The 1,153,433-nt window shown below is 38.9% G+C and overlaps 3 protein-coding genes, 3 long non-coding RNA genes and 2 pseudogenes across 18 annotated transcripts; 2 read left to right on the top strand and 6 right to left on the bottom strand.

Moving 5' to 3' along the window:
• Nucleotides 1-129,244: 129,244 nt before the first annotated feature.
• LOC123816469 lies at nt 129,245-182,553 on the bottom strand. 2 transcript variants are annotated; one of them, XR_006785282.1, is made up of 5 exons: nt 182,453-182,553; nt 133,520-133,586; nt 131,093-131,216; nt 129,543-129,655; nt 129,245-129,336 (listed from the first exon to the last, which is right to left on the bottom strand). It is a non-coding gene; the product is annotated as an uncharacterized LOC123816469 (long non-coding RNA). The 2 variants fall into 2 exon arrangements; XR_006785283.1 differs by lacking the exons at nt 129,543-129,655; nt 131,093-131,216 and having other exon boundaries at nt 129,248-129,336.
• A 104,646-nt stretch (nt 182,554-287,199) lies between these two features.
• LOC123816470 lies at nt 287,200-370,057 on the bottom strand. The gene is made up of 3 exons (XR_006785284.1): nt 370,001-370,057; nt 300,684-300,815; nt 287,200-287,336 (listed from the first exon to the last, which is right to left on the bottom strand). It is a non-coding gene; the product is annotated as an uncharacterized LOC123816470 (long non-coding RNA).
• Nucleotides 370,058-441,704: 71,647 nt separating this feature from the next.
• LOC123816468 lies at nt 441,705-547,865 on the bottom strand. 3 transcript variants are annotated; one of them, XR_006785280.1, is made up of 4 exons: nt 547,696-547,865; nt 483,596-483,745; nt 453,491-453,589; nt 441,705-441,819 (listed from the first exon to the last, which is right to left on the bottom strand). It is a non-coding gene; the product is annotated as an uncharacterized LOC123816468 (long non-coding RNA). The 3 variants fall into 3 exon arrangements; XR_006785281.1 differs by lacking the exon at nt 483,596-483,745; XR_006785279.1 differs by lacking the exons at nt 441,705-441,819; nt 453,491-453,589; nt 483,596-483,745 and adding exons at nt 541,920-543,055; nt 545,335-545,504.
• Nucleotides 547,866-562,688: 14,823 nt separating this feature from the next.
• Nucleotides 562,689-937,025, top strand: NFIA (nuclear factor I A). 6 transcript variants are annotated; one of them, XM_045835430.1, is made up of 12 exons: nt 562,689-562,759; nt 573,335-573,866; nt 764,409-764,474; nt 815,444-815,518; nt 831,558-831,675; nt 837,586-837,713; nt 860,546-860,674; nt 863,368-863,421; nt 880,762-880,940; nt 883,660-883,825; nt 899,973-900,064; nt 929,712-937,025. In XM_045835430.1, exons 1-12 carry the CDS (start codon nt 562,757-562,759, stop codon nt 929,727-929,729), a joined length of 1,560 nt encoding a protein of 519 aa, XP_045691386.1. In that variant the 5' UTR covers nt 562,689-562,756; the 3' UTR covers nt 929,730-937,025. The 6 variants fall into 6 exon arrangements, with proteins under 6 accessions (XP_045691386.1, XP_045691385.1, XP_045691384.1 ...); XM_045835429.1 differs by lacking the exon at nt 562,689-562,759 and adding an exon at nt 567,584-567,991 and having other exon boundaries at nt 880,762-880,925; XM_045835428.1 differs by lacking the exon at nt 562,689-562,759 and adding an exon at nt 567,584-567,991.
• Nucleotides 566,450-569,189, bottom strand: LOC123816467 (translation initiation factor IF-2-like). Of its 4 annotated transcripts, none has more exons than XR_006785278.1 (2): nt 567,026-567,380; nt 566,450-566,759 (listed from the first exon to the last, which is right to left on the bottom strand). XR_006785278.1 is itself a non-coding variant. In XM_045835434.1 (2 exons), the coding sequence occupies exon 1, from the start codon at nt 569,040-569,042 to the stop codon at nt 568,545-568,547; it is 498 nt and encodes a 165-aa protein (XP_045691390.1). In that variant the 5' UTR covers nt 569,043-569,189; the 3' UTR covers nt 566,450-566,759; nt 568,529-568,544. The 4 variants fall into 4 exon arrangements, 1 of the variants encoding a protein (XP_045691390.1); XR_006785276.1 differs by having other exon boundaries at nt 567,124-567,380; XR_006785277.1 differs by having other exon boundaries at nt 567,156-567,380.
• Nucleotides 937,026-1,003,569: 66,544 nt separating the features above from the next.
• LOC123816430 lies at nt 1,003,570-1,004,322 on the top strand (annotated as a pseudogene).
• A 3,504-nt stretch (nt 1,004,323-1,007,826) lies between these two features.
• LOC123816429 lies at nt 1,007,827-1,008,393 on the bottom strand (annotated as a pseudogene).
• A 96,538-nt stretch (nt 1,008,394-1,104,931) lies between these two features.
• Nucleotides 1,104,932-1,143,925, bottom strand: TM2D1 (TM2 domain containing 1). Of its 2 annotated transcripts, XM_045835266.1 has the most exons (7): nt 1,143,755-1,143,925; nt 1,141,827-1,141,900; nt 1,131,379-1,131,487; nt 1,126,492-1,126,583; nt 1,118,158-1,118,231; nt 1,106,964-1,107,092; nt 1,104,932-1,105,260 (listed from the first exon to the last, which is right to left on the bottom strand). In XM_045835266.1, the coding sequence occupies exons 1-6, from the start codon at nt 1,143,907-1,143,909 to the stop codon at nt 1,106,982-1,106,984; spliced, it is 615 nt and encodes a 204-aa protein (XP_045691222.1). In that variant the 5' UTR covers nt 1,143,910-1,143,925; the 3' UTR covers nt 1,104,932-1,105,260; nt 1,106,964-1,106,981. The 2 variants fall into 2 exon arrangements, with proteins under 2 accessions (XP_045691222.1, XP_045691224.1); XM_045835268.1 differs by lacking the exon at nt 1,141,827-1,141,900 and having other exon boundaries at nt 1,143,720-1,143,925.
• Nucleotides 1,143,926-1,153,433: the final 9,508 nt, after the last annotated feature.

Genomic DNA, 1,153,433 nt, shown 5'->3' with positions numbered 1-1,153,433 from the left:
GTATTTTTAAAACCTGAATCCGACCCTGTCTTCCCCTGTTTAAAACCCTTTAGTGGTTCCCTAATGTAATTGAAATGAAGTACAGACCTTCACACAGCCTACCAGGTACTCAATGAGCTGGACACTGACTACCTCTCCAGTCCATCTCAAGCATCCATATCCTATTCTCTCCAGTGCAGCCACATTTGTCTCTTTCCCCACACTCTTGCTGTTCCCTCTCCCTCTCCTACTTTTTCTCTCAATCTTTAATTTACTGTTCTCCTTTATATCTAATCTCAAATGCTACTTCCTTAGGGAGGCTTTAGCTGGTCTACCAAATTTATTAGGCATTGTATATTCTCATGGAAATAATATCTTTCCTTTTTAGTGCTTATCAGTCTATTACTTCACAAGTAATAACTTGATAAGTGCTTTATTTCTACCACTGTACTTATAAGTTTCATGAGGGCAGGGGCTATATTTCTTGTGCCTAGTTCCATATTGCCAGTACCTAGAATATAGTACCTAGAACACAGCACAGTGTTGAATAAACTAGTGAATGAGTGAATGAATTCCTCCATCCCTTGTTCTCTACTCTGTGATAATCATATGGTTCAAGCCTGATACAAGGGCCTGAATCTTTTTCCAGTTGATTTGTGTACAATGATTTAAATAACATGAGAAAGGCTGGCATGCCATACTGCGCAACTGTGGATAATGCAGAGAGGTTTTTCCTTCACAGAGCAGGAAAACTAAGCTAACCAGTTCCTTAAGGCCTTAGATCCCCTCCACAAAAGACAGGAAATTTTAGATGCACTGAAGACAGCTCCAAGAAGTAGCAAGAGCCTAGGTATTAGAGCTGTACCATATTAACTGAATAATCCTGGAAAAGATGCTTAACCTGTCATGTCCAGTTTCCTCCTTTGTCATATGAATGATGAATCTGAAAACAATGTACATACTAGATAAGGGATGGTCATGAACAGAAACAGAATAGTAGGTCAAGAAGAAGTAGCCCAGGGAATTTCACATTGTGTTCTGCAGAATCTTAAGGCAAACAGGTATCTATATGGCTACTGGCAGTAAAATGAGGGTGATAGAAAAGAACCAAGTAGGATGGTTCTGGGATCTCTGCTCATTTCAATAAAAGCAGGTCCATTTTAAACTGTTTTATGTATTAAGGTTTTGAAGAAAGTTTCATTTGAAAATATGGTTTACTTATTTTTAAAAAAAGCTGAAAGCCACTTATTTCATCTCACACTCTCATTTTACAGATAAGGAAACCAAGGCCAGAGAAATCTCACATAGCTAGTCAATCCATTTACAAGACTTATTTTCCTACCATATCCTCCTTATTACATGCTTGGGCTTTGTAATTAAATTTCTCAAAGCTTATAGATCATTTTGCAAAGCTCCCTCTGCTACTCTCACTCAGATTCATAAATCACTAGACCTGACTTCTAGTCTTGAGTATATAACCAACTAGCTACATAACTTTATGCAAGATGCAACTCTTCTGAGCCAAGTTCCCCATCTAAAAAAAAGAAGATAATAATACCTGGGCTGCCTTGTGGAGAGTTGTTGTGAGGAGTAGATAATAACAAAATGTAAAATTGCTTAGAGTACTATAAAATATCATTTTTCTATCCTTTAGGCCTAGAAAAATATGGTCTATAGTCAACATGTAAGTCTGTAGAAGGGAGGAAGAAAGAGAAAAGCTAAAAGGGAAGAAAGAAAGGAACAAAGACAGGCAGATAGGTTTACTTCTGTTCTAGTCTCACCAATGGTAAATTTCTAACCTAAAAAAATGGAAACCCTCATAAAAAGCAATTGTCACATTCCTCTGTGATGAAGAGAGACCCACAATCCCTAACCTTGAGCTGGGGTCCAAATTCCACACAACTGGTTCCAGCTCTGAAACGGTTTGCTTCAGTCTGGCTGAATGAATGGAACGCCCAAGCCCTGGATTAAGAAACTCTGAGTGTGGTTCAATAAAACCTAAAATGTGTTTTTCCCCCAGATCTTTTCCTTTTATCTTTCAAGAGCCATGTAATTTAATGGAAATTGAAGAAGTGTGGGACAGATTCCGCTCCTTCCACACATCTCCCCATCCATTGTACCCATTAACTTCAAAGGAATTTAGCCTGGAAGGGAGCAAATGTGGGTTTAGAGAGGGATAAGATGTTGTGGTTCTTTGAGGGCAAGGGGATGGGATAGATCCAGGTTTGTTAGCCACCAAAACTACAGTCTATGGGACACTTCCCTTCACTGAATGTGTTGTGTACAGATTGGCCCATGCATCCCACCCCCTGCCCCCATAGAGAAGAGTCAGGAACTCTTCCTGCATGTGTCTATCTTATTGTCCGGATATGAAATCAACATATCAAAAGCCAAATGCATCTCTTCTCCTTCCCCCAAACCAATATATTGCTAACAATGTTATCATCTTTGTTCTTGTCATTCAAACCATAAATTTGAAACTCATCCTTGACTCCTCTCCCTTGCTGCACCTCCATTTTCAATCAATTAAATTATTTTCTTTCTTTTTTATTGTGATCTCATTCTCTGTTTTATGTTCATTTTCTACTTAGTGCTATTGCTAGAACTTTATCTCATGCTCTATTATCTCACTTATGTACTCTGACAGTAGCATAATGGACAATATTTGCTTAGACCAAGGTTTGTCAACCTCAGAACTTATCAACACATTAGGCCAAATATTTGCTTGTTGTGTGGCAATGGCAGACAAGGGTAGATGTTGTCATCCTGTGCATTGTAGGTTAATACTACCCTTAGCTTCTATCCATTAGATATTAGGAGCACCTCTCTGTGGTGATGACCAAAAATGTTTCCATACCTTGCCAAATGTACCCAGGGGGGCAAAATGTACTCTGATTGAAAACCACTATTTTAAACCAAGAATGTCAGGTACTCACTATGCATGTCACCACTTCTCCTGCCTGTGATCAATGTGTTATGCTGTTTTAATCTAGCCTTTCTACTCATCAGGATGAGAGAATGTATCTTTTTATTGCTGTTATCTCTGTGCCTAAAAAGCCCTGACTGGCATTTAAGAGACCTCTGGACCATATTTTTGAAAGAAAGGATAAATTAATCCATCACTCTTTCCTTTACTCCACCATTTTGAGTCATAAATTCCATAGGCCAAAGGCTCTCAGTGTCTCCTGAAATTGTCCAGGTGCATTGCACAAGGGTGCCCTATCTCAGCACAGCGTAACTCACATCACAAACAGCATTGAATTGTATATTGATCATAAAGATAAACTTCTAACTGATGGAAGAAGTGTTTTGGAGAAGATACAATTTTTAAAAAATTGGTACAGCCCTGGCTGGCATAGCTCAGTGGATTGAGCGTGAGCTTCAAACCAGGCATTGCAGTTTTGATTCCCAGTCAGGGCACATGCCTAGGTTGCAGGCCATGGCCCCCAGCAACCACACATAGATGTCTGTCTGTCTGTCTCTCTCTCTCTCTCTTCCCTCTCTAAAAACTGGTACAAACATGTTTTACAGGCTAGTGGATACCCTGCAAACTCCTCATTATGAATTCAAGAGTCAGTTACTTAATCCTCCCTTACCAAACCAATATGAAGCTAAATTCTTCAGAATATCTGAGATCTAGGCTCCACCAACTGTTCTATGCTTCTTATTGTCATTTTCATGAGATATCAGTTTCACTCAGGGAACCCCGAAGCATACCTTGTTTTTTCACCTCTACAAGTTTGATGACCCATTTATCACCATGTGAAATGCTCTGACCACTAAGTACATATATTTTATTTATTGGTTTGCCTTTAAGGACATAGAAAACCAACATGTTTTAGGAGTCTTATGGAATACATACTTTATATGTCATTTATTTCACCATGTGCATAAAATTGTCCCTAATCTACAGTGAGCAAAGCAAATTTCAGAGATTTGCCTAAATGGGGCAGAATATACTTTGAGTGTCTTGACAACATGTGGCTCTTGATAGTTATTTCTCTTTTCCTACTCTTTCTATCTTTCTATTCAGTCCTCCAAGGAAAAAAATCTCTTGAATGCAAGTTCTTTGCAGAAATAAAACATGGGTGATTGACAGGAGCTCTTGGGCATGGACATGTTATTTTTTGACTCATCCAACCACAACCTGCTCTCAGCCTGGAATGAGTTCCACACTACCTGACAACTAGAGAACTTACATAGTTGAAGTATTAGAACTTTAATGCCACAAACTAAAGAACAACCCAAGTGTGCAGGGCAGGGGGCATGAAATGACCCTTCTTTTACACCAACACATAAAGCTACTAGCAGTGAGAACCTAACTTTCAAAGACCAGGATAGCAATTTTCACACATTCATGAACATAGATCACTTTAGTAGTAGGAAGGAAAGAAAAAAAGAGAGATGGAAGGAAAAAATAAAATCATGAATGTGTAAAGAAGAGATTATACAGGCTAATGTTGGGAGTGGGGAATTCAAATGTATAGAATGCAGGATTCAAATGGCCTGTGTTATTCCAGGTATCATTGTTAATTTTTTGCATAGTAAATAATAGCAACCCTTTTAAGATCAGGCAGACAGTTAATACCACCTTAACAGAACTACATTAGTAGAAATAAAAACATTACTAGAAGAAAAAGCTAGTAAGAAGCAGAGATCATTAGAATAACTTGCTAAATTTTCAGATGAGGAAACTGAAGCCTCAGAAACAGAAAATAAACCCCAAGATCTATATGACAAAGGAATGTCAGAGACTAGAACCTGTGTTCCTAGGACTCAGATTTCTCTGCCACTTGGTGACTGCCATTCCATAAGTCACCACTAAAAGTTCATCCTGGAAATTACCACCACCAACTGGGAACGTGAAAGCTTAGCTACTCTCCTCTCTAGAACATTTACACTACATATGAGTCAGTACAGAAAATAGTTTACACTTCATTTATTCATGTGCTAATTTTGAATTAAGCTGCACCACATAAATTTTCTTGAAAAATGATGCAATTAAGCCTGGATTATTTGAGGAAGGACAACAACATGTGGCTGTAATTACAACGGCAAAACATCTTGGTAACATGCTGACTTATTAGTGTCGTAATTAGTGTTGGTGCAATGCATACTGAATAGTCCATAAAACAAATAATGCAATGTAAAATCCTGAAGAGTCATAATTTTCAAGTGAATAATCTTTGGATATTTTGCCTGTGGCATCAACCATTTGGACCAACTTGATTCAGCCACTACATGTAGAAGCTCTGCTTCCCTCTTGAGTAGATTATTTGAAAGATCTTCAACTTATTGCAAAATAAAGAATTAATGTAAAAACTCTGGAAAATTGGGGAAAAATGAACTCTGCTAGAGACCAATTTTGTAAATGCTAAAAAGCAAGTGAGCATTTGCTGCATGATCTTGGATCGTGAAGTCCAAGATCATGCTGCTGGGGCCAGCAGCAGCCATTAAGAACCACAGAACATAAAATGATCAGTCCTGTAATCCTAAACCCTAGAAATGAAAGGAATTTTGAGAGATTTTTACTGATATCCTAACTTCAGACAGTAAGGCTTTACAATTCTATTTTATAAATGAAATAACTTGTTCCCAGAAAATCTCAATAAGTGGAATTACAAAAAATAAGATCCTAAAGTGGAAAGGTAACTTAGTTCCTATTCAAATTCCATCATTATTCAGTACATTAATTTCCCTTAAAACGCCTTCTCAGATGTTGGGTTTATTCCTTTTATAGCCTTACCCAGATATAGTTTCAACCAAAATATTAGACAAGAGAAATCCAAGGATAGAGCACTAGAATACTTCCTCTGGATTGTTTTTGGCTAGTTAATAACACATTTGAAATGACATGTAACTCATACCTATTCAACAGCAACTAACACTTGTCTCTTGGGCAGGTGCTGAGAAAGGTGGGGAAGGCAGGCAGGGTAGAGCTGTGGTGGAACTCCTCAGTGTAGGACTTCTTTTTGAGTGGATTCCACAAGAGTCAGCATTGTATGGTCAGTGAAGTGTGTAAGTGGAGGCTTAGTCTTCTCTCACGTTGATACTCATGGAGATTAAGAATCTGTGCAAATTCTTAAAGTCATGAGGATAGCCCCATCATGATTTCAGATGAGAACTTTTGTCTCAGTACATGGCCTAGGCATACAGAATGCAAGATTTGGAAGTTTGCCAGAAAGGGTTTGGCAGTGAGTAAGGATTCATTGTGGCTGTGGTTAGAGGTAGGACTTCACCCTTAAGTATGATGGGCACCAGGAAAAGATACGTCCTAGAAAAGGCCAATAATTGGCCCAAGGTCATACAGAAAGAATTGAGTTAAATGGATATTTGAATGCACACACTTAGCTATAGAGGCTCTAGAGTGCAGGGTTTACACTACAGCTACCTCTTAAAAGGAGTAAGGTGAAGTCTGGTTCTAACCTATTGGTGTGTATGAGGCTTCTATGGCATGGTCTGTTTTGGTTCAGGGTAATTCAGATTCCAGGTGGGACTTACCCATGTTTAAAATCATAAGTCATAGTTGAGAAGAGATGGGGACAAGATGGGGATGGGAAATAGATTAAATTGACCCATGACTAATAGATTCAAAACCAGATAATCTCTGTGTCTCTTCCATGCTATATGAATCTCATGAAGATCCTGTTACTATCTTGGTGTATTTTTTAAATATACTTCTAGTCTAGTGGGCTACTAGTACTGAAAATAAACTCAAGAGTCATAGGTTTAAAATCCTACCTTTACCATTGATTCTTGGTGATTCCTTGGACATTTTATTCTTCTCAGAGCCTTGGTTTACTCATCTGGAGAGTGGCAATAAGAAAATTTATATGATTACATTCGATGTTAAATGAGAAACATTTGTAAAGCATGAGCATGAAGATTTGAATGATGCCTATGTCACTTTTTAGTTTTATGACCTGAGGCTAGAGATTTAGCCTCTCTGCTCCTCAGGTTATACTTCTATAGAATGAGAATCATAATGCAACCTACTTCTTAGGTTGTTATGAAGAGTAAACATGTTAATCCATGTAACTTGCTTATAATGCTTTATAATATATGCCAGATGCACTACATATACTATGGTATCACATTATTGCAATTATTATTGTTATTCTTAACAGAGTACTTATTTGATTCCCTTTCTCTTTCCCTCACTTTTCTCCAGTAAACAAAGTCAAGTTAATGTCTGGAATTTGACATTACATTGAATTCTTGTAAAACTTCTATATAGAGCAGGTTGCTTTTCTCAAAACCATTTTGTCTGCTCTGCATCACTTACTTTATTGTTAGATTACATAGTTTAAAAAGTAAATGAAGTTATTTGGAAGCAGTTTGTGTGTTTGGAATCCAAATTCCAACTCTGCCACTAAGTTGCTTTATGATCTTGAGCAGGGCACTTACGTGCTCTGACCCACCTTGGGAAAAATAGTGTCTACATTTTACATGGCTCCATAATCACAATGGAATAGTCTTTTAAATCAGTGCTAACCAACTCTGAATCTTGATGCTGCCACATACTAGCTCTGTGATAGTGCTCTGCTACCCATTCCCTCTAATTCTCAATGTCCTATCTTCAAATCACTGAGAGTATTATCTGCTTCAAGAGGAACATGTGAGAGTTATGTGAGCTCAGGTAGTAGGATGTATTTGGCTCATAGGACAGACCCCAAACTCAAGTATACATACAAGTAAGCATACACTCATACATCAACGTAACCCTTTATACTTTGAACATTAAGTTACCTTTATCTCATTTTAAAACTTTGGGTATTTGCATTGTTGGGGGCAGAGTAACAATGTGACTATTCTAGATCCATCATTTCAGTATGTTTTGGGGCACTCAGCCTACTAGCAATGATCTTACTCAGCAAACTTTCTTCTAGCCAGTTTCTGGGTTGAATTGATACAAGATAACATGAGATCCAAACAGATAATCCTCTGGGAAGACTTCTCTAATATACCATCAAAATTAAGCATCTCTTCACTTTCTTACTGTATGTACATTTCACCCCTTTCCTGCATTTTAAAAACAATTTGTCTGTTTATAGCCCTGCTTCACCTTCAGAGCTGTGAATTCCTAGAGGGTAGCAAGGACTTGATCTTTTTATTTTTGTTTCCCAGATATCAATAACAAAGTCCAGTGCCTAATACAGAGTGGATACTTAGTAAATACTCAATGAATAAATTAATAATAAAATCCTTCCCTCCTTGATCTGGCACACGTTCACCACAAGGATGTAGCCATTATGATTTAGTTAGAGAATTATTGGAAGACACATTTTATAACTCTTGCCATAATTAATGTGACAAGAAATAATAATTGACTTAGTAATGTAATCAAATCAGAATGTATTTGATTTGATCTGTCAAGTTGTTATTCATATCTCTAATCCTTCTAGTCAGAGCTTTCAACACCTAATTATTTCTGAAAGCAATGAATGCGGGCAGATTTGATGTCAGGCTTGGCTGGAAGAAATGAATAGTCAGACCCCTGATCTTTTGGTAAAACTGGAGAAGGTGGATAGATGTCTTTTGCCCAAACAAATGCAAAATGTTCATACCTTTTATATGCATATGCTCGACCCACTTGTGTGATGTTTACTAAACTATAAAGCCTGATGATCCCAGGTCTTCAAAGTAATAGCCTTTTAAGACATGAAAGTCATTCTTTACTGTATTTCACAGAGCATGCCATGAAGATGGAGAGACTTGTCTCAGAATAATTACTTCTCTGGATAGCTTCTAACAGTGAAAAGGAACCCCCTATGAGAGCTGCACCTTACTGAGCATCAACAACATATGCTGAAACAGTCATATACATTAACTTTCTTCACAAAAAAAACCCTGCCTAATCAAAGCCATTTTAAAGGGACTAAGATTCAAAATATTAGGAAATTGAGCCAAGATAATACATTCAGTTTTCAAAACTAGGCATCTAACTTATATGTCAGAGCTGAGAGTCTATATTCCACCACCAAGCTGATAGTGGATTTACACTTATTCAAACAACTTGAACTTACCTACCTTAGTCCATTATATAACTGCTCTTTTCGATTAAAGAATTTTTGAAACTATGAGCTTGTATTTATAGAGATCTCCCTCCAAAAAAGAAAAATAAGAATAATGTATTGTCATTATATTAACATAAACATTGATTCAACTTACTCATTCAACAAACATTGAGAGTTCAACCATTTGGAAGGTACAGAAGATAAACAGATTGAAACAGTCTTTCCCTGTAATAGTTCAGAGAATAAGAATTGTAAAAGAGTATAGTTTTGCTCCAGTGAAAATATGTGAGGGCAGCATATGAGAAAAATATGTCAGGAAAACCTTCTTGGAGAAGGTGATAGTTGAATGGTTGAACTCAGTCTTAAAAAAAAGAGCTGGACTTTTCCAGAAAGACACACAAATTGGTGTCACAGCAGAAGGGATAGTGCATGAAAAGGGCTAGAGATGCAAGTTCACAGAACAGCCGGACCACAGGGTAACACCAGGAAGAAGGTGACAGCAGAGAACACAGATTAGAATGGCAAGATGATGAAGAAAATCAAAACTCTCCAATTTCTCTCCTATCCTTCATTACATTTTCTGAGTAATTGAAACTGGTTGTGATATTCTTTTCATTAAATATGGTTTGAGTTTCTAGGCATCCTTGAAAACTAGTGTTAAATTTCTACCACTCCATGATAAATTCTAATACAATGTCCTCAATTTAGTTACCTGCCTTTAGGATTACTGAAAATGGGTACATTTTATTGTATGTAAATTATATCTCAATAAAGTTGACTAAAAAAAAGGCACAGGAGTCCGTCTGGAGTGGTTCCTTTTGGTCGAATCTGGGACAATTAAATAAAAGTAAATAACTGAATGAAAAAGGAATCCATGAGTCCATAGTAATGCTAAGATAGATAAATAAATAATACAATATAGGAAACAAAGATTTTGAGAGGATTCAATGAAATAATACATATAAATTCTCTAGTACAGTTCTCATCCACATTGTAACTATATAATACACGTTAGTTAAACAAGGAATAAATAGATAAATTGAGGGTTTCATTAATAGTTCCTCAAAGCAAACTAAAATAAAACAAAATCAATTCAATACTCCTCCCTCCCAAACTTTATTTTTCTTATTTTTCACCTAGAGGTGAGCTAGAATAACATATACCTCTCCTTTCTTAATCCTGTAGTTGATGTTTTAAATTGCAGGTGGAGGAGGGCACATCATCAGGCTTGCTTATGGTAATAACCTTTAGAGTCTTCACCAAATAATTTTGGCTTTCCTTCAAAGCCTGTGGTACGATTTCACTCCCTGACTCCTCCTCCCCACCTTAAGTTAGAGATGCCTTTGACAGAACAATAGGACAGAAGTGATATCTCTCACCTGGGGCAGAAGCTTTAAGATCCAGTGTTGCTGCTTCACCACATCTCTCTTTTCCTGCTGTGGTGACTGTGGAAGCACATGTGGAAATGGATCCTTGATTGACTATGATGAACAAAGGTCTGTTGTCAACCTATAGCAGGGTACAGAGTGGGGGGCCCTGAAAACCCCCACAAACTTAATTGGGGAAGGGGATGATATGTAATAAAGATACTTTGCATTAGAATGGCAAGTTGATTGCCGTGTCTTTTCTGAAGGGAAGTAGCTGCTGCCCTGGACAAAAGGAGTGTGTGACTCTAAAAGCATATAGTGGCTGGTGACATAGTCAGGGAAGGTGAATGCTCACCTCAGATGTCCATCCATGTGTCACAGGGAACTCTTACCTCAACTAAAGATGACAGCTGAAAGAAAGTAAAAGATACAGAGCAATTGGCAAATGTAGCACATCACAGGAGGAGCCAGATGTGAGGTCACATAAGAAGTTCCAGGCTCAGCATTTTAAATGAGGATGGGCTGAGAGAGAAGCAGGCAGCCATGATGAAGGAGCCATGAAGTAGGGGGATTCTGCCATGTGGCCTGGTGTAGTGAAGAAGCAGACATGCTGTATATAGTGGAGGAAGCAGTCATACAGGAGGAAAGGGTGTAAGGAGAGACCTGATGGAGCTGTGCAGGTCCCTGCCTAATCAGGCATAGATTCATGAGGTGCTTGGAGCCAAACTGAACTGTGACCAGGAATGTAGACTTCTTCTCTGAAGGACATACAGAGAAGCCACTCTCTTGGGTCTCTTGGGATGTGTTCCTCCCTGGACTGTACCATGATCCAGTGTGACATAGCATATGTGTCCTTGAATTACTACATGGAGGCTGAGGACAACATACCCCAGGTCCTGAAAAAGAGAGCTGTGACGAGAAGATGGCAACTCTGAAACCCACAAGAGAGCCTTCCAGAGGGGAAGGAGGACTCTTTTTGTGCAGGCAGCTTAAGAACAGATAAGGATATGGGGAAGTTCTAGGCATGTTTTTGGCTTATAGCCTGGTGGGGAGCAAGGGAAATCCTGGATCTTGTGGGAGAACAGGGCTCCAAGCAGGAGTTCTCCCAGAATGCCCCCCCCCATCAGGTTGGAATCCTGGAAATAAAAACCTGTTTCCTTCAACACTAATTGTTGGGTTGCATATCAAGGTGACATGTGGACAAGCCCCAGTTTGCTCAGCTACAAACCTACATTGGACATGTAGCTTGAGTGTGAAATAGACATTTATTTTTAACCCAGTGAGACTTGAGCATTATTCCTTATTATAGCATAAGTTAGTCTATCCTAATTGACACATCTGTCACCTTGCACAGGGTCCAACACAGAATGGGTAATCACTCAAAGTCTAATGAATTGAACTAATCTCCTTGAAGAGACCTAACCTCACAAGGAAGACCTGGCTGGATTTGCCTATCTCTGAGTTAAAGAATATTTGTCTTTCTTCCTACTGCCTCTTGTGATTTATTAGACAAATGCTTCTAATTTTTTATGTCCATTTTTCTGCCTTCCTTGGGGAAAGAGAGAAATATTTCATTCCTAATTTTCTACATTCTGTTGAAAACAGTCATTTGACTAATGGCACCACAGCAGAGACTAAGAAGAAAAGCCCTCTCACTGAAAGACAGTTTTGGTCTCCTCTTCCAAGAAAAATCATGGAAGAATCAGAATTGAAAACTAGAACCTAAAATGTGATCTTAACAACAAAGGAAAGTGACATTTTTCTACCATTAAAGGGCAGAAGTAACTCACATTTGTGCAAAGTTAATTGGCCCACAGATTTCTGCAAAAATTTTATCTGTTATAAACATCATACACAATGCCCAAAAGGAATAGATATCGCCATGCTTAGCCCACTGGCATGAAAATGAGTGAATAGGAGGTTGTAATAAGCTCTATCCTCGTACTTCTACTGGCTTCACTCCTAGGCTAGTCCACTCCACAAACGTCCCAGGCAGAGGAGAAGGGATTTCTGTGCTTGTCACCTCCTTGATTTCTTGCTCACCAACTGCCAGATTTTCAGAAACTTTAAAGTTATTTGGCAGAGCTTTGGCCTCCACTGCCCTCCAACTTCTCCACTTGCCAATCTTGAGTCCAAATGAAGAGTTTATTTTCTGCATAAGGCTGCCAGAGACTGACAACATCCATCTCATCTGGACATGGCCTTTTTTCTTCAGAGTGAAAACACCAAGACAATCATTCCAGTTTCAATAGCTTCTCTTTTCTTGATAGCTGACTCCTCCAACTCCGTGTGTTCCTCTGTCCCTCTTCACAAGCAGTGCCAAAACTGCTTTGGAGTGCCAAAACTGCTTTGGAGTAATATTCTTTTTTTTTTTAAGAGAATTTTTTAAAGATTTTATTTATTTATTTTTAGAGAGGGAAGGGAGGGAGAAATAGAGAGAGAGAGAGAGAGAGAGAGAGAAAGAAAGAGAGAGAGAAACATCAATGTGTGGTTGCTGGGGGACGTGACCTGCAACCCAGGCATGTGCCCTGACTGGGAATCGAACCTGTGATGCTTTGGTTTGCAGCCCCTGCTCAATCCACTGAGCTACACCAGCCAGGGCTGGAATAATATTCTTAATTCAATTTTTAGTTTTACTACTCATTAGTCAAGTAATATTGAAAAAATATTAACCTATTTAAGACTCAGTTTCCTTGTCAGCAAAATAAGACTCTTATATAGATTAAATGAGATGATGTGTACCAAGTACTTAGCATAGAGTAAGCTCTCAAAAAGACTACTCATTCAGTTTCACATCAATAGCTTAGTCTTCTTATTAATATTGTCTAAGCTCCTAACATGTCTGTAGTTTCAAAGGCATGTGCACCTGCAACTGGCAATTTAGATATTAATATGATCCATGGTGCAGATTCTTAATCACAAGTAACTTATGGATGAATTCCCTCTCCCTCAACCTGGTACATCCATTTTGGAAAGTGTGTCTGTCATACAAAAGACGACCAAATACCTAGAGGTTTCTATTTTAAAATCATAGCCTGGAGAATTAGGGGAAAAAGGAATGTGTGTCAGGAATATATCACACCTGATTGCCTCAAGCATGCAGGTGTGCCAGAAATGTCTATAAAAGTGGTCTCGTCTTTTACAAGGAAGAGAAATAAGTCACAGCATTCCCCAGGAAGATTCAGAGTCATCATTAGTGCTTTGAATAATTTATCAGCAGCTCCCTAAACCAGATAATGACACTTTTGTTGTCTGCTCTAAAGAGCAGAAACTGTTCAATAACAACAAAATTAGTTTCCCCCAAACAAAATCATTTTTTTCACCCTTGAACTTGACTCTTCTGAACATTGCAGCTATATCAATGCACCAGTTGAGCCAAAGAATACAGCATAGACTTTTATTCTGAAAAAATAAAATAAAACAGTAAAGAATACAGAACAAATTATTTAATAAACTTAAAAGGATCATTTCCTTTCTCTTGTTTTCTTAAAATCATCCAACACCATTCCGTCTCAGATGTGTTTTCCAAGTATAAAATCGTGTTTCTGTGTATGATAAAAGACTTAGATCCATGTAGCTTAAGGATGAGTCTAAGAATGAATGTGGTTTCTAATCTTTGGAAGCTCCAGCGCCAACATTAGCTCTGTTATGGCCAAATGTGAAAAAGCACTAGTGTTCAGGCATTCAGCCTGGTTTCTTGGTAGACCAGTTAACATAGTGAGTGTTAGATCTATGCCAACACAAAATTCAAAGCCATACCTGGAAGCAAACCAGAGTTGGGTTTGTTCCTTTGAAGTTATTTTTCATGTGTTTGAAACAGAAACTTTTCAGAACACTGGAATGGTTCCTTTAAGTCACTTGACCTCTTAAGCACCAGACTCTTTTTTCCCTCCTCAAGAAAAAGAACAGGTGGGAAGGAGTAGAAAGACATTGGAAAAGTTAGAGGAGGCCTTAAAAGTAACTGTCCCAGAGCAGCCTCTGCTGAGGAAAACAGCCTCACCAGGCAGGAAATCTGTCTAGCCCGCTACCTCTCCCTTCTCGAGGCCTTTAGTCACAGATGTTACCGATTTTGTTCGATAGCAATCCCCAACTCCCCAAACAGATTCCAAGTGAGAAAATAGGAAAAGTAATTGGTTGCTATTAGATACGCATTCTGAAGTAGAAAGAAATGTGGGCAGTGAGGAATTTCTGGCCTGGATTAGAGGTTCCATGGTAATTAAACAGTAATGACAAAGAAGATTCTCACTTATTTGGACCCCAAAGATAGGTTAGAAACGCAAATGGGTAATGTACCTCTTTCAAATTATCTCAGGAAAACATGCCATTCTTTCTATAAAGGGGTCCTTCTTCCCCAGAAGAGAATGTCATTACTGAATGGCACTGGTATTCATTCAATTGTGAAAACATTTGTTGAGTAGGCATTATGTGTTTGGCCCCACGCTAGACATGGGATGCATTCACTTGAATAACATCCTTTGCCTGAACTCGCTGCACTCAAAATATTCCAATTTTCAATAATATTTTTAGAAGGTGTATGATATTTTTCAAAGACAAACAGATAATCGGACAAAAATGTTTTTCTGGGTAGACTTTGTTACCTTTAAGCATTTCCTGGGATCCTTCTGAATTCTTTGGATTAAGCTGTAAGATGTTCATTACACCCTGCTGAAATTGTCCTTGAGGCTTAAACAACAGAGAGCTTTGTGTTTTTTCTTTTAAATAACTTTATTAAGACATAGTCCATATAGTATAAAATTCACCTTTTTATAGGGTACGATTCACTGAATTTTAATGTATTCACAGGTATATCCCTAAAAGAAACTTGTAACTAGTAGCACCATCCCCCCCCACCCCAACACACAGCCCCAGGCAAGCATTGATCAACTTCTTGTTCTTATTCTGGACATTGTATGTAAATTGAAGTTTATAATATGTGGTGTTTGTGGCTGGCTTAAGTTTTAAAATGTTAGTGGTCATCAGACAAGAATCCAAGAGTTCTGAACTGAAATCCTGTTTCTTATTTGAAAAATAAAGACAATAATTACCTGCTGACACAGTTGTGTGAAGTAAATGAAATAATAATGTGTGAAAGCAAGTAGCACAGTGCCTGGCACACAAAAGTTGCCAAATAAAATGTGGTTTGACTTCTAGGAACAGTTCTAAGATAGCCATTCCAACTCTTTATTCCAGAAGTAGTTTCTATATCCTTCTGTGCACAGGGCCCTAGGATCCTTCACACAGCTGTATTTATCAATCAAAATGCCTTAAAAACTGCCTGTCTAAAAATGCCTAAAACATGCAGGGGAAAAAAAATAAAACCAATTCGTCACTTAAAATTTATGTAAATTAACATCCCTAGAGGTAACCATTATTAGCAGTGCAATGTATGTCCGTCTAACTTGTCCTATGCTAAGAACAAATTTATATACTTTATACACATGCACATGCACAAGAGCACACAGTGTTCATGCCTTTGAGGGCTATATAATGTAGATAAGGTAGAACATTGGAAAACAGGAAACAATTATAAATATAAAACATAAAGCTAAATGCTGCATTGTGTGTGCAAGCAAAAGGAGTCACATATCATACACCACATGTCATTCCCAGAGTAAATGACAGGAGAGCTTTTACTTTGAAAATGGTGGTAGTAAATATTCAAAACACAAAATTCAAATAGGATACAAAAAATATGTCACAGAGACTTCTCCTTCCGAAAGGGTTTAATAGACTGAAGTTGGGAGTCCCTGGATGGTTTCATTCATGCCACCCTTGTGTCACAGTGATGTTGTCCACAGCCAGAAGCAACACCACAGTTCTGTTTAGTAAGTAGTTGGTTACAAACTGCTTCCTAAGTATTCACATCCTAACTACCTGGTAGCTCTTTAAAAAATAATATATATACACATTGAAAAGAAAACATTTCATTGCATTTTTATATAACCACTACAATAGTTATTAGACTGTGGGATGAAACTGGACACCACCACTCTCACTTCCTGTTTCACACTAATTTTCATGTGGTGTTTGGTTTTATTTTGTTTTTCAGTGATTTTATTTTTAAGAGCAGTTATAGGATCACAGCAATATTAAGTGAAAAGTACAGAAAATTTCCATATAACTTCTCCTCCCACATACTTGGTGCTTGTTTATAAAAAAAATTTCTAGCTTTGCAAAGATATGACATCATCAAAAGGGATATATAGTTATTGAATGTTGAAACTCTGAACTACCCGGAGCTAGCAGTTCACATGTTCTCCGGAAGATGTTGTGTATCATTGAGTTGGTCTTGAAAATTTAGAAAGTGCCTTCATAAATTAGCTGTAAAATCCTGGGCTGCCTCAGCACAGAGTTTGAGAAATGCAGGCTTAGTGTATTTAGTCCTAGGAATAGCATTCTATACAAAGAAGTCAAAGGGGAAAGTTCATGGAAATTAGAATGAGATGTAATTATAGGCTTTGTGATTCTGGCCATGGGAATGAACTCTCTGGGCCAGTTTCTCAGTCTAAGATATGGAGAAATCATACCTGCTTCCTAAGGTGATGATATTGGCTAAAAGAAAATATTTACAAAAGGCCCATAGCATAATGCCCTGCTCCAAGGCTTGCTGTTTCTGTAATTGGGTGCCCTGTGATAGCTGAAGGGAAGAGATGGTTGATGATCCACAGAGAGACCAAACTCTACAGGATCAGAGAAGAATAAATGTGTTAGGTTTAGATGCTACAACAACCACAATAACATTAAAAAAAACTATATATGTAGTTCCTTGCTAATTATATTGGAGGCAATAAAGCATAGTCTGACCATTTATATAAGTTAGAATCGTAGTTATTTAACCAATGTGTGCCTCATTTAATAAGCACAACTGGCTTTTGTCCAGTAGTTAGCATATTACCTGGCACATAGTAAGTACTCAATAAATGTTAGCTGTCATTAGTATGTACTATCTGCTCACTTGGCCCTTACATAATCTCATTTTATCATCAGAACTACATTTTATGGCTTGTACTGTTGTGTTTTCTTTAAAAGTAAGGTTTACATTTTTAAAGCTGCTAAGAGTCATGGATTAAGCCCCAAACCTGAGATGTTTTGATTATATTATTCTGAATGGAACTAGCACCTTTGATTTTTAATTTTTATTTTTAGTGTAATATTTCTTTAAAAGGGCAGAGGCCCAAATTTTAATTACATCCCAAAGGACAACTGAGTACATTGCTGATTTCAGGCCTTGAAGACAACACAATGGCCCTGCTTATTGAGGCCAGTGAACAAGGAAGGACATGGTGGCACCACCACTCACTTTCACCTTCCAGAACAGCTTACACACTCAGTTCATGTGGTGCTACTCAGGTCACTATGGCTGCTGATGGAGTTGATGCAGGGGACATATCCAGGACCATGGCTTTAGTCCCACTGTGTCCTTACCTTAGGCTACTTGTAAGACTTTTGATGATACAACTTTATGGGAGGTAAACCATCAATAGGTTCAAATGTTACAGGAAGAGTTTTTTCGTGATTGGATTTACTTTACCAGCTGTTAAAATTATCTGAGAATATTTTTAAAAACCTAATACTCTGCTCCTTTCCCCTGCATCAACTTCAGCTTCCTGAGATAACTAATGTTCACAAGTCAGTGTGTGTTCATCAACATTTTTTCCATGTGCATATAAATATATCTCCTTAGTTAAAGGGTTTTATTTTAAAATAAGACCATATTATTTATGTTACTCTCTAAGTTATGTTTTTCCCTACAAAAACTATCATGGATATTTCTCTATATCAATTTATGTAAATCAAAATCAATATCATTTTTCTTAACACTTATCTTTAGTTGATGTTATATATTTATTTGCTCCATGATGTTGGCAAATGTGGAGTTTGTTTACTGCTGAATCCCCCGTATCTAGAGCCATGCCTGATATATATTTGGCATTCAGTTAATATTTGCTGAATGAATGAATACATTAATGAATAAGTATGTGCCTTTCCCTCTGCCTTGAGAGCCCTTTTGCCACTATAGGGTCTGACCACTCACTCAGCCTTCATGTGAAAAAATCAAAATAGTCCCCTTGTAAATCCTTCCTACCACTCTCCCAAAAATACATTATTGCTCCATCTTTGAGCTCCATAGCTTTAATTCTGTGGATTTTTTTTTTAGCAGAACAGGTGAAAGAATATATTCCAAAGGGACATCTGAGAGCATGGAACATGAAAAAAGTCAATAAACTAGTAGCTACATTTACTTATTTTTACTTTATAAGTTTATGAGGTGGCTACTATTGTTATTTTAACTATATAGATATAGAAACTGAAAGTTAGAGAAGCTAAGTAACTTAACTGAGATTTGGTAAATGGCAGAAGCAGAATTTAAGATTAGTTCTGGGTAATTCTAAAGCCCACATTCCTAGCCAATAAAATTTTAGTCTCTCTGTTATTTTCAAATTAAATAAAAATACATTGTTGTGGCTGAGACTGCTATGTGCTCATCCAAACCTGTTTCTTGTCCTCCTGCACACAGAGGATGAAAACACATCCCAGCCTCTCAGGCCATCAGATGTGGCCATGTGACCAAGATCTAACCAATGAAATGTCACCTGCAATGATGGTGACCACTTGCAGGCCTAGCGATAAAAACCTTCTACATAACCCTCTATACAATCTCTCTTTCTTGTGTCTTTAGCCCAGATGTAAGGATTTAGTAGAAGATTTAAATACTTAGGTATCCAAGATGATGGAGCAACAAAATCGAGGTCACTGCATCAACTGAAATGGAAGATCACTCAGAGAATATCTACATTAAACAATTAAAGTTATCAATAAGTGAACCTATTCAGTTAATTCATCAACATTATGGAATTGTTATCATTAGTTGCCTTCTCTAACTATAGTTTCCTGGAAGACTCTACATGTATTGCTTTTGTTCTCTTCCCCAGTATCATCTTTCTCAATTACCCTAAATATACCCTTAGCTAGAATAAATATGTTGCTCTTTCTCAGACATCTTAATTTGTTTCCTAATAGTTATAATCTCCCCCCTCCATGGCTAAATTCTCCTTTTTCTCTGAAATTCAATATTTTTGTCACCTCTTCTATGAAGTCTTACTTAACATCTCTGGGGTCAGTACCCTTTCTCTCACAGCAGCTTCCTTGCCCTTGTCTTCCCCATTCACCTGAACTGCTTCTCAGGCTCTCATTCTCTCTCAGCACTGCTCTTCTTATGTCTCTTAGTGGAGCCTCAGAGCCAATATCATGTTAACTCTAAACAAAACTCATGGAGGATGACTGCATACCCAAATCCAAAATACTGACCTCTCAGTCAAGGCTCATTGTTGCATCAATAACAACATTAATGATTGCTAGTATTTCTGAGTGCGTGTTAAGTGCCACTCATGGTTCTGAGTGCTTTACATGTATTTAGTCATTATTAATATTCACAATTCTATGAAATAAGAATTATCTTCCTTATTTTATACTTGAGGGAAAATGAGATATAGGGTGATGAAATGACTAGCCTGAGGGGATGAAGATAGGAAAAAAACTGTTCTTTCTCCTCAACGTGACTGGAAACCTTCATATTCTGCCTGGAATTCACTGGAGTTTATCCATCCCTTGACAATTTGTCCATGTGCTTCAGAGGATGAGCATTCCTTCTTGGTTTTCTGAGTATAAATGCTGGTTCCAAACCCCCTCTCAATTTCCACTTGGTACCATAATTAGGTTAAGTACTCCCCCTAAACCCAAAGTTAGATGTACCCAGAATTGATCTCAAGTTCTATGAGAACAGGGGCCCCATTTATTTGCTCCACTGCTGTATTCTGCCTGGCAGAACATTCAATAAATAGCTGCTGAACAAATGAATTAATGATAGTGAGAATTCCACTGGCACCAGAGAACATCACAGGTTTGGGATTACCCAATATAGAATGACAATGAAAACTCTCTCTTTTTCCAGTTCATTACTCTCTGGAGAAAAGGAGGCTAGAAAAAAATTAGATGAAAGCAATCAAGGAAAAAGTAAATATATTTGCAAGCTGTGATGAATGGCATGGACTCCAGGTAACTTTGGAAGAATAAATGACACTGCTGTCTCTTAGAGTATAAAAGCAGAGTGTATAGTATGTACAAGGCAAGAGTTGAATTTCTAGATAAAGAAACAGTTTTAAGTTCTGATGATGAATAATTCAGTGTGGTCAGGTCCCAGCAAGGACACATGCCTGAAGTTAAATAAAATGTTATCAGATAAGAAACATTTCTATGAAGAATGTGGCCTCTTTATATTCTCCTGAGCAGTCCTAAAAGAATGAATGAATGAATGAATGATGGAAGTGAAAGAATTAAGATTCTTGGCAGGTCCTTTAATAAGGTATGAGTTCAATATGGCCTTTAATTCAGTAAAACATAAAGGATATGTTATGTAACTTGTAACTGTCCTCCAGAAATTGTCTTATCCTAGGGCATTTTATATATTCCTAGAAATATGGGGCTTCTGCTTCTTGCCCCCAAACCCAAGTGGCATTGGTGAAGAAAGCCTGACATGTAAGTGAGAAAGTGCACACCGAAGGGACTTAATGCCTAGGATCCAAAGATCTTTACTCCTAGACTCCCTCAATTTAATTTTCTGTCCAGATCCATATCTCTGTCCCATCTTAGTCATCTTCTTAACTTCTTTTTTAACAGTCTTCCAGCTTGGTGCTTAGTTAACATATTTCATATAGATGAGTGTGGTTCCTATTAAATTGGTGTCGATAACAGAGGCAGTCCTAAATTAGGGGTGAGCAGAAACCCTGGCTCAGGAAAATGTCAATAAAATAATGCTGGGATTCTGGAAGCAGAATACAGCCCAGAGGTAATCTCTGGAGCCATCTGTGCCATGTGACAAAGGAGCAAGGGTCAAGTGATGGTGCCAGGGCTTCTATAGGGTTCCGGCATTCAGGAATGAAATGGAGTCAGGAGTGGAAGGTAAGATTCAGAAATTCAAAGCAGACAGCAAGTTGGGTTGTCAGAACCTTGTGCTTACAATGGTACTACACTTTTTATTCCTCTGGACATTGGGCTCTGGGCTTCTTGCTACAACAGATTTCTTGTAGTCATTGTCTACAGGTGGAGGCAGAGCTCCTAATGCAAGACTAATCCTGGCTGTCATTGCTTTTAGAGCTGAAGTGCAACTCAACTTGAAAAGGACAAAACCATTATTTCTGGTGCTTGGATGGAGTAAGGTAGGTGTTTACTGTTTGGATATTGCCCAATGAATAGTTTCAACTTAGGAGCTCCACCCTCAGGGAAAGCTAACAAATTAGGTTTCATGAGAATAAAGTTATGAGGAATGATTGACATTTTGGAAATAAATTTTAAAACATGCAGGTATTATGATGCTTAAAATGTTTGCCTTAGCTTGGATTTCCCCAAAAGCAGAGCTTGCAGGAAATGTTCTCAGAGCAGAAGAATATGGGACTAGGCAGAGAGAGAGAGCAAAATACAAGCCAGTCTCTAGGTGCAGTACCAAGGTTACACTGTGGCAAATGGGGATCAATTCTGTTAGAACTTCCCAAGAGACACACACATCCTACCCTAAATTGTTTATCTAAAAACTGTGGATGCACCTCTCATGACATCATCCTGTACCAAACGTTTGGTCAGTTGTTGCCGTGGAGGTTCTCATTCCTTCACACTGCTAAGCTTCACGTGTGAACAGGCCAAAACAACAACAACAACAACAACAACAACAACAACAACAACAACAAACCAGCTACCAGCTTCCTGGTGTTGGGGAAAAACAGAAAAGGTGTGCAGTATGTTTAAGGTGACATAGTACTGGTTCAAAATGAGTGTAAGTGAAGTAAGTGAAGTCTCTGGAGAATGGCCTACTGCAGCCACAGATGGAAGAAAGATCTGGCCAAGGGAATGCAAGTCGAAGCCCCAGAAGAGTTGAATATAGTCTTCTTCCCATTAACACAAGTGTCCTTATTACTTATCCTAAGGACTTAGGTAAAATATAAAACAGATGACAAAGATGCTTGCTATTAACACTAGGAAACAATTGTAATAGACTTAAGAAATAAAGAGGAGAGGATTTTTTAAGTGCATTATGGCAAATCTCTATTATTGCCTATATGATTGAAATATGGAATATTAAATATTTCATATACTAATGAAATACGATGTTTCTAAAGGGTTGATGAGAAAATGGAAAGATGTTGTCAGTATAACATGAAATTTGGAACAAAATGATGCTAAATTATATGCATAGAATAATCACATCATATAAAAACTCATATATAGAAAAATAACCCCCAAATATCAAAATACAGAAGTAGCTATATTAAGGTCTTAGGACTATAGGTAACAGTTTTTTCTACTTTCCTACAGGAGCTGCAAGAAGAGACCAAATGAATGAATGAACAAATGAATGAACAATTAAATGAATGAATGATAAAAGTAAAAGAATTAAGATTGTCTACCTTAGCAAGTGCACTAATAAGGTAACATTTTTTTCTACTTTTCTACAGGAGCCATGAGAAGAAACCAAAATGTTTCCATCTAGCAGGTTATACATGTTAAGCCCCTCTTCGCACTTGATTCCTATAGATTATTGAACCCTGTAGTACTCCCCTGTCAACACATGCCATGAGTACCTATTCTTCCATTCTTATGGTGTGCTTTTTTCCCTAAGTCCTCTCCTTATAAAACTGTTTCTTGCTTCTCTTTGGCCTTTTGGAAAACTCTAAACTTCATTATCACTTCTGGCTCCCTCCTATTATCCACCAAGTAGCCTTTTGTGATCTGATCTCTGCCTCCGTACTTCCTGTCTGAGTTAGGTGCCTGTCTTGTCTAGTCTCATTAGATCTTATAATCATTCTCCTACCTTACCAGTTATGATGCTCTTTTTTTACTGCTTATATATCTGTCTTCCATAGTACTTCTAATGACCCCCTTTACATGCATTATTCCTTAATCATCATAACTCCTTTATCAAATAGGCATTATTAACTTTGTTTTGTAAAGATGATTCAGAAACTTGAAATTTAATGACCCATCTAATGTTGCATAACTAATACTTTGAGGATTAAGAGCTCAACCAGGTCAGAACCAAAGACAGTTTTGACTTCAAATCAATTTTTAAAAAGATTTTATTTATTTTTAGAGAGAGGGTAAAGGAGGGAGAAAGAGAGGGAGATAAACAATAATTGCGGTTGCCTCTTGCACACTCCCTACTGGGGACCTGGCCCACAACCCAGTTGTGTGCCCTGACTGGGAACTGAACCAGCGACCCTTTGGTTTGCAGGCTGGCACTCAATCCACTGAGCCACACCAACCAGGGCTCAAATCAATTTTTTACATCATTGTCTCTTGAAAGAGATAATAACTTAAACAACATAAAACAAAAGAATTCTGTCTATCCAGTGTTTGTTTGCTTACATTTTGCTAAACCAGAAAATATTTTCTAACTTTTTACTGACATGAACAAATATGATCACAAACACACAATAGTTCTTGTATTCAGTTCTAAATTAACAAAATTTCATTTACAATTAAATATCCCCCCAAAACTTAAATAGCCAATATTAATGAGAGAAAATAGCTAGTAAATTATGCACTTGATTAAACCATCAACAATTATGTTTACATTTTTGAGATATCAGATGCTCATATGATACTGTTACATAAAAGAGCAAGATACAAAATGTGTCTGTATGCAGTATATTTTAGACACATGCACACACATACAAGTCTAGAGGTAAATATAGAAAAGATTAGCAGATATTTTATGGATGCTAAGATTATTTAGTACTTTATTTTTATTTTTCTATATCTCAAGCATTAAACAATAAGATGTATTGATTTTATAATTATAAAATTAATGTGGGTTGGTTTTAAATTTATATGTGCAACTTGTTATGTGTAAATTTGTGTGTTATATTTCAGCCATTGAGCTAGGTTGAGTAAAACTTTAAACATGAGACAAAATGGTTATAAGCTATAGTTAAAATTTTGATTTAATTTTCTGGATCAGAATTTGAATTGACAAATTATTCTGGAACATTTCCTAATCCAGTTTATAGATTGCAATGAGAGGAAAGCAAGAATGAAATACCTTTAAATCCCTTTTTCAATTTATCCTGTCCAAAAGAAGGTTTGTTGTCAAGAAATACAAACTTTTCTAATAGACACAAATTAGGTGATGGATGATGAAAGGCACATTTGCAATTTCAGCTGAGAACTTCAGCGGAGAAACTTTGAGCCAGAACAGGAAAAGGGTTTGGAAGTGCTTATGGTCTCACCAGTGGTTTTCAACAATTCTAATGAGTGATGATGAGTGCACCTAGGATATTCCAGGGAGGAAATAGGTAATTAGCATTTTTTCTTAAAAATATATACATGATATATGATATGGAAAGGTGGTTTCTGAATTTCCCATCATAAAAGTCAGCTATTATGGAGTCATAACTCAATTACAAAAATATAGACTTGACTGGAATTTGGAACAGGACATCCTGTCTTGGTCCAGAGAGTACTTTTACTTTTGAAAAATAAGTAAATTCTATTTATGGTTTTGAAATCCATTTTTATTTTTGCATTAATTCCAGTTAAATAAGTGTTCAGCAAACAAACAAACAGCAACAAAGATCAAAGTGTCAAACAGAGGTCAATTTAACTAGCAGATTTAAAAAAATAATCAACAAGATCTAAAGCTAAAGTTGATAACCTACAGCTTATAAAGCAATGACAACACACCACTTCATGCAGCCTGCTAGCTGCTTTTCTACCCATTTTCAAGATAAAACATGAATCTTGTATTCAGTTTGCATCAGAATCCAAGAGTGAAAGCATTTCAGCATCTCACTGGTAGAAAATTCAGGATCTGATCAAAGGGGATTAATTCCTTTAATCCAAGGGTCACTGGTTCAATTCCCAGTCAGGGCACATGCCTGGGTTGCATGCCAGTCCCCAGTAGGGGGTACACAAGAAGCAAGCACACAGTGATGTTTCTCTCCCTCTCTTTGTCCTTCCCTTCCCCTCTCTCTAAAATAAATAAATAAATAAATAAATAAATAAATAAATAAATAAATAAAATTTCTAAAAAGGTAATAAAGTTTGGAATACTGTTCTGGAACAAAGTTTTCAGGGATCAAGGAAGCCAGAGCTTTATTAGTAAATCTCAACACCTATGGATACAAAGCTGTCCAGGCTGCATTATTCACTAACATGCCAGTTGAAACTTAAGTGGTTTAACCTTCAAAACAATTTCAGCAACACAATTTTGCAGGTATGTTGACAGTGAAAAGAAGTATGGAAATGAAACCCAGGAACCCAAGACCATATTTCACTGATTATCCATTATCTGTGTGACATTAAGCAAGTCTCCTAACCTCTCTGGATCCCATCTGAAATCATTTACGAAATGGAAACATCTAACTGTTGTGAGAACAAAATGTAAATGATTAGTTCTATGGTTTTAAATATTTTGGAAAATGTGTGTAAGTAAAAGAACTAAGTGGTGGATCTGAATCATGTTAGAACCAAAAATTAAAATGACGGTAAGAAAACATGAGCAAATGGCAGCAATGTTGGCTTCAGGACGACAGGACTACAGGTGGGATTTCTGAATACATCTTTATTCTTTTTCCCTTTTCCTTTTATGTATTTCTCTGAAAGTACAGAAATTCCACAACAACAGATAAAATAGTCTGGGTAGGCAATACCGTTGAAATTATTTATTCCCCCAGGGTTTTTTTTTTTCTGGTTACAAAATATTGAGCAGTTCTACTTCCAAATTTCTCCAGTGGTCCATCTTTGGCATTCGATCAAACACTACAATGTGTTTCAGAAGGGTGTGAAGAAAGGAAAGCAGACCTCTAGAACTTAAGGGCTTTGGCAGTCTGAACTATGAGGTGAGTTTGGAGAAGATGATTTAAAGTAAATGAGAAATAAAAGCCTGTGGTTTCTGGCAAGTGGCACCTGAAATACCACTATATGATTCTCCTACCTCTGTGCCCCATCCACAGCCATTATAAGGGGGTGGATGTGTACTTGCTTTGGACTCTGTGTTTGGTGGGTTTGCAAAATATCCCATCCATTTGCAAATGAGCATGAGCTTCTCTCAGACCCCTAAATGATACGACATTTTAGAGTGCAGGGTTAAAGCCCAGAGCCACAGTGATAGAGGATGTTCTGGTCTCTTAGTAGATATTTATAATGAGATGTTGAGTTATCATGGGTGTTATCTGTGCTTTGCACTTACTGACTTGAAATTCTCAAAAGACTCCTCCCCTCCTAAAGGGGCCCTCTCTTCTCAATTGTGAAAGCCCCCATCTCATCAAGATATGAAGAGCAAAACCAATAAAATGGCATTGGTCCGATAAAGATAGCATGAAGTATATAAAACAAAGTGGAGTCACTCACATCAACCAAAATGGCAGTCAGTCAGCCATGACTGCATTCAAGAGGGAACCCACCTAAATCAGGGCAGACACATCTGGCAAGGAGACACACTTAATATATCTGCACATGTGATCAGAATAGCCATATCTACAGAGCAGGACCACCAACAGATAGGCTCTTGGGCAAATTCCAACTTGGCATTAGGGGTGCCAAAACAGTTATCAAAAGACTCAGAAGGGTGGAGTACACCATTTTCAGGTATAAGTGAGGCAGGTTCCAGGACACTGCTAAGACAGCTGAGCCCCATACACCAGAATGCTGCTCCATGCCACATTGATCTCCCTTGTCATTGGCTGCTAGAGGCTATGCCCTGCTGCCCACCTGGCTCCAGAGATCCTTCCTTGTAAGACCCTGACAACTCCCTTACCCACTACGCTGTCTCCCAGATGTGCAGACTGAGACTCTGGGACTCAGGTTCATTATCTCCCATCAGTTGCTCTATGTGTGTGTTATAATTCTCTTAGATTGTTACAGTGATTAGGATATTAATGTATGTTGATGTCCTACTTTGAGTGAACCTGCGTTCAGTAAAAGCTGAGTGAACAGCATAGTTATTGTGTGTGACTCTCATCTATTCCTCGGTGCTGGGCTGCTCAGCAGAGAGCTAGCCAAGCAGTTATCCAGCTGACTTATAGAAGAGACTGTATCATACATATGCTCATGACACAAGGTCCCCACAGGCACATGAGGTTTCCTGAGAACTGGGTGAAGGGACCAGCTCAAGTCCCAGGCATTTGCTGGAGGGCAGCCTCTCCCTTTGGCAGTCCTAAGAATCAGTCTTGTCAAAGGAAAAACCAGCCCAGCAACTGCCTCCATTTCCATTGTTCTCCAGTGTTGGATGGGTTTGTGGGGGAGTTACCGCTGAGCAGATGGCAGTGCTGTCTGAGGACTGTATTTCAAGGGCAGTAAAACAGCAAAGAAATTTGTTCTTCACACTATGCACTTCTTCGTACCTGGCAACATTTGCATATTTATAAAGGTGTTGTCTGTGGATATGTTCCATTTAAACTGTGTCTGTGTGAGAACTGTGGTTCAGTTAATGTCCGGTTCCAAACATACCACATAGGAGTTTACCAGACTTTTCACAGGAGACAGGAAAATGGGCCTTTTTACAGAATTTTTACAAATAGCCATAATCTTCCTTGAAATAAAATATTGCATGAAATTCAAGATGTATGCCAAGTCAACGGATAAATGCAAAAAACCAGGGATGGAATTCTAGGCTGAAGGAAGAAATTACAAAAGGTCCAGAGAAAGAGTGTCCATCCTTGAAAGACCGAGTTTCTCAGAATTGTTTCAAATTTGCTTAACACCCCGCCAGCTGAGGCCCACCACCCACATCTTTCTAAAGGCCTCCTTTATTCTAATGACCTGTATGTTAAATCTACATCCCAAGTCCTAACCTTCTTTCATATTTCCCATTTCCTCCTGCCCAGACATTTCTGATAAGAAAGTACACAAAAACTCATCAAATTCAATATATGCAAAACTATCATCCTATTTGCCTGCCTTTTTTATGTAGTTTATGTTATCTTCAGTCTCCTAACCCAAATGTCTACATCTTAGAGCTATTCTCTCTCTTTTAAAATATTTTATTTATTTATTTAGGAGTGGAAGGGAGAAAGAGAGAGAGAAACATCAATGTGTGGTTAACTCTAATGTGCCCCTTGTTGGGGACCTGGCCCTCAACCCAGGCATGCGCCCTGACTGGGAGTCGATCCAGCGACCCTTTGGTTCACAGGCCAGCATTCAATCCACCAAGCCACACCAACTCGGGGAGGAAGGCAGCTGTGGGGGGGAAATAGCACTGTTCTTGATAGCTTCCCACAGTCAATCAATTATGAAGTCTTTATAATGATACCACTGAAACTTCTCTCACATATTTTTCCCTTCTGGCTACCCACTATTACTTCCCTGATCTAGGCTTTTATCATTGCATTTAAGTTAGTACAAAAATCTTTGAGTGTTCTCTCAGTTTATGCCCACTCTGCCACCAATATTACCATTCTAAGATGTAGATTTGGCCACATTGTTTCCTACATAAAAGTTGTCCAAGACTCCCATAATGAATAGCAAGAGTCCCTGGATCAGATATCTCAAACAACACCACAGAATAAGGTAGAAACTCAATGTAATACATACCAATCTGCTCAGTTAACTTATTCCTTTTCAATTTTTGGCCAACCTTTCTTCTCCTACTATCTGGATGCAAGTACCCCCTCCCCACATGCAGGCCTTTTCCATGTTCTCAGACACCCATTTCCATTCCTCTGTCTTCATGCATTCTGATTAATTTTCTTGGAAATTACAATCTTCCTCATAGACAGAATTAATTGCTTTCTCATCTATATTGCCATTGAAATTTATATGTTCCTCTCTTATAGCATTCTTCATGCTGCATCTTTATTATGTCTTTCTCTCAAGTTTTAATGCTTCAAGGACAAAGATTGACACTTACTTATCTTTATACTCCAGGACATGTGCTGGGGCTGACAGAGAGGAAGTGATCTAGGACTATTCTCTGAATTAAATTAAGAAAATGTCTTTGCTGCTTGTGATGAATCAGAAAGTCACTTGACTAAGACTCCAAAATCATGAAACCCCAACTAGTTGCTACAAGCATTGAAGACACCCAAAGGAGGTATAACAGGTCCACAACACCCCAGGGAAATTCAAAGTGTATATTAGCATAAGACTTTGGCCTACAAAACCAACCCTTATAACTTAGACTGAATATGTGAGGTTTGAAAACATTTGGGGATTTTTCCTAAAATTTAACCCATTTCTTATGCCTTAAACCGTAGGATCTAATAGGAATGACATGTAAAATATCTACTCTAAAGCAAGAGACTGTTTTTTCTAATGGGCACTTCATTATTACCATTTCCCAACATAAACTTATGCACGTGCACACACACGCACACACAACACGCATGCACACACAACGCGCACACACACACTTCCACTCCTTGTAGAAGGGCACGATTTAATTTTCGGAGTTTGAATCATGTCTCTTTTTCCTTAAAGAGGCTGAGATTCAACCTTGAATATAACTCTGACTTTTATTTTTCCAAATATTTAAGGCCTCTCTTAGTGGGAGTTCCTAAGGAAGTACCAAGTTCAAAGAAATACAGTTTTCTGTGGAATGCCATTTCCTCTTTTGGGGGGATTCTCATAAGCTAAGGAACAGGAAGCAGGAGAGTGGAAAAGTACAGATGTTTTTTGAATAGCAGTGGAGATGGTCAGAGCTAAATACTAGCAAGATAAAGTGTAAAAACAATATGAAAAATACATTGGAGCAAGAGCCTTGAGGTAGGGAGATTAGAGTGCAGCATAGTGCAAGATTCTAGGTAAGAGGTTCCTGAGGTCTGGACTGAAAATAGTGGCAATTTGGAAAGAAGGGACAAGGTAGACAGTGGTGGCAGTATTAACATTAGAAGTATATAAAATGGTAGCAATTAGCAGTCATACTTGGGTTTCACTGAGATTTAAAAAAGGCAACATGCCAGTGTTTTACATTCATTAAATCATTGAAAAACTGAATAACCAAATCTATAAATTATTCTCCCTATTTTATAGACTCAAAAACTAAGGCCTAGAGAGTTAAATACCTTACACAAGTCACACACTTTAAATGGCAAAACTGGGTCTTGCATTTCAGTCTGATCAGTTGTAGAGATCCAGTTCTCATGTTTTGAAGGTAAAATAAATAATACTTACTGATTGTCTAAAGGAGTCTGGTATGTGAGAGAAAAAGAAGAGCCAAAATATATACTTCAAATATTTCACAATATTGTCACTTATACCTCAATGAAGTTGAAAAATATATAATAATGATAATACTTATGATTCTAAAACAAACAAACAAAAAGCCAAAAGTAAACCTTAAGCTTTGTGCCTGCATAATTTAGAGTTTAGTAATCCCTTTAGTGGAAGTGGGGACACTGGAATAGGGAGGAATTGATTTCCTGGTAGATTTCTGATTTCTGTGCTGTGCAGGGTGAGTCTGAGATGCCCCTGGGACATCCAGAGGGAGGTATTCAATAGGCTTTTATAAATGGAAAACTAAAGCCACAGTGTCATTTTCTGAAATGGCCTGAAGACTAAATTTGGATTACAAAAGTGGGCATGTGGATCTAACCTTCAAAGGCAGATGTAAGGGTTGAATCTCAGTGCTTAAGTACCATTTAAAATTCCTGAACACCCCAGATAATGTATTCCAGCTTCTTCTATAGTCTTGCTTTTAAGCAAAGAGTCAGTATTTCCCCTACAGCCCTGGGCCTCCAAATCAGTCTCTTTCCTTGTAAAGTAATTATTTAGAGAGAACATCCTAACCAAAAATTCCCATTTTCCTCAGGGGAGCATGCAAATTGTATACTAAGGCATAAACCCTCCTATTCTGATTTTTAAAAATACATCTGGCTAGTACCCCAGATTTTTGTTGTTGTTTTTTTGAAGTTCTTCATTTATGGCAAAGCGATATCAATTGATATCTTCACTTTCTCTGTCTCATATATACCACTTCTTTCCTTTTTTCTTTCATGTTTTTTTTTTCTTTTAAAGATACAGTTAAATGAGTATGTTTGGCAGGCAAAGTTTCTAGAGGTACACTGTGGTAACCCATTATGTTACCAAATCTACTATATTGTTGTAGAAAAAAATATACTGGTTTGAATACTTGTATGTGATATAAAGACTAGAAAAGAAAAAAGTTAATAAATATTTTAGAAGAGATTCATTGTTAAGTGTAAACTAACCGCAGAAACTCAGAGTACTTCTCAAGAAAACCTAGAATATATGGGAAGAAGAAAAATAAGTGGGGGAGAGGTGTATGAAAGTTTTAAGTTTTAAGAGACCTATAGATCCAGCATTGTGTGACTTTCATTTCCATTTAATTCGACAAATATTTGTTAAGCATCTTTTTACTGTATACAAGATACTCTTCTCTGTATCACACAGGATACAAAGAACAAACCATTGCACCTTTATCCTAAAAAAGTTTTTCTTCTAATAAACAATAGACGAGGCTAAGTAAACATAAGGTACATGTTCCATTATTTTCTCATTCTTTTCCCATGGCAGACATTACTAATCATTTATGGTACTAAGCTGGACAAGATGTCATACTCCATTTCAATATTGTGATCCAAGCAAAACCAGCAATCAATCTAATTTGGCACAGAAAATAAAGTCTGTTTGTCACCAGGGTTAGATAGATGCATGCAAATTAACATTGTAGGCAGATTTTATTAAATGCTATAGAAAGGATCAATACTCTCTGTTAGGAAGAGAGACGATAGGGGAGGTTAATTTGGAATGGGGACTCTTAAGAAAGGCTCCATAGAGAAGGGAGCATTCAGGTGGGCACTGAAGAATGAGTACAACATTCATCCATTCATTTATTTGAAAATGACTTACAGGTCCTCTTGTGCACCAGCACTACACTGAGTGTAGAACTCATTGCTACAGTTGATTCAAGTCCCAGTTCCACTGTTCAGTTTCACTACAAAAATTTATACAATCAATGAAACTCTATGGGCCTAAGTTTTCTCATCTGTTCAGTAAGGAGACAAAAGGAGATAATTATTAGCAGACTTTAGGATTCTTTACATTCTTCAATCCTAGAGAGATTATTATGGCCAAAATCATGACCAGGTCAACAGCCACCACACTTGTTTAGTATTCCTTAATCCAATTATATTATAATTTAGCAGAATATCTCAAGTCTCTCTCTGCATGTAGCTTAGCAGAGATAAGGAAATGATTGAGGTCAAGATGGATCACAAATCATATCCCCATTTACTAAGCATACAGGGCTGAGAATGAAGGGGCTTTTCACATATGAATGTTTAGGTAACTACTTTTATTAGTCATAGTAGGCAGAAGGAGGCAATCTTAACTCTCAGTGCCTTAACAACAGGAAGGTGGGGCTTTGAACCACAGTTACACTGGGACCCAGGATTCTTCTACATTATGTCCCCTGGCATCCTCAGAGTCCTCTGGTGCATCCATCCAACAAGGAAGTTGCCACAAGAGAGGCACAGCTATTTTTAACTGCCTCATATCAGATGTGGCACTCTTATTTTATTGGTGAGAATTTGTCTTATGATCACACTAAGAGGCAACAGGGATGGAAGTATAATACAGTTGAATGCCAGAGGAAAAATGAATAGAGTTTGGTAATTATATGGCATTTTCTCCATCATACTCTTTCAAATGATAGGTGGTAGATGACCATTTTTCTCATTATTCAAAATATCGATTCTCCCTTCTGTCAGCTTAGAGTGGAAAGAGATAGTTTCAACACTGCAGATACAGAACTTCTTCATTTACACAGAACAATTCCCTAAACAGTCATCGCTAAGCAAAGCCTTCCCAACATGTTTCTCTTCAGTGATGAACAATGCAAGTTCTATGATCAAGATTATTTGGGACAGACAGAATAATAGTACACCAAAGATGTCCATGTGCTTATACCTGGAACTTGTAAATATGTTATCTTACATGAAAAAAGGGACATTGCAGATCAACTAATTATATTGAGATGAGGAATATACTGGATTATGCAAGTGGGTCCAATATAATCACAAGGGTCCTTATAAGTCAAAGAGGATTATAGAAGAATCAATCAGAGAAGAGTATATGACAGAAACAGAGGTCGAGATTGTGTAATACGAAAAACACTCTACTGGTTATTAAAGGCTTTAATGATGAACAATGGCCTCACATGCCAAAGAATGCATGCAACCTCTAGAAGTTGAAAAAGGCAAGAAGCATGCTAACATCGTCCTGCTGATGTGTTAATTTTAGCATGGTAGAACTCAGAGGTCACTCTGTAACCTCAAGAACTGTAAGATAATAAATTTACATTGTTTTAAGTCACTCAATGAGTGATAATTTGTAAAAGCAACATTAGGAAACCAATACAGTAGTACAGGGGCAAAGTTGGTGATAGCTAATGCACACCAAGTGCACATTGTGTTCCAAGCATTTTTCCAGGCCTTAACATTGTTAACTAGTTCAATTCTCAGAATAAAACTATGAGATACATAGGTTTCTTAGTTGCATGGGGCAATGAGAAACTGGGAAACAGAGAGGCTAAGGAAATTTCCCAGTGTCATACAACTTGTAAGTATTAAAGACAAGATATATTTCCATCACTAGGATCATATCATTAAAGGACAATTAGATATGATAGATTGACTAAAACACACACACCACAACAACACAATATTGGACAGCTCCTTCTTTTAAGAACCTAAGAGTTAAGATTGCTAGTATTATCTTCAGCAGACCTATAAAGGGGAAAAGCCAAACCACATTGGATTTGGAGGTCATTTTTCTACCCCTTGCCTCTGATCTTGGCCATGTGACCTGCTTTGGCCAACAGGACATTAGCAAACATGATGAAAGCAAAGCTTGAAAAGTGCTCACACACTGGAATTTATCCTGCTTTGCTGTTTTTGGAACCTAGCCACCATAGAAAGAAGTAAGGGATAGCTTACTTGATGTTAAAACTTGGAGTCCAGTTGCCTCTGTTACCCCAGCTGAACTCCAGTTATGTGAGTGAGGCCATGTGGGATCAGTGCTCCAACTACAAACATATGAGTGAGTCTGGACAGGACCTGCAGAAGTGCCACCCAGCCGAGCCCAGACCAAATGGCCAACTACACAGGATCGTGAGCTAATAAATAAGTGTTTTAAGACATTAAGTTTCAGAGTAGTTTGTTATGAAGCAAAAACTAACTCAAAATTGGGCCATCAGAAAGTTATAGCACTTTGGGTAATGTGTTTAATGCCTTTGGCCTTCTCAACTAACTCCTGAATGTCTTCTAAGGGATTATGTATTGGGGTTGATGATTGAACAAATTCATTACTCTCCAAATGTTTTTATAGATTTCATGAAAATAAAAGTAGCAATATCAACCACTGTGATCTGAAGCAAAAGGGACTGCAATACTTTTAAGCACAAAGATAACTGGCATGATGAGAATATTATTTCATAAAATGTTTAAATATGTATTTAACATTAACTATATCTACAGCTGTATTAGACAGCTTACCATTTCTGTCTGTAAATGTCTTAGTGTTGTTTAGCCATAGTTTCCAGTTTTCACTTTAATACCTTTAAAACAAATGGAAACTAGGTTTCTTTTTTATCCTAAGACAAAAATTATCTGTTTGAACTAAAACTCAGGACATCATAAAGCAGTTTCTTTTAAACTATGGAGAAAGGTTTCTAGAAGTATTATCTATGGAAAAATTACAGGGTCCAACAGAAGAGTCTCATAATTGTTGCTGCTGCCTCAATCCAGTTTATTATAGTGCATTTTTGGCCCAAAGCCCATCACCGATCTCCAGATTTCTAAATGTTCAAGATGAAAACTCATGATTCTAGAAACCACACCACTGCTGTTCTTTAACATACTTCATTCCATTCTTTCATAACAGTTTATATGTTCCTAGAGTCACCAGAAAATTTTGTATCTTGCCTTTGATTTCACTAAGGAAAATTATGCTTTCCTATTTCCCACAACCTTCTCTCATGCAACTGTACAGAAACCAAATTATTTTTCTAGAGGTTACCAATAACAATTCTCATTTTAAGCAACACTAAAAAAAGGGTTCCAGCTCATTCAGTGATTTATGACTAACTCTTTCTGAGCAATTCCTATTTATACGTTCATTTGTCCTGTCTCTGTGTGATATATTTTTGGCAACGTCACTGGACACAATATAGAGTGTCCCAATTGTCCCCCTGAATCATAATAAAACATTTAGCAGAAGTGAAATGATATTGCCTTTTAATTTTCTTGTAGAAATCTATGGTTTGTGTAACATGACTCAGTCCAGTTCTGATTAATGGGGATGCATTTTGCTCTGTGCAACTGCCAAGTCCACAGGTATTAAAAGCTCTCACAATCCAAATACTGGAATTAAATGCAAAGCCCTATGAGCTCAGAATTTACTGCTGTAAGGAAGAGATTACAAAGGAATTGAAAATAAATCCAGTGAAATTTAAAGAGGTTCCTGAACTACTGTTTCCTCCTGCGATGCATTCCTTCTGACCCTGGGTGGATAAATTGCTTGGATAAGAAATGACCCCAAACTAACCTTTGTACTAGCAGTGTTATACACATCAACTGTCCTGTAACTGTGTGAGTGAGTATCACGTATGAATATGCGGTCTGATGTATTATATACAAAATAGGGTTATCCTGGTGGGACCCTGAATGAAGTCATGCCTGAAGTCAGGCACCCTCAGGCAGGAAACCTGAACACAAACACCACTCTTCTCAGAGCATGGCTGTGACCATATCAGGATCATGTTCAGATTTTGGTTGCTCTCTGACACTTACAGAAATATAACCAGTGGCCTTAGCTGGACATTAATTATAGTAAAATCCTCAAAACCCACACTCAGACAAGTCATCTCTTGTTTATACTCTGATATCCTATTCTTCCCTTCTCCCCACTTTGGTTCATCATGTTCTCCCATTCTGGAAACAGGATCTTTTATGTTTTGAGGCTTTCTTTTGCTACTTCCTCATTGACATCACCTTTCCTCAGCTGGAACTGGTATCTTTATCCTTTTGAATGCGCTAGCATTTTCTGTATTTTGGTAGTTTGGTATTTGTCTATCTGGGTTGCCATAAGAAAATAGAATAAACTGGATGCCTTAAACAGCAGAAATTTATTTTCTCACAGTTGTGGAAGCTAGAAGTCAAAGACCAAGATTCTTGCTGATTCAGTTTTTAATGAGAACTCTCTCCCTGGTTTGCAGAAAGCCACCCTCTCACTGTGTCCTCATACAGTCCTTTCCTCTGTGGGTACATGTGGAGAGAGAGCAAGCTCCTTAGTGTCTCTTCTGATAAAGATGCTAATCCTATCAGATCAGTGTCCCGTCCTCATGAACTAATTTAACAGTAATTATTACCTTAGAGCAGGGATGTCAAACTCATTTTCGCTGGGGGCCACATCAGCCTCGTGGTTGCCTTCAAAGGGCCGAATGTAATTTCAACTCCTTAACAGTTAAGGAGTAGTTACTTTGATACAGTCCTAAAATTATTTCAGCAGGGTGAATCATGAGGTGGTTCTAAGTTTAACTCTATCTGTCAAAAAGTACCCTATGGTGATTCCATTGTTCATTCTTAAAAAAAAATTTGTTTTGTTTTTGAACTAGAATAGCTTCTCTACCTAAGGTGGGTGGTGGAGGAGAGCTATAGGCCTGGAGATTAGAAATTAGAGTGGGTGGCCCACACCAAGGTGTATCACTGATTTATGTCTGCCTATTTCATATGCAGGCAACTTGGCCCATAGTAGGTGCTCAGGCAACACTTGTTAAATGACTAGATGAAGTGATTACTGGCTTATTCCCTGCCAAAGAGTTTTTTTTGTCGTTGTTGTTACTTTCTTAGACATCATCATAAATAAACCATATGATTTGATGTTTGTAATCAGACTTGAAAATCACTGAACCACCTCCTACTCATTCTCTTTCTATCTGAGTATCGTATATATAACTGGATAAAATCCATCCTCTATAATACACAGTAACCTGCAGGCTCCCAGAAGACTTCTTCAGACAAGACACCTGCTGCTTTACAGCCCATGTTCTGCAATAGCCCAGATTGCTGGGACTAGCTGCACTGGTTTCTAATCACCACGTTTGTTGTAGCAATTCCTCCTTCAGCATATAAGCACCTCCAAATGGAGTGTTGATCATATTGCATAATGCTTTCCAGAAAAGGATCAGTGCATCAGAAACTTGAAAAGGACAGATTGTCTCGATCTCCATCTTAACCTCAGAGCTAATTGGCAAGCAGATTTCCACTAATTTTACCCATCTCCCAACAACTATTTATAGAGGTAGTTTGCTATGCTAAGGCCTGGATTAGCATTGTTCTCAACATCTAATTAAAAGTTTCAAATGTACAAGAAAGTTGAAAAACATCTACTATGAACACACATATTGCTGCCCCTTAAATTCTCCAGTTAACATTTTGCTATGCTTGCTATATCACACATGACCTGTCATGAACTGAGTATTTGTGTCCCTTCCCCCTCCAAATTCATATCTCAAAGCGCTAATCTCCAATGTGATGATACTTAGAGATAGGGCCTGGGGAGGTAATTAGGGTTAGGTTAGGTCATGAGGGTGGGCTCTTGATGATGGGGTCAGTGGCCTTATAAAAATAGGAAGAGAGAGAGAGAGAGAGAGAGAGAACCCTAACCTCTACTCCATGCCCCAAGAACAGGCAGCAATAAGGTAGCTTTCTGCAAGCCATGAAGGAAGTTCTCATCAGAAACCAAATTTGGTGGCACCTTGATTACAGACTTCTAGTCTCCATAACTGTGAGGAAAATAAATGTTCATTGTTTAATCCACCCAGTCTCTGATGTTGTTATAGCATCCAGAGCTGACTAAGACAGGTTGCTGCTGTAACAAATGCCTGAAAACATGGAAGCGACTTTTGATCTGGGCAATGGGTAGAGGCTAGAGCAGTTTTGAGGTGCATGTCAGAAATATGGATGTTAAAAGAGTGATTGTTATGATACCCAAGAAAGAAGGAAGATGAAAGTTTTCATGTTCTTTGAGAATATACAAATAATCATGAACTGAAAGTTAGTAGAAAAGGTTGGGTATTATAGGCCATTCTGGTAAGGTTTCAGATGAAATGAGACTGGAGATTGCACTAAAGGTGATCATTGTTATGAAGTTACAAAGAACTTGGCTGAATTGTGTTCCTGTTCTAGTGTTTTGAGGAAAGTAGAACTTGGCAGTGAGGCAAGAAAGTGAATTTTCCCTTAGAGTCTCCAGAGAGGAACACAGCACTGGTGACATCTTGGTGGTAGCCCAGTGAGGCCTGCACCAGACTTCTGAACCACAGAACTGTGAGGTGTGTATGGTTTTAAGCCACTAAGTTTAGCCACTAGGCTAACATCAGGGGGTTTGCAGGCCAGCATTCCTTCTTGCATGCTCTATGGGAGACCCCATTTCCTTGTCCCTTCTGAAGACGGCCCACCCTCCTTCCTCTAAATTCAAAGCCAGCAATCTCATTACTTTGACCCCTGCTTCAGTCATTCCATCTCTTTCTCTGACTCTGATTTCCCCCTGGCCCCCTTATAAGGCCCTTATGATTATATCGGATCCAGAGAATAATTCAGGATATTTGAGTTCCTGATGTGACTACATTTGCAAAGTTCCTTTTGCCATGTAAGGTGACACCACCACAGGTCCTGACCAACAGTTAGTTGAAAGAGAGTAATTAATTGTTGGATTCAATGATACCATATGGTTAGTAGAACATTTAAGGGAAAAAAGAATTAAGTATCCTTCCTTGCTCATTTTAAGTAATATACCCATTCCTTTCTTTATACAATAGCCATTTTGGGGTTGTTAGTGATAGAAATGCCATAGAAAGTGGCTTAAACAAGACTTAGGGGATGGATAGATGGATGGATGGGTTGTCTCATAGAAGAGATTGCCTCAGGCACAGTTGTCCATGTACTCAAGCAGCATCAGGAATGTGTCCCTTTCTAAGCCCTTGACTCTGCTTTCCTTTATATTTTCTTGTTTTGGGGCAGGTGGACCAGCAAGATGGCCATGAGTAGTCCCAGGTGAGTATTCTAATAATGAAGGACCTTATGGAAAATAAAAGTTTATCTTTCAAGGAAGAGAGCCTTATTGCCCACTAGTTTTAGCAAAATTCCCAGACCTGGCTGGCTCTGACCGTCCTAACCCTGGCCATGTGCTCATGCCCAGAGCCAGCATATGCTGTCAGTTCTAATTATGTTACAAGGACTAAGAGTGGAGGGGAGTGTTTTCTCCAAGAGTAAATAAGGGCATTGTGTCCTGAGAAAGAGGAGGTAAGTGCTGGGCAGGCAAAAATCACAGTTGTCCCTCCTAACTCACTTTGCACTGACTGGCCATCAGCCCTCCAGAGCCCCTTTAGGGTGGGAGAACCTAGATATATGCTGTCAGCTTCAGCACCACTGTGGGCAAAGGCTCCTGGCAGTGACAAAGTGCTGATAGCCAAATTGTAAGTAGAGTTAAAAGAGAAAAGAGGCAGATTTCATTCCCAGGCATGAGGACCACTCTGCTGTTCTGCAACTATGCCTAGTCTTCTTTTACTTTTTGTAGAAAGAAGAGTAATTTTTATGTTTGCTTTGGGTTCAGGGGACCATTAGAAGGTTCTAGAAGTTCTGGTTCATCAACAGGTGTCCAAAGACTGAGAAAGAGAAGTGAAGGGTTGCAGACCTAGGGGTCCTTTCATAGAGTGATTCCTTAGGTATCAAAATACATGAAGTTGAAGCACAGGTCTGTTAAGGCAGATGGTGAGGGTGAAAATCCAGATCCATCTTTTTCTCACTCTATAGACCTTATTCTATCTCTGTAAGTCCATTTTCCTCATCTGCAAAATCGAAATTACTTCAGAATGTAAGTTGTGGGTTATGCTGATAATTAAATGTTAGCTGGTGTATTAGGAGTTGTGGAACAAGCATTTGATAGATGGTCTAGTTCCTCCTGCAGCCTTGAGATGTAGAACAGATTGTCTAATGTCACAGATAAAGATGAACCAGACGGGACTACAATTTACTCCTCTCAGAAGCCACCTGGTACTAGAGTGACGATAAAACTAGTATCATTAAGCACTAACTATTAGTAAGGTACTCCACTGTATGTGAGCTTTATCAGTGTTTTACAAAACCTTCACGATAACTCAAAGACAATTCTTGTTAAAAAGTATGAGAAATCAGTGACATTTAACTATTTTCCCCAAAGCACAGTTTTTCAATTGAAGAACCAAGCCTGTCTTTCTTGAAACCACTATATACTTCTCCTGACCCTCCTCACTCAGGTGAGTATGGAGGATGCAGATCAGGACAGAGAGAGAAACACACAAGCCACATTCAAAGAAAATCTACAGTTAGAATTCCAAGCAAACAGGAGATGGGAAATATATGAATGAATGTTTGAACTCAGATAACTGAGTGCATAGCCAAAATCCATAGAATGGAGAACACTTATTATGTGTGTTCTATATTTTGGGTAGTGCTATGCAGCTCAGCTTGCTTTATTAATATAATCATTTCAGCTACAGTATTATTGTCTTGATTTTATACCTGAGAAATTCAGGAAACTGGGGAAGTTTAGCAATTTTCCTAGGATCAGCTTGCTAGTGAGTGATAGATCCAGGACACACATATAGGCCTACAAATGCAGGGTCAGCATTCCTACCAAAAAGTCACACAAAGAAAGAGTAAAACAAGTGCCCAGTCTGCAGCTGCATGGAGCCTGTGTATACATCTCAGTAGGACTCACATTCCTGCAATTTTCCTCCTGTGTTGCCTATTAGAGTCCTGCTCTATTAGAATCCTGTATTTAATTCCTACAATTTGCATTGTTTATCACTAACTGTGTTTTTTTCCTAGAAATGCTTGCTTAGTAGCTGCATTGTCACAAAAACAAGGCCTAAAGAATGAGTTGAAGTTCCCCCCAACATGCTACTATAGCTTAGTTCAGGGAGGCGGGCTGATGCAGAACCGTTTGAACACATCCCACAGGCAGGAGCCTCCATTCAAGGAGCTCCCTTGTTCCCTTTGTTTAATCAGCTCCACCATAAGCCAGGGGGTGGTAGCTGGGAAGCCCACTGGACCAGTCTTTCAAAAACGTTCTGTTGCTTATAGAAGAGGAAGGAGGTAAAACAAAATCCAGTGCACTCTGTTTTCTATATGTATATGCCATTGTCTGTAATACAGGAATGACGACGGCCCAGTCAGTGTCCTCAAGAGGCTCACTGTCTAGTGGGAGAGACAGGCCAACTGAGAGATACAACACAGGAAGGGCAAAGTGCATGGGGCATAGAAGCAGGGTCAGCTTCAAGGGTATGTGGTTTGAGGAGCCACACAGGGGCCAGCACTTAGTAGAGTCCTTGTTTGGTAGATTGATCTGTTGTTGCTGTCTTGAAATTCTTAATAATTTTCAAACCAAGGGCCTTATATTTTTATTTTGTATGAGGCCCTACAAATTATGAAGCCTTTTCTGCACATGAGATATGCTTTTTGCTGGTGGTCATAGAAATAGCTCAAGAGAGGGTGATGCCCCTTGAAGGATGAAAAAAATGAAGAAGGTGGGAGAGGTCATTATTTTTACTTCTACTTTTACATAAAGATGTGAAAGAGCATAATGAGGCAAGAAGTCTCAGTATTTCTGAGTAAATGAATGAGAAGCCCAATTACAGCCCCCATTTAAAGATACTGAAGCTTATCATGATGAAATAAATTATCAAAGTCACAGATCTGATCAATGGTAGAGGTAAAATTTAAACTGAGATCTGTCTCAATGTAAACTTCATACTCCTAACTTCTCAGCCCTACCCTCTGTTTCCCTTATTTGAACAAACCTTGTTTTCTCACAGCTTTGCATCTACTCACAAAGACCAAGAATTTTTACCAAAACCCAAACCAAATTTACTTCAAGGCTCGTAACTACTTCTCCATGAATTTTTTAATCCTTTTTCCTTTCAACCAAATAAGTAAACTTCCTCTAAATAGAAATTGTATTTGGTTTGTTTGCCTTGTGGCACTGATAACTCCTTTGATATGATTGAAATATTTCATTTTGATTTTCATCTCTTATGCTTAAAGCCTCTCTGCAAGGGCAGTTTCTGTCTCTCCCATGGGTCAGGGAGGAATGCTGAGGATATCACTGACCAGAGGGTCTCACTCCGAGGTACAGGTCATCTTTACTCCCATGGACTCCATAGGTTGGGAACCTGAAAGAGGATGGAACTTGGAGTCCCTTTAACTTGGAACACTAAGAAGTAGAAACTTGACAAAAATTAAGTGGCTTGAGGAAGCAGAGAAGAGTGCCTGCAGTTTTTAGAGCTGAGAGAGCGCAGATCCTTGAGATGTAGTGTTCCCTGTTCTTGGAGTAGAGCAGAATGAAGTGGGGAAGCAGCCAAATTTTCTTCTGTCCCCCAAAAGTTGGGGAGCAGGTGCAGCTGAAGGGTATCAAGGTCAGGGACTATACTTGGCACAGAAAGTAGCCACAAACTGCCAACCAGAGGCCAAGTAGCAATGCAGATTCTCAGCGAGGGTGACCACATAAGTTATTTTCCAAGTTAGGGCAATTTTGAGAGTAAAAGGAGGCAGTAACTGGGCAGGATGCCAGGACAGTAGGTGTAACTGGAACAGGGACATAAAGCCTGCCTACTCCAGTGGATTCCAGTGTGGGGGAATGCAACACACAAGAGCCTGACAGGGTCATATACATGTCACATGTGGACACTTGGTAGCCACAGGGGCCAGATGCGCCTCCCAGTGCCAAGATTCTCTGTCAGCATCCTCAGAATTTAGTTATCACCCTGGAGGACACAGAGAGAGAGAAAGAAATGCTAAACAGATCGAATTTAAACCCAACATGACTGAATTTACATGAAATAGACCAACACTGCATTTTCTGCCAAAAGACAGAATGGAGTTTTGAAATAACAATTAAGTGAAACTATAGAAAAATATAGCACACTACAAGTTTTGCACATGTGAGCCTGGCTTGAAAATACTGCACCTGCTACACAAATATTATAGGTTGGATCTCAAAGAAAGTAAGTTTGACATACATGCAGATAATCCACAATGATTAAAATTTGTTTCCTATATGAAAACATCTTTTAAGAATTAGCATTTTTTTAAATCTTATCTTAGGGTGAAAATGGAGCCAAAACACAGGAGACAGTTTCCATGGGAGAATAGATGGCTTGGGGAATGCAGCTGACCCTGAAGATACATAACTGTACCACAGAATTTTGCATATTTCAAGAGGCGGTTTGAGGAAGACAGCACAACTAACAGTCACAACCCCACCAACCTTTATTTAGTGTTCTCTGGCATCCTAGTTTCATCTTACACCTTTCTGTGTATGCTGCTGACTCTACTATTTACCTTTGTCATAGCACTCACAGTAGTAACAGCTAACATTTAACTAGCACTTATCATGAGTCAGGCACTAGGCTAAGTACTTTACATGCATGATTTCACTGAATTCTTCCAATAGTATTTTGAGATGGATCCCATTATTTTGATCTCACACAGGGGAAAATTGAGACAAAATATAGCACAGACTGGCTGGCTATTTACTGATTTAATTTTTCTTCCTGCCTAAGAACAAATTTGGACTCCTTTTTCCTGTCTCCCTTAGAATTCTTGCCAGTAGAATGTAAGTAAATATGATGTTCTCCACTCCAGGCCTGGACCATGCAAACCTGTGGGTTGATCTTCCACCTCTTGTCCTCCCCATATGTTAGCTGAATGTCAATGTCCTGGGCAGTCATCACTCACCAGGGGCCCCTGAGTGACAGTGCAGATCGGAGCTTCCCAACCCACACGATCATTTGAATTTTAGAAGAGTAAGAAGTTAACTTCTATTTATGTTAAACCACTGAGATTTTGTCTTTAACAATATCTAGGATTACCTCGACTAACATTCATAAGGAGGTGAAGCCATTTTGTCAAGTGCCATGTAACTAGCGAGTGGTGAAGTAAATACGTTAAATCAGGTATTTAGTGCTGGAGGCTGCACATATAGATAAAATGTTATTTTGTTATCTTGTTTCTTATTAAGCTGTGAGTTCTTTAATAGGAGGAATTTTTTTTACATATTTCTGAATTATTAAAATTAGGACTTAGAAGAAATTCAAATAAAAGAGTTGAATGAAATTCAATTGAATTGCATCAGATGTCATTTAAACTCTTTCTGGCATCATCACTTTATATCTCCATCCTACCAGGATTTTTACTTAAAACTAGCATTTTCAAATCATTATTTTTTGCATTCCCTAAATTTCTAGAAGTTATTTGTATCTGTATATAAGTCCACTCACTATTTTATAAAGTCATCTTGACACATTCTATGTAAGGCACTCCTTTGACATTTTCACATCACATTCATGTGAATCATTCACATTCAGCAATGATTGATTGAGTTCAGGTAGTGGGTTTAGCAGTTTCCTATGTCAGTAGTCCCACAACAAAATTGTAGAACATGCACTATCTTCATCTTACAGATGAGAAAACAATGAGCAAATCAAGGCTTAAAGATACTCAGAGACTAACCTAATGTTAGTTATTGAAAGATGTGGGACCAGCACCCAGATTACCATTCTAGTCCAATGGTGCTTGTTTGTTTTTACCATACTACTTCTAACATCATGCCTTAGGCAATTTTTCAGGGTCTCACACATATGAGGAACTTGGAAAGATTTGTTGATTGAAGAATGAACATATACTGAACAATGAGATTCAGTAGAAACAACTAACAGAATTCTATAAATGGTGATGCTACGAAGACTAAATTACATAACAGTTGTAATAAAGGCAAGCTTGGGGTTTAATAAATTAACTGAAGGAAATATAAGCAACTCTTAACATGGGTGGCTTCACTGAACTGGGAGTGCCTCCTTTAAAAAGCCTGACAAAGACAGATCATCAAGAGACAGGTTTCAGGGTCCCAGACCTAAGATTAAAATTATATTGTTCAAAAATGAAGATGAAACTAAAAGTCTTAAAGACCAATAACACTCAAGAGAATCCATCATCAGTAGGCCAGCACAGCAAGAACTGTTAAAGACTGCTGTTCAGGATGAGAGAACAGTAGCTGGAAATTCATGTCTATACAAAGAAACATTGGAAATGGTGAACATGTGGTAAATGTAAAAATATTCTTATTTTATGTTTTAAAATATTAGTGACAGTCTAAAGCAAAAATTATAATAATGTACTATGGGGTCTATAATAACAATAGAAATGAAGTGTATGATGAGAATAGTACAAGTGATGGAAACGAATCAAGTACAAGATGAAATTCTTGTATTATATGTAAAGTGATACATTGGAAACCCTAGAAAAGCAACTAAAATTAAAGAGGTGTAGCTTAAAAGCCAATAATAAATATAAAATGAAATACTAAAATATACTTAATTACTCTGAAAGAACATAGGAAAAGCAGAAAAAAGGAACAAAATGAGATGGAACTACTAGAAATAATCATGTTTTATATATAAATAAACCAAATGCTCTAATTGAAAAATAATGAGACTATATGATAAGTCCCTAATAAAACCCTAGTAAATATTGTCATCAGGAAATGTACTAAAAACAAAAATCAACAGATTAATGTAAAGAGATAGAAAATGATATATCATGCAAACACTAATTTAAAGAAAACTGAATTGGCTATATAAAAATAGACTAAGACAACTTTGGGACAGGAGTATTATTAGGGATGGAGATGTTCTATTACAAGAAAAGTGTCCATTCGTCAAAAGGACAGAGCAGTCTTAAATAGGCATGCACCTAATAACAGAGCTTCAAAATACATGAAACAAAATGCAACAAAAAACAGAAATAAATTAATCAACAATTACATTTGAAGACATCATAACTAATTTTTCAGTACTTTGTAAAGCATGTAGGCCTCTCAAAAAATAAACAAAATAAATAAACAAACCCCTCCACCACTTTCTCATTTATTTCTTAATTTTTATCAGAGGACATCCCTAAGAAATTTGGAAAATATTTTAACTCCATAATAAACCACAAAATATCAAAAAAATATCAAAATTTGTAACATGTAGCTAAAGGATTAATTAAAGCAAAACTTTACCTTTAATTCTTACATTAGAAAAGAATAAAATTCTAAAGTTACTAATCTAAAGATGTACTTAAAGAACTAGAATTTTTTAAAAACCCTAAAATTAGTAGTAGGGTGGAAATAATAAATATATGGATAAAATTTAATGATATAAACACAGATGAAACAACTCAGCAAACCTGAAGTTCAGTTCCTTGAAAATGTCCATACATTTGATCCTGGTTATAGTGATCAAATTAGAGGCAGCTCAAGTTGGGGTGGGGGGAGAGGGAGAATGAGCACAAAAGAGCTAGCAAATTATCAATATCACAAGTGAAAGATAGGCTATCACTTCATTAATCCAATCCCTAAAGATAAAAAAGTGGGAAAATATTCTAAGCAATTTTATGCCAACAAACCTGACAACTTGGAAATCATCTACAAATTTCTGGAAAAATAAAGCCTATATAATAAGACATCAAAAATAAAAATATTAGTTAAATTCACTTACAAAATTTTTCTCACAAGGAAATCACTAGGTTCAGATATTTCACTAATAAATGTTATCAAACTTCTCAGGAATAAATAATACCAATCTTTTCATTAAAATGTTTTTAAAAATATATTTCATTAAAAAAAAAAGAAATGGAATACTTGCCCTCTTATTTTATGTGGCTATCATAAACCTGATATTAAAATCAGACAAATACATACAAGGAATAAAACTACAAGCCAATATTCCTCAGTAATACAGGCACAAAAACCTACAAGAAAGTATTAGCAAATTGAACTTAGCAAAACAGAAAAGTTTTAGTACATCATGAGAAAGAATATTCATCCCAGGAATGCAATGTTAGTTTAACACTAAACAAACAAACAAACAAAACAATTACTTTAAATCACAACACTGAGATTGCATTAAAAAATGGTTTATGATTATCTCAATGGATACAGGTCTAGCATTTAACCAAATTCAACTGCAGGTCATTATGAAAAAAATTAAACTGAGACTACATAGAAACATCCTAAACCTGATAGAGGGAGTCTATCTATAGAAAAGGAATAAATATGATCACAATCGATTAAGACTGAATCCTTTCTCCAGAGGGAGAGAACAAGACAAGGGTGTTGGTTCTCACCATTTCTAGTCAGCAATGCACTGGGGAATGAAAGAACTAAAACTGTCTTTATTTGCAGACAATATAATTATTTACAAATAAAACCCTCAGGAACTTGCAAAGCAACTATACTAGCAAATAAATACAGCAAATCTCAGGATACAGATAATTTATTGTCTTTATACTAGCACAAAGTATTTGACAGATAAAATTATAAATAATAAGTAAAGTTATAAGTATAAAGTATATTTAAGGAATGTTCACAATGGTTTTACTTACATTAATTGAAAACTACCCAAATAGTCACTGAAAGAAGAGAGAATAAATATACTGTGGTATATACTTTTATACAGGGTTATACAAAAGTAAGTTCACAGGTGTTTATAGAAAAATAATAGAATAATTAGTAAGTAATAATACAAGAATAAACTCTGTGTTTTACACACCCAATTGTAAACCTACTTTTGCCCCACTCCTGTATACATTATAAAACTATTTAGCAATAAAACAGATTACTAATACATGTTACAATATTGATGAATTTCAAAAATATTATAAGCCAGATACATACAAGATCACTCCATTTACCTAATATTCTAGTACCATCAAAGCTAATCTATACTGAAATAAACCAAAACATTGGTTGCCATTTGTTTTGGGGGGTGGGCAGCTGGGGTAGATTTGGAGTGAGTACAGGGAACTATCTAAGATGATGGTGGTGTTGTGTACCTTGAAAAGTATGTGGGGTGAACAGGTAATCGCACTCAACAAAGCCAAATGAACTGTACATCTGATATCTATGCATGTGATTGTATAAAAATTATACTTCAATCAAAGTAAAAGAAAAAAGTTGGGGGGAAGGACAAAAAAAGAAAAGGAAGGAGAGGGGGAAGAGTTAGAACAAAGAGGAAGGAAGCAAAAATAATGGTCCCAGGGACCTGGAACGATCTGAGTCCACTGCTTGGGATTATGTTGTCAACAACTGAGAAAAGAGGAGAGCCGAGCTCTGAAGTGTCAAGGTCCCAGCCAGAATTTTTTAATTTTTCAAGTGGCCACACTAAATCTAAATGCAAAAGAAAAACACATTTTGGAGACAAAAGAGATAGAAAAGATAAGTTCTGAATTCTGACTGCTGCTTTATTGGTTTTAAATAACAGTCGTAGTTATACAAGTTCATTCCCAGGGATTCATCTGCGTAGTTTTCTTATTCAGTCCCTTTAACTTGGAATATAAAAGTTGTTCCAAATCACTCACTGTCTCTCTGCCAAACTTTCATGTGAAGAATTGGGTGGCAGGTGTTTCATTCTGTAGTCATTCTTAGACTGGTTTGTTTCCATGTGTGAATGGAGTCAGTCGTAAACTGACCCCTGCCCCAATCTATCCTTGCAGCCTTGTCTGGAATCTATTCTTCTGGAGTACAGTGGAATGTTAACCCATTTAGAATTGCAGTGACCATTCATTTCTCTCTGTGCTGCTTTGCTGTGCCAAGCACAGCACAGCTACATTCTTGGCAAAGACTTTTTTGCTGTAATAGTATGAAAAAGGATCCTACCCTGCCCAGAAGTATGTGCACTGGACAAATATGAGAAAAGTCCTAAACTAACTGAGGGAGGGGTGTCTACCAGCAACAATTGGTAAATAAAAGGAAACTTTCACTGCAATTACACTGAGGTAGTTCCACTCTGTGGGGACAAGATCAGAAATAAATGTCATCTTTAGATCAGGGAATGCCAAAAACTCAATATAAAATAGGTCATTTCAGCCCTGGCTGGATACCTCATTTGGCTACGGTATTATCCTAATATACCAAGGTTGTAGGTTCAATCCCCAGTCAGGGCACATATAGAAAACAATGAATGAATGCATACATAAATAGAACAGTAAGTGGAATGTTTCTCTCTTCCTCTCTAAAAATCAATAAATAAAAATTTTAAAATAGGTCAATTCAAACTCAGTCATATAATCCTCATAACCACCCTACCAAATAGTCATTATTTTTTATTTCAGATGGTGAAATTTAGGTTCAAAGATAGATACTAAATAACTTGGATAAGGTTAAAAATAGTAAGTTCCATGGTGGAACTTGGATTTCTATGTATCTAGTTCCATACTTCAATCTGGTTCTACTATCTCAGCTTGTTCTATTATAATACCCGAAAAATCTAGCCCAGGGCATACACTGATGAGCCCTCAATGAATATAACTTGAATGAAAAACCTGTGTAAGAGTTATTCCCTCTAAGAGATGGCTAAGAAGTTATACAAGAAAACCCATGACTAATACATATGTCTAAAGCATCTGCATTTTCTCAGAACCAGAAAAAAACAAAGAAAGTTGAAACTTAATTAACTAAATATATTATGGAGTATATTGCTCTTTAGCAATATAAATAATAAGATGATTCATGTATTTCCAAGAACCAGTATTTGAAGAAACTAGTATTTATTTATATTAATAAATCACTTAAAAAGTTTCTGACATAATATAGCCCCACAATTTTACTTCTGGGTATCTAGGCAAAGTAACTGAAAATACTAATTTCTAAAGATATATGCACCTCTATGTTTATTGCAGTATTAACAATAACTAAGATACAGAAACAACCTCAGTGTCCATTATTAGATAAATGTATAAAGGAGAAGTGGTACATATATATAATGGAATATTAATCAACCATAAAAAAGAATAAAATCTTGTCATTTGTGACAACATGAATAAACTCAAAGGGTATTATGCTAAGTGAAATAAGTCAGAGAAAACAATTATTATATGATTTCCCTTAAGTGTAGAATGTAAAAAAAAAACAAAGTAAATGAACAAATAAAACTGAAGAAACTCACAGATACAGAGAACTGATGGTTGCCAAATTGGGGGGAGGTGAGAGAAGGTGAAATAGGTTAAGAAGTACAGATTGGCAGTCACAAAAGCAGTCACGGGGCTGATAAATACAGTATAGAAAATATAATTGATATTGTAATAGCTGTGTATTATGCCAGGTGGGTACTAGACTTATCATGGTGGTTACTTAACAAAGTATATAAATATCTAATCACTATATTGTCTACTAAAAACTAACATAATATTGTATATTAACTATAATTGAAAAATGAATTCAAAAATACAGTTTCTGGCATGGCTAGGAATTTCAGTGACTGGACCCTAATGCACACCAGATCAGACTTAAGGCTTGCTATTTCACTAATTGCTGAGGATGTGTTTTATAATTTTTCTAAAGTCATTTGACCTTCACACTGCACCAGGACAACCAATCACCATCTGCTCTAATGGGGTAAGACGGTAAAACTGATTGACAATCAGTTACATCCCAACTGAATAAGACAGTATCATTCATTCAGAGACAGATACTGATCTTTTTTTTTTTAGTTTGTTTTGGTCTGTTTTACATTGGACCAGTGGTCTTCAGGTTTCTGTGAAGTCCCTGACATTACATGGAAACTTTTGTGGATAATGCATCTCTTTTGGGAGAGATTTCATAATATCATAACTTTATTAGTTAAGAACCCGTGAAACCAAAATTATTAAACACCATTCTGGACCTTAAGGGATGCCATCAGAGCCTCCACTTTCCAGTGTGGAAGCTCCAGGTGTGGAGCCTCCTCTGACATATTTATCCATGTGGAAGTACCCACCATCGTTTCAATATACCTCCTGTTATGACAGAAAGGTTGGACTAATGGTAGGCTGGTGTTCTGCAGAGTCTAGGGTTATTTTCATGAAAGTAAGAACTTGACAGTATATTTTCTTTAGCAAGGCTTTTGGATATGGCTTAGGAGCCACCAATCTTTCTTCACTATGCAGTCATTTTTCTAGGAACTGGCTTTTGTTTATGGTACACAAAGATGCCTGCAATCACCCACAATGTTCTTGAGAAATCTGAACATTATATAAATTAATGGTGATGATTTAAAACTATATGACATGCTGGTAAAGGCAAACCTATGGAGACAGTAAAAGGATCAGTGGTTGCTGGGAGTTAGGGGAAAGAGGGATGAATAGGTGGAGTACAGAGGCCTTTCAGGGTAGTAAGTACTCTAGAATGCTATGGTAGTAGATACGTATGATTTTACCTGTGTCCAAACCTATAGAATGTACAACACTAAGAGTGAGCCCTAATGTAAACTGTGGACTTTGAGTGATAATGCGTCAGTGCAGGTTCATCAAGTGTAACAAATGCACCACTCCAGTGCATGATATTGATGGTGGGAGGGGCTTGACCTGTGTTGGGGCAAGAGGGTGTATGGGAACTTTCTGCACTTTATGACCAATTTTTCTATGAACCTAACACTGCTTTTAAGAACAAAGTCTAATTTTTTAAATTAATGGTATAATGGGAAAACACATTATAATAAACTGAAATCATTCTCTGTGTCACCCAGTATAAAGCTCTAGTAATTTTTAAGTGAATTTATTGGTGTGACATTAATTAATAAAACCATATAGGTTTTAAGTGTACAACTCAATAAAACATCATCTGCACACTGCATTGTGTTCTCAGCAGCCCAAGCAAAGTCTATTCCAATTCCCTCGCCCTTTGCCAACCTCCACCTACCCTGCATCCTCCTTCCCTCTGGCTACCACCACACTATAGTCTCTGTGGTGAAATTTCACCTATATGTAGAATTTGCCATATACATATATATTGCTTAATCCCTTCACCTTTTTCTCACTATAGCCACTATAGTGAAGGCCTTCCCATCTTCTTAAACAAAAAGCAAGGTGGCACAATGTGTCCTAAAGAGCAAGCCTTGCTTTACCTTCTCTGTCCAAATGAATGGAAGGAAAATGTAGGAACAGAAACAGAGTCAAACATATGAAATTTTTAATTACATAGTACCCATAAAAGGGATACAATCTGACTAATGAGACTTAAAAACTCCCTTTGGAGGAATAAGCAATAAAGCAGACAAGTTGAAGATCAGAGAAGTAAAGAGATATAAGTGTTCCTTCCCTACTATAGCTCTGCTTTTTACTATCAGTCAACATCCTTTTGCCCAACATTAGAATTTTCAGACAAGTTACTCAGAGTAATTGAATTCCCATATGGATTCTCCTTGAGAGGGGAGACTAGCCAAATGAAGTAGTTTAATTGTCTTACCAATTGTTGGGAACCGCCCTGACTGGTGTCAGGAGCTGAAACCCCCACCTAGGCTAAGGCTAAGGGAACGCCCTTGGAACTGTGAGCCAGCAAGGAGACAAAAGATTATCTCCCTGGCAGGAATGCTGCTTCTGCTGCTTTATTCATGACTGAACCCCCAAAAGCTTGGTCGGTTAGCCAAAGACAGGTAAGATTCCCCACGGGGGGAACGACCTAAGACAGGCACGATCACTTTGGGAGGCCCCCCAAAAGAAGGACTTGGGGGGCTGCAGCAAAAGGGGGTGATGGACCCTCGCTCCTCGGCTTTGACATAGCCTGAGTTCTCAGCATCTGGGAAAAAAAACCTCCTTGTCTCCCAGTTGCCTTAGTTCCCTTGCTCCACCTAAGCCTGAAACAATGACAGGGTGGTGCAGCTCGGTACTGAGAAGTGCGGATTCCCTGAGGTGATCAGGCCTAAGAAAGAACATGTAGATTACTGTGAAACCTTCTTTGTTTAGAATGCTCTCAGTTGAATGAGAAGGGTCTTAGGAGGAAGTTATTTTGTTCCTCAGTCTTACAGCTCTTTGACCCCCAACTCAATAGACCGGCAGAGTTCTTTGTTTTCTATTGTTCCTTACTTCCCCCTAATGAGTACTGTACTTTGCCTGAATTATTATGCAGAATGAGCCCAATAAAAGCAGGTATGGATGGTAAATCAGCGCGCTCCCCACTGGGGGGGGTGGCCATTTCGTCCCTACTTCCCCACAGAAACTAGTTTGTCTCTGTGCATGTGTTTTCTCTCGCGTGTTTTCGTCGAACCATCCACAGCGTTCCGTGGTCACTGCTGGCCGGTGACCCACGCGCAACAACCAATGTAATTTTTTCATTCACCGGCATTCTAGTTTATTTATCTGTCTCCTGGTAGGTGCTTATTCTTGCATATCCAAAATCCATCATGGTGCCTAAACATGACAGACACTCAACAAATGTTTCTACATTTAAAATAAATGGTTATCCTGAAATGAATATTCACTTAAATGTTTTCTTTAGAGCAGTGATTTTCAAAATGTAGTATCTAGACCAGTAGCATCAGTACTTGCTGAGAACTTACATAAAATGCAAATTATTGGGCCCCACTCCCAGAGTTTCTGGTTCAACAGGTCTGGGGGTGGGATCCAGTAATCTGAACTTTCATAAGACCTCCAGGTCGTTCAGATGCACACTAAAGTTAGAGAAACATTTGTTTTGTTTTGTTTTTTAAGAATTTAGTCTAATAAACTAATGAATTGAGGTTCCTGAACCAATCAGATGAGACCATGGAGACCCCACAAAATTGTCCCTTCTGAATTGCTCCTTGATGGCATATATAGTTCTATTAGGAAGCAGCCAGGAGCTGCCAGTTTGCTGACTTCCAGAAGGTTTACTAAGAGGTGTTTTCCCTAGTGAGTTCAACATAAACAAGGATCTGACCCATATAAACTCAGAAATCTGATGTTTGTCAGATAGGTAAATCAGAATGGAAATTTTAAAATGTGCAATGAGAAGTATCATTACCATGTGGACCAAAATGATAATCATTGCATTTCCTCTCTATAGCCAGACCAACCAGGAAAAGTCATGAAGCCTCTTCAAAAGCAGACAATTAAACCTAGAAGAGTTGACTGAATACTAGTGTGTAATATAAACAAGCTTAAACAACAATAAAAATGCTAATATTTATTGAGTATTTTCTAAATGTCAGTTAGTATGGTAAGTAATTTACATATGTGCTTGCATTTAATCCTCATACCAGCCCCATAAATTGAGTATAACATTATCCCCATTTTGCATATTAGAAAACTGAAGGTTGGAGAAGTTAAACGGTTTGGCCCAGGTTTCCCTGCTAGTGAATGCCAGACCTCAGTATGTGTTACAACAGAGCAGTGCTTTTAATTACTGCACTAAGCTGCCTGCTGTGAGCTGTGAGACTAACCCAGCTCTCCCCAACTCAGGGCTGACCTTGCCAGTGGGGTCATAATACTCAAATTCTATTTGCTAAGAATTTTTTATTAGAGAACAAAGAAAAATAGACTCTGCCACTGGCCACCTATACAACTTTTCCCCCCCTCTGTTTCTGATACTTGACCAATAAACATGGGGGCCATTTTTTTCAACTATGTGAATATATTTAATCAGGTTAGAGTTGAGGCCTTCAGCTAGAAAATTGTTATATCTCTTTCAGAAGACTGTATATCTATGCTCTAATTTATTTTGATTTCACTTTTTTCTCTCAGAGAATAATTTATTGTCACATTTCTGATTTCTCAGAGGAACCCCCTCTCAGTATCCCTCAATTATCAGTAATAGTCAAAATATTGGGTCGGCCAAAATGTTCATTTAGTTTTTTCCATACTATATAGTTCCAGTGGTGCTTAGTTGTCTTTAACTTCACTCAAAACAATTTTGTTAGACTGTATTTTGACAGCTGTCATATCAGCAGGCATTTAAAAAAATTATCAAAATTGGCGAATTTTTGTGCAACCATTTTAATATTAAAGATAGAAGAAAATACTCAACATTATTAGCATATTATGCTTTATTATTTAAAGAAAGGTAAAAATGCAACTGAAACACAAAAAAAGATTTGTACAGTCTGTGGAGAAGGTGCTGTGACTGATCGAACATGTCAAAAGTGATTTGTGAAGTTTCTTGGTACTTGTGATATTTTGGCCAAATAATTCTTTTTTAGGGCTGTCTTATGCATTGGAAGATGTTTAGCAGCACCCCTGGCCTCTACTTACTAGAAGCCAATAGTGGGAGATAGCTGACATACTCAAAATATCCAAAGCAATACAGTTAATGGTGAAAATAAAGAATGTCTTTTATGTTACAGAAAAAAATATAATGGACTTTTTAGCCAACCCAATAAATTGGGGCAAATTTCTATAGAGACCATGGGTTATACATAACACATTTTTATCAATCTCTCATCTCGAACCCCTTCAAATCCTAAAAGGAGAGAGAGAGAGTTGAAACCAAGGACCTTCCATGTTTTAGTCATAGTTTCATTCTACTATTTTATCTAACCCCCACAGGAACCCTTTTAAAGTAGGTATTGTCATCTCCACTTTACAAATGAGAAAATTGAAGTTCAGAGAAGATAGATTCCTTGAGTGATTTGAATTCTCTGCTCCACACTTTGTGGCCTTACTGCGAAGTTTTGAAGGTTTTTCTGGACATTGTTAGGAGGTCAGCTGAGGAGCCAAGGGACAAATAGGCTTTCCTCTCCTCTGTAATATTCTTATAATTTCTTCCATTGTAATTATGTCTTTCTGCCTACCTAACACTTTGACAGGCTTTGCATCCCGTGGCTTTTAAAAGCAAAGGAAGGTAGGTAGCTAAGTAGGACAGCCATCGACATCCTTGATTTGCAGGTCAGGAAACCAAAGCTCTCAGAGACAGTAATTATCTTATCTAGGGATTACCTATCTGTGAAAGGCAGAGATAGGAGTTATACTCAAATCTTCTAAATCCTGAGTTAATGCTTTGACCACTACACCACGTTTCAAGATGCAGTGCTGTTCTGGATTCCAACATAGCAGGGAGATGATTCACGAAAAACCCAATGTAAATTTTAAGAAGTAATCATAGCATCAAATCACACCCCCTCTCCAAAATCTCTGAGAGATTAGTGCTTATTTTCTGAATCTCACTGAAAAGAAAACCTGTTTTCTGGTTGCCTCCATGAAATACATGTTTTTAAGGTAAGAGTCATCATAAGAAATAAATAAATCTATTTCTAGGATTTTCCCACAAGCAGAGCCAGCAGGAAGGGAACCTGGTACCAACACCTAGCCCTGGCATTAACACCAACCTGACCTACTTCTGCTTGCCTTTTCCCTGTAAAAAGTCCATGCTCAGAATTACAATCACAGAGGCCTCCAATATCAATTGTAGATACCTCTGGGTTAAGAGGTTATTTGGTCCCAAGGTAGCAGGGAGCATGCTGATTTCTTTTTGACTCTTGGCATTTATTCAGGCTCCTAGGGGCTAGTCAGTGACCAGCACATCCAGTAAAAACAGAAATCTTACCTAATAAAACACCAAGAGACTTTCCAGGCCTCAGGAAAAATAACACCCCTGCCCTTTCTAATTCGAAAACCACATTCCAATTGCAAAATGGAATCATTTTTGTTTTCAAAGTGATGCTAATTTATTAGCCATGGTGCAAATGTTGACTGTGGTAATGGGACTTCAAACAGAATGTCAGCAGTCCAGAAAGCTTCAGGGGAAAAGGGAAATCAATCAAGAGGTAAACAGAATCCCAGACCAAACTGACTACACTAAGCAATTCATCCACTCATTCAGGTTTCTCATCATTCATTAATTCTTTTATTAGTGACTTACTAGATTCCAGCAACTTCTAGGTGCTAAGAGTATACATATGTTTCATTTATGATCTACTTTTCATGAAAATCACAGTTGGGTCAGCGACACAAAGTGTAAACAGAACACTGAAGACAAGTTTGTTACCTATTAAGAGGGTGGTGGGAGATGACAGAAAAGCAGTGATGGAAGATATCAGAGAAGGCAGAAAAGAGCATGTGAAACTCGAAATTTCATCATCTTAAAGTATGATTAACATAAACTTTATTAAAATAAAACCTCAGATCTTCCAAGAAATAGAAGTGTATCTAGTAGATGAAATCTCTATGTGGAATGAGAAAACTTCACAATGGTCTCAACTTTTATTCTGGGTATTTTCCCCTCTCTGGAAATCTCCCCTGCTGTCTCCTTGGCAACTTGTTTCAGTAAACATCTTTATTACTCAGAGTTCTTGCTTGCAAAAAAAAAATAGACTGTGGCAATCTTAAAAGCAAAAAAGAAATTTACTGGAAAGTTATTAGGGCCCCATTCCATTGATAGAAGTTTGAAAGAACAGATCTGGAAAACCAAGAGGAACCAGAAGACAGATCAGGCAACAGAAACAGAACAATGGTTGACTAGGAACAACGTGGTCTTCCTCTGTGCCTCAGAGAGGGAAAGTCACTTGCTAAACAGAGTACCCCCCAAGTCTTCAGAGCTAAAAGTGATGTCTAAGCACTTTTTCTTTTGGTCCCTAATATGGACATAACATTTACCCTTTTTTTCCCTATTTGTATTTTTTAACTTGATCTTAAATCTTTAAAAAAATTATAATGAAACACACACAACAAAAAATTTACCATCTGAACCATTTTAAAATGTACAGTTAAGTGGCAGTAATTACATTCACATTTGTTGTACCACTATCACCACTAACAGTCTCCAGAACTCTTCATCTTGCACAACTAAAACCCTGTACCCATTAAACAGTAACTTCCCCATTAAATAAGAGCTTCCCACCCTGGCTGGTGTGGCTCGGTGGATTGAGTGCCAGCCTGAGAAGCATGGGGTCACTGGTTTGATTCCCAATTAGGGAACATGCCTAGGTTGCAAGCCAAGTCCCTAGTGGGGGGTGTGTGAAAGGCAGCCACACACTGATGTTTCTCTCCCTCTCTTTCTCCCTTCCTTCCCCTCTAAAAATAAATAAAATCTAAAAAAAAAAGAACTGTTCTGACAGCCACACTATTTGCATTTTTACCTTCTTTTTGTGGAAAGCCCCAAGCTGTGTGGTCCTGAAGGAAACGGTTTCCTCCCACTACAGATCTTCCTCTCCTTGCCCCAGATTAGCCAGGAGGTGCCAGGTGAGTCAAATTCAGCCAACTCAGTGCTCTCTCCCAAGAGTTTGTACCTTTAGTAAGATAAGCAAAGATGGGGAGCTGGTGGGAGACATAGCTGAGGAAGCTGCAGGGACACGTGGTCTGCCCCATATCACACGACTTATTAAGAAGTAGTACTAGGGTGTCAATTCAGGTGATCTGAAGTCACAAACTACAAAGCTATTGAAATAGAAAGCTACATTACAGCCATGTATTGAACAGAAAATTTGTCAGTTTTTTTACATGTTAGATCATAGGAATACAAAAAAACACATAAACAAGGCTCGTACCCTTAAGGAGTACTGTTAAGTGAGGACATAAACTAGAAATTACAGTGCAATTTGATGGGTAGTTCTATAACTTTTAATAGGAATATATGGAAAGAAAGCCCTAACTTGTCCTGAAACATGGGAAAGGATTCTCAGGGAACTTAGTACTTGAGCCAGGTCTTAAAGGTTGATGATAAGTATGCATTGCAGGCAGACTCTGGAGAGCCAAAAATATGCAAAGACACTGAGACATAAGAGGCCACAAAGTTTCACAAACTATCAAAAGGCTCAGAAATTGCTAGACCATAAAGTGAGGAATGCCATGTGGCCAAAAATGACTCAGGACAAGTGGGAAGAAAGAAGAGGCTCTTATGCCATGCAAAGAAACACTTTATTTTTAATCTTCCATGACTCTGCTTATGAATAAGAAGTCCTTGGATCCCCAGAAATAGCCTCCTGGAACTGTATTAAAATACTGCTGATGGATATTTTTCTTAAGTAGAAAATCATGAATTTATATCCTCTTCTCCTTGTGTAGAACATGGGGCATGGGATAAAGAAAATGGAGAGCCCTTGAGGTATTCCTGTTTTCAGTGTTTGCATATCCTACCCAAAGTGTACACTTTCCATTGGTAATTTACAATGTCATCTTCATATTAGCAAAACTGTCATTGCTTGTACTTAACTGAGGTAGAGGAGGAGCAGAGTGTCAAGAGGATGGAGAACAGGGGAGTGTGAAATACAAGGAGACTGATTTCTTTTTTCCCTAGAATAACAGCGAGCTGATTGCCAAAACAATGAGCTCATCCTGAATGTTAACTCAGTGAGTGCCAGGCAAATAAGTCACCTATTATTAGACTTTTCCATGAAGTAAGTGCTTTTGTCCCTTCTTTCTTGAGTAACACCTGCTGTCACAATGCATATCAACTTTGGGAACATTGGTCCCATTAGGATGGAAGAAATAGGGAATGTGTGAGAGAAATGCTTGCACAGAGAGGGATTAACTGGAAAAGGAGCTTTGTCAGAGCACATTTTTTTAAAACTCTATGCTTGTTGGTGGTAGTAACATCTGTCTTCCCTTTCCAGTTTTAGTTTGTTTTAAGGCAGGAAACATCAAATGTAAATTTTCTTCTTTCTCTCCCTTGGCATCTCAAACTAAAGCATATAAAAAGTTCTTCAAAATGGTATATGTTACTAATCTGAATTAAACTGTATCAATTTAACAAATCACTTAGCACAGAAATAGTGAGCACCCTGCTAAGTGCAGATATTGTGGGAGCTCTCTGTCAAGGAGCTTAAAATCTAGTGTGGGACAGACCTTTAATGATTACTGGAGGTACAAAGAAATGTGCTCCACAGAAAAAGAAAAAAGATAACATAATCTGGTGTTTAGGATTTCTGCACCCCGCCCCCCACCCCATTTGAGTCAGATAAGCCTGGACTAGAACTCTAGCTCTGAACAATTCCATAACCTTGGGCAAATTACATCAGAAAACTGAGACCCAGTGGGCCTTATCTAGGAAATGGAAATAGAAACACTGACTGTAGGTTTTGTGTTTTGTTGTTATTTGTTTTGTAGACTAAGAGACACACTGTATGTGATTTAACACATAATATGATACTTCCCAGTTGGTGGAAATAGCTATAAAAGATAGCAGATTCAACTGTAGTTGGGTCATTAGCTCTGAATAGTAGTGTAGAAAAATCTTGACCAAGGAGTCAGTATTTGACCTGAACCTTGAAGGATAAAGACAATTGTCATAGAAGAATGGAGTGAGAAGGGAGGAGACCAATAAAGCCTGGGAAAATGCATGGAATAGAAGAAGTGCATGCCAAAGATGCGGGAAACAGAAAATAGTTTAGTGTGGACAAAACCAAAAAAATACTCCTGGGGAAGAGGAAGTTCATGGAGGAAGATGGCTGGGACATCCAGACTCAACCGAGATCACAAATAACCTTCATGCTTTGATAAGGAACATAACTGAATGAGTGAATAAATTAATTTACTGATTCTATTGTCAACAATACAACATCAAAATCTTTGTTCACACCTTTTAGGAAGATCACTCTGGTGGCATTAAAGGGGATGACTAAATCAGAAAAACTGGAAGGTATGAAGATCCTCACTGTACTCCAGGTAACACGTGCAGGCAGACTGAACTAAAGCAATAGCAACAGGAATGGCAAGGTAAGAAGGGAAAAGGGACAAATGGGGTACAGAATCAACTAGCATCAGGAGACTCCCCCAAATGTGTGCCTGGGCATTCAAGTAAGTTATAAGTTTTGCCAATAAAAGTCTTCTTTGTCCGTCATATATTTCATTATCTTTCAAGTGGAGATCTGGCCTATGTCCAACTAACTTCTCCAAAATTAGACTGTTACAATCTAAGATTGTGAGGAGATATATTACTTACATTATTTACTATTGTGTACAAACCACCCCCAATATTTAGTTGCCTAAAATTATAACCATCTTATTATATATAACAACTCTGTGGGTTGACTGAATCTGTTCAATTAATCAATCCTATTTCATGTGATTGTTTGGATGCGGCTGTAGTTATCTAGGCCCTGCCTGGGCTGGAACATCCAAACCACTCAATCACAGGTCTGGTATTGGTGCTGACTGTCAGCTGGGAGCTCTCTTCCCCACCTCATGGCTCTCCATATTGTTTTGATTTCCAAGAGAAAGAAAGTGGAAGATGCTCATTCTCTTAAAACCTGGGTTTGGAAGTCCTTGGATGTCACTTCTGATGCTTTCTCTTTGTCAAAGCCAGTCTCAAGGACATTCCAGTTTGAAGGAGAAGGTAAAGAAGCCCCACCTCTTGGTGTGAGGATAGTATGGACATATAAAGAGGTGACTAGGTACATCAGATATGTTTTCAAATGGTTCAAATTGAGAAAACTGACTTGAAAATCTTTTATCTTTCCAATGATTAAGTATCTAAAATCAATATTACATGGTAATTGATTGCTAGTCTACCTACATTCTTGGGCAATCATCTCTAATCCTATAATTTCCACTATTTCCTATGATCTCATGGTTGCTAACATGGTATCCACCCTGAGCTCTAGAATCCTGTATATATGGGCTTTTTCAATTAGATCTTCCAGACAGAGCAAACTCTTCAGTATGCCTAAATTGAAATTATTGCCTCTCCCACTCTGAACAACCCATCCATCAAAGAGGACTACTGTGTTTTTTCCCAGGGTTTTGTACTTCAATGCATGGCATTCTTGTTCACCCTTTGGCTTTTGTTAGTATTTCTTAAACTTGAACATACAAAACATCACTGAGGGATGCAGTAAAAATGCAGAATTTTGCTCAGTAGGTCTGAGGCGAGGCCTGAGAATCTACATTTTTAACAAGCTTCCTGATGATGTTAGTGAGGCTTCATGAGGGTCAAGTGTCTAAGTCACAAAACTTGAATATATTTGGCATATTGTTTTATCTCCTTTTTGCACCAATCTTGTCAATTATTCTAGATAATTATTAACAAATACTTCCTAAATCTCACTGCCCTCCTTCCCACTCCTTTTTCTATCTGGTTTGGACAATTGCAATGAGCTCCTCAGCCATCTATTTGGTCTCATCTCATACTAATATGCCCTATAAGGTGTGGCCAAAGTTATCTTTTTGACATGAAAATATAAGTGTGCTACTTCTCCTTGCTTAACATTTTTCAATGCCTCCTCCAGTGTAAAGAATAAACTTATTTGAATATTACGCCCCCTCCTTTTGTGCCCTGCTTCATGTTCTGCCATTCTTGCCTCTCTTCTCTCCACTTTTAACTTTCACTCCCCACTCCCCAACATGGATGCTCTGAGTCTGTGCTCCAGAATATGGAGTGCTCTTTCTTAATAGCTTGGTCTCTGTACCCTGTTTCCCTACCTACAATGAAACTTATCCTTTAAATATCAATTAAAATGTTACCTACTTCATGATGCCTCTCTAACCCCCAAGGCCTCCTTAGAGGAGTCCTTAGAAGAACTCCTTCTTCTAAGTGCTTACTATAGTTTGTATGCACCATCATCAAACCAACCTTTCTTTGTATTATAATTATTTGTTTCTGTGTTTTTTCTTTTCCCACTAAACTATAAGTTGAGAGCAAAGACCATAGCTTTCCAACTTTGTATTCCAGTGCCCAGCTCAGAAAATTATGACTAAACATATTAAGAGACAAGTAAATTAAATACATGAATAAATGAACTTGACATGAATATTTGACAGTGTTAGTGAAGTTTTATCTTAGCCCCAAATAAGAAATAATTTCATTGCAATTAATCCTCTTGTGCAGGCACCTTGAGCCATAGTGAGGCTGCCTGCCACCTGAGAGAAAAATAAGCACAGATAACATAAAAGGAAGTTCTATTTTGAGTGTGTATTTTAACCACATAATATTTCAAACCCCTTCCAATTATGAGATTCTATGATGTAAGATGTCTTTGAAAAGGGTATTTGTTTTTGAAAGATTACCAGACCATATAATAAATACTTTCCATCTAAACTATATGGGAGGACTAAAGGGAACTCCTAATTTGTGGCACACAGAGAGATAGCAGTTCTATCTTCCACATTTTCAACTATGTGTTATTTAAGCTTCACTGAAATGAACTGTGATCATCAGCATCTCCTTGACACATCTTCCATTACAGCCAAAAGTTTTCCAGCTCAGCAGAAAGCCCACAGTACTATAGCTTCAGGAGGCAGGGTACTAATGTAGATAGCCTGATTTAAAATGTTTCTCAATGCTATTTCTAACTTCTCTAAAGTCTTTGTACTTCAAATCTATAAAGGAATTGTTACCAGATGAAAAATTAGAATTTATTGAATCATAGTCTCATAGAAAGAAGCTACTCCTAGGACACAGATTTTTCATTTGGAGATATTGCATTAAATTCATAATAATCACTTTTTGGTAGTTTTAGAAAAACTGCTGATTTTCTTCCAATTTTGTATTTAAATAACTGTTTCATAAGTCATAAGGTTCAAGAATATCATGGCTAACTGAACTCTATAAATTCACTTATTCAATAATACACAAAAAATTATTAAGTACTTAAAAGTATTGCATATTGTTTCATGTTATGTGGATATATAAACAAAACACAACTCCTGTCTCAAGAAGAGATCTAAGTCATTTTTTAAAATGGCAATACAGGAACAACAACAAAAAGGTCTCCTTAAGTTAATTTACTAAGTGACTAAGTCAATGGAAGGCTATTTTACAAAAAAAAACAAACACATTGTTTTATTTTTACGCTCAATTTTGCTTCTACCATTATTTAGTTAATTGGATGTGCTTTCCCTTCAGTGTGTGCATGTGCACTTTTTTAACCTCTATATAGGGGTGGATATATGCCCTCTCCACATTTTTGTCTTTGCCCTGCCCTGTGCTCCTACCTCTGGGCCAGCCACAGAGACTCTGACAAATACAAAATGTAGTTCCACAGACATTTTTTTCTCCAGGGCCAATGCTAAGGCACGAACATGGGCAGAACAAAGATAGGGCAAAGACAAACCAAACATATTGAGAGCCAAACTGCAGTGGAGTTGGTGAGCTGATCTTTGGTGAACTGACTTTGGAAAATTGAATTTGAGAACGTTAATATTATAGTCACCCTCAAAGATCTCACCATCTAGTTAAAGAACAAAGGAGTAAACCTACAATTACAGTCAAAGCAAAGCCTCAACCTGTGGCTCCTGGACTGACAACATAAGCATTACTCAGAAGCTTGTAAAATATAGATTCTCAAGGCTCACCCAGATCTCCTGATTCAGAATCTCTGAGAGTGAGGCGAGCAGTCTCCAGTTTAACAAGCCCTGTATGGGATTCTGATGATGGCCCGTGTTTGAGAACCCTCAAAATGTGAGAAGTGTTCAGGAAGAGGGAGATGTCTGAGCACTGTATGGAGCTCAGACAGGCCAATTTCTCGCCTCATGGAGAACCCAAGTCAGCTTTCAAGAAAAGTTAGCACCTGAAAATTTTTTTTTCACTTCATTCAGCTTCTTTTATTTCCTTAAATTCTTCTAGGGCTGCTACCTATAGCATTGTATGATTTGAATTTCTTCACACTTCCCTCTGTTCAACTCTTTTGTAATAACTGTTAAAAATAATGAAAAACACATGAAACAGGGATTGACAAGAAAAAAATGAAGATGATGTAAACAATACAGAAATAATCAATTTTAAGAAACAATGTTGTACAGTGGACAAGAAATGGAATTTGGAGTGAATTAACCTTGAGTTAGTGTTATCATATTTAGGAAATGAAACTATAACATCATCAGTTATATTTAAATATCAGAAAAAAATGAATACTTGAGCACAAAATTGCCCCATTAAATATTTAGAATTTAATTATACTAAAAATTTAATCATTTTTACCTACAACTCAGTTTAAATTCAGTCCTGTATTTTCCTGGTAACCCTATCCTGAATTGAAGTACTGAAGTACCATCGCTCATTTTTTATCTTAAATTGAGATTAATAACAATTACAGCAAATACTTAATGACAATAAATATTCACTAGACATTATTCAAAGCATATGGGAGCATTATTGCATTAAACCCTCACAATATCCTTGTAAAGTAAGTATTATTATTCTCCTTAAATATACAGGAAACTGAGGTTTAGCAGTTGGGCCATCGAAGCTAGCAGAAGGTAGAGCCAGAACTTGAATCCATATCTAGCCTGAATCCAGAACCAGTGCTTTCAATGACTATGTTTTATCACTTATTCTACACTGCAATTTGCTTAATCCTTATGAAAACTAGCTTAATTTCTTTCAGTTATCATGAAGTGTAACTGAAATTATGTGTATTGCACCTAATTCAGTTTGTAGCAATTGGTAGACTCACAGAAATACTTAGTAGTAATTTTTACACTGAAAATCAAGAAAACTGATTCCAAAATATACTGGTTTCAGAACAATATTTCTACTGCAACCACAAGTAATGAGTTTTGGGAAAGAGGAAATCTGATTTGTCTGGGATGGTGTGGGAGGAACTCCATCCAGCAGAATTCCTCCCATCTGTCGTGGATGAGAAACAAATCATCCTGGACAAAATCTTCCTGTTCTGGAGAGAAAGGGGGTGGTGATCCCCTCTAGTGGGGAATGCCCCACACCCTTCTCCCAAATGGCTTTTACTGGGAATGGTATGTGTAGGTATATACTGCATACATGCATAGCTCATCAATCAATGTCAAGGGTTATAGTCATACAAAAACAGGTATTATCTATAGATAACCATTGAAGGAACACAGAGATTTGTCATAGGTCAGGGTCTGTTAGTCATGCTGACACCACAGGGTCTTTAAGATGTGTTTCATGAGATAAGGAGTTTACTCCTTATACCTTTGAACTTAAACATCTGGCTTAAATCAAAGCGAGTGAGCTTCAAAAGATATAATGTATTATTTCAGGCCTGATTCCCATGGGAACCTTCAGTGTTGAGTCGGGTCACTTCTGCCACCTGCATTACCTGGTTTTCCAGGGAGACATACTAGCCCTTTTCAGAGCCTGCTCTTGTGGAGCTGTAGTTTCTGAAACCACACAGAGTGGTCCCTGACATCTCCCCCTTTTTTGTTTGTTATGGTGGCCTCACTAAAAGCACTAGTGCCACTGTAATCAACAAGGTTATGCTAGGCAGATCAGGCTTCAAAGGACAAATTGTACATTCTTTCTCAGGCCAGATTTGCCCCCAGGAGCTATTTGTTCCAGTACAAGGCTGCAGCTGACTCAGGCTGAGTCAGGAGGGAGAAGAAAAACAGCCAAGAGATTAGGAGACTTTTTATAGATAGAATAAGGACTCAGGCTATGACAAAGCCAAGGGATAAGGGTCTTTCTGTCCCTTTTCTATAGACCCCTAAGTCCTTCCATGATGGCCCATCATGACTGTGCCTGTCTTAGGTTATTCTTCCCTTGAGAAATCTTACCCATCATTGGCTAATCATTCATCTACCTGGGCCAAGCAGGGTGAAGTGACAGAGGCAGGGGCTGCACTTTTGCTGAGAGGATATGTTCTGTCTCCTTAGTGGCTCATGGCACCAAGGCCTTTTCACTCAGTCCTAGCTTTGGGACTCTTTTGTCTGATAATGAGGCTACAGTCCCTGAAATCAGGCAGAATGGCTCCCAACAGAGTGGTGGAAACTTACATTTTTGCCTGAGGTCATTAGAGACATTAATGACATTAAAGTTAAACACTGTACATTAAAGTTAAATAATGTACATTCTCAGGGAGTTGACTTTATGGTCTCTGTGCATGCTGAGAGAAGGAGAGTGTCCCTCCACAGAATGTCACAGTTAGTGTAGGAAAAATGCTGCCATAGAATTTTACCTTGAATCCTAAACTACTCTGAGACCCCAAGGGTCACAGCTATTCTATATGAATAAGGTGAGAGCTAGAGTTACCATATGGATAAGGAGTGGAATGACCAAAAAGCCTATAGCAAGAATGAGAAGAGATAGTGGGTATGGCTGTCAAAAGCATTACCATTGGTGAGTTCTATTTCCATGGCTGCTTTGAAAGTCAAAATAAGGCATGTATGTAATGCTTTGCATGGTGCTGGAGAAGTAATACATGCTTAATACTTGATTTATTATTATTTTATTACTGAAATAAATAAGCAATGCTTTCTGCAAAAGGAATTTCTATTTAAAACAGGAATCATGAACTTTTCCAAGTCACAGTTGTCTCAAGTAAGACTCAGTTTATCTGTATATGCTTTAGTATTTGCCATCCTAAGACAAAAATGACAGCAAAAACTCTTGCTCCCACATTTCCATTAGTTACCATTGAGAACTTTAGAGGATCTAGATTTTATGTTACTTGCAAACTACCAATTATCCTGCCACAATTTCACAGATATTGTTGAAGACATGAGACAAACAACAATTTATTATTCACAGCAATATCAGAAGCCAGAGTCTCAGCAATTTTTTAATTGTTCTCCAAGCCCCAATTCTCATGTGACAGGAAGCTGGCTGAATGTTACCTGCACATGTAAAATAATACAGTGGATTGTGTTTCAGAAGGAACCTTGAACTTAGAGAACTCAAGTCTTTTAAAATGAATATGAAATGTGCCTCCTCCTTCTCCAGGGAGTGGGGAAACATTATGTCTCTTATGCTGGCCATTAAGTTTGCCTGCATTTACTTTAGGAGGAGACACTAATTCTATCTTCTGGGGCAATAGCCAAATATGCCCTTTGCTCAGGAAGGAAATGTTACCTCTGTCTTCCAAGAATTTTCACTATCACAACATCTTTGAAAGATAGTATAAAACAAAAGACATCAAAATAAACCAGGAAACCATGTTAATGCTTCATGTTTTGCCATGGTTGTTGAGAGTACTAGCATGAATTTAGGTGGCTCTAATTATGACATAATTTAGTGTTTGCAGGCACTCAGTATATAAATAATGCTATAAAAGATGCTTTATAAATTATAGCCCTAAAAAATCATAGCCCTGTATTTTTTGACTTCCTAAAACAAATGATAGCCAGATTCTATTATAAGCTCTCAAGAACATCCTGTGTTTTTCTCTCATAGTTTTTATCATGATTGTAATTAATTAAGCATATTTATCTACCTTTGTATTGAATTTCTGTCTGTCTTCCTAGACTATGAGTTCTCTTTCACTGATGGGCCAGTGTGTGCCTTTTTTACACTACCTTTGAGTTACTAGCATGGCACCTAGTATGTAGAAGGTATACCGGAAACACATGCAACAAATATTTTTGAATATTGACTGAATTGTACTTTACTTATAAATAAAATATGAAAATTCTGCCACAAAGTTTGATTCTATTACATGCTTTATCTTTACCAAGACTTCCAAGGATATATATAATTTGAGTTTCCTAGAAGGCTGGATGAGGTAATGACCTAAGCGATCATCTGGGATTTCCACTTTATTTATAGATGAGGAAACTAAGGTCCAAATGTAACCAGAAAAGACACCAGCGTTCAGGCTGCCTGTCACTACCAAATCCAATAAGCAATGACAGCGATTGAATCTTTTATGGGTGCTTTATTCAGATGGCCAGCGATCCGAGAAGATGGTGGGTTCATACCCTAACAAACTATCTCACCTCCTCTTTCCTGGCCAGATCTTTTATAAGAGGGGTGGGGGAGGACAAGCAAGGTGCCATGAGGACTTTGAAATTCAGGGAGGATTAGGGGAGGGAAGCTGCAGCATTGTTGTCCTGGGCAGTTAGCTGTTCCCAAGGAAGGGGGGGCGGGGGCTGGTTACACAAAAGGCCCGGATGCCTCCAATATGTCCCCAGGTGGTAATCTCTAGCCAATGCCCCAGGAGGTCGGCTGCTTTTCTCAGGAGCCAGGATGAGACTTATCTGTAGTTTCTGAAACAAAAGCTTAACATACATATTACTTACTAGACTTATAGCTTTTTACCTTAAGCTAAAATTACCAAGTCTTGAGTCCCCTATCATAGAGATAGCAAATTAATTGTCCAAAGTCATGATGGCAAGTAATGATGGACCAAGGCTAGATGTCAGGTTTCCTTTACTCTTGGCTTTACACTTTTGTAATGTGGCTCAGAGGATATTCCCCATAAACCTGGCTTGGGGGATGAGGAAAGCAGAGCATAATCATTGAGAATTACTTTGCATTACTGTACCAACTTGGCTAGCTTAATAGTTATGTTAAAAAGCTGTGGTGTAGCCTGGGGCTTGCAGTGCCTGTGCCAGAATGGAGGCACACCTGCCCTGACTTGGACATGGAAGCCAAATAAATGTAAACTGTACTGGTGGACTGGCAAAATGTAGCCAATTGTGGGAAGAATTGGAAATGGGGTCAAGCCAGAAGCTCTGGGTCAGGATTTAAATGAGGTGCAGCAGCCATGAGGTTCTCTCTGTCTCTGCTACGTGGCTTAGGAAGGTGAAGAGGAGTTGACCATGCAGTTTGAAAAGAACAGTGAGGAAGGAGAAGTAAGCTAGCAGTGATGTAGTTTATAGGGAGGAAGAAGGCCAAATGGCCTGGACTAATAGGAAAGGAGATGCGGCTGCTGTGATTGTAGCTGCTCTAGCTGACTCTGGAGCTGCAAAGGGCTTCATTGCAAGATCCTGACCTGATGCACCTGGATTTTTCCTGAACTTTTAAGACCTGTGGCTTTCCTGTGTTTCACTATGATCCAGAGTGAACATGGCACATGCCTTTTTCTGGACTATTACATAGAGGCTGATAACAATGTATTCCAGATCCTGCCCAGACAAGGACATGAGGAACTTTTGGGGATGTTTTTGGCTTGTAGCCTGGCAGGGAGCATGGGAAATTCTGGGTCTCATGGGAAAGGAGGGCTCTGAGCTGAGGTGCTCTAAGTTCTCCCAAGGCTGGAATGTTATAAATAAAAACCTCTTTCGACAGCATTAATTATTGGTTCATACACCAAGGTGCCACGTGAATGGGCCTTGGTCTGCTCAGTAATACTTTCACCTATGATATTTCTTCACTGGTGCCTTCAACCCCTTCTAGCAATGTTTTAAAATGCTTCTGTATTTATCCACTATGAAGAAATGTGGTAATGTGTTGTTAAGAAAGAAATGGAAAGCTGGGAATGTCTGGCAGTGCTATGCTAATTCCACAGACCTTCAGATTGATTAGAGGTCGTGGAGTCCCGAACACAAAATAATCTGCAATAAGTTTTTGGAGTTTTGAACTTCGCCTGGTATTTTCTGGAGTGACTAGAAAACTTCTGTAGGAGATAAAGTTACATCAACAAATCAGAAGGTCTGTGAATCTGCCAAAGCCCAATTCCCATGCCCCAGAGACATTTCTACTTTTTCTTTTATCTCATTTAAATCAGCGAATATAAAACTTTTCCTCCTTTAATTCATTATCAGATTGTAACAAGTTAGTAGTGAAGGCATCACGGTTTTGGGCTGAACATGTGTTAAAAGAGAATTTCATCTCTTCCAAGATTTTAAAAATCTGTAGTAACCATCCTAAAATAAGTGAAGCAAGCATGTCCACGGTAAAGATCCTGGGGAGCCATTTGTGTTTTTTGTGTTTGATTTCCTGCTTACCCTGTGGGCTCCACAACATCCCTGTGATCAATTATTTTTCCAGAAGCCAGCTCTGACAAAGATGTTGCTTTAGAAGAAAGATGCTCTATAAATGTAATAAATAAGTAAGTGGATGGACTGGGCAGAACATCATAGGCTCTAGATTAAATAGAAGCAAAAATTTGGTTTTCAAATTTGAAAGAAATGTGGGACTGGTCTCAGTCTTCCACCTTGGGAAAAGCTACTGAGATTTATTTTTGTGAACACATCACAATTCTCATTCTCATGCAGCTGAAGCTATTGCAGTACCGGAGGTGAGACTGCTTTATGGCTTAACAAGAGCAAATACAGGTCTAAGTTGTCTCACACTCATTTCTGGGAAGTGAATCTAGGTTTCTAGTGAATTCCAAGAAAAGATTTTCAGAGTTGTAATACTACAGAGCAAAAATTTCTACATTGACTGAACAGAAAACTTAAAAAGAAGCCAGTCATCAATTTTCTTTGGGACACTGGACAAACTATACTCTTGCAATATATTTCAGATTCTGGTATTCTGTTGTATAATTTCTCACATGGATATCACTTTCAAACAAAACTTAAGTGTTTATTCTTACAGATCCACAATTTAACTCATCCCCTTTCATAGAATTGAGATTTTAGTATGTAACATTGTTATACTGTAGTAGAATATTTTCCCTTATCGACAGAAAAGATAACTGATTATCTCACTCTTTGTCATAATTTTTAGAGTATTTAGAAGTTATTACAAAATTGGGGTTGGTTTGTGGACTGCATCAATGTCAAAGTTCTGATTTTACATGTTATCTTCAGATATCAAAGATATTACCATTGTGGAAACTGGGCATGGAGTGCATGGTACTTCTCTATGCTATCTCTGAAACTCCCCATGAATCTATAATTATTTAAAAATAAACAGCTAAAATTTAAAAAGTCTTGGAAATAGAGTGTATAAAAGTAGAAAACAGACATTAGAGTTATAGACCTGACTCTTGTCCACTGGAGAAACTCTCTATACATATGCTTGTTGAACTATAAAATGTATATAGCATTTAGCAGTAGTTAACAATTAAATCAGATTTACTGTTATGGCTTGTTTATGAGATAATAAGGCATAATTTTAAAGATCATGTCTTCTAAAACCTACATTCAAATCCTAGTTCATGCAATTTCTATATGTATCTTTGGCCCAGGAATCTAATCCAATATTTCCATTTGGAGATTGAAATGATGGTAACAACAGCACTTATTTTATGAGGTAGCTGTGATTATTGCATGAGTTAACACATGTAGGCATTTAGAACACAGCCTGGAACTTCACAGTGCTGCATGAGTGCTGGCCGTGCTGTGAAGAAATCACTGGGCACATTCTTCAGTAATGATAGTTCAGTAAATGTTACTTCTCTTTCCTTTTCTGATTATAAAACATGTATAGGCATGTTTTATAAAAAGTAATACATAAAAGTAATCAAATTAAAAGTAATGCATAAGCCCTGGCTGGCGTAGCTCAGTGGATTGAGCACAGGCTGCAAACCAAAGCATCGCAAATTCGATTCCCAGTCAGGGCACATGCCTGGGTTGCAGACCACTTCCCCAGTGGGGGCCACGTGAGAGGCAACCACACATTGATGTTTCTCTCTCTCTCTTTCTCCCTCCCTTCCCCTCTCTAAAAATAAATAAATAAAATCTTTTAAAAAAACTCACCCCCTTAAAGTATACAATTCATCAGTTAAAAAAAAGTAATACACAAAAGAGTTGTGTATAATTAAATAATGTAATGATTGAACAATATTCTATTACATTAAAAAATATGAATAAATTTCACAGACATAATACTGAGTGAAAAATGTCATCCACCAAGATGCACTTAATATATGATTGCTGTCATGTAAAATAAATACAAAATGAAGAAATAGAAATAGCAAATGAAATAGAAAATAAAAATTATTTTAAGAAAAGAAATTTAAACTTTATTTTGATAACACATTTCAGATTCCTTCATATCACAGCCTATCAATAAGCAAATTAATGCACTGGTTTTATACTATATGTCAAGTTCCAAATTCCTAATCTTAGGTAAGACAGCAAGTTACAAAATACAAGTGCTCATAATTTAATTGTAGATAGTATTTTGAACAAAACTAGTAAGTTTTCAGCACATAAGTGAAATAAGGCTTTAATCAAAAGAAATTCCACAGGATGTCTTTTGTTCAATAGGTATTAATTCAGTGAAGTCTGTGATTCAAAATTCAAGAGACAGTGTTATGTCTGAAGCAAAAATGAAAAGGCAATTACTTCTTAAGTGGTATATTACTATCTGTACTACATTTTTGGACATTATCTAATTTTTAGAAAAAAGTTATTCATATTTGATACTGGATCAGCCCTGATATATATACACATATTTTTAAGTAAATTTTGAATAAATAACAATGTTATTCATATATTAGGCAAACAACAGCTTAGACTGTGTTTGCTAAAAAATGTGAACCTCATATTTAACTTATATTTCTATCTTCAGGCAATTTTCCAAAACTTCAATTAGAGGTGGAGAAACCCAGTTGAAGATGGCAGTATCACTAAGCTGAGGACACAGAGACAGGAGTGCTGGTGGCAGGGACAGCAGGTATATGTGAGGAATAATACGTGATACAAAAAGTCTACAGAGAAAAAAAAAGCTCAAGAAATTTACATGGACATCCCCTGGAGTCATTAGCTTAATTCTGAGTTTTGCATGTATAAGCAAAACACCATGAGACAGGGTAAAGAACAATTTACAGAAAAAGAATAACTACCTGAAAGCTGTGAATTGAACAAATATCAGAGCTCACAGAGTTGGGAGACATTTCAATGCTGATCAGTCTGTGTGAAGAGAGTTTACTGACCATCTGGGGCCTTCAGTAGAGACCCTGGAAGTTTACTAGTAAGCAGTATGGTTAAGCTAGCTTTAGAGTAAGAGCATCTCAAAACCTGTACTAAGAAAGTTTGTATAGCAAGTTTCAAAAAGATTAAGATAATCTGCAAGTGAATTTCATGTCTTTTGGAAGAAAGTGAGACATCCCTTTTAAAAATCCAAACACTCAATAATGTAAAAATCACAATGTTAAGTATCTAACCAAAAATTACTAGATATGCCAAGTAGAAAAATGGAATTCATATCCAAAAGAAAAATTAATTTAAATAAATAGACAAGAAATGCTAGAGGTGAGGGCATTAGTGAAATAAGGCTTTAAAACAGCTCTTATAAACATGTATAATGATTTCAAGGACAGCATTAGTATAATTAGGGATAAATAAAAACTATTTTTAAAAAGATCAAATAGAGATGCTAAGGTAAAAGTTACTATCTAAAATTAAAAATCACTGGATGATCTTGACAGAAAATCATATATTGGAGAAGGAAATATTAGTAAATTTGATTGCAGAGCAATGGAAACTATCCAAAACACAGCACACACTCACATACACACATACATGCACACATAGCTAAAAGAAGATAAAAAAGGCTGCTGTGACCTATGGGACAATATCAAGTTATCTAACATAAACATAATTGTTGTTTGAGATAAAGACAGAAAATATTTAAAGATATAATAGCCAACATATTTCCAAATTTGATCATATACAAACCCACAAATTCAAGAGGTTAAATTCTAGGAAGGATAAGTACAAAGAAAAATTGTAACAAGGCATATAATAATCAAATTGCTCAATACCAATAACAAGAATGGAATTTAATGAATAAACTGAACTAACAAGCAAAACAGACTCATAGATGGAGAACAGGTGACAGCTAGTGGGAGGGGGGAGGTTGGGGGCAGAAGGATTGAGCAAAAAAGAAAAAGGCTCATGGACAACAGCGTGGTGATTGTGGGGAGATGGGGTGTAAGGGGACTAAATGGTAATGAAAAAATATAATAAGGAACAAGTATAAAGGACACATGGACAAAAACTAGGGGTGGGTGGAAATGGGAGGGAGGTGAGGAGGGCTGGGTGGGTGGGCTGGGATGGGAGTAAAAGACAAAAAATTGTACTTGAACAATAATTAAAATAAAAATTTTTTAAAGATTGTATTTATTTATTTTTAGAGAGGGAAGGAAGGGAGAAAGAGAGAGAGAGAGCAACAACAATGTGCAGTTGCTGGGGGCTGTGGCCTGCAACCCAGGCATGTGCCCTGACTGGGAATTGAACCTGTGACACTTTGATTTGCAGCCCACACTCAATCCATTGAGTAAAATAAAATTTTTAAAAAAGTAAATAAAATAAGCTTGAGGAAGGAAAACTATTACATACATAGGAACAAAGAGAAGACTCAATATTGAATTTGCATCAGAAATAAGGCAAGTCACCAGTCAATGGAACAATATTTTTAAAGCACTATAAAAATGTTTTTGGCACTATTAACTTAGAATTCTATACCCAGCAAAAATTATCCTCTAAAAATAAAGGCAAAATAAATACAATTTCAATCAAAAGCTGAAAGGATTAATTACAAGTGTACCTGCACACAGAAAAAAATACTAAAAGAGACCCTCCAAGCAGAAGAAAAATAATACAAATAAAAATTTGAATCTTTACACAGAAATGAAGGTTATAAGAATAAATATGAGATAAATCTCAAAGATATTTGTTTTGTCACTTTTATAGTATTTAAAATATAATTGTTTAAGGAAAAGTAATAATAATATATTTGGGAGTTTGAAACATGTTTACATAAAAATTCTAACAATAGTCACATAAAGGACATAAGAAAACCTTAAGTATTATAAAGTGTTGATATAATGGAATAATATGTTAAACATAGACTGAGATAAAGTTTCATATACACATTGCAAACTTTAGAGCAAGCATTAAAATACATCAGATATGTAGAGCTAATTAAAACTCTCATACACACAAAACTAATCAGTGCTATTCAAAAGCAGAATGGCTAACTTCATGATAGTTACAACCACTATAGTTGTTACTATAAAGGGACATAAGGAGAGGTTTATGATAATATTCTTGTAATGTTCTATTTCTTCTCTGCATGTTTAATTACATGGGTGTGTTCACTTTGTGATAACTGAAAGAGTTGCACACATAAGTATATTTCTATATTTACATATATATATATTCAATATGACATATGTTTGTAAAGTATAAAAAGTATACAAAATTTCTTTTTCTTGCCTGATTGATCTGGCTTGGACTTCCAGGACTATGTTGAATAAGAGTGGTGAGAGTGGACATTCTTTTCTTTTCCTGATCCTAGAGGAACAATTTTGTGTTTCACCACTGAGTATGATATTAGCTGAGGGTTTGTCATATATGGCTTTTATTAAGTTGAGGTACTTTCCTTCTATACCCATTTTATTGAGTAGTTTAATTATAAATGAATGTTTTGTCTTATCAAGTGCTTATTGTGGATCTATTGATAAGATCATATGATTTTTATATTTTATTTAGTTAATGTGGTATGCTACAATGATCAATTTGCACATGTTGAAACATTCTCATGCCCCTGGAATGAACCCCACTTGATTGTGATGTATTAGTTTTTGATGTATTGTATTTGATTTGCTACAATTTTGTTTTAGGATTTTTAATCTGTATTTCTCAGAGAGTTTGGTCTATAGCTTTCTTTTTTTGTGTGTTATCTTTGCCAAGTATTAGTATTAGGGTTATGCTGGCCTCATAAAATGTGTTAGAAAGTATTGCCTCTTAAAATTTTTTGGAAGAGTTTCAGAAGGATAAGTATAAAATCTTTGAATGGTAGAATTCACTAGTGAAGCCATTTGGTCCTACACTTTTACTTTTCTCTTAAATTGTTGACACTTTACAGATGTCCCTCTCCTTTCCCCACTCTGGCCCTCTCCCCAGCTCTTGAGACCTCTGGCCTTTACTACAGTGTTGTCTGTGTTCATGGGCTATGCATATAAGCATAAATGTTCTTTGGCTAATCTCTTCCAGTTCCTTTCCCCCTCCCCCATTCCTCTGATATCTGTCAGTCTGTTCCATGTATCCATCCCTTCGATTTTATTTTGTTCTAGACTTTTACTTTTGGGACAGTTTTTGATGGTTGTTTCAATTTCCTAACTGTTGATCAATCTATTTAGATTTTGTAGTTCTTCATGATTCAGCCTAGGGAGGTTATATATTTCTAGGAATGTATTCACTTCTTCTAGGTTATTGAATTTGGTGGCATATAATCTTTCATAGTATTCTACTATGATCCTCTGTATTTCTGTGATGTCTGTGGTAACTGCTCTTTCACTTCTGATTTTGTTTGAGCCTTTTCTATTTTTCCTTAGTGAGGCTAATTTCAGAAAAAGAAATGAAAAAAATTATTTTGCAATTGCAACAAAAGGAATAAAATATCTAGGAATGAACTTAACAAAAGATGTGAAGGACCTATATACTAAAAACTACAAAGCATTATGAAAACACATTGGAAAAGATGCAATGAATTGGAAAGATGTTATGTTTTCATTGATTGGAAGCATCAACATAGTTAAAATGCCCATATTACCCAAAGCAATATGAATTTAATACAATTCCCATCAAACCCCCATGCCATTTTTAAAGTGATAGAACAAAACATTATGAGATTCATGTGAAACAACAAAAGACCTCGAATAGCCAAAGCAATCCTGAGAAAAAAGAACAAAGATGTAGGTAGCACACTAGCTGACTTAAAATTATAATACCAAGTGATGATAATCAAAACAGCATAGTACTGGCAGAAAAATGAACACAGAGATCAAGAGAACATAATTGAGAGCCCCAAAATTAATTCTCCATAGGCAAGGGAAGTAAAGGCAAAAATAAATGAATGGGACTAAACTAAAAAGTGTCTGTACAGCAAATAAACTACCAACAAAACAAAAAGGAAACCAATCAAATGAGAGATATTTGCGAACAACAGCTTTGACAAGGGGTTAAGATTCAAAATGTATAAAGAATTCATAGAACTAAACTCCAAATAAACAAACAATCCAATAAAAAATGGGCAGAGGCCCTGAACAGACAATTCTCCCAGGAAGACATTCAAACTGCCAACAGAGATATGAAAAGATGTTCAACTTCACTAGCTGTTAGGAAAAGGCAAATCAAAACTACAATGAGATGATCCATCTTATACCTATTAGAATGGCTATTGTCAACAAGAAAAGTAACAAATGTTGGAGAGTTTGTAGAGAACAAGGAATCCTAATTCACTGCTGGTGGGAATGTAAACTGGTACTGCCACCATGAAAACAGTATGGAGGTTCCTCAAAAATTAAGAGTAGAGTTACTGTATGATCTGCAACCCCTCTTCTGTGTATTTACCTAAAGAACTTGAAACAATTATTCACAAAGATATATGTACTCCTATGTTCATTACAGTATTATTCACAGTGGCCAAGACATGAAAACAACTGAAGTATTCTTTGCTAGATGACTGGATAAAGAAGATGTGGTGCATAGACACATTGGAATACTACTCAGCGATAAGAAAGGAAATACTGCCATTTGTGACAACATGGTTGGATCTTGAGAATATCATACTGAGATAAGTCAGAAAACACTAAGAATCATGTGATTTTTCTCATATGTGCATATAAAACTAAAAGTAATAATTGAACAAAAAATCATAGACATAGACATCAGTTTGGTAGTTACCAGAGGGAAAGGGGGTGAGGGAGTAGTAAAAGGTAAAGGGGGACAAATATATGGTGACAGAAGATGGTCCAACTTTGCATGATGGGCACACAATGCAACATACCGATCATGTGTCACAGAAATGTACACTTGAAACCTGTTTAGTCTTATTAACCAATGTCACTCCAAAACATTTAATATATAAATGCATACACATATACCTATATGTACAAATATACATATACACACTTGTATATATATATGTACATACACACATATATATACATGCATACACACACACACATAAAGACAGAAGATCCAAATAAGATATCATTTTAAATTCACATTACAGTCTTTATTTCTGAATGGTGCCCCTTGCAGTTGGACTTGAAGAGGTTGCATAAACTTACATGATTGCTATGGAAAGTACCTATCTATTAGAATTGCATTTCAAAAACATTTAGTGACCCTTTATACTCCAGAAGACATTAAGAACAAAGAAATTTAGACCAAATTTCATCAAACTTATTTTCAAGGAACCTCAGCCAATCCAGCTTTCCTTTTAAACAATGCTTCAGAAGAATATTCATGAAGTTGTTTTCTATTAAATGTATAGATTTTCAGAAATAAAATTTGAATTTATAACATATACATTATTTTTATGAAGATTCAACTCAACCACATAGATTGCTAAAACTGTCCAGACATTAATTAGGTCATGAAAAAGACCTCACATATGAAACAATGTGTACCTGTCACTACCCTGTTCAAATATCACCCCATCTCAGAAGACTTGCTAGATTCCAAAGAGGCAGATATGATTGCTGTTTCTTGAACCATCCTCAGCATCGTACACACATCTGTTAGAGTCTGTGTCCTAGTAAACAGAAATGACTTGTTTATTTTTCTCCCCTGCCAAACTGTTTCACCCATCTTTGCATGCTCGGCACCTAGTAGAGAACACATGGCAAGTGTTCAAAAATACTTGAAGTGAGGTGAGAGGATTGGGGGAAGGGATAAAAAGGAGGAGAGGAAAGAAAGGATTTTCTTAACACTAGCAAATTAGGTAAAAGATATTCGTGGCTAGATGAAACATTTGTTTGTCCAGCAAGTTTCAATTTGCATCCATTGTCTCAAGGTAATTAGAATTTTTCTAGGTTATTTCACAGTGATGACTGTAAATACTTTGAAAGTATTAATCCAGTGTTACACTGGTGCTTCATGTCCTGCTATGCCATATGAATCATTTCCCTTATGATCTGAGGACACAAAATATTTTACAAATATTATCTTGCCAAATCAGTATGTGTAAAAATTTTCCTCAGGGCTTCCAGTGATGTAAGAATATGCACACCAACAGGGTAAACACACTCCCCAGCCCCCAGGCAATGTTCTTCACTCTCTTCTCTCACAGAGCACAGTACTCATCCCTCCAGTGCAGCACTCAGCACAGCACAGCCAGGTCTGCTGTGTGTCCCCTGCCCAACTGTGCTGGAAGCTTCTTGAGGACAGAGAGTTTGTCTGCATCTTTTTATCCCCAACACAGGGACTGGTCCATGGTAGATGTTCTGTATTTATCTCCAGAATAATTAAGCAAATAAAAGAATATCTTGTGATATTTGTATTTGAATACTTTTAAAATGTCCACTCAGCCTAGCTGTCTGACATCCAACCTTACAGGCACCTCCAAAACCAGCAAAAGAGTTAAGAGGTATCTCCTGCCCATGTAGGGGCAACATAATAAACAGAAAAAGGCCTTAAATTGCTCTCAGTGCCCCAGGAGCACTCAAATCACTCTGGGAGGAAGGAGCCCCTCTGATCTGTCATAATATCTAGCCATAATTATATTTTTCATATGAAACCTGGTCAGCTCAGAGATGATTGGAAACCATTAAACTGAGAGGTAAAAAAAGAAAAGAAAAAAAACAGAAAGATAGATGTGGAAAGGAAAATTTCTATTTAAGCACAAACATATGTCAGGCACTGGTAGATGCTCAGGATTTAATGTTGGAATAAGGTGTGCTCCATTGCCTGGCTTGCATATTATTTGGGACTGTGGAATTCTAAAGTATTTCCTGCTACAATCTCAAAACATTCTCAGAGTGGGCAGGAAAGCACTTTAAAATTGACCATTGAGACTACAGCAACTTGATGTTCATATTGTTAATTTAGCTTTAAAATATCATAAAGTATACTCTTGATTTACCAATAGAGTAAGAAAGTCAATAAGACAAAAACATCATAATCATAGTTTTACTCCTCAATTGCTCTTCAGAAGAAAAACAAGAACTCAGCAGCATTATAAGAGACAAAACTGGCAGCATTATAAGAGACAAAACTGTTTCACCCTGCATATTTCCATCACAAAACAGAGAACAAAAAGCCTTGGCAGCCAGCAAAACAAGTTCTACAATGCAATTTTGACAATGGGATCAGATATGATCAAGGCTGAGTTGTATCTGTCCAATTTGACAAGGAGAAATATAAAATATTCTCATGAACTCATGACATAAGGGTACCAAGAAAGGCGGGTAATGCATGGGTCATATGTGGGGAAGGGTTCAGAAAGCTCTAAAACAATCCTAAAATAAATGTAAACTTACTGGTAAGGACACTTAAGTAACATAATTACAATCTATAGACCAATTTTGAAATTCTATATATTAGAACTTATTTGTATGTACTTACAAAGGAAATTTTAGTCACACAAGTTCTCCAAAATGTTTTCAATTTTCTAGAATGTTATTGGAAATAAATATAAAATGAAACTGAAAATCTTGCCCCTTCAAAAAAACCCTCACATTAAAACCTCATTTAATTATTGGTTGGTATATTGACTGATGCAGAAAATATGAGTGCACGATCATGTTCAGTCTTTGCTGTAGAAGGCACCGTCTGGGATACCATAAGTCTGTGTCCTCAGATATTTTCAGTTAGTATGGGCTAAGATGTACATAAAGTGAGTAAAATAAAAGGTGGAATAATTTTGCATGTCCTGAGGGGTCCAGGGAGAATGCCATGAGATTCCAAGGTGTAGAAACACTGCCAACTGGAATAGGCAAAAATGCAGCAGAATTATTGGGGGGAAATAAATATTTTGTCTAGTAATTATCTATAAAACAGGAATAATGATGCCTACTTTGCAGATGTGTTATATGGATAAGAGTGTATCTGTAAAAGGTCTCAAATATCATCAAACATATAACTGATGCTCAGAAAAATTATATAACTATTGATAACTGTTTATCAATAATAAGCTTAGAGTGCTCCGATCTTTACCATTCTTCCTGCACTCCTCATTTGGCATCCATAAGTGAAGAAATTGAGTTGAAATTCCAAATACTTCAGGGACCAAGTTGGTCATGTAATGTGTGTAACAATCTGGAATAAAGTAATAAAAAGCAGTGGAAATTGGGGCAATTGGAGAGCACCTTTCCCTCCTAAAAGTGCCTAATTTCAAGTTTCAAAAGTTTAAAATGCTGTGCTTCAAAGCCTTGGAAAAATCCCTCTCAAAAATCCCAGCTGGTAGTTTTGCGGAAATTGACAAATTAATTCCAAAATTCAGATGGGAGTGTAAAGGGTCTAAATAGCCAAAACAATCTTGAAAGAGAAGAACAAACCTGGAGGATTCACACTTCTTGACTTAAAAAGTACTAGAAAACCCTAGAGATTCCAACAAAAAGACTACTGGAACTGAAATGAATTTAGTAAAGTAGCAGGATACAAAATAAATACCTAGAAATTAGTTGTATTTTTATACACCAATAAAGAACTATCAGAAAGGGTAACTAAGAAAATCATCCAATTTACAATTGCTTAAAAAAATACCTAGGAATAAATCTAACCAATGATGTAAAAGACCTGTACTTGGAAAATTATAAGACATTGAAAAAAACTGAAGATATAAATAGGTAGAAGCATATACTGTGTCCATGGTTAGGAATAATTAACATCATTAAAATATGCATACTACCCAAAGCAATCTATAGATTCAACATAATTCCTATCAAGATACTACTGGAGTAGAACTAGAAAAAGTATTCCAAAAGTTTCAGTCAAACTACAAAAGACCCCCAAGAGTAAGAGCAATTTTGAGAGAGAAGAACAAAATTGGAGGAATCATACTACCAGATATCAAACTATACTACATGCCCATAGTAATCAAAACAGCATGGCACTGGCATAAAAACAGACATATAGATCAATGGAACAGAATAGGGAGCCCAGAAATAAACCCACAACTTTATGGCCAATTAATATTTGACAAAGATGGCAAGAATATACAGTGGGCTAAAGATAGTCTACTCAGTAAATGACATTGGGAAATTTGGACAGATATGTGCAAAAAAAAAATCAATGAAACTAGACTGCCTTCTTACACCATATACCAGAATAAACTCAAGTGAATTAAACACTTAAATGTAAAACTAGAAATGATACAAAATCCTAAAAGAAAACATAGGCAGTAAAATCTGACATTTCCTGTAGCAGTATTTTCTTCTAACATATCCTTCAGCAAGTGAAACAAAAGAAAAAAATAAACAAATGGGACTACATAAAACTAAAAAGTTTTTGCACAGCAAAAGAAACCATCAACAAAATGAAAAGACAACCCATTGAATGGAAGAATGCTTTCATCAATGATACATCAGATAAGGGGGTTAATATCCAAAATTTATAAAAAACTTATACAACTCAACATAAAAATACAAGCAAACTAATCAAAAAATGGTCAAAGCACCTATATAAACATTTCTCCAAAGAGGTCATACAGATAGATATCCTGTAGACTTATGAAAATATGCTCAATGTCACTAATACAGAAATACAAATTAAAACTTCACACCTGTCAAAATAGCCACTATCAATAAGTCAACAAAAAACAAGTGTTGTCACCCTGGCTGGCGTGGCTCAGTTGTTTGGAGTGTTGTATTGTAGCTGAAAGGTTGCAGGTTCAATCCCAAGCCCTGGCATTTATGATCCCCAGTCCAGGTGCATATGGGAGACAAACAATCTTTCATCAATATTTCTCTCTCTTCCCTTCCTCCCTTTCTAAAAGCAATGGAAAAATGTCCTCATATGATGATAAAAATAAATAAATAACAAGTGTTGGCAAGGATGTGGAGAAAAGGGAACACTCATGTGCTCTTGGTGGAAATGCAGACTGCTGCAGCCACTGTAGAAAGCAATATGGGATTAGTTCAAACAATAAAAAATGGAAATACCTTATGACCCAGCAATTCCACTTCTGGGAAATTATCCAAAGAAACCCAAAACACTAATTTGAAAGAGCATATGCACCCCTATGTTCATTGCAGCATTATTTACAGCAGCAGAGATTTGGAAGCAGCCCGGGTGTCCATCAGTAGGTAAGTGGATAAAAAAACTGTGGTATGTTTACACAATTTTTTCTTCAACCATCAAAAAAGAAGGAAATCTTACCCTTTGCAACAGCATGGATGGACTTGGAGAGCATTATGCTAATTAAAATAAGCCAGTCAGAGAAAGACAAGTACCATGTGCTCTCATTTATATGTGGAATCTAATGAATAAAATGAACTAACAAACAAAAAGGACAGAGAGAGGCTGACAGCTGTTAGGTGGGGGTGGTTGGAGGGCTTGGTGGAAGGGTGTATGAAGAACTGAGAAAAAAAGATAAAAAAACTCATGGGTACAAACAACAGCATGGCAATTTCTCTGAGTGGGCTGATGAGGGTGTTGGGAGGAGGTAGAGCAAAGTATGGAGGGGATAAACGGTGATGGATGGACACCTGACTTGGGGTGGTGAACACAATGTACAGATGATGTATTATGGAATTGTGCACCTGAAACCTCTATAATTTTGTTAGTCTCATCCCAATAAATTCAATAAAAAGGAAAAAAGTTACTAGAAAGTTACAACAAAGACACAATCAAGACACAGTGGTACCAGCATAAAGATATCATATAAAAAATGGAATAGAGTAAACCCTCATACTCATGGTCAGTTGATTTTTGACAAAAGTGCCAAGACAATTTAATGTAGAAAGAACAGCTTTTTAGAGAAATGGTATTCAACCAGATATTCATATGCTAAAGAATGAATTTCTCCCCTTACCTCACAGAAATTAACTCTAAATGGATCCTAGAATGAAATATAAGAGCTAAAAATATCTTTAAAATGTTAAGAGAGAACAGAGGAGTACATTTTCGTGAGCTGTATATAGGTAAATATTTCTCAGATATAGCATTAAATGCTCAAGAAATAAAATATAAAACTTATAAATTGGATTTTATCAAAATTAAAAACTTTTGCACTTCAAAAGACACTACTAGGAAAGTGAGAAAGACAAGTCACAGATTAGGAGAAAATATTTGCAAATCATGTATCTGGTAAGAGACTCGTATCCAGAATTAAAAAATAAACCAATTTAAAAATGCACAAAATTTTTTAATGGGCATTATACCTAAAAAAGTGTATGGGCCAATAATCCCATGAAAAGATGCCCAACATCACTAGGCATTAGGGAAGTACAAATTAAAACCATAATGGGATATTACTTCACTAGAATGGCTGTAATCAGAAAGAGACAAAAACAAGTGTTAATGTAAATGTGGAGAAACTGGGAATTGGAATGATAAGCGATGCAGCCACTTTGGAAAATTGTTTGGCAGTTTCTTTAAGTGTTAAACATAGATTTACCATATGACCCAGTATTTCCACTCTTTGGCATCTATACGACAGAAATGAAAACATATGTCTACCCAAACTTGTACATGAATAGCAGTTCATAGCAGCATTATTCATAATAGAAAAAAGGGGGAAACAACCCAAATGCCCATCAACTGGGCAATGCATATACAAAATGTAGTATGCCCATTTCATGGAATACTATTTAGTAATAAAAAGGGACAATGTACTAACATTCTACAACATAAATGAACCACAAAAACATTATGCAAAGTGAAAGAAGTTAGACATAAAAGTGACATATTGAATGATTACATTTCTAGGAAATATCTGGAAAAGGTGAACCTGTAGAGACAGGAAGAGGATTCATGTTGGCCTAGGGTGGAAACAGGGCGTGATTGCAAAGGGACATTACATTTTTTTGTTGTGGGGGAGATAGAAATTTTCTAAAGTTAGAGTGTGTTGATGGTTGCACATAAATTATACCTCAGTAAAGCTGTTTAAAAAAAAATACTATACTGGCCAAAGGCTTTAGGTTCCACTTTGCCTTCATGTACCATTTTGGAACTCCTAGATTATAAAAGCCTGAATCAAAAATATGTTGAGCCCTAGACTCTTCCTATGGATTAATAATATCAGCTCCTGTTGCTAAGGCAGTTCTGTTGGTCAGAAACAGAGTCCAAGGCAAACTGCACCAGCACCACAGCTGAACAAGCAAGTACCAGGTTTGGTCCATAAGCGGGGAGAAAAATTAACAAAGTGTTAGGAAGCTGTTGATACAGGAGATCACTGTGAGGTATATTTTAGGAAGAACTAGAAATCAGAATTCCAGAAAACCAAGATCAAGAATGAGAGCCTTAACATGAAGGATTTTTGACAAAGACAAACTATGGTGAAGGCCTTCCTTGTTGCACTGGTGCTTTCTATGTGGGTACCTGCAGGAGTGAAAGCGCTTGTCATGGGCATCATAAAGACACTTATACTCGGCAGAAGGAGGCCAGAGAGCTAGCTGTTGATAAACTACCTGGTTTATAGTACTTTGTTAGCAGCCCATGCTGGTAAGATGAGGAGCCCTCAAAGAACCGGGGTTGAGTTTGAGAGCTGATACTCCCCTGAGTGTTAGTCAGAGTCTCACAACATAGGGCAGAGGTGAAGATGAAGGCAGAATTCAGAGTTAGTTGTTCTACACTCTGCATAGGCACTTTAGAGACATTACAAAGCTTATCTTTACCACCTACCATCTATTCTCTTATCAATACAATGTCCGTCCCAGCAGTCCCCCGAATGTGTATCTCCCCCCTTTCATATCACCTCTTATAGCATTAATTTCACCAACATCTTCATTTATTCTGAAAATTATTTTACAACTGAGGTTCCTAATGGATTGTTAAGAGCTTGGGTTTGGATCCTATCAAACCTGGACTTGTACCCCAAATACTGACCAGATATTTCTTTTAAAAATGATTCATCCTCCCAGAACCTTACCTGTAAAATAAAGTTAATTGCATGACCCTCATAGAGAAGCATAAGAAAATAAATTAGCAATCAGGTTGAGAGCTTATTGTATGCCCTGACTCAATAAAATGTAGCTTTTAATGTTGTTATGATAGGTGACTTATCCAGGGTTACTAATAACAGAGAGGGAGATAGAACCCTCTGTGTCACACTGTAGACTTCCATACTACATTCTTTAACTGATATAGCTCTTGCATTCTGGGCTAAGAGATGGAATTGTTTAACAAAGAGAGGATGACCATAAGCATAAGTGAGGACTGCACTCCAATCTTGTCACCATTTGCTAGCTCTAGCACCCTGTCCAAGTCTGAATCTTTAGTTTTTTCCATCTGTCAAACGATTGATTGTGATAGTGTGTGCCAGAGTTCTTTAAACACACTAGATGCTCTTGAAATGTTAGTTGCTTATTTTTTACTTCTTTATTGGATAATGTCAATAAGGGAAAACCTAAGTGAAATTACCCTATTTATCTTCAGAACTCTATTTTTCCCATCCTGGTATACAGTGCTCTCGTGCTCTCTGACTGCTATGCTCCAACCTACACCTACTTAAGAAAGCAGTCAATGGTTGAAAGCAATTTAGAGTAGAACTGACACTTACTTGGTTCCTGGTCCATTGAGCTCATTCTCACTCTTTTCTAGAGAGCTAGAATGGGACTTTGAAGCCAACTCCACCTGGTGTTCCAGCTGCCATTACCAAACATGACAGCCAAGATATAAGCTGAAATCTATTTGGCCACCTCAGAGTTGCTATTTTATCCATTTCAAGTGTAGTATTCTTTTATGAAATTTCATAAGCCACGTGTAAAGGTAGTGGGGGTTACCAGCAATGGTAGTCAGGGGCGGGTGAACGTGACTAAGAGGATTCCTGGCATAGTGAACTTACTCTGGCAGGCAATTTCAAAAGATTCACTAATGGACAGGCAAAGGGATTTTTGGAATTTTAAGTACAACTGAAACTTCCACAAAAGCAAACCCACAGTATCTCAGAACATCAGAGTGAAGTGGATTGGCAGAACTAATATTGCCAGATCCAAAAGAGTAATTATTCCCCTTGAGGTTCAGACCACTCAATCCTGCCCTCCAAGGGTCAACATTGTTAAAATTCTGTTAAAACTGAAGTTGTTATTGCTCAACTGCTTCACCTGCTTCAACTACAAGAACTGAAAGAATCTTTAGATGACTTTTCACTTAACTATAGTAAAAATGAAATAAATATGTCAAGAAGAGACTCTCATATTTGTAATGAATCTTAAAAGCCACTAAGATGAAACCTAACAATCCCCTTAACCTTGCACTAACTGCATACCTCTTTTCTACAATTGAGGGAGTTTTCAATTTCTCCTTGAAGACTTTTTTTAACAGGGAGCTCAATTCTGTAATAAGAGTGAAGTACAACCCAAGGATATCTTATGTATAGCTATTATTTGGCTCATCAAGCATCTGCAGGATGACGAAAGTACTGCAGGATGATGAAAACTCTGCAGGATGACAGAAGGTTTGACTTTTGACAAGCTACTAGGCCTTCTGAGCTTTAGCTTGTCGTTGTTGTGTTGTTGTTTCTTGTTTTTACATTTTCAATTTGAGATGTTAATAGTATTCATCTTCTGGGCATGTGAGCATTAGATAAGATCATATGTATGTATGTATGTATGTATGGCATATAGTAATTTCTCAATAAATGTTAGTAATTGTCATTGTAATTATTAAAGTTCACTTTCCATATACATGGCTGAGACCTGGAGAGAATAAAATGAAGGTTTGTAATATACTTTGCAAATTTTCCAAATAAAAATGATAGTAATTTGATTCATAAATATTATTACAATGGTCTCCACTGACATGTCATAAACATTGGATACAAATGGTCAGCTCCTCTGTTCTCTGGTGTGTGTATGTGTGTGTTTTGATTGCTATAAAAGAACAATGACCACCACTTACTGAGCCCCTACTTTGGTGCTAGGACTTTTCATACATTACCTCATTCAATGCTTACAGTAACTTCATAAAATACCCTAATTCAGATAAGGAGGCTAAGATTTAGGAAGTTAGGTAGCTTACATAAGGTCATCCAGCCAGATCTCTGGCTCTCATGCTCCCTGTACTTGCCCAAATGTCTTTTGTGTTTAGTCCTAAAATGTGCACTTGATGTAAGAAACAAACATGAAGCTCCAGGAAGCTGGAAATCAAATTGTACTACAGTCTCAATGCCTGCAACCTGTATTGACCCTGAGTAAGAATGCAAAGTTTATGAAAAATTTGGAGTCTCAGATAGAAGCTGTCAGTCTCAATTAAGACATCAACCTGTCAGATGAGGAAGGTACTGCCATGGAGCCTATTGTTCGTTTTGTCAGGTGAAGGTGGCACTAATTACTGCATAATCCAAATATGTCTGTTCCTTACACTCCCCAAACTAAGGCCACTGAGTTATTATGGCACAGTGGTTTGCACTATTTTGGATTCCTCCAAGTGGCAGGTGGCCTGACAAACATGCAACTCAGCATGTTTTGTTGGGTCCCCACAGCTGTGCTGCCAATCAGTTCGGGATGGCTGCAAGTTAATGCTAATTAGCTTCTGTTGATCTGCATATTCCAACAGCCTCCCAGGATTCCCATTTTGATATGCAAGATTGCCAGTTGGGTATGTGATTGAATTAAAAAGAAAAAAAAACTTTATTTTTCATGTAGGGATATGTGGGTCTGAATCCCCAGAAGAGGTTATTTATTACCCTTCCAGTTCATGGTTGGCAGCTCTGGCCCTAACCATGTGAGCACAGGGGTCTGGGCTGCAGGCTGGAGGGTGCTGCCACCCTGCTCATGAAACAATAATGATGCCTTAACCTCCTAGCACTATTAGGAGTGAACATTCTTTCCATCTGGTCTGTGAACTGGCAGTGGCAATTTAGATGGGTAAGGAATCTATAGTTGTCTTTTCTGTTTATTTCAAATCTGTTTAGTTCAAGTCATCTAAACACACAGGTACCAGTAATGAAGAATTATTTTGTGTAGCATACGAAGAGCACTAATTCCAAATGGTCACTTCCAATCTCATTTGGTGTCATTGGATAAATTGCTTTACATATCTAGACCTCTGATTCCTCAAATGCAACTTTAGAAGGCTATGCTAGAGTTCAGTAAAGGAGAGAAGGTATATGACAAAGATAGCAAAATGTTTGACTACATTAGTCAATGTTTGATTACATGTTCACCCATTGTAATGTACTTTTAAAATCAATTAAAAAATAAGCATCTATCCAGTGCATACTCTCTGTCAACACAATGCATGTGGCTGGAAATTCAAATGTGAATAAAATTATTCATCTCCCTCTATGAGTACAAAGCAAACAGTCGATTACACTGGGGTAAATAAAGCCCCTACCAATAATGGTATTCTACAGTTCCATTTTCCTTTCCTTTCCACTATGACTACCAGGGAACACCAAAGTTTCTGGTTCCACCACTTCAAAGCTTTGTCTTCCTGAGTATGTTGCTGAACTTCTCTGGGCCCATGTTTCTCCTTTTGTAAAAACAATGCATTATCACATAATGTCATTGAGTCACTTCAATGAAATAACTCTTATTAAAGTTACTGACAGGTTAATGAATAAATAGCATTTTTTTCTATTTTCTCCTTCAGTGGATATTATTAGAATCACATTAATTCAAATTCTTGGGTTCAGGACAGAGGTAGGAAGAAGTGGAAGGATTTCAGCCATGCTAAGAAAGGAACTCGGCAGGAAATGGCACTATGGGGGCTGATGTATTTAGACTTTGCACCTGTATTTCATCAGGGCAATGAAAATATGATCTCACTGGGTAAACATTACAAAAACAATTTTCAAAAGTTTAACTTGGCCACAGCCTTAGAAAGTTCTGCTTCCCTGAAGTGATTAAACAATATTTTCTGGAAAACATTTGCTAAATATAATTGTAAGGGAAATTTTTTTCTCATTTTTATATTGTTGGACTTAAGAGATCCAATTGAATTATTGCAGAAATTGTTACTAAAGCCATTGCTATGCTATATTCTATATTTATCACATATTATATATTTTTATATTTGTATATCTATATAAACATATATTTCTCCATTTATATACAATCATATAACACATGGGAGAATGTGTCTATACATAGTGTATTCATATAAATGTATATATGTATATACAAATTTATGTTCATTATGATTTGAGATTTGAGTGCATGCATACACATACACATACAAGGTCTGTCCAGAAAAAGTCCAACTATTGTTACTATAACAAGAACAGTTTACGTGACATCGATGTAACCTGGCAGCCAAGGAGAGTGGACTGGAATGTCCATGGGTGAACAATGACAACTTCACTGTACTAGTCAGGGGAAGCGATAGATGCCTTTGAGTGAGCATGTGTACTGTGTGGCTGTCACACTCAAAATGACTGAGCAAGTAGAGCAATGAATCTGCATCAAATTTTGCATTAAGTTTGAACATTCCTCCACAGAAACTATTTGGATAATTCAGAAGGCTGCAGCTATGGGCAACTGGTGATTTTCAGCTTCATCTGGACAACACACTTGCTTATGCATCACATCTCATACAGAGTCTTTTGGTGAAACATCAAATCACCCAGGTAACTCAGCCCCACTATAGCCCAGATTTGGCACCTTGTGACTTCTTTCTTTTCTCAAAACCAAAATCACCTTTGAAAGGAAAGAGATTTCAGACCATTGATGAGATTCAAGAAACTATGATGGGGCAGCCGATGATGACTAGAACCGTGTGAGGTCCCAAGGTGCCTACTTTGAAGGGGACTGAGGCATAACTGTCCTATGTTCAATGTAGTATCTTGTAGATACAATGTATCTTGTATCTTCAATAAAGGTCTCTATTTTTCATATTGCATGGCTGGATACGCTCCAGATAGACTTCATACATGCATTTTATAGTGTGGCATCTGTAATTATCATTCATTGAGGAATTATAGTGGCTAAGAACACAAATTCTGAATCCAGACTTCCAGACTTTAAATCCTAGTTCTAACACTCATTGCTGGGTGCATATGGGCAAGTAACTTAATCTCTGCATTTCAGAGATTTTAAGTAACATCTTATTGGATGGAGAAAATAATGGTATCTACTGTAGAATAACTGTGAAGATTAAATAGATTAACATATATGAGAGTACTTAAAAATAAACTTGGCAAATAGCTTTTAATATTATTATAATTGCTATTGTTATTAAAACTTTGTTATTGTTATTATGACCATTATTGTTATTGTATTATTTTCATTCATTCATTGGTTCTGGATGAATCTACAATTTTTTTTTGTTTGAAACCTCAATAAGTGGACATTTTTAAAAACTAATTCATTTTTAAAAACTATCAGTTTTTCTAGTTTACAAGTGGTTTATAAGTTTTTAAAGTTTAAACCTAATTTTTGAAGCATATCATTTCTTTGTTGTGGGAAGAAGCATCTGGATATATGTACCTAGCTATGCAAATGGAACATAGCCACTCTCTACCCCACTTCACCACCATCCCTCTTGTTGGGGAAAACAGTGAAATAACCTGAATGCATATGCTTGAGACTAAATGGATAAATGTGGATAAATGTACTATTTGGCAATGCCAATTAAATGTATGTTTCAGCAAAGCTATTTTTTTTGCATACTTTCTTTCTCTCAAGGAGGCAACAATTTATTAAGTAGAAGTTTAGGCTGCAACTTATTGCTTGTTTGACCAGAAGCATATGCTTTTATTTGATCAAAGGAGTTTAGTCATAGAGACTCCTTGATTGTAGAAAAAGAAAAGCAGGCCCAGAATTTTACCTCAGCTGGAAGAGAAACTGAATGGAAGAAAGAGCTGTGTGGGCTTGGCACAAGTCAAACTGAGCTATATTTGAATCTCAGCTCCATCTCTTCCCAGTGTTGTGTCCTTAGGCAAGTGGTGGATTTGGAGGTAAGTAGTTTTGAGTCTTGTAAACAGTGTTGATGTTGGACTGTTACCCTCTTGTGTCATTGTCTTGTGGCCACAGAACCAGACAATACCTCTGCCAGTAAAATGTAGGGTTTTTCATAAAAAATGTGGGCATTTCCATAATCATCTTAGGAAAAATATAATGCTTAGACTGAAATGAGGACAGGAGAGAAAGAATTACACACTTTGTGGCTCTCATTTCGTTTCTTCAAGAAATCCAGTAAACGATTAAACTAATCTTTCCTAGACTCCCATTCTGGGTCAGGTACAGATTAGTGTGCTTGGGACAGGATGTTTAAAACATAGCCTTAAAATGCTTATAATTCAGTGTGTGTGTGTGGGGGGGGGGGTCATTGACACGTGAATAAACAAAAGCCATCAGTACCACGGATGCTATGATTGAGTGAAAAAATCTGTATGCACAGAAAATGAGGAAATGGTTATTTCTTTCCAGAAATAAGGAAAGACATCTAAAATGAGACGAAGCTTGAGCTATCCTTAAAGAAAGGAGATGAATATGACAAATGGAAAGAAAGGGAATGATATTTCAGACAAAAAGAACATTCAAAGTCATTGAGGTAAAAAGAGTATAGAAAATTCAGGGAACTGCCAATAGTTCAGTGTGCTCGGACTTTAGGACATGAAGAGGGGCATGGCAAGACCTAGGTCTGAACAGGTAATTAGACAGATTATGATGACCTATGTACGCCATGCTGCCTAAGGGCAATTTGAAGCCATTGAAAGGTTTGAAGCAATAGAGAAGCATTTATATTTTCATTTTAGATAGTGCATTCCTACAAGTACATGAAGCATAAATGTGAAGGACAAAGGAATGAAAACAGTAAATTATTTAAGAAAATTAAGGAAATTACAGTAATGGGGACAAGGAATAATGGTTGGAGCTAAGGAAATGATAGTCAAAATAAAAACAAAGGAACATTAAATCTTTAGAGATAACCATGTCCAAGACTTGTAAATTGGTCTATTGAAGAAAAGGGTCAGTGATGATCCCAGGTTTCTTGTTGGAGGTGATTACATAAATATTGGAATATAGGTAGAACAGCAAGTTGGGAGGACAAGATTGCATTCTGAAAATGGTAAAACTGAGATGCATGGGAACATTCAAATCGATACATAAATTTGAATATATGGATTTGGAGATGGGGGAAAATGAGATAAGGTAGAAATTTGGAAATAATTAGCTTATAGATGATAATTATAATTATCAGGCCAGATGAGATAACCCATAGAAAACCTTTTACGCAAGATGAGAATATGGTCAAAGGAGGAACATAGGGAATAACAACATTTATGAGGAAAGATTGTCTGTCTGTCTATCTAAGAGACTTTGACTTTTAATATACCAAATGATGCCCTAGATTTGCTGAAAGACACTAAATTAGCCCTAAGATATGTTATGGTCTTCCAGAAATTGTTTACTTTCTCTGCCAAAATGAAGCCATCTAAATCAAGGAGAATAGCAATTTTAAGCCCATAGAAGCCCTGGCTGGCATAGCTCAGTGGATTGAGTGCAGGCTGGGAACCAAAGTGTCCCAGGTTCGATTCCCAGCCAGGGTACATGCCTGGGTTGCAGGCCATAACCCCCAGCAACCGCACATTGATGTTTCTCTCTCTCTCTCTATCTCCCTCCCTTCCCTCTCTAAAAATAAATAAATAAAATCTTTAAAAAAACAAACAAAAAAAAAACACATGACTTCTTTAAAAAAAACCCATAGAAAAAAGTAATTAACATAAGAATTAAACATTTGATGACCAATATTTGGAATGGCACTTATCTTTTCTCTAACACAGTAAGAAACAATGGGACATTTCACTCAAAGTAATTAAGTATCCAAAATACAGGGCTCTATTATAGAAGAAAACAGTCATCCATGTCCAACATTGCTAAAATAAAGCAAGACATTAAAAGGCCCTATTCATACAGTAGTAATGAGCAATATGATCATCTTTTGATTATAGTTGGTTGGAGGGTTTTTTTAAGCTCTTGAATTAAAGTTCTCCAAATGATGTGGGCCCTTTGGTTTTTCTCTCAGAGTTTAATAAATATAAGAAAAGACCCAGGGCTCATTTCAAGAATAAATATGGTAGGGAAGTTGGAGTGAAGAAAAACTTTAGGGCATTACTTAAAAATCAAAGTTAAGTTTTAATGAATTTTGTGGAGGTGATACAGCCCTGAAGTTTATTTTTCTCTGAATGGAGGAAATGATCTCATAGTGATAACACAAGTGGTATTCATATGATTCACAAAGTAGTTTCTTCTTCAAAAGACTAACTATGAATGGGTTTCATATCTCCTTAGATTCAGAAAACACAATTCATTTCAGTAATTTACATATTCTGTGGGAAGGGAATTTACAAATATTTGGAAAAAGATTAGTTTAGGATAAATTAAATACAATGAGTTATTTTTTTAAGTCATGACAAGTATAAATATTTTTTTAAAGATTTTACTTATTTATTTTTAGAGAGGGAAAAAGAGAGAGAGAGAGAGAGAGAGAGAAACATCAATGTGCAGTTGCTGGGGGCCATGGCCTGCAACCCAGGCATGTTGCCCTGACTGGGAATCGAACCTGCAATGCTTTGGTTCGCAGCCTGCGCTCAATCCACTGAGCTACACCAGCCAGGAAAGTATAAATATTTTCACCTTCAGGAATTTGAGCTCTGGTCACTATTCTATTGTCAGATGAACTTCACTTTGGCCTTCTACCTCTAACTCCAAAAAACAAATATTTACTAAACCCAGCTAAGTCATACCATTCAAGCTACCTGGCAGACCTTCTTTCCTTTCTTTCTTCTTGGTAAACTACTTATCCTTCAAGATCTGCCACAATTTTACCTCCTGTTAAGTCATTTCCAATTCACTCTATTGTTCCTTCTCCTGTACTTCAACAACATTTCTTCATATCCCTATGTGAGTCTTTATTAATTTTTACTACAGTTACTGGCTACAACTCTAGCTGGACTATGCTTAGCTTAATGCCTGAAACAAAGCACACATTCAGTAAATATTTTTGTTATGATGACATGACTATTCTTCAATTGTCATCATCACCCATATCTATATGTACTGGTGTGTGTGAGTACCAATCTGTCTTTCTATACTTCTATGTAGAGTTTTCATAGTGAGCTCACAGATATGGTCTTTCCTGAATCTGAAGATAACCAGACAAGACTGTAAAGACAGCTATTTTTACTACCATTCTTTAGATAAGGAAGGTGAAATGATTGGGACTCTGAAGTCTTTGTCCAGTATTACATGGGAAATAAATGGAAGACAGAAAATCAATTTTCTTTTGATTTCAATTCTATTGCAATATATTTAATTAACTGGAATTCTTAAACTCATGTGCTTATAAATGTATTCCTTGTAGAAATACTTTTATTTAAATAGACCTTGGGTGCACAAAATTGGATTGATCACATCCCTAGGTTTATCACACTCATCACTACTTAACTCACATCCCTGATTTTTTATGTGTATGTGTGTTCACTTTTGATAATATAACTAACACCTGTGAATCCACCACTCATTCATACAACTAATGATAATGATAAACATTATCATTAACTATCTGCATCTATGTGCCCCTTTTCTATCTCACCACCCAACCCTAGGGTATGTTCAATTTAAATTTTATGTTTATCATTCCTTTGTTTCTTAATAATTAGTATAGTGGTATTGTTTTTTCTTATTTTTGAACATTATATCAACATTATCATGTTGTATATAGCCTTTAGGAAACTGATTTTCTTAATTAAGCATTATATTACTAATATTTATCCACTATTTTATATAGTTGTAGCTCCTTAATTTTCACAGCTAAATAATATTCCAATTTATGATATACCATCATTTTAAAATTATACTATGCACAGAAAATTAGGTCATTTTCATGTTTTTGTTTTTGCTAGTATGAATAATGCTGCCATGAATATTTCAGCATTCATTTGAGTATATACTTGGGAGAAGAATTGCTGAGTTATAAATTATGTAAATATTTAACTTCACAAGACAAATGTCAAGCTGCTTTTACAAAGGGATGATAAAACTTATAAACCCACCAACAAAGTTTGGGATGAGGAAGCCTGATGGTCCTCATTCTCTTCCATAATTGTAACTGTCAGGCTTCTTTATTTTGTCAGTAAAGTAGATGTCAAATGGTATCTCATTACAGTGTTGATTTTCATTTCCCCAGTTGCTAGTCTGTATCTTGTCTTTTTTATTTTCCTAGGAGATGCTGTTTGTGAATAAATGTTAACTGTTAATAGTTTACAACTTCATCCTTGTCAAAAGACCTGTACTTGGGCAATAGATCTGCCCCACCCAAACCCTAGGGGTCAGTCTCTAGCCCGTAACTGACTGATGCTGTACAGGTACAACATGCTGGCCCACTTCTCTCAAAACAAGACTTGCCCTGTGGTACAACTCATGCTTCAGAGCTTCCCATGGGATTAGGTTAAAGCTGGACTGCAGCTGAAACCATATCCTTCCTTGCTCAGCTCCTTCTCAACTTTATACCACCTTCCTTGTCTCCCTAAAGTTTCCTTCTGAAAGCATGTGCTCAATAAATTACTCATGCAATATTCTCTATCTTAGGGCTTACTTCTTAAGACACTTTCTTTGAGATATATTTTCTGATGAACACTTCTAATTTTAGTATAGTCAAATTTTAGTCTTTTATGGATTTCTTTTTAAAACAAAAATAAATCCTTTCTTTTTCCCAGGGTCAGAAAGATACTATAACAGTATCCTATAAAAATGTCTCTAAATTATGCTTTTGGCATTTATGTTTTCAATTTATGTTTTCAATGGAGTTAATTTTGGTATATAGTATAAATCAGGGACACAATGATTTACTTTATATGTAGATAACCACTTTATCCAAGTTAATTTATTTAATTCCTTCTTTTCCCTATCATGTATCCTTTTAGAAAACCTGTTTTTAGTCAACATTTATTGAACACATTTTAAAATGTTTATATATATATTATATATATATATATAAAGGGTCTTATTTAATGTTGTGGAATTAAATGAAATGATATTTCTATCTCTCCCCCAACCCCTTAAAAGGATTTACCATATAGTGTGGAAGCAAAATATGCCTACAGTGGAAATATATACAAAGAAAATTAACATTTACCAGAAGGAGTCAGTAAACCCTCTTAGAGGAAGTGAAACTAAAAGAACAAATATTTTCTAGTTGAGAAAGGTGGATAATTTATGGTGTTTCCAAATTAAGGAAACACCTTTTGCAAAGGCACAGACTGTAAACCAGCATCGACTATTTTAAAATGCCTGTAGTTCTATATGGCACAAAAAATGACAGCAGGCAAGAACTGAGAAGTAGATAGGGGTCTATTTATGAAGGCCTTTTTTAAATAGATTAGCTTAATTACTACCCTGTGTTTTCCAGCACACTCCTATTCCCTTTGAATGTGGCTTCCACTCTTGCCACTGGTTGGAGGGAACAATTTGACCCACCCTTGGCCATGATACTCTAGTCCTTTGGGCACAGGAATTAGGCTAGGTGTTGGCATGTGATGCAAACAAGTTCAATCATAGTCCTCCCATGAGATTAGTACAGTATATAGATGTTGATAGAAAGAATTACTTTCTTTCTGTTAAAGTTGCTAATCTGGAGCTGAGAACAATCATGTTCCCAATTACACAAAAAACACCCAATTGTAGTAGTAGACAATAAAGCCTAGATTCAGTGGAGAGAGAGAAAGAGAGAGAGAGAGAGAGAGAGAGAGAGAGAGAATGTGAAAATGACATAAAAAAGTTAGGGTGAATTGCTTGAGACTGTCTACTACAGATCTTTCTCCAATTCCATTAGTTACCCAGATCTCTTCCAATGAATATAAGATAATCAATTATCCTTTTCAATTAAACATACTGATATTGGGTTTGATATTTTTCAACAGAGAGAGAATTGACTGAACAGGCAATAACTTATTCCTCATTGACAACAGAGTCATCAAAGGGCTTTTTTCAGGGGAGTATCATGGTTGGATTTGCCTGATGGAAGGTCTCCTGTGGTCACAAGGTGGAGAGTTGATTCCAGAGGGTCAAGAAAATCAAGTAAAAGCAAACATAAAAATAAATGAAAAAGAAAACTGATAAAGGATATGTTCCATATCTGCTAGATTACCCTTCCTTTCCACTCTCAAAATAGGAAGACTCAAATACCTGCCTGCATCAAATGACTTAGTAACAGTTTAGGGTTCTTGAAGAAATATTGTTGATATGTAATTCTACATATTAACACTTATTCTTGAGAAACAACAGAAAAATACCTTTAAAATGTGTATTCTTGTTAACTATAAGTTATTAGAGGCTATTCTAAAAATTCAGAGCCCTGGCAGGTGTGGCTCAGTGGATTGAGCATGGGCCTGTGAACTGAAGGGTTGCTGGTTCAATTCCCAGTCTAGGGCACATGCCTGGATTTGGGCCAGGTCCCCAGTAGGTGGCATGTAAGAGGCAACCACATGTTGATGTTTCTCTCCCCCTCTTTCTCCTTCCCTTCCCCTCTCTCTAAAAATAAATAAATAAAATCTTTTTAAAAATTCAGAAAAATTAAAGTGTTAAAAAATTAAAATCGCTTATAATTCCAACATTTAAAGAAAAATAGTTAAAAAGGTACTGCCTGATCCTTCAGTCTCATAAAAAGCAGATGTTTTGTTTTGCAAAATGTAATTTAATTTGCCTCATTTAAACCAAACATTATACCATAAATAATTTTTCATATAAAATGTATTTTGAAGATTCAATTGCTATTTTTCATAGTGTGGATATATTATATTGCTTAGCCATTAGTCTGTCTTTTGGAGACTTTGGCTGCTTCCAATTTTCATAATTTTAAAGAATGCTGCCCTAGTATCCAAAATATAGATCTTTTTCTGCATTTGAGATTTTTGGGTTGGATAAATTCCTAATGGAATTACTGGGACAGAGGTTATATACATTTTTAAGATGCTTTCCACAAGAGAACATTTCAAATTAGACTATATGTTTTATTTTAGCAGAATATGACAAGTCTGAAATGACAGATGATCCCAATTCCCAGAATTTCCCAGCACTTAAGGTGCAGGGCAGTCAGATTCAGCTGTTCTTCTGCATTACGGCACACCATGATGGATTGATTCCTCCCTCTACAGTGTTTTTCACTGATGCAAGCAAGCTCTTCAAAGCTTTGTTTTTTCCATATAAACAAAATATTCTAAGAAACACAGAGCTTTAGATTTGGAGTCTCCCCTAGAGGGTGAAGTGGGATGTGGTGTTATTTCCCTTCCTGAAAATGAGAAATGGATTCTACAGATTGAACATCTTTTATTTTAATTACTAACTATACCAAGAATATAACACTTATGATCTCACTTAATTCATTTAATCTCCCTCAAAGCATTTGAGGATTTGAGTAGTACATCAGAGAGCATGCAGGTTTAGTAACCATCCTCACTTGTAACTTGAAAGGTAAATCCAGGTTTCATGAATTAATTGCTTGTTGTGTTACTTGAATTACATTCTGCAAATTATTAATTTCTGAGTTAAAAATATAAAACCATGGTGATATGAATGAGTAAATATATTACTGGGTGGATAATTTAAGTAAATGAGAAATGAAGGTAAAGCAATCAACATAATGCATATATCTGTCTTAGTCCTGGACATCTCTGAGGTCAGAACCTGAGGCATGCTTATAGTTTTATTCTGGGAGCAATCTTCAGAAGCAGAAGTGAAGGTTCAGAGAAGAGAACATGGAAGAAGGGAAAACTAGTACAAGGGTGTTATGGAGTTGGTCACTAATGCAGATGACTGGTATTTGACCCTCCATCCTTGGAGTTTTATGAAATGTAACTTAGAACTTTTTGCTGAAGGAAAAAATGGAGAAGTATTTATTCATCAGCACTTATTCCCCCCACTGAAGGGCAGCCCTAGGGCACATGTCTCCAGATTGTATATGTTTGTCAGGGACTTCCTATGACTATTTGAGAAACCTTCAGCGGAAGCAAGGTGCACCTGGTTGCAACTGCACAAAGCTAGTTAGGACTGGTCACTACCGCAGCAGCTGGGCAAAACACGGAGCCCACAAGGATTTTCAGTAACATACAAAATATGTCCTTATTTGTTTCCTATTACTGTTATGACACATTATCACAAAACTAGTGGCTGAAAACAACACAAATGGGTTATCTTACAATGGTGGAGCTCAGAAGGACAAAAATGGCTCTTACTTGGCCACAGTGATGGTGTCAGCAGGGCTGCTGTTTGGTGACTCCAGGGTGAAGTTCTCTTGATTTTGCCAACTTCTAGAAGCTGTTCCCATTCCTTGGCCCCTGGCTGTCTTCCAGCAATGGCGTTACTCTGACTCCTCCTTAGGCCATCACACTTGCTTCTCTCACTCTGATAATCTCACTTCTCACTTGTAAGGATGCTTGTGATTACATTGGGCCCATGTGATGATCCATGGTAATTTTCCCATCTCAAGATCATTAATGGCATTTGCCAAGTCTCTTTTGCCATGTCAGATAGCATCTCCACAGGTTTTATGGATCAAGACATGGATATCTTTGGGGAGTCATTCTTCTCCCTGCCACTGTGTCCAGTGTATAAACTTGATGAATGTGTGCTAGGTTTTCTCCTCTTACTGATGACTCAGTTTCCATCCCCGCCGACTCCACCTGACACAAATTTTGATCAAGTCAAATAGTTAGCAAATGGATACATGAAGCCACAAATTCATATCATCTGGTTGAAACTTACATTCTTTCTTTGGGAGTCTCAGCAATCAACCTGGTGTAGAATGTGGGTATGGTATTACTTCTACCACAGGGACTGGTGTGATTCAGGGTTGAGTGAGAATGAGCCAATGAGAATGTGGGGAAATTTCACCAAAAAGGCTGCAATAGAGACCCCAACAGTTGTAGATTTTATTTCCAATGTGGTTACATTAAATTTCTTTAGATTCACAGGGAATGGAAATTTACTGTTTTTAAGTTGTCAAAAACAAACAACTTTGATTAAAAGATAAATTTGTGGAATCCAAAACAGATCATCATTCATCTGGAACCTTTAATAAATACTAAGTGAGAAGTATTATTTAGCATGACTTTTTAGTAAGACAAAATGTTCCTCGGGTTTTTTTTGTAAAAATCTACACTTAAGTAGAAGTCTAAGTGAAATTACAACACAATTGCTCCAAATGGAATATTAATTAAAAATGTATGTTTAAAAAATAAGTAAATATCCACGTGTCTACCATCCAACTTGAGAAAAAAAACACATTTCCACAAAGGGGTACATTATACAACACCTTTAGAATTCCTTTGCTTCTCTCCAATCCCATTCCCTATCTTACTCCCTAAGTTGTGTATATTTTTTCTTGATCATATTTTCAAATTTTCTATATATTCCTGAACAATATATTGTTCACATTTTATGTAAATGGGATTAGGTCATTGAGTTCTGTTATTCAGTAATGCTGACATATGTAGCTTTAGCTGATTCAGGTTTTTACTGCTGTGCATTAATTTGTTACATTAATAAATTACAATTTATTTTTCTACCCCCTTGCCAATAGAATTGTTCTTTAATTGGTGGTATTTGTTGTTGCTACTTTGTTTTTTTTTTCCTTCCTTGGCTATTACAAACTCTTGAACATGTTTGTTCTTGACTCCCCATGCATTTGTAAAAAGAATTTCTCTAAAGTATGAATTTAGGAGAGGGCTGGCTTATTAGGAAGATAGGTATATCTTCAAATTCAAAGAGAACCTGAAATTGTTTTCCAAATAGGTGATAAAGTATAAAGTCACAAACTGTAATATGGCTTTTATTCTATGTTTTTACCAAAACTTGATATTAGCAGACTTAAAATTTTTTCCATTCTAAGAAACACAAAGTGATATATTTTGTAAAATATTTAATAGATAAATGTATAAAATTGTATTGTATAAAAATGTATAAAATTTGTGGAAGTTCTTTTGTGTCTTATCTATAAAATCCTCCCCTACCCCAAGGTAACATAGATATTCTCCTATATTATCATCAAAAAATTGATGGTCCTCTTTCAAATTTGAGTCTTTAATCTGAGATGGATTTTTTATGGAGAGAAATAGAAATCTAACTTAATTTTTTTTCTATTATGGATACTGTTGTATACAGTAGTGTTATCTTCACCCAATGACTTGCACTGCATGCTTTGCTGTGTATAGTTTCCCTATACTTATGAGTAGCCTCTGCAGTTTCTATTCTCATCTCATTGGTTTATTTGTCTGTTCCAAAACTGAAACTACTCTGTTATTAGTAGTAGTATTTTATATAAGGATCGTGCTATTCACTAGGTCATATCCCCCACTTTCTGCTTTTTTCCCACAAGAGTATCTTGTCTTTTTTTAGTTTTTCCTTCTTCATAAAAATTTTAGAATCAATTTGTCATGTTTCACAAAAGCCTTGGTAACATTTTTACAAGAGTAGATAAATTTGAGAAAACTTGACAGTTTTAAACTTTCTATTCAAAAACATGGTATGTATATCTCAGTTGTTTTAGGTCTTCTTTAATTCTCTTCAATTAATTTTTATAATTTTTTAAGTCTTGAAAATATTTTTAGATTTTTTTTGTGTGTGTACAAATATTTTGTTGTTACTATATAATTTTTAATGTTAATGTTAATATTCTAACATTGATAATGCACAGAAAGACAACAAATTTTCTAAGATGATACTGTTTTGATCAATGGTGCAAAATTTTCTAATCATGTCTAGCAGTTTATTAGTACATTCTTTGCATTTTATATGGAAACAATTAGTGTGTGTGTGAATAATGATGGCAATGCTGTTCCTTCCTTTTCTATATTTATGCCTTTTATGGCTCTTTCTTGTCCTGAACTTTGGTAATGGTGAACCTTTCCTTTTTTATCTTACATATATTTTAATATTTCTCTATTAAGTGTCTCTTAGTAGATATCAAAGGGAAAATGAAAATACATCTAACATTGTTTTGAAAAAAATCCCTGTTTTTCAAAATACAGGTATTTTCTTCTCATGATTACATTTAATCTTCACAAAAATCCTTGATGTAGGTATTATTACACACTCTTTTGGATGAGGAAACTGAAATTTACAAAGGATAATCAATAGGTTCAGGACTTCTCATCTGAACTGCACCACCTGACAAAGAGTCATTGTTAGTGAAATTACATTAGAGATATTAATCTCAGTAAACAGAACTCCTTGCCTTGCAGTAATAAGTAGAGGATTTGTGGATGACAGAGGAGCAAGAGCTCCTCTGTCAAGGTGAGACAATGCACAGTATTTACAGGAGCTTACCATACCCTCTGACTCTGAAGGCTGGAGAGCATACCCTTTGAACTCAGGCAGCCCTGACCAGCGTCCCAGAGATGTGGATGGAACTTGTTGCAAATTGCTTTTCTTTCTCTTTTTACTTCTTTTTGACATGGCTTTACATTTAAAGAAAATTTACAAGAATACAAAGAATTCCTCTATACTTTCTTGCAAAGTCTTTCAATGTTAATACATTTTCCCATTTGTTTTATCACTCACATACATACATGCACACACACACACATTCTTTCTGAACCATTGGAAAGTAAGTTACAGACAAGATGACCATTAATAACTCAGTGTGTGTTTTCTAAAAACAATGGCATTTTGTTATTTAAACATAGTACAATTACAAAATCAGGAAATTAAAGTCGATTTAATTCTATTATCTAACCTTCGGATTGCATTCATATTTTCCACTTGCCCCATATTGCCCTTTATTTCAAAAAATCCTGGATCACATGTTACATTCAGTCTCTGTTTTTCATGACATTGACATTATTGAAAAGAACAAGTCAGATATATTTTAGAATGTCCCTAATTTTTTAATTTTCTTGTGATTAGCTTCAGCTTATGCATTTTTAAATTTAATCTTTATTGTATTTTTCATTTACCATTTAGTCCCCTTACTCCACTCCTTCCACAGCAATCACCACACTTGTCCATGTCCATGAGTCCTTTTTTCTTTTTGCTCAGTCCCTCCACCCCTTTACCTCCTCCTCCCCACTAGCTATCATCCTGTTCTCCATCTATGAGCCTGTCCCCATTTTCCTTGTTATTTTGGGTGATACTCCAGAGCTGATGTTGTGTCCTTCTCAGTGCATGAGGTCAGAAGAAACATAATATTATTTGTCTAATTTACTTGTAATTAATATTTATCATATAGCACAAAAAGTTTGGGTCCAGGAAAATATCTTATTCCCATCAATGTTTCACTCGCTAGTTTTATCATGAATTTATTATGATTTTTCCTTTAATCAGTGAATACTGTGATATTTGCCAAATAGTGATTTTTTTCTAATCTCATCATTCTTTCATCATTTTTAGATGGAAGAGGAATAATCCAAGAAAGTGCTTTTGCTTTTTTCCACTTATTTGTTTGCTTATTAATTTATATCATTCTGTATAGAGTCCATCTTGCAGTTTGTTTAACTTTCATGATACTTGCTTCTTTCTCTGTAAAGTGGTAATGATGATATTTGTCATCCAGATTTGCTGTATAGATAAACTAATGTATGTAAAGTTTTCACAATCATAAGCATCAAATAAATAGGAGTTATTTGTATTTGTAAAAGCAACAATAATAATAAACTGAATCTCTCTTTTCATATAGTAAAAAAACTTAGGTGCCATCTTTTTTCAATACTTTATGATCTTAGTCAAGCCATGGAACTTCTCCTGGTCTCACTTTTCTTAGCTGTAAAAAATGGAGTTCGGTTAAATTGTCTCTAAATTCAATTACAGTTCTCATCTATGAGAAACTAAGATTCTATACTTATAAAACACTTGTGTATAAATCCATTTTCTTCCAACAAACTGTTAGATATTATGTAATAGCTTTGTAATATAAACATCTTTCATAATTCTTAAGATTCTTCCAGAATTTCAAAGAATATATACTTTGTCTCTGAATAAACATTTTTTGTATTTCATTTAATTATACTTTACATTTTAGTAATATTAGTTGGTCACAGCTATTTTCCAACTCTGCTGATGATTTCTGACAAAACGTGAAGCAGCTAAAGACAGATGGCTTGCAGCTCCAACTGTTGGGGTTTATTTTCCTCTGCCAGCAATGTCTGTGATCCTTTAATGAACTGTGGCCTCAGACCACATGATGGCTCTGATTTGCATATTAAAAAAGGAAGGATTCAAACATTAAAAATTTATTTCTAAAAATATGTCTTATCATGAAGTATGATCAGGAGATACCTTAGCATTTTCTTATAGATAGCCTTGCACAAAGCTAAATTCACATTGTGGAAATGAATTTATTAATGAAAACCTAGTAAATGTATTACTCTGTATTACTTATTATTAAACATTTCTTACAGGAGAGATTGTGTGGAATAGTGGAAAGGGCCTTGGACCTGAAATGTGAATATCAGGGCTTAAATCTTATTTCTTACCAGTCCTGTAAACTGGGTCATGTTCTTTAAGTACCCTGATTTTGAATTTGTTCCTATATCAAACTGGAATAACATGACACATCTCACTGAGATATTTTGAGAAGTAAATACATCAGTTTCAGTGAAAGCACCTATCATATGAAGGATGCTTAATAAATATTCAATGAATATGAAAGAAAACTCCCTAGGATAAATAAGGTCCAGGATGGCCCAAACTACCCTCTTTGGCATTTTCTACTAACCCTTGAATATTTTGCAACATCTTTGACTTCCTGTTATCCCCAACACATTAGAAGAGTCAAATATTTTTAGATTTCTTTTAAAATCATCTCCACAACCCATTATCTTGAATATAAGCACATGGGCAAGAAATATCAATTCTCAATTTTCACAGTGCTTTATAGTTTACAAAGGTCTATCTTTCATACATTGTTATCAGAACAATGGTATAAAAATGACATTACAAAATAATCGATTAGCCAAGGTTATATGACTATGTTGGTTTTAACCCTAAGACCTTTGATTTTGAATCCAACATTTATTTCACTGCATGCATTGGACATGCTGTATGAATGTATGTACAATCACTGGAAAGTACGAGCAGTAAGGACAATCCACTTGCTCCACTCGTAAAGGAAGGAAGGCAAAGAGCACATAAATACAGGCACCCTTCCATTTAGAGCTGCTAAAGGAAAGAATAATCATCTCCTGAGGTTCCCCTTGTTTCTCTCTGCTGGAGAAATGGGAACTGTTTAAATACCAGTCAGTAAACAAAGAGGAGGGAGCAGCAAAGTGTTGGTAATCACCACCTGATAACTGGATGTTCTGAATTGAGATGGTTTTTATGCACATTTATTTTTATATGTTAATCATCAATACTCTAAATTAAGGGTTCTCAATCTGAGCCTATTTTGTCCCCCAGGGAACATTTCACAATGTCTGTAGTCACTTTTCTCAGGCCTGGGTGGGACTTGGTGGAAGGGACACCAAAAAATATCCTACAATGTGCAAGACAAAGCCCCCCAAACAAAGAATTATCTGGTCCAAATGTTGATAGTGCTGAGGTTGAGAAACCCTGCTCAAAATGTATTTTCAGTTACTAAGTATTGCAAACTATATTTCCAACTGGCAAATGTTTCCTGTTTGGTTGTAAAGAACTCTCACCATGGCCTAAGAGGCTCAGGCTTTGCTTAAAATTTTCAAGAAGGTGGCTCTTTCTATGGAGCACCCCTTGTCTTTCCCCACCACCTTCCCCAAGCTGTGTTTTCCTTGCCTCTATTTTTCTCCTAAGATCCAAGGGTCCTCCTTTAATCTCTAACTTGCTTCCTGAGCCCATTTCTTCTATGGCTTACTTCTTCTATCTCTGTGACTTTATAAACAAACTTTTTCTTCCCCCCACCACCCTGGTATTTTATTTTACTTTATTTATTTTTATTGTTGTTCAATTACAGTTGTCCCCATTTTTTACTCTCCCACCTTAACTCTCCCACCTTTACTCTCTCCCCTGCCCTACCCACCTTACCTCCCACCTTAATAATTTTTTTCTTAAGACAACATCAGCAAAAAAAAAATATATATATATAATATATATATATATATCAGGGAAAATATATATGCCAATAATACCTCAGACAAGGGATTGATCTCTAAAATATATTAATAACTCACACAACTCCACACCAGGAAGACCATCCAATTAAAAAATGGGCAAAGGACCTGAGCAGACACTTCTCCAAGGAGCACATACAGAGGACCCAGACATATATGAAAGGTTGCTCAGCATCACTAGCCATCAGGGAGACACAAATTAAAATCACGATGAGATACCACTTCACACCGGTCAGAATGGCCATCATAAATAAATCAACAAACAAGTGTTGGAGAGGTTGTGGAGAAAAGGGGACCCTAGCACACTGTTGGTTGGAATGCAGACTGGTATAGCCACAGTGGAAAACAATATGGAATTTCCTCAAAAAACTAAAAAATAAAACTGCCTTTTGAGCCAGCAATTCCACTGCAGGTATTATACCCTAAGAACCCTGAAACACCAATTCAAAAGATCCTAGGCACCCCAATGTTCATAGCAGTGCAATTTACAATAGCCAAATGCTGGAAACAGCCTAAGTGCCCATCAGTAAATAAATAGATCAAAAAACAGTGGTACATTTATACAATGGAATACTATGCAACAGAAAGAAAGAAGAAACTCCTACCCTTCATGATAGCCTAGATGGAACTGGAGAGCATTTTATGCTAAGTGAAGTAATCCAAGTAGTGAAAGACAAATACCATGTGATCTCATCTGTAAGTGGAACCTTATCAACAAAACAAAGAAGGGAGCAAAATAGAACCAGAGGCAAGGAAATAAAGAAAAACTGACAGTGACCAGAGAGGGGGTAGGAGGGTGATAGTGGAGGAAAGAATAAGAAGAATCATCAAGGAACAAGTACAAAGGACCCATGGACACAGAAAAAGGGTGGTGGGAGGGGGCAGAAAAGAGTAATGGGGGGATAATGGGGACAACTGTAATTGAGTAACAACAAAAAAAAAGAAAAAAAATTGTAAGAGTTCTTGTGAGTTCAATTCAGTTGACCTAAAACTTTAATATTTACCTACTTTGAGTACCTATTGTACTCAAAGCACTTTGCTAGACACTATGAAAAATATGTAAATAATTTGAGAACAATAATTATGTATTCTCAATACCTGCATAATAGGTGTTTAATAAATATTTTTATATAAAGTAGAAATGTTTCTTAGTAACTTTTCAAAAGCTTCCCCAATTTCCTCAAGTCCTACATCCAACTTCAACTCCTCGCTTTTGATTGAGGTTTTGTCTTGTGTTTGATATAGAAATTTGAGGTCATCTGTATAAATCATCTTAGGATCTGCTTCCCTCATCTGTATTTGTACATGTAATTCCTTCCTCTTTCAAGTCTCAAAGAATGAGGAGTTCCTCACACTGTCAAAGGCCAACTCTTCTGTTTTATTTGTTTTCTTAGCTTGCTTCCACAATTCTGTCATCTTCAAGATTGACTTGATCAATAAAGTAATATGTAATTTATGTAAAGGACATGACTCAGTGGCCAATGAATATAGCTCTTATACCTCCTTCCAGTTCAATTCTCTCCCATCCTGAAATATAATATCTTTTTAAGCTATATTCACCTTTTAAGCTATATTCTCTATCCTCAGTAAACTCACATTAACTATCATTTGAGGAAGAAATGAGTAGCTTTGAGATTTCAAACCTGAATGCCTAGGAATATGGTAATGGCATTCATTAAAAAGGGGAACCAAGAAAGGCATCTATGTTCACCATCTTAGCATCAGTACTGAAAAGGGACCCAAAAAACAAGATTGATATGGGAGCTTAAGCACAAAGTTTGGCCTTGCACTTATTATTATTAAGAATAAACAGGAAAGCTATCCAGGTATAGAAATAGGTGAAGGGCAGGGTGAGTGCAGTCTAGGGATATTTTTTTCCTGCTGAGGCGGATCTAAGGCTCAATTTTTATTTGAATCAAGGCTTAATTAAGTTAAATTTTAATGTTTTCTTTTTTCCATAGATTACCTCTAGAAAGAAATAAAAATTCACAATTTGGATAAGAAATTCAAATTTTAAGCAATTGTAGGATGTGGATATGACCATGGTCATTGGAGTCACATAAATGTTACGGGTCTAAACCTAGATCCATATGTCTGAGACCTTGAGAAAATAAGTAACTTCACAAAGTGCTGACTTTCTTGATGACAAAATGAGGATAATATTAATAATACCTAACATATCAGTTGGGAATTTTTAGTAAAATAGTGCATGTAGGAGATAATATGATATATGGCACATAATAAAATGTTTAAATTATATTGATATCATTATTTTTTCTATTAGAATTTTAATTGTATTTCCATTTATAAAGTCTTGAAGACCAGGAATCCAAATATGAAAATTTCTCCAAAAATAAATAATTCTCTTATGTTTAACTTCTTATTCAGGACAAAGAGACAATTTTTTATAAACTATAACTTCCTGGCTTCAATTTCCTTGAATGTTCTGTACTTGCATCTATATATAGGATGACAGTAATTTATATCCAGATTCATGAACCTAAGGCTCTCAAGTTATTCAGTTATTAAAAAAATTAATTGAACTTAATGAAAACAATTGAGTCATTAACTAATTAATTAATTTGTTATTCAACACATATTAGATACTTTCTATATGCCAGGCACTGTGATAGGTATTGGGAATACAGACTAGAAAATACTGTCTTCACATAGCTTGTAGCCCAGTGAGGACCTTTAAAAAATCATTTTACTAATTTTTAATTTGACAAGTACCATGGATTAAAAAGTACAGTGAGTTATGAAATCATGTTGTAAGTATTGTGAGGACTCCAATCTCTTTGGAAAGTCAAAAAATGTTTATGTAAGACATTGATCTTTACGTATTTGAGCTATGATCTGAAGAGCCAACTGAATGATGGAGGAAGATGAAAAGTTTTCTAAGCAGAAGCAAAACAACATATGTTAAGACTCTGCACAAGGAGGGTGCTGGGTAACTTAGAGAAAGAGAAAGAAGGGCAAATCAATTTTTACAACAGTAGATGTGGCAGCAATAGTGGGGCACCATTTAGATGTCCATTCAAAAGAATTTTCTCTAGGAAGCATGACTGACTGGCAGCCTCCAACCAACACACTTTGGACCCAACAAAGTGTTCACATTTAGTCAAGACTTTTGCCAGGCTTCTCCCAACCAATGACTAAGCACAACAATGGTGCTAGAACCAGGTCATTACCACTTGACATGAGACACTTCTAACAGGCAACCTTTGCTTAGAGACTTCTCATCAGCCTGACCAACATTTTGTCAGAATTTCACTGCAGTGAGGCTCTTCCTATTTCTCCTCCCCCTCCTCCCCTTTCTCTCCTCATAGCTTTTAGGTATCTGCATAGTGATGTGAAGACTCATTCTGCCACCTTCTGTTCCCTTCTCCCCTTTATCACTCACACACTTTAGATCAATCCCTAATGCAACATTTTTATCATACAATGTACTAGTCTTGGACTCATTAAGACTTAAAATTGGTGGCTCTGACATGATCCAGCCTATAGTGGGTACTTTCAGAAGCATGTTCTTTTGGTACCCCATGAGCAAGCCTTCTGTTTCTACTAGGGCCCAGTAACACATAAAGAAACATATCTCAAAAGGAGTAGTTTTTCTATTGCAGATGGCATGGCCTTGCTCCAGAGTCTCAGGATCATATGTTGTGATTTTCCCAATAGGGCTTACCATAAATGCTCTAGGACACCTTTTCCCACCACTGACACTATTCTATAGAGTCTGCACAAGCAGTCTATACTTTAGTCTGCACCTCAAGAATGACCTCAAGGCCATCAGGAATGCATCACTAAAAAGCGCAGTGGTGGCTGTCTCTTTGGGTCAGTTCTGATGGTAGGGAAGTGATCTCAGAGCTGGACTCCTTATATCCATGGTAGTGATGAAGCCCCTGTCATTTTAGGTGGCAGTGCTTAAACACTGGAAGCCAGATCCACTGTGACCCAGGCATTCTCTTCCATTAGATGTCTTCCTAGGTCCCACTAGGAAAATCATCAGCAATTACAGTACAGTATTCTGCCAGGAGCTATCTGTCACCCAGTCCACTCAGGATCGGGTTCTGTTTGCCAGTAGATCAATGAGTGAGCCTGTCCTCAAATTTCTATGCTCTCAAGCTGCTCTCAAAACAGCTTGTTTTTTTTTTCAGTTTGGTTCATTCAAGAAGCAGACACCAAAATAGATTTGATGAACAAGGGATTCATTGGAGAAAATGTAAAGTTGCATTGCAGCCCAATTTAGGAGTGGAATTGAAAGATAGCAGAAAGGGAAAATTTTTACTCTGGGCTATGAGCAGTAAATCTGTTTTTCTACCCTATATGGAAGGAAAAGTGAAAATACACACATCTTCCTGAGCAATAGTTAATTATCTGACCAGATCCTAGGAACCTCAATGGCAAAGCTGAGATAATTAGAGATAGGAGGTCTGAGATAGAGACATGTCGATAGACATATATGAGAGACCACAAAGTATGAAGTATTGTGTTAGACATTAAAGCACACACTCCAGAAAGCATCCACCATGGAAGAGGCATTAAACAAATATACAAAATGACTCAGCCAGTACCATAAGCCAACCTTCATAGTTAGCCACCCCAGAACTTGTTTGATAGACACATCAATGAATTAGCCTCAGAGACAGAAATAGAGGCCATGCATGAACTGAATAGCATTACCAAGGTTGGCCTAGCTTCTGTTGATTCTGAATGTCCAACCCAATAAGCCATTTCATAGTAAATGCACTAAGCTGGGTCCCTTCCATCCTAGATGGACCAGCAGCCCGTCTTCACAGGAATAGATATCTATTCTATGGGTTGACTTTTCTGTTTACAGAGCTTTTGCCAGCACTGCAATCCAGGGACTTATGGAATGTCTGATTCACAAGCATGCAATGCCAGGCAGCACAGCATCTGACAAGAGACCACTTCATGGTGAAAAGGGTTCAAGACTGAGCCCATGACCATGGGATTTAGTGGTTGTATAGGGGCAAAATCAACTATAAAACTTTTAAGTGAATTTGTTTATATTAATTACCCCAACATTTACATAGCTTTGAAAGGAGTCATAGGCCTAATGGTATCAGCAGGCTGTAAATTCGGGTAAGTTAATGTCTTGAGTTTGAAATCCAGAGGGAAGAACATCAAGCTAGAAACTCTGTCAAGATTTCTGTATTTCAGTTTTGAAGCAGAATTCCTTCTTCAATTTTCCTCTCTCCATTTTCATTTTACCATAGGCAAGAAGGAATTTCTCACTTTGCTGAGAAACCTCCTCAGCTAAATATCTGAGTTCATCACTTATAAGTTATCCTTTCTACCCAATAGAGTAAAATTAGTCAAGTTCTCTGCCATTTTATAACAAGAATCACCTTTCATCCAGTTTCCAAAATCATGTTCTTCATTTCTATCTGAGATCTTACTAGAAGCAACTTTAACACTCATATTTCTATGAATGGTACAATAATCTCTTCAAGCTGCTTCACATTTTAAAGTATTTGTTAAAGCAGCACTCCACATCCTGGTACCAAAATTTCTAGGGCTTCTGTCACAAAGTACAAAAATATAGAAGGCTTAAAATAACAGAAGTTTTTTGCCTTAAGTTCTGAAGGCCAGAAGTCTGAAACCAAGGCATCAGAAAGGGCCATGTTCCCTCTGATGCCTTTAGCAAAGAATTCTTATTTAACTCTTCTAGCCTCTGGTGTTTGCTATCAATTTGTGGCTCTCCTTGGCTTACAGTTGCTTCACTCCAGTCATGCCTCTCTATTGTCACACATCAACTACCTGTGTGAGTGTGTCTTTGTGTCCAACTATCCCCTTTTTGTGAGGACATCAGCCATATTGGATTAGGGCCCAACCTTATGACCTCATTTTAACTTGATCATCTCTGTGAAGACCCTGTTTCCAAATAAGATTACATTGTGAGGTACTGGGGGTTAGGATTTCAACATATTTGGTGTGGGAGGTGGGGATTCAACCCACAGGACTACGTAAAATACCTTAGTTATTCATGCTACAAGTACTGGCTAGGGGAGCCCTTTGCAAGGCCACTCAGCATTCCAAAGCCCACAAGTTGAAAATTACTAAAGTTAATCCAACCTCACTCATTTCTGAAATGAAGAAATGAAGTAAAAAATAAAATTCCTATATTTTGACTTAAAATCTAGCCCAAATGTATTGTATGACCCTAATCCACTTCCCACCAATAGCATTTAAATAGAAGAGAGTACAAATAGGTCTATTTTTCAAATCATTAAAATACTTGGATGACCATGGTACCATTTCCCTAAACATTAAAATCTTTAAATGATTAAAATACTCTTAATCACCTAAATGAAAAACAAACAAAATAAAATAGTGTTTTAGAGTTATATAAATCACCTAACTCTAAATTATTATTCAGTAATAAAAGGCCTCCAAATTTTATTGGCTTCCAAAGACAAAGATATATTCCTTTCTAACATTACCTGTCTATCATGGGTCATCTCTGGCTCTGTTCACTTAATCTTTATGAAAGTACCCAGACTGAAAGCACCCAGCAGGCTCTATTTGGGGGCATGCAGAAAGGTAGGGGTGGTTCAGGCATATAGCATTTTCCTGAGATTGGGGCTGGACCAGGAAAAAGAGGATCCCCTCTGCCCCTCATCTACCAGCCTTACACATACCAAATAATAAGCAACAATGACATACAAATGAGAATGGTGAAAAGGCCTGGATAAAAACTCCACTCTGTTGCATAGGTCACAAGGAAAAATGAAAAATGAGGATAAAATGTGTGCATTGAGAAAGCCCTCTAGCACCACAACTCCCATCCTAAGCACCAGGCATTTTTAGAGGAAAGCCTGGGGCTCTTGGAAGGTAACCAGAGCAACAACAAAACTCAAGCCCCACTCAACTTTTAACTAGATTTTCTCAGACCTCATAGTATTGGACTGACAAATGTGTGATGGTTTCCAGGAATAAATAGTGTTTACTCAAGTCTCTGTTATTCTACATGAGATGTCTGGCATTCAATTAAAAAAAATTGCAAAGACACAAAGAAAACCAGCCATTATCAGGAGAAAAATCAATTTAACGGTGTCAAAGTTGAAAGGGCCCAAGTGTTAGACTTTAAAATGACTTTGGTTAATTTGTGAACAATTTCAGGAAAAGGTGGAAAACATGCACATTATTGGGAAATTTCAGGAGAGAAATGGAAATCATAAGAAGCAAATGACAATAGAAGAAATAAAATGTGACTATACTGGAGACGAAGAATTTTTTTGTCAGGCTCATGATTAAATTAGTCACAGCCAAGGAAAGAATCAGTGAATGTAAGGATAGATCAACTCAAAACTACCACAAAGAAAAAAAAGGAAAAACAAACAAATAAAACACAGAAACAAACAAACAAAAAGAACAGAGTATCCAAGGGCTCTGTGACAATATCAAACAGTCTAACATACATCTAATTGGAACCTTAGAAGAAAAGAGACAAAAATAATGATTCAGAAAAAAATATTTGAAGAAATAAAGGCCAATAATTTCACCAAATAAACATATAAATAACAAATGACATTAAGTCACAGATCCAAGAATCTCAGAGAACCTCAAGCAGGATAAATACTAAATACCCCATTGTGCCTATCCTCTCAAGGACTACGATGTAGCCAGAGTAAATGTCCATACTTTTACTGATGAGGAAAGACTGCATGTTTTATACATCCACATAAGTTGCATGGTGGCAGAACTCTGAAGGTTACCAAGGGCTTCTTTTCTCCATCTGCTGCATTATTGAATTTGCCACCTCTCCTACATACTTGCTGTGTGCTCATGGTCTTACTACTTAAATCTCATTTCTTTTTCTTTAAAAAATAGTCTAGTAATACAGGATTGTTTTCAGAAAATATATTTAGAGAACCTAGCACCAAACTTAACTTAATTCTGTACTTCACGATTCCTATGATTTTGTGCTAAGGGGACCATCTGTGAATGTACTCCCTCAGAGTTATGGACAGGAGGTGAGCATGGGTTTCTGCTATTCTTAGATCCACTTATTTATCTGAGGTTCTGTAGTTTCTGTTCTTTATCATGGTTGAAGGCTAAAGGAAAGGGGAGAATAGGACAGGTCATCAGTGGTGACTAACTTTTGTATTCTACATTCTTCAAATGCTCTCTTCTTCTCTAGCTTGGAGAATCATGTTTATCTAGTGTACTTGTTTCCTGAGGGTGAGCATGGGGAAAAAGGCTTGCATATAATTTTTCCTGGCCTCATCTTTTTCCAAATCTTTCTTTGTCACAACTAAACTGTTCACACCTATCTATTTATTTAACAATCTAAATAGATTGTAAGCAATCTATTTATTTATTTATTTTGCTTCTCATTTTCTCTACTGACAGCTCACTTTTGCAGCAATACTTTTTTTCTTGAATCTGAGCCTGAATGGAAAAATATTACAGGGCTATATAGATGCACACAAGTAAAGGATGAAGCAAAAGCATATCAGTTATTTTATCACACACTATCACTGTCACTCCTAATGACAATATTGATTATCATTATTATTTTTTTTTGTCCTCACTTGAGGACACACTTATTGATTTTAGAGAGGGGAGAAAGGAAGGAGAGAGGGAAAGGGAGCAAAACATCATAGTGGGAGAGAAACAAACATCCATCAGTTGCCTTTCATACATGCCCCAAACTGGGACTGAACATGCACCCTAGGCATGTGCCTGACCTGGAACTAAACCTGCAACCTTTCACCCTATGGGGCAATGATCCAACCAACTGAGCTACTCTGTCCAGGGCTGATTATCACTTTATTGAATCACAATTATTTAAATAAACATAACTTTCTGTTGTTTCTAAAAGCAATTCATCCCTATTCTATACTAAATGCCAAGTAAAGTATGTTGTGGACACTCTGGCAATCACTTGGTAACCTCCTAAATTACTTATATAACCCATGTGTTTTCAGTTCCTGGCTCCCGCCCCTTAGCTTGGGGACTTTCTTAGTTTTGGTGTCCTTGCCTGGATCCTGAGAGTTCTTACTTCAAAGCCATTCACTCTTTCCATACTGACTGTCTCAACTAAGATACTTCATCCTTGTTCTGCCCCCAGAGATACAAACTCAGCTCAGATCTTTCCCAATAAATAAGCAGCCTCTTTTCAAGGTTGGGTGATAAAAACTATCACAAAGGGTCAAAGCTTCAACTTTCTCCAGCCTAAGCTTCTGTCTCTCTGTCTCTTTTTCTCTTTCTCTCATTAAAAAAAAATCTGCTCTAAAGTATGCAAACATTTATTGTGAAGCATATTTCCTCTTTCTGCATAAAAGAATATAAACACGTTGGCTAACATATGGGCCCATGTGTTCCTTCACTAAGGTGTGATGAGACTCAGAACAGCATATGTGCCAGGTGATAGAGAGCTTGCCACAGTGCAGGTGGGAGTGTTGCTGTCTTGTGAAACAGGTGCATAAAAGCCCATGTGAATAGAAGGCCCTGTGAAGTGAAATTACAGTTACTCAGACCCAAAGCGCTAACACAGGACTATTAAGTTCAGATTCAACTGCTTATTTAGCACCTTCCACTTGAGTTTATTGGACTTTAAGACTTATTAAGTCACAGAAATCACTTTACTGATATTGAAATTATACCCACATTGAGGACTCAAATAAATTAGGTAAATTTTCTATAGTGTTCATTCTTAAATTCTAGCATGATAGGAATTATCTGGAAAGCCATTAAAACACATTGCTGGGTATGGCCTCCCCACCTCCAGAGTTTCTGAGTCAGCAGTTCTGGGGAGCAGCTGTATAATTTTTCCTTCTAACATGTTCCCAGGTGATGCTGCTGGTCCAGGAACCACTCTTCAAATCCCACTTTTCTAGCATGCAGTGCACAGCGCTGAGGTCTACAACCCTGAGAGACTGAAGCTTGAAACATCAGTACTGTTAGTCAAAACCAGCAAAGGCAAATCAGTCATTATACTCAAGAGGCAGGAATGGGGTAAAAATTGGATACTGTGGCAAGGAAGTCAGAATAGTTCTCAGAGGGAGGAGCCAAGGCAAACAGTTTGAGGCGATTGCCACAGGCACATCCATACTTCCCTGAACTGAGTTTAAATGGACAGGATTAGAGTGGTCAAGATAAGATACTAGTTTTTGACTTTCAAATGTTTCATTCTTATTGTTCCTTTGTCATATAATAACTTCAGTTTACACCAAAAATCAATAATTCCAAACACAAATGGTCAGTCTGTGTGTGTTTTTAAATAAGGACAGGTGAGACTCCTTTCAACTCATATATTGAAGTTTTTTTAGTGTGTGCACCCCATTGACTATGGGAGGAAGAATGAGTTTAGGACTATAAGTAACTGCCCTTGACTTTGAAGATTTTACATCTAGTGAGATGTGTCTATCCCAAGTCAGAATGTGACGAGGGACAGGCACAGAGGGAGGAGGAGTTTATCAATTCTAATTTGAGAGAAGCAGTGTTCAATAAGGAAAACCTTCTCATGGAAAATGTGACATTTAAGCAAACCTGAAAGATGAGCAGGAAGTTACTGGCAGAGACATTTGAAAAATGACCATTGTCTAATATGTGAAAGAAAAAAAAATTCCAGTTCCAGCAAAGGGACAGTATTCTGAGACTCATTTCCATCTGTATCAGATGAAAACTATTTTTTAATTTTAAAAGATTTACAAAATGAAGATAAATATATAGGAGAAAAGGCACTTGAAGAAAACACATTTTACAAAGGCAAAGTCTCTGAGTAGAAAGCATTTTGTTTATTCTAATCTCTTTCCTGCTTCCATCCCTCAAGAGAGTATTTCATTTAGAGCTGTCGAATTTCCTGAATTCCACTGTGTGTCTGCACAAACTTCTTAGAGCCAGAGTATAAAACAAAAAAAGTTTCGTACCTTAGAGGCATCCTTTTTCATTCCACATACAGTATATTGGTTGGGAAAATTAGCTGTTAGTATTAACAATAGCAAAATATAATAATTATAATATATATTGCTTTATAATTTCCACTAATAGGCATATTACTCTGCTAAGGCTGCCACAAAATACCACAGACTGGGTAACATAAACAACAGAAATTTATTTCTCACGGTTCTAGAGGCTGGAAATCCAAGATCAAGGTGCCAGCAGAGTTGGTTCCTGGTGAGAGCTCTCTTCCTGGATAGCAGGCTGTTTCTCATTGTGTTCTCACACACGGCTTCTCTTCTGTGCATATAGAAAAAGAGAGAGGTCTTTGGTTCCTCTTGCTTTTGTTATAAAGACACCAATCCTATCAGATTAGGGCCCCATACTATTACCTCATTAACCTTAATTACCTCCTAAAAGCTCTATCTCCAAATACAGTCAAAATGGAGGTTTGGACTTTAACATATGAATTTTAGGGCAACACTATTCAGTTTATGACAGGACTGTGAGCTCCTGAAGAATACCTTATTTAGCTTATTTTATCTCCTTCCCCCTATATTTTCTACCCTGTTTTCTACTACATGTAGATTACTTGACTTGAATGCAATTCACATTTACTGTCTCAGTGAATCATCCCAACAACATGATGAAATGGGCAGGGGAACTAATATTATCACCCCAAATTTACACATGAATAGCCTTGGCTCTCAAAAAGTATATACTATGCCAGGTACTATTCTAAGCTCTGTGTGACTTAACTAATGTTATTCTAATTTTAGTAATGAGGAATTGAAGCCCAGAGGGGTTAAAAAGTTGCCTAAAATGATCTCTATTAAGTGGCAGAATCAGTATCCAAACTCCAGTAGCCTGGCTGCAGAGCCAATATTCTCAATCTTTCCATTACACTTCCTCCCCTGAGGGTCACTGAAGTCATATGACTTACCCAAGATTTCTTAGTTTGCACTTGTGTTAGTTCCCTAGGGTTGCCAGAACAGGTTACCAGGCACTTGGTAGCTTAAAACGACAGAAATTTGTTCTCTCACAGTTCTAGTGGCCAGAAGTCCAACATCCAGATGATGGCAGGACCACACTCCTTCCCAAGGCTCCAGAAGAGAATCTGTCCATTGTCTCTTCAGTTTCTGGTGGCTCCAGGCATTCTTTGGCTTATGGATGCATTACTGTAATTTCTGGCTTCATCTTTACATGGCCCTCTCCTGTCTCTGTTCTACTTAGTGTGTTTCTTATAAGGACATTTGTCATGGTACTTAGGGCCCACCTGAATAACCCAGGATGATCTCATCTCAATATCTTTAATTATACCTGCAAAGACATTTTTTTCCAAATACATTTACATTCACAGGTTCTCAGGGTTAGGATGAGGACATGTCTTTGGGGGGACTACCACCCAGACCACTACAGCTCCAACAGCAAGCAATGATCCAATACATGGAGTACCAGCAACGCATTCTCTGCCCAGCACTTCTTGCCTAGGAACTTTTCCTCTTGTCTCCTCCCCAGTCTCATCCAAATGGGTACTATGGTTCTTGCTGTGTGAAATGTGCCCAACCTTGAGCCATACTTAGTTGACACATGGTACACACCAACTCAAATTGATCCAAGATGTACCTTCCCAAGGAAGGTTTGGCTTCTGGCCAAGTGAGAAAAGTGGCAGAAACAGATTTTTCAAAGTTTGGTTTCTCTTAGCAGTCATAATTTCCAGCAGGAGAGAGTCGAGGCTGGGGCAAACAAGTCTCACCTGGGACACAACATTTAGAAATCAACACTTGCAGGACCTGAAAGTGAGGGGCCGATTAAATTTTAGGCTTGAGGTGCCTCACTTGCCTCACCCTAACAAATCTTGACCCTGTCTCTGAGAATGAGCAGCAGAGGACTGGAGGAGAACAGCGTGGAGAGAGGGAGAGAGTAAAGAGGATCAGGGAAAGAGAACATAACAGACCTTCAAAGAAAAGCTGTCATGAAGGAGAGAGAGTCCTGGTAGCATTCAAGCCACTGCTTCTAGTTTCCTTGAGCCTTAGTAGCATGATTTCTGTAATGTGTTTCTATGCTTCTATTTCTATGCAGTGGTTCTAGTTTTGGGTTTTTGTTTTTTTCTAACTTAAACTTAGTTGGGTTGGGTTTCTATCACTTGTAACCTAAACTGTTTCAAAAAATGTAGGTCTTTTAACTCTTGACTCTTATTCTCTTGTTATTTCTCAAGATGAGGAGACTGAGGCACAGAAAGAATTGTGATTTCTGTGAAGCCATAGTACCTATTAAAAGTGGAAACCCAGGTCTCCATGTTCCAATGTATATTTGATAAATCAGGTCCTCTCACAGATGTGAAACTGGTTCTTTCTTTCATTGCTTTGTTATAGAATATTTATCTCTTGTCCTTTCAGCATGTAGGCAGGTAGATGCTTTAATTAATGATTTAAGAAAATCTGTATGAACATCAACAATTACACTGTGTTTTCAGGAGCTAATTAATTATATTTGGTTATTTTACCACATACAAAGTAGTTCAGAATGTTGTGCTTTTATTATTCTGCTGTGGATTTCCATCATATTTGTTTTTCCCTTATCTGTAGTTTTGCATATACGCACTGCTTCTAATGTGCCATTTTCAGTATTTTAGAAAATAAAATGGGAAATAAGTTAGCATGGACTAATTATCATTTAATATTTTTTAGCTGATCAAAAGATATCAATTTCCTCTTCAAACTCTTAATCTCACTCTGACCTTGAGGAAGCTGTCCTTGTTTCAGACACAGAAAATAAAATGTCCTAAATAAGGCCACCACAACATAATGCCTCCTTCTACAGAATAGAAGCTTTAGAAGAAGAAGAAAAGGAATCATAGAAAATATTGAGTGAGGCCAATTTAATTTCGTCCCATTTGCTGGTTTGCCTATGGGTTCACCTTTTGTCTACACGCACCATCACTTTTGAAATAACAACAGTAATTATCATTTGCTGAATACCTTCTCAGTCCCAGGGATTTTACATAATCTATCTCACTTAATCCTTGCCAGCCTCTTAGTTAAAGATTAACTGCCCCATTTTATAAGTGAGGAAATTTGGATTTAGAAAGAATAAGTAAGTAGGTTACCCAATAACCTGGACCTAGAGAATGGTAACATCAAGTAAGACCCTGCAATTGCACTCTTTCCATGGCTCTAGGCAGGGCCAGAGTGGGTCTGCTGTTGGCAAGCATTTGGCCTCTACTCCAAGGGAGAGGATAAAGGGAGGCTTGGAATCTGTAGTGCTCTTGGGCAGCTCACAATGATTTGTTATCTACCCGCATTTGTTTCAGAGTAGCAAAGAAATGTGTTCTATTTAAAAGCAGCTGAGAATTCTCTCTCAGGTCAAAGCCAGACCTAGCACCAGGTTGGCCTCAGCCTGACATATAAGTTAATAAATTTTTCCCTGTCTTTTTTCCTTCTGTAGTTGTTAGTGCATTTTTCTTCATTTGCCAAATGTTTAATGTATTTTCATTTTCAAACCATTTCCATAAGGCTAGTGGCTAATGGTTCTTTCCATATTTCCCCTGGGCTGGTCTATGTCTCCAAATTATTCATCATATGAGATAGTGGAAAGAATCTGTAATGGAGGCTTAGAAGACTGGGTTCTCACTTGGGCCATTCCCAGACTTATGTGACTATGGGCAAGTTTCTTTCTCCCTCTGAGCTTCAGCATCTGTGTTTGTAAAGTGAAGGATTGAGTTTCAGAGACTCCCCAGTCCTTGCCTGCTGATCTCATAGCAATCTCCATAACCTTCTCTGTTGTGAGAACTAGTATGTGAGATGCCACTTTCTTCATAATTCTCTTCCCAAAAGGAAATATCGTCCACAAACCATCTTTCTCAGATAAAAGGAGAGTTTAATTTATTCATACTCAGTTATTAACATTATCCATCCATGTTATTGTTTAACATTCATTTATTTGACTGAAAATTCAATTAATAAACTAACAATGTGGTAGAAACTAGAGAGGCAAAGATGAACAAGACACAGACCCTACCCTTAGGTACACAAGCAGGCAAATAATGGTGACTCAGAGAAGGGGGCCCCTCTCACCATAGCCAGTTCCAGCATTAAGAAAATTCTCCCAGAAGGCAGAATAGCTAAACCGTCAATATATCTTAAAGTTGGTTAATGGGTGATTATGAGCCAAGATTCTGTAGTCAGACAAGTCTAAGATCAATCCAGGCTTAAATAATCAGCAACTATGTGACCTTAAACAAATGATTCTACCTCTTTATGCTTTCCTTACCTTCATCTATAAAATGAGCATCACAACACTAAATTCATAGGATTGTGAGGAAGAGCAAATGATATTTGTTTATTAGAAACATCAGTGCATTCCATGTGCCAGGAACTATGTTATATTTCAAGAACAACAGTGAGAGAACAGTGAGTTAAAAAACTATTAAAATTATGTATATTCAAAAAGTCCCAGCCACCACCCTAAGCACTCTGCATGTTTTAATTAATTTAATGCTCATAACAACCCTATAAAATAGACATTATTATTATCTATTATTATTCCTATTTTAGAATGAGGAAGTAGGCTCAGAGAGAATAGGTGATCAGTGACAGAGCAAGAAAGTCTGACCTAGGCAGTCTGACTCCAGAGTTTCTTCCTTTATCCACTGCATTACAAAAATAACCATAGCTCTTTCCTACCTCTACAGGGTCCTGTGAGTTACCTAAGCACATGAGCCTTTGTGAAGTTGTCAGTACAGTGGGGAAACACAATCAAACAAACAGGAAACATGAAGGATAAAGTTACCCTGGGCTCTAGGGCTCGCTTAGGACCCAGGCCTGTCAAATTAGAGTACTGTATTTCCATATCTTGTAGAGATTGGTTCAGTTGTATACACTAGCCTCAGACATTCTACTGGGATGAATGAGAAAGAACTCTTCCTTCGGAGTTGCTGAAGGGTTGCATGTAAGCCTGCAGCTGTTGGTGGCAGGGCTAGCATGAGACTGAAACCAACAGAGAAGGGGGCAGAGCCATTAGACCCTAAGGTACAGTCCATGACAACAACTGGCTCTGTATCATTTGCCACTAAAAGCTGTTTTATCTCAGCTAGTTTGGCCTGGCTTTCTATCACTTGAAACCAATAATCCTGACTAACAGACTCAGGAAATTCTATGTAATGTGTATTACTCATAATGTCACTACACACCTGGTAAACTTTATGTATAGTTATTTTCAAAGTGCAAGTAGGAATTAATCAAGTAGAGAAGAAAAAAACACTCTCAGCTGAGTGACTGATACATGCAAAAGCACAGAGGTACAAGAGATTATTGTCTTTTAAAGGAGACTGACTATCCCTATTAACCCAACGATAACATCTAGACTTCACCTTATTAATATCCTCAAGAGAACTCATCTTCAATGAGGACTTTAGTATCAGGCCTAGAAGTTTTCTCTTCATTTCTTCCCATGCTCTGGAAAATTTTAAGTAACAACAGAAATATTCTAATTTCTACTTCTGAGTGAAATGACTAAAAATGAAAGATTGCTGATGTTGGAGCACTGGGTCTTTAAGATCAACAAAAGCACCATCTTTATCTGCAATCTCACCAAGTATCTCACTAGGCTGGTCTTGCACATTCTACAGCTTGGCCCTTTCTGATCAGTCTGTCTTTCAGCAGGTGATCATTACAGCTATTATCTCTAATTCATGATAAAGAACTGAAGTCTCAGGAAGGTAAGTAGCTGACTTGACATTGCAGTTAGGCAGTGATGGTTCTGGAACTTGAACCAAGTGTGTTTGACTCCCAATCCCATGCTGCTTGCATTATGCAGCCTTTGCTTAACACTTTTGTCCCAAATGAAACATGAGACTTGGTGATAATAGTTTGTATTACCGATTACCATTATGTGATTTCACAGAGATCACTTGCATTCATCTCCAAACTCCCACAAAGGCTTAAGAGACTGTCCTGACTCTGCATGTAACACAAATAACTCAGAATTACTGCCAGCCACCCACTGGGAGAGACCACAATGGGAGAAAACATACAATAGTCAGAGAAACTTCTCTTGTCAACACTGGCTGTTGACTGTGGCAGGGACCTCTTGCCTAGAATGACTGGGAATCTGGCCATTTTCTCCTTTTATTCCTGTTAGTTTCTGATTCATATGTTTTTGAATCTGTTATTAGATAAATGCAAATTCAGAATTGTGATGTTTTACTGGTATATTTGCCTAACCCGTCTAAATAATTATGAAAAACCTCTGTTTAGCTCTACCAACACTCTTTGCCTTGCAATCTGCATTGTCTGATAATAGTAAAGGTACACTAGCATCTTATGATAAATATTTATATGGTACATCTTCCATACTTTAAGCTCCAAACTTTCTCAGTCCTTATATTTAAGATGCATCTTTTATAAACAGTCTTTAGTTGAACATACAGCTTGATATGCTTTGATATTTTATTAGAGTATTTATTCTGAATACATTTAATGTACTTATAGGTATAGTTTGGTTAAAATCTACTATATTCTTATTTTTTTCTCTTTGTCCTTTGTATTTTTTGTTCTTCTCCTTCTATTTATGGTATACTCTTTTATTATATCATTTCTCTCTTTATGAATGTGTTAAGCATGTATTATTTTTTTCTTATGATAATCTTACAGATCACAGTATGTATTCTCACTTATCAGAGTCTTCATAAATTAGTAGTTTTACCACTTAATAGGCAATTCAAGAACTTTAGAGCACTTTAACTAAATTCATCCCTATTCTACCTCTTCTTCTCCTATTGTTATGGTCTTTGAGTTTATATATATGTAAATGCAATAAGCAATTATTACTGTTTTATAAGCCCACTTTAATTTGCATTCACAACACACATTTTCTATTACTTTCTATTCCACTTTGAATTTCCATACTTCCATCTGGAATCATTTACTTTTTATCTAAAAAACTTACTTTCATATTTCCTTTTAATAGATCCAGTGGTAATAAATAATCTTTATTTGAAATGTCTTAATTTCCTCTTTATTTTAGAAATATATTTTCATTGTGATTATAATTCCACACTGGTGGTTATTTTCTCTTACTACTATAAAGATATCACCTCATTATCTTCTAGCTTCTACCAGTTAATCCTCACCAAATTGATCAGTATACTCAAAACAATTCTAATCAAAATTCCAGCAAACTTTTTTCTTTTGTAGAAATCAGTAAGTTTTTTCTAATATTTATATGAAAATATTTATAGGAAAAGCAAAGGATCTGGAATTGCCAAAACAATTTTGAAAACTGTCATGGACCCCAGCTTGTGGGGTCCATGGCATTGTAGCTGAGACAAAAGAAATTCACACAGACTATAATCCTGTGGAAGAAAAGGGATAGGCAGCTTCTCTCTCAAGAGGAGAAAAAGCCTCTGTCCTTGCCTTAATTGACTTTTATTGCTTTTCTGGACATTACTAAAAGGTCCTCATTTACTATGCACAGGTTTGCTTTATGTGGTTACCTGTTACAGAAAACAAAGGAGAGGATGCCACTAATCACATCACAGAAGAAGGATATTTGCAAATGAAAAGGGAAAAGTGGTTGAACAGGTACACTCATCTTTGGAAGGTTTAGCATAGATTTCAGGAAGTTACTTTCAAGATATGCAGTAAATATTTGCTGCCTCAATTCAGGGTGAGGGAGTTTTAGCAAAAGCAAGTCTCATAGTAGTCTAAGTACAGTGCAGGTCTGATTCCCCATGGGAGAAACTGTCCGTGGGCATGAGTCCTGTGCATCTCTGAGTGAAAGCTGGGCCTATGCCATGCAGAATGGTCTCCTATAGAAAACAAACAAAATTGGGGGACTTAACCAGATTTCAAGCCTTACTGAAATTTTCCATTTTTAAAGCAGTTTGATTTTGGCTAAAAGATTGACATGGATTAAGAAAATAGAATTGTGAGTACAGATGTGGTTCTACACAGATGTGGTTGATGGCTTTCTAACAAAGCTGTCAAGGCAATTCAATGATAAAAGGAAAGTCATTTCAGCAAATGGTACTGGATCAACCAGACACCCATAGAGAAGCAAACCTGAACTCTTACTCACTCCGTACACAGATTATATTCAAAACAAATCATAGAAACAAGTATAAAATTTAAAGCTATAGTGCTTACATAATAAAGTATAGGAAATTAATCTTTGTAAACTTGGAAAAGGTAAAGTTTTCTTAGAACATAAACAGCATGAGTCATTTAAAAAAGACAAAAGAAATTAGGCTGTATCAAAATTTTAAAGTTTTGCTTTTCAAAATATCTCATTAAGAAAACAAAAAGGCAAATCACAAAATGTGATATAGTATTTGCAACACATCTATCAAAAGACTCCTAGCAATAATATTTAACAAATGATTACAAATTAATAATAAGACAACACAGTAAGGAAATGCACAGAGATTTAGAGAACACTTTATGGATGAACATATATTAATTGTCAATAGTCATTTAAATAATGTAACAATTGTCAATAGGCTCAAAATAATTTAAGATATTCTAATTAAAACCATATACTGCACTACCAACCCATTCAGAAGACTAAAATTTAAAAAAACTAACCTTATCAAGTGCTCGTGATAATGTTGAGTAGTTAGGACTCTCTTTCACTGCTGCTGGGCATAGAGAATGGTACAACCACTTTAGAGAACAGCTTTACAATTTATTACCAGTGTGTGTATATGAGGATCAAGGAATCTAACCATTCTACTGCTAAGCATTTACTGAAGAGATTCAAAAGCATATGCCTGTGCGAAGACTTTTACACAAATGTTCATAGTGACTTTATTGTAATGGGCAAAAGCTGAAACTAGCCCCAGTGCAGCACAGGTAAATTGATAAACACACTGTGGCATAATCATGCAATAAACCATTAGTCAGCAATAAAAAGAATAAATCTCAACCCCAAGTAAAAAAACCCAGGCAAAAAGAAGTTCCTGGTCTATTGTGCCATCCATTTAAAAATTATAGACCATCAAAACCGATTTATAGTGACAGAAAGCCGGCAGGTTGTTCCCTGGGGATGTGGTACAGAGAGGACTGGATTACTAAGGGGCACGGGAAATTTTGGGAGTGACAGAGATATTTTGAAACCTAATTGTGGTTATAATTTCACTGGTATATATGACCTATGTCAAAAATGATTTAATTGTACACTTTAAATATATACAATGTAGTGCACTTTAATTATATCTCAATAAATGTGTTTAAAATCAGCCACCAGTCTTATTGTTCCTTTGAAGGTAATAATGTATTTCTTTTCATCTGACTGCTGTCAAGATTTTCTCTTTGTCTTTGGATTATTAGCATTTTGCTATGAAGTATGCATGAAATGTTTACTGAAATTCTTTGTATTTGTACTCCTTAAGCTACATAAATTTCTTTGATTTCTGTGGCTTGGTGTTTATCAGGTGTAAACCAACACTTCTTTAACTCTATCTTCTTTTCCTCTTGGATTAGGTCTGTAATTACACATATGTGAGACCTTTTCTCCATGTTCCATATTATCTTATGCTCTTGTCTATATCCCTCACATTTTTTCTATGTTTTTTTATTGTTTCTACTAACTTTTCTTTGAATCATTTACACTCTCTCCTCCTGTGTCCAATCTGCTATTAAATCTATTAAATTTTTAATTTTAATAGTTACATTTTGTACTGTAGACTTGCTATTTAATTACTTTTATAGACTTGATTCTCTGATTAAGTTTTTAATCCTGGAAACATAGAGGGATTTTTTATCCCAAGATTCCTGTCTTAAATATAGATCAAGATGAGACTGCTATAAAAAATACAATAAACCATGTGATTTAAATAAAAATTTATTTCTTACAGTTCTGGGAGCTGGGAAGTTCAAAAGCAAGGTTATAACGTTCAGTTCTTAGTAAAGGCTTTATTCCTGTCTTGAAGATAACCATCTTCTCCCTTTATCCTCAGCTGGTAGTAAAAGGAAGCTCTGGTGTCTCTTCCTCTTCTTGTAAGGGCACTCATCCCACCATGAAGATGGAAAGACCTTATCTAAACCTAATTACTTCCCAAGCAAGGGCTCCAACTCCTAGCACCATCACAATGGGTGAACTTCAACATATGAATGTTCGGGGGATGAAAACATTCAATCAAATGCCCTTTGCATATAATTTCACTATAGTCAGTAGTCATAGGGGTTTGTTGTTGTTGTTTGTTGTTGCTATGAATTTAATTCATTCCAAAAGAAATGCATACCTAAGCTTGCTTCTGAGTGCTGATTCTATAATGTGGTTCTTTGAAAATGTTGTTACAGATTTTTTCTTTGAACAAGAATGACAAATGGTTTTGCATATGAAAATGATCACTATTTTACATGCCCTTAAAACTTTTGGGTCACCTTTATTTTACTACATTTAAGCAGATCCATGGCAGTTTTTAATCCAGGCTGTTGGTAAAGTATAGTTTGGGGAAAAAATGTAGTTTAAGAATCACATGTATATTCTTAGTCTTGATTCTGCTATTTACTAGCTTTGTGGCTCTAAGCAAGTCAAATAAACTCTATGAGCCTCTGTGTTCATGTCTCTCAAATGGACACAATAGCATTTCTTAAGTTTTACCTTCCTGCCTTACAAGAATATTTTAGGATACATGAAACAAAGGATGTAAAAGTGCTTTGTAAAATCTAAAGTATATGAAATAACTATTCAGTAAATATTTTGAATAAACACTAAGTAACATATTTGGCTATAACAAGTTATGTGACCTTAGGAAAAAATAGGGAATGAAGATACCTGCCTTCAAAGCCAGTGATCTCAGTCATTACATCATACTTCTCACTGAGGCAACTCCATGAGACAGGATGTGATACTTTTCCAGATGGACACTACAAAGAATATGCAACAACTGAATATATAATAAATTGAAAATAAAATATAAAATATTATGTTTAATATTATATTTAATATATTATATATAAAATATATAATAAATTGAAAATAACTTAAACAAACAGCTAAAATACATTCATTTATTAAGTTTATTTTATTCAATAATACCCAGCTCTTTTCCTCCACCTTTATTGTTACTGACCTTTCCTCTTTCTCTCTTATATATCCTAGTCTTGCCCATCCAATCTGAAAATACGAACTTGGTAGTCTCTTGCTTCCAACTCAGATTCCCTTTCTTGAGTACAATTCATATTGCTGTGAACAGAATCAGATTTTTTCCCTGAAAACAGAAATTTTATGAGAGAACAGGAAAATAAGAAGAAGGAAAAGAGGTAGAAAATCAATCTGGCAGAACTTCACTCTACTATTGGCAAATTTTCTCAAGAGTGAATGCAGGCCAAACACCCCAGTGCCAATCCAGCCATTCCATTTGTAGATCAGGCTGGAGGAAGGAGGTGAGGGTGGACAGCAGAGAGGGTGTTTGCAGATATAAGAGAAAAAGATTTGCCCAGAAGTGACTGGTCACAGAAATTAAATACCAGGTATGCAATGATATACCTATTTCTGTGATTCAAAAATATATCTACAACTGGTGATTTAAAATTTATGGATTGATATTAGAGGAAAATTGTGCTCATTCCTGCTTCTCACAGCTGCCAACAGAACAGACTGACTTTTATCCTGTGTTCACTCATTTACCTTGATCCCTGAGGCATGAGAGATTGTGATGTGTATATACTTAAGTGAAATCTGTACACATTACTTATTTTTTTGAAGTTACCACTTTTGCACTTTGAATAGGATCATATTTTGTGGCCTGGCCCTGTTCTGTATAATTTACAGACATTTAAAATAAATAACTAACTATAGATACCTCACTTGTTTAAATGATCTAAGTTGAACATTGAAGTCAATGATCATAATTTAGGTATTGACTTTTGAGAACTGATATAAAAAGCTCTTCAAAAGCTTGACTGGGCCCTCTGGACTTTCCTGTAGTCCAGCTGGTCATCAGTCTGTTCCACAGCTTTACTAGTGTATATGTTGTGTTTAGCACCCTGCTATGAAATGATGGGTATATTTTACACTACATAGGACATATAGCTTTTATTTGTTCTAAATAAGTATCTGATTGTGTCTAGCCCAGTGGATTTTTCAGACAAAATGCCTCAAGGCATGAAGTCCCTTCCTTAAAAAGACTCAAAATATATACACATTTATATTATAAAGTTTACATGATCTAACATCTTATACATGAATAGGAAATCTCTTTGCAATGACTGAGTGCTCAGATTTCCCAAGATAGGTAAACAGGTATCTGTTGTGATGAGAGACTCATGTTCTGAGGAAGCTCTGGTCAGGTTAACAGCTTGCCTTACTGAAAGCACCTGTCTCTGCTATTGTAAAACAGAAGGGAAATGACCTATGCATTATTATGGAGTCAGAAGCAGAGATGGAAGGTTCCAGGGCTTTGTAGGATTCTTAGATGATCTTACATTCTTCTGGATATAATATGCTTGGGGGTGTAAGGGAAGGACACATTGGAGGTGGCATTTAGGAAAACCCATTTTGCCAAACACATATGTGTACATTCTAAAGGAAATGGAAGCCATATGTTTCCGATTCATGTACATGTAATTCATCAAAATATGATTTAGTAAAAGATATTTAATGTCCAAGAAACATGCCAACCTTTCTTATAAATACTTTTTTTCCAAAGGACCAGCTGCATTGAGGCATCTGTATAAGAAGTTATCCTTTTAAAATGGAACTGGTTTCAACATCTCAAGCACATTTTAAACTTCCCAAGGACAGCCTGGAATGATAGAAATAGCACAGACTTTGGAGTTGAAGAGACTTGAATTTAAAATCAGGTTGACTTTTTGTTAACCTTCAAATAATATATTTCTATGCATTTTTTTGTTTAGAGTCTCATTTGTGCTGGGCAGGAGATGCAGTATTAACATAAGGACACAACACTTGACAAGTGGAATAAATAATATCCCTCCCATCATTATGTAGTTACTTAACTTATCTGAACCTATATATTTTATTTTGAGAAATGGAGATAATAATGTTCGTCCTAAATGGTCTTCAGGAAAATCATTCAGAACAGACTCATAGATAGAGAAAACAGAACAATAATTGACAGTTGGGAGGGAGTTAGAAGAAGGTGAAAGGATTGAGTAGTACACAATGACAGTTACAGAATAGTTTCAGGGATGCAGAGTACAGCATAGGGAATACAGTCAATAATATTGTAATAACTGTGCATGGTGCCAGGTGGGTACTTGAAATATCAGGGAGAACACTTCGTAAAGTATGCCATTGTCTAACCACTATGCTGTACACCTGAAACTAATACAAAATAATATTGAATATAAAATGTAACTGAAAATAGATTTTAAAAAGTGAAAAAAAGAAAGAAAATCATTCAGCATGAAACATAATATCTGATGTGCTAAACATACTCAGCAAGTTTTCTTCCATTTCAGTCTTTTCCTTTTGAAGCCACTTTCCCCCTTGAATCTGTCTGCACACACATCCCCACACAAGGTTCCTGCCTTCAAATACCCATGAAGACTAAAAGCATCAGAATGCTTCCCATATATTTGGCTCATTATCTACTAGGTAGAAGTGGCTCCTTTCTCAGCAATGCAAAGCAGTATGCTTTAAATTGGGACTAAATGACAATTTATGCTGAGGATAGTGGGGGGGGGGGCAGAAACTTTGGAGTCAGGGCAAATCAAACTTGAATTTGGATTTGCCATTCTCAACTTTTTTTTCCATCATAGACAAGTGTCTGAGCTTCAGTTTCTACATCTGTAAATAGGATTAAAATGACCTAATGAGCTGTATTGTTGTGACAAATTAAATGGAATAATATATGGAAGGTACCTAGGTCAATAATGGCAGATCTTACTACTGACATAATAAGTAAATCAAAATGCTTCATTTCAAGGGTTTAATGTTCAAAACCACAATATTGTAATTTTCTTGATAGATCATAGCCTGTTAAACACTTGGACAGTAAGCAACCCAATAAATGCATCAACTCCACCCAGGAAATATATATACATATACCCATAGAGACTTTTGAAGACACTCAAGCTTAAATCTCTATAACAAGAATGCAAATACATGGTGACTTGCTATTCACCCCTTAATATTTCCATTGCAGTCATGAATAATTAATCACAGAAAATTTTTTCACTAAGCATATGCTGCCTAAAAATCTTTCCCTCAGCATTTCATGCAGCCACTGCAAATCATGTGGAGCAGACAAGTATGGTACCCCATCTACATCCCTGATGTAATTCATCAAACAGTTAACATGATCCACTCTTCTGAAACCTCAAGTGTATTCAACAAGCATTTATTTAGCACTTACTGGGTATCTGGCAATTGAGTCAAAAGTAAGCAATGACCCAGTCCATCAGGAGTACTACAAGGAAGAATAAATAATTGCTAGAGATATGAATTACTATAGAAAAGAGGAGCATTGAGTAATTAAAGAAAAGGTGGATTTATTTTTTTATGTGTTCACTCTATCCAGAGTGCCTAGAACAGAACAAGCAAATTGTAAAGATCAAAAACTTTCTTTTAGGCAAATGGATGAGATGAATTTGCTAAGCACCCATTGTCTTGATTTAAAATTTGTTCATTTAGAGAACAATGTACACTAAATATGAAAGTTGGGGAGATCAAAAGGAGAGCAGCAATTCAGATGGATTTTGAAAGCTAAGTCCCTCACTGCCAGAGAGAAGGAAGACATTGAAAGCAGAAGAGATGATCTGAACAAATACATACAAGTATGAACGCTCAAGGCCTAAATATGCTTTATATTTTTACAGATTTGGAATAGACACCTAGCTCAGTCCACCTCCCATGCTTGGACAGACAGAAAAATAACGATGCTGGTGGCCAAGTGGAATACAGAGCTAGGTCAAAGGAAGGTGGCAAGGGATGCCAAAGGGAGAAGCTGCTGCTCTTGGTGATGCTGCTGCACTTTACTAATGCTGTTTTTCCCAGCAGTCACTGCTGCCTGTTTGATCATTAGCACTGGAATGTCTTGTTTGTTTCCACCAGACGGAAGTAATATACAATTATGCAAATTACCTTAACTCCAAGTATGGAATCACAGGCCAGTCAATAATGTTGATGCATTATGAAAGGGCAGCTCCTCCTGGAAGAAATAACACGAGGAGCCGATCATAAGCAAACATTTTGAAGCCTGCAGAGGACTGGTCCCTGCAGCGCAATCTATTATCATATTTCCACATAATTAGTTTGTTTTCCACTTGAAATCAGAAAATGATTCGACATTGCCTTCCCTGCCTCAGGATGGAAGAGCATCCAGTGGAATTCTCCTGCGAAGGTTCATATGGTGAATAATTAGTGAGAATCAATCTGTGGAAATTAAAGTTTGGAATATTGTAGAACTCATGAATAGTACATGGGACAACTGGGTGGAGGAAGAGGAGAGGGCACTTCCGTGGTAGGCAAGCATACATGACTGCTGGCAATCTGTTTTTTAATCAGTGTTGCACAAGCCAGAGGGTTGACCATGACTATAGGCTGTGCAGAAATACTGTCCAATTTTACAGGATAAAGAAATATTTTTAAAGACACCTATATCTATGTTCATTTTCAGTCATTTTTATTTGGGTGGAATGCCCTGGGATCAGAGGGTTTTTCTTCGGTTGATGCTGGCGGCACTAACTACCTCAATCCTTGCAACTGCCCTGTATCTTCAAATTTTCTTATTCCCATTTTACTGACAGGGAAACTGGGACTTATAAGGCACAGGGGTTGGCTACAGTCACCAGCTGCTAAGTGGAGGCACTGAGATCAAAAGGTGTGCCTTTCTCTACCAAAATCCAATAGCTTAAGGGTAAACAGTGAGTGGGCTGAAATCAAACTGAGGTAGATTCAACTTTTTAGTCAAGCTAAGTATCAGTTTCCTCAAATCAGGGGTATATAATGAATGTATATAATTTATTAAACTGTCTGCAGGTTACATCAATAGTACACGTAATTCCTTCATACAGTATCTGGCACATAAAAGACACAGTGAATTATACTCATACAAAAATAGTAAAATAATTTCTCAAAGATTACTTTGATACTGGAAAATATAGGCATCTCATCACACCTTGGAAAAAATCCCCTCAAATGGATTCAAGGTCAAGTTATAATTCCCTGCCTCCTATAGCACTGTGAAGGCAGGCTTTACAAGTTTCTACTAACCTGAAAATAAATTTCAATGGAAAATTTGCAAGTGATCAGGGTTAATGTCTCCAATTTATTAAGTGACAAAAAATGGGACAGCAGGAGCACACAGCAGGGGAGCATTTTTTAAGAAGTGGAAAGCAAAGATTTTTTTTTGTAGATTATAGAGTGGTTTTATTTTCCATGGCTATAGCACACTATTTAGCAAAAGTATTTAGCAATAGTTGCTTATGATTACCCAAACAATATGGTCACCAGAGTTGAATCTACAGTAAAAGTAAAAGAAATGGAACATTTTTTCAAAGGAAAAAATTAGTACAGTATATTTTCTTTTTTCTCCAATTATAAATTTAAAGCTAATTATAGAAAAAAACTGCACAAAAGTAGAAAGAAAAAGCTCACTGTAAACTTAAAGATCTTCCTTGTTAACATATTTGACATTTTGGTTGTTTTCTTCCAATATTTTTTCTGGGCACACTTTTTCATAATTGTTGTCACAGTCTACCTGCAATTTAAATTTTTATTTTTTCTTAAAATGGTAAAATAACTGTTTTTACAAAGGTTCTAAAAGCCTGAGAATTTTTTAAGACATAACCAATATACAGACTATTAATTGCTTTCCAAACAAGGAACTGTTTTTGAATTCAAAGATCACCTTTTGTTGCTTTATCCAAGAGAGTGGTTTCCAATCCAAGTGCACATTTGCCTCTCAGTCATCTGTTGGATTTGGAAGAGGTTTCCAGATTGAGTTGAGAAATGGTCATTACAGTTAAGCTGCAGCCTCAATCTTAAAAATGAATGAATGGATCCAGTCCAGTCCTTTGGCTGGGACCCAGTCTTTAAAATCCAGCAGAACAATAAGTATGTGTCTTCGCAGCCAGCTGGTATCAGACTTGGGCAGGAAGAGTGTCAAAATATTAGTGACTTTTTTTACATTTGTCAAAGCTGAGGCCAATACAAGAAATGCAGACAGCTTGCAAACGTGGGTTGGGTTGTACACCAAAGGGATTTTGTGTGTGTGTTTTTTTTCAATCTTGCCCACCGGATGTCAACATTTCCTTGCTTTCTGACTACATCTCCAGTAAAGACAGAGTGAAATATCTTTTACTTTGAATATGAAAACCACCATAGATTTATCATCAATGCATCAGCCACTAATTTATTATTCCAGGGCACTGTACTCAGCTGGAATAAAAGGACCATCAGCATTTCCATGGCAATGCTTCCCTTTCTTTCCTTGGTTTTTAACTCATCTGCTTACTCAGTTGTTCCTGAACCTGGCAGGCAAGGTCTCGGTGGGAGAATAAATATATTTATACAAAATGTTTAAGAAAGGCTGCCCACATTGAGTTAGAAAAATAAGCATATGCTAGTACTGTCTGGCACTCTTTTTGCAATTCCTGTATCTCTCCAAAAGAAAAAAAAAATCTACAACCGAACATTTTTATTTTATTTTTAAAAGAAACATTGCTGGCAGCCAACGTGCAATATGGGCTTGATGGATTTTTTTATTTCTCTTTCTTTCTCCATCTTTTTCTTTAAAACACATACATGCACACATACAACTATATAAGAGACTAAGCTCATTGCTTTCCGAATGAAGTAAAATCAATTATTCACATGCATATGTAGCTGAGGTTTCTCTTTCTCCATCTCCCTTCTTTATTCCTGAGATAAAAGTAGGCTGTTTTGCTCATATGACCAGCTCATGTTTCGTGCAGCTAGTGAGAAACAGAGTGAGTTAGACACATCAAGATCTGTATCATGGCCTTCTATCACATGTGAACTGTGTGAACTTAGGCACATAAACCTCACCAAGACTCAGTTTCCCCATTTATAATGTGGAGACACTAAATATATATTTAGGGATTTTGCTGCTTCAGATAAGACTGATCTTTCTTTAAATGAAGGATGAGGAGGAGAAGGAGCAGGAGGGGAGTAACAAGAGGAAAATGAAGAAGGGGAAGAAGATGATGACAGTGGTAGCAGAGCCCCTGGAGCCACTAATGATGATAATGCAAAATTAAATAAATAACATTTGTACAATATTTACAGCTGTGAGGCACTTGTATTTTCTCTAGGTCATTTAAGCTTTACCACATTCTAGTGAACTAGTTGTTATTATTATAATTATTCCCATTTCACTAATGTGAAAACTGAAGGTCTGAAAGGTTAAGCATCTTGCCCCAAGATACAGTATTTTAAATGACCAGACAGAAGGAAAATAATAATGGTGATGTTTGACAACATTGAACTTTATACCTAAATCTTGAGCTCCTGGAAAATATAATTGGTTGAGAAGTCCTTTTATGTTTCTAAAAAGGGCTTACTGCAAAGAACCACCCTTCCCTGTTTGACTTACCATGACTCATGGATGACCACCTTACTGATTTATGAGAAGACCAGATGTAAACCTTCCAAATTCCCATTTTTTATCTCATACAGAATTAGCCTATTTCTTTCTACTGACCAATCTGGACAAAATGCCCATAACTTGCCTTGACCAAACTTTGCTCATGGATCTCTATACTTTGGCCCACAAATGAGCATGGAACTGGGAACAATCTCTCATTAGTGGCCCCTCCTCAGAATCTGCTGACTTTGGTGGTTCTTACTCCTCCCTGTAAACAAAAATTTCTTTTCTGACTGAAGTGCTTGCAGATCTATTGTCAAAGGTTTCTCTATATTGCTATAGTCTCACTTTTATTGTTACAATATTCTTTTCAAATAAAGCCTCTTTTTGGGTTGGCCAAAAAGTCTGGTTAGTATTTTTCCATAAAATAAATTGCACAATTTTCATTTCCACTAACAACTTTATTGATTTGGATATTTTTAGTATGTCAGCTATCTTTGGTGTGGTATAACATGGATTGTTCTCAATTAATGTCTCAATTTGTCACTATCAGCTTCAACTGGCCTACCCAACTGGGGAGCAACGTTCAGCAAAAAATCTCCAATGCGAAACTTCACAAACCACTTTGGACACATTTGATGAATCACACCACCTTCTCCACACACTGCATAAATCTTTTTTGTGTGTGTTTCAATGTTTCTTTAAATAATAGAGCACAATATACTGAAAGTGTTGTTATTTTCTTCCATCTTCAATATTATATAAAATGGCTATACAAAAATTCACCAATTTTGAAAAGTTGTTAAAAAATGCAGGCTAATATGATAGTTGTCACAATACAATGTGCAGTGTTACTGGAGCCATTTTATGGGGGAAAAACAAACAAGCTTTTTGGCCAACCCAATATTACATAAGTCCAGATTTTTTATTTGACATGTTAGTAATAACATTAACAATTGTTAACATATGTGTAGTACTTAGAACTGATCATTTTTACAAGAATCATAACTTATATTTATTTGGAGCTATGTTTTTTAATTCTTCCCCATAATTACTGCTTCAAAATGACTCTTCATCATTAATAGAACAATTATTTCCCCATTTGAATACTAAAACCCATCAGGATGAAAACTTCACAGAACCTAGGAAGTAGAAGTAAAGTGGGTAATTCTGGATGAGAACATAAGCCTTCTGTTACCTGGTTCACTCTTCTTTCATTTTCTGCTTGAAAACAAGCCAGGCTTGGCTTATACCAATTTGAAAAAGGCCAGTCCTTTGTGGGCTGATGATAAAGGTAATGAAGCTTAAGCTGTAGGGCTCTTAATTTACACAAATCACCTCCAAAACCTAATTTCGATTCATAATTGTTTTTTTTTCTCTTTTTTTAGAAAGCACCCACCAACTGTATAATCTTTAAGCACCATAAAGCCCCTGAGAATAATATGTTATATCTTGATAAGCATATTCACATACCTCTACTCTCACAAAATCACCCTTCCCAGCAGTACAATGTCAGAATTTCCACAAAGACAGTTTTTTATTAAGGCCCTGGGTTTCCCAAAGTGTGTTCTGCATATAATGCTGATTTTATGAGGTATTAATAGATGATCCACACAAAAAAATTTATTCAAACAGAAAAAATCATTAAGTTAAAAAGTTAATATTTTAAATCTACATGATTCCTCTGAGCCTTTAATATTTAACCAAATAGTGATATTCAAGAATTTTTTTAATAGAACAACTCCTTCCATTAACATTTCTAAGAACGCCTTTAAGAAATGCTGCATTAAGGAACTGCATCTCCAAGAAACCTCTGTTTAAAAGAAAAGATACAATGCTGGGTCACTAAAATAAGCTAATAAAGGTTTTATACTTTAGGATAAATCAATTAAATAGATGGATTTTTAGGGTTTTTAAAATTATTTTATTGTTGTTCAAGTACAGTTGACTACATTTACCCCAGCCATTCCCATCTCCCTCCCCTGCTTCCACCCCACCCCCTTGGTTTTGTCTATGTGTCCCTTATAGTTATTCCTGAAAACCCTTCCCCCCTTCACCCCCATTATTCCCTCCCATCTCCCCTCTGGTTACTGTCAGATTGTTCTTAATTTCAATGTCTCTGGTTATATTTTGCTTGATTATTTATTTTGTTGATTCGGTTCTACTTAAAGGTGAGAAAATATAGTATTTGTCCCTCACCACCTGGCTTATTTCACTTAGCTCTCTAGTTCCATCCGTACTGTCACAAAGGGTAGGAGCTCCTTCTTTCTTTCTGCTGCATAATATTCCATTGTGTAAATATACCAGATTTTTAGGTTCTTAGTGAGACCCTAATGCCATAAAACACCAGAAAAAGGTCAATTCTTATAAGTAGTTAGTGAGGACTTTGAATCTTGGTGATGTCTTTGTGGGCAGGCTAAGTGGTACCCCAAGGTATGTGGAAGCACTTTGTCTATAACAAGAAGCAAGCCAAGAAGACACAGGGCACTTGAGTGACCGAAGTCCTTCAAAAAGAGGAAATAGAGGGATTCAGCAGACAATGACTTCTCCCACAGAAGAGCAACAACCAGTATGTGTACATTTTTTAGATAAAAAACTGTTATTTTTAAGATTATCATTTGCTTTCTTATCATTAGGCAGCTGTGGTTTGGGGAAATAGCACTGGATTTTCAGCCCAACAGATATAATTTGAATACCAGCCTTTCTACATCTAACTTGTATTAAATTAAAGAGACACTTTACCTCCCCACACCTGAGTTTCCCCACTTTGAATGAGGAGACAATAAAATCTGCCTCAGAGAGGGCTGTAATTCATTTATATTCTGCCTGTGAACAAATAAGTTCATAAATTGACATAGAGTAGGACACTCCAAAATACATGTGTTGGATCTGAACTACAGCTCTGGGAGGTAGGTATTTTTTAACCTCCAGTTTATAGATGAGGAAACAGAGTCTCAGAGAGGTTAAATTCCTTGTTCAATATCATTCAGCTAGAGAGCAGATAAATAGGAGCTGAGATTCTAAACTATTGATTTTGAATCTTGGCTCTTTCTACATGCCATGTGTTTTCTGTTCATTAGTTTGCCTTGGGTCACTCCTGAAAAGGAGTTGTGAAATAGCTGGAGGATGGCTGCAGATATAATCTGGATCTCATAGAAAGGATCAAAACTGGTCATCGGACAGACTAGAAACCTAAAGCATAAAGCCAAATTACTAAGCCTTTTAATTGGTAGAGCTGCTATAGAAAACAGTATGGAGATCCCTAAAAAAAAAAAAAAAAAGAATAGAGCTATGAGCATATGAACTAGCAATCTCTCTTCAATCTCTCTACCCAAAAAACTGAAAACATTTATTCATAAAGATATATGTACTGCTAAGTTCATCACACTATTATGAACTGTAGCCAAGACATGGAAACAGTCTGTGTCCTTCAGTGGTTGAATGGATAAAGAAGGTGTGGTTCATATATACAGTGAAATACTACCCTGTCATTGGAAAGGACGAACTATTGCCATATGCGGCCATGTTGATGGATCTTGAGAGTATCATGTTAAGTGAAATAACTCAGATGGAAAAGGACAAGAACCACATGATTTCACTCATGGCAGATATAAAGCAAAAGTAACAAACAAACTCACAGACACAGACAACACAAGGGTGATTCCCAGAGAGGGAGGAGTTGAGGGAGAATGAAGAGTGTAAAGGGGGTCAACAATATGGTGATGGAAAGAGACTAGACTCTGCATGGTGAGCACACAATGCAATAATACAGATGATGAGTCATAGAATTGCACACTTGAAACTTGTATAAGATTATTAATCAAAGTTAACCTAATAAATTTAATTTTAAAAAAGAAAGGCATCCCATGTCCTTGTTTGACCTACTTTCCTAGATATATTCCTTGCTACTTCATCACCTTATACTTTGAGCTCCAATTATATTAAGTTTTATTTCCCAAAATATACCTGCTGTTTCACAGTTCCTTGGATTTGTTCATGCTGCATAAACCACCCTTCTCCTCCCCACTATTTTTAACTAAGATAATTATTACTCTTCATCATTCACTTTAGCTGATGCCTCTTACAAGCTTTCTCTGGCCTTCCTGGGCCAGGTTTAAGGCATTACCTATTTGCTTACACAGCAACCTTCTCAACCTCAATCAGCCCTGATAACACTGAAGTATAATTTTGGTTTATGTGCCTCTTCACATTTTATTGCAAGAAAGAGAAGACTATTCAAATTCCCTTAAGGCCTTACTGAAATCCAAAAAGAAAAATAAACAATCGGGTCTCAGGACATCAGGAGTAGTCCTTCCTGGAGATTACAGCAGGAGGAATTCATGGACATCTGTGTTTGACCATTTATATAACTCAGGTGCTAACTCCCTCAGTATTTGTGTCTTTAATTCAAACTTTTAATAAGGTCAAACTGACTCCACAAGATCAGGTGACTACACATAGACCAGCAGCTGCATCCAGAAGTGTTGGGAACCGCCCTGACTGGTATCAGAGGCTGAAACCCCCACCTAGCTAAGGCTAAGGGAACGCCCTTGGAACCGTAAGCCGGCAAGGAGATAAAAGCTTATCTTCCTGGCAGGAATGCTGCTTCTGCTGCTGAACCCCAAAAAGCTTGGTCGGTTAGCCAAAGACGGGTAAGATTCCCCACGGGGGAACGACCTAAGCCAGGCACGATCACTTTGGGAGGCCCCCCAAAAGAAGGACTTGGGGGGCTGCAGCAAAAGGAGGTGATGGACCCTCGCTCCTTGGCTCTGACATAGCCTGAGTTCTCAGTGTCTGGGAGAAAATCTCCTTATCTCTTGGTTACCTAGTTCCCTTGCTCCACCTAAGCCTAAAACAATGACAGGGTGGTACAGCTCGGTACTGAGAAGTGAGGATTTCCCGGGGTGATCAGGCCTAAGAAAGAATATGTAAATTACTGTGAAACCTTCTTTGTTTAGAATGCTCTCAGTTGAATGAGAAGGGTCTTAGGAGGAAGTTAGTTTGTTCCTCAGTCTTACAGCTCTTTGACCCCTAACTCAATAGACCGGCAGAGTTCTTTGTTTTCTATGGTTCCTTACTTCCCCTAATGAGTACTGTACTTTACCTGAATTATTATGCAGAATGAGCCTAATAAAAGCAGGTATGGATGGTAAATCAGCGCGCTCCCCACTGGGGGGGTGGCCATTTCGTCCCTACTTCCCCACGGAAACTAGTCTGTCTCTGTGCATGTGTGTTTTTTCTCGCGTGTTTATCGTCGAGCCATCCACAGCGTTCCGTGGTCACTGCTGGCCGGTGACCCACACGCAACACAGAAGAGGAGACAAACTGTTATTAACACCTGACCCATTCCTTCATCAGGGATGTGGGACACTTCCAAGGTGTGTGCAGGGACCTTGATTGTGTAAGCTGGAAATGGAGAGCTCCTCAAGAATAGGGACAGTATTTTAACCAACTTTATATTCCCACTGGCTAGCATAGTGAGAGAACATTGTGGATGCCCTATAAATATAAATAATGAGAGAGATGACTTTTACTATTTAGAAATCCTGCAGCCTCATTGAGTCTGACCCCCATCACTCCAAATAGATGAGATCTTGAGTTACGAGAGATTAATTTCATTTGGCCATTGGGCAGGAGTGCTCACTAGGCAATTTTTAAATGCAAATCCAATTGTGGATTGCTCACAAGGTAATTTTGCTTTATTTTCTTCTTTTTTTGAAGGAATTGACTAGGATGCAATTCCAAAGGATAATGACCACAACCAGTTATATTAAAATGTCAGATATAAAGTAGAAGTAATTATCTGTCCTTCAAGAAAGTTTTGATGTATGGAGCCAAAAGCCCATTATATAGTCCATTCATCAACATTTATTCAATATCCACTATATACATAATATTGTACTTTTCAAAGGGAGGTGAAAACCAGCTTCTGCTCTGAGGAAGTACATAGAAACTTGGCTAGAATAGATTGTTTGTGAAAATGGAACAGATTATGGTTAATGAACTCACACTGTACTCATAAAGTATACCTTATTAAGTATTTGAAAGAATGGGAAGATCTAGCCTGAAGGAAAAAAAAAAGATTAAGTTTCTAGGCTCAAGGAATAGCAAGTGCAAAATCTCTGAGAAATGAATAAGCTTAGTGTTCAAGAGCAAAAAGAAGACTCATGAGGCTAGCATGAATGACAGAAGAAAAGAGTGACATAGATGGATTCCAGCAATAGCCAGAACAGGTGAAGTTAGCAGGGCACAGTAAGAAGTTTGCATTGTTTTTTTAAATCATAAAGGAACATCACGACTAAAGCAGGAAGTTTCTTATACTATTTAGATAAAGAGACAATAAATTAGTAAGGATTCAACAGGAAGATGAAACACAGGTTTGGGTACTCATTTGTGAGGAATCTAAGCAAAGTTTGGCTTGAGTAGTAAACTAGAAAAGAAGTGGCAAGGCTTTGCAAACCACATAGTCTGTCTCAATTATTCAACTTTGCCCTTGCAGCAAGAAGGCCATAAACAATATGTAAATGAATGAACATATCTGTGTTCCAATAAAATTTTATTTAAAAAAAAGGTCAAGAGGATTTTGCCTGTAGGCCATAGTTTGCCAACCCCTGATCTAAAGTATGGTGCAAGGTAGGAGAAAGGTTTCTAGTAGCAGCCTTTGAGTACAGATGATGGTGAAAGCCTGAATTTATCTGGACCACTCTTTCATTGCTCTTAGTACTGTCTTTTATAAGATTGACAGCAGAAAACAATAAGGTGAGATTAGACCGCCAATTTCAAACTGAAGGTGAAGGCTGCATTTTCTCTCCAGAGAATGCTCTCATTGCATATTACAGGCTGTGTATTTCCACTGTGTTCAAGAAAAGTGTGGGATTGAGAGGTGATGTACTACTTAGATGTACTGCTCCTTAGTTGTGTGGCTTGGGCAAGTTACTTAGGTTCTTAAGTCCAAATTCTTCTATCAAGTGTGTATATCTTACTGGCTTATTTTGATGATCAAATGACATCATAAATGGAACACACAGCACATTCTCTAACAGAAAATACTCTATAGTCATAATTAGATGGAGATACAATTGTACTTCTAAGCACACATAGTCACAGGTAGGGCTGTTGGCATATGAATAATAAACAGCAGTATGGGAATAAATATAGACATGGATAAATGGTGAAATAGGGGGCTCCTGTTCACTGGATGTGTTCAAGTAAAGGTAGGATACTCATTATTTACAAAAGGAACAAGTTGAACCAGGAAATGCTCTGAATTTCTGATTTTTTAAGTTGAATGTATTGGTTAATAAAATCATATGGGTTTTGGCTATACAATACATCATTTGTGTATTGTATTGTATGTTCACCATCTCAAGCCAAGTGTCCTTCCATCACCATTTATCCCGCATTTACCCTCTTCTATGTTCCCCCACCCCCCTGTTCCTTTAATAATCACCACACTATTGTCTGTGTCTATGATTTTTTTTGTTTTTGTCTTTTGTTTTTGGTTAATCCCTTCATCTTTTTTTACCCAGCCCCCTAACTCCTCTCCTCTCTGACAGCTCTCAGTCTGTTCTCTGTATCTCTGAGTCTGTTTCTATTTTGTTTGTTAGTTTATTTTGCTCATTAGCTTCCACATATATGTGAAATCATATGGTACTTGTCTTTCTCTGACTGGCTTACTTCACTCAGCATAATGCTCTCCAGGTCCATCCATGCTGCAGCAAAGAGTAAGTTTCTGATTTTATATTTGCAAGCTAAGGACAGAGCCAGGATGTTTAGGCACTGTTTAACATTTTTTATTAAAGTTTCCCATCACAGCTAGGTTGAATATTTTGCAATTTAAGAAGGCAACATGCTTCAGTGGAAGAAGCTTGGACTTTGGGCAGGCATGACTTTGAAATTTCAGCTCTGCTATTTTGCTATCTGTTGGACATTAGGCCTATTGCTTGACCTGCTTTGCTTCTCATTTATTCAAAGAGGATCATAATCCCTAAAATAATTAAATTAGGGTGTATATATATAGCAACTGGCACATAATAGAAAATGTTACTTTCTTCCTAGCATTTTATTTTTATTCTTTTACCCCAAATGAGGTTCTCCTCTTAAGTTTTTCCCTTAATCTTTCAATTTTCTTTATCAGGAGGAAAATTAAGTTTCTATCAAGTGCTCACTGACATTACACCAGCATCTGAACTATCTGATCTGACATACAAAAAATAACTTTAATATGTAGACATGCTAATCACAAGGGAAATGTCAAATCTGCATACATTTCAAGCAACCCAACAATATTTACCTTCGAGCTAAGTCCCTATTTTTCTTTCTTTTTTTTAAAGATTTTATTTTTCTGACAATTTCCTCATTGAAGAAATGACTCATTCAGTATACCAAGTCCTATTCCATAGAACTTTACCTCAGACTGTTTTAAAAGCATTAAAAAGATGAATGTCACTGCCTTGCATTTAGTAACAAACCTAATTTGATTTGACAAATGATGTTGTTTTGAAGGGATCACTAACCATTAGCACTGCTGAGAACAAAGAGTGCCTTGGAGGTGGCTAAAAATTAAATGTTTAAAGTTTATTTTGCAAACTTGCTTTCTACCTGTCAGGAGAGGGTAAAGGATATGGCTAGAGAGCTGCTGATGAGGTCATATCCAGGACTGATGTTTGCCTGTAACAGTCTGTAGCCACAACCCAAGGAAAGTTTTGTGGGGCACAGCCCACTGATCTGCTGCCCCATTCATCCAGACAGAGCTTTAGGTAAGCACACTTCCACTAGGAGTTCTGAGCTGCCCACTCTCCATCTCTTGCATCCCGTTCTCCACAGCTGTCAAAGAAAGTAAGAGTTCAAATCAAGCTTCAACCAAAATGCCAACTCTTAAATTGTCAAACTCTCAAGGGGCAGAAAACAGATAAATGGATCTTCTTAAAGGCAAAACTGACATCCTCAAGGAACATGGGCATTGCACAGTGTCAACACCTCTTTCCTGTCTCCTGTGCCCATGGAAAAGCCTTTGTCTGTATAACTGTTCACTCTCCATTTTAACTAAAGACTTTTTTGTTGTTGGTTCTGTTTTTAATCAAGGTATCCTTAAGGGAGGCTATGTCCTCATTTATTATCCAAACAGTGACTGCAGCTTAGTATCAGTTCCCTGGGAAATGTTTGTCTTTTTGGTGGCGCCTCATTTTCTCCCTGTGCTCTGACCCATGTGAGAGCAATGTTCACCCTTTGTTTGTTTGTTTGTTTGTGTGTTTGGATTTTCTCAAGCACCAGCACATAAATAAAAAGGTTCACCCCTGCTTATCCTTTTTCCCGGCTAGAGCCTGAATGGAGGCAGCACTCCTCATACCAGGCAGCAGTACTGAGACCAGAATACATATCCCCACGCTCTTGCATTGCATCTGCATAGCTGCAGAAGAGAAGACATTACAGGTGTTAATGTACTCACAATATTGTGTTTCCTACATTCAGTTTATGATAGCAAATTGGTCATGAATAGTTTTGTGAGCCGTGGTGAGAACATTTGGTACTACCCTGAGCGAGACAGGAAACCACTGCGGAGTTCTGAGATGGTCCTCAGTTTACAACTTTCGGACAACAATATGCCCTCAGAGGGTCATTGCACAATAATATATGTAAAGCACATAGCATGAGGCCTGTTATATAACTGGTGCATAATAAATGTTAGCTACTGCCTTTATGAACATTAAATTCGTAGCCTTTCACTGTGGCCTTTTCATCATATTTTACTTCATTACTCTTTCTTTTGGTGGAAGGGAGGGCACACAATAAATCGAAAGGATGCCCTTGCTCTTATATGACTGATATACACTTATGAATAGTTTAACAAATATCCCACTGCTTCAGACTACATATGCTTTTAGCCACTGAACCAAAGCCAGAGTTCTTATTTTTAATATCTTCATGGCAGAACATCTTGTGACTGAAAGAAAGTTAAACCTGGATATGATTTGCCTTTGCTCATTAATTCAATCAAAATGTATATAAAATACCTCTATAAAGTACTGTGGCTTTGAACCCAAAAGTCCTGATTTAAATGTCAGCTCTGCCATTTATTTAATGTGTCACTGAGGGCTAGTCACTTTATTCCTCCAAGACTATTTTCTCATCTTCAAAATGGGAATACTTTAGAAGGAACTTTCTTGTAGGAAATAAGAAGATAAAAGAATATAGTATGTTCTTGGTGGGAGAGGTCCTACAATAACAACAATAATACAAAATGTGTCCATTAGGTAGGTATTTATCATCTTCCTCAATGAACTAATTGATAATTAGGCATAGTTCGGTTCAGAGTTCTACTACCCTAAAAATTTTAATTTCAACCATGAGTAAAAGCACTGTGCTAATCCCTAGGAAGGATATAAACCTGAACACTGTCTGGCTTAGTTAGGGCCCTTTAGGAGTCCTTAGTTAGGGCTCTTTATTGCCACCATCCTGCAAAGCATGCTGGTAAACCCATGAACGGGAAACCCCAGGTTACAGTCCAGGTTCATGGAATAGCTACCACACTATCCCCCTCCACAAGCCAAGATTTTGCTTACTTTCACCATGGCTAACCCTTATAATAATTCTGTAAAGTAAGCATTATTATCTCTACTTTCAGATGAGGAAATGAACTAAGGCAAAGTCAGTTACCCAATGTTTTCCAGTTGGTAAATACTAGGGCTGAGATCTCATTTTATTAAGTTTTAGCAAATATTTTTACAGTACTTACTCTGAGACAGATACTTTTGTAGGTGCTGAAGTTATATAACAATGGGCAAAGCATTCCAGACCTCTTGGAGCTTACATTTCAGATCTGAACCTTGATCTGACCAGCTTCAAAATCTTAATCTTTTCCCCAAATCCAATGCTTTATTGCATTGGTGCTATGTGGGAAGATGAGTCTGACCCCAATTCAATAAGTTATGATGTTCCCATTATGCCACTTTCATTCCCTTTATGATTTAATCAGAACACTTGCTGAAATTAAAATATAGCTTAGTCATGCATATGATCTTTTCCTCCAAACATTTTTTCCACAGGGCTGTCAGTTTTGCAAACTGGCTTGATTTAAACAGATATTTTATCCAGAAATAAATTGAATTAACAATTTAAAATACAGAACAGAAAGGACTGCCAGCGTGCTAATAGCTCCATTTCCCTGATTAAGAGGGCTTTCTCCAAGACAGCATAAAGAACAGAACCCTCTTTGCCCTAAAACTCATTTGGACAATGGTCCTGAACAAAGATAGATTCTAGAAGAACCCTGTCTCATCTAAAGAATAGGCATACACCCCAGGTCCTGCTGCTCTAGCAATCTTTAAAAGTATTACTTTACACAGGTACTTTGGTCATGAGTTTGTGTGGTTTACTATGTTTACAGAATAAAAATTCCAAAGCATAAGTCTGCAAGTCAAAGTCACAATCTTTTTTCTAACTTCTTTAGTTTTATGCATCCCCCTGCCACTTCCCTAAGTCCTAAGGAGCTGCAGATGGGAGTTTTAGGCCCCACTCTGCTACTTAGCAGAGGTGTCTCCTTAGCCAAGTCACTCTGCCTCTCAGTTTGTTTAATCTTTATGCTTCAAAGGATATGCTGAAATTAATCCACTCCTCCTTTCAAATGTGAGGAGAGGCTCCAATGAGGCAATCTATTTTGTAAACTTTAAAGCATAATGTACAACCCACCTTGCAGTATCTCCGCTTCCCCCCATAATGATAGTCTCTTCTTCCCATACTTAACTACTCACATTTCTCTTAGAAGTCACAATTGCCTTCCCATAGCACACATGCTCCCTCTTACTTGTCTTTCTAAATAAGAGCTTGCCTTTCTCCAGAAGCCCAATCTTCTAAAAGAAGTCAGTTGTTCTAACTGTACTAGCCCTCAAGAATCTCCACTGACCTGGCATGATTACTTGGCCCTTGGTTTGTGTTCCCCTAATGCTGTCATTCTTTAATGTCTCAGCAATTAATTTGTAAATCACATGAGCAGGAGATTGAATTTTACACTAATTAATATTAGTGCATAACACTACAATCAGATTCAACTAACATTTATTAAATTCCTATGATATGCCTGCTCTGTATCAAGGACAATTGTAGGTGCTTTCCTGCTTGCTTTCTCACTCCTCACAAAATCAATATTACAATTATTCACATTTGATACATATGGAAATGGAGATTCACAGGAGTTAACCTTTCATTGTTCTGCATCTCATGGGTACTAAGTGGCAGAGCTGAAAACTGATTCCAGGGCAGATTTCAAAGCCTAGGTTCTTTCCACCAAATTTTGCCATCTCCTTTATTAACTGCCGGCTGGTGCACGTCCCAATCGTGATGATGGTAGGTAACTGGGGCATCAAATGGGGTCTTTAGTAGCTCAGAGCACTAACCATCTGGACTTGATTATAATTGACCGTACGGATTCATATCTGACTATTTACCCAATACATGTATTTTTCTGGCTTTTATTTTTTTACATAGGTGAAAGACATAAAAAGCAAGGGAAATGATATAGATAAAATGTATAATTCAAAACTTAAATGCCCTTCATATTATTATTATAATTTTAGTTATTTTTACTTCCCTGTGCCCTAGTTTCCACCTATGAAAAATGAGAACATTACCAACTTCACAGGGTAGAGTGAGGATCAGCTGAGACACATAAACCAAAATCTGCCCTAGTAGTTGTTATAATGATAGTGGAAAATATGTGGGAATCATATCCAGTAATTTAGTGTTTGTGCCAATGTCAGGTGAATATTCTCTTTGTAAAACTGAATAGAGAGTAATCTAGGCAGTATAAGAGGACAGAGAAACTTGTATGGTTATAAAAATGGCTAAAACTACTTATGAAAAGGCAAACTCTTCATAGGAATCTTTAATAAAATCTGCACTCGGTATGCTCTCTGTTACTAGAGGATATCTACCACAGGAACCATTAAGAAATAAATTTCTGTCCTGGATGGTATAGCTCAGTGGATTGAGTGCCAGCCTGTGAACCAAAAGATCACTGGTCCGATTCCTAGTCAGGGCACATGCCTGGGTTGCAAGCCAGGTCCCCAGTGGAACAAGAGAGGCAACTACACATTGATGTTTCTTTCCCTCTCTTTCTCCTTCCCTTTCCCTCTCTCTAAAAATAAATAAATAAAATATTTTTAAAAAAAGAAATAAATTTCTGTTGTTTAAAGTTTAAACCACATAGTCTGTTCTATTCTGTTACAGCAGCTCAAGCTAACTGAGACACCCGGCTTCTCTTGTCCCATTCTGCCGAAAGCATACACAGGATGTCTACTTAGTAGTATTAAATATGTAAGAAAATTTCACAACAACCCATTCAAAAATTGTCCCTTTAGCCTCCTAGATAATATGTAAATCCATGTTGAGCTTTAACATGCTGTCTGCAATAGCCAACACATGTCCTCTGTAAAGGTGTGAATGAGAATTTCTTTCACCTTCCTTTCTAGAAGTTTAGGTAAAACCACTTAATTGGCTGAAGGAAGGTTATTGAGTAAAGATGAATAATCAGAACGTATAGGAAAATTAACATGGTGCCCATGTGTGGAATTAAACAAAGGAGGGAGAAAGCACCAGGGAAAACACCGAGGTCTCTAATAGAAAATGTGACATGAGAGTCAAAACAGCAATAGGAGCAAAGTGTCAGTAGAACCTCAACATCTGTAAATTTAGCATCTACATTTTTTACCTACCTAAAGGAGACCTGCAAGGTTCTTGGTACAAAGAAATTTCTCATTTTGTTGGGGCAAGAGCATGAATGATCTGCTCTGTAGGACAGATGTGTAGAAATGAGTCCCTCAATCTACTAACTGAGCCTAGCTAAATGCCCAGTAACCATTACTCAGCACAATGTGCCATTTATTCATGTGACTATTGACCTACTTCCTCACACGTGGTTGGCCAGATATGAATTCAAAGATTGGAAGCACTTTGGAATCTACTACCCAGGGTAGCTTGAAGCAAGTGATTTTTGACAAATATTAAAAGGAAGTCAGTATATTAGAGACCCATTTCCATATTTGTTAATTTATCATTTTCATCTATTAACTTTCAGTCTTTCATGTCTGTGTATTTCAGATATGGCTCTTGTAAACAATATTTATCTTGACTTTGTTTAGTAGAATTATCCCCTTAATCTCTCTCTCTCAAATGGAGAGTTGAGTTCATTTACATTTACCATAGTAATGATTTATCTGAATTTATTACTACAGGATTATCATGCACTTTCTATGTGACTGGGCTTTTCTGTATTTTTCTTTCTTATCTACTTTTAATTGATTATTTTCTGATTTAATATTTTTCTCTCTACTCTTTATCATATATTATTTTAGCACCCATCCTATAAATTAAACATGAATACTTCATTTACCAAAGTACTAATTTTATCAATACCTATGCTCCTTATCAATACCACCCAATTTATTTATGGTATTGTTTCCATGTATTTTTTTGCCTTGTTTTGTTTAACCCCACTAAAACATTTTTGTTTTAGGTAGTCAATATTTATTCATTTGATCATTTTTCATTGTTTATCATTCTACCTTACATCTCAAAACTTTAATCTGAAGTAATTTCTGCCTCCTTGAAATTCATAATATGGAATCTCCTTTAGTAAGAACCTGTTGATAAACTAAAATTCTGTTTAAAAATAACATTAGCTTCATTATTGAAAGACAGCTTCATTGGTCCTACATCTCTGTGTTGACAAATATTTTCCCTCAACATATGGAAGATATCATTCCACTATCTTCTAGTTTCCATTATAGCTGTTCAGAAGTTACCAGACAGACTAATTGGTATTGTTTTATAGGTAATCTGTCAATTTTTCCTCTGGCTTTTTTAAAGCTATTGGGTCAGTCTTTAATTCTTTGAAATTTTACTATGACGTGAACTTTACTCCAGGTTCACCATTATATATCTAGGTATAGATTAATTTTTATTTATTCTGCTTGAAATTAATTTGCCTTCCTCAATTTGAGAGTTTTGTCTTCTTTAAGTTCTAGAATATCCCCAGCCATACTTTCTTTAAATATTTCCCTTTTCTCATTCTCTTTCGCAGCTTCTCTGACTAAATGTTTGTTAGATCTTCTTACTTGATCCATGTCTTTTGCACTCCTACTCATATTTTCTTCATCTCTTTGTTTCTCTGTATTGATTCAGATATATAGCCTAGTATGCTGATTCTCTCCCAGTTATGTCTAAACTGCTATAAAATTTCCTGAGTCTTTTTTATTAAATTTATTTGGTGACATTGGTTAATAAAATCATTCAGGCTACTTCAAATGGTACATTTTTTATTTCTATAACTTACTAGGTTTTTTCTATTTGTATTGTCATTTTTATAGTCTACTTATAAATAGTATTTTTGCTCTCTCTTTTATTTGTTTAAGCTTACTGATCATGATTATTTTAGAATAACTGGTTATTGTTCATTAAATATTTACTCTCCTCTCACCCAAACCTGTGGGAGAAGTATTCCTCTTTGCACCATTGATATTAGACTTGACTATGACTTGGTTTGCCCAATGGAATATGAACAGATGTTAACATGCAACTGGTTTAAGCAGGGCTTTAAATGTGCTTGCTTTACCTGGGCTGGTTCCTTGCATTCCTGCAAGTCACTGTAAGAAAAGCACATCTCAGCTAACTGCTGTTTCTTTTGCCTGAGTCCCAGAATTAAAAGCGTGTGACAGACTTGAAGCCAAACTTCCACTTGAGGTCAAGTTCAGCCAGGCCCACAGCAGGATACTGTGTATAGGTATATTCACACCTATAAATACTTAGAAAGAAATGAATGCTTATTTTTGTAAGCCATTGAATTTTGAAGTAATTTGTTAAATAGACTTATGTGAAATGTATTTATACATCTAGTTTATATTCTGCCTAATAATTCCAATACCTAAAATTTTTAGGTTGACTCTGATTCTATTAGCTATAGTCTTGTTCTTTGGTGTGAATTTTCTTCTAGGTTGTATAATTTTTAACTGTTAAGTTATTGAAACTTTAGATATTTGTTGAGGACTAGTTTGAGGATTTCTACAAAGTAGATACACTTGTTTCTGCCAGGCATTTTGGGTATTATAAATCTAAAATTTTGGTACTGTAAATCTAGAACTATTTTAACTAAGTTCTCAAATTGAGATTTTTTAACAACACAGAAAATGTCCATGTGGCAAAAAAATTTTAACAATAGCTATTTTGTAGTTAAAATTCTTAGTTTTTATCTCCAATAAACACAAAAGCCTAATGCAGGTACTTTTCTTACTATCTGCTCAAAGTTAGGAAGTCCAGACTAAACTAATGGATGCACTGAGAGGTAACTTCAGTTACAAGAAGGGGAGGCAGGATATCCTGTATTAGTGTCCCTAGATGAGGGGTTTGACTTCTTGTTCCTGGTGCCTTTCAAAGACATGCCAAATTAAAGTGATCAGTGTTCACCAAATACCTTCAGAGCAAAAGCAGTATGCAGTACTATGCTTACCTTTCTGTGTTTCTATTTTCAACAAAATAAAAAGCTTCTGCACAGCTAAGAAAAACATTAGCAAAATGAAAGGGGAACCAAACATATAGGAAATATATTTGTCAATGATACCTTGGATAAGAGTTTGACCTCCAAAATATATAAAGAACTCACATGATTCCACTCCAGGAATACAAACAACACAATTAAAATACGGGCAAAGGACTTGAACAGACCCTTCTCCAGGGAGGACATACAGAGTGCCCAGAGACATATGGAAGGATGCTCAGCATCACTAGTCATCAGAGAGATGCAAATTAAAACCACAATGAGATACCACTTCACACCAGTGAGAATGGCTATCATAATCAAACCAACAAATGAGTGCTGCTGAAGCTTCAGAGGAAACAGAACCCTAGTACAGTGTTGGTGGGAATGCAGACTGGTGCAGCCACTGTGGAGAACAGTATGGAATTTCCTCAGAGCACTAAAACTGGAAATGCCTTTTGACCTTGAAATTCCACTGCTGGGATTATAGCCTAAGAATCCTGAAACACCTATTTTCATGTTGGTTTTGATATCCTTTCTTGATATCTAATTAGTTCACTTTAAAAGATTCACATAAAATCTAGAACTTCAATTTTTTTTCAGCAAGAGGGTCAATTAGTTTATCTAATCAAACATAAAACCAGCAATAGACATTTTCATCTGCATTGTCTTTCATATATTTATTAAAATATCCTAACTGCTGATGGCCTTTCCTCAGCTCTTTGTGTTATTCATTTAATCATTCGTGCAACTACCATTTATTAAGTGCCCACCAGATACCAAATACTTTTCTAGGTTCTAGGAATACATAAGTAAACAATGTAGAATAAATACTTATCATCATCATTATGGGCTGATGGAGTTTTTTAAATTTAATTCTTTACTGTAATTATACAGTCAAGTAAGAAAAGGAAAATAAACATGAGTGACCAGTTAACCAATGTTAACTGACATTCTCCAAAATACTATTCAATTCTACTTCTTTTATTGAACTTAATGCAGTCTGTATGGTATTTATATTATTTATATATTTCTTATATACTCACAAAATATTTCATATGAATGAAAGTACTGTGTTAACTCAAATGAGCTAAGAAAAGTGTTAAGTATCATTAATATTTCTATTGTTGGTAGCTTATAAACTCAGTGGATGCAAGGAGTGTATCAAGACTGTCATGTAAAATCACATACTGCACTTAGAAATTTCACATTAAAATGTCAGAGTACTTTGCTCTTGAAAACACCATTGGCAAGAAGAGGTAAAGCAGGAAATCTGATGATCCGTCATCTATTAGAACTAGAAAGCAACTGAGCAGAGACTGAATAAGTGACCTCAGTTACAGAGATAAACTAATAGACAGATAAAATGCCAATCCCAGAGAAGTGAAATTACTTGCTCAAGATCTCGTATTTAATAATACTTCAGAGACCAATATTTATTTGGTATTTATAAGCATGATAGAGATTTTAATATTGATTTATTTTTCACTTTTTCAACATTTTGTCTGTCAATGCTTTTGAATTTTCCATGTACATGATCCTATCATCTGCAAATAATACAGTTTAATTTACTCATTTCCAGTCTCTGTGATTTTAATGTATTTTTCTTTATCTTTTATACTGCCTGGTACTTGAATACAAATTCCTTGACTTAAAAATATTAAGTTCATGATTAGTACTATTTATTTTCAATGTTGTTATTAATAACTAATACTACTGTAATAACACTTTTATATAACTACTATGTTTCAGGTACCATTTTTTTAACCTTACCACAACCCTATCACTCTCTTAAGATAAGGAAAGGGAAGAAGTACAGAGAATGTAAGTAAATTACCTAAGTTTATATAGTTAGTAAGAACAGAATTGAATACTGGCATTTTGGATTCTGAATATATATTCCTGATCTTGGTGTCCATTTGATTTCTTCACTTAATTCTAAAATTTCTAGGGTTTAAAGAAATCTAACTTACCAGAACAAATAATTATATCAGAGCACACAATATTTCATATTATCTTATGTAACTTAGGATTGCCTTTTCCACTTGCTTGAAGTTCTGTAAATACCAGCGATTGTTGCCTCATCAGTGACTTGATAATTCAAAAATGTTCTCATGTATCCCAAAGTTTATATTTAAGTTTACATTCCCACCTGCTTTCTAAGCCATTTGATGAGACATTGTAGTTTTTAATTCTTTTTTTAAAGATTTTATTTATTTATTTTTAGAGAGGGAAGGAAGGAAGATAGAGAGAGAGAGAGAAATATCAATGTGCGGTTGCTGGGGTCATGGTCTGCAACCCAGGCATGTACCCTGACTGGGAATCGAACCTGCAACACTTTGGTTTGCAGCTCACGCTCAATCCACTGAGCTATGCCAGCCAGGGCATAGTTTTTAATTCTTAATACACTTGGAGACCATTAAATATGAGAATTCAGAATTGTTTCACAAACTGAATATCTGTCATGTACATTAAAATGACACATTTCCAAAATAATCTTTCCATTACAAAAAGGACCCCACTATATTTAAATAGTGTGTTTGCACATCTATTTCTGAGACAATGATTTGCTAGAACATGGGTTATATCTTTCATTTTTACATCCTCACTCTACATCATGGTGCCTCTCATACAGCAGATACTCAATAACTTTGTTGAATTAATAAAAAGCAGCAACCCAAGGGGCAGGAATAATTATGCTTATTTGGTAGATAACAAAAAGAAGTTTACAAGAACTGATGTGACTTCAAAGTTACAAAATTTGTCAGTAGCAGAACCAGAATTTAATTTAAAAGCACAACTTTCCATTAAACCACACAATGCTGCATATTTTTACAGCTAGACTATGATGAAAAATCATGTGACTTCTTGTGCTGTTTGTATAAGAAGACTTCCTGTGTTGTTTGTATAAGAAGACCAAAAATCATGTGACTTTCTGTGCTGTTTATATAAGAAGATCAATGGAATAGGATGAACATACTAAACTTAATACCAAATTTATAAACTAATCTCTAAAAACAATTTATTTTATAAAAATGGTAACATATGTCAGAAAATCATCCCAAGCTTTTTCTTATTAGAAAAGTCCTTATTTTTCTCTCTTGAAAAAGTTCTTATTTTTCTCTCAAATAGGACATCTTTTGCCAAGTCTGTATTCCAGAAAGTGTTAATAAAAGGCTATGCAATTTTTTTTCAAATTCCTACTTGCTTGAGAGAATCATGGAAAACTGGAAATACACACAAATATCCAAGGCTGAATATGGTAGTTTCAAAAGTAGTAAATAAGAAAATTGCAAGAAATCAAGTTATGGAAGTATAACTTTATCCCTAGGAAGAGAGGTGGTCATGAACAGACTTCTGTTATCATATGGGAAAAGTAAGGTGATCACTTGGAGCTATTATGGATTCACTTGGAAAATATTCTGTCAAACAAACTAAACACAATACCCTAGAGAAAGTTAATGTGACATTTAATATGATCTCTGACAAGTAATAAAATGTCATAAAATCCCTCATGAACAAAGTAAATGCTGTATAACAAAATTTCTCATGAGAACCTTAAGGACAAAATGAGGCAGTTAAGATTAGCTACAATATTAAATAAGAGTTGGTAGAACAACTTCAATTATTGATTTTAACTCTTTGTTGCCATAACCAGTAGGTCAATAATCCCTGTTTCCTGGGAAGGAAGAGTGACAGTGACAAGAGGGAAGAATTCAGAAAATAGTAAAAATGTGGAATGAAACTACCTTCATCAAGGATGACATCTGAACAGAGTCATGCCACCTCAGTGCAGTTCTAGATTAAATGTCAAGAGTCAGAGAAACATTATTTTGATGACTAATAAACTGGAGAATGTTGATTTCCATATAGACATGAGTCCTTCCAGGAATCCCACCCAGAAACAAACAGCAAGAGGCAAAAGGCAGGTTACATTGTTTTTCTCCCTTCATCATGAGAAAACTGCTACAGGATGAAACAGAAAACTCAGCTCTCCATAATAAAGAAAACACTGTGTTCAACAAGGTTACCAGCAATATCCATAATGCTAGTTTTTATCTCTGTCTTTGTCTTTCTTGGCCTCTCAACAACACTCCATTTGCACTGCTAGTCCTTGTTGGCACCCAGAAGAGTGGACCCTCTAACCACTTGGTCAGCCTCCTTCACTCCTTTCTCCTTGTCTTACTTAATATTAAAGTAGCCTGGGAACAAGTCCTTAGTTTTCTTCTTTATACACTGACTGCTCTGGAGAACTCTCTAAGTCTCATGGTTTTAAATGTCATCTACATTTCAATGTCTCAAATTCTCCCTAGCCAAGACCTTTCTCCTGAAGTCCAGACTCATACATCCAATGACTTACTCAACATCTCCACCTGGGTGTCTAGTAGACATCTCAAAACTAATATGTCTAAAACTAAATTCTGTTTTCCTCTGAAACTTGCTCCATCCATAGTCTCTCCTTTATATGAGGTCTGTCGAGAAGGTTTCCAGCCATGTAATATGAAAAATAGAGATATTATTGAAGAAGATACAAGATATAGGAAACATTGTACATAGGACAATGACACTTCTTTTCCCCTTTAAAGTAGGCACCTTGGGACCTCACAGAGTTCTCCCAGTTTCCATCAGCTGCTCTGTTGTATTTTCCTGAACCTCATCAATCATCTGAAATCTCTTCCCTTTCAAAGGTGATTTTAGTTTGGGGAAAAGGCAGAAGTTGCAGGGCTCCATATCTGGGGTGTAGGGAGGCTGAGTCACCTGGGTGATTTGATGTTTTGCTAAATACTGTGTGAGATATGATGCCTGAGCAGGCACGTTATCGTGATGAAGCTGCCAATCACCAGTTGCCCATAGCTGTGGCCTTCTGAATCATGGAAATAGTTTCTGTGGAAAAATGATCAAGATTGACACAAAATTTGAAGCAGATTCATTGCTTTACTTGCTCAGTCATTTTGAATATGACAGCCACACAGTACACATGCTCACTTAACAGCATCTACCACTCCCCACTGACTGCTACAGTGAAGTTGTCTTTGTTCACATATGTGCATTCCAGTCCACTCTCCTTGGCTGCCTGGTTACATCAATATCACACAAAGTGTTCTCATTATATTAACAATGGCTGGACTTTTTCTGGACAGGCCTCCTATTGTTTCTTTAGGTAATTCCTAAAAACTTACCTTCTATTTCTCTAACCTAACTTATTACTTCCCCCTGTTTCTTCTCCCCACACTAGCTAATTCTCTGTTATATGTCCCTTAGGCATTGACTTTTTATTCTTTGAGATAGAACTTCCTGGTCTGTTTTCTTGGATAGCCACTTAAACATTACAAATTGATATTACACCATCCCTAAATCATACTGATTATCTGAAATTCTGCCTTGTCAGATTTGTTCCACATCCAGCCACAGCTGAGTGATAATAAGAATTTGAAAACCTAAGAGAAATATTCTGGTGGTTTCTCCTGTCTTCTTCATGTGGTCCAATCCTGTTCAACATATTCCCTCAATGACTTGAATAATTACACAGTAACATGCTTGTCAAATTTGCAGGTGACAAACAGCTGGGGGAAATAGCTAATATTTTAGATGATAGACTCAAGAGCCCAAAATAACTCAAGCAATTTAATGAGTAGGCCAAAATAAATAACATGAATAACATGGCAATTCATAGTAATAATTAGGCCAGTATCTGATACAGAGGAGGCACTCAGTAAAGGTCTTCGAGATTAATAAATGAATAAGTTAATAAGTGTAGATTCTTATGCTCTGTCCTAAGAATCAACTCCATACATTCAGAGTCCAGGATGATCCTGAATAAGAGTAGTTTGTGGGAAAACATATTTACACGTTTATCAGATGACAATAACCATATGAGTGAGTTCTCAGAGAACTCACTCATGAGTCCATTGCTGGTGAGAGTTGGATTCACACTTTTCAATGGATGTTGACAAATTTGAGAAATACCTTAGAAAAGTAATTATGAAAAATGTTATATATTAATTTATTCATTCATTAAATAATCTTAAGGGCCTACTCCATGAAAAGATTTGGCTAGTCACTAAGGATATAGGATGTGTACATATAGACTGGTTGAAAAAACTGAATATTAATGATTATTTTGCTATTACTACTAATATTATAAGAGTGTTATGACTATTTATAATACTAATATATTGAATAATATGACATGATTACATAATTATTATTACATTAATGAATATAATATACTATAACAATATAATCTTATATCATGTTATTAATATAAGTATTTCATTTGACTCCATGTTATTAATAATAGTAACATTACACACACAATACATTCATTTTTATATGATAATCTTTCACATATCAGAATTCCAATGGAAGCTAGAATATCATTTCCAGGAGAACAAGGATTCGTTAACTCTATATATAACTTCCAGTTAAATAAAAAATCTAAAATACTTTAAAAATAATCTATGTGTACTTCTCTAGTAATATTTTATTTGTTTAAATAATATTTACTCAAATTATATATCTATAGCATGAACTATAACTGGCATAAATGATTTGGTAACTGGCACACTGACTGCAAACATACAACTCTCTGAGCGGTATGAAGTACATGAGAGTAGTAGAGGATTGCCTGGCAGCCATGAGCACACTATAGACACCAATCAGCGTGCTTTACAGAAGGGATAAACAGCAACATTGGTCCGGCAAGTTGGTTAATTTTGTCACTGATTAAGTAGAAGCTGGATAAGATAATACTCACTGAACACTAATCTAACTTTCACATAGCTTCCAGAAATTTCTCTTTAGAAAATTCACCTAAACATTATAGTTTCCTCCTTAGAATTCTTTGATGGTCCCAATATAAAGCCAAGCTCCATGAACAAAATATTTGAAAGATGAAATTTATTTATTCAAGAATATTTCCTTTAGGTAATTTATTGCTGAATTCTGGATAGTTTGTGTGAGACAAAAATTACTTACAGAAAAAATCATGGCCTAGGTGACATTTTTTTCCTGCTCCAAAGAGGATTTACATTTGCCTCTAGCTGAAGACTCTGGCAATTAAACTTTGCCTTAGGCCATTAACAATCATTGAGTCTCTGGAAAGCCAGACTAATTTACACTTACTGTCCTGTCCTGACTTTGGGTTGAGGCCTTTGGGTTCCCAACTTGAAGGATAAGTGACTACTGGGGCTCCCCATCCACAATAGGCCTTGGATCTCACTCCTCAATCTTTCAACTAGCAGATATTTCTTGTAGACAAGGAGTACTACCTATTAGACCAACACCTTCAGTTTTCTTCTCCCAAATCAGACCCTGTGATTCTTCACTGCATTGATAATGTTCTCATTTCCTCAAGCAGATGTTCATATTTTACCCAGTAAAGTGTTGATTTGCATCACTTATTCCTGTATTATTGAATTTATCCCACCCTTGACTCTACAAAGAATGGAGAATGAGGCCCTAGAGCTAAGGCCAGAAGAACAAAGTATTGTACTACATCTGTTTCTATCACTTACTAGATATGTTACCTTGGACAACTCTCTCAAAGACTGAGTTTCTAATACACAAAGATGAATTTTATACCTCTCCATTAATGGTCTTCTGTGCAATTCACTGAAGTATTGATAGAAAAACATTGTACACTTTAAAGTACTATAATTATATTAATACTTACTTATAGACAAATGTGTATAAATGTATGTGTGCCTCTGTGCTTTTGTCAACTGTTACCAAAGAATGGGAATGGAAATTAGTTATGAGACACTGTCCAGATTAGTGTATCCTTAGTCAGGGTCAATTTTTTCATTTTATTAAGATTAATTTATTTGATCAACACTTACTGTATGCTTGCTCTGTTCTGGCCCTGGTTCTAAGCCCCACTGGTATGGCAATGACATCCAACATGACCTAGATTCAAGAAACTTGTAAAGGGCTTTATAAATGTCTCTTACCTTTCATGAACCCATCTATGATCATGCTCTCCTTGTTTTCCTGGCATGCAGTCTCCTGCCATTCTTAGATACTTATTATAATTTAATTTTAGGATATTTATTATAATTTTACTTCTACTTTTATTTTTATAATTTTAAGTGCCTATTTCTACTACTGACTGAAATACAATCAGAGTCACTACCATGCCCGCATATAATCTATAAATTATTGTTAAAGACATAAAAGGAATGTATGAATAATTAATTACATAGAGGATAGGGGATCTGATAGAGCATGATAGCAGATACAACTAGGTAGATGGGGCTCAGTTTAGAGGGGCCATGAATGCCCTGCTAACACATTGAGGTTCTATACTTCAAAAAGTGAGGAACCATGGGAAACCAAGATTATAGCATAAACAAAAGCAAGAATATATACATGCTCAGCCCTAAATAGAGCACCAGCAAGTAATTCTATTGGGCTAGAGCATATCATGGTGCTGCCTCAGGTCACTAACTCAGAGAAGGGCAAATTGAAGCACCTAGTTTCTTTTTATAACAAATTTGGCTCCCTGACCTGGGGAACTGCTTCATATCCTCCTGACTTTATAAGATATTCTTTAAGGAAAGCTCAATAACAGTGATTGGGATCAAATCTCTGGAATGATGTCCATCTCCTAAACCCAAACTGGGGACAGGAGCACTGCAGCAGTGAAATATATTGATTGCAATTCTCTTTTTTGTTGTTGAATTTATTGGGGTGACATTGGTTAACAAATTATATAGGTTTCAGGTGAACAATTCTATATACATCATGTGTATATTATATTGTGTTTACCATACCAGTTCATCTCCTTCCAACACCATTTATCCCCCCCTTTACCCTCTTCAACCTTCCCCACCCCCTTTCCTCTGGTAATTACCATATTATTGTACTTTGTTAACTGTGAGGGTTTTTTTTTCACTTAATCCCTTCACCTTTTTACCTAGCCCCCCAAACCCCTCTCCTCTGACAGTCTGTTCCCTATGAGTCTGATTGCAACTCTCTTCAGATTGTTGAGAACATTTCAGGATCATCAGAGCTAATATGGATGTTGATTGTTGCAATCTTAAATGGCGTCATGAGGAGAGAGTCCATAGGAAGAGCCAGAGCATGTGATTAGAAATCAGCGACTCCTCTACTTGGCTGAATCTCCCACTGCAGGATCTCAAAGGGTGGCAGGATATTTACTTATTCATCCAGTAAATGTTTACTGAACACTTTCAAGGTGCCAAAGTACTGCCTAAACTAGACTCCAGAGATAGAAGTTTGGGGAAGTGGCCAATGCTGCCTAGAAGTTCACCATCTAGATGGATAGAATGTCAAGAACTAGGAATTTAAATAAAATACAGTAAGTGTTCTCTGTTACTAACAGAATGAAAGGTAAGTTCAGAGAAGTGGTCTCTAAATGTGGCAGCAGATAGAGCAAAGGTTTCTAGAAGGAGCAAGGTCTCAACTTAAACATTAATGCATAAGTCCAACTCAGCATAGCTGGAGGAAAATGTTTTGGTCACAACTTTTAGATGCAAGAACCAAAGCTGATGCTGCAGAATATAGTTTATTATTATTTCTATTATTACCATTATTAATAAAAATAGTAATAAAAGTTAACATTTTTGAGCATAGGCCATGTGCCAGGCATTGTTTCAATCACATTGTATGTATGGTTAATCCTTCCAAGAACTCTTTGGAAGTAGGCACTATTATTATCACCATTTGACAGATAAAAAAACTAACATAAAGAAAATTTGTTTGTATCAGATTACACAACTAGTAACTGAAATAGAGAGGGTTTGGACTTAGCTTCTCTGACCTTGAAGCTCCTATTGTTGTTGTCTTTGTCAGACAACACAGGTAATGCCTGTTTTTTCTCTCTCTGCGTCTTGAGCTCCTGAGCCAAATGTTTATTGGCAGAGCCTAAACAATATGCCTATGTCTTAGCTACAAAGATGTTTGTAATGTAGTGGGTAATAATTTATCCCCTATGCAGTAATGCAGACTGTCCCACAACGTGTCTTAAAAAGGAGGATTCCCTATACTTACAAAAGGGTCCTGATGATAGAAAAACAAAAAGAGTGATAAATATCAATGACAAGGATGAAAAGCATCACAAGGACAGAAAGAGATTTGCAAAGTTATAGAGTGGAGTATAAGGGTTCCAGAAACTGCAGGTAAATGTTATAACCAGGACACAAAATAAGTCTGGGGAAGATACAAATACAACAGATTCAGATCATGAAGGGCCTCATCCACCACTGTGAAAGCATTGGATTTTATCTTTAGGGCAAAGAAAGATGTTTTAAGCAGAGGGGCAATGCAATCATATTTGCAATTAGAAAGATTCCACTATGCAAAAACACAGGCAAGAAGAACACTATCATCACCCAGAGTGTCCCCATATAATTCATTGTATCCAAATGAGGACTGGGAAACAGGCATTTGTGGTCACCACACTTCAAGTATACAGAGGGCAAGAGGAAACATTGAATAAAGAAAAATAAATTATTTGCTGAATAGTTTCATCAACCTAGACCTTTCAAATATATTACCTCATTTGTTATTCATAAAGGAATAGTTTAGCCATCCCCATTTATTTTTATGGAAAATAGGTTCATTGAGATTAAATCAGTTATCCAGGATCTCAGTGGTAAGAATTCCGATTTCAGTCCAGTGCTAAAAGTATGGCCTCTACCCAATTTTCTTGACCTCTTCCCTATCCCACATTCAAAGGATTGTTTCCTGTTGCTATGAACTAGAATGGTGATTGAAACCATGGCTTTTGAGGCAGGCAAGTCTAGGTTTAAAGACTGGCTATACCACTAACTAGTCAAGTGAGCTGAAACAATTCCTCTTACTTCTTTGTCTTAGTTTTTTTTTCTGTAAAACAGAAATCTTAACAGTATCTGCATCAAGATTTGTAGTGTGAATTAAATGAAACTATGCTTGGTACACAAGCTTTCATATTACTAATACTTGAAATATTATATGGAGCAAAAATAGAGAATCAGTGAATAAAAGAGGAAGCTGTTTTCTTAATTGAGGCTAAGACTATTTTACTTTGGTTTGTTACTGAGAATTAGAGCAAGGCCAAGCCATCTGGTGGAAGGATCTTTGGGGTCAGTCAGATGTGGGAGGGTCAGCTGGGGAAAGCCAATGAGGGTAAATGGGATGGAGACTCATACTCTGTCCACAGAATATCAAGCTAATAGATCATGTCTAGAGAGTTAAACTAATTTCTAAAAATTGTCAAAGAAATACTTAAAAATGAAATTCAAAAAGAAGAAAGAGGCTCTGGTGGTAAGAGGATAAAAGGAATGAGTACAAAAACTGGATTTTTTTTTTAGCCCAGGGAAAAATGGATTGATATGACAATCTACTCACCTTTTAAAATGTTCTCTATGGGAAATGAAGATCTATATTTCCAAGAGCTGACTTGTACTTTCCAAGGGTATAGTTTGTTCATAAATTAGATTTTTCCCTGTTCTTTCTATTTTCCTATTTGCTACAAGTCTATACCTATGTGTTCATTGATCGCTTTCTGAGAAATTTGTCTGTGCCAGGTAGGAAGATTGGTACTCTGGAGCATAAAAAGAGGAATCAGAAACAGAGCTTACCCTCATGTAACATAACATTCCAGTGACAGGAAATGATACAATGTAAAAAGTGCTAGGGCCACAAAAGCACAACAAGTAAAGCATTAAGAAATCTGAAAAGGAAAGATAATTCTCACTTAAGGAGAACCAGGGAAGACTTGTTGATGGCATTGCCCTTTCAGCTGGACTAGAGAGATGGGTAGGTAATCAAATATGAGCCAACACCTCAGCCAAAGGCCTTGGAAAAGTGAAACATGTCATTCATGTGGACAATAGTTGCTCTTGGAATGGCTACTCAGGTAAAGGCTTTTGGCTTTCTACAGTCAACACAAAAGAAGCAACTGCTTTTCCTGACCTACACCTTGGACTGGCTATCACTGGTATGTTGTAAGCAGGTTTCTCACTGACAGTTTGTTGTCCTTTCCTTCTCTGTGAAACCCATAAAGAGACATGAAAAAGACAAGGCCACTGGGAAACCACACACTATCAATGGCTGCTTTAAGATATTGTTAACTTATTCCAAATACCACTTCCAGCTCTTCAATGCCTGGTGACATTGACATAGCCCTTCTAGCAAATGGTTCATGAGGTTTCTCTAACACAGAGATTTTCAACTGATGTGATGCAAGGATTTTTAAAACATGCAATACCTATTTAGTGAGAGGCACTGACCTGTTTTCCCTTAGACTGTCAAATTAAAAAATAACAATAGCCAATGCAACAATAGCTGTCTGCTGCGAATGAATCAAAATTGTATCTATTTTTGCCAGATCAGCAAAAAAATATGATATATTTTTTGGTGTGCCATGGAATTTTAGCAATTAATTTTTCTGTGCTATGAGATGAAAAAGATTGAAAATCACTGCTCTCACCTTGTTTTCTGGGCCTGACCAGCTGAGGTTTACACATCAAAGTACTTTTCATTAAAACTCTTTCCATTCTGAAACTGGCTTATTAGTAAGCTGTCTTTATTGATGGTAAGAAAAATACTAGTGTCTGTTCAGGTCTTTTGCCCATTTTTTTAATTGGATTGTTTGTCTTCTTGGAGTGGAGTCATGTGAGTTCTTTATATATTTTGGAGATCAAACCCTTGTCTGAGGTATCATTGGCAAATATATTTTCCCATAAAGTTGGTTCCCCTTTCATTTTGCTTATGTTTTCTTTACCCATGCAGAAGCTTTTTATTTTGATGAAGCCACATTTGTTCATTCTTTCCTTTATGTCCCTTGCTCTAGGGAACATAGTAGTGAAAATGTTGCTACGTGAAATATCTGAGATTTTCCTGCTCATATTCTCCTCTAGGACTTTTATGGTGTCACGACTTATATTTAAGTCTTTTATCCATCTTGAGGTTATTTTTGTGTGTGCTGTAAGTTGGTGGTCGCATTCATTTTTTTTTATGTGTAGCTGTCCAGATCTCCCAACACCATTTGTTGAACAGGCTGTTTTTGCTCTATTTTATGCTTCTTCCCCCTTTGTTGAATATTAATCAACCATAGAGACTTGGGTTTATTTCTAGGCTCTTACACTTCTCCATGAAGGACATACAGAGGGCCCAGAGACATATGAAAGGATGCTCAGTATCACCAGCCACCAGAGATGAAAATTAAAACCACAATGAGATACCACTTCACACCAGTCAGAATGGCCAACATAAACAAATCAACAAACAACAAGTGTTGGAGAAGTTATAGAGAGAAGGGAATCCTAGTGCACTGTTGGTGGGATTGCAGACTGGTGCAGCCACTGTGGAAAACAGTATAGAATTTCCTCAGAAAATTAAAAATGTAACTGCCTTTTGACCCAGCAATTCCACTGCTGGGATTATACCCTAAGAACCCCGAAACACCAATTCAAAAGAACCTATACACCCCAGTGGTCATAGCAGCATAATTTACAATAACCAAGTTGCTAGAAGCAACCTATATGCCCATCAGTAAATGAGTGGATCAAAAAACAGTGGTACATTTACACAGTAGAATACTACAGAATAGAATAGTGGCAGAAAGCAAAAAGGAGCTCCTACCCTCCTGACAGCATGGATGGAACTGGAGAGCATTATGCTAAGTGAAGAAAGCCAAGTAGTGAAAGACAAATACCATATGATCTCACCTATAAGTGGAACCTAATCAACAAAACAAACAAGCAAGCAAAATAGAGCCAGAGGCACTGAAATAAAGAACAAACTGACAGTAACCAGAGGGGAGGGGGGAGGAGAGTAACAGGGGGAAGGGTTGTAAAAGAACATGTATAAAGGACCCATAGACAAAGCCAAAGTGGGGGAGGATTGAGGCTGGGAGGTGGGGGTGGGTGGGGCAGGGGAAACTGGTGATGGGAAGATGGAGACAACTGTACTTGAACAACAATTTTTAAAAAAAAGAAAAATACTAGCTCTTTCAACTACTTTATAGTTTTCAAATGTATAATCATTTTCAATTTGCACAGAAATCCTAAAGGTTAAGAAGATAGGAACAATTATTCTTCTCATTTAATGGGATGAAGAAATCCAAATCCAAAGAGCCGAGTAACTTGCCAGGAATCACACAGCTAATATGGGCACAAATAAGGCATGACTTTCAGTTTTCCAATTCCCAGTCCTAAACTCCTTCCCACAATATCACCAAGCCTGTCTGGGAGACAGATGGGACTATGATCTGCACTATTAAGCACGTGCATTGTTCACTGTATTAATGAAAAACATCAAATAAGAAAGTCTGAGGTTTAGAAAAAAAATTGAAAACACGTGATATTCTTAGTGTTTCTCCTCTCTTTTCCCCAAGCAAGGCAGACTATAGAATTAGGGAATTTGGAGGAAACTCTCCTGGCCAGGCATTATCAATTATCCATTATTTTATGAGGTCAGGAGAGACCTTTCACCATTCAGCCAGTGTAACCTGCTGACCAGGTTATTTCAAATGACCAGAAATAAGCGCATGCGTGTGCGCACATGCATGTGCGCACACACACACACACATACACACTACACCACACCAGATTTGTATGTTTTTGCTTGTTTGTTTAAGAATAAACAGATAAATAAGTTTCAATTCCTTTAAATCCTGGCCTCTGGGTACATGGAACATTGCTTAAGTCTTGGAGGGCTATTCTAGTGACCAGCCTCCACTGCTTCTGCATCAGCAGTAAATGTCCAGTGCCCTTCTCTGATGTCTGCCATTACCATGACTCACCCATCTTCTGCTACTACTGACAAATCCCTGGCTAGTCTCCTTCCTTGTTTACTCATTTGGTTATTCATGTGGTCTGTCACCTCAGATTTCCAGTAACTCCCATCCTCTATGTGCATTATGGCTTCTGCCCTCATTGCTAATTGCTGTCTTTCCCTCTATATATCCTACTCATATTCACTGAGGTCAGATCTAATTGTTTCATTTGATGATTAACATCCCTGTTGGACAGATCTATTATGCCAGGCCCTTGACTGCCCTTGAGCTAGGTATCCACCTTGACTCAGTCAACAGAAACCAATCTCCTAGACTCACATGGGCAAATGTCCTGTGAAGTAAAGTAGTGCCTCATAAACTCCTCCTCAATAAAATTTAAAAGAAGGTGGAGAATATCTGACTTACCAAAAGCCCGTGTACATGGAGCCTAGAGGAAAATAGTCCAGGAAAATAAAATAGCGAGGCAATCTTAACACCTTGAAGAATATAATACCCAACTTCAAGCTGTTTTGGCCTGATCCACTGTGAAATTGTCAAAGGAGTCATAAAGAAACATAACATAACAGAGAAATGAGGAGGCTCAATCACTTTCATAACAAGGCAAAGCTGATGGTTTGGGTCAGAGCAGAGAAAATGGTGCATTACATACTCTTTGTATTAGTGGCATGGGATGGAGAAAAGGACTTGGCTTTGGAAACATATAGTCATATTCCTGCCTGGGTAGGTTCCTGTTTGGGTAGCCTTGGATAAGCTTTAACCTATTTCTCTTGGCATTGAGAAAAGAATACTTAATTTGTGAATATTAAAATGAGAGAATATATGTAAAGTGTTTAGCATAGAGTAAACTCTTGGGAAATGGTACTAAATAGTCTACTTCCACCACTCAAGAATGAACAAAAGACCTCATTATGAATACCTTCCTACCTCATATTTAGCAAGAGCCTGATAAGGATAGAACTTCTTTTGCTACTTTTATTTATTTATTTGTACATGTAAATGGTTTAACACTTTGAATAATTTGCATGGTGGGTTTTTAGAGTGGGTACATGTGTAAGCACAGTAGAGTCTCTGGAGTCCCTTGGGGACAATAAAAATGTATACTGAATAATCAAATTCTGAGAGCACCATTTGTCCACTTTAAAAAATAAAGTATATTGCATTCTCAATCTAAAATTAATATTTTCACATTATGAAAATATGTTGAAAATGGAAGTGTGAAAAGCAAATGAGGAGGATTACTCAGAGTTCCTCTCCCAAAAGAAAACATCTGTTATTAGTGAGATATATTTCATTATAGTCTCTCTATCCTCTGAGCACACCTTTGTTTATTTGTTTTACATGGTGGTTATCGTCTTGAATATATAGCACCTTAGGGTTATTATTTGCTTTTAAAATTATACTATACTTTTCATGTCATATAAACTCTTCACATTGAATTGTAATTAATATCTGTATAATAACCCAAAGTGTATATGTGTTGATTTACTCAACCTTTCTCTGTAGCCCATGGCAACTGGTCTTGTAGTTGTTCTGTTTTATTTGGGCTATTATAACTAATGCTGTGATAAAAAATAATGTTGATTATTTCATGAGGGTAGAACAAATATATGTCCTTCAGGGTTGAGAGTGTGCATTCGACCATAACTGTGATAGCACAAGCTACCTTGATTTTTGGTGTTTGCTGATTCTATAGTTCATAAGTCTCTTGACAGGGTCTCTGGAGTTGTTCGCAGCTCTAGTGATTCTTCTGCTTCCCTGAACCTTCTAGCCATTGCTCCTCCTACCCAATGAGATCACACAGAAAGAAAAAGAAATCTGCCCCTACTTCCATATGACAGCCCATGGGGTATTTAAGGAGAGTTCTTATATCCTGAGATTTCTTTTTAACCATAAGAGAAAATACCTCAAACTGTGATTATTTTTCAGGAAAATACAAGTTTATAACAAGTGATTCTAAACTTTAATAGTAAAGTTTTAAGTTTGAGCATTAGTATTCCTAGGAGGAAAAATGTCTTATGTCCAAGGCTTTTCACTGAAGCTTATATCATAGTTCTGCAGTAAAATAAAGAACACTCGACTCCCTGGTGGAATAGACAACTGAAACCAGAACCTCTAAACAATAATAATGGTAACAGTGATACCATAAAGGTAATACTAGCTAACATTTGACTGCTTACTACATCATTGTTCTAAAGGCTTATAGATATTCTCTCAGTAATCTTCAAATAATACGATAGAGTTTGTGCACAAGCTGCTCTTACACAAAATGAAATCCACTTGTTTCAGAAATGAAGAGAAAAGAAAAACAGAATCATAGTCATTAAGACCAAATAGGTTACTCCATTCATTTTCTACTGCTGCTCTAACAAATAACCACAAACTTAGACTTGAAACATGATAAAATGTTTGTAATAGCTCTGTAGGTCAGGCTCCAGTACTGTTGTTAGACAGCTAGAATCAAGATGTTACTGCGGCTGCATTCCATTTTGGGGGAGAATCTATTTCTTTGCCCTTTTTAGCTTCTGGAGGCCATATGCATTCCTTAGCTCATGACCCCCTTTCTCTACCTTCAAAGTCAGCAACAGCAGGTTTAGTCCCTCTCACCTTATCTCTGACACTTCTTTCATTATAATATGACTTTCTCTCTCCCTGCCTCCCTTCCTCTTCTGACAGACTGAAAATATTCCCTACTTTTAATAACTCATGTGATTACCACAGTTTGCTGTGTATAATGCTCACCCACATTTTTGGCCCAAACTTTCAAGAAAAATATCTTTTGTTTCAATTTTTTAATTCATTTTTTTATTTGTATTTAGAAACAAAACAGATTATCATATCCCAGGGTACTATTTTGCATATGGATATTATTATTGCTTCCTAGAGTTACACTTTTAATGCATAAGCATAAATAAAAAAATAAAAATATGTATATAGAAATGGAATTAGTACTACCCATGTATAATGTGTATCCTTATTTTTTCCTAAAAGTTTTGGGCAAAAAGTGTGCATTATACACAGCAAAATATGGTAGTACAAGTGCACTAGCTAACTCAGGAAAATCTTCCTATCTTAAGGTCTGTGATGCTAATCACATCTGCAAAGTCCCTTTTGCCATGTAAGTTTCCTAGAATTAGGGGATGATTACCTTCAGGGTGTCGTTATTCTGCATATGACAACCTATCTGTATGATTTCATGTATTTTTCCCAGGGAACAAATTACCCTAAAACTAAGTGGCTTAAAATTTATGACTCTTACAGGGTCATAAATCTGCCTGAAGCCTAAGCTATGTCCCCTTTTACAAGGTCTCTCAAGAGGCTGAAATCAAGGTGTCCAATTAGGCTGCAGTCACATCTAAAGATTCAATTGAGGATAGGTCTGCTTTCAAGCTCACAATGTGTTTTTTTGGCAGGATTCAGTTCCTCGTAGGCTGTTGACTGAGGGACCCAGTTCCAAATGGCTGTTAGCCAGAGGCCATCCTTAGTTCCTTTCCATGCAGGTATCTTCATATGGCAGGTATCTTCTTTGGACTGAGTAAGTAGATAGTGAGGAAAAGTGCCAGTAAGATAGAAGTCATGACCTTTTATGACCTCATCTCAGAAGTGACATCCCACTACTTTTGTCATATCCTATTGGTACAAAGCAGTTCATGATGTGTGTAGGCCCAGCCCACATACAAGGAGAGGAGATATTGTCTCTCAGTCTATCATGAGGAAGGAATCATTGGGAGTCATTTTAGAAGTAGCCTATCACAGTATTTATATAAGTTAGCTATTGCTGAATAACAAATTACCACACAACTCAGTGATTAAAAATTATTCATCTTGTTTACATGTTTGTGGGTCAATTAGGACACAGCTGAACAGCCTCTGATTTAAGCTACAGGTTTCCCTGGCTTGGCTTCCTGCTGTCAGGTGTAAGTTTGCTCACTGGGGCCCAGGCTGAGGAGGCTGTAAAATCCTAGGGAAATTCTTCTCCCAGCAAAGCAAAAGTTTAAGAAGGGAAGACAACCCTGTAATAACTTTTAAACTTATCACACTGTATCTCCCCCCAACGTGTTGCATTGGCCAAAGCAAGCCATATGACTAAACCATAAGTGAAAGAACAGGGAAGAATACATTCCTCTAGATCTTCCTGTAGTAGGGGCAACTGCAGTCATGAGGTAAGAGTAAAAAATACAGGAAGAGGTGAAGAATTGGTGCCAATGATCCTGCCTCCTACAGCATTATTCTCATGTGTTACAGATAAAGAGAATTGTGACACAAAGAAGCTAGCTGACTTACTCAAGGTCACAGCACTCAAATTCAGATTTGTCTGACTTTAGAACTCATCCTCCATTGTTTTATACCACAAGTCTTCAATATACATTCTCTTTGAATCATTGCCTTCCAAATATAAGAGTTCACAAATTGGTATCTAAAAATTCCTTTTGCAAACAGTCGTCAGAAATTCCATTTTGCTCTTCTGCCTCCTATTTCACTTTATTAGCCTAAATTTGTAACAATGGCCTGAGCATGGAGAAAAAATCGGCTCTGAAAATGAGAAAATGGATTTTCTTGCCGTGTCTTTGCGTTACAAATGGGCCCAGTCCAGGGCAATCAAGGCTGCACCTGGAAGAGTGCACAGGCCCATGAATAATCCCTATTCCTCACACACCCTCCTCCCTGCAGTGCTGACTCAGCAATGGCTCTCCTTTCTGTGTAGCCTCAGCAGCACATAGGTCAGGTGAAGCCTAAGAATGCATCAACACTCTGGACATTTGGTTGAATCATGAAGACAGACAAGGGACTTAAAAATCTAAATAGGCTTTAACCAGACTGGGATACTTCCCTTCTTAGAACTTTTATTACCTTCAATATTAAATCCAGATTCCCTTATGTGGCACATAAGAACTTCCATGATTTGACCATTTCCTCTCTGATCACACCCTCAACATCCCATTCCCTGCCCTTCAACTTGACCCCTTTCATCACTTTCCTTAACTTTTATGCCAGATACACCTATTTGTGTTTTTCTGAATGTGAACACATTTATTTGTAATCCTTTGTACTGTTGATCCTTTTCCCTAGAAAGCTTTCTCCCATTCATCACTTATTTAAATAAGTGAATCCCTTTTTTAAGAAGTAGCTCAGGGGTCCCTTTTTGCAAAAAGCCCTTCCCAACCTCACCCTCACCCAGCTCATTTGGGGTTAGGGGCTTTTTGCTGAAAGAACATTTTGTGCTTTCTCTATAGCCTTATCAATATTAGAATCACCTCTTTCCTTGTCAACCCCATAAACAGGGAGCACTTTGAAATGAACAATCTTTTGGTTCTAAATTCACATTGTTCAGGTACAGAGCCCAGCAGTTATTAAATGTTTGCTGAAGAAAAGGTTGGGAAGGGGTGGACAAGGAAAAATCAGAAAGAAAGGAAAGGAGGGAGGAGGGAACAAAAGAGGATGAAAAGTAGAGAAAGAGGGAAGAAGGGAAGAAGAAAGGGAAAAAGGGAACGAAAGAGAAAAACCAAAAACATGCCTGATAATGAATTTTGTGAATGGCACATGGCTACGTGACTGTAAGAAGCCCTACTCATTTTCACCTGGAATATGCTGATGTATGTCACTTGCTAATCTAAGGACAAGCCTGTCTTAAATCCTACACTCGCACAGTTCAGACCCACTAACATTCTTTGTAAATTCAAGCAAGTAAACTTTTTAAAGAGTAGAGCCCCTTAACCAGTTCCTCAGTGTGCTCCAGTGAGATCAATAACCAATCCAGATGACAAGTTAATGTTAAATACAGTTTGAAGAAGAGCAAGAAAAAGCATGGTAGGAGAGAATTAGCGGAGAGTCTCTGTAGAATTGTGGTCTCACGGAATGTTTATGGACCCTGCTGTGATTCTGTGGGTAAGAGGCAAGAAGACTAAGAAGATGGACTGGGGATTGGTTTGAAGATGATCAGTAATCTGGCAGGTGGGAGTGCCCTCCAGAGATGAAGTCCTCATTTCTGCTGTAAAAATTGAACTCCCAAATCAACATGAACAAGTTACTAGGTAACAGTTCCAAATGCCAATTGCTGCTATTTTTGTTTCAAAACCACGACTGACTGTGATTGCTTGATGGTTTTGAAGCTGTTTTTACAGTCTAATAATTGCACTGTCCAAATTGCACCTGAGACACCTGAGGCATCATACCTGATAAGGCTCTTAATTAAGGCCTTAGTATAATTACTTGTAAAGCATATCTTTGGAAAAAACAGTTTGAATAGAAGATAGATTAAATGTGTTCTAGGATTATCCTTTGTATTGCTATGATAAATGCTTCTTTCTATGTACCTCCCTCCCAAAGAGTCAATGACTTTATCATGTTAAGGTTTCAAAAAATTGCCAACACTCTGGAAGATTTGCTCTTCTAAAAATAATCCTTACTTTACTTTTTTCCTGTGAAATTACCACAACATATAGCTGAAAAGGAGAGATACAGCTGTTATGACCTAGGGTTGCCGAGCTCTTGACCTTTGCCTTGACTTTAAAGCAGTATTTGGATTTGAGTGGAAACAACAATAAACTGAGAGCAAATTATCAGCTGAAACTCTCTGAGCCTCAATATTTTTTTATTTGTAAGAGGGGAAATCACTTATTTTCACTGGACTATAGTGGGAATCTAGCGAAATTTGATAGATAAAGAGCAAAGCAAAAGCTACGTTATTCTGTATGGTTGGAAAATTATGGATTAAAATTACAATTAAATTAGAATTGTGGGCTAGAGTTAGTTGAATGGAGCCAGACATTGAGTAGACACAGTATATTAGTTTGCTCTGGCTGCTGTAACAAAATACCATAGATTGGTGTTTTAGATTGAGTAGCTTAAATAACAGAAATTCCTTTTCTCCACTGTTCTGAAAACTGGAAGTCCCAGATCAAGGTCCAACAAGGCTTAGAATTTAGTTCCTGATGAAAGTTCTCTTCCTGGCTTGGAAATGACCTCTTTAACCTCACATGGCCTTTCTCTGAGCATAGCCAGAGGAGCTCTCTGGTGCCATTCTTTCTCTGCTCATAAGGACACCAGTTTTATTGGATGAGGGCCTCATCCTTGTGACCGTATTTAAACTTGATCATCTCTTCACAAGCCCAGCTCCAAAACAGTCACATTGAGGGATAAGAATCCAACATATGAATATATGGGGTCGGGGTAGGGACACATACAATTTATTCCATAATATACAGGTTACCAAAGGACTCTTCTTTAAAAGTATTTCTTTTTTTACCATTTACAGAAATCACACATGGCTTTGGATTCCATTTATCATGTGTTAGACTAGTTCAAAATGTCACCTTTTTCTTGTATTTTTTAAAATTTAATAATATATTTTATTTAATTCAATATGCCCCAAATATTATCATTCCAACCTATATTCAATTAAATTATTATTGGGATTTTTACACTATTTTTTTATTGTTCAAATACAATTGTCTCCATATCCCCCCACCATTTTCCCTTGGCTCACCTACTCCTACCTCCCATTCTCAATCCTATCCCCTTTGGCTTTGTCCAGGTGTCCTTTATACATGCTCCTTGATGACTCTTCCCCTTTTCTTTCCCCCAAATGTCACCCTTTTAAAGAATTCTCCTCTACTGCCCAGCAGAACTAATTTGATGCAGACCACGGCTCATGCAGTCCTCAGCATTATGGATGAGATGCGAGACAAGTTCACGCAGAATACTGAATCCTGTGAAGGAAAAGGGGCAGCACGGCCACTCTCTCAAGAGGAGAGCACCCTGACACTTGCCTTGACAAGCTTTTATTGCTTTTCTGGGCACATTACATGATGGTTCTCATTTACTATGCACAGGTTCACTTTAGATGGTTACCTTTTACAGAAAATGAAGGAGAGGATGCCACTAATCACATCACAGAAGAAGGGTATTTACAAATGAAAAGGGATAGGTGGTTGAACAGGTTACACTCACCCTTGGAAGGTTTAGCATATATTTTAGGAAATTACTTTAAAGATACGCAGTAAACATTTGCTGCCTCAATTCAGGATGAGGGAGTTTTAGCAAAAGCAAGTCTCATAGCAGTCTAGGTACAATGCAGGCCTGATTCCCCACAGGAGAACCTATCCATGAGTGTGGGTCCTGTGCATTGGACTTCACTTTCCACTGGCCTTTCTGAGTGGGAGATGGGCCCATGCAATGCAGAACAGTCTCCTGTACTAACTTCTACCTTCTCCTTGCATCTGCTAGAACTCTCCTCTCCAATAGCACTTAACTCATTATTACTTGGTTGTTTCTCTTAGGAGTGGAGGTTCTTCTGGTTCAGAAGACAACTTCTTTTCAATTTTCTAGAACCAGATTATGGAGGAGTCTCAATATGGTGTAGTAAAAACAAGAATATATAATTTAGTATTTCTGTCATTAACACCTTTGTCTACACTCTGACAAATCACCCTTTTCAATTTCTTTACAATATCCTGAGTACATTTTATCATTTCTAGTCATTTTTTATGACTGAGAAGTCTAGTTGAAAACTTTAATTTCAAAATTGATTTAAAACTCATTACTTCCCCTTTTTCCAGGTGACCCTGGCTTATCAGAGTAAGGGTCAGAAATGATACCTGGCAGGTTGGACTGAGGTTCGTGGAGAGCAATCGCATAGATTCATACAGGGTACGCAATGCTCAATGCTAGGGAGCAAGATTCCTATGGTACACCATGTGACCCACTCTCTCCATGGTTGTTCCATATACAACCTGCACAGCCACAGAAGGAAGCCCTAAATACATCGCCTTCTGCTCCCTCTTCTGGGTCTATTTATTCCAGAGTTTGATAAGGACTCAAAGAAGAACAGAGGAAGTAGGGGGTCATCACATAAAATTAGTCCCATTATCAGTAAGGGGAAGCTCTTTGATCTTGCCCTGATTTTGTCTGGCTTATCTTCTCCTGGTGATTTCCACAAATAATAATAATTATAATGAATGATAACTATAATTATAATAATATAATTTATAATGTTTTGAGAATTATTTGTTATATAGTTTGTGAATTATAAAACACATTATTTTATACTTCAATATTTCTGAAATAGCAACATGATTTGTAACTGATGATATATCATAGTTTAATTATAAGCATTTTTTCTCTCTTAGTGGTATGTAGATAATTGTGAGTCTAACACAATTGATGTCCTCTGAGAATTGATGAAATACAAAATGTAGAAGACAGTTCTAAGAACTTTGCATGTACCAACTCAACTAATACAATATTATTGTGAGATTATTCCATTTTACTGCTGAGGAAATTGCAGCAAGAAGATTAAGATACCCAGAGTCACACTACCTAGTAAATAGACAATAGAGTGAACTTTATGGAAATGGGGTATATTTTGGGCTTTCCTGGAGTGATGTTTGTCTTCCTCCTCACCCCTTACATCCCCAAACAGCCCCTCAGAGAGGGACAGCCAACTCCTACAACCACGCCAATAGTATGTTTCTAGGCATTCTTTTAGGTGGATGTCTCCATGCTTGGTAATCTCCTGAACAGCCCTGTTGCTCCTACCCCTTCTCTACCTTTGGGATCCTTCACATGGAGCACTGTGTGCTGCTAAGGTTGTCTTTTCATTGTCCTGAGGACTGAAAAGCCACTTTTATATTCCCAGTCAGATAATCTTATAGACTTTCCTTTGCTTCTTGGTTCATTTGCTCCAGCAAGCACCCTACATTCAGGAAACCCCATAATGGTATTCTCTGTACTAATTAAACTTTCTACTTTCCAGGCTCACACATCAAACTCTTCCAAAAACTTTCTTACCAAGTTCCCAAGACAACATCCAAATAAGGCTAAAGATTCTTTAGCTTAAGTCCATTCATCCAAGAGCAAAATGTCAGTCTCCATATCTTGTAACTATTCCAGTCTCAACAAGGAACTCCTTAGAGCTACTTTCTACTCCCACCTTCACTCCTAGCTTTCAGATGAAAGGGCACTTCTGAAGAAATATCATACATTTCATGTAATTGAAAACACTATGCTTCCCTTAATAGAGTTGGGGAAAGAAGGGATCTAATTGTTGCAGAGCCAATTCTGGCAGAATTTAGTAAGTTTGGGTAAGGCATGGCAGACTCCACCCACAATTCTTGATAGTTACATTTATTTTTATTTTTTAAAGATTTTTTTTTTATTTTTAGAGAGAGGGGAAGTAAGGGAGATGGAGAGGGAGAAAAACATCAATATGTGGCTGCCTCTCATGTGCCCCCAACTGGGGACCTGGCCCACAACCCAGGCGTGTGCTGTGGCTGGGTATCAAACCAGCAACCCTTTGGTTTGAAGACTGGCACTCAGTCCACTGAGCCACTCCAGCCTGGACTTGATAGTTATTTTTAAGTTGTGGGAACTTAGATTTTTGTCCTCAGCTCAGACCCTATTCAACAATTCTCACAATAGATATAATCAGTCAACATTCTCTTATATTTGGTTTCCCCTGAGTCTAAAATACCTTGGAGCAGCCAGACCTTCCTTTTAAAGACCTGCAGTGCAGAGCATAGTTGACTGGCGGCCTCCTGTGGCCACACCTTTGGTTTTCATGTGGTATTCATGTCAAGGCCACCCTTCCTCCAAGCTGCTTCCAGACAATGACTGGGAATGGCAGGAAAATCCCAAATAGGATCTTTTTTTTAACAGGAAACCTTTTTTTGGCCACTCAACATCAGCATAGTCAAACCATTCGCAGAACTCTGTTATAGTCTGAGAATCCCTCTTTCTCTCTTTTCATATACATCAGACATGAATCATGATCTTTAAGTTCTTCCTGCCTACTTCTGCTCCTTTCCCCTTTATCTTTCACAAGCATTCCCTGCCCCATCTGATGCAGAGGCTCGTGGGGTCCGCCACATTGTGGATGAGATACAAGACATTCACACGGACTACCAAGTCCAGTGGAGGAAGAGGGACAGCATGGCTTTTTCTCTCAAAAGGGGCAAAAAGCTGTGGCCTTCACCATGACAGGCCTTTATTTGGTTTCTCCACACATTGCATGATGGTCCTCATTTACTATGCATAGGTTGGCTTTAGGTGGTTACCTTTTACAGAAAACAAAGGAACCAGTGCCGCTAATCACATCACAGAAGAAGGATATTTGCAAATGAAAAGGGAAAAGTAGTTGAACCAGTTACACTCCATATTGGGGAGTTTTAGTATGGATTTTAGGAAGTTACAGTAAGCACTTGGTGTCTCAATTCAGGGTGAGGGAGTTTTAGCAAAAGCAAGTCTCAAAGCAGCCTAGGTACATTACATTGCAGGCCTGATTCTCCACGGGAGAACCTATTCATGGATGTGGGTCCTGTGCATCTCTGAGTGGGAGTTGGGGGACCCATGCCACACAGAATGGTCTCCTACACTATCCAAAAAAAAACATCTCTTGAACATCTAATGGTCTAATTTTCAGAGAACCTACACTGACTGTCTAGCAGAGTAGAAAGTATACAATCATCTGAAGATTGCCCAGACTTCTTTCTATAGAATTCAATTACCTACTAAGTAAATAAGATCTATATCTTATTTGGCATTGACAGTTATCTTTTGACATTGATAGTCATTATCTTCTTCCTGAATCTTTTCTCATAATTCCTGAGACTACATAGACCTATTGAAAATTATGAGTAAGCCCTGTCTGGTGTCGCTCAGTAGGTTGGGTGTCATACCTCAAAGCAAAAGGTTGATGGTTCAATTTCTGGTCAGAGCACATGGCTGGGTTGGGAGTTTGGTCCCTGATCAAAGCACATGTGAGAGACAACTGATCTATGTTTCTCTCTTGCGTTGATGTTTCTCCTCCTCTCTTTCTTCCTCACTCCCCTTCTCTCTAAAATAAATAAAATCTTTTTTAAAAGTAAAATTATAAGTAGGATTTCAGGGACTCCACAGACCTTCTGAAGATTACCATTAAGGTCCTCTTCTTTAAAGATAAGGTTAAAATCCTTAATGTTGCTTCTGAACCTCCCCAGTAAGCAGCCTACATCTAGACATTCAGCACTGCTTGTGATTTCTTGGCAATGCTGAGCTCTTTGTCACCTCTACACCTCTGAACCTGATGCTTTCAAGCCCAAAATCCCACCTTGTCTCCCCCTCTGTCCCAATTTATCCCAGCCAAGAGTCAGCCTAACAACTATACCACTTTGAAAACTTTTGCAAATCCCAAGCAAAGCATCCTTCTTTGTGTTCACTGCCCTCTTACTCTGAACACAGTTCTGTTATAAATTCATAACTGTTTCTATGAAACAATTCCAAAACTATGAGGTCTTTGAAGATAGGAATTCTGCATTACTTTTCAGAGGTTCCCAGTACCTAGGACAGTGTCTGCTACATGGTAAACACTCAATAAGATTTTTGTTGTTGCCACTGTGGCTGTTTTTAATAAATAAATACCCCACATTGGGTTCTAGATCTAACCAATTGTGTGACCTTGAGGGATTCTCACAACAACTTTGAGTCTTGTGTTTTTTTCCTTTCGCAAGAAATAGATAATAATAACAACTACTTCCCTGAAAGTACCATCACTAAGATCACTAATGCAAATGCAATAAATGCATTTCTTTTCTTTACTGGCCCTTTCAAGTTCAGGACTATTGATAATGTCCTCCTCCTTAAAATTCTCTGTTTTCTTCTCTTTTCCTATTGTATTCATCTTACTTGATTCCATCACAGTTACTGAGTCACCTGAGCCAAACACCTGAATGGGATCTCAGACAGCCTTCCCCCTTACTCACCACTTCCAATCAGTTTAACTACAAAGTCTTGCACATTTTGCCTTCTAAATACTTTTTTCCCCTTCTATCTTCTCTTTATTTAAGTCAGTGTTACTTAGTTCTTTCCCTAAGAAACAAAACAGTAAAAAAGATGTCGGAATGGAGAGAAATTGAGAAGCTTAAGATACATTATGAAGACAGAGATAATGGTGTTCATTGAAAAATTATATATGTAAAAATGAGGAAGAAAAGAAATTATCAATTAAAAAAAGACTTGAAGGAAAATTTTCTCAGAAGGCAATGAGATTTTTTTCTTTTTAACTTTATCAAGTAAATAAATAAATACACCACATATTCTCTGGTTTCTCTTCAGTTTGAATAACTCTTTCACTTTTACTAAATATTTTCTTTATTTACCTATCGACTCTAGCCTAGCTTAGGCCACAATCACCTCTTGAGTTTTTATAATATCACACCAGCCAATAATTTTTCTCTATACTTTGAACCCTAATTCCTTCCAATCCATTTTCTATACCAGTTTCATAAATTGGATCATGTCATTCTACAACTGAAAATGCTTCATGGCTTCCTTATGCCTAATAATGGCTAACATTTACTGATTGCTTGCTAGCTGCCTAATGAAATATTATGAGGTAGATGTTATTATTTCCATTATGAAAATAAGAAATTTGAAGCACATAAAGGGTAACAACTTAGTAAGTTACAGATATCTAAACTGATTTCAACGTTCTCAATAGAAGAACATGTCCCTACATAATACTGTTCTTATTTAACTTGACTGTTTTGTTTGAAATTTCTTTTTTAACAGTGCTGAACTGCTCTCCTGCACATTTGATGCTGGATCTTGACTTAGAGTCTTTGTTTATATTGTTCCTGTGGCTGAAATTCACTGTCAAGGCAAGCCCTCTTCCCTTTTCCTAGCTAGCTCCTCTGATCCCCAAGAGGATTAATTCTTCTTGCTCAGTGCTCTGACATTCCCATTAAATATACTTGTCATTGTGTTTACTATGATAGATTGGCAGGTAGATGATGATAATGGGTAGATAAATGATAGATAAATAGACAATAGAGATAGAGAACTATATAGCCATATGCATAAATTTATGTACCCCTCTCTCTCCCAACATAAAGTAGTAATAATGATGATAATAACAGTACTAATAATATTATACTGTCAATAATAATGTATCAGTCAAAGGAAAAGATGATATAACTTAGAAGTGCACATGAGTTAAGTCCCAGTGAGGTTAACTTTAAGTCATGAGACAAAGGAAATATGAGCAAGCCAAGCAAATAAAAATCTCTCTCCTCATTTCTTTTAGAATGCTGTAAGGCCTGGGATCTGTGTATAGCCTGACTGGAAATATTTCATGAGGCTGAGTGGACCCAACTGCTAAGGTATCTGGAATTTGTATTTGTCCCAGTTGTGAAGCAATGAATAATAAGTAACAGATCATCTTACCTTGCTTCCTATCTTCCAGAACATGAAATATGCATTGAATCAAAAAACAATATACAGTACTGTGTTTACAACAGCTAGAGTCCATGGGTCAGGTATCAAGAAGTGAAAGTAAGCTTGACCTCTCTGACATCCGGGGACCAACTTACGCAATTGTGCTTTCTGCCCCCACGACTTTATTTTGGGGGATGGGGAACACACCTACCAAACTCAGAGATGGTTTCACTAAACTGGAAGCACTGTGACTGTGACATGGCTACTTCGGGCACATCCTTTCAGTGGACCAGTAGGCAAAGAAAGAAGTCACTACATGATGAGAGCAGCAGGAAATACTGTATGTAGAACTCTAGAGATTCATTGAAGGGCCTTTTACTATATCTATGCCAAGTAAGGATTATCAATGGATGGTGACAACAGCCACAACCCAACCAGAGTTAGGTCACTAAGGGCTAATTCTCATCAGGGATAAAGGTCTGTGTTACCCCACCAGACAATGAAATGAACTAGCCAAAGTACTGGCCAAAGGTGAGAAAAATCTAGACTGATAGAAAATAGAGTATATTTCTCAAGACCAATCCCTAGGAAACACCTACCACAAGCCAGAATTTTTCACATCTTTTATCTCATTTAGTGCTCCAAATTGACTAGTGATGTAGGATCATTACTAGACACCTATTCTATATAACAAAACTGAAACCAAGAAAGACAGAATGGAATCTCAGAATGGGCATTTACTCACCTTGAGTTAGAAAGCAAAGTAAATTATTTAACATATCTGAACCTTTTAAATAATACGAATTAAGAGTGAATTCCCTAATTTTCTTAAAGGATTGTTGCTGAGGTGAAAAGTCAACTGTTCTCTAGGTGCTTTTTTTCCATATATTGATGAAGAAATTCAGGTTCAAAATATAACTTTTAATAGGACTGTATAGCACTTTGTCAATGTCCTACAAATTGTATAGTACATACAGTTGATTCAGTCTTTGAACCAATTTCCTGCACAATACATATGATACTTTTCTGTCAATCTTGAGAAAAGGTGGAGAAGAGATTTCAGAATGAAAAGACTTCATTCTAGCCTACTCTGTTTCCACAACACAGTTCCAATGGCAACAAATAGAAGTAAATTAAAAAAACAGGTTTTAATAGCTTGGGTATTTTGGCACCTTTTGAAGGAGCCCAGAGCAAAAGAGAGCATCAGTGTGCCAATGTGAACACAAAGTTTTCCATATCAATAAGAAGCCCCTGGCACTTGATAATCCCCTAAGGTCTTTTATTTCTATTTGTCAGGTTAATTATATATGCTAATAAAAGACAAAGGTGTGTGTGAAGATCATGCTGAAATGCCTTCTTTCAAAGCAAAAAACATTTGGGTTGTTAAGAGTCAGGTCAAAGCAGGAACTATTAAAAACAGTAAACAATGCAACATCGACAACAACAAAAACTGCCCACTTAGTAAGCACAGGGCTCAGGTTAGGAACATAACATAGAATTTTCCATAAGAGGTGTAGAGGCAACATTTATGTACATGCCAGACTCTTGCATTTCTAAGCAACTTTTCCTTCCCTTAAGACTATTATGGATGGTTGAACATGGATTGCAAGGACATAACCTTAAGCATACACTGTGTAATACAATATTTACAAGGTTGGATCTTAAGACATTTTATCAAATGTTGATATTGAGAGAGGACTAGAATTCAAGAAATCCTATGTAACTTATGTAGGTTTCACTGGCCCATGTTGGTGCACAGCAGGGACTCTAAAATGTAATTGTAATTTGAACAAAAACGCAGACATTAGATTTCCTAAAAGAATTGAGGTCCTATTCAGCTAAAGCATAGGGTATGGAAAGTATGAAAATTTTGATCTTGGTAAAATTGCAAGAGTGTTGAATGCTTGTGGGCATTTGTAAATGCTCAGTAGGCTATAAGGAATAAATTAAGATTCTTAACAAATGGAATAGAATGATGTCAAGTGTACTTTAGAAAAATTAATCCTGCCACAGTGTGTAGGGAGGATTGGAGTAAAAATGCAAGTATATGGGAAATATGCAAGTAAGAGACTATAATAGTATAGTACAGACTATACTATAGCCTAATCAATAGTATAGTGTAGACTCATTTTTCCCTCTTCTCAGTTCTCAGATTACATAATGAAAACTTGGGGTTGTCAGATAAGAGAGCTCCAAATCTCATCAGAAGAGTCATTAAGTATTAGGAACGATCAAGTTCACAGTGGTGGATGCAAGTTTTCCAAAATTCTGATTTTTATTTGAAAGCTCAAATTTTATCATTGGAAATAAATACTGTTAGTTGTTTTCCTTAAAGTGACAGGTTTAGTTTGTTTATGAATACATCAGTTAAAAACCCAAATCTGAACATAGCTTTCTGTAAGTTATCGTTCCAAGTAAAAAGTATGTTTCATGAAAAAAGACAGCTAGTTCAGCTTTCAACTCAAACAACAGTGCAACTAATTTTTTCTCAAGGCAGTGTTAATACTTCAGTATGCAGCAAAATACCTTGATGGCCTAACAACTTTGGCACACAGATATTAATAGGCCTATAAAAAGTATTACCATTCAATAAAATTAATAGTTTTATGGTTTGTTCAAATGCATTCTTAAATTAAACTGGCATTTTTAGCTGGGAGTGCAAGATACTAAAGAATACAATGATGACCTTCCAGTTTGGTGCCAGCGCTTTGATTCATACATAGGTACCAGCAGCTTCACCTACCATTGCTCTTGTAACATCACTGCAAATGTCAATGCAATGAACAAAAAAAGGCAAATAATGTCTTAGGATTATATACAGAGTAGTTTTGACCTCAGAGACCCCCTAAAAGGGCCTTGAGACCCTCAGGATTCCATGGACCATACTTTGAGAACCACTCATCTATGGAACCAGTAGCCTGATTCTAATTCCCTTCTTTTAGAAACTGCCTCTTTCAGCTCCTCTGATAGAAATCCTGTGGAAGCTACCTGTTTCTCAGTAATCCTGCCCATAACCACATCTGACTGTCATAGAAGTGAACCAATGAATATCTTCCCCAAAAGTGGCAGCCTCAAAACTTTGTACTGTAATCAGTTTATTGAAGCAGCTTCTTTCCAGGGTCTGAAACTGTAAGATATAAAACTTTGGAAGTGTAAGTGACTTCCTGTCAGACACCAAGAGTCAGAGACAGCCAGTCTGCAGCAAGACTGAAGCAGAAATGAGAGGTGAAGAGACAACTTGTTAATGTTCAAATAAATGGATCCAGTTTCTCCTTGACCTCAATGATGTTGCTATCCTTGATCACTTGACACCCTTGTGTGTCTACAATAAAAGCCCCTCTGAGGTGAGATCATTGACATAGGTTTTCTATTACTTACAACCAAAAGCATCTGGAGAAAAAATTCTACATAAGGGACTCCTCATCTTGAAACCTCCCTGACTCCTTCCTCTAAGCCAAGTTGATAGGCAACCTTTGAGCCAATAGTAACCTAGCTGTCATCATGGTACAGCATCCGTCTCATGCAGGCTCATCACACTGTAATGCTTTCTTACTTGGAAGTTTCCCCTAATACATTGCAAGCTCCTGGAAAGCAGGGAAAGTATAGAACTTATTTTTTTCTTAGCAAATGGATGAGCAAGGGAGGAGAGGGAGGAAAAAGAACGAAGAAATGAAGGGGAAAATCCCTTGACATAGACATAAACTTTTATTATAGTCCTTTGTGGCTAAGTCATTTCATTTTTTCACTTCCATCCACCCACATGAAAATACGTGGGCCCCTAGGCTGAGGCCAAATTAGGTGAGACACTTGTAATATCTTCACTGAATGCAGGCTTCCTAAATTAAGAAACCCCATCTTTCCTGACTCAGTTAGAAACACTGATGCTAAAAAAATCCATGTCTTTGATGGTTCCTCTAGGAAACACAATGAACTTTAGAAACCTTTGTATTTTGTAAATTGAAGGCATCCAAAGAGACCTTACCCACCTTCTCCCATTTAACTATTTAAGTCCCCCAAACTATTAAGCAGAACTCAACCAAATATAAATTCTATAACCCTTTGACAAATCTTTTAGTCTCCATTTCCCAATCTGTAAAACAGGAAAAGTATCATTCTATGGGGTTAAATGGAGCATTTTGTTAAACAATGTGCTAACAGTATCTACCATGGGGTAAATGAAATCTATTATTTTACAAGCTTTTTCTTCTCTCTTAGAAATGATATGTACTTCAGAGTTGTTCTCAGGAAGTTTGAGTTGAAATAGCATTTGTGGATGAGCTAGCCCAGACTAAGAGAAATTAGAAGCCTATTCTGAGTTCACACGGCACATGACCACATCTGCCTGGAGCTCAGCACAGCTTCTTAACTCCAAACACAGCTCTTCCCACACCTGTGCTCTCTCTCACTTAATGGACAAGTATTTTATTCCATCTTTAGGTATTTAAGCAAATATATTTTGTAAATAATTGAAAATAACTGAAAAACAATGGAGAGCATTAAAAGACACTATAACATGATGAAAAATAATGACGAGTAGATTGAAAAGAGGAAGAGGTGAACTGCTATCACTGCTCTGACAGTTGCTAGCTTGGTGAGTTGGGTGAGTCAGTTATACAAAAAGTACAGGGACTTCATCACATATAAAATGAAAGTATTTTTTCTTGCCTTTTAGGGAAAGAGAAGAAACTAATTTTCTGAGCACCCACCCATGTATTTTAGAAACATTATTTTCTTAATTCTTATAACAACTCTGCTCACCTGTTCAGTAGGCATTTAACTGGTTTTTATCTGACAAAGAATCTGGGATCTAAAAATTTAACTGAATTTGCCCAAGATCAAAGAAAGAATACCTGTGATTCCCACCACCACAGACTGGTCTGCATGCCTTAAATGATGTTTGTAAGATAACATAGAAGTAGAGATGAGGACAAACATGTCACACTCTCAAAAATCTGGCACCATTGGTGACAGCAGTGGACTGATCCCTGAAAGTCAAGTCAGGAAACCTGAGTATTAAGCTTTTACTTCACCACTTACTAACTGTGTAACCTTGACCATTTTCCTTCTCCTAACCTCAGTTTTCTCACCAGTAAAATGGGGCACATAGAATTACCAACATAGATGCCCGACTTACAGAGCACTTATGAGGCCCCAGCAAGATCGCAATTGTGAAAATGTTTTGTGCTCCAGAGAGCCCCATACAAATGTGTGCTATTATTATTACCGCTATTACCCTTATTATTACACCATGTTCTTTGGGTAAGACATTTACATTAACCTGACATAGCACATAATTGGAGTACGCAAGTTAAATAAATGAAGTCAGCTGTCTGACTCCTTTAAGGTAAATGATGTTATTATAACATAATTGTATAACCCCATATAGCTTAGAGCAGCAAAAGGATGTGTATTTCACATGCCCTCCTATAATTACATCCCCATTATAATTTTGCAGTTAGTTGTGATGAGCTCTGGTCATGAAAACATGCCAATTTTGTATGGGATTGAAGTCTGCCTAATTTTAGCAAATTGAGAGTCACACAAAAGAAAAGAGATAAATACTATGTTGTTATTTTTCATTAGAGAATTGCTATATTAAGAGGCTGTGATCCAGCTGTGTTTGTTTAAATAAAAGTGTGATTTGAATACCTCCTACAGCTAATGTCCCTGCCAATGAATAAAAGATAAAAATGTGGCTCTCCTCTCGTTGGATGGGAGTCTCTGCATTCTAGCTGACTTAGAGATTTATTGTTCCACATGAGGAATTTGAAAGCATGGAGGGCAGACCACACACAGGGGCCTTTTGTGTATTGTTTCAAGCCATACCACTAATAGATTTCTTCCACTGAAGCTCCCAGCAATTCAGCTTTGCTCAAATGCTCCACTTAACTGTGAAAAAAATAATAATAAAATAGTAATTATGCCTAAATGGCAAATGCAGCCCAGCTCCTTGCCACAAGTAAAAAAGTAAACAGGAATAAATACCATTCAGAGAAGGAATGCTGCATTTGAGTGTTGTTGTGATAATGGATTTAAGCCTCCTTTATTTCTTCCAAACAGATCCTTTCACTTATAGCCCAGTGCCTCTCTCTCCTCAGTCTCTCCCAGAACTTGGAGGAATCTCCTGAAATTTACTGCCCTGAAAACTGGTGAACCCAAAATGAAAGACAAGAGTTGATATCCAAGCTGTAGCTACAATGTAGTTGCAATTCTAAAGCATCTACAATGATGTTCTAGAAGTCTGGCATACCAGGACAACAGCATTAAAGTCACCTCCCTCAGGTAGGTCACGGTCTAATGATGGGTATAAGATACATACACTTTCCCCATTCTCCAAACCATTAGGTGTGACTTTTTAAACTGCCACTGCTTGCTCTTGCCCACCTTGCCCTCTATCATAGCCAAACCAAACTTCACACACATACAATGCACCATTCTGCCTTTTACCTGCAGGCCTTTTTGGGTGCTACCTACCCTCTTCCTACCCTCTGTTACTTTTTGGTGATCTCATCTTCATGATTTAGTTCAAACCTCAGCTCCCAAAAGTTTTCCCTGCACCACCCTCATGGATGCTCCAAGTGTGGGAGGACCACCAGTGCTCACCTCTGACACTGGGGCCCAGCTGAGGAGGCTGAACTGGAAAGACATGCATCGTATTTTCCCCACCTCCATTCTGGGCTTTGGGGAGCATATCTCTTCCCTCGTTTCCCCCTTTCCTCTTCCATCAGTCCTCACCATCCACCCGAGTCATTATCATCATGAGCAACTGTTACTGATAGCAGCACATTTTTCAGATGTGTGGAGCTGGAATGAAAGTACAGAAGGATGGTTGTATTGAAATATTCTGTTTACTTATTAGTATCTCTACCAGGTTTTTGAGGAATAAGTTCAACTTTTTGCCTGTGTATCCTCAGGACCTGCAACAGTGACTGGAACTGTATAGATGCATAGAGAATGATGGATGGAAGAATGAAAAAATAAACATAATTTAGGAGAGAAGGTGACCAGTGATCTACAAAGAATGAGAATAAATTGCAACAAAGATGAAAATGAGGGACAGTTTGTTTACAGCTGGAAAAAGTTGGGGGAATCTTATGGAGAAAATGACCATTGAGCTAAGACTTAAAAGATCCTTGATTAGGAACTTGGCATTCCAGGCAGTGAGAACAGTAAAAGGGACTGTTTAATAAACACACCAGAACCTACACTATCCAAAGGCTGTAGTTACTTTAGGAATAAAAACTTTGAAAAGCCACATCCCGTTCTAATAGTAGCCAATCTCTAAATACTTCAGGAATAGTCTTCATGATCTACGTATAAAGGCACTGAAGAAAGCCTATCTCAGATGGGTTTGGGTATTTTTAAACTCAAATTTAAACTATCTAGCTTACTTTCCCACCTCAATATTCCTTCAAAGGTTGAGAATATATGATTTAAATGCCCAGCATGGGTTCAATATATTGAATGAAGTCAGTGAACCAACAAACTCGGAATTGTCACCACTGGGTACAATAAAAGTGTCACATCACTTCGTCATAGTCACCCGTTCATAGTGAAGAAGAATTGGCTGATGGAAGAAAAAAGCACCACTTATTGACTATTTAACCCTGTGTGTATTATATAACCTAGGTAGGCTTCAATTTTCTCTTTTACAAAATGACGTTAACATGTATGAATGACTAATGGACATAGACAGTGGAGAGAGGTTTGACTGTGGGTGAGAGGGTGGACTGGGTGAAGGGGGAAATCAGGACAATTATAATAGAATAAACAATATAAAATAAATAAGTTAATTAAATAAATAAAATTTTAAAAATGACATTAACAGTTGCTTCATAAAACTAGTCAGGATATAGTTCAGATCAAACAAGGCAATATTAAGTTCAATCATATGAAACTGCTATTTTGTAGATAAAATATCAGCAATTTTATGTGATAAAACCTACTAGAGCAGTGATTAGAATATAATAAATGCTCAATTTATGTTGAGAATAGATCTTTATTGTGTGCCTATGATAAATACTAGTTTAAAATTTAGCTATATCATTTAATAGCAGTTAGTGAGTAAGTCACTTATTGTTCTAGTCACTTACTGTTCTTTCCTGATCTATAAAACTCAATTGATAATATTTGCTTTGTAGGTATGCTGTGAAAATAAAAGAAATTCAAAATACCTGATGCAATGAGACCACTCAGCTAGTGGAAGCCTGTATGATGGCAAAAGACCAAGATCTGTGAAAAGGCTATAGTATTCCAGAAGAGAATGATAATAAGAAACATCATTCAGGAGCAGGTTATAGCCACAGGTATTCTTGCCTCATGTTGGAGTATTTTTTATTAAAATCCTATGACCATGCATGTAATTCTAAAGAACTGGTGTATTGGAGCTGACTTTGTTAAGACCAAATAGAAGACTGAGACTACATTTGCCAGAAGGCACTGACTCTTGAAGGCTCTGGAATGTCAGGGAGTCTGGCTTATATTGTCTGAGTCAATTTAAATAACCAGATGCCTGAAGTCTAAAAAATTTATTCAAACAGTAACCTTCATGATCAAATTAAAAGTACATGGTTTTTTCCTAAGGATATGGCATGGAGATCAAAACTAGATGTAAAATACTCAGCAGGATCTGATTAACAGTGAATGGTTCTGACCTAGAAGAATATAAAGAATGTATTCATTCACACTATCAGAAATTATTATTATTACTATCAGGAACAATAATAAACTAAGTTATTACAAGACACAAAAATGCTGAGCAGAAACATGGGTTTTACCAAGTGTGTGAGGCTAATAGCCATCTAATAAAGTCATTATTTTGGTTAAATTTTGGAATATCTGAGAAGTAGTATGTAGGGGTTGTAAAAGGATACTGTTCTCAGGGTGAACACAGGGTATACACAGGGGAGTGCTTTATCAATGTTTGGAATGTATGTTTGAGAACCTCAGTCTCATGCACAAAGTTTAGAGAACACATCTTAATGTAGTGCTGAAAGTAATCACCAAATCTTAAAAGGTTTTTTCACTTAGAATTTGGATCAGGTATGATGTAAGCTATTCTCAAGGAAATTTATTTAAAAAATGTTTTTCTAAAAACAATAAAGAAAAATAAAGACATTCTGAATGACACTGTGAGGCATTCAAATGGGGCAAGAAAAGAGTTCTCTCTCAAAGTCAGGATGTGAAAGTCAGCCAACCAAGTGTATTTGGCACCAAGCAACAATAGAACATGTGGAGCTAAGAGCACTGGCTTTGGGATCATCTGTATCTGTGCCTGGGTACCAGTCCTGCCATTCTATTACCATGGATAAATCATCTAATCTCATTCTGCTTTAGCTTCCTCATCTGCTAAGGAAGCTACTAATCTCAGCCTTACGGGAAGTAAGCAGCACAGAAAAGTAGCGTAGTATTAGGGGGCTAACATGCACATTCAGGTTTGTTCAGCCCCTTATGGAAGATTTTGAGCTACAAAAGGACTCTTCATATTGAGGCTACATATCAGGGCTCTTCATGAGATCTTGGGTGCCAAGATTCCTTTCCAATGAAGCTCTATGTCAGGGCAGGGGAAGAGAAATGGTGAAACACAGGGAATTCAGACTTTGAGGTTCATGAGCTGGCTGGGCCCTACAGAGACTAAACTCTATCTCAGAGTGACAGGGGTTTGGAATGCCCTGGGTCCTTGGCCTTGCTCTAGGGAGGCTATGGCACTGGGCAGACTAATCAGATCCAGGCTGTTGTGTGATTACTGCAGTACTGTGGGAAAATGATAGGGTTTGTCCTATCGGAAGTCTGAAACCAATTCAGTGTGAGATTTTGGTCATTTGAGAAAGAGCTTGAATGAGAACCAGGAGAAGTTGAATATGAACATATCTTTCCAATATCCTTGACAGATGCCAAAAGGAAAGTTAAGAAACAAATAGGATACAATAATGTTCCCTAAAACATTCCCAGAACACATATTTGAGATGTTTATAAGAGTTCCACAGAAAAAAAGATTGCTCTATGGTCAGATAAGTCTGGAAAATGCTACACACTGTATTTATATCCATAGTGGATAATAACAATTCACATCAATAAATCAGAGGCTCTGAGAGAGACTGTAGTGACATACAAATATATTTGATTTTGTTTAATTCCTTTATTTGGGTATTGTTTTATCTTGCTTTTGGTTTTTGTTTGTTTGTTTTAACACAACACCTCTCAACACACCACTGTTCCCTGGAGTTCAACTTGGGAGAGCTAAAAAAAAATGGTAGTATCAACATACTGTTCCTATGAGTGTCTTCCAGGGACTGACCAATCCTTCCCCACATGAAAATAATTCTCATAAGGCACCCTCCCCATTTTCTTTTCTAGGGAACTAGCTCAGCATTCAGGCATAACTTTTTGAAAGTCTTTTTAAAAATTTTTCTGACAGTCCAAGATAGAAAGCTTCACCTGCACCCCTCCAGCCCCAGGGTTTAGTACATGTGACAGCATATTGAAATCATCTTTGAGAGAACTTGTTCCTATTAAGCTGTGAGTTCCTTGAGGTCATACTTGCTACTAAGATACCTGTACTCCAGCAACTATTCAAATGCCCCAGACACCAAGTTAGGGTCTTTCTCATAACTCATGATCTTTGATAAGCTAAGCTTCAACATTTGGACAAACTGTGCCCAGTTTGAAAGTTAGAGCAATTCCAAGCCTCTCTCTACAAAGGCAGTTTCTTATCCATGATTTGGTTTTCTGCAGAGAATTGGAGAATCTTAAAGGAAAGGGGACCTGGAAACTTAGCCTCTTGCCTGCCAAATAAAAAGCTCTTATTTGTGTTATAACAGCCAACAAGCACTTATATCCTAGAAAGTTATTATCTCTACAGCACACTCAAGAATGTATCCAGTCCATTTAAATCCCAAAACCACTATCCTGGTTCCAGTGTTTGGTCTATCTCATCAGTCAGTAACCTTAAGAAGGTTTCACATTGGTTTCTCATCTCCTATTTACCTTACACAAGGTTAGTCATTTTCTTTATTAACAGCATGTACCACTTGTACAGAATACCATGCAATGTATTTTCACCTATAAAATATTATTTAATATTATGTAGATCACGATTTTTCCTGCCTGAAAAATACTTTATAGAATCTCATGAACTTACCCAGTCATTCAAAATCATCTAAAACTTGGACCATATTTTATAATTATTACAAAACTGAGATTGATAGTTACTCATTCATATTATTAAATGTGTTTTTGTTTAAGGGCTAAATAATAAATTTTATTTTAATTTAGTTTTTTAGATCTCAATCTAGTGTGCCTTAATTTTTTACAAAACTGCAAAACAAATTCAAATATATTGCACAGGTTTTATATCTATTAAACTCAGGTATCCAAAAGCATCAGTTCCTTCTAATTCACACAAATATACTCTGTTTTTAATTACCCTTAAAGGTCTCTTCCTTGATTATGTTTTTAATAATCAACTTTACTCAGTATATATATAATAAAATACATTTATTTAAAATTTACAGCTTACTGAGTTTTGACAAATGTATACATCCAGATAACCATCATAGCAACAAACAAATAGAATATTTTCATTCTTCAAAAAGGCTCCTGTATGCTTCTTTGAGGTGAATCCAAATCTTTGACATAGGCAAGCACTGATCTGCTTTCTGCTATTACAGATTAATTTAAATTTTCTTGTTTTGTATAAATGGAATTATACAATATATGCTGTTTCATGTCTGGCTTCTTTCACTCAAAAGAATGTTTTTGAGGTTTTCCATGTCATGCATTTAAAAGTATTTTATCCTTTTTAAAAGCTGAGTTATGTTCCTTGTGTGGATATATCAAAAAAATTTTTATCTAATCCCCAACTAATGGACATTTATATTGCTTCCAGCTTAATTATCAGTAAGGTTGCTATGAAATTTCCCTTATACAGCTTTGTGTAGACATGTATTTTCATTTTGCATTTCTTTTGAATAAGTAGCTATGAATGGAACTGCTGGATTATATGGTTAGTGGACATAAAAATTTATAAGAAACTACCAACCTTTTTCCAAAATGGTTGTGCCATTTTATATTCTCACCAGCAACATATCATATATTCAGTTGTTCTGAATTCCTACCAGCACTGAGATATTGCAGTCTTTTTAATTTTAGCCATTCTAGTGGAGGTATAGCAGTATCTCATTTCAGTTTTAAATTGCATTTTCTTGATTACTAATGATACTGGAATCTTTTCAAGTGTTTATTGGCAATTCATATATCTTCTTTTAATTGTATGTTTAAATGTTTTGTCTATTCCTTGTTGGGTTGTCTGTCTTCCTACGATTAAGCTGTAGAAGTGTATTATATATTCTGTATATCAGTCTTTTACCAGAAACATACATATGTATTTATATATATTTTCCCCAATTTGTTGCTTGCTTTTTTATTTTTCTTAACATTTTCTTTAAAGAACAATTTTTTCTCAGATGAAGCCTAACTTATCATTTTTTTATTATTTTAAATTTTGGGGATCCTATTTAAGAAATCTTTTCTACCATAAATTTATAAAGATTTTCTACCATGTTTACTTCTAGTTTTTAATGTTCTAATTATTACATTTATGTCTGTGATCTAGTTTAATTTTTGTGTGTGATATGAGTTAGGAGTCAAGCTTTTTTTTCAATATGGATTTTGAGTTCCCTTGGCATAATTAGCAAAAGAAACTATCATAAACAAATCCACAAACAACAAGTGTTGGAGAGGATGTGGAGAAAAGGGAACCCTAGTGCCCTGTTGGTAGAAATGCAGACTGGTGCAGCCATTGTGGAAAACAGTATGGAATTTCCTCAGAAAACTAAAAATGGATCTGCCTTTTGACCCAGCAATTCCACTGCTGGGCTTATGCCCTAAGAACCCTGAAACACCAATTCAGAAGAATCTATGTACCCCAGTGGTCATAGCAGCACAGTTTACAATAGCCAAGTGCTGGAAGCAACCTAAGTGCCCATCAATAAATGAATGGATCAAAAAACTATGGTATATTTACATGATGGAATACTACACAGCAGAAAGAAGGAGCTCCTACCCTTTGTGACAGCTTGGGTGGATCTGGAGAGCATTATGAGTGAAATAAGCCAGGCAGTACAAGACAAATACCATATGATCTCACCTATAACTGGAACATAATCAACAAAACAAACAAGTGAGCAAAATATAACCAGAGACATTGAGATTAAGAATGGACTGACAGTGACCAGAAGGGAGGTGGGAGGGGATAGTGGGGGGGAAAGGGGAAGTGGTTTTCAGTAACATGTATGAAGGACACATGGACAAAACCAAAGAGGGATAGGATCAAGGGTGAGAAGTGGAGATGGCTGGGATAAGGGGGAATGGTGGGGGGGGGGGGGTGAAGGAGACAACTGTACTTGAACAACAATAAAAAACTGTGAAAAAAAGGAAGAAACTATCACTTCCTCCATACACTGCTTTAGAATTTTTGTTAAAAATTAATTAACATGTGGGATAAGTCTATTTCTCAACTCTCTGTTCTGTTTTGTTAATATATCTGTTCTCCTTACACCAATATCAGACTGTCTAGATTACTGTAGCTTTATAGTAAGTCTTCAAATAAAGAGTGTATGAAAATAAATTCACATGTAATGTGACTACTTTTCTTTAGCTAACTTTAAAATATTCTTATTTTTCTTTGTTTTCGGCAGTTTGAATATGATATGCCAAGGCATTTTCTTTAAGGCTGGGAGATTGTTTTCTTTTGGTTAACCTGCTTGGTTTAGGGTGGGTGTTAGTCTGCCATAAAACTTATTTTTTTGATGTGTACTTCATCATCAGATTTTTATTATCTTCTCACATTGAGACTCACAGAGGGTCTGCCTCTTGCATATTACTTGTTACTCCCTGATTTTCAGTCCAGAAGTATAGGGAGTGATTCTTCCACTTGTGTTCTGTTTAAGACTCATAGTTAGATAGGCATTGTGTTCCTGGATATGCCCTTCTTGATAATTCTGAGCCCAGCACACATTCCTGCTCCTCCACCTGTTGATAAAAATCTTGCTGATGGAAAGATAGCACTAACACTTTCTAACTCTGTGACCTTAAGCAAATACATTATTTCTCTGAACTTCAGTTTTTTACTTATATGAAGTGGAGGTAATAAAACTAAAAAATTAAAAAATTTTATAAACAAGACATATGGATGGCCAACAGGTATGTGAAAAGGTACTCAATATCACTAGTCATTGGGGAAATAAAAATAAAAACCCCAATAAGATATTACCTCAGAACTGTTAAAATGGCTGTTATCAAAATGACAAGAAATTACAAGCTTTGGCAAGAATGTGGAGAAAAGGAAATGCTTGTGTACTGTCAGTAGAAATGTAAATTGGTGCAGCCATGAAAACATTATAGAGGTTCCTTTAAAAATTAAAAATACAACTACCATATGATCCAGCAATTCCACTTCTGCATATTTAACAAAACCCCTAACTCAAAAAGATAATAGGCACCCTTATGTTCATTGCAAAATTATTCACAATAGCTAAAACATGGAAGCAACTTAAGTATACATTGTTGAATGAGTGAATAAATAAATGCAATAAAATTCGTAATTATGTATGGTGTTGGATGTTTATGAGACTTATCCTGGTGATCATTTTGCAATATATACAGATATTAAGTCATTATGTTGCACACCTGTAACTAATATGATATTATATGTTGATTGTAATTCAATAAAAAATAGGAAAAAACTTTAAAAATCCACTTACAGAGATTATACACCACAAAAACCCTATGTTTTAATGTTGTAGGTGATTGCAGTTCATTTTTTGATTAACTTATTAATTAATATAGTTAAAAGTTGATCAATTATAGCATTTATTAACACCTGAATGTTATACTTTCTACTTCAAACTCAACTTCTGGTAAAATCCCATTTCTTTAGTTGCTCTCCAAGGGAAAGATGAAAAATAGATGTCTACCAATCAGATATAAGAATGTCTTAGAACACAAAGAGTTAGAATCAGCAATATGGCAGGTAATGGGTAAAGGAAATGGGTCGAGGGGAGTCCTCTGAACAAAAAGTAACTCTTTGATCTGTAAATAGCATTCAGTGAAGTGGAGTAACCGTAAGATAGAGTGAGATGACATGTTAGACTAAGAACACCCTCAGATGTCAGACAATGCTGGTTTTAAAACCCAGATCTGCTATTTATAAAATGTAGCAATTTGGGCAGATTAATTAATCTTTCTAAACCTCAGGGTCTTTATGGCCAACATGGTAAAAATAGTGCCTCCCTTACAAATGTTTTATAAGGGTTAATAACACTAAATAAGATAATATATGTGAAACATCCTGAGAGATAAGAGGAGTTTAAAACATCAAGAGGAGTTGAAAAAAGAAAAGAATGTTATCTAGCAGGAAGTAGTAACAGGAGCCAAAAGCAACACAAGCCAAAACCCATAAATCTAAGAAAGAGATGCCAAACCAGAAGCTCAGATGCCAAGATTAGGAAGCAGCGGTGGAAGTCAGGTAGCACCACACAAGTCTGCTGGAACAGAGGTAGTCAAACTTGGGTTAATGGGCAGGAAAGAGTGTGAGTTATAAAAGGGTCCCAAGGTCTTATGAACTCTAATGTTTAAAGATCCCATAGAGATGAGATGTTTGCAAGCAATACTAGAAAGAATAAAGAGTTGGGGGGAAACGGTTGGTCAAAAAGCCAAAATAACATCGTATTTCAGAAAAGAAGGGTCAATTATTTTCCTACTTCAAATCTTGTCCATCTTTCTGCTCAAGAGAGAAGAAATATTCAGGGTTGGAGGTAGAGAAAGGATGATCCAAATATGAATGAGAATATTTGGTAAAGGAGAAAAACAGAGCTGTGCTGACACAGGATGACCAGGGGTATCTTGTTCAGTGGTTCCTACAGTTCAATACGAAATGCCTAAGAGGGTGTAGCTAATCAAGTGGAGCCTGAACCTGGTATACAAGACAGTACCCTATATCCTGTAATATCATGGGAAGAACTCAGCTACAGAAATCTCCAGGTAGGTTGTTATATTGAAAGTCAAAGTTCCTGATTAACAAAACTTTCAGAATGTGATAGTATTTTTTTGTTTGTTTTTTGTTGGGTTTTGTTTGATTTTGTATGAAGGACAAAATCCAATTTATTTAATGAGGCTTAAAAAAACATATTTGTTCACTCGTCAAGCAGGCTAGGTGTTAAGTGAGGGCTCACACATGGTATGGAACTGGAATTTTAAAAAAGAGGAATTAAATATAAAGAGAATCAAATGACATCAACAAAACCAGCTATAAATAGAAGGCCAAAACAGATAGGCAAGTTAAGTAAGAGTGATGGCCTCAATGACTGTTCATTGCTGAAGGCCATCTCCAGATACACCATTCAAGAAGATTATGGCAACGGAAGTGCAAGGAGAATGAGGGTCCTAATATGCTCTGGGAGACTGGATGCAGGAAACTACAGGGGAGCAGTTTCAGGAACCCTGCTGAAGAGGATGGAAGAAAAGAGAGAGAGAAAAGGAAGTGAAGAAAAGAAAGAAGGGGAAAAGAAAAGGGTAAGATAAAGAAGGAAAGCATGGAGTAAGAAAATGAAAGATTTGGGGAGAAAGAAAGGAAATAGAAAGGAAAAGAAAAGAGGAAGGTGGAGGAAGTGAGGGATAGAATGAAATAAATGAGACAGAGGAGATCTATATGTTAAAGAAGGAAGACATACTAAAATTATTGGGAGAGGGAAGGTACAAGAAAGGGCGTTTGAAATGTATGCAAAATGTAACTCAGTTACCTGAGATGAGCCATAAGACATGAGGGGAAATCACATCAGGTTGTAACCGCCACAGTCCCAAATAGTTACATTTACTGCATTTATAAACAGATATCTTTTGGCAAGTGAATCAAAAAGGCCTCCACAAGACATGCAATTCTGGGCTTCAGTCCATTCACTCTATGAATTAATTGACTTTATTTGCACTCTACTGTTTTCAGTTGGAGAATTCACTGTGAACATGTTGTACATCTCTCAGAAATCAAATAGCAAATGCACTGCAGCCAGATTCTGAAACAGAGCCAGAAATTGTTCATTATTCAGACAGGGGTTTCTCTGTAATTAGAAAAGAGAACCAAGAGATAAATAAATAAACAGCTAAACTTTTTGAAATGGCTTTCACGTTTCTCCTTTCACTTGGGAGACTCTCCTGGAAACCAAAATATTGTATCACTAAAGGAAATAAGTGGTATATGACACCTGTTTTCAAAGCGACATTTGTTCCTAAAACCTCATTTCTTACCAGCAATATATTCACAAATACAGTTGTTTTTTTAATCTGAAAGCACAAAAAGTATTACACTTTAATCTTTTATTGAATTTTAAGTGTCTTTGAGCTGACAAACCCAAGGAGTGTAACTTCTGATTAATTTCTTAAGTTATATTATATTTTAAGAGGTTAAAGTACATAGTGTTCTAGCCAGGATTCATGGGAGATGAGCAAAGATAATTACTCTGGATCTCCTAAAAAAACAAATATGTAGGTAGGTAGGTAGACAGACAGATAGATAAATAACAGATAAAACAAAGTTCATGGATTTGCATGAGATGCTAGATGGAAGATTAGGCTGAAAATATCCATAGTTAAAGACAAATTATCGTCTACCTGGTACTCCTGCTGGAGCTGTGACAAGCTGACCTGGGAATGTCCCTCTGTCTATTCTATTTTCTCAAATTTAAGGTCCCCTCAATATTTCTTCTTCTCCTTTCCAATGTTTATCCTCAGCTAGGCAGCACAGTTTTCAGAAAATAGCAAAGCTTACAATATACCTTAAAAGGAAGGATCTCTAAGCAAGAGAGATGCAAACAGGTACTGGTTAAGCCTAAATCGCAACTTCATAGGCTTTCCCCACTAGCAGCCCACAAAAAAGATTATTTGAAAAATCACAAGCAGGGGCTCAGATGTAATCCTTCTTTTAGGTATGGATTGGTGACTAGAGAAAAATAGTCCCAAGGAAATACTAGCTCATAAAGGGAAATAATGAGACAATGAGTAATGAGTGGGAGTAAAATAAATGTATAGGCTAAATAAAGGAACATAGAATCAAAAGTGATTTAATATAGTTAGCCAGAAGATACAGTGAAAGAATCATCACAAAAGGTATTAAAAATTTTCAAATTAAAAAGAGTAAATAAAAAGTTAAGAGATACAGGAGATGTAAAGGTGTCAATAAATAGTGCTAGTACCAGCATAAAAGAAATACAGGAGGAAAAGACATAGTTGGAGAATGATGAGCAATAAGTTGTCTAAATTAAAAGTTATGCAGTACTACAGATAAAAGGGATCATAGAGTTCAATGAAGAATAGATTTTTTAAAGTTAAATGATATTGATTATGCTATTATATTTTTCCTAATATTTCCCCTTTTGTCCCCTCCACCCAAACCCTCCCCACTCCTTCAGGTAATCCCCAAACCATTGTTCATGTCTATGGGTCATTCATATACATTCTTTGGCTACTCCATTTCCTATACTGTATTTTACATCCCTATGGCTATTCTGTAACTACCAGTTTGTACTTCTTAATGCTCTCACCTCTTCACTCATTCACCCACACCCCTTTCTATCTGGCAACCATCAAAATGCACTGTATCCATGATTCTGTATTTGACCTTCTTTTTTGCATAGTTTGTTTTTTAGATTCAATTGTTGATAAGTGTGTATTTATTGCCATTTTATTGTTCATAGTTTTCATCTTCTTTTTCTTAAATACGTCCCTTTAACATTTCATATAATAGTTTGGTGATGATAAACTCCTTTAGTGTTTTCTTGTCTGAGAAGTTCTTTATCTGCCCTTCAATTCTAAATGATAGCTTTGCTGGGTAGAGCAATCTTGGTAGTAAGCCTTCACTTTCATGACTTCAAATATTTTTTGCCAATCGCTTCTAGCCTGCAAAGTTTCTTTTAAGAAATCAGCTGACAGTCATATGGGGACTCCCCTGTAGGTAACTAACTGCTTTTATCTTGCTGTTTTTAATATTCTTTCTTTATCTTTAATCTTTGGCATTTTAATTGTGATATGTCTTGTAGTGGGCCTCTTTGCATTCACCTTGTTTGGCACTCTCTATGCTTCCTGGACTTGCATGTCTATTTCCTTCACCAAATTAGAAAAATTTTCTTTCATTATTTTTTTCAAGTAAATTTCTAATTTCTTGCTTGTGACACCCCTATGATGTGAATGTTGGACCTCTTGAAGTTGTCCCAGAGGCTGCTTATGCTATCATCATTTGGGGGAATTCTTTTTACTTCCTGTTCTGATGGCTTGGTTTTTGCTTCCTTTTGTTCCACAGCATTGATTTGATTCTCGGCTTTATACACTTTACTGTTGTTTACCTACAAATTGTTCTTTATTTCAACTACTAAATGCTTCATTTCTGAATGAATCTTTTTTATTCTGCTGAGGTCCTCACTAAGTTTATTGAGCATCCTTATAACAAGTATTTTGAACTCTGCATCTGATAGATTGCTTATCTCCCTTTTGTTTAGTTCTTTTTCTGGACCTTTGATCTGTTCTTTCATTTGGGCCATGTTTGTTAGTCTCCTCATTTTGGCAGCCTCCCTGTGTTTGTTTCTATGTATTACATAGAGCTGCTTTGACTCCCTGTCTTAGTAGCATGGCCTAATATAGTAGGTGACCTGCAGGGTCCAGTGTCAAGCCTCCCCTATCACCCAAGCTGGGTACTCAAGGTGCACCCTTCATGTGGGTTTAGTACACCCTTCTCTTGTAATTGACCCTTGATTGTTGTTGGCAGATCAATAGGAGGGATTTGCCCAGGCCAGTCAGCTGCAAGGATGGGCTGTGACCCCTCACCATAAACTTCTTTTCTCCATGGAGGATTCACTGTGTGGGGGCAGGTTAGTGGTACTCCAATGTGATCTGTAGCTGTCCACATGGTGTACAGGCTCTGGGTTTTCCCAGGTGGTGCAGGCCAAGGTCAGCCCCCCACCTGTGTTCTGCCCAGGGCCACTCTCCATGAGCTCTAAAGCAATCTGAGATGGCTGCTACTTATGCTTGGCATGGAGATTCCCAAGTGAAGCCAAGCTGTGAATCTTGGCTGGCTGCTGCTAGTGGAGCCTGGAGTCACTTAGCAAGAGGTATGGTGGTTGGAGGATCACTGAGGTCTTCTATTTCTTGTTTGATAGAATTTAGTAAGTTGTGAAGCATGAGCCAGGACAGGTATTCATATACAAGAGTCACAGTTAACAGTTTGAGTGGGCTCATACATTTTGTGGGATGGAGTCTCTGAGGATCTCCAGGCTGAGGCCAGCAGTGTTAGCCACATTGATGGAGTCTCAGATATGGCACCCACATTCTGGCTCTGTGGCTCTATGAGTGGAGAACTCAGAAAAAGGACAACGGCATCTGCCTACCTTTCTGTCTAGGAGAAAGCTGTCCTCCAGCTCCTACCTTGATTCCAGGCACTTCTGTTCCTCCCTGTATGCCACTAATGCCTTTTAAAATGATACCCTGGTGCTGGAGCTCAGGAGTGAGTCTGAGTAAGTCCATGTGTAGATTCTTTAAAGGGGACTGTTTGGGACTCCAGAAGTTTCTCCCACCCACTGGTGTTTGCAGGCAGAAGTTATGGGGACTTATCTTCCTGATACTGAAACCCTGGAATGGGGGGCCTGGTGTGGAGCTGGAACTCTTCACTCCTGAGTAATCCCTCCCAAATTTTTATCTACAACACATGGATGTAGGACCAGACCATTCCACACCTCCACCCTTCCTACCAGTCTGGATGGACATGGTTTATTTAATTCCATAGTTGTTGGACTCCCATTCAACTCCATTTCTCATGGTTCTGAGTAATGGCTGTCATATATTTCAGTTGTAATTTTGATGTGGTTGCATGAAGAAGCAAGCTGTGTTTACCAATGCTTCCATCCTGATCAGAAGCCCAGAATAGATTTTTAAATGCCTACATATATTTTTATAATATCTAAAATACCCAATTCTCATAGAGAAAAAAAATTGTAATTCACAAAGTTAAAACAATTCACCTAAAATAGGAGAGAAATGAAATTGATATCAAAAATTCCAATACTTACATTGAATATAAGAAAATGTATAAAAATTTTTATTTCAAAGAGAAAGAACTTGAAAAAATGTTATATCCAGTGAATTATCATTTATATATGAGAAGAGACATTACGCCACTTCTAAACCAGCATAAGAAAATATAGTCTCAGTAAAGGAAATCATAATAAAGAAAAAGAGGAAGGAGAGGAAGAAGGAAGAAAGAGGTGGGGAAAGACGGAAGATGGAAGAGATGAAGGAGGGAGGGAGAGAGATACATGGTTCAGGAAATATAAATAACATAATAAAATAAGTCTTAGCATTACCTATAATAATTAATATAGCTTAAGCTAACTAATACAGGATTAGAGTTTCTCAGAATAGTTTTGTTTATCCAGTAATATGTTGAATATAAGAGATGGTTTTAAATTAAAAAGAAAGAAATTACATGTAAACAGATGGAGACTGATCCCAAGCAAATATTGAAGAACAGAATGCTTGAATATCAAATTTAATATGAGACAAAATGGAACTTAAAAAAAATTGAGTTATAAAAACCTATTTTATAGAATGGAACTATATATCAATCATAAACATGTATGCCCCTAATAACATAGCCTTGGACTATAAAAAGCAATAACTTGCATGATGACAAAAGCAGATAAGCAAAGATATTTTGAACAAACATTTTAGTTATAAATGTTAATGTCTTTAGCACAAAAACTGAGAAATAAAATACACAAAAATATAAATGTTACATTAAGACAAATAATAAATACTTAAAAAATCAGAATCAAAATTATGCTAATTATGTTCTCAAATAGCTATACTATCATAAATAAATTACTAAATGATAACTTTAAAAACCCATATATCAAATAATTAAAATAATACCACCAAATAAATTATAGGTAAAAATTAAGCCAGAAGAAAACTATTAAAATTGGAGCAGAAAGACAATAAAAGCATGACATTACAAAGTTTGAGAGATACAATTATAACAGTATTTAAAGTACATTTATTAAAAATGTAAATAAGGAAGACAAAAACAATGAACTAAGTATTTGATAATAAGCTATGAAAAATACATACAGCTCAAGAGCAAAGCAAAAACAAAAACAAACATTTGACTAAAAAAGTGGGCGTACGGTTTGAATAGACTCCAAAGAGCACATATAAATGGCTAATAGGTACATGAAAAGATACTCAGCATCAGTGATTGTCAGAGAAATGCAACTCAAAACCTTAAAAAAGAAATTCTGTCATATATTACAACAAGGATGTGTTGGGAACCGCCCTGACTGGTATCAGAAGCTGAAACCCCCGCCTAGGCTAAGGCTAAGGGAACGCCCTTGGAACTGTAAGCCAGCAAGGAGACAAAAGTTTATCTTCCTGGCAGGAATGCTGCTTCTGCTGCTTTATTCATAACTGAACCCCAAAAAGCGTGGTCGGTTAGCCAAAGACGGGTAAGATTCCCCAAGGGGGAACTACCTAAGACAGGCACGATCACTTTGGGAGGCCCCCCAAAAGAAGGACTTGGGGGGCTGCAGCAAAAGGGGGTGATGGACCCTCGCTCCTCGGCTTTGACATAGCCTGAGTTCTCAGCATCTGGGAAAAAAACCTCCTTGTCTCCCAGTTGCCTTAGTTCCCTTGCTCCACCTAAGCCTGAAACAATGACAGGGTGGTGCAGCTCTGTACTGAGAAGTGCGGATTCCCTGGGGTGATCAGGCCTAAGAAAGAACATGTAAATTACTGTGAAACCTTCTTTGTTTAGAATGCTCTCAGTTGAATGAGAAGGGTCTTAGGAGGAAGTTATTTGTTCCTCAGTCTTACAGCTCTTTGACTCCCAACTCAATAGACCGGCAGAGTTCTTTGTTTTCTATGGTTCCTTACTTCCCCCTAATGAGTACTGTACTTTACCTGAATTATTATGCAGAATGAGCCTAATAAAAGCAGGTATGGACGGTAAATCAGCGAGCTCCCCACTAGGGGGGGTGGCCATTTTGTCCCTACTTCCCCACAGAAACTAGTCTGTCTCTGTGCATGTGTGTTTTTTCTCGCGTGTTTATCGTCGAGCCATCCACAGCGTTCCGTGGTCACTGCTGGCTGGTGACCCACGCGCAACAAGGATGAAGCTTATAGATATGATGCTAAGTGAAAAGAGCCAGTCACAGGACAAGTACTACATGATAAGATATCTGAAGTAGTCAAACTCATTGAGGCAATAAACTGAATGATGCAGTTCTAGAGGTCTTCTGGATAACAAATGCATATAGTTAATAATACTGTACTGTACACTTAAAAATATGGTAAGAGGATAGATGCCATATGATCTGTTTTTACCACATCGTTTTATTTTTTATTTTTTTATTTTAATTGTTGTTCAAGTATAGTTTTCTACCTTTTATTTCCAACCCAGCCCACCCCCCAGCCTTCCCCACCTCCCTCCCATTTCCACCCCCCCTTTCTTGTCCATGTGTCCTTTATACTTGTTCCTCTCTGCAGTGTTTGCAGGAAACACAATTTTTTAAAAAGAAGCTAAAAAAAGAATATCAACATAAACACAAAGAAACAAAAAAATAATAAAGAGCAGAAACAAGTGAAAAAATAAACAAAACATATAAATTGCAAACCATAATATTTTATAAAAGATTAATAATACAGATGAGTTTCTAGCAAGTACAAACTAACAGACATAGAAGAAGAAAATGTGCATATACATACATGTGTGAATACAAACACATACACAGAAGGAAAAAAGAGAAATAAATACAAATGTAACAGAGAATTTTATAAAGGAACAATACTTCTAAGAATCTACATAAATTGATATGTTTCTAGAAGAATATAAAATGCCAAGACCAGCACATAAAATATTACAAAATTTTGATGGATCAATATTCATTTTTTCAAAAAATGAAATGGTAACCAAAAACCTCACCCACATTAAAAGCTATTGCAGGGATAGATTTTCAGATAAATTATACCATATTTTCAAGAAATAAACATTTTTAAAAGTAGAAAAAGAGATAAAATAACCCTATCCATTTTTATGAGGGTAATATATACTTGATACCAAAGTCAGATGACAAGATAAGAAAATAAAAATATGTCAATTTCAAATTTAAAAATAGATGCAATGTCCTTATAAAAATCTGCATGGAAATGTTTTTGGCAACTTTATTCATAATTTCTCAAACACAGAAGCCACCAATATGTCCTCCAGAAAGTGAATAATAAACAAACTGCCAATCCACACAATGGAATACTAGCCAGTGAAAGAGAAGAATAAGCTATTAATCCATGCAACAACACCAGTGAATCTTACATGCATATTGTTTCATGAAAGGCAGATCAGTAGACACCAGGGATTTGTGAAGGGGAAGGGTTGAGTAGGTAAAACACAAGGATTTTTTAGTAAAACTCTTCTGTGTGGTACTATAGTAGTGCACTCACACTACCATGTATTTATCGAACCCAATGACCTTAACAACAATGAAAGTAAACTAAATGATATTTACGATTTATAAATAAATTTGTTTAAAACAAATAATATGTATATTTTCAAGGACTTACAAGCATTTACACTATGTCAGGCACTAATTTTATACTGCATATGTATCAATATATTTACTTTTCAAATAACCATACAGAGATTAAGAAACTGAAGCACAGAGAGCAAGAATAGCTTGCCTTGTCACACTGGCAGGGTGAGGAGTTGAATGCAGGTTCTAATCCCTGAATTATTTTTTTTTTTGATGAGACAGAGAGAGAAACATTGGTTTATTGTTCCATTTACTTATGCATCCATTGGTTGATCCTTGTATGTGCTCTGATCAGGGATTGATGCAACCTTGATATATTGGGGCAATGCTCTAACCAACTGAGCTACCCAGCCAGAGCCTGAATTCTTTTTTTCTTTATTTTATTTTAATCATTGTTCAAATACAGTTTTCTCCTTTTTACTCCCAATCCCGCCCCCCTCTCACCCCTCCCCACTTGCCTCCCATTACCACACTCCCCTTAGTTTTTGACCATGTGACCTTTAAGTTTATTCCCATGAACCCTTCCCAATGTCCCCTGAAATTCCCTCTTCTCTCCCCTGTGGGCACTGTCAGCCTGTCCTCTATTTCAGCGCCTTTGGTTATATTTTGCTTGTTTCTTTGTTTTGTTGTTTAGGTTCCTGTTAAAGGTGAGATCATATGGTATTTGTCTTTCACTGCCTGGCTTGGTTCGCTTAGCATAATGTTTTCCAGTTCCATCCAAGCTGTTGCAAAGGGTAGGAGCTCTTTCTTTCTTTCTGCTGCATAGAATTCCATTGTGTAAATGTACCATAGTTTTTTGATCCATTCATTTACTGATGGGCATCTTGGTTGCTTCCAGCATCTAGCTATTGTAAATTGTGCTGCTATGAACATTGGGGTGCATAGGTTCTTTTGGATTGGTGTTTTAGTATTCTTAGTATTCTTTAGTATTCTATTTAGTATAGAGTCCCAGCAGTGGAACCACAGGGTCAAAAGGCAGATCCATTTTTAGTTTTCTGAGGAAGTTCCATACTGCTTTCCATAGTGGTTGTACCAGTCTGCAGTCCCACCAGCAGTGCACTAGGGACCCCTATTCTCCACAACCTCTCCAACACTTGTTGTTTGTTGCTTTGTTTATGATTGCCATTCTGTCTGGTGTGAAGTGGTATCTCATTGTGGTTTTAATTTGCATCTCTCTGATAGCTAGCGATACTGAACATCGTTTCATGTGTCTTTGGATTTTCTGTATGTCCTCCTTGGAGAAGTGTCTGTTCAAGTCCTTTGCCCACTTTTTAATTGGATTCCTTGTCTTCTTAGAGTGCAGTCTTGTAAGTTCTTTATATATTTTGGAGATTAAACCCTTGTCTGAGGTATCATTGGCAAATATGTTTTCCCATACAGTTGGTTCTCTTTTAATTTTGATACAGTTTTCTTTAGCTGTGCAGAAGCTTTTAATTTTGATGAGGTCCCATTTGTTTATTCTTTCCTTTATGTCCCTTGCTCTAGGGGACAAGTCAGTAAAAAAGTTTCTGCGTGAAATATCTGAGATTTTCCTACCTACATTCTCCTCTAGGACTTTAATGGTGTCACATTTTATATTTAAGTCTTTTATCCACCTTGAATTTATTTTTGTATATGGTGTAAGTTAGTGTTCAAGTTTCATTTTTTTGCACGTGGCTGTCCAGTTCTCCCAACACCATTTGTTGAAGAGGCTATTTTTACTCCATTTTATGTTGCTGCCTCCTTTGTCAAATATTAATTGACCATAGAGACTTGGGTTTATTTCTGGGCTCTCTGTTCTGTTCCATTGGTCTATGTGCCTGTTTTTATGCCAGTACCAGGCTGTTTTGATTACAGTGGCCTTGTAGTATAGTTTAGTGTCAGGTATTGTGATCCCTCCTACTTTACTCTTCTTTCCCAAAATTGCAGCAGCTATTTGGGGTCGTTTATAATTCCATATAAATTTTTGAAGTGTTTGTTCTATGTCTGTGAAATATGCCATTGGTACTTTAACAGGAATTGCATTGAATGTGTAAATTGCTTTGGGTAGTATGGACATTTTGATGATATTAATTCTTCCAATCCATGAACACGGTATATGTTTCCATTTGTTTGTGTTTTCCCTGATTTCTTTCCTGAGTGTTATGTAGTTTTCTGAATACAGGTCTTTTACCCCTTTGGTTAGGTTTATTCCTAGATATTTTATTTATCTTTTTGCTATTTCCAATGGGATTTTTTCCTTGATCTCTGCTTCTGCTGTTTCATTGTTGGTGTACAGAAATGCCTTTGATTTCTGGATATTGACTTTGTATCCCGCTGTTTTTCCAAATTCATTTATTAGGTCAAGCAGTTTTTTGGTGGAGTCTATAGGATTTTCTATGTATACTATCATGTCATCTGCAAACAGTGACAGTTTTGTTTCCTCCTTTCCAATTTAGATGCCTTTTATTTCTTTTTCTTGTCTAATTGCTGTGGCTAAAACTTCCAGTACTATATTGAATAGAAGTGGTGAAAGTGGACAGCCTTGTCTTGTTCCTAGTCTTAGTGGAAAAGATTTTAATTTTTTCCCATTGAATATGAAGTTGGCTGTAGGTCTCTCATATATGGCCTTTATTATGTTGAGGAATGCTCCCTCTATTCCCACTTTGCTGAGTGTTTTTATCATGAATGGGTGCTATACCTTATCAAATGCTTTTTCTGCATCAATTGATATGATCATGTGGTTTTTGTCTTTTGTTTATGTGATGTATTACATTTACTGATTTGCGAATATTGAACCATCCTTGCATCCCTGGAATGAATCCCATTTGGTCATGGTGTATGATCTTTTTAATGTATTGTTGGATGCAGTTTGCCAGTATTTTGTTGAGGATTTTAGCGTCAATGTTCATCAGTGATATTGGCCTGAAGTTTTCTTTCTTTGTTGTGTCTTCATCTGGTTTTGGAATTAGGATGATGTTGGCCTCATAAAAAGAGTTTGGAGACTCCCATCATTTTGGATTTTTTGGAATAGTCTGTGAAGGATAGGGGTTAGCTCTTCCTTAAATGCTTAGTAGAATTCTCCTGTGAAACCATATGGTCCAGGGCTTTTGTGTGTTGGGAGTTTTTTTATTACTGCTTCAATTTCTTTTGTTGTTATTGGTTTGTTCAGGCTTTCTGCTTCTTTTTCATTGAGTTTTGGAAGATTATATTTTTCTAGAAATTTGTCCATTTCACCTAGGTTTTCAAATTTCTTGGCATACAGTTCTTCGAAGTAATTTCTTACAATCCTTTGTATTTCTGTGGTATCTGTTGTAATCTCTCCTCTTTCATTTCTGATTGTGTTTATTTGAGTCTTCTCTCTTTTTTTATTGATGAGTCTGCTTAAAGGCTTGTCGATTTTGTTTATCTTTTCCAAGAACCAGCTCTTGGATTCATTGATCCTTAGAATTGTGCTTTTAGTCTCTATGCCATTTAATTCTGCTCTGATCTTGGTTATTTCCTTCCTTCTGCTTGCTCTGGGCTTTCTTTGTTGTTGTTCTTCAAGTTCTTGTAGACGTAGGGTTAGGTTGTTTGTTTGGAATGTTTCTAACTTTTTTAGGTGGGCCAGTATCACTATGAACTTCCCTCTCAGGACTGCCTTGGCTGTGTCCCATAAGATATGGGTTGTTGTGAGTTCATTTTCATTTGTTTCCAGAAACCTTTTGATTTCTTCCCTAATATCATTCTTGACCCATTCATTATTTAATAGCATGCTATTTAATCTCCATGATTTTGAGTGTTTTGGGTTTTTTTACTTGGAGTTGGTTTCTAGCTTCAATCCCTTGTGGTCTGAGAAGATGCTTGGTATGATTTCAATTTTCTTGAAATTCTTGAGGCTTGTTTTGTGTCCTATCATGTGGTCTATCTTTGAAAATGTTCCGTGTACATTTGAAAAGAATGTATATTTAGCTTCTTTTGGATGGAGGGCTCGGTATATATCAGTAAAGTCCATTTCATCAAAGGTATTGTTCAATGCCACAATATCTTTGTTGATATTTTGTTTGGAAGATCTGTCCATTTTTGATAGTGAGGTATTAAAATCTCCCACAATAATTGTGTTGCTGTCCATATCTTTCTTGAAGTCCTCTAAGATTTTCTTTATGTATTTGGGTGTTCCTATGTTGGGTGCATATATATTTACAATATTTATGTCCTCTTGGTGGATTCTTCCCTTGAGTATTATGAAGTGACCTTCTGGGTCTCTCTTTATGGACCTTTTTTGGAAGTCTATTTTGTCTGATATGAGTATTGCTACCCTGACTTTTTTTTTCCTGTCCATTAGCTTGGAAGATTTGTTTCCAGCCCTTCACTTTCAGCCCGTGTAGGTCTTTTATCCTGAGGTGGGTCTCTTGTAGACAGCAGATATGTGGGTCATTTTTTCTTATCCAATCAGCTATTCTATGTCTTTTGATTGGAGCATTTAATCCATTTAGGTTTAAGGTTATTATTGATAGGTACTTATTCATTGTCTTTTATGTACGTGTGTTCCTCTCTCTCTCTCTCTTTTCCTTCCCTTCCTTAAAGCAGTCCCTTTAGAATCTCTTGCAGAGCTGGTTTGGTGGAAGTGTATTCTTTTAGACTTCTTTTGTCTGGGAAGCTTCTTATTTGGCCTTCTATCTTGATTGAGAGACTTGCTGGATATAGTAGCCTTGGTTGCAGACCTCTGGTTCTCATTACCTGGAGTATTTCTTGCCATTCTCTTCTGGCTTGAAGTGTTTCTATTGAGAAGTCAGCTGTTAGCCTTATTGGGGCTCCCTAGTATGTTACTTCCTGTTTCTCCTTTGCTGCCTTTAAGATTCTCTCTTTGTCTTGAAATTTTGTCATTTTAATTATGATGTGTCTTGTGGTGGGCCTCTTTGGGTTCCTCTTGATTGGGACTTTCTGTGTTTCGTGGATTTGTGTGACTTTTCCTCTCATCAAATTAGGGAAGTTCTCCTTCATTACTTTTTCAACTAGGTTTTCAATCCCTTGCTCTTCTTCTTCTCATTCTGGTATCCCTATTATATGGATATTATTATGTTCCATATTGTCTTGCATTTCTCTTAATCCCTCTTCATTCTTTCTGAGCCTCTTTTCGTTTTCTTGCTCATTCTGGATGTTGTTTTCTACTTTGTCCTCTAGCTCGCTAATCCTATCTTCTGCTTCATTGATCCTGCTTTTCATTCCTTCCATTGTGTTCTTCAGTTCAGAAATTGTATTCTTCATTTCCTCTTGACCTTTGTTGAGAGTTTCTATTTCCTTTTTCATGTTTATATAGTTTGCATTGAGATTGATGTAGTTTCTGTCTAATTTCTGATAGCTCATTGTGAGTTCATTGAACTTCCTGATAATCATTGTTTCGAACTCACTATCTGATAGTTGAGTTGCCTCTATTTCATTTAGCATTTTTCCTAAGGCTTCCTCGTTTCCCTTCAATTGGGGGCTGTTTCTTTGTTTTCTCATTGTTCGTGGGTTTCTTCTTGTTTCTTCTTGTTTCTTAAATTGATCTGTTCTGGTTCCCTGTAATTATGGTGTGAACTTCTGTGGTAGAATACTTGTGAGATTCAGTGGTGCAATCTCCTTCGTGTATCCTGGTGTTCACAGCTTCCCCCTACTCTTTTTTTTGTGATCAGTTGGAGGAGTAAGGTGAAATGGTTTAAGACAGCAAGACATTGTACTATCATATTTACATTAGCAGTCAGTAGAGAAGAGATGGGTTATCCTTTGGCTCCTTATAGTGTTAACCATGATCCTCCACCCCACTATCCATGTTTTAGAAAGGATGGAAAGAGAGTAAGACTCTTATTGGGGACGAGAGGATTGTTAGTTAGATCCAGAAAGCTGTGAGGCTGTGGGAGGTCAGATTCTAAGGTAGGGTTGGATTAAAGATTAGTATATAGGAGTAGTGTGTAAAAGAATAGAGACAACCCCCACAATAGTATAGTTCAGGAAATTGCAAAGTGGGCTGAGATCAGGTAGGGGGTATTGAGTAGTATTTACAATTGTATGGACTAGGTCTTATTAACAGTAATAGTAAAGTGACAGTCTTGTGGCAGAATCGATGAGATCTAGATAACAAGAATAAAGAGTATAGAACCTTGAGAGGTGTATTAATGGAACACAGATGAAGGATAGTAAATTATCAACACACTGTGACTGAGATACCAGGGGGAACCTATCAAATGACAGTATAACCAGCCAAGCAAAGAAGATTATACAGAAAGAAAAAAGAATACCAAAATATTATTAAAATAAAAAATGTCGGAAAAGTGAGAAAAAGATAATACAAATTTACAGTAACTTGCAAGATTAAAACCAAAAAAAGGAAGAAAAGCAGAAGATGGAGTGCAGGAGAGATAAATTTGGAGTGGAAAGAATAATATTAGGATGAATGGAAGAGAAACATAAGGGATTGTGAGATATAAAAATAATAAGAATTGAAAAATAAAATGTCACTTAAAACACAAGATAAAATCAATCGACCAACAACAGCCACAAAAAAAAACAAACCAAACTAAACAAAACAAAACAAAATTTTAAAAAAACCTCTTGTTGGTTTTTAACTGGCCAGACCAGTTTTTCTGATCCTGCTGGCTTCAACTGGCTGAGGGACCTTTGAAATGCTTCTCTCTCTTTCCAACCAGATCTCCGCAAGTCTCTCAGGTACCCTGGGCACTCCCGAGCACACTGGCTCTCCAGAGCTCACTGCTACGTTCTTCTGGACTCCGGAGTCCCTGCAGGGTTCCAGCTCTATGATCTTAGGAGGCACCCTCCACCTTTTAGGATTCACTGCGCCCTCCCTGGGAGTTGTAAAAGGACACACCCCTCCACCAAACTTTTGAGATTCGGGCTCTAGGATTGCCCTAAGAGCCCTAAGCACTGCGGCCCTTCCGGGTTCACAGCGCGCAAGTCAGGATTCCTCATGGGGCACTAGCGGAGCCCTTCCCGGCTCTCGGTTTTCCATTGATCCGCACTCCCATGGGGCCAGGGGTGCAGGCACACCAGGGGTGTTAGCACACCTCCCGGCTGCCACAGTCGGGCTGGCTGGAAATCCCTGAGTCACATACTGTAGGAGCGCACTAAGTGCCGCGTCCCCTCCCCCTCACCTCTCCCAGGTCTCTGGGTGGGTGTTCATAGTCCCTGGGCAATTTTTTCCCAGTCCAACTGGCCAATCTGTTCCTTCAAGCAACACGTTCTCCCCTGGAGTTGCTCAACCCCCGCATTCGGAGGAGGGAGCAGCAACTCCCCTCTCCTGGGAGCCCTGAGGCAGACCCGGGAGCACCGGGCCTGGGGACTGCACACCCCTGGACCCCGCGCTGATCCCTGGGTGCCTTTTGTCCTGAAGCAGTCTCCTTACTGTCTGGTTTTTCAATGATAGCAATAATTTTTGATGTCCTGCTTTCAAAATTGATTCGGTAACCTAGTCCACTTGCTCTGTTTCTCCACCGATCCACGGGTTTCCCTCCTCTTCACAGAAGCCAAGAAACACACTGCCTAGAGTAAAGCCACCATCTTCCCGGTCTTCTGAATTCTTAAAACAGTGTGCCTTACTACCTCTTTTGTGGCAGATGGTTTAGTGAGCATATATCAAACATATTGTACTGTTTGTGTGGCAATTGTGAGAGGGAGAAAAAAGAACTAGGAAGAGAAAATGAAAGGAGAAATTACCAAAACATAACAAAATAACAAAAAAAGGGCACTTGTACAAAGACTGATAATGAAAGTGAACCAGACTGAGGAGGATGATTAACTTAAATCTGTGCATCTGATGTTTAAAAAATATGCTGACATTAGCCAGAAAAGTCTGATTACTCTTCAATCTTAGATAACCAAACATTTTAGATGCATGTTTTCAACTAAATGAGCAACTTTGTAGACCAGAAATGCCTTGCCCAACAGATTCACAAATACCTGCCTAGAACATCTGAAGGACAACTTCCAGACACCCCTTAACCCTAAAGGCCTACTCACAACTTGCTTAGACTATAGTGCCAAACCACATATTCCTGATTTATGCTTGAATTTACTGACCAAAATTTCCTCCAATTGGAGAATTTCTTCTGAATGAAGATCAGTGTACTGTCCAGCATATAGCTTCTACCCACCTCCATCTAGAATACCTATTTCCCCAACTCCTTTCCTCCTACTCTGTTTTGCCCCTCGGCTCTGACACAACAGTCCTACATGACATGCATGTGGCCTTATAGATAGCAATCAGTATCTTCTCATCCTCTTGTCCATATCTGTATTCAACCACCAGACATCCAGTCCTCATTATGTGCCACACACTGGCCAGGCACCAAGGACACAGGGATGAGTTGGACACTAATCCTAATGACAAGAAGTTCACAGTTCAAGAAGGAAGACCAATATACAAATAAATGAATAAAGTATAATGAAACCTACCTTATTGGATTATCACTGGATTTAAATAAAATAATGTATATAAATAACATGTTTATAAAAAGTACTGTGGTCATTTAATAGCTATATCAACTTCCACAGAGCTTCCCCCCAATAGACATCAATTTAATTATGCCATTTATTTATTTGGTAATTAGGCACTGTGAAAGGTGCTTAGTCAGAGTCAGCTAATTGAACACCCAAAAGCTGTACTCCTCTTTCCAAAGTATTGAAACAGTTTTCACTGGGAAGTAGTTGCATAACTAGGGATTATATTTTCCAACAGTTCCTGTTCTAGATGAAGCCAGGTGTATTTATTAGAATAACCTTAGCCACTGTAGCAAACAGATTTCAACATTTCAGTGACTTAACACAATAAAACTTTATTCTGGCTCCCTGCAATAAAATGAACGTAGTCATGGTGAGTGAAGTGAGGAGCATTCTATAAGGTCACCCAGAAATCTAGGTTCCTTTGCTTTGTGGTTCTGTCATGCCCTGCAGCCTTATCATCACTGGAAGGAAAACGAGATTGAAAAATGCTCTTTTAACCACCATAGCCCAGATGTGACATACATTACTTCCATTTATCTTTCATTAAAGAGAAACTAGTAATACAGCTCCAGCCTAATGCAAGAAGATACTCAGTAGTACCTGTCTGGACAGCTATCTTCCAGTGACAAGTCCACACAATTAAAGAAAAAGAATAAATTTTAATGGTTTCATGGGACTAGTTCTAACTAATGAAATGTAAGAAGTACAGAGCATCACTCATGAGCCAAGGTGGTGAGGCAGTCAGTGTATTTCTTCCCCCTTATTTCTCTTCTCCCAGGTGGAAGGCCCTCAAGGATGACTGAGCGAAAAGTTTTGTTTGCCAAATCAGCACGTGGAAGAAAGACTTCCACTAACTAGAAATGCCAGTTTGGACTGTAATGTGATCAAGAAATAAGTTTCTTCTAAGTTCACCCATTAACATCCTGGTATTTGTTTTTATTGCAACAGCTAGAATTGCCCTGATTAATGAAATACTATGATTCACTATTTAAAACTCTATAAATGATAGCTCAATAAATGGTTCAGCATCTTGCATGGCACAGAGCTAGAGTCAATAAATACTGTATACTTGCCTATTTGTAATTTCTTTAATGTCTTTTTGGAAATAGGTGATCATCTTTCTGGTTAAATGACTCCCACACATTTGCATTCATCTCAAAGGCCCTCAGTATGTGGCTGTGGCCCTGCTGCTGCTCATATTAATGTGCAAAAGAACAAATATATCAGGTTCACATTTAGTGTCAGGAAAAAAAAACCTGGGAAAACTTTCTCTACAGCATATTTTCTCACTTCCCTATTCATTTTTCGGAGCTCTCTTCCAGCTCTTTTCTGTGATATGAAAAGATATCTTGCTTTTGAATTTCAACAATTTAATCTACACAGCCATTTCTTTAAACAAATATGAATATTTACCATTATAAAATGTATGAATTATTAAAACTTTTGAGAACAAATCTAATGTGATCCAAAACCTTTATAAAGGTTTTAAAAAAGGCCAGATATCATCTGTGTTAGTCAGCTAGGGTTGCCACTACAAAATAGTACAGACTGCGTGACTTAAAAAATATAAATGTATTTTCTCACAGTTCTTGAGGCTGGAAATTGAAGATCAAGGTGCTGGTTGGCTTGGTTTCTCCTGAGGCTCTCTCTTAGGCTTGTAGATGGCTGCCTTCTCACTGTGCCCTTTTCTCTATGCATGCTCCTGGTGTCTCTTCCTCTTCTCATAAGGACCCCAGCACCTATTGGATTAGCATCCTACCCAGATAATCTCTTTTAATCTTAATTACCTCCCTAAACCCCATCTCTAAATATAGTTATTTTGGGTATTGGAGCTACAAAATATGAATTGTGTAGGGGGAGAGGAGGCACAATTCAGTCCACAACATCATTTTTAGAGGTACAATATCTTTATTCCCAAGGAACTCATTGCTAAGTGTGCACAAGAATTCTAAGTGTGCACACAACTTAAAATAAAATCTATAGCTCTACCACAAAAATCAAAAGTAATTGTTGAAGAGTGATATCATCAAAATGGCAAAATAGGAGTTTTATGCCATCTTCCCCCCCCAAAAAAATACTAATTTTTAAATCATTTTTTAGATGTTGTTTGAATATAGGTGTTTCCATTTTCCCTCCACCACTTTCCCCTACCCCACCTACCCCCTCCTCCCACCCTCAATCCTACCCCCCTTTGGCTTTGTCCATGGGTCCTTTATACATGTTCCTTGATGACCCTTTGACAGTCACCCCAGATAAGAGTGCCTTTGTAGAAGTCTGGTAGTCCAGCAGAGAAATCCCAGCACACCAATGGGGGGAAAAATCAATATTGAACATACTGAAGAGGGCAAAAGGGACAATTTCACTGGATCTTTGTCACTCCTCCCCCAAGATGGCACAGTTCAGTGCCAGTGGGAACTTTCTAAGCCCCCCATGAAAGATGGTGATTGAGTTTGAGTGAGCAACTGGCTTCTTTAATTGTACAGGACTCTGCCAAAGCCCACTTCTTCCACATTCAGAATACTGAGGTGTACTGAACAACTCAGGGTGGGAAGAAGGTCTGGGAGAATAATAGCTGCCACTTAGAGGGTATCAAAGGAACATAAATCCTATGAAATGCATCACAGATTCCATCAGGAAGCCTGTCCATAGCCAATGGGGACACATTGCCTGTGGATCTCCCCAATTGGCTCATGGTACCCCCATTGCTCAGTGTATCCCACATCCAATGATATGACTATCTTAAAACAGTGAAACTGTGAACAGTAAAATGATCGGTGGTTAGGGAGGAAGAATGGACACATAGACAAAGCCCAGAGGATTCTTAGAGCAGTGGAACTACTCTTTATGGTGCTACCGTGATGGATACATGTCATTCTAAATTGTCCAAACCCGCAGAATGTACAACACCAAGAGTGAGCCCTAGTGTAAACTATGGACTTTGGGTGATAATGATATATCAATGTAGATTCACCAGTTCTAACAAATGTACCACTTTGGTGGGGGATGTTGACAATGGAAGAGGCTACGCATACGTGGGGACAGAGGACACATGGGAAATCTTTGTACCTTCTCGCAATTAGGCTGAGAACCTACAGCTGTTCTATAAAATAAAGTCTATTTTCTAAAAAACTTAGAAGCATAGCTGTAATATCATTTGTATAGCTAGTTACAAGATTATTTTAATAAACAAGGTTTTTCTAATTAGTAACTGTGATTTTCTTTCACCTGCATTTCTTTTACCTGTTTATATAAGTAAGGAATATTGTTATCTCTCCTCCAAACTAGTACAATCCACAGGTTACCCCAAGTTACCAGAGAAAGAAGGCATTTACTGGCACATTGGAACAAACATGATGTTCACTTTTATACACATTAGCTTATTTAATCACCTTATGAAGAAAGGATTATTATTCTTATTTAGCAAATGAGAAAACTAAGACTCAGAAACATTATATTATTCAAAATCACTGAACAAAAAGAAGGAAAGAGAATATTATTGCAGAAAGTTCATAGACTTCAGAATGAAGGGGATAAAAATCTTGTCAATTACTAGCTATAAACTTGGGTCAGCAACTTAATAGCCATAGGACCTGACTGAAATAATGTCTATAAAAGCCTGCTTCATTGGGACTGTGATTTGACCCCACATCTGCCCAACTCCACAGTCCATGCTCTGTGCCTTCCAAGTCTCCCTGCATCAGAAGGCTGCCTGGTGCATATTGGGGGCATGTGTTTTTGCAGAGTGCAGAGCTGGAAAAGAATTATTATATACAGCAACCTTAAAAATTGAGTATGTAAGTATTAATGTATTTTTATTTAATATGACTTCCTGAAAAACCTGTCTACTAAAGATTCCAGTGAAATTATTAGCCTACAGACATTTATGGATACATGACATGCAGCTCTAATAAAAATGAATTAACCCTCTCTTTCATATTTTACACTGCATCAGGCACTGAAAACTAAGTCTGATATAATAGATCTCTTTTGTGGTTTTAATCATAACAATTGTACTAAATGACTTCTTTTGTGCATGTGATAACACTATAATGGAAAACTAAATCGATAGCATATTTCTCAATCTAATTATATGCCTTGCATTTCTAAACCAGTTTTAATGAAATACAATAAGTTGTAGTGTGGAAATTAGGAGAAGCTTAAAAAAAGGCAGTTGCAAATAATACTGTCAGTGATAGGAATAAATGTATGAACTATGTCAGTCTATGAGAACAAAGCCTTCCCAGTGGTCTTGTACAATAAAACAACAACAAAAAACCCCAGGGAGGATGATCCAAACAAATAATCATGTTCAAAAACAGTCATTTTCACAGAATACACCTAAACTATAGCAGTTCAAAAATAGATAAGGAGCATCAGAGACTACAAAGTTACCTACACATACACCTCACATGTGTGTCATAGTTTGGCCACCAATTTACAAACACATTAACACCTTCATATGATTTTTAAATAGTTTCTTTCCTTATTAGAAGAGGAAGTCATACTCATTATAGAAACAAAAAATTATGTTACCCCAAAATCCCATACCCAGAGATAACCATGGTTAATATTTCACTACAGTGCCTTTGTGTTTTTTGTTTATTTGTTTGTTTGTTTGTTTTAATACTAATGCTAAATACAGTGTGGGGCAAAAGTAGGTTTACAGTTGTATGTATGCAAAACAGAACTTATTCTTGTATTATTATTTATTTTATTATTTTCCATTCAAACAACTTTAAACTTAGTTTTGCCCACCCTGTATTTAAAATGAGGCACTAATCTGTTAAAAGCAAAGTCAGGTAGTTCAAAGTAATAAACAAACAGGCCCTAATGTAAGAATATATTGCTTTTATAAGTCCTGTATTATGTTTCTAGGGCTGCCATAACCAAGAACCACAAACTGGGTGGTTTAAACAAGAGATGTTTGTTTTCTCACTGTTCTGGAGGCTATGAATTTGAAATCAAGGTATCAGCAGGGTTGGTTTCTTCTGAAGACTGTCCGTAGCTGGTGGTTGGACATCTTCTCCCTACGTCTTCACATGTTCTTCCCTCTATGTGTGCTTTTTGTCCATATTTCCTCTTTATTTTTTAAGGAGACCAGTCATATTGAATTAGGACCCACCCTCAGGACCCCATTTTAACTAGTTACTTTTTTAAAGACTCTATCGCCAAACACAGTCAATTCTGAGGTATCAGGGATTAGGACTTCAATATACAAATCTGGAAGGACACAATTCAGCCCACAACAGACGTTAACTGTAGCAACACAAACACATCATATGCCCAATAGGAAGATAACATGTTCTAGACCCTACAGCAGGTACTAGAGACATAAAGATTAGCAAACTGGGTCCCTCCCTAGAAGAAACTTAAATCAGTGGGTGAAGGAAGGATTATTTAGCAGGCATTACTGGGAAATCTATGAAGGCTCTGTGGAAAATATAATAAAGGTTCACCTTATACTGTGTACCAAAATAAATGACATGCTTGGTAAAATGATGTTGGGGGGGCAGGGGGAAGAAGAAATAGGAGGTAGAAGAAGGAAGAAGAGGATGAAGAAAGCAAGGAAAAGGGAAAGAAGAGAAAAGGGAAGAGGAGATTGGAGAAGAAAAAATTAGAAAATGAAAATGAGTTTTATCTATCTTACCTATTGATGGGGTAAGTAGTTTGTTTTTAATACAGTCATTTATTCTTGATAAGCATTAGCTTATCATTTACCACAAGCTAGGTGTGCAGCTAGGCACAGAAATGGACCAGGTTTTTTTAATGTTTAGGTACACTTAAAGGAGCCTCTTGGATTGCTTATAATGTAAATACAAGTTCACATTTTTTTTACTGGCCTATTCAACATTGGTCACATCTCCCTATATGAAAGTCATGAGCTGTAGGCAGTCAATATGATCCTGCATAAGTTGTTTTCAAGACATTTTTGTAAATCAAATCTTACTAGAAATGCACAAAGAAGAGGTGGCTGTTTCGAGGAGCCCTGGAGGGAACCCTGTGGTAAAAAGAAGCATCCTGTGTAAAGGCAGGAACTCGACCTTAGATCCAGTGCTGTGTCAATCCCGTCATACCTGTGTCCTGGCTTGCAGGTTATGCCTGAGTGCTCAACTGTGTTCTCAATGTCTCTCTTTCTGCCTTGGATTACAAACCCCTGGAGGTTGGCCCACCACATCTGTTCCCTTTATTGTGTTTCTGTCACAATGTAACATTTACAAAGAGATCTTAGTAAATGCTTTTAGATGTGCAGAAATAGATCTCAGCAGTCAGTGTCCACGGGGCTACAATGAGGAGCTGCCCCATACATCCTACTTCTAAACAGTAAGGCCCTAATATGCATGCCACTGCACTGCCAGCTGTAGGGAGCAGGTTCCCAGGATCCCTTGGTCCTATCTGTGATCCCAGCAAACAGAGAAGAAAAATTATTTGAGGAGATGACCAAAGAGTAAGAGAATTGGAGACCCCTTGGGATACTGCAAGAGGCTCAGTCTAAGCTGTATTTTGTTGCTCACTCAGTGCTCTGAGGAACACAGGCTTTTCTGTAAGCTTCCAGGTAGGACAGTGACAGTTGTGGTCCTCCCCAATAGGAATCCTCTCATACTGGTAGCACATTGCACAGCAGCTTGCTCTCAGAATCTAATTATCGACTCAGAAGATATGAATAAATCTCTGCCTCTTATCTTGGGTTCAGAGAAATACTTGAGCCCACAGTTGCCTTTCTAATAAATACTTTTATAGTGTCATAGCTAATAAATAAGTGGTATGATTTCTGGCTGACAGTTGGTCAATTTAATCAAAATGTAGGGAACAGAAAATTGTTTAAACTCAATATTCACAAAGACAAACATGTGCCCAGAATTACACCAATATTGGTGAATTTACCTAAGGAATATATATATATTTATTCATGGTATAATTAAGTGATTTTAATGTTTTACCAATTTCCAATTTAGTAATACTTTCCATTTTTATTTCTATCTTACTAAAATTATTTTCATGAATATCAACTGCTTTCCATGCATATTTTACAATAGAGTTTTCATTCATTGGTTTCTTTTTTGTCCATATCAAATTGAATGATAATAGTTTCTGCCATTGTAAGTTTTCTTTGAGGGCCATTATTTCTACATATTCTAATTTCCTTTACTCAGTTCTTCATTTATACATTTTGTTAAAATGATTTTACTCACTCACTAATATTATCAAATTTTATCATACCTCATTATGACCATTGATAATTTTGTTGGATTATGTCTTAAAAAACATTATTTCCCTAGTTAATTTCTGCATTTTTCAACTTTACCAATTTTTTTATCTGAAACACATTTAAACATGTATAGTTTTAGCTGTTGCCAATTTTTTAACTTTGATTAATTCCACCAGTAATATCCTGTTAGTTAGATATAAAATAATGTATTTATTATTTGTAAAGGTAAATAGAAAACAGAAGGAGTCAATATATCTGTGAAGTTAAATGTAGTGTGGTGAAAAATCCTTACTTCATTCAAATACAAATAGCCCTGGAAAGGCCAGCCACCATTTATATTTGGAATATGGAAAAAATGATTCACATCGCATGCTTTCCTGAAAGATGAAAATGGAGGTTTTCACTTTCCCAGCTGCCTGGCAGCTGAGATATGAGCACATAACCTGGTCTCCATCTGTCCCTTTTTCCTCCCTAAAGTTTTGACTCAACAACTGGAGAAACAAAGCCCCCAAAATGGAAGAACTGTCTCCTGGAGGCACAGCTGTGGCAGCAGGGACACACAGAGCCCTGGAATGATCACAAGAGCCTCGAATTCCATGCTAAGGGGGGTGAACTTTACCCTGCAGGGATTGGGAGCCATGGAGGGCTCTATTTGGGGAGCCATATGCTCAGATCTGAAATGTAGAAAGATGTCTCTGGCAGCAGCATGGGGAACAGATTGAATACAACAAGTCTGGAGACAGACCTCAGCAGGGAAGCCTGCACCACAGTTCTGCATTTTCCCAAGAAAGACACTGGGTGCCAACACTGCTACCCTGGTCTTTTACAATGCAACCAGAAATTCCCTACTCCCACTCTTTCAATCTGACAGGCTTGTACACACATTTATTTCAATATGGAACAAACCTTAAAAACTATAATAATAACACTAAATATTTATTGGGAATATGGTTTACACCACTCACTGCCATTAATCTCATCAGGAGGTTCCAAAAGGTTGACTAACTTGTTCAAGTTTGCCCAGGTAGTGGGCAGTGAGCCTTTATTTAAATAAATAAAACTAAATTAGAATTCTCACTTGTCCATTAGCACATTCGCTGCATTCATTTTTTTCTACCACCTGAATCTCTAGTTTTAGTTTTATTTAGAGCCTTAGTTTTATTTCAGAGCCTTTGTATATTCTTAACCTACATCATACTGTTCCCCCAGCAAACATTTGAATGTGTCATGTATTTTCATACATAATCTCTTATCTAATCCTCATGGCTACTCAAGGAGGCAGCTATTATTATTTTAATGCAGAGAAAAGTGAACTTTGGTAAATTTAAGTAATTTCCCCAGAGCTGGTCTATCTAACTATAAAGTCACTATAATTTTCTGTAAACTCCTGGCTCATAGATGGTTCCTGACACATTGGCCCCTTCTTGTCTATCTGTTCTGGCTGTTTCTGTCATGCCCATGCACCTGGGTTACAGGTACACAGGTAATGGGTCTGATGACACCTTTATCCAACACCAGCTAGTGCACATTTCTACTGAGAATCCAGCTTGACTGTAGGGCTGGAGAATTCAATTATTTATTGTACCTTCCTACCCAGATTCTTTTCCAGCCCGCAGGCCCTGCTACCTAAATGACTATGTTGTATATTACATGATTCTGCTCTTTCACCACAGTGGATTGTCCCTAAAAGCAGATAATCAGACATCCTTTCTTGAAAATGTTAAAATGATGCTAATGCTAAGATGAGTTAAGTTAATGTTCCGAACTGTAGCTCAAAGGTAAAGAGTCAGGATCAGAAGCCTCATAATGACTCAAGGGCAAGCCAAGGACAGAGGATAAAAAAACAAAGCAGATGCCTAGAGATTCAGGTGGTAGAAAAAAAATGAATGCAGTGAATGTGCTAATGGACAAGTGAGAATTCTAAGAGGGTGGGGAGGCCATGTAGCTTATGAGAGAGGAAGTAGGAAGTCATTAGTGCTGCCTTATTTCCTAACAACTTCTTTGTTTCTATCCAAGTGTGTCCCTATAGAACATCTTTTCTCTCAGTAATGTGGGTGACACTCTGTTTCTTACCACCCAAAGGGCCAAACAAAAAAACAAACAGCCACTCAATCTTGAGGGTTTCCTATAAAAAACCTTTGGGTTTCAAATCCAAGAGCAAGATGGGAAAAAGTCAAACTATAAGATGTAAAGCCTTGAGGCCTTAAACTAAGCCCCTCACCTCAGCTACCAACCCACACAGTCATCCTCCCCATTCTTCTTGTGCCTCTTCTTTGCATCCTCCCACCAACTCTCAAGAGCCTCATTCAGTCTCTTTAGAGCACAGGATGGCTGGGCTGTGGGCAATCTTCCTTTTATCTAGAACTCCTGTTATTTATGTGATTTGACCTCTCTAGCCCTTCAAGCTCTATAGCTCAGGAATGGATTTTTGCTGTTGTTCATTCACTGCTGTTACAAATACAACCCAGATCTGACCCCCTCTCATTTCTGGGCCTTTTAAACCTGCTTTTGGTGCAAGACACCGCAAGGAAACATATCTTGACTTATTTTTCTTTACTGATGACATTTCAAGTCAATTTTGTCCAGTGACCACATATACCATCATTACTAATGCGATTTAAAAGGTGAAGGTCTGGATTCTGGCAGCTTCACCAAACTTCTACATTTATTTTCAAACAACATTCTCACAGACCCCTGTAGTCGTGAAAAGCTGCACTTGACAAAGGTAAAAATGTGAGTGCATTTGGACTTGACTCCTCTGATAATGGCTCCCATGCACTCTTTGAAGGAAGAGGCCCCATGTGGCTGTGATGTAAGCAACTCACTATGTTCCAAATCTCTGTGTGTCTGCCTTAGTGGGAGTTAACTGGAAAGTGAAAGAGAAGGTGATGTGGAAATAATGACTCAGCAAAATTGCCTTAGTTTTTGTCTTGCTGGTTGCCCCTTACCACTCATTCTGAATGCACAAACACACATGTGTGCACACACATACACACACAGTTGTCTGGAATACAACTGATCAGAGGCCAAGTAGGTCAACAGCATGATATCTTTTTCACTCACTGGTCTCTTCTGCCTGAAGTTCCTGTCATTTCCAGTTCTGGGTGGTGAGGGGGAAAGGGGGGTTCTATAGTATTTCTAAAGGTACTGAACTTCTCCCTGGAAAAGACAATGTAGATATCCTAGTGCCTTTTTGGGAATGACTATAAGAACCTTCCCTTATTAATAAGAGGAGCAAGTACTTGGATTTGTGGAGTGAGTGAGGAAAGGCAGAGTGGAAGATATAAAAAGAGTTCATTAATAATAAAGTTTGTATTTTATAATTTTTAAATAAAAACATATATTTCTCTCATAATTTGAAGAAAAGTAAGTAAATATTATTAAAATTTTTCAACTTATCATCCCATAACTATATCATTTTTTTAGGCTGCTCAAATATACCAGTTTTGGTAGGTTTGTATACCCTCATATAAGGTTTTATGTCTTAGGCTGGTTCCCCATAAAATGGTCCCCATAAAATGGTCCCCATAAAATGTCTGAGTCAAAAGTTTTCACAGCATACTTGATTGGGCAGTACAGGTCCAGGGACGCAGGAGATGGAGGAAGAGGAGTGGGGCTGGGAACAATGAAAGCATTACCTGGTTGGTCACAACTCAGTCACAGATGTCTTCTGAGAGATCCTATGAAATTACTGCTTCTCTATACAAGCTAAATATGGAGAAGAAGGGAGAAATATCCCAGTGGTAAAGTTAATCCCATAGGGCTTCAGCTCTCTCATAAGTCCAACTTGTGTTACCCAGCCCCTTGGCAACCTGAGGGAAGCCAGGTCCCTGGAAATAGCTGAGGTGTGAGTCACTGCAAGAGTGAAATGGGGAGCCAGCGGCTCTCCTTGCTTGCACATGTGCAGCCTGCAGCTCTGCTGCCCAATCATGGTGAGCTAGCATGTAGGTATCACACTGAATCTTGGGGCACTGTGGTGTTTCCTGCCTTGGTAGCAGCAAGGGATGTCCAGAACAGGAGCCATGTCAATAAGGGACTAGAAACAGGTGAAGTAACCATGACAACTTGACCCTGCCACAAAGGTGGTTACAGAACTCAAGATCAAAAACTCCCCTCTTCCCATGGGAATACAATTATTGTCACACGATTGTCCTAGAAGGCCATTAGTACCACCAAGCAGAAAACCAGGGCCAAGAACTTGTGAAGCAGTGCACACAATGGGTCTGGCAGAACATCTAATAAACACCAATTAACATCTAAAACTTAAATAGCAGCTCTACCAATTATTGGTGTTGTGATCAGGCAAGTTTCTTAAATCAATTAGTTAACATAGTTTAAGCTGTTACAGTAAGAGAAAAGTCCCTAAATCTCAGTTGCTCCATCATAATAAATATTACTTTTTGCTTACATCTCAGTCAAGTGTCAGTTAGAGCCCTCCTCAACTAATAGTGATAGCATCTGGGATAGAGGCCTCCAAGATCACCACAAAAGGGCAAAATATGGCTAGGGAATGCGCAGAATGTTTTTAAAGGTCAGACTTAGAATTAGCTTATGTCGTCACTTCTGCCCACATTCCACCAGACAGAACTCAGTTCATGACTTAATCTAGCTGCAAAGGAGGCTGGGGAATGATGGGGAGTGTAGTCTGTATGTGTGCTCAGGAAATGCCATGGTGAGTACATGGCATTATTCCTACCATATTTAACCTTCCTGGACCTTAATGTGACCTATACTTTGAAGATAATGATTCTCTCTTCCTTTCTCTCTCTCTCTCAATGTTTAATGTGAGAATTAAATGAGGAGATGTTAATACAATTATCAAGTTCAAATAATAGATGTCAAGAAAATGGTGTGATAATAGTGACAAAAGAGATGGCAATGGTAATAATTGTTGTAGTCAACATAGTAGATGCAATTACTACTGAAATACTACTATTAGGATTTAGTGACCACATTTTCTTCAATATGTCAGAATCTTAGATCTAAAGCAGTCTATTTTCTGTCTTTAGTCTCTTCTAGTGAGCAATTATCTCATCTTCTGAGGTCAGAGTTCCTCTAGCTCAATATCTCCCTAGGACAAACATCCATTACCCAAAGTGTTTGGCTATTATAGCAGGTTCTTGTTTCTTTCCTTCTGTGTTCTGTTATTTTTCACACGTCCCAACCTCCCACCCTCTCAGTTGGGAAGATTCTGTAACTATCACTTGGCCCAGCCCTGGATAGCTTTGCTTATGTGGCCACAAATTGGAGCCAACCAGCATCAGGAAAATTAATCAGAGCATCAGGAGTTGGTCCTTTCTCCACAATGGAGCCAGTTTTTCTAATTACCAACTCATTTATGTAGTCACTATATACTTACTGGGTACCTTTTATGTGTCAAGAGCCATGCTGAGCACTGGGAATATGGAGAGAAATAAGACATGGTCCAGGCATTTAAGGGGGAGGGACACAAAAGACAGCATAAAAAGACAGTAATAATCAAAGAGATTAAATTTCCTTGAGGAGAACAGATTTGAAGCTTTTAGGAAGGGATTGGTTATTGTCAAGTAGGTGTCACAGTAATGGATTACGAAAGCCTGTTTACATCTTACCCCATAGAGAAGAGGGCTGATAGGACATGATACCTTGGATCTCTAACCATTTGGGATGCACAGTTAGGCTCTAACCCTAAGGGTGTTTGAGAACAAAGGTCTTCAGTTGGTCAGGTAGGCAGTCCACAGATGATCAGGGAATCCATAGCCCAGGACTCACAGAGGAAGCAGGTTCAACATACTCACCCAAGCTTTACCCAGACTTTGGTTGGGAGGTAACATGCTTTACCCAGACCCCATTTATAGCAAGAAATGGTCCTTTAATGTCCTAATACATAGAACTAAGGGTTGAATCCTTAGTTCTTAAGCCTAGGAGTGAGGTTGTTAGACCACCTTATCTCTTACAGCTGGGTCAAGTTGAAACCGCAAACCAGTATTTTTAGAGCTCTCCTGAGTTCATAACATCTAGATACCCATGCTCTGTCCTGAGTTTCTTAGAGTTCCTGATTCTAATGACAGCACATTGTCATGGAAAATATTGGCACCTATTTCAGTTAGGAATTATTTTCCTTTAATGAAAGTAGTTCAGAGATTGAAGTCTAGGGCTGGTAAGGCAGTTCTGTGTTTTTATCAATATCAGACTCCCTTTATCGGCTTCTCTGCCTGAGTAGAGTAGTACAGATAATTTAGGATGATGAGAATGGAAACTGACTGTCTGTGATTAATGATCATTGCTTTGTTTTAATTTACTCCTCTTCCCTGGCTGGTGTAGCTCAGTGGATTGAGTACAGGCCTGCAAACCAAAGGGTCACAAGTTCAACTCCCAGTCAGGGCATATGCCTGGATTGTGGGCCAGGACCCCAGTAGGGGGTGCATTAGAGGCAACCACACATTGACGTGTCTCTTCCTCTCTTCCTCCCTCCCTTCCCTTCTCTCTAAAAACAAATAAAATATTTTTAAAAAATTTACTCCTGAATTTTCGGCAATTAGAGAATAATGTTTGCCACTTCCTTAAAAATGCATCTTTCCCCCATGAAAGTAAAATTAAAATCAGTAGTTCATTCCTTCATATATATAAGTTGGTTTAAAAAATACTATTAATGCTTAATAAAATGTTGAATTTTTCAAAGGCATGGAAAAGAGAATCATTTTGGAATGCAGTACTAGTGTCTTAGCATGTTCAGGCTGCTATAACAACATACTTAAGTGGCTTATAAACAACAGAAATCTATTTCTCACAATTCTGGAGGCTGGGAGGTCCAATATCAAAGTACCACCATGGTCATATTTAGTGAAAAATTTCCTGGTTCAGAACAAGCCCCTTTTCTCTGTTTCCTAACATGGTGGAAAGAGCTAGAGTCTCTCTGGAGTCCCTTTTATAAAAGCACAAATCCCATTTATGAGGGCTGTACCCTCATGATATAATCACCTCCCAAAAGTCCCACCTTCTAATACCAGCACGTTGGGAGTTAGGATTTAACATGAGGCTATGGGGGGAACATCAATATTCAGTCTATAGCAAGTAGGAAAATTAGGTGTCTTAGAGAAGACAGGATTTTATGAGTGCAAAGTGGGAACAAGCTTGTTTTAATTTCATTCTCAGGGATATATCACAAGGGTACAAAGGAGTTTGGATTGCTGTGATACCACTTGATTCTTACTCATGGAATCATTTGTCTTCTAGTATCTTGAAGATGAGCAAATATTTCAGGCTTCAACATTTCTAATGACACAATCTGTATCCTAACTACCTGCTTTTCTATTTACATCTATTAATTCCACATGCCAAAACAAATGAACAAACAAAAAACTGAGTACTGTATTGAGGTAATGCTAGCCACCATGACAAACTCAAAATGTATAAAAGCTCAAATACAACAAAACTTTCTTATTCAAGTATAGTCCACAACAGTTAACCTGATTGGAGATGACCTTATTCCTGAGGATGATTCAAGTGGCCCAGATTCCTTCCATCATGTGACTCCACCATCTTCAATACATGGTTTCTGAAACTACTGTGCTTGTCTCCCATAAGCCAATGGTAGGAGAAAAGAACATGGAAGGTACCTCATGGGAAGTTTCAAAAGCCAAGGCTGGGAAGGGACATATATTACTCCCACTTCTTCCATTGGCTAGACTTCATCAAATGGCCATGCTTAGGAATAACTTAGACAAGGAAGTATAGCCTGGCTCATGCCCATGAAGAAGAGGAAGAGGTTTGGTGAAAGCTACTGTTCTGCCATAAGTGCCTGCTCTCTTCCAGGCATTGGGCTATGTACTGGGAAGACAGCAATTAACACAGACATGGCCTCCCCTCAAGAAGCCAAATGTATAGAAAACAATGAAGAGCTGCAACAAATAGTCACAAGTACATGAGCACATATTGAAACAACTCCACTACAAATACTATGATAACATAGAGTACAAGAGGGAAATTTAATAAATAGTATGATCTATGTTACAGGGGACTATGATGTACAAGAAGTAGGAACGAACACAGTTGAGAGAGGAGAGAGACAGAAAGATGGCGTGTGTATATGCACATGCACAAGCACAAAGACACATGCGATCTTTACAGGAAGCATTCCAGGGTGCAGTTATAACATTATGTAACAGCCTTTGGTGTGATAATGCCATTGGTTCCATCTACTCATTCAGAAAGTTGAGTGTTCACTCTATGCCAGGTATTCTGCCAGTTTCCATAGAAGATTCCAAAATGGAGAATGCAAAATCCTGCCACTACCTTGAAGAAGAACACATTTTGATCCATCAGGAACAAGATCTTACAAATAACCTCATATATGTGGTATGCTTTCATTTGTGAACAAGGACCTTTATGACACTGAGTGATTATCCCCCTTCCATTTTTTAAGCAAACTATTGAGTGCACTTCTGGGATATCAGTGGCATTCTCTTAACTCAAAGACCCAGCTTTATCCCACCTGAAAACAGGCTAAAAATTTAAATATCTATCATCTTCACAGTCCCATTTTAGGAAAATCCTTCCAAGCATATTATTGTGCATGACATTTCTGCGATCAGAGCATGAGCTCACAACATCCAAATAATATGGCAGTACACTGACCAGTTTTTTTCTGTTTATGCTCACAGGGATTGTAGCAGTCGTATTTTATAGTAAGAATTCAGTGTCAAACTTATCCAATCAGATTCCCTCTCTTAGTATGACAAAACCAAATTTATTTCTCTTAAGATAAAATGCAGACTTAAAAAAAAAGTTTGTACACAGCAATGCTTCCTAAGTTGTACTAGCTGGATAAGAATTTACAAAAACATACAAGCTGAATTGCTCTGCATGTAAAGTAATAGGAATATTGGAGCTGTGATCTAAGGAAACATGTCTGCAAGCAGGACCTGAACATAAACACAGCAAGTGAGGCTGTCCCCATGGAAAGGGAGCTGGGCAGTTGAGACACGTAGTAACCCAATTTTTAATTTAGGTTGGTTCCTGTTTGGTAGCATAATCCCTATGGCTACCCCTAAATTTTTAGTGAAAGTCTGTTACATATAGCTGTCTTCTGTCAGTGATGCTTTGGACAATGAAGAAGTCTGTCAGCAAAGGGAACAGGGTGGGGAAGGCAGGAGGGCAGCCACAAGAGGCCTAGTTGAGCTGGTTGATCAAGAAGCCAAGCAAGAGGCTACAAGAGATGATAAGGAATGATGTCATGGATCCCTTAAATCTTCAGGAGGGCACTGGGCTGCCCACCGTAGACAGGAGAATGGCTCCAAGCCATTTTATCTGGTCATTAAATTAAAAAGTGGCCTGCAGATGGCCAAAGCACATGGGGCCAGTGGAGTCAACTGCACAGGCCTCTACTCAGGCCCTGCTGACCTCACACATGCACATTTTCAGATGCTTGTGAAGAGAGATACTGATGGTTTGGTTTAGTAATAACACACGTTCTTCAAGCAACAAATAAGCAGAAAGAAATACATTGCTTCTACTTTCCTTTTCATATTTTGTTTCTAAATGTATATGTTGTTGGTTGATTATACGTTGATGTTTTCCATTTTTTCTGCAAGAAAATAAAAAAAATTGCATCATGAAAAGCAGCCATAAATGCTTTCTGCAATTACCAAGAAACCTATCAATTTTACAAACAACCCAGAGGATAACATAAGGGTTTTCTTTTTTGTTGTGTTTTTGGTTGTTTTTCTAATCTTTGGTTTCTTTCTTTTTGCTGTCTGAAACTAGCACACTTTAGAGTAATATTTTAGTTTATTATTATGAAAGGGACAGCAACTGGTTTTTAATGGTTACAGAATGGTGACTTGCAGCCCTGTCCCAGCTGCTGTCACGGTCGTGCCGAGAGCAGACTTGCAGCATCTTGTCTCAGGCACACATCAGTGCTCCCGCCTGCTGCCTCCCTCCCTCCCAGTGGACAGGCCGCCACCTGCTGCTGGCACAGTGCCCACTGGCCCTTTGGGGAACAAATGTTCTCTGGCTGCTGGGTGACAGGACAGGACAGACGCTGGATTTCAAGGGAACCAGGGAGAGGAGCCCTCAGGCTGGCTGCCCCTACTCCTCCACCCATCTGCCTTCTCAGCCTAGCAGAGATCTCACTAACCAGGGCCTCGGAGAAGGGGCTCTGTGGTCAGACTAAGGTCAAGATTGTTCTGTCTCCTTTTTCCTACCAGTCTCCCTTAAGGCTATAGTGGCCTTTTATTATTCAGGCCACAGGCATTTATTAAGCCTGTGTTCCATGCCAGGCAATTTGCTAAGTGCTAAGAATATAGACTTGAATATCTCAATCTCTGACCTTGAGAAGGTCACAGTTTAGTAGTATAAACAGGACACACCAACCAATAAATTATGATACAGCCTTGAGACAAGAGAGGTAAAAACGGAAGGCACACAGAAGAAGCATTAAAGTATCACATGGGCATGAAACATACAGGCTTTGGAGACCATTAGGCCAGGGAAATCCCAGATTTGCCTCTGGCTGCCTGATTGACTTTGGACAGTTTATTTAAGTTCTTTAACCCAGTGACTCATCCATGAAGGGTTATATAAGATAATGCAGTAAAGTACTTTAATATGGCAGGTAGTAAACATTCAATATATATGGGCCTTTTCTACCCAGTGTAATTTGTATTCTAATGCCTCTCCCAGAGAAGTAGGGTCCCAGTCCCTGTACCTAGGCAGAAGTTCTGGAAGCAGAGAAAAGATGGGGAGATGACCCCGTTGGTGGACTTCAAAGCTTAGAGCCAAAAGAAATCCCAAACAACATTGTCCGAGGACAAAGCTGGAATAGAAAACCAAGTAAAAAACAATCCACCTGGACAATCAGGCCGGAGGGGACAATGTGCAAGGAACTAAACCCAGGACAGTATAACAGGAATCAGAGATTATCAGGCAAAACCCCCTGAAAAAAGACAATGTGATGCAGCAGTGAAAATCTGGAGCACTGGAGTTTTGAAAATGCTGGGAAAATTTCAGAGAAGATGGCATTAATCTGGGTCTTTTAAGATGAGTAAGAGTTTTCCAGGAAGATACCCAGAGAGGGCTGTCCTTCCAGGGAAAACAGCATTAGCAAAGGCACAGTGATGCCCATAGTGGAGAGTGTCAAGGATGTCAAGAATAGCTGAAAAGTGGAGTGTATAGAAAGAGGTGAGGATGGAAACAGGAAAAGAGTCAAGACATGGAGGACCTTGAGTGCCAGACTAGGAAACCCAGTCTTATCCTGCAATCCCACAATGGGTGCAAATCAAGAGTTATCCACTAAACTCTTACAAAGTGCCAGCAGTCAGGCCACACTACCAGTCACTTCTAGTTAATTGGTCTCAGGTAAGGCCCGGCCATGGGTAGTTTTTAAGTCTCCCCAGGTGATTCTAATGTGCATCCAGGGTTGCAAACTGCTGCTGCCAGCAATCAGAAATCAGTGGATATTCTCCTTGTGTGCCCAGAGTGCTGTGAAGCTAAGAAAAGAGATTCATTTTATTTCAACAAACATTATTAACACCAACTCAGTGCCAGGCCCTGTGCTAAGCTTTGTAAATATGGAGATGAGTAAGTCAGGGTCTACTGCTCTCTGTTTAGCTCTTTAGAGTTTATGAATCATGTTCACCTTCACTGTCTTATCCTGCCTGGGAATTGAGAGGGAATGTGGTTGCAGTCCTTCAGGGGAAGTGGTGCACATAATCAACTCGGTCATTGTGGTGCCTACCCTGAGGTCTGGCACTGGGCCGCAGTGGAGAAAATGAATTGAGCAATCTTTTATAGAGCAAAATCAATAGCATCAGAACAGCCAGCCACACCAGCAGCTGGGGCTGGAGGGAGGAGGAGAGAAAAAGGGGGAGGGAAAGGGGGCTTGTGGGAGAAAACAAGGACACTGTGGTAGAGAGAAGACACAGAGATGTCATGGAGGGAGGAAGCAAAGGAGGTCCATGAGGAAAGAGTTAGGGGAGTGAGGTCGTGGTTCCTAAGAGAATCTGAACAAAACCACTGTATCCTTCTTAAGCTCCCTCCACTACTAAAAGCAGTGAGTGTAGAGGTAGGTAATGTGAGAAAGCATGAGGGAGAAACTAACGCTTACCAAGTTCCTGGTGCTGTGCTAGGTGTTTGCCTGCATTAATATAGTAATCCTCACCAATCACTAGTTTTACAAGTGAGAAAATAGAAATCCTAAAGGTCACAAGGCTACCAAGCTCATGTGTGATGGAGTTATTTATCCTCTAACAGCTTTAAAAGAGAAATACATAGGAGAGTCATTTTATAAAAGGAAAGATACTTCAAAAATAATTATTTTTTCACCCTCAGGCCACATGTAACTCATGTAAAAGGCTCAGAGTAGGAAAGAACATCACAGATAATCTGGTGTAGATGTGAGTGAATCCAAACCAAGAGCCTCACTGGCCCACATAGGTCCAGATAAGACCTTCAATCTATCCTTGACCAACATGATTCAGTTGGTCAAATGTCATTCCACAAAGCAAAAAGTCACTGGTTCAGTACTTGGTCAGGGCACATGCCTGGGTTGCAGACCAGGTTCCCAGTTGGGGTGCATGCAAACAAGAGGCAACTAATCAATGTTTCTCTCACACATTGATGTTTCTCTCCCTCTCTTTCTCCCTCCCTTCTCCTCTCTCTAAAAATAAGTAAATAAAATGTTTTTTTTAAAGACCTTCAATCTATGTGGAAACACAAGCATTCAGTTTACACGAAGCAATGAACAAGAAAGAGAATGTCCACTGTGTAAATGCAAAGAAAATACTTTAGAATCCTCAAACACAATATCCTAATAAGGGAGACCCATGAGAGGGATTGCAGATTTCCCCACTGGGGCTTGAAAGGCGTGCAGGGTAGGGAATGAGCTCACTGTAACTTACCAGAGCAAGGAATGCACCCTGTGGGAAAGCCCTTCTGGAAGGCAGCAGACTCTTGTTCTGACTCACCCTGGGCTATTAAATGGAATGATAGGTCTTTTGAGATTGCTTAGATATATACCCAACTCAGACTAGCTTAGGTGAAGAGGGAATTTATTGGAAGGACTCTGCATTATCTCACATAGATGGAAGTGTCAAACCACACTGCAAGAATGTGAGGTTGTACTGGGCCTTGGAGCAATTAGAATCCTGGATATGAACTGTAAGGAGTTCTCCACTTTCTCTTCTGCCCCTTCCTGGATTTGCCCCACTGATTTTCTTGTCTATCACTACAGACTGCCTTCTGTTGCCAGGTGGAAAACGTGGCCACTGACTGCTTCTGAGCCTCATATCCCACCTCCAGAGAAGTTAATTTCCTTAGTTGCAGCTTGAAAAACCCCAGAGAAGGCTTCTGTAAGGGATTCTATTTGGTTCAGCTTAGGTTGGTGCCTATACCCCACTTTATGAGAGCAAGGTTATGTTCAACATTGTGGCAACCCTACTCTATCCACATGAAGGGGAGGTGGAAGGAATACTGCCAGAAGGAGGGAGAGGAATTAGGATTCTATACTTCATCTCATCAATAGAAATAAAACCCTTCAACAATGGCAGAGGGAGGTCAAGATGGTGGGAAGATTCTCAACACATCATTCATGTGCAAAAACAATGTGCAATCCAGAAAGAGAAATAAGACTCAGGCCTAAGTCCCCAAAGTGCTCACTAATGTGACAGACCATCATGTCCCACTTGTGGTCAGCAGGGTCATGTGATTGCCCTATGACCAATCACAGAAAGTGGTATGAGTCATTTTGAGACCTGTTTCATGAAAATGGCCCTCCTGCAGTCCTCCATGAGCTCTTCCCTTCCCAGCTGGATGGAAGGCAGATGAGCCCAAGTAGCCTGGCGGCTGAGTGCTAAGGACTGTAGAAGCACAGGTGAAAGAAGGCTGGCTCCCCAAAGCACTGCTTAGAAGTGATCCACTAATCATAAGCACACACAGGGGCTCTTAGATTCATAAGAAAAAAAACTTTATAGCGTTAAGTATTAAAATGTGGAGGTTTATTTATTACAGCTATTAGGCCTGCCTTCATTAATAAAGTTAGTAAACATTGTGTTAACTGGAATTAACTACTCTGAGTTCCAGCTCTGTGGCAAACCTGTAGGGTGACTTAGGGAATATCACTTTACTTCTCCAAGTCCCCCCATTAATTATACCCACATTGCAAGATGTTTTCATTAATGAATAGAGATAATGCATGTGAACAAATGTGAGTGCTACATTACTCTACAGTTTTGGATGGCATATTACAAACTCATCTCTGCGTTGCTATTTCTCGAGTATGCCAAGATTTAATTTTAGTGGCTTATAAAGCTTTCAAGTTTCTCATTGAAAGTCTCCTACTTAATAAAGGAGGCAATATGGGTTATAGGAATATATTTTTTCATAGAACTCAGTAAACTTATTTTCACTTTGAATTGTTTTAAATAAGTGGCACTTAAACATTTTTTATTTCCTGAATTAGTCAGCTTTAGAACATAAATGGCTTGTTCACCACTGATATCATGAAGCTTCATTTATATCTTGAAGAAATCAAGGCTGAATTGAAGGTTGAAAAAATACAAAAATCTTTGTCCTTAGTAACTGGCAGCTCTGAACCTTGAACCTGAATCATGTGCCTTCACATTAGCATGCCCTGCCATCTTCTTTGTGATTCCCCTCTATGATGCATAACTAGTTCATAACTGTCATGGCCACTGTGTAGCCTCACATGACATTATGAATAAATGCCCAATCTCAATTAACCCTTACCTTCAACCTCACTAGAATGCTTTAATAAAGATGCATGCACCCCATTATGCTAACAATTTCAAATTGTGCTCTTATGAGCTCCTTAGGAGCCATTTGTGTTTGATTTTGGGAGGAGTCTCCACTGCTGTTTTAGCCAAAATAGCATGGACTTTATCCGTTTTTCCTATGGGGCTTCTGGATAAGATTTGCATTGAATGAGTTTCCTAGTTTTTTTTTTCCCAAATAAAAGCAAAAGCCACTAAACCGAAAAACTGAACATTGGGGTTACAATATGATGACAAGACCTTAACTTTCTAATGTCAAGTCTGTTACCTCTTATGCCTTTAGATGAATCTTTTTCTCTTTTAGGATTCAGTTTCCTTGTCTGTAAAATGGAAAGTTTAACAACATGTAAGCTCCACCCCTTTCTGATTTCACTTTAGAAGGTCCATGGGGAGAGACAGCTCAGGGTGTGTATTCAACATTGGAGGTGTACGCAGTGAAGGTGGGAGGAAGCAACTGTGAGAGCAGAAGCGAAAGCCAGGACAGAGAGATTTTAATTTCATTAAAAAATTAAAAGCTGTGCCCCATTGTGGCACAACTACGTGCCAATCACTGTGCAAAGCAAAGAGAATATCACATTGAACCAAACAGATATGGTACTCCTGATGACAGATGTTACAATGATAAATGTCAACACAGAGGGAGCACGGGGGCTGTGTAAGAGGAAAGAAAGGCAGCAGGACGACAAAAGCTTCTCTGTTTGTTGGGGGTATTTCTTCACAAATTCAATCATTATCTTCTTCATAGAGTCTTAACTCCCTCTCTCATGCTTTCAGCCATTCTTCCAAATTGGTGGTAGAGGCTAGAAAGAACCTAGTCCTTTCTTTAATCATTATTCACTTTCACGTTCATTTTTAATTTATATAAGCACACCCTTACTGAGAATCTCTTACATCTAATAAATCATATCAGGCACTGAGAACCCAGAGGTGAATTCAGTGTGATACCAGGCCTCAGATGCTCATGGTCTAGTGGGGAGATGTGTACAGCACTGTGATACAGTATGCTAACAGCTGTGATGGAGGGCCCCACAGGCAGGTGAGAGTGGAGCATTCACAGGTGGTTTTTCTCCACTCCTTAGGTGATTCCAGATTCCTCCTCCTCCCCCACCTCTCTGCACCTCACCTATGCCTCCCGTATATGCCCCCGTATGCTGAATCAACAAGATCAGGCACAGACATCTGCAGTGAAAAAATAATGAGGGTACCAGAAGGTCATTGAAAATAGAAGGCAGTTATGTTGCTTCATGATTTAAAGTACTAAATGGTACATTTATTTCCATTAACTGCAATGGGATGGTGTTCTTGTGAATGATAACAAAGGGATTTTCATGACATCACTTTGGCCTATCTGGTTACAGAAACTACTAGGTTTCCTGAGTATTGAATGTTTCTGAAACATTGAGAAATAAAGGACATTCTGTACTTTATCTTCCTAGTTCCCTCTACTTGATTTTTTTTTTTAGTTATAGACAAAGTCTGTTATTTTTCCATTGTTCAGTTAGGAGACATTTACTGAACTCCAGTGCATGGAAGACACTGTGCTTTTTACAGACATATAAATAAAAAAGAAATGGTCCCTGATCTCAAACCTAAGAGTCTCATGGGGAAAATAATCAAAAAGATTAAATTCAATATGATTGGTGCCATATGAGAAGTGAGAGCAGCACACACAGGGAGCACAGGAGGGGGACATACCACCAGCTAGGAGATTCTCTAAAAGCTTCCGTGAAGAGAAAACCAACTTGAGTCAGAGGTAAAGAATCCTGGTTGCTCAAGTAGACAGGGGTGCTGAGAGGGTGTCCAGGCAGAAGAGAGCTGTGTTCTACAACTTCTGCCCCAGTGAACTGCCCAAAATGGCTGTGTTCATACAGCTCAGCATGCCACATGAACTTTGTAGTCAGAGACATTTTATCCTCATTTTTGTTCTGCCTTCTCACCTGCTTTGAAGCATGATTATGAAACTGAAATGAGAAAAATAAAGTAGATGATGTGTTTCACACGGTATCTGACACCAGCAAGTTTCATAAATGGTGTTGGGCAAAGGGAGGATGTATGTGGGGTATGGTGAATATGCAGATCAGAAAGAAGCCCCCTGAGTAGGCCTTTGCAGCATTGAAGGATTACTTAATGTAATAAACTATCTCCAATGTGCGGCCAAAGGTCCACTCCCAACCTCTTGTCACCAGCTCTGTGCCCTGGAAGCCTGGCCTGCTTCAACTCTATCTAAGGGCTGCCTCTTTGACTTCCAGATGAGTCAAGAACTAAAGAGCATTGGAGGAGATCAGAGGGAAGGAAGAGTAAGGTCAACTTCCCTCCTACAAAGTTTTCTCAACTGCTGCATTTTTGGCAGAAGGTCACAACTCCTGCCAAGTGGTCTTCTCCTTGACATTTTCTATATCTCTATATTTTGTTAACTGCTTCCTCCTGTTGCCCATTAATCACAAGGGTAAAAACAGACAGCTTTTCATAGCCCCAAGACACTGCATTATTCTAGCAGTTTCCATACAACCTACCCAAACCTTTATAAATGGATTCTTTATACAATTATTCTCTAATCACCCAGTATGAGTATGCCATTTATTTCTTTCTGAGACCTTGACAGATACATATTCTGTAAGTCCTGCAAAGGATCTCCAAATATCAAATATGTGGACCCGGGACTTCATTAAAGGTGGGGAGGAAATGCTTTTGTTAGGTACAGAGTAAGAAACTAAACATAAATGAACATGTATGAGGAACCCATGGAAGGAGCCAAGGAGGGGTGGGATTGAGGGTGGGAGGTGGGCGTGGGTAGGGTGGGGGGAAGTGGTGGTGGGAAAATGGAGACAACTGTATTCAAACATAGAAAAAAAGAAGAGAGAAAGAAAGAAAGAAAGAAAGAAAGAAAGAAAGAAAGAAAGAAAGAAAGAAAGAAAGAAAGAAAGAAAGAAAGAAAGAAAGAGAAAGAAAGAAAGAAAGAAAAGGGAGGGAGGGAAGGAGGCAGGGAGAGAGAGAGAGAGAGAGAGAGAAAGAAAGAAAGAAAGAAAGAAAGAAAGAAAGAAAGAAAGGAAGGAAGGAAGGAAGGAAGGAAGGAAGGAAGGAAGGAAGGAAGGAAGGAAGGAAGGAAGGAAGGAAGGAAGGGAGAAACTAAACCAGTTAAAGATTAAGTGAGAGGTGGGAGGCTCTCCTTTCTCTCTTCCTTCACAACCTGAGCAAATTGAGAACAGTGACCAACTTTTATTGTCTTTTAACCTGTGCCCCCCAAATCTAGCTCAAAAGCTGGGATACAGAGTATGTGCTCAACATATACAGAGTCCAATAGGAGTAAGGCCTGTTTGAGCGTGGTTGGTAGGGTAATAATATGGGTGTAATAATTTATAGTTTTAATTTGAACATTTCACCTAAAATGTTATATGGTGTGCTTGAGTGTGGTACTGTTATGTTACTGAATTGCATGCTTATGATTTTGTAATAAAAAAGGGGTATTATTTGTGCTGGATCCTCTATGTGTTAACTAGGTTTCCACAGAATTACCAGTGGATAGAAAGCTGAGGGAGATAAAAAAAATTCAATGATATATCCATATTTCTTCTCTCTCCATGCTCACACACACACACTTGTTATAATTATGCCTTTTGAAAATCATTTCCAGAAAGCTTCATTTGAGCATTCCAATATTGGTTAAAATAACATTGACCATGGGAGTGGGGGGGCAGGATAGGGGAGAGCAATGGGGGAAAAGGCGGGACAACTGTAACTGAACAACAATAAAAATAATGTATTTCATTTCTTAAAAAATGAAATAACACACCTCTAAAGGTCCATCAGAAAAAAACCCATCTTCACTTTGTGAGATCAGGACTCAAAACTGCTATACCATAGGTAGGTAGGTAAAAAACTCTATAATTGAATCCAAGACCTTAAAGCCAGATGGAAGCTTGGAGGTCATGTGGCTCAGCACTGCATGATGCTGACCACTCTGTTTGAACACCCTCATCAAGGACATGGAGACCCCCACCCCCTCAGGGATGCATACCCTTCTATGGCTTTTTAGCCCTTACTGATAGGAAGGGCTTCTTTGAACAATTCAAAATCTGCCTTTCTATAACTTCACCTCTCTCTGAGAAAAAGCAAACATCTTTCTGACAGATATTTCAGGCTGTTCCAGGGTCCCAAGATAACAATTTCCTATAAATCCCTGACTTTAAATACTGGTGGCCTCTGAGGTGTGATCAGCAGAGAACCAGAAGGAGCACATGTCTGAAACTTCTCTGTGCCCCAATCCCATCTTCTTCCACCAAAAATGTTTTCAGTTGGAGTCACAACTGTGGGTGAAAACTTGTACTCAAGGGGCCCCCTTTAAAATGGAAATGATCATTGTACATTTCTCTAAGAGAAGGGCTGTGTTTTTCCACATGTTTTATATTGTGTCCGAACACTGGAATGCAGGACTGGGAGACTAGAGGTGTGTCAGGTGAGGCCAAATCTCATAGGAAGAGGAGGCACCCTAGGGAGCCATGGAATGAAAAATATCCCTGCATAGAGAACACCATTTTCAAAAGCACAGACGAGGGGAGAGTCCAGCCCACTCAGGTGCCACTGTAGTTGGTGAGGTTGCAGAGTGCCTGTGGAGAAAGGTTAAGCTATGGACTGGAGAGGGTGCAGGACCCAACTCTGCTCCCTTCTAGCTATGACCTTGGGTGAGTCACTTCCCCTCTGTGTGAAATGAGGAAGTGGGAGGGCTACTTCATCCCTAAAGGCCTTCCTTTCCATAAATCAATAATTCTAAAAATGCCTCCCATTTCTATAGCTCTTCACAGTTCATAAAGTACATTACCTCATTTCATTCTGCAGCACTGAAGGCAAAACTTGGCAGAATTCAGGGTTGACCTTACCCTTTTCTCATGACTTTTCAACTGGAATGCAAAACTCAGAGCATGCCCAACTTCTCACCTCTGAATCATTCTCTCAAGTAACTTATCACCCCCTTGTTCATAACTCAGCACACACATACACACACACAAATGCACATACACCCACAGTTTCTCAAGAGCAAAATAAATCTTCTTAAAAGATTTCCCATACTTAAATTTCAAAAAATAGTCTGCACCCCAACCCCAACCCCAATTAAAACCCTGAAGAGTAAAAATCACTTCCAGTGCCTGGAGAATTAGGCAAATCACACTCCTGCCCTAGAATCCCTTAATTATTGGGAGATTCAGGTAAAATTCCTGAACACAGGGTCTGAATCCAGGGTATCAGTAAAGGTATTTCTAATGGGGATTTATTAGTGAATGGGAAGCCTTTTGATTCCTCACACTAGAATTTAAATTTGTTCAATTGATCCAGAAGTATCTTAATAATTGACACTACATAGTAATGGAAATTCTGGAAAGTTACTTTTAGTCTAGATTCTAACAGTACCTGGATGGGTAACCTAGAGCAAGTTAACTAACATATCTGAGATCTGTTTCCTCATATAAGACTGGGGTTGACTTAAATGATCAATAAGATATGATTTGGTTTATTTTTTTGTTCACTCAGTACATATTGATTGAGCATTTACCCTGTGTGAGACATTATGGAATAAAAAATGTTAATTAAAATTAAATGTGTGTGAGAGAAATAAAGACAGAGAAACAGAGACAAAGAAAGAGAAATATTTCATGCCTCAAGAGCTCATATTTTGGTTGGGGTGACAGATGTACAAACAAATAAATGTAATGATAACCATCTACACAGGAAAAGCATAGGAGAAGAAACTCTAGTGAAAGAGTCAAGGAATCTTCAGAGAGAGAGAGAGAGAGAGAGAGAGAGAGAGAGAGAGAGAGAGAGAGTGTGTAATGTTTAAGCTAGATCTGAAGGTGAATAAGGGAGAGAGAGGCTTCCTACCAACAAAGAACAGAGCAAATGAAGACAGGTTTAGGGGAACAGCTTCAAACAAGGAGTGATGAGAAGAGAGAGTGGTTACTGGAAGTGCAGGCAGAGCCAGACTGTGTAGAGCCAAGTTAACCTATGTAAGACAAAAAAGAGTCACTTAAAGTTGTAGACAAGGGAGCAGCAACAGATCAGCTCTACATGCAGTAAATGTCATAGGGCGTAAACTGGAGGAGTACGAGACTGAAGACAGGAGCTCATAGAGAAAATAAAGATCACTATATTTTCCACAGGCATTAGAATCAGAACTGAGTCAGCCTCCATGGAGATGAAGAGGAATGTGTGAATTTAATAGCCTTTCCAGGAATGTTACATGTGATTTATTTATTCAACAAACATTTGCATAGCATTTACTATGTGCTAAGCACTATTCTAAGCACTTAGAAAATTAACTCATTTAATCATCACACCAAACCTATGAAGTTAGAACTTTTATCATCCTTATATTATGGTTATACTACATATGACACAGAGAGGTTAAGTTACTTACCTACCCTATCACAGCTACCCTTGAGTCTATGTTCTTAACCACTAATACTAATACCACCAATGTCATGCCACCAAGCTTGACTCTGGTTTGGTTGACTACTGAATAGATAGATGGTCATGCCATTTACTTCCTAACAGAAGAAAGAGCAGTTCTGGGGAAAAGAACAAAGTTTGTTTGGAAGCCCATTAATCAAGCCACCTGTGACATCATGGTGGGAAAAGCCCAGCAAGGAGCTGAGAAAGTAAGTTTAGAGCAGAGAAGAGATCTCTAGGCTGGATACCTAGATTTGGAAGTCATCTGTGTACAGATGGCAACGGTCACCAAGTGGGTGATCTGGACTGTCACTGGTGTGGCTCATGTGAAATGGCAGGGCATGTTCTTCAAGTTGCACATCTGGTTCTGATTGCATGTCAAGGACTGTTCCTCATTTCCTATGAAATGCTTGTTATTCTGCTAGTTGTGAACTAGCTATTGTCTAAGGACATGGTTATTTTCAACCAATGGCCATTTTTTAAGTATTCCAAAAGACACAAAAATAATACACAATTGAGTTGCTGACAGGAAATAGGACTTTGAGAGAGAAACTATGAAAAATTAAGGGAGATAAAACTTCTAGAAAATTTGATAACTAAGTCCTCCTTAACAATTGTGTTATTTAATATTTAAAACTTACATGTAATAACTGGTACAAAACATCAGAAATGTAATTTGGTCATGTTATTTCTGTATTTATATTTCTTCTTTTTTTAAGATTTTAATTTTATTTGTTGAGAGAGGTGAAGAGAGGAAGAGAGAGAGAGAGAGAAACTTCAATGTGTGATTTCCTCTCACATGCCCCCTGCTGGGGACCTGGCCCGCAACCCAGGCATGTGCCCTGAATAAGAAGTGAACCAGTGACCCTTTGGTTCACAGGCCAGAGCTCAATCCACTGAGTCACACCAGCCAGGGCATTTTATTAAAAATTTAGTAAAAATGAATAATTAAAGAAAGACCAGAGTTCAAAAAAATTACAACTAAAATCAAACCATCTTTACAATTTTGTAGTCATATGAAGCCTTTTCTTTATCCTGTTAATGATACCTGTAGCCAAGCTCAAGCCATGAGTTATCACAAATTCTGAATTGATAACAATGAAAAACAATGAGGCATGGATTCATTTTTCCCCTTAGAAATCTACATAAAGCAAATAACCCTTCCCTCTTATTTGTAAAGGAAAGAAGAAAATGGAAGTGACATCTTTGTGAACCCTAGCTAGTCATCCGCTCTCAGCCCAGGGTAGTTACGCAATTGCTTATCCTTTGAATAACTCTATTGTAACTATGTATGGTATGTATTTTTAATGAAGGACTTTAAAATACCATTGTTGCAGTAAAGATTAGTGTCTGCAAAAATTTTTTTGCAACTACACAATAAAGGTTGAACTCTAGTTTACTGAATAATATCTATATTCATTTAAAATTGGGATATTTTGTTTTCAGAGCTCAAGAAATTCTGACATGATTTTATGGAAAGCAAAGACAACCCTCACTGATTGCAGGCAAGTCTCTTGATTCATATGCACTTCAGTTTTGAGTTTTTAGTAATGTACCAGTCATTGGGTTTTATACACTTTCTATCCATTGTCTCATTAAGATCTCACAACTGCCATGCAAAAGCAAAATTATTGTTCTTGATTTAAGAATGATGAAATCGTAGTTCAGAGAGGGGAATTCACTTATCCAAATTCATTCAGTGAATAAATGGCAAAACTGAGAACTCCACCACTATTCCAAGTCCACATTCAATTGGGTGGGAATCAAAGTCTCTCCAACTTCAGAGTCCTACCATTTCTCGATGCTAGTACTATTTCACTACTTCCTTGGAAAGCCTGCCATTATTTTTCAATGACCCAGTCTTATCCATCTTTCCACACATTGTGTCAGGATCCACCTCCCACCCAGCCAATATCGATTCCACTCTTAGTTTTTCCCTGGCGTAACCACCCATTCTTGTTGTCATCTGGGGCCAGGAGCTTCCCATGGACAAGCCCCACCTTTCCCACATAACTATATGCCCTCTCAATCTAAATTTACCAACTCCTTGCAATGGGAGTAAGACTTGTTTAGCAAATTATTGCCAAGTTAATTGAAAATTGCTTGTTTTCCTGAGTACTGAACACATTGAAATATAAGCAAGAATGTCAGATAAAGATCAAAATGTCAACTTTAGTGTCTGTACCAATATTTTGAAGGATGCATGCTAGCATGAGAGCCAGAATGGCTTTCCTAGCACTGAAAACAAAAACCTGGAACCTTCGGCTCAGTTACAGCATGGTTAGCCTGGGGAGGTGTGTTCAGGTGGCACCCACAGTGTGACTAAGCAGGAGAGAAATTAATTGCAGGAGAGTGGCCCTGCTTCTTCCCAAGAGGAAAAGAAAACAGAGCATCCATGGTTATTCTTACCTAATTTTTTCATAAAGTCTTGACACGTCTCTTGGGATGGAGCAACTCCATAAGAGAGATTAAGAACTTGCATAAGACAAGGTATAGGAAAAAGACATTCACTTCCAACAGTGTTGAAAAATACCAAATTTTCATCCATTCTACATTTACTGAGTATAAAAAAGTGAGGAACAATGGCACCTTCTACAAGACCCCTGAGAGTACCTGAAAAACATTAAAGACTCAATCATAGTCATAACAATAATAATAACAAAAATTACAGTTTGCACTTACTATATACTATATATTATGCTATGCTTCAAATGCCTAGAACCGCCATATGTTTGACACTATTATTATTCCCATTATACCAATGAGGATTATCAAAATTGAATAAAATTTCCAAGGTCACATATCAATTAAATGGCAAAGTCATGACTAAAATCCAATTTTTCTAACTCTACAGGCTCATAATAATAATAGCATGTAAGTAGCCATTCCTACTTTTGCCTACAAGACAATTTCAAGACATATGACCTTTACTTATAATTCTCAAATACATATGTGTATATACATATATATAAGAATTATACATATATACCATCAACTCTCTTAAAATATGACTTCCAGAAGCTGTTAGCCTTTTATTCTTAACATCTACCAAAGTGATTATCAATGTCAACATATATGCATGCTGAATAGAGGCAGCTATTACATAATGTTATGTGTGAAGTACTTAAAGTCTAAATACTCAGGCTTGAAAGCCAGCTCAGACATTTACTGACCATGACAGGCTATTTTGAACAAATTACTTAACATCCCAGATCTATTTTTTAAATGGAGTAATAAAACATTACATCGTGTTGTTATAAAAACTAAATTAGATGGTCTGCATAGTGTGTAGCACAAGCCTGGCACATAGTAAATATAAAAAATTGTTACTAAGAGGAAGGCAACAGGTGAGAGGGAATGGAGAAGAGGAAGGCTATCACAAATTCTATCTTGGCAGTGTTTTTGTAGGAGAATTGAGGAAAGAAAAGAAGACGGGAAGGAAGAAAAGCTACAGCAAAAAAGTATAAATGTAAATTGTTTATTCAAGTATTGAGCAGTATTATAACAGCAGGAACCATATGTTATTGTTTGTATCTCTGATGACTAGTAGAGTGTGTACTTAGAATAGTAACTCCATAAATGCATATGATACAGGACCAATTTTGCTGCAAGGTCATCCTAGACCCATGGTTATTTACCAAACAACTTCTTTGCTCCTCAGACTCTCCCTTACTCTCCATCTGACTTAAACTGCATTCCTTTTTCTACTAATGAATACAATCCCCTTCCCTCACCACTGCCTAATGTAAATAATTTCCTTCATGTGGGGCTGCCAATCACAGCTATGGACAGAACACTAACACTTTTCTGGACCTCAGTTTCCTCATCTGTAAAATAGGGGGCTTGCAATAGCTGCTCCTTAAGGATTCTGGTAAGAATATAATAATCAATGCATTTAAACCATGTTTGGCAGATTGATGGTTCTTTCTTACATACATACCCACTCTTTATCATAACCTTCTGAGGTAGGGAGTAAGGCTTGTATAAAGAAACAAGCACTTATTTTATAGTAATTTTGTTTCATTTCTTCTTACTTTATCAAAATCTGTTCTGTTATTATTGAGCTTAGGTTAATGCACAATATTTTTCTCAGTTTTCAAACAATATAGATGTTTAAATATATGTATTGTATTAATACTCAACTTTGTATAATGTTTTATAATGAGACCATTTTCATTTTCCTTTTTTTCATTTGGCCCTCTTGGTGACAACATGATGAAGCAGAGCTGCCACAATGATCATTATTTGGCAGAAGAAGAAATACAACAGAAAGATAGCAGGTCCTGCCTTAGGCACCTGGTTAATTACAAATCTGGGGCCAAACCCAGCTTCCCTAGTGCTGAAGCTCAGATCCTGTCTATTCTCTCAGACTGACATTATTGGGAAAGGAGGCAATGAACATGGGACCATTGTCAGGGCCCTTCTCTGGCACCATAAAATTATTTAACTAACAAGTGTACACTGAATACAGCCTTACAAAATCTTCAGCCTCCTGCAACAGTGTAGAGGAGCTGCCATTAGTCCTGTGTTACAATGACAGAACTTCCTCCTGCTAGAGAAAGAGTTCCACAGGTGTATCAGAGATAAAAGTCTCCTCTATCCACTACTGAGCTAAACAGAATATAAGCTCCTCAGTACTAGGCTCCTCAGCTGCACTGCTTTGGTCGGCAGGGGAGGGTAAGAAGGAAGCCCTGACATGCCAGCGTGGCATCTCTTTTACCTCTTTCATGGATTGTGCCTCTACCTAAGATTTCCATTCAAGAACATTTCTGCCACTATTAATAAATAGATTAATAGTCCAAAAATCACAAATCTTGTCTATACCCTCACTAGATATTCAAATCTTCTTTATGGCATCTGCAAGAACTTATCCAAAGAACTTGACATCCCCACTAATAGGAAAATAGCTACTTCAAGAAGCAGTTCATGTCATCTTCAACTTTTAAGAGTTCCTTCCTTGTGTTAAGCAGTAATCATGAAGTTTACTGCCCTTTGGTCTTAAGTTAGGGTAATAATCAAAATATTAACAACCTACAGAGCTGCTACAGTGTATGCCATCTGCATTTCATCCCGGTCCAAGTCAACACTAAGGCCGTACAGGACAGGTGTAATTACTTATGTGCCAGAGGTCCTTTTAGTAAGGTGCATGGGGCTAGAGGGAGGTAGGGCAGGGGAGAGAAAGCCACCAATTCAAGGCACTTCAGGATTGGCTGGGATCCATGACATTCCAATTCCATGAGTATTCCTTGTTCTTAGTTGATTTTCAGATTTCAGTCTACATACCAACAAAATGTGGAAAGATTCGTTTTGATCCTTATAAATATTGATATTACCAATAGTGAGGGACCTGGAATTTCTGTCTTTAAATAAAATGTCAATATACTTCATTATTATGAAGAAAATAAATTGCACCTTGGAAGCAGAACTCCACTAGATTTAAGAAAAAAATAGTAATACCCATAAGCTTATTTATTGACTAGTTCATGTAGTAAACATACAGAAATTAGTTTGGCATAATCATTAAAAGCAGGAATCTATTTGCTCTTTGAGTTTAATGTCTAATTCTGGCATTCCTACAAGCTGAGTTCTGGTTTACACTAAATTGCAAATATCATCCCTTAGCTAAAAATGGATGGTAACAACACTATTTAGTACAAAAATTTTCTCTATTCCAAGCTAAATGGTCACAGTTTCTTCAACTGCATCAATTTCATGCACCATGCTGGTGACTTCTCTGTGTATACTGCAAATTTTAAACACCCTTAAAATAAGTTGCTCAAAGTTGACTTCCACAGTGCCTGTGTGTTTGCTCCTTAATCAAGGTAAATTTGGCTCACATGAAGATTTCTTTGTCTTTGCAGAAATATTGCCCTGTCAGTTTACAGGGGTGGGCAAAAGTAGATTTATAGTAGTTTGTGTGGAAAATGATACAAATACCATATGATCTTACCTTTAAAAGGAACCTAAACAACAAAACAAATAAACAAGCAAAATATAACCAAAGACACTGAAATAGAGAACAGGCTGACAGTAACCAGAGGGGAGAGGGGAGGGAATTTCAGGGGAAAAGTGGAAGGGTTTACAGGAACGAGTACAAAGGACACATGGACAAAAACTAGGGGCGGTGGAAATGGGAGGGAGGTGGAGAGTGCTGGGGGGATTGGCTGGGATGGGAGTAAAAGACAGAAAACTGTACTTGAACAACAATTAAATAAAAAATAAATAAAGATCTACATGGCTCCTCCCCCAAAAAAAGAAAATGATACAATAATTAATAAAAATAATACAAGAATAAACTCTGTGTTTCTCATACTCACCATTGTAAACCTACTTTTGCCACCTCCCTATATTAAACCCAAGGCTAATTAAAGCTGAACTACTGCATCTCAAATTTTGGTGTGCATAAGGTTCACCTGGGTGTTACAATTCCAGATTTCTGGGCCCCAATGTAGAGATCCCAATTCAGTAGATCTATGGTGGAGCTAAAGAATCTGAACTTCAATAATCCCTGCACCCCAGTTACTCTAGTGTTAGTCATTTCTGGACTGTACTTTGGATTTTTGGATTTTGGCCTGCACTTCGAGAACACTGCTTTAATTCTTTCTCATGGATGCTTTGAGTAAAGTACATTCCCTAATGGTGTTTCTTGAGCATTTGGATTTAAGAGTCAAGATTCATAATTTTGCTTCAATCCCTCTTGAATTCACCAAAGCAAATTTGTAGTGTTTAAAAAAAAAAGCATAGGTGTTGCAGGTAAGAAAACTTGAATTCAAAACCTGGCTCTGCAAATGATGTCTTGGGTAAGTCAGTTAAATGCCTGAGTTTCAAGCTCCTCATCTGTAAAACAGGAGAACACATTCCTCTCTGGTTTATTGTGTATGTTAAGATAATCTATGTACTATTGAAGTACAGTGGAGCTCACAGGTATTCTATACGTATTAAGTTCCCTCAATCCATTCCTCCATTACCCCAACATATAGACATCTTTGGGGAAACTGATATTATCACCCAATTAATTAATACATACTTCTTTCTGTGTCCATGTCATTGGAAAATGTTGTTGACTTTTTAACTGTCTTCCCCTCAGCCAGGGGCACCCATTCAGATGTGTAGATGGGAACCCCCTGGGAGCATCTTAAAAGAGCTATATCCTTCAAATGGAAATCTCTAGAGGCCAAGCCTAGGGACACACAGGTTTACAAATCCCCCAGGATGATTTTGATATGCACCTTGACTATAGAATTACTGATCTAAATAATTGGTAATAATATGTTTTACTATGCATTGAACCCCATAAAAAAGGGCAGAGCCTTTGAGCCATAAGTATTTACTCCTAGAAATGGGCTCTGAGGAAATAAACATAGGTGGACACAAAGATTTCTTTACTAGGATTTTTAATACAGATTTCTTTTTAAGTAGAAAGAGAGGGAAAGAGAAGAGGAGAGAGAAGAATTGAAGGAGGCGGTGAAGAAGGAGGAGAAGAAAGAAAGAACAAAATATTGGCCACCCCCCAAAAATAAATGGTACTTCTTACTCCACAGTACAGTGTGGCCCTAAATTAGCTGCTACATTTTATAATGGTTGCACAAGAGTATGAGAGGTATGATCTAATTCTTTGTTGTTGAAAATGTAACTATGAGGGGGGATGTAGAACAAAATGTTACCAGTATTAACTTGGTGTTAGTATTATAGTTATTTTAATTTCTTTTATATTCCACATTCTAAAATTTTTCTACAAGACATCATGTTTATATCAAATTTTTTAAATGTGCTATTTTCATGAACTATGAATATATCACTAGAAACTCTCTCCAGCTTAACCTGAATATTCTTGGCTACCATTACTTGGTTCTGAGGTCAGGTCACATTCAAGTACTATGCTGGGATGTCTCACAGATATTATTTCAAATGATCAAAACAATCTAATATAGTATGTACTATTATTACTCCCATTTTACAGATGAAGAAAATGAGACTTAACTCGATTATATTACTGCTCAGGATCAAAAATCAAATGATGGGAGAAGTTGGATTCATAACTTACACTGTAGAATAACATCATTGAAAAGAGACTCATATCCCGAGAAACAGAGGGAGACAATGGTTGGGAGAAGTTTGCAGAGTACATGACATCTCTCTGTATTATTTCTTACAACTGCATGTGAACCCACAGATATCTCAAAATAAGAAGCTTAATTTTTTTAAGGGATTCACATATAACCTTATGTGACTCCAACACCTATACTTTTTAAGCCACATCAGTACTAAATTGACCTAAAATCATCTGGCCTTTCCTTCTCCACCTTGCCCAGTTAGATAACCTGAGAGACTCCATTAGAATTTTACAAAAGTCCAATTCGTTGTCCTCTATGGTGTGACTCTGTTTAAACTCTTCAAGGAGCCATTTGCCAGATCAGCTAGAAGCAGCAGAGGGGTATCCTGTAGATTTTGGTGCCAAGAAGGAGCACAGTAAGGAAGGTAAGAGTCAATGGGCATTTTGCCTGACTAAGGACTCTGGGATTGGACCCTCAATAGATATGCAAATTGAATTCTGTGTAATTTGTGCTTTTCAATAACCTCAGCATGTGTTGGATGTGTACAAAAAGAACCGTAAAATAAAATTGCAGACAAAGGGAGGAGTCAAAACACAGAAAGGGGAAGAATTGGTTTATTCCACAAGCCAAACAATGGGTCATAATAAATTCGCCAGCCATTAGCTCTTTGGTTGCATGGAACAAAGAGATTGAAATGAAATGGGGAAAAAGAAAATCACAGTTAACTGTTAGGTGGCTGGCCTCCTTCCATTTGGCCGACCAGACAGATCACAGGATGAGCCAGGGAGCTGCCCCGGGGCATCTGCTACCTCCATGGGGCAACCCCCACTGGTTTGCAACCCAGCCGTGGCTCTTCCATATGTTCAGGTGCCATTGGAGCAATTTTTCCTCAGGAAAAACATGTAATAAGATCTGATTGTGTTTTAATCAGCCATGAGTTAATCCATAGTTACATACTCCCAAAAGAATTATAAGATACACAGGGTATGATAGGAGAAGTGCAGAGATATAAAGTAAAAAACAGAGAGAGGCATGCAGAAAGAAACTCAAAGAGAAGCAGAGAGAAAGAGAGAAGAATTGATCAAGATGATAGTAACCAGGACTACTATTGCCAGTGTTGTTTCTCCCACCAGCAGAGCCATCATCATTTTGGGGTATTAACTGTGGCTTCAAACCTCAGGGCAGCCTTCCCCAGCAGAACAGAGCTCTGGCAGCTCTCCACACACTTCCTAGGAGCCCAATGAAACTGTCGTCTTCTCTCAGTATGTCTCAATCACTAAACTTCCACATTAGTTTTTAGTTATCTTGTAATTTGTCCATCCTCCTAGTAGACACCAAGGTCCTTGAGGGTAGAGTCTAGAATTCAGCTATGTATCCTAAATACCAAACATTAGGCTTGACCCATTTTAGGTACTCAACTAATATTTATAAAATCAGTGAATGACTTCTGGATGGATGAATGGATGGATGGACGGACGGATGGATGAATGGATGATTGGTTGCAAAGCACCCTAATTCTTACATTAGCCCAATGAGTTGGCTGTTACTATTCCCATTTTACAAATAAAGAAAGGAATGCCTAGAGAAACCCAAGTCTATCTGATTCTTGACACTGTAGAATAACATCACTCAAAGGAGACTCATCCTGAGAAACAAAGGGAGACAATGGTTGGGAGAGGTCTAAAGAGGAAGTGGATGGGAAAAGAAGAAGAGACTAAGAGAAAGAAACTTGGGGAAGAAGTTGGGGTAGAGCTAAAAGGAGTTCTTCTTGTCACCCTCGTAATAGAGGACAAGGTTTTGGCTTTATTTGAAAAGCAAATAATAAAGTCTGGAGTGAGCATAAGCCAGAAATGGATAACATCATATTAGCATAGAATCAGGAGTTTAAGAGAGACTCCTAAATCCTATTTGGCTCTGATAGCAGGTAGACTGGGGCTGGGGATTTGCAAATTGGCCAAGGTCATTCCTGGTAGTCTTAATACAAAGCGAAAGTCAACAGAGATTTGATAAACAAACAGTAGTGCTCAGAGATTCTGGTGTTTACATTAAAAAGAAGAAAATTGTGAGGTAGTCTTGCTTGAGTGAGGCTAGAACAATCTTGCTCTTAAAGACATAAGCCCCATGGACCCTACTTGCCATAATTTTCAGAGTAATATGATTTTTGACAAATTCATTAAGCAATAAGACATGACAGATTGTAAATTGCTTCACTGTTAATTTATGTCCACTATATTGTTAGGCATCCAGCCAACATTTGGTCCTATCAGAGAGCAAAGATATAAATTGCTGTGCTGTGGCCACAGTCTGGAATGCTTTGTGAGGATCTGAAAATGCTTAAATCCTAGAATCTTCAACATATAGAATGAGAACTCAATCTCTCTTTCAGGCATTAACTTCCACTGAGTGCACACTTTGGAATAGCCATCTCTCCTGAGAAGAGTTTATCAGTGTCAGGATTACACATAGCTTGCTTTCTAGAAAGTGGTAAACCCTGCACTATAGGTAAGAAGCCATTACTTACATAGTACAGAAAAGTAGTAATCAGTTCTAGAATAGTAGGAATGAGGGGAGGGGATCAGGGAAGGCTATAAGAGAAGATAAATTTTGAATTGGGTCCTAACACAGGATTTCCCCAAAGAAAGTTTACTGCCTGAAAACCAGAGGCATGAAAGTATGGTATGTTCAAGGAACTTAAGCAGTTTGGCAAAACTGTAACTCATTGTGCACAGAAGAAAATTATAAGTGGATTATAAAATAATTTTTATAATACCTATGCTAAGTATCTAGGAGTTTACTCAACAGTTCCCTTCTATGCATCTTCATTGCCACTGCCTAACTCAAACTCTTCTTTTTCCATTTGGGGACTGAAGACTGCCATCAAGAATAACTCTCTAGATTAACCATTAGTTATTAAGCAGGATGTAAACCCTGAGACTGGTTATTTTTGGCTCCTGGGCCCAATTCCAATGTGTATGTGGAGTCTTCCTCACACCAACAAGCAATTCCCAGACACCAGAATGGTGTTCCAGAATTCAACTCAATTCTCCTGAATTCTGACAGTATCTACTTGGAGAGAGAATCAGATTCCACATGTAAAGAGCTCAGTTGCACAAGACAGCCCTCCATTTCAGATGGCTATTGCAAGGCTAGGTTTTTCCCTGTATTTCTGATAGGCTATTAATCAGAGGTTCCTACAACCCCATTTTAAGGTTTTATTAATTTGCTAGAGCAGCTCACAGAAGTCAGGGGAACATTTTACTTACTAGATTACCAGTTTATTATAAAAGGATATAATGCAGGACAGCCAGATGGAAGAGATGTACAGAACCAGTATGAAGAAACAGAGCTTCCATGCCCTCTTGGAGCCTGCCACTCCCTTCCACATCTCCATGTGTTCACAATGTGGAAGCTCTTCAAACCCTCTCCTCTGGGGTTTTTATGGAGGCTTCATTTCATAGTCATGATTTATTGAACTATTGGCCATCAGCTATTGATTCAGCCCCTCTTCTCTCCCAAAAGGTCTGAAGGGGGGACTGAAAATTTTAATTCACCAATTACCTGGTTGATTCTTCTGAGAACAAGCCCCCACCTGTAAGCGTGGTCCAAAAGTCACCTCATTAACTTAAAAAGAGATATTTTTATTTATCTCATCATAGGAAATTTCAAGGGTTTTGGGAGCTTCAAGCCAGAGACTATAGACAGAGACCACAGATATATGAGAAATGTACTTGGATCATCTAAATGATCAAATATATATTTCTTATAAATCATAATAACTCCCTGGTACACTATGCTGATATCTAGGTAACAATCAATAATAAAAGGAGCAATGGCTGGTATGTGCTGATCACCACTGTCAGAGTGACTCCTGTGGAGGAGTCACTCTGCTCAGGCTAGAGCACTGGATTAGAACATAGCCCCTCAGTGGTGCCTTTTAGTGGGGCAATTTTTCAGGACTACTTCCTGTTAATCTAAGAAAAAAATTCAGGTTCCTTCTTTTTTGTCTAATCATCTAGGGAAAGATTAGAGGAAAACTTGAGTTTTAGACAACAAATAACTCCATGGCACCAAACCTATTCCTTATTTATTCTGCCATGCTCCTTCCACATACCCCTAGCCTGAAATCAACAAATAAATTCAGCTCCATGGACTTGATTCTCTTTAAGTCTCCACTGGTACATTTACACAATAGAATTCTATGCAGCAGAAAGAAAGAAGGCTCTCCTACCCTTTGCAACAGCATGGCTGGAACTGGAAAGCATTATGCTAAGCAAAATAAGCCAGGCAGTGAAAGACAAATACCATATGATCTCACCTTTAACAGGAACCTAGTCAACAGAGCAAACAGACAAGCAAAACATAACCAAAGGCACTGAAATAGAGAGTAGGCTGACAATGACCAAAGAAGAGAGGGGAGGGAATTTCAGGGGAAAAGGGGAAGGGTTTTCAGAAACAAGTATGGGGGACACATGGATGGAAAAAAGGTGAGGGGAATGGGAGGGAGGTGGAAAGGGCTGGGGGGTGGGCTGGGATGGGAGTAAAAGGCAGAGAACTGTACTTGAACAATTAAAATTTAAAAAATAATTAAAAAGATATAAAAAAGAAAAAGAAAGAGGAAGGAATTGCAGGAACCGCTTCTTAACTTGTGGCAGCAGAATTGAGGGACTTGTACTCTGAAAAGAACCAGTTAACCTGGGTTTTACTGCTCCTTCTCACTTGCCAGCACTATGGCCTTGAGCAAAGACACATCACCTCTAGGCTGCTAGAGGAATTAAAATGAGATCATGTATTTGCAAACATCTGGCACAGAGTAGGACCTCAAAAGAGGCTTACTGAATCTAAATCTATAGTCAGCCAGTGTGGATCATGAGAAATAATCAATGTTCATATGGGAAATGTCCAATATGTTGGAAAAGGGCTGAAGACCCAAGGAATAAGCTCAATTAAATCATCATCATGATCTCTTGACATTGAGGGGTATTTTAAATACTTTATCCAGTTATTTTCAGCCCCCAGAGACCTTTTATTAGCTCGCACTCTATACTGATATTGTTCATGAAGTTGGCATGCTTTATTAGTCTTCTTCAACCTATATACAGTGAGACAGATCCCAGGAGTGGAGGAAAGTTTTGTTTCATGTGAATCCAGCTATGTGTGAAATGCATTGAGTCCTTGGGGATTCCTGACATGATTTAGATGTTCTTGCTTGCCCACTGCAGTAGGCTTTATACAGAAAAGGCTTCCTGTCATCTCAGTAATGGGAAGCAGACAAGGTGCAGTAGACAGAATGCTGGTCTTGGTCTCAGAAGGCCTGAGTTCGAAGGCTCAGCTCTGTCAACTGGGAGACTTCCAGCAAATTAACTTCTCTGAACCTTAATGTGTTCATCTAAAATAAACATAATATCACCTACTATTTGGGATTATTCCTTGACTCAAATGATACAACTTGTGTGAAAGTACTTAATGATTCATAAAGTGCCAACAATTGTGAGTGTTACAACTTTCATCAGTATTATTTATGGTGATGGAGTGTATAGGTTTTGCTCCCAGCTAAATCTTTTAGTCCTCATGTCCCCATTTCTACTTGGCTACTATGTCTATCATGCAGGGTCACTGCAGGAGACATAATTCATTTCCAGATTTTCAAATGGGGAGACTATTGAAACTACTTAGAAAGGTGTGGGCAGAATTAAGAGAATAAATAAGGGATGGTGAGGTGCTAAGAGGACAGTAACAGCTAAAAGCAGTTACCTTCACAATGGCTAAAGGGACAAAGAGAGTAAAAGGGTTCTACCAGGACTCAGTGAGGACCAGAGCCCTAAATGAGGATGAGCTACCCAAAGGGATACAGCTCTCGTCAGATGTATGATGTTAAAACAGGGAGACTGATTTCCCACTCCTTGTGCCCACTCAACTTCCAGAAGGCAACCAGAAAGAGATTCCAAATAATGCAATTCACATGGTCAAATTCTCAAAGACCAAAGTCTTCATGGTCATCTCTTATGTCCTATATTCTGCTCTTCACAGTGTTTTATACATGATACAAAGGCAGTAGCAAGGCTGGTGGTTGGGAGCAGGATTCTTAGCCATGTATGTCTGTATTCAAATCCTGGGTGTCACTTCTAGCTGTGTAAGTTGGGTAAATTCTTTTAATTTCTCAGAACCTCCGTTGTCTCATCTGTTAAAGGGGCCCTATAAAAGTACTAATTTCATGGGATAATTTGAGTGTGAAATTCAGTAATATCTGTAAACCACTTTCCAAGGTACATAGTTAGCACTCCCTAAATATTATTGATGCTGCTGTTCTACTTTCCATACACCCATTTTCTACTGCTCCTCTTTCTCCCAAATTTCCACCCCAGAAATACTTCTTCAGGGAAACATCACCTTTTTACACACAAACCTATTTAATAACCCTACCATTTTTTTTCTAACTGAAACCTGGATCTCCCTGGTAGACTTTTCATAATTATTTCTTCTTTATTTGACTTGTTGGCAGCATTTAAACTGTTGACTATTGCTTTCTTCTAGAACAGCCGTCATCTCTTGATTTCCTGGCTTTCACTTTGCTTTAATAGACCATGTTCAAAACTGAATTTATTTTTCCCACAAAACATGCTCAGTTCCTCTTACATATACCATTCAATTGCTTATACCTGGATGCCTCACCTCTTTCTCACTCTGTACATTCAAAACCCACAGGGCTACATACATTAAACTTCTAAATTCTCTCTACAATCCATCCACTCTTGTCCATTCCTAAGAACACCATATTTGTGTGAGCCATCACCATCTCTTAGCAAATGTATTGCAATAACTTCCTAAGTGGTCTCATTGTCTCTTGTCTTTTATTCTTCACACTATAATCTGAAAAGTTATCCTAAAGAAAACACTTTCTCATGTCACCACCCTTATTAAAAACCCCTCAGTAATTCTCTATCACCCTCATTAAAAAGCCCACCCTCGTTATTGCTAGCAAGACCCTCTATGACCTAACCCTGGCCAATGACTAGATACTCATTTAGTGCGACTCCCTTATCTCACCTGACCCCAGTTATATCAAGGAACTTGCACATCCTCCAGCATTCCAACTTTCTCTCTCCTCTGTGTATTGTACATGCTGACCAGGACCCTTCATCCCCAAATTATATTTGGCTAAGTCTCAATTGCCCTTTGCAGCTCAAATTAGATGCCATTTTCTCTAGTAACCTTTCCTGGCCCTGAAATTCTAATTTAGTTGTTCTGCCCAGGTGTACCCCAATGACTTAAAGTGCTGATTCTATGCAGGCAGGGATCACACTGGTTTTCTACCTTTTGAAAAGAAAAAGTTAATATTAAAGTCCACATCTAGTTCAATGCCCTGCTTTGGGAGAAAACTACCTTTAATTTAATTATCTTTCTGAGTGAAAATATGCTGTATGAATATTCCTCAAGACTGGAAACTAAATAAATGATTTTACTTAGCAGTTATTGCCCCCTTCCTCCAGGCACTTGCCGTAGTTAGCGTTTTGCATGCCTTATCACACAGAATCTGCACAATAAGCCTATGTGGTGGGTACAGACATGCTTCCCTTTTCACCATGAAGGAACTCAGGCCAGAAAGTTGATAGATTTCCAAGTAACAGGGTAAGCCCAGATTCAGTTCAGGCTTTCTGATTCTAGAAACTGAGTCTTTAACTTCCATTAGCATTTAGCCTCTCATAACACTTCCAAGATCATGATATTTGATGGTTTGAGAGTGGGATTTTGCTTCTTAAATGTTAACACTCAGTCCTCCTTCCCTTCATTATTCCCAACTGAGGAAGCTTGCAAACAAAATAAGTTGTAGAAAAGAAACAAGTTAAGTTATTGCCCAAGTCAGGGTTTCTCCAATAGCTGAAGTGAATCACATGGCTGATACTGGTAGGCGTAAGAAGGGCTTTTCACTTTTGACTGCACCTAAGGTACTGCAAAACAGAACCAACTGACATATCCACAAGGGCCTAAGAGCAAAAATAGCCAACCTGCCAGTTTCAAGCAGGCAAGGGTGTGATGACTGAACAACAGCAGAAAATGCAAGGCAGCAAGTAGAGACCAAGCCTTTGGATACATTAGATCAAAAAATCTTCTCCCATATCTATAGAGAGGGATGGTCTGGGATACTACTTTCTCTGCAGGCAAGAGCACAAACATGGGAGAGGAGGCAAGGCATCCCCCTCCACACATGCACACACAGTAAGGATAAAACCATACAGTCAAATAGCTTCTGCAGTTTCCTAAGCATTTTAACATTTATTATTCCATTTGAACTTCACAACAGCCCCTTGAGGATAAAACCAATGTGCAATCAGACAGCTAATAAATTAGACATTTATCCTCTCTAATTCTACCCACATCCTTCTGAAGTCCCAAGAACAATTTTCATCTCACCATTGAATGTAGGGAGTGAACAGATCAGACATGGAGGAATACCATTATTAGAGTGTGGTTAGACCATTTAGACACATGCTTATTCTAGCATTTCTTCTAAGTCTCAGTTCAAATTTTAGATGATTAAAAAAGAAGAAAAGAAACATTACACAGCACATTTATTGGTCCTAACCAAACTATAACTTCTTTTTAAAAAACACCAATTTTAAAGTATGACCAATGGTTTTAATCATTCAAATGAACTCAAGAATAAACAATTACCCATGTAAAAATATTTTTTCATAATTTCTAAAACTGTCTTTTTCAAGCCACCGCTTCATACCACCAATGAGCAACAGCCCTCGCTTGTTCAGTGCATAACCTGCTTGGTCCCTATGGAAACCTTCTTCTGCCAGTTTATACCATGCTACCTAAATATCCACACACTTACTGAGCCAATGAACCACAGTATTATCCATTTGTCCTTTTTTTTAGTTTTTTTAAATTGAGATATAGTTGACATATAACATTTTATAAATGTAAGGTATACAATGTAATGACTTGATACATTTATGTATAGCAATGTGATCATCATGACAGCATTAGCTAACATCTCTGTCACATCACATAATTAACATTTTTTGTGGTGAGAACAGTAAAGATCTAGTCTCTTAGCAATTTTGAAGTTTATAATACAGTATTGTTGACAACAATCACTACACTGCATGTTAGGTCTCCAGAACTCATTTTTCTACTTTTGTAAGTTTGCAACCTAAAACAACAACCCCTGAATTTCCCCACTCCAGCCCCTGGTAACCACCATTCTACTACCTATTTTTGTAAGTTTGGCTTTTTCAGATCCTCCATATAAGTGATACCATATAGTATCTGTCTTTCTCTGTCTGACATATCACTTAGCATAATGTCTTCAAGGTCCATCATGTTGTTATTACTTTTAAACAAATATTGAGCACATACTATGTGCAATCCCAAAGCTATGTTCTAGTGATAACAATGATGCACAAGACATATTTTCTGCCAACAATACCTCGCAGCTTAGTGGGGTAAAGACACAAGTAAACATACATTTACAATGCAATGTGATAACTGTTTGCATAAAAAATATATTAAGCACTTTTCATAATAGCACTTGCTTCACATGGTTGTTGTAAGGATTGAATGAATTAATGTATAAGAAGCACTTAGAATGGTACCAAGTACAAGTGCTCCTTATGCAATAATTCATTCAAACTTCACATCAACAATACAACATAAGTGCTATTATTAAGCCCATTTTATAGATGAGAAAACTAAGGCACAGAATAGATAAGCAATTTTACATAGTGGTACTTGGATTTGAAACTGTACTCAGATTCCAGAGCCAACAGGATTTAATCACTACCCGACACTACCTGTCCAGGAGCAAATACAAGGAGCTGTGGGAACAAAGGATGAGGGAATCTAGTCCAGCCTGGTGTCAAAGAATGGCACACAAGTCCTGTCTGAGTTATATAATTCAGTCTCTGTTCATGCTAATACTGAACTGAATACTCAGCTCTAACCTCCAGTGGCTCTCTCAAAAGTGAAACTATGTATCAAACCAAACGACACAGTCAATTTTATATCAGCCTGTCATATTATTAGTCAGTTAGGCTTTGGGAAACTGACAAAGAAACAGATGTTAGGAATATTATATGTGGTATAAATATCATAATGATATTCAGTTGTCAAAATCATCTCCTGCCTTAGTTAAAAACAAGAGCATTTTATGTGGGAAATTTTTTACAAAGCCAAGTTTTAGCCAAGGGGAAGAGGAGAGAGTAAACATGAGAAGGCCAAGGAAAGGTACATGGAAGCAGGGGAAAAATGTTTAGTCTGTGTCTAATAGTCTGTACAGAACATGTGCAATCTGGGGAGATTCTGGGGAGAATTGCCAAGGCCAGGCACACTCTCTCTGGAGGTCTGAATGCTGGGTATTCAGAAAGCACCACTCTCTGTACTAGGTTGACCTCTGGCTTCCCTGGTAGAATGGCATAGGAAAGCAGCAGAAAGACCACTATCTGGTAAGTACTTACTCCAAGTTCTTTACATTTATCATTTAATCCTCAGAATATTTCAAGAGAAATATTTTTATGTCCTCCTTGCAACTGAGCAAATGAGTCTCAAAGACATGCCCAAAATTGTGCTTGTAAGTTGCATAGTCAGAATTTGAATCTACATCTGACTATCACTGAAGCCCTTTCAAAAATTATAAATTCAGATAAAATAAAATTCTAAGTCATTAAGAAAGTAGAGTTATAAAATCTGTTATTACATCATAACTTTTAGAAGACTAGGGGTAAAGGGAAGTCCTCCACAGTCAAGCCCTAACCTATCACTCTCATGTTCCCACCATACACACTCCTCTGGTCAAACTGTCCTGTCTGCTGCAGAATGTAAATCTGCTGAGTGTCTATGTGTACTGGGGTTGGGGAGTGAAGGAATGTACTCTCAAATCTTAGTCTAAAATCCCTCTCATTGCTATATGTTAGTCTTCTTTAGCTCTGTTCTACTCCCTAAATTAGAAATGCAAATACAGTCATATCTCTTTCAGTATTATAATTAATTGCTATGGGGCCAGCTGCCAGTATTAGAAGGAAAACAGTATCTCTACATTGACATACCTTTACTTATTGAGACTTACAGATATTAAAACATAGGAAAGCTATAATAATTTAGACTGGTACACGTATAAATAGAACAATGTCAAATTTTGAAATGTACCCAAATATATAGAGGAATTTGATAGTATATGATAAGTGGCATTTCAGTTTTGAGAAAACTTGATCAGTGAATACATAGAATTAGTGTGATTTGGGGAAAAAATTGGATCTCTACTTCATAGCTCACACACAAATGAATTCTGGAGGTATCAAAATCGAAATTTTTGTATAATTTAAAAGAAAACCATAAAAATACTGAAAGAAAATCTATTATTTATTTCACAGAATAACACAAAATCCTGAAACTTTAAGCAAGTCAGTAAGTTTGACCACATAAAAATAAAATATTTATGAATGGCTAAAAAACAGAAGACAAATGAAATACTTGGGGAAATGTATTTTCAACACATATCACAACAGAAGGATCATTTAGTATATAAAGGGTATTCAGAGAACATTAAGAGAAAATACCAGTGGTACTATTCATAGTTAAATTGAATGTACATAGTTTACAGAAGAATACAAATGGGCTTTTAAAATAAGATATCATATTCAATTTCACTCATAATGAGAAAATATACTGAGGTGACACATTTCTCTTAAAAACTGGCAAAGACTCATAGTTTGAAAACACACTTAGATGGTAAGGGAAACACTCTTGGATATTGTTGGCGGGACTGTACATTGCTACAACTGCTACAGAAGGACAAATTGGAAGTACCTCTCAGAATTACATAGGTCTATGCCCTTCAGCATGGGTAAATTGGCCATTAAGTAAATAGCTGTGTGACCTTGGGAAAACTTACCTAAACTTGCTGAGAGACTGATTGCTAGTCAGTGAAAAACAGACAATAATAACTCTATTCCTGGGATTATTTTAAGGGCTATTTCAATGTGGCAAGGAAAAGCCTCAGCTCTGTGTGTGAGCTCTTGACAGTGACACAAAACACCTCATAAACTTACATTATATTATCCTTGTCACGACCAAGGAGGAAGGTCAGCTGGAGCAGGGCAGTTGGAGGGCCCAGGGAGAAACTAAGCACCAGGTCAGGGCAAACCAGGAATTCAGGTACAGTGTCCAAAAGCTAAGCAGAAGAAATTAGGTATAATGGAGACTCAGGCTTGAAATAACAATATTTCATCCAGTTCAAACTACAAACAGGCATGTATTGAGTTTGTTTGCAATAGGGAGGTGGTAGAACATAGTTATCAAGAGGATGAATTTTATAAAAAGACAAGAGTGGGTTTTAATCCTGACTCTGGAACATACTGACTGTGTAACTTCTGAGGAAAAGATGAAAGTAATAAGCCCAATGATATCATATTCACTGTGGTATCAGAAAAGGTGTCCTGAGAGCCAGAACACCATGGAGGGAAGTATTCAATCCCTAGAGACAGACCTGGCTTGAATCCTTGCTTAGATATTTATTATGTGACCTTATGGAAGTTTCTTAAAATATCTGAGCCTGAGCTTTCTCAGCTATTAATTAGAGGTAATAATAATTTCTAATTGATATCAGGTAAGTAAAACACTATCACAATAACTGACACCTAGCATGTACTTTAAAAATGGTTGCCCTTTACCAGATACTGTGCTATGTGTTGGGCATACGATGTGAACCAGAATACAGCCCATGCTATCCAACGTGACTTACAGCTATTTAAAGAAAAGTACTGTTTGTCACCTCTTTCCACTCCCATCTTCTCTCCTCCACTTTCTTAGCTAGTACCCCCCGTGACAAGATTTCCCCACACAATCCTCTCCTCCATGGCCTTTGCTAGATGAGCTCTGTTTTAGCAACATTCCTTCAAAATATGGCACCCAGAATGAAAACTGTTTGGCCAGAATGTGATCAACTTGGAATATTATGGTATGAGAGTTTGGCTTTGGCCTTAACCTATTCTTCAGCGGATTCAGCCAACATCTCTGTTAATTTCTATATCCCTGTAATAGTCAGAGGAAACTACTATGGAGCTGCTGAACTCATTAGCAGAGTGCATAACCTGAGCAAGTATTTAGTTGTTTTAAGCAAGCTTAAAACTAAAGAGGCAAAGAACCTGTCTGAACATCCAAAGGAGAATCAAGGAGCGGGAAGAGGCCATGAAACCTCCTTATTCTTTAAGCACTTGGGATTGCCCAGACTTAGTACCATTGAGAAGACAGATGTTCAGTATGGAGGGCAAGAAATTAACATGACTAACAGTAGAAATACTTACCCAGGAAGAAATAAGCTTTGAGTATGTTTTAAAGACAGACTCCCTAGTAAAACTGAAAATATTTGTATTATTAATGTCAAATGTCCCCTTTTACAGCTCATAAATCCTCCAAGAGTGACAGAGTGGAGTGAGAGCAGATTTATACCCTCCTCTTAGGGCAGTCTTCTACCAAGGCCTCTGGATAACCCAAAGGGTTATCAAATCAGCAGCTTTAAGACAGTCAACAGGTAGTTACTCCAACCTCAGAATTTAAACAACCTTTTTCAAATTAAAAAAAAAAGAAGTACTAAAATTCGGATCACATTCTCTGAATGTTCCTAAGGACAACTTTCTGCTCTTTGATTTATGTGCCTAGGCCTGAGTGTCAGTACCCTCAGAAATCACAGCTGGATTAAAGAGTTGAGCTTAGCATGAAAGTCACATTTTGTTTTATAAAAGCATCAAGGTTTGAATGGCTTGGCACCTCTTTAATCAAACCAGGGCTGCTCAGTCCGGGGCTTTGTGAGTGAGCTAATTAGTAATGTGCCAGAGACTTACCTGGTTAATCAAATGATTAATCACTTGGTAGACTTCATTCTCCTTGTTTCCTGGCTGTCTTTGGCTTTCTTATTTGGTTTTTTTGTATTTTGGTGGGGAGGGGAAGGAATTAGCATTTTAATAGCTGGCAGTCACCATTCAGGGTAAAAAAAAATGGCATTGTCCCATTTTAACCATTTTTTGTACAAATGAAAGTGAAACAGAGGAGATTCTTTTCTAGGACAATGAAAAGAATAGTCCTCAACTATGGTTTCACCAAGAAATGTTAAGCCATTTCTGAGGAAATACAGTATTTAAGTGGAAGAGGGTTTCAGTGCTATGGAAAGTTTGAGCGTTCCTTTACATATATAACCCTGGTTGGAGAAAAGGGTTTTGAACCTTTTTAGAAAGTTCACACGACTGCAAATCAGCAGACTGGATTTCCATTTTTCTTCCTATTATTTATTTTTTAATGTTTAAAGTAACTTTTAAAGGGACCAGAAAGGTGGCCATTTTGGCAAACTATAACATGGAGAACAAAAAAATGCCTATTGCATAGTTTTATTGAGCAATTGATTAAGTTAGCTTCCAGTGGACCATCAAGACATCCAAGTTTTGGAACAAGGTATTTAAAATATATGCATCTTCTTGACCAAAATGTGCCAGCTCTGATCTTTTCCAGATTAGTGATATTCTTAAACTTTATATACCTAAACTGTTAAGTAGCTCAATGATCTTTTTTCATAGATAATAATATAATGGTCTGAATTCAATTCAATATCTTAAAATATTTGTCAATTATAAAAACATGTAAATAGCTAAGAACTATAATAAATTCATCAGTTACTGATAACTCCCTCATTATGTGTCTATCATCACCCATGACAAACTGTCCTCCCACTCTGTTCGTATCCATCAGCCCATACTTCAGAGCCCTGTAAATCTTCACCATGCACCACAGGACAGCATTTCTGATAACCCCAATGGAATTTTAAATAGATGCTAACATAGTAACAATTAAAATTTGTTTACAATATGCCATACACCTGAAATTAATACAAAATAATATTGAATGTAAACTGTAATTGAAAAAAATTTAAGAAAAAAATTGTTTACAATAATTCCTTTTGTTTGGACTCCCACGTACATTTTCTCCCATCAGTATACATATAAAATTCCTATGTGTACTGCAAAGAGGGTGATAAGAGAAGTATTTTTCTTTATTCAAGGCTAGTGTGGGTGAATCCTGAAGGCAGGTATGAATGATGTAAAAGGTCAATATGCCTCCATTCTCTAAGACTAGTGATCCTCAGTCCATCTAGAAATAGCAACAACATCTAGGTAAAATATTTCAAACTGCATAGTTTGTTGTCTCTTCAAAGATCCTGATCTTTTGCCATAATAAACCACTATTTCTAACAGGAGTCAATCATTTCAGAGGTGGTGTGTGAGTAGCATGTATGTGTGTATATGCATGTGTGTATGTGAGTCAAGGGAGAGCATAAGATTGATGAACCTTACTAGGTACACTAAAATGCAAGAAGAAATTTTAAGCAAAGGAGTATTATTACTCTAGGGCAAAACAGAGAAAACTTGGGAGAGGTGAATATTTAATTAGGTGGATCAAATTTCATTCATTGTTTCTTCATTAACTACTGTCCAAGAAGGGTCAGATCCCCTAGAAGCCTATAATATAGGCAGAAATTCGTTCTTGAGACAAAAGCTATGATTAACAAGAAGACTTATAAATGAAGAATTTCTTAAACAAATGCCTCTAAGTTAAAGGTCTCTTGGATAACTTAAAGACAGTCCTCAAAAGAGAATTCAAGATAAAGACTAAGTGTTTGCTTTATTCTCCAGGCAGTTATGCACTCAAGTAGAAGTCCTAGGGGAGGAAATGCTGTCACTTCCTGGATCAGGCATATCCTATGGCCAGGAGCAGACCTAGAAATATTGTGAATTAGGTCAAGTTATTAGTTTCCCCTCCAATTTTACCCATATCCAATCAGTTATCTACTAGCCTCCAGAATGGTCTTTCTAAACACAGTCTGATCTCAGTATTCATAATAAATTTAAGCTGCCTTGGACTGGCTATGAGGTTGTCCAGGATCTTCCCTACTGCCCTCCTCCATTATTCCTTCAGCTCCTCTATCTGCTTCTGGATAACATTTACCCTAATAAGAGAAATTTTTGTGGCAAGTTGGACCCCCCATTAAACCAAGACTAACCACCTTCAAGACTTCCCCTATAAGTAATTTCTGAAATTCTACAGGCAGATATCACTCCTGGACAAGTCCACACCTGCACACTGGGCATCGTGGTGTTCACTGCTCCCCTATGCCACTCAGTCAAGCTGTACACCAAGGTGCATAGCTGTTTTACCTCTGCTCTGTTCTGTAATGTGTCACCTTCAATGCCTCAAAGATTTCAGTGTGCCAAAGCTTCAATGTGATTTTATGGTCAAATGAAAGAGAATATTTCCTTTGCATAAATCTCCAAGAATGGGAGTAGGGGTACCAAATTGTGTATCTTTTACCCCAAAGTTTGCAGACATTTAAACAAAGTAATTATTTCTCTTTTTATATATGACAACAATGGGTTTCCTAATATCCGGGCCTCAAAAGACCGTAAGACAAAGTGGTAAACAAACCCAAAAGACAAGCACTGTACCATGTCAGAGCTACAGAGCCATGTCCTGGCTTCTGATGGTAAAGACTGTAACTGTACCAAGATCTTAACGAGGGATTCCTTCTCACCAGAGGATCTTTTTTTTCTTAGTACTATGCTAGCCCCTCCTAAAACCTGAGGTCATTCTACTGATATACCAGACATGCTTGAACTGCTCCAACGTATCTGTCTGGATCCCACAAGTGAAAACATCATGATTTCTTTCACAGGAGGATCCTCAATATCCCCTAAAATAGAGCTCCATCATTTCTGAACCTGCAGTTTTCCAGACATGCCCAGATCCATGAGCAGACATGGCCCATGCTCAAGCTGAGACACGAGTACACCTTAATTTATGGGTTGGGTGGAAGAAAAAGTATCTTGGGAAAAGACAGTATTTGGCCACATATTGGAGGAAATGTAGAATTTATGCAAACACTACAGCAAATGATTCATAAAGAGAAAGCATGACAGAGAAAACAGAACCATTATAGAAGCAACATATTAAAATAACCCACTTAAATCAAATTTTGTTAAGATGTACAGAGAAGGACATACTAACATTCTTTAAAAATATAGTGACTCAAAGTAACTACTCAATAAATATTGTTGAATGAGTAAATGAATGGGTGAGTTGTTTTATTTTCTTTAAGCAAATTAAATTTGACTCTGAGCTCCTACTTGCTAAGGTCAGGGAGGATTCAATTTCAGTCATTTTTGATGAGGACTTCCTTTCATTCCTCAGGTTTTAAAAACAACTTTGGGGGCTTATATAGTGTTCACAAAATGAAGGATTACTCCATGGTGTTCACTATCCTTATAGTTGTCCATTCTACACATGATGCTGCTGGGCAAAGAGTCCTCCACCATCTGGCAGGTGATGGTGCTTCAGGTAGGCTCAGAAATATTCTCTCAGCAGTCATCTCAACACAGCTCTGCCTCAAAACCAGCACCACTCCAAAAGCCTCTCATAGCCATCTCCCCATATTTGGTGCTTTGTACACATAGGAAATAGATCTCTGTCACTCATGGAAACACCCAAAATTCTACTAATTCTGCCTCAGAAGGAAAAAAAGGAAATTCATCCTTTGACTCTGTACCAACCCTTTCTATTTCCTTGTACCACCACACTGGCCTCTCTCCATGAATTTATGAGCCAAAAGGAATCAGGGTGCTTTTCTGCAGGTGTTTTCCAATTTCTGTTCTTAACCCTGACACATAAAAACTATTGACAATCCCTTAGACAAGGAACTCAAACTCACAACAGAGAGATTTGGCGCTTTTTTTTTGTATGTTAAGGAAAGGGAAACTACCTCTTGATCTTTCCATTGTCACTAGTGGTCAGAACAAAACCCAAAATAATGTTGCAGTGGAATATGTTGCTCCCAACATTACACTAGTTCCTATGAGACTCTGGGTAATAGGCCCTAGTAAGAACTCTGAATCTGGAGTTGGAAGACTCCACCACCCTGTGCCCACTTCAGCTCATCATAGCTCCATTTTATTTCAGGTAAAGGTAGGTCCATTGACCTCTAAGACTATCATGGAGATCACATGAAAAAGGAATTTTATAAATGCTGAGGGCTAGACAGAGTGCATGGTAGTGTGGACCATGGCCAAAAGTCAGCAGAAACCTAGATTAGCAGCCCCTGCTCTCCTGTAACTGAAAAAAAGTCTTCAGAGTTGCAGTGACCCCTTGGGCCTCTGAACAGGTACTCACCTCCTCACAGGCTAGTTCTGCTGTTTCATAATCCTGGAAGGAGAACGGGCCCTAGTGGCAACCAACAGTAATACCAGGCAGAATGTGATCCCTGAGCCATTGCAGGGCAGGAAAGCAGGTCTATCACCTGCGCAATATTTGCTGTGGGGCCCAAGGTCTGAAAGGCAGCTTTGTTCAGCTACCAGGTGAGCTGCAAGGGGAAGGTGCGTCTCCAGCCACTGCCACTAAGATCTGCACAAAGCAATCATTCAAAGGCATGCTCCTGGCTGGGCTTTCTGATGCTGCTTCTGACTTATTGGGTTGCCTATACAGAGATTATTTCCCTGCCAGGGCACCCCACTGCTGACCTCACTACTGCACAATGCCACTCGGAGGGCACGGGTAGAATATTACATTCCAGAGAGAAAAGGCAATGCTTAGGCTGAAAAGACCCGGGTGCAGTGTAGGACACTCCTCTTTCACCACAGAGCTCCCTGTGTCCCTACAGACAATAGGCCTCTGTGCAGCCCCATCTCCTAATGCAGGGACAGCTTACATGTTTTCATCTTTGGAAACTTCAAACTGCTCAGTCCCCAGGAACGGCTGTAAAAGGAAGCATCTGTCTAGGAGGGAAGGAGAGAAGAAGAGGTGAGATTTATTCCTTCAAAATAATCTCCTGGCCAGGTTTATTTATTCCATGGTCAATGCCAGGTTTTGCTAGCTTATTCTTTCTTTCGTTTAAACAGTCAGTACTTCAATATCTATAGGTCATCAACTATGTGCTTGGCATCTTGGTAAGGTCTCTTACTAGAGATGCAGAGCCCTAAAGGGGAAAACTAAATAAGATTGCCCTGCCCTTAAGCAGATGGTGTCCAAGTGCCTGAATAAGCATTTTGTGAATTGGTTTTGTGTTGGACATCCTTTTTCCCACTCTATGCAGCACCTAGCTTTTATCTTCATTTTGTACAGACTCCTGAATCTCTTCTGATGTATCATGATGTGAGAATAAAGTCAAAATGTTGGGTTTCCCAGGCAATATCTTACTGATGGGAATGTAAAATAGTATAACCTCTGTAAAGGATAATTTGTCAATATACAACAAAACTGTTTATGTATTTACCTTCAACCCAAAAATATCTCCAAGAGAAATTTACCTTGAATATATACCTCTAATAACATGAAAATACATATAAACAAGGTTACTCAGTGTAGCATCATTTTTATTTGCAAGACATTGGAAACTACCTAAATGTCCAAGCATGGAGGAGATTGGTTGAATAAACCATAGTATTTCACAATGGAGTACTATGTTATACAAAAGAATGATGATCCTTATACAATAACATGGAGTGATTTCCAGGAGATATTTTTAAGTGACAAAAGCACAATGCAAGATAACATATATAGTATGCCACCTTTTATAAAAAATAAAAAGGGAAATAAGGAAAGATACAAATCTGCTTATCTTCACCAATAAGAGAGGACAAACTGGAAAAAAAATGGGTACTTACGGGTGAGGAAACAGGGAGGTAAGGGAGTGACACTCCTCTGGGTATAGTTTTTTATACAGTTTTGACATTTGGATTCTATAATATGCCTCAAAGGATGTTATTGGGTCAATTGACAGAGTTGGAATAGGAACAGTAGATTATATCAAAAAAATTTGTCAGTGTTTACTCAAGTTGACAAGCACCTTGTTGTTATGTAAGAGAATATTAATGTTCCTAGCAAATAGACACTACAATATTTAGTGAAAAGGCTCTAGGAGATGAAACTTGCATCAAATGGTTCTGAAAAATTGTGTGTGTGTGTGTGTGTGTATGCGTGTAGGGTAAAAAGAGAGGGACAATAAGGCAAAGGGAACAGAATGTTAACAATAGGAGAATCTGAGTAAAAGGCATATAGTTATCCTTTGTACTAATCTTATTCTTGTAATTTTTTGTTATGATTTAAATTATGTCCAACTTAAAAATATATTTAAATGTTGAGTAGGATTTCCATTGATTACATTTTAGAAGAGAAATGTGAACCTGATTGCCTCAGGCCATCCTGCCACTTCAGTTATTATCAGAACCACTGAATGCAACAGTCTCTTGGTCTACTATGAGGTCTTCTTAAAGTTATTCTCAGAATTTGACAGGTAAAGTTTCATCCTGGGTGCACTTTTCACTGCACCAGGCAGAGCCCAAGGTAAAGGAGGTTAAAGATTGCCTTGATTGGGCTAAGAAGACTTAGATTAAGAATAGTTACAACATCATGCACCAGGATTAGGCCAAGAACTTTATGCATGTCATCTCATTTAATCCTCCCAATACATGGAGGCAGGAGCAGTAATGTTCTTGAGGAAGAAGCAAAGGAATAGGGGCCTTAACCTATGAAAAGTAACAGTGTCATTACTGGAATTCAGATGATCTAGTCTCAACTCCTGTGCCCTTTAACCTTTATGATGCAACACCTACCCCAAAGGTAGAGAGACCAGGCTGACCCAGCAAATGTTAACATTCTACAGGCCTTGGTTCAGAGGCTACATCCTCTGTAAAAGGTTCCTTAAAACTTAGGGAGGCACTGATGCTGATTTTCCCAGTTTCGCATCTCACTTGGTACACACCACTGAAAGACATTACTGGCCCACAACAAAGTAAGCAAAAATAAAGACAAAGTAGTAAGTTTTTCACAAAAATGAATTACTTCAATTTAAATAATTGGTCTTTATAACAAAATTGTGCATCTTGGTGTTGGAGTGTCATTTTTTAATGAAATAGGGATGTCAGAAAATGGTTTTTATAGTGCCTTGACTTGGCAAAAAAAAAAACAAAAAAAAAAACCCTAAAAAAGCAGATTAACAAATCTGCATCAGCTGCCAAAATGTATTTTGAAATTATAGAGACTTATGAAATTCAAAATTCAATCAGCTAATAGACTAGTCACCCTTTGAGGCATCTTCCACCCATAAGGATGAATGGCTCTACATCCCATAGACTCAGAATGTTGAGTGTCACCTACCGGGTCCAGAAGAGACATGCATGGTTTCATACCATGGTTCAGCTACTCACAAGTCAAGAGACTTTGAGCAAGTTGCTTAACATCTTTGAACCTCAGTTGTTTTTAATTTATAAAATAAGGATAAAAATAGTATCCTTAAATACAGTTTCATGGGCTTTGGGGCCCAAAGCCACACACAGGCTTGTGTGGCATATAATAAAAATGGCCACAAATCTTTGCACTTCTTCCATCAAGAGGTAGAATCTGCTTCCCCATCTTTTATATCTAGATTGGCCTTTCATTGCTTCAGCAAAAAGGATGTAGCCTGGGCTACAAGTGTCTATTCACATTTGATCTTGGTCTTGAAATACTCCCTGTCTGCCACATGAACAAACCCTGAATGGCCTGAAAGTCGATAAGGCCCCATCATTCTCACTGCTCTAGTCGACAGCCAGCCAATAGCTAGAAAGGCTTTTGAAAGAGGCCATTCAGAACTAACCAGTTCTTAATTTGACCACTGATATAAGAGTAAGCCCAGCCAATATCAGCCAAGCCTGACCCAGATCATCAAGAACAGTCAAGTGAACCTTAGACTCATGAGGAATACTAAACAGTAGTTATTTGAAACCACTACATTTCAGGGTGGTTTGTTATTCAGCAAAAGCTAACTGATACAGTTTCTTTTCCAGTATTAATATTTTCAAAGTGACCTCGAGCAATAATCTTATCTGAAAAATAGATTGAACAATTTCTATTTCTTTAGTTTATTTCAAGAACTACATACTATAATTCAAATATTTGTCACATAGTGCTGGTGCATATTAAATACTTAATTAGGGACAATTACAAATATTCAGTTTAGAAGTGATGTAACAGTAATAAAAGTAGCAATATATTTCCTCCCCAACTCACCCTCTACATGGGATTCTAGTCCTGAGAAACTGCAAACAGAGGTTATTTGTTTGAAGTATCTATTCATCCTGTGACCAATAAGATGTCTTATGCAGTTTTCTAGTGTTTAATTGATTTTGTATTCCTGACTCATAGTCTTAACTTTTTAGTTATACAAGGTAGGTGCTAGAGTATCGCAAAATACAGAATTTTTACCCATTTTTTCAGAGAGTTGACAGCATAACTTTCCCCAGAATCAAAGAACCTTATATGGTAAGGAGGTTGGGAATGGGGACTGCTAACTTATTTTGCAGAGTTCCTGGGCACCAGGCATTCTCTCAAAGGCTTTACATAAGCTATTCACAACAATCTTGGGTCAAGCATTTTTGCTCCAAATACTGATTAGGAAATTGAGTCCAAGGTTGTTGAGTGACTCTTCCATGACCATATAGTCAATAAGGGATACAGCCAGTGTTGTATCAAGTCAGATGCACCAAGACCTGTTGATCTTTCCCTGGAGACATGCTTTCTTCTTTGAGATCACCTGAGAAATCTCTTACAGTCTACTGCCTTTCTAGTCAGTCAGGTTTATGGCATACCTGTCATCTCCCACCTGAACAAATACAGTAGCCTTTTGTCTCACTGCCTCTAGACTCACCCTCTAACTATGGTTCCACTCCCCACCACAGTGACCTCTATGACATATAAATCTGATTATACAAAATTCCTGCTCCTCAAAATTATTCCGTCTCTCTATCAGCTGCAAGATAAAATCTAAAGTCTTCTATGTGGCATGAACAGCTATCTACCTCATCAGCCATGAGTTCCAACTCTCTTCCTTCCAGTCCATACTAAGCTACTTCTAGTTCCCACTGCCACCATGCTTTTCCTCATTGCCACTCTTTTGTGCATTTGTCACTCTCTGCTGTACTCTCCCCAAGGGCTTGAACTGCTTACAGACTCTGACTTGATCATCAAGTCTTCCTTCAAATACCAAATCCTTTGTGAAATCTTTACAGGAGCTTTTAAACCAGGGGTGTCCAGCCTGCAGCACATGGGCTTCATGCATCCCAGGACAGCTATGAATGTGGTCCAACACAAAATCATAAATTTACTTAAAATATTATGAGATTGTTTTGTGATTACATGTCACAATGTATTTAATGTGTGGCCCAAGACAACTCTTCTTCCATTGTGGCCAAGAGATGCCAAAATGTTGGACACCCCTGCTAGATCATCTTCTCCCACCATCCCTCCATTCACCAGGTTAAAACAATACTCATATTATAATTGTTACCCTATCTCCCCCAGTAGCATTGCAAACCAGCCATCTCTCCAAATTAGTAGATTTTGTATTTGTACCATGCTCATAAAAAGGATTATTATAGTGGTCTCTGCCTTCTGGTTTAGTGGGCAAGAGTCTAAGAGAGAAACCAAATTAGATATCATTAATCAGTTATCAGACTTTGAACCAGGTAGCACCTCAGGGCTGTAGGGTAACAGGTGTCTTATTGATAAGCACCTCATTTTTAGATACAATAAAGGACTGTTCAAAGCAAGAAGCTGTATCCTGAACTAAAGAATCATTGAGCTAAGAAAAAAAAAAGGAGACAGATAACAAGGAAAACCTTAATGAAATAAATAGAAAAACCTGCAGAAGGGCTTAGAAAATGATTTACTTCAATTTTCAGAAGTGCCAAGGACAGAATGTATATTCCTTGTGAGTAAGAAAAGGAAATTTTGTGAGAAACAAGATGTTCTTAAGCAGGTGCTAGAAAAATTAAATCTCATAGAGGATGCACCAATACCAGAATTATGATCCACTCAGTGAAAAAGGAAAAGGCATTTGGCTGGACCAAGAGCAGAAAGGGATTGGAAAGAGACAACATGATACCAGGTAGGTAGAGAGGTCCTCCAAGTGCAGGCTGTGCTGGCTGTGAGCAAATTCATACTCTAGACCTCCGACAGGATTGAAAAGAGCACCTAGATGCTGGTGACTGGGCCATTCTTAAGCCATTTTGCAAAGAAATAGCAGCATCATTTTTTGTCTGGATGACAAAATCATTAGGACAATTTAACTATCTGCCCTTCAAGCATAAAGATGATAAGGTTCTCAAGAACATTAAAAACTCAAAAACAACACCTATGAGCCTTTGGTGAAAAGGTACCTGGTAATAAAAGTTAGCCAACCAACGATGTTTCTAATAAAAGGGCTCTTCAATGATAAAACCATGAAGAGAGAGAGAGGAAAATAAACAAAATGAAATGAAAAAAAAAGAAGAGAAGAGGAGAGGAGAGGAGAGGAGAGGAGAGGAGAGAAGAGGAGAGGAGAGGAGAGGAGAGGAGAGGGGAGGGGGAGGGAGGGGAGGGAGGGGGAGGGGAGGGGGAGGGGGAGGGGGAGGGGGAGGGGAGGGGGAGGGGAGGGGGAGGGGAGGAAGCACTAAATAGCACTAAATGAATTTCAATGTTGAATTAAGATTAAACAATAGTGGGAATGTAGTTACAGATTAAAACATTAATATCATAAATTCCAACAATGTATAATAATTTCACTAAGAAAAAAATGAAAAGTGTGAGGAAGGGAGGTAGAAACATAGATGACCTAATAGTCCCATATTTCAAAAAAAGTGACTAATAGATACTATTTAACTTAAAGCATGTAATTTAAAGGCAATTTTTCCTCATCCCCTGAATCAATTTCAAAACATCTTTCTTAATTTTGAGGTATCTTTTAAGAATAAATATATCTTCTTGTCAAGAAATGAGCTGAAGTTTAGCAATTTCTTCTGTATTTTCTTCCATTAGATCCAAGAAAAAATAAACATACTTTGTATTAAAAATTGTATTCATACAATGATCCCACTTTTATAAAATTATATCTACTTAGCTTTATCTCATAGTTGAAAAAAGAAGTGTACAAAATAATGCTGTCTAAAACTTACATATTAATATAGGGGTAGAGGGATTTGGAGTAAGAGTTTACTTTCTTTTATGAACTTTTCAATACTGTTTGATCTTTATTCTTAAAGTAAACAATATCTGTAAAAATAATAGATTATTCTTCAAAACAAGAAACAAAGACATAAAATTGATTTTGGCTCTCATGCCCACTCTGCTGGTTGGTTGTAGTTTTCTGAAGCACCACGTTAAGAAGAATTTTGAACTGCACTGGGGCTCAGCAGAAAACAGTACTTTGAATGATCAGTAAATCTGCATGGTGCCCCCAAAGGAGTAATGCTATGCAAGCTATACAGTCAAAATCGCAATAGTCTAATAAAAATGATAGCGCTGTTTTGTGTATAACAATTAGAGAAGTCAAATAAGGACAGGCGCTTACATTGTTCACTCAACAACAGTTGACTAAGTAAAGACACAGGCTAGATAGTTTATATGCATCTAGAAAGCACAATTTGTAGAGAAACATAAAAAGAGGCAAGTGATAACTGTATTATATTAGTCTTTTTAGTTCATGTATATTTGAAATTTCCAATAATATAAAATATTTAAAAAACAGAAAGTTGGAAAATTCATGTAGAAGCCTCCATCATTCTAAGAATAAGTAGTATTAATCCATAGATACATTAAACTACATGAAAAAGCCCATTCATCTCATTGAAAGATGTTTTTCAATGATATTCTAATTTTATGTTTGATAAAAATTTATCAGCATTCATCATATATATATAGATTATTTTGATCAAATGGGAACTAAAAATACAGTGATGACTTAATCCAAAAGAAAAAATATTAAAACAAGATCAGGGTAGTAACAAGATTTTTTAAAAATTATATTTCAGAGGGAAAAAAACAAACAGGAAAAAGTACATTGAAATGATTTCATAATAAATGGTGATATAACACTGCTGTCTTCTAGGAAGGGAAACACACTGCCAAAGAAAGAAATACTGTCACTCAGGTGAAAGGGAAACCAGGAGAAGGTGGGTGGGCCCTTGGAAGACTAGCAGAAGAAAGTTTGGAAAAGGAAATGCTGAGTTCTGTGGTAAAAACTGGGGTGAAAGCCGTGCTATTGGGAGGTCGATGGGTGTTTCAGTGGAGCAGTAAGCAAAATTTTTAGTCTCCAGGAATCTTGGGTTGACTTGCAAGGAGCTATGATTAGGTCAGACATTTTGTATGCACAGCCTGCAGAGTGAGGGACTCCACAACAGGGGTAAATGTAGCATAGAGGGGATCTCTAAACTCCACAGCCAGACAATCAAATGTACAAAGCAGATGCCAGGGAGATTTCTGGTGGGGAAAGCTGGGGCCAGAGAGGAGAGTTGGTTATTTGGACAATACTAGCTGCAAGTCCACTTCTGTGAATTTGCCTGGACAGAATTTCCTGGGATCCAGGATGAAAGGAGGCTTCAGGGCTGCCTAGCAACACTATGTTTATGCTACCATCCTGAGGTCATTGAGGGAATAAGAGAAAAAAGTCCTCTTTCTGGAGAGAGGGTGCCAGAAAGCTAGAGCAGCACCCGTGATGGGGAGCCCCAGCTTGGGAGAAGAACTGCTGTGGCTGAGTCTGCCCTTGTGACACTCACATTCCGCAGGCTTGTGTGCTGACCTGGGAACTGGGCCTGGTGGGTCCCAGATTTCCCCAGCTTCCCCCGATAATCACAGCTTTCCTCAGCTCCTCCATTGTTTTCACAGCTGTTCAGCTGCTTCTGCTCAGTCGGGGGACAGACAGGCTGACTCCAAATCATGGAGCAGGGAATAATACTCAGGCCAAAGAGAGGGTGCACAAAGCAGGATTTTTATTGGTGGGGTGGAGCTGAGGGGGTGTCAGGGAGATGAGAGAGAAACAAAACTCTTAGCCCCTTTATTGGCTGAGCAAATATGTTTATTTCCAACAGAAAAGACAGTACTCAGAATTAAAATTGTTCTATAGCTACAAAATTTGTGAAAGATTGGGGTTTTCCAATATGAGATCATATTTGCCCATAAAAATAACATTAGAAATGGTAGCCATTTGCCCAGGCCAAACCACAAAAACCTGTTCAATTCTCAATGTTTTCAGTTATATTCACCATCCTGAAAAATGAGTAGCTAGATGAGAGAAGGAGGAAACTTAACAGTCCAAAAGAAAAGCACAGCTAACATTTACAAATTGCTCATTATGGACTCAGAATTTTATATATATATATATATATATATATATATATATATAAAATAACATCCATACATTTATATATAATAAATGTATATATAAATAATAAATATGTGTGTGTAATAATAAATTTATATATAAATTATATATATATATATAAACAACATCCACATTGTAAATCTGGGAAGCTAATAATCTCATTTTACATGAGGAAACTGAGGCTTGAAGCAGTTAGTAATTTGCCCAAAGCTATAAAATTATTAAGAGATAAGGCCATTATTGTAAAAGAACAGTCTGATCTACAAATCAATATTCTCAATCACTATAGTGCACTGTTCCCTTTAATATCTCTGCATTAGTTTCCCATGACTGCAATAACAAATCACCACACAATTTAATGGCTTAAAACAACACAAATTATAGTCTGGAGGTCAGAAGACTGAAAGAAGTTTCACTGAGCTAAAATTAAGTTGTAACAGGTCTCTGCTCCTTCTGGAAGCTCTAGGGGAGAATCCACTTTCTTGACTTTTCCATATTCTAAAAGCTGCTGAAATTCCTTGGCTTATGGCACCTCCTTCCATCTTCAAAGCCAGCAGGAGAGCATTTCTCTCTCCCCTGGCTTCTATCCTTACATCTTTTTCTCTCATAAGGATCCTTTGACTACATTTGAGCCCCACCAAGATAATCCAGGATAATCTACCCATTTCAAGCTCCTTAACTTGACCACATCTGCAAAGTCCCTTTTGCCATGTAAGGTAACACATTCACAGATTCCAGGAATTAAGACGTAAACATCTTTGGGATTCATTACTTAGACTACCACAACCCCTAATAATATATGCACATTTTAACCAATGCATGCATCCACCATGCTGTGTTCCGTGAATCTACATTCTCCTCCCAACTACACAAGTGTTTTTGAGGACAGGGACTTTTTCTACTCATCTTTAAATTCTGAGTTCTTCAAAAAATAAAAACAAAGTGGGCTTTCATAAATGTTTATTGTATTGAAAAATAAATGATGAATCAAGACAATGAATGGATTTAAATGTGACAATAATCTGAGTCAACATATTTGAGTGACATATATATCATTTATAACAGAAATAAAAAGAAGAGAATTGAACATATGCTGGGCTTTAGTAACCAAAATAAAGCGTACTAAATGCTCTATCCTCGTGCTGTTTTAGGCCTCCTTCTTTTGCTCATTCTGTTATTCTGCCTGGGAAGGGGAATCCTTCCTACCTTTCTTTGCCTGATTATTTTCTACTCATCCTTTCAAACTTAGGCCAGGGGTCCCTTCTCCTAATAATCTTTCTCTGACACACACATATACACACACTGATGTGCTGGAGGTGTCTGCAACTAGCTCACTAGAGCTGAGTATGCACATTGCTTCTCAACTTCTCATTTTGTAACATCTTGTTGCTAACCATGGTAGAAGTATTTACACCACAGAAATCAGAGCTTTTCTTTCCAGAGAGTAATTATTCAATATTTATACCACTGCACAGATACACCCTCTACAGGCTTAGTCCTCACTTGCTGATTGTGTACCTACAGCACTCCCTCTTACTTCTCCCACACTATCTTCCCATCTTTCATAAGCTCTTGTCTATATGCTGATTGCTTTTTCAAGTGCCACTACCACCACCACACAATAGAGGAGAGGTGAAATTGGGGAATGGTTTGTTGATACCTTAAAGTTACCAAATAACCATTTGACAATATCATGATCCTTCCAATAATTCAGCCTGGTTCAACAATTTCTGCACTGATCCTCCAATTCATTTCAGGAAAATGTTGAATCCCATGCAGGAGTTATTATCTTCTATCTATCCCTGCGTCTTCCACTCAGCAGCTGCAGAAGGCCACTGAGAAAGGAGTGTGACCCATTCATCCCTGACTACTCATTTATCCTCATGTTTTTGTGTTTTGTCCTCCTCCACGTCTCATGGGCTGGCTAACATGGGAGTTGGGGTAGGTGGAGGAGCAATCTGTTCCCCAGGAGAATGTGAGGAACATACTTACACATTCCAGTGGCCTTTCTTGTTTCTCTTTCATTGTCTTTCTACTTGAGGTTTGAGATACATGTGTATTAATTGTTTCAGCCATCAGTGACCTGGTCCTATGCAGGGGCCCTCAAGATATGCAGGGACATCTTCAGTCTGATTCCAGCCTGTTGCGCGTGGGTCACCGGCCAGCAGTGACCACGGAACGCTGTGGATGGCTCGACAATACTCGAGAAAAAACAACACATGCACAGAGACAGACTAGTTTCTGTGGGGAAGTAGGGACGGAATGGCCACCCCCCCTAGTGGGGGAGCGCGCTGATTTACCGTCCATACCTGCTTTTATTGGGCTCATTTTGCATAATAATTCAGGTAAAGTACAGTACTCATTAGGGGAAGTAAGGAACTATAGAAAACAAAGAACTCTGCCGGTCTATTGAGTTGGGGGTCAAAGAGCTGTAAGACTGAGGAACAAACTAACTTCCTCCTAAGACCCTTCTCATTCAACTGAGGGCATCCTAAATAAAGCAGGTTTCACAGTAATTTACATGTTCTTTCTTAGGCCTGATCACCCTGGGGAATCCGCACTTCTTAGTACCGAGCTGCACCACCCTGTCATTGTTTCAGGCTTAGGTGGAGCAAGGGAACTAGGTAACCAAGAGATAAGGAGATTTTCTCCCGGACGATGAGAACTCAGACTTTGTCAAAGCTGAGGAGCGAGGGTCCATCACCCCCTTTTGCTGCAGCCCCCCAAGTCCTTCTTTTGGGGGGCTTCCCAAAGTGATCGTGCCTGGCTTAGGTCGTTCCCCCTGTGGGGAATCTTACCCGTCTTTGGCTAACCGACCAAGCTTTGGGGGGTTCAGTCATGAATAAAGCAGCAGAAGCAGCATTCCTGCCAGGGAGATAAGCTTTTATCTCCTTGCTGGCTTACAGTTCCAAGGGCGTTCCCTTAGCCTTAGCTAGGCGGGGGTTTCAGCTTCTGATACCAGTCAGGGCGGTTCCCAACACCAGCCTATATCATTGATATCTGTAGTAGTCTGATAAAGTTGCAAACCACCAATCTCCTGATCTTCATTATCCCAAACTCAAGGCCTGAAGAAGCATGCATGATTTTCCACTGTTCCTTGAGAAACCACAATAATAGGTGGGATGATCTTTGCCCCTTTCCAACATTCTGCATCACTTTGGACTCCAAACTCCAGAATCCTGAAGGTACTTTAAATCTAGCAAACTTCTACTTGGAGAATGAGCTATCAGTTTTCCCTTCTTGAAAAACTCCAAGAATTCAATTACAGTGGGAAATGGATGCTAACTTCCTTTAAACTCTTTCCCCAAAGTAACTTCTCCATTCACACACATGCCAGTTTTATTTGATTAAACAAGTTGGTGGTGAGTGTTGTCAACAATTTGTTTTAAAATTCCATGCTGTGTGAAAATTTCTATGCTTCCTCCACATTATTTTACTTCCCTGCGTTAAATTTCTATGTGTACCAAGCATTATGATAAGAATTTTAGAGAAAATATGTTGCTACAGTAAGTAGTCATATTACAGATGAGAACACTGAGTTTCACAAAGGTTAAATAATTTTCTCAGTATCACACAGCTAATAAGCTCCAAATTAAATTCAAACACAAGTTAATTTAACTCAAAAACCTGAGTTCTTTAACACTATTCTCACCCCCATCTCAAATCCACCCCCAGCTGTGGACTCATCTCTGCCTCTCTATAAGTATCTCTAATTTGGGTTATATTATTAAGTATCTTTTTAAAATATATGTTGCTTCCTGGAAGGCAAGCTTATTAGCCCTTTTTATTATAAGAGAGTTTTTATTGCTCATCACTGCCAAGAAGCAGATAAGGGGTCACCAAAATGGCAAACAAGTAGAAGTTTAAAATTTTATGGCATTTTACCAAGTTCCTGCAGGGCTTACCCTGGACTAGTTAAAGTAAGAAAACTGACTGTCTCATGGAGATCCTCACAGCCCTGCCTCCAGGAATGGTCTCTGCTGCCAAGTTGCCAGTAATTAAATGACTCACACAGACCTCACAGAAGTTTCTGGGTCCCCATGGAACAAAGAGGGATATCTTTGTAAAATCTGCTGCTTAAATCAGCAAGGGGCACTGGAGTTTGCTGGATTTGCAACTGGGATCCCTTTTCCCTGGCTTCCAACTTCCCTTCCTCTGTGATGTAACTGGCCCTTACTAAAGTTCACATCATTATTCAAGTCCTTTGCCCACCTCTAACAATCTGGACTGAGCTATGGGACATTTCCAGAATCTTCCTCCCCACTCCAACATCAGACCTAAATACACATTTATGCATTTTTTTTTTTGACTGAGTCTCCTCTTGACCCTGAGAGGCGTTTGGAGGCAGAGTTCAACCTCCTCAGTGACTGGAAGTGCAGACAACCCTACATCACCATCCCAGGTGAAGAGCAATCCCCCCAAAATAAAACAAGCAAGAGTGTGTGACCTCTTTCTCCTCTCCCATGGGTAGGAAAGTCCAACCACAAAGGTTCTGAGTGAAATTCCCCAAAAAGAAATTTAAAAAAGCAAAATCATCATTTTAATCAATTTTCTGTTTTGACCGAATCATCTGCTCCTAACCACCAGTATCAAAACTATTTAATTCATTCAGGATGGTGAGCTCAGTGCCATAGACCTGTATATGTGTGTGTTTGTGTGTGTATTTCTACATAAGTAGTAAAAACTACAAATCAGGATGAACAACTGTTGCATTAAGTACCTACAATCAGGAGTGGCCAACATTTTGGCATCTCTGGGTCTCTGGGCCACACTGGAAGAAGAAGAGTTGTCTTGGGCCACACATTAAATATATTGTGACATATAATCACAAAAAAAAATCTCATAATGTTTTACATAAATTTACAACTTTGTATTGGGTCACTTTCACAGCCATCTTGGGATGTATGCAGCCCATGGGCCACAGGCTGGACACCCCTGAATGAATGCAACATTTTGTCAGCTACTAGATTATGACTCAATGCATATGGTTATTAATCATTATAGGATATGGGGGATGTGGCTGCATTTTAATGTTTGAAATGATGCTGGATAAGGCCTCCAAAAAGAAGGCCGTGCCTAGAGTGCTAAAGCTTCCTTGCCTAAGTTCCATGGCCCACAATGTGTCTTTGACCAAAACTAGTTTATTTCTTCTTCAGAAGAAAAGAAAGGGAAGGACTGGATTAAGTCTTCACCTATACTATGGTTCCATCCCTTACTGATACAGGGGTCCCATCCCTTACTAATATTGCTGCTCTCCCTTCTACATTCTGGCTGGTCTTTCTGCCTCTATCTTCCATAGTCTCCATCTGGGTCCCCCACATGTGCTGCAGGAATTTCAGGGGGAGGAGATTACACATATCACTTATTTCAAAAGAGTAACCTCACCTCAGGCGTCTCCAAAAAGTAGAATGCCCATCTCAAGGAGCCAACTGATGGGCAAATACTGAGAGCTCACTGTACACAAATAATGATAACACATTCATAATACTCCAAGCACTGTTCTAAACCTTTTCCAATTATATCATGAACTCCATTATTATACCCATTTTTCAAATGAGAAATCTGCAGCAGAGAGTTTTGTGCCCCATCTGAGGTCCCACAGGCAGAAAATGGCAGAAGTCTCAGTCACCATACTGCACCACTGTGTCACCCAGACAGGAGGAACCCAAGACCAACAACACCTGGAACAGCTACATGGAATCCAACCCTCATGTGAGGATGGCAGATGAAACAGGCATCCCAACACCATTTTTTTAGAAAGAAATGCCTTTCTTTCTTATTTGTATCATGGATTTGGAGTCTCTGAGCAGCTCAGCCTGTTCCTTAACACCCTTTGTCTTTGAGCCTCTCAACGAGCATGTGGAGTCACTTTGGGCACTTAACTACACATAACCTGGTTGTGTTTGGTTAATCAATTTCTACTTTTGATAAGTCTTATCTCCCCAACTAGATTTGAAAAAAATGTCCTTGCAGGTACAGAATGGATTTTACTGTGGTCTTAGAGAACACACTTGTGGATTCCCATTTCCTAGGTGTACATTCCTGCTCCCCACATTTCAACTGTGGCACCATGGACAAAATACCTCATTTCTCTGTTTCAATCTCCTCAATTGAAAATGGGGGTGATAAGGTATCTAAGCACAGGGCTGCCAGGGATATTAAACGGGTCAATAATTCACAGAAAAAGCTTAATCCATTGGTTGATACAGAAGACCCATTCATTGACTCTTACCCAAAATTAAACATATCAAGATAAAAGTACCCAAAACTGTACCTAGTACTTTATATACATTATCTCATTAAATCCTCCAAACAGACTTCAATGGAGGCAGATGTATTAAAATATTACAGAAAAGTGATCTTAGCTTTAGAGAAAATTAGTACATTACCTAAGCATATGGCTTACAAAACATGGAACCAGAACTGGAGCCTGAGGTTCTTTCCAAAAGAACATAACTTTCAGCCAGAGCTCCAGCACAATCCCGAAAGACCTGGCACTCATGCATCTGATATTTGTTGATTGAATAAATGATTCTGAATTCATAGAGAGTTTAAATAGGCTTGGTGGCATTGCTAAATTTGATTTTTAGGATTAAAGAGTTACACTACAAAATACAAGGCTATGATCAAGGGTTTCATGCTAATCAACTGTTATTTATAATAAGAATAAACAAAGATAAACAGCTTGCTATGTATAAGAACTGAGCAAAGTGAATGTCTGGAGTTATTTCCCACCATCCTTATTTGAGTCAGGGTTGGGGAGGGTGAGAAATACATGTGCAAATGATATCACATTATTTCCAGAACTGTAATCTATGGAACAGATTGCATTGACAATATTTGTTTGAAATAAGTCTATAGTAAGTTATACCCCAGGGACTAGTCACTGCAACTAACCCATCAAAAATAACCAGGGCAAGGAATTGGAGCCTCCTGATATAATCTGTATATTTATAAGAGGCTTTGCTTCAAAAAGGTAGCTCCAACCCCGGATCTCAAGACCTTTATTTGAACTCTTGGCTACGGCGTAATTGACAGAGAGAATTAAAGGGGATATGAAGACCTGAGACTGAACTTTCTCAATAGTCTCAGCTCGGCTCACATTGCTCATGATATTAGAGGCTGTGGTGATGATATTAAATGATGCCGCACTGACAGAGATTAACAGAGTATGCAATTAGATTTAAATGCTGTAATTGGAACATGCTGTTAAGTGCCTACCATCAGTCCTGGGTCTCCCCTTATGGTAAGTGAGTCTCTCCTTGGGTTGTTCTGTAAATTTAACACTCTCCTCACCAGCCACAAATCCTCTACCACTTACACAGAGTGAGCAAAGAGGCCTGACACTATTATGAAGTCGTCACGGATTGTGCTGCACACTTCCATGTTACTTTAAAGTGATAGTTTCAAGGTGCTTTCAAACCTCATTTGATCTTACAAGCTTTGTAACAGCCTATAAGGAAAGGACAGATATTGGCAGGGATGCAGTTAGTGATTGATACATGTGAAAATACCCATTCAGGGTCTGTGTGGCCAGTCTGTGGATGAATTATGAATCTAAATAAACTAGGTCATTTGACTTCAAGCTCCATGTGCTTTCCATCATGCAATGTTGCCTCCATAGGTTAGGTTGTGATTTAATACTAATTTTGCCTACTGAATTTGTCTTTTAGGATGTAAAGCTCCTTGGGCCCACACAGGACAACCTGCCATATTTTGATATCTGTTATCTTCATGCCATAGGCCTCCACCAATAAGATGACTGCATTTAATGAATGACAATACCACAGGGTGAGGTCAAGCCATCACCATTGTGCTTGTTGAATATCTACTATGTGTCAAAACATCAACAAGAGCCATATAAGAAATAAAAAAGAGGATCTTAAGATCTCATTGACTATTTCTGACTATGTGATTCAGTTTGCTCCCCCATACAAAGTATGAAGATAAAAATAATAGTTAACATTCTCCAAGATAATTATTATGGGCTAAGCTTTTCATAGATACTCTTTATGTACTAACCTTTTGATTTTAAAAGTTGGTTTTCAGATTTTCCATGTGGTGACAGGATTGCAGTACGGTGCTGTCAAGGTCATTGAGAAGTGAAGAGGGTTCCTTGTATGGGCCTCTGGATGAGCCCTCCAGACTTCACCCCGAAAGAGAACCTGAAAATTTGGGATTCACTTATTCATAGATTATGTAGGTATTGGGTTTCTTAAAATATATCTACATTCAAAATTCAAAAAATAGAAAAATGCATTAAAGGAAAAATCTTTGTTTTATTCAAATTCTCCAGCTACCCAGTATACCTTTCTCCAACAGAACAAGCAAAACAAAGCAACAGAAAAAGTTGTCATAATCAGTAAGTCTTTGTATGTCCTTTCAGGGGTATTTTTAATGAATACAGAAGTGAATCTGAGTATTTATTCTTTTTTCATTTTCCTTCTGTACCATACACATTGTTATATACCTTAATTTTTTACTTAAAATGCAACTTGAAGATCTTTCCATATTATTTCTAAAAAGCTTCAACAGTATAATTCCATTTCACCAGTCCTCAGTTGATGAATATTCAGGTTATTCCCAGTCATTTGCTATGAAGAATAATATTGCACGTAGCATTTTCACACAGGCAAATATATCTATAATATAGTTTCCTGGAAATAGAATTGAGGGTCAAAGGCTAGATTCATTTATAAATTTGTTTGATATTGTTTAACTTATACCAATTTGCCTCCCATTAGTAGCACATAAGAGCATTTCCACACAATCTTGGTAACATGATGTATCATCAAACGTTTAAATTTCCGCTAATTTGATAGGTAAAGTGGTGTATAGGTATAATTTTAATTTTCATTCCTGTATTATGCAAAAAGCCAAGTGACTTTCTTTTTAATAAGAGCCTTTTATTTTGGATTTTCCTTTCCTGTGACCTGTTTATGCATATCCTTTGCCCAGTTTTCCACTGGGTCAGTGATGTTTTCTATATTGATGGTTAAGAGCTATTTTATGTATCAGATATTGGCTATTTTGCTGTGATAAGTTGCAGATATTTTTCCCAGGGTCATTTGTTGTTTGATTCTGCTTATAGCATTTTTTTTGCTTACATATTTTTTAAATGCATAAAGTGAGACATGCTGTTTTTTTTCTCTTCTGGCTATTGCACATTATATAATAATTCAACAGATTTTTCCCATTCCAGGTAATAAAATAATTCTTACATGTTTTTTCCTACTATTTTTATGGTTTCATATTATCACCAGCACCTGACCCTGCACCTGGTCCATAGCTGGTTTTTAATAAATGTTTGTTGAAATGATTAGTTAATGGATTAAATGACTGCTAAGTACTTCCTAGTAAGGCTATATTTTTATACTATATCATTGTATTCCTACCTCATCTGAATCACAAAGTGAGTTTCAACCCCTTTTTCCCTTTTCTGAATATATTACTTTGATGGTAGACCGCTTATCACTAAGCATCTCCTATTTGATCTACTATTTGGAAGGAATCTTTTTCCCTTTTCTTCTAGGCAAGCAGTCTACCCATTCCCACTCCCACCTCACCCAGATACAAACACCAGACACACCGATGCACATATACTGAGAGCTCCCTCTGTAAAGAGCAGACTTTATATGTGGTTTCTGTATAATGTAAACACTTTCTCTAACTGTAAGTGACATGTATATTAGACAAGGAGAAACTCTAGAGTTCTGTGCAAGGCTCAGAATTCAGATCCATTGCCTTTAGATCCATTGCCTTCAGAACCATTCCTCATCCTTCCCCTGCTCTATACTACAAAGTAGGCTCACCTCCACAGCCTGTGACTCCCTAGAGAAGTACCGACCAGACTCAAAAGCAAGAGAAAGGGGGGAAGCCAGAGCATTCTGTACCCCCTTCTCCATTCTCAAGAGCTAGAGTATTTCTATAGCTACAGACCACATGTGATAGGCCTTTGGTGGCAAGTTTTTCCTGCTGCCTCTGCCCCTGCACTCTAGAAACACTCACCTCCTTTGGTGCTTCTAAACAAGAAGGACTAGGGACTGTCTGCTGCTGCACATCTTTGGGTTGCTTTACGATCCCTTGTTGACTTCTTTTGTATCACCTGTGTAACCAATTCCCTACATTACATTCCTCCAAATGGCCTTTATTTTCCCATTTGGACTGATACAAGGAAAGATGACAACAGAAATCGAGAACAACTAATCTCTATATTGCCAGTTCACATTTTGTTTATGTGGATGCCTATATTCTCATCTTAGAATGCAGATACCAAATGTTATGCATTCTCTACACTACCACACTAACTCCCAAAACACATCTACATATTAAAACTTCCATAAATATTTGTTGAATGAAGGAATAAATGAATGAATGAATGAATTAAATTGAACCTTGGGAGCTATAAAATCTTAAGTGTTTAAAGCTTCTACATATATCATAAAGTTGTTATACATTAATTGGAATCAGTCGATAACCACCTTCCTCAATAACATACAAATCTGGAAGTAATGTAATTAACTCAAGATTACATAAGTAATCAAAGTGTGCTTATTTTTCCATCAATCAAGACATAATTACTTAGCTGTGAGAAAGCTCAAAAGGTGTTTGTATAGCCTTTAATGGGGTTTGCATAGCATGTGACAACTCAGGAAGCAGCATGGCATTCTCAAAAGCACTAGACAATCAGGCAGGAAAGAAAGGCCTATTACTTCTCAGATACTGTTGTAATTTTCCTTACAGAATTTCTTGTGCAGATGACCAGATCTTTTGGTATGCAATTTCACACACATCTACACACACACACACACACACACACACACAGAGCACCAACAGCAACAATTATAACAAACAAGAACAAGCAGATAAGATAGATATATAAATAGATGGATAGATAGATAGATGATAGATAGATACATAAGTAGTTTCAGATAAGAGAGGGAAGAGAGAGATTAAGTAGTGCTATAGCTTAGTTTGGGTTCCTTTGCAAAAGTAGAGCTGACAGAAGAACTTAGGTGCAAGTAATTTGCTTACTTAAGAGGTTGTTCTGTTTTCCCAAAACCCACAAGTTGAAGTCATAATCACCAGCACTCCAGAATGTGACTGTATTTGGAGGTGGGCCTTTAAGGAGGTGATTTGGGTTTGATGAGGTTATTAGTGTAAGATCTACTCCAATATTGCTGGCCTCCTAATAAGAAAAGGCTATAACAAATTAAAAAAAAAAGACCAGAACACAGACATGTACAGAGGAAAAGCCATGTGAAGACAGAGGGAAAAGACAGCTTTCTACAAGACAAGGAGAGAGACCTCAGAAGAAATTAACCCCAATGACTTCTAGCCTCCAGAACTATGAGAAAATAAAATTTTGCTATTTAAGCCACTCAGTCTGCGATATTTCTTTGGGCAAATCTAGGAAACTAACACAGAGGTAATTCCAGGGTTCAGGAGTTAATTCAGGAATAGGTGAGAGAACATTGAAAGAACAATGTATGTTCTCTATTCCAGCACCCATTCTTTGTATTGCCTGGTTTTAGATCTCTTTGTCATCATATAAACATTCATTCTACAAACATTTATTGAAACATCAATTAAGTATCAGGCACTCCGCCTGACTTTACAGGTACAGCAGAATAAAAGGCAATCCCTATGTTCATGGTTGGAATTTAGCTACAAGATCTAGCTAATGATTCTGGAAGCTCTGCCCTCAAGGCATGGCAAGGTAGCAACATGCCTCTTACATAAGACCACAAAGGATTCACTGGCCCAGAAACTCTCTCACCCTACCAACAGCCTGATTGTGTGGTTCCCTTCCAGAATTCCCTGGCATCCCATGTATTTAGATTTTTGTCAGCATTACCTTTTAAGAGCTTCATAAATATTATTTTAAAAATCTAAATAATTTATTACCATGAATAATATTGATGCTTCCCACACTGATAAATTTTAACAGCATCAAGGGACAGCAGGGAGTCTCTTCCATTTTCACTGTTCAGTAACTTTTAGACCAATCTCCAACCAGAAATAATTACTCCAAAGTGAGCAGGAGAGAATGTAACATAGCATCAGGCATTTCTGGTATTGCTGATAGAAATTAAAAATGTTCTGTAGCCCTTAGAAAAGACCACTGGCATAGAATTGTTAATGCCAGAAAGGAAGGATTCTATACATCCTGGCTTAATCTAGCCCTGTGTTTAACACATTTTTTTAATGTGGTAATGTAGCATGAGCCTGGATATACAGTCACACAGATCTAGGTCCAAATACCTACTCAGCTACTAACTCCCTGTGTGACCTCAACCAAGTCACTTCACCTTCCTGAGCCAAGGTTCTCCATCTACAAAATAGAACCCCTAGATCACAGAGTTGCCACTATGTTTGTGATGAGTTCTTTTCTTCCTGGGCCATGTGAGCTAAATCTGTCATCACATCCCTCCAGCACTCCCTAACTCTCTTCCCTGCTTTTATTTTTCTCCTCAGCACTTAACATCATCTGAAAACTCCAGATAGATCTCCATCTTTATCTCTCTTCTTATTTACATGTTGCTACCATTTTAGAATACAAAATCCAAAGAATTCTCAGATTATTTCATTGATTGCTGTATCCTTAGCACAGAGTGGGAATGCAAAAAGTAGTTGTTGAATTAATCAGTTAATGAATGAACAGATGAATAGATAAAACATTAAAAGGTAGTCATTAAATGTTAGCTGAATGAAGCAAAGGACCACAAGTCTAGGTTAAATAGCTGGCAGAACAATACCAGTACCAAATAGTGACACCACTACTGTGGGTTTTCCTCATGAGGAAAACTAAGATTTGGCTGAGACTTGACCACAAAGTGCTTTTTTAACAACAACATCAATTATCCTGGGTAAGTATCTTCTCCTTGGCATCTTAAATTTCTGACAAGTACCCAGCTGGTTGAGAGACAGCCCTACTTAATAACAACCCCTGACCTTTAAAGAGCTTTTTCCTTTAATCAAAGCACTTTCAGATACACATTCTACTATGGCTCCATATCTGTGCAGCAAAAGGTTCTTCCCACAACTTCTATCTTGTGTGTGAATAAGGACACAAAGATTACAACAGCATGTCTCAAAGAGAAATCAGGCCAGCAAATGAGAGAAAATGTGCAATAGTGGGTTGGGAGTAAAGCCAAAAAAAATAATGTTTGTTACTGTTAATATGACCTCACTTTTAACCCTTAGACTTAAATGGTCTGGGATACAACACAGGTCACAGAAAGGTGGTGCAGTGAGGTAAGAAGGGGCCACTTCCCAGACACATACATTGGCTAACTGAAGACTGGCCATCAATAGGGTCACAGAAGTTATGGGTAAATGGTCCTCACACCCCAATATGAGTTGGACAAGTGTTTCTCCAGTGAACAGATGAATAGGTAAATGAATGAAATATTTATTTGTCTTGATCCATAAATATTTATTAAGTACCTCCATTGTACCAGGTTCTGTGGTAGGCACCAGAGGTACAAAGGTGAATGAGACATGTAGAGTGCTGGGGCTGCACCCATGACTATCAAACATTTTTTAGACTTGGAATCTCCTTCTAAAGAACAAAAGCCCAATATACAAAACAGTTCAACAGTGAGCTACTCCAAATTGAACAGGGTCTTGTTTGGATGGGTAGGAAAGCGGAGGGTGAAAGGGGCCATTTTGTCTGTGGGGTGTCTGAAGAAGCCCTATGGATTCCCAGAGCATGTTTGAAAACATTGACCATTCAGGTGCCCCTATGACAGAGATGTTAATATTCCGTGGGTTATAATCAAGCCCATTATAAGAAAGAAGGGTTCTGAGGGATCAAAGACAAAGAGAGAAAGGTTCAGAACTCAAAGTGTCCTTTGCAGCAGGTACTACTATAGGGTTCCCTGATAATCAGAGTTTGTGAAGGCCAAGGCTTTGAGGTAGGAGGCTGTCATGGACATTAGTCATTTATATTGGCTACTCAGCATGGATCTTGTTGAAGGAAAAATTGCTTCTTTTTATGGAGGCAGAAATGCTAGATGCTTGCACAGGTATGAACCTGGATCTAGAGACATAAGTAGATGTCTCCTCTCCTCTCCTCTCCTCTCCTCTCCTCTCCCCTCCTCTCCTCTCCTCTCCTCTCCTCTCCTGTCCTCTCCTCTTCTCTCCTCTCCTCTCCTCTCTTCCCCTCTTCCATCATTTCTCATTCCTTGCCTTCCTTTCCCATCCCCTTTCCAAACCTCCTTTACACTCTTCTCATTTTTTGCCTATCCTTAGTGACATTTTAAAGCCTGAGGTTCAAGTCAGATCTTGACACAGTCACACAGTGTTGGGGCTCACTTCCCTTATCAGACCAGCTCCACTGAAAGCTTTCCCTCAAGCCTTCTATGCAGATTCCAACACTTTTGTTGATACAGGCTACCAAATAGAAAGGAGGTCAAATGGGAGACTGGGAGACAGGCACACTTCTCCTTCACAAGTTCACCTCAAGTCAAGCCAGAAAATTGCCTAAAACTGTGGCTGCAAAATGAAGAAGTCTAAAAAGTTTCCAATCATATCACCTTGAAATAGTTCTGAATTCTTTCTCTTTCAATACACAGCTTTAACAAAATAAAAAGACTTCCTATTCTTGAGCTTATGTATTTATAGTTTAGAAAATGTCAGCCAAAGACAGTGGTTTCTTCCTGCTTAGAACTTTGGGTGATCTAAGGGTCATATGCTTTGAGAAGTCATTTTTCCTTTAAGGAACTCCTTAAAGAGGAATCCAGGTGGACTTCCAATAGCCAAGTTGTTGACAAACTACCAGAGTTTCTGATATTTCCTGGACACCACTCCATATTGCTTTAACAGGATTTCATTGCATTCAACTTGATATTCCCTCCAAAACCATTAATCCAGTCTCAGCTACTTCTGTTGGTCAAAATTGACTTGGAAACTATACTTAGAGAGGTCCAGAGAGAGAGAAAATATTCTCCTGTGTTAATTTAAAAAATGGTGACCAGGAAATAAAGTCCTAGTTAGGGAATTAGGAGTTAGGAAATGGGGGTTCTCATGCTGAACTTGCCAACTTTCAGGTTTGTGAACTTGGTGTTCCTCATCTATGAAACAGGGGAAATATACTTCCTGGGATTTTTGTAGAGATTAAATAAGAACATATGTGATTTTTAAATATAAATAAGAATACATATTATTAATATATTGCTGAATGAAATTTAGCATCTATTGTTGTTTCTTTTCATTGTTGTTATTGTTGTTGTTGTTGTTGTTGCTGTTGTTCTGATTCTACAGAATCAGAAGCAAGTATGGCCAGAGATGCTGGTGAAGACATGTGGATGGGAAATAAGAGAAGCTGTGATGTTGGGGAAGACAGAGAACTTTGAAGTCAGAGGGTTCTGTTTCCCACCGGTCCTGTGATTGTAGCCAGTCAGTTTTAGCTTTTGGGTAAAATTGCAAGAATTGAATAATATGATGAATATAAAAGTCCTAAGTATGGTGCTTACTTCATAGTATGAAGTCAATCAGTATTAATTTCCTTCCATTTACTCCTCTTATTAAAGAAGGGGAACCTTTTTCACTTACAGAGGTGTAAACCAAAGGTCAGCAAATACAGCCAGGAGACCTAGTGAGCCCACCTGTTTTTAGAGATAGTTTTATTGAAATACAGTCATGCCCATTATATACTACTGTCTATGACTTTTAGTTGCTACAGAGACCATGTGGCCCACAGAACCTAAACTATTTACTATCTGTAACTTTACCAGAAAAGTTTGTTGACTTCCAATCTAAGCTATCCAAGTTCAAACTCCATATTTAGATCTTTGGTTAAAAAGTTCCATTGTTCTATATAAACTAGTCATTGTATATTCAGTCCCTCAGTCCTGTTTTTTATTATTCTTTCACCTGCAAGAGGTTGACTAATTCAAGGAAGGCCAGAGATCCAGATCATCTTGGGATTGCCCAGTTTTCTCCACAGTCAATTGTACCAAAAGATCTTCTTAACCTTTTTATAGTCACATCAATATGGCAACCATTTGATGAGATAGCTGCTGTGCAGAAGCACTTACAACTTTGTACAGAAAGTAATGGAGCAGTACTACAACCACTATGACAAGAACAATAACAATTAATAGTCCTGTTAAGATGATTGGAAGGATTATCTCCCTTGGCCTAGGAGAAAGAGGAAAAAATAAACAAATGGAACTACATCAAATTAAAAGGCTTCTGTATGGCTAAAGCAACCATCATCAAAATGAAAAGGGAACCAACTGTATGGGAGAACATATTTGGCAATGATACCTCAGACAAGGGTTTGATCTCCAAAACATATAAGGAACTCATATGACTCAACACCAGGAAGTCAAACAATCCAACTGAAAAATGGACAAAGGGAGTTCTGGCCAAAATGGAGGTGTAGATAGAAACGATTCACATCTTCACACAACCAAAACAAGGATAACAACCTATTTAAAAACAATAAACAACCAGAAGTGCCAGAAAATCAAATTGCATGGAACTCCAACAACCATGGAGTTAAAAAACATTCACCCAAATCAGTAGAAGGGGCAGAGATGGGAGATGGAAAGCTGAGCAGAGAGGATGTATAGCAAGGTGGCAGACCATGTGGGCAAGGCAGGGCTGGCTGAATGGGAAACTAAAGACTCAAAGCTAGCTGGGGTTTCCATGGTGGAAGAAACTCCCAGTCTCACAGGAGAGTTTGTTGGAAAGTGGGGCTAGGGCCAAGCAAGTGAGCACATTGTTCTCTCTCTGACCCCCACCCCCCCGCCAACAGACAGTGTCACTATGCAGCACAGAGGTTTGCCCTACCCAGGTGAATACCTAAGACTCCGCCCCTTATGACACAACAGGTGCACAGAGACAGAGATACAGCCAAATGAAAAAGCAGATCAAAACTCCAGAAAAGGAGCTAAGTGATGAGGAGATAGACAACCTATCTGGTGCAGAGTTCAAAATACTGGTAATCAGGATGCTCACAGAACTGATTGAGCTCAGATGCAAAATGAAGGCTACCCAAAGTGAAATAAAGCAAAATATACAGAGAACCAACAGTGAAGGTAAGGAAACTAGGAGTCAAATAAACGATTTGGAATTAAAGGGGAAAATAACCATCCAACCAGAAAAGAATGAAGAAACAAGAATTCAAAAAAATGAGGAGAGGCTAAGGAACCTATGGGACAACTTTAAGCACTCTTAACATCCACATTATAGGGAAAGCAGAAAAAGAACAAAAGCAAAGAATTGAAAACTTATTTGAACAAATAATGAAGGAAAACTTCCCCAATCTTGTGAAGGAAATAGACTTCTAGGGAGTCCAGGAAGCCCAGAGAGCCCCAAAGAAATTGGACCCAAGAAGGAACACACCAAGGCACATCATCATTAAGTTACACAAAATTAAAGATAAAGAAAATCTTAAAAGCAGCAAGAGGAAAAAAGAGAGTTACCTACAAAGGAGTGTCCATAAGACTATCAACTGATTTCTCAAAAGAAACCTTGTAGATAAGAAGGGGATGAAAAGAAGTGTTCAAAGTCATGAGAGACAAGGACCTACATCCCAGATTGCTCTATCCAGCAAAGTTTTCATTTAGAATGGAAGGGCAGATAAAGTGCTTCCCAGATAAGGTCAAGTTAAAGGAGTTCATCATTACCAAGCCCTTATTATATGAAATGTAAAAGGTACCTATCTAAGAAATAGAAAATCAAAAACTATGAACAGTAAAATGATAACAAACTCATAACTATCAACAACTGAACCTAAAAAGCAAAAAAATAAGCAGACAACTAGGACAGGAACAGAACCAGAGAAATGGAGATCACATGGAGGGTTATCAGTTGGGATGGGGAGGGGAAGAGTGAAGAGGAAAAGGTACAGAGAATAAGAGGCATAATTGGTAGGCATAAAATAGATGGGGTGGATTAAAAAGGGTATAGGAAACAGAGAACCCAAAGAATTTATATGTGCAACCCATGGACATGAACTAGGGCGGGGGGAGGAATGCTGGAGGGCACGGGGTGCAGGACAGTGGAGCAATAAAGGGAAAAAAATTTGGAAAGCTGTAGCAGCATAATCAATAAAATATACTTTTAAAAAATGGGCACTTCACCATAAAAAAAGTGACTTAACCCTTTAAGGCCAGTTCATATGACTTGAAGAACAGACACTTCTCCAAACAGGACATACAGATTGCCCATAGTCATTTGAAAGGATGCTCAATATCACTAGTCATCAGAAAGATGCAAATTAAAACCACAATCAGCACATCACAGTAGTCAGAATGGCTATCACTAATAAATCAACAAACAGTAAGTGCTGACAGGGATGTAGAGAAAAGGGAACCCTAATGCCCTATCGGTGGAAATGCAGACTGGTGCAGTCACTGGAAAACAGCATGAAATTTCTTCAAAAAACTAAAAATCGGACTGTATTTTGACCCAACAATTCCACTGCTGGGAAATACTGAATCCCAAAATCCCAATTCTTTTGAATTGAACACAATTCAAAAGAATTTACATACCACTATGTTCAGATCAGTTCTATTTATAATAGCCAAGTGCTGAAAACAGCCTAAGTGCCCATCAGTAAATAAGTGGATCAAATAACTGTGGTACACTTACACAGTGGAATACTACATTGCAGAAAGAAAGAACTCCTACCTTTTGGGACAGCATGGATGGAACTGGTGAATACTATGCTAAGTGAAATAAGCCAATTGGTGAAAGAAAAATACCATATGATCTCACCTATGAGAGGAATCTAATGAACAAAATAAACTAATAAGCAAAATAGAACCAGAGTCAAGGAAACAAGGAACAGACTGAAAGTGACCAGAAGGGAGTGAGGAGAGGGATAAGGGTGGGAAGAAGGGGAAGAGGCTCATCAAGGAACATCCCAGAATGACCCATGGACATGGACCATAGAAACCCCATAGGGTGGGGAATGACTATGGGAGTGAGGGGTGGGCTGGGTGGAGGAGGGCTAAGGGGGAAAATGGGACAAATGTAATAGAATAATAATAAAATATTTAATAAAAATATAAATAAATCACATTAAAAAAAGATGATTGAAACCAGGAATTCCAATTGCCCAATCCAAGCAAAAGGAACAAATCCCATAAGCCATAAGAACTGGCCTTAAAGGGTTAAGTCTCTTTTTCTTTATGGTGAAGTATAGCCTGATCTATTAATGTATTGCCTGTTTCGTTGATCTAAGTAAACAGGGACTATTAGCAATGACACAAACACCACAAGTAGCCAACTAGAGCAATGCAATTGTCCAATACTACTCATGCCAACAAGTTGCAACTGATGTTATTTATCTAGGGCAAGAGGAGTACCATTAATAACTCCTTCTACAATTAGTGATATGTTTCTTGCAGTCTTTTCTATTCCATTGGAAACATGGCTTGTAGTGTTCACATAAATAATGAATAAGCAATTCCTAAGGGAGAGGTTGATCAAAGTTGGCAAGGTTCAATATAGAAAGAGCAGTGTGCATATCTAGTAGGAATTGGTGAGGGTGGTCATTTATATTTGTAGTTAATTTACCTTATATACTTAAGATTAAAGCAGAATATTGAGCTCTTTTTCATTCTGTGAAGTACTCTCATTGATCTGAACTGGGAGACTTTTCCTTGACTTGGTTTTTCTTTTCCAAAATAGGATAATCTTTTTCCCATTGTACCTTCTATTTATAAATTCTATCAGTATCCTTGTCATAAGTGCTGTTAGGAAGTGGGCCACCCAACTGTTTCATCTGCAAGTCCATACTTTATTTGGAGTCTTGTTTCATTTTTGTTCTAGGGCCCTTTCAAAATGTTCTACCAGGAATTATAGTCCATGTAAAAGATGTTTTCCATTCTAATTTGTTTCCTTATTAGGTCTCCAATCAAAGAGGTGTTATTATGTCTGTGCCTTCTTTAACTCACAAATGTTGTCAGAAGTTATTTACTGATCTATCCCAAAATCTCTATCATATCATCTTTTCTCTGATTGCACAATTACATTTTGATTCAATCAATATTATTGGAAATGTTTAACATTTGGTTTTTAGGAGCCTTTCAGGGGTTTTTGACCTTCAGATTTATTGTGGAAAGAGAAGTCATACAGGCCCCTTTCTGGGTCAGTCCAATTTCTCTTGCCATCCAGCATGTAGTATCTAAAGTTCCAACTGACATGTGTAAAAGTTGATATGTCAGGTAACTATAGGTTGTATAAACTCAACACAATTTTCAATTCTTAGATGAATAGTTGCTGGTCATGTCAGGGTTTAGGCAAATGCTTAATTATAGTTTTTAATTCTAGTAAGGTTCAAGGTTTCAATTCTACTATAGCCTGCATATCTGGCTTATGTGCAAAATGGATGTTTACAGGTGAGTGACATATTGAGGTCTTCAAGGGAGTCTTTGTGAAAATGTAGGGCATCTTGTCAAATTAAAGAGGTAAGAAGCATCAACACAGGTGCAGGAGGCAGATCAGAAGAACAGAGAGAAAGAGAGCTATATATACGGGGTAACTATAGGACAAGGAATGAGATCATTTACTAGAGAAGAAAAGCATAGTATGCTGTTACTTAGGTTTGTCAAATTACTCATTAACTTTGGCCAAAAAGTCTCTTAATAAAGTAGTTTTTAAATCAGAATTTTTTTAAGGCCTCTGTACCTCAAACAAACAAACACCACACATTGGGTCTGGGAAATTTTAATTCCCTTTATTTTCCAAAGTATCTCTCAAATAAATGATTTTGTTCAACTTGAAATAGTCCCCAGAATAACCACTGAAAGCCCAAATTATCTTGGTGAAGTTATGCCATTTAGAAATATATGAAAAAAATTAGGATAGCGATGAGAGTACAGATAAGACGAGTTTTTTTCCAAGACTTGGAAAAGAGGTAGTATACTTAACCCCATAAGAGCTGGCAACAGTAGAAAGTAATGCTTGTGCACTTTGTGTCTCAGGACCATAATCTGACAGTTTGCTACCTCCAAATACAGGCAGCACTACCCCACTCAAAAGTCAAGGATAAGTGTCGTAGGTGCAATTCCCAGTCAGGGTACATGCCTGGGTTGCAGGCCATGACCCCCAGCAACCGCACATTGATGTTTCTCTCTTTCTCTCTTTCTCCCTCCCTTCTCTCTCTAAAAAATAAATAAATAAAATTTTTTTAAAAAGTCAAGGGCACAAAAAAGAAAGAAAGAAAAACTAAGTTTTTAGGACAAAATATCTAGATAGAAGGAGAACTTTACCCAATTGTATTGGTGACCCACAGCAAAGTTTGTGTGACTATTGGTCTGGTGAGAACTGCAGACTCACCCATCTATGAAGGTGACTCAAACAGCAGGGTTACAGGGCCTATGTAAAGACACAAAAGAGAAAAAGCAAAAGGATGGAAAGGAATGGCTTGATTTCATCAAGGATGCCGAGCAAATGGGAACTAATAATAAAACCTGGTTACTAAGTTGAGAATAGATGCCAAGAAATTCAACATGAGAGTGTGGAGTCCAGACCCAGTGATCACTTACCTTGTAGGCATTGACTCTATAAGCTGTAAGCAGTGAGACACAAGGGCCTCTGTGGCTGCCACACCTTGTTATAGGCTGGGATCCATGGTTACAGGCATTCCCAACCCTATCTCAGTGGAACCTCCAGAAAAACTGTGGAAATAAATAACACCATCCAAATGAGAACAAACAGAGGCTGCTTATTCTGTGCTTGCTATACCAAGGAGTTAGTCACCATCAATTACATTTGGTAGAGACTCACAGGCAGATTGGGTGGTGGGAAATCTTTTTAGCAATAACAAAGAGAAAGCTTCAGATGTGTTTTAACTAGAGATTGTTGGCATGAGGAAGTGAGAGTCAGGTTAGCAAAGCAACTTATGTGGTTGGTTTGGGGAGCATATTTGGCTTTCTCTGGTTGGTCCTGAGTTGGAAGTGGGTGCACAGGACAGGGAATTTGGCAGCCACTGACCAAGTCCTGGCAGAGGTGTAGTTTGGCTTCTCAGGTTGATTGCTGCAGAAGTTGTAGGTCAGAGTTCTATGGTCATATATGGTCTGGCCACTGTCTGTTTATATATTCAGCTTCTCGATCTTTTAAATGTTCTAGTTCATTTTTCTTTAATTGTCCCTGCTCTTTGTGTTTATAATTGCAAAATTTTGGCACAATCTAAATATCTAACACTAGGAGATTATTGGTGACTGTTTGATTTATATAATATAATCCCCTACTGTTGGCCATTTAGGATCCCTGGCATCAGTTCCAAGTGGAGAGGGGGATGAGATTCCAGATTCTGAGGGCTCTTGAATAGGCTGGCTACATGTCATGTAAATTCTAGCCCCAACCACAGCAGGTCTTCAGCAGTACAGAGCAGTTGAAAAGCAAGGAAAATACGAATTAGCTGTTCGAAGACAGAGAATAAGAAATGATAGCAATAGCTAGTATATTTAAGTAATTGAATCTTCATGACATCTTTAAGGATGCAGCTTCATCTCCATTTTACAGATGAGGAAACTGAAACAGAGAGGTTAATTTAACCTACATGTACAACTAGTAAGTGGTAAAGCAGGATTCAAGCCCAGGCTGGTCATACACTTAAGATCCATGTTTTTAGATAAATTAACCAGGGAAAACTATTTCTGAGGGCAGCAGGAGCTGGATCCCTAACAGTTAAGACAATTGGATGTGGAATCATTCAAACTGAGTTCAAATCCCAGCTGTAGCACATACTGTCCCTATGACTTTAACAAATTCATTAACTCATCTGAAGACTCTGAGTTTCTCACCTGAAAAATGGTGAGCATATACCCAGAGCCAGATGAAATCCATCAAAACTTCCAAGGAGGTATATATGACATATTAAAAATATCACTGAAAATAAAATGAAGTAGGAGAAGTATTTTCCAAAACTTCTTTCACAGGGAGTAGAATATGTGGCTAGAAGGAATATTTTAATTAATTGCTGGGAGTGGTGGAGGGACAATTTAATAATAAATGTTACTAAACCACCATCTAAGGAGAGGTGTGTTTGGTTAACAGGAAGACTTTTGTTGGACAGACTACCTTATGAAATTGTGGGCCAGAGCTTAACTGTTCTGTGAAGTAGAAAAATGTCTGGCACAGCCAGTAGGAATCCCCTTGTCCACTTCCCCCAGGCTACCCTCAGCCTCTCTGTAAGTTCTAAAGATTTAAAGATGATCAGTTTGAAAGGACACAAATTATTCAGCTGCCATGATACCTGTGATTTTTTTTGTTCTGGCCTACCTAAGGCTTAACTCACATAAATGCTGTAAAGTTTAAGTGATATTAAGTGAAACCATGCAATTGCCAATATTTAATTGTTTTGACCCACAAAAAGTGGTAATTTGGTGTGGTTTAACCTAATATAATGTATTGAGAATACTTTGTAGCCCAGGATCTAACTCAAGGTAATTCCTCGGTAAATGATAGCTAGTCTTATTGTCAATTACCAAGAAGATGCCTGTTAACTCATGCAGGCTTCAGGCAGATAGCATTGAAGGCCCAATCTAATGGATCAGGGAATTCTCAAATTCTGGTGAAAACAAACACCATCGTTTGGAACTTAAGTCGATTTAAAGGAGAGTGTCTGCCCATGAGCTATCTGACACAGGAGAGGGGTTTCTACCAGAGTGAGGCTAGATTGTTGGGCTTTCCCAACCAGTACACTGAGGTTCAGGGCTGTGTCTGCATTTCCTCAGAAAGGGGAACACACACAGGGACACTGAGGCAGAATTCCAGGCCTTGAACAAGGCTACCTTGAAAAGGGAAGGGAGAAATGGGAAAGGAATGCTTTGATTTTCCCTTCTAGTCTCACTCTTAAAATGTTTTCCATTGTAAAATAGTTCAGGGGTCAGTTTCAAGGAAAGGAGCTATGAAGTCAGAGAACCTTGCCTCTATCTTGTAGGTATGCAATGCACTTTCATTCAGTAATCTTTATATGACAAAGTTTGTTCATGTCTAATAGATGCACATTAGAAAGTCTTACAATAGAGAGCATGTTTAATTGTATTGAATCCTGTATTTCTCAAATATTGGACAATATAACTTTCTTGATACAATGCTTAACAGTCTGTTGGGCCCAACTTTTCAGAATATGCTTTAGAAAATTCTTCCTTGGATTATAATATTTTATATAGATATTCTGTGTGCTTAGCTTAATTTTGTATCTTCTGTACTTAGCACAATGACTGGCATAGAGTTGAATTTAAAAAGGTCTTTTGAACTGAATCTACAAAATTAAGACTATCAACTATATCATTTTTCACACTCTTTTAAGCTTTTAACATCTATGTCTCTGTCATGCAATTATGTGCCTAATATTATACTAAGAATGACCATCACCAGCATCAAGGAGACACTGATTAATAAGGATACTCCAGTTTCTCTTTAGTGCAAATGAATTTTTTGCCTTTTAACAAAGGATTACAAGAGATTTCTGAGTAAAATAGGGAAGGTCAAGGAGAGCTCCCTGGAGGAGGTGAGCTCTGAGGACATCAGAGTAAGGAAGACAGAGAGGAAGGGATAAAGTGATAAGCTTGGATAAAGAAGAAAAAGAAGAATTAGAAGAAGACTTCCGACCAAGATGGAGGCGTAGGTAGACACACTGTGCCTCCTCGCACAACCAAAAGAAGGACAACAACAATTTAAAAACAAAAAAACAACCAGAACTGATAGAAAATCGAACTGTATGGAAGTCCGACAACCAAGGAGTTAAAGAAGACATATTCATCCAGACCTGTAGGGGGGCGGAGAAGGGCAGCTGGTGGGGAGAGGGTTCACAGCAAAGCAGTGGCTGGTGGACCCAGTGAGGTGGCAGATTGTGGAATGGGGCATGGCACGCAAGGTGGCTAGCAGACCTGAAAGCCCCATATTTGCATGCAAATAAGCCAGGCGAAACTGGATAGCAGGACAGACCATGCAACCTAGGGTCCCAGTGCAGGGAAATAAAGCCTTAAACCACTGATTGAAAACACCTGTGGGGAGTGAGGCAGCAGGAGAAACTCCCAGTCTCACAGGAGAATTTGTTGGAGAGACTCACAGGGTCCTAGAACATACCCAAGCCCATCCACCAGGAATCAGCACTAGAAGGGCCCGCTTTGCTTGTGGGAAGCAGGGAAAGTGACTGAAATCTGGCAGAGAGTGGAGCAAGTGCTATTGTTCCTTCTTAGACCCCTGCCCCATATACAGTGTCAAAACCCAGTGATGTGGGTTACCCCGCCCCACTACATAACAGGCACATCGAGACAAAAAAAAAATGGCCCAAATGAAAGAACAGATCAAAGCTGCAGAAAAAATACAACTAAGCAATGAAGAGGTAGCCAACCTATCAGATACACAGTTCAAAATACTGGTAATCAGGATGCTCACAGAATTGGTTGAATTTGGTAACAAATAAGATGAAAAAAATGAAGGCTATGCTAAGTGAAATAAAGGAAGATGTACAGGGAACCAACAGTGATGGGAAGGAAACTGGGACTCAAATCAACAGTGTGGACCAGAAAAAAAAAAAGAAACATCCAATCAGAAAAGAATAAAGAAACAAGAACTCAAAAAAAAATTAAGAGAGGCTTAGGAACCTCCAGGACATTTTTAAATGTTCCAAAATCTGAATTATAGGAGTACCAGAAGGAGAAGAGGAAGAGCAACAAGCGGAAAAGTTATTTGAACAAATAATAAAGGAGAATTTCCCCCAAGCTGGCAAAAAAAAATAGACTTCCAGGAAGTCCAAGAAGCTCAGAAAGTCCCAAAGAAGTTGGACCCAAGGAGAAACACACCAAGGCACATCATCATTACATTACCCAAGATTAAAGATAAGGAGAGAATCTTAAAAGCAGCAAGACAAAAGGAGACAGTTACCTACAAAGGAGTGCCCATAAGACTGTCAGCTGATTTCTCAAAAGAGACCTTATAGGCAAGAAGGGGCTGGAAAGAAGTATTCCAAGTCATGAAAGGCAAGGACCTACATCCAAGATTGTTCTAGCCAACAAAGCTTTCATTTATAATGGAAGGGCAGATGAAGTGCTTCCCAGATAAGGTCAAGTTAAAGGAGTTCATCATCACCAAGCCCTTATTATATGACATGTTAAAGGGATTTATCTAAGAAAAAGAAGATAAAAAAAACATGTAAACTAAAATGACAGCAAACACAATTATTAACAACCACACCTAAAACAAAAACAAAAACAGACTAAGCAAACAACTAGAACACGAATGGAACCACAGAAATGGAGATCACATGGAGGGTTATCAACAGGGAAGTGGGAGGGGGAGAGAGGGGGGAAAGGTACAGAGAATAAGTAGCATAGATGATAGGTAGAAAATAGACAGGGGAAAGGTAAGAATAGTATGGGAAATGTAGAAGTCGAATAACTTATATGTATAACACACGGACATGAACTAAAGCAGGGGAATGTGGGTGGGAGAGGGTGTGCAGGGTGGAGGGGAGTGAAGGGAGGAAAATAGGACAATTGTAATAGCATAATCAATAAAATATATTTTAAAAAATAAAAATAAAAAAATAAAGTTTCAATGTTAGCCCCCAAAAAAGAACACCGATTTATTAGTTAATATTGTTATATATTTTTAATAGCCTTAATTTTTTTGAGGTTCCTCCTATCAAATGCTGAGGTTTGTGTACTCTCTTCTTGACTTATTCTACCCATATATTCAATAGTATGTCAGAATCATACTATGTGACCTCCGAGTCTAGGCCATAAATGGTCATGTAGCATCACCTGTTTGGCTTTGAATGCTTGTTCTTTCAATGTCTCTCCTAAAAATACTTTGTCTTAAAACCTAGCCACTGTAGTTTCAGAAGACTTAGCTACATGGAGAGACCAAATGCTGGTGCTGGAAGCAATAGTCTCAGGTGAGCCCAGCTTTGGAGTCATCCCAGCCCAGGTGCCAGTGATGTGTAGGAAGGAGCCATCTCAGTAGTTGAACCACCAGCCCCAATGTTAGTCCCAACATTTGAGCTATTTGAGTCACCCCAGCTATTCAAGTCTTATTGGCCAAGGCTTCAGCCATTGTGGGTAAGAGAGACACCATTCCCACGGTACCTTGTATGAATTCTTGATGCACAGAACCCATGCCACAATTCATAGTGGTTGTTTGATATCACTAAATTTGGAAGTAGTTTGCATGCAATAATACATAAGTGGAACAATTACAATGGCTACAAGTGTAAAACTCCAACTGAATCAGAGTAAATGAAAAGCATAATCTACTCACTCATGAATCTGGAAAGAGGAGGGCCAAATTTGGCCTCAATGACAATAGTTCAGGAACTGATGTTGTTATCAAAACTCTCTCTACTCATGGCCCCTACTTCTCTCCCCATACTGGCAGGAAAGAAAACTTGTACCCCTCAAGATCAGTATTTATTTAAACTTCCAGAGAAAGACATTGGCCCAGTTGAATACTGTGTACGTTCCTGAATTAATAACTATGGTTAAAAGACTAGGAGGCTATGAGTGGCCTATGTCAGGAGCCAATTCCTCTGGCTAAGGGCATGATCTATGATACTCAGTCTTTACCAGAACACATCATTAGAGCAAGGAAATTTACCCCAAAAGGATTGGCTATTCTGGAGAGACAAAGCAATATGCAGCAACTACAGTGGTTTAAAATATTATTTCTGGGTACTTCCTAAGCACAGTAGTTCAATTTACCCACAGGTGGGATAAAGTGAGGGATGAGAAGATCTCTCCAACTGAAAATTCTTAAATTGTCAAAAGACTCAGAGAAGGATGCTTTGCTCACACTTGACAGATATTTTTCAATGTACGTGTAGTATGTTTTCACACTGTACTGGCCATCTCATTGAACCCTCACAACAACCCTAGGAGGCAGGTAATATCAATCCCCTGTTATGAGGAAAGAAAACAGAACTCCCACAATTAAGACTTGCTTGCCACCCAGCTGGCATAGCTCAGTGGATTGAGCATGGGCTGTGAACCAAAGTGTCGCAGGTTCGATTCCTAGTCAGGGTACATGCCTGGGTTGCAGGCCATGACCTCCAGCAACCACACATTGATGTTTCTCCCTCTCTCTCTTTCTCCCTCCCTTCCCTCTCTAAAAATGAATAAATAAAATCTTAAAAAAAAAAAAGACTTACTTGCCCAACCCAGGTTATACACTTCCAGGGGTCAGAAATAACATACAGAGCCTGGTCTTCAGTTTCCAAATTCAGAACCTTGTATCCAATTCACATGAAGAGCATTGGAACACTTGAACAAGGAGTTACTCACCCAGACTAACAAAAACAAAAACCCTTAAGTTTGTACACATAAAATCTAAACAAAAGTATCTCGAAGTGCTAGTTGTTCGGCCATCAATAAGGCAATAGCCAGTTAGGTCTTGAGACAGGCAGAGACATTAACCACAACCTGAGGGACTTGTTTTCTCCATTGTCTAAGTGCCCTTGGACCTCAGACAAACCTCATTATTTCTTGGAAACATGTATTCCTCTGAGAGCCAGGGAAGGCGTGTGGTCCAGTAAATGCAATTAGCAGTCTCACTGAGCGTTTCCTCGTCTGTTGTCTCCCAGAGAACAGCCATCAAAAAGCTCACATTTTCAAAAAAAACACTCTTCCAAATGACCCGAGTCGCCAGAAGATTTTAAGTGGGTCTGAGATGTCTATCTAAGGAGCCTTTGGGAAATACAAAAATATTTATTGAGCACTTCCTATGAACAAGACTCTACTCTAGGCACAGAGGCATACAGGAATAAGAGAAAGGGTGGAGGGGAGAAAAGGAGAGAGAGAGAGAATATAGGAGAGATTTCAGCAAGTTATATAGCCTCATCTACAATGTAGGATTAATAATAATGTGGTGATGATGCACAGAGTTTTTTTTAGCTCCAGCCCAGCCACTCTGGTAGCTCTTTTATAGCCAAATGCCTACTCAAAATTTGTTCTCAGGTGTTTCACAGGGGCCCAAGAATCAACATGATCAAAACTAAACTTATGTCTATCTCTCCCAGTTCTGCACCTCCTCTGGTACTTCTAACATTGTAAAAAGTTCCCAGCAACTCCATTCCAACATTCCTATCAAATTGAGGATCTTAAACATTAATATGGAAAGCATGTCAAACACACCACCTTCTCAGTTCTGTGAACTCCAAATCAAAGACAGCTTTATACCCTTTTAGCCACCAATGACAGAAAGGTTTGCACAAGTCTGTATTTTAATGCTCCTTGTACTCAATTGTTTGCCCTCCCAGCAGATAGGGACACCTGGTCTCTAGGACTGTGTCTGAGACCCTTACTTCAATGGTCAGGTCATACACCAAGGAATAACCTGATTTTCAGTGGTAACACCCTATAAGAACAGCTATAGCAGAGAACAAGACCATGCAGGCCACAGATCAGAATTTCTTTTTTTTTCTTTGCAGGATGATAGCAATCAGGAGTTGGAATCCTTTAATCAATCACAGAAGTGACTCTGAGTTGAGAAGTGCCTCATTGCAATAAGTGGAATTGGGATTCAGAAATGTTTCACCTCCGAAAGAAGTACAACAAATCTTGTTGTATCAGTAGGTAATGCCTTTTGAATATCTTTCAATAGACTGTGAATTCATTGAGGCCCAAAACAATGTCTACACTGTGTCAGTTTTCCTCACAGATCTTAATACTGTCAGTGCCCAGAATATGTGCCTTGAATTACTTTAGCCACTAAGCTTCCTGTGGACAGTCATAAATTTTCCATTTCTTTCACTTCCACTATATAATCAAGAGATAATTATTGAATTGAGAATCTTGGGTTTCAGTCCATGATTTTCAGTAATTAGATTTCAATTTGTATCTATTATTAAATAGTTAATTGGAGTTGGTTTTGGTGGACAGTTCACCAAGGCTGTAGTGAATGAGTATAAGTCTGGCTTGCTTTTTGGCAACTATGGGGGTGGGCAAAAGTAGGTTTAAAGTTGTTTGTATGAAAAATAATACAAAAATACTAGACTCTGTTTCATGTACTCACTTTTGCAAACCTACTTTTTTGCCCACCCCTGTGAGCAAGGAATTTAAATCTTAAACAGTGATATGGCATTGCAGTCCAGCTGGGTTACAAGAATGCAATTCTTACTCTCCCAGTGAACATGCCAGCATTGGTATGTGAGCAGAAAGGGGAGCTGTGGGTCAAGCTGCATGGAAACCTTCCTTTCCTTTTGGTGCTGCAATGGTATAATAAGCAGCATATGCATGGGAGGGTCAAAGCCACAACAAGAGGTTTGGTGGCTTCAGAGGCAGCATTTGGGGTTACATTGGGATAGGGGTGTCTCTTGCATGGTACTGGAATCAATTTGTTCTTACTCTCTCTTGTTTCCAGGGCTTGAGCACCTGTTTTATATTTGACTTTTCATAGCTATCCCACAGGCTCATATACCACACAGGAGAAGTACAGGCATGGTAGGTCTGTGGGTTGACTTTTATTTTTTAAGTAAAATCCAAATGAATGGGTAATAGATGTTGGAGGAAAATCATAAAAGGCATGACTGCCTAAAATTCTTACTCTTTCCACAGATAGCACAATCCCACTCCAGAAAAGGTTCCAGGGACTGGAAAGTGTTATGGTATAAAGGCAAAACCAAATTAACAGGGATCTTTTGTCTATATCTTCTGTTCAGACTACTGGGGTGGCTTAAGGTGCTTCACTTGTCCCTAAATTATCTATGAGACATTAGTAAATGAATACTATTGGTGGCTTCTTCCACTTACAGCCCCCTTCACTCCTTAACTACTTCGTATTTTCTATAGCTCACATTTCACACTGTTATGATCTACAGTGTTCTATTCCATAGCTTAATCCTTTATTTTCCATCTTCCCTCTCTCCCAGTTTTACTTACACTGTATTTTCACAGTCTAGGACCCAGGCTACTCTGAACATAGAGTGGTTGGCTTCTCCCCACTGATTACCCTGGATAAGCAGTCCCCACTCTCCAGCCCTGGACTTCTTTGCCTCCCTGTGGAAAGGACCCCTATCAACCTCATCCTTTGGTACAGGCAATACCTGGACACACCCTTGAACTCTTGAGGCTACTAATAACACAGCATCAAAATGCTTCTGGGCAGGAAAAATCAATTGGAAAATAAAATAAAATAAAAAGAAATATCTGAAAAAGACCATAAAAATGACAAAGACACATCAATAGTTAAAAATCTACCTAATAGTTTTCTAAAATTACCAATACCTCCAAGAAAACATACATGGCATATTCATGCCCACTGTACTAACCAAATATTTATGTTGACCAACCTAACCTGGAGCCTCTCTCACCCTCTGGGAAGCACAAAACATTTTCTTCTCTGAACAAAGAAACAAAAGGTAAAATGAGAGCTTGAGTGAGCAATTATCTCTAGAAACTAAGTAAGTACACCAATCCCCAGAAGTACTGTAAATTTTTTGGCTTAATTAGATTTGTATCTAACCTGTTCTGCAAATCAGTCAAGGAAGGTAATGAAAGACTGAATAGAAGAGGGGAAAAAGGAGATGTTAGAGCAAGGTCTGTTGGGAACATCACTCACCTCTGGCATTACCATAGATCCTCCTTCCAATACAAGAAAACATGTACACCTGACCTGAGTTCAATTCCATTCCCAAACACTGGCTGAAAATATTCTTTATATTAGACACTCCATTTGAGAAGAAGCCAAAATATAGTCCTTGACTTCAGTGAGATGACAGTTGATAAGATGGAAACAGAGCTAATAAATTTAGTATAATGTGACAAGCACCAGATGCTAGAGGACCACTGCATGGGCACCTAGCCCAACTTAAATGCTCAAAGGTTTCCTGAGGGACACATCTCAACTGAGCCTTGAAGGCCAAGTAAGAAATATTGAGATGGGTCTGAAGCTACCCAAAAGATTTTCATTAGTCCCTCATTATTTTATAATAACCCAATCCAGTGCACATATTCTGGGGCACAGAGACATGACACTACTCTAATGAGTTTACAATCTGGTCATAGCAAGAAGACTTCTACATATACACAGAAGAGTTCTAGGCACCTCTCCAAGATTGTAAATACAGGCTAGATATTGTGGTTCCAACTGCTTAATTTCTAGTTCAGTATTGAGAAAAAAGAAGAAGCAAGAGTTGAAAAGGTCAAAGAAAATTATCTTTATTGTTTTCATCACAGTGTCTGTGAACATCACAGAATAAGAAACATTGCTAAAAAACTAATGAACCTAATCCTCCTAGAGAAAACTGAGACAATAGATGATAAATTTCTTTGTCCAAGTTCACATGATCAGGAAGTGGTAGAGCAAGATTGAGAGGTCCTTGAAAGTGCTTTCAGGTATTTCTGGTGTTCTGGATATAGCTAGTAGTCAGTAAGTATTTGTTGCATTAGTTAACATTCTTCTCTGTAGGATCGTTTTAGGGTAATCCCAAAGCCCTAATTTCTAGAGAGGCAACTGCAGATGAACATGTCACAAAAGATAAACAAAAGAAAATAGACTTTGTCCTTTGAATTAACCACATATGGGATCAGATTTCAGATGTCAAACAAAACAGTTCACAATTCATATCCAAAGACAAGATGTAGTCAATAAGTCTATTCTTGGATACTGTGAACTTCATCTCGGCATATCTTTTTCAAACACCTCCTGTGTGCAAAGCATTTGATTCATCTCTGAGACTCAAAGATTGATAAACTAATCCCTAACCTCAGGATTTCACTTCTTATGAAAGAAGACAGTACATCCACCTATGATGCTTCACAAATGTCATAGAAACAAGCACGAAATGTTAAGAGACCAAGTGAGATAGGTACTTTGATTCTAACTTAGGTGGATCTGTGAAGGTGTTACATAAATGAGAACATTTCATCTTGGCCTTGAATTATGACCAAGTACTTAGCAGGAGTCAGAGACATCCTAGGCAAAGGGAACAAAATGAGAAGTCAGACAGAAGCAAGATTATATTGTTCACATCTGAGAAAGAGTAAGAGGTCTCATGCAGCAAATGAAGAGGAATGCCTTCCATAATGAATGGTAGTTCAGAGACTGAGCTGGGCTGGGAGGGGTCTTTACCCCAAGGTACAAAAACCCTAGTCAAAAGATGAAGCTAAATAAAGTAGAGCTGAGGTCACATCACATGGCAGACACTTTGGGGGCCCACCTGTATCCCTTCAACATGCACTATTTCTGTATGGGTTAGACCCACTTCCACCTGTTATCACCTATGACTCTAGCTGCTGTAGCCCACTGTGCTGCATGCTAGGCAAGCCAGAGCACTAGAAAATTAATGTCTCCTCTCCCCCTCCTCCAGGTAATGATTAATAGTGGACAAATATTCCTCTTCACTTATCTCAGGTAGGAAAACCAGTTGCCCACATTATTGTTTGACAATGATTTTCTATTAGCTTCTTCTCTACCCTGTCTTACATACCCACCTCCTTACTTAGGTTTTTTAGGATCACCCTCAAAATTTACCATTGACACCTGACTTAGTCTCAGGCTCTGCTTCTGTGGGAAAGCCAAACTAAGACATTATCAGGAAATTATCACTAATGACAAACTAAGCCATTATCAGGAAAATAAAGCCAAAGACCAGCTGTGATGATTAGGACAATGCTATAAAGAGGAAACATGGATAAGCTAGCAGGTAGGAAATTGAGAAAAGTTGCAAGATGTGGGCTAGGAAGACAGTAGATAGGGGTGCAGCAGGACAAGAGGTTCAGAACTAAGGCTTTGGAAATTAGATGTGCCAGTGACTTGATTCAAGGGTGAGCCTAATGGATTAATGGGTACTTAAACTATTTGGTCATCTTGATTTTTGGACCTCTTTGAGAAACTGATGAAAGCTTAGAACTTTCTATCCAGGAAAAAAAGTGTTACAAACAATTCTGCTGGGAACTTCAAGGTATTCCCCAACCCCAGATTAAGAACCTCTGATTAAAGACTATAGGTGAAGCTGGACTGTGAGGGCTTTGATTACCTGCAGAGTGACAGCATTTACAGACTATGGGAGGCCAGCAAAGGTTTTTACTGTCAGAGTTCCCAAGTGGTTACAGTTTTCCATCCTAAATGGACCCCAAGAAATCTGGATGTTTTTAACAGATAGAAAGAGAGATTTGGAGTGGGGAGTACACAGATAATTGAGCTCCCTGTTGGCCAGAAACATTTTCTACCAGATGCATGGTAGGGCTTGATAGGCTGCTGACTTCAGAATCCAGATGCACCTCCATGGATACCACAGAAAGTCACTTCCACAGCCCAGTGTTTGGGCTGCAAAAACTCCTGGAACAGGACAGATACTGAAGGGAGCTGGAAACAAACTCAAGGCAAGCACGCTGTCTGTATGATAACAAGTAAGAAGTGTGGGATGAAAAGGTCCCTGTTGCAGAATGGGCAGAGGGAGGAAGGGAGAGAGAGAGAGGGAGTAGGGAAAGAGAAGCTAAGAATAATAGAATCCATCTGGGGGAATAAACAGAGCTGGGAGGACAAAGCAGAGAAAATATGAAGAAGGACCTATCAGAAATATAATTGTAGGAAGTAAAGGCTTATTTGAGTACGAATGAGAAAGATATAGAGCTAAAAAAAGTGGGGGGGGGGCAGTAACTAGACTTGACAGATCTGGAACACTAACAAGGAGAAAGAAAAGTTAAATTATTTTTTCTCTTTTCCATGAATGAATTTAAGCAATGGTATCATTATTGGAGTATCTGCTATATGGGAAAACTATAATTAACATCACTACATACAATAATCCTACAAGTAAGGCATTATCCCCATGTCACAGATGAGTAAACTGAGACATAGAAGAAACTTGCACAGGGCTGCCAAGTGAGCACTGGTGAAGAGCCAGAGTTTGAACCCTGGCCTGTCAGACTTGGAGTCACAGACACTAGTTCCTGCTGCCTTCAACCCAGAACTCATTTGTGAAACAAACACCACTGAGGCAAAAACAAATTTCATGACACAGGGACCAAATCAAAAGTGAAGACTTAGCCATGTCAGGATTTTTATGGACTGAGCTGATGGAGTGGGAGACAGTTGCTGTGGCTGGTTACATGATCATCCACATGATGACTTCTGAACCGTCTCTCATGATCCAAGCCACCTTGACTAGTACAGTCCCACTGCTTAGTCAGGTCAGGACCTGAGAGAAAATGGGAGCCTTGGTATGCTAGAGGCAGAGGGGCCTCAGACTAGCTCATTCAGATAGACACCTTCAAGTTCCTGGAGTGGCCCATGGTGTAGTATGGCAGAAAGAGCACAATGCTGAGGCAGGCGAGGAAGGTGCGAATCCTGCTCAGCCACTTATTATCTCAACAACAGGCTGAACCTCTTGCAGCTTCAGTTTCTTCATTGGTAATAACTAAACCACCTGTTTTCCAGGGTTAATGTGATGATTATACAAAATAAAGGATGCACTGTGACTAGCACAGTGTCTGGCAATAGTAATCTCCCAAACACTAGAAGTCTTGCGTTCTAACATTCTTTCTTTACTTTTTCTATTTGAATCACTTCACCCAATACCAAGGTCAGTTAGCACCTTGGGTATAGCTCTTTCCCTCATCTTACCTCAATACACATATGTTTGGTATCTACTATAATTGTAACATAATTTTGCTTGGAATTGTGCAATTTGCAAAACTCTCAAACTTCTGTCACAACATCTATCTTACCCATAGGCCTAGGAAGTGATCAAATAGGAATAATTACCCCTTTGTTACCTATGTTGGCAAAGGGGTCAGGGAATGGGTATGATGTGCTCTAGTCACACAGCAACTAACACAGCAAGTAAGGGCCAGGCTGGCTTAAAGCAACAGAGAGCCAAGTAATATGTAAGTGCTCTCTTAGTCTCCTCTAGCTGCTATAACAAAGTACCAACCAGAAGAATTATTTTGTACTATTCTGGGGGTTGGAAGTCCAAGATTATGGTGCTGGCCAATTTGGTTTCTGGTGAGGGCTCTCTTCCTGGTTCATAGACAAACACCTTTTTACTGTGTCCTCACATGGCAGAGAGGTTGGAGGTGGGGCTCTCTGGTGTTTCTTTTTATAAGGACGCTGTCCTACTGGATCAGGGCCCCAGCCTTACTACTTCATTTAACCCTACTCTATCTCCAAATACAGACATGCTGGGGAGCTGGGCTTCAATATCTAAATTTTGATGGGACACAAAGATTAAGTTCATAACAGGTGCCTTGGACAACTCACTTGCCTTCTTTATCTTAAAAAAAAAGTATGTCCTTGGATATGGCTATGTCCAAGATCCCTTCCTGCTTGGATATTCAAGAATTTTATTCTAACTCCCAGTGGGGATTATCCAGCAAAAACTTTTACTGGTGCACACACAGTGTGTCTTCATGCTTTGATTTTAAGCTATCTCACAGACTAGTGTTGCTTTTCCACCTTCAGTGAGTTTCCCTGGCAGAACTCTCACTCATTCGGTCACCAAACATTTGATGAGCATTTACAATACTAGATGTCATTGTCAAATACTATGTGTCATTTACAATACTAGATGGCTGAGGGTGTAAGTGTAAAAAGAAAAAAGTCCTTACCTTTCAGTGTAGAGACAGAAGAAAATAGTTTCAAGGAATCAGTTACAATGCTGTTAGCTGCAAATAATGGACACACAAGCCCCAATTCAAAACATGATCTCATATGTATGAAGGTTTTACTATCCTAAACAACAAGAAGTTCAAGGTAGGTGTTATGGTCTAAATGTTTGTGTCCCCCCCCAAATTCTTATGTTGAAATCCTAACCCCCAAAGGTAATGGTATTAGTAAGTAGGATGTTATGGGGGTAGTTAGTTCATGAGGGTGCAGCCCTCATAAATAGGATTAGTGCTCCTATAAAAGGTGTCCCAGACTCTAGTTCCTCCCACCACATGAGGACACAGACAGAAGGCACACCCTATGAATCAGGAAAGGGGCCCTCTCCAAGTGTACCCATGCTGGTGCCCTATTGGACTTCCTGCCTCCAGAACTGTATGCAAAAAATTGCTATCTTGCCCTAGTTGGTGTGGCTCAGTTGGCTTGAGCATCATCCCATGTACCAAAAGGTTGGGGGTTCAATTCCCATTCAGGGCACATACCTAGGTTGTGGGATCACTCCCTGGCCAGGGTATGCATGGGATGCAACCAATCAATATTTCTCTCTCACATTGACATTTCTCTCCTCTTCCCTCTCTCTTTCTCTCATCAATAAACATAATAAATAAATAAATAAATAAATAAATAAATAAATGCTGCCTACAAGTCACTCAGTCTGTGGTATCTTATTATAGCAGTCCAAACAGACTAAGAGAGCAGAACCTCTTCAAGAATGGTTTATGCAGTGGGTTAGCACTGTTATAAAATGCAGCGTCTTCCCATTCCCAGTACACTGGCATGGCCACATGCTATCTCTTTTCATAGCCACAATATGGTTGCTATGGCTCTAAGAACCCACATATAGAGCAACAGCATGCAGCAAAAGAAACAGGAGCATAACCTTCATATATGTCTCATTGTCAGTGAAGATTAGGGTTGCCATGAGTAGGCAATCATTGTTTACATCTAGATTTGGGGTGGGATACTTCTCCTGATTCACATGGGAAAGAAGTAGATGGCTTTACAAATCAAATTCTTGCAAAAAGGAGGAGCTGTTGTGTGGGTGGCCAACAGAGTCTACAGCACACAATGCACCACTTGGCAGAAGAGAGGTGAGCCTAAGATACTGACAGAGCAAATAAGACAGGCTCCTAAGGCAGCCTGCATGAGCATGTGCTAAAAACATAAAGTCAAAGTATTTAAAAGCTAGAGTTTCACATGGGGTTTGAGGCAGAATGTGACTGCTTTGGGGTGAAACAGTGATATTTACAGACTCTTGTGAGCCTCTGGCATCAGCTGACTCCAGCAGAATCTTGCTAGACCCTTGCAGCAGTGTCCAAACCAAGACTTAGACATGGGGAGACAAGCTACCCTAACGCAGCTTGGGACCCAAAAGGGACAACCAAAGGTCAACTCTCTAATGATGAAACCAGAATGAGGATTTGATGTGCTGTGATTCAAGGGGTGTAGGTTTTGTAGTCAGACTGCCTTGAGTTAAATTCAAGTTCTATCTATTAGGAAAATTATGTAAACTCTTCAGATCTCAGTTTCCTTAACTACAAGACGGGGATGCCTACTTGGCTGGTAAGAATTAGGAATAACATATGTAAAGAATTAAGTGTCTGGCAGCCATGCAGTAAATGGTATTATCATCACTAGAAGAAGATGTAAGTATGAATAGATCAGAGGTGAGCAGGACAAGAGGGATGAACAAACCCTATGACACAGAAATTTTAAATGAGATAGTTTTCAAAGTACAACTGGCAAAACCCTTTTCTCACACATTGTCTCATTGGACCTTCACAATCAATTTGGGCTGGCCAATTTTACAGATTAAAAAACTGAGGTTCAGCAAGGTTTAGACTATGACTATGACATGGTTTGTTCATCTTTGATAATACAACAGAAGAAAGCTAGGAATTCATTTTCTGGGGGAACTCAGACTTCAAGAGAGACTTCTCTGCAAGTCAAAAAGTCAGAAACAGTAGCTCTAAGATAACCCATTATGGAGTCACTATCTAGAAGTCTCCTTAAAGGTCTCCTGTGGAGAACAGTGTTTCTTGAACTTTATGAAGCATCAGAATCCCCTGGAGGGCTTGTTAACCCACCGTTTGCTGGGCAGGACCCCCAGAGTATTCAATTCAGTATGTCTAGGGTGGTGCCTGATAATTTGAATTTCTAACAAGTTTCCCATGATGCTACTGCTAATGCTTCAGGACCATACCTTGAGAACCACTGGCCCAAAGAATGGGCCCAGTGGGCCCAGAATTCAGATCGAGGCTTTCAAATTTACGTGTGCAGAAGAATCACATAGGAAGCCCGCTGTAAATGCCTTCTACCATGATGCTGGTTCAGATGCATAGGTGACTCTGATATAGGACTCACCTCTCCTCTTGGAGAAAAGTTGATAGATCAATTCTCTCAAGGTCTTTTTGACATGTACCCCTAATTATGTATATTTATTTACTTATAAGTTATTTACATATACTACTGTACTAATAATACATTACTCTATTTACTATTTAAAATCACAATGTTTTTAATTTTGTATAAATATACATAAATGTTCATACCCCAATGGATTGTCTTACATTCCCACTTTAGGGACCACCAAACTCACCAAGTGCTGTTAAAAGATTGCTCCACAAATTAGCAGCATCAGCATCATGGGATCTTGTTAGAGGTATATGTTCATGGCTCCACCCCAAACCTAGTGAATAATAATCTCTGGGGCTGGGGCAATCAGTGTTTTAACAAGCTCCCCATGTGATTCTATTGACAAATTTTGATGGCTAAATAGATGATGCTGAGTGGTCTTGGCTCTAAGGTGAAGACTGATGGGACAGAAGCACAATCACAAGATACAGCTCAGCTGGGGTAAGTTCTTGAACTCTGAGGTACAGGATTCCCCACTGGAGTTTACTTTTTTTAACGAACAATTTTGAGGCAGTAATAATCATATTATCCAGAAATCTTGAATTTTTATGATGCTATTTTCTTATCATGACATTGTCAAAGAAAATTATTGATTCCTATGAAGTTCAAGAAAATCTACCTGGTCAGGAGAGTTCAACCTTCCCAGTTTGCCTAGGGCCACAGGTATTCCCAAGATGCAGGATTTTCTGTACTTAAACCAGGCAAATCCTGGGAAGATAAAGACAAGTCAGTCACTTCTCTTGGACTCCATTATGACAGTGGTTGATATCTTTAAAAATCAACTTATTTTCTCTGTGCCTGCCAACTACACAACCCCTGCATAAGGTGGGTGTGGACAGGGCAAAAGAGCCTGAGACTTGAAGACCTGGTCTAACAGTCATACAGCAGTGTGACATGCAGCCAAGTCAGTTAATCTGTGCAGAATGGGGTTGCCTCCCACACCTCACAGGACAATTGTCAAGGTCAGGGAGGTGGTGTTACAAAGACACTTTATGAATGACAAAGTAGTCTAGGAATATAAGAGATGGCCATTTGACATCATGGAAAGAGTGCAGGCTTTTGTACAGGCAGATCCTAGTTCAACCCTAGCGCTGCATCAGCACATTATTTTATCTCTCTGAGACAATTCTCATCTGTAAAATGGGGATTCAAATTACCTTTCTCATAGAATATTGAGAAGATTAAACGAGATGGTGGTTGCTAAGTGCCTGGCATATTTGGAACTACAAAGTATTAGTTCCCTTCCCCATGATTATAAGACATTCAAAGACTTAATGATAGTTTTTTGCAGTTAATGCAATGAATAGCATCATTATGCTTGCTTCCTGAAGTGAAAAGCCACAAAACACTCCTCCCTGCTCCCAGAACCCCTTTGATGTGGCAGGGGGTGGGAAAGGATGTTACTTCCACTTGGTATAACCAAGCCAGAAAAGGTTGTCCAGTTCCTACCCACAGAAGAATGCAGTGAGCTCCTGCTTAGAGAGGCCTGAAGCTGAAATTCACGGTGACCTTTGCATCAGGGCATGCCAAATTTGTAGCTTCTGCACCTATTTAATCATTCCCTCAGTAAATCATACCTAATATGAATAGACTATTTTCAAATCATTTCAAAAATTACAAAGGATGTATATAATTTTTTTTTTTAATGTATGAGCACAACCTGTCCTTCCAGGGGGAAAAATGAGTGCCTTGAATTTAATGTCTCTTTCAGGCAGGGAATTTGTAACATTTCCTTTGAAGGATTTCATCCATTCATCAAGCATTTAACTGAGCCAGATATTCCATGTTTTGAGCATCTACTTTGTGCCAGGCTTGGCACACAATAGATCCGAACAGTTTCTGCTTGGCTAGAAGGTCACAAATACAAATAAACACAGAGTTACAACCCACAGTGGAAAAAAAGTATTAGTATAGGTAGGTCTGAAGGATGGTGGTGACAAAAAGGAGGTTTAGAAACCACACCAAGGGCAGTATTAGGAACAGACCACACTCTGTAAATTAAGCACGCACCAGGATTGACGGGAATTATCCCCTATTATCCATTGTCTTCACCTTGGCACATATTCTCTTCCAGGGATCCTGAGAGTAAATTGTGGCCAGTTGGATCTGGGCATCAGTTGTGTGTATCATGTCCAGGCTCCATCTTTAAAGGGAAAGGCATGTTTGCCTCTTCCTCTTTCTGCCTTCATCCTGGATGGAATCCAGGCATGGTGATGAGCAATCTTGGACCATGTGGCTGAGAGTATCACCTAGGAATGTCAGAGCAACAAGAGAGAAGAGGCCTGGGTTCTTCCTTCATGAATTCATAAAGCAGAGCTACCCTAGCTACAGGACATTTATATGGCAGAGAATTGAAGGTCTACCTTACATATGTATCTATTATGTTGGGTTTCTGTTATAGGCAGTCATACCAATGTGCTTTTACACTTGCCTATAGTGTAAGTTATTTGTCTGGGTGAATTCTGTTTATTTCAATTGACAAATATTCAAACACAAGATATATGCAAACACTAGCTGTTATAGAATGATGAATTATAATCAGAAGCCCAGTGAGCACTTCTGTGAGTCCTCCAATACCTGGCATGTCACTCAGAGGCTACGGCCTGAATCTGCTGGGTCTTTATCTAGGAAGGCCAGTGCTGGACTATTCTTGGCTCCCAGCTCCTGTTTTTCTTTTCTTCTCCCAGCAGCAGTTGCTTGAGTCTCAAGTACAAACCCTAGAGCTACCTGAGGTAGGATTGTATGAGTAGCTCCAGAGCTACCTCCTATATCTCAGTTTCAATTCTCTCTTGCCAGAGATCAGGATATTTTATTTTAGTTCTGCTGCTTTTTTTCTTCCTCAGATAGAGTTCCTGAATTCCTTTGCCAAGTCTAAAGTCTAGACCATGAGCCCCAGGAGCAGGGACTCTGTTAGTTTATACTTCTATCCCCAGGTAGCACAGGACCTAGCACAGCACAATGTTAATATTCAACACTTGCTGAATATTAAAAGGACAAAAGAGTGAATGAGTTTCACCTTTCTACCACTTCCCTCTCAGGAGGCTTTCCTATTTTTCTAAGCATCTTCCAGAGACTAGAGGACTGTCAAGGAATATTATTGACTGCCCTGCACCCTTCTGGGTACCCTTCTGCAACTCAACTAGACTCCCAGGCTGGCACATCTAAGTTACATATGTTTGAGTATCTCACTTTCTTGTACTGAGAAAGTATTGTATATTTTTCCTTCTAGGCAAGAAAGTGCCTTACTGATTTTTGCAGGCTTGGATTCAAAAGCCAAAGGTTAGGAATGAGGCAGATGGCCAAGGCCATGGAAAACAGAGGAAAGAAGAACCAAAGTCTCTCTCCTGAGTAAGGCTGGGCCTTGGATAAAAGTGTAGTCAAAATATCAAGTTCAGTATAATGGCCAGAGATCAAATGTGAGCTCTGAACTATCAAGTTTGCTCCAAGAGAATAGATAGGATAGAGTTAAAGCACCCAGGAGGCAGAGACTGGAAAGGTGAAGGGCAAGAAAGCTTTTCTGGGTTTTCTCTAGGAAGCATATAGATGGGAAGAGAGCTATGAAGGCCTCTGAGGTAAATCAGACATGCCTGGTGGCCTGCTCAGACTACCACTTGCAATCATATTCTTCATATTCTTTGGTGATTCTAACTGTCTGTCATAAAGAACATTCCCTCATCATTTCATTCCAGGTCCTTCAAAACACATATTCCAAGATGGAATTAGAAGTGCAAGTGATTTATCAAGGACAATTCCTATGTAAGTTAAAGGGAGAAGAAGCAGTAGACAATGCTGCAATGTAGATCTGATATCTGTGAAAGGAGAAGGGGAGACAGGATTGAGTATACAGAGCCTCAGACTGGTTCAACTCTGTGAAAGTCTCCACTAGGCCAATGGGAGCTTCATTACAAAGACTGCTCATAGAGGGTTCCTGGGTTGGGCAAAAATGGCATCTAGCTTCATCACTGACACACAGTGCCTTTATTTACAGTTCCCAAACAGCCTTAGAGAAAATCCAGACTGGGAGTTGCCTTAGAGATGGGCAATATTCTTCAAAAGAACCTTCTGCAATGATGGAAATCTTTCATATTTTCCCTATCCAATATGGTATCTACTAAACACATGGAGCTGCCAACCACATGAAATGTGACTAAAGATCTGACTGTTTTATTTAATTACTTTAAATTTAAACTTAAGAAATCATATGTGGCTACCATATTAGACAACGCAGATCTACATCCCAAGGTTTTAAAGGCAAAATGAAACATATCCAAGCACATACAAGAAGTTAAAGGCAGACCTAAAACTTGAGCCAATCTTTCTTTCTAAGTACAGCCTTCTCTAAATTAACCACTTCTGAATCATGATATAGAACATAGTACTTTTATTTAGAAAACTGGGTCTTCATTTGCAAGTTGTTTCAGATATTTAAGAGGTCACAGACTCTGATCTTCCTTTGAGTACTTAGCAGGTAATTTCACACCAAAAATGTTTCTTTCTTTATGACCAATCTCTTCCTCCATTCTTGTTCTTGTCTTTGTACTTTGGCATGACTCCTCTGACCTTTACTGCATAAGAAGTTTTCTGCTCTCCTTCACTTCCAACTCAAGTGCTCCTCTATTATTGCTTAGACCCTACCATCTGCCCCCAACACTGTACCCAAACATGCTGCCCTTGGGCATTAAAAATTCCCCTGCATGGTCATGATTGCTACCTTCGTGTTAATCCAGCTAAAGCTCCTGCTGAGCCCAGGGTCTTGGATTCCCTCCTGGGCCTTTCCCTCTTCCCTGACTTAATCCCACTCCATCACCTGCAACCCAGATGGAGAGACCACAAGTCCCCAGGAATGCATTCCCTGCAGAGGACACATGATTGCTTCAAGGCTTACCATTCATTCTAAGACCTGGAATCTGGCTGCCTCAAAGAGTACACACTTCCTCTAGGCCCAAGATGAGAGAGCACTATTCCTATATCATCTGAAACATAGAGGCCTTCACTGTATCTAGACATCTCAAAACAAAAAATGACTTTCAGAGTTCCCCCCAATCTTCCCATCCTCCTCATGATGAATCCTCCTTTTGAATAAATTATCATCAGTTGTAAAACCCAAACAGACATTCTTCTCACGTGCTCTTTCTCCTCTTTTGCCTTAGATTGCTTCAGCTCCAAACACTTATTACATCTAGACCTCTCAATTCTTTCTTTTCTGCAATAGTATCTTCTGACTTTTTAACTTATTACTCTTTCTCTAAAAATGATTCACAGGATTGGTAAGTAAGGCAATCAGGCAATACAAAACAGAAAAGATGTGTTGGTCTCAGAAGTTTAGGACTTCCTTTGAAAATGAAACGTACTGGGACTCCCTTTAACATAGAGCTTGGCAGATGCTATGCCGGGCTGACTCACTGTGGGTTTACTATCTACATTAACCCAGGTAATGTCAAAAGTGACCAGATTTAATAATATAACTTCCATATTTTTATGCCTGTAGTACACCTGGGACTATGATAGAAACAGTTCTGTTTCAAAAATCTCCACAATACATAAAAAAATCATCAAAGGCAGCTTTTTATTTGGTTGGTAACTCTGTCTTTTAGACACTGGGTGTAATACTATAGGACCAATTTCATAAGGCAGAGAACATTATATAGAGAATGACATTATAAGTTAAATCATTCAAACCAGGACCATTTTGTAAGTGAAAAGGCACATGATTAATAATTATGCTGAGATAAGGAAGTAAACAAGGATCATCACTGCAAACCCATGTGTAGTCACTTTTCTTTGTTAAAGCCCTTGTCCATCTTATCCTCCACTGGTCAGGGAGATGTGGAGAAGTAGAGATACTAACACAGCCCATCACCACCAATTGTTGAGTGCTGAGTGCTGTGGGACACTGCTAAGGAAATGGAATTCAAGGAGGTGAAAGAGTAAATTAAGAGCCAAGAACCTTGAGAAAATCTGGGTATGAATGTTAAGTCTGAAGGGGCCACCAAACCTAGCAACATGAGCTGGAGCTAAAGAACGTCATTTAGAAAAGTCTAGTCACATTAAAGGGCATGCAAGTCTGAATCATGGCTTCAGTCAACATTGGCCTGAAGCCAATAAGTCATGGCTTCAGTCACCATTGGCCTGTGAGGATGGTGTGGGCATAGGTGTGGGTGATTTAAAAAGCCACCAGAAATCTCCTGGCTACCTAGGTGCCACTGCTCATGATTCCAGAGGTATTTGGTTCTAGAAGGAGGCAGCCTGCATTATAAATACAACAGACATCTAAGGAAACATCCTTAACCTTTACTCTACACAGATGGTACAGAGGTAAGACATCATTTATTTTGGAATGTAGAAGGTAAATAGCCATAGAAAATGTGAGACCATTTTTTATTTTTCTAGTTTTGCTGATAAGTCTCTTGAGATTCTGTTGGTGTTAATATTTGTGGCCCTATTGTGAGGGCAGCTGACTGGGAGCATTCTAAGTTATATAACTAAATATATAAATACCAATGCATCTTCAGCACACCAAATTTCTGTCTCAGCCTGCCTGTACATATGTGGAAAATAAAATTCTGTTTTATTTAAATTATTTTATTGTTGTTAATTGCAGTTGTCCATATTTTCTCCAAAATATATAAAGAATGCACACAACTCCACTCCAGGAAGACAAAAAAAAACAATTATAAAATGGGCAAAAGACTTGAACAGACACTTCTCCAAGGAGGACATACAGAGGACCCAGAGACATATGAAAAGATGCTCAGTATCACTAGCCATCAGAGAGAGGAAAATAAAATTCTTTTTGAAACATTGAAGTGTTGACTTTACATAGTTGCTCAGAGGAGAATAGAACATATATGATGACAAGCTCATTTCTCACAGGTGTTCTTTCTGTAGTCCAATGCATTTTATTAGAGATTGAAGAAGGAAAACCACTATAGAATATAGAGCCATATTCTTACATAACATTTAGGCTATGAAAAGTAAGAAACCTGAGACTCAGAGACATTGCTAATGCTACAGAGATAGACAACATTAGAGTGGAAATTACAGTTGACTTTTACTTATTTACATATAGTTCAGTATAGATTTATTGGCAACTTGGTGCAGCATAGTGGTCAGTTAGACGCTATCTTGGTTCCACTTTTTCCAACTCTAGGAACTCAACTGAGGCCCTCTATAATGAGTATCTTTTTTTATATTTGCCCAAGGATATGTTTTTTAACTGATTTTATAGAGAGAGGAAGGGAGAGAGAGAGAAAGAAAGAGAAACATCTATGTGCGAGAGAAACATCAATTGGCTGCCTCCCATACACGCCCCAACCAGTGATTAAACTCTCAGTTCTTTGGTGTATGGGATGATGCTCCAACCAACTGAGCCACCTGGCCAGGGCTACAATGAGTATCTTAACATCTATTTCATAACATAGTTATCAAGAAAAGATGAGATTATGTTGATAAATTATCAGGTACCTTGCCTAGGATACAGTAGCTTCCTTGTCTATTGCTGTGGCTGAGACATTTTCCATCTCATTTATTGTTAGAGTCAATTAAAATTATGTGGATCCACTCCATCCATGGCCCATTTATAGGAGAATATACAGACTCTTTTGACATAAAAATCACCTGATCAAGAGAACAAGAATACAAATCACAAATTGGGAGAAAATATTTTCAAAAGATACCTCTGATAAAGTACTAATCCAAAATATATAAAGAACTCTTAAAACCTAACAATGATAGAACAAGTAACCTGACTGCAAAATATAACCAGAGACATTGAAATTAAGAACACACTGACAGTAGCCAAAGGGGAGGTGGGAGGGGATAATGGGGGGGAAAGGGGGAAGGATTTTCAGGAACTATAAAGAACACATGGACAAAACCAATGGGGGTAGGATCAAGGGTGGGAAGTGGGGGTGGCTGGGGTTGAGGGGAGTCATTGGGGGGAGGAAATAGAGACAACTGTACTTGAACAACAATACAAAAAAAGTTTAGAAAAATAAAATGTGTTTTGCCATTAAAAAAGAAAATGCACCAAAGACCTTAATGGATACCTCAGCATAGAAGATACACAGATGGCAAACAAGTATATGAAAAGATTCTCCACATATTTCATCAATAAAATGAAAATTAAAACAACAATGAAATACCACTGCTGAAGAGGATGCAGAGACATGAGAATTCTCATTCATTACTGGTAGAAATGCAAAATGGCACAAACTCTTTGGAAGACGATTTGGTTATTTCTAATTTCTAACTAAATATATTCTTACCATACTCACATTCCTTAGCATTTATTCAAAGAGTTGAAACTTATGTCTATACAAAAGAAACCCTGCACATAAATATTTACAGCATTTTTATTCATAAATGCCCAAACCTGTATTTTGTAAGATATCCTTCAATTGGTGAATGAATAAATAAGTTGTGGTACATCCAGACAAAGGAATATTAGTCAGTGTTAAAAAGAAATATACTAACAAGCTAAGAAAAGCCACAGAAAAACTTTAAGTGCATATTGTTAAGTAAAAGAAATAAATCTAAAAAGGCCACACATTACGTGAATTCAGCTATATGGCATACTGGAAAAGACAATAGTATGGAGACAGTAAAAGATCAGTGGTTGCCAAAGGGTTAGGGGAATGAACAGAGATAAATAAGTAAAGCACAGAGGATTTTTAGGGCAGTGAAAACACTCTGGGTGATACCATAATGATGAATACATGTCATTATACATTTGCCAAACCCATAGAATGTACAACTCCAAATATGAACCATAGTGTAAATTATGGACTTTGGGTGATTATGATGTGCTGATGTAGCTTCAACAATTGTAACAAATGTACCTCTCTGGTTGGGGATGTTGATCATGAGGGACACTATGCATGGTAGGGAGCCGAAGGTATATGAGAAATCTCTGTTCCTTTATCTTGATTTTACTGTAAGCCTAAAACTGCAAAAAAAAAAAAAAATGGATGGGGCAGGGGAGGGCAATGGGGAAAAAAGGCGGGACAACTGTAACTGAACAACAGTAAAAATAAATAAATAAAAAATAAAGTCTTAGTGAAAAAAAAAACCCATACCCGAATCATTGAATCATTTGTCAGATTCAGCAGGATTGGAGTGAAGCCCAGGAATCTGTATTTTAATTTGCATTCCTGTCTCACTTTCACTCTCACCCTCTCACTCCTCAGACCCAAATGTAACTGGACTACTGACCACACTTGGAAAAATTCTAGTAGAAAAAAAAATAGTTTGATGCACTATTTCAATAGTTTCTAAATTTTTCTGTACTTTAGATTAAAATATGAAGAAAATGCAAGCTACAAATTTACAAGTCCCTCACCACACTAATTCAGTAAGATGGGTCTGACATCTGTATTTCAGTAAGTTCACTGGTGATTCTGATACTTAACCACATTTGGGAATCACTGCTTTACTTATGCCGTGGGACTGTGGTCTCATTCACTCTAATTTCAATGGCTAACTTGCATCAAATTTTCCAAAGCCATCCAACATTAGATGTTCTTTCCTACAAGAACAAAAGGATTTTGCTATCATCCCAATTAGCAACTTTTGTGCATAAGGCATTGCTCACAGGTATTCATAATGACTTTGTTTTCCACAGCCAGTGGGATTTGAAGCTGGCCTTCATGTTTGTTTGTTTGTTCTTGTTTGTTTTTAAGTAAACACAATTAGGTAATAGCAAAGGTAATAGCAAAATTCTTAAATTCAAATATGTTAACTTCATTATAGAGAAAAAGGTGAAAAGGGATACAGTGAGGCCCACAGATTACCACCTGGTTTTTAGAGATGATGAGAAATAGTAGAATTGACAATCTTTAAATAACAATAATGGCTATTTTGTCCATTTCATGTCTGCACCATTAATGTTGCCCACCTTCTCAGATACTAAGTTGAAGTAGATCCATGAAGGCCAAGACTTTAATGTCTGTTACCCATAAATGTCTGTGATAAGCCTTCCCACATTCACTGCCTGCTGGTCTTCTTCGGTCTCTGCCGTTCTCCCAATCTTGAAATCATATTCCAGTTTCCAAGTACACATGGAGTACTTTCACTTTTTACACCCAACTTCCCGCTCAAATTTAACCTACATGTGATGAACTACCAACATTTTCAGCTTTGAGAGAGAGACTTCTTCCTGCAGCACTAAGCCCACCAACCAGATCAACTCCAGTCCTTTAGGATGAGAGGTTTTCAAACACTTTAATGACATTCCAATAAAATGCATAGACCACAAAAGCTTCTGCTGAGCAGATAACCAGCAGTGAACTCTAGGAACACACTGAAACTCTTCATCACTGCACACATTCTAAGCTAGACCCCTAAATTCCCATTGTTGGAAACAATAAAATTCATCTTTCTACATTTGGATATTAAATTATCAGGAACTTTCATATTCATATTGAACAAGAATCACAAAATATTGATGTTAACTCTGCTTTTAAAGAATGCCTGGAGAAATAGAAGGGGAAATCAATTTTCTGAAGAAAAATTTTAAACCTGTGAAATTTGTGTCTCTCTAACACACTCCTGGTCAATCTGTTGGGTTAGCTATTGAAGAAAGATGATCATTTCCAAGGACAGTTTGATTTTATTTATACCAGTGGCCTTCGTAGTATGTGTTTCATGGTTTTCTATGATTATTTATTCACCTCAATGAACTCCATCTACAAGAAGCTATATTACCAAAGGGTCCTATCACTGGCAAATGATTTGCTTGACTTATGCTTTTTTGTTAGAATATTTTTAGAAATTCCAAAAAGAAGTAATTATAATTATTTTTAATGTTAATTAGTAATTGAACATTTACTGTGTACCTAATATAATAGATGAGGTTTTAAACCAATGTATTTCTCATTCCCTTATAAGTCACTTTGCCCTGGAAATCAAATTCTCTGACAGCCTTCTGCTATTAAGGCAAAGCAGGAAAGATCAACTCTGGAAAGACTAAACAAACTACAAAAACATGGATCTTTTGTCAACCCAAGCAGATGCTCTTGAAACCTTAGCAAGTCCATAGTTTTAAAAAGATTTGTGAGAAGAAAAAAATGAATTATAATAATGCCCTTTACACATAATAAAATCCAGTTTTACTTAGACCATAGAAAATACTGTTTGTTCATTTTTATGATAGTAACACCCCTTATTGATTGCTCTTTTTATGACAGGTACTGTTTTGCATCTATTAACTCCTTTCAACCTTACAATAGTCTTCATTTTGCTTGTTCACCAGGATGCCCCAATATCCTAGAACATAGCCTGGTCAAAATAGTGGGCATCTAATAAGTGTGCTAGGTGAATGAATGACCTTATGAGATATATACTATTGTATAGTTTTTGCAGATAAAGAAATAGAGGCATAGAGGAGCTAACTATCTTTTCCAAGATTTTATAGTCAATAGTGAGAACCAGGATTCACAATAATGAAACATTCCCATAAACATCAAATGAGTTGCTCAAAGTTATTAGAAGCAAAACCACTCTAGGAATCAGAGGAAATAACCAAATTATTAAACATTAACTCTGCCAAGCATTCAGATAGATATTTTACCTTTATCAGTGCAATTAATCCCACAGTAACAATTCAACTTTTAACATTGTGATTCCAACTTTACAAAGTTGGGAACAAACCCAGGAAAATTGAATGACAAAAAAGGGAAATTGTAGAAACAAGATTAAAATTCAGATCTGCCTATTTACAAAACCCTTACAAAGTCTTTGTTCTTGCTTTAACTCCTGTCCACCACCAAATAATGTTATTTAAAGCAGCTTCTTCCTCACTATCTTAGAAAATCTCTCCCTCTTTCTTCCCTATACTCATTTATTTTCTCTCACTCAGGCATGGATACCTTGGAATGAAATTCAACAATTTCTCCTTTGTTTCTACTCAAGATGAAAAGAAAAGAATCTATTACCTGCTCTACCAGCACCTTGCTATGAAAAAAGAAAAATGGAAAACCCTCTCAGTGTTACAAGGTTATGGATGTACTCATTTTTATTTGTATTTTTTCAATTGCCATTTATTCCCCTTATACCCTCTCCCCCCAACAATCACCACACTGTTCTTCATGTTCATGAGTCCTTTTTTCCTTTTTGCTCTATCTCTCCACCCCTACCCTTAGAGAAGTCAGACTGCTCTCTATGAGTCTGTCTCTATTTTCCTTGTTAGTTCAGTTTTTCATTAGATTTCATATATGAGTGAAATCATATTGTATTCATCTTTTTCTGACTGGCTTATTTCACTTAGCATTATATTCTCCATGTCCATCCATACTGTTGCAAAGGGTAAAATTTTCTTCTTTTTTTATGGCCAAATGGTATTTCATTATGTAAATGTCCTGTAGTTGTTTTATCCACTCATCTACTGATGGACACTTGAGCTGCTTCCATATATCTTGGCAATTGTAAATAATGCTGCAATAAACATAGGGGTGCTTGTGTTCTTTCAAATTAGTGTTTCCAGCTTCTTCAGATAAATTCCCAGAAGTGGAATCATTGGGTCATAGGGCAGTTACATTTTTAATTTTTTGAGGTATCTCCATACTGCTTTCCACAGTGGCTTGGATGCACTCATTTCATGTGTCTTCTTCAAAAATATCAAGGAAGTTGAAATCTAATTTAATTTATTACATAATTTTACTAAATTACTTAACCACATCAAAACATCAATGGCCTCACACTCTGAGAAGCAGACATTGTAAAATTGTTTTCAAATATATAATGCAGTCCCTCATGTGCTTGAAACAGGGACACCCATCTATGAATACAAAGCTTACTTTACACTTCTGAAAGTAAAACAACAGAGCCATTATTTGAGAGGCTGGATCAAATACCAGAACTATTAAAGAGAATTTAGTAGTATGTCAATTTATGCATTTTTTCTTCCTTTAAAAAAAAGATAATCTTAATGGAATAAAAAGGAGAGAGATTTTAAAGATCAAGATGATGGGTAAATTTTCTACTAATTGCATTGTTTCCTACTGTCAGAAAAGAAAACCCAAATCAGTTTTCCAATTCCCCTCTCCATCTCTTTCTAAATAATTTAAGAATGAAAAAAGATATGATAAGCATATTGGTTTTCACTAAGAGTGAAGAAAGTTATAACTATACCATCACCAATACCATAAGTACTAGTGAAAAATGTTCTTGTGTGAATCTGTCCTCTGAAATGTCAAATGCATTTTCCCATAACAACAATTTTGTGAACAAAAGTTGAATTCCCAGGAGGGTCCTCAAAAACCAAGTCAAGCTGTGATGGTGATGAAGAATAGTGCTTTAATATTAAAACAAGATTTTAGGAATAATCTCTGAAACATCAGAAATATATCTCATCTATTTCTCTCCTGTCAACAAAGATTTTGCAAGACATATAGTAGTGGTAGTTCAACCTTCATATGAAGAAAAGAGCATCTGAGACACCAGCGTGGCTTCATAGTTATCATAGGCACTAGGGCTAGATTTCCTAGGCTTGACTCCTATCTCCAAACACTGCCTAGATCTGAACATTGGAAAAGGTACTTCCTTTATTCTGTACCTCAGTTTCCACATCTCTACAATGTGAATTTAAGTGGTATTGTTGTTGTTGTGATTTTAAAAAGTTATTATTTCACTGATATGTCCCCTATAGCAAGGAACATAAAGGAAAGAATAAACAAATGGATCTCATCAAAATAAAAAGCTTCTGCATGGCTAAAGAAAACAGCATTAAAATGAAAAGAGAACCAACTGTATGGGAAAACATACTTGCCAATGATACCTCGGACAAAAGTTTGATCTCCAAAATATACAAAGAATTCATTCGAGTGCACTCCAGGAAGACGAACAACTCAATTAAAAAATGGGCAACAGACCTGAACAGACACTTCTCCATGGAAGACATACAAAGGACCCAGAGACATATGAAAAGATGCTCAGCATTACCGGCCATCACAGAGATGCAAATTAAAACCACAGTGAAAACACCACTGCACACCCATGAGAATGGCCATCATAAACAAATCAACAAACAACAAGTGTTGGAGAAGATGTGGAGAAAAGGGAACCCTAGTGCCCTGTTGGTAGGAATGCAGACTGGTGCAGCCACTGTGGAAAATGGTATGGAATTTCCTCAGAAAATTAAAAATGAAACTGCCTTTTCACCCAGCAATTCCACTGCTGAGATTATACCCTAAGAACCATGAAATACCAGTCTAAAAGGACTTATGCACCCCAATGTTCACAGCAGCACAATTTACAATAGTTAGATGCTGGAAGCAACCTAGATGCCCATCAGTAAATGAATGGATCAAAAAACTATGGTACATTTACACAATGGAATTCTATGCAGCAGAAAGAAAGAAGGAGCTCCTACCCTTTGCAACAGCATGGATGGAGCTGGAAAGCATTATGCTAAGTGAAACAAGCCAGGCAGTGAAAGACAAATACCATATGATCTCACCTTTAACAGGAACCTAAACAACAAAACAAACAAGCAAGCAAAATATAACCAGAGACATTGAAATTAAGAACAAACTGACAGTAACTGGAGGGGAGGTGGAAGGGGATAATGGGGGAGGGAAAGGGGGGAGAGTTTTCAGGAACAACTATAAAGGACACATGGACAAAACCAAAGGGAACTGTAATCAGGGGAGGGAGGTGGGGATGGCTGGGGTGAGGGGGGTAGTGGTGTGGAGGGGAGGTAGACAACTTTACTTGAACAACAATAAAATAAAATAAATAAAAATTAAAAAGTTATTACTTCAAAAAACATAGGAAATTTTTATGTACATAGTAAATACCAAATAATGTCTACTATTATTGGTAATGTGCTACACATTTTAGCTCATTTAATCTTTGATATTACCCTTGAAGATAAATACATATATCTTTCATTTTATACATACAGAAACTGAAGCCTATGGAGATTGGGTAGTTTGTTCAAGGAAACACAAATTATAAAAGATGATTTTAAAAAGCTAGAGCCAGATTTCTAATCTAGCTCTGATTCCTAAATTCCAGTCCTGGAATAAATGACCATGATGCATTATGAAAATACAGGGTTCCTGAGAACATATTTCTTTCCTCAACTTTCAATCCCCTTCCCTAATTTCTCAGCCACTGCCTCCACAGTAAGAAGACAAATGGACAACATTTCAAATTTTGTCTCCTTTTCCATACCAAGCTACTAAAGGATGTTTGATCTCTGTAAATTGGATATTCAAAGGTCAGTGAATGCCTATGCTTTGAATTTCCATTGTAGCTTTCTGGCAATTCCATGAGTGTGAACTCATTGAAAAAGCCACAAGCCTATGGATATGTTGATCTCAGCTTTAGAAATCTTTGTGAATATAATTAGAGAAAGTGAAGATGACTGACCATTTACAGACAGAATCATGAAAACCTGAAATAATAGGGAGACTATGAAGCCAAAGCACAGTGCAGGTGTGGGGGGTGGGATATGGAGGAGGGCAGGGGAAGCTAGGACCCACAAAGCAAGCTGGCCCTGGCTGGTGGGGCTCAGTGGATTAAGCACCCAACTGCGAGTCAAAGGGTCACTGGTCCATTTTCAGTCAGGGCACATGCCTGGGCTGCTGTCCAAGTCCCCAGGAGGGGGCAGTCAAGAGGCAACTACGCACTGATATTTCTCTCCCTTTCTCCCTTCCTTCCTCTCTCCAAAAATAAATAAATAAAATTTTTTTAAAAAAGCAAGCTGGACATAGCCATTTTCCAAAAACCAATTGTAAAAGAAATAAGAAAGCATACTCTTCACAGGGATGAATTCTGAAGAAAATAAAGCAAACACAGGTAGAGATGAGGAAGAAAAATTACACCAAGGTCTGGAAGACAGGTCTGATGGCAGTAAGTTTCCTCAGGGAGATGGGAAAGGAGGGATTTGCTTTCACATTCTGCTGATTTCTATCAACCTTCCAAAACACCCCAAAACACTTTTTGATTATCTTAAAAATGTATTTTTGATTATTAGGAAGATTTCTTTAAGGAATTATAGAATTCCAAAACCAGAAAAATGATTAGCCTTTATGAAGTACTTACAATGTGTCAGGTATTGTGCTCTCATCATAAATCTTCCCAGCAACCCTGTAATTACCATCCTCACATTAAAGATGAGGCTCAGAGAAGTCACAGACATCCAGGGTCACAGAGCCAGCACATAGCACACTGGCTCCCCAACTTGCCCAATCCCACAGGCAGAGCCCTTGTTCACTAGCAGTTCGCTGACTTCCTTTGAAGTCATTTAATACAACCTTCATTAACCTGTGGAGTTGCCTGGACAGCATCCCCATTGAGTGGTTTTCCAGTCTCCATTTGAATACATGCTACCAAAGGAATCTTGCTACTTCTATTTTTTATTGTGGCAAAATACACATAATATGAAATTGACTGTTTTAACCATTTTCAAATGTTCAATTAGTGCATTCACAAGGTTGCATAATCATTATCACAGATCTAGTTGCATAAAATTTTCATCCCCCCAAAATGAAATCCCATATCCATTAAGCAGTAACTCCTCACTCCCCCTTCTCCTCAGCTGCTTATCAGCTTTCTGTCTCTATGATCTGCCTATTGTGGACAATTAATATGAGTGAAATCACACAATGTAAGACCTTTGTGTCTGGCTTCTTCAGTATAGTGTTTTCTAGGTTCATCCATGCATTAGAATATATCAGTTCTTCATTCCTTTTTTATGGCTGAATAATATTCCAATATATGGTTATAATACATCTTATTTATCTATTAGTAAGTTGATGGCCATTTGCATTATTATTATGTTTGGCTACTGTGATTAGTACTGTTATGAGTATTTTTAGCACATTTTTGAACACCTGTTTTCAATTATTTGGGGTATATACCTGGGAGTAGAATTTCTAGTTCACATGGTAATTCTGTTTAACTTATTGAGGAGCCATCAAACTGTTTTCCATAGTGGCTGCACCATTTTACATTTCCACCAACAATGAATGAAGGTGCCAATTCCTTCGCATCCTTGTCGACACATGCTGTTTTCCATTGTTTTTCATTATAGCTATCATAGTGGGTGCAAAGTGGTAATTCATATTCCTTTGAGCGACATTTCTGTAATAACTAATGATGTTGAGAATCTTTTCATGTGCTTATTGACCATTTATATATCTTCTTGAATAAATATCTATTCAAGCCTTCTGCCTTCTTTTTTACTGGGTCATTTAAATTTTTGTTGAGTTGTAAGAATTCTTTATGTATCATGAATACTAAATCCTTATTGGGTACATTATTTGCAAATATATTTCCCACTTGGTCTTTTCACTCTTTTGACAATGTCCTTTGATACAATAATTTTTTTTAATTTAGATTAAGTCCAATGAATCTTTTGTTGCTGTTGTTGCTTGTGCTTTTGGAGTTGTCTAAGAAATCATTGCCAGTAAAGATTATGCTATGTTTTTTTAATACTTTTAAAGTTTATATTTGGGTCTTTGATCCATTTTGAGTTAATTTTTAGATATCGTGTGAGGTAAGGGTACAGTTTCATTTTGTCACATGTGGGTATCGTTGTTTGCCATTTGTTGAGGATGATTCTTTACCCATTAAATGGTCATGAAACCCTTGTCAAAAATCAATTGACCATATGTGTACGGGTTTACGTCTGGACTCTCAATTCTACTTCATTGTTCTATATGTCATTCTTATACATTTACCACACTATTTTGATTACTATAACTCACAATTTTTTAAGGAAGCCTATACCACCTTTAGATACCATCAACTCCCTTATTAGAAAATTCTTCCTTAGTTTGTGCAGAAATATACCTCATATTACTGCTAACCTCTGATCCTAATTCTACCCTCTAGAGCCTCATTATTATCAATAGCAACATTATCACTAACTTTATTAAGCTGTCATTATTTTTCATATTTATTCTAAGTGTTCTACAGCTTTATCATTTTATATCTTCAAACACAAGAGCTACAACTACTATCCCCAGAATATAGATAAGAAAACTGGGGCATAGAGAGGTTATGTGACTAACCTATTCATAGTTAAATGGTAAGTGGCAAATATACAGGGTCCAGCAGAAGTGAGGCTTGCTTGAGTATGGTTGGTAGGGTAATAATATGAGTATAATAATTGATAGATTTAATTTGAACATTTCACCTAAAATATCATATAGTATGCTTCAGTATGATATTGTTATGTTACAAAGTTACATGCTTATGATTTGATAATAAAAGATTTTGTAATAAAAATGGGGCACTATTTGTGCTGGACCCTGTGGGATGCAAACTGAGACAGTGCAACTTTCCAGCTCACACTCTTAATCTACAGAACAGTCCAGCAAGGATTCATTGAGTGCCTCTTGATCAACTACTGTGAAAAAAGCTTAAAGTACAAAACTAAATAGGCTGCTATTCCTGCCTTCATGGAGTTCACAAATTTGTAGAGAAAATGCAGGTCAATATAAAACCTATGGAGAGTGTTATAATGGAAGAATTCCAAGGATAACTGTTATCCTTGGGAAAGTAGAAGAAGACACTCTGCTAGTTCACAAAAACCTGGATCCTTGCTTCTCACCACTCTGTCCCTGCCCATCCCTCATTCAATCTAATTTATGTCCATGGTATTGCTACTAATATAAATATATTCATCTCTCAGAAGAGATTCATACTGTCTAGACCACCAACACTCTCCTGAGTTTCACATGACCTTACAGTGGCCTAGAACATTGAGATGGATCATTCTCCAATATAGAATTTTGATATCACACAAAGGTACCCATATTACCATTCCCAAAATGATTTCCTCACCCATTTCTGACAGTGCCTAAAATGTCTTCCATTATTAATTCTTTCCATTGGTAAAGGTGTCTACTCTTCCGAAGATCAAACATTTATATCTCTAATGAAGTAAGCAGTGGACAACTACATGAGGACCTATCCTATTCTAGGCATTTTATATGGATGATCCCCAGAACAACACAATGGGATAAGCCTCTGTTAGCCTCATTTTACATTAAAAAAAAACTGAAACTCAAGAGTTTAGAGAATAAGGTGGCAGAATTCACATTTAAGTCCAGGTCCACCTAATTTGAATGCAAGGAAACTATCTTGCAGTCAAGATAGTTTCCTTGAAAAGGGAAATTTTGTTTATGTTCATCCCCATTTCTGAGACTATGAGCTCATAAATCCACATTTGACTCAACCTATCATGAAATTGCCCTAACTGTTAGTGTTTGCTATTAACACTAACAGGATTTCCTAAATAAAAAAGGATCCTTTGTTGGTGGTAGGAGGTGATTTCCCCATCCCAGGACTTTCTCTGCTGCCAAAGAGCCTTTGGTTTGTTTTGAATGGAGATTTTCAGTTCCTAGTTAGCTAATTCATTCCCACATACAATATGCCAAAGATGATAATCCGCCACTAAAACCAATTTGAATATTTAAATCATTCCTTTAAAGCAGGAAGGACAAAATTGATTTTTAAAAATCCCTGTTTATTTTGCCACTTTTTCTAAGGCAAGGGCATTACAGGCAATGGCGAATAAAAGGGAAATTAAACTATAAAGAAATATTTGACAGTGTTTCCTTAATCATGGACTATATCTGCTGATCCAGCCAAAAGTGAGGGGGCAGAGGTGATCTTTGCTATGCCACAGTGAATAATGCAATCATATTTTTGATACCAAACTACATTTAACTGCCATATAAATCCTGCCTGCCTCCATATCACACCTCATTATCTCACAGGAAATGTACAACTTCTGGAAAGTCAAATGTGGTCCTGTGCTTCTGAAGCTGGTATGGAGACACAAAGTTGAGAGTCAGATGTTTGCTGCACTAGCAGTCCAGCTTCCTGAGTGCACATAATGAGTGTTGCCCAGGTATCCTTGACACCAACTTGCTGTGGGACATTAAACGAAACACTCCACCTCTCTGGGATTCAGTTTTTTATCTTTAAAATGGGCGTGGAGCATATCATCATTTCTGTTTTGCAAATGAGGAATTCAGGGACAGAGAAGTTAGGAAATTACTCAAGGTCAACATCAAATGTCTAGTTAAAGGCAATCTGGACATGAAACCCAAGTCTTTCTGTTTTGACTCACAAACATGCTCTTCTTTAAGTAAAAAAGCTTTAACACTGTGACTCTGTGGTACTTTAGCTTGAATTACTATGTTTAAAAACTCTTAACAACTTTCCACAGTTTGAAGCATCTTGTTGTCAATATGCTGAACTGCCCAAATTCCCAAAGGAAGGGAAATGTATAAAATAAGCACAATTGTAAATGTTTAATCTTGATTCCAGGCAGTGTAATAGGAGTAGCAGAAATGATCTTTACAGAAAAGGGGAGAGAATGTTTTCTCACTCTCATTGGAAGGCAAGAAGAGGATGTTACTCTGCCTGGCTTAGGAAGAAGAAAGAAGCACATTGGGTCATTTTTGCCCTGTTTCTAGCCTCATAAATTGAAAAGCCAACCTCAGGTTCAATGCATCATTCTTGAGGCAGTGAACAAAATTCCTCTTTGTTCTCCAGTGAAACTTATCTCTGAAGAGCTGCACTACTTCCTATCAGATACAGCACTGCAGATGTGCCACAGGAGACCCGCCCAGCTGTGATGCCTTCGTTCAAAGTGCAAGAATGGACACTTCGTGCTGGTGGGCTGAAGTGACACTCCTCTGATCCCCACTGGGATTCCCAAGTGGGCAAAACTTTCTTCTTAAGGGAGCAGCCATAAGCACTGGGTGTGCAATTTTGTTTTGTTCCTTTGTAAATTTGTTTAGCTATTTGTTGAGGTAAAGGAAAAAGTAAGAGGGCAGAGACTAGCAGAGTATTTTTCAAACTGTTTCCCATGGAGTCCCTCCAAGGGTTAGAGACTCCAACAGCTGGAGGTAGAGATAGGGTGGGTGGGAACAGCGGGTACCACTCCAGGCCCTTCAATCTGCCTCCTTTCCCCTCTGCCAACATCACCAAAAATATCAAAGCAGTTCTACTTCTAACAATTTGATTTAGTGGGCCAGATATCATTTTATTTCAACAAGGACTTTTATAGCTAAAAAAGTATTTCAAAACCCAATTCTCTATAGAAAGGTCCTATAAGATAAGGATCCATCTTAAATTATATTCTCAGTTCTGCTAAAATATAACCCTGGGGCTTTGAGTAGTTCATTTCAACTTTGGTTTCAGTCTCTTCATCTATAGAATAAGGAGGTTTTAACAACATGCAACATCTAAGAGTGAGTACTCTTCCATGTTTTCTATATTTGTAAGACTGGCTCTGCCTGAAAGTGTCCTTTATGTCTATTCACATTCATAAATACTTATTAACACATATTTGGGGTCAGGCATTGTCTAGGGAGGCAAAAATGAAAAACAGAATCCCTGTCATAAAGGCATTCAAAGTCTGAGCTGTAAATAGGGAACTACAGTAAACCCTTGAGCAGCACGGGTTTGAATTGTACAGTTCCATTTACACATGGGTTTTCAATAAATATACACTTAGCCCTCTATATCCTTGGCTTTACATCCACAGATTCAACCAACCACAGATTGAAAACAGCATTTTTCATTTGAGGTTCGGACTCTGTGGATATGGAGAAACGACTCTATACATTGTTCTATGACATCTTTTATAAGTGACTTGAGCATCTGCAGATTTTGGTATCCCTAGGAGAGTTCTGGAACCAATCCCCTGCAAATATCAAGGGACTAGAATACAGTTGGGGGAGTGTCCAAAATTACACACTGGTTTTTGACAGCACTGGGGTCAATGCCCCGAACCCCAGTGTTGTTCAAAAGTCAACTGTAACTGAATCATTACAATAAAAGATGAGACATGCTATGTTCACAAAAGGTGTAGTAATTTCCCACTGTGAATTTCAGAAAGGTTTTCAGTGGGAATTGCCTAACTGACTCAAATCAAAGTTGCCTGAGGGAGACCTTAAATAAACAATTTATTCTATATAGGCACAACTTAAGAAGGAGTACAGAACATCATCAAACATTTTCAAAGAACAGCCAGAAGAGGAGGGATCCAAAGTGACAAAAAACTTAGTGGCCAGGATAGTACTCACATCAGCCATTATGTGGTTAATTCTTCAGGGGTTTGAAGAAGAGAAAGAACTCTAACAAAGAAAAGTGTAGGTAGTTCCAAACAGTTCACTTTTACTCTTGCCATTCCTAAACTTATTTAGAGTTCATGCACTGATCCTTTGCACTACATGAAATATAACTCTTGCATGTCAGGTGTTGATAGGATGGCCCAGAGGTTCAAGGAAAATGATATAGTTAAAGGACCTCTTGAAAAAAGATACATATAGGCTTCAGACCAGCCATGCCACCAACTGGCTATGTGGTTTAGTAAAATTTAACTTTTATGATCCTGTCTTTCCTCATTTGTAAAGTGGAATATTAAAACCTGAATTATGGAGTTATTTTGTCACCCTGGTATGTAGTTTCCTCATATATAAAATCCAAGTATTATACTAGATGCTCTCTGAGGCCCTTTCAAGCACTACCAGTCTCTAAAATTGGTCCTAGACTCAGAGGAGGTTCTTCAGTGCAGACTGAATTTTCACCACAAGAAAGACAGTGATAAAAGCATCAAATCTCCTAGTATACTTCAGGTCAAAGAAGGAATTGTTTATAACAAAATAGGCACACCTCTCTCAGAGAGAGTCATAAAAGAAGGTAACTCTCTCCATAAGATGGTTTAATTTTCAATTAACATAGGTTAAGAAGCTCTTTATGACATTTCTATTTGTAGGCTCAGAATTAAATGGGTGCCAACAGACTGCACTCAGTACACAGAAAACCACTGTTGGTATTATTAAATTGATGGTCTATTTGAACAGTATTCTTATAAGGGACATTAATTTTTCTCCAGTGGGAAACATGACCTAAACTAAACTGATGTATAGGTCATCAAAAAGGGGGGGAAACTATGTAGTTAGAAAAAATAAGAGCATCAAAGGAAGAGAATCAAATTTTTTAAAACTTGTGTACATGTAGTAACTACTGAAACATAAGAAGTAAATGAGTTTATGCTGGATTGTTCTATTGTCAACTTAGTTAAACTGGGAACTTGATTTTCCAGAACTCTGTTCTGTATGTGGATCTGAGTTAGCCAAAAGGAGAACTTGTGTGAGATTTGAGCCGCGAAATTGGATCAGTGTCCATGACTCTCTGAAGGTCTTATTATGGTCAGTGACAGACAGACACAGAGGTACTCAGTGGTTTCGAGCTTGTCTTCACTCTTCTCCTCTACATGCCTAGCTCCTCTTCCATACCATTGGCTCTGCTGAACAACAGCAGCCCAAAGCTCACCACCAGACACTGGACCCACACAGGCAATACTTACGCAGAGGAGGCAACAACTTTCCATTGACTTCATTCACCATGAGATGTTCCCTCAAGGTCCCACTCCAGTGGCTGGACATCCACATGGTTAATCAAGTATGAAGCTCTAACTTGTCCATCTGCACAAATGTTTCTAAAAGATTGCTTAGTAACATATTTCTCTGATACTTCAACCCTTCTTTTGAAACTTCACTGCAAGAAGTCCTTCCACAATTGTGTCATGTCTAATTCCTTTAATCAGTCCCTTCTACAAACACAGGAATTCTGCTTCCCTGGCTAAATCCTGACGGACACAGAAAATTCCACTTAGATGTCAGAAATTGCCATAGCTTACAACCTAAAATATGGGCCTTTGACACTGGGCAGCAAGATGAGGTCAGAAGGGTAATTAGGACATTGTAGAGGCTAAAAGAGCAGTGAGTACATTGCTATTGGAGGCTAGGTAAGGAGCAATCCATTTAATGTAGTGGCTAAACAACTGGCAAAGCTATCACTTGTGGTAATTTGGAAGTTAAAAAATATACCTAAGAAACTTGTGAATCTGCCTAAAAACATTTCCAAGCAGGATGTTGAAAGCATCTTTCATCTACATACAATAAGTTGCAGAAGAGAGATATGAGCTAAGAAGAGAAATGGCCAAATTTCAAGCAGAATTATCTTTTAATTACATATGCACATCAGACTTCTATGAGCAAACACCTCTGCTTGTGTATATTCATGCAACTTAGAATCTGCTAAGTTAAAAAATAAAGTTGTTTCACATTCCCTGGTCTCTACAGCCAGGAAATCATCTCAAATTAATAATTAGCCTCAGAGTAAAGATTAAACATGTGTCTATAAAAAGCTTTATTAAAACAGGAAAATTTAAATTGGTGGCTAATAGATGCTCTCAGTAGGCAAAAAGGGGTTAAAAATCTTAACCAAATATTCTCTGGGCAGAAAGTATGCTTATAACTTAGTTGCAAATGCAGGTCAGCTTTTATCAAAAAAAAAATAGCTCAAAGAGTTTTATCAAAACAGATGAAAGTCAGGAGTAAAAGAGAAGAGTGGGTTAGAGAATCACACCAAGAGAACAGAACTGAACCCCATTCAATGAACATGCCCTCCCCACCATAGCATAGGGAGCTGTAACATACCCCCTGCTGGATTCCAGAGTTTCTGTTCTCCTGTTCTCCTGTTATTGAATGCATCTTTTGGAATCATTCATCCCCTATGTCACCACTGAATGCTGGGTGAGACACAGCTAGCTTGACTTTTTAATTAATAGTTTCTAGAACCAAAAGCAAATACCCATAAGAAGATGAATTAAAGAGACTTTAATCTTCATCCAGACCTAATATAGATAGTGAGATAATGACTGCAAGCCTTTGTCATAATGAGATGAGGCTTTGCGGGGCGGAGGAGGTCTCATTCCATTATTAAAGGTTAAATACATTTTGTATAAGGGTAAAATGTAAATAAGTGTGACCAGAGGATATATCATGGGGGTGGCTGAAGGGTATAATATTGGCTGCAAATTTTTTGAAGATCCTACCACCAAGACTACCTATTTTTCCACCTTTTTCATATGGAATTGCCATGTGACTTTCTTTGACAACAGAAAATAAGAGAAGTGACAGGTACCACCTATATTCTTACTCTCTTGGAAAATTGCCACTCCATGAACAAGCTCAGACTAGGCTCCTTGAAGCTGAAACATAACATAGTGAGTAATACCATGTGGAAGTAGAGATCAGTCAACCTAACTGTTGTATCCATCCCAACTGAGTCCAAATTGAGTCCCAAATATATAAGTGAGGCCATCTAGGCCAACCACTCCCTAGAAAATCAACCAACTAACTTTAAATGCATAAGTGAGCCCAGTCACCACATGGATGATCCCAGTACAAATTGCTAACCCATAGAATCATGAATAAATAAATGGCTAAATAATTAGCCATTTATGTAGATGGCATGTTGTGTAGCAATGAAAGCCGAGGTAGTTTCAGGGACACTAAACCTTACAGATGAAATGTTAAGGCAGCACTCAGACTCTCGAGGTTGACCAAGCGCTTCCTTAAATTTTTCCCTATGAATCTCTCCCCCCTAACCCTAGGCCCTGGCTCTCCTATATGACTAGATTAAAAGCCATTAATGACCCAGGTGCCAGTGGCGAAGGAACACTACTCATTTGCAGCATGAGGTGGAAAAATACTTACCTAAATTATCATCTACAGTACCTGGAATCAACTGCCCATAGAAGAGAATTCTTTAAGTGACCTACTAGTTGCTGCCATAGATAATTTTAGTAAAAATAGGGAGTTGGTAGGTTTGTTCCTAAGAGTGAAAAAGAACTAGGGAAGAAAATGATGAGCTTAGGGCTTTAAATTAGCAGTTCAAAGTATGATTAAATAACCAGAAAGTTTATATGACTACACTAAAAATAAAAGAAAAAGGAAAAGACATTACCTTCCATAGGTCAAGGTTTCAGAAAACCAAACCAAAAATGTGATCCTAAGGGTGATTGAATTATAACACAAAATGTATTACAAACTCATAGGGTCTTATAATAAAGTTAAGGTATTGAATGGGAAGAGATAAGACCCTTGAAATAGGAATGATGCATATCAGCAAATTCCAATGAAGCTGAGGAAATTGAACTCCAATTCTTTTCAGCATCCTTTGCCAGTAGAAGCAATACTTTCTTCCTAATATTTTTTAGAAAAAAAGAGATGGTGAAGGGACTAAAAAGCATTAAAGAACATCAGTAGAAATAGGATTGCTTTGTGCAGGAAACAAAACACAAGCAGGAACATGAGTTTGACTCTAATTATGTGAAGAAATAGCTATTGTAAGAGACTTGGGTTTGTGTCATCTAACTTAAGGGAGGAAAATCAAGAATCAGTCAGTAGACATTGTGTGCATACTAATTTTCCATGCTAGAATTTCTTCCTAGCATTTCTTGAGAAAATTATGCTTTTCCAAACCCTAAATGCCAAAAACTTTGTCAAGGAATCAGGAAAGTGAGAAAGAGTATTATAATTTTCCTGAAAAAAATCAGCATAATAATTAAAAAATAATTTTAACAATCAGCATAGAGATATTATGGCTCAAAAGAATCTACAGGTGTCAAGATGAAGGCAAGAGCAAGAACATGTTAACATTTCTAAGAAACAGGACAAGAGTATGTAAGAGAAGAGTACTCACTACCCAACAGTAAGTCTTGCTTATAGCTGAGGACATGTTATAAGTGTTTGTTTGTGGACTTGTCTACTGCTAATGGTGAGTGTGTCTTGAAAATAAAATAATTATTAATAATTGTATATGCATAGTATATGAACTTTATATAAATCTTGTGGTTTGTATATCAAGAAATAACAGTTTTGGAAGCAAAATAATTTCCTAAAATGAGAATTTGACTCATGGTCTTGTGTAGTGTTTCTGACCTTGCTAGGAGACCTGCATGTTATGTTATTTGAATTATCAGATGTTTGAATTACTGGAATTTTTCTTAGTGTTTTCCTGTGTTTGAATTAGACTTTGTTTTTTGTAAATATTACTATATTTTTATTTATTAAATAAGATTTTTAGTTATATACAATAATGTGTAAAGATTATGATACTGTTGAAATAATCTCAGAATCGCTGTAGAATTTGAGAACTCCTAGAATTTCTGATTGCTTGCTCCAAGTCCCCAAAATTGACACCTGTTGGGAATTTAGAAACACTAATGCAAATAGATTTGGGGTCATTTTAAGGAATAACTTTTTAACATTTTTTTCTGCAAAAAGAAGAAAAGGACCAGTGGTAACTGGCAAATTCTTCACCACTTAGAGGTATTCAAGTAAAGTGTGATGATCAAGGAATTCAATCACGCAATAAGTAGCTGAACAAAATGTCTCCCTAGTCTTGGCATTGTGTGTCTTTCAACTCACTTTCAGTGTAGTTGGTAGCTGTATAACCCCATAAATATTAGTTAGGACTCATATCAGTTACAAGTAAACCAACCCCAATTCAAACTATCTTATGTAGGAAAGAGATTTATTGTTCTATATAGAAAAAAAACAGCTAGGGACAAAATACTCAAGCATATATAGGTATGACTCAATAGGTGCCATAGATATCTGTATTCCCTATTTATTGACTTCCTTTGGAATTGTCTTAAATCTCAGTCATAAACTCCCGGTGCAAAGGCAAAAATAGCACAAAAATTCATCCTCACAGGATATTTGTACGCTGTTGGTAGGAATGTGAACTGGTATAGCCACTATGGAAAATAGCATAAGGGTTCCTCAAAAAATTAAAAATAGAACTATCAGATGACCCAGCAATCCCACTTCTGAGCACACACCCAAAGGAACAAAATCATTATCTTGAAAAGATAACTTTACTCCCATGTTCATTGCAGCATTAGTCATAATAGCCAAGATATAAAAACAACCTAAGTGTCTGTCAGGGGATGAGTAGATCAAGAATATATATATATTTATATTTATAATTATAAGTCTCAGAGCTGATGCTCATTGACCTCCACGTCATAGCTTTTGGCTATGGTAAAAAAAAAATGCAGTGCTTTGGTTAGCTCAACCTGGTTCATGTACCTGTCCCTGTGAGGAGGATCAGTCCCACTGGAACTACATGGACTGAGCTTGGGAGAAATAATTCCCCAAAGGCAAATCTAAATAAGGGTGAGCCTTAAAGGAAAATCATTTATCTACAAAATCAGACAAGTCACAAATGTTTAGAGTCTCAGCTCACCTGTAAGATAGTAGTAACACATTATCTACATTGTGTAAATAAACCAGATTCTCCTTTAAGTTTTCTCATATCTTTAAAATCTATGGCTCTAACTCCAACAATGCACACTGATTAAATGGAACATGTAATTCTATTTCCTGTTCTACCACCAATTATCTATTTGACCTTGGAAAAGTTAGCTATCTTTTCTGGGCTTTTATTTCTTTATCTGTAAAATGAGAAGGTTGGAATAAATTATCTCACGTGTATTCTAGATATAAGATCCCTATGAATCTGTAATTATCTCATGAATTCCAAATTTTATTAGTATTCATGTATTGAAGACACTAAGTATAACATAAGACTCCACCTTTTTGGGAAAAGGAAAAGAAGTGTATTGAAAAAATATGAAAAGACGGACTTCCAGCCAAGATGGAGGCATTGCAGGTACAATTTGCCTCCTTGCACAACCAAAAGAAGGACAACAAATTTAAAAACAAAAAATAACCAGAGCTGCCATAAAATCAACCTGTATGGAAGTCTAACAACCAGGGAGTTAAAGAAGAAACATTCACCCAGACTGGTAGGAGGGGCAGAGATGGGCAGAGAGGACTTGTGGCAAGGTGACAGCTGGAGGACCGCATCAGGGAGGCAGCAGCCAGCAGAGCAGCAGTCCCATATTTGCATGTGGATAAACTGGGAGGAACAACGAGGGAGCGGGACAGACTGCACAACCCAGGCCTCCAGCACAGGGAAATAATGTCTCAAAACTTTGGACTGAAAAAACCTGTGGGGGTTGAGGCAGCAGGAGAAACTCCCAGCCTCCAGGAGATTTTGTTAGAGAGTTCCACAGAATCCTAGAAGGTACACAAACCCACCCACTCAGAAATTGGCACCAGAAGGGCCCAATTTGCTTGTAGAAAGCAGGGAAAGTGACTGAAAGCCAACCAAGAGCTGAGCAAGCAGCATTGTCCCCTCTCCGACAACTCTCCCACATATAGTGACACAATGCAGCAACTTGGGTTGCCCTGCCCTGGTGAAAACCTAAGGCTCTGCCCCTTACTACATAACAGGCAGGCCAAAATAAAAAATATGGCCCAAATGAAAGAACAGATCAAAGCTCCAGAAAAAATACAACCAAGTGATGAAGAGATAACCAGCCTATCAGATGCAGAGTTCAAAACACTGGTAATCAGGATGCTTACAGAATTGGTTGGGTATGGTCACAAAATGTAAGAAAAATGAAGGATATGAAAAGTAAAATGTACAGGGAACCAACAGTAATGGGGAGGAAACCGAGACTCAAAACAACTGTTTGGAGCAGAAGGAAAAAACATTCAACCAGATCAGAATGAAGAAACAAGAATTCAAAAATACGAGGAGAGGTTTAGAAACCTCCGGGACAACTTTGAATATTCCAACATCCAAATCATAGGGATGCCAAAAGGAGAAGAAAAAGAGCAAGAAGTTGAAGACTTATTTGAAAACATAATGAAGGAGAACTTCCCTGGTCTGGCAAAGAAAATAGACTTCCAGGAAGTCCAGGATGTTCGGAAAGTCCCAAAGAAGTTGGACCAAGGAAGCAACACCAAGGCACATTGTAATTACATTACTCAAGATGAAAGATAAAAAGAGAATCTTAAAAGCAGCAAGACAAAAGAAGAGAGTTGCCTACAAAGGAGTTCCCATCAGACTGTCATCTGATTTTCCAAAAGAAACCTTATAGGCAAGAAGAGGCTGGAAAAAAGTATTTGAAGTCATGAGAGGCAAGGACCTACATCCAAGATTACTCTATCCAGCAAAGCTATCATTTTGAATGGAAGGACAGATAAAGTGTGTCCCAGATAAGGTGAAGTTAAAGGAGTTCATCATTGCCAAGCCCTTATTATATGAAATGTAAATGTGACTTATTTAAGAAAGAGAAGAAGATTAAAACTATGAACAGTAAAGTGACAACAAACTCACAATTATCAACAACTGAACCTAAAGAAAAACAAAAACAAAAACAAAACAAACTAAGCAAACAACTAGAACAGGAACAGTATCACAGAAATGGAGATCACGTGGAGATCAAATGGTTATCAGTGGAGGGGGGCAGGAGAATGGGGGTAAAGTTACAGAGAATAAGAAGCATAAATGGAAGGTACAAAATAGACAGGGGGGATTAAGAATAGTATGGGAAATGGAGAAGTCAAAGCATTTATATAATGGCCCATGGACACGAACTAAGGTGAGAAATGCTAGTGGGAGGGGGCATCCAGGGTGGAGGGGAATAAAGTGGAGAAAAAATGGGACAACTCTAATAGCATAATCAAGAAAATATATTTAAAAAATAAATAAAAGTTGTTTTTAATTCCAAATTAAAAAGAAAATACATAGAGTCTAAAAAAAATTAGTAACAAAACTTTGGAACACTAGAAACCATAACCTTTTTGGGAATCTAAACAGTAGGTGGTCTCTTTAGACACTACCTACACAATAAATCAGCTCCATTTTTCATCCCTCCATCATTCCACTCTATTCAAAATCCAAGGCATAAGACTGGGATTGGATTAAAATGAGCTGTCTTATCTTCTGGCTGGGGTGGCAGAGCACCTTGTTGACATTTCCATCAGGACAACACACCATGGGAGATGCATAATGATTCTCTTAAGGTAAAAAAGGTAATGAGCAGCCAAAAACTACTGAGTTTCTTTATACAGGCCAATGATAGCACCAGAAGTTGGGTGCGCTTTGCTTTAACTTATATTTCCAATATAGCTCTGTGTAAATTTATTTTAAAGTTTCCTTGAAATTATAAGTCATAGTCTCAGAATTTAAAAGACAGAGAGAGAGAAAATACATATATTGTGGGGAAGAAAGGAAGGAAGGAAGGAAAGAAGGAAGGAAGGAAGGAAGGAAGGAAGGAAGGAAGGAAGGAAGGAAGGAAGGAAGGGAGGGAGGAAGGGAGGAAGGGAGGAAGGGAGGAAGGGAGGAAGGGAGGAAGGGAGGAAGGAAGGAAGGGAATCACCAAAAGATCTAGAGATTAAAAATGACTATTTTAAAATGAGATTTACCTCTCAGGAACATTGTTAAGCAAAGACCAATAACTCAGTTTTGTTTTCATTAGACTCTATTATTTTTCAGTCATGGGCAAATGTTCATAAAATAAGATATTACTTGAATATATGAATGCAAATTCAAGAACTCCAGCGAGACAGGTAAATAATTTATAAATGTACAAAATAAACCAAGCCCTTGTTTGGCCACTATTAGGCTATGTGACCCACTATGTGACCAAAAGTCACATAATTACACAGTAATTTTTTAATTTTTAACTTAAAGCTTCAATATCAGTAGTGAAAATATGTACCAGTTATACAACCTTGGAGCTGTTGTAAGGTTTTTTTAAAGTGGAGTGAAATTACCATGAATTAGCAACTTGTTGGCATCTTTAAGGAAAATTTAAATATTTAATGTTGAAATGGACATGTTACAAAGGTCTGCATATGCGTTAGCAACACATATTATATGTACATGTGCCTTATATTTATAGTTCTTTATTTACATAAATATGAGTTGTAAACATTTGAAAAGATTATGTTTTTTTTATTTCAGGTAAAAGTTTTATATTTCTAAAGGCACTTAGCCCGCATGATTTATCTGAAGTGTTTCACTAATAAATCAAAATGAGTTTGAAATAAAGTAGAGAGAAAAAACATCGTTAAAAAAAACTATTACTCTGGTACTCTTTGAACCAAAGCTCTGAAAGTTTTAGGTTTTAAGCTAGCAAACAAGCCCTATAGAGAAAGGCTTCACAGGACTAATGCAGGAGTTGGCACACAACAGGGTGCCAACAAGTGAATGATAAAGATATGAATGAATGATTATCAAAATGGTTCACATGAGCTCTGGGGTAGAGTTAGGATTCTTTCTGCAAGTAAGGGAACAACATCAAGAGATGTTTAGAACATGTTAGAGGAGACCTAGAAACAAGAGATACATTACCAAACTGTAGTCTGTTCCAAGCCCCCACAGCACAGTGATTTTTGACTTAAGATATTTGTCTTTACAATGAATATTGCACCTGATATTCTAACATCTAACATCTCATCATGGCATGGAAGTAGAATAAGGAAGGTAAAATAGAAAGCCCTACCAATAGAGGATCCTTCTCAGACAGACTATACTCTTAACTTTTCTCTAAAGGTGATACAAATGGGGGGAAAAATAAAGATGAATAAGATTTTGAATTCCTTCAAATCTTCAGTGCTCAACAATGTAAAATCTGTTCATCTGTCTTAAAGAAAGCACAATCAATAATAGCAAGTATTTCCTAAAAACCTGCTGTGGATAGGCACTGCTTGCAATGGGACATAAAGATAGATACAACATCATTCCTGCTCTCACTGATAGGTATATATGTTAAAATTAGAGGAAATTACAGAGGAAGCAGTCACTGAAAGCTGGGGTGATAAAGAGAGGCTCTGCATACAAAGTAAGTAATTAGCTAGATGATAAAAGTTGAGATAGCATATAAAAGAAGACAGAACAGGTAACTGTGCAATCAGCAAGAACCACGGACTTTTAGGTACAAGCATGCATGAACACCAGGCAATGAGTAGACCAGTGTGACTGGAGAAACAAGAACAGGGAAATAACTAAAAAATAAAATTCTGTACTTTTCTTTTAATTCAATTTTGCCCAGTTTTGGATACTCATTAAAATAATCTGAGAAGCTTTAAATGAAACAGGCAGTGTATGGGCCCCATCCCGGGAGATTCTGCTTTGATTGGTCTGGGTGAGGCCCAGGCATTTTTTGTTTGTTTGTTTTATTCTTTTTCCTTTTTTAAGCTCTCTAGGTAATTCTAATGTACAGTCAGGGTTAAAAACCACTGTTTAGGTCATCAGGATCCACCAGTATTCTGCAAATGGCATCACTTAAAAGAAGGCTTTCAATACCTCTAAACATTTTCCACCCAAGGCATTGGTTGTAATACAGATAATATTTTGTAAACTTTAAACCACTGTTATTAAATTCCTCAAAATGTAGTCTTTTACTGGCAAGCTGAACAATAAAGCATGATGTCACATGGAAGGAGAGGGCAGGATACCACCTCAAACAGTGGTTCTCTTTGAAAAAAAAAACTGGGGGTGTCCAGATCCCATACCCAGATGTTCTGACTCAGTGGTCTGAGTGGAAGCTCACACATCTGCATTTTCTAAGTTCTCCTGGTCACTCTAATGTTCAGATCTACTCCCAGAACAACAAGGACACTGAATTTCCAAATCCCCTGCCCCCAGACCAGAACAATTAAGTAAGAATTTCATGGGTGGACAAGACTGAGTACTTTGTAAAGTTCCTCTGGTGACTTCAAAGTGCAGCCAAGCTTGTTTATCAAACAAAATAGGGATTCCAACATTTTTTATGTCATGGCACACATAGAATTGGTTATTTATAAGGTACAATGTAATAAACTGGAGAATTACAGTAGTATTTTGATATATGGAAAGATGGGGCTTGGTTTTAGAAAACATCTTTACATTAATACACAATTGTAATGTAAAATTTAAAAAGGTTACAAGTGATTATAAATTTACAATTTATATAAAGCTTTCAAAATTATTTTCACAAATTATAAAGCAAGACTGTGTTTATGGCTAAATCTTCATTATCAAAATTTTTATGCTTGAAATAATGACATGCATAAGAGTTTTAAACTAATAATCTCTTCAAATTCTTATAATCACTGTGAAGAAGAAATGTTCTTTTACAAGTAGGTGCTCTATCAAAATCTGAATGGAATTATTTTTTGCAAAAGTAGAAAATACAATCCTAAAATTCATGTGGATCCACAAAGGACCCCAAATAGCTGAGTAATCTTGAAAAATTAGGACAAACCTGGAAGCTTCACATGTTCTGATTTTAAAACATATTACAAAGGTACAGTAAATAAAATAGTATGTTACTGGCATAAGAACAGATATGGACACCATTGAAACAGAACACAGAATCCAGAAATGAATACATGCATATATAGTAAAATGATATTTGACAAAGGTGCCCAAACAAGGAAAGGATAGCCTCTTCAACAAATGGTGCTGGGATAACTGGACATCCACACACACACACACACACAAAATGAAACCTTTATCTTACACTATATATAAAAATTAACTCAAATGGATTAAAACCCCAATGTAGGACCTGAACATATAAAACTCCTAAAAAGAAAACATAGGGGAAATCTTCATAACATTGGTCTTGATGATGATTTCTTAGATATGACATCAGAAGCACAGATAACAAGAGCAAAAATAGAAAAATTGGACTACTTCTTGCCTAACAAAGGAAATAATTAATAGAGTAAAAAGGCAGCCTATAGAATGGGAGAAAATATTTACAACCCATATATCTTATAAGAAGTTAATATCCAAAATAAATCAAAATATGCCCTGGCTGAGTGGCTTAACTGGTTGAAGCACTGCCCCATGCAACAAAAGGTTGTGTGTTTGATCCTTAGTCAGGGTACATACAGGAGGCAACCAATTGATATTTTTTTCTCACATCAATGTTTATCTCCCTCTTTCTCCCCATAACCCCCTCCTCTCTCCCTCACATCAATAAACATATACTCAAGTGAGAAATATATATATGTCCAAATATATTCTATGACTAAATATATATTCCAAATATATTTTACAACTAAATAACAAAAAAATCAAGTAACCCAATGTAAAAATGGGCAAAGGACTTGATTAGACAAAGACATACAAATAGCCAACAAGTGTATGAAAAAATACTCAACATCACTAATCATCAGGGAAATGCAAGCCAAAACTCCAATGGGATACCACTTTATACTTGATAGAATGACTATTATATTTTTTTTAAAAAAGAAAGAAAGAATAAGTGCTAATGAGAATGCAAAGAAATTGGAACCCTTGTACCATTTTGGGAGGATTGTAAAGTGATGCAGCTGCTACTTTACAGAGGACAGAGTTTTCTCAAAAAACTAAAAATAGTACTCAGCAATCCCTTCTGAGTGTTTCTCCAAAAGAATTGAAATGAGGATCTTGAAGAGATATTTGTACTTCCATGCTCATAGCAGCAACATTTATAATAGTTAAGAGGTGGAAATATCTAAATATCCAGCAATAGATGAATGGATAAAGAAATGTAATATATATATACACACACACACACAATGAAATATTACTCAGCCTTAATAAAGAAGGAAATACTCTCGTGTGCTGCAACATGAATGAACCTCAAGGACATTATGCTTAGTAAAATAAGCCAGTCAAAGAAGGAAAAATACTGCATGATTACATTCCATAAGATATCTAAAGTAGTCTAACTCTTAGAAGCAGAAAGTAGAATGATAATTGCCAGAGTCTAGTGGGAGGGAGACATGGGGAGTACAGAGTTTCAGTCACGCAAAATAAAAATGTTCTAGAGATCTTCTTTACAGCAAAGTGCAATATAATTGACAATACTGTACTGTACACTTAAAAGACTATTAAGATCTTAATAGTCTTTTTAGATTTCATAGTATGAATATAGATTTCATAGTATGGTTTTTACCACAATAAGAAATAAAATAAAATAAAATAGATATGAACAACTACACTCCATAATCAGTTAATAATCTAAACATAACAATCTAGATGGTCCAGTCCAGTGGTTTTGAAACTTGAACATTGGAATCATTCTTCACTTAAAATTTTCCAGTGTACTCAATAAGGAAATTATAACTGTAGAACTGTTTTTCTTGAATTAGGTTGGAGGGGAGGGGTCAAGATTTTGGATAGCACACACTGTCATTGAGACCTCTCTCTCTTTCAACCCAATCCCCGGAACTCCTGATCTAATCTAAGCTCACCTCATTTATAAATAAAGAACCTGAGGTCCTGGAAGGAAAAGGGACTCACCCAAGAGTATGCAATGGGTTAGTGGCATGACACTGGCTACAATCCACATGTCCTGATTCCCAGTTTGGTGTTCTCTCCATTACCATTAAGGTTTTTTGTGACTAACCTGGGAAATACCCAGCTAACCATAAGAGGCAACAGAGATGAAGAATCAAGCAGTGGGCTGTGGAAGAAAGGGGCATTTTTAAGACTAATCACTAGGCAATGCAGATTGCCAACTTCAACAGTTTTTTAATGCCCAGTTGTTTCCATTATAGATATAATATTAATTCATTAAAGGAACTTTGAAATTGCAGAGAAGCAGAAAAAGAAGAAAAATGTGTAGACTCACCAATTATATACACAACTATTATGATTTGAATGTGTTTTCTTTCAGTCTTTTAATGAATACATTGTTGAGTTCTCACTGAAGTGTGCTCATTATGTATGCTTAATTTTGTGTACTGCTTTATTCATAATATTACAACATAAGCATATTCCATTTATAACAACATTTTCTTTCATGACTAAATACTATGCTTTGAAGTAGTTGTGCCATGCAGAACATTTTTTCTAATTTTTTCACTATTTCAATACTAAAATAAACATATGCTCATATATCTGTGTATATAATATTTTATTTATGTTTATGGTAGTATACCAAGATGAAATGATAGCATTAAAAATTTGAAGATTTTTAAGTTGTTTATACAGATTTTCATATCCTTTATAATATATAGTTTCTTATTTATGCTCAATTTAATAAACATTATTTTAGAATTCTGTAAACAGAAGTATAGATAAATAATAATAATTAACATTCACCATTACTCCCTTAACCCAAAGTCAGACAGCTACTAAATATTCTAGAATATTTCTTCCCCCCTTTTTGAAAATACACATACATGCACACATTATTACCAAACTGAGACAATTGTATATGGGTTTGATTTTTGGTAAAAGAGTTTGTAATCATACTGCCTTGTCAATAAATAATGCTTGGAAGAGTTCTGGCCAATATGGAGGTGTAGGTAGAAACACTTCACTTCCTCTCACAACCAAAAGAAGGATAACAGCCAATCTAGAAACAATAAACAACCAGAAGTGCCAGAACATCAAACTGCATGGAACTCCAAAAACCAAGGAGTTAAAGAAACATTCATCCAGTCCCATAGGTGGGACAGAACCAGACAGAGTGTTTGGAGAGGTCAGGGGCAAGGCAGAGGACCACACAGGCTAGGTTGAGCTGGCTGAGAGGACTCTCAGCAAGGCAGCAGACTGCCTGGGCAGTGGACCACCTAGCTAAATGGGAAACTAAAGATTCAAAAGCTAGCTGTAAACTACTCTGGGGGGTGCTGCAATGGGAGAAACTCCCAGTCTCACAGTAGACGTTGGAAAGTGGGGCTAGAGCAGAGCAAGCAAGTGGCACTGTTCTCTCTTTGACCTGTCACCCACAGACAGTGCCACAATGCAGCAAAGAGGGTTACCCTGCCCTGGCAAATACCTAAGGCCCTGCCCTCTTACAATATAATAGGTATACTGAGACAAAGAAATATGGCCCAAGTGAAAGAACAGATCAAAACTCCAGAAAAAAGAACTAAGTGATGAGGAGACAGACAACCTATATGATGTAGAGTTCAAAACACTGGTAATCAGGGTACTCACAGAACTGACTGAGCTCAGTCACAAAGTGAAGGAACAAATAAGGCTACCCAAAGTGAAATAAAGAAATATGCAGGGAACCAACAGTGAAGGGAAGGAAACCAGGACTCAAATCAATGATTTTGAACAAAATGAAGAAATAAATATCCAACTGGAGCAAAATGAAGAAACAAGAATTCAAAAAATGAGGATAGGCTTAGGAAACTCTGGAACAACTTGAAATGTTCCAACATCTGAATTGTTGGGGTGCCAGAAGGAAAAGAACAAGAGCAAGAAGTTGAAGACTTATTTGAACAAATAATGAAGGAAAACTTCCCTAATCTGGTGAAGGAAATAGACTTCCAGGAAGCCCAGAGAGTCCCAAAGAAGTTGGACCCAAGGAGGAAACACACCAAGGCATATCATCATTAAGTTACACAAGATTAAAGACAAAGAGAGAATCTTAAAAGCAGCATGAGGAAAGGAGAGAGTTATCTGCAAAGGAGTGCCCATAAGACTATCAGCTGATTTCTCAAAGGAAACCTTACAGGCAAGAAGGGGCTGGAAAAAGTATTTGAAGTCATGAGAGGCAAGGACCTACATCCAAGATTACTCTATCCAGCAAAGCTATCATTTTGAATGGAAGGGCAGATAAAGTGCACCCCGGATAATGTCAAGTTAAAGGAGTTCATCATTACCAAGCCCTTATTATATGAAATGTTAATGGGACTTATCTAAGAAACAGAAGATCAAAAACTATGAACAGTAAAGTGACAATAAACTCACAACTATCAACAACTGAACCTAAAAAAAACAAAAACAAAAACTAAGCAAACAACTAGAACAGGAACAGAATCATAGAAATGGAGATCACATGAAGGGTTTTCAGTGAAGGGGAGGGGAAGAATGGGGGAAAACATATAGGCAATAAGAAGTGTAATTGAGCCCTGGCTGGCGTAGCTCAGTGGATTGAACGCAGGCTGCAAACCAAAGCATCGCAGGTTTGATTCCCAGTCAGGGCACATGTCTGGGTTGCAGGCCATGGCCCCCGGCAACCACACATTGGTGTTTGTTTTTCTCTCTCTCTCTCTCTTTCTCCCTCCCTTCCCTCTCTAAAAATAAATAAATAAAATCTTAAAAAAAAGAAGTGTAATTGGTAGGCATAAAATAGATGGGGGAGGTTAAGAATGACATAGGAAACAGAAAAGTCAAAGAACTTATATGTACAACACATGGATGTGAACTAAAGAGAGGGAATGCTGGAGGGTTGGGGATGCAGGACAGAGGGAGGATAAAGGGGAAAAATGGGAAAACTGTAATAGCATAATTAATAAAATATACTTAAAATAAATAATACTTGAAGACCAACATATTTTGGTTATTAATCACAACACTATCCCAGTCACACAGCCAGGCACATTCCCATTTGTCCATTCCCAGCACAGCCATACTTACATCTTCATACCCAAGTAACAGAGAGGATCACCCCTAATATACAACTGTCCAGAAGTAATCTTTGTTGTAGATCTCATAGGAAGCCTTTGAAAAACTGACTCAACAGTGGATGTAGGCTTTTGAAACCACATTTTCCTAATTTGACACATCTCTAGAGTTCAATTCGAGTGATGCTTTAATGTGCCAGCCACCAGGAACAGCTGTGGGTCCTGAAACTTGGGGCCCTGGCCTTCATCAGAAGATGTTTCTAAGCACAGTGGTAAGACAGAGACTTTAGCATCAGACCATTCCAGGTTCAACTCATGGCTCTACCTCCTTCTGGCTGTGTGACTTGGATTAACTTACTTCTCCAAGCCTCAGTCTTCTCATCTGCAACACTGGGTGGCAACAGTTGCTACCCCTTATTTCTGAAATGAGGATCAGATGAGACAACACATATGAAGTACTTAGCAACATGTCATAGCAGGCTTCCAGTCAATTTTAGCTTTAATTATTATACTATTTTGGGGAGTTCTGGCAACAGCTTGTCTCTCTTCCCTCACAGCTTTCTATTCTTGCTCACAAATGCAACTTTCTCTTTCCTCATTAGTCATTACAGAAAATACTCTTTTAACTGAAAACTCCCGAAGTAGTCATTCTGACAATGACTATGGCAGTTTACAGAGTTATCATTTATTTCATCACAGATGTTATTTATAGCTCAAATTGGTTGAAATTGTCATTAACAATTTTTTATAAATAATAAATGACTTTATTCCAGCAGTTGTTATTCCCAGGACCTATACACTATAGTATCTCCTTCAATCTTCACAAGCCTGTGGAGTATTGTTATTACTATTTTTGAAGTAAGCACACTGACATATAGACGGTTTAAGGAATTTGCTCAAGATCACATTTCTAGAAGTTGAAGAGACAGAATTTGAATTCAAGCCTGTTGAACTGCAAGCCCTAAACCCTGTCCACTAGACCAGGGATCATTAAACTTTTTTCTGTAAAGGGCCAGACTGTAAATATTTTAGGTTTTCCAGACCATATGGTCTCCATCATAACTATTCGACTCTGCCATTGTAGTATTAAAGCAACCATAACCAACATATAAACAAAAGAGCAGACCTCTGTCCAATAACTATATTATAGACACTGAAATTAGAATTTTCCATCACAAGATAGAAACGAGTCTCTTCAATTTGTCCCATCAAGACACAGAGAAAAGATCACAACTTAGAATCTGGGTGATCCATGGATTCCCAAGTGATTTATGTCATGGTCTCTACCAGTGAAATGGAGAAATGGAAATGGCTCAAAAATCAAGATGACTTCTAAATATGTTATGTTTTTATATGTTTTTAAAATGTTATAGCAAATAGAAGAATGCAACTGAAGAGACAAGAAAAAAATTAGAGTTGGGGGAGAGATGGGCAGGTGGATATCTAAAAACTGTCTTTTATCTCCAAATTTACTCTTTTGAAGAGATTAGGAAAACTTAGATTTGCTTTCCAAAACTCTTCTTTGAAGGAGAGGGTTTAATTAATCATTCCACACCATTAATGTTTTGGATTTGTTTTTTTTAATGACCAGGTGATCTATAGGAGAGTTCTTTGAGATGAAAATATACAAACTAAATAAAACAATTTTTCACTTCACTGCTTCTATTTGCTTCCTTCTCTCCTCATCCATATTCTCTTTTCCATAAGTACAATGCTCCAGGAGATGCCAGCACATGCTCCTACCAAGAGACTTTGGGAAGGTTTAAACAGAGATCTGACTGCATGGGTTTAGAGTCACACTCCAAATCTCTCATTCATTACTTGAACTCTTGTATTTGTCAGCAAAGTGCCTGTCACTAGATAGCTGAAGAAGAAGCCAAGAAAGTCAACATTGTTCTCACTCTCTTGGCTTCCTTTCCCTGCCCCCTGTAGTTTCTCAATGAGAAGCAGTGCTCCTGGATGTATTGGGTTGATTCTGCTCAAATACCACATGAAACTTTCTCCTGGTAATTTGGAAAATGAATAGAGCAATGGACTGTGCCCAGGTCTGCCACAAACCTGACATTTGACTACCTTAAGCCATTTGACTTCTCTGAGTACAATGGATTGGGTGGCACACCATCCAGATGCCCATCAGCTACCAGGAACATTAGAAACAAACAGCTCTCGGCTGAAAACCCATCTGGATTCTGTCTTTGGCTAAAAGACCCACCTAGCCCACAGTTTCTTCTTTTTCTGTGAGATGGCCTGCATTCAATGACTGGTGGGTCACTCACTGCAAGAATACAAAGGCTGGCCCCCTCAACCAATTTGGAGCAGCTCTGTGGGGCCATCCCAGCTTCTGAGTTCCCTATAGGACTTACTCAGCCTTTGAGACTGCATGGATTTTTAACTTTTCCCCCTACCCAAACCTCTTTCCTTAGCTTTACCATTTATCTAATAAGAAGAATACCCTAGATGCCTCCATTTCTGTCTGTAAACATGAGTAATACACAGTGATCTAACTATCAGGTGTACAGTACAATCAGCAGAGGCAACAAGGGCAGGGTTTTGTATGCATCTGAATCCAATTGAATTACAGAATTCAAGACATAGCTCTTCAAACACTATGATCAAGTGGTATAATGGCAAACAGAGATACTGAATATTAGGATCTCTGGGTTGAAGCCGTTTTTGCTACTAACTTGCTGGGTGACTCCAGGTAATGCTCTTTGCTAAGCCTCTCCTTATTTTAAAAGAATTTATATGATCTTTGCTTTGAAAAGAAAAAAATGTTCAATTTTGGAAAAATCAGTCTCTCACTCACCAGAAACCTAAAGCATCCATTAGGTGCTTACTTGTTCATGATTGCATGGCACTCTCTGCAGACCTTGCCCTCAGAAACCTGTGCTCTTTGGCTGGCTGACACATACAGGGAGCCACAACCAAGGCAGCCTTCATGGACCCATCTACAGCAGCACAGTAGACCCTTAGTGCTATTCATCCACAAAAGAGAAATTTGCTGGAAGCTGACTCTACAATTTATAAGGGTCTCTGTTATTCAGGGAATACATAAAGAGGAATAGAAACAAGCATATTGAGCACCTGAGTCCTGGCCAGGTAGCTCAGTTGGTTGGAGCATTGCCCCATGCACCAAGGGATTGTGGGTTCGAATCCTGGCCAGGGCAAATACCTAGGTTTTGAATTTGATCCCAAGTCAAGGTACATCCAGGAGGCCAATGATTGATATTTCTCCCTCACATAGATGTTTCTCTCTCTCTCCCTCTCCCCTCTTCTTCCCTTCCTCTCTAAAATCAATTTAAAAAACATGTCCTTGGATGAGGATTTAACAAAATTATCAATCTGAGACAGACAGAACATCGACATCAAATAAAGATGTAGCTTATTACAGTTTCCGAACTTAAACGGTGACACCAGTCATTTGGATCCTTTGGGATTTAATAGCTGGCTAACTAGCCTCAGCACTGTCTGTTTGCATGAGATTGGCTCTCTTGGGCCAGCCAAGCAAGAGCTCCCATTGATTATTCCTAAAATGTCATTACACTTCTGAAAGTCATTACATTTTAAGATGGTTTAAATATATCCATCTCATCATTTTTAACCATGCCCACAAAAAAGCATCCTAAAGATATTTGATTATTTAATTAAGACTAAATGAGTCCAATGTATATTCTGCTGCCTCAGAGGTTATTATGCTTAATAAAACATTTTATAAACCCCATGAAAACTGTAATTAAATTTACAAGCAGCTCTCCATACAACTTTAACAAAAAACATGTCTGAATGTTGTATGTGTGTGTGGATTTGTGTTTTGCGTCTGTGTGTGTGTGTGTGTGTGTGTGTGTTAAGGTCCTGTTCCATAAGGATTATAGCTCCCCTGCTGTTTGGAAAAGATAATTCCACTTGTAACACTAATAACTTGAGCAGGGGAGAAGCTGGCCTGGTGAATGGAGTGCACTTCACTGCACATCTTGGCTCAGCTAGAAATCGGAAACAGATGGTCCTTGCGGCTGGTTTCCCACTCGAGCCCGCTCACTGCCAGCCTGTGGTCTTCAGTGGGCTGCTGCTGGCAGTCTGTGACTTGAACATAGTAGGACAGTGGCAAAAGAAATCAAATCTTTTCCAATGAGCAGCAAGTTATAATGAAATTTGACAGATCTGACATTCTATACCCAACATCTAGTTAGAATATATTAACCTTTTAGTTTTCTTAAGCGCCTTGCATCAAAGTTGTGAATATACTTATTAGATGGTTGTGTTGTACACGGGTTTTCCTTTTTTTTTTCTTTTTAACAGGGGGCAGAGGGTTTAGTCCAATCTTGGGTGGCAGCTGGTTAACAGAAAATGCATAAAAAGTGAAAGTCAAAGAATTTCTAAATGGAAATGAGACAGAAGAACTGCCACTAAGAAGAAACTAATTCTTTGCAGGACATGGTGGGTGAGTTTCTGCTAAAAAGAAAATCAATATTTTTCTCCGGGGGGGGAATATATATACATACATACATACATACACACATACATACATACATATCATAGGTCAAACATCTAGGCACATCATTAAAATGAATGGGGCTCTCTGGACCCCCTGGCATTTTCTTCAATTCTGCCCTTTCAGTCTTTCAGCATTTGCTTCTACCATACGGTGAGAAAAACATGCGAAAAAGGAGACTTGGGACACTGGTTTTTTAAAGTCACCACACTCATGCCTCGTACTGATGTGTACCTGTGCAGAAGAGAAGTCCTTGCTACTTTCATCAAAAAGGGATAAATCTCCCACCAAAGACCTCAGTGTTTCCCTGGGCTTTGGAAGACCTAGGCTGTCTATCCTTTTGTGTACATTATTCCTCTTACCCCAAAGCTTACGTGTGAGTACACACTCCTTTTCAGGGTTAGATAGTGATACCCTGAAGACCATTTTAGGATTTCTCACCTGATTAAGGTTAGAGAAAAGACCTAGGTATTAATAGCAGATAATCCCTCTTTAATATAGGCTTTTTAAAAAAGTCTTAGACACCCATTGCCCTAAACTGGACTTCCACAGTTTCATCAGCAGTATTCACTTCTGATTTCATGATTTCCAAAAGCTGGAAATTCAAGGCCATCCATATTCATTAAGCCCAGCATACACCTCTACAAAATAAATTTTTAAAAATCTGAGAACTAGCTAATTGGGATAGAAAAAGCATGGACTTTTTCATCAGGTTAACTTAGGGTTGAATTATTGTTCTTTTTGCTTAGTATGTATCATTACACAAGACTCATCCCTTTTTTGACTCTGACTTGCAAATTAAAAATAATAATATCTACTTCCTAGGCCACTATAAAGGTTAAATGACATATCATACCCAGAAGCACTTTAAAAAGTTCCTCAAACATGGCAAGTGCCAAGTTCTATTATTTTCCTCCTTTCGTGGTTTAGGAGGCAACACCAGCAAGGTGAAGCTCTGAAGTCACAATTCCCAGGCTTAAATCCTTTTTCCATCTCTAACTCCAGAACCCTAAGCCTGTTTTCTTGTTTGTAAAATGGAGTTAATAGATCACACCTTATAAGAACCTATCTGATAAAAACTTTTTTAAAAAATCTTAGTACAATGCCTGGCTAAGAGGAAGGATTTAATACATTAGTTGCTCTTTCCCTAGACTTTTAGATTTCCAATGGCCCAAGAAACAGACTTAAAAAAGAAGGAAAATTATTTTGTTGCCTACATTGCAGAAGTTGCTGTTATATGTGTAAATGAATGAATGAATGACATATGTACATTAAAGACAAATAATACTGTAGTTAATCTATGTGAGGTACTAATGGGTGATTCAGATAAGGAAGGTAACAGGTATTCAAGGGCTCCATAGATCACTGTGGACTAGGGTCTTGACTGGGGACGTTAACTTGGGAAAGCAGATGATATGCCAGGAAAGCAATAGTTTGAGCCAAGGTAAATGAAAAGGCTGTGTAAACATGAGGAAAATGCAATCAAATTCCAAATTGCCTAATGTTCTATGCCTTTTTAGTAATTTTCTTTCACCATTTAGGAAGCCCCTACTATTTGCCCAGCACTGAGCTTGACCTTGTAGCTACAGAAAAAAACAAGATATGTTCCTTGCTGTCAAGAATCTCAAGGTCTGGGGGAAAGGTCAACTAAGAGGCAGGTGATTTCAGGAGAGGGTGCTAAGAGCTGCAGTGGAGCAAGGCACAGATTATTATGGAAGAACAGAGGGAAGAGACCTAACCCAGCTTCACAGAACAGGAGCAGAAGGAAGAAGAAAGGGATTCTTTCAACATTGCTATCAATAATAATAATAATAATAATAATAATAATAAAACATCAATAACAAAACAATAACTTTGGTTTAGCACTTAATTACACATATCAGGGAATACTGACTTTATGTACATTTTTGCTTCTAACTATTTACTTAGTTAACATATATGTGTGTATATATATATAGATGTATATGTGTATGTTCGTGTGTGTATACATACACATCCTACATAAAAAATCTGGGCAATCTCTGGGCATATCATTAAAATAGATGGGGCTGTCTAGACCCCCTGGCACTGGCATTTTCTTCAATTCTGCCTTTTTCAGCTTTGGAATATATATATATATATATATATATATATATATATATATATATATATTTTTTTTTATCTTCATTTTCCTGATTAAGACACGGAGAATCAGAGAGTTTAAGTAGCCTGGATACACAGTTAGTAACCAACCAAGCCTAGAGATGGGCACTTGGACTTCAGACACAATGCTCTCAACCACTCTACTCTTGGGCCTCTGAGAATCAGTAATATTTCATTTCATGTTATCCTTTAGCAACAAGTAACAAAAGCAGAACCTTTCCTTGGTATTGTACACCTGCTGGCAGCAGAATCTTCAAGGTTTTTATCCAAGTGTCCTGCTGCACAGACACAGATGGGAATCCCATTCAACAAAAAGAGGTAGCAGATTTGGGAAGCACTGGCCACACAGCCCAAATGACACTGAAAAGTGGCTTTCTCTTTGCTGGAGTCTTCCTATCATGAGAAAACAATTTCCTTTCTAATGCTTGCCATTCACCTGGGCCATATTCTTCATACTGCATTCTGCAGTTTAACCCATCACTGACTTCATAGCTAGGGGAATTCCCACTCCTTATAAAATATGTTCAAAGAAAGTAAGAAAATCTAAATCCTAATAGGCTTATTTCTTGATGAGAGTGCTGTTTTTGCCTCAGATTCATTCACGTGCAATGGAAAGAAGTATTCAAATGACAAGAGTTAAATTCAAAACATGTAGCTGCTTTCTGTTATTTTTTTTCTGACTGAAAGCAAACCATTTAGATGTTTGTTTCCAAAAAGGCATCTGTCAGCAATCAAAGGGGGAAAATGCATAAAGCAAATGCAATTGTTTGGAGTAGCATTTCCTGGATCATGTTAAATGCTTGAATTGCTCCCCTTTATGCTCACCAAATAATTTTATTTTCCACAATAATTGTGATATTTAACATGTTTTATTTAATCTTGTTTTAAGGCTATTAACAACTGGCCACACTGTGAAAAGACTGATTGATATATGGGAAAGGAGAGCTTCCACCAGCCTTTTAGAGAACAATGATGAAGTTAAATGCACCTAATTGTTCTGGATTTAAAACACTATTATTCAATAATATTTATCATTTCTTTGTTTAAAACTACTGTCCCATCTCCTGTAATATCTTCTCAGGTATTCCATTCACAAAGTGAAATCTGGACTCTAGTTTACCTTGTGCCCCATTCATTCATAAATAATGGGCGTTCATGGGGTGATCCAATTCTGAGAAATGCAGTGGCTCAGAAAAGAGACACCTCCAACTTCAGAGGTTGCCGCGGGACCAACTCAGAAATTGTAAGGTTTTGGGCCCACAAGTCCAAAATGTCTATGTGCCTTTATGCCCTGGGAAAATGCTAAAAAAAAAAAACTCTATAAAGCAAGGAAACTTGGGGTTTGTCTGCTTGTCAGAGCCAACTAAGAAAAGATAACATGAAATAGGAAGTTGATTCAAAGACAGAAAACTGTTCTATTTCTTCTTGTTTTTTCCTTTTTTTTTTTTGGTTTGTGCTATTTTACATTTTATATAGAATTTCCAACTTTTTCCCCTTTCATTCTCTGAATAGTAAACTAAAGAAAGACGAGGTCACTTTAAAAACGCTGCAGTTACACCAAGCAACAGACGATTTGACTGGCAAGCTCAGGACAAGATCCTGGCAGAAGGGCCATTTGCTTTTAGACACTGAAGACAACTTAACATTTCCTGTGCTAATGCAGACTCTGTTTCTGAAAAGAGATGCCAGAGTAATAAAGAATACAAAGATGCTTCTAAGAGTAATGACAATATCCATATTTGATGATAATTCTGAATACAGTCTCCTACCCCCACATTATTAGAAGAAATCCTATTACAATGAGGGATAAGAAAGAAATAAATGCCCTATTTATTGTCTTTGTGGTTTATAGTGTAGAAGCAGTCTGTGCATCTTACTTTAAATTATAAAACATTTCAGGTGCAAATGGATAACTTTTGCTTTACTGAAATTATTTTTGTCCAAACAGCTATTTACCTGATGCTAAATGGTTAAAATAACACCTACTGAGGAAGAGGTCAGACATAGGAAAGCTGAAGCCACCAAATTTAACCTTCTTTAAACTTAAAATGTGTCCTAAATAAGTTTATCTAAATATTATTCAGTCAAAAGTGTGACTAGAAAAAAATCCACTGGATAGTTAAGTCATTAATGCACAACTTGATAAATAGCCACAGTTCTATATAGCCCTGAAAAGGGCAAGAGATAAATTCTCCCACACTCTGCAGTGCCTGTATGGAAGGCCTGTGGTCTAGAGAAGGTGATAGCACTGCTAGGTTCCTGGGGATCAAGGAACGGTTTATATTCAGAAAAAAATTAAAATGTGTTTGGTACACTGCTCTTATAAAGGTGTTTCTGCAGTTTCTAATTTCACACAGTTTAAACAAATAAAATATAATAAATACCAGGCATTCTCTCTACTTTTTGCTCCCCTTGGTCCTGAAGTAAAATGACTTAAAATTCAGTAGTTACCTGGACTTCTTCTCACTTAAAATTCCTTTTTATAGCCATTCTTATTGGTAGGTCCATGTTACAGTTTATTTTTTCTGGTAAAGAGAGTATGTGTGGTGAAAACCCCTGTGATATAGATGGCGTGGTTACAGTAAGGAAATCAGATATGATTTTCCCTGAATAAGTACTCATGTCAAATTTAGCCTGAATTATGTTAAAGTGAACTGATCCAGACTGACCATTTGATGTACGAAGAGTGGAAAAAGACAGAATTAATTTTTACAAAACAGAGGGACACCAAAATTAGAGAAAGTGCCTAGCTTAGCCCAGGTTATAACTTATAAAATATCAGTAATGTATTTCCTCACATTAAAACACACATCTAAATACAACGCCAGCCGAAACCAAAAATCAGGGGACTTGAACGTTGTCTTCTCATATTTATGTTCCTTCACAACCAAATTAACTAATGAATTAAATTGTTTAAAATAAGCTAAGGAAGGAGAAATATTTTTTCCTTAGGGTTTTGTGTGTGTGTGTGTTTTCTCCTTGGAAAACCTGTTCCCAGATTTAGTTTTAGACTTTTCACTTTGCTTTCAACGAGATGTGTAAGACAGAGAAACTAAACTGAACATTTTTTTTTAAATGCACAGCTCACGTTCTTGAGAAAAGTGGCTGTGAAAAACAGACACCGAATCAGACTTAAAGTCGAAGAAGGGGGGGATAGGGAAAAAAAAAAGCCCAAAACATCGCATGATAGTCTCTAAGCAGTTCCATCTGTCAAGCAGAAATTTTAGGCTAATAGCCTGTGGCGATCTCCCTCCGCAGTCCACTACCTGCCTTTGTCCTATTAAATCTCTTTATTCTCCTTAAAAAAAAGGGGGGGGGGGGATTGGTTGTTGGAAGGAAAGGAAAAACCTTGCAGACCAAAATCATCTGAGTGATGAAGCCCTAATTTTAACCGCCTCTTTGATGTGTAGCAGTAGGTTTTTGTTATTGAAAAAGGAGAGAGAAGACAGTGCTAGGAGCAGAAGACTTTTCATCTCCACTTCACCTTGCCACTGGGTCTGTGAGAGATTGGTTCATTGTCAAGGAGATTTTTTTTTTTACCCATGATTCCATATGGTATGGACCGGACTACATGTTGCCCCACATGCCACTGCAAATGTTTTCTCAATTAGGTGTCTTATCTCCCGTGAGTTAGCATCAGATGAAGCTTGCTGACAGCGTAATGGCAGGGAAAGCTTCCGACGGCTCCATCAAATGGCAGCTCTGCTACGACATCTCGGCCAGAACTTGGTGGATGGTGAGTTGGCAGCCGGGACTGCTTTTTTTTTCTTTTCTACTTTCCCTCCCTCTTTGACAAAATGTCCCAGACCTCACATTCATCAAATTCACATTTGATTTTTTTCACACTCTTCAGTGAGGCAGCCTCACACTGCTTCCTCTTGCCATCCTCTCTCTGCCACTCTGCGACTTGAGTTCCCAGGAATACTTGCCCTGGATTTCCATGGGACAGTGCTTGGGAGTTATTGTTTACTTGGGTTTTGGTTTGGGTTTTTCTTTAAGAGTCTCAGAAGTTTTAAGGTGGAGGTGGGTATTTTAGCCAAACCCATCTTGGGGTAAAAAATAAAATAAAATAAAATATTTGTCCTGGCCATCAGGTTTTGGTCCCTCTTTGTAGCTTCACATTCCCTTTACTTTTGTTTTCAGGGACTATACAGTGCGTGGTTTTTCTTTCACTGAGGTATTTTCTGAGGATGCATGTTGGGTGCTGGGTAGAAGCAAGCCCTGGGTGAATTCCGGTCCTGCCCCATTAATTGGATTGACTGAAGTCACCTGTGAGAGAACTCAGTGCCCACTCCCTGTTTTCCATCTGGGGACCCATAGCTCTCATCTAACTTATCCCTGTTTATTTATGTCAGAGCAGGTCTTAAGTCTCTTAGGAACTCTAGCTCTGAGTGGAAAAGACCCACACATTCTATCTTTTAGCTACTCTGGGTACAAATAAAGTTTTAATCAAGTTCCACCATGCAGCCACAGAATGAGTTAACTCACATGTCATGGTCATCCAGGCCAGACAACCTTTGACATCTTGGATCTATAAGAGGTAGAGTGAGTTGGGAGGATGCACAATAGCTTATTGTCATGGGAGATGCAAGTCCTGTGAGGAGGAGAGTCCTCAAATCATTACCGCCCTCGTTAGGGTGGTGTCCGTTAAGGATTAATTCGTTAGCAGTGCATTTCTTGTTTTCCGTAATTATTATTCTTGCTGCAAGCGTGAATTCATCCAGGGATAGAAAAAAAGTTAGCTGCCAGGACAATGAATGTATTATCCGTTCCTAACTGGACCGTGAACTTCAGCTCATTTCACATAGATATCAGTTTAAGAAAAAAAAAAAGAATGAGAGAGAGAGAGTAGTGTTGAAGGGGAGACTGGCGAATGGAATTACAAGACAGGACTTGGTCAGTTTCATTGTATCATCTACGGAAAGAGTTCTTTCCCTTCCTGGACCAATGGTGGTATCATTTTGGCAAGTTTTAGGAACTCTGAGGACTGAAAGACTATTAAAAGTGAGCTACTGCAAGATTCTTTCGGCTGCTTCTTGGGGTACAGATTGTCCATCCTAAGGACTCTTGAGTTAAGGTGGTCGTGGGTATGTTGTATATGTGTGTTTTAACTTGTAATTTCTTAACTAGGCATAGAAACTTTACTGGTGATTTCAGGACAATGTTACTTTCAGCTTTTGCTTAATTAGACTAGCAGTAGATTATCCACTTAGATCCTGAACTTTTATTCAGGGCACTTATTTTCCCATTAGAGTTTCTGCCAGCAAGAACAAGGTTTGCTTGTATGCTGTGATGTTGCCTATCGCTTGGTCTTATGCAGCTTGTTAAACACTAGAAATGGATATACTGATTGGTTTAGCTATTATTTTCTAAGCTAAATTGTAAGCTTTAAAAAAACTGCATGCTGATGTCATATTCTGGGCGACATTTTACTTATATTTCAAGAGCTCATAGATTTTATAGACTGTTACTTTTTTATGGCAAATCGTGTCATTTTTTTTCTTACAAAGATCACAAAATGCTCCTCATTTTTTAACTTGGAAAACTGTCGTTCCTTTTTGGTAAAGTTCACTTGGAAGTTGCTTTTCATTTAAAAGTATTTTACAGATGTTTTACCACTGGCAATATAAAATATAAAAGTGGTGGAAACATTTAGCAATGCAGTTGACTAAAAATAAACAATGCTATAAGCTCACATGCTGCTGTTTAGACTGCATACTACAGGAAGTTTCTCTCAACTTCAGTGCTTCAAGATCTTTGCTTTGAAAAGGGGTGAGAAATCAGAGCGCTCTTTAAAGAAGTTGTAGAAGTTCCCATGGAGAATAAGTTGATTTTTTATTTCCCACAAAGGTGACCACATAGCACAGCATTCTAGATCTGCCAGTTACAAATAATTCTAATGCAAACTTCTCATTATTGATAGGGAATTGAGAGCTTTGATGAAGGAGGAGAGGATTAATGAAAATAAGACAAAATTCACATTTCTCTTAGCTCTTCTCTTTCCTAGAAGAGTATTCACTCCCTCTCCCCCCATAACCCCACCTTGCTACCCCTAACAATTTTCTCCAACTAAGAAAAAAATTTAAACTTGCCCCCCAACGGATGTGGTTCTTTAGCCAAAGGATAGTACAAGTTCTGAGTTTCACACTAAAGGCAAATAAAGCTTTAAAATTACCTCATGCGTCATCTGGCTGCACAGACTCCGGGCTGCATAGTGGGAACCTCCGGCTTGGTCCTCCCAGCATACAAAGGCAACTCAGTGAATGCCCCCTCCGCCCGCCCGGAGGCTCGGCCTCAGCTGCCAGCACCGAGATATGCAATTTTGCTTTTTAATGAATCGTAAACAATTTGTATGGCAAATGAGTTTGTTTGTTTTAGTTTGGGAGGCATATGTTGGACCAGGTTGCAGACAGTTATTACCTACTCCAAAATTTTAGGTAAGAATGAATAGAGCCCCAGATCACTCTTATTTTTCTAAAATATAAAGACCCACTAGAATGAAAGAAACTGGTTAATAAAAGACTGAGAATAACAACCTCTCTTCTCTTTCCTCTCACTTCTCTGTTCCCCTTTCCATCCCCACCCCCTCTCATAATGCTCTGGGCTTACAGTAGGAGTTCAACTGCACTTTTGGATAACTAACTGGAGATCAGTTGACTAAATTAATCGGGTTTCTTTTTTAAGTATAAATTTTAGCTTTGTATTTAAAGGGCTACTTTTGTTTAAGAAGCAATTGGCTTAAAATCTGGAATACTAAGAAGGGCTTTCTATGTGTTCTATGGCTTTTTTTTTTGGTTGAAGCTAATGTCATTTTGAGGGATGTAGGTTATAAAATATGCTAAATATACTTTTGATATCAAAATGGAATGAGAAAGGGATCTTAATATCTAAAAATCAAATGAAAAGTTCTATTCCAACCCTTGGAGTTGTAAACAACTTAGAAGTTAACAAGCAACCAGGGTACAAGTGTGTACATTTTAACAGTAATTACCTTTGGCGCTGCCACTTATAAGAAATCTTTTGATATCTGAGCCACTTCTCTATAATGCTTTAATCATGCAAATCAAGAAATAGATATCACATATCAAGTTCATTGAGCTATGTTGTGACATCTCTATTTGAAATCTTCCGACATAAAACTAAAAAGAAAACCCGCATGAAGTTTTCCTCCATGCCAAATGCAATGGAATGACCCTGGATGCGTGTTTATGCCTCCAAATACAGTTCTGCTCAGTGGAACTACCTTCATTCCACCCACATGGCATTAAAATGAAAGCAGAATAAGCATTCTCCTCTTCTTAATCATTTGCTGATAACAAGGTGTCACAGGGCTATTTTTATGTGAATTACAAAATACACTTGTCTTGCTTCTGTGATCCAATTTAAAAACTTATAGTGACTATAAAATGAAGGCTATTAAACTATCCTGCTACCCCCATTAACCCATGCTAGGTTCCCAAGCACTTATTTTGAAAGCATTTTCTTTAGAAATTGCCATATAGTTTTTTAATCAATAAGTATCCATGACTTAATCCAAATTTTTACAACTCAAACTTTGTATAACAAGAAAATATTTGGGCAGGAAATATATGCTATGCCTGATAACATAAATGCCTTTTAAATATGGATAAATAGATATAGATAGATATAGATATGGATATAAACGTATATATGTTAAATTAGCAAAGTAATTCTGTGAAATACTGTCTTACTGTTTCAACAATTCAAAAAACAAAAACTCCCAACTCTATCTACTTCCCAAATGATTGACAGCCCTAACTGCTGCAGGCACAAAACTAAGAACTCATATTTCATGCAAACAATTTTGTTGTTATTTGCTTGGATTTATATCTTAAACTGTATTTATCATTTTAATTTTAAAATGTTAATTTTCAATTGAACAATTTTGTTAGTGATTGTCTTCTGTATTCATCTGAGGACATTCTAATAAAGGTTTTTCTAAGATTTGTGCTGGTTCTTTCATCATGGTGATTAAAATTGCTTGGAAATTGTTACATAGGCTATAAATGAAAAGAATCAAAATGAGGGGATTCTGTAAATAATTAATCATATCATATTCTCAGTACCCAGTACACTTTCAAAAGAAAGTGTCCATGATAAACATATTTATACATATTCTATTTCAAGCATTTGTACAGTTTACATGTGCTTACTTTAAATACACAGTTGTCTTATTTTATCTACCATTATAAAAATGTGTGACTATATTAGTTTACAAGAATTCTCATTCATTTGAAAAGTTTCTGTATACTCCAAACATTATTTTCTCACAGTATTAGCAATTTTGAACTGTAAGCAAAATCTGAATGAAGTAGTTCTCATTTTAAATTTTCTCCTACATACATTAAGAAATTATCTTTATCATTTTCTTCTAGGTTAGCTTTACACATCTTTTAAAGTACCATTTACTATGCTTCGGGAGAGGCATGTAGATTAAACTATGTTCTTATTTTTTCCTTTAAATCAAATTATGATACAAATGTACTTCATTCAAAAATGTGATTGGTTACTTAAACTAGCCTATGTACTCCTACTATCTTTTTAGAAATCTTGATTTCCTGTTATTATGCTCATATTTCTCCTGTGAACTTTAGACGGTAAAATAAATGCTTTGTCCTTATTTTCTAGTAGATTTTCCTTCACCTGTCCTGAATATTGTCAGGAATGTTTCTAATTTAAAACCAAAAGAATCAGGGGCTGATTAGAAGACAGGAAATTGGAGGATTAAACTGTCTGGTTGAACTTCCTTTACTTATCAGCACTCAGTAACTTACACTGGATTACAAAATCAAGAGGACAATTTCTACAATACATTGTTTCTTCTGGATATTTACATATACATAGTGCATGTGAGAGAGGGTGTGTGCATTCTGTGTATATGTGTGCACACAAGTGTGTCTTTCTGTGTCTATCTGTGCACTCGTCGGTATGAAAAGAAACAGCAGCTGGTAGCTATAAGTAGATGTTTTTAAGTGGGATAGTTTTAAGCCAAAAGGGTTTATACTATGGACATAAAAGTTCACTCAAAGACTATAATCCCAGGATATTTTCAAAACTTTCATATTAAACAGTTCTGTGGAAACATGCAAATAAGGAAATACTATAGGGAAAAAGCAAAATGTGCTATTTAGGAAATGCAAAATAGATGGCAGAAGCCCTTATTCAGTCCATCTCCTGCAGTTCTGCTCAGAATTCCAAACACCCACATTACTGAGTAGAGGAGGGTCCCACAAGGAGGGAGGGAGTTAATCGAAGAGGCTCCCAAAGTCATTTTTAGATCCCCCTCGAGCCAACTGAGAAAGGAATCTTTCTTACTGTGACAGCAGGTCGGAATAGTCCAGGTGAGCATAAATTGGGAAATGAGTGCTTGGCAGGGAATGAAAGAGCAAATCAGGACAAGAGGGTAAGGATTCACCGTATGCCTTTAGATCATTTGAAACTGAAAATAACTAATAAATACAAACCACTGTCTTAGGTTTTTACCATGTCATATATATTTGTAGAGCAGCATTCTAGAAACCGCGCTGAGAATTATTTTTCCTGACCTTACTCACCTCGCCTGTCTTGCCCTCAATAAGTATTTGTTAATTTGGCTTAAGAGAGCTCTAGAAAAATATGCAACCTTTTTTTCCTGCCTTTTATTGAAATGGTGGGTTCTAGAGAGAAAAATAGAAGATGAAGAAAAGTAAAGTATATAATCTGGGAAAATTATTTTGGTTGGTTAGACTGTTAGATCTTGGAGTTAACATCTAGGAGTTTGTTCTGGCAGTCCTTCATTTACTCAAAAAATAGGTATTGAGTCCCCACTAAGGGCTGGGCTGGTGGGGGGTGGGAGGGGGCATTCGGCAACTGCATCTGCCAGTAGCCATCATTCAAGCTTTAAAAGCACTAGAGATCAACCTCTTTATACCTAACTGAATATTTTCATCCTAACAGTTAACACCGACTGGGCACAAACTATCTCTTAGAATCTGTCCTAGGTGCTCTACATTTATTTTTTTAAATTTAATTCTCCTCATAAACCTATGAAGTAACCATGACTGCCCCACTTTACATACAAGGGAACCAAGCTTTAGAAAATGTTGCACACTGCCCGAAGATACGCACATACCTAGAATGGGCTGCCCAGACTGCAGTATCCACTGGCTTAATCGTGGACAAAACTTGTCATAAATGAATTGGTTTTTTTAGCACTGGGATGTAATGGTATCCAGAATTTTAAAGGATTGAAGCTATCCATTTGTCTGATGGTATGGAGGGGCAGGCACAAGTTGATTTGCTAAGAAAATAGAGGGAGAAAATTGTTATGTGTCAAAAGCAAGACAAGACAGTAGTGTTGTTTTGCTCAGTCCCTGTCCTAGACGAGTTGTGCATAAAAAGGTCCCTATCATGCAAGAGAAACATCTAGTCTCATCATTGACCAGAGCAACTCATGAGAGACATGAGCAAGTCTGATGCAAAGAATGCACCTTGTCATACTAAAGTACACCATTTCATCTGAATATGGATGGTTCGGGAAACCCAGTGTGTTTAAGCTCTTGCTGAATATTAGGAACATCTTTTCTCTAAGTAATTTAATCTCTATTTAGGAAATACTTCACTTGCTGTTTTAAACAGAACATACCATTTTAAAAAGCCATCCTTCCAAAAAAGACTCCTGCTGTTTGGCACTCTCTCTCTCCCTCCCTCCCTCTCTCTCTCATAAGCAGAAATGCCAATATACAACAATATTGCTGTTTACTATTTTCCATTGCCACAGGAATGGCTAATTAAAGGTTTATTCCAACATAGTTTTCTAAAAGAGAACACAAGATGCAGGATATATAGTGCCTAATGGCAACGATCTTAATACACTCACTACAAGTAAACATCTATTTTCCAGACAACTGCTGACTATAAACAATATGTCTCAGCCAGAGTTCTTTAATGGTGCCACATGTTGGACAGATTTTTTATTCCTCATAATCCAAGTTCCTTTTGTGGTCTTTGATGCACACATGCTATTGCCCTGCTGACTGTCTGAAATGGATGATAATTGGGAAGAATGACCAGGTCAGAGATGGGGGATGCATAACCCTTGGGAAAACAGCCCTCCACAAAGTTGCCATGTAGGAGGGGGAAGCTCACAGGGAAGAGGCACTTGTAAGCTGAATTGAACATTCAGTAAATGCTGCTGACTTTCCTCATATCAGTAGATACCACATTATATGCTCCATCTCCCCACATGAGCTAGGTGTAGACAAAATTGATGCCCATATAGAAGAGTATGAGAACACTCTGTTTCCAAGATGGCCCCATCTGCCTACCCCCCACCGCCAAATGTTCTTTATCCATGCCCTCTCTCACAGCTGCAAGACTTTCAGTCCTGCTGATGAAATGCCCTAAGCAGCTGGTTTTGATAAGCTCCCTTCAAATTTTGACAAGATAAACATTGTGGGCTAAATAATTGATTTCATCCATTCATTTAAGATTCAATTAAAACTATCATATCTTGTTTTGTTGTATTTTGTATTAGGAAAAATAGCAACCTCATTTTTGTTAAGCATGTGAGAAACAACCTGGTAACAGGTGCTGTGGTTTTAACTCTCTTCTAGTAAATAGCACATAATCCTTAACCACTGGTGATACAGGGGTGGGCGAAAGTAGGTTTACAGTTGTAATACAAATAAATAAGAATTAATAAATAATAATACAAGAATAAACTCCATGTTTTGTGTGCTTACAACTGTAAACCTACTTTTGCGAAACCCTGTATACTGCCCAACACTGGAGTCCAAGGGTTTACACTATTGTTGGTAGAATTGCATAAGAAAGAAAAAATGCAAAGAGCTGGGGGGTAAAATCACTGCAGAAAGGGCTGATATAATTTGTCAACTGAAAAATCAAGAAAATAACAAAACCTGCCCTGGACAGGTAGCTCAGTTGGTTAGAACATAGTCCTGATACTCCAAGGTTGCAGGTTTCATCCTATCAGGACACACACAAGAATCAACCAATAAATGCACAAATAAGTGGAACAACAAATTGATGTTTCCCTCTCTTTCTGTCTCTTTCTGTCCCTCTCTGTTCCTCTCTCTCTCTAAAAAATCAATACACTTTAAAAAATAATAACAAAATATAACATAGAGGGGCCACATACACCAATATCTTTAGACCAGGCAGGTGAGCTAAGTTAAACACAATGAGGGCTTAATAAATCTCATGGGGAATGATGGGGTCTGTGCCAAACTGGAGAGTGATACCAATTTACCACTAAACAACAGTGAAAAAAGTGTACTAACCAAGCAAAACATCTACACTACCCAGGACCTAAAGCTGTTGTGTATACCCCATGGATCAGAAGATAGGATGGGACTCCAGTATCAAAGCATTTTGTTCCACAAAAAGCAAGGAACTTAGACAATTACCTCTGGGAAAGGGATCACAGTAATGCAAACCATATAAATGGCACTGCAGGTTCATCCATTCACATCTGATCCATTCCCATCTGATCCACAATTTCTCCTGCCAGGCTTTTGTGGGTGGAGAAGAGAGAGAGGATCATGTAAGAATCTAAAATAGGGGCCCTCAAGCAGGAGCAGTGGTTGGCACAAAGGAGAGCTGGGAGATATGCGAAGATATGAAGAGGATGCAGAGAAGGGAGCCTTGTGATTGCTGAGACCTGCCTTGCTGAACCTCCCCTGCCTACCCTAGTTCCCTGTATTCTAGCCCCAGATTTCTCAAACAGGCCTTGGCATTCCTAGGGGCACTAACACAGGGGCTGGTGCTCATGCTAACTGTACCCTCCTGCCAGGCCTAGTTACAAAAAAAGTTTTCTCTATGAAGCATTCCCAGGTTCCCTGAGGCACAATGAGTCACTTCCCTGACCACCTTCTCCTGGCTCTACAACACTTGGCTTATAGTATTATGACACTGATTAAATTATGTTGGGGTATTTCTGTTTACTATCCAGCTCCATTATGTTGCTTGTTCCTTAAGAGTAAAGTCTAGCCCTGGCTGGTGTGGCTCAGTGGATTGAGTGCCGACTTGTAAACTGAAGGATTACTGATTTGATTCTCAGTCAGGGCACGTGCCTGGGTTATAGGCCAGGTCCCCAGTGAGGGGTGCACGAGAGACAACCACACTCCGATGTTTCTCTCCCTCTTTTCTCACTCCCTTGCACTCTCTCTAAAAATAAATATTTAAAATAAAAAGAAAGAGTAAAGTCTAGGTCTTATGCTTCTTTATATCTCCAGCATCTAGCTTGCGGCAAGTACCGCCATAAAGTAGATTTGTGCAGCTCAGCAGAAGGAGAAGTTGGGTGAGAGCAATGAGGACAGGGGAAGCATGAGCTTCCAGACTATAGGAGATCACCCAGCAAACTGCTGCCCTGTTGTGTATTTGTGGGGATTTTTGACTACTTTTAGTTGGTTGGTTGCTGCCAGCACTATCACTTTCAGACTCAAAAAAAAAAAAGGCTGTGGTAATTTAATAAGGGCAAAGTTTTACTCTATTTTACAGAGTAGAAGCCTATAGCCCCAGAGGCTAAATTTCCCCCAAAGTCAAAATCAATACAAAGTCTGGGTGTAGGCCTACCTGGGACCTTTAGCGATCTTTCTACTAAACACACGTGGTAGTTAATCATAGTGTATAGCATTGTTTAAGTAAAAGCAAGGAAATATTTTTCTCTCTTCTGAGAATTAGAGAAAATGTCCTTTGTTTTTTTTTTCATTTTTGATACTTTTCATTTTTCTACAATAAATATGTATTATTTATTTATAAAATGGATTATTTAACAAAATCATACTCTCCAAAGATATCAGTTTTGTTCTCATTGATCTCATAAAAATAGCAGTAGCACCAGCTACAAAGATGTATGGATGTCAAGAGAGCTTGGGCTTTGAGGATGTACGTTTTCAAACTGGAGTAATGCCCATTTCTTTCATTAAATTCCACACTTAACTGCTGTTTTTGACACTGCCCTTCCTACAATGAGTTATGTAGTTCTTCCCATCCTCTCCCACCCTCTGTGCAGCATAGCTATCAGAAGCACAGATTTCAGATTCAGGCAGATCTTAGTGAATTGTGGCTCTGCCCTGAATGAGCTGTGTGGCATGGACAGTGCCTAGAAATATTCTAAATTGGTTTCCTGAAACTTGGAAGTATAATCATCACAGTGCTATTGTACAGATTAATGAAACAGTGCATACTGCACAAGCCAGAACCCTGGGAGGCATCCTAATACCTTCCTCTTGCTCACTCCACGTATCTAATCCCAAATAAATCCTATTGAAATTACCTCCTAAATAACTCCTAAATCCATCCACTTTTCCCAACTCCACTACCCTCCCCGAGTCCAAACTATTACCTTGTCCACCCCTGTTACCACAGTGGTCCCCTAACTGGTCGCATTGCATCCATTTTTGTCCATTTTATTTGTCTGTAATTTATTCTTCACACTTAGGGTAAACGGTCTTGTCAAACACAAGTAATCTGTCATTTCAGTGGCTCACCCTTTCTCTTACAGAAAAAAAGAAAAATTCCTGATAAAGCCTGTGTGGTTTTGCGTCTCCAAGCCTGTTTAGGGGCCATTCTTCTCTCTCAACATACTCCAAACAGTTAATTTTCCTTTAATACCTCAAGATCTGCAGAATCTCAGAGCCTACACACATTCTTCTCCTTTCTGTAAAATGCATTCTTTTGTAGTTAACATTTCCACATCTACTACTCTCAATACAAACATAGTTTTGTCAGAAAAACTTCTCTGTCCCCAAACTGTCAGAAAACTCTACAGATGGACTCTCAGATAACTCCAGACTTTCCTTCAGAGCACTTAGCAATGTTTATAGTTATAAATGTGTGTAATTATTTTATTACTTTTTTTCCAAAAGACCATAAGCTCCACCAAAGATAATGTTATTCTCACATGTGTTTTCTTGCACTCAGAACAATGCCTGGCACATAGTAGGTGGTAAGTCATTAGTCATTAACTGAAAAAGCTAATGGATGGTATAGTGCCTACTATAATGAACACTAAGATGTTAATTATTACTATAGTAATTAATATTTTCCCAGTACAGAAATGTGTTTGAAAGTAAAGTCTCCCTTTCATATCCTTTAAAGAAAACACATTTCTTCATAATAAAAGAATTAAATAAGTAGAGACATAAATTAAGAGCTGAGAGCCTGAAACTAGGTTTGAGTCCTGGCTCTGTTGTGTACTCAGAGTGTGCCTTAGCCATTTCACATCTTCCATTGTTGAGGGTTAAATGAATAAATGCCATCAATGTGATTAGTGCAGTGCTTAGCATATGGTAAGTATTTAGTAAATGGTTTATTATTGCTATCATTATTATAGATAATCCCAAATCTACCTTTAATAATCTGCATGGCCTTTTAAAGCCCCTTAACCTCTCTGGTTGTCAGTTTCATCATCTTTAAAACTATAGCACCATCCTCACATGGTTCACAAGGCTGTTGTGAGAATCGAATCAATCAGCAGGTAGAAAAGTTTCCTCTAAAAATATGAGTGTGATAGAAATGTAAGACAACACTATTGCCAACCCTAAGAAACACAAACCTCAAACAAACACGTTCAACCAAAATCATGGCTTTTCCTCATCTTCTTTTCATAAGAAACCATATGGTAGAATGAGTGTGGTTCAACGCATAGTCAACAATGACCTCAAACAGCTGATAACTAAAAATATGTGCATGAGTGTGTAAAAGAAGAGGGTAGGAGAAATTAAAAGAGAAAGTATAGTTTAAGAACACATGTTCTAGAATGAGAATGCCTGTATTGAATCCCTTCTCTGCAACTTTCCAACAGTGCCATCGCAGACAAACTGGTTAATCTGATCATCTGTAAAGTGATACAGAGGAATGTCCCTGTCTCTTGGATTGTTGTAAGGATTAAATTATGTAATCTGTATAAGTCTCTGAGAGTAATGCTTGACATATGTTATATACAAATAAAGGTCAGCCATAATTAAAATTGTAATTATTTTTGTGGTTTTTATTATCATTGTCATCATCAGTATGTTAGCTTTTACTTTTAGAACATCAAAATTCAGGGGTCTAGGAAGATAGCAAGGCATTTAAACAATATCTAACGGACTCATTCTTCCAAGATGGTATATTAGGTATATTAGGATTATGAGGCAAAGAAATTGCTCCCTTAATGTGTTAAATTAACCTTCTCTGTCAACTCAGTTTGGGCAACACAAGGGCTGTATGGTTAAGACACATTCTCAGAAACAGAATTTATGAAAGAACATCCAGCTAACAATAGCCTAATCCTATGCTGTGGAAATCACATTTTGTGATAAAACCTCATCTAAGCCAGTGTGCTCCCTTGTCAAGTTACAAATTCCATATCCCAAGATAATAGTGAGAAAGGCCTGTAAGAATTCCTGTGTCACTTAAATTCATGCTCAATTACAAGCGTGCTCTCTATACTTGAAATTGTCACATGTTCAATTCAGTTTAACAACCTTTACTCAACAGCTTTCCTAGACTATCAGTGACCTCTTATCCTCATGGCATATGAAACATGGCTTGTATACAATAAACTCATGAGTTTATTTATTACTGCAGACCACATTTTAAAAATACACACACACAATAGCAATAGCAGTATCTCCTTATTCAAGAAAACTACATTAAGAAACTACAAAAGTATTTTCAGTAATAACATAAAAATAATAGTAATAGTTAACATGTGGAGTATATCATGTGGTAGGGCCTCCTCTTTACCTGCCATATATCATTTTGTTCCCACACTAGCCCTACAAAATATTCCCATTTTACAGATAACCTAAGTTTGGTTCAAGAGATAGTAAGTGATTGAACTGGGATTTGAACCTTGGTCCAAAACACATGTTCTCAATGACTTGGCTGTAATGCATTGTTATATTAGTGTTTGCTGTTTAAATTTTGTATTAGCTATTAATTATATTATTAGTATTTTTCCACATGGAGAATAGCCACAAAGCTATCATTGGGATGCAGGACTCAAGGTTGTAGCACTAACATCCTTCTGGAAAGCATAATAATTAAGCCTCTTTAGGCACCTTCTCAGTGCTGAGTCAATGGAAAAAAATGGAGACCTCTACTTTAAAAATGGCTTATAACTAGGCACCCCTAATGCAACTCTTCCCAACATTCTGATACTTAAGATACCAAAGAAGAAAAAGTACTTCTTAAAAATTCGGACAACTGGTACTAAATGGCCCACTGACAATTCTGGTGGGAAGTTTCACTAACCGCACATGTATGATATTAAACAGAAATGTACAATCAGTGGCCCATGATTGTCTTGCTCCAGAAGTAAAATAAAAGGCCCACAATCACATGGCAATAGGTAGGAAGATCTTTTGTCACTTCCACACTGTCTTTCTACTAATTCAAAAACAAATTCTGTAACACATGAAGATAGCCACTCCTCTTTTGCCACTAATATTTCTATACTCATTCAGATGATGCAATTACTACAAAACAACTGAGTAGGAGCAGCTGGTGATGACACAAAGCATCCTCTGAAGTGTGGTTCCATTAGTAAAACTCAAAAGGCAAAGGAAAAATGGAGAAAGCTGTGTTGTCCTTGCATGCTGGGAACGTAGTTTTGTGTATTTCATGTGCTTTAAAAATTAGGGAGTCATGCCTTGGGATAAAAATATTCTTATCCCAGACAAGCAAAAGAGCTGAAAGGTGCTAATATACTGGAAACCAGAGCAGGACATCAATCTGACAGATCTGAGAAGAGGATGTCACCAGAACCCAAAGAGAGAACAAGTGGGGTCAGGAATAATCCACATACCTTATGTGTAAGAGAAACACAGATCCAGATGAGTCACTTTCCATTTGAAAATGGATAGATAAAAAGAACTTTAAAAAATAGAAAGTGTTAGCCCTGGCTGGAGTAGCTCAGTGGATTGAGCACGGGCTGCGAACCAAAGTGTGGCAGGTTCGATTCCCAGTCAGGGTACATGCCTGGGTTGCAGGCCATGACCTCCAGCAACCGCACATTGATGTTTCTCTCTCTCTCTCTCTCTCTCTCTCTCCCCCTCCATCCCTCCCTCCTTTCCCTCTCTAAATAAAATCTTTAAAAAAAAAATAGAAAGTGTTAAATGCTACTGAACAACAGTAAAAGAAGACTCAGAGGAAGAATACATCTGAAAATCATGAAGTATGGACAGAGTAAGAAAAAATAGAAAATTTTCATTTCTCTAAAACAAATAGAAAACCACTGGAAAATTTTTATATATATGAGATGAAATGAAAACCAGAGGACAAAAACTTAAGTGAGATTGATGTGAGAAAGTAGTAATTCAAGAAAATTAGGAGTACTTAAGATTGCTAGAGACCAGAATTAACCCTGTGAAAATTGGTCTAGTGATTTTAAAGTCATACTTGCTTTTTTTCCTATTGTCTTTTTTATTGAATTTATTGGGGTGACATTGATTAATAAAATTATACAGGTTTCAGATGTACAATTCTATAATATATCATCCATGTATGGTATTGCGTGTTCACCACCCCAAGTCAAGTCTCCTTCCATCAGACACAGACAAATTACACCAAATGTAAAATTAATATGACAGAGAATGAAAACACCTACCTCCAAAACTGAAGATCCAACTCCAGAATTGCAAAGGTGTTTCTAAGGAAAACAGAACAATTGGACAGGAAGCAATAATCAAAGACATAACAGTTTGCTATACTTCAGGCAAAGTTCAATGAGAGATCCACACCTTGGTCAGTCTGCTCTTCAAGAAGGGAGAAAATAAGATTATCTACCAAATTAAGCCAGAAAAGAGTAAGAATTCACATAAAAGAGATTCCAAAATTTTATTTAATTGTTGACTCTGATAAATAAAAATATTTAAACCAAAGTCTGGGTTTGAAAATTTAAAGCTAAGTTGAAGAGAGGATATACACTTTCCCAATTATTAAGAAAACAAAGAACATACAACATTCCATATATGCAAACTCTCAAATAAAAGCAATAACAACAAATAAAGAAATAAATTACATGGAACAGAATGACAGGTGTTAGTGAAACCAACCATATGACAATAAACATAAGTGATTAAATCCTATATGAGGAAACAGAGATTCTGATAATGCAGTAAAAAATAAATCCAAATATCTGCTGCCTCCAAGAGACATACCTAAAAGTGTTCATGTTACAAATTTAAAAAAAAGGGAAAGTAGTTATCAAGTAAAATGAAATTAAAAACAGGAAAGACAATATTAATTTCTGACAAAGTAAACTTCAAGGCAAAAACAATTATATAGAAGAAATATATCAGGTATATTATTTATTTTATAAACTAGAGAATAGCATAATGAATCTATAGTAATAATTAATCCCATTATGCCTCGATTAACATATTATCAAATTATCTAAAGCAAAAATGATTAGAAAGACAAGAAGAAACTGAGATCATGATTTATATACAGAATTCTAACACTGATTTATCTACTGTTTCTAGCTCAAGCCAGAAACTATGATATAAAGAACTTAAATAAATATAATTAATAATATTAAGATTACTAGACAATGTTGACCTCTACAAGCAAAGAATGTCATCTTTAAAAACATTCACAAAACTGATATAAAAACTTTATTATGTCATGTGGGTACATGGACATACATACACCCCAATAAATTCCAAAAGTGGAAATTGTATGGATTTTCTTTCTAGCCACATACAATAAAGCTATAAAATAATAACAAGGAATAGTCAATATTATACTTTATGACAAAACAAGAAGCATTCCCATTAAAATCAGTAACAATGTAAGGATGCCAAAAGTTACCATTATTTTTTTTAATATATGTAATTGATTATGCTATTACAGTTGTCCCATTTCCCCCTTCACTCCCCTCCACCCTGTATACCCTCTCCCACCCACATCCCCCCTTTAGTTCATGTGCATGTGTCATACTTATAAGTTCTTTAGCTTCTACATTTCTCATACTATTCTTACCCTCTCCCTGTCTATTTTCTACCTACAATCTATGCTATTTATTCTCTGCACCTTTTCCCCCCTGTCCTCCTCCCACTCCCCTGTTGCTAATCCTCCATGTGATCTCCATTTCTGTGGTTCTGTTCCTGTTCTAGTTGTTTGCTTAGTTTCTTTTGGTTTTGCTTTAGGTGAGGTTGTTAATAATTGTGTTTGCTGTCCTTTTACTATACATTTTTTTAATCTCCTTTTCTTAAATAAGTCCCTTTAACATTTCATAAAATAAGGGCTTGATGATGATGATGAACTCCTTTAACTTGACCTTATCTGAGAAGCACTTTGTCTGCCCTTCCATTCTAAATGAAAGCTTTGCTGGATAGAGCAATCTTGGATGTAGGTCCTTGCCTTTCATGATTAGGAATACTTCTTTTCAGCCCCTTCTTGCCTGTAAGGTCTCTTTTGAGAAATCAGCTGACATTCTGATGGGAACGCCTTTGTAGGTGACTGTCCCCTTATCTCTTGTTGCTTGTTGGATTCTCTCCTTCATTTTTACCTTAGCTAATGTAATTATGATGTGCCTTGGTGTGTTTCTTCTTGGGTCCAACTTCTTTGGGACTCTCTGAGCTTCCTGGACTTCCTGGAAGTCTATTTCCTTTGCCAGAATGGGGAAGGTCTCCTTTATTATTTGTTCAAATACATTTTCAATCTGTTGCTCTACCTCTTCTGGTAACCCTATAATTCAGATTGCGGAACATTTAAAGATGTCCTGGAGGTTCCTAAGCTTCTCCTCGTTTTTTTGAATTCTTATTTCTCCATTCTTTCCTGTTTGGTTGTTTCTTTCTTCCTTCTGGTCCACTCTATTGTTTTGAGTCCCGGTTTCCTTCCCATCATTATTGGTTCCCTATGCATTTTCCTTCATTTCTTTTATGGTAACCTGCATTTGTTCATTTAATTTGTGCCCAAAATCACCCAATTCTGTGAGCTTCCTGATCACCAGTGTTTTGAACTGTGCATCTAATAGGTTAGCTATCTCTTGGTCGCTCAAAAGGATGAGCTCTGGGGCACTGATTTGTTCTTCTGTTTGAACCATCTCTCTCTCTCTCTCTCTCTCTCTCTCTCTCTCTCTCTCCCTTTGGCCTGGTTGCTCCTGTTACAGTGAGGAGCAGAGCCTTAGGTGTTCACCAGTGCTGGGCACCACAGTAGCTAGATTGTGACGTTGTATGTGAGAGCAGGGTCGAGGGGGAACAATGGCGGTAGTTTCATTCTCTGTGGAACCTCAGTCCCTTCCCTGGGATCCTGGGTTGTGTGCTCTGCCCTGCTCCACAATCTCCGCCTCACTGGGTCTGCCAGCTGCCGCTTGCATACTCAGGGTCCACCCACTGTGGTCTTGTGCACCCCAGATGCCTTATGCACTCCCGGTTGCCTTCTGTGCCCAACTCTCCCTGTTCTCTGCGTGACCTGTGCTGCAACCCACACCGGCTGCTCATCTCTGCCCCTCCTACCGGTCTGGATGAACGGGTCTATTTCAACTTCTTGGCTGTGCGACTTCCATTCAGATAGATTTTCTATCAGTTCTGGGTGTTATTCTGCCTCTAAATTGTTGTTGTTCCAATCTTGGTTGTACGTGGAGATATGGTGCGTCCACCTATGCCTCCATCTTGGACGGAAGTCCCATTATTATTTAAAATAGTCCTGGAACTTCTAACCAAATGAAAAGATATGAAACAGAAATACAAGGACATTTATTGAAAAAAGAACACAAAACTGTTGTTATTTTCAGGTGACTTGAATAAATACTTAAAAAATCCCAAAGTACCAAATGAAAAATTGTTGTAATTAATTAATTAGATTACCAAAATGGTGACTGCAAGCTAATTTTATAAAACATGGCAGATAAAAGACATAATAGGAAAATGACTCCATTCTCAGTAGTAACAAAAACAAAATCACAAACACCTAGAAATAACTCCAACAAGTAATATGTACAACCTAAATGAACTATAAATCATATCGAGATTTTAATAAATATTTTCAATATTTTCTCAGTGTGGGGTTATAACATGATATGTCCTAAACATTGCAAATATAATATTTTAATATATAGTTTCAAACACATCATGTCAAAATACTAAGTATTGCAGTAGTTCATTTGTTTGTTTTTTTCTTTTGCTGCTTTATTGGAGCTAATTGGAATTGAAATATTAAAGAATAAACTACTTAACTTCAAAATAAACATAAAAGATGAAGAGTAGTATCCACACTGGCTGGTGTGGCTCAGTTGGTTGGAGTGTCATCAGTACACCAAAATGCTGTGGGTTCAATTGCTGGTCAGGGCACATATCTACACTGCAGGTTCTATCCCTGGTCTGAGTGCATATGGAAGGCAACCAACTGATGTTTCTCTCTCACATCAAATGTCTTTCTCTCACTCATTTTTCTCCTTTCCTCTGTACCTAAAAAAAGCAATGAAAAAGTGTCCTCAGGTGAGGATTAAAAAAAAAGTAGTAACCTCTTCATTAAGGTATTGAAGAATAAGGTATTATTATACCAAGTTTTAAGGATAACATTATCGCCAAATAAAATAAATCAGGTTTCTAATGTGGATGATGCTTTGCTCCCTGAGGGTAGGGACTCCAATAGGTATAAGAAAAGACCAGAGCTTGCAAGAGAGCTCAGGGTCACAGAAGAGGCCAACTCAATCAACCTTCCAGGGCCAATTGTTTTTTTAATATTTTGGTTATATCATATTCATAATAACCTGTGACATAAATTTAATTTTCTTCATTTTATGCATGACTTTATTGAGACACAAAGTGATTTAGCAACTTACCAAATGAATATGGATAACAAATAAGAGTTATAGATGGATTTCACTCAAAATGGAGAAGCTGTATGTCAGCTAAAGGTCACTGCCACAAATCTAATTCCAACAGGAATCCCTATCCTGTGAGTGTGGTAAAAGGAGAAACTTGGAGGTAAACAGTTTGCAAATGGAGAGACACAGCCTCCAGAGGAAACAAACTGTTCTCCACTGAGGCAAAGAGAAGTCCCACTTTTATTAATGAAGTTCCCACCCAGGTCCCTGATTTGTGGTCCATTTCTGTGCAAATGAGAAATCCAAATCTGCACAGTTTGATTGGCCCAAATGGCACTGTTTGGTCAGAATTGCACATTTGGATTGGTCATTATGGAGCTGTTTTGATTGGTTGGTAAAGATACAGTGAGGATATAGTTGTGCTGTCCTGATTGAGCAGGGCAGGTCTCAGCCCATTTGTCAAAAGGCGATTCCAAAAAATCCTTTATAACTCTTAACTCTTCCAGCAACAGAGAGCAGGAGGCTTGGCAAGTCTTTCTGTCACTTTCCCTGAAATGCAGCGGGTATGAGAAGCCTGTCAGCAATGGCTGCTAGACTCTGGTTAGGAATTTGGGCCTAAGGAGTCCTTTTTAGAAGATATATTCTTTCTTGGGATTCAGACTAGTAACCCTACAGCAGTTGCTCATGTTAGGCCTAACATAAGCTCAGTACTGGGATGTTAGACTTCACACTCTTCCTTCGCAGGAGCCACACATATCACAGTAAATGGACCCTCGGTCGGCTAATGTAGAATCAAAGTTGGGGTTAGGGGTGAGGTTTGCACATTAGAGCCAGGTTAGGATTAGGCTGAAGTTAAGGTTACAATTAGCATTGAAGTTGGAGCTGATTTAAGTTAGGATTTGGAATAGGGCTGAAGTTTGGGTCCAACATAATTTCAGACTTTGTTTTAAGGGTAAATATAAAATGGGGACAGAGTTGAAAGAAAGCTCAGAGTCCAAAAACACTTCCTGAAACAAGTGACAATTATTGCAGAATTTTGAAGGTTAATCAAGTTGCAAGATTTGTCTTAGGGGTAGAAGCCACTACTTAGAGGAAAAACAACATACACAATTCCAGAGGAGGGAAACAAATTGGTGTACTGGAAGAGCCATTTATTCAATGTGGTCAGCAAGAGGCACACAGTGGGCATGACAGGCCTGAGAGAAGGGCATTGGCAGGCATGTGAAGATCATTCTCTAAATGCTGAGGAATTATTTTAAAATCTTAAAGTGACATCATGAGATTCACATTTTAAACAATTGCTCTGGCAAACTGTGTAGAGGATGGATATGAAGGAAATGAGGCTTTGAGCACAGAGGCCAGTTAGAATGTCAAATACTCTCTCTGACTGACCTCATGTCTGACTATATTTCTCACCTACACAACCATACCAACCTGCATGTTGTTCTACCATCAGGCAGGTATACACTCGCCTCAGGACCTTTGCATTTGCTTTTCCATCTGCCTGGAATGTTTTGCCTCCAGATATCCACTGAGTGTGTTCCCTTCTCTGAGATCTCTGCTCAAATGTCATCTGATGAATATCTTCCCTGTCTACTGTAGTTTGAGTAGCTACTATACATACACAAACATACTTTCTTCCCTCCTTAGCAATTTTATTTTTCCATTGTGTTTTTTGCCATTTATTTAGTCTATCCTTACTAAAACAGAAGCTTTAGGAAGTCAGAAACATGGTCTCCTTCTCTTCGATATCTCCTATACCTAGAAAAATGCCTGGCACATAATATATACTTTAAAAACATTTGTAAAATAAATGAATTTTGTAAATACTTGTTGAATGAGTATGGCATGCCAATTACCTTATAGTAGAAGACACAGAAAGGGAACACCTAATTATGATTCAACATAGTAAATTGTATTATAGAGGTTTATATAGGATGCTGAAGACATTTGCAATGGAGTACTACTCAGCCCTAAAAAATGAAATATTGTCATTTGTGTCAATATCGATGGACCTGGAGGGTATTAGTGAAATAAGTCAGACAGAGAAAGACAAATACCATATGCTGTCACTTATATGTGGAATCTAAAACACAAAGTAAGCAAACAAACAAAACAGAAATAAACTCATACATACAGAGAGCATTTTGATGGTTGTCAGAAGTTGGGGAGAATGGGTGAAATGTGAAAGATATTAAAAAATACAAATTTCCAGTTATAAAAACAGTCACTGGAATGTAGAGTACAGCATAGAGAATATAGTAAATAATATTGTAATATTGCACTATAATAATAGTCAATATGTATGGTGTGATGGGTACCACACTTATCAAGGTGATCACTTTGTAAGCTATATAAATGTGTAATCACTATGTTGTACACCTGAAACTAATATAATATTGTATATCAACTATAACTTAAAATTTTTTATTATAAAAATGAAACTAAAAACCCGGTCTGAGGACTATCAAAGAAAAAAAATTTGAAGAGAGACATGTTAGCTGAGTCTTGAAGCCCAAATAGAAATCCACTAGAAATAAGTGGGAACATCTCAGAGAAGTAAACAGAATCTGTAGAAGCACAAGACGTAAGGGCAGTGGAAAATGGTGCATCCAATGTGATCCATCCAATGCAATAAGAGAAAGAGTTCAAGGATTTGGCAAGAGATGAGCTGATAGGATAGGTAGGAGATAGAGAATGTTAAAGAAATGCTCTTAATTTTAATTGGTATTTAATTAGTAGGTGTTTCATTGTAAGCTTCCATACTTCATCCACTACTCAAAGTCCTTAAACCAACCAGTCAACTGCAAGGTCTCTAAGGAGGTGCTGTGAAAATAAAAACAAAAGGTTGAAAATGTTTTTAGTGGATATTCTTCCCCACCCACTCCCCATCAAGAAATGTATTTAATTGGAAAGTTCAACCCATAAAATGTTGACTTTTCTAAAAGGAAGAATGCATTCTAAGTTGGAAAGTGTTAAATCTGGAGACATTTCATATTATTTACAGACCTTTACAGGCCTGAGCAAAATTGTTCCCTTTTGTTGGTTCTCTGGGCATTTGTCAATATCTAAAACTATATATATCAATCAATCAGTATTTTGGGAGAAGAGTTGGTCTACTTAGTTTTACTTGACATTGAGTTGGCCAAAAAGTTTGTTTGGGTTTTTTTTCCATAAAATGAATGGCTCTAGTGGTGCTTAGTTGACTTTAAATTCATTGGAAACAATTTTGTTAGATTGTCTTGTGACAGCTTTCACATCATCATGCATTTTTTAAAAGAACATCAAAATTGGTGAATTTTTGTGTAGCCATTGTAATATTGAAGATGGAAGAAAATAAGCAACATTTCTGGCATATTATACTTTATTATTTCAAGAAAGCTAAAAATGCAACTGAAATGCAAAACAAGATTTGTGAAGTGTGTGGAGTAGATGCTGTGACTGATGGAACATGCTGGAGATTTCTCACTGGATGATGCTCCATGGTCACGTAGACCAGGTGAAGTTGATAGCAATCAAATTGAGACATTAATTGAAAACAATCAATGTTATACCACATGGAACATAGCCGATATACTCAAAGTATCCAAATCAATAAAGATATTGGTGAAAATGAAAAATGTCTCTTATTTTATGGAAAAAACTAAATGAACTTTTTGGCCAACCCAATAGTTAGCTAAGAGTTAACCCAAAGACACTTTTGGTTTCCACTCTGGAGCCTAAGACTTCTTGTAAAATAGACTACCATACTTTTCTGTCCCAACAAGGCATTATGATGAATCTTTGTTTAATGCCTGAGGAATTTCAGAGCTCCCCTTGTTCTAAGCATAGGTTTATGACTGAGAAACAAGAGGAATTTTCCATTTAGTATGTGCCCGACACTGACTTGACATTGTTAAACGTATTGATCCATACTCTTTCAAGTTAGGTATCATTATCCTCATTTTCCAGACAAAAGAACTTAGGCTTCAGAGAGTTAATAAATTACCCCATGCCTTAAAACTACCCCAAGGTGATCTCAAAACCCATGGTCTTTCCTTTGAACCTGAGCTTCAGACAAACCCCTTAAGAGTGATTCTAACACAGGGAATTATCAACACACTTGGGAGAGGGGGACTTCCCTCAACACAGGCCCCAGGCGCCAGATCCAGGAGGTGTGGAGAGCAAGCAAATATGCTTTAAAATGTCTTTCTACTTAATTTTAATATACCAAGTAACATTTTTGAGAAAAATTCAGATTTTAATTTCTGCCCTAATGATTGCCTATTATCCTGTTATAATAATTAGAAAGCAAGATAAAAATGCACATTTCCACTTAATACTAAAGTAGAATACCTAAACTATTAGAATAATCAGGTGTTTTATTTATTTGTTTTTGAATGAATTTTCTAGTTAAACCTGGTCTTGTGGAGTCTTCAATGAGCTCACTTGAAATAGGATTCTCAAATATAAATTTAAGCTTACAAGAATCTTTGTACAAACTTATTACAAGATGTGCAATTTTTCATTTGCTCAGACTGCTGATCAAAACCTTCCATACACCCACTATATTATACCTTATATGCTATGACACCAAGAGATGGACCAAGTGATCATTTAGTTATTCTTTCTTTCATTGGTGTATTGAGTGCCTATGATGAGCTTTGGTATTTGTGAGGACTAGACTCTCTCTACCATTCCCATCAATCTGCTTTTTGAATGCTTTCTCTTCCTTTTGTCTACCACTGTCTACGGGGACTTGAGAGTTTTGTCACCTCTCTCCTGTGGACCACAGTTTTGAGGAGCTGAAGGTGCCCAAAACTTATTCTCCTAAAAATGAAGACAATTACTTTCTTTGACATACTTGCCTGCTAGCTCTTTCCTTCTGAGTCTAAGGCAGTGAAAACTAAGTAATCCACCATTGTCCTTGTTCACATTATTTTCACAATCATCACACATAGGTAGGATAGGCAGTCACCTACACACTATAATTTGAGGTACAGACTCTAAATACTTTCTGTGAGAAGTTATCACATGGCTGAAATGCTACCTATGAGCACAGCATTTCCCTCACCTCATGAGTGGATGAGTTTATCAGATCGTCCACCTTCTTTCTTGGGTCCCACTGGAATAACAGGGTTAACTGAGCAAATATGAGTGTCTGGGTTGTTTCACTCACCTGCACTCACCCACCAGGGAAGGAGAGAGAAGACTGTAAGAAAAGGCAAGAAGCTATTAGAAAACAGGCATAAGACTCCAAAGACAAATATAACGCACATCATTTTTTATTCTTTTATTAATTTAAATTATTTTATTGTTGTTCAATTACAGTTGTCTGTATTTTCTCCACACCCCCTTCAAACCCACCTTTCTCCCTTGCCCTCCCCCTTGGTTTTGCCCATGTGTCCTTTATAGTAGTCCCTGAAAATCCTTCTCCTCACTGTCCCTTCCCCCCTCCCCTCTGGCTGTTGTTAGATTGTTCTTAATTTCAGTGACTCTGGTTATATTTTGTTTGCTTTTTTCTTTTGTTGACTATGTTCCAGTTAAAGGTGAAATCATATGGTACTTGTCCCTCACAGCCTGGCTTGTTTCACTTAGCAGAATGTTCTCCAATTCTATCCATGCTGTCCTTTGCCACTTAACTTTTCAAAGAGCCACCTGCCCACTGATGCCATTGTCTTACCTCTAAAACACATTAAATATTACAGAATATTGGTTCTTGTCTCTCAGTTCATGGTACTTGTGCCTAGGTAACCAGCCAGTACCTTGCAAACCTGGTGTGTACTAATTCTGGTCATTTTTATTTCACCTAATCTGCACTTGAAATATTTTTCCCATGGCTTTCCCTCTAACTTTGGAAGGCAGCATTCATTGGCTATGCCATAATAAGAGTTGCTTTGTCCTTTCGCAGATAGAATCAACATAAGTCACCCAATGTGAGCATTTCATGTCTCCATCAACCATTTTCAAAGAGCACAGAGAGATGGCACAGTCATGCCCTATGCCCCTGAAATCACTTCAAAAATAAATCCAGTCATTTTGAAAGCACCTTTGTTTGAGTGCAAATACACCATGGGAGACCTCTAAGTGACTAGAAATAGTGCTGGTCTTTTTTATATTGAACAGATTTTATGAAAATATATTCAGCAGCACACTAATTCCTAATTAGAAAAAAAAATTCTGTGGTTCAAAGTTTACAAGTCATGCTGGATCAGCCAGAGTTAAACTTATTTATTGACTCCTGAATTTCACAAGGCCTTTAATATGCTATTGTGCTTTGTGACTCCCCAAAAATAATTTTATATTAAGCCACATTTCTCACTCTTGGTGTGTGACTTGGTGTGTGTCAAGTTACTTCATTTTTGATGAGCCTCCAAAATTAGGAGATTGGAACAGACCACTTCAGAAGTACCTTCCATTTTTCACCCCTTAAAACTCTGACACCTTTTCACTGAAACAAAGGTTTCTCCCGGGAATATTACCTATCACTCTCCACGATTATCTAATGAAAATCCCTGCCAACTCTCCTGTGGTACAGTGGTGCATCAGGACACCGTGGAGGGTACCTACCAGGGAAGAGCCACAGAGGAACTTTATAATCACTCCCAATACAAATGGACAAGAGAGAGTGAGAGAGAGAGAGAGAGAGAGAGAGAGAGAGAGAGAGAGAGAGAGAGAGAGAGACTGCTTAGGACTACTATTAATTGTGATAACAATAATTAGTGTATCTCTTTTTGTTCCTTTCCACCCGTACCACTTTGGCATTGATCTTTACCTGAAATTACAAACATTTTCTATGACAACTTGCTTCCACCCAGCACATCTGGTATCCGGCCAGAAACTGTAAATTGATGCTCCCCACTCTGGTGTCTGACTTGGGAAAGAAGGTGGGGGGATGGAGGAACGGAGGAACTGTGGCTGCAGAGACAGACGCTGCTGAGACATTTAAAATGCACGCTCCCCTAATAGGAAACAGAGCAGACTGTGTTAGAGAGAAGGGGAATGAGAGACGCAGCTCTCTGTGCTTGGGATGGGGGGAGGGAGGCAGGGGGTGGGGAGTGTCCAGCTACCAATGGCTCAGGACCCAGCAGAGAGAGAGGCCTGGAAGAATGGAACAGGAGTGGGGTTGCCTGATAAGATAAGGATAGAAAAGCACACGATAAAGGAAGTCTGGCCCACAGCAGCTCATCTAGGAGGCAGACAAAAATCACCTGACACAACAGCAAAGAGCGACAGAAACCAGGCAACCAGAGAGCTCAGTATGAGAGGTGGGGCTGTGAGGTGCAGGGTGGCATGAAGGGGTCAGATAGGAGCACCATTACTTGCCAACTTCTAATCAAGGTGTACATCTTTTACTTAAGGAGAAACCACTGACGCGTTCAGCCCAGCAAGCTAGTGGCTGGTTGGCTAAGATGTATTTAACCTTACAGGTGGACAAATTCTCCAGAAAGAGTTTGGCATAGGAAAAATTGCTGTTTATAACAAGGTGTTGGTATAGAAAAATAAATCAGAAGGCATTCCAGCCTCCAATCTCATTACTATAGATTCTTAAGCAATTAACTGAAAGTTTTCCATACTCACTGAGTCATTGAACAAGAATTTATAGAAAACCTATTATGTTCCAAGTTGAGGTGGAAAGGTCACATACTAAGGGTACAATGGAAAACAAGTCACAGCCTGTGGTCTTAAGAAAGGTGTAGTAATTTCCTCATGTGTAAACTGGACAGAATTTCTGCCTTGCCTCCCTCATGGGTTTGCCTTAAGGTTCTTAGTGGCAACAGTAGATCTGGAAACAATGCCATGAATTGTTGAGAACTATACACACAGGAAGAGATTAATATCATTTTCCATATAATTTTATTTTATTGAAATATAATTGACATATAACAATTTATTAGTTTTAGATATACAATATAATGACTTGATATATATGTTTATTGCAAAATGATTATCACAATTAGTTAACATCCATCACCACACATAGTTACAAATTTTTTTAATCCATGTAATTTACAGTTCTAATATTTGAGGTCTGAAGTAACTAAAATTCAGTTCTGCATCTCTGCTCTAGATTCCTAAGTAGTCATATTGAATACCACTTACCATGAAAGGAACTAGTCTGCATCTTCAAAAAATCATTTGGCATCTGATTCTGATGCCCTGTATTAGTGCCCTCATTGTAACTAGGGAGGCACTAGCCTAAGGGCGATGTCTTTCATGTCAACCTGGGACAAAAGGTATTGCTCTTTCTGGCATGGAAATCATGTTAAAAGCCACAGGCAATAGTGGAAAGCAACCAGCTCTCTAAACCCAGAGATTTTATATTCAACATCCCTAGATCCACTCAAATTCAAAAGGTGTTCAGAACTGAGATTGGGAACTCTCAGCTCTGTGTGCCAGATGGTGGGACCTACCAACAGGCTCAGGAAATGCCACCCCCTTGGGGCTGTGCACCTGCCATGCACTTCCCCATCCCTGGGAGTTTGCCAAGGGGCCATCAGCACCCTCACCAAGCATGCTCTGACTATGGTGGTGAGCACTGGGAATGTGTGAAAGTAGCACAAAAGATTAGGCCTGTCCCAAGCTTACAGTCATTTACACACTTCCAGTCACTGCCCGATGACCTTGATGATAGGTGTTTTTAATTGTGGTAAAATATACATTATTTAAAATTTATTGTCTTAACCTTTTTTGAGTGTACAATTCAGTGGCATTAAGAACATTCACACTCTTGTGCAACCATCACCACTATCCATCTCCAAAATTTTTTCATCTAAAACTCTGTTCACCAATAACTCCCCATTTCTTCCCCCTGTCAATCCCTGGAAACCATCATTTTAGTTTCTGTTTTGTGAATTCTGCTATTCTGGGCACCTGATGTAAGTGGAATCATATAATAATTTTCCCATTGTTTCTTGCTTGCCTATCAGTATAATATTATCAAGGTCCATCCATGTTATAGGCTATGACAGAATTTCCTCTCTATTTGAGGCTAAATAATATTCCAGCGTATGTATATACTACATCTATTTACCTGTTTCTCCTTTTATCCATCACTGGACAATTGAGTTGCTTTCACTTTTTGGGCCATTGTGAATAATGCTACTGCTGCTGTTTTGTTTTTATAAATGTGATTTTGGCAAAATGAGCATTTCAGGTGCGTAGACCTGAAAAGCAAAGTGATTTGTATAATTTCTAAAAACTTCTTTTTCCCAAAAAGCCACTGTGTCAAATACAGAAAGGATATCACTTACATGAGACAATTTATAGCAAATTGAATCCCTACTTCAGAGGACATGAACTTGGCAGGAAGTTAATGATTCCTAAGGAAACCCCCACGCAGGGGCCTTGGGTTAAAACTTAGCAGCCAAGAACTTAAACAGAAACTTTGTCCTTGAGTGACCCTGCTGTGACACACACCTATCTGTGCTGGATTTGGAGTCTGGGCTGCTTTGGGAAGCTATGCAAGTCGATGTCCCCACCACAGCCCAGGAGTTCAAATGATGGTGGGTGCTGCTTGTCAGTTTCAACTCTAAGCTCCCCAAGTTTCACTCTTGGTAATAAAACCATACAGGTGAGAAACTTATTTCTCTGGGTTGTGACTTTCATTTGTTAGTGTTCCAAACCCTATCCAAAAGAGATATATAAAAGAAAATTTGAGGTCATTATTTTTAGCGTTGACAGTTATATATGCCAGTTTCAGGGATGAAGAAAAGTCTGTGAAAGGAAAGCAAATCCTTTTACAATGCTGTCCTTGGACCTTTTGCACCTTTAAGTGCTACAATTCACTTGTACTGTCACTGATTTTTTTTTAAAGAGACAGAGTGAGAACACACACACACACACACACACACACACACAGAGTGCCAGTGCCTTGAGTTCAATCAACTAGAATTCGGGAACATCGAGTGTCTCCATTTGTAAAGTGGTAATAATAATCCTCACCACCTGCTTCCAAGGGCTGGTGTATGAGTTTGTGTTCATTTCTGAGAGGGGCTTGAGATCCTTGAGTGAAAGGTGTGATGCACAGTATTATAATTCCCACCACAGGGTAACATATGGAGGGGGAAAGAAAGTGTATAGATACGTATGTTTCTGTTTAAACTCTGTGTGCAATTCTGACTTTTATCTTATTTTGCCTTTAAGCTAAACTGCATGGGTCACATTTAGAGCATATGTTGTTATCATTCGCCTTTTTTTGCTCAAGAAAATTGAGTGAATAACGGGTATTGTTTCCCCATTTGCCTTGGTTAGAGTGGTTTCACGTTTAGAAATCTCTGACTCAACACAGAGAAGCGCAGACCCTCTTTTACTATGGTGAGGGTGAGGGGCTTCCATTCAGGTTTCCCCCTGTTCTGTCCTCCATGGATATAGTAGGTACAATTTTGAATATTTAGAAACTGGCAAAGTATTACTTTAGAAGTGAAAAGTTCTTTTTACCCTCCTTGATAAAAAGAGCAGACAATGAAAATGATTGCACTATTGGTTACCCATATGCCTCTCACTCACAGCCTTTTAATTGGACTAATGCGCTTTTCACTTATTTTTTCCCATAATGAGCTTTCACATTTGTGATCTTATATTTTGAACCCTTTTTGAGGACCCATGACTGTGCTTAGGGAAGAACCTACACCTTTGCAGAAGGCCTCTTTCTCCATTTGATTTTACTTAGAAACCAGGTGGTATGAATCTAAACACCTTGGATGTAAGATGTGAAATGGGTTTAAGTAACACTGTATTAGTCATGAGGCAGAAATGGAGTAATGTTGACATGACTTGAAAGTAGCATTGTTGAGTAAATGAATACGTGAGAAGCACTTGCTAAACTAAATGAGTTTTGCAGTTGTATGCACATTTGTGTAATCCTGTTTATTGATGCCTGAAACAATTTGCAAAATAGAAACAAATCCATGAAGAAGAAATATGTTTGGAATTATTTGTTTATATGACAATTTAAAAAAAACACAGGAATCCAACTGCCACATTTCATGCACTAAGTATACCATATGTGGAAGCTTCCCCTCAGAAAAGTCAGCAGCAACCTTTACCGTCTGATGCAGAACAATGAGGAAGAGCTCCATGTCTTTTACTTGCTAACAACCATTTTTTAACATGAAAGTTAGTTTTGTAAAAAAATTTTAGTCAGACAGAATATCAGGATACCTATATGATTGTCTTTAGAGGCTGATGAAATAATACCTATTTTTTTCTTAATGCAATAAAAAGTAATGTCTTTTACAGAAAAAAATATATTTTCACAGTTTTCTCAAAAAAAAAAAACACACCTAGGTATCTTTAAGGAAATACATATAAGCTTTTATAAAGAGCCAGGCACTATTCTTATGTACTTTGCAAATATGAAGTCATTTAGACTTCATTCTAATTTCTTGATTACTATGATTATTCCCAGTTGACCTATGAGGAGGTTGAGGCACAGAGAAGTTTAGTAGCTTGTTCAAAGTCACACAGCCAGTAAGTAGGGAGTCACGGTTCAAAGGCAGGCTGTCTGGCTCCAAGTGTCCATGCTTTAACTACCTCATTGCTGCCTCTCCACACAGGAAAGCCTCCATGTGTTAGGATTTTTTTTTCAGATGATTCAGGTTTCTGGCTGAATTTTCCATCTAGACACCAGCATTTTATTTTTGGAATTCAAATGCTAGGCGCAGTCTGCCTGTGTGCCTGCTGGCTGTCCCTAGACCCAAGGGACTCTCCCTCAATAGCCATGTCTCTGGGCTCTACTTTTGGGCTCTACTTGTTGCTGTCTGACTCGCTTAAGATCTACAAGTAGCCTTAGCCCAGCCAGCTGCAATCCCAGACTAGATCACTTCTCCAGATTTGAGGTTAATCAACTGCAAATTCCATTAGCTTCATACAGAGTGAAAATAAAGAACAGACGGCTTCACATGGGAGCTGAAGTCAGGTGCGGCTCCTCCAGGCTGGCCTGCAGGTATCAGTTGTTTGCCCTGCCTCAAAGGAACAGTGCCTTCAACAGGGAGACAGATCAAAGAAGGGCTGTTCCAGACAGCCTCTGCCGCTGGAAAAGCTCTTGGAGTGTACCCCACATACACTCACAGACTTGTTCTGTTTTCTTTTCTAGAAAGATACAGAATTTGAAACTCTGGTTCATTATATTCTGGCAGCTGTGAGAACGTTTCCTAGGTGCACTTTGGTATGCCGCCGTGGTGGGGATGCAATGCTGACAACTGATTTCTCTGCCCACTGGACAAGACGGCCAAGAGTTAGGTTAAAAAGGCTGTTGGGACTTTGAGGTGGTCCTTATTTGAGACCGTAGGCTTCTTTTCATCAGTCCTGATGTAGAATGGCTTTAAGACACAAAATAAAAGCCATTTTCCAAAGATCGCTGATGTTTTTCAAAGCCAGACAAAAGTGAACTTGCTAGGACATATTCAAATACAAGCTGTTAGTTTCTCATTAATCTAAGTTGACCAAACAAAAGCTTCGCTGGTGGAATGAAAGAAGTATTATATAGCAGTATTGAGTAAGTTAGCAATTTCCTTAAAAATGCCCAGTTCTATTGGTCTTCTTGTGGAAAGCTTCCCAGTGATCAGGTGAGAGTACAATTTCCGTTTGACTTTTTAAACACCATATGGTCACTGTCTACATGCTTTTCACTTTCACTGAATCCCTGCCCCATGCTATTGGCTGGATTACTGTTTTGCTTCTATAGCTTTCCTTTTTGATTGCTTCCTTCTTTCTACCTCCAGATTAAGGAATATATTGTTGCCATTAAAATAGAAGAAAAACGCAATAACCCCATTGCTGGGAATTTATAAGCCAACGAACTCCGATCACAAGTGGCCCCTTTCTAATCATAGTTCGTAGTGGAATGAAAGATGCAATTGTCTGGAAGGGAAGAATATGGGATCCATGCTGGCTTGGGGGTCAAAGGTCATCACATGCAAAGGTCCCTTTCTCTCTGGCACGGCTCCCTTTGTATAGCATAGTTTGGCAGCTATCTTCTTGCACTTCGGCTACCTGCCAATGCAGCTGGTACTGTGTCTGGTGCAGACAACAAAGCGTCACTCAGCAACCAGCAGCTCTGCATGGGGCCGCTTTTCTCAGATGACAAAGAAAGATGGGCTATACATTCTACCATCGCTGCCCATTAAAAGGACTCTTAAATTGCATTACTACAAGTTATTGTTAATTATGTAGTAGTCACTGGAGCTGTAGGAGCTTTCCGGGGAGGATGGCTGGGCTATATGCTGGGGGAGAGGAAGCAGGGGAGGGGTGATGGTTGGGAGAGGGGTAGCATGGGACCAAAACTGGTGGTAAGGAAAAACGACTCATCTGCCACAGAATACCGAAGTGGCATGAATAGGGTCACTCCTTGGTTCTGTTGAGCATCTCTAGAGGTTAGTAATGTAGCTGATAAAGAAGCAATCAATCGCCTGAAAGAATCTCTGCTACAGGCAGTTTGGAAATTGTCCTGCCTCCCACTCCATTCAAAAAGCTGCATCGGAGGTTTCCAGCGTTTTCATTTAAGAATAATTTTAAGCAATTTATCACTTGGCTGTAATGCACTCGCCCTGGGCTGAAATCAATAAGTTCTGCAATGTGGAGATAAGGCCTGTTTGAAGGTTGGGGAAAGAGGACCAGAGGTTGCCTATTGTCAAATAGCCAGAAAATTAAAATTGAAGTGATACGTTTACCCCATAGGGCCATCTGGGGTAGAAATGTGGCTCTATTGGTGTTACCAACATTTTTTAAGGGTGGATTGTTTGAGGTATGCTTTTAGTGAGGGTCCAGCTCCAACGCTTTTTTAGAAAACAAATGAATATATCCATGGGCACCCAAACTAGGAAAAGCCTCTCTACTATTTCTGTTGAATTCCTTTGTACTATTTTGAGTCGGCATTTGTTTACTCTTGTTGTCCTTCTAAAGATTCCTAAGTCAGGGTCTGGGGTTTTGAGATCTGGTCATTTGCTTGTTTCTCCCCCCAAAATAAAACACAGTTTCCAAAGAGATTGAGCATGGGGCTTTATCAGTCTTCTTTGGCTAATTTTGAGGGTCGTGGCCATTAAAATGAGACGACGCTGCTCTGGAAACGTCTGGCAAGTTTTCCGTGATGTGTACCAAACTCCAGGCAGGGAGAGGATCCCAGTTCGATGTAATTTCATTGCAGCAACACAGCGGCGACTTCCCACTCCTCCCCATCCCCCATGCTTCTCCACCCCTCCCGACTCCCCAGCCCAGCCCCCTCCTGCCAATCCTCTCCAGATTAAAAGAAAATCCAAGGGAAACAGGACACAATGGGGGCAGATGAAAGTCCCCAGTCTTTAGTTTCTATCTTTCCTTCTTGTGTCTAATTTTCCGCTTCTTGGTTGTTCTGATCTCAGCTATTTGCAATAGTTATATATAATTTAACATTATACAAAAGTATTGTCATATCAAACATAGTGAAATGGATTCCAAAAACACCATCTGGTATTTGGGAATGCACTGTGAGTTGGGAACGTGAGAAGAGATATTCTTTGCCACTTTGCTTGGGACCCAGCCATTAGCAGTGTAATTGCCAAGAAAAGGTGACAGGCTCCAGGCTTAAAACAAGTGGGTTCCTCCCCCACCCCTCGCCTATTAACTCTTGTGAGTCCTAAACCATGTTCAAAAGGACTCTGAGGACAGAAGAATTTAAAACAAAAAAAAAAAGGAAAAGAAAAAAGACAGCAGAATCTGATTTTACAAATAGAGAAAAATACCCACTGTGGTGGTGTTATTGTTTTAGGAAGAAAGGAGCATAAGAGGAAACAAAATGAGTTGGAGACAGGAGGGTGGAGATTGGGGATTGCGTTAATTGTGCTTTAAAGTTATAGGGTTTTTCAGTGGATTTGCATGATGAGAGTTTTAGTCCAAAGCTTGATTCAAAATCCTCATTAGTTTCCTCTAATCCACCTAAAATTATGAAGCCCTAGATTGTGAAGGTCATCTGTGATGATTCAAAGCTATTTAATGCCACGGAGGTTTGTACCCACTTTTCTCTAGGAAAAAGAATTAACAACTTTGAATCGTCTCTGCACCTACAATTTTGGGTACTGCCATATGAGAGGAAAAAATATAGCCCAAATGCTTTTATAGACCTGTACTTCATTTAACCAGTTTTAACTGAGAACAGTCTAAAAAAATAAATATATTGTATGTAACAAGAAAAGGGAGTTATCTTACTGGACAGAAATTAAAGAGAGGACTTCTTAGCAGGAGATAAAAATAAGGAAACAGCAGGAAAAAAAACCACTTAAACCTCTCATAGCTATGTTCAATCTGGCACTCACAACCTGGGTCTATATCTGTTTCCAAGTACAAAAATAGTTTACAAGGGTCACAGTCATTTTTTTTTTTCCACACAGTGTGTCAGAAGTTGGGATGTGCAACCCAGAACTGCCATTCCATTACACAGAATAAAATGATATCTGGTGGGTGGATCGAACGCCTGCCAAAGAAGACACAGTGAAAGCTAACCCTCTCAGTCTAGCTCCTGTTTTTAAATATTTATATCTCTGGCAGACTTTTTTGGGGTAGAGGAAACTGAAAGCTCTTTTGCTATCTGTCATTTCACCCAGGCAGAGGAGAGAGTCTCACAACTTGATTTTCCTCGAGTTTGGCACCCGGAACAGGCGATGGCATTTCTTCAGGGTGGCGAATTTCTCTTTGTGGAAAAACCGGCCAGGACCAAGGATTTTCACAAGAGCCAACAACCGTCACTTTCCATACCCGTCTGGGGCAGGGCCAAGTTCCCATCAGCACTGCCGTTTACTGCTTGGTCCTGCCTCGAGATGGACCAGTGCTGACTTTGGTCAGGGCCTATTAGCAAATATGTGAAAGAAGCTGTCATGGGCCTGGGACGGTGGGAAGTGAACAGTGCAAGAAACAGGGCAGTGTGACTCCCCAGCTGGCCTCCATTAAAAATTCTCTTTGTGATCATCAGTTTTCCTCTTACCACCTCTACACCCTGATTTCTCTCTCCCAGGAATCAGTCACCAAAGTCAATTAACTACTGCTTCCTTCTCTGTCTTACCAGCACCTCTGCCCTCTTTTAGTTCAGAGCCTGGAGTACTCCGTGAATCTTCTAACATTATGGGGCAGTCTTGTCTGCATAGCAATGGGTAAGAGAATGATCTTTAGAATCAGGTAGATCTGCACCTTAACTGTGGCTCTGCCACCTATTAGGCATGCAACCATGGATGAGTTATGTGGCCTCTACCACAAAATAGTAATGTAGCTCATTTCAGACAGGAATGTTGTGTACAGAGTACGGGGGAGTAAAGGATCTAGGACATTATCAGTCACCTAGCGAATACTGTATACACTAAGATGATTGTTAATACATGCCTTTATTGTACAAGTCTTGTGTTAAGTGCTAGTGCTGTAGAACCTACCCCAGGGAGTTCTCCATCATAATACACTGGCTCATCAATGACAAAATAGCTTCAACATTCTCCATCTATTTACATACCTCTTAATTTCCAGCTTTTACAAGATTTTCCTACAGCATCCTTTGGCAATAACAACCTCAATTGCAAAAATAGTGACCATCTACTCAAACTTTTGCCATGCTCCAGTCCTTGAAATAATGTATTTACATATATTACCTCATTTTATTCTTTGGGTATATGCTAATAATCAAAAGAAGAACTAAGGAACTGGAAAAATGAAATAACCTGCATGGGAATGCGTAACTGTTTGTATCTAAGAACCAATGAAAAGAAGGAATAATTGCCTTTTGTTTTCTTGGTGGGAGGGGTGAATTTGATTCAAGATGCTAGGATTCTGTTCCAATTTTGACAGTAATTTGCTTATAAGTTGTTTTAGACAGAGGCAAAATGAGCCGTAGGGACCATACAAATTATTCTTTCTCCAAATATTTTCAGTATCTACTATATGCTTTGAGTGTTCTGATAAACACAAAATGGTTCAACACAAATTCTTCCCTCAAGGGGAGCAAAATCCAGAGGGATAAAGGGGGTCTGTTTCCAAGGAACTGTGATATGCCATAAAAGAGTGGTAAGTTCCATTAAATAGTTTCACTAGATGACATATCTGAACTCTATTACTTCCAGCTCAGACTAGGCCAGGAGAGGATATCAAGAAGGACTTGAGCACAAGTGACAATGAAAGTGCAAAAATGATGAGAAAAGCTGTTTCAGGTGGAAACATGTAAGCAGGAGCCCAGAGGTAGGAATGATCAGATGTCCACCAAAAAGAGTTCAAGGAAATAGACCCAGGAAAAGTTTTTGAGGACATGAACTTGGATAGTCAGTTAGGACTGAGAGAAGATGGGTATCAGAAAAAGTGGTACCTTGCCAAATTTTATGCACAAATTTGTTGCTTAATAAATATTCATTGATGAGGACAACATATGCTATTACTTAATAAATATTCCTGATGAGGAAGACATGTGTTGAGTTGATGAGGGGGAAAACACAATCTCTCAGGGCTGAGATTTTTTATTGGCTCCCAAGAAACCATTCATTCAAGCATCCAAACATTCATTAAGCCAACACTCTGAACCAACCTAGGAACTGAAAATACAGAGATGAGCAAGATATGTTCTCTTTCTTGGAGGTATTTATAATCTAGGGCAAAGGCAAGCATGTAAAGTAACAATTCTAAACGGTGTCATGGGCCAGTACAATATTATGAAACAAGATCCCTGAGGGCCTAGAGGGTGAAGTGCTTAATGCTGCCTGAAGCAGTGAGGGAAAGCTTCCCAAAAAACATAAGGTTAGGGTTCAGGGAGTGAAATTCATACTCTCCTACCCTGACCAGTGGGGTTCAGTTGGTTGGAACATCATCCTGTAACTGAAAGGCTGCAGGTTCAATTCCCAGTCAGGGCACATACCTAGGTTTCGAGTTCAGTCCCCCATCCCCATGCCTACAATTCTCCAGTCCATGTGTACAGTCACCAGACTGCACTCCAGGGGAGGCAACCAACTGATGTTTATCTCTCTCATTCATGTTTCTCTCTGCCTCTTCTTCTCTCCCTTCCTCTCTCTCTAAAAAAGCAATAAAAAATTGTCCTCAGGTGATGATTAAAAAAAAGAAAGAGAGAAAGATATTCATACTCTTCCTTCAAGTGAAAGTACTTTGTGACTCTGAAAAGTACTGTGCAAATGTTACCTACCTGTCATTTTCTTATTTGTTTTCACAACCACAACTTTGAGGTTCAGTCAGCCCAAGAGGAAACTAGGACTTTATTTTTTTAAAGTTGGAGGAACATCTTAAATATCATATGGTCCACTGGCCTTCAGAATAAATGAGTAGATACATATGTGATATATATGTGTGTATGTAATTTTAAATGTATATATTGCAATTATATTAACAAAATGTTAGTTCATAATTAGAAGTTGATAATGTTTACCTCTTCAAGTTTCACCATAAAGAAGCAATGAGTTCATCTAGACTAACCCTAACATTTGATAATGGAGTGATGGAGTGATTTGCAATATCAGCCTCAGTATTGTCTTTATTTCAATATTTTGTTTTGACTACATGGCCTCACAAAAATTCTGATTGCATGGATAAGTAGTGAAAGTGGTAACATCTGTGGGCTCTGTGTTTGTTTGTTTTTTTATTAACAGCTTGACTTAAAATCTTAAAATAGTCCTCATTTAATCTAGGCCAGAAGCTTGAAGACAGTATAGCGAGACATTTCAGTTGCAGAGTTGAATCAGTAACAACACTCACAATAATTCTCTATATTCTTTGACATAAATATGAAAATCAGACACAAGGAGCCCAAAAACTCACACAACATGGAAGTTGTCTGTGGTATGATTCACAGAGATCAGCAAGTTCACAAGTTGCTGACTTAGAATGACACAGTTTGATAAAAGGATTGGCCACAGCAATATTTACTTGGAATTTATTTGGGGTACTTGTGACTCACTCATAAAATTTTAGGTTAAAAGTCTGTATTTCAGAAACACCACTACAGAGCTACAATCTTCCTAATTGATAACATATTTACAAAATATTAGGATGTGTGTGCAGATACATATTATTATTTTTTAAATAAAACATAATTATATTTCAATATACAACTTCTTTACAACCAAAAGATAAAACATCACAGTAAAATAACAAAAACATGATAATTCATTTGCAATGAGTGAGTAATGGTTAACATTTTAGGCATAAACGAGCTCTTAAGAAACAAGTTATAAATTATTTTTAACATCAAAGGGACTCTGTGAATGGTAAAATTATTGGCCATTTACATTTTATTTAATTTGTCATTTTCTGTATTAATATTCTAATAAAAATTATTTTTAAAATAAAATATAACATATTCATAGAGATTGTTGAAATTTTCTTTTTAGCTAATACAAAAATTAGTAACCTAGCAGTTCAATAATTATGTTGGTGGCCTCCAATATAAATATTATGTTACATGTAATTCAATATAAAACATATATACATAAATGTCTTGTATATGCAGACTTAAATGTACTCATGGATTTTTATTTCAATTTTCAAAATAGTCATAAATTACATTTGCATCTAATGCTGCCACAACAAAACAATAAAAATACAGTTTGAAAACACCCTTCAATGCCTAGACTTTCCCAAGAGTTCATATGTGAGGTAATTTTAGGCGGTACATAAGCATTTTTATGTTAATAATGGTGTATTTATTGAAATGTGTATTAAGTATTCTTTTTTCTATTTTCTATCATGATATATATTTTACTTTACTCTTAAATGATGTATAAATTAAGGAAAGTCTGTTAATTTAAAGAAAAATGTTAAGTAACTAATAACACAAGTGAATATAGGAAAAAAATGTAAGGATGATGGAGAAATGACTGAAGTTTGGCAAACCCTAACCTACTACAAGCCACTTGTCAATCCTAGTGGAGAAATGGAAGACCAAAAATGTGTTCTTTGGTGGCAGATGAGGGCTCGCCCCCATTCATCCTCATTCCAATCCAGAACTATATCTTTGTCAAGCTGCAAGAGCTAGATCAGCATGCTCAGCCCCCAACTCTGACGGCTTTGTCATATAACATATGTAACGAACCAAAAAGACTTCGAACCTTAACTGACAGTTAAAAGATAAACCAAGGGCAAATGTCTGTAAGTGCAAATCTTTAGGACTTCCCTTAGCACATCTGTATATTTTTGATTGCTAAATATGGGAACGTGACTCACACAGGCTTAAAATATGAATATAATATAGATATATGTAATATATATAAATAAAATATAAAAGAGGAAAGGCTCTTACAATTAATGAGTCCAAAGACCTTATTGTCTTGAGTCATGGCTTGATCTAGCAACTCCCAGTTTCTCCTTTCTGCCTGCCTTGGGGTGTTTCTCAGTTACTCCCACATTCATATATTTGTTTAAAGTCCCAGAATTCCCAACAAAAAATCCATGAAAATGTCTCTTTGGACCCATATAAGTCCTAAGGCCCAGCCTTAAACCAAAACTGGCCAGAGGATAGAAAACACACTTGAATTAATCCAGGCATGTGCTGCCCATGTAGAGTAGAACCTAGAACCACTGAGATCTCTAACAGGCAGTTAGAAGCTGTTGGGACTGGAGACAGGTGAGAATAAAGGCTGACAAGGCAGCCACAAATATCCATTGTGGTGAAGGAGGAGTTATAATGTGATTATAGTGGAAAGTCTGTAGAATTAATCTGCGAAAAATTCTGGACATTTCCAAAGGATAGGTTGTGTTTTTTGGAGGTATTTATGAAGTGTTCACAGGCGCGGGGAAAAAAATGGTGTACCTCCAGTTCCCTCAGGCATGCTTTTGTGGCCAATGTTCACAAGGATGTCTGTGTGAATTTCTTCTTGTTTAATAAAACTTTGGGAGTATATTACTCAGTCCATTCTAGACTGGGCCATTGCCCAACTTAAGAATTGATTAAGCCCTAGCTGGTGTGTCTCAGTAGGTTGGGCATTGTCCTCTAAACTGAAGGGTCACTGGCTCAATTCCCAGTCAGGGCACATGCCTAGGTTGTGGGCTCATTCCCCAGTCGGGGTGCATAAGAGAGGCGACCGATCAACATTTCTCTCACATCAATATTTTTTTCCTCTCCTTCTTCCCATTCTCTAAAAGTAAATAAAATCTTTTTTAAAAAAGAATTGATTAGCTAGTGTTTTTTTTTTTAAATGAGAAGGTAGTGGTACAAGGAAAATACCATAGTGTTATTTGGAAGCCAATATATATATATGGGGGGACATAAAAAAAAAAACAGAATTATCTTCTAGAGGGTGGCTGCTTTGTAGTACAGACTTACCCTGCTAGGTGATTATTCCAAGAACCTATCTGTATTGATGTACCCACTGGCATTGTTGTGAGAGGCTGCATTCTGCCTCAATAAATTTTTTTGAAGACTACTTCAATGTGTTTGCCTATTTCATTAAGGGTGATTTACAAGTGCACCTGCCTTTACCATGCTGAGAGTTCAGAAGTTTTAACCAAAAACAGCATGACATCCATGCCCCACCCTCCCTTTTCACCCAGTCTTGCCTTGAGTGACTTTTTTTGTTTTCCCGGATGAAAAAAGTCCTCAAAGATAAACATTTTGCCCACGTGCAAGAAGCGAAACAAAAATGGCAGAAGCACTAAAAGGCATCAAAATCGATGAGTTCAAAAACTATTTCGAGCAGTGGAAAAACTGTCTTGGTAAGTGTATTACATCAAATGGAGAGTACTTTGAAGGTGACTGAAGTTTAAATGTGTAAGAATAAATACACAATTTTTATAAACAAATTCCAGGGGTTTTTTTAGTCCTCTCCCCATAGTTTTGATATTTTAAGTTGAGGTTTGAGGTTGAGGGGAGTTAAATGGCTCTGAGATGCAAACAGCTGCTTCCCAATGAAGACATTGGCAGTCTCCTAGTCTTCATGCTTAGGCTCCCCACAAAGCACACTCTGTAACTCCCTAATACCCTCTAGAAAAAGGAACTTACCCAGAGAGGAAACCTTCCACAGTTCAAACTTTTCCCCATGGAAGTGAGGCTGCATTTTAACAGTAGTCAGAAGGATGTAATTCCCGTGTAGGTGAGTTTCATTCAGCCCTAAGCATCTGAAAAAGGACTGTATCTTTCCCAAAGCCTCTTGAAAATGTAACATGTTTCAAGGCTGCTTTCAACCATTTTAATTGGAAGGTTGAGAATCATATTCAATAAAATGCTTTGAGCAAGGGCCATTCACTTAAATTACTTCATCTAACCCTCACATCAAGGCCTGTTTACCCCATTTCACAGATAAATAAAAAAAGGCTCAAAGGAAGTAAATGAACTGGTCCCTGTCATTCTGACAGTAGGCTCTTGCGTGACCTTGAGCCAGTCTCTCTTTCTTGGTCCTGGAAATCCTTCCCAGCTGCCTTCAGCCTCTCAGGCCTCAGACTGTCTGTACAGAGGCCTTCTCTTCCAGTCTGTGAGGTCCAAATCCTGGGCAGATGTCTCTCACCATATGCTGGCCGTGATTTAACAAGGCCAAATGGGCAGCCCTGTGGTTATAGACGCTCTCCATTACATACAGGCCGGTTGCCGGGGCTGCCCGTTTGTCCCTGCCCTCGCCTGCTCCTTCGTGGAGGCAGCAGCCTGTGAATGCAGATGCCAAGCAGTGGAAGGTATTTTTAAAGCTACAGCATCTGGCTCCTTGGCAGCCTCCACCCGCTGGTGGGCTGGGTGTTTTGGAGTTGCCTCTGGGCACTTCACATGGTTTGGCATCTGATCCATTGTCTGGGCTGCCTTTCAGAGCAATGCTTTTATTGTGCAGTGGGGGTGGGCATAGGATGAGGGTGGGTGGAGGGGGGTGGGAGTGTGGAGGCAGTGGGATGGGAGGGGGTTCCCTGAAACCAAAATTATTATAACCTAAATCTCCTCTTTCAGTGACATCAGTATGTCTCTGAATCTTTCGTGGTGGGTTTTTTTCCCCCTTCTTCTTTAGAAAAAAAGAAGTGATGAAAGAATGAAAGAACATGTGCCCTCTGCCAGAGTGGGTTTGAATAGAAAGCTGTTCAGTAGCTGCGCAGCTGCCCAGATCTTGCCCACCGTGTCCGCATTCTGACTCGCTCAGAACACGGCTTTCTTGGCATTCAAACTTCCCTCAGGCTTGACTGTTCCTCAAATGTCTCCCCAGGGAGGTGGAGGATTTCTTTTTTATTTTTTTTCCGGTTTTTGCAAAAGACTCTGAAGCTTCCTGTCTACATCCAAATAGCCATTCAAAAAGAAGTGGGGGGAAAGCCACTGACACTTAATTATCCCTGGCAAGCTATATTAAGTTTTTTCTTTTTCTTAGAAAGGTGCATTTTAGGGAATACCCACTCCCCAGCCTGGATACCGGGCTTGGGGACTTGGCCCTGTTTCAGAACACCAGTTTGAAGACAACTTCAAGTGAGGATTTCAGGCCCAGTGACAAGAAAATTATCTCAGTTGGGGCAACAGGCTCCTGTGTCACAGGGCTGGGCGAAGCACCAGGCTTCCTCTCACCCAGGACTTAGCAAGAGTACCAAGTAGTCTTTTCTCCTACCTGTAGTCCCAGGAGGTCCCAGGCCGTGGCTACCAGTGGGCTGGGTCCACTAAGGACCCAGCTGAGCTTGGCCAGAGGAGTGTTTTTAAGTAACTGGCATTTACTGGGGGCGTCATGGTCTTCTTGCCTCATTCTGCTACAAGACCCAGGAACTCATTACCCCCACCAGGACAGGGGTCTGCAGCTGATGTGGTGGTAAGAGGAGGAGGGGAGAGGAGGCTGTATTTCCTCCACACATGCTCAGCAGGAAGATGGCAGTATTCTCATTAATGAATAATAAGGACAATTGCTAACACTTATTGAACACTTACTCTGTATAGTTCTAAGTGCTTTATACATATCAGCCTGGTTAGTTTTCACCGCAAACCCCTGAAGTAGATATTACCATCCTCTCTTTACTAATGAAAGAACTGAGCACTGAGAAGTGAACTGACTCATCCAGTGTCACCCAGCTAATATGTGGTGAAACAAGGACTGAAACCCAATGCTCTAGCTCCAGAACCCACATTTTTAACCATAAAATAAAGATTGATAAGAAATTAAATGTGACTGGTTTTGACTCAATATTGAAGACTAAACTCAACTGTGAGCTGTTGGTTCATTGGGGTCAGCCTTACTTGGAATGAAAAGGGATTTATAAGGAGTGTTTAAAGTGAAAAGTATTGATTGAAAATATATGGCCATTTCTCATATTTTTTATGTGCTTGGTGAAGCCTATCTTCTTTCTTCCCTATGTTGGCCAGTGGGTTTGACAAAACTGGTCAACAAGAAGGAGCTTCTAAAAATTCCTAAAAATTCTTAAAAATGGGAGGTGTTTGAACAGGAAGAACAGCCCCACCTAGGCACAGGCATTTCAGAGTTTTGAGTGACTACAGAAAATCCAACTGAAGCAGAGGCTGCTTGAATTCACTCATTCATTAATTCATTCAAGATTGAAAGGTAATGGACATGGGGGAGATTGTAAACATGATTGGTTTATATAAGCTTTGTTGAAGGAGACAGTCCCAGTGTATCCAGCCAGGTAAAGGAACAAGATATGCATGATGGCATTCTCTAAGAGTCAAGGACCTAACAAACCTGAAGGACACAGGAGAATGCACTTGGCCTCTCCCTAGACTTGACTTGGCTTGGCTCTCCAAGTCCTGGAATGTGCTTTCGTAAAATAAGACTAGAATGTAGAAACTGGGCCTTTTACTAAGTGGGAAGGTGAACTTGGCAGCCTCAGAGGAATGCCACAGGTTATGGTCATAAGAAGAAAGCAGGGGGCTCCTTAATGATTTATTACCTAAAAGAAAACCTTCTTTGCCCATGGAAGGGCCTGGAATCCCTTCATTAAATGTCTAGCTCTTTGGATTCTGAGTCAATAAAAAGAAGCGAGGGGCACCAAAGGTGAACCCTGTCTATTTCAAAATGCTGTCAAATATTGGAATATGTACCATTCTCTGTTACCTTTGTCCTCTCAATTCTAAGTCCTCCATTCCAGCATCTTGTAATCTCACACTCTTGGAAATGCCTATGAAGTTTTATTATGCTTGGTTTCCTAAAGTAGTCAGAGTTACTAAGCCCCAAACTCTCACATTCAAAGCTTTTTAGGATGGCACCAAGAGTCTCCTCTAGGTTTTATGGCTATTGTCTCAGGCTAAATGTACAATAGTCCAATAAACCCAAGAACAGGTACATGTTGCTGAGTTTCACTTTCACATTGGGGTGATCGGTTCTACTCTGTCAGCTGTGTGACCTCTCTGGGTCTCAGTCTCCTTATCCATAAAATCTGAGCCATAACTCCTTCCTAGCAGAGATTTTGTGGAGTTTAGAGTTAAAATCTATTAAGTACCTGGCAGAAAGCTAAACAGAGAGAAAGGAAGAGGCTAATGAGCTTGTACCTCTGTCCTCATCTGTAAGAACACCTTCTGGTGTTGGTTGTATTTTTCATTTGGTAAATATTTTGTGAACACATTCTCTACGAAAATTGGTTCACTACTACCCAAAAGCCTTGCTATTTGATTTCCTGGGGGGAAATGTCATGGATGGAAGTCTGAGCTACTCTGTAAAGAACATAACAGGGCCCTCTCAGTCAGTCCACCATCATTCAAAGGTGAACTTCAAAACCTCTCCAGGGCAAGCTTTCACCTGGTGCTTTTTTCTTCCTAATTTTCATTTACATCTTTATTGCAATGATTCTAGCAAGGATTTTAAGTCAGTTAGAAAATTATGAAATTGCTTTATAAATAAAGTCTACAATATTTTATTTTGATTACTACTATATGACAGACAAGCTCATTATTTTATCATCTTTCTTTAATGCCCAATAGGCCCCTTCCAGGATGATCCATGAGCCCTGGGGTCCCAGAGCTCATTAAAGGAAACAAAGTGTTCACATTAGTAATGGGACTTGCCATTTATAAATATCAGGTATGTATATACCTAATATACATGTCAGGTATGTAAAGTGTTCTGTGATGATTTTTTATAACTTTCCAGTCTGAGTATCAATATTTTATTTACAACTATATTGTTAAGATAAAATTGTGCTTAGGACATAGACTGCTTCATCATCACAGCTGTAATCAGTCATGCTAATGCCATGACTAGGAAGAAAATTTTCTTTTTTATTTACATACTTACTTCTGAATTTGGTATCAAAAGTGATATTTTCCAAAATACATTGCAAGGAACATCAGTTATATAGGAGTTACTCATAGAAAGAGTTTCATGGTCAAGCACATTCAATAAAGTGAAATAGGTAACTTGTAAGTATACAATAGAGTTTTAGTTTGCAGCATTTCCTAAAATTATAAACTCAGTAAGTTGAAGAAACAGGACCTTGTGGAGAGTAATCCTGAAAGCAATTGTGGATGATTTATTTCCATCAATCCCTATAAATTAGTTTGGTGGGGGTAGTAGTTATTCCTCTGAACATTTGTGAAAACTCAGACAATCCCATGACTTTTCTAACAACTCTTAGATAGTGACTCAACTTAGGGGTGAGACTATATCAGTCAGTACTTCAATCTTCTGGGCTGACTGGCTACTGTGGGTAGGTGGGTTGCCTTCACACATTTGGTGGACCTGGTTCCCTCTCTCTCTCTATTCCTCATTCTCTCTCTCCTTCTCTTTCTCCCTCTCTCTCTCTTTCCCTCTCCCTCTCTCTATCTCTCTCCCCTGAGTTTGCTTCTCCTCATTTCTGGTCCTTTTATGTTTGGAGCAAAGGGACAGGGGTGGTGGTGCAGTGGAGAGGAGACAAAGGGGCAGAGGATGTAGCCAAGTTCCCCCTTGATAGGTACTTTCCTAAGATGACTTTCAGATCTCTAGGCCCGGCAGGGATTGACAGCTGCTATTTTATCATGTGCACTTTCATGGAGCCTCAGAGGGTTCACTGCTAGGACCCCAGCTGCCTCTCCTTTGATATGATCCACATCAGCTATACCACTGACGTGCTCATTTTGAGGGCCTTCCTCTTGCAGGCTGCCCTTCGGAGCTGGAGCCTTTCTAAAAGACCCTGAAGGAGACAGATGGAAAACTCAAAGGAAGTAATTAAGGGGAGTTTAATGAAGGGATTGTTTATGATGGAGTGGGCAAGATAGAGTGACACCAACAAAGAGATGTGAAGTGACCTGAAACTGGCAAGAGCACAGCAGCTATTACCACCCCTAATCCCTTTAGGGACAAGTGAAGGGAAACCTGAAGAATATGACCACCTAATAAGGAACTGTGGCCTTCCAGAAGACAACATTTTGTCAACCTGCCACTTAACAGGGAGGCAGACCAGGGTATGAATACCCTGCCCTCTGTCCCCATATTCTCCAATCTTCTCTGATGCTTCCTATTGGCCCAAACCAAACCCAAACCAGAAGTCAGAGGACAAGGGAGCTCTGTCAAGGTGTCCAATAGAGACCAGTCTCCTAGGACACAGAGCAGAGTATAGAAGTATAGGAAGTAGAGTAAGAGGGGTAAACAAAAGATCAACTCACAGCCTGAAGAAGATGTTCTTAACATGGCTTCAACATGGACTGGCCGCACCTGACTCGAACTTCTTAGACTGCATGTTCTTTTTATCTGCCTGCTCCAGCTGTTCTGGACATCTCCCCATTGCCCTAACCATAGGCTTATTCCCTCTACCTGGAATGCTCTTTCTCCGCACTTCATGTAGTTAAAACTTTCCTGTTCCTTCCAAGTAGCTTTTTTTTTTTAAGATTTTATTTATTTATTTATTTTAGAGATAGAAGGGAGAGACATAGAGAGAGAGAGAGAAACACCAATGTGCGGTTGCTGGGGCTCATGGCCTGCAACCCAGGCATGTGCCCTGGCTGGGAATCGAACCTGTGATACTTTGGTTCACAGCCTGCGCTCAATCCACTGAGCTAAGCCAGCCAGGGCTTCCTTCTGAGTAGTTTTAAGCATTACTGACTCAGGGAATCTTCCATTTTTTAAAAATCCTATACTTCTTTTACACATGGCTTTGTGCATTTCAGGATTCCTTAATTATTTTCAATTACAACCATTTCTCTCTTCTCGGGACACAAGTTCCTTGGGAGCAGGGGTTTGATCCAGGGAAAAGGGCTACTTTTTCTTAATGCTGACACCTAGCAGGAGCTCAAGAAGAGTTCCCCAAGTGATTGGTTTCCATTGTCTGGACCTCAGTTTCTTCAGTTAGAAAAACAAGGGCTTGATAGAGGCAACATGAAAGGCTCCTTTGAGCTTTCAAATTCTCTGAAATTTAAATGCTATTCCCACAGGTGAGACACTTTTGACTTTTTGTCAAGAAACTTCTTCCAAATTTATACATTAACTAGGAGACACAGTAGAGGAAAAAGGTTACAAAATCTCAAATTACTTACAAGAGGCAAAAAAAAATAGCATTACAGTGAATGAATACAGTTTCTCAAGGAAATGAGAAATCTCTTCTTTGATGGAATACGTGAAAGCTAAACTGGAAGGATAATTAGATTAAATGATGATGTAAACTGGAAAGGAAGCGTTACTTCCTACCCTGCGCCAAATGTCTTACAGGTGTCAGTGGAACCCACCAACTCAGTAATTAGGGTGTTTTAACTTTCTCTGCTCAACTATGTGCAAGTGATTGAAAACGGGAGTTTCATTGGGGCACCTGGCACCAGAAGAACATTTTGGTGAAATGGACTTTGTTCTCATTATTAGGAGTAAAATTAAAAACAGGATTCAATGTAAATGGTTGTGGTAATGGCTTTTTATTCACCCCACACAGCCCAGAGCTCTATTAGTGTGTACCCCAAGAGACTTTTAACCCCAAAGATTGCATACCCAAGGGTGCCCTGAGCTAATGTGCAAAGCTCTGCCTTGAGGGTAAGCAAAGATTTGTCAAGACCTGGTTTTCCCGCTAAGAAGGTGTACAACTCAAGAAAGCCACAGCCTGAGCTATCTGAGGCACCAAGGGGACATCGTGACATTTCTGATACAGAGAAGGTTTCTAATATAGAGTGGGGACACCATAAAATAATGAAAATATTTTAGCTTTGGAGACAGGCACACTTGCATTCCAGCCCAAGTTCAGCTACTTGCAATGTGGGTGACCTTAGGCAAGCTACTTGTCTGCTCTGAGCCACAGGCGTCCGGTATGAAAGTTTGAGTGTAACCACAGGCCTGTCTAAACAGCGACTTAGTAGCTTGTCTATAACATGGCAGCAAAACAAAGTTCTAATACATGGACTGGTTGGCTCCCCCACACCCAGAAATAAACCTAGTCTTTTATTTTATTCATTCATTCATTTAGCAAATATGCACTGATTGCTTATATGTGCCCACCCCAGATTATGTAGTAGTTAGCAAGGCACCCATGGTCCCTGCCCTCATGAGCCATATAGTCTGTGTGAAATAGGGCCACACAGGCTTCAAATAAACAGGAACGTCTGTGAAAGAATGCATAGTTCTGTGAAAGCAATGAATGGGGAGTGTTGTTTAGATGGCAGCTCAAAAAAAGGCTGCTCTGAGGAAATGACACTTAAGTTGAGACTTCAAAAATGAGTTCACATAATTCAGGTGGCATCTGAGTAAAAGATCACTTCAGGTTTTGGGAAGAGCATGTGTGAAGGTTCACAGGTGGGAAGGGTTAGAAATTAGAAAGAGCCAAGATGGCTAAAGTTTTGTTAACAAGGAAAAGAAAGGGACATGATGGGGGAGAAAGGTGAGCAGAGACCAGCCCAAGGGGATTTAATCCTACCCGCCGGGGAAAACCTCTCCCCTTACTCCTTTTATGGGGTAGAGTCCCTGTCTGGATCCCTGGCTCCATGATTATCAAGACGACCTGGGACAGCAAACAGTGGCTGGTCTGGATGGGAGAAGACCTGTGTTCGAATCTCGGATTTGTCACCTAATCCTCCTAAAATACACGTTAGCACACAGCTTCATTTTCTGAGACCTCAGTTGCCCTCCACACAAACAAGATGTATTTGGGCAAAATCATCTAACCTAAAATTCTCAGATTCCAAATTTCAATTTCTGGCCAACTTGCTTGAGTGTCATGAACACTTGGACAGTCACTTCTAGGAACAAAGAGAAAGGAGCATCTGCTCCATTCAATCCTGCCCTACTGCCATCCCTAGAAAGTCTCAGGAAAAGTACTTAGGAAGGAGGAAGAAACACCAGGGCCCCACAGAGGATGTGCTGTCAACAAGGGAAACAGCTGGCAGGGGCAGAATGACAATGTCCCGGGTTCCTGACAGCCTTTGGGGAGGGGAGAGAAGCATTCTGCCCCTCCAGGAGCAAGGCCTGCAATGTGATCTCCAGGGGCGGGGCCTCTCTGAGGACACCTGGAACAAAGGGGCCCCTGGATTCTCCTCTTGAGCCTTCTCTGTTCTGTAATCAGTTTAGCTCCAGTCCACCAGGTAATAGATTAGCCAGACCTCTAGTGATTTTGGCTGGGTGGGCACAGGCTAAGTCAGGTGGAAACTTAAAGCAATTATCCAGATGAGTCAAGTCTTGCAAGTGGAAAAAGAACACTGAATTGCAAGGCCTGGCACAGCTTGGCTTCCTGTGAGCATCAGCCTTACTAGATCTCTGCTCAGCCCTCCACATCAGTAGGCTGGTGGTCACATTACTCCAAGAGACACTGGTGTACAATTAGAATCTGAATCAAATCAATGTTATTCCCCCAGCAAGGCTTTGTGGAGAGTCACATTGTGCTAACCCTATGCTAAACCCCAGAACAACAAAGTCACGATTAGCCTCCATCTCTGAGAATCAAAAGCTTTTAACTTAGGTAAATAAGACCAAGTGGCAAGTAGGAATTAGTTATCCTACTGTACTAACACCACCAGTCCTTTGCTTGGGCCAGTATGAGGGAAGAGCCCAAGAAAAGAGAGGATCTTTTGTGTCTCTGGATAACTGTTCAATGCTGCAGCCAACAAATAGGGAAGGTGGTTCTTCTGTTATAACTTATGTGGGAGCCCAGAAAATGCACACGAGCCCCTGCCTAGCACACCTTGGCCTACTCAACTTCCAGCGCTAGCGACCCCTGCCAAGCTAACCATCAAGAGAATAATCTTATTATTGGTAACCTCTTCCCAACACAGCCTCACCGCATGACAGCCTATTAGGCCGTCGGGCCTTATTAGTGCTCGGTGCAGTGCGGTCGAGTGTAACTGGATCCCAAGCCGTGTGCTAAATGCTCCATCTGGAGCTACTCTCTGAACACCAATGAGGGCTGCTCCCTCCTCATCTTTAGAAGTCTTCTGAAGAATGGCTCAGGTTTCTGAAACCTGCTGGAAGTAAAGATAGCACCCGCAGCCCCAGGCTCCTCGCCTCCACACAGAAGAGCCAAGCAAATAATGGCAAAGACCTATTCCCAGGCTCATTCTTCATATGAATACTCAGAGAATATATATATGACTTCTTCATCTTCTGATAGATTTACTCTACAAACACTTATTAAACAGCAATTATATGCCAGGCATTACCTGGCACTAGTGTTCTAACAATGAGCAAAGCAGAAAAAAAAAATATCTGCCCTTATAGAGCTGATATTCTAGCAAGGAAGACAAAGAATAAGTTTATTTTTTGAAAACATAGATAGCAGAGAATGTATATTAGTTTGCTAAGGCTGCCACAACAAAGAACTCCAAATTGGGTGGCTCAGACAACAGCAACGTATCATCTCACCTGGAGGCCAGATGCCTGAGACCAGTGTGTCTGCAGTGCTGTTTCTTTCTAAAGGCTGTGGGTGAGCAACATGTTGAGGCCTCTCTCCTTGTCTTGTAGCTGGCTGTCACCTCCCTGTGTCTCTTCACTATGTATATTGCCTTCCTCTATATGTATCTCTATGTACACTTTTTATATTCTCTCTTTTTATAAGGACACCAGACATGTTGGTTTAGGCCTTACCTAAATGACTTCATTTTTAACTTGATTACCTATACAACAATCCTACCAGGGATGTCAAACTCATTTTCACCCAGGGCCATATCAGCCTCATGGTTGCCTTCAAAGGGCCAAATATAATTTTAGGATTGTATAAATGTAGCTACTCCTTAACAGTTAAGCAAGAACTAAGTGCTGCCACCAGGTAGAAACAAGGTGCCAGGCTGGATAAAACAAGGTGGAGGGCTGTATTCGGCCCACAGGCCTTGTGTTTGCCACCTCTGCCCTACTCCAAATAAGGTCAAATTCTGAGATACTGGGAGTTAAGACTCAACACATGAATATGGAGTCAACCTATAACAATGTAAGAATTACATTCTAACTTAGTTGGAATTATAACTTTGTTATACAACTAACATTATAACTTAGTCATGATTGCTATGGAAAAAACAAAGCAGGTAGGGAAGATCGAAGTGCCAAGGCATGAGGGAGCATTGTTAAACAGGGTGGTCAGGAAAGAACATTCTCTGCAGAAGGAAAAGTCAAAGCAAACACCCTAAGGCAGGAGCAGGACTGGAATATTCTAGAAGAGCAGAGAGACTGATACAGTGGAGCAGAGCAGGTAAAGGAGAGCAGTAGTAGATGGATTCAGATAGCAGAGTGTGAAGGGAAAAATCTTTTTCTTAAGCCACAGAGTGAATGAAAACCCCAGGAGAGTTCTAGGAGGCCCACAGTCAGGATTTGTGGTGTTGTGAAGACTTGCTCTCCTGTAAGTGTTAGTGCTTGGGTAAAAAGGTTGATCTTCATGATAATGTTTCATTTCTGCAGCTTACACAGTGCTTGCCTCACCTTTCCCTGCATTGACGCTTTCTCCTGAAACCCTCCTCCCCGGGGCCTCAGTGCAGGCTGAGGCTGCATCTGCCTGAGTTCCACAGACCAGGTTGCTCAAACTCCTTGGATTGTGAGCATCACAGACCTTCTGTTTCACGTACCAAACTGGCCGCAGTGGGCCAAAGCCTTCTAATGCCCCTCATCACAGAGCCCTCCTAGCCTCTAGTTTCTACATCATACCACAGTTGCAAAGAGGAGCGAGCAAGCCTCTGAGCAGACATCAGAGATGATACATGCTTTGAAAACTGCCTTCTTAGGAAACAGAGGCCTGTTAAAGCTTTTACTAACTACCCAATGAAAAGTGGAAACAATTACCTTCCCAGACATGGCCCAGTGGTGTGCCATTAGAGGGAGTGATATTTGGTTCCAAGAGCCATCACCCGCACCCAGGCAGGTCTGAGAACCCCCTTAATTCTTTCTCTTGACTGAGGCCAGTGACTTGGACCCCAATGGGCAGCTGTTTATGTTAACAATTGGTAACATCAACTGAGGGTCTCCTGTGGCTCACTTCACAGATATTACTGTAGATATTACCACCTCTATGTTACAGATGCAGAAACTGAGTGTCAGAGTGGTTATTTTTGCCCAAGATCATACAAATATGCTACTGAGTGGTGGAGCTTGGGCTTGAACCTAAGTCTGTGTAATTTCAAAGCCTGTTTCCCTCCCCAAGCACACTTTGCTGCAACCCAGAAGCTCAATTTGCAGAGCAAAAATCTCCATTTGATACTTTTTCTCATTCGATATGCATGTAAAAAGTCTCTTCATAAGTTTCCTCTCTGTGGTTAAAAAAGCATATTCCCCAATAGAACCCCAATTTTTAAATATTAGAAGAGTACCTTACTTTTCAATGTCCATCTCCAATAACTCTCCTATGAAGCCTTTACTGATAGCTCCTTTTACCCCAGCAAAAGCTGGCTATATTTTCCCTATACTTTGAAACACTAGTACATTAACATGTTTTGGAATTAAATGAACCTGTGGGCATAGCTGAGCTTTGTAACATTGAACAAGTTGTCTATATCCCCTGAATCTCACCTCCTTGTGAATTTAATGGAAATTAAAATTCCTACCCCATAAAGATTAAAAGAAATAATGTGTATAAAGTAACTGACCAATAATAGTTGCTCATTAAATGTAAGTGCCTTGTTTTGTTCTCTTATGGCCCTTCAGAACATTCTGGCTTATCAAATAACTACTTCTGCTTTCTTTGATGGTATGGCCTATGTGTTACTCATTTTTGAAGCCCCTCATTGTAATAACTCACAGTTAGTACTCTAGAAATGTTTATGGAATGGGTTTAAGTTGCCAGTTACTATTTTTTTAAAAGGAGAGAGAGAAAAGAAATAGGAGGAAGGAAGGAAGGAAGGAAGGAAGGAAGGAAGGAAGGAAGGAAGGAAGGAAGGAAGGAAGGAGGAAGGAAGGAGGAAGGAAGGTAGGTCAAGAAAGAAAAAAGAAAGGGAGGAAAGCAAGGAGGGAGAAAAGAAAGCAGAAAAAGGAGGAAATAAAGGAAGGAGGGAAGGAGGGAAAAAAGAAATCCTGAGAAGGCAATGGGTGGCAGGAAGAAAAGCCCGCAGAAAGAGGCCCACACAGCCAAGAAGATAGGTGGGCCATAAGGGAAAATTCATCTGCTTTCCAAAGTTGCCAGAAACTAGCCCCATCAGGAAATGTATCCCTTGTTATCCATATGTATCAAGCACATAAACACTTGCAGTTTTTAATGGGTTTAAATGGCAAAAGATGGGAAATTTAGGCAAAGCATTCCTCCACATGTTAAAGCCAGGACCACAGTGAAGAATAACTCTGTGAGTATCAGGAAGTTCCATTTTGCTCTCTTACCCACACCTCACCATGGAAGCTTCAACATAGGCAGGTCATGGACACAACAGGTCACAGTCTGGCCCCTCCTATTCACTGGCAAATGTGAGAGCTGCAGAGCTTTGCTTCCTCTCAATCTGCTGCTCACCAGTGAAGGAGAAGAAATGGAGTGCTGTGCTCCCACTACTTGAGAGTCAATTAGAACATGCTGATTTCCCTAACAGGATTAGCCCTGTCCTTCCCCAGATCCTTTTCTATTAATGAAGTAATCAATGATGTCCCCATAACACAGAAATCATTTAGTAACCTAAACAACCAAATGCAGAGTTAATGATTCTTATTTTTAAAGTCATTTTTATGACCATTTTGCTACCTCCAAAAATGTGTTTTAAGCACTAATGGAAATACCTCTCTTTCTGTGTGGGCATTATTCCAATATTTTATTACTAGTCTCAGGTGTGAGACATTGTGGGTCTAGCAACAACAGGCAGGAAGAGAGCAGGAACAGGGTTGTATTCCTTTCATGAGGTGACAAGGAGTGTTCCCTGACCCATACCCTGACTCATTAGAAACATGGAAATAATGGATGAGATAAAATAGAAATCACAATTTATGAGGAAATTTATTCATATGTAGGCAGAAATAGAGACTTGTATCTATAAAAGTATTAGTAGGGGATAATGGAAATCCCCCAAAGCCCTCCTTCAGTGGAGTCAGAGTGATCCTCCTAAACCACAAATAGGATTATTTCATCACTTGCTTAAGACTTTTCAATAACATCCTGTTACTACTGAAGAAGTACTATCTCCCTAGGCTGCAAGACCTTCCAGTGTCTTGTCCCTACCGGCTTTCTGGACTCACTTCTGGCAACTCTCCTAATCCTATCTCCACTGTGCCACACACACAAGCACACACATACACATGCACACAAACTCATAGTAAGGAAAACACGTGCACACACCCCCACACATATACAAATACACACAAATGCATGCACACACAAGCAGATACACAAAACACATGTGTATGTGCATTTACATGCAAATACATGCAAATGTACAGGCATATGCATATACCCACACACAGGTGCATGCATACACACACAGGTACAGATACACACAAAGCAAACATGTACACACACATATGTGCTTGCACATACACAAATACATGTGCACACCTTACTCCTATTGATCTTTCAGGCCCTTAGAAGCCAGATGTTGCTTCTTCTAGGAAGTCTTCTGCAGAAAACCTTAAATATAGATTAGATGCCTTTCCTATGACTGCCATGTCACTTGGTACTTCCCTATCTTCACCCTTCTGCCTTGTTTTGTAATTGCTTATTTATCTGCCTAGTTCCCCTAACTAAACTACTGGTTTATGTACTGGTAGTCTTATGCACTGTCGATCACTGTAGCACTAGGGTCTAGGGCAGGGCCCAGCTCAATAAATACTTGTCAAATTAAATGTTACTGAAGAGACCTGAATTTAATATGACCTGAAAGAAGTCTTGGGCAAACCTAGCATGTAGTAGGTGCACAATAAATATTGTCATGTTGAACTGATTTAAATTGAATATGACTTAGATATTCTCAAGAAAGCAAAACTGGGACTAATTGAATTTCAGGAAGTCAACAGCTGGTTAATAGTATCAAATAATATTGCCATGTGTGACAGAAGATTGTGTTCACCAAAGGAGAAGGGGGGCTCATAGTGGAACAAGAAAAATAATTAAAGGAAGGAACTGGCTATTTTACCCAGCACTGCTCAAGAGCAGTCAGTGAGTTAATCACTGATTCCAGCTGGCCACTGGAGAGGGGTGCTGGGCTGTGGGCAGAGGACTCATCAGACCTCAAAGTCCCTCAAGATGCTTGGCCTCCTTTTCTCAGATCCACTCTTCACCAAATATCCTATAAACTCTCCCTGCAGACTTCCTATAGGGAGGCCATGTGCTGACCCAAGCATTCCTATCTCTTGGTAGCTCTGTTTCTTGTTGAAAATGAACAAATTAGCCCTACTCACATACCAGTCTCTTAGAAGCCAGGCTGGAAGGAATCTGTCCTGAAACTCTGCTCCATTCTGAGTCTAAGAACAAATACACTTCTAAGTTTACAGAACTGCCCAGCTAGAGCAGTCACTGGTCCCCCTAGGTGACAATGCTGTTTCATTTCTTTTAGATAAGATGAAAAACAAACCTAAGACCTGTGTAATTCAGTGACCACAGGGGCTGAGGGAACTGACTCTGGCCCCAAAAATGGGCTATGCTGGCCCGATCTGACAATGAGGGCACTCAGGTGAGTCAGACAGGGGTCAGAGATAGTCTTTGGTGGTGAGAACCTATAGCTGGGTTAGGGAATCAGGCAGACTCAAGTTGTAGGGAGTGGGACAAGTAAGCATTAAGCAGGAGTTTGGGGCAAGACACTGTTTGGGGGCACACAGGGTAAGGAGCTTGGGACAACACTAATCATGTTCTAATACTGGCTTCCATTCATTGAACACTACTCAAGTGCCAAGCAATATCCTTTGTGTCTTTCTAAACATTATCTAATTTAGTCTTTCACCTACCCTATGATCCAAGAACCAACAGCACCCCCTTCACAATGAGGAAACCACTCTGGATGCAGTATGTTCACATGAACCAAATAGAACTGCCAATATTTGACTATGGCGATGTCATGAGGTTTAGCCCAATAGTTGCTCTCTCTATGAGGGTTGGCCCTGGGACCAAGGCAGGCCCGAATGTGTTGGTGGGAGTAAACAGAGAGACAGAAATGAAATAGAGGAGAGGTCCATGTGACACAACCAGCTAGGACTTGAAAGAATGATGGACAAGTTCCGAGAGTGCTGTTGATGAGGCCCCAGCAAGTCATTGTGGGGTTTCTGGCTGAGGGTCCTGGCCCCACAGACAAGCCAGGTGTTGTTTACTGCTCAAGTCACAAGAGAAGGCACAGAGAGCTGTCCCTTTTCCCAGCACCCAGAGGTCCAAACAGCTGTGCACGCCTCTGCAGCCCTTGCTGAGCCTCTTTCTGTGAACAGAAATCAGATCACACGTTGCCTGAAGTCAGATATGTGACCAGACTCGATGCATTGTGCAAGATTTCACCAATGATGAAAATAACTTTCTCCTGCTGTATGTAACATCTGGTGTCACAGATTTTTGCTGAAAGCCATAAAATCACTAACTTGCAGAGAAAATCTCATTGTTGAAAAATACATTTATGGAGGGGTGGGTGGCAGCCAGAGCCTGACTGTGTTTTGGGGCTTCCTCAGTGTTAACATCGGTCCTTTGTCTCTTGGGTGGATGATGAATTTCATGAGGTCTTGGGAGGAATTTGGGTCAGGAGAAAGACAGACCCAAGTTAGTGACTCTGTCACTAACTAGCTGAGGGACCTTGGACTGGTTCCCTAACCTTTCTGAACTTCCATTTCCTCATCGACAAAGGGAAAAAAAGGAAGGATAAAAATAAAAATAGCCACCTGCCAGGGTTACTCTGTAGATCTGTGTAGATTCAATGAAATAACAAATGTGACAGTGCCTGGCATAAGAGTAAATGCTAGCTTCTTTTTCCTTTCTTTTCTTTTCCTTTTTTGCACTATGACATTTCCTTTCAGTCCCAAGTCAGCCCGAGCGCTGTGGCATTTGTCCAAGACTTATACATGTAATGTTCCTTCGAGCTTGGCCCAAGTTGAAACTAACTGGGACCCCAGCACTTTGTTGGGGTGAAGCCACTGATGTTCTAGTCTGTCTTTCCCAGTAAAAGGGACTGCACCTGCTCTCCAATGCCTGGTACCTAGAAGGTGCTCAGGAATTGGCTGAATAGAGAAGTAAACTACATAACATCAAGGAGCAGCAGGAAGGGAGGAGGCAGTACCTCTGTGCCTATGTCAGTCAACACCAACTTAGTAAGCTCCTGCTCTGTCCAGGCCTTGTGTTAGGCCTGGGAGTAGGAATATTAAGTGATAAGATGGGATGAGCCGCAGGAACCCCTCAGTTTACCTGGTAAGTGAGGACTGGGACAGGAAGGGTTGCTCTTTGTAACTTGAATCATAGACTAGGGGACTAGGGCTGCTGGTGGCAGGGCATGCCATGGTCCAGACATCCTGCTTGTCATTCTCATGGCTGCCTTTGAATTCACATTAAGTCTAGTTTCCCTCGAGTCTAAATGCTGCCATCAGTGGAGTGCATGGAGGGAGCAACAGGATGTGATTGACCCTGCCCCTGCCCCACCCTACAGCATGGCTTTGACCCTTGGACTCACCTCAATTGCTATAAATATTTGCTCAGAGCACATCCAACCTCCTCTCTCTCTCTCTCTCTCTCTCTCTCTCTCTCTCTCTCTCTCTCTCTCTCTCTCTCTCTCTTTCTCTATCTATCTATCTATCTATCTCTCTCCACCCCCCACCCCCACCCCCAACCTGCTCTCCTCTCTCTCCACCTCAGAGTGTGTGTTTCTATCCTGGAGTGTGTGTTCACCATCACTTGTACACACCTGTTTCTGCCCCTCTCTGTTTCTCTGTTCCCCTGCTTGGGTCTCCCCATCTCTCTGCATGTGTCTCTGGTGTCTCTCTCCTCCTCTGTCTCTCCTTCTGTCTCCGCCATCCCACTTCCTTCTCCTTCTCTTCCTACCCTCTGAGCCTCTCACCTGAGCCACACCCCCAGCTGTCTGGGGTCCCACACAGCCCAGCCATTCTGCACATATTCTTAACTCTCACTTATTATCTTTGCCTTCACCATTTTTGGCTGCAGGCCACAGCAAACAGAATGTGAGAAAGCAAAAACTAATGAGCTTCTTCAAGAGAGGATAGGGAGCTTCTGTTATTTCATTTAGTCCTCAGAGTTTAACTTCTGGCACTTCCGTCACATCTCCAAATGGTAAGCGAAGGTTGTTACTTTTCAATTTGGTTGGGCTGTGTAGCACATTTCATCAATTAAAATGCACCCTCGGTGCAAAATCACAACAGGGCCGGCAGGAAGGGTGCTAGTGTGTGAGGATTTTTTTTCAAAGTTACTTTTGTTCTGAGTAGTTGAGATCTGTTCAAGGCAGCCTTATGCTCCAACAACAACACCGTTCATGGAAAGCAACATGCGCAATCCGTAGCAATGCGGCACCCTGGGTGGCTGAGGACCCACAGGACCTGGCAGTCCTGGCCCTGGGGGTGGGTGGAGGTCCCTGGACTTAGCTCTGACTCTGCCAACCTTTGGCGTGAGCTGGACAGGGCACTCAGCCTATCTGGACCCTGTTTTCAATTCACACATCCCTCACTCATAAGCCACGGGAGATATTCTCTAACTGGAAAGATCTTCAGAGAGGGAATGAGTAAAGGAAAAAATAAGCTTTACCAACTTCCCTCATATTCATTCATTCAACAGATATTTATAGAACATTTACCGCATGCCAAGTACTATGCTGGCCCCAATATTTGAAAATATTAGGTCCAAAGACTTCAACCTTTCTCTCCATTCTTCCCTGACAAATAGGGGACAATTCAGGTAAGTCACTATGAAAGTTTATCCCCTCAACGTTCTGTTCTTTCTACCTACAAACAGTGCTTGAAGAGAGAACTAGGGATGAACCTTTCAAGAAATTATTATTGTTTCCTGATCATGAAAGTAATACATTTATTATAACAAAATGTTTATTGCAGATCAAAAGAAAGAACAAAATGTAAGTCAGTCACAATCCTTCCTCCCAAAGATCACTACTATTTTTGAAGGAATGTTATTTTTTAATGTCAACAGAAACCAGCAAGCCTACCAACAGATAGCTGAGCCCCAGAAAGCAAACTTACATTTGATGCTTTGGTTGAGCCCCTACCCTATACTAGGTGCCATTATGGAGTTCCAAGATCAGTAATGCACAGTTCACCCTTCCAGGCTTGATAAAGGTTGACTCACTGGTCATTTTTACCCAAATGTTTGGAACCCAGATCTACAAATCAGTAAACCAAGAACATAACATGGGAACAGGTTCCATGTTCAATTTCCAGTGGGAGTGCTTTACCCATTCTCAGGTTTCTTCCCCTTTTTACCCTTCCCATTGGGGGTACTTCTATACTATAGGTCACCCCTGTCCTTGACTCTTCTCCCCGTGTTTCACTGTCAGAAATTGTGAAGGCTTGGCAGCCTCAGCTTTGTTCAGTGTCCAAGAGATTAGCAGTAACATCTCAGGCAGGGTTTGAATGACAGAACAAAGCTGGTAGAAGGTGGGGAGCCATGTAACATTTTACAAGCCTCCTGCAGCTAGTGTTTTCTCAGAACCTGGGATTGACTGTTCATAAATGCTGTGAACTACACAGGATGTGAAGAACATCCCTAGTTCTGTCCTCAAAAAGGGTGTTACTCAAAATTCTAATCCCTTGTAATGTTGGAGGAGAGGGAAGGTGGTAGTCAACAAAGTTTAGAAAGTGCTTCTGGCCACACCACATTCACAAAGCATGTTAGCACATCAAAGCCTCAGAAATCTGCTTAACTCGCTTTAACTGAGCAGTTCCCAAACATCTGATCATGGGTATTAGAAATACTAAGAAATATCCTAGGAAACTCACTTTGGGAATTAAATGACAGTTATTATTGTATGTTATTCATATTAATATTATGTTAATATTTTAAGTAGAAACATTGGATTTGATGTTACTAACAGCATCCTCTTACACTCTTACCACTGCCAAAGTCATCATTACTTTATAGAAGGTTGTCACTGGTCTGGCCACTGCCCAGTCCACTAGCCTCACCCCCCCACCTATCCCATGGTTCAGCCTTTCCAAATTGCTTGAAATGCCCCCAAATGCAACATGTGCTTTTGATTGCTCTTTTACTGAAATGCTCATCTTACTTATCCATGCAGCAAAGTTCTACCCCTCCTTTAAATTTTAGGTTTTCTCTTCTGCGGAGCTGTCCCTAAACCTGCAGTAGCGTGTGCCTTCTGCATTTCCCTGGCATTTTGCATATACCTCACCTACTGAGTGGGACTGTGTGCTTCTATGTGTGTCTTCTTGGCCACACTAGGGGCTCCCAGAGGGCAGAGGCTGTGTCTTATTTATCTTTGTATTCATAGGATTTAGTGGAATTACTGATTCATACACGTTTCCAAATAAAGAGATGAAAATAGACCCACATGCAGAGGTCAGGCAACACTCAGTTTAAAGTGGACAAATAAAGAAGATGTGTGAAATGGGTAAAATGTAGGCAGAGTAGCAGCTGGCTTTTCAAAGCTTTAGTAGTCTCTCAAAAGCATGGGCAATATCCAGACATGTGGGTGGTCTGTATGGGGGTGGGGGCAAATTGGAGAACAATTCCCAGAAAACTGAACTTCAGACTTAGCACAAAGAGGTCAGGATGGGGTAAACTCTAGGAAATTCAGGGGAACTTGAATGCAAATCTTAGGAACTAGCCATTGGGTTGATTGGACTAATGGCTTAGAATTCCTTAAACTCCCCATAAACAGGGACAAGATTGAATCCAGATTGGGGGGGTGGGTAAGGCTAAGCCCACAGGTGCAGATTGAGTGGCTGCACCTGGGGGATTAGAGCGCCACAAGAACAGGAAGCCAAGCTGGTCATTAAGGCTTCCAGGTGCCTTTCATCACTTGGCCTACTAATGGTAGGAGCCCAGACTCCACCACACTATGGATTTCTGCCTTCAGAACCCCATTCCAGAAATGGGGCTTTAGCCTACTTTCAAATTCACTTGTGCCTAGAGTTTGCAGCCTAGAATGAGACTCATGGGCTGTAATCCAAAGATCTGTTAACCACAGCATGTTCAAAGCCAGGTTGGGAGTATCAGTGACTTATTAATAAAGGCCACCTATCCAAATAGTTTTTGGATGAAATGAAGCTAGATAATAAACATGAGTGGGACACTTCCAAGAAAAAAAACAAAACTTTATCTTTTAATGGCTGAAGACAAAATCTTCCAAGTGTCTAGTCTATACCAATCAGAATAATTAAAAGAAAAATACAAGAGATTCAGGTCAAGCTAAGAGGATTTAAAATGCAATTTGTTATTCAATAGCTTCTAAAAATGGGGGAATAGATTCTAATTAAATCCTAAAGTCTCAAATCCATACACAGATCCCAAACTTTGAAGGGAGAAGCCAACCAGCTGGTTCAGAACAATCCTGTTGGCAGTGCAGGTAACTGTCAGGAAACTAATAAAGCAAGGAAAGAGGGCAGAAAGAGCTAACGTTCTACATTCATCAGAGAAAATACTACAAGGTGAGAGAAGATTTCCTGTTTACTTTTTTTATTTACTTACATTTAAAGTTTGGGCTTCAGAGAGTAATTAGAGAAAGAGAAATGATGGAAGGCTGGATGGGTGGGGGATGGATGGATGGTTGGATGCCTGGGTAACATTTTTGATGTGGCTAACATGAGTAACGTTCTAGTTTAAGCATTTGCTTGGTATTTTCTTCAAAGGGCCACACATACTTTCCCAAAGTCCTTGTGCTTCTTGGAATGGTCAGAACAAATTCCATATGCCACTCAAACGTAAGCAGTGACGTGAAAGTCACTCTGTCCTTTGAGATGCTAGTAACATTGCCGAGCCACTACCAGCTCTCCCATTTCACATCAGATTTAATGGTCTCCCCACGATTACTGTGGAGTCCAGAGTTTATGGGTTCTTAGTTTCTTGTTATCCAGATTTTCTGTCCCTGCTAAATCTAGAAAGCATTCTGGCTTCCTCTCCCGTGTCTATCCTCCCTGTTCCATGCTGAATGAAACACACAGTTCCACCTTTTGCCTTGATTTACCTCAAACATCACTCCCGAACAGTGAGAATATAGAGGGACAGTGATGAGTGGTTACATACTATTGGGTTGGCAAAAAAGTCCTTTTTAGTTTTTTACATAAAATAAAAGACACATTATTCATTTTCACCAATAATTTTATTGATTTGGATATTTTGAGTATGTCAGCTGTCTCCTGCTATTGGCTTCTTGTCAGTAGAGGCCAGGGGTGCTGCTAAACATCTTTCAATGCATAAGACAGCCCCACAGCAAAGAATTATTTGGCCAAAATATCAATAGTACTAAGAAACTTCACAAACCAGTTTTGACACATTCTATCAGTTCTAGCACCTTTTGCATACACTGCCCAAATCTTTTTTTTTGCACTTCAATTGAGTTTTTACATATCTTGAAATAATAAAGCATAATGCACCAAAAATGTTGTAGATTTTTTCCATCTTCAATATTAAAATAGTTGCACAAAAATTCACCAATTTTGATATACTTTTTAAAATGCACACTGATATGACAGTTGTCATAATACAATGTAAGAAAATTGTTTTGAATGAAGTTAAAGACAACTAAGCACTTGGAGAGCCATCGCAATGAAAAAACATTTTTGGCCAACCCAATAGAAAAACACAAAAGTTATAACATAAAAGTTACTATTAGGCAATTAGACATTTCTGTTCTTAAAATCTCTGGGCTGTACCTGCCATTTACTGACCTTCTCAGAATCCCTGGCTTTTCCCCACCACCCCCTCTGGATTTCTCTCATATTTTTTTCTGCCTTCTCCCAGCTGGCATGTTCCCACTTATTTCATATCTATTCAGATCTTTCTTCATCTCTTCCTTGCACCTCTTTCTCACTTAGCCACAGAAGTTCTTTAGGGTCAAGCATAGCCAGGAAGGTGTGCCCCGGACAAAGCCTTTTCTGTCTTTAACGGCCATTGTACTATTTGTCACAACAGCAATTACACAATAGCAATTTTTCTTCCGTTCTCCTCCACCACCACACTCCTTCTCCAACAATAGTCCTTAGACACACCCCAACCATTGCAGCTCTATTCCGAATCAAGGGCTGAATATATGTGCTCCCAGCCTCAGCCTGCAACCCTGCCAGTACAGTCCCACCCTAGTTGTTTTCCCAGAACTGCTCCTTGAAATCCATTGGGCACATGGGCTTCTTAAAAAACCAATCATCTTGAAACATGAAGAGTACACAGGGCCATGTAGCACCAGAGTCATTTGATTTATTTTGCCTTATTTAATGTCACAGCAATCCTATTAGGTGGACAATACAATACTGCCATTCGCAAATGAAAAAACTGAGGCTCAGAACAGTTAAATAATGTTTCCAAAGTCATATAGTTTCTTCTCTCCAATTCATTTTCATTCTCATATAGTGTTGACTTTTTATTTCTGTGACCAGAGTTATTTTTCTAAAAGGGACATGTGATTGTGCTATTCTTTTGCTTAGAATTCTTCGATGACTCCCTGTTGTTCTCAGGGCAAAGTTTACCCTCCATAGCCTGGCACACAAGGCTGTTCAAAATCACATACACACACACATGCGCACACATGTATGTTTACCTCTCAGGCCTTTCTCCAAGCCACAGTCTCCTTGCCTCCTCCCCTTTAGACTGTAGCCATACTAGGTTCGAGCCATCTGAATTATATGTTTCTCCCTAAACACATCTCTAGTTCTTTGTACATGCTGTTCCCTCTGCCTGCTGTTACCTTCCTAATAGAATGGAAGCTCCTTGAGGGAAAGAACTTCATTTGCTCATGACTGTTATAACCTCAGTACCTATAACAGTGCCTAGTGCACACTAGGTCTTTACTTTACTTGAACTACCCTCTCAGACTTTTATCCTCTATTCCCCATCTCTTGTGTCACTTTCTTCAAGAAGTCTTTCTGATAGCACAATTATGTTTAAATCACCTTTTCTGTTCCCTCAAATTACCTCATGTTTATGTCTAGCATAGCATTGATGAGATTTTCTCTCTACTCATTTACTTATGCACTAGACAGTAAACTTGAGAGTATAACCATACCTTGTATATCACTATAGTACCCACAGTGCCAAATAAAAGCACACAGGGTGAAAGTCACGGTGGGGAACATATATATGTTTTTGGAACCAGTGCTTTTAGCCACCACAAAGATGCTACTCTTGAAAATTTTAGAGCAACATTGGCTGGGTGGATTGAGGGAGAGACAGATGCATTACCTTAGCTGTGGATGCCATCTGCTCTTGCTGTGTCACTGGCCAAAGATAATAACTGGCACATAATAAGCTCAAAATATGAATGGAAGAGTGATTGAGAATGAAGCAGTGTTGGGACTTGTGAATCCACCTACCAATAGCTTTTTTATTTTGATGCCATTCAGCAACCCCTTCTTCTTGTGATATTATGCCCAACATGGTAGAATTAGAAAAGTGACACCCAAGACATGGGAGTCTTGGATAACTGCACCAGTGAGTATCAGTCATGGTCATTTCCAGGTGGCTGTAGTCTACCAGCTTTAGACCCAACTAACAATTCTGCCTCCAGATAAACTGTAAAACATGTTTCTGGAGGCCATGAGTGAGCCCATACTTTCTGCCTTCCCACCGGCATGGTCTTCTCTGAACTCTAACTGGTTGCCTTCCCTTCAGGGCTCACCTCACATCCTAGAGCCTTTTGGAAAGAATGTCCTTCCAAACCCACACAAAAGAAATCTTTCTTCTCCATCTCAAGAACTTTTTGGTTGGGAGAATGCTGTGGCTATTCGCCTAGATCATATTTCATGTACTATGAAATGTGAATACTCTGCTGATACCTAGACTGTGAGGCCACTAAGGGATCCCAGGGATCCACTGAAGATATTCAGAATCCCCGTTTTCAACACATAATGGAATTCAGGCACATTGGTTGGTGAGCTCACTTCTCCACTACACCCCACCTTAAAATCAATCCTTTAGGGTTTAGAAATTCAATGTAATTCCACAAATAATTGTTGAGATTACAACCAATTGCCCCAAATGGTGCCAGGTGATAGGAAAGGACTAGCATTTCCCAGGGCACCTTGTCTACCAGTTAGAGGCTGTCATTTCATTTCATTTACTCATCAGGCTTGAGAGGTGAAATTAGCAACCCCATCTTGTAGGAAAGACAACTAAGGCTTCCAAAAGTTATACAGTAGCTTTGCCAAGGATATGACTGTAATAGTTTGAGACACGGGGACTCAAAAACCATGTCTGATCCCAAGGGCACATCTTTTCTACTTTATCTATGACCCCAGAATTTTATTTATTGCTTTAATATGATTCCTATTTTTATATAATAGAGACATTATATGTAATAAATTATATATTTTATACTATATAATACATAATAATCAAATTTATTATCAATTATTCCAGAAAGCTCCTATTTAAATGCACATAATGTCTTTGGATATATGCGAAGGTAAGGGGAGGAGGACATACAATGGTATGAATCACTTGACGGAGAGCATGACCCAGAAACTCAGGATGCATGAGTTTTACTACAGTACAAAGAGAGTACTAAGCTTCTATGATGTGGCAAGAGCTTTTCATATGTTTTCTTTCTTTCTTTTTTATTAAATTTATTGGTGTGAGATTGATTAACAAGACAGGTTTAAAATATACATTTCTATGATACCTCATCTGTGTATTGCACTGTGTGACCATCAACCAAAGTCAAATCATCTTCCGTCACCACGTATTTGGCCCCCTTTAACCTTTTATACTATTTTGTGTTCATGAGTTTTCATTTATTTGATTTTCTTGTTTGTTCGTTTGTTACTTTCAGTTTTATATCCCATATATGAGCAAAGTCATATGGTTCTTAACTTTTTCTGACTGACTTATTTCACTTGGCATAATTCTCTCAAGGTCCCTCCCTATTGTCACAAATGGCAGTATTTCATCTCTTCTTATGGCCGGGTAGTATTCCATTTTCATATGATTTCCCATCCAATCCACAAAACAAGTTTGAGAGACTGTTATGAGGAAACTGAGGCTCAGAGAACTGAATAAATTTGTTGAGTTCACAAAGCAAGGAACTAGGAGAGCTTGGATTTGAGCCCAGGTCTTCCTGACTCCAGAGCTGATGCTCACTGCATTTGTGCCCAGGCTGCTGCTCACAAACGGGGCTCTCCATGGGGGCCTGGAGCACAAATATCCTAAAAATAGGAAAGAAATGGAGGGAGAGGTATGAAGATAAGATGGAATTAAAGGAGATGCCATGAAGAGATTTTGCTTATTTTTCAAATTACCTGAGGGTCCTGCCCAGCACAGTACAAGGACTTCAGGCCAGAAGCCCTGGCTCTCATCTCAGCCCTGCCTGCAACTGAGTACTGGTCTTTCAGAAGTCTTGTAACTTCTTCAGGGTTCCCTTTTCTCTCCTGTAAAATAAGTTTCTTGAACAAGGTGATTTAAGGCTCATACCACCTTGAGGTCTTGAATGTCTACAAAAATGTAACAGTTAAATATAATAGTCTCTGCTTACCAGACCACTACTGTCTGAGGTCCTTCCTAAGGACCTGAGTGTGTCCGGGCTGCTCTTTTGGCCCAAAGAGTGTTTCTTTTGCTGTGTTCTTCATCTATACAGGCCTAACATAGGTTATAAATATTGACTAAAACACTGATATTTTGCTAAGGTGATAATTCATGAGCATATTTGTGTAATGCCCTGTGGGTGGGGGTGTCTGCCTAGGTTCTCAAGGAAGATGTTTTCATTCAGTTAACAAAAATTTGCCAAGGACCCACACATGGTGCCTGGCTAGATGCCATGGAGCCAGGAGTAAACAGACAGGCAGAGAAGTATTGAACAACTAATTCCACCAGAGTGTAACAACAGTTGTGGTCCATTCGAAGTCTCTTAGGGGAGCCATGGAAGGGTATAGACAGGGAAATCACATGGTCAGGTTCATAGTATCCCAGCTACTACATGAATTAGAGGCAGCAAGATTGAAGGCAGAGAGGCCAGTTAGAAAATCCATTGCAATAATCCATGAAAGATTGATGGGGCTCTGGACTAAATTAGGGCCAGTAGAGGTATTAATAGACTGGCATTCCTGGGAAGTAGAAAATGAGGGAAGACAAGACTCAGTAGAAAGGCACTCCTATGGCTGGTGTTGCTGGTCGGGAGGGTTATTAATACTAATCACCATGCACAGAGCTCACTTGGTTCACCCATCCAGGGAGGCAAGATGCCAAGAGGCACAGGTGTTTCATCCCAACAGGCCTCCTGCCTTTCCTGCCTCTTCAACACCCATCACCGACTTGAGGAGTCATGACATCCCATTCAGGGTGCTCTTGGCATAGAGGCAGAAGGGCCACCAGTGACCAAGAGGGGATGAGGGCCCCTTATGGGCATTATTGTTCAGACTCCACCAAGTCCCAGAAGGACTTTGGATCTTTCCTGTGGGCCCTGCATCATGTGAGCTCCATACACTCTGCACCCGCTCACTGCCATCTGTTTCCCATCGAGGCTGAGCTCATGCGTGTGGTCACAATTGCCCACAAAAATCACTCTGCCAACAAATATGAAAATGTTCAATTTCATCCTTTTTTTAATTGATTTACAAAATGGACATTGAAAATATTGACCCTTTCTATTGTGCCTCCCTGAACCCCCCAAAAATATAATAGTACCAAATTTCTCTTGATGTCCATCCTTTATTTAAAGGAAGGGAGAATTCATTGCACATGTACAAGGCCCAAACCAAAATAGGAAATATGAGCAAAGTGGTTGCATCCTTTTGCAATCAACTATTATAAAAACTGGCCATCTCCTGTTCAGCAAGAAAACATGGAGTTTCCAACAGGCCCAGTCTTATTTTACATAATTGTAACCATCTCAGCATGTCAATTAAGATAGAATGTTACCTTTGGGATGGGATCAATTAGGGCCCTGAAGATTAAATTTGGAATCATGATTAGCCTGTTTTACATTTTGCCTTCGTTTTCTAAAATATACAATTGTCTGATTCAGCCCAATTTTTAAAAACATATTGCAAACTTATTTATTTTTTTAAGGCAAAACAGACGTGGGAGGCCTGCTAGTAACCGGAACCATAGCAAAATGGGGGGTGGGGGTGGGGGGTTTTCTATGTGATTAGAGTCAATTCTTAAATTTCTACAGCAAGAAAATATTGAATGTGGTGTAATGGTTGCTGGATTTTCTTAAGAACTGAAATCATTACTCTCTGGCCACAATCCAAGTTCTTCCCTTTTTTAGGTTACAATTTGAAACGGCGCAGAACATGCTATAGTGTTGTAGTCATTCATGTAATGTCATTGAATCGAGCTTCTGGAAATAGACAAAGGACTTTGTGTCCTGAAATATTCTTCTGGCAGAAAATTGATAGCAGCATGAGATATGCTATTACTGGGCTTGGTTCTGCCTCCAAATTTGTGCTGACTAAAGTGATTTTATGGGGTGCAGAGGGGAGAGAGAGGGGAGAGGAGAGGGAAAAGGAGAGAGAGAGGGAGAGAGGATTATAAGGAATAGGTAAATGCACTTGTAACTGTGTGGGGAAGCTGAATGCTTCAAGCAAATGCTGGAGGGAGGGAAGGCACACATTTCCGAGCAGAGATGTGCAAGTTCTTTCAGAGGTCACTAAAATAATGTGAACCTCTTTGCTTGCTTTTCTTGAGCTGTTGTTTTCCAAATGGAGATGATGAACAGGCAAATGCATACCATGAAACTGCTGGGCAATTCCCCCATGTACTTTCCTCCCATCCCTGCCTTCTGCAGTACTTCCCTGTTCATTGTCACCCCTTGTGTGGAGCTCTTGCCAGATTCATCAGGATGACAAGCGAGTCCAGCTTCACTGACCAAGAATGCAGCCTGAATGCAAATCAAGCCTTGGCCTGGAGGCTGGACCAGGATGCCTAGTTCTGGGCACAAGCCCATACCCAGCCCATTCTTTGCCCCCTAATGCCTTTCCAAGATTTGCCATTGTCATCACAACAGTCCCTTAGAGAAGGAAAAGTTAAAGCTGTTTGTGCATGATGTGAAAGATATGTCAATAAACCCCCTTTCCACATAAATAGCACATCACAATATTACCAAATAATGCTGTTGACTTTGCCAGCAGGCAGAGGCCTCCATCTGGAGATAATATCTTCCAACTGAGAGGCATCCAAGGTGCCCTTTCCTAGGCAATGGGCAAGTTGACCATCCTGTGGCTAAATCCCATCTGAACACACAGGCTTTCAGTGGTGTCCCTCCTCTCTGGTCATGCCCAGACCACCTACACCTAGATCCGGGAGTTGTCTGCTGCCCATTCATCCTCTATCCCCTGTGATGGCACCAGCATGATTCTCTTCTGACTGCACTCTAACAATATCCAAGTATCCTCCAGAGGCACCAAAAATAGCAAATCCTAGATTCTGACAGGGCACAGAGCTGGCTGGCTGCACAGGAACTCTCCATTCATAGGCTCCTATCAACCCAGTGACAACAGAAAAACACTGTTGGGTCAGCTCTCCAAGGTGTCAAAAGTGACACCTACAGAACAAAGCCTTCCTGCTTTCTCCTAGCACTGGGTCTCTCCTTCTGTGAATCTCTATGTAATTAGAGTCTGAGCCACATAGATATGCTTCGTATTGTTCTCCTGGGTTATTCAACAAATTTCTGCTGAGCATTTATCATGTGTAAAGGACAGTAAGGCAACAGAGGTAAACAAACTATCAATAGGGGGTTCCCCTGACTCCACATCATCAGTGTGAATTCCTGCTGCTTTGTTGAATCTGAAGATTTCTAAGGATTCTTGGAGGGGCTTGTGTTCTCATAGTCATCCAGGTTATGAAAGAGATCTTTTCTACTTATTTAAAAGTTCTTACAAAGCATCTGTGAGTTCAGTATATTCAAGGAGGAAATCATTGGGGGTGTAGAGGAAAGAGGAGGGGAAGATGCTGCAGCAACACAGTGTCATGTTTGGCAGTAAATATAGGAGGTCGGACCATCTCACCAGCAGAGGATTTCGATGGCACTTGGCACTTCACTCAGCCTTTCCATAGATCTCTCGTTTCCTTCCCACCAGCTCAGCCTCACTCCTTATGACTCACTACCCTTTTGTACTCCTCTCTTCTCTTCCTCCTCAGAAGAAAAAAAATCTTATTTTCTCAACTGCAACTGTTTGCACCATTCCCTCTTTTGGGGTGCGGGGGATGCTGAAGATTGGATTTACAGCACTCAGACCCTCAAATCTCAAATACCCTTAGTGAATCATCAAGGTCATTTTCCCAAGCAAAGACAGTTGCCTCCCTAAGAAAAATGTTAGTACCAATTATTCAGGTAATAAAGAGATGGAGAGCAGATGACAGCTGGTGCGGGGAGAAGATTAGGGGGTGGAGGGATTGAGCAAAAAGGAAAAAGGACTCATGGACAACAGTGTGGTGATCACTGGAGAGAGGGGCGCATAAGAGAACTAAATGGTAATGGGAAAAACATAATAAAGATTAAACTTAAAAATGACAAAAATGGAAAAATAAATGATAAATACGTTTGCTTTTTACTCACAGAGGTTTAATGCCATTTAACTCAGTGTCACTTGCCATTTTCTGAACATTCTACATACTAGGCAACATGCTAAGCCTTCCAACTATACAAACTCACTTAATTCTCACCACAGTTTACTAGGGTGGAGTAAGTGAAACTGGGAGCATTTATATTGTTCAGGGCCTCCCAGATCTGTCTGATTATAAAGCCCCTTCTCTTAATCAATAAATTCCTCTGCCTCTCCCAATTCAACCAGCATTAATTATTTGCAAAGCACTAAGAGAGGTACAAAGCTAAAAAGGTAGGATCCTAATACCAAGTGATTTACAGTGTGGTAAGCCATTAGAAACAGAAAGAGTTACAACTTTGGAGACAGAGAGACCTGGAATCCCAGCTATGTTATGCATTTTCTGTATGACACTAACAAAGTTATTCAACCTCTCTGCACCTCAAATGTAAAGTGGAAATGGTAATAGTACATACTCCAACAGATTCTTTGGAGGACTCGATGAGATAAGGCAGGGAAAGCACTTAACATGGTACATGGTGCATGAAGATCCCCAAGTAAATGCTACCTTTCATAATTATATTGAACATGTTTTGTAGCTCACTTTGTGGATTTAGCATTTCATAATGAGAATCTTCCTGGTGCTGAATGTCCTTTCTAGACATCATTTAAATGGTTTTATAACGTCTTATCATATGGACATATTATAACTTACCTCACTATTTCCTTGCTTCATTTATCAATTGGGGAATAATACTGTTTGTCTTATTAATATGTATGAAATCTTTATATATCAAGGCTATTAAGTCTTTCTTTATATTTGATGCAAGTGTTATTCCACATTTGTCCTTTAATTTTATTTAAAATAATTGTTGACATGCAGTCGATAGCTAATTTTTATGTAGTCGAACCTATCTAAATTTTGCTTTATGATTCTTTCCATTAATTTTAAGTTTTAAAAATCCTTCCTACACAGAAGTTAGAAGGCTATTTGCCAACATATTTTTCTAACGTAAAGATATACTTTTCAATGTAAAGACATCACAATGCAAAATAGATTCTGAAATGTAATGTTGGTGGTTTCCTCTCTTCATGAGTAATCTCAATATCCCAGGATTTCAAATAACTTGTAACAGTGTTAGTAATATTTTTTTCTAACACAGTTTGGTGAGAAATAAATAAAAATCAGATTTGAGTCCCTCATTCTGGGAGTCCTTTCATGAGTTAATCCACCACATCCACCACCCCCTTTTCAAGCAAAGAGAGTCTTAGAATTTAGAAAAGCACACAGATCCTCCTGGGCTGCCCGCATGACAGTCAGAGATCTACTTAGGCACTCAAGGAGCTGTCTGTTTTCCTTGAAATTCTGAATGATTTGGAGAAAAGACTTTGGAGTGAGTCTGACCCAGGTTTAGAGCTCAGCCTTGCTCTCAATGCTATAATTGCCTAAACATGTCCTAGGTAAACCCTCTGAGCCTCTGTTTCCTCAGGCAGAAAATGAAAGAAAATAATGGAACTGACTTCAGACATCTACTGTAAAGACTGAATAATATAATGCATGTAAATCTCTTAACACCATGCCTGATAAATAAGTGGCCAACAAATGTTACTTATTTTTGTATTTTCTCTATACTAAGATGACTATGGTTGTTCTCAAGGTCCCACTGCCTGACATAGACTCAGGAGGCCTCGAACTTCAGGGTAAGTCTAGTCTTATAGCAGACTGGGGTAGCAATAAGCTGGAGACATTGGGTCCAAAGCATAGTGTGTTAGTTTCCCAGGGCTTCTGTAACAATCGATGGCAAACTGGGTGGCTTAAAACTACAGAAATGTGTTCTCTCTCAGTTCTGGAAGAGGGAAGTCTGAAATCAAGGTGCCAGCAGGGTGGGTTCTGTCTGGAGGCTCCAAGGCAGAAACAGTACTCGGCCTCTCTCCCTCTTCTGATGGCAGCCAGCAGTCCTTGGCAGTCCTTGGCTAGCAGACACATACGCCAATCTCTGCCTTCACCTTGCCATCTCCTTCTCCTCTGTGATTGTCTTCTCCTCTTCTAAAGAAACTAGTCATTGGATTTAGGGCCTACCTGAATAACCTAGGCTTATCTCATCTTGAGATCCTTAATTATAACTGCTAAAATTGTCTCTTTCCAATTAAGATCATATATGCAGGCTCTCTTTTGAATATATATATTCAAATACATATATTTGGGGGTGGTAGGTCTCCATTCCACCCACTATACATAGTGTCCCCTCATTAAGTGAAAGAGATGAAGTACAGGGAGGTTATATTCTTGGCTACACCTTAGGCTATATCCTTGAAGGTCAACTGATCATTAACTGACACATTTTAATCGTCTTCTTTAAATATCCAAATCAATAGAAAATACAGATATTGAAATGCATTACAACCAGAAAAGTAAAAATTATTACCTGCTCACTCGGTCAAAAAGTATATCTGTGAAGAAATCCATGGTCATCTGCTGAAAATTCCAAAAATAAGAGTCAGAAAGTCCTCCTGTTTTATTTTGAAAAGACATTCCCAGCCTGACAAGACTTTTTGATTTTTTTTTCTGCTGCTTGTATCTCCATTGGGAAAAGAAGATCTCAGGCAGGAAAGTGTCAAGGTGATTGGAATAGTATCCTTGAACATGCCAATGTTTTACAAATGCTGAAGAAAACACATGCCAAACAGCAAAAGGAACAAGCCCCTTCATTACCCTCCCTAAAGATATCTTCTGCCAAATGAAATAAATTGTTTATGTTGTATGCAGCATGTTTATATATCTTTGTATCCTCCTTCCTGAGGAGCGTTTGCAAATTGATTAAGGTCATTACAACTGCGGTTCCTCAATTTCAAGCCCCATTTTCTCTGCTCCAGGTCAACTTCAAGTGAACTTGAATGAATTTCTTTTCGGTGACATTTTGTAATGCTCAAAAATGTGACTTCTAAAAAATATTAGAGGAAATAACTTCATATCGGTGGTGCTATTTGCAAATATAAGGGAATTTGAAGTTCAAAAAAATAACCAGACTGATTGGTGTTTTGTATAAATGATTCAGTCTTTTCTGAGTATATAAAAAGCAAGCACATAATATCACTTATATGTGTTTATCTAATGATTTTTGCATGGACAATTCTTTGACCCCATTGTTCTTTTCAGCAAATCTTACTGAGTGCCTTCACTGTGCTATTCATATATTCCTTAGGGGGTACAGTGGGAGAGTCAGACACATACCTAGTGTTACCCAACCTACGTTGCCCAAACTCTTCTAGATCTCCCTCAGTGGTGGGGTATTCATTACCCTTCAAGAGTAGCGCATGCCATTGCTGAACCTTCTTAGTGTCCACAGGAAACAAGTTAAAAGCTGGTGAAAATGCAAATCCCAGAAATTCTGATTCAGCTTGTTGACTGTGGGACCCAGGAACCTGCAATATCAATGAGCACCTTGAGTGATTCTGGTAGGTGCATGCAGATTGCTTGTTGAAAAAATACTTATCCTATGGAAAGAGAATGCCAACCATGCTGCCAGACCTGGATTCTGCTGGCTTAAAGCATGCAGAGGACTGAGCATCCTACTGGTAAGTCACAGGGCTAGAATGAGTCCCTCAGACAGTCTGCCTGGAATTTCCACCCATTGTCAAGGTTCCACCCTTTAGAATCACAAACAAGTCAGTTTATTCACTTGTCAACTGTTTATTGAGAGCCAATTATGTGCCACACATGTTTCTTGGTGCAGAGACTATAGCAAAGATATGAAGCAGTCAAAACCCCACAGTTATTAAAGCTTGCATGTGAGTAATGAAGTGATCCTCAATTATCGTCCTCTAGTTTTAGTCATTCACACATGCATTCATTCATTTCTCAAACATGGTTGGACCAGGCATAATGGGGGATGTTACATTTCAGGAAAAAACAACAGTCCTTACCTTTTATGAAGCCTGCAGTCCAGAGATGGAGACAAAGAGAAAAATCCAATTATGCATTTTATTTAGTGCAAAGATGAGAAGTCTGTAGGTATTATAAGAGCTCAGAAAGAGGCAATCAAGGAATGATTCCCAGAAGAAGTGATCTAGACCTAAACTTAAAGGACAAGTGGAATTCACAGCAAGCACAGGCCCAGCTATATGAGAGGAGAAACCCAAAAAGAACTCAACATAATCAAAGCAATAGGTGGAGACTGAGGGATGGAGCACAAAGATAGGCAGGGGCTCTGACTATGAAGACTGGAATTGTACCCTGAGGTTCATGGGAAGCCATTTAAAGATGTTAAGAAAAATGGATAACCTAATCTAATTTGTGTTTTACAAAGATCTCTCTGGATTCAGGAAAAGGAATGGAGAGAATAGAATCATGAAGTAAGTTAAGAAGTTACTTACAAAATAACAAGTCACAGTAATAAAGGTCTGAATATACAAAGCCACTGTGTATTTGATGAAGAAGGAGGGAAAGATTTGAAAGATATTTAGAAATACTTAAGAAGTGAAATTGAGAATACTTGATGATCAATCAGGTGTCAGGAATATGAAGGATAATGCAAGTCTCTAAAATAGTTGGATGGCAATTACACTCCCCAAATTTCTCTTCATTAGCCTTCCCCAAGGATTAATAACCTAGTTTTCAATTTTTATATCATCCTGGCTCTTCTCAATCTTATTGCTATTCACCATAGGTGAGCTGAATTAATGGGGAGCTTGACCATGATCTCAGTGGAACAACATACTCAGGTTGTAGCCACCTACTTAAATACCCAGTCAAGTTCAAATTATCTTCAGAGGGTCAGATAACTAATAAAAAAGGAACTTGGTGATAATCCAAAGCAGAAAAATCTAAAAGAATTAGAAATTCTCCTTGCTGAATAATGAATCTAAAGTTCATACAAACCAAATTATACCCTGTGGCCCTCAGAAAATGATGGGAAGCTGAAGGTAATTACCACAAATCCAGAGCAATGATTACCTGAAGGGGTGGGGTGGAGAAGGGGTTTGGCGTGGGCAGGAGGAATGCAGGTAAATGGGTACACAGAGGCCTTCCATTATAATTAAAGCATTTCATTCTTATGCCGATGTTGGGCACATAGTGTTCACTTCACCATTTTCTACACTATTTGATGGACCTGACATATTTTAGACATACCTGCGATCATATTAGGGATCTGTTTCTACACCTATGATCCTGGCCACAGGCTCCAGAGTCCCCTTTGGTTGAGCTTGCTTGGAGGCTTAGAGACTTTAACAGGTGCCAACTTTCTCTACACCTGGCTATTGGTAAATTCTTGTATAGCTGAGGGAATCTTATGCATAGAGAGTAGTGCCCACAGTCAGTTGTGTTTTGATTGCTTCTTGGTGTATCAATCCCATGTATCTAGTAAATAAAACTTTGAAAATTAAAGGGAAGAGGTGAGAGAGAGACAACGGAGATAGTTATTTATGCCAGTGGGTTTTGCAGTATGTGTCTTGGAGCCCCAGATACTCTTTGAGGGGTGGTGATTAAGTGGCTCAAGCTGGGCCCCCACCCCAACCACCCACCCATGTTCTCTCCTGACTATGTGCTGTCTTTCTACTCAGTCAATGACTCGAATGATGAGTTCTACAGTTTAAAAAGTTGTGTAGTAAATAGTGGATTTTGAAAACCAGTTTTAATTTTCTCTATTTCTCTTTCACAACCAGGTTTTAGGCATGGTTAGTTAACTGTATACATATAGACATGTACATAATATATACATACACACATGCACAGCTCATCACACACACACACACAAAATAGTTAATGGCTACCTAGAGCCAACAGACAGGAACAATATAAAATTATTGAATGAAGACCCCATTTTCCCTTTATCTGTCAAAGAGAAGAATCATTTTTATACATATTGTCTTCCCCATAAAGGCTCTGTGACCATTTTAGCCACACTAAGCTCTCAGCAAGGGCTGGTGCTGGTATGGGCTATATTTTGGCTCACTACCCGTGCTCCACTTAGCCCACAATTACCACTCTGGTGCTTGTCAATTCAGAAAGCAAATGAGTAAATAAAAAATGAAAGAACAAAATAACAAACAAATATGGGAATGGTTGATCAATTAATTTACAAGTGAATTATGTTCTGCCCTCTTAAAGTCATGGGTCATCCACAATATGAACACATACATAAATTTCTGCCCATGTTAACGTCACAGCTAGAATCCATGCCTGACAACTAACATGATTGTTCTTGACAGTAGCAGTATAAACGACTCAAGTCAGATATTTGTTAATTATCCTTCTGTGGTTAACATCCACTTTGTTAGTCAGCGTTACCATAAAAAGTCTTTTCATTGCTAAGCATGTCAGGGGCCTCCTATGTGAACATCTGCTGGAATGCAAGCAAAGACTATCTAGTTGCAAATTTTTACATCACCTTTTTTTATGGATAAATCCAAAGGCCAAATAGTTAGCCACTGTCGTTTCCTCACTCAATAGAAAGAAATGAAGACCTAAAATTAAAATTCAATTCAGTTATTTTTGGTTGGGCACTACTAGCAGGATGGTGGTAGATGAAATGGTAAAATGCAAAGATAGCCTCAAGAAGTTAACGATCCAAGCAGCATTGCAGACACTTCATTCATTTACTTACCTAGCTATTTATTTAGCATATGCTATGAGCCAAGCAATTTTGCTAAGCCCTGATGATAGAAAAACAAACTGGTATAGTCCATGCCCAAAGACAGTTCACAGTGCAGTAGATAAGGCAAATATTAAGCAACAAGCATGCATATAAATACAAAATTATAAACATTGTTAAGTGTTTTATAGAAAAAGAATGTGAGTCTATGAATGGGGGATAATGTACAGGATGGGGCAAAATAGGTTTTCAGTGGTTCATATGAAAAATAATACAATAATTAATAAATAGTTATACAAAAGTAAAATTTGTTTCATGTACTTGCAACTGTAAACCTACTTTTGCCCTACCCTGTACTTTACAGGAAGAGTTCATAGGTGACCTCTCTGATAAAGGATCATTTGTGCTGCCCTCTACCAGTGACACTTATGTGATAGAGTGTAGGTAACAAGAGCTAACTAAAAGATACAGAAATTTCCATAGGTGTGTAAGTGAAAAAGACATTTACCTCCAGCTAAGGGACTTCTCATGAAAAAGACATCAGTTTTGGATCTCTTGGGAAAATAGGAAGAGATTTGATATGTGGAGAAAACTGTATGAACAAAGGGAGGAAGGAAAGCAAAGTATGCCTAGGAAATAGCCAGTGATTGACTGTAGTAAGGAACAGGAACAGAGAATGATAAAAAAAAAATGGTGAAGGACCTAGAAAGTCAGGTTAGGGGATTTAGGCTGTTGGGAGCCATAGAAGGCTTGTGAGCAGGGTAGTGGGATGCTCAGACCTGCACTTTCAGAAAATCAGCATGGCAGAGGAGTGGAGAGTGGGCTGTATAGAAGAACACACTAAAGGCAGGCAGAACAATTTTATCCAGACTAGATTAAGCAAGACAATCAAAATTGTAGTGGTCCACATGACAATAATGAGGGACTGAAATGGGACAATAGGTGCAATAATGAGAAGGATGTGACAAATCGTTGGCTAGGTGATTTGCCTGGCTGACCATAGTCCATTCCTGACTGGTCTTGGGAATTCAGAGGGTGGTATTGACTGTGACATTAAAATCTTTAGCCTTTGGTTCTAGGCAGATGGTGGTCATGCTAACCAGGCAGGAATCAGTGAGCAGAAGGAGGTCTATGGAAGAGATGCTTTGTTTAGTTGGGTACATGTTGAGTTTAGGACTTGCAGGGGCCTATGTCCAGCAGGCCATATAAGTTCAGGTCTGTAGTGCCCAGACTGGGATGACCAAACCAGGAGGTGGTAGACTGACTTAGTGAGGCATCTTCAGTCAGGGTTCAAGGCCCCAGTCTCCGCATCTGTTCCATTTAGCAGATGAGATGTCACAAAATGTTCACAGTACTCAAGCCTGGGTCTCCCTGAGAACACGAATCACTGCTAACTTGATATTCTCTGGGATTATTACTGCAAATAACTCTTTATTGGGTAAATCAAATAGCTGTAACTTTTCGCTGTTGTTGGAAAAGCTTGAGGGGTGAGTCATGTACTACCCACAGAAGAACTCTGTCCACACTAGCCACATAGTAAAATTAAGTTCAAATAAAATGGTTTGGAAGAGTGTTTCATTTCAGAAAGGCTAACAGTCTTCCTCTTACTGGAAATGAGCCTTACAGGGCATTAAAAAGCTCTGTGTCCTATGTGGTGTTTAATATAAGGGCTTCATTTTTTCCTTTAATCTATATGAGATCAATACTAAAATTCATAAGTAAAGGCGGTCGCAGTAAACCTTAATGTTTATAGAGTTGTATAGTTTATGAAACACTTTTGCCTCTTCGGGTCCTCAAAACAACTCAGAACAATCAATATTGCTGCTTATCCTTTCCTTTAGAGAAACTGAGGCTCAGAGAGGTCACAGGAAGTGCCCAATGTCACCTAAGTAGAAAGCATTGAGTTCAAATATCATACTTGTATTATACTGTATATTTGTGCAGCATTTCATAGTTTAGAGTGCACTTTTATGATAACCTATTACATCTTCCCTAGGGCCCTGTTTTTGGCCATTATTGACTTTCCTGTAAGGCAGAAGGACAGGAGAGGGTGAATGACTGGTGACTGTCACAAGGAGAGTGGCAGAACCGAGACTCCTGGCCTGGCTTCCTGCATCCACTTCCCACACTGTACAGACCTCCTTCCAGGACACCCAGAGAGCAGGGTCCATTGATTATCATTACTGTCTGACAAACAGGACTTTCATCTCTTGGAGTCTATAGGACTAAAATAACCCTCATGAGTGCTTCCCTCTGTATACACCCCACATGTACCACTAAAGAAGATATTCCCCTTTCCTTTCCTTGAAAATTTTCAAGGAAAAATTGATCTCCAAACTGATCGTCATTGCTTTCTCTCATACATACCACCACCAATTTTATCCCACTTAGGCAGGTTACTAAGAAAAAGAGCTCTTTGAATTCTGAAGCAAGTCAGCCCAGCCTGCCAGCTGTTGACTGCTCAGTCCATCTCACTGGGCAATGCCCAGAGGATACAGAGTAACCATCCTGACACACAGATCCTGCAAAGTAACCTGACCATAAATGAGCTGCTCCAAGCCATTTTTACCCTGGAGCCTGTTCTCAATGGATATCACAAGCCACACCCCAAAAGCAATGAAGAGTAATATAGGTTTTTACCAAAGGCTTCTTCATTGAAGGTGAAACAGGAGGTTTACATTTCATTTCACAAAGCACAACCTCCTCTAACTCGACCTTGGAAATATCGCTGATTCTACCAAAGTTCCTTTCCCTATAGCTCTTGCTACCTTTCCCTTACTCCCTGCACCTTCTCCCCACTCCTTCCTCTCCTGCAGTCACTGCCACCACACCCTGCGTCTCTTCTCCTTGTACAGCAGTTGGCATCCCCATCTCCTGACCCCACTCAGAAAACCTAAAAATACTCCTTGAGATCCACTCTCTTTAAAAATTCAGGAACATGTGAGTAGAAAGAGACACTTGGAGAAAAAAATCTAAAAATTAATCGAATGAAGTATTGTCCCTGCCTTCAAATAAAAACATAATCAGCTTCTTTGCATACTTTCTCCCTGATTCTCCAACCCTTATAAGGCAGGTATCAGTACTCATTTTATAGATGAGTATACTGAGGCTTAGAGAAATTAAGCTACTTAACAGCTACAGCTGTAAAGTGCAGACTCAAGTCTGCCTGATCCCAAAAATCATGCATCCCTGCCACACTGCACAGAAACAGAAACAGTGGGCTGCCTTCCCTGTAAGTAACCTAGCCATCCCAGCCACCCAGCTCAAGCCAGCTGCAGCCCTCCCCCTTCTACTCTGTTTCCTCTCGCCAGAGGCTAAAGGAAGCTTGTTACCTTTTTCAGCTGATAGACCTACTTCCTGAGCCAGCCCTGGGTGCTAATGCACACATGGCCCAGCTCCCTCATGCCCAGAGACCTGCTCACCAGACTCTAGTCACATCTGGAACATATTTTAAATTACCACTAACCACAACTGCAAAATAAAATTTTTTGAGTCAAAGATTGCAAGAGATTAAGCTAGTGGCTTAGGCTCAGTTGCCAAAGTTCAACTCAGGAGATCTGCTCTCATTGGCTCTGCTTGGGCAACTTAACACAGGAAGTCTGATCCAATTGTTGCTGTTTGCAAGCACAGAGCTCTCAGTTCTCATTTGTACTCACGGACTTTACTTAAAAGTGGGGAACAGCGGGAAGCAGTCTAGGTTGAGCAGCACTGATACATGCAGCATTGATGCACTCAGCTTTGAAACCAAAGTGACCCAAGTATGCCTCCTAGGTCTGTGAGATGCTGGGTGAGGCACCCCACTACTCCAAGCCTTTGTTTCTGCACCTGAATAAGACATGCTGTTAGGGAGTAATGATATAATGCATGCACCTAAAACAAAGCTCTCAGCAAACATAATTTATCCTTATTACTTCCCACAGCAGCCTCAGCTGTCTCCCAACCTCCGTAATGTTGGGGCAGTCATTTAACCTCTGAGCTCCGAGTTTCTTCACCTGCATTGGCAAGTCGGGCTCAATCATCTCTCAGGTCACTTCCCGCATTGATTTTCTATAATACCACCTTGGTTTTGTTTTTGTTTTTGTTTTTTTCCTGTTGGATAAAAATAAAGTCACTCATTCCCAAACCCCTTGGAAAAAGAGGGAATCCACTTGGCATGTGCTTTCATTGGAAAAAGCTTTTTTCCCCAGAAATGGAATAAAAAGCATGTGTTATTTCCTGTTCGTTCAGGTTCAGAGGGAAAGAGAAATGGTAAAGCAGCTTCATGTGACACAGAGATCTGGGGCAGGAGGGCAGGTATAGTGTATGTGTCAAATCCACAGTCTGGGGCTCTGGGGCACCCCTCTGCTCTATCTGGGTTCGCTCCAAGTACACACTGTTGTGTGACAAAAACACAGTATTCCCAAAGATCCGCATCTGGGAGTGGAACTCTTCCAATCGAAACCCAGGGAGTGATAGTCAATACTAAGGGGACCAAAAAGAAGCTATAGGGAGGTGAGGAAATGACTACTAGACTGTGGTCGGGGAAGGGAGAAAAGAGAGACATAGTTGGACAATCTGGTCTCGGATCAGCCAGGCCCCTGCTCTTGGCCAAGGGAATAGACTCTGCTGACAACTTCCTCAAGGTATCAATGACCGCCCCCAAACTCTGCCAGGACGCCTTAATATAGACCAGCAGTTTTCAACTTTTCTCATCTCATGGCACACATAAACTAATTACTAATATTCTGTGGTACACGAGAAAATATACTTTTTGCCAGTTTGACAATAGGTATAATTTTGATTCATTCACACCAGACAGATTCTGTTGAGTTGGCTGTTGTCCTTTTTTATTAATTTGACAATCTAAGAGAAAAGAGGACAGTGCCCCTGACTAAATAGTCAGATATTGTATGTTTTAAAAATTATTACAGCACACCAGTTGAAAATCTCTGTTATAGACAAATGTCTGCCTCAACTTCATTAAGGACATGTAAAAGGAAAGGCTTCCTACTCCCTCTTCTGAAAGAGGTTTGCCATTTGGACATATTTTCAGAGTCACTTTCTGACCCATCTCTGGAAGAACAAGGACTTTCAGATCCCTCCTAACTTATTTGTTTATGAGAACAAAACCATGAATTTTTATTTAAAATAGACATTGATGCCCTGTCCTAGCCCTCAAGCTTTCTGAGGCCCTTTTGCCACCTGTCCCTTGCACGTGTCCCCTACCCTATGGCCACTGTTAGAAAGAAATGTCCCTTTAGTTAAGCATGATTTGACAAATTAATTTATTCCATCTGTTTTTCCTCCAGAACTTTGACCATGACACAAAAGTTCCAAAAACAGATTTGGTTCTTAATATTGATCACCAGGTCACCCATAGTGATGGAGAATAGAACATGGAAGCCTGAACTAAAGGAGCATTAAGATATTTCCCCCCTTTCATTTGCCTGGTTTTTATATAAATTGCTGATCTATCCCATATTTTAAAGCATGGAGACATCTGCAGCTGCATAAGAAAGAAGATAATCTCTACTTTGCAAAGGAGTTTTTAAACGTAACTTTGCTCAAGTCATTGATAGAAGGAATGGGGAAGGAGTGAAGTAAACGAACTCATGAATAGTTGAATGATGAATGAATAAATGAATGAATGAGTGATATTAATTGAGGAACTACCAGAGCCAGTTCCTTTACCAGGTGGCTTACATGCATTGAGTCCTCAGAATAAGCTTGTGGTAGACAGAATAATCCCTGTGTCCCAGATGAGGCAACTGTACCTCAGAGAAGTATAAAACTTGCCTCAGGTTACTCAGGTCTTGATTCAATCTCAGATCTGCATCACCTTAAAATCTATACCTACGTAGCCACACTAGAAAATGTACATTTCTTTGCTGTGTATTTTCCAAAATTCTGATGACTCAGAGTCTTACCAGGACCCCAAAGTGTCTTCAGAGGTGGGGAAAATAAGGGAACCTGACAACTGTGTGGGGGCTGCCCTGACAGGTGTGGAGAAGCACATGCAGCCTTACTTGTACACAATTCCTTCATTAAGTTAGTCGCCTTTATTTGAAGTCAAATGCCCTTTATCTGAATTGACAGCTGGTTTCTGATCAAATATTACTGAGTCTGCCTCTAGGTGCAAACCTGAGTGAGTTCTTCTGCTTCCCCTCGGTTAATGCCTTGTGACTCAGTGCCAGAACTGAGCATTTTGACTCGGTCTAACACAATGTGACAGCTACCATCACAGGAGAGAACAGCTCCTCTCCCCTGTCTCCCACATTTCCCGTATTTACAGCACGCACATTTCCAACGCAGTCTGCAACGGACTTCGTAACACACCAGGTGTTGTCACTTGGAAAGGTCACTTCTACATTTACAATCTTTGCATTGCATTCCCGCTATGGATTTATGGAGCAGAGGGGGAAAAAGAGGAATATCAGTATGTATCGGTCCCTCTAATACCACATTGGAAGAGGCTGATGGAGGGGCTCAGGGTTAGTGCTGATAGCCAGGCTCAGTGCCCCAGACCTTTGGCTAGGCTCTCAGCTGATGTCCAGGCAGCCTGATAGAGTCAGGCAGATTTTCTCCAGTGTGAGAGCAATGCCAATCCAGCCTGTAGTCGATTGAGATAACCTTGACAACAGGAACAATGAATAGCACATCATTTTCCTGAGGATGCGCCGGTACATGGAAAGATCTCTGCCAAATCTCATCCCCTTGCCAAGGCTTCCAGGTGTTTCTTTGTGTTTCACAGAGAACTAACATCATTTTTCCCTTCAGTTCGGAAAAGGTGGTCCAAAATGTTTAAGCGACAGTAGTTGCAACATGTCGGAGCAGGAATTTATTATCTCAGCCCCAATAGGTCTTAATAAGCCTTACACAACTGTTTAGGCATTTATTCTATTAACGGCTGTTCATTCTGGTGGCTTTACCTGAATATTCATGATCTTCCTATCCCCAGAGCTTCAGCAGAGCAGCTGTTTGAAACCCGCAGCAAATGTTCAAGAGAGTTCCACAAATATAAACACCCTCACAGCTGAATATTCCCGTGCTGGCCTCACAGAGGTTAGCCATGAAACATTTATGTCGAGTGAGTTTTTTTCTGAGGGCAGCATTTACAAAACTTAAATAACCATTCCCCTTTGGGGAGCCCTTTATTCTAACTGGGACATGACCGCAAGGACAAAGAGTCCAGGAGCACCCACATCCGCAGAGATAACCGGCTTCTTCCTCCCTTCTCCCTCCTGAAATGGGAGGATCTGAGAGAAATCCAACTGGAAGGGAAGCTAGAGCAACCCGCCGGATGGGGCACAGCTGGGACATGCAGCATACACTTCAGGGGATATTGCTGAGTTGGTTGTTTGTGAAAGAGTGAGGTGGTTCACACAGGGAATATTCTTAACATAAAAATATCAAAAGAAAAAGGATTGCTGGTGGCTTTCCAAATGGATATAACAAGGCATGACAGGATTAAATCAGCAAGAGGACAATCGGACATGAAATTTAGTGAGATCTCCCCCTTGAGCACATGTTTTCTGCCTTTCAGGCTAAAAATGCAAAGTAGAAAAAGTTCAGGCCCATCTTTATGACAGGATGAATCTGCCTCTCTTGGGCGAGTCACTTAACCACTTTGTGCTTCAACCTCTTTGTTTATAAATTGGGGGTGTCATGGGAAATTCTGTGTCAAAGAAAATGATTATGAGACAGCATTTTATAAACCAAGAGGATACTAATGTGTTATAAATATATTCCTATTGTCTGTAATTTACACAAAGCATAAAGCTAAAGATGAATAAACATACTTTTCTTGCCTTTTGTGGCAAACCAATGTCACTTAAACCAGTGAGAACTATAGGATGAACAAGATATGGGGCTATAACATGAGCTGTAATACAGTTGGTTGGAGCAGAAAGAACATGGGTTGTGCAGTCATACTGACCTGGGTTCAAATCCTAGCATTATCCCTGAAACTTGAGCAAATAATGTAGCTTTCTGAGCCTCGGTTCTTTCATCTGTAAAATGTAAAGGATATCTAACTGCCACTTCTTCTGCAATGGTTGAGGTGCTGTGAGATAGATACACAGCACAGTGTCTGGCATAGGTGCTCACCATGTGCAGGTCCCTCCACCCACCTTTCCACAGGTGTTGCCTGCAAGCCCCTCTAGCAGGTCCACTCCATGGCCTTTCTGCCCTCAGTCACTGTGGAAATTTTAGAACCCAAGGCTGGGTGGATGGATGGAAGAGCACCACCACCAGCCAGTGGCTTCTCTAGCCAGAATACCTCCTCTAAAGCTAAGAATGTGAAAACAAGATCAGGGCAGGAGAGAAAACTCTGTTCCCTCCTTGTTGTTGTATTGGCCTGGTGGGCTCATTCTCTTCCCAGAAACTCTGTGGAGTTGAAAGGGAAGGAGAGAGGTGAAGGCTTTACTGTAGTGCATTCCAGGAGGAGAAAATCAACTGAAGCTTCTTAAGGAAGATGGCCATCCCCGGTTAAATCCCCTTCTCTGTGCTTCCCCAGAACTTACCGCATGTATTGTCATCCTTGATAACTTTTCAAATCCATTCCTTCCTGTAGATGCCATCTTTGGATTCACATAAAAATCTCAAGTCTCCTGTAATGGTGTCTGGAATTCAAAATAAAAGAAATAACATGATTAAAGTCAGATCAACAAAATTATAATATCAATGTAGTTTTTCAAGCTACACAAGCTTCCTCCCCAATACAACTCTCTATCCCAAGCTTAGAAAAGGATGTAATATAATAGAGAGTGAGAGAACCAAGCATGGAAAACACAAATTAGCATATTGCATGTGAAATGTTGTATGAGAGAACAGAGCAAGTCCTTGAGAGCACAGAGAGGGGGCATTCTGCTGAAGACCCAGGGGAAGCTGCAGAGAGGTGTCACAGGTTGAGTGGGCATTTTCTGGATGAAAACGATGGGTCAGGCATTGCAAGCACAAGCTACTGCATGGGCAAAGGTCTAAAGGAAGGAAATGGATGATGTGGCAAGGAAATGGCCAGAAGTCCTTTGTGCTTGAAGCGGGTGAGCAGGTAGCAGGGGTGAAGTGGGTTAAGTCTCTTTATGCCATGCTTAGAAGTTGGAGGAAACCATTTAGGCAGGGGTGGAGCAGCAGCATCAGAATTTTATTTTAGAGGAAAAATAGTGTCGCAGGTTCGATTCCCAGCCAGGGTACATGCCTGGGTTGCAGGCTATAACCCCCAGCAACCGCACATTGATGTTTCTCTCTCTCTATCTATCTCACTCCCTTCTCTCTCTAAAAATAAATAAATAAAATCTTTAAAAAAAGAAAAATATATTCAGGTTTGTGACAGACTCATAGATACAGAGAACAGACTGATGGTTGACAGAGGGGAGGAGGGTTGGGAGACTGGGTGAAAAAGGTGAAGGGATTAAAAAGTACGAATCGGTAGTCACACAATAGTCACGGGGGAGTAAATGATAGCATAGGGAATATAGTTAATAGTGTTGTAATCACTAGATATGGTGCCAGGCAAGTACTAGAAATATGAAGGGCAACACTTTTAAAGTCCACTATTTTCTATTTGCTATGCTGTGCACCTGAAACTAATGCAGAACACTATTGAATGCAAAACTGTAATTTAAAATAAACAATAAATTTAATAATAAAATTGTTTTAATTTTTAAAAAGTAAATAAAAGTGGATTTGTCTCTTGTTTAAGAAAATGGAAGAAAACATCCAATTGTGATGTCACTGCTCAATTCACATAGGTAGTAGGTGGCAGACAAATATTTAAATGAAGGTAATTTTCCTTGACAAGAAAAAGAAAAAGAGGTGAGATGGGGAGACCAGAGACAGGAAGAGCCTATGTGACTTATTTAACCCTCCCAATAACCCCATGGAGGAGCTATTTATATCTCAATAACAAGAAGGAGCACACAACCTGCTCTTTTGCAGGCAAGTGGCAAAGCTGGGACTCAGAACCAAGCCTTCTGATGTCAAGTCTAGGGCTCTGTCCATATCTCATCATCACTCACTAGCTACCGCAACCAAGAAATGCAGACACTGAGTTGCTTTCAGGAGTTCTTCACCTTTTTTGTGCTGTGGACCCATTTAACAGTCTGATGAAGCCTGTTGTCAGAATAATTTTTAATGCATAAAAGAAAGTGCATTAAACTAGCAGACACCAATAATACTGAAATCTGGTTATTAAAATATGTTAAATAGTTTAATACTGTGCTATGGTAATATAAGTGTTCTTTATTAATGCATCAAAAAGCAAGCCCTATTGGAGGGCCTAACAGCGACCAGAATTTCAAAGCGGTGGCAAATACAAATCATTTTCTAACATACCTTCAGTGACTGTACTGCAATGTGAAAATATCTGTGATTCCTACTGGTAACATTGTCATGACTTTTTCTAAGGCCTGACTTTTTCTAATAATAACTAATAAAAATGACAAATTTCAGTTATACAGGGTGGGGTAAAAGTAGGTTTATAGTTGTTCATATAGAAAAGAATACAAAAATTAATAAATAATAGAACAAGAATAAACCCTGTATTTCATGTACTCACAACTGTAAACCTACTTTTGCCCCACCAGATTAGTGAACATAAAGGTATAACTTTCCCACCCAGATTCACAGATCCCTGAATCACACCCACAGACCCTGGTGAAGAATTTCAGGAAATGCTTCAAATTTAAGATAATCTGTGAGAATGATTTCTAAAGTATATAGGAACAGGATCCTTTTTCATTTTTCCAAATGAACTGTCTGAGTGAAGCAAAGTGTAAAGGACTTGAGGACCCATCCCTTGGGTCCTCTCTTCACACCACGTAAGCCCAGGTGCCCATGATGGCGCAGGCCCACGAGGGACCACCTCTGAGCCCCAGGGCTCCCTGGGAAGATCTTGCTGTGGTTTCCTGACAGGTACTGGCAGGGCTCAGCTTTCTCAAGACAGAGGCCTGAAAAGTTTTCTGGTGATAATAACCCTTTCCAGGAAGCACACTGCCATCCACTCTCAGGAAAGCTCATTTTAAGGACAAGTTTCTGAGCCACCATGGGTCCTCAGCAATATTCCAGAGGTAGCATTGTTCATACATGGGCTGTTCCTGGTGAACAGTAATGGTTTCAAGCTAATAAGGAAATAATCCATTTTCAGCAGATGAAAGAAGGGGGATCAGAAAGGTAACTTGAGCTGAGGGTAACAGCAATGCCAAAAACTTATAATGGAAACTATCTAAAGAATCCAAGACCCTTTGTTAGATATGAATGATTTCTTTTTTCTGGTGAAAAGTGTATGAAGAACTTGAGAAGAAGGGCCTGAGTGGATTTTATGAAACAACCTCTGTCTGGGGAAGAAGGGCCTGGGGTAAGGTTGCAGCTCCACTGTATCCTTAGGTTACGTAACGAGGAGGGAGTTGAAAGATGTTCAAACCACCACAATATGACGTGCTCTGTCTTTGAACTCTTTCCTCTGGGTTTTAACTGTAAGTTCATACATGTTTCCATGCAGTGCCTCTCTCACTGGGTGTGAATATAGAGCAGAGGCAGAGACTATTAAGAATTATGTGTGGGACACTACACACACCTGATGATGTTTCCCACTCTGAGTGCCAAAATCTTCACTGTAGCTCACGGTGAATCCCACCTCCTTGAGATACCTATACACAATAATGCTTTAAAACTTTTAACAGTAAAAATTTTTAAGACATTAAATGGATTTTCCTGAGAATGTTTAATCCCATTCTGAAATAAAATTAGAATCTGTTGGCTCTACTACCAAAATACAAATAACAGGAAAATACATTTAACAGGCTATGATATCAGTTTATAATGTCTTTTGTTCATTCACTCACTCATTTGTTCAAAACTATTTATTGAAGAAGTAAAATATTGACTTTTATGGCCCATGGATAAAATGAGGTGCCCTAAATACATTGGGGAATAGCACCTGGTCCTTTGACCTCACAGGACACATATTCCAGAAAGGAGACAATAAATTCATACTTATTCAGTTTTCCTGGGAGGAAAAAAATCTGATTCTCAGTCTTCAGTGTGACTAAAACTCACCCAGGAAGCTTGTTAAAAGATACGTATTCCTGATTCAACAAACCTGAAGTGGGGCTGAGGAATTAGCATTTTTAATAAGCTTGATAGTGAGTCTAATGCACGTGGTTGGCAGACCAGGCTTTGAAGAACACTACAACTAATGAGACTGCAGAACAGTCTGTCTTCCTGGGGCCCCCACTAAAAAGCCTTCTTCTTTGCCTACACACTTGCTTAGAGCTCAGCCTCTAAATACTAGGCCCTAAGTGTTAAATAATTTATTTCTAGGGAAAATGATTCCCTCCAACACACTTGGAAAATGCCTTCAGTATTTTGCTGCAGCTCCCTATCTCTCTAACCTGAACCATCTGCCCCCCCGTTTTTTAGGCAGCTGTATTATTTTGACATGCTGTGAGCTTCAGCAGCAGGAGGAGGGTTTTCCACCCCTTTGGGCACTAAGAGTGATGTTCTGCTTGCAAGGTGCTTGAGTCCTTCCAACACTATAAAATCTCCCATCCCACCTAATATCATCAGAGATCATGACTGTTTGACCTCTCCGTACATCTTCTCACAAACTCACACACACGTATCCTCGTGCATATAAATAGGCTTACATATAAAATCTACCTAAGTAAACCCTGTTATTTCCTTAATGTTATCAAAAAGTATTAATTTCCAAGTATTACCACTCTCAGCTATAAACCATAAACACCTAGTAATCCATACAAGAATTTGGCTCCTGCCCTGCCTGGGTGGCTCAGTTGGTTGAAGCATCATCCAGTGTACCAAAAAGTTGTGGGTTCAGTCCTAGTCAGGCCACATACCTAGGATAGGGGTTTGATCCCTCGTCTCTCTCTGTCCACCCCCAACCCCTTCCTATTTCTCTAAAGTAATCAGTGAACATGTCCTCAGGTAAACGTTTAAGAAAAAAGAATTTGGCTCCTATCAATTCTATTTTCATAAAGGCACCATAAAGTAAAGCATTCAAGCCTCCAAATGCAATGGCCATTTCTTTTCCCATAAATGACAGTGGTGGCCCTGGCTGGTGTTGCTCAGTGGATTGAGCACTGGCCTGCAAATCAAGGGTAGCTGGTTCGATTCCCAGTCTAGGGCATATGCCTGGGTTGCAGGCCAGGTCCCCAGTAGGGGGTATGTGAGAGGCAACCACACATTGATGTCTATCTCCCTCTCTTTCTCCCTCCCTTCCCTTCTGTCTAAATAAATAAAATCTTAAAGAAGAATTTTTTTAAATGACAGTGATGAGGTCATTCTTGACATGACACCATGCCTGGACAGTACTGTGACTCAGCCCCTAGTTCCAACCAAGTAAAGCAAAACCAGCTTTTATCTTCCTCTGAAGCACAAACTCTTCCTGCATAATAATCTTTGGACCAATTAACTATACCCCAGTGGATTCTAAGCATACTACTTTTTAAAGTTAGTCCTTATATTTTTTATTCCTTCTCAATATGGTAATACCTTACTAATAAAAAATTAATTGCTTAGAGCTAAGTTGAATTAGTGAAAAGTGTGAATTATAAATTACATCTTTCAGAGCAGTTTTGTTACTATAAAATACAACAAGATTAAATAAGTGTTGCCAAGTAGAAGGCATGCTGCCCTGCCCTGCTTTAATGAGTAGATAAGAATAATTTGTAATTAGCATACGAAGGCTGCTAAATTGCTTTTGTAAATGCTCTTAGTGTAGAAAGTACATGCTTCTGCAGCACACATCACTAAGAGTTACTCAGAGCTGATTCTATGAATAGTCAATAGGGAGTATAGCAGATTTAAACACCAGATCATTTTTTGAAGTCCATTTCAGCTCAAACCTTACATACTTCTGTGATTAACTGAACTTAAACATATTTTATTTAATTTGGTAAAATTGTTCTATGAATTATCATAAATTCCAAACTAATAAAACCCAAATTGATAGAGTTAGCTGAATCCAACTATTCCTTTCATGATTCTCATACAAAAGTTAATATTTGATGCCCTGCCCAGAGTATCCTGTTCCATGCCCTCTGACGGAAGAAGAAACAGAGAAAACGTCACTCCAGGGGTGGAGAGTAGCAATTGACACAGGACTTAGAGTGTGCTGTTTGGTTCCAAATGTGCTGTATCTTTTTACAGTCACAGTTTTCTGTATAATAAGCAAGGGTAGTTATTACTAATAATTCCATGTCAACAAAAGAGAACCCAAAATTCTATGAACTCTTTCACGATTAGAATTCAGGTCTTCTGACTAGAGTCTACCTGGTATGGAATACAAGAAGTTCAACATATACTGACTTAATGAATGAACAAATTGATTATCAATTCATCAATAATTATGGATAATCTAATTAAAAGAAAGCACTGGTAGGCAAAGGTAGACAACATTCCAACACCAAACATTTTTTAGATAGTCAGGAAAGCAGAATCCTATCAGGATACAGAAGCCAGACTGGCTATATAACTTTCAGTGCCGGTTGAAAAATAAAAACGCAAGTCCCCTTGTTCAAAAATCATTAAGAGTTTCAAAAAACCACAGAGCATTAAACCAAGCACAGAGCCTTTCTGAGAACATGGGGGACCTGGACATCTCCACAGATCACAGGCCTGTGAAACTGGCCCTGCACATGACCTTGTAAATCTTAGAGTTGGCTTCTTCATGGGAATGGTACCATCCTGTAGGCAGCATTTTAGGCATCGGTGGGCGGAAACTCCTTGGTACAGTGATTGGAGGTCCTGCTGATATGTAGAGACAGCCCGGCACGATAAAGAATCTTCTTGCTTCCCGGGGAAATTTTGAATGTCTCACAGGATGTTCACCTTGGTGAAAAGCCAGTTTATAATTATCTGAGCTTAAAACCCACCTTTGTTTTTGCACATCCTGAATTTTCCAGAATGTGACTACTTTGTCAATTCTGGAAAGACTGCCTGCTGCTCATTTAGAACTTTATCATTACAAACAGTTACATTAATGGCAGCAGCATGTCATTGAAAGCGATTCTCATGGGAGGACAAGCCTCTGACTCCTTTGTTATGCCTTCTCGTAGGGTCCTTTTATGTAAGGGAACACATTATTTTTATCATGTTACTTTCCTTTTATATTACAGTTAGAACATTTCTTTTTAATTGGATGGAGGTAGGTTGTACTTGTGGAAGCATTGTATTCCATGTAAGCAGCAGGAGATTTCAAAATATTTATTACATAAAGTGGCTTTGGGTATGAAAGAGTTGAGAACCACAGGCTTAGAGGCATAAGATTACAAAATGTTTCAGCTGGAAGGAATTTAAGAGATTATCTACTTCATTGACAGATAAGGAAATTGAGGCTGAAATAGATTACATATCTTGCCTAAGGTCACTCAGCAATTATTGGCAAGGCCAGGACTTGAACCTATGCTAATTTCCAAAACCATATAATTATTTTCTTCTTTCTTTCCCTCTGCCTTCCTTCCCTCCTACCTTCCTTCCCTCCTTCCTTCCCTCCAACAAACACGACTGAGCTGTTACTTTGTGCCAGGCCCCAGGGTGGGTTCTGATGATGCACAGATGACTAAGACCCAGGTTCTGCCCTTAATGAGATCACAGACTAACCAGAGCACAAGGCAAAACCCAGATAAGGTGCAACATGCTCTAGAGTAGACCTACGCTCAAAACATTACGAGGAGCAAATGATTGTGTCTTCCTCAGGGAGTTGAATGCAAAGGTGGAATTTGAATCTTGAGGTGGGAGAAAGGATTTGCTCTTTAGGGACAAGGTAGCTGTCATTCTAAGCAGTTTCACAGTGTGGGCAAAGACACGATGGCCAAAACAAGACCATTTGTAATCAGGTGTTGGTTGTCCACAGCCCTTAATGTCAAGAGTACTTTCCAGAAGCATAGGTAATTATCCTGCCAGACACAGCGAAGCAGACAGCAGAGCTGGCTCAGAGGACTTGGGATTTCCTGACGTCCTCTGAGAGAAAGGAAATGAAGGGGGATTTCTCTGTGCTGCTCCACAGGTGACCAGGGCTGGATAAACCTTTGGATTTCTATGGGCATGGGCCAGAGTGAAAACTCAGAAAATAGCTTGTTGATTGCTGAAGTGGTTAAGTGGAACACCTTATTGATTCTCACCTAGCTTGGAATAGACCTCAATAACCAACCTCAAGTGCTTTAATAAGAGCAAAGGAAAGATTTACTGGATGCAAGTGCTTTTCATTAGAGAGGACTGAGAGGAAATAAATCCTGCTGACCCACCAGTGAGGGGCCATGGTGTGGCTTCCAGCCTGGTGACTGCCAGCAAGACAGGAAGGTAAGAGAAAGTCAAATGAGAGCGCGTCGGCTCATGCCTATCAGAAGTGTTAGAAAAGAATGTCCACAGATTGCCAGATTGTCTGCTTCCCTTCCCTTCCACCTCTCTACCCAGCAAACTGTACCACCCAGGAAGCTGGGACACAGGCAATGTGACTACCACTTACTGAGTACAAAACCAGGCACCAGCTTGGCATTTTTTAAGGCATTATTTCTAACTGTTACTCCAGGCCTACAAGGGATGTATAACTTTTCCACATTACAAGGGAGAAGACTAAACCTGATGAAACGACTCTTAAATGGTGGATCTAGGATTGGAACCCAAATGTCTCTAGCATCAAAGCCTGTACTGGAAATTTTTCTCTTGGAAATAAGACTGAGTAGGCATCCAGTTTTCCTCCCAAGCTTTGAGTTAAATCCACTCTACCCTACATAAACTGACCAAATTATTATTTTTACTGAGCAGTTACTATATATCAGATACCAATAAAATATTATGGTACTTTGTCTTCACTACCAGCTTAAGATGCTGCCCTACTATTATTATCCCCATTATAAAGACAAATTAACAAGGCTTGAAAAGTCACTCAGTGAGCATGTGGCAAAGTGAGGCCTTGAACACAACATAGTCAGAGTTGAGATCCTGAGCTCTAATCAACTACCTACTAGATGTCTCTCGAAGAAAGGATACATGAAACATATAGCTGAGGAATCTAAGTAGACAGAACTCAGGGAATGCCATCATTTATTCAAATATTCCACGAACATTTACTGAGCTCCTGCTTCATCCTAAGCCCTTTCCTAAGCCCATGTGACACAGTAATGGTCAAGGGAATAACATTTTTTCGGGGGTAGCTTACTACACATGAGAAACAAATAAGACAAATTAGAAAAGCTCTGATAGAGATGAGTACAGTAAAGAAAACACAACAGGCCTGGTAGATGGGTCTACTTTATAATGGGTATCACCTGTGGAAGTTGTTTGTAAGCGAAGGCTTCAATGACAAGGAGGTTCTAAGCATGCCAACACCTACCTGGAAAGCATCCTAGGCCGGTGAAACACGACATGCAGAGGCCATGAGGCAGAAAGAGACTCAGTGCGTCCACAGAAGAGACGAAGGCCCCTGGGGTCAGAATGTACTGAGGGAGGGGGCGTGTGCCGAGGCGCAGCCTGAAAGGAGGAGCAGCCAGTCTCCTGGGCCAGCCAGGCCATCGTAAGGAATTAGATTTTATTCTATGTGAAAGAGGAAGACATGGAAGGGTTTAAAGCCTTTTAAAAGATTTGCATTATAAAAACATAATGTTGGCTGCTGTTTGGAGGGGGCACAATAGGATGCAGGGAGAAGAGCAGAGAGGCCATTGTGGGAGTCCAGCTCCACGATGTCGGCTCAGATTCGGCATAAGGAGGAGATGTAAAGCAGTGGACACATCCTGAGTAGGTTTTGAGGGGAGACTCACCTAGCACTTTTCTAAATAGACAAGAGCACCCACTTTTCTGACACCCTGGACAGTGCACCTTGCCAACCACTCTCATTATGTTTGGACTGGTTTCTGCCACATTAGACTGTGGAAACTCAACTGAAATAACAGAATGTGACGCCATCATCTCCTCTGCTCACCCTGAGAAATAGTTTTATGAAGTTTCACAAGAAACAATGCCTGCCAGGTAGCTGAACCACTCCCCCGCCCACTCTTCACAAGGCCCCAAACAGAGGAGAAAACCTGTGGCGGAGAATCCCCTGCTTTACTAAAGCAACCCCTTTGACAGTATATCCTATTCACTGTGGTCCAAGGGACAGGTACTTCAGAAGAAGTAGAAAAGGAGAAGAACTAGAAGAAACTTGAGGCCACCATGGGGTACCACCTCATATATTTAAAAGCAACTTAGAAGTGCTGGTTTTTTGTCAGTGAAAATGGGAGGAAGGTCTATCTACCCCCAATAGGTTTAAGTTCCCATTGTAGAAATCAGCGAAAATCCATCTGAAGGATAATGAAGAATTTGACAGGGAAGTGTTCCTTTGTGTCATGTTCTCAGAGGAAAGACAGTTGGTGGCATGCAGTTGTCTGCAGGTCTAACTCTGGCAGACAGAAGGTTGGGCACAAGGTGAGTTGTCAAAAGAAGGAAAAAGAATCAAGGGAACCCCAGAGAAGATGGGCCTTGTACATAATTGACCTGACAGGTCACTGCCCACTTCATCATCGCAGCTGAAATACGGCCATTCTCCCCTGTGGGAACTCATTTGTGTTTAAGGGCGCCAGACCCGATCTATTAAGGAAGTGTTTAAGCAGGAAGATAACGTATCTGTCAGTCTGAGCCAGTGGCTCTGGAAACCCAAACACCATGTCAGAGCCTTAGGGTTAAAAAACACACGCATGTAACTGTGACCTAGGTCAGAAGGAACTTTGTCAAACAAGGGAAGGGAGTAAGGGGCTTATGACAACTGCTCCTCCTGACTTTGGGTTGGTTCATTGTATTAGGAGAAAAACATGTCATGTGTTCTGGGGAACTTCATAAAAAATGGCACTAGAAGTACTCTCAGCTGCTTGGGTTTGCTTTCTTTCTAAGGGTAGGAAGAAGGATGTTCATCATTTCATCAGCAAATATTTGTTTAGCACCTATCATTCATCCATCATGGTACTAGAAACAATATAAAACAGGACAGACTCACAATCCCTGACCTCATGGACTTTATAATCCAGTTCAATTTTAGACCTTTTTAGATATTTAGGCATTTCTATGTCAAAGGGTTGAATTCAGTTTAATTCAACAAATCTGCATTGAGCTCATACTCTGAGCAAAGTAATATAAGGATAACAAGAATTATGCATTCAACAAATATTAATAAAACAATATGGATGACATACTATATATGTATATTTTGGGGACAGAGTTGATTGAGATCTAGATAACTGCTTCAAGGAACCTGCAGTGTGGGAGGCATGATACAACTTATATATAGATGACCAAAATCAATGATAGAAAATGATAAATATCATTGAAAAAGAGAAGCGAAGGTAAAGAATTTTAACAGCAAGGATGAAGGGATGAGCAACTCTGGAAGATAGGCGAAATCTTCTTTGCCTCAATTTCCCAATTCATTTATTCACTTGACAAATACAGTGTGAATTCTTGCCACATTCCAGATATTGTTAGAGTTTGAAGTTAACATCAGAGTAGAAAGGAGAGAAATGCCAATTCACTGGCACACATACCTTAATCCAGGTAGGGAGAAGATGTAGTGGGAAAACATGGGAGGAAACTTTCAGGTCAGCTTGTGGTGAGAGACAGCAAGGGAAGGCTTTATCTCATAGATAAGCTTTCTCTAGGTGTGAGAGAAAAGCTCACATCTCAGAAGAGGGAGGACACAGTGCTCTCAGCAGTGATTACAGATGCTCAGGTGAGAAATGTGGAGGGAGCTCAGGGTACAAGGTGGAAGCAGGGGAGGAGGCAAAGGGAGGAGGTCAACAGTGCCTCTACCAGATTTCCCAGTGAAATAGGAGGGGAGGTTAACAGTGCAGGACTGAAGGTAGCATGGTCAAGGGGAACTGAAATAGCATGTTATGCTTTGAGAAGCTGAGTTAAGAAGGTAAGAAGATGCCCAGAAAGAATAAGCAAAAGGCACCTCTGAACTAGAAACCACAAATGTGCTGTGGCATACGTTCCACACAGTCATACCAAATACTCAAACAGCACTGAGGAGCCTGGGCCTGAGAGTGGAGGGGACAGGCCCCTGGACAGACACAGGCATGTGCACTGGAGGTGCTATGAAGAATTCAGGTGTTCAACCACAGGGTCTAGCCTGGCGGGTTGAAAAATAAATGGGTCAAGTCGTTGGAGCTGGAAGGGGAGATAGTGTCCATCTCAGGTGGCAACTTCATTTGATAAAATCCTGTGAGGAGAAGGATCCCAAAGTTACCTCTGTGCTCAATAGGAAAGAATAGCAAGATTGAGCTGGGATGTCCTCTATGAGCACAGAGGGAGCAGTGACGTCAACACCAGGTGCGTGCCATCTCTGGAGCAGAGGCCAGATGAGGTTGTGAGAGTAACACAGTCAGACAGCTGGAAGGACAGAAGGTTGTGGTCAGAAAGAAAGATGTTGAAATTTGAGGTTTCCAAGAAAAGCGTTTGTCAAAAAAAGAGTTAATGACAGCTTCTCTGCAGGAAGCCCTAAAGAAATGAGCATAGGGAAGTGTAGAACATTCGCTTTTACGGTAGGTGGTGTTATTGTTACATGTTCATACAGACAGTGCTAATTACCAATCCTAAAGGCCACATCATTAAATTATTTCTCTGCTTAAAACTCTGCATTGCTTAACGCACCCCAGCAATTCAATTATATCTAAAACACTGGCCTGAACGCCAGGCATTTCTCTGCAGCTGACAAAGGGCAAGTTGCTCTTAAAAGCAGGTGAGGCTTAAAAAGGAAAGAAAAACATCTGAAAAAGCTATCTCCCTGCCCGCTCCATGACACACACTCTAAATATAAAAACAAAATATTCTTCAAAGAAAATTTAACGGGGACTTTACTTTTGCCAGACAGGCAATGAAATATAGACTCTACCCACTTTTCTCTATATGCAGATAAGAAGAATCTGATAAGATTTTTTAAAGATCTCACCTAAAACATCAAATCAGTGCCCTCAGATCTATTTAAGGTCCATTGGGTTTCACTGTTTTCCCTCTGGGCCCTGCCACCCATCCTTCATCATTTCTAACCACTGAAAATCACATTTGGGATTTGAACCTGAGGCAATGTTGTAGCTTTGGGCTGAGTTTATCCGGGATGTATATCACAGTCGGCACAGAGCACTTTGAACAGCACACAAAGCCTCTTTGTCTCCCACCCAGTAAAATATCTCAAGTACAGAGCACAGCAAGAAAGGGCTTTGATCCAGCTTAAACACACACACACACACACACACACACACCCCTAAGATCTTGCCCTTCCCTGCCTCCCGCAGCCTGATCTTGGTAGCGAGGCAGTACTCTGTACAGGCGCACAGCCTGGTTCAGCTGGCCAAGTGGCCTCAGTCCTCTGGAGAGATTTGGCAGGCAACACCATGACAGAACCTCCCGCTTGGAAAGTGTGGTGCCGAGACCGCATCTGGGAGCAGCACATATGTGATTCCACTGGTTTTCACACAAAGAGGCAGATTGTGCCAGTGACCAGCTGGCCAGCTGGGCACTCATCTGCATCCATAGAAGCAGAGATGGGGGAGCAACCTGCCTGCTTCTTTTTGCATGGTCTCCCCAAATGCTCAGTCACTGCATAAACAATTTCCTCATTACTCTCCTCACTAACACATTGCCAACAATACCCTTCTAGGAGGCCTCTTTCAACACTGTTGGCCAGGAGACATGTATCACCTTAGCTCCATTATCAACAAGCACAGTGCCTTACACAGAGCACACTCTCAATAAAGGTTTGTTACAAGGAGGAATGGAGGGATGGAGGAATCGACAGACAGATGGATTAGTGGGTGGCTGGATCAATGAATGTATGGGTGGATGGCTGGATAGATGGATGGACGGAAAATAAAGCAAGCCAAGATGTTATTACCCTTCTCTAAAAGAACTTCGTCCTCACACTGACAGCCTCAATCTGGGCTCCAGATCTCTAGAGAGGTAGTACAGGCTGGTGTTAGCAGAGCCAGCAATGAACTTGTAGTGCTGCCAATCCCCATTCTCCCACCATGGCAGACATCGCTAACAGGCCATGGTGTTCTTGCCAACAGATTCAAGACCTTTCCTCTCAATTTCCTCAGTTGTGCTCCAGGCAGGTACCACTAATCATCAAACAGGATGCAACGGACTGTCCGCCCCAGGGTTAAAATATGGACCATTGTTAACATCTTGATTAAATCATTTTCTTACTGTGAGACTGGGAGAAAGTTACTGAAGCTAAGACACCACAAAACTCAGCCTTTAGTTTTCTATTTGTATGAAAGAAGATTTAAAAAAATAATATATAGTGTTACTATGGAGATTAATGAAAAAAGTAAGTAAGCACCTGACATTGTAGGAGCTTGATAAGCATTAGTTGTTTTTATCCAGAGACCATTTATGGATTGTCCAGTCCCTTGTCTCTGTGAAAGTTCTTTCCAATCACGGCCAGGTTTATTGCTCAATCGCATCTCTCCCAAAAAGATGATAGAGAAAAAGCAGTATATGAACTCAGACTAGACTTGGTACCACAAGAGGCAGCACTAGTCTGGACCGAGGAAGCAAAGTCTCTAATTTAACTAGCCTGAAATGATTCAGACAGGCATGGCTTGGAGGCAGAACCATAAAATGAATGGATCTAGAAGTAAGGAGACCTGGGTCTAGTCAAAACCCTGCCTCCAACTGGCAGGATGAACATGGAGGTTTCATGGGCATGAAAATAAACTCTCCTCCTTCTGAAAATTTATACCATATTCTATGCCATGAGCCTGAAATTAGTCCATGTCAAGGCACCATTGGAATGATGGTAACATACACTCACGTCATACCAACTGCAGGACCTGACATTGTTCTAAGTTCTACATACACACACACCCCTACTTAACTTCTACAACTCTCTGTTAGGTAGGTAGTAACAAAATCCCATTTTCCCTGTAAAATAGTGAAGCACGAAAAATTAAAGTTTTTTGCCCAAGGTCAAATACCTTGAAGTGCTAGGGCAAGTATATGAACCCAAACAGTGTTGATGTGTTATCATTTAGCATCTCCTTTCTCTCCTCAGAAGGCTCGCTGAGAATTGAGGCAGTGTGGTGTTATAGACACATAAAAGGTCTCCGACCTAGCTTGCCTACATTTGAACCCTAGCTCTATTTAACTGCTTTGTGCCTTCATTTCCCATGCATAAAATGAAGAACTTAAGTACAGTCCCTCCTAGAGTTGTTATGAGAATTCAATGAGTTACCCTAAGTAAAGCATTTAGAGCAGGGGCTGGCACACAGTGAGTGCTATTCAGGCTGTTTCAAGTGCTATTTGCTGTTACTGTGTATGGGAACCCAGTCCAGGGCACTTCCATATTCCATGTGCCTCACACACAGTAAGTGCCTGATTGTTGACTTGGCGGATTTAACTCCCTATCTCAAGAACATGAAACTAGGAGTCAGACAGACCAGGTCCAATCCCAGCTTAGCCACAGATTAGCTCTGTGACCTTGGGCACGTCAAGTAACTACATCTGAGTCTGTTTTCCCAGTTTATAAAATGGAAATCATTGCATGCTGTCCTGTGAATCCCACGGAATGGTTGCACTACTCAATTCAACAAACTATATATGTAGATAGTACATAAAGTATTACATAAATGAAAGGGATGTAATTAGTTTAGCCTTAATGGAACCACCTCCTGAGGGCCCCTGAAGGCCTCTCTTGAGGATCACTCTCACCTAACTTGACTGCAAACACAGAAGAGACAGTTCTCTCCAAAGATGCCCTGTTTGTCCACTCTTGCTGAGCCAGATAATGTCAAAAAGCACGTTGCAGAGGGGCCCTTGATTTTATCAAATTGAAGAAATCACTGCTCTGAGTCATGAGTTTTCTGCTCTATGTGGCTCTGTTCTAAGGCATCCAGGGTGTGGTATGCCAGCTATGGTATACAGGTGCCCATTTAGTTTGTTGGACATTAGGTAGAACATAATGTTACAGACCAGACACTTTTATGAAGGAGAATTTGTTTTAGTTATTTCCCTTTAAAGTTAGATACATCTAAGTTGCAATGCCAGTTCAATCTCTTACAATCTAGGTGATTTATTTAATCTCTCCAACCTCACCTAGGACAGCGGCAAGGATTACAGACAGCACACACTCTGGCACATAAGAGATGTTCTATGAATTAATGGCATTTTTGGCATCATTCTGTTCTTCAGAGACTCCCATGTTAGTTGTTTCAGCCTAAATGTAGGAACCCAAGAGCCCTCAAGTTCATCCTTGCTTGTTCCTTCAACCCACTGCAGGTAATACTCCATGGTCTGAACCTTTCCTGACTTCTGCGATCAAACATTCCTATGTCCCCCACCCATCAGATAGCCTGTTCCTGCTGACATGTGCTTCCTAATGCGTTCCCCATCCAGGTAACACATTTGCTAAAACACTAACTCATGGCAGCTCTTAAAAACTTTAATAATGATAATTTTCAATCACACCACTCCAACTCCTCTTTGATAGAGAGCATTTCCTGGTTACTACTAAAGTCCCAGCAGTCTACTTAGGCACACTCAGCCAGTAAGAATCACAGCCAGAGTCAAATCCTCACAGATTAGAGAAAGAGAAATGCATAAGGTAAAAGAAAAAAAATTATCTCTGGCTTTCCAATCAGAGAGATCTGTGTCCCTTGGGCAGCTATGTGACCTGAACCCATGCTTCCTAATGCATACAATAGAGATCATAACATGTACCTCATGGGTTTATCATGATAACTAAAGGAGATTATATATCAGTTAGCTTCTGCTGCCTAACGAATCATCCCCAAACTTAGTGATTTATAATAACAAGCACTTATTTAACTCACAAGTCTGTGGGATTGAGATCTGGGCTGGTCTCAGCTGGGCAGTTCTACTGGGCTCCTCTGGGCTCTTGAGGCCCAAGCTCAGAACCCACACACATCATCCACACCACACTCTACTGATCAAAGCAAATCACAATACCAGCCCAAACTCAAGGGGAGGGGAAGTAGACTCTGCCTCTTGATGAGCATCACTTTAAATTATTGTGGCATTTTTTAAATTCTACGATAGATAATAAATATCAAATACCTGGTCCTCAAACTAAGTTAATGGATTTCTATCATATTTCTGGTTCCAAAATTCTTGCAGTGGCCTTTTGTATGAAACTATATATATTTGTTGAGCTTTTACTATACAGTACTGTGTTAGATATTGGGAGAAAAAGGAAAGATTTAAAGTATGTTTATGACAAAGTCTCTGCCCTCAAGATGTTTATAATCTAATTGGAGGAAAAAATATATACTCATAAGATGAATTACAAAGCTAGAGAGAAATATCAGTCTAAGGTAATAGTAGAAGAGTTGTCACAAGGCCAGACTCAATCAGTTGCTAAATACATTATACAGACAATAACTCCTGAGAGCAAGGGAGAGAGGTCTGGAGTCTTCAGGGAAGGCTTATCAAAGGAGGGAGGGCTTAAAATGGATCTTGGATGATGGTTAAATTTGGCCCAAAGCACCGAACTGACATGACTCCTTGATATCCACTTTCCATCTATTCTCTTCTTCTAGGGGACTTCAGAAAGGATTCCCTCTCTCCATAGTTTGCATGATTAAGCTCTGTCTCCAGTGCTGTATGGGAAAGAAGATAGATCCTAATCCTCAGAGCCATTACACAAAGAGATTTTTCTTGGTGATAGATAGAATGTTATTGTGAAATGATTATCAATGTTTTTTAGTCCCCAAAGCTGGCAGTGTATATTTGTTTTTCTTCTCAGAGACTCCATTTAAAAAATGTTTTTAATCTCTAATGAGGATTGTTCCTATAGTGGCACGTAAAACATCACAAAGGATTTTAACATAATGCCTCTGGCATATGTAGTCAGTAAATAAAATTTACTTCCCCTCTCTCATGCCTCTCCATTGCCTCTGCCATCCACATCTAACTTATTCATTAAACATTCCATTAAGAGCAATATTAATACTTAGTAAATATCACTAGGCCTTCACTGTAGTAATTATGCAGCAAAGCCCATCCTAGAAGATCCCACTACAGCACCTGGCATAAGAAAGATGTTCAATAAATACGTGTACTTCTAGCTTGTAGTGCCTGAAACTTATCATGCTCTTTCATATCTCTGTGCAATTTGCCCATTTTGCTCCATCAACCCAAAATAACCATCCCCTAACCCCTATCCACCAACACAGCTAACTAGCTAATTCCCCACTCATCTTAAGCATTTACTTCTCCAGGAACACTTCCCTACCCCATCTCTTCACCCACTCTGGTTTCAGTATGACATCTACTGCTTCTACAGAAGTATATGGAACAGCATAGGATTGCAGGAGATGGTTATAGGATGGATGGATGACAGATGGGTGGATGGTAAATGGATGGTTGGAAGTATGGTTCACTGAAGTTATCCCAATCAGAAATTTCCTTTCACACTTTTGGGCCTGTATCAAGTGCTCCTTGTGAGAAATCAATTTATTAAATCAGAGATGAAAGCTAAACTTTCTATGAATAGGTGGGAGTTAATGATTAAAGCTCAGTCTCATAGAATAATAGGCCTGACATGGAAAATTCCTGCTCAGCATGAGCACATTTAATACTCACAGGAAACAGCAGGTAAGCAACATAATTAGAAAGAGATGCATAAACCAAAGGAACAAATGCCATTCTCCCTGGAAGTTTTCAGGGTTGAACTTAAGACAAGTTCCTTGGGGAAAAGATTCTTTATCAACTGTCACACTCAGTAAGCACAAGATTCCAAACTTCACATGTTTGGGAGGAAAATGTTTCTGTCCCTGGAGACTGAAGTTAGTTGCTCTGAGATTGCTGACATAAATAATTTTCATCCTGCCAAAACTTTCAGCTAGCAGTAGGACCAGGAGAGTCCAGTTCACAGCTTCCTGATCTCTCTAACCCTCCACAAAGCCCTCACCACTCCCTCACTCACCTCACCATGCAATGTTTTCTAAAGTATTTTTGAGATTTCAGAAAAATAATACTAATTTAACTTAAGACATATTTTTTTTGCACTGGCTGGTGTAGCTCAGTGGTTGAGTTCTGGTCTGTGAATCAAAGGGTCTCCAGTTCGATTCCCAGACAAGGCACATGCTTGGGTTGTAGGCCAGGTCCCTGGTAGGGGGTGTGTAATAAGCAACCACATATTGATATTTGTCTCTCTCTCTTTCTCCCTCCCTTCCCCTCTCTAAAAATAAATAAAGTCTTTTTTAAAAGACATATATTTTATTGTAAAAACTCATACAACAAAAACAAAACAAATCATTGATGCAAATATTAAAGCCATAAACAGCATACTGACTTTAAAGTTAAAAATTTATACTATTAGTGTATGGCATTTTTTAATTTTTTACATATATTTTATTGATTATGCTATTACAGTTATCCCAATTTTTTCTCCTCTTTATTCCTTCTCCATCCTGAAACCCCCCACCCTCCAGCATTAACCACCCTTAGTTCATGTACATGGGTAGTTCATCCATATAAGTTCTTTGGCTTCTCTGTTTCCTATACTATTGTTAACCTCCCCCCATCTATTTTATGCCTACCAACTATGCTTCTTATTCCCCCATTCTCCTCCTCCCTCTTCCAACTGATAAGCCTCCATGTAACCTCTATTTCTCTGATTCTGTTCCAGTTTTAGTTGTTTGCTTAGTTTTTGTTTTTGTTTTTTTTTTAGGTGCAGTTGTTAATAGCTAGGAGTTGTTGTCATTTTACTGTTCATAGTTTTTAATCTTCTTCTATTTCTTACATTTAGTCCCTTTAACATTTCATATAATAAGGGCTTAGTGATGATGAACTCCTTTAACTTGACCTTATCTGGGAAGCACTTTATCTGCCCTTCCATTCTAAATGATAGCTTTGCTGGATAGAGTTATCTTGGATGTAGGTCCTTGCCTCTCATGACTTCAAATACTTCTTTCCAGCACCTTCTTGCCTGTAAGGTTTCTTTTGAGAAATCAGCTGGTAGATAGTCTTATGGTAACTCCTTTGTAGGTAACTCCTTTTGTCTTGCTGCTTTTAAGATTCTCTCTTTATCTTTAATCTTGGGTAACTTAATGATGATGTGCCTTTGTGTGTCCCTCCTTGGGTCCAATTTCTTTGGGACTCTCTGAGCTTCCTGGACTTCCTGGAAGTCTATTTCTTTCACCAAACTGGGGAAGTTTTCCTTCATTATTTGTTCAAGTAAGTTTTCAATTTCTTGCTGTTCTTCTCCTTCTGGCACCCCTATGATTCAGATGTTGGAGCATTTAAAGTTGTCCCAGAGATTACTAAGCCTCTCTTCATTTTTTTGAATTCTTGTTTCTTCATTCTCTTCTGGTTGGATGTTTATTTCACTTTAGGTAGGCTTCATGTCTTCCCTCATTTTGCAACCTAGCTCAATCAGTTCTGTGAGCATCCTGATTATCAGTGTTTTGAACTCTGCATCAGATAGGTTGTCTATCTCCTTGTCACTTAGCTCTTTTTCTGGACCTTTTATCTGTTCTTTCATTTGGGCCATATTTCTTTGTCTCCACACACCTGTTACATTGTAAGGGAGTGGAGCATTAGGCATTTGCCAGTGTGGGGCAACCCTCTTTGCTGCGTAGTGGTGCTCTCTATGGGGGAGGGGTCAGAGAGAGAACAATGCCGCTAGGTTGTTCTACTCTAGCCCCACTTTCCAATGAACTCTCCTGTGAGACTGGGTGTTTCTCCCGCCATCACAACCCCCACATTATTTTACAGCTAGAGGTTTTGAGTCTTTATTTTCCCATTCAGCCATCCCCACTTCATCCATGTGGTCTACCATCTTGCTGCATGCATCCTCTCTGTTCAGCTCCCTGTCTCCACCCCTCCTACCAGTCTGGACAAATGTTTAACTCCTCAGTTGCCAGAGTTCCATGCAGTTTGATTTTCTGGCACTTCTGGTTGTCTATTGTTTTTAAATTGGTTGTTATCCTTGTTTTGGTTGTGCAAAGAAGCGAAGCATTTCTACCTATGTCCCCATCTTGGCCAGTACTCCAGTGTATGATATTTTAAAGAAATCGTCAAACAAAAGAGAAATTTTTGATCTCTTCTTCATATTTTCTCCCTATATTCTTTCCTTCTTGATATCCATGCAACAAACATTTGCTGATTATTATGTGCCAGGCTGTCTGCAAGGCGACTTGGTGTAAAATTGAATAGCGCACAATTGTTTCCCACCGTCCAGGGGAGATGGTGGCATGTAATACACACTTCTTACTATGCAGGGTAAGAAATGTGATGAGAGAGATATGTCTAGAGTGCAGGGAGGGACACAGAGAAGAAGCATTCAAATTGCTTCCCAGAGGATTGGCTTCCCAGAGGAAATGACACCTGGAAGATGAAGGTAATTTTAAGGATAAGGAGGGGTTTTCCAGACCAAAAAAAAAATGTCAGTTCCATCCAATAAGAATGGTGGACAAAAAGAAAAACAATGAATCAGCATTTACAGAACCATAGTTTGTTCATTATGACTACAGAAATGGGGCAAATGAAGCTAAAAGATTCACAAGAGTCAGATCATAAAATATCTTGTGTACAAAGCTGAATTTGTCCTTTATCTGAAAAGCTATTGGAGCTACTGAAGGATTATAAGCAAGTAATACTATAATCTGATTTGCATTTAGAAAAATGACTGAATCACAGGGTAGATGATGCATAGTAGGAAAATGAAACTGGAAGCAGGAAGACTACCTAAAAAAGTGTTGGAATAAACTTGGTGAAAAATGATGAAGGCCTGAGGGGCCCAGGCAATGGTCATAGGAAAGGTGGTTGAGCATTTTGTTTTAATTTTGGGTGAAACCTTGAATTTTTGGATAAAACTTCCCAGCAAATAACATATTGTGGTCATCAGCCTGAGCCACACTTTCCTTTGCATTCCTTTTATATATGCTTTCCATAAGTACCTGCTTTGAGGATAACATGTCTTAATCACTGTGGTCAGAAGTCCTATGTGCTTGGCCTGTTCTAATCACCCACCTTATTCCTTCAGAAGAGTCATTTGTTTTCTCTGAGACTTGCTTTCATTACTTATAAAATAAAATCATAAAACTTATCTCCTAACCTTCCATGATAATTAAATACAATAATTTATTATATTGTTGTTCAGCCAAATAAGTAGCTAAAATGAAGTCAATCATTACATATTCTATCACCTTAGGAATACTTTTGATGCAAATGGCAGAAGTATCTAACCTAAACTGGCTCAAGCTAGAAAAACAAATGTCCTGGAAAGTCTATGAGCAGATTTGGCTTCAGAGGATATTACCAGGATCCAAATCCTGACTCTGCTCCTCCTGCATAGATTCCATGCTCAGGCTCACATTACAGTCCCCTTCTCTGCCACTACCAGCTTCAGACACACGTCACACTGTCCAACATTGTCTCTTCTGCTGAGTTTTTTCATAAGCCTAGAACTTTCTCATTGAACTTCACTGGATGAGCCATCATATGCCCATCCCTGTGACCAGAAGATGGAATTCATAGATTGATTCATGCCTGCATCGAGTGCTTCACCCCTGGAACATCCAAAAGTATAGAACAGAGAATGAGGGAGGGACAGTTTTCCCAAAGCAGAAGTGCTGTTACCAGAAGTGAAGGGAAGATATGCTGGGTGCAAAGGCTACAAGTGTCCCTCACACACACTTCACAAAGGGGCACCACTCAAAGCCTCTGGTTGCTAAGCAGCTATATAGAGATTAACTGACTTTGCTGTCATTTCTACTGTTCTTAGATGGACCACTAAAGAGATGTGGCCCTTCTTTCCACTTATCTCATAATCATAAAATTGTTATTTATTGTCAAGCTTTGAAGTATTCTTCCAAATGCTCTCATAACACCCACAAGCTATTCCGGGATCACCAGGATTCTGCAGGACTCCTTTAAGAGGCACTTCTAGAGGTATTATGAAGCAGAGGGAAAGAGAGAGCTTCCAGCAAAAGAGAGAGCCTAATGGGTAAGAATCAGATAAAAGAATCTGACAGTAATCAATAGTAATTGTATTTATAAGAGGCATCCTCTCTTCTTCCTTGGAAAGTACCTTCTAGCCACTGGAGACTTACCCATCTCTTTAAGCTTTAAATCATTTCACCAGTCTTTTGCCTCCAGCCATTGTGGGAGTGGATCCCAGGAATGAATTGTCATTGTGTACATCATCAGAATGTGTCCAAAGGTAGGGAAAGACACAGCCAACAACTGCCTGGCTGTCAAGAAAGGGGACCACCTGCAACTTAGAGGAGTTGGCCTCCATCATTTCTTTGACTACAGGACAGCGGAGAGGAGATGAAGCTTTACTTGCCCTGAAGGTGTCTACATTCACAAACCAGATGGCCTCTTGAAGGCTAAATCTCAGAAACAGTTTTCTTTAAGTTTACTTTTGGTTATGTCTGTAGTTCACTTTTCTAACAGAAAGCAAACTCCTCAAGGGCAGGGACCATATCCTTTTCATCTCTAACTTCAGCTTGCCACTATGCCTGACCCATAGTAGACATTTCATAAATGTATGTTGAATCAATGAATTCACTTTGCTAGACACTGCCAAACATAGAGATGTTAAAGACAGCTTTGTACTTAGTGTATCATAGCATGGTAGGACAGAAAATAAGAACATAATGGATTTGAAACAAGGCAAGGTGGGCTAAGTGTACTCTGCACACTCATGGCCCTTTTCTGTTTACAAAGCACTAAATCACATCTATTTTCTTATCTGATTCTCAGGACACCCAAGTGATGTTGGCATAACAGATTCATTAGCCTCATTTTACATACATGAGATCAGTTACTGGGGATGGCAAGGGGTAGAAATACTCGACCCAAGTCACATGACCTGTTAGTGACAGACCTTTGACTATCTCTGAACCCTAGGTCTGGGCTCTTCCCATGATGTTTTTGCAGCATTTCAGATTGAATACCAGCATGTTCAATTCTGAACACCAAAGATGGTAAAACTGACTAAATTATCATAGATCAAAATCTATTAAAAGTGCTTTCTTAGTCATTCTCTCTTCTAATCACCACACTGAATTCATGTAGCAATTTTATAAAGATCAGAGAGAGCATGTGTCTTGAATCTAGACTAAATTGTAAAACTAGTCAGCACCTAAGTTAAAACTAGAATCTAAGACATTTGAGTTACCACTCCCCCTTTTGCCTTCTCTCTGGCCTCGGAAAATCACAGTCATAGATCCTTGGATCATCAGCAGAGAAGAAACCATATGTAGTGTACTCTCCCACCACATGCAGACATCTCTTCATTCAGCTTCTCCTTGCACACCTCCAGTGAGAACTCACTACTCGCCGCACTGGAATGCATGCTGTTCACTCTTGGAAATCCCTATCATTGGTCTTTTTGTCATTAATAAATATAGAACTCTGACTCCCTGCCATTTCCATCCACTCATTGTTTCTGCATTGGTTCGATTTTATTCAATTTATGTTTATTGGGTAACTGCCATGTGCTAAGCACCCCATAGATAGGTATTATTATGATGCCCACTTTGCAAACAAAGAAACTGGGCCTCTGTGTGGTTAAAAAAACATCCCCAAGGTCACAGATAGGAAGTGGTGGGACCAAGTCTGCTGTCTTTAAGTGTAACGCTGTCTGTGGCTTGCACTTAAGAGACACAGATGATGAAAACGCACACTTCCTGCAGATAGAGCAGATTATGACCTGTTTTGCAGACACGGCTCCCTCTATGCCACTCTCCTGTTTTACAAGTCAGTAAATGTTCAGGAGCTTCGAATCCAATGTATGAGGTTAATTAATAATATGTAAAAGTTTATAGTTTATACAGTATAATCTCATAAACATTTATTAGTATGCTAATAGAAAGTAATGGCCATGTGAGCATAAAATGAGATGGGGGCTGAAGTGACAGAGCAAAAGAACTGTTAGGAAATTCATGGTATCAGTTTTTACCAGCAAAGGCTTACAGGCAGGATCTCCCTACAGATTCACTTCCCAGGCTGCCCCTCTGGATGGCCATGACAGGGTTGAAAGAATACTGGAGACCTGAGTTCTAGTCCTGACTCTGCCTTTCAAGAAAAAAAAGGAATTGGCTTTTATTGAAACCTACTGTGTGTCAACGCTCTACTAGACATTTTCTCAGCGATTTCTCCATTTGCTCTACCTGGATGAGCTTAAGCCTGGCACATTACAAGTATTCAAATATATTTACTCAGTTATGCTGAGTTTAAATGAAACCATTCTCCCTCTCTGGGTTCCTTTTTTTTATTCTGTTCCTAAGGTTTTTTGTATATGCTCTCCTGATTCCAAGGAAGTTTTCTATCATCTCTTCCCAAAGCATCAAGCAAGTGACATAAATTTAAATCATTCCACTTTCTTGAGGTCTAATGCAAGGCATGTTAGTGCAAGAGACATGGCACAAGAGACAGGTCACCTAAAATCTCATCCATCCCTGCCCTCAGTGGCCAAGGGCAAGTCACTTTATATAATGTACTGTAGTCAGTTTCATCATCAGAAACATAGAGATGATAAAAATCTAATGTCATGAGAAATTCATGAACTATGTGAAAGTACTTAGAAACACATCCATGTGCATTTGTCTCTCTGCACAACTATTTACTGACTGCCAGCCAGAAGCAAGCTCTCAGTCTAGGACCTTGAGGATGTAAAGAGGGCAAGACCCAATTTCTGCATGTGAGCAGTTCACAATGTACATGCGATGAAGAGTGAAGGGAAGAAGCCATCCTCAAACAAACAAGGCTATAAATAAAGTTCTATGGGATGAGAAATAAAGTTCTAAAGTTCAATTAATTTCATTTGGATGGAATTTTTCAGAGAATACTTCAATAAAGATAAAGATTACATTTTCATCCTGGCCATGAAAAATGAGTAATTCTGCAACATGCCTTTTTTAAAACCTAACATTATATTTATAATGCATGTATGTTTTATTTATTCATTTTAACTGCTATATAATATTTTATTTGATTAAACTACAGCATATTTTTCTTTGCCAACTTAGAGGCAATTAAGCTGTTACCACATTTGGGCTATCAGATGGACTGGCTGTCCCTATGCAGTCTTTTGCCAAATGTGAGGTTTTTCCTTATCGTGGACACTTATGAGTGGAATTCCTAGTGCACATTCTTTACTAGTTATTGGCAAGTGGCTCACCAAAGGACATGGGCAAATTAATACAATTATGCAAAATATAAAACCACATAGACAATATTATGTAATGCTTGTGAATGCATTTTAATATAATAAAAGTGCATTGGGAATGATTACATACAGACTTCACCAAGGCGCTTGCCTCTGGGGCAGGGGACAGAGAAAGGACCTTAGTAAATAACATCTCTTAAAGCTGGATGATGAGTATAGGAGAACCTGGTAAACAATTTCTACACTTTTCTGTGTGGAAATTTGAAATGGCTCATAATTAATCCTGCTTAAATTAGAAGACCCATATCAGGCTGAGAAATAGGGGAGGAGCAGGCCTTCCAGGCTGAGGGAATGACACCAGCTAGAGCACAGAGTAATGAAAGCACAGCCTTTCCAGACATAGCATGCAGCCTTGCTGTGACTGGAGGGAAGGATGCTCTGGTGGGAAAGAGTAGGAAAATAGGTAAGTGGGAACCAGCCAGAGTATCAGGACTATATTCTGCAACCAATGGGGAGCACCTGAAACTACCTGAGGCCTAGAGGCCTGTGTGTTTCTTGCTAGTCTCTCGCATCATCTGGACACCACAAAGTGCACCAGCCACCCACCCCTTGGCCCCTCTCCTCCATACACACCTCCTGACTGTGGTCGAGATGTGGCAGTTCTGAGCTAGAGAACCAGGGTACCAGAAGGCGGGGGGCCCCCTTCACACAATCCTTGGAGATGAGTCATCTCAGAGCTGCTAACGTGGAAAATACACATTGTCTCATGCACAGGTGTGAGAACTGGAGGGGCTCTGAGCCAGCGCTGCCCTAAGCTCAATGAGAGTTCAAACAATCCCCTGAGCCAGTGTGAAGAAAATTGTCTCATAAAACTTCCCATTGATTTCAGTTGGATCCTTGTAAATTCCCATGGGGCCAGGTTGCTTTTAGCATGATTAATATCCCTGCCTTCCCCGAGGCACGTTCCTTCTGCCTCTCTTTCTCTCTTTCTGATACATGTGCACAGACACACTGTGTACTCACACCCTCTTAAGTACACGCTTTCTGTCATACACACTCAGTAACTCTCCAGCAGGGACAAGGGACAGAGATTCATTTCTGCATGAGTACTTCTCACACTCCTTAAACATAGGGTTAAATATTTTCCTTGTCAGGAAACTTCTAGTCTATTTCCTTTTGTAATGTGTTTTTCACACATCTCAAATCTGGCTAGGCTTTGCCTTGTGACCAAAATTTTCCCTTGAAAACACCCCTGAGTTCACATAACCCAGAGCCGGGGCCCTCCATCAATCATGGAAGCTGATGACTGGTGGGTCGGCTCCACCAACAAAAACAAGCCAGTTAGCAACTTGTTCTCTGAACAGCCAGGGCTTCCCAAGGTTCACAAGAGGAGAAGGAGTCTCCCTGAGTCCTCTACCCAGCCGAGTGTGGACCTGGGGCCAGAGGCCTGAGGAAGCTTCTCAAACTTATAAAGAAGCAATCATAGCTCGCTCCTTTGTTCAGGGAAACCCAAGGAATCGAGGAGAGGAAGGGCTGCCTGGTTTCCACAGCGTGGAGCAAACTCCAAATGAACTTGCATGCAGAAAGTGGCCCTGGAGGATATAGTTTCCCAGCAGACGTCAGCCTTTGGGACTTGTTATTTTGGTGGGGAAATTCGTGTGTGTAATAAGAAAGGAAAACATCCGTAATAGTTCTTTTTCCAAGGCACACGGGCTTCTCAGAGACATTAGCTCACATTTATTACTATCCAGGAAATCCACTTCTCCATCAAAGGCGATTCCCTGCCAGGTACCACATGCTGTGCGCTCCTCACCCTTCTCCCTCCCTAGAGGCTCCCCGACTACTTTTCCAGTTCTTAGTCTTAACCAAAGCCTAGGAGCAAAAGGCAGGTTCCAGCTGGTAAGAAAGGACTTTTGTGAAGGCCAAGCTGTCCAGAAATAATATGGGACCCCTTGAGCAGTACAGACCAAAGAAAGAAGATGGCAACTGCTTGATGGAATCACGTAGAGGGGGGTTCCTACACCTTGTGGCACTTTGGATTCCCAGCTCTGTCTCAGACCCTCGCCTGCTACTGCCATGGCCATGGCTGCTCCCCCTCAGTGCTGCTGCAGCTCATCCCAAATACCTGTGTCCTTTGTGACCTTCCCTTGTTTGGAGATTCTTCCTGCTCAGATCAAGTCTGTGGAATTTGGAAGCATAGACTTGATCTCATTCTTCTGTCTTCCCCACAACTCTTAGCACAGCTCCTAGCACATTGTACAATAAATGCCTAACAAATTCTTTGGTTGAAATGCTTTGCTAAGGAGGTGTGTAGATAAAGATGGTCCTGGAATGTTTACTCTGTCTAGAAGTTTCACAAAAGGCAGACAGTCCAGAGTGAGATTGGGCCAGGATCCTGCCTCATCGCAGTAGCTCAGGTACAAACAAGGAGACACATGGTGGACCTTCTCTGTGCATCAGTGGTGCCCCATAGCAGATGTCATGGGAATGTCCGCAGGTCTTTAATGCACTATCTCTTTTGCATAGCAAAGTGATTAAGAGTAGGTACAATGGGCATCAGGTTCAAATCCTGCTTGTGGTTCAAATCCCAGCTTTACCTCTTGCTAGGTGAGTGACTTTGGGGTCTATATATCTCAGTGCTAAAATGTGAATATGAAGTTTGTACCCCATAGGATTGTTGTGAAATTAGATGCTTTCTTACATATAAATCTATTTAAAATAGTGGCTAGTGTATTTATCTAATGGTAAGTAGTTATTTATTATAAGTACTTATTACTTATTATAAGTACTTATAATTTATTATAAATAATTAAGTACTTATAATAAAGTATTGCAATAAATTTATAACCTATTATAAGCACCTATTAACAATAAGACAAAAATTTCATGTCCTCATGGAGATAATTTATTTATTAGGGGATATTACCCTAAATAAATTTCAAGGTTCCCCATAGTTAGTTTATGCTTATTATATCTATAGCATCTTCCTTTGTCTCCCCTACTGGCCTTAAGACCTAGCAAAGTTACAGATACAAAATGGGTACTCAGTAAGCAGCTTTGGAACAGAAAATGATTAAATGAATCCATCATTATAACACCATATTTACATCCATCTCAAAATTACATTAGGTAACATGTATTGAATCATGGTCTAGCAGGGGTGCCCACATGCAGCCCAGGATGGCTGTGAATGCATCCCAACACAAAATCAGAAATTTACTTAAAACATTATGAGATTGTTTTGTGCTTATGTGTCATGATGTGTTTAATATGTGGCCCAAGACAACTCTTCTTCTTCCAGTGTGGCCCAGACATGCCAAAAGGTGGGACACCTCTGGCTGGGGGCTTACGTTAACTGAAGAGTCAGTTAATCCTCACAATAAACCCACAGGGCTGATGCTGTTATCCCTGGTATACAAATGAGGAAACGAAGGTAGACAGAAGTTACAGACCTTGCTCAGGAACCCCTAGCCAGAGTTCCTGCTCATACTCCCATGCCATCCTGCCTCAGCAAAACACAATAGGCCAGTGGACACTCTTTCCACGAATGGGAGGGAATCACCCAGCACTTGGACAATTGCAGCCACTTAACTCACCAGCCTGGCCTTGCCCCCATTCCACACACTCCCCGACCTACTTGTATGAAGCAGCCAGAATTGATGGTTCTGAGTGGGAAGTGTGATCTAGTCACCTCACCCAACCACTTCCCCAGTTGAATAACCCCTATCCCTACAAATCCCTCTGGCCTTTAAAATGCTCTTCAAAGTTTTAGTTTTACTGTTATCCTCAGTAAGAAATACATTTCACAAAGCAACCCAATATGTACAGATATGTATACATAAAACTGAAACAAAAGTTTCCCTAAATGGTACCTGTCTCTTTGTAAGCAAAATATCTTGTGCTGGCTATCTTCCATTTCCCCTGCCAGATCCTCCCTACCATCTCCATCCCGCCGGGTTCTGAGTTCAAAGCCTGTCTCAGCTACGTGGTAGCTCTGTGTCCTTAAGCAAGTTATTTAACCTCTTTGAGCTCGATTTTCTTCCCTGGTAAGTGGGGATGATGATAAGTGCCCCCAGCTCATACAGGACTGAATGAAATTATACTTATTAAATTCTTAGAGTGTTCCTGGCTGATAGCAATACTCCCAGAAAATGTTAGCTAGCATTCTGATTATTTTAAGTAGGAGTAACAGTAAATGTGCATTAATTTTAATTAATGTACTTTAGTGACTGGCTGTGACTGAGTGAGGAGACCTCACACATAAGAATTGTGTCCATAGTCACATGATTAAAATGACCATTTTAGGAAAAAGGGCCACGAACAAGTTGTCAGTGGCAATTTTTTTCAACAAGTTCAGAATCCTTGCCCTACAGATCCCAGATGTCCCAAACTCCATGTTAGAAGACAACCTTTCAGCTGAAGAGCAGTTTCAGCTCTGGTGGTGTGTTGTTGTGCCAGAGTCAGAAACTGTAGCCTGTGACATTTCTAACAGACTTACCTAAGCCTGTGTTGCGGGTTACAGGGGAGTGTGGCAGCCAGAGTCTCCTATGTGACATTGTGCTTTTGCATAAGCACCAGCAATGGCTTTTTATTCTCCAGAACTCAGGTTTGTTCCCAAAAGGCAGACACCCAGGTCAGCAGCCAAGTCCTGAAAGGTGCCAAGGCAGTCCATTAGGGGAAAAAACATCCCTGGTTATAAGTCACCTGGGAGGCAGTTTAATTATGAAATGTGTGAAGCTGAATTTTAAATGTAAAAGTTCACTTGGGCTGTTTTCTGAGACCCTTTGAAAAGTGTTAACTAATTATCATTATATGAAATTTACAAATGTACCCAGCCCGGGGCTATGTATTATTTCCTAGGCTCACCCAATAATCCCCAGTTACAAGAAGCTGGTATTCACTATTTAGACATTCCAATGCAGGCACCAAATTCAAGGCAAAGGTTTTGAATGCAAACATTTATATCTATAGTCAAATCCCCAAAAACACTTCTAAGTTTGGAATATGTTTTTGTCCTTAAATAATAGTTTAATAGCCACCCTCTTGCCACTTACCTTCTCCCTCCTACAGCCCAACAATGTGACCCTCCTCCCTATCTACACAACTGCCACACAAGTACACACACACACAATTTCACTTTTAAAAAATAGTCATTGCCGGTAGAAACTGCCTGGCACAAGATGTGTTGGTACAGACAATTAGGCAGTAGGTGTCGTAAGGATCTCCACCCCATCCGAAAACCACACCCTCCCCTCAGTTACAACGGTGAGGATGGGATCGCAGCCCTTACTGCCATGCACCCTTTCCCTACCTGCCACCCTGTGAGATCAAGGAAAAGGGCCAGGAAAAGTAGGCAGATGGTACCAGAGGCCACCTTTTCATAAACCCACATTCAAGTTTTCATTCTGCAAGCTGGCTACAGGAAGGGCAGCACAGGCAAAGGGAGAATAGGTACCAAAAACGGAAGGATATTGGTCCACACCCTCAGCTTTGTCACATGGCGCTGAGGGACACAACTGATCCACCAGCAATTGTGAACAGTGCCATTACTGTTATGTCAGCAGGTGGGCTGGACACAGGGGTGTGCTGGTCAATGTTTAACAACCAAGGGTAAAAGAAGCCCTAAGATGTAACTCTTGCCAATTTCCATGGTGTAAATACTCCCACTGTTGCCAATTTCAAACCACAAACATGATGACGCAGAACAGAGACTTGAGAAAAAATGCACAAGAGCATACCATCACACAGAGCTTCCCCATCCAGTTACAACACAGGTGATAACCTCAAGAGTACATGTGTAGATCAGGGTAAAATGTAATAAAATAATTTGGAAACAATGGATTTTGAATATTTATTAACTGTTTTAAATATCATTTATTTGATTATAGTTATCATTCAAGTTTTAGTTGTGGCTGTGTGTCACAACCAGCTTGCAAAAATCCTGCAATTTTTAATAATTGGCTTTTACTAGCGGCTGCAACCCACTCCAGTACACTACTAGGTGGAACTCACTTGGACAGAGGCTGGCCAGGGCACCAGTAGTCCTGGCGGTGGTGGGGTGGTAGGGTGGTGATTCAGGAGGCCAGATGTGAGCTGAGGGCTTACCTAAAGCCATCTGGAGTGCAAAAGCTAGAGGCATCAGCCAAGCCAGTATTTGCAGGGAGCTGAAAGCCAAATATGTAGGAGACAAAGTACCAACACCAGACCACAAAGAAGGTACAGGGCAGAGTTCATTTGGGACCAAGTCTCTGTCAGAAAGACAATATAAGGAGATCAGATCAGGAGCAAGGGAAGAGGTTTTTGGAATGTGCTTCAGATATCTGAGCCATTGTACTGCTCACATTTATCAATAAGTAACCTTGATAATCATTCATGAACACTTAGCTATCATTATGGAGCACTTAACATAGACAAGATGCTGTTTTAAGTGCTTTACATGATTTATTTCACTACTGATGGCCCCATTCTGCAGATGGAACTGCCTGACTGTGGAGCCTGTGGCTGTCCCTGCTCTGCAATACAGGTGCACGTGTGGAGCTGGTTTGGAATGCTATGCTGGAAACATACAATGCAAGAAGAAAGGCTCCAAGTGGAATAACGGCAGGTTTCCCAGACTGTGTTCAGACAACACCACACATTGCGTATGGACAAAGGGAGAGGACAGTTAAGTTAAGCAATGATTGATCTTACCTTTCGGTGAGCCAGGTGCACTGTGAGGACACTGGTGGGAAGTGTAAACACAGTCCCTGCCATCATGAAGCTCCAGTTTTTGCTCCTTCACTCTCATGTTCATCCCCTTGGATCTGACACTACAAGCCTGCTTCCTGAACCTCCTCTCTCCAAGCACAATGGTTTTGATTTCCCAGGCCCCACAGCCAGTGGCTGTGAGTCAGTCCAAACCATGCCGAACCCAAGCCCCAGGCCCAGCCTACAGCCCAGTGTGGGCAGAGCCATGGGTCCTTACTTGACTCAGAAGGGAGATTCTAGACAGTGAGCGCCCCAGGTTTTCAGAGGACATAACCTGGTACAATATATATGTGTTGAACCGAACATGGAGGCTGCCAGAGCAGGGGGAAGGCATTATTACAGTTTCATCTTTATTAGGCCTTCTCATTTTATGATTCAGTGCATGGGACACAGGCCAACTGCCCCTCTGCCCTTAGGAAGTGGCCTTCTAACTCAGAATGACATAATATTGCACATTCCCACCAGGGAACCACAAATGCCTCACAAATGTTTTAGGCTGGCTGGAAGCTTTATATTGAGTCTCAAGTGGTGTTTTCTTTGCAGTTGCGTCTTTGAATGGGGGGCACGTGTGGAAGTGCTTTCAGGAATGGCCATTATTGTGCACACAGTGCTTCAGGGAAGTGAGTGATCAGGTCTCACCCACCGACCTGAATTCATTTTCCTCTCAACCTCAGTGATGCTCCGTTTGCTAACTCAGATGAGGAGAGAGGTCTGTTTTCAATTAGAGCTTCTCAAAAAAAGTGTTTTTAAATAGCCTGTAAAAATAATCCAATAAAGGCCTTAGAGGTGTGAGCTGTTGTCATCATCCTGTTTGGAAAACGCCACTCAGAATGCGCCCAAAAGGGAGAGAGGGAGGTCGAGACGCCTTCAAAAATTTAATTTGTGAAATGAACCTGCGGGATTAGTTGTCCCCCTTTGTGCCAGCTTTAATGTGTCCTCAACCAGGGAAATCCAAGGCTTTGGATTATTAGCCTGGTTGGATCATGTTACACTGTTTGGCTCTGCAGAAATCACACTTTTCATTTTGTCTTTAATCCTAAAGGTCACTGGGAAGGTTAGCCCCAAACACAAATGATACTTTGTGGTCTTACTTTCAGACAATTATCAACTCATAAATCTTGGTTAGACTGTAATGAGAGTGCAAGAAATAATTGAATTCAGTCCAGACAGCAGTGTTGGAGGGAGGAGAGAACTGAGGGGTAGGTGAAAGACGAAGGGAGGGGCCGGGGGCCTGGGAGCCAGAAAGTCTTTGTTGACTCCTGTTTGTCCTTGTTGAATCACTGCATTTAGAGGTTTGGATGGATAGGAGTGAGACCATTAAAAACAGTGACGGTCCAGTGGGAGCTGGGAAGACAGAGGATAAGATCTAAGTGAGAACGCAGATCCACAGGGAGCCAGTAGAAAAGAGACAGACTGGAAGAGGAGCCAGGGATTGAGCTACTGAGAGTTCCAGTTCAACCAGCCTCATGCTGTGTGGCCCTGGGAAAACCACTTAACCTCTCGGTGTTAGGAATGGGGATGCCAGCCCCTTCTACATCAAAAGATTGTCGTTAACAATCACAAAAGATAATATGCTGAAATGTGGGGGGCTTTTTTAAACCTCAAAAGAGACAGTATTCTTAAGCATGTTAATATGTTAAACATGTTAATTAATCAATAACAATTTGGAGAAAATCCTGTTGGCTCTCTTTTCCTAATATGCCTAGAATTTGTCTGCTTCTTACCTGCTCCACTGCTCCTGTGGATCCAATCCAGCATCGTCTTGCACCTAGATTATTGGAATAGTCCCCAGTCGTCTTTCTTTCCATGGCTGCCCCTCCTCCATACGCCATTTCCTATCCAGCATCTAGTCATGATTCTTCAAATATGTCATGTTACTCTTCTGGTCAAAATCCTCCAGTGCTTCCCTGGTTCACATGTGTAATAGCCAAAGTCTTGGGATGCTCTACAAAACCTTGCACAACCTGGTACCCATTTCTTCCCTGACCTCATCTCCCACCTCTCTTGGTCTTATTCATGGTCTCCAGCCACCTCAGCCTCCTGGCCGCTCCTCCAACCTGCAGGGCACGCCTGCACTCCAGAGTCTTGCTCTGACCTTGCATTCACATATATGCACGATCACTTCCCCATCTTCCTCTACTCTTTACTTTCCTTGGCTGTTTTATTTAAAATTGCACCATGCCCACCTACCTTACTTACTGCATTTATTATCTGTCTCACCACTACAATGTACTCTATATGAGGACCAGGATCTTTGTCTGTGTTCCTAGGAGAAAACCTGCCATGGAGCAAGCACTGTATACTTGCCAGACTGAAAGGGAAACTTGATTGCTGTCTGATTACAGCTCTCATTTATGAGACTGTTTAGATACCGAATTGCCTACTAATAATTTGTCCTGAACTTCCAAACCACACTCTGGAACCTCCTGCATCAAGGTTGGATGAAGTGCCTTCAACCTGTCAGTCTGCATGTCCACCAATGAGCATTCCAGGGCAGCAAGCCCATATTTTGTCTCAGTTTTGTTGGGTCTTCCCAATTTGGTCAAAGTTTGGGCACATCTGGCTCTGACAAGGGACACATCTGAGCCAGCTGTCCAAGCCCCAGGGCCAGGGTGCCTTGGTGGGGCAGGAGAGGAACCTTTGTACCACTGTGCCTTCATCACCAACCCAGCTTGTACCCATAAGACTCTGCTGCACATACAGAGTGAGCTGGCAATACCAGTAGCACAGAGGGAAGGAATCAAATCTGGCTTGAAATAATAAGCATTTTTCTCTTCAATAGTAAGCATTATAAGTTAACATGTATCTTACCTAGTCACACCATTTTATAGTGTTTTTCCATATACAGTTTCATTATGTTATTGACAAGAAAGCAGATTATATAATGAGTCTTTGGCAAAGCCATGTCTTATACTTTTTTTTGATTGTGAGTGAATTTAGCTTAGCTGGTATGTTCCCTGCCTAGTGCTCTGTACTTTCAAATTCTGCTGCAATGATGTCTGCCTGCCTTGCTTCCTCTGCCCCTCAATTAGAATGAAGGCCACTTGAGTGCAATGACCATGTCAGACCTCCAAGAGCCTGGCAAGGTTCTTGGCACAAGTTTTGCTGTGGTAGGAGAGACTACAGTATGGAACAAGTAGACAAGTAACTGAGTAAATATAAGCCCTGTGAAGAAAAAAAAGCATAAAGTATGCTGAGAAAGAGAGTAGTTTCAGTAAAGGTAACTGACTTTGGATAGGGTAGTCAGGGAAGACATCACTAAAGAGTTCACATTCAAGCTGAGACCTAATAGGTGTCTATTTGCTCCCTGGTGAATGACTATGGCAGAAAAGAAATAACTAATAGCTACCTGAAACCTTGCCCTGTGTAGGAGCAAAGATAGTGTGCGCCCTGAGAAAAGTACTTCTGAAAAAGACAATGGGCAAGGGGATGGGAATGGAGTCACACATGCTCAGTTTTTTCTTTCATTCAAGGAAAATTTATTGAACACCTACTATGTACACAACACCTACTAAGCTCTAGGCCTGAGGGTATAAACAAAATTCATGGAGCATGTGTTCCAATGGAAGAGACAAACATTGACACCTTTAAGTGTAGTGTGTTATATAGTGACGAGTGCTACAAATGTAAACTAAATAAGATGAGAAGGGGATTGAGGAGATAGGAGTGGGGGTAGGGAGAAAAGTTGGCAATTAGGTACGGTCAGGGAAAGCCACACTCAGTCCTGAATAAAGAAAGGGGAATAAATGCCAACATTTGGGGGGAAGGGAGGTGGTTCAAAAACATTTCAGCAGCAGCAATAACAAATGCCAAGACTTGGGCACAACACTATCTTGCCATGTTCAAGAGGAGTTCAGGGACTAGTAAGCAGCCCAGTGAGGCTGGAGAGGGTGAGCAGGGGAAGAACAGAAAGAAAAGTGGGGGTGGGGTAAGGTGTTGCCAGGAGCAAGATCACAAAGACTTTTATCTCTCTTTGGAATATGGGTTCCATTCTTTGCAATGCAAAGCCATGAACTTGAGCAAGGGAATCACATGACCTGATATGTTATTAAAATGTCATTGTGGCTGCTGTGTGGTGCGTGGATTGCAGGAGACAAGATTAGAAGCCAGGAGAGAGGATCCAGCAGCAGTGGCCCAAGTGAGAAATAGTGGTGTGAGGGACCACAGGCTCAGGTAAGAGTGGAGGGCAGATGTAGCATGATTTTTGTAGAAAGATCGCAAACTTGCCTATGGCTCAAAACAGGCGATAAAGGAGCAAGAGGAACTGAGGACACTATTAGGTCTGGAGCCTGAACAGTGGGTGCATGATGGTGCCATTTCCTCAGAGAGGAAACCAGCAGGGGCCCAGGATTTGGAGGGTAATGCGCTAAGTGTGGAAGAGAGAAGGGAGCTGAGTGAGGCCTGCATATCCCTGTCTTCTTTTGGTCTCTCCAATCAGGAAAGTCACTCTGTAAGAAACAGGACAAAAAGTGTGAATGCCATACTTTGTCCTCTTAAAGAGATGAGGGAAAATTTTATTACAGAAATCTAAGAAAGACATTACAAAAGCTCACCCTAAAATTCAGATATTCTTTTATATTTATTTCACCTAGAAAAAAAATAATAGAAGGTTTACATAAGAGGCAGAGAAATATGTAAATTACTAATACAATCCAAACTATTGTAAGTACTAAGAAGGAACCTTGTATTATTTATCTCTGTATTCCTGTTACTGTGTCTGGCACAAAATAACTTGTCGGATTACATTGTTACACAAAGTATGAATGAGGAATAAGACATAATTCTGAATGATGGGATCAAGGAATTCTTGGAAGAAGATTTAGAATCTTCCCTTGAAATTTTCTCTGTTGTTTCAATTCACAGCATTACTCAAAGAGTAATATTATGGTCACAGTGTTATGAAGAACCAACTTCAACAAGTGAAGGCTCGGCCCAAAGATCCTGGAATTTGAGAGTGTATAAGCCCAGAATAAGTTGAGACTTCAGACAAAGTTTTTAAAAATTAGTATCACAGTAGAAATAGATTAAGCACATGGAGTATAAATTCAGGTCTCTCATTTATCACTTATGTTCTGGGTGTCCTTGGGCAAGTTACTTAACCTCTCTGTACTTCAATTTCCTCATCTTCATAACTGAGATTTTAATAGTAACTGTCTCATAAACTGATTGTTAAGGAGAAGTGTGTTAATAGTCCTAAAGCACTTAGAACAAGGCCAGACATAGAGACATACTACTTCTATTGGCACTACTGCAACAACAAGTTTAACAGACCTACTGCTGGTGTACTTGAACCTAGTTCATGAGGCACAGTCTTGAAAATTATTTCTTAAAAAGGGAGGGCATAAAGGAGAAATGTTAAAAATAAGTGATAAGTAGAAATATGTAGACAAATAATTAAGTTTTCTTTTCCATTAAAGCTATTTTAAAATCCAAGAAGGCAAACATATTTTTCCTCTTGTTGCCTATGAACTTAAAAAATTTTTCTCTTATCTGTTTAACAGAGCATGGTCTTTTTAATGGTACCCAAAATGTTAAATTTTTAAAATTAAAAAATGGCCTTCTAAAATTAATACCTTGCAGACAATAACTAGTATTGATGAAGATGTGGAGAAATTGGAGCCATCATACATTGCTGATAGGAATTTAAAATGGTGCGGCTGCTTTGGAAAGAGTTGACAGACCTCAAAAAGGTAACATAAGTTAGCACATGGCCCAGCAATTCCATTTCTAAGTAATATCCAAGAGAATTGAAAACACGTGTAGAAATGTGTGCATGGATGCTCACTGAAATATTATTGACAAGAGCCAAAAAGTGGAAACAACCCAGACAAAAGGTGGTATGTCCATTCAATGGGATATTATCCAACCATAAAAAAGGAATGAAGTACCAATACTTGCTACAACATGGATGAGTCTTGAAAACTAAAAGAAGGAAACTAGTCATCAAAAAAACACATCTCGTATGATTCCATTTATATAAAAATTCCAGAATAGACTAACCCATGAAACCAGAAATTCAATTAATGGTTACCAGGTGCTTGGGGGAGGAGGAAACTGAGGAATGAGTGACTCCTAATGGTTATAGGGTTTCTTTGGGGGATGACAAAAATGTCCTAGAATTAGAGAGCAGGGATAGTTGCATACCCTTGTGAATATATTGAAAAACACTGAATTATACACTTTTACAATATGTGAATTATATCTCAAAAAATCAATAAGTTAGAGTTGTTAGTCATATCCCTGTTTGCAAAGTATTCTTTATGTCATTGTCAAGGATAAAAAGAATGCAGGGCTATTTAACAAGATGATATATGTAAAGCACCTGACACATGGAAGATGCAACAAATACGTGTTGATCCTCTCATTCGAAATGAGGAAAAGGTCATAGATTCAAGAGTTACATGGGCCACGAAGCTCCACACTGCTCCCAGGACTCAGCCCACATGCTCCACCCCTCTGATGGAGGTCAGTATCATACAGTGGTGAGAACAGGGGTTGAGGGAACAAAATCTGACTTAGTCTTCTCCACTAACTTAGTCTGTGACCTTGAGAGATTTGCCTCATTGCTCTCTATTAAATTATAGTTTTAAAAGATAAAAAAAAAAAGAAAAAAAGCTGTTCTCCTACCTCCTAGGATTATGAGAATCAAGTGAAACCAAGTATCTGAGTTGACTTGGCAAAGTTGATGCCGGGCTTATAAACTACAAACTAAAGACCTCTTTGAGGGAAAGGGGACCTCAAAGAATGGCAGCCAACATTTTTGTAGGGGGCTTATTCTGGGCCCAGCACTGTTCTAAATGCTTTCCCCTGCATGAATTAGCTCACCTAATCCCTACAACAATCTTTTGAAGCCTAGGATATTGTTATCTCTGCTTTTCAAATAAGGAACTGAGTATAGTGATATTAAGTACAATAACTTTTTGAGATCACATAACTAGTAAGAGGCAAAACTTGGACTCAGACTTAAGTGTCCTGGCTATACAGCCAGCATTCTTGATCACTAGTGGTGTGGTGTATCCCTATTTTACAGATAAGGAAATTTGTGAGATCACACACACAATGCAAGGAGACAACTAACAAGTATCATGAGCCCCCTGTGAGCCAGGGTCTTCCTCCAGCTTCCCATATGCTCTCCTACTGCTCACGGCAACCCCATATCTATGTTGGGGAAATTCAAAGCATATAATTAACAGAATTGCCTTACCTAAAGTCACCAACTTAAGAAGTCATAAAGCAAGGACTTAAGCCCAATTCTTTCTGACACCAACCCCCCTGTTCTTTCCACATATCTTGCCTGGGTAAAATGTACCCTGAGGCCAAGAATGATTCCCACCCACAAAGTAATGATGTGGTGCACTTTTGCCATTGGGTTCAACATCTCATCTGGATAAAAGAAGGGAAGCCCATTTTACTCCTTTCAGACCAGAGATGTTACAACACTGGAAAACACATTTTCTAGCCCCTGAGTAGAGACAAGTCTATGAAATGATGAGTTACACATCACAGAAAGACAAAACCCTTAATGACAATGCTGGCAGAGTCAGCCCTGGTGGAACTATGGAGCAAGTGGTTCTGAAATTAAAAAGTTACTGGAAAGCAGGGGAAATTGTGACATAGTTCATTTGGACTGATAGGCAATTTTTGGTCCACTCCCATGGAAATCACTTGGGGATAACCTGGCAGTTATTAAATGCACCACACTTGAGGAAAGACCCATTTATCACTGAGTCTCTGCAGCAGAGCTCCTGCTTTGCAAAGTGTTGACATCACCAAGGCTGATTTAAGACTGACACAAGAGGCCACAGTAAATCCTGTCACTTAGAGAAAGTCAAGAGAGGACAGCACCTTCTGAGAGATATAATAGGGCTGCAGGAGAAGGATACAGGTGCCCGGAAATATCTAAATATAAAAAATAGACTGAAGTGACTAAGCTACTTGTATTTTCCAGAAATGATGTTTCCTGTAATGAATTCCAAACCTCAGATCCTTCAGCAGGAGCCACAAGGCCAAGACATCACCCCCTGAACATCCCCTTTTATCTCCTGAGCCTCTCCTTTGGTCTCCTTGTCACACCACACTTAACGAAAAATCCCTTGGGGATGCTGAAAGGCAGGTTTTAAACTCAGGTGTCTCGTGCATCTTAGTTAATGGCAACCCCATCATTCTACTTGCACAGGTGATAAACCTGTGGTCACCCTTGGCTCCTCTCTCATCTCAAAATCCACATCCAATATAGTAGGAAATTCTATTACCTCTGCCTCCTAAATATGCCCAAAATCTAAACATTTCCACTACTTTCACCCTCATCAAAGCTGCCATCATCTCTCATCAGAATTAAGCAACAGCTACCTAACTAGTCTCCTTGCTTTTATTCTTGCATTCTACAGGTTTGTTTGGGTTTTTTTTTTAATCAACATTGCAGCTTGTATGGTCCTATTAAAATTTTATTCATATTATCTCATGTCTGTGCTCAGACCCTGTAATAGTGCTCCATCCCAATAATTGCACAAGATTGAGTCCTTACACTGGCCCACAAGGCCCTTGTGGTGTGATTTTTGTTATCTTCCTTATCATGTATCTTAACTCTTCTCTGCACACTTCTCTGTTCCTGCCCCTTGGTTCCTTGTTGTTCCTCAGGAGGCCCAGAAGTAGTGGGCCACAGAAGCAGAACCTGTCAAGATTATGCATGCACAAGGCATCCAACCCACCCTTGGGAAGTCCAATCTGGTGGGTGGGACACAGTTTATCTGGGGCAGATGGAGAATAGTAATATGGAGTATTTGGAGCAAGAAGAAGGGTTGAGCACAAGTTCATATCTCAGCAAGCCAAGGATAGCTGAGAGGGCAATATTGAAAAGACGAGTATGCCAGTCTCCTATTGGCTGTTCATCAAACTTCAGATTTATTAGCTCATCCTTGCATAAGACCCATCACCTACCTTCCAGCACTGGTCAGCATACACACCTAGACCCCTCCTGTACCCCTGATTCCAGCCATACCAAGTTGCTAAGTTTCCCAAACTGGGCATGCTATTTTAAATTTGAGAGCCTTCACATTTCTTTTTCCATCTGCACAAAATACTGATCCCTGTCCTTCTTCACCCACTCCCTTGACATTCAAAAACAAGCTTGTGTCAAAACCAAACTTTTCTGCACACTCCTATGTCTCCCTTACCCCCAGTCTACACACATGCACACACATAGCCCATGAGATTTAAGACATTCTTCTTATCCGCTCCTATAATGACACATGCTCACAACCATCACACCACTTCACCCACTGCACTGTAATGGCTGATTTGTTTTATCCCCACTGGATTGTGAGTTCTTTGTTAACAGAGACTAATTCTCATGTATTTCTAAGTCCCCAGCATCTAACACTGCCTGGCACACAGTAAGTGCTTTCTCAGCTCCACACACTGCACCAAACGAAAGAAAGAATAAAAGCAGATGCTCTATCAGCCTGAGTCAGGTTTGACAGCAGGTATAGAGCAAGCCACAATCCCAGGCCTGGAGGTCTGAGCCAAACCTCCACATTCAGGGGGCTGGAGAAAGTAAAGTAGGGGCTGGACTGACAGGAAGTGGGACACAGACAGGTCATCAGTGTGGATGCTTACATACAGGGAAGAAGTCTGGGACTCGGGTTGGAGACCTGGAAATGAAGGGGTGGGGTTGGTCTCAGGTGGGATGGAAGATCCTGGAACAGGGGTGATTTCTAATAGCTGGTGGAGTTACTGTGCTAGAAGGCATGGGTGTGGAAAGAAAGACAAATCTCCCCTGTTGACAAAGGGTGCAAGAAGCCTGGCCGCTCATCGCATTGGGCAGTTTCCATGGGTCTTGGTCAGCCTTTGTCCACCAAACCCAGAATAGCTCTACTGGTGGCAGGACCAATGGAGCCATCACTTTGGCAGATACTAAAATAGATACAGTTTTATTCTCACATTTACCCTTATCAGATGTCTCCCTCTTTTTCTCACTTCCTCCGGAAAAAAAGGACAAGGAAAGAAACTTAATCATCCCATTCACATTTAACAAACAAGCTCTTAAGTCAGTTGCTTGAGTTTAAATTCAACTGTGCTACTTGCTGCCTAGGTGATCTTTGGCAAGTTATATGCTCAGCTCTCTCATCTATCACACAGGGATGGTAAGAATAGTACCTACTTCACAGGGTCATGTGAGGATGGAATGAGACACATAAAAAGCACTTAGCCCAATGTCTGGTATACAGTACTTAGTGAATATTCATAACTATTGTAACTGGCATTGTGTTGTTATTTATGGCACAGTGGTTATAAACATGGACAATGGAGCCAGGCCATCCGGTTCAAATTCTGTCTTTACTTCTCACTAGCCCTGTGACCTTGGATGAGTTACTTACTTTAGGCACCTACCTCAATTTTCTCATCTATACAATGGCGATAATAACAGGGTTGCTTCAGAGGGTTGTTAAGAGAATTAAAGTAGTTAATAATTGTAAAGCACTTAAAACAGTACCTGAGTTGTGTTACCTAAAGACTTGTGGAATAAGTACATTATTATTATTAAAGAACTAAGGACATTGTGTTTCCCCCACTTCCTGAAATACTTGCATGTTGTCGGGGTTTGTTGTTTTTTTTTAAGTCTTAAGGGGAGAGGAATTCTCACCCCAGAAGCCTAACACCAATAGACATATGCAAAAGTAATTTTGAAGCTTCTTGGTATCTCCCGAATAATGCCCTATAAGTGCCAATCCTTTCTCTCTGCTATACTTCTTCTGGCTCTATAAGATCCAAACCATCTCCAAGCCTCCTGGGAAGGTCCCCTGAGTCCTGACAGCACATAGCAAAGAAGTGGGAGGGAGTAAGGCCCCTGCAGAAACAGCTGACCCAGTGGACTGGCTGCTGCCACTGGATCTATTTCCCAGCGTCTTGTAAGTTGCTGACTTCAGCCTTTCCAGAGTAAAGCACCGTCTATGGTCAGAGACAGCACCGAGGCGAGCACGCAGCACAGCCATAAATCTGAGAGCCATATTATTTAAGAGGCCTGACTTTCTTGTGTTGCGATATTAAAGCAAATCTGCCTCCTGCTCATAAATCAGCCAGGCTATTTCCGTCCTCAGTCACTCTGCTCAGCCATCTCAAGATGCACACAGCATACATTTCACTCACTTGGAAGGTGCAGGTTAAGAAAGTAAAAGAAATGTATTTACCCCCTTCCCAAACTCTTACAACCTTGCCTGCTTGCTCCTTTCCTGTCTTATGATCTGAGGACACCAGAATCCTATGAGAAGCCACACACACAAAAAATACATCAATCCCTGATATTGATACAGCAAGTTACCCTTTACAGTACTCTGAATAGACAGGACAGATTCTGTTAATCCCAGTTTTAGAGATCATGATAGTAAATGAATTTCCCAAGATCAGACAGACAGCCAGCAGGGGAGCTTCGGCTGACTCCTAACTCCTGGTCCAGTGCTCTTCTTACAGTATTAAATCTCTCTTATTATGATTTTTTTCATATGCATAAAACAAAGAAATACAGGGACTCTCCTGAAAAAAAAAAAAGATCTCAGCTCAAAATTTTTAAATGAGCATTGATTAAGAATCCACTGTGTGCCAACTGCTTTCCAATCCATTAGCAAACTCGATCACTGCACCAAACCTTTCCATGATTTCCCATCACCCAGAATGATATCTGGGTTCTTAGCATAGTAGATGAGGGTTTCCTTGATCTCAGCTCCGCCTACCACTTCGGCTTCCTCTACTCCCAGCGTAGATCCCAGCCCTCACTTCATCTTTCTGTCCTCTAGGAAGTTAGAAGTCTAGGAAGTTGCCCACACTCCAGCCCCTGCCTAGATTAAGGCTCTTCCTCTGCAGTCCTATAGCACCTTGTACTTACCCTGCAGCACTTTCCACACTAGTTACCATTGTCTCTTTACTTGTCTGTTTCTCCTTCCCACCTTGGAGGCAGAGATATAGCACAGTTCTGGGCAAAACAGTAGGTCTGCGGTTTTCTAAATGATCCTGGACCATCCTATGCAGTTAGCATTGTTATTCTCATTTTGTAATTGAGGAAATGGAAGCCCAGACACCCTGAATCACTGTTCACCGTCAGTCCTTTAGAAGGATCCCCAGCTAGGATGGGACCTAGGGCTTCCAGCTTCCCTGGTACAGCCCACATCCTCAACTGCTCCCCTCCCTGCCTTACTCAGTCTTGGATGCTTCAGCTTACTTCTGCTTTTCCAACCTGAGCTGATACACTGAGTTAGCTCTGCCATTCAGCACCATCCAAGGCAGAAGGGAGAAAGTGTGTCCCTGGCTTCTCACCCCCCTCCAGTTAGGATGCCTCAACTCTCTCTCTAGAAAGGCCCCTTTTGAGTCAACCTTGAAGAATGTTTTCCCATTGGCTGACCAGGACCAATGGGTGAAAAACAGAGGGTAGAATATTTGCATTAATTCACAGATGTTGAGTACTAACTATGTGCCAGGCATTTTCCAATAGAGGGGGTCCACTACAGGTGGAAATGTTATAAGCAGAGACAGAAGCATTTGACAGGAGTAGGGGGAAGGAGCTTAGGTGACTGCTAAGGTCCCTGAATTTGATGCCCTTGGGCCCACAGCTTTGGGTCCCTTTTTCTTCCACACTGTCTTTCCTAACCCCTCTCCAACTCTTCTAAGCACTATGAAAAGCAAACGACTTTGGAAATGTAACTAAACTAATTTTGCGAAAGATTCTAAAAGGTTCTTTAAGTATGACTCTAAGTGATTCTGTTTCCAATACTTGCTGACAGAAAAATATTACCCCTGCATTTCAGTGCAGAGGAAATAAGAAAATAAGCAGGCTGCATTTGGCCAAATTCATTTATTTAAGTTATTTTCTAAAATGAGTGTAATTTGGAAATCACTAGTATTGTTTTCTCCCAGTGCAGGTTAATGCCTTACACATGGCCTCTGGAAGGGACACTTCATACAAAGAGTTATTAGGTTTTTATTTAGAATGTACGGTTTGGATGATTTGTGGGTATAACAAACCTGAAATTTAAAGCAGTCTTTATTTGCTGAGGACTGCAGGTTTTTTTTTAAGGTAGATTTTAAATCTTTAAACTTTCAGAGATTAAGAGAGATCGGCCAGGGATTTATTTGTGCAGGAATTTCTTTTTCTCATGCTCACGCCTTTCCCGACACACATTCTTCTTTCATGCCTCCGTCTCGAATCCTGTAGCATCAGCCCTCCAAGAGGCCACAGGCACTCATCCTTTAAGAGTGGTAGTTTCCAGACTTCTTTTATGGCCAAATCCTTTGTGCAAAGAAAATCTTCCACCACTAGCAATGAAACAGGGAAAACCAGAGCTGCTCTGTTTGGGGACTCTTTCTCCCCTCACCTCTCCACCCTCATGCAAAGCCTCACAGATCCCCTGAGGAACATACTTTTTGAACAAAGACCCCTCATTTCATAGTGAGAGAACTGAGTCCATGTGGTCTCAGCAATGACTTACCCAAGTTCACTCAGCAATTATGAGGTACCACATGATTAGAACAGTGTCTCCTGATTCAACCTGTATTCATTCCACTAGCTCCCATTGCTGCTTGCACTTGGCTTTGCCATTTTAACATACATGTATTCACCATCTTTCAGGTTCCCATCTCTTGGGGGCGGGGGGGTGGCGCTGTTAAGAGGCAGCCCAGCACAAGAGCACGCTTGTTCATGTCCATGACAATAATCACTGTTGACCACAGGCTCCAGGTAGGGACATCCTCAGGATGTGCCTTCCACTCAGCAGCCATCCTCAGTCTCTAGCAAAGCTTGGTGAGTTTGTCATTTCTAAGCAGGGCATGTTTTTCTGCAATCCCCATTCCAAAGAGCCAATGGTGACAGCAGCCCAGAATGCAATGTCAGCAAAAGGGAAGCCACTGACCTGCAAAGGTCCTGGAGAGACCGCACACCCTTTGCCCCTCTTCATCTGCCCACAAGCGCAGCCTTCTTCCTGGGAACCAGGGTTCCCTGTGCCAGTCAACACCTACCAGAGGCCTTCTGTTATGTCACCTGCCTCATAATGACTCCATATGGAACCAAGGGCAATTTTTGCTTGCTTTTGTGCTTTTATTTCTAAGGAGAGAAGCATCTTGTTACATGAAAGTTCTTTTTTTCCTGCTAAGGACCTTAATGAGTTTAGGTCTGAATTTGTGGGTTAAGTTTTAAGAGAACTCCACTTCACTGAATGAAGAAATGGAGCAAGTGTGTTGTGTTTTGTTTGCTAGGGATGACGGAGTGGACAGGAGAAGGGATGGAGACAGATGGGGGGATGGGGGACTCTGCACCCCGGCAGAAGACTGGGACCCAGTTTGTCAAATTGACTAAAGGGACTTTAAAAGTAAAGTCCCTAACATGAAATTTTAAGTATCTGTGTTACTTCAGTCAAAATCCCTCCCATTCCTTGACTTTTAGGAAAACCTTCTCCATGCCCAAATGGCTTGATGTGGGGTGGCTTCCCTAGCAGAAATCAGGAGGAGGAGCTGAGTTCATATCTCAGTTAGTGTGGTGGGGAACCAGACACATGTGCAGCGTAGTAAGACTATCCATAAAGCTGGGTGACTAAATTAAAACTGGAGTTCAAAGCCAGAGGTGACCTCAAGAGCAGAAGAGTCCAGACAAGACTCCATCATCTCAGGGAGGGTTTAGCACTTGCACACTCCATGAAACAGGCATTTGATCCTGTCTGGTCTCCATTTTAATGGATGTGGAGAAACCAGCTAATGTCCAATTACTACAGCCTCTAGCCAGAGCATCTAACACTATAGAAACGCAGATGTTGTCAGCACTGTCAAGGGACTTGGTGAATTAAGACAGAGGAACAGTCATTCATTCAAGCTGGTAACATTTGCTGACTCTGACTGAACTCTAGACACATTGAGAGTGCTTTCTTGCTGATCGGTATATTTGTGCTTGCCTGGATTTGGATACCACCAGAAAGTCTTCTTTCGTCCCCATTCCATATGCTCTACCAGAACCACATGTGTTAAGTCATCAGGTCCAGGGAGAATGGCTGCCTCACTCCAAATCAAAAAGCATGAAAGAGGCTCTCAGACTATTTGGCCTTTTTGCTATTGCTGCTGGTCAAGAACAACTGCAATAACAAACATTCTCATTCTCTGAAAAAAAGATCATTTGAAGTGCTGAAAAGTTCCAGAGGCAGGCACAGGTCCCTGCCAAGTGCAAGGTCTAAATTAGGTCCAGACCCAAAACTGGCGTTAAAATTGGATGTTGGTGTTCATCTCCAATGTTCTCAAAATTGAGAGAGAAAGGCAATCCTGAGAGAAGGCATCAGGGTAGAGGTGGAGAGGGGTTAGTAGGTAGCGGGGATAAGGGAAGAGGAGGTGCATATTTTCAGAGAAGATCAAAGATATGAGCCTGTCTAGCCAAGGCAAGTAGGGTCCTAGAAGGTAGATAGTTTGGAGCATTCCAACCTTTGGCCCTCTATTTTCTAATTTAGAATGTACTGTATGGGTGCAACCCACAAACTTGCCAAGAGGCAACCCAGTTTCACCTCCCAGTGTAGCACCTCACTTGCCACATCTCTAGACAGGCAGCCCAGGGTAGAGGCCTGAGTGTTAGCCATGGATCCAGAGGTTTGAATTCAAGGCCCAGCACTGCCCATCTCTGGTTGTATGACCATGAATAGGTCAGTTAGCTATCCAAGCCTCAGCTGGTGCATTATTAAATATTGAAGTTTTAAGTGCTTTCTTTTTATGAAGCAGAGCCTTTTAAGTAACATCTTATCAGAAGTTCAATATACAAAAGAGATCAAAGGGGAGTTGGTCGGAATTAAGTGAAGGTGACCATGGCGGTCCCTAGGTCTCCCGCAGACACATAGTGCGGCAGAGGCACCATGCACATAGAATGTCACGTGGGAGGTGGCCCCTGGAGGTATGCAGTGGAGCAGAACTAAGTTTAAAACTCCAGAGAGCGCAGTTCAAAAAAAATCACAAGGCAACATAATCTCCTTCCAGTTCCAACAGACAATGGGAATGTGCTTACTCCAAAACAGAAAGTCAGGGGGCTCACCTCAGTTCTCCTCCTTTCCCCCAACCCAGCCTGGTTGCACCCAGGAGACTGCAGACTAGGGGCTTCCGATGAAAACAGAATATAAAGAAGACAATAAATGGGGGAAAAACAGTACCCACATAAGTGTTTGGCTGTGTATACTTTGACTTAGATGTAAAACACACTGAAGGGAGGACATTGCCAGTGTGGGCAGAATGAATCTGGAACCAGAGTCAGGCCTGGTTTTTCAGGCCAGTTCTGCCACTTACCAACTCTGAAGCCTCTGCCTACTCATCTGTGAAATGGAAGAGAAATGAGTGCCTACCACACAAGTCAGTTAGGTTTGAGGGGAAAAAGAGATGTGTTTTAAAATACATGCAAACCATAACATGTATATAATTTAAGATATTATTATTACTGTATTATTCTTTTTAAATTTCATATCTTCCAAGAGTTGCTATGGACTTTAGCCCAAACTATACCACTGAATCTCAAACTGTGATTCAATTAATGTTTTAGGAATTCCGCAGAAAATGGAATCAGATCTCAATTCTTTAATAAACTCAAATATTTTGAAACTATTTTTAAGCACTATAAAAGAAAACTAAAGCCCTGGTCGGGTGTCTCAGTTGGTTGCATCATCCCATATACCAAAATGTTGCAGGTTTAATTCTTAGTCAGGATACATGCTTAGGTTGCAGGTTCAAACCCCAGTAAGCAACCAATTGATGTTTCTCTCTCACATAGATGTTTCTCTCTCTCTCCTCTCCTCTCTCTCTAAAATCAATCAACAAATCCTCAGGTGAGTATTAAAAATAATAATAATAAAAGAAAATGACAAGATGTTCAGAGAACATTCAGTAGTGCTTTGGATTGGTAGAGCAGGGAAGACTTGCTTGAGGCAGTTATGTTTGAGAGCAAAAGTATTCAGGGTGGTGAAAAGGCCAAAAGCACAGCATGAGTGGAGGAGACCTTACAATAGGAAAAAGCACGGAGTATTGACCAAAGTGGAAGTAAGAAGGCTGGTGTAACTGGAGGAAAAGAACGGTGAGTCAGGAGATGAGGTTAGGGAGGAGGCAGGCAGGAGCCAGACTGAGCTTTTATGACCAAACTAAACCTTTTGTAGATTCAGAAAGTTTTACTTATTCTTTCCTCACCAGCCAATATGTTTTTCCTTCCTTTGGGCAGTCGTCAGAATGAGAAATAAAAACACCAATATGTGGAGGCACAATGACCAGCCTGATCAAGAACAGCCCCAGGGCCAGGATTATGCCGGAATAATTCCAGAGCATCAGAACACATGGGTAGCCTGGCACATTGGGATGCTGCAGAAGCATCTGTTGCACAGATGAATGACTAAAAGAATAAAGGAATGACCTTCTGTTTAACCATTAACTCATCAGTGACTCAGCCCAGAGAACTGGGAATTAGTTCAGAAGGCCCATTGTCTGCCACTGAGAAATGGCACTGCCCAACGTCTAGAACAGGGAATGGATTTCTGGGCTTCAGGTGTTGTCTTTTGCTTTAACTTACTTTCATATGTCATGCAACCAAACAACCATAAAAAGGGTATAAATTAAAAGAGGCCTTTGAAAGCACATAGTCTAAAGCCTTCTCTTCCCCCTCCCAAATCCCAACCTTAAACCCCTTTTACCACCCCTGCCTACTGATTGAATTATCTACTCACAATTCCTGCAATGGGAATCTTTTTGCCTCTTGGGCAACTGTAAATGATAAAATGATTCTTCCTTTAGCCACAACCTACTCCTCTGAACATCCATTCGTGAATCTTAGTTCTATTGCTTGAAGGGTATGTGGATTAAGTCTACTTCCTTTTTCAAATAAGATCCTGTCAGAAATGTCTTTCCTCCATTTGCTCCATGGAAATCATGTCACTGTTTGAGATCAGAAAACTGAAGTTCTGTTCCCAATGAAGATTCCAACACATCAGGTTTGCGGGCACAAAGCACAGCACTTGCTGATGATGTGTAGATGTTCTTATGTCCTTGAGGTCTTCATATAGGGAGTTTGGTAAAATAAACATCAGGACCTTTGACAACTAGGGCTAAGGCTTGAGCTCAATTTGAAGTCTCCTGTGAAATATGTTGAGTGGTTTGAACTCCGACACTTGTGAATATTAGCTCACACAGTAAAACTATCATGACTAATTCAACCCAACTGGAAAAAGTTACTGGCGGGGTGCAGGATAGCAGGGGTTACTTAAGGCTGTGCTTCTTGAGAAAGGAAACTTGCATGAAGATTGAATGATTTGTTAACCCCCAGAGAAGGTGTTACATATAGGTCAAACCTGAAGTCATTGGCAGGGCAGCAGTGGTGAAGGGCTCTGGCTATAAATTCACTTTATTTCAGCATTTATAACAATGGGGCTATGAAAACCTTCAAAGAGCATCCAAAATAATTTAATAAAGTTTATCTTTGTCATATAGGTCTACCAGAAATAGGGTCATGATCTTTATCTTTTTTTTATGACCAGCGGCTAAGCAGAACAATCAGGTTTGCAGGCACAAAACACAGTACTTGCTGATGATGTGTAGATGTTCTTCTTATGTCCTTGAGGTCTTCACATAGGGAGTTCGGTAAAATAAACATCAGGACCTTTGACAACTAGGGCTTCATCCTCTCAAGTGGACATGTAGCAAGAGAAATTTCCATGACCCCTTGAAGCCTTTGGTCCACAGTGCAGCACACCATGGCGGTCACCCCTGGGCTACCACTTGGTTTAATCAAGCCACTTGACTTTAATTCTAACCTAGATGTAATCTTTTATAGCTTAATGATTTGTTCTCTCAGGCACTCTGATGAAATATAAACAGTTCCCTAGAATCCAGTGAAAATAGTTTTTATTCCTCATTTCTGTTTCTAATTAATTATTGAGCAATTAGCTTAAACCTTGACCCATGACAATCACTATAAAATTGGACCATGGCAAAGATTCTTAATTACAATCTGCATCATCCTACAAATAGAGAAACATTTTGAGGGTAACTCTTTCTTAATTCACTCGAGTAACAATGTAATGATATTTTCTGTTGAAACAACGCCTATTATCTGAATTCATTAGGTCTTTCAGCAACGCAGGGAATGAGACAGATACAGAAAGACAGATACAGAAGGATGCTGAGGGTAAGTGACTAACTGGAGGCTGAAATGATGGGAGGCTGTGGCCGAGCTCAGCAGGGGCCACCTCTTGGTAACTATCATAGCCCAGAGCCAACAGCCACAGTCTAAATTAAACACCCTTAACCCAAGAGAGTCACAGAGATGTCAAGGTCACACCAGAAGAATTACAGCCAGGGCTTGCCTCAAAACTCCAAAACGCTCATCGAAGGAAAAGGGTGCACTGATTCTCTCCTCCATTTCCTCCTTTGGAAAAATGACGACAATGCTATTTCTAATTCAGTGTTATGCTGGGAAGGTTGCAAATTAATTACAATTATGCCTTCGTTGTGCCAAGTGATAATTTACTGCAATTAATTATCAAAAGATCTACTGCTGTCAATTATAATACTCACTCTTGAGGGGGGGAGGAGCTATTAGGGAGCTTCTGAAATCTATAACAAAGTTATGTTTTGCTTTTTTTTCTGCATTTCCAATTAAGCTATTATAATTTGTTTTCATTATGCCCACACAATGGAAAAACTAACAATGTTACTCTAACCTTTTTCTTAATCTAAACATTATCTCGACTTTCATTGAGTCAACACGTTTATTGTTACACCTGCAAGCCCTACATAGAGGGAGGCATACTTCAGAATTAATGAGCGCAGCTGCGGTCTCTCTTACATTCAGCACTTGTAAAATAGACCTCTTTAAAGTGCCATTATCACAATATTGATAGAGTTATTTATAGCATTGCAAACGCTCCCAGTCATAACAGAGGACTTGTTATCCACAGCGAGTTCATGCTGCTGTCATCCTCTGGCCTCCATCCAGAGCCAGGGAGCAAGCACCAGGTGGACCATCTTTCAAAAATGAGCTCCAGAAGACATCTGAAAAACTTTTCTCAAAGTGAATCTAATTGCTAGGAGTAGGTCAAGTGGGTGAGTGACTGACTACCTGTAGGAAACATAGCAAGTCAGCCTGAGCCAGGCATGTAAGACATGTCACCTGAGACCTGACCCAACATAGTTCTGCTGGGAAATTGGAAACTCAAGGGGCAAGACCACTGCTATTTCTTCATGAGTCAAAGAGGTGCCTGTGCAGAAGGTCAATGTCAGGAGAAATGGTCTGTCACCACACTGTAGCTCACGCTCTTTCACTCAACAAAAGATGCTCCTTCTTTTCTGCGTGTAGACCTCCTTATTTACATTCTTTCTCCATTAAATTTTAAGCTTTTTGTGGGTGAAGAGTACACCGTATTTTTTTCTTATTAGCACAGTGTAATAATTTTACATTCTGTGATTAGCCTTCTATACATTTATTTAATAATTCTTCACCACATACCCACCATGTGTTAAGCACAACACAAGGTCCTATGAAACAAAGATATATGTATCATTTATTTATATGTATTAAAAATATATAATGACTACATTATATAAGTCATACTTTCTTAAGCATATTCCTCCTAAATTGCAGGCCTGATTTACTTAGATAGTTATGACCAATCAGTTATTCTATGTCTTTGTAAGTTTGTATTAAGTTTGTGGCTTTGATTTCTTTTTCCTACCTGGATTCTGATCACATTCACCCCCCTCCCCCATCCCCAGCCATGCTCCTTGAGTGAAGCTGAACACATGCAGATCAAACCTGCCAAGTGAATAGGTCAGCACCTTTGCCAGCCTCTGTCTCAGGGCACAGGGATAATAGAAACCCAGCTGAGAGGGAGAGATAAGCCCTAATGCATAATCTTCCCCACCTGCCCACATCTGAGTTTGCAAATAGGTATTCTATTGTGGCCCTGGTTCCAGAGGGTTTTCTCTCAGCGATGTGTTCTCCCCAGGCAAACCCTGCCCTGAGCTCTGATGGTTCCATGGACACCCGGCTATCCCTCGTCTGCTTGAGTACCCTAAAGGGAGGCAGAGCATGTGCCCACCCCATCACTTATCTCTAGAACAAGACCAAGCAGTTACGTAGATTGCAGATACCTTGTCATAAGTCTCCACAGATCTTCCCCTTGACCCCACTGCCTGAATTTATTGGTACTACAGGGGATTTTTCCCTTGCAGAGGGCAGCTCAGGATGGCTACTGCCTGCAACCCAGGCACACTGTATTCACAAAGCGCCTCTCTGAGATGCAGCCCTGTCATAGGAAGAGCCGGGTAAAGTAGGAGATCCCAAGATTGTAGTCCTCACTCTGCAGCATTAGAGTTACATTCCCTTCAGGTCCTAGCTTCCTTGTCTGCCAACAGTAGGGTTCAGCCTAGATGAGAGGTTGCAACCTCAGCTGCCCTCTGGGACCAGCAGGTAACATACATGACAGTAGCAGCCAACAGGGAGTGCTCAGAACTGTAAACAGAGAGAGACTGCCCCACCTAAAAAAGCATTTTTATTCTGAAAATTTTTAATGAGCTTGTATCTGTGATCTAAATTCATCCTGTGACTGCTAGTTGAGCATTCTGGCTATTGATGACGGCCCTAAGGCAAATGAGACAATTGGAACTTCAGTACTTCATTTGCTGGTGGTTATTGCAGGCATATTTAGAATGTTTTAAATAAAATTCATAAAATTAAATGTATTCCAAATATAAAATTTTAACTGAGCACCACTTGGTCATTATTGGTTCTGCTGCTGCCTTTGACATCAGTCCCTTCTGCCTGGGGCACCTTGAGGCAACAAAGTAATGTGTAATGGGCTGGTCCAGATGGGCTCTGACCTCCCCTGCCAAGTTCAGCCCCTGCAGGCAGGATTCAGGACCACTGCCTCTGGGCAGCTCCTTACTACAGAAGTTATTTCTCTTGAGTCTGTCCAGAAAGAATGGCGCTGCCTGCAGCCTCCCCCTTCCTCTGCTTGTGTAGGACAGGAGGTAGGCAGAGGCTCAAAGTTCCATTCAAAGCTGACTGTCCGTCCAAAACATTGTTGGTGAACATATTCAGTGCTTGGCCTTTTGGGCGGGGAAGAAAATAGCTCCACTGTTCTGTGTTCTGCTGGCAGTGACTGTGTCACTCCACTTCTCATATTACATTATCGTTTTTAGTTTTCATATGTCTGTTTCTCCCACTCCAGCTATAAGATCCTTGAAGGCATTTTTGTGTGCCTAGGACCTAGCACAACGTCTGACCCAGCAGACTCAACACACTTTTTATATTATTCCTCATCTATTGTTGATGGCACAGATGTTGAATTTATATAAACAAAATAAAGATAGGGCATTGGGGTGAGCATAAACATAATATACTTCATTTATAATTACATATATTTACATTTGACATCTGCCTTTCCCACCCCAGTGTGTTGCCAGCACTTAGCGTTGTTCCTGACATATAGTATGTGCTGAATAAATATTTTCTAAATAAATGAATGAGGGGGAAATGCATTTTACAGACTTTCTATTTTTGTTAGTCTACCTGGACAAATTGCTTTGGCTTCCTAGCTTTCTCAAACTCGCCTAGCAGACTCCCTGCCTTTAAACAATATGTTGACATGTCTGTGTATCTTTGTGTAGGTTGAGGGTCTAGAAATCTTGAAAGAAAACCCTATGCAGAGCTTATGTACATATGTGATAAACCAGACTGACAGTTAAGTTAGAAAGGCTTTTTTCATAATTTAATTAAATCCCTTAAATGTGGACATTAGTCAAGGAAAACTTTATTGATTGAGTCTAATTGCGTTTATTTTCTTACAGTTTTACTAAAACCCAGTTTTCAAGTCACTTGAAAGACTGCTCATATTCCTGAAAGGGGATATGCCAAAGCAATGGTTTAATACATTACCTTTTGAACAGACTGTCATTCCCTGGCTAGCACCAATCTCTTACAGAATGTGATGGTGTAATTATTTATAGGATTTCAAACCACCTTTTTTAAGAGTCAGCTACTAGAAAATTCTGAAGACCTGTCTCTTAGTCATTTGGTTAGTCAGTCATTCAACAAACATTTTTGGAGTCCCTATTGTGTGCTAAAAATACAGAGATAAATAAAACACAAAATTGCTCTCCAGTATGATGGAGGAGGTAGATGAATAAATCGTTAATTTAGTGTAACTTGCACAAAAAACTAAGAGATATATATGAGACACCATGGGAGCCAAGAGGAGGTCAGGGCTGACTCACAGGGGAGAGGTTAGGGAAGGCTTGACAGAGTGACATGTGAGCTGGGTTATAAAAGGGATAGGCGTGCTCTAGGCAAATAAGATAGATTAAGGGCCTCCCAGGCAATATAACCAGCAGAGCAGATATATCACAACAGGAAGTAAGGAGTAGCTAAAATGCTGAGCGTCAGAGGTGAAGGAGTAGTGGGTCACACTAGAGAGGGAGCCAGGGACCAGGAAGAGAAGTCCTCCTAAGGATTTTAGGCATGATAAGCTTTACACTTCAGAAAGATGGCCCTAGCAGCTGTATGGAAAATGACTACAAGATGGTAGACTTTGTGCTTCTAACTAAAGCCAGACCTCTCTAGCACCTCTTCCCCTACTTACTGTGGACCAGCAACAAGAAGCCCCTGTCCTGCTGATATGGCTCAGTGGATTGAGCGCAGGACTTTGAACTGAAAGGTCACTAGTTTGATTCCCAGTCAGGTCACATGCCTGGGATGCAAGCTAGGTCCTGAGCTAGGGGCCATGCAAGAGGCAAATGATTGATGCATCTCTCACACATGGTCGTTTCTCTCCTCTTTCTCCTTCCCTTCCTGTCTAAAAATAAATACAATGTTTTTTAAATTTTTAATAAAGAAGCACTTGGACTCAGATTAGAACTATCTACAGACTGAAAAGAACAATGAACGACACAATGTTTGTTTTAAAAAAAAAAAAAGATGAAGCCAGAAGGAGAGAGTACCTGAGCTCTTTACTTAAAGCTGATAATAACAGCTGCCAGTTCTGTAACACTCTTTGACAAGTGTTTTCACACACGTTGCCTCTGGTCTTCACAGCAGCCCTGCAAAGAAGTTTACTTTTTCATCTCAGAGACCGGAAAACTAAGACACAAAGGGACAGTTAAACTTGGCCAGCTGGGAGGTAGAAGAGTCAAAATCCATAGCTGTATCTAGCAATTCCTTTCACTCCTCTATACTATACACTGACAATTGGAATGAGGGTGGACCCTCACTCACCAATGAAGCTGAGCCACTCTGGAATTTCATGAATTACCAAACAACTCTTTGGGCTGACTTTGGGACTTTGTAGAGAATAGCACATCTCTATGGTTTCTTTAACTGACCTGACCAGTCCAATTCTACTGTTTCTCCAGTCTAAGATGTTCTCTCTGTTTCTCTGTAAGTTAACTCCTACTCCTGCTTTAAAGCCCAGCCAAGGCATTGCTTCCTCCAGAAGCCTCAGGCTTTTCTGCAGCCCCTTGCTATAGGTTGCCTAGTGACTTGGCTTCTCAATTTATCCTATCACTTATCATAAAGCATTACAATTTCCACTTATTATATCTGTTCCTTGTACCCCTGACCATTTTTCCCAGTTTTGCTAATCCATGAGTTTCTGATGGACACAGACTGTGTTTTACTTATTTTTAATTCTCAGGAATTAGCACACCACCTGGCATTTACTACTGGTCAGATGAGTGAGTGAACAAGCTGGCAGTGGATAGGTTAATTTCAACAGTCACAGGTTTTTTTCATAGATTTATGTAATGTGATTTCCAAGTATCCAGTCTGTTTACTAGATCCAGAAATTTTGATATGGATGATTAACAACTAAATCTCAGAGCACTGATCCCTAAAAAATGCTGATGCTTTTAAATAAGTTGTTCATGTAAGCTATTAGAAATGGAAGGTAAGAGTTATGAATTTGAGTTTTCACCCTACCACTGCTGCTTGTATGACCTTGGAAAAGTTATTCATCCTCTCAGAGATGAGAGGCTTGATTTAGACAGTTTCTGTCAACTGTGTCTAGGACAACACAATTAATCAAGTTCGGCAGGCTTTGATTTTGGGGAGGGGTGTTGATGAAAAAAATGAGTTTCAGCCCTGGGAATGACAAGTAAGGCAACTGAATTATGCAGAAAAAGACTACATACAGTGCATCAGTTTGCTATTGCTGCTATAACAAATTGCAAAAATTTGGTGAGTTAAAATAACATAAATTTGTTATCTTACAGCTCTGTAGATCTCACTGGGCTAAAAATCAAAGTGTTTTTGAAGCTGTGTTCCTTTCTGGAGTCTCTAGGAGAGAATGTATCCCTTTGCCTTGCCTGGTGTCTAGAGGCTACCTATAGTTCTGGGTTCCTGGTCCCTTTCTCCATCTCTGAAGTCAGCAACATTGCTTGTCTTTGGACATTCTTCCATCTTTACATCTCCTTCTCTGACTCTCCTCCTCAGCCTCTGTTCCACTTTTAAGGACTTCCATTATTACATTGGATCAACCTGGTAATCCAGGATCATCTCTATCATAAAGTCAGGCATTAGCAACCTTAATTCCATCTGCAACCTTAATTCCTGTTAGCCATGTAAGGAAACATATCCACAGTTTCCAAGGATTGTGATGTGGACATCTTTGGGGGGACATTATTCTGCTATTACAAGGAAGAAGGGTACAGAATGAGAGAGTGCTGAGGCATTTGGAGGAGGGAAGCATCATGGTGTGATGGAAAGAACCCTTCCCACTGTGGCTTTGAAGTTCATATAACAACTCAACCATATCTTCACCCATGAATTTGAACAACTCATTTGATGACTCTGAGCCTCAGTATTTTCATCTATGAAATGGGAATAAAAATAACTGCCTCCCAGAAAACTCCAGGAAAAAAATATTCTTTAAATTTAATGAATTGGTGCTTTGCCAAGAGCAAAAAGTTGGTTACAGCTGAACCATTGGGAGCTAGCAGAAGAGCAAAGGGAAATAGGGCTGGAAAAGTAAGCAGAATCCATACTGTGAAAAGATTTGAATGCCAAATTTTACTTTATAGACCATGAAGTGCTATCAAAGGCACTGACTGGAACAATGGTGAATGTCTTGAGCATTCTCCAAGCAAATAAGAATGTCAGATGAATTAGAATAAGTAGCTTTGGCATGAAGACTCCCTAAGGACAGGTAGGGTACGCCTCCTCACATCTAGATTTCACATTTTAAGCCAATAAGTAGAAAATAAATCCCCCAATTCTGCTGCTGCCAGTAGTGAACAGCATGTTGCCCTCTGAGCACTCAGTTCATGTTCACACATAATTTTAATTCTGCTTTAACTTTAGGTTCATAGATTTCCAATTCCTCTAACATCTGGAACACCAAGGGCATTTGAAAAGCCATTCTGGGATCCTGCCACTTACACAGTGGTGCTCAATAAATATTTGTTAATCAGAAACCCCAAACAAGGGGAAAAAAGATTTGGAAATAAAACCAGGTCTTTTCAAGTGGAACATAATTTGAAGACTTTAACTGTGACATGCTGAAAAGTATATTTGGCAAGTGAACAACTGGTGAAAATCATCAACTAAGGCTAGCAAAGACATCCAGGGGAGGAAAGAAAAGAAAATCTAAAATATTTGTGCATGTGAAGGAAGCATTTGGGACTTATTTTTATTTTTGTCATAATCACATACACAGAGAACTTGGGGCAATACCTGGTTACAATCGTCAAACAATAACTTTGAACGTTCAGAAAGATTCTCCTTAGTACCTGTGACTATTATACCATAAAGTAGCCCTAAGTAATATTTGTTAATCAGCAATACGAAGTTGTTTTCAATTTTTTCTGCAATCCACAAAATATATTTGTTATGGTGCTTCTAGTTAGTTCATTAGTTGCAGTTGAAAATATGACAGATAACATTAACCATAACCATGATAACATTTATTGAGTCTTTATCATATGTCAGGCCTTCTTCTGAGCACCTGAGAGATATTAACTCTTTTAATTCTACAATATCTCTGTGAGGTTGGTACCACTGCCGTCTTGCTTTACTGCCCAGAGAGCAGGGACACAACAAGGTCACATGGCAGAGCTAAGAATCAACCCAGGCAGTATGGGTTCAGCACCCATGTTCTTGTACACTAAACCACACTGACTTCATGTGGGGGATGATTCTAGGTCATACAATACCAATGACCACAGAACCATGATGATACAAGAGAGTCTTATCCACAGAAAAAATGAGGCTGCATGTTTATAGAATTTGCAAGTTATAAAAAGAACTTATTATCATTCATATCACTCACATTATTATCTCAATTGAGTGTATTAATGTAGCCTGAATGTACACTTTTATCCATCCTGTATAGGTTCTTTCATTTATTCAACAAATTTGTATTGAGCACTTGTCTTGAACTAACTTTGGAGATATAGAAGTAATCAAAAAAGATCTTAACCTTAGCCTCCAAGGAGTCCACAATATAGTGAACATGGCATTCTAGAATAATCACATGAGTATCTAATTATATATGGTGCTAAGAGCTATGAGTGAAATGTATTGGGAATTGTGAGTGGATATAATAGAGGATGACCTAGTCAGACATTCAAAGACTCACTGATGGATCTCATCTGGTATAAGTCCCTAAAGAAGTTAATTTGAGTTAAATTCAAAGGATAATTGAGAATTAAATTTCACTGTTATCAGTAGGGACTTCTCTCCCAGTCTAATTAAATTGCAAGCACTTTTCATACAAACTCCCTTCTATTATTCCATGTAAATTGTCATCTTCTATCATATAATTTACTTACTTATTATGTTTATTTTTGGTCTGAGTACCGCTCCCAACAAGAATGTAAGTTCTATGAGGGTTTTTTAAACCAGTTTCATTCACTCAAGTGTTTGGCACATACAGACCCTCAGTTAGTACTTGTTGAATGAATGAATGAACAAAGGAACTAGTGGAACAGACGTGGGGTTTGGGGACCAGCAACTTGGGGGAGGATTCCTCAGTAGAGAGATCCCTCTCTCAAATGTTTTTTGGGGCAGAAGTGCATAATACATTTTGAAGGAACTCAAGAAGATCCAGGTGCACAGAGTACAGAACAAGTAGGAAAACAGCAGGTGATAAGGTGGAAAGGGAAGACAGGGCCTGTTTTTAGGAAATGGAAATTCAGAATGTACAATCCCCAAAGAAAAGGAGTCATATGTGTGTTTCCAGTTAGACTCAGCCTACTTTGTCATCTCTTACACTTCTCTTAGAGGAGTAGAGAGCTATTTTCTCCTCGTGGAAAAATGGCCAAGCTTAAGCAGATAGATGACAGGGAGCGGCAGGGTATTCAGATAGGGGAATATTTAATATATTGTTAAAATGTGGTCACTTACTATGCATGAAGCAGAAAAGCTTGATGGATATGGTTGATTTATGAGCAGCTGGATATTAATGCATGGGATGTCAAAGTGTATGAATTTTGTAAAGTTTCCTAATTCTGGTTTGTTAAAATGTAATATAAAAAAGTGGTCTCCTAGATCATTACTGTCTCAGCTAGAGATAATTGACATTGTGGCAGATAGCCAGCACTGTTGGAGGAAAGAGAATGTGACAGGAGGCCAGCAACACCAGACATTCTAGGACCCACGGATAGATTCCTACCTGCCAGAGCATCTTCGTATTCTTACAGGAAGGAGCAAAGTGTTCCTTAAAACAGGATGGTGGGTGATGCCCTCTTTTATGTCCCTCTATCTGGCTCAGAAGAGAGAGGTTTGTGTCTTTCAATTAAAATAGACTCGTGTCAAACCAGTGTTTTCATTCAAAGTTTATTTAATACAGACCCCCAGACTGTGCCTAACATGTGGTAAGACTCAGGAAACCCCGTGGCACAGTATTACAGGAGGTGCTTTGGGCTTGCTTCTGTCAAACAAATTAAATGCCTGCACTTCATACATTTTACAAGGCCAAATTAAACACTCGTCAAAGGGGAGATGCCTTTTCATGCGCAGTGCCTTACAGCCTCCCTGACACTAGCTAGCTTTCTCAACAAATCCCAGCCTGTCTTCGCTGAACACATGAAGATGGCATTTTATCTCCTAGGCAGTCGTTTCTAAGATTTAATTCTTCTCTAAAAACATGCTTCTTGTTCTAGCTACTCTGAAATTCTATTAGTACATGGAAAAATCTAGCCACCACAGATAGTTCATTCTTGCAAACATATAAATGTTGCCATAGGTGTCTGCTATCCACTTTGCCCAGAAGGTAATTTATAGTAAATTAAATGGGATCACTATTCCAGAAACCCTTTCCCAGAATGCCAAGCTGAAAGCCTTTGGAGAACTGAGCAATGATAACTTACTATGTGACTGCATGTTCTGATATAGTCAGTACTCATCCTGTGGTTGCTGTGCACTAGAGATATCTAACATCCAGTTTAAGTGGAAACATAGACAAAAACTAACGTAAGCATATCTCATTGTGATTTTGCCACCCAAGTGTTGATCTGGGAGATGCTTTAAAAAAGTACAAACTTGCTCTTAAGGTATTCCTTACCTTCCCCAGTCCTTATAGTCATTCTGGAATCTTACATGCCACAGGCTAACAGAGGCCTTCTTTGAAAGAACATCTAGTCAAGTAATTGTAAACACAAGTCAGTTAAATAGCTGCAATGGAATTACCTAAGGAGTTTATTAAAAATAGGATTTCCCAGACCTACTGAAATAGCAGCTCTGGTTGTAGAATCTAGAGACCTAGGTTAGTAAGAAATTCAAGTGATTTTGATCCTTAACCACCACATTCAGGAACTACTGAATTCTATTTCTTCTCTTACCCCCAATCAAAATGATACATAAACTCTCTTGGTGGATGAGCCTGAATGTGGAGATACAATAAATAGTCCCCACCCCTTTTTTATTATCATTTGGGAACAGAGAAAGGCCTCAGGTTATCAACATTAATTTTACATCTTCATCCTATCATGTGGGTTAGGTAGGGCATTGCACTATAAGGAAGAGTAATACAACATTGAAAGCATTCAAATCTAGGGAGTGGGTTACAGTGGCTGGAGGTTCCAAGCAAGGTGATAGTCAACATCAAGCACCTGATACATCCACTAGGAGGAGGATTCCAACAAGTAAATGCTCCACCAGGAATCAAGTCCAAGACCATGAGGGGAGGGCATTAATCAAATTGGATGAGAGTCCCAGTAAAGTAATTGTAAAAAACACCTAGTCTTTATAAGGCTTGATATGTGCCACCATTATTAATACCACTTTACAAATGAGGAAACTAAAGCACAGATGAGTTAAGTAACTTACCCAAGGTCACACAGTGAGTGACTGAACTAGAATTCAGAACCAGGTAGGGTGGCTCTAAAATCCTCATCTTCAGTCATTAAATCACACTACTTCCCCAGAAAGCAGGTGCCAAGAACAATGCTCTAGTCAACAGGCAAAGAGGATCACCAGATACGAAAGGCAGCCGAAAACCCTGCTGTGTACATAGGCCAGCCTACCAGTTTTGACAGAAGTAGGGTCTACTCCTGTCATCCCTGCTCTAAGAGGGACTGGATCAGAAAAGAAGGGGGTTGGGCATTGTCTTATCTCAGGCTGCCTTAACAAAAAGCCATAGACTAGGTGGTTTACACAACAGGAATTTCTTTTCTCAAAGTTCTAGAGGCAGGAAGTCTAAGATCAGCAAGGTTGGGTTCTGGTAAGATCTCTCTTCCTGGCTTAAAGACGGCCACTCTCTCCCTGTGGGCTCACGTGGCCTTTCCTTGGTGCCTAGGCATGAAGTGAGAGACGGTTCTCTCTTCTTCTTATAAGTTCACCAGTACTATCAGATGAGGACCACACGCTTGTGACCTCATTTAATTTTAATTATCTCCTAAAAACTCTGTCTCCAAATACAGTTACAATGGGGGTGAGAGGGGCCTGGGTTTCAACACGTGAATTTGGTAGGGACATAACTCAGCCCAAAGCAGGCAATTAGATTTAATGGGAGAAGGCCAATCCAACATCAGCAAGGACAGTAGGGATTCCTGCCACTTAGTGACTGTGCCAGGAACTGAATTGAGTACCTCACATCTATTATCTCATTTAATCAATACTCTACAATGCAGTAATAATAATTCAATTTTTAGATGAGGAAACCTGGAAGAAGAGATTTGGGGAACTTCTGGGTAATTTGTGGCAGAGCCAGGATCTGACTCTGCTCAGTCTGACTTTTAATTCCTATGCCAGAAGTAAGAGTTTTTGGATCATGGATCCCTTTGAGAGCCTGAACAAAGTTACGAACCTTCTCCCTAGAAAAACACACACATACAAACAATTTTACATATAATTATAGGGGTCTTCCAGCCATTTAGAGTATAAAGTAATGTGGATGCATAGAATAAATGTGGAATTTTTTTCCTGGAAAATCAGTATTTCAAGTAGCCATGTTATAGAGTGAAAGCAATTTTCACATAAATTTCTAAGGGAAGCACACACATGAGAGAAATGTCTCCGTGACACAGGTGGCACTGAGTGAAGCTCCCAGGGAGGGGGTAGGGAACAAGCTCACAATCCCCTGGTGGGGTAACCAGCCTGTACCAGGCTCCCTCTCTCTCTTTCTGGGAGCAGGTTTTATGGGGAAAGAGGAAAATGCTCTTGAAGGGGTACCAACAGAGTGGGCTGAGGACACCTGAGAGCAGGAGTTTGAAATTCAGATGCATCCAGGGATCAGCCGATAACAAAAAGACCGAAGCAGCTCTAGAGTGATAAGAAGGAAGGGGTTGCTCTCCTGCTAAGGGGCTGCCACTCAGCAGCTCCAGCCCACTGTCTCCATGAGGAATGTGGGTTCTGTGGGGACACATCCTCATTTTAGTTAAGACAAAAATCCAGATTTTTATATAAAATCTCCCATTTTCAAATGTCTACCCTTATAAGACATGTGGCCGAAGAAGACAATCTCCTCCTTTAGGAGCCTCAGTTTCTCCATCAGTAACATGAGGATTATAGCAAAATAAATCTATTAAGATTCTTTAAAAGATTAAGTGAAATAAGGTATGTAAAAATGTTTGGTAAACTACAAAGGGCTGTATGGGTGTTAACAGAAAAACCCATAATAAGCAAGTTCTCTCCAGTGGCAGAGATGGTCTATTTAATAGCTGGGGACCACACATGTACAGAATCTGTGCAATAGCAGGAGGGACCTTTACAAAATGTAAATCAGATTATGTTTTCCCTCATTTAAACCTTCTAATGGCTTCCCATCCCACTTAAACTCAAAGCTACACTTGATCTGGGCACTATCAACCTCTCTGACCTGATTCCCGACTTTCCCCTCACTTTCGGTAGGTCCAATCACACTGTGCTTGTTTCTATTCCTCAAACACAACAGGCATATCTCCTGTTAGTGCCTTGGCTGGGACCTTCTGCGTGGTGGCAGTCTCATCATTCAGCTCTCAGCTTAACATCATCATAGAGAGGCACCCAAGTCCAGAAGAGCCACCCGATCACTCTCAGGAATAGCACCCTATTTCCGTCCTGACAGAGCCCTTCTTGCTGTCTGATATGGTTCTTGGTTTTTATTGGCTTGCTGATTTAACTGATGTGTACTTCCACTGGATATATGTTCAATTAGAAGGGACCCATATAGACTTACTCACCACTGTATCCACCAGCCTCTGAACCAGGTCTGGTACATGGTTGGAATTATAAATATCCACTGAAACAATGACATCCAAAATTGTTATTATAGTAGAAAGTTTAGTAGAATAGCAGAAGCTCTGAACTGAACCAGTACTGTTTCCTGTGCCCACTCTAGTCCTACTGGATCAGAATCTCTAAAAATGTGGCCCAGGTACCTTATTTTTTAGAGAGGGGAAGGGAGGGAGAAAGAGGAGAAAAACTTCAATGTGTGGTTGCCTCCCACGTGCCCCACACCGAGGACCTGGCCTGCAACCCAGGCATGTGCCCTGACTGGGAATTGAGCCAGTGACCCTTTGCTTCACAGTCTGGCACTCAGGGATAATTTCTATAGTTTGTTAATAAACACCTCAGGTGGGTGACTCTGATACAGGTGCCCTCAGGACACTTTTTAAAAACACTGGATTTAGAGGCTAAAGACTCATTTCCAAACCCTATTTATTTCACAAGGTTCTCATGAGGATTCAAAGGATATAATGGCTGGTGAAGTTCATTGCCTATGCCTAAACTTATAGAAATACAAACCCAAAGAGCTATTCTGCCCAGGCCTTCCTGGCAGGGATCTGCAATATGAGCATTGAGGGACAGAAGCTTCCTTTGCCACACATTCAGAACAGAGGCCTTTCCTTCATGGAGTTGAGCAAGTTCTGTGCCCTCCTCCACATGGCACATCTTCAAGGTGAGAGACACCTACCTCTACAGGCTCCCTTTGACATTTCCAGCTCTTTAGCAATTCTTAGGCCATAGCAACCTGAATATATTTCAGTTTGTCCATGCCATTTTAATCTTTTCTTATTAAATTTGTTGGTGTGACATTGGTTGATAAAAGCATATAGGTTTCAAGTGCACAACATCTAAATACTGCATCATGCACTCACCACCCAAAGTCGAGTCTCTTTTCATCCCCATTCATCCCCCCTTTGCCCACTTCCACCCCACGCCCCCTTTCCCTCTGGTTATCACCACATTGTTGTCCATGTCTATGTTTTACATGTATAGTTTTTGCTTAATCCCCTCACCTTTTTCACCCAGCTCCCAGCTGTCAGTCTGTTCTATGTATCTATGCTTCTTTAGCCAGTCTTAGGCCATGGCAACTGGAATATATTTCATTCTATCCATGCCATTTTTAGAGTATGTGTATTAATTAATGAAATATTCCACTATGGTCTGTAGTGACATCATATAAATATTTTTTTAACTATGACTGTAGTTCCAGGGTCAAACATTCAGAAATTTGATTTTTTTTCTCAGCTCACCAAAAACAGAGCAGAGTTTTGTGGAAAGAATCATCTGTGGAATCTCACAAAAGATTGATATAGAAACTAAAAAAAGCCATTGTATTGACTACAATGAAGAGAACAATGGTAATAAGTAGCATGTATTGAACCCTGACAAAGAGCCAAGCTCCATCCCCCTCATCTCATGTAATATGCATTACTCGTAAGTAGGGATCGTGATTCTCCCCATTTTATAGATGAGATTACCAAAACATTAGTAACTTGCCCCGAATGACATAATTAGCACTTTGCCAACTTGTTTTAAAGCCCAAGCAGCTGGCTGACCCCAGGTCACTTACCCACTGACTACACCATCGTCAAAGGCTCTTGTCTTCTGATTCTGCACCAGTCAGTCGGCACTAGCTCTCCATTTTCTGTTTCACACTGACCAACCAGTCCCTCTTCTCACCGACACTTTCTTTTCAGATAAAATAACATGGATCGAACCATGATCAAATTCCATTTGTTTTCCAAGTTTCTCCTCTTACAGGTGTTTTTGCATATATCTATTCCCATCCATTATGTGTTGATTTTATAATTTAAGTCCTTGGATTTTGGTGGAGGTACAGTTCCTTACTGGTGCCTGTAACTTTCTTTAATGATCAACTAAATATTTTTTCCAGACTACCAATATAACGCTAGGCTTGTACACTTGTGTCATTGATTTTTTTTTATCTAAATACGGAACTTCACATATACCCCTGTGGGATTTCATCTTGTGGTTTTGGACCAATGTTCCAGCTTGTCAAGATTATTTTAAATCTTGATTCTATCATCTGTGGTATTAGCCATTCCTCCCAGCTTTCTGTCATCTGTAGATTTTATTAAATGAAACATCCATTTCTCATGCAAATAATTGATAGAAATATTGAACTGCACGAAGCGAAGTATAGATAGTATGACAGGAGGTATTTTTTTAAAAGGAGTATAGTACTGGACTGAGCATGAGGATGAAACTGTAGCCACTAGCACTGACCCCAGATGTGCTAGTGAAGAGACTGTTGTCCCATCTTTCTCCTGATGCCACATGCAAGCAGATGCACTAGTGTCATTATCACCACTTTTGATGTACCTTTTAATATACATCCTTACCCTCTACAGTTCATTTCCTCAATAGCCAAAAAATATATATTGTTTACTTACTAAGTAACAATCATGGTGCATATTGTTGGTGTAACAGAATTGAGGAAAATAAATAAACTGATCACCATGGTGCAATAAGTGCTACTTGAGGAGAGATGGCACGGGGGAAACAAAGGCAGGCACAAAATTATGCTGGTTAACAGGTCAGGAAAGTTTCCTACAAGAAGTGGTACCTGGGTTAAGTTTGAAAGTTAAATGTGAATTAAACAGACATGGAGCTGGAGCTAGAGATGTTGTCATGAGCTAAGGTCACGAAGCCCCTAAGCCAGGGGTGTCAAACTCATTTTTACCAAGGGCCACATCAGCCTCATGGTTGCCTTCAAAGGGCCAAAATAATTTTAAGACTGTATAAATGTAACTACTCCTTAACTGTCAAGGGGTTGAAATTATATGCAGCCCTTTGAAGGCAACCATAAGGCTGATGTGGCCCTCGGTGAAAATGACTTTGACACCCTGCCTTAAGCCATGTTAGAGAACTGGATTTTATATTGATAACATTAAAAGTTTTCATTAAAGGACTCTATGCATGAAGTCTTCCCTTTACTGCAACTTTCACCAATCCCTCCTACAGTAGGCTATGAAAAGCCTACAGTCAGCCGTTTTTCTCTATTCCAGGGTCAGGTTGCCCCTTAACCACATACTCTTATATTCTTACCTCATTACTGTGTACATGCATCATTCTTCTCTCAATTCACGGAAGGACAGTGAAGATGGAAACTATCATTCACACTGTCACAAAATCCCTTCATACCATCTTGCACAGTTCTAAGCACCAAGATGGTAGCAAACAAACGATAAACTGAACAGAGTCAGTGGCAACGAATGGCAAATAGAAGTGGATCATCAGTGTGATAACCAGGAAAAATAGAACACACAGTAAGCAGTCCTGGAAGACTTGGAGAGGGGGACTTTCTGAGGGGGATCAGAGATTATATTTGTAATATTCCTTCTTTGTGCCAAGTGACAAACAGAATCCCTAGCTTTATCTTTTGATAAAATAAAATGTTCACTACCCTTTTCACAAGAATTCTAAGTCATACTTACTATTGGTATGCTCAGTCCCACTTTCCAAGAACAGAATATGTCTTTGGAGTCCTTTGTTCAGGTTCCTAAGTCTGTGAGCTAGTATTAATTTTATGCACAATTTCTTCATGCATGTCAAGAATTAGTGAGCTTTAGAGAGTATGCCAAACTGGGTTCACACACACATTGGTCTGCTTTTTTACTTTATTTAATAAGTCAGGATACAGAGGACTTCCGGCCAAGATAGAGGTGTAGGGAGATACACTTTGCTTCCTTCCACATCCAAAAGAAGGACAACAAATTTAAAAATAAGAAACAATCAGAACTTCCAGAAAATTGAACTGTATGAAAGTCTGACAACCAAGAAGTTAAAGAAGAAACATTCATTCAGACTGGTAGGAGGGGTAGAGACTGGCAGCCAGGGTGGAAAGGACCCATGAAAAGGCAGGGGCTGGAGGACTGGGAAGGTGAGGTGGCAGCTGGCAGACCAGGAGGTCCCACATTTGTTGTGGATTAACCAGGAGGAACAACTAGGGAGTGAGACAGACCATGCAACCCAGGGATCCAGGGTAGGGAATTAAAGCCTCAAAACCTGTGGCTACAAAAACCTGTGGGAATTGCAGTGGCAAGAGAAATGGCCAGTCTCACGGGAGAGTTTGTTGGAGAGATCCACAGGGTCCCAGAACTTACACAAGCCCACCTACCAGGGAATCAACACCAGAAGAGCCCAATCTGCTTGTGGGAATCAGAGGAAGTGACTGAAAGCCTGCCAAGAAAGTGGCATTGTTTCCTTTTGGACCCACATACAGCACCACAACAGAGTGATGAGGGTAACCCAGCCCTGGTGAATATCTAAGGCTCCATTACTTAGAATGTAGCAGGCATGACTAGATGAAAAAAAATGGCCCAAATGAAAGGACAGATCAGAGCTCCAAAATTAGAACTAAGTGATGAAAAATAGCCAACCTATCAGATGCAGAGTTCGAAACAGTAGTAATCAGGATGCTCACAAAAATGGTTGAGTATGGTAGCACAATAGAGGAAGAAGTGAAGGCTATGCAAAGTGAAATAAAGAAATATATAATGGAGCCCTGGCTGGTGTAGCTCAGTGGATTGAGCGCAGGCTGCGAACCAAAGTGTCGCAGGTTCAATTCCCAGTCAGGTCACATGCCTGGGTTGCAGGCCATGGCCCCCAGCAACCACACATTGATGTTTCTCTCTCTAACTCTCTTTTTCTCCCTCCCTTCCCTCTCTAAAAATAAATAGATAAAATCTTAAAAAAAGAAAGTTAAAAAAAAGAAATATATAATGGGAACCAACAGTGAAGGGAAGGAAACCGGGACTCAAATCAATTATTTGGAGCAGAAGGAAGAAATAAACATTCATCCAGAACAAAATGAAGAAACAAGAATTCAAAAGAATGAAGAGAGGCTTAGGAACCTCTGGGACAACTTTAAATGTTCCAACATCTAAATTGTAGGGGTGCCAGAAGGAGAAGAGGAAGAGCAAGAAATTGAAAACACAATGAAGGAGAACTTCCCCAATCTGTCAAAGGAAATAGACTTCCAGGAGCTCAGACAGTCCCAGAGAAATTGGACCCAAGGAAGCACACACCAAGGCACATCATAATTAAGTTATCCAAGATTAAAGATAAAGAGAGAATCTTAAAATCAGCAAGAGAAAAGGAGAGAGTTACTTATAAAGGAGTGCCCATAAGACTATCAGCTGATTTCTCAAAAGAAACCTTGCAGGCAAGAAGAGGCTGGAAAGGCAAGGACCTACATCCAAGATTACTCTATGCAGCAAAGATTTCATTTAGAATGGAAGGGCAAATAAATTGCTTCCCAGGTAAGGTCAAGTTAGAGGAGTTCATCATCACAAAGCTCTTATTCTATGAAATGTTAAAAGGACTTTTCTAAGAAAAAGAAGATGATAAAAACTATGAACATTAAAATGACAACAAACTCACAACTATCAACAACTGAACCTAAAACAAAAACAAACTAAAGAACTAGAACAGGGACAGAATCACAGAAATGGAGATCACATGGAGGGTTATCAGTAGGGAGGGGGAGAGGGGAGAATGGGAAACAAGGCATAGGGAATAAAAAGCATAAATGGTGGGTACAAAATAGACAGGGAGATTAAGAATAGTATAAGAAATGGAGAAGCCAAAGAACTTATGTGTATGGCCCATGGACATGAACTAAGGGGGGAAATGCTGGTGGGAGGGTGGAGGGGAATAAAGGGGAGAAGAAATATGGAACATAATTAAAATATGTTTAAAAAATATTAAGTCAGGATACATAGATAACAGAAAGAAAATAGATTGGCACTTCCCTGACAAGTCAGTCAGGTTGTTTGAGAATGGCTGTCAAAGTTCTATGGAGAAATGAGGCACAATCTATTGGCAATATTTACTGACCACTGGTAAAGGATGTGGTGATTGAAAAGCACAAGGGCCATATATATGCCATTCCAGAAAGAGAGTGCCTTTAATGTGAGTTTCTTAAAGATTTTTTGCACAATCTAAATGCTCGGCATTATCCTTTAACTTATAAACTATGTGTGACTCCATTCTTTTTTTTAACCTTATCATAAAATAAAACACATGTCTTAAACACATTACTAAGCAAAAAATATATGACATATTTATATATATAGTTTGATGGCTCGTCTGAAGGGATCATGTGTAATGCCATCACTCAGGTCAAGAAGTACAATGAGATCTGTCTCTTACAAACTCCTTTCTTTTGTCCCCACCTAACACCATTGTCCTCATTTTTAAGGATATCACTTCTGTACTCTCCTTTACAGTTTTATCACCTAAGTATCTACCCCTAAACACCATAGTTTTATTTTGCTTTGTTTCTTTTTTCTTTTTGGTACTTTATATATAATTTGAATTATATACTAAATTTTCTTTTGTGTTCAGCTTCTTTTCCTCAATATTATGTGTGTGAGCTTGATCAATTTTGCTGCAGGCAGCTATAGTTTGTTCAGTTTTCACTGATGTATAGTATTAAAAAGTGTGAATATATGATAATTTTATGTATCCAATTCACAGGCAGTGGGTATTTACATTGTTACCCATGTTTAACTAGTTGAATAATGTTGCTATGAACTTTCTTATATACACTTCTTGGAGCACACATTGCAGTGGAGTATGTGCTGAGAGGGTGTAACTGTTGGGTTATAAGGTACTCATGTTCAATATTAGTGGATAATGCCAAATTATTTTCCATAGTAGTTGTATCAACCCCACTTCCATTAGCACTGTGTAAGAATGTCAGTTGCTTCACATTCTCACCAGCAGATGGTTTTTTAGTGTATTTTATTATTTAGTCTATTTTATTTATTACTACTTATTTTTTTCAATTATAGTTGACAGCCAATATTATATTAGTTTCAGGTGTACAGCATATTGGTTAAACATGTATATAATACACAAAGTGATCCCCCAATATTTCCAGTACCTATGTGGCACCATACATAGTTATTACAATATTATTGACTGTATTCCCTATGCTATACTTTACATCCCTAGGATGATTTTGTTACTATTAATTTGTTCTACTAAATCCCTTCACCGTTTTTCACCCAACCCCTTTCCCCCAATCTGGCAACCATCAATTTGTTCTCTGTATCTATGGGTCTGTTTCTATTTTGCTTGTTCATTTATTTTCTTCTTCAGATTCCACATACAGTATAAGTGAAATCACATGGTATTTGTCCTTCTCTGTCATATTTCACTCAACCCACTACCCTCTAGGTCAGCGATTTTCAACCTTTTTTTTTTCTCATGGCACATATAAACTAATTACTAAAATTCTGCAGACACACCAAAAAGTATATTGTATTTTTTGCCAATCTGACAAAAAATAGGTATAATTTTTATTCATTCACACCAGATGGCTATTGTTGTGTTGGCTGTTGTCATTTTTTTGCTTGACAATCTAAGGGAAAAGAGGTCAGTGCCCCTGACTAAATAGTCAGGTATTGCATGTTTTAAAAATTCTTGCTGCACACCAGTTGAAAATTGCTATTTTAGAGGATTCATTGATTTATCTTTCACTTTTAGAATTACAGCCACCTAGAATTTATTCATCTGTTTTTGTCTGGCATAAGTCATTTCATTTTTTTCTATAAAGATAGCCAATGGACCCAGTAATTTTGGAAATTATTGATAACTGTTTGATAATTCTCAACTTTGGACTGCTCTGAAGTAGTATCTTATGGTTTCAAATCAAGTGTCCATATCACACAGGTCTCTTTCTAGGATCCTTATTTTTACCTTTTTATTTAGGTGGCAATAGCATACTGATTTTTGCAGGCTTCATATCCCACAGAACAAATCCTCCCACTATGCTTCAGCAGTGTCTTGGCAATTGGCATTAACATAAGCATGTATATAAGACTATATATAGAATAGTCTTTCCAAGTTCCATGTTAAATAACCTGTTTGGATTTTAACTGGGAATACCTTTAGTCTCTAGATTATTTCAGAGAGAGATAGCATTTATAATGTTGCATTATCCAATTATGAACATGGTATATCCCTCTTTTTTATCTAGGCATTTTTTAAAAGATGTTATTTTTTTTTTAGAGAGGGGAAGGGAGGGAGAAAGAGGAGAGAAACGTCGATGTGTGTTTACCTCATGCGCCCCCCCCCCCCCATGAGGGACCTGGCTTGCAACCCAGGCATGTGCCCTGACTGGGAATTGAACCAGTGACCCTTTGGTTTGCAGGCCAGCACTCAATTCACTAAGCCACACCAGCCAGGGCTATCTAGACATTTTTAACACAATATTATTGTTTTCTCAAAGTTTATTCCTAAGCACTTAGAGGTTTTGATATTATTTATAAAAACATTTTTAAAATTTCATTTATAATTGTTTGAGGCTGGTATACAGAAGAGCAATGTTTTTTATATTGATCTAGCATCAGTGGTCTGCTAAGCTCACATTAATTTCAATAGAATTCATACATATTTTGGACTTTGTACATACTCAAGCATATCATATGCAAGTAATTAGAGTTCATTTCTTCCTTTCCAATTCTTAATACATTTTATTTCCTTTTTTGCTCTGCAACACAAGTTAGGGTGAGTACAATATTAAATAGAAGGAGTGATATAGTAAGTAGTCATCCTTATGTTCTTCCTAATATCAAAGATTTTAACATTTTTACCATTAAGTTTGGTGTTTGCTGTTGGGTTTTGGTTTTTTGAAATAGGTGATTAGCTTATTGACTTTCTGCCTTCCTTCTTTTTTAATATATGCATTTGAAGCTACAGATTTCCCTCTAAGTATGGTTTTATCTGTATTCCACTTCTTGATACAGAATTTTCATTATTTTTCAGCTTAAGTTATTTTCTGATTTCCATTGTCATTTCTTCTTTGAACTATGGAACTATAGAACTATATTAATTTCTAGGTATTCAGGGACTTTCCCATTATGATTTTGTTATTGATTTCTAGCTTAATTTACATGAATAATTTTTGAAGGGTTTTTGATACTTTCTTTATGGTCTAGAAGTTTTGCAAATGCTTGGGAAAAAATTTCTATTTCACCATTATTGGTTGTTTTATTTTATATATGTTGTTTAAATCAAGTGTGATCGTAATGTTCCAACTTTCTATGTTCTTACTGATGTTTTGTCTGTAGGTTTATTAGATATTGAACATATATTATTAAGTTTCCCATTATGATTATGAGTTGGTCTATTTCACCTTTTAGTTTTGACAATCTTTGCTTTATATATTTTTCTGCTTCTTATTAGGAACATACAAATTTCCTATAAATTAAATATTTTAAATTAAATCTTTTATTAGTGCAAAGTATCTCTCTTCATTTCTAGTAATACTTTATAAGTATTATAAAGTATATAGCTATAGATTTCCAGTCAGGATAGCAGTGTAGGCAAACATGGTTTACCTCCTCACTCAACCACATCAAGATTACATCTAAAATATAGGACCATCACTCAGAACCATCAGAAATTGAGTTGAATGGAATTCTAACAACTACGGAATTAAAGAAACCACATCCATCCACCAGTAGGAGGGACACAGATGTGGAGCCAGCCAGTTCCATACCCACATGTGGTGGATGAAAACTCAGGAGGGATATCTCAGGAGTAAGGAGTCCCAGCCCCACACTAGGCCCCCCAGCCCAGGTTTCCAGTGCCAGGAAGGTAAGCCCCCATAACTTCTGGCTGCAAAACCCAGCAGGGATTGAGTCAGTGGAAGAAAATTCTGGAGCACCAAGCAGTTCCTTTTAAAGAACGCCCACACAGACTCACCTAATCAGACTCACTCTCTCTTAGCTCCAGCAGTGGGGTAGCAGCTTGAGAGGCACCAGTGGCATACAGAGAGAAACTGATGTGTCTGGCATCAAGGTGAGCAGAGGCCATTGTCCCTTTTCTGAACCCTTCACCCACAGAGCCACAGAGATAGCAAGCTGGTGCCATATCTGAGACTCCATCAACCTGGCTAACACTGACCCTCCTTGGAGATCCCCAAAGACTCTGCCACAGCCAACTTAGAGGCCCATCTAAGCTGCTTTTCCATACGAGTGGCTAAATCCTCTCAAATAAGCAACACCTGGCCTCACTGAGCCCCAGGCCCAAAACTAGCAGCGGCCAGCCTGGATTCACAGCTTGGCTTTACCTGAGAATTCCCAAGCCCAGCACAAGTAGCAGCCATCTCAGATTGCTTTATAGCTTAAGCAGGGTGGCCCCAGGAATTGACTTTGCCCTGCACCACTAGGGAAATCCCAGAGCCTGCATACCCAGGGGGCGACTACAGACCACATCAGAGCACCACCATAATCCTGCCTCTGTACAGCTAATCCTCCATGGGAGGTAGAGGGTGATGGTCAGTGGTCACAGCCAGTCCTTGCAGCCTGCTCCACTGGTACTCCAGTGAAATGGCATGACCTGAGTATCCATGAAGAAGCCAAGCTGGCATTTTCACCAGTATGGCCAAGGTCCTTTGTCAAGGACAGAGCAGGTAGAATCCTCTGTCTGCCCTATCACATATACACTTGTTTTTCACTGTGATGTTTAAGAGAATGTATGAACAGTTTACATTTTACATAGAAACACAATGATGGGATCATAGTTGGCTTTTTTAAAAACCACCAACCAACCACCTGTATATCTTTGCTTTAATCTATACTGATCTGGAAGTAAATCTGTATGATGCCAAAGGCAAAACTGCTTTTCAAACTTCATCAAGGTCTCAGCAACCAGGGCTGGAAGGACCCCAGGAGGGTCTGCACCTCAGGCTTCAAAACCTCTTGGGGCTGCACAAAGACACCCCCTATCTTACTCCTTACACTTCATTTTAACTCCCTTTGTATCCTTCTAATTAAAAAAAAATCAAACGTCTTTTTAGTGAGATAATTTTCATTTGAGTCAATCTGTGGGGAAAAAAAATCAATCTCCACCAGTCAGGTATGGATGCTGGGGCCTGATGGGGAGCTGAAGGGCTTTTTCTGTGCTAAGAAGTTTGGGGGAAGAGGTGGTTCTCAAAATGAAACCACTGGGAATAATTTATGAAGTCTTTTGTATTTCAGTCCAACATACATTTATTTACTGACAGCACTTTTCTGGTTTTCTTGGCCTACTGTATATGTTTTAAACTTTTCAGTTAAGAGAAAACAGATATTTAAGTAATAAAACTTACATGCTTAAAAGAGATCATGCGAGGAAAAAAAAGGTCCCATTGACTTTTCCCTCCCATTGACCTGTCAACAACAATCAAGGCTCAACCACAAGAGGAGGGTATACTCAGCCTACACAGGACACACCTCGAGTACCCAGCTTGGGTGATAGGGGAGGCTATGTCACTGGACCCTACAGGACACCTACTACATTAGGCCCCACTACCAAGACACAGAATCAAAGCAGCTCTACATAATACAGGGAAACAAAAACCAGGAGGCTGCCCAAGTGAGGAGATAAGGAAACATGGCCCAAATGAAAGAGCAGATCAAAACTCCAGAGAAAGAACTAAACAAAATGGAGGTAAGCAATCTATAAGATACAGAGTCCAAAACACTGGTTATAAGGAACTTACTGAGGACCTCAACAGCATAAAAAGATCCAGTCAGAAGTGAAGGATACAGTAATTGACATAAAGAACAATTTACAGGGAAACAACAGTACAGTGGATGAAGCCAAGAATCAAATCAATGATTTGAAACATAAGGAGGCAAAAAACAACCAATCAGAACAACGAGAAGAAAAAAGAATTTTAAAAAAGGACAGTATAAGCAGCCTCTGGTACAACTTCAAGCAGTCCAAAATTCACATTATAGGGGAAGTGAAAGAACAAGAAATTGGAAATCTATTTGAAGAAATAATGAAAGAAAACTTCTCTAATTTGGTGAAGGAAATAGACATGGAAGTTCAGGAAGCAAAGGGAGTCCCAAACAACATAGATGAAAAGAGACTCACTCCAAGATGCATTATAATTAAAATGCCAAAGGTTAAAGATAAAGAGAAAATCTTAAAGGCAGCAAGAGAAAAACAGTTATCCACAGGGCAGTTTGCATAAGACTGTCAGATGATTTCTCAAAAGAAACTTTGCAAGCTAGAAGGAATTGGCAAGAAATATTCAAAGTCATGAAATTCAGGGACCTACAGCCAAGATGACTCTACCCAACAAAGATCTCATTTAGAATCAAAGTGCAGATAAAGAGCTTCTCAGACAAGAAAAAAACTAAAGGAGTTCATCATCACCAAACCATTATTACATGAAATGTTAAAGGGACTTATTAGAGAAAAGAAGATAAAAACTATGAACAATAAAATGGCAAAAATATAAATCTATCAACAATTGAATATAAAAAAACAAACTAAGGAAACAAGCAGAACAGAGACAGAATCATGAATACAAAGAACATTTTGATGGTTGCCAGATGGGAGGGAGGGTGGGGGAATGGGTGAGGAGGTAAGGAGATTAAGAAGTACAAATAGGTAGTTACAGAAAACCAAGGGGGTATAAAGTAGAGTATAGGAAATGGAGTAGCCAAAGAACTTTAGATGCATGACCCATGGATATGAACAATTCTGGGTGGAGGGGTGGAGGGGGGCAAAGGGGGGAAAATCAGGACAATTGTAATAGCATAATCAATAAAATATAACAATTTTAAAAATAAAGTATATAACTATAAACATGTATCTTTGGCTGGTACTCATATTATATATGTCATTCCTGACCTTTCCTTCAACTTTTCATATTTTTATGCTTAGGTATGTCTCTTAAATATGTTAAACATAATAATTTTAAGTTTGTGCCTCTGTAACTCCTATATCTGGGTTACCCATGGGTCTGGTTCTGTTGCCTATTGGTTTCATTAGTTTTCACTTATTTCATTCCTTACATGCCTACTTGTTTTCTTTTCTCATTACATGATAGTCATTGTATTTGATAACCTGTTTATATAATTAATTTGTGGCTTAAAATGACATTATCTTCCCCAGAAAGGATTTACATTTGTCTCTGCCTTCAAGTCATAATCATTTCAATCCAATTTAAAAATGATTCAAAACTAGTCTTAGTCCCTGCTGGGCCTCTGCATTTCTGGTTCACCCATTTCTGGTTCATCCCAGAGTTCAGAACTTCCCATGGTCGCAACCCAGGGATCTCTACCTGGCAGGTCCTGATCTCCAGTCTCTCAATTCCTCATCCCACCCCTTGGCCACCCTCCCTAGAATTAGCAAAGATGTCTAGTGGAAACATAGGCCCAAATGCTGAATTTATGTGTTGGGTCTCACTGTCCTGTAGATCCTTGCCAAGTCATTCTTCACTGCTTGGTTAGTTCTCAAATGCCTTAAAGCAAATATTTTTATATTTTCATCAGCTCTTTTCATTGTCATCAGCAAGGTGATCAATCCAAATTACCTTGTTCACTGTTACTAGATAGATGTACAGGTCTGCTCCATTTTAGGGTTTTTTTAATGTAAATAATAATTTACATTATTTTCTTATTAGGCCTTTTTTATTATGAAAGTTATACATTCCACTGTCAATAATTTAGAAAATGTAAACATTAAAAAAAAATTAAGCCCTGGCTGACATAACTCAGTGGATTGAGCGCAGGCCGCGAACCAAAGTGTCGCAGGTTCGATTTCAGTCAGGGTACATGCCTGGGTTGCAGGCCACGGCCCCCAGCAACCGCACATTGATGTTTCTCTCTCTCTCTCTCTCTCTCTATCTCCCTCCCTTCCCTCTCTAAAAATAAATAAAATCTTTTTAAAAAATAAAAATAAAAAATAGTTATAAAAAATTAAACTCCCTTATACTTTAAAATGTATTTCCTTCTTCTCTTTTTCCTTTGCATATATACAAACATTTTTAACAAAAATGAGATCATACTGTACTTATTTTATAATAGAATTGATTCATTTAATATATCACATCTTGATAGCTTTATGGCATTCTCATGTGTATATATACCATGATTCATTTAAACAATTCTCTCAAATTGGATATCAAAATTTTTCCAATTACTCATCATTATAAAACCACTGTCGCAAGCATTATTTTGTCAAATATTTGAACAGTTCATCATTATTTCCCTAAGATAAATGCTGAAAACTGGAGTTGCTGGTCAAAAGATATAAGGCATTACATATATTGCTAAGTTGTCCTCCAGAACAGCATTATCAATGTGCACTTCTACCAATAGAGTTTGAGTGGTATTGTTCAACTCCTAAACCCAGATTAGAATTTCTAAGAAATTATTTCCTGCACTGGCTGGTGTGGCTCAGTGCACTGAGGGCAGGCCTGTGAACCAAAGGGTCCCCAATTCGATCCCTAGCCGGGGCACATACCTGGGTTTCAGGCTGGGTCCCCGGTGGGGGACACACAAGAGTCAATTGCACGTTGATGTTTGTCTCCCTCTCTTTCTCCCTCCCTTCCCCACTCTAAAAATAAATAAAATCTTTAAAAAAAAAGAAATTATTCCCTTACCAAAATAGGTGAGATCTGCCATTTTAAAACAATTTAAAAGCATTCTAAATGTTCTCTGCCCTGACTTTGACATTATCATAACTGATTTCTTGCTTGGTATGTAAAATAAGCCACCAGCTTGAGGATTGGAGGGATTTAGGGGCTTAGTAGTGGAGACCAAACATTTCCTCTACTGGGGATGGGGTGGGGGCAGCTGTGCAAAAGCTGGTTTACTGAGGATGACCAGCCATCCAGTGGCCAAAGTAGGGCTCCTCCTTCTGGTTGATACTCACATACCTCTATTTTAAAGCAGACAAAGTAAATGGGTAGAAAAGTTACCTCTGGTAACTCAGAAATTTGTATACTTAAGCAACACTCTAAAACAGGGATGTGAAACTCATTTTCAGTGGGGCCGCATCAGCCTCATAGTTGCCTTCAAAGGGCCAAATGTAGAGTGCCTTGCCCCTAGTTAAGGAATAGTTACATTTATACAGTCCTAAAATTACATTCAGTCCTTTGAAGGCAGTGGCAAGGCTGATGTGGCCCCCCGTGAAAATGAGTGTGATACCCCTGCTCTAAAATACATAAACTTTGGTTTGAATTCCCCTGTACCAGTATAGTAAAGTCCAAAATCCTTAACAAGGCCTTTCAAGATCTAACCTGTGCCCACCTATCCTGCCCAAACCTTATACCTTAATGGCCATCGATAATGACTTCCTTTCAGTTCAGAGAGAGACATGCATTCTTTCTTCTTCTCCCCTATACCGTGGACACAGTGTCTTTTGCACAGAATGCTCTTGTTCTATTGTCTATCAACTTATTTATCCTTCAAAATTCAGCTCAGATGTCACCTCTGCAAGGAAAACTCCCATGATTCCCACAGCCTTACACAGGAATAACTCCTATTTTATAGCACTGCATGTTCATCTCTATCACAGCACCTACCACTCTACACTATAATCCTCTGCTTACTTGTCAGTATCACCTGCTACATTAAGGACTCAGGATGTCACAGACTATGTCCTATTATCTCCTTATACCCTGAGCACTGCATCTGGAAAATGCTCCTTAAATGAAGCCTCTTCTCCCCTTATGGTCATTATTTCATTCATTTCCCCAAATCCAGGACATCCAGGACTTGTTTTGTTTTTTAACATTTTATTTATTTCTGGACAGAGGGGAGAAATAGAGGGAGAGAAACATCAACATGTGGCTGCCTCCCACACGCCCCCCGCCCCCAATCAGGGACCTGGCCTGCAACCCAGGCATGTGCCCTGACTGGGAATCAAACCGGGGATCCCTTTGTTCAAAGGCCAGCACTCAGTCCCCTAAGCCACATCAGCCAGGGCAAGGACTTGTTTTTATTAAAGAAACTACAACCTAAAACTCTCACCCCCACTAAGGTAATAGTGGGATGTAGTTGTGTATAATTCTAGAACAATAAAAGTGGGAGGGGTTGAGTAATCATAAGCCAGGTTCTTTATTTTTATGGCAAAGGAGATAGATTTCAGGGAGATGGAGTTATTTGTCCAAGCACATAGTATGGCCATACTAGAACAAAAGTGTCAGCTTTCTGATTTCCAGACCAAGTAGGATCTTAGGAGCAGTAGCCCAGAGGAGATAGTGCTTAGCTCACAGAAAGGAATCTCTACTAATGGGATCTCAGATACTATGGCCCCCATACTAGGGAAATAGCCAGTATCCTCAAAGGTCTACCAAAACTCAGTGATATCAACATAAAGGAAAAAAAAACTATGGTTCACTATGTATTTTATAAAAAGGATTTTTGTTCTGTGTTCATTATTGTACATCTTCTTTGAGGTGCTAAAACCTAATCGTAGTCTTTGTGAAGATGGAAAAATAGAGACACTAAACTACACATGCTTTTTAAAGTAGGTATTGATGAAATAAAAACTGAGTTCCAAAGATTTACTTTTCCTGGCTTATTTACTATTGTAGGACTACCCTATGGGGTAGCAGATACCTGTTTCTGAAATATATTAGGACATAAGTTAGCAAGTTAAAACCAACAAAGATATCTACCTGCCAATTGCCTTTTTTTAACTCCACATTTCACATAGCTGTTCTGAGGTTTAAATGAGGTAATACACACAAAGTGCTGAGAACAATGCCAGGCATGTGGTATGGCTTGAAGTTAGTTATTATAGTAGGGGCTCTATAAATTTATCTAAGTGAAAATAATCAACAGATCCATCTGTGAGTGGAGTTCAACCACTCATGCCCCCAAATGCAAAGCTCTTGCTGTTGGAATAATTTTGGAGAATGGAACATATCCCCCTTGACGTCCTACAATATCATGCCACATGAGGCCCATGAAAGAAAACTTGATGAAATACAAGCATTAAATGTTATCACGTAACTCTCCATAAATTCTGGATTTCTACAAAGCAGTTCTTCTGAATCGTAATTAAGGGTTTGAAAGTCAAATGATTTAAGTGTTAGTTTTAATTACCATTTGGTGAACTTTAGTGTGTTAGAATTGTCACAACTTTCCTTAAGGATTACTCTGAAGCCAGGCAATACAGTGGGAAATTATTAACTCCTACTTTGGTACAGCAATTATCTGCATTACAAGGTTTATGCAATTAGCTGTTTAAGATGTCATTATATTTTGCCATCTGGTACACAGGAGTTTATGCATATGAACAGGCACGTGTTGAAGTGATTTTCACTATATGACTTGTTCTCAACCCAAGCCATCTCTCTAATGAGGGGAAGTTACCGTGCACCGTACATTAGTGGCAGGTGCACACTATCAAGCTTCATTTTCATCGAAGACCTTCATTTTTCCATTTTAAAGTACTCTGCCCAAGTGTTGGAAAATAAATTAGTCGTTTGCAATTGAACGCCTGCAGACACGTTCCTTAGCAGTTAGAGGGGGACACGGCTTCAGTTATAGGCCACTCCTCATCACCCAGAAGGTTGCAAAGAACCCTCCCCATTCGGTGAAAAAAAAAGTCGGAGTGTAAACCACCGCTGTAGACCGCCTTTTCCAGAGAGGGGAAGGGGGGCCTCGCTGCAAGAGGTTCTGAGCCACAAGGGGTCAGCACCCCCGCTTCCACTGAAGGGTGAACGCGACCAACAGGGAGGAGGCGCTGCGGCTGCTCGCAAAGATCTCAGCCCCTCCTCCTCCCCCGCTGCCCCTCCAGCTCCGACCGCCTCGGGAAAACCCCGGCGCCGCGCGGCCTGGGCCACTGTTCACCCGCAGCGTGGGTCCGGACTGAAGCGCTTTAAAAAGGCGCCCTCTGCTGTCCACTCCCAGCCTTTGGGTAGGAGGACTGGAGGTTAGGGGCCGAGACAAACTTTTCACCCGCTCACAAACTGAAAGCCCAACTCCCAAGAGTGCCTTGCATCCCAGCGGGCGTTCTGCGGGCAAACCCCGCAGTTGGAAAGGCAAGGCCACGGACAAGGAATCAGCCCCCTTCCCCTGGCACAGCGCGCGCGGAAAATCCGGGCGGGCGGGTCGGGGCTGGCGCGCTGCCCCGGCCGGAGTGCGGGAGGGGGGGGGCGGGGGCCTCAGGGCGGCGCCTTCTGCAGATCAGGAGTAGAGGGCGGGAGGGGCCCTGGTCTCTGAAAACAAGAAAGAAAATAAACCCGGACCGCAGCGGGGCGAAGGGTGGCCGCGGGCTCCGGCCATCGCAGCCGGATTCAGTGCCGCACCTGCCCCACGGCTTGCCCTGGAGAAGGCGCGGGAATGTAGAGCCCACCTGAGGCAAAGGGTGGCACAGAAGTGTTTCTCGGTCTCCCCTGGCCCCGTCCTCCCGCTGGGGCTTTGTTAGTTTGATTCTCTCTGAACGCCAAAGGGCAGAGCCGTCCCGGAAAGGCGCGCGGGCACCTAGCCGAGGCCGCCCCGCGCTGCCATTGAAATCTGACACTGACGGACGAGCTAGGCCTGCTGCTTTCCTTGGAAGAGTTGGGAGTCGCCAGTCTCGAGAAATGTGGCTGTTGGGGTCCCTAGGAATCCTTTCCCCCGACCCCACTCTGCCCTAGGAAACATTGCCTGTCTCCCCCACCTCAAATACATACCCACAGCACACACGTGTTTCCTCTTTTCCACCGCGTGCCAGGTGAAGAACCAAAGTTCGGCTCCAAGAATTGTGGAGGGGAAAAAAGCTGACCACGGGGAAGTGTGACTTTATTGGGGTTGAGCCTTTGTTTGGAGGCACTGCGTTTCATCTTTTATATTTAGGGCCTGGGGGTGATAGCAAGGGGACTGAGGGAACAGAACCTGGATGAACCTGGCTATTTTTGTCATGCTTCTGCACCAGCCTTTGGTGGGGGAGGGTAGGGGTGGGAGAGAAAGTGAGAGCAGGTTGGATGTCTTACAGGCAAGCAAGCAGCCAGCAGGCAAATATTTCCAGATAGACAATAATGTGTGAAGCACTGAACCAGACACCTGACAGTTACTGAGAGTAAAAATGGGAATTTGCAAGCTGATTAGAGAGAGTAAAATTTTAAAAAGAGATAAGTTGGTTTGAGTAAAGATTCAAATGGATGCAGCCAGGCTGGGTGTACAAACGAAGGGTGGGTAAAATTAAAGCTGGCTGTTGGAGTCTCAGACCTTCTATACCTGGCCATCCACGGCTGCAAGTGAATTGCAGGCCGAAGGTTGTTCCACGTAGGCTCAGCACAGGAAACAAATGCTGAAGAAAGTTTGAGATGATGGTGCCAAGGAAAAAAGCCAACCATTCACGTTGAAAGAGAAAAATGAACAAGTAAATCAAGGAGAGACTGAGAAGGCTGGGGGGGTGTGGAGCTAAGGGGATGAAGTAGGGAAATGGGTGCTTTGGGGCCAGGCTGGACTAGATCTAAATCTCATCTCATGCCTCTTACAAATTGAGTCTCTGTTCCCCTCAGTGAAATAGGATAATTACACCTCAGTATCGTGGTATCGTGGGGATTACACAGGGTTAAATTAGACAATGTCCTTAGCCCTAGTTAAATTCAGAAATAATGTAATCCCTTCTTCTCTTTCAGCTATTTCAAAATTGTCCCCATAACCTCTACACTTCTTTGGGACATTTTTAAAGGTTCTTTGAATAAACATGTGGCTCTGCCCCAGTTGTTTAGATTCCGTCAGTTCGGTTGCCTATAGATATTCTGAAGTCCATGCTAGACTGCCATCTCTTGTAGCACCTAAATTATTTTAAAATACTGAGTTTTTTCTACAAGATTCTAGCAATTGACTTTCTGAGCCACTATCCCATCAGATTGGTCCATCTAATGCCGATAACATGTAACATCAGTTTGATAGACTCACAAAGGCTTTGGTCAAAAATTCAGTTTCCCGTGATCAGGAGCAGCAGTTAGCTTCTCAAACAAACTCCACACCTGTCTGCTCTAAAAAGCCATTTCATTGTATTAAGTGTCTGCTTTCCCAGAACTGAGCCTACACAGAACAACCTCTGCCCTGGAATTGTCTTGGGGATAAACCCACATTCAGAACTTTTGAGATTGGGACTTGGAAAGGTCAGTGCTCTGATTCAACACAAGTGATAGGAAGAACATTAATGAGTTTCAAAGTGGACTATAGGTTGGATCCCAGCTCTTCCTTTTCATTACTAAAAAAGAGACCTGGATTGTTGACTGTTGGGGAAAATTACCAAAAAGAAGTACCTAAGATCTCCAAATATACACCCATACACACACTTATACTGACTGATATATGTTTTCATGACATAGAAGCACAATTAGATATCAGAGAATAAAACAGATCTTTCCAAAGCACAATGCTGTCTCTTGTCAAAGTATCCACCTTTCCTGAAATCTTTTCTCAATCCACTCACTTACATAACTATATCTGAAGGTGATGGAATGAGTAATATCAAAATCCTAGGATGAAGACAATTTTAGAAGGGAAATATCTCAGCTCAACATTTGAGCTAGGGCCTGTGTTCTTTGATCATTAACCCCATCACTCTTTTATGACATAACTAAGGCATGGACCCTGGAGAATGGAGAGATAAGTTTCTGGGGAATGGAGAGATAAGTTTCTATCCTAAAGTTTAGAATGTAAACTCCAGGAGAAAAACTCTACTAGCACCTACAATATGATGGAACACATAAAATACATTCCACAAATGTTGGCTTCAACTGGTTTTTCCTCACAAAGCCCTTTTATCTAATTATCATTGAGTTTCCAAAAGTTGACAATCCAAAGCCATCTGACTTTAAATTTGATAATCTTATGGTGTTAGTTACATGGTGGAGGTTTCCTATTAATGAATCTCCTTTAGCATCTGTTGCAAAATGAGAATCTATTGTATTATTACAAACACTCTCAGTCTATAGAAGCTAGAGGTGAAATGCTATTAAAGTCTGAGTTCCCGATAATGTATTCACAAGCAGAAGCATCATGGCAGGACCCATAGGGGAAAGAAGAAAGTAGGATACATATATTTACATCCAGTGCCTTAACCCAAAGCCTTCTAGTGCTTAACTTCCAGGACTTTGATATGTTTAGTTATTCTCAGGTGTGACCAAGAAGTATTCTGAGCAGAAATTATGGTTTGATTTGGTGCTTAAGTAGGAAAGAAAACAAGAAACCAGTGAACAATTGTACAATGCAAAAACTCCCTGAGAAATCCAATCTACCACAAAATGTTACTAATTCCATGGACACGGACAAGCAAAAAAATGTTTAAAGTACAATAATATTTATTGTAAATAAATTTTATAACCAAATTAACAAAGCATTCTCTCCATAGGTCAGGTGCCAGATTTGGCAATAGCCACTTTACACCAAACCTTTCCGTGTAATTGTATTTGTTGTAGTGAGATTTGGTTAGTTTGGTCCTTAAATCAATGTTATTCATTGATAAAAGTATAAATCAGCTCACTTTTTGGCTTCTCCCATTGCATCTCTGCTCCCTTCTTCTACCACAAATATTTCCTTAGGAAACTTTGTAATACTCTACCATCACTGAAGGCTATAAACACCATACTCTACCACAACTTCAACACAGCAGTGAGTTCACTTCTGCTGCCTGACCTTTCTCAATAACTTTTAAAAGTGCCCCAAAGCCAGTGGGGCCAGCCAAAGTGGTGTGCAACAGAAGGCACTTGGATGTAGTCAGAAGACCTGGGCTCCCCATGACCTGGCTGCACCACTTCTCTGTAAGACTTGAAGTGACTCCTCTGAGCTCCCTGAACCAATACTTCCTCTTCTGAAAAGGGAGAACTTGAAGTCCTACTTCACGGAGGTGTTGTGAGAATTACATGAGACCTCATATATAAAATCCTGAATATAGTTACCAAGCACATGGTAGGTACTTAATAAATTTACATTAAGATAGACAGAGAATTGTTTTGAAGTAGAAAAGTTTTAAGTGGAGAAAAATGTACCAACTATGGCTTGTAGTCCCATGTCCTTATTTCCTTGTCTTTAAAATGGGGATAATGTATACCATATATAGTGGTTAAAAAAAATTAAATGAGATAATAGTAAATAGTAATAGTAAGTGATACATAAATATAATCTTGTTATTTGTCTGTGAGAAGGGGGTTAGCCAAAGAGAGTAGTTATCAAAACTTCCACTAACCCATCCTTCTATCCTAATCAGACACTCAAGCCTCTTGTAAGGTCCTAATCTTCAAGGAACAGAAAGAAGCTAGATGAAGTCTTGCAAGTTAGATTTCTTGTTAGTATAAAAGGCGGTTTTTCATATTAGAAGCACATTAAAGCTCCTTGAAGTCACCTATAGTTTCTCACCTACACTATCTCATTAAATTATCACAGGGATCTGGTCAGATATTCCCCTTTTAAAGGACGAGGAAACCTAGACTCAGAAAGGTTAAGGACCTTGTCCTAGGCCACACAGTTACTCCAGGGGACTAGCCTGAGGGGACGCTTTTTTGTTACTCAAAACCCCTAGTTCCTGTATTTACTTCCCCAGTTCCGCACTCCCAAAAAGATCTTTCTCAGCGCCTTCAGGACTCTTGCTGCTGCCAACAGACCCATAACTGTGGAGTTCATATCTCAGATTCAGAAGCTGAAAGATGGTTCAGGACATAACCACAACACCCCCACTCCTCGCCCCCTCCCCCAAGCCTCGCTTCGACCACACCGGGCCCCGGGCGTGTCTCCCTTTCTCCCTCCTGCTATCTGGAACTTGCCTGTAGGTGGCGCCATAATTCGCTCAGGGGAACTTGGAGGGCGAGGACAGAGGTCACCAGCAGCCTACCCCAAAGGCCAGTTTAAAAAGTCCCTTTGATTGAGGTCAGCACTGGAACCGTGGTAATGTGGATTTGAGATCCCCCCACCCACCCCCGCCCTGTCTCTCTTCCTCTCCTTACCCCACCTTCCCTAGCCTCCCCTCCCCGCCCGGGGCTGGAGCAGTGCGGGAGCCGCCAGCCTGCACCTCCCCAGAGGTCGGGCTCCAGAGCCGGATCTCCAAGCGCTTTAGGCCGAGTTTGGCACTTCTCGGCGGCACTGGGATCTGGGAGCCTTGAGCCTGTCCCCTCCGCTCCCTGTCTGCACCCCCTTTTGCCCACAGCTGTAGCAAGGGTGGGGGGATATCGGGGAAGTGTGATCCCGCGAGTGCTGGGAGGGGCAGCTTTAGAAACTTCGGAAAGACCGCGTTCCAAGCCTCCAAGGACACAACTGGGGCCGAAAGGCGGCTTCCCCGTTGGGGCCTGAAAGGGGGCATGGGTGCACCTGCAGGGCCGGGAGCGCACGCCCTGGGGAGGGGGATCCGGTGACCCGCGAGCCCTGAGGCCCCCAGCAAGCACTCGCAACGGGGGCTCGGACACCGCGGGAAAGGGGGGAGCCCCTTGCCCCCCGGGAACCCTCGGCTTTCTGCCTCCTCACCTGGACTGCAGAGGGACGGGACGGGGGGGGGAGGGGACGGAGCGGGGGGGTAGCTTCCGAGGCCCGCGCGGTCCCTGCAGGGTCTTCCTTCCCTCCGTAGCCCCCCTAGGAACCCTAGATTTCTCATCAAAATTGAATTCCCGAATTTTAATTCCAATCCAGCCGAGTAGGATCCGGCTGAGGAAGTGGGCATCGGATGAAGGAAACGTTCCCATTTTACACTCTACCCCCCACGTCAAGGGTGAGGAAGAAGGGAAAGTGGGAGCAAGGGCCTGCGCTGGGGAAGGCGACGCCGTGGCGAGAGTCCCACCGTTGCGGATCCGATAGTGGCCCCGGCGGCGTGGGGTGTAGTTGTGGTCTCGGTGCGCTCTGGCTGTGCCGTCAGACGGTGGATGGGGAGCGGCCCTGGCCGTCCCTAGCCAGGACAGCTCTTCCACGGACAGAGAGCGGACCCTGGCCCTGGCAGAGCCGAGAGACACAGACTAAGGGGATTCTCATTATTACAGCATTATGAACATCCTCATCCTCTAAAGCCCTTCCTGTAGAGGCTTTTGAATGAACTAGATAAATTATTTCCTCCATTTGTTGTTTCTAAAGAAGTCAGTCACTCGATTCTTCTGAAATTGGGCGCTTTAGCCGGGAGGAAATATGTGGAGGCTCTTCTTGGAAGGTTTCCACTGCCTGCGGTCGCACTCGGTGAGGACGGCAAAATCGGTTAATGAGGACCCGTGGGGAGAGGTGCAAGTGGAATCGAATGAGGCTATGTAGTTTAGTTAAGGAAGAAAAATGTACACTGAAAATAGAGTAGTTGAAAAAATAAACTACATAAAGTTTATTATTTTGCTTGGAGTTCTTTTTCTTGATATGAGAAAGTAAAATACATGAGAATTGAGTGTATTTTTTCCCAATTAGCATTTCTTATACTTTCTCAAAGGCCTTGAAAGAATTATTTCAGTGAATTTTAGAAACAGTAATGCTGGCACTACTGGGTGCAATGGTGTGCTGAACAGATCGGCAGACTCCAAAAGTTCAGTTGCAGTGTTAACTCTCAAATTAGTGTCAGCTTTGTTTTATTCTTAAAATAGGGTGGTGTTTTTATTAACTCATACTTCAGGAGGTAGGGAACACTGAGAGGGAAAGAGACTAAAGGAAAAACAGAGCAATGGAAACAAAAAGAGAGAGAGGCGAGATTAGCTGTAGCAGTCCGGTCTTCAAGGATCCCAAGTCGGGTCCTAATGCACTGCAGGTTTCTGGTACCATTAACTTTATCGGGAATATTGGTGGGCCTGGTCTGTACATCTGCCTAAAAAAGGATAGGCTTAAGTAAATTTCTTTTTGTGTGGAAGTCTAGCACTTGCTTATGTCATACCCTGAACAGAGGTCCTCCCGACCTCTGAGGCCAGAGCTCACTTTGCTGCTTTAAAATCGTCAGGTGTGTACAGCATCCCCATTGCCCAGCATCACCCAGTGATGGAGCCAGGATGTGGTGGGCAAGAGAAACAGCTGACGGGGCTGCAGTGTGTCCTGAGTACCTTCCCCTGGCACTCTGGCAGACAAAGACTGGCATACTGAAACTATCCTCCTGATGCTAGCAAAGCTAAGAGAGTGCGCTTCCTACAAACTTGCCCACTTTGCACCCAACGCTTTGCTATAAAGGATGAAAATAACATTTTATCCCATAGGACTAAAATATAGCCTTTAAAACACTCCCAACAGGGGTCAAAAGCATATCAAGGGCTCAAAGAAAAGCTTGTGTTGCCCGTAGGGCAAGTGCAACTTTTCAGGGTAAAGAGCCAGAAACTTTATAAAAGTTAGAATCACCATTCAGATAATTAGAGCACGTGTTACAAAATAGCCTGGCAACCACAAAAGGAGCAGAAATACATGAGGTGCTTTAGGTTTTTGAAGGGGGTGTAATTGAAACTTCCTGCACTGTAGTTTGAATGTTTTAAGGTATACTGTAAGCAGTCCTTATGCTCATGAAGCTAGAAGGCTATGTATTCTGGGCAAAATATTAGTGCTCTCCCTCCCCCTTAGAGTTATGGGGTCTAAGACCTTTAAAATCCCCTTAGCTGAAAAATCACAAAAGTAACAAACCCTGCAACTTTCCACTTAAGTTCATTATATAAAATACAAAAACCCTGAGCACAAAATAATTAAGATGGTCCCTTCTCTCAGAAAGAAACTCCATGGAAAATTTCTATAGTTGAGGGCTGTGTTAGAGCCCATTCCTTAGTGGCTGGGAGGTACTGAGCAGGGAGGAGGAGGAGGTGAGACAACAAACATACACCTTTGCCTGCAGTGGCACCCACATTCCCACTCTGGGCTCATACACTGCCAGCTAAGGAACAAGGACTTATCCGCTCAATGTAAGTGAGGAGCAAGGCTTGATTCAGGATCCAAACACATGCCCACAAAATACTAAGGAAGGGGACCTTAACTCTGGGCGTCACTGGGAAGGACTACCCCAAATGAAGTCTGGGACTTCCAGCAATCAGTGAAAAGCAGCCTTGGAAATCTGCAACCTGTCAGCTCCAGGGATGGCCATTCTGTCCCACAAGCCTCACAGCCCCATAGTATCAGTGCTGTGGCTCAAAAGTTGGAAACTGTGGTTTTTAACTGGGGCTGGGTCCTGCCTTCCCCGTTCCTTTTCAGCAGCCTCTTTGTAAGCAGATGTGTTTTTCCATGCATCTCTGGCAAGTCGCTTTTAGGAAATCTTGCCTCTGCAAAATGTTTTAAACATGGTAATATACTGCAGCCTTATTAAGTCACCCTCCAGAAAGGTGTGCAAGGGTCTCTATTTTCCTGAAAGAACTTGATGATCTGAGCAAAGGACTGAGTCCTCCATCCACTCACCTGAAGGCAAGGTGTTTTGTTTTGGATTTTGTTATTTGGTTTGGGTTTTTTTTGTTTTTGTTTTAATGCCTAGGAGTTTTTAAATTCACACAATACTCCCTCCAAAAAGGAAAAAAAAAGGGGGGGGCATTGAACGTGTGCCCTTCATTACAAGACACCCTAGAAGCCCCTCTGAGAGAAGATGCTGCAGAGTTAGCGGAAAGACAAATTTCTATGGAGAAGTAGGCCTGCTGGGCCAAGTTCCCGGGGCAAGAAAACACTGCTGGGAGGGGACAAAAGTTTCACAGGTCGCCACCAAGAAGGGGGGCGGCAGTGCAGAGAGCCCTTTCTAAAGTTCAGTTATGCTGGGCATCTGATCTTCCTTCCAGGATACTTGGCCAGGGAGCTCCGCAGGTTTCAGCTTCCACTGTGAAAGTAAGGGTCCAATCTGCCGCGTTGCCCCCTCCTTCCCCTAGGGATGTGCCAGGCTGGCAGCCAAAAGCAAGGCGCGGGTCCGGGGGTCAGCTCCGAGGCCAGAGGGCAGCGCCCGGCCACTGCACACCCGAGCTTCCTCTAGCACCCACAAGGTCATGACCTTGCCGGGCAGCTCCAGTGCCTCCGCTAGTCCCTCCATGTGCCCTTGACCCTAACCCTTCTCAGGACCTGGAGTACCGGATCCCCGTCGTCTGGGTCAGTGGTGATTGGAGAGCCGAACTGAATTTATTTACTCTCAAATTCCCCCAGTACCTCCGAAACTGGGGAAGTCCGCGAACCACTGGGGATCGTAATCAGTGAAGTCTTCACCCAGCCTCAGAGTTCACAGGATGCTCTGGCAGGCCAGGCGCCTGCGGCTTCTCATTGCCAAGTTGCTGTGGGCGGACAGGAATGAAACTCGCCTGTTTTCCCGCTTTGGTGTCCTGAAATATTTTAAAGCACAAGTACCTTGCTTGGGTATCTTTTCGGTCACCTTACTGCACTTCTTTAGAAGAAGGTCTATGCACATGTGATAATGATGGAGGGGAAGGGGGGCAAGCAGGTGGAGCAGAAAAGCAGTGCACCCTCTTCTATTGATTTATTTCGGATATTGTGTTAATCAGACTGACGAAATGGAGTCTGTGCTCACACTGGCGCTTGGAACGACTGAACTTTTCCCCCCATGCTTTCAGGGGAAAAAAAAAAAAGTGCTTTCTGGCTAACAGAAATCTTAACCAGTGCCTGACGCCCTCCAAACTTGTTGCAACCCTGACATCCCAGGCCTGCCAGCCATCTATGATGCAGCCTCTGAGTGAACAGTTGGCGCACCTGGGGCTTCAGGTGCCACAGGAGGAAAGAAGTGGGACATTACTTTCCCACAAGCAGTGACGTAAGCCTGCCAGTGCCTACCTTGTTCTGGAAACACCTAATCTCCACTTCCTCTATAAAGCTTAACTGTAACCTGCCTCCAATCCCAAATTGCAAACACAAGAAGAATTGCTCCCTTAAGCATTCCATGCCTATGACCCTTCCTAAAGCCTTGTTCAAGTCTGTACTCTGTGGGTCATTAAGAGAAGAGAGAAATTCAGGATGTCGCTTTTCCCTTTAAGCTAATAATAACACAAAGGGAGCACGCCAGAGATTTGGGATTGTTTTGACTTCATAATTCAATGACAGAGACTAGGCCTGAGGTATCAAGTTGTGTAGGAAACAAAGTATCACAAGAGGAACAAGTAAGAACAGATGCCTTGGAAACTTTTCTCCAAAGAAAACCTTGGCTTCCTCCCACCTGGATAGTCAAGATACACATTAATAAGTATGCACTCAGCACATGGAGTCAGTTCTAAATATCTTCATTGATCTGGTCAAGTGGACCATTCTCCAACTTTGTAACTATTGCATGTATGTGAAGGGAGTTTTTGCAGGGGATGTTTTGGCCTATTCTTGATAATAAAGACTGCTGAGCTTCTTGCTTTAAGCTGACATCCAGTTCTTAGAGGTATTATTGAAACCCAGAAGCAGTTCAAAGATCCCTCTATTATATCTGACCTTGCTTTCTCTGTGTTTACATTGGACAGATGATAACCTCTAACATTTCATTGAACTGTTTGTTACATGTGCCATATTCTGTTCCAAGCACTTTAATATGATAACTCATTTAATCCTGAACAGCCCTGTGAATTAGTTACTATTATAATCTTCATTTTATAAATGTGAGGAACTGAGGCACTACTAAACTAAGTAATTTGCCTATGATTACTCAGTTAGTACATGTCAAAACTAGTCAGTGGTTTGGTTTTAGTACCCACACTCTTAACCATTCACTGCACAGATAAGAGTGGTATTAAACAGTGGTCCCTACTTAAGATGCTGCTTGGAGCTGTTTTCTGAAAAAGTAGACAGGGAGTAATTAAGCCATTAATTTGGTCAATCTAGACAGCTAATCTGGCACAAAAGGACACTTATCCACCAAAAAGTTATTTTCTCTGAATTACCCAAGTGATTTAATGCATTTTCATATACAGATTATAAAAAAATAGGAATATTGAAAATTGTTTCAATTCCAAAATCCTTTTGGCTGATTTTTGAAAAGTCTTTTCCCCCTTCCCAAAAATACAATTATAAGGTTACATCATCATTCTCAAAGAGCATTCGTTACATGCTACATATACTTCAGACCTGGGACAATAGCAGCTCTTAATATAGACACGATCTTTACTGTTAAGGATTCATCACTTTCATCATCACCAATTTAAACAGATGCCACCTGAAGAATGTGAACTTTTTTCTCTCTACATTACCCCACCACTGCCACCATCATCATTCCCTCCCAGATAGAATCATGGAGTGTCAGTGAGGAAAAAAAAAAAAAAACTTAGAAAGCATATCACTTACTCTCTGTGATTTTACAGATAAGAAAAGAGACCTGCCCGAGCTCACAGACCATGCCCTGGCTGGAGCCCAGCACTCCTCGCTCCCAGTTCAGCCCTTTTCTTCCAAACCCAACTGACCCTTAGTGGTCATAAGGGCATTCAGACTAAGAGCACACTAAAAAAAAAAAAAACCAAAAAAAAAAAAAACCAGTTTCAACAACCCTTTTTTGACCCAAGATATATAAAGAAGGGGCTCTCTTACGCCTTTCTTCCTTTCAGATGTGTTCCTGGAATGTCTTCACCAGATGTTTACCCAAGAAATTACAGTCGCAGAGTCTTCGACATGTGTCATGCATTTTAAAAGCAGCATTTTAGATCTGAACCCAATTAATGATTTACTTTTCTTTTATAAAAAAAGGGGGGTTAGTTTGCTTGCAAGTGATCCGAGTCTTTACAGAGTCTGTGTTAACGTCACTCACTTTCACTCTGGGACGTGCTAGTCTCACAGTCTAGTTTTGTTCAGACTTTATTTTGCTCCAAGCTGCATTACAAGCCACTCGTCCGCGCTGCAAAAGGTGGGGGTAGGGGGTTGGGATGAAGGTTCTTTCGCTATCCCCCCCCTTCATATACGTGAAGCAATCTGGAATCATTCCCCCCTCTCTCTCTCTCTCACACACACACACACACACACACACAAGTGCACCATGCGTGTGTGGGCGCCTATGGATCTGTGTATAGGCGTGTGTATGATTTAAAGTGACAGGACCAAGAGCTGGACTGAAGAAGTGACTTATTTTGCGTGATAAATCAACTTGATTGTCTCTACACTGTACTTCCATTATTCACCCGAGCGCTCGGTGGTTACCGCGGACGTGCCCTGCGGCAAAAATGTCCTCGGAGCCGCTAATTTTGCGGCCACTGCGGCTGCGGCTGCGGCGGCGGCGGCGCGGGGGCGCGAGCAGGGATTGATTTTTCGAGCTCGCGTCTCGTCCGCGCAGCTCCCGAGTCGGAGTCCAGCTGACTGCAGAAGCCTCGCTGGACGCGTGCGGACTCGGTTCTGTACCTGAGGGTTGGGTGGTTGTTTGTTTGTTTGTTTGTTTTTTACATACTTTTTTGTTTGGAGGGAGGAGCCGAGTAGGCGGTGTAGGCAGGGAAATAAACCTTTTCTGTTTTATTTTCCTTTTATGCTCTTAAAAAACGAAAACAAAAAAAACAAAATGAAAATGGCTACCACTGCTTCCAGAGCACCGGGGAAGCCACACCGTTGAACACAGGGAGATGATACTTAAAATCCCCTTTCTTCCCTCCATCCTTCCCTCCTCCCCACCCCGACCCTCCTGTGTCAGCTCTGCGGCAGCCCGGGGAGAAAAATGGCCAGAGGCACTTGTGCGGGTCATTTGTCCTCACTCTCGATTTTTTTCTTCGGACAAGTAGTCACCAATAATCCTTTTATTTTTTAAAAAAACTGGTCCTCTTTTTTTTTTTTGTCTGGTTTTGCATTTTTAATAGAATTGTGTGCGGAATATGTTTGGCTTTTCTTCTGCTGGAACACCTAGCGAAGCAGCGGTGGTAGCAGAGCAGGGGGTTGGGGGCGGGGGCAGTCTCTCTACCAGACCCGTGCAGATCACCTGGGGCAGACACAGCCCAGTGGTTACCGACGCCTTTTTAGTTTTTTAAGGAAGCCGGCTAATTAACAAATTAATTACCAGATGTGTATTGATGCCTGCGAGTTTTAAAAAAGCACATCCAGATTTTCACTTTCACGTATTTATTACTGAATTGCTGTCCCCTGGAGTCGAGCATATGGATCATACCAGACTGATCACCTACATTTAAAATTTGGGATCCCAAAGACATGGGAGACAGCTTTAGAGTCCCCCTTTGTTTGCGGGATAAAACCTGAGTGTTTTTCCAGGGGTTGGGAAACCTTTTCCCATTCATAAAAATGCCATTGACATATTTATTCTAGATTTTTACTTCTCCAGAGCTGCCTACAAAATTATAGCCAAATTGGGAAGATAGTTGCAGTGTTGAACATAGTGTTGCATAATAATAATTTAAGCAACTGTGTCTTTGTTTAAGGTGATGTAACTTTCCCAAAGTTTGTGTGTAGCTTTAAAAAGTTTAAAAGCAGAGCTGATAGCAAATGAGTAGCCATCCTGAAGAAAGTGAGCAGGATTCACCCAGTCAGTGGGTTGGGCTCCCCTGGCCTCATCTTTATCTGCAATCCCAACCTGTAGATACCATGGGTGGGGTGGAAACGACCCCATTTTCCTTGGAGAGAGTGGGAAGACAGAGGCCAGGCTGATGACTTGACCACCTGATAAAGACTGCCTGAATTGTTAGTGATATGAAAAAATACTTCTGTTCAAAGCAAATTAAAAAGCCAGATGCAGCAGTGTGGTGAAAATCCAGCTCAGTTAAATGTGAACATAGAACATGGTTGGAATACAGCTTTTTTAGTGAGTACATCTCTAGTAGTAAAAATGAGTGCAAATAAATTCAAAACTAACCATGCCATTTGCTCCAACATTTAAAACATACTCAGTTGGGCATGTGTTTGGGCTGCTGTTTCACAGCTCGTGACGTGTAGACAGTGCACAATTTCCATGTTATAATGGCTTGGAGATAGAAGGGTATTTCAGTTTAGTCATTAGAGTTGAGACAAATGAAAGTAGGTTAAAATCCCGGTCCCCGGAAAAGCGGCCTACCAATTCTGGGGAAACCCACCTTCTCCCAGGCAGTGACACCTCCACTGTCCCTGTTTCGTAAAGACCCAGATCCCAGGCCTCAGAGTTGGGCATGAACCTGATTTATAACTATAAAAGGTGATTTGGAAAGATATTAATGTACTTATGAATATGTGAAAAATAACAAATAAAGAAGTCTTTGTTGATCATTAGGCAGGGCTCAAAACTTGGGAAACACTCCTCTAAAGTTTATCTGAATTGATACTTTTTGTGCTATCTTTTGTATAACCATGATTTGCCATTTATAGACACTATTCAGGCAGGAAAGTTAGCTTTTTAAAACTTTTGTGGTATCAAAGTTTTTTAAGGAAAAAAAATCACAAATGAAGCTTTCTTATTACAGGAAAAGTTTAGTAAAATTCTTAATGTGTTGCTGCTTTAGAACTAAAGTATCTAAATACTGTGAACATTAATTAAGGTATTTTCTCAATTAATAAATTATGTTTTTATTTTTAAAGTAATATAAAATAGGATAGCAAAAAAAAAAACCCCCAGAATCTCTCATGTTGGAATTGTTGTATCAGTAAAGTACTTTTTGTGTGTTCTATTTAGGATTGCTGTGTTAAATTTTCATGTCACAAACTATGAAACAGGCTCTTTTCATTTCAAAGCTAATATAATTATTTTATCTGTGTAGTAATAGACTTCCATGGAAGTCTATTACTATTGCATCTAGCATACTCATTAAGATAAATAGTATGTAACATTATGCAACACAATTTTTAAAAAGTTAAAGCAAATAATTTGAGCAAGTTGAAAGAACTGGAGTGACCAACTAATAATGTCAAAACAATACAGTCACTCGTCACACTATGGTTTGAGTCGTTACTGACTTTCAAATTTACAAAAGAAAAAGAAGAGGATGTTTCATAAGCTCTTCAATGCTTTTCCGATGAAGAATATTTAGCTTGGGAAACAACAGGTGTTTGTAGAACTGTTATTATCTACCAAGAAAAACTCTCTGCTGGTTATGTTATAAAAAAAGATTTAAATAGTACAATATTTTAAATAGCACCTGATATATATATATATAGATATAGATAGATAGATGACATATCTATCTATACATATATATAGAATATATATGTATAGATAGATATGTAGATATTGATATTACAATGAGTCTCAATTACCTGTAACATAAAATTCAATTGTTCTCAAACTTTGATTTTGAGAAGCCAAATTGAACCCTAATAGCTATATTTTTTACATGTTGTGACCCAAGTATCATATATATTATGTTTTCAGAATTTACCCCATTATTCCGTGATGTCAGGATGCAGGGTTTCCTGTGATCTGATGTTCAAATAGAGACCTTCAAAAGATAGTCCTAATGGAAGGCATCAGATCTGAAGGGAAAGCAGTGAGGCAGGTTGTGCTCATTATCTGGTGCAATGTCAATGTCACGCGTCCTCTGTGTGTGCTGACTAGAAGAAGGCCATGCTGCTCAGGCCTCCTGGCAAGTAAGGTACCTCCACCTTGTCTAGAGTCACTTGTCTCTTTGATGACACTTATTTGTCCTGCATCCCCAAACCTAATGTAATGCCTAGCTCAGCAGCATTCAGTAAATGTTTTCCAGACTTGAATTTATTTGATAGTTCAATTTTTTTCTTAATTTTTGATAGTGAGTATAAACTTTGGAAGTGGATAGGGCTAGTATAAATACTTTGGCAGAAAACCAGTTGGGAGATTTTTGTTCCTATATGCTATCTCATGACAAATTAAAATATATTTGATTTATTGTCAACTTTATAGCTCTTGGGAGGACCAGCAAACTAATAGGAATAATGTTAAAACCAGAAATACCATTTTTGGCTGCTTTCTTGAAAAAGCACTTTTTTTTAATATACCAAAAGCATACCAAGTACCTTACAAACTTTAAATTTTCAGCTCTCAGCCTGGCCCTGCCTGCAACAAACTGGCTATGTCAAGCATCTTTGCCAAACTGAAGCACACTTTGTAATTTGTTCTCCTCACTCTCATTTTGGTTTTCTTTCCTTGGTGAACAAAAGGGAAAACTATGCCAAACTGCCAAATTTATTGAAGATAGACACCACTCTTTCCAACATTGTTTTACTGAACATGGTATTAGTTACTGAATATCTGCAGCGAAGCAAGGCATTCTTCTTTCACATTAAAACTCAATATTTTTTCCAAACAACTTGTTTCTGTATTCACGTGATCAAAGATAGAAACCAACTACTTTTCTTCGTGCATGCAAAGGATCAAGTGCTGGTTTCATAGGTACACAATCTGCTGATGCAACACAACTCATAACTTCCATTGTAAAAGAATAAGAGGCATATAACAAAGGAAAGCAGCATCACTGCATAATTTTGTGATTTTTATAATACTACATTATCCATATTAAAATACTATGTAACATCAGAAATAGATTATTTATATCCTAATTCAGGAAAAACTCTACCTAATCACATATGAACCTTCTGAAGTTTTCTTATACAATAGAAGGTATTACATTAATACATGATATTTATTTTTTAACATTGCAATTAAAGAGGTAATAATCTCCACCCTGACTGGTGTGACTTGGCTGGTTGGGTGTTATCCGGCAAAGCCAAAGGTCTTCAGTTAGATTCCTGGTTGGAGCACACGCTTGAGTTGCCGGTTAGGTCCCAGGTCCCTGGCCCCTGGTTGGGGCGTGCGTGCACAAGAGGCAACAGATCAGTGTTTCTCTCCCCCTCTTTCTCCCTCCCTTCCCCTCTCTCTAAAAATAAATAAATAAAATATTTTTTAAAAGAAAAAAGGTAATAGTCTCTCCTGGGACAACTTTTTTAAATTGCTTTAATGTCACAGTTGTAAAATATGAACTGGCAAACTAGTGACTTGAAAACATTAATACATTACCAACCATGGTGAGTCATTTTCATGGCTTAGGGAAAACGGTGGCCAAATATTTTTCACTGTAAGATGTGTAGTGCAGTATTATTTACCTCTAAATGTCTTTTGTTCCAGGTTAGGCAGTTAGGCTCTGGGACATCTTGACTAATTTTGCCGCTTTCAAAGTAGAAGGAAAAACTGAGATAATAAAGTGGGAAAAAGACAGGTTCCTTGTTTCAACCCCTACAATCTGTTTTCCACACCGTGATCAGAGTGCGATTTCTAAACAAAGAGTGATCTTGCTACCACCTTCTTTAAGCCCCTTCCATGGCTCCTCATCAATGTCAGGATAATGTAAAATCTTAAAAGTTGGTCCTAAGGCCCAGAGTGTTCTGACCGGTATTTACCACTTCAGCATCATCTTGGTACCTGCTCTTCCACTGGCTTGTAGTCCATTTTATTTCTTCTTTCAAATATCACCCAAGATTTCATTTTCCCCAACCACTCCACCTACCGCCCATAACTCTTACTTATCTTTGAGTAAAACCTACTCTGACATTCAAAAAAAACCTTTCCAAAATGAAAGAATAAACCTATATACCAAAGGAAATAAGCAAAATTATAGGCCTCTAGAATTTTAAAGGACCCTGAATAGCAACTAGTTCAAAGATATCATTTTTCAGGTGAAGAAACTGACAGTGGCTCTGATAATCAGGTAACTCCAAAGATTACACAATTAGTAGCAGAATTCGGTTTAGAATCCAAGATTACTGATACTCATGACATCAATTCTGTAAGTGAAACAAATAGTTCAATTTTTTTTCTCCAAAGATAAACTAAGATAGCTATTTCCTCCTCAAAAAATTAAAAATAGAATTACCATACGATCCAACATTTTCACTTCTGAATATGCCCAAAAGCATGGAAAGAAGGGACTCAAAACATATTTATGTACCATGTTCTTAGCAGCATTATTCACAATAGCCAAAAAGTGAAAGCAACCCAAGTTTTCATCAGTGGATGAATGGATAAACAAAATGTGGTTTATACATACAATAGAATATTATTCAGTCTAAAACATGAACTTCTGGCACATGCTACAATATGCATGAACTTGAAGATGTTAAGCTGAGTGAAGTAAGCCACTCACAAAAGGACAAACACTGAATGACTCCACTTATATCAGGTAAATGGTTTCTAGGGGAGAAGGAAATGGGAAATTATTATTTAATGGGTATAAAGTTTCCGCTTCAAGGATGAAGAGTTCTGAAGATTGCCCTGGCTGGTGTGGCTCAGTGGACTGAGCACTGGCCTGAAAACCCAAGTGTCACTTGTTCGATTCCCAGTCAGGGTACATGCCTGGGTTGTAGGCCAGGTGCCCAGTGAGGGACACATTAGAGGCAACCGCACACTGATGTTTCTCTCCCTCTTTTTCTCCCTCCCTTCCAAACTCTTTAAAAATAAATTAATAAAATAAAAAAAAGTTCTGGAGATTGATCACAATGATGGTCACACAACAATGTGAATACATGTATTGTAATGCCACTGAACCACACATTTAATCATGGTTAAATTCGTAAATGTTATATTATGTATATTTTACCACAATGACATAGTTGTTGTTTCCCTAAGGCATCTACCAGGGCAGTGTCAGATCATGCCTTCTCCCCCTACCCTGACCCATAAAGGCATTCTTTTCTTCTTTTCTTTTTCTGTAATGTTTTTGGTTGACTCATAGTCCTGATTCTTAGCTTAGTAACTGGGCTTTGAGCCAAGCTACCCACTTGTTACTGTTGTGTATCCAACACAGCAACAACCTAACTCTACAACTTCCTTGCAGGACTTCCCTTTGCTGACCCCATTGTGAGCAGCCTTATGAAAGAGAGGTCAAGAGAGGCTAGCATGCTAAAGGACAGGGGCTGCAAAAGCGGGTCTGAACTCAAAGCATCCACGCCAAATGGGTTTCCCAGTTCCCATTTCTTTTCTCTTTGTACTATTTTGGGGGCGTGGGATGTGACCTTACAGTGAATGTGAAAAACCCCAGGCTCAGGGGCAACAACCTCAACTAGTTCTCTCCTTTCTTTTTTGCTGATTTTCTGTACCTATAGACACCAATGTCAAGCTAGGTACATTCTGATTTAGCAGTATTGGGGTGCTCATATCACTAGCTCAGGGCACCCAAGGTGTGGTTGAGGAGTTTCTAAAATAGTCATGTTATAAGATACCATCTTTCCCATCCCCTCTGTCCTCGTGGAGACTGAAATCTCATGCAGGGATTGAGTATGTGGTTCAGTGAAGCTTAGCAAAGACTGTCTGTCCTCTTCCCGTCAGCCCTGGTCTATGGGAATGAATGGCAGGACGGTGGTGGTAGGAGGTTATGTGCTAACTTTTTTTGAGACATCTCTTAATGTCTGTGTTGCTTTGGAACAACCCTTCTTGAGTTTGAATTTTATAATCATATGAATATTATATACTTCATAAGTTTTTACCTTTCCTTTTTAAAATTGATTGCTAAGAAACTCAAAGTCAAAATTATAAGTCAACCCTAGAAGAGTACATAGGATGTCATTGTATATATTTTGGATACTAATCTTTGCCTTAATTTTACCTTATATCTATCTTAATAGTGTCCTCTCTCAATAGATAGATAGATTGATAGAAAAAATAGATAGATAGATAGATAGATAGATAGATAGATAGATAGATAGAGGTATTTAGATATTTAGTTAGTTATATTTATCCTGCCTATACTCAAAAAGGTCTTGGAATGGAGATTTGTGTATGTATAGATATAGGCAGGTAGGTAGGCAGGTGGACAGACAAACACACATTTCTATTCTAAAACCGTATTGAATGGAGGCGGGATAAATATGACTAAATAAATATTTATGTTTTTTTCTGTGTTGTGTTATAAACAACTGTTGATATAGGCCTTCATAGAATAAAAACCTACATTTTGGACATTTCACATCCATGATTTCATTGAATTCTCACAAAACCTCAAGAAGTAAGCAGGACTGATGGTACTTACATTTCACAGAGAAGGAAGGAGAGGAAGAGACTGAACTGCCCATGGCTACAAAAGCAGAGAATAAAGAACCTCCTGGACTCACAGCTGTTAACACCAAGTCACAGTTCTAGACTGTTGTCCTCACCCCCACCCTCATTTATGTTTCTGAAAATTATCTTTTCACTGTCTGAACACGTTTGAGTAAATCTTTCAGGTCCCAGCCCGGATTTTATAGCCCTTCCTTCAGTTTAGATAATTGACTGTTTTCTTTCTCCTATCAGATTCACTACCAGTATTTCTTCACTTTCCCAGGCCTCTTTTCAACTTTGATACCAGAGATAGTTATTCACTCCTTTCCCATTCCTGCAAAATATTCTTTGCATGATGTAATGAAACTGGCAGTGGAACTGGGGATTAATCCTTAACCAGCTGTGTGGCTGTGAGCAAGCCACTTTGCTCTACTGGCTTCAGTTTTATCATCTGTAAAGTCCAGTGGATGGGGACTTCTGAGCTCCCTTTCAGCTCTCCTTCTGTGAATTGTCAGCTCAGACTTGGCTACTTTCACTTTAGTCAAGATACAGATTTCCTTTCTTTGGTCATCCTAGCAGCTCAGTTGTGTGATATCATCTTTAGTCTTCAGGAACTTCTGCAGTTTGTTGTGGTGTGTGTCCAAGATGAGAAGAATGGGTCTGGAGGTGGGGGAAATGGGGACTTTTCAATGGTGTAAAGTTTCAGCTATGCTAGATGAATCCATTCTAGAGCTCTGCTGTACAACATAGTGTCTAGAGTTAACAATACAGTATTGTGCCCTTCAAGATTCGGTGAGAGGGCAGATCTCATGTTAAGTGTTCTTACCATAGTCAAAAGTCTGGGGTGGGGACAGAGAGGAGCTCACAAGGAAACTCTGGGAGGTGTTGGATGTATCTATTACCTTGAGTGTGGTGATGGTGCTATGAGTATTTGTATGTGTCCAAATTCATCAAATTGCATACATTAAAAATGGGCAGGTCTCTGAGTATCAGTTACACCTCAATAAGGCTGTTTAACAAAATTGATGGGTTCATGTATTTACACTTCACTCTGTATAGAACAAGCTAACCATTAAAATGGTAGTTTATCACTGTCTGGTGTGGCTCAGTGAATTGAGCACCAGCCTGCGCACTGAGGGGTCAACAGTTCGGTTCCTAGTTGGGGCATGTGCCTGGGTTGCAGGCCAGGCCCCCCTGTCAGCATGGAGGCCTGCAAGAGGCAACAGATCAAATGGATCATGGGTATCTTTCACACATGGAGGTTTCTCTCCCTCACTTTCTCCCTCCCTTCCTGTCTCGCTAAAAATAAATAAATAAATAAAATGGTACTTTAAAAGATTTGAAGCCTGAACTCCTTTCTAAGCCAGACATCATAGCTAGAGCTCGGGATATTTCAGTTTCCTGAGCCTCAGTGTCCTCGTTGTGTGGTAAAGTGACCGTGCCTGATGCATCAATCTGGAGGAAAGGAAGGCTGAAGGTATAACACATGTGTAAGCTCCTTGAGAAGCAAACTCAATGCCCTTCTATTACACTTAAAAATTTTACACTTAAAATTTCCCCTACCGATAATGCCATGTCTTCCATCAGCCACACTCCTGACCCTCTGTTTCATCAGAGCACAAGGCTGGAAAAGGTAACCACTTGTTCATCTGTCCATTCACACATGAATTTATCAAACATTTATTGAGGATTTACCATGGCATTTTCCTTGTAGGAATAAAAGGATGAAGTCACTGCACTTTCAAGGAGTTCATAGTCTAATAGACAAACATGCAAATAAGTAACAGATGGACCATGTGAAGAAAGCTGTCCTAGAGGCGAGTATAAGATGTTAGAGAGCATAAGGAGGGATTGACCAATTCTGCCTGGGGCAGTTGAGAAGTTGCATTCAACTGGTGCTTGGGAGAAAAAGTGAGTGGGACACGGAGAAAACTTTAAAAACTTTGGGCAGAAGAAATCACCCAAACAAGGGAAGAGAGGGATGAACACATATGGTATGTCTAAAAAATAATGGAAAGAGAAAAGTGACCTATTTAGTCTGGCTGGGATGAAAGAATAGCAGAGAGAAATTAGGCAGGAGGAGAGTCTGGAAAAGGAGACTGATAATAAAATCAAATGTATCTTGTACCAAGTTAGGGAAAATCCATAATTTTAGAGAAAGAACAATCCAAAGGTACCGTGAGATTGTTTTATAATCTTGATTTTAGTTATAGTAAAGGTGTAGTATAGCCTACTGCTCTATCAGGGACCTAAAAACACAATAGCTTGAATCAGATCAAGGCTGGAGAAGCGGCTCTGCCATAGGAGGTCATTCAGGGACCCAGGTTCCTCCCATGTCGCTGCTTTCTTTTCTCCTAGAGTGTTACCCCAGTCTTTGTAATTAAAATTTGGTCTCTCACACAGCCTCACTGCAGCCTTCAAAAAGGCCACAAGTTTACAATAAATTTCTTTTAAGAAAGTGACATGGAAGTTGGACTCAACAGCTCTGCTAGTTCTACCGAGTACCTAATCACGTGTTGTCTTTCTGCAAGGAAGTTTGGAAAATAGGGTCACTATGCTGTTTGTCTATGTATTGAAGAATAGAGAGAGAACACATCTGTGGGGACAAGACTCTGCCACAACTCACTTATTTGGGGAATTCACCAATTCCTAGATTTAAATTTCTTTCTATTATTTCCTTTATACTGACATGTTAGTCCTCTAATGCCAATCTTGATTACTTAGGATTTACCAAGGCAAATCAAGAAAATGTAAAATATTTTTCTGTGTTCAATATTCAGCTTAGTTCACAAATTAAACTTTCAAAATTATTAGAATAATATTGCAATTCTGAATTATGTTTTAACTCTGTAAGACTCTGATTTTCTAGTCTCCATATCAATGCCCTGCAAGAAGATTCAGTTTTTATTTGGGTCAACAAAGCAGAATTCCTGGAAGAGCCCATTATTTTCAAGGCATAAACCAGCCTACCAAGAAACACAAGGCTCTCAGTGGTGTTAGAAACCAAAAGTCATCTTATTAGATGTGTACATGATTTTCAGTGGCACAGAGGAGTAAAGTCACTGGAATGTAAATTTGTGGAGGGGGAAGAGGCAATCGATATAAAGAGTCACTCCTTGTGAGCTGTTGTTACTGGTATTATTTTAAAATTAGGTTTAAGGGTATAGAAGTGGCAATTTGGGGGGTAAGGAGAGACTTTCACTAACAGGTCTTATACTTTTTGTGGGAATTTGGACTTTAAGGAGAGCCTGGAAAAACTGCATTCCTAAATTGTCCCTGTTGATCAAAATCCCTAAAAACTGATGCCTATGGTAGCTGTCTTGCTTTCTCCCATCTCTCCCACCCTCTAGTTTTCCCTTCCTTTCTCTCCCTTGCCCATTCAATCCTGCTGTGTTGTCCGGGACTTCATTTCCTTTCACTACTTTCTAACGAGTCTTTTTTTGCTTTCATTGCTAGAATAATCTTTCTAATTTGCAAATCTTACTTTGTATATATTTTGGTTAAACATGTTTCTCAAGTGAAAGTTTAAATAGCTCACAAAGCTCTCCACCATCTTGCCTCAGCCTGCCTTTTTAACTTCATCTTTAGTTACTCTAATGCAAGCTAATACTAGCTGGAGCAACCAGCCACGACCAAATATGTCCCCATTCTCAGGCCCATTGCATACAGTGATATCACTGTGTTTTCCTCCGCAGGAATGTCCTGCCCCTTCCTTGTCCACCTAACAAATGGATACTTCTGGACCAACATAAATGTCATTTCCACTTTTTTAGCCTTCTATGACTCTACCTGTACAACCAGGAAAAATCAGTCATTCTATTATCTGTATTTATGTTGACATTTATGTATATCTAAGTTGGATACAGCACTTATCACATTACATTATTATTTACCTTTGTGTCATATCTCCCCTACTGGACTGAAAGCTTCTTAGAGTCAGGGATAATGTCCAATTGTCTTTATTCCCAGCTCTTAGTACATTCAATGTGATTAGAACATGGTACATATTTTTTTTCTTTTTTTTCTTTTTTTTAAAGATTTTATTTATTTATTTTTAGGGAGGGAAGGGAAAGAGAGAGAGAGAGAGAAACATCAATGTGCGGTTGCTGGGGGTTATGGCCTGCAACCCAGGCATGTACCCTGGCTGGGAATCGAACCTGGGACACTTTGGTTCCCAGCCCGCGCTCCATCCAACTGAGCTACGCCAGCCAGGTGAACATGGTACATATTAAACAGTAATAGTACTATTATTACAGCTATTGTATATTGAATACACATAATGTACTAGGTAATTTACATATGTTGTTATCTATGTCCCATTTTCTAACTGAGGAATCTAAAGCTTACAGGAGTTAAATAAATAGTAGGCCTAACATTAATAGCTAAGTTGGACTCCAAAGCTTATACTACTTTGTTGTTTTTCTAGATGAAGATATAAAAAGTCACTATGAAAATGGTGCTAACTTACCACATTAAACTGAGTTAATGAACTACAGACAAAGCAGGCAAAACTCACTATTACCACCTAGTGACAAGGCCTACCTAGCTTAGCACTGGGGCTTATTCAGACCAAGCATCTACAGAGCCATGCAAAACAGGTTTATATCTCTTGTGCATTTCAAAGACTCTTAGGTCCTGATAAAACAGTCCTCCACTCTCACAATAGGTCCATGTCCTATTTCTCAGGTGTTATGTAACCATCTCAAGGTCACACAGCCTATCACCAGTTGAACTAGGCCTAGAACATTTTTGGTTACTTAATTTTTTTTCTTTTTACTTAAGCCACTATATTCCATCAACTGTATTTCTAGAGTGAAAGCAGTATATCAAGTGGAAATGAATGCTCAGTGGAGGCCAGAATTAAATGCCACAGACTTTCTAGAACAAGGCAATAGCTGAATCTATAATGTGTAGACCAGAACAGCAAAGCTAGTCTAATACCAAGGGCAGCCACAGTACCCTACCTCTCAGTAATGCTGCATCCATCCATTAGCTAGTTGTAGAGTGCAAGCCTAAAGCCAAAATTGTGGTTCAGTATAAAACAGGAGGCTTCTCTAACCTCTAATTTAACTGTGCAAGGTCCTGTTATTAATTAATTAGGTACCTTCACAAATCAGACAACTGCCAGGCTGCATCCTATTCCTCTTGACTTGCTATTGGGCAATTTTCATCAAGTGAGCTAAGCACACATTTTCCTGTAACTCAGTTATTCAGCAAAACGTCCTAAACTACTTAACTACCGAAAAGCAAACATATTTTTAAAAACGCAATAGCTTGGTTGTGATGCTTTCCATTTAAAGGGGCACTCCTTAGAGTTGCCCCCCTACCAACCACTGCACCAACTTGTTTAAAACAAATACGTAAGAGGTTAACATTGAAATATCCAGATCACATGGCCTTATACAGCCTGGGTTAATGAAATAAGATGAATCAGTGAGATGAAGTACGCAACGTTCCAATAACTATCTTAACAACACGGGCGCGCGCGCGCGCGCGCACACACACACACACACACACACACACACCCTTTTAAATCTTAGAGCCTTTCTTTTGGGGGATGGGAGGTGGTGGGTTGCCTTAAACTTTGTGAAGCACAGATTTTGCAGGGATATTAACCAATTAGAAGATTGGCAATTAAATTAGAATTTCATCGCATCTCCTCCTTTGAGGGAACTTTATTCTTGAGGGAGCCCACCTAACAATTTTATGTTCAGTCATCTGCAGAGAATAGAGTCAATGTGTTTTCCTTTCGGAACCTGGAGTAGAAGCTTTGTTTCACTGTAAGTTCTCTGTGACATTTTGCACTCTCCTGATTTAATGTACCAAAGAGGATCTTTAACTCTTGGTGTACACTAGTGCAAATAAAGGTTAAATCTCTCACTAACCATCATGAACTAGCCTAGTAAGTCACGAAAGGCTACGGAAAAAGCAGGTGTACAGACTTAATTAAAACGTGCAAAACCCGCACAACCGCAGGCAAAGATACTATATCTTCACATCTCCCTAGTACCGGCTGCAAGGTCCGCAATCAGAGGAACTTCTACTGCGCCAAAAACACGATCCAGCGAGCCAGGCCTAGTAACACAGGAGCTTTTCTTCGGAACAGCGTCCCAACCGGAGCTTGCGCTGAATGCCGGAGCTCCTATTGGCCACGCGCCGCGGGGGAGGAGGAGACTGGCGGGGAAAGAGACGGGAGGAGGGGAGAAGGGGGCAAGGCCTTTCCCTGCCCCCTCCTGGCCCCCTCCGCAGGCAGCCGCCTGCGCCTCGTGTGTGGTTACTATGCAAATTGCAGCGATTGCGGAAATAAACAAGGGCGTAGGGAGAGAAGAGAGGGACTGCGAATCCATTGCAACTTCTGCAAAGTCTCGTACAATCCAAAGCACACAAGGCAAAAGCAGAGAGAACCCGAGAACCAGCCAGCCCGGGTTGGATCGCTTTCAAAAGAGGAGAGAGAGAGACAGTGAGAGAGGCAGAGAGCGTGCATTGCAATTGCAAAAGCCTTCTGATTTGGAGTTAAAAAAAAAAATCTCCAAGAAGCCTGCAATTGGCCAACAGCTTTTAAAAAAACCTCTTCCGGGTTTTCAACGGTTCCAAGTTTATTTAGATTTCTTTTAATGCAAAAAAAAGGACACAACAAATGAAGCAATTCGTCTGAACATTTTAAAGTTTCTCACGTACTCTTTTTACATTGCAATGGTACGTGGTACATCTTAAACTTTCTATTTTGCGTTTATACGGATATGCGTTTTATAAACAACAATAATGATAGAATGATTTTAATGGCTAAGAGTTTAAAATTTCTCTAGCTAGCATATGCATTTAAGGGATTGCTGGGTAAATGTCTATTGTGGTGGTTTTGTTTTAAAAGATGTAGATTTGTAAATGGCTTTATTTTTCCTGTGTGCATCAGAGACCGGGTTTCTTTTCTTTTCTTTTTTTTTCCCTGAGATTTGAAAAAATTGCTGAGCTTGACAGATTTTTTTTCCTACTAGCGCTTGCTCGGTTCCAGAAAGGGGGGGGAAATCCTGTACGTGCTCTGTTCTGTAAAAAGACGTCTGGCCTCAGCAGTCAACCTAACCCGAAAAGAAATGTCTGGACCTGGAGAATAATTGACGATTCGATCCTCTAATCAATGGGACAATATGGGAGATTGACAAAAGCTTTATCCAATCATGAGGAAGCTTGGGTGTACAATGGTTCGCAATAGCCAGAGGGGGCGGGGCAGAAAAGATCTGAAGTTCTCTGCGGCTTTGAAGGGGATGGTGTGGTTCAAGCTGTCAAAGCTACGAGCTTCTTCCGGATTTAGCAGGCACAATAGGATAGAGTTTTCAGGTTTAAGGGGAAAAAAGCTGATTGGGGGATTTTTGCATGAATCTTATGCTTTCTTCACGGTCTTTTTGGAAAAGTTATAAAAATTCTGCTAGAGAAATATTTAACTTTGCATTAATTATTATTTTTTAAATTCAGAGAAGTTGTTAACTGTTGTGGAAGGTGAGGTTCAACTTTAAAAAATGTGTGACTTAAAAACTTCCCTAAACTATGGGACTGTAGTGAGCTTTGGGAAGTAGTATATTGCATACTCAGCATTAGAAATCTTCTCGCTCTGATTATCTTAGAAGCTTCGGCTTTTTGAGTACTTGGGAGGTATAGGCAAAACTGTCTTGAACTCTTAACAACAGTTTTAAAAGTGAGAACGTTCCACAAGCTGACTGACAGCTGTTTTTTTACATTTGAAAGGTAGAGGGAGAAAAGTTGTTCTTTTCTTGAGGGTTGTTTTTTTTTTTTAATTCTTCTGTTTAAGTATATGGTCAGTAGCAAATGGGATACTAAGACTGGCCTAGTTCACATTTCTTATTGTTACTACAACAACCCCTGTGGAGGTTATGTGCGGAAGATTGCTGACTGGCTAGTTTTTAGATGGAATCTGGCCTCTTGGACAAGTCTTTGACACCAATCCAGTGGAAACCAACTGCAGTAGCTTATCTTGGAGACAGTAACTGGCAGCCTCTGACTAAAATATATCCATCTCTTCCTTCCCCCTGAGCAGTGTAGACACCTAATTCTGTTGGGAAGTGAGTGAAAAATAATCTAGGCTCTTTCCCATCTTTGTATTAAATTCCCATTGAACAATTTTCCAAGGCTTTAGGCCTTCTAATCAACTCTGGTTTGGAAATTTGATGTAAGAATCCACTTGGATGCTCAGTTCAGCAACATGGTTCACTTTAGAAATATAAACATTTAAGAGAAATTGGCACACAAATGACCAGCAGGTTAAAAAACTAGAGAAGAAAAACGTTTGAAAATGCTAGTGATAAAATTAGTCCCAGTAAGAACTACAGTTAATGACATTGTCACTTAATGAACCCCAGTTTTACTGTTTGGGGCATTAAAATCTAAATCATATTAATAAGATCTTCCTATAAAGTAACCTCTAAAATGAGAAGTATTCGAGATGTACATGTGAGTGAAACCTTATTGACGTAATTTATATATCTAAGAGGATTTCACTAAAACTGGCAAGGTAACATTTCTGCAAATAAAACGCAGTAAATGCAAGGCTGGGCTCTGTGCCAGGAAGAATATGGATAGCCAAGAGCACGACAGGAGCCTCCCTTGCGCAGAGACAATCCCATTTCAAGGCAGTCTCCCAACACTTGCAAAATAAATGATTGGAGTGGTTATTTCCAATAAGGGGTTTATCCTTCCTAACAATGGATCATTTATATAATTGCAGTAAACTAGTTTTCCTACTTTACCTGTTTCCTATACTGTTCTCTCTACTATCTTTTCCTTCTGTCTTTCTTCTATCCCCCCCCCCCTTAGTATCTTTGTGAACTCTGCACAAGGATTTACTTTTGCAACTTGGGAAGAGGGGAGAGAGTTGGAAATGTTTTTTACCCCCAGTCTGCCCTTTCAGAAACATCTGCTTCTTTGTGTGTGTATTTAAATTTATGCCTGTTGGAGAGAAAGTTACCAGAAGCCTTTTTGTAACTGTAACTCTTCTACTGTATTTTTCTCAGTCGTATTTCCAAAGGCTGTAGTTGGAACTGTGCTTTGTAGTGTTTCCCCCGCCTCCTCTCACCCCCCCAGCGCCCCCGACACCGCCCGGGCCTCGCCTCTCTGGCAGGGGAGGGAGCGGGAGCTGGCGGAGATAGGAGAGAAAGCAGGAGCGGATGTGAAGGGCTTTGGTGCTGAACTTGGATCCAGCCCTTGCCTAGAGGGCGCAAACAATCGTCCCACATCCAAAAGTCTTACGAAGGGCGCCAAAAGTTACTTAAGATAATATTGCTAACCGCAGAAAGCTGGAAATCGCGGGCACAACCGCGATTCAACAAAAGAAGTTTTTAAAGTAGAAATATCAGCATTAAATTACTTTTCCCCATTTTTTTTTTTCAGCCAGGGAGACGTGCCAGTCCTTTTTTCTTTTTAAAACATTTTTTTTCTTTTTCTTTCTTTCTCTTTTTTTTTTTCTTGAGATTCAATTAAAAGAACAATCTCTGCTATTTTGGATTGAGACAGATGTGAAGTCTATCTTTTAATACACAAAAAGAAAGATTTTAATCTGCTCTGGAAGACAGCTTCCCAGAGTACACACTTGAACAATAACTTCTCATTGTGCCTCAGTTACATGTTGGGACCGTCAGCCAGAAACTTCTATCGAGGAAACTTGGAGCGTGTTGAAGTTATAGATCCCAGCAAAGGTTTTCGTGGCCAGGGATTTGTCTCTGTAAGTCAGCTTAGCTTTTAGGATATTTTTCCCCTACTGAAATCCAAGAGGAACCAAGGAAAAGCAGTTGTTTAGTTTGAAAAAAAATGGGACCCTCTCATTAAAGGTTTAAGTCATTCTTTCCCTTCACTCCTTAATAAATTATCTGAGAGATATCCAAGGGCATTTAGAATCTGGGAGTGTGAAAATGGTCTCTTGAGCATTCAGGAATTGTTTTAGCAATAAAGTAACTGGAGAACAAACATAAAATAACTTCAGACAGATGCAGAATATTTCAGGGGATTTTATTTTGCTTTCCCCAGTACCATATTTGTCTCCCCTTATTTAAAAAAGAAGGGTGTGTTTCTGAATGAGTGTGACCTTTAACACCTCACCTGACCCTCACCTGCAGAGTGGGCATTACTACAGGAATTCCCTCTTTTCAGAGGCTATCTAAGCTATGTAACCTCTACCAAGGTGTATATTACCCTGTCTGTGTGCCAGTGTCTTTCAACATGATACACTCGTCTTTCCTTTTGGAATTTTGAGGATTTGCAGCAGGCTGCAAACTAGAGTGCGGGAGATGAGGGGAAGAGATGGGATGGGGGTTTGGATGAAGGAGGTATAGTCCACACCCCCCGCCCCCCCCCCCCCAGCAGGGAGGAGAGCCTAGAGAGAAAATACGAGGTTTAAAAAAAAAAAAAAAACTGGAAAAGCAGGCTTATTGGCAACTGGCCAAACCCTAAAAACCACCCCCCTTTTCTGCCAAAACAATACTTTAGCAAACCTAAAATAATTGCAGGAAGCTCTTTTCCATTTTAAGAACTATTACCTGGGGGAGGGAAAAAGAGGGGATTCTTAAAAGGCACCCTTCCAGAGGTGTCCCAGGCCCAGGGACGGCGATGATAGACTGTGTCCAGTTCTGGGCAGGCGGTGGTGGACCAGAATGTCTCTCCTTCCGAGGGGGCATCCCTTTAACAATTTTTTTTCCTAAAAAGAAAAAGATGTCACAGCTCAACCACTGTTGTTTCTGAACGTGCTAGAACTTTTTCTATGGCGTCTGTGTTCAAACCCACTAGTTTTCACAGTCCGGGGAGGGAACACGCTCATTTAATCTCCGCCTCCCTTTCTCCAGATAACCCCCACCCCCCAAATCCGGTGAATCTTGTGTGTGAAAATTTTCTCCACCACCCCCGCTCCTGAATGCCGTAGGATTGAAGCTGCACAAAGTTTGCAGGATTTTGTGCATAATTTACCTCTGCCGACGATCTATTCCATTCCCACAGAAAGCTTCGCTGGGGAGATTACAATGCTTTTGAGCTGTACCGCATTTTAGAGGGAAAGAAAAAGTTACCTAGGAGGTCCGATTTTTAAAAATTTGCATACATGCAAATCGTCCCGCTGGCCTTGTCCCAGGTTCTCTCCTTGTCCACGCCGCGAACCTGGGGGTACCGGGCCACCTGGCAAAGTTGCCCAAGTCCTCCCCCGAGGTCCGCGAAGGTCTGCGGCGGGAGTTGGGGGATGGGGATGAGGAAAAGTAGTTTTGTTTGCTTAAGCACATCCTGTGGCAGCCTATAGCTGCCCGGGAGGACAGACTGTAACTGCTTCTCACTGCGTTACCCAGTAATGCGCTGAGCGGGGACGGAGGGGGGGGCGTGGGGGGGCCGTGGGACGCGAGAGCCAGCGAGCCAAGGAGCGGGAGAGGGAGCGAGCTAGCGAGCGCGAGCGGCCGTGGAGCCTCGGACCGGGCTGGCCGCGCGGCGCCGCAGCCGCCCCCTCCCCCACGCACCCCCCCCCCCCGCCCCCGGCGGCGCGAGCGGGCGGCGGCAGTGCGGTGCGGTGCAGAGCGGAGGTTGAGGCGGCGCGCGGGCAGCTCGCGGCACCCGGCCGGGCGGGCGCGGGGGCGGGAAAGGGTGCGCTATGCCTTTAACGCCCGCGTACAGTAGGCATGTATAGTGGAGTGTAGGGAAACTCTAGGCGGGGTTAAAGTTCAGCCCATGGAGCGGCAATAGCGCTGGCTGGCTGCAGTTGAGCCGACTTGGAAATGTGAACGCAAGAAGCAGGCTTGATTTTTTTTCTTCCCCCTTCTCTCTCTCTTTCCTCCTCTCTCCCTCTTTCTCCTTTCTCACCCGCACTCACGCACACCTCCAAACCGCACACCCAGACGCACACGCACACCCCAGCGCCCGGCAGTTATGTATTCTCCGCTCTGTCTCACCCAGGTAAGCAGCTGCTTGGATGCGGAGGGGCTGGGGGGCTGGGCTGGCGGGGGCCGAGCAGGGGCCGGGCAGGGGGTGCCGGGGACCGTCGCGCCGGCTGGGCCCGGGGCATGTGTCTTGGTGTGTGCTCGTGTCTGCGTGTGTGCGCGCGTGTGTGCTTGTGTTGGGGGGGGCGGAATACAGCTTTAAGAAAGTAACTTTGTTTCCATGCGGGTGCATTCCTCTTGCACGCCATTTGTGTGGGCACATGGCTAATGGCGCCCTCTTATTAATGCGTTAATTAATATCGGGGCGATGGACTGCGGAACGGCGCTGTTTTCGGACGCCCCGCACGTGTTTCAGCGGGTTGCAGCCCATGACACACTGAAATCTAGACTCAGCGTTTCTGCAGCGGGGAGGCCGGGTCTCGCAGTTCCGCTGCTCCCACCGCACACCCCGCACGCTCCGACAACTAGAACCTCGGGTGCGGGAGAACTCGGGTCCCCGCGCCCACGGCCCGCTTCCAGAGCCCGCGCCGCAGTAGCCGCCCCAAACTCTTACTTTTGTTTATTGTTTGTCAGCCTTTGCGGTCCGGCCGCGAGACCGACGCGGGCCGGCGTCCCTGTCCCCGGCCCCGGCCGGGACAGCGCCCCTCGGACGCGTGCGGGCGGCGGCGAGCCGGCCCCTGGGCTCCACGGAGCAGGGCTGCGTGGACGCGCGTCCCCAGCGCCATCCGGGTGGAGCCTGCTCCTGGTCGCTCGTGTCCCGTTCGCTTCCCCGAGTGAAAGTTTCGGTGCCGGGACGAGCCCACGCTGCGCAGAGCCGTGGAGGCCGCGGGCCGGGAAGCGCCGGGCGGAGTTGGGCCCCCGGCCCCGAGCCCGAGCCGCTGCCCGGACCGGACGCGGCTCCCCCCGCCGCCACCTCCTGCCACTGCCACTGCCACTGCCACTGCCGCCGCCGCACGACTCGGGACGCTCCGCGCGCAGGACAGGGGCAACTTTTCCCTCCGACTCAACTCGGAGCGTGGGTCTCTGTCGCCCCAGCGCCCCTCCTTTTCCATGCCCTCCCTTCCCATCCCTTTCTTGTATGCACCACCCCTAGGCAAAATATTGCTACTTCATGGCTCCCAAACTAGTCCCTTTTGAATATATTATTTATTTTCTCTTGATTAAAATACATGAAGTCAAAGTGATTTTGCGCTGAAAAATAAAAATAAAAAAAGAGTGAGCCTTCATACTGTTTTGGTACGTTGCGATCTGACCATTAATCATCCACATGAAGTTGAATGCTTCATCTAAAATGTTTATTCACCACTCTTAAAAAAAAAAAAACAACAAACCCTGCTACCACATATTGCCTTCATTTAGCAGTAGATAACGGTTTAACCGGAATACTTTCTGGAAGGCTAAAAAGCATCAATAGTTTTTTTTTCTCTCGCTCCTTTCTAGATTCTGGATTTATTTCCCACATGACATCCTTTCGTATTTCAGTATCTAACAGTAAAAGTGCCGGTTATTTGATCTTCGAAGACTGTTAAATGCACCTTTAGGTTGAAATGGTCTGTCTGGGATTTAGGCCTAGCATTAATAATGGATAGCAGTTGCTTTTAGTTATTGTAAAAGTTTTTTATTTTTCTCCAACAAACTTTCAAAGTTCCTATTTTAGTAACTTGTGGAAGTATGGAATGAAACTTTTCCAGCCACTCTGGCAAGGTTCACAATTGCATATGGATAAGATGCAAAGTGCAAGATCATTTGAATGAGTTAGGACTACAGTGAAAATGCTGAGATTCTAAGACTGAAGTTCTAACTAGCAAAAGTTTGCAACACATAGAGTTTGTAGATAATACCAGTGTGCTGCAGTAGTAGGATACATTAGCGTCTTCTCAAGTGAGCTCTCAAAAAGATACATTCATATTTTGGGATGGTGCACATAGGAGGATACCTGTGTATCCATGCAGGCCCTGGGGATAGTGTTAGGCATTTATATAAAAGTTGGGTTCTCTTGGTTTGTGAGTTATTATCACATTAAGAAAGTTTTTTTTAAAAAATCACATTTGGCAGTGTGATTGATACATTCACTAGGCCTTCTGGAAACACCAGTAAGAGAAACGCTTACTTAGTGTAACAGTTTGTGAAGAAAATGTACACTAAATAGCAAATGAGGGCCATATATTTTATGATTTATTCTTTTAAAAATTGATTTACAATTTATTTAACTTGCTGGAATATTTATAGAGCTTTAGAGCCAGTTTTTAAAAAGGAAAACTTAGGTGGCTTATTCGTCATTAAATTCCAGTAAGCATCGTGATTAAAATACTCTAAATGAAAGAATAAACTCTAAATTTTTGTGTGCATTTTTTTAAAACTTTGCCAGAAAAAAAATGTAGTACATCTTATTTTAATATCTAGGCCTATCGTAACCAAATCATATACCTGGCCACAGAATGATAATGGAATAGAAATGTATAGGTGAACCTTTGAGAAGTAGTCCCAGAAATACCAGCCTTCAGTGGTTCTTAAACTTGCCTTACTTACAAACTGATCAATATTTAAGGTGCTGCCTCAAAGTCATACCGCTTTTGAAACAGGTTTTTAGGTTTGTTTTTATTGGTGGCCTGTAACTTTCTCACCAAGTACATATTTAAAACATTCTTTGTTTTCTTTTGGATATTTTGAATTCATACATACCTTGTGGCTGTATGTGCAACAACATGATTTGTAAAGGCATACTGTTTTGTTAAAACCGGTGTATGCTACACCTGGACATTTCTTACAAGTTAATGGTAACCTTTAGTTCTGACATTCTGAAATATTTCTAATTATGAGCTGAGAAAGATGACTAGCACTTTAATTGTGCATGTGAGCAAAGTTGTACAAAATATTGTGCACTTTTATTGGCACATTCTTGAAATCTTTGGGGAATATAAGATGTAAATACTTTGGATGCAAAATTGGGGACTTAGATGATTCTTAATGATTAGTTGACATAGTTGGCCTCATTTAAGTACTTTTATGATGAGATATATGGGCATTTGGTTGGCAGGTAAACAAAATCCTCTTGAACACGAATGAATGCAGTTCACAGTTAATCTGAGAAGCGTGTTGGGAGTATCTGTGAACATTTAAATGCTATATTAGAATACTTATTTAAAATGTTTATTATTAATACAGTTTTTAATAAGATAACTTTTTAAGATAAATATGAATTGCTTGGAGCTATGTTATTCTTTGCATTATAATATGGGGCCAAGACTTTAAAAATAAATTCTCCTTTTGGTGGAAGCTCACTTTGTTGTTAAGGTAGACTCCAGTAGTTCTTTGCATAATGTCACTACAGCTTTGGTCTCTAGCATGTCCTGTGTATATAATAAAATCAGTCAATGTGAAGGACTGTTTTAGACCCCAAATTTTAGAGCATTCCAAGGATGAGCTCAATACTTAGCAATGTTTAAATGCTTTGCGATGTGGTGTGTACCTTATTAGATAAACTGTGACTTGAAAATTGCCCCCCCAACCCCATTTGTCCCTTCTATGGTATGGCGATAAGAAAGATGCTCAAACATCAGAAATTTTAAAATGCTATTTTTTTGTAAAGAATAACGTATTTCTTTATTTTTCTCTGTTCCCTCTTAAAGAATGCTCACATGTTATAAAGCTGACTTCTTCTTGGATTCTTTTATGAGAAAGAGTAGTTTGCAAGCTAAACTTGAAATACAGAGCCTGAAATTTGTTCAGAGGAGAAAAAAATAAATGTCACTTATTGAAATGATTTATTATATATTGTATTAGTATATACTTAAAAAACAATGATATGGAATGTTTAGATGATTGACTATAATTTATAATATTTTAACAGACTCTATTGTTAAAATAGTTTACCGATTTTAACCACTCAGTTTACATTTGAACATTTAAAAATTTAATAATTGCTTTAATAGTAATAATGTTTTGGACACTGCTGTTACTTTTACTTCCAAAGTATATATTTAAATGGATAGTATGAACTGAAAAAGAATGAATTTTATAATAGTTGTCCATCTTGTATCCATTTAAAAAGTCATCGAGTATCTCTTTGATTTTTTTATCTTAATTTATTTGAAAGTAAATAATTTATCTTTTGGGGGGTTGTGCGGCAGAGAGAAGTTATGTAAGATTAGTCTGGGCTGGTTAATCAAAAGTTAGATGTACTCAGAAAGCTTTGTGGAGGTTACTGTTTAATTTTTCTTCAATTTTATTTTTATATTTACTAAGAAAATGTCAAGTAAAAGATTCAAACATCTTCAATAAAAGAGTAAGAAAATTTAAATATTTTAAATTCAATTTTATTTTCAAATGACTTGAATTTTAAAAGGCATCTATGAGGATTTTCCTGGAGTCTCGTAAACATTTAATATACCAGATTCTCTCTCTTTCTCTCTCTTTTTTTGCCCTGCAAGAAAAAGCCTGAAATATTATTTTCAAAAGTTAATTATTCTGTGTTTTAGGGATGATCATTACCGAAGGCATTTCACAATCATGTCAGTATTAAATGTATTTAGTTGCAACACTGTTGTCACAATGTTGCATTGTGTTTACTATCTGGCATGTTCGATTTTCTTTGTTTTTTCCCTTTCCCCTCCTTTTTTTGTATTTCCATGGTATCAGCAATTATATCTTAGACATAGATCTTTCATTTCAGTCTTATAAATATCAGATTCATGCCTTCTTTTATATATGGTCCCTGACATATTTTCCAAAGTTTTTGATGAAAAATATTTATGTGCAACTATAATACTTAAAAAGGAATTAAGATGTTACTGAAATGACTAAGAAACAGATTACGGTCTATATGCAATGTTTTTAGAGGGAAAGTCTTTATTTTCAATGATTGCAGAGATGATTTTTGCTCCTAGACTTCCATAAACATTGACTGGCATCTAAATGTTTAGGAGTTGCCAATCTGGCGGCTGAACCCTGGCTGTACTACAAGTAGTGAGGTCAAGGCTGGAGCAAAATTAGATATGACTTCCTTGAAATAGGGTTAAGATTATATATTGTTATAAGCATTTTGGTGAACTTTACTTACTATCTAAAGGATTTGCAACTGCAGCCTGACTGTAGAACTGGGACACTTTGGTAAATATACCAAAACATTGTTTAATTTTTAGTAGTTTAATACTGGTAGTTTTAATTGTTTAATATCGGTAGTTTTCTTTTTTCCTTCTTGGACTTCCCATAGGGATTCTATATACAATTTTGGTAAAGTATAAATAAGCCTTGCATCAAACTTCAAGTGAAATAAAATTTTTTTAGGTGATCATCTATAAAAAAGTTGTTTCTTTTGTTTTCAGTGCAGTCATATTTTTGTTTCTATTTATCTCTCTAGGATGAATTTCATCCTTTCATCGAAGCACTTCTGCCCCACGTCCGAGCCTTCGCCTACACATGGTTCAACCTGCAGGCCCGAAAACGAAAATACTTCAAAAAACATGAAAAGCGTATGTCAAAAGAAGAAGAGAGAGCCGTGAAGGATGAGTTGCTAAGTGAAAAACCAGAGGTCAAGCAGAAGTGGGCATCTCGACTTCTGGCCAAGTTACGGAAAGATATCCGACCCGAGTACCGAGAGGATTTTGTGCTCACAGTTACAGGGAAAAAGCCTCCGTGTTGTGTTCTTTCCAACCCAGACCAGAAAGGCAAGATGCGAAGAATTGACTGCCTCCGCCAGGCAGATAAAGTCTGGAGGTTGGACCTGGTTATGGTGATTTTATTTAAAGGTATTCCGCTCGAAAGTACTGATGGCGAGCGCCTTGTAAAGTCCCCACAGTGCTCTAATCCAGGGCTCTGTGTCCAGCCCCATCACATAGGGGTTTCTGTTAAGGAACTCGATTTATATTTGGCATACTTTGTGCATGCAGCAGGTAAGTGCGATGGTGAGAAGTCATTCCACTTTCTTGTATGTGTTTCTTTCCTGACGGATCTGTGTATGTGCCGGGCCATTCCTGAATGCCCTACATTTGCAGGCTATGTCCATAGAGACGGTGTGGTTTCAAAGGTGGGCCTAAGTCAGAAGAGCCTCTGTGTCTGAAGTGCCACCTTCATTCAGTGGAAAAGCATAGCTTTGAGAGAAGTCACACTAAGTTGAGTTCTTTTGGCAACCAGTGTTATCAAAGGTGTTGGGTAGTCAGTTATGTGATATGTTTAAATCACATTTTTGATGATGGGTGAGCGAAGCCTCATAAAAAGCCTTGTAATAAAGGGTATATTTTAACTGGCAAGCGGTCTAGTTAAAAAGCGTTTAGTTTGGTAGTGAAGCAATATTTTTAGTTGCTTTTCTTCTGGGAGTGTTTTTAACCTACTGGGATCTCCTGAACCCCTTGTTAATTAAGAATAGGTTGGAGGTAAGATTACTATTAAATTGCTGGTCATTTATGAGGGAAAAAGAATTATACTAATATGCAAACTTAGTAGCTTTATATTTAAGAACTTTTAGTGTTGTCTAAGATAGCTAAGGGAAAAAGCAAACCAACTCTTTAAGTAATTGATGAAGAGGTTAATCTGAAAAGTAACCAACCTGTATAGTGCATGAGTACATTGCGAAATCCATATTGGTAATTGGTTTAGTGAGTTGCTTTGATTTGTAATAAAATTATTTATTGTTTCAGGGCTGTCTTCAAGGCATGTTTTACTTGTGCATATTACAGCATTTAGAGTGGCATTCAGGATAAAAGTATTAAGGACCAGATAAAATAATGCATTTTTTTTACTTCGTTCCTTTCGTCTTGTTTCAGACAAAGGCTCATTGTGTTATATGAAAGCTTGGGTCTTGTGTAACTTGTTGACTTTTTATATGTACATATCGGTTTTGATATATCACCTTGATGGCAGTTACTTGAGCCAGATGGAAGAAAAGTGGTTGTGGAGTCCTACCTGTAGATCGTTTGGGGGTTCATATGATTATGTATTTTTTCACAAAGGACAGAGAAGATGTTACCTGTAAAATCAATACTGTACTGTTTTGCAAAACATTTTTAACTATAAAAGTGCAAGTTATTTTTTAAAGAAATCAACTGAAGTCCTATTTGGTACTATTTTCTCAATATATGTCATAGAGAACTTTTGTTATCCATCTGTCCTTACATAAGAAACTGGAGAAATTAACTCTGCAAGCATGTCACATCATCATTTGCATTCTGTTGGCAGGGGATAGATGAGTATTTTAGAAGATGTGATATGTAAGTGTTTCAAATATTTGGGTTTCTGAAAATGTATACTTAATTATAAGAAGTGCCTGTTGCTTTAGCAGTTTTTGGTGGTGAAAATGAAAAAGCAGCAACTCTAAAGTGACCTCTACCCAGGAGAAGTAGTCCTTTCTTAAGCCCTTCCTTTTCCATTGTGTTGTTGGTACTGTGTTTTCTGTACTTAAAAAGGGAAGTTAAATTTTTAAAAATTTATTTATATATATAAGCGGAGATTCTGATAAGGAAAGGCAAGATGCAAAAAACAGTATAGATGTTCTAAGTGCTTTCAGGGAGCACTCCTTACAATGTGTTTAATCTTTTCAGTATTTAGAAAGTAAGTAACTTATAAAGTATAATAAATGCTCTGATTGCACATTGAGAGTCCAACAGGTGATAGGCATCATGGTGTGTACTTCCTTACAAAGTAACATCAAAATGAAATGGCTGTTGTGTTTTTATCTGTGTGAGCAGCATCTATTCTAAGTTTCAGCAGCGGGCACTTCCCGTGGATTCAAGAGCTGCAACCTTTCTAGCTTGCCATTGTATGCACGCTCTTTCTCTCGTTGTTGACACTGTTATTGTGCTGTTGCTCCAAGTCCTGGAGCTAACAGTTGCTGGTTGTTTCCATACCTGAAGGGTGATGTTGGTAAAATGACGTGTAGAAGATTGCTTAGGGGAGTTAGCCTCCTTATTGCTTATGAAAGATTTATTGACAGCAACATGGATCAGACTACCTTTCGGTTTGGTTTTCCTGATATATCCCAGAATCCCTTGTTAGGCCTGAATGCCAGCCAAGTGCCAGGCCATTGGCTTTTACTGGAGTTCAGTAATGGCTGCTTTTCTGTGCACGCAACAGGATGATTGCAAAAGAAAATATTAGGGGCCTTTTGTCTGAAAATATTTCAAATTTGATTTAAGAGATCTAGAGACCTGTTATTTGTGGAAGGGAAGCTGCCAATACAAATATGAGGTAGACTGGTCAACTTACATACAACTGATTTGACAAGCATCTGTTATAACACTGAAGATTTGTAAACACTAAACAATGTTTTTACCTCCTTAAAAGTTTTGAGAACTTGCCAGTATTGGCAGGAGGCAGAGACTCCGAAACATGCTTCAAGAAACATGCCAGAACCATTGTGTCCTTTTCACCTATAGAACGCTTTCCCCGCTCTTTCTTTCAAAATGTCATGTATTGTTTTCTATCCCAAAGTCATCTTTTTTTCCCTAGATGGCCACAGAAATGACATCTTTTTTTTTCCTTCTAAAAATGTATACAATTATTGCTTTATTCCTCGTTCTCTTCTTTGGTGGGAAGTTGAAACCTTAGAACACACATGTAAATGCTAGAAGTTAATGAAGTATCAATCATTTTTTGAAAAGCAGAGGTGATTTATTCTAAGACATATTGAGACACTAAAATACAATACATAAGTTACGTTCCATTTTTTGTCCTTTAATCCAGTGGCTTTCAAACTGTGAATTTTGTGGCTGATAAACAGTAGCAAGTGTAATGAAATCAGAGTGATTCCAAAAGCCTGAGAATTTCATCTTGTTAAAAATATAAAAGAGTAAAATAATTTTGTGCCCTTAGTTTAGTCTCTGTTTGAGCTGACCTTCCTTTCTACCATATGACAACTTGGAGATGTTATGGTATTGTGGCAAATGGTTTTCTTTGTGGGCGTATAACAGTAAAGCTAATTTATGACCAGTCTTTACCAGATGATCTGTATCAGAATCTACAATATACCCGGCACGTGGCAAGGTCACAATTTAAGTTGTTAAGGTCATAACCTTAGCCACCAGGCATTTGACCTTTTAGATAAAGTTAACCTTTGTTCATTAGTAGGCACTCAACCGAGAACTTTCTGGAGAGTTTTTTTTTTTTGAAACTGCTCTGTATAACTTCTGGTAATGTAATCAGATTTTAGGAAGATTTTTAATTGAGTTTGTTAAATTTTGTGAGAGGTTAGATTTTTCAGAACTTATCTCTTGGATAGAGGTAGGTTGCTTTATCTACGCCATAGAATGACATTGTCACAATATATTTTTGATAGCTTTTACCTGCTGTGGGGTAGAATGAAAGCTCTAAGGCAGCTGTGTAGAGATGTTTAAAAACCAAAATTAAGAGAATTATGTTTAATTCAATTTAGGCCTGTGCTAGTTTTCAAGTGGCCTTGGGCCTAAATGCTAAATCACATGAGCACCTTCACTTTTTGCAGATGATGAAGTTTCTAAGATTGGAAGTATTTTTAGTAGTCTTTAAATTCACTTTGAAAGACCAATAAATGACCAAAATTTGTCAGGTAATTGCTGTGATTGTTAATTAACCAGTGAGAGAGAAAATTGAATTTGTCCTAATGGTAGCACAAGCACTTACGTTACGAAGTGAACATTTGTGCACAGTGATGTTTTAGTACAATAGTTACTGATTGCTTCCATGCTACCCCTGTTACTACCTTTACTTAGCTTTGCTTGGACTAGGAATAGCAAAGGTCCCGTCACTCATTGAAAGAGCTGTTGCAGTGTCTTGGAATTCTGGTACCTGTCCTGTAAACCTGTATAGCAGTATTACTGATTACCACATCACCTGTGCCATATTGTTCACTTAATTATGCTGGCCTGGATGCTCATTTTAAATTATTTACATTACTGTGAGTTTTGCTCTGTTATGCCACATATTATTCCATTTCAACAAAGAGAGAGAGAGATTCCCATTTAGGTGCATTTTAGTTTTATTTTGGCTTCGTGATTGCCATTCCTTCATAGAGTCATAGAGAAAGCCGTGATATGCAGATAGACCAGATGGTCATGTTGACAGGTTGAGAATTCACTTCCTACTGCTTTAGAGCAGGTGTAAGATTAGGAGTATCTGTGTATGAGCATGTGTGTGCTTCATGTGCATGTGTGTGCACATTCAGGCTGCAACAGAGTGTTGTTTAGAGCACTGGGAATAATTTCTTTTTTTTAAAATAAAGTTGGTACTTTAAATAGAGCATAACTATATATATAAAGTTATAAATGCATGTAAGTACATAAACTTTATAAATGCATATAAATTGATTATTGTAAAAAATTTTAAATTACTAATGTAAAGATTGTTACAGTTTATAATTTCATGCCAAATTAATTACAATAATTTCTTAATTTGGGGGTAACTTAATCACATTAGTTTATGTCACTATTGCATATCTAAAATATATGCCTTATGTTCTGTGAGCAAGTGTATGTGTGTCTGTGTTTATGCTCAATTCTAGGACTAGATATTATGTAATTAAACTTCGTCAGTATCTTAATAAAAACTCCCTAGTAGGAAAGTTGTGTGGTTAGTTTCTGTGATTTATAATAAAACTATGTCTGAAAAAAGAAGGAGTAAGACTAATATACAGTGATATTTAAAATTTATAGAGTAAATGCCACCCTATCTCAAATTCCAACTCTAATCCTAAACTCATGATAAATTTTTTTTGTGGCTGACTGATCTCCTGTAAACCATTAGTATATGCACACAATTTTAGAAAAAATTATTTATCTTTTTGTTTGTCTCTCACATCGTCAAAGGAGATAACACTAATAATCAATTTGAGATAAACATGGCTTTTATATCCCGAACTTGAGTGTTTTCTGTGTAACTTGACAATAGTAACAATATCCTTTATCTAGAATGTAGTAACAATATCCTTTATCTAGAATGTAGTGAAAAAAAAGGGAAATTCAAAGGCAGAGAATGTGTAGGAATAAGAAGAAAGAGTTTTTCTGGAGTAAATCTATGAACAGAGGAGGTCAGCTTATTTATGGCTAAGAGGTTTGAGTGCTGGTAAGAAATTTCTCAGTGCTGCTGGCTTGGATTTGCCTTGTCTTCTTTTCCACCCAGTGATGAATAGCATTAATTTAAACCTATTTAGGGCTAGTGTGGGAGAAACCACAGCCTTTGTTGTGGTCACTGCTGTACACAGTAGGACTGGGTGTTTCACTTGGTTAAGGCCTCAAGCTGCTTCCAGAAGACTCAGAACAGCCTGTTGGCTTTTTAAAACTTGCACAGAAGCAACAACAATTCTAATTGCTCACAAATGTTAATATAGATTATTGAAAACAATTCTGAGGATTAGAATAGGGGAAAATACAGATTGAATGCAGTGAATGTGCTGAACACTGGTTTATTATCATTTCAGCAACAGTTTCTCCATGGTTATTTAGAGGTTACATATTGCTCTTAAATATATTATAAATTGTAAATCCTTGGGAGGTCAGGTAAAGAAAAGGAAGAAGTCAGGTGGAGGAGGAAGAAAATGAATGAACTGGCATGCTTTGTTAAGAGGAACATAAAACCGTGAACTTCATCGCAAATGGAGATGCTCTAAAAAGTGTTTTGGTTTAAGTAATGACTGTAAGAGGATCATGAGCTGCAGGATATCAAGAGGAGGATTTTATAATCTATCTCCCCATAATTTTGTGCATAGTTTGTTTCAGACTAAGATACTATTGGTGGCTTTCGGAGTTTCTATTCAGATTTTTAGAAAGAAAAGGTTCACAAAAATTCTTTTTAGCTTTTAGGTGTCCAATTAGGGACACTGTAGCGTGCATAAACTTGAAAAGGGGCTATTGAGAATGTATGTTATTACCATTTTGCCTTTTAAGGTGACAATTTACAATGTTAACTTTTTGGTTGCTGTCTGTCACTAAGGCAAATTACTGATCCAAACTTTAGTGTCCCTAAACTTAACCAGAATTCTCTACCTGCTACAAAGACGGAAATTACTTTTTCCCCTGGGTTTTCCCCCAAATATTAGAAAACACTGCTATATGTTTTGTTAGGATACTTCCACAATGTAAACCTGCATTTTATCTAACAGAATCCGTCCTCCCATTTTAGTGAAATAAACATGGCTTATGAGTCAAAGAAATAAATCCACAAATGACAAATTGCGGCAACTCCACGGCAGAGGATATTTTTTGCTGTTTCTGTTTGTAAAAAGAAGCTAAATAAGATAAAATTGAGAGAAAGAACTTCATTTGTGTTGTGTATTTTGGCAAGTGTTGGTGTTCTTCGACGTGTAATATATATTGCTCATCCCAAACCCAGAGATGATTAGGGTGATGATGATAATAATTGCAGATTGAAGTGGAGCAGCTTAATCTTCTTTGTAAACTTTAAACTTATTTCTCTTTGTGTCTTTTATATACCTTCCTAGAGGTAGATATTTTGGACCTTGACTGAGACGTAGATGGAAGGAAGGAAGAGAGGAAGGAAGGCAAATAATTTCTATTGAGTATTTATTTTATGGCAAGCACTGTACTAAGTTTTGCCCTTCATTGTAGCTTTCTTTCTTCCCTTTTGCTTCTTCTTTCTTCTTTTTTAAAAACTTTTTAGAATATTGTGACTAAATAACACATTCTCTATTTGTACAGGTGAAAATAAAGTCTCAGAATGGCCAAGTCACTTGTGCAGGGCAAGATTAAATTTGGGCCTTCTGATTCCAAATCCTTTGTTCTTAAAAATAAAATCCAGGTTCATTTCATATCCTTTCTATCCTGTTGCCTGGGGTTGGATGTCATTTAAATGGTATCACACACCTACCTTGAATTAAAGGGGAAATAAAAAGTCAAAATCCAAACCCTTCCCACGGAGATATTTTACAGTGTAGTTCAGTTCTTAGCCACAGAATGAGGCTGCACTTGGTCAGAAGGAGACATGGTCTTGGGCTTGTCAGTGCTGGGGGTCAAAACTCTGAAACGACTTGTTCTTGTTGTGTTTTAGGAAGTTAAAGTTAATGAAAAGAAGCATTATGACAAAGGTTTAAGAATTTTTTATTTTTTATTGTTTTAGTAAGGCAAAGTTAGATGAATTTGGGAAGCTATTGGGAATTAAAAATCAGAGTTGCATGTAATATTTTACTAGGTGGATTTTTAAAACAGTTACCTATATGCATGATATATATATACATTTATAACTTCCCTTAATGATTAGATTTAAACATTTAAAATTTACTTTGTTCCATAAAGATCCTTTGATTATGGGCTTGTGTATAATTATTTGAAAGAAAGCAAAAATAGCTTTTTTAGTTAAAAGTTTTAAAAAATTTAAAATAAGAAGGAGAAAAATTGAAAATAAGGACAAGCTTTATCTTAATGCCTTTAAGTGGTTTGTTGATGGATTTATTTAAGGTCCTTATATCTATTTCTTTAAAGTTAGGCAAAATTAGTTCTTAATGGCTTTAGTGCAAAAACTCAAAGCCTCACTCAATATGAATTTTATATATGTAAATAGAAAAAAAAGACCAGCAAGGTAAATTTATACTACATTAATTTTTTTCTACATATTAATTCTTCTAGGTTTTATTTTTTTAAAGCTGCTGAACTAGAACTTATATTGAATAAAATAGAAATATAACTTTCTTTTAAGAAACACTAATAAATCTTAGAGTTGTTGAGTATCAGTTATGTTAGAAGAGGAAAATTCAAGTGTGTGAATAAAAATGATTAAATTGGAAACAAAAAAGGATTAGAATTTTAAAAAAGGATTCGTGCTCGTTGTCCTTTCCACACACTGCTTGCCTTTTGATGCCTCTGGTGTTTATGGTGATCCCAATAACCTCTGAATTTCCAGGCAGGAACAGTTTTTATAGCATGTACAATTTATATAAATATTTTAATTGCTATTTTTGAAATACTGCATGGGTTAAAAAGTGAGATGAAATAAAATTAACAGTAGAACATTTAAAAAGTGAATGCTACTTAAAATTTTGTGTGTATATCTGTGTAGCATCTGCCGTTATCAGGCTGTTGTCTTTGTTGCTATGGTTTGGGCAATTTTATTTCATTTTGTAATTTTGCCAGCCCATGATTGGGTAGTGCAACATGTTCATGCTGTTGGGGAAGATACATCTGTGGTGAGTCATATAGCTTGATTTGAGTGGTAATATTTTGGTAGGGAAAGGAATTTGTCAATTTCTATTATCCAGCAGAAACTGGTTCTACAATATCAATTTTCATTCAATTGTCAAAATTAGGGACACATTACTTAATATGGGAAACCAAGAACTATCTCTTCTGTCTTATGTGCCTGTTTCTTCCCTCTTTCCCTATTGGAAGCATTGAGAATTCTGTGTATTTTAATTCCAAAGGGATTAGTTATCTGATTTTAAGCTTCTACATGAAATGAATATTGTACCTACAGGATCCCATCATTGTCACTTCCAAATATTCCGTTGCTTTTCAAAGGAGCTGACATTACAAGTTCTTAGGTTGACAAATTCTCATCAACTTTTGTGAAAATTTTGGCTGCAGAAGGAGGAAAGTCAAAGGAGGGCCATAGACAGATGGATTTCAGTGTTGGGATGACATCAAGCCCTTCTTTGTGGCATTTTTAAACATTACAAACAAGTGAAGAATGGAGATACTTAAAGAGCTTACTCTAGAATGAGTAATTAAGATATTGTGTATGTGCATGCAAACCATAACATTCTATTAAATAGAATTGTATGGACACAGCTGTTTAAGAGCAAATTAATGATGAAAAATTATAAATATCTTTTATAAAGAGTAAACTCGTACATAATATTAAATATTAAAATATTGTTGATGGAAAAATGTATATACCCGAGAACATATTTTAGCATTAAGTAATGGGAAGTTAAAGATCAGTGGGTTGCAAACATGTAAGATGAAGCAAGGACTCTGGATAAGGATTTGACAAAAGCTTGTCTGCATCTTTGTGTGACTGTGGCACAAATTTTGTAAGGATGCATATTATGTAAACATTACTGAGTTACTAAAGTTTTCACTTGATTCATTTAGTTGTCTTTTTCTCCCCTTCTTTTAAATGTTAGAGCTTCTCTTTTGGAGAGTAGTTTCAAGTAACTTCTGAGAATGAAGTCTTTGTAACTCGATGCTGTTTAACAGCATAACTATTGTACATTCCTGTTAGCAAAAGATAGTCTTTGCAATACTTTTATTGTATGACCTCTTAATATGTGACAAAGACTTTTATTAAGAATTATTTTTCCTTTTATATGTACTTTTTGAAGTCCCTCCTCCCTAGCTAATCAAGAATTACAGGGGTTTTTAAGAATATTCGGATGAATTTTTATTATTTTCTAGGCTTGTTCATTATATAGAAATAAGTCTTACTTTTTGAAAAAAAGTTCTGGGACTCATGTATTTTAGATTTTCTGTACAAGGAAGGAGGAATAGAGATTAACAGAAAAGTTAGGCCCAGGATGCATATGGTTCTTTAGAAAATGAGAATATTGCAATCTGAAATGTTAGGGTTGAAGAACTAATTGTTCCAAAGATATTTACCCCTCATTTTCAGAAAAGATGGCAAACATGCAAAATGGATAAATGTAATCCTTTGTACTTTTACCACCTACATTTTTAAACTGCAGTAACTCTGATTTCTCTAGAAAGGTCAGAGGTTTCAGACAGAAAGCTTTGTAATTCTTCAAAGAGAGACATTTTCAATTTTGCTATATAAAGACTTATTATACAGGGTCTGGCCTGCTTGGTGTGGTTGGTAGGGTAATAATATGGGTGTAATAATTTATAATTTTAATTTGAACATTTCACCTAAAATGTCACATGCTGTGCCTGAGTGTGATATTGTTATATTACAGAATTATATTCTTATGATTTTGTAATAAAAAAGGGGGCCTTATTTGTGCTGGACTCTGAACATAGCCTTTTACTTTATTTGTAACTGAAGCTCAGGAGTGCTGGGGTAGGTGATGCTGAATAAGCCATGACACATGTCAGGGGATAGCAGAATTGGAGGGAAACGGATAGATTGGAGAGAAACACAGATTCACATTTAGTGATGCACAATTTTGGCCTTTCCTGTCAATAACTTTGTCTAAAAGTGAGGACAGAGCAGCTGTGACAATGATTTTGGTTTTGTACTAGGGCGGTCTATTACAAACTTTTTAAACATTTGGGACAGTTCAAGGAGTTTATGTATTTGGGTGCTCTTTCTACTGCCTTTGTTGGTTTTTTAAATTCTAGATAGGGGTTTTTTTTATTATATGTGGGTTTCTTTGTGTTCTCTTTTGTTTTCTTTTGGACTTTTCCAAGTTTTGGAAAATTTTTCAAGTTGGGTAGTGGGGCATGGAGGGATCTTTGGTGACTTTTGTTGTGGGTTACTTCTGTTATTCAGGAAACAAAGGTTTGGAGAGTGTTGTTAGTAACTCACTCAAGGTCATACCAATAGTAAGTGGCGAAGCCAGGATTAAAGCCAGATCTGTCAGACCTCAGACTCGCGTGGTTAACATCTATAATATTTAAATTGGCTTTTCTTGTACATTATTTTATTAGCTTGTCATATAAACATTCAGTTTTAGGTAGGAGAGTTTTATAGTTGCTTTTATGCAGGTGAGGAAACAAAGAGGCTGAGCACCACGTCCACAGTACATGGTTAGCAAGTGGTTGGGGCTGGTAACTAGGTCATACTCTTCTCTGGCCTGTGTTCATGCTCTAAGGTGTTTCTCAATATATCAATCTCTCTAAGCTCCACTTTTGAATTTGTGGATGGGATCAACAGTGCTCTCTGGAAGTATATAATAGTACTGAAAGCCATTGTTTACTCTGAAGTTTAAAAAGTAGTGAGAAATTAGAGCTTTTTCTGGCTTTTTCCTAGATTTAGAATTTCACATGCTGGAGGACACACCTTCATTTTATAGGTGAGGAAACAAGGACCATGCATCCCAAGAACTCTAGAGATAGAAAATTCTTGCATAATGGAGAGCAGTTGTAGCCTGTTGTTATCATTCGCATCAAGGTGGATGCTTTTGGTTTGGAGTTGGCATAGAAGATCTATTTTGGTTGCCTTTAATGACAAATTCTACCATGTCATTGGCAACTCAGTTCAGCAAACATGTTTTGAGCACTTGCTCCCCATTAGGAACTGTGTACCAGATGCCAACTATACAAAACTAAAGAAAATACTACAGAATGAGTTGATACATCCTAGATGTAATTTCCTCAGAAATTAAGATTGCTATTTTAAAATTAGTGTCCTTCCAACCAATAGCCCATATGAGGTTTTAAACATTTGCAGAACCCATTGTTGATACTGCCTTTTTACTGTGCAACTTGTGTATGTTGAGGAATTCTATTGTCTGATACTTCTCCTAAGTGTTAAATTTTTTGTTTTCTTTTGTCAAAAATATCTGTGTGAATGGAAGGCAAATCCAAGCAGACGCAGGACAGTGGACAGGTGGTTTCTATTATTTGATAGTTCACCGTAGCATGTTTTCTCTAAAGAAAGCTGGTGGGGCAAAAAAAAGTGTTATTTTTTAAAAGAACATCTTTCCAGTGATGCTGAAGTATAAAACAGAGTTATAAAAAACTAAACAGCACGAGAATGAGGGAGTGAAAACCAGTAACGAAGGGAAAGCCTTGTAGAGCAAGTGTGGTGAATTCATTTGGCAGTTAGTAGTAGTTCCTAAAACAGTCGAGTCCCAGTAGTATAACCTAATATCTCTATTTTTGCTCCATCTCCAAAGAAAGTTAGCAATCCTGAGACTTTTACACTGAAGTGAATTTTAAATGGTCGGAGGTCTCAAGCTGCTTTGCCTTATTTTCTATTAAAAGAAAACAGATATGGATAGACATTCAGACAGGAAGCATGGAAGAGGTCCTGTATGTGTGAGTATGTCCTTGTGTGTTAATGGGACAGGTGTGAGGGTCTGTGGGGAAAGTGTGTGCAGATGGTGATGGGAAAGAGAAGAACTTTTGCATGTCTGATAAATGAAATACAAACAACAACAATCTGGTGGTCCCAAACAGTGGATATTGGATTTTTTTTTTGGTTCTCTATTCTGTCTGCTTGTTGTTTAATCTAAAAATGAAGCCTATCTCTCCAACCATTAAATATGTGAGCTTTTCTTTGTATAGAGAATAAAACAAATGACTCGTTCAGTAATTATTTTCAAAAAGCAGAAAATGTGTGTGTAGCATTGAGAATGGCATGGGATTGTCACAGAAACTCATCTGCACACTGTAAATAAAAATGGATGGGGATTAGTCACAGTAACATGTGGGACATCATGAAACTCAAGACAGATTTCTTTGTTTTACAGTCAGTAAGAGGAGTGAGGCGAACTCTATAGAGTTCATTGGATGTTAGCAGTTTAGTTCCGCCAGGGAATGTAATTAAATAAGCCACATGGATACAAATATCAGAATTCACCTGATGATTTTAGCAATATCTGAAGTTTCCTTTAAGAGTATATTATTTACAAGTAACAAAAGTTTAAAAAGTTTGAAAATCTCTGTTTTTGCTGCTAATCTCCCTCTTCTGTTTCTCGCCGCCCCCCTCCCCTCCGCCCCCGTATCTTATTTTCTTATAATCTTGAACAGCATTTTTACATATCTGGTTTTATTCTGTATTATTTGATCTCTTATTTTTAATTTAATAAGAATAAAACCGAGCATGATATATAGTGTTAGTTGATGCTATACATTTTAAAATTATAATATTCAAGTTAGAATTATGGGTCTTCAATGTAACAGCCTTTTTCAGTTTTGTTTTGTTTTTATAGTCATTATTTAGAAGGACATTTTTACAGAGTATTCTCATTGTCTAAGTAAGTCCAACATCTGGTAAAAGGATTGCTTGTCTTTAAACTTGGAATGAATCCCCAGTTGTAGATTCCCACCAGGGTGATGTTTCAATAAACGAATGTATCAGCCTTGGATCCTTGAACTTTCAGAGGTAGGAGCTGAAGTCTCGACGGGGGGGCTTCAGGACTTAAGGAACTGACTAGTGCTATGGAATGTCTCATGCCTCTGGCAAATCCTCTTTCACAGTGCTGTACATCATTTTGAATGTTCTTATTTTTAATCAAGATGATAGATACAGTATTTAAACAAGGGTAAGGTGTATTTAGGTAAATGTGGAATAATTAAAGTAATTAAATTATTTTTCTGGATGGAGTTAACTGGTTAACACAACTAACCTTGAAACTGAATGAAAATTCAGCATATGTAAAGACATGAATGAAAATTTTGGTGCTTGGAGCATACAGGAGAACCCTGTCTTCCTCCCTGCCTCCCCTGAGTCTCTGCCCCTGCTTTGTATTGTAATGTCTGTGTGTATGTGTATTTTTCTCTCTTTGTATTATTCCTTCTACTTGGAATGTCCTCACCCACCTTTAATTGGCTAATATTAGTTAAGCCTTTTTTTCACCTCAGCATTGGTTTATGAGGGCCCCTCCCCTACATTTCCATAGCCTCCTGGTCCTACTATGTTAGTACTTACCATTAGCACTTCCTGTATCATTATAAAATGCTCTGTCTTCCAGAGTGGGCTGTGGTTTCTTTATGAACAGGGGCTGGATTATATTAGTTTTTTGTGTACCCCCTGCATAAGGGTGCAGAGGGCCTGCCTGGCACTTGGTATATACTCAGTATCCTCGTTGAGCTGGGGATTAAGTGGAGAATATGGATTGAACAAAACAAAAAATGTGAGAAGCCGATAGTATGAATTTTAAAACTAGGTGATATATAGGTTTTGGATATTCACCTCAGGACAGAATTTAAGCCTAAATTTTTTTCATCAGAATGATTTTCCCTTCTCACCCTATTAGTTCATTGATCTCTGTTTCTTTATCAAAATCCAAAGTTTCATGTTAAAGGGGTTATTGACATGTGAATAACTATAATTTGGAAAATGAAGGTTAAGCGATGCTAGACTTATTTGTAGAAAACTATCAGGCTATTTGTTTTCCATCGAAGATCCTGGCCTTGACCTTTATTTGAACTATTTACCTAGTGACGCGGATACGGAAGGTAAAAAAGTAGGATAGTCATTGCTCCCGCTTATGTGAGAAAATCATCTTTATACCAACAGTCACTTTTCAGGTACCTACTATGTGCTAGATACTCAGCTAGGAGGGGTTGTAAAGGATTTTAATTTAATGCTGTTAAATTTTTAAAGAGCATAATCTTGATTAACAGTGGAACCCCCTCAAGATGGATACATCTTTTTTTTTTACCCCTTGGGTTTTGAATCACATATTGTTTTGCTCTGAAGGGAAGGTGTCAATCATATCCTTATCTCTGGAGAGCATTTGCAGGTTTGTATGTCTATCTTCACTGAATAGGGTGTATTTTGGCATAGTTACTTATCCTAAGTTGGGACAGTCCTAAGGCAATAGTAATAGAAAAGTTAAAAATTAGAATTAAGGAGTTGAGCTCAATTCTATAGTGTGAACTACTAAGCCACCCCCCCTCCAGTGCTTTACTCTTATTAAAACTGTTAGACCAATTTCATTAGCTCCAAAATGCACCAGCATATGTAAATCTTCTTTGTTTAATTGGAGACCTATTGATTGTAGGTAACATAAGCCTCTCTAAGGGAAACAGAACCCAACTGAAGATAAGAGTTTCTTCCCCCAACACATACAGCATTCATGATTTTATTTCTCTAGGCATGTTCATTATCAAAACCGTGCCACTGCAGATTTTCCCATAAATCTGCTTCCGTCTGGCCCCGTTTTCACATCTAAATGCTCCTACTGGTTTCAGCAAAGGACAATGGAAGCATTTTGACAGAATATCTTTTCTTTCTTCCTTTTTTTTTAACTAAAACCTTAAAAATACATAATGGTAAAAACATAAAATCAAATGAAAATTAACTTGCTTTAAAAAAACTGAGAAAAGTCTTCTTCTGTACTTGCATGGAATGCTAGAAGGGATGAACCTCTGGCCATCTTCTTTGGTGAGCAGCTACCAAAAATATTCCAGTAGGTAATGAAAACTAGAATGTAATTTTTTTTACTGACATTCAAATTGAATCTCAAGGCTTCAAAGAAGAGAGCATACCAGCCTGACTTTGCAAAGTGGTACAAAGCATGGGATATCCCAGGGTGCTGCTTTAGATTGGGACATCTTACAACTGTTTACACTAATAGAAAACTTGCATTTTCTTATATATCTTCTTGCAATTCCTTCTGGTTTTATTTCTAAAGTGTAAGATTCAGGTCAAGATCATTATATGGCTAATTGCTTATTAGGTAATAAGAATCTTGGGAAGGAGAAATATGTGTTCAGATGTGGATTTTCATACAATAACTTACAAATTTAAATGACAAAAAACACTAATCAGATGTTAAAGAGGTAAATATTTTATTTTTCCTTTCTTAAAATGTGCCAGAATTATGTTTAATATTAAGAACTTGAATTAGGAAATACTCTAATTTTTCTCTTTCATAGAGTATTATTGATCTCTAAAGGAGATACTTAGCAAAATCATAGCGTCTTGTAAAAAATGGTTATTTTCTAATTTTATAATGTTGCTAATGCTATGGTCTTTCTTGTGGCATTCATCTTTTGTCTGGTGCGGTTGGCCAGACACCTCTCAGGCTATGAGGAGAGTATGTTTAGATGGCGTGTAGTGGAGAGATCTTGACTGGTACAGAGTAACTTTATAGCAGCCACTATAATGCTTATCAGTGAAATTCTAACTCATTTAATTATTACTTAATTCTCTTATTATATTTTTGTATCTGAGAGAAGATAATCACCTTCATTCTGTCAAAGTATGGATGCACTGATATTGCTATTTTGATTTCTTAGTCCAGCATACCTACGAAGGCATTCTGAAATAGATCACCTTTTCTAAAGAATAGCACATCACTGTATTTACCAAAGTGGATATAGTGAAGTTCTGACTGGGCTTGTGATGAAGTAGGAAGCTCCTCAATTCAGTTAAGTTCATCTTTGAGTACTGCATGCATTCATATTCAGCCAGGTTTTTAAAAATTTTCTTTTGGAAATTATTCATAGAAATTCAGTTCTATAATCACATATTGAATATTATCATTGGAAGAAAGGACTATACTCATCTATCATCGCCTCTCTGCCAAACTGCAAAAAATCCCACTTTGTTGATTTCTTCTCATATATATGTGATCCATGATATATGATATACATGATATGATGTGTGTGTATATGTGTTACTGCTGGCTATTTACAACAAACCTGGATCATCCATTTTAAGCCTCCTGCCAGGAACAGAAGTTTCTTTGAAACCAAGCATATATAGGATATAACATGGAATGTTAAAAGACTGAAGGATAACACTTTAAGCCAAATAGCAATGTGGATTATCTGCTGTTTGGATTTGTCCATACTGGAGTCACCTCCTATATGGCTGTATCCCCTGTTTGCATGGGGAACTAAAATTGGACTTAAAATAAATATTATCCACGTCAGTCAAGTAAAAAAGAATAAAGATGTTTTCCCCTAATTTGACTATTCACATATTTCCTTAGGGAAAAATGGACCGCATTATTAAAATAATTCAAACTAGAAAAATCAAATGTATTTCTTTTCAATCCTTCCAAGCCTGTTCCTGGATATTGTAAAAAATCATTTTGTTTTGTCCCAGCTGGTGTGGCTCAGTGAATTGAGTGCCGGCCTGAAAACCAAAGGGTCATTGATTTGGTTCCCAGTCGGGGCACTTGCCTGGGTTGAGGGCCAGGTCCCCAGTGAGGGACATGCGAGAGGCAGCCATACATTGGTGTCTCTCTACCTCTTTTTCTCCCTCCCTTTCTCCCTCCCTTCCCCTCTCTCTAAAAATAAATAAATAAAATCTTTTAAAAATAATTTTGTTTTAATGAACACTGATGGCTTGATTTCTTATTTATTTTAAATTTATTTTTCAATGTAAGAATATATGCAAGTTATAATGCATGATACTGAAGTAAAAATCTGGGACCCTATAACCCCACCCAAAAAAGAAAACATTACCAATATTTTGCACTTACTTCTATGTTCCCTGAAAATATTATCCATTATCCTGATTACTGTGTTTATCATTCCCCTCCTATAAAAGAAATGTTCCCATGACATATATGTATACTAAATATATTGTTTGATTTTGCTTAAGTTTTATAAAATTTATATATATGCATACATATATGCTTCTGGAAATTTACTTTCACTTAATATCATATTTCTAATATTGCCACATGTACTGTAATTTATTCTTTTTTCTTGTATAATATGCCAGTGTGTGATGGCATGTTTCTTGTTTCTTACTACTAGCAAGTGTTATGAATAGTACCATGTCTTCTGGAGAACGTGTGTAAGAATTTCCTTAGAACATATATTAAAAATGGAATTGTTGATTCACAGAGTATGTAAATGTTAGTTTTATAAACAATAATGTTATTTTATTTTTTATTAAGTAGTTGTACCTGTTTTCACTCTCACTAATAGTAGCAATGTATGAAAAATTCATGTTGAGCCCTGGCTGGTGTGGCTCAGTGGATCAAGTGCTAGCCTGTGAACCAAAGGGTTGCTGGTTCAATTCCCAGTCAGGGCACATGCCTGAGTTGCAGGCCAGGTCCCCAGTTAGTGGTGCGTGAGAAGCAACCACACATTGATGTTTCTCTCCCTGTCTTTCTCCCTCTCTTCCCCTTATCTCTAGAAATAAATAAAATCTTTAAAAAAAAGAAAAATTCATGTTGCTATACATCCTTTCCAACATTCACTATTGACAAATTTTTACTTTTTTGCCAATCTAGTGGCTATAAAATCATATTTCATTGTGGTCTTAATTTGCATTCCCCATTTGATTAATAATTAGATTAAATATCTTTTGTCTTAACTTTCCTTTTCTGTGAAATAAATACTCATTTTTGAAATTCTGTTGCTTGTCTTTTTCTTGTTGTTTTGTTAGGAATTCTTCGTGTACTTTGGATTCTACTTCCCTGCATTATATGTTTGCAGAATCTTTTCATAGTTTGTGGTTTGTCTTTTCATTTTCATTAAGGTAATGTTGATGAACAAAAATTCTTAATTTTAATATAGTAAAGTTTATTAATCTTCTTTTACAATTAGTGCTTTTATATCTTGTTTAAAATATCCTTTTTTACTCTAAGTTTAGAAATATATGGTATTTTTTGTACATCTTTGAATATCCATCTCCCATTTAAGTTTATATTCCAATTGTAATTTAGTTTTATGTATGGTATGAGGGAGGGGTCCAATTTTATTATTTTTCTTCATGAATAATAGTTTTCACTCCATTATGTGTTGAATAATTTCTTTCTCCCCCCAAATACTCTTCAGGGCCACCTCTGTCGTTTTTATTTGTGTGTGTCTGTTTCAGTCTTGCTCTATTCCAATAATCAGTTTGTCTACCCTGAACCAACACTGTGTTGTTTCACTTATTAAGCCCTTATATTATTTTTGATATCTGATAAGGCAAATTCTTCCTACTTTATTTAGGAGTGTTTTTAGTTATTCTTGACTCTTTACTATTGCATATATATTATTTATTGTTGTAATGTTATTTTTTATTCATCAAAATGGGCCACAGAGCTATAGTTTTTAAAATTTAATCTTTATTATACTTTTTTCCATTTCCATTTAGTTCCCTTATACTCCCTCCCACCAGCAATCACCACACTGTTGTCCATGTCCATGAGTCCTTTTTCCTTTTTTCTCAGTCCCTCCACTCCCTAAACTCCACCCTCCACTAGCTGTCATCTGCTCTCCATCTATGAGTCTGTCTCTGTTTTGCTTGTTAGTTCAGTTTGTTCATTAGAGTCCACATGTGAGTGAAATCATATGGTATTTGTCTTTCTCTGACTGGCTTATTTCACTTACCACTGTTCTCCAGGTCCATATATAGTGTTGCAAAGAGTAAAATTTTCTTCTTTTTTACAGCCAAGTAGAATTCCTTTGTGTAAATGTCCCATAGTTGTTTTATCCACTCACTTATTGATGGATACTTGGGCTGCTCCCATATCTTGGTGATTGTAATACCACTGTAATGAACACAGGGGTGCTTATGTTCTTTCAAATTAGTGTTTTGGGTTCTTTCGGATATATTCCCAGATGTGGGATTGCTGGTCAGAAGGCAGATCCATTTTTAATTTTTTGAGGTACTTCCATACTGATTTCCACAGTGTATACACTAGTCTGCATTCTCACCAACAGTGCAACAGTTCCCCTTTCCCCACATCCTCACCAGCACTTGTTGTTTGTTTATTTATTGATGATAGCCATTCTGAAAGGTATGAGATCGTATCTTGTGGTTTTAATTTGCATTTCTCTGATGGTTAGTGACATTGAGCATCTTTTCATGTGTGTATTGACTATCTGTATGTCCTCTTTGGAGAAGTGTCTATTCAGGTCCTTTGTCCATTTTTTAATTGGGTTGTTTGTTTTTTCAGTGTTGAGTTTTGTAAGTAATTTATAAATGTTGGGTATTAAGCCATTATCAGGTATATCAGTGAATATGTTCTCCAGTTCTGTGGGTTGTCTTGCTTTTGTTGATGATTTCTTTTGCTGTGCAAAACATTTTAGTTTGATGTAGTCTCATCTGTTTATTTTGTTTTGTTTTGGTTTGGTTTGGATTGGTTTGGTTTGGTTTTCCTTGCCTGGGGAAATATATCTGTTAAAAAAATCCTATGAGCAATAACTGAGATTTTGCTGCCTATGCTTTTTTCTAGGATTTTTATGGTTTTAGGTTTAACATTTCAGTCTTTGGTCCATTTAGAATTTATTCTTGTGTCTGGTGTAAGAAGGTGGTCTACTTTTGCTTTTTTGCACATGTCTGTTCAATTTTACCAACACCATTTATTGAATAAACTATCTTCAGTCCATTGTATGTGCTTGCATACTCTGTCAAATATTAATTGACTATAAAGATGTGGGCTTATTTCTGGGCTCTCTTCTGTTCCATCAATCTATGTGTCTGTTTTTATGCCAGTACCAGGCTGTTTTGATTAGTATGGCCTTGTATTAAGTTTGATATTAGGTATCACAATTCCTCCAACTTTGTTTTTCTTTCTCAGGATCACTGTTGCTATGGGGGGCCTTTTGTGGTCCCATATAAATTTTTGAAATATTTGTTCTAGTTCTCTGAAATACATCATTGGCATCTTGATAGGAATTGCGGTGAATCTATAGATTGCTTTGGGTAGTATTGCCATTTTAATGATAATTCTTCCTACCCATGAACATGGTATGTGATTCCATTTTTTTGTATCTTTCTCATTTTCTTTCTTCAGTTTCTTACAATTTTCCATGTAAAGGTACTTCATGTTCTTGGTTAGGTTTATTGTTAGGTATTTTGTCCTTTTTGAAGCAATTGTGAATGGGATTGTTTTCTTATTTCCCTTTCTGTTCATTATTGGCATATAAAAATGCAGCTGATTTCTGGATATTATTTTTGTATCCTGCTACTTTGCTGAACTCATTTATCAGTTCTAATAGTTTCTTGGTGGAATCTTTGGGGTTCTCTGTATAGAGTATCATGCCATCAGCATATAAACACAGTTTTGCTTCTTCCTTTCCATTTAGGATGCTTTTTATTTCTTCTTCTTGTCTGATTGCTGTGGCTAGGACTTCCAGTACTGTGTTTCATAAGAGAAATGAAAGCGGACATCCCTGTCTTGTTCTTGATTTTAAGGGGAACACTTGTAGTTTTTACCTATTGAGTATGAACTGGTAGTGGTTTTGTCATATATGGCCTTTATTATGTTTAGGTATGTTCTCTTTTGCTGAGAGTTCCGTTTTGCTGAGAGTTTTGATCATAAATGATGCTGGACTTTATCAAAAGCTTATTCTACACCTATTGATATGATCATGTGGTTTTTATTCTTCATTTTGTTTATGTGGTTAATCACATTTTTTGATTTGCACATGTTGTGCCAACCTTGCATTCCTGGAATAAATCCCACTTGATCATGGTGTGTAATCTTGTTTATGCATTGCTGCATTCAGTTTGCTAATATTTTGTGGAGGATTTTAGCATCTATGTTCATCAGGGATATTGGCCTATAATCTTCTTTCTTTGTGGTGTCCTTATCTAGTTTTGGAATTAGCATAATGCTGGCCTTATAAAATGAGTTTGGGAGCCTTTCCTCCTCTTGAATTTTATGAAATAGTTTGAGAAGAAGAGGTGTTATTTCTTCTCAGAATGTTTGATAAAATTCACCTGTGAAGCCATCTGATCCAGGGCTTTTGTTTGTTTGGAGTTTTTTGATTACTTCTTCAATTTCGTTAGGTATAATCTGTCTATTCAGATGCTCTGATTCTTCCTGATTTAGTTTTGGAAGACTGTATGTTTCTAAGAATTTATGCACTTCATCCAGATTGTCCAGTTTGTCAGCACATAATTGTTCATAATATATTCCTACAAGCCTTTGTATTTCTTTGGTGTCAGTTGTTATTTCTCCTCTTTCATTTCTGATTTTATTTATTTGGGTCCTTTCTCTTTTTTTCTTAATGAGTCTGGTTAAAAGTTTGTCAATTTTGTTTTATCTTTTCAAAGAACCAGTTCTTGGATTCATTGATCTTTTGTATCACTTTTTTAGACTCTATTTTGTTTATTTCTGGTCTAATCTTTAATATTATCTTCTTTTTACTCACTTTGGGCTTTGTTTGTTCTTTGCCAAGTTCCTTTAAGTGTGAAGTTTGATAGTTCATTTGAACTTTTTCTTGTTTTCTAGAGATAGGGCTGTAATGTTACAAATTTCCCTGTTAGGATTGCTTTCCTCATGTCCCACAGATTTTGCATTGTTTTGTCCTCATTATTATTTGTTTCAGTGTATCTTTTGATTTATTCCTTGATCTCATTGTAAACACATTCATTGTTTAATAACATGTTATTAAGCTGTCATGTCTTTCTGTGTTTTTGAGTTTTCTTCTTGTGATTGATTTCTAGTTTCGTAGCATTGTGACCAGAGAAGATGCTTCATATGATTTAAATCTTCTTAAATTTACTGAGACCTGTTTTGTGTCATAACATGTGGTCTATCCTAGAAAATGTTCCTTGTGCCCTTGAAAAGTATGTGTATTGTGCTGCTTTGGGATGAAATGCTCTGAAGATGTCAATTAAATCCATTTGACCTAGTGTGTTGTTTAGCACTGCTGTTTCCTTTTTGAGTTTCTATCTGGAAGATCTATCTATTCAAGTCGATGTGGTGTTTAAGATCCCCAACTATGACTGCACTTCTGTTGCTCTCTCCCTTTATGTCCATAAAAATTTGTTTCACATATTTAGGTGTTCCTATGTTGGGTGTATGAAGATTTACTAGGGTTATATCCTCTTGTTGGATTATTCCCTTTGTCATTATATAGCGTCCTTCTTTGTCTTTTACTATAGCCTTGGTTTTAAAGTCTATTTTGTCAGCTATAATTACTGCTACCTCAGCTTCTTTTCCCTTTTCATTTCTGTGAAATCTCTTTTTCCATCCCTTTACTTTCAGTCTGTGTGTATCTTTCTATCTGAGATATGTCTCTTGGAGGCAGCATATATATGGGTCTTGTTTTTTCTTTGTTTTTTTAGCTGTAAACTTCCTTTTAAAAATATATTTTATTGATTCTGCTATTAAAGTCATCCCATTTTTTTCTCCCATTTATTCCCCTTCACTCTGCATACCTCTCCCACCAGCATTCTCCTACTTACTTCATGTCCATGGGTTGTACATATAAGTTCTTTTACTTCTCCATTTCCTATACTATTCTTAACCTCCCTGTCTATTTTGTACCTATCATTTATGCTTCTTATTTCTTGTACCTTTTCCCCCATTCTCCCCCCTCCCTCTCCCCACTGATAACCCTCCATGTGATATCTATTTCTGTGAATCTGTCCCTGTTCTGGTTGTTTGCTTAGTTCATTTTTTGTTTTTTTTTTTTTTTTTAGGTTCAGTTGTTGATAGTTTGAGTTTGTTGTCATTTTACTGTTCTTATTTTTCATCTTCTTCTTAGATAAATTCCTTAACATTTCATATAGTAAGGGCTTGGTGTTGATAAACTCCTTTAACTTTACCTTATCTGGGAAACACTTTATCTGCCCTTCCATTCTAAATGATAGCTTTGCTGGATAGAGTCATCTTGGATGTAGGTCCTTGCCTTTCATGGCTTCGAATGCTTCTTTCCAGCCCCTTCTTGCCTGCAAGGTTTCTTTTGAGAAATCAGCTGATAGTCTAACAGGAACTCCTTGGTAGGCAACTGTCTCCTTTTCTCTAGCTGCTTTGAAGATGATCTCCTTATCTTCAATCTTGGGTAATGTGATTATGATGTGCTTTAGCGTGTTTCTCCTTGCGTCCAACTTCTTTGGGACTCTCTGAGCTTCCCGGACTTCCTGGAAGTCTATTTCCTTCGTCATAATGAAGGGAAGTTCTTCTGCATTATGTTTTCAATTTCTTGTTCTTTCTCTTCTCCTTCCGGCACCCCTGTGATTCAGATGTTGAAACAGTTAATGTTGTCCCAGAGGTTCCTAAGCTTCTCCTCATTTTTTTGAATTCTTGAATAATTTTCTTCATTCTATTCTGGTTGAATGTTTATTTCTTCCCTCTCCTCTAAATCGTTGATTTGAGTCCTGGTTTCCTTCCCTTCACTGTTGGTTCCCTTTATTTCACTTTGCATAGCCTTCACTTCTTCCTCTATTGTGCTATCATACTCAACCATTTTTGTGAGCATCCAGATTACCAGTGTTTTGAACTCTGCATCTGATAGGTTGGCTATCTCATCATCGCTTAGTTCTATTTTGGGGGCTTTAATATGTTCTTTCATTTGGGCCATTTTTTTTGTCTTGGCATGCCTGTTACATTTTAAGGAATTGAGTCTAAGGTGTTCACCAGGGCATGGCATCCTGCATCACTGTGTTGTGGCACTGTATGTGAGGGAGGGGTCCAAAAGGGAACAATGCCACTTGCTTGGCTCTTGGCTGGCTTCCAGTCACTTCCCCTGCTTTCCACAAGCAAACTTGGCCCTTTTGGTGCTGATTCCCTGGTGGATGGGCTTGTGTATGTTCTAGGACCCTGTGGATCTCTTCAACAAACTCTCCCGTGAGGCTGGCAGTTTCTCCTGCTGCCGAGGTCTCCATAGGTTTTTACAGCCACAGGTTTTGAGGCTTTATTTCCCAAGCTGGGACACTGGGTTGCATTGTCTGTCTTGATCCCCAGTTGTTCTTCCCAGTTTATCCACACGTAAATGTGGGATCACCCGGTCCACCAGCTGCCACCTCACCCACCTGGTCCTCCAGCCACCTCCTTGCTGTGCATTTTCTCTGCCCAGTTGCCAGTCTCTGCTCCTTCTATCAGTCTAGATAAATGTTTCTTCTTTAACCCCTTGGTTGTTGCACTTTCATACAGTTCAATTTTCTGGCAGTTCTGGTTGGTTTTTGTTTTTAAATTTGTTGTTGTCCCTCTTTTGGTTGTGCAAAGAGGCAAAGTGTATCTACCTATGCCTCCATCTTGGCTGGAAGTCTAGTTGTTGGGTCTCGTTTTCTTATCCATTCAGCTACCTATGTCTTTTGGTTGGAGCATTTAATTAAGCCTTATACATTGAAGGTGATTATGGGTATGTATTTGGTGCTGTTTTATTGTTAGACTATTTTTTTCGTTTTTTTTTTTGTTCTGGTTTTCTTCTTTTTCTCCAAAGAAGTCCTTTTAAATTTGTTGCAGTACTGGTTTGGTGTTAACAACCTCTTTTATCTTTTTGTTAACTGGGAAGCTTCTTATTTCTCCTTCAATTTTCAATGACATACTTGCTGGGTAAAGTAGCCATGGTTGTAGGTCTTTGCTTTTCATCACCTTGAATATTTCATACTACTCCCTTCTGGCCTGAAATGTTTCTGTTGAGAAATCAGATGACAGTCTAATTGATGCTCCCTTCAAGGTAACTACCTGCTTTTCTCTTGTGGCTTGTAGGATTCTCTCTTTGTCTTTAAGTCTTGTCATTTTAATTTTTATGTGTCTCTGTGTAGGCCTCTTTGGGTCCAAATTTTTTGGGACTCTCTGAGCTTCCTGGACTTGTGTGACTTCTTCCTTCACCAGGTTAGGGAAGTTTTCAGTCATTATTTCTTCAAATAGGTTCTCGATCCCTTGCTTTCTCTCTTTTCCTGGTATTCCCACGATGCAGATATTTTTCTGCTTCATGTTGTCCAAAATGTTTCTTAAACTCCCCTCCTTTTTTAAAATTCTTTTTTCATTTTGTTGTTCTGCCTGGATGTTTTTTCCTTCCATGTCTTTCAAATCACTGATTCCAGCCTCTGTTTCATCTAACCTACTGTTTATTCCTTCCAGTATATTATTTATTTCAGATATTGCATTCTTTATTTCTGACTGGTCCTTTTTTATGGTTTCTTTGTCTTTTTTCATGTTGTTGAATATCCTTATAATCATTAGTCTAAACTCTATCTGATAAATTGCTTGCCCTCATTTAATGTAGTTCTTATGTACAATTCACTTATTCTTTTACTTGGAGTCTGTTTTTTTGTCTTCCCATTTTGGCTGCTTCTTTGTATTTTTACCCTTAAGCTGTTAAACTAATCAGCCATTGAACTGATCAGTTATTAAACTAATCATGTTGTGATCAGCAGTCAGGCTTAAGCACCACAGGGTGGGGCAGAGTAATTCCTGTGGGAAAGAGTATTGCTTCCCCTCAGGCTGATGCCAGAGTGAAGTGCTCTGCCTCAACTGTTATGGAGTTGAAATATATTCAGCCCTTTGAAGGCAACCATGAGGCTGATGTAGCCCCCGATGAAAATGAGTTTGACACCCCAGGTTTAGTTGTAATTCCTGATTGGTCTTGGGAGGAGGTTAGCTAGTGTAGCTTCTACTCATTCCTCTGCCACTTTGGATCTCAGAGCTATGGTTTGAAATAAGCTTTTAATATCAAATTTCCTTTTTTATTTTTTTATCTTCTGACACTCTTCATTCACTTCTGACCCACCCTCTCTGTCGTGCACCTCTGGCAATCACCAGTCTCTGTATCCATGAGCTTTTTCTTTTTTGAAATACCACATACAAGAGAAATCATGGTATTGTCTTTGTCTGATTTACCGTATTTTTCCATGTATAATGTGCTCCTGTGTATAATGTGCACCCATATTTTGGGCCCAAACTTTCAGGAAAAAAATCTTTTATTTTAACTTTTTAATTCATTCACTTATTTATTTATATTTAGATACTTCGTTTTTGTATTATAGAGGAATTTTAGCATTTATTTTTGAACATATTAGGGTACAAGACATTTTATGTAACAAATAATTACAAAACACAAGAACAGATGCAAGATATTTCAGGTGTTACTCATGTATAATGCACATCCTTATTTTCCCCCTCAAAAATTGGGCACAAAAGTGCATATTATACACAGCAAAATATGGTATTTGGCTTTTCATAATGTTCCCCATTTCCATCTATGTTGTCATAAATGGCAAGACTTCATTCTTTTTATAACCAAGTAGTTGTGTGTGTGTGTTTGCTATAACTTCTGTATCTATTCATATATTAATGGAAGTCAGGTTGATTGATTGATTCCATATTTTGGCTATTATAAATAATGCTGCAATGAACATGTAGGTGAATTTATCTTTTCCAGTAAGTGACTTTATTTTCTTCAGATGAATACCCAGAAGTTGCTGGATCACATGGTAGTTCTATTTTAAATTTCTTTTGAGGAAACTCCATGCAGTTTTCCACAGTGGCTGCCCCAGTTTAGCTTCCCACCAACAGTGAATAAGGGTTCCCTTTCTCCATATCCTTGCCAACACAAGTTACTTGGTGTCTTTTTGATAATAGTCATTCTGACATGTGTGAGGTAATAGAATCATATTGTTAAGTTTCATGAAAATGCTGTATGGATTTTGTTCAGAAATATGTTAGATGTACAGGCACACTGACATCTTTTTTCTATCATATCTTAGTACATCTATGAACATGGTATGTCTCTCCATTTATTTAGATGTTATCTTTTGATACGTTCTATTATTTTTTTATTCAGATCTTGGATTTTTTTTGTGAAGCTGCTTTTATAAATTGTGTTTTTAAAAGTGTATTTTCTTTTTTAAATTTTTATTTTATTTTATTTTATTTTAATCATTGTTCAAGTACAGTTTTCTCCATTTTACTCTCATTCCAGCCCACCCACCCAACCCTCCCCACTTCCCTCCCATTACCACCCTCCCCCTAGTTTTTGTCCATGTGTCCTTTAAATTTGTTCCTGTAAACCCTTCCCATTCTCCCCTGAAATTCCCTCTTCTCTCCCCTCTGGTCACTGTCAGTCTGTCCTCTATTTCAGTGTCTTTGGTTATATTTTGCTTATTTCTTTGTTTTGTTGTTTTGTTTTCCTGTTAAAGGTGAGATCATATGGTATTTGTCTTTCACTGCCTGGCTTGTTTCGCTTAGCATAATGCTTTCCTGCTCCATCCAGGCTGTTGCAAAGGGTAGGAGCTCCTTCTTTCTTTCTGCTGCATAGAATTCCATTGTGTAAATGTACCATAGTTTTTTGATCCATTCATTTACTGATGGGCATCTAGGTTGCTTCCAGCACCTAGCTATTGTAAATTGTGCTGCTGTGAACATCGGGGTGTAAAAGTTCTTTTGTATTGGTGTTTTAGTGTTCTTAGGATATAGTCCCAGCAGTGGAATTGCAGGGTCAAAAGGCAGATCCATTTTTAGTTTTCTGAGGAAGTTCTGTACTGCTTTCCATAATGGTTGTACCAGTCTGCAGTCCCACCAACAGTACACTAGGGTCCCCTTTTCTCCATAACCTCTCCAACACTTGTTTGTTGCTTTGTTTATGATGGCCATTCTGACTGGTGTGAAGTGGTATCTCATTGTGGTTTTAATTTGCATCTCTCTGATAGCTTGTGATATTGAACATTGTTTCATGTGTCTTTGGATTTTCTGTATGTCCTCTTTGGAGAAGTGTCCGTTCAAGTCCTTTGCCCATTTTTTAATTGGGTTGCTTGTCTTCTTAGAGTGGAATGGTGTAAGTTCTTTATATATTTTGGAGATTAAACCCTTGTCTGAGGTATCATTGGCAAATATGTTTTCCCATACAGTTGGTTCTTTTTTTATTTTGATACTGTTTTCTTTAAAAGTATATTTTCTACAAATATGTTTCTTTTATAGAAATACAATAAATTTTGTATAATGATTTTACATTCAGCTATATTTATATGTTTTCACCCTATAATTTGTAAATTAATTTGTGTTTACAGTGTAGATAATCATATCAAGTGCAAACAATAACACTTTCACTTCTGCTGTTCCAGTCTTATGTTTATTTTTCTTACACTTCTGGCACTGGCTGGTGCCTCCAATTAATTCAGTGTGTTAACCTGTGAGTGTGGGCATCCTTGACTTTTGTTCCTTGGTTTACTATTTATTTTTTTTAATTCACAAATAAGACTAAGTTAATGCCTTACTGCTTAAATATTACATTTGCTGATCATGTTTTAATCAGAGTAAGGGCAAGTCCTTACCTTGTTTTGTTCGTTTTTCCTCAGTTTTTCTTAGTAGGTTTGTTTTATGTTATGGTAATTGAAACCTCAAATTCTCCTGATAAATTACCTTATGCACAGTAAGATAGTATAAACTATTGGGTGAGTGGTATTTTAGAGAATGTAGTCATTTAATATTTCGACATAAGAGGCACATTTGTATATACTAATAATTTTAGATATTTCTGTGAAGTACCATATTTTTTTATGGATGTGAGATTCTTTGAAACTGTGGTATGTGGATCAGCTTCTTAAGTTTTGATTTGAAATACAGAATCCTGAGGTATCGTTTTTCACAATTTAAAATTCATGGTTTGGGTAGGTTTGCTTTTTTCTCTTTTCCTCATGCAATTTTTGGTAAGAGTAGAGCAGATTACTCCTAATCTTGTGAGCAGACTGCAGGAAGACAACTATTAAAAGTAGAAAGCTATTAAGCAGTCAGGGGTTTATTATGCTTTAGTGTTTTGTTTAAGACTGTTCTTAATTGGTTGATTAATGTACATGAAGTCCTTTTCCCCCCTTCATCTCTACAGATGGCAAATGGTAGGTCCCAACTGTCATTGTTCGCAAAAAAAAGGTTATGGTTCAAAGTCAAAGATTCAGAGATACCACAATAATCAATCATAGGAACTTGTCTCAGAGTGCCCAGCCAGGCAAAAGTTAGGCAGAGTAGTACTATTTACTCAGAATCCCTTAGGAGCATTTTTTTGTGTTTTCTTGATTTATTTAGAAAATATTACTTAATTAATGAAAATCTGTCTCTGAATTTAATGTAGACATTTATGTAAATACAAAAAGGAATGGTAAATAAGTTTTCTTTTAATCAGTTATCAAATATTGCTGGAATTTAGGCATACAGTTTAAAAATGAGTATAACAGAGAAAGGAACGTTCTTAATATATTGAGATTAACAGAACACTTTCAAAGGAATACCTTTTTTTTACCATTTTCATGTGAAAATGATTTATAATGGTTAACTTCCTTTTTTAGGAGGAAGAATAGAATTATGTTCTGGTATTGATCCATAAAGAGGATTTGTATTTTATTCATACAATAAAAGTACCTTTAATGGATACATTGTGGTAATTGAATCTATACTGTGTATCACTATCAAAGTATCTTTTTAATTATTTTATGTTTTATAATTCAGTAACTAAATTTAAGTCATAGGGAGGAGATGACTATTATATCTTTAAATATAATGTATAGCCTTTAATATTCTTAAAGTGGGTGGCAGTTAAGGACATTTTTAGTTAAATGCAAGAAGAGGAGGGAGGGAGAAAGCGGGAGGAAGAGAGAGAGAGAGGTAGGGGGAGAGATTCCATTACATTCAGCACAGTATGAAACTAAGTCAAAGGAGTTTTGCTAATTAAATTCAATTGCCATCCATTAGACCAGTGGAATGAGATGGCCCTGCCAGGACGCTGACGCAGCACAGGTATGCAATTTGGCTAAATGGCCATTTCTAAACCATAGCACACATTTCTCTACTTGTTCACTTTTTTTAAGTGATAGTTTTTAGTCTTAAAAAGTCAAAGAGGAACCAGTGCTCGCTGAAGGGTAAAAGTATCATTTTTATCCAGTCTATTGAGAAGTGATTAGTTTGTTGGCTTGGAAATGTGCAGTTCACATGGATACTATTAGGGAGAAAATGATTTTTTAAAAAGTTTGCAGTATCTGTAATCAAACATATTAACAAAGTGTATGCATACATGTGTCTACATAGACACATGTATACATTTTAAAATTTAGTTATCTTTAATCCAAAACAATTTGAGTAATAATTATTCCTTGAATTATTTTTAAAAGCATCCTTGAAGATATAACTACAATTTGGACATACACTTGAGGGGAGTTATAATAATTATAGCAATTTTAAAAATGAAATTTAGGTAGTATATAAATGCATCTACATTTTGGCATAAATCACTACTTTTAGAGGCTTTATATGTCAGGCTGATAAGTTTCTTACCATGGTGAAATGACAAGAATACCACTCAGGCATTGGCTGACACATAATTTTGACAGCCAGCAAGATTGCACTGTTGCTGAGTGCACAGATTTCCACTTCCTGCCAAGATTAAAATTGGCAAAAACCAAAAAGGATATTAGGGATTGTCACTTTAAAAAGAAATAACATGTTAATGTTCTGTGTTTGGTGAAGAAATGTAAGGGTGATCTCTTGGACTGTAGTCTGTTGAAATCTACAAGTTTGCAATCAGTACTAGATTTTGGTTAGTGTGAGCATGAAAAATTAAATAAAATAAGTCATTTGTGATAATAAGGCTCATTATAGTTTTACTAAATAGGACATTATTATTTTTCTTCTGTATAAGAAGACTTCTTTACAAAAGCAGTAAAATACGTTTCCCAACAGCCCCTGAAGAACAAAGGCCTACTTTAGGTTTGTGAATTTGAAGACAGAAGGCCTTACTTCCTGAATTTTCTTATTTTTTCCTGTGTGAGCAGATGGCTTTTCTTTTTATAAGTTGCCAGATCTTTCCTATTACAATAACCATCCTTTATTGAGAACCTACTGTGTGCTAAACCAAACACTCAAATCTTCAATTTTTTTCTTACTTAGGAGTTTTTGTTTAAATCTGTGCATAAAATGAAGAAAAAAACACTTATATCCTATGTTGTGAAAGAGTCAGACTCTGAAATCTGCTTATACTTTGCTATTTACAGTAAGTACTTTTGGAACAGCTGTAGACGTTCAAATGAAAGTAGCAATGTGGAGTGGGAAATGTGGGAGCATTCATTTGTGAAGACTTTGCATTTCTCCAGCTTTATAGCCAACAGAAAAGGAGATTGTTGTGCATTCTATTAAATACTGCCAGTATGATTAATTTAAAGGGTTACATTTTATTGAACCCTGGTGTAGATGTTCTTTGTCAACCCACATTCACAGCTAGTTAGAGTGTGTGTAGCATTTATCAAAACTTTCTGGAGCCCCTCTCACCTCATTAGCATCTGAATCTCTATTCAGCAGTTAATGTCCGTTACTGCTAGAGTGCTCAATTCTTGTTTTCAATAAGCCAGTTGTAAAATGTCAGACTGTCACTTACAATATAAAAAACCAAAAATGATGGTATTTGTAAAAATGTTATCACCTCATAAAAACAAATTGTAAAGACATGAAAGTGATCTTGCTATGCTGGGCTTTCAGAAGGGAGTTAGTACAGCCACTTTAAATACCAGTTGTGTAGATTCCCACACTTTTCTACCAATGGAGAGGTTTACACAAGCATAATTTAAGTTACAATTACACTAATTAACATCTCATTTGCATAAATTGTTGAAGTCAAAACAACAAAGAATTGTCTAAGAAGCTTAATCCTATTTGTCCAAAATAGAAAGATTTTTTTTAAAAAAACATGCACTAAAAATTGGCAGCTTGAGTATGTCTTTAGTATTTGAGCTGTGCCATTTAAAAAATAAATGCTTTCAATTATTTAAGAATATATTTCTCTATCCCTTTTAGAACCTCCCAATTTTAGTATGCTTTTAAAATTAGAAAAATAAAGCAGTAAACTCTGGTTCCCAAATCAGTAATAACAAGACATTAAATTAAAATCAAGTTACAGTAGTATTTTTAAGTGGTAGAGTACCATGAGTCTAGATGTATGATGAAGAATGTGTGTGTGTGTGTGTGTGTGTGTGTGTGTGTGTGTGTGTGTGTAGGAATTTGTAAATTATAAAGTGCCTCCATAGTTCACTCATGGTCAGTTTTTAAGTGTTGTCTGGTCTCGTTCAGACTGTCCAGGTGTTTTCAAAGCCTTGTGTTTGCCTTTTTGTTGTTGTAGATGAAGGTTATGTTAAAGGCATTTTACCGAGGTCTTCCACATTTGGGATAGCTCCCATCTCCAGTCAGAAAACTTTTTTCTTAATGGCCTCCCCAATACAGTTAACACACTAGGGTGTGATTTAGTACAGTAAACTATCTTCTTCTCTAAAACCCATTTAAAAGTAGGGACATGTTTACATGCAGTGGATTAATGAAGTTTTCATACTAACATTCAAACTCTTCTGTACTCTCCTTTGTGGGTCCCACACTCATTCATTTCATATGCAGTTATTGTTACCATTGAGCTTGCATTAATTATATTGTGCATATAATTAATGTCACCAGAAGAATTTAAGATATTTTATTGTTATTTTCATAGTAATTTGGGTCTAGTAACTAATAACTAGTAGCTAATAACTAAAATTAGCCTGCTTAGTTAGAATTTTCTACGTTTTAGTAACCCTTAAAAATGTGGTAATATCAGGAGTGAGATCAGAATGAAAGTTTCTCTTTAAAATATTTCTTGAAAGTATTTTATTTGTTTATAATACAAAGTTTATCACAATTTAGTTATTGCAGTCTTACTTTAAATATGTTCTTTAATTTGGTCTCATAATGTAAAGTTTATAAATTACTGTCATAGAGATAATTAGTAAGTTTATAAAAACGTATTGAATATCGACTGCCTGTGAGCCATTGTGCTAGGTCTGGTGGAGGATATAATCATATATATATATATATATATATATATATATATATACACACACACACACACACACACACACACATACATATATATGTATATACGAAGAACATGTTTTATAGAAATTTGGAAGAGAATTTATGAAGCATTCAGACAGTCTAGAAAGGTTTGGATAAAACTAAATTTGAGTTGTGGATTGAAGGCTTGTTTGGAAACTAGACAGTGAGGAGAGGCGATGATACAGAGTAGCAGAGAGAAGACCTGGGGAGCCAGGGAAAGGCAAGAATGGAAGTGCAGAAGCAGGAATACACCAGGTTTAGTGCAGGTCAAGAAAGTTGACAAATTTGATTAGAGTGGGGGTTTATGTAGGGCAGGGCACTGAGTGGCTGTTTAAATTTAGGCAACAGAAAATCATGCGGGTTTTTGAACAGGGGAGAGACACGTTTCAGGAAGCGTTTTGGCAAGATTGATTGTGAGGCACACATGCAGGGAGCCTTGGAACGGAGGATGGAGTCGAGTTAGGGACAGTGGGCAGTGGCTCTTGTAGTTGTCTTGGCATAACATTGTAAATCATAGTGTTTTTTGTTTCCTCTGCCCCGAGTAATATAGTGAGTTAAATATATATAGTGTCAAGGATGTTTTTGAAAAAATAAATGATTTCTGATTCTGAGGTGGTACTTAAAACTTAAAAAATATGTTTCTACATAATAAAAGATTTTATTTCTTTTAATTTTTAATAGTGATTAATTTGAGGTATATTTAGAAAAATGTATACAAAAAATGTTTCCTTTCTGTTTTCAAAGGAAAATGGTTTCCAGATTATTTCCATCTATTTTTTAAAAATCTGATTTTAAGAGAACACATTTCTGTTTCTTTTATATTTGGCCAAATTTTTCATTGTCAGTGTTTGATCTTTATTGGAAATTGAGGGCATGTCCAAGTTACTCAGGAGAATATTCTGGACTTTTCTTCTTATCTTTTAAAAGTTTATGTTTGATGAGGTTGGACATGATGTGTACCTGGTGACTTTTTTCATTCTTGCCAGTTTTCCTTATTTTCCTTGCTTATAGTAGGTAATCTGAGAGTGCCTTCAAGAGGCTAGAAAGCAGTTGGCCTCAGGCACCACATTTTAGGTATTTTAATGTAATCAGGAGAAAATTGGGTATTATATTCAGACTGGAAGGTAGAATGCATTGGCTTAGGTAGAAGTACTCATTTTAAACATTCAACAAATATGTACTTACCATTTACTAGAAATAAGTAATATGTTCATAGAAGAATAATAACAGAGAGAGTCGAGAAGCTCTTCTTCCCTTTCAGATGCTCAGATGTTGTTAGGAGGAGGCACGGCATGTTGAGTGCTATGTTCTATGTAGAATACAAAGGACCCATATGGCCCAAGAGAGGACAGTATTCATTCAGAGTGAAGGAGAATGAGAAGGATGTTTGTGAAGGAGATAATATGAAAGCAGGCCCTTGAAGTGTGGCAAGGGAAATGAACGGGCAGAGCACGGCAATGGGACTGAATGGCACGTGTTCTGGAAATGGCACGCAGTTGAGATGGAGCACAGGGTGTGTTAGTGTGTACGATATCTTCTTTCCACATTCATTCAGCAAGTACCCACCCCTTACCTTATGCCAGTCATTGAACCAGACTACCCAGGAGGAAGCTGCCAACTTATCATGGACAAAATTGAAAGGATTCATCCAGTTGCCCTTGCCCCAAAGAGGGAGACAGTCCATATACAGCTCCTTTGATACATGATCCTGTGGCATAATTAGGGTTTGGTTTCAGTGTATATCTAAAATTTGACATTTCCTTAACCAAAGTATAAAAATTCTGAACCTATAAAAAGGTGGTAAAGACCATAGTTCTCCCTGCTCTTTCCCTTTCTCCACTTGCAGCTAGGTTCTGCCTTCCCTCCAAGGATGAACTAAAGAGTAGTTGCCATATCTTTTGTCTTTTTCTTGGTTTAAGGAGTCCTCTTTTTCACCCCCAAGAGAGTTTGAGTTTGATGCTGATTTTTTTTATCTTTAGGGGCTGCCCAGTTACAACAGCATTCAATGTTATAAATGCAAGGACCAAAGTAGAGGTCTCAAAATAACATTGGAGAAGAATTCTTTAATTATCAGGAAAACTGTCTTATAGATTTGAGGAACCCTTTATAAACAGTGAAAGTAAGGCTGAGGTAGTTAAAATAACTTCGCAGTACATATCTGCTACTGCTAGTGCTGTTATTAATAATTGCAAAGGTAAGGATTTTTGGTAACTGCAAATATGCAGAACACATGGATATTAGAAAGTTTAGATGACCTTAATGAAGAAACAAAGTTGGCTCTGGAACTCTGCCTAGCAGGAATGAGGTTTTGTGACTTTGATAAACACTGTCAGTTGTTAAGGCATCTTCTGATAGGTGAAAAGTGGTTTTTTGATGCAGCACTGCCTGGCATGCATCTTCTCTATGGTCTATTATCTTGTGGGAATGACATTCGTTAAGTTGCTATCTGTGTGCATCCCACCCAAATAAAGAATGTTTCATCAGCAAAGTGAATTGCCATAGAGTCATCAGACTCTAGAAATAAATTATCAACCATGACTGCAGTGGGTGAGGCTGTTTGTTTATCAGATCACTTGAGAACAGAGTAAAGTGAGTTTCATATTTTCCTGAATCTTGAATTCTCATTTTAGACATCTGTTCGGAAGCTTTCTAAGCCATGGAGTATTCTAAATGAGCATTTTGTTAAATGGATGAAGGAAGACTTAGTTTTCCATTGTTAGGTGAAACCTAATTAAAAATTAAATAATGACCTTGTGTTGGCTTGTAAATTCCTTATTTCCTGCACGTGTGAGTGTATTTTGTTGGAATATTTCATTTTAAAAGATGGTTTTTTTCAATGACAAGAAGTACTTTAAAATACTATTTGCTTTAGGAATTACAGTAGAGCATCAAAGGATAGTCTCTAGAGGAGAGTGGAGGAGGCTGTAAGGTGTGAGAAGCATGTAGTTTTATGAGCTCTATTTTCTGTGAATATAGCAGATTTAATTTAATTATTCAATTTCACCCTCTCCAGCATGATTGTACTCATCAATGGCAGTTAACAGAGGCACCTGTTATATATTTGTGTTATATTAGGAATTCTTTATAAACTTAATAAATGAAAGCCTTTTCTCTTACAGGCCCGATTCTCTAGTGGACTTCTGGTGAAATTATGTGGCTACCTTCCATTAATGTTAATGGAGGTTATGGATATAAATCCCTCCATAGTGATAGAAGAATGAGCCCCAGAGAAAAGAATGTTTGTAATGAATCATTGGGTGGTGATAGAGGATTCAGTTGGTCTCCCTAATACCATTTTTTTTCTACCTAAAAGTTTAAGGTCTTATATTTAGGAAATAGTCTCTTTTCTCCTTAATCTTTTGTTGTCAAGTCTGCAAAAATGGTGAGAACAGGAAAATATATGGATTCATGCATAGATATAGTTTTTGTGTTATGTAATGATACAGCACATACAATTTTGTGTTTTCCTCTTAATATTATTTGGTAGGCATAACTTGAATGTTTTAAGAGGTCATCATATTCCATACTAATAACAGTTGCTTAATAATTCATTGTCATGACAGACTGCAGTTTATCATTTAGGTATTAAAGCTCTCAAATATATTTATTGAGTACCTACTGTGTATAAGGCTCTGAGCTTAATGCATATGACATAGTCTCTATCTCAAATAGCCTGTCATCTTGTGATGGAAATAGACCTGTGTCCCTAAGGCCTGTGGGCCACAAACTATGAAACTTCCCCTGGTTAAAGAAAGGGAAAGAAATTTATAATCAGTAACATCATTTCTGGGAATCAAATTGGAGAAAATAATTTTATGTGTAATGATGCCTTCAATCAATATTGTACATTTACTCAGCTATTATTGGCTGCCCACTATGTGCTGGGCATTGTGCTAGGTGCTGGAAATGCACCTGTGGGCAAGGCAGATAGAGCCCTGTTCTCATTGAGTTTACAGTTTGGGAGTGGGTAAACAGTTAAAATTATTAATTTGTGAATGTGATAAATCTCTAAAGGAAACAGAGTGATAGAGAATAAAGGAGGAGACCTGCTTTATGTGGGGGATAAAGCCATACATACTCTAAGCATCAAAGTAGAAAGAGACAACTTTGTCTCCTTAAGGAACAAGGAACTTGGTGGGGGATGAATGTGTGTGTGTGTGTGTGTGTGTGTCCCAGGGGCTGAAAAAAGGAAGGCCATTGTGTTTGGACACTGGTGTGTTAGGAGAAAGTGGTCTAAAGAGAGATAGGGAAGTTTCTCCAGGAAGAAAGAGCAGCTTGCTACAAGATCCCACAGCAAGTCTGTGGTAGTGAAGGTAGCACTTGGGCCCAGGTCTGTCTGACTCCAGACTGTGCTGGTGTGCTACCATTTGATGCAAACACCAGAGGGTAAGTGCCAAAGAGGAGGAGAGCTAATAATTGCTACAGGCATCCAGACAGGAGGAAAATCACTTTGATTTAGAAGAAACCTCAGGATTCTTTGAAAAAGTATGTGGAATATGAAAAATATAACAGGTCTTTTCCCTTTATAAGCAGGAAATCATTCATGCTGATTGTTAGATAAAATATTATGATAGCCAGTTGAGAGAAATAACATACATAAACTTTTTTATTAGGTAAAAGTTTCCCATAAACTCTTAAATATTCATGCAGATAATTTAGTGATTTTTGCTTTTATTTGGGTATTTTACCCATAATAACACTTATGAAATCCTGCTTACCCAGCTCCCAAAATCCACATCACTAGTAAACTCTCCAGCCTCTGTTTCTGTGCCAAGCATTCTTCCTTTGTTACCAGGTCCACATAATTAATGGCTTTATCATATGAAGTAATTCAGTTACTCAGCAAAACAAATGATATACACTTTTCGAAATAGCTCTAGAAAGTAAACTTGAACCTAAAAGTGTTTAGTGAGAGGAAATTTCTGTTTGTCTTTAATTAAGAGAAACTGTATGGAAATGTAAGCTGAGGATGCATTAATCAGAGAAGTTGGCATTGGACTGTGTTCTTCATTCTTATTTGGCATAGATTCGTGGGTGCTCATTAAATAATTTGTATGGTTGAAATAATTTGTGATACTTCTTGCTAAATTTTTGCATGTATTTAGACTAAGACTCTGGAAAGTTTAAAAGTCCAATTTTTAGGTTTGAAGGTTTATGCCCTTCATTGTAACTGAAAATATTGTGGAAATATATATCCATCTAATGTTTGCTTGCCGCATTGTTGGGGAAGAAATGTATATCATGAAAGTATATAAATTTTCAATGAAAAATCAGTAATCCAATAGCATATTTATGCCTGTGAGTGGATAATTGTGCTTAATGACCTTGAATTTGAATGGCATCACCTCTGCCCATCTTATCTGACAACTTGTCAGCTTTAATATTATTTTATTTATTTGTTTTTAAAGATTTTATTTATTTATTTTTAGAGAAAGAGGAAGGGAAGGAGAGAAACATTGATGTGTGAGAGAAACAGATCGGTTGCCTCTCACCACCCTCAACTGGGGTCCTGGCTGGCATCTCAGGCATGTGCCCTGACTGGGAATCAAACCAGCGACCTTTTGGTTTGCAAGCCAGCACTCAGCCCATTCAATCCACTGAGTCACACCTGCCGGGGCTGACATTTTTTAAAAACTAAACATTTGAAGGAAAAAGTTTGCATATTTAGAAGGTGGTAGTTTATCTCCTCCACTTAGAGTATACTCAACATCTCAAAGAGAACCTGATCTATATAGATAGCATATTTGGATCATCAAGACTAAGGAAAAGGAATTCCTTCTTCTACTTTAATTTTGGGGTGTGTATAGATCAAACCATATTACTTTGGCCTAAATCATGGGTAATACACTTGGCCATAGATTTGGTTTGGGCTCTGTAATATTTGTAATTATGTGAGATAACAAGATTGAATTAACCTAATTGTAGAGTTTCACATAGTGTCTGTATCAACATTCTAATAAAATAATATGAAATTCAATAAGTAATGCCAAGTGGGACAGTGCTTCACTCACATAAGCTTACTAAACTTGATATGTTCGTGTGGCGCTTCTCCAGAATGTAGAAGAAACACATTTATCTAGGTGATTAGTATTCTTTCTGTCTGCCAGATTTAAGGATTGTTTGAAAATATTGTTAGAAGCGAAATCAATGTTTGTTGCTACACAAGGTTGGGCATTCCAGGCAAACTCTGGTCGTTTTTAATGGTGTTATTCTTTATGTCCACTTATTTCACATCTGCCACGACAGCGACAGTTTTCAGTAACACAAACCTGACATTAAACGAGTGATGCATTTATAAGTGAAGCCTTCGGGAAAGTAATCGAGTCATTTCTGCTCCCATCTCAAAGGACATTATTGAGCATGTCTTTAAAAGTGATCAAGGTAACACATACTAGGTCCCGACAGTTTGGGTGTTTGATGTTAACTCCATTTCAAGCTTAAAAAAAAAGGTTCTTACACAGACTACATTTTAAATGCTTTAGCTGTTCTAAATTTAAGGAAAATGAAAACATTGGGAATGAAGTCAAACTCCTAGGACAGAAGATGCTTTTAAGTTTGTAACTACCCAAATCGGATTTAAGCTTGAACACAATAGCAGTCCTTTGCGTTTTATGATGTCTAATTGGTGCCTTATAATAAATTTTGTTAACAGCACCTATTAATCATGATACCAGGTCCAGTTTTAAAAATCTCAAATAAATTTAAAGAATGTATTAACAAATGGTAAGTTTTAAATTGACCTCCAGGACATTAGGAAATCAAATTTAAAGCATTGCATTGTCTGTTACTCAATGGAGTGGCCTGAGGACAGCCTGTGACTTGTGTACTGCAAATGATGCAATAGCTAAATATTCTAGTGTGAGTTAAGGTTGATTAAATGATCACTTTAACTCTGTTTTTCCCAGTGCTTTTTGAACTCTTCGTGTTTCAGGTGATATTCTGTGCCATATTGTATAGGTCTTTTAAAAACAGTTCTCTTTTGGCAAGAAAACATATAAGTTTCCTTTGGATTCTTGATGGAAATTAGCAACCTTATACTCAGAATATAAAAGTATATTGTGTTATCACAAACTGACTCTCCTCCTCCAAAAAAAATAATAATCTAGGGAGTAAAATATATAAGCAAGAAACCAGAAATTGATCAACAGAATGAGAGGTTTTTAAAAAACTTGTGCACATTTTTGCCCTGGAATTAATTTTCAGTGAAAACTAAGACATTTTTCTACTCATCTGGAATCAGTTTTTACCTCATTAGCAGGAAATGGTAAATATACATTCAGCACAAACAGAGTTTGCTTTATGAGGCAAAGAATTTGCACTCCATAAGTAGATGTGTACAGTAGGAGACTCTGTCTGCAGTCCTTAACAGCATTGTGAAGAAAATTATAGCCGCAGATATTATCATTCAGGTACCTTTCAATGGTGTGATCCTACCCTTCCCCCTCCAATAAATCCAGAGAAAGAAGAATTTTTCATGTAATCTGTTGGGAAATGTTTTAGTGTTGTCTTTAGTATATTGGCAAAATAAAATGTTCACTAGGTGGGCCTGGGGTAAAACTTGCTCTTCCATTTTCTTTTGATCTTAAAGTTACATAACTGTGTGTTCAGCTCAACTTGTGTTATTGCAGTAGGAAGATGTGTAGGTGGAAAGATATTCTAAGGAAGGCTAGAACTACCTTCTCCAACAAGAAAAAACTCAAGTGAACAAATAAATAAAAATAGACTCAAAGAATCATAGAATGTTATAGCTGTAAGGGACCTTAGGTTTCATTTAACCCAAATTTTAGTTTCAAGGTCCTAAGAAAAAGTGTATATTCTGTAATTGCAAGTATGACTTTTTCATATTTTAAAGTTAAATTTATTAATGTGTTCATTTGTTTACTCATGATATATTTGCGCTGTTTTTAAATACTAATTTTTATTATAGTTTCTTTTGATTTGTCTAGATGCTTGCATGTGCCAGTTAATCTACTAATATTCTCACATGTGCAAGCATGCAAGAGAAAATGGCAACTCAGTATTATCACATGGTGAGGGAGTTATAGTGCAATAAGACTGGATTAATTGTGCTTTCAATTTGCCATAAGGGTCATATACTTAAAGTTTTAGAGTAACTCACGTGTGTCCCAGAGTTTGTACAGGGTTGCTGAATGTCTTGTTAGATGTACATTCTGCCTGCTGTTCTGTCCTGACATATAAAATGGATGTCATTGAACTGGCATCTCGTAAGTGTTGGTAGCGCTACAGATTTTATCACTCATTCCAAACATAGGAATTGCAAAACACCTTTCTTTAAATATTTTTTTTTCATGGTGCAACTGGGGAGGGCCAAATTCCAGCCTTAAATAAAGTTTTAAGCTGAGTAGTTGATAGAAATGGCAAAAATGGTACAACTTTCAGTAAAGAAACCAATGACTGGATAGTATCTAGGATTAGTCTGTGCATTGGTGACTCTTCCAGATGAGCTTCCCATTTCAACTCAGTACACACATCCTTGGAGCCAGGAGAAAATGGAGAGATCCGCCTTTGCTTTCTTCTAGAGCTGTTCCCCATGGGAATCCTAGACCCTGATTGGTATTCTTTTGGTGATGGTAGTGTGCTTAAATGATAGCCTATCATCAAAATCCCATTATAGAATTAGCTTTGCATTTTGCAAGGTTTTTCCATTCTGACTCCTAAAAAAAGAGTGTTTGCTTTTTTTCCCCTTAAGTCATTTTTCTAATGGAGATGACATATAAATATGCAGAGAAGAATCCATAGTCATGGTGGAAACCTACTACACAGTAGGGCTGCTTTTGATACACAGTCCTCCCTACTGGCAACGGCTTCGTGAGCAGCGTCATGAAATGCACAAGGTACAAAAAGAGACCTGCTGCAATTTCTTTCATTTATATATTTTACATTGAAATTGTAGATTTTTTGCTTGGAATTTATTTAAGATGATTAAAGACATTTTGCAGAATACTCAAATATAGGTGAAAGAATTTCAAGTTTGCTCATTTTGGCATAATTTTAAAACAAAAGTGTTACTGTTGGATCTGGGCATGTGATGGGTGAATGAGTGTTTCAGTGAAATGACATAAGTCTGTATAATTTGGAGGGTAATGATGCCTTAGAACAAGAATAAATCTGGAGCGATGGAAAGGCTCCATATTCTAGATGAATGTGTGCTTCCTCTTATGAGTCTGAAAAATAAAATTAAATCTTTATTTATACCAATCCACTGGGGAAAAAAAGCTACATTGCCTGGGTTTCTGATATATTTCAGGACAGGAATATTAGCCTTAACCTCTTTCCTCACATTGCATATGATATTTAATCCATCATCTTTGTTTTAAACAAACAATATACAAGCTGTTGCTGGCATTGGTATAAAGCTGATGGTCCATCTGGAGAGCAGGAATATAGATCAGAAAAATAAGAGAATTGAAACTGGGTGCAAGGGCAGATTTGCATGTAAAAAACCTTTCTGTTTTACCAGCTTTTTAGCAAATAATTTAATATTAGGCAAAATAGATTCCTTTTTCTTGAATCTAAGTACCTTATGGGAGGAAGAGTGGCTTCAATGATGAAGGGAGAATGATTAGGTTCTGAGAGGCAATAAAATAATAAGCTACTACTATCATCTTTTTTAGCCTCGGAGAGTCCATATGGAAGAGTAGAGAGAGCACGGCTGGGCATGTAGTTCTCGTTCTAGCCGTGTGCTCTTTAGGCAGTCATTTCAGCTTCTTGACCTTTAGTAATATCTTTTGATCTAAGTTAATTCAGCAACCATTTGTTGAGGCAACCATGAGAGTTTTCTCTGAGCCAAACATTACACAAGGCACTGTGGATCCATAGGTGGGCAAGACTAGGTCCTGCTCTCAAGAGGTGTAAGGTCTTGCAGTAGAGAGAGACATTATAGCTTAACAATGTAATGAGTGTTGTGTGTGAGTATTGGCCTCACAAAGGAAGGAACGATTAATTCTGTCTGCAGTAGATAGGAAGATTTGTATTATGAGTCCTTCATAAGAGTTTTCTATTTTGACCAGCCGAGGAGCAGGCATTCCAGGTATCTGAATACCAAGAGATTCAGAACAAATTATCAACAAAGTTCTTTCCTGTTCTACGTTTGTAGTGTTATCAATGTAAAATTCTTTGAATAGCTTTCCACTGATGAGTTATTCGCTGAAGAGTGTTTTTTTGTCATGGTTGAAAGAAAATAATAATGAAAGAAACAATGATTTCCTTGAGTTATAAAATTGAGGCTGGAGGGAAAGAGGCAGCCAGTTTTTTCCCTCTTAATTACTGCCCTATTTGAAAATTCAACCCGCTCCTCTCCTCCTCTCCTCGGGTGGCAGACACTTTGTGGAGAGGCTTGCCTTCTGCCTTCTAGGGAGTGGCCGCGGATAGAACCGCTGCAACCTGGCCTCCCTCCACAAGAGGAGGGAATCCAGGTGGCCATGTCCAAGTGTGTCTGTGTGCAGCAAGGCTTCTGAAATGACAGGAGAGCCCGGCAGCTTCCCAAGCAGCTGTGACTCTGGATCGCGCCCACTGTCTCTGCTTCTCACTCTGAGAGGAATGAGTCTCTGCTGCCTTAGGAGGCCTGGGGCCTGGGACTTTTCTTCCTTTCTTAATTTTTCATTTTATTTTTAAAATTTTTGAAAAGGTGGTATATAGTGATTTTCTCACAAAAGAGAGCCTCCCTTCTTTTAAAATATTCTAAGCCAAGATCTTGTGTAAACTCATGGGTTAGGAACAAAACTAGAATAACCACCTTTTTTTGGTTGTTGTTTATGAACGGCCAATAATTTATTCACATGTGACATTTGAGCTGGCATTTTTCCCCCCCAAGATGACAGTCGCTTCCTCTGTTGTTGTGTCCTAAAGCAAAGTCAGAGTAACCCTTTGCCTTTGTCCTGTTTGTAGTTATAGTTTACCCTCTTGCTTTTTCCATTTAGACCTTATGGTATTTCTTAATCCTCAGATTGTTGTTCTGAAGGGCTTTGATTAAAAGACGCTGATAAAAGACTTCGATAACCACGTTAGGAATGACAAGGCTATCTGGAGAAGACCAAGTGATTTGGCAGCCTAACAAATTCTATTCAGAGCACACAAAGAGATCCTGGAATGTTTTATAGGGACTCGTGTTTGGGGAATGGTATGAACTCAGGTTACCTGCAGAATATGGTGTCATATGGAAACATTTAAGAGCTTATGGAAAATTCTTTGAAATAAAGTGGAATGAGCTAGCAAGCATATAATACCTAAAAAGAAAAATAAGAGCATTCATTCTGATTTTCAGGTGGCTGCTCAAGGAAGAGAGATGGATGAAAGTAAATCTTTTTCTACTTCATACACATAATGTAGAAGATATATCACCTAAGAATAGTTTTGCTAACCAAACCCTAGACTTAAAAGGACATTAGAGGCCATCATGTCTAACCGCCTTCCTCTGTAGGAACCTCCTGTGTGATACCCCCAACAGCCTCTGCTTAAATACTTCCAGAGAAAAGTGAGGGAGGGCAGAGAGGGGATGCAGGTTGGCAGGAACTCATGTTGAATACCTAATGTCTGCAGTACACTGGAGCAGGCCCTTTCTTGCCATCTCATTTGACTTATGTGCGGGTTTTATAACCTCCAGTTTACAGATGAGGAAACCAAGTTATATGAGCATAAGGAAACTTGCCTCAGCTCATGTGTCTAGCTTAAGGCAAAACTGAAATTAGAACCTGATCCATCTTCTTGTACCACACTAAATTGCCTCCCAGGTTGAAGGGGAGCTCCTTTCCTAAGGCAACCTCTTCTGTTTTAATAATGCACGCTGTTTGAAAATGCTTTTTATTTATTTAGCTGAAATCTGCCTCTCATTACATCTCTCCTTGGTCATGATTCCACCTCAGGAACATCACAGAGCTGATGGAATCCTGTCTCTTTCCTCATGCAGGTATGTTGACAGGCACAGCTGCCCATATGGTCTCTGCCCTCTTGTACTTAGTTGACTCTTTAAAACACACATACGCACACTCACTCACATACACACACATCTTGTTGTTGACTGCAATTTACCTTTCAACATATGGAGCTCTTTTTGAATCCTTGAGGTCTAGACTCAGAGAATATGAGTGTTAAAAGATACCTTAGTTTCATCCCACCCTGCCCGATTCCTCAACCCACTGTTGTGTGCCATCATTCAGACCATCAATAAAAATAGTGAACAGGACAAACAGGCTAGGTTAGCCTGTGGTTTATGCATTAGTTCCTGAAATTGCTTGCAGAATTTAGACAATCTGTGAATTTTTCTGGGAAGAGGGTTGGTAACAACTGTCAAGTTTTTGAAGGATCCCATTATCTTAAAAAGTGAAGAACTAATCAAACTAGAGAACTACTTCTAGGTCAGATTGACTGACTTCTTCGAGAAGGGCTTTTAAAGTGATGACAAATTTATACAGCCTCCTCTAGCCCATGTTATTTTGTCCAGAAGACATGTAAATGGTCTTGTAAGATGTCTGGCTAAAATGAAAGTTTGAGGTATTTCCTGTGTTCTCTTGATAACCCTGGACATTGAAAGAGAATAATTATGCCCTTAAAAATAAAAAAGATACTGCAATATTATTTAGCAGGAAGTGGACCTTTAAAAAAGTGTACTTTAAAAAGTAAAATACATGAATGTTAAAGAGTTTGCATTTGTATTTCATTTTTCTTTGTTCTAAATCACAGGTGGCAAACACAAGGCTCGAGGGCCCAATCCAGCCCTCCACCTTGCTTTATCTGGTCTGGCACCTTGTTTCTACCTGGCGGCAGCGCTGCACTCCTTGCCCCTAGTTAAGGAGTAGTTACATTTATACAGTCCTAAAATTACACTTGGCCCTTTGAAGGCGATCACAAGACTGATGTGGCCTCCAGTGAAAATGAGTTTGACACCCCTGGTCTAAATTATAAGCCAAGTAGTATTCCCTAAAACTTTACCCTTTACTCTGCAGGAACATTTGAAAACAGGTGGGACATTGATGAGTATCCTGAATACATCCACTGGTGTGTTGCAGGCTGGGTGTTGGCTTCCTCAATAGACTGGCTGCTCCTCGAGGGCAGGAGCCTTGGCATGGCCTTGACTACCTAGCACTAGGCCAACTGCCTGGCAAATGCTAGACTCTCGAGGTCTATGAATTGAATGGGATGATTTGGATGAAACGGCCTGTCATTTAGTGTTCCAGCAGTGGGTTTTTTATTTAAGTCAACATTATTTCATGTGCCTTTATTTTGAGTGAATGGTATAAAAATGCAGTTATAGAGAGCACCTACTTAATTGAATAAATAATGAAGAGGAAGAATAATGGACCATAATGAGATGTAATCTATAGAGAAGTGAAGAGCTCCGTTAAAAATAATGAGCTTTATTATATGTCAAGTAAAAAATATGTAACCTAGGTAAAAATGTTGATTAACATATCCCCCTCATATGTTGTTGTTTAAAATGAGCATTGGCCTCCATGAAATGGAAATGGATGATTTTACATACATAAAGAGAGAATTTTAGACATTGAGACTTTAGGGAGGTCAACTGATAAAATCTCCAACACTTTACAGATAAGGAAACTCAGGTCCTGGTAGTGAAGTGACTTTCCTAAGGTCGCACACTCAGTATTACGTTTCCAACAAATGGTGGTGGTGCCTACCTCATGCTTTTCTTTTTAAAATCTTTTAAATGTTGGAAGTGTAAGAGTAAGTAAAGGTCATTTCTAAACCATAGGAAGTAGCCCAGTTGCCCCAGGATTATTTTATTATACATATATACCTCCTATTATCTTACAGCATAAGAACATAAGTCCACACAGCTTGGTTTTAAAGGATGGTTTCTATGCAAGTACTGTATGCTTGCAGAAAGACAACAATCATACTTTCTCATCTGAAGTTGCTAGTTCTTTGCAGTATTTCACAGTAGGGGCATTTTCCACGGGGAGTATAGAGATAATGAATATGTTTAAAAACACCTAATAAAGTTAGGAAGGTTGAGAGACATTCAGAACACATCCGTATCTCCCAAAAACTGTCTCCTGGGGGCCCCATTAGAGTTAGAATCCAGGCTTCACTGACTCACCATTGTGGTTCTTATATTGGTACAGTAACCCTTACTTGATTTTTGCTTCAAAAAGCCAAAGTCACTGTCTTCGATTGCTTCAAGCATGGTAGCCCTGTCTCCTCAGCCTAGACTCTAAGGCTTAGTCTAGAGTCTAAGCTTTTCTTATGCTGCCAGAATGACTTAATTCAGGAATTACTTCCACTTTGTATTAAAATCGTTTTGGTTGCCGAGAAAGGAAGAAAAGGAAAGACCAACCCATTTCCAGTGTTCTTGGGCTACATTGATGTTATCTTTCCAGGTGCTAGTGAAACAAGAATGATGCCTGGTTTTTGCAGCATCAGAGATGCCCAATGTGTGATGAAGACAGATGTTTTCTTACTCTTTCAGAGTAATGGACAAAAAGACATCCCATTGCCCTGGGACTTTCAGATCTTCCATAACCTTTTAAACAAAATGGGCGAAGTTGCTACTTGTACCCAAGGGAAGAGAAAGTTAATGAATAGAAAAGGCAGAATTTACTTAGGAAAATAGTGGAATTAAGCTCCGGACAAAGCATGCATCAGTGATGCATAACATTTTTGTTAATTGGGTCTTAACAGGTTTCTGACTCATGTGGTAATCATTGTAGAAGTGGGTCATACTAGACCATGCCAGCAGCATATCCCACAGCTATAAGAACTCTTACCTACTTGTGCATGTACACCTGAGTGTCTGGAGGCGTACATTTCTATAGCTTAATTTAGGTTCCACATACACTTCAGTGGTTAAACCTGAGCTAGACGCAAAGAGTTTGTTTCCATTAAGAAAATGAATCTTTTATGTGGACCAAGGTCAGGTTAGTTAATTTGTTTGCTTTTATTGGAATAACTTTTCCCATTCCAATTCATCACTTAATTTTAAATGGGTTCTACTAAAATACCCATTAAAGTCCCTTACATTTCTAACAGACTAGAGCTATGACAGGTTCATGTGACTTTTTTTTTTTCAAGGCATAAAGGTAGCTTTTCCGGTCATCAACCTATTCTTCCTTGTCTATAATTTCCCAACAATGAGAGAGCATTTTATATAATAGTAGTATGAACTTTAATCAAAAAGAGACCAAATGAAATTTTCACAAGAAACCAGATTTATTAAAATGAAAAAAGGCACCCAACTGTGATAAACATTTATTGTTTTAAAATAATATGACTTCTTTCCTAAATCCTCCTTTTTCTGCCCATTACATTCACCCTCTTTCCCATTAATATATTTTCCAGCAACCCAAAGCTGACTCATGCTAGTAAAGTAACTAAATGTGATGCTACTGCTTTAATTAGTGATGACAAAAGATTAATTAATGTTATAATTTTAAAAAGTGTCTAGACCTGTTGTTTGTGGTGAACAAATGTGACAATTACTTTGTTTATTGACACAGATGTGAATTTCCTTCTTAGAATTTAAAGGGGTACATTTTAATGCTGACACGCATAGTTAATTGTGGAGGGTAGGAACAAGGCAAGCATATTAGGGAGAGAACAGGGCTCATAATGTCTAAGCCAGAACCATATTTTAACGTACCTGACACCTTTCTTTGGAGTTGGTGCTATATCAGCAATTTGTACTCACTGAGTCTGGAGCCTTATGCTTTTAATATTTTATCACTAAATGCTTAAGTGTTTATGTTGCAAAAAGAAAAGGAAGATAGGATTCCCACTTGGACTGTCAGACCACGTGAACATGGCAATATATGATAACCATGTCATTTATGATTTTGGTTCCAAGCATAGCAATAATTTTTAAGTTGATAGAGCAGAATAGTGAGTATGTGATTTTTGCAAATATGGTTGGATTTTCTTCTGATATAGAGCAAGCTGTTTTTCATACATTGAAGCCTGGGAAAGCTATGTTACTGTAAAAAGAGTAACCGTATCTCTTTTCTGAGTTGTTGCCAAGCAGATGTAGACTTTTGGAATGTGCCCAGAAAACTTCTACAGCTGATACTTTGGTGACTTGCTCTGACTTCTGGCTTTATTAGTACCTATTAAAATAACAGAGGAACGTGATTTTGTATTGGTAGGTCACCATTTTATACATTTCTTTGCAAGCGATTCAATATAGGTAAACCAGTTAACTGAAATGAAGTAAGCCCAATTTCTTTTTGAGAATAGGAGTGAAGATGTGACAGCCTTTGATTACATCATTTTGGATAAAGAAAAATCAAGAGAACTCACCTAAAAAGTTATTTGAGAGATTAGTACTGAATATAAAACTAAGCAAGTCTGCTATGATTACTCAACTAATCTCACTTTTTATCTTCACCTCATAAATGGATCATGCTCAGTGGGTCTACCTCAGCAGCATTTGGATGGACTTTAAGTTCTTGGATTACTGCCTTCTGCCATGCTCATGAAACTCATGGATATCATGAATGGAACTTATCACCATGCTTTGGTATACTTTCTGTGGTATTAATGCCATAAAAGCTCTTTGAAATGCGGAGTGACCAACAATGTCAGGTTTACAAATTTATCAGAAAATGAGCATTTTCTGTAACATCAGGCCAAAACAACAAAGGTTAATGACATGATCTTACATATTATGGTAGCAATTGAAATCCTGTAAGCCTCTAAGGTAGTGTGCTTTTGGCATGGATGATAAAAGAGGGTGCATAGTTGAATTCATTGACTAACTCTGTTGCTGGCTAAAAGGCAATTAAACAAGGAGTGAAGAGAGGATCAAAGAAACAAAATCTGCATCTTTTTTAGGAGGAACTAGAAGATGGGGAGTAATACAACACTTTATTTATATGTGTGTGTATATGTATATATATATAGTTTAGAATAAATCACAGATCATACTGAAGGACTGCTGAAGTTTAGAATATGGCTGAGGGTATAGATGTCCGATTTTCTTACACAATAGTGGGTCTTCTGTTTTAGAGTTCACTCTTGGCAAGAAACTCGCTACCTCTGTGTTAATTTCCTGTCGATCTTTCATTCAGCATCAGACCTAGAGATGGGGAGCAGACAGTCCCCACCCTCCATCAGCTTTTTAAGATTGTGCTTTGTGTAAATTAAAAAGAAGAAAGAAAAAAAGAACAAACTTTTCCCAAACAAGATGTCCATGTGCATTCTTTAAGATCCTGTGTGTGTGTTAAAGTGATCCTTTAAAAAATACTCTCCACATAATTTTGAACCTCTCCTTTTTCTGAAGACTTTTATGGCTATCTTTTCCCTTTCTCAGCATGTGAAGAAATGTGTAACCTGAATAGATGTTACTTTGCTGTTTACTTAGATTGTTTTAAAAGGCTAGCTGTGTGGAGGAATGAGGAAGGAAGGGACGCGGGAGTGGCTGGGTTTATTTGTTCTGTGTTGACTCAGTGAGTGCAGTTCTTAAAAAATAATAAATATTTATATGTGATCTTAATTTTTAATGAGTCTCATAAACTGGTTGGTATACAAAAGTGTATGAAAAGCCACATATATTAACCTGTACATATTGTAAATACATGGCGTATGGACACTTAGAATGTTAGGAGAGGAAAGGACCTAATTGGTTTTGTTCCTCTTATTTTCCTAGTATCTACAGCAGTGCCTGACACATAACTGGCCCTCAAACATTTGTGGAGTTAAAAAGTGAATGTAAGTAGGGATAGCATTAGACTAGAATTGAAGACCTGGAGTCTACTTCTGCCACTGCCATTACCAAAGCATGTGAAGTTACTGAAGCCCCTTAATGTCTTTGCTTCTCCCTTTCTTAAAAATTGGAAATAATAGTACCTGTCCTCCTGGCCTTTTTTTAAATATAAGGATTAAATGATATCTAAGGGACACAAAAGTGCTTTGGAAACTACAAGGTGCTTTAAAGAAGTGTGTGTGTGTGTGTGTGTGTCTGTGTGTGTGTGTACAGAAAATCCTTTATCTCTTTGCTTCTCAGTTTCTTTCTGGGAAAATCAGATTATTTAAATCCCATTATGCACAGCTCTCCTGTGTTCTTCCTAAGCCTCTGTATTCCATTACCTCCAGCAAATCAGAAAAAGGTGGTGAGTCAGGCTGTTGTGGAAGGCGAGGTCTCCTGTTTTCTCAGGTCCCTTTTAGTCTGTGGAACTCTAACACTGGAGTACATATATCTCATGAAGCTTCCTACCTGTTTCAGCTCTACAAAATAAAACATGATTTGGGGGCTCTTAGATACGACCACCTCCAAATTCTTTGATGACTAAATTAAAGTACTTATTGTTAATACTGCAGATTGATAATTATGAACTTAACATAGAGCCTAGCTGAAATTAGTGCATTGGAATTAGCTATAAAGATATTTTTAAAAAAGAAGTGTATGTTCTAATAGCACTATATCCCAAAGCTGCACATGTGGAAGGAAAAAGGGTAAAAAGTAAAAATTAGAGAGGTATTAGTGAAGAAAAAAACACGTTAACCCATCGGGGCAATTGTCTTTTATTTTCAAAACCCTCAAGGCTTTATACTCATTCATTCTCTACCATTATTTTTTGAATTGGGATTCTTAAATTTGAGTATTGATTAACAATCCAAGGTAGCCCTTCAGATTAACATATTGCCTTAACTCTGGGAAGAAAACAGTGTGAAGGCTGCAGTAGACCTTAATAGCATGGTAGAACTTTTAGAATTTAACAGATTATTTAGTCTGTCTACTCTCATTTGGCTCTTGGAAGAAGTGAGGCCTAGATAGCCCAGGCCAAGGATCTTTTGGAAGGTCATGTGATGGGTTGGAGTCAGTACTATAGCTAGTTCTTCAGATTTCCAGATTTCTACCATTCTTTGCTGTTACTGTTAATTTTCTTAAAACTAAAACAATATTGTAAACCCTAGTTAAGAGCTTTCCAAAATATTGTTAGTGTTGAATGCCTTAGCAACACTTTTGCAAATGACAGTCACTGAGGTTTATAAAGCCAGAAACCTAACTTTCAGATTAACAAGACAGTGATACCTATGTGTCATTGCTGGCCAGACATATTCATAGGTCACACATTTTAAACTCCCCCTCCCCCCTCCATGGCCTGTTTTTTAAATGACAGAGGCTATTGACAACCTTCCCCTGTCACTTGCATTCGTGCAGCTTTAAATGTATGCTGCTTATTGAAAGAGTTGTTCAACTTAGAAACTCGGGAGATATATTACACCATGTAATATGCCTGCATTTGTCCATGCATTTTTTTAAGAAACCTGATCTTATTTATGTCTGCTTTCAACAGATAGACTAGGTTAAGTTATGTTAAACATGCACTGAGGCTTGATTCACCATGCTGCAGCCTGGCTTTCTTCCTTGATTAGCTTTAATCAAACTCTCGACATTCCATGACCTTAATAAAGCTATTTTTCCTGACAACTGAGGACTGTCTTAACAAGCTCAGCTCATCCGTGCTGAAACTAAGGCTGAGTTAAGATAGGGTCTAGGTCCTCATTAAAGTCCACAGTATGGAGTATGAGAGGAAATGATGAAATGGTGCTCCCTAAAACATCTCTTCTTTAAATTTAATTAGACAAATTACATGCAAACCAGTAGATGCCCTGGGAAGGCGACCAACATTAGTGCTAATAAAAAGCTGGGGTAGTCAAAAAGTCCTGGGGGGTGGGGAGGAGATGCTTTGGAAACTTTCTAACTCTCTTATGAGAAGTAGATTAACCTCTCAATGGCTAAACATAGAAATTAGATCAATTTCAGTATTGATTTAGAAATTCATTTTATGATACTGTTCTAAGTACAAAATTACAGTTTATACTTAAATCTTTTAAAGTTTGACATGTGCACAAGTATACACAAAACATTTTATGAATACTTTATATGTAAAGTATTCATATACACTTGATATATAAAGTGTTTTATACACTGGGAGACACAATTGTAGTCTGTCTGCCTTTGGAGTTTTGACAGACCTGGGTTCAAGTCCTAGCAAGTTCCCCTGGTAGCTCTTTTTGTGTGTATACGTGTGTGTGCACATTAACTTTACCTCTGTGAAATCCAATTTTATCATCTATACAATGAGCAAAATAATTCTTTTCCTGAAGGGGCTTTATAAGAATGAAATGAAATGAAATGAAAAGTATAGAATGCTTAGGATAAGACCTGGTACATAATAGATGCTCAAAAATAGATGCCTCATATTTAAAAAATTTCCACTTAGTCTTTTCAAGTGAACTTCCCTATAAATATGTGAATTGGATTATGAATGTAAATATTCACACAATCTTATGGATCAAGATCATTTTAAGGAAAAATGCTAGAGGACAGAAACTTACAGTTTTTGGAAAGAATGGTGACTCCAACATAATAGGTGACTTGTTTAGAGCCTAGGGCAGCCAAATGGAGAGACATTTCAGAAGGTTGAAACATTTAAGTGCTGTGTGCTTAGCATTTTGTATACCTTTTAAAAGTTCATTTAATTTTTAAAATGACTGCAAAGTAGGTATTACTGACCTAATTTTATAGACAAGGAGAAAGAGATACAAAGACTGAGTTGTGCATGACCATGGAAAAATCAGAGCTGGGATCCAGGGTGGGCTTAGGGCAGCTAGATGGAAAAACTGATGCAAATGTGTGTCATTTTTAAAGTCAGATTTGCCACATAAGTTCATGGGACACACAACTCTTGTCCTTTTCATCTCTGGATGAATTTGTCTGTGTTGTGTTTGACCATCAGTTCTGTTGCTTTCAGACTCAGGGTCTCAGCCTTGGCTGCCCTCTTAGCATCACCTGGGATGGGATCGAGCTTGAGTGTTTTCTAAAGCTCCCCTGGTGGTTCCAGGTGTGCAGCCTGAGGAAGAGAGTGGATTCAGCTGTGCCTGCCTCAGGCTTAGGGGGTTTTGGATGTCCCTGACTTTAAGCCTAAGTATTGTCAGCATTGCTAGACAAGTCAGAGGAAGAAATATAGAAGCCCCCAAATCTTTTCCTATTGTGATAGATGTTGATTACTCATTAGTTAGCATGTAAAAATTGTGCTCTCTATTCTTAATGTTAGCTCATTTTCTCTTTTTTTACCCCCCTAGAAAGAGGGGAAATCAGGAGCAAAGGGGAAAGAGTACAGAAGCAAAGAAGAAAGAGGCCAAATCAGGAGTGAAGATTAGGGCAAAGAAAGAAAAGTGATTATGACAACTTTCCCTTTCAGAGAACTGAAGAGCAATAGAAGTTTTTCATTTATTTTTAGTGAAACAAAAGTTATTTTCAAATTTCATTAGCCTTGGCCCCACTCTCTTAGAAGTAGAAAGGTGTCTTTGTGGTCAGACCGACTTGTGGTCAAACCTGGGCTCTTGCTTTCTAATAAAGATTTAGTCATTTTAAACTCTCAGAGTCTTGGTTTCCTAATCTGTAAAATAGAACTAACTCTGAACTCATTTAGGTACTCTGATGATAAAAAGAAAAATAGTTTGCAGAGGACAGCCCAGAACCTGACCTGTGGGGCCTTCTTGGTGAGATTACTGAGACCCAGTGTCTTTGGATACTGGTCAGATTGGGCAGTTTCCCAGAGGGCTCTGTGAGGCTTGTTGGTTCTGCAGATCAAGGTGGCCCGCAGCTGACACTTTTAATCCATGACGTTCCTATTCAAACAGCTTGTTCTTTCCTCTCAGAGATGCCTGAGTATCTCTTTTACAGACCAGAAAGTAAAGAAAGAAGTTAAAATACCTTTCCTGAAAGCTAGTCTGGGGAGTTGGTAGCTGATATGAATCAGCATTCCCTAAACTTGAGATTTCATAATTCTCTCTCTTGTCTTAATTCTGAGTCATTCATGCCTGCCCCTGGTCGCATTGTTAATGAATGCAGACAATTACTGGGTAGTGATCTTGTCTTTCCTTCTGCCTTTAGGCACAGCTACATCTAAATTACCCTTAACAGATGTATTCCCATTCTCCTTTAAAAGACTATGTAATGAGCTTAACTAATTTTGAACATTGATAAGCATCAGGTTAAGCATATTTCTACTCCTATCATCTTCCATTGAGGTGTAAGATTGTTTTTATACCTCTTAGGTATTTTTACAAAGAAAACTTTCCTATCTGCTAAGAGCAGTATGTTTGAGGGCTGAGCAGAAGAGTAGCTATCCCTGCAACTCCATCACTTGGTGGAAATCCAGACATTAGTCTCTACCAAACTTGAACCATACCCAACAGATGATGATAGGAATATTCAGGGAGGTAGAAGCCTCAAGACCATTCACTTCCTGAGCTCTAAATCCTTACATGACCCTAAGACAGCCAGGCAGCGGGGCTGCAAGGCTGAGATAAGTACTAGAAATTGGCCCATGTACTTTTTTTTTAAATATAGCTCCTTCCTTTACACTTTTCTGTACCTCTGCCCTGAAGGCTACACAGCCTGTTATATACTGATAGCTAAGTAAATCCAATCAACATTCTCTACTACTGCCTACAGAAAAGACCTAAATTGTTTACTTGCCTCAGGACATTGGTAAATATCTAGCTGGGCTTTTGTGGGGGAGGGAGGGGGAGAGGGGAGAGGAACGCAGTGTACAGTATCTAAGTTTGCATTATAAAAACATAAATTTTATACTCCAGAATAAAAAATAAACAATTTACAGTAGATTGGCATTGTTCTAAGACTAATGAGAAATCGTCTTGTTCTGTGTGTGCAGTTCTCCCTCCCACCCCCCCCAGTGGCTTTACATATTTTCTGTAAGAAAGAAATGCTATTTATTAAGTATCCTGGGATAGGGAAAATCCCATGATAAAAGGGATACTAACTTAAGCTCATTCCAAAAGGCTATTACCTCCGGGCATCCTGGCAAAGCTGGGGACAGAATTGGTAAGAATGAAATGAAAATGGGATGAAAATCCTCATTTTCTGTTAAATGCAGACAAGCTAGGGAATGGGGCATCCTGCATTTAGATGTGGAAACTTCATTATACAAAGGAAGGGTGGAAGAAACCTAATTTGACAGCCATTCATGTGAAAACAACCCAAGAGTGTAAGTTGACCACAAGATTAACAGGGGCCAGCAGCGTGACACTGCTGTTTTCAAAAGCTAATACTGTGTTGGGCTGTGGTCAGACCACAACTGGAATTTTTTTGCCCAGTTTTGGGTACAGAATGCTATGAGGTTTGCCAACAAAATGGAGACCTGGATGCTAATGGATCAGGAAATTGTATCATAGGAGAGACGGTTGAGGAAAGTGTGGCTGTAGAGGCTGGAGAAGAGATTCCTTAGAATATCTTTAAGAAGAAGCTTAAATATTTAAGGGTCTGATGGGATATTTTCTGTTGCTCCAGAAGAAGGAAGTAGAAGGGTCTTTCCCTCGAGCCCTAAACCCACATTCAACATGAAAAAACAGGCTAACAAAAACTGAGTTAACATCTTGTACTGATCGACCTATTTTTCCAACAAACCTGCTTATCGTGCTGTGTTTCAAAATGAGTGACTGTCACCATTCTTTCACCGTCTCATCCAGACCAGCAATTGGACATCATCTTTCACTTGTCCGAAGGGCAGCACCAGTGCTACTGGGCTTTAGTTTATCTCCAGTGACTCAGCCACCAGTAGCTCTTGATAGGGAGGCAAGACTTTTAAACTTGTTAGTTTCTAAAGAGTTTTGAGCTCTTTAGCCCTAACCAGGGGTGTCCCACCTGTGGCCCGTGGGCCGAATGCAGCTCAAAATGGCTACGAATGCAGCCCAACACAAAATTGTAAATTCACTTAAAACATGAGATTTTTTTGTGTGCGATTCTGTGTTGTGATGTATTTAATGTGTGGCCCAAGACAGCTCTCCTTCCAGTGTAGCCCAGAGATGCCAAATGGTTTAGACACCCCTGGAAGTGATGCCAGAGAAAAAGAATATGCACAGCAGAGGGAAAAATTTCACATCCGTTTTGGGGGCGAAGGTTAAGTTCTGTGTGACTCAGCATGTTGACATTCTATATGCCCCCGAATCCCTTCTGCTCCCTCACCTGCTTGTCTCACCTGCTTGTCTTGACCCGTTTGGTTTCCACACCAAAATAGTTTCGTTAACACTATACTCATGCTCAGAAGATAGTAGTAGCTATCCCATGTAATTCAGTGGTGTGTCAGAGGCTACCGATTTACCTGGTGGGAAGATACACTTTCTGCTGGCATGATAGATCTGCAAACACGCCACATTGCCAAATAATCTGGGTGATGAGGAGGTGTTTGGGGTGATTCCACTTATATAGGCAGAATGGTAGGATCCGTTACTGTGTTTTGCTCCTAAAATGCAACTGGCCAAGTGCTAATTGCTAGTTAAAACACAAGAGAAGGCAATTTCATTTTGGGCCTTGGTGAGGTTCTTTTTCATTTCTTTTTCTTCTTAAAAAAATATGTGCTTTTGGCATGCTAATGCATGCATTTATTCTCTGCAAGAAATTTGTGTGTAAGAAAGAATTAGAAAACACGAAGTGCTCAATCCGTATCTCCTAAACAACAAAAAAGACTGCAATTTCAAATGAGAAATTATGTTGTGAAGAATAAAAAAGTTGTTTATTATGGCTCAAAATTTTAATCACCCAAGGGCTGTAAAGTTAAAAATAGACAATTCTGCCTTCTGTTTATGGTAAACTTGGCTGAGTCCCGGCAAATTTCAAAGCTGAACATACTGTATGTTATTTTTGCTTAATTTTAGATTCCACATTTTAAAAATTATTTCTTACAAGAAGCATATTTCAGGATATAAACTTAGCCTGAAGAACAGTATTCTTGATTTCTGCCCAGATTGAAACTCCTTTGAAAATAGTAAACTATGGTTCTGGGATTTTCCTGTTCCCAAGAATCCAAATGGGTACCTTTCTAAGTCTTTTACATTATGAATGAACACAGGAATATGAAATTGTAAAGGTTGCTTTCTGTTATCTGGTTCCCTTAGTTGTAGTTTTAGATTTCCTCACAGAGTAACTGGAGGTAAATACACCAGTATGCACTCACTTTCACTGAAGCGTTTTCTGGAGTGAGGGGCGGCTTGTGTTGCCTTTAGCGTTTCAGGTAAGGAGAATGGAAGACAGACATGAGACTCTCGTGGCATCAAGAAGGTCTCTGCTTATGTCCCAAGGATTTAGGAGACAGCCTGGGTTAGCACCTCCCATCTGTCCCTACCAGACAGTGCAGCTTCTCTTCGGCTATGTTCACACCTGCTAGGAGAACCGCTTCTGTGGGGACTGTTTGGCCTGAGAGCAGTAGGCTTGTTGACTCAACACTCTCCCTGCCTCCTCAGAGAGGAGGCACACCTGGCTTCACCTCTTTATATAACTCTTGTTGATTCTTGCCCCTGAGCTCTTCCAGAGCACTGTTTTGGAACTCTCCTCCCAAGGTTTTTAGAACAAGCCTTTTGGGGTGGCAAAAAAAATCTAGAGAAGGCATGTTTTTAAAACCCTTGCTCAATGTGGCACCTGAGAATTAAACACACCCCACAGAGTGAGTGGTGTACTTGTAAATGTTTGCTAAATATTGTTGCATGAATGACTATTTACTGAATAAAGATCAAGATTTCTGTGATGACCCTGACAGAGGTATGTGTGTGAAGTTAGTAATAGCTACCACTGAAGAATTAGAGCCATGTGCTACCCACATAGTAGAATATATCATATATGTTATAGTTAATCTTCCCCAAAACTCATTTTTTAAAAGATTTTATTTATTTATTTTTAGAGCAGGAAAAGAAGGGAGAAAGAGAGAGAAACATCAGTGTGTGGTTGCCTCTCGAGCACCCCGTACTGGGGACCTGGCCTACAATCTAGGCATGTACTCTGACTGGGAATTGAACCAGTGACCCTTTGGCCCAAGAACTCATTTTATAGAAGAGAAAACTAAGCTTTACCAGGTCAGAAACTTGACCTGTGACATTTAGTAATAGAGCATCAGCTGTGTGGAATCTGTACTTAATAAGTAGAGAATTAGCATGAATTCCATGTTCTTTCCAATATGCTGTACCACCAGGATTGAGAAATGTTGCAGTAACAGTACTTAGATGCTGACACATGCCTCTGAAAGGCCAAAGGGTATGTCACAGTATTCATTAAGGTCTCACACCCTTCATAATGAGATGATACCCTAGGCTCCAGTCTGAACCTATTTACACTTAGTTTGTGTATAATTTTAATAAAGTTGGTTATCTGTTTTTCAAGTACAAAGAAGATTTATTCATTCAGTAAATGTTTTTCTGAATACCTGTTCTGTGCCAAGTGTTTTTCTAGATACAATGAGCAAAAAGGGAATCTTGCCCTAAAGAGATTATATTGCAGATTTATGTATGGGCAGTTTGCAAAGTGTGGTTCTTGGACCAGCAGTGTCAACCTCACCTGGGGCCTTGTTAGAAACCCCCATCCTTGATCCCCACTCCAGACCCCCTGAATCAGAAATTCAGAGATTGAAGACCAATAATCTCTTTTTATGAAGGGCCTCTAAATAACCTTGATGTATGCTAAAGCTTCTAGAAGGCTTAAAACTATTTTTGTGTTCCAATGGTGGGTGACTCTGTGAAAAACTTTTGTCTCCAGATTTACTCCGTGTGTGTGTGTGTGTGTGTGTGTGTGTGTGTGTGTGTGTGTGACCTCCTGGTGGCATTTAGTGATGGGTAAAGCGCAGATGCTGGGTCCTCACTGAGCAGAGACACTGGGACACGTGTATGTAAGCATATGGGCCCCATAGTCACATGTACTTGGATTCAGATTCTTTGCCAAGCACTAGCCACCTGAGCTGTGGACAATTATGAAATCTCTCTAACCTGAGTTTTCTCATTATAAAAGTGAAGATGATAGTAATGGGGCCACACTTCATACTTTAGTGCAGCTGCTTGGTGCAAAGAAGTGCTCAATGACTAAATTGTTTTTCTATCTCTAGGATCTAGCTCTTGGCTTGGCACAGGGTAGGTGCTCCGGGAACATTCTTTGAGAAAATGGATCGATGTTTATTTTCCTTTGTGTTAGCCATTAGCCTAAGGCCTGTACTCTTTAATTCCTACCCTTTGTCCATTGTTAGCAGAAGAAACCAGAATAATGAGACCCAGCATCGGGGCATACCTGATGTACAAGGTTCTTTTGGAAATGTGATTTAGCCACAGCTGTTTCTTAATCCTCACCTGTCTAGGTGTGATGTTGCCTTCTCCTTAGCCCTTAACTTTGAAATATTTCATATGGCTATAAAATTTCATTTAATTAAGGAGCTTCGTATCTGCCTGTAGATATTTTATTCTTGAAATGCTGGTGGCATTAATAGTAAATCTAAGAGAATCAAACCTCTGCTTATTTTGTGCCATTTCAGCACTCAGCCAAGGAGAAAAACTCTCAAGAAAATTAATGCTTTCCTCAAGCACAATGGGGACATGGAGCTAACATATTGCCATATAACCTGGTTTTACTGACTCTCTCTGAATTTTTGTTTTGCCATTTTTATTGCACGTCACATTGTATGGCTAAAATGAAAAGTACAATTATGAGGAGGATGTTTTCTCAAAATCTGCAGAGTCTAGCCAATCAGATAACCTTTTGGAAGAAAAATGAAATTTTGATGTTATTCACAGATTATCTTTCATCTCCAGACTTTCATTAGTTCATGAAATATTATGGAGCACCTACTATGTGCCAGGCATTGTTCTAGGTGCCGGGCCATACAGCAGTGAGCAAATGGGACAAAATCTCTGCCCTCCAGGTACTTGGTGACTTCCTCCTTCACACACGTGGGTGTATTTAGATGTCTCTGGAGTGGAGTTGTACACAGAAGCTGAGCTGGGCAGGCTGCACACGGCAGAGGCACATAAATTGTAATTCCCGGGACACTGAATGGTTGCTTACTTCCAGCCATACAGGCAAGTTGCACAATTTGTAGTGTTTTGCACCTGTTTCAAAGTTTAGGTGTGAAGTTGAACTTCATCAGTTATGAACACTGCCACTCTCATTGTTTCTCTGCTGTGGTACATCCTGGTGCCCCGGATTTATTGGGTCAAGTCAGTGCGGATTTAACATGATTCTTCTTCGTATTACTGCAAGCTCTGTGTTTTTGTTTCCTATGGCAGCTACGACAAATTACCACAGATTTAGTGGATTAAAACAACATAAACTTATTTTCTTATAGTTCTGGAGGTGGAAGTCTGAAAACCAGTCTGATGCCAGCAGGGCTGGTTCCTTCTGGAGGCTCTGGGGGAGGATCTGTTCCTCCTCTCTTCCAGCTCCTGGAGGCTGGTTTGGCAGTCCTGGGCTCATTGCTGCATCATTTCAACCTCTGATTCCTTCTCCCAGATCTCCTCTTGCCTTTCTCTTATAAGGAACCTTGTGATCACATCATTAAGTCTACCTGGATAATGCAGGAGAATCTCCCCCCTCAGGATCCTTAACTTGGTCACATCTGCAAGACTCCTTTTGCCTCTTCACAGGATCTGGAATCAGGATATGGACATCTTGGTAGTGGGGTGGGGGAGTCATTATTCAGCCAGCCACAGCCTGTCAGAGATTCCAGGGTCCCTGGGTTCATCAGCCAATGAGCAGGTTTTGTTTAGTGTCTCCCATTCTGTGAAACCCAACCCAACACACTCTAAAATGCAAATACTGCTAAATTGACAAGAGTCAATTGTCTGTGCTACCTGAATACCTGTCATTCTTGTTTCTTCTACAAGACTCAGCTCAAAAAACCCTCTCCCAGGAAGCCTTCCTGGGCTCCCCTGGTCTTGTCTGATGCTCCTCTTTTGTGATTGTGTGCAAATGACTAATGATCGCATCCTTCCTGTTGCAATTGTTGTAAATTGTATTTACCTGTTGTTGCCAATTGTTGCCCACTGCCCCATGTCCTCCCCCACTTTCCTAAATTGTGTGCTCTTTACAGTAAGGTGCTGCTTCTGCTGGGTAAGCAGAACATATTTGATAAGAGTTTCTGTATTAAAGAATGGGTTTTCTTCTTTCATACATTTGAAAACGTGTGTTCATGCATGTTCAATTTAATTTCCCTTAACAAGGAATTTACTTATTTACTGAAATTTGGAAGTGGAGTGTGGCCAGGTGGGTTCAGGAAGGACTGTCATCATATGACTTGCCTAAGTTGTATTTCACAGTGTCAGGATACCTGACTGGCTGGGAGTTAGTGGAGATTATGGTGGTTCTTTTCAAGTGGATATAATCCTGAAGCTATGCACTCTCCCTTCCTCAGTGTTATCATAAACCAGGTAGGTATTGAATATCTGAAAAAAAAAATGATCTAAATCAAGGTGAATGATTTAGTAAATCCCTAAGTTCTAAAACTAGTTACAGTTACCAAAGAACAGATTCTGGTGACCTAATAATTTGTGTGTTTTTTTAAAGATTTTATTTATTTATTTGTAGAGAGAAAGGAAGGGAAGGAGAAAGAGAAGGAAGGAAACATTAATGTGTTGTTACCTCTTATGTGTCCCCTACTGGGGACCTGGCCTGCAAGCCAGGCATGTGCCCTGACAGGGAGTCAAACTGGCAGCCCTTTGGTTCATAGGCCCACACTCAATCCACTGAGCTACACCAGCCAGGGCTGTGGCCTAATAACTTTTAAGGTTATTCTAATGTAATAAGGTTTCTGGTAATTGAGATATTTTATTTCCATTTAAAAAAATAGAATCTTACTATGTGGAAAAAAAATACTCTGAGTCCTATATGGTCATTGTTGGAAAATAATTTTGCTTCCCCCCCCAACAACATTCAGGCTGTTTCTTTTTTTCTTTGTAAATAGAACTTGGGCTTTCTATGTTGTTGGAAAGCATGTCATTTTCATCGGTTTTTCACCCAGTGGTGCTCACTGATACCATGTGAATTTTTATGGTTCCAGCCGCACCAAGGTGTGTAGCTTGAAACTTCAGTTGGATTAAGAACATACCTTGGTGTGAGGGCTGAAATTGGAGAAATGGGACAACATAAGGTTGCATCTATATATGTTGTAATTAATGTTGATGAGTGGGCAAGATTCCAACATTATCCTAAGGGATTGGCTGATGTTCATTGTAAACCAATACAAGTGAGTTCTTCCCCTGCAGGTGTGAATAGTTTTATTTAGTAAGTGGATTAGGAAAAGCAAGGGATGTTTTACCGCATTACAGTTTATGTTACATGTTGAACATTAACCAGCTGCTTAAGGTACAGCTTATCATTGAATGGTGGTAATAGGTTTCCTGAGACATCGCTAACCTATCTTGGTGTCTTCAGGGTCTAGCATCATGCCTGGTACATAGTAGGTTCTTACTAGCATTTGTGAAATTAATAGGAGAATGAATGAATGGTTACTGTTACCAGGCCCCTTAAAAAAAACTGGTCCCTGCCCTGGCTGGCATAGCTCAGTGGATTGAGCGAGAGCTACGAACCAAAGGGTCACTGGTTCAATTCCCAGTCAGGGCACATGCCTGGGTTGCAGTCCAGGTTCCCAGTGTGAGCCATGTGAGAGGCAACCACACATTGATATTCCTCTCCCTCTCTTTCTCCCTCCATTTCCTTCTCTGTAAAAATAAATAAATAAAATATTTTTTAAAAAACTGGTGCCTGCTTACTTCTCTACTTTTTACCACCTACCAACTTCTAGCCATAATACATCATTTGTAGCATGCTAAATATTCCACATTCTTTCTTGCCTTCAGAATTCTGTACTTATTCTCTCAGCTGCTGATGAAATCATCAGTACCCCCCTTTGTTTGGCTAATTTCTACCAGCTCTTTATGACTTAGCACCTTCTAGAAGACTTTTCAGGGGCATCATTGCTGGTGAATCATTGGAGGCCTAGTTCTCTTCCGTATCTCTGTGAACCTTTGGATAACAACAGGAAGCTACTGACTAGTGCACCTATTTTTTTAGAAACTTTATTTATTTTTTACAAAGAAGAAGCAGGAGGGAGAAAGAGAGAGAGAGAGAAACATTCAGTGTGTGAGAGGAACATTGATCTGGTGCCTCTTGCACATCCCCAACTGGGAACCTGGCCTGCAACCCAGGCATGTGTCCTGACTGGGCATCGAACCAGTGACCTTTCGGTTTGCCCAACCCACTGAGCTACACCAGTCAGGGCAACCATTGAAACCTGTATCTGACCCTTCTATCCAGTAGAATGAGGGTTACTGTCAATTGCTGGAATCATTTGGATTACATTTATCAAGCTCTACTTTATTGATACTGTCCTTTTACAAATAGGCCAAACATGACTCTATAGTCAGAGGAACTGAAAGAGTCAAGTCAATAGCCAACTCCATTGTGTTTACAGAGCATTGGTATCAGGGTAAAGTGGATGATGAAGTAGAACCAATGATGAATTGCCTTTAGTATGGCTGATACCAAGAGGTCCAAAGAGACCAAAAGAGGTGGGAAATTAAACCCTTCTCTTTCTAATTCAATTTAGGAAAGTTAGTGCATAGTAGGTGCTTAGCTAACATTTGCTGAGGCTGAAAGAATAAGTGAATCAATTTTTTCCCTTGTCCCTTTTTTTGGCTTTATCAGATTAAAAAAAATTCTTAGTCTCCTCTACTTTACTTCTTTCTGCCCACATAGCCATAGCCTCAGTCTATACTTAGCGCTTTTGCTAAGATTGACTCATCTTCTTTCTGATTGCCTTAGTGATATAAAACTCTGGTATCCATGGGAATGATGTAAGACTGTATTGCTTTTGTGCTTGGGAAAATGTAAACCAGAAGGGTTAGCTGTTAGTACTGGGAACAACTAACTCTTGAGAACTATAGGGCAATCTCACTTTTCAATTCTGAAGCCAGTGTGGAAAACAGCACCATCCAGTAGGAAACTAATCTGCCTTTGTGACAAATATGATTCAAATCTGGTCTGTGCTGTGGGTGAGCTGTGTGACTTTGGGCAAGTTTAACCTCTCTGGGTTTCTTTACCCCAGCTTTTTTTTTAAATGGGGGAACAATATTAACTCATAGGATTGTGTGACAATTTGAAATGTTTTTCTTTTCTTTTTTTAATTTTTAGGCAGAGGGGAAGGGAGGGAAAATGAGAGGGAGAGAAACATCAATGTGTGGTGGCCTCTCATGCACCCCCTACTGGGGACCTGGCCCACAACCCAGGCATGTACTGACTAGGAATCGAACTGGTGACCCTTTGGTTCTTAGACCAATGCTCAATCCACTGAGCCACACCAGCTAGGGCTGAAATGATTTTCTTTAGTGCCCTAGTCTATATCTGATGTTCAGCAAATGGTAGATATTGTTATGACTATTACAGCATGAACCAGGTTGGGTATAGATCCTTGCGGGTTGGGTGTCCAACCTTTTGGTGTCTCTGATCCACACTGGAAAAAGAAGAGTTCTCTTGGGCCACACGTTAAATACATTGCGATGAGTAATCACACCAAAAAATCTCATAATGTTTTATGTAAATTTACTACTTTGTGTTGGGCCACATTCATATCCATCCTGGATCGTATATGGCCTACAGACCACAGGTGGGACACCCCCACTAGAGTATCAGTGAAGACAAGGTTATAGGAACCCACCAAACCAGGGTGGAATGGCTGAGTTAGAGCTAAACCCTCTCTGTGGGTCTACAAAGAATCGAGATTTTCTCTTTTCATCTGGGAAAAATTCAGCAGATGTGTTTAAGAAGGGAACTGAGAATGTTTTTTCCCTACGTTCTATGTATTTCAGAGCTGGCTAGAAATTGATACTAATTACTAAGAAAGGATTTTTAAAAATACATGTTAGGAGGTAGAGGAAAGAACACTGACCCATATTCTGGGGTCAAGGCTTTGCTCTGCTCATCTCCGTGTTCTCTGCCAAGTCCTCCTCTGTCATCACTCTGCACCCTTCCCTGGGAGTCCAGCACGCTGGACCAGATGGTCATCCTGGCCCTCTGCTGTTTCTTCTTCCCAGGTAAGAGCCTGGCCTACCTGGAAGTTCATATGGGTGGCTCCAGCTGGGCTGCTTTTATTATTCCAAAAAGTGTCAGCAGAGAGTTGGCTGGATGTTGGAGTGTCCCATGTGATTTGACATTTTGGGGCATCCTTTTATGCTACAATTCTAACTGGCCAAAAAAGTTTTCCAGCTCAGAAATTCTAAGAGTGAAAACTCTTTGAATAAATGAAACCAAGAAAGGATTTTTGCAGCAAATTTTAAAATTCTCACATGGCTTGATTACAGAAACTGCTTCAAACGCTGAACTTCTTCAGGAGTGTTGATAATGCTTGTCTCTGAATGGGGAATGAATTTCTCAGCTTCCCAAGCATTAATGACGACAAAAATTAGCCCAACAAACCCCAAGGTGTCTGAAGCGCCTGCTTTCTTCTCAAAGAGCCGATCAAATACTCTTCTGTTGGCTCAAGAGCTATCAGCAGTATTGAACAATTAGACTAGAATGAAGGGTTGTGAACAGTTGTTCCCTAAAGGCTTGGAAATTAACAAAGGCCATATTAGTAAGGCAAGGAGGGAGGGAGATGAGGATAATGGGGTTTGGGAGGAACAATTCAGAAGTGGAGAGGGTGATTGGAGGTATTTTTTTTCCCAGATGGTTTTCAAAGAAAAGAGATTTGTGTAGTTTGCTTTGGGGCTGAGAACACAGTACAAGGCCAGTGATGTTCTTTTTTCATCCAACAATTACTTTCTCTGGCCTGTTCCTTTTAGGCTAACAAAGTATCTTCCTTTCCTTTTTCATGGTTATTGATAGCAAGAGTTTAAGGGCTTTTTGCTTCCCAGGGCTCAGGATTGGGTGGAGAAAAGCATACACCTAAGAGAGAAAATAGACATTTTGCAGATTTTTCTTGAATTTTGTCACAGGCAAGAGAAAACTGTCCAGGTTTTCGTTTTAGTCTGGGGGTGACTGATTTCTTTCTTTCAAAAGGCTGATAGAGGGGGGTCACAGCCTTAGAAAGGGAAGAAGCCAGGGAAAGGGAGAAAAGAATGAGATTTATGACCTTCTGCATCCCAGCTTTTATGTCGTGTTACCATTCCCAATACTGGAAGTTCACGACACCCTGAGAAACAGCCATCGAGCTCTGATCAGCGATCTGCATGCAAAGGCACAATTAAACAGTCCAGCTATTGCTTTGATTCAGACACGCACAGTCACGTCCTGGATCCTAAGTGCTGATTCCCTTTAGTTTGTCCTCTAGGCACAGAACCCAGTGTTTCATGGATGGATGTGACAGACCACCCAAGGCCACTCATGTTATACTGAGGGTGGTGGACGATGGTGCTTACAGAGGAGTCATTTCAACAATGGGACTGTTCCATTATTCTCTCTGCCATCAGCCCTCTGCACTCAGAACATGGAAACCTTTGCATCTGTTGCCACAGAATACTAAACTAATAGGTGTTTCTCAGAGAGCCCCTTCCTGGTCCCATAACCCTGAGATAATAATTGAAGATCTTTAAAAATGTATGTGTCTTCCATTTTTATTCCATATGGCCCCTTAGGTAACATGACCCAATGTGACCATTCAATGACCCTGCTTACACTTGGATTACTCAGTACAAAGCAAATTTATGGTTGTTTATTCTCTCCTCCTATCAGCTATTAGTGCCTAATCATATGGTCTATCGATCATGAGATTAATCGCCTGCTCAAAGAGGCAGCAGGTCTCGTGGAATGCTGCACTGTGCCAGACTGAACTTCAACCTTTTATACAAACTGGAGGAGTCAAAATCATCATTCACTGCCTGAAAGCCCCTCGTCCCTAGGCCTCCTGAACCCCAGGAGGTAAATCCCTGCTTTTTCAAACGGTGTGCTTTGCACTTCCTTTCCTTGTGTAAAAGTCATTGATTCAGGCAGGCACTTGCAAATGAAATCCTTTGCAAGGCATCCTATAAATAATGATCTAAACTGAAAATACAAGGGCTTTATTATACAAAGCCCCATAGTGCTGCCATCATTAAAGGTCTGTCAGTATTTCTATTACAAATTCTCATTTTAGAAGATTTATAACTGGGCCATTAAAGTTTTTCTCTGGGCTAAGACTTTCTAAGAGTGTCCTGATCTGAGACACCCCTCCCCCCGCTTTTAGTGGAATGTGTTTCTTTAAAGAAAGAAATAATAAAGTCCAGAAACATTATCACATAGTAGTGCATGTCTATAAATACTGGACACTTTAAAGTTTGAGTACTGCATCCCCTGAAGTGACTTCTGTTCTCCTCCTCTGTGTTCTCATTGACGTTATGAGAACAGAGAATCATTGTAGCGTTCCTGCTGTAGTGCTGTAATGTTTGTTTCCTGGCCTGTAGGCCCCACTCGAAGGAGAGTGAGGGACAGGTTCTTAAGTCATTTGTCTTGGTTGCCTTGCTTGCCTTGCTTTTACCAGAGAGCCTCAGCCAGCGTGAGTACTGGGTTTGTTCAGTAAATGTACCAAGGGATGGGAATCAGGAAACTTCTTTTCCAGTCCTGGGATAGTTGTTTAAGGTGGGGGTGGTGAATTCAGGCCATAAATTTAGACAAGTCACTTTACTTCTCTGAAAACAAGTTTGCTGATCGATGAATCGAATGGGCTGGCTGGTCAGTCTTGTTCTTGGAGTTGAAGGCTGCCAGCACGGTGTTTTCAAACATGGGAATCTGAACACCTTTACATAGAATCTGGGCTGTCAAGTTTGCCGAAATCCCCACCGTGTCCTCTGACAGTACCTTGCATCAGTGGCCCGCTTCAAGCATTTGCCTGCATGGTCTGAGTTTATTATTCCTTGTAGTTATATGTTTATAAAGTGATCATTTGCTTTGTTGTTATATTTAGGGTCTGAGATTCATGTTAGCTGGGGATGCTCTTGAGTATAATTCTAATTCTCTAACTTCCCATTCTTTTATCATGAAGAACATCAACTATTATTTTTTTGTTTTATGTTTTGAAAGTTTTTGTCTTCTAGACAAACTGCATTGGTTAATAATTAATTTATATTTTCTCATTTTTAAAGCAAATAGATGTCTATAACTGAGTATGTAGATAGAAATGAGCCAACAGCAGTTAAGAGTATGATATACTTTTTGTGTAATGTGTTGGCTGATGTTTTAGCAAGCCTGTGCAGTTGCCTTATGGGTAAGTGTAGTTTCTATTTGAGGTTTTAATATTCTAAAAATAGCTCCTAGATCTTTCTGCTTTTTTAGACACGTGACGTTCCAAGGACTATAGATGAGTGTTTAGTTTATTCTTTTAAGAGTTGCTGTCCTCAGACCTTCAAGTAAGTTTGTCTACATATGTGGTCCATGTCTTAAATTGTCTCCTTACTGGTCAGCTTAGGGAAGGAAGTCTCTATAAAACCTGGTATTTACATTGGATGGGAGGAAAAGAGCTTCCTAATATGAGTTTACCCCATGGCTCTTGCTACATTTTCTCCCTTTAGCCAAGAACATTTTGGAAGTTTTGCTAAAAAGAGTGGAGACAATTTAATACTTGACTCCTCCCAAGCTGAGGAGAACCCTTCCTTTCTTTCATCTCAACTCAGGCTGTTGGTGAATATTATAGATCAAGAATTTAAAAGCACACATTTAAATGGAGGAAATTAAAGCTCCATAGCGTAGAAGTAATCTGCATATAGGCCAATCTTGAAGCCTGACCTTCAGTGTTTCAAGTAGTGAGCATCAAGGGAAAGTAAAGGGCTTCGAAGACAGCCACTGGGCTCAGCCAGATTACAACATGGATACAATTTAACAAGAGAAGCAGTGTCCACATTGTGGCTAAGAGTTGGGGCCCCTTAGGGTTCCACTAATTTGGGTTTAGTTCTGTCTTGTTTCCTTAACCAATTCCCACCTTGGAGAGGTTACTTAAATCTCCATAAGCCTCAGATTCCTCGTTTATAAAATGGGGGTAATAATAGCTTGTTGTGAGGAGCAAACACAAAGGATTTATCATGTTGGTCACAGAATAAACAATATTAATGGTCAATATTAGCTAGGGCATAGTTGAAATATATTCATGAGCTTTGAGTCTTTCTTTTTAAGAGTTTAAAACTCTGCTTTCCTGAGAGTGTCCGTACACGCTGGGTCACCTACCTACATTTCCAGGAGGTTGTGTGTTTCATCAGTCCAAACATACAGCTTCCAGTTTTTCAGGAAACGAATGCTGTTTGATTTTAAAAATCTAAAGTTGAAATCTCTCTCTGTTTTCTTTTCCCTCCAGATCAATCCAAATTAAAGTTTCATTGCAAAAGTTTCACTGATGCTTATTAGCATTAATTATTATGTGTGTGCTGGTGATAGTCCTAAAGTGAGTTCATTATGGATTAAAACCTTTGAGAAAACTTTAAACCCTTATGGACTCATAGAGCTGGAAGGGACCTAGGAGATCATCTCCTCTAAGCCCCATTTTGCAGATATGGAAAGTGTGTATTACAAGTTAAAATACGTTTTGAACACCGCCCCTCTTACGTAGAGGCTTTTCACTTTGCAGTCTTGCTGGAATCTGTGCTCATTTGCCGCTCTGTGACTGTGTTCTTGTTGTGGGACTGGTGTGTGTGTTTTAGAGACCCCTGAGAGAGAGCACTGGGTATTACTTTTGTGGCAAAGTCACGGGGGCAACAATCATTATTAATGGATTCCATTATTTGGGAGAGCATTTTACTGACTATAGAGAATTCACTGTCTTGATTTATTGTGCCCCATTTGTGTTATACCAGGTAGTTTAAAATGATATTCTCTAAACTGTTGGGCTGAAAAATTGTCTGATCTTGGCAGTTATCCCATCAGTAAGACCTTCCTTTTACTACTGAAAATACATAGTTTTGTTGAAAGGACCCTTTTGACTGGTCCCCAGTGCCCTGAATGTGCTTAAATCCCTCACTACTGAAATAGGAGGATTACTCCTGCTATCATTGTTCTAAAACAAACTTCCTTTTGGATGATAACAGCAGCGGTAAATCAGCTGTTGAAGAAAGTACCGGCTTAACTTCAGTTTGTGTTAAAAGGGCTTCCTCTTTAATTGACAAGTGTCACGTATAATAGAGCTCGCAACTCACAGAGAAAACCGTGCGCTGGACTTCCCGCTGGGGTTGGCGTTCCTAATGAACGTACCAGTGAATACACTGCGGCAAAAAATTAAAGCGCCCCAACTGGGGTGCATTCATTCTGCTCACTCTGGCCAGCGTGGTGATCGGCACCAGCCGCACTGATAACCAGAGAGACCTGGATTGGTCATGTGGCTGTTCTGTAGCTCTGAGCTAGCGTGGCTGTGGTCTTTCCTGTGGCGCTGTGAGTGATAGCACAGATTCGAGTATCAGATCCAAGGGAAAAAACAAACCAATTTAATTTTTTTTAATTTTGACATATAAAGACAATAACCTATATTCAGTGTATGCGATCTCTTCACAGAGTGGTGGTTTCCTCGCTCTGGACCACTTGCTAACGTTCATAAGTTTCCTTCCTTTCCAGTTCCCCTTTTCTTTCCCTTCGCTTTCCAAAAGAGAATAGACTGATTTTTTTAGAGGTGATGTTTACAATAGTTGAACACACTCAAATAAGCACTTAGAATAACATCAATAGAGGAAGGGGGAAAAGGGGTGTATTATTATCAAATTAAGTGATGGATGGCCAGCGATATTTTATTTATTAAAGCTCGTCTGAGCACCACTGGAAAGAGTGTGTTGATTCTGAAGTGTGCAGATTAGAAAGGAATGTCGAGTTTGGAAACGTGGCAGCCTGCAGCACTGTGTATGGTTTAAATTAAACCTTTTTTTGGAAAGCAGAATAGCTCTAGGCCACATTTAAGGGAAAAGCTACAGCAGAGTGAGCTGGCTGTGGTTTTTCTTTTACTCTGTAACCGGCCCACTTTCCCTTGTTTTAACACAGAAAAGAGACTTTGGACTCCTTCAGACCAACCACATAGCTTCTCTGCTGACCACAAAAAGGAAGCTTGGCGTAGAAGCCATAGGATTAATACCCACTGTCTCTTAACCCAACAGAGTGTGAAAACTTTTATAAGAGATTTCTCTGGGCAGACTGACACTGTGGTTGGACTTTAAACATTTTAAATCAAGAACAACTTTGAATTGCATTATGCCACAGAGCTCTGTAAATTGTTATGTGCGATCCCACTGTTAAAAGTTATTTACACGAATCCCCAGGTTTCAGAGGGATAAACCACTAACAGCTTTGTGTATCTTGATAAAGAAATACAAGGAGAATTAAAGGTATGCCCACACCCAATTATCTCAGATGGAGTAGGTAGATCAGAGTCAATCAGATTTTATTGTTCTTAAGCAAATGGAGACAATTGGCTCTTGGCAGAAAAGCCTTTTCATCTTTGAAAATAATAAGATTAAGATTATGGATTCTATTAATCACTTGATAAGCTTTATTAATTCAACACATTATTTTTAAACTGGAAAGAAACCTTCCTTTTAATAGAGGTGCATCTTTCTAAAGTAATTTTTGTGTTGCAGAGGTGTTATTTAATTTGCTGACCTACTAAAGTGTTACAAATGATTGTTTTGGTGTCCTGAGCATTAATTTTAATGATTGGAATGTTACTATGCTGATTAATAATGTGTTTGCACAAAGCAATTCTGAAATTAGCAAAAAAAAAAAAACACCCCAAAACAACAAAAACAAATAAACAAAACCCTTTTGTGTTTGTATTTATATTTATCCATTTAAATAGCTAGGATTGATATATGTTAAGTCATTTGGATTTACATTTTGCCATGCCAAATAAAGTAGCTTTTCATAGGTGCACTGCATCAGCATTCTACTTTCTGTTCAACAAAGAATCTCGACTGAAAGAGTTGATTTGAAAAGTTGAAGGGAAAAACCTGCATACATGTTTCAAAAGTGTGGTCTTACAGTAACCACTGAGTTAACCCTTGGTTGACTCTGTGTTGTGAGAAGGGTTTATTTGCTATCATGAGAGAAGTTGGTCTGTGTGACACTTTCTGTGTGTGAAGAAATGCAGTTGTCGTCTTGCCTAGACCATTAAAACAGTGTTTAAATACTTCCAGTTGTGAGGAGCCTTGCATTTATTGTGGTTATTTTCCCAGGTGTCTTAGGAGCAGCTGTTTTGTGCTTTCCTGAACTTAATAGTTGAAGAATGTGGGAAAGAAATGGTGTGCTTTCTGGGTAAAGTATTTTAGCCACCTTGGAGTACTTGCATTGCATCTTGATCTTTTTCCATCTTGGTGGAATTATACTGTAACTAATTGAATCCATTGATCACTGTCTTGTTTTTTTTCCATCTTCTTCTCAGAGGATTCATTTCATAGGGGTCTATACATCAGTCAAGAAAATGACTACAGAGGAATTACCAAGACTCATAATAAAGGTAATTTAACCTAGTTTAATATTTTTTTAAGGGCAAAACTCTCTAAGCGTCCTTTCCTGGTGAGAGTTAACTTCTTACTTAGGCTATGTTGAAAAACTAATCAAAATATACTGACCAGTACTTTCAGAGTGGGAGAGATAAGAGGAGAGAAAAAGCATCGATCTTAGAATTAGATGACCTGGTTTCTAGGCCTATCTATACCAACACTTTTCAAACTTTAATGTGCATATGATTGACAGGCGATATTGTTAAACTTCAGATTTGGAGGCAGTGGGTCTGTGGTGTGTCTGAGATGTTGCATTTCTAACAAACTTTTGGGGATGTCCGTCCTGAAGGACTTCAGACCATGCCCTGCACGACAACGATCCATTTTAGTACCTAACTAACTTGGTGGCTTTGGATATACTGTTTAACAGGTCTGCATCTCAGTTTTCTAATCTCTAAAATAGGGACGTCAGTCTGTGTGCTCTGCCTGCCTCACCAGAGGTAATGGAGTGTCCAATGAGATAATATAGATGAAATTTTTAAAGGTTACATAAGTAGAAAGATCTTCGTTTATAGACATTCTTTGGATGCCTCCCATCGGACCCGAGGGAGGTGCTCTGTGAGGGGAAGCTCCCTGAACTTGAGACAGGAGAGAGGGACTGGACTCTTTACTTTCCTCATCCACTCCGTGTCTTTGGCCAAATCATGTCACCCTTCTAGTGTCTCATTATCTCATCTTTAAAATAGGGGCGTGACCTGGATTAGAGGTTCTCCATGTGTGGTAGCCAGACCAGCAGCATTGGCATCATTTGGAAACTTACTAGATTTCTCCTCCCTTACCAGACCCAGAGAATCAGAAATTCTGGGGTGGGAGCCCAACAGTGTTTTTAACAAGTACTTCAGTTGATTCTGATACATGTTAAATTTTGAGAACCACTCTGAAGTGTCATCCAACTTTGAAACAGATTATTTAAGCATTGTCATTGTAGGTTCAGCCATGGGCATGCCTTTATGTGCTATGTAGAGACACTCTTCTTCCTCATAGGAAGAGAAGAGTTGGGAGTTGAGTGTTGTCCAAGGGCGTTCACTGAGCATGGGGGGAGGAGGTGTGAGCATCTGGGGGCTTAAGCCTCACCTGCTTAGAAGTCCTAACAGATTATAACTGCACTGACCTACTCCTTTCTGGCTTATCCCAGCTTTGGTGGAGGCTTTAGTGGCCCATGCAGGCTACTTAAGACAGACAATATGCAGACTGAGGAGGTTCTCTTCCACTCTTATCTTTCTTTCCCTGATGGTTGTCATCACGATACAGTTTTGACTAACATTTTTCAAACATTTCAAGTGCTGCCATAAAGGTGATCACAATCTATTTGCATAAGGTAGGCTGGCGTGAGATGGGAACTGAGAAAGTCAGATTTGTGTTTTTCTTATAAAGTCATTTCTAGTTAGACTTCACATATCTACAGTTTTGGTTTTTTGCTTGTTCATTTGGGAATATATCTTAGTACTAGGTAAAAGGCACAACCAGCCTCCAGTTGTCCAAAGTAGATTTTATCAAGTTCAAAATCATGGAAGTTCATGACTTTTATACTTGGAACAGACCCTCAATGAAGCCTAACAACTTATATACACAAGTCTGATTTTTCATTCTAGAGCAGCAAATAAACTCCTGGTAGACAGCTGCTTGAGTCTAGAAAGTAGACTCAGTGAGAAGTGTTAGCTGGTAAGCTGAATGGTGAGAGAAGACATGGAGGCACTGTCAAAAGTAGAGCAGAGCCCTGGTTGATGTGGCGCAGTTGGTTGACAGGTCGACCATAAACTGAAAAGTTGCAGGTTCAATTCCAGGTCAGGGCATATGCCTAGGCATATGCCTAGGTTGTGGATTTGGTCCCTGGCCAGGGCACTTACAAGAGGCAACGAATCAATGTCTCTCTCTCATATCAGTGTTTCTCTTCCTTTCTCTCCTCCTCCCTTCCCCTCTCTCTAAAATCAATTGGCATGTCCTTGGGTGAGGATTAATAATAATAATAATAATAATAATAATAATACATTACAAAGAAGTAGAGCAGATATGAGGTTGAAATTGGTAGATTGAGACACCCTCCCCCGATATACACACACACACGTGTATATATGTGTATATGTGCAATGTAAAAATAAACATGATGCACTGCATATGTATGCACACATATAAATATATACAGATATACACATTAGTACATATATTTATATAAATACATGCACATTTGTTTATATACATACAGACACATGCACAAATACACACATATACCCTATATACTAATATTCCTAAATCATTCTGTCGCATGCCCACCTGCCTGCAGTGAGCACAGAACGCTGTAGATGGCTCCTCAACACACGGGAAAAACATACACAGAGACAACCGGGTCCTGTGGGGAAGTAGGAGCAAAATGGCCACCCTCTGGTGGGGAAAGCACCCCATTCTCCCTCTGGAGAGGCTTTTTATTGGTTTCGTTTGCATAAGAATTCAGGTAAAGCTCATTACTCATTGCTAGGAAGTAAGGATCAAACAATTAGATAACAAGAAAGTCTGAGGGCCTATTTTGAGTCAGGGTCAAACAGCTGTCAAACTTTAAAGAACAAACTTACTTCTTCCTTGGACCCTCATCATTCAACTGAGAGCATTCTAAACAAAACAGGTTTCACAGGGTTTTACATATTCTTTCTTAGGCCTGATCACCTGGGGAACCTGCCCTTTTCAGCACAGAGCTGCACCACTGTGTCATTGTTTCAGGCTTAGGTGGAGCAAGGGAACTAAGGCAACCAAGAGGTAAGGAGATTTTCTCCTGGAAGATGAGGACTCAGGCTATGTCAAAGCCAAGGGGCGAGGGTCCATCACCCCCTTTTGCTGTAGCCCCCAAAGTCCTTTCTTGGGGGCCTCCCACGTGATCGTGCCTGTCTTAGGTCATTCCCCCCTTAGGGAATCTCACCCATCATTGGCTAACTGACCAAGCATTGGCGTTCAGTTATGAATGAAGCAGCAGAAGCAGTGCTCCTGCCAGGGAGATAAGCTTTTGTCTCCTTTCTGGCTTATGGTCCAAGGCCACTCCCTCAGCCTTAGCCTTGGGGGGGGGGGGGTTACAGCTTCTGATACCAGGCAGGGTGGTCGCCAACATCGTTCTTTGGGTAGCCACTGTAATGGAACACTTTCATGTAGCTCATGTTCTTAATGATGTCTTCAAGAAAGATCTAGTTATGTTTTAGTATAAGACTATTGGTTACAAATTATAGAAGATTGCTCTCCAAAATGAATTAATATAGAAAACAAATTATCCTTAAAGTGATAAATATAAGTTTTGCAAATTCATATAATTATGGAATATCTGCAATTATGAAGGACCTTATAGATCATCTTATCCAGAGATTTCAGATTTTCTTTAAACAGGTCTCTTTTCTTCAATACTAAATGCACAGGAAAGAGGAAGGGAGGGAGGAAGGGAGGGAGGAAAGAAGGAAGGAAAGAAGGAAGGAAAGAAGAAAAGAAGGAAGGAAGGAAGGAAGGAAGGAAGAAAGGAAGAAGGAAGGAAGGAAGGAAGGAAGGAAGAAAGAAAGAAAGAAAGAAAGAAAGAAAGAAAGAAAGAAAGAAAGAAAGAAAGAAAGAAAGAAAGAAAAAAAGAAAGAAAGGGGATGTGGGATCTCTTTTAGCTTTGACCCTTCTATTCTTTCTCTAAAGGCAGCTGAGTTGGAATCAGTCCCTGGGGCAAAAAATTACCTGGAGTGCTTTGGTGCAGATTATGATTCTGTAGGTCTGGGGCAAGGCCTGGGACTCTGCATTTTTAATAAACTCTTGAGGTGTTAAACATACAGTGACTGCAATCTGAATAGCAAGGCCCTGGGGAATCTGTGTGGATAGTTTGAAAAACTTTGACAGGCCAAACTCTTCATTTTACCAATGTGGAAAGGAATCCTTGGACTTTATACATGATTTGCCAAAAGCACAGGCCTAGCGAGGGTCTTCCAATTCCTAGTAAGCCTCCACTCTTCTATGCCATGCCTGAGAGGAGTGGCTGTTTCTAACCCCGCCGGCTGAATGAGGTAGCCTAGTACTGGGGTCCCATGAGCACCCCCAGTGCCCGCACAAACTTAGTTGTCATTATACATGATGCTGGGAATTTGTTCCCTTCCAGCCCACTGTCTGCCCTATGGAGAAATAGTAGTGTGGATCAGACCCAGTTTAGGGTGGAACATTCTCAACAGCCAGCAAGAGCAGTTAGGCCGGTAGCTATGGTGTCTGCTGCCACGGCAGAATGGATAAGCAGTTCTCAGCACCCCCAACATAATCCATAAAACTATTTCAACCTCTGTTTTTTTTTTTTTTGCATGATGTCTAGTGTTTGCAAATGGAAAGTGGCTGAGAAAAAACAGAGTGAAACTTTATATAAAATATTTATACCTTAAAGATCTTTTATCTTGTGTCATTCAAGAGATAGAGAAGTGAAAAATGTATTGGGAGTACATTATCAAGAGTACATTATAAATTTAAATCTCAGATTGAATAATACCAGCTGCTAATGTGTGGAGCTTTGGAAATGAGTCACATTTGAATCTTGAGAATTTACTGTACCAGGTCAGTTACACTTAAGAAGGAAGTACCTTTAAAAAAAAAATCCTATACCGGAATCAAGACTTACACTAATGGGTATTAAATATCAAATATTTGATATAATACTCACATTAGAATGTTTACATAGGAATGAGATGTAGGATCTGAGAAATTTTGTGGAACATTTCTCAAAAAAAATCATGTATTTTTGGTCTCTGTGAAGCAATATAATCTGTGGTTAATAGAATATGTCTTTGAGTAAGAAAGAGTTAGATTTATATTTTCTGTTCACTGCTTGTTAACTGTGTGATTTGATTCAGTTACTTTCTCTGAGACTCACTTTTTTAATTTTTATTTTATTCTTTATTATTAAGAAAGTATTTTATAATACTTTCTTTCCTGGATTAAGTGGCATACTATTTTTTATATTTTATTGATTATGCTATTACAGTTGTCCCAACTTTTTCCCCTTTCACCCCCTCTACCCAGCACCCATCACTCCCTCAGAAAATCCCCACACCACTGCCCATGTCCATGGGTCATGGGTATAGGTTCTTTGGCTACTCGATTTCCTGTACGGTACTTTACATCCCCATGGCTATTCTGGAACTACCTGTCTGTACTTCTTAATCCCCTCACCTCCTCATCCATTACCCTATACTTACCTCCCATCTGACAACCATCAAAACGCTCTCTAAATCCATGATTCTGTCTGTTCTTTTTGTTTGTTTAGTTTGTTTTTTAGATTCAATTGTTGACAGTTATGTATTTATTGTCATTTCATTGTTTATAGTTTGATCTTCTTTTCTTTAATAAGTCCCTTTAACATTTTATGTAATCATGGTTTGGCGATGATGGAATACTTTAGTTTTTTCTTGTCTGGGAAGCCCTTTATCTGCCCTTCAATTCTGGATGATATCTTTGTTGGGTAGAGTGATCTTGGCTATGGGTCCCTGCTTTTGATGACTTTGAATATTTCTTGCCAATCTCTTCTAACTTGCAAAGTTTCTTTTAAGAAATCAGCTGAGAGTCTTATGGGAACCCCCTTTTAGGTAACTAACTGCTTTTCTTTTGTTGTTTTTAAGATTTTCTCTTTACCTTTAACCTTTGGCATTTTAATTATGATGTTCCCTGGAGTGGGCCTCTTTACCTCCCTCTTGTTTGGGACTGTCTATGCTTCCTGGACTCGCATATCTATTTCCTTCACCAAATTAGGGAAGTTTTCTTTCATTATTTTTTCAAATAAATAGATTTCCAATTTCTTGCACTTACTCTTCTTCTTCTGGCATCTCTATGATGCAAATATTGGACTGCTTGAAGTTGTCCCAGAGGCTGCTTATACTATCCTCATTTTTTTGGATTCTTTTTTTCTCTTGTTATTCTAATGGTTGTTTTTTGTTTCCTTATGTTCCAAATCATTGATTTGATTCTCAACTTTATTCATTTTACTTTTGTTTCCCTGTAAATTGTTCTTTATTTCAGTTAGTGTATCCTTTGTGTCTGACTGGATCTTTTTTATGCTGTTGAGGTCGTCACTAAGATTCTTGAGCATCCTTATAACCAGCGTTTTGAACTCTGCATCTTATATATTGCTTATCTCACTTTGTTTACTTCTTTTTCTGCATTTTTGATCTTTTCTTTCATTTGGGCTATGTTTCTTTGTATTTTCATTTTGGCAGCCTCCTTTCGTTTATTTCTATGTGTAATTAGGTAGAGCTACTTTGACTGTCTTTGGTAGTGTGGCCTAATGTAGTAAGTATCCTGTAGCATTCAGTAGGACAGCTTCCTTTATTACCCAAACTGGGTATTCTCGGTGTGCCCTTTGTGTGGGCTGAGTACACCCTCCTCTTGTAGTTGATCCTTGGTTGCTGTTGTCAGGTCAATGATAGGGATTTATCTAGGCCAGCCAGCTGCAAGGATTGGCTCTGACCGCTTACCACCAACCTCCAACATTCAACCTCCACCCTCCATGGAAGGTCAGCTGTGCAGGGACAGGGTGATAGTGCTCTGATGTAGTCTGTAGCTGTCCGCTGGGTGTGCAGGCCCTGGGTTCTCCCTGGTGGTGCAGGCCAAGGTCAGCTCCTATGTGTGTTTTGCCTGGGGCTACATTGCTTGAGCTATAAAGCAATCTGAAATTGCTGCTACTTGTGCTGGATTTGGGGATTCCCAGGTGAAGCCAAGCTGTGACTCTAGACTGGCTGCATCTAGTGCAGTGCCTGAGGCCACTTAGCAAGACATATGGGGGCTGGGGGCTCACTGCAGCCAGCTGATGCTTGTTTAAAAGGAATCAGGGAGTTGTGAAGCTTGAACCAAGATCAGCCATTCATATAGAAAAGCCACCATTAACAGCCATAAGTTGCGTGGAACAGAGCCCCAGGTGATCTCCATGGTGGGGCAAATAGTGTTAGCCAGGTTGATAGAGTCTGAATTATGGAACCCACTTGCTGGCTTTGTGGCTGCCTGTCTTTCTGTCTCAGAGAAAGCTGTCCCCAAACTCTTGCTTTGATGTCAGACACTTCAGTTACTCCCTCTATGCCACTGGTGCCTTTCAAGCTGCCACCCCGGTGCTGGAGCTCAGAGGGAGTATGTCAGAGTAAGTTCGTGTGTGGGTTCTTTAAGAGGAACTGCTTGGGACTCCAGAAGTTTCTTCCAGCTACTCTATCCCTGCTGGGTTTTGCAGCCAGAAGCATGGGGACTCATCTTCCTGGCATTGGTACCCTGGGCTGGGGGTCCTGTTGTGGGGCTGGGACTCCTCACTCCTGAGATTATCCTCCCAAATTTTTATCCACCACATGTGTATGTGGGACCAGCCTATTTTGCATCTTTGCCCCTCCTACCAATCTGGATAGAAGTGGTTTTTTTTTTAAGTCCGTAATTGTTATATTTCCATTCAACTCATTTTTGCTGGTTCTGAATGATGGTTGCTCTATAATTTAGTTGTAATTTTGATGTGGTTGTGTGAGGAGGAGGGTGGTGTTTACCTAAGTCACCATCATGACCAAAGTCTGAATTGGCTTTATAACCTAGAGTAGCTACTTACTATTTGTGCACTGTAGCATTTATAACAAGACATTAAAATCTGCATCAAGTGGCGTAATATTTGTAAAGCATCTAGTACACTGCCTAACCTCTCACAATATCTCAGTAAATAGTAGCTATTATTATCTTTATCACCGTCATATTGTTTTTAGCCCTAACTAGTATTATACGAGTATAGCCCCTTTGTGACATGGTGTCTTTCTCTTCTCTGTGTAGGTATGCTATGAAAGCAAAACCAGAATTGGTGTGGCTGTTAAAAAGTTAGCAGTCAGGAAAAGAAAATACATCTTTAGGAAACCATTACTATCTATGCCAGATGTCTGGGTTCTAGGAAGCAAGAATAAGTATTTTGTTGGTTATAATGGTAGTTTGTTTTTATAGTACATAGTATATGTTTTTGTAGACTCTATACTGGGATGGCCAGTTTAGATGCTTGTAGCAGACAGAGACAGCCAAGTCCCATCCAAAAGCCAGTGAGTCCCATTGAAAGTCCCCTTACTTCTAGGTAGTTGGTATTGGGTGTTGTGTGAAACCCGAGCCCAGTGTCCTAGTTCCTTTTTTTCTTTTTCTTTTAATGATCTGGACCTCCAGATTTTTATGTGAATCAATAAATGCTTTAAATAATGGCAGCTATGTCTTGAGAATGCTTTTGGCTGCAAGAAACAAAAAAAAAACAATTGTCTAAATGAAGATTTATCTTTTATGCATAACAGTAAGTCCAGAGGTAGTAATTAGTGTTGGTTTATTTTCTCATTAATACCAACAAGAATCCAGGCACTTTTCATTGTTCTGCCCTAACATCCTTTATTTGTTGACTTAACTTTTTGTAGTTCTAACGGTTGCCATCTGTATGTTGAAGGCAGGATGATGGGGGTGTGGGTCATGCTAGCCTAATTTGTTCCATTTATCAGGAGAGGGAACGTTTCATGAAAAACTGCACAGATGACATCTCCTTATAATGCACTGGTTAAAACTGGATCACTCATTGCAAAATGTGGGGAAATGAGTGTCCAGCTTACCAGCTCTTATAGAGGGCAGTGACCAGCAGCTTGTAAATGGCCCTTGTAGTGGGCAGTAATGAGGAGGTTGGTGTTTGCCAGGGAGCAGTGCCTGCAACAGTAACCAGTTCAACAGGAAACCCAGTTGCAGGGCCTGGAGGTCCTGCGACCTGCAGTGTGTATGAGACATCTCCAGATCTGAGCGTTATAAAATAAATGTTATGTGGGGGAAGACCAGTGTTTCGTTTGTTAATCAAATGCTTTTGCATTATAGGGGATAGGCCATTACTAACCAATGAGCAAACTGTTGAGGGAACATTATATGAATTTATTTAATTCCTGGAAAAGTTTATTTAGAGTTTTAGTAGAGAAGTTAGAGACAAATATACATTTAATGTTATCCTTGTAGTACTACATTACAATAAAAAATCTAAATTATCCTACATATTTCCCTTTTAAAAAAATTATGTATAAACTACATTTTCTTTCATTTTTATTCTAAAATACAATATTGTTCTGTAAATCATTTTCATCTAATTTTGATTGGGCAGAAATCTTTTTATTTATCTCTATATTAAACTCTAACACTGGGAAACTTTTCCAGAATGCTTTCTGTGCCCAAGCAGACATTTTCAGCTGATTAAATGAATGTATTATATGTACGGATATAGTTGAAATGCTACCAAACCAGGTATACACTTAGTTACTTAAACTAGAGAATTATGGAAGTTTGAAGAACTCTTAATCATAGCTAATCACATACTAAAGGAAAACCATATCTATTTGACTCCAGCCAGTGGGCTCATCTGTAATATTTTTGCTTACACCTTTTACAGCTTACTGCTGAGTTAGCTGTTCTTTAATGTCCTTGGCAAATTCAGGAAGCCACCATGTGTACATAAATTAAGAGAAAATATTTCTGCCTGATCCCGATAATTTTTTCTCAGGGTTATAAATTTGGGTTTTCATGGTCTAGATATTAATTTAAAAAATAATAACCCCCAAATGAAAAACCCAAGTGAAACCCAAACAGCAACTCTAGATAATCTGAAGGGTTACTCCTTGATTTAGGAAGGTACTGTAGCATCCAGGGACTACAGCATCCAGGGACTATGAATTGGCCACCTACCAATACCTAAAAGCATAGAAACCTTTACAGCATTTATATAATTCCAATATATAATTACTTCCTCAGGCCCAGCAAGTGAAACTCTAATAATATTAGGATAATGAAATATTTCAGCAACCATCACTATAAAATAAAAGACAAAACTGATTTTTATTAAGGAAACTATGCTGAGACAACTGTAGAATTATTTAAGGGGGAGGATAGAAATGTGAACCGCTTCACTACCTTAAACACTCTATTTAGGATTAAAAAAGAAAATATTATCCAGATGCTGTATCAAAATCTACTTTACAGTGGAATTGTAATGACAAACTATTTTAGAGACAAGGGAAAGAAGAGGGAACTTATTTGCATGGGAAAATACCATGTGTTTTCATTTAGCATATACCTATCATGGGAGAGATTGTGCCAGATGCATTACATTTGCTATCTTTAATCCTCCGAACAATTCTACAGTTTGGGATGGTCACTTTTGCTTCCTTGATAAAGACACCAAGGCCCTGAGTGCGTCATGTGGCCAGCCCAGGTTTCGGAACCCAGCTCTGTGTTCCATACTCATTCTTGTTCCCCCTCATCAGAAGAGCCCCGTGCTCTGGGCAGGTGAGAAGAAAAACAGCAGATAGACGAACACATAGGTAAAGGTATGATGATTTACATAGCAACAAAACAGTTCCAACTTCTTAGAGGGTATGGGCTCTTAGCTACTAATTACAATTCATAAAAGAAACCAGGCATCACTGTATGGGCTGTCAAGTGACTTGACTTGACTTTGCCCTAAAGTGAAGAAATGCAAGAATATTTGTTGAGCACTTACTTTGTATGGGAACACAAAGAAAGTGTTCTTGTACTTGAAAATTTTACACCCTTGCCATATGATTTTTCTAACATTGCTATAGTGAGAAAAGTCCCCACAAAATCTCTTTAAGCCATGCATTGATCTGTGTATGGAAAGGGAAGGTATATATACTCTTGTTGAGAATTGTGTATGGAATTGGGGTGTATTATATTTTGGAAATGAAGACTGGAAGTTGGGGAAAGTTTACTTTTCTCTAAAGGAGGCATTTTCTTAATAGAGTCATTGTGACATTATGTCCTAGCTATTAAAATTTGCCATCTTGATACTTGGTTATTCACTGAAAGGAATGAAATATTTATTAAGGTCATATCGGTGTTGCGTACAAAGGGAACCACGGAGTGATTTTTATGCCATGCTTTTTGGTAGCAGTGTTTCTGCTGGGTTGCATCAATGTCTGTAGATTTTATTGATTATAATTAAGTCAGTCTGCATTGTCTCTAAGAATTTACATGGGTTTAAAATCAATCCTTCATGTATTCATTTTCAGTAGTTTGAAAAAGGATCTTAGTGGAAAGGACAAATCTCCAACTATTAATCCCATTGTTATTTCTGTGAGCCACAAATGGTGTTATTTCCCATTAAACCATATGCAGGCTTTGCGTGCTAGGATCCTTTTAATTTTCTTTTAATTTCATTTTCTCTACCTCTAATCTTGCAAAAGTATTTTATAGCTTATCCTTATCTTCAGTAGATTTGGGGGGGGGGGTGTGCCTAGAAAACCCCCTAGCTCAAATCCTAAAGGATTTTTAAATTCCAGTATTGGGTGCTCTTCACAGATACTGATATTGATATAAACTTAATAAGATTATGAAAAGTTCATACCAATTGATTCCTTGCATTTACATGATTGGTCAGATGAAGGGCAACAGGAGGGTTGGGCTTTGGTTGGAGGTTGTAGGGAACATTATCAGGGCTTTTTACTACAGGATTCCTGTGCTATCTCATGTATACACGTCTAAGCCAAGTTCAGCAAATACTTTTTGTCAAATATGGAGGCATTAACTGTCATAGAAGCTTGTGGAATTAACTCATACTGATATACATAAGGTCTTAACTAATAGTGCAAGTACCAATTGAAAGATCTTTAATAACTAGAGCTTTTGTGGAAATACAAGTTTATTTATATTTACATTATTTTCCTAAAGCAACTACTTTCTTAAAGTACATCTACTTGAGTGCTATGCATATAATAGGTATATAAGCACAATGCATATATTGAGAGATATAGTCTCTGTGTGTGCAGGTATATTATAGGTATATATTGAGAGATATAGTTGAAAAGATCACTGTTTTTGACATGAAAAATACTGAAGTAAATTGCACTTTTATTTTTATGATGAGGAAAGATTAACTAAAAATAAAAATATTATTTATAACATGAACTCAAACATATATACACCTAGGTGAATCTTTAAAAATTTGGAGCCCTGGCTGCTGTGGCTCAGCCAAAGGGTCACCAGTCTAGGGCACAGGCCTGGGTTGCAGGCAGGGTTGCCAGTGGGGGGCACATGGGAGGCAACCATCCATTGATGTTTCCCTTCCTGTCTTTTCCCTCCCTTCCCTTCTCTAAACATAAATAAATAGCATCTTTAAAAACTATTAAATAGCTTGCTGAAAATAAAGCTTCATCGAAAATTTTTTGTGAGATCCATTTAAGAAATAGTTTTAGTTACCCAATATGGAGGAGATATGCAGAGATCATGGACACTAACATTTTTTGTGGCCATGATTCTTGAAGATATTCAATAAAAAATTCTCCTGTTATATTTCCTTAAAACGACACTCTATTTGGGGTACAGTAGGACTATTTCATGCCTGTGGACCAGTGTTACTTACATGTGTCTTTCCAAGGGCCTGAAAGTTAAGTTCTGGATGTAGCAGTCTTGCTGTTTTCTGTGAGCTCGTAGCTTTTATCACAGTTTTTGAAAGCTTAGTTATGAATGGCTGTTAAATATTTTTCATTTACCCACTTATCAGCATTTTTTCTTTATTTTTCCTCATTTCTTTCTTTTTCCCCCAGCAAGGATTGCTTCCCTTGCTTATAGAAGGCCTTAAGTTTGTTTAGAAAACAAAGTCTGTCTTATCATACTTTTGTGGGAGACAAGATGCGGCTACATAAAACAAAGGACAGACCTGTGAAACTTTGGCTCCTTGTAGCAGGGTTCTGTGTGGGAAGCCTAAATGAATAAATAGCAGCTTGTTAATGTAGCACTGATTATATTTAAGGGGAGTTTTTATTTACAACGTTGAGTTGATTCCTCCCTAAAGCAAAAAAAAAGTAATTTTAGAGGATCTTGAAAGCTTTTAGATAAATACTCCCAACTTTTTCCTCCTGCTGCTGTAAGCTTAAAAAGTGACAGAGACAGTCTGAAGCCTGGGTTTTCCTAGCTGTGTAACAAGTACAGAACAGAGGCTTCTAAATTTGATCCTCCACCCCACCCCACCCCACCCCCAACACTGTTTTTTGTTCCAGTCAGACTTGCACTTGTTGTTTGTTTCCAGGCTACTCCTGCCCTGGATTCTCTCTGTCCCTCTAAGAACACCCCTCTTCCTGCACTTGCGTCTCTGTCCAAAGGAGTCCTGTGTAGCTTTGGTCTGTGTTGTAGATGCAGTTTTCCCTGAAGTCTTTCCAGACTCCCCAAATGAATATGGTTATTTTGGAACGGGGTCCACAATTTCCAATACAGTTACATTGGCTACTTTGTGATTGAGCTTTGTATTATTCTTTTCCTGCCTTGTGTTTTTGGTATTTATGCCCTTAGTAGTGTCCAGTGGTCAACAGGCATTTACTAAATGTCCACTTTTGCCCAGTCGTGGGCCAGCCATTGGCCAGCCATTCCTCTGCTTACTAGAGAAACCAAAAGGTGTAAAACATGGACTGTGATACCAATAACTTCTTGGTCTTTTCTCTCCCCACCTTGGCTCTAAATTCCCAGTGGATAGAAACAGTCTGTTGATTCTTCAGTGTCCTCCAGAAATTCTGGCTTCTTGCACATAGTACCTGCTTAATAAATGAGTAGTTGACTAAACCAGGTTTCTTCTGATTGACTTTGAACAGAAAAGATTGGCCTTCCTCCCTGAGATTTAAATAAAAGTAATGTTATGTATGCCATGTGCCATTACACTTTGATATTTTTGTGGTATATAAAGGAATATTTTCCCACTCCCCCTGCCATGTAATCTTGGGGCATTTGCCATTTATCTTGGAAGGCATGGCAATAATTGGCATAGGTCAGACCAGCAGAATTTCACTGAGTGTCAGTAGGTGCTGCGTTGGCCTGCTTTGGCCCCGTACAGCTACCCGGGGATCGTCATGCGTAAACAGCTGTCTGGATGCAGCTCTTGGCCCCCATCAGCTGTAGCTTTCATCAAGTTCCCAAAGGCCACCATGACCCAAAAGAGGTGAAGCAAGTGATTTAAGTTCATACTTGTCTCCCTGAGAGATCTAAAATGTAGGTGGCATTTGGACAGGTTCACAGCTGCTCTGATCTATAGCAGATTCCCACAATTTCCTTTTACCTTGTTGTGGGAGGAAGAATGTCTGAAAATGTGGGCATGTTGTAAAACTTGAGATGGCTGCTTAGAAGCTGTAGTGTTCCTGGGCAGTTTATGGCCAAGACCTACCGTAGTAGGATAGGCCCAGAAACCCGACTTGCCAGTAAATGGGCTTGGATCATCGCATTTGGTATTTTCCCTGTACTCCAGCCAATGCAGGATTTCAGAATGCTTAGAACTGTAACTGAAAATGGACTCTTGCCTGAGAATATGCTGCTCCAACCCTCCAGCCCACTTTTGCCATCTAAATGACAAGGATAATTATCAGCAATGTTGTGAAGTTTCCTGCAAAAGGGTGTTCTTCATTGAGTATAATAGGAAGTATTTCTTTACTTTGGAACTTTAGAAGATGGTGTGAGCTGAGCAAAAATTAATGTCACTGCCTTTTTAACGGCTAGACACTTATCACCAAGCTGTGCCAACATCAGTGATGGTGCACCCGCAAAGGTGTTTGGTCTTGATAAGCTTCTAAAGAAGCAGACTTTGTGTATGTGTGTTTTAAAATAGCTACTGGATTCTGTTTCAGAGAAAGAGAGAGAGACAGAGACAGACAAAGACAAAGAGATTCATAAATAGAAAAAGAGAAAGTGTATGGAAAATAATCCATAAGTGGCTTACACCGGGTTTGCCTTTGCTCCGAGATGTGCATGTGTATGCACGCATGCACACGTGGGTACTTGTGTTCATAGTTGGTGAAAGGCCTTTGCATGCATACCAGACTGGCTGCATAACCTTAGAAGATTTATTTACTCTCTCAATTTCTTTTATTCCCAATCTGTTATCAAATACTGTTTATTATGTTCTCTGAACCTGTCAAACAAAAGGGACTGTGGAAAAACTTCTAGAATGCTAAATTTATTCCAGGCTAAAAGTATTACAATAGGATGATGCTGTTTAACCCATCTGCTCGAAATGAGAAGCCAAACAAATGGAAATGTGATATGTTTAAGATGACAATTCTTAGAGGAAAAAAAAGTTTGATGTTTCCTTCTAGACTGTTATTATTTATTGTATTTTTATTTTAAACATAATTTGAAAATATTTTGAGAGTGACTATAGTGACAGTTTCTCTTTAGTTGAGCCAAAGGATAATAAGAGAGAAATGCTACCTGTAACACAGGCTATATTGAAACATTAAAGCTCCCATCTTTGTTAAAACCTTAAATACAGGATTTGGGAGGAGGAGGAATTTCTTACTTAGGAAGTGTTTTTGGCAGGTCTTTCTTAAAGAAGTGAGGGAGATGCCCTGGGGATCTGATCTGAGAAGGAATAAGGGAATGCACTGTGCTGTGGCCACCATGCCCGAATTCCCGTGTTTGTGCAGGTGTGGGCGGGACTCTGTGCTTTTGCTGGGGAAAGAGAACCCTGGAATGGAAGTTTACCCTTAATTCTAAGATGATACACCCTTAGGAACTGTGTGCTGTAAGGGAGACAGCGACATTTGATACAATGAGGGGATTTCCTGTGTACCCCTCAGGGGTTCTCAGGGGCTAATACAAAGGGTAATTTCAAAGGATTTACCTTAGGAGCTTTGTCACTGAGTACAGAGAAAGGAATTTCTGTGATGATTCCAAACTTAGAATAAATGCTAGGGAAGAATCCAAGGACTTTAACCTCCAGGGGAGAAAAGCAGTAATTTATAGATCTCTCTAGAAATTATGGTTAGGTTCTTTTCCCTCTGAACCCAGTCTTCGGTAGTCATGTGACTGGAATTCAATTATCAGCGCCATAAATAATCTTGTGAATGGAAGCAGTGTGTTTGGCAGTGAATTTCTGCTTCCTAAAGAGAAAGGAACCTTTAGGAGTTATTAGAAATAATGCTGCACTAGCCATGATTCTGAAGGCAAATGGTCACAGAGGTGCAGGACTGGGTTCCCATTGGACAGCGGTTTTAGATGACTCAGATATGTGCTGGTCATGGATGGCATGAAGGTTGGATATGTTTTTTTTTAATGCATATTTAAAGAAGACTGTATTTAGAAGTTTATATATAATTGGTTTTAGGATAAAGCCAGCCTGTTGATGCATAACAGAGTTGACTGGTTCCATTAGCATCCTTGAAATATTTAACAAGAAGCTGAGTTTAGCATATGAGCTCTTGCAGCCATTGTTGGAGACAAGGCAGTCCATGTTGGATAATTCTTGTAGTAAAACCAACAGGTGACCCCTTTGTTTGCCCACCTTGCCCCGTGTCCTGTGTTCTAGACTAAGAAAGGTCAGCTTTTTATAGTCAGGTCTGTATGCCTTTGAAAATCGCCATTCTACTACGATCCTCTGCTAGTAACAATTTATGTCCTGAAGATGGCAAAGAGTGCTGAATTAATTCATTTTACTACCAGTGTCATTTCATGGGAGCGAGCAGGCTGGTAAAATTGTTTCAGGAACCAGAACATTTTTCTTGGTTATTTATAACATAACTTGATCATCCAGCTACACAGGGCTTCATTCAATTGAGAAAGTCTATTGAATCCAAAAATAATAATCCTTTATATTTATTTGCACAGTATTTGCAGTTTTATAAGGAACCTCTCACATCCATTCTCTCATGTGAGTTTTTGGACAACTCCATGAGGTAGAGAGGGCAGGTATTGTTACTTCCAAATTACAGGTGAGGAACCTGAAACCTAAGTGCTTGCAAGTCTTGTGCCCAGGGTTTCACAACCAGTAAATGACCGGGACTCGAGGCCCCTTGATTTTATTCTGGCTCAAAATCCAGGGCTTTTTCCAGTTTGTTTTGATACCCTTGGAAGGCACATTGCTCATCTAGGAAAGAAAAATTGGCAGCTCTTGCTGAGGAACATGGAAGTCTGCTGGGAGAGGCAGATCCAGAGAAGCTGCACTGGCTGATGAGTAAAATGAGAAGAGACCAAGAGGATCAGGGACTTGGCCTCCTGCCTTGGGTCACTCACTGTGGGCAAGTCACCTCACTTCTCCATGCCCGAGCTTTCTCCCAATTTCTCCAAAGACGAGAATCTCTCATCTGCCCTAGCAATCCTGCAGATCTGTGGTGAAGAGGATAGAGAATAATTTCTATGAAGGTTCTTTGGGAGATACATATTATATATGTGAAAGGTAGTATCACTGTGCATGTTTTTAGAATTTGAGTTTCAGGTGTAAGGTGGAAAAGCTATCATTTTCCCTCTGTAGGAACCTCAAATCTACCCTCACGGGAAGAGTAAGGATTGCTTTATTGACCTTCAGCCAATTCCTCACTATTCCTAATTCCCTTTTATTTCTTTTTTCTCACCTCCCTGAGCAAGACTGTGAAGATATTCCCAAGCATTTCCTAGGAGAGGTGAGGGTGTGCCATGGAAGGAATAGCAGACTTCGAGTCAGGTGTTCTCAGCCCCGCCACTTTCCAGCTGTGTGACCAGTTCTGTTCTGTGAAGCAGGGGTGAGGGCGATACCTAAGGGCCTCAGTGAGACCATAGATGCATAGTGGCCAGCACTCAATACATTCTCAATAAATACTATTCTGTGTTAGGGAACTGTGAATAGAGACTGATGATCAGGACAGAGCTGACGAGAGACATGCATGGAGAGAGGGGGTGGCTTTTGGATTTGGCTTTTTCTCACTCTTAACACTGTTTGTTGTATTATCTTCCAGCTTTCAATTTATCTCTTCTTTTCTCCTCTCGGATATGAGGTGTCTTAAAGGAAAAGGCAGCTTAGGAGGTGAGGGCATTGCAGAGATGAAGAGGTCCACCCCTGGGTCTGCTGCCAGCTTCGGTGTCTTTAAAACACGTTGCTCTCGGAAGGCCAGGGTAGTTTGCAAAGCTGTTGGGAAGGCTTTACCCCACCCACTGTTACCTGCTCCAGAAGTGCCCTGCATGCTTACACATGCTTCCCAGAGCAGATCAATTCACTTGTTTGCCATTTGGTCCAAAAATGAAGTGGACTTGTAAGGGAATGGGTAGGGAATTCCACACTCCGTTATGGCTGTGGTGCAAGGTTGGAGATATAGCACCCTCCAGCTTTTAGAAGAATTTGTTGTCCCTAGTTTCCTCTGGTACAGGGGGGAGGGTGGGTGAGAAACGAAACAGAAGTGCGTGAATAAAGCTGCTGTCACGTGGTCCAGAACTGGTGAGTTACCAGGTACCTGCCGTTTGCTTTGAACACAAGAAGGAAAGAAACATATCCTCACTTTGCTTCCACAAGGGGAGGGCACATTGGTTTGGTTCCATGTGGTAACTTTTGAGTACTCCAAGGTGCTGGGCACTGTGATGGATGCCTAGGGCATAATGAAGATACAGATCTCATCTTTGAGAAGGTTCATTTGAGCCAACTTTGATGGGCTAAAGTTATGTTTTGAGTTTTAAAAGTTAGAATTTTTGGACAAACTTTTGATAAGGTACTGATAAAAGATGATTTGTTCTTTTGAGGGGCATCCTGGCATGCAATTTCAGGTAGCCAGCACATGTACAAATATTGGTATTCTTGAAAGTGTGTCCTCCTTCCCAATGCCAGTGTAAGGGGTTTCAAAAAATACATGTATCGCAAGACTTGGCATTTATTGGCTATTAACAGGCCAGTTACCAAAACATTATTTATTATAAGTCTTTCTGTGTTGATGTTTAGTATTATTTCAGGATACTAAGAAATGCTGTATAACTACAGATGGAAAAAACTCTTACTGAATGTTCCTCCCACCATTATAACTGTTAGGGGAGAGTACCAGGTAGTAGTTAGTCATGGTTCTTCCAAATCCATGCCCCCTACCTCCCCCGCCTCCCCATCAAAACAGCATTAAAAAGCCTTATTCTCAGTAGGCCAGAATTTATGCAGAGGCCTTACATTTATTTACTGTTACATGTTACATGCTACATAAGTCAGTTATTTCACAGGTAGTTACATCTTTATGTACTTAGGTTCTGTCAAATGACTCTGTGTCCTCTTTAAGTTACAGTTCTATATTCAGCCATTTCCTCACTTATTCATTCAACAATTTACTGCCACCTACTGTGTGCCATGTATTAGGCCTGCCCCTGTCATCAAGGAGCTCACTGTCCAATGCAAAGACAGAAAAGCAAATGTGTTAAAGTTCGATTTGAGTTAGAATTAAGTTCAGAGTATTCAGAGTTATCTTTCTGAAAGTGATTTCATCTAAGCTGAATTTTAGGGGATTAAAAGGTAAAAGGTTGTTGTGAGGATGAGGTAGAATGGGTAGCACATGCAAAGAAAAAGCAGAGAGGTGAAGAGAACAGGGCAAGCCTGGGTGAGCAAGGGGCTGAAGAGCAAGGCAAGAGTCTGCTGTGAATGCCTCCTTCACCCTTCTAGTGCCTTTGGCTAACTGCCCTGCCACCAAGACTAGAAAGCTACCTGCAGCTGGTATAGGGCTACCTGAGGGGCCATACCTATACTTTCCCAGGTCCTATTTTTTTCTGTCCTCACTTGAGGACACGTTTACTGATTTCAGAGAGAGGGGAAGGTGGGGGTGGTGGGCAGGGATGGAGTTGGCAGGAGAGACAGAGACAGAGGAGGGAAGGGAAGGGAGGGGAAGGGGAGGGGAGGGGAGGGGAAAGGGAGGGACGGGAAAGGGGAGGGGATGGAAGGGGAGGGGAGGGAAGGGAAGGGAAGGGAAGGGAAACATTGATCAGTTGCTTCCAGTACATACCCCAACTGGGAACTGAATCTTCAACATAGGTATGTACCATGACTAGGGATTGAACCCGCGAACTTTTGGTGTATGGGACAACACTCCAGCCAACTGAACCACCTGACGAGGGCCTAATTTTTTTTCTTTTTTAATTTTGCCATTTTTTATTATAAATGTTATTAAATTTACAATAAGTGTAATAATCTTTGCAGGATGTGGGGGGCAGGCATAAATTAGTGAAAGGTGGAGGCCTTTAAATCTCCTTGTAAGAGCAGTCCTTTCAAGTTCCTCCTTTCATCTCAGTAGATGTTTTATAGGATGGAATTAAAATTGTGGATTTTTCTTCCTTTCACATGCATACTTCCCTTCAAAGTTTTGTTTTCATATAAAATAGGTCAGTATTAAAAGTAATCCATTTCTTATTGTAAACAGATAATATCTCCTATATTAAAAAATCTAGAAAAATGCTCAGGAGAATATGAAAATGAACTTTTTTAAGAGTTTATTTTTATTGTATTTTTTCTATTACTATTTATCCCCTTATACCCTGCTGCACCTGCACCCAGCCCCCGCCCCACAATCAGCACACCGTTGTCCATGCCCATGAGTTCTCTTTCTTTGTGCTTGACCCCCCCACCCCCATCCCCACCCTTCACGACCTCGGCTGTCCATCCTGCTCTGTGAGTCTGTCGTCATTTTCCTCGTTAGTTCAGTTTGTTCATTAGATCCCATGTGTGAGTGAGATCGAGTGGTATTTCTCTTTCCCTGACTGGCTTATTTCACGTAGCATAATGTTTTCCAGGGCCATCCATGCTGTTGCAAAGGGTAAAATTTTCTTTCTTTCTTTTTATACAGCCAAATAGTATTCCATTGTGTAAATGCCCCATAGTTGTTTTATCCACTTATCTACTGATGGACACTTGGGCTGCTTCCAAATCTTGACAATTATAAATAATGCTACAATGAATATAGAGGTGCATATATTTTTTGAATTAGTGTTTCAGGTTTCTTCAGATAAATTCCCAGAAGTAGAATTGCTGGGTTAAAAGGGAGCTCCATTTTTAATTTTTTAAAGAAACTCCACACTGTTTTCCAGAGTGGCTGCACATATCTGCATTCCCATCAGTAGTGCAGAAGGGCTCCCCTTTCTCCACATCCTCTCCAGCACTTGTTGTTTATTTATGGTAAACATTACTGATTTATTGATGGTAACCATTCTGGCAGGTGTGAGATGATACCTCATTATGGCTTTAATTTGCATTTTTCTGATGATTAGTGACATTGAGCATCCTTCCATATGTCTATTGGTCATCTGTATGTCCCCTTTGATGAATTGTCCATTTGGGTCCTTAGCCCATTTTTAATTAGAATGTTTTTTATTTCATTATTTTTTTAAAAGATTTTATTTATTTATTCTTAGAGAGGGGGGGAGGGAGAAAAAGAGGGAGAGAAACATCGATGTGGGAGAGATACTTGGGTTGCCTCTTGCAATCCCCCCAACTGGGGACCTGGCCCACAACCCAGGCATGCATCCTGACTGGGAATCAAACCAGTGACCTTTCAGTCTGCAGGCCAGCACTCAATCCACTGAGCCACACCAGCCAAGGCAGATTGTTTGTTTCTTTAGTGTTGAGTTTTATAAGTTCTTCATAAATTTTGGATATTAACCCATTATCATACATTGGCGAATATGTTCTCCCATTCAGTGGGTTGTCTTTTCATTTTTTTGATGGTTTCCTTTGCTGTGCAAAAACTTAATTCTTTTTTCCTTTTCTTCTATGCATTTTAAAAATGTGGGATCACACTGCAGTAAACTTATTTTTTAAGCAGTCCATTTGTTCAAGAAATATTTATGTTATATTTCTGTGGCAAAACAAACCTTTTCAATCCTGTATAAGGAACTCTGACAATTACTGGGAAAACCAAAACTATAAAAGTAGAAGCACCTGTATTTCTACTCTTACTATGTTTAGTCCTCTGTATGAAAAAAAAGAAAAAGAAGCTTATAAGTAGTAAGTTCAAGAATAACTTCAAATGTAAGTTATAGGGTCAAGTTATTCCAGTCTCCTATACCTTCTCTCTCTCTCTCTCTCTCTCTCTCTCTCTCTCTCTATCTCTCTCTCTCTCTCTCTCTCTCTCTATATATATATATATATATATATATCTTTAAAAAGTATGTGGTGAATTCATGATGACAGTCATAATAATAACCCTGATCTTTAAAATGTAATATCTGTGTTACATCACTTACCTAGTGGTGTTATGTGTATTAGTTCATTTAATTCTTACACTCCCTATTGTTCTGACTGTTCTAAAGACAAGAAAATTAAAGCGTGGAGAAGTTAACCCTATGGCATGCTCCCAGGCATGTTCTGAAACACTGAAAAAGGTTATATTATATTTACTACAGTGTTTATAGAGGGACTGTTTTCCATCCTGGGTGTGTGTGTTTTGGAAAACCATGTATTACATACAAGCCTCTCTTGACTTGAAGCTATTTGGACTCCCCTTCCCATAATCCCCTTCCTCAAATTTAAGCCATCCTGCATGAAGGGGAGCTTTAATAAACCATCTCTATTATTGGTTCTGTAAGACCTTGACATTTGCAAACTTTATTTTTTGTCTTTTGTCCCACACAGTAGCCACTCTTGCAAATCAACCTTGGGAAGTTAGCATTCTTAATGAAGATCTATAGGACACTTTCTCCTCAGACAGTAAATCAGCTCTTTCAAGGCACCATTCATCTCTTCCTTCAAGCGCATGAATTGGTATATGGCACGTTACAACAGCTCATTTATCTTACGTGGGTCCCTAGTTATTCCCTCTGCCCACTTCCCCCAGATCGCCAGAGATTGAGGCAGAAGTGCAGTAGAGTATGGCTTCGTGGTTTGAGAGTTGCCAAGGTCATCCGAGGTGCCTGTGGCATTGACTTACAGAGCACTGGTACAGAGTATCACCAATAACTTTTAGAGTGATATCACCCACAGCAGCAAAGGAGTTAGTTTGCCAAACCATTCGAATTATGCCTGGTTAATTAAAGGTACCTGGAAGATAGAACTGTAGGAGAAAAACTTTGTTATCTTATATTCCACTGTTAAAGAATATTTTTCTGTGTTAACATTTGTCTAAATCATATTGGCATCCTTTAGGCCTCTACATTTAATTCTATATTAATGATAATGATGAACTTTTGTGTACCTAGGCAATATGCTAGATGCTTTCACAAATCTCTTATTTTATTCTCACAACCCTACCATGGTGTAGGGGCCATTATCCTTACTTCACATATGAAGAGCTGATCATTACTGAGGCTAAATAACCTGCCAAAGAATAAGTAACCAGAATCAGGGTTCAAAACCAAGTGTCTCCAGCATTTGCCTCTGTGACCATCTTGTGGCAAGGCAGCTGCTTTAGTGGAATCACCCACTGTTTGAAGGGTGCTGCAAACTGTGCATAATATTTTGGCATGAAATTCATCAAGGCAGAATACTACTGTGAGGTTCTGGTCAGCGGTGGACCCCAAGCCCAAGCTTACACTGTTAATAGCACCAAATGCTTGCTTTTATAGTTGGGGTTTCTTACAAGTAGACCCCAAGACAAAGGTTAGGGTGAAAATAGTTCATTTGAAAGGTGATCCCAGAGAGTATGGGGAGGGAGAATGTCCAATAAAGGGCATCTTAACGAGCAGATTATTGCTGTGACCAATTGGGGCTCATTCCCTCTGGGTAACCCCTTGAGAGACTCTAGAACATACCTCATAATTATTTTGCCAAGAGCCAACTCTTGCTTTTTGTTGGTTGAGGGTTGGTCCTGGGTATAAGAATTCTCCTGCACATCCAGCCTGCCCCACTCTGCCCAGAGGCAGAAAGACACAGGTGTTTGTGTATGAGATGGGAAAGCATGTCTGCCCCAGCTGTAGGTGACCTTCAGGGTGGGGTGAACAGCATATGGGAAGGGTACCAATAGTTGCCACTACATTTGCTTTTGAGCCAACACTATTAGTGCTGACAAAGATGTGTCCAGACCGGTGACTCCTACTGGGGGGGTTGACAACCTTCTGTATGCAAAGCAAGGCAGCAGTGAAGCCAGGATTTGTTTTAGGGGAGGAACAGAGGAGTTGGAGTCAGGCAGTCTCAAACTCTGGTTGCAGGTCTGCCTTTTATTAGTTGTGCATTGGGCAAGTCACTTAATTTCACTGAGCCTCAGTTTTTTCATCTATGAAGTGGACATAGCTGCCTTCCAGGGTTCATAAAAGCCTTTGTAAACTATAAAGCAATATGCAACCTCTGCGTTGTTCCCATTGGAGCTGCTGATTGAGGCATCACACGGAATATTAGGTGTGATTGGAACTTTGAGGGCGCTGTTGGCTTCATATAGAACTCCTGAAGAGTGTCGTGTTAACACCCCAGGAAGCCCAACCTCAAAAATCCTGACACTTTGGAGGTCAAGGGGCAGTGAATTCAAACCCCTCCTTCTCAGTGTGGTTTCTGGCCAACTGAGTTGGTAACCCCAATTCTGTACCAGAGGGAGGTGGTATTTCCAATAACTCCCCCTGAAGTGCAGATTTTTTTTTCTAGTAAAAGTTGATTTGGATGTGCAACCCCCACAGATCAAGTACTGTTCTTCTAAAGGTCCATTGGCCATCAGTTGGCCAGAGAGGTTTTTGGCCAAAGGCTGACTTTCCACAGGTGGCTGGCATTGAGTGAAGCAGGACTCTCTCCATAGGTCCGTTTGGCTCTGATGTAGACAAGAACTGCATGGATAGCTTGGAGTGCATTTTGGTATCTGCCCTTCAGTACCCCCTAGCTCCTCAGGAGTCACAAGCCAAGGAGGAGGGCAGATGCCCCTGATGCTACCCACTCCCATGCAGTGCTGTGCCCAGGACTGCCGTTTCTTCACCCCTTACCCAGTCAGTCCCAGGCTTGAACTCCATCAGTCAAGAGGGAACATTAAAAAACCCACACCTCTGACTCATGCTTTGATTTTGTGGCCTAAAGAGGCAAAGACGCCGTAAGGAGCTTTTAGGGGCCATCACCATGGAGCCTCTTTATTGCCTAGCAAGAGCCTTAAATGATAATGGGAAACCTCACTATTGATTGGCTGACTCTTAATTCTTCCTCTTCGGGTTTTGAAGTAGAAGTGATGGTCCAGAATATTTATATTACTCATTGGATATATTAAATTAAACATACGAAAGTCCTGAAGCCACTTAAGATGAGGTTGCAGCATTGGTGAGCAGGACTTTATTACCAAAAGAGGGAATAGTAGCTTTTAGTTGTGGCTTAGCTGCAAAGTATATTGATGCTAAGAATGGCTCAGAAGAGGTCTTGGGACTCTCAAAAGGGGCTTAGGGTGAGTTTTCTTTTAAGAAAGTTCCTCAGGCCCATCCTCTATAAACACCCAGGTCTGGAGTGTAATGGAGGGTATGGTAACCAATGCTTAACTTCTGTCCTGGCTGAAGATAAGCCCCACTGACATCTTGGCAAAGGACCAGAGTCTGAGTTCTGGGGCTGCAAGTCTCGTAAGAAAATATCTGCTCACTGTAAGAAGCCACATGGATTACAACCTCACTGTAGTACAGGGTTTAAAACCTTTGTTTCTCTCTCTCTCATATTAAATCCATTGGAAATTAGCACAGATGAGAGGTTTGCTCAATTCTGTTAAATGACTGAGCAGGCCTATAAGGCCTATAAGGCCTATAAGGCCAAAAATTAAAATTTTTGTTTTAAAAGATTTTGATCCCTGGAAAAAAAAAGACAGAACCTGAGGCAGTGAAATGGTTAATATATGACAGCTTCCCTTGCAGGTTTCCCCAGATATGCTTACTTGCTGTACAATGGATAATTGTTAGCTCTTGTTGTGCAGATGCTGTTGCAGATGGAGTCCTGTACCTGCATGCATAGCAAATGAATTAGACTGGCAATCCCCTTTATAAAGCATAAATATGTAATTTGTTCAGCTGTTGTAATTAAATATGTATGTGTGAAACAGCCACCATTCAGGTCATTAATGATGCGCCATGCCAAATTAGAGCTTACAGACAGTAATGTACATTGCTGTGCAATGAGGGAATTGCAAATAACACAGCGAAGGCTTTCCTAGTAAAGGGATGCATTCAGCAGCTTTAAAAGGAATATTTACATTTGTAACATTTTTATTTAGAAGGTACATTTTTGTTCAAGGCAAAAGTCTGTAAGATGAAATTACTTTTATCACAAGTGTAGTTTTATGAATGTTTTAACATTTTATCATTCAGATGCCACAGAATTTATTAAATATGCTGCTTGGTGATAAGTCTTAAGTAACTACTTACATATAAAACAGCAGTTGCCCCTGGTTTTCTACGTGGTTATGATAGAATTGATGTATCATACCTCCATGGAATGTTCTTGATTATTTCATTGCATTAAAAAGAAAAACTCTCATAATATTTTAACTCTATTCCCCAATGATAGATAAAGAAATTCCTATGACAGTACAGAGTGTTTTTATTTCCATAGAAATTGAGCTGAGAAAAATGCAGTTATCAAAATATAAACAAATAAAAGTGGTAAATTTGCCTCTTGTGCTTTAATTACCAATGAATTACTTGTGAATCCAAGGAATTTCCTAAGAAAAGTGTCATTCTTGGGTCAGATGGTTGGTTTTTAAATTTTAAGATTCAAAGTTTGTAAAGTTAATTCACTCAGGAAAATTATTGTTCTGTCCTTTTTCTCCTTGGTTTCATATTACAGTGTTTCAAATACTTGAGGCTGAAACTTAAATATATTAAAACTATTTTTATTTTAAATTCTTTCTGCATTTGTATTTTGGTGGCCTACAATCTATTTTTAACATGCATGTTGTTTTGACGGTTGGTACTGAGACTGCAAGAGCTAACCATCTTGACCTTTTTGTCCACCAGGGCAGCAGGAGGAAGCGTCTCAGAGTTAATTCTGTCTTGTTCACAGCTGGGAACAGAACATTCCTCTGTGATCTGCTTGCCCAGGATTTGCTGGGATCTCTTGGAAGCCAAACCTGATACTATAAGTCCTGGGCTTCTGAGGTCAAACACAGATCAACCTTAGTGACACATTTGGTTAGGAATTAGTGGTTAAAGTTTTGCAGACAATCAAAAACAGGATTGTTTGGTATATTATATTAGTTTTGCATCAAGTTCAAATTTAGAAATTTCTTTAAGCCTAAAATCAATCAAGATTCGGACCTTGAAAAATTTTCAAAGTTAGAATGCTAAATTGTATAAAGATATAAAACCTTTATTTTTAACAAACAGCAAGTGTGTATTTTATTTTACACTGATGATATAACAGCTTGGTTTGCTCTACCTAAATTATTGTTACTTAATATCAATTACTTTACTTAAAAGAAGTCCTTACCTTTTTATTTCTTAATTTTTCTGCCCCATTTTTTTGTATAACTTTTCAGTTCAACTAAATAGGAACACTTTATTTGCAACATTGAGGAAAAGTTTGATTCATGCATTAATATTTCTAAAGACAGAAATGTTATATGGATGACAATGATTTTAAAAATATTGTGACTTCTCTTGATTGTATTCAAACTGCTCTGAATACTGAAAACCATGAAAAGATTTTGTCCTGCTTGCTACATATTTAGCATAAACTATGCTATTCATAACTTTTCTGAAAAGATTTTTTAAAAATATATTTTATTGAATATGCTATTACAGTGTCTCCAGTTTTTTCCTTTTTGCTCCCCGCCACTCAGTACTCGCCTTCCCTCCAGCAATTGCCCCTGTGCCCTTAGTTCATGTCTATCAGTTGTGCATATAAGTTCTTGGCTTCTCTATTTCCTATACTGTTCTTAACCTTCCCCTGTCTATTTTGTACCCACCATTTAGGCTTCCTATTCCCTGTACCTTTTCCTGCATTCCCCTCCTTCCCCCTTCCAGCTGATAACCCCCCATGGCCAAATGATCTCCATTTCTATGATTCTGTGTCTGTCCTGGTTGTTGGCTTAGTTTGTTTTTTAGATTCAGCTGTTGATAGTTTTGAATTTGTTGCCATTTTAATGTTCATAGTTTTCATCTTCTTTTTCTTAAATAAGTCTTTTTAACATTTCATATAATAAGGGCTTAGTGATGATGAACTCCTTTAGTTTTACCTTGTCTGGGAAGCATTTTACCTGTCCTTCCATTCTAAATAATAGCTTGGCTGGATAGAGTAATCTAGGTTGCAGGTGCTTGCTTTTCATCACTTTGAATACTTCTTGCCAGTCCCTTCTTGCCTACAAAGTTTCTTTTGAGAAATCAAAGAAACTTTATCTTTACCCTTTATCTTTACCCTTTGGCATGTTAATTATGTTGTATTTTAGTGTGGTCCTTAGTGGGTCCAAATTGTTTGGGACTCTCTGTGCTTCCTGGACTTGTATATCTATTTCCTTTACCAAACTAGGGAAGTTTTCTTTCATTATTTTTTCAAATAAGTTTTCAGTTTCTTGCTCTTCTTCTCCTTGATTCGAATGTTGGGATGTTTGAAGATGCCCCAGAGGGTCCTTATATTTTCCTCATTATTTTTGAATTCTTTTTTTCTTCTTGTTCTTCCGGTTGAATGCTTATTTCCTCCTTCTGTTCCAAATCATTGATTTGAATCCTGGCTCCCTCTCCTCCACTGATGGTTCTTTGTAAATTTTTCTTTATTTCACTTAGTGTGAACTTCATTTCTTCTTTTATGTTGTTGCTGTACTCAAATACATTCTTTGGGCATCCCAATCACCAGTGTTTTGAACTCTGTGTCTGATAGGTTGGTTATCTCCATTTCGTTTAGTTCTTTTTCTAGTCTTTTTTTTTTTCTGTCCTTTCATATGGGCCATATTTCTTTGTCTCCTCAATTTGGTAGCTTCCCTATGTTTATTTCTGTGTATTAGGTAGAGCTACTTTGACTCCCTGTCTTAGTAGTGTGGCCTATTGTAGAAAAGGCACCAGTAAATTGTGTGGGGTGGGGACTTAGGTAATTGAGAGGATGGGGCAACCTGCTTCACCGTTCTGTGGCTCTGTGTGGGGGTTGGGCTTGGAGAGGGGACAGTGCCACTGACTGGCTTCTGGAGGTCTGCCCAGCACTTGCCCTGTTTCCAGTCACTTCACTCACTTCCCGTATGCAATTGGCACCCTTCCAGCTGTTGCCCCGGTGGTAAATCCCAGAGTGGGTGGGTTTATGTACACTGTAAGTCCATGCAGCCCCCTTAAATGGAGTCTCTTGAAAATCCAGCAGATTTTTCTTATACCCCAACCCCTACTAGTTTTTACAGCCAGGACTTATGAAGATTTATCTTCCTGACACTGGAACCCTGGGCTGTGTGGTCTGGCCTGGGGCTTAGATTGCTCCCAAGGTATCCCTCCCAATTTTTATCCACCATTTGTGAATCTAGGACTGTCCATGCTGCCACTTCTCTACACCACACCACACCTCTGAACCTCTCTGCCCATCTCCACGATTCCGCCCCTCATACCCATCTGGATGAATATGGCTTCTTTAAATCCTTGGTTGTTGGACTTCATACAGCTTGGTTTTTCTGGCAGTCTTGGGTATTATTTGTTTTGAGATAGTAAGGTCATTTTGTCAGTTCCTGTATCTTGATTGGAAATCTTGATCTTTAGATGGGCAACTTCTCTTATTTCTACCCATTTCAGAAATGTAGTACCTGTGAAATAGCACCATGTATATTTTGGGTTTTGGAGAGAGAATTTGAAGGATATGGTGCTTTATTTAAAATAGCCAATCACAGCTATCTTGCAGATTCTTAATTCATTTTCTTGCAGGAATTCTGAAATTGCTTAAATTCATCAAATGATGATGATTGAGGAATTTCGTTACAGAATACATAGAGATGAGAACTGGGAATGTACAAGAGACACTGGACCTGAGTGAGAAGTGCCAGTGGTGTTGTGAGGCAGTGTGTGTGAACAGGTAATAGGCCCCACCCAGGTAGTTTCAAGGAGCAGACACATGTTTTTCGGTAGTGGTAGCAGGTATTCCGGGCAGTTTGGCTCATTCGAGCCCCTTGCTATGAAGGAACGCATGTAAAACCATCAGCATGCCTGATGGTCTTGTATGAACTGTGGCAAGGCTGTGCATTAAAGAACCCAACCATTCCTAAAGGGGTGGGAACCCCCCAGTGGCCAGTGGCCAGTGGCCAGGTGCTTTATGATAACACCGTGGGCAGCCCCGGCCAATCAGATGTGATCTTTGCTGGCAGTTGCTTCTTTGGCCACCACTGCAGTAAACACTTTCCCTTGGATGATGGTTTTCTGTTGTGTCTGGCAGCCACACAGGGCTGCTTGAACTTTAGCCAGAGGCAAATATTTATACATCAGAGTGTGCAGTGTTCAACTGGTCAGGCCTGAGAGGGAGCGGGAGAGACCTCCGTGCCGTTCAGCCAGAGAGGATGTGTCCCTTTTTTTTTTTTTCTTTCCATTGCATGACTTGGTGAATTGGGACCATACAGGAGGTCATTTGAGCCTGGGCTGCATGTGTTTCTTTCCAGACTGTACACAGGCACACGCTTGGGATGTGCTTTCAAAAAGGGAAGTTGTCCTGATATTTCTGCCTGCTCCTTTAATTCCTCTTGGAAAGTTTACAGTTAATATTTTCCCTGGAACGTTGTCAAGCTTTTGACAGAGCCTCAGTGTATGCCGAACTGTGAAATTGAGCCGGAGAAGCAAGTTGTAAGAAATCTGTTTCTACTCAGATCCTTAAGGTTTATTGAAAAACAAAAACAAAAACAAAAACCTTCACAGGGGAAATTGAGAGTGGGTCTCCGCTGGCTTCTCCTGGTGCGGGGCTCAGGCCGCCATTTTAAGGAGCCAGCGAAGGGCGACGTTCCGCTCCTTACATGGCGGCTGTATTTACTCGGCCGCAGCCAATCACACCGGCCGTGCCAAGCCACGTGACGTGACACGAGGGCACGCACAGCCATTTCCTTGTTTCTAAAAAACTTGCTACCTTCACGGAGCACTTTACCTTGTTTTGCATGCCAAATGTTCCTGCAGAATGTGTCTAGCAGACTGGCATTTGTCCATGAAGTTATTTTAGTAGGTAAAAAGTCTCTGAGCACTTGAGCTTTGTGCATTCTTTATGTAAAATGGATTTCCCTTCTTGGCCAGAGGCCAAGGGCACAGCACACTCGCTGGGTGAGAAGAGAGCTTCTCTGCTGAGAAACTGGTGGACCGACACACTCTAATTTTTTGGCTTCTGACCAAACAAGCTAGATGGATGCCAAAATTCAACAAAATAACACATTATTGTGTGATAGGAGCTGTGCTCGAAGGGAGCAGGAACTCCGAGGAACTTCATACTGGCTCTTTTTTTAAAGCATTGTCTCTTTGGCGAGCTTTCTTTGGGAAAAGAGAGGAAAATGGCAAAATGCAACTTAGAGAGAGTAAGGTATAATTTGCACATAAACGCAAAGGAAGGAACTGAAAGAAAATGGAGGAGTTTAAAATTACTTTTATGAACTTTTCCCAGGCATAACCCACTGTTTTCTGACTTACTTCCATTCTTTTAACCCTGTAGGCTCCACCTATGTCTCTGAGTTGAGTGCTGGACTGCTTAATATTGCTATGAGAAGTAATAAGAGATTTAAATACTTTAAGGCTTTTATTTCAAATATGGGATTTTGGCAGGCTTATTAGGAATAGAAAAGTGTGCTTTTTTTTTATGCGTTTGCTCCTTGACATCTGGCTTTGAGTGAAGTCTGCTATAAATTACTTGTGCGACATTAGCAAGTCAGGTAAGCTGTCTGTGCTCAGTTTCCAAATATGTGCAATGAAGACATTAAGGAAGATAAATCCCCTCTGTGCTCTAAAGACACTAGAAGTTGAATCTGAATGAACTAGAGTAAGTATAGAACATATCTTTAGTTTTTGTATGGAAATTTATCAGTCAAAAGGGAAAAAAGGTACTATCTCTAGTTCAAGCCATCATCATCCTTACTCAGACTACTCAAGCAGTCGTTTCCCCTTCTTTCATTCCTGTGCCTTCACACAGCAGCCAGACTGATCTTTAAACAATGAAATTAATTTTTATTACTCCTCTGCTTAAAAACCCCTCATGGTTTCCCATGGATTTAGGATAAAATTCAAACTTGTCACCACAGCTTACAGATACTGCACAGTCTTCCTCTCCAAGCTCATTTCACACCACTGACTCCTTGGATGCCTTGCTTGTCTCCTTTGATTTTCTGAGCCTGCGGACTCCTATGCTACTTGTTGACTGCTGGGAACGCATTTCCCCAGCCCTTCCAGTGGGTGGCTTTTTTTCACCCTACAGCGTCCAGTTCAAATGAAATCTCTGGAGAAGAGCATTCTATCCAGTTGGCATATATTTTTATATTTTCATAGTACTTTTACCAATCTGAAATGGTCTTAATTTATTTGATTGCTCATCATATACCTGTTTTCAGTCCCACAGTGATAGGAATTGTGTTTAGTACCCTCCTTTCTACTTTTTTGGACTGTACCTAAGCACATAGGGAATGAAATGTTGGGCAAGTTTTATTTACCTGAAATTTTACTGAAGAGCCCTCTATTTTATTATGTATACTCAGAAAACTTTCATTGTAAAATGACTTGTTGGACTAATGCTTCTGGTTCTCCACTGACAGTCAGGAGAGCACATTGGGTCAGGGAGGATGGAGCTCTAGACCTTAGTCAGTCTGTGGTACTTGAATCTTGGCTCCACCATGGATGAGCTGGGTGAGCTGAAGCATGTGACTCTCTACACTTCAGTTTCCTCATCTATAAAGTAGGATTCAAAATAGTTCCTGCATTACAGGATTATTGTGATGGTTAAATGTGCTATCATATGTCAAAATAAAACTCTTATCACAAAAATGTTAACTATGGTATTGTGGATGGGCTTTTAGTTAATTAGTAACAGCGTGGTGGGCTCAGTGGTGGCAGTGGGAGCACAGCTATAGTAAGAAACAGTCGTCTCCATTATATAGTTCAGTCAGTGCAAGAGACATACATGTAAATTACCTATTGTAAGTGAATTACTTACAGTACCTTCTGCCAAGAGCTGTAACAATGTGCAAGCAGAGCATTGAAGAACACAGAAGGGGAACAACTACCTCTTAGCAGACAGCAAAGGTGCCTTCGAGAAAGTAGCATTTGAGCTAGATTAAATTGCCTTTTAGGTAAAATTATGTTCTTTAGAGATAATAATAAAATAACAGCAGCCAATGTTTATGTCACTATTTTACTGATACACAAGACTGAGGGTTTGTTTTTTTTTTTTACATATGTTGTCTCATTTAATCCTTTCAGCAACCCTATGAAGCAGTACTACTGTTATCACTTTCATTTTACAGAGAAAGAAACTGAGCCATAGAGAAGTTAAGTGGCATGCCCAAGGTCACACAGCTATTAAATGTCAGCCCTGGAATTTCATACAGTATTGCTAACATAAGTGCTGCCCCTACAGTCACTTTGCCTTTCCAGTGGTGATTCACTTTTGCTTTCATAATGTCTGGAAGCCCTGAAAGGATTCTGTATAGAGCCCGTTTCACTCTCTTAGCCCTTGTTGCGTTATTGGTAAAATGTCAACTGTAATAGTATCCACCTACCTTATAGGGTGATTATGAGAATTAAATGAGATAATTCAGATAAAGTGCTTAGCATATGCTAGGCATATGGTAAGCATTTTACAAATGCTTGCTATAACTAGTATTATTATTATTTAGCCATTCTGAAATGAAATCCATAATCCCTTGTGGTGTGCCTGAGCCCCTCTTCTCACTGTGGCCTCCATCCTGGGGTATCCACCTCCAAAGAGAGCAAGTTCCCAGCAGCTGAAATGGCATGCTACCCAGGTTGCTAGCATCATCCCCCAGCTGCTGCTCCAACTGCCATAACTGCCTTCGTAATTCAAAAATTACTCTTCCCGTTTTATATTCCCACTCAGAAATCGATGCATCTGTGAGGCAGTTTGTTTTCCTGGGGAAGTGTAAGGAACTGTGTGGCGGTATGGAGACGCACTCCGTTTAGACTCAATATTGCCACCCACTCCCTCAGCAGTGTCAGAGAACAGTCTCAGAAAGATCTGTTCCTTCCCCTTACAGACTTGGTACTGCAGCCTGGCCTATCCTCTGTGACTTTGCTTATCTTCGGGAGTAAGGAAGTATTGATTGCCTGGAACTTGCCTCTGTTTCTTGTGCACATTTTTCAGAAGGCATGTAATGTTTCCCTTCTTTCAAGACTGCAGGACAGTATAGATGCCCCTGTTTGAGAGAGCTAAGTTCGTGCCTGCTAAAAACCAGGGCCAGCCTCATCATAGTCCAATTTCCATTTCCCTTTAGTCGAAATGAGTTTCTGTGTGTGAACTATCCCCTCTCTCTGTCATTGTGACAAGGCAGTTTTGCGAGGAGGAGGTTAAGCAGCCTCTTGTACTTTGTTCCTGGTGAAGGTGGGCTCTGTCCCCAGAGGTGGTCACCCTGGTGTAGCTAGTTGTTTAACTGAAACAGAGTTTGCTTATCCCTGACATTGTCTTACATGGCCATCTTTAGATTTCTGAGAAGGAAGAACACAGTCCCCAGAAGCACCCAGAGTTATAACATATAAATAGCCCTGCTGAGCTGAACAAATGGGTCTATTGTGTGACTTACTGCAAAGCAAGACACACACTGGGAACTAAGAACAAGAAACTAGAGATTTCTTTTCTTTTTTTAATTTTAGCTTCAAAAATTTGTTTTCCCCATATGAATTGTGCATTGACTCTTAGGTCTTACAAGAGAATAATTTAATAATGTGGGTTCAAATCCTGGGCCAACCACTTGGCAAGTGTTTGATTTTAGGCAAATTATTTTACTTGTGGTGTTGTTGTTATTTAGGTGAGTTTTATAAATAATCTTCTAGGGCACTTATAATGGATAGAAATCTGTTATTCTAAGTTAGTAATCAATCATTCTGGTACTTGAAAAAAATTTTTTTTATAGTTAGGACTAGTTTTTGTCATCATTTGACAATTAACTATTGTGACCAGGCCATACCTAATTTGTATTTCTTCCAAATTAAATACATTACTTAAGGTCATAGTAATTGGTGCCTAAGCTACTATTCAGAGTTTTGTGGGCCTGATTCCATCCAGTGGCAAGTTATTTAACTTAGGGAAAGTAACTGTTTCCTAGTCTGTAAAATAAGGATAGTAATACCTACATGATATAGGCTCACTGTGAAGGTGACATGATATACTATGTAAAAAATGGCCCATTTGGTGCCTTTCAAAAATTTGGGGGCATCACAGGTGGTCAGACACTCAGACTGTTAAGGAGCCAAACAGATTATCTATGATCAATTCAAAGCCTTAGAGTCAGAAGGTGTATTCAGGGTGAGGGTTTCAAGGAGGTAGGTGACCTTCTGAGACCAGGAGAAAGCAGATCAAAGGTGGACAGATGAAGAAGAGGCAGGTTCAGAAGCCAAGGTAGACAAGGCCAGGAGTACTGAAAATTAGGTGTGTGGGGCTTGGGCCTGATCTCTGGCCAGAGATTCTTGGGCATCTGCTTTTTTCCTGCTCTCTACCTGGGTAGCACGTGGCTTCAGAACCCATAGTACAGGCACATAGAGAAGATTCTAAAAATATGGTTCCCAGATGGGCCATAGGTTGTTTCCCCAGTTTTCAAATAAATATATCTAAATCAGTAAGTTCACCACTGATTTGTTATACAGAATCACTTTGCCTATATTAAGAAGGACTTCCCTGACTTTTTACATACAAGGAGAGCTGGCCATCAGGAGTCTAGGAGTGTGCAATCATAGGCACTCATTAAATACTTGCTGATGGGTTGATTGGATTTGGATCATATCTGGGATTGGGGGAACTCTCATTCACAGTTATGGTTTTAGGATGAGGGAGTGTTACATGTTCCTATTTCTGATGATAATGCAACTGAATTTTAATAATACTGATAGCATTTATTGAATGCTGCTTCGTGGCATGCAGGCAGTGTTCTAAGCTCCTGTGTCACTTTTCTTATTTAATCTTTACAATATCCTCCCATTTTACTGATGAGGAAATTGGCACCAGTCAGGTGACTCCAGGGACCATCTACTTAATCTCACCCCGCAACACTCAGTTCCATCCTCGTGGTACTCTGGACTAATTAGTTCTCACCCAGCTCCGTGAGGTTGGTGAATTCTTTCATTTGCCAGACACTGTTTCTGTGCTACCACTATTGGGGTAGGCTTGGATTGGAATGTGAAATTACTCCTGGAAGCCAGGTCATTTTCCTGAGTAGGGCTGCCGTCTGATTTGAGATTTAAAGTTCTAAGTCCATGGTTTCCAATTTGTGCTTGTAAAACAGACACACATACCTTATCCCATTTTTATGGTTACATCACAACAATGATTTACATTTAATCAGACAGAAGTAGCACAGAGTGATAGTTGATGTCTCAGAATTTCTTTCACACTTTCTCATTTACACATCTTGTGATGTGACTGATAGGATCTGAATAGAGTCTGAATAGGATCTGAACAGGGTCCAATAGAGGCATACACTGAAACAAACAATGAAAACATCTGATTGTTAGGCAGTTACAAAGTTTTGGAATCAGAATATACATGAAATCTGCATGCAGGAATATGAGTTGGATAGTATACTTAACATGTAGACTAGATTGGTTACCCTAGTACCAAGGATTTTAGTTACAAGACATAGACTTGTATTTCTTGCAAAAGTAACTCCTTTTCTTGCCTTCCCAGTTACAGGCTTTATATCATTTTTGATACTGAGCACCAAATTCTCCTTGCCGTTTTTTAATTGAGGTTATGTAATTATAAAGGTCTGATACTATAAAAAGCCAATTTTGTGCAAAATTTTTCCAAGACCAGACATGGGTTTTGACACCACAATAAATTAGAGATAAATAAATAAGGAAACATGGCATTGAAAATGCTGGATTTTTTTTTTTTAACTACCAAGTGAGGCCTACTTTTAAATTTCAGGCATGTTTTCTTAGTACTTCAGCTTAGTGTTACAATGCTTAGCTACATTAATCTGTTACTGGGTAACTCCAGAAAGAATGTTAGACCAAACCATTAGGAGATTGGTGATTTTCTTTGCCCCCTTGAGCATTATTGAAATTTGACAACATTCTCATAGTCTCTGCTTTCATTTAAGGATTTGGCTATCAGAAATACGGGTAAGTGAAAGGAACCAAGAGAAAGTAATGACCAAATGAATAATAGTATTTAAAGTTGCAAGTTGCTATGATACAGCCTTCACTGTGACCTGGATGGATAAGGACTAAACAGGATTTGCTTTCCAGAGACTCTGGGCGCCCGTTCTACCAATTCTGTTTGTCTCCAGCGCGCCTTGTTGGCCTCTTCCTTTTCCCAGTACCACTTATTTCGGTTCTGAGAAACAGCTTCCTCCCATTACAGGCACCAATTCAATTAGACAGAAGATGGTGCTGAAGGTTTTTGATTCCATCAGCTTCTGGTGTGTAGACAGTAGCAATGTTTTGAAAAACTTTATGAGGATGTTGTGATGTGCATCTTCCTGAATTCTGATTCCTTCTCAACCCTATGACTGTCGAATCAATCAATCTTTCTTCCCTTCCTCTCCCTCTTTCCCCTCCCCTCCCCTCCCCTATCACACAAAACAGGGGTGATTACAGGGATCAAAACTGAGATCTGCCTTGGTTCACAAATATTGGTAAATCTTTAGGAAGCCATTAATTTTCTTTTAGATGCTGAGTAATGATAACCTTCTTCTAAGCACCTGAGTTTGGAATTTAGTTTGTCCCCTGCAGAGATTTGTTTTCTTTTCTAAACTGCATCTTAGAATTTACAAAAAAGGACTGAGCAAGCTTTGAAGCATATTAAAAATAACACAACAAAAAACTTCCTTCTCTTTCTTTAGTCTTCTAATGTTTGTCTAATTTTAGGCCACCATGTGGAACTGAGCCTTTATTGAAGTTTGAAATGTCAAAATATGGAGGGATTTGTGTATATTTTCACTTTTGACTTCATTTACTGGAAGTGCTGGAGAACCAAGTGGGAGGTAGTTTGGAAGTATTTCTGATGTAAAGAGGAAATTCCATAAATCATCTATGACAGTGTGTCTCATTTGGTATTTCAAGGAGGCATAGGCCTTTTTCTTCATGTGTCCTAGCCTTTGACTTTATACGGGCCTTCACCTGCGATTTCCAAATTTGAACATTTCTCTTTCTTCCTCCTGAAAATTGTTATACTCAGATTCTTAAAATCTTCTGTTAAATATTTTTCAGATTAGCCTAGTGTAGAGTTCAAAACTGGCAAGAACCGTCAGAATCCTCTGTATGGGGAAAAACATGGCTTTTATCATTGAATATGCCTCCAAAACCTACTGAAGTTGGCAAGTGACCGTGTGTTTGGTTTGGACCCATTTATATCATGTGCTTATGAAAATGTTAATATCTGCCATTCAGAATAGTTGAGTATAAAATTGAAGAGAAAAAAAATGTAAGAAAAGAAGCTTTTCTGCAACTTCTAGTATTTCTCTTTTGATCACTGAGTGCTATGGGGAGGGTCTTTTTTCATTTCCAAGTTTTCCACTTACAGAAGTCTCTTAGGTAAAGGTTCATCTACAGAACACTGAACTTTGTCTGGTGCTCTGTGTCCTCCATGACCCCCACCCCTCCCGGCCCAGAGAAAGATAGAATAGCTTCTGAATTAGGTGTAACAGAAATAGGTGGATTCTAATACATAGTCAAAAGTAATAATTCTCCATTGACAAAATGCATAGTAGAAGCTTTTCAGTGTTGTTCTGCAAATATTTTCTCTATTAACATGGTAAAAAGAGACGATGAGCCATAATCTATAGTCATTTGTATTTTGCTTATACCAAAGATGATATACAAATCTGATATGTTTACTAGACAAGCTACAAACCTGCTGTATCCCAGAAACAATTCTGATGGTCCATGTGTTTATTTCGTAACCTGCCTACTTTTTCCTTTAAAAATTTGCTCATTAATGTTCTTACTGCCCTTCATAGATATACCAACAGGTAAACATCATACTCTAATAGGACTGGCAGTTCTAGTACAGGTTATTAAGAGTATGTTGCCTTATGCTTCTGTTTTTATTTGGAGCTTTGTCAACATACATCTAAAGCCAACTTAACTTTTGACCCAATTAACTAATTGGCCTGATGAATTCAATTAAAGTTGGGGAAGTGCTTGTGCAGAAAGGAACAGCATTAGTATAATGTGATAGTTAAGATGAACAAGATTAATTTGATAATAATTAATTTGATAAACAAGATAATTTAGTGTCAGCCAGAGAGACCTGGGTTCAAATCCATATTAGCTAGGTGACCTTGCCTTAAACATTTAAGTGTCATGTCACCCCATCTATTGATATTAAAATGGCATAACAGCATATACCTCATAAGAGTTATGTGAGAATTGGTGAAATCAGTCATGTCAACTACTTGGCACAACACTTGGACTAGAGTCAGTCACTGGTGGAAAATGGTACCGTTTGTTTTGTTTCAGGATTTTAAAATATGGGTCCTCTTAAAGACACCAGGCCTAAGATTGCTGTCAGATTTCTTTCTGAGTGAGCAGTGAATCACTTCTTTTTCTGAAGACTTCAGTAGCACAAACATCGTATCGTCTCTGAATTTTCTCCACCTTTTTGCAACTGAGGCGTTCCTCTCCCTGTATTCACATCAACTTCAGGTCATAATAAGAATTCCTATATTTAAAAAATAATATTTAACAATTTCCACACAAGCTTGTCTTATTTTATTTTCACAGAAACCCTGTAAGGTAGTCAAGGTAAAGATTAGGTCATTGAAGAGCATTTTAGAGCTGGGAGGAAATGTGGTGGCCTGGACTCTACCTCACCCTTTCATGGGCAAGGAAGCACTGTGTTCCCTGCTGTGGGTAGTAAGTGGCAAAGCTGGAAGAGCAGATCAGACTTCAGGGCCCTTTCTACCACACTGTGCTGATCACTTCTCTTTTTAATTAAAAATGCCCTATTTCTGGCCTCTTATTGACACGCTGCTCACAGCTCTTAATTTCTAGGGTTCTCAAAACTGTTTCATGAGTATCTCTGGATTAAATCCAGGTACTTTGACAATATAGAGCTCCTTTCAGTTTTAAAGATAGCTAAGCACAGCATAGAATCCATAACGAGTTCCTATCAATTTCCCCTTTTTAAAATCTTGGCTCTTTTTCTGTAGCCCTCTGAGAAACCAATTCCATAGACCTCTGCTTCTTTCTGTCACCACCTCTTGTCACATAAGTGCCTCTGATGTTAGTTTCTACATTTAAAACAATGATAGTTAGGAATTTATACTGAAATATTTTCAAAAAATTTATAGATTTTTCTTTTCTAGTCTACTTCATGGAATGTTAATTTTGTCCAACTGAGATTCCTGTGTCAAAACTGCTCTGATCACAGGGTCTTAGGCAATCATTAATATGTTCCCCTGTTAGTTAATATCTTAGCCACATAAAAAATTACCAATTCATGCAACTTTTATGTGAAATGGAACCTAAGGGACCATAAGTCTTACATCTAACCCTAAATTTTCTTGAATCCTTTGTATTTCAAGGTCCAGTCTGTAATTCACTTCCATAAACAATATTGTTCTCCTGACCTGTGTTGCTGATCTGTGAATTCTTTTCTCTCTTGGCAGTTTTAGCTTATTCAAAGGTGATGCTTATTTTTTGGTAAATGTTCAGTAATATGCCATTCTATGAAAGACTCAGTGAAAAATTAACATTTAATTAACAGTAGATGTTTATACAACCATAAGAAACATCTCTTTTCAATGCTATTTCTTTATATAATATTATTTTAGGGAGTAGAAATTCAATTTCAGTTTTTATTAACTAGTTATTTTTCCAGGAAAAAATCTTATATAAATAAAGCAGAGTAAAATACTATACTTAACAGTTTTTGATGAGCCTGGTTATTCTTACAGAGTAACTGAATATTTCCAGAATAGAGACTTGATATTTTTGGAGAGATTTTGCTTTATTTGTCCACATGTGGATTCTAGTTCTGCCATTATTAATTGGAAAGTATATTTTAAACTCTGTGCTTCATACTTTTATAAGGTTTTAGTTTTATAAAGAAAATTAAAAGTAAATTTGCTTTCAGGGTATGTTGGTTTTTCTTTTGTGTGTAGGTGCTATAGGTAGATTTTAAATGAAATTTAGTGGTATCTCTTTTGAAAATTATAGCTGTAGTGTGCTGTTGAAAACATAGGGTTGGGAATCAATGCCTAATACTTGGCTGGGACAAGAAATCTGTATAAACTTTATAGAGAATTTTAGCAGGGCAAAAAAATTGTGTCCCCTAGGTGGTAGTCACTAGTGCTTAGCAAACACATAGATCATGGTTGTGGAGCCCTTACTCAAGTGCAAGGAATCTTTGCTTGAACCAGTTAAAAGCTAGTTTAAGATAAATTTGTAAAATATCTAGAATTGAGAATATGCTTTGCCTTTGGTTTATATCATTGCTCCTTAAGGCATATTTTAGTGCATTTCTTTTAGAAGAGCAAATTTTATAGGAGATTTTACTGGCCAGTGGTATTTTATTTCAAAGAGCTCGTGTTAATATGTAGGAGACTACAGTATTTTTTGTTTGTTTATTTTATCAGCATCCTTTATTTTTTTAAGGGTAGCGGTATGAAGAATGCATATGTGCTGTCCAAACTAGTTAATGGGCTCACAACTGGAGGGTGTAAATTCTAGTATCTGTATTTTCCAGCTTGCGGCACTGTTGTCGGAAGCCTGGAACGGCTGATGTTAATCTTCAGCTTGTTTTGTTGCTTTCCAAAAATTAAGTTGAAGTAGAATAAAATGCAATGTAAATCAACTTCTCTGCATAATAATAACAATACTAATCATAAAATACAAAGTGACATTTCCTATGTCTTGCTGTTTAAAAACTTTGGAGGGGTGTGTATGTGTTTATTCAATAGGGAGAAGCAGTAAATTGCTGGTTTTAAATCAAATTGATGAACTTTGAATTTCCACTTCAAAGGTAGTTCTACCTTAAATTCATTTTGCTGATTTGGAATGCAAGGAAGAGATAAGCATTTGGGCCCCATATTTATAATATCCTGGGAGAATTTCATTGCTTATTGGCTAGAAACTCAGATTTCCCGCAGAGCTGTGGATGGGGCAGTTTGGCATGCCCATTTACTTACTCTAGTTCCTTACAAAGATTTATAGCTCAGAAGGATCTAAAGAATGGTTCTCTTAATATTGCATGGTTTAGCTAAGAAATCCTCTCATTATTTTGTTTGCTGTAGGTCCTAGACTTGCCTAGAAACAGCACATTTAGACCATTTTCACTTCAAGTAGAATAAATAGGCAGAGTGGACAAGGAAAAGTGAATGAAGAAGCTACAAGCAATTCATTAACCCATTTTAAGGCATTTTTAGGCAACTTGTTAAGCTTCAAAGGTCAAAGTGGCCAACATTTAATTCATCATGGAAAAAACTCTGATAGAAGAAAGTTAGCCAGCTTGACCTTTAATGCTTAACAAGTTGTCTTAAAATGTTTTTATTCAATCTTGATACATTGCTAGCATGAGTCTTCTTCTAATCTATGTAAATGTGACTTTTAAATCCTATTTGGTTTTATGTAAGGGCTTAATGCTGTGGACTTTGGATCAGGTGATACAGTTCTTGATCACTATACTTTAATGTGAGTCCTATCACAGTCACAAAGAAAATGCTTTTGCGAGGACAATTGGTGTGAAAGTCCCTGATTCTCTGACTGAGGAGTCACAAAAAATTAGTGGCTATACTGTTCTGAGTATTTTCTGGCTTGAAACTGAGAATGGGATGTGGGGGTTTAATCTTCTTTATTTCTTTTCATCTGCACTTCCTTCTGAATTGTAGTAATGGTCCCTGGGCAGGCAGCGTCTACAAGCGGCCGGAAGGCAGTGCTGCATGGCAGGGTGATGTTGGCACAGCACCTTCCAGGCATGCTAGCACCTAGCGCACAAGCGGAGAACTTTGCTTCTGCCAACTGTGACTTCAGAACCCAGGTCTGTTCCTGAACCTGGACGCCCAGCTGTCAGTGTGTCACCATATGTCACTAGCACATGGCACCCTAATTAAAATTTCAAATTGCATGCATTTGTGTTTGCTGGCTGGCTTGCTTAAAAGGCAGAGACCTCACCACCCCAGCCTGCCCCCACCCTCCTTCATCACTCTGAGGTATTATGTTTGCTATCCTTAGGCAGGGGTTGGAGAATGGCCTTTCCCCCTAAAAAACCACCACTCTCTCATTCTCTCACCTCCCATTTTGAAGTAAGAATAGTCCCTATTTTAAGGAAGAAGGAGAGGTGTGAAAAATGTGCCTGCTGCCCTTGACTAGAATTCTAAAGACCACAAACGTGGTCTGTTTTACCAGTGGTTGGTACAGATTACTCTTCAGTTTATTCCTCTTTTCTCAATTGAAAAAAAGTGAATGTTACTATACCTTAAACATAGTATAAAATTGTTGTAAAATGAAGCTTGTTTATTTTGATAAATATTTATATTTTATGATTAGACAGGATGAGATGGTGTTCATAAGTAGATATATTTCTTTTGTGCTATCCCCCCTTTCTGCATATGTATAACTCTTTGTATGTTTACATTTGAAATTTTTAAAAAAGGTTTAGATGGAACCCTCCTAGAAAACAATAATAATGAAATTCTATAGAAGTTGGTCCCTCTGTTCAAAGCAGGGGAGTTATATTGGGGATATCATCAATTAATAGCTACCATTTATTTATATTTAGAAAATGCTAAGGGAAATGAAAGTTGGTTTACCTATGTCACCTCATTTAATTTTCACATTATCCCCAATATGTAGCAACTGCTGGCACCCTCATTTCAGAGATGAGCATGCTGTGGCTTACTTATGAAGCTTTAACAAGGTAACACACCCAGTGTACAACAGAAATGAGATTTGAACCCAGATTTGTTTGACTGGAGGCCATGCATATTATATTGCTTCCTCTCTGGGAAGGAAATGCAAGCTTTTAAAAAATTTTATTTTCTGGTTCATTCTAATGCTAGTTTCCTCAGAATAGGGTATAGTTCCAAGTATATACTTTTTTGCATAGTCTTAGGAGGTTTTGCTGATTTGTTCAAAAAGCTGAGCTAGAATTATGCAATTCATTTCGTATTGACCCCTAGTTGCCATTTGCAGTGGTGACAAGCCTAGGGTATTTTCAGCTACAGCCAGGCTAGGATCATATTGTCTCATGGTGAAACATGCCTGTGGTTTATTTGAAACCTCTGATGAACTCTAGCATTGAACTCTGTGAAGACATTATTGCCCAAGATGTCACTGCTCAGACTTATATGGCTAATCAAATGTGTGTCATAGAATTAACATCATTTATTATTTTCATACTATGTTATAATTAATGACAAGGCCTCTTTCCTATAAAATGGGAGTACATGTGGTTTTCTCTCACTACCTGGGAGGCTGGTGGCTCACTAAGGAGGTATAGTATGGTTGTTAGTGTGGATTCTGGAGCCCGATTGCTGGTTCAAATTCCAGCTTTCACTTTTACTGGCACTATAATCTTGTGCAAGCCACTTGACCTCCCTGTGCCTCAATTTCTACATCTGTATAAGGGAGATGATGATATGAGGTCATTCATGTAAAACAGTTTAGAATGTTGCTCCTGGAACATTGGAGGTACTCAATAAATGTTAGGTAAAATTAATTATCACATTTAATATTCTACATAGAAAAAGAAGTTATTTTTCAGAAAGATTAATTGATCATTCTGCAGAAAATTCTAATATTAAAACATTGACCCTTTTAAAGCATCTCACCCTCTGATTTGATCTGCCAATCAACAATTGTTGATAGACCTTCTGCTGTGAAATGGTGTTTGGAATCTCTAAACTAAAAAATGTTACCACAACCCTTAAAATGATATCAGTTATGTTGGGTACACAAGACATATCCACTTACTTGTGTTTCTAGAAGTGCCCTAGAGTATTTACATATTTAGTACAGTGAATTGTCACAACCACATAATTAAATGTGTACTCAACCCCAAGTAATGACAGAAAGGATGAAGAAAAGCCAAACAAACCCAAAAAAGTATAGACATTTTAATAATGTATACGATGCTATTAGTATAATTTCTAATGATGAAAGCAGTAGTTGAATCCAGCAATACACACTTAAGTAGTTTCTCTATGGCTCTAGATGAGTTATGTACATACTTAGTTAGCAAAGTTATAAAATTCGATCATATAATCTTTTCAAGTACAAAGTACTCATTTCTTATACAACTGGCTTCCTGTGTATTCCACAGGCTTGCTGAAACACAGAACAGTGTAAAGGAGAAAACAACTACTCCCTCTACATTTTATTTAAAAAGAGAAAATTCTCATGAAAATCTACAACACAGGCCAAAATATGCATTGAGATTTCACATACTTTCTTGGATTTGTTTTTCTTTTAGATCCCAATTATCATATGAAAATACATCCTGATAACTTAAAGAATCAATATCCTTTATTACATCTATGGAAAATGGAATGGTTGTTGATAATTTTTGTAAGATTCATTGTACTCATTTTAATCAACACATCCTCTCACCTGTAGCATCACTGTCTTTAGATAAAACTGGCTAATGACCCGTTAACTGACCTGTTTTCCTTTCATTGAGCTTTAAAATGTAATGCTCTCTCTGATGTTCAAAGAGATATATTTGTTTGAGGCTTTGTATATCTTATGTGTCATTAAGAAAATTATAAAGAACTGATGAAAGCTGAAGGCAAACTCTTAAAATAGAGTTTGTCATGTCAAATTCCTATCTCCTTTGAGCAAAAAAACTCAGGAAAAGAAAAGAAAGAAAAAGAGTGAGGGCCATTAGGAAGATAGAGGGTAGTAAAAGCCTGTTTAATGTAACATCAATTGTGGAGAAAATATTAGGTACAATTACATAAGGATTGCATGAGAAGGGAGCACCTTGAGAAGCATAATTTAATTAGAATGAATTTATGAGAGAGAGAGGAGAGGTCTTGTGCCATTAGACAAAGGGAAGGCAGTAGTGTTGTGCTTTCCTCTCACAAGAGCATTTTAATGAGTTTCCACACAAAGCATTTCAGGTAAAAGATTTGTGGCAGGTGGGAATAGAAATACAGGTCAAAACAAAAACTGTCAAGTGGCTGTAATGGCAATTTCTGAATTAAGAGTATTCATTAAACCCTGGTCCGATGGCTTGGTTGGTTGGAGCCTCCTCCCATGCACCAGAAGGTTGCGGTTCAGTCCCTGTTCAGGGGTGTGCTAGGAGGCAACCCATTGATGTTTCTGTGTCACCTCAATGTACCTCCCCTCCCTCTACCCTCTCTGTTTCCTCCTCTCTCCTTCTCTTCTTCCTTTCCTTCCTCTTTCTCTAAAATCAATAAACATATCCTTGGGAGTGGATTAAAGAATTATAAAAAAGAGTATTCATGAAATTACTTAAATATTGGTATTTCTTAATGATGATTTTAGTGAACAACAATCACAGACAAGTCTTTTTTTCTTTCAAGAAAATCAGATGCCAGTGCATTCTTTAGTTTGTCAGTAAATGTTGAACTGTAGCTCTATCCTCTCTTGACTCCTGTCTTGTACACGTGTTAGATCACACCTGACTTGGCATTGCAAAGACACTGATCGTTCTGATATTTTAAAAGGATAGGTGCCAAAGGTAGCTGTAGATTGAGATTTTGCCTTTATTACTTGTTTCCTATTTTTGGTTGGAGGGAATTAAGGTGTTATCTCCCTATAATGTATTGTTGTCATAAACTTTATCTGGATCCTTTTACATAAAATCCAAGTAGGTGAAAGGGAAGGAAAACACTGTAGTGAAACTGGGGGAAGGAGGATGCAATAAGAGCATAACCATAACCATCGTCAGACTATGTTCTCTGGGAAATCTTGTTTACGTAAGATTCATATGGAAGGGTTTTAAAAAATCAACAACAGAATACTTGGTTGTTTAAGGATTTATTTGTGCCAATTCCTAGAAAGGTATATTTTGGGGATTTATTGCAAATAATTCTGTTATTTTTTCCCCCAGGTATTGGAGGGAGAAACAGAGGGAGAGAAATAGCAATGTGTGGTTGCCTCTCAGGTAGCCCCTACTGGGGACCCAGCCCACAACCCAGGCATTTGCCCTGACTGGGAATTGAACTGGCAACCCTTTGATTCACAGCCCATGCTCAATCCACTGAGCTACACCAGCCAGGACTAACTATTTTTTTAAAAGATTTTATTTATTTATTTTAGAGAGGGGAAGGGAAGGAGAAAGAGAGGGTGAGAAACATCAATGTGTGCTTGCCTCTCATGCACCCACCACCAGGGACCCAGACACAACCCAAGCATGCACCCTAGACTGGGAATCAAACCTGTGACCCTTTGATTCTCAAGCCAGCATTCTATCCACTGAGCCACACTAGCCAGGGCTCCCTGACTAACTTTTAAAATGGCAAAGTTATAAAAATATCTGTAAAGTCTGTGTGCAGTTGTTAGTGGTTATTGTGGCATTAATATGTAAAGAACATGTTTTTGTTTTGTTTTATTTTCCACCCTTACATTTTATTTATAAAACAAAAAATTATTGCACAGGAGGAAAAATACCATGGTGTAAATTAAAGACAAAAAGAAAAGTCCAATAAGGGAGAATATTTTAAATGTCTTGCAGGGAGTGGCAGAGAGAGTTTTGCTTGAAATTTTCACCATATGCTAACTATATACAGCACTTCAAGTTTATTTATTGTTAAAGCTTCATGTAAATCACGTCATTCTGAAAGTCATGGAAACTGCACATTTGTGCATTAAACTATGTAAACAACAAAAACTGGTCATCCATCCAATTGTTGCTTCACTTATTTTGAGTTATAGTGCAATTTTGTGGAGGGTGAAATGGAGATTACACAATATAGCGATTTCCTGTTAACACCTACATTTTTGCTGACCTACCAAGGTCTGTTGGTATGAGAGCTTAACCTTTATTTTATTTCAAAGTACATTTTTTATTCCACATTCCATTGGTTCCTATGGTTTCAGTTTTCTCTATGAGCCACAAGTTAAAGTCTGCCTTGTCTAAATGAAGGGGGCAAGTGCTAGAAAAGACCTCATAGGCAGGTGAATTTTATACTGGAATGTGTTCAGGGATACTCTGAATCTATCAGTAATATTATTAATAGTGGGGAAGTATAAATGCTAACACTTCAAATGCTCAAGTGTACATGTCACAATTAAAGCTTAAAGTTACATGGGACTGCTCACCATCTTCCCTTATAAAACAGATGTCAACTTGCCCTCCTCCTTTTTGCCTATGCCTGTTATTATTTTTTTTAATTTTTATATTTACAGAGAGGGGAAGGGAGGGAGAAAGAGGGGGGAGAGAAACATTGATGTGTGTACCCCTTGTAGTACATCAGTGGGTTGCCTCTTTCATGTCCCCAAGTGGGATCCAGCCTACAACCCAGGCATGTGCCCTGAGCAGGAATAGAACCAGCATCCTTTCAGTTTGCAGGCCAGCACGGGTCTACTAAGCCACATCAGCCAGGGTTCTGTATGCCAGCTCTCCTGGCTGGAGTGCTCAGTTCTTCCTTGCCTCTTGAAACCCTGTTCATCCTCCAAGTCCCCCCATGTTTTGTGGAAAGAGGCACAAGCTCCCTGGCCTTCCTTTACTAGGTTCTTCTTCATTGTTTACCTATCACACATGGTTAATGTGCCTTATGGTGGTTAAGTGTGGTTGCGATTTGTAGTTAGTTATACGAAAGTCAGTCTCCCCCACCAGGTTCTGTGTTCTTTGTACCTGTGATAGTTCTTTGTAACAGTGGGTGACAATAACTATTGTTTGGGCTAAATTAAAGTAAAAAAAAAAAAAAGATGATTGGAATCGACTTCAGTAGCAGCCACACCATAAGTGGTGAGGATGCATTCAGGAGAATCTGCACATCTCCAGGATCAAGGCCAGTCTAGGCTTCAGCTAGACTGAGTGACAGTTTGAGTTTCAGCATAGATTTTAAGGTGTGCAAACCTGTGGTGGTCTTTAAATACTCATTTTTGACCAAAAAAGAATTCGTCTTCTATAAATTCTTAAGCTTTTTTTGGGGGGGGGGGGGTTCCACCAGCTACCTAGCAAGTTATAAAATGAGCAACTGGAGCTGTGGCTTTTCTCCATCTGGATTGTTCTCGTCAAAGTGATCTCTACATTTCCTATGACTGTTTTGAAATGGATCTAGTTTAGAAGAACCTCTGATTAGTTTATTGTCTTAAGATTCTTATCTACTTAGGCATAAGCTCTAAGGATCAGAATTAAACTTAGGTTGTGATTAGTGAACTGGAGTCAGTTAGCTGATGGATTAGAAGTTATTCAGACTTGAACTAATTCACACATAGTTCTTAGGAGATTGTCCTGGGTTATAGAACTTTCTACAGGCCATCTGATCCATGCATCTATTTGAATTCAAAGGATGCATGTAAATTACACTAAAGGTAGTACCTGATATAAGATATAGCAGGAGGACCTATCTTTAAAAAAATGCCCTTTACTGTGTAATCCTGAATGATTTGTTAAATGGATCTATTTTCATTCCTATAAAAGCAAAGAAGCAAAAAATGCCCTAAAAATTTGATTAATTTCTAGTTGTGGATGTTTGACTTTATCTGAGTTAGTCTACCTCATCGCCCCCTTGGGTTGATACAGTTCCTGAAGATAATGAAACTATCTAGAAAATGGACGTTGACCTTCACTATAATAGAAGACTCAGCTGCTATTCCTATCTACCAGGGATGGTGGGTTGAGGACAGCACAGCCCGTGATCCTATTTTTGTTTGAGCATTCCTTTGACATATACTTGGTGATACTGAAAACTTATAGAGCTTTTTTCTCTTAGAGCTTGCTCATTCTTTCACTCAATAACTATTGTATTTACTTAGTACCCACTATTGTAGACACTGGGGCTGTAATCTATGAGCTCAGACATAATTTTCTCAGTTGAGAGGGCTTAGCATAATGCTAGGTCACATTGATTGATTTAAAGCCCATTGCCAATTATAAACTTATTTTATTGTCAATTCAGTTAGGTCCCAATGGTTACTCTATGAAGTAACACTGCTATTATCCCCATTTTATAGATGAGGAAACTGAAGCACAAAGAGTAAATGAATTTACCCAAGGTCATACTGTGAGTATTGAGTATATAAGTTATAGACCTGGGATTTGAGCCTACCTGCTCTTTTATTTTTTCTTTTTCCAGAGAGAGAAGAAGGGGGAGAGGAAGTGGCAGGGAGAGAGACAGGAAGAGAGAGACATTGATGTGAGGGAGAAACATTGATTGGTTGCCCTGACCAGAGACCAAACCTACAACCTGGGCATGTCTCCTGATTGGGAATCGAACCTGCAGCCTTTTGGTTTATGGGATAATGCTCCAACCAACTGAGCCACATTGGCCAGGACAGAACCTAGCTAGTCTTAACTTCTGAGACTGCACTCTTAATATTATACTAAGTTGCCTAGGACTTTTAGCAAGGCTTAGCCCACATAGTACACAGCATTTCAATTTCTCTGAGGGTTCACTTAACAGATATTGTTAAAAGCTCTCAGAAGTGAGGTTTTCTCATAGATATATTAGTAATGATATCAAAATGTAGAAAAATTTAGAGTCATGCAAATTTAGAGCCCCTGGAGATTATCTAGTTACTGGATTCTTCATTATAAAAATGTGAAAGTAGGTGTTCAGAAAGTTATAAGACTGGGCGGAGTTCAAACACTTGGTTATCACAAGAGGCCGGATCAAGAGGTTCATTGAACTGAGCTGATGAGAACTCCAGTGGTCCTGTGTTTATTCCAATGCTTCATTGTTGGCACAGGTCACAATATTTTACATAGATTCACAGTTTTACAGTAGTCAGTTAATATCGCACAATGACATTTTACTTTCTACTTTGCAGTATTTATTTTGATGCATGATTATTTATATAAGACTTTATAGGTGAAAGTGTTTTGTTTTTCAGTACTTTGTATTCATTTGAAACCAGTCTTTATATCAACATACCAAATCTTATTCTATTGGATGTATAGATTCTTGCTGAGAAACTTTCGAGGTATAGTATCAGCTATCACTAAAAAAAAAGCTACAGATACTACTGGCATCTAGCAAGAATTCAGACCAGACCAATTTTACTGTGTTGACAGAACATGAAACTGGTTGGATTTCTGTGAGCTTTAAACTGAAACCGGTGACTGGCATGTTATCTCTTTCAGGCATAAGCACGATTAGAAGTCATTTTGAAGACTTTCTCCCCAGTTTTGCTGATTCTTGTCAATGTGGCCTCCGAGACACATATTGTCTTTTTTTTATGTGCATCATCTGACCAGATGGAATGTTTCCTACTTTGGCTGTTGTCAAAAAGCATTTTAAAGATATGAGGTGTGTCCTAGAACTAAAGATAGTCATGGAGACATTCTTTTCACTGAAATATATTCAGAACTATTCTTTTCTGCCCATCAGTACACTCCATATCCCATCCCATACCCTGTCCCCCACCATTGTATTGTAGTTTGCAAACCTTTCCATTGGGATGAATATCCCTGTTTTCTGAAGAGCCTTCACATGAATGAATAAATGAACTCTTGATAGTTTCACATAAATATTTAGGATTAATGAGTGAGAGAGGCAGACAGAAGTCAAGTCAGTGTGAAGGAGGTTATTGTAATAATTCAAGATGTCTAACAGTGGACTGGATGTATGGAGAGGCCAGGTAGCCTGCATCTGGGAAGGAGTGGTTCTGCTGACATGGTTCTGAGATTTTGTGGCTGAGATGGGTAGGAAGACCTTCCAGACTTTTGTATAATTTTGAAGAAATGAAATTTAGTGGATTGGCACCTGGCTGGTGTAACTCAGTGGATTGAGCATGGGCTTCGAACCAGAGGGTCACCGGTGCGATTCCCATTCAGGGCACACGCCTGGGTTGTAGGCCAGGTCCCCAGTATGAGGCAAGTGGAGGCAACCACACATTGATGTTTCTATCCTTCTCCTTCTCATTCTATTCCCCTTTCTCTAAAAATGAATAAATAAAATCTATAAAAAAGAAATCTAGTGGATTGTCAGTTTGGGGAGCACTGGTATTTTTCTTTGATCATTTCATTTTTCTAAGCTCTAAGTAGACACTGACAATTATTCATGAGTAATAAACAACAGACCCATTTTACATATATTTATATTGAAAGGCACTTTAAAACTGTTTAGCCAGAAATTGTAATGTCTATTATTATCTTTCTTTTCTTTTCCTTTACTTTTAACTTCATGATTTTGTCTTATACATCAATTTACTGATTCCACTTCCATGTACCTCCATCCCCAACCTGGCAGCTGTCATTAAAAAGAAACCTGGGTGCTCACAGGATGCCGAGAGTTCAGCTGGTAGTCCAGCAGTGTGGGGGAGTCCAGGGAAATATGTAGCTGTTAGCACTCATCTTTGACCACAGAAGCACTGTTAAGATGCACCCAGATGGAGTTCCTGTGAATCTCTCTTCTATGAAGTGGGACTTTTGTGGCACCAACAGCAAAGTGATTCATGAATGAAAAGCCTCCTCTGGTGTCTCCACTGCATTCACTGTTTCTGCCTCCCTTTGCTTTTAGTAGGCATAGGCCTTTTATTTACCCACATGTAAGTTTTTAAAAAGATTAGAACATACTTCCACATTAATAACATCCCATGATTTATCATTTTGAGAGGAAATATGCACATTTGATGTTGGTGTTTGTGTGGGCTTCTGCTAAGGGAAACAAATACAGAATTGAATAAAGTTTCAGTCCGCATGGCTAGCCGCTGTGTCTTGGAAAGGTACTGAACTTTTTTTTCCCCGACTCAGCTTTTCATAGATAGATAAGGTAAGACACAATCTGCAATGTGTGAAGTACTTTTTAAAAAGTGAGAACTCCCGGTAGGGCCGCCATGTAGCAGGAGCAGGTCAAGTGCTTCCTTTCTTTAATTTTTATCCAAGAGAGACCACTTAGCTACTCTGAAGCCTTGTCTATGACTGATCATTCCTTTCTTTTTCTCTCTGCTCACAGCATTATGATGAAACTCTTGTTCTTGTACACCAGTAAGATCTTGCCTCTGAAAATCCTGCTGCCAGCAAGTTCTGGCCAATTCTTCATTCTTGCTGCCATATACTGCCTGCCTGCCTCTCTGTTCATGAGTGAGCTCAGCACAGGAAGGAAAATTATCTAGTGGTTTAAGTGCATGACAAGGAAAAATGAGCATTTGGGTGGTTTTTCTGTCTTTGTTTTGGTTTATAGTTTTGAAAAGACCCAAACTTCACCCTCCAACTCCCCTATTTTTTTTCAAAGGGAAGCAGTTGATGTATTAGGAGCATGGTCTTTGGAGTCCAGATCTGAGTTGGAGCTGTGCTTTGTGACGATATCCAAATTACTTAGTATTCCAAGGTCCAATTTGATGCCTGTAAAACTGGAATAATAGTAATATAGCATAGGATTATGAGGATTAAATAATACAATGTATATAAGGTCTATAGCACTGAGCTTTGTGCATAGTAAGTGGCTTGTTATCATTCTTGTGTTAACAAGGATGTCCTGATATTTCTTTGATTGTTAATTTTCATAGGATACATATTAAGCTTTATGTTGAATGTGACTTAAAATTTTTAATAAACTTGTCTCGAGTCTAAGATTTAAGACTTTAAAAAGGGCTCAGACATGATTGGTTTCTTAGTGATTAAGTAGTGGGCAGTTGAAGATACTTACTTTATGACATGTTTAAGAGAAAGTACTGAATGAAGCTCATAACACTAACAGACCTTTAATAAGAGGACCAGACAGAGGCCTCATTCCCAGGGCTGCCTGGGGAGGGGGTGGATTTCCTGCTGCATCAGAGCAGCCCTGGGTAAAGGAGCCCAAAGAATTCCCACATTAAGGGAGCTTGGAAACTAAAAAATGAAGGGGTTTTTTTGTTTGTTTGTTTTCTGTTAGCAGTTGACCTATTACATTCTAATCATATCAGATAGAAGTTGAATTTTCAGAGGAAAAGAAATACTGGGAGAGTTGCATTGTCTGTCAAATTTACTTATTTCACTTTAGAGAAACAGAACCTGTTTATTCTGTTGGCGTAGTTGTGTCCAGATTTGCTGTCCCGGACGCCATCATTAACTATTTAGGGTTAAACAGTTTTCTCTTCCCATAAATGGTTTTGGTGTATTATTTATCTTTTAAAAATTTATTTTTTATATAAATTTCTTTAAGGGCAAGAATCAGACAGCCTTTAAAGTACATGTTACAGTATGCACCTAGGCTCACAATAAATATACATATCTTAAATGTTTATTATAAAATGTAATAAGCTTATTATAGGTCATTTGGAAAACACATAAAAATAGAAGGAAGAGAAATCATACACAGTTCCACCACCTAAAAACAATTATCATTAGCATCTTGGTATATTTCCTTCCAGATGGTTTTCTATTAGTACAACACATTATAGTAGATTCTCATGATTATGAATATGATTCACAGAGGTTTACTTTTGGTGGGGCCAGAAACTGATGGTAGCAGGGTAAAAAGTATAGCTACAATAATAAGGATGACGGAATCATAGGGAAGCTGTAATGCCCTTGGATTCCTCAGCGCAGGGCTCCCTCACCTCTGCAGTGAGAAATGTGGTTTTTCTCAAGTGGAATAAGATTGAAAAGGGAAGACAGATAAACTCAAAAGAAATCTTCACATTGCCCCAATGGTAGGTAACAAGGGCAATAAAACCATACAGTTTTGCTGTGCTCTGTTATTCCTGTATTTAGAAACATATAATCAGTTTTAACAAGTTCAAGTTTTGAATTTACCTTTTTTCTCTTGAATATTCCTCATTAGGGCTTAAATTATTATCATTAACTTCAAATGTGGAGATGGAGACATGAGACAATTGAGATTGGTTGCACCTACAAATTTTTGCAGCATCTATCACAGCCCTGAATCATGAAAGACTATTTTCTGCTGAGAGATATCTTTATTTATAGATGCTGTCTAATATGGCCCATGCATCTCTGACTTTTCTCATGCTGAGTCATACATTGTTCTCACAGATATATATGTGTATCTACTATTGTACAAAGACTAGAACAGTGATTTTCAATTTTTTTCATCTCATGGCACATATAACCTAATTACTAAAATTCTGCTGCACAGCAAAAAAATGTATTTTTTGCCAGTCTGACCATACAATAAGTATAATTTTGATTCATTCACACCAAATGGCTATTGTTGTGTTAGCTGTTGTCACTTCTTAAAAATTTGACAACCTAAGGGAAAAGAGGTGAGTGCCCCTGACTAAATAGGTATTACATGTTTTAAAAAATTTTGCAACACACTGGTTGAAAACTGCTGGACTAGAAGAATGATACAGCTTTGAGAAATCACTTGATTTCCAGAAATTTCCAGAAATCACTTGAATTGAGAGGTGATTTCATTGTAATGTTTCCTGATTGGACATCTCAAACCTGTTCTCCTCTGTAAAGTGAATGTCTTTATCTCTTTCCCCTTGGCTCTCTTGTCTCCAGCTGCATGCAGTATCAGGTGGACTTCTTAACTGAAGAGAAGAGACTTCTAGTTTGCCTAGCTCTTTGGCATTTAAACAAGCTAGAGACATGCATAAATTTAGCAAAGGATCGGGGCCTAAGTGATGGCTCAACTGGCATAATTTCACATTTTTCATGCTCTGTATTTATAGCAATAAATTTTAAGCCAGGAAATAGATTGCAAGGAGTATGTTGTATTAGGAAGGAAGTTTGTATACTTCTGTGGCTTATTGGTATCTTAGTATAACCTTCTTCCCACTTCTCTGGTTTAGTGAACCAAGACAGCTAAGTTCAAAGGCTTTTTGGTCATTCTTCATGGTCTGGCCAATTAAGGGAAAAGGTTTTTTTTGTTGTGTTTTGTTTTTATTATTTTTCATTAAACTGAGCTTCCAGAATTATTGCTGGTTATTTGTGACTTTCTTTTAAGGAACGTCCCTTCCATCTGCCTTCATAGCTACTACCTTTTTGAGCTTTGTGATGAATTGCATGTTAATTTCAAAAACAAGTAGTACCAATTTTTTAATGAGAAGATTACAATGGTACAAGAAAATGTTTCCCAATCATTGAGGTCTTATGAAGCTTTAATAATATTGAGAAAATTTTGGTTCTGTGACTGTCTTCCTTTTTGAATCAGCGGTTGGCTACAGTTCAGAAATGAATTGCCAAATTATTATTTATTTAATAACAATCATATTTAAATGATGATGATAATGATAAATAGTAACAGCTTATTTTTTATAAGACACATACCAAGCTAAATGCTTTCAGGAATGATCTCATTTTTCTCAACAACCTTTTAAGTCTTATATTACTTTCATTATTCCTCCCATGTTATAAATGGAGAAAACCAGTTTTTTGAGAGCTTAAATAACTTTAGAATGTACTTTATGAATATCTAGAGTAAATAAATGACGTGAGGAACTAGTCCCCTCAACTAAACATGTTTTCTCATACATATTCCATCAATTAGAGATTTTTGGGAAAGGGTCTGTTTTTTTTAAAAAAGAGAGAAATCTGGTAGATTTTTTTTTAGCCATATACATGTATCATGTGTATTTGAATGAGCAGATTGGGTAGTTGGATTTGTAGTTGTAGGGGAATAGAATTGTTTGTGCAAGATTAAAGGAGGGATGATGGATAACATAGAAGTTTGCTTTTTATTTTATTATTTATTTTTTATCTTTATATTTTTTAGAAGTTTGTTTTCTAAGAGAGGGACAAGCTAGCAAGCTAGGTTTCTGTGCTCAGGGACACAGGGTGGGGAAGGACATCAAAGACAGACTCCACCTACTACTAAAATTCCACCTTTTACCCCAGTGGAAAGTTTCTTATACATCATCACCTTGGAGACACACTAAAGCGTATTGTTCAACAGAGCTGCCAAATAAGTTATATTTACTTTGAAGATAGTGAAATATTAATGTAAAAGGATATTTTAGATTTAAAAAAACATTAACTTTTGAATCCTAGGCATTTGTTATCCAGTACAGGTGCTGAGCCCCATGAGTAGGTACTAAATTATCTTTGTCTTTATGACCAGAGTGCCTAGGCCAGTGTCTGACAGACAACAGTAAGGACTCCATAAAGCTTTCTGAATAAATGAATGAGTGAAGGAATGAATGAACAAAACTTAGAAAATTTTCTTCTACCATCTGCCTATGATTTTAAAGAACTTCATTTTATACATCACTAAAAAGTGGGCACACGAGATAGCTTTTATTAACAATATTTGTTCATATATATTGCAGTTGTCCTTGTTGGTAAAAGAGAACTTTGTAGTCTGGTTCCTAAAAGAAAATTCATAATTTAGTAGAGCTAGAACCACACCTTCAGATACAGACACTCCATTCAGACTTGCAGACCCCCACCCTGTTCTGCCTCTGGGTTGCAGCCCAGACTGAGGTTGGGCAGTGGGAAGAAGGAAGCCGTGTGGTTAAACCACTTGGGATAATCGAAAGTTGACCATACTTATTTTCAATTTGGCAGCCGCATTAGCTTTTGCCTCAAGTGGGAGTTTTCCCTGGCTATCTTCACACTGTGGCCTGCTCACCGTTGGTGACCTGGCAGAGGCCTCAGAGCAGGCTCACCATGGCCCCTCTCTGACCGTTCCTTTGCCTGTTCTAGTGTTTTCCCCGACCTGGCCATGCTCTCTTGTATCAGGGAATTGGATCAATTGCAGTGAGTGCATAAGAAGAAAAAGTAAGACAGGCACTAAGGAAGTATAACCCCAAGGATACCAATAATGAGATTATAAATTTAACATGGCTTGAATTTGGCCATGTGTAAATATTTACAGCCTGTGAAAACACTTCTGACTTCAACTCTTTTACATGCTTTGATTCAAACCCTTACACATTTCTGGTGGGTAGTTGATATTTGAGTTCACAAATGTATCAGTCTTGATGCTTTAGACTTGGATAGAGACTAGCACATGCCTGCTACAGATTATGTGTGAACATTTCAATGTCAACAGGAGAGGAAGGTTGTGAAGATTCATGCTCACTTCTCACTTGGGACAGACTGCAAATCCAAATCTCCAAGGATGAGCTAGTGTACATAACCTTGTTCATGACAGGCTTGTTTTTTTTTCCTTTTTCATTTTCATCTCAGATTGATGCTAGTAAAGTCTGCACAGGTATGTGGGCATAGTTTTCTACCCAAGTTGAACCTGAGTTAGAAGAACCTCAGCTATATGTTGATCTTATTTTACTGTCTTTACTGAGTAAAAGGCCCTTTGTACCAAATAACTGTATGCTGAATATTTATTATTGCTTGAGTATAGTTTCTTGGAAAGGACATCAGGGGTTTCATAAAGGGATAGTACAGTCCACTTTTCCCTTTAGTATTTACCAACAACTTTGCAATTCTGTGGCTTGAAATATGGTCAGAGTGCATGTTACTCAACTTCTCCTGGCTGTCTCTGCTCATTCACAGTGCACGTACATGGTGCTCCCACCCCCTGCCAAACAGTATAAGGCCTGTGGATGCATCCGGCATGTGAGGGACTTGGCTATACCTTTCATGACCCTAGCAGGGAAGGATGTACACCTGGGAATTAAGAATCAAACTACTGACTTAAAAAAAATAAAGCACTGTTGCATTTTATTGGAAATGTGGGAGTTTGGAGGTACCCTCATACTTAAACCTAAACCTGCAGGTGGTCAGCTGCTTTTTTCTTATGGGTATGTGAAGGGCATCATTTCATGACTTTGTCTGGGTCTAAGGGAACAGTCAATTAAAAGATATAAATTTGAGAATTATATCACTGAGAGAGGATTCTACCTTGAGCTCAGAAGGAGATTCACCCTTGGGTTCTACTAGGGTTTATCCTTGCTGGAAAGATACCTTAGGGTACATTTCTTGCTGGAAGTTGCTTTTCTAGTTTAGATTGAACCACTTAAGTTAAATGAAGCTCTGCCCTCAGGCTTGTAAGTAAAAAAAAGAAAATCCTGGAAAGTAATAGTTTTGCTTCTACCTTGTGTAGCATCGCAATAATGGCCATTGGGCCTAGAAGCTGGGGGGTGGTGTTTGACTGATGGAAGTTAGAAGTTGGGCTAATAATAAATTACATTTGCATGTCAGTTAACAACTTGCAAACTACCTCATATATATGATTTGAGTTCTATCACTGCTCACTGAGAAAGAACAGCTATTATTATTATTATTTCCACCATTATCATCATCAACATCTTTCATTTTATAGATGATGAAACAAGGCTATGAGAATTGAAGAGATTTCCCCCAAATTACTAAACTGTTACTTCTGAATCTGAGTATATGACAAGAGCTCTGTCTCTAGATCCTGTGTTCTTGCCTCTGAAGTTGCTAAGCCTAGCTTCCTGAGAGCTTCTCTGTCTTTTATTATCTCATACTTGGCATTCTAGCAGAATAGAAGATGTTTTAGAAATGCCCATTTTATTTAATACTTCCATAACCAATATAGAAAATAGCACTGAAGTTATACACTTTGTTTGCTAAAATCAACACCATTTGTGAAATAGGCCTTAGCTCCTATAAACTGCCTTAGCTCCTATAAATTTCCTTAGCTCTCTAAAACTTAACTCCTATATTATTATAATAAAGTTTGTAAATCACTGCAAAGATGAAGAAACCTACTCTTTTCCTTTCCCTAACACTAGATAGTACTAGACACATCTGGACTCTTTAACAGAAAAAAATGGCCTACAATGAAATGCTCATTAAAATTTAGGTGTTTTTCAGTGAATAAATTTCTTTTAAAACTGAAAAAGGTATCTAAACAAAATTTGTAGCATTGCTATAAAGTGTGTTTTTGATGAAAAGAGTTAAAAAGTATATTTGATAGATTCTTAAACATTGGGAAAATGCTAAAAATGATTACATTGTTATTTAGGTATAAAATGTATTCTGTTGCTTATAAATATTTCCCTTATATGTAACACAGCTGAGAATTTCTGATGGGGCCATGTTTGTGCAATTACCAATTATGTAATCCTGTAAATTTTTGATAAGCAAGTTCCAAGTTTTCCTGTTCTGAAAACAAAAGCATTAAAGTCACCCAGTGTTGAAGACAAAAGACCATAATTTTTTTAGGAGACATCATTAGATATATTTAGAACTAGGTAAAAAGTCAAAAGACTAGATCAAAAACCAGAAGACTAACCCCACTGATGAAATTAAATTTCTCCAAAGCTGATTAATAAGATCCTGTCCAATGATGACCACTGAACAAAAAAGACTCATCGTCATTGTACAATGTAACTTTTTCAATAATGTGAGATAAACCAACTTCCCATCTACTGAGCTGCAGCTGAATAAGGATGATAATTTATGACCTAGAAGTGACTTCTTTTTTATATTGCCTGTATAAACCAGGTCACTTCTAAATAATTGTTTATTAACTTATTTCAGTGATATGATGATTTTAAGCATCTCAGGACTTGTTCATCCCTTTTCCATGTGACTGAAAAGCAGATTCTGCCCTCTGCTCTGCTAAGGTCATTCTGACCCAAATAGGGAACTGAAGAGCTGGATGTGAGGATGCAAACTTAGGTACATGTGTTCCCCACTCACATACTTTGCTTTGGTTAAATAGACCCTTGACATACTTGATGGCTTATTTGTCAGGAGCTTGATAGATTCCCCCAAATTGCTGATGTTACCAAGTACAAGGAAAAATATTGAGGCTAATAACTTTGTGTGGTGCTAATATACTCTGTAATAGTGACATTTAGCACAATTAAACCTTGTGATCCTGGCTTTTTGGTTCATTTTCTGTTCACTGTCAGAGAGTTCTGGTTTTTATTGAACATCACTGTATGCAGTTCATGATGATATATATACATATATATATAATCCAGTGCTGTCATCATATAATCTTTTCATGAAAGGTGCATCTAAGTAAGTTTGAGAGCTTTTAACTTCTTTGGATGCCCAATTCAGTAGTGTGGGTTCCAGTTTTTGCCTACTACCCCCACAACTCCTAAATAAAAAAACATATGTATCTGAAAAGTACTAAGGTGCATAAAAGACTTTCATACAAAGGCAGCTACTACTTTCTGTTCTGATGGCAGGTAGATGATGTGTCATGGTGGAACACAGAGATTGTTCCCCCTAACTCTGGAAACTTGAAAAAGTTTCACTGTTTCAGCTGAACTGAATAGTCACTTTAGTTTAAAAAAAGAAAAATGATCAATTCAACAAGACATGATTGATTGCTCAGGCAAATTAGTTGACTCTGTGGCAAATGTTTAGAATAATTATTCATGTACCATCTCTGGTATCAATGTGTAGCAACAGTCTTTACTGTCCTGCTTTGTTTTTCTGTGTGTATATTCTTTAGAAAGGAAGTTGATTAAACTTTCAAATAGCCTGTTTCTATTGTATGAACTCTATTAATGTGCATCATTATGCCTGGAAGAGAACTGTAAGTAATTTTAAATTTATGGTTAGGACAGGTGATATATATTTTTTCTTCTTAGCTCTCCTTTAGTTGTGTTTTAAGAGCTGTTCATAGTACACATTTTGGTTAATAATCCATGACAGAGCCAAAATCAGGAAGGGATGGTCCCATAGGACCAGAGCTAGATCTTGCTGGGAAAAGCTCAAGATTGGGAAATAGAAGTTTGGTGGCACAGGTCAAAGGAGGATATGAACTATTTGCCCCATGACCCCATACATGATTAACCTTTATTTTGGAGAGGAAAAGTTCCTCAATCATATTAAATTAGAACTAGAATAAACCTGACTTCCATGGTGGTTTATAAACTCACAAATGTAATAGAACAAAGACTTAAGAGCAGACATTGTATTCTGTCTGAGCTCTGCCACTAAGAACTTTGGGACTTCAGGCATGTGGCTTATTATCTATTAACCTCAGTTTCTTCAACTCTACAAAGGGTAATGATAATATCTATATTGTGGCATTGTTATTAAGAAAAAATGAGGTCACATCTAAAAGTATTTAATAGTCACTGGCACATTGTTTTACTTCTTGTTTAGCAAAAGCTTTAAGAGAAAGCTGGTGGGATGTTTATATATTTCATTACTTCAGTAGTATTGGTTAAACATTTACCTTGTTGTTGCTAAGTAATTAAAACACACAGGTATATATCTAAATATACAGAGACACAGTTTGTAACTGATGTACCACTCTTTTATTTGTAATGAATTGTGGATTCTCACTTTGCCTTTACCTCTCTGAGAATTTTACCATGTTAAGGAAATACCATGTATATACTGGGGCTTTATTCTGATTGAAATGGAAGTTCTTCACCTCCATTCATGTACTGACTTCAGGGCTAAGCTCATTATCTGTTTCATCCCAATGGAAACTGGGCCTCTATGAACCTCAAGTCTGCAGAGACTCTTTAGAGCACTCAGGAATGGGAAGCCAAGGAGCAATTTGCCTTAACACTGTAGAAGACCAAAACCAGGGATGGAGAATTAATTTTGCTCTTCACTTTACACATCGTTTCTAAAATAGGTGAACACTGTGAACACTGTAATTATACAATGCATGAAAGTATTAGAGGTTTCTTTTTAAAGCATTAAAAGGATGTGATCTTAAAAATTGTCATTTCATGAATCATGGTGTGTGGAATATGCCTTAGATTACAAACCTCAGTTTTTTAGAATTTTATTTATGCATTTATTTATTTTCTTCAGAAGCATGAAGACTCTGCCATTACCAGAAAGATTAGCTCCACCTGTTCTTTATCCTCTCGATGGGAGTGGGAAGCAGGAACAATCTGCAGGGATTCAGATTGGTTAGAAAGCCCACAGCACGAAACCTTTTCCCTTGAAGTGTCCCAGTTATGGTGGTGGAAATTAGGAATAACATATTGCCAAAGAGCTGGACACTGGCCAGTTTGAGGAAATCCTAAAAATAGGGTCTAGGCAAATTCTTTGTTGTTGAATTGACCCATCATGATATGCTCATAGCTTGAAGTTATCAACATTGTGAGTTGAAGATAGGGTTGTATTTGCCTTGATAGAATAGTTGTTCTGCCTTATTGGATATCTCCTGAAACATGGAAGTTTGTTCATGTCTATTGTATTTTAAACATTGTTAGTAATGTAGTCATAGCACCACTGAAAAGTCAGTTTTAGTGGTGTTTGCCATCTCAGCTAGCAGGTTACTTTTGCTTTGAGAACAATTTAGATGCCTGGTATAATTCTTTCATCTATTATGTAGTTCTTATGGTTTCTGTAGACTTGCCCTCAAATTTTAATCATTCACTTTATTCATCTGGTATGTAATTATTGCACAACTATTATGTGCAAGACACTGTTCTGTGTTCCAAGTATTATTTCATTGCTTTTAAGAGTACACATCTGGACAATGTTTTAGAATTATTAGATGTATTATTACCCAAGGAACAGATGAGAGAAAACAATGAAATTCAGTACTTTTGTCAGTGTTCAAGCATCAAAAATGATGAATATCAGTAAGCAATATAAGTATGAGCTATTTTTTTCTTAACCACATGATCCCTCATAGTTTTACATCTAACATACATTATAGAGTGTTTGTAGTAGAATTGCTGTTTTTCTAAAGCTATCTTTAGAAGATTGTTTACAGGGTTTTGAATTTTTAGGGGATTTTGAAGGATTTTAATCACTTTACTAGAAATTTGGTGTCTCCATTGAAGCTTGCAAACCAAACCAGACAGCTTTGGGTTCTCATTTATCATTTAAAATGTTGAAAATAACTGTAAAAAAAGACAATTTTGTCCTAATTTTGCACATTCAGTGTATTATGTTTAAATTTTTACTGAATGAGACTGACTTTACCTGCTTCTTATGAACTCTGTTACAACTAAGTCACTTATAAAAATTATGGAGAGCCCTGGCTGGTGTGGTTCAGTGGATTGAGCACTGGCCTGTGAACCAAAGGGTCACCAGTTCAATTCCAGGCCAGGACACATGCCTGGGTTGTGGGTCAGGTCCTCTGTATGGGGCATGTGAGAGGCAACCACACACTGATATTTCTCTCCCTCTCTTTTCCCTCCCTTCCCCTTTCTCTAAAAATGAATAAATAAAATCTTTAGAAAAAACTATTGAGAGAACAAACTGAGCCTAACGATAATATACTTTTAACTAGAAGCATTAACTAAATTATGTATGTATCCTTGGGCAAAGTCATATAATCTTTCCTGTGCTCAATGTACTTCTAGGCAATTTTTAAATTTTAAGAGTCTTCCTTCTACTTAATTTTTCCATAAGAGAATTTCATGGTAGTAATCTAATAACAGTCTTTACCTACTGTGTCTCTGACTTTTCTTCCTTGTAGCATTTGGGAATTTAGTACATTTTAGCAGCTAGTGATTAACACTAGCACACAAAAAATATTTGCTAACATTTCCAAAATACATTTACTACTAGGGTTGAATTTCATTTCTAAAATACATTTGCCACTAGGATTGAATCACTACTAGGAGTAATTTAAATGCCCAGAGCACAAGTGTCTGGTGTCTTAATATCTTTCTGAAAAATAACAAAAACTTACTTGTGTTTATTATTGTAGGATTTATCTGCTACCATCATAATGTGCATCCTACATCCCAATAAAAAGAAAATAAAATCACCTTGGGGAAAAGAAAATATAAATCACCTAAGGAAAACATTATTAAATTTTGCTTTTTGGGGGTTTAGTCTTCCAAATTAAATATATGTATGTGTTCTTAAAATCCTTTTTAAAATTTAATGTTATATTACAGACATCTTTTTCTGTCATTTTATATTCTCATACTGCATCCTTTTAATGGCTACATATTTCAGAATGTGGATGGAGTATTCCTTGCAAAATCAGTTCTACATTGGACATTGAGTTTGCAAGAATTTACTATTATAATTAATGTGGCAGTTAATATCCATTGCAAAACCACAATTGTATCTTTATAGACAATCTTTATAAAATTTTGCGACATTAACTTGAGATTTAAAAGCATTTTTAGACAAAACTAGGTAATAGGGGATTGGTTCATTCCTTCTTGTATACCTTCTTATTGTTTGAACACTTTGTAAAAGAATTATTTTTCAAACTAACCTCAATTATTGGGTTGACCAAAAAGTCCGTTTAGTTTTTTTCTGTATAATAAAGGACACATTTTTCATTTTCATGAATAACTTTATTGATTTGGATATTTTGAGTATGTTGGCTATCTGCTGCATAGTAAAACACTGATTGTTCTCAATTCGTGTCTCAATTTGATTTCTATCAACTTCAGCTGGTCTGCCCTACTGTGGAGCATCAACCAGTGACAAATCTCCAGCACCAAACTTCACAAGCCATTTTTAACTTGCCCCATCAGTCACAGCACCTTTTCAATACACTGCACAAATCTTTTTTTTGTGTTTTCTGTTATGTTTTTACCTTTCTTGAAATAATAAAGCATAATATGGCAAAAATGTTGAATATTTTCTTCCATCTTCGATATTAAAATGGCTACACCAAAATTCACCAGTTCTGATTTTTTTAAATGCACACTGCTATGACAGCTGTCACAATAGGATCTAACAAAATTGTTTCAAATGAAGTTAAAGACAACCAAGTGCTACCAGAGCCATCTTATGGAAAAAAAACAAATGAACTTTTTGGCCAACACATATTTTTAAACTACTGTAAACATATATTAGCAATGTAGTTTGGACATGTTGCATGAATAACCTAGTAACTAAGCTTATAGTCATTTTATATTTAATAGAATACTAATTATATCACATTGCTTTTATTGATAGAACAAATCAGTAAAGGTTACTGATGGAAGGTTAACTAGGGCATATTCCATTGGCATTTTCTACTGATAATATGGAGACGTGCTTTATGCCACTGTCTCTCTGGTGATGAGAAGTGAAGAATTCGGGGGATCTTAAGCAAGAAGAGGGACCACAAATCCACAATGTTAGTGTTTAGACTTCTTAAATAATCTTTTACTTTCTATTTGTTTTCAAAACCTATGGGATTTTTAACTCCTGTGTGTGTGTATGTGTGTTTTCCCTGCCCATATGCCTCTGTATCCATCAAAGAATATTTTAAATGCCATTGGGATACTTTAACCCATCCCCTCCAATTTGTGGGTTTGTGGGCTAGTCCAGCAGCAGGCTTTGGAGAAGTTACTTGCTACCTTATTATAACACACTTAAACTCAATAGCAATTCAAGCTTTACTGGGTATTTACCTAATTTATTGTGGCAATGTGGTATTTAGACCACTGATTAAGTGAAGTCAGTCAGTATAGTTAAAAGAAATTAGAGACACTATCATTGCTAAGTCACTTTACAATTCAAAGAAGAATTGTAAACATATGAATCCATTTAATTATAATAGTGCCAATTATAAGAGAAATTGTAACGCTGAGAACAGTGGCTTTTATGTAATCATAATAATGGCATGTATTTATCTTGGTTTGGCAAGTTAGGCCTTTCTTTAATACTTGGCTTTGCCTAAATAGAATGTGGTTTGCTGAAACCCACAATAACCCCCACACCCTCCAATTTGTTATTGCAGAAAATCCTGAACAATAATCATGTGGTATGAATGATTAATGTATGCATGGGTTAGTAAGTATCTCTGAGGTTTAAAAAGTGTTTTTATTTACATTCTTCTGTTGCCTGAAGGTATAAAACAAATAAATACAAATCCACACGTGTTAAATATTCCCATCCCTTTTCATGCAAATATTTGAATCCAGTGCAATCATAGCTTTTATTATTGTGTTCTGAGCTTTTTGTTTTTATTTATCCAATGCATATCCTTTAGTTATATTTCAACTGTTGTATTTGATATGTAACCCATTTTTAAATTCACAAAGCACTGAATACAGCTCACCTAAAATATAGAAATAATGAATTTAATCATATTTGAAAGTTGGCAAACTTATAATGTCATGTTCTAATAATACCTATTAGAGTGTCACTTATTTGAAGAGCATATGTAAAAAATTACATTATCTGTTTAATACTATTATTGAGGAAGAGGTGCTATCTAGTGGTACAAATAAAATTGCTGTGAAATTGGAACATCTCTACACTTTACTCTCAGGGCTTTTATTTCTGTTTCCTGCTTTCAGAAAGGTAACTCATAGCCATCCCACAGTGTGTGCTTACAGAAGTGAAGGAAATCCCACTGTCTAAGCAAGGAAGGAAGGAATTTAAGTTTAAAGACCAAACTTACTTTTAAAAATTCTTATAGGTCTTTATTTTAAGAATAAGTAGGCCTTCTGTGGACACTATGAATTCATTGTAAAAGCTCTACATTATAAAACATCAGAAATCCAAACTGGTGAGTTTTTCTAAGAGACAACTCAATAAAGTAAAGATAAACAAGTGGTAGATTTTAAAATTTGGCATCCTGAAAGGGTTAATATTTTTATTACTTGAAACTTGTTATAAAATTGTGGGCAACCCATGACATGGTTGAGAGTACCTGATTATTCTTTTCTCAGTAACTAAGAGTAGCATACAGTTAATTTCAGCACTGTAATTGAGCAATGCATTCTGGGAAGTTGAAAAGCACTGTAAGATGAGGAAATGTTTTAGGGACTAATCATGAGAAGAAAGGAGCCTTTCATGGCCCGTATGATGCTGTTGTCAGAGCTAAAGGCAGATAATGATTCGGTAATAATGGCACATTGTGAATATTTAAGCTGAAAAGATTTGGGCAAGTGAACAGACATTGTTGGTTTGTTAAAACTGAACAGTTGGTCTTTGGGCTTTAAAAACGCTCTGGACTCAGTAGAACATTTTTATTCAAAATTTTTCCTAAAACTAGACACTTTTTTTGAAAGTTATATCAAACACCATTGCTATACAAAGTTTTAAAATGATTTACTTGTTTTAATTTTTACTCTGGAAATTGATAGTGTGGGCTCTTTCTCGTTGCAGAGATGTTTAAAAGTTTCATGTGCTTCCTCTTATATGTCTTTTTAATTTAGTGGGCAGAAGCAATACCTTTAAAGAACATTCTCATAGTAATGACTTAAAATATTAAATATAAAACCAACAGTGTCAGATTGCAAAGAAAGTGAAGTAATTTGCATTTTGTTTCTAAGGTTTCCATTACACCCTTAAGAGTCTTGCAACTGGATTTCTATGTACCTTGTCTTTTCTCCTCATTAGTATATTTTCAACCTGTTTATTTTCATACTCGAAACATCTGTTAAATGCAGATTTATGCAGCTCTAGTTACCTGTTTTGGGGTGAATATTCTCAGAAGCTTAAGATTTGAATCCTCACAGCCTTACTTTAAACTTAAGTTTGAGAACTAAGCCTTCAGCCAAGAGTAGTATATTTTAAAACTTACTAACTTTAATGGTGAGTTTTTAGAGTGGGTAGCACATCTGGCAAAAAGCTACACCTTTTTTTTTTTTTGCGAAAGTATAGGTAAAACACTGTTATATAGAAGTAATACTTTTTAAAACTTTAAAATCTGACTCAAGGAGAAAGCTTTTTAGAGTAAGTTTTAGGACAGAATTCAGCCTTTATGTAGGTAAGATATGTATATCTCCAGTGAGCTCTCATTTATTACATATATGCCTCAATGACATAAATAATTCCAAGTCTGGTATTTCTTTTATAAATATACTTTTCATCTGCAGTTTTACACAAAGAGTGAAATAAAACAGATATCTGAGGCTATACAAATTTTTTTCTTGAGTAAAAAAGATTACTTATTAAAAAATGGCTTCATAGTTTAAAACAAAATAACTTTTTTTGTTGGGGGGGCTCTCTTTTCAGATATTTTTTTTGAAGGGAAAAAATGTTGCCAAATGTTTATACTAACATTTAGTTTTTTTCCCATATGCTTTAAATCTGTGTATTTGTTTAAGCAAATATTTCTTTTTAGAGCTGTTTAATATTTTAATGGAATTTTTAACAGCAATTTAAAAAAATTAAGTTAAGTAAAATCACACTATTTAAAGAACATTTTCTTTAGGAGTTTGAACAAAGAAATAAACCTTTTATTACCACTAGTTGAGACTAGTCTTAGGACAGGAAATAGGCATAGTCCAGAAGCTAAAATAAAACAGAACAAATGTTTATCAGGAAAATGTGCTGTGATCCAAGCAGATTCTTGTATCACTTTTTTTAAAGTGACTTTTATGAAAGGTACCCCATGCAGCTATGAGCAGAAGAGCCTTCCTTTATCTGTACCTCTGCGAGGAAACATAATTTGAATTTTGATGTTCTATCTGTACAAACATACCTTTTCAAGATTGACAATGGGAACTGAGACCATAAAATGAGATTGTTTACTTGGAAACTCCATGAAATTTACCTTATTTTTAGAATATAAGATAAACATTTGAAATTATATTTTAAAAAATGTTCCAATAATCACTTTTTGACTTTTTCTCAGATTCCACATAATTCCAGGATTGTTTGTTCTAATTTTTCTTTTTGTCTGAGAGTATGAATTTTTTTGATAGTAAGCATTAATTTTATTTAGGAGAGTTATTATCCCCCACCCTTGCTCTGTATTTCTATTTATTCAAATTCATATTGTTTTACCAGACAACTCAGTGATCAAAATCAAGTGACTCAGGGTTAAAACCCTATTAACATTTACTCTGAGGTTTTTTGAAGATATGAACTAACTCTTCTTCAGCAGAACCTTCCAGGAAAATTAACCTTGAATTTTGTTAACAAATAATTTAAAGGCCACCCATATTTAGAAATGAGCCTGTTTAAAAACTGGCCTCTCCACTTACAAATTATCCGATGGTTCTTGCCTAATAATATAAAAAGAAAAGCTTGAGTTAGAGCTTTTGTGGATAGGACAAGGGACTTTTACTGCTGATAAAATTGCATTTTATTTACTGAGTTATGAAACCATGTGCTCAATTAGACAATGTCTTTAAAATAGTAAAATTATTCAAGAATTTTAATTAGTTTTTAAAAAAGATTTGAATTAGTTGATTATCATGAATTCAGCTTTTCAATGTAATTTTAAATAATTTTACTTAAATCTAACTTTTGAAAGCCTCAAATTTATACTAACAAAAATACATTTTTAAAATACTTGAGTCTTGTGATATGCTCCATGAAGAAAGGCTATTATTATTTTTTTGGTGAGATATGTTTAAAATATAAATGCATACTGCTGTCCCTCTTGGACAGTCAAAATGCACATTCATATATTAAAGTGTCTGAGATCTGACAACTTTGGCCTAGCAGTTTCCAAATTTATTAGTGAAACCTTTTTTTGCTTGTAAACACTATTATACCCTTAGTTTTTTTTCTCTGCATTTAAGAAACAGGATTTCAGTCTTTTTGGTGTAAAAATCATCTTCATGCTGACCCTTCTGCTCTGTAGGAGCCCTTAAAAATGAGTATGTTCCAGTCTCCATTTGGGTACCAAGTGCCCCCTGGAGAGGGACTTAATCTCAGACATAATGCTACTTGAGTCAGTTGTCCCATCTCCTCTGCACATCCATCCAGTCCATTGCAATTTACTTTAAGTACTTTAAACTGTGTCCTTGGAAGACAGATTTGCCTGGAGCTATTCCAAGTTGGCAAAGGGATGTTCTAATAAAGCTCTAAGTGGTACTACTTGCTGATCAAGAGGAGAAGGTAAGGGTAGTAACAATGTGATGCTACAAAGGTCATTTCATATGACAATGAAGTTCATATGTAAAAGGTCTTCTTTCTTTTTACCCCATAATTTTGAGAATTGGAGAGATTTGTTAACGAAGCTCTTTTATTCTGTTATGTCTAACCAAGAAAAAGACTTTTAAAAAATATTACCTTTAAGACCCATGACATAGGAATCCGTTGAAAACTTCTGCTTTAATTTGCCGTTTTCTTTAAAAAATGTTATTATTTCTTATTTTTTTTAAATTCACAAGAAGGAAATTGATTTAAAGGTTTTAACCTAATCCTAAACTATTTAACCTCAGTAAATAGTCAATGTAAAACCATTACATGACTTTTTATGTACGTAGTATATTTTTGTGTGGGAAAGAGATGAAGCAATTGTAGCAGAAAATTTTATTTTTCATCAGTGAAAAGCAGTTTGCTGTTTTCATCTAGACTGACATCTTCAGTATTTGCTGAATAAGCACAAATGATTCTTTTTTTATCATAATATGTTTGCATCTAAAAATTTTTAGATTTGTTGATATCTGAGGCCCTAATTAGAATGAGAGATGAATTTATTTCAGTGTTGGAGCTGTTAACTAACTTAAAAATCTTAAAAAAAACAAAACAAAACAGCAAAACCCAGAAACCAACCTCAACACCAACTCTATAATCTTCTTACCAAGTAGACTACAGCAATTTTAGAGGATTTAGCACAGTCTATTAGATAAATGACTTAGAATATTCAGAGCCATAAACATGCATTTAAAAATTATTATAACTGAAACAGGATCTTAATAATAATTCATATAATCTAATTAGCTAATGTATCAGTTGTTAATACTTCTAAGATATCCAATAAACTAAAATGACATGTTGGACACCCAGGAAACATGTGACAGAAGAAAATTCAACTCTAGCAGGAAAATAGTATTTGTGGAATATTTAATGTGGTGCTCTAGTAGCATTACAGGAGATTAGTGACCAGCTGGGGTTATTAAGCCTCAAGTTTGCCTCATGCTATTGACATTAGGCAGCCACTTGGTAAAGCCTGGAAAGTAACATGTGCCTCAACAGTTAGCACTTAGAGACTGTGTTTTAACAAGTCTCCAGATATGTATTTACATGATAGACCATACTAACACCTTTTAGTGTTATCTGTCAATCAAAATTTAATAATGTTCCTTGATAAAATGTATCTGGTATTTATTTCCATTGTTACCATACTTATTTTGCATTTTTATGTATTCATTAAAAATCCATGATCACCTGACCTCTTGGCAGCCTTCCGTAAACTTCACCTTAAATCCTTCTTCCCAGGGGTTGCAGGAGTCATTTTAACCCGCATGAAACTGAAAGGTCCAAATAATTGAGTCCAAAGACTTGAGAAGGGATCTGCAAAGTCTTCCTTCAAAAAAAAATGCTTTAGTTTATGCATTTGGCAACCACTCATCTCATCGTTTTATTTTTATTTTTGGTAAAAGGATTTTACATCAGACAGATATTATTAAAAGATTTTATTTAACACTCAGATGCATTTTGTTCTAAAATGAATGCTTGCTCAAGAGTCTAAGAAGGCTTCATGGGAAGAGCAAAGCAATCTAAGCCATATGTATTGGGCAGGTTGCCAGTTGTTTGCCAATATGCCCAAGCCACCTGGCTGTGCATTCAGCCAAGTATGCCATTCCGACCAGCCAGCTTTAACCTCCCGGCTGTTTTTCAGTGCTTAGGGAACTCCAAAGGCCTGGGAGCTGCACTTCATTTTTCCCATGCCAATAGTTTTCACTCAAAACAAACTACACAGCTATACTGACCAGTAACTCACAAACACCCATTTTGAATGAGCTCTCCTTTTGTTTAAAGCACCATTCACTGATGTTGAACCAGTGCCATGAGATGAGTCTGGAGATAGCAGACTGAAACCTTTACCCATATGCCATAGACAGACACTTTGACTGACAAGCAGCATTTTATTCCCAAGATTGCAGAGAGAGGGTTTTGTGATTCTGGTTTGCTGAGATTTGGATTCACTTTATTTGCCTCTGGTTTCGATTTTTATTTGGGGTGATTCTAACTTTTCAATGTTTGGAAATGTTCATTTGGTTTTCCTTTTTTGTTTAGTTTAGAAGTTGGTTGTGCTGTTTCAAAATTTTATCAAGCCTGATTTCATAATCTTTGGCAATCTAGGTCAGGAATTATGTGGGACAGGCAACCTTAAAATTGTCGGTGGAACCTTGAAGACTGATTTGTTCTTTCCAAAACTCACAATAGAAAAAGTTTTACCTTTAAAAGCTGGTATTCCTTCTCTCTATAGCTTCATGAGACTTAAATAATATTCTTTATTTCCCTTTTTGCATTGGTTCCCAAGAAATTCAGAGATAAATTTAGTTTTTCACCTCAGGAAATACATCATTCTAGGTTTAATCTCCATAACTTCTTTATCCCCTATTGTTTTACTTCATATTTTTTCTTTTATGGCTTTAGATTTACATGTGTGTATTTAGGAAGAGCAAAACAATCTAATAATAATCTGTGTACTTAAATGTATACAATTAAATGTATGCATTTAATATATGTTTTTGAATCATCTCAAATCACTTTTGAAAGGTAGATGTACTAACTGATAGGTAAGTATAAATTCAGTGTAGAAGGTTTAATCTCAAAATGGACATTAATGCTATAATAAGTAGGTGTCTCAGACCAATGATCCCATGTTTTAATAAAGGATGCTATGATGATTTAGGCCTAGAACTTTCATTATTATACATTTCTCTATTAGCCTTTGGTCAAGCCAAGTTATTATTTCCCATCAGCATTGTGGTCTATACATTCTCAGTTGATGCCGTTTTCCTTTTGCTGGCTCAAAGACCACTATCTCTCAGATCCTGAAGATCTGTTTTGGCTTTGCTCCAATTTAATCAGTCTGAATGGATCCTATTGAGTAATTTGACTCATTCACCCTGATGAAGAGAGTCTGAATACACTATTTCTGAGGGTATACAAAACAACTATTATAATATTCTTTGTGATTAGAATTGTCAGTCATTTCAGGAAAAACATGCGATCTGTGTGTATGTGTGTAATCTGGGATCTCATTTTTCATTTCCATTAATAAAACCCATTCGGATTGTCATATTTTGGCCAACGTCCTGTGACACACTCAACAAAGCCTGAGCAAGGTGGAGTGGCACCAGCTCACAAGATGGATACACAGAGCTGGGGGAAGTGTCCCAGCGGGTTTTTGCAGTCTGTTAGAGGAGCTACAGCTGTAACTACCCATCTGTGCGTCCTTGGCTTGGACTGGGCTTTGGTATTGAACACTTACCCTGAAGAAAGATGTTCAAAAGGAATGGATGGTATGATTCAAATAATAATGACCAAAATGTGACAGGACTAATGTTTGAAGAGGAAAACTGTTATATTCCACACACTGTAAGATTCAGCCTTTTGGCATTTCTGCAATTCTCTGCAATATTCATTCCATTGCTTGATTTTCTGGATCCTACTAGAAATAAAGAACTGAGCTTTCAGTTTATTTTTCCATGTGTACATGAAGATTTTCAGCATGTTAAATCCAAAAGAATCCTGAAAACCATATTCATAGTTTCTTCCCTGATTTATGGTTTTTACCTTATGAGTTAAGCTTTCTACACTAGGGAGCTGTCTTACATATCTTTGCTCTTGAGCATTTCTCATTTCCTCATTCATTCTGAAATACAAATGTTTCTTTTGAAAACATTGGTGTGCATCAATAAGCTCAATGATTCTGGACAAAAGGCTGTTAATTATTTGCACTCTTTAAGATTCTTTATAGGAACCTTAAAAGAACCTCATAAGAACACATTAATAACCAAAATGCAAATACTCCCCCCAAATAATACAAAAATTCTACCCCTATTTTTGATATAGGCAAATGACATATATCATTTATATTTATGATATTTATATGTATGTTTGACATTGGCAAGTGAATATGTTTTGTCTGAATTTTCTAAGATAAGTCATTAATGGGGTCAGAGTTTTTTTTAAAAAACACTTGACATGATTCTTTCCTTTATTGGATCAAAAATTTCATAATTCATGTAATTCATGCATACAAATCAGATTGAATTAAAGACCCTATTATTTAAAAGGTATTCTTGGATAAATAAATTACTCTGCCATTTCTCCCAAAATAACACCCCAAACCAATTATTCAACCATATATTCTTAAGGAAAATAAATACCTTTTGTATTTATGCTTGCAAATTTGTTATGCATTTAAAGGGCAATGAAATTTACATTCATGTCTTAAATATTTCCCCAGGCTCAGAGGCCCCCAAAACAACATTGCTGTCCTAGGCAAGATCCTCACACAGGGTTTTAAAAAATTTCCCTTATTTGATATCACTAAAGTAAATGACCTTGTCAAGCAAAATATGGAGTGTGTAAACAGACACCATCTCAGTGGAATCATTTATGGATTTCTTTATTGTGTGCCTACTATGCAAGGTGCTAACACCTTGCCCTGTGGAGAATTAAGTATAATGGAGTTAGGAGCCACATGTCTTTCCTTTCTCCCCAACATTCACTTACTAGCTTTTCAAAATAATTTTATTGAAAAATGCTTAAATGTTCCTTTTTTTATTAGAACCTAGCATACAGGTCCAAAAACCTTATTAAAAACAATTTTGGGCAAAAGGGTTTTAGTAAAATTCAACACTAATTCTAAATCTTTAAAAACTTTTTGATAACCAATAACAAAGGAGAGCATATTCTTAACCTGATAAAGTTATCTATATCCTATCAACAGAAGGAATCAGAGTGAATATTGGAATCATCCTCACTAAAATCAGGAACAAAACAAAGGTGACTATCACCACCATTATTTTATAATGTTCCCCTGGAGGTTTTGGCCATAGTAATAATATACAGATCCATCACAAATAACACCCCTTTTCTATTACAAAATCTTACATTACAAAATCATAAGCATGTAATTCTGTAACATAACAATATCACACTTAAGCACACCATATGACATTTTAGGTGAAATGTTCAAATTAAAACTATAAATTATCACAGCCATATTATTACCCTACCAACCCTCAAGCAGGCCTTACTTCTGCTGGACCCTGTATAATCATAAATAAAAGTTACGACTGTTAGAAAAGAGGAGACAAAATTATCACTGTTTGCAAATGATAGAATTAATCTACTTAAACAAAGAATCCAAACAAGAAAATGTGAAGAAAATTCAACAGAACATCTGATTAAAAGATCAATACTCCAAAACAATAAATTTTCATCATACAGTCATCTCTAATAAGAAGCTATGATGGAAAAAAGATCTCATTCAGGGAAGTAATCAAAAGCACACAATATCTAAGGATAATTCAGCAGTGATTTGATGGAAAGGCCTGCTATGAAGTGGGTGTTCTGAGTTATGAGGGTTATAGGAATGGAAAAGAATGGCATCTAATGAAATTACCACTTACACATGTCTCTCAAATTTTAAGTTGAAAGTTATCTCTTATTCCTTTTTTAAAATCATGTTTCATATCTAATCAGCCACCAAGTTCTGCCAAGTCAGCCTTCTTATTACTACGCAGATCTATTCCCTGTCTTACCCCATGCTTCCTTTGCTTAGACCCTTATTAATTTCTAGCCTAGACTATCTCTACTGTAGCCTCCTCTCTCTTTGCTCACTTATTTTCCCTGTCATCCATCCCTTCCATCCATTGCAAGAGTAACATTTCCAAAAGAAGGACAATCACTCCTTTACTGATATTCCTTCAATAACTCTATCACCTGCTGTGTAGCCCTGTATTTCTCTACATTTCATTCAAGGCTCTATGATCAGGTCTGTCCTTCCCCCTCTGGTGTCATTACCACCACCCCACATTTCACCCTTGCATATCCCATGCTCCACCTCCCTGATCCAGCTCTGTTGAAATGCTTGTGGTTTATCAGGGTTCTGTGCTTTATCAGTGCCTCAGTGTTGCAATATCAGTGTGGTGCCATTGCATGTTCTGGTTCACCTACTGAGAATGCCCTCCCTCTAAATGGCTTCACAGTCTGGAAAATTCCAGGTCCTCTTGCAACACTCAGTGTAAGCATTGTATCATTTGGAAAACCATTCTCTGTTCCCTTAGCATCTTTATATACTTCTATCATTGCACTTATCACATTGTACTGTAGCTATTAGTAATCCCCATTAGAGTGTGAAGCTAATTGCATCTCTAACATCAAGCACAGTGGCTAGAACATAATAGGTGCTCAAAATTATTTGTTGGAATGAATATCAAAGAATATGTTTCTGAGATAATTATGTAATTGTTTCCTGGGGCAATTGTTCTAAAATATCATAGTTTTGTTGTCATCTTGGAACTACATACATACTTTAGGTCACAGCTGAAGTTTGACAGATGTTTAATGTTTTTTCAGGAATAAATAATAAACTTATGAATTAGGCTATAATTTGTGTTTATTTTGTCAGTGCTAACCATTTCTTTATTATATGTCTAGGTTAAGGTCATTAGCCTATTTGCTTAAATTTGCAATTACATAATGCTTTATTTAAACAAATAAATGGCACAAAATCATAGACATGTAAAATTTATAATATGTTTTCAGATTCTTCAATATTCTCAGGGTTGAACCTAATGCTCTTGCATTTCAGGAAGGTATAAAACAGCTCAGTCTGTAAGAAGGTTATATAGGAAATAAAACTTGCTTACATAACAGCCAAGCCAAGATAAAAACAAGAGTAATGCATCCAGAAAAGCCAAGTATCACCAATCCAGTTTTATAGATAAAGAAACTGAGTTTCAGAGAAGTTTTGTGACTTTACCAGCATTATACCCAAGTATGAATGATGGGTTTGAGGCTGAGACCTAGATTTTTAGTCTCCTGGTAAAGGGCTGAAAAGAGTTTAATATGCTAAACAGAATTTAATGAATTGGGAAGATGTAAAACAAGCCACAAAAATCAAGAAACAGAATAGTGATTCATGATTGTCTAATTGTTTCCTCCTATTTTACTTATGCATTTATAGAAGTAAATATTGAGTAGTTTATATATGAATAATGAAGCATGGTATTTGGGTGCCTCTTCTATTTTGTAGGCATTCCAGAAACACTAATTAATCTAAGTTCACAAATATTTCTCTGAGTGATTGGGCTATACTCATTTTAACTAAAAGGGAAATTAAACCAAATATATTGTGTATGTACATATTTATGTAAAGCATAGCAGAGCAATATTACATCCAAGTTTTATTGCCATGAGTTTGGGATGACATGTTGTAAGTGGTAAAGCCCCAAGTGAGTTATGCAGGTCATCTCAACTAAATGCCAATAAAATGATTTTATTGTACCACATCATCCGGTATTCCACCTCTGCTACAAATTTAAAGAGAACCAATTTTAGAAATTTCCAGAGTTGTAAAAGTTTTTATTGGTACTATATTTCAAACTTGCTGGCCTGTAAACATTAGTTCAATTAATTGTGGCAAAAATTAATGAACAAAGTTTTTTTTTAAAAGAAACATTTGTGATAGGGGTCTTTTCTTAAAATATATTTCTTTCAAGTTGAGGTCAGTTCTTCTGGTTCTAAAGGTAAATACTTCCTTTTTCTTTCTTCCCTTTTTATGTAAATCTTTTTCTCTTTTCAAAAGCCACCTCAAGCCCCATGTTAAAGAGCTCTCCATGAGTACTTAATGTCACCCCTAAATTTGATCTCATTTTTCTGAATGGTTGCTTTCATTTATTGCTCATAAATTCATTTGGCCATTTTTATTGCTTTTTAACCACTCTTTTAGTTGTAATTTATTGTTAAACTATTAATTGGAAGTTTATAATTATTAAACTTTTAGTTGAGTGTATGCTGTTTTCCCCAAATAAATGCTAAGCTCTGAGAGAGTGTATTTATTCAGTGCTTTATGTTGTGTCCCTGGGCTCCAGAGCACTGGTTTTGTTTCTTATGTTCTTTCTGGTTTTCCTTTCCTTCTTTACTTCTGCAGACATTGAATACTTATCATTTTCCTATCTTATCTGTTCATTGGATATTGGAGATGAAAGGCTGCCTAGAAAAGGGCTTATAGAAATGATTCTCAAACGTTCATTTGCATAACATTCCTGTGGGGAGAATTGTTAGGGAAGTATATTACCGAGCCTTACACCCAGAGTCTAGGCCAGGAACCAAAGATCTATACTTCTTAACACCAGGTGATTCAGGTGCAGGGAGCCTACAGACTTTCAGAAACCCCAGTGTGTGAGTAATGGGAGAAAGCTCCATAACTTGGTCATCACAAAGCTATGCTATTTACAAAGGCCTACAATACTTCGGGTGTTTAAGCAGCCCTGTGGAAGAGCACCTACTAAAATGAATCTAGAGAAGTCAGAGGAGTAATTTCATAGCTGGTGCTTAATACTTGCTCTATGAATAAATGAATGAATATTTGAATTTAGAATTGAACTGAGGTGGTTGAAATCCTGAGGCTTTATGACCCTGAGCAAATTCCTTCACTTCTCTGTGCCTGAGTAGAGTGACCTTGGGTCAGTGTATCCTCCATGCTAGTTCCATTAAATTGGTTTCAATAGGTACTTGGCATAATTTATTATTTTCTACTGAGAACCATAGGTAGATGTTCAGAAAGCTGTGAAACTATCTTTGAACTCTTAACTTTTTCTCATTTTAAACAATGTGAACAGAAGGGGGAGGAGAGTCCACCTTCATTCCCAATGCTTCTAAGGGTCTATTGCACAGGGACCTGATGTAAAAAGCAGTTCCTTAGACTGTAACTCATGTTCGATTTTTAATGCTGACCCATCCTTGCATTATGTGGGAACCTGCCTGCCCTCTCTGCTCTCTCATTGCTAGCTTCTCTGTGAGCTAGAATGCCTGTTTTTTTGTTTTCGTTTCTACAAACCTGTTATGCTACTTTGCCATTAGTATTCCCTTCAAAATATGGGCATATGAATGAAATGAATCCCTCATAGGTCCTGGTAGCTAGGTCTAGCCCCAACAATAGATGCAGTATTGAACCACTTTAGGTAAAAAAAAAGTTTGTGCTTTTTATATTACCATAAAACTGCCAATATTCCCGCCTTTCTAGCTGCAATGTTTTAATGGTCAGAGATCTGATGACTTGAAAGTTATTTAAGAAGACTAAATATGTATTTTGACTTCTGGCACTACCAGAATGGGATTTTTTATTACAAGACAAAAGAAACACTGTTTGTGTTACACTATTTTACTTTTTTGTTTTTAAAAATGACCACAACTGGGTTATTTCCTGGAAATACAACAGTAATTGTGATGGCCATGCTTGCTTTCCACAAGGCTGTGATATGTGTCTTTGGACTCCTTGGGTTCATGTTTTATTGCCTCCCTTTCCTGGTGTATTCTGTCTTGAATAGAGCCAAGCCTGTACCCCCCTTCTAAAACTCCCCTCTCGAGAAGGGAGCCATTCCCACAAAGGAAAGGAAAGGAAAGGAAAGTAACAACTTGTGATAAAAGCTCAGTAGACAGGAGGAGCAGTGTCTGTTGAGTGAATAAAGGAATTAAACTACTACATCACAAGCAATTTTTAAAAAGTGGAAAAAAAGATCTCTCAGCTTGTAATTTTATTTGTAAGAAACTAAGAGAACTGAACTTCCCCTCACTCAATTAAAGATTGCTTTGCTCTTATGAAGACTCATTGTTTTTTTAGGTTAGTGTCTGCAATGTAGATTATAGATCAGTGGAGAATGATGTTCTCCTATTAATGTGGTTTCTGACCTTTCCTTCCCTCCTCTTGGCCCCCACCTTGTGACAGAACATTGGGGCTGCTCAGTGTTCTAATGCTGATTCAGAAACACAATAAAAAACATCCTGAAATGGGCAGTTAATCTACATCTAATTCAGGTATTCTAATAATTTCAGAAAATATCCATCTTAAAAACAAAAAGGTAGGAAATGGGGGCAGAGAGAAGTAATTTTCTCTAAATCAGTGTCAACTTGGGAACAGCTATTCTATTTAGAATTGACAAACACAGTTGTCATTAGAGAGAGTTCTTTGCTAAATAGGTGTGAAGTGGATGGTGTACCCTGAGTGTACTGCTAGTTAGGGTCCCAAAACATATGGCACAGATATCCTCGAACAAAATAACAGACAGTGTGTGCTCTATGCTTTTTAAGGCAGGTGCCGTGTAGAATGTTTATATTATTTCTTCGATGTGGGTTAACACAGTGTACTTTATCACATCCCAGCCAAAGATTGTGACCCTCTCTTACAAAAATGTCATATAGACAAAGAAATAGGAAAACCTGGTATTATTTGGCTAACAAACACCTTCCAGCCATACCTTGGCAAACCAGTCTAACTTGGATACATTTAGAATTATCACTGGAAAGGAGGTTTCCTAGTAAGTCCCTCTTTCTTATTTCTGATCATTCAATTTATTTTTGTGACTTCTTCCTTTTCCCTGCTGTCAGTTAGTTTAAAATGACTCAGTGTATACATTTGTTGCATTAATGTGTGAATGGCACAAAACTCAGGACTGTGTGCTTGTTAGTCCACAGGCAGATATGGTCCATTTCTCTCATTATGACCAGCCTGTAGAGCTATGATGATGATCAGGGAGAAAAACTCAAAAACGTTAACCTTTGGAAAAATAAAAAAAAAGAAAACCCAAATAACTCTTTGAAGCCCTAGCCAATGACCTTTTCATGTTTTTATCCCACTGCCTAAGGTGTTTAATAACTGTTTCATGGATGAATTAATAAATACCTAATTTTTTTTCTCAAATCCAGTCTAATGTAAGCTCCTAGAGGGTAGGGAGTTTTGTCTTTTTTGTTCATTGCTATATCAGTAGCACCCAAAACACTGTCTGGTACATAGTAGATGTGCTTCTCGCCATTCACAGTGTTGAATGAGTGAATGAATGAATAAATTCAAAGCATTCCATAACCCTCAAAATAGTCAATGACATGGTACTGTCTAATTCATATTACCATATTATCAAAAACCTCAGACTTACATAGTCATGTTTCAAGCAAAAGCATTCTCATAATTCTGTAAAGTATATAGTTATTTTTATAATTTCCAAGTAGTTTTATTAAAGATAATGAGGGAACCTCATCTTCGTTGGGTTATAGTATTAGTGATAAAAGAATCATTTTGACAATCAACTGATAAATGCTTAAATCTCTGTGGTGGGCAAAATATTCTGCTTAAGTATATTAGATATGAAGTTCAGAAAATTCACACACTAGTTTTTCTCCTTTGGAGCAGAATAGGTAAAAGTGAACATGCAAACAAACAAGATCCATTGTTTTGGGGGGTTTTTTTTTAGCAGCAAAATCAACAGGAGATAAGCCAGACTGCTCTTTCCTTAGTTATACAAGTTATTTTTCTCTTTCCTATGATGATTTTCAGATATAAATTTCAAAAGATGGAATAAGGTTCCCATGTTCTTATTTTTATTCTTATATGTGCTCTAGGATCTTGGTTTACTCTTACCACTTTGCTGCATCCCAGCTTTCCCAGGTGTAAAATTGGTCTAACAATGCACATCTACTGGTAAGGGGGCTATGAGACTTAATTAGCAAACAGCTGGAAAATCCCTTGAGATAGTTCTGTGAGTCAGAATGTAAGTGCATTGTTATTAATCATTATTATTATTGTTATTATTTTTAAATGGCTCAGAGCCATCTCTAAATTTAGTAATAAAGTGAATGCATCTAATAATTCTTTCCATGGACATGATTGGTGGCCATGCATTTCATAAATTCAGTGGCAGAATACTTGTAGGATATGATTATAATGACCCAAGTAAATGATCCTCAACCAATTCAAAATTATGTGATTAAAACCCCAAGGAGCTAAAGCAAGCACTTTGCTTTGTTACCTTTCAGCTTCTTGAATAACCCATTTTGTGTTAAGTGAAAGGAAAAAATTAGGTTTTTTTTTTTAAATGATTAACTTTGAGTTTCCTGTGTAATTAGTTGGAAATTTGGGAGTTGGTGTAGTAGTTACTCCCTAATTTCCAGATAAATCTATCTGTACCACCTTGTCCATGACATAGATCTAAATTCTTTCAAATATGATTGGCTTTGCTTCCTATCAGTTTTTTCATTCAGCTGTTATTTGTGGACTGTCCAAGTGAGTTATCTTCAAATATCATCAGAAAAGATAATCATATGTGTTAATTTTCTAGTTTCCTTGTCTGCTCCTGTACCCTTTTATCAAGAAACCCTTTTGGGTCTGAGTTAGGTTATGTTGCAAGTCAAGGGAGAATCGGCTTCCACTGCAGATCGTATGCCTTTAGCTTGAATTATCTCAGGCAGACATCCTGGCTAGCTGCAATGCAAAACTCAGAGGGCTCAAGCCTGAGAAGACCTAAGGTTGGCAGTCCACTAAGTTGGGGATGAGAAAAGAACAGGGAAATTCTATCTTCTCTGGTGCTTTTCTCCTCTTGGTTTCCCCACTAAAAATCAATAGCGTGGTCGATAGTTGGTTTTGAGTTGTTCACTACATACTGGAGTTTTTCTGATGTAAACCTTTGGTGTCTGGGCTTCAGACGTTATAATGTGTCAGGGAAGGTTTGATAGCTGCCTTGGCCCTCCTGGGTTACATTTTATTCCCTGTGACAGCCTTTGTAATGCGAGAGGGGAAGTACAGATCAATTTTTACACCATTTAGTTGTTGAGGGAAAATTTTTTCCATGACTTGATTGTTCTTTTAGAAATTTATTATATTATGTATTTTTCTTCTAAATTGCAGAAGCGTATAAAATGAGGCCTTTAAAATTAAAGAGTATTTTAAAATAAAAAGTAAATCAAGCCTTGCTCTGAATTGTTAAGACCCAGCTGTATCCTGTTCAGAATTGCTCAGATTCCTTTTGCATGACTTGGAATGACACTTTTAATTTTAAATGTATCCATTTGGGGAAACCTGGTGTCCTTTTTAAGCAATACTCTGGAATGGTGATGTCAGGAAGAAAAATGGCACAATGTCAGCTATAATGCTTGTGTGGTTTTAATGCAGAGGTGTTTTTTTTTTTTTTTTGAAAACCTCTATATGGTAGTTTTTATGGATATTGAACAATTATGGATAATGAATAATTATAAGTGATGTCCATTAAATAGTTTTTATTTTCATTTGAGTCCTTTCTATTAAATCACTTGCTGTCTGGATTAGCAAATTATTAAACTTTCTCTTCTAAAAATAGTAGTTTAAATTATTTATTGTCTCTTTAGTTCTACTATTTATTCTTCTTCAATATAAAAACCCTTATCAGAATTATCTGTGAGAGGTTTTAAAGTAAATTTAATATGTTTAATAAATACAAGATGATAAAGTTGTGTGTGTAAGATGTTTTCAAGTTTTGAAACACAAATTTCTGAATGGAATGAAATTACTTTTGCAAAATTTTGTTGAAACAACACCTTGCAGAGGTGCAAATACTTTATATTAAAAGGCCAAATACATTTATTTCTAGTAATTGTCAAATATTTGAACAGTAATATTTAGGCAAGAACATAAGAATCAGGCTTGTTATTCTCAGATTGTGTTATATATCCATCATGCTGCATTAATTGAAAGGATTTGGTCTAATCTCATAAAGAAATAGGCAAACTCTGGGCTTTCCTCTCTAGTAAAAATATATCATTCATGTCTTCCATTACCATTCTATAATTATGGTAAGTGAAGCAGAACAGAATCGATAGAGCAATTTATCAATGCATTCCAGAGTGTTCTCGCCCCGTTTACGTCATCCACTGCAGATACTGTCATTCAGTGAAGAGACGTCCAGCAATGTGAGGACTGTAGACTGATCTATTTTAGCATAATGTTTTCCTACAGAATGTTCCGATTTTGTTCATAGTTTGTTTCACTCTGTATGATATTACACAAAATAAAATATTTCCTGAATTGAATTTCAGTAGAAATTTAAGAATTCCTTTTTCACTTAAAAAAGCACTGCAATGTTATGCATACCATAAATAGTGCATGGGTTTAGACTTTTTTGATAGCATTAACTAGAACATAAGCTGAGTATTCTTTATGCACACGAAATATTAAAATTTAAATAATGCTATTTGTCTAGAGATTTAATGACTCTAAATTTTTGTTTTTTAACATCACAAGATTCAAAACTCTTTAGGTTTTCTTATCACATTTATGATAAGTTCATTTAGATGTTTTCATAAAGCCATAAGCAATATGGTCTTACCTTAGACTATTCCCCCATACTAATATGATATTAAATATTCATAGCATCAAGGAGAAGATACTAAATTGTACCTTAAAATGATATTTATTTCAGTATGGAAGAAGATATATTATTAGATTTTCACTTTCCTTTTCCATATGGTGGCAAAATTATCTAGTGGCATTTTAGCTCATTCAACCTTCTAAAAACCTTCAGAGTCACACCAATGCAAAATTATCATTTGTATTTCAGATTTGTAGACATCAAGTCATGCTTTTAATACCAGAACTTATTTCTGATTGATTTAGGAACACTGGAACTTAAGAAGAAAGAGTGAGGTTGAATATAACAGCATTGTCAGAAAACATTTATAACTTGGTTTTGGAAAAGTATTATTATGTACAAGTTTGTTTTTTTTTAAATTTTAGACTAGTCCTTAAGATTACATTTTTAAATGTAATTTCCTTACTCAAGGAAGAGTTCTGTACTACTTGATCCTTAAGATAGTTTCCATGTGCTTATAAAACAGTAAGTGGGACAAAGCCTGAAATGTGGGGATCATTTTCTAGCATTACCCCCTTTCTATTTTTTATCTTGATTTTGAATGTGCTTGTGAACATGTTTGATGCAAATTGTGACTGTGTTTCTAGCCATGTCTTCTGTCCCAGACACCTTCCCCTCTCCTACTCCCAGGCGTCCCTCCGGCACTGGTGTTTGAGGCCCTGTCGGCTAAAGGGTTAAGGAGTCAGATTTTAGCACGACGTATTTAAGAAAATTGGGATGTCATTTACCTCGGTGAAGATGTTGCGAATTGTTTCGTTGGCAAGATTTACAGAGGGCTCTCCTACCTGAGGCCACACGGCATTGTCTGGTGCGGACTATTTTTAAGCAGCTTGCCGCGCGCACAGTGAGAGGGCCCGGCGAGCGTGCCAGACAAGCCCGCAAAATGGTTGCCAAGCTGTAAGATGGCTGCCAAGGGCTGAGCGCGCGGACGGCTCTCGGCGCGACCCCTCCTCAGGCCTGCGGGCCGCGCCCCCCACTGCCACCCTCCCCTGGACCCACACACCACTGCCACCCAAAACAGGAGGGAGAAACCCCGAAGATGCAGGACTTGGCACCAACTCCTTGGCAGGAGTGGTGACAGTGTCACCCAGAGATTCAAGGAGTCGCCGTGCACTACTCGTTTCCCAAGCTTGGCAGAAGACTGTCCAGGGGAACACGTGAGGTGCAAACAGCAAACAGCCCCGGAACGCTGATGGCCGTTTTCTGTGCATGGCCTGATAGGCACCAGATAATTCTTTAGAAAGGGCTGTGTGTGGGTTGTGGGGGCGTCTCAACAAGGCAGTGCTTTCAAAGGGCTTTCCGAGGGAGAGAGAGGGGCCTCAAGCAAGGCGTGGGGCTGTGCCTTTCTGTGCGTGCTTGCCTAAAGTGGCACAAACTTTATATACAACAGGTTTAAGGTTTATTTTAGTTTTGCATTTGTTTACTTAAGTTTATAGCAATTGCTTTCTGGCAGTTGTGCTACTTAGCAGATTGAAATAAAATCGTAAGGGTGAATTAAAACATACTGCTGTTAGTGCTGATTAGAATTTTAGCTTAGTGTAAATACCGGAGGCAGGGTCCAACTTTTCAGACACTTGGCACGAGCTCAATAGGGATCTCCAGGCTACACAGGAGAGAGAGTGTGTGTGTGCGCTTGCATGCTTTTAAAATTCTTGGATAGGTGGAGCGTAGTACTCCTGCTGGCATGCTAGTTCATTGTGCCGGCTGCATCGTGCACTTGAGTTCCAAGGTAGACAGAGAAACTGGGGAAATGATAATAAGGGAAAATGGCTTGAACTTAAAAAATAAAACCTGGAAAAAGGATTTTAATTCAGCCCTGTACAGTTTTTACTCTGTGTTTTAGTAATTAGATATAAATAATATTAAACTAAGTTGTGGAACGGTAAGGTTTGTGGTATTTTGAAGAATAGTGACTCTGTTACTACAACTTGTTAAAATGTTTCTCTATGTGACACTTTAAAAAATACACTGGTGAATTAACTTCTTCAGCCAGTCAGTTTACTCAGCGAATTCCTTAAATAGGTCTTTTGTTTAATGTCCACTATGGACTGGTTTTGTACTCTGAAACCTGAATTCCTCAAGATAATTTTTAATTTATAGGGTGTTTTATTTAATACTTAAATAGCTACTCAAAAAAGCTGGTTGTCATGAGGGTGGTGCTGTTTTGTCTTAGGTCAATTAGTAGTGGAATTGACTAGTGATAATATTACAATAATATAGTCTATATAGTTTGTTTGGAAATCTACCGTTTTAGGTTTGTTCAGTCATGGAAGCCCTTCGGTGGTGAGATGTATACTTGATACGTGCCGTTTTGAGAGGTAGTCAAGAAATAGGACTTTTCAGACCTTTATATAATCGCCATTTAGTCAACATGGTAGCTAAGACTCCTCTAAGTTCATTTTCCGTCTTTTCTCTCATAGTAGGCAATTGTCAACCAAGGCCCAATCATTCAATAGGTGGAATCAAATGTTATTGACAGGGCTGAAATTTGAACTCTGCATCCTTTAATGTAAAAGATCAATGCCCATTAAGATGCTTCAGCTCTGGAAATTTCAACATAGAGCTACACAGGCATTTAGAGGTGAGCTGAACAAACGTGTGAAATGAAAGTTGCATGACAGATCCCTTAGTATACATTTACAGAGTATACTCTTAAGGTTATATGATATTACAAATGCAGTTTAATTAAAAGTATTTCTTGCTAACTCTTAGAAATTAGTGACAAGGAAATTGAATAAAACTTCTCTTTTTAAATTAACAATCAGGAGTCCATGGCTCTTTGCAATAAATCAATACATCTTTAATCTTCATATTAGAAATGTGTAAGTAATACTGATTACCTTCTGTCAGTTTTTTCTGTTCTTTTTTTAATTACATATTATTTATTGGCAATTTATTTAGGTGAATAATATTGTTGTAGGAAAGGTAAAAGTGAAATAATTTAAAAATATGCTATTTTTACTTTGTTTATAATGGATTATATCCATGAATAGATAGGCAAGTAGAATTTTTTCAAATTGCCTGGAACATAATTCTAAATTTTATAGTATGAAGATCTAATCGGGCCATCTTTAGGGAGGTGGAATAAAGCATATGTTTGCAAGTTCCCAAAGAAATCATCAGGATTCTTATGTGAAATGACAGTATTTTTCATCATTTTAAGAACAACTTTTGCCATTGTTAGACATAATTCATATTTTAGGTTAGTGGATTACAAATTTTTTTCTTCAGGACGTCTTTCTATTAGTCTTCCAAAGGGAGTACTTTAGTTTCACAGAGTTGTTGGTGTTTTTAATGTGCACAATGCTGTATTGGCATTTTGCCCTTGTCTGCATGGTGTACACGTGTAATTAGTGCATGGGGTGTGTGTGTATACTCATGTCTCTCCAAGTACGTATAGAGATATAAAATCTACTTTCTATATAGTAGCTTTCTGCATAGGGCAACCCAAACAGCTGTTATTCCTTTTTATAGCTTCTTTAATCTATGTGCCAACAAGTCAGTTTACAAAATCTGTTTTGTTGATGACTGCTGCGATAATAATTGTGGTGTTTTGTGGCTTGGCAAAAGGCTGGGGTCTCCTCTGGGGACTCTTGCCAAAGGCTTTGAAGGGGTTGAGGTGGATTCACTGCCAAAATGAGTCACCACTCTCTATTTTATTTAGTGTCCTTCTGCCAAGGCCTTAGACACTTTCTGTTTTCATTCTTTTGTAGGCTTTCCTCTCCACATTGTGGTTTTCTTCACAGCCAGAGGCCTGAGTCTGCCAGGATAGGTGAGAGGAGCTGGCCACCCTTTCCTGCACACCAGTGTGCAGTGAGACTGCAGGGCGAGGGGTCTGGCTGTTGTGCACCTTCAATAGATGGGACTTTAATTGTACAGTTATGAATTATAAATAAAATGATGGACTTGTACAATCCAGTACATGATAGTCACCTGCATTTGGGGCAGAAATTCTCACAAGAGTAGTTATTCACTTTTAAGTAGCTTTCAAATAATCTGACAGTGTTTTAACACTTTTCACAATGGGTTGTTTAAAAAACTCAGATTATTCATGAGTTCTGGCTATAGGCCCAAATCTTGAATTTTCCTCAGACAAAAGAGTAGCATCCCCTTCCTTTTAAATGCTGTAATAATTTTGCCTTACATAAACTATTTTCTACCTACACCTAATGGTTTTCAAAGAATAGTCCTAAAGATTTTATTTCCTTGTCTGAATTTGAATTGCCACCAATTAGTGGACTCAGAGATAAGAATTGCTAGTCTATTGTCTAAGATATATTAGAAATTTCAATACTTTTTTCTTCATTAAATATTTTCAATAGATTGAGATAAGTTGGAATAAACATCCTCTTGTTAGATTCTTTCAACCCAAATACACATTATGTGTATAGAAAGATGGACAGAATGGATTTGAATTTTTAAAATGTAAGCAAAAATGGCATGTCATATATTAATATGAGGACTTAGTCAGACATTTGATGACTTTGACCCCGTAAATTCAGATGGCTTTTTAACAACAGTTAGGACAACATCCTTACATCTAATAAACTGTGCAGAATTACGTTGAAAAGTGTAGTTTTTGTTTTGTTAAGTACCCATTCATTGTGTTAGTTAGGTCTTTAAACATGGTCTGCACAGTAAAACTTCATTATAACACTCCCTGAAAACATTTCCATAAATAAAAAGTGTTGTTTTCAAAGTTCAAAATCCTAAAACTGTGTGGCAACAAAATATTTTCCACACATTATTGTCCAAGCTTTTGTTCTTTAGGGGGGAAAATGCTATAAAATGACTTATTTAACACTTTGTTTAAAAAATAAATGCTATTAATAATTGATGATTATTCCTCATAAATATTTCAGTTAGAAAATGTATACTTACATAGATGAAGAGTCTGAGATAATATTAGGATCAAAATTGGTCTGACCATAGTCTGCAAAGGTCAGTGGTTAGCCTTTGGTTCAGTTAATGTATGTGAAAGCCCCTCGTAAACTGCAAACTATTATACAAATATCAAGGCATTACATTTTTCTTTCCTTATTTTCTTAAACTTCAGATTATAAAACTCTTCTTTCCATGTATCTTTTTCACACTTGTCACTTAAAATATCAAAAAGTAAGAAAACAGAAACAGTTACTAAAAACCTGTAGTCATTCTGTGATATAAATTCATTTGGAATTTATATACTTTGAGTTCACAGCAAGATTCCAAGACAGAAATTCTTTTGGATGATCTATAAACCACTCAGTCCCTGGTTAATGCTCAAACCATGTGAAAAGTTCTAGGTTAAGTTCACTTTGAGCCTTGTCTGAACCCTATAAACTGAGTGAGGTCCCGTAAACTGTGAACCCCAAAGAATCAAAACAACTAAACATGATGCATTCCAGTTAAACCCCACTGTTTTCTAGTGGCTTCTTTATGTGTCCAAAATGTGAAGTAAAACTTTGCATTTGGAAGTGAGCTGTTTTATTTTGGAAGGTATGAATCATAAACTATTTGGTATTTAAATGGAGTTACCCTAGTGTGAATATCTAATAATAATGCTGTTTCGGAAGATGAACTGGAGCCTCCTTACAAGCATAAATAGTTTCAGGATCTCTCATAAAGTTAGCAAGACATAAATATAGTAGTAGTAATGGTTGTTTTAGTAATGGTATTAATAGCAGATATCTTCACCAACATTATTTTGAATGTATCTAGCCTTTTTACTGAATCTTTGTGCCAGACACTTAAGACTCTTGATACATCACTTATTGTGATAGTTTGAGTTGTCAGAAGCTAGGTTATTATTGGTCCCGTTATGCAAAAAAGAGAAACAGAATCACTCATCAGGTAAGTCACTTGGCTTCCAACAGTTGCATGACTTCAGATACTGACATATTAATCTTTGGGGCTGTCAGTCTCACCTTCTGAAAAATAAGGAGACTGAACTAAAATGACTTCTTAGACTCCTTTCAACTTTTAAAAAAATCTGGAAATATTATTGCTGTAGGTTTAGAAAGCCTATTTCCAGAAGCAACAGTTTTGTGTCATTGTTCATTACACCCTTTTTGAAGATGAGGCAACTGATCCATGAAGGACACATTATAAACCACTAGCCTAACTTCCCTTATTAATCACCAGAATCAGAAGTATAGTCATAGTTATCACATACTGAGTGCTTACTCTGTTTCGGATATTGTGTGTTGGGCTCTTTCCATGAATTAGCTTACTGATCCTTCTGTAGTTCTTCATTAGTAGCTTTACTATCTCAGGATATCAGTGATATTAGTTATCAATGATATTAAGTCAACTAAACATTTTGCATGACTATTTTTACAGGCCAATGTCTTGGAGTGTTCAAGAATCCTGAAATCATTCCTTTTGCTTGTAAATGCTGACAGTTAACCAAAATGAGTACTTTCTTTCAATGTCTTAATCAGTTTGATTTTTTGACTCTTTGTTTCATGATAATTTTTGTAAGGATTAAGTAATTGTCATACACGTGTCCATTTATTCAACCATCCATCCATTCATTTATCCACCCACTTGTGTGCGTATAGGCTTTTGTACACTGAAGAAAGCTAGGTGAGTAAGAAATGCCCTTTCTCTTGAAGAAGCTACAACTCCCCAAGTTACAGGGCTACTGTGAAAGAGAGTGTCCCAACACACCTTGAGTACCTCATCTAAATGGCATTGAATATTTTCAGAGAAGTAAAATGTGGAGCCAATATGGGGAGAAGTGCGTGCTTCATAGACATGCATGATTCATTTCCAGATGAGAGGTAGTACTCTGGAGAACTGGGCTTTAAAAATGCCTGTGTTTAGCCCAGACTAAGGGAAGTAAATGGTTGTTGAAACAGTCCCCTGTCTGTCAGTGAACAGTATCTTTCAAGCAGTCTGTATACACACAGCACTATCTTCCTGTGGTAGGGTCAGATCATTAAAGCTACTTTCTGGGTCTTTGTTAGTGTCACACAGACCTTGTGACAGGTGTTACAGCTGCCAGCCTGGCACAGTCCATTGGGGACATGCTGTAATTGCTCTTGATGCCACCCTTAATGGGTGGGTGGGGGAAACAGCATTGTGGGAGAGAGGAGGTGAGAAGATAGCCTCAGGCGTTACTGACATCTGGCCACCACTGCTGTTTCCCTCACGGTGTCTGGGGGACAAATATTGGACCTTCGAGTTGAGCTTGCTGCCACCATTGGATTTCATGCAGCTATCATTTCAGAGCTGAGCAGCGATTTCATCTTGGAAAAAGGCGCTTACCTCAGGGCCAGAAGTAGTCTACTGCCAACATGACCCTGAGAATTTTCTTATGTTTATTAAATGAGAAAATAAGTATCCTCATGACCTCCTTTATTAGGTGTTTCCAGGTTTTGAACTTTTTGGTGTGAGAATGTTATCTTTCATTGTTACTTCTGAACTCTTAAAGAACTAAATTTCCTCTTCAAGAGTTTCAAATATTTCTTGTGCATCTGTAGGGTGATAAGCAAACATGGATCTAAGAAAGTTCTGAGAAATCTTATTTATCCACACTGTTTAAGCCCCCCATGTGCACCACTGAAATAGGTGCAGGGAAAATGCAGGCCTGGCCTCAGCCAGCTCCCGTTCCAGCTGGAGGGACAAACTTAACTAGAACCTTGGGCAGATTGCAATTCAAGTGAAAATGAAGGAAAATATGTAACAATGTGAGTACAATTATGATCTGTGTGCACATTAATGGAAAATAGTGCTTTTTAATAAAAGTTAATGCACAAAAATTCTAAACACACAAGTTAGACAACTCCCTAATATTAAAACACTCCAGAGTCCCCAAACTTGAGTCACCTCACAGAACTAAATTAAAAGTAACTATCACTTTCTCCTTAGGAGCTTTTGTTTAGCAAATAGTGCCGTCTTCCGAAGGCTCTGTATTCTTTTGGTAGGAGCAGAACTGTAGTCTATTGTTAACTTGCATAGGAAATCTGTGAGATAATTAATGAAGGGGAGTTAGATGTTTATTTAAAACCAGTCACAAGGTTTTTCTTTGAGGAAGATGCCTATATTACTGTCCTAACTTAAAATACAAACGACTTTAAATGTGCTCAGTAAATAGTGAATGACCATTTCTGGAGTATTTTAAGATACTTTTAAATCACTTAATTACAAAGATATTAGCAACTAAAAAATTAACAGTTAAAACCTCCTGCCCCCAGCCCCGCCCCATTCCCATGTCTCCGTAGGCACCCCCTGTAAATGCTCATGCAGAGATAGCATTAGGGCTCTAATCTGACCTTAGTGATTTTACAAATGTAAAGGTAGCATTTCATGGTCCCTGAAGTAATATATTATTGGAAGAGCATTCATACAATTTTGTTTTAATTGATTCTAACTCTTAAGTATGCAACCAATCTGTGTATATCTCCTTTTAATTATTTATCTGAGCTGTGAGAGAGAAGTGGGTAATCATTTGGTGATGCATTCAAATATCTTGAAAGGAAGCCATTCATCTTTTATGACAGACATGCTGAAAGATATAAAACAATAATTTTTTATTTAATAACTTTATTATTTATAGTGCAAACCATTTAAAAACACAACCTATGCAAGATGCCTGATAAATATTTCTTGATTGAAAAAGAATTAATGAAATTAAATGAGGAAATAGAACACAAGAACATGATAAATAAATGAAATTATTTTCAGAAGGAAACCAAATGTCATAGTTAGGGCAAACAATGAAATAATCCCACACTAAGAAAATTAATTCAGCCAACACTTATTGTTTTTTGTATGCTTGATATGGGACGTGTGACACAGAAGGTGGAGAAATGTATCAAAAAGGAATACTATTTATTACCACATTCCTGTTGACAACTTTGAATACACAACACATACTAGTGAAAGAGTTAATTCAAGCCAGCAAACATGATATAGGTTGTAACCATTATAAATGGATGCTTACTGGAAGAGGCAGAAAAAACATACAATTCTTATTCTAGGAAAATATTTGTAAATTATGCTTGGTTAGTGCAAGTACAAAGGAAGCATATGGAAGTTTTCAATCTATTTCATAGAGTTTATAAGATGCTGGATACAATGTACAGGTCCTTGTCCTAGGCCTTTATGATGAAAACGATCGTTTTAATTGGATTGCTTCTTTGGAAGCAAGACAAAGAGTACATTGCTAAAAGCTTCTGGAGGCCATTTTCAATATTTGTAATAATATAAGTGCTAGAAATGTGCTTCCATTTATATGCAAATGTAATAATGCCTTATGTAAGCATAGAGTCTCTATAAGACTTTCATAATATTTTCTATTTAAATGCAAGCAGACAAAAATTATTTTTAACTTCAGATTAGAAGATCAACTCCATCTTTCTCCTTTGCAACTCTTTGGCCACTCTTTGTATTTCTGCTCCCAAGAGCAATTTAAAAGTTCCTCTGTTTTGCTAAAAACAAAATGTTTTTTTCTACAAGTACCATCTTTGTTTCATATGATTTGGATGATGTGTGTCATAAATATAATTTCTTTATGATTGGCCAATTTTTTACTTTTAGTTAGGATCTTTGCTGTAGCCTAACACTGGGGAATGTTTGTGTTGAGAGATAACTTAGAATGTATTACCCTACTTTTAAGAGTACCTCTGATAATACAGACTCAACAGTTCAATTATAAAGTCCATCATGTATATAGGTATATACATGAAACGGGTTCAGAAATTAAATGGCCTATGCTGTATGTTTCTTTTCATGATTTAAAATATAAACTTTTACAATGTTTTATATATATAAATAACCAGGCACAAATTGAAATTATAAGAAAACCTTGGGCCAGTTTAGTGTTGCTTGAAACGTACACAGCGATATTAAAATGTTCTGTTGAGCATAGGGAGTAAAAGGGCTCTCTTTCTCTCTTTTCTGAAGCTAAGTAAAAAATTGTGCTTTCATAACATGCTGTTGAAAAGATACTATAAAAATGTTTTATAAATTCTTACCTTGAAATATTTTTTGGCAAGTTAAGGGATTATGTTTAAAATTATAGACCTTACTAGAGGATAAAATAATTGTATTTAACATAAAAAAAACTAATTGAAAATATGTGTGGATTTGGGTCATCTGAATTAAATTGGTCAAACTTATTTTACTTTAAGATGTTCTATAAATTCCAGGCATCTCTTTCTATTTTTTCTATGGATAAGAAATCCATACACAACAGGGAAAAGATGGAAAAAATGGGGAGCTTTCATTTCCCTTATTTTCACTTTTGTTCCATCCCTCTGTGCTTGTTCTTTGCTTAAATAAACTTTTGTGGTATGTCTTTCACACATCATCTCTCCTCACTTCAAAGGCTTCTTTTAATAACTTAGCTGGCTCACTTTTCTTTTGCATGTGAAATTGATTTAACTAAAGTGTATGTGTGTGTGTGCACATGCACACACACATCTGTGCAAATAAAAATTTCACTGCAAAGGAAAGTCTATAATCTCTGGTTAACTTTAAACACATACACACAACTTGTTGAAGTGAGAAAGCCTAAGCCCAGATCAGTCTGTTTTTGAGATCTAGATTTTTCTCCTGGTGCTGTCTCAGTTTCCTCAACCTGCAATAGGGATAATATTTACTGTATTTCACCATGTATAATGTGCACCCACATTATATAATTCGAGTTATACGTGGGAATTAGTACTACCCATGTATGCTGTACATACTTATTTTTCCCTTAGAAATTTGGGCAAAAAAGTATGCATTATACATGGCAAAATATGGATAGCTTGCAAAAATTGCTGGGCAAATTACAGGCATGTAAATCCCTTAGCTCACAGTGCTGGCCACTCTTATTTTTTATAGGCAATTAGTAAATGCTTGCTGCTACCATCACCATTATCATCATTAATATGGACACAATTAAGTAATGTATTTGTTTTAAAGATGAGAATAAGTAAACTGATAATAAAAAGTTAACTGATAATAAGCAGAAGGTTGAAATTAAGGCTTTTGTTAAAAATGTTATCTTAAACACAGTCACATGAGAAGTGATACTTATATTAACCTGAAAATACTAAAATATTTAAAAAATCATGAAAGTATTTTTGTGATTATTTTAGATTGTCAAAACAACCGATGTTAAAATGGAAATTAATTTTTCTATTAATATAGTGTCTCTAATTTTAAAAATATTTCATCAATCACAAATCATTTAAATCAAAACAGAAGTAATAATATTCTGATAGTTGTACAAAGTAACAAAAATACAAATATAATTTAGAATTCAAAAATACGATATTAAGATTTAAGCTGTCTATTTTTCTTGTTCTTTAAATACATTCAGATCAATTTAATATATCTGATGGATAGAGATATCAATTAAGTTACCATTTTAAATACAGTAACTCTGAGAAGGTCTACTAGTTTTTTTCTTGCATGATTAGAAGTTAGAGCTATATCAGAATGCTGGGACAGATGTCTTTTTCAGTATTGTGTCCCACCATCAAGCATTCCGGTACCAATCATTAGTGTCTGCTCATAATATCCACTCAGTGAGCCTTTGAATTTTACTTTCTTTGGGTAGATTCTCATAGTAGAAGCTCTGTATTAATCAGCTTGCAAGATTAACTAAGACTTTGTATTTTCTCTCTAACATATTCACTGATGCCTGTGGCATGTTTGATGCTCATGGCCATTAGTTACCTACTTTCACACCTAGCACTTTTGTTTTTACTGGTTGTGTGCTCACCAAAAGTCAGTTGTGTTATTCCCAGACCTGTGTATACTGTCATTATTGGTATTGTTTGCCTCAGCATTTGATGGTCCCGAGGTGTGAACCTATATTAGACAGAATATGGAGAGACAGAATGGTTTCCCGCATATGAAGGTGTCAGACAAGGATGTGTTTTTTCTCCCTGTTTATTTAATATGTAGACAGAACATATCATATGAAAAACAGGACCAGGATACTGAACAGGGTACTCCAGATATGCTAGGGTACTTGACTAAGCATAGTCACAGGAGTTGCCACTTAAGGTTGAGCTTATCTGTTAAAGAATATAGCACAGATTACTGGTACCAAAATTGGAGCACAAGGTCAGAGGCTGGGGGTAGTTTAATGCTGAAGCCCATGGTAAAGTTGAACTTCTCATAGCGCTGAGGATGGATGCACTTACAGATTGGGGTTGTTATGCAATTGCACATCAAATGGTTTAACCGAGGTGGCAGAGAGCCAGTGGGTAAGAGTGCTCAAATAGGAGACAAAATAAAATTGCTTTCTGTCTTTAAGAAGATAAAGTCAAATAGCCAAAGGACTGAAAGTGTCCCCAAAGAAACTACTGTTTTTGAAAGGACAGTGGAAGATGCATCAGCTCCTTATATTAGAATAACCATTTCTAAACAAGATAAGCTCTTTTCTTGTTGTTGTTGGTGGTGGTTTTTGTCCCAGCATCCACTATTGCCTGACACCAAAAAAAGCAATGAACTGTAGCTAATTTGACTTGTCTTGATGACATTTGTAATTCAGATACATCCTGTACTAAAGAAAGTATAGGCATCACTGTTTAAAAATTTACCATCTACAGACTACTTTTGTAGATTTGGATTTTTATTTTGTTTGACTATTTTGTTGTTGCTGGTGGTGGTGTTGATGGTGTTTTACAGTGGAGCATACCTGTAGCTCAACTAAGGTGTTTGAGTCAGACTTTATAACATATACGTTCTTTGCATGGGTTATTTCACGTGTTTCATCTTACGTCATTTGTGGCTCTGAAAGTGAAATTGTAATTCCCAGAGTGTTGGGACAGTTCATTCAAAGGTTAGCCCACCTATGTTTATAGTAGTTCTCTGTAATGTAATTGTAGCTAATTTCCACTGTTGTTTTTGGAGAAAACTGTAGACTGTAATTATGTGTTAGCACTTTTTAAACAGCTCCCTGCATTGTCATATTTTTTAAATGGGCTCTGTTTAAAATAACCTTTTATGTTTTGATTGCAAGAATATAGCTTACACAGGTCTGTAGTTAGCAAAATACAAGGATCTAGTTAAATGATAAAGAGCCAACACAACTCTAGAGGCATTTGTTAAACATCTCCTGAACTGCCATAGGTTTAGAGAGAAAGATGTGGGGGAAACAGAAATTCTTTGTTCTTGAACAGTTGATCAACCTTTTTTGGATAGGCAAGATATAATACAGAGTAGCTAAGCCCCCATGTGAAAAAAAAAATAAACACAGTAGTTATGCAAATGTAAAAATGCTACACATGAAGCATTGCTGTATTTCATTTTTGTGGCCCACTCATAGGAAGTCTCAGAGCAGTTAAAGTCCCATCTTCCAGAATTAAGGGCAGCAACACCATTTTATCTCTTGGCAAATGTTGCCCATATCTTCCCCAAATGGCAGATATCTGGATTTAGTCAGTCATCTGGACACACCCTTCCCCTGCTACATTTCATTGCCATATTAGTAATAGAATTTTAGTGTTGATTTAAAAGGCAGTCTGCCTTAAAGCAGATTGCATAGTTTGCACACTGTGAATTGTAATTAAAGTGTAAGGGGTGCTTATTATGTCAACAACTGGCATGAGAACCCCCAAGCAGCAGGTGACCCCGAGCATGTGACGTTTGTGACAGCTAGGATCCCCTTTTCACTGGGTTAGCAATCTGAAAGTCCAAATTGAAAGAAGCCCAGAGGCTGTATATTTCATTAGATCCCAGGGGAAGTACAGGATACAGCTTCCTTCTGTTTTCCTGGGAGGTCGCCAGAAAGTTTGTAGAGCTCTGTTTCTGTCAGAGGCTCAAAAGAGAAAAGAAAAAGCACACACCAAACAAAACAAAACAAAACACCATACACACCACAAAACCATCCACCAATCACCCCCAGGACCGTAAATCTGACATTTCCCACAGTCTCTCTGAGACCACAGTGTTGCTGTATCAGCAGTATGCTCCTTGCTTTGAATTGTTTGAAAGGAAGGCTCAGTATTCTAGCATTTAAAACATGTTTAGTCTTCCATATGCAGTGATTCTTTTGGTATACAACCATAAAAATTTATCAAGTACAGATATCATATGATGTGCTTTAAACACTTTTGCATTATGCATTACATTCTCCTCACCTTCTAGAATGGGGTAGAAGTCTGAATTTAGAAAGATGAAACCACATGAATAATAAAGGAAACAGACCAAGGAGACATGCCATATGTATTTCAGTTCTTATCCTGATGGGTAAACCATTTGGAATGTGGTCACATCAAAGGTATGCTACTTTCGGAGGCTCAGAATCTTTTAAAAGTAGATTTTTCATTGTGTTCCACAGACAGCATAGGCCCCCACTAAGGTTTAGGTTTTGGTGAAAGGTTTTCATCTTTAGTTACCTTGGAACCTGACTAAAAGTTACTGGAGTAGAAAAGGTGCATCTTCTCTTCTTGGCACCTCACATTAAATTGCGGACTTCTTACCGTAAAGGAGTTTCCATACCATAGAAGTAGAAACTATGGTTCTTTGTTGCTTAACTTTGGTAATGCCCATCTGTTGGTAATTGATTTTGAATTTGTGTCTCAGGCTTCCCACATCAACTGAAGTGACTGCTGCTAGTCTGCCCTCAGGAAGACCAAATTTAAGCTCAGGAGGGAGTATTTCTAGCACCATTTTCACCTAGCATACCTTTTAGTCCCTAAAGGGTTGTTAAAGAAATCTAACTTTCTATCTATATACCTATCTTAAGTGTTGTTGAATTTAAATCAGGAATATAAGGATTCTTGGACACAGAGTCCACTTTTATGTGTGTTCTGTTTTTTGGTTAGGAGCAGAGGGTTGCAGTTGAAATTGGCAGGCCTGTGCGTGGCTCTGTGCAGGAGCTTATGCTTAAGAGCACTTTGAGGTTTGAGAGAAAAAGATGCACCATTCTTATAAATTTGGTAACTACATTAAATCCTTCCAAGGTTAAGGCTGCATTCAAACATTGTTATTAAGGGACTACCAGTTAATTTTTAAAATTCACATGTTACAGCAAATTTGCAAATAATTTCTTCTTACATTTCTCAAGGTCAGTCTTCTATTGTGGCAGAGGGAAGCCTCATACCCTTAGCAGCATCTTAACTAGTTACCCAGAGAGATGAGAGACTAGGTTGGGAGGATGTAACAGAAATGTGTCTGTCTGTGCTGCATGCAATTAGCCAACTAATCATTAGTTTCTGCATGCAGAGGTAAAAAAATTGTCCCAGGTTATGAATTTTCCATTTTTTGCTTAGCTATTAAGTGAAGCTTTAAAAAAAAACTCATTGTGTTATTTGAACACCACTTACTTAACCTTTATTCTTAGTTCAGTGTCCTTTATCAAATGCCTTACCTGCTTTGAAAGTATGTATTTATTGTTTAATCATCTGAACAAAATCATATCACTTCATGGATATCATATAGTCTGTTAAAAATCACAAATAAAAGGTGAATATGGAAAGAAACAAGTCCTTTTCTGAACTTTTGGCTAATTTTAGAAACAACATTCTCAACTTTAGGCCAGGGTTTAAAAAAAAGAATTTAAGAGCACCGGAGTCTGTGCCCATATTAAGCCAAAGGTAAAAGCTGTTCTGTTTAGTGAAGACACGTGCACAAACAGGCTGGCTATCAGAACTGGTCTCCAGCCTAACAGCATTTTCAACACCATTTCAATACCCATCTTCTGAAATGCGTGCTGGAATAAAAACCAAAAAGTGTATTTTCCATATTTTATATTTAATGATCTAAATGTAATTTCTGGTGTTCTCTCTTACTGTTGCCGATTGTAGAGGCAGCAGCTCTACAGATACACTAGTCCAGACGTGGCAATGTCACTCCTTCCCGTACTTAGTCAAGGGTTTTTCTCTCTGGTGTATATAAAGGACCTTCAGTGATTATGAAAACGGAAATGCAGAAGCCCATCATCCCGTACAGCAGAGATTTTCTATAGTTGGACCTAAAAGGATTTACATTAAACAAAATTTGTAAGCTTAATCTTACTCCTTGAAGACTGAGGTCTCAAAATATTTGCGAAGAGTTGTTAGAGTTGTCTCGTGATTTTAGTAATCCACTTACCTTTTAAATTCTAATTTTGTTGGTTTATGTTTCAAATTATTACATTACGTTACCTGATAGAATTATTGTGAGCACTAGACAAGACATTGACCCATCTCTGATAGAGACAGGGAAGTTGCTTCCTCATGTGTAGTCATTTCGGGAATTTTAGCCTTAATTGAAAAATCCAGCTTGTTTTCTAACTGAACTCTGTTTCTACTAGGAGAAAGAAAAGTCTTTGGGTCACATCTGGGATAGTCCTTGCTTAAAAGTGTTACTCATGTTGGCCTCTCCCCTCTAGTCAAGGTCACTTATGGAGCATTTAGTATATGCAAGCCTTTCTTTAGGCAATGGGGAGCCTTGTGCCCTCAGAGGCATGCAACTTGTTGGGACGACAAATGGGCTTATACACGTGGTGAAATGAAGTAGGAGCCGAGTCCTGCTCTTAGTAACCAGGCTGTAGGGAGCCAGGGGAAGGAGCAGTTCTGCCAAGAGGAAGAGAGGATTCTGTCTTCATCCTCTTCTACACCGAATTCCCTTCTAAATTTAGGACAGGGATCTGCGCCATACAAATGTGACTAGGAATGGGACAGAATGCAATTACAAGTACTTACTGTGCCTAAGTAGGATGTTGGTGCAAGGAGAGGGTACAAGCAAAGCAAGTACGCCAGAATTTTTTCAAATGTTTGATAGAAAGGACTGGGTAAAGTGTTGCAGTTTTAATTAATGTATTTTAATGGCAATTGAGGGTTAATAAACCCAATGGGCTCTGGTTCTAGTCATCAACATGTTGCCACACAGTTGAGAATAGTTATAGGCTTGTGAGTGCATTGCCATTGGGTTAATTAAACTGTGCAATAGCCTGTCACTCATTCGTCAGGCACAGGGACTTTCGGTTTGCAATAGGTCAGCCCAGAGTTGCAGTTTTGTTTTAACTTTAGCTAAGTTTGAGTCTCCAGAAAAAAATCAAGAGAATGGAAGAGGTGAGTTCTTGAACTAATTTGTTCAACCAAAGCAGAGGGCCAGTTTGCACAGTTTAAGTCTCAGTCATCTTTCACAGAAAGGCTCTGTCTGCAGGTTCACGGTCATGCCTCGGTGTTTCTACTTCACTTCGCTTCTAAGGACATGACGTTTATTTTCCATATAATTTTTCAGACAATATTTGAACCCATTTATTTTATTTTTCTCAAGGAACTTGCAAGCATATTTTTCCATGTGGCAAGCCCCAGGGACCGTGTTTCTCTCTGCAGTAGTGCTCTTCAGTTCTAAGCAGTGGGGTGAATTCCGCTGAGGATGGCTGTCAGCTCCCTGGATTGCAAACTGACTGTGATACAGGCGCCGTGAGCACAGAGCTTTGTGAGCCTTCTCTTCACTGCTTTCTCTCCAGGGCTCAGTAGAGTGCTTGGCACACAATAGGTGCTCGATACATATTTGCTGGTTTTATTTGTGCCATGATACATTAACTAAATGGTTATGGTGTGTTATTAAGAAATGTTAGTTGCATTTCCATCTCCTGGATTGCTAGATTTGTAGTATTTCTATAACAAAAATTTCTGATATTATTTCAGATTTATCAATGATGCCTGGAGCAACATTTAATCTTTTGCAATCATTAGTTTTTCTCAGAAATAAAATTCTTAGGGAAAAAATGACTAGACTTAAAGAACTTAAGAATTTTAGGGGAAAATCCAGCTCCTTTCCTTTAATAGCCTTGAAGATGAAGTAATGACATTGAGGATTATTGAGCTTTTAACAATCAATTCTCAATCCCAGACTTTCTGATTCTGAACCTGGTGTTTTTTGAGGGGTGGGGGGGGTGGCTGTTAAGCCAAATACCTAAAGTTTTTTCTCTCTGTTGCTCTCTCTCACTTTTGGTCTCTCATTTGTGAATGCATTCTTTAGACTAAGCAGGGAATAGGAAAGTACTCCAGGAGAGGGGAACTCGGAGGTACCCTTCACGTGGAAATGTCACAGGCCTGCTGTAAGGGGCAGCCAATGACAACAACAAAAAGAAACTAGCTGGCAATCTGCCTTCCGTGCAAAGGTTATTTTTCTTATTACAACAAAACTAATTAGTGGATTTCCTAATGCAAGAAAATGTTGCTGTTGGTAAAAGTTTCCTCAGTGTGCCAGAAAGCAGATGGTTGCAGTGAACAGTGTTTGCTTTTGGCAAGTTTTGTATATGCTTTCTAAACCTGCAAGAGATTTTACTTTCCCAGATTTCAGATTTCTGATCTTTTTTATTTCTAAACAGAAATAGAAACTTATATTCAAATGTACATGCATCATGTGGCCTGTTTGATATATCGTAGTTACTTGAAAATGTTGAGTAACATTTGATGTTCTGCATGATTTCTTCTTTAAGAGTCTTGGGACTTTTGCGTGTTGTTCTAAATTTTCTCTCCTTATGGAAATCAGGAGTTTGCCACAATAGGGAGTTCTGATAGGGTCATCAAAAGCAATCCATAAGATTTTCTTGATGTGGAAATCTGTTTTGTTTTGTTTTGTTTCCCATTACTGTGTAAATGCCAGCTTTTCTCAGTAAGGTTCCTAAGAGCCTGCTTCTATTCATTATGACGTCAGTGCTCGTGGACAGTTTTGAATAATTCATTCGCCTATCTACTGCTGGTGAGACATTACTCTCTTTTTATTTTAATTTTAAATTCTGTTTTTGCCTAATGCTTTTAATGAAATTCCTTCCAAAAACGTTTGTTTAAAGTCTTCCCCAGTAAAGTGTAAGCGTGTTCATACAATACCAACATGGTGGTATTAAAAACAAGTGCTTTCTGGTTTTAAGGCCCATCGAGAGGATGTGTGAGTATTCTCCCAATAGACACGAGGCTATTTTATGTGGTAAAGTCTTACAGTCTTGATGACTAGCCCTTTAGAAATCTTTCCCTTTCCATAGGACCTCCATTTAGAGAAGAAAAAGAAATCATTATCATTAGGTGGGTTGTTAAAATATAAAATAAAAATGGAAAATGAAAACCAACTCAGTCATTTTTTTAAAAATAAATCATTTGGGTAAACATAACAAGAGAGAATTGCCTTGCACCTAGTAGGTGATGTGTGAAAACATCCCCGAGTTACTAAATGGAACCGTTTTATGCAATGCCTGCTGTGTTTGGACGTGACAGCCAGAATCAAAGGAGATGAAGGGAGGGCCTTCACCCCTTATTTTGCATCCTTCCCATGTTAAAATCTGCTGCAAGTGTTCCTTCCATCTCCCTCTACTAACCTGGTAACTCAGACACTTATATAGGGTATTAAGTCACCTTTAATCCCCGAATAAACTCTGATTTTTTTACTTGTGACTCTTCTTATATCTGTTGCAAATAAAATTTCCTGTCTCATCTGAAGAATTTCTGTTTCTGACCCCTTCTTGAAATGATACCATTTCTGTTACGGTGTTCTCTCTCTCTTTTTTTTTTGACATTTCTTCATTTTCTTTGTTTTTCCCACTTATAATCTGTTTTATCATCTTTTCTAGGAACCAAAAAATAAAACAGAACAGAGTTTAGAAAGGACACTTAGAGATTTCAGTCAAAAATGATTTAGTCACTGTGTATCTTTGCTTCTTTTAAGATTGTAAACCTGAAAAGATGGTGATGCTGAAATCATTCTGAACCACAGGGTAGGGCCTTTGCTGTGTGGATGCTGGCAGGGCTTTAAATGTTGCTCCTCGAAGCCCTGCTGGGGTAGGGTGCCCAGTGATGTGTGAAAATGAGGACATGATTGGCAGGGAAAACTGCTCCCTCCCAGGCTTCTCTTCAGCTTTGACTTGTCCACAGGCTTCCACCATTACCAAGAAATTGGGAAAACCATGGAGCCCAGAGATTTGTCGTTTTTGTTGAACATAAAATGAACAGTAAGCCATTTCCTACTTATAGAAAGATCTACCTCCCATATCCTCCTCTGAAAGACTTTGGAAAGGGTTCTAACTTAGAGAAACTCCTTGTTGCCACTTCCCTCCCCTCCGCCCCCATCCCATGGAGATGGGGGGGGAAGAGATATGCTTAAAAACAAGTCATGCACATTCTTACAAATGGTGTAGAACTGAATGAGTGGAATTCTTAGCATTATGAGCTACTTCAGGACTGGATAAAAGCACACCATGTGATCTTGCACACAGTAGGTGATCAATAAATGTTTGATGAACTGAAAGAAACAGGTTTCTTACTGAGAATGATCAATATTAGTCACTCCTAAAGAATCAATCAGATCGATAAGTTTCACAAAGAGAATCAGGGTAAAGTTCTCATCACTCAGACTTTTTGACAAAGTGATGCTATTGAAAAGTCACTAAGATAAGTGTATCTTAGAGACTTCTCCCCCCAAAAATGATATTTTACAATCAAAAGAAATCCAAGTGACAAATTAGCTTTTTTTTAAAAGCACATCCTGATGATAGTTCCTGTGGTTAATCTGACACAAACTATTTCTAGGCATTGTATGGAAGACAATTTAATTTTAGGATTATTACTAAGCAAATTACTCATCCATACTGAGTTACTGAAACGGAAAATACTTATCTCTCCTCACAATATAACCACAGAAAAGAATGTAGATCGCACCCTAAAATGAAAACAAAAATGACAGCTGAAATGAACTTCAGATGAAGTTGAGAGCACACCAGCTCACTGGCACCAAACTGGCTTTTTAGTGGGTACCCACTGTGGTGGATTTCTCCAAGCTTTTCTGACTTCACAGGCACATAAGCAGATTCATGTGTTTTAATGATCCAGTTTTTTTTTGTTATGTAGGGTGTTTGCAGTTTTCTCATTTGTATCAACTCACACATTTTTGAAATCTTATAATTCAGTATAGGTTTCGATTGTAGATTAAAGTTCATTGACTAATCTTTTTAGCATGTTCAACTGCTCCCTGGTATAAAGATACACAGAACTTGATGGCTTCCAAGTGTGGTTCAAACATCCAAAGCACTTGAGATTAGCACCATGTGAAGAAATTTTAAAATATTGTACTGCAATTAATTTTAAATAACTTAGCACTGCATATGTCAGGAAGAAAGCCATGATAGAATCCAAATGGAAACTCCTAAAAATGAAATGATTCAGTACATTTAAATCATTTTATCTATCTTAAAGACATAGGAACAAAACATATATGACTATTTCTACTTACATAAGGCTTGGGTGAATTTCTAAATAATCAGGTATATCATGAACTTTATTATGATAATATGGGAAGTCTGAGGACCATTTGGTTGACCAACTGAATGCAAACTGTCTATATTCATGCATATTTATTATAGATTCAGAAACCAAGTTATTGGGGTAAAGTTTCATCAATGTGGAAATAGATACTATTTTAAAGATATATAATATATACTTAATGGGTATAATATATATTATATATGTATTAGAGAAGGTATATCTGAAGCATTTTTTTTTGAAAGTATTATTCCAAATCCTAGGACGTAGGACCTAGACTAAATTCTTTAAGGATACCTTTCAGTAGCTCCTAAGCACAAAGTTTTCTGGTGTTCTGGATTATGTCATGGATAACAAAACATTTTTTATGGGTTTCTGTGGCCAGGGTTGGCCAAGTCACTGAAGATAAACATCACTACTCTTAATGGTCCATTTGCAGTCATTAATAAAGAAGAGATGGTCTTTGACATACAATGATCATTGTGTTCATATTATTTCTAATTGCACTCATAATCAACAGCATGTAAGAAAATAACACCTAGTTTTCCTTTTGATGAAATAGGGGTCCCAGTTTTCAATGCAGCCAGAAAACGAACATCCGGTTTGCTAATGATATGTTTCAATTTAGAACTCCAGAGCTGGACATAACCTTTACAATATCCCCCAACTTCTGATCCTGAATTGAGGGCCAGAAAGCAGGTCTCCTGACTGCCATAGAGTCTCTCCTTACCACATGGAATATACCACTATCCAGTCATGCAGTTTCCCCAAAGCCAGAAAATCCACCCAAGAACATCTGTTGACATCAACCAAGATAGGCCCTGTTTTATCTCATGGCTTTAAAAGAGCTATTTTTTTTCACTTGTGATTTCAATTTCTTTCAACAGACATCTATTCATACCTATATGTTCCAGATACTGTGCTATCTGGCAATAAAAATAATGAGGTAGGAAATAAAAGTAAGTAGTCAGTTCCTTAATCAGTCCATATACTTTAGAAAACCTGCTTCTATGCATTATACAGTTAGATAATTATTGTTCCTATAATTTAAAAGGCATTTTAAATGATTCCATTCAGCTCTCATAATCTTGAAAGTCAGACATTTGGAAGATGTGCAAAGTGAAGTTCAGAGAAGTGACAGGGCTTGCCCAGCTCCACAGAGCTAATATAAATGGCCAAGAAGGGACTCAGACTCAGGTTTTCTAACACTGAGTCCTTTGCTTTTTTCATTGTACCATAGCTACCTCTATCAACCTGTCATTTCTATTAAAGGGAAGGTACCAGACCTGATTAGAAATAACATTCTGCATTAGCTATAAAATTGGTTCTAAGAGGAAAAAATCTGATTTTCAAAAACTATTTTGATATTTTACACCATTCCAGTAATGCTAATTATGTGGTAATAGCTTTATATTTCACTTAGAGGACTCTGCCTAAATCCCTCTGTCTTACTGGAAAAGCTAATCCCACCCATTACCACCAACAGTTCATATCCAGGCTACTGTAAATTCTGTTACAATGCTAGTTAGTGGTACTGGTTGTTGCTAATAGTAAGAGAATAAAAGCTATTACAAATGTGCACAGTAACATGTTGCTGTTTATTAATTTAACCAAGAGACAGGACTTAATTAAGAGGGGATGCCACAGAATCTTGATTTTATTACCATTATCCTGATTGACGGAGTGCTTCTTGATAGCAGAGACCTTGCCTTTTTGTATTTGTATCGCCAGGTATATAGAGTGATAAGCACAGGCTGGATGCATTAATGAATGCAGTGAATTGATGAATGGAGGGAATATGCCCAAAGACAAGGAGATTAAAAGGAAGCTGTGCTGTTTCAGGAGAATGTTCCAGTACCATTTTCCCCTTTGATCAGGAGTAGTGGTGTGATGTTGCTAACACTGCAGAATCCCAGACTTGTCCAAAATCTCCAGTTATATCTTTCATGGTGGTAGAACTCAAGAGCCCACTGATAGTTCTGTTTTCTCAAATGCTTCAGGGAAAAAAGAGAGAGAGAGACCCCAAACTTCCTGATTTGTCTAACCGCAGAATCTTCAACCTTCTCATTTAGGAATCTGCATTTTTTAAGGCGAATTGTTACTCTGCCATTCTCGTTCCTGATCTTCCATAGAATTATTTTCTGGTTATGGATATTACAGGGTCTAGTTGATTTTAGAGCATTTGGTTATTTAGTCAGTGGATTTAAATCTCTTCTAATATGTTTTCTCCCTGCCCCCCCATATAACCCACCCCCAACTAATTCTTAATTCCCTTTCCTCCTTTCTTCCTTTCCAAGCAGGAAAATGTCACAGTGAACCCCACTACCTTGTCATCCAAAATTCTATCTGAGCCTTAGCTCTGGGGGTCTTCTTCTAGAGGCCTTAACCTTACTTTTAGACAGTTGTCATTATCTTTGTCTAAAGGTCATAGCTAAATTGAATAAAAGGAAAGCTGTGTTTTCCTGTCGATGCACAAAGGCAGTATTGACTTCCCTAATCCAGTTTGCTGAGGGGTGAGAGAATTAAATTAGATATCTAAGCACAGAAATTGAGAGCCTTTGAAAACAAAGATAAGGAGACAAGACTGTATTTTCCCTTTTCCTGGGAGCTCTGGGCTCAAGATTTTGCAGGTGTGTCATCTGATCCATGGCTTGCAACGATCAAAACTGTGCCAATGCATATTTAATTAGCAAGGGGACCCTGGATGCATTATAGCCATCATCCCTATATTGAATGGACTGTCAGACTTTCTGCACACTTCTCCACCCCCACCCTCCCCTCAGCTCATGCCCCCTCCCTTGCCTCCTTGTTTGGGAAGCTTCATTTTGTCTGAGCAGCTAAAAAGTTTCTTTGTTTTTAGCTGCTGATGCATACAGCACTACTGAGGAGAATACAAACAAGTAGAGTCCTAAAGTGTTTATTTTGTCTAGGAAGACAAGCTAAACCAGTTCAATTCCTTTGGTCAGATTTTCAAACACTGTAAAAAACCAGCAAAAAAAAAAAAAACAAAAAGCAAAGAAATGCACCGTTCAACTCTTCACGTATAGACTTAAAAAATGAGTTAGCTGTATACTTTTTAAAAAAAGAATCACATAATAAATAGTAATAGAATTAAAGAATATATACTCTTATATTTTGATAGAAAAGTATTTTCTTTTAAACACTCCCTGTTTTTGATACTCAGATAGAGGGTATGTTAGGAAATTTTTTTATATATTAGTCCAATTTGCATGATAAAATTCACAATTCTTTCCTGAGGCTATTGTGCCATTAAAGAATTGAGTTATTTAAGAAAGAAGGTGGGCAAAAAGTTAAAGGTTAATATGTTTTTTTAAGTCTCAAATGTTTCGTGGAAGCTTCTATTGGTAGGGATTCATAAAATGACAGGAGGTCTGTAGTTTTGCCTCAGACAGGTTATTTCATGGGATTATGGTCACCATTCATTTGCACACAGGTTACAAAGCCTGAATACCCAGACAGTGTTGTCTGATAAACAGATGTAATGCACCAAGTCTGCTTAGAATAAAGAGTAACAGACTGTGAGCACATGTTTAGGACTCATTTAAACTCATCAGCATAGTGTAGCTCAGACTTCTCTGTCTCTGTTCTACTTTTGAGGTAGCTTCTTGCTGGTAAAGTAACAGGGAAATTTTTTTCCTGCTACAATTTTTCTGTAGAGACTCATGGGAAATTCATTTGCATACATCTTGTTACAAAGACTGACTACTTCCTGGCTTAGACAAAGTGTTGCCTGATAAACAGACTTAACACACAAATGTCTGTCTGGAATAAACAATGGCAAGCTGAGATTTACATTTCCATTATCAGAGATAATCTCTTTCCCAGTATATGGGAATTAAGAGCCCTTTCTTTGAAACCAGGTCTGTGATGCTGATGGTTTGTACGAGAGTCACATCATGTGTGGGTTGGTAATGATTTCTTTTAAGAGAAACAAAAAACTTGTGTGGATGGGAAGATTTATATTGCTGTGGTAAACATACATTTCTTTTGGCACCTTAGAGTTTCAAAACCAGCTTTTCTTGCATTGTTTTGTTGCATCCCTGCAATAATCCTTTCAGGCAAAATAGGCATTAGTGCCCCCATTTAACAGATGAAAAAACCGAGATCCAGAGCAATTAAATTATAGAACAATTTTATATTGTTTTATAGTTTTAGAACACCTTGTTACCATCTCAGACTCCTTTCAATAGTGAAATATGAATGCAAAAAAGTTGATACTTAAGAGTACTAACTTAATACTTAAACAGCATGATTATATATTATTTTGATATATTTCTTTACAGATACTCAGATACATGAAAATGATGGGTATAGCCCTGGTTTGTGTGGCTCAGTGGATTGAACACTGACCTGTGAACCAAAGGGTCACCAGTTCAGTTCCCAATCAGGGCACATGCCTGTGTTTCAGGCCAAGTGCCCAGTTGTGGGTGCATGAGAAGCAACCACATATTGGTATTTCTCTCCCTCTCTTTCTCCCTCCCCCTCTAAGAATAAATAAAATTTTTAAAAAAGAAAGAAAATAATGCATATAGACTATAACTTAATTATGCATTATTTCATTTGACACATCCGTTTTTGTAACATGGAAGTAAGGAAAACTCTTACTTTCAGTTGTATAGACGATTATATAAGGAATTGCCAAGTATATATTCTGTTTAAGAGCTTCAAGAACTTACTGTTGTAACTAGTTTTGTTTATTGAAAAAAAGTTGACTACAAATGGGAAATTGACAATTCTGATATTCAATAATGTGATAGTAATGGCTTTTTAAATAGGTCTTTGATTATGCACGAGTGGGTAGGTGACCAGGTTGATTCAATAACTTGAATTCTGGCTTGATCAACAGGTCACCATCATGTGTCAGTGCAGCTTCTATTATAGGAAATACAGAATTCACTGTGATTACGTAAGCACTTCTTTATTTTAGTCACAGCTGCTTATCATAGAAAATGTGAGAAATTATAAATTTTGTTCAAATATCATGTGTGTATAACTTTCATAATCACCAGATTCTCCCCATTGAGTTCATTTATAACTTCAGAGAAAAGGCTGATTATTATTTGAAATCAGCCTCATGCAAAGAGTGAAGGTTTAAAGATTGAGTCATTTTTTCATTACTTTCAGAGTGACTGAATTTGTGTTTTTAAAGCTTAGAAATGATTTCCCCTCATTGTCATAACACAACAATAGTTACGCAATTCTTTCTCAGTGTTAAAACTGTATCATCTTGCAACCTCCTTGTGCGCATAGAAAAATAACACATTTATGAGTAGGTGATAAGACAGTTGAATCACTCCTCAACCGAAACCGTCTCATCATCATACACAGTCCCGACTAAACAGATGGGCCTTGAATATCATCATTAATGCCAAAAACCCCCATTCCTGCAAACTTAATACATCACAAGTTCTTCTTCAGAAAGGCATTTTTAAAAAAGTTTTAAGAAGGAAAGTGGTAGTTACCTAGCTTATGTAATATTCTTAAGTATACCCTGAAAATTCGATACACAAGAGTTGCTAAGGGGTGGCTCTCCTGAGCAGCTGGCAGCCCCGGGGTGGTCTGGTGGAGCCCTTCCAAGTCACTGCTACATGAACACAACCTTCCTGCTCCCTCTGAATCCTGATTAGAGGAGAGGAGGCCCTATGTGTGTGAACGAGCCTGGTCCTTTTGGAACTAGAGTTTCTCCCATGCCACCATTCCCCACCTATCTCCCTTCGGGGAAGGACTCGCTCTGCATGCTTGGATTACTACAGTGACCATGTGCACACACACACACAAACAAGTCTAGGTAACTGGGACAGGCAGACACATCAAAATTTGTATTTTAAATGCAATAGAGATAAGACCTCATTTAAAGAACAGTGGAGTGTTCCCACTTAAAAGCTAAGAAAACCTGTATGGTGTAGCTCACCTCAGAGTTTATGTGTTTGAAAACCTAGATTATTGTGTTTTCTCATTAGGTGGGCTACAGTTATATACATTAATTGATGTTAAATGTCAATTTGGCTATTTTATGTATTTTCTGGAAATGCTAATCTTAATTGAGTATTTTTGGTGGTCCAGATTTAACAATGCTATTACAAATTTCTGTTTGTTCTTTGTCATGATGATGGATGTTATATTTAGCTGATGCTATTATATTCATCAGTGCTTACACATAAGCTACAAACTGTATGTGTATGCGTACCTGTACTTGTACACTAACATTCTACATTCTCAAATAAAGATTTTTCCAAATATTTTCTCACACTTCAGTCTTTAAGGTCATGGTGATACTAGAATCTATAGACAATATTCCTAAATATTTTAAAGCACTGCAATAATATTTCTTTTACAACTGCTACTGTGAGATTAATGAACAAAATGTGACTTTCATAGCTATTTGATTTTCTAGGTTTTCTTACTATAATAAACAGAGTATGATACTGGATGATCAAAACAGAGTAATTCTAAACCTTACACTACCAGTCAGAAATAGAATTATTTTTCTATCATAACATCATGAATGTAGGAAAATGAATCTCAGTGTTCTATGACCTCTTTTGCAAAGTACTCATCTTCCCAAACCTAAGAACCAAAAGCTTACCTAAATTTGACCATCTTTAAGGGCTACAAATCTAAGTGGTAATTTAACTGTTTATTATATTTAGAGTATAATCACCCTTATTGCTTTTTTTTTCCAACCCCGGGAATGCTCTTAAGTCTTATTTATTTGCAAAAAAAGTATTCATTCCTGTCTTTGCCTTTTATTTCACACTATAAACAACTCCAGCTCTTTTAGGTGACACTTTACCCATTTCACTTTACTAACTTATTTTTGTTTCTGGGTGCCTTCTGTTTTCTTCATATCACCTTTTAATTTGCGAGATTTAAAGCTGGACATAAAATTCTGAGAAAGGCTTCTTAAATTTCATCTTTGGCCAAATCATTATGTGTGTAGGAAGGTTGAAACTTAGGCTAAATTATTTTTCTAGTGGAACTAGAATTTGTACTTTTATGGCGCACAGACTTCTGTGGATATCATTGGCCAAACAGGAATTATACTGGTTTGTTTTAGGGTAGGATGGGTTCTTCCCTGCTACGTGCCTGTTCTTCCTGTATCAGCTTTTCACAGCAGCAGTCAGTAGGATTTTGAGGTACTCTTTGGGTGTTAGAAATTGGTCGATTTCTCTTATCTTTTTATTTTCTGAATGTGTGAAATATTCCCCTGTTGTCCATCATTTTAGCCTGTGCATGGTTTCCGAGGGCCTCCTAACGTGCCACACACTGTCCTCGGCTCCAGCTATTCTGAGGAGCTTCCTACGCCGTGTCAGCCAGGGGATCACAGGAGGTGTTGTCTGCAGCTCCTAAACCCTGTGCAAGATTCCCCGGCCCCAAACCAGAGAGATGTGCCTCTCTCGTCCCTGCCAAGACCCACGAAAGGGGGACAACCAGCAGAAATAAAGGCCTTTTCTCCCTTCTTATCATTTTATAAATCCCAGTTCCCTTTTAGGTGTGAACTTAGTATTTTTTTTAGTCACTGGCAGTGGTTCAGTGTTAGAAAGATGAACAACAAGTGAAAATTCATCTCTTTAGTTCAACAGTTATTGGCTCACGGACTGGGCCAGGCACGGTTAGAATGTACTGAGGATAACCTAAGAGTTTTCGGACAGAGCTCAAATTCTCATGGATATCATTGAAAATCACATTACTACATCTAAGTACAACTTAATATGTTACACCGTAACAGATATATGTACAGTTAAGGACCGCAGAGGAGAAAGTTTAATTCTAGGTCAAGATAGAGCAACATTCCATTTTTGCTTCATGCCTAAAGAACATAAAACACATGGAAATGATATCTATATTTTTGCCTGATCATCTTTATCTTGTTGACATTTTTTGGTCATTCTTTGGCTTCCCAGAAGGAATATTCCCTGAGGTTTCATGCTGAGGGAAGCTGAACTGAGGTTGGGGGAACTATGTATGTGCTTAAGCAGCAAATGTGGAACGAGGTTTCTGTTCTAGCTTTGCACAAACTCGTGGAAGTAGAGCCTAATATGTAGGCATTAGGATTTATTTTATTCCGTTCCCCAGTGATTATATTGATAGTGAAATATCTTTGCCTGAGTACTCCAAAGTTATAGCTCTAGGCGCCATAAAAATGCATAGATAGATGGCTACTGGTGTTCAATTAAGAGGTCTCAACCCAGCCTCCAGTATGCAAACTCAGTCTATTTTAGGTTTAAATTTCTGCTCATAAATTTTTTAAAAACTAAAAGAAATATTGCTTTTCAAGGTTATGTTGAAGTCTAAGATTTCTTAAACAAAAAGCAAATCCCTAGATGGGAAAAAAATTGATAACCCTAATGGACTTCCTCACAATAGCATTTCCATCTCCATCGTTTAAACACACTTTAAATAATATTCTCTTCACTGTAATATACAAATCACCTGGTTTTCAAATAGAGAACCAGAGAAAAGTCACTGCCAGATCTAAGATGGCTTCCGACTCAGTGCAGTCAGGTTTGTTTTGGTGGAGGGGGCTGTAATTATTTCAGGTGGTAGGAATCATCTAATCATGTGATAATTGTCCATAAAAGCAAGACATAAAGTTACCTTGGCTGCTGACAGGCCACCACCAAGTATAAAAAAAGAGGAGTAAATTAATTGTTAACCTTCATGATCGTGTTTGAATGCAAATGCTGAAGGAAAAGATCTTTCATTTGTATCAATTATGTATGGGTAGGAATTAATTTGTAATTCTGGTCATCTGGATGGCTCCCTAACAGCATTGGTGACCTTTTGCAGCAGCAGAGAAACTGTCCATGTGTGCTCAGCATAGAATAGCACCAGGACTGGGTAGTTTTGTTCCTAGGTTCAGAAAAGGACGGCATTAAATGGCCCGTGGTAGAAAATAATTATTAAAGTTTTAAAATCATTTCTATTTTCTTGCTGATCTTTGACTTTGCCTCTTCCTTACCATGATGGTGTATTTTACACCAAAATACCAAGATGGTGTATTTTAGTATGCAGTCTTCTAAGGGCAACAGCATCTCCAGCTTTTGAATAAAACTGGAGAAATTAAATTCCGTTTTCAGTTTGGCTAGGTGCCTCCTCCAGTGTTTGCATCTGAGCTTTCACCGGAGCACTGCGGCCCCTTTCAGACCCACTCTGAGCCTTCTGCTGCTGCTCAGTCATGTGCTGTTTGTTTCTTTTTCAGTGGCTTGGAATTTTAAACTTTCTTTGAATATATCTTTCGTTGTTGTTTGTGTTTTCTATAATCATGTTATATACTTAAGATAAGTGGTAAACTGAATGTAAAGGAAAAGAAAAAAATGAAGTCCACTTGAGATTATTAAAAAAAATTATGTCTCATTATCCTTTTGGCCTTCATATTAATGGATAAATATCAGAAAAGCAATTGGCTATTGTATATTAAAATTAATTGAGATGAAAACTGTTTTTCCATTTGTTTATGAAGAAGTAATTAATTGTGAAGATATTACACCTAGAAGAACATCGGCTGAGCTACCGTATAGAAAAGTTAGGCTTGCTATTATTACTCCAAAGAAAATATTCTATTTGGCAAGATTATATGTATATATTTTGGGACGTGATCAGGAAGGATTTCAACTTTCCCTAAAACAAAATTAGATATTTTCTTTCATTTTAATTTTGGGTGTTAATGGTTTAAAATTTTCCAGGATAAAAATAATAAAGGTGTATGCCTTTCTTCTAAAACATGTTGACTGACATCTCAGATATTTCATTTGTAATTTTAAAAGGCAAAATTACAGGATCTTTTCTTAGGAAAAATGGTAGTCATGTCATATTTTTAAATCATTTGCTATAAAAGTAATATTAATTTATGAAGTTAAAATTTCAAATATGGTACGGCATAAATTTGCACTTCCAATTTTTAGTGTGGGGTTTGCGGTTCATTCTGAAGGATTTCTCTAAAGTTTTTCGACCTGTAATGCTTTCTGTTTGTTTCTTCACTATGGTGACTGTTACAAGATGATAAAAGCCACCACTTCGCCAGACTTAAATAAAAATTCCCACTTCACATTTTTTGCTCTTTGAACCTTTGAATCAACATAGATTTTTCGCTATGGTCGCCAGGTTAACATTATCTGAAAATTAAAAAATAGACATTTTCTTTATAGTACTTCCTTATAATTAAAATATTCATTTGCTTAAAAGCAGGGAGACTTTCTAAGTTATAAATTAGCATTTCTTGACCCAAGGTCATTAGTAGAGCTACTTCTTTTTTTTTCAATATATCCAAGAAAGAATGGTACTGCTCTAACTCTGCTGAAATAGAGGTAATATTTCCAATTTATTCAGTTACATGTCATGATCTTTTGATCTGGCATTGAACTTCTTGCTGAAATGTGGTCAAATTTCAGACAGTTAATTCTAATCCTGTAAAGTCAAGGTAAAGTTTGGATTCAGGCTTTCTACAGATAATTTAAGTTTTTCTAGAAAAGTATTTTTATTTTTAGATAATACTTTCTACTGTTTTAAGTCTCAGAAAATGCCTTCCATCAAAAATTTTTCCCTTGACCTATTTTGTCTGATTTTTTTCCTCCTCACTGATTCTCCCAATTCTGTGAAATTTTTTTGATCCAACTTAATTTTATCTCATTTTAAAATTGTTATTCTATTACAAATTATCCCATTTAGAAGTTAAATTAAATGAATTATTTTTTCAGTTTGAAAATGATTGTTTTTTTAATAAAAAATAAATGAAATTTGGTAAAGGTGTACAAGAACCTAAAAGCCCCATTAAGAATCTCCCAAATGCATTAGTATAAGAGAAAAATAATATAAAGTAGGGGAAACATACCTTTGAGAAAGCCGTCGCTGATTTATCCTGTTACTTCAAGTAAATGTGCTAGAATATTAGGACGCTAGTATTTAATGGTGTTAGTCTGCATAGTCTGTTGCTGTAATACAGAGCTAAATATCAACAGAACTTGTTACTGTTGTTTGGGCTGCTTTTATATACCAGATTCAAAATATGTTTTGACACTTTATTATGTTCTGAATCAAGCTTCAGATGTGTGTAATGAAGGATGAAGTCTTTATCAGACTCCAGTGTATAAATAATGGAGAAGAGCAGTTTGGAAATGGTCTCTCTGTAAGAGAGTGGTTTCTGAAGAGTTTCAAGTTATGATCTGGCACAAGCCAAATGCAATGGAGGTGTAAAGAAAACCGAGACTCCTCTCTAAGGGCACGGACTGCTGCTGCTGCTCCCTCGCTCTCTTTTCTTCTCTTTTTTGTTCATCATGTTATTTCTCACTGTAACTATCTCACTCCTAGTTTATATTGCTGAACCTTTTGAGAAAGTCCGGCGCCTCTAATTCACTTTCCCTCACAGACCCTATAATTGTTGGCTGTATTTTTATGTTTTTCAGATTCAAGTCAATCTGAAAGTCCCAGCCAGCCAAGTGACGCTGACATTAAGGACCAGCCAGAAAATGGTAAGTTTAGCTTTGAGAGTCCACAGTTAGCCAGCAGCTAATGGAGAACAAGGATTTCAGGGTCTGCCCTATGGGTGGCCCGCAGTAGGAACAACTGAGGACTCGAGAAATTCTCTGGATCACTCCAGCACCTCCACCCCCAAACACTATTGGGTACTCATGAAAACTTTATTTTCCAAGAAAGTTGATTACCATTAGAGTTGGAATTCACTTACTAACTTAGAATCTTCTAAAGTGTGAGTGAGAAATCATGACTTTTTCATTTTATTTTAGTTTCTTTTTATATGTATTTATTAAATTCTCACCTGAGGATATGTTTATTGATTTTTAGAGAGAAAAATCAGTGTGAGAGAGAAACATTGATCCGTTGCCTCCCATACGCACCCCAATCGGGGATTGAACCTGCAACCTAGGTATGTGCTCTGACCAGGAATCGAACCCGTGACCTTTTGGTGTACGGGACAATGCTCCAACCAACTGAGCCACCCAGCCAGGGCTTATTTTAGTTCCTTTTAAAGTGGAAAATGCCTCACAGTCTTCTTTAGTAGTGATTCAAGATTACTGAAGTATTTTTGAGGCTTTTAAGAATATAATGCTTTGCCAGTTGCTTTAAGAAAATGATCTATGTCTCTGAAGGGTTTTTTGCTTTAAATTGTCCAAAATGAAACAGTAAGGTTACATGACAGTATTAAATTCCTCAATTGCACAAATATATAAACTTTCTGTTATAGAACTTTGAATAAATAGAATAAATTCCTTAAATATGAATACAATAGTATCTGATAAAATACTGAATTTGAGATATGCATTCCAAGTATGAGAAAGATTGTCATAGGTTGGAAATTTTGACTGAGTGAAGTCATCAGTTTCAATAAAAACCAATAAGTGAGCTAGCAGTACTTAAACACTATATTGTATTGTTTCATAGATATCATCTCATAAAGCTTCAAGTGCTCTTCCTTAGTGATAGAACTGGAAGCTCTAATGGGAATACTTGACCTCGAGGGGCCTGTGAGGAGAATATGGCATCGTGGTTAAAAGCTCAGGCTGTGGTGGCAGACCTGCTTTAAAATTCTACCCATTTCTTACCTTTGTAACACTGAGTAAATTATTCAGCTCTCAGGGAACAGATGTATATAATAAATACACCTTTAAAGTAGTATGGTAATAATATTTCCTACCTGTTGAAGAATGAAATAAAGTCATATGTACAGATTCATATAGTTTATACCTTAAAATTGTTGGCTGCTGTTCAGTGTTACTATTATTATTTTCTATTCAGTGCAATGGAACAATATTTGTTTTTCATCTACCTAGAATGGTCTCGTTCCTTGAGTCTCTCTTCCTTTTGTTGTTCTGTACATTTTCCCTTTTGGCTCTCTGTCTGATCTGTTGGAATAGAGCAGTAAAGTGAATTATGTCACTATTGTGGGTTGGAGAATTGAGCTTACCACATTAGATATCCTATCGCTAATTTTCAGGATTTGTTTCATTTCCCAAGCCTGGGAAATTCTTTATAACATTGCCAGGCTCTAATAATTAAATTTGGACTATCTGGCTCTTCCTCTTCTCATCCTAGTATTTTGGTGGTATTTTCTGTGAAAGTTGTCTTTTCAAAGCAGGCGTTAAAAGAGAGAGAGAGAGACCTCTGAAGGCTTGTTTTTAGTGTCATAAACAGCTACATCTTATTTTTGTTAACATTTATGAGTAATATTTATAGATTAGTTTTTTCTTTGTATTCTACGTTACCTGTAGGTGGTGCTTTCAATGTTGTGTTTTGTTTTTCATATATTATATTTAAATCTGCCTGAAGTTGTGTTCAGAGAAATTCACTTTATTTTCTTTTTAAATTTTTGTGGGCTGCAGGGGTGTGTGGCTCGCACAGTTTGTCCGGTGCCCCCCTCGCTGGCCTGCGACTTGTCCCTCTTCATAAAATGGCCAGCAGGCTGTTCACATGCAAATACAAACTGAAAGCTCGAGAGGCCTGGCAGGCCTCCCCGGAGCTGCCTGTGATACCGATACTGTGTGCTTTCCATTCCAAAAAGCAACCGGGATTGAGCCTGTTTTTTTCGGCCAAAGGTGTGGTGATACTAGCCAAGTGTGCTTTTAACTCCAAACTACTTGATTGCACCTCAAGGATTCACGGTACCATTTTGGGGGATCATGTGAGTTAAAAGACAGAAAGTATCAGTATCTCAGAGAGAAAGTTATAAGTTCCCATGTTTCAAATTTCTATTTGTTTCAAAGAAGAAGAGGTAGAAGTTGCTTTGTCTTAGATAACTAACTCTAACCGAAGCTGAGACTAGGGCAACATCCGCCCAGTCAGTTTCCCCTGTTTGCCTTGTGTCAATCTCAGATGAAGTTATTGGGGCAAAATGATTTTCTCTCTTCCCTAAAGACACAGCGCCTACAGGAAAATAACTGAGGATTTCAGGGCTAAGTATTTATACGCATTAGATAACTTCCTGGTGTTGCTTTGTTCGAGAGTTCTTTCTCTTTCCATAACCCCAGGTTATTGAACATGAGTTCCTGAAAGGTTTTTGTTTATTTGTTTGTTTCATTTTTGTTTTTAAAGAGGGAAATCTCATAAATGTGTCAACAAAACTCTTAAGAATTTTTGGAATCTTGATCGATAAAAAAGTGACACACTGGTCTTCAAATAAAATAAACTCATTAGTGCTTCTTTATGTATATATGCAAGGGGAAATAATATTCTTTTTATCCTAGCTCTTGAAGAGAAAGGTAATGGGAAACGAATGGTATTTTCCTAGTAAACCACGGAGAATGAATAGACAAATGGTAACATGCTGTTTCATCCAAAACCATAAACTAGGCCATGTAACTTTACCTAAAGTGGATGCAGCTGTTTCTTCCTTGTCCAACTAGTCTGTTTTTTAACCCCTGTGGAATTTTCGCTTTCTTTTTTTGTACTCCCTTAAGACTCAACTGTAAAAGAATACAAATCTTTGTCCAGTTAGAGTATTAGATGTGAATTTTGAAGGAATTATCTAAAGCCCAAAGATAAAATATCAGAATCTCTGAAACTCAAAATTGGTCTAATAAATGATGGAACTCTACCTGTAGAGTCAAACAGACCTGAGCTCAAATGAAATAATGCCTGGGTGACTTTGAATAAGCTAATACCCCAATCTCAGTTTTCTCATCAGTAAAATAGGAATACTAAAGGAGCCTACCTTGTGAGTAGCAAAATGAGAATATGCATATGAAACAGCATTATATCTGGTTCATAGTAAGGGCTCAAAGAAAGGTGACCATTACTGCTATCCAGGCAGAGTTTGTTAGATGTGTAATAAATACACGTATTTGAGAGGTCAAAAGCTGGGAGCTGGAAATTGGAAGAGAGATATGGTCGGAAATAAACCAAGACTTAGAGACGTCTTTTGTAGATACCTACTCTGTTCTGAAACATCAGTCATACATCTTTTTAAGTCTGTCCATAATCTCCATAGTGCCACATCTGTTTCACTGTTTAGTGCTGATCCTCACATTCTGTTCAGCTCCCAGGAGTTGAGAACTATAAAAGCAATTCAGAGTTTATAGAACCCTCAGAAGAACCTCAAGAAGAAACTCCTCCTAGATGTCTTCAATTTTAGTTGAGGTTTTCCTTGGCTCAAATCAAATGGAATCCATCTTATTGAAAACTGTAATCTGATTAAGAGTAGGATTCATGACAATTCCTTTTTAAAACCTCTTGTATGGCACATAGCTCTGTGCCTTGAACTTAGTAGTTACCAGATATTTATTTACTTAACAAAGTTGGTTAATAGATAAACATATTGCCATTATCACCAAATATTTTTTGAGTCTGTGCCCACTGATGATTTATCAAGAGGTTTTTAAGAAACAAATAAAAATAAAACCCTGGAGAAGCTGAGAATCTCATATGGGTGTGGGGTAAGGTTGTACACAGACACGTGGGCATACAGACACGAATGTGATGAATAGTGCTAGGAAGCCAAGGCTGGGCTTCGGTTCTAATGAACACAGTAGGTCAAGTTGTACCTCAGCTTCTACCCCACCCCAGTGAGCAGATGTGATCAAACACAGGTTTGAACAACACAGGTTTGAACTGTATGGGCCCACTTATACATAGATTTTTTTTTCAGTAAATACCTGTATTGTTTGTGATCAGCAGTTAGGAATGTGCAGTCATGACGGTCTAACTATATGCATTTTTATATTGGGAATATGAATATCTGTAGAATTTGGTGTCCACAGGGATCCTGAAATCAGTTGCCTTTAGATACTGAAGGACATCTAATTTGGGGGGAATTAAAAGTAATATGCAGATTTTTTATTACATGGGGGAGTTAGTATCCCTAACCCCCATGTTGTTCAAGGGTTACTTGTGCATGAAATACTATCATGTTACCTTATGGTAGATTATCAGAGGGAATGCAATCCTGACTAAATTCTCAGCTCTGACTGGTGTCATTTATATAATCCTTTTGAATATTGCTGAACCCCCCCTTTCTGGCTTTTCAAGAGCTCCTGAAGGTTTTAGGTCTTATTTGTTGGACTTCAGTTTGGAGCACCTACCCAAACCACCTTGGTGAACTCCCATGTTGTAATTTGGCTACTGTGAAAAGTATTTATGAGACAGAATATTTGAAATCTGTGTCTGATATTTACAGGGTCTGTACAGTCCCCCAAATCTTTCATTCTGTGGTGCATCAGGTCAGTTATTAGTGAAGGAAAAGCTCATATGATAGCCCCTACTTAATTCAAGGCACACTGCCGTGGGGCTACATTGAGTCAACGTCTGAGGGAATAGCACAGTCCAACATTGGCGCTCTGAAAGCACGTTTCCCATGGTGACTCACTGTGAAAACACCTTAACTAGAAGAAATAAATAAATAAAAAGAGGCAAAGAAAAGAAAGAAATTGTGAGACTCCCTTGCCAGAGAAAGAGAAGCTGTGTTCAAATGTTTTGTTTCGTTTTTTTCCTATTTTCTAACTCTTTTCACCTGAACAGCCTATTAATATAAATAACTAATCTAAGAGGTTCTAAAAATGTGATATTTATAACAGAAAATCAAAGTTGGTATTTAGGTTGTGTTCTTTATATTTAATCATGGTTGCCCTCCCTCATTTAACTGATAGTTACACATATGTTGGTGGCAGTAACCCTTTGCAGTCAGTGGAAGGCCATTAATCATGATGCTTGCCCCAGATTTTGAAAATTTCCAGCTCTACCTGCCAATTTGAAAATCACCCTGGAGTTGTGGTTGAATCTAGCTTCCATGTTCACCATCTTCATTTATGTCATTCCCATCTTACATTGTTAAATTTTTAAGTGTCATTGCTAAATGTTGCTAGATGAACAAGGAATGTACTTTTCATAAACCATAGTCGTCAATATCTCATTAGTTATCATTTAACTTATTTCTGTATTTTGAGTATTTAAATATTTATGAAATAAGTTCCAGGCTACTGACTTCCTGATTTAAGATTTATCTGTAGGATTCACTTTAAAATTTAGGGGTGGGATAAAAGAACTGTAAATTTCTGTTTGCCTTTTGGATAAATGTTCTTTTTATCTGATAATATTCTCTTTACAAATTGTAGGCCTTTTGCTTTAACTTTTTTCATTATCTCTTCAAATATATAGTATATTGTAATATTATATTACAATATTAATACATAGTGGGAAGACAAAATAAAATCCATAATTCTAAACTCTAAGAATTATCTCTTACTACTAGGTGGACTGCCCGTTGTAGGAACTGTTTTGATTAATGTGTCATTTTAGTTAAGTCATTTTTAGGAATTTTGCAGGCAATGCAGCCTTACAGTTGCATTTCATTGGGAAAACAGGAGCATTCTAGCATCACTGACTTGTACATACAATTTATCAATATTTCATAATTTCCATGACTTTCTTTTACAATTACCTAGCAACAGTTATTCTCTTCAGTGTTCTTTCAAAAAACCCTGCGGGGACAGATACAGTAGAGTGACCACCAAAATAGCAGCCATAACAGTAATGATCAATATTCTAAAATATTAAGGTCCCAGCTCAAGGAGACATTAAAACCTAAATGCCTTCTCATTTCTAGATCAGTATAATTAAAATCTGACTGATGAATTTTTAACAATGCAATGAAGCTAGTCTCTCTTCTTCAAGAAATTAGGGAACTAGAGTTTGGTTTGATCTGAAAATGTCAATCTGAGAGCAGGTGACTTGTGCTTTCTTAAATATTGTTAGCAGATGTGACCCATTATTGTTTGGAAAGGCTCTTTGGAAATGCCTCCAGACAAAAGAGATTCTTGATTCTTGCCTTGTGAAAGAGGAGGTACCAGGTGAGGCTAGGGGCTTCCCCTACTTGCATCCTGCATTGTGGAGTGTGCCAGGCTTTGCACAGGACCCACTCTAGTTAAGGAACCTTTTCAATTGAAAAATAGGGAGGCAATTTGTAGTGATTTTAAAAAAGTAGTTTTACCTCACACATTATGGATATTTTATTGTCTACATACAGAGGAGATAACTAGCTGAATAGACTTTAAGTGGTTGGCTAGTAGCCAAAGTAGGGAATGTTTTAGACTCTGTTCCCCTGATTTCTAAATTCTAAAAAGCACTGTCTGGGTGGTCTATTTCAGATATCTTCTCTTCAGATATCACCACTGACCCCCAACCAGCCTCCAACCCCTCACACAGAAATAGTTACAAAGAAGAAAAAAACAGGTTTCTTTCTGGTCCTCAAATTTACCATTTGAGTATTCATTGGATGTAACAGTCCATGTGGAAAAGCATTTTTAAGTGCTTATTTATAATTTATTTGGGATTGTGCAAATTTATCCATAGATCTCTATTCTAAAAATACAAAGCAATACACTTCATGTAGTATTTGAACTGGGCTCAGACAAGAGATCAAATGAGGAGCCGTCATCAAATCACAGAACGGTAGGAGGTGCACCTGGTGTATGGCTGCAGCTCAATCTGCTATTGCTGTCTCCCTGTGATCTAAGCCTGCACCGACTCTGACAGGACTCTTTGACAGAGATGTCCTTAGAAGGACCTGCCGTGCACTTCTAATGGTCACTTTCACACCCCTCTCCATCAATTAAAAATCTGCATGGTGAAGTATCAGCCAGGCTAGCCTGGGTCTGGAACAGAGTGTGTGAGCTTGTCTTACCTCAATAATAAGCTCTGGTTTGACACTTGAATGTGAATTTGTTGTTTTAACATTTGTGTATTATTTTTTGGAAGAAATTATCCAATTGCAGATAATATTGGTGAAATGGGTGTAATATAAATAATTTATTTGGGGATTTGGAGTCCATAATCCAGATTGATTAGTTGTCTGCTAGAAAAATTCATGAGGCCACAAGGATTTTTGGCATCTTTACTCCCTAAAGCTTCCTCATTTTTTTCTCTTCTTTTCTTTGGGTTTTACTCAGCTCCAGGCAACTCTGTTCCCTTGGCATTAGCATGTCCTTCAGGAAATAAATCCACTGGGATATCTCAAATAGAGGTGGAGGGAGGGGCAGTGTTTACTGCAGATTACTCTGCCCCATCTCAGTTGCTGATTTTTATACATGATTGATTTTATCCCAAAGGGAAGTAGGGAGTCTAATATGCCTTATCCACAGGCATCATATGGCGAATATCCAAAGAGGCAAGTGTAAGGGATGTTGTGGAGAAGCCCAGCAAAATAGGCATAGGCTTCCAACAATCTCTCCATGAAGGAAAGTTAGGGTTTTCATAGAACTTTGTATGCATTTTGCAACCAGAGAGCTTCTCAGCAAGTGGCATTTGTAAACTCCAGAGATGAACAAGAAGCCAAATTACAGCTTTGAAAGAGGTAACATTAGCGATGGACAGTTGTCATTACAAGCCTGGCACTGAGCATCTGTTTAGGGAAAGTCAGTTGTCCAAGTCATTTAAAGACTTGTACCTCAATTTTTTCATACGTAATTCAACAGATAGTTATTAAGAATCTGCTGGGTACATTTGGACTATATTCTAGATGCATTGAAGGAATACAAAGATGGATCATACATCCTGTTCTTTTTTTTAATTTATTGTATTTTTTCCATTACCATTTAGTCCGTTTGTACCCCCTTCCCCCACAATCACCACAACATCCTGTTCTTAAAGACCTCATGATCTAGTAAGGGAGAAAGGCTGCATTCATTCATTCATTGAACAGATACTTAGTGCATTTTAAGAATCAGGCACTGCACTGAATAAAACAGACAAAATATCTCATCTTATGGCACTTATCTTCTGGTAGGGGTGGACAGACAGTGAACTAACTATGTGTCAGATGCCAAGTGGGGAAGGCCTTTCTGATTTGTTGACCTTTGAACTACAACCTGAGAAGATGAAGAAGAGAGCTGTGCAGCTATTAGAGACTTTTGTTCTAGAATCTGGAAACAGTAAATGGAGAAGCCTTGAGACATGTTGGAGGAAAGGAAATGGGGTTTGTGTGGGTTGAGGGGCATAAATGAAAGAGAGGACAGTTGGAAATGGGGGTAGCAGGAAGCCAAATTATGCTGGACTTAGGCTAAGGAAAGGACTTGGCAAATCCTTGACAAGCCATGATGTGCTCTACAGAGGAATGCTCATACCAAATCCATTCATTTCTTGATAGTGTAGTTGTGTCCTAAGTGCCTGTGATGTGTTAGATACTTAATGTTCCATGGTGAGCAAAGTGAAAAGGCCTAATTTATAACATTGTCAAAGAATGAGACTCTGGTCTGCCATGTGACATCTTTCAGTATCCCCAAAGGTTTCCCCTTATGCATATATACTATAAGCTGCATCACTTGCATGAGATATTTGACTTCACAGACACACTGTGCAAACGATTCCTTTTTCATTTAATGGAGGTCTAAATCTGTCAGGTTTCAACTGAACCCTTATCTCACAACAGAGACCATTTAGATTGGAACCCCCCAGGTCCCAAGTCCATTTACCATGAAGCTTGATTTTTCTTCCTAATAGTTGCCAGGTTTAGCGAATAAAAAAATAAGATGCCAAGTTAAATTTATTTCAGATAAATGATGAATCATTTTTTAGTATTACATGGGATGTAGTTATGCAAAGAAAGTATTTCTTGTTTATCCAAACCAACTCCTATATTTTATCTGGCAGCCCATTCTAATTCTCCACACGCTTTCATGGAGGTTATGTGGGCAAGAGTTAGCAGCATATGAAAAGGTTTGATTTGTCTGTGATGATTCCCCTGATCACAAAGGGTCAAACCACTGGAATTTAACCCACTGAAAATAAAACCTGGGAAGAGTACCACAAAGTCTGAATGACTTGACTGCTTAAATTCCATTCCTGCCGCATCTGCTGGTACCCAGCCCAGCAGTTATCTTGGAACAATGAGCCACTTGTAAGGCACAGTCAATAGGTACAATACAGTAGTTGAGAGCCTCTCAACCTATGCAAGTAAGTGTATAAGTTTAATTAGTGAGATATTAATTGAGCAAGACATTGAGACTGTAGGTGAGTCACTTCTTCAAAGCAAATGCAAAAGAAGTATACCTTGTCACAAGATCCAGTTATTGGCAGACTGTTTGCCTCATGAAAGATGATGACAGTAGAAAATCAGTCAAATAATAAAGTCCTGGGAAATTCCACTTTCAAAGGTGAAGTAGAGAAAAGACATTTCAGCTAGATTTGAAAATCGAAGGTGCTATAGTTTTCATGTGCTGTATGGGAAACTGAATGCATGTTTCCATTTGTAATTGAGGACTATTTTGTTAGGTATGACACCACTTGTGTGAACATGTTACAGAAACACAGTCTCCTACTTTAAAACAGATTCAAGAGAAGCAGTTTAGGAAAATGGGATTAAACACTTTTGGCCCTCAGAGCCAAGTAGTTACAAGAGGAGGGATTTTAGTGATGATAATCATGAGAATAGCTCACATTCATTGTGGGCTTTCTGTATGCTAGTATTTTAGTCTGAGTCCTTGAAGAAGAATATGCTTTGGTGTGATTAGATGAGCAGGGATTTATTGGGGTAAAACCTATGAACTATAGGGAGGGAGGAAAAGTGGACTAGGAGAGGCTTTGGAATGCAACACAGATGCCCCTCAGCTTACGGTGGGGTTCTGTCTTGATAAACCCATTGCGAGTTGAAAATACATTTAATTAACCTACTAAACATGGCAGCTTAGCCTAGCCTTCTTTAAATGTTCTCAGAACACTTACTTTAGCCTACAGTTGAGCAGAATCATTAAAATGAATCATCTACATGCTGATTACATGATAGAGTAGCCGTTGTTCACACCGGTGGTCATGTGGCTGGCTGGGAGCTCCTGCTTGCTGCTACTGCCCAGCATCACCATATGCCACCCCACATATCGACAGTCCAGGACAAGGTCAAAATTCAGAATTTGAGATGTGGTTTCTGCTGAATATGTATTGCTTTTGCCTCATCATGAGGTCGAAAACCTGTTAAGTTGAACCATCATAAGTCAGGACTGTCTGTATTAATCTGAAACCTGTGAAAGGAGAGGGGGAAGGAAAGGTGGAGAGGGTAGGAAGAAGCCTAGACATCAGTAAGCTTCTAAGGAAGTTTCGTACAAGCCAATGGAGAGTCTTTGAGCCAAAGTCACCTGTTATAAAAGTTTTTGGTCCCATAGGAATGGGTCTGCATTAGTATCTTCCCACTTAGTCATCAGCTGGGAAGCTGAGAAAACGTGGGCTTGGAACAGATGTGGCGGTAGAACCAGAGGGGTGTTAGCTGGGTTGCCAGGCAGTTATGTTCCTTGTGACAGGTGATCTGAGTGACTCATCTTTATCGCCACCCCAACAAGGTGCTGTGCTAAGAGTTCTATATTTATGATTTTACTTAATCCTAATACAGCCTGGTAGAGATAGGTACTATTGGTGTGCCCATTTTACTAATGTGGAAACTGAGGCTCAAAGAATTTAAATAGCTTGCCCATAGTCAAGAAAGTAGAGTTTTTAAAGAAAAGCAGAAAGAGTATTCAAACAAACTCCAGGACTTAAATGTTTTAACCATTGCAATGTATTACAGAAAGAATAGTATTCAAACTCTGATTCTTATCAATTGTTTAAATGGACAAGTAATTTAAACTCTTGGACTTGTGTTTCCTCATTTATAAGGTGGGATGTCATCACCTTCCCAGGAAACATGTTTTTGTTGCTGTTTTGTTTTGAGCTTAAACAATGTTAGTTCCTTTTCCTTCCCGTGTTCTCTCATCTAGGATCGTCATCTCTTCCTTTATTCCTTATCTCATCCTCCCAGGTATCTGCCTCAGCCTTGTTCAGACACCCACAGCCTTAATATTGTCTTCCAAATGAGCAGAACTATTTCTGTGTATATTGTATGTATGCATGTATGTGTGTGTGTGCATGCATGCACCAAGAACTTGTAACAATTCGTAGTAAGTACTAAATAGAGTGTCTTATTATTTCATTAAATTTACTGGGGTGGTATTGGTTAATGGAGTTGTAAAGGTTTCAAGAGCATATCTCTGTGATACATGATCTGTATATTGCATTGTATGCCCACCACCTGAAGTCACCTTCCATCACCATATTTTTGGGCCCCTTTACCCTGCTCTTTTATTCACCTCATTACCTTATGGATATGGACCATATGCTAGAGGGCAATATAGAACATACATTTTTCTTGTTTTAAATTCTTTTGGAAAAACTACATTCTGGTGGCAAAAAGTACATTCTTATTTTTCTTATGAGCATTCTTTACTACTGTGTCTGCATTCTCAAATATTATAAGTATATGGCTCTACAATGAATACTTTTTAACAATGGATGAAATTTTCATTTGATTTTGCTGCTGGAGATGAAGAGTATAAAATGAGATTAGTTGTAAGGTATTTATACCAGATGCCATTATATTTGTTGGATGGCATAAAACAATTATGATTGCCAATAATTTTGAAAGTATTTCAGTTGGAAAAGATGAAGGAATGTAGTTTTATTGAAAACATAAAATGTTTATTTCCATTCCCTATTTTTTTGTGTGCAGTACAATAGAAATTTGCACCTCATCCCTTTGATTTTAGATTTCTGAATTATTTAAAAGAATCAGTTAATTCTCCATTTCAAGTGAGCAAGACAAAGTTCATTAGGATATCTGACTCCTAGCATGTCCCACATTCACAGATCATGTTAACTCCACAGAGAGGTTTATCTTTTAAAACTGCCAGTGCTGTCCAAACTGAAAGCTTTTCAATTTAATGCATTCTTGTAGCTTTGGATTCTTAAGGGTAGAAAGGGGCCACTGAGGCACCTTGTTTTCAGAGCACTGGCCAGTTCTAAAAGTAGCAGTGCCCAGAACATGCATGTTCCTTGAGTTACACTGGATTTGCAAATCAATGTTATGAAATACATGTAAGGAAAACTCAACTCACAGTAACACACACCTTTTCAGTGGTCGCCAACTAGAGATCCTTGAAGGGGGACAAAGGAAAAGTCCTAAAAGAAATTATTTCTTTTTCCTGATAGAGCTACACAGGCTAAAGACTCTGGCTTTTGAGTCTGTATTTGTGCACTCATTGGTTATCTTACACTTACAGAGACTCTGTGTGGCAGTTTTGTTTTGGATTCATTTAATAAAAGGTAGGGGATAGATGAATTATTCATTATTTAATAGAGATGGTAAATTAAGTACTTTGAGAAATAGGATCCATGAGAGGAAAATATTACAAGATGTCCTTGTTGGTCAGAAGACACAGAAGCCTCTGCGATAGACCAGTGGTTAGTAATAGCCTTTAACCTTCTCAGGGGAGGAGAGGGAGAAGAGAAAAGCAGGTGCCCGTACATGCCAGTAAAGACTGGTTGTGCCCAGGACCTGCCCATAATCTCTGTTATGTATCCCTTCACTCATTCTTTCAACAAATATTGTTGAATTCAATTCTGTTTGAGCAGAATTGATGGGGGATGGGGTAAGTGGAGAAAGTAGCTCAAAGTAGAAGACTCAGGCAGCCCTTCTCTCCATAAATTGACCAGGAAAGAATACTTTTGGAATATAAGACTCTAACAAAGTTTGGTTAGTCTAATCATTCATAATTATGTAGAATATTTGAGATGTAGGTTCAGTTCTCTTTCATTGTGGATTTTTTTTCTGTGCAGCAGTAGGAGAGGCAAGAAAACTGAAGTGCTATGAACTAGATGCTTTAAATCACTTGGGTATGTTATCTTAATTTGACATAATTCTAAGCAGTAGATGAGAAAAATGAGGTTCAAGAGGGCGGAGGCACATGTCCATGGTCAACAGAGAGGGGTGGCAGGGGAAGTACCACTTCGTCTTCCTGAGGAGAGCGCTGTTCTAGACTGTATGCTCCTCCAGGTCAGAAACTACTATTTGTGTTGTGTTCCAACTACTGTGTCTGGCCCTCAGCAAATACTCTTTGGATTGGATGACTAAGTGAGTCAGTGCATAGATCTTGTCCTCAGTCGTTTAAAGTCTTTTCTTCAAAATTGAGATATATTTGACATACAACATTATATAAGATAAAGGTATATAACATGTTGACTTGATGCCTTTATATTAAATATGATTGCCATTGTAACATTAGCTAACACTTCTGTATCCTTACATAATTATCATTTCTTCTAGTGCTAGGAACAATGAAGATCTAGTCTCTTAGCACATTTAGTGTTTATAATACAGTTTTGTTGTTTACAATCACTGTACCATGTATTATATCTCTGGACTTATTTTTCTGCTAGCTGCAGGTATGTACACTTAAACAATATGTCTCCTATTCCCCACCCACCCCCAGCCCCTGGTAACCACCATCTGAGGAGTTTAAAGTCTTCTAAAGGAGAAAAAAATACAATTCTATAACTTGATATAATTATATTACATATAAACATTTATATATAAAATATAATTACCTATAACATATGATTATACATAATTCCTCCTCCCAACTTACCCTTCTTAATCATACATATATTTACCAATATATATGCTAATCCTTGTGTTAGGCAATGGGGATATAAAGATAATGAGATGTAGACCCACTGCTCCTCAGGTGCTTATTCCAGCAAGGAAGGTAGACATTAGCCATAAAATAAGATTGTGATCTATTGAAGGGATTTGGAGAGTGTTTGGGAGCACATGATGGAAGTAGGTACAAGTGACAAAAATTATGCAAGGGACAATAATAGTTGAGTAATAGGTGTACATACAAGAGCTTCATTCAATATTTGCTCTAAATATTGAAGTGTGTGTATGTTCTTAGATGCTCCGTAGGATCTCTACGCCCCTTAGAATTAGCTCCAAACCCCCATTCCATACTCTGAGGAAATCCAAAGTCTACCCTAGGATTTCTGCATATTTTGGAAAGGCTTTCAGACTAAAATCCCTTCTAGCTCTTGGTCCTGGCACCTGCTGAGTTAGTTTAATTGATAGCTCTCCCCCTGAGCCATGCAGTACTATCTTCCATGTCCTGTGCCCCAGATGTTGGGTTCAGCCACTTCTCTGTATTTCTGTATTATGTGCACGTGGAAATTATGTAAGTAGCTGACTTTGGTGAAATTGTAGGTTACTGGGACTGGGGAGGGAGCACTTAGCTTACGTCTCAGAACACAGAAACTACTTCACATTGGTTTTAAAGAACTCTGTTCTAAAAACACCTAGGCCTCTGTGCCATGTCACTGTTACCCTCTCCTCTCTCCGATTCTCTCTTCTCCAAGTCTCTTCTCATTCTTGTTTAGATCTAAATGCAGCGGGGTTCCACTATTTACTTCCTTGCAGTTTGCAAATGTATGTTCTAGGGAGACTCCTTTATTCATAAGAAATGTATTATCAGTGCATTTTCCTAATCAATGAATTCTGGTACTCCTGATAAAATAATAAATGAGACTGCAGTTTCTGTATATGTGAGAGAAAAGATGAAAGGTCCTTGTTAAGCAGAGAACATTCCTTCCACCATGTCAGGTTTGGTTTGGCTAAGGCATCACATATCTGAACAGTTTCTAATACAGTAGTCATATCGTGTTTAATTCTTAGATGGCCAGTCATCTGGCATGTTTTCCTGGGAATGAAGCTTACTGACTGACAGGCTAACAGATAGAAAGCATCTATAAATGAGAAATGGAGACGAAATTAAAATGTGACTTCTTTGGCATCTACCTTACGAACCCAGGCCTTCCCCACTTCACTCTAATTCAATTTAGTAGATGTTGGATGGAAACTAATACAGTTAAAAAGAACTTCATGTAATCGCACTAACATTCTTAGAACATGGTGCTCAAGGTTTTCTGGTCAAGGATATTTGCATTTGCATTTATGAAATAGTTAGAGGCAGAGTTCTGTCCATGTGAGAAGTCCTTGCTCTGAGAATGACATTTTCAGGCATTGAAAATATGATGTGCTCAAAACTAAAACTGAAGTTGCCTCTTCTTCTGTAAATATTAAAGAAAAGGCTTAGCATGGTACCAGTGAATTTGCTATCCCAGGTACTAGCCATGCTGGGTTGGAATAAAAAAAAGTCCATTTGTTGAATTAAAATGATAAAATGCAAGTCTGAGGGATGCAATGAGAAAGTGTAGCAAACATTCACAGTTCTACATTTTCCTGCTGGCCACTGAGCCACTTCGACACTATTTTATTTGGTGCTTAAGTGTATTACATGAATCTGTGTTACCTGACTCTGACTCCAGCTTCTTAACGTTCATTGCCAACTACAGAAATAGTCACCCTAAATCTTCACATATTACATTTACTCATTCAACCAATACTTACTGAGAAATCTCTGCTGTGTTCCAGATGCTGTCCAGGCATTAGTTACAGGCCTGCTAAAGCCCAAAGGGCTAAAGTGATGTGCCTCAGAGAACACACGGGGTAGAGGTAGAGCTGGACCCTTGAAATCAGTCCTGGGTCCAGCATTCTTTCTTACTTTGCTTTTGTTAGTCTTACTGCTTCTACCAAAAACTAAACTGAAATTGAAAAAGTATATGAAAGCCTATTGAAATCATCCTCTTAATTTGCTAACAAGTTGTGCAGTTTATTTGAAAGTCATCTGTTTAGAATTTGAATCAAATTATCACATTTTTAGTATTACATTGATTTGTGTGATTCTCTAGATAGTGTCAGCAAAGGCCAACTTTATTACAAAGTGGATTGTAAGCTCCATGAAGACAAGGACTGTTGGTCCTTTGTCACTCACCATTTCCTCCTTTGCACAGGACTCCCATGTAGAGAGTGTTGATCAACATCTGTTGTAAATGCAGAACTGAATGGCTGTCTCACACCTTATAATGTCCCTGTAGTCTGATGTGGTGTGACCTCCCTATGAAAGTCTGCTGTTGGTGAGGTTACACATGACGTTGTCCATGTACAGTGGACCTCTGCATACAGTGTGTAGTCCCCAGTGTGTCTTCCCCTATAGTCAGTGCTTAGATGGCCAGGTGAGCAGCTTGCAGCTTGTGGTAGATGCCTAGAACACCTGGAGGCCTGCAGGCTGCAGGCACAACAGATGGTTTTGTGGTAAGGCATGCAAAGGGTGCTGCCAGTCGGGGAGGAAACGTTCTCCCTGGGACTTGGCTGGGACTTCCATGATTTCAGGTTCCACATTAGATGGTCTCCCCTTTCACCACCACCACTGTGCTCATCTGCCCGATGCCATCAACTTTCCTAAGTGCAGCACTCCAACAGAAAACTTTCTCGGGGGCTGAGCTGGGTGTAACTAGTCAGAGTGGGACATGAGTGCATGTGGTATGGCAAAGCTGACATAAAGGACCTTTGTGCTGTGAGAGGTTGATAGAGCACAAGAAAACAAGAATAAAATAAAAGCAGGGTCTGTATTAGTGTTTAAGAAGTATGTGTGTGAAAAGAAAGGCCAGCTCATATGATTTTAACAAATATATTAGTATACTTTCTGGAGAAACATAGATATAAGACGTGGTGTCTTGCTCACTCTCCTTTTTCATGACCTGGGGTGAAGAACATGGGTAAAATTTGAAGAAGTGATGAGTTTGATAATTTTCTTATTGAAGGAAACTGTTTTTTGAAAGGAAGAGTGTAGTCCTCTAATTTGTGCTTTAACAGGGGAATGGGTGTGAGAAGGATGGGGGCACCTGAGCCAGAGCCTTGATTTTGTCATTTGCCTGGCTGTGAAATGCTTCTAAGACTTCCCCACTTACCAGCTGTAACTGACCATGGGAAAGGTATTTACCCTCTGTGCCTCAGCTTCCCCATCTATGAAATGGGTCTTCACTCCTAAGGATTTAATACAGATATGAAGAGATAATGTATCTGGAAACACTTTATAGGCAATCAAGCCATATATAAAAGTAACATAATAATGACCTCAGGCCATCAGGAAGTCCTTCATTGCCATTCCTGTTCCCTGAAAAATGCTAGAAGACCAATGAGTAACACTCCATATTTCCCCCCCTTTCAACCCAGCAGTGCTCATTTTCAAGTAAATGTGGTACAAAGCTGTTGCCGGGCGAACAGATGTCCCCCTCTAGTGGGCAGCATGTTTTACCGTTCGCCGCACACCTTCACCCCCATGCCTGCAGAGTCCTAAGGACCCCGAAAACCATTCTTTCTATGTTCACCGTGCCACCAATGTTCTGAACTAAGCTGAAATTCAATTTTCAAAGACAATTTTTTTAATGTAAGCACCTAATAGGACCTCAAATAGCCCAAACAAATAAATATGTGAAACCCACAATTTCTAATAATGATGTTCCAGCAGGACTCTTTACACCATGTGAGTATATCCATTGTTTGACTCAGATTGGCTCAGGTATTTTCATTCTTAAACTCCCTGAACCCCCAGACTCTCTACTTAGTTGCACTGAGTGTATTTACTACATGACGTTTAGATCCGGTTTTAGTTGGCCTCTGCATAAACTTTTCTCATTTTTCCTTTTCTCTTTTCTTCTTTTTTCTTCCTTTTTATTGTTGTTCAAGTACAGTTTTCTCCGTTTTCCCCCGTCACTCTCCCCCACCCCACCCACCCTAACCTTTTCTTTTTGGGGGACAGTTAGCTCAGATACAAAATAGGCTCTAATCCTATGTGCTTGCTGCTTTTGCAAATAGATTTCACTGGATGGTGAGTACTGTAGGGGTACAGTTGTTTCCAGTAATTCTTATGTGTATTTAGTGGTCTTAAAAGGAAATATTAGTGTCCTCTTTCTTAAGCCACTAGTCTGAAAGATCTGTCAAGCGCAGAATTTAAATTCCCTGACAAATTACCTTTAAGGCTTTGGAAAGAAGTTTTGAACACCTTTTGATTCCAACTTTTATCTCTGCTTTCGAGCCTCCATTTCTACTCACTCATAATCCCTGCCCACCAAACACTTGTGTTTTCAAGGCATCAAAGCTCACTTGAAAAAAAGAAAATAATACATTTAACAAAAAGAAAATCTCCAGTATATATTGGAAAGGCTATGATGTACTTGCCTATTCAGGCATTTTTCTGGTTGAACCAAATTCTTTCATCTCCTCCTTTTCAGAAAAGTCTTTGTGTCCATATAGAGGTACTGTAGAACAAGTACGGTTCAGTCATCCCCAAGACCATTTTGTTTTTGCTTGGTAGTACCTACTAAGGAGGTTTCTACTTATAATCTGACATATAGGACATAAATTGGTGGAAAAGAGCCTCTTTTGTTAAATGGTTCATTCATTTCACTAGCCTGATGAAAGTTATATGAACCACAATGACTCACAACAATTACTAGTCTAATTCTTTTTTTACCCTGTATTCATTTAAAAGGTTTGTTCTATAAATACAGGACCTAGATAAAAGGTTTCTCTAAAAAAATATCACGCTCTTTTCAAGATGTTTTCATTAGTTGGTAGTCATTTAAGTGGGTTCTACTCTGCATACTATTAAGGGTGAGTGTAAATGTTTTTATTGGTTTCTTCCCTCTCTCCTACTTTTATATTTCCTCTATAAGAAGCAACGCCATTAACCTTAGCAATGCTGAATGTGATTGTCTTTCGATCAGCTCCATCAATGCAAGCTGATGCACAGCTTACATTACTTAAACCACTGGTTCCTAATCAGAAAAATAGCCTCATTGCTTTTTGGAATGTGATAGGCTATATGAAAAAAGTGCTTAAAAAAAACAAACAAACAGTTACCTAAAGTACTCCCTAGTTCCTTTGGGACTAGTCCTTTCTTTGATATAAATATTGTAGTAGTTGTACCTAAATTTCTTATTTTAACTACACATGAAACATTTATTGAGAGCCTGCTGTGTTTAGGGTGCTGTTTAAGATGCACGGATGATATAAAGATGTTTTGGGTGCACTCCTTTAAGAGACGTGCCTTTTTCTGCCAGTGATAGACATACACACTCCTAATGATAATGCAATGTAAATCTGCTAAGTGCTCTAATCGTGAAACAAAGCACTCTGAGAATGCAGAAAAGGGGGTGCTTTGATTCAGACTTTATAGGGACAGGGAGTGGAAAGTTAGATTTTACCCAGAGGAAGAAGCATGTTCCAAATCAATGAAATAGCCACCAAAGGTACTATGTGTTCTAAAAGTTTATGGTGAACTTGGAAAATAATGAAGTCATCTGATATGACTTGTGGAAGGTAAAATGAGGGATGACAGGAAGGCATAGTATCTTCAAGTATGGCATTCATGTCTTAGCCTTCCCTTCTCTCCTTGCAGTGAAAACCAAAGATGCTATCACTTCACATGTGTTGGTGGACTCATTATCATCAGAATTTGTCCTAACCCCATCCTATCCTTCAAAGAGTGGTGGAATAGGCATTGAATTTGGAACCCAGAAAACTGGGTTCCATGCTCGGTTTAGCCATTCACTAGATATAATCTTGGATCAGTAATTGTTCCCCTCCTGAGCCTTGATTTACTTACTTGATTTACCAGATTGCTTATCCTAAATAAACTGGACTTTATTTTAATTATCAATAACTTACCACACACTGTTCCAAGTGGTTGACTTATTTGCAAATCAGATACTGTTTATTTCCTTTGCAATAAAAATCACTCCAAAAGACTGTTTACTTGCATTTGCAGAACAGACACTTTGAAAATCTTGAGACCTGAAGCTTATGAAATTGCACTTTCATTCATGTCTAAAATAACTATGTAATACAGTTATTTTCTATTGCTTGACACTTGTTCCAGTGAATTTATAGAAGTGAAGAAAAGATGGTCTTCTCTAGTTATGTACTAAGTGCTGAAGTTTTGCAGTTCCCATACTGTACCAAAAGGCTGTAAAGATCTCTCACACCACCATTAACATTTGTTATACCAATTTTGCATCTTGATTTTTTCATTGATTAGTATTTCACCTTCCTTGTTGATCTTTTCAGCTCTCCTCTGAACTTGGAAAAGACACAGCATTTAAAAGCTTGAGCTGGGTCTGATGTATGTTATGGAGAACAGAGTTTTAATTTAGGTTCCCAAATGGGGCCACTGTCTCTTTAATTTTTCTTTTTAATTTAATCTGTAGCTCTGTAGAAGAAAAGTTTTCACTGAGAGAACAACCTTTAAAAAAAGCATTCTCGTTAAAGGGAAATCTTAATGGGGAGAACTATAGATAATGAATTTGAAGCAAATGTCTGGCAGCATAGACTTCTGCAAGTTTGAAGCGCCTGGTGAAATCTCTAACAGTCCAAATGGAAAATTACCCAGTCTGTTTCCTCAAGATAGACTTGTTTGTACAGCTCTTCCAAGTTTAAATGGTAGAACAGTAGGTACACACGCTGTACTTGTAAGCTGTGTTTGTATTACAATGCTGTGTTTTTAACCTCCTTTTAGTTTGGAACCAAGCTGGTTAATGTCTTAGATCGCTGCTTCCTGGATTATTAGTGAACACTTTGGTTGTGTTTAATAACCAGAAAAAAGGAACAAACAGGCAAATAACTTCACTGAGAATATTTCTCATCTCCTAGGTTTTTACTTCTGTTTCATATGAGAATATTTTAAATTAGATAGTGAGTCCCACTCTCACGAGACCAGAGAGTTTGAAATATTCGAGGGTTCTTGGGGATATCCTTATTTTTCAGAGTACCAGTACATGTCTCTGGAAATCCTGGGGCAGGCCTGGTCCTCTCAACATGCATGTGAACTAAGGATGACTTTTTAAAAAGTGTTTTTCTCATTCGCAGTGGCTATCTCCACAGTTACCACCATGTTCAGCAGTAAATGACAGTTCATCTCTGATGGTCGTATTTTATATGCTTTGGGCAGTAGCAATAACACCTAACATTTGTGTTACACCCTGGAGTTTCACAAAACATGTTTCTGTGCACTACCGCACAGGGTGTCTTGCTACTCTTCTTCTCAGTATGGTTACAAGGTGCTCCAGCAGGTCCCTACCCACTTAGCTGGGGCGTGAGTGATGAACATACTGAATTTTTAAAAATTGACACCTGTCTGAAATTGTTGAGAATAAGTCCTTTTGGAAATTGAATTCCCAAACTCTGCATCCTCATTTGTATTAGGTAAAGTAATATTATAGAAAATGTCATTAAAGTGCGATATAAGGTCTTTCTGTATATTAGCAGACAGCTCACAAAGATTTTTGCACTGTTAAAAAAATTCTCTACAATGAATAATCGGTATGACCAATTTTATTCTGTTCAATGTAAATTATTTCCCACATCTATACTATAAAACCTGTAATCATTCTGATTACCAAATTTACATATGTGTGTATAGTTTATTTATATATATTTGTATACATATAAACCTCCATTTTATAATGATTGATGGTTTATAAAGATTTAGTACAGTAAAATGAAACATATAAACAAGTGAAAAGTATGAAGTGGGAAATATATAAATTAAAATAGAAAGGTGATATCAGAAAAAAAATTGAACAAAAATCCTACCATATTGTTTAACATAGTTAATAACATTGAGATATAAGTTTGGTTCTGAATTTCCTGGCAGCCAAAAAAAAAAAGAAATCTACATGATTACTATATGATTCTCATGACCTATGAGATAATACATACCAGTTTCTCAATGGAAGGAATCTTTTCCTGGCACTTAGTTCTGATATTTTTTCATGTAGAACTTGAAGAGGTGGACCCTGAAGGTTGTAGTGGCATTCAGTGTTACTGAAGGAGATGCAGTAGAGGGGATGGATGGCCAGATAGCTTCTTTCTGGTTCTTCCACTAACTAGAAGGTGAGAACCAAATGCAAATGTGCAACGCTATGAAAACAATCCTGAATGATCCAGGACAGTAACTTGCTTCTAATCCTCCAGGAAATGTATAAAAGCTAGGGAAATTTACATCATGATCTTTACAAAACCTGAAGAATTAGGTAGATCTCATTGTCTACATGTGATTTTAAATATTTCTCACAGCCAGACTTTTGATTAAGGCTGGGCCATAGACAGTTCACATTGATTTGTTTTGCTTAAAGACTGGATCCATATGTTTTACAGAATAAACAAGCAGATTAGCCTCATAAAGTAGAAACTGCAGCTTCATAGGAATATACTTCCGGGACATGGGGAGAACAGGTATTTGCCCTTGTGGCTATTTATAATGGTATTTAAAAACTTCCTCTTAATTATCAACCCAGTTGCTTGAAGATTCCTTTAGCAGTGGGTAAAGTCTATTGTTGGGTAAAGGGAAATAAGATTTAGAATACAGAGTTTTGAGAGAGAGAGAGAACATGCTGATTTAATTCTTCTCCAAATTGAAATGATTGCTATCAGATTCTTGTCTGAGAGCACTTTCCCTTTCTTGGAGTGGAAAGAACATTGGGTTTTTCAAAGGAGTGAAGGGGTAGGTTTTGTAGCATCCGTGTCGTCTCAAAAGCAAACACCAATTCTGCCTCCGAAAGTGCTGGTGGGCAGGGCTCAGTCTCTGCTGGCCTGGTGACCTTTTCTTTGAGTATTCCATCCATAGCAGTCCTTTGAGAGAGAACTCTCCCATTTACAATATTACATGGACACACTACTCTTGCTTTTAGACCCAAAGGTGTTATTTACCCATGAAATAAAGTGGTATGTTTGAAGGTATGTGTCTTGACAACTGAGTGATCAGAGTTTCTCTTTTGACCTTGTTCATTTATTGCAGAGAGGTGTGGGCTGGTACCTGTATCCTCACCTAGTTTTAGATATGGGGGATGGGAACTCTAGAATAGTCTTTGCTCAGAGCAGAAACAGTGTAGAATGTGGTAATGTGAACGAATTGTTGAGCCGTGTGTCATGATATTATATTGTTAAGCATAACAGTAAGAAAAGGGGTTTGTCCTCCTAATACCTAATTCCTAGTTACAGTTATTTTTTAGTGTGTAACTTCAGATTTATTTCATCAGAGAGCAACTGGGAGGTCCCAGGACAGTGACTAAGTGGGAATAGCAGCACTGACGAGTGAAAGCTTAGTTTCTAAGAATCTTGTTTTTGTGGAAATCCCCCTTAGACTAATGATGGAAGAGAAAACATGTGGTGTGTGTTGGGTAGATCATTCTCCAACAGGATGTTTTATTTTTTGTGTTTAGTCTTCGTCCATAGTAACAATTATAATGAATGCATCAAAAATAAAGCATGCAGACCTTGTGACCTATCTTGTTTGTAATCAGCACAAATTAGTTTGGGGGCAGGAAAATCCAGCTGCATATTAGGTTTATTAGATGTTCCCAAACAATTTATTGCAATATTTTGGAAAAAACATCCACACACAAATCTAGGTTTTCAATGTGTTTTCTATTCAGTATGTATTTTGTTTTTGAAGGGTAATTAAATTGTATGTTTATAATTCCTTTGTTCTTAATTCAGCAAAATGCTGCCTTTGGGGAAAACAGTTTCAGCATAGGAAGATTATTCCTTTTCCCAACAACCTGTTCCTAGAAAGGGGTATGTATTTAGTAAAGATACTAAAGATATAGCATCTTTAGCTTGTCCTGCCCCTGCAACCCCTCTCAGATATTCTCCAAATGCATTTGAAAGTTCAAACCATTGATTTTCATTTGATTCTAATGATATTGAAATAAGTTTGTTTTTTCCCCATATTTTGGTGATCACAATTGCTACTGTTATTGAGTGACTAAAATGAGCTGAGCACTGGGTAGGCTTTTCATCTGACTTAATCCTCTTTTTATTGATGAGGAAACTGAGCCCAGAGAGGCTCAATACATTGCCAGAGAGGCATTGCCAGAGAGGCAAATTACAAAGTATTGAGTAGCAGAATGTAATCATTCCTTCCCTCAACATTCAACAAGTATTTACTGAGTGCCTCCTTTGTGCCCAGTACCTTTCCTGTTACATGGGACGCAGTAGTGAAGTCCCCTAAACCCCTGGCCCCCAAGGAGGCTACATTGCAGTTGATGGAGACAGAGAATTAAAATAAAAATCAGAAAAATCTATTCAGATGGTGAGAAGAAGAGAAAAAATTAAGAGGAAGCAGAAGAGTGAGTCAGGAGTGGTTTGGGCTTTAAAGAAGATTGCCTGCCGCAGATATATTCCTGAGAAGGTGACATGTGAACAAAGACCTGAAGCAGATGAGGGAGTGGGGCATGCAGATATCTGGGGAAGACCGGTGTAGATGGAAAGAGGTGAGTGGGGAGGAGAGAAGCAGGAGAGGGACTCAAGTAAAAAGCTGGAGGGGAGGGGCAGCACATGTCATGCTTTAGCAGCATCACAGTCACTTGGAAGACATCAAAACATACATTGGTGGGTACTCATCCTGGAGTTTCTGATTCAGAGGTTTACATTTCTAACAAGGCTGCTGGTGATGGTGATGGTGCTGGTCCAGGGATGATACTTGGAGATCCACTGAGGCTGTGGTAAGCCTCTATCTCCCAGTCAATGGCATGGATACCATTGGCAGGATTTGAGCATAGGAGAGACAGGTGCTCATGCTGTAGGAGACAAGGGCAGAAAAATGAAAACCCTTTAGGGCACTACTGCAGTAATCCAGATAAGAGATCATGGTGATGTTGTGAAGCTATGTGATCTCTACTCTGAGTTTATTTGAGGTTGGCCTCTAAAGCAAAGCATACTAAGTGTTAGTTATGTTTAACCTTTGGTTGAATCTTCAGCTTGAATAAATGTATGAATTCCCTTTCAAAGAGTTACTGGTCTACAAGTTTGTGCAAAGGATGGGAAATACTAGCAGTCCAGAGTTGAAATATGTTTCCAATAGGACTGTGAGGATCTGCCTAGGAACACAAGGACTTTGTGGAGTGATCTTGGGGAGGCAGTGAGTTTGCCAATGAGGGTGATCTGTTGGAGAGAAGTCAGTGTTGACTTTCAGACCTGCCACTCTGTCTATGAACGGGTTGTTGGTAGGAATGGAGAGATGACAGTACCCCACATTCCAAGAAATATTGTTTGTAGTACATACAAATCGTCCCTGAGACACTCAAATCTATGATGAATAAATAAGGAAAAAGAGAACTGAAATGCAGCATTGCCTTTTCTTCCTTCCTGATATGCAAAACGAGGACAGCAGCGAGGGGAAGGGCAGCAGAACTTGGAGTCTCCAGTCTCCAACTAATAACTGTGCAACTTTGCCCAGGTCTATTAATCTCAGCTGAAAATGGGAATCGTATTAGTGTTTGTCTTACAGCAGGGTTAAGTAAATATATGAATCAAATGTTAGTTGTGTTTGTCATTATTACCACAGTAGATTTCTGTGGACTTTTCAAATCTGTCACTTCCTAGTTTTTTACCAAAATTTCCACTGTATGCAAAAATAGCATAGTGCAAAGTTCAGGGAAAAGAGTGGAAATGCTGTGGTAAAAAATGCATGGGGGCAGGTGTCAGAGTAAAGTGCAGTAATCTCTTTGAAATAATGGGGGTTGGGGGACAAGAAGGCAGGTAGATAATGGAAACATGGTGGAGAATGGGAAGGAGAGATATTAAGACAGAGAGCCAGAGGCAGCATGAAAAGAAGGAGGGAATGAGAAAGAGTGGCAGGGTGGGGAAAACCAGAAGTTCTTGAAACTGGTTAGCAGGGCAGAGGTTAACCTTGTGCTGATCCATTACTGAGCCCCAACAGGCATCGGGGCAGACGTACCTCCTGGGGCCTCCATGACACACACAGAGGCTGGCCCTGCCAAAATCTCTGCATTTTTGAGGGGCATCAGAAAACACCAAGAGACGTATCAGAGAGGTTGCAAGTTAGACCTTGCAGACTCTACTCCACTCTAGTGTCTGTGACATGTAGACTCATGAAATTTGATATACATGCAGACCTTTCAGGAAGATCATCTGAGAGCGCAGACAGTTTTCACAAGTCCCTGTGTAAGCAGTTGAGGACCAAGATTTCTTCCTTGGCTCATTCTGGGGCCAAACCCCGGGAGACCTGCTCCTCTGATGGGGTGGAAATGAAGGACAACCATCATCTCTTTCAGGACCTTCCCTTCTATTTACTCTTTAGATGGGCAGTATTCGTTCCATCAAGCAGTTGAAGACTGTGAGGCTCCCTTTCTACGAGCAAGAGGCTGTCTCCTGATAGTTTTCAGGGACTCATTATTCAGCCTTTTTGCTTCTCTCACTTCTCTGCTCTCTGCCTGACTGCCTCTTGGCCATTTCACCTATCACCCTCAAACCCCAGGATTGTCCATGGATGGAAACTGTAGAATTTGGAGCACAATTTACCTTTTCCCTCAGCTGTTGTTTCTAGAATGCTTTCTCTCACCCACCCCTTCTTTACCACTTACCTTTATTGATTACTGGGTTGCCAAATAATGATATCAGCCTCTGGATCACCTCTTTTGTGAAGGTTCTTCACTGGTACCACTCTACCTCACAAAGAGGTAGGGGGCCTACCTTTTGGTCTGGAAGTCCTGGAGGAGTTATTCTGTAGAGCAGCAAGTCCATGCACTGCCAAAGTTTGTCTGTCCTGTCACATCAAGGTTCAAGGTATACAAAGCTCTCAGGGTGTAGGGAGAATCATCCTGTGCCAAAGTTTGGGATCCACTCTGCATTAGTGTGTCTTCTGAGGGTTGTCCTTTTCTAATTCATCTTGCCTTTGTCTACCACATCTAACCCAGCACTGTACACATAGAAGGAGCCAGAAAGTATTCCATTGATTAATGGAGAACAGATTACCCATTTTAGACTAAAACATTGTCTTTAGAAAAAATATCTCTGGCAGGGTGGCATGAACATGAAAGGATTTATGCATTCTACAATAACCATGTCACTATCTCACACTAGAAAATGTACTTTTTTAAAATCAAAACTAAAATCAGTCACCTGGATAAATGTATTGAATGATCAGGTGAATCAACTATTAATCCATAAAAAAATCACTTCCAGTACCCAAGTGTGATCGGGTTTTCTTTCTGTGTTTTTATTAACTTGCTCTACAGTAATACCACTGGGAGTATTTCACCAGCTCAGTGAAGTTGGCAATTGAGTCACCTGTTTGTGATAGCTAAACTTTTATGAACCTCTGGCAAATCCATTTGCAGGCATCTTTTAAAGACTCCAGATTTTCCAGAGTCTTTTGTGGTGATAACTGATGCATCTGAAATAGGACTGGGAGCTATTCTTTGTCAAGAGCTAGAAAATATAGGCAGGCTTGTCTTCCCTATAAGTGTAAGTTGTTGTTGTTGTTATTATTATTATGTCAGCTTTAAACTGCTCTCTGGAGAACTGAGATACCACATCACAGAGAGTGCGTGCCTTACTGTGAAAATGGGCCATAGGGCTATGATGATATTATCTTGTGGTAATGAATTTACCCTTATGACAGATTATTATCCCCTTCTGTAGCTGAACCAGATGAAGGACAAGTCTAGTGGAATAACCTGGTGATACTTGAAATTTATTGGCTTTAAATTTTTAAGCTGGAAAAATGCAATAGCAGCCCGGTTATCTTTATATGAATGTTACAGAGGAAGACAGAGATGAAAGAAGTTACATTTCTTTCTGGTAATGGTGGAAAGCAGGTGGTAGTGATGATCTTTAACGAAACCATGAATGCAGTTTCACATGCTTTTAGCATTTCAGGCTTCAGTCAAAGGATTAAATGCATGGAAACAATCCATGGGACATCATCATCATCATCATCATCATCATCATCATTGATAATAAAAATTATTTGAGGTCTCATTGAATGTTACACTATAGGAAAGAGTAAAGATTTATTTTTAAAATGAATAAGATGATATTTCCCCCCTAGGCGTGTATAATCTGAGTTCATGCCTTAAGTGCTGTATGTGAAATAGAACTGTCTTATACCAGTGAGCTGTGGATGGTAGTAAGTTATAGTTTTGCACAGAGGCAATCTGTGGCATAATAACGTAGGTGTCCCTGTGGGAAGAAGATGGTTTCGGAGTCATTTACATTTACATCCTGGCTTTGTGCTTTACTTATGGTGTGACCTCAAGCAAATTGTTTAAACTTTCTGTCTTAGTTTCCTCAGTTAGGAAGCACAGAAGTCAACACTTGACTCTCAGATTTTTTTGTACCCTTTGGGGTCACATAGCTAGTAAGTCTTCCTTAAAGGATCATCATTGTCGGTATTACTGCTACTGTTATTGTTGTTGGTATTGTTTGGATTCAGGAGTACTGGTGGAATATAACACTCTGCTGCGTTCCAAGTAGGATACACACCTAAGTATTTTGAATGAATGAAAATCCATGTTGATGTAAAGCTTCTCAAACCCAGCATTTCTGCAGGGGCCATAAGAAATCTATCCCATTGGTTAGTAATTCATGAAAACCATTTTCCATTTGTACAATCATCAGAAGAGATAGAAAACAAATGTACTTTATCTCTTTGTGAATAAGCTATAAAATTTTCCACATCTCCCTCTTCTTTCCTGTAATTTTTCTTAAAGGACTTTACTGCTTTCATCTGAGATTGAATATTCTGTACAGCATGGTGATTACATGGAGCCCATTGCCAAACAGCCCTTAGAGGGGGGCTGTCAGGATTGAATACTGCGACACTGCTAATTTATGTACCCAGCATGTCATCCTATGAATCTTGGCACCTTGATCCCTTCTTCAGTAGTGGTACTCACTATCTTTTATTTTGGGCAAAAGTGAGCTCCTCACCACCACCAAAAAAGCTCTCAGACCCACATATCTATCTATGATTCTTCCTTAAAACTTTTCACGTTTCTGGGCATGTTCTCTCTCTTCTTCCTCCATTCTTTCCCTTGCTTTCAACTGTGAGAGAGAAAAGCATGAAAATTCACATGGAGGTTTATATATGTTAAAGGCTTAGTAACAAGTCCTTTTCAGTTGAAGGAATGAAAGAAGACCTCAGAAGTATAGGAACTTAGGTGGATAGTCCCTTCTTTTCTATTTTATAAAATGATTGCATGAAGAGAAGCAATTGCTTCCCTTTTACTTTTTGATAAAGTGGAGGTCAGTTTTTGAACCCATTTATTTTAAATGCCTAGAGAGTTTTACAGTGACAAAAATGTTTTACAAAGAAGGCCCAGTTGGAGTTGCTCGGTCAAGATGTGCCAGGTGAAATGTTCATCAGTTCAGTGTTTCTCTGTGTTTTGGAAATCTATTTAGTATGCTGGGCTGGTGGCCACATTTGCTGGTAGTGTAGATGTGGTATTAGACTTCAGCATGTCTGTGACCACGGTGCAGCAGTAGGAAAAGACCACTGGACATGGGGGGCTCAACCTCCTTCCACTTAGAACTGCCATTCACTGTGTCACTGATCCCATTGCTGCAAACTTCATACTCTTTAGGAGCTCTGAAATGCTTTAACCGTGCTCAAATGCAGAAGGTCGTCTTGGTGCTTTGGGGTACCGAGGATAAGCAGAGGCTTCCCCCATTGTCAAAATGCCTCACGAAGAAGCATCTCACTGCCGTTAGTGTATGGAGGATAAAGAAGCAGGAGTTAGGGATACTGAATATCTTGTAATGCTTTGGATAGTCCTGCCTAGTAAAGAATTCACTTACTCAAAATGTCAACAGTGTCCCTATTAAGAAAGGGCCTGTCAGACTTAGTTGCATCAGTATTCCCAGCTCCTAGCTCCAGCCCTCCTAAGCCAAAGGTACCATCTGCTTTCTTTGCTTTCTCTTTATTTCCTCCCCTCCTTCTCTTCCTTTTCTGCCTTTTCTTCTTCCTTTCCTCTCTTTCCCTGAATCTACCTCCTTCTAGCTTCAACACAAGTGTCTGTACCTCTGTGAGGTCTTCCCAGCACTCCATGTATTCTTAGATGCTACTTTTTCTGTGCTCTCATTGTCCTTCATATCAATACATACCTGACTCCATGTTGTTGGTGATCCCCTGAACAATGTCTCCACTGTTATGTGCCTGCGGGTCTTCATCTCTGTGTCTGCAGCACAAGCACAATCCCGACCAATTGTAGGCACTCAGTAAGTTTCAGTGGAATGAATTAATGAATAGTAGTTGTTTGGTTAGTATTGCCAACTTAAGTTGAGTGAATTTTGGTCATTGTTTCTCAGTTTCAGCACTATTGACATTTTGGGCAGGATATAATTCCTTCTGGGTCACTATCCTGTGCATTATAGGATGTTTAGTGGCACCATGGCATCTACCCACCAGATGCCAGGAGCACCCCTGAGTTGTGACAACCAAAAATGTATCCACACATTGCCCATTGTCCCCTGAGAGCAAAATCATAGCCAGTTGAGAACCATTGAATTAAGGTAAAAGAAGAACTAATATGTATTGAATCCATTTAATAAGTAAGGTATGCATATGTTGTGGTATCAATAGTTCATTAGTCCACTCAGGAAATAAATAGAGCTCTCTTCAAATTACTGGGCTATGCAGTCTTAACTGTTAATGCTTGAATATTTTATGAACATTTACTACTGGCAGATTTTTAGTATTATGAAATAATCCAGTCACCTCTCTGAAGCTTGAAGGCCTCCATACATAGTAAAGAGCCTTTTGGAATCACTGTTGAAGTCTTAGGTGCCTATATATAGCACAAGCAATATTAGGAAACGACACATACAATATCGATCTCCCACATCTATGGCTTTTGCCAGGTACCATGCTGGGGTCTGTGCATTATTTCACTGAATCTTTATATTAGCAATGGAATAAGAAGTAGAGGCCCAAAGTGGTTACATAGCTTGCCCATCGTCTTCATCCTTTTAGTGGAGAAGAGCTAGGATCTGAGTACAAGTCTGCCTGGCAGCAAGGCCTGAGTGCTATCCTATGCTGCCTGCCTCTGAGATGGATCTTTTCACCCAGTTCGAAATAGAGGTCACCCACTTCTCTCTAGAGGCTAGCTGACATTTAAGGGGTGGACAACCACACATTACCTATTCTGTGCAGTAATACCTGCACTCTTGGTGTCACTGGCAACCTCATTTATCCGATAATGATAGACCTGGATACATACACTTGTGGGTACACAGCTGCAGCACAACTGTGGGGATACAATTTGCCTGTTCTCTGGGTGTTGAGAAGTAGAACTGATGGAGGTGAGCCCAGGGCCAAACAAGAGATTTGTAATCTCCCTCATCTTTTGTCTATACAAGACATTGTAAGAACAGTGTCCACATCTTTTGATGGGCTCTCAGATGAAAACATAGGTATCAGCTATGTTCCAAGGTTGTTCTTTCTTAGATGAGTTCTCAAATCATGGTTTGTAGTGGCATTCTGTTTCACTCCTGACCTTCTCTCCAACATTCTGACTTTAAAAATTTCAAATTGGGACTTTTTTTTTTCACAATAAGACTTATGCTATACAGAGTTTTATTGATGGGACAAAAAAAATAAAGCTTTTCTAATAATTCTGTCACTCAAGTGTTCAGTCACAACTTCTACTATTAAGTTGGTATAGCTTTAAGCTTGTACATAAAACAAAAATATGGCAAACTAAGTAGCAGGCAAGCCTGGATCAAAACCACATGTATGGGGGTGGTGGAGGAGGGAAGTGGTGTCAAAGGATACAAACTGTTTGGAGAGGTCATGGTTTTAGTGGTCCTCACATGGAAGAAGAAATAACCTTCCCACTGGGTTGTTCCATGAGGACACTTCCCTTTGACTTTAAAGTGGAGTTTCAGTTTGGATAGAATCCTCTGTGTCCATCAGCTGGTGGGGGAAGAAAACCTACTGTAGTTATCCCTGCAGATCAGTGATGTCTGAATACATTGATGACAATAATAGTTCTCATAATCATGTCATCATCTACTGTTCCCTTTTTTGGTACTCAGGACTCTGGGGTATGTATTCTTTTCTGAGAAGTTAGGGATAGTGCCAAGGCTAAGAACATGAGTTCTTCTTGAGATGAAACTCCAACTCTACCAATTCCTGTCTGTCATCTTAACTTGATTGCTTAGACTCTTTGTGCCTCAGTTGCTTCATCTGCAAAATGGGGACATAATACCTACTTCACAGCACTTTGAAAATCATTGAAAAGTAATACACGAAGAGGCTGAGTGGGTGGCCCATAGTGAGTGCTCAGTAAACATTAGCTATGTCACTTGATTGTTATTCTTTTTCTTAGATAAGTCCCTTTAACATTTCATATAATAAGGACTTGGTGATGATGAACTCCTATAACTTGACCTTATCTGGGAAGCACTTTATTTGCCCTTCCAGTCTAAATGATAGCTTTGCTGGATAGAGTAATCTTGGATGTAGGTCCTTGCCTTTCCAGCCCTTTCTTGCCTGCTAGATTTCTTTTGAGAAATCAGCCAATAGTCCTATGGGAACTCCTTTATAGGTAACTGCTCCTTTTCTCTTGCTGCTTTTAAGATTCTCTCCTTATCTTTAATCTTGGGTAATGTCATTATGATATGCCTTGGTGTGTTCCTCCTTGGGTCCAACTGCTTTGGGACCCTGAGCTTCCTGACCTTCCTGGAAGTCTATTTCCTTTGTCAGATTGGGGAAATTCTCCTTCATTATGTTTTCAAGTAAGTTTTCAATTTCTTGCTCTTTTTCTTCTCCTTCTGGCACCCCTATGATTTGGATATTGGAACATTTAAAGTTGCCCCAGAGGTTCCTAAGCCTCTCCTCATTTTTTTTTGAATTCTTGTTTCTTCATTTTGTTCTGGTTGAATGTTTATTTCTTCCTTCTCCTCCAAATCATTGATTGAGTCCCAGTTTCCCTCCCTTCACTGTTGGTTCCCTGTACATTTTCCTTTATTTCACTTTGCATAGCCTCCACTTCTTCTTCTACTCTGTGATCACACTCTACCATTTCTGTGAGCATCCTGATTTCCAGTGTTTTGAACTCTGCATCTGAAAGATTGGTTATCTCTGCATCACTTAGTTCTATTTTTGGAGCTTTGATCTGTTCTTTCATTTGGGCCATATTTTTTTTTGTCTCCATGCTCCTGTTATGTTGTAAGGAGCAGAGCCTCAGGTATTCAGCAGGGTAGGGCAACCCACATCACTGTGTTGTGGTGCTGTATGTGGGGGAGGGATCTGAGAGGGAACAATACTGCTTGCTTGGGTTTCAGCCAGCTATCAGTCACTTCCTCTGCTGCCCACAAGCAAATTGGGCCTTTCTGCATGGGCTTGTGTATGTTATAGGACCCTATGGGTCTCTCCAATGTAGTCTCCTGTGATGCTGGGAATTTCTCCCACTGCCACAATCCCCACAGGTTTTTATAGCCAGAGGTTTTGAGGCTTTATTTTCCCCCATTGGAACCCTGAGTTGTGTGTTCTGTCTCACTCCCCAGTTGTTCCTCCCAGTTTACCCGCACATAAATGTGGGACTGCCCAGTCTGACATCTGCTGCCTCACCTGTCCTGGTCTTCCAGCTGCTGCCTTGCCACAAATCCTTCCTGCCCAACTGCCTGTCTCCACCCCTCCTACTGGTCTGGATGAATGTTTCTTTAGCTCCTCGGTTGTTGGACTTCCACATAGTTCGATTTTCTGGCAGTTATGATTATTTTTTTGTTTTTAAATTTGTTATTGTCCTTTTTTTTGATGGTGGGAAGAGGCAAAGTGTATCTATCTATGCCTCTCTCTTGGCCAGAAGTCGTGATTGCTGTTCTTATACCCACAAAGCCACTGTGCCACTTTCCTCTGCGTCACAGTGCTAATCCTTCTGGTCACTGGGGACTGTGCAGGCCATCTCTGTTCTTCCAGGAAGCCTTCCTTAACCCTGCCAGACTAGTCTAGTGCCCTCCTCTGTGTTCTCAGAGGCCTTAACCTATTGTATTGTAATCATCTCTGTATCAGCCTGTTTCCCTGAATAGACTACAAGTACCTGAAGGTCAAAGACTTGTACCTCAATGCACACTATAGTGACTGAAATAGAAAAAGTATTTAACAAAGTTTTTTGGTGGAATAAAATAATGAACATTTAATTAATGTACTCAAGGTCACAAAGCTAGTAATTGAGTGAGAAGCATGCCTGACTTATAAAAGGACATATTAAGCTATAGAAAATATCCCCCTAATAATAATAATACATTAAGTTATGATTTAAGACTAATCATTACTTGTAGAATATTTTCCAAATTTGTTGAAGCTCTCCAAATTTTGTCCCTTTCATCTTTTTAAACCTTTATCTAGCAATAATACTTGCCATTTCACCTGCCCCCTACACAGACAGTTGGTTCCCTACCCTTAGGGGTTGCCTTGCTGATCCCCTTAAGTTGGATTTACACTTCCCTCTTCTTCTCTCAGGCAGTTGTCAATAGTTATTGAGCCTGCAGAGTGAGGCCTGTGATGCTGCAAGGTTGCAGAAGGAAATCAAAAGTTGGTGACATTTGAACTGACTCTCGCAGTAGTGAATCAAGTCTTTTCACTAGTTCTCCTTTGAAAGGTGTTTTTGCTAGACTGTGAACCCTTGAGGACAGGGAATGTGTTGATTATTTGCTCCAAGTTTATTACCTCTATTTAGCTTGTAGGTTGGTATCAACAGATGTTTGTTAAATGAACTAATCAGGCTATAGAAAAAAATTTAGGTTTGTAATTAAAGTACCTTAAAAAAAATCATTCAGCTTCTCCCTAACCCTGATAGTGGTTGTTAGAACCTCAGAAATTGGCCATCAAGCTTACTGACTTTCACACGATTTACTGCACAACAGAGCAGAATGCTGTTGGCTTCACCAGCTGTGTCCAGAAGGGCTCCATGTTCAAGTTAGCCACAAATCATGTCCCTTGGGGCATTGTTGCTAATGACAACACTGAAGATCAGAAATGCCTATGTTAGTGAAAAGTGTTTTATTTCAAGTGTCCTGACAGTTTACACCTGACAAGGACGTGCTTTTTTCTGGGTGGGTTTTTGAGAGAATAAACTAAATTAAACACACACATATGTATTTGTACCCATACACTTACATGCACACAGGGTTCCCACCTGATCTGTGACTGTCGTACAACCTGGGAAGAGTTCTTAGGTTTCTAGTGTTAGGGATAGACATTAAGCAACGCGGTTACCACCTGGTGATCACAAAGCGGAAGGACTTCTGTGCAACCTGGCCCTGAGTAGCTGCCCTTGACTCTTTTTTGGAAAAATCACAAGTATTCATTCATTAAAGTATTGGAATGATTAGAGAAGAAAATTAGAGGTGGAGGAGCCGCCTACCTCCTGAACAAGCAATGGAGACCAAGGCACTGATTGGAATTCCTGTTTGGTAGCCTGTTGTTGCTTAGTTTTGTTTCCTGTCTATTTTCAGAGTGTTGTTAGTTTGATTTTAATAATAGCGACTTGAGTCATTTTAGCCCTGTGTCTCTTCTTATTCACCTACATTTTTTCAGCAGAGAGCACAACGCATATTTGTTTTCAAGTTTTACATGTTGTTTCATATTCTGTAGAGTCTGCACTCATAGTCTGCAGACTTTTAGGAACAACGGTACTGTCATGGACACACAAAAGCACTGTGTGTGTGATTCCTAGGAGTTTACTAACAGTGAACATATCTCCTCAGCAGCAAGAGGGAATCGAAGAGGCTAGGCCAACATGTTCACATACACATACAGACCAGTGAGCCAATATTTGAAATGAAGACTTTTGCAGAGAGACCAAAATGTATGTTTTATATTTACGGACCATATGAATGAGAGCCCCCTCGTCCAAAACAAAACAGACAGTAGTTCGCATATAATAAATTTTTAAAAATCAAGTTCTAGTGATAGTATCAGAACTAGGTACTTAGATAAGGGTCAAGGGTAGAGGACGTGACAGAAAATAAAGGGGAATTTTAAAGGAATTATAATAATCTAATCATAGAGACAATAGCTAGTTAGTAATGAGCAGAATTACGTAGTATTAAGTACCTAATGAGTTCTGTAAGACAGTGTTCACACTAGAGAGTGTGTTTCAGCAAGGGATGTTATGCCCCCCCGTGATGGGTGTTCAAAAATGTGTGAGGGCACTTTTGGTTGTCACAAGGGCATTTAGGGATGCTAACTGTCAGAGAGAGCACAAGGTAGTTCTCACATTGGAAGGAGTCCCTGTCAAAATGCTGATAACCCCGATAAGAACCACTGCAGAAATTCCAAGAACTTGGGTGCTCTGATTTAGCTAAAGCTGAGCCTAACATGTACTCAGTCCATTCTGTGAGTCAGACAAAGGTTCTGTTCCCTAAAATCAAGGAAATGGCCTGTATTATAAAGTGCTTCAGTGATCAAAGTCAGCAAAGTGAAACATGTCGATCATTCTTCTGTCTAAAAGGGCAAATTCTTTTAGCATTGATTTAAAACTATACGGAATCAAGACCCTTTCTTTAATGATGCTCTCTGATGGCTCTCCATTTAAATTGAAGTAAGGAGCTGAAGCTCAGCTAGAGGGTTCATTTCAAAAAGGTATTTCTACATTTAAAAGGTACTATTGCTTATTTTGTATGTGTTTTTGTACTATCCAAAATATTTTCTCATTTAAAAAAGTTTAGTTTTCATTTGAAAAATACTGAAAAACAAAATTAGACTTTGAAATACCTATTTTCTAGAATAGGCAGCCTTCATTTAGTTACCAAGAAGAGTTTTCAACAAACCAAATTCTTTTAAAAAATGAAGTGTAACTGGCACAAAAAAGTGCCATTTTTACTCTTTATTTTCTGAATACTCCTATATGTTAATTATTTAAAAATTAGATAAAATGTGACCTAAAAAAATGTCCTAGGGTCCATTTCTTGACTGGTTAACTGTATTTATCATCCCCATAAGTCCAAAATATTTATTTCCAAATCTAGGATAATGCTTGGCCCATGTATATGGTCAATGTACATTTGAAGAAAAGATAAGATTTATATTTAAAATTATGTTAAACATTTGGATAAATATATTTTATAAATATTATGAATAAGATTATACTTAGGCATTTGATTCCTAAAATTTATACCTGATTTATTTAAAATAATTTGGAAATGAATTTCTGTTACATCTCACTTTGGAAAAAGTAAGACGTGAGAGGATTTGTTTTTAATGTTTTGTGTTATTTTCTTTAGAAAGTAATTTCATTTTTACTAAAAAATTCACTCAAAATAATCAACATTTTTATTCATATATACTTTTATATGAATACCTACATTATTTACTATTTCATATCAAAAGAGCATAATTATTGCTACCTGTTTTTTTCTTTAAAAACTCCCTATATGATTCAAGATCTGAGATATAAAGAATATGTTTCTTGTTTGTAATAGCTATCATTTTTTGCTCTGGGTTCTTTGCTAAGCATTTTAAGTGCATTATCTCATTATTCCTAGCAACAAACTTGCAAGGTGGGTACACCTTTAGTGCTATTTTGCACATGAGGAAACTGAGGCTTAGGCTATTTAGGATTCTAATTTACATAATAATGTAAATTATTATGTCCCTCCTACTATGTAATATGTAAATAATCCCTTGCAAATGTAATTTTTAAAATACAAGATGACTGAATATGTTGCCATATAGATCTCTTTGCAAGAGAAAAAGACAAATAGGCAGCAAGTTTACCTTGGTTTATAGTTACCCTGGAGTGCCTGGTTTTTCTGATCACAGTGACTAAAAACTATGAATTTCAGTATGTTTGATAATTACTTATTTTCAATTAGATACTTAACTTATTTAAATTCAAAAATAAGTCTGGAGAAGCTTGAGTTGTGAGACAGAATTAAGTTCATTTCGAGGGAACTTTTGTAAGCAAAGATAATAACTCACCAAAGAAAATGGATACTGGCTTGTTTGAATCCTTGGTTGCAAGCTGACACTTTGAGGGAATGTTCTTAGCAAAACACTTACTTCAACGGAAATTAGGTCAGCCTTCTGGAACATTTATCATGTATACCTGTCACCAGCAAGACCCAATCCTTAAAGTGAACTGAGATCACAAGCATTGGTCCCTCCTGCCCTGAGTTGCAAAGGATACTCTAAACCAGTGGTTCAACAAATATGTGAGCTTGGCAGAAACTCCCATAAAACCAAAGCCAACGCCCATATAGTTGCTGTGGGAATTGAATTCCTTAATACTCTGTTTATAGAATTTTGAAACGGCAAATGGATTTGGTCTGTTCTGAAAAACAATCTGTCCCACGGCTTGTTTGGAATAACATCTCGAGTTGCTATAGAAGGATGTAGGCAGAAGACCCATGTCTGATTTGGTAGTCAATTTCACCAGCCTCTGCTTGTTTCATACCTCACAGCCAGGTTGGTTTTTGCCCAACTGGGGGTATTATTTGCATAAATTAAAGACCAATTTCTACTGAAGCTCAGGAGTTGCTAATTTGATATAGAAACTAGAGCAGTTAGCAAAATCCAGAGCTAAAGTAGTTAGCAAAATTCGGAGCAGTACAAGGTAAGATAAGACTGTATGGTAAAACCAAAACAACATAAATGAGTCATAACCCGATGTCCTTTCAGTAATTATGTGGCAATATTCTGGTGGTTTCAGAGCAATGTCAGCAAGTGTGAAGATCCTACAGAGGAATTTGAGAGTGCATCTGTGTTAGTTTATGTCAATTTATATGCATTTCAGCTCAATGAATATCATTCATTGGAAATCTTATGGATTGAAATGACCACATTCAGCAAGCAGTCAAATTGCTATTCCTGCTACGTTAAGTTACCTTATCTTTGAAAGGAAGTAATTACTTATGTTCTTCATATGTTCTTGTTGGGCAAGCTCACCTAAAGACTTCATGAAAAAATTGCTACCATATATGTGAAACTGGTTGAAGAAAAAGATAAAATTATTAAATGTTTGTGTAGGAACCTACCTTTGTATCACAAGAAGAAGAATAAGAACAAGGGGGTAAGAAGAAATCTTTATTCCTCTGTTCATTTGTCACACATACACAAGGACCCACCATGTGTTGCACACTGTACAAATGGTAGAGTTAAAAAGATGAGAGAGATACAGGTCCCACTTCTATCACACTCTCATTTAAGTTGTGTGCATGCGGGTGTGTCTGTGTGTGGCAGATCCTCAAACAAAAACTAACGATACCCTATGTGAAATGCCGCAACTTTAAAGCTCAGGAGAGAGACTCGAGTACTTAAAAGAAATTTTGTTTATGATATGTAGCTTGTAAAACAAAGTTTTGTTTTTAACCATATCCTTAAGAAAGATGGGCCTGTTTTATGTGAAAGTCGGGAAGATTTGAGGAGTTGAAGGGGAGAGTGGGACTGGCAGAAATCTACCAATAATTTCTTGCTGGAAGATTAAAAAAAAAAAGCTTTCATTATCACACTCTATTAAGCCAGGACCAGGAAACAATTTCTAATCAGCACTCTGATCTGGGCAGAGATTGCGCAGTCTTTTGTAGCAGGCCTCAGATCTGTGTTCTCTATTCACACATGCTCACTTCCAGCTGTTGTCATTGAAATCCCACATAATCTTTCAAGGTCAAAGGGCAGTCACCCATGGCTGCTGCAGTTAAAAGGTTATGCTGATTTCTGTTGTCAAATATTGGCCCTTTTCTCTTCTGATCACTCCCATTCTACTTTTTCTAACAAGAAAAATCCAGCCTAGAATTGTATTACATGACTTTAAAGTCTTAAAAGTGTTCTTCCATTGTGCTAACACGACATGGCCTGAACAGTCTAATTCTTTCTGTTATATCTCACAAAGAATTTTCTGGTACTTCTAAAATACTTTGTGTTTGTGTTAAGCCAGCAATCTTCAAAGTATGGTGGCCCACACGATTCGCGGCATGACATAGCACAGGCAGAGATGTGCAAGTATAATATGGAGTCTATCAATAAATGCTGTGAATTACGTTATCAGTAATCAATTGCCAGTTAAGTGAACAAGATGGGCACAAAGCAAATGACTTAAAAGCATGCAAGTTCTTAGTGTATTGTGATTCTAGACAGTAACTAATTTTATTCTACATTTGGAAAACTACATCTACCTATTGGTAATTTTTTTTTCAGTCTTGGAAAAGTAATTGCAAGAACTCCTTTTAAAACATTGCTTCAGTTCATGAATGATTTTCTTTCCATCCTTGGTGAATCAAAATCGGTGTTGAGTATCTTAAAATTAGCACATGGCCCCTGGTCATCTTCTTTCCTTGTCCCTGCCTGTGTCCTCAGGTGGATTATCAAGCAGAGCTCCCTGTTGGTGGTCTCACAGCCATGTGCATTAAACCTAAAAAGGAAGACTAGGGCAATGGGCATTAAGGTTTTTTGCTGTTTTACATCCATAAACCAGGATAGCCCTCCAGTGATCCAGTTTCATGTCTGTTTCATTTAAGGTAATCATTTTCTGATATATTCAGAGAATAAATTTCCTTATTTTTCTCCAATATCTGTAAGAGTTCATAAGCAGAAACTGAAGTTATTACAAATAATTTGATTTACTTGTAGATTATTAAGAATTAGTATCCAAGTTCAGAGAAACTTTTGATTCAGAACATAAAACAATACAGTTGTTTAAACCCTTTTTAGTTCAAAACAGGTTAAATAAAAATTACTTTAAAATTTGTGGTGCATTCAAATGACAAAATAATTTTAAGATATTTATAAAATACTGATCTTATGCTAATTACAGTGGAATTTACTTTTTCTAACATATAGCAAATTTTTTAATTTAAAAAACATTTTGTAGGGTGCTTAAAAAATTTTTCCTAAAGTAAGTGTTTCTCTGTTCTTGTACAGAACTAATTTGTAGTTGGGTGTACTTGCAAAATACCTCTTTTTGCTTATTATAGGCCAAATAAGTGCATGATTCTAAATATTTAGGGGAAATTAATTTGTTGACATGACAAAACAATGAAAAAAGGGATATTTATCCTACAGGAAAGAAAATTAGGGACTGAGGGACTGTCTTCAAATACTTGAAGAGTAGCAAAATGGAAAAGAGATCAGAATTATTTTGTCTGTTCCAAAGGATAAAATTGAGGTAAATGAGAAGTTACAGGAAGGCAAACATATAAAAGGAATTTTTAAAATCAAATCTTTTAATTTTATTAGTCTAAAATTCTTTTTTATGATACAGTGATGATTGTTCCCTTTCTAGGTGATCTTTAAGATCTCTTCATTTCCAGTTCATTCCATGATGTCATGCATCCAATATTTCTAAATACGCAAATGAATACAATTCTTTTTTCACTTTTTATTTAGATGTTTTGATATCGATTGGATGTAGTCCTTTAATTAATTGCCTAATTACTTGTAACTCTAACTCATAAACCCTATTTCAATGAAACCATTCAGCAATCAAATTTAATTTAATAAAATACTACTCTTTCCTTATTAACTACAGGAATTGGTGAAGAGGTGATAAGTCCTTTGGATTAGACTGGATAATCAAGTCTCTGGTATAATATATGATGGGTTAAAGTGCAGTAAAATTTATTATATAAAAGAACTAAATGAACCTGTTTAGTTCTAATCCTAATTCACTAGCTGTGTGACCACAGGCAAATCACTCAGCCTCTCTGAGCTTAAACCTTCTTTTCAGTAAGATCAGAATACTGCCAACTACAGGAAATTGCATGAGGAATTAGAGCTTATGTCTCTAAAGTGCTTAGCAGAGTAGCAAACACATGGTAAATACTGGATAAATGAAAGCTATACTTTTGATGAAAATTAATACTACTAAGAGAGGTTCCATGGATAAATCTTCTAAATAGGTAGCCTAACTTTACAATATCTGTTACCAGCTTGATCCGTTTTTCTAATGTCGGTATGTTGAAGTGATTGCAAGTGAAGGTGCAGGGTGTCCCTGAGCCAAAAAGTTAGCCAAAGACACTGAAATAGAGAACAGGCTGACAGTGACCAGAGGTGAGAGGGGAAGGAATTTCAGGGGAATTTCAGGGGAGAATGGGAAGGGTTTACAGGAACACATATAAAGGACACATGGACAAAAACTAGGGGGGGTGGAAATGGGAGGGAGGTGAGGAGGGATGGGTGGGTGGGTTGGGATGGGAGTAAAGGACAGAAAACTGTACTTGAACAACGATTAAAATAAATAAAAAAAAAGTTAAGACACTACTTCCCCTCAGTACTCTGGTACACAAACCGAAGATATAAAATAGGCCAAGGAACAGAGCAGTGTACCTACAGAAAGACATTTGCCAAAAACCAATGATATCCTTGTAAATGTTTTGGGAAATAGTGAGTGAAATAATGCAAAGAAAGTATTTATTGCAAGAACTCTCAGAGGCTTTACCATGTAAACCTTTCTTGTCATTCTCCAAGGGCAGGTGTGAGAGCGTTTTCCAAACTCATTTCACTATAGAAACCTTTATATATATTTGTATCCTTGTTTTCATTTATTTGTTTTTGGTGGAGCACTGCAGGGAAGCACTGATGTGAACCCTGATGTGGAGGATTAACGTACTGGTATTTGGAGAGTAGCCGGTGGGACGTCTTGGCTGTAGCGCAGAGAGCACTTATTTGGGTTCTTTTAGAAGATAACATTGAGAAGGTGTAACAGAAGCCAGATTTTGAAAGACTTTAAACACCAAACTCAAGAATCTAACCTTCATTCTCAAGAAAATCATGAAATACTTATGGCTCCTTTATCAGATGAAAAATACCAACCATCCATCCATTTCCTACCTACTATGCCAGTGTATTAAAGTACAGAGAAGCTACCTAACAGGTATCACAGATTTGTGCACCTACAGGGTTCTTATATGTCATTTAAATAAGTGAAATACAATGAGGAGTGTAATATATTTGTAAGCTCATGCCCAATTTAAAGCTTTCATATGCAAAAAAAAAAAAAATTACCACTGTGCTAGCTAGCCAAGCAAAATTCTAGTCTGTAGACTACAATTGGCCTGTGGGCTGCTAATTTGTGACACTTTGCATTCTAAAGGGAAAGGCTGGCACTTATGTTGGTTAGGGTAAGTACTAGGCTGCTATAACCAAGAGACTGAAAAAATAGGGTGGTTAAAGTACACTGAAATCTACTTTTCTTTTTAGTAACTCTTCCAAATGATCAGGCTAAATTGACAGGGTGGTTCTTCTCCACACTGTCATTCAGGGTCTCAGTTTCCCTTTGTCTTATTGCTCTGCATGGATACTGTCTCTATCTGCATGGCTGAAACTATTCTAGCTCATAAAAACAGGAACAGAGTGTGTCTGTGGAGCAGGAGTTCCTTTTCAGGCATGTGGGGTAGAAGTTGATTGTATCACTTCCACTCACTTTCCAGTAGTGGCCACTCCTAACTGTAGAGGCTGGGAAGTATGGTTTGTAGCTGTCAATCATGGATATGCCTGGACAACCAGCAGTCTCAGCATGGGAAGACATTGCAATAATCTTTGCTAGTTGTTAATGTTTTCCCAGAAAAGTCTTATAAAAAGACCCAATCTTAGATAAATATATTACTGTAAATCTTGGCATAAACATTTTCCTTAACTGGGAACATAAACCCCAGAGAGCAAAGAACTTTTGCTATTTCTAGTCGTATCTGTTGGGCCTAGGACTATGCTTGCCAGGTAAATAAGCATTAAATAAATACTTGCTGAATGAAAGCTGTAAACCAAATACTGACTTCCTCTTTATGGACAGTGCAGAACAAAAAACCAAAAAACACAAATTAAGTACCTGTATTGAATACGCGTAGCTGAGCGGGGCAGGAGAATTCAGAGCAACAACTCAGCAGTACATAAATTCCATGACACATACTTCCACAGCCTCTCTTTGATTCATCCTACTTTTCAGCTAAGGCTACAGTATTTCCACACTAATGGCAATTCCTTTATGTGTTATGATAAACAGAATGACAATCATAACCATATTACAAAAGCATTTATAATAATCCTTTTCATCTAAAAATCTCAAAATGCCTCATGCAAAGTATTAGTTGGCAACTATCATTTCTTTGTTTTACATATTCTGAGACACAACTTTCTAGACATAGAAATATTTTACCTTATTGTCAGTCCAACACCGTATGCCAATCTTTTAATGTTTATTATAAACAGACGACCAAGTGAAATTTACTCCACCATCATGAAGATGAATCACACAAATAGAACGTATATGTATTTTTATTGCTACTATGTTCTTTCTTAGTGGACGTCTGAATATTTAACATTTGTTTTAAATAAAGAATTATTCTTAAATAATATCTGAGATGTCATCAGTGAATGGCAGAATAATTAAATAGTCAGTGTATAATAAAAAATCAGACCAAAATTTTAGTATTTAGGTTTCATGGATCAACAGGACTATATCCTTACCCCACCTCCCCCAAAATCCTGTTTTCTAAGATATTCCAAATTAAAAGTACAGACATAACATAACAGGAAGTAAACTAATAGTAATTTATATTGTGCTTTAGAGAGCTGCCAAATAAAGGTGTATCTCAAGTCACTCATCTGAATCCCTGAGTAAGTATTTGTTACATAGCTAGAACAAGAGTTTGTGCTGGGCCCTGTGGGCAATGTAAGATCACAAGACACACCCCTGCCCTGGCCTGGTTTGTTGCAGGAGTGCAGGGCTAAGACAGGAAAATAAATACCTGTCAAACCAAGTAGAAAGAGGCAATGCCATAAGACAAGTAGAGCAAAGGTGCTGCTCAACTTAGTGGTATTGACTGAGCCCACCTGAAATCCACTAACTGGGGTTCCGGGGGCTGATGAAGGAACGACACCCCCTTTCCTTAGGTGGCTTATAAGCCAGTGGAGAGTTCACAGAGGAGACATGAAATTCCAGGGGGGAGTGTTGGTGAGGCAAACCGTTCTTTAGAGGGACCGGAATGTCAGTTCTGTGAGAGCGGTGTCATCAGGAGTTAGTTCATCACTTGCGACAGGCCTGCGTATCACAGGCAGTCCCAGATAGTCGTGCACACTAATAGTGTGAGAATGAGGGGGCTCTTTTCCCTTTGAGGAGCCCAGCTGCACAAGCAGGAAAGGCCCAGTCATCAGCCTGTCTCAATCAGCGATGGAGTCTTATTTACCAAGAGATGATAGAATGGAGATACCTTCTTTTTGCTGGAATGATCCGTGTGTTGTAATTGGCCTATATCCGTTAGCCAGATAAGACTTGACCATTTAGAGCTGAGAGTCTATTACTATCCCAACAGGACAAACAAAAACACTATCTTGTGTGTAAACTTTCCTCCTCAGATACATTCATTCTGCTTCATGGACAAACTTTCATTAAAGGCAAAGCCTCCCTCTGGATGGTTTGTTCCCAGCTGTTTCTTCCCCTGACCTCTGAACAGTTCTGCAAGGTTACCCGTCTCTCTGCAGATTGAACTCTTTTTCCTTTCCTGCTTGTTAAAAGGTAGATGGATGTTCAGTTCCTTCACAAGGTGAAATTTGGTTCCCATATAATGGCATTTTCCATAACTGCTGATATCATCAAAGTAAAGAGAGCTGCTTTTCCTAACCACCCATAAAAGAATTTAGCTTTTTATATTTCTGCCTCTCCTACAAAGCCTAATCTCTCCCCACTGTGAGTATGACTGACTCCAAGGTATTGAAATCTCTGCTCTAATTGGGAGTTCACTGAACAGGACTTCAGTGAATGAACTTTTTTAGCCATTTTATATAAAATGAAAAAGGATCTGCTCCTTATTCCAATCTCCTCTGCAATTGCTCCTGAACAGTAGTTCAGAATTGGAGAGAGAGTCAGATCAGTGAACACGCTGGCTTTTCATGTGAGATATACTTAACAAAAGTGTATGTTTTGTACTCATTTTGGAGAGACTCTATTCAAAATGTAAATCTTGGGGCCTTTTGGGAATGTTTCATCAGCTGTCCAACTAAAGATCTTTTAATGCTAACAACGGAATTCAGAATTACTTATATTTAGTTTTTTATATTCTTTTCCATTTTTCTCTTATCTTGCCTAAAAGTAGAACACCCAGATTAGTGTTATTTCCCTGAAAGTCATTTTTACGATTTGGTTTGTGTTAGTGAGAACAAAGTATTAATCTGCTCAGGTTCGCTTAGTAATTACATTAGCTGTGTCATTTTTTCCATCATTTCTTAGGTTTCATTTTTCATTGCTATCTTCCCCTGGAGTTCATCAGTGGGTTTCTAAATAATTGGTGAAGGAACAAAACCAGTTTCATAGTCATTTAAAGTTACATGGCATGTTTACACAGACCTCTCCTTGGGGACACATTATGAAGATAAAGTCATCAAGGCCATCTGATAATCTCGTAATACTGTGAAGAGATGATTACATCAGGATTTGTGAAATAATTCTACCTTTTATTTTTATCTTTCTGATTATTGTACATTCAATACTTTTAAATTGAACACATTATACTAAAATAAGCCTTTGAAGGCACGTTTCTAGGAGGGAAAGGAAGATTAAATTATTTTGGCAGCGACTTTCTCAAGATCACACAGGATTCTAGTTTAAGCTTCAGACTAATTTTTTTTTTGCCTCCTATGTTTATTCAGTAACGCTGCCCTTCAACTCTGTTTTTCCTGTGTTTCCCAAACTTTGAACTGTAATCACAATAATAGGACAGCCCCCAGACATTTCTTATCAGAGAACCTGATGGCACCTTTTTAATCAGAAGCTTCATCTAAATGGGTTGTCTATCCTCTCCCTGTTCTGTTTATTTTAGAGGGATTCTTTGGATGGTTCATTTTAATAGTTTTCAGATGCACATTGGCTCGGTTTTAATTCAAACTGTATTGCTAGTGATGAGAGAGAGAGAAAGAGACAGAAAAAGAAGAGTTCTGCCTACATTTTCATAAAAAGGAAAATGCACATACTTGAGCCCAGTTTGAGTTGTGTTTATTCAGTGGCACCCCTGGAGCACACACTGTGTACCAGGCACTGTGTTAGGTCGGACCTGGAGGGCTGGAGGCACAGAAGATGCTCTTTCTCAAAGGGCTCACAATCTAATGAGAAAAAGACAAAATTACAGTTTAGTGTGTGTGTTAAGCCCTAGATTAGAACCATAAATAGTAAAGCAGGTCAATATTCAGAAAAGAGAAAAAGAGTCTTCTCCAGTGGTGGGGTGACAAGGGAAGGCTTTCTGACGGAGATGACAACAAAGCTGAGTCCTACAGACAAGTAGGAGGTGGCCAAGCAAGGAGTCCAAAGGACAGGAAGTGCAGGAGGGAGGATCAGTGTGAGGCAGGGGGTGAACCAGGGCCATGAGGAACATGTGTTCACTTAGGCCAAGGAGTAGGGCTGGAAACGAGACAAAAGGTAAAAAACAAGCCTGGCGAGAAAAGCAGAGGCTGGGTAGAGGTCCTGTGCCATGGGAAGGAGTATGTACTGTGCCCTGAACACTCTGTGGGGCTCTCGCAAGTTTTCTGATGGTAGCAATCTCTGAACACTTTTGATTTATCTTATATTCTCCAACACATTGTTCTTTTCTCCCTCGGGGCCTTTGTACATGCTAATCCCTCTGCTGGAAAAGCTCTTCCCCCTCTTTTCCTGGCTGTCTCCTTAGTATCTTTCAGATGTCAGCTCTTAAGAGAGATCTTCCCTTTCTGAAACATTTCCTGTTTGTTTCTTTCACATCATCCAGGGATGTCCAACCTTTTGGCATCTCTGCACCACACTGGAAGAAGAAGAGTTGTCTTGGGCCATACATTAAACACATTGAGATGCATAATCATAAAAAAAAATCTCATAATGTTTTAAGTAAATTTATGGTTTTGTGTTGGACAGCATTCACAGCCATCCTGGGCTGCATGCAGCCCCGGGGCTGCAGGTTGGACACCCCTGATACCATTCATAATTTTGTAAATGTTTGATTTCTTTTATATTTTAGCTCTCTTTAATTATTGACTGTGAATTTCCTGAAGGCTACCTTTCCTGAAGGTAGCACTGAATCTCAAACCCCTAAGCCAACCCCTGGCCCAATATAGGGGCTCAACAAATATTTGTTGAATAAATTAATAAATCATCAGATTTGCCTGTTAGTAAGCTGTGGCTGCAGAGTGAAGAATTGACCAGAAGAGTAGCCAAGACTGATGATGAAGAACGTAGTTAGAAGGCTGGTGAGAACTGGAGAAAGCTGGGGCCACAGCTGTAGCAGGAAGATGGAGGTGTGCATGGGGTCAAGAAATAGTAAGGAATGGAATCAGTGAGGATTAGCTGGATGTGGGTGTTTGTAAGAGGCAGGAGTCATGAAAGATACCAAAACATAGAAAACCAGATGAACAGTGGATGGTTTATTGAAGTAGGACAGTCAAAAGAGTTAAAAACAGGTTTGGGGACAAAAGCAAATGAGCTTGGCATTGGACGTGTTAGGTCTGAGGATACCCATGGGCTATCTGGATAGAAATATGCAATGAACATTTTGATTCATGTGTTAGGAACCCAGGAGAGAGATTGGGGCAAAAGATAAAAATTTGAGTGTCATTGGCTTATAGAGTTGTTCCTCCACTCACCAACAAATATTTGCTTACTAACTGCTTTGTCCCAGGCATTAAATACAGTGGAGAATGAAACAAACATTATTCTACCTTTCACAAATATCACAGTCAAGCCAGATAGCTGATATCATGAAAATAGAGAAGATAACTTAGGAAATATATTAATACATACATATATACATACATATATGTGTGTATACATACATATACATATATATACAGAGAGAGAGAAATGAGCACCATGGAAAACACCAGCATTTAAGAGGACAGGGAGAGTTTGAATGGATGAACATAGGGGTTATCCCTTTCCAATTCCTTGTATCAAACTAAACTCAGTTTTCAATTTCTATTGCTTGCTTATTTCTTTTTGGTACAGGATTAAAGTATGTGTGTTCACCTTCTGTCTGTACAGAAATTCATCTTAAATTCAAATTTATCCTTGAAATAAGGAATTTCAAAGGTTGGAACTGAAACAAGTATCAGCCCGCAGGCAGATGATGCAGACAGAGATGAGCAAAAGCTGGAGATCAACCTAGATTTTCCTATTCAGCTATGAATTTCCTTGCCATTGTTGCATGTGTTTTAAGTCAAACTTAATGTACATTGTGGTTGGATTTCCTTTGTTATGGTCTGTGAGATAAATGTGATGTAAATATTGTCACAATAGAAAGAGGTGTCATAGTCTGTTTTGCCAAGACCACGTTAGAGAACTTTTATTTGTTTATTTATTTTTACTTCTCAGTTCTCTTAATCCAAGAGACAATACCTTGGGCTCCGGCACTTCCCCAATAACAGTCAACTTAATACCTGGGTGTGGGTTACTGGGGAGGTGAAATTTCTTAAGCAATTTTTCAAATGAAATTTTGCCATTTTAAATGTGGGGTATATACATTTTTTAAAAATCAAAATATAAAAGACATATAACATTATATTCATTTTAAGTGTACTATAACATGATTCACTATATAGATATATTGCAAAATGACCCTCACAATAAATCTAGTTAACATCCATCACCACACATAGTGCTGTTTTACTTTACAAAGCAAATTGTGAGTATCGAATATTCTAAAAATTAGAGCTATGAATCTAAAATATCATAGATTGTGTATTGGATTTAAAAAACTGAAAGTTTTCTTTTAAATCTCAATAAAAAAATCTCCCTTATGCAGAAGTCAAATGTAACCAAAAGAAAAAGAATCATTTGTAGGTTTATTTATAATCCAAAACATGGTGATTTTTTACATGTGTTTATGTGCATGACATTTAATACATTTTTGATGCATAAAATATGCCTTAGGTAAATTTGCTTCCCTTTCATAATAGGCAAAATATAGCTTTTATCAATAAAGTACATTTTTCTTATGATTTTTTAATTTATATTCAGATTTGTCTTTTTTCTAATGTTGCATTTTTAAAGCTGTTTTCCTTATTTCAAAGAATAGTTATTTTTTAAAAATTACCTTCAGTCATCAACTTTTTGGGCCCTAATTTTAAAGCAGGTGATTACATTGAACATATAGACAGATCTCTCAATGAATTTCTACCTATGTGAAGCTCATAGAATGGGAAAAACTTTAGAGACAGAAAAGGAGATGGCATAACAATTATATATTTTTTGCTATTTATAAGTTTCATTTTCCTGTATTCCTAAACATACTATAAACTGAATAAGCTGTTGATAATATATGTAGTATCACATATCTAAAGGAAATTAATTATATCCACTAAAAGTGAAGCAGATATGAAATTCAAAGAGTAAGTCATTTTTGTACCATTAATTAATCTTTTTCTTAAGAAAAGAATCAACCTACCCACAAAAACCTCTTGCTCTTCAAACAAATTTAAATTTTATGTGTACTTAAAGAATTTGTTTTTATGTTTCAAGGAGTTTCAAGGGGCTTGCTTCTTCTAGTCTGGCTTTTTAAAGATTTACCCTGTGGTGCCTCTAGAAATGAAGGGAACATTTTTAAATCTTGTTTGATTTGAATGAATGGATAGCTAATCCCCATCAGATATTTCTTTAGAAAGTCACGTTTAAAAACTGTTACGGAGTTTAGCTTTCACGGCTGATTCTTAGGTAGGCTGTTTTCATCCCAGTTGTTAAGGTCTCAGAGGTCAGCCAAGGTAACCATTTATTTTAAATCATCTTTTGTTTCAGATTTCCTGTTGAGTCTTTTTTTTTAACCATTTCAAAAATCACCCAGTTGTTGTGTCGTAGCTTTCCATAGCCTCCAGATTCAAACCAAAAACACATCTACATACCTAAATGACTGTACCCTCTCACGGAAACGCGAACTGGAGCAGAATATGAAATGAGATATCATATTTTTTAATCACAATGAAACTCATGTTTAGAATTCTGTTGCCAAATATCGTCTATTTATGACACTTTGCCTTTTCTGTTTTTGTTTCCTCAGGACATTTGGGCTTCCAGGACAGTTTTGTCACATCAGGTGTTTTTAGTGTGACTGAGCTAGTAAGAGTGTCACAGAGTAAGTATAATTTTGCTTTGATTTGGTTTGTGCTTACTTTCTGCCTAGGCCTCCTGGAGACATAAATAGCTTTCAGGATCGCCTTTTCATTCACCCACTGGAAGAAGTTTGCCACGCAGTTTATTTAACAGCCAGGAATTTAAATCAGGAAAATTTGATGTCATTTTAATGTGAGACATATGGAAAGAACTGAAATCCTGAGTGTCTCACATATTCCCTAGTTTATAGTGTGAACCTGGTTTTAAAAATTTCTGAGACTTTTCTGATTTCTAAGAAATTCTGCACTTAAAAAAATTTGGTTTTGACCTTTAAAGAATGCTAATGCCCTCAGTGTGAATGACACAGTACAGCATGATCATTACCAGCTTGTCAATAATCACCAAGAACAGTGAATTAAGAGTACCTGTCACCACCCTAGTCCATTGATCAAAGGGTCAGTGATTGTATTCTCGCTGTAACATAATCCCAACAGTCCAAGGAGAAGGTATAGGGTATTCTCTGCCTCTCTCTGTCTCTCCCTCCCCACTCTCCCTCCCTCCCTCTCTCTCTCTCTCTCTATCTCTCACACACACACACACACACACACACACACACAAATACATACACACCAATTGTCCTCCTTCAAAAACATCTTTATGTTTTTATTTAAAAGTACAGCTACACTGACTATGATGTCTGAGGTCCCAATAACAAGAAGAAAAAATAAATACCAAGTATTAAAATGTTTTATCCCCCTTCTACTTCAAACTGTCATTTGTAGATAAAATATACATTGTCAAAATTGATTTCACACTGGAACAAATCATTTGTGGAATGAGGTGGAATGGAATAAAAAGTAATCTTTTCATTTCAAGTTCACCACCCTCCCCATCCCCAATTCCCTGCATTACTTACTGTCTTAGAAGATTGACTGAGCAAACCAGTAAACCTCATGACAAGATGCCAGGTCAAGCAAGCCAAACCATCCTGATCTTTCAGTTTAGATTCTGTCTATTCTTATTTTTTAAGGCTAGAAGACTCTTAAGAATACAATAAAAATTGGATACAAGGGGGAGTCAGGAAATCTGAGGGTGGAAGGGTAGATAGAGAATGTCTGTTGAGTATGCACTACCTGCCAGGTACTGCGTTAAGTTTTCACATAGGTAACAAAAGTTAATTCTTGCAGCAAACTTGTCAGATAAGAAATCACTCTCATTTTTACAAATGAGTTAAATTGCAGGTCTGTTGATGTCATTTACCCAAAGTCAAACATAAGGTAAACAGTTAGGCTGTCTGTGTAATGCTGGAATCCGTGCTATTGGACTGTCCCGTTGAAATCTACCGTGTGAGGCTAGACGGGGAAGGTAGCAGGAAGGCGACTATAGGTGTGTGAGTTCTGGGAATCAGGAACCCTTGGTTGATGCAGGGGTATCCTGCTGTGTGTGTATGCAGGGTTGGAAACCTAAGGAATAGGGCATTAGGAGCAGCATGTGTGAGATGGAAGGGACACTTGCCGTCATACTATGAAGTGTGCTTCAAGTAGTAGCCAGTGAAGTAGAGATCAGGCTGCCTTGTTGGTCTGGAGGGTGCATGCTACCCTAGCACAGCTGATTCGCCAGTTATGTGCCATAGACAAATACTGATGCATTTGTATGTTATGTATATACACACATGTATATACATACACATATGTACACATAAAACTTATCAGAACTTTTAAACATTACTAGCTCATGTCTTTCTTGTTATTTTAATAGTAACTAATGTAGACTGATGCATCAGAAGGTAGCTGTCATAGTGGCATTATAGGGAAACACATACATTGAGCCTTGCTACAACCCAGACATAGCCTCAAAGAGTGAAAATCCTTTGAACTCTAAGATTGGAGCCCTAGACCTTTTTAATCAACCCGGGCTGCTGTAATGCTTCCATTTAGTCTTCATTACCATTAGTGTCCGAGGCCTGGGACTTGTATAAGGAGGCCCACGCTGCTCAGAACCACCCCCAGAATCCCATCCTTCTGCTTTCCATACATCTCTTTTAAGGTCTTTATCCCAGGGTTGATCAGTTCCAAGCTGGATTAGACTCCCATGCAGCCTATGACGGCATGGTTGCCAAGTGAATTCTAAACCTGCCTTCAAGACTGCCAGAGGGTCTGGCTGGACCACAGATTGAATTTGCAGAGGGACCTGGTTTTGTTTCCTGTCCCTGTTTCAGGGGTTGTGTTGCAGATGCCTGGCATCATGAGCGTCCTTCGGCTCTTGAATGCTTTCTGATTCTGCACACTGCTGCGTAATTGCTCTAGGACTCACTCACACATGGCCTCGTGCTGACTGAAACTGTTTGGCAAGAGTGGGACTGGGCTGTGTCAGCTAAACCATGGCTTTAGGCCAAACTGCCATCCAGAGCCCCCTCCCTCTTGCAGATCTTTAATCCAGGTCTGTCAGGGTGTATGTCTCTAGGTTGCCTTGGTGGCTGAAGTAAGGATTCCCCAGCTCAGGTTTCCTCACCCACACCCCTTCTGAAACACTTAATACTCAAGCCACAGGGAGGAGTCAAAATCTTTAACCATTCATTACAGGGCTGACCCCTTGCCCAGGCTGGAAGAGCTAAGCATCTGCTTTAGAGGTGCAGCAGACACATTTTACAGATGAGTGGGACTGGGTGCTTTCTGCAACCTTGAAATAGAAATAAGCTAACAGGAACATAAGTTGATTAAATGCATGATGTTAGCGCTGTTAAGAGCATGATACAACACTAATACGTAAAATTAGTGTAGCTAGCATTTGTCAAGCGTGCACCATGTACCAGGAATTGTGCTAGGCCTTTGTAAACATTATCTCATTCAGTCCTCCCATGGTTGCTGCTATTGTCCCTTTTTACAGATGAAGGAGAGCGTGATGCTCTTAGAGGTTAAGAAACTTGCTCTTTTCACTTTGCTTTACTCAGCTAGCTGACTGCATTTTTGTCATGATCTCTCCCATACCTATATTATAAAACTAAACAAAATCCAAAGATTCTGTGCTTTCATTAAAAAATCATTTATTGTTAGTGTTGATAAACTTTTAGATTATTACTATGTGCATTTAAAAAGGTTAAAACTGTTTTCAGGTAAAGCAAAACATGTAAGACTCTTAATTAAAAATCTTTCCCTGGATTAGTTTTCTGGGATGATTTTAAAATACGAATACAATTGGTCTTACAGTTTTTGCTTAACAGAAAGTACAGAATTTCAATATACTTGCTAAATAGTTTCTCCCGTTATTAATATCTTTTGTTAGTGTGGTGGATTCGTTACAATTGGTGAGCTAATATTGGCACATTATATTAACTAAAGTCCCTAGTTTATATAGGGTTCACTCCTTGTGTTGTACATTTATGTATTTTGGTAAATACATAATGATATGTATGCATTAGTACAGTATCATACAAAATAGTTTCACTTCTCTAAAAATCACCTATACTCCATCTAAATATCTCCCACTCTCCCAACCAGTGATCTTTTAACTCTTTCTGTAGATTTGTTTTTAACCTGGGTGTTTTCAGTGGCCTCAGTGTCTTAGAACTTCTCTATGTTGCCAATTTTTTCCTCAACTCCGTCTTACCTATCCCAGCCCCGTCCAGTCCCCCGAACCATATGTATGGTCTGGAAACTTCACACTAACGGTGGACTTAGCTTGAAATTTGTCCCTTTTCCTGGCTCTTTAGCATTCAATTTTTAATTTTGCTAATATAAATACCTACTTTCCCCAGGTTTCTAGTTAGTTTCTGTTTTTAGTTTTCCTCCTTTTAAATTTAATAGAGGAGGGAGGTGTTATTTCAGTATTTCCTCATGAGGACTCACTGAAATAACTATGTGGGAAGTTTGTTGTTTATAATCATGTTACTACAGGGTAGCAATGGCGGAGAAACTCAAGAGAAAGCTGCTGGCTTAGCCTCGCACAGTCAGAGGTGAGAGTTGGGCAACAAGGTTATTGTACTGATTAGATGCATGGAGCTGTTGGAGTCTCCCACTCACTCCCTTCTCTCCCTTGCCTCCTGCCTTTTAATTTTTTTTTGCATTATCTGGAGTTCATGAAAGGCAAGAAAGGAGAGTCCTGTCTCTATTAGCAGCAGAGAAAGTACTGCAGCATAAAAGTAAATGTGTGTTTGTTCTCCTACCTCTTTCCCCATGTGATAGGGCCATCTGAAAGTTGTTCTAGTTATTTACTACTTTCTTCCCACACAGAGAGGACTGCTATTCAGACCCCTAGACGCTGTGCCAGAGAGAGAAAGAGGGAAGTCTTCTCTGCTTTGGAGTTTGGGGGAGGGTGTGTACCAGTGCTAACAATGTGATTCAGAATCACTGACGTTGTTTTAGCAGAATACTGGGAGGAAAGAGACAGGAACCATCTGTTGAAATGGCTCTTACATGATGCTGCATTTTCAAACAAAGCCTTCCAACAGCATTTTCAGATGGAGCTTTTTCCCATGAAGTTGCCACAGAGAGCCCACTCTACGAGCTGCTAAATGATGCTCTTAGATGGCTCTCTGGGTCAGCATCCACTCTTGTTTATTTTGTACCAGTGTTTGACTCCCAGTGTATGCTTTGAGGCTGTCAAATATGCTTCCTGGTATGAACCCAGAAAATCCTCCTGAAAAATCCACTACTTCTGCCCATTTCCTTCTAAAGTGCTGACTATTTTACTTGAAGTTGGTGGAGTGACTCTGAAACCCTAAATACTTCACTGGGAAAGAGGAAAACCGCAAATACACACAGGCCATTGTGACTCTGGCCTGGTGGGTTCCAGTTTTCCAGGCAGTGGTTTATACACTCCAGCCGGCTGTAAGGGTTAAGTAAACTTCGTGGCTGGGGAATGATTTCATGGCCCTGGAATTTTGAAAAGCCAGGGTTCTCAGTACACTGTGGCCAGCCTTAGAGTCTTTGGGTGTGAAAACCACTCTCAGTTACCCAGACTGATTTTTGGTTCCTGTCGCACTGCTGCAGAATCTATTAAAATCCAGCAGCTGAATTGTCCTGGCTCTGCCACAGAGCTGGGCTGCTGGGTGGCTCCAGGATTCCCGAGCTGTTTGTCAATGGAGAGTCAGAGTGAATGGAGCCAGGCCGATGCCTCAGCCTGGCATGAGGTGGCACCCTAGTGGCTGTTTTCTGCCTTAGAAATGTGTACCATTTCTATGTTCTCACACAGGAATCATCGTTAAGATCCAACTTGCAGTTCATTTTTACACTGCTTTTTTGAGTCTCCACACCCTTTATGTGTCTTTGGGTACCCATAGCTATCTGCTCAGATTTTCAGGCCTGTTTAGTAGGAACTATAGGCAATTTTCTAACCTCACCTGATGGAGCTACTACAACAGAAATAACTCAGCTACCGGGTACAATGAGAAAATGAAGCTGTTTGATAGGAACGAGTCCAAACTTGAACATCACAAAAATGTTTTTGCAAAGAAGGTCTCATCAGGAAACTGAGGATACAGGATACAGATTCCAGATATGCAGTCCTCTAGGGTGCCCTTTAACTAGTTGCAATGTTTTAGATGTTTATTAAACTGAAACATATTAGACACTTTCTTTTCTGAAGAAGTGGCCTGTTGGTTCTCCTTGGTTAAGTAACACAATACTTGATCACTGCATGGAAATTAATTTTAAAAACAGGTTATATTCTTAAGCAACCTCTTCTTTCCAAAGAAACCATGTGGGCTTGAGCATTAAAGGAAGAAACAAAAAGATTATAATAAAAAATAGACTGCAGCCCCAGCATGAACATGGTTGTGACCTTGCCTTTTGTTTGCCATTACACAATTCAATGGCAGCACACTCAAACTATGCTCTCGATCAATATTCTATTAAAGCAGCACAAAAAGTCTCCATAAACTTAGTGGTTAGCTATGTTTATAAATGGAACTCAGCATAATTAGATGGTCAATAGCAGGCTCTACTAGTAATTTTAAAATGAACATCACACATTTTCCATCTGTAGAAGTCAATGCTCCTCTTCCAGAGTTTTTAAAGAAAATTTGTTAGGTTGTAGAGTAGAAAGTACTGACTGGCCCTGTGTGCTTTTCCACTTTGCCTATCTAAGCCACCTTATCCTGAGTATGATATGACATTGCAAATTGTTTCATGTTCTAGTTTTAATCAACCCCTCACTGAGAGAGAAAATATTAAATATTGCCATACTCTTAGGAAGAAAAATGCTAGCCTGGCTGGCTTAATTTAGTGGGTTTCCTCTGATATCATCCAATAGATTTTCAAACTAAATACCAAAATTGAATTACTTCAGAGGATGTTTTGTTGTATAATTTCTTTTAATATTTTTGACATATTTTGGGTGAATATTTGGACAGTAAAGCTGGCAGCAAGTGGAAAGGACTGGTAGTGATAGAAATTTTTGTCACACTACTCTTTCTTCTGAATCCCAGCTCACAGTGTGGGCCGCCAGACCTGATGTTTCTCATCCTGCTTTCCTCACCTAATAGAGGAAGAGCTACTTCAGTGAGAGGTGTCCCACCCTCACCTACAAACTGAAGTGTGCGTCTGCCTTGTGCTTGACGTGTCCTAGCAGTGGTGCTGTGGCCACCATGTCAGCTGCAATTAGAACAAGGGTAAGAACAAGCTTATGACATCAGCAGGTGCACCAGTCAGTGCTACGCACAAAAGCCCAGTTGTTTCTGTTACACTCACGCACCTCCAGCAAGTCCCCTGGTCGGAGCTGGCAGTGGGACATGTCACGGCAGGATTTACAGCGTCTTCTGGTCTCTGTTCTGAGCTAAAGCTCCTGCTAAGTTTACCAAACTGTTGAACATGCTTATTGTAAAAGTTTGACTCCGGGTGTCTGTTCTGGGAGAAACAGAAAATATAACACCTTGATGTAAATACTAATCTGTTATTATGTTCTCTATTCGTATGTGCATTTATTTCTAATCTTCTCTAGGTAATTCATTAGTTATGCTTCCTATGTAGAACATAATCTCACATCTATATGTGAGGTGTGAGCACGGGATCATAAAACCGTCTGGGATATAGAATTGGCAGTTCGGCTCTGCCTCTCCTTAACTATATGACTTCAGACAATATTTATCTTACATCAGCTGTGTTCTCCTCATGGTAACAATCATTCATTCAATCAACAAATATTTATTAAGTGCCACCTGTGTGCTGGGCCTAAGTCTGGGTGCTAGAAATAGTGATACCTCTCAGGAATGTTTTGAGAATTAGTGAAAGAATGTCAAAATGTCAAATATCTAGCATGTAGTAAATATCAACAGTGGTAATTTTTACGATTATTATTGAACAAAGCCTCTGTCCCGGATCTCTCGCCATGTGCTCAGAGCTGATCTTTGAGCTGACCACACTGTCAGAACACTTATTAAAAATGTGTGTATATGCATTTTGTGTGTGCCTGTGCATCCTCTGTGTGTATAAATTAAGAAGAACCAATTTTAGAATTTATGTTCCAAAAATCAATTTATTAGAAGAACCATTATAGTGACTCCCTCAGAATTAATAATCCTGATAGAGTAAGAGCATGCTGATACTAGAACTAATTCACCTGCTTTAGGAAGGCAAAAAATTCTTATTCCTCAAGTTTTCACTCAAAGCCTATGCTTCTTCATTATTCTGTAATTTTTTCTTCTAGGGTATCTAATGGATAACAAGATGTAAAATTCTCAATCTAACACTGACACAAATAACAACTTTTGAAGTGGCTAGCCATGCCATGATCATTTTTATCAGAGTTTTTTAAAAGTAGTACTTGGTTCTGTAGTATTTAAAAGTTTTACTTTCTCTTAAATTACAGACATAAAAATTCCCCATGAGTAACCAGAGGTCATTACTAACATGTTGTTTTTAGTAAACCTTTATTTATACACTCATAAGCCTCCATTTTTTAAAGAACAGGTATTCGTGTCTAATAGGTAATATTGGGGAACTAAAAGGCATTTTTAGGATTTCTAAAGGCCAGACAGAAACCTTATATTACCCCACAGTAAGACCACCAAAATACTGAGGTTTTGGCTAAAATACCGCAGCTACCTCTTGCTGGCTACAAGACCATAGTTGGTGGCCCTGTAGGCATGCCTAGGATGAGGGTGGTCGACATTAGGCCAACTAGTAGAGCTGAGTTAGTCCAGTATATGATTAACATGAGTACATATTAGGATTTTTCAATAGACGGGGGAGAAAAACTTAAACAATTCTTGGTGAAAGTTTTGAAGATTATAATTATTGTAGCTAGCTGGATTTGTGGGTTGCTGGGATGGGAGTCTGTTGATGTGGCTTGGTTTCCTGACAGCGAATTGTCAGGAGGTCCCAGTGCACTCTTGGTGAAGGGTCTTATGTATGGAAGTCCTTCCCTGGTTTGTAGATCATTGTGGTGTAAAGGCCTCATAGGCTATTAAATTCTTCCCTTGTCAGGGGATGGCCAAAGCTGTATCAGGTCAAATGGGCACTACATTTGACCTCAACCAAAAGCTAAGATGAGATGATACTCTAAAATGCAGAAAATCAATTTCAGTCCCAAAGGCAGAGCCACTAATGCAGGAGATCAGTCAACATTGCTCACCCCACTCCAGGTGGCTCTGCTAGGCCCAGGGTCAGGCCCTTTATCCAGCAAAGCACTGGTGGACACTTGTAACTCGAAACACCTATGAAAACAAAGTGAGAAGGAGGCAGATGAGATAGAACTTTGCCAGTTTAGTGGTAAGTGACCACTATTTTTCTATTTAAATCTTGTTGTATTCATCTCCCCAGTAATTGATGACAAAGGGAAAACAGGGATACTGGAAATGTGGGTTTTACCTTTGTTTCTTTGAGCAGATTGAGATATGTGGGTTCAAATCCATGCTCTGTCACTTATTTAGCTGTGTGAACTTGATCATGTCACTTAACCTCACAGCTAATTTTCTCATTTGTAAATGAGAACAACACAAATACATATTTCACAGAGATGCGGTGAGGATGAAACCAGATAATTCAGGTAAAACACCTAGCACATCATTTGGCACATAATAAATGTTCAATAAATAGTAGCTCTTAGCATTTTTTTATTAACAAACTCATATGATTTTAGTTTGATTCAGTAAGTGTTTGTTGTATATACAATATATGAAGCATCCTGTACTTTGTGCTGAGGAGAATACAGAAATAAGGAGGAAGCAGTCCTTTCTTTATAGAGTAGATATCTAAATTTCTTGAGATCAAAGCCTAAGCTTTCTTTAAGGCAATTTGGTACCTGAACACATTAATTTTTACAAATTGAACTCAAAATAATTATCTATCAAAAATAGTCTGATTTGATTCATGATTCAGAGTGGGTGGAAAGATGGTTATCAGTGAGCTATTCCTATTTTAGTAAAAGGAAAAGATTATTTTTAGAAACAAAAATTTTACTGTTTACCTCCTCTGCCACCACAAACATACATTTTGTAAGTTGTATCCATAAAACATGATGTATAAAAATGGTGTACTATCTGTGTTAGCAGATACATTTGATGGGGTTAAAACATCCTACCAGCTTTTTAACCTAGTACTGCATTTTACAAAAAGCATTGCTTAAATCTTATAATAGCAGCGAAGCTCATTTTCACATAGAGGGAAATCCTTGTTTTAGTTAAGTGCCTTTCTTTTATCTTTCCATTCTGGAAAACCACACCCCTGGCCTGCATTTGGTCAGACCTTTCAGAAAGGAAGGGTCAAAAAAGGAGAGCAGCACATGGCTTACAGACCAGAAGTCTGCCTGGCAAAGGAGTTGCTGAAGACTGTGTGGCATACAAGCTGCAGAGAAAGTACCTTTATGATTGATTTCCATTCAAGTCAGACTGACTGCAGTGTGGTCATTTTTCTAACCCATAACTGCTCACACTGCAGCAGTCTGCTATCTGCAGGGTGTCTGAATTATAACAGTCTATGTTCGTGTTGCCTCTTACACAAATTACTTACACTGGTTTCTTTTTCCATGCAAATTCATCAGTTTTACAGCCCCTCATAGCCACAGTCAGGAAACTGGCCGAAAGCACAAATTGATAAAATGAGTTAATTTTACTGTACTTTTTTTTTCCTCTCTGAAAGCTCTCTCTCATAGGCAGTGTTCAGGAAGCATATTACGGTAGAAGGAAGATAACAAAGGAGTTGAATTTTTTTTGCCATATATTACTTTCCAAGATCATTCCTTTTAACAATGTCTCCAGATTTTGCTTGAGTTTTCACAGCATTGTGCATTTCACAACTGTGTGTTTGATAGTAAGAAGAATGAGTATTCCCCACGTTCACTCCTTTTGTGCAGCGACACGGACTTTCTTACGAGATCTTTGCCACTAGACTGCAAAGCATCATGATGCTGTGCTGCACCCGTGGAGCAGCATGCTGCTGTTGGACTCTAACCACCCCCACCCCCGCCTGTCATAAACTTCCCAGAGCGTCCATGAGTGCACAGATTGATTACATTATCCAGAAAGAACTATACCTCTTTATTTTCCAGTAGTTATTTTATAAGTTGGAAATTCAGTGCGAAATCCTGGTAGTTTTTATTGGAAGTGGTGGTGGTGGGGTGCTTTTGGCCATTATTTTGTATTCTTTAGTTCCCATGAACATTTGAAGAAGGGGCAACTCTGATTGCTAATCTGTAAAATGTAAACCCCACAAGGGCAAGGTTTTTATATATCTTGTCCACCAATGCACCTCAAGCATCTGGAACAGAGCCTGGCCCTTTAAAAGTACTCCATAAATATTTGTTGAATTTCATTGAACACGGCCTCTCAGAGGATAGGTACCATCAGGACTAGGCTGGCCACACTGGTCGTTTGTTAATGCTCCCCACTGATTCCTGTTGAACAAGTTGTAAATTCAGCGTACTGTCATCGCCCAAGAAGAGTATGAAAATTTGGATAAAATTTTTCTTTTTCCATCATCCTCTGTTCCCAACAATACAAGCCTGAGCAGATTGTTTCTGGTGGATGGCAGAAGTTCAATAACCACAACCGTATCCAACTACTAATGTGTACAGAAGAGCAGGTCATTAAGAGGGTTGGCTACTAAAGTAACCCCTTTCTTCCAATTGCCCACATTACTATAATGATTTCTTAATAGCAAACCATTTATTAAGAAATGACACAAAGGCTACATTCTACTCATGACAGGGAAGAAGGGGGTGGGGGACAAATGACTTAGAAATAACATCTGAAGAAACAAAAGTTAACCTTTTGGGGAAAACTCCTCCATGGAACAAAAGCCACACATAGTTCAGGTCAGAGTAACTGCAGTATTGCTTTAGAAAGTTGCAGAGCCAGTCCTCACTGTGTGTACTTAGAGATTTCTAAGTTTCCTTCTGCATTTATTAAAATTTGGGGGGGTGGTTCAAATGCAGAGGGTAATTATTCACTCGTCTTAATTCAGAGCATATTTATTGATCATCCACTCTGTATGAGCTGTAATCTGTGGTGAGCTGTTTAGGAACACAAAAGAAGCTGTGGGATCTGCAGGATTAAAGGTCATCTGGTGTAACCTTTTGACTTGGTGAACTATGGAAGTTATTTAACCTCTTCGTGCCTCAGTTCCTTCCTAGCGTCATTGTGAGGATTAAATGGAATGATATGTTTAAAGCTCTTAGCCTAGTGTCTGGCCCTGAAGGATACTTAATAAACGTTAGCCCTTGTTACTGTGATGGTGATGGCCCCAGCACTGGGTGGTGTGGTGGTGGTGGTGGTGGTAGCTGTGGTGAGTTTTCCTCTTTATCATAATTATCATTAGAATTATGAAGCCCAAAGAGTTTAAATGACTGAACCAAGTCACTCAGGTGATTATTGGCAGGGCTGGGACTCTAGACAATCTCTCCAAGGTCCAGACCAGCACTTTTTTAATGCCCCAGGAGTCTATCTTTATAGCTCTCAAAATGCACTCAATCCAGCCGGGGAGAAAATGTTATGCATGAGATAACTAAGGAATGATAAAGCCTACGGTCAAGTATAGATGGAGCAAAATCAGGTTTCATAATATGTAGAACAGACAGGAAGCATTGTGGTTGGTCTAATCCTCCTTTAACATCCTGCATTTGACAGTGGCTATGTAACCTCTGTGACACACCAGAAGGTGGTTAGTAGTTGGCTTCAGAAGCTCGCCATGGCATCCTAGGCAGGCATGGGACATGTCATTTAACCCCTGAAAACTTTCAGTTTCCCAATTTGCAGGACTTAACTGCCATTATTAGCTAAGAAGCACATTATATGTGTTATGTGTGTGTGTGTATGTGCGTGTGTGTATCTTACTGATATTTTATATTTGTTAGAATAATATGATCATTTGCTTATTTATGCCCCTTCATAGTGCACAATTGAAAACAGTCTTTTATACATGTTTACTCTCTCAGAAGAGTGACATATCTATTGTGAAAATTCTATTTTCTTTCTTGACAGCATGGGTTAGGCCTCCGTTGCCTCTTTCCAGGACCTAAATTCAGCTACCCACTGATTGCCCCACCTCCAGAGTGTTAGTCCTCTTTCTCATATTCTGTATGCTCTCCTCATATTACCATTCTTCAGACACGACAGTTACCATTCCCCCACTCAGAAACTGTCATGGGTCCCACAGATCACTCACTTTACACCTGATCTCCAGACTTGTGCACGTGCCTTCTCATTTCCTGGAAGCCCTCTCTGTCTACCTTCTCTGCCTCTTTAAATCCTAACCATCCTTGAAGACTTAGCTTAAGCACCCAAAATTCCTGAAATCAACCCTTTTTGTGATCCCATGATCTGTTACTCCTATGAACTTTCCTAACACATTCTTTGTGTTTCTCCTTTGATGTTGAACCCATTTGGTATTGCATCAGACATTAGGGTATTATTTTATCATTCCACTAGATGGTAAACCTTGTAGGCACAGAGACATTGTATACCTCTGTAACATCTCAAGTTTAAGGCAAATATTATATATGAGAGTCAAGGTGGTGTGGGGAGACAGGATTCAGGGTTAGACATCCTTGAATTTTAATCCTAGCTCTCCCTCTTTTTTTTGCCTTTCTGTAATTCAGGGCAAGTAATTTCGCCTCATTCCAAGGTTTAGTTTTTCTCATCTAGAAAATATACTTTCCTGAAACGGTCGTTTTGAGGATTAAGTTAGATATAATAGAGTACTTACCAAAACATGCCCCTAACAGTACTCAGAAAAGCCTGCTGAAAGCCCACCTTTTGAGCTCTTAGTTCAAAGTCTCTTCCTGTTCAGGTTATAGACACTGAGAATACCCAATTCTTTTTGTAGGGATACTTGATCAGTGACCGCTGCCCTCAGATATGACACTTTCTCTTTGACTGTCCCAATATCACTGAATGAAAATCCACTTCAATAACCTGTACATACACATCCATCACAATAGGCTGATACATCCCAATAGGCTGATATATCCCAATAGGCTGATACATCCCAATAGGCTGATACATCCCTAGGTGGTACTGGGGTATGTTTCCTTACAGACTATTCTGAGGAAGGCAGAGTTTGGGTTTGTGCATTTATTAGGATTATTTAATCCAGGTTGTGAAATCCATTCTCATGTCAGAAGTTCTGTGAGGTTTTAAAATTCAAGGCACACATAATCAGTTTTCCAAGCCCCAAAGTTCCTCTCCAGAAGTCCAGCAGAGACTTTGGGAAGTGTCACAGCGCTGCCAGGCCACCTGCTGCTATTGGCCAGGTTACAGCTACAGTGTACTAAGTGGTTCACATGAAGTAAGTATACAGGCAAGTTAAGGAACATTTCTGTGGGCTTAATTATTTTCTTAATCTCCCTGAGAGTTGGGAATGCCATATTTACACATGCATTTTTCATCCTTCACCTGTTCATTCTCCCTTGACATTTTGAAAAAATACAGTAAAAGACATTTTTTCCAGGGCAGACCATGATCGATAAAGTGTTAACTGTAAGTGCAGCTGGGTGTTCGCCATGAGGGAGAGGGCCTCAGACCTGTCCTCTCAGCACGTGGTGCCGGCAAGCCTGGCTCACTCACATCTTGCTTGGTCCCTGCTTCCTAGAGTGAGGGAGTGGGGCTCATGAGGTTCCCTCGGTGCTCAGAAGTGAAGCAGCTGCTCCATTCAGCTGAGACCTTAACCCCATCCTGAAACTTCTGAAAATCTAAATCCAGACCCTTGACACTGATCAGCCTTGTCTGCCTTCTTTAGTTAATGAGAAGCGTGAATCTGAAGCTCCATGAAGGCATGGACATGAATAAGTACCTGTTGTATGGCAGGCCATTCAAAGGGATGATGGGCGATCCAGACCTATATTTGAATAATCAGCCCTCATAAAATATAAAATGTTATGAAATAAAAGGGGGAAATATGCAAGTACATTTTATATTAAAAAATTATTAATTAGAATTCTGTTTACATGTGCACTCAAGCCTAACCATTTGTTTTTTAACTAAAGGACCTTCCTGCATTAAAGCCTACCATTGAAAGATATGCTTGAATTTCAAAAAGTATATGTAAATTTCAGTTTTCCATTTCTTAGCAGTGACTGTTTTTATATAATGTCAGTTATTATTAAGGTTTAGCCATTGCTATTAATCAAACAACTAAGTGTTTATTCTTAGAAATTGCTGTATCCCTTCCCAGACTCCCTTGAGTCTATCATTTTATGATGGTACTGCAATTTCCCCCAAGCTATAATCCTGGGAAACATCCTACACTCCCTCTTCCCATTATTACCAAACTTAACAAGTCAACACATTTTCTTGATTCTGACTTCTAAATAACTTATGCCAAACTCCTCCTTTCCATCCCTTGAATTTAGACCACACTCCCGTCTTATCTATTTAAATGACTCCACCAGCCTCTATGGTTTTACTGATTATATTCTTCAACTGCCACGCCACTCCCCACTATTCCTACCTCATGACATGGTGATGTTTCTAGATTACAGATGCAAATTTGATGGTAGCATTTTCACACTTCGTTGACTTTCCTTTGACTAGGAATCAGTTGTGTTTGACCAGTGCTTACAGACTGCCTCCTGGCGTCTGGGTTTATAGTAGATGTTGACAGTATAACCACAATAGTCCCAAACTATAGTAGAGAGTGATAAGTACAGTATTGTTTTTACTTTTGCATAATCTTTCAAATGAAGAGGTTATTTGTACTAATGGAGTTGCACTACTAATTTTGCAAAGAGTTGTTTCATAAGACTGATAGATGCTATTTATTTCTTTAAAATATTTGTTGTGCTACTACTGAAAACAAGGTATCTAGTTACTCTAGGACATAAAAAAATAAAATCTTATAGGGAATTACATCTCATACAACCGTCTGCTCTGAAATCATGTATAGTCAAAATTATCCTTAGTAATTCCCTAAATCAGAGGTTGGCAAATTCTTCTACATAAAATGTTCTGCTGTGGGAAGCATATGATCCCTGTCAAAGCTACTTGTCTCTGCACTCATGGAATGGAAGCAGACAATGCCTAAATGAATGGGCGTGGATGTTTTCCAATAAAACTTTATCTACAACTGGGCATGGGGACCATAGTTTGAAGACCCTGCATAGGTGGGATGGATGTTAAAGTACACATGTATGTGGGGTGCTGAGGTGACTCAGAGTAAGGAGAAATCACACATATCTCATCACAAAAAAAAATGAGAAAGATGAATTTGCAGCTCATACCTGATTCCAAAATACAGGTGAGTGAAAGCTCAGGATAAGACCAAGTTAGAAAAGCCCAGGGAAAGTTTTGGCTGGTCACTGAAGAAAAGTTGCAACCCAAAACATGGAGGTATTTTTGTTAAAAGCATCCAGGAATATTTCAACCCTAATGGTGATTTACCATTAAAAAAAAGAGAAAAGATGAAAGATACATTAGGAAAAAAATGTCTTTCTGGTAGATACTATTTTTATTGTCAACATTCCTTTGAAGTCAGAGTTTATTACTCATTATTCTGGATAAGCTTACCCTATAAATTCAAAAAATAAAATGTGTTAAATGCAACACTGAAATATACTCTCATTGATCTTCACAGAACTTAACGTGTTTTTTTCTTTTTTTTTCTTTCTTTTTTTGTTTGTTTGTTTTATTCTAGCACCGATAGCTGCAGGAACTGGCCCGAATTTTTCTCTCTCAGATTTGGAAAGTTCTTCTTACTACAGCATGAGTCCAGGAGCCATGAGGAGGTCTTTACCCAGCACGTCCTCTACCAGGTAAGGTGATTGATGGCTCTTTTAAAAGTCACACTTCACAGTTACACACCTTGATTGTAATTCTAGGCCTTTCTGGTACTTAGCAATGTGTCAGTAGCTGTAGAAGATACTAGAAGGTGGGTTCAGCCACAACAGACTCTCAGTCTAATTGGGGTGACAAAGCTGACGCATATGCAGCAGAAATAGATAGATAGACAGACAGATAAATTACACACACACGCCAGACAGTAAAAAAAACAGCTAAATTATGTGACAAAGGATGAAAATAGATAAAGAAGGCTTTGTCCAAAAAGAGTGATTTGTGCTCAGTGATAAATGTTTCTTAGGGTTGGTGAGATGGAAAGAAAAAGGAATGTTGTTCTGTATGGGGTGAAGACCTGAGCAGCAGCATGGAGGAAGGATGGATGATGAATGTAGCACATTCTCAGGAAATTAAGGACAAGGCTTGACTAGGGAAACGGATGTGCATTTGGGAGTGTTTGGCACAAAGTTGACGCTGGTGACACCAGTCCCAGTCCCTGTGATCACAGCTGAGTCCCAGCTTTTTTCCTGCTGAGCCTCTGAAGGTCTCCAAATCTAGTCTGTTGGAGTTTCCCTAAGAGATAAACCTATTTGATAGCCTGGTGTGAACATGGTCTCGTGGCGGGTGTGGCTGGATCATAAACCTCTTGCACCTGGAGACCTTAAAGAGGTAAAGTTGGAAGAGCAGAACTAGATAATGATTACAGGGCGCTTGATCCCTTTGAGGTCACAGAGCCAAAATCAGAATGAAGCATTTTGCAAGATCCTGTTGTCTCTAGATAACCTGAACCAGAGGAAAAAGGATTAGGCATTAAACCCACAGTATTCTTTTACAAATTGGCTCTAGCATTGGACTGTGATGACAAAGAAAACAATGGTGCAGAATGGTCTTTAATGTTGGTGTGCTTTGCAGAAACACATTGGACAAAGGCATATTCCTCTGAAAGCAAGGGCCAGAGTTTTATGATTTGAAACAATGTTGAGATTATAGAAATTTCTTTGGTATAGACTCACTCTAACCTTGACTTTAAAATTTTAGCCATCCTTACTTACCAAAAAAAAAAATCAGCTTAGTCACTACTAATACTTTGAAAATGATTGAAATGGTTATTTTCTAAATATAACCACCAAATCCTGCCATCATCTTTCATGTTCTTTAAATGTTCCCACAGTTCATTGTGGTATCAGCTCTTCAGGGAAAATAAAGTCTCAAATCCAAAGTACATTCATAATAAAAGAATGAGATTGTGAACACATTCAGGTGCCAATACATTTCGAGGATTTTGAATGTTTGCTGATGGAAGAGACATTGTATACAACTGCACTCAGTCAACATGAAAAAGCTTTGCAAACACTTGTGGGCAGCGATTAATTTCAAAGTTGATGGGCTGTTTGTTTTTCATATGTGTGCTGCGCATGTACCATGGATGTCCCCAGCAGTGCTTCTCCTGCTGTTTTGTTGCCTTTTGTTGTGACTCTGAGGGGAAATCTGATTATTAATGTCATTTAAAAGGCTAGTGTCATTCTCATATTCCGCAAATAACTCACCCTGAGAAGGAGCTAATTATGAACAGCATCAGTAGTTAACAAGTCAGTAGTATGTTTGTTTTACTCTCATTAGACTCCCCTAGGATAGTTATTTTTTAAATATTATTTAAACATATAGACTCAGAAGAATTATCTGTGTACAGCTTAGAAAATGTGCCCAGAGAGTACCGGAAATCTACATATAGAAAAGTTCATCAATCGATCAACATTTTCACATGCTGTGCAACTATTAATTGGTCACCTGGTCTGTGAGAGGCACTATTTTAGATGCTTTACACACTTGGTATGATTTAATCTTCACAATGATTGTACAGTGTAGACAGTCTAGCCATTTGACAGTGGACCAACCCAAAGTTCAGAGAAGTTAAGTAACTTGCCCAAGGTTATAGACCTAGTAAATGGCAGTCTGTGTTCAAACTCAGGTCTGTTGAAACTTAAATAACATGCTGTTTTTACACTGAATCCTCTTAAGAATAGGGCTGACTCTTTTATCAGGAACAACAGAACATGAGCGCCACCCCCACCCCCAGCAAAAAAAAAGGGAATAGTATAGCATCTCTACTTTTCCTGGGTACTTAGCATTTGCTATCTTGAGTTATTATTTCCATCTTTAAAATCTCTACAGGTCCTGCCTGCTCACCTGGACTGTAAGTGCCTTAGAGGAGAGTGACTTACTCTTCCTATTCAGCAACAGAATTATTAAATACCAAGTATACTGTCCTCAGCACTGTGGATATAAAGTCAAGTAATAGGAGCTTTACAATCTAGCAGTTAGAGACTGACAAGTAAATGGAAATTTTTAGTTTGGAGTACTATGAACATTCTGGAAAGAGGCATTTTGCAGTTAAGGCCCAAGGTAAGGCTTCTAGGCTTTATACATGATAGAGATTAAGCAAATATTTGGAATGAAGGTAATAGTCTTACCTTAATTTCTAGGTAGAATTGCTAAGAATACAAGAACAAATTTTACACATAAGTAGAGATGGTGAATCATTCCTTAGAAGAGAAGGAGAGATCTTACTGCTACTTCCTGTTTTCCTCAAATGTTTCTGGATGAATAGAATCAGTGTGTGAGAAAGTCCAGAACAAGAAACCAAAATTATTGACTGATTCATTTCTAAATTAAAAACAAATAAAGGAGACTGATGGGCATTGATCGAGTTTCTGCAGTTTCTATACCCCATCATAGTCAACATCTTTAAAATCATAGAAGAGGCAGTATAAAATTTGAGATAAAATATACTTTTTTATCCCCCAAAAACATTGTCAAGATAAACCACTGTCAAATTTGTGAAGTTAATAAACTTTGGGAAGCCCTCCACCTGTCCACCCCAGCATGTCTAACGTTTTCAGTCCTGGACCTTTTTCTCTCCTTCATCCTGTACCTTCATTCTCTGAACATTTCTCCCGTGTCAACCCCGAAAGCCCTTGAGTTCAGACTAAGGTATCAGCTGGTAACTACAGACTCTTTCACCTTTAGAATTCAATACCTGCGTGTCTTATTTGCATTTTATTAATGGATACCAAAAAAAAAAAACACCGATCTTGACAAACTCAGAAAAATATTAATAATGGGAAAATGATGGGCAAAAGAGTTGGCCTTTTGGGTTGGATCTCATTGAGTCATGACACTTGGGTGAATCCTTGTCATAAGTATTCATGGCTGTTTTTAAGTCAGTAGCCCAAATCAGCAGTTTTTTAATGTATGCGATTAGCCAGACACTGTTGTAGGCACTAGAGATTAAAAGATATATATTCATATATGTATTTACACAAGTAGAGACAGACAGACAGAAACAGAGAGGCACCCTTTCACCACAGACCTCACAGTCCCATCAGAATTTACAGGTCTGGCCTTTGTTTGTTTGCCAGGGAACATAAGGAATACTCATTCCTTTCTAATTTATATTCTTTCAACTTCTGAAATGATTTCAAGTGACTTTCAATTTTAAAACACAGCAGGTCATTTTAAATCTAGAAAAAGAGGCTAAAAAGCATATGGAAGGATAGGAGAGTTATTATATTTAGATCGTGAACCAAGAGTTCTTCCTTAAATTTGCCCCTGAGCTTCCTGGTTAGCAAGGCAAGAAGGGGAAGAAATAGGTGATATAATCTGTGTTTTCTAATAAAATGGAACAATGGAAATTCATTCAAAAAATCATATTTTTATGGCTTTATGTATTAGGAATTTTTGTGTATACCTTTTATAAAGTACTTCTACTAGAAGCAGTTTTCCATAAAATACAGAAAAGTTTTTCAAGTGGCTATTTTTCATTGAACTTCAAGGAAAGCCAAGCAAAGAACATTAAATAAGCTAACAAAGGTATGTCCTTTGGGTACTAAGCTAGCATGCAAACATATACGTTGCTTTCTAGTGGTCTGTCTTTAATAAGAATAAAACTTAAAGGCTAAGAATACTGGCATGCCAACTTTAATAACTAGAATTTCTTGCCTTTACTTGGGCCCTTTACATTTTTTTTATTGCTTCAAGGGCCTCTTAACTATCTCAGATCCATCTCTTCTTTTCCCTTTGCTTTTCTAAATCATCTGCACAATTACCAGAGTGACCTTTCTAAAATATGACTCTGATGTCACTCACTGTTGACTTTTTCAGGGAGTCTCTGCTGCTTTCGGGATAAGTCTTGACCTACAATGTCTTTTATAACCTCCACCCTGCTCCTTTGCTGTGCCATTCTTCAAACTTTCTCCATACCAAACACCTGGCAATTCTCTGCCAGAGCTACCCTTTACTCAGGATGTTGTTTCTGCCTGAACATCACAGTGATGTTCAAAATACTCAATAACCCGAGTGACACTAGCAAATCAATCAGGGCAGATGCCACCCTGCCCCAGTACTCGGGCTAAGTCCTGGAATGCCTCAGGTGTGCCAGACATGAACCCTTTAGGTTTTGGATCATGAGGTGGTCCCCAGGCAACGATGGGCAGCGAGGTTGGGGGAAGCTTATGTGGCATCAGACAATGGCACTTTGCTAATTGGTAATGAAGTATTTTAATATTTTAAAATCCAAAATGGCTGCCTGGGTGGTACATCAGCTGCATAACAGCCCATCTCCACCCTTTCCTTCTTCTGCTCTGTCCCCTTGATACTCCCTCCTACAGGCAGCTCTGAAACCACCTCCTTGGGGGCGGGGGCAGGGACCTTTCCCCTCCTCCCAGATGTATCACAGTTCCTTTCTCCATCGAGGTACCCGTTATTATCCTATATGTGGTTCCATGGCAATTCTTGTATTTCTCTTGCATAATTTTGTTTACCTATCTGTCTTCATCCACTAGACTGTAAACCCCATGGAGACATGTCTGATTCATCTGTATCCCAACATTTCACCCCACACCTGGTATGTAGGAGGTAATAGCAAGTGTTTGATGAATGGAAGCATTAAAAATTCCGTACCCTAAAACATGACAACAAGCTAGCCCTGAAGCCTGCCCATTCGGTAGTATTTCACTACCTGTTACATGTTACCTTCTCTTTCTGAAGCCTCAAACTGGGAGGAAAAAAAAAATCAGTCCTTTCACTGGAAGAAACAGAAACATCTGGAAATGTATCAACCATACCTCTCCAAAAATAAAAAAATCCCTACCCTGATGGAATAGAACGTCATTTTGGTAATCTCTTTGTAGAGGAAGACATAAAAATCATTGGGCCACTCTTTTTCCATGTCCTTCATTGTCATGTATGAGGAAGGAAATGTAATCCTTTCTCCCCTTTTTTTTTCTCTGTTGTTCCCTGTTTTATCTCTAGTGTCTAGATCACTACCTGGACTATTGTAACCCTGCAGAAAATATTTTTTGAATGAAAAATCCAAGTGGAAGATTAGAAAAGATGGCAAAAAAAAAGAAAGAAAAGAAAAAAACCATCAATTCAAGCTTTTCTTGAAGGGTCATGCACCCTGATTTTTATCCTTTCTAGGGGATGAGAAGGGATTGAACTGAATTGACGTCTAGAAAAATTGCTGATGGCTATATCCCAGGCACAGCCTGAGGAGGTATAAAATGTGGCCGTACTTACTGATACTTCCAGGTGGAGACAGGAGCAGGAGCCAGCCCCCAGTTCCTCAAAGGAAAAAGGAACAGGATGTGGCAGCCGCAGCAACTTGAGTGACAATAAAAATCAAGCCTAGACATTTAGAACAAGACAGACCCAAGACTTTGTTCCACATCCAGTGACTCACTAAATTGAACAAGAGCCTAAAAGAGCCCTAGAACTAGACTGAGTTGCCCAATTGCTTCCTCTCTTGGCTTTCTTTCAACCAGAGAGGCAACATCCAATTGAAAGGTGGTTTGGATTGCCTGTAAACATGTACCCATGTGTTATTTCAGCTCCACAAAGCGCCTCAAGTCTGTAGAGGATGAAATGGACAGTCCTGGTGAAGAGCCATTTTACACAGGCCAAGGACGCTCCCCGGGCAGTGGCAGTCAGTCGAGTGGATGGCATGAAGTGGAGCCAGGTAAGCAAGGCGGGCGAGGGAGCTTGTGGCTGGCACTGTGAAATCTCCGTGCCCATGGGGCCCGTACCATGTGTAAAAGTGATGAGAGCAAGCTCAAAGCAGTTGACTTTTTGCCTTTTTCACCACGAACACTTGCTTGTGTCTGGCTCCTGCATTTATAAAAGGGTGACAATGAAAAGCAGCCATTCAGCTGAAAGGAAAGGCTGGTAAGAATGGTGCTATGATTTTCTACTTTGACATACTTTCACCTATGATATAATCCAGCGTTCCATTTGTTTTTCCGATTGTTTTTATAGTAACTGCCTTTTGAGTTTGGTTTTTTGAATTATTGTTTAATGATCAAAACAAAAATCTGTAACTTTTTTAACTGGATGGATAATATAAGACAGGAGAATTGGTTTCCAGGGCTATGGTGTTTATACAGTTCTTGGATTTTTATAACATGAGGATACTTTATATAATATTTTTTCTATTACTGGGTATCATCACGACTATTTTTCTATTTAAGTGGAGCCATGTCCATCTTCAGTAAACTAGGCAAACGATGACTTCCAGTCTAACCTCTCACAGTGGTCTAGGCTTGACTCTGGAGTATTGAAAGTAATGTGAATAATTCTGATAGCAGAAGCTTTTTGAAGTCTTTCTCCATGTCTGATCTCCACCCAGGAAAGGGGGAGTCTTTTCCACTGCCTTCCCCCAGATGCAAAGCCAAGCAGGTATAGAGGATAGAGTGAGGGTTTGGGAATCAGGTCAGCAGAGTGTAATCCTGCTGGCTGTGTGATTACTTGCAAATTACCTAACCTCTCTGAGCCTGTGTCTCCATTTTTATAGCCTGTTAGTAATAATAGCTGTTTCAGTACTCTTGAGAATTAAATGAGATAACATATATAAAACATCTAAAAATTATATAAAATGTTTTCTGACCATTCTCCCTCACCCATGCCTCAGAGTAATTTCCTGAAATAATAGACAAGCACCAAGAAAATGTGTGAACTAACCTTTCCATCTTCAAGTTGTAACCCCTCTCTATCTTCCCTAATACATAAAGAGACAATTCTCAGAGGGTGTGACTATCAAGAAATAGAATGAGGGAGATCTTGGGGATGGCTGGACTGTTCTGGGTCCCGATTGTGGTGGTGGCTACAGGACTCTGTACATGTGTTAGCTAACATTCACAGAAATGTATACCACCTCCCAGCCCCCAGGCATGTTTATTGTATGATAGAAAACAAAACAAAACCTCAGGCCCCACTGGTTGAGTCTTTTGTTTTCCACCCTTTACTAAAATGCAAAATTTTCACTTTTCCTTATCCAACCTAATCTTTCTCAACTCACTCATTCATCCATTCTCTCGTTGCACAGTCTTCATTGGGAGCCTTCCCTGGATGGAACGCTATGCCTCGTTCTGGGAACTCCAGGATGAATGGGAAGGCTGTGTGGCTCCTGCTTTCAAGGACTTCGTAGTTGGGGGTGGGAAACAGACATGTAAACTCACCTATAAAGCAAGATGGGAAGTACAAGGATGGGGATATTAGCCCCAGTGCTGACTTCTTCTGTTTTTAGCAACACAGCACTCAAGGTGTGGTGGGGCTTTCTGTAAAGGCCACATCAGCATCACGCCACACTTACCTCATACCAGTTTGTCTAAAGGGGCTAAGAAATACACCTGGGCCTTAATGAAAAGGAAAATGCTGACTCCTCCCTGCCACTAACTGCATCATCAGCAAGGCCTCAGTATAGTGCCAATGAAAAGTTTATGATTGCCTATTAAAAAATTAAAAGATGTGAAACTTTTTTGAACCCTTCATAAAAGGCTAATTAGAGTCCTAGTCAGTTTACCTGCTTCAGTGAAAATCAGCATCTGTATATATAGGTTTGGTGCATTTGAGCTTGAGTATGGTACTGATGCAGTTTTAGACCTTTCCAAACTGCTTTCATTGGGCTGATATCTGAGGACCTCCTCCACCACGAGAGACTGCGCTTTGGGTCCTTAAGTAGGTTGCTTTGGGGCATATTTGGGGGCATTGGTGTTAGTGGAATATGGAGTGCTTTGGTCTAGTAACTGTTTTATTCAGAGTATTCTTTCTCTGTTTGTACATTATAGATCAAAAGACCATGAATTTTAACATCTGAATAACTATATTATTTTTAGTCATTAAATAACTAAAGTTTAATGACTGGCTTGTTTTGGGAGGATAGATGCATAGATAGAGAGATAATACCATATATATAGTATAATTGTATAATTATGGGGGATTATACAAATATAATATATAATAAATAAATGTAAATATATATAATTTTTAGAGAAATCCCCCACAGTATATTCTTAGACCGATTCTCTCATCTCTACTCCTAAGTTATTACAGATAAATGAAGTTTCTTGGTATATGTGTATGGGGAGGATAGTGGATAAATTTACATTTGGCCACATTCAGCATAGAAACTCATAATTGAAACAGGGCCTGAGGGGACATTAAAACTCAACTGAAGGATGTTGTACATGTTCATGGTGACTTTGGTGTCATTAACTCACACCAGCCATTTTAAATGGATAATTTATGCTGCCAGATGGCCTTTTTTGGGGGTTTTCCATCCAGCCCAATCCCCTTTTTGGCACAGAGAACACCCTTATGTTGTTCCCACACTGATCTGGGCTTGCATGGCTTTTCCCCAGGGGTACAGTTCATTGAGTAGGAGGCTTTTTAGTGATTCACTCATGTAAATTACCTTCAGAGCATGTTGGGAGTTCTGTATGTCTGAATGCACCAGCAGCCTCTTGGTTGCCTGCATTTGGGATAATTCTCTCAAACAAGTACTGAAGGATACTTTGTTTATGCCTCAGATGTGACACAGAGAACAAGGCCTGTGCTTACTCCTCACTCAGAGAGCTTTGCATCTGTTTACCTGCCCTCAAATGCTTTTTGGGGGCTCCCCGTCTAAAAGGGGGCCGAAGGTTGCCAGAAGAGACACATTTCCTTGAGCAACAGGAAGGCTTTGGAAAGTAAAACAAACCAGACATGCAGTAAATTACATAGGCTCTTTCAAATGTCTTTTGTAGTATCCTGTTCCCCATTAGTTTATCTCAGCACTTTTAGTGCATAGCTCTTATTATCTGGGAAGAAGGGCATAGGAGATTAAAGATGATGTTAGTTTAAAAACATCAGACAACCTCAAGCTGACTTTTGCTTCTCTTACAATGCTTCATTTGTTCCTTCCACTTAGTTTCATCTCCCAGTTATCTCAAAACTGGGTTAGATTCGAAGCTTTGAAGCTAATCACACACTGATGAAATGAGTTCTATGAAATTCTATCAAGCAAAAATGCACATACCATCAACTCTTGTTTATCTGTACAAATGAAAAATTGCAGAGAAAACTGATAATGCAAATAAAGAGGAAGGAAACCAACATACAGGCGCCTACATTGGGTCAGACATGGTGCATGATGCTTTCATATATGTGGTAAAAATTATAGCTACAATTGTTGTTTTAAGAAAAATTACCCTTCTCTAAAATATGCAAGATAGAATGATCCTGCCTTATTAGACAGGAAAACAGAATTATAATCCAGAATCCAGCCTTCAACTAAATCTGGTTTCAGAGTATAAGTTTTGTCTTCAGTAACCTCTTTTACCATCAACATTTATGCTTGTATTTTAAAGTCTTATGCACTGGTATTATATTGAAATAAAAAAACATAACAATAAAAAAACACAAAACTAACAAATCAGAAAAACCTGGAAAATCCCCTGCTTTCCTTACCCCAAATTCATGTTGTACAACCAAGGTCTGGAGAGGAATGTGGGTTATTAAATCCACATGGGATGCAGTGTATAAACAAATAGTATTAATGTTAACAAAGGGAAATACCTATCATATTTGGCCCATAAAATCAAATAACCCTCAACATTCATATCTGGGTTCAAATAATACCTCTTCAAAGAGGCTCCGGAGATCTGAAGTAGCTGCCGACTCGCTTCCATCGCCCTGCAGTTCATAGCCCTGCTCTCCTCTCTTCAGACCATCGTCTGCTGTTGTCCCTCTTCTCCATCTAGAATATAAGTGTCATGAGCAGTGGGATTCAGTCTGTCTCTTCTACAGCTGTATACCCAACTCTCACAAGAGTGCTTGGCACAAAACAGGCACTGAGTAAATATTGATTGATTGACTGATGGATGGATTGAAGCCTAGCAAGCCGAGAGATGTGGGCACTTTCAATAAATCTGAAAGCAGAATTTGCCACCAATAATTTTCTCAGAATTGATGTTTATGATAACCTCAATGAATCTGTAGGCCATTATTCAATATGATTGGGAAGGCTCAGCCAAGGTCCCCATCCACAAATAGTAGTATATGGCACTTAATCAAGCTTCACAGGTTACTGAGTTGCATAACTTACTGCTCTTGAGACCACACCTGCAGAGAGCACGTACATATCGGTCAGTTCCAGCAGAAGTACAGATAATTATTGTGAAAAAAGAAACATGAAATTATAGGACTTTGTGGTGAATTTTACCACTGTGTTTGAAAACAGGGATAAGTGGCTACTTAAATTTCTCCTATAGAAAAATATTCAGAGTTCTACCATGTATTTAATTATACTGTGAATGTAAAACCTTATTAATAGACACAATTACATTTAGCCAAGATACTGGAAGTTCTCAACATTTCACTGAAAACTTTTTAAGTCAAATTTGAGAGAGTAACTTCTTTCAGAGATGGACTTCTTCCCAAAGATGTAGTAGTCCTCATTTTTGAAGGTCAACACCAAGAACTGTAATAGCATGCTTTCTATTTTTACCACAATTATTAAGTAAAGAAATATATTTCTTTTAAAGGCATTTCTAGAAGAATATTTCAGCAAGCATCTGGTCAACCAGCAGCCCGGGACATTTAGAATCAGAGTTCAGTATCATAAATACTAGGAGCACAGTTTGGGTTTTTGCAGAATTATGTTAATTCATTGTAATTTTAAGTACCCCATATCAAATTCACTGGGATTCCCAACTCTGCTGGTTCTAATTTGACTGCCAACTGTCATTCATCTATTGGAGGAGTCAGGGAAGTTTACCAGCTTAAACTTGTGGCTGAGACATATATGAGGAGGCCCATTATCAATGTCAATAAAAAGGCAGCAGACTGGTAACAATAGTACATTGATCATGGACACTCCGCTGCACTGGCATATATTAAGGAAAATTATTCAATCTCCCACAATCTCCTGCCATAATAGGAACAGTCGTTGTTACACAACACTGCCATAGGATCAATGTCTTGGCTTTTTTTCTGTGTTTCTGGAGCAGCGGGAGAGCATCGTTATGTGACAGCATTGTCTTCCATTATCACTTCAATATTGACACCTACTCATTAGAGGCTGGTGGTGGGCCAGGGAGCACCAGTACAGGAGGGAGGGGCCTGCTCTTTAGTGATGCTCCTTTACCAGAGAAATTTCATCCAAAGAATGGGTTGTGACAGGAAAGCTATGTTACAACATGAGTATTCTAACCACCCCTTGGAAATGGCTATTTTTTAATGCCAAAAAAAGGGGTCTAAGATAAGTCATTGTAATTGGAGCCTAAAAGGTTACCTTATATTTTTATTTTTTCAATAGTTTATTTTTATTGTATTTTTCCCATTATTATTTATCTCCCTCATACCCTGTTCCACCTCTCCCCACTCCCTTCTCCCTACAATTACCACAAAGATTACCTTTTAGAAAAAAAGAAATAATCTCACACACATGCACATACATTCTCTGTGTGCAGTTGTTTGTTTGTCATATACATATATATGATAAGGCATGGTCCAAAAAAATTACTGTTGTGTCCCTGAAGCCTGTTATAGTACCTGGCACATGGCATTCAATCAATATCTGTTGAATAAATAAATAGCTAATAAGAGGGAGACCACACACATCTCATCTGGTCCTCTGAGCAGACCGAAGTGCTCAGGGAGCAGAGTGCCATGTGCGTTTGTTGGTGAGTGAACGTAGCTCCGCGCACATCGGGGAGCCCAGATGCACACGTTTGTGACTGCAGATGCTCCCAGGAAAGCAGATGCGGCACTTCAGCTGCTCTGGTCTGAATAAATAAATTACCCAAATCTCCAAATTTTTAATTTGATGTTGAAAATGGAGCTGCGTAAATATTCTAGAAGGAAAGAAAAAAAACATAGCTTACACCTTAGGTTTATCTGTGAAATCTCCCTTCCTAACAAGTTCCTGTCACATCTTCAACACAGCCCCAGTGGCTTTGGCAGAAAAGACTGACTCATCGTATGGCCTTGCTGAGCATGTTCTGAGGAGGGATTTAAAGCGTATTTGGTTCCATCCACAACAATCTTCATGGCTTGCTGTGGAGGGAGAAAATAAAAAAGAAATAGAATGTGTTATAAAGAGAAAAAAGTACAAATTAAGAATCAAAACTTTATAATTGTTGTCCTCTGCCATGAACAAGCCTGGGATTTTCAACAAGCTATTTCCCTGAATTTTCATTTCCTCATATGTAAACATTGGGATCGAGATGGCCTCACCTTCCTAACTCACGGCTCTCAAACAATCAGATGAGATGATAAAAACAGGAGCTACCATTTATTAGGCACCAGCTGTGTGCAAGGTTCTGTGCATTGCACTGGTCATGGAGTGTTTTTATACATGCAAAGTACGTATACTTAATAAGCCATAGAGCTTTATACAAATACTATATATCTTGCTTTTGGTAGACTTTGAAAACTCTGAAATGCTATATGAGTTTAAGATACTAGGAAATCCAGTTGAACACATAATGTACATGTCTGCATCTACTGTATGCACAGCACTGTGCAAGATGATAGACAGAAAAATAAATGAATAAACCAAGGCAGACCTTGTCCTCAAAGGGCTTCCAGCCCAGTGAGGGAAAGAAGGGGAACTGGTTAGACATGTGCCCAGCGGTTTGTGATATTAATATGAGGCATAGAGTACACTGAGAATCTCATTGGTTCAGAGTTTGTGGACTTAAACCACAGTCCTCCGCTGTAACTGTTTTTAAAATGCTGGCACAACAGCTATTCCATTATTAAAGGAGTGTCAGTGAATGCTGGTTCCTGCTTCTTCCCCTCCATCCTATCAGAATCCTACCTTTCTCCTTCTCTAAGAAGTGTGTAGAAAGCTGGAATGCTAGGAAACTCCAAGCAAGTGCACAAGGCAGTGCCATCCCACTCCAGCCAAAGATGTATCTTTCTGCGCCCTCAGATGCAAATCTCCACAGTGTTCTGATGGGTGGTTAAGGGAATTGGGCAGAATCTCAGCAATATTTGCTTAGAGGAAACAGAATTATTCTGAATTGAGGTTAAATCACCAGAAAGTATAGTTGGAAGAAGAGAAACAAGAGTTTAGGTAGATAGATAGATGATAGATCAGATTTACCTAAGAGTTTGCTGTGTTGATTTTCCTGTATCTAATATATTTTATTTATCTAATAAATATCATTAAATATTTGTAGAGTTCACAAGGTAGTTTTAACCTCTGATATAAAGAGAAAAAAACACTTCTTTAGTATTCTTATTTCTCTGTTCTAGTTTATAAACACAATTTAGATATTAACAATAAAAAGTAAATTTACATGTATTTTGTCATTGGAATGCTGCTGAAATTTTAAATACATGTATTATAAGTAATAGCTAATATTTTTAAGCACTTGCTATGTTTATACATTGTTCTAGGCTTTATATATGTATGTATATACAACTACATATTATATGTGTATCTATATATAGCCTTTAAATATTTTTATATTTCTATGTACGTATACATAGAAATGTATGTAGATATGTATGTGTATACATATATATTCATTAAACTTTTAAAAATAATGTAGACCACTGGTAATATTATTTGCAGGCTTATTTCTCTCTCTTGTGTTTTTATATTTTTCCTACATACTGGTGATTTTATTTAAATATTAAATAATCAAGTATAATGCTATTGCTTTATCTGGGAGTAAAGTTCTATGTTTTTTTTGGCCATCAGTATTTTTAATAAAATAGTTTTCTAGTGCTTGAGAATAAAGGGCTTTGCATGGGGCATGGGGGAGAGAGGGAAGAAAGCATTCCACTGACCCGCACAGATCTCAGAGTCAGTAGCTCTTCTGCCCGAGCTGTGCTGCCATTTCCCACGTGCCTCTGCACATCCCAATTGCTCTCTGCTCCACAGAGGATTACAGTAATGCCTATTCATCCAATTCTATCTATCTAAGGATTTCAAATACACCATAAACTTATCAATTAATCAAAGACATGGCATCTATATCAAGATGATGGGTGAATTACATCCTAGATTACGAGAAATGCTCACATCCACATTGTAAATCAAGGACTGTTTCCTGATGGGTTCTTGAACAACACACCAAATACTCAAATAGAGAGGATTTTCTCCAGCACTGAGACACAAAAGTATGTCTCCCAAACAGGAGAAAACTTTGGGGATAATTTTTTTAAGGTCACTTTATTTTGAAACATCTCTCTTTTTTTAAATAATATTTTATTTATTATGCTATTACAGATGCCCCAATTTTCCCCTTTTACCCACACCACCCAGCACCCCCTACTCCCTCAGTCAGTCCCCCCACCATTGTTCATGTCCATGGGTCATTCATAGAAGTTCTCTGGCTACTCCATTTCCTATACTGTACTTTACATCCCCATGGCTATTCTGTAACTACCTATTTGTGCTTCTTAATCCCCTCACCTCTTCACCCATTCCCCTACACACCCCTCCCATCTGGCAACCATTGAAACTCTCTCCATATCCATGATTCTGTCTCTGTTCTTCTTGTTTGCTTAATTTGTTTTTTAGATTCAATTGTTGATACATATGTATTTATTGTCATTTTATTATTCATAGTTTTGGTCTTTTTCTTAAATAAAACCCATTAACATTTCGTATAATAATGGTTTGGTGATGATGAACTCCTTTAGTTTTTTCCTTGTCTGGGAAGCTCTTTATCTACCCTTCAATTCTAAATGATAGCTTTGCTGGGTAAACCAGTCTTGGCTGTAGGTCCCTGTTTTTCATGACTTTGAGTGATTCTTGCTAATCCCTTCTAGCCTAAACAGTTTGTTTTGTTTTGTTTTGTTTTGTTTTTGAGAAATCAGCTGATAGTCTTATGGGAATTCCCCTGTAAGTAACTAACTACTTTTCTCTTGCTGCTTTTAAAATTCTCTCTTTGTCTTTAAACTTTAGCATTTTAATTATGATGAGTCTTGGAGTGGGCCTCTTTGCATCATCTTGACTGGGACTCTCTGTGCCTCCTGGACTTGCATGTCTATTTCCTTCACCAAATTAGGCCAATTTTCTTTCATTATTTTTTTAAATAGATTTCCAATTTCTTGGTCTTTCTATTCTCTTCCTGGCACCCCTATCATGCAACAGTTGGAATGCTTGAAGTTGTTACAGAGGTTGTGTACACTATCCTCTTTTTCTTGGATTATTTTTGCTGTTCTGCTTGGTTGTTTTTTACTTCCTTATGTTCCAAATCATTGATTGGTTCTCAGCTTCATCCACTCTACTGTTGTCTCTCTGTAAATTGTTCTATATTTCAATTAGTGTATCTTTTATTTCTGACTGGGTATTTTTATGCTTTTGAGGTCTTCACTAAGTTCCTTGAGCATCCTTACAATCAGTGTTTTGAACTCTGATCTGATAGATTGCATATCTCTATTTTGTTTAGTGCTTTTTCTGGAGTTTTGATCTGTTCTTTCATTTGGGCCACATTTCTTTGTCTCCCCGTTTCGGCAGCTTCCCTGTGTTTGTCCCTATGTGTTAGGTAGAGCTGCTTGTCTGGGTAGCGTAGCCTAATGTAGTAGGTATACTGTAGGGTCCAGCGGCACAGCCTCCCCTATTACCCAGGCTGAGTATTTGAGGAGCACCCTTTGTGTGGGCTGAGTACATCCTCCTCTTGTAGTTGAGCCTTGGCTGCTGTTGGCAGGTCAATGGGAGGGATTTACCCAGGCCAGCCTGCTGCAAGGATTGTCCATGACCACTGACCACCAACCTCCATCCTCCATGGAGGATCAGCTGTGCAGGGGGAGGGTGGTGGTGCTCTCACATGGTCTGTAGCTATCCAGTAGGTGCACAGGCTCTGAGGTTTCCTGGGTCATTAGGTCCAAGGTCAGCCCCCACCTGTGTTTTGCCCAGGGCACTGTGCCTGAGTTGTAAAGCAATCTGAGATGGCTGCTATTTGTGCTGGGCTTGGGGATTCCTAGGTGAAGCCAAGCTGTGAATCTAGGCGGCTGCTGCTAGTGCTAGGCTGGGGGCCACTTAGCAAGAGGTATGGGGTCTGGGGGCTCACTGAGGCTGGCTGTTGCTTGTTTGAAGAATTTAGAAAGTTGTGAAGCATGAGCAAAGACCAGCCATTCATATGGAATAGTCATGGATAATAGTTGGCTGGGCCACACGTTGGATGGGATAGAGTCTCAGGGGATCTCCAGGGAGGGGCAAGCAGTGTTAGCCAGGTTGATGGAGTCTCAGATATGGCACATCTGCTAGCTCTGTGACTCTGTAGGGGGAGGGTTCAGAAAAGGGACAGTGGCATCTGCCTGCCTTTCTTCTGAGATAAAGCAGTGCCCTAGCTCTTGCCTTGATGCCAGGCACTTCTGTTTCTCCCAGTATGCCATGCCACTGGTACCTTTCAAACTGGTACCCTGGTGCTATAGCTCAAAGGGAGTGAGTTTGAGTAAGTGCATGTGTAGATTCTTCAAGAAGTGCTTGGAACTCTAGAAGTTTCTTCCACTGATTCAGTCCCCTTGTTTTTGCAGCTAGAATACAGGGACTTATCTTCTTCGTATTGGAACCCTGGACTGGGAACCTGATGTGGAGCTATCTCCTACTCCCAAGATATCCCTCCTGAATTTTTATCCACCACATGTGGATATGGAACCAGTTTATTCTGTGTCTCCATCCCACCTACCAGACTGGATGGATGTGGTTTCTTTAATTCTGTAGTTATCAGATATATTCAAATTGACTTCTGATGGTTCTGAGTGATGGTTCTTCTATATTTTAGTTGTAATGTTGATGTGGTTGTGTGAGGAGGAAAGCATGTTTACCTATTTGAAGCATCTCTTCAGCTTGATAAAAATTAAACTGCAATAGAATGAGTGAAACATGAGTAAACTGCAATAGAATGAGCCTGAGTAGAGTTAATAGGCTTGCCTCTTCAGAGTAAAGTATTACTGACCTCCCTTTCTCAACAATTAAAAATCCCTGTGAAATCTTTGGTTTTATAAATGCTGGGTGACTTTGGTTCCTGGTTTTATGGTCTATTGAAGTGAGGAATTCGGCCCGTGGTCCAGCACCAGGAGCCCACTGAGAAGAACCAGCTTCCTAGACAGCTGTGACTGTTTGGTGTTCATTCACATAACATGCCAGCTCTCTGTATTTTAATGAGGGCCAAACATCTTATTGTCTTCCATTTTGAAGAGCCATTCCAATCTCTAGGGCTTTTTCCACTTTATGTAATGAGAGGTAGTTAAAATTTTCATGTGCGTCATTGGAAATGCACTCAAGTCATTAGAAACTCAAGGAATGGCAACCCAATATCCATCTCTAATCTGAAGTGTCCTCTGTCGTACCAGGTTATTCTGCCATGCTATCCATCCCAACCCAGAAACCGCTGCACTGTGATTCACTTCCGAGATTCACAAATTCTAGGATATCGGGATTACTTACAGTTTAATGCCAGTCAGGATTTGCCGTCTGCCTTTCAGCCATTTCAAGAGCCTGCTGAGGAGGGGGTTTACTGAAATGGCTATGCCATGTCTCTCATGTTTAACTCTCATTAGGAACTGAGAGACACGAGACTTCATGTTCTAACATCAAAGTACACGTGTAAGGATTCAAAGTACTATGGGATGCATAAGAACACTTTTCAGGCTAGTTATTCTTAGATATCTATCACTTCACAGTGGTGACACCTGCTTCTAATTTTAAAAGTTCTTTTTTTTTGTAGTGCATGATTTTTTTTCTTCAGAAAAGCAATCTTATCCTCAAAAGACTCAAAAATTTTCCCCTTTTGATGTGCTTGATATTTTTGTGAGTTTGTCCATCAGCATTGAAGTCTTGACATGCCTTTAGTTTTAAAAAAAAATCTTCATGGAACATAAGCATCATTTTGGGTCACATAAATTTATGTCCTAGCCACACATTGGGAGACTTTTGCAGAGATGTAATTTATTATAAATGTCATTATCTGCTACTTGGACTGCTTGATAGTTGTCTTGACTAAAGCCAGAGAAATAAATTCTGTTTGAGGAGGCATTTAGTAACTTACATTCAATACCCATATTTGGCTGTTTTCACATTTAAGGACAGGGTTGGTGACAGTTGTCATTTTGGGGTCAGTAAGTGGAAGGGAAAAAAGAGAAGAACCTTGTTTTGTCTCTTTAGGAATGCATGAAAATAATCCTTTGAATTGGCAGGCTATCATGTAGAGCCCAAAGTGGTGTGCTATTGTTGTTGTTTTTATCTTGTATGAAGATCTTTCCCTAATAGGTTCTGGGTAAAGTTAATTATATGAGTAGAAAATGCTGCAAAAGATGGTATATTGCTAGCGACCAATTCTGATTGGCCTGTGGGGTGTTGTTTGTATAAAATTGGATCCTTGTGTTGGGTTCCAAAAAAAAGGTGTGAATATGAAGGAGAAGTGCTAAATCATGACTCCAGAGAAACTGTCGGCCGTGAGCAGTTTTTAGTTGAAGAGAACACCAAACTTTAGCATTTGTACAAAGAAGACAAGGGGAAAAGAGGGTGAATCATTAACTCTAATATAAAAGCATTATGATGATCAGGTTTCACCAAACTTGAATAAGACCCTCCACAAAGGCTGTGACTGAATGGAATTCATTTACTTAATTGATATGAAAACTTCACTAAGCATTTACCCTTAGTGTCAGATAAGTAATTTTTAATATAATTTATCCAAGATATGGAGACACTTAAGAAAACAGTGCAGGTTTTAATAATTGCACTCATAAGGAAACGGATCTATCATTACGTTGTCATAGAGAATGACAGTGAGCAGAAACATCCTGTACTCCCACTCAGATAAGTATTCAGCACAATTAGACACTGTCTCTTCTGTTCAGTGTAGCATTAATCAGGAAAGTGCAGCTTTACACAGGAATTTTTTCTGATATGTCATTATTAAAAAAAACATTTTGTCAGATATTGTGTTTCAGAAAATGACCCATGTCATTGTGTACAGTTATTTCCCTTTTTATTTATTGTTTTTTGTTTTCATAGTGTTCAGTAAGTGTGGTCCTTTTGTATGACCCCCAAAAAGCTGCATTTGAAGTTAGTGGTTCATTTTGTTTTGCCAAATATCAGAATAGTGTACTACTTGAAGTATTTGTACACTTTGCAAGGACCTGTTGGTTCATATGTCTGAAATGATGTCATGACTATTTTAGAGAGGCTTTCTTATAAGGAAAGGGCCAGGGGTTTTCTGCATTAAATAACAGCTCAAGGGACAACCCCTTTCTATGAAAAATTTCATGTGAAAATGATGAAATGTGTTGCCCCCTTCCAATATCCATGGGCATTGCCTTTAAAAAGAAAAATCCATTTCCTTTCATCATGTAGCTTCCAGCTTCAACTCTGAACTGCTGCATAGTTATAAAGTGGTATTTGCTCAGTTCACTGCACAACTCTATCTTCCCACTTTCTCAGTGACTCAAAGGCCTTTGAAGGCAAAGAATAGGGTTATTGAAGGATGGCAGGCAGATTTCACTAAGTAACAGGTGGAGGTCAAAGTAGTTTATTTGTGGGGATGAACAGAGCACAAAGATGAAAAATCAAATGCTTCGCCATAATAAGGTTCAGCGAGAAAATGCTGACTACACTAAGCTTAGATTCTAGCTGACAGAACCTTTTCTAGTGTTCACTACTTGATTTTATAGTTCAAGCAATTTGAAGAGGCCTAAAATTATATTCTTTTTCCCCTATGAATGTTTCAATCAGGTTCAAATTTTACTTTAAATAAAGTGATAGGTACTCTGTTTATATCCAAGAAACATCGGGACTAATAGATTCCCACTGCAGGTGTATAACAAACAGAGAGCATCAGAGACTACACATCTCTAAAATTAAATTTTACCATGAGGACCCTTACACTCCAAGCTTTCAATCATGTTTTAACTGACAGAAGTGAACATAATTTAATAAGCGCTTAACTTCTCATCATTGAAATGAGTCCTGTAGCTGGAGACAAGTATCTGTCAGGATGCTGACCAAGCTTAAGCCCTGGGTTACCCTCAGCTTGTTGGAGGTGGGGAGGAAAGGGCTTTGTTTTTGGAGCTTTTTTCCTTTTTATATAAATCTGTATTTATATGGTGCATATGTTTTGCTTTTGTAGCTCACAAAGGGGCCAACCATGCTGGGGAAAAAAGTAAGATTTACGAACAGTTCTGTTACAGGACCAAAAAAAATAAAAAGAAAAAAATCTACAGGGTGGGGTAAAAGTAGGTTTACAGTTGTGAAACAGTTTATTCTTGTATTGTTACTTATTAATTTTTGTATTATTTTTCTATACAAATAACTGTAAACCTACTTTTGCCACACCTTGTATTCAGTGGTGTATGTAGACCAGAGCTGTCGGATAGAACTTACTGCAGTGATGAAAATGTTCTCCATCTACACCATCCAATCCTGTAACAACTACCAAATGTGGCTGTGGAACACTGAAATGTGGCTGTGCTGAGCAACTGAAGTTTTCAATTCATTTAATTTTAATTAATTTAAATTTAAGTAGCCACAGGTGGCTAGTAGCTACCATATTGGACAGGGCAGATATAAACCACACATGTGTATGATTGAGTTTTTTACTTTTCTGCTGGATATCTAAACAGAATGAATAAAACATTTATGCTATATTAGACTATATTTATTTCTCATGCAGAGGAAGTAATTTGGTTTTCTCAGTAACTTAGCCTTTATTTTCAGTCCTCTGTGAATGGGTGTGATTGCTGTGTTGAGCCAAAATCAATCCTTCTCTGAGCACAGGGAGGATAGGATGGCTCAGGGGAAGATGGGTTGGGTGAGGAATCTCCAACTTGTAAGTATATGGAGCATGAAATGCAATTTTTAAATTTTAGTCCTAACACTGGACTGTCTGTATTTATCCTGAAAAGAAAGGAAATACCCTAAAAAAATGAGAGACTATATTATTGGCCTAGGAACCAGATTTCTCTGTAACATTTTTCTTATGTCTATTCTCTACTCTCGCTGGTTGTAAATTTTCACTCACAAATGAGCATTTGGAATACATTAGAGAATTCATCATTTCTTTTCTCCTGAATAATCTATATCATTTTCACTCCATTCTCCCATTTTTAGAAATTGAAGAAATCACTTGTATCCAAGCTTTTAAATTATGTGAACTTCTTTATGATGTGGTAATTCTTTGGGGGGTCCTTTGAGCTCATTTTAAATGGTTGTCCATAGTGTAAGAAGGATAAACCTCAGAAGCTGTATTAGCTTTCATTTTATTCTCTCCATCATAAAAATGATTTTAAAACATTTTTATTCACTGGAAAGGTTAAAAGTCAAAATAGTCTGAATGTTTTACCTTTTTTATTGTAGGGTGTGTTCATCATAATAAATTACATTAGAATGAACCCTACTGTATTTTATCATTAGGACACAAAACTAAGTAGAATGCAGTGTCTTGAATTACTTCCCTGTGTCCCACAGCATGTGTTTATCCCCACAGGGACAGAACAGCCTTTAACTGTGGAATTAGTCTGTCCAATCACAGCCTCTATTTAGCCACACAGTTGGAGATGATCTCATCACAAGGTGCAGCTGAAATGGTCCCAGGCAGGTCCTACCGTTGCCTGTGGGACAGCTGCATAGCTCTGCATCTGGAAGATAAGTCTGAGCATCGACTTGCTGGTGGGGAACGACTTAGAAAACGTGATGCTGGTACTCATCTTTTATCCCATGCTTGAGAAATGGCACTGAAATGTCTGCTTTACCATTAGTCTGGCAGATGGGCTAGAGGCATCCATTCCTCACACTCAGACCTGGAGGTAGAGTGGAACCCAAAGGCCTAAATGTAAAGAAAACAGCCACAATAGCAGTTAGCATGCCCTTTAGGCTGAAGACAAAGATTTAAGTATCATTATTCAGCTCTGTTTTAAACCAGCTCATGATTGGTTTGTATCACTAAGATAGATAAATAATCAGAACTTTTTTCAGCAATAGGTATCTCAGAGTGCTACACCAAATGAAGGAAGAGCTTTGGCTCACTGGGTTCAAATCCTGGCATCTGCCTTGTTTCCCTCCATCTCCCTATAGCAACTATCCTATTGTTCTGTTCCCTCTACAGACTAATGTCATGAAAGAGTTGACTATACCTGTTGTTCCTGCTTCTTCACTTCCCATTGATTTTGTAGACCGTTCTAACCTATCTTCCACGTGCCTCACTCTCCTGGAGCTCATATGTCCTCATACTTGACCTTTCAGTAGCATTCAACTCTCTCAGGCACAACCTTCTTAAAACACTTTCCTTGGTTCCTGTAAAACTACGCTTTCCTAGCAGTTAAATGCCTCAATTTAGAGGCATATTTTGACACTAACTTTAGGAGCTCAGAGGCTTCCCTTGATGTCAAGATGTACTGAATCTGCAAATATTGCAATAGTGTGTTACACTGTACCTCTGATTAAGTGAGGTATTGCTGCATTACAATATACACAAGAATTGGAAGATATCAATGACTCTTATAAGAATAATTTTGATCCTTTCTGCTTACATTTTCAGTATGCTTTATAGAGAAAGAAACTTAAATAGGCAAGTAGCCTATTGTAAGTATTAAATGTCTGTATTTGCTATTTTACAGTTTATCCCTCCTGGGTTGTGATCTTCTAAGTCTATGCAATATTTATTTATTGGAGGTTCTGTGTTAGAATTACTGATAATACATTCAATATGTTTAATAAAATCCTAACTGATCCCTACTAAGGCCAAGAGAAGCCTTTGATATATAAGGCAAGATGATTCTTGGTATACTTCAGAGTTTTTATTTTTGAATATTCCTTTGCAGCTAATATACCCTTTCTTTGATTTTTTCCTTTGGATAACCAAGTTAGAAATTTTATATATACTTAATTGACTTAACTAGGACACTGTTTTTATAGTATACAAGGGGAAGTACATGAGGGAATGTGATGTATTACAAAATGTGCAAGCTTTAGAACCAGAGAGACCTGGGTCTGAAATATCACTTAATAGCTGAATGATCTTGAGCAAGTTGCTTGACATAACTGGATATCTAGTTTCTGTAACATCAAGTTATAGGCAGAATGATAATACCCACCTATCTGAGGTGAAGATGTAATTATAGTAGGCCCCCTTTATCCACAGGGTATACGTCCCAAGACCCCAGTGGATACCTGAAACCACAGATAGTACCAAACCCTATATACACCGTCTTCCTATACATACATACCTGTGATAAAATTTAATTTATAAATTAGGCACAGTAAGGGATTAATAATAATAGCTAATAAAATAGAATAATTATAACAATATATTGTATTAAAAGTTATGTGAATGTTCTCTCGCTTTCTCATAATGTCTTATTGCACTGAACTCACCTTTTCACTTTATGACTTCTCTTTGGCATGTCTGAACCACCATCATCACTACTGTTGCACTTTGGGGCCATTATTAGATAAAATAAGGGTCACTTGAACATAAGCACTGAGATATTGCAACAGTCAATCTGATACCTCAGATGGCTACTGAGTGGCTAACAGGGAGGGTAGTGCATATAGTGTGGATAAACTGGACAAAAGGATGACTCACATCCCAAGTGAGATGGAGCAGGAAGACACGAAATTTCATCATGTTACTCAGAACAACACTCAAGTGAAAACTTATGAATTGTTTATTTCTGCAATTTTCCATTTAATAATTTCACACTGCAATTGACTGCAAGTGATTGAAACCGTGAAAAACAAAACTATGGATAAGGATGGGGGGACTACTGTACATGGCACATAGTAGGTACTCCAGAATTTGTAGCTTTTATTATTTTTGGTCTGGTTTTTGGAATTGATCACTATGCAGAGATTTGATGACTGTCTCTTTAGCTGACTCCTGGCTCTGCTGAGGCAACTGCATGGATGAAAGTGTCCAACAGCCTTTAGGTCTGCTTTAATAGTTGTTTGGGTAAAGCACTAGTAAAGTTAGGTCAGTGGGAATTAGATGAGGCAACAAACAAGAGAATATCTAAAGTCAAACAGGAACAACCAAACTCACAGCATTTTGTGATCCTCGCTAACCTGCTTAGATATTGGATTTTTAAAACCAAAGTGCCCAGTTTGCTTGTTTCCAGAATCTCTCCCAGGTTGTGACTGTAAATGAACATTATTGAAACTAAACCAACATTGTATTACCTCATTATGCCTGTAGGATTTGCTTCACAATTGTCCCTGTGAAGTTCTTGGTTAAAATTAGTGTATGGAAATCTCATCATTTGGGAGAGAGGGGGAGTTGAAATTAATTACCTTCCCCCCCCCACCGTATTGTCTTTTTACTTTCTTTAACATCAGGTTGCAGCAAAAAGTTACCAAAACAAACCTTGATTTGTTGTAGGAGACCCCAAGAATTATATTTGAGTTTTTTCATATTATTTGATCTGATTTTGTTATTGATGTTTCTTGAAAAAATCGGAGGGAAATAGAAAATTTGAAAAGTGTTTATGCCATTGGAAATAACTATTTATTGGCCTTTTCTCCAGAAGACTGTCTTACCATTTTTTCCTGGGTGAGCATAGGCTAGTGGAAACCTCACAACCTAAGATGGATTTGCTAAAAATAATGGGAATTTATGGAATTCTGGAGAGTAATTAGTGCACAATAGAATCCTCAGTGCACACACTCTAGCATTGACAAGAGTTTTTTATTTGAATGTTGCATTAGTTTACAATTGCTGTTCACCACAAATTTAGCTAAAATCAACATGTAAATATTATCTCACAGTTCCCATGGGTCAAGAGTCTGGGCACAACATAGTTGGTTGCTCTTTGCAGGATCTGTCTCACAAGGATGCAGTCAAAATTTTGTCCAGGCTACATTCCTTTCTGGAACTCAGGGTCCTGTTGCAAACTGTCCTGTTTGTTGGCAGAAATCAGTTCATTGTAGCTTTAAGACTAAGGTCCAGCTTTCATAAAGCAGGATATCAGCTTGGGGTCCCACTTAGTCCCTAGAGTCCCTGCAGTTCCTTGCCACATGGCCCTCTCACTGGCCCTTTTACCACATGGTAGCTTATTTCTTCAAAGCCAGAAGGAGCATCTCTCTGACTTCTAACTCCTCTTTTAAAATGGCTCACCTGGTTAGGTCAGGCCCACTCAAGACAATAACTCTTTTTACTTAACTAAAAGTAATCTGATTAGGGACCTTAATTACATCAGCAAAGGTTCCTGCACCTCCACATAACCACCTAATCATAAGAATGGCATCCATCATACTCATACTCAAGGGTTGGGGGTTATACAAAGTATGTATTGTACCCCAGGGGCCATGAACCTTGGGGCCATTCTAGAATTCTGATTACCACAAACACTAATGATGGAATCGAACAGAATCTTGCTGAATACTGTATTTGGTCTATATTTTCAAGGTTTTTTTGTTGGCCTTCTTGCTCACAATTGCTTCCAGAGATTAGAGTTGCTGAATGGCTAGGATTTCATGTATGTTTGCCTTTGTCCACTAGTGGAAGTGACTCAAGTAGCTTAGAAAAATGGCAAAGTGGAGAAAAACTCAGAATGGCTGGATGGTTGGAAAAGCAATGGCAAGCCAAAGTGCTTCTTGGAAGCCATCTTCTATTCTATTTACCACCATTAGGGATTTTATAGCAATCAACAGGAAGAAATGTCCCATTGAAACAAAACAGTATGCTAAATTTCTGCTTTTCATTCTGTAAAATTCTTTACTTTTACATATTAAAAAGAACTTTGAAGTGATATTTTGTCTGTCCCAGAAAAAGGGGTAGCATTAATTTATCTAAATCTTTTTTTAAAATGTAATATTTCTAGAAAATACATTGGAATTAAGGTTTTGATTTATTAGGAAAAAGACAACCAGTCACTAAATCTGTATGGTATTTGTGTCTAACAAATGTGATAGCTAATTGGAAGCAGAAATTTTAACAAGGAGTTTATTGTTAAAATAATGTACAGAAACCAAATTTGATTTCAAAAACAAAAGTCACGATTAATGTTCTCTCATATATTAATATAAAGTTGTTTACTAACATTTTGAAATTTCTTCTGATCAATTAAGTATACAAAGCAAATTAACCAAAGCATACATTATGCATATGGAGAAAATATTCAAGTATATAATAAGGAAGTGTATTCAATATGGGTCTTTAAAAATTGAAAACACAAAGTAATTCTGAGATTCATGACAGCCTAGGGTTCCTATTACTTGACTGACATAAATTTAGAAAATTATATATAGTTTGGCTTGTTCTTCTTGCATGCAGACACTAGTTCTCTTTAACCCTTTCCCAGAGGGTCGAATTCTGCTATTTTTGAATCCATTTACCCGCTTGATCATCCTTGATGCTTGTATTGTCTAAATGTTATGTATACATGACTTTTTATAAGGGTAAATAGTGGATTTAAGTTATGTCGATATTTTTGCCATATTTAGAATAACATGGGTTTGGTCAAGTTTTCAAAGAAATGATAACTTTTTCTTGAGTCCAACTATTTGCTTTCTTTAAGAGAGTTAGTTTAGATAATGCATTCATCACTGATTCCATAGCCTGAAAAAAATTCTGCTATCTTAAAATTTTTGACATTTTCATTTTCTATTCTATTTCTGCTTCATAACATGTAATTCAGGCATTTGACTAAGTTTAAATCAGTGGACTGGCTGGCAGCCTAAAAATTTTTTTGCACAGAAGAGGTTTAACTGAATTGGGAGATTTGTTTAAGTATTGGTAAATCTTTATTCCTTTCCTTAAATGTTTTAATTTGAAATCTCTCTAATATAATTACATGATTAGAATACTTAAATTAGTTTATTTGAAATAAGTGTTAATCCAAAACCTCAATTGGTCCTAATGATGTTAGGACCTTGGTATGGTGTGACTTTGGTTACTCATTCAAGGAGCAAAGAAGCAACAGCTAAAGTCACCTAGTGACTTTGTTTTTAATTGAAATCACAGAGATATTGATCTAAAATGGATCTGATCTACATTTGTCAAGTTAGTGGAAATCACACACCACTTCATATTGCCCTTCTGTCTAGCTATGCAAATGTGCCTACCAGCTTGTTATTTTTCCCCCTTAGGATTAAAACCCCAAGTTTTGCTATTTCCAAGTACCTATTATTAAAGCCACAGATAAAGCTGAGACCTATATAAGTAGTTTGAATATCTTTTCAGGCCACATGCTGTGTTCTAAGCCCTTTGTTAGATTCTGGAAGTGGAGGAGGGCAAAGCAAACATGGTCTCATCCTCATAGAATCTGCAATCACACTAGAAGCTTGTGTTGTAAAATCTCATTAAGGAAATCTATGATCAGCTATAATAAGGACATATTTAGACATAGGCCAGACTGTCTAAATTTCAGAACAGATCTATACCTATAACAGGCTTGGCACAGTGCATGGTAGTTAGCAACTACTCAGTAACAGTTACATGTTAATATCATTACTATTTTATTATTTATTTTTACAGTTCACCCAAATAATTCTCTGATCATAGGCAGAACCAGTTTTGTGCTGCAAACTTAAGAGAGCCCAAATTGGTCATATAATATGGAGAGTGGGAATCATTTTCTTTATTTTTATATAGAGTTTTTATTATTTTAATTGGCACCCTACCAAACTGATAGATGCCTCCGCTTGTGTATATCAGCATGGTTGCTAAGAACATTACAAATACAGTAACTATGAGGGGCTATTTTCTCATCATTTTCTTCCCAAAACATCCCCTATGCTGGAAATGCTATGAAAACCCTAGAAACTATAGTAAAAATACTATTTTAAAAAACAAGTTTTTATTGCATTTTCTTAACAGAAACATGTCCATCACAGAAAAGACAAGTAAGCCAAAGGAGGCAATGGAGATCACCTGAACCCGACATACTGGGAGAACTACTGTTAGGTTTATGCCTCTGTCCTTTCTCCACATCATACTGTAACACCCTATTCTGTAAATGCTTCCCACGTCTTTATTCTCTGTTGTTAAACAAGTATCTTTCCATGTCATTATTCTTTTACAGTATCATTTGCATTGGTTCTATCAAATGCCAATTGTTGGGCAGTTAAGGTATTTTTTATTTTTTCCCAGTTTCTGTTATGAGTAATTTACTGGATAAGCAACTGAGTTGCCATTGTTGAGAGCTTTTTAGTGTTACAATAGCTAAATTATTTAAGATAATTTAAGGTGCCTTTGGTGCAATGTAACTGAGAAGATGGAATTGATGGCAAAGAGGTCGTCTTGTGCTTCTGTAGCTTCCTTTATGAAGGGTCTCAGAGACCACGGGCAACATACAGCTTCAGGAAACACTGGCAATGTGGCACTCTGTAATTAGAGAGGGTTAATAATGCCAACACAGACTGTGATTTAGTAGAAGTTGAAATCACTATGTACAGACTTAACAGGAGACCATTTTGTCTCCTGTTTGTTCCTGTGACAAGCTCAAACAATTTAAAACAAATTTTTTATCTACTGCTAGATTTCCTTTTTTAAATCTTTAAGTTTTATCTTTTAGGTTGCACAAGCTGTTGTTCCATGAATTACAGTGTGCTTATCAATCCATCCTTCTCACCAGGAATGCCATCTCCAACAACACTGAAGAAGTCGGAGAAGTCTGGTTTCAGCAGCCCCTCCCCTTCGCAGACCTCCTCCCTGGGAACAGCATTCACACAGCATCACCGACCGGTCATTACGGGACCCAGAGGTGAGCCACTCTGCAGGCACCCTTGGTTGTGCTTAGATCATGGCCTTGGGGCCAGGGTAGCAAAATGAGAGACAATGAGGACTCCCCCAGAATGCTCCTGAAGACAGTGAGTGTTTCAATTTCGTATCACTGTGGACAGCTTTGGGATGTTAGGGACCAAAGAGATTTGGCATCCATCCCTTGATCCTTTTTTTGTTGAATTTATTGGGGTGACATTGGTGAATAGGATCCACCAAACCTCTTTCTTTGCCAGTGTGGTATTGCAGAATGGTGGGAGATCATTTGAATTGAACCAACATTAAATTCGTTCTATAAATTTCACAAGAGTGCCGTGTGTGTGTGTTTGTGTGTGTGTGTATTTAGGTGAGTAAGTATAGTTGACTCTTGAACAATGCAGAATTTGAAAAATTCACATAGAAGCCCTGGCTGGGTGGCACAGTTGCCTGGAGTGTCGTCCTGTACACCACCAAAAGGTTGCAGGTTCGATTCCCAGTTGAGGCATGTACAAGAGGCAGCCAGTTGGTGTTTCTCACATTGACATTTCTCTCTCTCTCTCCCCCTTTCTAAAATCAATAAACATATCCTCTGGTGAGGATTAAAAAATAATCTGCACATAAGCAGACTCATACAGTTCAAACCCAAGCTGTTCAGAGGTCAACTGTATCTTCAGTCAGCAGTTGGGCATGGGCATATACGGAGTGCCGACTTAAATTGTGTGCAGATTTTCAACTGTGTGGTGGGCTGGCACCCCTGACCCCCACATTGTTCAAGGGTCAACTGTAATAGCTCTTTTCATTTTCCCATCCCTGGTGATTCCCTTTACTTGAAACCTGATTTCAATGTGTGGCATTTTGCATTGAGGTTGTTTGCATCACGGTGTTGACTGTTGATGTGCAGTCTTCATTGACTCCTTTTGAAGTGGTAGATAGTTTGTCTGGTTTTCATTGCAATGTTTTCATTATTTTTGCCTTGTGTGCTTTTAAGTTTATTATTAAAATGTGTCCACAAGAAATATGATTTGTATTTCACATTAAAGACAAGCTCTAAACCTCAAGAGAATGTCAGCAAGTCACTTAACTTGATCTCATTGCAAGATGAAAATATTTATTAGTTTGTTTACGAAACCCCCAGAGTAGGAGAATGAATAATTGTAACCGTGCTTATGCTCTTCCATCAGCTTTTCGTTTAGGTAGGTCTGCGATCTACCAGCTGGTATCATAAAATATCCTAGAAAGCTGTGATCTCTCGTCTACTTTCATAAACACCTGGGAAAACTGATATTTCTTTCATTAATCTCACTGTTAGTCCCACAAATCTGAATCCCTTTTTAAATACTCTGTGTGCTTGTCAGGGAAGATGGCAGTTGGGAGGGCTATCTCAGGCACTGAGGCAGAAATCACACTGAAGCAGATAAGTGTCCTGACTGCTGTGTGGAGAGCAGTTTCTATCTCCACAATTATGAAAACTTACTTGTTCCATCTTTAAACATCTTGTGATCATTGACAGAACTTTCTCAACTTACTACCTCTCTTGTCTGTGTGTGATATAATCAGAGAGAAAATGTGTGCGTCTGTGTGTGTGTGTGTGTGTGTGTGTGTTTTCTAATTTTAAAACCTTGTGTCCGGATTGGATTATAAACTCCCAAAATGCAGAATGAGTCTCTTTAAATGGGTTAGTAGTATGATATTATCCTCATAATCAATATTCATTAGACATCTAAACTGTGGTAGAAAATAAGAGATAGGAAACCCTTTTAGTTAGAAAGAAGATTTTTGGTCTCAGGGAGATGAGGCATGCGATGTTTCTCATCTTTTTATTGTCAGGTTAACATATGCTAAATGTTAAGTGAATGTTAAAAACAGAAATTTCTGCAGGAGCTCAGAGGAGGGGACGCTGGAGGTTCATTTATTCATTAAACAAGGATTTTCTGAGTGCCTGTCACTGGAATTCAGTGGTTCCTGTCCTCATAAAGCAGACAGTCCAGCTTGCGAGAGAGAGAGAAAATAAGCAGTTAGAAGACAGTATGGAATGTGCTGTCAATTATCACTTTGTATCAAATAAAGAGACTCCAAAGCGTAGACAACTTAAAGTCAAAACGTAAAGGTTGCACCTGTGAAGGGAGGATGTTCCAAGCACAGGAAAGAACTGTGGTGAAGCAGGGTGGAAAGGGGTGGAAAGAACAAGCTCGCAACGCAGTCAGGACAGCTGGGTGTGCTGTCTCTTTGCTTGCCATTTACCTTCTGAGTTTTTAAACATACTCCCCAGTGACATGGGGACAATGCTACTACTGAATAAATTTTTCCTCCCAACTTCATATTTTCATATAGAAACTGCCATAAAAATAATATTTGTAGAGATTCCTTGAGGAGCATAAAGCAATGTGCATATATTATCATTTATTCAATAAATATTGTGTGTTATCTTTGTCTTCCCTTAAAACCATAGCTGTAGAAATGATTATAACGATTCTAGCATTTACCCATGGGTGCCATGATAGGGAGCTTCTTCATGCTACACAGTCAAGCACAGTTGCTACAGTGGTCCATACTGGGTGAACCAGAGTGGGCCTCCTTAGCCTATAGAACAAAGAGTTTTGATCTCCTGTCATATTCATGAAATCATTTTAGAGGAAAAGAGAAAGGTGCCTATAGTTTAAGAATTATGGAATACCAAAGATTCTTTGTTTTCACCAGAATTCAAGATGGTTCCCAGCATCCTCGGTTCTCCTTTCTGGAAAATCTACTCAGGTACCCATTCTTATTGCCCCCTGCCCCACTTAGTGGTCCGGTGAAGGGAATTGGAGTAGTTGAGATGAAATTCTTCGGTGGCATCTTTGTGGGTAAGAATCATGGAGTCAAGATAGGCTAACATAAGACATTCTTGGGCTGAGATATTTTTAAAAGGCTGGTATTCAGCCTTTCGTTATTTAAGAAATATTTGCTACAGGTACTCTATTCCCTTTATCCTTCTCTGAAGCAGTTGGAAAGCTAATGCTTAGAATAACATCAAATCTGGAACTAGGAGTTGATGTTTTAGGAAGATGAGGCCAGGTCTGAGGAGGGAGAGCCTGCCCATGGAAATCAGTGTGGAATAAATATCACATGTACATGAAGGAGAATTCAACCTTACAAATTTAAACCACTAGGGAATCCAGACAGACAATCAAACTTTCAACAGGCCTGGAAAAAGAGAAGGGTGTATCCCTATCAGGGTCCTGATGAAGGGGTGAAGGGAGCTCTTTTCTGCACTTTTTCCCAGAGTCACATGGTATGTTCACCTTTGCATAGCACACAGGCTGCAAGACCTCCATTGCCTTCCTTAAAATTAAGAACTTAAAATTTTTTACAATTTATCATGGAGTTGCATTGACTGGACACACACCAGGTTGTGAGCTGTAACTGTGTAACATATCTCAATGATTTTTTAACAGAGCTACAACAAAGCAAGGTCACCTCATTGAAAAAACAGTAGCCCTATTTTTCACTGTAAACCTAAACTATATTTAGAAATTTGATGGCTACCTTGTACAAAAGAAACCTCTCTTTGAAGATTGTGAAGTGAAGACAGAAAAGTAGGACCTTGAAGGGAGGCAGCATAGCCTAGTGGTTAAGCACAAAGGCTAAGGGGATCAAATGGACACTTGTCTGAATCCTGTCTCCACCACTCTTACCAACTTTGTGAACCTGCCACCTTGCCTGAATCATGGGTCACTCATCTACAAAGCAGAGATTACAGTTTTCTTCAAGAGAATTCTGTTGTCTGAGGAGTAGATGGAATTATATATTTGTAGTTGTTCACACTGTGCCTGGAAATAGAGTATGTCCTGAAGTCATATAAACAATTTAATCACTCATTTTCATTTAGGCTTTGAAAAGTCTCACACTATCCCTGCTCCTTTCGCCTATCAACATCTCAGCCATCCCAAGCCCAGCTCAAGTGCCACTTTGTGCATGAAACCTCCTCAGCTGCACCCAGCTGCCACCTTCCCACACTCCTGACACTCCCAGAGCCTTTCACGTCTGATGTTTCCTCTGCTAACGTTCCCTTGCTTTGTTAGTGAATGCATGTCTCAATACGCTCCTAGAATGAAACCTCCAAAAGAGGCTGTCTGACTTACACTTCCTGGTATCTTTATTGTGTCTCACACAGAGGGTTTTATCTGCAAACATTCATTGAATAAATACAAAGTAATAAAATGGCACATAAATGTACACACATGCCATTCATCCCTTCCCTGAAACATTGCTTCAGACAAACTGAGGGTAATAAACTGAGGGTCTAGCAGTTTATGGAGCACTTCTTTACAAGGAATGTCCAAGATGGGGAAGAACCTTGGCCTTTCATCCAAGAAAACTTTTGCAAGATCATATGAGTAAGACTTTGATATGCTGTGAAAAAGCTATGCATTTTCTTATTTTTTGCTCTTCTAATCACTTGCCTATTTTCATTGTTGTGAAGATGGGGTTGTGTGGTTTCTTAAAATGAATCTCTTCTCTGATACTGGATTTTTTTGTGTGGCTTCAATAAATCACTTAACCTTGTGGCCTCAGTTTGGCCATCTGTATCATGAAGATAATACTTTGTAAGCTATGTAGTTAAAACTAGGTTAAGGGTTTAAAGTATTTTGGAATATCCTGGGGAGTGGGGAAGATACTAAGTTTCCAAAAAGGTGTTTGTATGTCATTTTACATTATCACAGTTACTGTGCATTTTAAGCTGAAAGATTGGGTTTCAAAGACTTTCTTTTACCAATACTTAAAATTTCAAACATAATACAGTATTTAATTCATGAAAATTAATCTTATTCATGACAATTGAAAAAAATCTTTGTTCTTCCCTTTGCTTGTAAAGATTTTTAAGTTTTCCTGATGAGTTAAAGGATCTAACTCCTTTTGAGAATTATTTGGAGTAAGCATGTGTGACATTTTGGAGTTTCTTGAAAGTTTGTCTCCTTGAAACTTATGTTTCTGCCTATGTCTTCGCTCTTTTCAAAAATGAGGTAATGAATGATTCTTAATTTAGTACTGAGTACAGCAACTCTGCACTTTAGGGGTTTAGAAATGGGGAGGCACCTGCACAATGCACCTCTTGACGGAGAGGCCGAAAGCAATCGGCAAATAAGCACTTAGTGACCCTCATGTGGAACCATAGTGTTTTATCACAGAACCACAAGAGTTTCAGAACAGTGCTCTGGGAATCTTGCGGTCTAACGCAATCCCTGCATCAACTAACAATGAGTTTGGCTACAGTGTCAGAAAATCTGACTACACAGGTCATGGTGTTCTCATATGAAAACAAGTATGTGATTCAGGACTATTATGGTGGCAGTGTGATGCCATCCAGGACTGCGATTTCTTCTCTTAGCCTTCCATGCTTTCGTGTGTTGTTTGCGTCCTCATGCTGTGACCTCATGGTCGCAGTATAGCCACTGTGCTCCTGCCTCCCTCACATATTCCAAGCAGAAAGATGGGAGGGGGCCAGAGCAAAACGTGCCTGCCTACCAGCGCATTCTGCTGCCTTGTGTAGAGTCTTGCGCATGGTCAGGACCATGCCACGTGACCATCTCTAACTGCAAGGGAGGCTGAAAAATCTAGATTTTTTTTTTCTGAGAATATTGCCACTGTATAAAATTAGGTTTTATAGTTTTATAAGTAGATAAATTGAAGAGCAGTATGATAGTTAGCAGTTAGCAGATACTCCACATTACTCTTATAGATGAGAAGTCTCAGCTGGCTGGAGCCAAGAGCAGAAATAGTCTCCAGTGCAGTGCCTTTTCTACCATATCAGTAGTTTCTACCTTTTTCTACCCCCCTGGGGGAAATCAAATGCATTTATTTAAACAATTAGTTTGTATTTACATTTTTTATTAGTCAAAGACAAAACATAGTCATTTAGATCTTTTGGAAAGCATGACTTAACCACGTTAACACACTGTGTTTTTTAAATAACAGCCATAAACAAACAAATCACTTGACCTCTTTTTATTAGCCCCATGAGTCCTTGCTACTTGTAATGCAGGGCTTCTCGTAGGTGCAAGTCACTTCAGAAAACAATTTTTGAGGTCAGTTCAGGTTTTTTAAATATTGAAATTAGCTTGTAGACTCCTGTTACTGTCTGGGGTCCCATTAATGTTTTCCATAAAACATTACTGTGTGTATTAAAAGTGTCCAGCACTTACAATACTCAAAGTCTGTACTACTTGCTAAATAGAGTAAACAGAAGAGCTCGGGTTCCAGCCTCAGAGTGCTTACCGCCGGTGGATGGAAGGGCTAGAGACCAGCAGTTGTACTGTTGTGGGGGAGGGGGGTGCGCAGGGTGCTGTCAGGGACAGGGCCATGCTGATGGAGAGCTGCTGTGGCATTTGACGCTGTGCAAGTCCAAACAAGCATAAGACTTAACCCCTGTTCTAAAACAGACTGACTTCCAGTCATAAGCATACAAAATAAAGCCACGGTGAACAAGTCACACTTTTATATAACTAAACACTAAGGAATTAAGACATACAAAATGTGAGCATGAGGTTAAACCCCTACTTTTTTTATGGGATACACACTCACAGAGGAAGTTTAGAAGTAAAATTGCCCCGATTCTGAAAATATGGGTAAGATATACTAAAACAATAGCCATATAAACCAATGATTTATTGTGCAGCCTTCGAAGAATCATGCCCATTTTTGTTTAGAGAGGTAGTCAAAAGTTTACATGCTCTGTAAACTTCTCCAAGTCCATGATCCTCGTGGCCCAAACAGGGATCCAGCCCTCAGTGATGAAACATCTGAGGCTCTGCAGCTAACAATATCTCCCAGCTGGGCCAAGAATAATAAGCTGCAGAGAATTACGAGAATGAAGATCACCTTCCAGGAAGGTCACCAGGAAAGTCAGAGGAGTATAGACTCTTAGACAGTCGCCGAGGAGTGAGGAAGGAGAGGTAGAAGAGGAGGGCAACGGTAATCACCGGAGGGCAGGGCCCATGAGTGCAGGGACCTCGTCTTCATTCGTCCTGTATCCTTCGGCCTCTCCCTGGGCATAAGGAAAGCATTCAATAGACACTTGTTGACTAAATGAATGAGTGCCTGGATTTGATTGAGGGCAAGCAGAGAGAAAGTTTGGGAGTACCATGTAGTTCTTTTCATGCCCTGTGTGTAACGGTAATATAATGTTCGAGGGCACGGATCTTCAGCGGCACTGAGGCAGGTACACAGCATGCTGAATAAGTGCTCCCTAGATTCTTGCTTGGTTTTAATGTAAAAGAACTTCCACTTTGATTGGCATTAAGAGATATGCTGACTTGAAAATGATTTGGTCCCTTTTTTATACTTTCTGTGGAATTATAAATTTTTCTATCCAAACTAAGGACCTTTTAGAAGAAATATTCCATGGTGCTTTACTGTTGCCGTAACAATGGCACTTTTCCCTTGGTATAGACTCTGATACCCAAGTGGTGAATCTGTTCAGCTTTCTTGTATCATGTCTGCAGACTACTTTGCCTTTTAGGAGAGCTTTTAACTTAGTTGTAGAACATGCTGGTGCTTCTTTCCATGGAGCTGAATCTAATTAGTCTCTCCTGGTTTAGTGCAATTGAATCATCTCAGGAAAATGAGAAGCAATTAAGTACCTGTTGCTAACAAGGTGCTGAAATATCTGCCAACAGACACAAGGTGTTTATTTATTACTAGAGTATGTTATTGGAGAAAACATTACATTGTCTTTCTGCAAAAAGAATTGCCAGAATTGATTTTTAAATGCAGGTGTCACAGACTTACCTACTACCACCTTTGAGGAGCATTGAAAAGAGAAGTAACAGGGCTTGTGAACATCAGTCAAGGTTAGCTCAAGTGCCAGCACCCAGCCTCATGGGAAACAGTGTTGATGGGATTTGAAGGAACTGGAGAGTAAAGAGGAAAAGCAGCTTTTCAGCAAAGACCCTTTAAGTCCCAGTTCAGGAAATTATTAAATTTGTTAGCCAGATACTTACAATAAGCTATTACTGTACAGCCAAAAGGGGGGAAAAAAAACAATGCCAGCAAATATTTTAAAACTACAACTAAACAAAAGTCAGGAAGCGTGTAATTAAAACTGTACCTTTATTGTATTGTAAAGAGTTTCACTGTGACATGGAAAATATTTAAGGGAGAAGGCTGTTCAGCTAATTTGTCTGCAAGTGAACTGCTTGGTGGAGAACTACCCTAAATTAACTGTAAGGCCACCCACTGAGTCAGCCTCATAAAGGGCCAGGGCTGCTCAGCTTGGTTTTGTGTAACATTCAATAATTACTAGATAAATGCATAACTAAAAGCTCTATTACACTAATAATTTGTACTGAGATAGACGTGTGGGGCACCCTGCTGGGTTAATTTGTCATCCCCACAGCAAACTTCTAAAGAGAGCTCTTCCACAGTGATATCACATTAGTGCAGTGGTATCGCATTAGTATGTTGTCCCAAAGAGGACAGGTTAGAGCAGTAAAACCAATTGGCTCCTTAATCCCTTAAAGAGGCAAAATGCCCCCAGGGTGAGAGCCACAGAGAATAGGGTGATTAGCCATGTGGACCTACATTTAAACTCATCTTGACAAAAGCAGCTGCTGTCCCTTGGAATGTCTTTCTCTCTCTCTCTCTTTCTCTCCCTCTCTCTCTCTCTCTCTCTCTCTCACACACACACACACACACACACACACACACACCATGGACCCACATGTGCATACACAATGAAGGCACTAGTTCTGTGCAAGGTATCTTAGAAGTCCTCTTGTGATAAGACTTCTGGGTATCATTTGTACTATAAATCACATAATCAGATAAATCTCTAGCAGTTCCTTATTTTCTGGTTTAACTTAATATAATGTTGATTCTGTGTTTAGACTTATTCTTTATTTTTCTTTTTTCAGAATGGAAAAAGTCAACGTTAGACTTGTATTCTCTTTATGCTGGATGTTTCCTTCTATCTTTCTCTCTCTCACACACACACAAATTGCTGTTTTAAATATGGAGCTCACATTTAAGCTTCAGTGCAGGGTTTTCAACCTTTCCTATTGACAGAACCATAAATCATGTTAAAGTTAAGTGAATTACTGTAGCATGGAGCTGTAGCTTTGACAATGTTTATGTAGTATCAGCTTATCATCCAGGCAAAGGGGGGCAAACACTGACGTTTGAAATGGGAATGCACAGCCCTATTAATGTGGTTGCAATATCATGAGAGTCACCCATTTCTTGCTGCATCCTTTGTATTGTTGCAACTGGTGTTTTTAACCATGTGTATGGAATATTTCTAAAATGTATATTTCTGCAGTAAATTTACATGTGTTATTTGCAGTTTCTTCATATTCAACGGCGGTTGCTTCCTTCCCCAAAACAATTCCTTTTTCTTATGTGCAGAACACATGTGAGGAACATCAGAATTGCCAGGTTGTAATACAATACTAAGGGACCTATGAACAAAAATTTCTAGAAGGAAATAAACCATTTGACCTCTGAAAAATAATTCAAGCGGGAGTAGCAGAGTGCAGTGAAAGAGCATGGGCCGTGGAGCCAGCCGGGAGAGAATACAGATGCTGGCCAACCACGTGGGATCTGTGTGAGCTTGTGTTAAGTCGCTACCCTGCTGCCGACCTTTGTTTTCCACCTGTACAAAACTAGGAGAAGGCGGTGAAATGACACATGGAAAGGGCTTGGTACCCAGTAACTGTGTTACCAAATGTTGATTAACTATTTTATCAGACTCCCACATCTACATATTGTTATGTGCTTTCTTTGTATGTGCTTCTCTTGAAAGGATTCACACTTCCTTTATTTCTCACTCCCTATCCCCAGTTCTCTCAACCTGCTCTTGTGGGTCCAGAAGGAGTATGTGTTTCTCCTTTCCCAGGGGGAGCCACATATGCCTAGAAGAGGAGATGTGGTCTCAGAGAAGTGAGCCAGCTGGTTTACCTTATCCCATCACCCTCCTTTGGCTGAAAGAACAGGGGAATCTCCCCAGTGGGGCAAGTGGGCCATCTCCCTTAATGAGTAGGCCTTTAGCCACGGTGGAAACTTCACTTCAGCATATCTTCATTCAGGGATGGCTTTTGCTAAAGGGATAAGCACCTCTGTTGTTTATAAAGGCCTATTGTTTACTAGAATCAATTCAGTAAATAATTATTGAGCACTTATCACCTGCCAAGCACTGTGCTAGGTCCTAATGAACAAACCAGATGAGCTGGTCCTGCCCCGACAATCTAGAGGAACAGACAGATGTTAAACATAATTATTACTATGATGAAAGTAATGACTAGGGCATGCAATAAAGGGGTAATATAGCACAGGTATTTAAAGGATTTGTGGGGATTGGGATTTATTTGGGTCCGTTTGTGTGGGTCTGTCCCTTCTGTTGGCATTCAGTATGAATTTCGATAACTGCCATCCCTGTGAGATTTCTCTAGATCATCTTGAATCCTCAAACTCTTGACTACCAAAATAAAAGTTGTCGAATGGTTGCATACCCAGTAACGAACACACCATATGTTAATAAGGACTCTTTCAAGTGAAATATTCTTACAAGTGAAAACAACCCAATTGCTCCAAAAGAAAGTCATGGATTAGTGCCTGTAATTAAAGAGTTTGGGGGTTATGGCATCAGGTAGAGCTGGATCCAGATGCTCAGGTGATACCTTCAGAAATCTGCATCTCTCTCTCTCTCTCTCTCTCTCTCTCTCTCTCTCAGCTCTCCTGTCTTCTGTGTGAGTTTTGCTCTTAGGGTAGATCTCAGATTGTGGCACTAATGAGGTGATCAGCTCCAGGTATAATTCCCACCAATATAACAATCCTAAGGGAAAGGGAGCAACTTTTCAGAGTAGATTGAGGAAAGGTCCTACTTCTGGATACTTATGGCTCCAGTCAGCCTGGTTTCGGTCATTTGCTCACTTTTTTTTTAAAGATTTTATTTATTTATTTTTAGAGAGGGAAGGGAGGGAGAAAGAGAGAGAGAAACATCAATGTGCGGTTGCTGGGGGCCGTGGCCTGCAACCCAGTCATGTGCCCTGACTGGGAATTGAACCTGCAATGCTTTGGTTCGCAGCCTGCACTCAATCCACTGAGCTACTCCAGCCAGGGCATTTGCTCACTTTTTTTTAAAGACATTATTATTTACATATTTTTTGTTAATTTTTTAATATTTTATTTATTTATTTTTAGAGAGGGAATGGAGGGAGAAAGAGAGAGAGAGAGAGAGAGAGAGAGAGACATCAATGTGCGGTTGCTGGGGGTCATGGCCTGCAACCCAGGCATGTACCCTGACTGGGAATCAAACCTGCGACACTTTGGTTCGCAGCCCGCCCTCAATCCACTGAGCTATGCCAGCCAGGGGTCTCACTTTTAAAACAACCCTTATGCCTTGGTTCCATGCCCAGCTAAGGGCCAGGGGGTAGGGTTAAGTCCTCCTAACCACACAGACTGAGGCCAAGGGAAGGACAGCTACCCAAAGAAACATCAGAGCTCTGTTTCTAGGGTAAAGGATGAAGGACTGACTGCTGGACAGGTAGACTAATAGCTGTCCACAGCAGGAGATAAGAGCAGAGCGGTCCTGAGTGCTGGGCAGTAGGCTCAGTGCATTCCCTGGCCAGGTGGCTGATTTCTGCAGTCAGAGCCTGCAGAGCACAAGTAAAATCCAGGCCTGAGAGAGGGGATGATGGGTGCGTGCTGGGATCCTCCATTTATCTTACATCATGACATTGCATTGCATGATCCTGGTTACTTTTCATGTCTCAATTTATTCTAAAAAACAATTCTAAGGATAATAAATAAACCAGAGTCTAGCATAGTGTCTGAAACATAGATTCTCAACATGTTCTTTTTAAAACAGTGAGCCCACTATGTGTTAGGCACCTACATACACTAATTTGAATCCTCAGAAGAAAAATTTTCATTTGTCCTGTTTTGCCCAATTTGAATGCAGGCTCAGAAACGTTAGATAACATTGCCTAGGTTAACCTAAGGAGCAAATGATTTCAAACCCAGAATAATTGGGCTCTAAAACCCATACAGACATATAATTTCCGTTTCACAGTGGAGAAGGCTCAGGAGCATAGGAGGCTGACACAGGGCTAGTTGATACCCAACCTGGGATGGAAACCTGATTCCATGTGTAAAGCACAGCATAGGGAATATAGTCAGTAATATTGTAACAACCGTGTGTGGTGTCAAATGGATAGTAGACTTATCGGGGTGATCACTTCGTAAGTTACATAAATGTCTAATCACTATGTTGTACACCTGAAACTAATATAATATTGTGTGTCAACTGTAATTGAAAAATTAAATAAATTAAGTTTTTAACAAAACAACTTGATACCCTGACTTCAAACACTGGACTAATTTTTCTCATACCTCCTCCCCTTGTGTGGAATCTACCAACAGTGGGAATAAATCCTTACATCCAATTGGGTGAGTTCAGGAAGATATTTTGAGTTCAGGAGGATACTTGGAAAGTAACCAGCAGCTCAGAAAAGAGGACCTAAACGGCAGAGCAAGCCTGACCGTGTGGTGGGGGCAGCGCTGCAAAGCCACTATGGCTTTGCTTTTGTCCTGGGGCTTTGTTTGTTTATTTGCTTGTTTTTGCCTTTTTGTTTTTAAATGTCAGCAAAGATCTGGAAAGAGCGGCGGTCCCACACTTGGCAATCCTCCAAGAGACTGTATGTCCGTGGATTTGACTGTTGAAATTCTCCTGCACCACTGCAGTTTGTACTTCCACCGGATCATTGCAGGGTTCCCTGCCTGATTCTGTCAACCTCTGTGATCATCCAGTCTATGGGGGTTGCGGTTTTTCTTTTCATGTTTTGATTTTCTTTTCTTTATCTCTTATTTCCTACTATCATTTGCATGGTATGTAAAAGCTCGAGTTCCCTTCATTGAATGGGAGTCTTGTCAGCTCTACTTATTATACAGTCACTGTTTGTGTCTCTAGTAATCACAGCTGTTGTGTGGTATCTGACCACATTTTACATCAGCCACCATGGTGGCTCGGGCGGTTAGGGCGTGAACATGGCACATTCGGAGAAGAGGCCCCATTAGGGTCCAGGGGCCGGGGCTGTCTCCTCACAGAGCTTGAACCAGTGCACTTGGGGTTTTTAAAACTTTAAATATTGCAGCATTCCCAAAGCAAGGTATCTTAGAGACTGAGTCTCATATATTGAACTTAATGCCCTAGAAACACTTTAAAAAATAATTTCTTTTAAAAGACACATGCTCCCTTATTTCATATTATTTAGATTTTAGTGTTATTACTATGCATCAATTGTGCAGAATTATTTGTAAGTGTAATCCCAGAGACTGAATCCTCATGCCATTGGAATATAAAGCTAGGTCAGCTTTAGCAATTGCTAGTTCAGACTCCTCATTTTGGCAATGAGAGAACTGGAGGAGAAAGAAGTTGCCCACATTTATAAGCCAGCTAGTGGCAGAAACAAAACTAAAACCCAAGTCTTCCTATCTAAGTAGAAAATTTTCCAAAAAAATACCCCAGATCTTCTAAAAATCTTTTTTTGTTATTTATGGACTCTTCTTCAAGACCCGTATGTCATATTTATACTAATAATGTATACTTTTATTAGTATTTATTTTCATTTATCTAAGAGACAGGGAGGCAATAGGTACCTCTTACTGGTACCATTCCTTTCCCTCTGTGTGTTCTACAGTCAACACATGTGACCGAATTCCAGTTTATTCATTTTTCATCCCCATCATTACCTATGAGAGTATAACCAATAAGAGAAAGTATTTATTGATCACTTAACCTTATAATTAGGAATTATGCCATATGCCTTATGTACCTTGTCTCATTTAATCCTCTTAACAGATCTGTGAAGTATTATTAGCTCCATTGTACAGATAACAAAACTGAGTCATAGATAAGCTCAGAAACTTGAAGCATAGCTGGAATGTGATAGAGCCAGAGTTTAACCATGTCTGTCTGACTCCAAAGCCCACGGTCCTCATGTTATACCGCTCTACTTTTCTGACTCATGGGTTTAACTTGAAACAATGCACACACACAGGTTTGGGAAACCAGCCTAGACCAAGTCATGTTAAACAGTGGCCAAGAGGGACAATCAAAGAGCTACAGTGATGGGGGAGGGGAGTGAAAAATGGGTGAAGGTGGTCAAAAGATACAAACTCTCAATAAAGAAAAAAAGAAAAGCGACAGTGGGTGGTTCATGGAGCTAGAGAAAGCAAGCAGATTGCCTTGGGAAACTTCAAAATCGTGAGGCCTTAGCAGAAAGGCCAGCGAGGGCATGGACACAGTTTGGTAGGCAAGAGGCAGAGTGAGCAGTGATTGTCAGGTGCTCAGCTTACAAGCAGAGCGTGGCAGGTGTTTAGAAAGTGAGCAGGAATGATGTGGGTCTGCACCAGGGGCCAGCAAACCGGCCACAAGTGAAGTTCAGCCCTCTGTTTTCAAAAATAAAATTTGATTGGAACATGGTCACATACACTTGTTTATGTAATACCTGTGGCCGCTTCTGCACTATAATGGTGAGTGATTAGTTGAGTAATTCCAACAGACACCATGAGGCCTGCAAAGCCTGAACTATTCACTCTGTAGCCTTTAAAGAAAATGTTTGCTAACTCCTGGTCTAGACTATAAGCTAGGGTGTTTGAGCAAGAAAGGTCTTTAAGTAGCTCAAATTGATCTCAATAAAAAATTTAGAAGACCTTGGCCTGCCCCTCCCTCCCTCTCTCTCTCTCTTTCTCCTCTCTCCCCCCTCCCACTTCCCCCTCCCCCATGGGTGTGTATTTTCTCAAAAGATATTGAAATTTGATTTCTACCCTAAAGATCCCCTTCATTCAAATAGAATAGAATACATCAGCCATCCTTGAAATCTATTGTAACATAAAGTTACTTTGTCTGGTAGTAATAATATAAAAATACTGGTGTTTTCCAAGTCATCCTGCAGTGTCACGTATTTCTCCCATTTGATATGTCCAGGTGCTTTCACATGCATCTCGGTGATGCTAACCATATGTACTATATGTTTTGAAAACCTTCACTTGCCTTGAGTCAAAGGTTGTTATTTAGAAAAGGTTCTGCCTCCTAAAGTTTTGAAACCCACTGCCAATTCCTCTTTCCTTGTCTCTCTGTTAAAATAAATCCCATAACTTCAAACTTCTAGGCTTTCATAAGTGGCAGTTCTGACTCGTGCATGATTTATAAATGATAGCTGTGGACCATTAAGATATATTTCTCAGCTTTAGGCAGGCTATAATGGTGTTATACATTGTGGTTTTGAATTTCTGAAGAAGCAAAGTACATAGTAGTTGACAACCCAAACGATTGAAGTTCCATTTGCCCTTATGGAAGGCTTTTTTTTTTAGTGTGTTTTTTTTCTTCCATTTTCTTCTTTTAGAGCTGTACCCTATTACACTCTTTACTTCTAAATATAAAGTAGTCATGAGTTCTCAATGCTACCTTTTACTCTATGGAAATGGTAATTTGAGTCTAAAGACCATCTTCCTGCTGGAGACAGATGAGTCACTTTTTCTTGTAACTGTGCTAACAGAGAGAAGCAGTGTGACCTCCTACCCATTGCTACTGGCTCAGTGTTGATTAATGGTAAGACTGTGAAGGTTTGCAAATGCCAGAACTCAGGATTGATCATTCCATTCTGGGAGGGGAGAAGGCTTCACGCACCACTGCCGTAAGAGTGCGCTGCTCCTGTAGGAGGGTGAGAGTCCACTGTTGGTGCCACTCTCTGGACAGCTATTCCTTGGAGCCGCCCCTGGCGTGAAGACTAGGATTTAAGGGATGATGCCAGGAAGCCAATGCCAACATGAAAAGAATCCGAGTCTCTGCCCAATCTGTGAGAATCTGCAACAGTTCAGGGACAAGGGAGAAAGCAACTGAGTCAATGTCAGGGTTAAATAGAAGAACATATTTCAATCGTGAAATTTTGGTTTGAGGAAAAATGTGAGAGGGTTATTACAATTCTTGGAGTTCGAGTTTGGGCAAAACCGCTGAAAATGGTAAGAAGGGATTTCTTTCTATCTCTTCTTCCTAAGATATAGAATGAAATACAAGGTTCCAAATTCATCTGGTTATGCCTCCCCAACATTATCTTTTTTATCTAGAAAATGTATCTGAAGGCACTTAATAACCTCCATACAGTGGACCCTCAGACTAAGAATCACTTGTTGGATTTTATAAGTCTCTCAACACACAGTGATGTAGTAATGACCTTGACCTTCTCCTTCCCCAGTCCTAATCAGTTCTACTTCAAAGGAGGAAGCATTTTTAAGTTAAATATTTATATGTTAAATTGCATTAAATTTTAAAACTGTCTCTTGTAAGCTAAAAGCAAGAGAGTATTTTAAAGAATTGGGGACTGGGAGGAGTGCAAACAAGTAAATTAATCTGTCTGACCTGCTTTCTTTTTGTACTAAGTATCCAGTAATATGAGCATTTGGTAATAAATAACTGAACCCTACACCCTTTGGGAAATTCTGGTTCTCTGTTTCTTTAATTGTGGCAACTTTGTTCAGAATATGTAGGTAGCACTGCTCCAGCCAAGAAACTTAATCTAATTTTCTTCCTTCCCATCTTATTTGTATTCCTTGAGAAAAGCCCAGGCAGTTGTTTTAAACAAGTCTGGCCTGTGGTTAAAGTTTAAACCAGTGGTGAGATCCATCCGGAGGGGAGTTTTTCTGACACTCTGCTGCTCCTGGCCTAGGGTTCTGAGAGTATTAGACCCCAGAAGCAGCCAATTTTGTAGGCCTTTAATACACAAAATTGTATTAACATCAACATGGATACAGATGGATGCACTGCAATAAACCGTAACCACTTGAGAAAAGCCTTTATTGACTCTCAAGTAAATAATGCACATTTTAAAGGCCCTAAATATGCATTTACATAATGTGCTATAATTTTTTATTGTGTCAACTACTCTCACACACACACACATCCATAAGAAATGTTTTTCTCCATCAGAAACTTGGACTCGTACCATTGCGTGTCCACGGCATTAGCACCATGCCATATTCAGAATACTAGTTCCTTTTATAGGGCCTGATATGACAATCTCAGAGTTCATTTAATGAATTTTACCAGTGGAGTGATCGATTCATTTAACCCCATCGACACTTTCTAAACTGATTTTAGAATATTCAGACAAATACTTAGGGCACTAAAAACATCTAATCCAAGAAAAAAGAGAAAACAAGAAATGGGATAAAAGGAAAAACAAATTTAGACCATGTTGAAATCTTAAGTCTGAGCTTTAGAGCAACGGAGGAAACTTATGGCTCTCATTGTTCAGTAGAAGGGCACTGCTAGCAGGTTATCCAGAAGAACAATGTGTATGTAATCACATTTAACAGAACTGTGCAATGCCTACAACACTGTTTTCTGTTTGAAGAAATTAAAGCTTGGAATCTTGAGTGATTTATGTCCAGTTCTACAGTGACCTAATGGCTGAACCAGAAACTGCGAGGCATGAGAAAGTAGGGGTTGTGAAGGATGACCCTTGGAAATGCAGACTCAGCAGTTGTCTAATTTGAATCTATAGGCTAAATGATTTCCTGGTATTAATGAAGAATTAATTGATTCTTATAAATTAGTCATTGTAGAATTAACTCCATATAGTACCATATATTCTTAGGTTTGTGTTAAAATAAACTATGCCACAAGGAAAAGGTGAATAAATTGTTTTAAGTAAAATATAACAAAGAAACTAAGGTCTAAATTTAAGTTGTTAATGATTTTCTTTTACAACAGCAAAAAGATTTAACAACAACAAAAAGAGGGTGAGGAGGTTTATTAACATGTAAGGGAGGAATTCCAAGATCCTGTTGAATTGTTTCCTCTATCAAGTTTCATTAACTTTGATATGTCTAACCCTTGCTCAAGTGAGTTTTTCCATTGGACATCATTCTTTGTTGGCCACTATAATTTTATAATCTAACAAGTATTCCTCACTTTTTATTGAGCACCTGAAGCATTGCCACTTTATCATTAAGGTCTGCTTCCAAGGGCTCTTGACCATGGAGTTGCCACCATTGTCATTTACATGCTGCAAAAGTTGTTATGCTCAGTACATTCCCAGCCTCATTTGGAAAATGCTGCATTCTGTCCCTAACTAAAAACTATTGACTCAGATGCAGGGCGCTGAGTCAAAGTGTCTTGATACCAAAACACTTGGTAGCAAGTTAGAACATGCCATGTCAGATGAAAAAAAAAACTCCTTTGGTTCTTTTACATGGCACAATTGCAGATTAAAAAATGACCAGAGCCAATTAGCTTTTTAGTTTGTGGCTTTTAACTCAGAGATGATTTGGATTCCAACATTTATCATTTGTTGTATGAAGTCCTAAGTTTGATCAGTTTGTCTATAAGCTCCCTGGATCTTTGGCAGGTAAAAAAAAGTTTTAAGTTCATATTTAATTACATGGTGATTTCAGTAATTTCTATACCACTCATGTATTCAATCATTCATTGTGTCACCAATAGGTATTGAGTGTTAGACATAGACATGTCCTGGGGATATGACAGTAAAGCATTAAAAAACTTTGTATTAAGTTTTTTTAGATGAAGAAGACTGGGAGAAGCAAGTATGAGAGGCAGAAGGTGACAAGAACTCTAGTTTGAATAGGTCATGTTCAAGATCCCGCCAGTTGTATGACTGAAGACAAAATTTTGTGTTGTACCCCAAGCCCAAAGTAGGAGCCTGTGAACACTTACTGGACAAATTAAAGGTTGCATGAATGAAAGGGTCCCATCAAATCATCTGCAAGACATGGACTGGACTGTCGCTTCTACTCCCAACCCCCCTTTCCACTCTTTAAAAACTACAGATGTCATTCTGAACCTGAAAGTCCTGGTCATTCCAATCATTATTTAGAAAATTCCACAATTCTAAAGTGACCCCAGAAAGGAACAGAGAACCCACACCCGGGGGCCCATACACATGCGTCCTTGCTTACAGTCCTCAACCATGCTGATGGGGGAGTGGGAGAGAGCATGGCCTGTCTGTCTTAGGTTTCTCTTCCATTTTGTGAGTCATTCTCAGTATTAGGAAAATTTTATTCTCCAAAACTTGGAGGATTCCTTTGTTTTCTCTTTGCAGGGGAACCTTGTGTTTAAATAAAAGCAAGAAGAGAAAAATACTCTTCTCCATTGTTTCTCATTGAAAAGTGAGAGCAGCTACCCTGGCTTTCCTTGCTCTGAGTATCTTCGCCCTCCCCATGGGCTGCTCTTAAACTGTAGCAGGTTTTCTCAATCGCCCTTCCAACTCAAGGGCAGAAGTCCTCTCAGAAAAATTATTGAGCACCTTACATAACTTTTTAAATCTAATGTTTGCTTCTTTTCATACCAATTAAATTTAGCAGTGTTTACATGTAAGGGAGTAATAGTTTTCTGAGTCTTTTACCAGTCCTTATGAGCAAAAGGCCAACAGTTTAGCAGGGGTCACTGCGTACTCAGCCTGTGGGCTCTCTTGCTCTAACATGCATTTCTGAGTTTGGCTTTAAATGACAAAAAAAAAAAAAGAAAGAAAGAAAAGGTGATATAAACCTCCCATGTAAAGCGAGGCACCCAAATTGCACAGGTTCATTAAGTGATCATTTACTACATACTTCAAAAAAATTTCATCCTGAATTAGTCCCTAGAAATTTCCTTGAAAGGGATATGAGAGCTTTAACAATGAATTATTGTCTGTGGATAGCTCAGCATGAAAGGGGGTCCATATGTGCAAACTAGAATTTGTCATATGTAATGTCAGTTAAATCAGGTCTAATCTACCAAATACATTTTTTATTGCTTGCTTCATTAAAAGAGCTCTTAAGGTAATGAATAATCTTCAGCTTCACCAAGGATTATTAATGCCTGTATAACTCATGTCCACTGAAAATAGAAAGACAGCTTGAAACTCTACCCTAATCTAGCCTCCAAGTTTGTCTTAGAGCCTTAAGGAAGAAAATCTGTGAGACCTCTCCAGGGTTAAACCCAGTCATGTGAGCAATACTATGAATGGGGACCAGAAAAGGGAGGCATTGAATGAGGTTTAAAAGCTGTGGCAAAGCACTTCTTTCTCTTCCTAACTCTGATGTTTTCTTTCCCTACAGCAAGTCCACATGCGACACCATCGACTCTTCATTTTCCGACATCACCCATTATCCAGCAGCCTGGGCCTTACTTCTCACACCCAGCCATCCGCTATCACCCTCAGGAGACGCTGAAAGAGTTTGTCCAACTTGTCTGCCCTGATGCTGGTCAGCAGGCTGGACAGGTGGGGTTCCTCAATGTAAGGAAACCTCTTTTTTTTTTCAATTTCTTTAGAAATAATAACCGAGTGTAACAATAACAAGGGGAGACCTTATGACCATGTGACATTGTGCTCTGATGTTGTGCTGACTGACTGCGGGCAAATGTCATATTTATTCTAGATTGTGGGAAAGTTAACTTACTCTGAGAGTGATTGGCCAGGGTTTAGAAACAGTGTTTGTGTTAAGTTCGCAACTGTCAAGTTTATGGATATAAATCATCTCAAGGGTGAACTCTATAACCTTCTAAGGTCCGTGGGCTGATAATTCCACCTCATGCATACTAACCCGAGAGCTCACACAGTTAACAAAATAGAAAGACCAAATAATTTTAAATAATGATTTGCGGTGGTAGGGAGAGGCAGGGGGATGAGGGGGCACAGATGTTTCAGATCAACTAAGTTGATATTTTCAAAAAATACAGCCTTCTAACACTTTAGATCAAGTTGACCAGTACTTGAACTCAAGATGCTAGAAGTACAGTTTATTATGGTTTGTTATTTCTGCAAGTAGTTATCTTTCCCACTTATCTTTGTATAAAGCTAAACAGGATTCAGTAGTTTCAAACAAATGTTTTTATTTTTTTTCTCAACAAAACCCAAACAATCACAGTTTGAAATACTACTCCAAATGTAAAAGTAATTTTTAAGAATCACAAATTTTATTCAAATGTAGACCTAAATGTTTATAATGGATAACTGTATCCCAAGGCCAATAGTAATGATGACAAACAGTAAATGATGACCCACATAAAGCCGAATGTGATTTTCCTTTTCTCCCAATAACTGCACATGAAGCCATAGATTAACCATAATTATTATTGCCTAATTTAAAATATTATATCATGCTGCCCTATCACTGATTTTCTTCCTTGCAGAAACACCTGATTCTGCATATCTGAGATAGAACAGGCGGCTTTGACTAATGTCTGGTGATGTGTTAGCAGATACATTTCTGTCTAGACAACAAATCAATATGGTGCCTTTTCCTTTTTGCTTGTGTATTCATTTGCTTGGCTTATTCTAAAGAGTTCACTTATGGACTTTTAGCCCACTTAGAAATACACACAGGCAAGTTTGTTGGCAAGAAGGCATAGCATTCTGATGGTCAGACGAGATAGTCTTTGAGGAATAATACTAAATATATAAGTGAATGTTGATGAGGCAGTGAGTCTGCTCTGCAGAATTATTAAACTAAAACTTAAAAGTTGGGGACAAAAGCATCTCCTTCAACTGACTTTTGATTTGGGACTAGAGCCTAAATAATAGCTGTCACTATTGCCTGAAGAGCATCACTGAAGTCTAGAATCAGAAAGGTCACTTGGGAAACCATGAAAAAGCTGAAGTGATCACCAGTATCAAGAATCTTACCTTTAAACTTCTAACTTCTTTTTTTAAAGATTTTATTGATTTATTTTTAGAGATAGGGGAAGAGAGGGAGAAAGAGAAGGAATGAAACATCAATGTAAGAAAGGAACATTGATTGGTTGCCTCTCATATGCCCTCTGACCACCAGGGACCGAACCTGCAACCCAGGCATGTGGTCTGACCGGGAGTCGGACCAGTGACCTTTCGCTTTGCAGGAGGATGCCCAACCAACAGAGCCATACTGGTCAGGGCTCTAACTTTTTAAAAATAATCTTCACATCATCCTATATAACTGTCAAATGCCCAGTTTTGCATTTTGATCCAAAGCTTATGGGATTTAAGGCAGGTCTCTTCATGCAACTCTTTTGAAACACTTGAAAATGAAATAGATTTTATTCCCTTCTTCAAAGGGAAGCTTTCTTTTGTTAAAGAGCTGTTATTTGATTGTTCTAATATTAGGCAGCTGAATAAGTATGACTTTTTAAAAGATTTTATTTATTTTTATTTTTAGAGAGAGTGAAAGGGAAGGAGAAAGAGAGGGAGAGAAATATCGATGTGCAAGAGATACATCAATTGGTTGCCTCTCGCACGCCCCTAACTGGGGACCTGGCGTGCAACCCAGGCATGTGCCCTGACTGGGAATCGAACCAATGACCTCTTAGTTCGCAGGCTGGCACTCAGTCCACTGAGCCACACCAGTCAAGGCTTAAATATGACTCCTAATGGCATGTGTTTCTACAATATAATTTAAATCAAAATTAGAATATATTTTCTCAGCAGAATTCTGTGCCTGATGTTACACAATATGTGGAAGAAATTTTATATGTTCACCTAATGTATTTATTAAATGTTATATAGTGTCAACTTTGAGGAATGGAAACAAACTATTTTTATCTCAAATTCACATTTAGGAAACTTTATTATATCTATATAAATAGACATAGTGGAATAATTCTGCAATCTATAAATACTTAGATATTAAATAACTTTAATAATCATGAATGTGATGACAAAGGTAGTGTTTCATACAGAATTGAAACATTCCAAGCAAACATTGGCAGGTCATTTCATGGAACCAGATGTATAGGTCACTGTAATTAAAAAATAAGTTTATGCATTGAGCAAGTGTATTTAAGACTGTACTTTTGTGGAATGCCTTATGAACAACACAAGTCTTCATCCATATGCTCTTATGGAAGAATTCAAGTAGTGAGAATACTTAGTAATTCACATAAAAGGTGCCTAATGAATCTCCTGTTTTCAGAAGCAACTAATGGTTCACGTCTGTTTCTTCTTTTTTTGTGCATGTTTTGTTTTGTTCCCACTCTTGCAGCCCAATGGGAGTAGCCAAGGCAAAGTGCACAACCCATTCCTTCCCACCCCAATGTTGCCACCGCCACCACCACCACCGATGGCCAGGCCTGTGCCTCTGCCGGTGCCAGACACGAAGCCTCCGACCACATCAACAGAAGGAGGTGCAGCCTCCCCCACCTCACCAAGTAAGTATGGCTGAGACAAGGCGCCGGTCACTGATGAAGCTCTGTGCATTTGAATACACACCCAAGCTTAGTCTCTCACTGCACAGGCTCCAGTGGTAGGCGCAGGTCCCCAGTGATGGGTGTGACATGAGTCTGCAGAGCCAAGACCAGATCAAAGTGAACACCACTCCAGGTGTGGAAATGACTGAGTGTTCTGGTGGATAAAATGGTGTAACTACATTCCCAGGACTGAAATCAAGTTATGAACTATTAAGTTTTTCATATTATTTGAGTGGCTTTGAATGTTGCCCTCATTATTGTCAAACAGAATCTACTTGCATGAATTATTAGCAGAAAGTTCCTCATACTTCTGTAAAGCCCTGCCTTCCAGTAACTTACAGTCCCAGAGGAATGCACTTGATGAGCATGAAGGTTAAACACCTGATTCGTCAAATAGGAAAAAAAAGTTTAGATCAAAGTAACAGTGCAAAGGTGTGCACATGGAACACTCACTACGAGCAAGAGCCTGGCTGAAGTGATCTGATGGGCTAGCAGTCACTGGCAGTTGGTTGGCGAGGCTTGGCAGGGGAAGGAGATGAAAGGGAGGATTGGATAGAAAAGAACACTTGGCTCCTCTTTGAATAGTCTAGGGGCATGTGATCAGACAATATAGGATTTCAAAGCCTCTTTGGATGGTAGGGATCATTACTTGATGAATTAGAGGAAAAACAGTTCTGATATTTTAGAGATGATGAGGGGACAGAAATAGCCTGAACATACAAAGTTGGCTTTTATTAGTACCTGAAACAATGGCAAAAATAGTGATGGCTGCAGGCAGAGTTCCTGGATGACAGATGGACTACCTAACCTTGGCATAGGATGTGATGAGCACCTTTCCTAAAACTTTACAGAGGGATCAGAGTGTAGGTAAGGACAGGAACTGTGACAGTGATCCTAAGAATCGGAGGTCTTCAAAGGAGGTGACACTGGTTGTAGGGAATCTACTGAGGAGAAGATTAGAGTAGACCAGGAAAGAAGTGTTAAGATCAAGACCTTGAGTAGCAGTTACAGAAGTTGAATGGAGGGGAGCTTGAGGGGGGACGTTTTATAGACATAAGCTTTGGGTTGGACAGCCATTTAGATGAGAATAGTGGAGGATGATTCCAGGCCTTCCAGCTTCCTTACCTTTCACTGTTGGGGACGTGATGGTATTGGGTGCAGGCAAGAAAGGCTCAAAGACCCTCTGTTGACACTGTGTTCTTTAGATTTAATTCTGGGGACAATGAATACATGTCCAGAGTCCCTCAGGGACATGTCTGAGGGTGGACTTTGGGTTATCTAGTGTTTATTCAAGTTGGTAATACATGCAGAAATGAGTGGCACTGTTCATGGACTCCGGTTTTATAGCAAAAACATTGACAGTCCAGGGACAAATTTGGGGAGGCTTACTTCTCTTGGTAAGAGGTGGTTCAGCACTTTCAACAAAGGAGAACATCCTGAGTGTCAAATAACATAGGAAGCAAGTTATTGATGAGCTTAGACCAAGCTCTGGAAGCTCAGCTTAGAAAAAAGGCTTCTGAGAAGCAGAAGCTCCTAGATGTGTCCTGCTTATTGTGTATCATTTTCAAACATGTCAGAGAAATAACCACCCCCAAACTCTTATTAAAATCTAGTCCCTGGGGATACTGGTTTACATATTGGCAGCCACATGCTTATTGTCCCCTGCACATGCCTCTGTGTACCACTTCTCTGTTCCACCTCTCCCTGTCTGTACAGGATGATGACACAACCCTTTACAACCCTTGTAGCAACATCCTACCTATTCTGTGTGAATATACCCTCACTTCCACTATCAATTCAGTGTTTCATGCATTCATTGTGTATATTCTAGTAATGGGAATGGGGCTTTTCTGAGTCACTGCGGAAGAATGGAAATACCATGTGCAGCTATTGAAGTCCAAAGGGTAGGGGCTCAAATCTCCACCTTTCAAATTGTTTTGAATTGTAAGTTTTCTCACATGTCCTGTAAAATGTGGGTGGCAATACCTACCTGGCAGGATTATGTGAAATAAGCCATGATAGAACACTACTCCAAATAAATTGGAGCATTGTATTATCTGTCAGAACTTTTACCTAATGGAGCCTCCAAGCCTGATGATGAAATAGGTCTTTAGTATATGTAGAAACTACTCAACACCTAAATCAGGTTCATGCCTTTTGGATCCATAGTTCTAGACTCTGCTTTTTGTACTGAATCAAATAGCTAGCACGGAAGATATCTATCATCTTCTCACGCCCAGCCTCAAACATTCTTTCAGCATCATGGGAAGAACTGTGGGAAGGGGGTCTTGGCAGATCCAAAGCATATGGTTCCATGTTTATTGGGACAGTGTTTAAAAGTTTGGGGGGAAAGGAGAATATTGAGAGGCCCAAAGTTCAATATAGACAATCTGATACTTTCTGAATCATAGGATTCTATGAATGTAGACAAAACAAAATGTTCTGCCTATTGCATAGAAAGGTTTTATCACCATAAATTTAGGCCTTTGTCTCAGGGCTCTTCTAGGCTTGCCGAATTCACAGTAATGTGTTCTTTCACAGCAACGTATACCGCCTGACTGTCTTCTCCTTTGTCAGTACAGCAGTGCCGGCCTGGGAGGCCTGTCACTGACAGCATAGAAGAAGCCTCTCTCATTAAAAGTCCCAAAGCCCACTGGCCAACCTTAAGAAGAGATTTAAGGCCACCCAGAAAATATCCTTGTCCACACCTTGATTTCTGAACCAATTGATAAATAAAATATAAGAAAAAATGAGGTGGAAGACCAGACTCTAACCTCTACTATTAGATAATTTAGTTTATAACTCTGCAAATGTGCTTCTGAATCACACAGGCAAATTTACCCAGCACTGGCAGTGCTGGACAGCCACAGGCCTTTCTGGCCTTTCTGCATAGGGTCTGCCCTCCCAGGTAGAGATGAGTTAATGCAGGTTCAGATGGCTGCGTGCCCCCTGCCGGTGCCTGTCTCCCTATGTGAGAGAGGTGAGGAGGCAGGTGGACTCATCCAGTTTCTCTCTCCAATCTCCACAAGAGTAAGGGAGTGGAGAGTGGCCACGGTCTAAGGAAGGGAACAAATGACAGGCATGAAGTAGCCTCTACCTCTTCCCTTAACATTCATCTTTGATGCCTACCTTCCTTCATTTATTCAGCCTTCATATACTGAACACATGTCATGTGCCAAGGACTATGGTAACTGCTTGGGATACAGAGAAGATAATCCCACTCTAAAGAAATGTGGGATTTATGGAGGGAGGCAGCTGGTAAGTGGGTAGTTCACTCGATGATGCTGGGACAGTGGCGCACATGGGTGCTGCTACAGGAGGACCTGGGAGGGAGTTGGGTCCAGGTGCAGGGCCTCAAGTAAAGATTTTCTTGTGGAAGGGTGACTTCTAAGCCACTTAGTAAAGATAATATTTGGGCATTTTAAATCTGAGAGGGAACACAGAGCTTTTCTTCAGAAACCAGCTTGTGGACTGGGGATGTATCTAAAATTGGATTACCACTGAGTGAAAATTTAGGGCAAGAATATAGTTTCATAAATTATGTGCTTTCTTAGAAATTAAAACCACAGGATAGTTGGATCCTGCTTATCAGTGTATTAGAGCAAGAAGAAACAGTATGACAAAGTATGAAGTACAGATGTTTAACATCCCAACAGTGTGTCCAAAATTGATTAAAAAAAAAAAAAGAGTGTAAAAGTAGAAGTGGGAACACATGCCCAGGGTTTCCTGTATTACTAGCTGTCCTGGGCCTTGACGCCCTTATCAGTTAATGGGAATAACACCCACTCTCCTAGGCAGATTGTCAGGATGAGCTGGGGTGACAGATGTGCTGTGTGGTAGATAGTTAAAAGTCCAAGGCATTATTTTAATATCCTCTCATAATGAAATACAAATGGATGCCAGCCTAAAGCAGAGTATGTATTTTTAAACTAATCAGTTGCCTCTGGCACCAATACTCAACGTTGCAGCCGTGGCCAGAAAGACAGGGTAAGGTAGATATGGGGAAAAATTTGCCTATGAGATAAATACATTTTAATGGGAAAAAATCCTTACCCATGCCACAACAAACGAGAGGAGTAATGGTGGAGATAACAGTTTTGCTCTCTCTCAAGGAAAGCTTTTGCACTGTTGATTTATTTTGAGAAAATACTATGCCAGACCTCTTTAGAACACCATGGCAAATGGAAGGGATTACCTGTAAGAGTAATTCCCAATGATGTGTTCTGTTCCCGCTGACTGACTGCCTTTGTGGTTTCGATACCCAGTGAGAGGACAACACTTCTTTCATTCGTTCAGTAAATAGTTATTGACCACCAACTGTACGCTAAGCAGTGTTCTAGGTGCTAGCTTCAGCAGGAAATGAGAGAGATTGAAAAAAAAAACAACCCCTGATCATATGCAGCTTTTATTTTAGAGAGGGAGGACAATGAACAAAATAGCAGTAACAAAGGTAGGAACGATGTGAAAATGAAGCAGGGAGGGTGGGATCCAGCTATAAACAGGGTGGTGGGAGAAAGCCCATCTGAGTAGGGAAATCTGAACAGAGACCTCACAGAAATGAGAGTGTGAGCCAGGAGACTGTAGTGGGGAGAGCTTTCCAGCCAGTAGGAACAGCCCAGAGGCCAGAATGGTGAGAACAAAGTAAGAGGAGGAGAGTGAGTGAGCAAAAAGTGAGTCAGTGAGCAAAAAAGTGACAGGGGGAGAGGTTAGAGAACTAAAGTGGGTGAGTTTGGGAGCTCAGAGGACAAATAATGTAGGTTCTTATAGGCCTTTGGCATTTGCCGAGTGAAATGGGGAGCGGAGCAGAGGAGTGAGACTGCCTAGGTTTTAACAGAAACACTTTGAAGGCTTTGTTGAAAATACATCACTGTGGGCAAGAGTTAAAGCAGGGAAACCAGTTAAGAGGCTGTCTATCTTTTATCAGTAAATATAATGGGTGCCTTCTACATGTCAGCCACTATTCTAGGCACAAGGGATGCAAAAGTGAACAGAACAGTCCCCTTCCCTTGTGGAGCTTACATTTTTGAGGGAGGGGACAACCAATCATTATAAGTAAATGGATAAATTAAGGACCAGTAAGTACAATGGAGAAAACTAACTCATGGGAGGAGGTGGTACACTATTGCTATAATCTAGGCCAGAGTTGCTAGTGACCTGCACTGGTGCAGGGGCTATAGGATTGGTGAGAGATATTTCATATTTCAAAGGTGAACCTGATAGGATTTACTGGCACATTAGATGTGACTTGGTGGGGTGGGGAAACCCTAAAGAAATCAGCAATGACCCCTAGGTTTTTGACCTGAGTAACTAGAAGGATAGACTTGCCATGAACTGAGATGGGAAAACTGAAGGAAGAGCAGATCTGGATGACGGATGGGGACCAGAAGTTTGGTTTTACCGTGTCTGAGATGCCTATTAGGTATCCTACTGGTGAAATTAATTATATTAGCATCGTGTGGGCTGCAATTCTTTGCAGTTTGCTGAGTTTTTCCACATGCATCATCTCATTAATTGGGAAGGGATGCCTTTTCAAACATGTAATACAATGAATGGATATACCTAAGAGTGCTTGGGGACAACAGCTCAAGAACAGGATAAATCTCTCATTATGTCTGGGGCTCTTTGTGGTATGATCATCCAAAATGCACTGTTCTTTTTCTTAATCATATTGTAAGATCCAATTTTTATGTAATAGATTTACCACAACATAACACTATAAAACTGGACTTTTCCAGAAAAGAAATTAAAGATTGGCATCACAGCCTAGAATTATAGTAGAAAGAAAAAACACTTTTGAATTATGAAGGAAGATAAAGCATGTATATTGTCCTTTTTAAAATTAACTAGGAACACAAAAACTCAATTTAAAAATGTGTAGAAGACTTGTAAACACTTTTTGTCCGTGACTTCTTAGCCATGAACTTTTGATTTTTTAAAACTAGAATTTTATTAAAATAGGAGCATGGAATGACAAGTTTCCTTGTTTATTTATTTTTTATATCTCCATTGAATGAATATGAACCTGTTAATCAAGAATATAACAATAATCTATGATGGGGGTGGAAATTTTCTAGTGTAACAATTGACATATATTCAGTGCTTTTTGGTTGCAAAACTGTTTTACACATATACATTCTCTCATTTCAGCTTCCTAAGATTCCTATGAGGCCAAGATTTTATAGACAAGGCCAGGATTTTATAGACAAGGAAATTGAGATTTGAAAGTGGAGGTTACTTTCCCAAGATTGTACTTCCTTGTAGCTCGGTAGGGACTCAAACACAGACCTTTCCGTGGTGTTTCTACTACTTCATGCTGTACCTGAACTAATTACAAAGCAATGTGACACAGTTTCTGATTACCTGGGAGCCACAACTGCCTGCTGATGTCTGAAATTAATAACAGCAGCAAAGTAGTGAGCTTTTACTAATATGTCAAGCACTTTAAAAAATGTTTTCATATGTCTTATCCTGTTTGAATCCTCACAGTAATCTTATGAAATAAATATTTGAAATGGTAATAGCTTAATTAAGAAAGATGGGGCAGAGAAAGATAACTTTCTCAAGATCACTCAGCCAGGTGTAGCAATACCATGATTCAAACCCAGCCACCTCGACCCTGTAGTTCATACACTTACTTGGCCACAGCACCCTATAAGTATCTTTACTTTAGTCCAGAGCTTCCATATGTTAGCAGTGAGAACCCTACCAAAGAACTATACAGGAAGATGTTAGTGGTCATTTATACTTTAGTATGAATTGGTTTCTGTTGCTGAGAGTAACTCCACTTATCAAGGAAAGGAAGAGAGCAGAAACTTTGGAGGGAGATAAAACAACAGCAAAAAGGTGAAAAATAGGAGATGTTGACAGATTTCCTTTATTCTTCAGGACTGTCCAGAGCTTGGACTGTTAGACCATAAATTGGTTCAGCCTCTTCAGAGGGCAGTTTAGTTTTCCATTCGTGTGTGTGTGTGTGTGTGTGTGTGTGTGTGTGTGTGTGTGTGTTTTCCATTATCTATAAATGTAAACTATGCATATAGTTGGGATGTAAGCAAAGACATACCTCAAGTAATCATTACAACATTGATTATAATAAAAGACTGATAATACCAAAATATCCACCAATATGATATACATTGGGAATCTTTTAGAACTAAAGAGATGGGTCTATATGAATTCGTGGAATAATCTTTGAGCTATATGAAGTCAGCAAAGGAGAGTGCTAAGAAGTGTGTATAGCATACTACCATAGAATGGAGGAGAAAAGTATACACATTTCATTTTGTGGTGAAGGACAGAAACTGGTTTGTTGGGGAATAGCTCATTAGTACCTTAGTCAATGAGGATGAAAGATATTATTGACTTTTTATATAAAATATAATGATTTCTTTCATTTTAAGGTATGTGTCTAATCCCTGTAGTGCCCAAAACACACATATGTGGCAGGGGATGAAAGCTGTTCATAAAATCCTTGGCAGTTTTTATACATCTAGATTTTACTCTGCTAATCTGAACTTGGAGTATGGCAGTGAGAATGTGTGTGCTTTCCGGTACAGCGTGGTAAAAGTCTTCACCCCTCACCGATAGCAGAGCATTCAGTACAAAGGCAGCATCTTCACTCTCAGTAGCCACTATTTGGTCACACGTTCTGCCTTAGGAACCCACTGAGTACACATGCACTATCTTAAATCACAACTTTTCATAAATACTTTTTTCAGAGTATTTCCAATTTGCATATAGTCCAAATTTTTAATGTTTAAATTTGCACAGGAAAAGGAAAAAATAATTATTGAAAACGAAGCACTTTGATAGGTATTTTGGTATGTGTTATCTGAGTTGCATTTGTTTGTTATAAATCTGCAAAATTGGCATTGTCGGCCCTTGTTTAAAAAAGAGGAAACTGAGACTAAACCAGGACTCAAACCCAGGTCTGCTGGACTCCAGAACCCACTGGCTTCAAGAGGTATTGCACACCTTTCCTCCAAAAATCCAAAGGCTCCACAAAACAGGAAGAACAGGAGAAAAGAGTGTAAGACATGAACATTGTGAAGGAGTGAGAAAGGAGAACAGGCAATGGAGGATGTACTCATTGGGGTATCTCAACCCATTCAAGTCTTCTTTTTGTCTCAATATTTGACTTTTTCAGATGACAGCTGAGTTTTGATATGTTCTTTATAAAGGTAATGTACAGCAGTGTTGAGAACTTAAAATATATAGAAAAGTATGAAAAGGAAAATTTTATCCTCCTATAACCCACAACTAATGACATTTTGGTCCTAATTTCCCCCAGTTTTTTTAGTGCATGTGTGTGTCTGTGTGTGTATCCATGTGAGTGTGTGTATCCATGTGAGTGTGTGTCTGTGTGTGTCTTTCTGTGTGTCTGTGTGTCTCTCTGTGTGTGTCCGTGTGTGTGTGTATACACACACGTAAGATGATGGCAGCCCACCAAGTACAATATTTTGTATGCTGCTTTCTTAATTGCTATTTTATACCTTTCCTATTTCATAAAAAAGTTAGGAAATGTGATTTTAAATCATTTTCACTGTTGTCCCAACCTATGGGATGTCTTCTTGCAGAGAGACTGAAACAGGTTAGCTGGGTTGCCAAGATCACCTTTCTTGTAAGAGACTGAACAGACTCAATCCAGGATTTTCTGATTCTAGAATTTATTTTCTACTGACTATATTGCACTGTTGCAAAAATGAAAGTATTATTTGGGACTTTCAGGTTCCACTTGTGTTTATTTTACTTAACATTAAAAATTACTGGAAGGTATTTTAAAATCAGTCTTCAGAGATAATAATTTTTGTGCATATTTTAAACATGATTAATCATGATAGATGTATCTGTGTACATATATGTACATATGCATACATATATACAGTTTTGTGAGCTGATTTTTTATTCATTTTATTTCATTTTCTAAACATGCGGTGGTATCATTATTTTAAAACACTTCTAAAGGCTGCAAAATATTTCAACATATGAGTGAAGCATTAACTTAAAACTTGGGTTCAATTGGTTGCTCTTGTAAGTAATGCTGTAATGAACATCCTGGAGCATAAATTTTATCTGTACTTTTAAGTATTTGTGGAGGATGAATTCCTAGAAATAGGTTTCCAGGGTTACATTGCCTTTCCAGGGGCTACAGAAGCCTTTCAAAGGGAGCAATCCAATATATTGATCTACATTTCTTTTTTTGTAAACCCCAGCTCCATCCAGGGGTTATTTTCTGTAGCTATTTAATATAACATTCACCCGTTCCTCCGATGTACGTTGTTGCTTCTGATCAATAACTATGTTCTGTCAATTGAACAGCACACAGCACACGCAGAAAAATAAATGACAGATACAGAATTTGGGTTAGCCATCAGAAGTAAATTTAAATGAACTGAAACAAGGCTGTATTCTTCCCCTTTAAAAATAGTACGAAAAGAATATTATAGGCCATTTAAACAAACCATGTGCAGGAAATACTCATTGTACAGTGCCTCTTTATGACACAGATTTTGGTGACATAAGGTCAAAGTGCCACGAATTTACAAGTTGCTCAGATCCCTTGCTCTCTGTCTGCACACATGAATTGTCTTATACCTTCTTTTCTGTGTGTTTTACCCCAAATCACCATGTTGCTTAAATACTTACCTCCCTAGGAGGGTCCTTAATATAAATAGAAATACGAGCAGAGCAAGGCCATCTGGCTAAATTGATTCCTTTCCTGATTTTTGTGAACTATTGGCACATTAGGCATGTCATGTAAATTGTTACCATACATGTTAAGTAATGTTAATACATTAGAGTTAGAATTCACCAGCCTTTCAGGAAGAAAGCTGGTGGGCCTGTTGCTCTGTGGTAATTAAGTGGTAAGTAGGCTTTCGTTTCATGCCCGGGACTGCCTTGTTGTTGTTGTCATGGTCGGTAACTTGTTCGTAGAGACAAAAGATTTGCAGAGATAATAGAATGAGGTAACTGACTGCACAGATGCAGTCAAAAATGAGACTTCTGAGTGGTTATCTTCTAGATTTCAAACATCTGAATGTAAACTACAACCTCTATTCAATTATGTGGGAATTTCTAAATCCCTGAGTACTGGATCGTGTATAAGCAAAGGATGGTCTTCCTTGGCTGTATCGTGATACTAATAATGTTAACTCGGGCCCCATAAGCTTGTCAATACTAATAGATTTCTCAGAAGGAAAAAACGCTCCAATATCCTCCAGCATTTCTTCTGTGACCTTGAAAGTAGTGTTGTTCAAGCTCCTAATGAGTTCAGTTGTAGAGGGTTTCATTTAAAAATTAGCCAATCTATTTTCTAATAGTTTCTGCATCTTTTTTTTTTTGAAATGGAAGTTTTCTCACAGGGATTTTTGTTTTTTAAATAATGTGAGAAGGACAGCTAAGGGGAGGGGTAGGAGGAATTGAGCAAAAAGGAAAAAGGACTCGTGGACATGGACAGTGGTGTGGTGATTGGGGGGGAACAGAGGAAAGGGGTAAAAGGGGACTAAGTGGGAATGGGGAAAGATACAATTAAAAAATGATATTATACCAGGAAAAAAAGTAAAATAACATGTGATAGTGCTGTTAAGAAAAACTCTAGAAACTATTTCCATTAGGTATTTAGTCCTCCCACTGTTTGAATTTGTAACTGGATGCTTTCTCAGGCACTTCTTCACTGTCAGGTTGGCCCTGGTAAACAATAAAATTGCAGTTTGGATCTAGGGGATCTATCTGCTCAAGTATGCATTCCTAAACTTGTCTTGATGACTTCTGTCCAATAACTAGCACATCCCTGGGCAGGTATTAGAATCACACTAAGTCTATTGGAGTGCAATTTTACTTTTGACTAGTTATTTCAGAGGGAAATTCCCCACATATAAGTCTGAATTACTGAAAACAAAGGAGCACGTGAGTACATAGTGAGATTTGAGATAGGAAAGGAAAGAGTTTAGGGCATTAGGATGTCTAGTTGTCTTAAGGGTCTTTAGAATGAAAATCTGGTGTCTTTGGTTATTTTAGAAATATTTATTCCTCTTAAGCGAAAAATAAATTCAATAGACTTTTCTACCCTCCATTTTCAAACATTCAGGTCTCTGATCCTTAAAAGTTTATCTTCCCTCACAGTATGGGAAAATGTAACTTGCAACATCTAGTCTTACCTCCTCACCCTCTACAACTGATGCCTCTGCTTCCTCCCTCTGCTCCTTTGCTCTTGCTGCTTCCTGTGTGGCCCTAACCCGCCTGAACCCGTCCACCAACATGTCTTTTCCAGCCTCCCTCTAAAGCCATCTCCGTCTTCTCCGTAAAGCCTTTCCTGTTCTCCCACCAGGATTACCTTTTCTGTCCTTTAACAACCCCACAGGGTTTTATTTATATTACTTTCAGGCACTCATGTTTTCATTCTATGTACTCATCTCTCCCTGTTAGACTCTAACATTTGGGGGAAAGCACTGTGTCTCACTCACCTTTTTATCTGCCTAATGATCACTAGAGAGAGGGAGAGAGGGAGAAAGAGAAGGGGGACAGGAGGGAAGAGAGAGAACAGCGAGAGAGAATATGAATGTATTAAAATAGCTCTCTTTGGTGCACTCCAGAGGTTAGACTTGGAATTTAAGGGAATGGGGAAGGGCGTGTCCACTCCTTTCATATAGGTGGAGTCTCTGATGAAACAGAACGCAAATCTCTCCTAAAACTTCATGTCAGTTTGTAGGTCAGACTAGGGTTTAGGGGACTTCATTGCTTCTGTGTCTGGAAGCAAATTCAGAGCCTCAAAGTTCACCAGGTCTCTTAAGTTTTCTTTTCTATCAAGGTGCCTCTCCATCATTTGCCCCCAGCTTCTGTGGGGAAGCTGGCTATCGCTCCACTCAGGCCTCTCGGGCCGACGTGCACGGCCCCACCACCTCCACATGGGCCCTGGGGCAGGGAGGCGGGTGGTGGGGGGGGGTACTGTATCCACAGGACAGTTCTACTTTCACACTCACGCTCCACGCAAATCTATGCCAGTTTTCACCCTTTTTTACTTTTCAGTGATTACATGTATTTCAGTGGTTGCTCAATGTGAAGCAGACCTTGAATTTGTCTGCCTACTGTCTGTCAGACTTTAGTGACTTTATTGATATGGCTTTTATCTTAAATGAACATCAGCTGACATTAGTACAAATATTTTAACATCTTAGTATCTTTTTCTTTAGTCATTTGTTTTCCAAAAACAGAAAAACTCCAAGCATATTTATTCAAAACAATTCTACCACCTCCTTAACACAGGTCAGTTATGATGGTTGGGTGAGGGCTTGTACAGACTCACAACTGAGTCATCTGGAAATACCATGATTCCGTTATCCAGACACATCCCTTATGTCTTCTTATCCAGAAAAACAAAAACAAACAAAAAACAAAACTAACAAAACCCAGCAAAAGATGACATTCTGTTTGGCTCACAGGCAGTCAGTCATATCCACTTCCGAGGATACAGAGGCTAAGGTCTCCCAGGGACACCTGCATGGATGTTAGGAGCAGTGCTATTGGGTGATCTTGACAGCCCCCCCGCCAAGAAAAAGATTCCAGGACTCTCACAGGCCCTGTAATACTACTGCTTATAAAGAAAGAACTGTTCTTGAACCATTCCCCCAACTGATCACACTGACCAGGACTTGTAATGCCTATGTCAGTAATTTTCAACCTTCTTCATCTCATAGCATAATAAGCTGATTAATAAAATTTGGTAGCACACCAAGGAAGTATACTTTTTTTGCCAATCAGACAAAAAATAGGTATGATCTTTATTCATTCACACTGGACTGCTATTGTTGTGTTGACTGTTTTCATTTATTTATTTGACAGTCTAAGGGAGAAAAGAGGTCAGTGCTCCCGACTAAATAGTCAGGTATTGCATGTTTTAAAAATTCTTGTGGCACAGCGGTTGAAAATCACTGGCCTAAGTGAAGGATTATGCAATAGAATTAGCAATGCGTATGATAAGTGGGCAATAGAGAAGAATGGGGTTTTCTGTACATGTATCAAATTCTGGTCTGGGATTTTGATATTAACATTGTAGTTAAGGCCAAACTAAAACTCTTAGATAAGGTGAAGAAATACATTAGATAGAGGGAAAATATGATCACATTAGTGCATATAAAAGCTGGTGGAAGTCTGTTATAGGAATGTTCTTCATAATGTTAAGAAAATGGTCCATGGTGCTGTTGCTCATGTAGGTAAAACAGCTGCTAAAGAAAAAAAAACCCTCATCATTTCACTTCATTTCAGAGCAGCCAAATAATCAATAATTTGATTTCTGATAGTCATGTTTGCCATGAGGACTTTTATAATGAGATGATATAAGCAAATTGATTTCCCTGTTGACTTTATCAGAAAATTATCAAATGCCCATGAATTTTTCCTCCAGATCCTGAAAAATGCCTACAGTTACTTTCCCAGAAAATTATTTTCTGAATCTCATGATTTCCTGAAGCTCTTCTTCCAGCACTTGGTTATTGCTGTTGTAAATAAGGCAAGAATTATAATTAAGAAAGATATGAATGTGATATAAGAGCATAAGCACAGTTGTATATAATTAATTACCACACTGCCCCCTTGACTTGATTTTATATTCACCCTGAAAGCTCTTAACTGTGCATGTGTAATTGATTCACTATGGTATAAGTGGTTGTTTTAATAAAAAGTTTTATTTGAGGTTTTTGTTCAATAATATCACTCACTTCTTCCACTGTTTCTTTGGGAAACCCAAATCCAACCTTCGTCACATCATTTCTGGAACCACATCCCATCATAGGTGAACACTCTGCCTCTAGCAGGTACAGTAATGGAAGCTGAGTCAGAATTCCTTTCTTCCTTCCCTTGTTTTTCCTGTGTCCTTGATTTTCCTCAGAACCTAGCTTTCTATAGAATAAATTTCTCTGGGCACCACTTGTTCCATTTGATAACTTGGATACTCAGTGATTCACAGGTTTTTAGAGTTGTAATATCCTTTTTAAAAATGAAATTGCACTACCAGCTCTCTCACCATTGCTCTCTTTTTAAAAGAACTATAATAAACTTTGGAGCTGTTTTAGTAACCTGTGAGAATATTAAAGACCTGACATTTTTTGAAACCAAGATTGCAAGGTCAGTCTCATGCTTGGAGAAGGGAAAATATACAATTGTTAGCCTCATAGTAATTTTGAGTGGCTAAATTATTTGAAGGCCTGTATACACAATTCTACTAGAGCCATCAAACCAAGCGCTCCTATTTCAGCATCTGTCATTAACCACTTAGTGTTAGTACCTTAGCATCTCTTCATGCCTTTTTGCTCCTTCTCAACCTACCTACCTGTTTACCTGTGAAAGAACACTTTTTTCCCCCAACTACTAGCAGGTTTTATAAATCATTTCATCTACTAACTTCCTCCTTATCTCTCTCCCACATCCTCTTTGTGCCCTAGAAGCAAGTAAATTCACTACCAGGTAATTATAATCCATTATTTTTAACATAAAACTTTCAGTTGAGACTTATTAAAGTGTATCAAGCATATCAAAGCAATAGACTAAATGAAGCAATTAATAAAGAGTATTTTTGAGCTTTGAAAAAATTAAATTTCCCTCATACCACTGAGTAAGAGGTGCTTACAGAATTGCTATATGCAGTATTCCTAAATTAGTTCAAGTTCATATGACATAGGATGGGCCAGGGAAAAAATTAGTAGATTCACATTGCTAGATAGTACAGCACCTCATATATTTTAGATCGCTTGACATAAAACTATTTCTGAAACAAACTACTTCTAAAACAAATACTACAGTGTAAGTTTTCTGATTAATAAATATCAGAGGACCCTCGTGTTCACCCCCTGTGCAGTGCTGGTTTGACACAGCTACACCACATGACTGTCATAGATCTGAGTGGTGACTTAGTTCTTCCCAAAGATGACCAACAGGACTTGAACCAAATTGGTGGGAACTTTATCTCTAGACATGTTTAACAAGGGGAACAAGAAGTCTGAGCAGTTTTCAGTAAAACAGAAAATGAAAATAAGAGCAGATGATATCAATAAGGAAAAACAAATCTGGGAAAGGAATTTGGTAGAATTCCCTCAGTTATCTGTGTTTTCTAAATTACAAATCCTTTTCATCTTTTAGATGATGCATGTCTAGAGTTAGTCCAGAAAACTTAGGTGTTTTATGAGTATTGTTAAGAAATTTGAAATTAAACAATAATCTACCTAAAAATTCTAGTACCAAGTAAGAGTGTGAATAAATCCTTGGAGTTTGTGGTAAAAAAGGAAATTGTAGGAACCAAAAAAATGTATATTTGGATTAATGAGCCAATGAAACATGAAAGCCAATTTTTCCAGACAAAAGTAGAGTTCATAAATATAAATATAAATATAAATACCAACAACAGAATTTTTAGGTGCCGTGAAAATGATAGTACACTGAAGTGTGGTATCTGAGGTCCCAGTGTGACATCTTAAAGTCTGTGTGGGCAGGAAGCGTTCTAGGACGGGAAAACTGTGAATGTTAATATTTTAAGCACATGGTGGACATCATAAAGTTTTTAGACTCTCTCCCAGATGTGTAAAGACAGCTTGTCCTAAGTGGCTTTTCACCTCCTTTCTGGAGAACCCATTAATTCCTTCTGTAAAGACTCCTCTTCAATATTTAGCTATCGAAGCACATGAATGTGTCATGATTTTTTGGAGTATAATAGTGTGAAAAGCAAGGTTGCAAAATAAACTGCTTTCCTCCCCTTTCTACCTAATTTCTTTCTCCCTGTGCTCTACAAACTAGGATATCTCTTTCTGACCTCAGAGCTGGTGTTAACTCAGAAAGTGTACTTTGCAAATGTCCTGCATGTTCTACTTCGTATGATACAAGGAGAAAAGAACTCATCTGAACACCAATTTGATATCGTTTTATTCCAACAGTCTTCGGAAACCAGCACCTCTTCCCTTTTAGAATGTCTAAAATGCCCTCGAAAGCCAGATCCCTTTGCTAGCTACAGTGTTTGCACATTTCCTCGTTAATCAGCTGCATAGGCTCGGAGATTGTGTGTTTTGGTGTTGTTTGTGTGTGCAATCTCGTGCTGCTTCCTGAACGCATGTGTCCCTTCCCTTCACAGCCTACTCGACACCCAGCACCTCCCCCGCAAACCGATTCGTCAGTGTTGGACCACGGGATCCAAGCTTTGTAAATATCCCTCAACAGACACAGGTGGGCCGCTCTCATCTTTTCTGTATATGGTGCAGCTTGTTTTATTCATTAGGTGCGTTGTAACTTGTCTTTCGGCACAACAGGCTGCATTTCTCAGCCCGTTTGGTCCCCTTTCCTCCTGACCCCACAGGTCCTGGTCTTTCAGCACATTTCCATGTGTTCTCAGAAATCATGGAAAACATTGCCTGCAATTTTTGCTTCTTGTATTGAGGGAGTAGAAGAGGAGGGCTTTGGGGCCAGAACCACTTTTGCTATGGCAAGAAAGATTTCCCAGTGCTAGATAGTGTGTCTCCTCTTCTAGGAATCTGGGTCTCTCTGCCTGCAAGGAGATAGAAGTAGGCATCTACGAAAACCTGGACTAGAACTCTGGCTGCCAGCAACATCAGAGTGCATGCTGGGAATGGGGGGACCAGCCACTCTTGTGTATTCATTATAAGGACCCCAGGAACCTGGCAAACTTTCTGAAACAAAGGGTTTATGAGCCCTATTAAGTTGCTGGTGTTGGTGCAGAAATAACTGGAAATGTTTGCTACTGGCTACACTGGTACTGGGGAGCAAGGTGGAGTGGGGTGGGAGGGGAGAACAAGTGAGCATAATGTCATATTTTGAGGTAGGTGACTAAGAAAAGAGTATGCTAGGACATCTGGAGCTTGTTTTTCAATAGATGTGTTTTGTGCTAGTATAGGTCAAGGAGAAGAAATCTCTTAATGTTTTGAAATGGCTGTCATACATTGAGAAACAATGAAAGACTTTTGTAGTAAAAGGTAGTGCATGTAGGTATATTTAGAGGTTTGTGAAATAGAATTAGATTCAAGGTTTGAAAGAAACTCCTCTCTGATTTCCTAATTAGTATGTGACCGTATATTATCGTAATTGACATAAAGAAATTATTTTCTCCGTGAGGTTCTCAGCATGGTGGTTGAAAACAATTTCTCCAAGAGATATATATATGCACAAATATATATATGCATGCCTGGGTATGTAATCTCCAGATGCCAGATTTATAACTACTCATCTTTGTTTGCAAGACTTTGACCAGGTGCTTGCTAGTGGACTAGATTTGCCTTCCTGGGTTCATTTGCTCTCTCTGTAAAGGGTTTTAGTTTATTGCTGTGTCGACAGCACGGGTTAAACTGCATTGCATCTGAAGCCTTCCTCACACTGAAGCAGGGTCACAGAAAGTACAGCCTCAGAGGAGGCAGCTGGGAGGAGAGGGGGAACAAAAGGGGAGGGAGGTTAACTCTTGAATTCCCCACTTCTGCTGTTTCTACCAAAACAGGCCCAGTCTGTGGCGTCTGGAATTAACATCTCCTATTCAGTCCCTCCCATAAAGTTGTTCAAGTTTATTGCTTCCTTTCCCATACCTTCAGATACTTTACTGGTGAATTTGAATAATTACCTCAAATGCATTAAAATAGAAGAACATTTCATTTTGTACTTTGAGCTCACGTGTTCAAGTTTAATGGGTGGGGAGAACTGGAGACGGTGGCTTTAATAGTGATGATTTCTTTTCTCAAAGACCCAGTAGTGCTCAGACTACATCATCAAAAACCTCAAAAATGCAGTTTGGAAATGTCCTGTTTGTATTTTACATAGTATCTTTGATATAAGCTATGATTCACTGCACTGAAGGTGTGCCCTGTGTTCCATTTAATATGTTCATCTATAACCAAAATACATTCTGTCCCAATATGGCTTTGTTTCACAAATGCCTTATTTAACCCATAACTGGAACTTCATGATGTTGACCACAAAAATTCAATTCTTAAAAATCCAGATTTTTCACGCATCTGGGTGAATGATGTCATGTAGACCCAGTATTGGCATCTGGAACAGAATTTTTTGGTTTCCATTAAATATTTGGCATCATAGGGACAGCAGCTTAAGTGGTTTTTATCACAGTGACACCTGCCATGTTTGGCTTGAAGAAAGCCATCCCCAATTGTCCTGTGAGAAACTGCTGATGGAATTGCCATTTAAAAAAATTATATATATATGGTAAAATTAGGTAAAAATTATGTGCTCTAAATATTTTAATTTTATGGTGTATATATATTGACTCTTTTTTAAAAAAAGAAACCACTTTCTAGAACCATTTAAAGTGTTCGACATATATAACTATACATAAAAATAATAACATACTTTTTAAAAAGCTCCTTTTTGAGAAAACAGTTAAGAAAATGAATTTTTACAGGAATTTTTTAAGATGTAATTTGAACATAGTCCACAGATTAATAATTTGATAGGTAAGTTTGTATATTTTTTCGATATTGACAATTTTGTTAATAAGGCATGAAATTCGTATTAGCTGGATTACAGGTAAAGTTTTCTAAGTAAACAAAATTTTACTTTTTATCTTTGGAGAAGTAAAAACTGGAGTCACCCAGGCAGATACTTGAGCTTTATAAATGCAGAAGAGGCATCCTGCAAATAAATCTACAAACAAATGTAAAATAAAATGGCCTCCCTTTCTCCCAAAGACCCGTTCCCAGTGGAAATCTTTTCAAAATTTGAAGGTTCAACCAATAGAAGGCCCATTAGATACGGTCTCTGCTTTTTCTAGCAGATAGAATGTGAACTAATGCATAAATGTTTTAATTAGGTAGCTATCAGCTTATAATGAGACCCTTCTTTAAAAAAAAAAGAACTCTGATTATTAGGACTTTCTAGTGTTCATTTTTTATGTGCTAAGTATGTTAGGTAAGTTATCTAACTAGCTATCTTTACAGCCACCCAACAGGATAGATATAATTATCTCCACTTTACAAAGATGGAAACTGAGTCCTAAAGATACCGTTGATTTTCCCAAAGCCATAACAGTGGTGAGAGTGGAGCAAGAACTTGTAGCTAGCTCTGTCTAACTCCAGGGCCTCATGCTCTCTAACCATTGCACTGCACTGCCTCATGAGCTGGTGAGCACCTTGCCCTGCAGATATTCAGAGACTGGTGCTCAGCTCTCAGGGATACTACTGGCATATTCCCTGATCTTAAATCTGATATTGTATTAAAATCTAATCTTTAGTAGATACCCAAAATAATTGAAAGCCAGATCTCAAAGAGATATTTGTGCACCATGTTCTTAGCAGCATTGTTCACAATAGTCAAAAGGTGGAAGCAACCCAAGTGCCCATTGACAGATAAATGGGTAAAATGTGGTATATACATGTTATTGTGTATCTATCATTTTAATATTGTATCATGCATATTATTCACCCTTTTAAAGGAAGGAAATTCTGCAGTAAGCTACAACATGGATCAATCTTGAAGATGTTATGCTAAAAGAAATAAACCAGTCACACAAGGACAAACACTGTGTGATTCCACTTAATGTGAGGTACTTAGAGTCATCATGTTCATAGAGACAGAGAGTAAAATAGTGATTTCCAGGGCTTCGGGGAGGGCCACATTGGGGGTTACTGTTCAGTGGTGCAGAGTTTCAGTTTTGCAAGATTACAGAATCCTGGAGATGGATGACGGTGACGATTGCGAGACATAGTCGGTGTACTGAATACTACTGAGCTACACACTTAAAAATGGTTAAGATGATAAATTTTTTAAATGTAATCATTAAATAAACTCCAATAGCACTTTACCTCTTAAGAGTCTACAGTTCTGTAAAACAGCCTAGAAAAGTAGACTGCTTATCAACCAAATCCACTGTAATTGTGCACTGACCTTTCTGGAAGCAATAATTCTCATGCCTGGCACATAGTGGGTAGTCAGTATTTATTGGTTGAATCTAAATGATTCATAAGGAAGTTTAAAAATAATGACTTTTCCTTATTACAGTCATGATACATGTTAATTGTGGGAAAATACAGATGGGAAAAATAATAAAAATCACTTGTAGTCCTACTGTTAACATTTATGTATTAATCCATCTAGACTGTTCCTATGCATACAAATATATTGCAAAAATGAGATCATATTATATACACTGTTTGGTAACCTGCTTTTTCTTCCCCTTAACAATATATTATGGCCTTCTTTCCATGTAAATTGGAAAAATTGAATATTGGCTTTTATTGCACCTATTCATCATCTATAATGATTGGTAGGGAAAGATAACATGGATAATTGAAAGCCATTTTTCCTCCTCCTTCCCTTCCAGTCTATTTTTTTTCTCCAGAGAATTCCTCCCTTCACTGAGACAGAATTGCCTTCTCTTTAGCCTTTCCTTGAGGTAGTTTTCTTTCAAAATGCCTTCCAAATGCATTGTATATCTCACCCCAGCATTCGGCTCTGTTCGGGTACTCCTGCCAAGTTATCTGTCCCATGCTTCCGCCTCACTAGTCTGCTACCTCAGCTACTATTGTTATTTGTCTCTCATTTCCCTTCTCCTCCTCCATGTGGGAACTCATCATTAACATGGGGGGTGTCCACCTCCCCACATCCTTGAGAATACCCATCTCTTCGGAGCGACCATGACCACTAGTCCCATCCCAGATATCATTTTTTTAATATTGTCCCATGACAGTTGATATTAACAGATAGAAAAAGGTCTCTGGGGCATAGAGTACTTACTTCACTTTGGACATTATCAGCGCCCCCTGTGCGCCCACTGAATGACATAATGGAGAACATGCCATCATCTCAGATAGCAGAAAGCCAATGGCCATTTAAATTGCATCTTATAATTTAATCTGATCCCTGAAAACAAGAGCCATTAAGAGGAGGCACTTATTTAGGGGAAAAATGTTAATATTTCATCATCAAGTAATAAATAGAAACACCAATTCCCACACAGAAGAACTGAGCAAAGAACTCATTTTGACTCAGGTTCTAGTTTAATCAGAATGCTCAAATAAAATGCTTAACCTGCAGAACTTCAATGAGGACTAATTCTTTAAAATGAAAAATGAGTGCAAACAATATTAAAAACAGGCATTTCTTCCCTGCCACCCAAATCTATCACTGTTCTGCATCAACGGGATTGTGGTATCTGAAGTGCTATTTAAAACCAAATTACCATTTGGGTTATTAGAAGAATCACTTGGCATGGCATGGACCTGATTTGTTGACAAAAAGGCACAGGTGCTGTAACCTTTGCTTAATAAATCATTTAGCTGCCTGACTTGGAAGCAGTGTGACTACCTTTGCCTCATGAAATTTACAAATATATGCACAAGCCACACACTTCACTGTTTCGCACACCAGCTGACTTGGAGAGGTCTCTGCATAGCTCTGTCATGGGCATGGCACCCATTCTCTGCCTCTGGTCGAGGTGCACAGGGAACACGGGAAGGTGGCATGTATTGAGACATTTCGATGCGTTGGCATTCTGTGTCATATTCCTGAAGATCCACCTGAGAGACCAAAACTTAGTCTACAAAACTCTTAAGAAGCTCCTTTTTTTCACTTACTCATCATTTTTCACTATATTCCCAACACCTCACAATGCAGAGAATAACAGTTCTCCTCAAGTTGTCTGAAGGCCCATGGGAGAAGCAGATCCAAAGAAACAACAGTGATGACGAGGACAACAGCAGTGCAGCATGATACCATTTACAGAAACAAGAGCTGGGGATGAGAGTTTCCCAAAGAGCAGAAGGGGCAGAAACGGTCACTTTTCAGTCCTCATCTAACTTTGGTCTGATGATATGGTCCTGGTTCTTATACGTTTCACCTTTTTCCCCCTGTTTTTTAATTTTGCACACTTATTCATGAGCTGGTAAGTAATACATGAGTCCATCCTAAAAGGAGAGACATGTTGAGCTCTGTCCTCTCTGGACAAAGCAGATGAATTGGAATCCTTTCCTGTTGCTGGTGTATCAACCAGTAGGTCCTTCACCCCTCACTTCCAAGAAACATCCTCTCCTTGTTTAAGTGTCCTTATCCAGGGTACTAAAGAAGCTCACCTGAGATTGCACTTGAATCAGCTGAAGCCTTCCCTGCCTCCTCTCCCCCCTGATCTGAGCCACCCACCTGTAGGAGGTTAGGCACCACACAGAAATTCAAGGAGCAAGCAAGAAACTCAGATTTCCATAGAGGAGAAAAAAAAGTATCTGTCCCCTTCTAGTTAGACCTGGACTTGAGCAATTTAGTTCCAAGCTCACACAGCTGAAAACTCTCATGATTGAAGGGGAATGGCAAATAAAATTCCATTTACCCCTGACTTGGAAAAAAAGTGAATTGGTCAAATCGGTACTCTCATGTTAAGCACCCATGTGTGCCAGGCTCTGTGACTTGGAGCCCTCAAGGTTGGTGCTTTCATCCCTAATTTACAGATGAGGAGAGGGAAGTTTCAGAGGGGTATGCTTGTCCCATGGTGAATGAGGTAGCCAGGATTTGAACCAGTCTGTCTCTGAAACGTCTCTTTCCCACATATTATCTGCATCCTTAATTGCTTATAGTAAAAGATTACTGACCATTTTCTCTTTAAGATGGTCTGTGATTAACTCACCCTCTTACATCAAGGAGTCAGAAGCCTAGAAATTGGGTCCCGTGGGATAGGACTGATGCTGCTGCGCTTGGTTCTTCTGAAGACCTGCCCCAGTTTCCTATTAGTTCATGCATCTGTAAAATCAAGACTGAGCTCATTCTCTCATCCTGCCTGGGAAAAAGACCTTTACTAATGATATTAGTCCACATCTGTGAGAACAGCTAGCCTCTGCCCAGAGACCAGATAGCAGAGCAGCTGAGATTGTGGGCTTTCTCTTCAGATCTTGGTTGGAACTTTATTTCGTCACATAGAAGTAGTATGTGTCTTTTTTTTTTTGCTTTTCCTTTTTTTTAGTAATTCAATTTTCCTATAGCCTGGTTTATAAACTATAAAATGGTGATGTGCAAGCACACACACACACACACACACCCCTCCTGTGGTTGTTTAGAGTCTTAAATTCCGAAATGAAATGTTTGACACCTATTAAACACTTAACAAATGATAGCTTTTATTATTTAGTTAATAACTAAACTGATATTTAAATAGTGTTTTCCTGGATTACAAAGTATTTTTCTCATTTGATCTTAAGAACACCCTTTTAAGGAGGAAGAGTCATTATTTTTTCCCTATTATACAGGTTAAAAGACTGAGGTCTAAAGAAGGAAGCGATTTCCCAAAAACCATGTAGCCAGCTGTCTGTAGAACCAGGACACAAACCCACTTCTGAGTCCAAAGCCCACATGACCTTCCCAACACCCTTTCTGGAAAGGACTTGGGGGAGCCTTTCAGCGCATCCTTGCGTGCTGCTGTGTGGATATGGGCAGAGCCTACCTGCCAAATAATGGATCTAAAGCAATCATATTGTAAATTAGGTCAATACTCCCCACAGTCATAACCTCATGGATTCCTCCACTGAGCATCTGCCCTGAAGGTACCCCAAAAGCCTGATTAAATTGTGCATGTCTCCTCCTCTCCTCACACCATTTCTCCCCGTAAGCTAAGTTGTGCCCCAAGAGAAAAGAGACTTCCCAAGGGGAAGTGATATCTCTGAGGGTGTGGTAAAGACTGGCAGCAAGTGAATGTATCCCCATAATGTGAAGGGAAAGGCGATGCCTGGTCATCTTTTCACTTATGTTCGTTCTCGGCTCCAGTTGTCGGTGTTGGGTAGTAAGCAACACCTCTCAGAGATGAGTTACTCATGCAATCTGCTTCCCCTCCCTCCGCACTCCTGTGGGCAGCAGTGAGTCCTCCCAGCTTCCCACACCAACCTATAATTTCTTGACACATTCTCTTCACATACACTTGGCAGCTGACTCACTGACAGGCTATGAGACACTCTTAAAATACATTTTTCAATAAACAGACCTTTGTCTTTCATGTTTTAATTTGGCAGCATGTTTTAGATGTCCTCAGCCACAAACTTATCTAGACAAAGTTAGAGTATCAGTTCTGGGTTTGGGACTTCTTTTCTCTCAGTTCTTATACTTCAGTAATCGTGTAATCTTTAAACATGTTTTAGTTGGGCCTTAGCCTTTTTTTTTTTTTTTTGCCTTGCTCCAGAAGGATTTTGGGGAAGCTTCTTAGTTGAAGAAAACTGATGATTGTTGAAAGAATTAAGGTTCCCACATGGGATCTGGCACACAATAGGTGCTCAGTAAATACTGGTTTCCTCTTGCTTGCTTTTCCAGTATAGTCATGCTGAATGATGATGTTTCAGTCAACAACAGACTGCATGCACAACGATGGTGTACCACACAGTGTAGGTCTGTAGCAGGGCAGCCATGCTAACCATGGAGGTTTGTGTCAGTGTGCTCCATACAATGACAAAATCACTTAATGATGCATTTCCTATTGTTCCCAGTTGTTAAGTGGTCCATGGCTGTGTTAAAATGAGATCTATAGCAATGGAGAAGTAGAAGATAAGAGGGAGTTTTCACAGGAAATTTTAGCTTTCATGAAAGAAGAAGGGAAAAGACTAAAAATCTGGTATCCATTAAATTGGCCCTTGAGATTCTGAGAAAAGTGGGACAGAAAATGAAGTTGGGGGGGAAGGCTGAAAAAGAATCTGTGAGTTGGTGTAGAGAGCCAGAGAGAATTAGATCAGAGTTTGATGATAGCCTAGCAGTTAAGTCAGAAAACCATAGTATCAACTACAGAACTGCCTTCAAAATTTCTAGTGCATAGATAGGCCTTGATAATATTTCTCATCAGTAGAAGTTTCAGGATGCTAAGGGGAATGTGTTTGTTATTTATGATCTTTGGGAGAACAAGGGAAAGTCAAGAGCTAGAGAGTTGGAAGACCTGTTTTCACATTATGGCTGTGCCACTTATGAGTGATCTTGGACATGCTATCTTTAAAATTCAGTCTCCTTGTCTATGAAATGAAGGCAATTATAGTACCTGTCTATAGAAGAAAACTCCTATAGATAGTGGCTTATGCCATTCAGGGTGATTTTTTCACATAATAAATCTGTCAAAAAGTGGTTCTTGGCAGTGTTTCAGCTGTTATGTGATGCCAGCAGAAGCCAGTGCTCTTTCTAACATTCTGCTCTACCAACCTTTGCATCCTCATGCTTGGTGCCTCTGACTGACAGATGGCTGCTGCAGCTCCAGACATCCTGCCCACATCATTCCCCATTATTCCTCCGCTATCAGGGAATAAAGGCCCTGCCTTGTTTCTTCCCTGTTGCCTGTTAGCACATTTCCATTTAGGTCTCATTGCCCAAAACTGGTCACACTGTCCTCCCTAAACATAACTGCCCCAAGAAAGAAGGGGAAACAGGTAGTGGGTAGACTGTCAACCATATCTGCCATATCCCCTTTTTTCTGATTTCCTACTTGGTTTCTTGCACTTTTCAACACTTGTTGTGCTTGACTCATTTTATCTCTTGCTGCTTGTCCTCTCACAGAACCTTCCCTCCACATTCACTCTCTGTGTGACTCTCTAGGAGACATAATATACTCTGTGTGTGTGTGTGTGTGTGTGTGTGTGTGTGTGTGTGTATTGTAATGACCATCTCATTTCAGCTGTTTAAGCTCAGGCCTTGGACAGAAGTACTGGAGTTTCGTGCAGGCCAGCTCCCATGGGGCTGGGTCACCGTCCTCCTGGTAAACGAGGCCTCTGAGAAGGCTGAGTGGGAAGGCATGTGCCTTTGTAACTGCAGGGGAACTCTGTGAAATGGTGCCCTCCGGGTGCCCTCCCAGGTGCTTATCAAACAGTCAGCAATAGGTTCTGGGTTTCTCTTTTATGACTTGGAACCAGATGCTTCCTTTGCAAAAGAAAAGAGCCTGGTATTGCTGAGCTTGAGTCAACAGAGTTCAGAGAACAGGAAAATGAGTTGACTGGCCCTGCTCTGGGAACTCGGAGGAGAGAAGGCTGGACAGGTGGTGTGCCCACTTTCCATAAAGCCCCTGCCTGTGAAAACCCCATGCCTGAGGAATTTGCTTTCCCAAATATTTCTGCATTCTGACCAAGGTCCAGTCACGTTAGGTGAGAGAGGTTCCTTTCAGACACAGGCTTTCCCAGGCCTTCTAATGAGTCTCAGACCTTGAAGGTTCCACTAACAGTTTCAAGGCCAGAGCCTACTGTTTAATGTGAGACTTCCAAAGCTCTCACATGATTTCTCAGTGTTTCTTCCCATCCACTTTTCTCACACCCCTTGTTTACCTTCCTGTTTGTTTATTGAGGATGAAGGCACATTCTTTCCAGAGTGGCCTCTCTCTTTTTGGGATCCAGCCTTTCAATGGAGCCTATTCATTGAGTTGCATTCCACAACACAGGCCTCCCTAGAATATTTGCATGAGAATTTTTCCTTAGGCTTCACATTGCTTTCTTTACAACAGAGATGAAATAACTTAGCACTTCTAATTGGCTTTTCACTTTCCAAATGCTTTACACATTAACTAATGAATCACATGGCTTGTGATAAGCTGTATCCCTGTGTAAGAGCTGGGACACTGGGTTCAGTGGGTTAGGACAGGCCGTCCTGGCCTCGGGTTCCTCACCCTCACACCCTCCCTTCCCAGAGTCTGAATGTGTTGGGATAATGGAACTGCAGCCCAGGCACAAATGTCCTCAGCACGGGGCAGCCTCAGGCCCCACGGCACTGCCTTAACCACGTGGGAGGCACCCAGTACTGCCTTCCAAGGCTGGATATGCCACGTGTCTCCTGCTGCCTTGAGAAGTTGAGGCAAATTTAAGGCCAGCCTTCATGGCCCACAGCTTCTGCCCCTCTCAGGCATGATCCTGCCTTCCATGGATTCCTGGCTGTGTCTGTTTATGGGGGTTGGGGGAATAATACAAGGTCTTGTAAGGGAACTGACCGTAGTAGGGACTTGTGTATCTAGGTAGAGGAGCACTGGACTAGGAGTCAAAGTACCTGGATTCCTGGCTCATCTCTGTGACTCATCAGCTATGTGGTTGATCTGAGGGAGGAAAAGGAAACTAGAATTTACTGAACACCTAATATTCCTGGCACCACACTAGACTAGGAGAGTGACTATCAATACATATGGTCCAATCCCTGCCATACACTGCTTACAGACTTCTAGGGAGAAAAATAAATTGTAATAAGTGAAAAAAAATTGAACTGTGCATAATCTACAAGTAGTACAGGGAGTAGGTGAATAATTCCGGGGAGGAACAGTGGAGTCATAGAAGATTTCTCAAGATGACCCTTGAGTTGGTTTGGAAGGTGACAAATGTGCTGGGTGGGTAGAACATTCCATTCCAGGAAAGGGGAACAGCACCTGCACGGGAATAATGGTATGTGCTCAGAGAACTCTACTGTTTGGTATGTCTGTTCATACAAGTCAGTGACAGAGAATGTTGAATAATGAGGCTGTTAGACAGGGTTTAGTCACGAAGGTATGTACCTTTATACAGTGGTGTGGCATTTGGACTTCATTCTGCGGGAATGGGGAGCAGGCGAAGGGCACAGTGGGGTCTCTATATGTGAAGAAATTATAACCTAGTCTGGTTTAACACTAACTAGGCATGGGGTTTTACGGGTAGTAGTAGCATTAAGACCTGTGGTCATGAGTCACCCACCTCTGCGGGGCAGTGTAATGCAGAAGAGAGACAGAAGCTTTGGAATCTGACCCGACTTTGATTTACCTAAGATCATGACTGCTCTGGATGGAATTCTGTCCCCCACTCCCCATCAGCTCTATCAAATTCATGTGTTGAAACCCTCACCCTCAATGTGATAATATTTAGAGATGGGCCTTCGGTAAGTAATTAAGTTTAGGTGGGGTGGGGGTGGCTCATGATGGGATTGGTGCCCTTACAGGAAGAGACAGCAGAGACCTTGCTTTATACCTTGGGAGGGCTCAGGGAGCAGGCAGCCATCTGCAAGCGGGGGGAAGAAGACCTTAGGTTCCAAATCAGCTGGAACCTCGATTCTGGACTTTCTAGCCTCCAGAACTGTGAGAAAATAGATTTTTGCCCTTTAAGCCTCCCAGTTTGTAGTGTTTTTTGCTGGTAGCCAGAGCAGACTGGTACAGTGACCTTGGGGCAAATTTTAGCCTTTCTGAGCCTGAGATGTCACAGTTATAAAATTATAAATTAATTTCTGCATTCCACTTAGAGTTTTATGAAAATTCAGCATGGCTAGTATGTAAAACCCTCAACGCCATACCCTGGCTCATGGCAAGCTGATGTATACTGCTGCTTTGCTGCTTTTTACCCCTTAGAATTGAACCTCTGTTAAGCACCAGAGATAAGGCAGGATGCATCTCACTCCTCTGTAGGACCATGGACATGTGACTGCCAGTAGAAACACAGAAATGTTAATATGGCAAGAACCCCAGAGGTGATCTGGTAATTTTCCCCCTGAGCTGAGTCTCCTCTCCCCACATCCTCCCTCGTTTGTTTTCCATAAGTTATGCCATTAATTCTCTCATTAGCTAGTGGAATGATATTTATTTATTAAGAACATACTTAGCATACTCCCAAGGAGCAAGTTAAAGCTCTGCTAACAGCTGCAGTTTCTGGTTGTGAGAAAAATTACAGTGAGGAATGCATACAGAGAGTTTCTGTGTCTGTTATGATTTCTTATTAAAAAACTATTAAACTTTATGCTGGATGAGGGAAAGAAATAAAAAATCCCACTGCAAAAACAAGTTATGAACCTAGGAGCACAGTTTCTGAATGTTTATTTTGTCAGATACACAGCTGACATGATTAGTTCTAATGGGGTGGTGATCCTCATTGAATTGCAGATTGGTGTGAGTGACTGAAATACCGCAGGGACTTAAAATAAGTGGTGCATACGGTATTACTTAGGCTGCATCCTTTAGCCAAGTTGAAGGCTTCTTTTTCTCTCTCCCTTCCCAACACACTCATGCATGCACATACGTGCATGCACATACATGCACACACAGCCACAAATGCATCTATCTATTAGAGAGACTCCAGATGGAGTATGAACAACCTACTGTGAGCAACACTGACTTGCCTCTGCTGATTTCTCCCCTTTGCCCTCTGCCACCCAAGTGCACCCTACCCCCACCCCCACCCCCACCCTCCGTTGCAGATAATGGTGTATCAGATCAGTCTGCTTTGCTGCTGCATCAAGACCCAGATCGATTTATTGACTCTGTCAGAGTGGCTGGTACAGTAATTGTTACAAGAGAAGAATGGAAAGTGAGAACGTGTCCACATGAAAAATAAAAATGATGTTTTGTTCTTTCCTGCACCCTCCCCTTTTTTACCTCATAGATCTTTATGTGTTTACACAGCAGAGAGCACTTCACTTAAGTTAATCAGCTCCTTCTACATTATTAATTGTGACAGTTAGGGTGCTCTGTGACAGGAAGTGTATTATGGGAAACATTGATCTCGCTCGGATGGTGCAGACCTGCGCCGGTTTGATATTCTGTCCCTCATCTCACTGCTTTGGGGTCCCATCAAATCACATTTCCCTGATTGACAACACAGAATGCCTCCCATCAATACAATTGATTTTGTGAATAAGGACACAGAACACTTTTTTAGCTGGAGATAGATAAATTGTGGTGATGGCAAAGAGAACATTTCAGAAATCTTTCAGTTGAGAAATCTAAATTGGGAACTAAGATATTAGTATCATTCCAAACAAGTCTAATTTATAGACTTAGAAAACTAATACTATTAGAAGAAACTTACTACAAGTGAAAAATAGATTTAGTTGAGACTAGCGATGAACCTGAAGATATAATAGCTGTTTTTAAAAGGCCATCCACTAATTTTTGTGGGAAATTTTTGGTTAAGTGCACATCTTTGAAAGACATTTCATTAAAGTTCAACTTTCATGGCTTATACCTGTAGACCCTAACATAAATCCTATGTGAATGGACAGAAGTGAGCGGGTGTCACTTGTGACCTGGAAATAAAAGGTCAACCATTGGATTTATAGCTTTTTTAGTGAAAAGAACATAAAGATTCCTGCCAACTGGAGTCAATCCATATTTTAATGTTTCCTAGTTAAGATTATAAAATCAAGGGATTAGGATCATGCTGTTCGGTGAAGGTCAAAAATTAAATGTGATGGGCTAAGTGTCATTCCCATGGGGCAGAAGTTAATATTTCAAAAGCCATTTCTACCACTGGCAGTCAAGAAATGAATTGTCCATGGTCATTAACCAAGGTAAGGGGAATCCCACTATCATTACTAAATTTGGTGGTGATTATCACACTAATTAACTATATTGTTAAATTACTCTGCTGTTCTCCTATAATGTCCCCAAACAGCAGTAGTGAATTGATTGCTATCAAATAATTCTCATATACAACTGTGAACAAGTCAGGATGAAGGATCATGGATGAAGGCTTCTCGTGGGAAAGAATTTGTGGCTGGTTTATGGATAAGAGTGATAACATAGAAGCTTAAGCTGCCTATAACATTCTTCTAAAACTAAGAATCTGTGACACTACAGACCTGTGACTAAGTATGATTCACCAATACAAGTTTTTGGGTTTTTTTTTTAAATTTTATATCTCCACAAGAAAACGTAGCCCTATTGAGTGTCTATTACATTCTATGGAGAACTTCAATCTTAGGTCACAGTGCCAATAGAAGTTTTTTAAGTACAAAAAAAGAAAGAAAGAAAGAAGAAAGAAAGAAAGCATCCATCTCTTTTATTATAGTTTTCTCCATTTTATACTTCTTCCCCCTCAACTTTTATATTATTTTTCCAAAAAAAAATTCTATTTGCCAAGTCCTTTTCTTTCTCAAATTTTTGGACTTCTGGATTCCATCTACTTGAGATTTTTATTAGGAGATAAGATGATAAGAGATAAGTTATTTAAATGTCTCTATAGGGTGACTCAGACACATATACCCCATACCATTTTCAAATCCAATTTAAGATGCCAGTATTTTTCGAAGTTATAAAAATACCAAATACTCAAGCTGTTCATTTCTTTAAAGATTATCCACTCCAGACCTCATCATTTTTCAGATGGGACTCGAAATGCATTTTGAGATAAAGTGTATCATTTTTATGAAGCAGCACCTCCCAACAAGAGGGCTGCAGCCCAGGGTGGTGAAACAGCCCTGAGGCCACACAGCTGAGGAAAGGCTGAGCAGGAGTGAGACGCAGGCTCTCAGATGTCAGGGAAGGAAGAGACTGGGAGTTTAATATGTGGCTTGGGACACAGGTGCATGGTTCTTATTTTACAAAGGTGTTTTATAAAAGCCTAATGTCCATTAGACTGACCCAAGTGCTTTGGAATCCTGAGAAAAGTGTGTTCTTCAAAAGTGCCCCTTGCAGGAGGTACCCTCACAGAGAGCCGCACGGTATTGCACGCATGAGGCTGTGGGGGGCGTTAAATGGGCTTCTGCCCATGCTCTTTGGCAGCTTCCAGTTGCGCATTTTTCTGACTTCTGTTCTTCACAATGCAGACAAAGGTTAAAATTCCTGTCTACATTCACAGGCAAACACTTTCAAGTGCTTCTACAGGAGCCAGGGAGTGGGGAGGACCTTTGATTTAAAGTTCAACATTTACATTTGTAATTTTGACTAATTTCTTTGCTCGCATTAATTAAATTGAAATTGTTTAATTAGAATAAAACTAAAATTGATAATTAAGATTAATTTAACTTGATAGGCTTTGTGTGCCTTTCTAGCCAAATATTATGGAATACAGTGATAATGAAGCAGTGAGAGATAAAATTTCACATCTGACAGTGGTTTCACTATCTGCCAGTTGTTCTCTCTGCTGTCTGCATAGCTCTGAGAGGTGCTATTTGTGACATCATTACCATTCAGTTAGGGCCACGCTGGATCTCTCAGTTGGCCTCTTCCCAAGTATTTTTTCCTGTCAAAGTCTAAGGATGTACCAAATTCTCTTCACCTCACTCTCCTAATAACATCATTCTTCCCCTTTCTCCCACCCCCTCCATCTTCCAGGAAGACTATTTGCTTGGTTCTTCCCCTGGGCCTTGCATCAGAATGACCTTTGTAAACCAAGAACTGCTGAATGACACTCCTTATGGAATTCACTAATGTTTCTCAGCCTTGAGGTCAGCTGTCAAATCTGGACTTCCCCATTGCACCCTTTACTGGATGTTTTCTTTGAATAAGAACTGGCCACAAAATTAAGCTCCATAGGAAAATAAGGGATTGCAACCACTGAGTAACTAGTGGCGCAGGAGAGAGAAGGCAGCTTCTCCAAATGCCTAATTTGCTTCCGGGAAATAGCTTGCCCTCTTTGTCCTTTGTCTTCCATGTAGCTCCATTCAGCGAAGTGTATTTCCAAATTTGGTGCCCTCTGTTTCTTAAAACTGTAGAAAGATGAGACTGTTCTACCATGAGATGCAGCGTAAATTAAATAACATTAGATCTGCATTTACCTACCCACACATTAATGAATATAAAACTTTGAACTGTCAAGTCAACTGTCAAATTATTTGGTCTTCAAAGTAATTAAGATCCACAAGGATTAATTAAGTCCTCTGGAAAATATTTCCCATCCACCATTTTGCCAGAGTTGCTTAAAAAACAAAAACAAAGTAACATTAGCGTTACGTTTGTTTCCTATAGCAACACTTAACAGCAGAGGTCCAAAAGACTGGGGAATGAGTCGAAATGAAATAGATATTTATGAAAAAGAAGGAAGAGAAACAAAAACTGCACAAAAGAAAGAACACATGATTCTCAGTAATTGGGGGCTGAGTGACCAATTGTATAGTAGAGGCCATCTCATATGCAAATTATCAGCCTTCTGCAAATGGGCCAATCATTTCTGCCCCAAAAGCTGAGAAACTCCCTGGCTTGTGAGCCCTGATTCCACTCAATTACCATAAGTAAACTGCCTAAAAAGAAACTAATTTTACCATTTATGCTACAGAATATCATCTGAATGAATTCTACTTTTATTCATGTCTCTATCCAATAGAAGAAGCTTTCTATTTTCATAGCAAAGGGCTTTATTTGGAAGCATATTCGCATTTAATTTGGTTTTAGAAAAACCTTAGTGGTTTTTAGCATTTGAGCTAGGCTAAGTTCAGGGGGTTCAAAGAAAAGAATAGATAGCCAGCAATACTCATGCTATGATTGCATTTATCCAAGAAAAATGCCTGCCCACTATTGCACTACGCCGAGAAGGGGCTATAGCGAGCATATCAAGATGAGGTTTATGTCTTCCCCATATGAGGGGGGGAAAGGCATCAGTACAGTCTAGTAAAGCGTCAAAGCACTTTCATACATTGTTTTTTTTCATCCTCAAAAACACCATGCTAGGAAGGTGGTCTTAACCCCTTTTTATCAGAAGCACAGGCTGAGACCCAGCTTCACAATGTTCAGTCCATCCACCTGGGCCAGGTAGTGCCTTCTCTGAATCCCCCAGCAGAGCTTACTTTTGAACTATTTATGTGACTAATCACGTACGTCTCACAGGGATGCAGCAGCTAAACCTAAGGTGCTTGGAAATGCTACAACCTGCACTTTTGCTGGGGATGCTCAGCTATCAGGAAAGAATGTCCCCTGTGTCAGGGGATGCTATAAAGTGACTCTCAGGTGTTGCACCATTTGCTTATTTACTGCCATGCCTGCTTTCTTGCTTGATGAACTCAGAAGTTGAGTGGCAGAGTCCGTGGTACTGTTTCTTCAGCTTTCTTTCCCTTTCTGTACACAAAGACCATTGCTACTTTCTCCAAACTCCTGGACCCTTGCTTAACCAGGAACTCAGCTCTCTCCAGACTGGTTGCCTCTGAGCATCTCAGAATCCCTACTTCAGTTCTTCCTCTATAGTGTACCTTTATTGTCTGGAAAGTCCCTGAAATCTCTGACCTCAAAAATCCCTTAGGTTTTTTTATAAACATAATATGAGATCCCTTTTGAGTTGAGAACATTTATCTTCATAGCACTTTTTAACTGAATTTTCAAGGCAGAAAAACAGTGTAAGCAAACTCTAGTTTTTATATTTGAAGAAAATAAATATGCAGTGACCATTTGCACAAAGAGCTGAAAATGATTCCAAAGAAATTTGAAGTCATGGCTGTGGAATTCTAGATTATACCTCCAGGATCTGTTACTCTCTTTTTAACTGGAATGTTAACTCTGAAGCGTTATAGGGAAAATTAAAAAGATCCAGTTCTCCTGGCCCCAGCCTTGTCTTTCCTTCTCTCTTTCTTTAACTTTATAGAAGATCTGAGGAAATGTTTAATACTAATGAAAGCTCGGTGCTGCCCAGCCTCTGAGTCTGAAATGCCTGAGAAAGCAATACAGATTCCAACAGTAAAACATTCCTTCACCAAGCCTTGGAAACTAGCATACTGAGGCCGGCAGAGTTCAGAGGGAGTACATGTAAATGAGGCTCAGTTATAAACTCCTGACGAGTGTTTTATTTAGTTTAAACCTGAACTTGAACTTGTAAACGTGTTCCTGGAGAATAACACGGAAAGGCTGATGCAGGAGAACAGGAACCATATTTTAGCTCAGATAATTCACTTCTTTAAAAAAAAAAAGACCTTCAAGTATGTTTTTAGCTGAACTGCCTTTAGGATAGCACGAGGTGGCAATCCATAAGGTTTTTGTGATTGCAGAATCAGAATGAAAGTTAGTATGTTTCATTTGATCTTACCACCAGGATCTCCTATCCACAGGGTATTCTTTTCTCTTCACAAGAGAAAAGAATATTTAAAGAGCCAATAAACGGATAATAGTCATCCAGTCTGTAATTAGTTTTATTAACATAAAAAATAAAGGTGTACAACTGTTTTAAATTAGCACCGTGTATATAAGTTCTCAGTTTGTTCTTAAGTATCAGTTACCAGGAGAGCAGGACCAAGTGGAATTTATCTGAGAACAAAGTAGCTGATTTTGTTTGCATGCTTGATGTTATAAAACACATTCTTATATCTGTTTTCAGTAATCTTTGCTTATAAGATCTTCCCCATCTCTAACATCATTACTGAAAAGGTAAAAAACAATAACATTTTTTGTGTTAGAGTGATATTACCTCTGTCCAAGAAGCATAGATTCCTGACAGGGAAACCCAGCAGTTCTGCCGATCACCTGCATTATGCACGCATCCAAATCCTGGATCAGACCCTCCACACAGACTCTTCATACTGCAGGGTCTTCACCTTCATACAGCTGCCCAGCCCAGCCCCACCAAAAGCTTCTCACTTACCTCCCCTGGAAATATTCAGGAAGGATCTAATTGTTTGTAGTAATGAATATTGGTTAGTTGTAAATTTAATCTACAAATTTAGAAGGAAATAAATCTGAACATAAAAAGCTTTTGCTGTTTCAGCATTAAAAAAATAAAAGTACCATCATTTGAAACTGCCAACCCCCGCATGGGTTTGTTTTGCAAGTCACGTCTTAACAAAGACAAGTTTTGTTGCCATAAAACCCTAAATCCTGCCACATTTCCAGAAGGAGGAGGAAAGCCTTGTTCACTGATCCCTGGTTTGTGCTTTCGGGGACGTCACATGGAGGTTCGACAGGGCTCGGGGAAGTCATTGCACTTTTATCCAGGGCAGTGGGCTCGGAGGAAACCCTGACCCTCTCCTAGGCCATCTAGATTACCTCAATGCTGCTCTAACTTCAGGCAAGTATTTCAAACTTTAGTCTTTTAATATAATTTCCTCCCCAAATGCTGTGATAACTGCTATACTGAGGCCTGTTTTGAAGATAAGTTCATCTGGCCCCCTGGAAGTGACACAGACTAGAATCTAGGCCTCTGGCTTGTACCATGGTCAAGCTTACTCAGACCTCAGTGAGGGATGTGAACAGTTCTACCCCTGCCAATATTACATCCACACTGTGAACGAGGAAAGGGTGATTCCTGGAACCAGTAAAATTAAAAAGCAGGTGTCCTGGCAGGTAATGAAAGCATAGAAATGGGGTGTTTTCTAGTGCATGTCAGAGCAGCCTCGTGGGGTGCCTAGGTCCCACAGCAGCCAGTGACCAAGCTGGGACTTGAACCAGGGCCCCCACTCACAGGCCAGGGCCAAGTTGAGAGTATAGTCCCACTCTACTCTCCCTCTCTTTTCTCATGAATCTGAAAACAAAGATTCTACAACTTCTTCCTCACCCTGTCCACATTTGGCCTCTACGCCACGTTTCTTTGGCTCAGGACAGAAGCCTTCCATTCCAGCTGCTGAGTGGGCTGGTTGTGGTTGCAGCTGAGTGCGTTCCTCTTCCCTTCCTTTCTTAATCTGATGAATGGAGGAGGGAAGACCATTGGTTTGTGTGGCCTCTGAGAGAGTAGGGGTCTGCCCTGATTCCTGCGGGTGGCTGAAACACAGGTGGGGAGGGCGACTGGCTCGAGGGGTGGGAGGAGGCAGGAAATGGGACTGGAAGGGACCGGAGGAAGGACCCCAGACAGCGAGCAGAAGGAGGATTAAAAGGGTAAGAGGCAAAGAGACCTGTGCTCAGGGCTGGCCACGGAGGCGCCAGCTGGGGTGCAGATGTCCAAAGGTGGCAGATGCCATCCAATGCCTAAAGGGCTCCTTGGCTGAAAAGGTTAGCTTGGGAATTCGTTTCTGGCCAAGGACCAGGTCTCCTGTCATTCTATTGCAGGGTGTCTCTAGAGGGGAGAATCTTTGAAATAACTGGACTTTTCACTTTAGTATTCTTTTTCTCCTTACTTGACTTTATCTACCTGTACAATCTGAACATTAAATCTACACAATAGATTTGCTGTGAACCTGGGTCATCTTTGGGAAGAGCTTTTCAGCTTTAGGGGAAGAGCAGGAGTGGGGAAGCAGTTGGTAGAATGATTATTATACTGTGGCCACGCTTTGCTGAGCTCCGACCTGCACTCCCACGCCTCCCTTTTTAAACAAGAAAGGTTACCTCCCCGGGCCACCATTGGGCCATCCCCAAGTGTGACTGTCTGCACTTGTTAGGCAACAGGCATTTAATTAAAATTGGAATCTGATGTGTAGAAAACATACATTTTTCTTCACTTCATAGCTCCCTAGGATATCATATTCTTTTCCTTCCCTACTCCCTTCAACTCTCCCTGCTGCCAAAAAACTAAAAAGAAAAAAGGAAGACTAACGGAAAGATTATTTTAATGTTGAAAATCAAAAATTACAAAGGGCTAGGCTGCCTTTTTTATTTTTGCCTTTGGGGCAGACATTCGCCAATAATAAAGCCCGTATTGTATCTTCAGACCAGAGGCAGCTCTTTTTTATGGCTAAACTTCCCATATGGAAAAGGGTTTGTCCCATTTCAGGGCATTAAAATACAGCACTTAATGAATCTGTAACTAAAATCTTTCATCTTACCTTTTGTGCAATAAAAGGGGTCACCTGATACCTTCTGATATTTGGTTGGACTTTGTGGAATCAAAAAATAGGAAAAAAAGAACAAATAATAAACACAAGGCCCTAGCTGAAAAACAAGCCTGGAAGCCCCCTCGTCACTGCGTTTTCCGTGGTGAAGCCACCCAGCGCTCTGTCTGGGCTCCACCCAGAGCATCCGGCGGTGCCGTCAGGGCCAAGCACACAGGAACTCGAGACGATTTCATCGGGCCGTCGTGGCGTCCCCTCGGCCGCCACGCTGCACCTCAGATCTCAAGCAGCTTCCGTGGCGCGGGCTCACTTTAATGGATAGAATCTATTTTTCATGAAAAAGCAGGAAATAAGCTGTCTCTTTCATAAAAAGATTTACAAAATGTAATCATTGTTGAAATATTCCCTTTGAACTGCCGTGTCCACGGGGGTCTCCGGCTCCCAGAGTCGTGCTTCATTAGAACCCCTCACAAGCGGCTCCAGAAGGGCAGGTACACTGGTGGTGCTGCTTTGATGTCTTGAATGAATGAAAGAAAAGCACAATAAAAAAGAGCTGTTGATCAAGCATAAAATACTCTTTAAGCTGACAGAATAGCAGCGTTAACACACCCTAAGCTGCTTTTAGTTTTTCCCTTTTTTCCTCACATTTTCCTGTGCTTTGTGTACAGTGGGGGTTTGTATTTTATAAGAAGTCTCTGATCTATGTAGTATGCCATTCACTAACAAAAACCAAAATAGGATTGTTTCTGTCCCACTTGGTTGCCTGACTACTCCCTCCCTCGCCCCTCCCCTCTCCCCCTCACCCCACTTCCAAGGCATGCAGTTTCGCCTTGCAAGGGGCAAGGGCCCAAATGCCTTTCATAAACTTGAGCCAATTCCTTTTGTGTGGTTGGTTTCACCGCTCTGATTTTAATACTGCAATTAAAGACAGATTTTTATTTTCTCAAGAACTTTCTCTTGCAACTGGGGAAATGGAACTGACGTAGTTGCTACTTTTAACTAAGAAATTATATCATTAAATATGAGAATGGCGGCTCGTTGAGCGATTACTTTCCAAGAGAACTGGTCATCCTTAGGCCTCATGTATACTTTAGGCCTTGTGCACATTTTAAAGTTGGAGAACCCACCTACCCTGGCTTCCTGGTTTTCTGAACTTGCCTCTATCCAAGTATGAGCTCATTGAAAATCCCCACAAAACCTGATAAAGTTGTTATGTCCATTTCACTGAGTCTAAAACTGAGACTCGGGAGTGCTAACTAACTTGCCTAGGATTGTTTAACAACTAGAACATAACAGTGCACTCATGAAGTGGTGGAATTTTCTTAACTGGAACTCCAGAGCCCTGGCTTCCACCACTATGCATACAGCCCTCCAGTGAGTCTGCAGAGCGAGTGTGTGTGGGCCAGAGAGCAATTTTGAATTCAGAAGTCTCTGATTTACATTTGATGAACATAGAAAGGGAGACCAAAAAAAAAAAAAACCATACTTGATGGATGGTGAGGCCTACACTAGGGCAAGTTGGAATACAGTGAAAGAGTCAGACTTTGGAACAACAGTCAGAATAATTGGATTGTATATGTACTCTCAAGGTCTGGAGGTGCTGGATGGCTTATTGGGTAAAAAAAGATTAGTGTTTTCCCGTCTTGAGGTTTGAACCAAACGGAGGTCTTGGCCGGGAGCAGCATGGTCACTCTCCAGGGAGCGGTGGTTTGGACAACTCCTCACTGCTTGTAGTGAGTAGGCAGCAGTCCATGTTACAAAACCATCACACATGCTACTGACGCAGTGGGCCGCAGTTGGCCCCGCTGCAGCAGCTCTTCAGTCGGAACTGCCTGGGGCAGGTTGTGGAAACCCGTGTCTCTCTCGGGAGAGTGCCTGTCATTTGGGGAGACAGGGACATGTGGCATGAGCGTAGAGGTGGCAGAGCTGTGCTAGAAATCATCCATCTGAAGGCCTTGTGAGGGTAACTGACCCCAGGCATTGGGAACCCTGGAGACAGCTTGTTTCTTCCTTCCTTCCTCTATTCGACAGTGTTTATTAAGTGCCTATACAGTGCCAGCCATGGGGCAAGAGCCCGGGGATACCACGTGCAAGAAGGTGGTTTTCTTGGGAGGAGAAACAGGTGACTACAGTTCAGCGACTGTGACAGAGGTGAACCTTGGGACAAAAGGCCTAGAGAATGACCCCTGGGAAGAAGGGACTGCTAATATGAGAAAGACAGGACTAGCAAGTGTTAACAAAGCCAAGGAGAGGGGTACAGCCAAGGCCCAGCAGGGAGAAGGCATTTGGCTTTGCGGGATCTGGAAGACGTTTAACACAGCGCAAGTGTTGAGTACAAGCGGTGAAAAGATAAGGCCACAAAGGTAAACCTGGCCAATCACAGCCCATTAATGTTTTAATAGTTTCCTGTACAATAAACAAGTCTTGGTTTAGCATTATTGAAAACAGGCCTTCTTTAATTAACAAAATCAGACAAGAAAAATGACTGCAGAGATCAAAGCCTGTGCCTGGCAATACCAATAACTGACACCTGTGTACAGCATGTCACCTTTTAAAGAAGAAACCAGTGTAAAAAAAAAACAAAAAAAACTTCGTTCCTCTCATGTAGTGCAGAATGGTCCTCACAGCAGTCCTCTGGGTTGAGGGTCACACAGCTAGTTGAAGTCACACGGCTAGTCAATGGAAAAAATGGGAGTCAATCGAAGGTCCCTCAGACACTGGATCCTTAGCCTCATCTGTCAACATAAGTTTATAAAGTTCCTACCTATAAGTTTGTGAGAAAAGCAGGCTACTTGGTACCATGAAAGGCACAGAAATGCAAAATCCAACACCCTCATTCTAAACAACAGCTCCATAAGAGCAAGTACCGTATTCATTGTACTCCTCATCTCCCCCAGAGTTTATTACACACACAGCACGGAGCATACAGCAGGTGCCTAGTACTTATTGAATGAATAGGGGCAAATAATGCTCCAAAATGGTGTATGCTCATATGAGACACGGGAAGTGCACTCAGGAGCCCTGATCACTTACATGAGACTGGAAGGAGGCAGGGGAGACTACCAGGCCTCAGGCTGACTTTCCAAGGACAACTCATTTGGACTAAACAGTGGACTTGAGCTCATCCAAACAAGAGCAGGAAGCCAGAACTGACTAACTGGATTGCAGCTCCTCATGAGAGAAGTCAAAATGTTGACCACAACCCATGCAGATTTGGTTGGCAGCCTGTTTTTCGGTGGCTGATGGAGAGTCAGGCCTGCTGGGAGGGTGGGGGCACAGGCCTCTTGGGTCCTTTCTGAGTGTGGATGTCCTCAAATAACCCACCTTGCCTGGAGAAGAAAGAGAAGCGTCACACCCAGTTCTGGATTCCACATTAACAACCTCCTTCCGCAGTGTTCAACTTTGCCCTTGAGGTCTTTTGTTTAACTTTTTAATTTGAAAAACAGATTCTGCTGCATCACAGTCTGTTCTGTCCTCCCCATCCCCACCCCCACCCGAAGCACCCTCTCCTATTTTTTTTTGTTAAAGTAAAATATAGCTATCTCAAACAGTCTTGTATTTCCTTTTCTTGCTGAAATATACATCCGGCCCTCTGAGTGAAAAGGGTTTACAACAGGCCTTTTAAAAAGTTGTTATTTGAACATTTGTTGTTACTACAGAGTTGAGTCTTCCTCAGCTAGCTCTTCAGCAACCTCCCAACCAAAGTGTGGAAAAGAGCCTCAGTTTCCTAATTGCTCTCCTTGTGTCACAAGAAAGGAAAGTGACAGCCACTGTCAAAGGTGCCTACTGCCATTTCAGGCCTCCTGTTTCAGAGGCAGCAGGACAGACTTTTGTTTATGGTTCATAAAAACCTGACTACTGTGAGTATTCCAGGATCCTGGCAGAATGGGATTCAAACTTTCATGGAGCTGTAAATTAAGGGGCGGGAAGTGTGATAAAACTCCTTAGAGAACGGTGGGAAAAAAAAAGTCGTGCTGCAATGGTTAAATGAAATTTTATAAGCACATTCAGCGTGGAGCTGTTTTGCATTACATGAGTTGAATACCTTAGAGACGCCACATCTGCAGGCACTTTATTAAATCCTTAGTCAGCACTTTCCAACCTGATGAGATTACTTCTTCATTTGACTGGAGAAAAGGAAAGCTGAGCTCTGGTCCTGGACTGCAGATTTCTTTTGATGTTTCACCTTGAACACCGACAGAGGACAATTACCCCCTTCCCTCCCCGCCAGCACATCCCGAACTGTAGAAATTGTGAATGTAACAGAGCAATTTTACTTAACTAGAGCCTTTGTGGGAGTGTGGATTTATGGACCTCCAAAACAACTGTAGCTGAATGTTACGGAGGAAAAAATAGATCAAAGCCCTGTGTTTACTTCCTTAATGTAAATGTATCGAGATAATATCATCCTATATTGTATTGTAATATTGGAACCCACTGCAGATAAGGGACAGAGAATCCTTTGTAGTCCATCTGGATACAGTAGGTTAGGTTAAGGGGCTATAAAGTAGGAAGGCAGAAACCTAAGTTTATGTCACTAAATGGCTGCAGACAATTTCTTGACTCTCCATAAATGAATTTTGTTTAATGTGGCAACATTTTCCTAGTGATATGCGACTCAACCCCCACAATGAAACAATCTCAAATTGCTTTTATATTTGTCTTGTATGACCCAAGAAGAAAGTGCTCAGAAGTGTTCTTCAAGGAATGTTTTCAAACTTGCACTGCTTACATAATGAATTTTATAAGAAAATACTGCAAGAGAAAAATGGGTTTTTCCAATCGTGCAAGTTTACAGAAATTGAATGGCTTATAAATGTGCAATTGTCACACTCATTAAAGTAGAATCAGGAGTGTCTTCAGCAGCAACCTGATCATGAGAAAATTCAGTGGAGTGGATGAGTATTTATTATTATTATTATTACAGTTTACCTGCCATCTCTGCAAATTAATGATTTAATCAAAGAGACCTCATTAAAAAAAAATTCCCTGTGTGGTTCCCCTAATCGACTGGTTTCCCATTCTGGAAAGCTTTGGTCAAGTAGCTGGGTTAATTGTCATGAAGATTAGTGTGGTGGTGAAATAAGTACTAATGGTCAAACTACAGGAGTGAAGAAGTATAAGAATAGGTTTTGGTTTGGGCCTGAAAGGGTTAATTAAGTTTTTTTCACGGGTTATTAAAGACCCCCCAACCCCAGCCTTCAGGAGTCATATTGACGCCCCACCCCAGGGTCACTCGCTCCTCTATTGACATGTTGTTGGTCTGAGCACAATAGCGTTCTGTGTCTGCAAATCATTGCTAAAATCATCTCAAGAAAAAAAAAGTTTGAAAGCTTTAACGTTAGACAAAAGCCCAAGAGCTGCAGTGCGCAGCTCAAAAACCCGGAGTCAGCAACTTCTATTGATTAAAAACTAACCTTTAAAGTAACTCTGAGAGTGTGTGGTTAGCATTTAAATTTAAACATGTCATGAGTTGATTTGTGTTACTGAATACCAACTCAAAAGGAGTAACATTCACATCGCGTTTTTTTCCCTAATTCCCTTAAGCAGCTAAAGTATTTCATGAAATGTCAATAGGGCAAAAAGAAAAAGGGGAGGGAGGGGGGCCGATGCTGGGTCTTGTAGTTTTCTTTCCCATGCAAATATTCACCCCCCCCAAAGAAAAGTGTGGAGAGTGAAACACAATAATTAGTCCTTTGTCTAACTTTCCCAAGTGCCAGAGAAAGACAGATTAATTAAATATACAACAGTGTTGGTTTTTGGAGTGGGGGTCTTGCTTGCTGTGTAGGTCATAAATTAGGCAGAATAAATACTTCAATGTGTTTGCAGTGGGCCTGCTACGTCAGAGCCACTGGAAGGTTGGTGGGAGGAGAGCAGAGGGTTTCTTGCTAATGATAGTCACGTCTGGGTCTGTCTGGTTGCTCTTAGCAACCAGACATGATGTAACACCAGGATGAACTTGAACTTGGGGGACTTGAAAAGAGAACAATAGACCAGAGCAATCAATAAAGCCTATTTCAGTGAAGGATTACAGAGCTGCTCTGGGGTAACCTTGTCGGCAAGGCACACTGAATAGTAAGATGTGTGAAGAAACTTTTTTTTTCCGCTTTGCTTTTTAAGAGAAGTGCAGAGGCACTGCAGATTTTTGTAGTGCGCTGAGGTTTGTGTCCAGAAGCTGTTGTATGGAAAACTGCTCCCCCTGCTGACTCACTGGGTCCCCAGGCCTTCGCTTCAGGAACTACCAACGCATTGCCAGATTTAAGTCCAGAATTTCACAACTGCTTTAGGAAGTGTGAAAACAGAAATTGTACACGTTATTTGTGGCGCCCAAAGTTTGAGACAGTTTGGTTAAGGAAAGAACTCAACTCTAAGGTGGATCGCACTCCGCTCTTCAGAAAGCCTGCTAAAAATATAGTTTGGAGTTTGCCTCCTTGCTCGTCTCCTCCTCCTTCTCCTTTCTTTTGTCCAGTTAGATTTAGGCCCTGCACCTCTGCCAGGATGATTTCCTTTCAGGACACAAGACACTTTATTGTCTTCTTCGAAGCATATGACCGAAGAATAACATCTGAAAATACACAAGATGAGCGCTTTTTTTGTTTAAGTTTAGGTATTTTCAAGTCCTCTGGAAATCAAACGTGGCTTCTGTGACCAGGAAATCTTATACCAACCTCCAGGTAGTATCATGTCACCACTTATCCCGGGGACCAAATGAGCCCTTACCTAACTTAATTGAATCTCTTGGATAAGAGTGAGCCTTCATCGACTGAATCAACCCAAGTGTAACCCCTTCTTGATACTGTCAACTCAGAGATTTTAGAAGCATTCACCTTTGCTAGAAGTTGATTTGTCTGTGAATAATGATAAATGTGGTAGGTTTGAGAGGGTATCTCTAGAAGCCATGTACCTTTTTATTTCATTTGAGAAACTGACTCTGATATTAAACCGGAATTGGTCACTTTGTTTAGTAAACAGAGAAAGATATGCTGGCATATAAATTGAGGTATAGCCAGACCATTGCCCCAAACTAACCACCGAAGATTTATGAAAGGAAACGTTAACTGGGCCCAGCAGGCGTACAGAAGGCTCTGAATAACTGTTGAATGAGCGAAAACATGAACAAGGGCTTTTTCCCTTGGCACATTAGGGCAGCTAATAGGGTGAAGTGTTGATGCCACTTAATTATTATATGTCATTTTTGAAAACACTGTTTTAGAAATGTTGAGCCGAAAAGGAGTATTTTGCATCCATCACAAAGTCTACCACATTCACACATAAGGAAACTGAGTATAAGAGAGATGCTGTGACTTGTCCAAAATGGCCCAGGACTCTTGGTACCCACTTTTTCTACTTTACCTTTACTTATTCTTATATCACTATTCTTTTTTCTTTTGCCATCACAGTTTACCTTCTATATTATTTCACATTGGTTCTGGGTGTACTGCATAGTGGTTAGACAGACATATGCTTTACAAAGTATTCCCCTGATATTTCCAGTACCCACCTGGCACCATCCATAGTTATTACAATATTATCAACTATATTCCTCCGCTGTACTTCACATCCCAGTGACTGTTTTGTAACTACCAATTTGTACTTCTTACTCACTTCAGCTTTTTCACCCAGTGCCCCAACCCCCCTCCCTTCTGGCGCCCACCAGTCTGCTCTCTGTGTCTACAAGTTTGTTTCAATTTTGTTTGTTCATTTAGTTTATTCTTTAGATTGCACATATGAGTGAAATCATTTGGTATTTGTCTCTGACTGACTTAATTTCACTGAGCATAATACCCTCTAGGACCATCCACACTGTTGCAAGTGGTAAGATTTCACTCTTTTTATGTCTGAGCAATATTCCATTGTATATATGTACCACAGCTTTTTCATCCACTTGTCTATTGATAGGTGCTTGGGTTGCTTCCATATCTTGGCTGTTGTAGATAATGCAGCAAAGAACATAGGAGTCTATAAAGGAGTTCATTATGTTATATCACTGTTAACTACCTGTGCCTCTTAAGAGAATGTGGCAATAACACCCTCGGGGCCTACATCTCATTGAAGAGGAATGCTGTGAAAATCATCCAAGTCGACTCTAGCACATGACACCTCTCCCCTCACCCATTCTTCATTCAGTCCACTCTTCTTTGTCTAGAACCTGCCATTGTAGGCACTGCACTGGGCACTAAGAATTCACTGAAGAACAGGATGCTCCAGTTTCCTGCCCTCCTGTAGCAGTCTTTGCCAGACTCTAAATAATGGCTGTATATGTATTTCAAGTGGACACGCACACTTCATTTTGTAAGGCACACTCAGAATGCTAGCAAACCCCAACAAAGACACTGAATTTCAATTTTAGAGGAGTAAGATCAGTTTCAGCGTCTCAAAATTTCCTACTGTCAGTCATTCCTTTGCTTTGCCTGGCAAATCCCCCATGTTTCCCTACCATAGATCCCGATATCACAATTGAAAGGACAACTTCTAAATATCTTATTTTCTAAATTATACCACTAATTGCACTTTTTCTCTTCTCTTCCAGTCCTGGTACCTGGGATAAAAGTCTCAGCGTCCCACCATCCACCAGACAGACCACCTGACCCCTTCTCAACTCTGTAACATGGACGCATCCTCAACCCAGCGCGGTTACAACTTCACTGTCAGTGGAAGGGGAGAATCAAATCAACTTGTACATGGAAACAGCAAGCATTATGGTCAAACAGCAAAGGCCATAACCTTTTGGGATTTTTTTTTAAACTACTCTAGGGACTGTTGTAATTTTCTCATATGGTGCTGGAAATGGCTGGGCTTTGTAATAGTTGAAGTGTTTTCGTGGTAGCGTGAGCATTAGGTGATGTGGCTGGAGGAGATCTGCCCTTGCTCACTGACTTCCGCTGTAACACACTTTCCTTACGGAGCCTGGCTGTTTCACAGTATTTCATGAATTTACCCACACAGGTGTGAACCTCCTTGAGCAATCAGGAGGCACATGGAGAACTAAATCTTTTGTAGTAGCTGAGATCTGCAATATATAACTGACGGGACAGTCAAAGGGCAATGTTTTTCTGTAACATATTGGAAAAAGAAAATGCAGTTATGTTCCTTTTTTATTTTTTCTTTTAGCTTGGTTTGGTTCAGCAGTCAGCAGTTCAATCTATAACGTGGCCCTCAAGGACAGTGAACCCACTCACGTTGCAGAGCAATTCCGAAAATGGCAAACTACTACTACTACTATTCAGTTTTTTAAAAGTTTTGAAATGCTGCACTTACATTAAAAAAAACATTTTTTCAACAATTTCAACAATGACACACAAATTCACATGGAAATGGGGAAGATGGTCTGTTTTGACAGAAACTGACAGGAATCAATCAAAACAATCGAATTTTGAATTGAGTAAAGTGCAATTTCATTGGATAGCTAAATATCTTTGTAAGATAGAGATTGTTGAAAATTCTATTTTTGTTTTTCAAGTCCTTCCACCCCAGGACTCTAAATTATTGGGGTAAAAAACAGCCTTGCAAGAAAAAGGGGAGCTATTTTTGCTTTTTATGTTTTTTATTGTTAAACTTGTATCCCTTTAAAAACTGAAGGAAAATTTAAAAAAAAAAACAAAAAAACAAATCTAATGGTGCTTTTACCACAATATGTTAACTACATTAAATGCTAATTAATTATTTTCTGTTATCAAAGCACATAACTAAAATGAAATCATGGTATCTGTTAATTTTATAAGCTAGAAGTCACTATAATGGATTATGCCAATTCTGAAAAATTTTATGTGTATCCAGCAACATAGCATTTATAAATTATCAGACACTTCATTGTACCAGAGATTGTCCAGAAATTTTAAAGACCTTTGCGCCCCTGAACTGGGCTATGGGGAAAAAAATAATAATAATAATGAAACCAATACTGACACAAATGCTGGTGCCCACTCAGATCAAGGGTACTTGTTAGGGAAAAAAGTTTGCACCCCCAAATGTCCTGTATCTTATGTAAAAAAAAAAAACCACAAAAAATAAGAAAAAATAACAAAAAAAAGTGCAAGTGATTTTTCTACCAGACAGTGAAGCACCCCTTTGCTTCCCATGCAACTTCAAGATTTCCTATACTATACATATATATACGTTCTGGTTGGCAAGCCCTGCTGATCAGAGAAAGTCTCTGCATGTTCTAGTGTTAGTAACTAATTTTTATATAGTTAATGTAGAATAAAGTAGAGTGCATTAAGACACAATATTGTAATCCCTACTCTAGGCACTTGCCTTTAAACTATGTTTTTCAGCCCTTCAGAAGGGTTCTACTACTGTCCTATACAATCAAGTAACTGAAATTCTTGGGAAGACACTTTGCTCCTCATCTTTCCCCCCAAACAATGTTGTTTTGTTTTGTTTTTTTTCCTTAATTTGCACGAAAACAAAAATTCCATATCAATGTGCCTTGCCCTGGATAGCGATTATTTGTGGAATTGTTGCACATGCTCCTCTATTGAAAGGGGTTTTTCCCTAGTCAAGCATTTGGAGACACTTTTTGTAAATGTGACTTTTATGTCAGCCATTGTCAGTTTCAACATCTAGAACTAAATAGAAAGTTAGTTGTTCCGCAGATAGGAGTAGTCTTTATTGTCCTCTGTGGTCAGTGGCAGTGCTATTCTGAGATCTGTAGATGCTTAGAATATCAGTATTTTGGATGTTGCTGCATTTTACAATTTATTTGGAGTCTTCCTTTATTTTCCCCCAGATATATGAAAATATGCAATACCTGCTTATATCGTGTAGAAAAGCTTAGCGATTATTAATTTTTCTTTTATTTTTTTTATTTGACCAAAGTCGGTGCTGCACTTGACGCAGTGTGTTTTAGGTGTTTGTCTTTGTACCTTTTTTGTGATTTTTGAATGCACGTGCGCAGGAAGGGCTCCTCTTAGAGAAGCAGTCAAACTGTGAAGCACTAAGCTGACCCTGCTTCAAGCAATTTTGTTTTTACAACTGTTCCTTTCACAAGCAAGCCTTAAAAAAAAAAAAGACAACTTCCTTTTTCTTCAGCTCCCACACCCCATTTTTCTTAGCAGACTGCAGTCAATCCACATTCAATAAAAAGTATATAATGCCCATTTTTATATGCACGTTTTTAAACTTCCAAGTTCTGAAAATTGTTTACTGGTTATCTCTATTTAAGGAAAAAAAAATAAAATAAAACATTTTGGATTTTCATATGTGTCTGATAAGTGGTTGAATAGTCGTTTGGCGCTCTTGTATGGTGTGATTGTCAGTATATGGTGTCACTTCCTATAGCCAGCCAGCATACTTTGCCTTCCCCTATAGCACTTAGCTGGGCATTACTTTATTATGACATATGTGCACTAAAAAAAAGAAAAAAGGAAAAAAAAAAGAAAAAATAGCAGCTTTCAGTGCTTCACAGTGAAGGGAAAAAGCCTAGACAAACATTTTGTCAGAACCTTGCGATAAGCCAAGGTATTACCAGTAAATTGGTTGTATATACAATAAAATTGCACCCTTTTTTTAAAACAAAACAAACTAAGCAATAGTTTGGGCAGTTTTAGTTGTTTTTAGTGAGCATGTTGTAGTCATGACTGCAAAGAGAGAGAATAAACTGCCCACTCAGAAGATATGTAATTTGTATTGTTGTATAGTTTTATTGATTACACTGATTTATTCTACCCTATTTTATAATGCAGGACTTTTGTAATGTTGTTTAAATGAGGAAAATTTCTGTCAAATTAGCCTAGTGAAACTTCCAATTGTTCTTTATAAAGGCAGCGTTCATAGAATTGCTTTTCTTTCTCCCCCACACCCCCTTTGGGAACTGGATTTAAGTTTAAAACTTTCCTGTTTCCTTTTTTTTTTTGTAAGTATTTAAATACAGTTATTTTTTTCTCTCAATGGTATAGCATATTCCTATGCTTGAGAAGTATAGGTCTACTGAAAAACCATTGTAAATGGACGTTACAGGTATGCTGTATTTTTGAAGGTATTTTGTTGTATTAAGTTTGATGAAGCTAAAATTAGGGAACTCTGAACAGATTTGCAAGAAAAAAATGTTTTAAAGGCTTTAAAACATTAGGGAGGCAGTCTAGGGTGATAATGAACAGGGGTCAAGTATTAAATACACTAAGTTACATTTTTGTTCATGTTTCATTGTCCAGAAAGCAGCAGGAAACTGTAGTTCAGTGGTGATCAAGCAGGAAAAAAGAAACACCAACCATCCGAGTGTTCACCTTTTTAGGTTAGAAGCCAAGCGAAGAAGTTTGAGGAAGATTTGGTACCTGGGGTGTGTAGACTGACAGACTGAGGGCTATCAGCATTTGAAGGCCCAGCCCTTGATTCTTAGACACATTTGAATTTTTCTCTTCCGTCAGATGGCATTAAAAATATTGGCAAAAGTAAGTTTCTCAAGTCACTCTCCATGTTTTTTTCTTTGGGATCTGAAGTCAGAGGCACAAACACTAAATCTTATCATTTTCCCATATACTTTTTACTTCCGGCCCATCCCCCGCCACTAAAATGCTCCTTTTCTGATCACTCACGGTCAAGAGACCCTGTCCCCGAAAGGAAGCCGCTCTCTCCATCCCAGAGCCTTTCTCTTCCCTTTGAGATTCAAACTGACACTTCCGTTTCTTTACACCCTGGCACGAACAGTTAGTTATATTCAGTGTTGGCTTCTCCCCACCCCACCCCCAGTCAGGTGTGGGCTGCTGGGCAAGCCGGCAGGTACACTTCCCCATGCTTGTATGCTCCCCTCTCCCACAGCTCAAGTGGAGAGGAACCCAGACTTCCCAGAGTCATGGCATCCAGTCAACCCCCAGGAATAAGCAACACCCATCTCCACACGCTGGTCTTTTCAACCCTTTATCCCCATATGCTTCGCATTCTGTAGTAACAGTGTCACAAAGTATTGATGAAATCTGGATTAAGAAAAACACTTCTTCCTTGTGATTTTTTTTTGGGGGGAGGGATTTCTAAGAATGTCATTTAATGTACTTTGTATCATGTCTCTGGAAATATCTTTTTTGTCCATGGTGGTGGTGGTGGTGGTGGTTCCTTTCTCTCTCTCTTTCTATCTCTATCTATCTATCTTTCTTTCTTTCTTCTTTTTTTTCTTTTGTTTTCCCTGGTAGCAGGCCTCCACAGAACAAATCTAAAACACACTGGCATGGTAATGTAAGGAGAGCTTCAGTGGCACCTCACCACCACCCTCCGAGATCTGTCCTCGGATGGTCTCAGAAAGCTGCACTGCCCACCGCAGAGCTTTCATTCAAATCGGCTTCCGAGGCCAACTTCGTCCTGAAGTCAATGCATGTATTTACTGTCTGACAGTAAACCCGCTCTGCCTTCTCCACGTCCAAGGCTGTGCATTCGTCTAATTAGTGTCGTGTATGTTTTCCTTTCATTTTTCCCAATAAAAAAAGCAGTGGGATGAAAATTGCTTTGATATATAGCAGGTAACATTGAAGCTATTCCATAGCACTTAACTGTAGTGAATACTGTGTCACCAATTCTGAAATCAATTTAATGTTTAATGCAAATCCATTACATGGTGCTATTACAGGCTGACAAAATGATTTACACAAATGTGACAACTTGGGCTCAATTCACTCTGCTTTCCAACAGTGTAAATGCATAGCAGTGTTTATCTGCATGAGAACTATGCACTAATCTATCTGAAGAAAAAACTATATCAACTTTGGTATCTACTTTCCGTTTACTTCAATCCTTGCCTTTTTGGTCATTGTTATAATGCCAGCTTTAGGACAGAAAGAATTATAAGAAAACCAGCATAATACCTGATATATTAAAATGTAGTGCCTGTGAAATCTGTATTATATTGCTCTTCTGAAGTAAGATTTTTCTACACCGGTAGCCTTCGCTGTCTGTCAGTCAGGCCCTTCTGGCATAGGTGATGTAAAATAACCGTACACTATTAATGCATGCTATTCCATAATGCTTAGTGAGCTGTATGAATATTACTCAAAGTTATGTTAGTCCTTTTTTCTGACTTGGTTCTTGTCAGCTAGGTTTAAAGGTATTTCACTGAGAATGCAAATTCTGTCTTTTCTTGATTTCGACTGTTTTCAGTATTTTGGAGGTATACATTTACTTAAATTCAGTATTACTTGTGTTTTGTTTTTGTTTTTGTTTTTTGTTTTCTTTTTCTTTCCTAGGGGACAAGCATGGGTGTTTGATTTCAGAAATCAGGCCCTGGCAAGACTTTTGTCTAAAAACCACCATTTGAATATCAAGAACTCTGCTACAAAGACACTCTGAGAACATTTCCGAGAGAGGGATGTTTTTCTGGACCCTCAGCTGGAGCTATGCCGATCCTGAAGTGCTTTCCTAATGGACAATGTTCAGCCAGGTGCCCATGCTTGATCCGTCTTCATGCCGGACTTCCTCGTATGAAAAGAAAAAAAATGAAAAAAATCTTTAAGAAATCACTTGGCTATTTAGTTTCATGCACAGTTACAATATTTTCTTCAAAAATAAAACTCTGTACAAACTTTGGGCCCGATTCATAGAACAAAGAAATTTGCTATTAACACGGGATTTTTAAAATATAGTTTTTTGGTCTAAATTTGTAACTACTTTCCAAATTAACTAAATTTCATCTTTTTCCCCCCAAACCACCACCCACCTGTTTTTTCTGCCCAAATGGGTTACATAAGCATATTAGGGAGACAGGGAAATGGGGACCAGACACCAGAAATGGTCCGAAAGATCAGGGCAGCCACCTGCAGCTGCACATGATGAGCACAGGGGGAGCGGCAGCACACGGGGGCCAGGCCCGCCTGTGCCCGCATCACCAGGTTCACACGCGGGCTCTGTACGTGTTTAATTCGAAAGGCGTGCTTTCCAAAGTGCGACTGGACCACAAGGGTGTATGGTTGAAATGCCACCTCTCACCCAGCTGGAGCACCTTCATGGTGGAAAACAGTCTCCGGACCTGCTATGTGGGCTTTTGTATCTTTGTAAAGGTTCTAAGGACAGATCACGTCCAACAAATTGTGCTGTTTTACCTGGTGTTTTGATGCTCAGCTTCTCAAAATGACAGAAGCTTTTGCCCACATTGATTCTATTTGTTATTTTTATTATTATTATTATTTTAGTAGTAGTCAAAAATTAGCACTTTTTTTTTTTTACATCTCAACCCATGGTCTCAAGGCCACTGGCTACTTGGAGATAGAGGTTTGAGAGAGCTGCCACCTCCAGTCTCTCTGCCTGGTCCCAGAGCAGCCCCTCCGCCCTGCGGAGGCATTTGGCAGTGTCACCAATGACACACTCACTAGACCTAGAGCCAGAGCTCATCAGGTTCTGGGAAGTCCTTAAGGAAGGTTTTCAAAGGATACGTGCTCTTCCTCCCTCACAGCCCTGACCTCTTACCCAGAGCAAAGTACACTGGGGACTTTCCCTACCACCCTTGGAAATCTGTCCATTCAAGATACCTCGGTTTTACATTTCAAATTTGGTGGGGAGGGGATTGAACATTTACAATGATAAGAGATGTGTTGTAAAACCAAACACTCCCGTGTTAATAACTTGGTTTGACATCTGGTTTTATGAGCCGGGCCCCCTGTGCCTCTAGATTACTTGTATTGACTCTCATAGTTAGCCTTTTAGTTTTACTGTGTTCTGTGAAAATTTGTAATTGGTTGAGAATCACTGTGGGCGTCCATTCTTATTCAACTAAATCTCCACAGGTTTTTGAGCTGGTGTGGATTAGTTTAACTCTTGTATTCAACCATTAGTGCTACCACCTTCTCACATTACAATACAATTACTGGAAGCAAGTACTGCATTTCCTATGCAACAAAAAAGGAAAAATAAAAAATTGCTAATGCTATGGAAACTGTGTCATCATTTGCTTTAAATCATGCCTGGGCAATTGTATTTGAGCGGTGGTTATGGGTCTGGGTCCGAGGTTCCCCCAGAAGATGGTCTTCCTGTACCATGGCATTTGTGCTATCCCTGATGGATGTCAGACACACCACGCCCTTCCCAGAATTCTAATGGGCAGTAGTGTTGGCTTTTTCTCCTACTTAGACAAATATGGGGCTTAACACTCACTTAGTGCCTAGTGTGTGTGTCTGATATTGTTCTAAGTGCTTTAGATACCGTATCAGTTAAGGCCCAGCCAGGAGTCAGGGATGAATCCAGTAGGTTTTCCGGGAGGGGTCTCTGAAGTAGCCCAGGCATGAATAACTGTGGGGTACAGCCAGCATCCCTGGAGAGGGGGGAGCAAAAGGGAAAGGCTGGGTTACCAGAATCTAGGTGCACCGAAGAAGGACCCCACACAGCTGGTACTTGGGTCTCCACTGAGAGGGATCACCATGAGGGAGGGGGCACCAGCCAGTTGGTATGCAGACCTTTGAGAGGCTGCGGGGAGGCTGATGCTAGGACCCGGGAGAGGGACACAACCAACAGGATTAGTACTGAGGAGACAGGCAAGATGGGTGCTGGGAGGGCTAAAAGGAGCTGGAGGCTATTGCGTTACCCTTTGCAGCTGCCACACTGCAAACAGGAACTGACCCTGGAGAGAAGTCCCTTCTCTCCCTTCCCTCCTCTCTCGAGGCTCCTGCCAGGGCTCTAACTGGCTAGATCTAACTGTAGCCACCGGGCGAGGAAGTCTGGAAAAGATGGTGAGAAAACTACTCACCCTTAGAACACAGTGTGGAAAGACGGCTTAGAGACCAGAGACAGTAAGTAAACAGGACATATGTCTTAATCCATTTAATCTTCACAACCACCCTATGAAATGAGGAAACTAAGGCAGAGTTTAATAATTTACTCAAGGTCATACAATAAATAAATGACAGGTGGGAATCTAATCTAAGAAGTCTGGTTCTAAATCCCATTCAATAATCACTACAATGCGTTGACTCAATTATTTATTTAACTAATATTTTCGAGTACCTATTAATGTGCCAAAGAGTATGCCAAGGCTAGGGATAGTAAGTAAATAAAGACTGGCAAACTATTCTTGTGAACTGTGTAGACGGGTGGGTGAAAGAGCATTTTGAAACAAGCAGCAGCAGAGGAAAGCATGGAGTTGTGATGAGTACTCTGAAGGATGCACATTGCCATGAAACCTAGGGAGAGCATGAGGACAGACAGAAATTAACCAGGCACGTGGGGAGGGAGGGGCGTGACGGAGGGTGGAGGAGAATGTTCTGGGCAGAGGGAACAGCCTATACGAAGAGCCTATGGCTGAATGGAGCTTGCTGCCTATCTGGGACTGAAAGAAGGCCTGTTTGAATGAAGAGGAGAAAAGAAGAGGAAATATGATACAAGATGAAGCTGACATTTAGGTCCAGGAATTGCAGGGCCTTGCAGTGTCTTGGGGACTTTTGTTCTACCCCCTAAAAGCATCATGAGACAGGTATGAGGCTAGATCTGTGCTGTGACCCAAACAAGCCTAAAATCTCAGCAGCTTCCAACAGTAAAGGTTTACATCTTACTTTGCATGTCAGTAAAGGGCTGCCTGGGGCCTTTATACAGAATCTCCTCATTCTGGACCCAGGGTGAAAAGCAGCTACCCTGGCTGGAGAGGGAACTCGGAAGCACAGCAACCTTGAATAATTCCATCTGAATGGACATACACCTTTTCCATTCAGAGCTTGTCTGGCCAGCCTTGGTTCAACAGGGCCAGAAAGGATAATCTTCCCTGGGGGAAGGCTAGAGCACATTACTACAGATTCACCTGAGGACAGCAGGCAAATGTGGGTGGCGTGCAGACGGGCTGAGTGGTGAGGCCCGCCGGAATGCCATCACAGCAGCAGAGGACACACGCCTGAACTGCGGCACTGCGACGGGATGGGAGAGAAGTGGGCAGATCAGAAAGACTAATAGGGATATTAACAGCTACTGTATATTGAGCTCTTTTATGTGCCAAGTGCTATAGGTGATTTATCCCATTAAAAGATATATTTTCTTTCTTATTAGTTCAGCTCTCAGAAAGGTATAGTCAGTCCTCAAATCCCATTTATAATTCAAGTGACTAGAGCAATTTCATACAACCGTGTCTTAAGACTTAGAGTTTCTTAGGCAGAATCGGTGACTAACTTTCATTTACTACTCTGGCCAATAGTAGGTATTTTGGTCGTTACGATTTGGAGTTAAGAAATCAGAGTGAAAGTCAGTCAACACCACTTCTTCATTGTCATATTCTAGGACAGGTCACATGTGAGTACAGAGCTCAGGGGTGAAGGCGATATAACCAAAAGCACAGACCTAGGAGCAAGGCAGCCTGGGTTGAAAGTTGGCTCTGTACTTTATTAGCTCTGTGGTGTCAGAAAGTGCCTTGGTTACCCCATTGGAAATAATAATAACAGCACCAAACTGCCTCACTCCAGTGAATATTTGATGAATTAACATCTATGAAGTAGTTAGCAATGGCCTGGCACATCTTAAATGCTACGTCAATGCCGTAACTAAAAATGGAGGTGTTCCAAACTGCAGAGCTAAGGCATTCATTCTTTCAGGACACTGATGGCATAAACTTTCTTACTTGTCATTTCCAGGCTTTTATTTGGGTGAATTCTGAAAAAGAAACTCAGCCAACACCTGCATCAACTGAGTAGGGAGAAGTAGCATAAAAAAGAAAGGAGTGGAAGGCTTGAGGACAGACACACTGGGGTTTAAACCTTGGTTTCTCATATCCTCTCTGTAAAATGGGTCTAGAGATAGGATCTACCTTATGAGATCATGAAGACGGTTAAATAAATTACTGTGTGTAGAACATCCAGCCCAACATTAACCACATAACAACTATCATTATTTGCACCCCTGGACTGGTGCATTTAGTGCATCTCCAAGGAAAGGAACCTGACAGGCGATATTGTACAGGGGAAGCAAGCCAGGGCCTAAAACCAGAGGACTTGGGTGTGAGACCCACTTCCACCATTTATTGGCCATATGTGATTTTTTTAAAAAAGGTATTATACCTCTCTGAGTCTCAGTTGAGAGAGGGGCCTAAATGGCTCCAGGAACATGAATGAGAATGTGGTAGAAACACAATTCCAAGCACCAGGCACTAAACTCGACTGAGTAGAACCCCACCTGGCTGTGGTTCCTATTTCCCTCAACAGTGTTAATAGCCAGGGAAGTCATTCCCATCAGGCAGGAAAGGAGGCCAAGAGAGGTGGTGATAGTCATCATTTCAACCCTTCACATTATAGCTCCTTGGTAAAAAGACTTGGCTAAACTGTGGAGGCCTTACCGTCTTTAGGGAGAAGCAGGGCTTTCTGTGACCCGTGAGGAATGAACTGGCTTCTATTCACCTCAGAAACACACCCATTCTACATTTGCTTTCTGTTCGGTTTGGATTTCAAGTTCATTACAGGGAGCCTGGGAAAACAAACAAAAAAAATACATGTGTTTCTGCTATCACATTTAATTAAACATTTAAAAAATTATTATGGAAAAATACCCTGTATGTATAAAATAAAGATATTTGATTACATATCACTTACAATTCACCCTTTTCCCATAACCCATCCATTTCTTAACCACACCCACATTATTTTGAAGCAAATCTCAGGTATCATATATTTTACTCGTAAATATTTCAGAATACATCCCTAAAAGAAAACATTCAAAATACCATTTCACACCCCAAAATATTAACAATAATTCCTTAATATCATCAAATAACCAATCAGTATTCAAATATTCTCAAATGTCTTATGATTTTTTAAATAATTTGTCCAAACAAGGATCCAAATAAGGTCCATACACTAAGTGAGCAGTTGGTACACATCTTAAATTTTTAAGTCTATAGAGGGTCTCCCCCTCTTCTCTTTTATTTTCCTTGCCATTATTGGCTGAAAAAACTGGTCATTTGTCCTGAAGAGTTTGTCACAGTCTCAAGGACTGCATTCTTGTGACATCCTTAAACATTGAACTGGAAGTTTATTCCTGATCTTGGAAGGTGACCCCATGAACCTCTCCAGGGCTGCCTCACGCAGTGTTATGAGACGCACCTAGGAACTTGCCTTGTGTCTGAGCCCTGCCGGGCTCTGGAAGCTGTGGCAAAATAACCAGGCCGAAGTGAAAGGTGCTGCAACAGCTGTTTTCCAACAACTCTATCTCTACGTGTGTTTTCTTTTCCCTGATAGGTAGAGTGGGGGCAAGGGAGCATCTACCTGAGTGACAAAAAAAAATCTCTGTCCTCTTTTGCCACCTATTGCTGACAAAACAAAACAAGACAAAACAAAAAATGTGTAGCTTCCACCTTCAAAGGGACCAAGATGCATAAGTCTGGTTAAAAACACAGATGAAAGTGAGTGACTTCTTGCCTCCTTGTTCAAAGGCAACTGGATGCCTTTGGGGACAGAACTCGGTCCCAGGTAGGTAGGAGAAGCTCTGATCAGGCTCTGGGGAGCAGTGGGGCTGGGTTTCTGAGGGCCCTAAGATCACTTCCTCTTGCTCATTTGCTACGTCCACTTCCCCTATCATGAACTGTAAACACCAGCGTGGGCCACACTCCTTCCCAGGAAACTGCAAAAACTCATGATATTCAAAAAAAACATGATCAATGTTATTGAGTGGTTTCCCTGTGCCTGAACTTGGGGCTAGACAAGGAGATGAATCTGAGATCATCCCGGAAGAGTGCAGAGTCTAGCAGAGGACACAGACATGCAAACCAAATAATTGCACCATTGTCTTATAAGAACCAGGAAGGCATCACGTGCCAGGTAATCGGAGGACCAGTCATGTCCAGGGGACAGGGAGCCACAGGGAGGGGATGCACAATCTAGGTCTTCAAGGAAGAGTAAGCATTCAAGAGACTGGCTGGAAGACATCAATATTGACAGTGATAATAATAGTAGTAACAGCTAATGTGCACTGAGCAAGCTCTTATTTCACACCATGCATCATTCTGAGGGCTTTTCACGCACCTGCACATGTGACTTAACCCCATGAAGGAGATACCATTGTTATTCCCATTTTACAGATTAGGTTATTGAGGCACAGAGAGGTTCAGTACTTTCCTTATTTATATTAATCACTACTTATACATGACCTTAAAGAACAAACATTCAGGGGCTTAAGAGGTAGAAGACATTTCTAAATCACAATTAGTCCAAATGTAAGTCTGGTTCACTGCCCTCTTCCCAGCGCCTAGAACAGAGCTCGACACCTAAAGGGCACTTCGTACTATGACGGAACGAACAAAGGTTGCATCAGGCAGCTTTTTATTTGTCCTCCAGATCATTCACCAGTCTTCTCCACACTGTTCTCTGCTCAGGAGGCTGACCTGTGTGGACCACGGCACTGGGCCTCCCTGATTTCAGCTTTCAGTCTGGATCAGTAGATTGGTGGGAGGGACAGTGACATCATGGTATGTGTTTCCCTGGCCCTCTCATGAGATCCCCTCTGTCTGGTGTCATTCCCCAGCAGAAGGGCACAGCCCTTACCATGGTAGTTCTCCATCCTCTAATTTCTCCTAGGTTCTGGCAATCGCTCCCTCTCCCCATTGCTTTGGACATGGGGTGATAAGACCTTTGGGGCTTCTCTGTCCTCCGTAATTTTTCTACATCTTGTTTATACCTTTGTAAATAGCCTCTTTATTAAACCCCTTCACATGGTCTTGAGTCAGATGTGCTATTTCCTGCTGGAATCCTGACTGATAGAACGGTCAGGCCAGCATGGGCTTCCGGAATTCTTCTCCTCAAACCCCAGCAGAGTATCTGATTTATTCACATGCTGGATGTCAAAACCATCAATCTCTCCATCTCAGTTCATCTTAGACTCAGAAGGCTGGACTCTGCCTTCAAAGGTCGGAAGTGTATTTCCCTGCCCCCAGCCAGAGGCCCCACCCCATCCTCCCGGACTGCTCCTGTCAGAGGGAAGTATATCTCACTTTGAAACTCTGCAGGTAAGGTGATGCCATAACTCATTCCAATGTCTTCATACGCCCTGCCTGATAAATCTTTGTCCTGTCTAACACAGACCCCTCCTGTTATGGGTAAAGCTGTTTCCTTTGTCTGCTGCCTGGCACGAGGTGAACAGAAAGATCCTTCATTTTTTGAAATTAGGCATTAAATCATCTTTATCCTTCTCTAACTCTGAAGTGCAGATCAACGAAGGCAGATAATCTACCCATGCTAGTTTCACGTCGTCAACTTGGATGTTCTAGGAGAAGCCTACACTGTAATGGACTTGTGCGAGAATGAATTCTAAAAGGCTTGTCAGGGGAAGGAGGGAAAGGTGGAGCCCAAACCTCCACTGAAAAATGGCTGGCTGGGTTCTGGACGGCAGTGATGGAGAATTCTTCTTCTTTGATTTACTTATCTGCTGAGTTCCGGAGGGTGCCGGTTTGCGGTGGTGCCCGCCCTGACAAACACAGCTGCTCTGTGAAGAGAAGTCCACCTCAGCTCCACCTTCAGGCCTCTGCATCTTCTCATTTACTCCTCATTTGTAAAAACCGAGCCGGGCCAGCCCGCAGCACCCGGAATCTGATACACCTCCACGCCACAGACCACTGTTTTAACATAAATTACATTGAATTTCAGAAGCTTCCCTCCAAACTCTGATGCAAGAAAAGAAAAGAAAAGAAAAGAAAAGAAAAGAAAAGAAAAGAGAAAAGAAAAGAAATCCTGATTATAAATTTTAAGCCATTTACCTAGGATTTTAAAGTGTTCTCTAACCTGATACACTTTGCTCTCATTCCTAGATTGGCAAACATTTCACACAGGGCTTTGCCTCATCCTTACGAAGACATAAGTGATTAACACCTCCACCCCTTTTTATTCCTGCATCAGCCAGAGGCCCAGCCGGAAACTGGAGCGTTAGCACAAGAGTAGGTGCTCAGTTGTGTCATAGGGTCACCCATCTAATCATTTAAGCCCCCTAGGAACCCAACAAAGTAGATACCTCTAGTCCCATTTAATAAGTGAAAAAACTTTTAGACACAGAAAAATTAAAATTACCCAGTAGTGTGAACCCCAAGGGTTCACCTCTGAGCCCTGAAAGCTGAGTGAAATCTATTTAGACACAGAGAAGTGCTAGTAACTAATACTGTGGAATATGTATACACAAAATGTGCTCATAATTAGAATTTGTAGGTACCTCACAACTTTTCTTTCAAAATAAAGAGATATAAAACCTGAATGATTTTAGCATCTCCAGCATGCTGAACTTGTCGGCGTGTTCGTGTCCTCTGAGAGGGCGTGGTCAGGACAGGAAGCAGGATGGGAACCCCTGGTCCCCAGAGCACCAGCTGGAGGGGGTGTGGGGCCTGCCATGGCCTGAGTGGGGAGCATGAGTCTTGAGGACACACAGCCTCATCCATCGCTCGGGGCAACTAGAAGTGAAGTCAGGCAAATCCTCTGTTGTGGCAGAGAAAGCCGGGCATTACATTTGCCAATGGCACAGCAAAGGGAAGTCCAGATTCACACTCAATGGCACTTGCCCCTCGAGTGACCTGAACCTTGTGGTCTCCTGGGATTGAAAATGCACAGGATCTGGACTTAGGGCTCAGTGTGGGGCTGATAGTAGTACACGGTTACCTGGCTCAGCAAGCCCCGGGCTGGTTTCTCTTCAGACAGTGTTCCATGCTGATTCATCTTAACCATTTCATCTCTGAACTTCAGCACTCCTCATTTGTAAAAATGGGGCTTCTCACATGGTGAGACAAGTCCTTGCTTGCTAAACAAAGGCAGGCCGGATGAAGGTTGACAATTGGATTGTGAGGGCAGAGAGAAACTCAACAAAGAAATGGTGTGCCTGGACTCTGCCTAGCAGAGCCGTGCTGACTCTTGCATCATTAGCACCCTTGCTCCCTTTCTCTGCTGTCTCACAGCCTCGCTCTGCTGCGTGCAGAAAGCACAAAAGAGGGCCTCTTCCCTTTGCTACATCTGGTTCACTTCTACTGAAATATTAATTGTCCAAGCCCAGGTTGTGCCCACCTGCACCTCGGGCTCTTTAGCCAACACTTCAGATTTGCAGTGCACACAGTCCTGACTGCTCCCCGGGCAGCATCTTCATGATTCTGCACAAGTGGATTCTGTACAAGTTCCGTTGGAACATCCTGACTTCTGCTCTCTCATTCTCTCAAAATGTCACTTTGGCTTCTTTCATCTCTTCAATTTTTTGCCTTAACCCACCTTATTGAGGCTAGATTCCCCAAAAATTAGTTGAGTGGAAGGTTTTTTCCCCAGGCACCTAGCAACTATGTTTCTTGGCCTTGAAATGCAAAAAATGATAATGACCCTCTGAGGCAGGGAAACTTCAATCATGGAAGCTCTGCTAGCTTCTTAGGATGGGAGATCCAAAAATATCTCCCTTATATCTGCATCTATTATAATAATGAGGACAAACCTCAAATTAGTATCTCTATAAATTGGCATGAATTCATAAAGACCAGGTGCCAAGCACTGTGCTAAGGGCTTCCATTACAACTATTGTCTCATTTGAATTAAAGGTAATAAAATAATCTGTGCATCCTAACAGAAATGCCACAAAAATACTAATGGCATCTGTTCCTTTGGGGCCACTCACTCCTTCCCCAAAAGAAACATCCGTGCATTAAGCTGGAAGTGAATTGATTACTGTGAACAGAGCCTGTAACCAAAGCCAGGACCTGGTCTTCTCTGCATGAAGTCCAAAGACACTGCTCTCCTTGTCCCACGTAACTAATTTATACAGACTTCTGAAGATATTTTCCTTCCTTGTCCAGGGAAGAAATGATAAACAGGCCCTGGGAAGGAAGAGGTAGAAAGAGGTTTAGAAGAAAGAAAAGTGGTATTGAGAATTTCACCTCATGTCCCCCTTTGTTCTGAAAAGTAGGTGGAGGGGAGGTTGGGAAGGGGAGGAAGGGACATAAATACAAGAAAGTCCTGAGAGAACTGGAGGGCACAATATAAGAGTGGCAACCCCGTGTTGTCCTGATGGACACTTGGACATTAGGATACTGGGTCTATGTCCCATCCACGGAAGGCTGGACACCTGGTGGGGCAAAAGGATACATAAAAGAGATGCTCACGAATGGGCCCAAGGGAGTGAGGAAGGCAGTGGTGTCCTCCTCATCAATCACTCATACCAAGGACTGCCCAGGGCTGAAGGTGGTCTAGAGAAAGCAACCATCAGGCATCGTCTGTGATAGCAGATGAGACCACAGGACAGTAGCATCTCTGGAAACGTAAGAACAAAACACAGGGGAGATTGGGGTGTGTACTCCCTATACTACTGCTGCCCAGCTGTGGTCACTTCAGTGCCCCTCGTATTGGAACTGACTCCAGAGATGGCAGGAAGGAGCTGGGAATGGTTTTAAACTGACCATGGACCCAATAATTCTAAATTTGACAGGAATCATGGGTTGACCTGAATTTAACCCAAGTGTCTATATTGAGTTGCCTATAGGAGGAAAGTTTGGAAGCTAAGGACCCAAAATGAAAGAGAGTTACATTTGTTATGCACCCAAATGATGACTATGAAATGCAGGCCTTCACAGCTGTTAGTAACCACACATCAAGGAACCCTGACCCAGACCACAAAGGCTGACCCCTGTCTTGGGATGGAAGAAGGAAAAAAGCCCCTCATTGTTTTGACTTCCCTGTAGCAGCAAGGACAAACCACAAATATGTCTGAGTGAACTGTCCTGAAAAAATAGTAAAGATAATAACAACAATTACTACCAAAACTGAGAACTGTGTGCTAAGCATTCACCAATATTTCTTTATTTAAACCAGTGAAAGTAATGCTTGCATCACAACAGAAATGTCATTTGGCCTAATTTAGGTGGGAGGGAGGACTGCACCATCCGAATGTTCTCCCCTAGTAGCCCCAGTAGCTCAGAGTCCCTATCAGCTAAGATGAGGAGAAAGGCCATCACTGGAGATGAGGCGAGTGAAGGTCTAAGATTCCTAACACAGGTACTCCCCCACCCCCTTACTCAGCTTTTCTGACTAACAGGACCCTGAAGTCTGGGTCCCGACTGAGATAAAGTGGGTCAGGGGACAGGGCTTGGGGACGGCCAGTTGGGTACTTGTTAGGATGCAAAATTTAAGAGGGTGCCAAAAACTCAGTAATCAAGATAAATACTATTTTAGTACAAATATTTAAAAATAAAAATTAATGCAACAGTATCCAGGATGAGCAAATTGTCAAAATTTTAAATAAATACAGATTCAGTACTTAACGATTTTTCTTTTGCTTGGGGCTCCAGTATGGCTCAGCATGTCAATGTTACTGGTCCTTAGACAGAAGGGGGGGGAGAGAGAAAAGAAATATTAATTCACAGATCACATGATCTGTCCATGAGGAAAATTCAAAGAATCTAAAAAAAAGTTTCTACAAGTAATAAATAAGAATAACAAGTATATTAGTCTGCGTGGGTTGTTATAACAGAATACCATGGACTGTGTGGCTTAAACAACAGAAATTTACTTCTCGGTCTGAAGGCTGCCAGTCCCAAGGTGACAGCAAGGTAGGTTTCATTTTGAGGCCTCTTCTCTTGGCTTGTAGGCGGCCACTTTCACTCTATGCTCACAGGACCTGGTCTTTGTGCATACTCAGGTGAGAGATGGCAAGCTCTTTGCCATCTCTTTGTGTAAGGGAAGTAATCTCATCACAGGGACCTCACCCTCACGACCTTATCTAACCTTAACTTCCTCCCGAAGGCCCCATCCTCAAACACCGCTACATTGAGGGTAGGGTTTCTATGTATGAGTTTGGGGAGGACACAAACATTCAGTCCATAACAGCAAAGTCCCAGGATACACGGTCAATATACAGGAATAAATTTTATTTCTATGTAATAGTAATGAACAATTGGAATTCAATTTTTAAAAGAAAATTTATAATAACAGCCCTCCCCCAAAATATTTGTGTTAATCTACTAGAATATGTTCAGAATCTGTATGCTAAAAACTACAAAACACTGATGAAGGAAATTAAATACTACCTAAATAAATGGAGAGATACACCATGCTCTTGGATTGAAGAGTAATTTTGTTAATATGTCAGTTCTCTCCAAAGTGATCTGTGCTGTCAACTCCATCTCCACAAAAATGCCAGCACTGTTTTTGCAGATCTCAGCCATCCGATTTCAAATGTCTTTTGTGGAAAGACAAAATTACTAGAATAGGCAAAACAATTTTGAAATAGAGGAGGTTTCACATGATCTGATTTTCAAGACTTTCTATAAAACTATAGTAATAGCCCTGGCTGGTGTAGCTCAGTGGACTGAGCGTGGGCTGCAAACCAAAGTATCTCAGGTTCAATTCCCAGTCAGGTCACATACCTGGATTGCAGGCCACGGTCCCCAGCAACCACACATTGATGTTTCTCTCTCTCTCTCTCTCTTGCTCCCTCCCTTCCCTCTCTAAAAATAAATAAATAAAATCTTAAAAAAAAACTATAGTAATAAATGTAGTGCAGTATTGGCAAAAGAATAGATACATAGATTAATGAAACATAATAGAGTCCAAAAATAGATGCATACAAATACAGCAAACTGATTTTTGACAAAGATGCAAAGGTAACTCAGTGGAGAATATATAGTCTTTTCTCAGTGGATAATATTTGGCGGTAGGAAATTGGATATCCACATCAAAAAAGAGGAGAGCACCTCAATGTATACTTTACACTTTGTACAAAATTTAACTCAAAATGAAACGTAGAACTAAATGTACAACTAAATTAATAAAACTTCTAGAATAAAATGTACTAGAAAATCTGTGTGACCTTGAATTTTGCAGAGTTCTTAGATTCAGCAGCAAAAACATGATCCATTTTTAGATGCATTGTTCTTTATTAAAATTAAAATATTTTGCTTATCCAAAAACACTGTTAAGAGAAGAAAAAGAAAAGCCACAGTCTGGGGAAAATATTTTTCAAAGCGTATATTCCTGGCAAGGGACTTGTTTCTAGAACGCACAAAGAACCCTCAAAAATCAACAATAATAAAACAACCCAATTAAAACCAGGCAAAAGATTTGAACAGACACTTTATTAATGAAGAATGATACATTTTACTGTATGTAAATTTAAAATAAATTTTTTAAACTTCAGGAATTTAGTTATCATATATAACATTTCATATCTTGAAATGCATATGTTAGTGAGTAAAAATGGATGAAATTGATGAACCAACTCAAGATTTTTTTTGAACTGCTAATTCATGCCCAAAAAAAGTAAAAGGAAGGCAAAGATAAACAGAAAGAAAATTAACAACAGACAATGCAAACGCACAGTAGAGGTCAAACAAAGCCAGAAGTTGCTACTTTGAAACAAGCAATAACATCTAATACTCCATGGAGAATGACCCATGAAAGAAAAGTTCAAATGTGCAGATAAGCAATGTCAGGAAGGAAAAGGGAGACATAACTATAAATAAGGTAATCATTAAAATAATAAGAGAAGTTTATTAAGGTAATTTTATCCCAACTAAGTAGAAAATATTGGCCAAATGGATATTGGACAAATTCCTTAAAAATCTTGAGATTAGACAAAATGGAAAATCTGAACTGTCCTATGAAAATGAAAGAAATTAAAAACCTTCCCACAAAGAAACTCCAGGATCTAAAATCTCCAAGAGTGACTTCCACCAAACACTTAAGAAGAAATAATGTTAATAGTTTATAGCTCTTGTAGAGAATAGAAAAAGAGGTTCCCCTCTAACAATTTTACCTCAATAGCAAAACCTGTCAAGGGTATTATGGGAAAGAAAAATTACAGACCAATCTCGGGATGAGCACAGACACAAAGAACCTGAACAAAATGTCAACACTGAATCCAGCTTTGCAGTAAAAGGACAAACAGCACAACTGGTTGTTTTATCCCAATAATTCAAGAATAACTTAGCATTCAAAACTCAGAGTAATTCGCCACATCAACAGAATAATGGAGTGTGTGTGCTTGCGATACGTCATTGATTTTTAGTTTGTGCACTTGTCTGTATTTGTGTTCAATTTCCCAACTTTAAAAATAGTATAATGAAGGCACTTAAGGCAGAGTAGGCTTCCTTGAAATTCTCAGAACTTTTACAATTAGAGCTACTGGACAAGATTCCATTCTGAAAAGTTAATTGTATGCTGAGCTTGTGAGGAAGAAGGAGACATCCTTGGTTGTAGAAGGGTAGCAGAGACTGAGGACACAGCGGTAGCACCTAGTGGCTCTGGGGCAGCCTGTGCTAGGGGCAGGGGCGTGGGTGCTACTGCTTGAGCTCCCGTAGGGCTTACAGGAGATAAAGAGGTCAGTTTCAGACATTTAAGCCACAGGTGCGTGTGAGGCATTGAAGTCAAGAAGGCAGTTGGCTTTTAAATGCCTAAAGTGCAGGAAAAAACGGTGAGCTGGAGGTTAAATTTTGGAATCTGGCACATTGGTTGGGTTTAAAGACTGTACTCAGAAGCTCAAACCCCATAGCACTCTGCTTTTTCCTCCACTGTAACACTATCCCCATTCCTACTGGCATTTTCCACGTTCATGTCTGTCTTTCCCTCTAGACTCAGGGCAGGAAACGTTTCTGTACCCTCAGTGCTGGGCACAGGGAAGACACTACGAACACATTTTTTGAACTGTCAGTGACTGTGTCAAACAGCAGCAAGCCAAGGGGAAAATTTGATCAGGCCATAAGCACCGGGGAAAAGCCGGCGGGCCTGGGACAGTGGGCAGTGTATGCTGGAAAACAAAGAGATGGCCTCCTAAGGGCAACCTGGGAAGCCTCAGAGGAAAGAGTGACGTTGGAAACATAGAGGGTCCCTCAGAGAAGGGGAGGTTGGTGTCACCGGGTTCCAAGACTGCCCCCCTCCTTCAGAGTCTGACTCTTAGGCGTGGTTTGGCTTGTGGGTGGGTTAGGAGTGTCCCCCCACCTGCTACCACTCCACCCTCCTGCACTCTGCCCTGCATGCCCCTACAGATATGACAGGAGCAGCCCACACCCTAAAGTAGATCCAAATTCCTACCTCTTTTGTCATCAATGCTACATCTACTCTGCTGGAGCCAGGCAGGAAGTCTCTGTGCCTTGAGTCCATACACCTGCTTTCAAACGCCTCGAGCCACCCACCTCTAAGGTCTGTGGAAGATTGCTGGAGCGCCCCTTCCAGAGGAAACCACCCAGCTGATGCAACAGACATCTCTGCAGCCAGAGCCCTTGCCCATGCCAGATGCGTGCTGCAACAGCAATTGCCTGACTCCCCTTTCTGAATGGCTTTTGGCATCATTGCCAACTCCTAAAGAGCCTTCAGTCACACACCTGGACATCGGAGGTGGGGGCAGGGGGCGGAAGGCCACCAGGATCACAGTCCCTAGCATGCTTCTTGACCTACTTGCTTTTAATCCTCTCAGAGGCCAAAGCATCACCAGAAACAGCCCCAAGCCTGTCTGTTTCTGAAACAGAAAGGAGAATCAGGAAGACTGGTGAGCTATAAGCTCCTTTTAAGCAACCCAAATACAGAGGCGTAGTTATTATATTACCTAAAAAGAAGAACATGGATACCAAAAAATCACAAAAAGAGTATGTTGTAGACTATAACATGCAAACAGCCTCTGCATAGAAAAAAAAAAGAGACTAGGAAGAAATCGACCAAGATATAACACTGTCTTCCTAATAGTCTATCATGTGTATGCTTATACTATTTTTCAAAAAGTCTATAATGCATATGCCTCTTCTACACATCTCTTGAAAAATGCCAATACACATTTTGTAAAGAAAGGCTATGGATGTATTTATCATCCTGTACTCTAATTTGGCAGACTGAGCCGGTGCCTCTTAAATGATTATAATATCAAGAGCCGCTCCTGCTACATGAGTTCAGCGCCTGTATGTGCCAGGCACGGTGTTTGTTCGGCGGGCTGGTGATGTGCTGGTTGTTGGTAACCATGGTGGCAGCTGTCTCCTGAAGCAGCAGCAGAAGCCAGACTGCAGTGGTCTGAACCATGAGACAAGGCAGGAGAATGAAGCTAGCTTAGCGGCAGACTTGTCCAGGAAGTTGGTTTGCCTAAGGGCAGCCGTAGGAAAGGTTTTCCACAGGGAGGCTGTATTGGTTTGCTCTGGCCGCCATAATAAAACACCACAGTCTGGGTGGCTTCAACAACAATCTATTTTCTCAGAGTTCTGAAGGTTCAAAGTCTAAGGTCCAGGTGTCAGCAGGTTGGGTGTCTTTGGTGGCCTCTGTCTGGGACTTGAAGGTGACTGCGCTCATTGTGTCCTCACATGGTCTTCCCTCTGTGCACACTGTGTAACTAAACATCTTAGAGGGACACAGATGAGACTGAATTGTGGCCCACCTTGCCTTGGACCATAAAGCCCTTGTGTTGAGTAAACCATCTCTTTAAAAACCGTATTTCCACTTACACTCACATTCTGAAGCACCAGTGGTTAGGGCTTCAACATTTGAATTTGGGGGAGGGGGCACAATTCAGCCCATCACAGAGGTCCAGGAAATTTTTTTCATTTAATACACAAGAGATAGTATTTTCCAATGTTATGGGGAAAAACTCACAGAGAAAGAAAGGACAATTGATAGAGGAAGAGCCCTGAGGCCAGGGGAGAGGTAGGTTGCTGGGCGGGGAGAGGGAACCCTGGGCAGGGGGAAGGAGGCCTCGCTGCCCTGGAAACGACAGGAGGGAGCAGGGCGAGCAGGCGCCATCTGCCTCCCTGCCGCTGATTGTGGGAAGCTGGTGAGTCTTCCATGACCAAGGAAGAGTGTCTGGGAGTATAAACTGGAGCCGTTTTTGAGGACTGTTTCACCACACAGGTCAAAACCTTTTCAATTGTGCATGTGAACGGCCCTAAAAATTCCACTTTAATAAATGTATCCCAATACAGGTACCCTAAGGAAATTTATCCCAAGGAAATACTTAAAGGTGTGCACCAGGATCTAGTCATAAGAATGACTAAGCAAACAGAACTACAGTGTTGTCTATAATTTTAAAAAGGGCAGAAAACAACCTCAATATCCAAACATAGAGGGCTAGTTAAACAAACTAGGGTGTGTTCTTAAAATGTAACACACCTATTAGTAGGATGGCAAGAGCGTCAGCAACCATTAGTTATAGAAGTATGCTCATTAAGACACAATGATGAGACAGGGTAGCCTTACATGAGAAAATGAGGGGCAGACAATTATACAAAGAATAATCGTGCTTTTTAAAAAGGCGGTGACTCTGTACAAAAGAGGAAAAGGGAGCCCATGTGTGAATGGGCGGCAAAGGTTAACTGTGCTGATCCCTGGGTGGCGGGATTTAGGGGGATAATTATTTTCTTTTTGCTTACCTCCAGTTTCCAATTTTTGCCACAGTGAACATATTATTTAAGCAAGACAAGAAAAAGCAATTAAAATTTTTTTAATACACCACCTGGATTTCTTTTCAGAGCTGTTTTCCACAAAGAGACCAAATTTTTTATTGCCTCTGAAGAGTTGTGTAAATACTGCTGGCACGTAGAGGGTAATAAAGGAGATAGAAATGTGCTCCCTGCGGACTGAGATGTGCACGCTGCATCCCTGGAGTCTAGGACAGCGTTTAGCACACAGTAGGACCGAGAATAAACAACTGAGGGAAAGAAATGGTAGGATGAGGTGCTGGGGGCAGAGAGAGTTACAAGGCTTCCCCCAAAGTGAGAGAGGCAGTCTCCCTGCAAGGTGCAAAGTCATGCCTTAGACAAATAACAAATGACCGCGTGCCATGAATCCCTGATGTGGCTCCAGAGTCGAGAAAAGCTAGACTATTCTTCTAAAGGTTTGAGCCTGTATATGGACTCCAACTCCTACCCACTGCTCCAGCAGCTGGTCCACCTGGACTCCAGCCCCCGTCAGTGGCAAGACATGTGCTTTCCAGAAGCCTCTGAAGCCAGAGGCTTTGGCATTGATGATTTATCATCTTCAAAATTGCTCCCTCTTCTTTTCAGGCATATTGTCATTACTGCTATGTCCTGAAGGCATTACCTAGATGTCGTGAAACAACAGCCTTTTAAATTCACGTTATGGGCTGGCCTGGCTATTTCATCTCATTCTTAAATGTAAATGTTTCTGATGCTCTGGAGAGGAAGCAAAAGGGCGAAGATTATTAAAACAGGGGATGAGTCTAATGTCTTTTATCTGCCAGAGACAAGCCAGGACTGGAGATATTTATTGGTTCAGTACTTCAGCAACATGGTATTAATTGTCTTTGAGTGTTTTGATAGGTAGTTAGCACCAGGGTATTAATGAAAACAGCCCCGCTTCATTTTAAAATTAACTGCTTGGCCATTGAGCAACAGGAGCTGATAAATGATGGCAATAAATTGGTGATGGAGATTTATGTCCTCGTAACTCAGAACAGGGCCGTGGGCATGCTCAAGTGGGGTGGGGAGATAAAGAATACCAAAAAAGTAAATTTATTCGAAAGAGAATTTCCCCCAAATTGTTGTAGAGCCCCTTAGTAGGCACCTTCTTCTGCGAGGCCACAGGTTGGTGTAGACCTGGCCCCCGGGCATGGGGATGTCCCAGGCCATCTGCTGCAAAATGCTTCCTGGTCAGTGAGGCAGCGTTTTCTGGGTGCCACTTCAGCCTGATGGCTGGGGACAACAGTCCTCACTCACCCGCACTCTGAAAAGCAGCCCCTCCAGGCCAGCTCAGTGGACACAATGAATATTCTCTCTGAGCTGTGCCCTTGCTAAGACAATGGAGAAGTCCACCCAGATGGACCCAGCGAGGAGGGAATGAAGTATTTCTTTGTGCAGTTGTTGTCAGGCTCTGGGCTAGGTGCCTAATTTACATAATTCTATTTAATCTCTCCAACAATCTTGAGAGGTAACTCTCCTTAACTCTGCTTTGAGAGAGGAAGAAGCTGAAACGCATAAAACTGAAGTGGCTTGCCCTGGCCCGTGCAGTGCGCTCACGTGCAGACCCTGGGACCGGAAGAGCAGGAGGACTAGAATCTCAGAAGCCAGAGTTGGAATCCCAGGCACTCCGCTCACTAGTTGGCTAATTTTGAGAAAATTATTGAAACTTTCTATGCCCACAATGTTTTTTTGTTTCTCGTGTATCAACAAAAGATAATAACACAGCCAACATAGGATTCTTGAGCAGGTTAAATTAAATAATAAAATGAAAGCTGACTGGGTTGGGATTCCACGCCAGGTTTTTTATTTTTATTTTATTTTATTATTTTGTATTGAATTTATTAGCATCACATTGGTTAATAAAATTATATAGATTTCAGGTGTACATTTCTATAATACATCATCTGTATATTGTACTATGCATTCACCACCCCAAGTCAACTCTTGTTCCATCACCATTTACCCGCCTTTCACCCTCTTCTATCTGCCCATACCTTCCTCAAGTACATTAGACTCCAAAGTTCTTGCAACTAAAGCACAGAAATTCATGACCCTGTAGAGACACAGAGGCCAAATCTAGAGCTGCTGCGGAGGGCAGCAGGGAACTGAGAGCGCAACCCTCTGGCGGGGGGCTCAGATATGTAGAACAGCAACGCTGAAGCAGTGTAGTCCATGCTGGGGAAAGGTCACAGCAAGGTCAGCAGCCAAGCATACTTAAAGATGGATGAATAAAGGGAGGGGCAAAAGCAGGTTTATTTTTGTGTTATTATTTATTAATTTTTGTATTATTTTCCACACAAACCACTGTAACATACTTTTGCCCCAACCTGTACATACCTGCCATGTGGAAATGATAGAAAAGTAGCCCCCAAGACATTGAGAACAAGGGAAGTAAGATTGAGTCCTGAGAGTTAAACTATACACAGCCGCAGATCCAAGTCAAGTCTAAGCAAGTCCAAAGGTCTAACACGTGTCTGTCTGAAACCTAATGGTCTGAGACAGGAAGAGCCTCTGAAAGGAAGATAAGGGGATAATACAGAATCCACGCTGCTGGCCATGGGACACCCCAAACGGAGTTTCTCTGGGGCGAGCAGAAGGACACTGTCTGCCGCCTGAGCCTCTGCCGCAGGAAGTCATTAACCGAAATCATGGTCGCTGGACATTTTTTGCAGCAGAAGTCATCCTGCTGCAGGAAAACTGGTGAGGGGCATGCCAAGGGTCTGGGAAAGGAAGTTTATCTGCAGGCTCTGGAGCTAACTGAGGGCTCCCAGCACTGGGGACTTTGCTGACGGTGGGGTTAGGGCATTGAGACCATTTTTCATTAAAATTCAAATTTAACTGGATATCCTGTATTTTTATTTGCTAGGTCAAATGAGAATGTTTTTATTTCTCCTATTAAATTTCTAAAACACACAAAAGGTGTGAGCGTCCTTATGCTGCTGGTGAAGAGATATTCAACCAGGTGGGGAATTTGGCAGAATATTTTCAAGTATAATTGGATAATTGTATGAAAACCGTAAGAATTCATTCCAGTATTTGCAATGGTTCAATGTTATAAACAACTTAAATGTACATCAATAAGGGCCTTGGTAACATTAAACAGAATTTTCTGTGCAATGTAACATTGAGAGTAAGAGCACACACAGGACCTGGAGCCAGAATGCCTGGGTTCAAATCCCGGTTGCACAGGGCACTGGCTACGAGATGCTGAGAAAGATTACTTAACTTTTCTATGCTCAGTTTTCACATTTGTAGATTAGGAACACTACAAATATCTACCCCATAGGATTTGGGGAAGATTAAATGAGCAACCTTTGTAGCAGGGCTTGGCAGGTAGTAATGCTCAAATAAGGATAGCTTTATTATCACCATCATCATCCCTATGTAGAATAATATGGTGCCATTAAAATTATTTTATCCATTTATATTTACTGATGTGAAAAGAATGTTGCCATTATAGAAGGAAGAAAAAACAATCAAAACAGCATTCATTTAGCAAATAATTCTTGAGTACCTTCTCTCAGTTAGGCCCACTGCTAGAAGTCAGTAGCAGCAGAACAAAGCAGAAATGATCCCTTTCCTTCCTCATAAAACCTGAGGATCATGACCAGATGAACATTACAAAAATACATATAAATTAAAATGGAATTAACATTCTCATAAGAGCTAGAGAGGAAGATAAACAGGAGAGTACAAGAGAAAAGATCTGACCAGAAAGGGCTATTTTACCTGAAACCTAAGACATAAGTGAAGTCAGCCAGGCCAGAGCTGGAAGAGGAATATTTTCAGCAGAGGAAGCAGTGTGTGTGAAAGCTGTGAGGAGGGGAAATCTGGACATGTTTAAGGAATTTAAACAAAGTCAATGGGTTAGAGCCTAGCAAATGAGTGGGAGAATAGAGCAAGATACAATTAGAGGGAAATGTAAGGGTTTGACTATACTGAGCTTTGTGAAATATCAAAAGTCACATTAAGTAATGTTGAGTATTTGGGTCTGTATCCTACACGATCTCACCATCTGTCATTTTTGTTTTACTTGCTCAAGATTCTGAACATTGAAGAAAAAAAGTTGGAGGGCTGCTACTGCCTGACTTCAAGACTTGCTATAAAGCTATAGTAATCCAGACAGTGTGGTATTGGCAAAAGATTAGACAAATCGGTCAATGGCACAGAAGAGAGAGCCCATAAGTAGACTCATGTAAGTATAGTCAACTGACCTTTGACAAAGGGGCAAAGAAGATACAGTGGGACAAAGTTAAACTTTTCAACACACTGTGTTGGAACAACTGGAGAAGCACATGCTAAAATATGAATCTCTACACAGACCTTCACACTTCATGAAAATTAACTCAAGGGAATCAAAAACCTACATGTAAAATGCAAAAGTATAAAACTCCTGGAAGATAACATAACACAAAACCTAGATGACCTTGGCATTGGTAATGACTGTTTAGATACAACACCAAAGGCATTATTCATGAAAAAAAGGATAAGCTGAACTTCACTAAAATCAGAACTTCTGCTCCGAAATATCAATGTCAAGAGAATGAGAAGGCAAGCCCCACACTGGGAGAAAATATTTGCAAAAGAAAGATCTGATAAAAGATTCAGAACTCCGGGTTAGAAAATCTCATTGTCTGAATTAAAGCCACTTATCTCCCGGGAGGGGACAGGGAGGATCCCCCATTCAGCTCCCACTTCTGCCATTGAAAAGCTACTGTGTGGCACCTGCTGCCCTGGGTTTCTCCTGTCCCCACTAAAACCAGGGACTGCACGCCATTTGCAGCTCCCATCAGTGTCTGCAGCCTCCAGATTGCAGTAGCTACAGTGAAGCCACTGGCGGTCCCCAAATCTAGGTATTTCTCAAGACTTTGTCAACAGGGATGTCATCCATGCTCTCCTGGGAGACATACTTAGGGAGTGAGAGGGTAAGTTGTACATGATAAATTCACTCCAGCATTCCTATCTCTCAGTCTGTGGATTCTTTCCTTTACTTGATATCAAGGAATTTATGACATCTCAACTCTGTTTAGTGTTGGCCACCACCGAGTCCAGATTTCTGTCAACCAACTGAACAAACAACCGTGTCTCTTCCCAGCTGCTCGAGCTTCCAGCAGAATCTGGAGTCTCTGCTAAGTGTATCCATATCAATGACTTCAATTTGGTCTAAAATTATGTTCTTCTGTCCTGAGTCAACAGCCTACAGAATTCATTCCCACATATATTCCCCAGATCTTTGAAGGTGCTAATTAGCAAAGTTTTGCAAATTACTTGTTATGTATGCCTTCTGTTAGGTTTGACTTTTCACTATGCACCTTCCCCATGGGTATTCTAGGTCTGTCCTGACGACAAGGAAGCTGCAATGGGTATCATAAAAATAGGCTCCTTCTTTCAGTGTAAGTCTTTTGAGTAAGGAAGTTATAGTATCTTTGAGCAAAAAAACAAACAAACAAAGAGAGTCAACACTCAAAAGAGGAGGGCTGCTTTGGCTGGCATGAGAGGGTCACTGAGTTCCTTGAGTTATCCTATAGGCTCCCATTCCAACTGTTCCCCTAAAAGTGGCTTAACTTTCTCCTAAGAGGCATGACAAGGCTGTGAGCTCAATTGATGTAATGGTACAAATCTCAGAGTCCAATTTCAAATTTGTTTTCCATTCTCTCAGCTGCGTGGCTCTTAGTGGTTGAAAATTCATTTAGCAGTGCCATAGTAAGTTCCTGAGTGTTAACAGATGCCTTAAATTGAGAAGTCATGCATTTAAATTTATTGTCCTGTTTTATAAGATAACCAGGGCCAGTAGAAGCAGCTACTCTATCCAACAGCCTTTGAACTTCTCCTGTCTTTTATACCATCCCAGGACAGCAGTTACGGGATCTTGAAACTTTGTTTTTCATGAGCACTTCATACAAATGGTCACAGGTCATCAGTAAGATGTTTTCCTGCTATGAACAATGGACTTCCAGATTCTTGTCTCTGAATCCTGAAATGATGGTTACTGACATCAACTCCCCTCTGAGACAATTCACTCAATCCCAGACTTCTACCCTGGTGCCCTTTTGACTTGAAGAGCCTGTGGTATAGTTCCTGGTACAAACTTCTGAATTGGGAAACTGCAAGGAACAGAAGCAGATTCTGACCAACTTTCACAAATTTGGGAATTCATTGGAAGGTACTAGTAGCTCACAAGTTTGGGAAACTGTCAGGAACAAGCAAGGCTAGGCAGCAGGAATGGCCAGGATGTAGACACAACCAGTAGCAAACAAGCTTTCACCATAAAGGCCAGGCTGGTCTCACCATCCCTCTGTCTTTGCTTTGCTCACTCAAAAGCCAATTTTCTGGGTAGAATCATTCAATTAGTGACCAGAAGGTAAAGGGACACTTTCCCCTAAGGTTTCTACCCAAATCCCAGAAATGAATTTTGTTTGGGGAGTCAAAAAATGATAAATGGCCAATATTGTGGGATGGTGTTTCCTTTTGGGGGGAATGTTATGGTACCATGGTGTTGGCAAAGGAGTAGAGGGAGCCTGACCCTTGGTCATTATTCACCTCTGTTGGCTCAATGAGATGTTGCCACTTCTCCATGGTCTGATGTCATGAGTCCCTGCAAGTCACCACAAAATCTGCCTCATGCCACCCACAAGAGCTCTGTGCTACATCTTCTTCTCTGTGTTTGGTAAACATCCCTCTATCCACTACTGCACAATGGTATGGGAAAGACTGCAGGCCATGGCAGATCTGTTTCTCTAGAAAAACCCATGTAGCTATTTCTATTCTGGTATATTTCCCTCTTTCACGGACTCTCCTGAGAAAAGGGGAGAGGGCTGTAAATTTCTTCAGTCCTATCTGGAATTTCTGCTATCCCTCTCACCCAAGGCTTAACCTAAGGTGGGGTAGGATGCAGGGTACATTCCTATGTACCCCACAATGTTGAAGCTCTTTGTGTTTTTCCTGTGAATTTTTCACCTTCTCCAATCCAGAGAAATTTTTGTTGCTGCTGTTCTTGTTTCATTCTGAAGACAGGATAGTCTGGCTTTACATTTGTTTTCCTAAATCTGTTCATTGTGCCCTGATTTTCTTTTGTTCTCTGCATTCTGCTTAGTCATACCTCTTCCAAGGTAGAAAACAGAACACACAAACTGTTTGCCAAATCAGAGGAAGGTTTATAGGATAACAGGAAATACTGAGGAAAAAAAAGTTAAAATATAACAAGTAACAAGTTAAACAATAATATAAAATATTATCCTGCAACATTAATGGTTTTGCTTATCTTTATTTTTTAATTGTTTTTATTAAATAAATCAGATTACAGTGTACTTTAAAAACAAAATTGGGCCAAAGAAATCATGAAAAAGAACAAAGTATGGTTTTCCATTTCCTGACTTCAAACCATACTGCAAAACTATAATAATCAAAACAGTATGACAATGGCACAAAAACAGACACATAGATAAATGGACCAGAATGGAGAGCCCAGAAATAAACCCACACTTTTATGGTCAATTAATCTATGACAAAGGAAGCAATAATAAACAATGGGAAAAGACAGTCTCTTCTATAAAATGGTGTTGGGAAAACTGGACACACATGGAAAATAAATGAAACTCAACCACTTTCTTTCACCATATACAAAAATAAACTCAAAATAGGTTAAAGACTTAAATGTAAGACTTAAAACCATAAAACTCTTAGAGGAAAACATATACAGTAAACTTTTTAATATTAATTTTAGCACTATTTTTTTGGATGTCACCTTAGGCAAAATAAAAAATAAATAAATAAATAAAACAATAGGATTATATTAAACTAAAAGCTTTTGCACAGCAAAGGAAACCACCAACAAAATTGAAACCTACTTAATGGAAGAACATATTTGCAAATGATATACTTTATAAGAGGTTAATGTCCAAAATATATAAAGAACTCATACAACTCAACATCAAAAACGCAAAAAATTTCAAACAAAAAATAGAGATCTTAATTGACATTTTTTCAAAGATATACAGATGGCTAACAGACACATAAGATGCTCAACATCATAATCATTAGGAAAATACAAATCAAAACCACAATGAGATATCATGCCACACCTGTCAGAATGACTATTATCAAAAAGAAAACAAATAACACGTGTTGGCAAGAATGTGGAGAAAGTGGAACCCTCATGCAGAGTGGTTATAAATTGGCACAGCCACTATGGAAAACAGTATGGAGGGTCCTCGAAAATTTCAAAATAAAACTACCATATAATCCAGCAATTTCAATTCTGGGCATTTATCGTAAAAAAAAAAAAAAAAAGAAACTCACTAATTCAAAAAGATATATGCACCTTTCTGTTCATTGCAGCATTGTTTTCAATAGTCAAGATATGAAAGCAACCTGGGTGTTGATTGATACATGAATGATGGATAAGGAAGATGTGATATATATATACACACAAACACATACCATGGATTTTTACTCCGTCATAAAAAGAATGAAATCTTGCCATTTGAGACAATATAAATGGACCTCAAGGGCATTATGCTAAGTGAAAAAAGTCAGAGAAAGACAGATATTATTTGATCTCACTTAAATGTGGAATCTAAAAACACAAAACAAATGAACACACAAAAAGCAGAAACAGACACACACACAGAGAATAAACTAATGGTTGCCAGAGGGGAGGAAGGTAGGGGGATGGTCAAGAAAAGCAAAGGGGATTAAGAGATACAAACTTCCAGTTATAAAACAAATAAGTCATGGGGGTACAGTGTACAGCATAGGGAACAGAGCCAACGATATTATAACAACTTTGCATGGGGACAGATAGTCATTAGACTTACTGTAGGGGTCATGTTATAAGGCATATGAATGTTGATTCACTATGCTGTATGCCTGAAATTAATACAATATTGTATGTCAACTATAATTTAAAGCACTCTAAAAATTAAAAATAATAAAATTTATGAATTTTTTTAAAATGGTTGCCTTATGAGATAGTGAAATCTCCATCAGTGGTGGTATTGGAACAGGGGCAGGATGCCCACCTGTTAGAAATGTACCACAGGAACTCCTCCACTAGGGGGAGGTATGATGAAATGATGTCTAAGGTCTATTCTACATCTAATATTTTATGCTTTAATTTTTTTACACTTTTATTTGCTCCGTGAATTTTGGCATTTTAATGAAACTATTTTGAGGTCCCTACTAATTATAAAAATTTTAAATGGCCTCCCTGGTTTTTAACAAATCAGTCAATATTTGTAATAGAACTTGTTCTGAATGTCCAAGATTGGCCGTTTCCAATTCTGCTGGCTCTATTTGATCTGGTAAAACTCTTTCTGTTACAATGGCTTTATTGTTCTTTTCAATGTCTTCTGGCCTTTCCTCCATAAATCTTCTGGGAATGGGTGTTTGCTTATATTTTTCTGGGTAAAGAGGAAAAATTATTCCTCTGATCCAAGTTTGGAGAAAGCATCTTTTAAAACTCTAAAGAAGTCTTAGACTTGAAGTAAAGGAACATGCATTTCAGTCCCTGACATGGCTCTTTCTAGTTGTAGAAACCTGAGAAGTTATTCACCCTCTCTGAGCCTCAATTTCTCACATGCAAAGTGAAGGGAGATGGTCCCTCCTGTAACAGCTCAATCTAAATTAAGCAAAAATGACACTTTCAGGTGTGAAATGATCTAGAGGTCACCATACCATGGCCTCGTCTCCGTTTCTGGGCCATTCTCTCCACCCTGCCCTCCTCTGTGGGTCAGCTCCCCTTTCTCCTGCCCCCACCCCCAGCTACCCCTGTGGTAACAAAAACTGCAATGGCGTTTTCAGGCCTCTCCTCCACATACCGTTTGCATCAAAAGTACAAGACTGGTCTCTTCCAGTAGCTACTATGGATGAAAGAAGGAACTTCTTTCCTGGAAGTCCCAGCAGCTGTATCCTCACACGTCTCCAGCCAAACTGAGTCACATGTTTATCCTGACTAATTCTTGTGTTTTGAGTGGGCCAAGCTGAATAATTTAAGCCAACCAGAGCCTCCTCTGGAGATAAGTTGGATGCCATATCTTCCAGAGGGGGAAGTTAAGACCAGGAAGGAATTCCCCCTCCAAAAAAAAGAGCTGGGTGCTATTTCTGGGAGAAGGATGTGCAGAAATGGAGGGAGGGAAAGCGCCCACCAAATGACCCCTATTCCTGTAGAAGTCTCTAGATGAATATAAAAGTCACATCAGATTGTGAAAATGATAGTGTCTTATATCTATAAAAATGCCAACTCCAACAGTTCCAAACAGGGGGCTGATTTGATTTCTGGTCCTACCTACCACTATGGAGAATTTATACAACTTCTGTGAGACTTGGACTTGCCACCTATAGAGTGGGGATGCTACCTATTAATAGGACATGCTCACAGGTATTCATTTATTATAAACTCTTTGTAACTGAATCCGTGCTGGCATTGAGTCAGCTATTATAAAACCAGTTTGAGCTAGTAAGTTTGGAGGTCTCATTTGCAACCTTGAGCGAACTACCCCTAGGCATATCCATAAGTTATGAGTAACAATAGCACTGAATTTTCAGATGGAAGGAATGTTTTGTGAAACAAATTTTTAGTAACATATAGAAAATCATTTTCATGTGTGCATAAGTCGTCCTGCCCTGAACCCTTATCTCCATATCTCTGATGCAGAAAGATTAATCTCTGAAGGAATAATTGACAACCTCTTGTTTCAGGCTACAGAGAAAATGAGAACATTCTCTACAAATGGGACTCATATTACAATACTTACTCATGTTCTGTGCCATCTAGTCTTGTTCAAATGAAAGGAGCTTAGTCAACTGTTTTGCTGGAAGATACACATTTCTTTCTCTTTGTATCACTCTCAGAATTGATAGAAGCACAAAAAAGGCCTGTTTCCTCCTAACAATCTTATTTATGACCAGGCATTCCTAGGGAGACAGTATGGCTCGATGGGGTTTTGTCAAATGGTACGGTTACCAACCTCTTCACTCAACTATTTTCTTAACCTCTGCAAGCTTCAGTGATCTCATTAGGGAAGTTGAGGTGATAACAGAACCCACCTCATTGTAAGAAATAAATAATATAATGCATCATGTTTAGTGCATAAAAGAGAGCCTAACTGATTTAATACTTGCTGGTCAATGTATTTGGACTTCTGAGGAAAATATTGGGAAAGTCTCAGGCTAGGTGGATGCTTAGTCTGTTTTTAAACCTCATTCTATCATGGTTGGTATGTTCCACTACAGCAGGGTTCTAGAATAAGAGTACAGAGAGGGAACCTTGGTTCAAGGCTAACCCCTCTCTTTTCCTACCCCCAACTCAGTTCTGCAAAGCTAGGACTCTTGTGCACATGCCTGAACATCCCAAAATGAATGCCCCAGCTTCATCTGCACTCCAACCCAAATGCAAGGAGTATCTCCAAGTATAACCTCTCAAAATTAGGAGTATGTACACCTGTGATGACGTCTGTCATTGCCATTGGGAAATAGACAGATAAAGAGACTCTCCAAGCCATGAAAGCAGATTGGGGACATTTGGGCAGAAACTCTAGAGTGCCTAATACAATAGCATGATCCATAAAAGCTAGTGAGGGATTATAGTAGACGTGACCCCCTAGCGCTTTGGACACTCAGCCTGTGTGTGTGTGTGTGTGTGTGTGTGTGTGTGTGTGTGTGTGTGTGTGGCAGGGCAGGGGGTGGGGGAACGTAGCTACAGGAGAGACAAAAAGAGGGACCTCTGCAGTGTGGGGCCCCAGAGAGTGCCCTGAGTCTGAGGGGTATGACTTCATCTCTTGAAAAATTATTCTTTAAAAAATTCTTTGCTTTCTTTTGAAAAAAAGCTTTAATAGCTTTATTGAGAGATATCCCATGCAACTCACCCAGTTAAAGTATACAAGTCAATGGTTTTTAGTAGATTCACAGAGGTGGGCAGCCATCACCACACTCAGCTGACTTCCATTGACAGAGTAGGGAGATCCCATCTCATTCCATTCAAGACGTCTAGCCCAGAGGGAGCTTGGATGGGGAGACTGGAATTGGCCCTTTCCCAGGGCACCTCTCTTCTCCCCAGCCTCTCATAATGTATATCACTCCAAACATTTAAAGACAGGAATTTCTGGTATGCGTGGCTTCAAAGGTCAACCCAATGTCTTCATTAAGGTTCAACTAAGAAATAGTAAGTTCTTTTCCCCAAACTGAAGAAAAAAACTGACTGCATTGGACTTACTAAGAGATTGTACACCAATCTCCAAAATAGTATTTTTCTTAAGGGATTTTCAAGGGAAAGTCTGACTACAGGAAATTCTCACATCATACACTGATATCAGAACCTAGTCCTCAAGGAAGATATTACTTCACTCCACAGAGGAACTCAAAAGGAGCATTGTGCTTCATGCAGGGCTGCTGGAGATGGCCTCAGATATTTCCAGTCCTGTCTGCCTGTAATACAAAGTCAGACCTACCGATGTGGTCATCTGCTACAGTAGTCTCCTGAATTCTCTACATTGTGCATCTCAGTTAAGAAAATAAAAAATACCCCGGCACCCCCACAATTACACACAACCATCCTTCATTACCCAAATGTAGTGTATTTGAATAGTGAGCAATAGCACGTTATCCAAATCTACCTAGTCCTCCAGTTTCCAATGGCAAGTAGTCAGAGTTCAGATGGCAAAAAATTCATCCTAAAATCCATCTGAATTTGTTCAGCTCTTGCGTTCAGACAGCAAGAGTTTAGGTAGTAAAGATAGCTATGTATTTATTTAAAATTAGATTTGTCTCGTTCTATACTAATAAATTATGAACATTATAAAAAACACAAAATAGTCATTTTAATAGATAATAAAAATAAAAGCAAATAGGGGTTCTAATCACTATAAAAATCACACAAAGTAGTCACTTTAATAGATAAAATAAAAATAAAAGCAAATCAGAGTTCTAATCACTGTGATAGTTCCCTGGGGTGTATGTCCCCTCTTTGGAGATCACTCCAACTGGCCTAGGACCGGGAGTATCCTCGGGTCACCATACAGAGTGTCCAAAAACCAGCCAGATTCATTTCACCGGTTTTCAGAATAATTCTCTGCTCTCATATATATTCAAAGCTATTAGCATGCCTCATGCTTGGGATGACTGCCTTTTCTTCATGTAGCCTTGTTTTATCACTTTATAAGTTTTGATGGTATTAGCAAATTTGTAATAGTTTCTCCCTTCTCTGTTTCACAGTAGATCAAACATGAGCTTTAAATGGGCAGTTTCCAGTGTTTCCTTAAAATAGAATCTTAATTGTGTTTAAAACTGCCTTCTCCCTGAGTGGTTTCTCAATAATAATTGCCAAACTGCTGAAAGGTTTATGTCCTTCAAGAAGTCCCAATCTAACCCTGACCTTTTCTCTCCTCAGACTGAGTTCCAGGTAAGTGTCTGGCTTTTGCTGACCCCAAGAGAGGCAAGCACGGTTTTCATCCATGAACGACAGTTGCCAATGTATTTGAGACCTTCTCTTGTTTCTTTTAATCAGAAGTACACACACACACACACACACACACACACACTTTTATATATACTATATACACAAATATATATATTTTACATTCTTTTGTATTAGCCTCAGGTGTACAGCATAGTGGTTAGACAATCATACACTTTACAAAGTGTTCCCCCGATATTTCTGGTACCCACCTGGCACCATACACAGTTAGTACAATATTATTGACTGTATTTCCTAGGCTGTGCTTTAGACCCCCATGACTGTTCTGTAATCCTGATCTGTACTTCTCAATCCCTTCATCTTTTCCACTCCAGCCCCAACTCCCCTCCCTGCTGGCAACCATCAGTCTGCCTCGCTCATGAACTCTAGTTGCCCGTGTATCTGAGACTTTCAGTTAAGTTTAATCAATACTTCTTAAAACTTACCACCTGTAAGATTCGGTAGTTGATGTGAGGCCCACATTCCAGCTTATGTTAGTATTGGGTTGGTGAAAGGCATTATTTATGTGAAAAAAATGGCTAATATCTATAAGAACCAGGTCTTCAGATAGCATCCTGATTTTTCATTTCATCTTCACATCCAGTCATCAATGAGAGGAAAATTAGCTTGTGTATTATCGAGGACCTCAAATGTTTTTTAGTAACACACATTCTCTAAGATCGTGCTTGGAATCATCAAGTGTGGAGGAGAGGAAAATGTTCTGGTTAATTTAAAGGCAGAGGCCCCAGGTCCTACTTACTTGGCCTTCTCTCTACCCACTCTTCCCCCTGCAACTCCCACCCAGCTCCTGATTTTTTTTTTTTGTAGAACTCAGAGAAAGGCTTGGGGTGAGCAGCCTGAAACACATGAACTAAAATCTCTACTCTGCAAAAAAACAAAAAAAAAAACAAAAAAAAAAACAAATGTGAGGCTTTGAGAAGGGTTCCCAGCCCCTCGTTACATCTGGTTGCTTGTTTTAAAGACAGAACCAGTAATATTTACCTCCTGGAATGATCATGAGCCTCAAATGAAAAGTTTGGCTCCTCATTTTGCTTCAGTCACTCAGTTCCAAACAGGCCCGAGTTTCCTGAGCAAGAATAAGGGCAGCCATTACAACGGCCCTCAGCCCGAGCCAAGGTACAGAGGTGAGAGGAATTTCTGCCTGAGGCTCCACCTAGGCAGCAGCACCAATAGGGGTGGGGAGGAAGACCGTGAACTTAGATGTGCAGCCAGAGATTTATGATCTATATTGACTTCTTCCTGTCTTTGAGAGAAGTCACAGGTCTGTGTACCCCAGGTGTTCACCATAAGGTCTTACTGACTAGTCCACTTTCTCCTAAATGTATTAATAACTTCCTTTGTTTCTAATAATTAAGTTGTAAGCTTTTCTCTCTACCCCTAACAGACTCCTTCTCCTGATGTCTCTTCTGATTAGTACTGCCCCACTCAATGAAAAAGATATGAATACACTTTCAAATGATCACAAACTGTTCACATGTTAGTTACTACTATTGTGTCTTTTATTACAAGTTTCTAGAAATTCTACACATCATACCTTCTGATATTCATTAATCATCATCTTAGACCAGCTTTGTTTTCCTTTGTCTTTTTCCAACATTACTGCCCTACACCTCATCCATTTCTCTATGGTCCTTAAAAACTAAATCTAAGACAGACCTAGAGCTGGTGCATCTGCACGGAGAACTTGGTTTTCATTGCTCTGTTTTCTTTTTTTCCCATATCAGCTAGTTTTGTTTTCCAAGAGTAGAGCCCAAATTCCACCCCAGAAATGCTGCTGCCGGGGATTCATTTTATTAATGAGCCATCTGCCACTTGGAAACATCAATTAGTGTGGAATGCCACAGCCCTTCCCAGCCATGAGAATGGTGGGCATACCAGGCCTGGATTCATATCATGGCCCCTATCTCCTCTCCTTCTCTACTGGTGGGTTTCATAATTTGCATTATTTTGAGAAAAGGATAATGGTAAAGGTCCTGGCTGGGATTGTTTCTAGAGACAGCCAAGAGGAGGTAGAACCTGTGAACGGGGAGTGTAGGCAACCAGTGGCCAGAGCTGTGGGTCTCTCTTCAACCTGGGGAACCTCAGACTGTGCAACTGGGAGGTAAGGGGGGAGGGAAGCAAAGGGGCAGGCCGCTCATTGCTCAGGCCTGACACTTCAGCCCCCACAGCATCACAGGTGCTTGCCAAAAGCCCCACCCCTCTTTGGAAAGGGTGAGTTATGGACTGTGAAGGAAACCCCAGTAAAGGAGGTTATTTCAGTGCACAGACAATATGAGTGAGACAGAGTTCTCCTTTAGGTAGTAGGTCTTATCAACAATGGCTTCCCTAAGTGCCTCCAAAGTGTCTATCCATTAGGGCCAAAGGAGGGGCTTTGATTCTCCCTCAGAGAGGAGAGCAGTTTAATAAATCAGTGAGTGCATGGAGCATCTAAATTCAATCATTGTGAAGTACAGATAAATCATTGCTGTCAATGCTGACTTAGACTTTATTTATTCAAAACAGTTAAACTCACACAGCAGCACTCCTATCCAGCATCCGGACACACATGGCTCACGGCCCTGCCACGGGGCCTGAATGTCTTCCCAGAACCGAGCCTTATCCCTAGCTGTCTATTAGGAAGTGGGGAAGGAGGGAGGGGGTTGAATTACAGCCTGAGAGATGACCCATTTCTAGTGACAGAGGGATGGTGGAAGCTCCACGTGAATAATTCATTGTCCTGTCTGCTGTGCATTAGGTTTCATCCCTGGAGCTGAGGATGGAAAGGAGATCAGGCTCAGGCATCTCACCCCAGCTGCACTGCTGGGGCTTCCAACACATTGCTTGTGGTGGATTTGCTCACCAGCAATCTAAGAGCATGAACAATGGTACGTGATCGTAGCTGGAAGTTTCATAGATTCAAGGTAAGCCAAGACTGGGAGGATATTTCCATCTCCTCCCCCAGATTCTTTCCTGTAAAATGTGGGCTGTTTCTACACCCTCCATTCAACTTTAAAGAAGTTTCATGTAAAATACAAGTGTAGCCCTTATATTTATAAACATGCCAACCTACAAATGGTTGGATAGGTATTTGAATTATTGATTGTTAAATATTTGAGCTGAATTCCTCATCCATCAGTTCTCTTGAGAAGCCAGGGGACAGATTTACGATGCTGGAGTTTTTCTGGTTAGTTGGCAGTTGGCATCTCCATTAATTATGGCTCACATGGTAGGTTCCGAGGCGCTCAGTGCCGCACTTGGAATCGGTGTCTCTGTTATTCCCTGTACAGAGCGCTTGTGCAACAAGAGCTGCTGAGTGAAAAGCAAAGGTAACACGCCATCTCTGAATTACTGCTACCACTTCTGAGGCTTTGGCAGATCTGATTGTATATCTGACTTTAGCACAGTGGACAGAGCAAGATTTTTAGAGGCAGACAGACCTGGACTTCATTTCTAGCTCCCTCACTTCTGATTTTGTGAACTTGAACAATTTACTTCATTTCTCTACATCGAAATTTCTTTATCTAAATAAAAGAGAATAATAATTAACTAGATATAAATATAAGTATATCCATACATATACACACTTATGTACTTATACTTATGTGTACATAGGTGGATAGTAAACAAAGCATTATATATGCCTATCAAATAATATTAAATAGCCAGAATTCTTAAACAATAAAAGATAATTCCATGAAGGGAGAAATTCTAGTCTGTTTTATTCACTGTTAATCCCCATTGCCTAAAACAGAACCAGATACAGAGAAGAAACTCAATATGTATTTGTTGAATTAATAAATGAGCATATACTACATTCCAGACACTGTGCCTCATGTCATTTCATCTTAGAACAGCTCTATAAGCTAGGTATTACCATATTTTTAGATAAGGCCACTAGGGCTCCAAGAGGTTAAGCAATTTTCCCAATGTCACCCAGCTAGTAGGTGCTCAATGAATGTTAGTTTCTGTCCCCTCTCCTCCTCTTCCCACTAGAAGTTGCACTACAGCACTGAGATCTGTCCCTCCTAAGGCTGACAGGCCCGGAGGCTGTGGGACCACATGTAGAAAGGCAAGCTCTGTCTCCAGGAGGCCTTTAGTTATCCCCACAAGAGGATAAGTCTGAAGCTTTGTTCTGCTTTGGTTTCACAAATGAAGGCTCAAGATTGAGCAACTCCCCCAAACCAGCAGAGGCTGCAGGAGAAAAAAGGCATGCCAATTTGTCATGTTCATGGGAGCTCTGAACATGGGGCAGAGGTGAGGGCATAGGGAGGAAAGTCTTCTTTCTTTCTCTAGGCTAAGTCTGTGGCCAAAACACTAACAACATCCTCTCCGTCCTGAGAAAAACGCTCAGCTGGCAGGGAGAGATGAGGAGCTGCTTTGGGGCAATCCTGTTTGCCAGCTGGATCTGTGAGCAGGATCTGCGGAGGGGCTAATATTTTTTCTGACACATTTTGGGATGGTGTGGTGGGGGAGGGTGGCATGGGGACCATGAAGGGAAGGACTGCACCTTGTCTGCCATCATACCCCATGCTTGGCACCATGTCTGGCACATAGCAGGCGCTCAACATTTCTTTACTGCATCAGAGGATCCTGGTCCTGCCCAAGCAGTCCAGTCATTCTGAATGATGTGCTCACTGTGAGTCAAGCATTGTGTTACTGTACCCACGCGCCATCACCAGCCCCACTGTATAAACAAGGAAATTGAGGCTCCCGGCATTTAAGTAACACTCCAGTGGTTATGCGGCGGGGGAGTGGTGCCAGCCAGGGTTCACACCTTGACTCTCACATTCCAGTTCATGCCTTTGGCAACAACTATGCTGCTTCAAACACGGCAACCACCTGGGCCCCCAGCTTCTCCTAATGCAGGGGTTCTTGGCCTCAGCACCATTGACATTTTGGGCCAGATGATTCTTTATCATGAACTGTCGTGCACATTGTAGCACGTTTAGTAGCATTCCTGGTCTGTACTCACAACAAATATGTCTCCAGACATTGTCATGTTCCGTGGAGGGGGACAACATCTCCCCCAGTTGACAACCACTGTAGCCCTCTGACTTTCCCCACCCCTCCATGACAATGAGTGGGAAAGCCGATTGCTTGGGACGTTAGGCCTCATAGATCCAGTTGCTTCCCGGACACATCCATTGGAATGCCCTACTCCCCAGTCCCAAGGCTGAGCTCATCATCCTCTCCTGGCTAATACACTCAGCCCTCTGTATTCCCAGTCACTGGAAATGTCACCACCACCTACCCACTGCCCAGGATGGAAATCCGAGTCATATTTATTCTTTCATTTCTTCACCATGAACAACCAGTCAGCCCCAAGTCCCGTCTGTTTTATCTCTTTTGTAGCTCTTGCATCTGTCAGTATGTCTCATTCCACTATCACCACCATTATTTCTCAGCCAGCCCCCTGATGGGTCTTCCTGAGACCCAATTTTACAGATTTCCCTGAACCTCTAAAACTCTTCTCCACAGCACAGCCCCAGAGTATTGCCTCTCCAATGTAGACCTAATCACATCTTATGCAGCCGACACCCTTAGACTCTCCTCAGGATGAGTCTAAGTTTCCCACCACAGTTTGGAAGACCCTTGGTGATCTCCCGGCTCCAAGACCTCCTTTCCCCTTTGTCCTTGGTTCTCCGTGCTCTGCCCACATGAAACTCTTCCAGTCTGCCAGGCTTCTTAGAGCCTCAAGGAGCAGGCTGTCTGGCAGGATATCCTATCTTCTTCACCCCTTTCTCCAGCCTGGCTCATATCTCACTTAGGATAAGAGAAAGTAGTCATTCAAGTAAAGATTAAGAAAGGGCAGGCCCTGGCTGGTGTGGCTCAGTGGATTAAGCGCCAGTCTGCAAACCAAAGTATCACTGGCTCAATTCCTAATCAGGGCACATGTCTGGGTTGCAGGCCAGGTCTTCAGTAGGGGGCGTGTGAGGGTAACCACACATTCATGTTTCCCTCCCTCTTTCTTCCTCCCTTCCCCTCTCTCTAAAAATAAATAAATAAAATCTTTTTAAAAAAGAAAAGAAAAGAAAAGAAAGGACAGACTCTTTTAGCATAATAATGCATGGGGAATATGCTAAGAGAAGCTCAGGTCCATAAAATGAATGGTATTATACAGACCAAAGGTTCCAAGTAAAAGTCCATTAAAGAACAATAATAAACAAATTATAATAGTGAGCACCATTTACTGAGGGATTGCTTTGTGCCAGATCCTATTCTAGGTACTTTACATACAAGTATATTAACTCGTTAAATTTTCACAACAACCCTGTGAAGTATGAATCATCTATTAAGTCTATTTTATACATAAAGTAAGGCACCAAGAGTTTACAGAATCGTGTGAGTTCACAGAGCTGCTAAGGCCCAGAGCTGTTTTGAAGCCCTGCGTCTGGGTCCAGTAGAACTTTCTGCAATGCAGGAAATGCAGGGTCTGGCACAAATAACGCCCCTATTCTATTACACAATCATAAGCATGTAATTCTGTAATGTAAAAATATCACACCCACACACACCATATGACATTTTAGGTGAAATGTTCAAATTAAAACTATAAATTATCATAGCCTATCATATTATTACCCTACCAACCACACTCTAGTGGACCTTACTTCTGCCGGACCCTGCACATTATATCTGCACTGTCCAAAAGGTAAACAGTGGTCTCAAATGGTCATTGAATATTTGAAATATGACTAGCAGGACTATGAATTTTTAATCTTATGCAAATTTAACTATTTAAAGTTAAATACCCACATGTAGTTAGTTATCAGACTGTATAGGTCTAGACCCTGTGCTTCTAATCACTATACCACCTTAGGGAAGTTGAATAGGCTACTTTTCTGCAGGACTGCTGGGAGTCTGCATGCATTAATCAGTACTGTGAAATTCAAAGAGGAAAGATAACATACCCAAAGGAATATAATCACAAAAGTTTTTCCACCGGACATCCTGAGGTTCCAGCGTCCCATAAAGCACAGTACCAAAGGGGGTGTGTTAGTCAGTGTGTGTCCTCTGGAGATGACAGATGACCTCTGCCCTCTCAGGGGAGTATCTGTGAGACTGATAGCTGTACCCAGAGCAGATGCCTGCCCGAGCTGTGTCATAGAGGCTGCTGGGTCCCCAGATGCTGTCCTGAAACTTCTACCATGGGAATCAGTCTTCTTGCACAGAAACAAAGGCATTGCCTCCACGAAGCACAGAAGCGGTAAGAGATAAACGTTATCCCATGAACACATCATTATTTTACCACAGAGAGGATGAAGTAATTTAAATTAATTAAGATGTTTACTTACAAATTGCAAAGCACTTTAATCTATATCCATGCCACTCTAAGTGTGGTCACCCTAGTAGCGCACTCCAACCTGGAAACTAGTCACAAGTGTGAATTCATCAGCCTGTTCCAGACCTACGGAGTCAAACCCTGGGGGCAGGGCCCAGAACTCTGTGTCTTAACAAGTCCTCCAGGTGGCTATGATGCATATGCAAGTTTCAGATTATTTACTGCATTTGTCTAATTTAATCTTTAGAACTGAATAAAGAGAGGCCCAGGGAGTTTAAATAACATGTTCAAAGTTACGCAGCTGGAAAATTACGGAGCTGGAACGAGAACCCAGCTCTCAACCAGCAGATTAAGATCTGCCGGGAGGTCTCCCAGAAATCCCGGGGAGACTGCCAGCTGCTGGCTGGCCCTCTTCCCTGCACTTGCCCAGGATTCAGAGTCAGTGGTGGCCATGTCTGGGAGAGCCAGCAACTTGCTATCTTGCACACTTTTCTGCTCTTGCCTCTGTACCTCACCGCCTGTCCCTGCCCTGGTCAGCAAGCATACAGTCAGCAGATTGTCCATCTTCCCTCTCCTCCCTGCCCCCTCATCCTCACTCCTTAAAGCCTTTCTATATCTCTGGTCTCTGTTGTGGGAAAATAGAAATGTAATAGGCATAACAGGGAGGAGGGGGAGGGTGGCTGGCATTCTATGATTAGAAAATACTGGATTTAACAAAGTTGATTTCTTCATTGTGGGTCTTTTCAGAGCCTTTGCAATGTAAATATGTGAGGCTCCAGAAGAAGGGGATAGCACACAGTGTCACAACTTCACATGACCACAGAACCTTTTAATTCACAGGACATTTTAGAGTACTAGGGTTCTTCAGGGATGGATCTTTTCCCCATGGAAGGCAGAGCACGATCCCTAAGTGGATAGGACATGAGATAAGTAAATTTTGAGGGCTGTGGTAAAGGGCAGAAAAAGTGCCAGAACACTGAATTCCCTGTCCATCAGTGTCTGCCCCCTCCAGCCCATCCTTGAGTCTAGCCCTGTCAGAGATCTTTCTGAAGTCCCACTGAGAAGAGAAGACGAATGCTAGGGAGACATTAGTACTTGGGGCGGAGGCCCAGAGTGAGTGCCCCAGCAGTGCAGGAGGAGCCAGATACTGTGCCAGCGTTCGCCCTGCAGGTGTTAGGCCGTGGGGAAGAGGGTGAGGGATCCCAGGTGAGGGTAGAGTGTAGCTGAGTCAGGGAGGGTATGGGGCTGCTGTTCTGAAGGCTCGGGGCAAGAACGTCCTGCCCACTATGGAGTTACATTATTTCAGTGTCTGACAACCAGTGTGGCTATTCTGGGCCAGGCCGGCTAAACATTAGCCCCGATTTCAGGAGCAGGTTTCTGGAAATCTGTGTCCCTTCAAAACTGTATCGTGCAAATAAAACAGGATATATAACCTGTGGGGACATGATAAAATACAAAGTATTTTTTTCCACATGAAACCAACTGCATACATTATTAAACATAAATTATGGTCCTATGGTTCTGTAACAATGTCAGTTCTAAAATTTTGCTTGCAGATAACCTCTTTCACTTTAGGTATCTGGTGCCTCTCCTTGGTAGACTCAGAAACCACATCTTCCTGTAAGAGTGGTCACAGCTCAGGCAGAAGCCCCTGGCTTGGTTGGTTGCCCATAACAGGACAAAGAACACTTTAGGCTTCAAAAACTTTGATGCTTGTTCTGACTCTGCCACTTACAAGCTGTATGAACTTGGGAAAGTTATATACCTTCTATGAGTCTTCTTTTCCATTTGGAAAATAGGGATAATCATAAGATAATATGCATGAAAGCAACTGATACAATACATGATACAGAACATGCTTTCAATCACCATGGCAAGAACTAAAAGATCATTTCTTAGACTTGGAAAAATGAAAAAGCCAACTAACTAATTAACTAAAACCCACATGTACCACATACATACCAGCTTATTCTGGGACATAAGCCTCCTTTAAGAATTAAACTGCTGGTTTGGACTTGGATGTGGCAAGGAATCTGAGATTAACTGCCTCCCCGGCTCAGCACGTTTGCCACTAGTTAAGGAAAAGCAGATGTACGGGAAAAGAGGTGCCGATCTGGATGACAAAGCCCGGGCTGGGAGAAAGCGTACATAATCCTCCTCCCCAGTAACTGCCAGAGTGGAGTGGTGCAGGGGGTCACCACAGCTTTGCGGGGGGAGGAAAACAGTTGTGAGCCCTCCCTTTCCTTGATTCCTTGATCCTCCAGCATATCTGCCTCAGCACCACTGTCACTTTCCCACCCTCCCCTGATGATGTTTCACATCCTATCAACGGCCTTGAAGAGCTCTCAGCTCAGTGGCCCCTCTATACTAGGGATGTGGTAGCATGCAGGCTCTGCTTTCTGATAGCATAGCCCCTTTCCCGGCCTTCTCAGATTCATGACCTAACTGACCAAAGGATTCTCATGTCCTCAATCCCTTCATTCTTCAGTAGGAAACTTCTGAGGCAGCATGTTCCTTACGAAATGTCACACAGTATACTAGTAGCCTGTATCTGTTAGCATTTGGTAAGTCACCAACCATCCCAAAACTTAGTGGCAATGACCACATATCCACTGTTCCATGGATCAGGATTTGGGGTTGGGCTCGTGTGGTCCTGAGTGGGCTCACTCCTGCCTGTGCAGTTAGATGCAGAGTCAGCTGGGAGGTGGCTAGTCTCTGACGGCCCCTGATGCGTGAAGGTGGCTCATTCCTGCTTCACATACTCTTGTCTTTTTGCAGCTGATTAGTCCAAACCTATGCATGTGGCAGCTGCTCAAAATTCCATGGAAGTAGAAGGACTCAGGACCTCTTAGGCCTCGATTCATCACTTACACTGCTCCTATTGGCCAAAGCAAGTGACAAAACCAGCGCAGACTCAGGACAGGGGGAAAATTGTCTCCATCTCTTGATGGAAGCAATTTTCAAGTCAATTTCAAAAGGACAGTCTATGAGGATGGAAATAACAGGGCTTTTTGTAAACTTTCAAACCCAAAATCCATCCAGCAATTCTCCCCAAGCCTTCTGAGTTTGAGGTATAATAGATACTGTTGGTTTGCCCACCTAAGATCTATTTCTCCTTCTTCTGTTAATTATACTACAATTTTACTCTGACTCCAGTTTCAGTAGAACTTTTGATCAAAGATTCTACCCAACCTGGCCAAGAGGTGCATATGCAACCCAATAGATTGGTGTAGGCACTCTCTACCTGGAATTTGAACATTAAATAAAAGGGCTCAGCAAAGTGACATTATGACTCCAGAAAGACTCTCCATTTGTCCCTTGCTTCCCTGGTGCAGTAGGGCCACTTCCATCTCAAGACCAGCTGTTCAGTGTTGCTTCAATTCCATGCTTTGCCTCCTGTAATGAGTGTTTTGATGCATTTACTATAGGACTGAGGCACTTGTTCCCTCAGCTGCCTGCTGATGGCCACAGATAAATCCCATCCCAAGAATTGCCTTTTGCTGATAAGTGCTACCTCACCCAAAGCTGTGTACCCTCCATGGTGGGTCTCCCTTGGGACAACTGTGAAAGGTCATGCCTACAGGGTCAAGCTCAGCTCCTTCTGCCCAGTCCTGCTGCCCTCACTCCCTCACAGATTTTGTTGCCAGGAGCAATTTCCAGTGAATATCCTGCAAACAATCGTGATCTGAGAGATGGCTTTCTCAGATCATCTCAGATGGGAGCTCAGCTTAAGATATAGCCTCTCAACAAATTCCATTTTTTGCCTAAGTGAGTCAGTCAGCTTCTCTCGCTCACACTCAAAAGCTGTCATGAGATATATGAGTTCAGGATTCTTTTCACTGCACTATTTTCTAATTCTTTTCTACTATTCATAGAGTGCTTACCATTTGACCCCTCAAAATAACCCTGCAATGTGAATATCATTATCCCTATTATACAATGGAGATAACTTTAACTTAAGTGAATTGGCCAAAGTGAATAGCTGATGAGCAGAGTAGTTAAGAAAATTGACTGAGGAGCCAGACAGCCTGGTATGATTACCATCTCCACCACCTACTACCTATGTCACACTGGGCATGTTTACTTAATTCCTCTACACCTCAGTTTCCTCCTCTGTACAATGAGGAGAGTAATCATACCTATCTCATTGGGTTGCTGTGAGAATTAAATGAGTTCATATATGTAAAATGTTTAGACTAATGCCTGACGAATAAGCCCTACATAGGTGTTTGCTATTGTTATTGTTGTTGTTGTCATTAATATTGTTTGCTTTTTAAAACCAAATAGCCAGCTCTTTTTACCAACATAATGTTTTTATCAGGGAAAGCAGAGGAATTGCAATTTAGAACAAACAAACCATGGTGAACCACGGGTAAGTCTGAAGAACTGAGGAGAGGGACTACTTTTTACAACAAAATAAGAAGTTGAAGGGTCCGTTTTGAAGAGTTCAGTGTGGTAATGGCTCCTCATTGGCTGAGTGTGGCAGTTTCTCACTGGCTGGGCTGTAACCACAGGGCCAAACCTGAAGGCAACCCACTACAGAGGTCCAGGTGAAGACTGAGGTGCTTGGCTGGGCAAACAGAAATCCTTCCTTCCTCCTGTTTGGGGTCTGGGTGGCAGGGCGTGAGAGCTACCCCTCCAGGGCTTCCTGACTCCACTTTAAACGAGGTTTCCTTTATTTCTGACAGTATTATTAGTAGTAATGGTAATACTAATATTCCTGATGCCAAAGCCTGTGCCTACTGGGTCTGCTACTGGGTCTGCTTCCCCAACAAGAGCCCTCTTTCTGCCACGCCCCAGTCCATCCTGCTCTCAGAATGCCAGGACCTGAGCAGAGAGCCACGCACCTCTGATGAAAGGCCTTGGCCTCGCCAGCTCTGCTGACAGGGCCTCTCTTTCCAGCCTTCACACTTTTCTTTGTTGTGGGTTTGATATACCGTCTCCTCCCCACTCACTGGTTTTGCTGTAAGTAATTGTCTTCTTGGAGCAACCTGAAAGGCACTCCCATTCGGGGTGTCCTGGCCTGACAGGGATTTAATTTGTTCAAGTATATTTATACACAATAAACTCCCAGAGTAAATGGGCCCACCGTGCTACCCAAGGAGCTGCTTTAATTATTAGGATCGTTCTCCAGGCATTCTTAATCTCAGGCCTGCCTCTGTTATCTACGTATCTTGTAATGGGACACAACATAAATATCAATATCAGTAAATTACAAGTTTTCAAGGATAGAGGCCAAAAAATTATAACCTGGTAACTGGGCACCAAAGGCAGCTTCCCCTTAGAAACCTTAATCCTGGAAGAAGAAGTCTGGGCAGTGGGATGTATTCTTGTTATGGGTTACACGCTGTTCTGAAATTAAAAGAATGTCAATAGGGTTGAAAACCTGGGACCTTGTAATTACAAGGGATGAATGGCTCTTAATGAAAACAAGCATTCTTGGGGCTTAAGCAACTTCTGTTTAAAAATCACAATGTGAGGGTGAATGGGAACAACAAATGCTCACTGAGCATCCCTGAGGGTGCTGAGGGTGCAGAGAAAATGGGGCCAGAGTCCTTGCTGTTTTTCCAGGAAGGGAAATGGGAAGAGACACAAAAAAAGCATCTTCCCGGGAGAGTCGGGGAACTATGAGGGAGAATAGGAAAAGGCATCTAAAGTCAGCGTTAAAGGAGGGCTTCCCTGCGCTGAAGATTCTCAGGGTGAGGAGGATGAGACAGTGGGCGGGGAAGAACAACAATCTAGACAGAGGAGGAGGCTCTCCCACAGGTACCAGTGCACAGACAGCTCTGCGAGCTGTGAGCACCTCTTCAGCCCATTTCCTCCCAACTCCACCCCTACCCTTGTACCAGCGAGCGAGGTCGTGCTCTCACCATCTCTCACCTAGAATACCGCAGTGTCCCCCTTGCTGGCACTGCTGTCCCTTGCCACCTCGCATAAGCTTCTTCACTACTGCCACTGCCCTCCCAAATCCATCCTCTGCTGACCAGTCTCATTCTTACCACCCTTCTCAGAACCCTTCAAAGGGACCCCAGCATCCATGCTGTTCCCTGGGGCTTTAGTTTGGATTACATTTGCTCATATTCAGACTTTTAATTTAATGATTAAGAAGCTCTGGAGGAAATAAAAATCAAACACTAGAGCAATAAAACTATATGTTAGCTATAAAAGCAGAAAGATAAACATTTATTCCCAATCATTAAATCAGTAATTCACTTATTCAGATCATCTTAAGGACACGGAATTGACACCTGGGGCTGTGCTCAGGACCCTGACCACCTGCCTGACCTAATTTCCCCACAGTCCCCTCCTGCTCTCTGTGCCTCAGCCTCACTGGCCTCCGTCTCTCTGCAAATGAGCCGAGCAGGCTCCAATCACAAGATTTTGCTATTAGCTCTTCCTCTGTCTGGAAGTGCTTGTCCCCAAATTTTCTCATGACTCGTTTTCTCAATTCCTTGAAGTCTTCGCTCAGATCCCACCTGCTCAGAGAAAACTGTACTGACCTCACTCACTAACATGTCACCATCATATTCAGTTACTCTTTCTTGTTACCCTTATTCATAGCCTTAACACTCTGTGACTTAAAATTAGAGATTTGTTTGCTTGCTTGTTATCTGTCATCCTTACTCCACAAGATTCAACGATGGTAGGATCTATATCTCAAAACCTGGAGCAGTTCCTGAAAATTAATAGACAGGCAATTCATAATGGTTGAATGAATCAACAAGAAGCTCCCAGTACTCCAGGCCTTGACTTTGAACTGACTGAGAGTATTGGAGTAACTAAAACATATGGGGTCATGCAGCAGGTGGCTTGGATTATTGGCGGACAATGAAACAACAGGAGAGGCCCAGAGACAAAGTTGGTGTTTTCACCCAACAGTGCTCGGGGAAGAGGGAGGTGTGTTGGGGTCACACCATGAGCTTTGAGGGGAGTCTCATCAGTTACTGAGATGAATACATTGTTATTTTAAACACCTGGCACAGAGTAGACACTCAACAAATGCTTCAAGTATGACTGAATCCTAGAATTCCATACATAGTTGCCTCAGCCTGATTCCAACTGGCTATACTCAAGTCCTGAGAGCTAAGGCTGGTCAATGATTTTGCAAGTTGCGAATTCCCAAGTCTGTATTTTTTTTCAATCCTGTACTTGCAGCAGCAGCATGAGCAGACTGATTTCTGGTTCCTTTATTGGATAGAAACTTTCCTGTAACCCTTCAAGGGTGATTCAGATCCTGCTTGGGGGTACTGGGAAGCTGAGGACTCAATGACTATTCCAAAGAGCTTCTTCATAGGAGTGGTTAGTGTCTCGGCAAGCTTGTGGGAGATTCCTCACTTTGAGAAACTTTACTTAACTTTTCAGGGTGGCCTGGAATCTAGATACTCGGGGGGAAATTCTATAGCAATGTTTTTCAGTCTACAATCTGTGGCAGACACCAAACCACTTCACTGGAGCAGTTTGTGAGACCAATAGGAGGAGTCACATACAGATTTTTAAAGTAAAATATAGTAGAATATAAACTGTAACTGACAACTGAGATTAAAATATATTTCAGAAACAAAGGCAAAATAAAGACATTTTTAGACAGCTGATGCACACTAAAAAAACAATGCTAATAATGTTCTTCAGACCGAAGAAAAATGATCCCACACAGAAGCATGGAGATTCAGGAAGGAAAGAAGAGCAACAGAAAAGATAAATTTTAGAGAAACAAACTAATGTTGACTGTATAAATAATAACAATACTGTCTTATGGGGTATAAAACACATAGAAAGTAAAATATGTGATGACAAAGCGCAAAAGTTGTAAGGGTATTAAATAAAGTCAAGATGTTCTAAGATTCTTGCATTTTCTGTGTTAGATTATGTTATAGTTTATGTAATGATATGCACTATATTATATTATATAATTATGCTTATATCAGATTTTTAAAATCAAGTATATATACTGTATCCTTTGGGAAAAACATTAAAGGAATAATGAAAGAATGTGTAAAAACAAAATCATAGAGGGTAAAATAAAACAATTATAAAATTTTAACCCAAAAGAAGAAAAGAATGAAGAAAAAAGCAACATAGAAAAGAGAGAACAAATAAAAACTAAATAGCACACAGTAAATTTCAACCCAAACAAATTAATAATTACATTAAATTTAAATGGAATATTAAATACAAAGACTGGATAAATCAAACAAAATTCCAATTAAAAGACAAAGACTAAGTAAAACAAGGAAAAAATTATATTGATTATAAGAGATACAATGTAAACTTGAGCATGTAGAAGTGTTGAAAATAAAAGTGAGGAAAAAGAAATGCAATGCAAACCTAATAAAAATAAACAGGATGTAGGTATACCACCATCAGACAAAATAGATTTTAAAGCAAAAAATATTACTGCAGATACAGAGTGATATTTCATAAAAATGAAAGGATCATTATGCCAGAAAGACATATAAATTCAAAGTTTTTGTTCCTAATAGCATATCTTCAACATATATAAAGCAAGGCTTGATTAAAAAGGGGAAAATAGACAAATGCAAAATTAATTTTTAAAATACAAAATTTATTGAGCTATAATTCACATATCATAAAATACAACCATCACCACTGTCTAATTTTAGAATATTTTTTGTTGCTTCAATTTTTTTATATTTTCTTGATTATGCTATTACAATTGTCCCATTTCCCCCCTTCACTCCCTTCCATCCTGCACACCCCCTCCCACCCACATTTCCCCCCTTTAGTTCATGTCCACAGGTTATACATATAAGTTCTTTGGCTTCTACATTTCCCATACTGTTCTTACCCTCCCCCTGTCTATTTTCTACCTACAATCTATGCTACTTATTCTCTGTACCTTTTCCCCCTCTTTACCCCTCCTACTCCCCTGTTGATAACCCTCCATGTGATCTCCATTTCTGTGCTTCTGTTCCTGTTCTAGTTGTTTGCTTAGTTTGCTTTTGTTTTTGTTTTAGGTGTGACTGTTAATAGTTGTGTTTGCTGTCATTTTACTGTTCATATTTTTTATCTTCTTTTTTTTAGATAAGTCCCTTTAACATTTCATATAATAAGGGCTTGGTGATAATGAACTCCTTTAACTTGACCTTATCTGAGAAGCACTTTATCTGCCCTTCTATTCTAAATGAAAGCTTTGCTGGATAGAACAATCTTGGATGTAGGTCCTTGCCTCTCATGACTTGGAATACTTCTTTCCAGCCCCTTCTTGCCTGTAAGATCTCTTTTGAGAAATCAACTGACGGTCTTATGGGAACTGCTTTGTAGATAACTGTCTCCTTTTCTCTTGCTGCTTCTAGGATTCTCTCCTTAATTTTAATCTTGGCTAATGTAATTATAATGTACTTTGGTGTGTTCCTCCTTGGGTCCAACTTCTTTGGGACTTTCTGAGCTTCCTGGACTTCCTGAAAGTCTATTTCTAATTTTAGAATATTTTTATCTCCTTAAAAAACAAACACATATTTATATTCACTGCCCTTCCCCCTCTCTGCCCAGCTCCTGGCAACCATTAAAATTTACCTTCTCTCCCTGTGGGTTTTCCTATTCTGAATACTTCTTCCTATAAAGGGAATCATACAATGCGGTGACTTCTGTGTCTGTCTTCTTTCATTTAGCATGTTTTCAATGTTCATTCATGGTGTAGCATGCATGTATCAGTACTTCTTTCCTTTCTCATGGTCAAATAATATCCCATCATAAGGATATACCACACTTATTTATTCATTCATCAATTGATGAACATTTGAATTGTTTCCAGTTTGGGGCTTTATGAATAATGCCCCTAGGACAATTTCTATACAAATTTCTGCGTGAAAATATGTTTCCAATGATCTTGGATATTACACACACAAACACACACACACACACACACACACCCCTCCCTAAGAGTAGAATTGCTGGGTCAAGTGATACTGTTTAACTTTTGAAAAACTGAGTAACTGTTTTCCGAAGTGATGACCTTATGTTGCATTCCCACCAGCAATGTATGAGGCTTCCCATTTCTCCACACTGTTGTCAACAGTTGCTATTGTCTGGGGGTTTGTTTATTTGTTGGTTTTTATTTTTGTAATTACAACTACCCTAGTGGGCATGAAGTGATATCTTATTGTGGTTTTAATTTTCATTTCCCTAAAGACTAATGATGTTGAGCATTTTTCATGTGCTTCTTGGCCACTCATTTACCCTCTTTGGAAAAAATGTCCATTCAAATCTGTTGCCCATGTTTTAGTACCTTTATTGAGGTGTAATTCACATACCACACAATTCATCCACAAAGTGTTCAGTGTTTTTTGCTGCCTTTGATTATAATTTTTAAAATTGTGGTAAAATATTTGAAACATAAAATGTACCATTTTAATCAATTTTGAAGTGTGCAATTCAGTGGCATTAATTACATGTGGTGCAGCTCTCACTTCTATCAATTTCCAAAACTTTTGTTGCTCCATACAGAAAATCTGTAGCCACTAAGCAATAACTCCACATTTCCTCCACACATCTCTACCCTCTAGTTCTTGGTGACCTCTGGTCTACTTTTAGTCTGTATGAGTTTTCCTATTCTATATATTTCATGTTAGTGGAATAATACAATATTTGTCCTTCTGTGTCTCGCTTATATCTTTTGGCATAGTATTTTTAAGGCTCATCCACATTGTAATATGTAGCAGAACTTCCTTTCTTTGATGGCTAAATTATATTTTGTTGTATGAGAACATTTTGTTTACCCATTCATTGGTTGATAGACACTTGGGTGTTTTCCACCTTTCAGCTGTTGTGAATAATGCTGCAATGAACACTGGCATACAAGTACCTATTAGAGGCCCTGCTTTCATTGCCTTTGGGTATATACCTAGAAGTGGAATATAGTTGGGTAACTCTGTTTAGAGTTGCCTTTGGCAATTATTTTTTAAGGAATTGCCAAACTGCTTGCCATAGTGGCTGCACCACTTTACATCCCTACCAACAATATGTGGGGCTCCCAATTTTCTTCCCAATACTTGCTGTCATGTGTGTATGTGTTATAGTTGTTGTAATAGGTATGAAGTGATATCTTGTGTTTTTTATTCACATTTCCCTAATGACTAATGATAGTGAGCATCTTTCTGTGTGCTTGTTGGTCATTTGTAAATCTTCTTTGAAGAAATGTCTACTTAAATATTTAGCCCACCTTAAAAGTGAGTTACTTGTCTTTTATTATTGAATTTAAAGAGTTCTTTATACATCCAGACTGCAAGTCCCCTATCAGACAACGTGGTTTTCAATTTCACTTTTGTGATAATGTCCTTCAACACACATAACTTTTTTTTATTTTGATGAATCTTTTTCAAAATCTTTCTAAGTTTGGCTTAGCTATTTTTTTCTTTTATCACATACTTTTGTTGTCATATCTACAAAACCATTGCCTAATCCAAGTTCACAAAAATTTACTTCTGTTTTCTTCTAAGAGTGCTTGAGTTTCAGTTCCTACATTTAGGTCTATAAAGCATTTTGAGTTCATTTTTGTATCTGGTGTGGGATGGAAGTCCAACTTCATTCTTTTGCTGGGTATCTAGTTGTCAAAACACCATTTGTTGAAAACACTATTCTTTCACCAACAAATTGTTTTGACACTCTTGCTGAAGATTAATGGATCATAAATGTAAGAGTTTATTTCTGGACTTCTAATTCTATTCTACTAATTTATATACCCATCTTTTTACCATACTGTTTTGAAATTGGAAAGTGTGAGTATTCCAACTTTGTTCTTTTTCAAGATTGTTTTAGCTACTTGAGGTCCTTATGTTTCTATGTGAATTTTAGGATTAGTGCGTTGGTTTCTGGGGTGGGGAGCCCTCTGGGATGTTAATAGAAAGCATGTTGAATCTGTAGACAATTTGGGGGAGTACTGTCATTTTAACAATATCAAATTTTCCAATCCATGAACATGGGCTTTCTCTCTATTTGTCCTCTTTAATTTCTTTCAATTCCATTTTATAGTTTTTAGAGTATAAGTCTTGCATATCTTTTGTTAAATGGATTCTATAATGGGACATTTTAAACACACATTCTGAGTAACAGGCAAACCAAAAATAAAGTCAGGAAAAGAAAGAATTACATAATTAAAAAATTAATCAAATGGATATATATCTGGAACATACAGTCAGCAATTACAGAGTATAAATTCTTTTCAGTATACTTTGACCTGTCATAGTAAGTTTTTACATGCAGTAACATAAGTCCTCAAACTATGTTCTTCAAAATTGTTTTAACCATTTTGGGTCACTTATATTTTTGTATGAATTTTAAAATCAGTTGTCAATATCCAGAAATACTTGCTGGAATTCTGAATAAGGTTGTAATGGATCTCTAGATGATGCTGGAAAGAACTGTGATTTATATATGTGTGATACTGATTCTTTTAATCCAGGAATAGGGTGCATCCTTCCATATATTTACATCTTTGAGTTCTCTAAGCAATGGCTTATAGTATAGTGGTACTGCACTCCGCTCATTATATGTATTTATAAATATAAATGGTTTCTTTTAGAAATACAGTTTTCCAATTAGTTATTTCTGGTATATGTAAAGGCATCTGAGATGTATATATTAACTTTCCATCTAGAGAACCACTGGGTAAACTTCTTAATTATGTCTATCTTAGGTTTTTGTGGCCTTCCTATGCCCACAATCAGGTTGCCTGTGAATGTCAGTTTTCTTCCTTTGCAGTCTTTGCCCTTTTATATTCTTGTTTCATTCCACCACCTAGAACCTTCGGTGTGATGTTGAAAAGAGTTGTTTATAGCAAGTATTTTATTCCTATTTTCAGAAAGAAGCTTTTAATATTTCACCTACAAGCATATCTTCTTTAGGTTTTTTGTTTTGTTTTTCAAAGAAAACTCTTATATGACTAAGGATGTTCTTATTTCTAATTTATTAAGTATTTTTGCCCATTTTCATCATAAATAAGTTTATCAACATTTTTACTGGAATAAACCCAGCATGGGAATTTTACATCTTTGTTCCTGAACAAGAGAGAAACTAAGCAATACTATCAATTCAGAGTGTCATGTGCTATGAAAGGACTTGATGTTACAGGAGAACATACCTTAGGATACTCCATCTAGTGTCTTCGCATAGACCAAGAAGACTTCACATAGGATGACAGCTCTAAGGTAAGGGGTTAGCAGAAGCAAGCCAGTTGTCGATGAGATGGGCAGAGGCTACAGTGTGTCCTGAGCAGAGTAAAGAGCATGTTCAAAGGGTTAGGAGAGAACTATTTGTGCTCCAGGAATTGAAAGACTTTCAATATATCTGAAGTACAAGGCAGAAGTGGCCCAGAGACTAGAAGGAGGTGAGGAAGGAGAAAGGCCATATCATGATTTGTTTGGTTGGCTTTTTTATTTCTTACCACTTAGTACATTAACAGGTATCAATACTATGACTAATACTGAAGTGATATTAGTGTAGTGATTTTTTTCCACCTCTGCTCTAAGTAGCCCCAGGGGTTCTATAGAGATGCCCATGGACCGTGTCGGAGTGGAAGGTGGGAGGCAGAACAAACCCCGCTCCATACTCTATTTAAAAACCACTATTTCATTCAGAGCAGCAGTTTTATACTTACTTGATTTATAAAATGAACTTCTGTGTACTATTTCACCTGTAGAACTGGTTCCGTAGCTTAAAATTGCATAGTTGAGTTACATAATACCCAAGAAATAAACTATTATATCCAGGACATAAAAAATCTGCCCCTAGGAGAAGACACAAGCTGTCCTCCAAAGGAAAGCAATGGTTGGGGTCTTCTTGGGAGAATGGCCAGATGTTTCCAACATGCTGCAGTGAATACTTGAACGTTCCCAGAGCTGAACTGCAAAAAGTAAAACAAGGGGGAGGAATGAGAGAAAGAAGAAAATTAAACATGTGAGTATGAGTATTTGCAGGGAGTTGGAAAACATGAATTCTGAAAGGAGGGAAGCTGCAGAAACTCAAATGAGAGCCTTCCTAAGAGGACTTTCTGAACTAAAACAAGCTTCTCCTTGTTATTCATGCCTTTATCTCAGAGGGCCAGAATGGTGTGTGAAACCAAGCATTTCTTTTCCCACCCTCTTTGTCATCACTCTCCCCACACCCTCCCCAACCCTGACTATTTGGGAGAGGATAATTTGAGTTTGGCAGAAAATGCAAAAACAGTTCATTTTTCCCAGACTTTGAAAAACAGCAATTAAAACCATCCCAGACACCCTGAAAATTAATTAATTCTTTTCCAGTTAGTCTGATAGCCTTGCAAAAGCAATGAACTCATCTTGTTAATATACATCAGAACATTTACTCATTATTTCTCCATATCTACCTGTCTTATCTATCTTTGTTTAGACTTTTACAAAGTAGTTAGTAAATTGTGTGCACCAGTAAATACGTTAACTTGGTGCAATTTCATGGAGATTTATGCACCTGCAATGTCGAATATATTAAGTTCCCATAAAAGCTTGGCAATTGGGGTATGTTCTTTGCAAAGACCCTATAGGGTACATATTCAATGTGGAGAGCGATATGCAGGAACCAAAATCAATTGATTTAAATTATTAAAATTCTAAGCAGTGGTTACGGATTGGGTCAGGTATTATAAAACTTACAGTCCATCAATTTACTTTCAATATTAATTTTAGCCTGTGCCTTGCCATGAAAACCATGAGAATGGAAAGCATGTAACATCTCACAGCTGACACAGAAGGGAAGTGACTCTGAAATATAGACCTTCTCGGCCCCTGGGGAGGATTTATGTGGCGAGGATCACTCTCCTCAGTGTAAGACTGCAGGTGAGTGGCAGGTCTGCATTATAAATGCCTGGGGTAACTATAAAAACATAAGTGGCATCAGGTTATTGATTTTTTCTTTCTGGAGCCCACAAATTAGAAAAGTCACTGCTAAAAATTACTGGTCTATCCACAAATTTTAATTAAAACATAAATAAATCATTTTGGTTGCTGCACTTGCATATAAACAAAGGGGGAGATGGCATCCTTACAAATGCTTGTCAACATTTGGTGACTAATGGCTCACAGTGAAAATACAATCTGAAGCAACTGAATTGAAAGCAGATTCTGGACCTAACTAATATCACATGCAAACCATCTAAAGCTATTACGGCAAGAGGCATTGAAATCATGGATCAGGTTATGGGGAGTGGATGGTGGGGCGGGGGAGGGATGAGGATAATTTTGTTAAGTAGAGCAATACTATTTTTTTTATTGAATAGAGTGAAGTCCTGTAATGAGATATTACAGCTGCTGCACTTTTGCCACATGATGGAGAAATGGATACCCCACCCCTTGCAGAAAACACTAACCATATGCTGTGATGATTCCAAATGTTGATTTTATTCCTAAATAAATACATAGCAAGGACTAATATAAACAGGCCTTTAGAAAACAGGGGTGAAGATGTTCTGAGCATTCCCAGATCCCATTACATCCTCATTGCCCCCACCCACTCTCCATAACCTGATCTGTGATTTCCATGCTCCTTGTTGTAATACCTTTAGGTGTAATAACTAATAGCTTTAGATATTAGTTAGGTCCAGAATCTACTAGGACAGAATGACCTGTGGCCAACACATCTTAATACAAGGCCCTGCACAGAGTGGAAAGATGGACCTTACATGACTATCCTTGCAGCTGGACTGGAAGCTCTAACTGAGCAGGAAATACACTGGCTACAACAATATCTTATTCGTCAAATGTTACTAAAATAAAAAATAACTTTTCCTTATTCATTCACTCAATTAGCAAACATTCATTATATACTTAACGATGTGCCATGAGTGCTGTCAGCTGGTTGAGGATATAGAAAGGCATAATACAAGAGTCCAACCTCTGGAAGGACTCAAGTTGAAAAATAAGAAAGATTTGACACAAAGGGGTAAAAATTTCAATAGCAGCATCCTAAGGATACTGGGGGAGCCCTGAGGAGGACAAGCTTAACTTTGGGGGAAAAAGACATGGAGCAAGATTCACAATAATGTGATGTTAGGCTGGATCTTGTCATATGAATGTGCTTTTACCAAGTAAAAAAAATAAGTTTCCAGACAACTGGAACTTAACCCTTTGTTTGCTGGACCTTTTTTCTTCACCAATTGCTAAAAAAAAAAAAATCTAAAAAAAAGAAAGAAAAACAATGCCAAAAACAGAGTATCAGAGTACCCAGCTTTAAATTATAGTTTTACCACTTTCTAGCTCTGAAAATTTAGGCAAATTAGTTGGTCTTTCTGTACCACAATTTCCTAAAATGGGGTGGCCGCTCTGACTGGTGTGGCTCAGTGGACTGAGTGCCAACCTGTGAAGCAAAGGGTTACTACTGGTTTGATTCCCAGTCAGGGCACATGCTTGGGGTTCAGGCCAGGTCCCCAGTTGGGGACATTTGAGAGGCAACCACACATTGCTGTTTCTATCCCTCTCTTTCTCTCTTCCTTCCCCTCTCTCTAAAAATAAATAAATAAAATCTTTAAATATATATATATATATTTTAAAGTGGAGTAGCAATAGTAAATACCTTACACATTATTATAAGGAGTAAATGAGAGTTAACACCTGTAAAGATCTTAGAATAGTGCTCAGCATATAAAAAGCATAGTAACCACAAATACACACACACACATACACACACACTACACACATTCTCATAGACACACATAGATTATTCTAATTATTACCCTTTCCTGCTGTAAATGTTTGTTGAGCATTGACTATGCACCAATTCCAATGCTAGGCACTAAAAATAGGCAGAAAACAGAAAAACAGAGTCCCTGCCCCTCAGAAGCTCACAGTTTTAACTAACTCCCAGCATCATTGACTGCTAATTCTGTCTTCAAGCCCGAACACTCCACTGAGTCACAAATGCCACCTCCTTATCTCACAGAGCACTCACACCAAATGTGTACACAATCACACACCATCCTTCTCCCTAAACCTGTTCTTTTTCCTTTATTATCTGTCCTCATTGGTAGCATCACCAGCCAGCCAGTTGTCCAAGCCCAGAACCTGGAAATCATTCCTGACCCTCTCTCTCCCCGAACCCCAGATCCAGCCACCAGATCTTTCCAACTTAATCTCTAAACATTTTTCCAAGCCCACCTTCTCTGCTGCACCCTGACACTGACTCCTAGAGTTCAAAGCCTCAACATTGCTCTTCTGCATAACTGCCATCACCCCTGAGCCAGCCTCCAGTTTAAGATATCAGGTGTCCAGCTCCCAGAGGGAACTTTCCGAAATGCAACCTGAACATGGTCTACTCACAGGCCCTTAAGTGGATCCTTCCCACTTTCAGTGTAGGCAGCATGACATTCACCGTCCAGCTGAATCAAGCATTATTACATCAATGGCGCTCAACACCTCGAGCCTCATCTTGAACCACTCCTTGCCTAATATTTTATTTTCTGCCATGATTGAGCCACTTTTATCCCCACCATACTCCTCTCCTTCTCCTACCACTTATATTCTACCTCTCCGGGAAGGCTTCCCTAACCCCCTCCTTCTGGCTAGTTAGTGCCCCTCTCTTATATTGCCTCTCCTTTCTGTGCACGACTCTCACTGCACGCTTCACATGGAATTGTAGTTATTAATTGTCTGTGTTGCTGTGTACTACACAGCACAGTGAGCCTAGCACAACTGCCTGGCACAAATAGGAGCATTATCAGTATTTTTAAAAATATATTTTATTGATCATGCTATTATAGTTGTCCCATTTTTCCCCTTTATTCCCCTCCACCCTGTACCCCTCTCCCACCATCATTCCCCCACCTTAGTTCACGTCCATGGGTCATACACATAAGTTCTTTAGCTTCTCTATTTCCCATACTCTTCTTAACCACCCCCTATCTATTTTGTCCCTACCATTTATGCTTCTTATTCCCTGTACCTTTTCCCGCATTCTCTCCCCTCCCCCTCCCTGTTAATAATGCTCCATGTGATCTCTATTTCTGTGATCCTGTTCTTGTTCTAGTTGTTTACTTAGTTCAATTTTTTTGTTTATATAGGTTCAGTTGTTGACAGCGGCAAATTTGTTGTCATTTTAATGTTCATAGTTTTGATCTTCTTTTTCTTAGATAAGTCCCTTTAACATTTCGTATAATAAGGGCTTGGTGATGATGAACTCCTTTAACTTGACCTTATCTGGGAAGCACTTCATCTGCCCTTCCATTCTAAATGAAAGCTTTGCTGGATAGAGTAACCTTGGATATAGGTCCTTGCCTTTCATGACTTGGAATACTTCTTCCCAGGCCCTTCTTGCCTGTAAGGTTTCTTTTGAGAAATCAGCTGACAGACTTATGGGAACTCCTTCACAGGTAACTGTCTCCTTTTCTCTTGCTGCTTCTAAGATTCTCTACTTACCTTTTATCTTGGGTAATGCAATTATGATGTGCCTTGGTGTGTGCTTCATTGGGTCCAACTTTTTGGGGACTTCCTGAGTTTCTTGGATTTCCTGGAAGTCTATTTCCTTTGCCAGATTAGGGAAGTTCTCCTTTATTATGTTTTCAAATAAGTTTTCAATTTCTTGCTCTTCTTCTGGCACCCCTATGATTTGAATGTTGGAATGTTTTAAGTTGTCCTGGAGGTCCCTAAGCCTCTCCTCATTTTTTTGAGTTCTTATTTCTTCATTCTGTTTTGGTTGAATGTTTATTTCTTCCTTCTGCTCCAAACCGTTGATCTGAGTCCCTATTTCCTCCCTTTCACTGTTGGTTCCCTGTACATTTTGCTTTATTTCACTTTGCATAGCCCTCAGTCTTTCCTCTATCATGCAACCATAATCAACCAACTTTGTGAGCATCCCAATTACCAGTGTTTTGAACTGTGCATCTGATAGGTTAGCTATCTCTTTATCACTTAGTTGTATTTTTTCTGGAGCTTTGATCTGTTCTTTCATTTGAGCCATATTACTTTGCCTCAGTGCACCTGTTATGTAGTAAGGGGCAGAGCCTTAGGTTTTTGCCAGGACAGGGCAATGCAGGTCACTGCACTGTGGCGCTGTGTGTGGGGAAGGGGACCAAGAGGGAACAATGCCACTTGCTCAGCTCTCAGCTGACTTTCAGTCACTTCCGCTGCTACCCACAAGGAAATTGGGCCCTTCTGCTGCTGATCCCCAGGTAGGTGGTTTGTGTATGTTCTAGGACTCTGTGGGTCTCTCCAACAAACTCTCCTGTGAGGGTGGGAGTTTCTCCTGCCACCTCAATCCCCACATATTTTTTCAATTGGAGGTTTTGAGGCTTTATTTCCCCATGCTGGAACCCTGGGTTGCATGGTCCGTCTCACTCCCTAGTTGTTCCTCCTCATTTATCCTCAAGCAAATGTGAGACCACCTGCCCCGGTCTGCCAGCCACCGCCTTGCCACAAGTCCTCTCCACCCAGCTGCCCATCTCCATTCCTCCTACTGGTCTGGATGAATGTGTCTTCTTTAACTCCTTCATTGTCCAACTTCCATACAGTGTGATTTTTCTGGCAGTTCTGGTTATTTTTTGTTTTAAAATTTGTTGTTGTCCTTCTTTTGGTTGTGCAAGGAGCTGAAGTGTATCTACCCATGCTCCCATCTTGGCCAGAAGTTGATATTCCATTATCAGTATTTTTTCAAAGAATGAAGTCCTTCATCAACTCTACCATGATTTTTTTGCAAGGTACACTAAGGAAGAAAACATGCTGCCAATTAAACTGATGCTACATATTTTTACATCCATTTTATGTCACATCCCTATTGCAGAGATGTTAAAGTGGGAGAAATGGGATTCTTAGAATCCATGAGCTATGGTGATTAACATTGCCTATATGACTTTATCAGAATAATGCAGTCATTAAGGCATGGGCTCTGGAGTCAGTCCCAAACCCATCTCCACTGTTTATTAGGTGTGTGAACCTAAGCAAGTTATATCCCTTTCTGTGCCTTGGTTTTGTCATTTATAAAGTGTGGTCAATAATAATCCTACTCTTCCTTGTGCTGCATCATTTCTGTGTTTGGGACTTTGAATGCTGAAGCCACTAACTTTCTAAAATGGCCTACTATATAACTTGGTAGGTATATGCTTGTCTGCCCAGCACCACTTTCTTTGCTGAGACAACCCTCACTCCATTCCAGTTATTCTACTTAGTTCATGTGGCTCTGATGGGGCTCGTATTTGTCTTAGCCCAGAGGAGATAAACAGGCTGAGGGAGTTGGTGGGAAGGGTAGGCACTCACAGACAGCAGGCCTGATCAATCAGGGTGCACCAAACTACTTGGCTATAATGACTGGTTCAAAGAAAAAAATAACACTAGGTTTTCAGTGAGGGTTAAAGATGAACAGAAGGCAGGTGAACAGTGTCTGCCAGATGGTATGCACAGTGTAGCTATTTATTATTCTTATTATCATCATTACTGTGCTGAATAAGCTGTGATGTAATGAAGTCCACAGTTACTATCAAAGCTTGTAAGGTATGTATACCAATATCCTAAATGCACCCATGGATGTTCTGTAACAACTGAAAACTTGCTAGAATATAAGCTTTGTGAGGACAGGGATATTTATCTGATATGTTCACTGATCTACCCTAGGTATCTAGAAGAGAGACTGACACACAGAAATATTTGTTGAAATGGCCAACAGAGCTCTGTCTGGGTAGCTCAGCTGGTTAGAGTGCTGTTCTGATACACCAAGTCAAGAGCTTGGTCTTTTGTCAGGGTACAGATAAGAAGCAACCAATGAGTGCATAAATAAGTGGAACAACAAATCTCTCTCTCTCTCTTTCTCTCTCACTCACTTTTTACTTCTAGTCTCTATTAGCTGAGAAATAAAAATGTTCTACATTTCAGAACTGTTTTCAGCCTCAGTAGTGCATCCCCAATCCCTGTTTCTTTCTGCCTGTCAATCTTTGGTCCTGCCTGTCCCTCCGGGCACAACCTCTCCCTGAGCTTGTTTCTCCTTGAGCTTATCACCACGTTTGAACTGGCTGAATCTGGCAAGTTCAGAGTCTACTGTTACATGGTTTCCTCTATGTTCTGCTCCAGGTTTCTTGGCACTGACAGCTCAGAGACGTTCCAAAGTAGGCTTGGGCATTTTGGTGGTTCTGTTTTGCTCTGGCCTCTCCTGACTTGTTTCCATTCCTACCTTCGTTCCTGGTTGGGGAAAAGGAGTTCTCCCTCCTGTTCAGGCCCCATTCCAGATTTGACACCGTCATTACAAAGTAACACCTGGGCTTATCATTACCATCTGAGACCATGTGGTAATGGGATTGGCTCACACTCACAGAGTGTGAGCCTAGTGAGACCCCAAGGACAGTGTACAAGGACAAATCCCAATAAAACCTCAGTCCAAAGGTCAGAGTACAGATAAGAGGTACCCTGGGTACCTCCAGGTCTACCAAAGGGTAGATCAGAGAGGGGACAACAGGGTACAAGGCAATGCAGTAGAAAATAAGACACTAGTTAGATGCTTATGCACTAACAATGAACTTGTATGTGCCTTGGTGGTTTCTATCACAATTCAGGGAGTTGAAATTTTTGCCCCAAGTTTAGAAGACACTGTAGTACAAAGGTTCCCTCTTTGATCACTTCTAGGAGACAGCAGCCTTGGGTTTTCATGCAGGCTTCCAGATGGCCAGGGATGAGTGGGATTTTATTTTTAAACCTGGCTTCCTAGGAACCACCTCAGGTCAGAGTCACTTATTGCTCAGTCAGTGTTTGGTCAGAAGTTGTGTTTAAGCCCCTTATGCTAGGGCAGCTCCTGCCCTGCGTTAATAGCTCTGTGCACAGCATGAGTAACACTTTCAAGCTGGTCCCTAATGCCGCTCTTATTGTTCCTGAGTAGGCGCAGCCATGCACATGTGTGCGTCCTTTATGGCTATGATCCCTGGCTGCCTCTTAGCTGTCTCCTTCTCTGGTTTTCCTCTACTAAACTTCTGCTCTGCCATTTTTCTTGCATAATGAAGCTACCAGCCTTCTCTTAATTGCTCTCCACCAATCTCTCCATTATTTTCAGCAACAGCTTTAGGTATGGATTCCTCCACACTGTTCCAAATGAAGTTAATCCCTCAGGCACTACAGAGTTCTTCTGTCTTTACAGCCTGCCTTAGCCTTGGGCAGAATCCCTGGGCCTCTGCACCAGACCTGGGGACAGGCACCTGCTTTTACCAGAGTGACAGCCCCGCTCTATGGGTGAGCACTGTGGGGAATGGGGGAAGAGGCAACCCCTAATCTTACCTTGCCTCTTCTGGGATGGAACTCCCACCCTACAAGCAGGTTTGATGGGGGCAATAGGACTCCAGTGTTTTCAGCCTCTGCACCTGAAATAGAGTCTTCATCCTCAGTTAGAGCTGAGTGAGCAAGGAAAACTCATTCTTTTGGCCATGCCAGCATAGAATAGAGCTTCTGCAACATGGGGCTGGGAGAAGGAAATGCCAGCCTGCTCCTCCCCAGGGAGAACTAAAACTCCAAACAGGACTAGATGGCTGCGCATGCCCAGAGGAGAGCTTCTGTATGAAGCCATGAGGGGGTGTGAAGGAGCAGGTTCTGCTCAAAGGCTGCAGACTGTCACTGTTCTTGGCAAGATTTAGATTTTCTTCAATGAATCTCCATTTCCTTTATGCCTTTAGGACAATTGTCAGAATCTTTAAATGACTCTTTTATAACTTTCACCAGTTAATTTGTTTTTCTGGGGGAAGAGTCCACCCAGCTACTTACTCCTCCATTCTGAAAGTTTTGAGTCCATACACTCTATTATTTGATCAGAGTTAGGCTCTACTCACCTAGTTGACAAATGTTTATAGAGTATCACCTGTGTGGCACGCGATGACTTTGCTGCTGGTTGGCCTGTGTTATTAACTTAGGGTTTCAGATTGACATGTATCCAGCACCCAACCAGAACAGGATCTAGTGAGCCTCAGTGAATGCCACCATGTCTATTTGGTCCTTGTAAATTTCTTCATCACTTGGCACAAAGTGGGATGTATAATTAATGCTTCTGTTTAATTCATTCCTTCCTGATGTCCTTGCTTGACTGATATCATATTTTCAAATATATATATTTTTCTGTAGTGCTCATTTCCTCTTGCCTTTATTTAGCAAATCATTCTGACTATTCTATTATTTGCCTCTGATATCAAAGTTATTTTGCTGCTCTTCTTGCATGCCTCATATACATTAGGTCTGTCTATATGCAATCTCATTGATGCTAGCATTAACCCCATGGTCAAAGTATGATTATTCCATTTAGCAGACGAGAAATCCAAAACTCAGAAAGGTTTACAAATTTACGTAAAGTTATAACAAGTCAGTGGCAGAGCTGAGCTACCTGACTCCAAAGTTGGTCCTCTTCCTGGATGCTAAGCTACCCTAACTCTACTTCTGAGAGAAGAGAAATACAGCAAGTTTAAGAAAAATTGTTTTCAACACATTGAGCCATCTACAGCATCACATACTTTGAAAGCCTGCTGGTTTTCCCAAAGCCAATATGTGTGTGATCTGGCATCTTGGTGCTTTTGCACTTCGGCACACAAAATGACTAATGAAGAACCACAGGCAACCTTGTTGCACCTCCCTCAAACCCCCAAGTGACCCCAATTAAGGCAATCATCTAGCTGATTTACAAAGATGTAGCCCACAAAATGGCAAATGTAACTCAACCACAACAAATCTGGCCCTTGTTAGCTGTGTTGTAATGAGAACTTGTATGAATATCATTATGAAACACTTATGTAGGACAAGAATTGTGCTAAATTCAGAATTTTCTCTTACTAAAAAAAAACAGGAATGGTGAACCATATCTATACCTCCACTTTTTAAGAAATAGATTTAAAGTGAACATCTTCAAAACACCTGCATCCTGGAGAATCTTCAGTCCTTCAGTGGGATTTGAGTGGTTCAGTTGGATCTCATTTGTTGGTTCCTTCGAACTAATTTAAGCTCATTCCTTCTCCACCAAGCTGCAAAATCAATAAAACAAGAAGGGGTAAAACTGAAAGGAATTTGAATGGAAACCTCTAAGGAAAATGTGGGTTTTTCCTCCCATGGCAAGAAGAAAAGTTACTATTTTAGTTAATTGTATTAGACTATAAACTTACTAGGTATTAGACTGCTTCTCCTGTAAGTTCTATAAAACACCTGGAATGGTATTATTTACCTATCAAGGGGTCTTCAAGTATTAGTTGATTATTGTAACCCAGATTTTCCCTTCATTGTCATAGCTGATAGAACAGGGTTAAGTCACTTCAAAAGTTTGTCCATAAATCTATTCTATTACCAGGTCTCACCTGCCATGTGCCTTATCCAGACCTTTTTTTTTTTTTTTTTTGGTCATCTTTCTGTGAATTCCAAGGTAGGGTTAGAATGTCTCACATATAATCTGAGTTGCTTTCTAATCATTCTCCTTTCCCTGTTCTCTAGCAGTTGCTTCTGTTGTCAACAGTGTGCTGTTCTTCTACTCAACCACTCTGACACCCTGTGGGTTGGATTGGGGGCGGGACCAATACTGTCGATCTTTTGCCACCCAGTGCCAGGGAGCTCTGAACCACTGCAGGTTCCCCTTGTGGGGTCAGCTTCCTAGACCATTCATGGCATAAAGAGGTAGAATAGAATATGCACCCTTGGGATAGCTTCCTCTCAGAAGGAGTAGGGAGGAGTTCAGCTGACTGTGCCATTTATTCTAACCAAAATTACCAATCAGTTAAGTTTTCCAAATGTGTGGAGAGGGAATAAATAAAGGAATAGAAAGAGGACAAGCGTGTTACTCTTACTGAGCTTATTCCACAAAGAAAGAAACATCAGGAAAAATGGAGAAGCATTTGTCCTCTAACAACCTGCAGTGTTCTGCTGAATGCCCCCAACATGGTACTGCTGACCTGCCCTTGTCCTCTAATGGCACTGGGGTTCCTAGGTCTAGACCTCTGCTATTCACCCCTCTCTCACCAGCTCAACCTCTCCCTTTCCTTTTTCATGTACTATTTACTTCATGAGGAAGAAAGCCACATCAAATCAGGGAGGCAGAAGGACTAGAGTTATCATTTTAGGTTTTTTTTTTTGTTTTTTGTTTTTTTTTAGTTCATGACCAGTTTACTGAATGGTCTAAACTCAGTAGAGCTCAAACATGAAAATAGTATACCCTCCGGTGACTGCCCCTATAAAAGCTCTGTTGAATCTTTCTCTCCTTTCACTGTGACATTTTAGACAAAATATTATGCTCATTTTTAGATATTAAAAAATGCAATGTAATACAATGGATCAGCTTAAAGCTTCAAACTTATATCCAACTTAATTATCTCCCTTGTAACTCAGGAGGCTCATTGTCTATTGTGGAAGGGAGTATGATTGTCTTTCATCTTTCCTTTATCCGCCCCATTCTTCCCAGTGTTTTGGAAACTTAAAAAAGGGTGGGGAAGGCGGAAGCATAAGGCATGTATTTAAGTGGTTCTGTTTGTTCTTTTCTTCCTTGCCAGTCAACGCCCATGTACAGCAGAAGTCTAAATTCTGAGTCTCTCATGGGCTCAAAGTTGGTCCTTAGGGGGACCCTACATGGGCCTCACAGTACACAGTGCCTGCTGTAGCAGACACACTCTGGCATGATTTCTTATAATCACCCACCCCACCCTGAGTTCCCATTCCAATTGGTAAATCCCATAGCTCTCTTCCAGATGGAATACCTGGAAAATAGCCTAAGATATATATGTCCATCTTAACCAAGGACAGCAGAAATTTGTTTCGTTCTCATGTGTCAGAATTGATCTAGGTGAGCTTTCTTGTCTGGGTGGGAAGCTCTGCTCCACAGGATCATTTGGGTAACTGGGCTTCCTTATTGATCTCTGCATTTCAGCCTGTAGGAAGGGGCAAGAGGAAGTCAGCTAAGCACCTTTTTCCTTTAAAGTGATAACACTGAATTATCCATACATCACTTCCACTTCCATCCTGTTGGCCTGAACTTAGTCACATGATCATGCTTAGCTGACAGGAAGACTGGGAAAACATAATCTTTGGCCATATGACCTACTGAAACCCTGGTGGGATTTATACCACCAAAAGGAAAACAGAGAATGGATATTAGGGCAGAGTTTAGCAGTCTCTGCTTCAAGTATTTTTTTAGTACATCCTTGCATTGTGTTCCAAACCACTTTGCTCCTGAGCCCTTTTACCAAGTGTGGACCACAGCACCAGACTTCCTCATTTCCTCTAGACTCCCAATGGCCAGCCCTATGTCTTCCTGCTCCCACTTTACCATCCACCAGACATATCTCTAGATGCTGGAACTCCCAATTGTGAACAAGTTCCCATGTTCTCTCTTACCGTGGCCCATGCAGTTCAAATCACTGTGATGACTGACATAGGTTTAACCTTAGGATGCTCTGGGAACACACAGCTGCGACACCACACCTAACCCACCTGGAGAGAGCAGAGTTAGAGAAGACTGCCTGGATGACAGTGTCACCTGGAGACAGTTCTGAAATAGTAGGCATCAGTCCATGGAAAGGCATTATGAGCAATCAGAAGAGCATGTGCAAGAACCAGATGAAAAGAAGGAGATGGTGCATTTGAAGAATATCAACTAGGACACTACTGCTTGAGAATCAAGTTTGGGTCAGAACAGGGGGTGTTTTTAGCAGATAAGGCTTACAGAGGCAGGCAAGAAGTAAATGATGAAGGCCCTTGTAGACGTGAACATCATTCTGAGAGAAAAATGGGATTTAACAGAGAACTTTAATCAGGGGACAGACCCCAGCTGATTTGCATTTGCAAAAGACAATTCTGATAGCTGGGTGAAGGATATATTGAAGGGAGCGAGAGTGGGTGCTGCTAGAACAGCTAGGAAGCAGCTGGAAAAATCCAAGGGGAAAAAGAAGTAGGACCTGAAGTGCAATAGAGTAATGACAGGTCTACTGCCCGAGCTCACATTCTTTCCATGGAAATGATGGTTTTCTTCTCTGTTTGTTTGTGCACTGTCTCTTTATAAAAGGGATTTGGGATAACTTTCACACTGTTATGACTATGAATCCCAGTCTGAAATTTCAGGTAAAAAAGAAATACTATGTGTCTTTGTTTTCTGTATATCAAACTTGATTTTAATCCAAGACCACTCCTAAGTGGACTGGTCACTCTTCTCACCTAGAGTCTTGCCACATATGTGAGCTCTGCTTCCCTCTGCTCTGTAAATCCACAGATCCAATGAGACTCTGGGAACCTCTTCATCACTTTGTGGGAAATCCTTCTCTTTCCAAGTTTCCCCCAGAAGCCCTTCCTCTCCATGCAGATACTTAGCTCATCCTCCTTAAAGACTTTAGACTTTTCCAAACAAACCCAGAAATAGAAGTTCACCATAATTTGACCACCCTGAAGCCTGAAGGCACAGAGTCTGCGAGCCACTTTCATGGAAGGAGGAACAGAAGCAAACTCGTGAATTACTGTTTGAGAAATGATCCTGTCATGATGCCATGTGATTATTTCAAATATAAACCATTTGTGAAGAAAAAAGAAGTAAAACTAGTGAGAGAGTTTATGTTTTGAAAACTGTACACACTTTCCAAAGTTAGAACCACATCTTCAGCTTTGAGCTACCTAGTGACCAAACCAAAAATGCATATACAAACTAATGTGACAACTGTTGATGGCACCCACTAAAGAAAGCACACCTGTTTTCCAGGAGCAACCTGGTTTGAACTGCAGCTGGGATGGAAGGCAAGCTTCTACATGGGATCCTTGTGAAGGGGACACTGCATGGTGCAGGCCACCCCATGTTCAACATCATCCCTACAACGAGTTTTGTCCAATTTTTTTCTTGTAGCAATGTAAGCACCAGAAACTGAAAAACAAATTTTTAACCCAGAAACAGTTCCTGCCCTCAGTGTGTGCTAGTCTAGTCAGGAGCACAGATAAACAGACAATGCCACATGGTATTAAATTACAGTGGCGGGGGTGTGGTGCCAAGTGTGAAGAGAGTGTGTCTCAAGTTCCTAAAAGCAGAAAAGAGATAGGGAGCCCAGCACCCAAAGATCATGGGGGCTGGAATAAGGATGGGAGTGCTCAGGACATAGTAAGTGGAAAATATACAATTTCATATTCAAACAAACATATAAAACACTGAAAGGAAGTACACCACATGATTATTTGTTGTTATTGCTAGGTGATCATATTGTAGGTGACTTTTATATTTTGCCTTTAGCTTATCTACATTTTATGAGGAGAAAGTTATTAATATTTAGAGACTAGCTTCAGTTGTAACAAGAGACCCAAACAAAAGTAGCTGTTAGTTTTGTCACGCATGAAGCAGTCCAGTAAGATATAATTTGAGGGCTGGGATTTTCTGTGAAATAATGTGCAAAGAAAAGTGGGCAGGGGCATAAGCAAGCCAGGACTGATCAGGACTGGCTAATTGTTTAAACTGGATAATTGACGGATACGTGGGGATTTATTACACTACTCTCTACTTTAGTATATACTTTAAAATGTCTACAATAAATATCTGAAAAAAAAGAAACAAATAAGGAGAGTGACCTTAGCACATCAACCCCTCTCTGCTTCAGTTTTCCCAATTGTAAAGTGAAAATAATGAAAGCTCCCACTTCCTAAGACAGCTGTGAGGGTTGAATGAGTTAACACACATACAGTGCTCATAACACACATGACACAGTCATAACTGTAACTGTTATTACAATGACAATGACCTCTTCAAAACTACGGGCTCCTTCCATCCTTCCACTCTGCCACCTGCTCTCATGGTTATATGGCCCTGAAGCTTTCTTGGGCATCACCTCCTCCCAAAGCCTATCTAGAAGTAGAAAAGAGGTGAGTCTCTGCCCTTTTTTGTGTCCTCTTTGGAAACTCAGGACATTTTCACAGAAATCCCCTACCTGGCAGGCTTCCCTTCACTCCTCACTGGCCAAGACTGCATCACATACCCTTGTCTAAAACAATCACTTGCCACGGGGATGGATCTACCAGGCTGGCTGTAGACTAATCGAAACCTACACTCTGGAGCATTGTGAGGGCCCCTGAAGCATACAGTATGCCAATGCCAGAAGGAAGAAAATCATGTTCTGTTAGGAAGAAAGAAAGTGAGGAAGTGGCTAGTGGATAGTCAACTAACAGCAGCTGCACAAGGCATGCTCATGCTGTGTTGCTGGTGCGTGAAATAATGTAGGAACAGGAAAAGAGATGGCAGGTGATGGCAAGAAAGATGAACTGGGCACCAGGAAGAGGACGCTGTGTTTTTCCTATAAGCAGTGGGGAGCCATAAACACTGAGGTACAGAGCTTAAGGAAAGCATAACAAGAAAAAATATTTCTAATTTCATTTTAACTTAGAATTTTCCTGAAGATAGTACGTAATCCTATGCAGATTATATGCACATCATATGCAATTTTACTTATTGGTCCCTCAAACATTTTTACATAACTGAGTATGGTCTTTGCTGAGAAACATCTTGGGAGATGGCAGAGGCAGCGGGGGAAGAAGGCGGCCGCCGTTCCACAGCAAGCCTGGACCATGGGGCAGCTGCCCAAGAAGGGCATTATTAAGTTCTACAGGACCACAGATCAGATTCGTTTCTTGCAGATCATGAGTTATTACAAAACACTAAAAATGCAGTCAAGTCAGCTAACAAGGACCATTTGGTTACAATAACTATCTTTTTGAAAGTAAGTGTTTCAAGGGTACTGAAAGTATAAGTGTGTGAGCAGGTGAAAAAATGTGAAGCTTAATGAAGATAAACCCAAAGAAACCAAGTCAGAAGAGAATGTGGATAAGAATCCATCAAAATATACAAAATCTGTTCTTAAAAAGGAGGATAAAACCAACTTCCCCCAAAAGGGAGATGTTGTCCCCTGCTGGTATACAGGAACACTACAGGATGGGCTGCTTTTGATACCAATATTCAAATGAGTTCAAAGAAGAAAAATGCCAAGCCTTTCAGTTTTGAGGTTGGAACAGGCCAAGTTCTCAGAGGATGGGCTGAAACACTCTTGACCGAGTAAAGGAGAAAGGCCTTGACTGGAGATTGAACCAGAGTGGGCTTCCACAAAGAAAGGGCAGCCTGGTGCCCAAATTCCACCAAATGCAAAACTCACTTGTGAAGTGGAATTAGTGGGTATTGATCAAAATAGCAACACTTCAGATCTAAAGACATCAGCAAAGGCCTTGAAGAAACTTATGTAACTAATTACAGCCAGTTGCTATTGTAAGGGAAGAGTCAACTGGAATATTCAAGGACATATGTTAGAACTTGTTCACTTTCTCCCCAAGCTTTTAAGAAATGTAATCTGTTATAAATCCTTGATGTTTGAAATACTTTACTATAGCTGTGTAAAAATACCGGTTCAGGAGAACTCATTTGCTTTTTACCTCACATTGTCAACTAAAAGGCTCAATAAAAAAAATTACCCAGTATAAAAACAAAAGTAAAAAAAAAAAAATCTTGGTCAAAGCAATTGACTCAACAATAATACCTCTAAGGGGAAGCAAACTAACTTTGGAATCAATATTTACATCTTAACTTCATTTTCTACTGACTTAGACCTTTTTTTAGATTCTGTACTAAGTTCCTTTACCATTTCCCTTCAAGGACTCAGTGAATATCCATGTCCCTCACCAGAGTGCCCACCCTCAGTGCTGAGTGTAATTATCCTTATGGGAAAATGAATTCCACATGAATCTGTTGAGGAAGGCAGTGCCTTTTAAGGTATTATTTAATTACAAATGAGAAATGCTTTATTTGATTCATTAGAGAAGGTCACCATGCAAAGAGACTAACCTCAAGATGGTGAAAACTTTTCAAATTAAGATCCTGGGAATTTCATTATTGGCACAAGTTTTGCTTACTGGGGAGCCCCCACATGCAAATGGAAGGGGAAGGAGATATTAGGAAGTGTGCTTATCACACATGAGACTTCCTAGTATTTCTGAACAAGAAACCTTGATTTCAGACAGATCTTAGCTGAACAAAAGAAGATTGTTATTTCTTCCATGAAAGTCGAACTGCATATTCTCCACTGGCAGAAGTGGTGTAAAATATGGAAGGTAAGAAGTTCCCATGTATCTGGTATGTTTGAAGATTAGGGTGTTCTTGCTGTATAGAGCCTTGAAAAAGTTAGGTGCATACTCGAATTTGTTAAATAATGGAATAATGTCAACCCTGGTTTAAGCCAAATTCCAAGCCTGGGCAACTAAAAATGTTTGTGTATTTTATGTGGATTACTAATTATATCCTTCTCATCATTTATTTATTCAACATATTTTTATCTAAAGCCTCTATATAGTAACTATTCTAGGTATGGGAACACAACATTGAATAGAAAAGTAAAAATTCTAATGGGGAATGATATAAAACAAAGTAAAGAAGTTATATATATATATAAAATAGTAGATAGTGAAAGATACTAAAGAAATAAGTAAAGTAAGTGAGGGGAATGGGGAATTGGGAAATGGTCAGGACGGCTTGTAATTTTTTATAGCACAGCCAGAAAGTTCTCAGTTTGATGATGATTGTAATAACCTTAACATCATAGTACTGTTCCTCAATATTTCTGACTCTTCTTCTGAATGCATGATCATGGGATTGCATTCCCTTGCTACATTGGAAATAGAAAAGCCCAGTTACTTATTTAGGCTGATGAAAGTGAGTGAAGTGATGGATGCTGTTTTGGCATGAAAACTTTAACAGTTAATATATGATTGTTCCTGCTCTTTCTTTCCTTCCATCACAGCAATGTTCCAATAGTAGTTGTTCTGTCATCTTGGAAACTGGAGTGAGGACAATGTGGAGCACAGCCCAGACATCCCAAAATGGACACGTATTATGTATGACTTGTTTTAAGCTATTGAGGTTTTCATGTTACTTGTTACTGTAGCATAACCTAGCCCATCCTGTCTGATACAGTGACAATTGATTGAAGACCTGAAGAAAGTGGGGGAGTGAGAAGTGTGGATATCTAGAGAGGAGCAAGCACTCCCAGCAAGAATAATGCAAACGGCTCAAAGTGAAAGTATGCTTGGAATTTTGGTGTCAAATAAATGTGAAAAAACAGTCGAAGATGCAATCTGAGACATAATAGACTTCCAGATCATGGAGGGTATTGTGTACCATTTGATGTTTTCTCTAAATGAGAGCCATTTGAAGAGATAGTTGGGAATAAACCAAAGTGGAGGCAAGATAGCAGCAGGGAGAAGGGTAGGGAGTCTATTGCTCTAAATATAAATGAGAGAGAACTTCTTGAATCATGGTAGTAGCAGTAGAGGTGGTGAGAAATGGTTTGATTCTGGATATATGTGTGTGTGTATTCTACTATATATATTTTTTTTTCTCCAACCCATATCTGACCCATCAGCAAATTCTACTGCATATACATAGTAGAGTTCTCTCTCTATATACACTATATATAGTCTATATATTGTATATTATATAGAATACACTATTATAATTGTATACTATATATTATATATATATTATATAGAATATGCTATTCTATATAATATACTATATATAGATTACACATAGATTTTATATATATACACATCATATATATAGTAGAATTTGCTGATGGGTCAGATATGGGTTGGAAGAAAAAGAATGGAGTCAAAATGACTCCATTGAGTCATTTGAGGAGAGACAAGAGGTATAAAATAGTTGTTGAGGAGAATGGGAAAGTGAATGTGTTAGAAAAATATTATACGATTGCCAGACAGCATTAAAGTGAGTAAACAAGAATTTAAAGGAGACCAATGAGCATGGCAGTGTGGTCTTCTTGGCCCCATTCAGCCATGTGGGAGCAGGCATGGAGGAGGTGGAGAGATGGATTTACGGAAGTCGGTGTTTTGCCACAGCAGTATGATGAGAGAAAGGGGCAAGACGGGTTGATACAGGGGCATGATGATACCATAATTAGCAATGAAATATAAGCTGGCCAAGGAGAGAAGTGAGAAAATGAGCAGGGTAAAATATTTTAAATATGTGTTGGGATCAAAGTCCATCACTGGAAGAGGCGCTTTACATTAATTAATGCTAATTCCCACAACCTTACAAAGCAGGCATTATAATTCCAAATTCATGGATTGCTAATAGACTGATCCCACATACTGTGACCACAGGTGAAGCCATCAGAGATATTTGAAATTAAATCAGTTATTTCAACATTCAGTGTACAATACATATACTCAATATCAATAAGTGTTATTTGAGTCTAGGAACATGGAAGAAACAGGGAAGCACTTAAAGTTTTTGCCAAGGAAATGCAAAACCCAGCCAAGAAACTGATGGGGGCAGGAGAGACAGGCTTCCTGGAGTATAGAAAATGTATAAATTGACTCCAGGCACAAGGGTAACAGAAACAGTGATGTCTTAAAATTTATCTGTAGCTATAAATAAAGTTCAGCAAAGTAAACAAGAACCCAGTCAGCATCCTGGCTGAAATCTCCACATTGGAAGTAAACTCAGAAACCCAACCCATGTTTTACATGGGAAGATATAGCAGGTTTCTAAGTGAGGCGTGAGAGGAGTCATCCGGGTAGCTGATGATCCAAGTTTCTCTGTTGAAATAACCTCAGTGACTTTCCATGACATATGTCTGGGCAAATGTAGAATTCTTTTTTTTCACTTGCAGGCCATACGGAGGCACCTTTATTTCTCTGGATCACTCAGGTTTTGGGCCGTGGAGCCTCTTCTGCTTAAGGACTGCACCTGGTCACAGGGCTGCGGCCCCTACCTTGTTGCAGCTTCCAGATGAGTTCCAACAGGTTCATCCTAATTTGAGTTCCTGTGGGTTGGTGGTCACAAACAAGCCAGCAACCCCCACCTTCTCCAGTGTGTTCTACTGGTCCGCCACCTTCTGGTCTAGCTCCAGGATGATCTTCTGGCCCATTGTTTGCTTCTCCTGATGGATCTGCTGCTCAGCATGGGCAAGTTGTGAGACCCGAAGGCCTGCCGGGCTTCCTGGTGCTTCTGGCTCAGGGCCTGCCTGAGCAGGCAGTGCTCATTCTGCATCTTCAGGCGTTGGTTGTGCAGGCTCTTCTCAGGGAGGTGTTGGATCTCCAGCAGCCCCTGCACGATCTTGAACATGGCGCTGTTGAGGAGGGCCAAGCCAGGTCGCTGAGCGTGGTGCAGGACCAGCGCTCCTGGAGATAGCTGGGCAGCTCCTTGACCAGGTTCTGCAGCACCGACAGGAGCTGATAGTGCCGCTCCTGCTCCGGAGCCCCATCCACCGCCTCCTCGCAGGTGCCCACATACAGACGCATAGCCCCTTCACCCCACCAACTGCGAACCCGAGCGTCGCTCCCCCTACAATTCTTCAACATTAATATCTCAGCCTAAGGAATCTATGCAAGTGTTACATATTTCTAATGCTTAAGTGATTTGGCCTGTAGAGTGAGAGTCTTAGAACTCCAACTTAAATTATGTAATGAAACACTTAAATTTGTGATTTTAATTTGAAGTCTCACTAAATTTATTTGAGAACTGCCTTTTTCCCCCATATTTATGTTTTTATTTATTAGATTTATACTGTTTTTTAAATACCAAAGAAGTTTCATTTATTGTCACACAGTTCTCTTAAGGATGGAATCAAATACATTAAACATATAAATGCACTTTAAAATATTTGAAGATGCTCAATCTACAAATTATATATTATAGAATTGTACCCCTGAAATGTATATAATTTTATTAAACAATGTCACCCTCATAAATTCAATTAAAAGTGAAATAAAATGAAAAAAATAAAATATTAGAAGATGTTCAATTAATCCATTTTGTAAATGAAATCAAATATTAGTCATAGGTCCCTCAAAAGTGATTATTAAAATTTGTTAGACTTATAAATGTAAATGTAAATGTATCCAGCTAAACTTAAAGCTTAAAGAAAAACTCATTTTCACTTTGTATCTTTAATTAAAAAAACATAATTTTGCCCTGGCCGGCGTAGCTCAGTGGATTGAGCGCGGGCTGAGAACCAAAGTGTCGCAGGTTCGATTCCCAGTCAGGGTACATGCCTGGGTTGCAGGCCATGACCCCCAGCAACCACACATTGATGTTTCTCTCTCTCTTTTTCTCCCTCCCTTCCCTCTCTAAAAAATAAATAAATAAATAAAATCTTTTTTTACAAACCCATAATTTTAAAAACCAAACTAAGCCTCTGATTAATCTTCCTGCCTTTGAGGGCACCCCAAAAGTCTCATGAACGTAGATGAGGAAACTGAGGCAGTGATGAAGTGGCAAAGCCAGAATGGGATCCCAAGCCAGACAGCTGCAAAAATCCATGCTTCCCTCATCACTCTTCATCTCCTTTCCCTGACAAATAATTAGACAACAGTAACATACAATTAACATAAAAACTTGAAGAGTTCTTTCTTTCTCCCATGTCCTGCAATGCCTCAGGGTTATAATTATATCATTACCCTGCAGTGCAGACTGAGGCAGAGTAGGTGTTTAAGGATTGGGCTGAATTAGTATGACTTTAATTATAACATACCCTGAAAATGGCTTTTCTTACTAAATCCCTAATGCTGGCATGTGTGTATATATTCTTTGCCAGTTTCTCATAATTGTAGAGTATAAATAGAGAGGAGAAATCCAATAACCTGTGTCAGATTATTTAAACTATCAGTATGTTTGTTTTACAGATAAACTAGAGCTTCCTTTCCTTAAGCTTTTTCTTTAGACTGTTCTGTGGGACCCTAGGAAGAGGGATGGCATGGAGGAGTGTTCCCCTTTAAACATTCTAATAAAAAAATAAAATCAAAATCCCCAAACAGATAAGATATGATTATTCTCATTAGCAGCCAGCATATTGAAGCTCCATTCAGAGCCCTCAGCCTTATTATCAGGGACTTCTCTCCAAGGACCCACCTAATTCTTACAGCGCCTGTCTCCCATTGTGTCTGCATTTTCTGTTAACAAGGAAGGAGACCAGTAACGATTGTTGAGGGACACAGTTGGTGGCCTTCCCAATAACCATCAAAGTCATTCCTCCTTGTTAACAGATTCCCAGTGTTGCTCAGGTATCAGACAGCCTGCCCAGGGAAGAGCTTTGATTATTCAAGTCTTCTTTGCAATAGGTGTAGAGGTGGACATGTGACCTAGTTGTAGCCAATGAGACACAAGGTTAAGTGTAGTAGTGGATAGGGGTCCCCTAGGAAAGATTTCTTCCCCAATACAAGAGGGAGTGCTGTGAGTAAAAGCTCCTCTGGCTATGCTCTCCTTCCTGATGCTGTCCTTTAAACCAGTGATGCTAGGAATTCCAGTAGCCACCTTGGAATTGTCAAAGGCAAAATTTCCATATACACTTGCGTAGGAGATATCAAAACTTGTTGTTTTGTTTTATCACAGCTTCTTTTAAGCAGTAGAACTTATCAAAGCACCATCGAACTTGGAGAGGACAGAGGAATCAGATCCCTACAGACTGAACTCAAGACACTTTGCTGACCAATGAACAATGAGACTGGTTTTTAACAAATCATGGACAGGCTGATGGATTTACTCTGCTCTCTACAGAATAGTAGTTTTTAATCCTCAGCTACCATGAACCAGTCCATCTCACAACCTGGTGTTTTTGTTTTATTTGCTCACATGACCACAAGGGAATCACAGAGCTGATTCTCCAGCTCCCTTGTCTCAAGATGTTGCTGAACCAACCCAGAAACCATCACTGCTAGACTTCTTCTAGGTGAACCTTAAATATGCTATTTTATGAGGGGGATTGATCAATAACAGCCCATGGACCAATAGATAAAATTTCACTGGAACACAGCCTCACTCACTTGTTCACGTACGGTCTATGGTCACTTCCGTGCTACACCAAAGGAGCTGGGTAGTTGCAACAGAGACAGCATGGCCTGCAAAGCTGAACATATTTACTACCCAGCTCTTTACAGAAAAGTTTACTAACCTCCATTTTAAGTACTGTTAGTTGGATTTACTTAGTACCTCATATTGAAAGCATGCCAAAATGATACAGCTATATTACAGCTACCTCTTCCAATTCCTGGATTCTCCCGGTAAGATAGTCCTACATATACCACCTGGTGGACCATGGATTGAATCCAGTATCTACTTGATCTAAAACCTTATATAATCGACCACACCACTCTCCAGTCATCCCAGCTCTTTCATAGGTCTGTCTCAATAGAAACACATTTAGTCTGGAACATTCTTACAACTCTTCCTTTCTCCTTGGCCAGTTTCTATTCATCTTTTCTAGTTTAGCTCAAATGCCATTTCTTCAACAAAAGATTCTCTGACCCACCAAATAGGTCATGTCCTCATTCTATGGTTTCACAGGGCCATAAATTTCTTTATCATAGTGCTTAACAAAAATTATAATAAGACATGAATTGTGTAAGTAGCTTTTATTCATTCCCTTCCTTTTCTGGGTAAAAACTCCTTATGTACAGGGGTCTATTCTATTGATATTCTCTATCCCTAGGGCCTAGAATTACCTCATTTATAAAACTCACGAAATAGATATGTGATAAATGAATGAAGAATAAGTGAATGGAATAAATAGTACAAATCATACTTGGAACTATGTGAAATCTTTTAAATCTTATGTCTTTTACTGGACCACGTTCATCTTTCAGAAATATATAAATGACTCCATTGTGCTAGGCTTGTGTGTTTTAATGATTCTGAAACTGTCATGAAAAGTATGTCAAGATCCAGCACCTCAGCCACCCCATTCAGCCAGCATACATCTCATTTTTGTAAGGTGACGTGTGAGTTGCCTAACTCAGTCACCTGGTGGCCTTGCATTTATATATATCAACCTCTGCACACCTCCAGAGGCTGTTCTTCCCCTCACTAGCTATGTGCCCTTACAAGGTACTTACCTCTGTTTTTTCACCTGTATAATGAGGACACCACACATTGATCAGAGACTTCTCCTTCAACTGTGAAAAGGATGTGTAAGCATCTGCCTAAAACAAGACACCATGATAGAAATAAAGAGGGAAGGGGGAAATAACTTGAGAGAGAAGATGTAGTCCTGATCACCCTCTTCATGGAATCTACTAAATATCTGGGACAGTTTTAAACCTAGAGAGTGCATTATCCGTTTGTTTGTTTGTTTGTTTGTTTGTTTGTTTGTTTGTTTAACTGTTCATTTTCCATCAATCTTATTTCCATGCTCTGTTTAAGAGTCAATGGAAGAACAGCTTAAGACCACTCACTGGTTGTTCCTTCCCAAGCAGTGGCCCAAGCAGTGGGGGCTGCAGGCCGGTCTTCAGGGCAGCTGAGTGCTCCAGGCTTCAGTAGGGAACTGTCAGACAGGCCCAGAGGGCACTGTGCCTTCAGAGCAGTCTGCGACCTCAAGCTGAGCAGCAGTGAATGCAGGAGCTGCAGCAGCCATCCACCCTGAAATGCCTCCTTGCTCACAGCCCTTTCAGTGGTCTACCCTTCCCTTCAATCTCTTCAGGATCCCTGTAGAAGTAGAGATCAGGCTTGGCCTCCCGTGGGTGTTCACCGGAGATGATACCACGTATGCGCAGAACTTCCCAGGCCAGCATCCATGACATCAGACCTGCTGAGTGAGCCCCTTTGTTGCTGCGGGGATGGCAATGTCCACACAGCAAAGAGGACAATCTGTGATACACAGAGAGTGGTAGGCAGGCTAAGGTAACACGTGTCTGTGGGAAGCTGGCAGTCAGTCCTGGGACCAGTAACCCCCAGAAGCTGTGGCTCCCGGGAGGCGGCCTAGATCTGGTTAGTGAAGGTTCCCGAAGGGAAGCGCCAGCACCCGGAGTGGCTGCAGGGGCAGCAGCAAACTCCAGCACAGCTCGCTGGTCGGTGTTCCTGGACAGTATGACACTGACAGCAGCCGGGTTTACAGTGGTAACAGTGGCTCAAGCCACCAGCCAGAGCTTCTCCTGGTCCCCTGCAGAGTTATGCTGTGGACACCATCACTCTTCCTGCTGTAGATGTGCTGTTGCATGTGGAAGTCAAGGCTGCTGCCTCCTAAGTGGGTTCCTGCTGCAAAGGATTTGAGGACATTCTCCTTCTTCATTTGCAGGATGTCAAGGGCTGCAGACTTTGTGAAAGCTTGCCTTTAAGTTATGACAAGAACCCAGAGCAATGCCATATGGACCCCTCTCTGGGTAAATATGGAAAGACTGTGTTATCTTTCGTTGAGAAGTCTGAAATTTCTCTCTGCTCCCCAGCATCAGGAATGGGATATTGAGAGCAAAATGGATTCATAAAGAAATTGTCACTTTCAGTTATAATAGCAAGTTCTGATTCTAAATCAAAGTTTCAATCTCACTCTCAATTTAAAAAATCTGCTTGCTCCAATGTCCCAATTTGCAATTCTCATCATTGCCTGAAGTCATAGTCAGAAACCTGTCCTGAGGAGTGGGAGATGCATGTCTGGTGCACGTCTGGGTCTGTTCTCCTCTCTCTCCTTGCTTTCCAGAACTGGGGTGAGAGGGAGGGAAAGAGAAAGAGAGAGAAGCATCCTGTCTTAGCTGCTGCTGCTGCTTTGGGTTTTCCTTGGCTAACACTGCCTATTTCCCACTGGAAGCTCTGGTAGGTTGGATGTGTGGATTACTGAAAAGCACCCTGAGAACTGTACAGCTCCCTGACATTAGTGTGAGTGACACACTCCAGCTGATGCTTTGCTGTTCTTTACTCCCAGCTTTTGCAGCTACCGTGCTACCATTCTCTGCTAGGGTGACCTCAAGTATCTTTAGATACAGTTACCTTCCAAAATATTCTCTTGGCCAATGGAAAACTCAGGCATCCCTTCCCTGATCAATGATGGAGTAGGCTGCTTCCCTGATGCTTTTCCCCCTTGCCCAGCTGCTGCAAACGGCTTCTCTGGACTCCCACTTGCAGGCTGCTTAGGCAGGAAGTAGCCACAGCTTTCTGGGTTCACACATGCCCTCCCACTGCCAGGGAAGGGAGTATATGTCAAGTTCCCAAGAACTTGCTCACTCTACTCTACTTGAGGGGCAGCGCCTCCATGGGCCTGGGAGTGTCTGTAACTCAACCAGCATCTAGTGGGGAGTGACAAGCCAGGATCACTGCCTGGTATGTAGTCCCAATTTCTTGAAATAGTTTACTTAAAACTGCTCTCACTCAGCATGAGAGGTGTGTAACTTCTAGAGAACGGGAGAGATGTCACAAGAGTCCTTAGTCAAGCAGCATCTCATTAGTATGATATTCCTATTTAAGCAAATTGAGTTTGAGTTTCTTGTCTTTTCTTATGCAAGCCGATTGGGGTGGTGTGAGGTGGCAAGACTGGTCTACCATTTGCTACCATCTGCAGCTATGTACCTAGCATCTCCCCTTTACAATGTGACCATTCTGTCACCTTTGCAGCTATAGCCTGGAGCCCAGGAAAAGAAAAGTGCCATTTATTATCCTGTAACATAAATCTAAATATGTATCCATATAATATTTTAGTGAATTTGGATTGTATTATTTTATTACTTGCTTTTTGTTACTTAAAAATGTGTAGTAAAATTTCCCAGCCTACTAAGTGTGCTTTGAAATGCTATTTCTAATACCTGTGAGAGAGACATAATTTCTCAAAGCATCAGTAATACCATGGCTGCCTCAAAAAGGATGCATCATTGTTTTCTAGGGGTAGAAAAAGGGAAACCTCATATTAAAAAATACAGAAGCACCCTGGGTGGTGTGGCTCAATGGATTGAGTGCTGACCTGTGAACCAAAAGGTCACCAGTTCGATTCCCAATCAGGGCACATGCCTGGGTTTCATGCCAGGTCCCCAGTTGGGGGCGTGCAAGAGACAGCTGATCTAGGTATCTCTCATACATTGATGTTTCTCTCCCTGTCTTTCTCCCTCCCTTTCCCTCTCTCTAAAAATAAATAAACAATATCTAATAGATTAATAGATAGATAGATAACCAAAAAAGAACACTAAATGTTCTGTGAACTGGAAGGAGGACAAACAGACTTGATCTATACAATCTTGTGAAATTCATGTGTGGCTATGTGTCATTATTGTTACTATTATTATTCGTTTTATTTTTTAAAAAAAGGAGACTGAGGCTTAGAAATATTGAAAGATTGGTCTATAATCAACTGACCCATCCATGGCAAAGCCAGATGTCAAAACTGAGATTTCTGGAACTTCAGAGGAAACTGAATGTGAGAAGGAAAAGAAGAAATGAAGGAAAGCAAAGTCATAATGAAGGAGAAGGGGGTGCCCTTGAGGGACAGAGTCAAAAGGGAAGGAAAACCCTCTGCCGTGTTTCCAGTTCAATCCCTTTTGTTCTGGGAGAGTCCTGGGAAGCTGACCGCCAACTTCCCTCATCTGACAAGTGAAGTGTAATAAATGTGTGCTTTTCTTTTTTGTACAAATGTGAAGTCGTTTCCAAAATTAGCCCTGTCCAACTGTTAAAATCCCCAAGTTCCCAAACTCTCTCAACAGGAAACAGCCATGGACATCCAGATGTTTCTCTTCACAGTGTTTGTCTGTGCAGTGTTTACATTTATCTTTTTCTTGTTGAATTGTGACTTCATGAAATGCTTTATTATGGTGATTGATCATTTGCACGAAAGTACTGAGAAGGGGAACTGAGGGATGCATGGGTACAGGGCGACAACTGGCCCCTTAGCCAATGATCCATCTCAGAAAACTATTTCTGAGAGCCACACTTCCTGCAAATGCTCAGAGTAAAGAAATTCACCAAATACACGACTCAGCTGAGACTATCTCTTTTCTGTACACAGAGAACTAGCACGAGAAAGAAACTTCAGTGAACCCACCCTTGGGAGGTTAAGAAGGAAAATAATCTGTCTGCAAATCATGGAATCTACCCAGGCTGTGCAAAACAGAAGAACACCTTCTTGCTGGAAGAGAGCTGACAGAAGTCTAGGATGGTAGATGACAAATATAGACTACCACCTTGGACATCATTAGTTATTTCTTACCTGTGTCAGGAGCTGAGTTATAAGAGGTAAGTATTTTGCATATATACTTCAGTTAATGCTCATAACAGTCTTAAGGAGAAGGTTCTATTTTCACGCCCTGTTTGTAGATAAGGAAACCGAAATCCAAGAGAGGTTAAACGATCTAAAAGTCCATATACCTAGTAAGCAGCTAAGCTGAGAATTCAACCTAGGTCTACTTCAGTCCAAAAAGATTATGCATCTAATGAACCATTTTATCCTGAATGTAATGCTGCATAATTCTGTTCTAAAAAAATTTTAAAGGTTTTTAGAGGGGCAAGGGGGGGAGCAGGGAGAAAATACAGGCAAGTGTAATTGAACAACAATAAAATAATTTAGAATAAAAAAATTTTTAAGGTTTTTAAAAAGGTGATGGACCCACTTGTTGATTCTCCAAGGAGAAGATGAGGTTTTGCCTCAGTTTCTAACAATGCCAGGACTGCCTTTCTCTCTCTTCGTAACCGTTTACAGAGCGTCATTCTCCATCCTCTACGGCAGCTGTTCTCTCAGGCAATGTGACCACTTTTGATCACATTGGTTGGTCTTCCTTTGGGTCTGCCATTGTTTCACTTTCTTTGAACTCCAAGGAAAGATATAAAAGGCAAGCAGCACATACCTGGAAGGTCACAGTGATTAGAAATGGAATAAAAAACAAAAACAGATAAAGGATTGGGTTCTGGAAGCCTTCCCTGCCAGGTAACAGGTGATCAAAGAGATAATTTATCAGACTGATACCACATTTGATGAATTAGTCTTTCTTCTTCTGCTTTAATTATCATCTTAGCAGAAACTCCATGCTGTTTATCCCACTAGTAAAGGGAGGGAAGGAAGAAGAAAATGAAGATGAATATAACCACTGTATGTGGATCTGCTATGTCTCATTAGCAATTTTATGGTTTTGGTGAAGAGTAATAGTTAGAACAGAAAAGTCATTTTCTCTTTCTATTTTTTTAACTGAATGTTTAATTGGTTTGTCCCCTTTGGCCTAGCTAGAGAAACGCTTATATCCGACAGGCACACACTGTAAGTAAGAATGGGCGTAAACAAAAGTCAGACATCTGCTAGCCAGACCTGCCCCTCAGTCTTCTTAAGCACCAGGGAAGCATCTCAAGTTAGTCTTCAGTTTGACTTTGCAGGAATGCTGGGTTCACTGTAGCGTTTTTGCCTCTCACCTTTCCTGGGAGTTTATAGGGGGCTTTGAAGTTCCTCTGAACAAACAGGGTCTCTGTGTTTCACTCATTGCTGAGCCAACCCTGGGGCCTTGGTTCCATCAGCTCCTTATTAAGTGTTTAGTAATTTCAGTTTCCACCTTTTGGTCTTGCTCGCTTTGCAAACATCTGGAGAGAATTAGCTCCCAGGCCTCTGTAACATACCCATTTTGTGGTTCTAGGGAGAGTTGTGTGTTAGGGGATGTTGTTGCCTTTAACGAGCTTTCTTTATGGTTCTTAACTGTAAAAGGTACCCTCGTTAATATTAATAGACAAAGAGAAGGCGAGGCCACTTGCCCCATTTAACTGTTGCCAACTTCACTGTTAGTGAGATTTTCATGCTGAAAAGGAAAGAATAAATAGCATGAAAATGGGAATAAAGTACAAGAGAAAAAATATATATCCACACACACACACACACACACATAGATAAAAACAATAATTATAGCAACAATAATATCCAGGCACTTAAAATCAGTATAAGTCTATACCTCCACAATTCATATAACTGCTAGCTACATGTGGCTTTTGAGCCCTAGTACATATTAAGATTTACTGTTTGTGTAAAATACACACTAGATTTAGAAGACTTAGTATAAGAAATGTAAAATATCTCATTAATAACTTCATATAGATTATAGGTTGAAATGATTATAATGAAGAGATATAAGGTTAAAATTAATTTTACCTGTTTCTTTTTACCTTTTTAATGTGATTATTAGAAATTTTTAAATTATAAAAATGACTTGCCATTGTGGTTTGTATCAGGTTTCTATTGGACAACAGTGCATTAAAGGACCAGACAAATTATTTAACAGAAAATGACTAGGTTTTGCAAGAATCCCACCACTGGGAATCCATGTGACATCAAAGTGAACAGGAGAGTAATAAAAAGAAGTATTAAAAAAATGTCATCCTGATTTTCAACAAACAGGAAGAGGTAACTGACAGAAAGTGCTGATTGGTAAGTTTTTTCCTCAGAACAAAATTCTAGATTCAGTTATTAAATCCAAAATTTACAAACAAATTAGAAAATAAGTAGATGATCACAGAAATTGGCTGAGCCTGCTAAAAACAAGGCAAACCACTTACAATCAAGATGGTGGCATACGTGAACGTGGCTCACCTCCTTGCACAACCACATAAAAATTACAACTAAAATGTTCAACAACCATCAGAAATCAACAACTATCAGAAATTGAGCTGAATGGAAGTCTGACAACTACAGAATTCAAGAAACCACATTCATCCAGACTGGTAGAAGGAGTAGATGTGGAACAGGCTGGTCCCACATCCACATGTGGTGGATAAAAATTCGGGAGGGTTACCTCAGGAGCAAGGAGTCCCAGCCCCACACTAGGCCCCCCAGCCCAGGGTAGCAGTGCTGGGAAGATAAGCCCTTATATCTTCTGACGGAGAAAACCAGTGCGGATTGAGTTGGTGAAAGAAACTTCTGGCGTCCCAAGCAGTTCCCCTTAACCCACACATGGACTTATTCAGACTGCCTCTGAGCTCCAGCACCAGGGTAGCAGCTTGAAAGGCAACAGTGACATAAAGGGATAAACTGAAGTGTCTGGAATTGAGGCAAGAGGATAACTTTTTCCCAGACAGAAAGCTAGGAGAAAGCCATTGCCCTTTTCTGAATCCTCCCCCCACAGAGCCACAGAGCCAGTAGGCTGGTGCCATATCTGAGACTCCATCAACTTGGCTAACACTGTTAGCCCTGCCCTGGAGATCCCCTGGGACTCCATCCCACCCAAGCTGCTTTCCTTTTTCTTTTTTTTAAAATATATTTTATTGATTGTGCTATTATAGTTGTCCCATTCCCCTCCCCTTTATTCCCCTCTGCCCTGCACTCCCCCTCCCACCCACATCCCCCTTTTAGTTCATGTCCATGGGTCATAGATATAAGTTCTTTGGCTTCTACATTTCCTATACTATTCTTAACCACCCTCTGTCTATTTTCTACCTACCATTTATGCTACTATTCTCTGTAACTTTCACCTTCTCGGCCCTCGCACTCCCCCACTGATATGATCATGTGATCTCCATTTCTACGGTTCTGTTCTTGTTCTACTTGTTTGCTTAGATTGTTTTTCTTTTTTGTTTTAGGTGTGGTTGTTAATAACTGTGAGTTTGTTGTCATTTTAATGTTCATATTTTTTACCTTCTTTTTCTTAGATAAGTCCCTTTAACATTTCATAAAATAAGGGCTTGGTGATAATGAACTCCTTTAACTTGACCTTATCTGGGAAGCACTTCATCTGCCCTTCCATTCTAAATGATAGCTTTGATGGATAGAGCAATCTTAGATGTAGACCCTTGCCTTTCATGACTTGGAATACTTCTTTCTAGCCCCTTTCTGCCTGCAAGGTCTCTTTTGAGAAATCAGCTGACAGTCTGATGGGCACTCCTTTGTAGGTAACGGTTTCCTTTTCTCTTGCTGCTTTTAAGATTCTCTCCTTATATTTCATCTTGGGTAATGTAATTATGATGTGCCTTGGTGTGTTCCTACTTGGGTCCAACTTCTTTGGGACTCTCTGAGCTTCCTAGACTTCCTGGAAGTCTATTTCCTTTGCCAGAATGGGGAAGTTCTCCTTTATTATTTGTTCAAATAATTTTTCCACTTGTTGTTCTTCCTCTTCTCTTTCTGGCACCCCTATGATTCGGATGTTGGAATGTTTAAAGATCTCCTGGAGGTTCCTAAGCCTCTCCTCATTTTTTTTTAATTCTTGTTTCTTCATTCTTTTCTGTTTGGTTGTTTCTTTCTTCCTTCTGGTCCACTCCATTGATTTGAGTTCCAATTTCCTTCCCATCACTATTGGTTCCCTGTACATTTTCCTTTATTTCACTTAGGATAACCTTCATTTTTTCATCGAATTTGCTACCATATTCAACCAATTCTGTGAGCATCCTGATTACCAGTGTTTTGAACTGTGCATCTGATAGGTTGTCTATCTCTTCATCACTTAGTTGTATTTTTTTCTGAAGCTTTGATCTGTTCTTTCATTGGGCCTTTTTTTTTTGTCTTGGTGCACCTGTTACATAGTAAGGGGTGGAGCCTTAGGTGTTCACCAGGGTGGGGCAACCCATGTTGCTGTGTTGTAAGATTGTATGTGGGGGAGAGGTCCCAGAGGGAACAATGCCACACGCTCCACTCTCTGCCTGTCTTCAGTCACTTCCCCCACCACCCACAAGCAAATTGGGCTCTTCTTGGGTGGGTGGGTTTGTATATATTCTAGGACCCTGTGGGTCTCTCCAATGAACTCTCCTGTGAAGCTGGGAGTTTCTCCTGGCACCTCAGCCCCCACAGGTTTTTTCAGTCAGAGGCTTTGTGGCTTTATTTTCCCACACCAGAACCCTGGGTTGTGGGGTCTGTCTCACTCCCCAGTTGTTCCTCCCAGTTTATCTGCATGTGAATGTGGGACCATCTGGTCCACCAGCCACCACCTTGCCTGAGCCCTCTCTGCCCAGCTGCCCATCTCTGCCCTTCTTACTGGTCTGGATGAATGTGTCTTCTTTAACTCCTTGGTTGTCACACTTCCATACAGTTCAAGTTTCTGGCCCTTCTGGTTGTTTTTTGTTTTAAAATTTGTTGTTGTGCTTCTTTTGGTTGTGTGAGGAGGCACAGTTTGTCTACCTATGCCTCCATCTTGGCTGGAAGTCTCCCAAGCTGCTTTTCCATATGAGTGGCTGGTCTTGGCTCATGCTTTACAACATCCTAAATCCTATCAAACAAGCAACAGTCAGCCTCAGTAAGCCCCCAACATCCCCTACTTCTTGCTAGGTGGCCCCCAGCCCAGCAGTAGCAGCAGCCAGCCTAGGTTCACAGCTTAGCTTCACCTGGGAATCTCCAAGACAATCATAAGTAGCAGCCATTTCAGATTGCTTTACAGTTGAAGCAAGGTATCCTGGGCAAAACACAGATGGAGACTGACCTTGGCCTGCCACACTCAGGAAACCTCAAGGCCAGCACATTCAGTGGACAACTATAAACCAGGTCAGATCACCACCACCCTGCCCCTCCCTGCACAGCTGATCCTCCACAGAGGGCACAGGTTGGCAGTCAGTGGTCACAGTCAGTCCTTGCAGCTGACTGGCCTGGGTAAATCCCTCCCACTGATCTGCCAACAGGGTCAAGTCTCAACTACAAGAGGAGGATGTACTGAGCCCACATGATGAGCACACATTGAGTACCCAGCTTGGGTGATAGGGGAGGTTGTGCTACTGGACCCCACAGGATACGTACTATGTTAGGCCACACTACCAAGAGTCATACAGGGAGTCATAGCAGCTCTACCTAATACATAGAAACAAACACAAAGAGGCTGCCAAAATGAGGAGACAAAGAAACATGGACCGAATAAAAGAACAGATCAAAACTCCAGAAAAAAAATAAACAAAAGGGAGATAAACAATCTATCAGGTGCAGAGTTCAAAACACTGGTTGTAAGGATGCTCAAGGAACTCAGTGAGGACCTCAACAGCATAAAAAAGATCCAATCAGAAACAAAAGAAACACTAATTGAAATAAAAAGCAATTTACAAGGAAACAACAGTAGAGTGGGTGAAGCCAAGAACCAAATCAATGATATGGAATATGAGGAAGTAAAAAATAAGCAATCAGACATAAAGAAGAAAAAAGAATCCAAGAAAATGAGGATAGTTTAAACAGCTTCTGGGACAACTTTAAGAGGTCCAACATTTGTCTCATAGGGGTGCCAGAAGGAGAAAAGAAAGAGCAAGAAATTGGAAATCTATTTGAAACAATAATAAAAGAAAACTGGCCCAATTTGGTGAAGGAAATAGACATGCAAGTCCAGGAGGCACAGAAAGACCCAAACAAGATGGATACAAAGAGACCCACTCCAGGACACATCATAATTATAATGTCAAAGGTTAATGATAGAAAATCTTAAGGGCAGCAAGAGAGCTTTGGCTGGTGTGGCTCAGTGCATTGAGTGCTGGCCTGTGAACCAAAGGATTGTCAGTTCAATTCCCAGTCAGGGCACATGCCTGGGTTCCAGGCCAGGTCCCCAGTATGGAGAGCTCAAGAGGCAACCACACATTGATGTTTCTCTTCCTCTATTTTTCCCTCCCTTCCCCTTTCCCTCAAAATAAATAAGTAAATAAAATCTTTTTAAAAATCAGCAAGAGGAAATAAGTTAGTTACCTAAAGGGGAGTTCCCATAAGACTGTCAGCTGATTTTTGAAAAGAAAATTTGCAGGATAGAAGGAAGTGGCAAGAAATACTCAAAGTCATGAAAAGCAGGGGCCTACAGCCAAGATTGCTCTACCCAGTAAAGCCATCATTTAGAATTGAAGGGCAGATAAAAAGCTTCCCAAACAAGAAAAAAACTAAAGGAGTTCATCATCACCACACAATTATTATATGAAATTAAAGGAAATTATTTATGAAAAAGAAAAAGATCAAAACTATGAACAATAAATGGCAATAGATACATATCTATCAACGATTGAACCTTAGAAACAAACTAAGCAAACAAGAACAGAGACAGAATTGTGGATACAGAAAGTGTTTTGATTTTTGCCAGATGGGAAGGGCATGTAGGGGAATGGGTGAAGAAGTGAAAAGATTAAGAAGTACAAACAGGTAGTTACATAATAGCCAAGGGGATGTAAAATTAAGCATAGGAAATGGAGTATCTATAGAACTTACATGCATGACCCATGGACAGGAACAACGGTGTGGGGATGGCCTGAGGGAGTTGAGGGTCTTGAGTGGAGGGAAGCTAAGGGGAAAAATTGTAATAGCATAATCAATAAAATGTAATTAAAAAAAAAACAAGTCATATAACATCAAATTCACTACCATTTTTTTTGTGTGGGGGGGGTCTCCACCCGCAGGGCCCCCAGGCCACCACGGATGAGAATAAGTCTACCAAGACATGATCTGCTTGGGGAGGAAAGGTGGCCGAACTCTCAAAGGAAAAGGGCCAAGAGCCTTTTCCCCAATGGGCTTTTATTGGGTTTGTTACCAAGAATTCAGGTAAAGCTCATTAATCATTGTCAGGCAGCAAGGGTTCAATCTCCAAAATATATAAAGAAATTACATGACTCCACTCTAAGAAGACAAGCAACCCAATTAAAAAATGTCAAAGGACTTGAACAGACACTTCTCCAAGGAGGACATACAGAGGATCCAGAAACACATGAAAAGATGCTCAATATTGCTAGCTATCAGAGAGATGCAAATTAAAACCACAATGAGATACCACTTTATACCAGTCAGAATGGCCATGATAAACAAAGCAACAAACAACAAGTGTTGGAGAGGTTGTGGTGAAAAGGGGACCCTCGTACACTGTTGGTGGGATTGCAGACTGGTACAACCACTATGGAAAACAGTATGGAATTTTCTCAGAAAACTGAAAATGGATATGCTTTTTGACCCAACAATTCCACTGCTAGGATTATATCCTAAGAACCCTAAAACACCAATCCAAAAGAACCTATGTACCCCAATGTTCATAGCAGCACAATTTACAATAGCCAAGTATTGGAAGCAACCTAGATGCCCATCAGTAAATGAATGTATCAAAAAACTATGGTACATAGTTACACAATGGAATTCTATGCAGCAGAAAGAAAGAAGGAGCTCCTACCCTTTGCAACAGCATGGATGTAACTGGAAAGTATTATGCTATGTGAAATAAGCCAGGCAGTGAAAGACAAATACCATATAATCTCACCTTTAACAGGAACCTAAACAACAAAACAAAGAAACAAGCAAAATATAACCAAAGACAATGTAATAAAGAACAGACTGACAGAGTTCAGAAGGGAGAGGAGAGGGAATTTCAGGGGAATTTCAGGGGAAAAGAGGAAGGGTTTACAGGAACAAGTATAAAGGACACACGGATAAAAACTAGGGATGAGTGGAAATGGGAGGGAGGAAGGGAGGGATGGGTGGGTGGGTTAGGATGGGAGTAAAAGATAGAAAATTGTACTGCAACAACAGTTAAAATAGAATTAAAAAAATCATTGTCAGTCAGTAAGGATCAAACAATAGATAACAAAGAACTCTGAGGGCCTACTTTGAGTCAGGGTCAGATAGCTAAAGAGCTCTAAAACTTTGAGGAACAAACTTACTTCTTGCTTGGATCTTTATCATTTAATTGAGAGCATTCTAAACAAAGCAGGTTTCACAGGATTTTATATATTCTTTCTTAGGCCTGATTGCCCGGGTAACCCGCCCTTTCCAGCACAGGGCTGCAGCACCCTCTGTCATTGTTTCAGGCTTAGGTGGAGCAAGGGGAGTAAGGCAGCCAAGAGATTAGGAGACTTCTAGCAGGCAGAATGAGGACTCAGGCTTTGTCAAAGCCAAGGGGGGAGGGTCCATCACCCCCTCTTGCTGTAGCCCCCAAGTCCTTCTTTGGGGGGCCTCCCACATGATCGTGCCTGTCTTAGATCATTCCCTCCTTGGGGAATTTTACCCATCATTGGCTAACCAACCAAGCATTTGGGGGCCAGTTATGGATGAAGTAAAAGGAGCAGAAGTGGCCCTCCTGCCAGGGAGATAAGCTTTTGTCTCCTTGGTGGCTTATGGTCCAAGGTTGCTCCCTCAACTTTAGCTTTGGTGGCGGTTACAGCTTCTGAAAACAGGCAGGGAAGTTCCCAACAATTTTTTATTAAGTGGTAGTGACAAATAGTGTATTGGATAATAGTAACCAGGTAACACTATGACTGCTTGAATATTTTTATTGAGACTTAAAAATCTATCTTTAGAAAAGCCTATAGTTTAGGTCACAAAACTAAAATATTAATTAAATTAATATGATGATACCAAAATCAGTACTCAAAAAATAATGCATCATAATGAAAACATAACATATAAATACTGTAATGTAAAGTGCTGAGTTCATAAAATGAATTAAGTGTAGCAATAAGGTGGCTCAGCTTGAAAACGATGCCAATGGAAAGAATTAATTTTTTAACTACAACACAAACTAAATGTGTAACATGCGTGTGGAAAAATACCATAAGGAAGTAGTAGTCCCCTTTATTGCACTGAGCTAGCTAAATGTGGAATATTTTTGCTCTGTTCTGGATAACCACAATGGTGAGGGGGCCTTAGTGGTTGGAAAATGAAGGTCCGACAAAGAGGAGCTCTGGGAGGGATGTGATAGCTGTGCTCAGTGCTGTCAGTTGGAGAGTATGTAGACATTCTGCTTTGCTACAAAAAAAAACAAGCAGATCCAAGAAAAATCTGTGGAAGCTACAGAAAAAGCAGGAACAATCATTATGAAGAAGAGTTTTGGAATAATCTTTGAGTTCTCCATGGGAAAGCCTGCCTGAAAGATAATAAATGAACTCCCTATATAAAAAATCCTCCCTTAAGGGTATTCTGTAGAAGCTAGATAGACAATCACCAGGAATGTCAAAGAAGATACTTCTACATTAGAAGGAAGGTTAAACTAAGTGAGGTCTTTAAATTACTAATTCTAAGGCTAAAAATCCTGTTATAATTATAGGGAGTCTTAAGATATACTGGTAGGGGTATCTAACTTTTTGGTGTCTCTGGGCCACACTAGAAGAAGAGTTTTGTTGGGCTGCACATTAAATACATTGTGACACAAAATCACACACACAAAAAATCTCATTATGTTTTGAATAAATTTACTATTTTGTGTTGGGCTGCATTCACAGCCATCCTGGGACACATGTGGTCCACAGGCCGCAGGCTGGACACCCCTGCTCCTCAGGCTTTTGCTTTGGCGAAATCAACTTACTATCTGGAAGTTTCTGCAAATGATGATGCACCAGAAATTAGACTATCAAGAAAACTAGCACACAAGTGGCTCTGTGTGCGTGTGTGTTTGCAGATGGAAAGGGAGCAAAGCCCTGGTTGGTAGTGTTTGCCAATTTCTGTGGTGTAAATACTCCTACTACAGCAAAATTTAAGCTACCTGTAGTTTCACAAGCAGCTCACAAATTTTCTGAAAATTTAACATAAGTCTCACAAGCCAGTACGAGCTGGCTCCAGTATACCATTTAGCAGTCAGAATGTGGTATCAACAGACAGAAGCTATCAATCAATCAATCAATCAAGTTTTTGTTTTTGTATTGTAACATTTATTATGGGCTATACACCTTAAAAGATGTTAATATGTGACATAGTCTTTTCCGTCAAAGAACTTGAGGCCAATTAGGAGGGGAGGGGAAGGAGTTGGGGAGATAAAGATTAACGCACAGGAAAAACAGAGAGTATGTTAGGACATCAACCAGTGCTGACCATGTAAGTCTGTGCTGGTGGAGCTTAGAAAGTATTGAAGGGACAAAATCTAATGTTTGTGGAGAGTTGAAACGTTTCATGTGCTGTGTACAGAGCCACAATTTCTTATATTTTAAGAAATATTATCATAACCCTGTAAGGTAGTTATTGTGCCATTGTATGGATCAGAAACTAAAATAGCTCAAAATATCAAGACTCAAAATTACCAAAACTGGTACCTGAGGCCACACAACTAGTAGGAGAACAAGTCCACCTGAATCTGCATATGCGTCAAATACATTCCACCATTTCCTCCCTTGCACAGTCAGGGAAGAAGCAGGTAAGACTGAAGCTTAGATGGAAGGACAGAAAGAATTTAAATGCCTCCTTCAAATCTAGAGGTCTGCAATGCAGAGAAATAGTCCCACCTGACTGAAAGGCAGCTCTGCTGTAGCTGACATGGGGAACAGGTTCTCTGTGGAGGTGTCCCCCTAGGTCAGGGCTGACTCCAAGGACAAGGCACAGTCAACCACAGGAGGGCTACCTAAGCCCCGCCCCCTGCGCTGAACCGCTTTTCCATGAACAGACTTAGATGTGGGTATGAGCTTTTGTTCAAAATTCCAGCAATGTCAGTTAGAAAAGTAAATAGCTCTCTGAGCCTTAGTTTCTCTTGATGTAAGATGACAAGATATACGAATTCACACTTTGTTGAAATTAAATGTCTTAATTTTTTTTAAAAAACCACGTAGCACGATGCCAAGCATTGTGGTTGGCAAGGTACATGGTTGTCATGGTTGTCTCCCCAGCTGGGCTGTCACATGTATCTTCATGTCCACAGCAGCTAACTCAGTGTCTGGCCAAATAAATAAATAAGTGAATAAACCTTGTTTAGTCACAGTGCTGATTCATTACCATTACTCTGAGCCCAGAAATTCTCTCTACATTAAATAAAACAAATACATATGCACATTTGAAAACCCACTCCAGTGTTCAGAAGTCAATGTATGCTCTTCTCAGGCTGATTATTCCACAAAGAAGAGGGAGTGCCAGCTCTTCAACAAAGCTTCCTGATGGTCCACTCTCTGCAAGCTAGAAGCTGCCTCTGTTTATTTACTCCAATAAGGTGTCATCTTTCTGCCATGGTCTTTCAATTCTAGTGAGCTGTCTGTCCCTCACACTAACAAGTGACAGTGCTGGGGTTGCCACTAAGGGTCCGAGGCAGAATGTCTTGCTGGATGCTAGAGTTCAAGTATTAGGACACCTCAGATTTAGTTCAGTCAAGGAGACCAGTGGCAAAGGTTCTGGGGCTGCCAGAAGGTCCTCTGATTTTTGACCATCGCAGCAGCAAAAGAGACTGACCAGTAATTGAATGAATGGGAGCTGAGTCTTGTCATGACTTCAGGTGATTTGAAGGGAACAGAAAAGTAGTTGGCAATGTACAAAGCCCCACAGGATTCAGCAAAGACACCCAACCATGCTAATTCACCCTTTCCAGTAATTCAAGGCCCCCCACCCAGTGCAGTTTACTAGGGTGTGCCTACAGGCGCTCCCTACGTGTGTCCTGCAGCAACCAACCAGGAAATCCACCTACGTATTTGCTGTGGAAGCTGGCTCTGATGTTAGCAGCTGGCACGAGCTGTCGTCTGGTTTTTATTAAATTCCATAAGCAAGAGAGTAATTCATACTCCAAAATGTTACAGACTCATTATTTACATAGGGAGACTCTGACTGAAAACTGTTTTGTCCTTTTCTGTTATTCTCTATTTTGCAACATTTTTTAACAAGCATGGAGTACTTTTATTTAAAAAAAAAAATGGTTGCCTGTCACAAACAGAAGAATAGGCACAATAACCTCTATTGCTAGAGGCTTTGGGAACCATTTTCTTACTGCTCTGTTGGTCAGAAAGTCGTGTTATTGAAACATTTTCCTCCAGTTGCTCTGAATTTGAGTGAGCTTTGTTCTGACACTGCCAATTGGAGAATAGGATATAGATATTATAATTAGGGAGATAAGTAATCGATTGAATTCCCTAGCACCTACTGTAGTTAAAGTTCTAGGTTAAGTGCTTAGAAAATGATGGCCTTTCAAAAGCTCGGCTTTCTCAGCATGGAATGATAAGATCGTCGTGTACAGCTCTTTGTCCAATCATCAACTGAGCATCAGTTGTGCACCAGGCACTGTGCTGGGCACTGAAGATACAACAATCATTTGTGCCTTCACTCTTATTAGGATAGTAGATAGGAAAACAATGATGCAGTCCCTGGGAGTGAGTTATACACCAGGGGTGCGGGTGAGCGGTCAGGACAGGTTTCACAGAGGCCGAGACATTTCAAGTCCTCACGTTAGAGCAGGCTTTTGCTTAGCAGACCAGACCTGATTGGGTGGTAAAGGGCTAGGTAGAGGTAAGGAGAGTCTGGCAGAGGGAAAAGATGTATAAAGGCATGGAAGCATGATCAGGTCCCCAGGACCTAACTCATACAGTGTTCTCAAAGACAACCATTCTTGTCTCAAATAGGAAACTAAGCTAACGGGTCACTGTGAGCCCCAACTCCATCGAACACTTACTTATTAGCCCTGCCATGTGCCCAGCATGAGTATAATGGATGATACAGAAACACGAAAAACACGATATTACCATCCAAAAGTGCTTGATGATCAGAGAGTTCTCTTGCTGTGATGCTTCCTATCCTTCTGATGAAATTGCAGAGTAAAATTTAAACCCTGAGGTTGCCCATTCAAGAATAAAAAATTGGATCATCATAATAAATACTTAAGTTTTGTGTAACCTACTGGAGATTCAAGGATGGCTTTTCCCGAGAGAATTGAAATCTGGGTACTGTCATGCTACCCACACAGGCAGCAGAGGGAAGAGGGTGGTTGGAGCTCTGCCGGTGCTTGCTTGTGGCTTCAGTGGTCTCCCACTCCCAGAAATAGAGATCACTCTAATGCAGTTTTCCTCTTTACTGAGCTCTCATGAAGCATATTAAAGAGAATCCCAAAAGTACAGCAAAACATCTGAAAATTACTTTTCCTCTTTCTCTTTAGTCATATATATCACATATTTATGGCTCTCTCCTCCTAATTTCTTCCTTTCTTCTCCTTGTATTCCTCCAAACTCTCTTAAACCCAACTCCAAAAGCACTTATCTTTTCACCCCCGGCTCCCTTCCTCTTTCTGGACTGATTCCTCCTGTGGCTGGTAGCTCCTTCTCCTTCTCCCCTCTCTACAGTAAATCAATTTCTCCTTTTCTGGCGCACTACTCCAATCAGCACCGCAGTATTTTTATATGTGTGGCAGAAGTTTAATAGGCAGGGTGAGGGGATGTTTTGCAGAGGCTGGAATACCCAGGAGACAGATTGGTTTTCCTGTCACCTGAACAGCAAGCATTTTTCGCTCCTGCTGGCAAAGTTTCTCTCTGGTGGCTTCCATATTTTAGGCCTTGTTCACCCTAAAAACATAAGGCTTCCCATACTAGAGAAGCTTGATGTACAATGATCTTCATAAACTTATTTTCCCTTAACTTACTTCTTTCCCTTTTACACACAGCAAATTCGAGTCTCCTTTCTTTACTTCGGCCAAGGTGGTTAACTGCAAGATACTACTCATTTAATACCTGTCTTCCCCACAGCCTCAAGGGCAAGGATCCGTCCATCAGCACTGCCCTGGGGAAGGGAATGCATTTCTTATTGTTTTAGCACTTTTTTGAAGTGAACTGAACATGGGAATAAATTTCTCAAAGAACCTTTTAGTCCCTGAACCACGTGTGAACCAAGTGTCACTGAAGTCATGAAGCCTGGAGGGTACACAATTGCACCTGCCTCAGCCACCACATGAATGGGTGACCGACAATCTTCCCCCTCCATAGGGTTTTCTCCAATGCCCGCCAAGGATCTTTGAGTACAGAAAAAGCGCCTTAGTTTTTCTTGTCTTTGAGGGAAGTGACCAGATGCAAAGTTTTCAGACCCAACTCCTCACTGCTCTGAGCTCATGCTGGCATTTGAAGAGTTAATCTGCTGCCACCTAGTGGCTCTCAGTCAGCCGGCGATCCCCCGACTCAAGGAGCAAGGATGAGTGAGGGTGATGGGGTGGGGTTGCCTGGTGAAGGGGCAAGGTTCCGAGTAGCTTTGTCTTTCCACTCCAGAGTACTCGTTAAAAGGGTTGGCTTTTTTCAAGCATATTCTCTCTCTCTCTCTCTCTCCCTCTCTCTCTCTCTCTATCTCTCTCTCTCTCTCTCTCTCTCTCTCTCTCTCTCTCTCTCTCTCTCACACACACACACACACCCCCGCATATTCTCCCTCTCTCTCTCTCTGTCTCTCACACACACACACACCCGCACACACACACAACTGGGTCGTTTCCTGTAGACCTGAGGCAAAGCAGTAGTACAGGCTAGGATTTCTTGCAAGTTTTCCGCTGTGGGGTGCCGCAACAGCTGTGACCCTGGCTTGATTTTGATGTAGACTTCAAGGGCGCCGTCCCCAGCGGGGGGAACATTTTTACCTCAGGAGCCTATTCACATTGGTAGCCTTGGCAGGGAAAGTTCCAGAAGCTTTGATTACACAAATACCTCTGCTAGGTACAGGCCCCATCTTGGCAACCTGGGGAGAGAGAATGTGCACGTGGGCTGATTAAACCAAATGACCCGTTTCCTTTGCTGGGGCTGGGGGCTGGGGGTCTTCAGCTTAGAAATGATTTTTCTCCTTGGCTGTGTTGCCTGGAAACTTGGAGGATTTAATTAGGAGTGGGGAGGTTTTTGGCTTCTGCAGCTGCCTCTGCTCTCCCCCAGGGTTACTGTGTTACTGTGTGTGTGTGTGTGTGTGTGTGTGTGTGTGTGTGTGTGTGTCCCCTGCAGTGCAGGCCAAAGCTGTCTGGAGAAGTGAATTGTGGACCATGGCAGATGTGACTCTTTTCATTTCAATTGATTTCAGTTAATAACTTTTAACCTTCTGAACCACAGAGAAGCTGCGTGTGGTTTATGTATCATGTACTGGAGCCTGAACAACAGGGTGGAAGTGGTAGCTATTACCTTATTGCCTACATCCATCCAGGGCCAATCTTTGGAAAATTTTCTAAATGTTCCCAAGCAAGTTCAAGGAGGACTGCCCCGAGTCCCTGTCTGCCTGGCTCTGTAAGTTCCAAGGGAGTACGACAAAGCCCAGCCTGCCCCAGCAAACGCCGAGCAAACAAATTTAAATACAATATTCTTAAATTCTTCATTAACCCCAATATCCTTTATTAACCTTGATGTTGCCACTTAGTTATCCTTCCCTTTATAAGGCTTCAGGTAGAAGAATTTTCTTTCCATTTTTCTTTGTTATGTGTACATGTTTGCATTTATTTATTGTTCAACTATAAGCATAATACATAAATATGTTCCAGTTACAAAAGAATTAAATCCAGAGGCATAATCCCTCTTACTCAAAAACAGGTTTTCCAGCTAGGGTTAAGATAGATCTAAGCACATCTTGTTCCTTACCCTCTTCTCCCCCACCCCCTTTTCTTTCCTCCTTTCCTTTCCTCCTTCCTTCAGAGGAAGATTCAGAGACTGGCCCTTCCCTTCATGGAGTGCACCGAAACGAGCCATCACACACCATGCGTGTTTGTTTTCTAGGGCTGCCGCACAGATTGGGTGGGTTGGACTATAAGGATGTATTGTCTCACTGTTCTGGAGACCAGAAGTCAAGATCAAGGTGTCAGTGGGGTTGGCTCCTTATGTGGGCTCCCTCTCCCCTAGCTTCTCATAGTTTGTTGACAGTCTTTAGTGTTCTCTGCTTATAGGTGCATCACCCTGATCTCCACCTGGAGTTGCCCATTGCAGGCTTTGCATGCAGCTTTATTGATTCAGTAGGCTAGGCCAGTCAGCAGTCTTTCACAGCATTTCTGCTGTTTTCACCTTTTCTACCTCTGTTTTTGTGTTCATGGGTTTCAGGACAGAAGGGGGCTAAATATAAGTGTGTGTCCATTTTGCCAGCTTTAACTCCAGAGCCATTTTTGTCTTTTAACCAACATGTTCTGGAGACATTTTCAAACCCCAAAGGAGTGATCCTATTCCTGGGCTATCTGGAAGTTCTAGATGAGATTAGGGAGGAAAACAAGACTTCAATATGCTCTCTGTAATCTACAAACACGCACACACACACACACACATGCACACTCTACTCAACTGTCCCCTCTGAATAATCTACAGCCTGAGCTGAATATTTGGATTATTCACCAGCACCAGATTCTTATTTTGTTCTCCGTGTAATTTTCTTACATTCCCCAATTCTTTTTCCCCCTCTCCAACTTATTTTTGACAGTAGAAACAGCCAAACCATTCTTCCTAAAACTGCAAATCCAATATTTATGTCATCCCCCTACTTCAAAATATTCATGTCTTCTCTTTACCTTTGAATAAAGTCCAAAACCCAATCTCAGCCTATGAGCCCCGCTCCGGCCTGGCCCCTGACTACCTGTCCATTCTCAAATGAGTCTCCCCTCCCTTGCTTAGCTTTGGCTTCCTCCGCCATTTCTCAGTTCCACTGAGCCTTTGGACATGCTCTTTCCTCTGCATGAAAAGCTTGCTCCCTCAGCTTCCCAGGGGATTTCCTCTGACTACCCTTTGGCCCTGCCCCACACACTAGGTTAAATCCTGCACATCCTGTACTTTTTGCTTTGATAACATTTAGCTACATGTCTGGGCTAGACTTGGGAACATCATGAACACATGATCTTTTTGCTTCTTGTTCACATTATAACCTAGCACCTAGCATGAAGCCTGGCACAGAGCTGGTAGTCAATGAATTGTACTTTTCACCTTAAGTGTTTCCAATCTTTGCTCCTACCTTCACTCCAGGCTACTCTCCATTCTAAATCTCAGTTGATCTAATAGGGAACAATATTAGCTACATATTGAAAGTGTTTAGCCTAGAAAGATACTTGTAGATCCCTTTCTGGAAAGCTGGGCTTGGTAGCTCTTTCTCTCTCCCTTGTGGAAAACAGCCCTAGATGTCCTCAGGATACTGAAGCAGGTGACCAGGTGTCTCTCAGCTTATTCTGCTGGCTCTACAAGCAGAAGATCCCCACAACCATACAGAGAAATGGAAAGCCTTAATTTTTGTTTTTCAGAAGCAATTGGGGAAGTTGGTTATAGTAATAAAGTTAGCAGGTCATATGAGGATTCTCATAAAATAAACTGAACAGAGGTCCCCATTACAGAATTACAGTAAGACATGTAAAGGTTGCCCTAGACTTTTTTTTTTCTCGTTGCATTTATTGCATGAGAAAAACACTTAGCCCACTGTATGCAGTAATTGAACATTTGAAACTGAAACTATTTGTTTCCTCATCTGTAAAACACAGAGGTTGAACTAAGTGCCCTCGAACGCGGCGCTAAAGTGCTATGATCTTGTTCTATGATTCTTTATAAGAGTTGTTCACAAGAACTTCTGGGTTTCTGAAAATACATTGCTCTTGAGGAAATCAAATTTTTACTGCAGGGTTTTTAAAAAATATAAACACCTTTATGAGCCTGGCAATGAGTTCAGTGAAGAATAGTGTGGATTTGCAATCTGCCAACAATGGCACCATTCTAAAAAGTTCAGTAGTCAGCATTTCAGGACGCAGCCTGGAACTACAGGAGGGCTGAAATCTTCAGTGGCAGCTTTGGAGTCGCGCGCCTTTGCACAGGGGCCAAAATGAAATAATACCTGCCTCATGCAAAGGGCTACATATCCTACACTTTTAATAAATAAATAAACAAGCAAACTTTGTAATACTTTATATTATTATTTAGTACATATTTATTCCCCTCCACATCCCATCATGGGCTTTCGCCTTCCTCCCCCATTGATGAATTTGGCCATGCAACTTGCTTTGGCCAACAAAATGTCTGTGAGCATGATGCGGATCTTAATGAGCATTCTCAGGGTAGGGTTCATCTTGTGCACTGGTGGCCCGCCATGAGATTCCCCAGTAGCACTGTCCCTTTGGCCTAGACTTCAAAATAAACAAGTGGGAAGCAAATGTAAACTGAACGTACACACCCTCTCAGCTGAGTTCAATCTAACTCAGTCAGATCACAGTTAATCTGCAGACCTTTGTGCTTGAAAATAAATGCTTATTTTAAGCCACTGAGTTTTGAGGTAGTTGTTATACAGCATTATTGTGAAAAGGCTGACTAATGCAGGATGCCATGTGAGTTGTCATGAGATATTATAAGATGATTAAAAGTATGGTCTCTAAATTTGGGTATATCTTTCCTTGAATCTCACTTCTAGATATTTACTAGAAATGAAATGTTACGCAGTTTACCTAACCTCTCTGAGACTCAATTTCCTCATCTGCAAATGGAGATAATCATGGCTCCAAGCTCATAGTACCGTTTTGTGAAGTAAATGAGATAATACATATCAAGCAGCTAAGACAGTGCCTGATACATAGTGAGGATGCAAGAAATGTTTACTATGCTTATAAATAGTAATATGGTCCTATCAACTCACACGAGAAAACTGGATATATTTTTCCTATAAAACTGGATGTAAAAGCTTATTTGGAAATGTTTGGTGAAGGAAAAAGATAAACGCCCTACCACATGAATGATAAGTTCCATATCATTAAAAGTTCCTTGTGTATGGGAGGTACATTTTCCACCAAACCAGCCTATCTGTGTGTGTTACTGTGTGTTCTGAGTTACTTTGCAACTATTTCCCAAGTCTGAGCTCCTTGTACAATCAGAGTTTACATTTCCATAGCCCAGGTCTAGGATCTGAAGTGTGATATCAAGTATTTTAACACTCTGGGCCTGACTCGGTGCTGTCAGTGCCCAGCATTGTTCCTTAACATCCACAGCTAATAGTTTAGTGCTGTTGAGCTTTGCCTTCATGTATGTAACAAGCATTCATTAAGTACTACATGTTGCATTAGGTACTAGATGTGGAAAGGTAACATATGGTCCTGTATTCATGGCAGTCATAGTTGACTATTGACGGGAAGTATGTTTCACTCTGGTGTCAACCCTGATGGATTTAGAGGGACTGCCCAGAGCACTGGTTAAAAACAATTTTAGTAAAAAAGAAGAAAATTTTCCCTTTGCAAAAGTACAGATGGACCTGGAGAACGTTATACTAAGTGAAATAAGCCAGTCAGAGAAAGACAAATACCATATTACTTCACTCATATGTGGAATCTAATGAACAAACTGAACTAACAAGCAAAATAGAGACAGACTCATGGAAACATAAAACAATAAAAACAATTCTAGAAGTGTTTGATCTTAGTGGGGAACAGAGCCATAGGTATGGAAAGAAGAAATAGTTTTGATTGTTTGCTAATCCAGGTTTAGCTGGGGACAGATGCATACACAACAAACCATAAGTTAATGTGGTAAATGCTATTTGCTATTTGTGAGGTAAGAATGAAGTAGCATCAAACACAGAGTAAGGAGTAATTAATTTTGCCAAGAGGGGATGGTGTAAGGAAAGGCTTAATTGAAGAGGGGAAATTGTAGCTGGCCCCTGACGGATGACTGGGATTTTAGTAGGTGATGAAGTGGGAAAAGAAGATTTCAGGCCAAGAACACATCGTGAGCAAATGCACAAAGGTGCCTAAGCTTGTGGGGGTGTTGAGGGAGCAGCGAGGAATACTGTTTGGTTAGAACATGCGGCGGGGGATGGTGCTGGTGGGAACGAGTTGTAATGGCCAGTTGGAGCCAGACTGTGCTGCTTTATCCTGTCAGCCATCGGACTCACGAAGGCTTTTAAGCTAGAGCAAAATATGGCCGAATATGTGCTTTAAAAAAATTGCTCAAGAATAAGTAGAATGGAGATAGAGAAAAAGAGGAAGAGGCAGGACAGCCGAGAGGAGGCTGTTACAACCTTGCAGACAAGGGACACCGGGCCTCTAAACTGGGGAGCTGTCGGGTGGGGGCGGGGAGAGAGGATACAGCATCAGCACACGGCACAGTGATACTCTTTGCTTAAAAATGACCTATCATTAGGACTTCAATCAATAAAAAGCAAATTTGATGGTCTAATTTTTTCATTGCCCACGCTCTAACATGACTGTTTGGATATGTATGTATATCATTAAACTACACATATAAATAAATAGGACCTCCAAGAGCAATCTAAGATTTTTAAGTTTAAACTCATGACAATCCTAAAAGGGAGGCACCGTCATTCCCATTTCACAGAGGAGAACACTGAGGTTCCGTGATCTAAAAAGCCCAAGATTGGAGGTCTCAGACTAGACATCTTCCCAGTGTCACAGCCTTTGAACCCAGGGCTGCTAGACTCTAGCGTCCGTGCTCTTAATCACTGCTCTACGCCGTGTAAACAATCAACTCCCCAGTGCTGTTGTTCAATAAACAATCAACTCCCCAGCGCTATTGTTCACCTCTGCCACACGTTAAACCTCTTACATAGCCCTTTTTCTCAGTTACATATATCTTGGTCCTGGAAATAAGCCAATGAGTACCAGAGAAGTGTCAAAAGCAAGAGAAAAGTACCAAGAAATGTAAAGATACATAATAGTGACTGAGTCTAACCTCTGCAATGATCCAAATAACTTGGACTTGAAATCTAAAAAAAGCTATTGATTTATTCCTGATTATTTGAGAGATCTAAATCTCTAATTCTGCTGGAATGAACACATTTATCCAGCTACTGGCAGTGTACCTAGCACTGTGCTGCAGGAGAAATCATCTGTGACTCAGCGCTATGTAAAAACAACCGGGGAAAGAGCCCAGGACTGCGAATCAGGAGACAGAGCTTGGAGTCCCGGCTCTGCCCTTAACCTGACCTATGACCTTGGGCAAGTCACTTCACTTTGGGGGGCCTCTGTTTCACCATCTCAAAGAGCCCTGATGATCTCCAAGGTCCTTATCGTTCCTACAACGTCCTTGTGGCTGCCTTACGGTATTCACGTGAAGGGAAAATAAAAGAGCAGTCAGCATTCACATAAAGGTATGGTAATAAAACACATTCTGTTGCCAGGACTCGTTTAGCAATCACTTGGCCTCTTCTGAAACAACCTCCCTAACGTGCAGGTGGGGTGTTATCATTCCTGCTCCCACAGAGCCTGACTCTTCACTGAGAGGATAGTCTTTACAGTTTGTTTGTTTGTTTTTAATTGCTGCATTTGACCAATTTGGATATCTTTTTTACTTTTTTCTTGCTTCATTGTTCTGGCTTGAATGTTTAGTACTATGTTGATCAGAAGTGGCAAAAATAGGCCTTCTGTCTCATTATTGACGTTAGAGGAAAAACTTTGTCTCTTACCATTGCATGTCATATTAGCTATGGAGTGCTTTTTTAATAAAAAAAAAAAGTAGACCACTTTTAAAGCCCTTTTGTGATCACAACCATATTGAGCAAAAGGTAGAGAGATTTTCCACATGCCCCCTCCCCCCACACATGCATAGCCCCCTCATTATCAATGTTCTCCACCAGAGTGATATGTTTGTTATAACTGATGAACCTGCATTATCATTATCATTATATCATCATCATTCAGAGTCCATAGTTTCCATTAGGGTTCTCTCTTGGTGGTGTACATTCTGTGGGTTTTGGACAAATTCATAATGATGTGTCTCCACCATATAGCCTCACACAAAGGAGTATCACTGCCCTAAAAGTGGTCTGTGCTTTGCCTGTTCATCTCTCCCTCTAGTCTGGCAACTACTGATACTTTTACTGTCAAAAAATAAAAATTGCTGCATGTGAAATCTTGCAGGATATTGAAAACTTGTTTTAGAGCACCTGAGGCACTCTTAAACAGTTACTCAATGTTGTATCCCTCCCTCCTTTTCCTCTTACCTAGAGAATCCCCGGTCGTGATTTTTAAACATGTTAAGGTACTTAATCAAGGCCTCCAGCACTTGGGTATTGCACAGCTGACTCTGAGGCAAACTATTTTGAACAATGGCTGGATATGCTCCCTGTTTTCTAGAGCTAACAATTGCACATAGATTTCTGCAATCCCATTTCTCCCAGGGGGAGCTCTAGGGTGAATGGAAACACAAACTTGCTTTTGCCACCTCAACAGCACCATCAGTTTTCTTGCAAGGATCACTTTGGCTTTTAGAGGAGCAGGCACTGAGCCTGGCCACCGTGCAATCCTGGCTGCCTTCCAGCCCTCACCATCCAGAGACAAGTCTCCCTAGAGCACGGGCTCCAAGCAGTGATTAGACATGATGGCATTCCTGGAGTGCCGGGGCCACGTGCTCTGCCCTCCAAAATAAATGTTTCTCTTATGGCTTCACACTATGCATGGTTCTCTACATTAACACAAAGGCTGATGGATTGGTTGAGAATCTGCAAATATTTCTGAGGTCATAGGAGATGACTGTACTAGTTCTAATTCCAAAGCTGATTTTTTTTTTTTTTTTTTGCAGATTATGATGGATGACTCAACACGGTGGTCAGCGCCTCCTGTATATTTTAGGTGGAATGCTTTCTTTTGACACATACTTTACAGAGACATATGTGTATCCTATTTTAATTAATGGAAGAGATGATTCATTCACAAGTGAAAGATTTAATTAAAGAAAGGGTCAGTATGGGTCAGCCATGAATTGTAAAATACCACTGATGCTTACTATACTCTCCACCATCTCTGCATGCTGTCTGAAGTGGTACATGGCCTTGGAAAGAAATAAAGTGAAGTTTAATTCATTCATTCAGCTGGTATTAATTGAGCTCCTACTGTGTTGTAAGCACCATGCTAGGCTCCGGAGACATAGTGGCGAATAGATGGACATGGTTTTTGCCCTAAGGGCAGCTACAGTGCAGCCAAGGAGATAGGAATAAAGGAGGAACAAACACATAGAACACCATTACTACAGATTACAACATATATGCGGGCTGTTCTCCTTATGGTCCTTCGGAATTGTCTTTAAAGATCTTAATACCCATCTTAATAGAATCATACTTACTTACCTTTGGAATACATATCTGACACCAGACAGACCCAAGTCTGGTAGATAAATTATCTCATTTCTAGAAGCAGCAGTTATAAGTATTGACTTAGGCAAACTTCGTTTGCCATGGCAGCTCCTTCCTCTGAACCTGGTGCTTTAGACTTAGGCAAACCTGGATTCAAACCCTGGCTTCTCCCCTACATCACCTCTGGCCTATGGTATTCGTACTTTGCTTTTCTGATCTCTGTTTCCTCATTTACAGGAAATAGTAATAATGGTACACAAGACATTGATCCATTGTGAAAAAGATACATGAATAACACCTAGTACACAGCATTAATATTAATTAATCAGCAAAAATATTTGTAATTTGTGTTCTTATTATATTATTCATAGTCAGTACTATAATTCCCTCTTCTCAGATGCTCTTCATTAAACTTTTGCTCTGGTTGTTCATGTTATTTCCTTACCCCTCACATGATGACAGAGGTCACAACTTTGAAGCCCAGATCTTGATTAATCCGATATATGGTTTGTGCTCAGTGAATAACTGCCAAATGAATGGGTGAAATTCTATTCCTTTTCGGAACTGGGTGGAGATGGTAAATGAAGCAACCAAAGACTTATCATAGCAAACGGAGCACACATGCCCTGACCTCTGCCAACCTTTCCAATCTCAGCCTCCACTACTTGCCCCCTGTACTCAGTTTAAGGCACCAGCCTTGCCTGGAATGTCCTTCCCACGGAGCAGTGCCTGGAACACTATTCCGTGCACTGTTTCCGGGCCTTAGGTCTCCGCTCAGATACCTTCTTACAAGGGGTCTTCCCACCTATTCATTTTCTATCTCTTTACCCTGTTTATATTTCTTTAAAATATTAACACTGTCAGAAATTACATGACATAGCCCTAGCTGGTGTGATGGGCTCAGTTGGTTGGGACATAGTCTAGAACACCAAAGGGTTGCAGGTTTGATTCCGGTCAGGAAGCATGCGCAGGTTCCAGGTTGCAGGTTCAGCCCCCGATGTTGGGGGCACGTGTTCGGGGCAGTAGATCAATGTTTCTCTCTTGCATCAATGTTTCTCTTCCTCTCTCTCCTTCCCTTCTCCTCTCCTTCAAATCAGTGAGCATGCCCTCGGGTGAGGACAAAAAAATTGCATGGTATTTTTCTGAGTTTATGAATCTATTGTCTATCTCCCCCACTTACCCCATGTGAGCTCCAAAGGACAGGAGTCTGGTCTGTGTCTGCCAGCCCTGAGTCACTGAGCCACTGAACGCATCACACAGATGAAGTACTCTTTTTTCACTTTCCTAAGAAAATATGTGTATGAAAGCTATCCAAATATTGCCTATAGTACAGTAGCTTCCAAAGTATAAGAAATCTCCCCCCCACCAAATTTTTGCTTGCAGGGCTGAATTTAATTTTTCACCACAGAACGGCAGAAAGAGGGAAAATAAATTATCCCATTCACATGGATGATGAAGACACAGACAATAGAAAGTCTCCCAAAGCCCAAATTTTAATAAAATCCATTCACATTTCACTTTCTCACCATGATTCTGGCCCTTTTGGTAACTCACTTCCTTTGTGTTAAAAAGTAGTTTGTTACTCTTGTTCTCAAAGGCAGCAAACATGGATTTTCCTCAGTTTTCACATGATCTGGCTCAAAACCTCAGGAAACTCAGTTGTTTCATTTGGCGTCTTTCACTGACTGAGAACTGGAGGGTTGCAAACAAGAGAAGTGGCTCCCCTGGCCCAGGATGTGTTAGTGCTAAAGAAGGAAGGTGAGTATCATGTATACCGCCACACCGTCCAGGAACCGATGGCCGTGATTAACTCCCACTGGATTAGACGAAAGGAGTGGACATGAGAGGTTTCCTCCCACTCCTGAGAATGCGAGCGACGGAGGCTGGGTGTGCATGCCGTTGCATGGTGTGGGGCTCTGCTGTGGTTGTTTGGAGCATTTTGTCCCGGAAGTCTCTCCAAAGAGCCAAACAATACCGGCTGTTCCTGGCAAGGCCAGGCCTGGCTTACTCAGATTCGTGTTTCAAGAGAGGTGCTTTGGGGTAACAGAACTGGCTCCAGTTCTGCCATGACCACATCAGCCCTGGTTTCCGCTGTACAAAAACAAAACTCTAAAACATGTTACCATACCAAATTGTATGTGGCTTTTGTTTTATAAACAACTTTTTTTTAGTCTGTGGAAACTGTAATGAAGACCAATACCATATCCAGTTGTTTTCCAGAGAGCCAACTCAATTCGTGGGAATCTCAGCATGAGGTCCTATTCTTCTTCCTAGCAGATATTGCTAAAATTTGACTCCACACTGTCAAGGGCACAGCAGGGGGTTCTCAGCACCTCATCTTGAGACCAGGAGCTTCTTTCTGCTTCTAAAAGAGGTTTCGAAAGCACTAATGGAGCAGCAGCGGGAGATAGCCAGTCAAGGGAGAGCTCCAGGGGAGGGTCTCAGTTCTGCCAGGGAAGGGCTTAACTTCAAGGGCACCATGCAGCTTAGGTTCACAGGTCCCACAGGTGATGGGAAGACTTCATGGAGGCTTAGATATTCCCAGATGCCTGGACAAGTCCCCGAAGTTCATTGTTTCCAAATACCTTACTTGTTTCAGGATTATTTCATTTAAGACAAGGCAAAAACTTACAACAGGATGTCACTGACTTTCAAACCAAAGTAGGCAAAAGATAATATTAATGGAATAAATAAATTCAGGAGGAAATCTAGTAGATTCCTGTTATTTATACGCGATGACAAACCTTAAAATAGAATTGAGGGCCAGCAGCCTTTCTCCTGCGGCCAAGAAACTATGGGCTGCCTGCAACACCTCCCTGAGCGGACTCCAATGCAGGTCTGCTGGCTGCCAGGCTCCGCACAGCACACTTCCATCCCAGGTCGGTGAAGCAGTGGTTGCAAATCTGGCTCTGTCACCTACTAGCTGTGCCTCAAATCCCACATCTATAAAACAGGGACAATAGTATCCTTGAAAACTAAATAATATTATCCACTAAAGTGCTTGGCATAGGGTCTGACATATAGTAAGTACTCAATAAATGTTACTAATAAAAATCACTATTATACCAATTATAATTTATGGCATTATTAGTAAATGTAATGTGTGTTCCTAATGATTCCTATCCATTTCTTTCTATTTTTTCTTCCATTTCCCACCACCTTGTGAATTCAGAATGTCTGGCAATCTGTTTCTGAAGTAGTAAAATACATAATCACTGTCTCTCAGGGAAAATTTCTGTAAGAAATATTATACATCAATCATGCTACAGATTTCTTTAAGCATCTTGTTTGGTTAATTCAAATAGCCAAGTAACACTAAAATCAGCATTTTGGGGTAACTACTACTGGATTATAAACCCCTTTTTAGCACCTTCTCTACTATTCCCTCTTCAGCTACTAACACATGGGGCTACTTGAAAAATATTTGTTCAGTGAATAAATGCTCTTTATTCACACTTGGAAGAAAAACAGCAACAACAACCACTGCCTGAATAACCTTTACTATTCTTCTATTCAACATTTTTCTGACAGAGAAATTTCCCTGGTGAGCATGGAAGTTCTGAGACAGAGGTCATCATGAGCAAGGGAACCTCTCTGCTCTTGCGTCTCATCCTTCCTTCCTGTTGGTCTATGTTAAGGAGGTCACTCTTAGGAACAAAAGCTATATGACTGGCTAGTTCATCTTCTTAGATGTATCATTTGAAATAGTGGCTCATTATTTTAATAGTACCTTTCTTTAAATTAGAATTGTTTTCCCAGCATCATCCTTTCCATCTATTTTAGGAAAGAGCCATCACTGCCTCATGTCCCCACTAATTGGATAAGTGATTCTTCCTGACCTTGAAGCAAGTAAGGAGAAAGTATACACAGTGCCCTTAAAATTGGCAGCCTCCCCTTTTTCTGACTGGAGTGTATAATCTAGAACTTTTTGAGCAGTTCTTTGAGTTGCTACATGCATCCCTGTAACAGAGGGTCAGTGAGTTGGTGAAAGACGGAGAGTGGTGATAGAGGGGGTCTATCTCCTTTGTTTCAGGCCAAATGAAAGGGGCTTTTATTGGATCACATGGCAAGAACAGCGTGTTGGCAGATACAACTATGGCCTGTATGTACTCTGACTCCTGCTGGGAAATCTAGAAGCAATGGGAATGACTGGCTACTTTGATGGTGGAGTTGGAAGGCTGTTGAATTGGGGAAAGTCCTACACTTAGTTTGATGGGACTAGGGATGTGGCTTTTCCATGGGACAGACAGGGAAATGCTGAAGAGAGAGCTAAGCAAGAGACCTTTTAAGTTCTATCCACTTGAACCTCCTGGGTGAGAACAAGCATGAGCTCATCGAGAGTGGCCCGTGTTGAGCCAGGGCCTGCAGAAAGGAAAACAGTCAAGCCCAAGGAAAATGTGCATTGAAGTTGCAGTTGGAAAACCTGCCTGGGTACCTCCAGAAAGTCCCTGGGAAGCACTCCACTGGAAAACAGGACAGCTTTAAACACCTCTCAGACCCAAGAGCATGAGGCCAGACTATGCTACAATGAATTCCCATAAGGCTTTCATGACCTTTATTGCTCCTTCCCTCCCTTGCTCACACACTGTGAGAGTCAGAAACTTGAGAGCAAACTGGGAAGTAGGTGAAGAGAGGGCCAAAAAGAAGACACATGCAAGGCCTCACAGACCTCATTCAACCACAGTGCCCCTGGCTCACTGTAACACAGTGCTCTGACCTCTTCTTGGGTAGCCTAACACTCCAAATATTCTCCCCACATATGACCTTTGTCCTAGTTCTTCCCTCTTTCTGAAATGTACTCCCCCTACATTATCAAATTCTTGGCATATTTCATTTTCTGTAGAAACATGATCAGATTTATATTTTTAAAAAATTATTCTGGCTACCTTGTGGGAAAATGACATTAGAGAGGCAATAGAGCAAACAGGAAGACCAGAGGCAGGGCTGTTTCACTGGTCCCCACGAGGCTTAATAAAGCCTCAGAACAGGGTAACAGGAGAGGAAGTGTTGAGGAGTTCAGAATATATTCAGAATATATTCTGAAGTTAGTTCCCATAGGACTTGGTACATGTGGAAAAAAAAGAGAAGAATCTTCTTTGACTACCAAGTTTTTAGCCTGAGCAATTCTTTGGGTGAATGAATCAGGAAGAGAACCAGCCTGAAGTGATGCCACAAAAAGCCCAGGATTAGAGCATTCATACCAGCAGAGAAATACAGTGAGATCTGAAGGTGTTCACTGCATTCAGTAAATAGTACAACATATCACAAATAACCTTAGGAATGGCAATTCTAGGCAAATGGTTCATTTACTCATTTAGCAAATATTTATTTCATCTCTGTCATCCCCCTGCTTTTATTGGTGCTGTTTCTACTCCCAAGATATCTATTCTGTACTCTCCTATACACCTGATAACCCCTATGTATTTGTTCATCAAGACTCAGCCAAAGGATATACTATCCAGGAAACCATCACTCATACCCCCAGTCTGAGTTATATGTCCCCACTCTGTGTTCACACAGTGCTCTGTGCTTATCTGCACTGTATTAGCATTCACCTATCTATTGAAGTTGTTTACATGCCCTTCTCCTCCATTGCACTCAGTTTCTTGGGGAAGTCTTTTATTGTGAACATCAGTTATACTTGTCTTGCCAGGAACATTCTTTCCATAGGGAACTGCCACTCCTTTATCCCATATGGTTCTGCTAAGACCATTCACCATGGTGCACTGCCTGACTGCTTGCAGCAGGCATGGTATGTGACCCTGGCAAATACTGGTACCATATCCCCTTGACAACAGTGACTGATCTAAGTATAGGCATGTTTGTTGAGCAGAGTCTTTCTATGATATTAATATATGGGTCCTGGAAAGAAAGGGTCCCTCTTTTCCTTTTGGATTGAATGCTGTAATGACAGATGTCTTGGACCACCAACAGTCATCTTTCCCATCTCCTGAAGAGAGCATTTCCATGGAGTTAAGCTAACCCTAGGAAGGGAAGCACAGCTATAATATGGGAATGAAACCCAAAGAACATATTAGCCCCCTGGATCTAGTATATGAGAAGTAAGCACATTCTGCATTTCTTAGTTGTGTAAGTCAATAAACTCCCTTTTGCGGCTGAAGACATTTGAATTACATTCTTATACTTGCAATTGAGAATCCTAACTAATATATCTTTGGAATTTGGGTCCCCCCTGAATCACAGTAACTGGCACCTCTATAATCCATAAAAATATATTACGGAGGTGATCACATAACTTAACAAACCATTTAGGAGTTAATGCTGTAGGAGTGAGTCCCTCCTGCTCCTGACACTGCTCAGGCTCTCTGCTCATCAACAGTGCACCCCTTCTGTGTCTTGATGAAGAGGCCTAGGCAGCAAGTGCCTAAAATGTGTATTAATCTGTAAACACTTGGAAGACTCGAGTTTGTATTCTTATTTTCCTAAAGTACCCAGTGAGTCAAAAGTTAGGAAAGCTCTTATCAGAAAAGCCATCAGGCCATGTCCAATGCACTGGACAAAAAGCTTTAGAAGCTCTCCATCTGACTTTGTAAAGGAGGCCTTGGCTTAAATGTGCTTGAGCCATGTGACTGTGGATGATCTAGTCACAGGAGCGACTGGCCTTCTTGCAGGTATTGACCTGGTAAGTCCTCAAGAGTATAGCTACTGAGGACTCTGCCTCAAATGGAAGGAGGTAGTACTTCTAAACCATGAGTAAATAATTCCCTCCTTAGTTTGGGGAGAAGAAAATGCAAGATGTTTTTTATGAGCAAATGTTACTTGATTTTAAAACATTTTCTCCATATAAAGTAAATGTCTCATTCAAAGTTAGTTCTCCCTTTTTAGGGGAACCCCTTTGCACTGTTGGTGAAAATGCAGACTGGTGCAGCCACTGCAGAAAGCAGTATGGAGATACCTCAGAAAATTAAACATGGATCTGCCTGGTGACCCAGCAATCCCACTTCTGGGAATATATGCAAAGAAACCCAAACACTAATTTGAAAGAACATAAGCACCCCCTATGTTCATTGTGGCATTATCTATGATCACTAAGACATGGAAGCAGCCCAAGTGTCCATCAGTAGATGAGTAGATAAAACAACTATGGTACATTTACACAATGGAATACTCCTCGGCCATAAAAAAGAAAAATTTGCCCTTTGTCACAGCATGGATGGACCTGGAGAACATTATGCTAAGTGAAATAAGCCAGGCAGAGAAAGACAAATAACATATGATTTCACTTTTATGTGGAATCTAATGAATAAACTAAACTAACAAGCAAAATAGAGACAGACTCCTAGATAGAGAACAGGCTGACAGCTTTGGGGTGGGGGAGGCTGGGGGTGGAGGGATTGAGTAAAAAGAAAAAAGGACTCATGGACATGGACCACAGAGTGGTGATTATGGGGGTAGGGGGTGGCGGGGTGGGGGGGTTATAAAGCAGATAAATGGTAATGGAAAAAAATATAATAAAAAAGTTATTTCTCCCTTTTAAACACAGCAAATGTAATCTTCTTCCAACATACACATGAAAGTAATAGCATTTTATATATTAAAAACAATTCATGGTTCTTTGCATCAGAAACAATCCTGCTTTAAGCCACTTAACTCACATAAATATTTAGCAAGGTCAGCAAGGATGCTTCTGAAATTTTTCCTTTCAATTATTTCTTAAGGCCATTAAATTAAAATCACTGAAACTGTGACGAGCTTTACAGCAAAAGATACATACATAAAGGCAAAAGTGAAAAAACAGAATTGCCTTGCTCATGTGCTCTTGAGTAGTTACAAAGGTCTGAAAGTATCGGATGGTTTGTGCTTGAAAAGTGAGTGTAACAAGAGAGCTAAAACCAGGCATAAGCCAACCCCTAGAAGAAAATGAGGGGCATTGTCAAAGGATGCAGTGGCGTGGGCTCTTACATGGAGGGGGTTTTATGCTTTGACAGAGTTCTTGCATTTACAAATAGAAGCCAAGGAATGTGAGGATTTGAAGTAGGGTAGAGGTTTAGACTGCTCTGTGTAGACATTGAGAAGAATTGGAGAAAACGTTTTTGCTCCTGAGGGAAAGAGGACAGAGGAAGGGGAGAACGGGATAGAGAAGGGAAGTGATGGCAGGCAGACGGGGGACTAGAAGAACTTTTAAGAGCAGGTCTAAGATTTCTTTCAATCCATCTCTGTTACTGTATCTTCCATTAGACTTACCACAGAGGCCTTTGGTGATTTAAAATAAATAAATAAATGTTACATACACACATGTATATAGGTATACATGTGTATGTATACATGCATGTATATATTATTTATATGTGTGTATATGCATGTGTGTGGAAAGAAAGTGTTTGAATTCTTGGGGAAAGGGGGAGCGATGTCAATAGCAGAGTGAAGAAGAGAAATGACCCGCCACTCTGCAAAAGAGCAGAGTAGGAAATAAGAATTACGTAGAAATGTAAGAAGGGATTCAGAGATGACTATAAACAAACTTTCACAAATGCTGGGAAGGGCATTAGACTTTCCCATGGGGTGTAGAATGTGGTTCAGGTTACTTTTAGGAAGATGTTAAGGTTCAGGGATGCCCCAGAAAACACTAAAGTTATACAAGCATTTTCACAATGGGATTTCCCCTAAACACCAAGATCTAAGTACTCTGCCAACCTGAGATGGGTCACATGAGTGATACAAAATGAGTTTATTCTATAAATAACATAAGTAATATGAATTGACAGAAATAGCTGAAGATGATTGGAGATGACACCCAGAAAACAGAAAGGCATAAAAACATAGAACAGTAGCCTTCAAATCATGGTGTATATAGGAAAGTCATGTCTATGAGAGCAATTGTGTGGGGTAATAAAAGGCTTAGGCTGAGAAGTTTCAGGCTGAAAAAAAAAATCTGTATATTCTGTATGGGAATTAAAAGCATCAATACCATGTTATTATTTCATGCTGCATGTAGACACATCATTCGTAAATAGAGCTAGAAACTGTAATTATAGAAAACATCTCACATGGTCTTTAATATTTAATTAGTCTCCCCACTAGAAATCAACTGCATAGAAAAAAAGCACTCTCTCAATAGGTTAATATTAATCACTTAACAACCGTGACATTGATATTTATGGAATACTTATGAAACGAGCGTTCGTGAAGTGGGAGCATATTCACCCGTCTATTGGCAGGCTTATAGCGTTTTTCAAAGTGTCAGATTCACTTTGTGCTCTGCCTCTTTATGTTGTGAAAATTTGAAATTACTGTTGATGTGAAGGCTCTTCAAAAGGCTTTTTTCATCCCTAGCTGAGAAAAAAAATAGAAACAGATTAATCTGGTATTTGTTAAGTATGTCATTCCTCCATCTAGCAAAAGGAAGACGACAACAATATGAAGAAAAGAAGCCTTATGGAGTGAGTAGAAGAAACTAGAGAGGTTAACTTCGGTGTATGAAAGTCAAATAATACAAAAGTGAAAATTATTTAAAGTCAACAGCTTAAGAGGAAATGGGGGGGTGGTAATCATCTGATGTGATTTGAAGAACGTTAGGAAAGAGGCCTCATCTATAAAGCAACTTTGTTCAGAACCATGGACGTGTAATACTTAAGATTCCAGTCCTATTCCTGGCCATCATACATTGTTCACTTATTTCTTCAGCAACATACAGTGAATCCCCACTCTGAACTACTTTGGCCTGGGTGCTAGGATACAATGACAAATAAAGCCCAATTCCCATCCTTGGGGACTCAAGAGTCCAAATGGGAAGACATACAAGTAAGAAGCAATCACAGTCCCCTGTGCTAAGCACAAAGCTAAATACCAGTGGGAGTAGAAATTCTAGGTAGCAAGTGATAATTTTGTATGTAAATATGTGCTGAATATTAAATATATACACAATTTAAAATATATTTCTTTTTAGTACCTAAAAATTTTACTATTAACTAATCATGTCATCAAAGGTTGTGTGCAATGGTGCAAGGTGTGCTCTACCCCAAACCAGTTCCAGGTCTTGCTCTGCCTTTTACTAGCCCTGAGATCCTCAGCAAGTCCTGCAAGGCCTCAGAGCCTCAGCATCCTCCTCTGTGAAATCAGTTCATTTGTCCTAATGATCCATAAGCCACTTGCTGAGTGTGACAGTCTAAGAAGCTTCATTTAATATGCAAATGTCATTCTCAAAGAGTGATGCATGAAGCCAATGGGACTTTCCTGTGCATTAGTTAATTAAATTTGCTAGCCAAGTCACCTTGCAGAGCCCTAAGAAAAAGTGACACAGGTAGGACTCATCTTTAAAAAGGACCCTGGATTTGGGTGGGTAAGAAATAGGAGATTTTGGCAAATTGAGGTAGTGGAAGACATTCAGCCTGCAAGAAATGTATCAGGGAGAAAGGAGAATCACAGACAAAAAATTTAACATATTATAGGAAAGTGTTGTTCAACTTTGTTTTCATAATAAGGCATTAGAACATGCATATGTCACCAAAGACTGTTGTAGCTCCAGATTATCTATATAAGAAGGGATTGGGGCTACTGCTGGTTTGAAAGGGTTGCTCAGGGACTGCCTTGAGAAAACATTTGTATTACATTGTCTTGGGAGAACATTTACATTGCATTTGCACAGACCACTCTTAATTGGCTGTAGGTTTATTTAGGATGATGGATGTGTAGGAAGGATGAGGATGAAATTATTGGGGACATTTAAGAGCCTACCCAAGTGACTTTTTTGCCCCAAGGCTGACCAAAGAAGAGGAAGAGGAAAATTGGAAATCCTCTTACTTCTTGTTGGAAAGCTCCATCCAGATCATCACTTCACTGAAACAGTCTGCTCGATCTTCACCCCTCTGCTCTCCATTTGGGGAGACCAGTCACGTTCACGAGAGTGACAGCACTGATGACTTTCCCCTTTCCCTGACACACAAAAGTCCTGCCCAGGTGCTTTAAACCTAGCACCCTGAGCAAAAGATAGATGTGAGGGCAGGTTGCATTCTGTCTGAATCACCAACTTTGAGTCTTTTTGCACAACCTAGTTCAAAATTTCTACTGTTATCATATTCACTTCTAAGGGTAGACGTTTTTACAGTGGATATAATCTCATTGGTGTATTATGCTTCTCAACTAAAGCCAACTTATTTTTGAGGGGCTTACAAAGGACCACATCAGTCACAGCTAGACTTAAGTTATGGAGATCTGCCCAAATGGAGGCCTCTGTGTGAGAACTAGGCTTGAGTGGAGCAGATCTGAGGCCTGACTGGTCCACCCAGTGTTGTCAGTTTCACACATTTCTAAGAGTGAAGAACGCAAGCTTTCAGAATGGTTGTGGAGTGTGTTCACATTTTACACAGTTCAGGTTGGATTTTATCTGTCCTAAGTAAATACCTGACAATAAGCAGTTTAAAGTATTTGGAAGGTTAGATGACCCAAACTACATTCTTCATTTGAAAAAAAACGGAACCTACATGAACATCTAGTCATCTATTTTAGATAAACTGCTCTTGTAGGGCTGACACAGGCATACGTCCACCTATAATCATGCTCCCTGATTTCTCACGTCTGGTAGGGTCCTTGCATGTGTCAGATCTTTTGATGTTCAAGGTCCTGGCAGGACTGTCTGTAAAGCTGCGCCTCTTGCTTCTATGTTTGGGGCCAGCCCTGACCTCTATAATCTTGATTTTTACCTTCCCATCTTCTCCAGGCCTAGTTCCATCAATTGTCCTTAGTGTCCTATTTTAAATTCTCAACCAACCTTCTTCTCTACTCTTTCCTTCCACTTGACCTATAACAATGCTTAAATTTCTTACATCTGAATAGAAACCATCCCTTTCCTCTGAATTCTCCCACAAATTACCATCTCATTCCTCTTTCTTCATATACAAACTTCTTTTTAAAAATATACCATTTTTGCTGTTTATAAAGACTCATTTCCATGAACTATTCACCTCACTACAGTTAATCTCTCATTGTGTATGAAGCATGGAAACTAACATAAGCAAAATAACTATTAGTTTTTAACATACCAGATGACATCCATTCTCACCTCCTCAGAGAGCCTAGAAAATTTAAAAATATATCTCCCAGACTCTCTTGCAGCTAGAGTTCCATTTGCAATTAGGTTGTGCCAATTAATAAATTCACAAAAGTTTTAGAATACAAATATGGAACAGAAGCTATTTTCCTGTTGCTATTTCTTCTAACAAGCAAGCTCATGAAAACATGAGTGTCAGAAAAAGTAGGTGAGGGGCATTGATAACCAGACTCAGTATCTGGTTAACACCTTTATAAGTATCAAGAAAGTTTCACATTATTTACAATCACCAAGATATGGAAGCAGTCCAAGGGTCCATCAGTAGATGAGTAGATAAAACAACTATAGGGCATTTACATAATGGAATACTACTCAGCCATTAAAAAAAAAAGAAAATTTTACTCGTTGAGACAGCATGGATGGACTTGGGGAACATTATACTAAGTGAAATAAGCCAGTCAGACAAAGATAAATACCATATGATTTCACTCATGTGAGGAATCTAATGAACAAACTAAACTAATAAGCAAAATAAAGGCAGACTAATAGTGAGCAGGATGACAGCTATGAGGAGGCAGGGTTAGGGGGTAAAGGGGCTGAGCAAAAAGGAAAAAGGACTCATGGGCATGGACAACAACAGTGGGGTGGGGGGAGCATAAAGGGGATAATGGTAATGGAAAAAGTACAATTAAAAAAAAAGAAAATCTTAATGGTGACAGAGGAAGTGGCTTTCTAACCTGAACTATCTGATCTCTGAATAGCACCTTTGATGATGAGCATTGAACTTAACAATACCAGTGGTGGTCTCCTGATTTATGCTACTCCACCAGTTCTAACCATTTTTTTAAAGCATTCAATATCCTGTATAAACTTATTTCATTTTAAAAATGACTAGGGTGTTTTCTATTTCATGTATGGAGCCCTGCCTAATATGGTTTGTGAAACTGGAAGTGGTTATAGAAACATACTCTCAACAATAAGGATTTGGGAGTGGTCATCTGATCTGGTTGGATTTGAAGGCAGAGATGCTTTAATTACCACTGAAAAATGGGACCTGGCAGTCCATGGTATAGTTGCAATAAAGTTATTGCAATAAATTTATTTAAATTACCACATTTTTGAGAGACTGAAATTGTGTCCGTTGAAGGCAAGCCTTTCAGTAGATTAGCATGATAAACACAGGGCAGACAAGGGCTATGAGGCAAGCTAGACACTTTGGAGGCCCTGCAGAGCTTAAAGAAAGGAAGTATAAACTCATGCCTTTACATTTTTCTTTTTTAATTTTATGCTCTAGGCAAAATTAGAGGATTGAAGAGTTTCTGTAACCACCATCAAATAATCTGTACTCTGAAAACCAATGGGATGACATGCCCAAAAGTATGTGGAAGAAAAGGGGCCATAAGTGAAACTTGATAAGCTCATGGGAGGCCTGTTGTGGCAGTTTTACAGATTGGATGGTCTGAAATTAAAACTTTCTCACTAAAAGCAGTTCAAGGTGGGTAATCATGTCCTAGACCAGTATTTTTCCCTAACAAAGGTCAGTCTTTATCTTAACTGAGCTTGTCTGTTGTCTTTTTGCATCTATAATAGCATACTTTGGAATGTCAGATTTCCTTTTTCTGGACCCCTCAAAGCACAGGCACTGCACCAGGGGGAGTCCACAAAGTCCCTCATTGTTATTGGTATCGTGTTCATTGTTGACTATTAACTATCCTGTATCCTCTTCTGTAAAATTAGGTGTCTGTCATTTTACTTTTTATTTAATCCCAGAGGTTCCCTCCAATCTCTCCCCAACCCCCTGGTTTGCTTTCTCCCACCTCCCTAACCTAACATCAATAGATTTCTTGTAACTCCCTTAAACCTCCTCTTTTGATTGTAATGTATAAAATAAGGTGTTAAACTGCCATTCTCTGGAGCATTTCTCAATCCAATGAGATTTTGCTTCCTGGCAATTGTGGTCAGTTTGGCACAAATAAATTCACAAAATTTCTCTACCAGGTTTGAATGTTTCTTATGTTGACAAGTAAGATGCCAAGGCTAATCATGAGAGCTTTGAATTACAAATTAAATTGAATTCACAACCTCACCAGGTTTTTTATGGTCAAGATCAATTTTGATTTAGAGGGAGTGGATTTGAGCCTTGGCTGTTGTGGCTCAGTGGACTGAGTGCCGACCTTGGAGGGAGGAGATGTTGGTTCGATTCCCAGTCAAGGCACGTGCCTGGGTTGTGGGCCTGGTCCCCGGCTGGGGGCCTATGAAAAGCAACTAATCAAATCTCTCATTGATGTTTCCCTCCTTCTCTTTCCCCCTCCCTTCCCCTCTCTTAAAAAGTATATAAATAAAATCTTTTTAAAAATTATTTTTTATAAAGGAGTGGATTTGATTATCCACCGCACCTCACTTGTCAGAAGAAGCGGTCCTTCCCCTCCATGTCATAAAGCTGGCTCCAACTTACCTGGAGACCCTGTTCTGAGGTGTCTTACTTGCAACAGGATAGCAGTTAACTTCATATTCCATAACACTTCAGTGTCTCTTGGCCTATATAAAAAGTCAAACATTATTATACCTCAGGGAGATGAGCAAAGAGAGTTTTATCTACTAAAATAGTTATAATTTCCTGTTTATTTACATCTGTAGAAACCTGGGAAATATGTGTGATAATGGGTTCAGATGGGGGAAGGGCTAAGTCAACAAGAAGCAATTATCAACATATTTCCTAGAGATATTTAATTCAGTGATCTGATTCAAAACGTGTCTGTTTATTCAGTTGATAAATGTAAATGTGAGTTCAGCAGAGGGCTACCCAAAGTGAGACTGACATGTCAAAATGTATTAACAGAAGAGGGGAAAAAACAAAGAATAAGGAAGATAATAATGTTGAAATGGAATTATTATTTATGACCTGCTTATTCACATCTAACTATATTTGCAAATAAGGTACAAAGAATGTTCCCACCCTGGTCAGTGTGGCTCATTTGGTTGGAGCATCATCCCATAGACCGAAAGGTCATGGGTTCAATTCCCAGTCAGGGTACCTACCCGGGTTGAGGGTGGATTTCTGGTCAAGACTAGTGCAGGAGGCAGCTGATCAATGCTTCTCTCACACTGCGTCTCTCTTTCTTTCTCAGGGAAAAAAAAAGCAATGAGAAAAATTGTCCTTGGGTGAAGATAAAAATAAGAATTGAAAAAAGAATACTCCCTTAAGTAAGACAGAAAAATACATTTGGTTGAAGCATCAATATCCTTTGAAACAGCAGTTTCCAACATTTTTGGCACCAGGGACCAGTTTTATGGACTGGGGTGGATGGTGGAGGGTGGCGACGGTGGTGGTATGCCAGGGAAGTATAAGAGGTGGCACTCAAGCAGTAATGGGAGCAAAACTTCGCTTGCTCACCCACTGCTCACCTCCTGCTTTGAGGCCCAGTTCCTAACAGGCCACAGACCAGTATTGGGGATGGGAGGGGGAGGTTGGGACCCCCGCTTTAAAACACTATAATATCTGCCCCATATAGGAAATGCTGCCATTGAAGCAGGCTCTCTAAGTATAATGGTAGTAATAGGATTCTGGAGTGGCAGAGGTCTAGTGGTAGCACTAACTGGTTACCATATAAGGAGCAAAACTACAGTATTAAGCAGAATGGTTTGACCCTTAAGAATGAGATTATCATGGGATTTGTAGAACTGAAACCAAAAAGTCAAGAAAAAAAATCTGAAAAATTGGGGCTCTGATTTGAGTTGCCTCAATGCCAACCAAGTCACATTCCCTTACCCAACAATTCCATGAAATTTGTCTAGTTCAGTTTGAGCCCTTTGAATAAAAAAGTTCAGTACCCACAAGAAAGGACCCTACTGCACTGTCCTAAGTATGAATTATAAACTCCCTTAAAGAAACCAAAGGAATTTGCCAGAGTAACCATGCACTGAGAAAAGAGAAATATCCAGACTTGGGGAGGTATTACTCAACACTTGTTCTTAGCTAGTGTTAATCTTTAGAGTTACAACAGGCAACTGAAATCCACTAGTAAGAGTAAGAACTTAGAAGGGTCAGCAATACATACACTTTTGGCCAGAATTCATCTTGCAATGACCTAAGAAAGCCAGTCCATGAACCCATTCTCTGCTTATTTTGCCATTCCAGAAGACCAAATTGTAATAACATTTTGGCAAGTGGTAGAATCCCCATATTCATTCCGTTATCATAAGGGAAAGGAACAAGTGAAACAAACCAAAGAGTGAATCAAAAACAATATCACATCCCTGCAGAAATTACATATTAATACCACCATCAAAGACTCGAAAAGGAAAGACAGTGGCAGCATAGTTTCAGATCTTCTCAAATCCCCACATAAGAATATACAGAAAATTGATATAAGACAAAACATGACCAATATTTACAACAAACTGAATGTTAAGTATCTCCACAAACCCCATGACACAAATAATTTGGAAAAACATCACCAGGAATCAGATCTACATGTTATCAGCATCCGTGTGGGAAATCGGAGAAAAGCAACAATCCTACTAATGGACTGAAAAGGCAGCGGATGCTGACTAGAAGTTCAGCAGACCAATCTGAGAAGAGTAGCAGAAACAAACCCCACAGTGACGAGCGTCACGGGTCAGGAGTAAGGCCCAAATGGGTGGGGCCGGAGCAGCCTTATCCTCCGACCTCTTGAAACAGCCGACAGGGCTTCCTCCCCACACGGAGCCCCACAGCAGAAACTGCTACAAGTTGAACTTAACTTAAGCAGGATCGGAGCAACAGAGATAAATGTAAAAAAAGGTTTAGGTCAAACTTGGGGAGGAGAACAGAGCCAGAAAATCTCGGAAAACAACCCACCATATTTTCACTACTGCATACAGAGACAGAAGAGGGAGCACTGCAAAGTTAGAGAATCTGTCTGAAGCCAGCCTCCTATAGAAGTTTAAGAAAACAAAATTTACATTAGAAAAGGAGCAACAAATAAAAATATCAGGATCATACCCATAAAAGTTTACTATTTAAAAAGATAAAATAAACAGAGCAGAAAGGCATTCCCACAGACAATAAAATCACACTTGAAAGGGTCAAAAACAAATCAAAACTGTAACACAGTATCTCAAAATGAGCTAAAAGATATTAAGAAGACAATACAATATTTTAAAAATTGCATAAGTAAGAATTAGAAAAACTCAGAAGTAATGTTAACAGACCCAAAGAGGAATTACCAGTAAAAAGGGAAAAAATATTTTTTAAAAGAAGATTTTTGTAGGAGAAAGACAAGAGCAAATAAACAGCATGTAATGCTTTTAAAGTGGAGGGTAAAAAAAAAATTAAAAAAACATTCTAATTCAAAAAGAAATGAGGAAAAATAAAATAAAAATTAGGAGAAAATGACAAATATTGAAGATAAGCAAAGAAAATCCAACACATGTGGATAATAGGAATCCCTGAAAAAACCCAAAGAGGGGGAGCAAACCAAATACTAAAATCTTTCCTGAAATAAAAATTAAAAATATTTAAAATCACATATTGAAATAGCATATTGTGTGCCTGAAAAAATATATCTAAAGTGGCCATGCATTTATAAAGTTATCACCTCTGTTTTATAATAAATTCTCTCTGTTCCAATTATTGGTATCATTTCTGTCTCCTAACTAAATACTGATACAGAAATTGGTACCAGAAGAGATTCCAGGAAGAAGACCCTTAAAGATCTTAAACATTGGATTTGAGGGTTGATTTGGTAGCATCCTTGGTCTGCAACAATGTGCTGAATGCTTTGCCAAAGTAAATAGTATGCCAGGTAATCCGTGGCATGCAGTGCCATTTACGGTTAATCAAATTATCGTCTGTGCTTGATTATAATGAAGTACCTATAGAAGCACTAAGACATATTCTAGAAAAATTACTGAGCCTTAAGGAAAAAAATATCTTTCAGGCATCTAGACAAAAAGCACACATGACTTATAAGGAAAAAATTGTATTAGTACCAGATTTTTCAACAACAGCATTTTATGCCAGAAGAAAATGGAGTAACATACACATGATGCTCAGAGGAAGAAAACATGAACCAAGGATTTTAAATACAGCAAAACTGATCTACAAAATAAAAGGTGCAGGCAAACTGTTATTTACATAAAAGAACTCAAGGAATATTTTTCCCATGAGCCCTTCCTAAGAAATCTTACCAATATGGTAGACACTAGTCACATATGGCTATTTAAACTTTCATTTCAATGAATTGCATTACTAAAATTAAAAATTCAATTCTGCAAAAAAACTAGTTATATTTGAAGTGCTCAAGAAGAATCTGGGGCTAGTGGCTATCATACTACACAATGCATTTATGTATTTCTATCATCATGACAGAAAATTCTATCAGGTAGCACTATGTTGGCCAATGAGCTTCAGATAACAAAAATGACTAGAGAAGCATTGACATGGAAATGGATAGTGGGATTTAAATATATACTTAATTGAATAGGTAAGAATAAGTGAGGGTTAAAACAAGCTTAGATTATATAACAGATGTATGATTTGAAAAATCTAGATATAGTAAAACCATTAAAAATGGGGGTGATGGAAATAGCATACACAAAATAGAAATATTTTAAAGTGATATTTTCAGTAATTGTAATAGATGGTGACAGTATTAGTATTGCAATTCTGAGACTGTTATATAAGGGGAGACCCACTCAAGAAACAGAATTTATTTGTAAAAGAAATCGTGTATTATTATATGTTGAAACTTCAGTCACCTTCAAAGTATTCTCCATTTGATGTAATACACCTATCAAGATGCTTTCCCAAGCCCTGGCTGGTGTAGCTCAATGGATTGAGCACAGGCTGAGAACCAAAGTGTCACAGGTTCAATTCCCAGCCAGGGTACATGCCTGGGTTGCAGGCCCAGCAACCGCACATTGATGTTTCTCTCTCTCTCTCTCTCTCTCTATCTCCCTCCCTTCCCTCTCTAAAAATAAATGAATAAAATCTTTAAAAAAAAAGATGCTTTCCCACTGTTTAAAACAGTTTTTGAACTCATTCATTTTGATGCCTTTTAGTGCTTTTGCCATTTTTTTTTGTTTGTTTCACCTCTTCTACATCAGCAAAACCTTCCTCTTTGAGGACTTTTTTCATCCAGTTAAACAAAAAGTTGCTCAGGGTGAAATGGGTGAATAGGGAGGGTGGGGCATGGGGGTTATGACATTTTTGGTCAAAAACTGCTGAACACTCAGTGCAGTGTGGGCAGGTGCACTCGTAAATCACCCATTATGAAGTGAGCAAACGCATTGAAAGGGTCCTAAAAAAAATTTGGTGAAGCCAAATGCAGCCTCTCACAACAACATCAGCTGGTACATTGATACTCACCTAGTGGAGGAAGCCTGTACTACAAGGGGCCACCCCCCCGAAGATAATTTCAATTTTGGGGGGACTCTCCTTGTATGTGCAACGTGGGGAAAAGCAAGTGAACAATTATGGGGTATTCTACTTCTACCATGTCCTTGAGAACAAAGAGTGTCAGTGTGGAAGAAAGGAAATACAGATATAGCAGAAGAAATTAGGTAAAAATCCTGTAGCCTGAACTTAAATGGAAAAATCTCAGTATGAGCTAAAACCCATTTGTGACCAGAAATATGAGTACCCCTACTGCCCATATTGTGATTTTGAAATACCATTTTTCATTAAAGAAACCAAGATTTTTTAGAGTAGTGACTGGTTCCAGATCTGAGGAACGATATGTGTGAGATGTGCTTGGAACATGTTAACATACCAGATAGCAAGGAAACTACTGAAGGCCACTGGCATCGTGTCAAAAACAGTCAGGAACAAACTTGAAGAGACTCCTATTAGCCAAGGATGAACAATTTCAGCTTCAATAAAAATTGCAGTAGACTGAAGCTCATCAAATAAGTTTAAATTCATGAGTTTATTACAATAGTAAAAGAGAAAAAAACTAATTGGTCACCTTCTGAAGATGAAAAGGAACTCAGTTCACTTCCTTGAAAACTGAAAAACAAAAAAAAGAGAATCAAGCACTTATTGTGCCTATTCTACGTCAGCTGGCTAGACAAACACATTCCAGCTAATGTGAAAACAAAATGATAGAGTGTCACAATTTGAAATCTTTGGTAAATTAATAGGTTTAGGCCTTGACCATCATCAGCTGTTGAAATCATAAGAAGAGTGAAAATCAGATAGATATTTTGTGTCTTCCAATGAAAGAACACATCATCACGCATAGTATTACCAAAGGGACTGAACCTGAGTCCGATCAAGCCTCTGGATCCAGCTGCCAATCCACAAGAAATACAAAGGGAAAGAAGCACATTAAATTGCTCCATGCATGCTCAACAAAAATATCCAGGCTTTGGGAAATTCTATAGGTCAAATGGGCTAGGATAAATAACAAGTATAAAACAAGGCATGAGGAAGGAAGCTTAGATGAAAAACGACTTAAAAACATAATGGTCATGATTGAATTGTAATATTTAAGAATGCACACTTAGGTAATAAAAGCATAAAATGCAGGGAAGTGAGGTCAGGATGCTTTTGAAAGTAGAAAGAGGGCTGTGATTGGGATGAGGCACATGTAGAGGCTTCTGGGGTGACTGGCAGAGTTCGATTGCTTGACTTGCATGTTGCTTACAAGGCTGTGCACCTCACCAAACTATTAAAAAATGAATGAAAAATGCTGGGATGGTGACTTTAGTTCAGCACACTGGCCAATGCAGAATATGTACAGGTTTTGGAGAATGACAATGGATTCTCTTATATTCAGTCATGTTCCTGCACTTCAATTGCAATGGCTTTTTCAGATTTGGTCTCTTTGCCAGAGCAAATCAACACAGACCCTGGAGCTTGGTGTGAAGTTATTGCTCTAGTAAATGCTTTGTTCTCTATCCCAATAAGCAGATAATAACAAGGAGTTTGCTTTCATCTGGCAGGTAAGCAGTTCACCTGTACTGTTTTACCCCCAGGCTACAGCAGCTCTGGCTCTTTGCCAAAAAAGAGTCAGCAAGATATTGATTGCCTCGCCATCCCATAGGACATCCTGGTAGTTCTGTGCATTGATAATATTGTATGCTTCAGACACAGTAAATAAAAAGCAGCTGTAATCCTAGCCTCCTTGATAAATCATGTGTGCGTGCAAAGGTGTGAGAGAAACCTCACAAAAATCCAGGGCTCTGCCACCTCAGCCCAGAGATGCTTAGAAGGCCTCTCCGGGTTCTGGAGACAACTCAGTTCCCATTTGGATAAGCTGCTGTACACATTTACCAAATAGCCCCTAAGTTCTGTCACCTTTGATGAGGTCCCAAAGCAAGCAAAGATTTTCTAGCTGGTCCAGGATGTGGATCAAGCAGCTTGGACAGAGGATCTAACAGAATCATGTTACTCAAAATGTATATGATTGATGGGTATGGGACAGACCGCTCCAATACCAGAATCAAAATATAAGCCCCTAGGGTCTGGAGTGAAGCCAGGCATTCTTCTACAAATACATAGTCTCTTTTTGAGAAACATCCCCTGGCTGGTAGAAACTGAAAGTGTGGCATTGAATACCAAGGTACTATGTGACCTAAGTTACCCATTATCAACCGTATATCATCTAATCCATGAAGCCATAAAATTTTTCATACACAGTAACACTCCAAAATCAAGCGGAAGTTTAAACATGAATTTGTACTTAAGCAGGTGGTAAAAGGAGTGTGGTAAGCTGCAGGGGCAGGTCATGCACACTCCTAGTGCACCTACACAACGGACATTGTGATCATCTCTTCAATTAATTCTAATAGCTTTGAGCGGAGTTGCTTATAAAAAGTGACATGAGGAAGCAGAAAAACCTGCAAGAATATGCACCAGCTAAAAGTGGACTGAGGGAGCAGTATGCAGATCATTCTTCCAGTAGGCAGAACCTCAAGCAGTACCTGTGACTGTCCCTTTGACTGGAAGGAAACAGCAGAATTATTTATCTTCAGGCATCTGTGAGTAGTGCTGAATGGCTCAGCCAGATGGTCATAGACTTAGGAGGAGTGAGACTGAAGGGTAGGTAACAAGGATGAATGGGAGAGAGTCATAAGGATGGACTTCACAGCCTGGCCCCAGAGTGTGGGAATATTTGTGCCTGGTGTGAATGCTCATCAGAGGGCTCCCACTGCAAAGGAGTCTCTCAGTAACAGTGGGAAAAGGTGATGTGGTCGGTGAACATAAGTCAGCATCCTTTCTAGTTATGCCACAGCATTCTGTGTGTTCATGAATAAAGTAAGTGGCCATAGTGGCAGAGATGGCTGTTATTCATGGGTTCAATGTCATAGAAAGATTGTTCTTCTCAACATGTTGGATCTGGATGCCACTGCTGCTGAGTGCTCACTCTTCTAATAGCAGAGAGCCACACTTAGCTTCCTATGATACCACATCCAGGGGAGATCAGATTGACATCTGGCAGCAGATTAACTGCACCCTATCCATAATGAAGGGGGCAACAATTTGTCCTTACTGGAACAGAAAGTTGTTCTAAGTATGGTTTCACTTCTCTGACTTCAGGGAAATACCATCATACTCCACCTTAAGAAGAATAAGATAGCGATATACAGGGAAAGAAGTAGAGATAGGAAGATCAAATAAGAAGCACCATTAAAAAAGGAAAAGCTGCTCCAAGTCAGGTTATGTCTGCCGCGTGCCACCACCGCCCCTGCAGTCCCTGTGCTGAAGCTCATCTCCTGCTCCACCCAACCAGAGCTCGGGAGAGCGGAGCAGCCCCTCCCCCTCCCCATGACGTTCTCTGCCCTATCTCCACCACCTTGAGCTGTGCCTGGGATTTGGGAGAGCTCAATGGGTGTGTATTAAATGTCCCCTACACTTTAATATTTATCATAATGCTTTAAAAGCATTTTGGCCAAAATAGGTGCTTAACACACATTTGTTCAATGAAAACCAAATATATGATCATTTAGATCAGGAGTTAGCAAACTACAGCCTGTGAGCCAAATCCAGACTGTCACCTGGTGCAGGATGGCCCATGAACAGAGAGAGTGGTTTTTACATCTTTAAAGGGTTGAGGAAAATGAAAGGAAGAATAATGTTTCCTGACACCTAAAAAATATAATACATTCAAGTATCAGTGTCCATAAATGAAGCTTTATTGGAACACAGCCATGCTCCTTGGTTTACAAGTTATCTGTGCTGGGTTTGCTACAAAAAGCAGAGCTGAGTAGTTGTGACAGAGAGTGAATGGCTTGCAAGGCTGAGAGCGTTTACTAACTGGTCCTTTGCAGGAAAAGTTTGCCAACCCTGGCCCCAGATCCCCCAAAGCACGGAACACAACAATATCTAAGATGATGGTTAACACAGTGCTTGCTGCTTCCCTCCTGGGCAGACCACCAGTCCTTCCCTTCAGTTTCTTCTGAAGAAAATAAATGGTTTTTCTTGTATTTCATGGCTTCAGGGCAAGGTTTATTCGAAGACTCATCGGTGCCCTCCTGCTCGTCTTTGCCATGTTTGGAACAAAGAGGTACTGTAGTCCCCCGGTATCCATGGTTTTGCTTCTCATGCTTTCTGTTACCTTCAGTCAACCGTGATCCGGAAATATTAAATGGAGAATTCCAGAAATAAAGAAGTCATCATAAGTTTTAAATTGCGCACCATTCTGATTAGCTTGATGAAATCCCACACCATTCTGCTTCTTCCCATCCAGGATGTGAATCATCCCTTTGTCCTGCTACCTGCTCATTAAACACAGTAGCTGTCCTGGCCAGTGTGGCTCAGTTGATTGAAGTGTCCTCCTGTAACCTAAAGGTTGCAGGTTTGATTCCTGGTCACAGCTCATAGCTGGGTTGCGAGTTCAGTCCCCAGTCAGGGTGTATACAATCCCCAGTCAGAGGTAACCAGTCTTCTCTCTCACATCCATGTTTCCCTCTCTCCCTTCCTCTCTCTAAAAGCAATGAAAAAAATGCCTGTGGGTGAGGATAAAAAAAATAAAAAATGAATAAATACTGAGTAGCTATCTCAGTTATCAGATCAACTATTTCAGTATTATAAGTGCTTGTGTTCAAGTAACCCTTATAATGGCCCCAAAAAGCAAGAGCTGTGATGCTGGCAGTTCAGATATGCCAAACAAAAGCTACAAAAATGCTTCCTTCAAGTGATAAGGTAAGTTCAGTACAAGAAGATATTTTGAGAGAGAGGTGACAGTCACATAACTTTTATTACAGTATTTTTCTATAATTGTCCTATTTCATTATGTTACTGTTGTTCATCTCTTACTGTACTAACTTATGAATTACACTTTATCATAGGTACATATGTACAGGAAAACTTCATAGTATATATAGGGTTCAGTACTGTCATGGTTCCAGTCATCCACTGGGGGTCTTGGGGAAGGGGCACTATGTGGCCAAGATAGATAAGTACACAGAGAGAGAAGGAGAGAGAGTGACAGACGACATCACAGAAAAAGACGGGACACCATACTTTGGTACACTGAATCCACGGGAACTTTCGTGCTGTTGGCATCATTTCAAAGCTGTGTAGCATGGCTGTTTCCAAAGCTTAGTACTATTTTTATGACAGTAAAATGTTTATTGTGATTATTGAGAGAACCGTTGTCTTAAAACTGATGCTTACAATGGTAGAGTTTGACCTGTATTTGTTGATTTATCTAGTAAAATAAAACACTGGACTTTATGTAGGAAACATCAACACATCCCAAAGAGAGAAATTAAAGAGTTTCTTTTCCTGAAACAATAATTTAATTAAATTAGAAAAGTTAATATGTTTTTGTTATTTAATTTGTTCATTACTCTCTAAAAAATGTTTCACTCTGTTTTATCTACTACTCATCTGGAATAACCACATGCTAGTAACTGACCTCCTTTTATTTTTTGCTACACTCCAGAAGTTCTTATTTAATTTTATTACAGGTGGGCAGTGCCTGGCCCCTACCAGAGTGACAAGGACTTTTTCCTTAATTACTGTACATAGATAACACTTATTCTGGCAATTCTCGTGCTATTCAATCAGGTGAGATTCAATATGAAAAAAAGAGCTGATGTGCCAAAATCATTCATTTGTTAATTTAAAAAAAATTTTGTAGCAGCATAAGTGCCTATGGTCACAGTCTATTTGTTGAAGTTCACAGCTCTCAGGGAGAACGTTTTGTTAGAAGTTCTGTTTTAAAATTATGAAAAGGTTACGATATTAGCATCCACCTGATGGAGGAAAATAGAGAGGCATGTGGGCCATTTTTGAAATCACAACTTGTAAGGTAACTGCAGTCTCTAAAGTAAACCTAATGGTACTGCAGAGAACCAAAAGTACATCTCTAATGTAATCTTGGCAGCATTGTGATTTCAAACTGCTCAGCCACACGGTATCTTCACTCTTCCTTCGGGTGGGCTTGCATTTGCCTGCATCTTTCTGTGTCCTGGTTATATACTGCAGCACTCCAGACTGATGGATTTTTGTCCAGGACAAACCAAGGCTCTTGCTTTTTACCAAAACAACTTTTTATGGAACACAACATTTTTTCCAGGGGAGAAATACAAGTTTAGAAAGGTGTATTCCAGTTGACGAGTTAAGGAGGATGGTCTAATACAAATGGTGACTAAAATGAGAACTCAGGGAAGCAACTACAAGTAGTAGATTTGGATTATGGGTAAGTAGATGCAAATTTTCCTGGCCTTAAAGCTGTCTTCTGAGGAAAATGCCAGTGCTACTGATTGTTTTTCAGAAGTTAAAATGTCAATCATCCAATTGTTTTGCCCTATACTGAGATCACTAGAAGAAAATACTTCTAACACAACCCAAAATGTCACTTCTAAAGAAAAATTATGCACATGTGCCCATGATGACCACAAAGCATGGACATACTTCTGTTTGTTTTATTTTTATATCCTTTCTAAACCACTAAGAAAATTTTATGATCTCTCTCCCCACACCTTCAACAACCTTCCTCCTCTATGGATCTTTATAATCTCACCTACAAAATTCTCACTGAGTCCATTTCAGCACCTGCAAGACGTGCAACCTACAGGTACTTCTCTGTAATGAGAGCCTATCCTCCTGCTGCTCAGGACTTGGTTTATAAGGTATCATAAATATTGTGGTTTAATGAATGGTGGTCCATCTTTGCCCAAGAAGCAGGAAAAAGGACACATAAAAAAACAAAGACAAAAGATGTAATGGAAAGAAAAAATGATATATTTTTTCATTCAGACTTGTGGGTACAAGAATATCTGAAGTTTTGTCTATTTTAGGTTTTTTATTTATTTTTCTAAGAAAAAAAACCTAAAGAAGTTACCAGGTGCTCAAAATCCAAATGAAGAAATGGGAAGGAAGAGGAAAATTTGCACGGTGTTTCTCTTCTTCAGGAGCAGTAAGTGGAAGAAAACTGAACTCTGCTGCACTGGAGGGACAGTGATCTAGGGGGTCCCTGGGAGCAATATTCCTATTCCACTGAGGAGGTGAGCCAAGATACTTATAAGCTCTAGAGAACCTTTAACACAGGAAGCTATTTATCATAACAAGCTTGGTTGATACTGTTCCCATACTGAACCAATTAGGTTCGCCTATTTCGTCATACTTCATAACTTGGGATGATAGGTTTCCAAGTATGGTACAGTGTAGTAATTGAATTTTGATCAAACACACATGGCCCATAACCCAGTATGTGAAATTTTCTGAACAGTTCACAGCTTTTAAATATCCAGTCAACATGTTGCCAAAAGTACAGGATGTACTTGATGCAAGGGGGAGAGAAAGGGGAGGACTGAATCTTGGTAGAGCTGTAAAACAAATATTTTTGTACTTGTTCTCTTCTTATTTTTCAAATAGCAGTGGAGAAAGGCCGTGGGATATCATATCATAATTCAAGTCTTCCCCTTGCTTTCTCCCTGTGCACAAACATCTTTGAGTCTCATTTCAGATTACCTTTTATTATTATCTTTTTGCATGAAGCTATTTCAGGCCACAGGCCTGTTACACGGGACCTACTAGCATCTCTCATTGCAGCACTATCCGAAGAGCATGTCCTGCACTGGGTAAACAGGTAAACTCTTTTGAACAAAGATACAATCCCTGCCTTCTTGCCATCTACTCTGGATGAAGAGACAGACCTAAAACAAATAAATACATCAATTATTTTTAAATTACAACCTGTGATAACATGAAGGGAAAACAGGGTATCGGGAAGGACAATAACTGGGGTCTGATTAATCCAGGAGAGAAGGAATGGGCAGGAGAATCAGGGACTGCATCTCCAACAAAGTGTCATTGAAATCGATTTCTGAAAGAGGAGAAGAGATCCAAGAGAGTACATGAGGGTTCCCAGGTGGAATAAGCACATGGCTAAGCCTTGAAGTAGGCAAGAATTTGGCAGGTTCCAGGACCTGGAGGCAAGGATAGTTAGTGAGAAAGACATGGAGGCAGACCACACAAAGCCATGTGAGGAGTCATGCGCAGAGCAGCCACTGAAAGGTGGCAGGCCAGGGAGTGACAGGATGGGCGGCAGGCAAGACAAGAAGCAGAAAGACCAACTAGGAGGCCTTGGCAGTTGTCCAGGTGGGAAGTGATAGTGGCTTGGAACAGGACAATGGCAGAGATGAAGAACAGTGGACAAATCTGGAGATATTTTGGAGAAAATGTGACATGACTTGGTGATAACAGGGCCTGGGAAGTGAGAGAAAGGGAGGTTCCCCGAACATTTCTAGGTTTCTCCATGGAGCAACTTAATGAATAAAGTCTAATGAATAACAACTTGTTAATATGACTCTTAAGGCTATACCAAAGCAATAGGAGAACTACTCTCAGGCTTCCATGTTTGCAGTGATACTCTGCTCTCATTAGATTTTTTTTTAAAACATCAATGATCTTTAATTTTTTTTAAGATTTTATTTATTTATTTTTAGAGAGGGAAAGGAGGGCGATAGAGAGAGAGAGAGAGTGAGACATCAATGTGCGGTTGCTGGGGGTTACAGCCTGCAACCCAGGCATGTACCCTGGCTGGGAATCGAACCTGGGACACTTTGGTTCCCAGCCCGCGCTCAATCCACTGAGCTACGCCAGCCAGGGCTCTCATTAGATTTTGTAGGAACAGATCATTCATTCAGTGCTGGAGACAGAAATTTCCCACTTACATCCACATCAGCCTTTCCTTACCATAAGCAGAAGAATGTCTCTCAGCTATGAAAATTAGACCTCAACATAAACTTAAAATTTTTACCTTTAGCTCTGCAGACACAGTCATAGAGTCTGGGGGTTGAACTAGGAGAACTTAAAAGAAAACAAATTGCCCCTTTTAAAATGTTTAAAAACCAAGCATGTTTCTTTATTCATTTGACAGATTTTTCCCTGAGTGTTTTCAGTGTGCAAGGTAGGAGGTAAAAAAGATGTGTTCCCTGCCTTGATAAGGAGTATATTCTATCAGTGGAGAAAGGGGCATAAAAATATGTGTCACACAGCATGGTGTATTACATAGATCAAGCCATAAAGTTACATTTAACAGATGACAGGATTATTAGTTATATGGGGGGACTGGCACATGGGCATGGCTATGAAAGACTTCAGAGAGGTTGCATTTGAGACATATCTTGAAAGACAAGCAAGAATTTGCTAAGCAGAGAAGAGGGTGGGGGCAGAGAAGCCAAAAGGAGGGAACAGCACAAGCCAGGACATGAGGGTCCTAAGGAGCCCTGGCTGCTCCCCTACGGGTGCAGCCATAGTGGTCTGATTCCAGGTTGGAAAAGTCATCCTTCTGTTCTTGTCTGAAAAACATGACCGGTCTAGTAAGATTTATTTGCTATCACTTGATCCAGGTAGAGAAAGGCTCAACCCAAAAGAGTTCTCTTAAATGTGACTGCTGCACAATATTGCCCGTGTTCGTGTGAACTTTGGATTTATCCATTGAGATGGGTGGTCCTCTCTCCCACAGTTCATAATGAGTCCATGCACAGCTTGGCCAAGGCCACATGACCCAGATCTTTAATGTACCTAAAAAGATGTAGCAGTGGCCCAAGGTAATGCTTAGGTGTGCTAGAGAATACAGATAACATTCATTCACAGTCTGGCATATTGGTGCCATTTGCTGTACAGCCGCCCTTGTACAACAGTGAGGGATGGCCACCACCTCCCCCAAAAAGTGTGTGTGTGTGTGTGTGTGTGTGTGTGATCTTTAAATTTTAATAGCTAATCACAGTCCTTAGAGAGGGAATTAGCAGCTTTGGCTTGGAGGCTGCTCCCCCACCTGTCTCCAGGCACTGCAAACACAGCTGTGTAAGATGGAGACAGTCAAAGCTTCCAGGGAAATAAATGGTTCTAGGGGAGGGGCCCGGGAGGGAAAAAAACTGTGGGAGCTCCTTTCTCACAAACCCACTTGGGGCAGGGCCTGGGTAGCAACTGCAAAAATTAGCAAAAAGGACATGGTCAGCCTTTTTGTTGTTTTTTTTTTTTCAACAGCACGTTAAGTAAAATATTTCAAGACCCAGCTCAAGAGCCACTTTGAAATCGTTTTTTTAAAAGAACGAGACAGAGCACACAATTCAAGCTGAGAGGAAAACAAGGTAACACGCGCTTCTGGCACAGCAGCCAGTCAGGTTTTCTCCCTGCATCAAGATGAAACGCAGAGACGATTTATGCTCTGTCAGAGAACGCGTAGTCCTTCGCACAGAACACAGCACTTCCTGGTAAAGTGCCTAGAAACTTCTTTATCTGTTTGTCTCCAGGCTGAAAAGTGCAGGCATTTTTAAAGTTCAACTCTTTGGAAAAGTCAGCACAGGCAAGATCTCAACAGACGCAGACTCAAATGTTAGCGATTCCAGAGTGGTCAGGGGGTTGCCGCTCCCCAGAGGGAGGGGAAATTCGAAGAGGGAAAGAAACAAGACGTTTTAGAAGAAGAAAAACTGAAGCAAGGAGGTATTTTCGGTATCATTTTAATCACAAAATAGCATGCATGCGGTCTGTGCCTGCGTGCTACCCAAACGTCGATTTGAATACCACTGAACGCTAGTTTGAAAATTTCCATTTTTGTAATTTGCTTTCCTTTGTTAAAGCCAAGACTTGAGAAGAAACCTGGCAGCAGTCTCCAAGTCTGGCACGATTTCACCTTAGACGCACTCGGTTGGTTTGGATGTTGAGGGAGACAGCACAAGAGAGAAGGGAAAAGAGGAAAAGAGACGGGGAGAGAAAGCCACCGCCAATCCGCTGCCAGGGAGCGGGCCCCCAGCCGCTCTGCCAGGGGGTTTGGCTCCACCTGCAGGAATCAGAAGGCAAACCAGTTAGACACCTCGGCTTCCACAGGCTCCAGCAGGGCGCTGGGGACCCTAATGACAGCCCAGAGAATGTCCCAGCCAGCAGGAATGCAGTGGAAGAAGTTGGCGGTAAGGAGTGCAGATGTAGGGATCTCCATCATGCGCATCAGAGTCAGCACAGAGATTTATACTGAGAGGTGTCAAGACATCGTGCCTCCTCCTACAACCTGTGACCCGACTTCACTAGTTAAGCCTAAGACCCATTCAGGCGCAAAGGCAGTATCTGGTCCCCACTACAGGCCCAGCACCTGACTGTGCTCAACGGTTAAATGAATGAGTGAACAAACAAATGAACCCAGCCCTTTGAGTAATCTACTCTTTTAAACACCGGAGACCTATTGTGCTGAAGACAAGTTCTATTTTTTTTTCAAGTATATTTATGAGTTGCCAGGCACTTTGTTAACAGATAGTTATTGCTACAACACCCCTGCCCCTTTTAGACTAGTACTGTGTTCCACCTCCAAACTGCGTATCACTAAGAGCCACTAATGTCATCGGATGCCCTTATTTTGCAGGGGAGTAAATAAAGGGTTGGTGAGTTTTTACCCAGGTCAACTGGTGTGTTAATGATAGAACTGGTTTGGGGCTAAATTCTCTGGTGTTTGTTTTCTGAAGCAAGAGAATGATTCTGCCTCACTGTAGATGGGCCTGTGTCGATGCTGGTTGCTGACCGGCTCTCTCAGGAGGAAGTTGGCTTCCCCACCTACCAGTTGTCAGGTCCCTCAGCTTCTCTGCCAGCTTCTGCTCTGGGCCAGGGCAGCTGCTCATACTGCTTTACTCCAAAAATCAAATGCTGCCGGGAGCCGATGCCAACTGGTTGCTAAACTTACAAATTCATTTCTTAAAGCCTGAAGGACAGGATCTTTGAGCTTACAGGGCTTGTAAGCCACAGACAGGCAGGTGCATTGTTTTAACAACACAGGTGTCTTATATCCAATATCTAGTACATCTACTTATACAAAGTGCTTAATAAGCAGTTATTGAGTTTCCCAGGGATAGTTATAGATGGTATTTACCAAGTGAAACATAATTTTTTGCTGTAGGCAGTTAACATTCAGTTTCCAAATAAAAAAGTGAAGATTCTACTTGTAAATGGGACTCCATTTGCATTATGTCAGATGAGCGTGATCCAGTGGAAGCTGGAGAGCGTAACATCCACGTTCTAACTATGGCCTATCTAGAAAATGGAAATGATATTGTCATGACCTCTGAAATGATTAAAATGAGTCATTACAATAATAATCACAATATAAGTAATAGCTGGGAGCTACTATTAAGTGCTTACTACATTCCAGGCTCTCTGCTAACCACTTTAAATGCGTTACCTAAAAGAGCATAACAACCCCAAGTGGGTTACAGCTCTTATCCCCATTTTACAGACTGAGAAAGATGAAGCTCAAAGAGTCTAAGATACTCACCTGTGGTGCCTGCTTACAGTAGTGAGACCAGTATCAGAACCAACTCCTATCTGACTCTAGACTCATGGGCTTTATGTCCCACAACACCTATTGGCTGATTCCATGCTGATGGCATTCAAGTCTCTATCTCTAGTTCTTTCTCCTGGGAACTCTACACTTTTATTTCTAACTACTAAAAGAACATCATAATTATATATTCCACTACTGTGTAAACTTAAAAAGGCCTAAGCCAAATTCCTTTCTTCTGTTCATAAGCATTACTGAGAACCATCGATGTTCAAACTTTCAAGCTTGGTCTAGGGCAGTGGTTCTCAACTGGGGGTGAATCTGCCCTCCAGGGGACATTTAACAATGTCTGGAAACATTATTGGTTGTCACAATTGGGGGTAGGGTGGTGCTACTAGCAACTACTAAGTAGAGGCCAGAGATGCTGCTACACTGCCTACAATACATGCACCATTCCACCACAACAAAGAATTATTCAGCCCGAAATGTCAGTAGTGCTGAGATTGAGAAACCCTGGTTTAGGAACATGAACGTGAGTCAGACATCATCATCAGTCATCTGATATAGGAGATGTGTGTACATATCTGAAGCACACAAAGGTACCTATTGCAGTGATAAAGGGTGAGTGTCCCAAGCTCCTTAAAGAGCTATGGGGTTTACGGTGGACTGGGGAAGGCCTGTCAGAGGAGGGGCACTTGAGCCAGGCACAAAGAAGAGATAAGATTTCGATTCTGGTAAAAAGACAAATAGTGCTCAAGGTGTGGGTGTATGTGAGGATTGTTGGCTTATTTTAATTGGAGTGGAGGAGGTGTGAATAGAAATAGTGGAGAGAAAGGAGATGATGTTTTGTAGGAACTAGATCAAAGAGTTCTGAGTGCAAAGAGGATTTCAGACTTTATTTGTAAATAAATAGGAAACCATCTAACATTTTCACATAGGGAGTAATGGGATCAAAATATTCTCGAGAGATGAATCTAGCAGCTGAATGAAAGTGAATTGCATAGAATAAAAAGCTAAAGACAAGAAGACATGTTATAACACTATTACCATAACTCTTCCTATTTCAAAAGAACAACTTAGCTATTTTTGTCACCAGTAGCAACCAAAAATTGAGTGATTATTGTAATTTAGAGCTAAACGCTACACACACACACACACACACACACACACACACGCATGCACAAAGGGGGGGGGCCCAAAAAAACTTGAAATTATCTTCTGGGCCCTTGTAATGCCTCTTTTCCCCCTATGTGAGTACTCTAGGAACGCATCTATAGCAGTGTACCAGCTAGCATTGTGAGAGGTTGTGTTCAGCTTCAGTGAATTTATTTTTTTTGAAGACTCTTCCACCGCATCTGCCCATTTCATGATGGGTGCTTTACGAGCACGCCTACCCACAGCACATTGAGTGTTCACTGGTTTTTGACCAAAAATGGCATGACCCCTGTACTCCACCCTCCCTATTCACCCATCTGGCACCAGCAACTTTTTTTGTTTGTTTCCTAGATGGGAAAAGTCCTTAAAGGGAAACATTTTACCATTGTGGAAGAGATGAAACAAAAAAACAGCAGAAGCACTAAAAGGCATCAAAATCAACGAGTTCAAAAACTGTTTTGAGCAGTGGAAAAAATGTCTTGATAGGTGTATTGCATCAGATGGAGAGAGTGCTTTGAAGGTGACTGGAGTTTAAACATGTAAGAGTAAATACTAAATATTTTATAAATAAATTCCTGTGCTCCCCACTGTGATAAGGATATCCCCATTTTATAGATAAAGGGACAGTCTTACAGTGGACAGGGAGTGGCAGAGTCAGGGTCTGGCTACCTAAGCCTGTGCTCCTAATGGTTTCGTTTGCTCAGTACCTGGCTGGGATTCCTAACCTCTTGACCAATTCAGACTGTTCTCCTTTCTAAGGCAGGTGAGAAAACAAGGCAGCCCAGACCCCACTGGGAACAGGAGGGCCTAGGACAGAGAGCCTCAGGAAATCTGGTTTCCCTTGGCAGACAGAGCTGACTATAGAGAGAAACAGAATGTTTTTCTCCTCTGGCTGGTGTGGTTCAGTTGGTTGGGCATGGCCCACAAACCAAAAGGTCACAGGTTTGATTTCCGGTCAAGGTACATGCCTGGCTTGCAGGTTTGGTCCCCAGTCAGAGGGCAGGTAAGAAGACTTCCTTCAATTGAGGTTTCACTCTCACATCAATGCTTCTCTCCCTTTCTTTCTCCCTCTCTTCCCCTCTCTCTAAAAAAATCAAAAAATTAAAATTAAAAAAAGAAAAGGAAGTGTATGTCTCTGGGCTAATTTTGTGGGTATGGGGAGCTCAGGCTATGCCTTACTACAAACACACCTACACAATAGATTCCCTAAGTCTATTTGGAGTTAAGGCAATCCCTCCCAGAGGATGGTAAATGAGAGTTAAAACAGGGCATCTTTAGCAAAGATGGAGCTTCTGATGTCAGCCTCTCCTGCCTGATGAGGTAGCAGCAAGCAGAAGACATGAAGTCGGGGATAGAATGCTGTGACTCAGAAATTCCTTGTTTACTTGGCTCCTGAACAGATTGCTAACTGGATCCAGGTGTGCACTCTGGTTTTGTTTTAGAGCCTGTGGCCAGAGGCAGGAAGGAGAGGGAAGGCGTCGACTGTACCTATAGACAGAGTAGGTGGCCCTATTAGAGTTGGTGGAGGCACTGCCAGAGGTGTGGTGGCACCAGCAGCTGTGGTGGGGGCCTCGGTGGGCCTGCAACTAGCATGTCTTTGGTGACCTGGGACACAGGTTTTATCAAGAAAGAAGTTTCACTGCAAGGAGCTAAAAAAGAAATGACCAAAATGGTGGGCACCACCAAGGAAGGACAAATCAGTAGGGGGAGCACATGTGAGAAGCTCCTTGAAAACTTCCAGGACGATGTGAAAGGAACTGAGGTGGGGGCCGTTCTCCAAGAGCAGGCAGGGCAAGAAGACTCAGACATCAATGGTGTTGGACAGGCACCCCTGTGGCTCTGGGTGACTCTGCACTGCAGGGTCGTCTGTAAACTGTCATGGAAAGTTTGGCATCTGCAATCAAAAGGTCAAAGGCCCCAACATTCCAAGGTTCCAGCTCTCCTTTCTAAAATCCTGCTGCTTTAAAGAAACATAAACTTTTGCCATAGCCTTTTATATTTTGATATTCTAATGAGTAGACTTAAAAAAAAGGACAAGGGCTTCTCAAGGTCAGTGATTGAATCCGTGACGCCAAACTAAGGAGGTGCTCCAGAAGTCTCTGCTGAGTTTGACTCGGTGAAGCACTCTTCTGGAACATCCGGAGTGTTCTCTGAATGCATTAACATCATTTTTAATCCAAATTTTTATTTTTACCTAGTTAAAGGGGAAAAAAGCCTAACCTTATGCATCAATATGCCTGTTTTCACAAACCCTTTGCCCACAGTCTGTAAGTTGTCCTAATACTAAGACCAAAAGCCAAAAACCAAATGTTTTTTCCTCGAGAAAATCTGGAAGAGGTAATTATACTAAAACACACCACTCAGAAGGATCTGTTTCACTGTTTTTGCTTGTGGAAGTGGCATAATTAGGCCTCTTCATACCAAACATTGTCCTGAGAAAAGAATGAAAACCAGAAATAAAAGTTCTTGTTGCCATGGCTCCTCTATTTGGTTGCCTTACATGAGATATTCCTGAGGGAAATGGGGCTGGAGACTACAAGCACATTTGTCAGGTTTGCAGGTTTCCAGACAACTGAAAACACCTCTGGTCACTTCACACACACCACACTCTTCAAACTAGCGAGCTGGAATCCAATCTGGTGGGCAATACGTTACTTCACCTCGAAGTATCAGGTTGGCTTTAAGTCTTCATTGAGTGCCTACTATGCTTACAGTGCAGAATCAGAAGTTATGGCAGTAAGAAAAAAAGCCAGAATAAGGCTCGAGACACCCAAATTTGGCTTATGTGCTAGTTGAAGAAGATGCAGTGAATATATACAAGTGGAAGACAGTATTTGTTTCTCAGACACTTTCTGAGTACCTACTTTGTGCTAGGCCTCATGCTAGACAACATGGGCAGCCAAGGCTGAATTGGCTCCATTTTGTTCCGTTCAACACTTACTGTTCATACGGCATGTAATTATTGAATGTGTTTGCATTAGACCACTCCTTTTAAAAACGTGTGTATGTGTATGTAAATCCCCTGGGATTCTTATTCCAAAGGTCTGGGTAAGGCCTGAGATTCTGCCTTTCTAGCAAGCTCCCAAGGAATGCCAATTCTTTGTGAGAATGCCAATTCTGGTCCATGAATCACTTTTTCAGTAGCCAGGGACTATACAACATGTTAGTCCTTTGCTATATAAAGGTAATTAAGATACCATGGCCCCTGCCCTAATGGAGACGATATTCTAGCGATGAGTATAAATATTAAACATGGAATAACAACTAAGTACAATGTTAGAGGATGTTCAAAGTCATCTTGGGAAGGGACCTCACTTCACCTAGAAATTTTAAAAAATATTTTAAAAAGCTTTTCTGAGCAAGTGTTTAGGCTGATAGGAATTTGCAAACAATAAAAGAGGAAGAATATTTCAGGCAGAGGGAACAGCATGTTTGAAGGACTAGAGGTGAGAAAATGCTTAGAGATCCAGTAAATGCTTACCGAGCTTTACTACGCCCAGCCTCTGTGCTGGGCAGAAGACCGTGCACTGGAGGAGAGCACAGTCGGAGAGACAGACATGGGATCAGATGACTTCTAAATAATATGGCAAGAGTTCTAACAGTGGTAAGCACAGGGTGCCAGGTAATCCTAACCCAGCCCAGGAGAGAGGGCATTTGAACTGAGCCTTGGTGAGCAAATGGGAATAAGACAAGAGAAAAAGATGTGGCAGGGTTGGAGATCTGGTCCTTGCCTCTGAGGACGCACAGTGTGTGGGGAAGTTGACAAGTTGTACCACATGTTCCTGATTTTAATGTACTACAGTAGTTGTCTGGAAATAGTGTCTGGTGCATAGTAGGCACTCATTCAATGTGCTGAAAGGATGAAAATATAAATGCAGTGTTAGTGATAGGTTTATAACATCCTAGGCATGGGGTGGGGCAAAAGTAGGTTTACAGTTGTTTGTATGGGAAAATAATACAATAATTAATAAATAACAATACAAGAATAAACTGTTTCAGAGACTCACTACTGTAAGCCTACTTTTCCCCCACCTATACAGTTGGGTACTAAATCAAGTGTTACCAACTCCACGTGCCCTAGGCATTCAGAAGGGTGTAAACAAGAAATGGGCTTGAAGGAAGGGTAAAATTGCTGGGATTCAGGGGGCATAGGTAGATATCCATACTGCTAAGAGTAAAGGGCAGAGAAAACAGAAAATGAGCACCAAATAGGGTTCTTAATCCAGGGCCCATGGAGCTTCTGGGGCATCCACAAAGCCCCAGAGACTATATGCAAATATCTTCCATATATATGGGCTCTCTTTATATGGGCAGAAAGGAACCAGAACTTTCATCAGATGGTCAAAAGAGTCCAATGATCCAAACTAGGTTTAAGAGCTTCTAGGTAACCTATGAATCACTTACTGATTACGAATAATTGTGCTACTGGAACCCCAACACAGAAAACCTGGGGTCTGAATCAGGTGAAATGGTTTCAGCCCTGCCTTTAAGTGGCATTTTAGCATTTCCTTGCTGCTACTTATCGATCCAGACCTGTCTGTGTTGTCAGGGTATCCTTAGCAGCCAATGGAGTTGCCTCCTTCCAAAGCTATTTATATGCACCATAGTCCTTCCTTCTAATGTATTTCCAGGGACAATGCCCTCTTGTTAGACTGTCATTTGTTTACATTTCTCTGATCTTTTCTTGCAGTTTCCGTTGAGCAATTGCTGCAGCCACCTGAGCGTCAAACAGACCATTAATTGGAACAGATTAAACAAATGCACTGGAGAAGGGAGCTGTATGTTTATGGACGACAGTACATTCATGGTCGTGCATAATGGCCCAGGCACTCTTCCACCCACCTGCTTATGCTACCGCAGTGAACACAAAATTTACATATCTGGAAGAAAACAGTGTTTCATGAATCATTAATAATAAATGCAGGAAATTTATCTGTTGTGGGTAAACATCTCCATGGCTTAACTTTGCTCCATTCTATTTTGGTTAAAAATATCTACACTGGTCTCCCATGTCGTCCTCCTTCTACAATAAACTGCTGGTAATTGAAATGGCCTTTTTCCAATCAAGAATTGGGGGTTTGTTAGATAGCAAAGAGCAAGCCCCCTATTTGAGGGTGCAGACAATGTTTACAGTTCTCAGGATGTAATAACTTTAGAGCAGAAACCTTAGCAACTAGGTTGTGTTAATAGAAGCGTAATCTATGAAACGAGGGAAGTGACAGTCCCTGTCTTCACAAGGCTAGACACCTCACAGAAGAAATATGTTTTATATTCAGTACTCAGAGCCACATTGTAAGAGGGATAACAACAGGCATGTGAAGCTGGTAAGCACTCTTGAAATGAAGGCCAGTGTTGGTGGCTAACATTCGTGGAGTCCTTGCTAAGGGATGGGCGCTGTGCTCGGCATTCTGTGCTTAATGTTCACAACCACACTACAAGGGCACTACTGCTTCTATCTCCATTTTACAAATAAGGAAACTCAGGGTCATACAGACAACAAGGGGAGGAACTGGAATTGACACTTGCTCTGTCTGACCCCAGTTGGTCAGTTATTTTCAGTTCATCTTGCTAGAGATGATTGGTGATTGTCACAATGAAATCACTGCCGCTCTGTGTCTGTGGACATGTGTATCAGTCTCCTTTCACTGGTCAGCACATGCCTGCTGTGAGGGCTGTGACCTTGTTAATTACACATATACTTACTTCTCAAGCCCAGCACTGAGCTGGGCATATAGTAGGTCTTTCTTATGTCTTTTGCTGAGTAAAATAACATTTCAAAATGCTTCAAAAGCCAATTCACTCATTAGATTATTGAGAATGTGGGGAGAAAAAGACCATCTTGGGGAGTGAATTGTACAGTCATTTTAGAGGACACTTTGGCTGTAATTATCAAAATGTGAAATGCATAAACCCCTTAGCCACAGAAGTTACATGTCCAGGAATTTGTTCAATATATTTCACAGAAATACTGACACATGTATACAAAGATGTTATATGTGTGTATGTGTAGATACACACACAAAGATATATACATTTATACATACACAAAAATATATATGCAAAAATACATGTGCATATATATTTATTACATTTCTGTTTGTATTAGCAAAATAAAATAGAAACAACTTAAATGTCCACTAACAGGGGAAAGATTTTTTTAAATGATGGTACAACCAAACAGTGCAACACTATGTACCCATTAAAATAAGAGAGTATATGTATTAGGGTAACTATATGAAACTGCCAATTCTTATCTATTTAGATCTATAGCAATAGCAATTTCATATGGCTCAACTTAATATATGTACAGATAAAAAAATTTTCAAAGCATATTGGAAGCTGGAAAAAGCAAGGTGTAGAGCAGCACATATAGTGTGGTATATTTATGTTAAAATATAATAAAAATGTAGAAAATAAATAAGGAAGAGACTCACTACAACTAATTACAAAGTGTTTGTGTATTTTACAGGCATTTTTATTTTATCTAGAAACTCCAAACTCCCAGGAGCTCATCATGTTTCTCCCCTGGGACAGACGAAGAGGGTAATGAAGAATTAGCCTTAATTATTCAGGCAAAGAAACCCAGATTATTGCGAGAGCAAAGTAAAAAAGCAGAACTTTTTCTTGGATTATCCTGACAAGTGCTTGAAAATTTCCTGTTTAGTTTTTCTGTTTGAACCTGGCTTTTCAGATTAATGTGAGGTGATCTGGTTTTCTGTGATTCAGAAATTCACAGGACTCGACAGGCAAAGAAATACAAAGAAAGGAAGAGAAGAAAAAGGGGACAGTGAGGGGAGTGAAAGAAGACGGGCAGAACTTGAGAAGGCTTTATAAAGTAATATAACACACCCCTGTGCCCTCCGGGAACAAAGAAGCAAAGCCGATGGGAGACAACAGAAGCTCTCCCTCCCAAACCACCGAGGCATTAACACTCTGCGCTCCAAACTCCTCCTCACTCCAAGGAGTGGCTCATACCTCTTACTGGAATCTCCATACAGTAAATTTTTTTTTGTTTCCTTAGAGGTGGGTGTAAAAGGAAAAAGATCACAGTTACCAGGTATTGTTAAGTGTGAGTTAAGCAAATTGTCAATTTCTCTTGATTCCTATTTCTCTAAATCAACTTTACTGAAGTAGAGTTTACATGTGGTAAAGTGCATCCATTTCAATTGTACATACCCATGTACTACACTCATTGACCACCACCATACCCAGTTTTGGATGTGCTCCCCTCATCCAAAAACACGTCTCTGTGCCAGTGAATCCCGACTCCCGCCCCTAGCCCCAGATTCCCGCAGATCTGCTTTCTATCGCCATAGCTTATGTTTGTTTTCTCCAACAACCCATGTCCTGTGTAGCTTTTGTGTCTCCTTCCAGTCAGCACATTTTTGAGGTTCACGCATGTTGCAGTCTGCATTCCTACAGTTTGTCCCTTTTTATTGCTGAGTACTATTCCAGTACAACTACTCCATAACCACGGTTTATCTATTCACCTACTGAAAATCACTTGGGTTGTTTCTAACCTTTGGCTATTATGAATAAAGCTTCTGTGAACATTAGTTTGACTTATTTTTGAAGGGAAATTCAAATCTGTCCCTTCGGTTGGGGCATGGAAATGGGAGAGAACACTAACATGTTTTAGATACCTGCTAAGTGCTCATCAGTATACACAGATGGTCCCTTAGACCTTCACAAGAACACTAAATCATGAGATAGATGTCATTCTTATTTTACCAATGATGAAATAGAGGCACCAAGAAGTTAAAGGACTTGCTCGAGGTCACAAAGCTGATAAGTAACCAAGCCAGGAATGTGAACACAGGCCTGACTAACTCCAGTTTGACATTCTGCAACCCTGCTGCTAATTGCTGCATTTCTGGTTTCAGAAGGCTTCGTAAAGAAATAGATCCAAAGGCAGTAAGGGTTTTTCTTAGAGGCAGTCTGTTGCAGTAGAGGGGGGAAGCTGAAGAGGGAAGATTGCCATTACTGGGTAAAGAGAGAAAAGAGAAAGGTGATGGGAAGAGGATAAAAGAGGTGGGGGGGGGGCATGCTCTCCATCTCTAAAGAATATGGATTCTAAGTATCCAGCATGGAGCTGGACTCCCTGGACATGGCCTAAGGCCTGGACTATTTCTGCTCAGAATTGAAAGCAACACCTCATCCAGTCTTGGCCATTCCTCCCCCGTTCACCAGGGCCCGAGCTCCTGGCTGTGAAATTCATGGGACGTTAGAAGGAAGAGTGGGTTCACTTCTTCAGGTGGGTGACATTGCTGTTTTGCATGGAATGAATGCCACTCACATTTGTGTTTGAAGTCAAGAAAGAAGTCTCACTTGGTATTAGGGAAACTAAAACTAAGATGACTCATTGAAACATTTAGAAAACTACAGAAAGTTTAATAATTTGGCTCAAATTAATTGAATGCCTAAGAAGAGAAAATGGAATCAAAGTAAAAGAAGAAAAAAATGAAGAATATCTTAATATATGTTAAGCACTGAGTTAAGAGTTTTGCCTGTATCAGTTGGGTTGATCTCCACAACCCTATGAAGCATGTGCTGTTTTTATTCCCATTTCACATATGAGGAAACTGTGCCTCAAAAAGGTTGAGCATCCTGCCTAGGGTCACACAGTGAATGGCAGACTCAGAACTCTAACTCATCACCCACTACTCTATCCTGTTCTCTGGGACTAGATACCGCAGAGTATGTTGGGGCAAGAAAAATGTGTAAAACATCATCCCAGACTTTACAGAGCTCATGTGTATACACTGGCCAATACTTTTACTGTGAGCAAGTGACCTAATATATTTCTGATTAAAATAAGACTTAATAACCCCTCTATTGCCTTCATTACAAGGTTCATTTATTTATTTCACAAATATTTATTGACCATCATTTTTGTGCCAGGCACAGTGCTGAATATTTCCCTCATGAAGCTTATATTCTAGAAGGAAAAGAACGCAATAATCATATAAAAATAGATACATAAGGAAGGAGAGAGAAAAGAGACCAGAAGAGGGAGAAAAGAAAGGAGGGAGGGAGGGAGGAAGGAAGGGAGAGAGGGTCTTAAAGTCTTCAAGAAAACAGAACCAATAGGACATATATTATTAGTATTTAATTATAAGGATGATAAGATTTATTATAAGGAAATGGTTCAATCTAATTTGGAGGCTAAGTCCCATGAGCTGCCATCTGCAACCTGAAGACCCAGGAAAGCCAGGGTGTAGTTCTAAGAACTGGGGGGTCAATGGTATAATTCTCAGTGAAGGGCGAGAGAAAACTGATATCCCAGCTCAGTGGTTGGACAGTGAATCCTCCCTTCCTCTGTCTTTTCTTCCTCTTCAGGCCCTTTCCAGATTGGACGAAGCCCACCTTCATTGGATAGGGTGATGTACTTTACCGAGTCCACTGATTCAAACATTAATCTCATCTGGAAATACCTTCACAGACACATCCAAAATATTGTTTAATCTGGGCACCCCAATGTCCCAGTCAAGTTGACCCATAAAATTAACCATCAGATGAAGGAAAGAGGGAAGGAACAAAGGAAAGAAGGAAGGAAGGGAGGGAAGGAGGGAGGGAGGGAGGGAGAGAAAGAGGGAGAGAAGAGAGAAGAAAATTATTTTGGACAGTAGTAAGTGCTATGAGAAAAAGGAAATTAATTAATGGGAGGAAGGATGGTTTTAGATTGAGACAGGTGGCTGCTATGTTACAAAAGATGGTCAGGGATATTCTCTAAAAATTGATGACACTGAACTGAAGAACGAGAAGTTGCCATTAGGTATAGGTCTAGGGACAGTGAGTTCCAGGTGGAGGGAAAAGCAAATGCAAAAAGGCTGTGAGGCAGACAAGGTCATGGCATGTTTGAGGAATAGAAGGAAGCCAGTGTGGCCGAAACATGCTGACCAAGGGGAAGAGGGTAGGAGATCACGTGAGAAAGGTAAGCAGGAGCCCTATCACGGAGGGACTGGAATTTGGATTTCACTGTACTAACAGTGAGGGTCATGGAAAGACTGAGTAAGGAAATGACATGACTGTATTTTCATCTTTTGATGACCACCCTGGCTGTTCAGTGGAGAATGGATTTGGGGCAATCTAGAGGGAAAGCAGTAAGAGCAGTGAGAAGAACATTGCAGTAGGTGGGTTCACAGATGACAGTGGCTTGGATGATGGCAGTTACTGTGAAATGGAAACTAGTTATTGGATTCGGGATTTATTTTGGTGGTGGAGCTCATAGGGCTTGCTGAGGAGTTGCAGGATTTTGGTTTGGACAACTATCTGAGTGGTGGGATCCTTAGCTGGGAACAGTAGGAGTATGTTTGTGGCTAACTTTAAATGAAAAAGCGTTTTTAACTACAAAGTGCTCTCCAAAAGCAAACTGATAAGGAAAAAAGAAACCAACATAAATAGCACAGCTGCAAGAAACTGAATTCTGCCAGCACCCTACATGAGCTCTGATTCTTCCCTCACGGAACCTCCAGATGAGAATGCAGCCCCGGGTGACACTAGGGTCGCAGTCTGACCAGATCCTGAGCAAGGCAACCAGCTACCTTGTGTGTGTGCTCCCTGCCCACAAAAACTGTAAGACAAAATGGGTCTGTTTCAAGCTCCTAAGTGTGTGATAATTTGTTGCACAGCAGGAGAAAACTGATACAGGTAAAGAGTAAATTATTGAGTAGCAAAAATCCTTAAAATATTTTTGCTACAAACTTAAAATACAGGGGCCAATGAGGTTTCAGCTGTTCCCAGCCACACCAGGCTCCCCATTCCTGGGCCTTGAGTAGCTTCTCCTTTAGGAAAAGGAGATTTGATAATAATAAGGCCATTAATCTTTGTCATTCTCTCTTCCTTGCCCCCCACAACAGTCCCAAATGCCAAGTTACTTGTTCTTTACTCAATCACCTTTTTTTGTTGGGTTGGTTGGTTTCACTGAACTCACCAAAATGTATTCAACTCCAGAAAAGCAGTATCTTTAGATCTGGCATCTCTTCTGATAAAGGGTTGAGAAGGAGTTCTCCCAAAAGTGAGTCAACTCTTACTTACTCCTTAAAATCCTCCCGGACAATAGGATCCCAGCACAGGGAGAAATTGTGATGGTCCTGCAATTAATTCTGAGTCCTCCACAGCCTGTCCACCACCGCCTCCTGCTTGAACACCTCCAAGGAGGAAGTGTGGAGACAGGCACACATGATGCTAAATTCTGTTTCCTGCTACCTGTGGATTACGCACAAATTTCTTAACCTCCCTCAGTCTCAGTTTCTTCATCTGTAAATTGGGGATACTAATGCCTTTACAAAGTTGTTGTGATTGACCTAATAGTATATTTGAAGCACTCATCCTTGCTTCTCCCTCTGTCTCCCTCTAGTGACGAAAAATTCCAGCCCAGTTCATTTTCTCCCTTCCCTGGTGTCTTGGACCTCTTTAACAATTGTTTTTGATACCTAATCATATGCTGCATTTTATTGTTCCTCAATTACTTTGTATGCATAAGTCATGACCTCCGAAGGAGGCTGAGGACAGACAGCCATATTTTATACGTCTTGGGGTCCCCCAAAGGATTTAGGTCAATCCAGGGCACACAGCAAGCATCCAGTAAACCAGTAAAACCTGCCAAATTAAATGAACGATCCATCATCATCAGAGTAACTTAAAACTGGCTATACTCAATGAACTGTCATTTAATTGGAGTTTCTCGTAAAAGGGCCCCCCTTCTCCAATATCCATTTTCAAGTTTTAAAAAAGTACTGACTGCAAAGGCCTTTGCTTTTAAAAAGAAATCTTTTCATGCACCTCACGTTTGCATTTGAAACACAACTTCCTAAGCAAGCAAAAAAAAAAAACAAGGAGAGGAAAGAAAGGAACTAAAAGTGAAGTGTCCTTAATTGCACAATTCAGGTATTGTTCCCTATCTCTGAGACCCAGACACACTGGGCTTCACAGTCACCCGTTTCCTTTCTCAAATGTGTGTCCACTTTCGCATCCAAGAATTAAGATTTTTAAAGGCTGACTTTTAAAAGAAATAAACCCCAAATCTACATATGAACTGTAAGGTTTTCATTTCAAGTGGATGCAAGTGAGAATATGTTTGACCATAAAAGCAGAGAGGCTAGAATAAAGTGCCATGAAGAATCTATCGGAAGAAATGGGATCAGATAGATGTGGTGCACTTCTCTTAAGTGCATACCACTTAAGTGCATAATCAGCCTGTGCTCCCAAGAATTATGCAGTTTCTGTCTGGCCCCCATTAGATTGAATGTGTTGCTACTCCAGTTAATTGCATATCGGCAAATCGCATAATTCAGATCTATGCACCCTGAACCGAGTTCCAAATGCCATCCGGTACAATGTAATCAAACTAGGGAAGTGAATTGAAGAGCTGGAATACTTATGAGAGTCTGCCCATTTGTCACATTTGGTTTGGATAGTCTGTGCTGTGAAGCAGGGAGCCCATTGGCCAGAGACCTGTGCGCTTTGGATTCCTGTCCACCCCTCCCCTTCAACAACACAACCTCATTGTCCCCATCTAAAAATTAATCTTAAACAGGTCCAAAAGAAAGCAGGATGTCAGCATAGGAAAATGCAATTAAAAAGTAAATATTCTGACTCATAACTATGGTGCTCTCCTTCCCAAGACTGACATGATTTATGTGGCAGAATGGAAAAAGCAGGGACTAGTCTTGGTCCTGCCATTCACTAGCTGGGCAAGTTTCTTCACCTTTTTTGGGCTTAGTTTTCTCTTCTGTACAATGGAAAGAGTGGTTCTAGCCTTATCTACCTCACTGAGCCATTATGAGGGTGAAATGCAACACTGCTTGGTTACCTATGAAGTGATGTTGAAATCTTTTACTTGATGCAGCAGAGTGAGGCTAATGGGCTGCATCAAAGAATGCAGAGTCTATTGAGCTGATGGCAACAGTTCAGTAAGGATCTGGGGCAGCAGAAAGTGGTCAAATAGAAATGAAATAAAGGGAGTACTACTGACTTCATGGCAAACCCGTCAAGGATCAGGTATTGTCCTTGGTTTCAGTTCAGTTCTTACTCTGTAAGATTCAGTGTTCTTCCCCATACACAGGCGTACATGTCATGCCATGCGATCCTCATTATGCTGCTCATTGAGCAGAAATGGCAGCATATCCACATCATTCAGTAACAGGTTCAGGAGCTAGCTATTAAAAAAATTACACAATTCTCCATGCTATTCAAATATCACAAGGAGTGGTTTGACATGCAGGTGCCTGCATGTTGGAGTCTAGAGGAAATGGTTGTATGCCAACTTGCACTGTTGGAGCACAGCCTACAGACTTCAAAGGTCCCACTTTTCTCTTTGCAGATGTCATCCCACAAATGTTTTATCCTCAACTTGTATCTACTAAGACAATGAGCAATATATCTTAGATATCTTATTCTTCCTGAGTCAACAGTTGCCAAACTATGGACTAGTTGGCTGTTTGTTTATTGGAGTGGTTCAGAAGAGTGGATTCTAGCTCAGTATCTTACTAGTTATATAATCCCAGGAAATGTACTGAACCTCATTAAGTCTAGCTTTTCTTTCCATGAAATTGGGCCAATAACAGTATCTACACTTTAGGGCTCTTGTGAGGTTAAATGAGATCACATATGCCAAGCAAGAGGCATGGTGCTTAGCTGTGCTGTACTTCACTAGCACAGAGTTCGTGTATGACCCAGGAGAAGCCAATATGGATTATGTATCAACATTTTTACAGAATTCTGAAATAACATTACTTCAATAGAAATGTGGGAGTTTAGGCAATTTAATTGGCATGCTTTTTTTTTTCACTCATGTAACCAATAAAGTACCTTTGCTTTGAAATAAGGACATCATGGCATAAAGTTAAAGGTGAGCACAAATCATTCTAGAAAATTACCAGGGAAAGAAGTGACTTGGTCCTCCCACTCTGACCAGTGTTGTCACGTGCAGCCACGTTTCCAGGTTTGAGGGGACAATGATATGTGCCCATGAGGAGCTTGCACCGAGAAGGAGCTTCAGTGTTGGTTGAAATGAATTAAGGGCAGAAATCCAACTGATCGGTTGTTCCAATTGGAAGAGTCTACTATTTTTCAAGTGATGGACCCAAAACTGAACGAACATTTTAGTCTGCTATTCAAATCCTTCCAAAATCTGCCCCTTTCATTTTTCACTATACACCTAGCACCTAGAACAATGCCTGGTAGATAACAAATAATAGTTGAATAGGTTAACTAACTCATTAGTCAATGATTCCAACCTTGGTTTCTAGCCTTATCTTCCACTGCTCTCCAGCATGAGCCTTTCACTCTACCCAGGCCAATCTCTCCATGGTTTCCTAAACACTATCTTATTTATTTCTGCCTCCAAATCTTTGCTCACAAGCCTTCCCCTCATACTATGTTCACTCCTTTATCTCTTAAGCAAATGTGTTGCACTTCTTGAGGAGTGATGTTTAGAACTGTGTCCGCTTGGTTAAGCTGGAACTACATTTTCCAGGACCTCATATTCATGTTAGAGTTGGCCAAGAGAGTTCTGGAAGTTTGAAGTCCTGATCTGGTGTGGTGAGAAACAAAAAACAGAGGCACTAGGAGACTCAAACTTGTCTTCATTCTCCCCTGCTCTGTTTCCTGCTGCTGGTCCTGATGACCAGTGCCCACCCCCCTCTCCCCCACCCAAACCACCAGATGCAGAGTCAACCATCTTCAGTGGGCGGGCTGCTCCATCAGCTTCCATTGGTGGTCCCATCTCAGCAGTTAAGACACAACTGGCTTTCCAGATTTCCCTTACAAATATTTACTTATCAACCGGTGCCAGTGTTCCAGGAGGGTTAGTTAGTGATTTTATTTCTGATCCTCCAGCTCTGCTTTCTGGATCTTACTTCCCCAGGTCCTCTCACAGCTATGTAATGCCTAATTCTCTATCACTCGTAGTGGTTCTGCTTCTCTGATGAAACCTTAATTGACACACAAGCCTCACTGCATGTAACAGCTGTTCCAGGATGACTTCCTGACCACTGCAGAGCAACTTCTCCACATCTCTGGTACCGTGTGTCTGCAGTCCTCTACTGACAATATTCACATATTAGCTTGTATTGCTGCATTTAGGTTCACATATGCCTTCACGGTGCTCAGAACATGGTTGGTATTCAGTAGGAGTTTAATGAGTAAATGAAAGTTTACGTGGCATATGTGTCACCGCTATGGTGCTTATAGCAGACATTATTTATTGATGTCACATGCTTTCCCATCATGCTTGAGCTCAGCTTCACAATCCTTCTCGACATAGCGCTGCAGACAGACGGAGCTGGAATGGAAGAAGAAATATTCTGCCATACTGAAAATCTCTGAGTATAATAACTTATACCTCTTAAGCAAATTAAATAAGCATAAACAATTACAGTGCATGTGTATGCTGAAGCTCAGTGTGTGTCAATTCCTTTCCCCTCATCCTGCCCCACTGCACCTTTCACAAAATAGGTACCCCATCAATATTTGTTGAATTAGACAACATTAGTGTGACCTTCACAAAATGACCTGTATGACTGCTACAATCCAAAGTGACTCACAGAGTTCTCAAAAGGGCAGCGATAATGAACTTCCTGCATTTTTAGAAGGCCATTCCAGCTATTTATGGTCCTTTCAGAGATAAGGAAGACAAGCCCAGGTCCCAACCAGCAAAAAAATGTGACATGTTGTGAAGTACTTGGAAAGAAGGAAAACCCTTCTAGTTTCTGTCCTTCTGGCATTTCTAGCACACTTCTCAGTAGTTATGCAAAAGGAAGATGATGGAAGAGAAAGGAAGGCTAGAAGGGAAGTTGGGGTTCAAAGAAGTCAGATAGAGTAATTACTAGATCGGAAATATGGGGTCTGGAGGGAATATTTGCCTTCATTTCTGAGAAGGGAATACAAATAAAGACACTATTAACTTGACACTTGGAAATATTATTCTTGGTTAACTCTCTTTTCTTGAATTTTGCCTTGCCAACCACATTTCTAAGAATTCTGGCAGGTATTTCCTATTCCTGTGTTCCTTCCTCCATTTTCTATTCCTGTGAATAGGATGTGATGATGCTCCCCATGATCCTAGCAATCAATCACTGAAAGCATGGATGTGACAAAAAAAGAACAAAAACAAAATAAAAAATCAGTGTGTTTCTAATGGGTAAAAAGTTAAATGAAACAAGCTTACTCTGTTGGGTAGATAATGTCTCAAGTAAACTTTCCCCCTAATTCCTGCAACCTTAGCGCTAAACAGAACATGTAAGACAAAACGGTCCTTTCACATTCTCTTTCTCACTTGAAAATTGTGTGTCTGGTTTCTAGTGGCTTCTTATTAGGAGAGCAAGTTCAAGAATACCTCAACTTAACTGATGCGTATCCAACATGTCCAAGTGTAAGGTACACAAAACCTACCAAGTGCTATGGTGCATCCACCATCCACTTCTCCATCTGACAAAATGGCACTAAGTTTTGGATAACTGTTAAATGTGAGATACTCATTTCCCTTCACATTTCAGGAAGTACTATGGTAAGGCCAATTATCAACAAAGTTTCTTCACTAGACGAGTAGCAATGTGAGGGGCAGGTATTTTTAATTTGTGTTTGCAACTCCAGGGACTAAAACAAGGCCTGGCATGGAGTAGGTGATGAGTAAACATTTGTCAAGTGAATGACTGAGGTTTACTCTATTAGTATGGCAGGCAAAATAAATGCACCCCCTCCAACCCAAGATGTCTGCATCATAATCCCCAGGACCTTTGGATATGTTGTTTTACATGGCAGAGGGACTTTGCAGCTGTGATTAAGACTCTTGAGATAGGCAGGCTGATCTGGATTAGCTGGGAGAGCCTAGGAGAGTCAGGGCCGGAGAAGGAGATGGACAACAAGGTCGGAGTGATGCAGGACCACGAGCCAAGGAGTTTGAGCAAATCTGGCAGCTGGAAGAGGCAAGGAGACAGGTTCTCCCCTACAGCTTCCAGAAGAACACAATCCTGCAGACCCTTTCATTTCAACCCACTGAAACCCATGTGGACTTCTGACCTCAGAACTGTGAGATAAATGTGTTATTTCAAGCCAGAAGTTTGTGGTAATTTGTGACAGTAGCAATAGAAAATACATTAACATTAATAAGCCACCTAAAAAGTCTTTTTATTGAGAAATAATTGACATAACAATGTATTATTTAATGTATACTAATCATAAGGACAGCCAGCATTTATTGAGCCCTTAGGAAGAAGCACAGTACAAAATGCTTTATGGATAAATCTTATTAATTCTCAGAACTATATCATAAGTACTATTACCCTCAATTCACACAACTAAGGAAACTGAGGCCAAGGAAAGTCAAGTTACTTGATCAACAGCACATAGTTAGCAAGTGGCAGAAAAGGATTTGAACTCAGGCAACCTGAGTCCATATCATACTATATTCCATGCTAGTGCTAAGAAGTATGGAAAATGATAGAAAACTGTAAGACACAGCCCTGGCCTTCAGAGAAGTCACAAATAACATGAGAAAGATCACTCCAACATAAATGCTATGTTAGAGAGAATACAGGGTCTGGCAGAAGTAACACCACTGAGTGTGGATAGTAGGTACATGAATGTCTTCCATGAGATGGACCAAAATTTGAACATTTCACCTAAAGTGTCACACGGTGTACTTGAGTATGATATTGTTATGTTACGGAATAACATGCTTATGGTTTTTTTAAGATTTTATTTATTTATTTTTAGAGAGGGAAGGAAGGGAGAAAGAGAAAGAGAAACATCAGTGTGTGGTTGCTGGGGGTCATGGCCTGCAAACCAGGCATGTGCCCTGACTGGGAATTGAACCTGCGACACTTTGGTTCGCAGCCCATGCTCAATCCACTGAGCTATGCCAGCTCAGGAATGCTTATGATTTTGTAATAAAAGATTTGGTATAGATTACCAGCTCATAAAAAGAGGGCATTATTTGTGCTAGATTCTCACACATGTGAAACGATCCATGATCTACATTTAACAAAGAAAAGAGGACCATAAAGTGGGAATACTTGGGATCGGATAAAGCAGGACCATGAAGGTACTTCACTGCGCACAAGCAGGGCGCAGGGGAGCTTCCCTCCAGGCCGGGGAGTGTACTGAGAGAAGGAACAGTCGTGCAAGGGAGAGCAGAAATAGGGAAAGAAAATTAAAAGCCTGCAAGGGGGGTGGAGTGGGTATCTGAGGAAGAAGAATGAGAAGATAAAATACTTAATTATTTTTATGGGAATGGTAACATTTATTGAGCACCTATTCCACCATAAAGAGAGCATTCACATTTGTTATTTCATTTAATCCTCACAAACCCCTGCTAAATGAGTATTATTAACCTCATTTTTACAAAAGAGGAAATTAAACATCCAGAGAGATTAAGTAATTGCTGAAAGGCACATACCCAGTTAAGTGTGATTTCAAAATTCACGCTCTGTCCTTTGTTTCTTTTTGCCCCAACCATAATCTCAACCTTTCTCTGAGAAGGAGCAAATTTTCATTAAAGTATGAATGACAGGCAGAGCTGTCTAAATAAATAAATAAATAAAAATAAAAGCAAAACAAAACAGAAAGAGCAGCTTTGGGAGGTGGCAGTTGAAAGCAATCACGCCGAGGTCAGCTTTATGCAGCCAGCTGTTCCACAGCATTTACTGACCAGCCCAGCGCTGAGCCTGGCAATAGAGAGGTCACGGCAGGACGGCGCACGGCACACACTTTCCCGGCCTGCCCCTCTGCCGCCAATAGTTCAGTGAGGGGGATGGATGAGTAAACAGTCTTTTCCACACCGACTTCAGGTTAGTGTTGACCTTTAGGGATGGAAGGCAACAAAAGGTTTGGAACAAGTGGAGCTTTAGTTACGTCATACCTTTTATTTCCCAAGAGAGAAAAGACAAATCTGAAACAAATATGGAAAAATCACCATAACCTTAACCTTAGTGCTGAGTGTGCAGCTGCCTACCTGCTACATTACTTTTCTTAATTTCAGTTTGTAATGTATCACAATAAGGCCCAAATCCATTACCTTAAGGAGCAGTGTTACTGTTTGGAAAAGAAATCATCACAAGGACAATCATCAGTGCCATGCTAGGGGAAGCCCAGGGTACCATGGAAGGACAAAAGGGCAGCATCGAACCCAATTTAAAGAGAAATTGGAAAAGGCAAGGAAATGGATTCTCACCTAGTATCTCCAGTAGGACACTTTCATTTTAGTTTCATGGGACCTGATCGGACTTCTGACTTACAGCCAGGTCTTCAAAAACTTGGAAAGGTACTTAGAAGTGGGTGGCCAGAGTGTTTCCAAACAGCAGCAGCAGTAAGCAAAAGACTCCAAATAAGAAGGATCAGGGCATAGTCCTGTAACCTCAAGGAGTCATCTCACAAATCGGACTGTGATGGGAGAGGGGAGGTGCCTGGTGGTAGCTGGGACTCAATCAGGATAAGCCTTTTGGTCCAGGAAAAGGGATTTGGATTTATCTTAAATGAAACAGGAAGCTTCTGGAGAGTTTTAAGAGGATAGAGATGACCAGCTTTGCTTTACAGAAAGATCATTCTGGTGGAAAGAGGAAAGCAGAATTGAGAGGAAAGTGGGACTCACACAGGTGGGCAGGAGTTTATCATGGGACAGGAGAAATTGCAGTGAGGGTGAAGTAATGATTTCAGAGCATTTATCTGGTAGAATTTTAAAGCTTGGTGATCCATCAAATATAGGGAGAAGATAGCATCAAAGATAACTTCTGATTTTTTCCCCTGGTGGATGTATTATTATTTCCTGCCATAAGGAATATAAGGGAAATAAGTTTTACAATAAAGATGAATTTTCTACAAACGGTGCTGGAAGAACTGGGCAACCGTGTTCAACAAAATGAATCCTGACACAGACTGGGACCCCTTCACAAAATTTAACTCAAACTGGATCACAGAGTTAAATGTAAAACAAAAAGCAATAAAACTCTTAAGCCTTGGACAGGTAGCTCAGTTGGCTGGAGCATCATCCCAATGCGCCAAGGTTGTGGGTTCAATCTCTGGTCAGGGCACATGCAAGAAGAAACCAATGAATGCATAAATAAGTGGAACAACAAAATCAGTGTCTCTGTCTCTGTCTCTGTCTCTGTCTCTGTCTCTCTCTCTCATCAATAAATAAAACTCCTAGAAAATAACATAAGAGAAAATCTAGATGACCTTGGATTTGGTGATAACTTGTCAGATACAACACCAAAGGCACAATCCATGAAAGAAATAATTGATAAGCTGGACTTCATTAAAATTAAAAATTTTTGCTCTGAAAGACCCTTCCAAGAGAATGAGAAAAAAAGCCACAGACTGAGAGAAAATGTCTGCATAAGACACATCTGATAAAGGACTGTTATCCAAAATATACAAAGAACCTTTAAAACTCAATGATAAGAAAATAAACAATCCAGATTTAAAGATGGACCAAAAACCTTGACAGACACCTCACCAAAGAAGATATACAGATGGCAAATAATCATACAAGAAGCTGTTCTACATCGTATGGTCATCAGGGAAACGTAAATTACAACAATGAGGTATCACTACACACCTATTAAAATGCTGAAACCTGAAACACAGACACCACCAAATGCTGGTGAGGATGTGGACCAACGGGAACCCTCGTTCACTGCTGGTGCGAACATAAAATCACACACAACTCTGGAAGAGTGTTTAGTGGTTTCTTACAAAACTAACTATATCCTTACCCCACAGGCTGGCAATCATGCTCCTTGTTATTTACCCAAAGGTTCTGAAAACTTTCATCCACACAAAAACCTTCACAACGATGTTTATAGCAGCTTTATATGTAATTGCCCAAACTTGGAAACAACCACAATGTCCTCCAGTAGGTGAATAGATATATAAACTATTATACATCCAGACAATGGAATATTACTCAGTTCTAAAAAGAAATAAGCTATCAAGCCATGGAAAGACGTGAAGGAACCTTAAATTCATATTCCTAAGTGAAAGCAGCCGATGTGAAAAGCCTACATGTGGCATGATTCCAATTATATGACATTCTGGAAAAGGCAAAACTGTGGAGAGAGTAAACCAATCAGCAGTTACCAGGGGTTGGGAGAGAGGGCAGTGAATAGGGGGAGCACAGAGGATTTTTAGGTCTGTGGAAACAGTCCGTATGATGCTATAATGGTGGATGCATGTCATTATCCATTTGTTCAAACCCACAGAATGTGCGACACTGAGAGTGGACCCTAAGGTAAACTATGGACGAGGCAATGCCTGTGAGAGGCAGGAGGTGTTTGAGAAATCTCTGTGCCTTCCTCTCAATTCTTCTGTGAACCTAAAATTGCTCTAAAAACAAAAGCCTATTATTTTTTAAAAGATGGAAGATGAACACAATTTTGAAAATGTTGCATATGTGTCCTGAGGAAAAATAAGTAGAAACGTTTTAATGGGTAGTTTTGTATTATTACTTCATCCCCAACTTATAGAGGAGGAAACTGAGGCTTATAGGGTGAAGTATCTTGCTCAAGGTCATTAAGTTCAGCGGGTAGCATCTGTATCCAGTAAATTCAACCCCCAAGTCCACGAGTAACCATGTATGAAATGAGGTCTTTGAGGCCTATCTTAGTTTCCTCTTGGTGCTCTACTTTAAAAGTGGAAAAGCTGAAGAGCCCTAAATGGAAGTAAGCTTTCATTACCTCACTCAAAGTGGTAAAATGTTGATACCAGTAGACATTATGTTGTCTGCATATTGTCAAGGGCAACCCCTAAGGAAAAGTATGCAGGGTGATCCTCTTCGACAGCATTGTTCCTGATTTCTAATGGATGCTTCCCCCGTGAGAAGACAGGCTCTCATTCTAACTTCAACAATTTTAACCGGCACTGAGTATAAGATATCACCAGTGCAGTTTGCTGGCAGCATCTGGTCCCTTTGTTTCCCTCTTCTTCTCCCCCACTCTGGTTGGTACAGGAGGTTCATATTTCTTTTTCTTGTCCTTGTCATCCTTCTTGCTACCTCCAGGACCATAACTACCACTCTGACTTTGAGTGACTCAGAGAGCATTTGTCCCATCACCTGGGGAGGCCCCCAGTGAAACTCCCTGCTCTGAGCAGCAGAGTCCCCATCAGCAGAGGCACAAAGCCAGACGACCTGACCCCACTGGCCTGCCTGGGGGACACTCATGTTGAGCCCCAGCCCCAGGTCCATTGAGCAAGCCCTGATGGTCACCCCAGCCAGGAAATCAATTTTTTAAAAAATGTCCAGGTAATGTCCAGGAGTCAAAAAAGAGAAAGAGAATGAGAAACAGAGGGAGCAAGCAGAAAGCAAGCAATAAAATGGAAGACTTAAGCCTTAACATATCAATAATTAAGGTGCAGAGATGGTCTTAACGTACCAATTGAAAGACAGAGGTTAAGCAGAATGGGGAAAAGGATGATCCAACAATATGCTGTCTGTAAGTAACTCGCTTTGAACATAACAACTGTATTAGTCTCCTATTGCTGCTGTAACAAATTACCATAAACTTAGTGGCTTAAAACAACCCATATATATAATCTCACAGTTCTTGAGGTCATTAAACTGAAATAGGTATTAATTACTAGGCCTACATCAAGGTATCAGCAGTCATGTTCCTCTAGAGGCTCTAGAGAGTATCTTTCCTTCTTTTTCTGGCTTCCGGAGGCCACTTCATTCCTTGGCCCATGGCTCCTTTCTCTACCTTCAAAGCCCGTGGCATGGAATCTGCAAATATCTATTCTCTGTGACCTCTGCTTCAGTCATCTCATCTTTGGTTCTACTGCCTCCCTCTTTCCCTTTTGAGGACTCTTGCAACTGCATAGAGCCACCTACATAATCCAGGACAATCTTCCCATTTTAACATGTTGAATCACATATGCAATGCCCTACTGTCATATGAAGTAACACATTCCCAGGTCCTGGGGATTAGGCCATGAACATCTGGGAGGGGGCAGGGGACTGCTCTGCCTACCACAAGACTCTAGGCAGGAAAGGCAGGCAGACCAATGATCCTTCCACAGATACAGGCTAAGTGAGAAATAGCCTGATGTTTCATCAGACACTTCTGGGACTAAATCATTCCAAGGACCATTTGCTGGGGATGTAAATAATGAACCTTTTCAGATACCACTGCTTCTGAGAGAGAGGTTGCTAATGCTTTCCAGGTCTGGCTTGCTTTGGCCGGGGTTTGGGTGGGGTTGGACCTGCAAATGACAGGTTTTACTGCAGGCAGCAGGAGCAGGCAGGGGTTAATACTCCTAAAGTAAAGTGAGTGGACAGAGATAAGGAAGTCTGAAAGGGACACTGGTCAGATTTTCTGACACTCTGTGGAAACGCTTGGTGTCAGGGAATGTCCGTAAGAATTTAATGTGAGCAAAAGCAAAATAATAAATAACACGAAATAACTCACTTAAGGAAACCACCAACTAATCTTTCCACAGGAGGCTAATCCAGGAATCAGTTAGACAAAGCAGGTCATTCTGACCACTCAAAGGAATCACTATATAAACTCTTCACAGGAAGAAACACTGTTGGCCACAGTTAGTGGTGGGTATCATGGAAAGACTTCAGGTCTAGCATCAGTAACATCTATAAAAGGAGGAAGAGGCTGACTTAGAGGTTTCCTCCAGCTCAAGAGTTTTGCTAGTCCAAGCTGAGCCAAAGCAGTGTTATGTTTGGATGGGCACACAGAAGTCTTATCAACAAAACTTCCTGATGCCAGGGAATCCCCATTAAACTGACCGCAACAAATAAACCTCCAGCCTCTGCTTAAGTCTTGTTGGTGGCAGAAAGAGAACTCATTCTATTTTATGAGCCACTAATGGTAAAAGAGAGATTTATACTGAACTGGAACTATCCTCTAACTTCCACCCATTGGTCCGGTTTTCCTCTTTAAGCCACACTAATAGCTACATTCCATCTTCTTTAAAAATGGAAGCCAGCTAGCCCTAGCCAGGTAGCTCAGTTAGAACATCATTCAGAGGTTGTGGGTGTAATTCCTGGTCAGGGCAAATACAAGAATCAACGAATAAATGCATAAATAAGTGGAACAATGAATTAATCTCTCTCTCTCATAAAACTAAAATTGAAAGCCAGATAATATAAAAAAGATTGACACTGCCAAGTATTGGTGAGAATGAAGAGTAAATGAAATTTTCATGTTTTGCTGATAGAAGTTATTAACCAGTTTAGAAAATTGTTAGCTAGTGTCTACTAGAATTAAAGATATGCCTACACTGTAATCCCAAGACACCACTCTTGCATATACAGAAAAATAAGGGCACGTTATTTTTAATATATGTCTCACAATAGACATGTGTAAGAGTGCTTATGGCAGGTCTATGCATGATAGTCCCAACCTGGAACCCAACTAAGTGTCTGACAACAGAGGGGCGGAGAAATACTTTGGGCATATCCATATGACATGGTAATAATGATGAGTCAAAGTGTGACCCAACAGCAATTGGGATCCAGCTGCCCACTGCCACCCTCCAGGCAAAACTCCAGAGGCAAAGCTTTGGTGATAAAGGAAAGGAGTCTTTATTCCAAAGCTATATAATCTTGGAATAACGGCTTTCCACATGCATTAGCCATTTAAGCCCATCAACTAAGCTTAACTCTTTAACACTTTAGAGTTTTAATCACCTAAACATCTCAATTAAGGCTTAACTCTTTAATACCTGGGTTCTCCTATCATTTCTCCGGTTAGATTTTAATTGTTTTCTTTTTATAGGATTAGTTTACAAACTAAAACAATATAAGATACAAAAGCTATACAATTTTGGAAGAATGGCAGGCTTCTGCCACAGAGCTTATCCCCTTTAGAACACCCAAAGAATAACCCTTCCACCCTCTGCCAGGTCAGCCCAATCCTAGGCTGTGCCGTTCCTCCTCCCATCCAAAACCCATCCAAATTACCACTCTTTGGGAAATGCAGGGAGCTACAGCACAATCATCGAGGGATCCTCCAGGCATCCTCGAGGAACAGGGCCCAAAAGCCTGTCTCTGCCCTTCTTTTTTAAATCTTCAGACCCATAATTTCATGCACTAGGGAGGCATTCAGCTTTTCAGCCAATCTCGTCCTAGTCTCTTTACCATTGCCTCGGTAACCTCCTCCTACTGCCCCTTCCTACTAGTCCCTAGAAGCCAGTTCAAAAGAGCATGATTCCATTCTGTGGAGTTCAAAAACAGGCAAAAATAATCTATGGTGCTAGAGTCATAGAGGAGTGGGCATCTACAAGGGCAGGTACTGACTGGGAGGAAGCACAGTGGTCAACCAGGTATATATACATGTGTAAATATTCACCAAGTTTTACACTTAAGATTTGGGCATTTTATGCACACTTTAATGTAATATTCTTTAAAAAAATAAGCCATTAGGCCCCTGTAATTTTGATATGAAAGTCTCCAACAGGGCAGGTATAAAATAGTGGGTTAGATCTGTGGGCATTTGTTCACACACACAAGACTTAATGGGGACGTAGCACACTGTAGTGATTGAAGGGGCTCAGGAATCACAGGCCTGGTTTCAAGCTCTGACTTCACCACTTATCATTAGCTGTGTGTGCAAAGTCAAGTTACTTGATCTTTCTAACCCTCAGTCTCACTGAGTATCAAATAAGGATGCATAAACGACAGTACTGAGCACGAGATGAGAAATGTAAAAATCTTAAAAACAATCATCTCATATATTAAATACATATTATGTACCACACACTGTGAAACACATTATTTTATTTGATCCTACAACAACCATATGAAGAAGAGTAGTTCCATTTTAAGAATGAGGAATCTAAGATTCTAAGAGCTTGCCCATAATAAGTGGAAGCTTTGTCTGACCCTAAAGTCCATAATTTAAGAATTCCCCTATGTAGCCATTGGTAAAATGGGATGGTGGGTGGATAGTAAAAAGATGAATCAGAAGCTAGCCTGAGTTCTGCAGAGGAGCACAATATTTAGCTAGATGTTCCTGTTAACATCTTAAAGGCTAGCAATCTGTATCTACAACAGGAAAGACCTTTATCACTAAGAGGGAGCTTACTTCCCTGCCTTACAGGGCGACTGTGAGGATGAATGGAGACGGTCAAGTCAGGAAAGTACATATGGCACATACTAGTAACTTAGTAGCCTCCACACCCACCTCCTTTTTATTGTTTCTAATAATCTGCTTGCTAGTGTTTTTGCAAGAACCACTTCTAGCAATCACCCATTCCAAGGTAAGAATTTAATGCTTATAAAATTCTTATGCTGTACCAGGTACTGTTCTAAGCACTGGGACAATCGAGGTCTTGAATAAATTAACATAAACTCATTTCCTCACCTACCTCCTGTGCACAATAATTAAGGTTGGAATCCTGTTTGGATGTCAACTCCTAAATTATCTAAAGCAGAAGGTTACTTAATCTCAGGCTAATTCATAGTTTTATTAACTCATTCTAGTGGGACTATCTTTTTTTTTAATTCCTCATCTGAGGAAGTGTTTATAGATTTTTAGGGGAAAAGAGAGGGAACCATTACTCTCTCCCAGTTGCCTCCCATATGCAGCATGACTGAGGATCGAACCCACAACCTAGGTTATGTACCCTGACCGGAAATTGAACCCACAACCTTTTTGTGCACAGGACAATGGTTCAACCAACGGAGCCACCCAGGGCTAGTGAGACTATCTTTTGAGTACTATTATGTTTCAGTCACTAAAAGGACGGTCAGGGATGACACAGGCGTGGGCAAAACCAGGCTTACAGCTGTGAGTGACGTTCTTTTGAGTTAATAAAGCTATTGCAATAATTATAACCTGCATGTCTTTCCATATGAACAACTGTAAATCTCCTTTTGCCCACCCCTGTATAAATTTAGCTCACATGATGAAAAGTTCCAAAGGCTGAAAACTTTCAGAAGTGTTCTGGTAAAACAATGTTTTTCTTTGGCATAAGTAATCCAAATAGCTCTAACCTTAATAATTTTTCAAGTTTAATCTCCACATGCTTGGCATATTCTGATAACACTGACAGGTTAAAAGCAACATTCTGTTGTGTGCACAGTGATTGCTACAATTAACCTTAATTTAGGCTGAAAGTAGACTGATCAGCTGCCTCAGAGCAACATTTCTAAATTTATTAAACACCTCCAGAGAACTTTAGATTTAAAAGCAGCAAAAACAAAATCTGCAGCCTTCGCTTACATAAGGAGTCTTAAAGCAGTGAAAGTGCTGGTAAGACTTCCTTGAGAAAAGAGACACTTTTGGCCTTTATTACAGAGTAGCTGCAGTCAAGGAAAAGATACTGAAGATTAAAAAATGTAGATAAACAGCCCTGGCTGGTGTGGCTCAGAGGATTGAGTGCAGGCCGGCAAACCAAATGGTTGCTGGCTAGATTCTCAGTCAGGGCACATGCCTGGGTGGTGGGCCAGGTCCCCAGTAGGGGTCGTGTGACAGGCAACTACACATTGCTGTTTCTCTCCCTTTCTTCCCTCCCTTCCCCTCTGTCAAAAATAAATAAATAAAATCTTTTCTTAAAAAAGTAGGTAAACAATGTCCAAAGAATGCATCTTACTTTCCCTCTGTAAAAGAACTTCTGAGTCGACCAGTATTTTATTCAAGGTATAACCACACTATAATGCAAGTCTGAGGAACCCTTCCAAGTTCCAGAAGGGCCTCACCAATGCCTTTAAAATATGTTCAGTAAATGGTCACTATTATCTATGTCACCTTAATTTCTTAGTATTGTCTGACTGATATTATCATCACAATTTATAAAGACAGAGGGCCTTAGAATCACTATGTGCTCAGTCACAAAACAAGTAACAAACAGGGTGCAAACTCAGGCCTAATTCCCAAGTCTGTGCATTTCCCATCAAACTGTGCTGCTTGGATATCAAACCTTTGATGTCACGTTTTAGATCAGCCTTGTTCTTTTACATGTCAGGATCAAATTGGAAGTCAGAGTATGTGTATCTTCAGGAGGAAAGAGTAGGGAAGAAGAGAACATGATTTCCTTGGGTACTATTATTGTAACAAATACATGTATGCAAATAATGTATGTTTATTGTGGAAAATTATAAAACTTACATAAACCAAAAGAAAAACTAAATAAAAATCATCTGCATTCTTCCTGTAAGCAGGCTGAGGTGACTTCTGAAAATTGCTGGCTACTCACTTGACCAAGCAAACCCCACAAAATCATGCAGATCAAGAGGTTCCAATCTTCATGTTCACTTTAAGAACACTCATGACACTGCCCAGGCCATCAAGGGTATGCGTACCTGAAAAGCCACCAAATATCCGAAGGGTGTCACGTTATAGAAGCAACATGTGTCTTTCTGCTGTTACAATGATAGAGTTGGGAGATGTGCCCAGTCCAAACAGTGGGGATGAACACAGGGTCAGTGGCTCCCCCAAAATATGCTGAATTTTTGCAGCACATGCTTAAAAATGCAGACAATAATGCTGAATTTCAGGGTTTAGATGTAGATTCTCTGGTCATTGAGCATATCCAGGTGAGAGAGCTCCCAAGATGTGGCACAGAACTTAGAGTTCTTGGGTGGATGAGCCCATACAGGAGCTCTCCCTGGCATACTGAGATGGTCCTACCAAAAAAGAGCAGGTTGTCCCTAAACCAGAAGAGGAGGCTGCACAGAGGAAAAGGATATCCTAGACAAAAATGAAGAAACGAAAACTGGAAATAAATGCAGCATAAATTAAATGTTAATGAAAGTAAAACAAAATCACTCACAATCCCACCATCTACAGATGTCTTGAGCTTCACCTGACCTCAGCAAGGCTGAGCAGGGTGTAACCGTGTGCTGGGACCTAACATCTCCCCTTTGTCACACAGACATAATCAGACTTTTGGTCCAGATAGTGCTGCAAATGTCAGGTGAGGTGGCGGCAGCAGAAAGATCTTTGGGTTCTTGACAATGATCACCGCTCTATCATAGTCTCATTTTAACATTTACAAAACATTTTAGCATTTGCATGATGTAAAACTGAATTTTAAAAAATGAGTGTTTTTTTAACCACCAAACTACCTGTTAAGCAAAGACTCAGTATAGGCAGATAATTCCATCTTTCCTGAAAACTCTAAAAAACATATTAAGAAGCCTGTTATTATATAACCAGGAGCAGTGTATTTCACAGAATTAGATGGTTGTAACCACCATATATTGCAGTCAAGATAACAACTAACAGACCTGGGTTTAAATCCTGGCTTCATCCCATAAGGTTATTTCATGACCGTGTACAAGTCATTCAATCATTATGGACTCAATTTACTTATCTGTAAAGTAGGGATAATGATATTGACTCTTTAGCAAGACTCTATAGGAATGCTGTGAGGATTAAATCATTTAAGATATGTAATGAAGTTAGCACAGCATCTTGCATGTGGGGAGTGGTAAAAGAAATTTTTATTAAGTTAAAATCTTGAAATTTTAAGAGATTAGGCCTTAATATTTTTTATATTTTTCTTGAAAATAGGATTTCTAGGAGATAACATTCTTCATTAGACAATGACTAGCTTTAAAGGCATAGCTATATTAAGAATTAAAATATTAGACTCTATTTAAAAAGATATAGGAATGAGTAACTCTTGCCTTGCTGATGAACTCACTAAAGAAATGCTTTATTCCAGGACTCAGTTGAATACACAGTGCTGTTCTGAATTCTTTTATTCATTCCTAATTAGTAACTTTTCTCATTTTCCAAATCTACCCACCTCCCTTCTCTCTCAGCAAGGGAGAAAAAAAAACGTTCTGTATGATTTTCCTACTTACTCCTTAACACTCTTCTCTTGCAGCTTCCTGGAGGGCAATTAGATAACTCGGTCAACTATTTGACCTCTTGTGCCAAAACCACAGGGCTGCTGTCCTTACCCGATACTCATACCAGCACCTTTTCTCCAGCAGCGAGCCTGTTCTCAGTTTTGTTCTCCAGCTGCCCAGTGTGGGGCGCAGCAGTCAGCACGAGTACGTAGGGCTCCAGCTGCAGAGCAGGCGCAGTGGCAGGGTTCCACAGTGTCTTCCCCACAGTTCATCTGAACAAGGCACCGGGATCTGAGAGCTGACTGTGGTGTGATTTGAATGTGGGTTGAGGCTGACTTTATTCTTTCTCCAATACCCTGGTGAACTGAGACTGTATGTATGCGTCAAAAACCTGAATATGTGATCATTCTTTGACTAAGAACAATTCTAGGGAAAAAAATCAGAAACGCATTTTTTGGAATAACTTAAATACCAAACAATAAGGAATTACATAAATAAATTATGATACAGACATGGAACTCTGCAGGCATTAAAAATAATTTTGTAAAAAATATTTATTGAAATAGAAAAATCTTTACAATGTGAAGTAGGCTATAAAACAATGTTTATCATTTCTGTGAAGAAAAATGTACATACACACATGGGAAAAGTACTAAGACATACATAAAAAGGTTAACGTTGTTATCTTTGAGCTATGAAATGTATTTTGTTTTTTACTTTGCACTTTTGGTGTTTTCCCAAAATTTCTGCATTAAGCTTGAATTTTATACATAGAAAAATGCAAAATGACCGAAATTTAATGAGAGAAAAGGAAGGGAAGGTGCCAGAACCCCAGGAAATATCTCCATTTATGGTGCTCGAGGAAGAAGAAACAACATCTAAGACTTGTACTTTTTAAGAACAAATTTTCCTTCTTGCTCATTTCTTGCTAATAGATCTATTTTAGCTTCCTAGTTGCCTATTAGTCTCATAATACTTAATCTTAAGCATCCAGATTAAAATAAGGGAAAATACACATTTTTTTTGATAAAACAAAACAAAAACATAACCCCAAACTAATACTTTTTATAGTCCTAGTGGATGAATGCTGGCCATAGACATAACAGCATCTTTGAAGTCTTCAAGAAGTCCTTTAGTTGAATACAGTTTAGGTAAGTAATCTTCCTGGGTAAAGAGGTACTTTTGGAAATTGTATTAATCCCCTACCATTTGTAAATGTGTTTATAGAAACAATAACTGTTTCTGTAGAACTGGAAGAATCCATTCCATTCCACCCTAGAGGGTTTAGGAGTAGTGACCGAGCTAATCCATCTCACATTTGGACACTGCTTTAAAAGCAGGGTTACCACACCAAATATCTCATACAGAGACCTTAACATGTAATTTATGCTCACACACACTAATAAATAGCTAAATAAAATAGTCTTCCATGAAAGTAAAGACAAAACAAAACAAACAAAAAATGCTGCATTCATATACATTAAATTTATTCACATAAAAATAAATAAGAAGATAAAAACATGTTAAAGAACCATATATATAAGGCAACAGGGAATTAGGCAAACTGAAAAAAGTGTTCTTGTCATGTAAATTTAGGATATTACAGTGCAAATGAGTATATTGTGAAGAAACTTTATTTCTAGATCTTATCAATGACCCAGAATAGTACAGCATATTCAAATAAATATTTGCTTTGAGAAACACCTGCTTTGAAAAAGACTTCCCACCTGGCCACAGTAATAACTGTAACGATTATGCAAGATTCAACATTACTTTTCAAGATTTGACTGCAAGTTTTTCTTACATAATTGAACTTACATGGCTATGAAAACTTAAGGACTTTTAAAATCTGGGGTTAGATGATCTTGAAGAAACTTCAAAGTGCTGTTAGCAACCAAAAGAATCTACAAAATACTAGCTTAACTGCAGCCAAAATATCACTGTAAAAAAGTGCATCCCAAGAAAACAGAGTTCCTTGAGGGCAAAGATTGCATTTGTGCACTGCTGCATCCTAGCATCTAGAACAGTACCTCCCAAATAGCAGACACTTGGTATTTTAATGAATGAAGGAAGGAAAGAGACCACTCCTAATGTATATTAGGAGTCAACCCAAACTCACTTCATGTATCAATACTTCATCTCCCACCAACTGAAGAACCTGTTACTGAATGACTAACATATTACGAAGCTAGTTGGATGATACAGTATACTTTTGAGGCAAATGAGTGATAAAAATTATGGCTTTTACTTTTGAGGAGCCTGGCCCCAGTAGTTTTGAAACTGGTGTGCCTGTTAATAAACAAAGTACATAACAGAATTATGGGGGCACATCACTTCATGCATTTCCACCTTTTTGAAACCCTTCTAAAACATGGTAAAGAAAACCAGTGGTAATATGCAGGTGCTGCTTCTTTCGGACACTGGTGCATCACTTCGGGCACTTGTCCAACATCTGTCTGGCAGTGCTAACAGATGGAAGACATTAATCATCTGTTCAGTGTTCCCACCTTGTCCATCCAACTTCAAATGTAACTGCACTGAGCTAGATGATTCAGCATCTGGTCTTTCAAAAGATAGCACATCACTCTCAAAGCTAAAAGGAAAAAGTTCACACTTCAGAGGCCTGAACCAATGCCAGAAGCATCCATGTTGCCTCAAGGTTTCTGACTCCCCGATGATCTTTAGCTCCTTGGGTACCGAGGCAAAGACAGGTCTGAAAGCTACAGAAAACCGGGGTGGGGTGGGGTTGTCCTACACTAGACTGTACCCCAGGCAATATAAATGGTGTTTGTTCACACCATGGATTAACTGCTTTGAAAGATCAAAATGCAGAAGCCAGCTTCATTAAACATTTAAGGTTTCTTAATAATAAAACACTACAAAATGTGAGTAAATCACACTTTTATTTTTCAGAAGGAAAAAATGACAAGTGGCAACTTGCCTTTGGAAAACACATTCAAGAATATTAGGGTAATAAGCTATCTATCTCACAGAGACAGTAGCCTAAAAACGACCATCATTATACAGCTCTCAAAGAAAGTCCTATTAAATAAATCTCAGAAGAAAATGTTTTCAACTAAAACAACAAAACAAAAACATTACCAACAACGAAGAATGATATGGAATCCATAAAATGGTATGTGAAGAAGGAAAAAGGGAAATCTGGAAATCCACATACTGAGAGCTCACTATTAAAATCAACATGGCCCAATCCTAAAACGGAAGAAAGAAATATATTAAACCACAGTATTTTAAGAGTCCAATGAGGTTACTGTAGGTGCACACCATAATGCTTCCCTTACTTCAACCAACTTTCTCGCTCTTGGGGCCCTTCCACGTATACTGTAGAGCAACCACATGAACGACAATGCAGACATCTGCCTTCTCAACAGGACTTTTGAGTTTTAGGTTTCAAATTTAGTCTGGAATCCCAATTAAATATTTATATAATAGGTCACAGAGAATGGAATTACTTTTTAAATTGCATTTGCTTAATTTTTATACATTATAGTTTGAAAACTACATACTTTTGAATGGGACACAACAATTTATAGTATGAAAATAAAGTTATGTGAAACTACTCAATCCTTCTCATTAAGAGTAATAACTTCCAAGATGAAGATGCTTCATATGAAATGATATAATTGGCAGAGTGGGGGCGGGAAGTGGAAAGCAACCAGTGGAACTCACAGAGATCTAGATGCGGGATTCAGTTTCACACTGATTACACTGACTGTGTCTTTGTCTCAAATTCCTTACCCTCAATTTGTTGTTCCCTGGTAAGAAGAGGCAGATGGATCTCTAAGCTTCGATTCAATGTTAAACCCAAAGACTTCTAACAGTTTATAAGAAATAATTTGAACAACTTTTGGACAATCAGTTAAGTAAATTCCTCAGATCTTGACAGGGTCTATCACTGTTCAAACTTACGACAACATCTATAAAGCATACCCCATAATTTTATTTAGAAAAGAAAAAATCTACCTTAAGGGCAAAATTATACTCATGTCCTATTTATACACTACAACGCAAATAGAAATAAATGTCTATTCCCTTCCTGGCCTCTAGACGCACTCTTGAGACAGAGCGGACTGGAAGCCCCAGGCTTCTGACTGTGGCCAGCACACCTAGCCTGTCTTTCCCTCTGCCCTGTCTCTAAAAGCTGCTAGGCATTCAAAGTGAACAATCACCTCCATGTTATATAGGACTTCCCCATTACAGAGAATGGTTATACCAGGAAATTGTTTTCCTGAGAAAAACCTAGCATTCCTGGAAGATTACTTATTAGAATAGACTAATGTACAGTCAAGGAAATAAAACCCTTATAGTAGCAGAATCCTAGAGAAGCAGAGAGTTGAAGCAGGAAGACTAATGGCATCTCTGACTTCTCCAAGTGTATTACCTATTTAAAGCTGAGGCCAATTAATAATTTTCATGGGCAGAGCCAAACTTTAGGTTACAATAAGTACTTAATGGTAGTTCAGGGTTGAGACTCTATCAACTTTCAGGTTTAGGAAAGAAGACAAAAAGAAAGAGGTTTAAAGATCATGGGAGAGAGAAACAGCAGAAAAGATAAGCTTCATTGAACTATCTACAACACATACTTTCATCGTAACCATCAAATACTACAGAATATCTTTTTGTTTTGATGTTATTTTTTTCCTGTGAACTTGGTCCTTTAACCATATTCACTGTGAAGAGAGTCTGAACTGAGAACTGCAGGAGCAACGAGATACATGAAAATCCTTTACAGAAGATTAGAGACACCTCAGACACATGCAGACCTGTGTTTCCTAAGAAGCCAAAGGAGAGTTTATAGCATTAAATGATCCTTTCAATTTCCCATGGTTCTCAAATTTCCATAATTTTACAAAGATAATATACGATAATTAAGATTACATAAACACATCACTTACTGTTTCTTTTAAAAATATTTATGGATACAACTGTGTTTTTCTAAATGTCTCATTGGTGATACTCAGTCGTATAAGTCTGGTTCCATAATAATCTATAATGTAACTGCTTCCATCTGAAGGCCCAACAATCTAGAAAAGAAAATTTTCAAAATTAGTCATTTTACAAAAAATATTTTCACAATACTTTTTTATTTTTGCCAGTTGTTAATAAAATTATTTCAGTAGCACCAATCAAAAAACTCTAACTCAAGCTAAAAAAAAAAAGTAATTTAGTGATTCATGTAGCTGAAAAAGATACTGGGGAAGTTCACAGGAACAAATGAGCTGTAGGACCAAGGCCTCAAGGACCAAAATTCCACGCTCCATGAAGAAGGACCCTAGTTGGGCCTCCCTGCCCCTTTGCTTAGCTCTGCATGCCTTCATCTGCAGAAAGTCACTCCCAATTGGCTGCCAACAGCTCTAAATTCACATTATCCACAGCTTGGTAGATCCCAATAGAAAGAAAGTAACATTTCCTTCCTCCGTGTTTTTATACCAGTTCCAAGGAAGGACTTTCATTGATCTGCTTGGTGTTTGTGCCAATTGCTGGACAAATGACTGTATCCCAAGAAATAGGATTAGTATGATTGGCAGGCCAGGCTCCCTGTGGGAAAAAAGGTAGTGTGACTAGGGGGGAAAAAGCTCATTATAATCATTTTGTTCCCTTAATCACATTTTTGACAATATAGTTCATATGGTCTCTACAAATTATGCTTTAAAGCAGCAATCTTTGAGCTGCAGGCTTAGGAATACACAAAGATTAACCGAGGTGTATGAGAGCCCAGATAGTTCGAAGGGAATAAATTTTGAGATTCTTAATTCCCATACGTACTCTGTAAAAGTGATCCCCCTGATGCCAGCTACAGTGGAGGCATCATGTTACTTTCCCTCCCCACTTCTTTCTCACTGGGGTCCTTTCTCTAACTTGACTATAAGTAAAGACACCTTCCATCAAGGCATATCCTGAGTCTTATGATGCACATTGCCTCGAGGTACAAAAATTTCTGATGCGCCAAACAAAGACATAATTCAAAACACTAGACTTGGGGAAATCTCCTGAAATCAAGAGTCCAAAAATATGCTCTGTCATATCACTTTACTTTTTTTTGCTTAAATGTTATTTGCTAAAATTTGTAACATGTTTATGCTGTTTTGCATCATTGTATATCATTAATAATTACAATGACAACTCAATCCAGAAATCACAGAATATTTAAAACCTCTTAATTTTAATGAGTAAGATGATCAGTAGAAAATTTTCAAGCATAAAAATATATTACACATTAGGGTAACATTCTGCAGGAGAATAAAAATAGAAATAAAAATTCAAGGAGGAAAAAGAAACAATGTAAAATTTATAATAGTTAGTAAAGGGTTCATTTGTATCTTTTTTAAAAGAGAATGGTATTTAAAGCTCTATGGTATTTATATAGTCAGATACATTTTAAAATTAATGTAACAGTTTCATTTAAATATGTCAATATTTACAAACTAAAAATTATATCCTTTGCAACTACTTAATTTTATGATGCAAAACTTAAATGTCAACTTAAAAACATGCAGAGGGTGGAAATTTTTTAAAAATTATTTTAGGGTTTATATAACCAGAGTCTAATGAATAGTGCTATAGAGCATTCTTCATTTTTAAAATAAATTTAGTTTTAAAAACTATTCAACAGACATTTATTTCCCATAATATTCCAGACACTGTGCTAGGTATTATACACATAACACTATTTAGGACACAATCTCTGCCAACAGAGAACTTATTCTAGTGACTATAAATGTCAATATTCAGATGACGCAGAGCATTTGTGTACTAGATACCATACTGAGTACTGTAATGCACTTTGACTTACTGTCTAAATTTTAAATAAAGTGATTTCCTTTGACATTTATGAATGTTATTTATAAATTTAAGTAAAAATTAAGTAAAAAACTTTTTTAACGGCCAAGTCACAAAGGAAACGAGAAGTAATCCAAGAAAGAGAAGAATGGGTGACAAGAAACAACAAGTTTTGAGACTGTAAAAGGGAAACACACAAAAAAGTAAACTCCAGCCAGTATATATAGGTCAAATCAAATGGTAAAAAACTTTGTGATTTGGAGTATGTCCATAGATTGGAACTGGGCCTACTGTCCTATTATCTTTCTCTTCCTATGCCAATTCTCTTGACAATCTCATTCCCATTTAAAAAACAGTATTCAGAAGCTGGAAATCAGGAAAATATATGATTGGGTGACGCTTTCATATCACGCATTTCTAATAAGCTCACCCCGAGGCTCACTTGACTCTCTCAGGAAATGTAACTACTTAACTGAAAACTGATTAGGACCCAGATGCTTTACAACCTTGTCAAGTTAGCAGTTAACATGTAGAAAAGTAAGGGTTATTTCTGTTTTGTTTCCCCTGTCCTGTAAGGAAGATATCTTCAAAGTTTACAGTTTTATTACCTCGTAATACATGATCCAATTTTGTCTCTAGTTTAGCAATCTTAATACAGCACCTTCCCCTCAAACTATGTGACTCTGGTTCCTCAGCAACTGGTTCTGTCATGGTAATTCCAACCCTCTTTCCAGAGGTTGGTTCACCCTGGGCATGCCATGAAATTCTGTCCAGTCACCTCAGACGAGTTCAGTCGGGGCCTATTTAAGAACATATGTGTGAGAGAAAACTTTCTGCCTCTGAAAGCAACTAGGTAAGTGATGCTAACCAAAGGACCTGAAGATGGCAAAGAAAAAGAAGGAAGGAGGGAGGGAAGGAAGGATAGATTTGGGTCCTTCAGCTCTAAATCAACAAATCTTAGAACTACCTTACCACCAGATTCTCGGTATATGATATACTAAGTTATATTATTAAAGGCAATTTAAATTGAGCTTTGTTACTTGTAGCCAAAAACTGATCATGCACTTGTCCTTAATGCCTCCTACATACTGCCAGATCACCAAAACACAGCACCAGTTGCCATTCTCTGCTAAAATAATTTGAAGAGCTGTTGCAAAAACAACCAAATTAAGACAGTGTGGTAAAACACTAGACTGAAAGGAAAACCTGAAGAAAAAGCTGTCAGTAACTAGCTGTAAGATTAATCCTCCCTGGACCTCTGCATTTCTTACCCATATAATGAGGAACAGAAGAATAAGCAGTTCTACATAGTACTTTTTAAGATCTTGCATAATTAAAATATTTAAATGCAAACACCTCTATAGGGTAGTCAATGTACTTTTCTATGAATTATCACATCAAAGAATTTGTTCTCCTTCCTTAATTTTTAAGAAAACTATCATCTTGTAAAGTCTTCATTATTCAAATCCATATTCCCCCACCAAAATTAAAGCTTTAGCCCATTTTAAGCATTTTATGTACACTTATAAATCCCCTAATTATATTATTGTATTGTTAACTATAAAATTATAAATCTCTAGGAATAACCTCTACCGGGAAGTTTTTTACTCAGTTAAATATGCCTATGTCCATTTGTTTATTGATGACAAAGTATGAAACCTAAAATTATGAGTTGATTTCTCTAAAAATAGCCTGAAGCCAAATAGTACACATGAAGTATTTCCCTTTGATATACTGGGGAAATTTCTGAAATCTATGGAAAGAAGAAAAACCACTCACATACTTCACTCCAATTAATGGAGTAAGAGGTTGCTACAGGCCTTCATCTTACAAGAGGGGAAACAGAAGGACCTCTACACTCTGGGAAATTGTTGTGAATAGTGGTTGTCAATGTACTGGTGTGAGAAGCCCGAAAGCCAAAAGAAAGCGACTTCATATTCCTCCATGTTAGTTTCCTGCAGCTACTGTAACAAATTACCATAAACTTAGTGGAACAATAGAAATCTATTCTCTTACAGTTTTGGAGGCCAAAGTCTAAAATCAAGGTATCACAGAGCCATATGCCCTGCAGAGACTGTAGGGGAGAATCCAATAGAAGCTGCTTCTAACTTCTGGCAACAACACCACTCCTCAGCATTCTGTGGTTTGGGGCCACATCCAATCTCTGCCTCTGTCTTCACACTACCTTCTTTTCTGTCTGTCTTTTCCTCCTCTGTCTCCTGTAAGGACACTGGAACTGAATTTAGGGCTCACCCAGATAATCCAGGATAATCTCCTCATATCAAGATTCTTAATCATAACCACAAAGACCCTTTTTCCAAATAAAGTGATATTCACAAATTCCAGGGATTTGACATGGGTATCTTTTGTTCTACCACACCCTCCTTCCACGAAGATGGTTGGTGGTTTGAAAGAATTGGATGAAATTTAATTTCTCCTTTCATATCATTTCTGATTATTTTCACTAAGAAATTTTATTTGCAGCTTAAATGTAAATAATCTTGAATTGTTTACATAAAGGAGTAAGTTTCTCTGTAGGTGCAAAGTCTACAGCAAGAAGAATAAATCAGAAAACTTTGGGAATACATATTAAAGAATGTTAAGAAGTGGTCTTCTTTATCTTTCGTCTCCACTTTAATTCTCTACAACACCTAGCCACCCACCCATAGGCACCCAAATGGGCATGCACTGAATTCAATATGTGACTTGGGTACATATTTGTCCTTGAAAAACACATGATGTTCTCTGAATATGTAATTTTAGTTTATCTCAGTAATACTGTTGTAGATCTTGTTCATTTTAAACCACTTTCACAGTACACTATGATTTTAAGATGTTTTCATGTAGTTGTACGTACATCTCAGTAAATGCATGTATTGCTGCCTAGTGTTACAGAGGATGCATCCATTCTCCTATTAGTGTACCTTCCTGGGTTGATTCTGGCCTCCTGTTACCACAAACAGTGCTGTAACAGACATCTCTGCACGTGTCCCCTTGTTGACAGGAGTTACAAGTTTTGGAGAGTAAATGCCTAGAAGTATCTCTTTACTTACATATGATTAGTTATTTGGGTGATTCTGTGAATCACCTATTAGTTTACTGTGCTCATTTAACTTTTAGGCTCCTCATCATTTTCTTATTGATTTGCAGAAATTATTTGTATATTCTACATATCAATTCCTGTTGCTAGTATCCTTTTACTCAATTAACTTGTTTATGGTATCCTTTTAAAACATAATTTCTTAATTTTAACATATTCAAGTTCAATAATTTTTTCTTTATGGTTTATGTTTTTGGGATTTTGTTTAACAAGGCTTAACCCATCTAAGGTCACAAAGATATTCTCTTCAAGCCCTGGCTGGCATAGTTCAGTGGATTGAGTGCGGACTGTGAACCAAAGTGTCGCAGGTTTGATTCCCAGTCAGGGCATATGCCTGGGTTGCAGGCCATGACCCCCAGCAACCACACATTGATGTTTCTCTCTCTCTCTCTCTCTCCCTCCCTTCCCTCTATAAACAAACAAACAAATAAAATCTTTTAAAAAAAGATATTCTCTTCAATTGGCGTTACTAAAAATTTATCTTCTCCCAGGGTATACCCAAAAGAACCAAACAGAGACTTAAAACAGACACCCATACACAACCATTCATAGCAGCATTATTCACAACAGCCCAACTGTGTGTGTGTGGGGGGGGAACAAGTGTCCTTCAACAGAAAGAAATGGATAAACAAAACATAGTATACACATACAATGGAATATTATTCAGTCATAGAAAGGAATCACGTTCTGATAGATGCCATAATATCAATGAACCTTGAAAACATTACTCAAAGTGAAATAAGTCAGACATAAAAGAACAAGTACTATATGATTCCACATATATAAAATATCTAGAATAGGCAAAGTCACAGACACAAAAAGTAGATTACAGATTAACAGGAACTAGGGGGAGAAGGGAGTGGGCAGTTACTGCTTAATGATTATGGAGTTTCTATTCAAGAAATGAAAAAATTTTAGGAAAATAGTAGTGACAGTTGTACAATGTTTTGAATGTGATCAATGCCAGTGAACTGTACACTTAACAAAAGTTGAAATGGCAAATTTTATATCATATATATGTATATACACACACACACACACACACACATATATATATATATACAGCATGCAAAAAGTTTACTTACTTTAATAATACTAATAGTTTTATTCCTAATTTATAAACTTTTGATTTTGTTAGCGGGAATATATTTTTGTTTGTATATATTTAAGTGGCATCCTGATAAAATTAAAGGGGAAAATGTGGGTACCAATACATACTTGAACACCTAAACTTTGGCAACAGATATGATATTCCATGTAATGGCTTTGCATAGTCATTGAAGTCATACTGCCTACATAACTCAAATATCTTATATTTTTAAAATGCTACAAAAGAATTAAAAAGTAAAATGACAAAAAGAACACTTTATATAACTCTATTAATGTAGCCCTTTTCTATGTAGTCCATTTAAGAGTTTCTCCACATAAAGAATTCAAATATTAACCCTGGCAAGATCAAATCATCTCCTGAAAACCTACTAACCTGGTGAAGAAACTAAAATGACTCAGCTGTCTGCAATTATTGGAGAATGATGCAACTTGTGTCCACCCAATTCCCCCAAAGTAAATTTATATTTTCTTAAAAGTCAAATTATGTTTTTGTGTCCAGAGCTGAATACTGCATGTGGTTAGTTTTAATATGAGGCATTGAAACCATCTGATTAGGCATATTTAATTAGGCATCAAAATTCATACACAGTGAGAAATCAGGCATTCAGAACCCCTGACTTCATTTGATTTAAAGACTGGTTAGCCTTAATCCGTAATGACCAACATAAATATCATTCCTCGGGAAGTGAGTATTATTCACCATTGTATCTCCTGGGGAAAACACAACTTTGGGAATAGTCCCAGGACCAGTTTAAAATATTCTTTATTCTATGAACATTCCTTTAATTCATTAAGTAAAAGTCTACCCACAGGATAAGTGAACTAAGTGAAACCCACCTAATTAAGGTCACATGACACAAATGTTCAGTATCCTCAGTTTTTCAGTTTATTTCCCCAATAAATCACACCAGGATTAAATGAATAATACAAAGAGCTTTTTGAAAGACCTGCTATCTATAAAACGTCAACTGGTTTTTATATATCGCTGTCCTACGTCTAGTGAACTACCAAGGACTTTGACCAACTTTTCCCGTACTGGTAATGGATTTTGTCCTTCTTTTGATCAACAGCACATATTTCACAGGGCAAGGCTGCAGGCCATGTCTTTGACAAAACAAATTGGCTTATACAGAAGTGAACTCTTAATTTTAACCTTATTTATGCTCTGAACTAAAAAGGCTTTTAAAAATTTAAGTAAAATTCAAGGTATTTAAACAAGAGAAAACCAAGGCAACTCTTCCTTTATTTTAACTCTGCAGTTCTGAAGGAAATATTTTATTTCTAATAATAAGTAAAATCTTATAATCAGACCACTCCTGGGATCGTTACATTTTACATTTCTTTAGGGCAAGGATCCCAATTTATTCTACCTAACTGTGCTCAATGAACTCGTTTTCACTGATGGCATAAAACCTAATATTTACCATTCCAACTTTTATTTGTATTTATTACCTACCTCTCAAGTGATGCTATAAAATTTAGAACTTTAAGGTCCTAAAGAAAAGCAATCACTTTTTAAAAAACTACTATTTTTAGCTTCTCGTCTTCTCTATAAATGGCACAAAGCCACACTTTTCACATGGTATACTGCATTCAGTTCAAATCAGCAAATATTTTTTGAGGGCATACTCTTTGTTTAACGTACTAATAGTGCTATACAGGATTAATAAATGTTGTTTTTCTCCTCAAGAAATTTATGTGTCCAACCTGTGTGTAGAAGTGAAGAAATAATGCTCCAATGCTAAAATGAGTTACGTATAAATATCAAACTAATGAGATATTTTATAAATTTGGTAAGTTTATTTAGGTAGTTCATAAATGTCTCAGATTATGCTGCTTTTCTGAATTTCTGCTTAAATAGTTATTAGTCCTTTAAGGAAATCTATTTTGTAATATTAATAGGAATAAAAATTAATTTCTTCCATAATGTATAGAATTTTTAAAAACTATCACAAAGAACCTAACATACTTCCTTCTAACAACTTTCTACATTAAAACTGTCCATCTTCATCTTTTTTATTTTAGGCTATATCTCCACTTAACAGAAGAAATTTTCTTTTCGTTTTGCTTGACATCAATAGTTTGGGTATAATTTAAAATGTCCAGCCCTGGCTCATGTGGCTTAGTGGGTTGAGCACTGGACTATGAATCAAAAGGTCAAAAGTTCAATTCCCAGTCAGGGTACATGCCTGGCTTGTGGGCCAGGTCCCCACTTGGGGAAAGGCTAGAGGCAACTGATAAATGTTTCTCTCCCCTTTTCACCCTCCCTTTTCTTCTCTCTAAAAAATGAAAAATAAATTAAATCTTTAAAAAAAAAAGTCCAGATTGTGAGAAAAGGGGTTTAAATAAAATAGAATATTCTATTTTTTTCTGATTAAAACAGAAAAACTTAAATCATCTAATCTATCCTTCATGGTGTACTCAAAAATATACAAGCACAAAAGAATGAGTGTTTATTCTATTTTTAGTATGTATGTATGTATGTATGTATGTATTTTAGAGACAGGGGAAAGGAGGGAGAAAAAGAGGGAGAGAAACACTGATATGAGAGAAAAACATCAACTGGCTGCCTCTCGCACATGCCTCGATAGGGGACAGAACCTACAACCCAGGCATGTGCCCTGACTGGATATAGAACTGGCAACACTCAACTAAGCCACACTGGCCAGCGCAGAATGAATGTTTCAAAATCTTCACAATTGCCTTATAAATAAATACATAGTAGTTATACACAATAGTTACCTATAACTGAAAGACTATATGCTACACATATATTTAGATTTTTTGTTGAATGCACAAAAGAACTGAATTATTCATGCCACTCATTCATATAGTGCCACCTGCATATTTTTAATAACAGCAACAACCAAAAAAAAAAACCTTCAAAAGTTTATTAACAAATAAACTCATGAAAGGTATTTTCAGTATATATAGCAACAACTAAAGCTTACTTTAGCAATATGTACATTATACTTTGTTGTTCTTGTTCAAAAATGAAATAACTAGATCTATTTTTAAGAGAATTTTCCTGGATTTTTTAATAAACACTGCGAAGCAAAGTATGTTTTTATAGGTCTTGAGTTCATGTATAATATGTTTCTGGGATCACAGCTCAATAGAAAAACATTGCTATTCATTGGGGAATAATATTTAATGGCAAAAAAGACAGAAAAGAAAAGGAAAGAAAATAAAACTGTTGTGGAGAGAATGCAGAAAGAAAAAACAATTAAAAATGATGGAAAAATGTAGAAAGTTCATGAGAAATTGAAAAATATATTTGACAAAAATGTATTTGTGACATGGTTTATGACATTTATAGTAAAAATTCATTTAATATGCCAAAAAATTATTTTCTGATGTGGTCAACATCCCATGTTAACTATATCAAATGACATTTAGAATAAGGCTACAGGTCTTATTTGGCTGCATTTGAAACTGATTTACTTCCCCCCAGTGTGAAAGCAGTCTAAAGTGGCCATATCTATTAAAATGTCTTATTTAGAGAAATGTAATGCAGAAATTCAAACACTCTAAATCTAGATCAATACTCTCTTAATGTAATAGTGTCAATTCCAGATTTTCAAGAAAAGAACTATTTGTTCTGAAAAGTTTAGGAATACATCTATCAGAAAGTAGTGGCTAAATCAAATAAGCTCTATAATTTGATATAAAGCTCTAAAGTAATGATATCACCAAAGAACCAGTGTGAAAATATTAACTAATGGTTGAGTTTCAAAGTCACTGAATCCTGGATATCTTAAAGAATTCCAATAACACATTAAATTCCTTGGAGCCTCATTTAAAGTGAGAAACCCATTTCTAAACATATGTGCACAAGTACCTTAGCCTCTTCATGCCTGCTTGTCTGTCCCACCGTCAGAGAAGGCAAGATATTTGGTTAAGCATATGTTTACGAATAAAGACAGGAAAAATTCAACTTTAAAACCAAATATTTTCCTTGTTTAATTCTGGTATCTTATTGGTCCATATGCTGCCTCCTCCTCACAGTATGGTACCCTTCTCACAGTATGCTACCAAAAATCTCCTAGAGTTTGACTTTCTTTTAAAACATAAGGATACCATCAAGCCGACCGAATTGATACTGTATGTACGAGAAAGAAGAGCAAAACTGATGATGATCACAATACATACTGACACACTTGCTGAAGACATTAGGTGCTCCATAAGTGCTTACTGAAATGCTGTTTTGTGACATTTATTATGATAAATTCATCTTTCTCTAACTTAAGAATCCTCATGAGTTAACCACAACCAGTTCAGTATAATTTAACAGAAAACATCTGGTGGCACTTTTAAATGCCTAAGGATAGCATTTCACAAACCATGCCTGCCTCCACACCACTACAGCAGCAGAAAATGAGGCGAGCACAGAGAAGCAGAGAGGAGTATCAAGAGAGTCCTGACACATCATTTGATTATATCGATTTGGTCTTGCCTGAGACCAGTCCCACTCTTCAATTATCTAAGGAGAACCCAGACCTTCCTTTTTTCTTTTTCAGCTTAAGCTAGCTGGGTTTTAGTTTCTATAATTTGCAACCAAGAAAATACTAATATTGAGTGCCTGTCCAATGCAAAAGAAAATCTTGTTTCTGCCTCCATATGTTCACATGTAAATATTAAATTCCCATCAATATCCAATTATAGTAATTGACCATGTGGCTGTAACTATCAGGAAAAGAAACAGTAAGTTTGAGAAATAGCCTCAATCCTTCTTAGAGATTCATGATCTATGACTCTCTAACTTCTCTAACTATAACTATAAAGATTCTGAGAAGTTATCCAGTAAAGAAATCTCTTTAACTCAGTTGAAACCACATTTACAGGGCATATTTGATCATAGAATCCTTTTTTTTTTTAAATGAAGGTATTATATCTTTCAGAAATCCTATTTGGTATAGCATAGGCTGGAAAATGCTACTTGGAAACATAGCTATGATCCCCTGGATGTAGCATCTGAAGAAGAATTGAAAAAGCATTCTTTACTGCTTCCTAATACATTTAAAATATACCAGGGAAAGATCACAGAACTCAAATTTGAATGTAAAAGTAGTTCATCACCTAGATTAAAACTAACTTACCTGCATTGAAATAAGAATGAAATCAATTAGGCTCCCAATTCCGCAAAACCCTACGGTGCAAAACTTTAACAAACCTAGAAAAAAGAAAAAAGAAAATCACGTATAACCTGGAAAGTCATGAAAAAATGAACAAACTTTTCCATTTCCCAATTAACCATTATATATACCACACATTCTTTATATCAAGAATATACACCTGTCAGAATGGCTATCATCAATACATTCAAGAACAAGTGCTGGAGAGGATGTAGAGACAGGGGAACTCCTTGGCACTGTTTGTGGGAATGCAGATTGGTGTAGCCACTGTGGAAAGCAGTATGGAGATACCTCAAAAAATTAAAAATGGATCTGCCTTTTGACCCAGCAATCCCACGTCTGGGAACATATCCAAAAGAGCCCAAAACACCAATTCGAAAGAACATAAGCACCCCTATATGTTCACTGCAGCATTATTTTCAATAGCGAAGATATGGAAGCAGTCCAAGTGTCCATCAGTAGATAGTGGATAAAACAACTACGGAACACTTACACAATGGAATTCAACTCAACCGTAAAAAAAAAGTTTTACCCTTTGCAACAGTATGGAGGGACCTGGAGAACATTATGCTAAGTGAAATAAGCCAGTCAGAGAAAAACAAATACCATATGATTTCACCCATTTGTGGAATCTAATGAACAAACTGAACAAGCAAAACAGAGACGGACTCCTAGATGGAGAACAGCTGACAGCTAGTGGTGGGAGTGGGGGGTGGAGGGACCGAGCAAAAAGAGAAAAGGATTCATGGACACAGACAAGTGTGGTGGTTGCTGGGGGAGGGGGGATAAGAGGAATAAATGGTAGTGGGAAAAATATAATAAAGATCATGCATATCTATTTTAAAAGAATATAAAATTAACACTTAAAAAAATCAAATCTTCACCCTACAATATGAGAAAAGTTTGAGGTTCCTTTATACAGAAAAGCCACAACAAAGTTTACTACCTCGCTTAGCAAATAAATATATTAGGAACTGAAAGAAAAACTCAATGTAATCTTTCAAAATTTCTTAAGAGAAAAGGCATAAGGAAATGAATCTTTAAATCTCAGTACATCAGAATTAGTCCTGAAAACCTTATTTATCTCTTTAGACTTAAAATATGTGATCTAAGTTTCAATATATTTTCAAAATAGAAAGTCCAAATAAAGATTGACAAGGCCCCCCAAAAATAATCAGGAAAAAACACTGATATTATAGTTAAACTAAAAACTTTTATTAGTAACCCAATTATCTTGAATTTATCCTATACTTTTTTCCCCTAAGCATCTCATGTTTATTAACTCTACAGTCAAAATAACAAATCTGTGCACTATGTATACACTTCTGTTCTTGCTCCCAACCTTAGAGCTAAGGTACTAAAATAGACAATAATAGAGCACATACAAGATATAACACAAAAATGTGATGATGAAGTAAGAAGAGGCAGATTGGGGTGGGGGTGGGATGAGTAATCTCTCTTCTATATTTAAACTTGACTTGCTTTCCAGATATTCCAATTGAGACACAGAATGGTATGAAACAAGACTCTTTGTGAAAGGCCTATTATAACTATCAACTACATTATAGATGCCAGCTAAAAATCACAAGAGTGAATGAGATCACCCTCTGGACACAATTTGGAAATACACAAAAAAGGTTGAAATATGTAGGTACATTAGATGATTTTTCTACATATATCAGAATGTTATAAGTACTAGGATAATACATGTTGGAAATAATTCAAAACTATTAAAATATAATAATTATATGAAATTATTCTTCTAGTTTTTTTTTTTAAAACACTTACTATCCACTTAATAGTTTATATTTGATCACTGCCTCATGCCAGCCCCTTTCGGGAAGTGTCTTTTATCTCTTTTATTTACTCCTGTGTCTTTATGTACCTACAGCATTGTCTTGCACATGGAAGATGCTCAGTATCTGTTGAATGAATAAATTTTCTCAGCTTTTTGTTTCCTAAAGACCCCTAACTTTTCATCCATCATCTTATACAACAACTCCTTTAATTATTTTTTCATTAGTTGCATTTTCATTAGTCCTGTCTCACTCCAAATGTGAGATATTAACTATGGTCCATCTATGGTATTTCTATAAATTTAAAATAAAGGATGGCTTACCTAATGAAGTTGCTAATAATGCTATCTTAAATTTGTTTTAGCTTTGAAATATAAAAATACTTTATGAAAACAAGATAGGAAGGACACTAAGGATTAAAAATGATAATGAGGCAAAGTGAATAAATGTTATTAGCCCAGCAACTATTCATGCTATCACTATTTCTACTACTAATCAAGAAATTTAGACAACATAAATCCACATTCCTTATAGCAGCATCATCCAACCTAGTCTCATCTCTTGTAAATTCCTTCTGCATTACAGCCCAAAAAGCTAACCAAAGTTCTCTTAACTTGCCCTCCCTGCTCTTGCATCTCCTTCATCCATCTCTGCATTTGTGTACTACCCTGTTCTCCACCTCGCCTCCTCCTTCTCCCTACCCTCACTATTCCCAATAATCTAGCTAACCCCTAATAGTATTCTAGAACTTCTAGAAGTCTTCTCTAATGCCCCCAGGATAAATTTAATACCATTCCTAGATGTTCCCCAGCACCTTTAAGTTGCAGCCTAGTACATACCCCACAGTATGATTTATTATGTACTTATTTGTCTGTCCTCCCCTATGCTTCTGTGAGCAACTCGAAATCAGGGCTGTGCCATTCCCACACATAGTCAATATGACTACTGAAGGAACGAACTATAACAATAATTAATTCTTATTTGTAAATAAACACTAATCAACTTGAACAAAAAGGAGCATGCATTCTAAACTGTATTTATTAAAACCAATACAGGCCACTACTCCTATAGGTTTCATTATTTTGAGCATCCATACCAGTTTTTTAACAGATGGGATATTTGTAAACTACCAAGAGTAGGTTGACTACTTTTTCCCCCCAAATATAAAGTTTTCTTTGTATAAATCCTATTTACTAACTTCTTACTATGGAAAGAAATATCAGCTTTAGATTTTTAAAAATTGTTTTAAAATTCCAAATAAAATGTTTCTAATCAAGAAAAACCCATTTTTATCCTGAACCATTACTATTGTAGATATATTCTTTCAAAAAGATTAAGCTACCAAATGACATTAATAAAGCTCATGTTTGGAGTCTACTTTATTTATATTTTAGTAATTTAAAACTTTACATTTTAAAAACACAAACTCAGTAAAAGAATTTATCTGGATATAAAATAAAAAGAACAGATTAATTTTAGGCATTTTAAAAATTTGGCATTTTTAAATTTTATTATAGGTTGAGTCTTGCAAATACTCTTCTGTCTGCATAACTGTTTTAGAGAACGAAGGTTATTTCATATTGAAGTCACTGTTGACAAACTGCAAGTGTTCTGTAATGAGTTCGTTATTTGTGTGTGTGTGTGTGTGTGTGTGTGTGTGTGTGTGTGTCTGTACCTATAAAGGGAAGCTTTCAAATCTTAGAAAAGTTTAACCTACAAATCCTTTATTTGTCCTATGATATGTGGATATTACATACCAGTCCAAACTGGTAATTTCAAACTTAAAGAAAAAAAAAAACAGAAATAATATAATCAAAGATTTCTTAAGATACAGGCTTAAAAACATGCAACTTTGTTATTCTCATAAGAAAATATTTACATTTTAAAATAAATACTACCATGCAAAGAGCATCTCTCCTATTAATTGCTCCGAAAGAGCTATTACCTTTGAGAATCCATAATTTTGTAATGCTACAGATAGGCAAAACAAAATATGCTACTTCTTGCATATAAAGAAGTCACAGCTGTTACCACAATTAAAAACAAAAAGACAGAATATTATTAGAAGAATAAGGCTTTGTGGTGGAGGAAAAAAAGGCTCCTAGCTAAAGTAGCAGTGGTATTGAGGAACAAGTCAATTAGAAGTAAAGCTAGGGATGTAAAGTACAGATAGAAAATATAGTCAATAATCTTGTAAGAACTAGGTATGGTGCCAGGTGGGTACTGGGCATGTTGGGTGGGGTGGGGAGGAGGAACACTTTGTAAAGTGTATGACTAACTACTATGTTGTACACCTGCCAACTAGTACAACATAATCCTGAATGTAAACGGTAATTGAAATTTTTTTAGTTAAAAAAAAAATAAAGCTATACATTGTTAAAAAGAAACAAGATCTTCAAATTTACTCAGTTAAATTTTTATTCTTTAACAACATAAAGTCATAGCTGTGGCTAAAAAGAAATCTGAATATCTAGAAAAAATTTTTCTTAAAGGAATTTTTAGATCTTATCAAGTTTTACTCAATCTCACTCAAGAAATTTCCTTGCTTAATCCTGAAGTAAAATTTATATAGTGAAATATCATATTCAGCACTGTTACCTTAAAAAAGCAAGTTTCATATCTGCATGATGTACATGATTTATTCTATCTTTATAAAACTCCAATGATAATAAAGGGTATTAAATTAGTATTTTTCAAAGCTATCTATAAATAAAACCACTGCTTTTTGCAACCATAAAGATTAAATAAGATATTTAAAAGGACTATATGCCAGTCAACACTGTTTTATCAAGTTAAGATTTTTTTAGATGAAAGTTAATCACTTAAATTGAAAATACCAAAAATTCTTTAATCTGGAATTTGTAGTAAAAATTAAAATTTAAATAACTAAAAACATTTAAATTTTTTAAATTTACAAAATTGTAATGACAGATTAGTTGATAAAACATATCAAAATCCTTAACATTATGGTAGCTTAAATGGAAGTAAAATGCAGATAAAAATATTTGAATGCTTAAAGAGATAAGAGAATTTTCAGTTAAAGATAATAAATTTGACATATCCACACTTAGAAACTATCACCCCAAAATCCCACTAAAAAAATGGTAAAGGGATTTTTAAAGTCACCAACCCAATAGAATAAAGGTAATGGAAAATAAGACAACAGCAACAAAATTTCAGGAGCTGTAAGACAGATTTGATCTTGAAAAAGTTGTATCCTAAGCCAACAGCCAATATGTTTGTTGAATTAATGGACATCCAAAGGTTGTGATAATAAAGTTAGTTATTTAAAAATAAAAATAAAACGCTTTATACTGAGGCATAAAGTTAAATGTTAAAAATTATATTGGCCAGTTTATAGAATCTCAGACTCGAACTAAAAGGTTCTCTTTAACTGAAGCTAAAAATTGACTAGAGTGACAGTGACCAAAGAAAGGCAAGTCCTGGCAGGAAATTAACATTCACTAACCAAATCTAATATACAGAATTTTATACAGAGCTTTATACCTGGAGTTTGATTTTGCAGGAAAAAAATTTCACAATGTACCTATCAACATATTCCTATGTGCTGCATTAGGTAAAAAACATTAACTTACACTATAGGACATGAGAGCTCACTGGACACACATCATAAGATACTACAAAGTCACTTAGTAAGCCAAATTTTTTTAAATATTTAAAATTTAAAATCATCATAGAATAAGCTATTCTAAAGAACAGTGTTCTCTCCTTCCCTCCTAACCTTTTAAAAACTTTTTTAAAGTTAGAAATGTTCCATATATACATGATTGTGTCCTCTTAAAGAGAACAGAAAAGAAAATGCAAAGCCTGGCTGGTGTGGTTCCCTGGATTGAGTGCTGGTCTAAGAACCAAAGGATCACCGGTTCAATTCCCAATCAGGGCACATGCCTGAGTTGCAGGCCAGGTACTCAGTAGAGGTCACTTGAGAGGCAACCACACATTGATGTTTCTTTCCCTCTTTCCCCTTCCTTTCCCCTCTCTAGACATAAATAAAATCTTAAAAAAAAAAAAAAAGGCAAGGATGAAGGCAGAAGGCTTTAGCTGTATTCTAACCATGTGACATCACCATGTCATTTTACTTTCCCATTATGAACCTAGTTTCTCCATCTAATCACATGTCCTTCCATCCATCCATCACCTAAAAAGAGTATTAGACTAAAAAGTATTGATTCTGACTACACAGAGACCTTCTGTGCACATTACGGAAAGGTATGGTTGCTATTACAAATAGCATGAACATGCACTTACACCATCATCAGGCCAGGACTACTGCATCGGTCTCCTTTCAGCTTTCTCCACCAGTCTTTCTCTGTCCAAGCCATTTCCCACAATTCCTCCAGTACCATCTTCCTGAATTATACATTTGACCATGATACTCCTCTGCTTACAAACTTTAAGGGGGGCCCTGACTGGTGTGGCTCAGTTGGTTGAGCATTATTCCGCGAAGCAAAAGGCCTCCATTTTGATTCCTGGTCAGGGCACATAGCTGGGTCCTCAGTTAGGGGCATGCAAGAGAGGCAACCAATCCATGTTTTTCTGATATTGATATTTCTTTCCCTCTCATTCTCCCTCCCTTCTTCTCTAAAAACAAATAAATAAAATCTTAAAAAAACAAACAACTTTTAGGGCTTCTGCCCTGATTGGTGCAACTCAGTCGGTTGGACTTTGTCCCGCAAAGTGAAAGGTCACCAGTTCAATTGCTGGTCAGGGCACAAACCTGGGTAGCAGATTTGGTCCCTGGTCAGGGCGTGAATGAGAGGAAACCAATTCATTTTTCACACATCAACGTTTCTCTCCCTCTCTTTCTCCCTCCTTTCCTCCCCTCTCTAAAAATAAATAAATAAAATCTTAAACAATAACAACAACAACAACAACAACAACAACAACAACTTTTAGGGCTTCTGATATTAGAGAGTAAAATCCAAAATCCTTAAGAAGAACTCAAAGCCTTTTATAATCTGACCACCAGCTACCTCTGCAGTCACTTTTCACCTCCTGCCATCACTGTCCTTTCTATACCACAGGCTACAGTATCCACCATGCTTTCAACATGCACATGTGCTCCTTCCTACCCTGTTGCCTTTGACGTGCTATTCCCTATAATGCCCTAAATCTCTGTAATCTATTTATCCTTCACACTCCAAGGATGACAGAACCAGTCCCCTTTCTGTGTTCTCACAGAACTTTGTTACAGTTCTGTAATAGTACTATACCATAAATTGGCCTACCAACATATTTATTTTCTTTTAACTAATATGACCTGTGATCATCATTATTTCCAGAGCACTTAGTTACTTACTTAACAGGCAGTAAACATTTAATAAATGTTTGTTAACTGAATAAATTCATGTACATAGTATTTTTAAACTGTGACTTCTATTTATGACACTGTAACAATGAGCTCCAAGAAAGGATGTCAGAAACCTACTTCCCACCAGCTCCACAGTGAAGACTCTCCTTTGATCTCTGGTGGGTAGCAACACAGAAAGAATTAAGATTAGCTTTGCTAGCTGGAAAGCAGAACATTCAGAAACTTTACATTTGCTCTGTGAAGGGCTAATATAGAAGCAGCGTACTACAGTAAATAAAGCATGATCTCTTGAGCCAGAAAATTGGGGTTCAAATTCAGGTCACTAAACTGAATGTCCTTGGGTAAATCTCTTAATCTCATGACAATTTCCCCATCCATAAAATAAAATGATAGCAACAAATATAACACAGAATAAAGCAAGGCCTCTATAGTAAGTAAATCCCTTAACCTCTCTGTTGACAATTTCCCTACCTGTTAAAGAAGATTTAAAGACGATGATAAACTCAGGGAGTTGTAAGGCTTAAATAAGGGCATGTGAATGCACTGCTTAAAAAGCTATTGTCAAATGTAGATAGTTGTTGTAAGCTTTAGTAAATAGCTATGGTAAATGTGAAGATTACAGCTAGGAGGAAGGTATAGGGAGGGATGGTAAGGGTAATAAAAGTAGGGCTCCACATCAGCTTATGCTGGCTGCCATAATTCTAACTCCAACTTCTCATGAAAGAAGTAGTTTCAATTTCCAAGCCAACTCTGAGAGAAGTTCAGATAGAATGTTTTTTGAGAGATAAGGAGAAATATGCATTTATCCATAAAATATTTATTGAGCATCCACTGTGTATCCAGCAGTAGCAATGGCAGCTCAGGTCCACTGTCCTCCGTGACTACATTATCTGAGTATGTCTTCTCATAAAGATGAAAACACAGGAAAAGTCAGTATTTCTTATCCAAGCTGAAGTGTGTAGCTATAGCTCTATACTCACAGAAGAGTGTTAACTATTTCACCTTAAGAACATGGAACTTGTAACTATTAATAGTATGCAAAGATTTAATCAGTAAGAATAAGTACATTGACCTATTCTTACAGGTAACACAAACAACACAAATCTACTTTGTGTTAAGCAACACAAAGTTTCATGAGGATTTTTTTTTTTTTCAATGAAACATACTCACCCAAGGCAGGGTATCCAAGGTAAAATCGATCTGCTCCCAACCATCCAAGAAAAAGAGACAGTGCAACAGCCACTTTATATGAATAGCCATTTCTGCACAAAATTAGAACCAGAGTGTCACCTTCATACGTTTCCAACATGTTACACTTTAGAAAACAAAACTGTTAATTATTATTTATTTGTTAATTGATGCATTCATCCGTTCATTCATTCAATTAATACCTTTTGGGCAGCTACTGCATGTCAGACACTATTCTAAGCTATTGGAATATTTTAATGAACAAAAGACAAAAAGATCCCTGTCCCTAAAAAGTTTACAATTTTGTGGTAGCAAGCAATAAAAAATATTTTAAAAATAAATCATATAATAAGAAAGCCATAAATGCTATGAAAAAAAGAAGTGGAACAGGGTATGTAGGGAATCCAAAATGTTAGGGATACAAACAGGAGCCATTGAAATGGGGTGCTAAGAGGACTCACTGAAAAGGTGACATTTAAGTAAAGATCTTTGCCAGGTTAAGCCCAAATTAATGGAATGGAAAGTATACACGGCCCAGTTAAGAGGGACTGAGAGGGATGAATTCTCTGAACAAATTCAAACTACCACAGGGACAAGATGAGTTTGAAGACTATTATAATAATCTACATGAGAATTGATAGTGTCTTGACTTGGAGTAATAGTAAAGGAAATAGAGAGAAGTGACCAGATTCAGACATATTCTGAAGTACAGCCAAATGGATTTCCTGATGTATTAGATTTAGTATATGAAAAAAAAAGTAAAGATAATGCTAAGAATTTTATCCTGAGCAACTAGAGGATTGAGGAAAGCTGAGGATGGACTAGACCTTGGAAGGATGGTCAAGATTTAGGTTTTGGACATGTGAGTTTGACATGTTTATCAGACATTCAAGTACAGTTGTCCAAAAGATAGCTGGATTTACAAGTCTGTGGTTAGGGAGAGAAGTCTGGGCTAAAGACATAAATTAGAGTTACAAGCATATAGGAAGTATTTAAAGCCATAAAATTGCCATGAGTACAGATAGATAAAAGAGATTCACAGACTGAGCCATGAGGTACTCTAATATTAGGAAATTAAAAGGAGAGAGAGCAAGAGAGAGAGAAAGCAGGAGACTGAAAAGGAGCAAACAGTGAAGAAGAAGTATAATTACAAGAGTATGGCATCATGGAAGTCAAATGAAGGCAGTGTATTAAGAAAAAAGTGGTCAACTGTGTCATTGTAACAGATGGATCATGTAAGATAATGGTTGAGAATTTGCCACTAAATTTTACCAAGAGGAGATCATCAGTGACCTCAGCGAGGGCAATTCCGGTGACAAAATGAGGGCAAAAGACAGAATAGAGCAAGCTTAAGAAAGATTGGAAGGAAAAAAATTAAAGAAAAGACATATTAGACAACTCTTTTAAGGAGTTTTGCTGCAAAGGGTAGTAAAGAAATAGAAAGGTAGCCCTGGCCAGCATGGCTCAGTGGATTGAGCACCAGCCTGTGAACCAAAGGGTCGCCAGTTCAATTCCCAGTCAGGGACAATGCCTGGGTTGCTGGCCAGGTTGCCAGTTGGGGGTGTTCAAGAGACAACCACACATTGATGTTTCTCTCTCTCTCTGTTCCTCCTTGTCCCTCTCTCTAAAAATAAATAAAATCTTTAAAAAAAGGCATAGAAATGTAGCTGAAGTTATTTTAAAGTCAAATTTGATGCCAGTCTCCTGCTTACAACCCTGTTTTTTGCATTGCACTCACAATTAGGACACTTTCGTGGAGTTGGGGAGATGGTAAATGGCCTAGAGATCCTGTTTAGGCATCCACTATTACAAGGATGGCAGATTCTATGCTGAGGGCAATGGTGCCCCATCAACATTAGAATGGGGCACCAGACTACAAGTAGAGAAATAAATTAGGGGGCTTTGTAGAAACTCAAGCTATATACCCTACTGGACAGTAGCAGTGGAAGAGAAAAGTGAACAAAACTGGGAAACATTAAGAAGGCGGAAACAACCAAACTAAATGTGGGGAGTGAGGAAAAAGGAGAAGTAGAGAATGATTCCAAAATTTATGCTTAAAAAACTGGGTAGCACAGGAGCCATTCAAAAAAGAAACTATAGGAAAAAATGATAGATTCAGTTTGGGATCTTAATGTATAGAAAGATGGTAAGAAAAGTCAAAAGAGTAGATGAATTAAATGAAAAAAGGACCATGGGTATAATCTGGGAGATATCAGGATTTTAGGAAGGAGAAAGGGAATCAAAGAAAACAAAAGAATGTTTTATATTAGAAGTTAAGGAAAGAAAGTATTTTAAAAGAAGGGAGTGCCAAATGCTGTAGAAAGATTAAGAATGAACTACAAATATACATTTGATATACAACAAAGATCACTGATAAATTTCAGCATGGCCAAAAGCCATGCTGTATTAAACAGAAAAATTCATAAAAGGGAAAAGAGAAACAAGCCTTTAAAAAAGCTTGGCTGAGAAGGAAAATAAAATTAGAAAAGCAATTATCTATATAAATAAATCATCATAACGAATAATTTGAAAACTGGTGGTATAGAAGAGACTGTTTAATTATTCACCAAACCATTTCTCTTCTTCTCAGGAACACACAGCTAAACTACACAATCTAGCCCATCTTATAGTTAAGTGTAGGCATAACTGTGTTTTGTTCAATGAAACTCAGTTATGGACAGAAATGATATATACCATTTCCAGGTCTGGCCCACAAAACACTCCTACAATGGGTACCCTTTCCTCTTTCCTAGCTACTGGCTGAAGGGAAAGAGCCCTAAGGACTAGATAGAGGAAGCCACAAGACGAAAGGAGCTAGGGCCCTGCATGACTACATGGAACAACCATTACTTCCTCCTCACCCAGACCTCCAAGCCAACACAAATTGGATAGCGATGTGAGTGAGAAATAACTTTTACTGTGTTAGGCTACTGAAACTCTAAAAACATTTGTAACAGCAGTTAGTCTGTTCCAACTAATATAAATAGGTGTGTGGCTTAGCAATCAATCAGACATGGTTACCAGACCTCAGCAACTGGAGAATACATAATGTAATGGCTATATGTGCAATATTAAATGGAGCTTTAATCTAGTATCAATATTATACACCCAAGAAAAACATGTAAACTGGAAAAGGGACACTCAGAGAATGAGAATTTCAGTAGCTGGCCAGTAGCTTGCTCTTTGATGGGTATGTAACTGGATATCCTGATAGAGGAAAATGATATATCAGGTTATCCTAATTTTATGACTTATTATAATTAACCATCTATCTAACTCCCTTGTTTTGATTCAATGCTTATCAAGCAAACTCTATTTTGGAACTGTAGCATTTACTACAGAAGGGGAATAAGTTGGCTAGGAGACCTGAAGTATCTGGTTTCCTTGACAGTTATAATTCTTATCATAATTGATATCAGTGTCTTGTGAGCTCAGTGCAGCTCAGTCAAAGCCTAATCTATCCAAAGGCACTGAAAAAAAAAAAATCAGAGTTACCTTGGAAATTAATTAACAGATCATTGTGGTGTTACCATTATAGGTAACTTGAACCTGTAAGGTCCAACCTGAGTAGCTAGCTGTTCTCAACAGATGATATTCTTAGCTACTGTATTTATAACTATGATATCTAAGACCAGAACTTAATAAATTATCATTTTAAATGTTTAAGGTAGAAATATCAATCTGTAAATTTCAAAATTAACTAAACCATATCTAAATATTTTGGAAATAATTCCTTTTAACACTTTTTACCTTACTAATGAGAAGTCTTAGAACTCAAGAATTCTAAACAATTGACTTAGGATTATACAGCAAGATAGAACCTAAAGCCCCTCAAAAAGGACTCTAATAGTAACTTTTAAGAATTCTAATAAAACTTGTAGATACAGCCAAACAATAATTAATTCTTGATATAACTTCAAATAGGTATCATCAAATAAATGCAATAATGCACAGTATAAAGGTAAAAATACAGTGCCAGCAATTAATAAAAGTGGGTAAAACCAAATTAAGCTTTTAGTACAAAGCAGAATTATAAGAATAAAATGTTAGCTTTACTATAGCAAAATTAAAAGCAAACTTAAAAGTTCTTTAAACAAAGAATATACCTAACAAAATAAAAGTCACTTGTCTTAATATTTCAAAAAACCTTTTGAATTCTGTTTTACATTACCATTCATCATCCATAAAATGAAACCAAGTTTCAAAATTCCTAATATGCAAATGATTTAAGAGTTAGCATTCTTTTAAAACTACAGGTACACAATCCTTTATTTGAATCCTAGAAATCCCTTAAACTTTTTTTTCTTTTAAATGAGTTTGGGAGGCTTCCCTCCTCTTGAATTTTTTTTTTTAAGATTTTATTTATTTATTTTTAGAGAGGGGAAGGGAGGGAGAAAGAGAGAGAGAGAAACATTAATGTGTGGTTGCCTCTCACGTGGCCCCCACTGGGGACGTGGCCTGCAACCCAGGCATGTGCCCTGACTGGGAATCGAACCTGTGATGCTTTGGTTCGCAACTCACGCTCAATCCACTGAGCTACGCCAGCCAGGGCTAGAAATCCCTCAAATTTTAAAAACACTTTTTTCTGTAACTCATTTGGGTAGCCAAAATGACTAAATTGACATGGCATGAAACCAGTCAGTCTTTATTTATCCCAAATAATGAACTATAGAGCTTTACTTGGTTGGTAAATTGCATTTATTTAAAAAACAAATATGAACACTTAAAGTAGAGGTTTTCTGATTTAAGCAAAAAGTTAAAAGTTATATTAGTGCAGAATTTTCCCCATAATTTAAATCTATCTTTTCACTCCATGTAATCAAGGCACAATGTAGGAAGGTAATCTGAACATTTCAGTAATGTACTTACACATTTCGGCAATATATGGGCTTCAGAAAACCAACTTCGTTTCCAGTAAAATGTGTTTCATTGCCACTGAAATCCTTACAAGTTATGTTAGGTGCTGGAAAACATGGAGCTAAAGGCAAAAAAAAAAGGCAAGAAACAATTTTTTTCCTGTAAAGAAGGTAATTGTTTTTAAGACTAGCAAAGCACACAAGAAAATGTAACATATAACAAACCATCTCCCAGTATAAAATCTGAAATGAGATTTTAATTTAGACAGGAAAAGCTACATTATCAATAGACAGATATATACATATACATTCATGTACAAGATAAAGATAATATGGTATACTGGTGTCAACACAAAAATAGAAGAATTGCCACAGTGGTTTGGATGCATGACCAATCTGGTTCCATCTCCTGCCTCTGACAAAGGTGGCAAAGGAAGAAACACAGTTACACCCTCACTTCATCTCTAAGATAAAGAATACTTCTAGAATTTTTGTTGGTAACACACCGGATAATTGGACGATTCATTAAAATTAACATAAGCTGGTTTCATATTTTCAGTTTACACCAACTCTTGCCATAAACTAAGATTCTTTTTATCTATTCTAAATAGATAAATTTATTACTCTAAATGTATTTGTTACTTAACTCTATTTAGATGTACCTATATGGCCACTTTTGATTCAGAGATAAATTTACTGACTTTTTTAAATGAATTACCTTGTCCCTTAGGTTTTATCTCTTGAAAATCTGCCAGCTTAGGTCATAGTTTTGACTAAAGCTATAGAGTAAGCAACTCAAAACTGAGATTAGCTAATGTCTGAAATGTTAGTATATATTCTGTATTACTGACTGAAAGGAAATTTTTCAGTATGCTCTATTTCAATGACTGGGGGCACTTTTACTCCCCAGGGGTATTTGACAATGTCTGGAGACATATTTGATTGTCACAGCTGGGGAGCTGTTACCAACATCTAGTGGGTAGAGGCCAGAAATGCTCCTAAACATACTATAGGGCATGGAACACCCTCCTCACAAAAGAAAATTAGCTAGTCTAAAACAACAGTACTGAGGTTGAGAAACTCCACTCCAGAACAGCAGTCTTCTAAGAATTTTGCTCACACACTCCCTAAAATAATTTTATTTAAAAACTAAGGACTCCTTCACACATTTTTGACACCTAAAATTTTTCTTATAGATTTAAATGATTGGAAATATATAATTTCCAGTATATTATAAGTACTGCCATTAAAATTTAAGTGTTACAGCACTATTTAAAATGGAATCTAAATACCACAGCAATTTAATAGCCATCATGATCCAAGAGAATAGATATGAAAGAGCTCTTCTTTAAAATTCAAAAATTTTACATTACTTTTAAGAAAAAGTACACATTCAAAAGCTGAGAACCTGGAAATTGAATTCTTTAAAGATACATTGTACCGGTGTCCCCCCAAAAAGTTAAATTTAAGTCCTAACCCTCAGTACCTGAGAATGTGAGCTTACTTGAAAATAGGATCTTTAACCATGTAACCAAGTTAAGAAGAAGTGGTTAGGGTGAGCCCTAATTCATTAAGACTGGTATCCTTATAAAACAAAAGACAAAAAACAAAACCCAGGGAAACTGGCCACACACAGAGGAAGGTGGTGATGTGAAGAGTTACAGGGAGAATGCCAGGTAAAGACAAGAGACTGATCTGATGTGGCTGCAAGCCAGGGAAGCCAAGGACTGCTGGCCACCACCAGCTCAGAAGAGGAAAGGAAAAATTCTACCCAGTTTAAGAGTGAATTGCCCCTGTCCACACCTTGATTTCAGACTTGCAGGCTCCAGAACTGAGACAGTAAATATCTGTTGCTGTAGGCCACCCAGTTTGTAACACTCTGTAATGACAGCCTTAAGAAACTAACTCAACATCTATCCCTGTTTACCTCTTAGAAAACTCTGGTTACCCCAAAGAGTACATGTACTCCAGTTTGAAGACAGAGGAAAGGCATTAGGCATGTAAGGGAGTAAAAGAGATGTCTGGTTCAAAAACGGGTTTTCTGGTTTCCTTGTTTTTGGTTTTTGGGGTTGTTTTTTTCTAGCCTTGATGAAAACCATTCTACCTCCGCAAAGACTTGATCTGCAAGAATATCTATACATAAACAAGTTTTTCCTCAAAGAGCACCTTTAAATTTTAAGTCCTGGGTTGAAGAACTGTGCCAGAAAACAATTCTATTACTAAAGTTTTGGATAATTTTCTTCTAAATGTATTACCTTGCACTTGCTCAGTTTGAAGCTATCACTTTCTTATAGCCTTGTTAGATCTTTCTGCACACAATCTAGAATCAGATCTTAAATAGTTGCAATATAAAATACTGTAATTATGATTCCAGTTAGGGTTATTGTCCAATACACCTTGCCTAACAGAAGTACATTGTTTTTGATAATGACAACATTTCTGTACAAAATTTTAAAAAATCAAATGTTTACTAGTGAATTGTAAACATGCATTATAAAGATTAAAAACTAAGAAATCATACCTTTATTTTTTAATACTATTATTAAAACTTTCATATTTTGACAAATTTTAATTTTCAATGATATATTTTATCAATTCTACAAGATATTATTTATATTCAATATGAGACATTTTGTATTCAATAGGAGATGATAAAAGAGAAAAGTGCCCAAGGCTCAGAAAGATACAAATAGTAGAAAGATACAAACAGTAGAAAGAGGTGTCAGAGTGAAGGGGAAACCAACCACACTGATACAGTAATTCCAAGCAAATTTGATAGAAATATGAGCTAATTATTTCAAGAGATGAAAAGTAGGTACTTTAGAGAGTTAGGATGAGCTGCTACTCTAAGTATACAGAGAAATGACCTGAAAATATAACAAAAGAACCACTGAGGCTGATCAGATTTGTTTGACTTGATAGAGAACTCCAAAAAGCATAACTTTAGAAGTAGACAAATCTGGGTTTAAGTCCAAACTCTGTCACTCAACAAGTACATTTGCTTCCTCGGGCAAGTTACAAAAACTCTCAACCTTGTTTTGTAATCAGGGAAATGAGGATAATAACCTTGTAACGCTAATAATAGGCATGTATGGTGTGTAAAGCATGCTGCCTGATTAGAGAAAGTGTTCAACAAGTGTTAGGTTCTTCACTCTAGGAAATTAGAGAACTTCAACATTAAGAAAAATAAGAGAATGAACCTGACATGAGAAATAAATCTAACATTGTGAGTGGCTATAAAATTAATGGAAGATTTTCTGAAATGAAATTAATCAACTCAACAGAAGTTCAACAACCCTAGTTTATCCATTTTTATATACTTTATAATAATTTCATTTGACCCTTGTTTAAAAAAAAAACCCTATGAAGTAGGCAGAACAATTAATATGTTCCTTTTAAAAACAGGAAAACAGAGGAGGTTCTAAGAAATTGAGTTGATCAAGTCTCATAAGTAGATGATATTTACAAGTCCTAGATTAATATTCATCATTCTTAATCTATATTCTTTCCATCATACCAGAATTCCATGCTTGCAATGATTTCAGGAACAGCAAAAATAAATCAATATGATGATTAAAGAAACCAGTTACCAATAAATCTGTTAAGATAAAATTAAGCAACATGCTATAAACCTGAAAACTATTCAATTTTCAGTTTTCTTGTAAAAAGTCTGACTCTGACCAATGTCTAGAATTTAAATGGCATCAATCTAAGCCAGCAAGTACACAGTATTTCTCAATTATAAAAAGCAGCACTGTCCCTGGCTGGGTGGGGGTCAGTTGGTTGGAGCACTGTCATCCTGATACACTAAGGTTTTGGGTTTGATTCCCAGACAGGGCACGTACAAGAACCAACCAATGAATGCATGAATTAAGGGAACAACAAATTGATGTTTCTCTCTCTCTCTCTCTCCCCCTCTTCCTCTCTCTCTAAAATGAATTTTTAAACATTTTTTAAAGCGGCACTATTTTTTAAGTGCAAAAAGAAAAAAAACTAACATAGAAATAAGGTAATGAAGTCTCATAACAGTAGAAAGGGCTGACTTAGGGAGTAAGTAGGTATTTTGAGATCCTACTCCAGTTCACATCATGCTTCTGAACAGAACTTGTGATCCATCAAATAAAAATAAGACTTGGTATGAACTCTGTTCCAGGTTATACTGCCTATCAACCAGATAATTAAATGTATCAATCTAAAACTTGGGTGAAAGCAAGTAATAAAAGTTAGCAAAAGCCAGTCCTATCCTCATATTTCCAGCATTAAAAGACAGCTATGCTTTGGAAGTGCTGGAGTTAGAAAATCATAATTTTGCAACTATCATATTAAAAAATACTTCAGGCCAGAATTATCATGGATGCTAAGTCCAGGGGAAAATTTTGATGAAGAACAGGATATCTGCATGGTTGTAATGAGTGTCCTCAAAGACTGTGTATTGGTTGCAAAAGAAAAAAATATTAACTATACAGTGGGAAAATCTGAGTGACAAACATTTAACAATTAACTTTCACTAATGAGAGGCAGATAGATATCATGTGTCTCACACATGAGATGCTGAGGACAGTCCATCACTTCCATAATTTTCCAGCCTGAAATGTATAACCTAAATCTAATCATAATGAAATATTAGGCAATCCCAAATGAGGAACATTCTATTAAAATAAGACACTGTAGTCTTCAAACATGTGTGTCATTAAAGACAAAGCTATGTAAATGTTCCAGCTTAAAGATGACGAAAGGCAAAACCTGATCTTAGGATCCTGTAGTGCGGGTAAATGCTATAAAGGCATCACTTGGGCCATTTGTTAAAATTAGAATATGGGTAGTAAAGTAAGGATATTAATATAAAAGTTACTGAAATTTACAACTAAACTGTGGTTAAGAGAATATCTCCATTCTTCGGAGAAACACACAAATGTATTTAGGGATAATATGTATATGTACATATATATCATACATATACACAAATTCAGAGTTTGCATGAGTTCATAATGATAAAGAAAAAGAAAGTGTTAACTATTGGTGGATCTGGGTGAAGGGTGTTTGTACTACCCATTCCTGCAACTCTTCTGTAGCTTGAAATTATCCCCAAATAAAAAGTTTAAAACAACACACTCTTCATGTGACGAATTGATGCTCGCAGTAGTTGGGGTAACGGTTACCCATTACGGCAGGAGAGCGACTATAAGAGAGCGCGAGGGGAGCTTTTGGCAGGATGGCAATGGTGTTTCTTGTTTAGGATGCATTCACACATACATTCAGTTTTTGAAAAATTCATTTGAGTTACACTTACGTGTACTTTTCTGTAAATATATTTCAATAAAAACTTAAGAAAATAAAAAACACCTTCTGCCAAAGGAGTGAAGGAAAATTTTGGGAGATGGAGTCTAAATATGTTTGTATTTCTCTGATCAAAAAATTAAAAACACTTACATATATGTATATATGTGTATATGTATATGAGTGGGGACTCAAAAAAACCCTGGAATTATCTCCTGGAGGGCAGGCCACTTGTAGTAGAGGTTTCCCCAGCTAGGAAAGTGTTCTAGGACCCCATCTATATCAATGTACCAGCCAGCACTGTTGTGAGAGGCTGTATTCAGCTTCAGTGAATTTGTTTTTTGAAGACTCTTTCAGAGGGTTTGCCTGTTTCATTATGGGATTTACAAGCACACCTGCCCACACCAGGCTGAGTATTCAGCAGTTTTTGACCAAAAATGTTACGACCCCTGTGTTCCATCCTCCATATTCACCTGATCTTACCCTTAATGATTTCTTTATTATTTCCCTGGATGAAAAAGTCCTCAAAGGGAAACATTTGCCCATGTGGAAGAGGTGAAACAAAGAATGGCAGAAGTACTAAAAGGAATCAAAAACGACAAGTTCAAAAACTGTTTTGAGCAGTGAAAAAAAATCTCAATAGATGCATTACATCAAATGGAGAGTACTTTGCAGGTGACTGAAGTTTAAACTAGTAAGAATAAATACACAATTTTTATAAATAAATTCCAGTTTGGGGGGAGGTCCCTCCCTCATATGTAAATACATAAATCTAGGCAGAACATTCCTTGAGGGTAGAGATTTGTCTTCTGCCATACATCATCTACACCATGTAGCAGAAGCCTGTCATGTAACCATTTCTCAATAATACATTAATAATTTCTGAATAAATTGTATAATATATAAATTAATTTTCATAATTGTTTTTGGATTATTCAATTTAATTAAATTATTTACTACAAATAATTTCTCAATAAGTAAATATGGCATTGGACAAATAGGGAACCATTTTAAGATCACATCAATTTACAGTCATAGTTGAATTTCCTTTGACTTAGGCCCCAATTCCTACTCTCTACCCCCAAACTTTCCTCTTTGTAAAACATTCCTCCCACTCATTCCTACACAGAAAGTACAGTTTAAGAAAATGAAACTCTGGTTAACTTCTAGTCAAGATGGCAGCATAGGCAGACATGGCTTGCTTCTTCCCAGAACCACCAAAAAATTACAACTAAAATACAGAACAACCATCTCTCAGGAATGACAGATATCAAGCTGAAGGTAAGTCTGACAAACTACAGAATTAAAGAAACCACATCCATCCAGTCTGGTATGAGGGGCACGGACATGGAAAGCGCGGCTCCCACACCCACAGACACAAAAATTTGGGAGGGATATTTCGGGAGCAAGAAATCCCAGACCCATACCAGGCCCCTCAGCCCAGGGTTCCAGTGCCAGGAAGAGAAGTCCCCGCAACTTCTGGCTGCAAAAACCAGCAGGGATTGAGTCTGTAAAAGGAACTGCTGAAGCCCCAAGCATTTCCTCTTAAAGAACCCACACATGGACTCACCTACTCAGCCTCACTCCCTCTGAGCTCCAGCACTGGGATAGCAGCTTTGAAAGGCATGAGTGGTATACGGGGAGAAACAGGAAGAGACTGAAGTGTCTGGCATCAAGGGGAGCAGAGGCCATTGTCACTTTGCTAAACCTTTTCCCCATAGAGCCAGTAAGCTGGTGCCTTATCTGAGACTCCACCAACCTGGATAACACTGTGTGACCACACCCACATGAAGGTCTCCAGAGGCTCTGCCTCGCTCAACATACTGGCCCACCCAAGCTGCTTTTCCATAAGAAAGGCTTGTCTTGGCTCCTAAATCCTATCAAAAAAAGCAACAGTGGCTTCAGTGAGCCCTAACTGCAGCCAGATTCCATTTCTGATTGCTTTATAACTCAGGCAGGGTGCTCCTGGCAAAACACAGGTGGGAATAACCTTGGCCTGCACCACCTGAGAAAGCCCAGGGTCAATGCAACCAGTGAACAGCTACAGACCACACTGGAGTACAACCATCTTGCCCCTGCACAGCTGATCCGCCATGGACAGCCAAGGTTGACGGTCAGTGGTCACAACCAGTCCTTGCAGCTGACTGGCCTGGGTAAATCATCCCCATTGATCTGCCAACAGCAACCAAGGCTCAACTAGAAGAGGGTGTACTCAAACCACACAAAGAGCACACAGCTTGGGGGATAGGGGAGGCTGTGCCACTGGATCCCCCAGGATACCTACTATGTTAGGCCACCCTACCAAGACAGGGAGTCATCAAAGTTCTACCTAGTACATAGAAACAAATACAGGGAGGCTGCCAAACAAAAAGACAAAGAAACATGGCCCCAGTGAAATATCAAAACTCTAGAAAAAGAGCTAAATGAAATGGAGATAAGCAATCTATCAGACACAGAGTTCAAAACACTGTTTATAAGGATGATCAAGGAACTTAGTGAAGACCTCAGCAGCATAAAAAAGACCCAGTCTGAAATGAAGGATACACTAATTGAAATAACAATTTACACAGAAACAACAGCCCAATGGATGAAGCCAAGAATCAAATCAATGATTTAAAACATAAGGAAGCAAAAAAACAACCATACCGAACACAGAGAAGAAAAAGAATCCAAAAAAAATGAGGATAGTATAAACAGCCTCTAGGGCAACTTGAAGAGGTCCAACATTCGCATCATAGGGGTGTCAGAAGAAGAGAGAGAGCAAGAAATTGGAAACCTATCTGAAAAAACAGTGAAAGAAAATTTCCCTAATTTGGTAAAGGAAATAGACATGCAAGTCCAGGGAACACAGAGAATCCTAATTATGATGGATGGAAGGAGGCCCACTCTAAGACACATCATAATTAAAAGGCCAAATGTTAAAGATTAAGAGAACGGGAACAAACTTAAAGGACACATGGACAAAAACTAGGGGGAGGGTGATAATGGGAGGGAAGTGGGGAGGTTTGGGGGGGGCTGGATTGGGAGTAAAAGGGAGAAAACTGTATTTGAACAATGATTAAAATAAAATAAAATAAAATAAAAGATAAAGAGAGACTCTTGAAAGTAGCAAGAGAAAAGAAGTTAGGTACCAGATGGTTGCCAGATGGAAGGGGGGAGGGGAGAATGGGTGAAGAGGTGAGGGAATTAAGAAGTACAAATAGGTAGTTATAGAATAGCCATGGGGATGTCAAGTACAGTATAGGAAATGGATCAACCAAAGAACTTATATGCATGACCCATGGATATGAACAATGGTGGGGGTTTGCCTGGGGAGAGTGGGGAACATGGGGTAGAGGAGGGCAAAGGAGGAAAAATCAGGACAACTGTAATAGCATAATCAATGAAATATAATTTAAAACAATGAAACTTCATGTTTCACAGGTCATTTTGATGTCCTCTCTGTTCAGGACTTAGAAGTGATTCACCATGGCCACTCCACTAGCCTCTGCGTGTTTTAAGAGCAATTAAAAAAGACTTCCTGTGGACATAGCTTCGTGAATGTTGGGCTGAGATGGTAGAACCTATCCCAGCTTTCGGCTGGACTGCTTCGTATCATGAACAGATTGTTAGTCCATGCAGAAGTCCTGAGATGCATATTTGTCTCAAACTTTTTCTTTTTAAAATTATGATAATGATACAAAGCCACTTATTTATTAATCTACAACAGACACTTAACTGGAGAGCACAACTCTTTTGGGGCACAAGCTACTCTTGTTATTATATAATTTCCTTAAAAATTCTCATATCTACAAAGAACTCCATAGGATAGAAAATGCTTTTTTGAGATAGCTGACTGCCTGCTTCCTAGCTTAAAGTTAGATACCTGAATCAAAACAGTATTCACAGATTTCCAATATCTTTTATATCAGTGGCTGAATATTTGAAAGCTAATTCTTCTTCATGAGAGTTAACTTTATTCTCTGTATTTCAAAAGCACAATACAGGTAATAAGTAACAGGCAAATATATAAGAGGCAAATCAGAGTGTACTTATATATTAACTTAAAGAATAGGTGATTCCTTGCAAAGTTCCTTTCAAGTTTAGTACATCTAAATTAAATAAATGTATACATGTTAAGCAATGTATACTACATAAATCATATATGTATATAACCTATGACATACAACAAAATATCAATTATAAAATTTAACACAACTTACTTTCAAATACCTCTACTGACTAGAATCAGGCTAACAATGTGACCAAATATAAAAATATAACAAGAAGATGTTTTTAACAAAAATAATTCATTTACTCTCATTTACATATTAATCTGTTCTACAGCTTTCATTTACAAAAAAATTAAAATTATTGGCTTATTTCATATCTAGTATATTAAAAATCAATATGTATTCAATAGGTGCTCTTTTCTCAAAACAATACTATGTAATTACCAGCATTACGTATCATGCCAATAAGAAAGTCAAATAGCTCCAACATAAATCCACCTGCCTCCCTTCCAACATATACCCTTTCACTTTTCAGGACGATGCCCAACCAACTGAGCCACACCACTCAGGGCACAGCCTTTTAGAAGAAAAGACTAAATAAAAAATTATGAAGTTTTATCTGGCATTTCACATATTTTAGAATAACAGAAGCACCCCAAAATCACTAGGCTGAGGGTTTACTATCTAATATCAAAATAGCTCTAAGAAAATACTGATACAAAATAAATAAATAAAATAAAATACTGATGCATACTTAAAATCCTTACCATACTGTTTTCGTACTTAGGATGTACATAAGTATATTTTACAAGTACATAATGTGGGTGATGTAGCTGTCCACTGTACCTTATTGGACTAACAGTCTCATTTCAAGTTTTTTTACAAGTAATTAAAAATCTAACTAAAGAAGCACCTTTGCATAACATAGGTTGGTAAATAAGGGCATCAAGAGTTATATAAATTGATTCAAAAATTTTTTAAAAAATGACAACATAAAACTTCCCAGTTTATATAATTAAAGAGAATAAGATGTTTAAATCCCCTAGCCAGTTCTCCAATTTCAAGTTGTTCTGGAAATTGAATAATGTTATAATTTAAGAAAAACACATTAATTACTTTTAGTGACCATACACTGATCTATGAAATAATGTTTTTAAAATTATGTTTAAAGACACGTTTTTGGAATTCTTACCATAAGCTGTATAGTTTGTACAGTTAACTGGTTCTTGTGTAGCATCATTTATTTTTGGACCTTTACAAATATATTTAAGAAAAGTTAAGGAAACATGAACTCTATTGCAACACAAAACATACCATCTGTTTAATATCTCCTATATACTTATGTTTATATTCATATGTAAAGAGAGGCTGTTACCTTGTCCAGGTCAAAAAAACACAAGCACAAACTGTCAGTGTCACAAAATAATACCCAAACCTTAATTTATTACAGGAAAAGTGTATTAACTCTAGCAAAGAATGCCATCCTTAAAGAACATCAGTGAGAGTTTAAGTACAGTGGAAAAATGACAATGAAAAATCTTTACCAAATTATTGTAAGAGAGATTCAGAGTTAAAAAAAATCAGTTTTGGGACTTCATTGAACTAATTTGGGGGGCCCCAAGTATAGCTATATACATAATTTCATGTAACACAAATAACCCTGTGAGGTAGATACTATTACTCCCACATTACAGAAGCACAAACTGAGGCTCAAAGTTTGAGCGACTTATCCAAAGTGATACAAGTGATAGGTTGTAAAGTCAGGTTTCCTGTTCCAAGCCTATGGCACTGCCCATCAGACTGCAAGGAAGATGGTGTTTTAGGTGGGTCTACATAGTCTCCCCAACAAGGTTTTAAGCTTTTGAAAACACGTGTAATAATTATCTTCTTACTGATATTCAAAACACTTGAGTGTTTTTCTGCTCCCTAAATGTTTTACTGACACTATAATGAGATAAGTAAGGTATTTACAGATGTCTGTGAAGATAGAGTCCGGCACCTGTTTAAGACCTAACAGCTATTTTCCAGTTATCATTACCTCAGAGTCCTATATGCTCAGTCACTGCTCTCTAGGATTCACACTGCCCACAGTCTTGGAGAGAACCACCCTGATATTTTTGCCAAGAAAACTCAACTTACTAGATGAGTGAAAAATCAAACTCCAAGCAAATGGTATTCAACAAATTAGAGCTATTCTGGAAAACAAAAAACAAAAACCGCTGTCTTTCAACTTACACAAAAATACTATAGAATTTTCTTAATTTTAAGATTTTTTTCCCTCACAGAATCTTTCTTCTATCTCTGGCTTCCATTATTGATTTTTCTGTTATACAATTTGTATAAGACTATCTAATTTTATAGAAAGTCTATTTTAATTTGAATGCAACTGCATTTCATATTGTCCCTCAGTCTATCAGAACTGTTAAAATGAACAGATCTCTTCAAACCTTTTAGCCTTAGTTTTCTTTTCTGTAAATAAACAACATATAGTCCCTACTTTGGGCTAGGCATTATCCTAAGTGATTCACCTGTAGTACTAATTTATCACAACAAACCTTTAAGTTGGTTCCATTGTTCTCTATATTTTTAATCATGAGAAAACGAAGTTCAAATAATTTGCCCATCATTACAAAATGGAACAGGAATTTGCCCCGACGGTCTGGCATCTCACGGAATTTGAAAATAATATACAGTAATACACGTAAAGTTAATGGATAAATGGATAACCTACACTGGCTTTACCGCTATCAACTACTATTTGTCTCACAAGTCCGCAAACTTCCAGGGAAGAGCCGTCAACCTTTTTATTACTAGTGCTAGATCACGACCTTGCATACTTCAGGATCTATGTGTTTGGTGAACAAATAAACCCCCAGTTTAAAAAAAAAAAAGAGTGGATCAGAAGAGGAAGCGCAAACCACGTAAAATCCCAAGAAAATTCCAAAGGGTGGCCTGCATTTAACATCCCTAATTTCTCCTCACCTCCCAGGGTCCCTTGGTCATTAGAGGCCACAGGTCACCGTTTCTTTCAGTACAACCCTAGACGGCGTAGAGGGCCACAACCCACTGGCGACCCCAAATCTACCTCGCCCCCAAGGGGAAGCGCCACACAGAGGATATTGTCCCACTTTGAGGTCCTCGCACTTAAGCGGCTCCTCGCCCCCGGCGGCGGCAGCTCCCCAGGGTCCCGTGGTGACTGACACGAACCACAGGAAACCCAGAAACTGGACGGCCACTGTTTCAGCAGCCTGACCTAAAGGGCAGGCGGCCGCCATGCTGGGGACCGGCACGTCCCCTACAACTTCCGGTTCCGCCTTCGCCTCGGCGCGGGAGAGAGAGGGGCGGAGGGAGGCTGGCTCTTAAAGGGACCTTGTACCCGCTGCACGCAGGTTGTTGACCCTGACAGCCAGCTCAATCAGCTAGGAAAGCCTTGGCTGGTTTTCCAGACTGGAAAAAGAAGACTGTTCAAGATTCAGCTGCCCTCCATCCATCCCACTGTTCACTCTCGAGCCAGCTCTGCTGTGACTTTTCTGTCTGCAAAAGTACCAGCGGCACCCGGCGATCTTATAAAGACTTTACGAACATTATCTCCATTAGTCGTGGTAGGATATGAGTTTGCAGAAAACGAACCTGGCTCAAAGACGCCTAATAAGCATGTTGACCTTAGTACTGAGTTGGAATAAAAATGGTGTTTGTCCGATTTCAGAATCTGTGCTGTTAGTGTTGTAATATAATGGTCTCCCTGTCACCCTAGAGAATTTGTGGAAGGCTTCTACGAACCGTACTTAAGGACAAAGATGGGCATTACACCTTTCTGTTTCGTAGTGAAAATTTAGGTAAGGGAAAGGGCCTGTAACAGACCAAAGAGTTTAGGACTACATTAAGTGAAAAGTTGGAGGGGTTTTTTTTGTTTGTTTTGGTTTTCATTTTAGAAAGATTTTGACTTAATTCTAAAGGCTGTGTTAAATGACAATATTTTTAAAAGCTATTTTGTTTATCATTGCTTTAATTTATGATGTTAACTTGTTACTTTCGAACAACTACCCAGCAGTTCCATTGAAATCACGTTTTCAACAACATGGCTCTGTCCATTTACTCTTAAAGCAGAGTCTTCAGAAGAAAAGTAGAATTATTATGCCTCTAGAGATCCATGAGAGATTAGAACTGGATTACAGTTGTTTTCTTAAATAAATGTGCATAATTGGTAACAGGTATATTTAGGTATCACTATTTTGTCTAAGTTAATGGTTCCAAAAGCTAAGTGAGCATGTGATTCACCAGAATGCCATTAAAAATGTGAATTCTTGGGCTTCATCCCTAGACATTCTGACTTGTAATTCAAGATAGGGGAACCACTTTTCTAATATAATTCCTTTTCTTGCAGATGAGTTATTGGTTATGCGGACATACTCAATGGTTTGAAGATACGCATTGATCTTTGGCTTTTCACATGAGCAGGTTGTTAATTAGACAAAGTGAAAGCAGAAAAGTTGGAGATTTTTTCCCTCTCCATCTCTTCTTTCTAAATTTTTATACTAAAAGTTCTGTAGTGAAGATATCTTTTATACTGAACAAGTGTGTATGTTTTAAGGGAAAGTTTAATCCTTTTTCCCTGAAGTAAACACATTTGAATTTGAATGGAGCCTCTTCATCCGCAGCAGCACCAATTTTGAAGAATTGCATTATGCAGTAATTCTCAAATTTTAGGGAGCATCAGAATCACCTGGAGGATTTTTAAAACACAGAGTTTCTGAATCTGAAGATCTATGGTGGAGCAAGATAATTTGCACTTCTAATAAAAAATGATGCTGATATTGCTGATTTAGAGGCCGAACTTTGAAAACCCTGAGATCATTTGGAATAGGAGGACATAAAATTATTTCAGTAATATATCAGAATTATATTTAAAATTTTCTTAAACCAATTTTGTAGCATTACTATGCTATTTTTTACCATCTTTTTTGGCCCTACATCCTCCAGGCAAATGCCACCCATAACAACCCTTCTTTTCTCTTTAGCCAGTACACTATTCATTTTAGTAGTTGGTGTCTACAGGGGTTTGATATAAACCTCCAGGATTATGATACATTATTTCAAATTTAGTCCTGAAAGCTTTAGTTCAAATACAAGCATGTAAATTGGCTTTCAGTTAATGTATTCATAAAGCGTAAGTGGTCACTTGTGGGCAATCAAACAGCATAATACCTAGTCCTTCTCAACGACAGTTAAGACAGCACCCACTTACTCTGTAAAACGGGGTGCCCAGTGGCTATCTCAGTAATAGCTACTTCTCTGGCACCCACTAAGATCTAGTAAAAAAAAGTATCACCTTTTCCATGACTTGGTAAGAAAAGCTGGTTTTCTCATGGGCTGTGGAATACCACCAGCATCCTCCCTCTTCCTTCCCCACCAAGGTCTGGGAAGGCAGGAGATAGCATTAAACTTTTTGTACATTTGTACCCCCACCTTGTGAGTTTATGCTCTCTTTAGGAACCCACTGGTTTAGAGGAAAAAGAAGTAACTTCTAGTTCTACTCCTGAACCCAGAAATCAAGTCCTTAAAAAGGTTTTTTTTTTTTCAATTAAAACATGCTTAAAGGTTTAAGTGATAGGAAGTTTGGAATTTACTAGTTCAATTTTAAATTTTAAAAATTTTATGTATGGTCCAGCTAAGATTAGAATGGATAACTAAGTCACATCGTTTTTATGTGTGTATTTATGAACTCCCACCAGATATTTTTAAGTCTTTGTCATTTGTAGGCAGTTATTATTTTACTCTGATGCTTTTGCAAAAGAGTTTCTACCAAGATGTTTCATCTTCAGGGAATTCATGGAGAGGACTCGAACTCTAACTCTAAAATATAGGGTTCTAATAAACTCTCAGGTGATACCATTAAACTGGGTGACGATTTGCAGAATTCTAAAAAAAACTGGATTCATAAAACTGCTGACAAAATGATCAAGATAAACAAAAATTAATAATGTGGACCTGAATGAAGTAGTGAGGGTAATTATAATTTTATGACATATTTGGTATTATTTTTTATCTTTGTTTTCCAAATACAAGGCTTTTTCCCCATAAACATAGCAATTTGGTAAATTATAGCCTTTTAAGCAGAATTGAAACATTTACTTTTCCTCTGAAATTCAGGAGCTTTTAGTATAATCTACACCTTCATTCTTCCTCTTACTTTTAGTGCCTCCCTATCTCACAATTAATGTGAGAGGCCAAACACTCACTGTAACAGTTATTGTTCTCTTCTTTTCCTTAACTTCTGCCCAGAAAGATAACTCAACATTGGGTGCCATCTTCAAACCTACTTCACAGGTCAAAATGTGCACTGGTTGCCCACATAGTCAAGGATGTTCCATGTCTAGCAATGCCAACCCCAGTAAAGTTACCAGATTTGGAAAAATACTTTTTCCTTAAGCAGGTATTGCAATGAATAAATACATGATTAAAAACATCAAAAACCTAAGAGAAAATTGCTGGAGCTACCGCCAAGGAATAAAAACAGGAAAAATCTTTAAATTCCCTTGTGCGAGTTATATTAGACAATAAGATTGCTCTTGACCACATCCTAGCTAAACAAGGTGAATTTCTCTGTGTTGTTAATACCTCTTGTACTTGGATAAAACTCCTCTGATAAAATAGAGGAGGAACTAGGTAAAATCTGGGCACAAGTCAAATGATTAAATACAGTGCCCACTGACATCTCACAATTATCTTATATCTTTGACTGGCTGCCCTCAGGTATTACCTCCTGGTTCAGATCTATTATTGAAATTGGACTTGACATTTGGTTTGTTATTCTAGAAATTTTTACTGTTATAAAACTTTATTTTACATAGCTCAGTGTTGTAAAGATACCACTCTGATATCTGAGCCTAAATCATTGTTGCTCAATGTTTTTAGATGATCACCTAAGGCTTATATGGCTTCATATGAGAAACCTCAAGAAAATACAAAAAATGTTTGCCCTTAAAGCAGGGGTGTCAAACTCATTTTCACTGGGGCCCACATCAGCCTCGAGGTTGCCTTCAAAGGGCCAAATGTAATTTCAACTCCTTAACAGTTAAGAAGTAGTAACATTTATACAGTCCTAAAGTTATTTCAGCCCTTTGAAGGCAACTGCAAGGCTGATGTGGCCCCCAGTGAAAATAAGTTTGACACCCCTGCAAAGGCTTCCTTTGTTCTGGTGCTCTTACTGCTCAAATGTGACCTAAGGCTCCTAAAAAACCACTTTTGCTTCTAGGTGGAAGAGACATGCCAGAAATGAGCCTTCCAGTCAATAAGGGATTAGCCAATGGCTTGACGTACCAAAAGTGAGCCTTCCTGACAATGGAGAACTGATGATGCTTTTAATAACTGACGGGTATTACTTTCCAGTGATTGATCACTGACACATTCAAGGAAAGATCTCAATCAAAAGGGGGAAATATAAAACGTAATACAAAGGGAGCCACTTTAAAATGGAGTCAGTTACCATCCAGAGGAACAGCATGTCCTACTCCTCCAACCTTTGGAATGTTAAAACTGGGCAAAATAACCTTTGGACTGAGCCTAAAGCAGCATTCTATCCCAAACCACTGTTTATAAAGATAAGAAAGCAGATACTTATGGCTACTGGACTGCAATTCAAAACATTCTTTAGAATAACATCACTTTGTTAGCTTATCTTCACCTGTATAAAAATTCTTTCCTTCTATTGACATAATAGTTCCTCTCTCTTTTCTCATAAATACTCCTTGCCTTCACCTCCTAATTGGGACACTATTTGGGGCTGTGCCCAAATCAGTGCTTCCAAAATAGTTATTCTTTGAATCTCAAATAAATGCTCTTTGCCTCTCACTTTGACCTTTTTACTTCTAAGTTAATACATTATACATCATTTTGCTCCAATTCCAAGAAACTGTATATGTTGTTAAGTGAAGATTCATTGTATTTTTTGTTCACTGTAGGAATATTGCTAATCTTTGTATTTGTGTCAGTTTTCATACAGATTTTGAACAATTAACTATTTAAAAATGCTTATGCTTTGCTGATTAACTCATTACAACATCTATTTTTGTTGTTCTAATAATATATAAACTAAAAAGAACAAAAGAGTCTCCCCATAAAAGTAAAGAAGCAATACAAAAATGTTGACTCTTGAACTGATGGCATATTAAAAAAATTAACTTTCTCTTCTTACTGACACAATCTATTTTCTCATGGCTCAGTGAAATATAGTATTTATTTATAAGCATAGTCTCTGATCACCTGATTACTCCATTGTCCAATTTTAGTAAGAAAGTTCTTAAATCTCAATTCTAGGCATGTTTTACAATGCCAAATTTGTCACATAAAAATTCTATGAAATCCAGTGTAAATTCTATAAAAATCAAAGGATGTGAATAGCACAGCCCAGTATGGAAATTGCTGTGTAGAAACATTAGGAAAGAGGGTTACCAGTGAAGCCTGAAGCAAAGCTTCCTCTGGAATTCAAGGGTCTGCACCGTGGATCTTTCCATTCCTAAGATTCCAGCATATACCTGATGACATTAACAGATAGGCTTTGCCCATAACTTCCTGAGGAAACCAACCTGATTTTTCCATGGTTAGGACAGAAGCATTAAGAGATAAAAGATTGTTACTCTCCTGTTTTTGTTTTTGTTTTTTAAATCTGACTCTGATGGGCATTCCTGGCCCCCCACCTCTGGTAATAAACTCATAATATAGGACTATCATAGATCTGGGTTATAGTTGTCTGTATATTTTGAACTCTACTTCATTAATGCTGTTGTTTCTCAAGTATTTTTCATTGTCCTCTCTGGTGCACTGATCTAGCTGCCTACTCTCCAATTAAATGCACTCATCACGTAAGAAGTCCTACTCTATGCCAAGTATATTTCATCTTGAATATCAAAATACAGGATCTAAACTGACTTTATCAGAGTCCTGCTTCTTAAAAAGAAAAAAAAAACAATAAATTGGCTTTTCTAAGTTTTACCACCACTGTCCCTTTTATCAGGTTAAATATTTAGAATCATCCTTGTACTTCACTTTTCTTCTTGTTCTTTAATCCCTTTATCTAGTCAGTAAGCAACTGATTTTTTTCCATGAGGTTTTTATTTTTTTTTAAATATATTTTATTGATTATGCTATTACAGTTGTCCCATTATCCCCCTTCACTCCCCTCCACCCTGCACACCCCCTCCCACACACATTCCCTCCTTTAGTTCATGTCCATATGTCATAAGTTCTTTAGCTTCTACATTTCCCATACCATTCTTGCCCTCCCCCTGTCTATTTTCTCCCTACTGTCTATGCTACTTATTGTCTGTACCTTTTTCCCCTCTCTCCTCCTCCCACTCCCCTAGTAACTGATTATTTTTTTTTAAAGATTTTTATTTATTTATTAGAGAGAGGTGAAGGGAAGGAGAAAGAGAGGGAGAGAAACATCAATGTGTGGTTGCTCCTCATGTGCCCCCAACTGGGGACCTGGCCTGCAACCCAGGAATGTGCCCTGACTGGGAATCGAACCGGCACCCCTTTGGTTTGAAGGCTTGCACTCAATCCACTGAGCTATACTAGCCAGGGCACAACTGATATTTTTGAGTGTTCATTTTTTTTTACCCTATATTTTCACCTTATTTTAGCTGTAACTTATTTTCTGTGTACCTTGCTACAATTTCTTCTTTCCCCTTTTTGATTCTAGGCTCTTTCCTCAATGCTGTCAATCCATTTTTTCACACTTCTCCCAGATTAATCTTTAATTTAAAAAAAACCCTTTCATATTCAAAATCCCATTAAAGCTCCTTGGTATTTATTCAAAGGAGTTGAAAACTTATGTCTACACAAAAACCTGCACACAGATGTTTATAGCAGTTTTATTCATAGTTGCTTAAGGTTGGAGGCAACTAAGATGTCCTCAGTACCTGAGCAGATACATGGACTATTATTCAGCACTAAAACACAAGAACTGGCAAGCCATGAGAAGACATGGAGAACCTTAAATGCATATACTAAACAAGCAATCTTAATAGACTATGTACTGTGTGATTCCAAATACGACATTCTAGAAAAGGTAAAATGATGAAAACAGTAAAAAGATCAGTGGTTACCAGGAGTTGTGGTGGGAATTATGAATAGACTGAGTAAAGAGGATTTTTAGAGCAGCGAATACATGTCATTATACATTTGTCCAAACCCATAGAATATACACCACCAAGCATGGACCATAAAGTAAACTATGGACTTCGAGTGATTATGATGTGTCAATGTAGCTTCCATTTTGACAGATGTACCATCTGGTGGCAGATGTTGACAAAGGGGGAGACTATGAATGTGTGGGGGCAGAGGATATATGGAAAATCTCCATACCTTCCTCTCAATTTTGCTGTGCCCCTAAAACTGCTCTAAAATCTTTTAAAGTAACAAATAATCATTAAACATTAAAAAAATCCTATTCAAAAAATGTTTAGTGGTTCTTTAACATCTTAAGAGATGAAGGATAAAGTCTTATAACCTTAAGTTCTCTGTAGTACTTTCTGGTCCTCCACCATGGGCCTCCCTTCATTCCTACTCTTGGCTGCCTCCTTACTGTCACCTGTGTCTGCCATGCTCACTTCCAGCTATGTGTGGCCTCATTTATTGAGTACTTTCTATGTGCAAGGTATATGCAATACATGTATTCCTTCATTTAGCCTTCAAAACTACCATATAAAGTAAGCGTTGTTTTCATAATTTCACTGATGGGAATTAGAAAAGTGAAGTAACGTGCCCAAGTCACATGTTTTAGAAAATGGTGTAACCTGGCTGGTGTGGCTTGGTGGATTGAGCGTGGAACCAAAGCATTGCTGGTTCAATTCTCAGGGCACATGCCTGGGTTGCAGGCCAGGTCCCTGGTGAGGGACCCCCCAAGAGGCAACCACACATTGATGTTTCTCTCCCCCTTTTTCTTCCTCCCTTCAGTGCTCTCTAAAAATAAATAAAATCTTTTTTAAAAAAGGGAAAAAATGGTGGAGTCAGGATTCAAGCTCAGATCTTTTGACTTCAGAGGTGTGTTCTTAAACATTTTGTGTATTTTCCTCATTTTATGAATAAGATCATCCTCTTGAGGGTTCTCAGAGGTAAAAAAACAAAAACACTCCTGTGCCAGAAAATGTTTACCACAGAATGATCACCTTAAAAATATGTACTGAGTAAATTTAAAACTTTTTCAATTTCAGGGAAGAGCCAAAGGAAAGCTCATGTCACAAAAATGTGGAAAAATTAGATGAAATGTAGTGGAAATGGATGTCTTCTGGGGTGGTTGTGGAGGCAGCTTCTCTTAAAAGGTGAGACTTGAGTTTAGCCCTAAGGAAGGGCAAGGCTTCCAGGACATTGCAGGAATGGGAAAGGGGATAAGAAAGAACAGAAAAGATGTGGAGCAGACCTGTCTGGCCAGCATAAGACCTTGGTGAGGTGAAGTGAGAGATTAGGTAGAAAAATCAGCAAGAAGGGGAGAGCTTAAGATAGACTTGGAAGCCCTGGCTGGGTAGCCCAGTTGGTTCGAGTGTTGTCCAGGTACGTCACTGTTGCAGGTTGATCTCTGTTCAGCGCACACACAAGCAGCAGCCAATGAATGCATCAATGGATGGAACAACACATTGATCCCCTACCCCCAGAATAATAAATTTTTAAAAACTTTAAAAAGTCTTGGGTAGTCAGAAAGGGAGTTTGAGCTTTGTTTCACAGGCAATCCAAAGTCACATTATTTTTTTGGAAAGGGTGGGTTTATAACCACCACCAAATGTTAGAGTGAGATGAGACCCACATGTTTGCAAGTGATCCTTTGAGATAATTGGTCTCCACCTGTATCCTGCCCCTCCACCCCCACCTACTTGGGAAGAATTTCCTTTTCTATTTTACCTTAAGCAAATCCCAAACACCTGTTAGGCCTGTTTAAGTCCTAACAGATGCTTTCAACAAAGCATAATTGATCTCTTTATTCTCTGAAAGTTCTACCTTCATCCTATTTGGTAATTTAAGTTATTGTATACATTTATTTCCCTGAATAGTTTGTTAGTTCCTAAGAAGTAGTGGTCATGCTGAAACTGTGTGTATTTTTACCGGGTCTAACAAGTGATATTTCCCTTAAAACCAGCAAACTAACAATCACACTATAAAGTGCCAAATGCATGATCTTACAACAGATGACTCTCTGTTGCAATTGTTTTTCTATATGCCTGTGCCCCTTGAGGACAGGTATCCAAGTTTTAACATTTTACAGAATCCAACACAGGGCTTAACAAATACGGCATTTATTCAATGAATACATACCTTAAGATCAATTCTTGTCATTTAACAAGGCCTAGCATCAAAATTCTCAACTTAGTTACATTAAAGAGAGTGGAATAATGACATTGTAAGTTTTACCCAAATCTTCCTCAAAGTCGAGGTGAGATACCAAGAATAAAAATATTACAATAAATAATTAAGGCAACACAGGACTTGGAGTCAGATGATCCCTTCTGGGTGTCAGACTTGGGACAAATCACTTTACCTGTCAGGTGCACAGTTTCTTCATAGAGTAAGTGAGGTAACGTGGAACTACCGCCATGCATATTGCTAGATTCATTTCTTTCCTTTTCTCAAATAAATAAGGAGAAAAAAATAACCGCCAGGTTTACTTTTAGAATTTTATATTGGGTCAATGTATACGGAAAACACAAGGGAAGGATGATAGCACGCAAAAGGAAAAGGACGAGAGGCTTAGCACACTTGATCAAATCCTTTCCTTCATGTCCTCCTTCAATTTCCATGATCTTGGGTT

The sequence above is a fragment of the Phyllostomus hastatus genome, unplaced genomic scaffold, assembly GCF_019186645.2.
Source record: "Phyllostomus hastatus isolate PE091 unplaced genomic scaffold, TTU_PhHast_1.1 phas_contig_209, whole genome shotgun sequence".
NCBI classification, from domain to species: Eukaryota; Metazoa; Chordata; class Mammalia; order Chiroptera; family Phyllostomidae; genus Phyllostomus; species Phyllostomus hastatus.
Note: the sequence above shows the minus strand (reverse complement) of the source record. Positions and strands in the feature narration are given on the sequence as shown.

What these genes read in the sequence shown, in the direction of transcription:
- NFIA (XM_045835428.1), top strand. Translation starts at nt 567,965, where the DNA reads ATGTATTCTCCGCTCTGTCTCACCCAG. An exon ending in CCCAGCACGTCCTCTACCAG is followed by an intron (nt 831,676 to 837,585) that starts GTAAGGTGATTG and finishes GTGTTATTTCAG; the next exon opens with CTCCACAAAGCGCCTCAAGT. An exon ending in ATGGCATGAAGTGGAGCCAG is followed by an intron (nt 837,714 to 860,545) that starts GTAAGCAAGGCG and finishes CCTTCTCACCAG; the next exon opens with GAATGCCATCTCCAACAACA.
- LOC123816467 (XM_045835434.1), bottom strand. Translation starts at nt 569,042, where the DNA reads ATGGGAAGGGAGGGCATGGAAAAGGAGGGGCGCTGGGGCGACAGAGAC.
- TM2D1 (XM_045835266.1), bottom strand. Translation starts at nt 1,143,909, where the DNA reads ATGGCGGCCGCCTGCCCTTTAGGTCAGGCTGCTGAAACAGTGGCCGTC. An exon ending in GAGGACCTCAAAGTGGGACA is followed by an intron (nt 1,141,901 to 1,143,754) that starts ATATCCTCTGTG and finishes AACTTTTCTTAA; the next exon opens with ATATATTTGTAAAGGTCCAA. An exon ending in TACAAACTATACAGCTTATG is followed by an intron (nt 1,131,488 to 1,141,826) that starts GTAAGAATTCCA and finishes TTTTGCCTTTAG; the next exon opens with CTCCATGTTTTCCAGCACCT.